At 43.8% G+C, this 1,128,342-nt stretch overlaps 5 protein-coding genes across 8 annotated transcripts; 3 read left to right on the plus strand and 2 right to left on the minus strand.

Moving 5' to 3' along the window:
* Positions 1–18,857: 18,857 nt before the first annotated feature.
* FRMD4A (FERM domain containing 4A) lies at positions 18,858–624,291 on the plus strand. Of its 3 annotated transcripts, XM_081096657.1 has the most exons (24): positions 18,858–19,210; positions 19,615–19,740; positions 426,320–426,385; positions 473,949–474,043; positions 486,740–486,832; positions 498,887–498,971; positions 514,945–515,001; positions 516,012–516,034; positions 528,193–528,276; positions 533,245–533,310; positions 533,534–533,591; positions 537,755–537,841; positions 562,617–562,693; positions 567,884–568,022; positions 575,857–575,998; positions 593,793–593,926; positions 597,636–597,758; positions 599,590–599,818; positions 601,214–601,270; positions 603,666–603,906; positions 604,676–604,843; positions 606,597–607,465; positions 609,601–609,697; positions 623,236–624,291. In XM_081096657.1, exons 2-24 carry the CDS (start codon positions 19,696–19,698, stop codon positions 623,336–623,338), a joined length of 3,138 nt encoding a protein of 1,045 aa, XP_080952783.1. In that variant the 5' UTR covers positions 18,858–19,210; positions 19,615–19,695; the 3' UTR covers positions 623,339–624,291. The 3 variants fall into 3 exon arrangements, with proteins under 3 accessions (XP_080952783.1, XP_080952784.1, XP_080952785.1); XM_081096658.1 differs by lacking the exons at positions 18,858–19,210; positions 19,615–19,740 and adding an exon at positions 157,349–157,610; XM_081096659.1 differs by lacking the exons at positions 18,858–19,210; positions 19,615–19,740 and adding an exon at positions 297,660–297,806.
* Positions 624,292–686,489: 62,198 nt separating this feature from the next.
* LOC308523033 (uncharacterized protein) lies at positions 686,490–814,739 on the minus strand. The gene is made up of 5 exons (XM_081096692.1): positions 814,459–814,739; positions 755,161–755,341; positions 703,085–703,187; positions 702,539–702,663; positions 686,490–687,367 (listed from the first exon to the last, which is right to left on the minus strand). The coding sequence occupies exons 1-4, from the start codon at positions 814,553–814,555 to the stop codon at positions 702,586–702,588; spliced, it is 459 nt and encodes a 152-aa protein (XP_080952818.1). The 5' UTR covers positions 814,556–814,739; the 3' UTR covers positions 686,490–687,367; positions 702,539–702,585.
* On the plus strand, positions 769,447–769,869 carry LOC308527989 (jun dimerization protein 2-like; the record flags this gene model as incomplete). Its single annotated transcript, XM_081103442.1, has 1 exon — positions 769,447–769,869. One exon carries the CDS (start codon positions 769,447–769,449, stop codon positions 769,867–769,869), a length of 423 nt encoding a protein of 140 aa, XP_080959568.1.
* A 17,315-nt stretch (positions 814,740–832,054) lies between the features above and the next one.
* Positions 832,055–878,383, minus strand: LOC308534073 (uncharacterized protein). 2 transcript variants are annotated; one of them, XM_081112359.1, is made up of 5 exons: positions 877,828–878,383; positions 877,526–877,585; positions 875,141–875,314; positions 874,597–874,722; positions 832,055–832,270 (listed from the first exon to the last, which is right to left on the minus strand). In XM_081112359.1, the coding sequence occupies exons 3-5, from the start codon at positions 875,213–875,215 to the stop codon at positions 832,109–832,111; spliced, it is 363 nt and encodes a 120-aa protein (XP_080968485.1). In that variant the 5' UTR covers positions 875,216–875,314; positions 877,526–877,585; positions 877,828–878,383; the 3' UTR covers positions 832,055–832,108. The 2 variants fall into 2 exon arrangements, with proteins under 2 accessions (XP_080968485.1, XP_080968486.1); XM_081112360.1 differs by having other exon boundaries at positions 877,526–878,204.
* Positions 878,384–1,084,327: 205,944 nt separating this feature from the next.
* LOC308523072 (uncharacterized protein) lies at positions 1,084,328–1,108,382 on the plus strand. The gene is made up of 8 exons (XM_081096741.1): positions 1,084,328–1,084,525; positions 1,088,775–1,088,889; positions 1,089,050–1,089,223; positions 1,090,469–1,090,566; positions 1,091,891–1,091,958; positions 1,097,722–1,097,778; positions 1,100,501–1,100,534; positions 1,108,049–1,108,382. Exons 1-8 carry the CDS (start codon positions 1,084,329–1,084,331, stop codon positions 1,108,158–1,108,160), a joined length of 855 nt encoding a protein of 284 aa, XP_080952867.1. The 5' UTR covers position 1,084,328; the 3' UTR covers positions 1,108,161–1,108,382.
* Positions 1,108,383–1,128,342: the final 19,960 nt, after the last annotated feature.

The raw sequence follows: 1,128,342 nt of genomic DNA on the forward strand, positions 1-1,128,342 counted from the left end.
TTTCAAATAAGCCCCTTGTTCAAAGTCTACCAGGCTATCAATGGTTCTGGACCTTTGAGCTCTGGGCCTCAGGCCAGTGTTTCTTTTCAAATTTGGGTTAAGGAGTTGGATTTGGGTTCAGGGAATAATAAGGGGTCTTAGCATAGCACTGGTTGCTGCGGAAGCAAAAATGATGCTGTCTGAATGTCTACACTACCAGACAGGATTGATGACTCAGCAGTACTGCCTCCTGCTTCCTGTTTAAAGTGGTAGCAAGAGATTTGTCCTGGGTAGTGAGCCAGTCCACCCCTGGCCAGCAGACACCCTCACTCAGAGCTCTTCCATCCTCTCCCCACTAAGAGGGGCTATGGTGCTCTGGGAAGCAGCAGCTGCATAACTCAACATGTAAGTGAAATCTTTGGAATGGACTTTGAGACTTGGCAGTGCTATTTGCAAGTTCTAAAAGAACTTTAAACTCTTTAAAAAGTGTGCAAGCCTGGGAATGGTTTCATAGGGATCTAATGAGCAGATAATTGGGACATAATGAGACTTGTTTGGTCACTTTGGTAGAAAATGAGAGAGATGAATAGATCATATGTACAATTAGTCTTAATCATAACTGCATTTCATCTATATACTCAACACCTATCTTCAACAGCAGCTACACATGAAAAGGACAAAGCTCTACTAATTAAAGTGGAATTCCCAACATTTACATATTTTTCTCTCATTTTATGTGAACAAATGGCATATAGGAGCATTAATATTTAACAGAACTGCATGGTTAAGACCATTTCACAATAGATGGCTAGAGGAGTCTGAAATTTACCAGCTGGTTGTTAACCCTTTGGACATTTGGTATTTATTTTATATTGAATATTCTCTGCATTTTTTTCTCAGGGTCTCATTATTTCCATTTGGGAAACCTAACAGGGGGAGGGAATTGACCTGTGGACATTACATAATTCATTCTTTTTTTTTTTTTTAGCTCTGATTCTAGCAAAAATCACCTGCAGAGGAACCCAGAGATATCGGGCGTGAAGATATCTCCATCACTTTTTTCTCCTCTCCTCAACTGTCTTTAGTGTTTGTGCTGGGGCCAGCCCCGGGTCTCCTAGGCCCCTCTTGTTAGCAACCAAAAAGAGGAATGAGATGTGGGCTACCAACAGCTGGTTTGACTATTTCTCTAGTAGAAACACAATATTTAAATTTCATGTTAACGCTGGACTTGACCACATACAGCCATGGGAGAAATCATTGCTAAGATGGGAATTATTGTGAAGAACAAATAACAAAAATGGAAATAAGGCACTTAATGGCAAGTAGTTTATAAGGCAGTATAATAATATTTAGGAGAGAAAGGAGAGCTACATGACACCTTTTCTCTTGCATTTTAAAATATATTTTTAGGTTAATTTCTCTCTGCTTTCTCTACTACATTATATGAATAATTTTATTTTTTGAACATTCTGGAATGGAAAATTTTCCTACATAGCATATGGTTAATTTATTAACATTTCCCCTTTAATATTTTGTTTTTCTAATGAATTTCTTCCTGAAAACTTTAATAGAAATATCATAACAAAATGCTAAATATGAAATGCTAATATTGCTATCTTTTAAAAAATATATTTTTATTGATTTCAGAGAGTAAGGGAGAAGGAGAGAGAGATAGAAACATCAATGACGAGAGAGAATCATTGATTGGCCACTGCCTGCATGCCCCACACCAGGGGTCGAGCCCACAACCCGGCATGTGCTCTGACTGGGAATTGAACCATGACCTCCTGGTTCACAGGTTGACACTCAACCACTGAGCCATGCCAGCCAGGCACTGTCTTTTTATATTAGTAAATAATTTAAAATACAAAAACATTTTTTTTTAAAGTAGCAAGTCTGGTGGATTTGCTCATGGTCAGAGAAGCTAGACCTTTAGAAATAACTCCTGACATTCATTGCCAAACCCCTTTGCACCTCTTTTATATTAAACACATTGCTAGGGAATGTTTGCTCTTGATTCTCCTGAGGAGGAAATATCAGAAGTCCACTCTGAAAGATACAGACACAGGGAATCACAGTTTAGGGATATGTTTACTCAAATTCACAGCAATGCTGAGTTTACAAACCAAAAACTTTCTCTTCTCCTAGATCTTTGTTTGGCTATTTTGTCTTGACATTAGCTTAGGGTGATGAGTAAAAAATGCTGACTTCATGTTTTGGGTTGTATGTCTTCAATTTGTTGACCTTATAGACCAATTGTTGACCAATCCTGTTAGCTCCTGTGGGGTGGTGATGGATTTATTATTCATGGTCAAGTTGCAGGAACTTTTCCTTCTGGCTGATGCACTGCTTTCAACTGCACAAGTAGGGCCAGAGCTCTCTGATCTTTTTTTAAACTCGACTATTTTCAGTTATAGTTGACATTCAATATTAGTTTCAGTTGTACAGCATAGTGGTTAGACATTTATGTAATTTATGAAGTGTTCCCCATGATAAGTCAAGTACCCACCTGGCACCAGACATAGTTATTACAATAGAGTGACTTCATTCCTTATACTGTACTTTACAAGGCTCAGTCCCTGACCTTGGCTGTTTTGGATTGCTAATTACTTATATATATATATATATATATATATATATATATATATATATATATATATACATTTGATTTAAGAGAGGAAGGAAGAGGGAGAGAGAGAGAGAAACATCAATGATGAGAGAGAATCATCAATTGGCCACCTTCTGCACACCCCACACTGGGGATTGAGCCCACAACCTGGGCATATAACCTGACCTGGAATTGAACCATGACCTGGTTCTTAGGTAGATGCTCAACCACTGTTCCATACCAGCTGAGCACTAATTACTTCTTAATCCCTTCATATTTTTCAACCCCCACCAAGACCTGTCCCATCTGGCAACTGTCAGTTTGTTCTCTGAATGTTTCTGTTTTGATAGTTTATTTTGTTCTTTAGATTCCACGTTTAAGTGAAATCATATGATATTTGTCTTTCTCTGGCTGACTTATTTTTCTTAGTATAATGCCCTCTAGGCTCATCCATATTGTTGCAAATGGTAAGATTTCATTCTTTTTTATGGCCAAATAATATTCCATTATATATATTTTAGAGGGGCTCGGTGCACAAAATTTGTGAACTCAGGGGATGGGAGTCCCTCATCCCTCAGTCTGGCCTGCACCCTCTTGCAGTCTGGGAGCCCTGGAGGAGTGCAGGCCTAAGCCGTCAGTCGGACATCCTTAGTGTTGCTGTGGAGGAGGGAGAGGCTCCCACCACTGCCACTGTGCTCGCCAACTGTGAGCCCGGCTTCTGGCTGAGTGGCACTCCCTCTGTGGTAGCGCACTGTCCACCAGGGGGCAGATCCTGCATTGAGCATCTGCCCCCTTGGTGGTCAGTGAGTGTCATAGAGACCAGTTGTTCTGCCATTCAGTCAATTTGCATATTAGACTTTTCTTATATAGGATGTGCCATATCTTCTTTATCCAATTGTCTTTTGATGAACGCATATCTTTATGGTTGTTACTTGTCTGCTCATACCTGGTTCCTAGGGTGATCTTTGGTTTGACACCCCAGAATATACGGCATAGGGTACTGTTAGTAGAAGTAAGTATGCACTGTTTTAAGTAAATGCAGTGCACGAAAATCAAGATTTTCAAAGAGAAAAATTTCATGGTCATATATTTTACAAAGAGATCATCTTTTACAAAGAGTTTTGAAAAAATATTTATTATAGCTTTTTTGAAACGTTAGATCCATATCTGCTTCTTATTTACTGTCAGAACCAGTGTTGCTACCTCATTTACTTGGATTTTTATAGGCTACTTTCACAACATAAGCTACATGGATTATTAAGATAATCTTCTTGATAATTCAAGCCAAAAATTACATTAAATCTTCAAAACATTGAAAGAAAAGCATACCTGAACCTACATTACCACTTACCTGTAAAGTATCTTACTGAATTTTTCACAAACAGGTTTGGAACTCTTTTCATCATGAATTATAAAAACAAGTCCCAATACTAATTAATGTTTTGGCTAAATTTAAACAATGTTTTATTGCATAAATTTTATCATATTTGTATTTTATAATTTTAAGTTTATAAACATTTAATAAATTTTTATTTATTTGAAAAAATATTATTGATTTTTTACAGAGAGGAAGGGAGAGGGATAGAGAGTTAGAAACATCGATGAGAGAGAAACATTGATCAGCTGCCCCCTGCACAACCCCTACTGGGGATGTGCATGCCACCAAGGTATATGCCCTTGACTGGAATTGAACCTGGGACCCTTCAGTCCGGAGGCCGATACTATATCCACTGAGCCAAACTGGTTAGGGGTATACATTTTTATTAAAATTTCATTTTAAAATAAACTTTTAATTTAGAACATTTAGATTTACAAAAATATCAAGAAGATAGTTCACAACAGTTTTCCCTATTATTGACAGCTTATATTACTGTGGTGCATTTGCCAAAATTAATGAAACAATATTGACACAACTGTAGCTGAAGTCCGCACTTCATTCAGATTTCCTCAGTTTTTCTCTAATGTCCACTGTCTGTTTCAGGCTCCCATCAGGATACCATGTTACATTACATTGTCATGTCTCCTTAGGCTTCTCTGGGCTGTGGCAGTTTTTGTTGACTTCCCTAGTTTTTGATGACTTTAATAGTTTTAAGGTGCACTAGTCAGGTATTTTCTAGAATAACCCTCAATTGGATTTGTCTGATGCTTTTCTCATGAGTAAAGTGAAGTTATGGGATTTGAGGAGGAAGAACCTAAAACTAATGTGCCATTTTCATTACATCATATCTAGGGTGCTATAGGCTGACATCACTGTTGATATTGACCTTAATTACCTGCCTCAGGTAGTGTTGATCATGTCTAGCATTTTTTAAATGCCAAATTCACACTGCATGTTTAAAAGTTAATAAAGGAATTTATTCATGTGCTACCTGTCAGGAACACAGCTTTTTACCTGAAACAAATTATGACCATAATATTCATTTTGGGTAATGAGAGATTGTGTAGGCATGGAATGAACCAAAACTACTGAAAATTGATTAAATGTGTGAATTTCTGACCAGGTTAAAATTTCATTTGATTGTCAAATATCTGAAAGTATAAAAACAATACAAAAGTTATCACTAAGTATTCAGAATTCTATACTGTTTTAAATAGAAGTAAACCCCAGACTTTTGCCACTGAAAGACAAATGTTAATATAATTTATTCATTATAATATTTTAACACTTCTTGTGCTGATATCATAGATACATATGTTAGAATTAAAAGCTACATTACTTCTTACCTGTAGGCCTATTATTTTTAGGAAATAGTAGGGACTAGGGAAAGTGCCATATGTTGGTAAAAGAGTTGGATAATCAAGGAGATTAAAAGAAATTACAACTCATGGGATATAGTAATATGACTATGAAACACTGTATACATAGAAGTAAGTGGTTGTTGATAACTGGAATTCCCATCAACTAACCCAGACACAGTAATTAATCAATGTAATATATACAAACAAATAAGATATTCACAGGGGTCAATTTGAAATATGTTAACAAAGCATTTTCTCCTCATCTTGTTTATTTTTCATGCTAGCTAAATCATTAGAATTTCCTCTTCTTTGCTCTCTAGTGAAACAGACATTGGCCTGTATCCATGAGAAGGCAATAAGCCCAGTGAAAAAATATCTTCAATATCTTCATTAATCCCTGGAGATTAATTTTATTTAATCATTTAAGGGGAAAATGTTTAGTGAAATACATTAACCCACTCTATGATGGCATAGTACATAAAATTACACCTGACTGATGAATTGTTTAATAAAATTCAACATTAATTCCTAATCAAACCTATGGAAAAAGGAATAAAAATATTCTTTCTATTATGATAGAGAAAGTCCATTAATATGTAGATAAAAATCATACTGAATTTAGATATGTTTGGAGTGAGTCACCCTCAACCTGCTACAAAACAATATTTGGCATCTATTTCTAATTCTAAAGATACAGTAATGAGCAAAACAGACAGGAATTCTTGCTCTCTGAAGCTTGTATTTTAGTTTTGTGTGGAGGTGGGGTGTAAGAAGAAGGTAAGTAGGCAGATTAAAAATAAATTCATCCAGTATTTCTCCCTTATCCACAGTTTCTCTGTCCATGGTTTCAGTTACCCACAGTCAACCACAGTCCAAAAATACTAAGTGGAAACTTTCAGAAGTAATCAATTCATAAGTTTCAAATTGTATGCTGTTCTGAGTTGGGTGTTGAAACCTTGAAAGTTGAAATCCCAATGAGGGACATGAATCATCCTTTTGTCCAGCATCTCCGCCCAGTTCTCAATCCCGCCCATTTGTCACCCAGTTGCCATCTTGGTTATCTGATTGACTGTCGAGGTATCACAGTGCTTGTGTTCAATAATCCCTTTTTTACTTAATAATGTCCTCAAAGCACAAGACTAGTAATGCTGGTGGTTCTGATATGCTGAAGAGAAACCATAAAGTGTTTCCTTTAAGTGAAAAGACGAAAAGTTCTCAACTTAATAAGAAAAGAAAAAAAATCATATTTTGAGGTTGCTGAGATCTATGGTAATAACTAATTTATCTGTGAAATGGCCTAATGTATAAATTAAACTTTACCATAGATATGTATGTATAGGAAATAAAACATAGTATATGTAGGGTTCAGTATATATATTGTTCAGTACATGTCCCAAGACCCCCAGGGGATGGCCTGGAAGCAGAGATAGTACTGAATGTGTAAGGGGGGATGACTGTATAAAGAATATCAGATGACAAAAAGTGCAATGGAGAAAAATAAAGCAGAAAAGGCTTAAGGAGCACAGAGAGGAGAAGGTAATTTTAAATAGAGGAGTTGGAGAAGGCCTGGCTGAGAACTTGACATATGATAGAACTCTTGGAGGAGGTGAGGGGATGAGCCATGCAGATACCTGAGGAAAAGCTTTCCAGGAATTGGGAGAAGCAAGTACAAGGGCCCCGAGGCAAGAATATTTGGTATGCTCACGAAATTGCAGTTTTCCGTAGCTAGAAAGAAATTAGTGAGGAGTAGAGTAGCAAGTTACACAAATGGAGGCAGATCATACAGGGCTTTGTAAGGAGCTATCAGGACTTTGGAGGGTTTTGAGCAGAAGTGTGACAATATCTGACCTAAGTTCTCAAAATTACTCTAGCTTCTCTTTTGGATTGTGATTAGGAAGGTGCAATAATCCATGTGATAGGGGTTGGTGGCCAAGAACAGGGTGTTGGAGTGGAATGGTGAGAAAGGGTGGGATGCTGGATGTATTTGGAAGGTAGAACCAGTGTACTGACAGATGAAATGCAGATATGCGTTTCTTTTTGGCATGAGCAGCAGGAAGGATGGAATGGTTTTCATAATGACTATTTTGTAGAGATTTATATTTTGCTGTACATATAATGAAGTACAAAATAGAAATAAGGTTTAAAAGGAACTCCATTAGAAAACTATGGTTATACGCCTAGAAGAGCTAAAGTAATCAACCAAAAGCTATTAGAGATAATAGAACAGTGGAAAAAAACCTGCTGGTCAAAGGCTAGAATAACTCAAATCAGTCCTACACTCAAATGCTTTTATTATCAGTTAGCCCTGACTGGTTTGGCTCAGTGGATAGAGCATCGGCCTGCAGACTGAAGGGTCCCAGGTTCGATTCTGGTCAAGGGCATGTACCTTGGTTGCAGGCACATCCCCAGTAGAGGCATGCAGGAGGCAGCTGATCAATGTTTCTCTCTCATCAATGTTTCTAACTCTCTATTCCTCTCCCTTCCTCTCTGTAAAAAATCAATAAAATATATTTAAATGTATTATCCAGCTAATCTAAAATAATAAAAGTGTAATATGCTAATTAGACCTGACAGCCGAACAACCTTCCAGAAGTCATTCCAGATGTCCTTTCAGATGAAGCTGCGGTGGTGGGGACCAAGGCAGAGGTGGTTAGGGGCCATGAGGCAGGCAGGTGAGCAGTTAGGGGCAATAAGGCAGGCAAGCAGAGTGGTTAGGGGTGATCAGGCAGGCAGGCGAGAAGTTAGGGGTGATGATGAGGCAGGTGAGTGGTTAGGGGCGATCAGGCAGGACAGCTAGTGGTTAGGGATCATCAGGCAGGCAGACAGGCAGGCAGGCAGGTGAGTGGTTAGGAGCCAGCGGTCCTGGATTGCGAGAGGAATATCCGACTGACGGTTAAGTCCTGATCCTGTGAGATGGGTCTAAACTGGCAGTTGGACATCCCCTACGGGGCCCCAGATTGCGAGGGGATGCAGGCTGAGCTGAGGGACCCTCCCCCCATGCACGAATTTCATGCACCGGGCCTCTAGTATAATAATAAAAGACTTTTGGTTTATGATAGCTATAAAATTGAATTATGTGTTTATTAAACTTGTGTGAGGGTATATAACACCTATCCACAAACCTACAAAATTTTAATGGTGGGAAAAAAAAGCTTGACTACATAAAGAATTATATCCTACTCCTGATGGGAAGATCAAATGGAAGTGGCAATTATTTCTGGTTTAATTTGTAGTCTTAACACAAATTCAGTTAAAATACCAATGATGTCAGGGCAGTGTATAGAATGCAAAATAATTGATTTTATGGTATACTTGGGAAGAAAGGCAAAAATATTAAAGGATTAGTGAAGAAGTAATAATTATATCATGACATAGACTGTTTTTTTAAAAGAACTGATCAATGTAATGCTGAATTAGAAGGAGAAATATAGACAATTGAGATAAAATAGAGCTTGCATAAATAACTTGAAATACATACAAAAATGTAATATATGGCTATTGAATATAATAGAATTATAAGGAACTTAATTATTTCATACATGTTGCTAGGGTAACTTTATATCCATATGGCAAAAAATGAATTTATCTCAAAGAATTAAAATAGAAAATGAAATCAAATACGAAGAATTTATACAAAGAAAAAAACGTTTTCGATAATTCAAGAAATTATAAAGAAAAAATGGGTAAAGGTATATAATAAATCCAAACATCTGTACAATTAAAATGAAGCAAAGACAAAAAATAGTAGCAAAATAAAGAAAAATTTTAAGTACTTACAGAAAGTCCAAGTGTCACATGGGCAGTGTTATTAAATATTCTTTAGAGTTTCTGAAATTTTACAAATCTACTAATGCAATTGATAAAACATATAAAGTCTCCAATAGACAAATATTTGTATGTGTCTGTACACACACAAAAGAAAAAATATACTTAAGCCCCAATTAAGATACTTGGGAATAAACTTAACCAAGGTAGTAAAAGAATTGTACTCAGAAAACTACAGGACGTTGAAAAAAGAAATAGAGGAAGATATAAACAACTGGAAGATTATGCCATGTTCATGGAATAGTAGAATAAACCTAATTAACATGTCTATACTAACCAAAACAATCTATAGATTCAATGCAATCCCTATTAAAATACCAACAGCATGTTTCACAGACCTAGAACAAGCACTCCAAAAATTCATATGAAAACAAAAAAGGGCCCAAATAGCTGCAGCAATCTTGAGAAAGAAGAACAAAGTTGGAGGGATCAGAATATTACATATCAAGTTATACCACAAAGCCACTCTAATCAAAACAGACTGGTACTGGTGCAAGAACAGGCATATAGATCAATGGAAGAGAACAGAGATCCCCAAAATCGACCCAAACCATTATGCTCAATTAATATTTGACAAAGGAGGCAAGAGCATACAATGGAGTCAAGACAGTCTCTTTAATAAATGGTGTTGGGAAAATTGGTCAGATACATGCAAAAAAATGAAAAAGGAAGAAAGACTTAAATGTAAGTTGTGCAACCATAAAAAATCATAGAAGAAACCATAAGCAGCAAAATCTCAGACTTCTATTGTAGCAATATTTTTGCAGATACATCTCCTGGGGCAAAGGAAACTAAGGAGAAAATAAACAAATAGAACTATCTACACTAATAAAAGACAAACATGCAAATTGACCGTACCTTCGCTATGCTGCCTTAAGCCACGCCCACCAGCCAATCAGAGCAACTATATGCAAATTAACCCAACTAAGATGGCTGCCAGCAGCCACGGAGCTGGAGCAAGCAGGAGGCTTGGTTGCCCCAAGCTTCCCACTGCCGGCTTAGGCCCACTCCCTGGACACCCCCTGAGGGCTTCTGGTCTGCAAGAGGGTGCAGACCGGGCTGAGAGGACCCCCCACAGTGTGCAAAATTCATGCACCGAGCCTCTAGAATTACAATAACCTTATATGGTGTTGGGTAGTTACCAGACTTATTATGTGATCACTTTGTTAGGTACATAAATGTTAAATAACTAGTTTGTACACCTGAACTAATATAATGTATATTAACTATGTTTTAATTTAAAAAGGAATTAATGTAAACATCTACATATATAAATGGATTAATTGGAAGTGTTTGGGTGTTATAAGAAATGTATTGATTTGCCCACTTCCTATACTTTGACTTCCTTAAGCAGTATTGCTCATTTCATTTTGGAACTGGGTGGTGATAGCACTAAGTCTATTGCGCCTCTATTCTGTGGGCCCTTAGAGCAGGGGTGTCCTGGAGCGGATGGGGCTGGGAAGTTGACCCAGGCCGGAGTCTCTTGTAGAACTGGACTGCTGGGCAGAGGACAAAGGCAGACAGATGCCAAGCATGGGATCCAACCACCCCAGCCAACTTGTAGCAGAGGAAGGCTGTAGGTACCAGGTACCTTTGTACAATATAGAATACCAGTGGGGTCTTTTCTCTGGTTTAGAGCTGCAAAGACTGTCTGCTGATGACAGGCATCTGTAACCCCCTGAAAGGTCTGGGGGTGGCCAGGGGTGGGGCAATCAGAGGCTGTTCTACTTTGGAGGAGCAGACCCCTAGAGGCCTGTCATCTGAGCCTGGGTCTGGGCTGCAGCAGATGGGCAGGATCTGGGCCGGGCTCTGAAATGGCATTAGGGAGAGTGCCCTGGAAACATGGTCTAATACAGGGCAGTCATTCACTCTGGATCCCTGTGCATTCCTATTGGGCAGCAGCTCTTAGTGAGGGGCTTGACAGGGGCGGATGCTGGAGGGGTGAGCCATCCTTCTGGGATCAGCAGCTGGTCCGTAACACTTGGTATGGTCAGTCTTTTTAACTGTGGCCATCTAATAGGTGTGTTGTGGTGTCTCTGATTTTAATTTTCATTTTCCTAATGATTACTAGTAATCATGTCAGGTACCCTTTCATTTTCTTGCTTGTCATACATATATTTTTTGGTGAAATGTGTGTTCAAATATTTTATACATTTTTCATCGGGTTGTTTGTTTTCTTATTATTGAGTATGGGGAAGCCATATGTGTTCTGGATACAATACCTATGCCAAAAATATGCTTTGTGGATATTTGCTATTATTCCATTGGTTGTGTTTTTATTCTCTTGATGGTGTCTTTCAAATAATAGAAATTTTAATTTTAATACAGCCAAATTTATCGAAATTTTCTTCTATAGATTATGATTTGGGTAGCATATTTGAGATATTTTTGTTTACTTGAAGTCATAAGAATTCTCCCCCGTGCTTCATCTATAAGTCTTATATAGCTTTAGGTTTTACAATTAGGTTTATGATCAAATAGTTTATTAAATTTTATATATGTTGTAAAGCTTGATTGAAGTTCATGCTTTGCATGTGGATATCCCATTGCTCTAGCACCATTTGTTGGTTAGGGGCAATCAGGCAGGCAGGCAAGTGGTTAGGAGCCAGCGGTCCAGATTGCAAGAGGGATGTGGGATTGGACCTGAACTGACAGTTGGACATCCCGTGAGGGGGTCCCGGATTGCGAGAGGGTGCAGACCGGCCTGAGGGACCCCCCACCCAGTGCATGAATTTTGTGCACCAGGCCTCTAGTAGATCTATAATAGATCTTGAAGTTATGCAATGTTAGTTCTCTAATGATGTTTTTCAAAGTTGTTTTGGTGATTCTATGTCCTCTGCATTTCCATATCAATTTAAAACCAACTTGTTGATTTCCAAAATAAAAGCCAGATGGGATAGTGATTGAGATTCTATTGAATCTATAAATCAGTTTTGTGAGAATTGATATCTTAACCACATTGAGTTTTCTGATCCATGAGCCCAGAATACCTCTTTAAGTTTTTAATTACTGTCAGCAATGTTTTGTAGTTTTCAGTACAGATCTTTCACATCTTTGTCAGATTTATTGCTGAGCATTTCATATTGTCTGATGCTATTTTAATTTATATTTTATTTTTAATTTAAGTTTCTTATTGTTCATTGTTGGTATATAGAACAACAATTGATTTTTAAAGTATTTCTTGTGTCCTTCAACTTTGCTAAATTTGTTTATTAGTTTTAGTAGCTTTTTTTTTTTTTTTTGTAAATTGCATGAGATTTCTACATGAAAGATCAGGTTGGCTGTGACTAAAGACTGTTTTCTTTTCCAATTTGAACAGATTTTATGTCTTTTCTGGTCTTATTTTACTATCTACAATCTCCAGTATAATAATGTTAAGAGAAGTAGATATCTTTGCTCTGACTGTAGGGGGAAAGCATTTGATCTTTTAAGTTAAGTATGATAACAGCTATACTTTTTCATAGATTTTTAAAAATTAGGAATAAATATTGATTTTTAAATATTTTTATTTTTGTTTTTTCTGTCTATTGAGCTGACCATGTTTTTTTGTTGTTGTTTATTTTTAGTTTGTTATTATGGTGAACTATCCTGGTTACTTTTATTTTATTATTATTATTTTAACTTTTTTACATTTTATTTTATTGTGGCCAAACAATTAACATGAGATCTTTTATTTAAAGAATTTTAAGTGTGTAATGCAATATAATTGACTATAAGCACCATAATGTACAGCAGATTTCTAGAAATTTTTTTTCCTTTATTGACTAAGGTATTACAAATGTGTCCTTATTCTTATAAGCATGCACGCAAGTCCTTTGGTTGATCTCCCCCCCTTAGCCCCACCCTCCCCTACCTTTAGAATGTTAAACCAACCTTGCATTTCCATGATAAGCTCTGGCTGGTCAAGATGAAATATTTTTAATACATTGTTGGATTTTGTTTTCTATAGCTGTGTTTAGAGTTTTTTCATCCTTGTTCATAAGCGATAATGATCCTTATCTTCTTCTGTATGTGATATATATTTGCCCCCCTATATGGTTGTCAACATTTTCTCTTTATCATTGATATTGAGCAATTTGATTATGATGTACCTTGGTGTAGTTTTCTTCATGCATATAATTTATTCAGTATATAGTTTTGGGGAACTGTAGCCATTAATTCTTCAAATATATTTTGTGTCTCCCTTTGTTCAAGGCTACACAGTACATGTGTATTAGGCTGGTTGAAGATGCCACACAGCTCACATATGCTCATTTTGTTTTATTTAAATATTTTTAAAATCTCTATATTTCAATTTGCATAGTTTCTATGTTTGTAAATTCAATAATTTTTTACTTCTATAATGTCTAATATTTATTAATCCCAACAAGTGTGGGTTTTCTTCCTTTTTATTTTTGAATAGTTTTTAATCTTTGGAAGTTCACATTGATTCTTTCTATATTTTTCATGTCTCAACTTAACTTTTGAACATATTGAATAAAATAATAATAACGATTTTAGTATTCTTTTCTGCTAACTCTAACATCTGTGTTCTTGATGATTTTGATTAAGTTGTTTTGTATTTAGTGCTCATATTTTCCTACTTCTGTTCTTAGTAATTGCAGACATTGTAAATTTTACCTTGTTGGATGCTGACTATTTTTGCATTTCTTAAATACTCTAAATTTGTTTTGGAACACAGTTATGTTATTTAGAAACAGTTTGATCCTCTCAGGTCTTACTTTTCACATTTGTTAGGAAGACACAGGGAGTGATCACTCTATGGCTAATTATTCCTCAATACCAAGAAGGGGCCTTCTGAGCATCCTACCCGATGTACCATGGGTCACGAGTCCTTGCAGTCTGGCTGGTGCAAACAGGCACTATTCCTGGCCCTGGGAGAGCACCAATCACCAACCTTCCTAATTTGTTTAGGTGGTTCTTTCCCCAATTCATATAGTCTCCTCTTGTGCATGTGGTGGTCAGTTCTCAACTAAATACCCAAAGGGGGCCCTTTTACAAGTCTCTGAGGTTCTCTCTCTCTGTACCTATTTGTCTCCTGTCTGGTGCTCTGCCCTGTGAACTCTACCCCTCCTGGTCTCCGCTAACTCTTGGCTCTGTCTCCTCCATTTAACAAAGGCACTTCTTCCCACCTGGGTTCCCCTCTCTGTTCTGTGGCCTGGAAATGCTCTTAATGCAATAGTCTGGGACAGTGTAAGGCTTATTATGAATCATTGTCCTTGGTTGTCCTATGTTCAGTGTCTTGAAAAGTATTGATTCACATATTTTGCCTTTTGTTTGTTTGTTTGTTTCTGGTGGAGAGGGTAAAATTTATCCCTATTACTCTTGGCTGGAAGCAGACATTCCCTCATATCCTCTTAAAATACAAATATTTTCATGGCTGTAATTAGAGTACATGTATCATTTCATGGTCAAATAAACATTATAGTTGAGAGAGAGCGTTTTCATATTTCTAAATAGTTTTCATAATTGTCATTTAGTAGCTACAAAATATTCCACAGTGTGCCAAACTTATTTGAGACCTTTATACATTAAAGGATGATTTATGTTCTACCTCTTTCCAAAAAAGGATTTCAGATGGCTTACTGACAAAAAGGCCTACTAAATAAGAGTGTTGCATTATGAATTAAAAGGAAGAAAAGAAGGTTAAGAAAAAACAAGGAAGCAGTAATGCCAACTATGATAATATCTGCTTTAAATGAAAGTAAAATTGGGCTTTGGGTATTCTGGCAGCCAAATGTGCCAACTGTGATTAGTTCCTTATTTGTATTATTAGAATAAAAAGGAGACATAAGTGGCATTAACAGTTATTGAATGCCTACTATGTGCAGCTTAACAAAAGGTATAATAATACTCGATTTGATTTGATTTGATTTCACCTTTGCGGCCCTTGCCCTGGGTCACAGAGCCAATGACAGCACAGGCATCCAGATCTTCACAGTGAAAAGGCACAGCAGGAATTCTGAGGCTGACGCCGTGCAGCACACAGGCTGCCTCAGAAGACAGACATCTTCCTTGTACTGAATTCTGAGAGATGTTTCTTACAGGGAGCAACTTACTCAGGCAAGTGGGAGTGATCCAATGATCAATGTCTTCACAACAGCTTCATATTAAAAGGAGTTTTTAATGACTTTATTTATAGTGGCTTTTGATGAGTATGACATTGAACTGCCCTTCAGTTGAGGAGCTTTTGGAAGGAATTATGTCACTTTCTTGGGAGGTAAGGCTAGGCAAGGATGGGGTTTATTACTTAGAGAAAAGGATTGCTGTCCCCACACTGTCCTGTGATCTCCATTGCTCTTGGACAAAGTTTCAAAAAGGCCGGGAGAGCTCAGATCTCCAGGTTTGTTTCTTGTTTTTGGACAAGAGTCTATTTTACACTAATGAACTCCTCTTCCTAACAAACGTCTCCACAATTGTTCACACTTTGATTTATGTGTTCATAACTCTACTGAAAGCTCCAGGCATCTTTGTGGAACCACCATTGTCACCAGAATTCTGAGACTCCCTCCTTTTCTGACCTCTCCTTCTCTGTCAGATGCTACTTTTCATTACTGATGCCCATGTTCTACCCAGCACCCCTGCCCTGGGTGCTGTCCTTGCCTCTTTCTCGTTGTACTTAACATTTTGGCATCTCTTAGTGCCCAATTTAATATTAATGAGCATCTACTGCTCTCTAAGCTCGATGCTCCCAGCTGCAGGAGTGCACACAGACAGACGGGACCTAGTTCTGACATCAGGTTGCTCACTCTCTAGTAAGCTAAGTGGATAATAGAGAAAAGTGAATAACTGTCATACCAAAAAAAACTCAAACATTAAAAGACACAGTAACTTAAAGTTGTACAAACAAAGCTAATATAAATACCCAAATGGAAAAATCAGGAAAGTTATGTAAACATACACACTTTTATCAGACGCAATTTATGCACCTTCCAGATTTGTTTGACCCCAGGGATTAGCTATCCTGCCACTGTCCTTTCAACTCCTAGTACTGCTGGCCGTCCCCGCCTCCTCCAGGGTGTGGGCCAGGCTTTGGGATAGTTTCCATAACATGTTCTGATCAAGAAACCTTGGCAGCTCCAGTGCTCGAGTCCTGTCTGGCTGACCCGCAAAGGTTGTGGTGTCTGCCTCCGTTTCTGGGATCAGATGCCATGCCTGGAGGATCTGGTAACAAGACTCTGAAGTGCAAGAGAGTTCATCCTATGGAGTCAATTTGACTGACAAGAGTCAGCAAAAAAGCAGAAGCAGGCTGGTAATGAGCCCTCCCTTCCTCTCCTGAATGGACTGTTTCTTGAAATACTCTCTCCTAGAAGCACTTCTTTGCAAATGAGCAACTGTACTATGGCCAGGTCACCACCTTTTTGTTTTGTTTGCTAATCCTCACCCAAGAATATTTTTCCATTGATTTTTAGAGAGAGTGGAAAAGAGGAGAAGAGATAGAGAGAGGAACATCGATGTGAGAGAAACAAATCGATTGGTTGTCTCCCTCATGTGCCCCAGCTAGGGCCGAGGATTGAACCTGCAACCGTTACATGCCCTTGACTGGAATTGAACCCGGGACCCTTCAGTCCGTGGGCTGACACTCTATCCACTGAGCCAAACAAACTAGGACTAGGTCCCACCTCATACCAACTCTCATCCCTTCCCTGATGTACCTTCCCAGCTCCTTCACTCTTATTACCCTGAGATTGCACGTCCCAATAATGTCTTCACACGTGAGGTCTGCTGCAGACTCTGTGTAGGGAATCTGGGCAAAGATTTGGGGCGAGGCTTTCCAAGCAGAGCACAGAGAGATGAAGGCAGGTGTGCTGAGGCCTAACATCAGTGGTTGACACATTTCTCAGGTCCATCTCTCCACTCTGAGCATGTCCTGACTTTTCCACACCAGGTACTGCTCCTGCTGAGCCCTCCGCAGGACGCACCCTCTCTCTGCCCACATCCACAAGTTGCAATAGTGCGAAGTATTGGAGTAGAATTTTAAAAAAACCACAAAAAACAGAAGTCATAAAAAAGATGTTCTGCTCAAAAACTACAATGTCCTTGAACCCAAAAGCAAACTCTCCCTGCTCTGTGCAGCCCAAACTATTTTTTGTTTGTTTGATTTTTTTTTTAAATCCTCACTGGAAGATATTTGTCCATTGGTTTTTTTAGAGAGAGGGAAATACAGAGAGAAATATCAATGTGAGAGAAACATATCGATTGGTTGCCTCCTGCACACCCCCACCCAGGGCCCAGGTTGGGGAGGAGCTTGCAACTGAGGTATGTGCCCTTGACCAGAATCAAACCTGGGACCCTATGGTCCCCAGGCCAACGCTCTATCCACTGAGCCAAACTGGCTAGGGCCAAACTATTTGTTTTTAAGTCACTTTATAAACATTTTTAAAAAATATGTTTTTGTTGATTTTAAAGAGAAAAGAAGGGAGAAGGAGAGAGAGAGAGAGAGAGAGAGAGAGAGAGAGAGAGAGAGAGAGAGAGAGAGAAAGACATCTATGAGAGAGAAATCAGCATTGATTGGCAGCTTCTTGCATATCGAACCTGAAACCCGGGCATGTGTCCTGACTGGCAATCAAACCAGTGACCTCTTGGTTCATGGATTGACACTCAACCACTGAGACACACCAGCCAGGCCACTTTTATAACATTTATCATATATTGTCTTGTATCATAATGAGTCTTTGGTATTACTGCATCTATGAGATAAAAAGCTCATGAGGGCTGGAGTATTACTTAGCTTTGTATCTTTTACAAAGCTTATCATGGAGTACTGCCTGCAGTAGGCACTCAGCAAATATCAGTTGAATTTATTTAGAAACCTATCTGTAAGGTTAAGTTAATGCTATAGATATGTTCCTTAAATTATTAATTTTTAAAAATTCTTTTATGAAACTCACCACCTAGTGCAAAATGTTCTGATTTGCTCAATATAAGGCCACACTCATGTGACTCTGATCTTGACATGACTTTCCAGCACCTGGGAGTAGGGAATGATCCTCAGAGCTTCCTGAGGTCAAGGGCATTAGAATTCAACTCTACAGCATGGACCTCCACCACAGGATAAACAGTGAGAGAGGGCTCTTTTCATTCAATTAATGAATGAATACCTTTGAGCAGTTACGTTGTGCCAAGCACTGTGGTGATCAAATAAATGCTTTTAAAAGCATAAGTTATGTCTTGACAAAACCTATATTTGTCCATACCAACATTTAAAGCCCATTAATTTCTTCCCCCTGGTTTCTATTTAGAAAGTTGGTTTCTACATTTCACAATGTCTAGTTCATTTCAAGAAATTTTTGGAGTCGTTAAAGCAGGTGAGTAAAAGAAGAAATCAGAAACAGACATGAAAAATTATTGCTGTAAGTATTAGTAATGGCTATTTTTAGTTGACTGAGGAGACTCCATAAAAAGATAGAAGCTTGGTAGTGCTCATACACAAGATGCTTTCATTTTCTTAAATATCTGACTCTAGGAAGTCTTTTGAGCCATTCACTAAGTAACAAGACTGGGCAGACTTCTATTTTTTTCTCTCTTGACATCTTCCAAGGAAAATGCTGCATGATATGATTTTCAAGGCTAATTTGCCTTTTTGTGTTAAGCAGTGTCCCTGGCTACAAATTAGCCTCCCTGAGCTAGAGAGGCTCCTTCAAAATTCCTAACAGGCAGCCTGGTGGAGAGATGGGAGGGAAGGGATGGGAGGGAGAAAGGGCGGGAGGAAGGGAGGGAGAGAGGTAGAGGGTGTCTGTCTTCTGCGTGCATGTGGTGCAGGCAGGGAGATCTGAACGCTAACAGAACAGGCAGTGTAATTACATGTTCCTTGGAAGTATATTAGCCCCACCGGGAACTAAGCTTGCCAGTCCACTTGGGGAAGAAAAGTAGATTTGGGGGATGGTGAAAGGGGTCAGTTCATAACTGACTTCCCACTCAGTTATAATGAGGGCATTTGCTGATCTCCAGTGACCGCCTGGTGCTGTGGTCAGACTCGTCTCCCTGACTCTCAGATACTTGATTTTGCAAAAGGGACACACCTTTCTGCAGGAGAGAAGACTGACCAGATTGCAAGCGGTAGGTTGTGACATTCAGCATGTTTATGCAGCAGAATTGCTTAGAGATGCAGAGAAGGGGGGGGGGGGGCAGAGGGCTGAATGATTTATCTGCAGTGGGGAATGTTTTATTTTAATTGTCAGTTAACGGAAGAGTTGCTGCGTAGGCTAAGATATCAGTTAAATATTCTGTGTTCTAGGATTTTATGTTTGTGTTTGATGTGGTTTCTGTGCTTGTGCAGCTTAGCTCAGCGAGGCAGGGCTCACCTTTAAATAACCTGCAGCTTTCCTCCTCTTTTTTCCTTCCTAAGCCCAGTTCCCACCCCTTCTTCCCCCCTGACCTCCCCCACCCCATGTGAAACGTGGCCTGTCTTCATCTTGAGCCTTTTGCGCACTGAGTCTGGCTTTGTGGCTGGTCTTTGGCAGGTATTTGTGGATGCTTTGCAGTCACCCAGGGCCCAGGCGTACTGACTGTGCAGAAGTGTTTGTGCATGGGAATCGGAGACCATGGCAGTGCAGCTGGTGCCAGACTCCGCGCTCAGCCTGCTGATGGTGAGTGCTCCCGGAGGAGGTGGGGCCCAGGGGCGCCCAGCTCCAGCCTCTGCCGCATCGCATCGCACCCCTGTGGGGTCTGCTGCTGCAGCCAGAGCTGCAGACATGTTAACAGTCGCTCTGCTTTATCCTGTGGGCTCTTTTGAAATGATTTCTTGGGCAAAGAGCAACAGCCATGACAAAGCACTTCCAGGGAAAAGGAGCATTAGATTTGCCATTTTAGAAACTTGTTGCTTAATGCTATTTTGAGAGATGTGCTTGCAAACAGGTGCTAAGAGCCCCTGGAAATAGATTCCCAGCAACTCCTCTCCCTGGCTCTCAGCATCCTTCCGCTCCCCCCCACCCCCCGCCATGCCTTTTGCTTCTAAATTGAGGTAATCGTGTTTGTTTGGTGTGTGTTTTTATATCTTCTCATGGCAACTGTGGAATATTTTGCCCACAGGGCAATTGAATAGGATCTCCTTTCAAGGTGCCCACGTATCTGCTCAGATTTCTCTGTAGAAGCAGCCGAGGTGGTTCGTGTGACCTTTTGTGACACTGGAGTTTGAGGAAGCTTATCTCCCAACTACACTTGCTGGGGAGACACCATCAGGCCGTGTCCAGGCATTTGTCCGTGCGTGGACCACTGACCTACTTTAAGCCACTCCACGAGTTCCATCACCTTAGGAAACAAGGACATTTAAGCAAACAAGGACAGTGGCATCACCTTGTTTTAAGCTGATTGATGTCTGCTTGACACTAGGTTCAGAGTTTGCTTTTGCATCATGTTGCTCCTCCCCGTCCTCAGGAGCAGCCCATCTGCCAGGGGAATGCCGGCGGAAGCGGCCCCTGTCAGCTGGGTGTGGGAATGTTCTAACAGTTACACAGGAGCTTTTATGAACAAAGCGTCAGTGCTTCTGCTGTATATTGATCCGTGTTTTCTGACTGAGGAGAAATGCGGCTTTGCATGGTCTCATGAGTTTATTAAGGCCACTTGGAAGAGAAACAAATGGGGAGCAACCTCCCCCGTGGCCAGCCTGGTCAAGTTAAGAGAAACAGATATCTTGGTTCTTTATTACCCCAAATGCCATTTAGGCCACAGAGGCTGTTGAAGTGCCTGAGGTCTCATGGGCCTCTGCTGACTTCCGATTTCACTGGGGGAGAAGGAATGGAAATTTTCTGGAGAAATTACCCTTTACTCATCTTTCTTCCCTCATGAATTCTATTGTCTTACGCTATTTTATCCTCATTGTCTATCTGTGGTCACACAAGTGGATGCAAAGGCCCTGATGAGTATTTGTGCGTGTGGCAGGCACTGAAGTGCCATAACCAAGGGGACCAGGAGACCCTCAGGGAACTGGGAGTCTGGGTTAAATGCAGAAAATACAAGTGCAGGTGCTCACATGTAGGTATGCACATGCATATTATATAATATTGTTAAATAGAAACACATCTTGCATATGTTAACATAGAGAAGAAATGTGTTCTTGAAAAATAGCTCCAGGGAGAGCTGGGCCTGCTGCCTCCAGGTTTCTGCTCTGAATCACCTGAAGCTTCCATGCTCTGAGCACTCAAATAAGAGTCTGTTTGACTTGGGCCCTAAGGCTAAATCCTCAGCACCCAGACAGAATGCAGCTCAGCACCCTGGCCCAGCTCCTGCCACACACACACTCCTGTTCTCTTGTGCTCGGGCTTCCCAAATATTGTGGTTGCTGACCTGGAGGTCTGTCAGCTCAGACTTTATCCTCCATTGTCAGCAGCCTCTGCCTTCAGATCTCTCCCTAGAGCTCACCTCCTGCCCGGATTAAAGGATTGTATGCAAGTCTCTCCCGGAAGCTGGGGAAATAGCTTTGACACTGAGATGGACATCAGATTACAGAACCCTGGAGTGCCGTGTGTAATTGGAGTCAATACATGGTTTCTGGTTCACGACTGGTTTAGGGGGATTTTCCCCTATGGATTTCACTGATTTTTTTCATTTAAAGGGTAAACCCCAAAGTAATTGCTTCCCTGACCTATTGCATGATGAGTCTCAAAATTTATAGGCAAGTAGAGGAGGAAAGGGTGAAGGAAAAAGGGTTATTTAGCAGAGCTGCTTTGGCTGTGAGTTCAGGAAGGAAGCTGTAAATGTTATTACTTATTAGCTAATCAATCAGCCAATCAGATCTCAGTACTTAGAGTGCCCGCTGACTGAGAAAGCAGCCTGGTGCAAGAGCAAGAGCAGGAGCAGCTTGTAAACACCCGTCTGGGCGGAGGGCCTCATTGCAGTTTAGATTCTGTGCCTTGGAGTCGCTGGGCTGTAGGGAGCCAGCGGGGAGCTCTTGGCCATGCCCCTTGCTTTGGGATAAAGAGGCAGCTGGAAGTTATATTCAGTGTATCTCTAATGAATCAGGGCAGAATGTGTTTGCTTGGTTATGGAAGGGGCAACGGAGCCTGGAGGTGGAGACCCTGTGATTTCTTCCCAGTTTTGATGCTCACTGTGTGATCCTGGGCACATTGCTTCCTCTCTTCATGCCTTAATTATGTCATTTGCTAATTGAGGTGTGGTCCTCATCACTAGGGTCCCTTTCAGCTCTGTTAAACACCATGTAAGGCCACTAGGAATGCTGTCTAGAACAGAATTCCTGGTAGGCAACTCTGACACTTCTTGATTCGGCATTGTGTCTTATTGGCACCCTAGCAGGTGAACGGTATTGCTTTTAGATGGTGGAATTTGTCCCCATCCATGTGGCTTTAACGCCAGGGCAAGTATGTTTAAGATTATCTGTTGGAATGGGTGATCCTTAGGGTTTGCTCACACTCCTCGTCAGGAGTCCTACCCCATGGGACCCTGATTTATTTATTTATTTATTTATTTATTTATTTATTTATTTATTTATTTTTGGGGGGATCCTGATTTATTCTGTTTGACAAGAGCAGGTGACCTTTGAGAAGTACCTAAGGTGCCTTTCCAAGTGTGCAGGGTTTGGGCAACTGAGAGGGCTCCTGGTTGTGAGCATGTGCCGACTGACTGTCGTGAGGTAGGAGGATTTCACTGACTCTGTCAGTGCAGAGTTAGTGTGGGGGGCGATGAGTGTCCAAGCAACATGGAGCCCCTCTGATGAGGAAAGGTGGAGTCGTAGAGAGGACAGGTGCTGGTCATGGAGACAGCCTCACAGGCATGGAAAGCCCATGTGCGCAGAAACCTTGGGAAGAAGCAAGAAAAGATACTACTGTTCATCGCACTGATGGGAGCCTTCAGTCTGATGTGGCTGATTGCAGAGCAGGAAGCTGCTGGCTATGTGTCATTTGCTGAAACCATGTGACTTTGAGGACTGCTGCAAGGGCTGGAACATAGGAGAGCCGGGGATTTCTTGATAATTTCATTAATTACAGGCTAGAGATGCATAGCCAAGGGTTATAAAGGTAGTATTATGACATTTTGATTTTTAGACTCTGAAAGCTCAGACAGTTGGATTAAAATAGATTTGAATGTAAGTTAACTGGCTAGGTAATACTGCAAATTACAATTTTCTATGAAGTGTCTTTACATACATTATCTCATTTAAGCCCTTCAAGAACTATATTTAAGGGGAAAAAACCCCATTAATAATCAGAATTTGGGAACCTGTCAATGGTCACACAAATGAAATTGATGGCTCAAAGTCTCAAAATTGAGGTCCTCAGACTTTAAGCCAGTGATAGCACATCAAAGCTCGAGAACTTGACTACCAGGATTTTCTAGCCCTGGATCAGCCAAGAGGGCCTCTCCCCGGAGCCATTTTGCATTTTCCATGCTTCTAGGCAGGTAATCCTGTCTTAGTGTTTATCATTATTCTTTTCTATATTGAAATATAAAATTGAAAAGTGATACAACAGGTCTGGTTTCAAGAGATCTGATTTGACTCTAGCACTAAGAAATATATTTATATCCCTAAAAGACTTGCCATGTTTTCAAGGTCCTATTCTTTTGGACTCTGTTTCTAAGAAATTGCCAAGGGTTATGTTTTATAATAGATGAATCAAATATGTAAAAACTCTAATTCATAAGTTAGAGAAATTAACGGGTGATTATTTTCACTGAATGAAGGGTGTGAATTAGATTATCATAAAGGTTTTTTTCCATTCCAAAAATTTGATTTTAGATTTCTGGTTTCTGTGTGTGTGTGTGTGTGTGTGTGTGTGTGTGTCTTTTTCCCCAAGTCATTGTTTAGTACTGTTGAAATCATCCACTGCCATCACAGTCCCAAACTTCCTAGTGCTATGAAACTAATATAAAAAGTATGTGGAAATATAATCTATTCACTAAAAAATGCTTAAAGTAAGAATGCTTAGAAGTTTGTGTGTTTCTAGGAAATGTGTTCACTTTCCTCCTGACCATACTTTCTATTAAAATTTTAGTGGTGCATTAAAAGTTGCCAACTCCTTCTTAAACCATGCAAGAACCCATTTCCCATACTAGTCGGTGATGTTTTGATACTGCCTGATGGAAGACCTGTCTTTGGTACAGCTTTGATCACCCAATTCAATGAAGCCAAATATTGAAATTGATGTGGTTAACTTTTTAGTGTTAATGATGAAAAAATTAATTTTGTCATAAATCTTTAGCTAATACTATCAACAGAGACGGTATATTTAAGTATTTTTTTTTCCTTTTCACTGATACTTCCTATTTTAGTCCCTGAATTTAAAAAAATATATATTTGCATAAATTTTGTTTTTAAAGGATCCTCTTGAGTAGACTAGCTTTCCGATCTATTTTGAGTAGAGCCCAATCGATAATTGGCTGTCCTATAGCTTTGTCTCTTTCATTTTGTTTTATATAGGTTCTTTTTTCCTCAGACATTTTCCTTATTGGGGAATTTTTACTGGACAGTTAAAAAATATTTACTAACTATCTACCCTGTAAAAAAGGAATGTGAGCCTATCACTGGCTTTAGTGAACCAACAATCTAATTGGAGAGAACAGATAGAGACCTGTGGAGGTTGTAATAAAAGGAATTCACAGGACAATGTCACAGAATCTTGTAGGAACTGTAATAAGACAACGTGTAACCCATCACCACATGAGCCCTGGCTCCTCTGAGTTCAAAAGCCCTGTGGTGTTCTACTTGTCAGCATGGAGGGACTAGTTCTTTGTGTTTAAAGTAACAGATTGAGGAATGGATGAATTAAAAGTGCAGATTTGAAGTGTGGAGAATGATTGAATTATAAAAGGATCTGGATTATGTTTGGGAGGTAGAAAGTTATCTCAGAGGGAAGAGGGAAGGATGGGTAGGAAGAGATTAACCAAAGAATTTATATGCATAACCCATGGACACAGACAATCGTGCAGTAAGCCTGGGGGAGGGAGGTGGGAGGAGGTGAGGGGTGGAGGTTGTCAATGGGGAAAAAAGGGGGAAGTCCATAATACTTTCAACAATAAAGATAAATTAAAAAAAAAAAAAAAGAAAGAAAGTCATCTGGGCCCTAACTGGTTTGGCTCAGTGGATAGAGCATTGGCCTGGGGACTGAAGGGTCCCAGGTTCGATTCTGGTCAAGGGCATGTACCTGGGTTGCGGGCACATCCCCAGTGGGAGATGTGCAGGAGGCAGTTGATCGATGTTTCTCTCTCATCGATGTTTCTAACTCTCTGTCTCTCTCCCTTCCTCTCTGTAAAAAATCAATAAAATATATTAAAAAAGAAAAGAAAAAAAAGAAAGTCGTTTGGTTTAGACAGAGTTCCTATAGGTGACAAAGAGCTAAACCATCAAGAGCTAAACCAGGTCCTAGTTCTATCATTATAACCTAAATTTTCTCTACGTTTGACCTCTGATGGGTGTCTATTCTGAATTTCTGATGAGATCAAGGATTTCTCCAGATCCCTATGGGCAAAAAGCGTAGGAGAAAATTGAGTTCTGTCTTAAGGAAACTTGCTCTTGAGTTGATAAAAACTCTCCTACTATTTTTCAAAGTGCTTGTGTACCTGTTGTCTCACAGATGCTCTCTACGAGCCAGGCAGGATGGTTACTATATCTTTCTTTTACATGGTGAAGCTCAGACCCAAAGATGTTAAATGGCTTGCCCAAGATGACTCAGCTAATTGGTGATGAAACTGAGGTACTACCCAGGTTTCCACGATGGTTAATGCATAAGTTTGAAAGTTGGAGACCTTTATGGAAATGTAGAGAATCATAATTATGTGGGAATAAGGGGTACAGCATCTCTGGCACTGTGCACAGAATGGGGCCATGGGGCTCAGGACAAGGCCCCTGAATGTTCAGGTCTGTGGGTATGACTGGTTCTTATCATTGGTTTTTCTTGTTTATTTAAAATAGGGTAATTATCAAAAAATCTCTGGGAAATGTCACGTTATGGTTTATCTAATTTGGTAGCTAAAATCCTCCTTAAACTCAATTATCTACCTTCTAAGGTATACTTTCCTAATGGGCATATCGAAATCTTGATGTTAAAATTTTTGTAGTTAACGTTTATTGTGTATATTTGTTTTAGAGGGTGAAGTTTTAAATCAATGACACTCAAACCACCTCTCTCTGAGATATATATATATATATATATATATATATATATATATATATATGATTTATTTAATTTTATATCTAATCTATTTCTCTGGTTGTAAGTGACAGAGACCTACTCAAACTAGCAAAGAGGGAAATGCATCAGCAACCGGAAAATCCAAGAAATGAAACAGGTCCAGGAAAAGCAGGATCAAGGACTTTAGGGACAAAGTCGGGACCCTGTTTCTCTGCTTCTCCCATGTCTTGATTCTACTTTGCTCTGTGTTGACTTCAGGCTCTGGAAGATTCTTCCCTCAGTAGCTCTGGGGTTACTTGTCCTTAGAGTGAGTTAGAGGGAAAGCATCTGTGAACCCTAATTCATAGGTTCAGTTTCCCTCAAAATAAATATAAATTGAAAAGCCCAATAATATAAATCATTTATGCTAGGTTGAACAAGTCTTATCATCTTTAAAGTGGGATAATAATAGCTACCAGATAAGAGTTGGCATACTTATTTAATGAGATGTGCATGTAAAACACTTACCACTGTTCCTGGACCAAAGTAAACACAGTATTAGCAATTAATTGTTTTATCTTAAAATAATATGAAACAACCATTCACCCAAACTCATCTCATTGGACCCTTGAATGAGCCAGAGTTAGTTTAAAAGAAAAAGTTGCCCAGTTCTCTCTTTCTGCACCCCAGTATCTGGACAATCAGTGACCACCTTTGGACAACCAGCCAATAGTTTTAGAAAAACAGGTGCTCATAGTGTTAGGCAAACACTTAAATTTTATTCCTGTCTTGAATAACTAACAAAATTTTCTTATCCTTCAAGGGGAAATGACTAAAATATGAGCTGCAATATGTTCTCTCTGGCAAATGCAAAATGCATGCCATCCAGTTCTGCTACACATAATTGGGTGGCTATTCATGTATCTCTGCTAAAAGATAATTGTACACTGCTTTGCAAAGTTTAGTAGTGGTTTGGAGAGTATATGTTACTGGTGCAGGTAGCAGTTTCTCATTGAATTCTCTGCCAAAATACGAAGTCTAATGAAACATATGACATTTAGCCTGGTTGTAATCAAGGTCTCCGAAACATGTTTAACTAAGACCATGTGATACATACCAAGTGAGGATACTAAATTCCAATGTCAAAGTAACATTGGCCTATGACTTATGTTGCATAGCAACAAATGCTCTTTATGACTCTGGATATTGAAATCTTAGTCTCTCTGTCTAGACCTGGAGAAGCAATTTCCTGAGCACAGATCTAGTTTTCCTCCTCAAGCCAGTCATATATGCCCATGGTTTCAACTCTCGTGTGTATACTAATAACTTTCTAATTGTATCTGTACCTTGTCCCCAAGCTCCTGATGATGACCAATGCAAATGTTTATCAGACTTCTTCTCTGTCTTGTCCCATAGGCACCTTGGACCCAGTTCATCCCAAAAGGATTTATGGTCTTCTTAGTCTACGAATGTCTCACCTGCATTTGCGGTAGCACCATTTTCCCTGTCATCTGGGATTTACCTTTGACTCCTTCCTCTCCCTCATCCACTTTGTCCAGTTATCACCAGGTCCTGTTGTTTCTACTCCCTCCTTTTCTTTCTAATCTGGGTCCTTCTCCCTGTTCCCCTCCCTGAGCCTTAGTTCAAGCCTGTCATCTCTCACTAATGGGGTATCTACAATGCTGCTGAGCTGGTCTTCTGCTTTTACCCTCTTTCACTATGTCTGTCTATACATTTGCCAGAGTGATATTTATAAATTGAGGTCCTACTTTCTCTTCCTAGAATCCTCTGATCACACCTGGTTATACATGGAATAAAGCTCATGTGTCCACATTGACCACTTCATGCTCTGGTCTCTGCTTACCTGCCCAGCCTCATGTCCCACTATTCCCTCCTCCACCCCTGAATGTTTATACTCTAGCACAGTTGAACAATTCCTCCCCCCTCCCCCCCACCCCCCCACGCAAACACCCTGTGGCTCAAGCCTGTGCACTTTTGGATGTGCTCTTTCCACTGTCCGGACTGATGCTCTGTCCACCTTCCTCAGTTTCTCCTTTATTTCATTCATATACATTTTCTATTATTTCATTTATTAATAAGAGTGCTATATGATGTTTGACTTTTGTATTTGTTTCCTTAATAGAATATGACTGCATCAAAAGTATAGAGTATTTGCCCAGCAGGTGTGACTCAATTGTTTTAGCATCATCCCGTGCACCAGGTGATTGCTGGTTCTATTCCCAGTAGGTGGCATGCAGGAGGCAGCCAATTGATGTTCCTCTCCATTGGATGTGTCTATCTTTCCTCTCCCTTCCTCTCCCTGAAATCAATAAAAACATTTTTTAAAAATATAGGTTTTTTTAAAAAAATTAAATCTTTATTGTTCAGATTGTTACAGTTGTTCCTCTTTTTTCCCCCATAGCTCCCCTCCACCCAGTTTCCACCCCACCCTCAGCCCTCCCACCCCACTGTCCTCATCCATAGGTGCACGATTTTTGTCCAGTCTCTTCCCGCATCCCCCACACCCCTTTCCCTCCCAAGAATAGTCAGTCCACTCCCTTTCTATGTCCCTGATTCTATTATAATCACCAGTTTATTCTGTTCATCAGATTATTTATTCACTTGATTTTTAGATTCACTTGTTGATAGATGTGTATTTGTTGTTCATAATTTGTATCTTTACCTTTTTCTTCTTCTTCCTCTTCTTAAAGGATACCTTTCAGCATTTCATATAATACTGGTTTGGTGGTGATGAACTCCTTTAGCTTTTCCTTATCTGTGAAGCTCTTTATCTGACCTTCAATTCTGAATGATAGCTTTGCTGGGTAAAGTAATCTTGGTTGTAGGTTCTTGGCATTCATCACTTTGAATATTTCTTGCCACTCCCTTCTGGCCTGCATAGTTTCTGTTGAGAAATCAGCTGACATTCATATGGGTACTCCCTTGTAAGTAACTGACTGTTTTTCTCTTGCTGCTTTTAAGATTCTCTCTTTGTCTTTTGCTCTTGGCATTTTAATTATGATGTGTCTTGGTGTGGTCCTCTTTGGATTCCTTTTGTTTGGGGTTCTCTGCGCTTCCTGGACTTGTAAGTCTATTTCTTTCACCAGGTAGGGGAAGTTTTCTGTCATTATTTCTTCAAACTAGAGGCCTGGTGCACAAAAATTTGTGCACTGCCGGGGGGGGGGGGGGGTGTATCCCTCAGCTCCACTTGTGCCCTCTCACAGTCTGGGACCCCTCGGGAGATAACAACCTGCTGGCTTAGGCCCACTCCCAGGTGGCAGAGGGCAGGCCCAATCCCTAGGTGCCTGCCCCGCAGCTCCTGGTCAGGCTCAGAGCAGGGCCGATTGGGGAGTTGGGACGCCCCCCCCCCCCCCCCCCCATCATGCATAGAGCAGGGGGGATCAGGAGGTTGTGGTGCCACCCTCAGTCATGCTCAGGGTAGGGCCGATTGAGGGGTTGGGGCGCCACCCCCTGTCACACTCAAGGCAGGGTCGATGGGGAGGTTGTGGTGCCACCCCCTGTCATGAACAGAGCAGGGCAGATCAGGGGGTTGTGGCACCACCCCTGTCACATACAGAGCCGGCTGATCAGGGGGTTGGGGTACTGCCCCCTGTCATGCACAGAGCAGGGCCCATCAGGGGAGTTGGGGCTCCGTACACTGTCACACACAGAGCAGGGCCGATCAGGGGGTTGGGGAGATGCCCCCTGTCACCCACAGAGCAGGGCCGATCAGGGGGTTTGGGAGATCCCCCCTGCCATGCACAGAGCAGGGCGGATTAGGAAGTTGTGATGTCACCCTAAGTCATGCTCAGGGTAGGGCCGATTGGGGGGTTGGGGCGCCACCCCCTGTCACACTCAAGGCAGGGCCAATGGGGAGGTTGTGGCTCCACCCTGTCACACAAAGAGCAGGGCAGATCAGGGGGTTGGGGAGCTCCCCCCTATCAGGCACAGAGCAGGGCCGATCAGGGGGTTGGGGTGCCTTCCCCTGTCACGAACAGAGCAGGGCAGATAGGGAGGTTGTGACCCTGCCCTCTGTCACACGCAGAGCGATCAGGGGGTTTGGGCGCTGCCCCCTGTCACGCTGCTCCAGGGGCCAGGAGGTCTCGCTGCTCTGCTGATCCCGGTGCCGGGAGGCCTCGCTGCTCTGCTGATCCCAGTGCCGGGAGGCCTCATGGCTCCATTGATCCCGGTGCCAGGAGGCCTCGCGGCTCCGCTGATCACAGGCAGGGAGGCCTCGTGGCTCCGCAGATCCCAGTGCTGGGAGGCCTTGCGGCTCCAATGATCCCGGTGCTGGGAGGCATATTACCCTTTTAATATATAGGATAGAGGCCTGGTGCACGGGTGGGGGCTGACTGGTTTGCCCTGAAGGGTGTCCTGGATCAGGGTGGGGGTCCTGCTTGGGTGCCTGGCCAGCCTGGATGAGGGGATGATGGCTGTTTGCAGCTAGTCACATCCCCTTCAGGGTGGGGGTCCCCACTGGGGTGCCTGGCCAGGATCAGAGCCCTAGAACTTACCCAGGTTATAACTGGAATTTTGTATATTTGACCACATCTCTCCATTTCCTCCACCCACCCCCTGGCAACTGCCATTCTACTCTGTTTCTATGGTTTGGTTTTGTTTTCAGATTTCATATGTAAGTGAAATTATACAGTATTTCCCTTTCTCTGGATGACTTATTTCTCTTAGCATAATACCCTTAAGGTTCATCTATGTTGTTGCAAATGGCAGGACTTCCTTCTTGTGTGTGTGTGTGTTTGATATATATATATATATATATATATATATATATATAGAGAGAGAGAGAGAGAGAGAGAGAGAGAGAGAGATAGATAGATATAGATATATAGATATAGATATAGATATAGATATAGATATAGATATCCTATATAACAAAAGCCTAATATGAAAATTGACCAAATGGCAGAATGACTCTCAACACAGGAGCTGCCCCCAGCCCACGGGCCCCAGGCCAGCCAAGGCGGGTGCCAGTGGAGGCCCAATGATCGCCCCGCTGGTTACCCCACAGATTGGCCCTGATTGCCAGCCAGGCATAGGGACCCTACCCATGCACAAATTTCATGCACCGGGCCTCTAGTGTGTGTGTATATGTGTATATATATATATATATATATATATATATATATATATATATACTGAGTGGCTAGATTATTATGACCACCCCATCAGTATTTTGCTGGTCCACCTTTTGCCTTCAATACTGCGGCGATTCTTCTTGGCATTGACTCCACGAGATGTTGAAAGGTGATGCAAGGAATCTGACACCATGCCTGATGAATAGCACTGTCCAGTTCTGTGAGATTTGATGGTTGTAGAACCAGCTGCCTGATGGCTTTTTTAACTTCGTCCCACAAATGCTCAATTGGATTGAGATCTGGTCATTGTGGGGGCCACCTAAGCAAGGTAAAGTCTCCCTCATGTTCTTGAAACCACTCCTGCATAATATGAGCACCGTGGCATGGCGCATTGTCTTGTTGGAAGAAGCCATCTCCATTTGGATATACCATCAACATGATAGGATGAACTTGATCAGCAACGATACTTAGGTATGTTGTGCTATTCAGATATTTATAATGATCTGGCCCTCTAGCAACTTCAGTATGAAATTATAGCTAATTTGCCTATAAACATCAGGTGGTCATAATAACCTGGCCACTCAATGTATCTATATCTATATCTATATCTATATCTATATCTATATCTATATCTATATCATCTATATCTATATCTAGATAGAGATAGAGAGATATAGAGAGATAGATAGGTATAGATAGATATAGATATGGATATATATATCACATTTTCTTAATCTACATGTCTCACCTTCATTAGCAGTAGCACCATTTTCCCTGTCATCCCAGGATTCAATTTTGACTTCTTCCTCTCTCTCTCATCCACCTGGTCCAGTTATCACTAGGTCCTGTTGTTTTTGCTCCCTCCTTTTCTTTCTAATTTGGGTCCTTCTCTCTGTTCCCCTGCCCAAGCCTTAGTCTAAGCCTTAATCTTTAACATTTTCTTTATCCATTCATTCATATGTTGTTGATGAACACTCAGGTTTTTTCACATCTTGACTACTTTGAATAAGGCTGGAATAAACATGGGGTGCAGCTATTTCTTCCACCTCCTTTGGATCTATAATCAGAAATGGGGTTGGGGTGCATTTATTTTTGGTGGGGGAGGGAAGAGAGAGAGAGTATCTTTCCAGCAAAGGGGAAAAAAAGTGATGAGGGAAAATCCAGAAGAAATTATTATAAGTGGCCAAGGGTGGGGAGAAGATGAGGGCAGAAGTGGGGTGTGAAAAAGAAATTAGCAGGAGGAGAAGGAATACGGCGGCCTGCATGACAGCTAGGAGAAAGAGAGTGTGAGAGAGTGAGGGAGCAAAAGGGGAGTGTGTGTATGTGGGTGGTGTGTGCACGCGCGCCCGCGTGCTTGTGTGTGTGTGTGTGTGTGTGTGAGAGAGAGAGAGAGAGAGAGAGAGAGAGAGAGAGAGAGAGAGAGAGACAGTTAGATCCTGCAAGACTTTCTGGGGCTGGTGGTCCAGGCTCTCTGAGCTCTCATAGATGGGGAGCCTCTGCTACCTCTACAAGCACTTCCCTTGCAGTGACACTGGCACAGAAACCATGCCATCTTGAAGGGCAGAGCTACTGTGACTAGGAACCCAGCCTCACCAACACCCAGACTTGCCTCAGACAAAAACTGAGATCCTATAGCCACTCTGGACAAAGACCTGCTACCACAGCTGCAGACCCATAGACACCAAGACTCAAGCCACCCTGATGATAAGGTTTTACTCTCCAAAATTTATAGGGAACTCATAAAACTTAACAAAATGAAGATAAACAATCCAATCAAAAAAATGGGTAAAGGACCTAAATAGACACTTTTCAAAAGAAGACATGCAGAAGACCAGGAGACATATGAAAACATGCTCAAAGTCATTAATCATCTGAGAGATGCAAATCAAAATAACAATGAGGTACCACCTCACACCTGTCAGAATGGCTATCATCAACAAATCAACAAAAGACAAGTGCTGGAGAGGATGGGAAGAAAAAGGAACCCTCTTTCACTGCTGGTGGGAATGTAGACGGGTGCAGCCACTGTGGAGACCAATATGGCATTTCCACAAAAAATTAAAAATGGAACTCCCATTATAATCCACAAATGAGTGAGAGCATGTGATATTTATCTTTCTCTGACTGACTTATTTCACTTAGCATAACATAAACCAATGAACAAAAACAGATGTAGAGACAGAAAAGCATCGATCAGATGCTCAAAACTCAGAGGGAATGTAGGGGAGGGTGAGTGAGGGGGAGAGATCAACCAAAGGACTTGTATGCATGCATATAAGCATAAGCGATGGATGTGGACAACAGGGGATGAGGGTGAGGGCAGGATTGTGGGGATGAGGGGACATTTGGGGGATAAGGACACATTTGTAATATCTTAATCCAGTGATGGCGAACCTTTTGAGCTCGGCATGTCAGCATTTTGAAAAACCCTAACTTAACTCTGGTGCCGTGTCACATATAGAAATTTTTTGATATTTGCAACCATAGTAAATCAAAGACTTATATTTTTGATATTTATTTTATATATTTAAATGCCATTTAACAAAGAAAAATCAACCAAAAAAATGAGTTCATGTGTCACCTCTGACATGTGTATCATAGGTTCACCATCACTGTCTTAATCAATAAAGGGAAAAAATTAAAAAAAAAATGGAACTCCCATTTGACTCAGTAATTTCACTTCTAGGACTATATACCAAGAAACCAGAATCACCAATTAGAAAGGATATGTGCACCCCTATGTTCATAGCAGTACTATTTACAATAGGTAAGATTTGGAAACAGCCTAAGTGCCCATCAGCAGATGAGTGGATTAGAAAACTGTGGTACATCTACACAATGGAATATTACACTGTTATAAAAAAGAAGAAATTCTTACCATTTGCAACAGCATGGATGGAACTGGAGAGCATTATGCTAAGCAAAATAAGCCAGTCGGAGAAATATAAATATCACATGATCTCAATCATTTCTGGAATATAATGAACAACATAAACTGATGAACAAAGATAGAATCAGAATTATAGAAGCATCAAACAGACTGTCCAACCTATGAGGGAAGGTGGGGGGTGAGGGGATAAGAGATCAACCAAAGGATTTGTATGCATGCATATGAGCATAACCAAAGGAGGCAGACGGGGATGGCGGGGAGGTGAGGGCATGTGCTGGGGAGTGGGAGAGTGGGGAGAGGTCAAGGGGGGGGAAATGGAGACATATGTAATACTTTAAACAATAAAGAATTTAAATTAAAAGAAAAAAAGAAATTAGTAGGAAGCATATGGGATTGAATGAAGCAGGTCAGAACCAGATGAGAGAAGACATGGTAAATGGTCTCTTTGAGGACCTGGATTGGAGCCACAGGGACTTAGGAGCCTTTCTGTGTTCTTGGATGGGGACTGACTTAATGGGTGTGGGGCTGGGAAGCTTGATCTGGTGATGATATGCAGGGTGCATTGGAGAAGTGGGAGGGAGAATGCCAGTTTAGGAGACAACTAAATGAATTCAGGTGGGAGGTGAAGAGGCAGCATGGTGATGGCCATGAGAAAAGTGGATGAATTCAAGGAACATTCAGAAAGCAGACTCATCAGGACCATGTTAATGATTGATGATAGGGGACCATGTGCCGGGAGGAGTCAGCCAGGAGCACAGGAAGGGTGTTGGATATTGGAACGGTAGAAAGTGATGACAGAAGAATGACTTTGGGGTGGGAAATATAATTTGAAGACAAATATTCTGTGATTAACTTAGGACCACCGAGTTGGAGGGCCTGAGGTAATTATGTGATTTCCCAGCAGAGATGGCTGATGGGCAGTTGGAGATAGTGGTCAGGTTAGGTCAGTGATTATATTTGGAGGGGCAGAACTGGGAGCATGGGAATCCTGAATAAAGATTATAGAGAGAAAAGAACAGATGGTCAAGCTCATAAAAGGGGAATTCTAACAGCCATGATTAGAAAGAGTTCATATTACCTTGTGATACAAGGCCACATTTATATCGGGTCAATGTTGCCACAAATTTGGCATTAATTTTCCTCATGATAAATGTACCATGCGGTCTCACTGAAGCAGCCTCAGAGTTTTTTCACTGGATTCAGGCTAAATGCAGTTCTATCAGATGACTGTACTTCCTCACAAGTTTCTCTGGGCATGGCTAAGTTAGGAATGTACATATATCAACTGTTACTAAACTTCATAAAGCAGCTGGATGTATTTTGTGTTTGTGTGTGTGTTCTAGTTACTATTGCTGCATAACAATTATCCAAGAATTTTTGTCTTGGAACAACTATTTTAATATGCTCTCCAATTTTATAGGTCAGGAGTTCCAAAAGGTGACAATGGGAATGACTTGTCTTTGCTCTGTAGTGTCTGGAGCCTCAGCTCAGAAGAGTTGAAATCTGGGGTGACTCAACAGCTGGAGTCCGGAATCTCCTGAAGGTGTCTTCATTCACATATCTAGTGGAAGATGTTTCTGTCAGCCAGATCAGACCTGGTTTTGTTAACCACAGCACTTTTTTAGGGCCTCTCCACATATCCTGTGCTTCCTCACAACATGGCTGCTTCAAGGTAGTTGAACAGCTTCCATGGTGGCTCAGGACCCAAAACCCAGCAACTGAGCTAACAAGGCAGAGCTGCATGACCTTTTATGATCTAGTTTCACAAGTCACATAGAGTGGCCTCTGTTGCATTTTCTTGGTGGCAAATAAGTCACTAAAGGTTAGACTCAAAGGGAAAGGATATAAACCCACTTCTTAATTAAAGTGTGTCAACATATTTTTTTAAATATGTTTAAAACCACCACAGTATATATTTATTCTATGTAATGCAATTGCTTGGTCCTTGAAGGTCTTCTACTTTTTAAATTTCTCATAACTTTTCCACTATTGATTGATTGAATGGTAGGTTGATATCACAAGAAGCCAATTTTTAATTTTTTGCTGTTTAGCAAAAAGTTGCCTTTGAATTTTCAAATTACCATCCAAAACTCTAAACATCGAGGAAGTAACATGTGTTTAGTACTTTTATTTTATACCTTTAAAGAATGTGTGAATCATGAGGAATGTCCTGGTCTGCCTGCTCTGTGACCTTTAAGGTCGCAAGGTTTAGTTCACACTGAAGATTGGGAGCTAATAAAGCAATAGAGCTGCTTCCATTACATGCTTGGTATGTGGATGAATAACTTGTTTGGTCTCTTTATTGCCCATGTGTCAAGGTAAAAAAAGGTACATAGCTTGGTATTAGGACTGAAATGCTTTTTTTCTTCGTAAGGAGTGTGAGCATAATTGAGCTGTAATGAACACAGCTGAGGTCATTTCCTGGGGATTAATGAGAGGGAGAATGTGTTCATGGCCCGAGGCTTAGTCTTCGTCATTAACCTAGTTGGTCATTAATATTGTCTGGGAATGCTTTATGTTAGGCCATTACAACTAGTGCCATATGCTGCTACAATTGGGAACATGAACATTACCTGTATCAACAACTATTTGTTTTCCTCTCCACTCCTCACAATTACTGAGTGAGGCTGCCTTTTTAATACATACTCCAAAGGCATGAAGCACCAAGGGCAGGACGAATTTAAAACTTCCCTTCCCTCCTCTCCCCTTGGTAAGCACCAAGGATATGAGGACACATGTCTAAATACCACCTGATCCCTGTTCTCATTGAAGTTTAGAGTTTAGCTAGAAAGTCTAATAAACAATGTCAACACAGTGCGATAAATGTTATGCAAAGAAAACGTCAAAGTGCCTTATGGCACAGGAGCCCAGAGTAGGAAGCTCTAAAGGGCACTGATGTTTCAGGTAAATTGTGAAGGACTAGGGGTCAGATAGGTGGGTGATCGTGGGGGGAGCTCCAGGTGTAGGGAAGAGAAGATGAGAGAGCAAATGCAAATGAGAGAGCTGTGTGCTCCAGCAACTTTGTGACATGTTAGTATGGGACAGGCATGGAGGAGTTGAGGCCAAACCCTGGCTAGGAGCAGACACAAAATGTCTTCTGAATAAATGGTAGGAAGTTTGAACTTTATCTTGAATTTTACTAATAGTCATTAATTATTTTAAGCAGGGAATGACATGATCAAAATTGAGTTGCAGAACTAACACTCTAGAAGTAATATGGAGAATGGCTTGAAAGAAAGGGTGACCCAGAGGGAGGGAATCTGGATATGGAAATCAAGCAATAAAGTGAGCTTGAACTAATGTTGAGCCATTGGGAATGGAGGTGAGAGCTGAGATTTGTGAGCTATTGACGTGGGAGAGAGAGGTAGGTGGTTAGTAATGATTCTCATTAAAAGCAAAATAAATGGTTGCTCAACTGGCTTAAAAATAGAGACTTCTTTACTTAATTTATTAAGTCCAGATGTGCAGTTGTTTCCAGGCTCTGGCTCTGGTCCCACTGCCGCCTCCACCCTCTTGAATCTCTTGGTTTGGCCATTTCTGTGGGTTTTGTCTTCAGGCTGGCTTCCATCACATGGTCTCAAGATGGCAGCCAGCAGCAACTGTTCAATATGCTTCCTTGTTTAAGCCCAGTGGGGAGAGAAGAAGCATCTCTCCTCAAAATAAGAATAAATTCTCCCTTTCTTTTTGAGAGGGCAACTCAGATAGTCTGCCTTCCCCAGGAAAAGGTCAAGAACCCATTGGCTTAAGCCTGGGATGCTGAGCTGGTCACTCGCCAAGAGGCTGGAGTCACCATGCTTGGCTTGATCTATCAGTATTTTCTGCTGAAGCTTGGAATGGGGTCAATTTCCACAGTCTCACATAAAGGGGAAGGAAGAAAGTGGGTGTGATTGCTATGTAAACAACAAACAGTATCTCAGCCCAAGCAGGAGAATGGGAGGAAGAGGGAAGTCAGTATGTGGAGTGTAAGTTTCTTGAGTGCATGGCTACCTCTCATTCACTGGCTATCCAGTAAACAGCTGTCTAATGAGTAAAGGCATTTAGGAAGAGGTAGTGTCTGAGCTTGAAGATGCAGGCCAGGTGATGCAGTAGAGGAAGAGTTTCAGGCAGAGTTAAAAGAATTGGCAAAAATAAAGAATAATACAGTGGCATGATATGTTTCAGAAAAGTCAAGGAGTTTAGAATTGCTGGGACAAAAATCCAAGGCAGAGAGAGGCAGAGGTTAAGGCTGGAGAGGTAAGGAAGGACTGTACTTTATTGAGGAACTTAAGCCATTTCCTGTAGATAATGAAAAGACATTTGAAAAGTTTTAGTCAAGATAATGAAATAATCATATCTGCATTTATGTAGAGCATTCTGACAACAGTGTGTAGAAAACTGCTATAGGAATGCAAGTAACAAATGCTGAAGTGAAATCAGCAGATAAGATTGGATAAGATTTTGATCCAATATGTGAGTAAGAGGAAGGAGTCAAGCATGGCCTCAGATCTTTATTCTGGGTGAGGATACCGTGGAGGCCACAGGGAAGAAAGGACTAATGACACTTCATTTTGGATAGTTCATTTCAGGGACTTGTGAAACGTTCTAATAGAGGTATTTGACCATCACGAGATATATGCATGTGAAGTTGGATAACATTTCTGACTGAACATACAGATTCAGAGTCATCAGTATTCAGGTGAGTGTTCGGACAACACGGGAGAGTGAAAAATACCTAGATGAAGCTATGAGCCATGGATGAGGAATTGAAGGGGCAGGTAGTGGGAAGAAAGCCCATAAAAGAGAAAAAAAAAGTGAGAGAGGTGGAAGAAGTTCCAGGAGCATAAACTGTCTTGTATGGCAAGAGAATTACAAGAAAGACAGAAGTGATGATTAAGACTGCTAAGTGCTACAGCAAGACAAAGGAAAATAAAAACTGAAAAATACTTACTGGATTTGCCAAACAGGATGGCAGTAGTGACTTGAATGTGTGAGATGCTTTCTAAATGTGATAAAATCAGAAGCCAGGTTGCAGGTGAATGAAGAGGAAATAGGAGGTGAAAAAGTAAACAGAGAGGAGAATATAGGAGGTGAGGAGAAGAGACACTGGATGGTAGCCTCAGGGGTGGGAGGAACCAAGGCAGGGATTTCAGAGATGGGGAAATTGGGAGCATTAATATAAACTAAAGGATAAAGGCTCACAGAGATTGAAAGATGAGAAATACAAGGGGTTTGGGGGGGTTGGAATGTGAGCAGTGCTTCCCCTCACAGTTTCAAGATGGCTGCTGTAGCTCCAAACATCATGTCCCTTATTCCTAGGACCAAAAGCAAAAGGAAGAGGCACAGTAAAGAGCTCTTCTGTGTCTCTATTTCTGTGAAGGAGGAAAATCTCTCCCAGAAGGTCCCTAGAATAGTTCCCCTTATTTTTTTTTAATCTTTATTGTTGAAAGTATTACATATGTCCCCCTTCCACCCTCACTGATCTCTTCTAGCTCATCCCCACCCCCCACCTCAGGGCTTCACCACCCTATTGTCTGTGTCCATGGGTTATGCATATATGCTACAAGTTCTTTGGTTGATCTCTTCCCACCCACCCTCCCTCTCCTTCCCTCTGAGGTTCAACAATCTGTTCCATCCTTCTATGTCTCTGAATCAATTTTGTTTGTCAGTTTATTTCATTCATTAGAGTCTATATACAAGTGAGATCATATGATACTTTTCTTTCTCTGACGGGCTTATTTCACTTAGCATAATACTCTCCAGGTGCCTCTATGCTGTTGCAAGAACAAAGTCACTTATGTGACATGTTGCAGATTGGTTCACTCAATGCCCTCCTAAAGCCCCTCTCTAGAATGCTCTCTTAAACCATAGAGATTGGGAATCTAAAAAATGCATTTCCTAACCAGATGTATATACATATATACATACGTATGTATGCATTTCTCAACTAGCTGCCCCCTACTCTTGTTCCTTGATCCTTTAGATTCTTTATGTATCCTTCAAGAATTTCTTTCTTAATAGGCAACATTGTCCCTTATCATTCTTTATAGCACTACCTCATTCTTTGTAAAGGCTGTGAAATATTATATCATATGAATACTTCACAATTTATGTATTAACCCTTCTTGATGGACATTAGGCATTTTCAATATTCTGTAATTACCAACAGTCCTGCAGTGAACATCAGTGTGCTCCATCTTTGTGCAGGGGCCTGAGCATACAGTAGGATAAATTTCTAGATGGAGAATGCTGAATCGAGGGGGATATCATTTCAGATTTTGTAGATATTGTCATATTAGTGTCTTAAAAATGTACCATGCCAGTTTGTTTTTAAAAATTCTATTTTCAAAGCTCTAGGAATATAAGAAGTGATTCTTATTTGCTGGTAGGGAATATAGGGACTAAAGGAAAGTGAGCTATTCTCCAAAGGGTAGTTAGAATCTTACTGTATAAATGATTACAGCATTAAAAGTCTGTAAAATTCAAGTGGCAAGTGAGTAGTGAATATCAATTACACAGCTGCTGCATCTCAAAGGCAGATGGCCTTTTAATTTTATATCCCAAGAATTATACCCAAATTTCATCTCTTCCTCAGATTGTGCCCCCACTGTTTTTTTTGTTTTGTTTTGTTTTACCTTCAAGAAAATGGTTTATTGCACTTTTTTGCATAACCAATTAATTTTAACCAAAAGCACAAAGAAACATTATACTAAGCAGATATCTGGGGTTGAGATTTAATACATTAATATATATTGAGTCCCAATAATTGTTTACCACTGAGGAATTCCATACAAAAAAAATTATAACACATGGTCCCTACCTTCAGTGACTTTACAATCTAGGTTGAGAAATCAACATATAAAACTTAAATGCTTACACACCAAATAAAAAAACAGTCTCTAAGTGCTAAGCTGTATAATTTAACTAGTCATGTTTGCCAATACAAAGAAGGAAGAGGTTGCTTTGCGTGGGAGTCATCAGGGATTCTGTGAGACAGGTGGGTGTTGGCTTGGTTTTGTGAGGCAGGAGGGAGAAGGTGGGAAAGGACTGGGAGCAAGGTGTGGTTGCCATGAGCAGAAAGAGCTGAATAAGGCCTGCACTGAGCAGGGAGAGTGTGTGTGATGGCTGGAGTAAGTTTGGGTGGATGGGTTGGGAGCACATAACAAAAGGCATGCTTGGTAGGAATATATAGGAAATTAGTGTGACAAACTGGAAGGAACATTTGGGGGAAGAAGTTGTGTAGTGTATGCAGAATGGTCCTGTAGATCCAAAATGGGTCATGCTCTTGGTTCTCATAATCAGCAATTTGAATTTGAAATGGACCCTTCTTAGTTCCAAAGCAATGTGACTTTACCTAAATTTTCCCTGCTTTTAGAAGTTAAGACAGCTGCCTTTTCAGGACTTAGATAGATGGAGATTAAGGTTGGGGCGATGGGTGGGGATCTGAGGAGTACTGAGGGCATAAGGCCACACAGGGCCTGTACTAGTGGTACGCTGGTGTGGGGATGGCAGTACAGGTGCAACTCAAGAGGAATTTCAAAGCCAGAAGCCTCAGGCCTTGGTGATACATGCAGAAGGTGAGGGGTGAGTCTATTAAACACTCTAATAAGTATTCATCTAGGGTCCACTGTGTTCAAACCTCATACAGGGTCCTGGAAGGTAGTGAAAAGCTGAACAAGAGGGTTTCTTCATTCAAGAAGGTACAGTGTGAGCAGTTTTAGGTTACAGAGGAAGAAAGGGCAACGTCAAATAAGGGGTGAGCCCAGGAAAGGTGTCAACAATGTGTGCAGAGATTGAAAGCTGGCTGGGGTGTCAGGGTGGCATTTGAGGTTGTGAGCTTAGAGGACACAGTGGAATTCATCTTGTTGGGTTAAAGAAGAGGGTCTGGGAGAGTGGGCACCGACCAGAGCAAAGGAAAGCACGAGGGACATCAGAGGTGCATTGGAAGGGTAACCAGTCATTCAGAAGGTTTAGATGGAGTGAGGGTGGGGTGAGGGTAGGAATTCAGGACAGAAATCTTCTTTCAGGCTTTGACTTTTAGGCTGAGGAGTTTTGTTTTGTTTTTAAATGTGGTAACAAATGAGGGTCTCTATGCATTCTTGAGTGGGGGTGGGTGTTACTGGGGAGGGGAAATGGAGGTGAGCTGATCAGTTGTGAAATGATCACGGGAGCCCTGAAAGACATGAGGAACCTGAGTGGTGAAAGGGTATAACATCTACTGGGGATGGAGCTTGAAGGAAAACAAGGGGGGCTAAAGTTTTGAAAGCTGGCTCAGTGAAGTCCTAATGGCAGTGGACATTAAGCTACTCAGAGGTTCTCAAAACTTTAGACAACCCAAGAACCTTGGGAATTTGTTTAAAATTCAAGTTTAACCTCTGAGATTCTAGTTTTCTGGGTCTGGTGTGGCTATAATTTTTTAAAACCACCCCAGATATTCGGTTGCAGATGGCCTGAGAATGACATATTGAGATTCTGCCCTAATGTGTTTGAATATAGGCTTGCAGAAAGCACTTTTTTTCCCTGAAGAAAGAAGGACCTGGATGGAAAAGTAATGCCAGAGAGTAAATTCTACAATCCTTGATGAACTCTTCCGGTACATAAAAAGTGGGCATCTGCTGAATGAATTTTCACAGTCCTTCCCAATATTAGCTGTGGCCTGTGAAGATATCTTGTACAATGATTGATCTAGGGCAGTGGTAGGCAAACTGCGGCTCGCGAGCCACATGCTCTTCCACAAAATACCACATGCAGGCACGGATGTACAGTGCAATTGAAACTTTGTGGCCCATGCGCAGAAGTCGGTATTTTGTGGAAGAGCCACACTCAAGGGGCCAAAGAGCTGCATGTGGCTCGCGAGCCGCAGTTTGCCAACCACTGATAGGGTGATTTGATAGGTCACATTTTAATTTGCATGAAAACAATTTGTCTGGCTCCTGCAATTCCAATCCGATTTTGTCAGTATTCTGAAATGATGGGGTGGTGGTCTTTTGTTTGTCTCCCCCGGGAAGACACCAGTGTATCAGGGCAGTATTTCATAACAATGGTGTCGATGGTCAGGAAAACACTTGCCAATGCTTGAAACTTTTCAAAGAGTGCATGTGTCTTTCGACCTGAAAATAGACTTAAAAGAGGTCCAGTAACTACTCAGAGATGAAAGATATGTGTGCAGGGAGATATAAACAGTTGCATTTAAAAAAGAGTCATCTATTTCATATGAAAGCAGAGTTATATTTTCCCCTCAGCCTGCTCCTGCATAATTTTATTCTATTTTTCTAATTATGGCAATAGAACGAGAAAAATCCAGACTGCTGCTCACATTGTCACTACTTTCCTCAAGAAAAAAAATAAGTAAATTGGTAGTCAGTATCCATGCCAGAGAAAAGGAAACAGACAGGATGTGAATTTTCTTTGTCTGAGTTTTCCTTGGCATGTTTCTCTCCTTTTTCTTCCCAACGTCATTTGAAAGGGTGTCACGCAAGACCAATGAAAGGAATTTGGATGAGAAACTGAGTGTAAAGTTGATACCAATCAATAGTACATTTGTCTATCAATAGACGTTGAAATGCTCTTCAAAAATGGTTGCATTTTACTGTGGCTAAATGATTAGAAAATAAAATTTCACTGAGCAAATCCTCCTTTGTCTAAAAGACTGAGCTTCAGAGGATCTAAAATATATTTTTTTCCTTTATTGTGTCAAAGGCTATTGATTGGGCAAGAAGGAACTGTGTCTGATGCATCTTTGGGACAAAGGGTATGTTTTTAGTTCTGGCTCAGGAAGGTGTGGCATTAAAAGGAGAAGAAACAGAAGGTTAGCATTTGCTCTTCAAATTTATTTAAAAACACTGTGCAAATGTCACTCCTGACAATCTCCAGCCAGAACAAGTGGAACATGTCATGTGCTCTTGCTCTTTTCCATTTTGTGGTTCATTTTTAGAGAGAGTGATTTCTCACTGGGGGCTGCTCTCCTTGATTGGCATATAGCAAGTTTGGGCTATTATAACAGAGTACCAAAGACTGAGGGATCTAAAAACCAGAAATTTATTTCTCCCAATTCTGGAGACTGGAAGTCTGAGATCAAGGTGCTGGGGATTCAGTATGTGCTGAGGATTCTCTTCTGGTTTAGAGAGCACCTTCTTGCTGGGTCCTCACATGGTGGAGCGTGAGCTGGTGTCTCTGCATCTTATAAGGACACCGATCCAATCAGATTATGCTAACTCTTCTGACCTCATTTCGCCCAATCACTTCCACATCTCCAAACAGTCACACTGTGGATTAGGGCTTCAACGTATGCATTTGGGAGGACACAAGCATTCAGTCCATAGCAATTGACTAACATAGCTTCACGCAAGGCCCAGCCTTTTCTGAGGTGTTGGTTTTCATCTGTGTGTAATTGCCTCTGATTCAGCCTTCAGTTAAAATTAACAGTTTTACTAATGTGTATTTTGTTGCTTGTGACAAACGGATGCAAATGTTTTATCAAAGAGCAATGTCAGAAGTCAGAAACCAAGAATCAGAGAAAATCAATAAACAGAATTAATGGCTAATAAGTGAATGAATTTGTAAATAGCAAAGCATTTTCCTTTTACCAAAATGGTCACATTTCAACTATTTTGCATTTTCTTGCTGTTTGGAGTCCAGAGCCCATGATCTTAACCATTATGCTATTTTTGAATAATGTTTCTTTAATATGAAGTGAGCATGTCTTATGAATTCATTATATGATTCAACATTTAAATATCAGCCAGTGTGGTTCAGTGGTTGAGCCTTGACCCCTGAACCAGGAGATTAAGGTTCAATTCTCAGTCAGGACATATGCCTGGGTTGCAGACTTGACATGTAGGAGGCAACTGATCAATATTGATTTCTCTATCATCAATGTTTCTATCTCTCTCTCCCTTTCTTTTCCCTTTTCTGAAATCAATAAAAATAAATAAATATCTTATGATGTGAAACCACACTCTCTAATAATCATCTATCACTATGTAAACTTACCACACTATTATTGACTATATTCCTCTTCACCTTTTTCATCCATCCCTCTTTTATTCAAGTTGTCAAAAATGGCAGGATTTTCTTCTTTCTCGTGGCTGAATAATATTCCATTGTTTGTGTACACCACATTTTCTTTATCTAGTCATCCATTTAGGTGGTTTCCATGTCTTCACTCTTATGAATAATGCCACAATGAGATCCTGATTTCAGTCCCTTTGGATACGTACCCAGGAGTGGAATTGCTGGATCATATTCATTCTCCTTTTTATGTTTGCCAACCAGTGAAGCTCACTCAAACCTTTGGTGTCCAGAGTTTTACTGGAGTTCGAACATACACTTCCCACATGGCTGACCTTTAGTCTGCAACCCTTCTGGAGGTAGAACTAATATAACATGGCCCAAAGTCCCCACCATAAATCATATTGCCAGACTGCCCAGTGACCAAGCCCTCAGGTCACTCAGGCAAACAAAGACACTCCTAACAAGTATGGCAGTTCAGGAGCCTAGATAGAGATCACCTCCCAGTAGTGAGGGCAAAGGTGAGACCTCTCCTTGGGTAAGGTTACTTCTTCACTGCATAGCACCTCACCTCCTACCTAACACTCAGGCCTCAGTTTCCCCATCTATTCCTCAGGAAAGCCTTTCTTTCTCATCAGACTGAGTTGTCCATTTGTTTTATGGTCTCATAAACACCACATTTTTTCCTTCATAGTATTTCACACCATTTACATGAATGACTTGAATAAGTAACACATTAATGTCTGTCTCCTTGAATTGTACATCCCATGAGGGCAAGGACTGAGCCTGCCTTGATCACCACTACAAATCCAGCTTTTGGCACAGCGCTGGGCTCCGAAATGGCCTAGGAAATAAGCAAGTATAGACTGGTGCCTTTAGCGAAGACAACTTGCAGACTGGCTAACCATTTGTGTGATTTTGGATAAGTGAACCAAGGAGTGAATGTTTGTGAGATGCTTGGGACAGGGTCTGGCAAAGTGGGTGTCTGTGTTAGCCCTCCCCATCTCCAAGCCTAGCCCCCCTTGATTGAAAATGACTCTGCATGGAATAAAGCAGTGTAATTCTGGATGTGAGAGACCTAGGCAAGGCCTGGAGGCTGGAGAGACATGGGGAAGACCTTGAACTTAATGCTTTGCTAAGGAAACGCATTCCCCTTGGGAAGAATGAACACAGAGCTCCCGAGCTTTTACACATTCACTGGCCCTTGTCTAGTAGACTTTTATGGGTGGCACCACTCGGGTAGATGTCTAGACTGGGTTTCTTTCTGAATTCTGGGACAACATTTATTTCATGGAGATGATTCTAATCTAGAACCTTCTCCTTGGTTTCCCCTCACTCATGTCATTTTCTTAGTGATCCTTCCTTGTGCTGTAGTGCACAGAAAGCCCACCCATTCCGTGATGACTTTGCTCTCTTGCTTCTCCCCACCCCCAGCCTCCTCCTCTCTCTGTCCCAGCTTAGCCAAACTACACATATTAAATTCTTCTAATCTTTCCCAACAGAGAAACCCTTCTTGGCCCTTAATTATCCATGTGGCCCTCCTCTGAATTCCCTTCAGGCTGCAGGCTCTTTTCTGGCTCCTGATCTGTTTTGTCTAAAGAAGCACCTTTAGTTCATAGTGATTATGGTCAGGTTCCCCAAAAGGACAGCCAAGGTGATGACTGGAGTGAGGAAGATAAGGTGTGCTGCAGGAGTAGAGGTTAGGATAACTCAAATTCTGACTCTCACACTTGATAGCTATCTGATATCAGGCAAGTTACCTCTTCAGCTACTTCACTTGCAAAATGGGATAAAAATCATACTTGCATTGTATGGGTTGTTATAAATATTAAGTGAGGTGCTGGGCCGTAGCAAGTACTCCTTCCATGTACCTAGAACAATGCATAAGGATAGAAAAGGAGGCCATTCTTTTCCATAGAAACTTTGGCAAGAAGTTGAATATCAGAGCAGAATGGATTAACGACTTCTGAATTTAGCAGTCTTGTTATCTTGTATTGGACTACAGAATAGTCTTTGGACAGGTCTCTTGTCTCTCTGAGGCTGAGCAAATGTTCATTTTCCCAGATCTGTCACAGTTTATGCTCTGAAGGGTTTTAAAGCCCAGAAAACGCCTCTCAGTCATAGGAAACTGGGAGCAGTAGGTGATCCTACACATTTTGGCTTTTTAAATCTTAAGAGCCTGGCACAAATGCCTCCACTTCATGCCACCATTCATCCACTGCTGGGTCGGCCTCCCCCTGGGCTTAAATCCTGCCCTGCTGGGCACAGTGACACGATGGCAGCCATGGGCATCAGAGTAGAAGGTAGAGGTGATGGAGCTTAGCTGAACATCGGACAAAGGGGTCTTTCTCCTCTGGGTAGTCTTTGACTCCTTGGCACTCATGTGTCTTACTACATCCTTCACGTTTGCTCCAAGTATGATTTCTTAAAATGGAAGCCAGAGTGATATGCATATTCTTCTTTATATCTTGTTGATATTTCTATAAATTTAGAAAAAACAAAATCAGAAAAAAGCCTATTGAGAGCTGGGGTTTTCTGGATCTGGCAGAACTATAGTTGGCAGTGAATGGGGATATGACAAATAGGTTTTAACTTGTGGGCTGTTTCTGGTCAGTTGTTAACAGGCATCCAGGATAGCTGCAGCGCTGTGATGAGAAGTGGTGTGAGGCTCGGGAGGGGAGGAGAGAGAGAGAGAGAAAGAGAGAGAGAGAGAGAGAGAGAGAGAGAGAGAGAGAGAGAGAGAGAGTTCTGTGATCAACCAACTCTGTCTGTTGTGTCACAGAAGGAAGCAAGGGGCACACAGGCTACATATTCTCATCACTAATTTAGGAAGATAATCAGGAATGAGCAGTTGCATCAGCTTTCTCCTCCCTTGCTGTTCCCTCTGGGACAGTAATGAAGATAAAGCTGTAAGGAAGGAGGATGCTGTGATGGAAATATGCCCAACAGGGGGTAGAGGCAGGAACAAATGTGTTGTGATTCATGGTAATGACTCTAAGAAAGTAAATGAGAAGGTAGACAGGAGTTCATTGTTAATCCCCTTTTGGCATTGAGCACTTGGTCTCTCTTCTCTTTTCGTTTTCACATTAGCATTTTATATCAATAAACAGACAAAGATACTAACCCATTTTGCTGGTGTGTCTGAGATCATTTGAGTATTCCAGGCATTGTATGGAGATGGATCTCACTGATATCCAAGGGCAGATGGACGCTGATAACAAAGGCTTGGGGATAAAAATTGTGACCTCTACATGGACAGAGCTATGGACCTGATCAGGCAAGGACATGAGAGTCTTTCTGAGCAGATAGCAAGAGGGACGTGAAGAGGCAGAGAGTTCCCACTATAGGTCAAAGGGCACACTGTACCCCATGTCTTGGAGCAGAAGACCAAGAGTTAGCTCTTTCCATTGGGCACAGGCCCCGATTATTCCATCTGCATGTGCCTGCCTGTGAGCAGCCTTGTTGGGTCAGGCCAGAATTTTATTGCTTTGGCCAAAGGCCTTTGCAGGAAATATACTCATCCAACATGTTTATGAGTTTATATATATTATTCAGTCCCTCTTGGCTTTTTTTTTTCTTCTTGTGTTGGGGTTGGGAGGTGAGTTATGACTACAGTAGCTCCTTGTTATGCCAGGTGATTGCAATTTGCATCTTCTCTCATTAACATAAAGACACTTCCTGTTAAGTAATTTACGAGACAGAAATAATAATAGGAAAAGAATTTATTAATAAAGTGCTTAGGCAAAGAGAACCATAGCATGCTGCTATACTTCCAAAGGTTTTATTTCATTTTGTTTATTTTGACCCAGTTTAAATTGCTGCATCCTGTTTTCTACAATTATTTTTGAGATAATATTGCTTTGCAAAAGCTTACAATATTGCATTTATGTACATTTTTGTATATGCAGAGGCTTTTCAATGTAAGAAGTACATTCTATTCTTTAAAACATGAGTTAAACTATAATTTCCATATTCTTGCCCACCTCCTCTCTCAAACTCCTTCTAAGAAAGAACTGTCCATTCCTAGCCCAGCTGGAACCATTGTATGTACTGTGACCCCTCCCTGTCTCCTCAGCCCCAGCCCCACTGGACAAGGGGCAGCCCAGAGTTTATACAACGCCTTTGACATGTGACTCTGATGGGCCTGTTACAAAATGTGAGCTGGGGGCAGTTTCTTGGCTGAGATAAGAAAGCTTGGAGAGACTGAGGCACCAGAAACTGAAATAGAAAAATTCATGGAATATATGGGGTTGGAGAGACTACACTGGGACTATCCTTTGCACCCAAAAGCAAACAGACACAAAATCAGCCTGTATTTACAGTTTTGTATTCACTTGACTTTCCAGCAAATCCGAGCTTCCTGGTGAATTAGGTCTTTAGTGGAAGGTAGGTGTTTCAGCAGCTATCATAAGTCCTCCAAGTAAACCAGGGCATCACACGAGCAGATGTGAAGTCCCGGAGGCTTTCCCACTGCCTGATGCCGCAGCGTCTCAGGGGGCTGAGCCCCTGGGATACTGCACTGGTCACATTATCTCCTCCGCTCCATGCACACTTGTCCCAAAGCCTGAGCTTACACAGGCTGGCCCTCCTTGGAATCACTACTTAAAGGAGAGAGACAATCTCATTACTAAAAACATTCTGTCTTAGACTCTAGTTTCCCCACTTACAAAAAGTGGGGAGCCTCGCCAGGGTGACTCAATTTGTTGAGTGTCATCCTGTACGACAAAGGATTGCCAGTTTCATTCCTGATCAGGGCACATGCCTGGGTTGTGGGTTTGATCCCTGGTCAGGGCACTTACTGAAGGGAACCAATTAGTGTTTCTCGTTCACATTATTTCTTTCTCTCTCTCTCTCTCTCTCTCTCTCTCTCTCTCTCTCTCCCCCCCTCCTCTCCCTCCCCCTCTCTCCCAGCTTCTTCTTTCTAATCATGTCCTAAGGTGAGGATTTAAAAAAAACACAGAGAACCTCAGCTTATCACATCCTTATATGGCCTGGAGAGATAGAAGATTAATGTGAGACCCTGGGCTAGCCGTGCTGAGAGCCTCAAAGGGCACATGCGATGCACATGAAGGGTGCAATAAGAGCCACACTCCACACCTGGGCCCGCCCTAACCTTTGGGTAGCCTCCTCGGAAATAAACGAGAGCTGATATTTAATAAAGCTTGTGTTTTTGAGAAGATTGTGGTAGGGAATCTTGCCAAGCAGATTTAGGCTTCAGCGACCTTTTTATGCCATTACAAATAGTGTCAGCAGGTTAACGCAATGCAGAATGTGCTCACTGTAGTAGAAGAAAACCCTTTATGTCTTTATTAGACTTTCTTAAAAAAAAAAAAGATAATAAAGACCTCAATTTCACTGGTTTGCCCATTTGAATCCACCTGAGTTCAGGGCCAGTTTCGGCTACGCATGAAGAGAGCATGGTAATCATCCCTGTATCCAGGGTCAGTGAACTATGGATTGCAATACTTTGCAGACATATTGCATTTATTGCAAAGCCGCAGGCATGGCCTTATTATTTTATCTGGGGGATGTGGAGGACACCTGATGTGTTAGTTTACTTGTCCTTTTCATAGTAGTCCACGCTAGGCCAATTGGAGCTCTACTCTTCAAGGCCCTGACTTTCAGTATTGTCAATAGTTTAATGCAAAGCATGCCTCTTTCTTTTCTTAAAAAGTACAAAACAGATCATACATACAACAGAACATATAAAAAGTATGTCCAGTTTAAAGAGGAAGAATAAAATAAACATCAATGTGCCTACCATTCTGAGTAGGAAGCAGAATATTCCCTGCACTTAGCGGTCCTGGGTGTCCCTCCCTGATCACACCCTTTCCCACCCCCCTTGGAGGGACGAGCCTGCATTTTCCATGAATCATTCCATTGATTTTCCTGGTAGTTGCACTTAATAGCTATCCCAAAGTGATACCTTTATTGACTAGTTTTTTTAAACTTATCTTTATTGTTGAAAGTAATACAAATGTACCCTTTTTTCTCCATTGACCCCTTCTGGCCTACCCTCTCTCCCGCATCCCAGGTCTTCACCACACTACTGTCTGTGTCCATGTGTTATGCATATATGCATGTCAGTTCTTTGTTAATCTCTTCCCACCCACCTACCCCACCCCAACCTTCCCTCTGAGATTTATAAGTCTGTCCATGCTTCTATGACTCTGGGCCTGTTTTGTTCATCAGTTTATTTAATTGACTATCTGGGTTGTTTCTGGATTTTTGCTGGTATGACATGCTGTATGAATGTTTCAGTATGTTTCCTGGTGCACACATGCAGGAGTTTCTCCAGGGTTTACACCAAAGAGTGGAATTTCTAGGGCTTGGGATAAACACATGTGTAATGCAGAATGTTTCCAACAAGGTAGCACTAATGTAATCCCTAACTAGCAGTAGACAAGCATTATCTGTTTTGTCTATATATTCTTCAAAACTTAGAATTGCCAACCTGATACTGTGAAATAATAATTGAAGCCTCAGTGCTAAATAATTTTTGTTATTTTTCCCAATTGTCAGTGAAATAGAGCCTTTCTGTTCAGTGGACATGTGCATCTCTTATTCTATAAAAGTTCTGTTCCCTTGCTCATTTTTCTATCTTGTCTTTTACTTATTAATTTTTATCAATCTGTTATACACTCATAATGCTTATAATTTGTCAGTTATAGTTATTGTAATATCTCCATTTGATGGCTTATATTTTCACTCTTCTTAACACAGTAGCTTTTAGAGAACAGAAATTCCTGATTCTAATGTAGTCAAACTTATAAATCTTTTCTTTATGAATTACACAATTGTGTATTGTTTAAGAAATTCTACCTGGAGGTCATAAAGATGACTCCTATTTATTCTAAAAGTTTTATCATTTTTACTATGGAGTATAATACTATCTACTGGGGACTTATTTTTGTGTAGCATGTGAGGAAGATATGCAATTTAATTTTTCATCATGTGGAATGATGTCCCTATAGCAGTTATTGAATTGTCTATACTTTCTCCATTCGTTCAATGCCCTTCTGTGATAAATCAACTTTGCATATAAGTCTGGGCATTTTCTGAACATTCTATTCTGTTCAATTGGCCTGTTTCTCATTTCCAGTGCCAGTATCTCACTGTCTTAATTACTACAGCTTCATAAAAAATATATTTGTGAGACAAGTCCTTCCAAATTGTTCTTTAGGAGCATCTGGATTATTCCTAGTCCTTTATGTTTCCATATAAACTGTAGAATCAATGCATTCAGTTCCATAAAATATCCCTTTTGGTATTTTCAACAGTATTGCATGGAATACATGGATCAATTGAGGAAAATTAATTCTCATTCATGAATTATTTAGGTCTCCAGTCATTTAAATCTCTGAAGTCTTTTATTACAAAGTTCTCATTTTATTTAACAGCATTATAGGTGCTTAGATTTATTTCTGAGAAATATGTACATGTGTATAACTATTGTGATGGTAGCTTAAACAAATAACATTTAAAAATTAACATGTTAAATTAATCTTTGTAAACTCCCCTAGTAATCATCACCTATAGATTTTTAAAGCTTTATATAAAAAATGATAATTGATGGCAGTTTTTTAAAATTTCAATTCATATAAATGAATATATTTTTTATTTTACTCTGCTACTAGTAGTAGTCACAGTGGGGATTCTTAGCTTATTCCTGCTCATAAAATGTAACAGAATGCTTTTAACATTCCACCATAAAATGTATTATTTTAATGACATCTTATATAGATATACTTTATTATCTATACTTTATATAGATATTAAGGAAATAAATTTTCGTTCTATTCCAAATTTACTAAGATTATTCTTACCATGAATAGATGCTAAATTTTATTGAATTATTATCATTATTTTCATCTACAGAGATGATCATATATTACTTATCCTTTAAGTTGTTATTGGGTGAATCACATTAATCTATTAAGCCAATCTTGTATTCTTGGCATAAAACCAAGAAAATATAATGAGTAGAATTTTTTTTAACAAATTGCAATGTAGTAGAAAGATCCAAACCCCGAGTCAGAATATCTATTATTTAAGTCTCCCTCTTGTTTACTTTCTTTTAACTAGTAAAACCCATGTCTCAAAGTTATTTTTTTGCCGCCAGATTTTAATTGAATAAACACTATTTTCCCTCTGATTTTTCAATTTTCTCATTTATATAAAGTTAGACAATTAATTAACTTTTCCCCCATTGATTTTTAGGGAGAGTGGAAGGGGAGGCTGAGACAGAGAGAGAGAAACATCAATGTGAGAGAGGCACATCAATTGGTTGCCTCCCACACCTACCCCGACTGGGTTGGGGGATTGAGCCTGCAACAGAGGTACATGCCCTTGATTGGAATCGACTGTCTGACCCTTCAATCTGTTGGCTGACACTCTAACCACTGAGCAAAAACCGACTATGGCAAAAAAATTTCAGATGATATAACAAATACATACAATTTGTATATTTTACAATTGTTTATTTTTTTTAGTAGTACCATAATTCTGGATCTATGTACAGTAAAAAAAAGAATCCATGTCCTGCATTCTTACTATCTTGATACAACTTGAAAATAACAAGAAAATTACAAATTTAACTTTCATCTCCCATTTCTTCAGGTCTCACTCTACGGAGGTAATGATTGAGTGTAAAAGATCACAATTCAGGTTTTCTCACTGTTATTTCTCTTCCCAACTTGCTGTGGATAAATCCCATATTTCCAAGATGTCAAATATTTATAATGGAGTCAAATTTCACTAGCAGTAGTAGATACCTTTTCTTGAGTTTCCCATCTGCCAGGCATTGTGCTAAGCATTTCTCATCTATTTTACATATTTTGTAACCCGAGACCCTGCAAGGTAGTTATCATTATTCCCATTTTATAGATGAAAAAACTAAGTTTAAAAGAAGTTGCATAACTTGCCCAAGATCCCACAAGATGGAGCCACACAAGACCATTCTTCTCCTACATCGCAATGTCTCTTCCCTCAGTTTATCGCGGTATTTTTAATACGTGGTGCTGGCTTGCTTAGATTGTGGGAATTCTAAGTTCCCAATATCAAATTGTACGTAGTCTCCCTTGTATGAAAATTGTGCTTTCCCCCAAACTTAGGCATACCGCATCAGTACCTTTCAAGAGGGTGGAGACTTTACAGTAAGATTTTGCAATTTCTTTTTGGAGTAATGGAATATCCAAATTTACTTGCAGGAAGTTGGACTATGAGGTTTATTATGAATGCCTACCCTCTTAACTACCTGTTTAAATATTCTAGGTCATACTCACATCTTTTGAAAAAAGCAGTGGTGAAGATGAAAAGGTTGATGAGGAAGGTGGGTTGGCATAAGTCTTTCTATTCGAGATCAGTTCTTTCCATTTTTTTTCACTGGAGAATGTAATTTCATCCAGTCTAGAGAATCAGTTTTCTCTGAAAATGGAAGATAAACACCTGGAATCACCATGGGATTTAGGCAGGATTCCTATCGTTAGTCCATAAGGCTCCTTGAGTTTCTTGGATAAGAGTTGTTTTGTCATTTCTGAAATAAAAGAATTATTGTCTTAACAACCTATTTCTCTCAAACCTGACATTTACCATTCTTCCCATTTGCCAAGTCTTTGCAAAAAAGACCTCAAAAACTAAGGGTCTTGTGATCCTTTGTAGGTAAGCATTTTTGTTTACCTGTCTGAGAGAAAATACACTTCATCAGGTGTTATCAGCTAATATCTTCATTTACTTAATTATTTTTAAAATGTATTTAGCAATGACTAAGTGCCAAAACCATTGCTAAGGTCAAAGTACATAAAAAAGGAAGGAACCCTTACGGATCTTGCAGGCTGGTGCAATACACATCAGAAAGCTGTAATTACAGCAATGGGATCAGTATTTACACACACACACATACACACACACACTTTCTATAGAAACACAAAAGAGGAACATCATACGGACCAGTATACCCCTCAGTGGGGCTTACCTTATGGCCATCTGAGAGCATGATTGGGTTACAAATGAGTCATGCCAAAGAATAAGATGACAGCCTGAAGAAAGATTGGGACACCAATAGGTGAAACTAGAAGATAAAGTTTACCTGCTTTGCAACTTTATTAAAGATTGATCCTAACAGAACAGAACCCCAAAGGCAACTTGAAATACACTCTTTGTGAGAATGAAAACATGCTGTTCCTATTGCTTAACAGGAGGCCATGTGATCTCCACCATTTCAAGTCTTTCCCTGACCCCACTAGTGAGGACAACCAGAATCCTGCCCCTCGGTAGTACTAGGCTAACTTCCCCGTGTGGACTTGGTCTCCTCCCACCATCTCCCTTAGCCGTCTCCCTGCCTCCAAATCTATCTGATTTTTTTGAAAGGTTAATTTTTTAGGCTTAGCCAGGGGTCCTCAAACTATGGCCCGCGGGCCACATGCAAATACAAATATTGTATTTGTTCCCTTTTTTTTTTTTTACTTCAAAATAAGATATGTGCAGTGTGCATAGGAATTTGTTCATTGTTTTTTTTTAAACTATAGTCCGGCCCTCCAACGGTCTGAGGGACAGTGAACTGGCCCCCTGTTTAAAAAGTTTGAGGACCCCTGGTTTATACAGAGCAGACCAAGGGCTTTCCAACTCCCCCGGCTGGGGAAAGACTGTGGTCTCAGAAAGACCCATTTGCAACAATGAAAGTGACTTCTGGCATTAAGACAGGTGTGCTTCTGGTCTCTAACTAGAAACCATAGTTGCTTGACTTCTGGGCTGTTATCAGCTATATAGACTCACTAGAGAGTGGGGAATTGTTGTGTTTCTCTTCCTGTAACTCTGTCCACATTATAATATTTTTTTCCCTGCACATGTTTTCTTAAGCCATTATTTAAGAGAGAGCAGCATGAATATGAATAATGCATTTTCAGCAGAAAACTAGTAATGGCAAGAGGCTCACTTAGCCTGAGGATTTGACAATATTGCTGAGAAATTCAAGAGGGTCTTGTCCTGCCCATGCTTTCATTTCAGAGACAATTAGGAGATAGTTGAGCAAAAATAGAATGCAAAGTTATAATATCCTTTTTCTTCTTTTTTTCTACTGTGTTTCTCAATGTTGAGAGGATGAGAGTAGAAATATCTATGAAGCATTTGTAATTCCTTTTCTCAGCCTGCCAAATACAAATCCGTTTACAGAGTCCAAGAAGAACTGGTGCTTAGATGAGAATGCCAAAGCTTTGTCAAGTGAAATATTGAAGGGCAATTTCTGATCTTAAATTAGCACCATAATGCATGAGGAGAATTCTAATGGTCCACATGGTATGTTGCATGGCTATGATATTTTAGCAACTGAAGTTCTTTCACAGATCTGCCATTTTGTAGTTTGATTAGATCTGTAGGAAACTAGTATTTCCTACCCCAAAGTGTTCAGACCAAAACATCATCACCAGCATTTGATCGATTGGTTTACTGGCCTTTGGAGACTCTGATCTATTGATTGCCAATCAGCTGGCACTGATCCATGATCTTAAATCATGAGATGAGAGAGTTAGATTATTTTAGAGCAGTGGTTCTCAACCTGTGGGTCGCGACCCCTTTGGCGGTCGAAAGACCCTTTCACAGGGGTCGCCTAAGACCATCCTGCATATCAGATATTTACATTACGATTCATAACAGTAGCAACATTACAGTTATGAAGTAGCAATGAAAATAATTTTATGATTGGGTCACAACAGGAGGAACTGTATTTAAAGGGCCAGAAGGTTGAGAACCACTGTTTTAGAGGGAAAGCTGGTGTGGGGAGAAAAGCAAAAGAACTAATAATTATTGGACCTACTTGGTACTTAACACGTACTTTCTCTAGTCCTCACAACAGATTTGAGATGTATTATTATTCCATTTCACAGATGGTCAGATAAATTGAGTATCTTGCTTATGGTCTTACAGTCAGTGTGTGCTAAAACCAAGAGACAGACCAGTGTCACTCTGAAGCTGCCCTCTTTTCCCTACACCAAGACTGAGATGGGAGCAGCAAGTGTCAGCTAGGTCCCTGCTTCTCATGTGCAACCACTGGTGGGCACTGTTTCAATAGTGAAATCTTGGAAACCATCATTCAGATTAAAGGGAGAGCTCACCTTGAAGCCTCTGATGCTCCCCTCAGGTGTCCCAATTGTACTTCACTGTCCAGACTAGTATTTCCCAGCCCGATGTGACTCTGAACCCTAGAGAGGGCTTTGTGAAGACAAGAATTGCATTCAGACCCAATTGTGTGAATATGGGAAGTAGGCAGGTGACCTGGGAGAGCCCTGATGGATTTACTTTGGGGTTCTGTAGTACACTTTGCTCATCACTCCAAATCTGACCCTTCAGTATTAGCTATATTGAAAAGTGGCATTGTTTATTCTAATTCAGAAAGTCTAATGAATGTAAGATTCTGCATAACATATATTAAACCCTGCTTTATATGATCTCAGGTATTCAGGTTATTGGGAATTCAAAATCAGCTCAAAGTGTTCCTTCATTAGGCAAACAATCATTGTGCACCTTCTATGTATCAGGCCCCATGTTGGAGCTGGGTATCAAAGTTTTCTAAGACCTAGTCCCTGTTCTTGGGTATCTAGTGGAGTTCTGTGGTAATACAGACGAGAAGCAGTTCCTTCTATGGATGTAGGAGAAGGCCTCACAGGAGAAGAAGCACTGAGGTGGAACTTGAAGGATGAATAGGCAATTTCTAGGACAAGAAGGCAGGAATGAGGACTCGGGGTATATTACCATCACACAAACATATAGAATAAGTATTACACAAGTTTTACATTCACTATACATATTTCATTGCTAAAAGATCATTGTATTTAGCTCTGCAACAATATTTTATAATTGTTTTTTCTTTTGTTGTTCTATATTCCAGTTATCAACATCACTATCTAAAAGTGTAATTTGGCATGCCTATATTAAGTTTGAGGAAGTCAAATTATTTGATGGTGATATTCACTGTGACAACTTTGGCCACCTTATAAAGATATACAATATTTGAAACCAATATATACGTACTTTGTGTCAGGCTCCATTGTATTAGTTACCTGTGTGATCTCATTTAGATTTTACAATAATTCTATTAGTTAAGTATTTTTGTTCATACTTTACAGTTGAGATAACTGAAACTCCCCGGTAAAACAGTGTAGTTGGATTATCTGTGTTTAGATAATAACTTCTTTCTCACTAGCTATTTGTTTGATTATAAGCAAGTTATTAACCTCTCCAAATATGACTTTTCTCATCAGTGAACTGGGACTAATAAAGATATACTCATCAATGGTTGTTAGAGGATTAGTTGAGATGATCTATATCCAGGCCTTGGCCTAGTACATATGTGTTCAATGAAGTATAGCTATTTTTAGTTATTACTACAGAGGTTAAGAAACTTGTCCCATATTGAACATTATTATATCTGATTTCAAAGCATGTACTTGCATATTTTTAAATTAGGTCTCAGATTCAATGACCCACAAGGCAGATTTGCAAAATAAACAAAGTTGTTGAAACAACACTTATTATACATAATAAGTGAAGGTCAGCATTACGTACAATCAGAGGAATTCTTATAATTATGAGGTGGTGAGTAAATGGAAGTGAACATAAGAGAAAATAAATACTCAAGAGTTTTGAATACCAATACATAGGGCCAATCAAAAAAAAACTTCCCTTCTTGATTTCCCCCCTAGTCTCTCTGTTTTTTGTTTTGTTTTATTTTATTTAAAATTTTCCCAGTCTTTTTTATTTTTACAATGATATAAGAATACTAGTGTATAGATTAAAGCAATAATATAAGTCTGTACTTAGTGTGCTATGTACTTTCCTTTATATTTAGCCTTATTTCTTTTTAGTGATCAACTTTTTAGCCATTACCAATTTGAAATATACTGCCTTAATAATTGAAAAATTTGATAGTGGTTATTTTGATTTGAAGCCATTCAAACCCTGAAGCCTTGTTAAGTTACAGTCAGCTCTAGGAACCAAGACCTGAAGTTGGGAGATTTAGCTGAGAACAAGGTTGGAGAAGCGTGTAAATGATATGTAGCGAGTACTGCTCTCCACTGACACTGCTGATGGATAATCCCTTTAAACTGGTGAGTTTGAGCTTCAGGCTCATGGCTGAAACTCACAAGTGTCCTTTGAAGATACAGCTCTAAATGTCCAGTGGCGTGTTACTTGGACTTCAGCTTTCACAGTCTTTTCTGGAGGGATGCACTTTGATGTTAAGTCAAACCCCGTAAACCACTTGTGATTGTAGCTAAGGCTTAAGCAGTATCTCCAAGCTCAACAATCTAGGGATGTGAAAGGAAGGAGGAACTGCTAGCCTGTGTAAGAAGGTCTCTCTGAGAGCAGTAGGCAGAAGGGAGGGTGTTATGTATATACATTTTTGCTTGGAGGACTCAGTTTTCAAATTCTCACCACTGCTGAACGATTAACCAAACGGCAAACAATCCTGTACATTTACTGTTTTAGATGTGTTCTCATCTAACCTGTCTCTTTGCAGTTTCAAAGTTCACATATGACCTGGAGTCTGAGTGTTGCTGGTTCTCAGTCTTTATATGTATGTAGTTTATTTCTGCATTTTTGTCCTGAAGGTTCCCACACATTCTCACATTGTGGTTAGCTGCTGTAACTTTGGAGGTAACTCAAGAGGATCTCCTTGGAAGCCTGCGACAAGGCTGTATTAGGATGTATTAGTTTCCCCATCTCTCCTACCCTTCCCTAATCTGCTGAGCTGTTGCTGCTTCCTCATGACTAAAGCAAAAACAATTATCAGTTTTATTAGAGGACTTGCCTGGAGACTACTGGGCCTTCTGGAAGGATAGATGGATCACAGTTGCCAGTTTATCTTGTCTGCAAACAGGAGAATTGGCTTTGCAGGCCATGAGCTTCTTTGCATCAGGTCTGGATCAAGCCCCTAAACCTTTAAAAGGGCACTTGCCAGCCCCTAATAAATATCCTTGCATGCATTTCCTTTCATTTATTAACTTGCTTGTTCTTACATGTCCCTGTATGAGTTTACCACATCTGGAAGTAGGAAGAGATTGTGCTGACTCAGAAAATTAGAAAGGGGAGTTAGTGCATTTATGGGTGCAGAGTTTTAGTTTGGGGAGATGAAAAAGTTCAAGGTGGATGGTGGTGATGGTTATATAACAATATGAATGTATTTAATGCCACTGAACTTCACACTTGCAAATGATTAAAATGGTAAATTTTATGTTACATATATTTTACCACAGTTGTAACAGGACTGCCATAACAAAGTGCCACAAACTGGGTGGTACTTAGAACAGAAATTCATTTTTTTCACAGTCCTGGGGGCTAGAGGTCTGAGTTCAAAGTGTTGGCAGAATTGTTTCTCTTGAGGCCTCTCTCCTTGGCTCCTAGATAGTCATTTTCTCTCCATGTCTCCACAGGTCTTCCTTCTGAACCTATCTGTGTCCCAATAGTCTCTTCTTAAAAGGACAGTCATATTGGATTAGGCCCACCCTAATGATCTCATTTTAACTTAGTTACCTCTTTAAAGACCCTTTTCCTAAATACAGTCACATTCTGAGGTATCAGGGGTTAAGGCTTCAACATTATGAATTTGAGGGGCATATAATTCAGCCTGTAAAAACAATTTTAAAAGAGTAGATTGTACTTGGTTAGTAGAAGGAGCCAAAACATTCCAATTTCTAGCTCAGTGGTTCTCAAATAAGGTATGAGAATTGCCCATAAGCTTTTTCAAAATTCACTGAAGAATTTTCAGAATTGTAATACATGGGTGTTTTGAAATACCTCCCTGGTAGCAAAGTCTGGCAGGACAGGAGATAATGGATCTAATCACTTACTTTCATAACAAGAGCTAAAACTATTAGTAAATGGAATCTGTTTGGAAATGACTATTGTATTTAATTATAAAAATTGATTTGCATAAATTTAGACTGTATATGCATACAAATTACTTACATGGTAGGCTTGACCTTGGTAGGTCTGAGAGGTAAGGAACTTAATAATGTGCATGGCCATGGTCAAGGTGGAATAAAGCTGACCCAGCAAGAATAGAGAGGCCTCACTGATGCTTTTCCTTTAAGTTGAGGTTACAGGGGAAGTGGGCAGCTCCCTCCCTGCCACATGTGTTAGCTCCACTGCCATGTTGCATTCCTCAGCCCCAGGCATTATTGTCCTAAAAAACAAATGACCAGTATGTCCTTGGTGGGGCAAATTCTATTCAAAGTAGGTAAAGAGTTATCAGGAGCCCTGGGTAGCCTACTTACTCTACCACTAATTAACATGGTGACATTGAAAAATGATGCCTCAGTTTCCTCATTTGTAAAGCATGGGATGTGCAGTAAAGAAAGAGTGTGTAGTGGTCATGAATATGGGCTTGGGACAGACAGACCTGGGTTGGAAGACTGCCATGTTAAGCAGGCTACTTGTTTTTGACTCTCAGATTCTTTGAAATGGGGAAAAGAATAGACTCTCTCATAGCATAGTGTGAGGATTAAATGAGATAATGCATGTGAACATCTAACATATGTTAAGCATTCATTACTACCATCAACATCACCATCACCATCTAAATTTTCACTACAAGGTCAGAACATCCTGGTTCTACGATTTTAAATCACAGTGATGGAAATTCCATCTGATGGGATGCGTAACTGTCTCTCCTGGAAGAAGTATGAAGGAAGAAGTAGGAAATTTGGGCTTTTTGCCTGAGTTTTATGAAAGTTGAAAAATTCCACTTCCTCAGGGAAATAGTTTACTTTGTTTTCTAAATACTCACAAATCAGGGCCAGTAGGTGTGCTGTGATGGAGCCCAGTAGTCAGCACAGCCTGAAATGGCTGGGACCCTGCAAGGTGCCAATGCCTTCCCTAGCTTATACACCAGGGAAACTGAAGCACTAAAGGGAAAGGGGAAAGGTATAATAGCACAGCTGTGATTGACTGGGAAAAATAAATCTATACATTTCATCCTGAGAACACAAAATAAATGCAAAAACACAGAAAATGGATTGCCCTCCCACTCTCCTAGCTGCCAGTCTCCTCGTAACATTTGTCAGACAAGATGGAATTGACCGCTTCATTTGGCCAGGAACAAAGCTCTGGGAGCTATAAAGACAGGAGAGCCCATTTCACATGTTCAGCTGGAAAATGCATGGCCCATTCAAACCCCAGGCCGGGAGCAAGCCAGATTCTTTCCTGATCTTATCCAGAGAACCTCTTCATGTGTATTCCCTTGGTGTTGAATTTAAACTGCCATGTTTACAGCCAAACTGTGGTGTTCTAGTGCAGACTCGAGCCATTGGGAGGAAATGACCTTAAGAAGTCAGAGACAGCCTGAGCTCTCTGACCCTGGGCCCTGCTGGGCTGGGACCCTCTTTCCTGACAGGCAAAGATCTTGTGACTCAACACAGAGTGTCCTCAGTAGCGAATTTGGCATGAGGGGCAGAGACTGGAATGGCAGACAGGATAGAAAGTACAGTATTGCTTACTTGATTCCTGAGATGATTCTCTCAATCTCAAACCTGACTTGTTCATCCTTTCTGAGACTCAGATTCAGATTTGGACCTTTCTCCCTAATGACTGCGGGGGCTTCTCCTGAGCATTTCATCTGGTCGGGACAGGTGGGCCCTGTACCTGCAACAGCCTCTCCCCAGAATGTGAGAATGGTGGGGTGTGAAGAATGGAAGGGTCATACACACTGCTGATCACCTTGCCAGGAAGTTCAAGGTTTAAAACCATAGAGAAGTCAAAACATAAACAGACAGAAATTAAAGCTGTCTCTGACTCCGGGGATGTGAGGATTCTCATCTCTTCTTCCTGCCTGTGAGGCCCATGACTCAGGGGCCAGCTGTTCTCACACAATTTTAAACAACTTGAAACTTCCTAGGGCAGGAATGGAAGCCAGAGGCAGAGGGCCAAGGTGACAAATTGGACCGTGAAAATGGAGACACAGAGTTCCTGAGCTGAAAGGCCAAAAGACCCGGGCCTTCTCATTAAGAGATTCTGAAGGGAGCTCTCCCCCTGAGTAGGTTTCACGAGAGGTGGAGAAGAAAGAAAGAGGGTGGGGAGGTTTGCGCCAAGTGGCTTTTGTGGGGGGTCTTGGGAAGACTTCTTAGAGGAAGTGTCCAAGTTGGTCAAACTCAGATTGTGAAGCTGGTCACATTTACCTTCTATTCAACTCTTTTCCTTCAGCTCTCAGAAGTACACCAAGCCCCCAGGTGGCCAGTGTCTCAGGCAGTGTCTGATAGTCATGACACTGAGGCATGACATTTAGATCTGAAAGGATCCTTACAGGTTAACTAATATAAAATACTGTTTTCTGGTAGGAAAACATATTCACTAGAGGCCTTGTGACTTGGCCAAGGCCTCTGTCAGGGCCAAGGCCAGAGCTCGGAGTCCTGTTGCACTCTAGTGTTTTGAAAGACCTAGGATGGACTCCTGATGGAAAAGTCTTAAATTTTTACATGAATACAGAGATTTGCATTCAAACACCTTTATTGCCTAATATAAGTCTGGTTACACATAAGAAAAGGCAAAAACTTCAGGACACACGGGAATAGATATCATCGGAAAGTATAAATTGGCTTGATTCTCTGCTCTGGGGCATTCTCCTTTGTTTGTCCTTCCTATATTTCCCTTCTTGAATTGCCCATGTATTGGACACAGGCTCAACATATTCAAATGGCCACCAATTGTGGTGTAGTTATGGAAGCACAAGTTGTGTTTGAGTATTTGGGCTAAAAGAAGGGCAATATTGCTGTGCACACTTCCTGATATATTGTGTCCATCTGCACCACACAGCACTGTGCTTTTTTTACCCTTTCCTTATAAAAGTTAGATGGATTTTATCATCTTTAGTCCTATTGGGAGAGGCTGAGACTTCGGCAGTCACTACTAGCTGTTTCTCAGTTGGTCTAGGTCAGTGGTCAGCAAACTGCGGCTCGCGAGTCAATGTGGCTCTTTGGCCCCTTGAGTGTGGCTCTTCCACAAAATACCACATGCAGGCGCGCATGTACAGTGCGATTGAAACTTCGTGGCCCATGCGCAGAAGTCGGTATTTTGTGGAAGAGCCACACTCAAGGGGCCAAAGAGCCCGCATGTGGCTCGCGAGCCGCAGTTTGCTGATCACTGGTCTAGGTCAATGGTTCTCAACCTTCTGGTCCTTTAAATACAGTTCCTCATGTTGTGACCCAACCATAAAATTATTTTCATTGCTACTTCATAACTGTAATGTTGCTACTGTTATGAATCGTAATGTAAATATTTGATATGCAGGATGGTCTTAGGCAACTCCTGTGAAAGGGTCGTTCGACCACCAAAGGGGTCACAACCCACAGGTTAAGAACCGCTGGTCTAGGTCCTCCAACATTATTGTTAAGTCCTGGGAGGTCATTGATTCACAAGAGCTTTCCTCAATGGTCTCCATGTGCCTGGGATGGAGCAGAGAGCCTGGCACCAGGAAGTCAGACCCACTCCTCACAGAGACAGAGGGGAACTGCCTGGCACGGGCCAACAGCTAGAGTCAGAGTTTGGGTTCTGAAGTGCTGATCAGGACAGAAAATGTCCTTACCAGAGACTAAGGGACACAGGGATTACCTGCAAGAATGGTTCAAGACCGAAGATTGAAGGAGAGACAGATGCAACTGGGAAACTGAAATTCCAACACCAAGACCAGAGGGCAAGAGTAAGAACCGATTTGGGCTTCAGGTGCTAAACTAGAAGAGGAGCCCAGAGAGGCCCTGGAGAAGGGAGGATCGGTGACTCCTGGGAACAACCTTGGTGCAGAAGTGGATCCTTTTCCTTTGTTCCTTCCCTGCCTCCATCTCCTCCCCTGGGGACCCTGGTTGAGGTTCAGCCCTTGTTTTCCCAGCCATGCATATAAATATGAAGATCCCTGGTTGGATTCAGAATCTTTTGGCTCTAACAGCCTCCAAGGTGACAGGCTGTGCTCCTTTTGCCTTCTCCAAGCGTCAGGATCCTCCACAGCCTCCTCTTTCCCCAGAGGGGTCTTATTTCTTTTAAGGTAAATAGCAGAGTAGATAAGGGTGTGGCCCCGGTGTCAGTTTGGATTTGATGGCTGGCTCTGCCACTGTGTGACCTGAGCTGAGTCACTTCACCTCTCTGTGCTTCAGTTTCCTTATATGTAAAATGAATTCACACATGTGCCATGCTTAGAGCTGAGGTCAGTCCTCAAGAAATGGTTTTGATCATAAGCTGAGGAGAGTTGAGCTGAGGGTGGTCCTCCAGTTCTGCTGTCTCCTTCAGGAAACTACTCATGTGTTTCCCAGGCCTGAGATGACGGCCTGTCTGGTACTGCCTCCTGCGTTTGTGTATAGAGCAGGACACCAGCCCTTTGTCAACACCAGTCTTCAAATGGTGTACCCCATTTATGCACAGTACCTCCATTTGGAATGCTCTGTATTAGCTAATGTAATAAATATTATCACTATTTGTTTTCGCCATGGCAATCAGGTTACTCATAATTATTTTATTGGAGCTTTTGTCTTCCCTTCACTATTTCCTTTAACATCATTCTCAGCACACCCTAACTTTGAAAGGTCAAGGATGGGGTCTTTCTTGTTCATCCTATCTAATAAAAGAGAAACATGGTAATTGGCGAACGACCACTACCCTTCCCATTGGCTAATCAGTGAGATATACAAATTAATTGCCAGCCAAGATGGCGGCCGGCAGTCAGGCAGCTTGAAACTAACATGAGGCTTGCTTGCTTCAGTGACGGAGGACTCCAACGTTCCCTGCCTGCCTTGCCGGCCTCTGAGCTTGCAGTTTAAGAAACATTGTAATGAATATAGAAGCTAAACAAAACCCCAGAAACCTGCTTTCAGCTAGCCAGGATCCCAGACCTGGAGTTGATACAGAGTTTTGATTATAGAACCGAAACAAACCAGATACCTGCTTTCAGGAGTGGAGGCCTAAGAGCTGGAGCCTCAGAGCTAAAGCTGGCTCAGAATAAAAAGAAAAAAAAAAAAAAGAAAAAAAGGAGCAGTTGGGAGCTTCAGTCCCAGCCTGAAAACAGCCCTCAGCTCCTCACCCAGACTGGCCAGGCACCCCAGTGGGGACCCCTACCCTGAAGGGTGTGTGACCAGCTGCAAACAGCCATCATCCCCTCACCCAGGCTGGCCAGGCACCCCAGTGGGGACCCCCCCCCCCCGATCCAGGACACCCTTCAGGGAAAACCAGCCAGCCCCCACCCATGCACCAGGCCTCTATTCCATATAGTAAAAGGGTAATATGCCTCCCAGCACCGGGATCAGCGGAGCGGCAAGGCCTCCCGGCACCGGGATCAGCGTGACAGGGGGCAGCGCCCAAACCCCCTGATCGCCCTGTGGCTTTGTGTGTGACAGGGGGTGGGGCCACAACCTCCCTATCGGCCCTGCTCTGTTCCTGACAGGGGAAGGTGCCCCAACCCCCTGATAAGCCCTGCTCTGTGCCTGATAGGGGGAGTTCCCCAACCCTCTGATCACCCTGCGGCTCTGTGTGTGACAAGGTGCAGTGCCCCAACGCCTCACCCCCCCCCCCCCCACGGGCCCTGCTCTGTGATGGGGTAGAGCCATAACCTCCCCATGGGCCGTGCCCTGGGTGTGACAGTGGTGGTGCCCTAACCCCCTGATCCGCCCTGCTCTGTGTGTGACGGGGGCGGTGCCCCAACTCCCCTATCGGCCCTACTCTGTGAGTGACAGTGGGGAGCTCCTCAACCCCCTGATGGGCCCTGCTCTGTGCGTGACAGGGGGGAGCTCCCCAACCTCCGATCGACCCTGCTCTGTGCGTGACAGGGGGCAGCGCCCCAACCCCCTGATTGGCCCTGCTCTGTGCATGACAGGTGGTGGTGCCGCAATCTCCCTATTGACCCTGCCTTGAGTGTGACAGGGAGCGGTGCCCCAACCCCCCAATCGGCCCTACCCTGGGCGTGACTGAGGGTGGCATCACAACCTCCCAATCCACCCTTCTCTGTGCATGACAGGGGGTGGCGCCCCAACTCCCCAGTCGGCCCTGCTCTGAGCCCGACCAGGTGCTGCACCTAGGGATTAGGCCTGCCCTCTGCCACCTGGGAGCAGGCCTAAGCCAGCAGGTGGTTATCTCCCAAGGGGTCCCAGACTTCGAGAGGGCACAGGCTGGGCTGAAGGACCCCCCCTCCCCCCAGAATGCACAAATTTTTGTGCACTGGGCCTCTAGTTGTTGTATAACAGATTCTAACACAATGTAAGGGCACTAGTGAGGTCTCTGAAGTATTTATTGAAAGATTGAATAGATCTCAACTTCTTTATGAGAGATAGTCTGAGTCTTGATATCCAGAGACTTTATGAAAGGAACTAAAGTTCCCATACCCATTCATCCAGAGGACAAGAATCCCTGTTATAATTAAGAACCATGGAGCTAATTCTGACCACCCAGAGCCCCAAGATGAAGGTATATGGAGATAAGGTCCTGCCATAACTCTTGTCACATTTGTGTCTAGTGTTTGGATCTGGAAGGGTCTATGAAAAGGTTAGAAATCACTTCTACCTAGAATCCAGGCTCTATTTTAATTTAAAAAGGTCAACAGGAAAGACTGCTAATTCTATACACTCAAAAAAGAAATCACCGGCTTATGTGAGTTGACCACCTGGGTAGATATTTCATTTGCAAAAATAATTTTGTTGAATTTTGTCAGAAGAAAATGATATGATGAAGAGATGATTGAATACTTGTACCTAGATAAACAGAGGTACAGGGGATATTCACTGGCATTTCCCCATCTGACTTTATAACTTCTGCGGGGGGCTGCGAGGGCCGGGCCACAGCAGCAGCAGCTGTGAGAAGGCCAAGCCCCTTGCATGAATTTCATACATGGGACCTCTAGTGTCACTAGTAAATGACTAGATATTTAAAATATTTGTATTCTCTATATTATTTTATAATATATTCTAGCATTTGTAAATCAGTTACTTAGAATCCAGAGGCATTATTTTCTATATAGAATCCTACATAGTGATCAGGTGTCCAGGCTGGATCACCCACATCTACTTACGTCATAATAAGGCATTTGCATCTTCACAAAGCTAATGACATTCTCCAGGAAATACAGCTAATAAGTCAGGGAGTCAGGACTCAAACCTAAATTCTGAAAACCTGTTCACCTGTCTGTATTTATTTATGAACACTAACACATACATGATTTACAACCACTTAACCCACAGTTTTTATCATTTTAAAAGAGGTTATTTGTTAACTTAAATGAACTCCTAATTGGCTGACTTGCAGACACTGAATGAAAATGAGGAGAGTAGACTATTCTGGAAATAAAAATAAATATTTTACCCCAAGTGGTTTATGAGTAAGAGGAGGGCCTTGAAATTTAACAGTCGAGCTTGAGCTATCGTGTCTTTATCCCTTGACATTGGGCAAGTTACTGAATCTCTGGTTTCCTCATCTTTAAAATGGGTCAAGAACATCTATTTCCCAGGGATAATTCATTATAAGGATGAAATGAGGTGATATATGAAGATTCACCTTTGAGCTTCCTGTGTTTTCCTTGCTTCCTCTCTTCCTCCTTTTAAAACTGCAGACATGTATTCACAAGAACTACACTGCACACAACATCATTTGTCTGAAAGAGACATGCAGCATTATTTTTAAATATATTTTTAAATATTTTTAATTATTTTTAAAATAATAATTTTAAAAAATCCAAGGTCTTAGCCTCTTATTTTTTAACCTCCCTTTCTTTCTTTAGCCATAGATGTGATTTGCAGAATTTGAGCCAATTATGTATTCCCTGCATGTTTTTGTTCTGATCCTGTTGTTCACTGTGTCTATCTGCCTGCCCCAGGCATTGAGTTTCTTGAATAAAATGTGTTTTGTCAATACACAGTGCTAGCAATACTGAAACTTAAATGCTGCTTACGAATCCCAAAGAAGAAATAGTTCTGTTCTTGATTATTTCCATGACACAGTGTGTGAATTCATTATATTTAATGCTAGCTCAATGATATATATAAATTTCATATTGACTACAACATGCACATTTATACACATCTATTCAGCCTAAAATTCTTAGTGTTCCCCAGAGAGTAGTAAAAGGATATAACTTATAATAGTATCATTAACTTTTGACTATATTTGCAATTATACTTCTTGGAGTCTCTTTCATGATAAGAAAGAAAATAAAGGCAGTTAAACTAATGTGTACTCTCAAGTATGAAAATATGATGTTTTATTCCTTCCTCATTTTTTATCTTTCATGAATATGTTCTATTTATGTCATTAATCTTTTGGGGAACATTTTTCAATCAGCTTTTTCTGCTTTGTGCTTTTCTAAGTGTCTGCATGAAACTACCCTGCATAGCCTTAAAACACACACACACACACACACACACACACACACACACACACACACACCTGGAGTTCTAAGCATCCAGGGAAGCAGAAATGGGAACATTTAATGCCATAGTTCAATGGCATTGTACCTGAAAATATTATTGATAATCTTAAGGCACCTTCTCCAACATCTGAATTAGAGAAAAATTACTTGAAGGATAAGCAATGGTTTTCAATTAGGGGCTATTTTATGCCCCCCAAACCTCACTCCCTAGAGAACATTGGCAATGTCTGGAGAAATATTTGATTGTCAGAATTGGGGGAAGGTGCTACTGGCATTTGTCAGTAGGGACCAAGGATGCTGCTAAATACTCTACAATGCACAGGACAGCTGCCCAGTACAAAGAACTGACCAACCTAGAACATCATGACATGAAGATCCAGCCCATATAGATCTATTCTCTTCAGGGATACTCATATCAATGGGGAAGCTGGAAATAAAAGAAAAGACAGGAATAATGTGGCTCAGGGACCTGTGCTCTGCTTTGTGGATGAGAAGGGCTGCCAGGAACTTCAGACACTTGCTTCATCTCTGTTGATTGCCCTGTCTCTGAACGAGGCATAATAAGCAGTACCAGCTTCACGGGAGGCGGTGTGGATTAATGAGATAATCTTGCAAAGTGCTTGGCAGGTGAAATGTTTTTGAGATGTGCTGTGATTGCGCTCATTAGTTTTCGTAGACACTCAGGGAGAGAATCTTTAGTGAGAAGACAAGTAATTAATGCAGCAACTCTTTGTCCTTAGCATGGTGCTTGCTCAGGGGAGAAGAGCCCAGTGCTGCTGTGGCCACTTTCTTCCTTTTGATGCTCCCAGACTGCTTATTCTTCCGCCCCAACCTACCCCTACGTGCTTCTCTGGGTTGCCCTTTGCTGACAACTGAACTGCCTGCTGGAATGTCTTAATTAGGTTTGGGATTTGCTTATGGTCTTAGTCCATTCAGGCTGCTATAACAGAATACCATAAACTAGGAGACTTATAAACAACAGAAATTTGTTTCTCATGTTTCTGGAGGCTGAAAGTCCAAGATCAAAATGCTGGCACATTCAGGGTGGTGAGGACTTTCTTCTAGGTTCATAGAGGACTGTCTTGTAGCTGTGTCCTCCCACAGTGGAAGGGGTGAGAGGCCTCTATGGAGTCTCTTTATAAGGGAGATAATCCCCTTCATAAGGGGTCAACTTTATTGGCACTTCCCAATGCCACATATCCTAATACCATCACCTTAGGGGGTAGATTTTGACACATGAATTAGGTGAGGGGCCATGGACTTTTAGTCTATAGTACTTATCAAGAGCAGGCATGAGTCACAATGGAAGTTGTGTCCTGTAGCTCCTTTAATGACTCCAAGGGTTTCCTTAAACATTGTCCCTGCTCTGCCCATACCCTAACCCCTCCTCTGCCTAGACTCTAACCCCAGAATACTTTAGAGAGTCAACTCTGGGATCCAAGAATCCTACCCTTAAGATAACACTTCTATGACCATCCCCACAGCACCTTCCTAGGGCAGTGGGTAGCTGGCGTCTAGTGCGAGGACAGATTCAGGAGACTCAGAGCCACTGTGAGTGGGGATGACTTGCTGGTGAAGGGTGATGGACATTGACACTGAACAACTTGAATATATATGTTTTTGATCTTCACCCAAGGATGTGTTTTTAATGATTTTAGAGAGAGAGGAAAGCAAAGAGAGAAACATTGATGTGGGAGATAAACATCAATCAATTGCCTCCCACATGTGCCCCAACTGGGGATCGAACCTACAACCTGGGTATATGCCCTGATCCAGAATCAAACCCACAACATCTTCCAAGCATGTCACACCCGCTGGCCGTGAGTTTGACATGCTTAGATGGGGTGACATTCCAACCAACTGAGCACCCAGTCAGGGCTGAATAATTTTTTAAAATTTCAATCAATTTTATTTTTCTATTTTAGTTTACATATATCCTGATACATCTGACACCATATGTAGTGATCAGAATATTATTAGACTTTATTCCTTATGCCGTACTTTACACCCCCTGACTATTCTGTAACAACCAATTTGTGCCTCTTAATCTGGATATTTTGAGGTTCCAGAGAACATGGAATGTTCTCTTATTTAATTTTCTTTTCAGTTTATGAATCAAAGGCAGATGATGGACATTTTGGGCAATTGTTAGCAGCAAGACTGTCCACCTTCACTTGATTGCTGTGGCCTGCCCCTGCCTCCTGCACTGGCTGGAGTCAAGGACACATGCTCATGCTCTGTTTTTGTGTAGGGGCCTCAGCGCTGCCAAGCAGGAACTTTGCCCGGATGGGGCTGGTGGGAAGGGAACCGAGCTGGGTCTTCAGGCTTCTGTGCCAGCCACAAGGGTAGGCATCAGTGTCCTGCTTTCTCAAACCAAGTTGGTCCACACTTTATGCTCTGTCTCCTTTAACACAGCTGTCAGAAAATAGCACAGGTCCCCTTCAGACCATTTGACCTGAAAGGAGATTTCTGAGCGGGGTTGGGATAGGGATCCAGGCCCGGAGGACACCGTGCTGGTTTATTTACCCCTCTTGCCGGCTCTGACTGACAGAATCAGAGCAGTATGGACTGGACTTGCTGTTCATTCTTCTATGAATTGCCCTCTGGTTTTTCTGACGAATCACAGGGCTATTCAGTAGGCTGACTTGCTTAATTTACTCACACAAACATGCTCTTTATCACAGGGTGCTCCTCACTGTGACGCTTACACACCTGAGGCCCATATCAGATAGCACATTGGTCTGCGGCCCCAGGACAACCACGGGCTTGTGATGGGCTGTGTGTATCTCCCCCCATTCCAGAGAACTATTGTTTGTCTCTCAACCCTTCAAAGAGAGGGAAGAGGCTCATTTCAAATTCCTTCTGCTACTCACTACCCAGGAGTCTTTGTGTATTTTTAAATCCTGAGTCTGGCAAAGGTCTGAGCAGGAGAATGAGGTGAGGGCAGTTTAGCCCTTGGAGAAAAAAAACCTTCCACTCCTGCGCCTCCATGCCTCTGACCCTGCGGACAGCACCATATGTACTTGCACTGCAGAGCCCTGGATAAGCCTCAGCACAGAAAATGTCTCTGCTCATATCTACACGTAATAATTACTAAGAATTTACAGTGCTGAGGGGCTGAAATTTTAACACTCACAACAACTTCATGCAGTATTCAAACCCTGTTTTATAGAACCAGGATTCCAAGAATGAGGTAACGTGCCCCTGGTTACCTAGTTGGTGTGAGGGTCCAGGAAAAGAGATAACAGGCTAGCGGAGAGTGGAAAGAAAGTTCTCAAACCAGTTTTCATGTAGAAATTTAGAAAAAGCCATATGACCTCTCTATATTTTGTGGTTTTGCCACGTGAAGATTTTCTACTTATGAACCAAATATTTGGAAGTGGGTGGAGGTAGAGGAAGTATGTTGAGATGGAGAGAGACCAGAAGTAAAGAGTGGAAACAGGTGAAATGAGGTGTGTGTGTGTGTGTGTGTGTGTGTGTGTGTGTGTGTGTGTGTGTGTGTTTGGAAAGAGTGTGAATAGCTGCCTCTCACCAGCCACAGGTTGGTTAACATCTCCCCTTGAGCCTCTTACTTTGCTTTCAACACAAGTGGCCACTAAAGAACCTAGTAGAGTAAGTATTAAAAGAGCTTTACTAACTACATTAATGCTGGGGTGGCAGGCAGATCCCTCCTGGCTCATGTTATAGGCGAAGGAATGAAGGTGCAGAGAAGTTCAATGATTTGCCCACGCCGTATCACCAGCAGTGGGCAGAGCTGGAACGGGAGCCAGGTCCTCTCTGCTGCATGGTGCTTGCCGTCTTGCTCCCTGGGGGCTGAAAGGCACCAGATTGGAATGGGACAGGGTGCCATTGCAATGACATGCTCCTTGGGTGGGACACTATTTGGAAAGGCAGCTGTTTGGAACTGCTTCTCTGCAGCTGTTTCAATGATGGGAATAGCAGCTTTGATTTGGGTCCTTGAAAGGGAAGAGATGGGCAGTATGACCATTCATGAGTAGGTTCGATTTCAGTTTAGGACTCATCTGGATAGGAAGATAAGAGGGGCGCAGTCTGACAATTAGTTTTGCAGGAAAATACACTCTGGGTACACAGTAGAGCTTGTCTGATCACTTCTCAGGACAATGATAAGAAAAAATAACCCCTGGAAAAGGATTTGCTTTAAAGTGACTTCCGAATGTCAGGGAGGCACTTCACAGTGACTTGGGATGTCTACTTCCTTTGAGCTTCCAAAATGTTTTGTTTCTTTTTATTTTCCTTCTCCTTCTAAAAGGGCAGCTAGTAGATGGAGAATAATACTTACAACAAATACCTCCCCCCCCCACTTCCCTCCAAAATGTAGGAGCTCATGGTAGCAGGGCTAAGGACATGGACTTGGAAGTGAGACGGCCTCGGTTTGAATCCTTGCTCTGTTTCTTACCTTATGTGTAAGCTGATAGCTAACTTCTACCTAACTTCTTTCTCTTGCTTTCCTAATCTATAAAATGGAGATTGGAATGGTATCTATTCCATAGGACGGTTCGTAAAGATTAAATAGGTTAACATTCATAAAACATTTAAAACTACCTGGCACACAGTTAGCACTGGATCTGTATTTGTTAAATAAGTAAAAATAATTAAGGACTATAAGCCAAATGGAAATGCAGAGGTGGTGTTAGGAGAGGAATATGGTGAAGAGTTCATGCAGTTATGACCCTGTCCCAGGTACCCTTAGAGAAACTGAATGTGGCCCATGTACTGGCAAATGCTACAGCCATGAAGGAAGTCCATTCTTCATCCAAATAGCAGGCACATATCAACCTCTGATTAATAAGTACCAGTCACTTCTTTTTGATGACTGCAGTTGAAGGGATGAGCTGCCACCACCTTCACAGCTGGAATTAGCTCACCTCAGTCATGCTTCCCAATTGTTCCCAGGAGGTCCCCCCAAAGAGGTGACTCACATGCTCTTACACACCTGTCAGTCCTCCTTGCTCACCCACGCCCAGGACTGCTGACTTCAGAGCTGAGTGGAGCAGCATCACCTCTTCTCTTGCCCTTTATGGGAAAGCCAACGTTCATGCCCAAATAAGCCAGTCCACATAACTAAAATCAGACCTGGTAGGCAGTAAGTGCTCAATAAATGTGCACTATTATTAATATTAAGCCCTATCCCTCTGGATACCTTGCAAGCTTTCACTTTTCAAGATGCTGTAGCTGGTCAGTTTCTCTGCAGACATCTAGAATACTAGTATGGATGCCATCTAGTCAGAAAGCGTTTATCTCTGGATGTGCTGTACATAGCATTTTACAAAGTTTTTCTTGAATAGTTGAGTCAGTTTCTGGCCCATACCTTATTAAGTCTTTCCTCAAAATCTTTTCTTTTCTAGCCCTTGCCTTCCTAATCATATGGGCTCAAATTCAACTCAAAAGGCCAGATCATAGTAACAGCCAACATTTTGAGCCCTTGCTATGTGCCAGGCACTCTTTCAAGTTCCAGGCAATGGAGATATCATTTCATCTTCGCAGTGACCCAACAGATTGGATATGAGTATTCATTTTACATATGATGAAGCTGAAACCCAGAGAACATATCTTTCTCATGGTTTCCCAGCTAAGAAATGGTGCAGTGAGAATTCAAACCAGCGATCTGTTTCTAGATCCCACCTCCTAACGAGTGCACCACACTAATGAGAACTCTGAGCCTCGTTTCCTTCTTACCTTGCCCATTGGTACAAGAATTCCTTCTGCACTTCTCAGTTCCAGTATAAATCTCTCCCTGTATCTCAAATTGATGGAAACATTTACTGGATGGGTTGGGGCAGAAAAGTTGCTTACATATTTGGAGCCCCTGTTAGCCAGCAAAACTGATAATAGGGGCTATTATCATGAAACACAAACAGTTGATTCAAATGGCAGAGGTCTTAATCCCAGCACTCAGAATGGCATTAAGCATCTCCTATATGCTATCCTTAAAGACACTGTCCATTGTTTTGTATGCAACACTTGCTCATTTAATAATGGTGCCATAACGCTTACTATGTAACATATATTATATTACATTAGTAATGCTTACTGAAGAACTCTTCTTCACATAATTATATCTGTTCTCTCATTTATTGGTTTCTGCTGATGCCCAAATAGACAATTATGTTAGCTACATTAAATGTGGTTCATAAAAATGTGGTTCATAAAAATCGCATTTCATTTGTTCATGCATTAACTCACTTACCAAATATGTATTTAACCCATCATGTGTAAGGAATCCATAGGCAAACATATAAGCAAATGTAATGGGGATAATATTCCCAAATATTTAACCAGTATGTTTTGCTGCACCCTTAAATCATGATTCCATGTAACTTCTACTTCCAAGGCTGGGTAATTAGGTGTATTTCTGCCACAAGAAGGAAAGATTGGACACTGTCTGGAACAAAGAGACCATGGACCACTTTTAGGGATCAAAACCATGTTCTGTCCTCTCAATCCCATGCATCCATTGACCAGATCCCTTCCTGTATTAGAATTCTTCCCAAGTGGTGGGGCATAATGTTTTTAGAGATCATCTCCTTCAACACATTTACTTTACCAGTAAGAAAATAAATCTAGAAAGGTGAATGACATACCAAAAAATTAGGGGCAGAACCAAAACTTGATTCTAATGTTCCACTTGAATCTAACATTCTGAACTATCTTCTTTGTTATTTAGGGAAATGTCCAGGTTTTTACCCACATTTTAATACATTTTTATGGTCAAGGAAATATTTTGCTTTGACAAAATCCATGTTTTATCATTGCTGGTGCTTCTCTTAAGAACAAAGGTGAAGATTGCAAGCCTGGCTGTGAATGTTTTCTTCTGTTCTGTCACTTAACTAGAGGTAGCCAGAGGTGGCCAATTTGAAGTTGTCAAGATCAGCATGTGCCTTGAATGGTAATATTTCTGGCTTCAGTTCTAATCTTAAAATGATTCAACTCTGTCACTGAGGTGTCAGGCCATGAAAGAAAACACTCTTTACTTGTGATTTAATGAGTATTTAGGACAACTGATAATCCTCTGATTGGATCAGTGAATGAACCCTGAGCCCAAGAAGACATTTCATGCCTTCTCTATGTTGTTGCAGCTGTTCTGCGGCTTGACCCATTGACAGTCACTGTTTGGTGTCAATATTTGCAGGCTGGACAGTCTCCCTCTGCTAGATGAGTTGACTTGTGGGGACTTAAACACTTTTATTAGTTTACTCAAGGATAAATAGATCTCCATCCAAAACTTTGAATTCTCTGAAAGCAAATGAGTTCATGGTACAATAGGGAGAGATGGCAATGGTTGAAACTGGGATCATTATGGGCTGTTATACCAGCAGCAGCCTCATACATCTATTTATTTTCTCTTGTGCTTGATTTAATCTGTTGTTTTGTACAGAAACATGCTGCACAGGCTTATATCCGAGGATCAATAGGCTGTACCATATAGCCTGGGTGTGTGGTAGGCTATACCACCTAGGTTTGTGTAAGTGCACTCTGTAATGTTCGCACAATGGCAAAATTGCCTAACAATGCATTTCTCAGAAGGTATCACCGTTAAGTGGAGCATGACTATATAGTGTGAAGTAACGATCAAGTTTTATTTATTTTTCCATATGGCTACCCAGTGTTTCCAGCACCATTTGTTGAAAATGTCTCCTGTTTTCCACTGAATTTTATATTAGTGTTCCAGGGCTTCCTTAACAAATGACCACAAATGGAGGCTTAAAACAATGGAAATTAATTTTCTTAAAATTTTAGAAGCCAGAAGTTCAAAATCAAGGAGCTCTGTTTGGAGACTCTAGGGGTGGCTCCTTCCTTCCTCTTCCTAACTTCTTGTGGTTGTCAGCACGACAGTCTACAACCCTTAGAGTTCCTCGGTTTGCAGCCACATCCCTCACATTTCCACTTCCATCTCCATGTGAGTCTCTACGCATATGTCTCCTTCTTCTCTGCTTATAAGGTCACCAGTCATATTGGAATTAGGAGCCACCCTATTCCACATGAACTCATCTTAACATAACTAATTATATGCTCAAAGACCCTATTTCCAAATAAGGTCACATTCTGAGGCTCCTGATGGACATGAATTTAACCCACTATCAATTACTTGGCCATGTCTGCTGAAAATCACTTGGCTATTTGTGTGACTTATACTCTGTGATTTGGTTCATTGCTTTAGGCTTAGAAAGTCCTTGCTCATCCTGAAATCAGTTTAAATATTAACCTCAGTTTGTTGAATGATTTAACTCTGAAAAATCTGGAATAAATTTTGAAGTATGATATATGGTTACACTGTAAGTTTTCCCCCCCAAAATAATAAATTTCTCTCCCCCCAACCAAGGCCTAGTATTTATTTTGTATTTTAAATTGTAAATATATACACGATTATAATTTTACCTAAATGCATATGTATGATGACATATAGCTTTTAAAAGAACTATTTTCTACTTGTTGGATAATTCATCTCTTGCGCTTTTTGCTGCTGCTTTTAAGTTCTTCTAAGCATATATATTAGGGACAATTTAATGACCACTTTGTTCTATTAGTGCTTTTGAGATTTGTACTAACTAGTACTAATCATTATCCTATCTAATAAAAGAGAAACATGGTAATTGGCATACGACCACTACCCTTCCCATTGGCTAATCAGAGAGATATGCAAATGAACTGCCAGCCAAGATGGCGGCCGGCAGCCAGGCAGCTTGAAACTAACATGAGACTTGCTTGCTTCAGTGACGGAGGACTGTAACCTTCCCTGCCTGCCTTGCCGGCCTCTGAGCTGGCAGTTTGAAACATAGTTACAAAAATAGAAGCAAAACAAAACCCCAGAAACCAGCTTTCAGCTAGCCGGGACCTCAGACGTGGAGTTGATACAGAATTTCGATTGTAGAACCTAAACAAACCAGATACCTGCTTTCAGGAGCGGAGGCCTAAGAGCTGGAGCCTCAGAGCTAAAGCTGGCTCAGAATAAAAAGAAAAAAGAAAAAAAGAAAAAAAGGAGCAGTTGGGAGCTTCAGTCCCAGCCTGAAAACAGCCCTCAGCCCCTCACCCAGACTGGCCAGGCACCCCAGTGGGGACCCCCACCCTGAAGGGTGTGTGACCAGCTGCAAACAGCCATCATCCCCTCACCCAGGCTGGCCAGGCACCCCAGTGGGGACCCCCACCCTGATCCAGGACACCCTTCAGGGCAAACCAGCTGGCCCCCACCCATGCACCAGGCCTCTATTCCATATAGTAAAAGGGTAATATGCCTCCCAGCACCGGGATCAGCGGAACCGCGAGGTCTCCCGGCACCGGGATCAGCATGACAGGGGACAGCGCCCAAACCCCCTGATCTCCCTGTGGCTCTGTGTGTGACAGGGGTCGGGGCCACAACCTCCCTATCCGCCCTGCTCTGTTCCTGACAGGGGAAGGCGCCCCAACTCCTTGATCGGCCCTGCTCTGTGCCTTATAGGGGGGAGCTCCCCAACCTCCTGATCGCCCTGCGGCTCTGTGTGTGACAGGGTGCGGCGCCCCAACCCCCCCACCCCACGGGCCCTGCTCTGTGTGTGACGGGGTAGAGCCATAACCTCCCCATCGGCCCTGCCCTGAGTGTGACAGTGGCGGCACCCCAACCCCCTGATCGGCCCTGCTCTGTGGGTGTTTGAGGGCAGCACCCCAACCCCCTGATCCGCCCTGCTCTGTGTGTGACAGGGGGCAGCGCCCCAACCCCCTGATTGGCCCTGCTCTGTGCGTGACAGGGGGTGGCGCAGCAACCTCCCCATCAACCCTGCCTTGACTGTGACAGGGGATGGTGCCCCAACCCCCCAATTGGCTCTACCCTGAGCGTGACTGAGGGTGGCATCGCAACCTCCCAATCCGCCCTGCTCTGTGCATGACAGGGGGTGGTGCCCCAACTCCCCAGTCGGCCCTGCTCTGAGCCCGACCAGGGGCTGCACCTAGGGATTAGGCCTGCCCTCTGCCACCAGGGAGCAGGCCTAAGCCAGCAGGTGGTTATCTCCCAAGGGGTCCCAGACTGCGAGAGGGCACAGGCCAGGCTGAGGGACTCCCCGCTCCCCCCCACCCCCCGACCCCCCCGAGTGCACAAATTTTTGTGCACTGGGCCTCTAGTAACTTTATAATTGGCTTTGAGAATTATGAGGAAAAATCTCTCATCACTTTCATTTTTTCCTGGCTTATTCTTCAAGATGAACCTTTAAATAATTTGTTCAACATTTAAAGTCATTTTCATTTCTACTGAACTAACACTGTACAAATGCATAATTTTGGTGAGAACTCTCACCTTCTCAATTTTATGCATGCCATAGAGAAATCTGTATATGCCTTGTTTCATGTAAGTTTTTTATATCTTTCATTAAAGTTTTATAGTTTTCATCATATGGTTTTCTATTATTCATTTCTTATTAGCATTGTCCCTAGATATTTTCTACTTATTGCCTTCTATCATAAATTGAATATTTTTGAATTGTATTTTTTCTCCTATTCCATTTTAAAACCAATTTCAGCTGGTATTTAGGAGCAGAATAAATGCTTTTGGTATACTTATTTTTATCTGGTCACTTACTACAATAAACTTCATTAATTCTATAATTTCAAAAATTACTTTTATCCCCCTTTGGCATAAAAGATGTAAACGCTCTCTTTTTTTCTTTTGGTCCCTTTCATGTTTCCTTTTCTGGTGACTGGATTAATCTCCTTTTCAGATCTGCAATTTGAGGGCAGGTTAGTGTCCTCAGCTCATGGCTGCATTCCAAGTGCTACTCTGCTGGTCTGATTGTCTCCTGCCTCTGCTGCTTTGTTCTCTGAGACTCTCAATGTTGTGATGCATTAAGATGTACCATTCCTAGTAAGCAGTACCACCAGGCTCTTCTTGTGCCCCCATCTACATCCTCTCTTGGACATCATACTCTGATGTCCCACCACCAGTTTCTAGTCCAGTTCATGCCCGATTTGTTTTCCTGAGAACCACTCTGTCCAATCATGTGGAGCAGAGCCGTGCTGTGGGCGAAACTGCGGCCACCTGAGAGGGCAGCAGTTAGTCAGCAGGGGGGCTGCCAGGCCTGCAGCTTGGTTCAGACTAATAAGCAGAGACAACACACAGGGTGAAGCAGGAATAGTTTTTCTCCCACTTTTAGGAGGTTGGTTGGTTATTTCCTAGCATTTTCCATCTTCTTGGCAGATATAGAAATCCACTCTCTCATCCCCCAGATTTTAGTAGCAAATTGATAGCCACTTCTAATTTTGAAAGGGTTGTAAAGTCTTAACTTTTTCTTCTACTTCACAGGAATTTCAATGGAAAGCTGGCATACCTTGCTTCTTGGCTGCAGGCCCACGCCATCCTTATCAGGAAGTTAAGCAGTGTGGAGGAAGTAAAGTAGAACTCGGGAAGCTAGTGCTCTGTAGATTGGGATCCTCCCTCAAGACGCCTTTCTGGAAAAAGGACAGTTCTGTGGAACATTTGTACCTGCCTCTACTGCCCCGCCTGCCCTGCCCCTTGAAACCTAGGCTACCATCCTTATGGGAACTTAACTAGCAATGAGGAATAATACAATTCACAAAGCGTTTCTTTTACACCCAGTGTCAGACAACACTTTTCCTGTCTTGAGGTCCAGGAAGTGGCAGAAACCTCTCATATCCTAAAGAAGGGAAAACAGTGACTGACTGAAGCTGGTCCTTCTGCCCTTAGCCAGCTCCTAGTTCAAGCTCCCAGTTCAAGCCTGTATGTACATGAGAAGGCTGGACTGAGATGGTGAGGGAGTTGGGAGCTCTTTAGAGAGAGAGGTCAGGTTGCCCTGTGTTTTCCCTTCAGGAGGAGAAACGGACATATCACCCCCCACCACACACACACACACACACACACACACACACACACACCCTGATCTCGACTTCTGGCAGAACTGTGAGAAAGTAAATTTCTGTTGTTTAAGCCACCCAGTCTGTGGTTCTCTGCAAACTAACACAGCCCCTTCTGGTTGCTAGTGGCTGGAGTCACTCTGAGAACCAACTTAGACACAGATGCTGGACAATGAAGCTGACTTTGTCATAAGTCCTAGAGTGGACATAGCAGCACTTCAGCCACAGACAACCCCCCTTCACCTGCCTTTGCTGCAATGTCTTGTGAACTGACACAAAGGGAGGCTTCTAGGGCTCCCCCCAGAGCCTCCCCAGATCAGCTCCCTGCTCCCCAAAGACAGATGCAGTTCCAGGCTTGCTAGCAAGCATCTGGAGAAACCGTTGCCAATGATGGGTTTCTAGTTGAATCACTAAATTTTTCTCAGGTCTAACTAAAGACAAGTCTTCAATTAGGGCATGTTCCAGAGGAATGGAGGCAAAGGCAATTTATCAAGAATAAACTTTATATCACACCCAAACACAAACTCCAATGTTATTAGTAGCAGGAAAGTACTTTTCCAGCACCCACACAGACCTAACAGGTGCTAGTTCAGAAATGACTAAGAAAACACACACACACACACACACACACACACACACACACACACTCAGCCCTTATCCCACCGATGACCTACAAGTAATTAAATTATTTTGACAAGACACCAAGTTCACTAAGCAAAAATGTTTAACCCTATTGCCAAAGGACATATGGTGCCAAAAAGCAAAGGCGGGAGGTGAGAACCCTCCTCAGCAGATATCAGGAAGCGAGAAAATACAGAGACAATGAGGGAATAGGCACAGGCAGGAGAAGAAAGACCGCTTCAACTGGAAGGAGGTGGGTGGCAGGAAGAAGGAGGGAAGAGGCCTGGAAAGAGAGGAAGCTATAGTCACAGGCCCACATCAGGGCTGAAGGGACAGAGTAGTCTTTAGGGCACATGAAGCCATAGAAACCTTCAAAGGAGGCTTTTCCAAAGGCTCTAATGGTCATGGCAGTTCTCCCTTCACTTTGCATATGGCTCTTACCAATATGAGTTGGGGTATAATATAAATAGCCGATTTCCTCCAGCATCCATGTGTATAAGTAGCTAGTTACACAGGCCTAGTGACCTAAAGAGGCCAGTGGAAGACCTGATGACATCTCCAGTGAAGGTCAGTTTGCTACCTACACAGTTAGAAAGAGCTTCAGAAAAGCCTTCAGTTATCTCCCAAAAGGCCCCCACTGCTAAGCATTGGCACATAAGAACTGAGTTCAGGCCGCAGGCCCTGCAATATAGACATTTACCCGGTGCCCAAAGCAATGGCAAATGGAAAATTCAGCTCCTAGCTCCTGTCAAAAGAAATAAGATCACATTAAAATTCTTGCCATTTCCCTTTTTCTGCTAAATAAGCTAGCTTAACATGCAGATCTCTCTCTCTCTCTCTCTCTCTCTCTCTCTCTCTCTCTCTCTCTCTCTCTCTTCTCTTTCTCTCTCCCCTCAATAGTCTGTTTTCTGGAGAGTGGACCAAGGATTCATATGTCTCAACCTGGCTGAAGAAGCTGATTGGAAAGACACATTTATTCTGTTCCTTTCAACATGCCTTGGGAAATGAGCCCCATTTAGGGAGGGTAAAATTAAGATAAGGAGAGGAATGGAAGGCCTCCTGGAGCACAGGACCGCTCTGAAAGTGGAAATTTCAGCCTTGAACTGAAGCCCAGCCCCCACTCCATGCTTATATTTGTCATGAATGAATAGAATAGTTTCGTTGTAATTTCTAAAATGCTTGCAAATGTTGTACAAAAGTCAGAAAGCTTGCTGTACCCTCACACAAAATAGCACTTTCATGGGTTAAAAAAAGTTTTTTTTTGTTTTTTTTTGGCAACAGACAACTGTATATGGCCAAACACGATTTTACTCCAGTTTGACTTCTGTTCCCTCTGCCCTAAAATTCCCGCTTCCCTCCATCCCCAGCACTCCAGTGGGTGCTCATCCAGAATTTGCATCTGCCATTTGACTGCCCCATAAGATGGGCTAGTTTTATTTATTTATTTATTTATTTATTTATTTATTTTACTGGGAATAGTTTTTTTTTTTTAATCATATTTCATATAACCTCAATATTTTCCTGGGAATGAATTTTACACATGGCACAGCCACTTCTCTAGTGTTTAAGGCAATAGCCAAAGTGTTAAAGGCAATATACAGTAGCCAAAAGTGAGTAAGGTAGTGGGGGGAAGAATATAAAACTTTCTACTCAGAATCAGAGACAATTTAAGATGAGCTAGTTTTAATTGACACTTGTATGTGCGAGGCAGGGGGCTCAGAACCCTATAAATATCACATTTTTATTTTCACACAATAGCATGCATTAAATAACTAATATACCTGCCCAGCTATAAGGAGAACCACCTTACCTAATGGGAAGATTCCCCCAACACCACTTTTTTATAAAGTGTTATGGCTGTAGCTAACATAAATACAGCTTACAAAATGTAATTTATTAATTCAGCTACACATACATATTTAAAATCACATACTATTTAAATAATAAAATAGGGCAGAAATATTGCCTTTTTTCAGTCTTACACATCATTACATTATTTTATTCACCATTGTGTTCATTATCTCCAGAGTCAATTTTGAGTCATTCAATTCATTTTTCCAGGACATATAAACTTCATTTCCACCTCGGTTGTTTGAGATACAGCACACTGCCACTGGAAATTTTATCCCAAGCCACGAATACCCATTAATATAACATTAAGACAGTTGTTTTATTTATTCAAAGTATAGGTGTATATTTATGAGCTCCACAATTTAACCATTTACCTTATTACCTTTTAGAATATTCAGAAAGTTTGGGTACAATGGCTTCCACTGTTTGCATTCATTAGGTCATATTCCCAGAAATAATTGCTAAATCTGTGTTCTGTTCATTTGTCTCTTTTCCGTTTACAGTTTCTGTCAGGAAACCTCTGTAAGCACCCCCAACAAACACTGATTGAAGTCATTTCAAGCCAATGTATTTTCTTTAAACAATGCTGTGTGTGTGTGTGTGTGTGTGTGTGTTTAAAGTAAATGAGACAGCATCCCAGCATCCGAGTCACTTTGTAAGAATTTCAGTATTTGGAACTGCCTTTTTGTCTAAGGGATGATTTTGGTAAAAGCCCTTGGATCTTTGTTCTGATTTACATGAGATCATTAATCTCATTTTACAGATCATGACACTGAGGTTCAGAAGTGGAAAGAGCTTTGCTGAGATCAAAGAGCTGGTGTTTGAATGAAATGAAGCTGAGGCTGCAGGCCTTAGCCACGTGCTGCGGGGCCCCGCGCACTGCCGGTGGTCTGCCTGCAGCCCTGACCTCATGTCCACTCTGCAGCAGTCCCGCTTCAGAGCGTCCTGCTGCTCTCAGATTCTATGGTAACAGATTCACTTACAGGCATTTATCCGAAGGAAATCCTCAGAAATATGTATAATAATTTAGTGCAAGGATATCCATGACAGAATTATTTTTAAGGGCAAAACCTTAGAAACAAACTAAACATCCTCAAAGAGGGACATTTTAACCTAACTTTATGCTCACATTAGAATGCTAAGCAGCCGGTTTAACATTCATGAAATATTAAATAGAAAAATGAGAAATTGTAAAATATAATTCTAGTTTTATGTTATTTCTTAATAAAAGCATATATACATCAAAAAAGACCAGAGGGGAACACAACATGTTAACTTGGTTAATCCCTGGGAGGTGGAATTAAATGAGATGGTTATTTTCTTAATTGTACTTTTCTTTCCCCCCCCCTCCCCCTAAGTCATGCCTTTTCCAAAAGAATAGCTTCAACAGTGAGAATTCGGGGACAAAGAAAGAGGAAATGTGCCATGTGGAATGACAGGAGAAATACCTGGGAGAAAATGATGTCTTGTTTTACAAAGTGTTACCTACAGGACTTTCACAAAGGTATTGCCCTGCAAAGGCATTTCAATTAAGGGGGAACGATTAAGGTTGTAATCCTGGGGAGTTATCAAGTCCAAAATCTATTTGATCTCTATTACAACTGCACAGGTATAATAGCCTGTCTTATGGAACCAACTAGGTGTGCAAACCACTTGGCCACATTTCAGACCCTCTTCTATGGCCCCAAACCAAGCAAGCTCTCCTAGAGAATTAGCTAGGGCTCTTTTAACTCAGGCCCTGGCTCAGGGCTGTGCTAGGTGAGAAGTAACAGATTTAGCAAAAGTGACACATTCTTCACCCTCAGGGAGCCCACTAATCCAGCACAGACATGCTGATGAAGACATGGACACAATGAGCAGGAAGGGAATGGGCACTCTCTGGGGGTGGCCCCAAGTCACAGCCTGTCACCTGCTGGTAGGTGGGAGGAATGTCCAGTACCTAGAGGGCTAATGGTACTGGATGGAAAAAGGTAGTATGAGGCCAATCTCTGTTCATTGCCAGCATGAAGCAAGGCTGTCCCTTAGAAAGGCACCATTCCATACCCCTGCCACAAGGTTTCTAGCTGCATTCAAACACTGGCCTCTTTACTACCGTGCCTGGCACTGCATCTGTCTTTGGGAAGTAGGGAGCTGATCTGGGGAGCCCCCAGGAGGCCTTGAAGCCTCCCTTTGTGTCTATTCACAGGATGATTACAGCAAAGGCAGGTGAGGGGGCATTGTGTGGGAAACTGCCTATTGTCTTCACTAGCAGAGAGGAGTGGACAAGGATCCCTGAAGGCTGGTGACCCTTGAAGCCCTGGTGGGCTGTGCACCCACTGTTAGTCCAGACAATGGTAGCTGAAGCAACTTCCCCATTTATTCTTATGTAAATCCTTGCTGAAGGGCTAGTCTGCCTGTTACTGGAAATTGCCTGCCCAAGGGCTATTCTATGGGTGTATCCCAGATCAGTAAAAGGTTGGAGAGGCCTGAGCACCAGTGGAAGTCCTTCCCCTTGAGTTGGACTTGCCCACCTGGTCCCCCAATATTTCCAAATTATTATTTCTTGTCTTGTCTCTTTCATTTGCGTGCGGACCTCTTCCAGATCCTGAACCCTGAACCACGCGGGACGTGGGGGGAAACTTTACAACAGCATTGTCTGCGGCTGAAATGCTGCTATGTCCATTCTAGGACTTAGGGCAAAGCCAGCTTCATTGTCCAGCATCAGTGTCTAAGGATGCTCTCAGAGTGGCTCTGGCCACTGGCAACCAGTAGGGGTTTTTGTTAGTTTGCTAAGGTTGCCATAAAAGAACCATGGACCTAGCTGGTTTGGCTCAGTGCAGCCGTGGGCAAACTATGGCCCGCGGGCCAGATCCCGCCCATTTGAAATGAATAAAACTAAAAAAAAAAAAAGACCGTACCCTTTTATGTAATGATGTTTACTTTGAATTTATATTAGTTCACACAAACACTCCATCCATGCTTTTGTTCCTGCCCTCCGGTCCAGTTTAAGAACCCATTGTGGCCCTCGAGTCAAAAAGTTTGCCCACCCTTGGGATAGAGTGTCAGCCTGTGGACTGAAGGGTCCCGGGTTCGATTCTGATCAAGGGCACATACCTCAGTTGCAGGCTCAATCCCTGGCCCTGGTTGGGGCACATGTGGGAGGCCACCAATTGATATGCCTCTCTCACATCAATATTTCTCTCTCTCTCTCTGTCTCTTCCCCTCCCTTCCATTCTCTCTAAAAATCAATGGGAAAAATATTCTCAGATGAGGATTAACAAAAAAAGAAAGAAAGAGAGAGAGAGAGAGAGAGAGAGAGAGAGAGAGAGAGAGAGAGAGAAAGAAAGAAAGAAAGAAAGAAAGAAAGAAAGAAAGAAAGAAAGAAAGAAAGAAAGAAAGAAAGAAAGAAAGAAACCATAGACTGAGTGGCTTAAACAACAGAAATCTATTTTCTCACAATTCTGCCAGAAATCTGAGATCAGATGTCGGCAGGATTGGCTTCTCCTGAGGACTCTCTCTGGGTTGTAGGTGGCTGGCCATCTTCTCCCTGTGTCCTCACATGGTTTTCCTTCTGTGCTGATCCACCTCCCTACCTCAACCTACCACCCTCCTCCATCACCACCAATCCTGACCCTAAGAACATGACTTCCTCCTCAGGACCCAAGCAAGACTCTGGCTGTGCAGTGTCTATGAACAAACTCCTCCTGAGACAGAGCACTAGGGTCATGATTGCCCTCATATTATACCGTGGGTATTAGGACACTGAGCCTTTTGTGCAAGATCTTATATTCAAGAGCTCAGATGGCCTCTGCCTATCAAAGAAGATTGTTCTTCCGGAAAGATGGTGCTTATTCAGAGGCTAGTGAAGCGAGGCAGAGAAATCTTTTTTATCTTTAGGAGAAAGAACATTATAACCACTTGGAGGTGACCAAATGACTCATAATGGTTCTTAATGGTCCAATGAGATGTGAATGTTAAAGAGAGTGTTCTATTCAAGGGAAAGAGAACAGTCCTGGTGTTTTAATCATAATGCTGCCTTACTGAGTATGATATTTTGGCCTCAATTGCTTCATCTGAACAATGGGTATATAATATCTCTTTGGAGGTTCACCAGAGGTCTCTGGAGAATCTTGCACAAGTAAATGAATGCTACCCTTTGGAAGTGACACTTGTCACTCCTTCTTAAAGCTCATTAGCCAGACCTGGGATTAGGTGGTGGTGGGGTGACCTGCAAACCTTCCAGTGCCCGCAAGGTGGAGCCAGGATTAGCGGTGAGCAGCAGTGATGGCACTGCACTAGCTTATAGTAGGTGTTCAGTACATGGTATGGATGTTCTTATGACTTGTCCTGTCTTTTCTGAAAGTGATTATATTCTGTTCCATTTCTCTCTTTCAAGCAAGACTTAATTAATCCTGATTAAGTGGACTAATGGATTTAGCCACATGTACTCTTGCCCCCTCACCCTTGGGGAATATTATCTATGAATATTCCAAAGCCAATTATTATTCTTTGAGCTGTTGTGATGGAGCTGAGTAAATTCAGTTATAAAAAGGAGACATTTTGACCATAGGTTGAAAGCGAGGTTTTATGCATATGACATAGTGTGAGTGTTTTTATGTCTCAGGCAGAAAATGAAAGTCAGAGATGGTCCTTTTTATTTGAGACATATAGCTGAGGGCCACACTACTTTTTGGCACTGGCCTGAATGCTCTTAGGTTGCACTCCCAGTGCTGGCATCTTTTCTCCTTTTCACTTTTTTTAAAACTTTAATAAAAAAAAAAATCTTCACCTAAGGATATGTTTATTGATTTTAGAGAGAGAGGAAGGGGAAAAGAGAGAGAAGAGAGAGATAAACATCTATGTGAGAGAGAAACATCGATTCATTGCCTCCACATGCATCCTGACTGAGGAGTGAACCCGAAACCTAGACATGTGTCCTGATCAGGAATCGAATCGGAGACCCTTTTGTGCAGGGGACGACCCTCCAATTCACTGAGTCACACAAGCAAGGGCCTCCCTTTTACTTTTCAAAAAATTGTGGTAACAACCAAAGGGCTTGTATGCATGCATATAAGCCTAACCAATGGACACAGACAACAGCGGGGTGAGGGCATGAGTGTGGGAGGGGTGGGGGGCAATGGGGGGGATAAGGACACATATGTAATATGTTAATCAATAAAGAAAAAAATAAAAAATTGTGGTAAATTCTCATAACATAAAACTTATCACTTTAAGAGTTTAGTTTAGTGGCATTAAGTACATTCACATTGTTGTGCAACTATTATCACCATCCATCTCTAGAACTTTTTTCATCTTCCCAAACTGACATACCATGCCTATTATAATAACTCCGTAATTCCCCTCCCCCTGGCAATCACCGTTCTACTTTCTGTCTGTATGGATTTGGCCACTCTGGGTCCCTCATACAGGTGGGATTACATTGTGTTAGACCTTTAGTGACTGGCTTATTTCACTTAGAATAATTTCTTCAAGGGCCACCCATTTTGTAGCATGTATCAGAATTACCTTCCTTTGTAAAACGGAATAATATTCCATTGTGTGTATAGACCACATTGGTTTTATCCACTCATTCATCAAGGAACACTTAAGTTGCTTCCACCTTTTGACTGTTGTGAATAATGCTCTTTGAACACGAGTGTGCAAATATCTGTTCAAGTCCTTGCTTTCGATTCTTTTGGGTGTATATCCAGAAGTGGGCTTGCTGGAGCTTATGGTAATGCTATTAATAATTTTTTGAGGAACTGCCATATTGTTTCCTATAGCAACTGCACCACTTTACATTCCGACCAGCAGTGTCCCTTTTACTCTATACCCCCTGGCTGGCCTCCCCATGAAGAGCATTGCTTCTTTCACATTATTACACAAAGGACAGGGTCCCCCTTGCATCCCATCTATCATGACTTAATTTGGCATTTATTGCCTCCTTATCCTTGTTTTACTTTATAATTTTGTTCAGAGGTCATGTGCTAGAGCCGCAGGTTATACTTTAAATCCTCACAAAGAGTATGTGAGCACAGAAGTTATCCTTTGTATTTCTTTATTGGACTTTTGTCATTTTTTTATTACCATTAATATACTACCTATACCTTTGGGCTATGTATCACTGAATTTTTTCAACATCCTGAGCAACGATGTGTAAGAAATATCTGCAAAACCTAATATAGAAATGCTGCCCCTTAGAGATTTGTGGGAATAAAATTAATTTGAGAAATGTGTTTGATGTTTTAGTTAGCGTCTGACTTTGAGGTGTACTGGCTGTATCTGACTACATGCTACCATATTGGGGGAGAACACTTGGGGAATATAGTTAAATGTGCAATGCTCTCCTCTTGCTTGCCCATGACTCCAGATGGTCATTAATATCCTGTCAGTGGAGTTTTCACATTTTTTTTCAACATAATCTAATTCCTTTTGCTTCTGAAATGGTGATTTTTTCCACATCTCTTAGGTCCCAAACCTGAAGGAGTTTCATTTTCCTAGGATTGAGTGCTTAGCCTGTGAGGAGAGGTACACATGCTTCAAGTCCTAGAGCAGAGATAACAGTGACAAGTTCTCCCACAGTCACTTCTGCAGTCAGACTGTCCTCCACCAGCACCTTCAGCAAACAGCAGGGCCCTCTGCCCTGTGTGCTTGGCATTCCCATGAAAGCAACTTGGTGGTGACACAAGCTTAAGAAAATGAAAGATAGCCTGACTATGGCGTTGCTCTTCCTATACGGCCCCAGAAACTCCTACACGGGTGGTCGTGGTACCCTCAGGAAACCATCCTCCCAACCTTCCAGACAGCGATGCACATGAGTGACAGTTCTGCTGCTGCTTACTCTTATTTTATTTTGTCATCTCTGTTCCTGACATCACCTCTGTTTAATGCTCAGTGGCTTTTTTAAAGGGGAAAAATAAATCCCCCTCCAATACTCTGTAGAAGGGGATTCACTGTGAAAATCCATGCTGGCTAGTAAATAATCTGAATAAATTATATAAACTCTGAACACAAGTATCTCAATTCATGGTGTCCTTCAAATCATTGCCATTTCTGTACTTCTGCTCTTTAAGAATGGAAGACTTTTTTAAACCAAGAATTAAAAATAAACTCATTATTGAAATCTCTTTTATGCTAAATAGGAATCTTAATTATTATTGAATAATCAGCCTCAACTGAATAGAAGGTTATACTCAAAATGCTGACAATGGCAAAGAGGTTCTAGTAGCTATTTTAAATAACAGTTTCAGATAGTTCCAGCTGCTTCACTATTGCGTGGTTTAATATAAAGAACTTACATCAAAGTCGAGCGTTTTAGAATGCATTCTTTTTTTTCTCTGAATGGAGACTGACTGGCTTTTTTATAAATATGGTGGCATGGAATTAAATTTTGCATTAGCTGGCTATTTTATTATAGGCTATTTTTAATATGGGCTGTTTTATGATCACCTGGAAAGTCCTACATTCTGGTGGGAGATTTTCTCCTCTCATTAAGCCAGCAGAAGCCTAGGTAGACTGAATTAATTGCCAACAGAATTGGGGTAACTGCCTCTTCATTTGCAAAGTGCTGAGCCGTTAAGAGGATCAATCAGTAGGGGGTGGTGTAATCCACACGCACAGACATTGTCCGTGTGATTCCACTGGTGGGTTGATGTATCTGAATGCAAAATTGTGCCGGGATTTTGTACATTAAAGAGAAAACTATCCCAGCAGGGGCTTAATAAAATAGTTTTTTCTCATCTTTTTACTTTTTATTTTAATACCAGGCTTCATAGTTTAGAAACCATTTGAAGTTGGTGTTGTGAATATTAAGCAGGGAAGGGAATGAGGCCAAGCTGTGACCTCCTTGTAACAGCCAGATAGGAACCCCTTCCTATTGCCTGTGTGGAAGGTGTGATATGCTCAGAATGACCCTGTTTAATGGGCAAATTTAATAATAATGGTGAAACCTTATGCAAGTGCAAGGAGGGTTATAACTGGTGTGGACCTGTGGGGGGCAGGGGGCTAATCTCCAGGGAATAAACTTGAACCTCAACCAGGAGACCCAAACTGTCCTGTTACACTGAATTAAACTAAACATGCTGGTGTTGCCCCTAACAACAGTTGCTAGGCGACCTTTGCCAGAATGTGGAGGGGTGGGAATCACTGCAGAGCATGACACTATTTATCATCACACACCAGCAGTCCTGTTTAGGGAAAAGCCTGACACAGACATCTAGTGTGCCACATGATGAAATGTCATGCACACACAGAGCGGAAAACATCGGGGGGGGAGGTCTGGGAAATCAGAAATAGTTGCCATGCGGCTGCTATCTCATTCCTGCCTATGTGATTTCTGACTAAAACTTCCAACATGGCGTTTCAGTTGTGTGACAGCGTTAAGTGTACTGTGTGACCACTCCGCCTCTGATGGGGGAGGCTCGGAAGGGAAGGGAAGATGGAGTGGGCAAGAAATACGGACATCATCGCTCTATCAGTACTGGGATTGTAGCTCTAGTTAATAGTCAGCATCGTACCATATATTATCAATGTACAGCCCAAGTGAGCACATACTTAGAGCATTCTCTAAATCAATACGTGACTTGATTGACAGTTCACCAAATATGTCATGATGTAATTCACTTTCTGAGATAAAAAGGACCCTATTAAGACTAGTTCCTCTTTAAAAGGCATTACATCTATTTCAGCACAAAATGTCACCACTGTTCATGGAATAGAGTAGGCCAACGTTATCAGAGCCCAAGCGGGTGTTTCTGAAAATCATGCCACTCTGAGTTGAGCAAATGCTTGGAGTAGCATCAACTCCTCCCCCTTCGCCCCCCACCCCCAACCCCCATCCCCTGCCTATTCTCTATCTACTTGGCCAATCTGTGCAATCTCAGCAGTTGGGCTGGGACTCATGTGGTTTGAATAGTTAGCTGTAGTTAGTCAATAGAAACCGACCTGACCCCACCCTGCCTTTCCCAGTTTTAAAGAAACAATTCTCAGCAAGATCTTTTTTTAACCAATTAAAAAGCTACTTTTAATTAGAGCAAATTGAGGTGGTCCAGTAAATGCACTAATCCAAGTAGTATGACACAACCTAAACAACATTCCTGATTCAGAGGCTTCAACCCTTAACACGACCCAGCTATGTTACCACCAAGGAAAAGATAAGGAAGTGTCTCCGGGACATTTTCCTGTGGATGTGCCAGGTAATTAAAATGACAGTAGCTTCAGGGTGAAATATCGTACCTGCCCTTCTGTGTTCTCAACATTAGAATTGCATTTAGAAGAGACTTTTATAGGTCACCAAGAGGAAGAGTAGAAATAAATCAATATGGGGGTGGGGGGGGGTGCACTTTAAAAAGAAGAGAGAAAAGAAACAAATTAAAAGGTCCTTTGGAGAAGTGATGGGTCAGAGTCTATTACTATTTTCCTACGGAAGAAATAAAGTGGGTGATGATCTGATTTCTGGGTGGAATGTCACCCGTTGCTTCAGGACTCTGGCTCTGGGATCAGGCCTGGACTCATTTATTGTCACCACCATTACTGCTGAGCCTTTAGGCAAGTTATTTAATCTAGATTAGCTCCCATTTCTCCTGTGAATCTGGGATAATCATTATATATTGCATACAGACCATATATAATTATGAGATTAGATGACACATAGTATATAAAGCACTTAGTATAGTGCCTGGCACATGGTAAGCTTGCAACAGATGTTAGGATGGCTGACTCCTTATTTTTACTGTAAATTGCTGGGAAAGAAGTTCTAAGGCAGCACTCCAGAAGGGCCAGCATGTTACCTGAATGGGGGGAGTGGGGCTTGCAGCTGCCTGTCCTGTTAGAGACCCTGAGCTTAAAGGCAATTTGAAAGGGTCCTGCTGACGGCACAGGCCTACTGCGGAATGACACAGTGGAGAGGGAATGAATGCTGTGCAAAGCAGATGAAACCAATGCCACATCTGCCCTGCTACTCAGGCACTCAGAGAAGCTGTCAGGGGGCGGGGTTGAGTCTTCACCAGTGACCTTCACAGCCTCGCATTGTTCCATGCTCACAGACTCAGAGTAAATAATGGAATCCCAGAAGGGACCTTAAGTGGTCAACATAATGAATAGCATTTGCCCAACACTTCTTAGCTCCTCACATTGTCCTACTGGATCCTAGCAACAGTCCTGTGGCATGAATAGGACTGGGGCTCTTCTCTCTCTCTCTCTCTCTCTCTCTCTCTCTCTCTCTCTCTTTCTTCCTCTCTTTCTCTCTTTCTCCCTCTCTCTCTCTCCCAGAGAAATTGATGCTCACAGCCTATGGTTTACTTCTGATTAAATAAGTCAGCCTAAGAAGTATAAGGCCCAGGACCTAATGCGTGTCTTCTGTCCCCACATCCCAGAGCCTTGACTTCCTGTGGCAATGCTTGTTGTGCCCATGCCATATCCCCGTGTCCCATTTGGCTTCAGTGCAGCTGCAGAGACAGCACCTGCACATGGCCAGAAACCCACCTGAGCGCAGAAATTCCTCCAGAATTTCCCCAGCAGTGTCCTGACCCTGATGTAGGAAAGTGAACACCCTTAGGGGCAACCCTCACCAATGGGGGCTTGAGTCAGTGGGGAGCCCCCAGCCTCCAGTCTGGGGGACATTCTACACGACTCCTTAGAGCGCCCCTTGTGAGACGGAGCCCCTTTGCCGCAGCAGAAATCAGCTCAGTAATAAGTCTTTTCCAATGGTTCTTCCTTTTGTCTCACTGACTTGCCCTCTCACTGCTAATTCTTGAGATTTCCTTTCAAACTACTCATAGCTGCATTCAGGGAAACCCAAACTAAGACAGCTTTGCAAGCCTTTAACCAAAACCGGCACACCAACATATCGAGAAGAATAAAAACCATGTTATTAGGAAGGTGCCTGATTCATATTCAAAGCTGCTCATTTTGTAAATTTTGGAAAATTGGAAAAAAATTTATTGTGTTTCAAAATTCAACAGGGCACAAGGAAGACTTGCTTTTGCCATGGGTTGTTAAGTGGGGTTTGTCTTCTGTGGAGCCAGATGGCCAGGATCTTTGTGGGTTTGCTGCCCCTTAACTGTGTTTCTGCCCAAACACAGGATGCACTGGAGCGCTGCTCAGGGCCCTTTCTGCTTCCTTAGTCGGTTCTTTTTGCTGGATTCACACAGAAAGGCAAAAGATCTTCATTCCCCCACCACTCTTGGCCTTGGAAATCGCTCTACAAAATTCTGTGTGGGAGGCCAACGAGGGCCAAAGGAGGATCTGAAAGGGCTGAGTGCTCAGACTTGGGCACTGTTCCCTAGTTGGGTTCCCCATTGCCACTCAGTGGATGTGCAGGGGGTGAAGAGTAAGAACGTCTGGGTTTGAGTTCAGGCTCTTTTTTCTGCCTGCTGTGTGGATATGAGCAAGCCACTTAAGCTCTCACTTGTAAAAATGGAGCTAAGATAATAAGAGGTATCTACGTAGCTCTTGGTGTTGTAAGCACAAAGATGGGAGACATATGTGAAAGCATTCAGAAAACCAAAGGAAGGAAACAAGTGTTACTTATTAATTTTTAGGAGGCAAGGAAAGGAGAGTAGGAGGAAGAGGGAAGAAGAAAGGTAACAAGAATGCTGCTTAATAAGATCTGTCCCTAAGGCGGCTGCTCCCTGTGCCTGACCGTGCCTGTCTCCCCTCCACCTCCAGCCTCCTTTTGCCTGGCCCATTCCTCTCTTCCTTCGGGTCTCAGCTTAAAGGTCAGTTCCTCCAGGAAGGTGCACTGACCACCCCTTCATTGATAGGTGCCTTTGTGAATAGGAAACCACATGATGTGCTACTGTGAAGTTGACCCTTCAGAGCCCTTTCTTCATTGTCTGTGGATAAATGACTAATATGAGAGTGGACATGTTCTTTTAATCACATCACAGTTGAGATTTTGGAAACTCAATATACTTGGCCCGAGTCATCTTAAACTCTTTAATAATTAAATACTACAGTTACCAAAATGCCAGAAAGCAAAGCCCACTGGTGGAATGTTTTCCTAGTAGGGGAACAAATCATTTGTTTACGGGCACTGGAGTCACTTTAAGCTGGGACTAAGGAGCTCCAGCTTTTCCTGACGCTAAGGAAGCCCTGAACTCTCCACTCCTGGAGATGTGACCCGTTGGGTAAACACTGCCTGTTGAAAACATGTCAACATGCAAAACAAATGCTTATCTGACCAATAGGCTAGGTAGTGCATTTTGAAAAATAAGTTCCCACTCTATCTCATGTCCCTTAGTGGAGGGGATACTTTTCTTTATTCAATGTTGAAGGCACAGGAAGCATTGATAATGAAACACAGACTGAATCTTGGGAAATTTCAGCATATACATAACATGCATCTTCTAAAAATACCTTAAAGTTTAAATTTAGAAATATTGCTACTCTGTACAGATTTTCCTTAGGGGAAATCATGCCCAGTGCAGTTACAGTCTAGTAGCCAGTCTCTGCAATGATATAACACACATGTATGTTTTCTTATAATGTTACCTTATCTCATCTTAACGTAATAACTATGATTACTACTATTAATGGCACAATGATAGCCATTGATCTTTCCTGCCCAATTAAGTAACAAAGACTATGAAAGGTGTGAGGTGAGTCATTGATGCATTTGATGGCAAATTATGATCAATGTGCATCACTAAGTCATTGAGGGCTTCAGGTCTTACCTGGGTCATAGCCCAAATCCTATGCTCACTGCAGCACTGTTCATGATCGCTGCAATGTGGTAATAATCTAAATGTCCATCAGCACATGAATTAATAACAACAATGTGGTATATACACATAATGGAATATTATCCAGCTTTTAAAAGACAGGACATTCTGCAATGTGCAATATATGGATGAACCTTGAGGACATTATGCATAGGTAAAATAAGCCAGTCACAGAAAAACAAATACTCCATGATTCTACTTAAATGAGGTATCTAAATTTGTCAAATTCATAGCATCATAGAGTGGAATGGTGGTTGCCAGGGTCTGGGGGAAGGGAGAAATTACTAAGTAACAAAGATAGCTTTAGTCAAGATGAAAAAGCTCTAGAGATCTGTTGTACACCATGCCTGTAATCAACAATAATGTACTATACATTTAAAAATTTGATGAGACCTCTCCCCCACCTCCCCCCAGCCCAGGTGCACACTCTCCAGCTGGTGCTTATGAAGACCAATCCCTCTCCTTGGGACCCCTCCTCTGGCCTTCCCTGCCCCCTCCCCTAAAATAAAAAGAATAAAAATGTGATGAGTGTAGATTTCATATTAAATGTTCTTGCCACGATAAAATATAATATAAAAACAAACAAAACAACAAACCACCTCCTGGTGGGCTCCAAATATGAAATGCTTTGGTAACACTTGGGATTTTTAATTTCCTGTGGTCATTCTTTATTTTCCTTATCAATGCAGAGGAACAGGGTTAGAAGAGGGCATCCAATCAGGAGCTCTGTATTGGTTTAAGATGCCTGTTAGACATCAAAGTGGCAATTAGGCGCACAGCTGGATGTATGAGTTCAGCTTAGGAGAGAGATCTGAGCTGGCGGCAAAAACCTGGGCAACATCAACATGCCTCTGCCATTCAGAGCATGGGCTGAGTGCAGTAACCTAGGGAGTGTAGTGAAGGAAGGAGGCTCAGTCATGCATTGCAACATTCAGCAGTTACCCAGCTGCTCCTGGTACGTTGTACCCACCTTGACCGTTCTGCTTAGCAGGAGGGTTCCACAGGGCTTCTCCTCAGTGTGGCAAGAGGCCAACAGGTCCCCAAGTACAATAACCCCAGTGTATGGAGGGTGTTGCCAACCACAAGCCAGACACAGTAATTATGCTACTCTAGGAGACTTCACTACAAAGTTTGTCCCAGGACCATCAGGGGTGGTGTTCCCTCAGCCCTCCCCTGCATTTGCTCCTGGACATAGAGGTCTCTGAAATGCTCCACATCTACCTTGCTCTGTTCATCTCTACCAAGATACCCTGGCCCCCAGGAGGTGAGGGGATGGCGGTCTTCTGCCTCTTCCCACTTCCTGCCACTTCTAGTTGCTTTTCTTCCACTTGGAGTTTCCAGCAGAGATCCAGCCTAATTTTGGAGGTAGGATAACCAACTCATCCAAGTTTGCCTGGAAAGTCCCACCTTCTCGGAAACCCCCTTAGTTCAGAATGAAGTTGGACTGTTGATCACCCTGACTAGAAGGAAACTCAGAAAATAATTTCTGTCATCCTCTAGATCAGGGGTGGGCAAACTTGACTCGAGGGCCACAGTGGGTTCTTAAACTGGACTGGAGGGCCGGAACAAAAGCATGGATGGAGTGTTTGTGTGAACTAATATAAATTCAAAGTAAACATCATTACATAAAAGGGTACGGTCTTTTTTGTTTTAGTTTTATTCATTTCAAAGGGGCCGGCCCGCTGGCCGTAGTTTGCCCACGGCTGCTCTAGATTCTAGAGTCTAGATAGAACCTGACCCATGCACTCCAGGATTCCTCATTGCTCTCCAGACACTCCTCATAAGAAGTTTTTGCCCTGTGCTAGTCAGGCTGTGGTTTCAGTCCCTAACCCGCGCCCCCCCCTCCCCCGTATCTTCAATAGGCAAGTCAGGCCCTGGCCAGTGTGGCTCAGTGGTTAATTGATTTACAGTCAAGGGTGTGTGCCAGATTGTAGGTTTGATCCCTGGCCCCAGTCAGGGCACATTTGGGAGGCAACCAATCAATGTGTCTCTCTCATCTCTCTCTCTCTCTCTCTCTCTCTCTCTCTCTCTCGCTCCACCCCTTTTACTCTTTCTGAAAATCAATAGAAAAATATTGTAAGGTGAAGATTAACAAAACAACAACAACAACAAAAACCACACACATAGGCAAGTCAAGTCAGTAAGGAAGCCTGCCCCTGACTCAACCAGCTTTTACTCCCTAATTCTCCTTTCCCATGTCCATAAAGCCCCTCCCTGCCCTTCAGCTCACAACTCAGCAAGGTCTCCCTGCTACATACTGACTGTGTCAGAAAGCTCCCTAGCCATCCCCTTCCTTTCCCAGTTTCTCCCTTTTAGACCATATGCCCATTTTATGTCTTCAGATTGTGAGACTTTGCTTTAAGTCCCATAGAAAAAGTAAATGAGCCAAATAGGTGTTGAACCCTTTCTTACCACCACCTCTGGTAAAGTCATTTCTCTTATTGGAATAAGAATAGTAAATCATTGTTGAGGTGTATGAGCTCCTACTGTAGACACTTTATGGAAAATATCCCTGAACTTCACAGCCCCTGCTGAAATATAGCCTTTTTACCTATAGTATACTGATAAGTAGATGGAGACCCCAAACCCTAAGTCATTTGATCAAGGTCACACAAGATTAAGGAGAATTTTTTGTTGATTTAATTGTTAGTTGACCATTATCTGAGCTCCCTGCCTGTTTAGGGGAATCTCCCACCCCATATGTAAGACAGGGTCCTGCTGCCCAGGTTGGAACCTGAGCAGGGCCAGATGTTTCCTCTCCCTGTTCTTTGACAGCTGGATGGAGTATCTGACCCAGAGCCAGCCAATTGCCAGTTGCGCCTGGTTCTCTGCACCTACAGAGGGAGTACAGCAGAGGGCCAGGTAGAGATGGTTAGGGGAGTCCCAGGCTCCGAGGCAGCACCAAGCGTCCCATGGTGTGGGGTCAGCTGTCCTAGGTGGCGGATTGTGGGGGCCTTGGCTGCCTCCTCTGCCACCCAGACCCCTTGCTCTCATTTATTATCTGACTCTGGCCCTCTAGTTCCCACTCAGTGCAGTGAGCTCCCCACATCCTTCCAATAATGCCGTTTTTACTTGAATCAGATAAGAATCAGCCAGAGTTTCATTCTTGGTTACAACCAAGAATTCTCATCCATGCTGCTGGGAAATCAAGACCACTTTCAACTGTTGGGGGAGGGGGGTTCTATCTGGAAAAAATGCTCCCCTAAAGATCTACGAACAGGGGTAAGGCTGAGGAATGAAATTTTCTGAGGAAAGAGGGTTTCCTTTTCTCTTCTTCACCATCAGATTGAAGGCAAGTCTAGCAACAAGAACATTCCTTTTGGAAAATCTTGAAGAATATGTAAGAAAGACTCAGGTTCCATGAAGGATACTCACTCATGGGACTAGGTGGAGTTCTTTCTGTTTCACTTTCTTCTTGGTCCGGTTCAACTTTCATTATGGGATTTTGTGGGACTCCGATACTCTTTTGCCCTTTAATGTCAAAGTTTGGATTTGCTGCCTGATTCTTAGTAGAGTCATGGGAGAGCATGGTTTGGAATGAGGATTATGATCTATGCTTATTCTATACAGTGCTGATATAGTCATCCTAATTATTTCCTTTGCTGGCAAGTGGCAAAACCAGCAAATAGTCCCAAGGACAGAAGACACCCTGCTATACCCTGGGATTCTCTATTCATTTCTGTGAACTTCGCAACAACACAGCTGTCTTGGGCTGATTGGAGAAATGGTTGGTAGGAAGCTCACCTACGGGAAAGGGAAAGTGGCTGATTCTGTAATATACGTGTTAACAAGCATAACAAACATACAATATCAAAACCCCATTGAAGCAACAAAGGGCAGTACTTAACATTGGTCTGGAAGATGTATTAGAATGTGGTACAGGAAGTACCTCTAAAGTATAGCACTTCCTAGCAATGCAGCAGTGGGTGTGTATGAGAAGATGCGGGTTGCCCAGAAAGGCCTCCCATTGAATCAACCACCCAGAAAATGTCATTGCAGCCAGCACATCTACAGGTGTACCAATTGCTAACTGGGAGAGAGCTACACCTTTCACTTCTGCATGTAACTGTGTAATACAGAGTGGTAAATAAGAAAAAAGTAACCACATCTACAAAAGTACAGTTGATAAAGATAAATGTTTTAAAGCCAGAGCTTGGAGTGAGTTTAGAGTGATGCTAAAAATTTCCCTGTAATCCATGGATCCAGCCCAAGTCACAGAAGTGATTGATCTAACATAGGGCCACAGGGGCTGTTAGTGATGTGAGACCATGAAGGAAGGTTGCAGAATTTGATCATAGAAGGAGAGAATCTGAATGCCCAGCACAGAGACATTTCCCTGGCTGCTCTTGGCTGAAAGTTCCAGCCATCTTAATAAGGAAGAATTGGCCTTCAGCATCAAGTTCACACTGTAGTTATTGAGTTCTGTTTCTAAAACAAGACCAGGCTCCTTTTTATTGAGGTCCACCTCTCACATTCACAGTCCAGAGCACATAAGACTCGCTTTGGCCTCGAGTGTGCCTTTCAAGTGCTTTAGCCCCGCTCTCTGGGGCTCCATTGGGGGCAATGAGTCTGAGCAGCCCTGTGTAAGATGGGTTGGTTGCTGCCTATGAGAAATCCCTTCATGCCTATTTCACATCAACTCTGAGGTCACTCCGAGGGGTGCGCAGGATCAGTGAGGCAAGGAAGTTGCTGACAAGAACTTCATGCTAACGCAAAGTAAAACAGACCAGTCTCTGATTTTTTGATCAGTGGATGATCTGCCTCAAAGCATACAGACTTTTCACCAGGGACTGACACAAGCCAATCCAGAGACATGAGGTTGTAATGGTTGATTCAACCAGTGCTAAATTTTTTCCCCTTCCTGGAAGGCTTAGCTGCTAGGCAATCAATATCCTAGACCTAGACGCTTATCTTCAGAGATGCTATGTCAAGAGTTCAGACAAGAAAGATGCATTTCATTTCCCTGCTCGCTGCTCCTGCGCACAGTGAGGGTATGGAGTGCTCTGTGCTTAGTGTCACAGGAGACTATGGTAGCTTTCTATGCCATCAGCTTGGGATTTCTTTCTCTGCCCTTCATCTTGACACAATAGCACAGAAGAGATGTTTGAATTCTCGGCAATGGCCTGTTTAGAATCTTTCCCTGTGTCACATTGAGTTATTATTTCAGACTCACTTTGAAAATCAGCTTCCCAGCCCTTAAATGTTGAATTAGCATCTGAAACGGATTCTGATTCTGACTTAAGCTCTCCAAATTGCAAAGGCCAGCCAACTGTGAGAATGTGGTCCTCATTGCAGCTGCCCCGCCCCTTCCTGCCTCCCTGTGCTGAGTACATTCCTCTGAAGGGAAACAAAGCCAGTGGTTCTCTTTCTGCTCACCTGTTTTTATTCTCATTTAGTCTGTTCCTGTTCTTATAAATATGTATTACGCTGTGGGTTCCAAAGCTCTTACAGCCTACTAGGTGTACCGGTTAATAATGGAGGATTTTGTAATCAAAGAAAACATGATAATTTCAAGAGAAATATCAAAAGTGCTTTATTCAAAGTAATGTCCATCCCTAGCTACACATTTCCCCATCTTTCAGGTAATTTGTGGATTCCATCCCAATAGAACTTTTCTTGTTTAGAGGCAAACCATTTAGAGACACAATTTTCCACTTCTGCGTATGTTTTGAAGTGCTGCTCAGAAAGTGCGTGTGCCATCGATCAGTACAAGTGGTAATCTGAAGGAGCAAGGTCTGGTGAATACAGCAGGTGGGTTAATACTTCCCAGGCAAGATCTTTTAATGTGTCTTTAACTGGTTTTGAAGTGTGTGATGGTGTGTTATCATGAAGCAAAATTACTTTGCTGTGTCTTCTGGCACATTCTGGTCATTTCACGATCAAAGCGTGGTTCAGATTGATTATATGTTGTCGGTAGTGATCAGTAGTAATGGATTCACCTGGTTTTAGAAGCTCATAACACATCACACCTTCCTGAGCCCACCAAACGCAGAGCATTGTCTTCTTTCCGAAGCGATATGGCCTTGCAGTCAACGTTGATGGTTGACCTGGATCAACCCATGATTTTGTGCATTTGGGATTCTCAAAATAAATCCACTTTTCATCGCCAGTCACAATTCGATGCAAAAAAGACTTTCGTATAATTGAAGCAACATTTTACTGATGACTTTTAGATTTTCTATTTGTTTTTCATTCAGTTGATGTGGCACCCATTTTCCTTCCTTTAAAACAGCGGTTCTCAACCTATGGGTTGCGACCCCTTTGGGGATTGAACAACCTTTTCACAGGGGTCTACTAAGACCATCGGAAAACACATATATAATTACATATTGTTTTGTGATTAAACACTATGCTTTAATTATGTTCAATTTGTAACAATGAAATTGGGGATCACCACAACATGAGGAACTGTATTAAAGGGTCGCAGCATTAGGAAGGTTGAGAACCACTGCTTTAAAATCTTCCCCATTGCTTGTAAATGATCAGGAATTGTTTGCTGAGCAATGTTTAATCTTTCTGCATGTTGTTTTTGAGTTTGACATGCATTTTCATCCAATAATGTTTGTAGTTGTTGGTCTTCAAACTTTTTTGGTTGACCTGGATGTTCTTTGTCTTTCACATTGAACTTATCACTTTTAAAGCGTTTAAACCAGCGTTCACAAGGATCTTGAGATGGAGCATGTTCACCATAAGCTTCCTGAAGTATAGGATAACTTTTTCTTCAAAATAAAGTAATGAATTAAAACTTCCAGCAAATGCTCTTTTTTTGGCACAAAATTTGACATTTTTAAATGTAAAAATATCCATGATGTAAACACCTTCAGCAAATTTGACATATGAAGTTTTGAAGCTTGCTGTCAATATAACAAAATAGCATACATATCAAATTGCATATATATCAACATTTGTGTAACTTCATCTATTGAAAAAAATCCGCATTAATAATTGGTACCATGAAAGTGCCCAGAATGATTGTATTTTGTATAAGGGGAATACCATGAAATCAGATGGTTTTGCCTATTTTTATGCCTTAGTGGAGGTAGTTTAACATTATTATTCTATTCTATTATTTTGGAGGTAGAATATTATTAGTAATAAAATCAATAGCAACCATTTAATGAGTGCTTATTCTCATTTCTCAGTTACCTTTATAGACATTACCTTTAATTCACAATAATCCCGCAAAGTATTATCCCCATTTTATAGATAAGCAAATTGAGTTTCAGGGGTTAAGAAGAGGACAAAGTGTCACATAACTATTATGTGTCCGAATGGGTTGGAATATAGAGCTATTTAATTATAAATTCTTTATTTTTTTCTACTTTACCTATTTAATTATAAATTCTTTATTTTTTTCTACTTTACCACTCCATCTGTACAAATGAAAATTAGTGTATGGGCTTAGGAGCACCAGTAGCTCTGATGAGTAGCTATAACAACAGCCACAACAAATCCAATAACAACAATGGCTAATATTTATTGAGCACCTACCAGATGCCATGATCTTTGTTTGCATTGTCTTTGTAATCCTCAAAATAATTTTAGACACAAATTTTATTCCAATTTTACAAACAAGGGCACTGAGACCTAGAATGACTAAAGGAACTTGCTCAGGGTCACATGACTTGTAGTTTGATGGAGCTGAGCTTTACATCCATGCCTACAGTATCCAGCTCCCAAATTCTTAACCATTTCTCAGTGGTGACAGCAATGGGCACATGTCCTCAGATTAGGTGATTTTGTCACATGATTGCCAGGGGAAAGGGTTCCACATTTCTCATTTATGAAATGAACAACTGTAATGAACCTTCTGTAGTTGTTAAGGAGAGGTACATCTTGGCTTGTGTTTTGTTTAGAGATGTGTACCAATGCTGTCATTAGAAAGACGGGAATGATATTTACAGAAGCTCTGAGCAGGTGAGATCGGCACCTCTCTGACCATTAGATCAGCCTTTCTCTGGAGATAGGGATGAAATGAAGCAAATTGTATTTTCTACCACTTCTCATAGGGCATGAACTCAACTCTTCTAGTTCACAGGACAATTCAAGTTTTGATTTGGGGCAGACTGACCCCATGTGGAGAGGACAGACTAGCTAGATTATCTGAGCATTCAGTTCTATTTCAATGTGGAAGCTCTGGGGAGTCAGAACTTTAGTTTTATGTTTGATATAAAACCTGTTGACATTAAATCGCTTGGTTTTTAAAATAAATATTTGTGTGTTTGTGTGAGTGTGCATATTTGTGATATACTGTGCCAGCCCTGTGTAATTGGTCTTAAGAAAAAAACAGGATACTCAAATTCATTGTACAAGAATATGTTTCTCTGTTTGCCATATTTTATCCTGATTTTAGTTTTAAAAATGGCACCACTTAAAGAAGTGCAATATTTTGAAAAGCACAAATATCAATGGTGGTGCAGATATGCACATGCATTACACCCCTCACATACCCACCCATGTTAACTGTAAGCTTTAGTTAACATGTTCAAAGCTGCTTAAGCAGAGTCTTCACTTGGTTACCACTATTAGCACCTGCTTTTGAAATGTGAACTACATTAGTTAAAAGATGACAAAGTAATCTTATTCTGGGTATGAACCCAGTCCACCCTCCCATTATTTACAAAGGTCCATCCCATATAGTAAAAACTTAATATGCTAAGTGTCCAGTTGTCCGGTTGTCCAGTTGTTTGTTCAACCAATCAAAGCATAATATGCTAATGATATGCTAAGGCAACTCAACTGCTCGCTATGATGTGCACTGACCACCAGGGGGCAGACACCCCCAACTTGTAGGTTAGCTTTCTACTAGGGTCTGGCCGATGGGACTGAGCCAGATGAGCCAGACATGCCCTGGAGCCCTCCTGCAGTCCCTCCCCAGCTGGCCAACCTTCTGCATTCCTTCCCGGCCCCGATCGTGCACTGGTGGGGTCCCTCGGCCTGGCCTGTGCCCTCTCATAATCTGGGCTGAGGGGGACACCCCTCCCCGAGTGCATGAATTTCATGCACCAGGCCTCTAGTTTTATTATAAAACATTTCTCCAACACTGGTGCTAGAGGAGACGAAAACAAGATAATCTGTATGAACAGAGAATCCCAGCAGTGCATATATTAGGCTGTGGGTTGCATTTTTGTGCTTCTACTACATAGTGGTTCAGTTGATACTGTGGGGATACTCAGCATTTGAAACTAAGTAACAAAGCAAGCTTGGAAATATAATCTGAGAATTATAGAAAATTGATCTGCATCTTCTTCTGGCTTTTTGCTTTTAAACCGTGAGGGCTTGATCATACTTTTTCTAAATGTAAGAAATTAATTGGATGTATTTCTCAATGACTGAAAAAGCCAAACAAGCAGAAATTAGTGAATCATATTAATCTCAAACCTAATTTTCTTTAATGCAATTACTCCAGATACGTGGGTCACAAGTTAACTCAAACTTTTCAATGTTTTCTTTCTGCCAAATGTCTGTATCTTGCAAACCTTAGCTATTGTCACCCTCTTGTTTCTAAACTCCATTTTCTCAAACAAAGTGTATTCTGCATTTGGGACCATAGTTATTTACTTCCTCCTAAGAAACTAGAGTTAGGAAGACACTATTTTCATTTACAAAATTAAACACTTGTAAACTGGTCTATAAGTATATGACTATATAATCAATCTCCCAGCTAGTGTGCTGTCAGAGTGAATAGGAGTTTGTTAATAATTACTCCTAACAATAGGCTTAGACCGATGGCCCCAATCGAAGGGGGCATATGGTCACCACACTTGTATGAAAATATTTTCATTGTATATTGTCTTCAAGTATATAACTAGGATTTGTTTTCCTAGGCCATGAGTTTTGCAACTAAAATCACAGTAGAAGTCTTCCAACATTACCATCTGCTTTGGATCTAAATTGATTCTATTAAATTTTGATATTATTAAATTTTCTGGTCAGAAAGCTTTATTTGAAAAAAATAGTGATGAAATGATTACTTTTAATTAATATCTAACAGTGCTCTTTAACACCTAGTATGAGCCAAGAACTTGTGCTAGAGTAGGATTGTGATTGTGTCCAGAATAGATACAGTCCAACCCAGTTCGAAGCTTGTAGTCTAGTGGAGGATGGAGGTGAATAAATGGACCATTTTAGTATTTTATGATGAGAGAAGAAAGAATGTCATGGGAATACAAAAAGATGGGCTATTAATACCCAAACTGAGAACTGAAGGATTCACAGAAGAGATAAGCAAGAGTACCGGATTGAGGAAGAGAGAGAACTTGACACCTTCAAGGAATTGTGAGTAGTCACTCTTCCATCTCTGTGACTTTCTTTGCTTCTATAGATGATCCACTCAGTCTAATGAAGACCCGGTTTGCATTTGGAATATTAATATCTTCAATCAGATTAAAGACTTGTCTTGCTGCCCTGGAACTTATTCACCTTCTTTGAAATATTCTGTATCTCTCTGCTTTAATCCATTATGTGTTGATTTTAAAGTTTAATTTTCCTCATTTCTACATTCTTGGCCATGAGGTAAGAAAAGGACAGACAGATGCCTCACTGTAGCTCTCATTTCAACTTCTTAAATAGGTATAAATATAATATTTTCAAATAAATAATTTTGGTAGTAATTATTTCAGGCTAAATGTTTTACAACAAACTTTAAAGGATATTTTATAAAATATTCTTAACTTACTTTCATCTGGTTAATATTCACCTTTTCATTCTTCTTGCTAATTCTAACAAGGATGCCAAGTTTCTCTGGAGTTGGGTGATTCTACTACTCTGGGAACATTTTGCTTTTCGGGCATTTTATAATTAAGATAACAGGTATGATGAGAAAGACAACGTACATTTATTTACAGTAAGGTTTGCTGTTTTGTCTCTTTGAGACCTCTTGAATACTTTCCTTTTGCTTTGAATAGGTGAATAATGGTTTCCTCTGGGTCTGCTCTCCATCACCCACAAGTTGGACTTACCAATAAAGTTGATAAAACACCACGCCTCTCTCCCCATCATTTCAGGCCAGTGAAATAAGTTAATCAAGGGTCTCCTCTTAACACAGTCTGTCATCAAAAGTCATCAGCTCTAAGGAGATCAACATGAGTCTCTTTTAAGCTTCCTCTTTCATCTTTTGCTGCTTCTGGATGGTGATCTGGGTGGGGCCCTGAATGGTGTACCTGACAGTTGGAATTTTGTCCACATAGGCTAGCTTGCAAGATGCTGCTAGTACAGTGAAGCTCTTTGCGGGAAAAAATACTTCAAAATTTAGTCAAGGTGCCATTTTTATAGTCAAAAACATTTCCCTGGTAAATGTATTAACTTGTCTTTTAGTTGGCAAGACCTCAAATCTTTCTTCTTGGTCTGACTAGGTGTGGAAGTGAGGAAGGAAAACAAAGTGAAGAAGACACAGGCTCTCAAATGGCCCCCATCTTATGGGAAGACAGACCACAGGCCAGGAACAGTCATACAGGGCAGGTGTTCAGAGCCCAGGATGTTGCAGAAGAGTAAGGATGTGCAGACAATCCCCCTGGAGGATGGCACAGTTCTGCTGGTGTGTGCAATTCATTTCAGAACAAGGACCTTGAGTCCTAAGACATTCCTCAGAAACTGGGCTATTTCTGTGGAGTTGGCTTTCTTCTGCACACTTTTGGGGGGCATGGGTTTGAAAAAGAGGGGCTAGTTATTTCCATCAGAGAGAGTAGAGCAACCCAATCCTGTTGGTGAGATGGGCGGGACTTCCCTGAGCAACGCGATGGACAGTGAAGGTCACCTCAGCACACCAGCTTTTCAAAGATAGTGAGTGGAGGAAACACAGGGCCAAGCCTCCTCCTGCAAATGATGAGCTTTATAGAGGAGTCCCCTCAAATCCTTTTAGCTAGCCCATAGCAGAAATGAGTTAATAGCGGATGTCCAGGCCACATATGCCTCTTGGGTTGGAGAGGAGGTTCAACCACAGAGACGGAGGGTTGCCAGAGGGTCCTCTTCTACTTATAACTTCTTCTGCCCACATATCGCATATAGATGTTTTAAACATTTCTCCAAGAAATCCTAAGAAAATGCAGCAGGGCCTATGGCAGTGAAGGTTGTTGCCTTGCAGAGAACAATGCCCCCAGAGATAAGCATGGATCTGGCCTCCAGCCTAGGTTTGGGGAAGGAGGAGGAAGGTTCTCCTTGCTCCACACAGTGCGGGAACACGGGACCCTGGTACCTATGGAGAAAAGATGGTGTGAGGCAGAGGGTGCTATGGGTGACCTGGCTGAGCAGTTGTACCTGCTTCCCCCAGGAGTGCGGACCATTGAGGTCACCTTCCCAGGGGAAGGGAAAGTCACCAGACCAATGGTTCTCAATAGTTTATTAACTTCAGAACCCCACTGCAATCACCAATGACCAGCAGTGCCATCTGAAGGCATAAGAAAACAGTAAATAATACTTACCTTTTCCAGGTGCTTTCACTCTAGTCATTACCTTTAAAAAGATTAGATTGAAACTCCATTCCAATCCGTGGTCTAATTCTGTAATGAAGAGAGGACAAGTAACATAGGTTGATGGGAAGGGGTCATGTGACAAAAATCACATAATGAATGTCATTATAAGATGTAGTTTCTAATTTCTAAATCTCTGCTCCTACTCTAGATTTAGAATACCCACTGTTACAGAGGCCTTAGTCTCTCTCTCTCCTGTCTCTCTCTCTCTCTCTCTCTCTCTTTCTCTCTCTCCTTTCCCTTGCCCTCTTTCTCTCTCCTTCCCTGACTTCCTCACTCTCTAGCCAATCCAGCTCTCATATCTTCTGCTTTCCAAAGGTGATTCTGATTATTGGGAAACTGGATCACCATCATGTGCCTTCTTCAGGTGTGCTTTGTGGTGGGCACAAGCTGAGCTTGGTAATTTGCATGCCAGGGAGTGCCTAGCCAAGCTGTGCTCACACTGCATAATAAGACCTTCTGCTAAGTGAGGCCTATAGATTTATTGAAGAAAATTATTCTGCACTGCCAATGAAGAACCCAAACACACAGGAGCTTCAAATTATTTCAGAGCTGATTTATATTCACAAAGAATAATCAGCATCATGGAATTTTTCTTGCCAGATTGATTCTCATTTGAATATCGAAAGATACGTCATTATAAAATAATTTCATACTTCACTGATGAACTAAAATTGAGACATTGAATACATACAACACATGTGTGCTTGTGGGCAAGCCATTGGTCTTCTGTCTTAGGAAGGCAGGGACATCAAGACCCCCAGGAAGTCATCATCTGTCTTCAAGAGAAGCAACCATCATTTTAAAGCCTGTTTTCTAGAAATAGTAAACTTGGATCTCACTATGCAATAGCCAACTGGACCCCTTCCAATAACACAGATTAGTTCAGAAACAAAATGATTGACATGAAAACTCAAATTAAGAATACAACACAGTGAGTTTCCACTAATCTTTTTAACGGTAATAATTTCAGAGATACAGCAAACTGACTTGGTATTGAAAGAAGTGGAGACACATCTCCTAGATCACACCTTTCAGGGCTGGCCTTGGCACATTGTAGTCAGAGCACCCAGATAATGCTTTCCCTGTGGCATCCAACTTCCCAGGCTTCCTTCTCATAGTTCTCCACACTGAAATTGGTCCTCCATCACTTCCAAAACTCCCTGCATGGCTTCCTTCCCAAAAGTTCTTCCCACATAGAAGATGGAGCAGTCCCAGGCAGGCCCTGAGCCAGGTTTCTACAGTGGTGCTCACCTGGTCAAGAGGGTTTAAGGCCTCTCAGATCAGAAGGACAGATCAGATTAGTCTTGCCTCTGCCCTGCCCCACCCTGAACCAGGGTTAGCACCTTGCTTTCCCTGCACTTGAGTCTTGCCACATTGGTTGCATGATGCCCTCCCCCACTTTTCAGGAAATCTTTCCTCAGTCTCCCTGCCCCCACCTTAGTCATTGCTCCCTAAAATCACCACATATGTCTGCCTCCATGGCTGTGCCCTGCCTCTGAGCTATGGAAACCCTGTGCAACTCATCCCACCCATCTGATTGCTTCCTATGTGCCAGAGCTGCCAAACTGCTCACTCAGGCCCCCTCATCTGGCTGGTTTTGGGTGGAATGACCTGGGGTTCTGACGCCCACTTCCTCACTGATTTCAATGAACTGAAATGTCACGTACTTGCAGGACCACAATGCTTTCAAGCTATGTGAGTTTCCTCAAAATATGACAATGAGAAGACTTTCAAGCCAGAAACCCAACACATAAAAAAAAAAATCAGTTATTGGCAAGAAAGTTGGAGGTAGAGATGGGAACATCTGGTCCCCTTCTGGAACATGAGGATCATGAGTAATTGTGAGCGTCACTTCTCTAGAAGTCTCACTGCATTGCTCTGCCCACAGTTAACTTAAAAGAGTTCATGTTAGCAACTGATTTTATTTTCAAATGGCATGACCAGCAACATAAGTAATGTTATCAATAATGCAAGTAAAATTAAAACTGTTTATTGGGATCGGGCTGTATAAATGAGTTAATTTGAGGTCTGACTTGATGGAGTTAATTCACATTGACCTGGTGTTTGGGCCTCTTTGGATGAGTATGATAAGTTGTAGTTGGTCAGTGCTGAATAGTTTTGTCACTTAGAAAGACAAGAGCGAACTGATGTGAATCAGTAGAATATAAGTTCTAGAATGACAACAGAGGAACGCCAAGATCCAGGCCTTTCAGGCTCAAGTGGTCATCATGGACAGTAGATGGCCTAGCTCAAAACCAACCAACCTCTTGCTTCACAGGTAGCCTCTATGATGAGAATCATAATAGATCATGTAAAAATGCTTATAGGAACCATCACATTTTCTCTGTCTTAAAATAAGGGGGGGGAATACGTTGATCACTCTTGACTTAGGGCACTTGAGAGCTCCAGGCAGGAAAAATATGATGTGTCTTAAAAATTCAGGCCCTGAACAAAACCAAATTCTAATCTCCCTGCAGTTAGGTTTTGTTCCCTAAATGAGTCTGGATCATGGATGCCCACAGACATCCCTTGGCACTTCTGAACTTCTCAGAGTCCCTGTCTGAAGGTATTCCATTGGACTTAGCTGTGTTTGTTTGTTCCTCAGTTCTTGAAAAACAAAACAAAAATGTAATTATTGGAGACAGGAATTTGTGGAGTGGCACAACTCATTAAAAAGAGCAAAGGTTTGTAGCATGAGACTTGATGGGATCCCAGGTTGGCCACAAGTTATACTCTGATCTCAGATAGATATCTTGCCATCTCTGAGCCACAGTTTCTTTATTGAATAGGGTAATAATCCTATGTGATAAAAGAGAAACATGTAAATTGACCATCCCTTTGCTACACTGACCAGCCAATCAGGAGTGAATATGCAAATTATCCCGACAAAGAAAGTGGGCTAATTTGCATACACAGGAGCCAGTAGGAGAGCAGAAGCAGGTGAACTGGCAGCTTGGGGGGCCATGGCACCCTCAGTCACTCCCTTGGGGGGATGTGGCTCCCTCGGTTGCAGGGTGGAGAGAAGAGCAGGAGAGCTGGAAGCTTAGGGGGCCATGACTCCCTCAGTCACTCCCAGCACAGGGAACACCAGGAATTCTGGGAATTGTAGTTATGGTGGCAGATGGATCTCCTAGACACTAGAGCAAAGTGAGCCTGGAGCAAGTTGCTGATGTGGTGGGGGATGGAGGGAAAGCAAAGGTGAGAGACATAAGTAAAATCAGAGTGTCTAGGAAAAATTAAAGGGAAGATATTCTAAAACTTCTAGGAAATCTCTACCAATGAAGCAAAGCAAAAAAAAAAAAAAGCCTCTATTATTCTGTGAGCAACAAACCAAACTGGGTTGGGAGTCTCAGACAATTCACTCATATGATTGCAAAGACAGACAGAAACTCCCAGATTGGAGAGGGTTTCCCTGAGGGCTCCCAGATTGGCGAGGGTGCAGGGTGAGCTGAGGGACCCCCTCCAACACCCCCCCCCCACCCCCTCGTGCATGAATCTTCATGCACCGGGCCCCTAGTATATATATAAGCCTAAGCAACCGTCTGACCATCCAACCGGTAGCTATGACACGCACTGACCACCAGGGGGAAGATGCTCAATGCAGGAGCTATTGATCTGCAGTGACTTGGCAGCTGCGGTTCTTGGGTGATGCACTCGGAACCAGAGAGGACGGAGCCCGATTCTGTGGTGCATCACCTGAGAACCACCCTCTTGTAATCCGGGGCCCCTTGGGGATGTCGGAGAGCCAGTTTCAGCCTGATCCTCACAAGCCAGGCTGAGGGACCCCACGGTGCATGAATCAGTGCACTGGACCTCTAGTACCCTAATAAAACAGAAAGAGTAATATTTACTCTGAAATTTTATGGAAGGATTGGAATGTGCTGGCATATAGTAGTTGTTCAATAAATATCTGTGGAACATGGTAGTTTAGCTAATTTCAAACACATCAGTCCTGATACAGTTCTAGGACATTCAGGTCCTCATCAAAAGTAGCAGGTAGAGTGGACAGAGGAGTGTCCTTGAACAGAGAAGAATATCTTCTCCTGACAAAGAGCATCAAGAAATCTAAGGTGCCTATGATCATAAAGAGAACTCACCCTACTGCTCAGACAATGAAAGTAAAACAGAAATACTTGGTTTTTTATTGTTGCTTCCAGATCTTTTTCTCTCACACACTAAGTGCTGTATATCTGGTTATCTCTTGCTTATTCTCCAGCTCTTTCTCACCTCCTATTTTCCTAGCCCCCTTTCTTACTGTTCTTACACTTCTTTCATGAGTGACTCCAGAGCTAAAGATCATCTTAATCCAACCCTATGACCTACCACAATTTAGGTGAACCACATGAAACAGAAATAACTTTGTAAATTGTAAAATCTTATACAAATGTAAAGAATTATGATGCTGGTGGTGGAGATGCTTGTATTAGGATTAAACCAATGGTTTAATAACTCAGCAGTATTGAATTCTAATCTAAGGCAGTTAATGAGCATTTAAACTACTATGCCTTCTGGGTGAGAGAAGAAATTAGTCCAATAATCAATTAAATTCTCTGCTTCTTTGAGTGAGCATATGGTATGAAGAAAGTATCAATGTGTATAATCTTTAGAAAAATCAACTGTATTTCACACCAATTCAAACAAACTAAATCATCATGGAACTGGGAAATGATTGGACATGGATAGCACAAGAAGAGGAGTAGAGAGAAACAATGGTGATTTTGGAGGCTACTCTGCTAGCCTTCACAGCACCTTTGTAAGATTTTCCAAAGGTGGTCCTTCCTGCGGGTGGAACGAGCCCTGTACTAGAAGGGAGGTCTGGTTGGCAGACAGTGGACTGGATTTCAGCCCAACACCCCACGTGACCAGGTACTCTCATGCAGGCCACTACCTGTCAGCCCTTTGGGTGGTCCAAAGTGGGAACTGTGTGGTCCTTGCAGGATTAGTACTTGGGGTTAGTTCATGTAGTATCTTTTTAAATTGTCTAGAGAAAAGAGTGCATATTTACCTTGAAAACTTATTATGTGTAGTAAAATGTTTAAACAAAAAAAGGTGAGTGCATCAAATATAATGACAAAAGTGAGGAAGTGAAAGGAACAGTTGAGTAAATTATGTAGACTGATTTTCAGGAAGAGATCCAAGCACGTACCTGTGTCCTCGGTAGCCAGTTACATTTTGGGCCTATAATAGACACTTAGGGAAATGTATGGGAAATAACTAAAGGAAGGATGGGACATTGGGAAAAGGGGAAAAATAAAGAAGGAGGTTCTGGATACAAAGGATTTAAAGATTTGGTCCCTGTCTCTGGGATTTCCCCATATCTCCAAGAAGGGCTCACTGGTGAATTGGTAGTTGGTACAAGACTAATATTTGCATTCTCCTTGGAAAACTTGAAGCATCCTCTTCCCAAGAACAGAGGTAATTTAAAAACCCAGAGTTCTATTCTATTTTTGAGCAAACCCAGATAGTGTCCCTACTTGGAACTGAAAGTGAGATTCTTGTGAGATTTACCTGAGAAGAGTAAGAAATCACAAAAAAGCCCTAAAGTTGTGGGGTGTTTAGGAAGAGAAGAGAAAAAAATCAAAGTGATTTTCGTTATGTTTAAAGTCAATTCCATCATGACTGATAAGGATCAGGTAAATACTTATTCAGCACATTTCAGAATTCCAAGGGAATTTTGGAATAACCACAGTTTGGGTGAAGCTGGTGCAGTTTCCTAAACCCAGAGTCCCTGTCCTAAAGCAACAGAACATGGCAGTAGGTGTCACCACCAGAAAGCATGACTGAATTTCTTTTACTAGTGGGATTGCAATGCTAGCAGACAGGGTCTTCAAAAGGAAAATAAATTAAAGCTTTTTTTTCCTTCCAAGAAGAGAATGGAATGACTGTTTAGGATAGTAAGATTTTCTCATGAAGGATGCAAGGCAGCCAGGAAGCATGGAAAGTAGCAAATGAGAATCCCATGACTAAATTCTTAAAAAGTGTGAAATAATTATTTTCACAGTAGACTTTCCTTGTTCTTTGGTAAAAGTTGGTGAATGTACTGACTACTGGTTCATATAGATTTTCACTTAGTTGTTTATACTATTCTTTCAAGCTTTCCACCAACCTCTTTAAATAGGGCCTCTAAGAAAAGCTTTCAACGTGAGTAGGAGAAACAGCTGAACACCTTGCCATAGTAATCTGTGGGGAATTGTGTTATTACACTCAATTATTAAATTTGTTTTTCTTCTCACTTAGTGCTCTTTTTCCTCTAACAACTAAAAACAAAAAATACCTAAAATCACTTTTTTACTTTTAGTTTATAAAGTTAAAAATTACAGTAAAGAAAGAATAATAAATATAATTATTCTATTGTCTTAATCATTCTATTTTGGTGTTAAATTAACTTTTAAACAAACACCCTATAATTTGAGTAGCGGAAGGCTACCACATTGCACATCTTATTTCATTTTCTATGAGTAAGAAAGATCAGTCCCTTTCAAAGCTGAGTAGTTGATATTGATGGCTTTAATTATTTTAGTGGCTGGCTTCTTTCTCACTTACACGGATACATGGAATTTAAAGTAACTTTTGAGCACCTGGAATGTATTTATTTCCCATGGCTTTTCCATTAACGCCAAGACAATGGCTTCTAGAGTTGACGGCACCTACCTTTTTCCTATTTAACTGGCTGCTATCATGACATTTTATAGTTCAATTTTAAGCACTTTAAATTTAACATTATTTTACCTTAAATCTAATTTATTAAGTGACCCAGTTCACTATGTTTGCTTTAATTCAGTCACAATAATAAACTGCAAAAACATGGGATAATGTGCTTTTAGCTTTATGGTGTGATTCAGTCTTACAGATTCTGATATTAAAAGTATAAATTAGCAAGAGGCAATTACTTAGATAATTCTTTGTTTACATTTAGGCACAGTACACAGAAGATTTTTTAAAAGCACAATTGGTTGGTTTTCCCCCCCGCTTACTTTCTGTTCTCAGAATGCTACAATTTTGGTTCGGACCATGTGGTACAATGATGGTGCACATGGGAAATATATCAAATACAAGGTTATCTGTGGGCAGTGGAACTCTGAACAGCAAAAAACAATAAGTATTGATTGAGAATCTAAAGAGGCCCTGCCTGCCAGAAACTCACAATTTTTAGAGAATATGCTAGAGAGAAAGAGAGATGTGTGAGAAGAATAATACTGTACAAGATAATGTATATTAAGTACTAAGTTACAAATGTTTTGAGTTCAGAAGAGTCTAGGAGGATTCACCTAATCCCATTCCCTTATTTTCTGGAGAAAAAAGCAGAGATTCAGAAAGGTTAAGAGGTTTGCCTGGGGTCTCTCAGCTTATATGTAACACAGTCAAAGTCAGATCCAATGTCCACTAACTCCCAGTTCAGGATTTAGGTCCCATCACTGCCATCCTCACTTCCAAAGGGGAGTCAGAGGAGGCTTCATAGTTGACATGGGATTTGAGTTGGGTTTTGAGAACCCATATTCAGGGCTTTCAGGTAGAGGTGTGCTGGCTGGGCACTCTAGGCGCCATTCCAGGGACTCTGATGGCCACCTCCCAGGAAGGAAAACACTCTAACAAAGGGTGGGATTTATACAGGCAGAAAACATGAAATGCTGGTGTGGTGGGATGCTTCCACTGCCCCTGGATGTAGGTAGACCACCTCAGCACAAGGCAGTCCTGAGGGGTGATGTAGGCAAATCAATAGACATCACTTCAGAGACTGTTCACTTCAAGAGTCCTTGGCATTGCTAAAAGCTTGACTAAGGCTTAAATACTGGCTCCCCTGTTTACTGTCTGTGTGATCTTGGGTAAGTTACTTAACCTCTCTGAGTTCAAAGACAGTAATAGCACCTACTCCACAGGGTTGTGAACATTAAATAAGATCATGCTTATAAATCAATTACCAGAGCACCTAGTCTATGGTGTCTTAGTCCATTCCAGCTGCTATAACAAAAATACCATAGACTGAACTCAAATGCTGTCTTAAGCAACAAACATTTATTTCTCACAGTTCTGGAGCCTGGGAAGCCCAAGACCAAGGTTCCGGTAGATTCAGTGTCTGGTTCATAGACAGGTGTCCCCTCCCTGGGTCTTGAGGTGACTGAAGGAAGGAGGGCGCTCCCTGGCATATCTCTTTTATAAGGACACTAATCCCATTCATAGGGCTCCGCCCTCAACACCTAATCACCTCCTCAAAGGCCACCTACCAATATCACCACTTTGAGGATTAGGTTTCAACATATGAATTGCAGGTGAGGTGAGCGGGCATGTTTAGTCTATAGCAGTCAATGTGAAACGCTTGTTTACTCTGAATTGCTTAAGTTGTGATCCACTGAAGATTTTTGAACTTAGTCTTTGTTTTACTCTGAGCAATCCCTCTGAGGCCTTGGGGAGCTCTCTGCTCTTTCTTCATGACAGTGAAGCACATACCTGGCCCTTGTGGAAAATTCATTCATGAGCAAAGCCTCTCTGGCAGCTCTCCCTCAGCGACCATAAAGCACGGTGCCATTCATTCGAATGTCATTGTCAGCTACAGTTTCAAATTTTAAATACCTTTTCCAAAAGCAGCTCAGCATGTTGCTACAACCAGCATTCACCACAGAATTACCCAGTCATTCTCCTGTTCTGATTTCGAGGCATCTTCATGTGCTTGAAGGATATATATAATTTCTTTTCCTGGTATCCAGTGTCTAGAGAAGAAGAGCTGGCTGAGCTTGTGGCTGGCAGTGCAAAGACTAAATGATTTCAGGTATCAGGAGCTCAAATCTGTTCTTCCATTAAGGGGGAAATAAGATCACTGGATGCTGGGAGCTCAGAGCTGACATCTGAGACAGCTGGCTCCTTCTCTGATAAGGTGGTGGGGGTGGGCGTGGGGGCACTTGGGTGAAGCGGGGAGGGCAGCTGGAGTGGTCCACTGCTCACTAGAAGCAGGAGGTCTAAAAAGGCAAAAGGGTCATGATGGGCTGCTCTTATAATTAATATTCTCCCAAAGGCTTTCTTCCTAGAGCTGCCCATGCAAAGGCCTCAGTGCCTCTGAATTAAGGTGCTGGTGCTGCTGAGTCGCCCGTGTTAGTGGGGTCCTGTAGGGAAGGTGAGGGGTGGCCCTGCAGGGATGGGCCACCCCCTTTCTCCTGGGGGGACGGGGAGGAACACCAATTTGGAGTTATCCTGGGGCACTTCTTCAGCTCCAAAAAAAAAACCTTATTGTCTCAAAGCATCAAAGGGAATGTCTGTTCTTACCCTAGGCATCATTTTGGAGCTTGATTCTGCTTCATTATCCCACGTAGGTTTCCACTAAAGGGAGATGAGGAAAATCCTGCGGCCCATTTCCCTGTGCTGAGGCATCCTGAGATAGGCGGGCTTTTAAGCATTTCACATTTAAATATCTCTCCCGGCGGCCTCTCTACAGCTTCCATTTGGAAATAGGATTATAATGGGTTGTAATGTCTGACAGCCTTTCAAGTCACTTAATTTGACTCATTCTTGTGATTCTTACTTAACTGTTAGATCCCAGCTCCAAACACTTTGTGGTCTTGGGATCACCAAAATTCATAATCCAGCCTGGTCCATAGCAGACACTTAGTTGTCATTTTCTCTCTCAGAGACAGTGGGTAAAGCTGCAGGGGAACCCACAATAAGTAAATTATAAGCTTTGCCTCCTACAGATCTTATCATGGCAGGGAGGGGTGGGGGACTTAAGAGAAATAGTAAGCAGCCCTTTATAAATGATGTGCATAATTTGGTCTGGTTCCTATGGCAGCTCTTTAGAAATATTTATGGACCTCAGTTTCCTTGTCTGTGAAATAGAGATTGATCTCTTAAGGAACTCTTGTAATAACACAGTAATTAAAAGTAGAGGCCCCAAACCAGACTGTGTGAATTCAAATCCTGGGCCTGATGCACAGATCCAGCTGCTCTAAGTACTAATTCTGGAACCCTGAGCCCATTACCTAACTTCTCACATTTCTGTGTTCTCACCTGTACAGTGGGGCTTATGACAGAACTCATATCAGGGTTGTTGGAAGGATTAAATGACAAAAGTCCTTAGAACACATTTGGCACAATGGAAGCTTTTGATAAAAATTAGCCATTGATATCATTCATATCCTAAAACATTATAAATTAATTTATTCACTAGTACTGATGAACCAGGGAAGTGTGGCTGGAACAGGAACTCAATTCATCTAAGTTAAAAATCCCATTTTAGCCAAAACCGGTTTGGCTCAGTGGATAGAGCGTCGGCCTGCGGACTGAAAGGTCCCAGGTTCGATTCTGGTCAAGGGCATGTACCTGGGTTGCGGGCACATCCCCAGTGGGAGATGTGCAGGAGGCAGCTGATCGATGTTTCTCTCTCATCGATGTTTCTAACTCTCTATCTCTCTCCCTTCCTCTCTGTAAAAAATCAATAAAATATATTTAAAAAAAAAAAATCCCATTTTATTTTTCCTCTAGAGTAACACTTCCTTAAAATACAAATAACCGTGGTACAAGGCCCAACATAGTGTTGTGTTTTAAAGGCATAGGAAGCTCATTAGGAGCTGGGACCCTGGTTTCACCCTCTGTGTTTCTCTGCCACCTACCCCAGAGGCTGGCACCGAGGAGAAGCTCAGTAAGTGGGAGTTAAGATCAGCACTGCTGAATATGAGCACATGTAAGCAGGCAGGCCATCCCACGATGTCAGGGGTGTCTGGAGTTACGGGTTTGTATTAGTTTGCTAGGGCTATAGCAAATTGCCATAAGCTTGGTGGCTTAAAACAACAGACGTTTATTATGTCACAGTTCTGGAGGCCAGAAATGTGAAACTATATAGAGGTGGGAAACTTTTTCCTCACCCCCTCAGGTTTAGTGCCTGGGTCTGAAAATTAAACTGGAGAAAGACAGATTAACAGGAGAAAAGGCATCCCCATTTTATTTGATGTGGTCTTGGGAACATCTTGGGTGGGGACACTCAGGGCAATGGCTCTTTTCCATCCACCCTGGAAGTATTTCCATATTTTAACACCAACTCATGGTTTGGTTCCCTCTTATGCTGCCTAAATATCAGCCCTGCTCGGGTCTCTGTGCTCAGAGATGACCTGGAATCATTGTGGCCCCGCATTCCTAGCCTATAGGCAGAGGGCTGATAGGCCTAGTGGGGAAGCAGAGGCCAGGGTGGGGAGAGGTTGGTAGGGCAAGTGACTTCCCTTCAGCCCAGTGAGGAGGTTCCCAGAGGCACCCCTTCTCCCTCCCCAGGAAGGATGTATCACAATGAGCTTTAGGCTGTTAGGCTGTTAGGAGTAACGAAAAAATCCCTTCGCCCTCCTGGAGTGTCCTTGCGATGGATGAAATGAGCATGTAGAGTGTGGACATGGGTGAATGTGTGTGGCTGTGAGCATCTCAATGAAATTCTCTACTATGGAAGTGACATCCCTTGTCCCTCACCAGAGCCTCAGGGTAGCCGAGAGCCATGGACAGTCTGATCAGATTTTATTCCTTCAGCAGTTATGACCAGAACCCTTACCAATGACCTCTCCCACAGAGCCGCATTATTTTAACAATAACTTCATGTTATTATAGTAAGGGGAGGTTTGTATTGTCCTCCTCAGGGTATAAAAGTAATATATGCTCATTGTAGATCACTAAAAATCCAAGCAATAAAGAAGGAAATAAAAAATCACTAGTAATACTAGTATCTACTGATACTTCATGTTTGCTTGCTAGTATTGATTCTCTCTTTCTCTCTCCCCATCTCTCTCTCTCTCTCTCTTTCTCTCTCTCTCTCTCTCTCTCTCTCTCTCTCTCTCTCTCTCTCTCATCTCTCTCTCTCGTATTTTCTGTCATATGTAATGACAATAGCTAACTATAGGGCTCCCCTGCCAGTATTAGGTGTTGTGCTAAGAACTTACAAGGCTTATTTCATTGAACCCATACAGAAAACCTAAGTGAGGGGGTACCATAATTAATAGCATTTTACAAGTACAGAGACGGGGGCCCTCACTGAGTTCACATTTCATATACTGGTTTATATTATGCATTTTGACACTTAATAACATGGACATATCCCATGGTATTAATTATTCTTTTTTTAATATATATCTTTATTGATTTCAGAGAGGAAGGGAAAGCGAGAGAGAGATAGAAATATCAATGATGAGAGAGAATCATTGATCAGCTGTCTCCTGCACGCCCCCTACTGGCAATGGAGCCCACAACCCGGGCATGTGCCCTTGACCTGAATCAAACCTGGGACCCTTCTGTATTCAGGCTGATGCTCTATCCACTGAGCCAAATATATTCTCATATGACTATTTGTAACTACCAATTTGTACTTTTGATTCCTGCACCTTTTTCACCCATCTCACCAACCTCCCTCACATCTAGCAGCCATCAAAATGTTCTCTGCATCTATGAGTTTGTTTCTGTTTTGTTTATTTACTTTGCTTTTAGATACCACATAAACCTGAAATCATATGGCATTTGTCTTTCTCTGTTTGACTTATTTCACTAAGCATAATAGGCAATAGGTTTATCTATGTTGTTGCAGATGGCAAGGTTTCATTCTTTTTTATGCTAATATCCCATTGTACATATGTACCACTTCTTCTTTATCTACTTATCTATTGATGGACACTGAAGTCGCTTCCATATCTTCACTATACTAATAAAGAGCTAATATGCTAATGGTCGATACGCCCTAATAGTAAGGACCAGGTCGTTAGCATATTAGCTGGGGTGTTGCTCCAGGACGGGGCAGAACAGGGGAGGCACCCAGAGGAGGCGGGACCATCCCCTGCCCGGGAGGGATGAGAGTGCATAGCGCCCCTCTCACCCGTCCTTCGCCACCCACTGCTGGCACTCTGAGTGCCCAGTGGCCCACCTGCCAGGGGAAGGGGCACAGCGCAGCTCTCCTACGGTGCCATGATGGGGCGGAGCCGCCGGGTTGCTCTGGAGACAGGTGGAAGTGGGGAGGCGCCCAGAGAAGGCGGGACTGAGGGCGAGGCTTGAAGCGGCCAGAGCAGGCTAGAGGGCTGGGGGCTGGGACAGGTGCATTGAGCTCTGCGTGGACAGGTTCGGGTGTCAAGGCAGGGCGGCACCCCCGGATTTCAAATCACACGCTGGGCTCCTAGTTATAAATAATGCTACAATGAATATATGGATACCTATACCTTTTTAAATTAGGGTTTGAAGTTTATTTGAATAAATACCCAAAAGTGGAATTGCTGGGTCCTTCTTGTCTCTTGTTATAGCCTTTGTATTAAGTCTATTTTGTCTGATGTAAGTATTGCTGTCCCATATTTTTTTTCCATTTTCATGAAATACCTTTTTCTATGCCTTTACTTTTGATCTGTGTCTTTCGATCTAAAGTGAGCCTTTTGTAGGCAGCATATATAGGGATCTTGTTTTCTTGTTCATTCAGCCACCCTATGCCTTTTGATTGGAACATTAAATCCATTTGCATTAAAGTAATTGTTGACAGATATGTAGTTATTACCATTTTATTATTCATATTTTTACCTTTTTAAATCTTTATTGTTGAGAGTATTACAGATGTCCCCCTTCCACCCTGCCTCAACCTAGTTCCTGCACTGCCCCAGGCCTTCACCACCCTATTGTCTGTGTCCATAGTAATACATATATGCATATAAATTCTTTGGTTAATCTCTTCCCCCCACACACGGATATGGGACCATCCCATCCCTCATTCTGCCCCTCCCCCCAGTCTTTATGTGGCTTCTTCTGTATATCCTCAGTTATAGGACTTTTCTTCAGCTAGACTTCAGGCGGTTCTCAATAATGGCTGTTCTGAGGTTTATAGTTGCAATTTTGATGTGGTCATGAGAGGAGGTGACCACAGGGTTTACCATCTTAACCAGAATCCTATTGTGAATTACTTTAAAGCCATTGATTGGTCTGAATGAAATTGCTTCCCAAAAATATTGAACTATCTTGGATTCCTATCAGTGGGGTATGAGGTTGTTGATAACATCTCCAGTGTTTTATGCAATTAAAAATATTTTATTTCTCTTTTTAAAGTTTGGGTTTTGAGATAGATTTTTAATAAGAAACATTTTGGGCTCACAAATAAAAGCCAGTGAAAATAAATGAGTATTGAAGTGGGCAATGAAGCATAAACTAGATGAATATATATATTAAATTTCAAAAGACAGGCCTCTGGTGTGGAAAAGATAGCTGCAATAATTTAAAAGTAAAACCATAGGTGGTAGATTCTTCTTTTACTTTTTTTTCCAATTTAAGTGCTGGCTGGTTGTCAGCTTGTTGCCTGGATGGGAAGAAGAAATGTGAACTTTCCATTGAGAAGGTTATGAGAACTTTGTGTGTCTGTGTGTTTGTGTGGGAGTCTGTTGGATTATTCTGAATATTTAGCTTTGAAAACAATCAAACCAATCAATCGCTAGCCAGTAGCTGGATGTGCTGTATATCAAATGGAGAGGCAGACTGGGTCATGGAGACAGGGGCTGGCCCTTGGCAGAACCAGCTGAGAGCCAGCTTTTATCTGCCTGAACTTGCTCCCTCCAGAACATACTGTAAATCATGGGAAGAAGTAAGAGTCCCAAGAAGTGACAAGTGCTGGGCTTAGTCACTGTTCTTGTTTAATAATTGCACAGCAGCAGATCCCAACAGTTCAGACCAGACCAGACATGAAATGTTCTTTCCCCTGGAAACCAAGCTGGAGGCTTGGCCACTCCAAATCGTCTCTATTTACCCTTGTCCTTGGTTTCCAAAGTCTTTGTTGGAAGTATGAACTCTCCCACTGCTAGGCATCAGCTGGTGCTCGAGCTTAGGGTAGGCCTTTTCCAGAATGAGAGGGCCTCATAGGCATCACGTCGGGAAGCTCAGACAGGGCAGAGTAAGGTTAGCCCTTCCCCAGGCTAACAACGCACCTCACAGCTGTACACCTACGGTGGCTGAGGAGGGCGATTGGGATTGACTCATATGCTTATGGAGGCTGAGAATTCCCACAGTCTGCCATCTGCAAACTGGACACCTAGGACAGCAGGCATTGTAATTCAGTTCAAGTCTGAAGACCTGAGAACCAGGGCAGCCGATGGTGTAAATCCCAGTCCAGGGGCAAGAGCAGATGAAAAGGCATGCCCCAGCTCGGTCAATGAGGCAGGAGAAGAGTGAATTGGTACTTCTTTCACCTTTTGTCCTATGGACTAGGTTGGACCGGGCCATAGCCCCCACGTGGGAAGGACAATCTGCTCGACTGAGTCCACCTTTTCACCTGGTAATCTCATCTGTAAACACCTTCACAGACACACCCAAAAATAATGCTTAATCTGGGCACCCATGACCCAGTCAGGCTGACACACAACATTAACCATGACAGTGACCTCAGGAGGTGACTTTAGAGATTAGGCGGAGAAGTCTCTTTTTCATCCCAGTGAAGCAGAGGCCACACAACCGGAAAGACAACACAGTTTCTAAAGAACCAGAGCCATCTAGGTCCTGGGGAACTTCTAACAACTGAGTTCACATTAGAAGTAATATCAGGCCCTGGCCAGTGGTCTCAGTGGTTAGAGCATAGGCCTACAGAATGAAGAGTCATGGGTTCAGTTCCTGGTCAAAGGCAATACCTGGTTTGAAGATTTGACCCCTGGCCCTGATCAGGGCACAAGCAGGAGGCAACCAATTAGTGTGTCCCTCTCACAATGATGTTCCTCTCTCTCGATCCCTCCTTCCCTCCCTCCCTCCTTTCTACTCTGTCTAAAAGTCAATGGAAATAATATCCAGGAAATAGGGCAGGCAGACTCTCAGAGTGCCAAAAAGTTAGAAATGCACAGTCGGTTGCGTTCCGGAAGGAGGGTTCCGTATCCTCTCATTGCCTGGAGAGCTTGATGCTATGTTTACACTTGCCTTGAAATGTGGCTAGTGCAGCTGAGCAATTGAATTTTTAATTTAATTTTATTCTAATAAATTATAATTTAAACGGTCACCTGTGGCTGTTGGCTGCTGCACTGGGTAGCTGCAATAAAAAGCTTTTCAGTTTGATGGCTAAAAATGTTGAACGTCCAAATCCTCTTTTAGACAAACTTTTGACTTAGACCAAGAAGTGTGGTTACCATTTACTAAAAAAAGAATACTGAGCGAGCAGAGCTTTGGTATACTGAGGCCGGGGCACAGAACTGAGAGTAGAGAGACAGTAGTGCGTTTGAAATGCAACTGAGTTTGTGTCCCTCTCTGTGCCTTGCTGGGGCGTTTGCTTCTTTCCCTGCTGGTTTGAGTGGTTATTTTGGTGGATCGGTGCTTTCGTGTTCAATAGGCTTGATTTTTCACGCAGCAGGGTTATCGCAGGCAGGAGAGCTCTCTGCTTAATCTTCTCGATTTCTCCCTGCTTGTTCCAGCTGCACGGATGTGAGCATGATGCTGTCAGCCTTCTCTCCAGGCGCTGATCAAGTGTGTCAGTTTCTGTGATGTGCTCACACAGAAAAATAAACAACACAACATAATGAAGAAAAAAGAGACCCCCACAAAAGGAATCTAACACCCCAAGTGTCACTAATCGTTCTTATTTCTTGGTGAAGTGGGTTCTAGTCAGTTTATAGTTGTGAGAAAAAAATATTAACCCTAACTAGGGCAGCTCACCTTGTACAAGATAATTAAGTCTGTTGTGAGGGTCCATTCTTTCATAAATCTTTATTATCCTAATTAATAATTACTTATGGATGATATAGTGGTATCTTTAAGTAAATCACCCTTTCTTTTTTTCAGTCCCCTTCCTTCCTTCCTTCCTTCTTTCCTTCCTTCCTTCCTTCCTTCCTTCCTTCCTTCCTTCCTTCCTTCCTTCCTTCTTTCCTCACCTAAGGATATTTTTCCTATTGATTTTTAGAGAGAGTGGAAGGATGGGGGGAGAGAGAGAAACATTGATGTGAGAGAGACACATTCATTTGGTTGCTTCCTGAAGGTGCCTTGACTGGGGCCACAGATCGAGCCTGCAACCCAGGTACCTGCCCTTGACCAGGAATCAAACCTAGGACCTTGCCATGCATGGGCTGACGTTCTAACCACTGAGTCACACTCGCCAGGGCTTCAGTACTTTTTCAAAGCAAAGGCACCTGTTAAATAAGAAAGTTGACTAGCTAAAGTAAAATAATAGCTTTCCCATTTACTACAAAAGAAACTTCATGACCCCATGTACTCCCAATTAATGCAGAAACAAAATAAATTTCAAAGATTTCTAATATGTGGAACACAGCCAAATGACAAGATGACAAACAAGGCAGGTGACATCGGTGGGAAGCACTTAATGATTCAATAACCAAATAGTTAAGACTATAGAAAAATAGGAATACATTTAGAAGAGTATCTGGTATGTTTACTAGAGAGGGCAAAAGCCAGTCGGCATTGTTATTGTGACTTAACTGACCTCACCGCTGACTTTCTAGGATCAGGATACTGTCTAGTGTTACCTAAATCGGGTGTTTTTGGATGTCCCCTAGTGTGCATGTGACACTGTAGAAACATTCTCCATTAACTACAGGGAGACGACTTGTGTAATAATTAGGCTTTTTTTAGGAGAGTCCATCCCTATCAAATTTTGAGGTGGAAAATAATGATATCTGTCAATTTCTTCACTTCAGTTTCTTCAATTAACTTTAATTTTTTCATTCTAGAGTCCCTTTTCTGTGTTTGCCCCTGTTCAAGGGGCATCGCCACCTTCTGCTTCCTGACCGATGTCAGGCTTGGGCACAGACAGGAAGGCTTCTCCCTGGTAGTACACTTCTGCCCACCACTGCCTTGTACCCCATTGACTTGGTTTCCAAAAGCCAATGTTCTATGTGGATTTCAAAACCATGAAGGTCTTCCTATTCATAATGGCTTGTGTGAGGTGTAGGACCCAGCCCTGTTGCAAGAAAGCCATGTGCCACCTTTTTAGAGTCACAGCCCTGGGGAATCGCTGGGCAGGTGTCTGCCATGCTTCTCAGAGCGGGAGTCTTGCGGGTGGCTTTGGGAACAACTGAAGGGAAGAGCAGCAGCTTCCAGGGTTTAGTGAGGTGCTTTCTTCCTCCCAGTCCACGCTCTTGGCTGGATATTATGAAAAATAAATATAAGGTGGCAGAAACTAAGGGGAATTGAAGCAGAAGACTGCATTTGTATAACTCAAACATGGTATGGCATCTTCTAAAACTCCCGTATGATTCCCCCACCCCCACCCCCTAAGCTAACCCTGAAGCAATACTCAGAGTTCTTTGCTTTCCCCACAGAAGCAAAATGCACTTCTCAGTATGTGTATCCGTCAGGGTCTAGGAAGAATTTGATATAAAAATTTGTTAACTGGGGAACTGGATGGCGAAGAGAGGAAGCTGAGATCCAAGAGGCAGCCACTGGGAAAGCTGTTACCACTTCCAGTGGGAGGAACAAGGGAGAAGGTGGAGAATGTTAAGACAGAAATTTGGAGGAAGAGCCCCATGGAGCTGAGTCAGTCCTGCTGTGGTGCCGGGCTGTGAGCTGGGAGGAGGGCGTCTGTGTGGCTGCATCCTCAGCTCTAGGAGGAGGTACTGGCATCTCTGAGGTTGCCATCATGAGGCTGGTGCCAGTGATGGAAAACTACAAATGATCCAGCTGCTGCTGCTGAAACGTAACCCCTTGGGCAGGTAGAAGCGTCCAGACTGTGGTGCTGGAGACAGGACAGGAGGCAAAACAGGAATAATTGCACCCCTCTCCCCATGCTGCTTTGCAGGCTCCCTCTGGCGCTCCCTATGCACAGCCTAAAAGAGAGCCAGGTGACCTGTAAGCCAGCCCCGGCATCAGAAAGCAGTGTCTGGAAGGGTCGACTTGAAACTGAGAAGCACAGAGACTTTATTGAGGGTTCTGTGGAGAAGTCTGAGAGGCAATTTACACTGCAGGGTGTTCTGTGATTCCCCCCCTCCCCCAGTAAATCCCCCTCAAGTCTCTCTTCCTCTAGTCTCTTCTCTCTACCCACTTCCATAGCTGTCTTCTGCTTTCAAAATGAATCCACTTAACTGCTCTAATCTTGCATTTCTGCACCATCATCCTGCTAATAAACATGACCAGTCTCTTTTTCAGAAGGTGAAGGAAGTCTATACTATATACTTTTTTTGTCAAAAATAATATCTTTTTTTTACATCAGAAGGTAATAAAAAAGAATAAACAATTAAATTAATTGTAATGAGATAAGAAAAAAATAAAAGGAACAAGAATAGAGAAATGATATCTCTTACCTGTAGAATTTTTTTTAAAGCCAAACTCATGGAAACAGACAGTAAAAAACTATTACTGGGGTGGGTGATATATAGGGAGTTTAGTAAATGGGTACAAACTTTCAGCTATAAGATGAGTAAGGTCTGAGGATCTAATGAATAACATGGTGACTAGAGTTGATAACATTATATTGTATAATAGAAATTTGCTAAGAGTATAACTTTAATGCCACTACAAATAAATACATTAGTTAAATAAAATAAGAAAATTAAAAATTGAATGCATAAAGGATGAGTGAAATAAATGAGCATTAAAGCAATAGCTAAAAAAACAAAATGAAAAGTTTTAAAAATTAAACTTAACATAAGAATAAAATCAACAAACAATACTTTAAAATGAAACTAGTCAAGTGGAATTAAAATTATTTTTTGGATAAGAGTGGGAAATTAATTTTAAGTTAATTTTAAGAGAAGAGAAAGCAAGGGAAGAGAAAATAGAAACAAAGAGCTTAAATGTAATAGAAGATAATAACTTTCATTAAATAATCATTTAAAGAATGAATGACAGGTACTGTGCTAAGTGCTTTCAATGTAGTGTTTCACTTAACTCTCACAGCACCATTAGGCAGGTACTATTAAGCCCCCATGTTTTATAGGTTGGAAGGCTTAGAGTATTCTCACAGCTCATAAAGTTATGGAGTTGAAATTTAAACACCGCTAGAACTACCTTGATGCAGAGCCTGTTTGGAGGAAAGGGTCAGGATAATGAATAGTAGAAAGAGGAAAAAACAAATTAATCGGTACGTTAATGTAACAAGATACCAAAGAATGCTGCATTACTGAATTGCTTACCATTGTGATAAGATAAAATTGGGGCAAAATCAGAAGAGAATAAGGAGAAGAGGAGGAAACAAAATTACAAAAATCAAGGATTTGGGAAAATAACAAAACCCCCAGGTCCTCACTTTCCCTGTGGCCCAGTCCCCTGTTCAGTGAGAACCTGGGGTGTCTCCTCTGCCCTTTGCCTCCAGCTTAATGTAATGGCTTAGGCCCTTCCTTAGGCCCTGCTCTTATCTTGCCTGACAAAGAGGGCTTCCAATGCTTCCTCGGCCCTTCAGAGGCCAGGTGGCCTGCCTGGTTTGACGTATGCATGTCCCACAGCCTCAAAACAATTGCATGGCACTTGCCACAACATCCCAAGCCTCACCAGCTTATAGATCCAAATGAGGTCATCTAATATTAACACCTTCATCTCCCTCAGCCCAAGGCTCTGTGCTCATACAAGGAATTCAGTCCTTGCAGAGATCTGCTGGTCGGGGAACGTCAAAGAAAAGATTCTTGTCTAAGCAGCCACTCCTTTCTGGTGTCTACTGCTTCGAGTTGTGTCACCATCTCAACTCTTACGCTTCGGAAGTGTATTTTTAAAGTCTGGGATTCCCAAGAAACTACTCAGGCATGTTTCCTAATAGGATGTGTTTTGATGGGCTGAAGGTGAGTGGTGGGAAGCAACCATGGTCTGTCTTGTAGGCTGAGCCGTACCAAAGAGCAGATCTTCAGGAAACAGTTTTGAGCTGGCCTGACTCCTGGTGGGTAATGAATAAGCAGGACTTTTCTGTCTCTTTGGAATGGTTGGGAGGTATTAGTTTCTCAAGGCTTACATACACAGTATGCTTATTTTCTAGGGTTAATAAACAATAATAGACACTCAGGCATTAGCAAGAGGTTGGCATTTTAGGCACCAAAGTTTACATGTATGTTTGCATGTGTTACAAATAACTTCAGAGCCATTGCATATGAGGATGATGATGATGATGATGTAAGTCTTGCCATAACTAGAATAACTGTATATTCTATTTGCCCTGAATAATTTTGGTTTCTGTTTTCTTGCTCCAACACTATTGTAGTGTCTCCTTTCACTCTCAAAAGTTTTCATAATACAATAGCCATGACACAATAAGTGGGGTTCCAATTTGTCAACTGTATAAATTATGAGGTTCCTTAATTGAAGGAGTGAACTTTTGGGTTGAGCTATTGGTTGCAGCCTTGTTGTAGCGCCATCTGGTGTCAGCATTCTGAGCCTACTTACGTATCCATAGGGACAATTCTGGGTGTTGTGATTGAGACTTTGAGGACAGTCATAACAATTGTAAGATTCTCCCAATTAGATGGTTTGCAATTCATGGAGACTGGGCTGGCACACTAGTGGGACTGAATGGACCCTTCCTAGACAGGCTGCCTGTCTTCTCTTGACTGGTCTTAACCTCCCTTTGATATCATCCCTCCTCAAGATAAGAATGTTGCCCACCCATTTAGAGAATTAGGGCTGGATACAGAGGGTGGGGGCAAATTGCCTATTGCTTTCTATTTGAATCCAAGTTAGCATTGATAATCACAATGATAGTTAACACCTATTGAGAGATTTCTGTGCACCAGCAATTTACATTAAGAAGGCGTTGCTAATCAAACACCAAATAAACATTAAGCAGAAGTAACCTGTAGATTGCTGTAATGCACACTCTCCCTTTGAGGTTGATGTCTCTCCATATCTAAGACTTATGTGAAATATTACTTTGGTTTGCACTTGAGTTTTTTCTTTTATAACAATAGAAACTTCAGAATTTGATTTGAATTGAATTTTAGCCTTTGATTTGAGGTTTTAATATGAGAAAGGCGAGAGAGAGAGAGAGAGAGAGAGAGAGAGAGAGAGAGAGAGAGAGGTGAGAGAGAAACATCGATCAGTTGTTTCCTGTACTCACCCTGACCAGGGATCAAACCTGAAACTCAGATATGTGCCCTGACCAAGAATCAAACCCACAACCATTTTAGTGTAGGGGCCATACTGCAGCGAACTGAGCCACCCAACCAGTGTGATAATAGGTACATTTTAATGTTTTACAACCTATCTGGAACTCCTGCAGCTTAAGCTATAGGGTCCATGGCTGAAGTCAGCCTGGCAAGACTTTGGGATCAATCCTTGGAGGGTAGATCAGGTTTGAGTAGATCAAGGCTGAGTTAGTGTTCATTGTTGGTCCCGCTCAGCCCCAGATATCCAAGGTTTCTATAAAAGGTATTACTGTAATATTCCCTTATGACCAGGTGTGTGTGTGCATGTGCGTGTGCATGTGTGTGCGTGTGTGTGTGTGTGTGTGTGTGTGTGTGTGTGTGTGTGTGAGCGCGGCTTGTAGTTATGCTGGAAGGGTTTTAACATTGATTCTAGAATATGTTTTTTCAGTTCCTGCCCATTTTAACTGACTTGCCTTCCCTGGGAAAGACTTTGTTGAATTTCTGCTTTTGCTAATCTTTCATAAAAAGCTAATAAAGAGACATGAAAGCTGGTCTCTGAATATACTGAATGAAAATTTTCAGTGTTGTGAAGCGGTGAAGAACACTTACTTCGGATTCTCAGTTTGTGTATGTTCAATGGGGCACAAGAAACTGACAGTGTATGCAATGGACACCTTCCTTGTGCACCCTCTCCTGGCTGGGCGCATGCTGAAGGCTTTGAGGGACCCAACCCAAGGAGTTGCTACTGTGAGGTTTATAATGCGCTACACTCTCAGAAGAGGAGACGGTTTCACTCTGGTCTTTTCTGTCATGAATATTACCACCTGGTTCCTGGCACTCAGATAAGAAATTGATTGGACCCAGCTTGACTCTTCCTGCAACAGGGGACACCTGGAGATCTCGCCGCAAGGAGAGTCAGACTTGATGTTCAAACCTGAGCAAGTTTATTTATTATCTGAGTAGAGAATGGAATACGTGGAGAACCTTAGGGAAATAATTTTTACAGATAATTTTCAGTCTATAACTGCAGCCCAGAGTCTCTCTGCCATTTCCTGATTTTTATGCAAGGAAGCTCAAGAGAGATGGTTTATTTTTGTGAGAAAGATTTACTATCTCATGCAGATATGATTTTCTCCCAGGTCTGTTTTCTTTTTTAAATTTCACTGAAATCCTGGAGATCTGGTTTCCAGTCCTTGCTCCACTTCTAATGTATTGCATTATAATAGGTAATATCCTTAACCCCTTTGGGTGTTTCTACTCAAGGAAAAATAAAAATTAGGACATCTAGCCTATATAAAAAGGAATGTCGAGGGAATATGGTAGATTATTTTTGATGCTATGAAAGAAAGAAATAACCACTACTACTAATAATAATTCTCATTGTTCTATTTAAAACTGCTCTGAGAATAAGATTTTCCATTTAATTTTTAAGGAGTGAGGGGAAAATAAAAGAGAGCAAAGAGATATTATTTAATGCTTTGATCAACCTGATGTGGAGTAGGGGGCATTCCTCTCCAAAACCAGCATGTGGTTCATAATTTTCATCTAGTAGTATCTGCAAAATCATATGAGATATTTTTCAAAGAGAATTTGAAATATAAATAAAACAATACATTTTTAGAACAAAAATAAGGTTTTGCATTTTATTTAAGGACCATGAAGTGAGATTTCATACTCTCCACATCTCAGACATGTAAACTTCCTAATGGCAAGAACGTCCCTTTTTTTCACCATCACCCACAATGCCAATCCTAGTGCTGAGAGCAGAAGGGATCCATATGTGGTTGATGAGTGAATGAAGGAATGTAGAGGTGGATGAGTTAATGAAGAACAGGTGACTGTTCTGGCATTGGCTCAGTGGTTTGTTTGTTTTTTGTTTGTTTTGCCTAATGTTATAGAAGTTCATTGTAGGAAATTTGAAAAGTGAAGAAAAATATGAAAGTAATAATTACAGAGGATCCCATTGTAAATATTTTGGCATATATTCCTGTTTTACACACGTGCATGCAGACATGTACACACACACACACACACACACACACAACACACACAGATATTTGTGTATAAGTCCATAATATCATTTTGTAACTTGACAACATAATGTAAATATAGTTGTGATGAACTCTTTCTCCAATTAATATTCTATTGTGAATATTTTCTTGGATAAAATATTGCTAAAAAATTTGATTCAATGTACCTTGATATAATTAAATTTTCTTGCAGATTGGATATTTACATTTTTACTGTGAAAATAATTCTCTAATTGTTTCCTCATCGATAATACTTGTGGCATATTAGATTAGTTCCTTAAGATAATTTCTAGATCTAGAATGGAAGGCCATTCCTCAAACTCTTAATTTGCTTTACCATGTGTTCACGGATCTCTTGTGTTCCTCCTTTTGTGTCCTCTGCCTACAAGTGCCTGTTTTATTGTGGGAGATAAAGCATGTCCCTCCTGTCAGAAAGCACACACATTCACCTGCTGGGGGATAAGAGAAGGCAAAGAGCCCTTTAGAAATACACATAAGACTTCCTGGGGCTTTCAAAATTTTCCAGCTGAAATCCAGATGTTGGTGCAGCTGTTGTAGAAAACAATTTGGCAGTTCCTCAAAAGTTAAATGTAGACTTGCCATATAAGTCAGCAATTCCACTCCTAGGTATATACCCAAAAGAATCGAAAACACTCATCTTCATAGCAGCAGTATTCACAACCGCCAAAAGGTGGAAACAGCCCAAATGTCCATCACTGTTGCTTGGAAATACAAATTATGGTATATCCATATAATGAAATTATTCAATCATAAAAAGGGATAAAGTTCAGATGCATGATACAACAGACGGTAAACCTCAAAAACATTATACTAAGTGAAAGAGGTCAGACAAAAAGGGTCATATGTTATATAATTCCATTGACATGCCAGAGTAGGTAAAGGCAGATTGGTGGTTCCCAGGGGCTGGGGAGAAGGAGGAATAAGGAGCAAGTGTTTAATGGGTATATCATTTCCTTTTTTAAAATATGATTAGGATCCTCTTTTTATTTATGTCTAGACAGTAGTAACAATTGTAAGAAAAAGGAACTAATAAGCACTAATGAAGTCAACTCATTATTTTGTGTTTTCCTATGACTATTACTATTCATTGCTAGATTTCTTTTTTTTAATTGAGATGTAAATGACATCAGACATTTAATTAGTTTCAGGTGTATAACATAATGATTCAATATTTGTATATATTGCGAAATGATCCCCACAATTATTTAGTTAATATCCATCACCACATGTAGTTACAATTTTTTTGTCTTGTGATTTGAACTTTTAAAATCTATTCTCTTAGTAACTTTTAAATATACATTACGGTATTATTAACTATAGTCACCTTGTATATTACATCCCCAGGACTTATTTATTTTATAGCTGGAAGTTTTTACCTTTTGTCACCCATTTTGCCTACACTCCAATCCCCTGCCTCTAGCAATAACCTATCTATTTATCTATAAGCTTTTTTGCATGTGTTTATTTGTTTAGATTACTCATATAAGTGAGATAATATGGGTTTGTCTTTCTCTGGTCTTATTTCACTTAATATAATGCCCTCATTATTCATCCATGTTGTTGAAAATAGCAAGATTTTATTCTTTTTATGGCTGAGTAATATTCCATTGTATATATACAACACATTTGAGTTACCCTGGCTATTGTAAATAATGCTGCAATAAATATAGGAGTGCATATATCTTTTTGAGTTTATGTTTGTTTTTGTATAAATACACTGAAGTGGAATGGCTGGATCATAAGGTGGTCCTATTTTTTATTTTTTTGAGGAACCCAAAACTATTTTGCACAGTGGCTGCCCCAATTTACAATCCTACCACTAGTGCATGAGGGATCCCTTTCCTCAACATCCTTGCTAACATTTGTTGTTTGTTGATTTATTGATGATAGCCATTCTGACAGGTGTGAGGTGAGATCTCATTGTGGTTTTAATTTGTATCTTTCTGATAATTAGTAATGTTAAGAATCTTTTCATGTACCTATTGGTCATCTGTATCTCATTTGGAGAAAAATGTCTATTTAAATCCTCTTCCCATTTGTTGTTGTTGTTAATCCTCATTTAATGGTATTTTTTTCCATTGACTTTTCGAGAGAGTGGAAGGGAAGGATGGGGAGAAGGAGTGGGAGAGAGAGAAACATCTATGTGAGAGAGACACATCTATTGGTTGTCTCCCGCATGCGCCCTGACGGGGCCAAGGATCAAACCTGCAACCCAGGTAAGTATCCTTGACTGGGGCACTTCAGTGTTGGTCAACGATACCCTTCAGTGCATGGGCCAACACTCTAACCACCAACCCACACCAGCCAGGGCGATCATCTGCATATTTTTAAAATCCAGTTTGTTGTTGTTTTTGCTGCTGTTATTGAATTGCAATATTCTTTTGGAGTGATGAAAATATTTTGGAACTAGATAGTTGCAGTGGTTATACAACATTATGAATGTACTAAATTCCACTAAAATAGTCACATCAGTAAAAAGAAAATAATTATATCCTGGAACTAATTCTCTTCCCATGAAAGTTCAGTCTTCAACATTTCCCCTCCACCCCCCAACACATACATGCATAGATGCATGTACACACACACACACACACACACACACACACACACATGCACACAACAGAGAGCACAAGTCACTCCTGGGTATCAGCGGACAGTGCATGATGGAGGAGCATGAACCTCTGTGGGGTTGTCATTTACAGATTTGTGCCTGCACTAATATGCGTAGCTAGTTATACAAATCTAACTCATAACAATTCTATTTTTAAAATTCTGATCTTCAAGGAATTAAAGAAAGGATGGGAATTCCCATAGTGTGAGTATAAAGCTTGGCACAGAGAAGACTTCAGTTCAGCCTGGGACATAGGCTGGAGCAGATCAATGTTCACAAGAGGACCAACTGAAAGAAAATAGCACAGAGGTCTTGGAAAGGGGATACATTTCCCTCAGTCTCACCAAACTGACAAGTGTACCAGTGGCTAGTAAGAGAGCCTTAGAGTTCAGAGTAGAACTTCATAGCAATAACTCTAAACATGCATGTTTGTTAAACAAACTAAAATACAATACAATCTATGACTAGATCAGTATATCATCTTATATATGTACATACACATAAATGTATATATAAATGTATATATAAATTTAGTTGACCGCTAATGTACTATGCTTAAGCTAACTGATTAACAAGGTTTCCATTATTCATTCCATGGTAGTCAGTTTTTTCCTATGAATCCTTTGGCCTTTATAAAGCTTCTGGTTTAACGAATCCTCTTAATTATTGCTAAAGAGGCAAACTAGAAGCAGAGAGAGCTAAGTGACAGTTTCCGACAAGCAGTGCCCCTATGCCATGGTGTCTCAGCAAGGATCATTCAGTTCTGGGTGCATTGTCTGTTATTCTTGCTGGTGTAGAGCCGTCCTTTGAGGTCATCCACTTTGTCATTCACTATTCTGTCTCTGCCCTGCATATCTAGATTCTGCCTATAAAACCCAAACCACATGTCCAGGAAGCGATAAAGTCCTCCCCAATAAGTCCCCTCTTTAACTGCCCTCTCCATTCCCAAATCCTCACAGCACTCCTGGTCTCTACTATATCATCTTGTATGGTTGCATAGACCATCCTTTATTAACCATGAATGTTTTCTGGTTGTTTTAGTAAGCTTCTTGAAGACTCATTTTGGTCTGGTTCTGTGTTCATTCCTATGGTGTAATATTTACCTCCTATATTTCTATTGCATGTTTGGTATGTGATAAGGCACTGTGAGGATTATAAAGCAATACACTATGATATTTTTATTTTCTCGGAGCTTAGTTTTTGAATGATAAGACAAGGGCTCCAGACCTGAAAAAGTTAAGTAAATGTGTCAGCAAAGACTCTGTGATTGCCTCCACAGCACTGTTCTCAATGCAAGTTCTCAATCCCTTGGTGCATTATTGTTGGCTGATTCTTGCTTGCTTACTTGATTGATTGATTGATTGATTGATTGATATTGATTTCCTGATTAAGAAGGAAAAAGCTAGGTAGAGTATAGTTCATTGATTTACAAATAGTCAAATATGCTTAAAATTTACTGAGGTAAGAGTCTGTTCTTCACCAGATCATGATTGCCAGAAATTGTATTCAAACAAAATTAGCCATGGTTGGCCCAGAGCAGAATTTCTGAACACAGTATTTAACTTGACCTAGATATTGACAAAGATAACAGTACAGTCTTGATGTTTGAGTCAGCAAATGCTGTATTTCTTTTTGTGGCATTACTCTGTGCAAATATATTTAATTCACATTGGTATGTACATAGCCCTGACAACTGCAGCCTTGTTGGGGGTGATTATAGATGTAATAGCGAATAAATAAATCATCTTCTGGAAGACTCTGGTGACCTATGGAAGAAAAGTTGACTGAAAAATGCTGAAAAACTCTGTCAAGGAATTGATTACATTTTAAAATTCAGTAATATAGAGGCAGAGATGTCAGTTCCTGGAACTTCACAGATAAAAGTCACACTTTGGCAATGCCACACTCATGGATGTGCTTGGGCTTATTGTCTAATCAGAGCAGGGAGCAGCTAGGCTCTTCTCTGGAGAGGTTTAAAGAGGGAAAGAAAATAAATAACACAAGAGGTCCTGAAACTCTCTTAAGGGAAGAGGCTCAAAGGAGAAGGCTCTTACATAAACCAGAAGGTTTGAAGAGGCTGATGCTGGAGGGACAAAAGGAATGTGAAGTGGAGGAAGCTTACCACACAACAGAGTATTAACTTAACAGGTTCCAGGTTCTTTGTAGAGAATTTACATTTCCTGACTATATATTTAAATTTTTACCATTATTATAAGCTAACTAACTAGGTTGAGTTGTTATTGTTAACAAGCTAATCAATTTATTTTAGCATCTTTTTTTTTTTTAAATATATTTTATTGATTTTTTACAGAGAGGAAGGGAGAGAGATAGAGAGTTAGAAACATCGATGAGAGAGAAACATCGATCAGCTGCCTCCTGCACATCTCCTACTGGGGATGTGCCCGCAACCCAGGTACATTCCCTTGACCGGAATCGAACCTGGGACCTTTCAGTCCGCAGGCCGACGCTCTATCCACTGAGCCAAACCGGTTTCGGCTATTTTAGCATCTTTAAATTAGATAAACAATGTATTTGTGTGTGTGTGTGTGTGTGCATATGCACTTATATTCAAAATGGTGGTGTGTAGAGTTAAATAAAATCCCGTTAGCAATTCTCATAGAGGAAAAGTGGGATGACACATTTATTATTCCAGATCCAAAAGAGGGATTTTATACAAAGCCTGGAAAAGTCAGTAAGTTAAGATCCCTTTGAATGATAAGGGAATGGTAACTTCAGAGATAAAGAGTCACCGGGGAAGCAGCTCTACACCTTTGGCTGGGGCTCAGAACTCTTGATTATTAGCGACTAAGGCTTAAAGTGTGATCAGGTAAGACCAGTGGGGATTAAGACCTGAGTGATGTTTTAAGTAGGAATATGAAATGCCTAACTAAGGGTAGCCTGGTGGAAGTGGAAATAGGAAACCACTGAGAAAATAATTTTAATTATAGGATAAAGAGAAAATAGGAAGCAAGAATGAAGCAACATCTAAGAAATTAGTATATAAAGAGTTGTAATCACTCATAAGGGGATGGGACATTTACTGAGAGAGAAAAAATCCAGCCAGTAGAACTAAAAAATCCCATCTAATTATGAAAGCAGGGAATATATTCTGGAGCTGCAAATATTCATCAATGTGTTAAATGTCACACATTCTAAAAATATAAGATAGATTTAAACAGCCCTATCGTTAGACTGATGATTGGAATTTTGCTTTTATGATGCCGTAGCAATTTAGATGATTCTTAAGTCTCCATAGCAACAGCCTGATGCTACTTTTTATTCTTCTGTGTTGCCACATGATGACTGATGCATTGTATAGGAAACAGAGAAGTGGTTGATACTATTTTCTCATTAGTGATACAGGAGCTACCATGAAGAACTTTCATTAGCAATGGTTCTGAGCCTTATAAACTAGAGCCATTTCATGATAACCTTTCTTCTGCTACACTTATACTGGGTGTCAACCTTTGCCTTGATGAGCCGCTGCTCTAGATCAATCATATTATTGTTTCATGAATTATATGTCCACCTAGATAATGTTTCCTCAGGCAGATGACCCCCTTCTTTTGTAATGCTCGGTTGTCTCAGAAAGTGCCACCAATATATGAATGGAGGTCATTACCATGAACCGCCGACCATTCTCACTCTAGGATCAGCAACAGACTAGTCTACTAGAGCAGGGTCATACAGCATGTCATGAAACCTTAGACAAGTCTCTGTAGTGGTCTGTATTTCAGTTTTCCCATCTGTGAAAGGAGAGTGATGACTAATGCCTTTTTCTTACTCAAAGGGTAATATCTATACAATATTTAGATGTTTTGCCAAATGTGTTTTGAAGATGATGTACATGTTGAGAGAACCCCAACTGCCTTAGGTTTATGTGTGAGAGATATCAAGGTGCTATGTGGCTTAACCCATAGGGTCAGGGAAAACACCATGAAACTTGCAAGCATAAGTAAGACAGGCAGAAATATCTCCACCCTCATTAAATTTATAACAGCTTTCTAACGGAGGCAGACTCAAGTTCCCAACACTGTCACCATCATTCTCATTAATGAGGATCAGACTGAGTTAAGATCCTTCTAAACTCATCTTGATGCTGGTTGTTCTTCATTGGGAATCCAGTCCTAACAATGACACCAACATTTGTTATCCTGACTGAAGCAATTTGTTTCTTCATATTATTTCTTCTTTGTATGAAAGGATGTTTATAAAAGAACGAAGAATGTTACCTTGTATGCAGAAGATAACTAGTAAATATTTGTTCTCCTTTTCCTCCTATTCCTTTCTCCATCTGAAGTTCTTGCATTTCTGGAATTTTGCTGCAGGGATTAAAATGTGAGCTAGGCACATCAACATGTTTGGAGCTAAGGATAACAACATCATTCTCAATTCAACTGTATTGAATATTAAGTAAGAGTATTAAGCTCTTACTATGTATAGGACACTATACATAGTGATGGAAATACAAAGAGTTATGAGCGCCTGTGCTTGAGGGTTAAAATGCAGCTGAACTTTAAAAGATAACAATGGCAACCTAACCTAACTGTCGGATATGCAGTATAAATAAGAAGTGGGCTGGGTTGCTGAGGAAAAGCTTCCTGAGAGAAAAGGAGTGGAGGTAGATGTTGAAGAGAGCTAATATTTATTGAGTGCTTTTTAAGTAATGGGCATTGGGCGCTTTGCCCACTTTATCTCATTGATGATGGGGTGGGAGGGGGGGCTCTTGATAAGGGAATAAAAGTGGGAAGGTGGAAATGGTGACCTAGAAGTGGGAATGGTTGACTAATGAGTTTGTTAGAAGAGAGGAAGTAAATAGAAAAAAAAAGATGGTAGATGACCCTAAAAGCCAGGAGTTTGAACTTTATTTTCCTTAGTGGGCAGCCATTGTACAAGGTTAGGTAGGGAACAATGTGTTCCCAGCTGTAACATTTCAAAAAGAAATCCTGGGGAAAACAAACAGGAGACAACCAAAATGGCCTGGGCACTGGGTGTGGAACCATGTCATCGGAGGAGAGGCTGAAGGCAAGAATGAGTACAAGGTTTACTGGAAGATTATTAACATTGATAGCATCACTTGGAAAGTCCAGGAAGGAGCTCATTTGGAAGAAAGAAGGTTAAAATCGAGTTTGGGATGTATGAAATTTGAGGGTACTACAAGTAGATGGAGATATCTTTCCTATAAGGTGTTAGAGATGGGGAACTTACTTGAGGGGCTAATTGAATATTTCCCCTCACCTTTCTTTGAGGAATTGGGAATTAGCCCACAACTGCATGGCCCTCAGGCCTAATGGCACATTCTATGCTCTCTTCAGGGAAATAGCAGATATTGGCCACCATTGGAAAATACCTTTTACTTAGGCATCATGAATCAGACGTGTGTGTGTGTGTGTGTGTGTGTGTGTGTGTGTATTTCTAGCCAGTGCCTAGGGTAATGTGAGCCATATATTTCTAGTTAGTTCCATCTCTCTTTGTTTTATCTGTCTTTTCAGACCTTTCTTTTCTCCTGGCAAATTATAGACTCAAATAAAAAACAAATCCTTTGAGTCTGTTTCTAACCTAAAAATGTGTCATTCAGTAAGTGTTTCTTGAGTACTTTCTTTGTGACAGGTCCACGTCCTCTCTGTAACCTCCATCCACCACACCTGGCTGTCCTTTTCCCTACATATTTTACAGGGTGAGTGGAGAAATGCGTTGGATACAAGTCAGAGCAAATGTTCATGAAGAGATTCCATCATTCCACTAGCATTTGTAAGGCTGGTCTAAATAAAATGCCTTTATTCACAGAGAACATATGTAGCAGACAATATTTTGGAGGAGAATTTGGAGTGCTGAGGATACGTGTCATCTTAGGAAATCCAGTGAGCTCCCTAAGACCCAATTTCCTTAGCTGTGAAATGGGTAGATGGACTAACTGAAATAGATTTCACCTCTAATATCTTCTGCCTTTATATAATGGAGTTAAGCTTATAATGCCTTTAAGAAGTAGCATTCTTGTATTTCTTGAATATAAGCTATTTCTTATTGTAAATTGTTCTTTAAGGGCACAACTTATGTCTGAGGCTACCTTGAGTGGTCAAAGGCCACAGAGTGCCTTGGCTAAATTCCCTGGTCAAAAATCTTGGGGATCCACCCAGCAGCTGAAGGCTCAGAGGCTGAATAACCCTATCCTCTCTCAAGAGGATACAAATATAATTAAGAGGGAATAAGATGAACAATCTATTCCTGTGGGTCACACATGGGCAACATTGAATAAAAGAGCAATGTTTCCTTTGCTCAACTGTGTGGGTGCCAGCCTACACCCCTGCCTAATCCATTGCTTTGTTGACCACAGACTCTGTGCAGCTGATCCTCTGGGCTTGCTCCTGACCCAGAATGATTCTGCTCTGGTTGCAATCTTGCCTGGTGTTTTATGAAGCTGTTTCTGTGCTTATCTCTGCATCAACACATTGTCATCCTATCCTATCCCATATAGAATGTACTGCTGCTTCTCTTGGGTCCAGCCCAGCTCAGCCCCACACCTTCCAAGAATAATATGAATTACATTTCCCTGTTGTTTGGGCTGGTACCAACTTTCTCTACTGCCACCACCATCACATCCTTCTAGAACTGCTGAAGATGCCACTCCCTCCTGCTGCTGCTGTGGACACTGCTCTCATGTGTCCGTTAGAGTTCCTTCGCCATGACTGCCAACCCCTAATGCATCACCCATAGGCTCCATGGTTAACCCATTCAGATGGTTTCTTACCCATGAGGCACACTTCCTTTCCATCTCTCTCTTTTTTTTTTCCTACCAGAAATATGTCCTTGGCACTTGAGTAACATAGTTCCCTGGTTTGGACAGGAATACTCACAATGTGGCAGTACTTTCCCAGGCTCTGGGGTCTCCCTCTGCTGCAATGTTCTGACTGTTAGTACTTCTCCTTTCACTTAGGGTAGTACCTCTTTCCCCAAGAACACACTGCTGATGTTGGGGATAAATCATACATATCTTTCCAGTGGATATCTAGGAACAAATGAAAAAAAAGTAAAAAGAACATTTAGTTAGTTCTTCTAAATCTTTCTAAATCAGATTTCTAGGGTCTCCCAGGAAGCAAGAGCCTTATGCAAATGATATTTTCCTCGCTTCTTGAAACAGACATGCAGATGAGACCCCACAGTGGTTTGGGTATGCCATAATATTATATACTAGAGGCCCGGTGCACAAAAATTTGTGCACTCGGGGGGTAAAGGGGGGTCCCTCAGCCCAGCCTGTGCCCTCTCGCAGTCTGGGACCCCTCGGGAGATAACGACCTGCTGGCTTAGACATGCTCCCAGGTGGCAGAGGACAGGCCCAATCCCTAGGTGCAGCCCCTGGTCGGGTTCAGAGCAGGGCTGATTGGGAAGTTGGAGCGCCACCCCCTGTCATGCACAGAGCAGGGCGGATCAGGAAGTTGCGATGCCACCCTCAGTCACGCTCAGGGTAGGGCCGATTAGGGGGTTGGGGCACCTTCCCCTGTCACACTCAAGGCAGGGTTGATGGGGAGGTTGTGGCTCCACCCCCTGTCATGCACAGAGCAGGGCCAATCAGGGGGGTTGGGACTCCGTACCCTCTCACACACAGAGCAGGGCGGATCACGGGGTTGAGGAGCTCCCCGCTGTCACACTCAGGGCAGGGCCGATGGGGAGGTTATGGCTCTACCCCATCACACACAGAGCAGGGCCCATGGGGGGGGGGGGCGGTTGGGGCACCGCACCCTGTCACACACAGAGCAGGGCCAATCAGAGGGTTTGGGCGCTGCCGCCTGTCACGCTGATCCCGGTGCTGGGAGGCATATTACCCTTTTACTATATAGGATAGAGGCCTGGAACACAGGTGGGGGCAAGCTGGTTTGCCCTGAAGGGTGTCCTGGATCAGGGTGGGGGTCCCCACTGGGGTGCCTGGCCAGCCTGGATGAGGGGATGATGGCTGTTTGCAGCTGGTCACACCCCCTTCAGGGTGGGGGTCCCCACTGGGGTGCCTGGCCAGTCTTGGTGAGGGGCTGAGGGCTGTTTTCAGGCTGGTGGGTGACTGAAGCTCCCAACCGCTCCTTTTTTTCTTTTTTTTTTTTAAATTCTGGGCCAGTTTTAGCTCTGTGGCTTGGCTCCAGCTCTTAGGCCTCGCTGCTGAAAGCAGGTATCTGGTTTGTTTGGGTTCTATAATTGAAACACTGTTTCAACTCCAGCTCTGAGATCCCGGCTGGCTGAAAGCAGGTTTCTGGGGTTTTGTTTAGCTTCTATATTTGTAACAATGTTTCAAACTGCAAGCTCAGAGGCCGGCAACGGCAGGCGGGGAACGTTGGAGTCCTCCATCACTGAAGCAAGCAAGCCTCATGTTCGCTTCAAGCTGCCTGGCTGCCGGCCGCCATCTTGGCTGGCATTTAATTTGCATAACACCCTGATTAGCCAATGGAAAGGGTAGCGGAGGTATGGCTAATTACCATGTTTCTCTTTTATTAGATAGGATAATACTAGATGCCAGGTGCATGAATTCCTGCACGGGTGGGGTACGGCCAGCCCGCCCCAATGGAGGCCTATTGGGCCAGGATGGTGGTGGGGGGGGGTGTTGTGGGAGGAGATGCAGGAGGTTGACTGCCTGTCCCTGCCCTTGATCAGGGTTGGGACGGCCAATTGGGGGCAGGGCCGGCCGGAGAGAGGGGCCGCAGGCAGTTGAGGGTGGTGGGGCGATTAGGGCTTGATCAGGCCAGTTGGCCACCACAGTGTGCCTCATAGTGACAGGTCATTCTTGTCATTCCATTGTTCCAGTCACTGGGCTTTTATATATATAGATAGGAAAAGTAGCCCTGGCCAGTTTTTCTCAGTGGTTAGAGCTTTGCCCGGTGGATTGAAGGGTCTCAAGTTCAATTCCCAGTCAAGGGCATGTACCTTGGTTGCAGGTTCGATCCCCAGCCCTGGTCAGGGAGTGTGCAGGAGGCAACTAGTCGATGTGCCTCTCTCACATCGATTTCTCTCTCTCTTTCCTTCTCCCCCTTCATTCTCTCTAAAAATCAATGGGAAAAAATATCCTCAAGTGAGGATTAAAAATAAAAATAGGAACAGTTGTTTCTGAACTGTATGCCTAGGATAAACCTGTCCAGACACAGTCTCTGGCAAAGGATGATCAATGCAATACCTTGGGTTGATTTCACAAAGAAAAAGTAAGCAAAATCAAGGCCCAGAACCTCCGATTCAAAACATTCCTCTTTCCTGGCCATTGTTTTCTTTCATTCCAAGCTCTCCAGTTGTGTAACTGTCTAAACATATTCAGACATGAAAGGGGAACACCCTAAACTACTTTAGTGGTCATGTTTGTTTATGCTCCACTGTGCCCGCAGAGTTGCATCCTGGCAATCCTTTCATGAGGATACAGTAAGGAAAGCCAGCATTTTCTGAGAGAGAGAGAGAGAGAGAGAGAGAGAGAGAGAGAGAGAGAGAGAGAGAGAACACTATGTCTTTATTCCCCAAACCTCTCTCCCTTAATTTCTGACATATCACCCATGTGGCACACATCTGGGCTTCTTTGAATGAAGCCTTTTCACTGAGAAGTGCAAAGAAGTTATATCTTGCCCAGCCTGGGCATGTGCTTCTACAAACATTTAGAGTGCCCCTTAGGAGATGAGCATGGGCCTACAGAGAGAACTTCAATCTTTGTTGAGCAAATGAATTTACTAAAATTATAAAGAAAATACCTTTTTTTCCCCCCAGAAAGGTTTTGAAACATTTGAAAACCAATAAGTACTTTTCCCATGTTACATTTAATACATTTGAAAGTTGGTGAAGAGAACCTAGGTAAATAACCAAGATTATTCAACAAGCCAGATATAGAAAATAAGTTCTATAAGAGTTTTGTTGATCTGGTTTTAAAAGGTATAATACTGCCCTGGCCAATATGTTCAGTGGTTAGACATCAGCTTGCACACTGGAGGGTCATTGGTTTGATTCTCAGTCAAGGGCATGTACCTGGGTTGTAGGTTAGATCCTGGAGTATGCAAGAGGCAACCAATTGATGTATCTCTCTTCTCTCTCTTCTCTCTCTCTCTTTCTCTCTCTCTTTCCCCCTCCTCCCTTTCTCCCCCCTCCCTGCAACTTTCTCTAAAATCAATGGAAAAAATATCCTTGGGTGAGAATTAAAATTAAAAACTCTAATCTTTTTCTACAGATCATGACCAGGTGGCCAGTCCATGATATGCTTTGAAACCAAAGTTTTAAAATAAAGCCTTTTTTTCTGCATCTGTGCACCATATCCTATAATTTCTCTTGTTCTTATGATTAATTAAGGGCGCAGTGAACAAATTTGTGCACCTTAAAAAGAAGTGTGGGCCCCAAGGCTGCTGTGGGCACAGGGGCAGGTCTCAGCCCATCCTCCCTGCCCCTGTCCAACTCCTCCCGCCACAGCCCCTGGTCCCCTTTCTGCCTGTAGCCCCGCTACCACTGCTGCTGCTCCCACATGCTGATGGCACTGGCCCTGCTCACACCTGCTGACAGCACGGAGCAATTGGGGCTGGCACCAGCAGTGGGTGCAAGTGTGGCCGGTACTGGCAGCAGGTGTGAGTGGGGCAAGCGCCATTAGCGGGTGCGAGTGGCAGCTGCTGCCCCAATTGCCCCTCAGGAGCAGGGGGAGATGGAGAAGACCTCAGGAGCAATCTGGGCCGGCAGTTGCTCACTTCCCCTGACAGTGCTGAGCAATTGGACCGGCGCCAGACATTGGCAGCAGGTGCGAGCGGCGGCCCTGGCATTGGCAGCAGGTGTGAGCAGGGCTGTCACCAGCAGCAGGTGGGAGAGGCGGCTGCAGGCCCGATTGTCCCTCAGGAGCAGCGGGAGGTATAGAAGCCCTGAGGGGCGATCAGAGCCAGCAGTCGCCGCTTGTATCTGCTGACAATACTGAGTGATTGGGGCTGGCACTAGACGCTGGCAGTGGGTGCAAATGGTGGCTCCAGTGCCTGCAGCAGGTGTGAGCAGCAGGTGAGACTGTGGTGCACGGTCGCAAAGGGGGTAGGCAAACTTTTTGACTCGAGGGCCACAATGGGTTCTTAAACTGGACCGGAGGGCCGGAACAAAAGCATGGATGGAGTGTTTGTGTGAACTAATATAAATTCAAAGTAAACATCATTACATAAAACGGTACGGTCTTTTATTTTTTTAGTTTTCTTCATTTCAAACGGGCCGGATCCGGCCCGCGGGCTGTAGTTTGCCCACGGCTGGACTAGGCCCAATGACAGCAACTGGCGCCCCACCTTGGTCTATCGACTCCACTCACCTGCTCCACCATCCTGCAGCAGCTGACACCTGCCATGTTGCGTCTGCGTCTCCTGGTGCTCAGTGCACATCATAGTGCTGGTTGTTCAGTTTGTTCTGCCATTTGGTCTATTTGCATATTAGCCTTTTATTATATACTAGAGGCCCGGTGCACAAAATTTGTGCACTCGGGGGGGAGGAGGGTCCCTCAGCCCAGCCTGTGCCCTCTCGCAGTCTGGGACCCCTCGGGAGATAACGACCTGCTGGCTTAGACCTGCTCCCGGGTGGCAGAGGAGAGGCCCAATCCCTAGGTGCAGCCCCTGGTCGGGCTCAGAACAGGGCCGATTGGGGAGTTGGGGCACTGCCCCTGTCATGCAGAGAGCAGGGCAGATCGGGAGGTTGTGATGCCACCCTCAGTCACGCTCAGGGTAGGGCCGATTGGGGGGTTGGGGCACGGTCCCCTGTCACACTCAAGGCAGGGTCGATGGGGAGGTTGCGGTGCCACCCCCTGTCACGCACAGAGCAGGGCCAATCAGGGGGGTTGGAGCTCCGTACCCTGTCACGCACAGAGAAGGGCCAATCAGGGGGTTGGGGCGCTGCCCCCTGTCACGCACAGAGCAGGGCCCATCAGGGAGTTGGGGCGCCGCCCTCTATCACCCACATAGCAGGGCCGATCAGGGGGTTGGGGCGCCGCCACTGTCACACTCAAGGCAGGGCCGATGGGGAGGTTATGGCTCTACCCCATCACACACAGAGCAGGGCCCGTGGGGGGGTGTGTTGGGTGCCGCACCCTGTCACACACAGAGCAGGGCCGATCAGGGGGTTGGGGCGCCTTCCCCTGTCACGAACTGAGCAGGGTGGATAGGGAGGTTGTGGCCCCGGCCCCTGTCACACACAGAGCCGCAGGGCGATCAGGGGGTTTGGGTGCTGCCCCCTGTCACGCTGATCCCGGTACTGGGAGGCATATTACCCTTTTACTATATAGGATAGAGGCCTGGTGCATGGGTGGGGGCCGGCTGGTTTTCCCTGAAAGGTGTCCTAGATCAGGGTGGGGGTCCCCACTGGGGTGCCTGGCCAGCCTGGGTGAGGGGATGATGGCTGTTTGCAGCTGGTCACACCCCCTTCAGGGTGGGGGTCCCCACTGGGGTGCCTGGCCAGTCTTGGTGAGGGGCTGAGGGCTGTTTTCAGGCTGGTGGGTGACTGAAGCTCCCAACCGCTCCTTTTTTTCTTTTCTTTTTTTTTATTCTGGGCCAGCTTTAGCTTTGAGGCTTGGCTCCAGCTCTTAGGCCTCTGCTGCTGAAAGTAGTTTTCTGGCCTTTGCTTACAATGTTGCGATCCTGCTGGCTGAAGCCTGGCGGACTAAAGCAGGTTTCTGGGGTTTTGTTTAGCTTCTATATTTGTTACATAGTTGCTTAGAGTTGCAGCTCAGAGGCCTGCAGTGGCAGGCGGGGAACGTTGGAGTCCTCCGTCACTGAAGCAAGCAAGCTTCATGTTAGTTTCAAGCTGCCTGGCTGCTGGCCGCCATCTTGGCAGTTAATTTGCATATTGCCCTGATTAGCCATTGGGAAGGGTAGCGGTCGTACGCTAATTACCATGTTTCTCTTTTATTAGATAGGATTAGAGGCCCGGTGCACAAAATTTGTTCACGGGAGGTGTGTGTCCCTCAGCCCAGCTTGCACCCTCTCTAATCTGGAACCCCTTGAGGGATGTCCAACTGCCCGTTTAGGGCCGATCCCATGGACAGTCCGACATACATCTCACAATCTGGAACTGCTGGCTCCCAATGGCTCACCTGCCTGCCTGATTGCCCCTAACTGCTTCTGCCTGCCAGCCTGATCACCCCCTAACCACTTTCCTGCCAGCCCGATTGCCCCTAACTGCCCTTCCCTGCTAGCCTGGTTGCTCCCAACTGCCCTCCTCTGCCAACCATCTTTGACTACATGGGGGCAGCCATTTGTGTGTTGGAGTGATGGTCAATTTGCAAATCACTCTTTTATTAGATAGGGCTAGGGGCCCAGTGCATGAATTCGTGCACCTTGAAAGGAACTGTGGGCTTCAAGGCTGTGGTGGGTACAAGGGTGGGTCTTGCCCCCTCCTCTGTGCCCCTGCCAGCCCCTCCTGCCATGGCCCCCAGTCGCCTGTCTGCTGGCAGCCCCACTCCTGCTGCTGCTGCTCCCATGTGCTGATGGTGTTGGCCCTACTCGCACCCACTGACAGCGATGAGCAATTGGGGCCTGTGCCAGCAGTGGGTGCAAGTTGGGCCAGTGCCTGCAGTGGGTGCATGCAGTGGCTGCTGCCCTGATCGCCCCTCAGGAGCAGGGGGAGGTGGAGAAGCCCTCATGAGTGATCGGGGCCGCAAGCCACCACTCACACCTGCTGACAGCACCAAGCAATCAGGGCTAGTGCCAGGTGCTTGCGGCGGCTCTGGTGCCAGCAGTGGGTGTGAACGGGGCTGGCGCTGGTAGCAGGTGTGAGCACCAGGCAGGACTGCAGCACAAGGGAGCAAAGAATTTTCAGTAACCACCAGAGGCTTATCCCAATGACAGCGACCGGCACCCCACCTTGGTCTGGCGCCCCCTCTCACCTGTTCCACTACCTCGCTGCAGCTGATGCCCGCCATGTTCCGCACTCTGCCGCCTGCTGCCAATGCCTGCTGTGTTCCACACACACCTTCTGGTGGTCAGCACACATCAGAGCGACCAGTTGTTCGGTTGTTTGGTTGTTCAGTTGTTCTGCTGTTCTGTCTATTTGCATATTAGGGTTTTATATAGAGAGAGGATTATATTTATGTTAAAGCCAATATTCTTCACCTTCAAAGTTTGGTTTCTCAGGTTCAGACTGAGGCCTTGAATTAGAAAAGTCATGTTTTATTATAATTGAGACAGAAATATTCTTCAAGTTCAATCAAAATGCCAGTGGTTTTGTGACCTTAGATATTGGTGCCTCTTTTTATGTTTATGGGGGGGAAAAAGACACAGTAGTTTTCTTTTAAGACATATACTTATCTATCAAGGTTAAGATACCATTTGCCAAACAGACTACACTTCCAGGTTTTTAATGAAAGAGGCCCATCAGTGACTAGCATTAATTTCAATTTTTTGAAAGTAAGAAATTGAATCAAGCCATTATTTTTCTTTTGCCTTAGGTCAAAACTGGCCAACAAAATTTAAGATGCAGGATTGATTTGAAGAACTCCTCAGAGCTATGAAAATAATGCACATTGAGGCACATTTAATGTTTGAAAGGTCACATTTTAAATGTAACGCCATTAATTAGGTGATCTCAGTACTGTTAATTAAAGAGACCATCAAGTACTGTGCAGGTAGGTATACACACTTCAACTTGTAAAATTAAATAACTTAGAAGAATGAGAATTAACAATAGAAAAGAATTTCCTGGAGAATTTTAAATAAATTAATATGCAACTCTTCAGGTGAACACTGACATATAAAGTAAACTATGCCTCATTTCATTTATGCATGATATATAGAAGTGTATATAGAGGGGATAAATGATGATGGGGAAAAATAAAATGTTCTCTGTAACAAAAAAAAAAGTATGCTTCATTTCATTTGTGCATGATGTATAGTTTTTTGGGTTTTCTTTGTTCTTTCAAAGAAGGGAGATGTAAAGTAAGTTTTAAATTAAGAAAAATAACACCTGAGATCACATAACCTGGCAATCATTTATCAGCACTCTGCACACCTCAGTGGTCTTACCTTGGTCATCAAGCACCATGTTATTTCCCGCCTCTGTATTTCCTTTGCATGTTTGATCTCTGCCTGAAATCCTCTCCTCATTCCCACTTGTCTCTATGCCCATCCACTGTCTTGGCAACAACATAATGACCACCTCTCTGTGGCCTTGGAGACACAAGAATAGTCCCCTTGATGAAGTTTTAATCCACAATGTCAGGTGAGTCAGTACTCCCACCTACCTTTGGTTCTACCGTAATTATCCAAACCTCTGTGCTCATTCTCTCTCAGTATAATTCAGATTGTTTGTTAAAGTGACTGTCATTTCCAGTCCTTGGAGTTTTCAAGATCCATGATCAGCATTCATTATCTTGGTGACCTCAGGGTCTGACATATATAGGTTCTTGCTATAGAATAATTGTTTATGCCCCCCCCCCCAACTCATGTGGTGAAACCTAATCCCCAATGTGATAATATTTGGAGGCAGGACCTCTTGGAAGTGATTAGGTCACACGGGTGCAGCCTTCATGAATAGCATAGGTGCCCTTATAAAAGGGACCCCAGGGAACCCCCTTGCCCTTTCCTCCTGCGAGGACACAGGCTATCGATGATGCTAGAAGCAGGTCTTCACAAGACACCGAATGGGCCAGTGGCTCGATCTTGGACTTAGAGTCTCTAGACCTGCTGTTTATATGTATGCATTTCTGTGATAGCAGCCTGAACTGATGAAGACGTTTGTTACTGCATGTGTGGTGTGAAGGAACCCTGTGGTATCCCAGCCGAGCCCAGATGAGTCCAGTGGTTATGAGGTGCTTCTGACAGGAGATGGAGGGTCCCTTTCATACCTCCAGGGAGGGGCCCATTGGAGAAGAAAGTTCCTGTTCTGTTTACACAGCTTGAAGATGCAAACCAGCTCCAAAACAGAAACTGCTCAGATTCCTGTCTCTGTTGATCACTGTCATTTTTGTCCTGCCCAAGTCCAGGTTTTGATAAACAATCGCAGGATAACTTTAAAAGTTATTTGTCTAAGGCCAGACCTTCCGGAATACTTTGAGGAAAATATATAGAAGAAAACATTTCCCTGCATAATGTCCTTCAGCACAATGCTTTATTTTGGAGCTTTGAAGTAAGTTCCCCGAGAGAAACAGGAGGCTGTGAAGATGCTAGTGATTGCCCTCTTGCAGGGAGGTGGCTGGAGAGGGTTAAATCAGCATCTAACTGCTCCCCTTTCCCCCAACCCCCTCCCATAGGATAAGAAGGAGGGAAAATGCCAGCAGATTCCTGGGTGCCTTCCACCTGGTGGCCCTTGCTCAGCTCTCTCCATATCTGTGCTCCCAGAGGCCCTCTAAGCAAACACTGGTGTAATGATCTGAGGCCGAGGCAGCTGTTGGTTTCCTCCTTCTTGACAAAAGCACTTAAACCAAAACCCTTAAAGAAAAGAAGGAGGGAAGGAATGTAAATACCTCTTGTCAAACCCTTTGCAAAGTAATGTCCCTCTGTTCTTCATACTTTTTCATAAAACACAGGGTAGGTAAAGCCCCGTTTCCAGGATAATGAAATAAAGCACTTTTATTTCCCACCCGTGTAGCACTTTTTTCAGAAAGATGAGAACTGCTGAAGGAGGAAGCCTCCCAGGGCTAGATTCCAATTAACTGCTGTACTCATTGCTGATATCTCGGCATCACTGTTCTTCTGAAAATGGGACAGGGAGTCTGAAAGAGCATAAAGACAAGGTGACTGACCAACCGAGACAGAACCTAACACCACTCCTTCCCCAGTCTTCCACAGCTTTACGGCAAAAATAGTGGAGGAAGAAACACAGGAGAATAAATCCCATGAAATTGTTGGTATGGGTGCCTTGAAGCTCAAATATTGATCCAGAGGTTTGGAAACTACTTTCATCATCATAAAGTATTTCCACTCCTCTGCATGACTTGCTCTCAGAGCTGAGGCACAGCAGGAAAAACTTGGATTTTGGAATTAGAAGAACTATGTCTGGGTTCTGGCTCTTCTGCTCGGGAACTCTGTGACTCTGGATGAGCCACGGACTCCTTTGGCCACATAAGGAGCCACGCAATGGTAGGCATCAGTTGTTGAGAAGTTTGCAGGTTTTCGCTGACCTAGACTGGGCTCAGCTGAGTTTGCTTATAAGCCTGTACAGTGGATCTTCTCTCATCCTCTTCTTGAGATGAAATGTCCTTCCATGGACATTTTCAAACTTCTGTTTCTACCACATTTGTTAAGTTCCATTGGCCAAATAAGTCACATAGCCATATGCAGAGATAGTGAGAGTGAGGCAAAGTCCGGATGGCAAATGGCATGGATAGCACAATGCATGCATAATTGAGGCTAAGGGATGCAATCTGCCACAATACTTAATTTTCTCAATCTCAGTTCTCTCATCTGTGAAATGGGGATCATTGCATACTTTTGAAGGTTAAATGAGATGGCACTGAAGTACTTATCTCAAGGCCGGAACAAAGTTGACGCTCAGTAAATATTACTTTCTTTCTAGTCACCTCTCCAAACTTGCAAAATGGAAATTAATACCTGTCACACCTAACAGGATTATTGTGAAGTTTTAAAAAGGTAACACCTGTGAGAGCTTTTGAAAGAATGTTAATCACCATATAATATTTGTATTGCAATAACATATAGAATGCTTATTCTTACACAGATGTAAAATTAAATTCAGGCATGTGGATATTAAATCACAGTTCTCACTGAGCATTTTACCTTAGCATATAGTGAGTGAAATTTTTTCTGAGATGTATTTTGATATTTACATTATAAAGTGAAGCAAATATGTGTGGCCTGAGATGAGGGGCAGCGGCAAAGGAGAGTGAGAAGGGAAAGAGGGTTTGGGGCATTCCCCAAGTAACCCCCTTAGCGTTGCCAGGATATCTGGAGTCAATCCAAGAGGAAGGTATTTTCTATTCCTTATCACCCTAAAGCTCACATCTTAATGATGGTATTTCCCAATAAGAAGTAAAGAGTGATGGGTCACAGAGGAAAAAAAACCTATACGGTTGTTAAGACACAATCTTCTTACCTTAATAAATCGAAAACTGTTTGTGAAACAGGGCAATACAATCCTCAGATAATGACTCTTGATTGTGTGACTGGCTGCCATCCCCAGAAACTATAAGGAGCTTAAAGAAATTAACCTTGAAGGTAGCAAAGATGTGGGGAAGAGAGGGTTAGATTTTAATGCAGCAGAGAGGGGAAATCTGAGCGTCTGATCATGACCTGTCTAATGGCCTTTGTGACATTTCCAAGAGCTCCTGATCCAAAGAGGTTTATTATCAAGTTCTTCCTTTTCCTTTTTTTCTAACATCAGAATGGGGAAGAAAAATGACACACAGGACAAGGGCATTTGCTAAGAGACGTTTGCTGGTGCAGGGACATTCTCTCTGTGGGTCAAAAGCCCCCACTGTGCAGTGGAAATTCCTTGAGTCAGGCTTCATCTAGCACTCCTTTCCCTGCAGTGCATGCGTAATTGCTATTTTGCCAGTTTCTACATATTTGATATTCATTGACTTTTTCTTCCAGGCTGAGTTTACCCAGAGTGTAAATTTTGCCCTTTTTGAAGCTGAAGGAACTCTTTTGGAACATAAAGTTGCAAGCAGAGAGCACCTCCCATTTAAAGAAATCTGAATTATCGTTGCCACTTATAAGTATTTTGGTGACATTGATCATTCTCCAGAGTGTAGGGATGGCTAGTGATCTGATGATTATTGTGCACTGACATTGCACATTCATTGTCCAGGCTAGAACATTTCCTAACCCCCACCACTGCCATTCTCCTCCCACCCCTCTCATCATTACTCCATCACTGATGGAGTAATCAGTTCTTAAAGGACTTAAAAATGATAGGTAATAAACTAACTGGTATGTTTCACTTCACAAATAACTGTTTATCTTAATAACATAAAACTCTGCTCCATAAATGCCTTACCTGATGGATGGCTAATGAATATTGGTTTCATGAACAAGTAAATGAATGAGGTTAACTTTTAGGCTAAAAGTTAACATAATAGCCTAAAATAATAGTTTCAAATGCTGAATTTGAAGCCCCTGTCTAATACGAAATAGGCCATTAAATATGCACTTAACTCTTTATATGTCTGATGTTGCTGGGGAGATGAGAAGGAAATGTTCCCACTCGTAGGCCTCATGGAGCTAAATGTAAGGTCCCTTGTGTGAGCAAATTACTTAACCGAAGCTTCTGTGGAGTAGCGATAATAGTCCCTCCCTCACTGGGTAGCTGAGGGGAGTGCATGAGCTAATGCATGAAAATCAGTTAGTGCAGTGCCTAGTACAAGGGAAATGTTCAACAGCTATTTTCATCCTCATCTTAATCACTATCATCAGCAGCCTCTAAAGATCCTAATTTGGTTCTGAGTCCCAAATATTCCCAGGAATTTGGTCTAGTCAGGGACCTCTCTGACCACTGTGAAACATGGTGGACAACCCGACTGCTGGGGCAGGGCGACTGGTGTGAACAACCACAAAAGTTGCGCATTTCCTATGCAGTGTGATGATGTAAAGCATATTCAAAGTCCTTTCTAAAGTCTCTTCCTCTGGCTCAGGAAGCCTATTCTGGTTCTGAACACCAGAGTGTCAAAAAACAGCCAGCCTTAAACATGTAACCAGTCAAACATTTTTTAACCTTGACACATTCTCAGTCTGTTTTATCACTTTAAACTAACCCTTTGGGAGATTCAGGGTCAGATAGAGTAACAAGAAGCAGGAGTAATCAGTTGTGCCAAAGACAAACACACACACACACACAAAAAAAACATTAAGGAAGAAACTCTAGAAAAGTGATCCTGATTAGTAAGTCTGGTGAGAGGGTTTCTGGGAGTAGGAAGGGACAAAGACCAGAACAGAATGCTTCAGGAAAAAAATGTCAAAAGTGAAAAAGCAGATAATGGGTATACCTGTCCAAATGACTAAGGAGCCAAATGGGGTGAAGGCTAAGTGTGGCACAGTGATGAGTGATGTCTCCACAATGAGCAAGGCAGACAGCTTATTTTAATGCCCAGGGCTAGTAAGTGGGGCAGATGAGGAATAATGTTTTGAAAAGACAAGAGGGACTTTCTCCCCCACCCAAAAGAATTAAAGCTGTTGACGGGATAGGGGAAGGATGTGGGGAAGAGGAGAGGGAATAAAATTAAAGATGGAGGTGCAGAATGGAATTCTTGTGGAACAAATTAGTGTTCAGTTGTCTCTGAGAAAGTTAATAATGGTTATCCAATTAGAAGAAGGGTCACAGAAAGAATGGAGCTATAGTGGGAGGGGAATCTCATGGAGGGTTTACAGTCCCATACAGAAACACAATAACATGGGTGGAGGTTGATATAAAAAATGAGATGACTGATGGGAGGGCTTGATTCATTGGTTGAATTTTGTATCGAACCTGCTAGAGAGCATAAGGGCATGGGGACAACGGCTTTTCCCACCCTGTCCGTCACTATGTCACCAGGAACTAGAATAGGTCCTGGCACTTAGTAGGTACATTGCAACTGTTCATTGAATGACTGAGAATAAAATTAAAGATTAAGCGAGTAAGATGCTGGGTAAAGAAAAGTAATGTTTAAGCCAATAACAAAAGAAATAAGGTTCAGAGTTTCCCAGAAATGGCAATTCAAGAAGTAACAGAGTTGTGTAGGCTCTGAAGTTCTTTAGACTGCAAATGTATGAACTGGAGGCGAATGAAGAACATGAATGAAGGAAGAGGCAGGGTAAAGAGGGCCAGCCTACGGTATCATTGGGAGGACAGTGTGTGGATTGCCCGTCTTGGAGATGTACAGAGAGTCAGGCACAACAGCAGATAAAGGGACAGTTCCATCCAGGGGATGAGGGACAGGAAGCATCAGCTTTAAATATCATTGATGAGTTCACATGCGGTGCGAGGGTATCACATATATGATGTGAAAGCTTTGGTAATGGCATAGATGTTCTTAGTTACAATTGAGGAGTCACCAGTTGAAGGAGAGATGTTGAATTATTTCCACATGGAGACTATCTGAAGCATAAGGAAGTTCAGGAAACTCTCATCTTTTCAGCTTCATTATGCCCTGACCCAGGTCTTTGCAATATTTTTTCATTGTCTACTTTTTACAAGTGTCTAGCGGTGCTGAATAAAGCTGTCAGCCTGGTTTATTTGGAGTCCTGGACAGCACACACACTTATTCTTCAGTGCTCAGTTGTCCAGGACCGAGTCCATAAATCTGGTTTTGAAACTTTTCCTAAGAAAAGGCTATGCCTCTAAACATCTGGTCAAACAGAAGAAAAAAATCCAGTTAACTATCCATTTGTGAGGTCAACACTGGGTTAAACAAATGAGTATTTGGAAATATACAAGCGGTGGGATTTCTATTTTAGTTTTCAAACCAGAAAACCATCTGAGTAGTGGTGGCAATCGAATTCACTACTGTTGGGTCCCAGTTTCTTAAAAGAGGAATGAATGAATAGTGACAGCATACCTTCAGCTCTCAGCTCCAGAGAGAGGAAACACGGAAGAGCTCAGCCCTGTCGCCTGGCCTCCTGTCCTGGGTGAGCTGCCCCTGCGGTCTGATTCAGATCACTTTTCTTGGCTCAAATATGGTACCTAAGACAGGGGTCGTTTATCAAGTGAGCATGGTACACAGGGAGCTGTAGGCAGATTATGGAAAGAGAGGGAGGAGAGAGAGGGAGGAGAGAGCGCTGGAGAGAGAGAAAGAGAGAGGGGGAAGAGGGCGAGGAGAGGAGCAGGCTGCTCCGGGAACCACGCTTTCCAGGCGCTGGGGATTCAAGTTAGACCGGGTGGCGGTGCGGCGCCACCAGGGAGCGGGGAGCGGCCGCGCCTCCCGACATGGCCCTTTTCATGTGGGATGCTTAAGGGCTGCACGTAGAGGGAGTCACTTACAGAGGAGAGCAACTGGCATGAGGATTCCGCCAAAATGGAAGGGCTCCTGTCTCCGATGAGGACTAAGGTAAGGAGAATGAGTCGCGGGTTTTTTTTATTCTGCTTGGAGGGATAGAAAAAAGGCAGCGGAGGTGCCTGCCGGGAGCCTCTGTGAACGGGAGGCTCACTGAGCTTTTGTCTTGTTTCAGAACTAGGCTGGCGAATGCAACTGGATCTCTCAAAGAATAGGCTCGCCTCACAGACAGCGCGATGTGCAGGAAGGGGAGCGCAGGGGGCGGGGGTGCGGGGGGAGGGAGCCATCGGTCAGTGTGGTCAATGTGGACAATGGGGGTCTTAGTAAATGAGTTCTCCTCCTGGTTGATTAGACAGCCATATTTTAGCAGGATTTCCAATCACTCTTCCGTGGGGGCCGGGCAATCCAGGGAGCTGTTCTTTGCAGGAAGTACCAATTGCTGAGGCTACATTGCTGTTTAGCGGAGGAGTAGGAGCACGTTGAAAGCAGGGCATGCCCTGCTCTGGCTTGAAATCCCTCTTTCCCCCTCCTCTTCTCCAGAGCAAGAAGGCAGGGAATCCTCCGTGGAAAGTAGGTTAATGCATTCTGGACGCCAGCATGTTTTCAGAGAACTAGGAGCCGGGCAGAAAAGCATGCAGGGCACTGGACTAGCCTGACATGTTGAACTTGGACCTGAACTGTTCAGAGGGAGCTTCTGAGTCTCCAGCGGCTCCGGGAACTTGTTCTCCTTGGGTGGGGCTTGCTTTTTTCCCTGAGAAACGGTTGCCTCAAAGACCAGGCTTTCCATTGAGAGCTCAGGTGACAGGAGGCTATTCAATTCTGCTAAGTCCACATAGACCTCTAAGTAGGTGGGTCAAAAGTTCTAAATCATGCTAGCAATATTACTTTTCTTATTCAGAAATTTCCAAAATGTTCGAGGGAAATGGGCTCTATAAGCACAAGGCAGAGTTAAAGTCAAACAAGGGAGGCTCTGGCTTCATCCCTGATGCTCAAGTTAGTGATTCCAGCACAAATGGTCTCTTGCTATGGAACTGTTTCTTTCCTGCCAGTTAATGAGCATGGCCACGGTGTTTTAAGATAATGTCAAAACTAGGGCCTTAAGCAGGAAAGTGTCCTACCCTTAGGGAGAATTCCCCATCTTCCTGTCATGCTCACTAGCCCCCTGGTCATCATTCATTAGGGGAGTAGTCCCAAGTGAGAGTTTGCTACCAAAGGTTCTAGTCCCAGCCCCTCTCTGGCTGGCTGACTTGCCGGGGAGCCCCTCTGTCACCATTTGTTCTCCCTGAGCACAGAGCTGAAGTCCTGATTCCTGCAGGCAGCAGACCTCACTCCAAGGTGCTGTGGACGTGACAGCAGGTTCTGTTTCTTAGAGGTACCTGCGTTCCTTTATTGTCAGGATGGGGTTTGAATGCTTAGAGCAGCGGTTCTCAACCTGTGGGTCACAACCCCTTTGGGGGTTGAACGACCCTTTCACAGGGGTCGCCTAAGACCATCAGAAAACACATATTGAATATATAATTACATACTGTTTTTGTGATTAATCACTATGCTTTAATTATGTTCAATTTGTAACAATGAAAATACATCCTGCATATCAGATATTTACATTACGACTCATAACAGTAGCAAAATTACAGTTACGAAGTAGCAATGAAAATAATTTTATGGTTGGGGGTCACCACAACATGAGGCTCTGTATTAAAGGGTAGCAGCATTAGGAAGGTTGAGAACCACTGGCTTAGAGGGTGGTAAGTGTAATCTGTCCATTTCTCCCACTTATGAAATTGGTGCCTCAGACACTTTGTCCTGGTATTGTGCGCTCTGAGGCTCCCCTCAAATCAGTGGATCTGAGCTCAGAACCTTAGGCAAGTACAGTTCTCACAGACCTTGAGGGGAGTTCCCTATGCAAATGAGCCAGCACTCAGGCACTGTGTAAATCACACTGCGGGCCCATTTAAATGGCATGTTGTACTAGGGGGAGAGATGGATGGCAGTGGGTCAGGCTTCTCATATATTATATTTATCAGTTTAATCCATATCATAACTTGTTCCTCACCAATCATATCAACTAATGAAACACTGAGGGTTTGGGTTTCACCAAAGTTCAAACAAGACCTCTACATAGCAAACTGACTTCCATTCAAACCCTTAAATTTTTAGGTTTCAAAGGGTGTGTGTGTGTGTGTGTGTGTGTGTGAGAAATTGTTTTGGTGAAATATTTTTTATATATTTTATTGATTTTTTTTTACAGAGAGGAAGGGAGAGGGATAGAGAGTCAGAAACATCGATGAGAGAGAAATATCGATCAGCTGCCTCTTGCACACCTCCCACTGGGGATGTGCCTGCAACCAAGGTACATGCCCTTGACCGGAATCGAACCTGGGACCTTTCAGTCCGCAGGCAGACACTCTATCCACTGAGCCAAACCAGTTAGGGCTGGTGGAATTTTTAAAAATCTCTTCATTTCTGACTCTGGAAACTGAAATTTCCATATTGAAGATTCAAAATACATTTTAATTTGGTGACCTACAGTAGCATCTTACTCAGGGCACAAGATCCAACTGTGTAAACTTCCATTGCTGAGGCTCAGCTTTAGTTTCTAAATTGCCATGCCCTGTGTTATTGACATTACCCAGCAATTTTAAAAAATTGATCCAAATTCCTTTATAAGCCACAATGTATTGTCATTCTTAAACTTTGATCCACATTGTACCCTTTTAAGTCTATTCTGGAATATTCTGCCCCTTCAGTAAGGATGTAGCTTGAAGTTCCTGATTTCATGGCATCCTGATGGGTTGGACAATACAGTCCCCGAGAGTTCAGTTTTGCTGTGTTATGGTTACTTAATAACTTACTGACAGTTTAAAGAAAGTGTTGAGGTAAATTGGACATCATGCAATAATTTCATTATGCCATGTAATAGACTTAACCAGTCTAAATCATGGGTGCTTAATGCATTTTTATCTTGGGATTTGCATAATTGGCACATAAATATGCATGTGATTAAGTGGAAGTGGCAAAATGGGGTGGGCAAAATGTTCACGAGTGTGAAACTTCAGGCACTTGCACAGAGTGCACCTGAGAACACAGTCTCCTGGGTGGTGGCCACACTTGACATACCTGGAATCAGACAAGGCAGCAGCTGGCCTTCCCTTGTCACAGCCAGTGTGTTGTCAGTGATACACAGGCTTAGCTCAGCTATGGCTCTGGCTGGATTCACTTGGGCGCTCTACTTACTCTTCCTTTTATATATAATGCAATTGCATAGAGTCTCTAGGCTGATGGATGTACTTCTGACTGGCCTCCTGGCAGGCCATGACACAGGCCTCAGGACTCCAACCACAACAAATGATGTTTGCAAAGGCAGGAGGGATGGAAAAAAGAAAAATGCTGATTGAGTTGTTTCTCCTATGAGAGTAAACAATTTTGTGATTAATAATCTTTGAGTACTTTTTAAATTTGACTTTTAATCCTCCAACCTTCATAATTCCCTTTAATCCTCTGTGCACTACCTCCAGTGAATGAGACTGGCAAAAATTCTCCTCCTTTTCAGCCTCTTGTGATGCCTGCTTGCCAGTGCCTGCTGCAAAATTTACAATGAGCACCTGGCTACAGCCATGTAATATCAAGCCAAGTCTACTTTTCATGGATGCAAGGGGTGTTTTCTGGAGAAGTTATAGTATCAAAAAAAATGATGAAGAAGGAGAGGCGAGAAGAGAAGAAGAGAGGAGAGGAGAGGAGAGGAGAGGAGAGGAGAGGAGAAGAGAGGAGAGGAGAGGAGAGGAGAGGAGAGGAGAGGAGAAGAGAGGAGAGGAGAGGAGAGGAGAGGAGAAGAGAGGAGAGGAGAGGAGAAGAGAGGAGAGGAGAGGAGAAGAGAGGAGAGGAGAGGAGAGGAGAAGAGAGGAGACGAGAGGAGAGGAGAAGAGAGGAGAGGAGAGGAGAAGAGAAGAGAGGAGAGGAGAAGAGAGGAGAGGAGAAGAGAGGAGAGGAGAGGAGAAGAGAGGAGAGGAGAGGAGAAGAGAGGAGAGGAGAGGAGAGGAGAGGAGAGGAGAGTAGAGGAGAGGAGAGGAGAGGAGAAGAGAGGAGAGGAGAGGAGAGGAGAGGAGAGGAGAGGAGAGGAGAGGAGAAGAGAGGAGACGAGAGGAGAGGAGAAGAGAGGAGAGGAGAGGAGAAGAGAGGAGAGGAGAGGAGAAGAGAGGAGAGGAGAGGAGAGGAGAGGAGAAGAGAGGAGAGGAGAGGAGAGGAGAGGAGAGGAGAGGAGAGGAGAGGAGAGGAGAAGAGAGGAGACGAGAGGAGAGGAGAAGAGAGGAGAGGAGAGGAGAAGAGAGGAGAGGAGAGGAGAGGAGAGGAGAAGAGAGGAGAGGAGAGGAGAAGAGAGGAGAGGAGAAGAGAGGAGAGGAGAGGAGAAGAGGGGAGAGGAGAGGAGAAGAGAGGAGAGGAGAAGAGAGGAGAGGAGAGGAGAAGAGAGGAGAGGAGAGGAGAAGAGAGGAGAGGAGAAGAGAGGAGAGGAGAAGAGAGGAGAGGAGAAGAGAGGAGAGGAGAGGAGAAGAGAAGAGAGGAGAGGAGAAGAGAGGAGAGGAGAAGAGAGGAGAGGAGAGGAGAAGAGAGGAGAGGAGAGGAGACGAGAGGAGAGGAGAAGAGAGGAGACGAGAGGAGAGGAGAAGAGAGGAGAGGAGAGGAGAAGAGAGGAGAGGAGAAGAGAGGAGAGGAGAGGAGAAGAGAGGAGAGGAGAGGAGAAGAGAGGAGAGGAGAAGAGAGGAGAGGAGAGGAGAAGAGAGGAGAGGAGAAGAGAAGAGAGGAGAGGAGAAGAGAGGAGAGGAGAAGAGAGGAGAGGAGAGGAGAAGAGAAGAGAGGAGAGGAGAAGAGAGGAGAGGAGAAGAGAGGAGAGGAGAAGAGAAGAGAGGAGAGGAGAGGAGAGGAGAGGAGAGGAGAGGAGAGGAGAGGAGAAGACAGGAGAGGAGAGGAGAGGAGAGGAGAAGAGAGGAGAGGAGAAGAGAGGAGAGGAGAGGAGAAGAGAGGAGAGGAGAGGAGAGGAGGGGAGAAGAGAGGAGAGGAGAGGAGAGGAGGGGAGGGGAGAAGAGGAAAGAATCCTTGGTTGGAGAACCATTTTTTTTTCTTTCAGTTTTATTGAGGTGTAATTCTTATACAGCACTGTTTAAGTTTAAAATGTATAGCTAGAATGATCTGATATTTATATATAGTGAAATAATTACCACAATAAGTTTAGTTAAAAACCATCATTTCATATGGTTACAACAAAAAAAAATTTTGGGTCATGAGAACTTTTAGGATCTATTCTCTTAAACTTTCAAATATGTATATCATACTGTAATGTTAGCTACAGTCATCACGTAGTACATTATATCCCCTGTATTTATTAATCTTGTAACTGGAAGTTTGTATATTTTGACCACCTTTATCCAATTCTCTCACTCTCACCCATTGCCTCAGTTAACCACAAATATGATCTCCTTTACTATGAATTGGGTTTTCTTGATTTTTTTTTTGTTTTTTAGATTCCATATATAAGTGTGATCACACAGTATTTGTCTTACTCTGTCTGACTTATTTCACTTTGCATAATGCCTTCAGGAGTCCTCCATGTTGTTACAATGGCAGGATTTCCTCCTTTTTTATTGCTGAACAGTATTTCTTTGTGTGTATGTGTGTGTATACACAAACACATATACATAAATTTTTTCTTTATTCATTTGTCAATGGATGCTTAGATTGTTTCAATGTCTTGTCTATTATAACTAATGCTACAGTGAATATGGTGGTGCCAATAGCTCTTCAACACAGTGATTTCATTTCCTTGGGGTTTAAACCCAGAAGTGCAATTGCTAGATCATTTAATAGTTCTATTTTTAATTTTTTGAGGTACTGGAGGCCCATCTTTTATATCCAAACAAAAATACTGTTGTCTTTAATTAAATGATTGCACAGTAAATGGCGAGTGGATATAATTAACCTGGAGAATGGATGTTAACTAGATGTATTATAGAGATAATTTCTCAATACATACAAATACTAGTAATCCAGTGCACAGACTTGTGCACATTGAAAGGAAATTAATTAGAAGAAATATTTTAATACTGCTATTCACCCTTTCTCTATAATAGAAGTGTCAGAGATGAAAGAAAATTAGTAAAATGTATATAAAAATAATATATAAATTGATTATTAAATAAACAGTCACAACATGATATAACAACAACAAAGACATGATATAAAAACAACACACACGTGCGATTGACACCAGCAAAGCTTTATATGTATCGTGCATGTGAGAGTCAACGTTTATTTTCAAGTTGCCAGTGCATGTCATATGTACTGGCTGGTCGGTTGATCGGATGGTTGGATGGATGTATGATCGATCACTTAGCCTTTTATATATGTAGATTGAGTCATCATGTTGTACACCTGAAACTAATATAATATGTCAGAAAATTAACCTCTTTATAAAGGACGGAATGTTAATTTTTAAAAAGTTTAATTTGACATCTCAGTGACTATTCTGGGTGCTAACTAGGGTTTTAAGAACACTGTGATACTGCTGCCTTCAATATCTTCTCTCCTTCACAATTAGCTCATTCCCCAGAGAAGGTCCTTTTTATCTGTCTGAACGTCTCTTATTTCTGCCACAAAGGCACTGTGTCATTTACTGCACTACAGTTACTTTTTGAAAGGAATGACTTCTGATTTGTGGTACAAAGTAGTTTTCTAAAGGAAGTCTTCTGAAAGAATCAGACTATTTATGAAAGGAACACTTACTGGGAAATGGAAGCTGAGCTTATAAAGAATGAGCAATTGAAATTAACAGAAGAATTGTGTCCTGCAAGTCCTGCCCTTGTGTACCCAGGGTAAGTGCCACACATAATTACAGTTAGTTCAAGAATTGTCCATCTCAACCACTCTACAATTTTTGAAGCACATTAGATACAGATGTAAGATATAAATAAAACTACAGACACTATAGATAGTAAAAGAACGAATCAAAGGAGCATGGTCAAAGGCTCTTTGGCTCTTTAGACCAAGTGTCATATAGGATATGAAACCCTTAAAGCCACTTAGAATTCTACTAAACCTACTTGAAACTTAGCCAGGTCTCCATAGAGAATAGTGCTGAAGTGATCCATTGTGTTCCACACACTTGATCCATGGATTCTGATTAAATATTGGAATTGCCCTTTGAAAAGCTCTGTGAACTAGGCAGCAATAAGGACTGAAGGGTGGTGTAGACTGAGTAGGTTAAGACTAAAGGAGTGCTTGACAATTACTTTCAAGCACATTAAATATACACATTATTCACCAGCTAATGACAGGCTACTTTATCTTAATGGAGGCTTAAATAAGAGGAAACCTGCTGGAGTTGAAGCATGACAGCTTTAGATTAAATCCAAGGCAGTGTTTCTTGACATTAAAATGTTTTCCTGAGGAAGGCTGAAACAGTTTCTAGTCTGGAAGCCTCTGAGACAGGTAAGGAGGATCTTACTTGAGAAGCTAGGAGGAGCCTTTAAGACATTCCATGATTTTATGATGCTGGGCATTTTTCTAATAAAGCCAATAAAACCAGAAATAGATTTGTTTATGAAGGATGCATCAAAGAGCTACTATACTGTAATGTTTTTATTAAACCACTGAACTCAGTTGGGTGTGAACAGGATACAACTTTATTCTTTTCAAATGACCACTTTCAAGGCATCTGTGAATCATGGAAAGAAATTGGGGACTCTCGGGCAATTTATTTGGTTAATGAAAAGGAGAGGTATGAGGCACTATAGCCTATCCTAATCAGCCTACTGGGTTCAAACCCTAGCTCCACCATTCCCTAGGGCAGCGGTTCTCAACCTGTGGGTCGCGACCCCTTTGGGGGTCAAACGACCCTTTCACAGGGGTCGCCTAAGACCATTGGAAAACACATATATAATTACATATTGTTTACAGTAACAAAATTACAGTTATGAAGTAGCAATGAAAATAATTTTATGGTTGGGGGTCACCACAACATGAGGAACTGTATTAAAGGGTCGCAGCATTAGGAAGGTTGAGAACCACTGCCCTAGGGGGTAATTTTTCTGTGCTTCAGTTTCTTCATGTGTAAGATGCATAAATTAGTAGCCTGTATCATAGGTTATTGTGAGAAGTAAATAGTTAATGTCTGTAAGGTCTTGGCACACCATAATAAATGTTAGCTGTTACTAGTATGAATGTATGAACAAATATACAGATGCATGTTGCAGAAATTCAAGTCATGACACAAGTGTGGAATGAATTGTCACAGTCATGAATGCAGGAGGAAAGACAGGACCTAGCTTCAGGGTGATGCTGTTAGCTCAGACACAGAGCAATAACTCCCTCTTGCAAGAGCCCTATGAAGTCGGGTCCTTGCCTATCAAGAGCTCAGAGTGAAGCAGATGCCTTTGTAGCATAAATCAGCTTTCATCACAATAAGGACTTTCACAACAAATAATTATGATAGATAGGTAGTTTACCAGAAAAGACTGTGGGTTCAAGCTTAAGCCAAAAATTTTCCTCTCTGGAACCTCAAGAAAATCATGTTTCTGTGCTTGGCCTTGTATTTTATCATCTCTTAACAGACCCCATAATAAAAAACAGTCTTCCTTTCTTTTGTGCTTTAGATCTTGAAAACTTGAACATACATACTCTCATGTGATCTTCACAACAGTAGTTACAACCCAGAAATCAGCCAATTACAAAGCAGGGCCCTCCCACCAAGAGCTGGTCGTTACCATTAACCAGCACACCACGGCTTGGGACCTGCATGAAAAAGGCCATCTTCGTATCTGGACCTCAAGGCTCACCTTGATCTGACCCTTACTCACTGACTCTGCCTCATGTTTCTTCTTTCTCCTACCCTGGCCACTCTCAGGCTTCAGCTGAACAGTTCAGTCACCAGAGGTGTGTTTAACAGCTCCTGGGCCTCTCTCTAGTGATGCTGATTCAGTAAGTCTGAGATGAGGCCCAAGGACCTGCATTTTGTGGAAAGGCTGGAGGACTCTGATTTGAGTGATCCTTTCACCACATGTGGAAGGAACACATCATCTACCTACCCAGTTGCCTCAGGGAAGGCTTTTGCAGCTCTTTGAACATGCCAGATCTTTGAGGTGCCCAGCCCTCACCATCCTGTCCTCACCTCCCTACCCTGTCTGTCCCTTGTAACCTATCCTCTTGGGAAATCTTTGATGCCCAAGTCTGGGGTGAGTCTATAGCATGCTCTGCTTACCTCGGCCCCAGCCTTCCTCCCACTCAGTAATCATATATATATATATATATATATATATATATATATATATATATATTCCCTTTGCAATGGTTGGCCAGGAAACAGGCTTTACTCTGTCTTGTTCACCCTGTTTGCCTAGTAGGTAGCATGGTGCAAGCAAACTTGTAGGCTCTCCCTATATATTTATTGACTAAGTGCAGGACACAAATCACTTATAGTTCTCTAAGGGCTCATGTAGGTTTGATAAATCTTGGGCATTGAGCAGATGTCCTGAGGCCAGAGTAACTGGTTAGATGTAGTGTAGAACTATCTCCACACAATAGGATGGGCCAATTCCACAAGGTGAGACCCCTAAGGCAGAATTTTCAGGGACAGATGGCAGTAGGTTGTTTCTGGTTAGTAATAGCTAACATTGCCGGAGTGTTTTAATAGTTTCCAGGCTTAGGAGACTGCAGAGTGGAGAAACCACAACTGAGGGCTGATGGTGACTGCAGCTCAGGGTTATTGTTATTTCTGACCTACAGGAAAAATAAAGTCAGAACTTTCTATTCCAAAATGTCTTAATGACTCTACTTTTGTTGAAAAAGTAAATGACTTTTTCCCAGATGAAATCAGGCTGTGTTTACCCTAGGAAAATGGGAAAACATGCTGACTTTATTTTCTTTTACTGCCAGTGTATCTCAATGGGTAGCATAAACTAGCTAAAAAACAGTGAAACAACTTAATTCCTTGCATTAATACAAAACAATGTTAATATTTTAAAGTAACTGTGGATTAATGACAATATATTAATACAACTTAACAATATGTAAATATAATACCTATATATTAATATTTAAATATAACATGTCAATATACCAGTATACATTTCAGCAGATATGTATTAATATATTGATATAACATGTTAATATATTATTGATAAAATATTGGTATTGGTTACAAATATTATGTGGTATATTAATAATATATGTTGATATATTAATTATAAATATTAATACATAATATAGTTAAATGCTGTGATCCTATCTAATAAAAGCATAGTATGTAAATTGTCCCCTCGACTGGAGTTCTGGGAGTTCAACCAGGGGGCAGGCCAGCCGGGGGAAGGGAGGGAGGCCCTGATGGCAGCAGGCGGACATCGTGGCAGGCTGCTGGGGAAGGCAAGGAGGCCCCAGCCAGGGGCGGTGGCAGTGGCAGGCAGTGGCAGCCAGCCAGGGGAAGGGAGGGAGTACCCGGCCGGCAGCCCGCAGCCAGCAGCCCACAGCTGGTAGGGACCCTACCAGTGCATGAATTTCGTGCACTGGGCCTCTAGCATTTTAATAGTATTGTAATATTAATTACCATTTATTGAGCATTTACTATAAGGACAAGTATTTTACTTTTTAAAAAAATCTCTAACCCTCATAAGAGTTTTAAAAAACAAGTATTTTTAACCTCATTTTGTAAATGGGAAATGAAGACTCCAAGAGGTTGGGTTCCTCAAAGCTATGGAAATCATAAGTGGAGAAAGCATGGCTTGAACCCAAAGCTACCTGGCCTCAAAACCCAACCTCTTTCTATCATCCTCTTGCTCCATGTTGCTAACTTAGAAATGAAGAAATCAGAGGAAAAGAGTCTGAATTCGCTGTTGCCTCACTGTAAACTGGGAATGATGGGGGTGTGAAGCAGAGTTAGCTAATTCTAATGTGCCAGTTCACTTCATTTGACCCACATGAATCCCAAGACAGCTTCATTCCTGAGAAAACCTTATTTGACTTCAGAATTGCCTGGCACACAGAATTCTGGGATTCCTTGCCAGATGCCTGAGAGGAAGCATAGGGACACCCCTTCTCATTCTCCCCAGATGGGACAGCCCCTTATTTCCAGACAGTGATGGCATTGGCACTTGAAGACTTGGCCTGGGCAAATGCAGGATGCAAGGCTTGCTCCACACCCCAGAAGGTGATGAACGACCCAGCAACACACCACAAATGCCAGCCTGCTAACTGCTGGGCTTCCAAAGCCATGGTTGGTTTACAGCCTTTTTCCATCCTGTGCCAAAAAAATCCTATTTGCCCAGCAGAGTTTATGAAGTCTCTGTGGAAGCTGTCTGGATGGCCCTGGTAAATGAGAAAATACATGGGCCACTGGTTTCATTAAATGGGATAACAGGGCCCTGGGTGGCCTCTCCTGGGGGCTGGTGGGCCAGGTTGCACCTGCAGGGGGAGCTAGTCAATTGGTTAAAAGAAAAAGGAGGAGAAACCCCAGGCCATGCCTCCTGCTATATAATTAATTAATCTGGAGTATGAGTGTGGCAGGTAAAATGTAACATGACTGAGGGAGGGGAGGTAAGTGACATGAAGATTTCTGATATATAAAAAATAGGGGATTGGTTTATTCTATTCATTGGTAAATTCTATTCATTTTCCCAGTCAGATCTGTTTGCTACATCCCAAGCAAGCAGAGAGGAGAACTCTTAGCAGCAAAGCTGTTGAGAAGGAAAAAGTAATTTTGCAGTTCTTCTATCTCATTTACTTATTCATCCAAAAAGGACTTATTAAGTGCTCATATCCAGTGTCAGGCAATAAACACATTTCCTCTGTCAAGGTTGTACAAACAAAAGGGAGAGTGTTAAAGAGTCCACAAACAAGACAAAGCAACCCATCACTCTCCCTTGGAAACAAATGGGAGATAAAAGCTAGAAGCAGGATACAATCACTTTTCCAAAAGGCCACTTTTCACTAATTGTGGTGCTTTTAATACAAGTAGATGATAGCAATTGGGCAAATTAACTCCGCATTGATATTCAGAGGGAATTACTACATTAATGGCAATAACTTAGTGTCTTCAAAGGGATAAAAATGCCCGAAGGGGGATCCTATTTAGTCTTGTAAAGTTCCTTTTATCTTACACATACAGTATGAACTTGGACATCTTTTCTAAATGGGGAAACTGAAATTTAGTCATTTCTCCTAACACTTCCAAGTAAAACACTATATTTGACACCAGGGAAAGCAGCTTGGGAGACACAGCGTAGGATACCATGCAATTTGATAAAGACCAAGATCCTTACTTAAACAATGAGCTGTGAGAACTAAGAATAACCCCAAGCACATATATAGGCTTTCTATTATTATTTAGTCACTACAAATTTTTGGCAGGAAATTCACATTTACCCTGTGTATGTGTAGTTGTCATTCACTTTCAAAATGGATGCTTCTAAAGGTGATTCCAATGCCAGTGTATGTGGTAGAAACAGAGCAGGGCTTAGATATTACTTTACAGACTATAAAGCAACCTTTCATTTATTTCATGGGTTCAGTAAATCATGGATCACTTTTGGGCATGTCTATCATGGGTAGATTGAAATATTTTAATATTTTCCCTAAGTTACTTTGTTTTTAATTTTAAGGTAAATACAACAATGAAGCATAATATGTGCCTAGGATATACTATAGTATATACCCAGGAATAAAAAAATATTTAAGTTATTTAACTCATTGCTGGCCAATAGAAATATAATTCCAGCCACAATGAGAGCCATATATATCATTTTAAATTTTCTAGAAGCCACATTAAAAAAATAAAAAGACACAATATAAGTCATTTTAACAATATATTTTATTTAGCTAAATATACCCAATATATTATCATTTCCCTATGTAATCACTAAAAAATTATGAATGAGCTATTTTACATTCTTTTTCATACTGTCTTCAAAACCCAGTGTGCATTTTATGCTTACAACACATCTCAATCCAAACTGGCCACATGTCAAGGGCTCAATAGATGCATGTGGTTCATGGCCACTGTGCTGGATGGGGCAGCTCTAATTGATTTATTGGTACAACTAAAGAAGCCATAAAGCTGATATTTGTCTAACATTGGTAAATGGCAATTGCTGTTCAAATAGCTTATTTTGATGATGTAGTCTCTCCCTAGTGCTATTCCTGTAGTTGTGATTGGCACTGAGCAGGACTTCCGGCACAAGCACAGTTGCTGGGATGAATGCCCAGAGTGCTCTGGCCCCTGTAGTGAAAGCTGATGGTTGCACACAAAGAACGAATCAGCTCAGTGCTCCCATTGTGCAGAGGGGGCAGAGTGTCAGGTCAGGGGAGACGTGGGCACAGGGGAACGTAGCAGTTCTAAAGGGTTCACACGGTGATTTTCCTCCCAGTTAATCTAACATTAATCTCGAGTTTCTCTTTTTTGCCATTTCAAGTGTTGTTTAACTGCATTCCTGTAGGACCTTCTCTTGCTCATTGCTGCAGATACCAAGGCACTCATTCCGTGCAGAGGCACTGTCAGCCAAGGGGCATTTCCTCTGCTCCCCACAGATAACAGGTCAGGCCTCCAGTCTCTGCCTCTGAGCCACACCTCTCTCTCAAGTTTCATGGCTACACACTAAAGCTGTTTTTCATTTTTGTAATATGTTTTAAAAATTAATAACTGGATATTCCATATCTATTTTTACCATAATATAAGCATGAACTCACTGTTTGCTCCTCAAGCTGCTCCTCTGTGTGTCCCCTGCCTCACCAAGTGCCAGCCTCCTCCATCCAGGCTCAAGCCAAAGCCCTGGGTCTTCACACACCTCTCTTTGGCCCTTTCCCTTCATAGTCTACCAGTTTTCACATCCTGTTATTTCATCTCTTCTATTTATCTTAGATCTGTTCCCGCCTCTTCATCCACGTGGTTACAGTTCTGGTGCAAGTGGCCGTCTTTTGATTGAATTCTTGCCATAGTCTCCCAGCTAGGTTTCTGATGTCCCCAACTCCCTCCCTCTAACCCAGTGGTTCTCAACCTTCCTAATGCTGTGACCCTTTAATATAGTTCCTCATGTTATGGTGACCCCAATTTCATTGTTACAAATTGAACATAATTAAAGCATAGTGATTAATCACAAAAACAATATGTAATTATATATATGTGTTTTCTGATGGTCGTAGGTGACCCCTGTGAAAGGGTCATTCGACCCCCAAAGGGGTCGCGACCAACAGGTTGAGAACCGCTGCTCTAACCCATTAAATAATTACTAATAGAACCACTGTTTTTAAACACAAATCTGATCATGTCATTTTCATCATAAAATTCCGCCTACTGTGACATTCACGCTCTTCATAATTAGGTCCTTGCCTACCTCTTCAAGTCTCTGCTGCTGCCACTGCCTTCTAGGATGTTATGCTCATTACTGATGCTTCACTAAAAATCCATGGCTTCCCTAGCCCCAGTGCCTTTGCACATGCTGACTCTCGTGTCCAGATTCTGCTCTTCTCTTGTCTTCCTGAAGATGATGTAGTTCTCCCAACGTTGACTCAGTGTCACTTCTTCCATGAATCCTTCCATGACTTGAGGGCAGACATGAGGTCACATTTGCCCCTGTCTCCACAGTCTTGTCCATTAACCCCCACCCTGTAAACACATCACAGCTGCTACATAAGTGTGCAGCAAGTCGTTGATGAAAAAGGTAAAACTGTCATTTAAGGATTAAGCTCTCAGAATTGGCCCCTATGGCTTGTAAGTGTGGCTAGATGCAGAATTAATATTTCATTCATTAACTATCTGCCTCATGGCCTGAGCATTCCATACCATAATAAGGCTAATATTCACCCACAGATGTGTGGATTCCAGATACATTAGAGGTGTTTTCCAGCTTGGTTTAGATTCAGGTTAAACTTTTGCTGCAGCTTTCAGGCCTGAACTGCAAAGATCTCAAGGAATGGCGAGTTTTGCCAGTGAAAGTTTATGTTCCTTTGTGCTGCTCCCAGGAGCTTTTTGTCTATCAAGCAAATGAACCACCACCAACAATAACACCAACTACTTTCACATGATTGTATTTGCTTTAAAGAAACACTTTTCCAGATTGTGGTACATTTCTCTGCTTCACAGACTGTTTTCAGGTAGAGAGTCTCGGTAAAATAACAAGTGAATAAGCCTCTCTGATGGAGAAACCTAATGAGATCATGAGGCCAGGTGTGTGCTTGGCTTTACGAGCTGTGTTCCAGAGTCGATAGAAGCTTCAAAGGTTTCCATTAAAGAGTTTTCCAAGCAGAGTTGAGTTTTATGTAAGGTGACTGGTTTGCTAAAATGTTTTATGTAGTATGACCTATTTGGGATACATAAATACACATAAAGAGTATAGACTTATGAATGTATCACCCGGCTTAAGAACTACAACATTGCTGAATGAGCTGGAGCTCCTGGTACCTTCCCCAGTAACACCCCTCCCAGAGAGAATGCCTATCCTGAACTTGGTATTTATAATGGCATACCTTTATTTATATTTATATTACAAATGTTTGTAGAAAAAATAAATAATATTCTATGTATATTTTGGTGCTTTCCAGAAATGGTACTAACGTGTATATATTCTAAGTGTATGAATTTTCTGCAACTTCTCCTGGTCACTAAACAGTTTGCATGTGTGAGTCACCAACATGAATGTGTTTAGTTGTAGTTCATTCATTCTCCCTCTTGAAGGCATTGCTTGAGCACAACAGTACCTCAATGTATCATCAGTCATATGTTCCTTCTCTTGTGGGTGGAGAATTCTCTCTCTATTTTTAGTTACTACAAACGATATTGCCATATCCATTCTTAAACATGTCTCCTTGAACTCACAGGGAAAGTTTTCCCCAGTGTCTACACTTGGGAGGGGAATTGCTGGGCTGGGAGGTATGGACATCCTAACATTTACTAAATTGCTCTCCAAAGACATTGACTATTAAAACATGTTTGTTTCCTTATAGAACACCTCTGTCTGCATTGTGTTGTGTGGTATGTGTATCTACGCATAATTAAAAATAATACCAAAAAAGGAACGATGTAAATATTCCTGTCTACATATAGAAATTCTTATACTTGCAAACATCCTGAAAGCAAAAATAAGAAAGATATTTGATTACTTTCCTCCAAAATGGCCATCTACTATCATTTTATTCTAACATGTACTTTCAATATCATCATCCCAAATCTCAGTGCCCCACCCTAGTGTGAATTTTGTTATATGTATGGTGTTAATATAATGTAATCAATTAATGTGTTAATTAATGATTAATTAATGTATTGATAATCAGTATGGCCTGATTAGGGTTTACTTGATTTGATTTGATTTTCAAAAATTCATAAAATGGTAAGGAAAACTACTGGACTCTATTGCTAAAGCCAAGCCCACATTTTTCATGCTGTCCGAGGAAGAAGGACCTCCAGGTGGAAAGGGACAGCAGCTAATTCTCCAGCTGACCCTTTGAGTTTCCTTTCTTTTTAACCACTGATTGGCTCTCTTCAGGGGCACGATTACTAGTACTGTTTCTCAGGGGGCCTCTATAAGAATTTCTTATTTTATGTTTCAACACAATCATCTTCAAAATACAAAGAGTAGGAGAGGATTGTGCACCATCTGATGACCACCTCGTAGCTGAGCACTGGCCCACGATCACAGAGTCACCATATTTCTTTCAGGCTAATGAAGAAAGAGTAGAGCTATACTTAATAAGTTAGGTGGTTTTGCCAAAAGTAGGTCAAGGGCCTCACCCTGTATTATTAAGGTTGTGCAGAGGTTTGAGCTGGAAGAAAATGATAGTAGAATTCACTCTTCACCCAGCACATGGCAATATAGGCATGCCACACTCACAACAACCTGGCACATGGGGGCCAGAAATGGATTCATGCTAAAAGCAGCAATTTAGTTTAAAGTGTGTATGGGGGAGGGGGGGGAGGAATCATCACCTGGTTAAATCAACATGTTAATTTGAACTTTACTGATATATGATTTTACAAAATTGACTTTATAGCTTTGTAAGAACTTGAAGCATAAAGAGATTAGTTTTTTACCAGTATGCTTGTAAATACTTAAGTAACAAAAATAAAGTATGTCAGGTCTAGACGTCTGGCAGAAAGGCATCCCCACATTTCCAAAGTGGATCAGACCTCATTGCTGCTGAGACCCAGTGGGAACATCTCTATGTCACCTTTTTTTTAATAGATTTTATTGATTTTTTACAGAGAGGACGGGAGAGGGATATAGAGTTAGAAACATCAATGAGAGAGAAACATCGATCAGCTGCCTCCTGCACACCTCCCACTGGGGATGTGCCCGCAACCAAGGTACATGCCTTTGACCAGAATCGAACCTGGGACCTTTCAGTTCGCAGGCCGACGCTCTATCCACTGAGCCAAACCGGTTAGGGCCTCTATGTCACTTTTAAAATGTCAATGATCACAAAAGGGAGAGAGGCAGACTTGCAATGGTAACCTCTCTCAGCTTCAGGTCTTGGTGGAGTCTACTGTTTGCCCCCTTTTTTGGGTGAGGCCCTCATTCTTCATCACTCTGCAGTTCCTCAAAAGCTATACCTTTGAGCTTGAAATCAGGGGACAAGGAGCCTCCCTGCCCAACCTATCATTTCTTGTTTCAGTGAGGTTCCAGCCAAGTATTTCAAACACACATCCTTTAAGATAGGGAATTGGTTACCGGGACGCTGGAAGAGCTAAGAAGTGAAGCTGGGGATGAAGTGACAGCAGGAAACCATTATCCCATAAGGCTGTAGGGACACAGAGAAGAGGTGATGCTACCAGAACACACCAGGCCAAGTCATGTGTCAGGAATTAGAATAACCAGGAACTGCAGCTAAGAGCCAGGTTCATGGAGGAAGGGGCAGCCAGAAGGGGAGGCAGCACTACAGGAAGCAGAGAGAAAAGTGTCTCCCTGTCATCTTCCCTCGCTACTTCCCATGGACAAAAGTGACAGAAAGTGACCCCAAGGATGTTCCCTGTGACACACAGCAGGAGGAGGGGGAGGAAACAGGCACCTGAAGGCTTCCTCCAGACTTCTGTGTTCTTGCTCAGGACCCTCCACTTCTCTCAGGTAATTGACACTGGAGGCAACCTTTCTTGGAAGGCAAATAGGATTCCTATTTTGTACCAGGTTCCATTGGTTGCTGTGGAGCCCCATGTTGAAGTTCTTGTGACTCTGATTAATAACATCTGTCATGAGTGCAAAAGGTGAGTAGTGGCACTCCTAGTTGGTATATACCATCTCTATCTTCTTTCTTCAGACAAATCTTTCAATAGACAATATAAAAACTAGCATCTCTATATAGCAGATATGAATCTTAGTCTATCCACAAATTCAGGTGTGCATGAATTCTTTATTTTAAAAATTGAATTAATTTGAATGTAAGTCTTTATTCCTCTGGATGGGTGGGGATTTCAAGCTCATCACTCTTCTCATGTGGTGCATGGAAAATGGGGAAAGACCTCTTCCCTCCAGCCCATCCTGGGCACCACTGCCTGCTCACTCTCAGGGCTGCATGAGGGAAAGTTGGGTAGTTCTCTGCTTTCTGACTTGTGTGGGGCCCAGCAATCTTTGCCACAGCCTGGAGCCCTACTGCTCAGCGCCCACATTCCAAGAAGCCCTTTGCTACCATCTTCTCCTTAGATAGTGTCTCCTTCCTGAGCTCTGCCAGAGAGGGGGGTTAAAGATCCCCACTGTTCATGGATTGTGGAACCTGACCTCTACCCCCTTCACAGGCTGGGGAATCTCTCTTCTCTCCATTCTTAAATGCAGGCACCCAAAAAAGAGGTCCAAAGGGATGATATGTCCTTAGGTGTCCCCTCGGTTTGTGCAACCAAGGTGCCAGACAATTATTTTTATTTCAATTTCATGGACTGAGTTACTATCCTTAGAGTTTTCTAATGGAAGTATCCTGATTTGGCTACATATTTATTTATTTCCTGGCAAATTCTAATGTATATAGAGACAGTATACATACATTGCGTAGCCTTCCCTTCATGTTGCTCAAAGGCCCATCCCCTTTCTCTTCCCTCACTGGGAATCCTGACAACATCTTTTCAAAAAACTTGGTTTTAGGAAACTAGAGCTGGGGTAGACGGTACCCTGCAAGCAACTTCTGGCTTTGGGCTGAGGTGGAAATTTTGCTTAAATGAAGGGCACAGGAATCTGCTGCCTTCCTAAAACAAAGGAGAAAAAAACATAAGGACAGAAATTAATTTAAAATCTCCAAAAACTAACCTACAACATTTTCAAGAAATTCACCCTATGGGTGGGAGGGAGAAAGAGCTACAGGGAGGGTGGACTGCCCTCACTGAAGAAGGTTCTGTCCCTTCACTCAGGCATGTATTCTCCTGCAGTGGAAAGACACTACTCTGGGCACAGGGGGAGCCTCGCAAATACCCACCAGAACTACCTAACGGAGTTTCAAACTGGGAAGTCAAGGAATGTCAATAACTTCAGGCTTAGCCTCCGAGCAGCATGTATAATCTCTAGGTATTTGACAAATCCAATACCTAGGATATTAGGTGTGATTCTAAACTGAGATTTCTCCAGAAAAAGCCCATCTTCTGCAATTACTTTGTCTTCCCATGAATGAGTATGAAATCGGTGGAGTGATTTGTGGAGTAATTTTTAAAAGTGCTGATGTATTCTCACCTGTGTCACCAGTTAAAGCTAATTGGGAGAGGAGGTGGGGAAGAAATGAAAATGTGTAGTTTGGGGTTCCTGGCTGTGAGCGTGTCTCCTAGGAAACCACACATGATGGAGAGTGGTAGACTCTCTGAAACAGGGGAGGAGAAGTGAGAAATACGAAGGCAAATGTGCACCAGGAAAAAAAAGAATATCATTGGCTCAGCCTCAATTAGTAAAGAAAATATTCTATTCTTAGTGGAATCTTTTGGAACTGCTGATGAGGTCAAGGCAGGGTAGGGTGGGAGAAATAAAAATAAGTACATTGGCTAGACAAAATGCAATCTAGTCTCACTAATATGCAAAATATTAAGCAATGTGCAAATGAATAGTCTCTACTTTGGCTTTGTAGTATAAATGAAAACAGCAGTCTAATTATCATCTGAGAATGAAGCTGATACCACTTAACTCTCTACCACAAGTCACAGGTGTTGGTTTGTTTTTACTAGTGGGGGCCATGTATTAAATGTGTGAAATGTCCCTGCTTCTTCATCTACTTCTTTTTATAATCAACAGTACAGACCTATATCTCATGGACTCCAGGATTATAAGTAGGGCATATTCACTCTTCAAATGCGTGGGAGTCTGAGTCTTCTCCAACACTTTCTCAGTAACATTGTGCCAATAGCACAGTGCACTTTGGAATGGGGTGTACCTCTGCAGGCAGGGGTGGGGAACCTTTTTTCTGCCAAAGGCCACTTGGATATTTATAACATTATTCACGGGCCATACAAAATTATCAACTTAAAAATTAGCCTGCTCTATCTGGTCAAACATTTAATTATCTCACCCCTAATGCCTTGGCAGGGTCAGACCAAAGGATTTCATGGGCCTTATAGTCCACAGGCTGGACTTTCCCCACCCCTATCTTAAGGGAATGATTACAGATAACAGCCCACACTTTTGAGAGGGGTTCTGAGAACTTACTGACATTAAATTATTGGAACACCTTAAGGTAGGGATTATGTAGACCATCCACTCTTTTACAGATAAGGAAACTGAGGCACAGAAACATAAATTAACTGTCTCAACATCACATAATAAGTGAAGGAGCCAGGACTTGAACCCAGGCAGAGTAAGTCCAGAGCCCACAGGTTTAGCAATGCTCTATGGCATCTCTGGTCTGGAGTTGTGGTTTGGCACCAGCATCTAGAGCCAAGTGACTCGCCTTATGAATATAATGAACCCCTATTGGGGTTGGATCTCATGCACTACCTGTCCTTTAGACTCTCACCTGCTTTGGCTCATACACTGTTCTTCATCTGCAGGTTGGCAGCGAGGAAAGAAACAGTTGTATCTTTTCCAAAAGGTAGGTCCTAGGGCTCCTAGGTCCTGCAAAATCAGGGCATCTTTTAGTGAACTGTCCTGTCTGGAATTTTGTTTATTTATTTAGAATTTATACCTTTTGTCCAAAAAGGAGCTGAAGCATGTGTACATGATCAAATAAAAATAGAAAACTACAAATCTGGAAAGGAAATGAAGCAAATGCATGCTTATAGTTACTGCAATTAAGCACTACACTTAGTTTTTACCCTGTTATTTGCCCCAACTGATCGCATGCAGAAGTTCACATTTATTTTCAACCCACCTATAGACTCATTTGCACTGGGAACCTACCATGTGCCAAGCAAGTGCCCAGTGCTCTAGGTGAGATAAAGATACTTATGACATGGCTACCTGCTGACATTTAGCCCCAGAGAAAGGCTGGCTCACATGAGCAATAGCTGAGAACTAGATTACAGATGAGACAGTGCCTTATTGCACGTAATGCTCAAAGTAAGGGCTCTGAGAGGTGAACACAAATCAGGAATGGGAGAACCAATCCCTAGAGTTTCAGGATTCTAACAGGTATCAGTTACATCATTATATATGGATAATGGCCATGATAGGAGTCAACAACTAGAAGATGAATAGAGAACTGATCACCCTGCCCCTGAACCTGGGGACACGCTCTTAAGAGTAGGACTCAGAATTGTACACAAGATCTGAGACACCAAGTCTCTCAATGACTTATAAATAACACTCATTTTTACATTCATGAGCATTATTTTAATTGTATATATTATCTTTCAGTACAGAGAAGAGAAGGATGGGTTATTCTGGGGGGAAAGTGATTCTCCCATACTAACTCAATAAATCAGGGGTAGAATTAGGATTAGAACTCTAGCTTTCTGGGGTTTCTTGCTTACTTAGCATTTCTGCTTCATGGTTGTTACCACCCTGTGTTCTGTTACCCTTCTTCTACTGGTCCTTGTATGCATGTGTTTGCTCTATCTTTCTGTTTCAGTGTAAACTTATGTCTGTTCATGTCAACACTATTCTCCAAGTCACCCAAGGAATGAACCTTGAAGTGACTTTGTCTTCCTTTCCCTTCTCTGCCACCAAAATCTGTCCATCCCCAATGGTTTCTCCAGGCCGCAGTAAAATGAAGGAGCAACAGTAGATAGTTTTGAAAGACTTTTCAGTTCTCTTGAAGAGTTTGTCTTGCCAAAGAAAATTAGAGTTAACGCAGTAAAAACAGAGTTTAATCAAGAACTATGGCAATAGGAGCAAAGAGACCCAGGGAAAATGGAACTGGGCTCCGTTCTAAATCCAGCATAGTGAAGATTGCATTTATAGCCAGGGTGCGGTCAGTGGATGGAAAATTACTAAGAGGAGATATCAGGGGTAAAGAGGGGGTTCTGGCTAAAATGACTGGACAGGATTCTTGCTTAAGGCCAGCAGACATCATCTCAGGGGTGGTGAGAGATGAGGAATTTGCTCAGCTATTGCAAGTGATTAGATATTGAGGGTGGGGCCCCTGGCTACACCAACTTGCCAAGCTTCTTGCTACAATTGGATAGTGCAAAACTGACAAGGACACAAGGAAGGGCACTGAATGTCGAGGTTAGAGGACCTTGACTAAAGTTTAGTCAAGGACGAAGTCTGTGTCAGTTCCCATGTCTTTATCCTAATTCAGTAATTTCCTCCTCCAAATTCTCTCTTGACCCATATCCTTTTCTGCAGCTTCGTTATCCCCTTCACAATTCTTCACTACCTAGTCCTGAACCACACTGTATGCGGAACAGTCTAGATTTTTCTCATTCTAGAGCTACTCTGCATTCCGCCCAAGGCTTGGGAAATAGTCCCCTCAGGCTCATGGATGGCCATTCCATCCATCAGAACAGACTCCCACACAGCATCCCAGCATAATACCTTTTTATTTTTTATTTTTATTGATTTCAGAGAGGAAGGGAGAGGGAAAAAAAGATAGAAACATCAGTGATGAAAGATAATCATTGATCAGCTGCCTCCTGCACGCCCCCTACTGGGAATCAAGCCTGCAACCCGGGCATGTGCCCTTGACCAGAATCGAACCCAGGACCCTCAGTCCGCAGGCCGAAACGCTATATACCAGTGGTTCTCAACCTGTGGGTCGCGACCCCTTTGGCGGTCGAACGACCCTTTCACAGGGGTCGCCTAAGACAATCCTGCATATCAAATATTTACATTATGATTCATAAGAGTAACAACATTACAGTTATGAAGTAGCAATGAAAATAATTTTATGGTTGGGTCACAACATGAGGAACTGTATTTAAAGGGCCAGAAGGTTGAGAACCACTGGTATATACTGAGCCAAACCCGCTAGGGCAGTGGTCGGCAAACTCATTAGTCAACAGAGCCAAATATCAACAGTACAACAATTGAAATTTCTTTTGAGAGCCAAATTTTTTAAACTTAAACTATATAGGTAAGGTACATTGTTATTAACTTAATTAGGGTACTCCTAAGGCTTAGGAAGAGCCACATTCAAGAGGCCAAAGAGCCGCATGTGGCTCGTGAGCCGCAGTTTGCCGACCACAGCACTAGGGCTATAAACCTTTTTGAGTGACAGAAATTATGCTGAGACAATTACCAAACACATGATAACGCCGCCGACAGCAGATAGAAAACAGCTGCAAAGACACGTTTATTGCCAGTGGGGTGGATTAGAGCAGAAACCCATTAGGGTATTGTACTTTTCGATTTGTGGAATGTAAATTGTGTGTGATGCAGAGCAAGGAGAATTATTTGTACTGTTTGAAAGATTCACCTGAGCACATTATAGACTTTTTTAAAGGAGCAAGGAAAATAAGAAAGAGTTCTTTGAGTTATTAGAATTTTCTTTCCCTCCTCCCCTTCCTCTTTCCCCCTTAGAACCAGCTGCCAGGGGAGTCCTGACTCTTTTCTCTGAAGGCACTAGTGACTCTGTGACTGACTGTGCCATGGCTCCTAGGAGTAATTCTGATTTGAATTTTAACAAAACTTTAAGTCAAATTAATGAAATTCCAAGGAAGATCTTTTGAGGCTCAGTCAGCAGGTGGGGAAGACTTTGGGGGACCTCAAGTCCTCCCCAAGAGCATATAGGGCCTCCTCTTCTGCTTACTTATGTTGCCCACATTTAGCATCTTTTAGTTTTCATCTTTTTAAATCTTCACCTGAGGATATGCTTTCATTGATTTTGAGAGAGAGAGAGATAGAGAGAAACATCCATGGTTTGCCTCCTGTACATACTCTGACCAGAGCTCAAACCCAAAACCTAGGTATGTGCCCTGACTGGGAATCGAACCCACAACCTTTTGGTGAACAGGGTGACACTCCAACCAACTGGGCCAAGAGCCAGGGCCAGTTTTAACATTTTATTCCAGTTCTTCTGAACTCTCACCCCTTGTCCTCACTTAGTGAGAAAGATGCCTCTGTGCTCTATTTTTATTACACCAACAACACTACCCTGACAGCCAGAAATGTCAGGAAGAGCCGTGCTCAAAACCTCAAAGGCTTGGGTTTGAATTTAGCCAGTAAAATACTCTCTGGCTTTAAGCACTTCTCTACACTCTGTTCTGTTTCCATCATCTCTAATATTGGTTGTATTAGCTCTCAAGGTCTCTTCCAGTTTGGAAAGTCCTTGATGCTAACAATGATTCAAACATCGGTTTGGGGAGCTTACTGTACACAGACTTCAAATCCATGTGCTGGAGCCTGATTTCCAGTAAAGGATGCATATCTCAGGGCTTCTGCTGCTCTTGATTCTCTCAGGGTGTGTGATGGATTTTTGACAATATTTGTACTTTAAGAACCAATCACCATGAGATTACAGTTTCTGAAGGGTCAGCATTTTCCTAGGCCACATTTTCTGCTTAAATTGCCTGACAGTGTCCCTTAATAGTGAAGAGCATGCTTTACTTAGAAAACCTGTGCTCAATAATTTAGAGAACGTCACCAGAACATGTACATAAAGGATGCACACATTTTGAATACCAATTATTGCCTGACAGAGAGGAAGCCCACTTTACAGTTAAAGATGGGAAAACTGGAACTCTCTGACCAAAAAACTCTTTCCTGTTAGCAGCAACTTTGTTTAAAAAAACATCTTTCCATTCCTTGTAATGTCTTCATCTGTAACAGAGCTTTTAATGTATATTATTGATCCCAATAAAAGCCAGCTACCCAAAGCCTGTTTTTCTCCATGAATCTTTCTTTGTGACAATATAGCCTATTAGAGCCAATATGTATTTTGTGATGTTTAAAGTGAAACGAGATTTATCAGTTAACCAACTTTCATTGAATTCAGTCACTATGCTAGGCATCAGAGGAGCCAAAGACACAAGAAGCTGTTAATATTGTGGGAGACACACACACACACACACACACACACACACACACTGAACTTTAAAACCAAAAAGATCACATGGTAAGAAGCACTGAAGAGAAGACTGTGAACGCAACCAACTCCGAGGTGTAGAGGAAGGAAGAATTAACCTTGCCTGCAGGTGGTGCAAGGAGTGAGGAGACCTGGGTGATAATCAAGTGAGGCTTCCGAGGTAAGGTAACCTCTAAGGTGCACCTGAAAGTAGAAATGGGAACAAAGACACTACGCCAGTCCAGGCTATGAAACTCAAGAGCCAGTGAGAAGTGTGTCAGTGTTTTAACAACCGGTATAGCCATGGCACTTATACTAGCTGAATATTATGAATGCTCGTAGGTAGGTTAAAATGACTAAGCCTATAATTGTTTATGAGTCCATTGTCAAAGCGGACTGAACTTGTTTATTTTGTAGTCACTGTCATCAAACATTTATTGCATTACTAGAAATGAGCCAATTATGATGCTGTAGAAGTCCACTGTATCTAGTGGACTCAGCCACTTCATCCTGCCCACCATATCATGAAATTCTGGAGTGCAAAGGTGCATGTAGTCTCCTTTGTGTTTCCAAACCTACACTGGGATGGGCACATTAGAAAGTGATCAATAAATGTTTATGAATGAACAAGCTGATATTTGAATATATATACAGTGGGGCCTTGACTTACGAGTTTAATTCATTATGAGACCGAGCTCTTTAAGGAGCTCCTTAACTCAAATTACTCTGTCAACTCAATGCAAAAAATCTGCCGAGAGATAGCTGGTATCTCAAAAAACTCGTTAGTCGGGACACTCGTAAGTCAAGGCCCCACTGTATACTGATTTCAGAGAGGAAGGGAGAGGGAGAGGGAGATAGTACATCAATGATGAAAGAGAACCATTGATTGACTGCCTCCTGCATACCCCCCACTGGGGATCGAGCCTGAAACCTAGGCATGTGCCCTGATTGGGAATTGAACCGTGACCTCCTGGTTCATAGGGCAACGCCCGCCAGGCAACATGCTGATTCTTGATTCCTTTAGACTCCAGAGCTAGTTGAAAAGTCAATGAATCATTTTCCATTCCCTTTAGGCAAATATGTTTGACACCTTTTGGATCCTTGGTTTACCTGTTAGAATGCTAAAGTGGTCTTTGAATCTTAAAATTGTCTTCTTATTGTGAAGAGCTGGCCCAGGCTTACTTCCTGGAGATGTGTGCAGAGCACTTTGTTCTAAGTATTTTGGTGTGCCAAGAGAAAATGCACTTGGAGCTTAAATAATTCCATCTCATTAAAGAAGGGAAGGAAGCAGTTATAAAAATATGTTCGGATAGAATTAAAACTAAATTAGAGAACGTAAAAGGGTGGCAGCAGTTAGAAAGTATATAAGTAATTGGCAATTAATGAGAAGGCAAGGAAGCTGGGGCCGGGAGGTGAGGCAGGGAACCACATCTCAGAGGTGTGTATATGCAGCGAGAGCAGATTTTCCTGGGCTGTATAGCATGAATTTTTATTATGCCTCTCCATTCATTTCTACTAACTTCAATCACTTCATTCATATTAGTCAAGCAACTTCTTGATGTCAAAATCTGTGTGTGCCGATAGCTCTTGAATCGAAAGGCAAAATTCAAAGGCGGAAGTCTCAATGGGAGAGGAAGAAAAGGTGAAAGGTGCCAAACCAACTCAAAGCTTATGTTTAGTGAAATGTTTTTTTCACTTTTTGTCACTTCAAAACACACACGTTCCCTGACAGGATTGAAAATCCAGTTCAAATGACAATGCAATTGTACGTAGACTGTGAATCTTATTTCAGAGTCAGAATGCATCATTCACTGGCAATGGAGGGGTGTTAATTATTCCTGCTGAGAAAGATTTTTTTTTTTAATGAATTGAGGTCCAAATTATACTTGTTTCATTGCAGTTGAAAGGCAGTAACGATGACGTAGCAAGACCCTCCTTGTAGTAGTCACCTTACAAAAATTCATTCATGTGCACTAGCTTTCAGGATTTCAGAATAGCAAGGCCCTTGTTGGCTTCTCATAGCGGTACAGCTCTTGTTGCGTTGGAATAAACAGCAAGTGCTGATAACTGAGGGGTGTGGGGCGGTGATGTTACTCATGATGAGGTTACCTGGTGGGGAGGAGGACAAGCTATGTGCATCCACAGGAATTGCACTGCCATGGCTTTACTTTACTGGCAGTGATTGAGTTTTTCTCATTTCCACATTTCAGAACATGCGTAAGGCTAATTATGAACACCTGAATCCTGCCATTTCCTAGGGATTAATTAATGGGATGATAATGAAACCTTGAGCAGCCTTCCTAGAAAGGGCAGTCAGAGGGTCAGGGCTGACTTCGATGACAGGGGGGAATCAAGGTCAGTGAGGGTCCAGGATATGTTTACAATTAGTTGAGTATTTAGAATCCATCTGTTGACCTGAAAACTTAAAAAACTGAATCAGAAAGATGAAACTTTACTTCATCTGCTGATATACAGAGTGGGGTTTTTTCTTATTTAAAAAAAATTTTTTATGGAAATAAAATAATGGTAGGTTACCTGTGCAGGCCCAAGTCATATATATATATATATATATATATATATATATATATATATATATATATATCCTCAAAATCATTTAAAATTCCCTTCCATCTATAAGTAACCATTATGACCAGTTGACCGAACGACCGGTCAACTGGCCAGTAGCTGTGATGTGCACTGACCACCAGGGAATAGATGCTCAATGCAGGAGCTGCCCCCTGGTGGTCAGTGCACTCCCATAGCCAACCTCCTGTGGCCGGCCAATCTCCCTCGGTCCCTCCCTCTGTACTGGGCAAGATGGCCCTGATCAGCCCCAATTGCCAGCCAGGCCAAGGGACCCCACTTGTGCACAAATTTATGCACCGGGCTTCTAGTGTGATTACAAAGGGCATCATATTTTGAGCTCTGCCATGATAGGGTTGGTGATCATGTATTTCTAACTTTAGTTGAGTCCTCCTCCTTAGTAATCCTTATATTTTTCTTTTATCTCCCTTGTTAACAGCTAGACAAGTGTAGCATATACTTTTCCCTCACTGCCTAAGTCTCCATTGCTGTCTTTACCTCATTTCTTTTTGTATCTATATGACTGTTCATTCATTCATCTACCCACTCACACATCTACTCATGCTTTCACAGCTTATTCCAAAAGATTTCAAGACATTTTACAAAAACAAAAACAAACCCTGCTTTACAACAGAAAGAAAACAAAGAAAAATATTCACGAGAGAAATGGTAAAAGAAGCTCAAGATTAAGGCAGTCTACAGAAATATTTACTAGAAGTCTCATAGAAATGACCAAAAAGTAGATCACAGAAGTGGCTCTACATTTTCTAGTAGTCATAACAAATAGGAGAAATCAACCTGTCCCAGGAATCATAGGTCATAGCAGATGCTAAAGAGAAACAAGTTCTTCAAATGTCTTCTTATTTCCCCCTCTCTCTGCCCATCCACACATGCTCCTAACAAACTGAATTTGTCCTGTGTGGACTAACTTTTAATTCCAGAGGTAGAGAAAGAGAAGAGCCCTTTATCCCCTAAATTACGGGCTTTTATTCAGAAAATACAGAATCACACAATTCAGGCAGAGAGTAGGCAGGCTTTAAAGCCACCTCTCATTGTCCAAGACAGTAGAGAAAAGAAGGGCTGGCCCTAGACAAACAGGGAGTACAGGTTTACTGTACCCCTTCTTCATACAGGATATAGCACACAGGAGAGAGCAGAACACAGCGAACTGGGTCCTTCCTCTTCCAATTGGCTGCCAGCTTGGCCTCTGCAGCCACCAATGGATCTGATGGGGTCCTGCTGGCTGCTGGCTCAAGTTGTCCCCCAGCCACAGACCCTTCCTATATGACCTTTGGTCCTGTTTCTTATGGAGATAGCCAAGCATTAGACACTATTGTGCTGCCTGGGTTTGAGGGACCCACAAATGCTCTAAAAACCCATAGCCAAACATCCACCTCACTTTTGCATTCCTAAACATTGTTTTGGCACTTAAAATCAAACTGTTTCATTATTTACTAAATTTTCACGTGCCAGCTTTATATTTAAAGTCTACAGGCTTTCACAAACTGGTATTTGCTTGGCCCAGAATAGCAATGTCCCAAGAATTATAAGGACCCCTTAACAAGACATCATCTTTTTTTTTTGCTAATTTAACTTTAATCAACTCAATTATACGCTATATTGAAATAACTGTTGTCAATAATGCTCTTCCTACCACAGTCAAGTCTTGAACTAAATCTTCTGGAATTTGGTAAGAATTAAATTACTCCAATTTCACCAATTTTCCCCCTTCTTATTCTGATCTTACTGATGAGGCACCAGGATAAAATAGGACCAGCTCTTCATAAATTAAGCAGGATGGCTGCTCTGCTTATAGAATTCTAATGCTACAAAGGATTACTCTTGTTGAATCTACTTGAAATAATGATAAGAGCTTAACACATGTTCTCTGGGTCAAAGTGGAGCCATATTTTGCCTAAAGTGGAATAAAACTAGTTTCCCTCCATCAATCCTGTGACTCACAGAGGGCAGGACTGAGCCGGTGATGCATCACCTCCCTGGCCTTCTCATAACCAGCCCTGTTTCTGAGCCCCACAATGGCCCTGCAACTTGCTCAGACAGCCACTGCCTGTCTGCCAACACCAAATGGAAACTTTAGAAGAGAGGAATGGGGATGGTAGGAAAGACTCAAACCCAACTTTCTTAACTCAGGCTGCTATAATAAATACCATAACCCAGGTGCTTAAACAAAAAATATTCATTCCCACAGTTCTGGATGCTGGGAGGTCCAAGATCAAGGTGTAGGCAGGTGCAGTGTTTGGTGAGGGCCTACTTCCTGGTTTGTAGATGGCTGCCTTCTCGTCAGGTCCTCACATGGCCTTTCCTTGGTGAGTACACTCAGGGAGTGAGGAGAGACAGAGGCAGAGAGAGAGATTGGTTTTTCTCTCTTCTTCTTTTCATAAGGCCATTATTCCCATCATGGAGCCCACCTGCATGACCAAATTGAACCCTAACCACCTCCCAAATGCCCCATTTCAACCACCATCACATTGTGAATTAGCGCTTCATCACATGAATCTGAGGGGAAGACAACAACTCAGTCCATAGCCCCAGGCATCTCTGCTTTCCTCTTGCCTCCCATTTCCAGGGAGGACCTCACAAATTGCCCAGGAGCCCCCGGGGAGGCTCAAAGCAAACAGAGACCAGTGCAGTTGACAACAGTATCAGCAGGGTCAAAGATATTAAGAACCTGCCTGCTGTCTGCTCCCATGAGCCCTTGGCGTCCTCCCCACCCACAGAGCAAAAACTCTGCTCTCCGTTTCCCGCAATATTTCCTGGTCTGGTTAGTTGACAAGTTTAAAAGCATGGCTCCCTGGGAACTCCCACCTGACTGTGTGCTTGAGTTTTCTGCCCCATTGGTCAGGGATAAGAAATTGGAAATTGCCTGTGTGACTGCAGACCAGAGGGTAACTGGCAGTGAAACAGGGGTCTTCAGATGGGGGTATGGAGGTGGGCTGTTTTGATTAGGAGTGAAGAGGGCATTGTCGTGGTTAAAAAGTCCATGATTTCAACAGCCCAGCTCCCAGTGCTGCCAGGGTTTCTGTAGGCTCTGCAGGGAAGGAAGAATGAGGTTTCCTGAGTTGGTAAAGTGCAGAAAAAGGCCCCATCCATCTGGTGGTGCATTGTCTGCGCGCCTGTCTCCTGAGCCAGGATTTAAAAGTGTATTTTTGTCTAGACCCAAATTTCCTGTAATGGACTGACAAATGGATCAGAAACTTCAGACGGAAGCCCCAGACATTTGTTTTGGGAGCCAGAGCAGCCACACAGCTGAGCCACTGACAGATAACGAAGTTATGCTGTCCATTTTGCTCATGTTTGGATCTGTGTCCTTTCCAAGAGTCTCCAGAACAGTCACACTTAACTGGATTTGAACCAAGGTGACTCAGGAGAGACACCAAATAGAGGAGAAAGCAGGGTGCCTTGGGCTAACCATCTAAACAGCTGGAAGGGTCTCTCCTTCTCCCACCTTCCATCACTGGTCTACTCTGGGGAGCCCTCAGTGCTTCCGCAGCTCCCCAGACTCTGTTCTTGATGGTTTCACAAGTCCTGGTATTTTGGGTGTGGCATAGTTAGAGGAGAGATTTGTGAACTCTGCAATTCATTGTTTCCTTTGTCCAAACAAAAGTATAATTTGGGGATTTGTGTGGTTGAATCCACATTACAAATGCTGCAATTAGGCACTCATGGTGTACCAGGGCCAATTACAGGAGGGCCACGCAAATGGGACATGCGGATTTAATGCTCTCTGGTGCAGCTAACTTTTTCTGAAAGAATAACAGTCCTGTGTTGCCCCTTCAGATGCCAGGCATGCAAACCAAAGAGTCTAGATTCCACCTTAGTACCTTAGCCTCAGACCAAAGCTTGACCTCTGACCTGGACTACAAGTTGCTTGTCCCATTGGATAACTTGGAAATTGTGGAGGCTTGATCCCAGGCTAAACAGATTTCATGGCCTCCTGGGAGCCAGGAGTCAGGAGTTTTGACATAAATATATAAAGTCTTATTTCCTATGTCAAATAAATATACCCATTTTTACAAATGTGTACATGCAGACAGGTAGCAACATCTATGCTTTATGTGACTTATATAAAGTAGTTAGCATGTGATTATCACATCAAGGCAATTATGAGATTGTACTTAACAATATCACCTAGAATTGCAGCTTACAGACAAAACTTTGCAATACAATTTAAAGAAGAAATTTTAAATTATTGACTGTGGCAAGTGTCACAGAGAAAGGTCCCATATTGGTGGAGGACACAATGTCTCTGGATACAGTAAGGACAAGAATGGGAGACCTCGTAGGGAAGGGAAGAAAGAAGTGTTGGTGACAGCAGAAGGAAATGTGCTCCCTCCATCTGTGGCTGTCACCCGGGGTTCCAGGGAGAGGAAACCTTGGGTGGAGAGCAAGCAAGGTGGGTCTACAAGCACTGAAGCCTCCTGAAGCTAGAGGTAGGACCACAGCCTAGAGAGGTGGGGACAGTGAGGACAGCATGGGGAACCACAACATGGAAGGAGCTGGACGGAACAGCTCCCCAAAGCCTCAGCCATGGGGGATGAGCTGCCAGGTGCCTACAAGATGGAAAATTTGGTAGCATGTGGACAAAGAGGTTGACCAGCTTTAAATGTCAGCCACCTGACTTCTTATTGTTTAGTGTTAATTAAAGCTGTTAATATCATCCAAAGATGTAATATAGGATTTCCTGGGAGCACTGAAAGATGAAAGAACAGGAACAGCAACAGTACACAGGACCAATTACCCAGGTTATGATCGCATAGCCCCACCGCAGAGCTGTTAGAACTGACCCTCCCGCCCAGGTTGGTGGTGGCCCGAACCTGTGTCCAGGGACTGGTCCCCTGCCCAGCAGATGGGCCCTCTTGGGGTTTTCCTTCCCAGCAGGGCACTATCTGATGTCAGGCTTTGGTCTCAAATGCTCATTCCACTCTGGTATTGACTCTCTTGGACCTTAAGCTCATTTTTAAATTGCTGGTTCTAAATTGCATTCCACAGTTCACATATATTCAAGAATAATAATGGTATTGTTATAAACTATTGATGATTTTTAAATAGTAAGTAACCCTGAGGCTCTCAGAGGGACTTTTTGCTTGGTTGGATTTTTTTTCTGATTTAAATCAAATTATCAAAGGAAATAATGTCTCAATGCTTTGTTTCTTTGAATTATTAACTAGCTATCCTATATAATAAAAGCCTAATATGCTAAGTGTCCAACCATTCAACCATTCAACCAGTCGCTATGACGCACACTGACCACCAGAGGGCAGGTGCTCTGACCAGTAGGTCAGCTTGCTGCTGGGGTCCAGCTGATCGGGACTGGGCGAGACAGGCTGGACCTGCCCTGGAGCCCTCCCACGGTCCCTCCCTGCCCCTGATTGTGCACCCATGGGTTCCCTCGGCCTGGCCTGCAGGGATCAGGCTAAACTGGCTCTTCGACATCCCCTGAGGGGTCCCAGATTGCAAGAGGGGGTAGGCCTCTAGTACTATAATAAGATGCTTCACTGCCATTCACAATGATGGAAAAAGAGAGAGAGAAATTAAAGGCTATTGGGATGGAGGTCCTTCCATATCAGGCAAGTCATGGATTTGGGAGAAGGAAATAGGGTGTTTGGGGAAAAGCACTGCTCTGTTCATAGGCAAACATACAAATCAGTCTTATTTCCTCAGCTGGAAAACAAGCAGTGTCCCTTCCATTCATGCACTCGGCACTGCTCACACTCATTATCCTACCTGACCCTTACAACCCCATGATGAGGAATGTAGGGCAGATGACGTTAAGAGACGTCAAAGGAGGACTGAGTCACGCTGGAGATGATGTCAGGCCTGAGAGCACAGACAACAATGTGATGGTGATGGTGGTGATGACAGTAATTAATATGCATAGAGTGCTTTACAATCCAGAACTGCCACATGCATTTTCTCATTAAAAACTAGAAGACTAGTTTTTTGTTTTTTTGTTTTTTTTTTGTTTTTTTTTATGCTTTTTTTTTTATTGCTTAAAGTATTACAAAGGGTATTACATATGTGTCCATTTTATCACCCCGCCCTAGACAGTCCCCTAGCCTCCCCTATCCCCCAGTGTCTTATGTCCATTGGTTATGCTTATATGCATGCATACAAGTCCTTTAGTTGATCTCTTACCCCCCTACCTCCTGCCCCCCAACCCTCCCCGGCCTTCCTGCTGCAGTTTGACAATCTGTTTGAGGCAGCTCTGCCTCTGTATCTATTATTGTTCAAAAGTTTATAATGGTCTCTATTATCCATGAATGAGTGAGATCATGTGGTATTTTTCCTTCATTGACTGGCTTATTTCACTTAGCATAATGCTCTCCAGTTCCATCCATGACGTTGCAAATGGTAAGAGTTCCTTAAAAACTAGAAGACTAGTTTTGCAGTAATGTATGGGACACTGAGTTGGAAGGGAGAAAACTTTACATCCTAGATTGCTCAGCTACAATATGCAAAGCCATGTATAGACCAGCAAATCTGTTTAATTTTCACAGGGAAAATATACCAAAATTTGCATCAGATTTGAGTGCCTAGGATTCTTGGGATACAATGACTATGCAAGTGTGCTTGCCCTCAAGTAGAGGGAACAATCTCATGTTTCCATTACTATGCAAGAAAGCAAAAGATAAGAAGTGATGGGGAAAATGGCCCAATGTATAAAAGTGAGCTCAACAGAAGCAAAGATGTATGAGGGTATTTGAAGAAGGCTTAATGGAGATGGAATTTGAATTGGGTTTTGGAGGATGGGTTGGATTTCAGTATAAAGAGCAGAGGTATTCTGGGAAGAGAAAATGTCTTGAGCAAAGGCATGGAAGAGAAAAACATGACCATGTTGAGAGATCCAAGTGGGATATAGCAGAGGACACAGGAAAGAGGATTCTGAGTAAAAAGCCCAAAAAGGTAGATAATTGGTCCAGTTAAAATCCCTGCTCCACCTTTAGCTTCCCCATGGTGTGGGTGTGGCGAGGCCTGCCCTCTACCTCACAAGACTAATGTCCATCAATTTGCTCTTGGTTGCGAGTGACAGACTCAACTCAAACAAGTTGAAACAAAAACACAATGTTTGACCTCAGAAAACAAGAAGTCCAGAGGTCAGGCAAGAGCCATCACTGGTTAATTCAGCAGCTCAACAATTACTTCCAGAACGGAGGTGCTCCCTTCTCTCCACTTGCCACTCCCCACTCCCCCTCCTCATGGGCCAGTTTCTATGCTGGCTAAATGTTCTTTCCACCCACCCCTCAACCCCCGCTTGCTCCCCTTCCCCACTCAGGGCAGCCATTCTGACTCCCTCATGCTGTCAAATCTACTTCCCATACCTCATGTAGTCATGTGGGCCTCCTCCTCCTAGCAGGGCGGCACTTTCCGTATTGTGTGACCCTGTCAGCGCTCCCTCTTAGAGTCCAAGCTCTGCGAGGAAAGAAACTCTGTGTATTTTTGTTCAACATTGTGTCTCTAATGCCTGCCACTCAAATACTTGTCAAATGAATAAATGATAGCTTTGCGTAATGCCTAAAAACTAAGAACCACAATACATATGGAATATGGCAAATTACTACTTATGATGTATTCTCCTATGGTGCTTTTCCCTATGCATATTATTACTGGTTTCTCCCCCATGAAGCATTGTCCTCTTTCTCCTTCCTTAAAACCCAGGATCTATCCAGATAGCCATGCAATCTCCTGCTCCTGAGGATATTCTAATTATTTACTACCTCTGGCAACTGCTGTTAGCTTAGGAGTGGCCCATGATGTAAGCTTCCCAAACAGACTGAGGGAAGGTTGTGCTTGTAGGGACAGGAGGCTACCGGTTGCCCTGCTGCCTGCGGTCATCTTGTAGCCAGTGTGGTGCTAGGAAAGTTGGAAATAATAGAGAGAGAAACTTACTAGGCAAAAGCGAACAGGACTTGGTGATGTTTGGGAACACGAGGGATAAAAAAGTGGTGTTAAGGAAGACACCTTGCTTACTGGCTTGGACCATGGGATGGATGGATGGATGGATGGGTGGATGGATAGATGGATGTTCTAATAATTGGAATAGAAAATCCTGGATAAAATGGGATTCATCCATACCAGACTTTCATGTAATTTTCCATAATTGTTTTTTTGGGGGGTTTTTAATTAAGTTTATTGGGGTGACGTTGGTCAACGTGAAAATATCGGTTTCAGGTGTGGGTTTCTATTACAAGATCTGTATATCATACTGTGTGCCCATCACCCAAAACGGCAGTTTGTGTTCAGGGGTTTCAGTTTTATTTCCCACACATGAGTGAAATTATGTGGTTCTTAGCTTTTCCTGACTGACTTATGTCACATAGCATAATGTTCTCAAGGTCCATCCATGTTGTTGTAAATGATGAGACTTCATCCTTCCTTATGGTCGTGTAGTACTCCATTGTGTATATATACCACATATTTATCCAGTCCTCTATCATAGGGCACTTTGGTTGTCTCCATGTCTTGGCCACCATGAATAATGCTGCAATGAACATAGAGTGCATATATATTTGCAAATATATGATTTCAAGGTTTTTGGGTATATACATGGGAAAGGGATTGCTTGGTCATATGGTAGCTCTATTCTCAATTTTTTGAGGAATTGCCAGACTGCTTTCCATAGTGGTTGTACCAGTCTACATTCCCACCAGCAGTGAATGAGGGTTCCCTTTTCTCCACAACCTCTCCAACACTTGTTGTTGCTTGTCTTTTTTATAATGGCCACTCTAACAGGTGTGAGGTTGTTTTGTAGTTTTGATTTGCATTTCACTAATTGCCTTTGATGTTGAACATCTTTTCATATATCTATTGGCTGTTCGTATGTCTTCTTGGAAGAGGTGTATTTTCAGGTCCTCTGCCCACTTTTTGATTGGGTTGTTCGTTTGGTGTTGCATAATTGGTTTTACAAATTAAGTTTGAACTCATCTTTGCTTCTTGTTTGCTTCCTTTGTGCTGTGTTGGGCCCATGGGTGTGCCCTGTTTATTACAGTTCTCCTTGTATCAGACTTTATTTAATAACTAGTGGCCCTGCACATGAATTTATGTGCAATTAGCTCTCCGCTGCACTGTAGCTCACTGCCCTGCCCTTCTGTAGCTCTCTGAGGCAGGTAGCTCGCTGCCCTGCCCTCCTGCTGATCGATCGTTACCATCATGGCATAACAACCATTTGCATATTACCTCTTTATTATATAGGATGTTTGTATTTCCTCCTTGGACCAGTCTGAGAGTACCAACATAGCAGGAAATGTGCATCTGTGTGTATGTATGTGCATGTGTGGGATTGCATTCCACATGGCAGATTATTATTTGTCCCTATTAAGTGGTGGATAAATATCTGCTGGGTATGGCTGGGCTGAAGCATTGTGAAGGTGAGATCACCGCACTTTGGTGGAAAGTTGCATTTAACCTGGGAGACCCGGGAGCCAACAAAATTCCCACCTTATCCACTCCCGTTGCTCTTGATTGTGTATTTTATGGTTGCATGTTTAGAGTTCATCCAGCAATTGGAACTCTGCAAGCCTCAGGCTGTGTGGCAGGGGAGCTGTGTCTTCGAATGTCTTGGAAAGAAGTTTGTCATCCTTTTGTCTTTGGAAGGTAGGGGTAACTTCCTTTGTTAATAGGTTTGCAATTTTTTGGCAGATTGGAAATAATATTTCAAAGGCAATGAAGAAGCAGCTGAGGGACATTACTTGTAATTGCTTTATACTGTTATCAATTTGCTTACAAGAAAAGAGAAGCAACTCACCATCCATCAGGGGAGGGAATCGTCATAGCCAGTGATCATGGTGCATGCTTTGGAATGTCATGGCAACCGCCCCATGGTCTGGACTTGATTACTTGCTGCTGCATTCGGTCATAGCTGAGTTGCTTCATTAACATTATTTTCTTCAACCTCATTTGTAAAAGGAAGTTGGAAAACAGCTCCACATGGGGCTTCATGCTCACCTGCTCAGAATAGCTGATGTGGCAAACAAAGTAGCATTCCTCTCTCTATCCTTTGCTAATAGTCTATAATTGTACTCAGAGGCTCATGGGTACTGATGCCTACTGTGGGCATGAAGGAAGGGCTCACCAGAGATGACTACCCAAACCTCTCTTTTACAGGTGGCAAAAACGAAGTCAGGAAAGATTGGTGCTCAGTGTTGAACAGAGTCCTCTTTGATCAGCTGTCCTTGGGTTCGATTGCTGCCTCCATCACTTACTACCTAGTAAGTGATCTGAGCCTCGGTTCTCTCCTGTGAAATGGCAGTAACACCTGCCTTCTCAGCACCTCATGTGAGAATCACAGATCAAACCATGATAATTATCATTATGTAAAAAGTCACAGGAGTTTATTGGAAAGCTGGGACACAAATCCGTGTCTCCTGAGTCTGGTCTGATGAGACCACACAGCTCTGCTTGAGGAAGGAGGCCTGAGTGTAGGTATTTGTCATGTCTGCTCAGTAAACAGTTTCACTTATTCTGTGCCCAGAGAATGGCACTGTTCAGGTGGCAGGGGATGCTGGTGTGCGTGAGTGGGCTTTGGGCTGAATATTTGTCCTAAACAAGCTGTCTGTAGCGTTTCCCGGAGCTCTCCACACCCTCCCACGGCACACGGAGAGTGGATGGTTGTACTGTAAGTTGCAAATAAAATGGCCAATCAGTCTGGAAGGCTCTGGGGGCTGCCTAAACGAAGATGAAGACCACTCCGCTCAGATGGCTCAGTGACCGCTGAGCGCCGGGGAGATCACAGGCCACGGAGAGGCGTAATGAAGATGGGCATCTCCGCGGACACTTCAGCTCCAGAACAGCCTGGCGCCTCTCTCCTCGAACTGGAGCCAGAGCGCATCAGAATCCTTGAAGGTTCCGAGACGTACACGGGACGTCTGGCATACAGAGACCATTTCCCCTGAAGGAAGGTTGCATGTGGAGTGTGAGTGAGAAAGCAGGTCCAGCCCAGGGTCCCCTCACCGCAGGAAATAACAATGGGGAGGCGGGGCAGAGCCAAGGGAGGGGCCCTAGAGACCGCAGAGGAGCCTGACCTTTCTAGAGAGACCGGTCTCCCCGCATAGGGAGCGGGCTGGGAGCGCTCCGTCCCATGGGCTTCAGCTTTGCTTCCACAGCCCTCCCAGTGTTCAAAGACATGGAACCGCCCAGAAACCCGAGGACTCTGACACAAAGGAAACTCAGGAGCAGAGCTGAATAATGAGCAAGCCTGTGCCCACAGGGTGCCAGTGCAGGCTGGCGTGAACCCACCGCCTCCCACAGATTACACACTGGAGCAGAGCAGCTTGAGCCAATGGCGTCTCCGTGTGGAGGACAGGAGCATGCCTGAATCTGCCTGGAGTCGGGCTTGTTCTCATTGAGCACCCCTGCCTTTGAGTCACGTAATCCTTTACATGCAGTTTCTCATTTAATCCCCACAACACACTTGCAAAGCAAGTCCTTTTATTTCAATTTAACAAATGAAGACGATGAAGCTGAGAGAGATGAAGTAATTTGCCTTGGGACCGAGTGGGGAGGTAGATGAGCAAGGATTAGAACCCAAGCCCACACTCACACCTCTAATAATGTCATAGTAATGCTCACCCTAATACAGAGACAGCCAGTGCCAGGCACACACTTTCCATACATTCATGTGATGCCTACACCCCCCTGATAAGGTAGGTATTATTACTAGCATCATGTCCATTTAACTGATGAGGAAACCGAGGCACCATGAGATTAAGTAACTTGCCACACTGAGTGGCAGGGCCAGCTGGAATGGCTCCCAAGAGCACACTGTTAGCCATGAAGCCCTGCTTCTCAGCGTGTGCTCCCAGGAACCGCAGCCTCAACATCACCTTCAAACTTGTTACAAATGCAGATTGTCAGGTCTCACCCCAGATTCAATGCACCAGGTGATCTGGCCTTGCCCTGTTCTTCCTGTAGGTGGCGTTCTCTCCAGTTAACCCATGAGAGTAGCTGACACCCACTTCTCAGATTCTTGCTCCTGGAAGTGTGGTTAAAGTGTGGTCTGTGAACAAGCAACATGGGCCTCCCCTGGGTGCTTGTTAGAACTACAGACTTTCAGGCTCCACCAAGATCTATGAACCAGAACCTGTGTTTTAACAAGATCCCCAGGTATCATGCGTGCACTTGGAAGACGGAGAAGCTCTGACCTAGGGTATAGCAGGGTGAGGTTGCACTGAGGAAACTGCCCTCGGATCTCACTACTCCCGAGACAGGGAGGGAGGGAAGCGGCTTTCCTCAGTGTCCCCAGGAGGGACATCAGTCAGGAGACACCCTTCGCTAGAAGGTGGGGTACTAATTAAGGTAGCTGCAGCTGCTGCAACAGATGAACAAAGTCTCTGACTCAGTGTAATAGATATTTCTTACTTGTGCAAAATCAAATCAGAGGGGAGGGCTCTGCTCCCCAGCAAATGAGAAGTGATGCTCAGGATTTTCTCCTCAAACTCCACGCCACCTCTAGCTGTGAGGGAAAGTGGGAAATGGGACCTCAGATAGTACTCAGGAGCAAGCGCAGCCAGCAGTCTCTACCACGTTCACTGGTAAACCTTCAGCTCTCAACTGCTCATTTATTTATTCAGCGAATGAACACGTGTGTGCATAATATTGAATAAGGAGTAAGATTCATTTACTTACCTACTCGTTTATTCAGCAAACATTTGTTAAGGCTGGAGCAACTTGGAATAACAAGGTGAATAAAATTGCTTCTTCTCACCAAGAACCCAGCATCCAGAGGGGAAGATGACAAACAGCCCAGTGACTGGCAATTGTGGCTAGCAATAAGCTATCTCCTTTGGGACCACAGGAGAGGGTATCAGGCAGGGGGATATCAGGGAATGCTTCCTGGAGGAAGTGACACTGAACCAAGTTTAGACACGTGGAAGGAATAAACAAGGCATAGAATGGAGTTTGAAGACTCAAGACTGCTGAGCAAGCTGCATGTGTGAAGCTGTGGAGTAACTCAACTTGGGAAACCGAGATGTTGGTCAGCTAAATGGTGGTATTAGGGATGGTGAGGGACATGGAGCAATACAATTAAAAATGGCTGTGTTGCCTGTCTCCTGCAAGATGGGAAACAGTGAAACTGTGCTCTGGCCCATGATGGCAGGAAAAGAGGCAAATAGTTTTTACCACACCCTTGTATGTTACCTTTATGCTTAGTCACCCAGAAAACAGCAACACGCCCATGCTACAGTGAGCCTCCTCACTAAAATGCCCTTTATATTCTGCAGGGATGGAGGTGCAAGCTGCCTTAAACTACTCCAGACTTTTTATTCCTGGAACAGCTGTCACCTGCCTTGTCCTGGGAACTCGTTACTTGAAGAGGGATGTGCAGATTTCACACATTCCCCTAGTCTTAGGTAGTGCAGGGCTTTCTGAAAAGCTGGCAACCGTATTTCCACCAGGCTGTCAGCCCAAAGATGTCTTTTAGAAGATCTGTGGGACAGGACACGAAGCTCTGTCTTTCATAATTAGGGAGTGATTAATAATTTAATCAGGACAGAGAACAGTTCACAAAATGTCACCTCCTCTCATTTGTTGGGCTATGGGTCCCCATTAATCACAGGACATTCTGAATGCAAAAGAGACAGGTTTATTTGAAGCTTAATGTTGGGGTAACCTTGCCACTGCTCCCTGCTCTGCTTCAAAAACGCTGCCAATATATCAGAGCCAACGTCACTGTCACTGGCCCAGCCTCCGTCCCTGATGAACTTCCTGGGAAGCCAATGGAACATCTGCAGCTTGCTCCATCCCACTTCCTACCATCATGGGTCCTGACAGCAAATGCACCCATGGGGAAGTTCCTGGAGGTGTAATCCCACCCAAGGGCGCAGAGCTCTGCTCTCATTGTCACGATGTCCCCTGCAGACTGAAGGTTCTTGTACTGCAGGTTCCAGTCCTGTTTGAAAGAACAGTTCCTCCTCTTCTGACCTCTTCTCTCCTAAGGATGCACCTGCAGAATGCTTTTCTCCAAGCTCTTTGTCCACAGAAGCTGTAGCCCTGGTGTCAGCCGGGGTGAGAATGAGTTTTCTCCACCGTGACTGTCACCCCTCTGAACTAGGATGCTCCCTGGCTTGCCCTGATTGCTGGCAGGAGACTCCTGGGTTCTCAGCACTGTTCAGGGCCACCTCCCTGCGCTGCATGCTCAATTCGAGACCAAGACCTCCCCCAACAAAAGACTGCTCAGCCCATTGGGGTTCCTGGCTCCTTACTGTAAATCACATCTGGCTGATTATGCAGGAAGGAAATTTGTAAAGAGGAAGGTCATTCAGGAGGTTATAGAATTTCCATGAGATCCAGAGTATCGCTGGATTCACGGCTAAAAGGCCAGGAAAGATGCCCCAAATCCCAACACCGAATGGGCCCCCTGAGCACGGCACCTCTTCCACATCAGGCTCCCCAGAGTTGCAAACCTGGACACCACACTCCCTCATGAGGATGGCTGCCACTGCTGGCCCGGAGCCAGACACTCGCTCCTGTGCTGCCCCTGGGGTGTCTCTTGGTGCAGAGGATTCCTTAACATCAGCTTCCTACTTCAGGTCTAAGGCCAATGCATGTGTACACTTCCCATGCTCATACTTTACCTCCAGGGAGCCTGGAAAAGTGAGTGAGCACCAAGTATTTTTAGCTTCCAAAGCATGAAATTGCCTCTAACTCAGTAAGACATCCATCCTGTGGGCATGCCACGAACTAAGAGGTTAGTGGTCGGCTGCTTCTGTTTCAGGTCCATGAGGAATGGAATGAAAGGTTGAAACTCATCAACACTGGCTGGCTTATAACATTACTCATAACAGACGCTAACCCTTTCGGACTCTAACAATGGGTTCATTGCCCATCCCTCCTGCCACTTCTCCAAACTCTTGCAAACACCTGCTGTTGTCTCCTTATCGCTCTGCTAAGGGGGTGGGTGTGGGCTGGTAGCCTCTGACACTCTGGGTGCTCAGGAGAGGGTCTGAGAAGTTTGATTCTATTTGGCTAGCAACGGACATTTGCTCAGTTAAATTTCTGTCTGTCACTACTTTACTTTTGCAGTTTGCTGCTAAAAAATTGGCTCTATCTCTCTCAAGACTGCCAATCGTGGTGTCTTCAATACCAGCCATGTAGACTACATTTAGGGCCAGGAATTTTTGTTACAATTCAGAATCTCAGCACCTTGATCCAGAATTATTGTGTAGTAGGTGTTTGATAGGACTGACCAAGAGCTTCAAACTTAAAATTCTTTGACAATTTTTCAGTCTCTCTGAGTATCACCATTACTGTACTCGCTGCTAACGCTTTGAGTATTTAGGGAATTTATGCCTCATCTAGACAGGATTATCCATCCATAGTCGAGAAAATACATCCCAGCTGCCCTAGACTTCCAGGTGATGCTCACCGTGCTCCCATGAGTGAGAAGGATGCCTTATGGGGCGAGTCAGGGCCTCCGTTGCATCAGAAGGTGTCCACACTTACTCATGTTGAAAGAGGAACCAGCTCAGACTCTTCCTGCACCCTCTTCTTCCACCCTCCCTTACTCAGGGTAACCAACCTGTCTTGCTTGGCATGAACTTACTTGGAGCTGTTGGCCTCTTGATGAGGCCTCCTTTCTCTGGCTCCACTAGGTGAAAAGGAAGTGATCATTATTCCCTTAACCTTAGGAACATAGAGCTCAATGAAAGTTGGCTGCTAAATTCTAAGTTAGAGTCTCAGAGACCAGGACTCCTGGTGGCTCCCATGCATTAAAATAACCCGCAACCCCTACCTCCACCCCTGTCCCATCAACTTCTAGGAAATGACACTCCTGCTTCCTTAGGAATGCAGGGCAGTGGCCTCAAAAATAAGGAGGCCAGCAGACTGTCAGTTGCACTGTGCCATAAAAATATTCCCCTTTATAGCGAGGGCTACCTTCTTCACTGTGTAAGGGTCTCTCATCCATTCACTCACTAACTCATGCATTTAGCAAATATTACTTGAACGCCTACTATGTGCGAGGCCCTGTGCAGGTCCTGTGTTATAATGGATTCTTGCCTTCTTCTGGATCAGTGGAAAGGAAACTGTGTGAGTCTGGACCTTTCAAGAAACAGACACCAAGACAAGGTTACACATGCAAGGATTTTGTTAGAGGAAATGCTTGCATGACAGGGAAGAGCTGGGAAAGGCTGGGAGAGCCCTCAGAAGTAATGCAAGTCTGACCTTGAGTGAAGGAAAGGGGGTGTGCTAGACTCTGGATGATTGTGTCACCCCCCATTCATATGTTGCAATCCTCACCCCCATAGGTGATGATATTAAGAGGCAGGGGCTTTGGTAGGTGCTTAAGTCATGAGAGTGGAGCCCTCGTGAATAGAATTAGTGCCCTTATAAAAGAGGCTCAAGAAAGACCCTGCACCCCTTCTGCCATGTGAGGAGATAACAAGAAGTCTGTGACCCAGAAGAGTGCCCTCACCGAACCGTGCTGGTGCCCTGATCTCAGACTTTTAGCCTCTAAAACTATGAGAAATACAGTTGACCCTTGAAAAGCGTGGGAATTAGGGTTACAGACCCCCTGTATGTCAAAAATCCACATATAACTTTTGACTCCCCCCAAAATTAACTACTAATAGCCTACTGTTGACCAGGAGCCTTACTGTTAACATAAACAGTTGATTAATACATATTTTGTATGTTTTACAGGGTGGGGCAAAAGTAGGTTTACCATTGTTTGGAAAATAATATAATAATTAATAAATAATAATACAAGAATGAACTCTGTTTTACACATAAATGTAAATCTACTTTTGCCCCACCCTGTATGTGTTATATACTGTAATCCTATATAATAAAAGCCTAATATGCAAATTGTCCCCTCCACTGGGAGTTCGACTGCTCGCTATGACATGCACTGATCGCCAGGGGGCAGTGTGGAACATGGTGGGCATTAGCGAAGTGCTGCTGACAGCAGGCAGCAGTGGAGGCGCTGCTGGCCCCACAGTAGGATGGTGAAGCATGTGAGCGGGCAGCGCCAGGCCAAGGTGGGTGTGAGTGTGGGGCCTAATCACCCCACAGACTGTGACCAGTGACAACGGGGGGTGGGGGGGCGAAGGGCAGCCATCCGGCTCCCAGGTGCTGAGGGAGCTGTGCGGGGGGCCCGGCCCCAATCAATCATCCCACAAATGGTGACCAGCGTCCAGCAGGCTCTGATCGCCCAATCTGGGCCAGACCCTATGCTGTGACCGGCCCCATGCTGGGCTGGGCTGGGCCCTGGGCTGGGATGGGGAACTGCAGGTGGGTGGTGGTGACCAGCCTCCTGTGGCACTCAGGTGGGGGGCTGTGACCTCTTGCCGGCTACCTGAGGGCAGGGGTGATGGGGGCGGAGGTGCGGTGGGAATGTGGGGTGTCCGCTGAGCTCACTCTCACTCCCCCTACTCCCCTCCCCAGGGATGCCAGGGCTTGCTCAGGTGCCAGGTGCCCATGAGGAGCCCGCCCCACACCCGTGCAGCCTCTTCCCAGTGAGCTGGGCTGCAGCTGCCAGGACTGCAGGGGCTGGTCAGGCTCCCCATGGGTTCGCACAGGAGCCGGCCTGTGAGGCTGGCTGTGAGAGAGCGTGATGCCTGCCTGGCTTCCATGCAGCACCACTGGGCGGCCCAGAGGCCCACACTGCACCCTGGCCCATGGCGTCAGCCAGGTCGTGCTCACCACATCTCCACATGGGGACTCGGACATTGTGACTCAGATGGAGGGGGAAGCATGGGGACCCAGGGGCCCAGGTGCTGCCCGGGGCCCAGAGGTCAGGTGGGACCTGCCCTTCCACTCCAGACACTTTATGCTTCAATCCTCGGCCAGGCCTAAGGATGGCACCCGTGCACGAATTTCATGCACCGGGCCTCTAGTCTTACAATAAAGTAAGGTAGAGAAAATAAAATGTTTCTATGAAAATAATAAGAAAGAGAAATGCATTTCAGTATTTTTTTTAATATATTTTATTGATTTTTTACAGAGAGGAAGGGAGAGAGATAGAGAGTTAGAAACATCGATGAGAGAGAAACATCCATCAGCTGCCTCCTGTACATCTCCTACTGGGGATGTGCCCGCAACCCAGGTACATGCCCTTGACCGGAATCGAACCTGGGACCTTTCAGTCTGCAGGCCGACGCTCTATCCACTGAGCCAAACCGGTTTCGGCTTCAGTATTTTTTTTAAATCCACATATAAACAGACCCACTTAATTCAAACCCTAGCTATTCAAAGGTCAGCCCCTGGAAGTCCAGGCCTCAGTTCCAGCACAGCAGGGGTTTCAGCACAGAGCAGAGGGCCCTTGATCAACTATGACCTCTGCTCTCTGAGGTCGGCCAGGTGCATCCTCCCAGTAGCCTCAGAGCCATGCCTTTAATCAAAACCAGAATGATAAAGCGAGCACGAGGAAACTTTGGCACAAAGTCAGATCTAACATAAGAGGGAGTTATATCCATCCACCAGAGATGGTTCAGGTTTGTTCTGTCATTAGCCATTTCCTGTCCTATAAAGGCAAGGAGTAAATTAGGGCTGGTGTCTATCAATTATGCCAGTTACTGGTTTGACTTTGCTCTCTTACTTATGGAGAAAGGTGGACTGTGCAAATGTTTTTATGAGATGGCCTTTGTTTTTAAAGCTGCTGCAAATGGGGTCTTTGCATGTGAAGAAGCTGAGTTCCAGGGCCCTAGCTGGTTTGGCTCAGTGAATAGAGCATCATCCCACGGACTGAAGGAGCCCAGCCAGGTTCAGTTCCAGTCAAGAACATGTACTTCAGTTGCAGGCTCAATCCCCAACCCCGGTCGGGATGAATACAGGAGGCAACCAATCAATGTGTCTCTCTCACATTGATGTTTCTCTCTCTGTCACTCCCCCTCCCTTCCACTCTCTCTAAAAATCAATGGAAAGATATCCTTGGGTGAGTATTAACAAAAGAAAAAAAAGAAGAAGAAGCTGAGTTCCAGGACCTTGATCCTGCCATCAGAAGCCTTCTTTCACTCCTTCTGCCATTTCATAAAAAGGGCTTTATCTGCTATATCAGATCCCAGCATAAGCAAGTTCTGGGTAATTCTCAGTATCTGCTTTCAGCAGAAAACACAAGAAGCATAACACTTGATTAAATCTGTTCAACCTACCTGTTCCAGTGGCTCCAATTTCTTATTAACAGAGGAATAAACATGCAAAAACCACCTACCAGTGTGCATTCTTCACTTGAATCCAAGGTGAAAATCAAGCTCAGGTTTTCCTAACAGATGCTACACACGTTTCCGGAGTGTAACATGTCCCTGTTTTTCCCTGTCAGCTCTGGTTCCTAATAGGATGCTGTGATGAGGCAGGGCATGAAATTTTCATAACCAGCCCCCTCTATGTGCCTGCACGAAAGCTGAGAGAGCCCAGGGAGAGAAACAACGATCTGAAGTGTTTCTGAATATTGGTGCTATTTTCCCAGTGCTTTGAAATTGATAAGTGCAGGTGGCATTTACACAATTTTTCTTCAGTCATTCATTCAAAGACACTTACTGAAAAGTCTATTATGGGCAAGCTTTTTATAGAGAATGCAGTTCAACCAGAGATGCTGAAAGACAAGGGGGTGGGGCTCAGGGAGGTAAATGGAGTTTTACATTGATTTCTGTGACAAGGTAGAGGAGAGAACTATCATATAAGCCGTACCTTAGTCTATGGTAGGAAGACTACAAGACTAGTTAGTCATGGTATATCTAACTAGGTAAAAGAGTAATTTATTATTTTTCCTTGTAGTTTGTGATTTCCTGAGAGATACTAGATAAGCTAGAAATAGCCCACCCACAGATGGGTTGGGGCCTTTGCATTAGTAATGATCAACAAATAGCTAGATATGCTAAGATCTACATGCTGCAATGCAATAGCCCCTTCCACGTGTGGCTAGTGTATGCTTGCAATGTGCCTTGTCTGAACTGAGGTGCTCTAGGTATAAAATAACTCCTGGATTTCCACAACCAGGCTGCTCTAGACTGTAAGCTTCCAGGAGGTGGGTTCTCATATTGTGTCCTTGGGACATAACACACTTTCTGGAACTTATCAGATGACCTAAGATGTTTGTTGAGTGGATGAGTGTGAGTTAAGTAGACATCAATGCTGTCACTGATAGTAAGTGATCATTTAATATCTCACTTAGTATCCCATTCATTCTCCATCCACAACACTTTGTGGCTTCTGACAAGTCTACCCAGAACTTGGTCTAATACCTTAGACTCTAAGGTATTCAATAGGCAGATGACCATCCCAGATTCTGTGCTAAAGCCCCCATGTATGTGTTAATCCTGGCAGCTTAAATAAGGGCTTGCAAGCAGAGACACCTACCAGCAGATCTGTTGGATACAGAAACTGAAGGGGGGTAGGCTCTACATACTCAGCTTTCCCTCCCTGCTTTCCAACCACTTAAATTTCTCAAAAAATTTTAGTTTATCCAAAAAAAAATGAGTTCCGTCCTTTCTTTTCTCTGGTGGTTTTATGGCTGCCCTTCTTGCTTAGAGTCATTCTTCTGACTCTCCCTCATCGTCAGGTTTCAGTGATCATTTCTCCCTGCTCTTCGTGGGTCTGCCTCTCCTAAATTACAGGCTATAAAGGAATGAGGGATGAGGAAACAAAAATGGGAAATTTAAAATTGTGCCTAAAAATACTAGTAGGAATAAATCTGTGCTGAGTGAGGGTGTGCGGGGCCATCCTGCAAAGGATGGACATAGGGTTTGGGACATGGACTTTGATCTCTATTTGCTGACTCTCCCCAGGGCTTCCACCTCCTACTGGTCCCTGGTTGCATTTGAGGTGAGTGGTGTTACCAGGAAAGTGAGCTCTGAAAAATGAGGTTAAGTTGTATCTAGGATAGTGAAGTATTTGGAAAGTTAGAAGCAATTGGGGTGAGGTTAAGATAACATTTGTCCCTGGCCAGTGTTGCTCAGGGATTAGAGCATCAGCCCATGAAGAGTCATATGTTCAATTCTCATTTCAAGGACACATACCTGGCTGCAGGTTCCATCCCCAGCCCCAGTTGGAGTGCATATAGGAGGCAACCAATCCATGTGTCTCTCTTATCTTTCTCTCTCTTTCTCGCCCCCGCCCCTTTCACTTTCTCAAAAAAATCAATGTAAAAAATATCCTTTGGTGAGGATTAACAACAACAAAAAGATAGCATGTGGCCAAGGCAGTCAGATCTACCCAACCATACCTACAAATGCCTATTTTTGGAAAACATATGCACAGAGAACCAAAAGCAGGACCCGGATGGTGGAAAGGCTAGGGCTTGCCCATAGAGAGGAGAGCCAGAGGAAAAGAATAAAGAAGAACAGGGAACGGACCTCCTCAAGTCTGGGTAGAGCTTGCCCAAGCCATCCTCCCTAAATCTTTGTAGAATGCACATCAGGCAATGGGCAGGGGAAATTTTTCAGAGAAGCCTTGGGGATAAGACAGATTTCCAAAGCATGCTGAACTTTGAAAGAGCCACCCATGAGACTGTAGCACTGGAGTCTGGCCAACCCCAGTCATTCTCAGCATCCTGGGTGATAGATGAGCTGGGGTGGTATGGAGTACAGAAGAATAGACCTTTTCAACTTGAACTTGGAGATCAAGAGGTCTGACTCCAAAAGGATTCAGTAGGAAACAAGGATGTTCTCTTCAATAATAGAAATTTGCTGAAGTGGAAAAACAAATATATACATATACATATACCTATATGTACATTTCTAATTAGGGCTTTGATAATTAGGCTTTGATTTGGAAAATTTGAAGAAATGGGCAACAAATGATTTCTAAAAATGGGTTGACTGGGTATAGTTATATTTTTTAAAGGAACATGTAATTCACTAATGATGATGACATATGGAAATGAAAATCAATACACTATACAGCATTCCTTGAGCTGGTTTTGTCTTAAATTATGCAAAATTAGTGTATTTAAAAATGATCTTAAGCACAAATCTGAACTAGATACAGAAGCTCCTCTCCCCCCACCCCCAGAGTCTTTCAGGCAGCCCTCGTGATGTGTATTTCACAATTAGCACACGCTTAAACAGAGCCCTTATGTAATAACCTCTTCGTATGTCTCTTAGTTATATTAATTACACCCACTAAGTGAAGATGAAGGTGGAAACATAAAATGGATGTCCTTTTGAATTTGGAAAGAAATAAAGTTTAATCATGACCTTCCTGTAAGCAAAGCCTAAAGTGTGAAGATGGTGAGGCCCCAGTGGAGCTATTGTTATCTCTTAAAGGCCATCTCATTCTTTTGAAATCAATTGAGAGAAAGTGCAGACACCACCACGTAGAAGCTGCGCAAAGTGTTCTTAACAGCTCTCTCTGTCTTCTGTTCTCTTCTCTGCACTCATCCATCGAGCATACCTGCCACATTAATTCTCCTAAAATGCCGCATTAATCATGTTGCTCCTGCTCACCCATCTTCATAGCTCCTAATTACTTAGAGAATTCAATCCAAAGACCGAGTCAGTTGCTTGAGGCCCTCCCCAGCAGGGCCCACATTTTCATAGCTAACCACCCTCTTCAGGCACCTCCATGCCTGTCCCCTTCCTTCTGAAAACCCATTCTGCTAATGTTTCCCAAATAACTCATGACCTTTCAACACCAAGCAATCACTCACACTATTCCCCAGGCCATAACCTCTTTCCTCATTCTCTTTGCATTTTCAAGTGCGACCTTCCTTCCTTTCTTCACTAATCATTGAGCACCTGCCGTGTATCAGGAGCTGAGTGTGAACCCTGCTGTCCATTCCACCTCCCTGCAGGATGTCCTCCTTCTCCAGAGCACATAGCACTTAATTTTTTGTCATTAATTATCAGTTAACCATAGGATCCTGTGACTGTCTCTTATACTTACTGTACACAGTCTCAGTCTGTTCAGGCTGCTATGGCAGAATATCATAGACAGAATACCATATACTGTGAGAAATGTATATCTCACAGTTCTAGAGATTGTTAAAGTCCCAGACTGAGGTGTTAGCCGATGTCATCAGCGTCTGGTGAGGGCCCCTTCGGGTCCATACCCAGCTGTCTTCTTGCTGTGTCCTCACATGGCAGAAGGGGCTAGGGAGCAAGCTGAGATCTCTTTCATAAACAAACTAATCCCATCACCAGGGTGTCACCTTCATTACCTAATCACCTCCCAGGGCCCACACTGAAGATCAGGTTTCAATATATGAGTTCTGGAGAGAAGCAAACATTCAATCTATAGCATATACTATTTATTTTTTTGATGTGTTTACATCATCTCTCAATAAGATTTTAAGGTTCTCAGTGCAAGGATCATTACTTACTCTTTTTGGTACTTGACATAATGCTTTGCTTATGGTAGGTATGCTTAGTAAACATTTCTTGTTAGTTAATCTTGTTAATTAATGGGTAATGATATCTATACTCAGATCTTTCCCACAGTAGACCCAACCATAGTGCTTTGATTTTTTGGTGGTTTATTTTTTTAGCTTTTATTTGTCTTATGTTTCCCATTATTTTTGCCTCGTTTTATTTTCTTTTATTTTTTATTATTGATACTACTAGAGGCCCAGTGCATGGATGGGTGCACAGATGGGGTCCCTTGGCCTGGCCTGCGGGGATCAGCCGAAACCGGCAACCCTACATCCCCGGAGGGATGTAGTAGTGCACGAAGTGGCAGGCAGCCGGGGAGGAGCCAAGCGCCTCTCCTGCTCTCCCAATGCTGATGCCGGTCCCAATCCCATCCAGGCCAGGATGGGAAAGGGCACACAGGGGGAGTGTATGCAGGAGGCTCGCACTGTGCTGCACAGCTGCACTCACCAGCCATGAGCCTGGCTTCTGGCGCCCATTGGTCAGTTGAGCAGCGCTCCTGCTGTGGGAGCACACTGACCACCAGGGGCAGCTCCTGCATTGAGTGTCTGCCCACCTGGTGGACAATGTGCATCATAGCTACCTGTTGACTGGTCGACCAGTTGCTTAGGCTTTTATATATATAGATTACAGATGTCCTCCATTTTTCCCTCTTTTGCCCACCTCCACGCAACCCCCACCACACCTCCCCCAACTATAGTGTTTTAAGCATGGATATTCCTTCAGGAAGAGAAGACAGTACTGCGTAAGTATCCATTGTCTTCAAGGAAGGGCTGTGTAAGGAAGAATATCCCTGAGCTAGAATCTGTGCACTTTGTAAACTATCCAATGGCAACAAACTGTAAGCCAGATCACAGCTTGGGCTACTATCCCAACGTTCTCAATGGACCCTGCCTCAGAGACGCCTAAGGCACAGAGGCTGTGATTTTAACAAGGAGACATAAGTAAGAGTTAAAATATTGCCTATGCACCTCGAGGGCATTGTGCTAAATGAAATAAAGCCAGTCACAAAGGGACAACTGCTGTATGATTTTACTTATATGAGGTTCCTAGAATAAGCAAAATATACAGAAGGAAAGTAGGACAGTGGTTTCCAGGGGCTGGGGTAGGGGAAGTGGGAGGTTGTTCAATGGGGACAAAGTTTCTGTTTTGAAGAGTTCTGAAGATTGGTTGCGTAACAATGTGAATGTACTTAGCACTACTGAACTATAGCTTAAAAATAGTTAAGATGGCAAATTTTATGTTGTGTGTTTTTTATGACAATTTAAATTTTAAAACATAACCATAAAAAGGAAAAGATAACTGCTCATGAGAGACTTCTGAGAGCTGTGTTTGGCAGAATAAAATAATTTCAACAATGGCAAAACAACATTTCCTATGTATTGATGATCAGCATAACAAAGGGATTCACAGGTATTTTTCAAAATAACTGAGATATCTGCTTGAATATAGTTCAGATGACTAAATGGGCCCTTCCTTGGACAATCTCCAGTCTTGCCTCAGAAAACAAACAAACAAAAAACCTTTATCTCAGTTGTCCAGAATATTTATTTCTGCATTCTCTTTTTCAGTATTAAAAAAGTAGAAAGTCTTATGAATCACCTTACAATTTATAAAATCCCTCACACTTGCTGTTTTCAAAGACATCTTCAGCGCTCCATTTCCATACTTCATTGTGGTCAAGAGGGGTTTTCTCTTTCTTTCAAGTAAATTATTTTTTATTTTTATAAACCAATTTCTCCTTATTTGTCCTTCTATACTACACTGAAAGGCTTAGCAGACTTTTCTTTTTTTAAATTTTGTTTTATTGCTTAAAGTACTACAAAGAGTATTGCATATGTCTCCTTTTCCTTATACTTCTGTAGTTAAAAGCAGTGCTTGTAAGAAATAGAAACAATGAAGACGTTTAGGCACCTACACCGAGCAGCTTGTGTCAGTTGTCAATGAATTTTGTACAAACTTACCTGGCAGCTTACACACAAAGGGAAACATAAACCATTATGTGTTTTGTTTTTCAGCAGTAGAATATGTTCAAATTTAAATGTGCTCCAAAACAATAATGAGACATCTTCTACTTTACTCTTATTTTTTTAATCCTCACCCAAGGACATGCTCTCATTAATTCGAGAAAGAGAGCAAGGGAAAGGGAAAGAGAAACATTCATGTGAGAGTGAAACATCAATTGATTGCTTCCCATACATAGGTGCCCCAACTGGGGATCAAACCCACAAGCTGGGTATGTGCCCTGACCAGGAATTGAACCAGCGAAGGGACAATGCTTCACCAAGCCAGAGCCTACTTTTACTTTCTTTAGAAGAAATAAGCATAATTCTGTTTCCCTTTCCTTAAAACACTAATTTTCCACCCTTTAAGTTCTCCTTCTTTGCAGATCTTTTACTTTCTTTGTCACTTCCAGAACACAGTGAACCAAACTGAACACTGCTCTACTAGACAACTGATTGTGGAAAACAATAAGTTCCTCTCAGCTTGTGCAGGGTACAGTATCTCACCCATTGTTATGGCCTCTGAGGATTTTTTTGAGATGCTTTTACTAAACCATGATTTTCCCAGCCCCTATTTGTTAGTCAATCCAGAAAGTACATGAATACCTACTAGTCTGGAGTCTGTGGAGCTTGAGGTACTTTGCACTTGATGGGAATATAAATTGGTGCAGCCACTATGGAAAACAGTATGGAGGTTTTCCCAAAATTTAAAAATAAAACTACCATATTGTCCAGCAATTCTACTTCTGGATATTTACCCAAAGGAAACAAAATTGCTATCTCAGAAATATATCTGCATCCTCATGTTCATTGCAGAGTTATTCACAATAGCCAAGACATGGAAACAATCTAAGTGTCCACTGACAGATGAATAGCTTAAGAAGTTGTGGCATATACATGCAATGGAATATTATTCAGCAATGAGAAAGAAGGAAATTCTTCCATTTGAAACAATATGAAAAGACATTGAGGGCCTTATGCTAAGTGAAATAAGTCAAACAAAGATAAATACTATATGATCTCACTAATATGTGGAATCTAAAAGCATCAAACTCATAGACACAGAGTAGAATGATGGTTTCCAGGGTGTGAACAGTAGGGAAAATGGGGAGATGTTGGTCAAAGAGTACAAACTTTCAGCTATAAGATAAGAAAGTTCTATGTATCTGAGGTACACATGATGACTAGAGTAACAACAGTGTATCATACATTTGAAAGTTGCTTTGACAATAGAGCTTTAATGTTCTCACTGTAACAAAAACAACATGGTAATTATGAGAGGTAAAGGTTGTATAAACTAATGTTATTGTGGTAAACTTGCCATATACAAGTTGTACACCTTGAACTTACATAATGTCAATCATCTACACTAATAAAAGACAAAGACGCTAATTGACCATACCTTCACTACACCCAAGCCACGCCCACCAGCCAATCAGAGCAACTATATGCAAATCAACCCAACCGAGATGGCGGCCTGGAGCCACAAAGCTGGAGCAAGCCAGAGGCTTGGTTGCCCAAGCAATGGAGGAAGCCAAGCTTCCTGCCTGCCCTGGCCAGCTGTGGCCTCCACAAAAGGCAACAAAGTTTCAATTATAGAAGCTAAATAAATCTCAGCTACCTGCTTCCAGCCAGCCTCCACTGGGAGCTTGGGTGGCTGGGGGCTGTGGCCAGCTTACAAACAGCCATCAGCCACTCACCCAAGATGGCCACACCCTCATGGGATGAGGGCCCCTGATGGGGGGATTGGCCAGCCTGCAAACAGCCACCAGCCCCTCACCCAGGCTGTCCAGGCACCCCAGTGGGGACCCCCACCCTGAAGGGGCTGTGGCCAGCCTGCAAACAGCCCTCAGCCCCTCACCCAGGCTGGCCAGGCACCCCAGAGATACCCATACCCTGATCTGGAACACCCTTCAGGGCAAACCAGCTGCACCCCCTCCCCCCGCCCCTATGCACCAGGCCTCTATCCTATATAATAAAAGGGTAATATGCAAATTGACCCTAACAGCAGCATGACTGGGAATCACTGGTCACTATAACACACACTGACCACCAGGGGGCAGATGCTCAATGCAGGAGCTGCCCCCTGGTGGTCAGTGTGCTCCCACAGGAGGAGCTCTGTTCAGCCACAAGCCAGGCTGATGGCTACCCGTACAGCATTGGTGGTGGGAGCCTCTCCTGCCTCCTCAGCAGCGCTAAGGATGTCCGACTGCAGCTAGGCCTGCTCCCTGCTGGCAAGTGGACATCCCCTGAGGGCTCCCGGGCTGCCAGAGGGATGTCTGATTGCTTGGGCCTAATCCTTCTGGGAGCGGACCTAAGCCAGCAGGTGGTCATCTCCCAAGGAGTCCCAGATTGCGAGTGGGCACAGGCTGGGCTGAGAGGCCCTCCCGAGTGCATAAATTTTTGTGCACAGGGCCTCTAGTCTATAAATAAAGCTGGAAAAAGTTTTTAAAGAGGTGAATGAGAACACCTTTAACTCTTAATACAACCCATTCCTTGTCTGTCAGGCTCAGTGTTAGGGACCAAGTGGTGGGTAAATGGGACTTTTGAGCTGAGGCTGTAAGGAAGAGAAGGAGTTTTCCATTTGAGGATCTGGAATGATGGAAGGGCACCCCATGCCCAGCAGTCCTGCCTGCAGTGTGGAAGAGTGTAGTGTAACTGAGGCTGAGGCCATTGCCCACAGGTACTCCTGATTTTTCCTCCTCAGAGGCCTTCTAATGGCATCTCAGCCCTGCTCCCACAGCACAGAACTCAAAATCTTTTAAAGGCCGCTGTTCTGACAAGATGTGTGGGATGGGTTTGTTTTCCCCTTACAGGAGAGGCTCGGGCAGTAAGAGCTATAGTACTAAGTTGAACCACCGGACATTGCCAGCTTCTTGGGTCAATACTGATCAACTCTCGGCAATTTCACATGGTCTAACCTCATTATTTTGAGTATTGGGACTGGCCTCTGGGGACAAGAGTGGTTGGGGGAAGTCTCTTGCTTTATGTCCCTCACTTTTCTGCACAGGCCAGGCTGGGGTTACAGCACAGACTTGGAGCTTGAGGGACTGAGCAGGACCTTTGTGCAGCGCAGTGACAGGAAGGAATGGGTGGGATCTTATGACATCGCCTTCACTTTCTGGGGAGCAGACCATCTTGGAGAAGAGAAAACTTGCTGAAGGCACAGATAATGGTTCTCAACTTGAAACAATTCTAGTGGCAGAGACTGAGGCCTGTGTAGTTCGTATTATCTCTAGGGCAGAGAAGTGAGCATCACGTCTCCCTGGCATGAGAATGGTGAGAGGTGCTTATGGAAACAGAATGAGAAAGACCTTTCTTGGAGCTGTGTTTCCTTCATTTCATACCAGGGAGGAACGAGAATGCTACCCTGCTTTACCCATGCTTGGTTGCCTTAAGCTGAACAGGAATTGTTGAGTGTATGAAACTTTTACAGCTTGGACTGAGTTCCATCATTTCTAATTCAATATTCAACATCATCTTTATGAATTTTGGAGTTTTAAAAAAGTTTTAGGTGTTATTATAGAAAGAAAGATAGATGACAGGAAGGAAGGAAGGAAGGAAGGAAGGAAGGAAGGAAGGAAGGAAGGAAGGGAGGAAAGAAAGAAGGAAAATATCTAGGTGACCTTCCAACTAATGATACCAAATAAAATTCTGGCCCATGAAGTGGAGAGACAAAGTAAGGCCCTCTCTCTAGAGAGCACTGTCTTAATTTAGCAATTGCATACCAATTTATGTACTATGTAATGTATGTATCATGTAATTTAATGCTAATTGTGTACTAACCTGATATTTGAAAGCTAATGCCCTGGCTGGGTTGCTCAGTTTGTTAGAGCATTGTCCCCTTGCATCAAAGTTGCAGGTTTGATCCCTGGTCAGGGCACATACAACAATCAACCAATGAATTCATGAAAAAGTGGAACAACAAATTGAAATTTCTCTCTCTCTCTCTCTCTCTCTCTCTTTCTCTCTCTCTCTCTCTCTCTCTCATCAATTAAAAAAGAAAGATAAGAATTTCATCAATTAAGTTTACATTCCACTGAGTATAATAGAAAAACTAAGACTTACCAGGATTAATAACAAGTGGTCTAAATAGTATAAGTATTTACTTCCCTCTGAGGAAAAAAACATCTGCAGGTAGGCAGTCCAGGGCTGGGAAGGATGCTCTGTGGTTAGCAGGGATCTAGTCTCTTCTTTTGTGGCTCTACCATCCTCAACATATCACCCCATGGCCCCAAATGGCTACATGAGATCAAAACATCACATCTGCATTCCAGACTGCAGTGTGAAGTAAGGGGGAGAAGCCTATGACCCTCCTGTTTAAGGAGACTTTCATCAACATCCCATTAGGCAAAGCATAGTCACAAAACACGCCTGCATAAGTTATCCCCTTTTAGATGGGCTCATTGCCCATCAGATTAAAGCACATTTTGTTAGGTTGAGAAGAGGGTAGAATAAAGCAGGCTTGGGTTGATGCTGCAGTGTCTGTCACCTTGGCAGTGGAGTCTGCTGCTGTCCAAGACAGCTGTGTAAAGGAGAGGCTTGTGTCAGGAAAGCAAATATGGAAGACACCCGGGAACAAAAACTAAGCCATGTCATGCTCCTCCCCCCACGTTTTTAAAGGTGATTTCCTATGGGCTGGTTTAGAATTTTAGAATATAAAGCTTCAGGAAGTTGCTGTGACACATTGCCCTGCGTGAAACCTCCCATGCACATAATCACTGTACCAGAATATAATTGAGAGCTAATTTCATATTTCCTGCATATCACATTGGAAAATTGAGCTGTCAGATCTATTTAAGGGCTACAAGCCAAATGCAAACACCCGAGCCCTGCTCTTTTAAAGAATATATTTCTACGAGACTTCTTTTTCTCTCTTTGAGACTTAACAATAACATTATACTAAAAGCCAAATCCATCTAATTAAGCCTTCGAAGTTCAGCTATGTGCTGCGTATAAAATTTAGAAAACTTACAGATGGCAATATAGCTGAGGGAACTCTTTTCATAGGTATCCTTTCCCATTGAAAAGTCCCTTAATTTCCAAAGCTTTTAAAATTGTGGATTGTAATCCAGTAGAACAACATCCTATGCATTGTGCGAGGTTCAGTGGGGTCTGGATAATCCGTGGTCATGATGCCTTGAACTAACGTTTAATCAAAGCTTGGTTAACAAGAAATGAGTAGGCACTATTCAGCCTGCCTCTGGAGAGAGATTAAGCTACATGCTATGAATGTATATTACTGAAGCCATCTTGCTAGTATAGGGCCGTTGGTTCTCTGACTTATCAAAGAATCTCCAAATCAGTGGACAATCCCACCTGCATTCTTTTCCCACAGCTTTTTCTGAGCTCTTTTACATCATTTTTAAAAATATACTTAACTGGGAGGAAATCTGCATCTTCTATTCCCTAAAGTCCATGGGTTGGACTTCAACCCACTACAAGCAGCTTGATTTTCTCATTTCATTTCTAGAAATAGTTGAGAGATAGAGAGATAATGGTGATCCAACATCTGGTGGAGATATGTCTAAAATTAGATGAGATGACTGTGAATAGGAAATGCTAAAATGAAGAGGAAAGGAGGAGAGAGTCAATTTACTAATGTGATTCACTCCGTGAATAGTGGATGGGCATTACTTACAAGGAGAGATGTGTTGTGTTGTTGTGTTGTGTTGTGTTGTGTTGTGTTGTGTTGTGAGCAGGAGAAGCCAGGTTTAACACTGGGATGCAGACATGTAGACATCCCAAACATGGTGATGGTGTCCACACGGTCCAGGTAGGGAATGAAACAGGAGAATGTATCGTTGGCTGTCTAGCTCCTTTCTTCACCATTTTGCCCTTTATCTGCTGTCCTTTCCCCTTCAATTCCCAGTGCCACTTTTTCTTCTCTTCCGCGGTCTCAAAAAGATCCGTTAAAATTAATTCACACCTAAATTGTAGTGAAGTGTAAATGGATTTGGTTGGAATTTCAGCCAGTGTGTATGTGAAGAGGCATCATTGGAGCAGCAGGTCACAGAGGCCTTTTTAAAAAACCTGTTCATAAAACTGACTGTGCAGCAAGTAACTCTTTCAGAGCAAAAGCCTGAGAAATGTCTTAGCAAAGTTAACTATTGCAAGTCAGTTCTATTGTCAGCTTATTTCCCCCGAGGAGGATAATTGTAAGAAGCCCTGGGAAATCCAATCATTTTCATGAGCTGGAGCATTGATGAAAGAATCGTGAAATCACAGGTGAGGAGCTAACTTCACCTAGCTGTTTCCTAGCCCAGAGGTTTTCAAACTCTTTTGGTTCTGAGTGGATTATTTTTAAATAAAAACATGGAACAGATAATGCAAAGCAGTTTTGGTAGAAACATAGGTGGGCATCAAGGGGGTGGGGAGGGAAAGCCAGAGGATCTTGCAGGCACCCCTGAGACTTGGGGTCTGGAGTCTAACCACCACTGTACCATCCAAGCCAGCCCTTGTGAAAACCTAGGGGTGTGGGCTCTGAGATGCTGAAAGACTTGCCCAAAGTTAAACAGCCAGGCTGGGAAAAGTTACAACTTGGATCCAACATTCCAAATGTCTGGGTCAGAGCCTTCCCACAGCAGTGACCAAATGACTGATTTTCCCTTCCATGTTTATTTTTTTTTTCTGATTAGAAAACCTAAGAAGTGTAGGCTGTATAGAGAAAAGATGAAATCCACCTAAAATCCCATCAGTCAAAAAATTCTATGCTATATTTCCAGCATGAAAAAAACTTCAATAATCTTAACTTCAACAATCTTAGGCAGATTAGACTTTTCTTGTATTGATTCAAATGTGTGGTTGGTCCTGAGACCCAGTGAGCATATAAAATCAAATTCTACGTCATACAGAAAGTTTGAGCTATTTCATTTACTTAGATTTTTGGGGCGGAGAAATATACGGTGGGACAGTCCTCTTGAAATATCTCTTCCTAATCAGGTTTCCCGGAACACAAACCCAGCCTAGCCTTGCTGATAATGATAGAATAATGTAAAAATATTTGCCAGGGGGGATTTTTCTCTGCTGTTCTCCCCAAGTGTCCGAGAGTATCAAGCTCTGGCTACAGCTGAATGTTTCTAATGAATTCTTTGAAGCACCAGCATGGATGCTACTTCCAAATAAAAAAGTGATAACAAGGGAAATGCTTATTTTATTACATGCATTAAATGATTTTAACTTCATAGTTCAGGTGAATCAAGATGAGAGTGGAAACGATGATGATAGGGCAACCCAAATACTGCACCTGGCTGTGCTAAGCTGACTGGATGCACCAGCAAAGGCTGGCATATTCAGGGTGAAAATCAGAGATCTGTGCTCTATTTAAGAGTTTGCATAAATGTCTGGGGCAGGGAATCCAGGGCAGAGTCATACAGTGAATGGAGAGAGAAGGTGCTTAACCTAAAGCCAGATTGCCTTCCTTCAAATCAGGCTGTCTCTACCCCTGGCTCGTGTGGCTCAGTGCTTAGAGCATCAGCCCTAGGATGGAAGGGTCACGGGTTTTATTCCCTGTCAAGAGCATGTACCTTGGTTTTAGTTTTGCTCCCTGCCTAGGGTTTGGGCACATGTGGGAGGCAATCAGTTGATGTGCCTCTCTCACATTGATGTTTCTCCCCCCCCCCTTTCCCCACCCCCAACCTCCCTTCTATTCTCTCTGAAGAACAATGGAAGGAATACCCTCAGGTAAGGATTAACAACAACAAAAAAATCAGGCTGAGTCTCTGACAATTAACATCCCCACCTATAAAAGAGGGACAACAAAAATTGCACCAGTTTTTTGAAGATTTGCTAAGCAAATTCGCATACATCACTTAAACCAGGGTCTCACACATAGTATTTAATGATTATTAGCTATTTTAATAATAATTATTATACAACTTATGGACTTTTACCCTCTTTAACTTTCCATCCCTCTGCGAACTCTGTTCTGTAAATATAGACTATAAGGATTATTACTGGATGCATCTGGGAGACCAAAAGAAAGCTGACTTTTTGGTTTAAGCCAAAAGTCAGGCCTAAATTGGATATTAATGGAGTATGAAGCTCAATTGAGACAGAGAAAGCCCTGTATGCCTAGGTTCCCCCTGAAATACAGATCTAAGAAAGGGCAATGAATTTCCCACGACAAATGAAAGTAGCTTCCATTTACTGAATACTGTGTGTCAGGCACTATGCCTGTGCTAAGTGGAATGCTTTGTTTCATGCTCTCAACAACACATGTTTCAGGCGAAGGAAACAAGGTTTAGAGAAGTTACACAACTAGTCCAAGGTCACACAGCTGTCAGGTGGCAGAGCTAGGAATTCAAACCAAGTACAGTCCACTTCAAAGCTTGTATTCATGCCCATTATGCTGGACTGCCCCCTGAAGGCAACCCAAACTGGGAACAAGGTATGAACAAGTCTTGGACTTTTTTAAAATATTGAACAAGGAAGGTGTTCAAATGGATGTGAAGGGTATAACAGGAATGAGTCAGGGTCATGGGGTCCTTGAGCACCTTATGCAGAAGTATTTATCAGTCAAGTGAAGGGAGCCATTGAGAGCTTTAGGGTATTGGAGGCAATGACATGACTTGCATTTTAAGAACATAACTCAAATGGCAGCTTCTGGGGATAAATTTGTTGGAGCAGAGACAGGAGTCAGGAGTGACCAGTTTGAAGAACATCACAACAATTCACTGAGAGTGTCCTGGGCCAGGAAAATGGGAATAGGAAGAATATATAAGAGACATAATATAGCTATAAGCATAGCAACTAAGGGCACTGGCTTTGGAATCTGACTCTCTACAGGCTGAATCTCAGTTCTGTCATATAGTAATGGTTTACCTTGACATTCAGCTTCCTCCTGTGTAAATCTGAGAGAATGATTGTCTTAGCTAGTTTGAGCTGCTATAAAAAAATATCCTAGGCTGGGAGGCTTATAAACAACAGACATCCGTTTATCACAGTCCTGGAGGCTGGAAGTAGGACATCAGGATGCCAGCAGGGTTAGGTTCTGGTGAGAGCTGTCTTCCAGGTTACTGACTGCCAACGTCTCATTGTATCCTCACATAGCATCTGGGGTCCCTTTTATAAGGATACTAATTCCATTCATAAGGGGCTCCACCCTCTTGACCTAACCACCCCCCAAAGGCCCTGCCGCTTAATGCCATCACACTGAGGGGTTAGGATTCAACAAATGAATTTGAAAGGGACACAAAGAGTCAACCCACTGAAGTGATAGGATTGTGAAAATTTTCAAAAACTATATTTCTCATGTTTCTTATGCACCAGTAGGGTAGATAAATTGTGTGTAGCTTGGTGTCTTCCACAAATAGGCATGTTTATGTTCTTTAGTGAATGAATAAAATGCAATGCAGCTAAACAAGCCACATAGCTAATAACCTCCACTGGATGGACAGAAAACCACACATTTCTCAACTTTTTAATTTCACGGCCTCTTTGGTTCAGACCCATGTGTCCTTCCTGGGTGCCCACTCCTGGACAGCAGGGTCTGGATCAGACTGACTCTTTTTATGGCCAAGCAGAGTGAGTCCCACAAAATTAGCTACTTAAAACTTATCTTCTTTAAGTGAATATCTTTTGTAACTTTGAAAGGAAATATCTAATATTTTAAAATGTACTTATTTGTAAAGTTGGGTTAAGCAGTAATTTTTCTCAGTGGTGCCCAGAGGATTCCTGTTAAGTCAACTCCCTACATCTAGTAGAATTTGCAGATCACAGAGTCAATCTACAAAGTTGCTGCCAGAGAAAGGACTAATTAAGAAGGCTTGGCACTGTGTTCCCCAGGAACAGGATGGTGAGGGTATTTTTACAGCCTCCCTCAATCAGGCACAGACTATCTAAATTCACAGCCTTACTGCAATGTTCTAGTTTTTTATTTTTACTTCTCAAATCTTTTTTTAAAAAATTTTAAAAATATATTTTTATTTATTTCGTAGAGGAAAGGGTGAGAGAGATAGAAACCCCAATGATAAGAGAGAATCATTGATGGACTGTCTCCTGCACACCCACTACTGGGGATCGAGCCCGCAACCTGGCATGTGCTCTGACAGGGAATCAAACCATGACCTCTTGGCACAAGAGTCGATGCTTAAGCACTGAGCCACACTGGCAGGGCCTCCGATATTCTTGTTGTTCTCCTGGTTTTATTGATCTAAGTGAGTGCTCTGGTTGTTTTGTGTTGGTGCACTTTGAGCTCGCCCTGAGGTGGGGCTGCCAAGCTGCGGAGAGACCCAGTGAAAAGCACTGGAGGAGCTGGTTATTGTTCAGAAAGTATGTTCGCTGTGCGCAACTCTGTGTACATCATGGATGGGCTAACACCTACCCATGTGGTCTTCGTTTCATTACTTCACATGGAATAAGGGTTTGATCCACCATGCAGGATAGGAACAATGGTTTTGAAGACACGGATCCAGTGAGCCACACTGGCCCACAGGCCACACAGTGTTAAAGTTGAGATTATGTTTAGAAGTACATTTATACTGCAATTTAAACTGAGTGGTCCCCTACTATATGCTCTTTATGCATTTGCTCTATCAATAGCTTAAGTCCTCACAGAGAGTGCAGGCATTTCAATTCAGTTGACAATTGTAAATTATAATATAAGTAGCATCAAGTCAGTGAACAGCCCCATGCTAGTTTCTACCACCATTTTTTCCCCAGGGGCAAATCTGTTCTGAGTGTGAAAGTGATGGCTGGCAAGAGGAACTCAATTACAGGCAGAATCATTTAAAACTTGAACTAGTTCCTAGAGAGAAAAATATTTGCACTTGGCGGATACCTGGGGGAGAGATGTCATGAGTTGAATGGTCAGTGATCTTCTGAGTGAACAAATAAATCTTAGCGTTTCATTTTGGTCTCACTTACTTATCAAAATCATTGGGTTCTTTGTCTTAGTTTCTTACCAGCTCCTTAACTATCATAGTCATTAAAATTCACCCTTCGGAGACAATGTACAATAAGACAAGGAGACTCAATGTCATTAGCCCCTGAGTATTCACACATGTACACACATATGTGCACACACACATGCATATTTATATGCACACATACACAGCCATGCACATGCACACATGCAAATACACACATTCAAACTGCAGTAGCCACTGCGAATCTTCAGTGCTCCTCTCTGGGGAGCCGCACAGGTATTACTCCCCAAACCTGAGCGACCTGCTCCCCAGCGTGTGCATGGACCCTGGGCAAGGCTGAGGACTCGAAATCCTCAGAGAGAGGCCAGGTGGAGTCAGAAGCAGAGGGGATCTCCCGGGAAGACCAGACTGGCCACACAGTGCTCACCGAATCAGCATCTGGGCCCAATCTCATGCAGTTGACGTGTGGAGTGATGAGGAACATGCATCCGCTCAGCGTCCAACGACCCTGCATATGGGGTGTAGGGGGTTACCCTTCCCCTGGGCTTGGAGATTACAGCCTTTGTGTTCACACTGAGGGGGCATTGGCCAGAGGTGGGGTGCAGGAAAGCTGGCCACTATTACATTTCCATTAGGATTACATTGCCTTCACTTCTGGGATCGTCCCCTCAGGGAGCCTCCTTAGCATAGTTTTAGTGCCTCACATGTACAGGCCTCCCTCATTCCAACCGCTCTTTTTTGTATACCAAGCCCCTAATATCTGCAGGGGGTGGGCAATGCGACAGGGGGCCCTGCGTCTGGGTTCAACCAAGGCGCAATCAAAGACACAGACCGATGCTGTGGAGCCAGCCTGTCCTGTGCTGTGCTGTGTGGTCAGGAATTGCTTCCCCAAGCTGCTTTTTCCAGAAAGCTCCAGGGATGGTGGCATTGTTTGTGTGTTTGCTCCGAGGGGCGAGTTCATTATCCACCATGGCTCTGGCTCTTTTGGCAGGAACTTGCACCTTCCTCCTCAACAATTGCAGTCACTGGTTAAAGCTGTTGCCTTTTTAAAATTTTTTATTTTATTGTTTAAAGTATTACAAATAGTAGTACATATGTCTCCTTTTTTCCCCATTGACCCACTCAACACCCCCCCCCCCACCACCACCACCACCCATCCCTCACAAAGCTGTTGCCTTTTAAAAAGCATTTCCTTCCCAGCTATAGTTTCTTTCCCAAGTAAGCACACTAGGTGGCAGTGAGAGAAGGAGGGCTGCTTGGGAAAGGCATTCTGAGGCAAGTGCAGACCTACAGTCCCAGATATCGGCCCTGGATGCAAAGAATCCCTCCGCGAGCTGCGCTCTGGCATCCATTACAATGGAAAACCAACTGCAGCTTTAAGGGCAACCTGTAGTTTTTACTAAAGGATGAAGAGCAAGATTTATTGTCAAACCTCTTCTCACTGGTAGAAGTTTGATTATAATTTCTATTCTGGTTGTATTCATAATATTGTCAAAACCAGAGACATTTATTTATAGCCTATAAACATGTTCCCTTCACAGAAAATAATGATTATAGCTAGGTGCTACTCATTCAGTCAAAACTTATTGTGTGAGTGTGTGAGTGGGTATAAATGTGTTTTCTTTAGAAGGCAGGAGAGCTTCCTGATCACTTCAAGTATTTAAGTGTTACTATTCTTTCTCTACATAACCAACATCTCCCTTTTCAATCAAGAAGGACACTCCTGCCCTGGCAGATGTAGCTGAGTGGTTAGAGCATCATCCCACACGTGGAAGGGTTAAGGGTTCTATTCCCTGTCAAGAGTTCCATTCCTGGTTATAGGGTCAATCCCCTGGCAGGGTCCGGGCAAATGCAGTAGGCAACCAATTGATGTGCCTTTCTCAATTCAATGTTTCCCTCTCTCTCCCTCCCACTCTCTCTAAAATATCAATGGAAAAAATATCTTCAAGTGAGAATTAACAAAAATCAAAAGAAGAAGGACCCTCCTTTCACTATATTAAACTCAGGGTCACAGCTTTCTCAGCAGATAAAGCCTGGAGTCTTAGATTGCCTCTGCTTAAGGAAGACTCTAAGCTTGAAATTTATCAAAGGACACTAAAATCTTAGTGCATACACTTAGTTTATTTATATTGTGCCTGGTTTTTAACCTGAATGCACTTAGTTCAGATGGGAAGAAAACACTTCTTGTAAATCAACTGGAAAGGTGGTTTCCATAACTTGAGTCTTGCCTGCTCCAGAGAGTGACCCCCCCCCCGTCCCCCACGCCCCCCCCCCCATCCAGAAAGCAGGCACTGTCCCTTCAGCACCTTTCGCCCCTCCTCTCCAGCCACAGCCCAGCCCTGGCCTGGCCTGGGTCCTTATCAGAAGAGATGCAGGGAGCTGTCTCTAGCCAAGCATCTTGGACACATGGCATCATTGCACCAGTCATGTTTCTGTTCTAACCCTGATCTGAGACTCCAGCTCTCTTGACTTCTGGGTTCTTTTCTACGTCCAGGTTTCTGCTATTCCCTTGGCTTGAGCCCCTGTCTTAGTAACCAGTCGACCCTCTCTGCTCTGGCTTGACTCTTGCCAGATACTCTCTAAGGCCTGAAGGCCTGTCTTTACAGCCTGGCCCTGGGCCCGCCCTGTCTAGTGGCAGACCCTCTCCCAACTGCATGCCTGTGACTGATGGCTATTTCTAACTTCTGAGTCCCCCTCAGTGCTCTCCACTGAGCTGTCTGGATACCATGCAATTCCAATAAGAGTCACCATTAAAAGCACCAGCTTTGCTGATGTCTGCACTCAACAAACATTTATGCAGGATTACTGTGTGCTAGGCTCCAAGCTGGGCAGTGGAGACACAGTGGCTATAAGACATGGTTCCTGTCATCAGAGTGCTACAGCTTACCTTCAGATCCCTGTTCTAGCTCAGCACCTTCTCCCAAGGCCAGCGACAGTCTGCTCCCAGCTCTGCTGACCTTTGGAGGAAGTTCCTTCTCTAGACCACAGTCACTGCCAGTCGGCCTCGTCCTGTTGCAGAAAACTGGGCCATGGCTGGCTGTGCCTGAGACCATCAAAGCATCCTGCTCAATTTCTGGTGAAACTCTTCCTGTGGCTACCCATAGGGAGGTGGGGGCTACCTTTACTCAACGTGAGAAGGGAACTACAGGGCTGAATTGTCAGGTGGTCACTGCCTTCTTGGATCTGCATGGCCCGGTGCCTCCACCAAGCAAAGACACAGAGCAGACACAAGGAATCTGCCTGGCTTGAGGTGTGAAATCTTAAGTAATTTGCTGTAAGAGAGATCAATGTGTCAGTGTGTCAGGAACAAAATATCGCTCTGCCTTCCCTTAATTATGTAGATGACCCTTGAGGTGGCATTGAGCAGAGCGTAAGCTCTCCCTTGCTAAGAAGATAAAATCATTTGAAGCTGTATCCATATGCAGCGGACAGTTGTACCTTCTAGAAAAGCTGTGCTTCTGAATCTGTGTTAATCACCTTGTAAGTGAGCAGTGTGGGTAGTTAATAACATTGGTGATTCCAGCTGGGGACTTAAAGATAACATAAAACATCTTAGTGATCTATTGGCTGCAAAGCAAGTAAGTAAATGTCAAGCTCCGCCTTGGTCCTCTCATTGAGTGAGGCAGACGTGAAAAATCACCCTAATAGGGAAACTAGGGTGGAAACATCTGTTCAGGAAAGGATGCTCTTAGAAAAAAAATCTTTAAGAACATGGCACAATTTTTATGCAGTTATTTTCTCTAAAATTTGATTATGGTGGTGTTTGTTGTTTTTTTTAATGCTCTATGGGTGATACCTTTTCCACTGTATACATATGTATGCACACACATACCACCTAATTGCTTTTTAATACATTTTAAAAGATAAACCTAATTACTTAAGAAATTAGGTTTACAAGGAAATCCCTTCGAGGAGTCTAAACATTCTTCCTGCTCCTTCTTGAAGTCTTGTTCAGGCCTCAAATTTCTAATCTGCCTGGTGTCATTTCATGTTTTGCTAGTCTGTGCTGTGGAGACCCGGGGGTAGAGACTATAGTGTTAGTTTGGGTACTTAATTTGGGCACTTCTCTTTAGGGAAAGACTTTATAACAATGACAAAAGATTATTGCAGAGTATGGAAGCCATGCTGCAAAGTGCTTTTGATGTAGTTCATAAAGGCAGAAATATGGGAAAAATTATAGGTAGTACCCAGGCCTGGTTGCAGTATGGTTCCGGTACTAGCTAACAACCCTGCTCCTTGGGCAGTTGGCGAAGGCATCAGCACAGAATGGCTGGCTGCTGCACCCTGATTCGACCCCATTCTCCTAGACCAAATTCTACATTTCCTGCTGTGCCCTGCTCAGGTCCCTGTAAAGTGGCCCCTCCCGGGTGCCCACTGTCGTGCTGATAATAGTTTCCCCAGGCTCTCTGTCTGCAATTCCGCAGTGTGCAGAGCAAAACTCACCAGTTATGCTCCTAGTAACCTTGCTACTTCTCCCGTTTCCAATCCCTGTGTGTCTATCTGTGCAGCACAGAGCTATAGGAGGCATAATTTTTGTGCACCCTGTGAGTACCACAAATATTCTTTCCTGGGTGGCAGTGGTCGAGGAGCCCCCAGGACTTCAGATAGGAGCAAGAATACTTTCCAGATCGAGTGTTACCTTGACGACCCATCTCCTATTACTCAGAGGCTTTTCCTTCACAGTTATTTCCAGGCCCCCACTATAAATATCCTCCCGGCAGCCATCTGCCCCTGCGGCAGAGTTTTACTATTTCATGCTTGCTGTTTGGGTTACACGATCACAGTCCTGCATCCCTTCTAGAGACATTGCAACAATTCCCGTCTCTCCTAAAGAATATCAGCCCTGCTCTGTCAGGACAGAGCAAGATTTATTTTAGTTTCATTAAAAAAAATCTGTGCAATTTATACAAAGCAGTCAGGAGCTTGTTGGCCCATGAGGTTCAATCCATGGACTCATAAAGGAGACGGAGGAAACAAAACAAGGCCTGGTAATTACCTAGACATCTGGACTGTGAGCTCCTGCTCCATGGAACGGGTCCAACCCCCCCACCCCCCGGCCCCCAACAAATCCAAACTGTTGGTGATGGCATCTCTCAAGGGGCCAGGTAGATATTTTCCCACAAGTGAAAATTTTCCAGTAAAACCTGAGCCTGTTTTGTTTTATTTTTAAACTTGAGAGGGTAAACTTTCATTTTCAATCCACAATAAATAAGGTGTTTTGAGGCCAAGACCCTAATGAGATAATCACCACAAAAGCTGCCACCGAAAGGAGCATGTTTGAAAACTTATTGAAAACATAGAATGGGCTGGCCCTGTTCCCAGCACACTGGCTGAGAGGGTGGGGGAGGGGGTCTTTGTTGTCCTTGTAACAGGTGACAATTCAGAGTAGGGCCAGCCCATCCTCTGTGGGAAGCTTACTGATACGTGTTTGAGGGGCTGGTTGGAGGCTCCAGGAGGGAAAAGAATGAATAATAAGTGGGAGGTCAGCCAATGGCAGTCACACTGCTCACTGTTCTCTCCCCACGGAAACACAGCCTTCCCAGAGCCATTGCCAGGGGCCTGTGGGAAAATAGGTAGAGTTGGGAGCAACCTTTGTGACAGTAAAATCGGCTGGAAAGTAAATGGACTTCAAGCGCTGGGGACATTCCAAAAGAGAGGCTTTGAAGCGGTGGAGACCAGGAGTCAGCTGAACTGAGCCCTACTGGCTTTCTCATAAACAGGGACTGATCTTTAGGGGCCTTTCCAATGCCTCCCAGCCACCCTGCCCTGGCTTTTGCCTTTGCAGACAAGCTGGGATTAGGCTCACCGTTAGAGCAGCCGGGAGCAGTGGCAGCAGCACAGTCCCGAGCACACTTGGGGCCCACGCCCCTAGCCCTGCACACAGCTGAGATCTTGCACTGTGACTCACCCTTCCTGTGCCTCTGTTCCCTCCTGGGCAACACTGACTGGCTTGGCTGTCCCTCCAGAAGCAGACCCTGAACTGAGGATCTGAGTGAAAGGAATTTGTTGAGGAAGTGCTTCCAGGGAAAACCAGGGCAGCTCTGTGGTGTGAGCTGAGTGCCTCAGAGTTTGCGCCCCTGGAGGAAAGGGACCGAGTTTCTGTTCCCTCTCAGCAGTCCTCCTTGCTGGCTTCTTGGTGGAAGGGGGCGGGGTGGGTGTGGGGGGTACTTAGGTTCTCATGCACCTCTGGCTCTTGCTGTTTGAGCACAACGGCTCCCGCAGCCTGCACGCAGCCCTCACGGAGGCAGCAAGTGAGCTGTTCGCAGCAAAGCCCACAGGAGCTGCGTGAACATGCAGGTGGAGGGAGTCACAGCAGCGGGCACCAGCAGAGGTGTCCCTTACACTGTGGGATAAGAGCTCCTGTTTCACAGCATTAACATGAGTATGAAATGACTGGCTGGGTTCCTACAAAGTGCTTACATGGAACAATATATAGTGAACTCTCAGTAACCTTCTAGTTTCACCCAGTGAGCATCACGCTCATTATCCCCAACCTCTGACCCAGTGTGCTGGGACAGGGCCAGCCCAATCCACCTTCATAAACAAGCTGGTTTCATTGGCAGCTTCCACAGTGATCGTCTCCCTCATAGCGCCGCTCCTCATTTGTGCACTGGGAGACGACACAAGCTGGGAGCAGAGGGGACTCTGTTGATGACAGGACGAGAACCTAGAAGGACCACAACAGGCTGGAACAGTGGGATGAGCATGAGAAAGAAAAGCTCACCAGTCCTCAGTGTACAGTAAACTGTGTGGAAAAGGCACAGAGGATTTAATCAGCTATCAATAAGCTTCCCATGAGTCAACACACAGCTGAAACTATCAAACACGTTAATACAGACGGGCTCTATTCTTGGAACTGTCATTTTTTGAACTTTACAAGTAGCAGTTTCATCTGACTCCAAGCTTACCATTCTAAGTTTTATGGACGGTTCCCATCACTGCCCTCAAGGAGGCGCATGCACTTCTGGACTATTGTATTTGGATCAGGCAGAGTCGGTTGAAGGGACTATGTGTGCTTAGCCAGACAGGAAGAGTTCAGTCCACCTCCACATACATGTAGAACTGTCATGTGATGAAAGCTGTGAAGCTGTGAGGGGAAGGCCTGATGCGAAGAAGTTGCTGAAAAGTTCTTTATGAACTTTCCTTCTCTCTACAGCTCCCAAGACCGTTGAATTCCCAGGGGGTGTGGCAGGACAGGGCCTTCCCATTACCCAGGGCGTTAGTGCAGGTGCTGATAAGCAGTGGAGGAGATTCGGAGATGCAAGGGAGACCCCTTCCCCTAACTCCGAGACATAGTGTTTATCAAGGGTCAATAAGAAATGGATAATAGCCCTAACCGGTTTGGCTCAGTGGACAGAGCGTCGGCCTGCAGACTCAAGGGTCCCAGGTTCGATTCCGGTCAAGAGCATGTACCTTGGTTGCAGGCACATACCTAGTAGGGAGTGTGCAGGAGGCAGCTGATCGATGTTTCTCTCTCATTGATGTTTCTAACTCTCTATCCCTCTCCATTCCTCTCTGTAAAAAATCAATCAAATACATTTTTTTTTTAAAAAAAAGAAAGAAATGGATAAAAGATGACCGGTAGTCAGATTGATAGATAAGTAAATATATGGGTTTACAAATTAACATATTGACAAATAGGCAGGCAGAGATGGGTAGGTAAGTAAGTAGCTAGATAAGTAGAGAGATAGATAGTTGCATGGATAGACAGATGGATCGAAAAACAGATAGATGGACCCTAGACAGTTTTGCTCAGTGGATAGAGCATTGGCCTGCATACCAAGGTGACTTTATGAACCTATAGGAATCTGGTTCCCCCTCTCGTGAATGACAAACAATTCCCAACTAGAATTTGCTGTTTAATATCTAACAGAAGCCACTGCAACACAAGCCTTGGAAAGGAATTCTTTTGGTCTCCTCTCTGTTTTCTCGTCTGTTTTAATAATATGGCATGCACAGTAGTGTTGAGATTAATTCTCGATTGCAAATTACTTTGACATTTATGCTGCCTATAGGCTGTTGAAATCACAGCCATCTTCTGCGTTAGGACTTGTGGCAACATGTGAAATGGATTTGCACCTTTAGTCTCTATTTCCCAGAGAGGTAAACTGAGATAAGAGCACCAGGGTGGGTGCTTGCTCCAGCCCTTCAAGTCAAAGGCTCTTTCTACGCTGATTCCACCAGGAACCACAGGATTGGCTAAGTCATTTCATCTTCTGGAGCCTCAGTGCTCTGCCTAACTCACAGAATTCCTGGGAATATGAGGTCCAAGTGTAGAAACACGTCAACAGTGCTAGCAGCTCATATTTACCTGATGCTTATGCGCCAGGAACATACTAACTACATTACCTGTACAATGTCCTTTTCATCCTCACCCCAACCCTCGGAGTTTAATACCATTAATGACAAACCACATAAATCAGAGCCTGTACTCTCACACACCAGAGGTCACACACCCACATCCCACTTATGGGACAACTTGTCCCTGTTTGTCAGTGAATTTCCCAGTGTTCCCAGGAAAAGTCCAGTCTCAGGAACCCTCCTCAAATCTGGGCACACCAGAATGGTTGGCTCTTTCTGGCTCTCTGTCTCTCCCTGTCTCTGTCTCTTTCTGTCTCTTTTCTCTCTCTCTCTTCTCTCTCTGTTTCTCTCTCTCTCCCTCTCTCTCTCTCTCTCTCTCTCTCTCTCTCTCTCTCTCTCTCTCTCTCTCTCACAAACACACACACACACACACACACATCCCAACATAAGGTACCACATATTCACAGAATTCTGGAGTTGGGAAGGACTTTAAGACACACTCAAGAAATCAGGATTCTAAGCTGGCGAGCAATGAAATCATTTATCCAACTGGAGTCAGGGCTGGGATCTCCTGAGTCAGACAGAAGAATGAGAATGAGTCTACTCGCTGATGTTCCTTTATGCCATGGTGATTGCCCCCAAAATCTCAAAAAATATACATTATATAAACAAACTCTCATAGGGGAGTTATGCATAAAAAATTGTGAACATATGCTTGCTTGGCAATGTTATACTATACTCTGGTGAAGAGCCACAAGCTTTGCCCCCAAACATGACCCTGAAAGAATAGTAAATCTATTAAATAAACATTGGAAACAGCCATTTCCCTTTGAGCTGAAAATGAGCAGGTTTATCAAACTTGATTATCTCAAAAATAGGGAAAAAACATATTTCCCACTTATAGAAGTGAGATGCAAATCATAATAAGTAAATTATGAAGAATATTTAAAAATAAGTTACTCTTAACCTTTTTTTTCTTTTTTTCTTTTTTAAAATTTTATTTTCTTGTTTAAAGTATTACAAATAGTAGTGCATATGTCTCCTTTTTTTCCCCATTGACCTTCCCCCAGCTTCCCCTACCCCCCAGCACATGCCCCTATCCCCGCCCCCCCCCAGTATCTTGTGTCCATTGGTTATGCTTATATGCATGCATATAAGTCCTTCGATTGATCTCTTACCCACCACTCCCAACACTCTCCAGCCTTCCCGCTGTACTTTGACAGTCTGTTCAATGCTGCTCTGCCTCTGTATCTATCTTTTTGTTCATTAGGTTATAATGTTCTTTATTATCCATAAATGAGTGAGATCACGTGGTATTTTTCTTTCACTGCCTGGCTTATTTCACTTAGCATAATACTCTCTTAGAATACTTGAAAATTGAGTCCTGACCGGTTTGGCTCAGTGGATGGAGCATTGGCCTGTGGACTGAGGGGTCCCAGGTTCAATTCCGGTCAAGGGCATGTACCTTGGTTGCGGGCACATCCCTAGTGGGGGTGGGGGGTGTGCAGGAGGCAGCTGATCAATGTTTCTCATTGATGTTTCTAACTCTCTATCCTTTCCCTTCCTCTCTGTAAAAAAAATCAATAAAATATATTAAAAAAAAGAATACTTGAAAATTGATTCAAATATTTTGTATTGACAGATTTGATGTTCATATTAGTGAATTTGAGGCACTGTCAAAAGCTGAATTTTCAAAGATTAATAAAATGTTCAGTCTACAAAGGCAAAAGATAGGCTGGTACATTTGGAAGATATTTTTGTTAAAGTGGTGGCAATCACACTAAGCTTTCTGTTCAGGCTTTAGTTAAATAAATAATTAAATTAATTGTTATATGCCATTCTAGCTAATTGGTTTTATTTCTTTGTAGATAAGTAGAAAAGCATATCACTTTCATTTATTTTACACTTATACTAAATGTATACATTAACTAGAGACATATATATATATATACATATATATATATATATGTGTATATATATATATATATATATATATATATATATATATATATATACAGGGTAGAAATACATGACTTTATATATGGCTAGAGGCCCAGTGCACAAAATTCCTTTACTGGGAGGGTCCCTAGTGGCTGCCAGCTGCCGGCTGGGGTTTCTCTTCCTTCCCCGGGCATGCCCCGCCCCCTGGTTGAACTTCCAGTCTAACTCATGGTTGAAGGAACAATTTGCATACTATGCTTTTTAAAAATATTTTTATTGATTTCAGAGAGGAAGGGAGAGAGATAGAAACATCAATGAGAGAATCATTGATTGGCTGCCTCCTGCTCTCCCCCTACTGGAGTGTGTCCTTGGCTGGAATCGAACCTGGGACCCTTTAGTCCACAGGCCAACGCTCTATCCACTGAGCCAAACCAGCTAGGGCTATGCTTTTATTATATAGGATAAAGGGCTTGAAAGATCTAGCTACAAAAGGCTTACTGCCAACCATATTAAAGTGGAAGGCAGAGGATTTTGCAAAAAGGAGAAAAATTGGTTGCAATGCTAATCGAAATGGCGGAGCCATGCATGCCTGCTACAGTCTCAAAAACACTGGGCCAATTCTCAAAGCTATGAAATGAATTGATAATTCCTGCTGCTGAACTGAACAGTTAATGAAATCCTTCCAAGTTCATGAATCACATTGGGGACCAGACAGATGGTCCTTCCCCCAAATCATGACTTCACCAATTTCACAGAGAGGAGGTTTTCACAGAATACTGAGAGCAAATGAATAGGAGGGAAAACACATACTCCAGCTCCCACTCGTCCCACAGGCTGAGCTCTCTCTGGCATGTGACAGTGTCTAGCATACGAGGCAATCTCTTTTCCCAGCATACCCATGGGCATGGAGTTAATTCACAGGCTAGCAATTCTGAGACCTGCTCAATCTCTCCGCTGCAGAGAGAATGTCTGATCAGGGAGCAGACTCCCTGCAAAGTAACAGAGCTTTGACCAGGGGTTGTACCAAGGTTGCATATGAACCTGCACTTGCAGGCAAGTTGTTTGCTACCTTTGGAAATCAGTTAATTTGGGACAAGCAGTCTGTCCTCCAGTCCATGGGGTGCCAGGATTTCAACATATCGCAAAAGATAGAAAATAAAAAGTATGATTAATACAAGAGGCACCTAAAACCCCTCTGTAGGAGAAAATAATAACTGCTAAAAGCTACCCTTTGTGTAGTGCTAACTGGAAGCCAAGCAGCATGCTGTGTTCTTTACATCCACCACCTCGTGTAAAGCCCGGGATGTGGAATGTGGATATTCATTCCCATTGTCATCTGCAGATGGGAAAGCTGAGACTTCGAGAGAATTCCTGCACAGTCACGCAGCGAGTAATAGTTAGGATTCAACCATTTCTTGGTCTCCAGCATTCGCACGCTTAACCACTGTCCTGCAGTGGCCCGGGGTAACCTCTCTTGTAAGATGACTTTCGGGGCTTGTGAAGAACACCTCTTGATTTACAAACAGACAGAGGAGTGCGCATCTTACTAAAAATTGGAACTTATCCTGGCATCTTAGGAAGGAAGTGCTTTAAATGGTATCCCGGGTTTTGTTTTTATTCAGGTATGGTAAGGACATTGGAAAGAGAGTTTGTTACCATCACCAGGAATAGGGGAACACCATGCAGGGCCACACAGGGCAGCACTGGGCCATTCAGGAGGCGGAGGAAGCAAGGAAACAGCATGGGCAAAGCCTTTATTATGGTTTTTCATGGGAAAGGACAGGCAAGGCAGGGTAAGCTGCTGGGCAGGTTTAGGATTGGGCACTTCCACTAATTTGGGCAGACTCTGAGCTGTGGAGGGGGTCTCTCATCACCTGGCCCTGGGTGATGTAACGCAGGGAACAATATCCTGGGCTGCAGAAACCTGATGAAAGGAGGTGGTGGGTGTGTGGACTCAGAATTGGTTGGTTTGCATATGAACCTGCGCTTGCTCGCAAGTTGATTGCTACCTTTAGGAATCAGTTAATCTGGGACAAGCAGTCTGTCCTCCAGTCCATGAGGCACCAGGATTTCACCACATCACAAAAGATAGAAAATAAAAAGTATGATTAATACAAGAGGCACCTAAAATGCCTCTGTGCAGGTGCTGGTTTACTCTCCCCCATGACAACATAAGCAGCAGTCATGGCTACGGATGTTTTACAGGACGTTTTCGGAGCACAGTGCATCTGGGCTGTTTACCAGTCTGAGAGGACTGAAACATGGCCCATTTACTTTTTTCTCTGAGTGTAACCTCTCATAAAATGAGTCTATTAGCTCGGCTGCTCAAGTCATGGGAATATTTCTTTAGAAATATGATCATCTGCTTCTTTAGCAATCAGAGTTTTATTAAACAAGGTTTCAGTTGGACAACGGTAGGGAAGAGATACCTAACAAAGTTACTGATGTTATTAGCTTTTTAAAATATGATGCTCATACCAAATTTTTCTGTTGTATTTGTGTCCTTTGCAATTGTCTGTCTGCTCTGCTGCTATAAAGGAAGGAATTGTGCCTGAGAGAAGAATCGGCTCCCAATGTCTCCCATCCACTGGTGAGCACTAAACAGCAGCAGCAACATGAGCAACTAGAGACCCTGTCCCGTTCTCCTGTCACTTCACAGCTTAGCTCTGCCCTTAGGTGTGTCCCCAGCCTGAAGCCATGCCTGGAGGGCCGCCTTCCTCAGCCTTTCCTCCATCTGGAGGCACCTGAGGACCCAGTGCCTTTTATGCTAAGACAAAACTGAGCAGAGACAGTAGCAGTCCACCCAGATCCTCCCCCTCTCCCTCCTCACCCTTCTGGTTAGGGAGCCTGGGACAGTTGGGTTCCTCTTCCAACTCAGACCAACTCGGTGACCAGGGCTGGTCACCTAACCTCTCCAGCTTCAGGCACCCCCAGCCCTAATCTGTAGAATGCAAGGATAATAATAGGACCTATGTCACAGGGTTGGTGAGAGGATTAAATAACTATTCCATGGGCAGAGTAAGGACTCAAAGCTGCCAGCTGTTTATGAATGAACTTCAGAACAGCATTTGTCCAAGTGTGGCCTGTGTTCCACCTGCACCAAAATCGCCTCCGGGGCTGTGACCAGGGTCATACAGAATCGAGGTTTCTCAGGGTGGTTCCAGGAGTCTGTGTCCCTGCCGGTTCCTACACCTACTCAGCCCACTAATGAATGAGAGCCCACCTTAGAATTTAGGGCTGCGAAGTGGTTGAAACAGGGGCTTTGCAGGCAGACAAATCTAACTTTGAATTTTGCCTTATCTCTTAGATCTGTGTGATATGGAACAGTTTACTAGATTTAACTTCTGGGAGCTGCTGTTTTAATAAATTGAGATTAACATCTACCTTGTTCAACAAATATTTGTCAGTGGTGCTATGTAAAGGATACCCTACTAGGGGCTGGGGAAATAATAGTGAACATTCTTTAAAAATCTATTTATTTGGATCTTTTTCAGACTTTTGCAGGGACTATAAATAATTCACATTCAAACCCATTCAAATTCATGGCTATCTATCATGATTATTGGTGGGTCTGAATATGCCATGGGAGAGATGATATATAGAGTCAACTTTGGGCTACAGTGCCATTCGGTTTACATTTTAACAGTGTCCATGAAGATCAGCCACTAACTCAGATGTACCTGAGGTTCAGATGCCTCCTCCTCACCCAGCGGCAACCCTGGGTCCTGTCTCTCTGCAGCCCACTCAGCCCTAGAGATAGCGTAGCTTGGAGGAAGGAGCAGCAGGGGCTACAATAACCAACACAGTTCTGTCGCCAGCTGGCTAGTGACCTTGGACATAATACTACGAACTCCGTGAGCTGCTGAACCCTCATCTGTAGAATAAGGGTTTGGGGTTCCAAGAACTCCACAGTCTTTTCTAACTTTAATAGCCCATGGGAAATCCATTCCAAATGCCATTAAGAGTTCTAGGCCTCGCTTGAATAATCAGTTTCTAGGATACTCAATATTTACCCCTCATTTCCCATCCAAATGACTATGTGTCTTCTAGTCATTCTTGGGAAAGAAAGGCTGAGCTCTGTATGAAGCTTCTGGCATTATTTATCAACAAAGACTGCACATCTTTTGCAGAATACAAGACTGAAATATTAATGAAAAAAACCCTAGGTTATATCTGTGGGTTTAACAATTAGTAGAAAATCTTTGAAAAGTATGGTTTGACTTAAGACTGAAACACCTTAATAAAAATTACAAGTGGAATGGTGTAGGGCAGTGGTCAGCAAACTGTGGCTCGGCAAACCATGGCTAGCGAGGCACATGTGGCTCTTTGGCCCCTTGAGTGTGGCTCTTCCACAAAATACCGACTTCTGCGCATGGGCCACGAAGTTTCAAAGCGCCCGCACGTGGTATTTTGTGGAAGAGCCACACTAAAGGGGCCAAAGACCCACATGTGGCTCGTGAACTATGGTTTGCTGACCACAGGTCTAGGGCAATACAAGACCATGACTGGCCCATGACTGGAGCCAGATGACTAGCGCTGGAAGTGTGAACTTGCCACAATAAACAAGCTGTGCCACCTCAAAGCAGTTACCCAACACTCTGACCCCCGGGAGGGTGATATTTGCCTCCTAAAAGAACGATGGGGATCAAAAATAATAATGGATGTCTAGTGCTTGGCATGGTGTCTTACATGATAAAAGACACTCTATATATGGTCATTGTTGTTATTATTATATTACTAGGGGCACAGTGCATGAATTTGTGCACCTTGAAAGGAACTGTGGGCCAAGAGGCTGCCATGGGCACAGAGGCAGGTCTTGGCAGATCCCCCACACCCCCACCTGGCCCCTCCTGCTGTGCCCCCCACCAGCAGCCCCCCCTGTCTGCCGGGCAGCAGCCTCTCTCCCGCCACCGCTGTTCCCATGCACTGTTGGCATCAGGCCCTGCTCACACCTGCTGATGGCACAGAGCAATTGGGGCTGGCGTCAGCAGTGGGTGCAAGCGGGGCCAGTGCCAGCAGCAGGTGAGAGTGCCTGGCAGGACTGCAGCACATAGGAGCAAAGAATTTTCAGTAACCACCAGAGACTTGCCCCTATGACAGCAACCATCGCCCGCCTTGGTCTGGTGCCCCCGCTCACCTGCTTCACCATCCTGCCGCGGTCAATGCCCACCATGTTCTGCATTCTGCCACCTGTTGCCGATGCCCACCATGTTCCACACACGCCCCCTGGTGGTCAGCGCACTTCATAGCAACTGGTTGTTCAGTTGTTCCACCATTTGCTCTATTTGCATATTAGCCTTTTATTATACAGGACTAGGGGCCCGGTGCACGAAATTCGTGCACTGGGTGTGTGTGGGGGGGGGGGGAGAGTGTCCCTCAGCCCAGCCTGCCCCCTCTCACATACTGAGAGCCCTCAGGTGTTGACCCCCATCACCCTCCGATCGCCTGATCGGCCCCTTGCCCAGGCCTGACGCCTCCGCCAGAGGTGTCAGGCTTGGACAGGGGACACCCATCTCCCCCCGATCACTGGCTCTGGCCCCCGCCCAAGCCTGAGGCCTCTGGCCTAGGAATCATGCCTGGGCAGGGGACCCCCATCTCCCTCTGATCGCTTGCTCCACCCCCCGCCCAAGCCTGACGCCTCTGACCCAGGCTTCAGGCCTGGGCAAGGGGACCATCATATCCCCCCAACCCCCGGCTCCGCCCCCCACCCAGGCCTGATGCCTCGGCCAGAGGAGTTGACCCTCATCACCCTCTGATCACCAGTCACCGGATCGGCCCCTTGACCAGGCCTGAGGCCTCCGACAGAGGTGTCAGGCCTGGGCAGGGGACCCCCAGCTCCCCGCGGTTGCAGGCTCCGCCCCTGCCCAGGCCTAACACCTCTGGCCTAGGCGTCCGGCCCAGGCAGCGGGGACCTGCAGTGGCAGCGGGGGGCGCCGCGATCATGGGCTTCGCTTTAGGCCCAGGCAAGGGACCCCTAGCTCCTGGGACTGCCAGCTTCGACCGTGCCCAGCTCCCATCGCTGGCTCCACCCCTACTTCCTGCTATCACAGGCCAGGGAGGCAAAGGCGCCTGATTCTCCGATCATGGCTGGGGGGCAGGGCAAAGGCGGCCCCAGGGTCGCCTTTGCCCTGCCCCCCAGCTCTTAGCTCCCCCCTGGGTTTCAGATCACTGTCAGTGGCAGGGGGCTTCTTCCTGCTTTCCCTTTCGCCTCCCTGCATTGTGCCTACATATGCAAATTAGCCGCCATCTTGTTGGCAGTTAACTGCCAATCTTAGTTGGCAGTTAACTGCCAATCTTAGTTGGCAGTTAATTTGCATATAGCCCTGATTAGCCAATGAAAACGGTATCGCCGTACACCAATTACCATTTTTCTCTTTTATTAGTGTAGATTGTACTTTACATTTTCCATGACACAGAGCTTTCTCCTGCGCTTTCATCTGTTTTACCCTCAATAACCCATATGAGCTATGCAGAGCTGGTATTATTTTTAGGGAAGCACTTGCTGGGTCAGCCACGATTCCCACCCAATTCCGCTGCAGAGGATTTCAATCAGAGGTGGCTTTCCTGTCTCTTCTTCCAGCTGAGACACCCAGCTAGGTGCTTACAGATGCCCAGACTGGGAGAGGCACTTTGGCATTAATCCAGTTGCCAGCAAATGTCTCGTGGCCTGATTTTGTTTTGTTATTGGCCTTTCCCCTTCATTGCACACACATACAGAAGGGAGTCAATATCAGAAATGTCACTTTAGCACAGACCGAAAATTGACTACTGTGGTTTTACAAGTCATGGAGAGTTTATTAAAACTAAATTGATAGCTAAAAAAGACCCTGACTAGGAGAAGCCCATAAACTTAATGGCATTTATTAATTTATGGGCCATTATTACAAAATGAGTAATCTTTCTATAAAAGCAGCAAAGAGCTGTGATTTGGTTAGGATGCTTGCTGTCTCCCCTTAGAGAGATGATGACTACCCACCACTCAAGTCTGAGCCAGCTTAGGCGCCTAGAGCAGCACGCTCCCGCCTCACCCTGAGCTCCTTTTCTCCAGGCCTCTCCCTGCCTTGACACAGTTATCTCCTGGAGATCAGTCCCTTACCTTGAGGACACAAGCCTGGCAAATGACAAGGAGGGCGGCAGATGAGGCATAGAGATCCCAGCTGGGTGCTGACCACCCTTCTTTCCCCAGTCAGCTTCTTGCAGGCAGGACATCCTCTCTTTCAGGCTTCAGTTCTTTACCTTCAAAATGAGGGGCTTGCATGACTACTGTGCAGTGTCCTTTAATAGTTGTGAGCCATGCCCAGGACCCAAAAGGCCACCTGATCCAGCAAAGTGTTGTCATGCAATCCCCATCCCAGGAGAGGCTTGTCATCTTGGCCCTGGGCACCAAAGTGGCATGAGGAAGAGGAGGCACCAACAAAGAACACCCCCTGCTTGTCCAGTTGCTCTTCCCAGAAAGTTGGAAGAAAGAGGGTGTGAGGCATTGAAGGGCTATGACATCTGGGTGGGGGCTCCCTTCTTAGGCTAAACTTTGCTAGAAATCCAGTTACAATGTCTGCAGGCTGGAAAAATATTGAGGAAAGGAGAGAGGAATGTAGAACATCACAAAAGCCTTCCATTGGTACATGAGGCACAAATTTAAAGGTGGAAAAGTAGCAGAGAAACTGGATTGTTTGGTCATGTCACCCTATCAGACACTCCAGGTGCAGGGGGACGATGGAGTACACAGTGGCTGAATGCTGTTATGATACAGCCTTGCTAAATATTGGGGACACACGGAACCAAAGACATATAGAACCAAGGACACACAGAATCAAGTCTATATAGCCCGTTAGTTACTCTCTGGCCACAGTAAATTCATTGCCTGATAGCCCTGTAGAATTCACCCATTCCATTGAATACCATCACTATGTAGGCTTGATTATCTGAAAATTGATGCTGGCATTAAGATGGGATCAGGAATCATAATTTTCATTAATGGATATAAGAGAAAACATTTCTATCACTTTTATCTCATTTACTTTTCTTTCATTTAAGAGACATCAATATACCTAATAGTTATTGAATGCTTGCTCTGTACTGGGCCCTGTGGTAAGTGCTTTCTGTGGCATTACATGTTTAATCTCTGTGCCGACCTCGGAAAGCGTCCACTGTTGTTATCTCCAATATGTAGGTGGGGAAAGTGGAGCACTGGGAGTTCACATACACAAGTGATCAGAGGCTGAGTTGGGATTTGAACTACCTGCTGGGTGACTCAACCTCTCACCCACACTGGGGACAAAGAGAAACTGGATTGTTTGGTAATGTCACCCTATCAGACACTCCAGGTGCAGGGGGACGATGGAGTACTCAGTGGCTGAATGCTACTATCACACAGCCTTGCTAAATATTGGGGACACACAGAACTAAGGGCACACAGAACCAATGACACATAAAACCAACAAAACATAGAACCAAGTAGAGGAATATAGAACATCACAAAATCCTGGAGGAAGTTCACAGAACTTCTCTAAGGTCACTAGCTTGCTGGTGACAGAGCTGGGTTGGCTATTGTTGTTCCCTGGTGCTCCTTCCTCCATGCCAAGGAGAGGAATATAGAACATCACAATGAGCCTCTTCTTTGCAGCACCACTGGACAGCTGGGGTCAGTGAGAAGGAAAATGAGGTGTGTTGGTGCCCTGGACACGCTGAGATGACCAACCCCTAGACTGTCCTAGTCTCTAAGGGAAGTCCTTCAGGACCTAGCGATAGTCATGTTTCTCTCTTCCAGGGGGGAATTCTTAGGACTCATCCAACACAAGGAGCCTCAATATGAACAGCCATCTGGAAAGGGCTGAACACAGATGCGCTTGTCTCCACAGAAAGGGAAGGTGGCCCAGGGAAGAGGGAGGTGGACATAGTGGAATAGGAAACATGTGTGTTCAGAGCCAGAAGACCTGAGTTGAACTTTTTGGACTTTGGAGAGTTCACATAACTTCTCTAAGCATCAGTTTCTTCACCCGTCAGATAGGGGTCATGACCTCCACCATACCCTAACATGTAAAGTTGTCATGTGAGTCACAGGAGAAAACAGATGTCAAGTGCTATAAAATGCAACATATTCCAGAGAGCACCTCACGTATAATAGGTGCTCAATAAATAATTATTGAGTGAGGTCGTTCCCACTCAGGCAGTAGATCAGCTGAGCCAGGGCCTCTTTTGGAGGGGAGAAAAGTCAGATTTCTTCGGTGCGCCACCAAAAAGGAGTCCCATTGCCCCAGATGGAGTCTGGCCCTGATGAAATGTCAGATACATGTAAGATTTAAAACACAATGAGAAGGCTTTTGAGAGCCATGGTAGTAAAGTCTTAAACAAGTTCTCAGAAGGGGATCAAAGTGGTTGCTAGCCACTCTGGTCCTTCCTACCCTTGGGATTCCAAAAAATGAACTGAGAACTGTGACCAGAGCTGTTGTTCACTCAGGATCCAGCAAAGCAGAGTGGAAGATGAACCTCTGTCTTATATGTATTATGTTTGTATTTATTCTGATGATTCATTCATGGGAATGGTCCCCTGCAAGGAGGTGCTTTCTGCCTCAGAAATCTAATGACAAGGGTCATTAATGCTTGAGGCCAGGGTGAGTGTCAGGTTGATTGAGGCTGAAAATATCGTGTATATTTGTACAGTTGGGTTCATTTTATAAGACATTTTCTCATCTTCTTTCCTGCCCTATGCCTTACTCATGAGGTGAGTATGCACCTGCAACACACGCCATGCACCACAGATATCTCCTAGAAACAAGCCACAGGAATACCCGAGATGGATGTTGAGGCTATACGAGAATGGGATGCTTCCTGAGGATTTCAGAAAATGCAGTCTATGATTTAATTATGTGATCCTCTGAGAATTAGATAGAAGGCCTCAATTCAAACAGATCTGCTTCCACTTGTGTTTGCTTCTAAAAATTAATGCCTTCTTCAAAACTTCTACAAATGGATCACTTCTCACAAGATGCAACATCAAACTCCCATGTTACAAAAGGCCTCTCAGAATTGACACCAGTGACCTCTTAATAGCAGGCGAGGGAAAGCCTTTCCATCCAGTGGAAGGGAATGTAGAAATGGACATTTTGCCAATACTGGTAATGATGACTGCACACTTCAGTGTTTACAAAGCACCTTCACATGCATTATCCCCTTTGAGCCTCATAACAACCCTGAGAGGTCAGGGGAGAAGGCACTATTGTTGCAATTATGCTTATGATTATCCTTACTTAATGAGTGAGAAAGCCAGAGTTCCAAGGTTCCACAGTCATCAAGCAGCAAAAGAAGGACCCACATTTCAGCTGACCAAGTTCAAACCTTGCATATCAGTAAGTAAGAAGAGCTTTTGATAGAAACAGTTTGGTCCCCTGAGTAAAATTCTTATTACATGTATTTCTTGTGTAATGGAGTTCCTCAGTTCCTAGCAGCATTTTTAGTCCCATTAGTCCATACCTGGTGCTGGGGCAGAACCTGCATTCCTGGCATCTCTTCATTTCCCAAAATGTTTGAGTGACACAGAGCTGTGTGCTATGGAAACTGCAAAGTTCACTTAGACCCAGGTTCTCCATTAAGAGGAAAACCAGGGTTGTCTAGTGGTTAGAGCATCAGCCCACGCACAGAAGGGTCATGGGTTCGATTCCTGGTCAAGGGCACATATCTGGTTTATGGGTTCAACACCCACCCCCAGTTGGGGCGCATGCAGAAGGAAACTAATCTATGTGTCTCTCACATCAATGTCTCTCTCTCTCTCTCTCTCTCTCTCTCTCTCTCTCTCTCTCTCTATCTACCTATCTCTCTCTCTCTCTCTTCCCTTTCACTCTCTCTGAAAAGCAGTGGAAAAAATATTCTCTGGTGAGGACTAACAAAAACACACACAAAACAAAACAAAAAAAAGGATCAAAGCTTAAGGCACCGTAAGGGCTGCCTCCTCCATAAGCCTCCAGACTCTTCCCTCTCCTCAACACACACAATCTGCACTCCTCCTCTCAGCTCAAGAAATCTCCATCCCTCGTTTTCTCCTGTCTCCCTTACTGCAGAGCTCTGTGAGGACAGGAACCACAGCTCAGTCAGCTTTGTATCCTAAACAGGTCATCACAGTTCAGGGTATAATGTGTGAAGTGAACAAATGAAGACATTAATTAACTAATTAATTATTAGGGAGAAATATGAACAAGTGTAGTAAAAAGCAAATTGGTGGATTTTGTCCATGCTGGTACCTTTTTCACCCAAAAGCAATTTGTTTGACAACTTTCCACATTTTAGCTTCTTAAAATGACAGCTTTAACCCAGCCACAGGAAAGACAAAATAAGGCTGAGCATGTTTTATTCGTTAGCCATACTCGAAACCTCTAGGTCTTTAGTGAGCACTAGATGGCCTGGGAGAGACTGGCAGGGATTCATGCACAGGCCTTTGTGACACAGCTGCTGGCTGCTGCATTAGACCCACACTGCGTGGGTGAACAGGAAAGGGGCGCATATGGGTGCACAGTGTGCTGGCCTCATAGCAATGAGGCAGTTTTTTCATGAGCTCAGACGTGGCAGACAGACCCAACACCAGGTAGCCATCCTACTAAGGATAAATTTTTCTGGTAAATATTAGTACAGTATCCTTCTGAGGTGAGAGGCGGGTGGTATATTACAAGTAAAACAAGTTTTAGGTGAAATTCTGCCCAACATACAAACATTTGTCAATAAATAGGCACCAACAAAAAGTCCTGTAACTTGGGGAAATCCCACTTTCTATCTTTATAAAAATTCAGGAATATCATTAATTCAGACTGTGGCATTTTGCCACCCTCCTGCTTTCCACTACTTCTTATTTTGCTCTGTTCCCTGAGACCACATTCTATAACCTGCACCCTTACAACTCACCTTGACTACCATTTTACTAACCACCTAAGTATTTTTTGGTACTATAGTACTTTCTACATAAAATTTAAAGGGAACTTTTGGTGACCCAACTCTCACAGGGCAACTTCCAACACTTGAGTTATCAGAGACCACTTGGGTGGTCATAAATAATAAGATCATGAAAAACCCGTAAAGATAGCGTACTCACTTCCCTGAACTTCCCATCACTTTATGCTCCCTCCAACCCCCAACAGCAGTCCTTGGGCAAGATAAGACACCACAAACCACATCAGCCATCATACAAGGTCTTTCCTAGCAAGGACATCAGCCATGTAATATCTGACCTCAGGCCCCAGTTATATTTTTGGTTTGGAGTGTTTCTTTAAGGTCCTGGGTATTTAATTTCAACCACACCACCGCAAAACCAACCATACAAAGATGATGGGCAAATTTAGTGAATCATCTGAGAACTTAATGAATGTTATATTTCTTGCTGACAACCTAGTGGGTCTAGTTATTCATGACCTAGAACACCTCCTTTCACACAAAGATGCCTCCAAGATTTATCCCAGCAAACTCCTTGCATCCCTTCCCTCACATGGACAACTCAACATGCAGGTCACCCCCATGCACAGTACTAAAGGGATTGTAACCAGTACACCAATCAGCAAGATCATAAAGGAGGGCACATGAATAGAAGATACTTCCTGGCGTAACATCTGAGCCAAGAGATGGAGGGCACCCTGGGTTGCCTGGGAAGCTGGTATAGGCAAGGTTATAGAGTATCCTCATAGAACAAGCCTTGTCCTTATTTCTTTTGTTGTTTTTTCTGCTACTAAGTTATTTTTCTTTAATTCTTGTTCTTTGGCTCTTTCTTTCCCTTCATATATATTATAAACATATATATATATATTTTTCTAGTACTCAGTATCCCTAGCTATACATTACTAAGACTTGAATTGAAGAAACATACCTCATGACTGGAAGGTGCAGCATTAGGGGAGGATAGAAAGCTATTTTCCAGAAGCATGTTTCATTACTTTTATGACTCAAATATCTCCATCTCACCTCATTTTCCTTTAAGACTAAATATATAGCAAACTGAGAGGTACTCATGTGGGATCTCGGTGGGGAGTGCAGACAAAAAGCTTATTAGAATAGTTTCCTGTCTTCTAAAAAAATCCTCCTCTTTCCAAAAATAACTGATAAATGATCCTTTGTGGTGATGGTTGTGGTGCTGCTTCTATTGCTGTCAAATGCCTACATCTTGCTGAAAATCATAGCTTCCTAGGTCTGGACAGCAAATGTGGATACTTGCATGTTGGGGTAACACCACTGGGGCCAAGAAAGCACTAGGCTTTTGAAAACAAGTCCACTACAACTCACAGAATTTTAATTTTAACAATATTTTAGATTTTTAATTTTCCAAAGAATGTTTAAAACTAAGAAGAATGATGTTATGTGAACCCTGCATTGTCCCCCAAATTGCATAGCCACAGTTGTTGCATTTGACTTATTCTCCCCGATTATCTCCTTTGCTTGGCACTTTGAAGACATTATCCCAAAGAAGTTGAAACTTCTGACTTCCCAAGACCCCATTCGCACCCAAATTCAGCCCAGCATCTTCTTGGCCATAAATTGTGTTGCCTCTTCTTATCTAGTTGGCCATCAAACTCTCATTGTTTTTGTTGGTCTCAACTATATACCCAGAAGAAAGCAGTGTTATTAAACATCCATGGTAAACATGAATGATCAATTGACTTGAACCTTCCCAAGATAATTTTTGTTTTAAGGAGGAAGTTGTTAATATAAAACAATGTTTAATAGCTGGAATTTCAGGTATAAACATCAATTGCCTTATTGAAGACTTATTACATGTTGGTCACAGTCCTTTGTGCTTTGTGGTAAAGCTTTGTGGTAAATTAAGAGAAGCAACCTTGCAAATACAAATACATTATTCCCACTACTTTTTTTCTTTTGCTCTCCCTCTAAGTCCAGCCACCAACTCCCACTTCATCCAAATTTCCACCCCAGTGTCCACCCTCACCCAGTCATTGCATCAAGTCTTAATCTCCTTCACTCAATTCTTACCTTGGAGAACATGCACAGTATATGCGTCTTTCCACAGACTGGTCTGGTCATTTTCTCTGACTATTTCTACCCATATCCTAAGCCACCAAAAGCACCCAACTTCCTGTCTCCTCACCTCCCAACAAGAGAGTTGAAAGAGTAATAATTTGGATGTTAACTATCCCCCCCCCCCAACTCCATCCTTATATCTTCCTATCCTGATTTAGAAAAGTGTTCTAATCCAAAGTAGATATTTTCCCCCTAAATTGTTTTTTTTACATGAAGTATTTTCAGATGATTAGAAAAAATCACTGGATTATTTACAAAGAAAATTTTTCCATTTAAAAATTTTTATGTAACGAATCTCGTGTGTTTTGGTAACATAGCCATGAAGTATGAAGGGTAAACTTACCTTCCAGCTGAAAAAAGCAGGGTTTACCCAATGCGCAGTATTAAAATGAACAGTGTTTAAAGGTCATCAGAATTTGCTTCCTCCCAGCTGAATGAACATGACAGCCTGATATAATTTGGTCTGTTGGGGAATTTGGATTTTTTCCTGAATATTGCATTGTATTTTGGGGTCAGGGGCACGAAATTTACCTTCTATTTATGTTGGCTCTGGACTGACTTCTGAGAAAGGGAGATCCAAATGCCCTCACAGATGGGATGGCCACATGGAACAGCAGAAAAGCAACGCAAGAAAGTGAGGACACAAGAGTTTCGGGAGCTGGGCTCTTTCCCTGGAAAGGAGTGTTTGCCTTGGTATATTGGTCACGTCAGTTTATGCCTTTTCCCTAGAGCAGCCGTGGGCAAACTACGGCCCGCGGGCCGGATCCTGCCCGTTTGAAATGAATAAAACTAAAAAAAAAAAGACTGTAGCCTTTTATGTAATGATGTTTACTTTGAATTTATATTAGTTCACACAAACACTCCATCCATGCTTTTGTTCAGGCCCTCCCGTCCAGTTTAAGAACCCATTGTGGCCCTCGAGTCAAAAAGTTTGCCCACCCTGCCCTAGAGAACAATTACTAAAGATTCACAGTACAGATCTTGTCTTACAGCCCTTCAATTCCCTTTGATTAGTGCGTCAATATTGGCCTAAAATCCTTTTACTTACTTAGAAGTTAGGGAAACTTCCTATGGCAATGAATCTGTCGACTCAGTTATCTTGAAACACACCCTCTCAATCCTGCTGATTCAGTGTCAGTCTGAGCAGCCTAATTGCAGAAACCACATCTGCATTTGTGCACTTCTGCACCCTATTGCCTAGCACGGCCTCTAGTACACTGTAGGCATGCAATGGCTGTTAAATAAACCAATGAACCAAGATACGACGTGACAACATGGACAACAGCCCAAGGAAGCTTCAGAGCCCCGAGGTAGATGAGAGTGGAGTGCTCCTAAGCCCCACACTGACAGTGCTCCATATCAAGTCCATTCCTGCTCAGACAGAAGACCAGCTCTTTCTGTCTCTGTCTCTCTTCAACACTTACCCTCCCTGATCGTTTTACTTTCATCAAATTTTTCTCCAATGGGCGGCCCTACCATATTGCTAATAAAATGTTGGTAGAAGGAAAATACTATGGAGAAAACAAATTAATTGAGAAATTAAGATGAGGAATGTATATAGTTTCCATTTTTCAATCTCACTTATTTGAACTGTACAATAGACCCTCTTACCTGTGGTTTCGCTTTTCATGGTTTCAGTTACCTGTGGTCAATTGCAGTCCAAAAATGCTAAATAGAAAATTCCAAAAATAAACAATTCATAAGTTGTAAACTGCACATTGTTTTGAGTAGCATGATGAAATTTCCCACCATCCCACTCCATTCTGACTGGGATTTGAATCATCATCCTTTTTTCCAGCATCTCCATGCAGTACACACTCCTTGCTTCTTAGTCACTGAGTAGCCATTTCTGTTAACAGATCAACTGCCTCAGTATGACCGTGCATGTGTCAAGTAATCCTTATTTTACTCAATAATGACCCCAAAGTGCAACAGTAGTGATGCTGGAAATTCAGATCTGCCAAAGAGAAGCCATGAAGTGTATGTATGTATGTATGTATGTATGTATAGAAAAAAACACAGCATATATAGGGCTTGGTACTTTGTACAGTTTCAGGCATCCACTTGAAACATATCCTCTGCAGATAAGCGGGGATAACTGTAACATCCTTAATAAGATAGGTGGAGGATTTTATCTTTCAAAATTCCCGGAGGACTGCTTGGGGGAAGAGACAGGGAAAAGGAGGTAGACACTGGATTACACCCAACAGGAATCTGTGCAGGGTGGAAAGCCCCAAGCGAGGAGCACAGGATGGGGCATGGTGCCATTTTCAGAGGAGGTGGAGCATGCAGGGGGAGGTTGGCAGTAGGAGAACAAAGGGACAGAGGCTGAGCAGTTCTGGCCAATGAGAGATTTGAGGGGAAGGAAAGTCTAAATACGCTAATGATGTGTTGTGTGAACCAACCCTTCAAAAACAACCACAGCAAAGACTATTCATTCTTCAAGGCTGATGGCTATTGATTTGTGTTGAGTAGACTGGCCCTAGAGGCAGCCCAATGATACTTGATTAATATTACTCTCAAAATAGCCAAAGAGAGACAGCAAAAGTTAGAGGTAAAAATAAAGGGCTAAGAGAATTCTCTATACAAGCTGTAATTCCCAAATATTTGGTTTCATAGGCTATGCATTCTTTTTAATTTATTGATTTATTGAGAGAGGAAAGGAGAGAGAGAGAAACATTTATTTGTTGTTCAACTTATTGATGCATTTATTGGTTGATACTTGGATGTGCCCTGACCAGGGATTGAACCCCCAACCTTAGTGTACCAGGATAATGCTCCAACACACAGAGGTACCCAGCCAGAGCATCATAGGCCATGAAATTTAAAAAGAATTTTGAACCTAACTTTTAAATTTTGTCAATGGAAGCCACTGGGGCAGAGGGAGGGTGACTGACCTATTAGCACTAGCAGAATAGAAAGTTGAACACCAAAAAACTGGAAAACATATAATTTTAAAATAAAACAGTCTCTAAATTTGAATATGTTTGATTTTGGTGGAAATGCCCTTACAAGTGTTCTTATTTTTCCCATTTCATCAAGGATCAAAGAAAAATTCTTCATAGGCCCCCAGACCAGTATTTATGGAGGCCCAATGCATAGAGGCTCCCATGAACTCTGATGACATTCATAAACCCTCTCTAAAGAAAACATGCATGTGCACACAAGCCTTTGCAAAGAACGTCAGAGAGTTTATCTCTAAGATAAGCACTTATGCTCCAGAGAACCCTTTGCATTGATAGAGATCTGTCATTTGAATTAAACATAACATGGCCGGTACTCTTTGCAATCTTATCTTACTTTTATAGCAGTGAATGCCAAGGCATGGAAGTTCTGTCACTTACAGTCTATCACCATGTGAATTAGTGGCAGCCCAAGGAATAAAATTCACATGACCTAAGTTCAACATTGACTTAGCCAAACTATTTAACACTCCTAAAATATAACACAGAGGACAAATGATATTTCCACAAAAGTACAGAAAAGTAAGTTAGAAAATCCACTTTCTCTCTCCCCTGGAGTCAGGCGTGGGGACTGGGAGTGGGGGGAGGAGGAGTAATTGGAAACAGTGACACTGGAGAGAGAACAAAAGCAAGGCACTATGCCATGAGAGAATAATACACCCTCAAACCATTCAGTGTATTTTTAAGAGAAAGAGAGAGCTGACTAAATAAGACAGCTTCCTTCATCTCACTTAATGGAGGGGGGGGGGGATAGACAGGAAACAATTCCAATTAACCCTAATCAAATTAGCATCCTAATATGTGAAAATCCTGAGTTCAGCTACTACCCAACAGTCTATGAAAATATATGTGTGAGAACTTCAAGCTTATACATTTGATGAGTAAGTGATATCAAATGTAAAGTATTATTGTTTCTGCACATTTTAATGACTTTCAATGGGAAGGAGAGGCAAATTGTCCTCCTATCCCCACCCTACCCAGAACCTTTTTAATTCAAGATTAAGAACTCTGAGTTCTTAGCTACTTAGCACAGACCAAAACCAGATTTAATTACAAACATGATAAACAAAATATCGTAATATGTAAATATACTAGATTGTAATTAATCAAACCTTTATTGAACTAGAATTTTTCTGCACCACACTTAAATGATAAAATCACAGGGAAAGCAATACATATTGGGTGTCTGGAATATATTATCCTTTATTCTTCTTTTTTTTGAATCCTCACCCAAGAATATGTTTCTATTGATGAGAAAGAGGGAGAGAGAGAGAGAGAGAGAGAGAGAGAGAGAGAGAGAGAGAGAGAGAGAAGCATCCATAGGTTGTCTCCTGTATGCACCTTGACCGTGGATCGAACTGCAACCTAGCTATGTGCCCTGACCAGGAATTGAACCCACAATGTTTTGATGCGCTCTAGTCACCAGGCCAGAGAGATATATTATCCTTTTTCAGTCAGAAGTGTTTTATTCTCACAAAAGTCCCCATCAGATATGTGGTATAATCACCACCTAGAGAAGAAATCTGCAAAATGGCTCACTGTTCCTTCCACTGACAGTATTTGAGCCTTCGTATATCCCAGGGCCTGAACCTAAAAAAGTTGACTTTGTGATATGACCAGGATTCTAGCTAACGTGTTAGTGACTTCATACCTTACTCCTCTCAGGCATATGTATACTCCAAAAGATAATCCTAGAAAGCACATTGCTTCATTTATTAAAATGGACTTGTAGTGGTAGAATTTCAGATGGGACAGCATCTAGATGGAGAAGATATTTGGAGTGGAAGGAAACTTCCCAAGCACAAGTTAAGTCTTGCTATGGTAAATATTATTTTTGATGTTTGGAGTTAGCCCTAGCTCTGCTCGTGCTTACTACAACCAATGAGATGACTCGGCTTGTGTATATACATATGGGTGTGTATTCATGTCAGTGTTCTTAATAAGGCAGCAAATCATGGAACTGTTATGTTTGTATTATTTCCTAGTTCTGCAGTCATAAATAAGCCTGATTTTTATAAGTTCAGCTTTTCTTTTATTTAAGTATTTTTATATAGTGTTTTTCTTTTCTTTTTTTCTCTTCAATACTGGTTATTATTGTTTAAACGAGAGGCCAGGTGCACAAAATTTCTGATCAGGTAGGATCCCTAGGCCTGGCCGGTGATCAGGGCCATTAGGGCCTTCCAGCTGCCAGCCAGGGTCTTCCTTTGTTCTACACCGCCCCCTGGTGGTCAGTGCACATCATAGAGAGCAATCGAATTCTCGGTCTCCTGGTCAAACTCCCAAGGAGACACTTTGCATATTAGCCTTTTATATACATAGATACTTTCTTATTAATGTCTATACTAGTAAAAGACGTATTTTCTATGTGATTTACTATATTACAAGTTTTTGTATGGGCTCAGAGAGAAAGTTTATTCCCTGAAGGATTAAAGGTTAACTGTACATCTGTTGATACATCCCTATGATTGTTAACACTGTTTCATTATTATTTGTTGTTCAATCAGTCAATAACAATAATGTTCCTTTCAATTTCACTTTTATATTTTTTATTCATGTATGTTTATGTTAGGTTATTTGTTATTGTTTATGTTAGAAGTTTCCTGACTTATTGTCACTGGGGATTCTATATCCTTTTCTAGTATGCTTTGACCTGCTTAGCCCTTTGTGAGTCTTTATAAACTCAGCGTGCAGCACACAGATGTAGGCTCCACCTCTGAGTCCTTCAAATGTTGGATGATCCCTGCTCCTTATTATTCTGTGTCCTTTTTTTATAGTCCTTTCTCCACTTTCAACACAAATACATGTAATTTTTATCCTCCTCACCCATCTTCTCTATTCAGACTCAAATCATTCTCTTGTTTCATTAACAAATACCTACACTACAAGTAGCCTGGTTCCTGACCTCAAGGTACTGAATCAAGGAAACAGCTGTGTGCCCATCCATACCCTGAGCACTCAGGCAGGGCCCAAGTCACCTTCATTAGAGGAAGACGCGGGATGTTAGCTCGATTGTACTTTATGGGGGAGGGCAGTCCCCCATTCTGATCTCCAGTAAGAGTAGCAGATCAAAGTGCACAGCTCCTCACCCAACTCCTCATGTAGCTCTATCATACCAAGCTGGGTCTCATCCTCCTGAGTTGCTCAGGTTTCTGCAACTCTGAATCAATGGAGTCTTTCTGAACATTCTCTCCCCTGTGTGTTTCTAGCAGCCTCTGCCCATTATGCTTCATGTAAGAAGCTATACTTCCCAGAGGCACTGACCCCAATGCCCACCAACATACACACATGTCCCATATTCCCCACTTCTTGTTTCCTCTTCTGTTGTTTTCTGAAAGTCACAAGATGCTTTCACAAGTATAATTATGTTAGAAGGGAGAATTAGGGGTTAGCACTCTGGTCACCTCTAAAGCATTCCACGGAGAAAAAAGTACTATGACCCTTTTCATGTTTTATTTAGAACCGAGTGTGTGAGCCCGGGGGCATCCCGAGGAGGGACAGCATGTCCTTCTGTCTCCTTTCAAAGGGGCAGGGCTTCTTTGCTTCATAACACGAAGCATGGTTATTTAACACTGATCCCAATAGCCTTTCGAATAGTGGAAATTTCTCTGACTCTGCTTCTTGATATTTTGGTTTGGGGTACTTGGAGTTCTTGTCATTCTGTGTGACTCAAGAACTTCAGTGAGGAATTGAGAGAGACTGCCTTGAGGCCTCGCCTCAGATGCTACTTCAAATGAATACTGGGAAAACAAAGTTTGACCGAATAGAGGAAAGCTACCATTCTCCACCTGTCTCCTCTTGTTAGTGGTAGGATCAGACATCAGTGATAGGTGTGAGCAAAGACCCTAAGTGCCAACAATAGGGATTTGGCATACTCATCCATTCAAATCAGATAGGACTATAAAAATGCTTTAAATGGTATGATACATGATAAAAGGTTGGTGGCTTTATTATAATCCAGGGTGCCCCCCAACATGTATACACACTTTAACAGCTGATAGCTCAATTTTGAAAATGAAATGTATTTTAATAAATATTGCCTTTATAATTTATCCAAAGTGTGTATATACATTTTTTGGGACAACCTATATATAATTATCACTGCAGCTTTGCATTTTAAAATTGCCTCTGCTGCTGTTTCAATGAATGATCTATTTCCTCAATGTGAAAAGTGAGCATAATATTCTGACGGCTGCATTTCAGCAGGAGCGCCACAGTAACAGGCACCAGCAAAGTGCCTTTCAAAGTTCACGCAGAAGAAATCATAATTTCCTGAGAATAAGCATTTATTGTTTCCCAAGGCTAAAGAAAGCCTCCCTCTCCGGTGGCCATGGCAATGTTGGATGGAGGAATTAGATACTCAGATGGTAGCTTGCACATGGCACTGTTTTACAATAAGAAATATTTCTGGGACTATTGGAAGTGCCCATAACGACGTGTAATTTAAAAGCACTGTGAGGGGAAAAGTGGAACTGGGAACACATGCGTTCTTTCAGTGCATCTGTAGTTGGGGAAAACACCAATATAAAAATAGGCTATTTTTAGGACCTCAGTATCTCGGCTCCGTGAATGCTTCTGAGTCATATTTATGAAGACGACACACTTGGCTACTGTTGGGATGCAGCTCCCATCCAGCTGGAGGTGGGCGGGGGCAGCCGGGTATTAAATGGCATTTCATCCTGAGCACTTCCAGGCAAAATTGCTAGTGCAATTCTGATTGCAAAATCTTTACCCTTGGTATTGACTTAAGTAGCAGGAAGAGCATGACTTGATTTTTCAAATCCCCAGTAGATATACTGCTGCTTTGGGGCCATTCATTTGGCCTTAAAAGTCTCAGGGAAGCTGTAAACTTACTAATATCAGATTTTTCTTTTTTGGTTCATTTAAAATTTCTGGGGTAATTTTTTAATGGCATGCATCTAACAAGTAGCTTTAATTCTCTTGTTTTGACTACAGTGTCTTTATCTACCGAGAGCAGACAGAAAATCCTAAGGAGTTCAAAATGTGTACTAAAAGGGAGTTTGCTAAGTTCACATACAAAATTGTGTGCTTTTAAGCAGCGATCCCTGGTCTAACCTAGTTTGATTGGACAATGGCCAGATAGTTATTAAGAGATAACTACATGCCCAGTGTTTCGTTGGACCTGGTGAGTTTCCACAGAACAGATCAATAAGGAGTTTATCACTAAATTAAGGATACACAATTAAAGCATATGACATAAGACTTTAAAAAGGGGGGTGGTGCTGGAAGGCAGCCTCATAGAAGGAACGCCCTTTCCCATGAGCACTGGCCATAGAACCCCTGCCTATGTTTGTCCCTGAGAGTCCCCTTTCCTCTGCATCTAGGGCTCAGCCACCCGCCCGCACCCTCGCTGTGGTGAATAGCATCTACATGTCTCTTTTATCAGACACATATAATTTACATAAATGAAATCTTACTGATACATGGTTTTTCATAATCTGATTCCCCCAAACAATATATCTAAAATAAAATCTTTTGCCTGGAAATGTAGCTCTGCATCATCGTTTTATTGACTCTATAAAAATATTTAATCAATTTCTTTTTGAAGGGCATTAAAGTGGTTTCTGAGGTGTTCACTGCTACCAATAGTGCATTATATACACAGCTCTTTGTGCTTGTCTGATTAGCTCCTTGGGATAAATTTCTAGAAATTACATTTGGGGTTCAGTGGGTATGCACATTTTGAGCTACAATTCATTTTGTCAGAATGCTTCCAACTACAAAGAATAGGAAATCCAATTGAAGAAATAAAAAATAAAGAATTAAGTATGACACATAAGAAGTTTGGAAGTTGAGACATTCTAGGGTTATGTCAGCAACTCAATCATGTCACTAAATCCAAAGTCTCCTTCCTCTGGCTCCTCTGGTATTTTCAGTGTATTGACCTGGTCCTCATGCTTGTCCTTCCTCGTCACACAATGTTGCCACTGTTCCAGGCATCACATAACAATACTGGTATAAAAAAGGCTTTTCCTCTAAACATCTCTTTTCATCACAAAGAAGTATTTCCCAGAACGTCCCAGCAAATTCCCCTTTGCATCACTTAGCCAAAATCAGCTGGACAACTAATGGAATCAGTGATCTGAGAGCTAAGAAAATTCTTGGGATAAGGAGAATATTGACAAACTACTTTCCAGAAAGATTATATCCAATTTTACTATTAGCACCTGTTTATCCAACTTTTATTCGTCTGATATTACATAAAAAATGATACCATGATTTGTTGTTTTGTTAGGGGAGTATTTCTGTCTTATCGAGATAATAATTATAACTTGTTTTTATATTAGTTTATCAGATTATTGAGTATCTTTTCAAATATTTATTGACTGCTTTTGACTCTTCTTTATAAAACTGCCTGATTATATCCTTGGTCCTTGCTAATTTATTTTTTTCTAATTGGCTTGTAAGTGCTCAGGGTATATTAGGAAAAGTAAATTTGTTTATTGGTATCATTATAATTTTCTCACTGGTTTGTTATCTATCTATTAGCATTATTTATGGTGAATTTTGCCATACAGAATTTTAAATTTTTATGAGTCAAATTTATCAGTTTTTCCTTTATGGTTTCTGACTTTGTGGTTATGCTTAGAAGTCCATGAAAACCCAAAGATCAAAAAACATTCACCTGCCGAAACCGGTTTGGCTCAGTGGATAGAGCGTCAGCTTGTGGACTGAAAGGTCCCAGGTTCGATTCCGGTCAAGGGCATGTACCTGGGTTGCGGGCACATCCCCAGTGGGAGATGTGCAGGAGGCAGCTGATCGATGTTTCTCTCTCATCGATGTTTCTAACTCTCTATCTCTCTCCCTTCCTCTCTGTAAAAAATCAATAAAATATATTTAAAAAAAATAAAAACATTCACCCGTGTTGTCTTCCAATATTTCTTCTTTTAAGTGGCTAGCCATCTGTCCCAGAAAACAGTCATTAAATAGCCCATCTTCTTCCCACTAATTGGAGAATGCCATCTTCATCACATACTGATTCCCATAGATGAAAATAATTTGTGTTCACCAGTTTTAAAAATGACGCAGTCAACCAATATTTACTGATTTTCTTCAATGTAGAAAGCACCTTGATTATGGATGACAGTAGAAACAGGGATAAATTAGACCCCATGTTTGTCTTTAATCATGCATATGCCTAGTATTAGTAAAAAGTGTAGGCACCAGACCAAGGGTAACTGGTTCAATTCACAAATTGTCCACGTACAAAGACTGTGACCTTATAGGACTTCAAGCATAATATTTCACTTTTTCTGTGCTTTACCGTCTTCTAAAGAACAGTAGAATAATAACCGTACCTACTTCATACATTGATAGGATAATTAAATGAATGGATTCATGTAAAATGCTTAGAGTCTGGCACAGAGGGCAAGTGTGATGATGGTAGCTGTCACTTAAACTCAGAGGAGGGCATCGGGGTGCTTAATGCAGAGCCTCTGGAAACAGGCTGCATGGGTTGGAATTCTCCCAACACTTACTAGTGGGGTCATCTTGGGTTAGTTACTTAGCCTCATGTACTATGTCTCCATTTTCTCATCTGTAAAATGGAGATGATGTTGTAATTATTAAATAAATTGGTACGTGTAAAGTGCTTAGACACTTTAGAAAATGCAAAATGTGTAAAAAGCTATTGTTATCCAAGAGATATCATGTCACCTGATTCCTGACTATTTCAGTATCTTGACAATAGACTAAAGGAAGAAGAACGATTTGGGGGAGCCCATGGGAACCTTCCATTATTAAAAACCCCAACAGGCAAAAGGATAGTTTCCAAGAAATTCTACCTCTGGCTTCTACATTATTCTTTCTTTTGGGGTAATATTGGGACTTCAGGGGAGACAGGAGCTAACACTGCCACCTGGTTTCATTTACTCAAAAACATTAGATTCCACAATAATGTTTATAAAACATAATTAGACTTAGACCAGGTTTGCTCTCTCTTTCAATCCTGATAGGATTTGGGATAAATTCTTTGTTGTTCCGTTACCTGTTTTTCAACCAAAGTTATCAAATAAGTTAGGTATGCTTTGCGTTTCGTTTCTTGTTTTCTCCTCAGTTATATCTACATCCATCATTAGCACCGTCACTGCATGAAACATTTTTAGCTTGGCCAGGTCATATTCCCCCTGCTCCCACCCATCTTCTACACCAAGAGTAGACATTATACCTGATTATGGCAACCTAAAACTCGACGTGAGGCCTCAGAGTGCTGCATGTTGCATTTAGGTCTGTAATTTAGCTGGTGATTATGCACAAACTTGGGCAGCCAGTCCATTCTCTGAAAACCCTGTAATTGCAGAGAGCTCTGTGGCATGCTCCTTCACCTAAGGGCTGCCTGCTGCCCTCAGAGACAGCCTGCTGGGTTGTCACCAGCCTATCCCATCAGGTCGCACAAGTTGCAGAGAAAGGACCAGGAGAGTTCCATCTGAGCTCCCCTAGATGAGGTCCTCAGTCAACAGTGAATATCTGTATTTATCCTTCCTGTGAAACATAGTCAATTTTTTTCTCTAGTTTCAACAATACTACAAAAAATGAAAAGTCCTACAGGGGAATAGTAATATAGTTGTTAAAAAATACTTTTTACATTTCTTCTCTCTCAGAATCTTTGATTTCATGCCAATGTTTTATTGATGCATACTCAATGTACCTAAAAGACAAATGGGAAAAAGATTCTAAGAAGAGAAATGAAGATTTTAAAAGTATTTATTTAAAATTGCATATATCTGCAAAAGTTATGTTAGTTAAAACTTTAGATTGACCCTAAATAAATGAATTCTATGTGATAAATGAACTTAGTATGAAAATAGGCTAAATTCCCTCAAGGGACCTGGGGAAACAAGAAACTAACATTTCTGGATGGACTGTATTTGGTAAAGGAAACCTCCCCACCCTGCACCACCTCCCTGAACCGAGCCTGGACTAGCAATCATTTTTCTCCAGTTCCACTCACTGAAGGAACAGTAAAGTTAACACATTCATGCCAGGCTCAATTTAAGACCTGGGTAAAGATGAATGAATTGTTTAATTTGTAGAGAACTAGATATTATTTCCCTGATCAAAACCATTCTTTTATTTTGGGGTAAGTTTTATTTATTTGTTTAAATCACACAATCACATCTACCACACAGACAAGCAAACTGAGCTTGGTTCCAAGAGACTCTGGTGCATCAGAGGACAGTCAAGAGTACATAGACTCCATAGATGAGAAAGGGGTTCTTTGGTGTCAAAATTGCCTGCAGCATGCATTGACTTTTGTCTTGTTTGATTCATATTTCCCTTTCCTTAAAATTTCCTGAGTTGAAGCAATAATGCAAAATAGACATGCAGCCTGGTGTTCATTATTTTCTTATTTGTCAACATGACATATTCTCATAAACCCAGCTCTATAGAGTGAAGACAGTGTGTGAAGAAGATAATATATTCACATTGCACTGAGAAGGAAGAAAGCCTCTCTTATTGCTTTCATTTAATTAAGAATGTTGCTGTATTTATTGGAATTTGAAAAGGAAGGTACCATTGTGTTCTCTGCTTGTGTTGCCTCATCTGAGAGGCAAATGACTGAGTCTAAGATCTGTATTGACAATACTGTATTATATAACTTTCACTGACCTGAAAAGCAAAATGTTTTAATTGCAAAGCTCTTTGAGGCCTCATCCTCTATGCTTGACTGAAGAAGATTCCTGCGTTTTTATTGTCTACTCATTCTCAGATATGACAAGTCAAAGGAGACACAAAACACATTGGTCCACTTGCTAAAGCTTCAAGGTTTTGTGACAAAACATAATCTGCCAAAGGTGAAGGGATTAAGCAAAATAAAAAGTATTCCATGCAAATAGTAACCAAAGAGAGCAGGAGGAGTGGCTATACTAATATAAGACACACACACACACACACACACACACACACAAAAAAAAAACTTTAAGTCAAAAATTTTTTAAAAACCTCACTAGAAGTTATTTTTTCCCCCATGGATTTTTAGAGAGAGTGGAAGGGAGGAAAGGAGAGGAAGAAAGAGAGAGAGAAAAAAACATGCATGTGAGAGAGATGCATCGACCGGTTGCCTCCAGAAAGGGATGGAACTTGCAGCCCAGGCACATGCCCTTGGTCCATAATTGAATTCGTGACCCTTCCATATGTGGGCCAACACTCCAACCACTGAGCAACAATGGATAGGGCTCAAAAATATTTCTTAATGGGTATAGAGTTTCAGTTTTGCAAGATGGAGAGAGTTCTGGAGATGGATGGTGGTGATTGTTGCTCAGCTATATGAAGTACTTAATATCACTGAGCATTACACTAAAAAACAGTTAAGATGGTAATTTTTATGCCACATGTATTTTGCCATAATAACAAATGTTTTAAGAAAAAACAAAAACATAATATGACAGGCCTGGCAGGGCTAAATGTAACTATAGACAACTCACTTGCTGCCTGGGGAGATGTCGGGAACAATGAATTTTCAAAATATCCTATATAGCAATAATTTCATTCTCCTTTTGAACTTATGAGGAGCTCATTCCTTTCACTAGAGGACACAAAGAAACAGCAAAGAGCTCAGGCACGAATTTGAAATGCCTGAGTCTTTGCAAGTGAATGAACCCAGCAGATGGTGGGGTGGGGTCTGATAGCCTCTGGGTTTGGATAGGGTGGCAAACGCATAAGTGGCAGTTTAGCAAGCCAATGGGAAATTAGGAATCTCATGCGCACATGGGGGCCAGGGAAGTGGGAACTGGGACTGAGACGGGTACTGGAGAAATACAGTGAAAACATATTTTACAAATGTTTTCTTTTTCAGTTTAAGAGGGAATGAAGTAGGTGAGTTAAAATTGAAAAGAGCAAATACCTTTAGAATGAAGGCAGATCTTATTTACAGTCCTTTTGATCCTTCAGTTGCTGTTTCAGAAGCTTTGTGAGAAAACAGGCAAATCTGGTGATCATTCGGTGCCTGCTCTGGGTACCTAATTCATGGATTTATTTATTTTTTAATTTAATTTTCTTGACCCAGTGATTTTTGTGTATTATTTATTTGAGAAAGATGTGTATTAGTAAATACAACTTTAAGAGAATCATTAAAAATTCAAAGAAAATGTCTTTTTTAAAAATTACAATGGCAAATTATTTATATTAGGCTGACAATTATGAAAAACTTTCTTAAACATCATAAACCTACTTAATCAGTGTGACTATTAAATTAGATTGAGTAGCCAAAACCGGTTTGGCTCAGTGGATAGAGCGTCGGCCTGCGGACTGAAAGGTCCCAGGTTCGATTCCGGTCAAGGGCATGTACCTGGGTTGCGGGCACATCCCCAGTGGAAGATGTGCAGGAGGCAACAGATCGATGTTTCTCTCTCATCGATGTTTCTAACTCTCTATCTCTCTCCCTTCCTCTCTGTGAAAAATCAATAAAATATATTTTTTTAAAAAATTAGATTGAGTGGCTGCTCAGAACTCTGTAATTGCATACATATTCTCCCAATTTTATTGTGTATTGGTTTGGGGTGTACAGCTTAGTTGTTAGACAATCATTTACTTTACATAGTGTGCCCCTTGATATTTCCAGTACCGAACCGGTACCATACATAGTTACTGCAGTATCACTGCCTCCATTTCCTGTGCTTTCCTCACTTCCCCATGACTGTTTGGTAACTACCAATTTGTGCTTCTCAGTCCCTTCACTTCTTTCAGTCAATTTCCCAACCACCTCTCACTCCTAATTCATGAATTTTAAGTCTTTAATGTGTTTATCTCTGTGTATGTGTATCTATGTGTGTGAGTGAGTGTGTGTGTGTGTGTGTGTGTGTGTGTGTGTGTGTGTGTGTAGCTGGAACAGTGCAGTGATGAGGGTACAGGGAAGTCAGAAGAAAGGGAATACAAGACTGAGTCTCTATTACTGAAGATCTCATTTTGCAGATGGAACACATCATACAGTCAATAAGTCAATGAAATGAACATGGCATCTGGAAAGAACTGATCTATTAATGCATATTTATATAAGGTAACCTGATAATCCAAGCTCCTTGAGTCCTCCTTGGAAAAAAAGAATGCATTGATGTATTAATTAACTTGTTAACAAAGTGACCATAGTCGAGTCTCTAGGGACAAATGTCCAGGTGATACTTATGTGGTTGAGGTAGAGTTTTCTCTGGAGTGAATCAGTATACTCATTTCCCATCTTCTTGGGAAGAGGCAAAAATTAAATACCAGCAAAATGGACTTGCGATAGGAGTGGAGGAAAAACTTCCTCTCCTAGAACCCAAGAAGGCAGTTTTCCTGAACCCAAGGCCTGGAGAGGCCTGGGCCTGGAGGGGTGCTCAGTGTCCTCCCTTGTTCACTTTCAGATTCCAGGTGGGATACAGGCTCTCTACCAGACTCTAAAATGAGTCTAAATCCTTATTAAATGCATCAGCCTATTGTCAGCTGTAGTTCAGAAAATTCGGGCAAGGTTTGTGTCCATTCTTGGGCAGAGTCATGCAGGCAAGAAAGAGCAGTGCCCCCTGTCCCCAAACCAGAACTGAGGTACCAGTGCCTGGGTCAGGAGGGGCAATCTCTCCAGAGTCACCAGCAGCAGAGGATGGGGCAGGGACATAGCAGTAGATGAAATAGCCTGAGTTGAGGGGCCAGACCTGTTTATTCCAGAGACTCTGAAGGCCTCAAGAAGTGCTCAGAAATAGCAGGGGTCTTGTGGATGGAGGTGGACTGATGCCATAATCATATGAGTGTAAAAAGCAAGTGTAACCTTACTTAGACATCAAAGGTGGGTGATTCCTACATCACAGGGTAAAAAATCAACAACTAAAACCAAGTATATTAGTGCCTCACCACCCCTACCCCCAGTCCATCACCCTTATACACAATTTTCTTTTCATGGCTTCAGTTTCCCGAAGTCAACTGTAGTTCAAAAATATTAAATGGAAAATTCCAGAAAGAAATAAACAGTTTATAAGTTTTAAATTGTACAGTGTTCTGAGTAACGTGATGAAATCTTGCACTGTCCTGCTCCATCCTGCCCAGGATGTGAATCATCCCTTTGTCTGGCGTCTCCATGCTGTACATGTTCCCCCACTCCCCACTCCCACCTTTGTTAGGCTCTTAGTGGCTTCAGTTATCAGGTCAACTGTCATAGTATCACAGTGCTTGTGTTTAAGTCACCTTGATAGGAGCCTAACACTACTTACAATCCTTAGTCATTCACCTCACTTCATCCCATAACATAGGCATGGTATTATCCTCACATCAGAAAAAGAGTGACGGTACAATAAGATATTTTGAGAGATAGACTACATTCACATAACTTTTACTACAGTACGTTGCTATAATTGTTCTATTTTGTTATTAGTTATTGTTGTCAATCTCTTACTGTGCCTAATAATAAATTGGCTTTTATCATGGGTATGTATTATAGGAAAAACATAGAATATACAGGGTTTAGTATTATCTGTGGTTTCCAACATCCACTGGGGGTCTCAGAATCCCCTGCAGATAGGGGGGACTACTGTACTCAGTGTTGAAGACTGAATTCTGCGTCCCCCCCACATGTGATGGTATAAGAAGGTGGGGCCTTTGGGAGGTAATTGGGATTAGAAGAGGTCATGAGGATGGAACCCTCATAAATGGGATTTGTGCCCTAGTAAGAGTGCTTGCTTCCCCCTTCTGCTCTTTGCCATGTGAGAATACAAAGAGAAGGCTGCCATTTGTAACTTAGAAGAGGGTTCTCACCAAAATGCCATCATGCTGCTACTCTGATCTCACACTTCCAGCCTCCAGAACTGTGAGAAATAAATTCCTGTTGTTTGTAAGCTATGGTATTTTTTTAAATACATTTTATTGATTTCTTACAGAGAGGAAGGAAGAGGGATAGAGAGTTAGAAACATCGATGAGAGAGAAAGATCGATCAGCTGCCTCCTGCACACTCCCTATGGGGGCTGGGCCCACAACCAAGGTACATGCCCTTGACCGGAATTGAACCCAGGACCCTTCAGTCCGCAGGCCGACCCTCTATCCACTGAGCCAAACCAGTTAGAGCAGCTATGGTATTTTTGTTATAGCAACCTAAGCCACTTAGGAAATAGTATGGAAGAAAGGAGTTGTCTGAGTTGGGTGAGGCTATAAAGCTAAGGATCATAGGAAAGGCACTTAGGAAGTAGAGCTCTAGGGAAATAAGGACATGGAGAGGAAGAACAGCTATTGCTAGCAGTCTCCAATAGCTGCTGTAATTCCAACTTCCAGCTGAGGGAATTCTCTAGGGCTGATAGCAAAGCCACCTGCCTTATATGACGTCCAGGCTGCACAGCGTACTTCCTGCACACCCTGGCCCCAAGATCCTCACATTTTGAAAGTATTTACTTCCGCCAGAGCAGAATTGCTCACAGTGATCTGATCCTCCTCGGATGCAGCTAATTAGCCGTGCTCTGCCATGATGGATCAGTGGTCCTGGGTCTCTGTTAATATGCCACTGTAGAGAGAGACATGTTCCGTGACCTCCTTTCCTCATAGCTATTATTAGCCTGGAGAGAACACAAAAATCAGAGACTCAAAGAACAGTGTTTATGTGTTTCTGACCCCACCATCTCTGCAGAAATCCTTCAAAATGTTTCCCCTTGTGTTTGGGAGTGCCCAGGAGAATGTCTAAGGTGTATGTATTTGTTTCCAAGAGCTGCTGTAATAAATCACCACAAACTGGATGGCTTAAAACACAGAAATGTTTCTCTCACAATTCTGGGGGCTGGAAATCCCAAACAAGGTGTTGTTGGCAGGACTGGTTCTTTCTGAAGGCTCTGAGGGGCATCCTGTCCCAAGCCTCCCTCCCGGATTCTGTTGGTTTCCTGCAATCCTGGGCATTCCTTGTGCTGCCAGTGGAAATTGTGTTCTTTCACGGAATCTCGAGAAAAGTGTGGAGGGATGAGGTTTAGTGGTAAGATTCATCAGGGTGTAATGGAAGGCTGCCCCTCGGTTCCCAATGTCTCATCACCATTTGTCCTGCCATGGAAAAAGTCCATCTTGTCTTCATCAAGCCCCAAACAAAGGCCAAGGTCCAATAGTTCTGTGCCATTGCTCCGGCCCAGTAGTCTCAGTCCCTGTCCAGGTAGCTGTTTCCAGCTGTGATCCTTTGCTGTGCTGCCCTATCCAGGCTCTTGCTTGGAGCCTGCGTTTGGAGTCTGCACCCGGCTGCTAGGACCACATGGTTGCTATGGATAGACAAAACACCAATGAAGGGGTCAGGGTGTGTTACAGGAGAAAGGGACTTGTCTTTGTTATGCTCAGGTTATACATCTTGTACTTGGGAAGGACTGGCCACTCTTTTCAAACTCAACAATTAATTTCCCAAGCTTTCCAGGGCTTCTGATGTATCTGCCCCCAACCAATCTATTTCCTAGATCTTCCAGGGTTGTGTCTCTTATCCAATCCGATCCTTCTCCCAAGCCAGACTAACAGGCCTCTGTGGTCACCATCTTGGCTCCCAATGTGTAAGTGCTTGCCTCCCCCCATCATCTGGACAAGTGGTCTGAAGAGATTGACAAGCTCTCCTCCCTCTCCATAAGGCAGAGGGAAGGGCATTAATCCCCTTGTCAGGACAATGCTGCTATTCCCCGGTATGTGAAGCTGTAGCTTCCTGGTTAAGCAGGCGTCTGCTTCCTAGTTGATTATGCTTCAATAATGTCTGATTTCCTTTGCTCCCTTCCTTTATTGACATCTAGCTACCTATCATAACATTTGGCTTGTAGGTACATTCCTCCAATCTCCACTTCCATCATCATGGGCCTACTCTTTGTGTGTCTTTCTCTGAGTCTCTTCTCCTTTGCTTACAACTTTAAATAAAAATGAAATCCAGCCCTAACCAGTTTGGCTCAGTGGATAGAGCGTCAGCCTGCGGACTGAAGGGTCCCAGGTTCGATTCTGGTCAAGGGCATGTACCTTGGTTTCGGACATATCCCCAGTGGGGGGTGCGGTGGAGGCAGCTGATCGATGTTTCTATCTCATCGATGTTTCTAACTCTCTATCCCTCTCCCTTCCTCTCTGTAAAAAAAAAATCAATAAAATATATTTTAAAAAAATAAAATAAAATCCAATATTCCCTAAGAAACTGGGGAGGAAAATGATTTACTTTAAACCACTATGAATTATAAGGAGTGGAAGGGCACAGCTTGGCTGACCTCTTTCCTAATGCGCCAACAGCACACTGGGGGGTTCCCCTGAGTCCACCTTTTGTTCTTATAGCTCTGGAATGTTTGCCAGCAGGGTTTTCCAACTTCCTGTTCTCAATCTTTTTTAAATACTCCATCTAGTGTGAAACTACTACATGCTTCGCCATTAATTGTTCTTTTGTAAGGACAGAAATCTCCTCACCCTTCAATTCCCCCTTTGCACATTTGTAATTCTAATGGGCTTAATTGCTCTGTTTACCACTTTTACACTTTATTTGAAAAAAGTATGAGAGAGGTTTCAGATACAAATTAAACCAGCACATTAAAACAATGAATCAGGGATGCAGCACTGGGCAAAGTCACACTTCTTTCCCAGAGAGACTGGCTTCTCAAATTCTTTCCACACAATTTTGTGGGCCCCAGGTTATTCCTGAACAGAGAACTATGGTGACTACGGTCATTCTGTGCATCCTGCTTTTTAAAAATTATTATTTTAGAGAGAGAAGAGGAAGAGAGAGAGAGAGAGAAACATTGATGTGAGAGACATCAATCAGTTGACTCCCATACATGCCAGGACTAGGGATGGGACCTGTAATGTAGAAATGTGCCCTGACTGGGAATTAAACTTCAGACGCTTTAGTGTAATGGATGCTGCTCCATCCAACTGAGCCACACTGGCCAGGGTGCATCCTGCTTTTTGAGCTACAAGTGTGTTCTCTACATTCTGCCAGTAAGAGATTTTGTTGTTGCAGACCAACTCTCGTCCATTTTTGAACAGACATCAGGACCTAGATGTAAAGTCAGTGAATGGAAACTTCCAGGGCCAGAAGAAAGAATATTTCTGTCTTCATAACAACTAGGGAGAACCCCATTTTGTTTATATAAAAACACTGTTGTTTGAATTACTGTAAAGTTCTTCCATAATGTAATAAGTAGAGAGTTTCAAGAAAAAATCAGTCATGCAAAATGAGGGGATTGTGTTAGTAAGAGGTCAATACAGTCAATAAGGCAGTCTCAAAGCTCGATGGCTCAGAATTTCCTAAGATCTTATTTTGCCATCCAAATCCATCCCAGCCCCAGCAATTGTGTGTTCTGGTTTGAATATCCATGGGGACGATCTGGGTTCTATTGTTGGCTGGGACTTTCAGGACTGTGGCAGCCTTCCTAGTAATATCTTGGTAGGCTGGTTCATTCTTCAACCTCATTCAGGGCCATTGGCTACTGCCCCCTTCCCACCCACCCCCACATTCCTCCTCTATTTCCTCTCAATTTCCTCCTGCCCCACAAGAACTCTAACCCACCCACCTACCCCCATTATCTTGGGATCTTACTGATTAACAACATAGAAATAATGTACATTGTTTATTGAGTGACTATGTGCTAGGATGTGTGCTAAATGTCTTCACATTTTTTTTAAATCAAATGCTTAAAACAGTTCTGTGAAGTTGGTACTGTTTCCCCCATTGGTGAAGAAGGAAGCAGACACTAGACTTCCAAAGTCTGCTATAGGCCCCACAGTGGGAAAGCAGTGACACCATGATTCTAACTCTGCTCTGTGTAACTCCAAAGCCTTTCTATTTCATGTTCCTCATTGACATTAAAGCCTGAAGGAGTCACATTCTCCCATACTTCTCAGACTTGGAAATCCCTCAAAGGGGAAATTTTTAAGCTGGAAAGTACTTTTCATCCCTAAAATTTCACATTTCGTGTTACTGTCAGTTTTGTTTTCTGGAGTATTCAGTACTAATAGCACAATGAGGTTCTTCTTTGAGTTTTCAGAACACAGCTGGGAGAGAAATCAACAGAAATATTTGAATCATCTTCCCCATCAGCGGATACTCATTGCAGATGCTATAAAGATAGTTGGAGTTCATATCAACCTCCTTGATTGAACCTCTTTCTCTGAAACAGCTGAAACTGACCACTCTGGTTTGAAAAACTGAAATGTACACAATGGCTTCTCTTTCTTCCTTACGTGTACATTTATTTAACATGTTGTGTACTGCCTTTGAGGTTCCCAGCTCTCTTTTTGCCAAGGGCCCCCAAGGTAAGAATCCTTGTAAAGGTGACGAACATTGAAGCAACAATTTTTACAAGGAGATGTCCCAGAAGTCACCAGATGATCAAGCATTGGCTCAGTCCATGGTTATGGTGTGATCCTAGCTTCAAGACCCTCTTCTTTCCCTCTCAATCATTTGCAAAAACAACACCAGGTTAATCACCTCAGGCTTGGGCTCCCAGAAGCCAGTCTGCCACTTTGCCCGAGGTGTCAGGCATCAAGCTCTGGGCCACTTTCCATTGTGGGCTGCTGTGCTGCAGGCCTATACCTTTTGTCTCCCCAGACACATTTATCTGCCACTCTAGAAATCCGCACAAAGGCCAGTTCCTCGAGAGCTCCCCATCAGGGGATAAGAGGAGAGCTGGCAGGCGGGTGTATGAAGAACTTTCCGACGATACCCTGGAGCCCAGACCTCCAAGGCAGTGTCATTGTCTGTGGCTTCCCTGTGAGATGCTGGCCTACCACACCCAAAGCACATCACACTCTGTGGGCAGCTGTCCCTCCTAAGGAACCAAGGAGCTGTTCTCTTCTTTTCTACCAAGCAAGGACAACAGTAAAGCAAAATCCCAAAGCCTAAAGAAGTTAAAGCAATTTGCAGTGGCATATTTCCACTATGAAGAATATATTCTTTACTCAAGAAATCTAACAAAATTAAAATTTTGACACAAGAGCTATCAAAATTATATTGCCTCATAAGGGTCATTCCACAATCCTGAGAGTGAGGTTGGAGATGAAAGCCCACCCACAAATCAGAAGGAATATGGTAGCATGGCCCCTGGGTATAACACCACAGTTTATAAAAACCTTGCTCTTTTCCTTCTCCAGATAATCTCCAGCAACCAGCCGGCCCCTGGGTATAACACCACAGTTTATAAAAACCTTGCTCTTTTCCTTCTCCAGATAATCTCCAGCAACCAGCCCTGATGACCATGCTTCCAAATAGTAGCGTGACTACTTGGTAGGGATTTTTATATCACCACATTTGGATCAATTTGAGCAGACACAGGGTAATTACCTTTACTGTCATTGGGCTTGTCTGGGGCAAAGCCAGGCAGGATCCTGAATCACTGCCTATCTATGTATTCTAGCTGTGAACGGTGGGCCTGGTCCTCACCCTGAACAAACAGAAATGAGGGAGTCAGGAACCAGAAAAGCTGGGTCCAGGATTCAGACCAGCAGAGAAAGAGTAAAGCTGAAAATTACCTCCACTTTGGCATTGACAAGTATTAAATTAATTCTACCTTTTGTTTTCTTAAAATATGGTCAGATTAGGCCCTGTGGACTCAGCTGATCTGGAAAAGACTTTTTCAAAAAAAGTTACAGAGCAGTTTTGCCTGTTCCCATGTGTCCTTTTTATGATATTTTAAAATGTTTCTGCAGCATAATATAGACGAGGAAGACAGTGGTTCCTCTTAGTACATTAACAAGCTTTCAGTGAATGATGAAAGAAAAGTGTCACAAATCCTGATCATTACAGTCACTTTAGACCAGTAGTGATTGCAATGTTTTATTATATCATGAACAAATATCTTAATTATTTTAACAAATGTGTGGAGAAAGGTGAATCAGAATGTGTGTATGACAGATCAGAGCTGATGATCCCAAAGATCTGCTATATTTGGTTAGTAAACTGGAAAGTAAATTCAGTGGTTTAATTTACTAAAACAGCATTTATTTATATTTATGCCAAGCATATTCCATAATAAATTTGTTTAAAGTATGTAAATCACTATAAAACAGAGAAAAACTATGATCAGTATAGAATAGAGGTGCTAATCATTAAAAGATGGAATCCACACACCTGGCTCAATCAATGAAAGCTTCAAAAAGACAAAGGCATTTGAACACCTTAGAAAAGTAGTACAATTTCAATAGGAAGAAGTCAAAGAGAGAAGTCCCATCAGATTTCATACACATGGGGTAGGAAAGGCAGGGGTATGCTAAAGGAAGATCAAGCATGGAGGTTCGCTGGGCTCCAGCATAACTCATGTGAAGTAATAACAGCATAAGGATCAGAGCATATAGCCTGACTGTAAAGAATTCACTTAAATTAATCTGATAGACAAGTCAGGTCCTTGAACAGAGAAGTGTCATGATTAAAAGTAGTTTTATGAAGATTATGGTGGTGGTCCTATTACCTTCCTAAGACTCTTGTAACAAAGTACTACAACCTGGGTGCCTTAAGACAGAGATTTGAGCTCTCACAGCTCTGGAAGCTGGAAGTGTGAAAGGTGTCAGCAGGGCCATGAGCCCTCTGACAGCTGGAGGAGAATCTGTCCCATGTCTCTTTTGCTTCCACTGTTTGCCAGCAATCCATGGCATTTCCTCGGCCTGTAGATGCATCACTCCATTCTCTGCCTCTGCCTTCACATGGCATTCTCTCCCTTTGTCTGAGTCTCCATGTCCAAATTTTCCTCTTCTAATAAGGATCTCAATCATATTGGATTTAGGACTCACTTTAATCCAGGATGATCTCTTTTTAACTTGATTACATCTGCAAAGATCCTATTTCCAAATAAGGTCACATTCACAAGTTCTGGGTAGATGTGAATTGCAGGGGCCATTATTTAACCCGGTCAAGAGGCCAAAAGTAGGATTTACATGGGGAAAGTTTGGCAACTCAGAGACATCAGTGAGGAGTCCAATGTAACAGACCAAGCCTAGAGCAACACTAGGCATGAAGAGGAGAAACAAAAAAGGCAGAATCTGTTGAGTTGGGTGACTAATTCGAGCAGGAGGGAAGTTAAAAATGACCTGGAGATCAAGGTGCTGGATGCCTGGGTGAATGGTAGTACCACCAATCCAGGTAAGGAAGTAGAAAGCTAGAGTTAGTTTGGTGAGAAATTAGTTTGATTTTATGTTTCTTTGCATAAAGCTAGCAAACTATGTTGCTGTGCATGGAAGTGCAGGCAGCAGGCATTTAGGGCTAGAGTGCTGGATGGATATTGGAGCAGCAGAGGGGATTTAGGAATAATCCAGCAAAAGAAGATAGAGAAATTATCACAACAGTGGACAAAATCTCGGACTGTGAGAAGACAAATGAAAAGGATTGAGGGGGCATTTTGAAGAACAGCTTAATTGTACACCAGAGGAGAAGAGAGGCAATGAAAAAGGGAGAATTCAGGATACCAGTGGGCAGGGATTGAGGGCAGGAGAGGGAAGAAAAAAATAGATTTGTAAGAGTTTGTTGTTGTTTTTGTAAATCATATGATTTAATTCTCTTATAAAATATAAACATGCATTCTAGGACATTTCCTCTGTGTAGATATTTAGCACACATGAAATTTTAGGATTTCTTCATAAAATAACATTGAACATATAGCAAAAATTACTCATGAGCCTTCACTGGTTTTACTCAGTGGTGAGAGCGTCAGCCTTTCAGACTGAAGGGTCTCAGGTTCAATTTCTGTCAGGGGCAAGCACCTCAGTTGCAAGTTCAATCCCCAGTTCCAGTAGATATGTCTCTCTCAAATCAATGTTTCTCTCTCTCTCTTTCTCTACCCCCTCCCTCCCATTCTCTCTCTAAAAATAAAAAATAAAAAAATCAATGGAAAAAATGTCCTCAGATGAGGATTAACAACAAAAATTCACTTAAAAATGAAATTCCTCAGAAATATATTTGTATATTTTATATACATCAGCCATTTTAATGTTATATGTTAATGTTCTATATGTTCAAATTTTTGATGAGGAAAACATTGTTGTCGATACATAGATAGCATAATAACATGTTGCAAGTAAAAATATCCTTTTTAAAACGTTTCCTATATCCTATTCAAACTCTATATCTTTAAAATATTCATTTTTTAACTTTATATAAGTATCACCATGTAATACACACCCTTTTGTGTCTAGCTTCTTTCACTCAAAAATATACTTTTAGATCTACCCATGTTGTTGAGTGTTACAGAAGTTCAGTCATTTTCATTGCTGTATTTCATTCCATTATATGGTTAGTCGGTATGACTAAACCCCACATTTATCTGTTCCAGCTCTGATGGGCACTGGGATAAGTGTCAATTTTGGAGCTATTGTGAATAATGCTGCTATTAAAACCCCTGGGCATGTCTTTGATGCTCACAGACACATGCCTAGATATGAATCTCACTTGTAAATGTTTCCCAATTTTAATTCTTTAACAAAATAGCTCAGGTAGGAAGATTATAGTGTTGTGCCCTTTTGGTGAAGAAAACAAATTAATTTTTAAACAGACAAAAGGAATTTAAATTAGCCAGAATTGTAATGATGGAAAGCTAATCTGTAACCACTATGCTGAAATGTTGGAAACACTGCAGCCCAGCAGGACTTTAAGAGAACGTCATGAGAAAGGCTTGAAAAACGCTATGAAGAAAGCAAGTTGGGCTTCCTTCAAAAGCAGCTCTGAAGAATCTGAAGGACAGAAAGGGCTCTGTTTTATTAGGAGAAAGCAGAAGTGTTCTATTTGCCTGATTTCAGCCCGAAACTGGAACACAAAACAGGACAGAAGAATCCAGTGTAACGACAAGTACTCCATGGCTTTTTCAAAGTACCGCAAGTTGCTGTTCTCAGGGCTTATTATGATAAAATAAGTCATTTTGCTTTCTCACAAGGGAGTCATATAGTTCCTTTAATTAAGAGGAAGTAAGGCAGTTATTCTGCTCCGAAGGCCTGGTGCGTGCTACTTCACAGCCCGGGAAATACATTCATATAGGCTTGTGGGTGTGACACCTTATCATTCCTTCTCCTCACGCCCCGCTTATTTATGCTCCCTCACCTTCCCATCAACACCTCATTAAATGGACACCTTGTGAGTGCACACTGACCACTGTGTCCACTGGGGAGTTAAACTCTGCCTCCTCCTGACCTCAGTTCCAGTGAAGAAGGAATTTGCAGAGTGGTCAAGGAGACATCTGAGCTGGTCTGTGGTGTCTGAGGAGTCTGCAGTTTTGTTAACACAGGAAGGAAGGAAGGAAGGAAGGAAGGAAGGAAGGAAGGAAGGAAGGAAGGAAGGAAGGAAGGAAGGAAGGAAGGAAGGTTGCACCTGGAGATATAACATCTGGATTCAGTCACTGGCTCCAGGTTTTCCCTCAGCAGACAGGCCAAATGAGGCCAAAGTGCCTGGGGCCTGTTCCCTCATCTCCAAAACACAGTTCATCTCAGATGAATTTCAGACTCCTCCCAACTTTAAGAATTGCATCACTCTGTGTTTTTTGCTCCAACATTAACTTCAACTAAATTCCTCTAGTGCCATTATTGAATCTCTCCATTACACTATGGAGATGCTATTAAGATTCTCTTGTAAATGAATACCAGACATTTTCCAGTAAGCCCCACCACCACCACCACCACCACCACCACCACCACCACCACACACACTTCTTAACCAGCTTTGCTTCCTCACAAGACCTCTCTCTGTTTCGTTCAACAGAAGAATGATTTTCCTTCAGTGACAGGGAACAAGTGATTGCTCACAAAACTAGGTTGCTGTACACAAGCCCAGTGTAGTGGTTATATCACTGACTCTGGGGCCACAAGATGGGCTCTTATTCCAGCCCTGTGACTGCGAGTAAGTGACTTAACCATTCTGTTCCTGGGTTTCCCCATCTGTGAAATGTGAAGAGTGAAGAAACTAACCACCTCATTGGGCTGTTATGAGGATTAAATAGGTTCATATTTGTAAGGCATCTAGAACAACGCCTGCCACAGAGTAAAGACTAGATGGGAGATAGATAGATAGATAGATAGATAGATAGATAGATAGATAGATAGATAGGCAAATGTGCAATCAATAAGATCTTACTTAGAAATTAGAAATACACATTCTTAGATGTAAAATACCTATCTCACTACAGAATATGTAGCATCTAATCCATTGTGAACAATACATATACTATTAAAAAAACAATACCAGTAAATGGTCTAAGTACAGCTCATAAAAATAGCCTTCTAATAATTCACCAGTCTGAGTATTTACAGCCACAGGATTAATAGCTTGGAATCTGCAGCACATGACAAAAATCACTACAACCTCAATGCAAGTTCAATAGAAAACAACAAACTCAGTAAATGTTTAATGTTTAATTAAGTTAATTAATTAACTGAATTATTTAGTAGGTTGGCTGCTGTTTTGTAATGATTCTTTTATGTGCCCCAAAAAATAAAAGTGTCTATATTCTTCCTTTCAAAAATGCTCAAGAAATGTTGACCTGAAGGTCAATGCTATTATTGTTACGTCCAAACACAGCTAGTGACCTTGAGAATAAGTGGAAACATAAAGAGATTAGCAACAGAATAAAATAGAGGTGCACCATAAATTTAGGGAGGCAGTGGGATCAGCCTTACTGATGATGAAAGTTGTTGGTAGCAATCTTTGCTCAACCAAGTCTCAGGGGAACCTGCAGCCATACTTAAGGTGTTGACGCTCTCGTATATCTTGGCACACAGTGGAAATTCTAAGCACCTTTATTGCCTATGCTGTTGATCCCTTATGAGATTACCTTCTGACTTTGGTAGATTTGAAATTGAGTAGCTGACAAATGTTATCAATTTTATACAGTTCACATCTGATTAGATGTCATGGTCCAAAGCCTTTCAAGATTTAACCTTTTTTTTTTTTTTTTTTTGCTTTGATATGTCTTCTCAAGGCCAAAGGGAAATTTTTTTGGAGGGGAATATTTGGATGAATTACTCTTTGTTCTAGCTTAGTGTGGTTTTAATTTCCATTCATCCTAACAGGTGTGTTTGGGGTGGGTAATACATATATGCATAAGGGAACCATTAATAAAGATTCTCTTAAATTGCCTTTAAATGTGGACTTCCATGGGTAGATGGATCTCACATTTTGTTGCTAATCTTAGTTCATGCCCATTATTGGAATGCTTATGGGACACAACTGGCCTTGTTTTGATCTAATGAAGCTTTGGTTTAAAAAGTGGAATAAGTATTGGGAAATTTTATGAACCAATATTTTGCTTATTAAGGAGATTATAGGTTGAAATAAAAATGAGATGTCATTTTCACTCATCATATTGTCCCAAATTAAAAAATTGGCACTCACACATACTGTGTGGCTGACTCAGGCCTTCTCTTTCCTGTGGGGATGTAAACTGGTACAACCTCTAAGGAAAGTGCAATGCACAATATCTAGTTATTTTTAATGTAATGACCTGTGAGCCAGCAATTCCATTTCTAGAAGTCTACCTTATAAATATTTTGGCACATATATAAAAAATACTTTCTCTTGTATTACTGACATTAAAATACCATCAATAGCCATGGCCAGGTTGCCCAGTTGGTTAAAGCATCATCCTGATACACCAAGTTTTCGGGTTCCATCCCTGATTAGGGCGCATACAAGCACCAATCAATGACTGAATAAATAAGTGGAATAACAAATCAATGTCTCTCTCTCTCCCCCTACTCTCTTTCTAAAATGAATCAATAAATAAAATAAAATTTCTAAAAACAAAACAAGTACCCATCAATAGGGAATAGATTACAATTGTAAATATGCTACCATTTGTGAGATATAATATATGTACATTATAGAGTGTATATATTTATATATATTTCTGTATGTATACAGTATATGCAGTATATAATGTATTCAGGAATAAAATATTGTATGATACAAATGGTAAAATTTTATGCCTGAATATATATAATGAGTTTTTACATATAGTCACAACTATAAATAGCATATTTACAACTGTAAATAGCACTTCATTGCCTGGAATATAATATATACACTGAGTGGCCAGATTATTATGACCACCCCATCAGTACAACAAAGTGAATTAATTATGCAAATAATAATAATAAAACCTTGAGAGTATTTGCTTAGGAGATTTTCAATATTCAGTATTTTTGGAAGTGTCAATGAAGTACTGATGGGGTGGTCATAATAATCTGGCTGGTCATAATAACCTGGCCACTCAATGTATATGTATATATGTATATATGTGTGTATATATGTATTTTTTTTTCTCATTTCAGACCAATTCTAAGTGCTTTATCTAGAATTACTGTGTTCATTCTCAAAATAACCCAGTTAGGCATGGAAATCTTTAAATTCTGTGTATCATTTACAGATGAGAAAGAGCCATCAGAATGTCTGTAAAAGGTTTGGGAGAATGTGGCGAGGCTCTGTGCTCCGCAGCCCGCATCTGTTAGAGTTCAGGTGGCGGGGCCGAGATGGTTATGCTGGCACAACCCCAGTTTGCCCTGCTGGTGCCCATCACAGAATCTCTACAAGTCCCCTTTTCTCCAAATGGTAGAGCCAGTGACAGGTGGCAAGCCTGAAAGATCAGGCGAGTCATTATGTGTTTCTCTCCATCATAAACCCAGAGCACCACCGCATGTGCCTGACACCAGTTTCACTGTCTGTTAGTTTTGAAAATCTCAAAGTTTGTCCTTGTGAGCAGGCAGGGTATAAGGGTGTAGGCAGCAGAGCTGGAGTGGGGTGGGTGGGACAGATATGGAGGAATAGAGCCTTTGTCCTTGTCAGAGAGGCTATCAAAATTGAAAATGCATTGTGCGTGTGGAAGACAAGGTTGGCTGTGTAAGCCATCTGACACAAACAGGGGAAGAATGAGGCAGACACTCCATGCATGGTCTGCTGATACCACTGCCCTGACCCACTGCAGTGCCAGCCTGCGGGGGACCCTATAGAGGCAAGCTTTAAATTAACATCTGTCCTCCGAGAGACAGTGAGACCAAACAGGGGAGCCTTTATAACTAGACCCAGACAGGCAGCTGTGGGGCCATCAAAAGAGCCTGATTTACTTAAACAAGCATATCTTTAAAAATCCTCTCTCTTTCTAATTTTAAGTTAAGGCAGAAGCTTGACAGGATATCAATAAGACATTGGTATCAATCGCTTTTAATATATCATTGTGTGTGTGTGGGGGGGGAAGTGCAATATAAACTGGGTCTATAGAACATAATTGAATGATCAAAATAAAAGCACTGATTTTGCTTTTTAAAAAAGATCTCAGTAATTATTTAATCTTTGTTTCAAATTTCTGCTTAGCTTCACTAAATGAGGTCCAAAAAATGGTTAACTGTGTTATTTTAATGACCAATTTAATTAAACTGTATGGTGGTCTGATCACTACTTTGTACCTGACCTTCAAATAAATGGTTTTGTTGAGTAGAAAATCACTGCACTAGGGTGGGCAGCGAGATCATTCCAGAAAAACATTTTGTATATTGCCCAATGGCTCAGGCTTACACACTGTTGTACTTAGAGATTGTTTGAGATGAATGGCACTGTGCTCTCATTGAACCAAGGACCTCACTTCTCCAGTGCACTCATACCTTTGACATGGAGATTTATTTCCAGGGCTGCAGAATAACAGTTCTCTCTAGAAGGAGGGTTTACTCACAGTTTCCTCAGGGAATACCGAGGGGACACTGGCTTGCTGTCTCTACAGGGAATTCAGACAATGCCCACCCTCCAAGAACTTATCTGAGTCCTAACAACAAAATGTTGAGCCTGCTGCAGACAATTTTTTTCATAGACTTGGGAGAAGGAGGTGGTCACTCAAGATTCAAACAGAAAGAAACTCTAAATTAAAAAATCTAACCATAGCCCTCACAGGTTTCGATCAGTAGACAGAGTGTTGACCTGTGGACTGAAAGGTCCAAGGTTCAATTCCAGTCAAGAGCACAAGTCTAGGTTGTGGGCTTGAACCCCATTAGGGGGCATGCAGGCGGCAGCTAATCAATGATTCCCTCTCATCATTGATGTTTCTATCTCTCTATTCCTCTCCCTTCCTCTCTGGAATCAATATCTATATACATAAAAGCCTAAGTGACCAAACAACTGAACGACCAGTTGACCAGTTGCTATGATGTGCACTGACCACCAGGGGGCAGACGCTCAATGCAGGAGCTGCCCCCTGGTGGTCAGTACGCTCCCACAGCGGGAGCACTGCTCAGCTGACAATGGGCACCAGACCCCGGGCTCATGGCTGGTGAGCGCAGCTGCGGCAGCATGAGCCTCTCTTGCCTCCATGGCAGCGCTACTGAGCAGTGGCAGGCGCAGCGGGGCAGGATGAGTGGGAGCAGTGCAGTGCCTGGCCCAGGCTTGGGCTCCTCCCTGGCACACAAGAGGGTGCAGGCCAGGCTGAGGGACCCCACTGGTGCATGAATCCACGCACCAGGCCTCTAGTATCTATCTATAGATAGATGATAGATAGATAGATAGATGATAGATAGATAGATAGATAGATAGATAGATAGATAGATAGATAGATGATAGATAGATAGATAGATAGATAGATAGATGATAGATAGATAATCCATTAATGTTATTGTTTGACTATGCAGAACAAATTCTAGCATTTGTCTACTATATCAGGTATGTTGCTGATTATTGTTCTCAGTTGGTGGTATGCATCAGATCCTTCTCTAGTGGTCACTAATTTTGATCAGTGGGTAAAGTTTTTTGTTTTTTTTCCAACTGACTTAAGCCATCTATGGGGTGGAATCAGGATTCCAGGTTGCCACTACTGACTCCTTGCCTCCAACCTTCTCAAACACAGTGATCTCTGGGCTCAAATCCTTGGATCTATCGTGGCCCCCAGCCATGCTCCTGTTACTTAATGCGGCAAACCCCTTCTTCAGAGGTGTGCCCTGTGCCTCACTCGTTCTTGCTCATTGCCTTTTCCATGGAGTGAGAGGAATGTTCTCCTGTCCCCCTTTATCAGTGAGCTTTCCCTCACCCCCCAAGTCCCAGAGTGAGCACCCCGAATAAGGAAGTACACTCTTCTTTCATCTACCCCAAAAAGATAGTACAGTATTAGCCATTTATTCACTTTCCATGGTTTCAGTTACCTACAGTCAAACGTGGTCCAAAAATATTAAATGGAAAAATGCAGAGATGAACAATTTATATGTTTTCAATTGTGTCTTGCACTGTCTCCCTCCACCCTGATTGGGACGTGAATCATCCCTTTGTCCAGCATCTCCACACTGTACATGCTCCCCACCTGTTAGTCACTTAGCAGCCATACAGGCTATCAGATCAACTTTTCAGTAGCTCAATTATTGTGTTCCAGTCACCCTCATTTTATTTAATAATGGTCCTAAACCATTCACATAACTTTGATTAGAGTATATTGTTATAATTGTTCTTATTTCATTGTTAGTTACTGTTTCTTACTGTGTCTAATTTATAAGTTGAACTTTATTATAGGTATGTATATAAAGTAAAAACTATATATAGAGAGAGTTCAGTACTATCCACAGGTTCAGGCATCCAATGGGGGTCTTGGAACATATCCCCCACAGATAAGAGGAGGTACAGTATAAAATTGCATCCCATCTTGCCATGTCTTCTTGAGACTATAAGATCTGGAAGAAGGAGCTGTGCTAGTATCTGGCCCAGTTTCTGAATAAATATTGGTCAAAAGGATGAATGAAAGCACCAACGAAACTTCTCCATAGTTACCAAAAATATATCAATTAGACATAATATAGTCACTAAAAGAGATTCCCCACTCAATCTGCCTAACCCATTCTTTACCATATTTTCATCTATTGGTAAGTACTGATGGCAGTGAACTTGCCTTATAATATCGTATCTTAAAGTTTCCCCACCTTCAGACTGGTGTGGTCCTTCTGCTTCTAGGGTGCCTACTTTTCTGTATGTGCCCTGACCAGGGATTGAACCTGCAACCTTGGTGTATTGGGATGATGCTCTAACCAACTGAGCTACCCAGCCAGGGCATTAAATGTCTCTTATAAATGACATCCACAACCTACTACCAAATTCCTCATTCTCTCTTCATATTAACTCCCTTTTGGTCAAGTCTTCACTTTTGGAAATAGTTCAAGTGATTTAGTTCCCAAAAGTAGAATGTTCTTGATACATCGTCCTCAGAGACCTAGATCAAGGATACTAACCACTGACACTGCCCAAATTATGTAGTTTCTTAGCCTTGAACTTTTCTGTTTATGTTAGAGAAGAAGCCACTGCCATGGACTTCCCTTAGAGCCTAAGAAATTGTCTCAGAAAATTGCCATCTAAAGTTCTTGTTGGGACTGGGAGACTGTCTTAAATGAGAACTATTAACTGTACTCCATCAGCTGATCCCTTAGCCATCCCAAGAAGAGGATTAATGAAATAAACAAGTGTGTCTTTTATGAAGTCCCAGCTATTCAAAATACTTTGTCCAAATGTGATTCACAAGGAAAGAAAAAACCTGGTGTTGAAAGCCTTCCTGAGGTTCTCAGGAGACCAGAAAGACTGCCTCTAAGAAACACCTATCGCCCCCACTGGTCTCCTGGTTATATGGCTGACGGTACCGGTGAAAGGAGGCGCCTGGCTTGTTAAGTACCTGATGGCAGCTGTAGTTTTAAAAAATGTGGCAACCACATGGCAGCAGCGAGTTGAGACTGTTTTTGACGCTGCCTGCTCTGCCCTTGCGCCAAGTACAGACATGGCAAAAGCATCAGCTGATAGGAAGGTCTGTGCATATGAGTTTGCTCATCAGGGAAATACATTTTCTCTACATTCTTGGTTATTGAAGCCATCTATCACAACACTGAGCCCCCTCCCTCGTGCCTTTGCCTAACAAGGGACGCCTGTCATGAGGCCCACTCTATGTCCTCTATTAGAGGCCTGAGAACAGAATCCAAACCGTAACTCAGAGAACACTTACGTACAATTTATGACCAACTGTCAGGCTAAACTACTCGCACAGACTCCAAATCTGCTTTAGAAATAATATGATGCTTTTTAATCAAAAATTTCTTTGTCCTTTATGGTTGCTTTGTTTAATGATAAGTGCCCAATTAAGTGGGTCTGTATCTCCTTTGGGAAAATGAAAATTCATAGAAAGATACTAAATTGGACAGTTTCATCTGTTCCCACTTTAGAGAGCTCTGACAAGAGAAGGGGAAGTTTTATTGTAGAGCAAAGACTTTATATTCATAGTTTCTTCTCAATTTCATGTGGGCTACCTTATTTTTTGTCATCAACACTGGCTACTAAGTGGTCACACCCTGCCTGGAGACAGAGATTGGAATTCGCACAGGCCCTGAAGGTTGGAAATGGTTTAGGGAACAGGACAGAACTCCCTTGCAGACCGAGGCTGTTTCTCATAGCACAGTTACAGCAAGAATGGTAACTAGAGGCTTGACAGGGAGATTTTCTCAGGCCTGAAAAGTTGTTCAAAGCAATGGTCTTTCTTAAGATATAACATTTCAGCCTTGCCCTAGCCAATTCGGCTCAGTGGGTAAAGCACTGGCCTGAGAACTGAAGAGTCCTGGGTTCAACTCCAACCAAGTGCACGTACCTTGGTTGCAGGTTGCAAACTCGATCCACACCCAGCCCTAGTCGGACCCGTGCGGGAGGCAATCAATCAATGTGTCTCTCTCACATCAATGTTTCTCTATCTCTCTATCTCCTCCTCCCTTCCATTCTCTCTAAAAGTCACTGGAAAAATATTCTCAGGTAAGGATTAACAAAAAAACAAGCAAAAAAATTTCAGCCATAAAGGGAAAGAAATTCTGACACATGCTACAGCATGGATGAATCTTAAAAACATTATACAAAAAGAAATAAGCCAAACACAAAAGGACAACTATTGTCTGATTCCATTTTTATGAGGTCCCAAAAGTAGTCATATCCACAGAGATAGAAAATAGAATGCTGGTTGCCAGGGGCTGGAAAGCAAGAAGAAGGGGGAGTTGTTATTTAATGAGTCTCATAGTCATTTTTACAAGATGAAAAGAGCCCTGGAGATTGGTTGCACAACCATGTGAATGTACTTAACAATACTGAACTTTACACTTAACATAATGAAGATGGTCAATTTTATGTTATGTGTATTTTACCACAATTCAAATGTTTAAGGTAAAAAGCAAAGCATACTTTGGAGGCAGAAAATGAGAAATGGCATTTACAAGGTTTAATGGATATTCTTTAACTGGCAGAAGCTTGAGGAGTTGACACAAGAGATTAAATTTTTTTGCTTGATGTTTATCTACTCTTACAGAGGAGGGGGTGGGAGGATGGAGATGGGGGAGTGTGTAAAGGATCTAATAATATTCTGAGGAAAAATTTAGTACCCCCACAATTTTCGTTTCCTTGTTTTTCACAAGACTATGTGCTTTTCTGTCATCGCGTACAGAACAAGGTCTGATGCGTGTTTTACAAAGGACTATTGATGGCGTGTCTGTGTGAATTGCCTGAGCCTTGGTCACAGCCAACTTCTGTGGGACCCGCTGCCCCGTCTACAATACCCTCCAGTGTGTTTGGCCATTTATGAAAGGTCAGAAATGAACTGAGAAATGGCTAGAGTCAAAAACATGTGGCCCTATAAATATCAGAGTCAGACAGTTTATTTCATTTCCCCCACTCTGGCTTCTCACCCCATCTCACTATCCCTCTCTTTCACTGTCTGCTGAGGTTCCTGCATTTTGCCCGGTGCCTCCGACTGTGAAGTGACGTTATAAAGAGCAGACAGTGGCTAGATTTTCTTCACCTGGTGATAGCACCTTGTGCCCAGTCTGGTCCTTAGCGCCATTAATATAGCTCTTTATTTTCACCCTTTAAGATCTCCGGCTGCAAAGCACCAGCAAGCAGTTCGGTCTGCAATGTTCTGTTTTCTTTTAAGGGTTTCCACTCCCCATTAGTGGCAATTTTGCCTGGTGACTAAATTTGATGCCAGCCGTGTTTACTGAGCTGAGAGTTTGTAGGTTTGGGCTGTCAGCCTAAGACCAAATTGGAACGTTCATTATGACGTTAGCTGCCAAGCTGGAAGACTTTGAAGTGACGCTGGAACATCTGCTCATGGACGTGTTTGTAAGTAAAGACTTTCACTTATCCCACGTGCAATAGGCCTTCCTTGCCACCCCCACAGCCTTTGTGACTGTCCCCATTACTGACTCTGCTTCTGTTCCGCAGCACCTTGCAATTCTCTCTTATTTCTTACTGATGTGCCTTGCGGGGAGAACACCATAAACTCTCTAACTGCCTGAGGGGGCGGGGTGGTCTGTGCAGATCACATAGCAGAGAAGTGACTTTTAAAATCCAGCAACTTCCAGAATCAGAATAAATGGATGAAGAAATATAAAACATTTGCCAGAAGAGACAAAAGTAGTTTCAATGGGTATTCCTTGAGAGAATCAGATTGGTTTGGGAAGTGATCATTCCAGAAAAGAGGAGGGAAGTGGGCTCAAAATTCTGCATTTTTCCGATGAAGACGCCGAGGGCAGGAGAGAGCCAGAACTCCACTCTCCTCAGAGCCCCAGGCCCGGACCTGGTCACTTCTTAGGTATTAGGTTACCAAGACTTCCTCGGGAGTTGATTGTATGGGATGAGGCTGTTTGGGTGACTCGTTTTTAAAGAAACAGCAGGTGACAAGGACACTTCTGTTCTTGTGATGATTTTAGAAACAATCTTTGGAAACTCCTGGCACCCGTAGCAACTTAAACATCGCTTCGACCCCCACACTAACCACAAGCATTCTTAGTCTTTTCTCTGGGTTTTCGGTTGGTGACAGGTCTGTCTGTTCTGTATTATTGATGGGGTTTAGGGAACGATGGACTGTGAGAAACAGGCAGGTGGTAATGCAGCTGAAAGGTGTTCTCCTTCCAAGAACAACACTGGTGCTGCCCTGGGAAAGGCGGCTGCGGTGCGTTTCGAGGACACGCCAGTCTGCGTCTGGAATCTGGAAAAGGCTGTGGAGGGAGAGGGCAGGCTGCACATCACGGAGTCCCTCTCAGGAACCTTTCAGGAAATGATGTGTTTTGGCAGATGTGAGAGTCTGGGGCTTTTTTTCGTTATTAATTTATAATTTGTCTTCAAACTGAAGCAACATTCTGCTGGCAGGATTCCTAGAGGGAATTAGCCTTTCCAGGGCTGGGTACCAGGATTCATTGGAACGTAGGTTGGGTCGGGAAGTTGTGACTTAAGGAGGAATGTGTCAAGAATGGAGAGCATCCTTCTACATTTCCAGGGATGGAGGTTCATGGGCAGCAATAAGAAGAGAGAATGAGCAGCAGGATGGGGGCAATGCTTTGACAGCCGATGTCCTCTGCCCAGCCACCACTGCCTGCCGCGGTGGGGCTACTGGGGGGGGTGGGGGTCTCCAATGGGGGATTTTGTGGCATACCAAAGGGCTGGTGTGAGTTTGGTCATTTCAGGGGAAAAATTCATCAGGGAGTTATTTCATTTAAATACCCCAAAGTCATTAATGTATTACCTTTTCTCCTTAACTGCCCCTGCCCCACACCATTTTCCCAACACCTTCACCACCAGGATCTTGTTTGGAAGCTCCCAGATACACTCCCTCTTGGAAGGAAATGCAGCCACGCACTCCATCCTCTTCTGTAAATACAACCCATAATGTCATGGCCCCAGCTGAGATCCTTACAAGGTCTGATTTGGACTAATCATCTAACTACTCTCCGCATTCAGCATTTCTCCTTCAATTCATCCTACCATTGTCATCTCCAAAGCAACCTCCCCACATTCTATTTTTGCAATTAATGAGAAATTACCATTTAGACTAGTTTTAGGTTCATAGCAAAATTGAGCAGTAAGTACAGAGAGTTCCCATGTACTCCTCCCCCAACACACACACACAACCTCCTTCCCTGTGGACATCCCATACACAAGTGGTTACAATCCATGAACCCACATTGACACATCATTACCTCTCAAAGTCAATAGTTTACATTAGGTCCACTCTTGGTATTGTACATTCCATGGGCTTTTCAAATGTGTAATGATGTATCCTTCATTGCAGTATGTACAGAATAGTTTCACTGCCCTAAAAACCCTCTATGCTACATGTGTTCATCCTTCCCTCTCCTCTAACACCTGGTAATTGCTAATCTTTTTACTGTCTTCATAGTTTTGCCTTTTCCAGAATGTTAGAATTATATAGTATGTAATTTATTCAGATTGGCTTATTTCACTTAGCAAAATGCAGTTACGTTTCTAACATGTTGTTTTATGTCTTGATAACTCATTTCTTTTTAGCACTGAACAATATTCCATTGTCTGAATGTATCACTTTTTTTATCCATTCATCCACAGAAAGACATCTTGGTTGCCTCTGAGGCTGAGCAATTATGAATAAAGCTGTTACAAATATCCATGTGCAAGTTTTTAGGTGGACATAAGTTTCAATTAATTTGGATAAATACTAAGAAGCTCCATTGTTTGATCATATGGTAATAGTTTAGTTTTGCAAGAAAATGCCTAACTGTCTTCCATGGCCGCACTGTTTTACATCCCCTCAGCAGCAGCAAAAGAGAGTTCCTGGTGCTCCACATTCATGCCAACATTTGGTGTTGTTGTGGCAAATCAGTGTTTCGGATTTTAGCCATCCTAATAGGTGTGGAGAGATATATCATTGTCTTAATTTGCAATTCCATAATCATATACTATATGGGACATTTTTTTCATTGCTATTTGTATATGTTCTTTGGTGAGATGTCTGTTCAGGTCTTTGTCCATTTTTTAATCTGATTGTTTGTTTTCTTACTGTTGAGTTTTAACTGTTTATTGTATACTTTGGATACCAGTCATTTTTCAGAAACGTCTTTTACAAATATTTTCTCCCAGTCCATGGTTTGTCTTCTCTTTTTTTTAACAATGTCTTTTGCAGGACAGAAAATGTTCATTTTAATGACATCTACCTTATCAGTTATTACTCTCATGGATCACTTCTTGGTGTTGTATTTAAGATGGCATGGCCATACCCAAGGCCACTTCGGTTTTCTCCTATGTTATCTTCTAGGGGTTTTAAAGTTTTGTGTTTTATATTAAGTCTATGATCCATTTTGAGTTAATTTTTGTGAAGGGCATAAGGTCTCTGCTTAGGTTCATTTTTTCATTACATGTGGATATTCAGTTATTCCAGCACCATTTAGTGAAAAGACTATCTTTTCTCCATTATGCTATACTTGCTCCTTTGTCAAATCAGTTGATTATATTTGTGTAGATCTATTTCTGGACTCTCTACTCTGTGCCACTAATCTGTTGTCTATTCTTGCACGAATACCACACTGTATTAATGTGTGTAGCTTTACATTAAGTCTTGAAGTTGGGTAATACCAGTTCTCCAACTTGGCTCTTTTCCTTCAATATTGAGGTGACAATTCTGGGTCTTTTGCCTTCCATATAAATTTCAGAATCAGTTTATTGATACCCACAAAACAACTTGTTGAGATTTTTATTGGGATCATGTAAAATCTATAGGTCTAGTTGGGAAGAACTGACATTTTGACACTATTGAGGTTTCCTATCCTGAACAGGCAATATTTATCCATTTATTTAATTCTTTGTTGATATCTTTAATCAGCATTTTCCCATTTTCCTCATGTCGGTCTTATATTTTGTTAGAATTATGCCTACATATTTTATTTTGGGGTGCTAATGTAATTGGTAATGTGTTGTTGTTTTTTTTTAATTTCAAACTCCACTGTTCATTGCCAGTATAGAAGAAAGCAATTTATTTTTATATATTAACCTTGTATCCTGTAATATTTCTATAATTGTTAACTAGCTCCAGGAGTATGTTTTTTAATTCTTTCAGATTTTCTACACGGACAATCATGTCATCTGTAAACAATGACTGTTTTACTTTTTCTTTCCCTTGTATTTCATTTTCTTGTTACATTAGTTAGGACTTCCAGTACAAGTCTGAAAAGCTGTGGTGAGAAGGACATCCTTGCCTTGCTCCTGATCTTAGTGGAAAGCTTCAAGTTTCTCGCCATTAAATACTAGCTGTAGGCTTTTTGTAGATATTATTTCTCAAGTTGAGGAAGCTCCCTTTTATTCCTAGTTTAGTGAGGGTATTTATCATGAATGGGTGTTGGATTTTGTCAAATGCTTTCCCTGCATCAATTCCTCTGGTAAAATATTTTCTCCTGAGCACAAGCCTTGTTAAGAAGAACAGAATGCTCTGACATACCTCCATGTACACATTCCTAAAGAATATTGAGAATGAGCTTTGAAGTTGCATGCACTTGGATCTCAATCCCAGCTCAGCACCCTCCCTAGTCATGAGACCGTCTGCAAGTGTTGAATCTTTCTGAGCTTTTTGAGCTTTGATTTCCTTATCAATACAGTGTAGCTAAGACTACACAGTTTACAGGATCACAGTGAAGATTGGAAAGAGGTAATTTAAAGCAAGTAACAAGGCCATGCTTGATGCCAAGGAGGCACTTGGTGAGTTAACTCTCTTCTGCCTTTGTCTTCTCCTAGAAAAGGCATCTGTTTTAAGTCCCTGGCCACAAAGCGTTATTTCCCATTCTTCTGCTTCTCAAGCTCTACTCACTGTAATCACCTAACTCCCCTCTTGAATTATCAGGGGTTTGGGTTCTGTCATAGCACAGTGTTTCCTCCTTACTTTAACCACAGTTGTGGCTGTTTCTCCCGCCTGTTACCAAATTGTAGGAGGCACCTGGCCCTGAGCTCTGCAGCCAACAAGGGATGGAGCCTGGGCAGAGAGAGCTGTGCTTGGCTTCTGCTCTGCAGCTCAGCTTCTGAGGTGAGGACTCTGAGCAAGGTGACTTTTGGCTGCATTTCCAAAGCCATCTCCCAGGAGAGAGCCAGGAAGACTGTCTGACATCCCACAGGGCTTGGAAGGATTAAAAACCCACATAAGAATGAGGGCAACTGACATCCACGGGACAGTATCTCTTCTCATCCTTGCTCGGGACGACAGGCTTTCTCACATGCGTCTAATTGTCTAGAAAGAGAATTTCCATCAGAGGGCCATTAGCCTTGGCTTTCCTCTAAAGCTCCGAGCTGCTCATTAGGATGTCATCCCACTATCTCAAGAACAGCTGTTTCCATATTGACACTTCCTTTCCAGGATTACAAAAGGCCACTGGGGGGTTTTGTGGGATTGCAAGGCTTTGCAAGATGAGATAAAAGGGACACATCAGACCTGGTGTTTCATAATTAGTTGTCACCACTCTGGGGCTCCTGTAGTTGCTGCAATGCTGCTGGGTTCATGAACAAAAATAACACACATGGGTGTGAATGAGCAGACACACACACACACAACACCGCAGTACAGTAAAGAGCACAAAAGGTGAACTCAGTCAAAGTGTATGAATGACTCTTCATGACTAGCTCCAGAATTGCTAGCAATGCTGTGGCTGGTGTAGTTGTCTTGTTCCTTTTGTCTATCTATCTTCACCTTGTTCCAAAGGATTCAAGGGTCTTCTGTCCAAAATACAGCTTGGAGGCTTCATGTCACCAGCAGGTCCATGGACTAAGAACCCTGTAACATACACTGAAGGAAAAAAGAGCAGAGGGAATTAAGCAGGTCTCCCGAAACACTGTTTGTTGCATTAAATAACCAGCTATCTAGAGTCAAGTTTGTTCATTCAGAAAGAGGCTGGGGAGCTCCAGCTCTCCCTTCCAGCATTCCATGCACACTTTCTCAAGGCCCTCCGTGACCTTCCGGTTACTACCCACTGCTCTCAGTTTTTATCTGGCTTAAACTCTATAACATTGCTCCTTCTGTTTGTAATTTAATTCTTGTTTTTATCAAAATAATACACATGCATGACAATGTTAATAACATTCTAAAGTTCAAGAGTATTACAGGGCTTATAAAAAACACAGCCCCAGACCCTTTCTCTCAGTCTCTGAGTCCCTCTCCCCAGGGCCACCGCAGATATCCCTTTCAGCTGTTGCTTCTAGTAGTTAACTCTGTTTCTCAATAATATAATTATATTTTGATTTCTTAATTGCTCAATTTTTGGCATTTTATGCTGCCTCCCTAAAGGATGAGGCTTTAACTTACTCCACATTCCACAAGCACACACATATCTCTTCTTTCTTTCAAATATATCTATATCACAGTTTAAATAAAAATTCAGTTTTTTATTCTACCAAATATTGCTTATAGCTGAGAAATATTGTATATTATGATTATATACCTGAATTTTATGACTTTATGTTTTTCCAGGAGTTAGTAATTACCTTGTTTCATTGTTTTCTTAATATTTACCCCTCAATCATTTTTCTCTAAATTCTTCAATAGAACTACTTATCTCCTCTCAATTTGAGAAACTCATCAAATAATCAACATATTCTCTTTTATTTTCTTATTTTTGAGATATTCTTCCTGGAGTCCTTCATCCTCCTGCAACAACTGGGCTAGCTTCTAAGTCTCTTGTATGACTATATTTTTAGGCTCCTCTTTTCACCTCTCCTGTGATTAGTTCTTATTTTCTTGGAACTTATGTTCTTCTCTCTGTAGGTCAACTTTCTTTTGCTAGAGACTATCTTCCAGTAAACTTCTGAGAAAGGGTGAGTGAAAGGTGAACTTTTTGTTCTTGAATATCTGCCCTCACACTTAACTTGTTGAGTGGTTACTTATCTGCTGTTGAAACCTAGAGCTGCATTTCTATGCTTGACTCTTAAGTTCCAGGTCAAAATGTTCAGGGACCAGAAGCTCTGTATGTCTGAAGCTACTCATTTTCATCTCCCCAAACATTCTCCTCTTCCTGCGTAACTAACAAGACCATCCTTCCTCTAGTCCAGTGGTTCTCAACCTTCCTAATGCCGCCACCCTTTAATACAGTTCCTCATATTGTGGTGACCCTCAATTTCATTGTTACAAACTGAACATAATTAAAGCATAGTGATTAATCACAAAAACAATATGTAATTATATATGTGTTTTCCGATGGTCTTAGGCGACCCGTGTGAAAGGGGTCGCGACCCACAGGTTGAGAACCGCTGCTCTAGTCCCTTAATATAGAGGAACACTGTATACCTCCCTCCATCATTTATGATTCCCCAATATCTTGTATTCAACCTCTCACCACTATCCTACTGCTGGACTTAATCATTACTTATTTGGACATTTGCAACAAACTTGTAATTGCTCTCCTGGCCTCTAATACACTTTGTTTCTCCATGGTACTATGCATCCTCTATCATTCAAGTTCAACAAATTTAGGCTAGAAGGTATTACTTCTTCCCCCAAAAGTAACTTTTAATGACTCCCTCTTGCTCACAGAATAAGGTCTAAAATATATTTTTATATGCTATACAAGTCGTAACCTGGTCTCATTGTCATTTTTTACTGCCTTTTTTCTCACATGTGATTCTACTATTTCATTTAATTTTTACAACAGTCTATTATCTGTGTTCATACTATAGAGGTTTAAAATTCAAATAGAATGGAATACCTCTAAGCAAGCAGTAACTATTAGAATCCCCTATCCATCCTCATTTATATCTAAAGATCTGTCCACTACAGAAGAAATAGCTAAGATTTTGCCCATTCTGGTCACAATCTCTTACTGAGAAACCCTAGGCATTTTGACTTCTGAGATGTTGGGAATCCTCTGCCATGGTCGGCAAACTGCAGCTCATGAGCCACATGTGGCTCTTTGGCCCCTTGAGTGTGGCTCTTCCTAAGCCTTAGGAGTACCCTAATTAAGTTAATAACAATGTACCTACTTATATAGTTTAAGTTTAAAAAATTTGTCTCTCAAAAGAAATTTCAATCGTTGTACTGTTGATATTTGGCTCTGTTGACTAATGAGTTTGCTGACCACTGCTCTAGTGCATACTCAAGATAAACCATAATCCCATGATGTGAGATCTCCAACCACCCATCTTTCTAGCAGATCAAGTGCTTTCCTTCTTCACCTTGGGAAAATACAGACTACATGGCTTACCCCAGAGACCCCAGGACAAATGGGCAGTTGCCCTTTGGAGGGATGTGTTCCTGGCAAAGGAGAGAAAGCTATCCGATAGCCCAAAGAAAGCCATCCTCCTTTGAAACACCACAGAGATTACGTAAATAAACCAAGATGAACCATTCTCCTGTTGAAGAAAAATGACATGTTAAACTTCTGAAAAAGGGAAGCACGGACATTAGAAGATTTAAAAGTTGATTGTTAGCCACCCAATGCTTATCTAAGACACCTGAAATTTGGAGGCTAAGCCTAGTAAAAATAAAATGTCGACATTCATTGACTATTTGAAGGTGTACTATATATATTCCACTAATCCTGGGTAGTCAATACCATAGATAAGGACATTATTTATTTTGCCATTCTAGGTGCAATTAACAGTTTACCCTGTGCAAACTTTATAAACATGGCAAATCAATGCTGGTTATAAAAATCCATCCACAACTGATAGCACATGAAAAAGGGCTTTGCAAAATGGCCTTGAAAGCCAATCCACACAGCCAGCCCTGCACGGGTCAGCTTATTACCTACTTAATCACACAGGCACTCTGGCAATTTTATTGATTTGTCAGGACCTGAACATGACATCACTCCTAATAGCACATGCAGTAAGCCATTACCACCATGCAGAATGCCTTTATCCCAGGCTGCAGCCACTGATTGCCTGACTTAGCCCCCTGCTGGGAAGGGCAAGTGGTGTTCTGACGGGGCAAAGCATACCAAGGCCAGATGTGAGACCTTCCTGTGGAGGTGAATAGTTGTATGATTTTGACAGCATGTTGACAAGCCTGGTATTTAATGTCCATGAAGCAAGGGATGCTAAGACAGAATACTAATTCTTACAGGCCATTCATATTTTCCACTTGACTTTCTCCACAGCTTGATTATTGCCATTAAGATTGAGTGAGATTCTGGGATGCCCAATTAGCATGTGAGGTTTTCATCCAGCAAATGCTGTGTTTTCTTCCTACCCTGGAAGAATGAAGATCTGGCTTCCTTTGGGATGGGATGTGTGTTTTTGCATTGATGGAGATAGAAGGCCTTATGCCAGGCTGATTCTCTTCTCCTACTTACTAAAATAAAACATACAAAACAGAAAGGGTCCAAGAAGAAGCCTGCTTACCACCCAAAATATGTGACTAAGCTGGATGACCTCCAAGGAATTCAGATGGATAAAACACAGACGTTACAAAACAACATGGTGAGGTCCAGGAGGCTGTTGTGGTGATGGAGGCAACAGGCAAATAGTATGTAGAATTGAGAATGGAATAAATGAGGGGTGTGTGTGTATGCCATTCACAAAGGACTTTTATAAACACCATTTCATTCTATCCTGTTGGGTAGGTGTTCAAGTACAAGCTCAGGTAAAAGCTTTTTTCACTTCACTACAAACATAGCTATAGCGAGGAGCGGAGTTCAAACAACAAAAGAAAACTCTTCCCATAAGCAAACATTCCCTTATATCCTGAACTGGTGGCCTGGCACCTGATACATAGCAGCCATACAGGAGAGTACAGTGGTTAATGGAGTCTGAAGCCACCTACAGCATCACCTGGGCAGGTCACTTCCCTTCTCTATGCCTCGATGTTGTCAACTTCATTTAGGGTAAATAAGAGCAGCTATTTGATAAAGTGTTGTGAGAATTAAATGAACTAACATATTTTAAAACCTTTAAATTATTGACTGCAATTGAATGTGCCATATAAGGGGGTTGCCATTATTTTATTAGACACATAAAAATAATTGGTGAATGAATGATGTGGCATAAGCAATAAAATGAAATAAAATCGTTTTAGAGAAGGGCAAGGCCAATATCATAGAGCTCGGTATCAGATACCGGAAGAGCACAGACAACGTAATCTCAGGAGCAAGTAGTAGAGGCACTTGCCTAGTACACCAAAACTTTACCAGCCACGATATTCAGAAGTAAAAAAAAAAACAAAAACAATTCAGTTTAAACTTCTTTTATTTATTTTTTGCCTGTCTGTTCATGAAGACCTATTAAATGAAACCCAGAATGTAGTCAAAGTAGACAATGGAAAGGGAAAGAAGGAAAGGAGGGAGGAAATAAGAAAGGGAGGAAGGAAACAAGGAAGGAAGGAAGGGAGGAAGGAAGGAAGGAAAGAAGGAAAGAAGGAAAGGAGGAAGGGAGAAGGGAGGGAGGAAAGGCAGGGAAGGAAAAATTTAACTGCCCACCCAGGTGAGCTATAGTTCTACCCACTGTTTCTTCCAAATGCCATAGGAGCAGGAGCAGTATGTGCAAAGATGGTAATGCTAACAGTGCACTGTGTTGATGCAAACCTTAGTTAAAGCCGAGAGAAAGGCAAACTCTCCTGCTCTGGTGAAGTGCAGATAATCTCCCAGGCCCCAGATATGAGGTCTGGTGATGACTATGTTGCTTGATGTCTTCGTCCTGCTCTTAGGGATATTAGGTTTCATGTTTGGCCTAAATTCTGGCCACTTTTCACATAGAAAATTATGGATGTAGGCAGTGTTTCAGTTTGCATAACCTCAGTCACAGCTTCCTCTAATGAGATGTGACATGAATTACCAGGTGAGCTGAGCTAGGAGCTAAGGGACATGGTGTGGGATGTTGAAGAAACACAGGCCTCCCCTTCTAAGCTTCCCTCCTTCCTACTCTAGGAATTACCCAAATTGGTTAGGGCTATGTTTCCTTTGTGTGTATGTGTTTGGGTCGATCTCATCCTATTTATCCTCCTACTTGTTTTACCGGGCAATAATTGACAAGGGAAAACTTCGTTCAAGGCTACAGCTTCTCCCCTCCCCCAGCTCTGTGGGTGATGTCTGCAGTGGGAAAGGAGGGGTGTGGGCCCCTCCTGCCTGGGCAGCCTCTAGCATGTCCAGGGTTGAGGTGGGCGGGAGAGGCCAGGACAGGAAAGTCTCTCTCCCTCTGGTACTGACAGGTGTTTAAACCCAACTCTTGTCCCTGTGGTGTGCTTCATGGGGCTTTGAAGGCCCTTCCTGCCTTTCCCATTGCTGGGGGTTTCTCAGTGCAATTCCCTGGCATAGCCAGGCTTCCCTTCAAGACTCCTCTCTTCGCCTGGGCCCCACACCCAGCCCCTTCCAGGGGGGCTTGGCTTGCTCTTCACATAACACACTCAGTACCTACGAGGAACCAAGACCAACTCTCTCAGCCACCACATCTGACCCAAAGCAGTGGGATGGAAGTTACTCCCAATATCCCACTCCTTCCTTCCCTTTCCTGCCAACAGCTGCTCCAGTCAGTCCATTTTCCTTTAAAAAAAACTCCCTGTATCCTCCCAAGATGCTCCTCAAAGCCCCTCTCATCAGGCCCTTAGCCAGGGGACATTGGCTCCCACCTCTTCCTTCTCCCCCTTCTCCTCTCTAACAGCCTGGAGGACAAGGTCAACTTAGGGCTCAGAACTGTGGTCAGTCCCTCCTTCCAGCCCCTGAGTGGATGTGGAAGTGGATAATGGTTGGTACCCATTGTCTCAAGATCTCCAGTAAAAGTGAGGAGGGCCTCCTTGTAATATCCTTTTAAATTCACTTGAATGACGTTAACAGAGGCATCTACTGTGTGTGTTTTCTATTGTCTTTGTTTCCTTGATATAAGCACTATTTCACCTTTTACCAGAGAAAGAACGCAAGTGAACAGAAAGAGAAGACATAACACTTTCCGAATGGAGTCTGCCTATCTTTTCCCAAGGGCACTTCAGCTCACCCCCCTGCCCCAAGCTCCCGGTGGCCCCAGGCTGTCTGTCCCCTGACCCTGGAGCTTCATTATGGCACCTATTGTGCACTGTGTCCCCAGTTACCAACCCCCCACCAAGCCGACATTTCTATCCTATAGACAATTCTTTTCGTATTCTGCCAAATGAACAAAATAAAGCATTACCAATGAGCATGCTTAGTGCTGGTGAGTTATACTGAGGGAAGATATGCACACGTGTGGGCCTCCAGGTTGCCAAGGGTCGGCTGCACAGCCACTTCAGGCACTAGGCCAATAGCTGGAATAGTCCCCGAGTCCAGTGTGTCACTGAGCAGAGCCCAGAGGTTGCAAAGACCAATCCTCATATCTGCGCCATGACCCAGGATTCTGTCAGGGGGACCCGCCCTGCCCACGGCTTGTTAGCTGGCACCAGCTTGGCCAGGGCCTGATTTGTGAGTCAGCTATTGCCCCTGTGCCCACCCACTCTGCCCGATGAAGTTGGACCCCTCCTGCTGCTGCCTCTCCCAGGACCCGGTTGTAAACTGCCTTCTCTCTGACAGGCCTTCATCTCCAACTCCCTTTTCCACCCCAGTGCTATTCCTGATCAAGAACACCCATTTGATTTGATACATCTTGCTTCAGTGTATCAAGACATTGATTTATCTGAAATGTGGTTCAATCGTTTCCTATGCATTTTTGTTCCAGAGCTTGAGTGTAAACATTTTAATTGAGACTAGAAGGAAATGTTCAAAACAAGCAACCCCAAACTTCACTGGCCTTGAGTGCTCTGTTCCAGGAGGCATCAAAAGCAGCAGCTTCAAGGACCCTAGGGCAGATGTGTGTCTTCTCCACCCTATCTCCCCAGGGTTCAGAGACACCCTATCCTGGTCCCATCCTCCCTATCACCCTCAGATCTGTTCCCTTTCCTCTCCCTTGCCTGGGTGGCTAGTTTCCTGCCTTCAGTGCATAAAAGACACCGGTGGGAGATTGGAGGGGGTAAGAAGGGAGAAGCAGGGCAGTCCTCCCCCACCCCCACCCAGCACTGGCATATGACTCCAGCAGTGGTGGGGTCCCCAGCCTCGGTCAGGTGACCATCTCCTCCCTGTGTCCCTCAGACCAAGGCTTATGCTGGCTTCCGGCTGCCTCCCCAGCTCCTGTGGGCTTCTTTCTCTTCCATCACCTGTGCTTAGCTCCAGCAGACATTGAAGCCGTGGTTCCAGAGACCCCAGAGCTGCTACATCTAACACCATTTCCAGTATCGAAAGATGTTTTTCATTTTTCTGAGGGCCCACGGATGTAGCTCCTTTTTGGATTTCCAGCCTGCTGTCCTCTGATCAAGTCCTCTGTGACGGGAGGACCGGGCGGAGGGGGGGGGGGGGGGGCAGTATAACTGACTTCGGTTTTCAGCTTGGCTCTGACAGTTCCAGCTGTGCCACCTTAGTCAACTTCTGAAACCTCTCTGAGCTCCAGCTTCACCACCTGTACAATATGAATAATGAAACTCAATTCTGCCATTGAGATAACCTTTGGTAACTTTCCAACATATTGTCTACTTCCAGCATGGCGGCTGCTGGGTACTCATCAGTCCCCTCAGCTCTCCTGAAGTGGTCACATCCCCTAAGGTGTGAGTGCATATCCCCTCCAGGGAAACATGTTTGTGTTAGTGGCCTTCTAGAAATAAATACTTTACACTCAAGAATTAATTTTAAATGTACAAATCCCAAACACCCACAATTAGGAAGGTGGTTTTGGACAAGCTGACCTTTGAGAGCCTTCCTATTTCTCTATGAGGACTGGGGAGGGCTTTGGGCCACCTTCTCCTCTCCATTAGCTGGAAGGAGGTGCTGATATGAGAAATGATCCTGCTCCCCGTCCCCTAGGGGGGAAGGGGGAATGTGTGGGGCTCAAATGTGTGGGAGTCTGGCCCAGGGTTATTTTTGTTTCCATTAACATTCTCTTCTATATGTATTTTAACCTTAATCAATTGCACATGTTTTAGTTTTATTTGCACTTAGTTCATTAAGGTGTCCCCTATGATCTGAACTATGCCATGAGGCCTTAAGCTCTTCAGTGAAATGTTCATTAATACCCCTGGGAAACAGGAAGTTGCATTTAGTCAAATATAAATAAAGTCAGCTCCCAGGGGCTTTGCCCTGGCCTGGGTCAGGAAGGAGACGGGGACTTCGCAGTTGATCTGATCCAGTGCCCCCTCTCAGACTGCGCTGGAGGAAGAAATTCCCAAGACTCCGGACAAATAAGTGCTTTGAAAATGTGCCTGTCCTTTGTTCAACATCATTAGATAGTGAAGTGGGGTTTTATAAAGGAAAGAGATTCTATTGATTTGGCCAAATAATTGGGTATCATTCCAGATTTATTGAAACCAGGCAGTGCAGGGAGGAAGTGAGGAATGGGAGGAAAGGTATGGAAGCCTAAACCACCTCGCCAAAGACGCCCGCAAGGCCTGTTGTAGAGCTTTCCGTCTTTCCCGTCTCTCCTGCTCTCACCCTCTCACTAACTCTCTGGCTGCACATATGGAACCAATTACCAACAAAGCCCGATTGTTATATATTTGGAATTTCCCACATCAACTTGATGCTTTCTTTAACTGACTCTTAATGTGTGTCTGCTCTGGGTGACCAGACCCACATTTCCAGCCTGCCCACCCCCTCCTCCATCCCTCCCTCCCTTCGAAGAGTCTTTTTTCTGATTCATTTTATAGTGGTATAAAATTCCACTCCTTCCCTTCACACCCCACCCCCACTTCCTATTAGTTTCTTTGAATAAACAGAACATTCTTTTCCATCATTTTCAATAAACTGCTCTGTAGAGAGTAAATATAAGCTGGTTCCCAACGCATATGAGTGATATCAGGTTAACACCCAAAAGCATGGGATGATTACAAAGGAAATGGCATCTCTTTCATAAAACCCAGAACGGAGAAGAGCAGTGGATTTTGGAAATACGTTTAAAAGAAGGAGACTAAAACACTTCCAACCGCGGAAGCCCCTAACTTGCTTTTCTTTGTAGTCATTTTCTCTGCTACAGAAATAGGCAGTTTTAGGGAGGAGCAACGATGGGGGAGGGGCAAGTACACAGCATATCCTTTATACAGTATTACAGAAATGTTAAAATTTTAGAGCATGTGTACCCTCAGACAACCTGAGAAGACTGTCTGATACAGAATTATACAATAAGATTAGAAAATAATAGGCAAATGTGATGGATGAAAATGAGCTTGGACCGCTCTGTTCAGAGCCTCATAAAGTAAAACACAACTTCTTCATGTTTACTGGCACACATAAAAATAAATGTTCTATAACAGACATTTAAAGAGGAGGTGCCAAATGCAAGTAGATTTGAGTTGATTCATCTGAACCACGTGGACAAACATTTTTCCCTCCCGTCTCTCACTCTTTCTCTTTGTGGGCTGCATTCACATATATAATTCATTGTATGCCTACCTTTATTTTCTATGTGTTGGAAAGCAGGAGGAAAAAAAACCAAACAGATATGCATGTCTGTTGCTCAGGGTCATACTATAATTTGTGCCTGTGAACAGGGACGACCCCCTCCCCCCAAATCCCTAATGTACTATGTCACCAGTCCTCAGACACTTCTTCCTGTGCTGGGAAGAGAGAAATCAGAATGCAGAATTTCCCCGGAATCTCCGCACCAGATGGTGATGTTCCAAATAGTCTTCTTAAGGTGAGCACGTGACCTACTGTACAGCCCAGGGGCTCCGGCCTCACGTGACGGAATGAGTAATACGTCTGATAGAGCTTTGATTAGACGACTGACCTGGTTACCATCTGTAGCCACGAGAAACAAAGTTGACATTTCTGGATCACTCCCCCCAGAAGCGTTGCCGGCCCGCTTCTGGGACACGCAACCTCACGGAGAGGCTGACACGCAGGGGCCGACAGCAGGGAGCCAAAGCTACGCTGCTGAGAGCACACTCAACTCGCAGAACTTGGGCTATTTTTCTTCTTCCCCATCCCCCCACCTCCCGACAAACCACCTCTTGACTCATATGGTCGGAAGAAAAACTCTCTCCGTCATTTGATAGTTGGGAAACCTCCAGGAGACCGTAACTTTGTTTAGAGGAAGCCTCTGTCTCTCCCTTCGCTGGGAACGCTTGCGCACGCGCACAGACACACACACACACACACACACACACACACACACACACACACACTCACACTCACACACAGCTCTACACCATGGTGGTTCAGGCTGCGGTGGCTCCGAATAGACCCCAAAGACTTTTATTGAAAATTCCTTATGGATCCCTGAGAAGACGCAGCGTGGAGAGGGTAAGCGACGTGGCGGGCTGCTTGTTTTCACCCAGCAATTACTCCAAAGAAAGGGAGATGTTCGATTTCATTGTACATAGCATCCCTCTGCTAGTCCTGTTTACTGAAGAATTCGAATTCCTGGGACTGTAGAATACTAAGTCATACGCAGTGTTTTCCTTCATAGATAATGATGGGAAATTTGAAACAAATTTTTGTCAGCTTTGCACGTGTGTGTGTGTGGGGGGGGGGACCTTATGGATGAAAAATGGGAAAGATTGGGGTGGGGGCTGCCTCTGTAACGGATATGGGAGACAGTGTGCTTGTGGAGAACAGCACCCGGGCAGCGGGGGCTGTAAAACCTGTTTTCTGCTATGTTTAATGAAACAGATCCATTAGTGCAGCAGGCTGCAAATTTCCTCCCTGGGTGACAGCGTCTTCAAAGGAGGTGATGATGACGTTAAGGAGCTGTGATGTCGTGAGGGTTTAAATTGTACACCCAGTTGACTAAAATCCCTTCTGTGTTTTGTTGCTGTTGTTATTGTTTCAAATACCTTGCTATCATTTTGGTGTTTTGTGTTTTTTGTTTTTACTACTATGGATTTTAGCTCAATATTACTCTGCTAATTTTCTGAAAGCATGCTCACTTTACAGTAACCCCTAGCAAAGAAGATCCTATAAAACAATATGAATGATTGTCCTTCTCTGGAGTGACTGATGATGGGGGGTGACTGTAGCTAATGCAAAGCTGATTATCCTCAAAACGGTAGGCTCATTGGTGTGGGGACAATGTCTATACCCACACGGGGTGAGGGGTCGTTGGTGGGTCTTAGAACCTCACCAACAATTCAAAGCCGCTGTTTGAATCATGGCAGGCCTCTCTGTGAGCTGTGGTGGTCTATTTAGACGTCTTAGGTTAAAGTGTAATCTGAGATCAACAAGGCGAGCACTGTCCGACTCTTGATAGATAGCAACCTGCCACATCTTTTAAAGGGAACCGCATTTAATGACTTTTTCTGGTTTGTATACTACTACTCAATGACTTGCAAATTTCAGAAAAACATAATTAGAGCTTTAAAAAATGAAGAGCTCCCTGGACTTCTAGGCAGGGTTGATTCCTTGACTTTTGATGAGTTGTATTTTTTCTGCCATTTGAGTAATAATGAAAAAAAAATTCACTCCCCGCTCTGACTATGTGTACATCTTTACTTTGAAACATCTTTCTTCAAGTCACATGTGTCATCAGTTCACATGTGTTCAGTGCCTACTGCGTGCTCCCTGTTATACCAGGAGCTTAGAGTGTAGGACCAACAGTTACTGTGAAATTCATAAATTTCTCAGGCTTATGCTGAATGTGATTTTAGGTTCTGAAAATGTTTTGACCTGTATGGTAATTAATCTGTTATTTAATATGTTCTGTTCACAAATGCCTGCTCAGAAATGTGAACTTCACACACTGGAGTTGTACCACATGGTGATATTAATGAGTTATCCTATGTTCAGGCACAAGAAATCATACTAACCTGGTAACCTCTGTTTAACCGTTACAATCTCCAGCTGGATGTTTGTTTACTAAATCAAGATGTATGCAGTTACCATTTCTGTTACTCACTATTCACCAATTTTAGAAAATCTGACAATATATGAACAGTGTCACATATAAAACCTGTCAGTTGTTGCATGTGTCGGTGCATACTTACATTCAAAACACCAAGACCTGTTTTCTACCCTTGGGCACATGCCAGTGTTGCTCAGGCCTTAGGAGTCTGATCTGAAAGCTTCTGGGCCCTTAAGAGAAGCTTGCCCATCCTTGAAGCCCCAGACGTGCTATTACCGTCCATTGGTAGACGGGTAGCAGCGGACCTGGGACGCCAGGGACATCACTCCCAGGGAAGGGGCCGTTGAGCTCCTATGAGCCTCCCATCTCACCCTCCACCACAAGGGAGAGTGAGACTAATTAGAATACATGAAGTCATGTCAATTACAATTGGTTGTTTTATACTGCTGCTGATTTTATGACAATTTTCAAGATCAGAGTCATATATTTACATAAAAGGAGGGCAGGGAAGGTGAGAAATGGCATCTGCCTTAAGAGCAGGCGCTGAGGACCAGCTGTGTTCCAGGGGCTCCCGGAATTCAAAGCAATGGCAGCTTTCTCAGTTACGTCAGCAGCCGAGAGGGTGACAATCATTGGAATTGTCTTGTGATATTTAGTGATGCCAAGACCTCACATTTCTATAACACCTTTACACCACCACACTTTCTTCCCCATTACCTCGCTTTACCTCCATGAGTTGGTATGAAGAGGTGTAATCCAAGGTATGGAGAGATGTAATTGTCTGTCCAAGGACACACAGTCAATGACAAAGCAAGACTTAAGTCAGGTCCTGCTATTGAGCCTGTGTTCTATTTCCTTTGCTCTCTGGGAAGCTTTGAAATTGCAGCCTGGCCCTGAGAAATTGGTTACAGCCAATTTGCCACCAGAACTTCACATGAAAGAGACTATGGAAGACTTACCAAAGGCAGAGATGCTAACAGCTAGGAGAGTGATGATTTCTAGGGCTCTGGCAGTCCTGTGCCCTTATGGGTCCAGGATGAAACAATTGTTTCTGTTTTCCAGCTGCCTAGAAATTGAGTTGAAAGAAGAGAAATGAGCCCTGGCAGGGTAGCTCAGTTGGTTAGAATGTTGTCCTGACCTGCAAAGATTGCAGGTTCAATCCTGCAATCAGGGCACATACAAGAATCAACCAATGAATGCATAAATAAGTGGAACAACAGCTAGATATGTTTTCTCTCTCTCTCTCAAAAGAAAGAAGAGAAATGCGCCTTTTTAACTATACTATCTAGATATTTGTCAAGTCGTGATTACAGAAACCCTCTCTGAGGCTGGGAGGTCGGGCTTAGTTCTTGTTCATATGTTTTCACAGACCTCCATCAGTTCAGCGCTGTGCCAGGCAGAGCAGAATAAAAAATTAAAAAAAGAAATATAAGGTGCTATGTTTGGTAAAACAGGAGAGATTAGGTTACAGGTTTATGTAAATGAAACTATTCTAAGTTGATATAATAGGGCTTTGATTCAGCAGTATAAGTTATGAAGACAATTTCGGTGCCACAGGGAGCAGCAAGGTGGGGTGGAAAGGTTTGCAGCCACACTGTCCCTAACTATTTATGTGTGGCCTTGACAGAGTTGCCCAGGATCCGAATTAAGGTATTAACAGAAGCAGCCTCACTTCTCATGTTAAATTTCAATAAAACCCATTCTTGCTGGTGGGAAATGTGTTCACTCTAACATGTGAACACAGACTGAGGAGACAGATGCTCTCCTGTTTATTCTGAACTCTGAGACCATACCATAAATCTTATAGATGCACAAAGTGAGTGTGTGAACAAATGGCCAGATTCAGAGGATCAGTCTCTTCAGACTAATGTAAATTTGACATTTTTGTTGGGGGAGGGGAGGGAGGAGGAAAGCGCAAGAAAGCATTCTCTTTTACCACAATTATTTGAATATTTAAGTGAAAGGGGTTTTTTTGTCCCGGAAAGACTGAAGTGGTGTGATATTTCTGGAAGCAGTATTTTTAACACAGTATAAATTAAACCTCTCGCACCCACATTATTCACTATTTGATGTGTTACTCCAGGTTGTCGCATGGCTATTCTATTATTTTATAAACCATTACATTATCACAGCTGCTAAGCTGCATAACTTAAGAATTCAGAATACAACAGAGTCTCTATAGTCAAGTGTGTGGTGCCTACTGTACAATCTGAATGTGATCATGCAGGGAAGTGTAGGATTTTACCAAACACATATACAGCAGACGGCTTTTAGTGGATATTTATTACCCTTGAAAGCAGACAGCCAAGAAACTGTTCAGACAGATCAGTGTAGTCACACATATTATTATCCAACCCCCTCATCCTGCCTGAGGTTTTGTTTCTTCTATAAATACACACCTCTCTGGAGAAGAAAGAACATGGACTCTCAGGCTCCAGGCCTCTGATTCATAGGCTGCATTGGAGACCGTCTTGCCCATGTTGTTTTGGCCCAAAGAATTTTAATTAAGACCTCAGTTTGGTGACCCAACATTGATTTGGTTTCTGACAGCATTTATGTCAAGTTCAGCCAATGACGTGTCACCTTGGCCAGGATGAGACTGCGCAGGAGAAAGGCTGTTCCTACCCAGAGTTGTTTTATTTGCTTGTTGTTAATCCTCACCTCAGGATATTTTTTCCTTTGGTTTTCAGAGAGAGTGAAAGGAAGGGAGGAGGCAGAGAGAGAGAACAAGAAAAAGACATTGATGTGAGAGAGACACATCGATTGGTTGCCTCCTCCACATGCCCCAACCAGGGCTGGGGGATCAAACATGCAACCCAGGGCCCTTGACCTGGAATCGAACCTGAGACCCTTCAGTCTTCAGGCTGATGCTCTAATCACTGAGAAAACCCGCCAGGGCTAGCCAGAGTTTTCATTCCTCATGCTGGTGTAGAAAGCAGGACTGGAAATCTCTCTTCAAACAGTCAGGACCCCCAAGAGCATCACTGTCCTGCCCCAGATGGTGGCTGCCAAGTTGAGCTTGAAGCCAGGTGGTGGCTTCTCTATTTAGAGTACTTGTTCCCAAGTCCTGACTCCTTCTTGGGACTATCCCTAGTGTCATAGGTCATATTCCATGGCTCATCCTAAAGCAGTGCTTCTCAACCTTGGTTTCACATCAGAAGCTCCCAAGGAGCTTTAAAAATTCCCAAGGCCCCGCTGTCCGACAGACCAATGTATATTAGCATCTCTAGAGGGGACCCACACAGCGGTTTTCAAGGCCCTGGATGATTCTAATGTGCAGCCACATTGAGAACCACGACCCTAGGGTAAGGTCACTGGTGCCATGCTCGCTTAAGGAGATTAGCTAGTTGCTGTTCTTTCTTGTGTCTTCACATGAACAAGAAATAAATGAGTTGATTGTGTTGAATTTTTATTCAAAAGTGTCATTCCCAATAGAAGGAAAGATATTTAAGCTCCTTTCAAGTTGGATCCATATTCCTGGAACATCCTATGCAGTAACCAGCACTTTGAGGCCACTTTCTAGATAATCACACGCAGCCTTCTGAAGTCAGAGCAGCTAGTGTGGTGCGGGACTTCCAGGCAATTTGAGATCAGAAACACCCAACCCAGCTCCTGCATAGTTCTTCTCCATTGGCGCGTGGACAAAGCCCCCTCCGGGTTTCTCAACCTGCCATCTTGCAGCTATGTTCACAAAACCAACTGTGTATTCTCAGAACACTTTCTATAGGTGTTTTGAAATCATATCTCTTATAAATTGTTCTAGCAGAATGAATACTATCCACCTGTGTAACATAAGAGTTTCTTTGAACACATAGTTGAAAACAACCCTTTTTCACTTGGATTGCTTCATCAATGCACCTCTGAGAACAATATTATTTTATGTGTAGGAAACAATATAGAAGAAACTATGGCTGTAGATCTTTGTTTTCTAATCTGGGAGTGGATGGACCACATCTGTGGATTTTTCATTCTTTTTTTCTTTTCTTTTACAGTCACTTAATAACTAACTGCTTCAAAGGATGTGGTCAGTTCTTTTACTCCACCCCGGAGCCTAGAACAGTGGCTGGCATATATATAGGGCGAATAGATATTTATTGAATGAATGTGAGTAGATGAATAAAAAGAAGGGCTTCATGGTCATAAACTCAAACCTTTAATCAAACAGAACTATCACCCAAAGGGTAGGGTTACCAAGTACCTGCTTTGCTTATTTAGATGAATATTTGGGTCATGATCAGTCTTAACAAAGTGTCTTATTTTGGGGATGGTAGTGTTTCTTTTTTAATTTATATTTTTTATTAAAGTAAAGTTAGCATGAAATATCATATTAGTTTCAAGTGCACAACATAGTTATTTACCATTTATCTACCTTATGATGTGAAGATGCTAGTTCTTTGCAGAGAACTTGGTCATGAAAAATAACCTTGAAATCCGACTACACAATTGACACTTTTGAGCACATGAGCAGCCCTTTTCCTTCCCAGTCTGAATCTGTGTGGGGGTATTTTGAGATTGTCTATGAATATGCCTCTGATCATTTCCTCCACTACTCACTGACTTTGCTCAAAAATGCCAGGGTCTCATTTTCACATGGATAGACTACTTTCAAGTGATCACTTCAGTCCCTCAATTGGAACATTAATCGGGAAAACCAATAAGGCTTGCAAGTATATTGATTATTTCTGGAAATTGTGGTTTTGAGTTCAATCAAACTCAGAAAATAAGTGCCATGGGGACTGTAATATCTGGAACCAAATACCCTATTTATTAACTCCATTACTTTTAATTACTTTTTATTTAGTACCTACTACATGCAGGCAGTGTTCTAAGCCCAAGAAATACAGTAGAGTGAAGTGTTTGCTTTTATGTTAAGAGGTGATAAGGTCTCTAAAGAAAAATATAGCAGGAAAAGGAGTGAGGGGAGATGAGTGTGCCACACTTTTATATAAGGTGGCTCTTTGTTAAGGTGATGTTTGAAGAAAGACCTGAAAGAATAAGGGAATAAGCCAGGTAGTCATCTGGGAAAGAACACTCCAAACGGAGGAAACTGCAAAAGGTGTGATGCTAGAGCACACTTGAGGGGTATGAGGAATAGCAAGGGGGAAGCCAGAGCTGGGCAGCGAGAAGGGCATGGAGTACAGGGTGAGGAGTGGCAGTCAGAGAAGTGTTAGGAGCCCGGATGCCAGGAGGCTGTGTGGGCCATGATAAAGACTTTGGGGTATTACTCTGAGTAAGACAAGACCAGTGGTTTGGGGGCAAAAGGATGATATTAGTTGACATTTTTTAAAGAAGTCACTGTGGCCACTAAGCTGACAGAAATGGGTAAAGCAGGGTGACTTATTAGGCCATTAGTATAAGAATCAGAATGAGAAATGATGGCCTAGACCAGATGATACTCTGAAGGCAGTAGGAAATGAGTGGAGAGAAGAAAGACTGACAGGATTGGGTGGTGGGTTGGGTGGGGAGTGAGCGGGGAAGAGAGGAGTCAAGAATGACTACTGAGCAGCTGTGGACAGGGGTGGACACTTACTAAGATGGGAATGCTGTAGGGAGAGCAGGTTGGTGACGATGCCAGGGCCAGGGGAGAGTAAAAGCTATGCTTGGATATGTTAAACTTGGGATGATGATGATGAAAAATTCAAATGGAGGATGTTAAAAATGTAAGTTTCGTGTTTAGATGAGAGGCCTGGAATGGAGATATGAATGTGGGGTTACCGGGGGTGCTGGAACCAGCTTCTCCAGGCTCAAGAGCTGACCACATGCGTCCCTTCACAACTCACACTCAGTGATGGCCCGTGGGTAGCCTGGAATGGGCCCTGGTGGGGGGATTTACACCACCGCAGCAGAACCAGTGTGCCTCGGCGTGGATAAGTCTAGCCACCAACGCCCTGAGAAAGCTCTGCTTCTGCACGTGTGCAGGACCACCCTTGCATTTGCACTGCCAGGTCCTTCAGGTGGGCAGCAGTGTGGGCGCATACAGGGGTTCTGGAACTCCTCCCATTAAGATGTCAACCCAGTACTTAAGGTGAGGGAGAGGAGAGGGAACCCCCTCATTCTGTTGGGCCCCAGATCTGGGTTTTCAAGTAGCAGAGCATGTAGGGAGACGAGCTACCAAAGAAAAAATAAATCCTCTGGAAAAAATCCTCCCGGACTGTGAGAGGGCACAGGCTGGGCTGAGGGACACCTCCCTCCCATTCAACATCACTTCCAGGGGCAATACCCATATCCTGGTGGCATTTAGTTCAGCCACAGAAGCCATTTGCAGATCATCTTAGTTTTCCTTTATTTCTAGTATAATCCCTGGGCATGTGTTCAGGAGTCCCTCTGGGTAATAGTAGACCAACATGCCTAACAGCAAACAAAAGTATCTTTGGGATACTATGACTTCATTTTTCCTTCAGTTAAATGGCCTTAAGGTGGCATGAGAAAAACATGTATCATGTGTATTAAAATAGGGTCTATGCAGGGCAAGACTTTTTCTTGCTCCTTCTGAGACCGACCAATCAGAAACAAACAATTTTTAAAAAAAACTTATATCTATCTCCTATAGTACCCTGAGGACCTAATCCTTCATCTTAGTCCATTCGATTCATCCTATAGCATAGGCCCCGTACAGGCATTATAACTCAAATGCGTTTAGGAGCCAGGCAGGCCAAATACATGTAGGACAGTGAGGAAAGAGGCACATTGCAGACTGGAGCACTCGTGCCCTAGCAACTAACACCAGCTGCTCCCAGCCCTGCCACCAGGAAATGGGCTGGTGTTCCTGGAAACTGACTTTCCAAAGAAAATCATTGTGCAGTTTTCTCAGCTATAATAATAAAAGCGTAATATGCAAATCGACTAAATGCCGAACAGCAGAACAACCATCTGGACAGCCATGCTATGACACCCACTGGTGCCAGGCCAGCCAAGGCAGGTGCAATGCGATTGATCGGGGGCCTGGCCATTGCCCCATGACCACCCTGCAGAGGGAGGCCCAGGCCACCAACTGGCGGGGTGATCAATCGGGGGGCTCCACGATTGCTGCAAAGAGAGAGGCACAGGCCATCAACTGGTGGGCTGCAGCAAGTGGGCGGGGCCTCCCTCTGTGGGGCTCCCAGACTGTGAGAGGGTGTAGGCCAAGCTGAGGGACACCCCCCTTCCAGTGTAAGCATTTCATGCACCAGTCCTCTAAGTCCTGTATAATAAAAGGATAATATGCAAATTGGCCCTAATGGCAGAATGATCAGGAACGACCGGTCCCTATGACGAACTCTGATCACCAGGGGACAGATGCTCAATGCAGGAGCTGCCCCCTGGTGGTCAGTGCGCTCCCACAGGGGGAGCTCTACTCAGCCACAAGCCGGGCTGACAGCTGCGGTAGTGGAAGCCTCTCTAGCCTCTTCCGCAGCACTAAGGATGTCTGACTGCCAGCCAGGCGATTGAGCCTAAGCCAGCAGGTGGACATCCCCTGAGGGGCCCCAGATTGCTAGAGGGCACAGGCTGGGCTGAGAGACCCCCTTCCCCGCACCCCCAAATGCACAAATTTTCAGGCACCGGGCCTCTAGTAATAATCTATATATGAAAAAGTCAAAATATCTCAATATCTGTATGCTGGCTTCTATTCCAAGCTTAAAGAAAAACATTGCATAGCAAACAGAGCACATGTACAGCACATATTTGGCCCACAAGATGCCATTTTTCAACTTCTACAATAAAATGAGTGCCATCCCACCACAAATATCTTTATTATAGACCCATTTCCCAAGTTTTAAATTTCATAAGGAGATATCGCTATACAAAAAACTAATTTTGAATAGATCCTCAGGCCCTCCAACTGGCATCACCATTCTATTGCTAAATCAGAATTTTTAAAAATCTTTTTTGACAGGTCACATGCAAATTCTAAATTACATTTAAATGAATTGAATGCATGCCTTCCAGCTATGGGAAATAGGAAGACAGCATCCTCTTTGCTTAGAGCACGGTTTTATTACCTAGTGCTAGGGTTCTTGTTCCAGCATCTAGAAGGGTTCAGCAATTTGGAGAAGGGCTGTGTGTAACTTAATAAAGAGTCCAGAGACGAAATATCATTTTGAAAGGCATTTGAGGGTCAGAGGAGCTTAGCTAAAAGTAACTAAGTTCTCTTCATCTCAGGACCCCTTGCTTTTTATTAACACAATTTGTCCTAAGGCAAGGTGGACAAAGTGAACCCTACACTTCAAAGGGTAGGGTTCATACAGAATCCATTGTCAGATTGGGGAGTTCACCTATGGCTGTTCCGTTGTTTGGCCAGTAGGAGGCAATAACATGTAGATTAGGATGCCCTGAGCTGTCTGGCAGCAAGCAATCATTCCTTTTCAGGTTTGGGGAAATGCCCTAGCCACTCCAGATGATTCAGCCCTTGCTGACATGCTGGAATTGGCTTCCGGCACCAAGCAATAGGAATAGAACTCAAGAAACAACTGAACCTACAGTCTAACCTTCGCCTGACAGGGCAGCTGAGCATCAACCACACTGTTTTGCTCTGGGCAGGTGTTCTCCACTGTTAAAGTGGACTATAGTGAACAATTCCATCTAATGAAGCAATCACTCTACCACCTAGAGGTCTAGTTGCTGCTAACTCAGATTTACAAACTGGCAGCATGTGGTCCTATTCAAAGCCAGAGGCAGCAGGAGAGCCAAAATGAGGTTCGTTTATGATCAAGGTGGTTGGCTGGTAACAGCTGAACTAAATCCTTTTCATTCTAAATCATCTCTTTCTCACTCGATGGAGGAGAATTCTGGGGTCTCAGCCAAGTCCTTGAGCAAGAACTTGAAAAGATTCACAGCTCTTTTTCTGATGAAAACTTTGGTTCTACCCCTAGGAGCTCCTGCTCTTTCCAGACTGTCAGGTGAAATGGTGCTCCACCTGGGCACAAGTCACACCTCTCAGCCACTCCTCTGCATCGCAGCCCGCCCCTGGCAGAGCCACACAAAGATATGTCTCCACTTTTAATCTCAGATTATCTCCACTTCCGCCTCTTTCAGGAAAAGGCAACTGACTTTACTGTCTTCCAGCACTTAGTCAAAGACCTCCCAGGGACATCTGACAGGAGGAAAAGCAGATCAATGGATATGTTACCGATTCATTATTCTGCCCCTTTTATACTATGTCCCTATGAAGTTAAATAATCAAATATCAATATACCTGCACAGTTTTTTCTCAACTCCCTGCTGAGATTATTTTATTGAGTTAAGATTTAATTCATCTTTATTGAGGGATGATGTTCAGTATCTTCTTTGAGACATGCAGCAACCTATTCTGGGCCCAGACTGGGGCCAAGTGACCCAGGTCTTGGGCAGGACATGGAGTCGGGTGGTCAGGATTTTCAGAATATGAAACCCAGGCAAGATGTGGGAGATGGCTGGTGGCAGGATTGCTAAAACAAGCCCCCAGACAGGTGGGTAGGTCCTCAGTCTGAAAGTGTTAGATGGAGTTGGAAAAATCTGGAATGAAACAGCCAGATGGAGACCAGAGACATTGGTGAGTAGATTCAAAGCAGAAGGTAAAAGGGGGAGTCTTGAGGAGTCACATGAACCATTTACACAGCTGCAGGGGTGTCTGGACCAAAGAAACATCCTTAAAAATACTTCTGAGGCTTTTTAAAAATTACAGTTATAGGTACTGTTCCTTACGTTTTTTGTTTTGTTTTGTTTTGTTCTGTTCTGTTCTGTTTTTGCAATACCCCTTATATAAATTTCACCCTGTTGATTCCTTTTAGGAGATGATAAAAAAATATGTGGTTCAATATGTGTACTTTTTTTAACTTTGGTGTGGGAAAACTCAGAGCTACATTTGGGGTCCAACTGGCTCATTCTAGATAACCTTTTTGCATTCATCTCGTCCTTTTAAGTAGCTCTTTTCTTTTTTCTATGTTATGGTATCCTTAACTTCCTAGTTTGCCTTTATTATCCGAGTGTGTATGTACGTGCATATACTTTGCACCCCTGCCAGGCAGCATGACATCCTGCCACTTTCTCTCCTGCTTGTGTTAGTTTCTAGAGGGAAACCAACACAACGGGAACAGTTCCCTGAGAGTAAAAACATAGAACAAAGGGTGCGACACCCCCCTCTCTCGGCAGGACTAATGCTCTGATAGGTACAGTATATCAAAAATGCTTCCCCGTAAGCTGAGACATGGGAACATCATGCTCTGAACAAGGCAGCACTTTTTCCCAGACGAGAATGAATGTACCTGGAACTGACGGTGCTGATAACACAGAGCCACTGCATTCACCCCATTGTGCGTGCCATGTGTGCCCCACGACATAGCGCAGCTCCTGGTGGCAGCTGAAAAGTATTCCTGGGAGGAACAGAGAATACACTACAGAGGGGGATCCCCAGGGGAGGTCCGCGGTACATAGTCTCATTCTGACCCGCCGAGTCTGAGGCTACCTCCCATAAGGCCGCATGGTGTCCAGGGGCGACTCTTCCATCCCATGGAGCCCTAACTCGCTGCTGCGGCCCAGCGCCTGAGAAGAGTGTCCCTGGAATGCTGAAAGCCTGCGCTTTGTCCTTCAAACCTGCAGCTCTTTTTCTCTTCCTTTCTAACTGCTGCTGTCAGTGTGCTCTGCTGTAAACTATCTGTGCACAAATAACAATAGCTTCCTGGGAAAGAGCTGCTGCTGCGGGCAATGGGTCGGTGCCAAGAGGAGGGTGAAGCCAGGACTGCCGCAGCATTCAGAGTGCAGTTTCAGGGTAATCGTCCAATTCCATTAGGGACTCTGGCTGGGCACCCACCATGGAAGCTGGCTCCGGTGTCTCCTCCGAGGGAACTTGGAGCCCCAGCACCTCCCAGATACGTTGGTTTTCTTTTTTGTTGTTGTTGTTTAATGTTTTAAGGACAGACCATTGCCAGAATCTAGTCTCTGATCTTGGAGTTCATTGAAAAGAAAGATGGGAACAAAAGCTGGCAGTCAAGGAGGCTTCAATGGTGGGTCAGGTTTACACCAAGAAGAAGAAATCACACATTCCCAAACGCCTACTCCTGTACTTAGCCACTTTCTGAGAATTTCTGACCTTGAGATGTGAAATGTCACTGTCCTAGGCGTGTCTCCCTTGCTAGGCTGTGGCAACTCCTGTTGCTCAGCTAAGGTCAAGGAAGCAGGAACTCGCTCCCTCCCCATCACTAAGTCGGAAAGGCCAAGAAGCTCTGGCAAAGGAAGGTCTGCATGTGCTTCCTTCCATCTGGGAGTGAATTAACCAGGTCAGCTAGGGTCAAGGAGCAAATATCCAGTGACACGTTTTCCTCCCTCCTTCCCTAGCTCATTCACAGACAGGGCCCTCAGGGGGCGGGAGGAAGGAAATGCACTGACCGATGGACATGCCAGCCCAGGGCCCCCGAAAGAGGGGAAGGCTCCTCCTTGTATGGTTTTTCAGGCATCACGTCCCCTTCTCCTCCCACTTCCCTCTCCAGATTGATCGAAGGTCCCAGGAAAATGGCCAGGAGCAAATTCAGACAGATAGGAAGCTGCTGAGACCTTGGAGGCCTTGGCCTGATAGCTAACAATGTAAAGTACATTTATTCAGTGAGCTCCTGTGGGGTGCAGGGCACTGTGTGTTACTTTACTCTCCAGAGGGAATCTGGCTGAGCTCTAAACTGGAGGGAAGCCCTTGGGGCCTAAGTTGCTGAGGAAAGTACCCTTGAGAGAGGAACTAGGGCTGCCAGATTCAGCAAATGAAAACACAGGATGCCCAAGTAAATTTGAATTTCAGATAAACAACAAATATAGTCCTTTAATATAACTATGTCTCATGTTGTTTGTCTGAAATTCAAATTGTACTGTGTGTCTGGAGCCCTAAGCAGAGGGCCACTGCCCTTTCTCCATCATTTGTGCTGCCTTCCTCTCCTGTGAATGAGCTGCCCCCCTGCTCTCTGGTTCCTCCTCCTGTGGCCTTCTAGGAACTTCTGAGCTCTACTCCTGCACACAATCTTGCTTAAAAATCATTTGTTCATCATCATCTAGTATTGCTTAACTGCCCCAAATATGGCAGTTCTTAGATGTTGTTCAGAAACTCAGAGCAGAAGCTGGTGTCCTCTAGGCCAGCAGTTGTCAGGATACATGCTCTAGGAATCCTTGCTGCCCCCATAGAAGCAGAAGCAACTGCCACAAAGAGGTGGTGAGGGTGGGACATGCCACCAAGGGGCTGGGGAGACAGACTCCTCACCCCTGCCTCCATCAGAGGGGTTCTGCTTCTGAGATATTTCTTATATTTCTATCTAAGATCTCATTTGGGTGAAGATTTCCATTGCTGAGTACAGAATTATTGACAATCACTGTTCCAGGCTGTTATGTTCTAAAGCCGTGCATCGTGAATGTCAATGTGCACAGAGACACCTGGGGATCTTGTCAAATGCAGGCTTGGATCCAGCAGGTCCAGGGCAGGGCCTGAGAGTCTACATTTCTGACCAGCTCCAAGTCATACTGATGCTGCAGTGCATGAGGCCTCTGAGCAGCAAGGCTCTCAGTTTCCTAACTGGTACATGGACAGAGATTATTGTTCTTCTCATCTTTGTTTCTGCTATCTTCTATCATCTACCTATCATACACCTATCTGGATCTCTGGGTATTTATTTTTATATCTACTATCTGTCTATATCTAAATCTCTGTGTATCTATATATCTATACCATCTGTCTATTTACCTATTTCTATATCTATCTATCTATCTATCTATCTATTATCTATCATCTTTACCATGCCTACTTTATACAAACATTTGGGCAAGATCAGTGTGAAAGTCCAAGCCACTTAATGAGAAATGAAATCCCTTTAGTGTAGGGGGTAATAAGAGAGAAAGGAATGTAGCACACTGACATATTCCTTCTGAAAAGCATGCTTTCCTTGGATACTGTGGATCTGAAAAGTATAACCCACTCTGAAATAGTCTCTCCCTCCTTGATGTCCTACCAACGTCAAATAATCCACTATGAGTATTTTACATTTGCCAAATTTGGACTTCCTATAGATCTGAAACAGTCAAGTTAAAAATCTTGCACCCTTGTATGAGCAAGTGGGAATCTTTATGCATTGTGCATAACACTAAAGAAGACCTCTACATGGATTAAAAGCAGCTCATAGCCTTTAGTTATGAAGGAGATCATTTCCATTTGCCTCTCTGTTTTGAACGAATATTAAATAAAATAAGTAGCCTGAGACACTGTGTCTATTGTCTGATCAGATTTTTTTTTCATCTTCTATCATATCTCAAATTTATTTGTTTCTGTAAGAGTTAGAGCTCCTCCTTTAAAAAAAAAAAAGAAATATTGTTTGTATTTTGGCCACAGATGATACCAAGTGCTCCTGCCTTGGAGACATTTAAATTTGTTATCTCTCTTCCCTTACAGCTGTGACCTAGTTAATTGTAGGTGGGAAGCAAACTCTGAAATCATTGGACTTTCTGCTTTGCTTAGAAATCTTGCTCCCTTAAATTGTAGCATGTCTTCCTTAATAACAGGAAGTCAGGTTCTGAGATCAGCAACATTTGTGTTTTTTGTGCATTGAGATAAAGAAGAGTATGTGTGTTGCCTGCAGTTTCCTGGGGTGGGGGAAGAGGGGAGAGAGAAGGGAGATAGACAAGAAAATAACCCAAAGATGAGTCACTAATTTCCAAAACAAGAGTCTAAACGCTCTTTGTTGAGGGCAGATTGTAGCCTCTGAATGTTCTGGACTCTGGGCCAAGGGGACAAGGGGGTGAGTGATTCAGGGTCTCAGTGTGGCTGCTTGATTGCTGCCTTTGGGGGAATCCAGCACTAAAGTATCACATCCTAAGAAACCATTTGTTGCTTATATTCAGGCTTTTCAAATCAATAATTGGGCCCTCTTGGTGGAATAAAAATTCAATTCCTTTAAAAAAATGTTTCTTTTAACTACTTAATTATTTTTTTCAGATGAGGGAGCAAGGAAGAGTTGAGTGGAAGGTCCTAAGTGCACCTTTCTATTCTGTATACGGAGAAGGGGTCCTTGATTAGCCCCTACCAGGCTGGCTGCCCTGCTAGTGTTTCTTCCATGTCACTCTTGAGATGAGGGTGCCAAAGAATGAAACTAAACAGTGGATACAGGGAGTGACACTGTACTTCTTACTGCCATTTCTGCCAGCCACCCTGAATGCAAGAACTAAGGGGTGTCCTGGGCCTAGCTCAGAGGTTCTCAGTGTGGCTGCTTGGGCAGAGTGTCAGCCTCACCTGAGAACATGTGAGAAATGCCAATGCCGGGCCTTACACTCTGGGGGAATCCAATGCAGGCTGACCCACAAGCATCTCTGATCTGGACTCTTAGGTATCATCTCCAGTTACAGGAGCTCCTCTGCAGACAGTGACCTCAGTGCCAGACGATGGCAGTGGCTCTTTTCCTTAGCTGCACATTCTAACCCATAGGCCAGTGGTCGGCAAACTCATTAGTCAACAGAGCCAAATATCAACAGTACGACGATTGAAATTTCTTTTGAGAGCCACATTTTTTAAACTTAAACTATATAGGTAGGTACCTTGTTATTAACCTAATTAGGGTACTCCTAAGGCTTAGGAAGAGTCACACTCAAGGGGCCAAAGAGCTGCATGTAGCTCATGAGCCGCAGTTTGCCAACCACGGCCTTAGGCTGCTTAGGAATTGAATTTTTCTTCCCACCAAACTTGCCTTTGAAGGAATGGAGACACCAGAAGTCACTGGTGGTCTCATTGTCATCATTGGGCACAACGGGGGTGGGAGGGGCCTCATTTAGAGCCAGCTGGCAGGTGTCAGACCCCTCCTGGCTAGTCCTGTCCCACTACAGGTGTGACAACTGCCAACACTACACCTGACTCTGCACCGGTCATGTCCAGCAGAGTCCAGGAGGCAGAGATGTTGCCCAGATGCCTGACAGCCAATGGCTGAGGGCGTGCCAGGGACCCGCATGTCCCAGTTTTGGTTGTTTCCTCCTAACCTAGGGCAAGTCAGTGGGCTAGTGCCCTTAACCCTGCTCTGGGTCTGCTTTGCAATGGAGGCTGGAGCCGCTAGGGCTGCGGTCCCGACACCCTGCTCCACTCTTCCTAGCCCTGCTTCTAGGAGTGAGCTTTTCTTCAGGTCAGAAAGAACCCTAATCCCTCTCTGGTGGCTTTCCACATCCTGGTGCCTGACCCTCACTCACACCCACTAGCCTATGTTCAGGGTAATTTAAATGGGACCACAGTCTCAGCCTCAGTGGGCACCACTCATGCCTAATCTCCTTCCCTTGCCCCCGGCCCTCAGCAGAGGAACCAGCCTGCCTTCCCCTGAGGCCCACAGTCATGACCAGCAGAGTGGTTAGTGCTGAGTGTCCAGGGGGAGGGTCACGAAGGGTGCCTTGGTCCCAAGTGTGTGAGCTGGACGTCAGAGCTGGACTCAGATCTGGCCTCGGAATGAGAACGCAGGTTAAGATGTCGCAAAGGGCAGGGGCCCCTGAAGCTCATGCGCACTAAGGAGCACTGTTCACCCAGGGCCACGGAGCAGGACGCATTGGGGCAAACAAATACTAAGTATCAGTACTGCTTGTCTGTCTGTGGGCAAAGGCCCAGCCTGCCTCAGGGCGAAGAGGGCAGAAGCAGTAGGGGAAAAGATTGGTATCCAATGCCGTGGCACTTCCTCAAAAACTGAAATCACCACGTGACCCAGCAATTCCAGTTCTGGGAAAGGAAAGCAGAGACTCGGACAGTTATTTCTATGTCCATGTTCATAGCAACCAGAAGGTAGAAACAACGCAACTGTCCATCAATGGAGAAGGACAAACATAGGATGAATTTTTTTTTTTTTAACAATGGCAACTATTTTATTTATTTATTTATTTATTTATTTATTTATTTATTTTTATTGTTTTATTGCTTAAAGTATTACAAAGGGTATTACATATGTGTCCTTTTTTTCCCCCTGCCCTTGACAATCCCCTGGCCTCCCCTACCCCCCAGTGTCTTATGTCCATTGGTGATGCTTATATGCATGCATACAAGTCCTTCGGTTGATCTCTTACCCCCCTCCCTCCTGCCCCCCAACCCTCCCCGGCCTTCCCACTGCAGTTTGACAATCAGTTTGAGGCAGCTCTGCCTCTGTATCTATTATTGTTCATAAGTTTGTAATGGTCTTTATTATCATAGGATGAAATATTATTCAGCCTTTTAAAAAAAAACATATTCTGGCACATTCTACAACATAGGTGAACCTTGAAGACAAATAATGGATGATTCCACTTACATGAGTCACCTGGAATAGTCTAATTCATGGACTTTAGATGGAAAGTAGAATGGTGCTGTCGAGGCTGAGGGAGTTGTTTAATGGGCACAGGGTTTCAGTCTTGGATTCTGGAACCGGATGGTGGAGACAGTTGCACAACAATGTGAATGGTGCATTGTATGTTCTGTCTCTCTTACCACAATTTAGAAAAATCACTATCTGAAACCCAGAAGGTAGTGGGGTGTGAAACCCGACAGGTAAATGCTTCCATGTGGCACACAGGACCTGGGCCTGGGCTGTAAATACACACTTAATTTCCTGACACGCCTGCCCCCTGGGCTGCTCTGGCTTCACATTTTGAAATGCATCCTGATTTGGTAGAGGAGGAGGGGTGCTCCCTGGAGGGAGTGCCTCAGCCCTTATTGTGGTCAAACCCAGGAAGGGGATGCAGACCTGCCAGCTACTGGTGCTAATTAACAGAAGTCTGGCCCCAGCTGTGCGACAATGAAGCCATTGTCCCAGGTTTATTAAGAGACACCAACAGAAGGCACTCAGCTCCTAAGCTGCTCCTCAAAGGAGAATCTGAAATCATCACCTTTGTTTCAAGGGGGATGTAACCAACACCCTGGGTCCAATTTCCTTCTACTCTAGTGGAAATTTACCTCAAATTGTACCAAACAGAGACTTTTTTAAAAACAAAAAATTCATTACATTCTGTTTTTCATGACAAATCAAACAATAAAGTTTAAGCTGGTTTTTCTTATAGATTTTCAGATGCCTTCATGGCCTATATAGGTATAATTATGTTTTTCCTCTTAAGTCGTTAAAGGAAGTTCTGTCCTTAGTTAATTCCCTGGCCTTTCTGACCCTCTAATTTTTGGGTTGCCAATTGTGGAAAAGGACCTTGTGCAGCCCTGACTGATGCTACTCACTCAGTGGCTAGAGCATCAGCCCTGACTCCGAAGGGTTGCAGGTTCAATTCTCAGTCCAGGGCACGTACCTGGGTAGTTAGGGCAAGTGCGGGAGGCAACCAATGGATGTCTCATATCCATGTCTCTCTCTCTCTCTCTCTCTCTCTCTCTCTCTCTCTCTCTCTCTCCTCCCACCTGCCATTTCTTCCACTCTCTCTAAAAATTAAAAAAAAATCAATGGAAAAAATATCTTTGGGTGAAGATTAACAATAAAAAGAAGGACCTCATGCAAATTCAGGCACACACTGAGCCTTGGGTTAAGTAAATGTTTCACTTGTATGGGCTGCTTAGTGTCTGTCAGAAATTGGCAGGACTTAGAGGAGATCCAAATATAGTCATGCATCGCTTAACCACAAGGATACATTCTGAGAAACGCATCCTTAGACAATTTGTTCTAAAGTGATAGAGCGCAGGTACTTACTCAAACCTGTGGTATAGCTTACTGCACACCTAGACTATCAGGTAAGCCTATTACTTCTGCACTACAAACCTGTACAAGGTGTTACTCTATGGAATAGTTCAGGCAATTGCAATACAGTGGTGTTTATCTAAACATATCCAAACACAGAAAAGGTACAGTATAAAAGATAAGAAATGGTACACTTGTATAGCGCACTTCCCATCAATGGAACTTGCAAGACTGGAAGTTGTTCTGGGTGAGTCAGTGAGTGATATTATTGTACACTAGTGTAGCCTTATAAACACTGTACAATTAAGCTACACTAAGTTTATTTAAAAATATACAGGATGTCCCCAAATAATGTATACACACACTTTGAATAATTATAAAGGCAGTGTTTATTAAAATACATTTCATTTTCAAAATTGAGCTGTCAGCTCTTACAGTGTGTATACATTTTTGGTACACCCTGTATTTTTCTTTAATAGAAAATTAACCTTAGCTTACTACAACTTGTTAACTTTATAATCTTTTTAAATATTTTTTAACTTTTCAACTCTTTTAAGCTGACACTTAGCTTAAAACAGAAGCACATTGTAACAGCATTAAGGCAGCGAGGATGTCACCAGGAAACAGAAACACTGCAGCTCTGTTATAATCTTACGGGGCCACTGTCATCTATGCAGCCCTTGATGGTAGAGGGAATCTTGGTGGCTGATCAGGGTAACCTGGCAGGACCGTACCTCTTCCTCCTCCTCCGCACACTTGCCCTGTGGCAGGTCCCGATTCACCTGCTTCCACCTGCAGGGCACTGGTGTCCCACAGGGAACTTGACTCTGCCCTAATGGGAAGGGTATAAATCTGGCAGACGGCACAGGGTCTGGTCTGCTTTGCTTTCCCTTCAGTCTTTAGCCAGCCATGACCACTAGGCTTGCTTTGTTACATATCTTTCATGTGTTTGCTCTTAGTCCACCTAGTTTCTGGCCTCCTGGTCAACAGGACCGCTGGAGTCGTTATTCACAAATATTTTGGTTGCTGGCTTTGAACTTGTTGATTTATCTTGAAATTCTGGATGACCCTGGATATCTGTGATGACTGCCCTGATTATCTAACCATAATTTGCCTAGATCTCCAATCCCAACATTGTTCTTGGTTTTCCAAGCACTGTTGCTAAATCCTAAGCCATTCCTATTATCCTTGGTCAGCCGTGGATCCAAACAGACCATGCTACCTATAATTTAAATAGTTCCAGAAAACAGCACTCCAAATAGTTTTATCTATGAGATCTTAATGAGAAAGCACAGTATTAAAATTCTTCAGTGGTAGTCTAGGCAACTCAAAAAATTAAGAAGCTTATCCTAAAACACCACTAGTTTTGTAATATAGAAGTTCAGTTCATCAGCTAACCCCATCCCCATTGACCAGCTCAATATACAAAACTCATGGTTGCTTTTTGTTTTGTGTGTTTTGGGGTTTTCTGTTTTTGTTGTTATGGGTGTTGCATCCTGAGAAGACGTTTTGTTAAGTGTAGAAAATGTGCTAGACTAGAATAAAATAGATGTTTTGCCACAGCCACGTTGGAATACAGTCTCTAGGACCAGGCCTAACTGTGGGCTGGTTTGGGTTCTTACCCTTAGACTTAGTGATGCTAAGGACGCAGAGCACTGGGTGGAACAACGTGCTGGTCAGTGGACAGTCTCCCAGCTGGGTTCTTCTGATGGCCAGACAGCTTTTTCATCTCTGTGTTCTCTCTTCCCTTGAGAAAAGCATCCTAAGAAATAGACACAAAAATATAGCCTAGAAAATGGCTTCCGGAAGTCATTAGCTCATCCAAATTGCATCTGACCCACAGAAGCCACACTGACCCCACCTACATTAGCGAGGCCATTCCATTCCCATTCATCAACCTCTTGCATTGTCATTGTCACAGAGTGTCAAGTCTTCATTGCTGAAAAGGAAGGGGGACTTGGGGCTAACACTAAAACTCAGGCTCTTTTGAAAATGGTACCTACCACCTGTTAAGGACTTTAAGCTACTTTAGGGTAGATGTTTTGAAGACGTGTCACCCAAGAGCAGCAGGAAAAGTCACAGCCTACACTTTTATATAAAATAGACAATTTCATTCATTCAGTACTCATGACATTCCTATTAAGTCCAAGACACCAGTGATGCCAAAAAATAAAAATAAAAAAAAAATAGGATTGCTAAAACAGAAGGCAGAGTTTTAGAGAAGAAAGAGGCTTTACTACAAGTGAATAGCATTTTTAAGTAAAACCCTCTAATCTATATATATAAAAGCCAAGCGACCAGATCGATGGAATGATCGGAATGACTGGTCACTATGATGTGCACTGTGGTGGCTAACCAGCCTGATTGGGGCCCTGATTGGCCACCCTGCAAGCTCCTGCAGCCCCTCCCCCCTGCCATCCAACACTCCAGTCCCTCCCCCTGGCCAGCAGGTCCTGATCGCCTGATCAGGGCCGGGCCCCGGACTGGGATGGGGAGCCAGGGTTGGGTGGTGGCAGATGTGGGCTGCAAGGGAAGGAGGAGGGGGGAGACAGGGAACCTGATCAGCCCTGATTGCAGGCCAGGCCTATGGATCCCACCCATGCACGAATTTCATGCACCGGGCCTCTAGTATATTATAAACAGCATACTACAGTAGGTCTTCAAATAACATTGTTTAGTTCAATGTCATTTCATTATAACATTGTTAAGCTCTTGCTTATATAGATTAGCCTATGGTAAAAATGGTTTCATTATATGTCATTTTTCTTAAAGTTGCAGAACCTATTGAAGATGTTAAGTGAAGACTTACTTACAGTTGGGTTAAGAGTTAAATGGAACTTAAGTGAAAACCCAGGGGGCTTTTATCCCTATTTACCTCTTATAAATTCCACTTGCTTTCCTTTGAGTTGGAAGAGAAATGTTATCTTCACAGCTTTTAGACACAAATTTACGAAGGTCTTCGAAGTTCCCACTAGGAGAGAAAGTGTTAATTCTCTTTCAGCAACTCTCCTGTGGACATTAACTCATCTTCACCTTGTCCCCTGAGAAGGGAGTGGTTCGCAAGCTCTTGCCTGTCTCAGTGGAGACCCACTTCTCAAGCCGGTAGGCCCTCCCTTGTGAATAGGCCATTCCATTCCCATTTATCAACAGGCCCCAGACCAGGGCCCTTCCAAGTGTATGTAACTCCTAAATAAAACATGGCTTATAGGTTTTCACATAAGGCTGTGATCACATAAATACATGCCGTAAAACATATACTCGAAAATCATCCTCAGCCACTGAGCTCCATGGAAACCAAATACCCAGAGAATGAGAAAAGAGCTGGGGCATTTAATTTCTCATTCAGGGCCTGGACGGATTTAATTCAGACAGCCCAGTTTTATTTCTGTTGGGGTCTGGCATGTATATGTGAACTGACTTTCGTAACCGGGTAATTGATAGGATGACATCACTTTTATTGCCTTAAGACCACTTGTATAATGGCTTGTGAAGCTTGGGGGAAATATTTCTAAACATAGCTCTTGGCATGCAACTCTGGAGCACTTAAGCCAGAGGGCAGCTCCTGCCTCCCCAAACTACTTTCCCAGGGACCCAAAATATTTTATATACACAGCCAAGCATTTTTCAAAAAGCATTCTCCTTCCCCCCAAATGAAGAGTAAGCTCCCTCGCGTTTATATAAATGGCTCTCCCGGGTTCTCAGGTTGAGGCCTGATGACGCAATGATGACTGTCAGAGCTGGGACATTGTCCAGACCCAAATATGGGATTAGCTGTGTGAGTGAGCAGCCCTGAAATGCCTCAATTCAAAAGCTTGTTTGGGTTTGGGTTTTGCACGTCGCCCACTCACTTTACCATACAAGTGCTATTTCTAAAATCCTTTCCCCAAAGAGCTGGCACTGGGATTTTAAAGTGACAAAGGGGAACTTCCAAAACTATTTGGACTTCGGCCCCAGATGGTGGGCGTGAGAGTGTCAGGAGCAGAAGGAGGAGGGGGTGGAGAGGAGCTGATGATAAAGAAAGAGAAATCGCTGGGCTCTTCTGCACTCCCCACCTATCTGTCTGCAGCAGAGGCTTGGGGCTAAGCCAGGGAGCAAGAGGCCACACCCTACAGCCAGCCCTTTTGCTTGCTGCTCACACCCACCCTTTGCAGTGCCCATGCCATAGAATTCATTTAGGAAAGCAGGAATGCTACCACTTCACACCCACCTGTATGGCTAACGTCAAAAAGACAGGCAGTATCAAGGTGGGTAACGATGTGGGAAAATTAGAACCCTCAGACATTGATGGTGGGGATGTAAAATGGCGTTGCCGCTATGGAAGACAGCTGGGAAGTTCCTGAAAAGGTTAAACACAGAGTTACTAGCAATGCCACTCTTAGGTGTCCACCCAAGAGAAATGAAAAATGTACATCCTCCCAAAAACGTGTGCACAAATATCCACAGTAACATTATTCATGATAGCCCCCAAAGTGAGGACAACCCAAATGCCTACCACGGATGAATGGATAAACAAAACATAGTTCATCCATACAATGGATTTTTATTCAGCAAGAAAAAGGAGTGAAGTACTGATATTTGCTACATGAATGAACATTCAAAATATTATGCTTAGGGAAAGAAGCCATTCCCCCAAGTCACATCTATAATAATAAAAGCATAATATGCTAATTAGACCAAACGTCCTTCCTGACAACCTTCAGGACAAAGCTAGGGCTGCAAGAGGGAAGCCGGTGCCAGCACTTGGGGAAACGAAGGCCTACCCTTGCATGAATTTCATGCATTGGGCCTCTAGTTTATATAAAATGTCCAGAATAAGCCTATCTATGGAAACAGGAAGTAAATTAGTGGTTGCCAGTGTCTGGGGAAGGGAGGGCTGCCAGCTAATGGGTACAGAGTTTCTTTTAGGGGGATGAAAAATTGCCTAAATTTAGATTGTGGTGGTGGCTGTACAACCTGTAAATACACTGAAAAACCACTGAACGTACACTTTGAATGGACAAAATGTTCTGTATATACTTTATATCTCAGTAAAGTGGATTTTTTTTTAAAGAACACTAACAAAGAGCTGTGGGTTTCCTTCATTTAATGAATAAGCACCCAGCTCTACCCCAGACCAGCATTTTGGTTACACGTGGAGATTTAACAACAAAAGCATTCAGTGGGTGGAAAAACCAGAATGTGCCATAGATTTCAACCTAAGTTTGAGTCCTGTGTTGGAAGTCAGGAGAGGATGCAGAATTAAAATGTGAATCTGTAGTGAAGAGCTGAAAGGGTCCCTATGTGGCACAGAAAAGTTAGCTGCACACAAAACCCAGGAGGAATCTGCTTCCTAAAAAGCTGAAAATATGTCCAACAACTGTTTCTGACAACACCCTGCTGTTGTGGATTTATTTCTTCTTCAGCACCTTCTCAGGCTCACTTTGGAATTAGTTGCCTATCGATCCTCTTTAGTTCTTCCAAGAGAACAGATGTGGCTTATTAATTTGGGTTGGAATGTCTGGGTATTTGGGGTCTCAACTGAACTGGGCTTTGATGTTGGATAAACTGCCCTTTACCTTCAGATTCTATCAGTAAAAGATAACAAAACCCAACTAAGAGAAACTTTTTAAAAATACTATCTGTGCCCAGCCAGTGTGGCTTAGTGGTTGAGTGTAAACCTATGAACCAAGAGGTCAGGGTTCGATTCCCTGTAGGAGGCAGCCAATCAATGATTCTCTTGCATCACTGATGTTTCTATCTCTCTCTCTCTCTCCCTCTCCCTTTCTCTCTGAAATCAATAAAAATATGTTTAAAAAAATACTATTTGTGTCTCCTGGTAGCTGACCTGACATGGAGTGTACAAGTTCTCCACTCAGTCTTAGGGCTGGCATTTTCTGAAATAGACGTCAGTAAATAATCACCAAATAATTAACATGGTTACCTTAGATTGCATTTCTGAATCTATTTCTCTGGTTGCTATACATATACTTGCCCATGTGTGTGTGTGTGTGTGTGTGTGTGTGTGTGTGTGTGTGTGTGTGATATCCTGTGTCTTCCTGTATTTGAAAATTCTGTTCATAATTTTGTTCACATTACTTGCAACTTAGAGTTTTTGACTTCTTCTCAAGGTGGTATTTATGTCTGAAAATCCCTAGAGTCAGGCAAAGGCATTTATGGTTTTAAAAAATATGTTTCTCCATCTTTACAAAAACAGCAACCTAGAGTCTGGGAGAATGGGCAGAAACCACGGAGGCGTGCAGATGGAGACAGGGCAGAAGACGAGCAGCTGGACAAAGCGTCAGTGGCCAGGAGAGTGGTGGCGCTAGAAGTGCAGGGCAGTGCCCTCATGGCCCTGGGTGCCTTGCCCAGTCCAACCGCCTCTCCTTTGTCCTGGGCAGGAACTCTTGGCTTCATGCTGCCTGCCTTCCTCCAGGGTCAGCACCAGATTCAGAGTACTCAGCCTTGGTCCCTTCCCAAGGAACCACAGGACCAACACTTCCATTCTACTTGTAATGCCCCTCCCCCCAGGGCATACGATAGGCAAATGTACACAACTGACCCAATCCTGCCACATAACTAATACTTGGACTCTTTCACCCCAAACATTAGCAAAAGAGTTCATGAAAAGATGGGTGATAATGGTGGTTGCTCTTAATTATGTCTTCCTGGTACCTCAATGATGTTGCTTACCCTTTAGACACCATGAGATATTTATTCATTATTCTTTGTTTTGTGATCAATTAACTAAGTAGTAAGCTACATAAAAAAGCTCAATTTTCCATGGTTTTTGAGGATAGAAAGTGATTAAAAGGAACTGGGAGTCAGTAAGACAAGTCCAGGTCATTTCTTTGCCTGATGAGCCCTGGTGTCAGGTCCCAGCTCCACCACAATATCCATGTGGCCTAGAAATGCTACTCTGACCCTCTGCACAATTATTTCCTCCTCTGTGAAATGAAGGTGTACACGCACACAGACACACACATGACATACAGATACATATATACACATCCACAGACACGCAAACAGACACATGCATATATAAACACAGACAGGCACACAGAGACACATATACACAGAGACACACATACACACACATCTATGTCTAATTGCTCTGAGCATTATAAACCCCTTTAAAAGCAAGGGAATCGTGCTCAATGATAGTATACTATTTGCATGCACAGCCTGTCAGACACCATTGGGGCAGCTGCCCTGTGAAAGTCTAAATTGGCAGCACAGAGTCTACAGCAGAATCAGAGCTGCGATTGAAGAGACTGGGCTAGTGATGCTGGGCAGCATCCTCCACAGCACTGGGGCATATCCAGTTTCTCTCTCCTGTGCTTGCGAAGGCTGGGGACATCTGCTGATAATGGCAGGCTCAGATTGCAGGTGCAGAGCAAGTCTCCATGTTGGATGTCCCTGTCCCCCATGAGTGGTAAAGACTTCAGTACAGCTTAAGTAGGTCTCACGGTTCTCAGGAATTAATATGTTGGTATCCAGGTATGTTTTTAAAAAGCCTATGGCACCTTTGGACTTAAAAGATTCCCAGACCATAAGCTAAAAATATATTTAACTTTTAAAAAAATTAAAGTCACATTATTTACTCAAACAGTAATCAGTATCTTTAAAACTGTCCCTATCCCGTAATTACACACTTCGGACAAGAGCCTAGTTCCCAGCCAGAATCCCCAGAGGATGGATAGCATGAGCTCGGGACACAGGCAAAAGCTAAGTGTGATGTAGCTGGTCTTTGTTTTTTCTTGAAAATACCAACGTGGTTAGGTAATGTTAATGGGGCAATCATTTTCCCCATACCATTTGTTTTTTAACTTAGTTTTTTTTTTTTGTCATTGTTTCACATATCTTTCTTTATTTCTTCCTTAAATAAAGCTATCTCTGCTGATGGGGTGTTTATAGGAAGTCAAGATTCCTTAGTATCTCCCTTTTATTCCAGGGTGTGTGGAAATAAAGAAATAACATACAGGTATAATGTTTTACCTCAGAGCCATCACTCATGGGAAAATAATTAAAATTCATCAAGGCAGAGTTAAATGAAAATGGGCTTCTCATATTTATTAAACTAACTAGAGGCCTGGTGAATGAATTCGTGCACAGGTGGGGTCTGGCTGGCCCACCCCAATTGGGGCCAATTGGGCCAGGCTAGCCAGGGAGAGAAGCCATGGGTGGTTGGCTGGCCAGAACTCCTGGTCGAACTCCCGGTCAATTATTAGCATTATTAATATGCTAATAATTTGCATATTAGCCTTTTATTATATAGGATTAATGTATCAATTCATGGAAGAAGAAGAAAAGGGATTAAGAGAAGATGATGTGGAGAACCAAATTTTGAAAAGATCTCAAGAGCTTCATGTAATCAATAGTAGGTAATGTCCTTGAATTACTTGATCATGGTAAGTGCTCCAAAAAATAAATAAAATCAGGTACATGCCATGCTCAATGTAGTTCACTTTAAGTATATTGTCTCATTTAATTCTCATAACAACCCTATGAGGTTGGGATGATTTATATCTTACAGATAAGGAAATATGTCAGAGAAGTTAATTTGAGGCCACACAGTAGATGGTTGGGCCAAATTTAACCTCAGGTGTGTCGAACTTCAGGACATTCCAGTACTGTACTACCATTCTGATGCTATTAAAGGTCCAAGTTGAAGAGATGTGAGTGGATGGATGGATGGATGGATGGGGAAAATGTGCACATGGCAAACACCCCTCAGTGACTACTATGGTTTTTCAGGGCTATCCAACCAAAATGCTATTGAGACTAAACATGTTCCTTCTCTTAACTGTCCAGATTGTGTTGTGGCTGAACCTCTCCTACCTGTTGCCTCTCTTTGCTGCTCTGGATTCTATTAAATTAGGATGCAGATGCCCTTACGAAACATGGTTTAAAATAATCAAACTCAAAACAGACATCTTGTATAATTGTACCCTGTTCAGCTGGGTGTCTTTCCTTGGACTGAGATTCACAAAGGGCTGATCCAATACATAGTAAAGTTGTAAGAGCTTTGGAGAAAGTGCCCCATCGTGCGGAAATGTGGAATATTTTGCCTTTACCTCCTTTATCTGCTTTCCTCCCAAATTGAGGGTGTTGATATAAAATCTCTCAGATAAGCTTTCTTACAGCCCTTTTAATCCTAGTCTCAACTTGGAAAATTTCCAAAGAAAATTCCTGTGTTTTTATAAATTGGCCACAGAAATAGCAATTTCTCCAGGGTTGCTATAAGACGGGCCTTTTTGCTTCACCATGCAGACACTTGTTGCTCTCTAAGTTTGAAGGAGTTAAGAGGAAAGATGGAATGCCTCGGGAATGTTGGCGGGGAGGCTGCAGCTCTCTCGTCTCTGCTTCTCACCCTGGACGAACTCCGGGAACCAGGAGAACTCAGTGATGACTCTGGGTTCATGCTCTTCCCTCAGTTTTGCCCCAAAAGCCTCCTCTGTGCACTGGAGAGGGAGGGATGTGCAATTTTCTGCAGGGTGAGTCTTGTTTTCACCGTGTCCCTGGAGAATTCCCAGACACAGGGAGAAAACATTTGAATTAGGAGCCATTGGCTAATCCTTGCTGGAAAACAGGACCTGAGGGTAGTGGGGTGGTGAGGGAAGGTAAGGGAGAGAAGCGTGAGCAAGAGGAAACAGTTATTTTGCCTGCATTTTTTCCTTGCCTGATTAAATCTAGTGACATTCGAACTTTGCGGTACTAAAAGAACCCAGCTCTGAATGTGGGGCCTGGGACCAGAGGGTAAAGGCGGGGCCTGGAGCTGGCTTGGCTGCTGGTTGCTTGGCGCTGAGGACCTGCTCTGTGGCTGGGACCAGCTGGTGTGGGACCTGACTTGCCGGGCGCTGAGGACGTGTGGAGGGGAGAGCCTTCGGCCCTGCAACTGATGCAGAAACTATGGTGCTTCTCCAGGGCTGTCTACCAGGTGGGACCTGTAGCTCCTCTTTGCTTTGCAGCATGAGAAATATGGGGAATGGTGGGGGGAGGGCAGAAATGATTGTCACATGTTTAGGATTATGGAGTGTGTAATAATAAATGGGGGGGGGGGCTTAGTTAACATTGATTGAGCATCCTCTTCAAGGTACCAGGCACTGTGAGAGGTGCTTTGTAAGCAGTATCTAATTCCATTTTCCAAACCACCAGATAAAGTAGGTGTTATGTCACCATTTTGGAGATGAGGTTATTGAAACTCAGAGAAGGACCTAAGTTGCTCAAAGTCACCCAGCTGGTAAATGGCAGAGCCCTGCAATTTAAACCAAAGATTTTCTGGATACGAAGATAAGGATGCTCCTTCCATGAGTTCATACTCCTCTTACAAGAGACTTTGTTTTCTCAAAGTGCGTGTTGGGGTGGTGACGCACTGGGAAGGGACCTGTGGCTGTGGAGACAGGAGGCCAGGAGGGAGAAATGCTGAGCAACAATAAGAGTCTTTGTTCTCCCTTCCTCGTCCCTTTGGTGGTTTACATAGTGGCCCCTGAAGTCAGGTATTCACACACACTTCTTCTCAAATGTAAGAAAAAGAGAACATTTTCTGCAGGAAGGTAGTCCTGAGTCAACTGGCTGGAGGTGCAGAGCCCTCCAAAGGGGGAGACAGGAGTGTCTCTGTCCCCTGTTCATCCGCTCAGACTGCTGTCATTTCAGTCCCCACAGCCCAGCCCAGAGGAAGGGGCCAGACCACCTGGTGTCGTAGGGGGGTCACCAGCTCTTCCCCAGTTGGCAGTGGTGTTTTGTAACCCAGTTTACTTCTCTAGGTCAACTTGCCTGGTTTTGGCCCCCTCTCCTTTTTCTCTGGCTCACCACATGCTGGGAACCAAGCAGGCACAGCTGGTCTTTGTATTTTTAGGCATAATTTGGCGGTGCAAATCCCTTAATGAACTGTAATGACTAAACAGCGAAGGACCATGTAGCCACCCACCCTCCCTCCCCTCCTTGAGGAATGTCTGGATGCATGGAAGCGACAGCTCCTTGGAAGAGGTGCCCAGGAGCCTGGGTTGATTTTACAGGGGAGCACGCCCTCCCAGGACCCCTCCTCCCACTTCTCCACTTCTGCCCATTGGCAGTCGGACTGAAGACCATTCAGATGGTTTCTGGAAACGAGACTTGTGGGAAACTGTTTATTGCCTTCACTATCTGATAAGCATAGACAGAGAACCCACCGAAACCCCCCAAAGCCCTAGCAAAGGTCGGAGCTAGGGGCAACCTCTGTTTGTCCAGACAGTGGTAGCTGCAACTACTCCCCCATTTATTATTATGTAAATCCTAGCTGATGGGCTAGTCTGCCTGTTAATGGGGGGTCGCCTGCCTAAGGGCTATGCTATGGGTGCATCACAGATCAATAAAAGCTTGGTGAGGCCTGAGCATGGGTGGAAGTCCTTCCTTCCCCTTGAGTTGGACTTGCCCGCCTGGTCCCCCAATATTTCAAATTATCTCTTGTCTTTTCATTTTCATTTGTGTGCGGCTCTGCTTCCAGGTCCTGAACCCTGACCCACGCAGGACGTGGGAAGGAAACACACAACAGAGACTTTTCCCCAGAATAATTGTGTTTGAAGAGCATGTGTGTATTGTTTTACTAATAATAGCAAATATGCCCATAACCGGTCTTATATAAATGAAATGTGAGTCTTACAAGTTCGAAACAATCCAAAAAATTTACACAATATTTCCAATGATTTGCAAATCTGAAAGAAAGCTGGAAAAAAGTCTCGCTGATCAATCACATGGTTGGTTTGTCCACTTGAAGATTTTTCTGGTTTAGAGTCAAATCTCAAACAGCTTGAAGTTTGGGGGTGATTTCTTAGTCAAGGAAATCCTGTCTTAGCTGTTGGTGTGCTTGTGAGTGAATTTGAGGGCCTGGCTTCCTGCTCCATCCCCTACCTTCTTTGTACCTCCTGTTTGCCTTCTCAGAAAGTTCTATCACCACCAAAATTCTAAATCAAGGAAGCCCCTCTTCAAGGGGCTTTTCCAGGACTTCCCTTAATGTTATAAGTGCTCTGAAAAGCATATTGAAATTTATTGGCTGCCTGGTTTTGGGGGAAAAATAAATTGTTCCTGCTGTATTCTTACTGTTTTTATCTTAAGAAAAGTTCACCAAAAGTGTCTTTATTTTTTAGCGGTAAGGTGACTAATGGCCATTTTATGTATTTTATTTAGGTGATTATCTAGGAAAAACTCTGTTTCCTTTTACTGTCACACTACTACTCTCACACTCATAACGCTTCTAATGCCACATATGAGGAGTTTCCCCACACGGAGCAGTTCTGACACTAACTGGAGTTAGTGCAGATCCCACAGGTGAAGGGCTTAGTCCCACAAGACTGTCCCCCAGTTCAGATGCTAATCCCAAGTAGGTCGCAGGTTACCCACAACTCTGTCCAGTTTGGCTACAAATTGGAGGTTCCCATGAGCCCTTCCCTGGGTTTAATCAGTTACTAGAAAGGTCAGAAGCACCTTTACCACTGTTATTGTAGGATAAAGCGCATGATAAAGGGTACTGATGACCAGCCAGATGAAGACATCCGTAGAGTTTGGGAGGGTCCCGTGTGCAAGAGCTTCTGACCCTGTGGAGTTGGGGAGTGTTGTCCTCCTGACATAGAGATGTGTTCACCAATCTGATGAAAAGCTATTTGAACCCCGTGATTTGGGGGGTTTTATGGATTCATCATCACATAAGCATGATTGATTATTAATGTAATCTTTCTAGGAACGAGGTGGGGCTGAAAGTTCCAAGTCTCTAAGCATGGCTTGGTTTCCTGGTGACTAGCCCCCACCCAGGAGCACACGCAGAGTCACCTCATTAGAACAAAGACACTCCTATCACCCAGGAAATGCCAAGGGGTTTTGGAACTCTGGGTAAGGAGTCAGGGTCAAAGACCAAATGTTAACACAAAAGATGCTCCCAGTGCTCTGATCACTTAGGAAATCACAGGGGTTTCAGAGCTCTGTGCAGGAACTGGGACAGAGACCAAAATATAATTTTTCAAGTAGTGAATAGCAATGCTTTCATGGTTTACAGCTTCTCACTGGCTAGGACAGTGGTTCTCAACCTTGGCTGCACATTAGAATCACCTGGGAATCTTTTTAAAATCCTGATTTCTGGGCCTCATCCTCTGGAAATTCTGTTTCTTTGTTATGGGGTGGGGCCACAACATTAGTAACGAAGAAACAGCATTTCCAGAAGATAAGGCCCAGAAATCAGGATTTTAAAAAGATTCCCAGGTGATTCTAATGTGCAGCCAAGGTTGAGAACCACTGGGCTAGGGTGATGGTTGTCGAACCCTGGCTGGACTTGAAATTCAAATAGGGAGCTTTTACTATCACATGGTAAAGTGATAGTAAAGTTGGGCCCAGGCCCAACTCCAGAGATCCTGATTTAATTGTTCTGGGCCTGCATATTGGTATGTTTTCAAAATTTTCCTGGTGATTCTAATGTGCAATCCAGCTGGAGAGCCCCTGAGCTGCAGGAGATGTTTATGAAACACCCAATAGGCAGCATCGAAATCACTGGAGGAAGGGGATGCTTTAAAAATGTATGTATTGCCTTAGCCAGTGTTTATCAATGGTTAGAGCATTGGCCCAAACACCAGAGGGTCACATGTTTGATTCCTGGTCAATGGTATAAACCTGGGCTGCAGGTTTGATCCCTGGTCCTGGTTAGGGCTTGTGTGAGAGGCAACCCATTGATGTCTCTCTCTATCTCCCTCTCTCTCTCTCTCCTCCCTTCCTCCCTTCTCTCCGCTTCCTTAAAAAGCAATGGAAAAAATATCCTCAGGTGAGGATTAACAACAACAAAACTGTATGTATTAATTTCATGAGCCCCACCTTAGACTTCATGATTAAGAATGAATTAGAGCGGGGCCTGACAATCTACATCAGTGATGGCGAACTTATGACATGCGTGAATCTATGAACGGAAAGTATTACATGGCCCATAAAAATAAGGATCAGAGTCAATGACTTGACAAGATCATCATGAGGATTAACTCAGTTCAAATTAAGTTCATTCCTTGGCCCACAGAAAGCACTAAATAAATGTTATCTGCTTTTATTATTATTGTAAGAATGAACATGATCACCCACATTTACCCAAAACCATGAAGGGAGTGGGATTTGTTACTCGGGATGGCAGTGACCGTCTTTGGACCAGAGGTCACCTGTAGCTCCGGAGCGGGGAGCTTTCCTCATTTCCAGGTCCCCATCATGTTCCCCAAACTGTGGCTCCAGATGTGCAACAGCCCTGCAGGCAGCTCCAGTCTCCTCTCTGCAGGAATGCTGGTCTCCCTGACCTGCCTCTGATCCAGTACTTCTTGATCACATTACTCTCCCAGAGAGCAGTTATTTGTGGAGCCTGAAATGTCCATAATCAAGGGTGGGGAAGCTTTAAAAGGAAATAATTTTTTAAATTGTACAAATTTAGGTGTGCAAAGAAAACCACAGCACATTACAAATGGAAGAAAGCTGGCAAATTTCATAAGCATCACAAAATCCAGAAAAGTGACACCAGTTTATTAATTAACTGCCTAACAATCTCTATTAATACTTTCCCCCCCCCTATGTATTCATACTCTTTTTCTTTTTTTTTAAATATATTTTATTGATTTTTTACAGAGAGGAAGGGAGAGAGATAGAGAGAGCTAGAAACATCGATGAGAGAGAAACATCGATCAGCCGCCTCCTGCACATCTCCTACTGGGGATGTGCCCGCAACCCAGGTACATGCCCTTGACCGGAATCGAACCTGGGACCCCCCAGTCCGCAGGCGGACGCTCTATCCACTGAGCCAAACCGGTTTCGGCCTCTTTTTCTTAATTTTTATTTTTTAATTACAGTTAACATTGAATATGTTTATATTAGTTTCAGATATACAGCATAGCGGTTAGACATTCATATAATTTATATAGCAATCTCCCCAATATGCCTAGTACCCACCTAGCACCATATATAGTTATTACAATATTATTAATATTTCTAATTTATTTATTTTAGATAGAGAGAGGAACATTGATTTATTGTTCCACTTATTTATGCATTTATTGGTTACTTCTTGTATGTGCCCTGACTGGAGATCAAACCCCAACCTTGGTGAATCAGGACAACACTCTACCCAACTGAGCTATCCTGCCAGGGCCAATATTACTGATTATATTCCCCTTGCTTTACCTATATTCCCAAAACTATTATGTAACTACCAATTGGACTTCTTATTCCCTTCACTTTTTTTCACCCAGTCATCCAACCCACCTTCCACCTGGCAACCATTAAATTGCTCTCTGTTTCTATGAGTCTGTTTCAGTATTGTTTGTTCATTTATTCTGGTTTTTAGATTTTATATATAAGTGAAATTGTATGGTATTTATCTTTTTCTGCCTGATTTATCCCACTAGAATTACCCTCTAGGTTCATCAGTGTTGTCACAAATGGTAAAATTTCATTATTTTTTATGACTGAGTAATATTCTATTGTATATATACACTACTTCTTCTTTATCTACTCTTCTATTGATGGCCACTTGGATTGCTTCCATGTCTTGACTGTTGTAAATAAAAATGCAATGAACATAGGGATGCATATATCTTTTCAAATTAATGTTTTGGATTTCTTTGGATAAATATCCAGAAATGGAATTGCGGAGCCATAAGTAGTTGTACTTTTAATTTTTTGAGGAACTTCCGTACTATTTTCTATAATGTCTGCACCGATTTGCAATTCTACTAACAATGAATGAGGGTTTCATTTTCTCCACCTCCTTACCAACACTTGCTGTTGGTTGATTTATTGATGATAGCCATCTGACAGGTGTCAGGTGAGCAACTTTCATATGTCTATTGATCATCTGTATGTCCTATTTGTAGTAATGTCTATTCAGTCCTCTGTCCATTTTTTAATGAATTGTGGTTGTTTTTGGTGTTAAGTTTTATGAGTACTTTATAAATTTTGAATTATTAATCCCTTATCAATGTATCATTGGCAAATATTTTCTCCCAATTAGTAGATTGTCCTTTCATTTTGTTGATGGTTTCCTTTGCTGTGAGAAAACTTTTTTATTTTGATGCAGGCCCATTTGTTTATTTTTTCTTTTGTTTCCCTTGCCCAAGGAGATATATCAACAAAAATATTACTAAGAGTAATGTCAGAGAGTTTATTGCCTATGCTTTCTTCTAGGAGTTTTATGGTTTTAGGTCTTAATTTAAGTCTTTATTTTGAGTTTATTATTGCATACTTTTTTTTTGCATGTAGCTGTCCAATTTTCCTAACACCATTTATTGAATAGACTGTTTTTACCCCATTGTATATTATTGCCTCCTGTGTCATAGATTATTGACTATATAAATATGGGTTTATTTCTGAGCTCTCTAATCTGTTCTATTAATCTATGTGTCTGTTTTTATGCAAGTACCATGTCATTTTGATTACTATTGCCATCTAGTATAGTTTGAGGTCAGGTAGCATGATACCTCCAACTTTGTTGTGTTTGTTTGTTTTTCCAAGAGTGCTGTGGCTATTTGGGGTCTTTTGTGGTTCCATATAAAATTTAAGATTATTTGTTCTAGTTCTGAAAAAAATGCATTATTGCATTGAATCTGTAGATTGCTTTATGTAGTAAGGACATTTTAACGATGTAATTTCTTCCTATCCATGAGCATGGAATCTGCTTCCATTTATTTGTATCTTCTTCAGTTTCTTTCTTCAATGTCTTATAATTTTCAGAGTGCAGGTCTATTATTTTCTGAGAGTTTATTACTGGTATATAAAACTGTAACTGATTTTTGTATATTAATTTTATCCTGCTACTTTACTAATTCATTTATCAGCTCTAGTAGGTTTTTTTGTGTGGAAACTAGGGTTCTTTATATATAATACTAGAGGCCTGGTGCACAAAAATTTGTGCACTTGGGGGAGTCCCTCAGCCTAGCCTTTGCCCTCTCGCAGTCTGGGACCCCACCGGGGATGTCCACCTGCTGGCAGTCAGACATCCCTCTGGCAGTCCTGGAGCCCTTGGGGGATGTCCACTTGCCAGCGGGGAGCAGGCCTAAGCTGCAGTTGGACATCCTTAGCACTGCTGAGGAGGTGGGAGAGGCTCCCGCCACCACCACTGTGCTGGCAGCTGGCAGCCTGGCTTGTGGCTGAGCAGAGCTCCCCCTGTGAGAGCGCATTGACCACCAGGGGGTATCTCCTGCATTGAGCGTCTGCCCCTGGTGGTCAGTGTGTCATAGTGACCAGTCTTTCTGCTGTTAGGGTCCATTTGTATATTACCCTTTTATTTTATAGGATATGTCATCTGCAAATAATGACAGTTTTACTTCTTCCTTTCCAAGTTGAATGCCTTTTATTCTTATCTGATTGCTGTGGCTAGGACTTTCAATACTATGTTGAATAAAAGTAGTGAATGTGGACATCCTGGTCTTGTTCCTGATCTTAAGGAAAATGTTTTAAGCTTCTCATCAATGGGTGTGATGTTAGCTGTGGGTTTGTCATAGATGGCTTTTATTATGTCGCAGTATGTTCTCTCTATTCCCACTTTGCTGTGAGTTTATCATAAATGGATGCTGGATTTTGTCAACAAATTTTCTGTATCTTGATAAAACCACATGGTTTTTAACTTTTGTTTGTGTGGTATATCATGTTAACTGATTTGTTGATACTATACCAACATTGCATCCCAGAAATAAATTCCACTTTATGGTGATATATGATATTTTTAATGTATTCCTGAATTTGGTTTGCTAATATTATGTTAAGGATTTTTGCATTTTTGATCATCATGCATATTGGCCTATAGTTTTCCTCGTTTGTGGTGCTTTTGTCATGTTTTAGAATCAGGATAATACTGGCGTCATAAAATGAGCTTGGGAACCTTTTCTCTTAAATTTTTTGGGATAGTTCAAGAAAGATAGGTGTTAATTCTTTTTTGAATATTTAATAGAACTCACCTGTGAAGCCAGGACTCTTGTTTGTTGGGAGTTTTTTGATCACTGATTTGATTTTGTTAGTAGTTACTGGTTTGTTTAAATGTTCTGTTTCTTTTTTACTCAGTATTGGAAATTATATGTCTCTAGGAATTTATCCATTTCTTCCAGATTGTTCAATTTGTTGGCAAATAATTGTTGGTAAGATTTTCTTATAATTCTTTGTATTTCTGTGGTGTCAGTTGTCACTTCTCCTCTTTCATTTATGATTTCATCTATTTGGGTCCTCTCTCTTTTATTTTTGATAAGTCTGGTTAAAGGTTTATCAATTTTGTTTGTATTTTCAAAGAATTAGCTCTTGATTTCATTGATCTCTTGTATTTTTTTAGACTCTGTTTCTGCTCTCCTTATTTCAATTATTTCCTTCTTTTTACTAATTATGGGCTTTGTTTATTGTTCTTTCCTTATTTTCTTTTTTGTATTTTATTTTTACATGCAATAAACATTAATATTTCAAGTAAAGCTATTTAGGTATAATAACGTTGCATCCAGTCTCTATGCAGTCTCCACTTTCAGTCCTCGGGTGTCAGGGTTCTCTCCTGCAAGTTTTCCCTTGATTATTCAGGAAGTTTTCCTGTATTTTAGTTGTAATAGCAGTTTGTTCCTGGGAGCATGTCCATGCAGCATCCATTTACTCTGCCACCATTTTTAATCTCCTAACCTTACTTTTTTCCTTATTTTCTTATTTGAGATTTTTTTGTTTGATTGTTTCTTAAGGTAGATCTGCATTGCTATGAATTTCCCTCTTAGAACTGTGTTTGCTGTGTCCCATAGATTTGGGGGTCATTGTGTTTTCATTTTTATTTGTCTCAAGATATCTTTTGATTTCTTCCTTGACTTTCTTGTTAAACTATTCATTGTTTAGTAGCATGTTATTTAGACTCCATGTGTTTGTGTGTTTTCCAGTTTTCTTGTAATTGATTTCTAATTTCATACCATTGTGGTTGGAGAAGATGCTTGATATGATTTCAGTGTAAAATTTATGAAGACTTGTGGTCTATTCTTGAAAATGTTCCATGTTTGACTGCCTACTCTTTGATCTCTTCAAATGATCCTATATAATAAAAGCCTAATATGCTAAGTGTCTGGTTGTCTGGTCAGCCACTCAACCAATCAAAGTGTAATATGCTAATGATATGCTAAGGCTGCTCAACCGTTCGCTATGACGTGCACTGACCACCAGGGGGCAGACACTCTGACAAGTAGGTTAGCTTGCTGCTGGGATCCAGCCAATAGGGACTGAATGAGATGGGCTGGACATGCCCTGGAGCCCTCCTGAGGTCCCTCCCTGGCTGGCCAACCTCCCTCATCCCTCCCCAGCCCTGATTGTGCACCGGTGGGGTCCCTTGGCCTGGCCTGTGCCCTCTTGCAATCCAGGACCCCTCAGGGATGTCAAAAAGCCAGTTTTGGCCCAATCCTGCAGGCCAGGCCGAGGGTCCCCACTGCTGCACGAATTCATGGACTGGGCCTCTAGTTTTGTAATACTTCTGTAAAGACAGAAGAGGAAGATAAACTGGACTTTCCAGTAGCATGACTGATCAAAATCTTCCCTTTCGTTGTCGTTAGTTTAGAAACATTTCTTTCAGATTTACAACTTGTTATTGGACATATCCAAATTTTAAAAATTGTTGTCAAATTTGGAAAGCTTTCTCTCAATTTTCTTTTATATATAATCTATTATCAAACAAACTTATTGTTTGTAGTAAAAGTACAGGTGTGTACCCTTTAAACACTGAATTATGGAAATATTCAGTTGTATTCTATGAATGCAATTAATAGAAAATATTATGTGGTGCTTCTGTAATGGTGTATGTTGTATATTATATTGTCCCTTGATAGGGGACAAGCTTCTGCTTTTAACTGGGGATTATGAGAACTGGACTCGCTACTTACAGTTTTAATGTCTGATAATTAGAAGATTTTCCCACTGACTGTTTTCTGGCTCCTAGCTTTTTAAACTGTCTCCTATGTGGAGGCCACATTCCTGCTTAGCCAGGTGATGTGAGATACAGTAATACCTGTTTAAGATCTGGCCCCATACCTTCATGTACAACTTTTGGGTGAGGAGTATGGCTGGAAGCCATGTCTACACCAGTACTGCTCATTTTTTTTTTCTTTTCATAGATGCATCCCAACTTGACTTTCCTTTAGCTGAATTCCAAAAAAAAATCTGATGGCCATTCTGATGCCACCTGATCAAGAGGGAAAGTTTAACAGAGGGGAAGTTACTGTGGAAAGAGACATTAGTCACAAGTCAAGTGTAAGCTTGATTAGCTTCATGATGAATCCACCTCTGTACTTTCACCCCCCAGCCCCCGGCACCCCGGGTTGTGCAGTACAAACTATAAGAAAAATAAAATAAATGAGACTAACAACCTGAATTATTGCCATGCTGTAAATTGCTTGTGGCCTCAAAGATGTAGAACATATGTATGGCATATGTAAGCCTGTTTTAGATTATTATTTTTTAAGTTGGATGCCATTAGTTTTTGGTGGTTTTTTTTTTTGGTCTATTGTAGAAACTGTGTCCTTCATTAGAGTTGTCCACTTTGTTTCTGTGTTGTTGTTGTTTTCTAATAGCTACTGGACAAAGCACAAAAGAGGCAATATACCTGGTCTTCCTGGTGATAGGATGTAAGGTGTATCATAGAAACTAGGAGAGGGACAGTGTCCCAAGGACACCGCCACCTTCCTTCAATAAGTGTGGTTTGTTACATGGTTTTAAAATCATCCATGGTTCACCCGTCTCTGCTGCTTCTAGATGGAAATATGGACCAGTGGCTAGAGTAACCATTCAACTGTCAGAATTTGGGTAGAGTCCTTTTTTAAGCTTATATATCCTGGTTCTAACCCAATGCTCCAGCAGCAGATCTATGGCCCACAGGTCAGGCTGCAATGACCTGTATATACCACATTTCCTGCAAACAGAGTAAGAAAAACAGGACAACAAGTGAGCTAATATATGAGATTGCCTTATCACCCTGGGCGGGGGTTTGTCGTCACAGAGAATGATTTGTGTTTTCTTCTTAGTAGAAATCACATTTCTGTACTGAGAGGTTATAGAAACATGAACTGTTTTGAAAATGGAACTTTATCAGTTATATACATGATTAATTATGATGATGTCAGTGGTAATTTCTAATGACAAGCAGTTCTCTAAAATGAGATTGGGTTTTCAGTAATTCATTTGTATCTTCTTAAACAACTAGTACAACCAGTTTGGGGCCGATGGATTACGCCATGATTCAAACAAATGTTTCCACATGTGGAAAGTTAGGCTTTGATTCTCAATTTGCTGTTTTTGCTGTTCCCCTTTCATCATTTTGTTATGGCGATGTATGTTTTCAAAGGGCTGTGCCCTTTGTATTATTTAATGCCTGCATATGGAGTGGGGCTTAGCTTTTTCTCCAGTGATCTATAACATATGTTATGGTTAAAGGGGGGAAAAAAGGCTTGCACCAAGAAGAACAATTAGCAAATTTATGAGGTTTGTTGGTAACTTTTCCCAAGTCTGTGCATTTGTTTTAACCTTTCTGACAGTCATTTGGGCTGTTGACACCTGTCAATAAAAGATGGTGTGTTTGCATTCCCGCCAATATGCTGGAATGTCACTCAGACTGTCTCCTGCAACAGTATTTTCTTACATTAACACGGAATCACGTCTTTGTAATGAGATTGGAAGCAAAATTCTCATTCTTGAATTTGCTAATTTCTCCTCTTTCATGTAGACAATATTTGCAAACAATGTCAGAGCTCTGCTTTTATCCTGTTCATAAAATATTTTTGAATCTGACATAGGGTATGTTTTCATCCTCCTTGAAAGTACTTTCCTGGTTCAGGTGAGAAAATAATACTTTTGGAGTTTTAACATTCTCTGTCAGTTATCTCAATCATCTCTCACATTGGGTCAGTTCCTCCCAATATATGCTCATCTACTTTCAAAACATTGTGGAAATCAACTCTGTATTTAACTTTTGACCAACATCAGGCTACATTTGAATAGTGAGGGCTTTGAAAATTCTACTTAGGCGGGGTCTGGAGTAATGCCACTGAAAGGGGTGTAGCCAGTTTTTACTTAAATTGTATGTTTACTTGGGGATATCTTGAAGTGGGGTTGATGGAGAATATAGGGGGCCTAATTTCTCTGTCATTGCCTTGAAAAAAAGACATTTAACTAAATGGAGAGTTTTTGCCTAATAACCTCAAAAAGTCCTATTCACAAACTGGTGTCTTTTCAGAGGCTCATCAATTGAAAGAGAATTTTCCACACATCCTAACTTCAAAAAAACTCAAAAAACATATTTGCACGGGTTTCTCTTTTTTAGTGTTTACAGAGTAGTTCCAAATGCATTCTGTTATTTTTAATTCTCAATACCACTGGGAGGTATTATAAACAAGAGCACTGCACTGGGCTCAGAGAAGTTGGTGGCTGGCCTCCTGTGGGGAGGATCTCAGCGGCTATACTACCAACATCTGTTCTGGGGTAATGATCACCCAGGAAGGCCAGCAGATTTGGAGTAGCCCTCTTCAACAGTCATTTGAAAGAAGATGGCTAGTAGCAGATGCTAAAGTCAAGTATTCTAAATTATATTCCTAGCTTTTACAATTAATTAGGGTATGGCATATTTCTGCCTCAACTTTCCCATGAATTAAATTAAGATTGATTCATTCACTTATTCATTTATATTTTGTTCATTTAACAAATAATGAACAAACACCTGCTATGTACCAGATATTGTGCTAGGTTCTGGAGATGAGAGGGTAAGCAAAGCCAAATAGGATTCCATATTCTTATAGAGGTTGCATTCCAATGGTAGAATCCCAGCAATCATTCATTTACTCAGCAGCGCCAATACAATACCAAACAAGGTCAGGTAAATTAAAATTGGAAGTCAGTGCTTTGAGGACAAGGTATATGGTGACCTAAGAGGGTATAAGACGGGAACTTACCTATTTTGAGATATCAGAAAAGGCTTCCTGAGGAGGCAATATATAGCAGAGGTCTTAAAGACAAGTGGGAGTTAACTAGGCAAAGGGGGCCAAAGGCATGGGCAGGAACAATACTATGTGCCAACCCAAAGTTGCTGTAGCAGACAGGAAGACAAGAATACTGAGCTGGTTAGGCTAACAATCACATGTCCTTATTTAATAAATACAGTGTGTTTTATATCATTTACAATAATGGTAGCCATCCTGCTTGACCACTGGACACTCTGTATTAAGCATTGTCCTAACCCCACATTGGACCTTGTGAAAACCAGCTGGCCTATTTTGCAAACTCCAGCCTCAGCTAGAAATTGACTTCATTCCCAAGGCTGTGAGCTCATTACCACACCAGATGGGTTCCCAATAAAGGATGATTGTTCAATCCGATTATTTTCATGTCATGCTGATTCCCTTTGGAAGACTGAAATGGGGTATGGGGTCTCCTTCATCTTTCTAAGTTAGAGGAGGACGTCTGCACACCCTGCAGATGGAGAGAAAATGTGCGGTTCAGAGCGAGGTGCCAATTCTGGAATAAGGATCCACTAACAATCACTTTTTAAGTGGAGAATTGATTCATTTTTATCACAGGCTACATCAATTAAAGTAAGTTTGGCTTCCACAGTGATACCTTGGAAATCTCAGTGACTTAACAGGACGAATTATGTAAGTCCAGCAATGTTCTGTTGGTAGATGCTTTCCACAAGATCATTCAGGGTCATCTTGTGACTCTATCCTCCTCTAAGTTCTCATTGAACAAAGGAAGACAGAGAAGGGAAACACCCATGAATGTTTTTATGGGTCTTCCCTTCTACTCACATCCCATTGTCCAGAATGCTCATGGCCACTCCCAACCACCAGGGGTGCCAGGAAGAGCAGGTGGGTGTGCAGCTGGCTCACCTATCACAAAGGGTCAGCTTTGCCTGGGGTAAGGACATGTGCCCTGGATCAGTGAACAATTCCCAGACCAGATCTTGTCACCTATAAAATGGAAATAGCAACTCTGTTTACCACATAGTGTTATCTTTAGGATTGAATGAGGCATTGCATGTAAAACACTTAGACCAAGCCCGATAAATAGTACATGCTCAACAAATGTTATGCTTTTATTATCAATGTATTCATTGGCTAAAAAAGTGCGAGCAAATGTAATCTTTTAGTATTATCTCATCTCAGAAGGAAAAAAGCTCTTGATTATCCAAATTTGAGGAAGATTTATTCTTCCTGAGCCTCCTTTACATTTCCAGGGGAAATTTAAGAAAGTCTTTTCATAGACAGTTTTGTCAGGAAATGAGCAAGCTGTGACCCAAGAGTCAAGTGGGCAAATTTGGTGCCTTCGGGGGCAGCTGCTGGGGACTCCCAGCTGAAAGTCACCCGGGCTGGCGGTTCCTAGAAATCTGAAGGGTGCTCTGTTCTCTCCCTGCTGTGAGCCTGGGTCCAGGCGCGGGGGCTGCCTCTCCCACACCGTGTGGCTCTGTCTCTGCTTCCCGGAGTGAGAGTTTTGTTTATAATGTCCCTGTTCTGGGGCAGCCTCTCTGGCTTTTCCACAGCGTCTACTGGTCTGGGCCAAATAACCCGCATTTTGTTTTCTCTCTTGGCCAAGTCAAGAGCAAGTGCAGGGCACCCTTGAGCATTTTCTGAGCAAGAGGAGGTGCTTGTTAATATTCAGCTCTAGGGGGCAAATTGCAGCTGACATCTCCTTAAAGGGCTCAGATCCAGGCCAGGCGGCAGGAAGGCATGAATTGCCAGCTCTCACTGTGCGCTCTGGAGGTGATAGAGGAACATGGTACGGTTGGTGTGGCCTCCTTTAACAACTGCTATTATACTTAGCTTACCTCCTATGCCCATGAAGCTTTAGATAAAGCCTTGGGAACAATTGGCTCAGCTGATGTGACACAACCTGGCCTTCCTTTACAAGGTCCACGGATATTTGGAGCATATCACCTGATGACATGAAATCTTAGCAACAACAACAACAAAGTCACAGCTTTTGAATGTGTATAGACATTATTTGATAACCATTGGGTGGGGAGGGGCTGCTGAGAAGAAGGGGTGCTGGGAATTCCAGCCAATGGTGTCTAAAAGACTCCATATTTACAGAGTAAAATATTCCAAGTGTCTGGGAGCCCTATGAACTGAATCTAGGGTAATCCTTCTCTTCAGTCAAGGCTACATCTCAAACACCAAGGAAATCACTTGCCTAGACTGGTTATAACTATAAAAAGTAAAAAACATTGAAGACGTTTATTTAGTTCTGTTTCGAGTATTTTACATATATGTTAATTCTCCCAATGAGCCTACGAGGTAGCGACTATGATTACTCATTTTACAGGTAAGAAAATGGAGGTGAGATCACCCCGCCCAAGGTCACACAGGCCAGAGTTAAGCTGGCTCCTCATCGCTGGGTTTATATAACCGTCTACCAGCAGGAGACCCTTTCTGGTGCCCACCCTGGGCTCCGACAGCCATCTGAGTATATTCTTTCTCTCTCTCTCTCTCTCTCTCTCTCTCTCTCTCTCTCTCTCTCTCCTTTTCTCCATTTCCCTCCCCCCACCTCTCTCATCTTAGTCATGTGTTCATAGTTACCATATATGATCGATCACCTTGTAAGTAGCTGACAGCACAGAGAGAGAGAGAGAGAGATTTGGGGGCCAAAGAGACACAAGGACACAACTAAGAATAAATAGAATGGGGAACTGAAGGCAGAAAAAAGCTAGTGATTTGCTCAACCCCGTGAATTAATATTGCAGCCAGAAATAGCACCAAGGATTCCCAATCCCCACTAGATTCTCAATGTGAGATACTGTGCTTTCCCCAGTAAGGGAGGGTTTACGCTAACTCCTTTGTGTTTGGACTCTGCTTACGATAAAATATCCACCAAAAGAAGCGGTGAGAATCATAAATACGCAGTTGGGCAGTATAGCCTCTCAAAGGCCCTGCCTATTTGATTATCTTTCAGCTTCAGACAGACTCTCCTTCCCACACACGTCTGTACAGAGTCAGAGTCATCCACCTACCAGAGAGAGGGCTGATCCTGTCATTAATAACTGTTTGGGTTAGCTTTTGGTTCAGAGACTGTGACTCTCTTCTCACGATTCTCTAAGCCAGTTACTTATCAACAATGTCGGGCAAGCAGACACTCAGCTCTCAGGCCGGAGGAAGCGCCCAGGGTGGAGGCTGCAGGAAGATCCGAACTGGCTGTGGCGCTCACTGTGAACCCCAGTGTTCAGAAGTGCTCACAATCTCCTGCCCCCGGCCCTTCCCAGACACTTGCTGAGGGCCAAGACGTGGGAGTAGCCTGTTTGTCTTCTTACCCAGCCTTACGCTGTTGTCCAAATTGCCAATGCTGCTCAGAAATTCTAGTCAAGTCACTTGAATCTTAAAGCTTACTGCTAAATCAATTTATAGTTTTCTCTGCCAAGGGGACAAATACACTTCTATACAGCCACAATAATTTTCTTTTTCCTCAACTAGTAATTTTACCTTTTCCCCATTTTTATTGCAATATAACTGACATACATCATTGTGTGAGTTTAAGGTGTACTGCATAATGATTTGACTTACATAACGTTGTAAAATGATTGCCACAAGCCGAAACCGGTTTGGCTCAGTGGATAGAGCATCGGCCTGCGAACTGAAAGGTCCCAGGTTCGATTCCGGTCAAGGGCATGTACCTGGGTTGCGGGCATATCCCCAGTGGGGGATGTGCAGGAGGCAGCTGATCGATGTTTCTCTCTCATCGATGTTTCTAACTCTCTATCTCTCTCCCTTCCTCTCTGTTAAAAAATCAATAAAATATATTTTAAAAAAAAAAAAAAAAAAAAAAAAAAAAAAAAAAAAATGATTGCCACAATAAGTTTAGTTAATATCCATCATATATATATATATATATATATATATATATATATATATACAAAAATAAGAAAAAAATCTGTTTTTCTTTGCAATGAGAACTCTTGAGATTTACTCTTAATAACTTTACTATGAATCATACAGTAGTATTAACTGTAGTCATCGTGTTGTGGATTACATTCATAGTACTTGTTTATCTTATAACTGGAATGTGTAACTTTTGATCCCCTCCCCCAACCCTTCCCTCTGCTAATCACAACTTTGCAGGGAACACAGGGTGCAGCTAGTAACTTTCGATTTTGCATCATGGTGTGAGATAGCAGAGACTTCAGTATCAGCCTGATACAGGTCCAATTACCTGTCTCCCCACCAAATACAGCCCCGCCATCTACCTGTTGCATGAACTTGGCAAGCTACTCAGTTGTGATGAGCCTGTTTTCTCTTCTGTAAATGGGATGGGAATCAGTTTCTTATAAGATTGTTTTAATGATAAGCTATTCTACCTAAAGCACTCAGCATGTTGTATAGCATGTCCAAGGTGCTGAATAAACGGTAGTAGTTTCATTGTTAACCCTTTATTCACCATTTAAGCACGTCTGGGAACCTAATTTTGATAGGAAGGCCTTTTGCAGCATCATTAGAGATGAGTTTGAAAGGGCTTAAAATAAAGATCAATCACCTTGATATTTTCCACATACATTGCCAATTCAAACCAAGAGTGGAAGAGCCTGGAAAACATAGAAATAATATTCACACATCCTGCTTTATGTCTAAGAACAATTCCTTCTCCCTCTCCCAGCATGGACTGCTAATCAGTCCCCATCCCCTTGAACTGTGCTTTCTTGAAGGGTTGAGTATCTCCACATATGGAGTGCAGTTTCTCTGCGGGGCCTTTAATACTAGAAATTCCTAAACAAAGCAGTCCCTGGCAGAGCACGGGCTCCACGTTGACAAATCAGCTGCCATCAGGCGCCACCTCAGGTATTACAATGTGTTTTCACTTAAGGAGGGAATTGCAACCCAGACTTCAAAGGTTAGCTCCTGGCCCTGTGCAATAGCTGCTGATCGTCCCACTGCAGAATGGCAGTACCTGGAGCCAGAGAGAACCTCTCCACCCTGCTCTTATTGTCACCCTCACCAGCCCTATGCTTCTTGGAGCACTGACACCTCAGTAACTTGGGTTAGAAGTACAATGGATCACCCATTAAATGGCATTTAAGAGCAGAATTATTAACATCGAGTTAGATGACTACCTCGCCCAATTGAGTATGATGTATGCTTTGTTACGATCCTGTGACATTTGAAAAATGGAAGCTGTCTAAGAAAGAAAATTGAGTATATGGCTAAAAGAACTGAAGTCAATGCTCATTCTCAGGAGAAAAATTCAAATTGCTTTTAAAGACAATTTGCTGGTTATGTCTAGCCTAGCTGCAATCTAAACTATCACAGATGAAAAGGAGAGCTACAGTCAGGTTTGCATGGGGGCCCTGCATTTCACACGGCATTCTGGGAGGGTAGGGGCAGGGTGCTGGACCCAGGCCTGTGAGTCTTCCTACCTTGGCGGAACTTTGGCAATGACCCCAACAGTCACACATGCTGCCACGGGAGGGATGGGAAATGTTGCCATGGGACTGTGGACCTGGTGTCTTAAGGGATCTGGTGACACTAAGGCCATGTTTCTTCTCATTTGGCGACCTTTCCTATTACTTGAACAGCTAGAGCCACTGAGCACCGTAGGAATCTCTGAGCAGGAAGAGGCCTCTCTTTTTATTTAAGTCTGCACAAGCAGCCCAATGTGAAGAGAAGCAGCAAAGACAGTGGAGAACTGAAAAATTGGCGCATTTGGGTCTGTTTCTGCCCAGCTGACCTAGCACAGCATGGACCATTCATCGCTGTTTCTCTTCTGTTTCCCTAACGAAGGAATGAAGACCAGCTGCTGCTCTGTGGAGACTCTTTGTAAAGTGAACCCCTGGCTGTGGTGGCTCAGTTGGTTGGGCGCCATCCCGTGTACCCAAAAGGTTGCAGGTTTGATTCCTGGTTGGGCCACCTGCCCTGGTTATGGGCTTGAACCCTGGTGGGGGGCACGCAGGAGGCAGCTGATCAGTCAGTGTTTTTCTCTCACATCAGTGGTTCTCTCTCTCTCTCTCTCTCTCTCTCTCTCTCTCTCTCTCTCCTCTCTTCTCTTCTCTAAATAAATCAATTTTAAAAATCTTTTTAAGAAAAGGAAATGCAGAATTCCAGGCTCCACCCCAGACCTGCCAAGTCTGAATCTGCATTTAAAATAAATAAATAAACTGCCCCTAGCTGGTTTGGCTCAGTGGATAGAGCATTGGCCTGCGGATTGAAGGGACCCAGGTTCAATTCTGGTCAAGGGCACATGCCCGGGTTGTGGGCTCAATCCCCAGTAGGGGGCGTGCAGAAAGCAGCCAATTGATGATTCTATCTCATCATTGATGTTTCTCTCTCTTTCCCTTTCCCTTCCTCTCTGAAATCAATAATATATATATACATATATATATATTAAATAAATAAATAAATAAATAAATAGATGGAACCTCTTGTGTGATTATGGCAGGCAAGTTCTTACATTTTACAAACAGTAAAAATAGTTGATAGTGCAAAATCAATAAGCAGCTCTTGGGCGAGTCCTGCCCTCACTCACTTTAGAATACCAAAGGAAATGCTGTAAATGTTACAGGAAAAGGTTCACAAGTTAATTGTGTGAGGGAACAAAAGCAGGATACGCAACTGTTCATACAAAGCAATCCCCATTTCACAAGGGAAAGAGCATCTGTGGAGGAATCAGGTGGAGAACAGCATTGTCCTAAAAGAGGAGTATGAGGACTTGCCACATGCCAGGGATCCGGCTATGTGCCCTGGAGATGCATCTAATTTAATCCTCACAGCAGCCCTGTCAGCAGTGGACACAGTAAGAAGTGGCACGGCCAATTCTGAACCACGGCAGGTGCTTCTAGAATTCACACTTTTTTGCCACTAGGCTATAACATAGCACTTATTTCTGGGTAGTATAATTACAGACATAGTTTAACTTCCTTTAACTTTTCTGTGTTTCAAGTTGTGTGCTGTTGTTGTTGTTTTACACTGAGCATATATTACCTGAAAAAAATCAGAGAACAAAAAACATTTATTAGAGGGGGAAAAACATATGAATTTGTGAAAAGCAATCACACTTGCTTCATAGAGGAGATGTTAAATCAAACCAGATTTAATTACCTCTAAAACAAGCCACTTCTAATTTAAGAAGGAAATCTGAAAGAACATCCTAAGAACTCCAAAACCCGGGAAAGTGGAAAACAGATATTCTCACCTATCACTTCTCTGTAAAATTTTAAATCATATCTGATCGCCCTTAACATTTTTCCTAGTGATTAGGATGACATTGCCCACCCCCAAACGTGGTCAGCTGACTCCCTTCATTTGTGCTTTTTTTCCCTTCTGCTCTTACTGCTCTCCGTAGCTTTCGCTGTAAACTCCCCTCAGTCTCATTCATGTTTGGTGTTTCCTTCTATGGTTTCCTCTCACTCTGCACTCAGGCTTCTATCTTCCTGTCTGTCCCAAAAAAACAACTTCTCTCCAGCTGCTGTAGCCCCTGGATGCACACTAATGCTCCCCTTCCTTCTGTACTGAATGTCACCACTGCCTCCTCACCACCCATTCCTTAAGCCCCCACAGTCTTGGCCTCTGCCTCTACCATCCTGCTTCCCACAAGATCACCAGTGACCATTCACTTGTTACCTCAATGCCCATTTCCCACCTTGTCAGTGTTTCTGTGGATTTGATCGCCTTTTTGGAGGTGCTCAGCACCCTTGGCTTCTATCTCCCTCCTCTTTCTTCTCCGCTTCCATTGCCAATTTCTCTTGCTCTACATCCCACCTAAACCCAAAGATCAATTCTCAGTCTTGTTTTCTTCTCTCTCTATATACACTCTTTGAATCTCAGTATTTCTTGTGTACTACATGTTCATGGCATAGTTTATCCACAACTCCAAAATATATATATGGGAAGGTTCCGTTCTATTGCACAAGAGAGATGATAATTAAACAAACAAGCAGGAAAGGGTCATCAGGAAGGACTTCCTGACATCATGACATCTGAGCAAGACACAGATGATGAAAGAGAACTAGGCAGCAAAGTTCTAGTGGAAAAAAGGGCAGAGGAGAGAGCAAGTGCAAAGGTCCTGAGATAGAAACAAAGGTGGCCTTTTCTAGGGAGAGGAAGAAGAAAACAGCATGGCTAGAGCCTGGTGAGCAAAGGGGACAGTGGAAGAAAGGGCAAATGGAAAGGTTGACTCCTCCAAGAAATGTTAAATTACTACAGTCCTTGGTAATTCTATTGTTATCATTCTACCTGGTAATGGCATTATCTGTATCTCCTACTACAGGCATCTCGAGTGAAAAAATGAGATCATACTTGTTTTTCTATTCCTTCCAGCACTAGATCAACAAATTATTAAATTAGTTGCATTTCAGTGGGGATAAGACAGAAATGAAATCTGTTAAGATCCAGACTTACCCCAAGTTAAAACCAGCCTTTTGTCACTAATCAGCGTGATGCCAGAAATAACATCACACTGAAACATCAGTAAAATTTAGCCAGAACAACTAAGCCAAGTGTCCCTTTCTTTTTTGCCTCCTCCTGGCTGGGAATTCAGCATCCCCCGAGCCGCTCATCTGGGACAGGGTTTCAGGGTGTGTGCATGTTTTCCATCTCCCCGGGGCCAGCCGTGGGTGGAGAATTCCTGACACAGGCTAGGTCACCCTGTATTAACGGAGAAGACTCTCTCCTGGGGAAATCTCTGCATGCTGCAGAGCCAGTAACCCTGCTAGTGAAAGAAGCATTTTCTGAGGTGCTGTGTTCTGTCATCAGAAGTGTTGACTCTGGATGACATGGAGAATGACTAGCATCTGATTTCATGCATTCCAAACAGAAAAACACACAGATGTGACTGTCTGCCCTTCATAGCCATTGCTTCTGAAACAAGGCGCTAAGAAATCTCAGTAGTTTAGGGTGCAGCTCGGAGTCAGAAAAGCAATGTGAAGGGAAGACACTTTCATGTTTTTTATCTACTCTCAGCCCGCTGCACCGCCACTTTGCTGCCGACACCATGGGCGAGTTCTCCACACATCGAGCTATTCTGTGACCAGCCTGGTGTCATTTAACTAAGTTCTGATACTATTTACCTGGAGATGGGGTCTGATCCCACAAGTTAGGGCTTCAGCCCCACAAGACTGCCCCTCCCCTCACCTCCTCTCAGAGGTCCCAGGTCCAGGTTTTCACTGTGCTTCTGCCCACAGTAGATGGGAGGTCCCCACCACCCACTCCTTGGCTTCCATTAATTTGCAACAGCAGCTCAGAGAAACATTTTACTGACTGGATCACTATAATAATAAAAGGATAATATGCTAATTAGACCAGACGTCTTCTGGACATCCTTCCTGATGAAGCTGGGGCCAGCAAGGGAAGCCGGCCTGGGTCCCGGGTGCCTGCCAGCGGCCAGAGGAGGGATGCTGGGGTCCTGGGTGCCGCAGGGAAGCAGGTGATGCAGCCTGGGTCCCGGGTGCCAGAGGGAAGCCGGTGCCGGCAGCCAGGGAAAGGAAGGCCTACTCTTGCACGAATTTTTGTGCATTGGGCCTCAAGTTTTATTATAAAAGTATATAACCCAGGAACAGCCAGATGGAAGAGAATTATGGGGCAAGGTTTGGGGAAGGGGTGTGGAGCATCACGCTCTCCCAAAGCACCACGCTCTCCAGACCTCCATATGTTCTCCCACCCGGAAACTCTCCAAACCCCAGACGTTTGGGTTTTAGTGGAGGTTTCATGGCTTAGGTATGATTGATTAAAGCACTGACTACTGGTGACTGAGTCAACCACCAGCCCCTCTTCCCTCTCTGGAAATCACGGTTGGGACTGGAAGTGCCAATCTCTAATCACACAGTTATTTCCCCTGGCAGCCAGCCCCATCCCTCCTTAGGGACTTTCCAAAAGTCATCCCATTAACATAAACACCTTCATCACTCTTTTCATTCAGGAAATGAAATTCAGAGGGTTTTAGGAGCTCTGTGCCAGGAACAGGGATGAAGACTAAATATTATATTTGTTATTACAAATTTCTTATTACAAATCACACAAGGTTCTGGTATTAGTGAGGTAGCCTTTATTAACTTCCATATACCCACTCTGGGCCAGTGTCCTTATCTACAAAACAGGGATTTATAAAACTGGTCCAATAGAGTTGATGTAAGACCACCAGTTTGTGAAATTGATTTGTCAGTCATACAAGACCTTACAAAATTAAGGTATGTTTGAAGCTTTTGAAAAATCTTGGCAGCATCAATTCTGGTCTTCTTTATGTGGAGCTGCAAGAACAGGATATTCCCAGAGTTCCCTTGATTAAGGCTGGCCCTGGGTGTGAATTCCTAGTTCCCAAATTGGGCTGATGAATGCACAAAGAAAACTTACTTAAAGTCATGTACTCATTCCCAAGTGAGCTTAATTGCTGTGGAAGTAAGCACAGTTGTACCTAAACAATTAAGTTTTAGAAAATGCAAGCAGAAGACCTCTCGCTTGGAACATGACACCAGCTTCTCTCTAAAATTCCCCCATACTAGGATCTACAACTATTTTTACCTTGGGCGTCAGTCAGACCTGCCTCCATTGAGTTAATGTATCTTGAAAGTGGAAGGTCTTTAAAAGCGGATACATAGTGATGAATGCCCATTTGATTTCGTGTTTTGAACTATAGATATATTCAATGAAAGATTTAACTAGTATTGGAAATGAGTGAGTTCCAGATCCCAACCCCCAGCAAATAGTTACACTTTAGGGTAGCATCTAGTGCATCAATTTTCAACCTTTTTCATCTCATGGCACACATAAACTAACTACTAAAATTCTGTGGCACACCAAAAAATACATTATATTTTTTGCCTATCTGACAAAACCTAGGTATAATTTTGATTCATTCATACCAGATGGCTATTGTTCTGTTGCTGTGGTAATTTTTAACTTTATAATCGAAGAAAAAAGAGGTCAGTGACCCTGACTAAATAGTAAGGTATTGCATGTTTTAAAAATTATTGTGGTACACCGGTTGAAAATCATTGATCTAGTGCAAATGTCAAAAGTGTTTGAACAATCAAAAAATTATATGTATTCTAACTTTCAAAAATCTTTTCCCTTTCCAGCTTATCACTTCTGCTGGTGCCTTCTCCCCATCTCCACCACCTGCTCTCTTGTTCAAACCCGTTTTGCCCATCCTGTACCTTTGAGCTGCTGCTCACTGCCTCTAACTCCTTCCTCTTTCTTTATCCTACCATCTTTCCCTTCAGTTCATTTTACCCATCACAGGGTAAGTCACTTGTCTGCTAAATTATCAATAGCTTTTATGGTTCTTTTGTTGTTGCTGTTGTTGTTTTAATTCTTTATTAGTTAAGGTATTACAAATGTGTCCTTATCCCCCCCATCAACCCCCATCCTTCCCACTTTTATGGTTCTTGATTGTCTTCCAGGACCAAACATTTTAACAGAAAAAACACTTTTTAAAATGTGGAATCATATGTTAAACTCCAAATATATAAAATAGATTTGAAGAATGACATTTTAACAGCACGAACCTATAAAATTTGCGTATTATGCTCTGGCCAGGTAGCTCAGTCAATTAGAGTGTTGTCTCAATATGTCAAGGTTGCAGATTAGGTACCTGGTCAGCGCACATACAAGGTACAACCAATGAATGTATAAATAAGTGGAACAACAAATCAATGTTTCTCTCTCTCTCCCTCTCTCAAATCAATAAAATTTGCTTATTACAAGACCATTCAATGGGAATTATACTTGGTTGCACAATACCAAGAGAATGCTAGAACACTCTGATAGGTGTTTTTTATGTGAGTGGACATGTGCAGGCCTGAATGTTTGAAAAGGCCAAGACAAAATGACTCTGGTTGACTCTTGATGATGGAGAATAATGACCCAACCAGGCATCTGCTAAAATTTCACAAACCCAAAGTGCCTCATCAGACAGACAGATCGACTGACTCAGCACATTACTCATTTGACATATACTCCACTTCACCAGTTCTTTTATGTGCAATATTTAAAAAGACTTTGTTTTTAGAGCACTTTTAGGTTTAGAACAATATTGACAGGAAAGCATAGACATTTCCCATCCACCCTCTGCCCCCACACATGCACAGCCTCCCCCACTAGCAACATCACTCACCGGAGTGGAACATTTACTCACAAGGAGCAACCCACATTGACACATCACAATCACCCAAAGTCCACAGTTTGCCTACGTGTTCACTCTTGGTATTTAGAAAAAGTATGACATGGATCCTTCATGATCATACCGTGCAGAGTACTTTCAACGCCCTATCAGCCCTCTCTGCTCTGCCTGTTCATCTTCTTTCCCACCCCCAGTGACCACTGACCTCTTCCTTGTCTCCCTGGCTTTGCTTGACCACTCTTTTCATATAACCATTACAGGTTGTCCATGCTGCTTTTCTAACCGATTGGCCACCTTATTGCTTAGCCAGGAAAAGGTATTAGGAGAAAAGAAATAGAAGTTAGAGGGTGCAAAACAAAACAAAAAGACAAGAAAAAAGAAACACCGGATTCTGTTCCCATGGTGAGGCTAAAAAGGGAGCCAGCAGCCTCTGGAGTTTGTAGAGTGACCCAAGGGAAGTGGACTGTGTTCAGTGAATAAAAGACACCTGTGTGTGACTTGGGGACATTATATTAGGTAAATAAACAAGGGACTAATACACCTGACAGTTTTGTTATGATAAGAAACCTGCTCTCCTCTCCTGAGAAGCCTCTGGCATTGACTAACACTGACGAGATTGAAGAGGTTGAGCAGGGGATTCTGGGTAACTAGCACATGTTTCCGGCCTCAGGCATGTTCCTGACTCAGGAAAGGGCCTGCCTAGAAAGTCCAGCTGAGTTTGCTCTTCTAGATCTGAGGTTGAGGAAGCATTCGCCTGCGCCTGTGACTTCACTGGCTGGCCCGGCCCCTCCATTCCGGTGGCCGGGCCTGCTGGGTCAGAACAGGGCTATATGCAAACAGTTCAATGAAGATCAGATCCCTTCCTTGACCGTTTTTGGATCCCAACGTATAGCTGTGGAGCCCAACGTTATTTCTCACCCGGCAGTCTTATTTTTTAACCTCCCGGAACCCGTTGGTGTATCTCTCGGAGAGAGGGGAAGGCAAACCCTAGAGTGTGTGTGAGTAATGGCTGGGCCCTGATTTACAGGTTTGGTTTCAGCCAAATGAAGGTGAAACTGAGGCATCTGACTCTGGCCTCGCTCATTAATTACTCCGAAGCCAGGAGTAATTAATGAGCAAGGAAATGAAGGATTTGGTTGCTGGTGATAACTGGCTAAGGAGAGAGAGTTACACCAGCGAAATGCAGAGTGCCCCCACACCGTGTAAATGTGGAGGTGGCAAGACTTCCAGGGGTGACCTGGATATGTAATTGAGGAGGCTTATTAAATGACTGGCCGCATGGAGCACGTAAAGTCTCCCGACCAGTTCATATGACACGCTGCTCCAGAGGCGGAAACCAGCCACATCTGAACCTCCACGGAGCCCTGCCTGGCAGATTTTCAGACAGCGGTGCCCATGAGACATCTCAAACTTTATGACTACATATTTAAGCATTTATGAGACTTACACTGTGTTCCATTAAAATGGAGAGAGAAAGGGGAGGGGAGAGAGAGAGAGAGAGAGAGAGAGAGAGAGAGAGAGAGAGAGATGCAAGAGGAAAAAATCTTGAGACTTCCAGCAGGGGTAATTAACCCCAAATGTTTCATAAAGGATTTGATAACATTCTGGTTTAAACTCCCTTCCCAGGCCTGTTATAGAAGGGAGAGAGAAGCAAGGAACTTATTAAAAATTCACCATTGCACTTTTTAAAAAATCATATGACTAAACCAAGCTGTTGGACCCATGTTCAGAAAGAGACTAACCACACAGACCTCATGCCAAGGTAACAGATTAAAATTTTACTGGAGAGAAAATATTTAAGACACAGACTGGCAGTTTTCACCAGACCCACCCAAGAAATGCCTTTCTTTTATCCCCTCATCTACTTACTCTACGCCTTGCCTGTTGGGTCTAGGTTTGGCATCAGCCTGGGCAGCTTGGCGTCTGCCCAGCTTCCCACCAGCTGGGATGCATTTCCCTCTCCTTCCCCTGAACCGTTGCTGGTGGAGAGGCGCGGAGGGGCCACCGTAATGGCAGAGGTAACTGAGTAAAGCCAGTGCTAATACCTGTGCGCGTGACCTCTCCTGCACATGGCCCCACCTGACATGCTGACCTCCCTAGGATGAGGGCCACACCGCAGGACTGTCCTCGTCAGGCCGGGTCTCGAAAAGACAGAGTCAGCGTGCTTCACTGAGGGGCGGGGCACCCTTCTGTTTGTCCCTGTGTGCCCAGGCAGTGAAGGCACATCATCAGTATGCATACTCTAAGCCTTCTCATGTTACAAAAGAAGCTTCCAGAACAGTCAGCCCTTTAGGCAGCATCAGTCTCCAAAAATTAACTCCGAACATATAAATAGGGGAGTTTTCTGTCTAATGCCAGGGCAGACACATTGAACATTCAGCAGACCAAACAGTGTCATGCTCTGTCACACCTGCTAATGGATATGTGGTCTCCATCTCATGAAAGATCCCCAAGAAGTAAGCAGACGGTCTGATGGTTTCAGCATTCACCTGCCGGGAGGGAGGTACTGGACAGGTGGCTTCTTGTGGTTCCCCCGACACTTTCACTCTGCCCTCTCTGGGTGGAAGAAACTTTCGCGTGTTCTCACTGATGCTCACTTTACTTAGGGTCTGACCCTCTCACTGCCATGCCTTTCTGACCACCTTAGCAGGACCCCTGCTCCAGCCCACTCCGAATCAAAGTTTTAACAGCAATCTAACCCATAACCGCCAACCTACTTCCATATCAGATATTTTTAAAGACATAATAGATGTTTAGCTTTGGTATCATCTAGAGTGAATGAGAAGCCCTGGCCGGGTAGCTCAGTTGGTTAGTGTTGTCTCAATTTCGGGTTCAATCTTAGGTCAGGGCACATACAAGAATCAACCAACGAATTCATATATAAGTGGAACAACAAATTAATGTTTCTCTCTCCCGCTCTCTCTCTCTCTCTCCCCTTTCTCTAAAATTAATATAAATAAGTAAATAAACTAATAAGGCAGCGCGGGCAGGTCCAGCACCATGGCCCCTTTTACAGTGGCCACGGGGGAGGCACCACCACTGATGCCAGGAGAAGCCTCAGCGCTGCCCCATGGCCCCTTTCACAGAGGCAGTGGGAGAGGGGCCTGAGCGGTCCTGGTCCCACAGAGGCAGCCACATAGCCAGGTCCTGGCACCACGCCTCCAAAGAGGCTGGACTGGGTGCGACCTGCTGTGCCTCAACCTCAGACAGCTCCTCCCCCAGCTGGCCTGGCCCCAGATCACCCCCACCCACCAGTGGGCTGGGTGGGGGTGGGCTGGGCCAGCATTAAGAAGTGAGGGCCCAGGGCTGGCAGTGGCACTAGCAGTGAGATGATGGTGGTGGCGCCTTCCCCTGATTAGTCCGATCGCCTCCCCCAGAGGGAGGCCAGACTGCAGCTTAGGCCCGCTCCCTCAGCTGGCCTAAGCTGTCAGTAGGACATCCCCTGAGGGCTCCACGACTGTGAGAGGGGGCAGGCCAGGCTGAGGGACACTGGGCTTCTAGTTTAATAATAGAAAGAATGAGAATTATATATTACTGTTGATTTAGGTATATTTTTCATCAAATTATCTATTTGATCAAGAATTGTGGTTGGCTTTTTTATGTCCTTGTTTTAGACAATTTGCCATATGGAAAAGCACAGCCCCTCACAAATATCTGGAATTTTCAATATGAAACATATAACTCATAATTTTAGAATCACTTCATGGCATTTTATAATTCATGCAATCCCCTACTCTTTGTATGATCAGACATTTTATAACATAAACCACAACACATCTTGTTTCTCTCAAGAAAAATAAAAGCAGAGCACAGCTTCTTTTTTTTTTTTTTTAACCGTTTCTTTGGTACCAGGGAAGAAGACTCTCTGTTTTTGCACAAAATTCATAGATCTTTATAAACTTGGTGTGAAACAACTTATTCATACCTTTCCAGGCATCTTGGTCAATAAAAATTCAAGCCATATGTTTTCAATTGTTTGGATTGCTGTAACAAAGTACGATGGACTGAGTGGCTTAATGGCAAGAGAAATTTATTTCTCACAGTTCTAGTGGCTGGGGAGTCCATGATGAAGGAGCCAGCAGGTTCAGTGTCTGGTGAGGACCTGCGTCCTTCAGAGACAGCATCTTCTCACTGTCCTCACATGACAGAGGGCAAGGGAGCTCTGGGGGGGGGGGGGGTCTTTTTTTAATTTTTAACCCTAACCCAAGGGTGCGTTTATTGATTTGAGAGACAGAGAGAGAAACATTGACATAAGAGAGAAACATCCATTGGTTGCCTCGACCAGGGGTCGAACCTGCAAGCTTTTTGGTGTACAATACGACGCTGCAACCAACTGAGCCACCCGGCTGGGATTGTGTGGTCTTTTTTATAAGGACACTAATCCCACTTATAAGGGTTCCTCCCCAAACCTCCAAACACCATCACATTGGGGATTCGGTATCTATGTATGAATTGGAGGAGACACAGTCGTTCAGTTTATAGCGCCGTACGTCCCTCACACTGCTCTAATGACTAAAATCCAGGCAGGCCCTCAGCCACCTCACTCCTTCCCTGGTGAAGCCTTGGTAGCCCCAGTTCCATGATCTCTCTTAAGTGCCTATGAGATGAATTTGCCTTTCAGTCTTGTTTTACATTTTGTTCATAGAGTTCAACTTCAGTCTGTCAGCCCTTCCTGCTCTCCCGTAAAGAACACAGGTCCCAGGACTGCAGTGACAGCATTGGAGAAGTCAGGATAGCACCGAGGACGAGAGGGAGCTCATTAGTGCCTTTAATGAGCCTTCCCCAGTTTCATTTGTGTCTGAATCACAAACTTTCTGAGTCATTTACCCTGTCACAGAGCCATTTTCGGAGCGGGTACGCAACATTAGGAAGGCTCGGGCTCCTCTGTCTCAGAGAGACTACAGTGAAAATGCAATGTCACCCAGAACGGAGGTGACACGGCGGCCTAGAGATCGCGGCACCTGCCTTTGCCTCTGCGGGCTCCATTGGCCGCACCTGTCAGAGGTCATCTGAACGAGGACCTCAGGGTGCTGGGCATGCTGGGCCCCTGGCCTGCCCCTTCCCATGACCCCACTGGTCTGGATCTCAGGTGCAGGGGCTATAAATGGGCCCAGAACAGGGTCTGCTCTTTACAGGGGACAGCCCTGAGGAGCAAGCTAGACTTACGGCTCGGGAAGACCTGAACCCTTTTCTGGTATTACGCTTTCTCTGCCACTTGGCTCCCCTCGGGTCTGCTTCCTTCCTTTGTAGTTAGTGGCACCGCAGGATTAAGGAGTAATCCCAACTGGCCACTGACTGGCTGGGTAACCATGAGCAGGCTTAACCACTCTGCCCTGTAGTTTACATGCGGGTTGGACTCGACAGCTGAAGGACACTTCTGAGCCCTAACCTTCCAGGAGTCTATGGATAAGGCAAGAGGGTCATGTTGAACTGAGAGGCAAAATGGATAAGCCCCACCAGGAAGCTGTTCTCCCAAGGCAGCACCCAGACCCTTCCCCTGTGGGCATGCTCTTTCCCTCACTGCCTGGGTCGTTCTCCATTCCTCATTCCCTTCAGAATCCACCAGGAAAGATGGTAATATGGTGTGAAGAAGCAGGGATAGAGCCATCCCTGCTCCAGACTTGCAGCATCGAGACTGAGAAAAAGAAATGTTAGCAGGCCAATAGGTGGACATTATACAGAAACACAAGAACGTCATTTTTTAATGGAAAAAGAAATGATGACATATATGGCATCATATTATATTTAAAGAGTCCTGTCTTTTGAATATAACGTCAACACTGTACTGAAGGATGACCTTTCTGAGAAGTGGACCAGCAGGAGTGATCCCACATTCTTGCCCCTTCCAACTACAGTAGTTCACATATTCTTTCTTTTGTTGTTAATCCTCACCCAAGGATATTTTTGCCATTTATTTTCAGAGATAGTGGAAGGGAGGGTTAGGGAGGGGACAAAGAGAAAAAGAGAGAGAGAGAGAAAGAGAGAGACAGGAAGGAAGGAAGGAAGAGAGAGAGAGAGAGAGAGAGAGAGAGAGAGAGAGAGAGAGAGAGAGAAAGAAAGAAAGAAAGAAAGAAAGAAAGAAAGAAAGAAAGAAAGAAAGAAAGAAAGAAAGAAAGAGAGATGTGAGAGAGACACATTGACTGGTTGCCTCCTGCACATGCTCCAACCAGGCCCGGGGATCAAAACTGCAACCCAGGTACAGGCCTTTGACCGGGAATAGAACCTGAGACCCTTCGATACATGGGGTGATACTCTAACCACTGAGCGACACTGGCCAGGGCAGTTCATATATTCTTGAATGGACAGCTGGAGAAGACGAGAGAGCCTGGCTTTGGTCACAGGACTTGGAGAAGCTGACTGCCTGTGGGAGGCGTTAACCCCTGACCTTGGCCTCAGCTGACACTGCTCTGAGTAAAACAGCATCAGACCCCAGAGGAGGAAGGATATTGCACAGACTACTTCAGGTTCACCAAGCAAAACATGGGTGGTGGTAGAATTTCTCTCTAACTCAGAGGGCCAAATGGCTCATGGTGGACAGAACTTCAACAGTTATCAAGTTGTTTTCTCATATTTATTTCCATCAAAGAGCTGTGCTGCTTGTTTTGCCAAAAACACTGGCTGTTAATACCTTAACAAGCCTTCCAAGTGTGTATCCCTCTGCAGTTTCTAACTGTCCATCAGGACACTGAGCCTTATTTTACAGCCAAGGTGAAGAGATGGAAAAGCCTTCTTGCTGCCAGGCTGGGAAGCCTGATTTAAGCTAGGCTCTCCGGCAGCTTCCTCTGTGGCCGTCCTGCTGAAAGACGTGGCACGTTGAGAGGTTGTCAGGCAAGACGGTCACCGAAGCACCAAAGATAATCGTTGTTGTTGTTGGCTCCACAGAGTCATTTAAGGGTTTGTTCCACTCTATATTTAGTCATGCTTGCTACGAAATCAGGAATACTTTTATATCATTGACATTTGACACATCGACATTTTTCTGGAGGGAAAAAATAACATTCAAGTTCTCACATTAACGTTGGGAAAGTACAACCTCCCTACCCCCAAAAATGTGGCAGTTTCTAAAGTTGGAGCCAGGGACTAACCCGCCAGAAGTTTATATTACAAATAAATCCCACTCTTTATGCCAGGGAAGCATGTCAAGAGGCTGACAGTTAAACTGGCCAAGCTAAACCGTTTCCTGAAAAATTAGAATCCCCAAATAATGAATTACCTTTTACCTGATTAAAAAATAAAGGCAAAGTGGGCTGGTAATCACATTCTAAAATAAGAAGTAGATCCAAAATGTAACTAAAATGAAATGGTTAATAATTTTCAATACCCCAAATGATCTCTAGGTTGGTTTCTCTCCCTAATCTCACTCTATGTTGATTAGTCCCGTGAGACAGAACCACTTGAACTGCGCGGTCAGTACCAGAGTGAAATCCCTCCAGCTGCTTCTGGGGGCTCCCCTCCCCATGTAGTCACCACCCCCTCCCCCACCTACCCCATGGTTTCTCAACCCAGGCATAGTGACATTTTGGCTCAGATAATTTTGTGTCATGGGCACTGTCCTGTGCATTTGAGGATGTTTAGCAGCATCCCTGGCCCCTACCACCAGATGCCAGCATACCTCTCAAGTTGTAGCAATTAAACACATGTCCAGAGCTGGCTCGATTCTGGTCAGGGAACATGTCTGGGTTGTGGGCTTGATCCCCAGTAGGGGGCGTGTAGGAGGCATCTGGTTGATGTTTTTCTCTCTCCCTCTCCCTTCCTCTCTCTCCCAAATTAATAAAAACATACAGTATTTTAAAAATGTCTCCAGATGTTGCCAAATGTCCCTTGGGTGGGAAAGCAAAGTCACCCCCTGTTTCAAACCACTTTGTTAACCTCTCTGTGCCCAGTACGAAGCTTTGCCAAGAATTAACCTGAATTTGTGCTGTGTAAATATATGTTGTTATGACCTCTTGAGACTGTTTAAGAATGGGGCAAAAATCAGTACCTTGAAACTATAAAAGGAGTGATTTCTGAGCACAAGAAAAGCTTTTTCAATATTAAAGTGGTGAGTAATGATGTATATTCAGTGCCTCTCTTTGAAGGCCTTTGAAAGTTAGATTAGAAGGTCATCTGTAGTAGGGGATTCAGGTAAGAGCACATAAATAAAATAGGATTTCTTTAAAGTCCTTTTTCAAACTTTTTGTGTGTTTTCTTATTTTTAACAAAAAGGTTATATAGAAAGGCATGTAAGTATACAGGAATACAAAGAAAACTAAATTTTTTCACAAGAGGTATTTGAAAGAACTAGGCATCCGGGGGGGGGGGGGGGGGACAAGAATATGCTTATATGAGAAACAGTGGAGAATGAAACTGAGAGATTAGTGGATCATTCGTAGCGTAATATAATGGTTACAATTAAGAGATTTGCCTACTGATAAATGTTTCAGAACACGCATAGTACTAACTACTCTTCCACCCTTCTCACTGCAAATGGTTTTACTGATTGAAGAGCCTTTTAAATTTTAATTTTAAGTTCTTTTTTCATTTCAGTTTTATTAATCTTCATCATAAATATTAATTTATGAGCACCAATGTCCAAAGGGCCTTGGTGTACTGTCTCACAAAGGCTAATGAATATCACTACCACATTTAACCAAGAAGCAGCGTGAGTGTAGAACAACTGACAATTTGTTCCTCAATTTGAAGCAGATCTAACCTAAAAGACACTGCTCCCTATCCATGACCACATTCAAAGGAACAGCACCCTAAATATAAGTAGGGCATTGAAAGGCTTGACCCTGGGGTGCTGGGGAGGGGTTGCAATTAGGGATTTCATTATTTATGGAGTGAACCTTAAGTTGTTTTGTTTACCTGCTAACTGCGGTTTTCCCGTGTCCCTTTCTGCTTCAGTAAGTCCATTCTCACTGGGGTCAGCTATTTCAGCTCTTGTGGAAGCACCTTTGAGTCCAGAGAGAAGGAGCTTCCCCGCAAACCCTCAACGTTTGCTGCTATCAAAATGAGTGAGGCCCTACCTGGTTTGCTCAGTGGTTAGAGCATTGGCCCGCGACTGAATGGTCCTGGGTTTGATTCTGGTCAAGGGCACATGCCCGAGTTGCAGGCTCGATCCCTAATAGGGGGCGTGCAGGAGGCAGCCGATCAATGGTTCTCTCTCATCATTGATGTTTCTCTCTCTCCCTCTTCCTTCCTCTCTGAAATCAATAAAAATATATTTTAAAAACCCCCCACAAATAAACAAACAAAAAAGTGAGTGAGGTTCTTTCCTCCCTCCAAAGACACGCAGTTGCTGGTGATGGAAAGCACTTGATGCTTTCCAGGGGTAGAGAAGGTTGCTCATCAAAAGGTTTGCAAAAATGTCCCCGAGAGGACTGTATCAACCCCTGAGGTGCTGTCAGGAGTTTTTCCACTTCACGGAGAGCTGAAGGCTCCTGTGGCCAGTCCAGCCAAAACTGCTATTGGTGCCTGTCTAGTCATGGGCAGCATTTATTAAGTGGGTCAGGCGCAGCACCAAGAAATGTCAAGACCATTTACTTAAAAGAAAAAGCTCCGTTAACACATGAGTTTGCTGCATAAGTGATGAAAATGTGACAACATGAGAAAGCTTTTTTTTTTTAATCAAAGTGGAACATAGACCCTAGAGATCTTTGAGATTCAAAGCAATGCAAACATCCTTGCTTCACTCCTCATTTACAATGAAAACCATTCTCAGTCTGCTCAATGTGCACAGGTGACTGGGCCAAGGAACCCAGATGGGGGCTCAGACTCTAGCTCCGTCATTCTCGCCACTCCACCACACGTTGGTGATTTAAATGATGACTACTGTCCTCCTTAAAACAAGGAGTCCAGCTGAAGCTATTGACATTTCTCTAAGCTCATGTGCTGATCTCTCCATGACTCCCCTGGATGGACACATCGATCTTATAGTTACAGTCATGCGCCACTTAATTATAGGGATATGTTCTGAGAAATGTGACGTTAGGGCGATTTCATCATTGTGCTAATACCATGGAATGCACTTACACAAACCTAGATGATAAAGCCTACTACACACCCAGGCTGATTGATACTGTAGCCTATTGCTCCCAGGCTACAAGCCTGTGCAACATGTTATTGTACAAGAGAACATGAAATTAAATCAAGCACAAGAGAAAATGATGCAATCAAGAGACACAGTAGACACGAGATGCATGAGGCTGCTGCTGACATAACACACTATTTTACAGCAAATTTTTTACATATAGAGGGAGTACACTCTAAAACAAAGATAAAGAAGGAGTATCCTATATAATTAAAGGCTAATATGCAAATTGACAAGCAGAACAACCGGTTGCTATGGCATGCACTGACCATTAGGGGGCAGATGCTCAATGCAGGAGCTGCCCCCTGATGGTCAGTGTGCTCCCACAGAGGGAGCACCACTCAGCAAGATGACCTGAGTTGGGCTCATGGCTGGCAAGCACAGCAGCAGTTGGGGGGAGCCTCTCCCGCCTCCGCTGCAGGGCTAAGGATATCTGACTGATGGCCTGAGCCATCAGTCAGACCTCCCCCAAGGGCTCCCGGACTGCGAGTGGGTGCAGGCCGGGATGAGGTACCGTGCCCACCCGAGTGCACCAATTTTGTGCTCTGGGCCTCTAGTAGTACATAAACAAATAACATAGGTGTCTTTATCATTATCAAGTACATGCACTGTAGGTAGTTGTGTGTGCTATGCTTTCACAATAGGTTTGTTCATGCCACCATGACCACAGACACGTGGGTAACGCATTGTGCTATGACATTAGGCAATAGGAATTTTTAGCTTCATTATAATCTTAAGAGACCACCATCATATATGCCTTCTGCTGTTGACCAAAAAGCATGGAAAGCCCATGGACTCTAGAGGTGGATAGAATTTAGCTCGACTTACGGTTTTCCACTCAAAAGATGCATTTCTTTAGGGAATTTGTGTACCTTTCTGAGCCTCAGTTTCCTGTGTGTAAGAAGGAGGATGCAGTAACCAAAGTGGCATGACAAGTTTGAGAATGAATGAATGCATTGGGGTGATAAGTGGCAAGAGCGTGACATACCAACTGGCAGGTCGGGGGCGCTCAGGGAAGGGAGTTTTTCTCTACTAACTGGTCTTTGCTTTCCTTCACCACTGAAAAATAAATATCAGAGATGACCAACTTATTTTTGCCCATTCTCTGGAAAATATGACACACTGGATATAAAAATACTTTCACTGAACACAGTGCTTGCGGATCATCCTGGGGCTTTCTGGAATATCATCCCTCAACTTCTAGAATGAGGGCTGTTGTTTCAGTCTTGAATTTACACTGTTCTCTTTATAATCTGATCAGGTTTTTTGCAAGGTAGTTACGTGGTCTACTTTTAGTTTAAATGGAAGAAAACCTCCTTAGCATTCTTATCTAGTGCTATACATGTAAAAATGTTCTGCAAGGGATTGCAAAGGGACTGGCTGTTCTATTTCAGCAAATGTGTAGTAAAATGCTTATACTCTGAAGAAGCTTCTGTACTTACCAGCAGAGATGCAAATGGGATTACCTGGCAGTGTTTCTCTCTGTTCTTTGGTCAACGAACATTAAATGACGACGACTTCTCCCATTTTTAAAAGCAAGGGCACGTTTTTTTCTTTTCTTTTCTTTTCTCTTCTTTTCTTCTCTTCTTCTTCTTCTTCTTCTTCTTCTTCTTCTTCTTCTTCGTCTTCCTTTTTTTTTTTTTTATTAATCGTCACTTGAGGATATTTTTCCATTGATTTTTAGAGAGAGTGGAAGGGAGGGGGAGAAACAGAGAAAGAGAAACATTGATGTGAGAGAGACACATCAATTGGTTGCCTCCCATACACAGCCAGGCCAGGGATTGAGCCTGCAACCGAGGTCCGTGTCCTTGACTGGAATCGAACCTAGGACTCTTCAGTCTGTGGTTCGATTGAGCCAAACTGGCTAGGGCACAAAGATACTTTTATAATCCTATTTTTCCAGCCATAAAATTAGACTTTCTATCCAGGAACTAAATGAATAAAGTGGATCTCTAGTTATTTAGTGAGGAAAACAATTCAGACTTTTCTCCAAGCTAATATCCTCCTGTGATAAAATATTTTCTCTGGCTGGCTAGCACAATTAGAAGCTAGATTGCCTATACCTTCCTAGAATCTGTCCCTTGATCTAGCTGTCATTTTACTCAGATATAATAAAAAAAAAAATAAGATAAATATGTCCCCCAAACTCTGCTCTTTCTATCCCTCTTCTAGGCTCCTGTCCACATTTCTTACCATCCTCAATCTGTCATCGTCAATGTTTGTTTAGACATATAACTCATATATTTCCTTCCAAAGTGTGAACATTTAATTAACCCCACCTAGAGGTGCTTGGCAAATCCTGTAGCACTTTTTTTTTTTTAAATCATGTCTTCTGGACCTTCATTCATAATAGCTTTAAAGTTTTTTTTTACAACCTTGGATGCTTCTGGCTGTTGCTACCTCCTTCATAATAACTATGGAGCTGCCACGGAGTCTGTTTCCCAGCAGCTACACCGGTGGTATATTTACTAGTATGTGTGCTGTTACTCCCAGGGTTGGGCTTGGCTGATAGTAAAATGAGCTTCCCCTCCTTGTCTGCTCCACCCGTCCATCCCTCTTTGGCCAATTCATCTGACGCCCAAATCTTTGGGAATGACAGGTCCTTTCTTTCTGTGCCTGGGGGATCCCCAGGGAACTAGATACAAGGCATAGGCAACACACATTGACCACGATTACCCAAAATATCAACAAAAAACATGAAACTTCTGCTTAGATTGAAAAACCAAGAAGGAAATTTTCAATGTAGATAACTCTGTGTTTAAAACATGTCTGGTTCCCTATGGGTGCCTCCTAATTTAGAGTGTGACTTCTATTGTGTATATAATTTAGAAATCCTTCACTCTTCTAAATGTAGTCAGAAATGATTTCTTAATTACAGTGAATCAGATCAATTACTTGTTTGAGTATTCGCACCCCTGCCTATTACAATGTGTCATCCCCTATTATTTTATGCAGTGTTCTACATTTCTTCCAAAGACTGTTAAGTTCCTTGAAAGTAGTCCTCCTAGAAATCGATGGTGGTCTGGGATGAGTCTAAGTTCCACACCAGCCGAGAGTGGTGCCCAGAGGTTAAGGGAGGCAACCCAATCTGAAGCCTCGTTCGTAGAAACATGGGACCAGCTTGTGGGAGGAAGGCAGCCGGCTGGCCAACCTGCTCCAGCTGGGTGAGCTGCAGTCTCTGCAGGGTCCCAGCTAACCAGAAGTTTGAGAACCTGTAGTTGGCCCAGAGGCTTTTAGTTGATGAAAATTCTGGAGGCCATGTCTTAGGAGAAACACAAAGAGGTGAAGATATTTACCTTGAAGAAAAAAAAAAGATACAGGGAGGATAATGTCGATTCTTAATCAGTTAAAATTAATACATTCATTCAACTGTTATTAAACAACGTTTGTTGAGCAGCTTCCTGTGCTAGGAAGAGACACCAAGAGCAAAGGACAAGGGCCGGTGCTGCTTTTGCAGACTTAGAGATAGTGGAGGGTGGGGGCTAGACTAAAAGGGCTTCCTAGGGTACAATATACTTTGGGTTAGGAACTACTTCGTTACAATTCTTTGGGGGAAACAAAGCCATTTGCCTAATTGTTTCCATTTCTTATTATTGAGATATAATTGACATATAACATTATATTAGTTCCAGGTGTACAGCATAATGATTTGATATTTGCATATAATAGTGAAATAGTCACCACAATAAGTCTAGTTAACACCGATTACCACACAGAGGTATACACTTTTTTTCTTGTGATGAGACTTTTAAGACCTACTCTCATACCGCTTTCAAATATGCAATCCAGGAGTGATTTTCAGTCTGTGTACTGTGGCACACTGGTGCCATAAACATTTTTAAATCGTGCAATACCTGACTATTTAGGCAGGAGCACTGACCTCTTTCCCCTTAGATTGTCAAATAACAAAATGACAACAGCCAACATTACTATTGCCACCCAGGGTGAAAGAATCAAAATTATACCTATTTTTGTCAGATCAACAAAAATTATAATTTTTGGTGGGCTGCAGAATTTTAGTAATTAGTTTGTGTGCCATGAGATGGAAAAGGTTGAAAATCACTGCAATACAGTGTTATTAGCTACAGTCACCATGCTGTGCATTATATCCCCGTGGCTTATTTATTTATAACTGGAAGTTTGTACCTTTTGACCCCCTTTACCCCTTTCACCCAACCCCTAACCCTGCCTCTGGCAACCACCAATCTGTTCTCTGTAGGTATGTGTTTGGTTATTTATTTATTTAAAGGTTCCACATATAAGTGAATTCATACAGTATTTGTCTTTCTCTGGCTGACTTATTTCACTTAGCATAATATCCTCAAGGTCCACTCATGCTGTCTCAGGGGGCAATATTTTATTCTTTTTATGGCTGAATAATATTCCTGTGTGTGTGTGACAGTTTTTTTACCCATTCATCCATTGATAGACACATAGGTTGTTTCCATAGTTTAGCTATTGTAAATAATGCTACAATAAATATGGGAGTGCGCGTGTATTTTTTAATTAGTGTTTTCACTTTCTTTGGATAAATACCCAGAAACGGAATTGTTTGGTCACATAGTAGTTCTATTTTTAACTTTTTGAGAAACTTCCATACTGATTTCCAAAGTGGCTGCACCAATTTTACATTTCCCACCAACAATATACAAGGGTTTGCCTTATTGTTTCTTAATTCTGGATCTTTCTGCTCCTGATTAACTGCTTTATTTCTTTCTCTAGAATAGGCATGTACACCCCATTGTGAGTCGCTTGGTGATGGGGTGCACAGTGGGTTTTAGACGCACAGGGAAAAGCCTTCAGCCAGCACTGGGGTCGGGAAAGGCCCTGTCTGCTGACTGGATGGTGCGATGGACTCGGAGCGCTGTGGTGGGGGGTCCAGAGGAAGTGATCAGTACCCAGCATCACTGTGAAGGGTCCTCAGCAGTGCATCCGTGAGTGGGGCGGGAGCGTGGATTTGGTCAGTCCTGGGGTGTGGCTCCCAGGTGACCGGAGTGGTCCCTGTGCTAAGGAAATGTGGAGTTTTACAAAAGGCCAAGTGTGAGGTCAGGGACCTGGGCTCTAGTCCTGCTGTGGGGCTTGAGCAGCCCACTCGTCTCTCTGGACTCAGAGCTTTTACCAGCAGCGAGCTGGTGCACTGGATTATCTTGAATCTCTTCTCCCCTCTTACCTCTACATGCTCCCTCATGTCCAAAGTGAATATTTTAGGACGTTCTCCAGGACTGGGATGATCTAGGACAGTGATGGAGAATCTTTTGAGCTCGGCGTGTCAGCATTTTGAAAAACCCCAACTTAACTCTGGTGCCATGTCACATATAGAAATTTTTTGATATTTGCAACCATAGTAAAACAAAGACAAATTTTTGTTATTTATTTTATATATTTAAATGCCATTTAACAAAGAAAAACCAACCAAAAAAATGAGTTCACGTGTCACCTCCGACACGCGTGTCATAGGTTCACCATCACTGATCTAGGACCTAGATCAGCCGTGGGCAAACTACGGCCCGCGGGCCGGATCTGCCCTGTTTGAAATGAATAAAACTATTGAAATAAAAGACCGTACCCTTTTATGTAATGATGTTTACTTTGAATTTATATTAGTTCACACAAACACTCCATCCATGCTTTTGTTCCGGCCCTCAGGTCCAGTTTAAGAACCCATTGTGGCCCTCGAGTCAAAAAGTTTGCCCACCCCTGACCTAGATTCTAGGTAAAGGACCCCAGCTCAGGGATTCTATGGTAATTAAAGGCCCGTTTACCATTATTCTTAACTCCACACTGTGATGTCCCCAAGCAAGTGTTTTATCGTTCAAACAACATTCTCCCCTAAAGCTGAGACCCTTTACCTGTCTCTTTCCCCCAGTGCTTTGGGGAGTGGCTAGCAGTGATGCTCTTGGCTCGTGACTGGATTTTACAGATCAGAGAGAGTCATCTATACCCTAGGAACAAAGTGTGCTCACACTAGCAGGCCGCCCTAACTGCCTCTGCAGCATGACCGGCTGTGGCGCTGACGGCTTCCTTTCTGAGTCCTAGGAAGACTCTCACAGGGCAAGTAACCCCTGCGGCTTACCCAGCAGAGACCAGCATCATCAAACACTTAACGGGGAAGCCAGACAGTGGCAGGAACCTACACTCCTGTCACTCCTCAGCTCTTGATTGCAGATCTCAACCAGAGCCACACAAGCCCCCACATGCAGAGCACGTCTCTGATGAAAGCAGGCTGCGACGCTAAGGGAGGCGGCATCGGGTCCAGCCCCCTGAACACCTGACCTGGCCTGTTGGAATGTAACTGCAAGCACTCCACAAACACCTAATTTCATGCCTTCATAAAGTCATCTCTGTCTCCTCACTAGGGAAATGCTGCATTATCATTGCCTGTCTCTTTTTTCTGGAAATTCAAAGTATCTTTTGGAGAAAATTATTAATTCTTACTCTATGTCCTGACATAGAATAATAATAATTATTATAATTTTAACTAATAGTTATTACATGCTTATTATAGACAGGGCCCTGGCTTGTGTGGCTTTCATGAAATATCTTATTTAATTCCCACAAGAACGTTATGAGGCAGATGTTGTCCCTGTTTAATAGATGAGGAAACTGAGGCACAGAAGATTTAACTTAATTTTGCCTCATCATAGAGCTAGTAAGTAGCATGGCCAAGACTCAGACCCACAGAGGCTGCTCCCAGACCCTGCCTCTTTGCCACTCTGTCTTGCTGCCATTTCCCTGCTGAGAATTTAAAAACTAAAGGTTATAAGAGTTGGTTTAAGCTCACACTTGGAGTGCCTTACAGCCAGTATCAGAAACTAGGCCTCCAGCTTTGGGAGCTCTGTCCCCCTCCCCTCGTTTTATTCAGGTGACAAAACTAGGCTAAGCACCAGCTGTTACTCCAATTGTTCTGGGTTCTCCTTCCATCGTTAAGTTCTCATCTTCATAAACTGCATTTCACCTTAAAGTGATCACACTTCTCTCCAAACTTTACCACTGAAAACCATCAAGGTCAGCGGTTCTCAACCTGTGGGTCGCGACCCCTTTGGCGGTCTAATGACCCTTTCACAGGGGTCGCCTAAGACCATCCTGCATATCAGATATTTACATTACAATTCATAACAGTAGCAACATTACAGTTATGAAGTAGTAACAAAAATAATTTTATGGTTGGGTCACAACATGAGGAACTGTACTTAAAGGGCCAGAAGTTTGAGAACCACTGATCAAGGTGCATCACTCCTGTGGAGCCTTACTGGTGACCTAGACACGGGCCGACGGAGGCCAGAGGGCTGCGTTTCCAGGCCAGCTTTCCTGGGGGATGTCTAGGAAGGCCACCTCTGCTGCAGCTCAGGGTAGTCTGTAGCGAGAGCTCACCTGGAGGGCCCCGCAGGAAGTCCTCCAGACCGTCTGCCAGACATTCCACATGGAAAGAGAAAGGACAGGACAGATTGTGAAACATGGGGCTGTCACAGTTATTCTATGGTCACGGAAAATTTACATTTTGTATGTCAAGTGGTAATTTGATTTAAAAATAAAAAAAATTGCTGCTGGCTGCTATCCTACAAATAACTTGTAGCTTGTGTGCAGCCAAACACTTCTACAAATAATAAGGAAATAACACGTGAGAATAACAACATGGCTTGGCACAGGAAGACAAGGATCCCAACCATGTCCAGTTACTTTGGGACCAATTTCTTTTTGTGGGTTTGGAGCAAACTGGAGGTCCTTCTAAATTAAAAGTTCCATGTAATTTTATTTTAACTAGACATCCTGTTTCCCATTGTTCTGTCACATATGTAAAGGTGGAAGGATGAGGAAAGGGAGACGGAGAAAGTCCTCCATGACTTACAGCCACTGGGCCTTTGGAGTGGCTGAGGTGGCTTGAATGGGGTGGGGAGGAATTCCTGGCAGATCCCCATCCCTTGCCCAGCCACACTCCACAGAGCACTGTGAGAAATCACAAAACAGACTATCAAGGATAATATATAATCTCCATTTATCACTGAATGTAAAAAGAAATGAAATGGAGTCTTTAATATAAAAATAAAATAAAAACAATGGCTAGTATTCTAGAACGAGTCTGTATTTTTTAATTCCACAGGTATAAAAAAAAAGTGCACCTGGATCAGCCTAAGATAATAAATGCCAGTACAAATAGTTGTGCGGATAGTTTGATCTTCATGATTACAATTCACAGTGCAGGACTTTTTCTTTTACTCTGGCTGAACTTCTACTTTTTAAAATAGATCCTTAAGCTATAATTATAAATCCTAAATACAACTCACTGGAATTCTGAAAATGAACTCTAAAAATGATACTAGGAAAAAATCAATTTTATTTCTTATGATCACCAGCTTAACTTACATGTTCCAAAAAAAACTTAAATATCTTGAACATCCAACACTGCCAACTACCTTAGAATTTAGAGATCTAATTATGTTCGCTTTCCCTATGTTGCTATGAAACACCAGTCTTCCCTTCTGTGCTGATAATCTCTACACATGGATGGAATGTATAGGATCTTCGCATTCATGATCATGTTGGCCTTCCTTTTAAAAGAAGATAGCTTCATGGAAATAACTTGACTCTTTTCCTGATCCTTTCTTCCTGGAGAGGATATTTCTTGGCTATTTAAAAATTATCTTGATAATCTTTGTAGAACTTGTGTCCAGGTAAAAGGAAGAAACCAACTAAACCCAATTGAAATTGAACATTTTTACTTCTTGAGTAGTGTGATAAAAATCAGATATCAATATATGATTCAGAAAACTCTGAAAATTAATCTTTGCAAAGAAATTCATACATGAAATTAGGGTAAGTCTACAGTCATGGTATGAATGTTTGTTTCCTCACAAAATTCATATGTTGAAACCTAATGCCCGAAGTGAGCTGGGGCCTTTGGCAGGTGCGTAGGTCAAGAGGGTTGAGCCCTCCTGAATGGGATTAGTGCCCTTATAAAAGAGGCCCCTGAGAGCTCCCTGACCCCTCCACCATGTGAGGATACAGGAAGAAGTCAGCCACCTACAACCTGGAAAAGGGTCCTCACCAGAACCCAACCAAGCTGGCACCCTGATCTTAGACTTCCAGCCTTTGGGACTTTGAGAAATAAATTTCTATTGTTTATAAGCTGCCCAGCTTTTGCTATTTTATTATAGCAGCACAAACAGACTAAGACATCTAGGTTCTAGGAAACATTTCCAATGGCACAGAATCAGTCTTTCTGAATGGATGGTTTTGTGTGCTGGGGGAGAGAACAATGGTATTTGGGCTTCATTGTAAATAGAAATTGTAAGTAGAGATTTACATTGAACTCTTTTGACTTAGAAGAACTTAACCATGCATCTTCTTTGCAAAGGTGGGGGATTCTATAAGTAAGAATAAAGATGGACATTGCCTCCCAAAGTGACTCTGTGGTGGCTGTTCTAAAAGCATCTGGTGCTCGGTGGTGCCTCTGCATGTCTTTATTCCCTTCATTCTATGCATCCTTTTCCATTCTCACCTCGAGCATGTTGCTCTTATTTGTCTGTGTAAGGAGATTGTCTAAATAGAATAAGACACGTGAAGACGTAAAGATAGCCAAGCTTGGGGAGCTCAGAGTGAGACAAACTCCTCTCTTAGTGCTACCGTGGGTCACAATTGGTGGGTCACAAAGGAAATATTGTGCTTTACCCCCGTGTCTGGGGGAGATGGCATTAAGAAGCTTAAAAATAAATGTCCCAGCTTTTAATCATTAGCTTTGACTTGAAAATCGCTGGCTGATTATTGGCACTACTGTTGTGTTGCTTTTTTTCTATGGACTGGAATTGCTTTGGTTATTGCCTTGGCATTAATCAATACCCATTACAAAAGGGAATAGCCTATTACATCATCTTCGCCTCCCTTCCCCTATGCCTTGAGGAGATCCAGACAGGATTATTCCCTATAGTGAAAATCCCAAGTGTCAGGACCAGTCTGGCTGCAAATGACCCCAACAAGAAGTGTTTCACTGATTCTCTGGGGATCTGTGTTCACCATTTGCCAGGGCAGGTTGAGAAATGTTTCCCAGTATATAGCCCCCCTGTCTCCTCTATTTCTTTGCATAACTCTTAGTTAATGTGCAAAAGTAGGCACGGGTCAAAACTGAATATATTCCTTCACTGTGATTTTCAAATATCTGTAGCCGAGAATGTCTTCTTTGAACCAGACACCTAAAGGGAGGAAACACAAAGTTGATTTCTGTGAGCAACCATTATTTCCCATGCACTGTATTTGATCAATCAAATAAATTTACTGATTGGTAACATGAAATTATTTATGTAAAAGGAAACTTTATACTAAAAAAAGAAAAAAAATAACTTCCACTGCAATGGAACATTTCATAGTGTTATACGGAAAATTGATTTTACTAAAGGGAGAAGCTAAAATTAAAGAGCTTTGGCATTTTTCCTCTGGCACAAATTAACTTTCCTAGAAAAATGGTCTGAATAAACAAAAGTGGACAGTGGGAAATGATCAAATCAGTGAGGTTGAACATTTGTACACAAAAATAAACATATAGTTGCTGGGGGCCAGCCCCAGCGGGTCCAGGGGTTCCCAAAGGTGTGGACGGAGTCGGCGAAGAATGTTTTACACGGCGTTCAAAACTCTCTAGCTTTCCTTAGTCTCCGTGGATCTTCCCTGTGCCTGGCTGAGGCCACAGAGAGAGATATACCAAGGCAAGCTGAGCCTTTATTTTATAGTGAGAGGTAAACAAGGTAGTGGTTTCCATTAGTTATACAGTTCTTGTGAGTTTCACTTGTTTTTGTTCTTGTGAGTTTCACTTGTTTACACCATGGTTATACTTCCTGCACTTCCTCAGCCCATTAGCTTCCCAGATAAGATCTAGGGAGTGTCATAAAGTCAAACCTAATTATGCTAAGAGGACTGTGCCCTCTAAGCTGGGAATTGTTTGTGACTTTGCCCACAGGTCAGTCCGAGGCTTAACCCTATATCAGCTCCCTACATATAGTCAGCTTGTGGTTGACTGTAAAAATTGTGATGAGAGGAGATTCTTCACATTATGTCCATTTTTCTCTATCTCCCTTGCCCAGTGGTCAGGTTTAAGCTTTATCATTGGGGCAGTGACTGAGTCTGAATCCTGGCCAATGGTGAAATCAGCCCCGACCATCCCCACCACCTCCCCAAGTGACCTCAGAGTCTCGCCCACTGTGTACAATGCCTGTCTATGTAATAAAAGTGTAATATGCTAATTAGACCAGACGTCCTTCTGGATGACCTTCTGGATTAAGCCAGGACTGCCGGGTCCCAGGTGCCTGCCGGTGGCCAAAGGGAAGCCCTGGTCCCAGGTGCCAGAGGGAAGCCGGTGCTGACAGCTGGGGGAGGAAGGCCTACTCTTGCATGAATATCGTGTATCGGGCCTCTAGTATTACATAAAGAAACACTCAGATTACATTCTGTATTAAGGCATTCCTTCAACAAATGGCTGTTGAGAACCCATTATATGCCAGATACTCCTCTAAACACTGGGGAATAGAGCAGAGAATGAGCATGCCCACTCTCATGGAAGTTCCATTTTGAAAGGACCGGGGAGACAGAAAATAAACAAATCTGTACTGTGTCAGATGGTAGGCAATGCCATAAAGAAAATAAAGCAGTCAGGACAGAGAATGATAGCAGGGGGCAGTTGTTTAGGTTGGGTGATCAGGAAAAGTTTCCCTTTGAGAGAAGTCCTATATGAATTAAGAGACTGTATCTGAGGGAAGAGAGTTTCAAGCCAAGGGAATGGCAAGTACGATGGCCTAGAGGTGGGAGCACGGCTTGTCCAGTGACTGGAATAAAAGGAGGGAGGGAAAAAGAAAGTGGAAGGAGATGAGTTGGAGTAGGGAGAAGGTATTTCACATAATGTTGTTTGCGGGGGTGGGGGACCGGTATATGCAATTTGCACATTACTCCTAATTAGATATGGTGCCTTGAAGAAATCTTAGCTGAGGCATAATGTGATCTTGCTTATGGGTTTAAAGGCTTTCTCTGACAGCTGCCTGGGCCATATACTATCAGAGGCCAAACTCAATAGCTCAAGTTGGTTTTTATCATCCTCTGGCTGGCCATTGTAGGAAGTACGTTCTTAAGACTTGCAAATCATACAAAACAGGAAAAATAACAGAGCCAAGATCTAAAAAGATTCTTTACTTTTAAAACCCAGCTAAATAGCAGCCTCCCCTGGGAAGCCTTCCTTGCCCCCTCCCTTGCTATACCCCACTGCTTCCCCATGGTTAGACACTCCCCAGAAATGCTCCCTTAATGTTGGCATACACTTCCCGCATCATGTTGCTCTAGAACTTGTGGGTTGATTCATTTCTGCCCCCTCAACACTGCATCCCACTTAAAAATAGGAAGGTAGCTTACTCACCTCCCCATTCCCCAGACTGGCACACAGTAGAGATTTAATAAACTTTACGTGAGTCAGTTAATTAGCTAGCGATCTGTTAGGACTGATTTGCACCAATATGATGAAATATAGTAAAATTCAACTGTTTGTGCATAAGTTAGATAAGGCCCACCTTTCCAATAGTTTAGGTTTTAAAAAGTCTGGTATTTAGCAGACCTTGAACTTAGTATGAGGCGTGCATGGGATATAACTACTTTAAAAAAATATAGTAAGTTGATGAAGTCTTAAGATCTAAGCAAGTTGGGCCATTTGCTGATCAGATGAAAAGCACTATGAGGAACACATGATGTTGTGTTAAGATACCTGGTTTTGGTTTCCGTATGTGTGCGGGTATATGCCTGTGTGAGCAGAAACAACACAATCTTATATTTCACCAGAAATAGATTTAGGCAGAGCCTAAGTCTGAGGTTGTGATACCTGAACTTTGGAAGCAGAAAAGTCCATGCCCAGGCACACCTGTCTAGTGGCTGGTGCATTGCCTTCTTTGATATTTTAACTTAGCCTTGGGGTTTGCTAACACCTGAAGATGTACCTTGTAAAATCCCCTAACATGAAAGGGAAGTCCTGATTTAGTTAAATATCACTTCAAGGAAACATGTATGGAAGCTTCTAAAAGGCAAACAGATGTATATTTTTTATAAAATTGCATCCTGGAAAGCCTCACTCACATAGGCCTCCAGGGCACTATTTATCTGTGGGTCCAGGGCTCATGTCCCTGTTCGGGCGCCAGATGCTGGGGTCCAACCCCAGCAGGTTCAGGGGTCCCCAAAGGTGTGGACGGAGTCGGTGAAGAAGGAATGACACGGACACAGTGTTCAGTTGATCAGCAGCCTAGCCAGGATCTCTAGCCAGGATCTCCAGCCAAGTTCTTGTCTGGATCTCCAGCGAAGTTCTGGTCAGGATCTCCAGCCAGGTTCTCCAGCCAGATTCTCCAGGTTCTCCAGCCAGGTTCAGTCACCAGATTCTGTAGCCAGGTTCTTCAGCCAGGTTCTGGCTAGGTTCTCCAACCAAGTTCTGTAGCCAGGTCCTGTCCAGGATCTTTTGCCATGTTCTTTCCAGCGAAGTTCTTCTGTCTCTAGGTTCTGTGTAGGTTCTGTGTCTAGGTTCTGTCTCTATTGTCTTGTTACATCTGTATTTATACCAGTTGATTCCAATCCTATCAATCTCTATTCCAAAGGTTAGGGCGTTTCTTATCTCCATTCCAGGGAGTAAAGATTATGTAGCTTAAGCATGATTGTTCGTAAATTAGAGTGATTAATTACCCGCCTGGCACTTAGTTAAGGGGTTTTATTCCCTCCCTAACTTCAGGGGAAAATCCCTACCTGGGGAAACAACCTTTCTCAGAGAGGTGACCTTGGTTAAAACACATAGTGCCAAGAAGGTGAGCAAACATATTAAGAACAGTATGCCATATATGCCAGGTCCCTTGAAACAGCAAGGATGGACCGGCTCCCGGCACAAGGAGTGCATTCCTTATTTCTTTCATGAAAATGGTGGCTACTCCAGCTTATCATTGTGGATGGAATGCATTTTTCCCATTCCATTTTCTCACCTTGTGCAAGCACAACTTAACCAAAGAATGAACTACTCATAGTTGGTTATAATACTGAGTAGTAATGCAGTCCTACTGTTTGAATGCAGCCCATTTATCACTGACAATTACTGGAGTCTGAAGAAGTCATAAACATACATGGCAGAAATAGTCAACATTCCTGTCACATGGCTCATTGTAATGATTCAATTCTACAATTGTGGAGAGAGAGAGAGAAAGAGAGAGAGAAGTCACAAAGGACTGAACTTGTTGGTTTCTACATGATCTTTAACTGGACCATCTGATTCTAATTGTATCTCATATTTTGGCTTTTCAAGTCAGAAGCAGTGTGATCTTGTCATTAGAAAAATGAGAGAGAAATTTTACTTTAAGTCAAACTTTGAGGAGAATGAGAGCTTTTCATTTTTAGAACACAGTCCACTTACCTTAGGGATGGAAGCCAATCTTTTCTAATCCTACAAAATAAACAGCCATCAGTCTATTCCTTATACTGACTTCTGTATAGTAAGTCACTTTACCCTCCCTGGGTTCCACTTTTTTCTATAAAATAAAGAAGTCAAACACATTTTCTGACTCTGTAGAATTCTTTCATCTTTATTATGATACATGTATGGACATTGTTCTTGAAGACCACTGCCCACCTGCTTACTTTCATAGCACTTTAGCTTTTAATTCTTCACTGCATAGCACCAATATCAGGGATGGACAGATAGATGGATGAATTGCCACTGTCTTAGTGAACTTGGACTCTATAACAAATAAAAAACTGGGTGGATAAAACAACAGACATTTATTTCTCACAGTTCTGGAGTTTGGGAAGTCTGAGACTAAGGTGCTGGCAGGTTGGTTCCTGGTGGGAGCTCTCTTTATGCCTTGCAGATGGCCACCTTCCCTCTGTGTCCTCACATGGCAGAGAGGAATCTCTTCTTATAAGGGCACTAATCCCATCCTGGGGACCCATCCTCATTACCTCATTTAACCCAATCATCTCCCAAATTCCCCTGTCTCCTAATCACATCAAAGGTTAGGGTTTCAACAAAGGAAGTTTGGAGGAACACAATTCAGTCTATAGCTGTGACCATACAAATGTCTAAAGCCTTAATATATAAGGAAGCAAAGAAACAATACAGAACAATGTAAGGGCACTGAAGCCACACTAAGTTTAAACTTCACTTCTACCACTAACTAACTCTGTGACTGTTCTTTTTTCTGTAAAATTGGGATATTACAGGATGAAGTTAATGAAGAGAGATAAAGTGCTTGGTTTGGCACTTTATTTTACTTATTGATTAAACTAGAGGCCCGGTGCATGAAAATTCATGCACTGGAGGGGGTGGGTCCCTCAGCCCGGCCTGCCCCCTCTCACAGTCTGGGAGCCCTCAGGGGCGGGAGGCGACCCAGCAATCAGGGAAGGCGACACCCCCATCACACTTCTGCTGCTGCCACTGCCGGCAGCGCAAGCCTCGGCCAGCCCTGGTTACCTGAGCCTCAGGAAGCCCTGGGTGGCTGGGAGGCTGGGGGACTGGGGGACTCTGGAGGCAGGCATGCCTGCCACCCCAGTGGGGCTGAGGGGACTGGGTGCTGCCATCTTGTGACTGGGCACCGCCATCTTTGAGGGCGTGGCAGTTAATTAGCATATTCCCTCTTTATTTGATAGGATGCTTGCTCCTACTCTGCTATTGAAGCATTTGTACATAACCGGTCCCATTCTAAGAGCTACAGGAGAATTAAAATATAAAAAAGAAAGCAAAGTATTGAATAGAATAGTTGGTTCCCAGAGCCAAACAAACACGGCATGTGTTAAAGGTTTTGGAATAATAAGGAAGGGGCCATCCAAGAGAACCCAGTGTTTAACCTCTGACCTCCTAGCAATGTCAACAGAACACTCTTCAGGTAGTATGGTTTCCCAAAATACATGTACAGTATTAGAATTCAGGTTCTGTGAATGTGCCCAATTTTAGATGCAACTAAAGAATATATTGTATTCCATGTTCTTACCTCCCAGGAAGAATTTCTATAATCATCTCCAAAGTCTGCACTCTGCCTCAATTAGTTTAATATATTCTCTCCATAATGGGGTAGGAGTAAAAGGGCAGGCAGGGTGTGAGCAAGGCATCCCAGGTATTCTGTTAAAGGGCAATGTTTCAATAGCATCCTAACCAGGTCAGAAGCTTTGGATGAAAGGGATAGCATTGAATCAGTAGCTACCAGTTTGCGTTCATCAAAAAATGCCTCAATCGCCGAAACCGGTTTGGCTCAGTGAATAGAGTGTCGGCCTGCAGACTGAAAGGTCCTAGGTTCGATTCTGGTCAGGGGCATGTACCTGGGTTGCGGGCACCTCCCCAGTAGGAGATGTGCAGGAGGCGGCTGATCGATGTTTCTCTCTCATCGATGTTTCTATCTCTCTATCTCTCTCCCTTCCTCTCTGTAAAAAATCAATAAAATATATTTTTTTAAAAAAATGCCTCAATGCTAGAGGAATGATGAAATGTCTGACTCTCCCCTTCATCTACCTGTTTTTATAAAGATTGGGTGCAGCTCGATGACTGCTTACACTTTAGGGATTTCTTCAGTTGGTGCAGATGATTGACTACTTTCAAAATCCTGCTCTCCTTCTCATGGAAGTTTGGGCATGTGGAGGGATAACTTCCGGTGTTTTCCTTGGCTTCTTTGATGATCACTACTATGCTCAGCCAGATGTTCATGCAGGGGCAGAGTTTCAATCCATATATTTTTGTCAAAGTTTAAAAAAAATACTTAGGATTTCGAAACAGGCATCCTTCCACTTAATTGCCACTTTTAAATTTATTGGTGATTTTTTGGTATCAGTAGTTCACTGTGAAGCATTTTCTGTACTCTCAGTGATGAGATATGTAGGCCACACGTGAATTTCTAAAGGTTCTGAGCTATTTATAAGTTTTCTTTCTCTCTCAATGCTTCCTTTCAAGCTGTTCATGCTGTTACTTCCCAGAAATAAAGTGAGTACATAATTGGAAAAATAGATGTCTAGTTACTTATTAATTCACTAGAGGCCCGTTGCCAGAAGAAATTCATGCAGTAGGCCTTCTTTCCCCTGGCTGCCGGCACCAGTTTTCCTCCAACATCCGGGACCCAGGCCTTCACTCTGGCCGCAGCAGAGAAGGCAAGCCTCTTCAATCTTCAGTCGTCTTTAGTCTTCAGTCATCTTCAATCTTCAGTCATCTTCAGTCTTCAGTCTTCCCTCCGAGCCTGAATATGCAAATTAACTGCCATATTTGTTGGGTTAATTTGCATACTCTTCCTGATTGGCTGGTGGGCATAGTGGAGTGACACCTATTTACATGTCTCTTTTATTAGTGTAGATTAGTACAATAAGAATGAACAACTTCCTGAGAAAAATGATACTCAATTGTAGTATAAACAGAGTCACAGACAAGTCATCACATTAGAACAGGGATTTTCTTTTTAACCTTTCCTGCTAGGGGACTTTTCTCACATTAACTGAACTCATTAGTGTTATTTTTTAAAACCACATATCTACAGTAATTGTTACTATTTTAGAAGCAAGTGGGGAAGAAACCAGAGAGCACAGTATCTTCCCCTCAGCATCCAACCAGATGTCACTTTGGGAATTACAACAAACCTCTTACATCTAAAAAGGAGCCACCAAAAGCCAAAATGTCTTTCTATGAGCTGTAAAGGCACCAAATAGAATGATTTCTCAGAATTAGAGGCACATTTGAAACCTTTTTTCTACAAAGCCCATTTTGTTATGTCTTACAGTACTTTTGATTGATATTTATGGTCCATGCTTCCCTGCTTCATTCATTGCCTAGCCCAGAGCTTTCCTCATGGTAAATACTCAAGAAATACCTGTTAAGTGAATGAATAAACCCACTTAAATCCCACTTCCGAAACTCAAGTTCCTGAAACTATGTTTTTGTGACTGCTTATTCATGATATTAGAGCTGGGTGTTAGGATGGGAGTTATGGAGACTAGAAATACCTTTTGGCCTGCATCAGCCTCGCCTATGTTGTGTACTGTTCAAGGTTCTGGGATGCAATAGAGAACAAAACCTTCATGGGTGAAAACGTGTTTTCATTGAAATCATCGAATATAGGGAAACAGACAACTGATAAATAAAACATGTATTATGTTAGTAAATAGGTAAAAGGAGAAAAACCAATCAGTAATGGAAACGTGTTTGGGCAATTTTACATAAGGAATCGCCTTTCCAAAAGCAGGTCAGTTGAATTCTCCCATTGGAAAGGGTCTATGGACTAAGGTAGTAGTGATCACTCTGAGGAGAGTGCTTTATAGCTCACTGTGCACTCTCACATGCCTCCTCATTTGCAGCCCTCAGAGGTCTCCATATCCCCATGTTATTGATGATAAAATTGAGGGTCAGAAACTGATTAAACAGCTTGGCCAACACCTTACAGACACAGAGTGCTTGTGCCCGGGGCTGACCCACTCTCCTCTCTCCTCTGCCTGGCAATGTGAAGAGCGTGCCCATCTGTGTCACTCCTGCCAACAGGAGACCAGAGAAGCTTGTGATGGTGTGTTTGGGTCCTGTTCAGAGTTGCTGTTTCATGGACATTTAAAGGTTGTGGGGTTCCTTTTCTCCCCAGGAGGAGTAAGAGTATAGTGTGTGTTTATTGCAATAAAATCTGTGAAGACTATTAAGAAACAAGAGAGAAGAATTGGGTAAAATGAAAGACTCTCCTGACAATCTGGGATGAAACCCTCCTTGTCCATCCTGCACTTAGAAATCTTGAGTTCTGAGCCAGCTCAGAGCTGCTCTCCCTCCTCATGTGGTGCTGCACATGCTTGTCCTCTGGGCCATCCCCTGACTCATTCATCAAACTAAAGCCACTTCTTGGTGAGGAGTACTTTTATTAGGAGGTGCAACTCACCCCTCCCTGCTATACAGTGGTGACAATTTTTAACTTTCATTAATAATTTAAGTCATGAGAACCAAAGCTTTAGTAGACCCACAAAGATGATTTTTTTTTCTACTTAGAATATCCAAGTATAAAACCTCAAAGCAATTTTTTCAAACACAAAGTGTTCATTTTCTTTATTTCTATATTTCAGAGAGGAAGGGAGAGGGAGAGAGAGATAGAAACATCAATGATGAGAAAGAATCATTGATCCCACACTGGGGATGGAGCCAACAACCCTGACATGTGCCATGACCAAGAATCCAATAGGGACCCTCCTGGTTCATAGGTCGTTGCTCAACCACTGAGCCCCACCTGCCAGGCTATTCTTATAACTGGTTGAGGGAAAAGATACCAGTGTTATTCTCTTGAAATATAGGAAATATGCTATAAATCTTTATCCATATGGTGCAGGTTAGGAATTAATGGAAAAATATAGCTTACTGTCACCTCCCCAGTGCCATCCAACTCCAACTGTGCTTCATTCACTAACCTGCATTTTCATCTCACACACTCTGTACTTATTTACTTACGAGAGGCCCAGTGCACAAATTCGTGCACCAGTGGGGTCCCTCAGCCTGCCCTGCGGGATCTGGCTGAAACCGGCTCTTTGACATCCCCCAACGGTTCCCAGGTTGTGAGAGGGCACAGACCAGGCCGAGGGACCCCACCGGTGCATGATTGGGGCTGGGGAAGGAAGTGGGAGGTTGACCAGCCAGGGAGGGACCGCGGGACGGCTCCAGGGTGTGTCCAGCCCATCTTGCTCAGTCCACATCAGCCGGACCCCAGCAGCAAGCTGACCTAAAGGTTGGAGCATCTGCCCCCTGGTGGTCATTGCACACAATAGCGACTGGTCAGCTGTCTGCCCCCTGGTGGTCAATGCACATCGTAGCAACTAGTTAACTGTCTACCCCAGGGGTGGGCAAACTTTTTGACTCGAGGGCCAAAATGGGTTCTTAAACTGGACCGGAGGGCCGGAACAAAAGCATGAATGGAGTGTTTGTGTGAACTAATACATGTTAACACTGCTGCTGGTGAAGGAGCGGAGGGGAGAGCAAGAGAACCCTCCGCTCTTTCGGCTCCTTGGGCTGGATAGAACAACCGAATGGGCCAGATCCGGCCCACGGGCCATAGTTTGCCCACGGCTGGTCTACCCCCTGCTGGTCAGTGCACGTCGTAGCATGCGGTTGAGCTGCCTTAGCATATCATTAGCATATTATGCTTTGATTGGTTGAACGGCTGACCGGACCACTGGACACTTAGCATACTAGGCTTTTATTATATAGGATTTGTTTATTGTCTGATCCCTTCAGTGGAATGTCAGCCTCATGAGTTCAAGGACAGGGACTTTTGGGGGGTTTATTCTGTCCATTAACTGTATCCTTCGTACTAAGAGTGCCTGAACCATTGTAGGATCTCAATAAATATTTATTAAATTAAAAATGGGGATTGTCGCCATAACCGGTTTGGCTCAGTGGATAGAGCGTTGGCCTGTGGACTGAGGGGTCCCAGGTTCGACTCCGGTCAAGGGCATATACCTTGGTTGCGGGCACATCTCCAGTAGGGAGTGTGCAGGAGGCAGCTGATTGATGTTTCTCTCTCATCGATGTTTCTAACTCTATCCCTCTCCCTTCCTCTCTGTAAAAAATCAATAAAATATTTTTAAAAAATGGGGATTGTGATTGAGGGAATTTATCTAGACCCCTATTTAAGTGTCTCCTGACTTTGTGTTATGATTATAGCATTCCTCCAGCACCAAGCACCCTAATGACAGAGAAGAGCAAAGGTGTACACCAGAGGCTAGGGACAGTGGCCTCATGGAAGGAGGATGCTTATGGTTCACATGCCATGCAAGTCACCTGTGGTACAATTCAGTGATTTTTTAGTGTAGCTGGAGAGTAATGCAAATGTTACCACAATCAACTTCAGAACTTTTCATCGTCCCCAAGGAAAACCAGACTGCTGTCTGTGTCTATGAGCTTTTTTAGAGAATTTCTTTTTTCTGTTTTGGTGTCTCAGCATTTTAAGGACTTGGGTGCCCATAAATATGTGGGTAGAAAGAGCAATGTTTCTCTCCCTGCTTTACATGCTGTGCCAGAAACTCCCTGAGATACTACCAGTCTAGGGAGCATTTTTAGACTTCTGCAGATAGAAATGTCACAAAATGCATCTTCGTGTGTGTGGCGAACTCAAATGGTCTCTGGTCCACTAGTCCATCTCTTTTAAATTCTTAGGGATCTAACACTTGTTAGGTGAAGTAAGATGACTGAGGGTGTCTTTCTTTGTTTTGTCCCCAATACATTGGTTTTCATAACATGAAACAAGCTTGAAATTACAAAAGACTTACTTTTTCCCTCCAACTCTCTGCATTAATTCGTAGAACTTTCTTTTTACAGGCGTGATCTTCCCACATGTAGGAAAAAACATTCATAGCTTTGCTTAGTACTGATTAATCGTGAAAGTGTAGTCTTGAACAAGCTTTGTAAACTACTCTTCCTCATTATAAATGTTATTTTTGGGGGGTTTTAAAAGCTGTAGTTGGGGTTTTTGTTTGTTTTTCATTTGCTTTCCATGAATAAAACTAACAATTCATTTCTGAGTTTGAAAACTCCAGCCAGTAACTTCTCCTGGCTGAGGAAAAAGGATATGCTCAGAATTCTATTTTTAAAAAGTCAAATTTCAGAGGCACTTGTTATTTTCTTACAAATTTCCTTTCAAAGACAAATTTTCAAATCATTTGATTTTTGTCAGGAAACTCCCAGAAGTTTAAAAGTACAGTGTTCTTGGTGAATGCTGCCGTGGCTGATGGTACAAGCATGAGGTGAAGTGGTGTAATGCCCCTGTGTGCCTGTCACAGATGGCTGCCCAGATATGCGCACTCAATTGTTTATTGGTTCCAGTTGCATTTGCAGATTTTGTTTAAAAAATTATCAGCTCTTTGCAAATCAAGATATATTCGCCAATTTTATCAGCACAAATATAGCAAAATAAAAGAAACTGAAGACATTTACAGCTCTGCTTTCTTTAGGATGAAGACCCAAGTTAGTCTGTATATCAGTTAACCATTGCTGTGTAACAAATCCTCACAAAATTCAGTGGCTTAAAACAACCAGTATTTATCCAGGTTATGATTTTGTTTGTTGGCAATTTAGGTTGGGCTCAGCAGGGCAGTTCTTCCAGTCTCCCTCATGCATCTGTGGTCAGCTGGAAGTCTAGCAGGTAGCTTTGCTGATCTTGGCTGGGCTCTGTTATCTCTTAGGGGCCTGACTCAGCTTTGATCCATTTGGTCTTGTGTCTTCTAGCAGACTAGCCCCGCCTTTCTTATATGACAGCTAGGTAGATAAAGTAGAAGCGAGGGATCTTTTAGGGCTAAATTCTAAACATTGTCATTTTTTCTGACTTTTATTGGCTAAGATAAGTCAGAAGCCTAATCCAGTTTCAAGAGGAAGAATAATAGACTTCACCTCTCGATATCACTTCAGTCACATGACCAGGAGCCTGGATACAGTGAGAAGTAAGGGATTGTGACCATTTCTGCAAAGATAACAGCCTATTTTATGACTATTCAAGAATGTATTGTCTGGCCAGAATGGCTCAGTGGTTGAGCATCAACCCATGAACCAGAGGTCACAGTTTGATTACTGGTCAAGGACATGCCCAGGTTTGGAACTCAATCACCAGTAGGGGATGTGCAGGAGGCAGCTTATAGATGATTTTCTCTCATCATTGATGTTTCTATTTCCCTCTCTCTCTCTCTGAAATCAATAGAACATTTTTTTTTTTAAAAGAATGTACTAAGGACATATGTAAATGTGTCGTTTTGTTGCATCCTTTGATCACACTGCATTTTTTATATATAGCTTGAGTTAATCTTTTGGACCTAAAAGAGATTGACCATTTCCATAACAAAGGACTTTATCAAATTTTCTCTTTTAATATGAATTTCATGTTTGTGACAATTTTGAATCTGATCTTAAAAAGCATGCCATGCAATTTTATGTGCGTGTTTTCATTTTATGGTCTTGAGCCAAGACTTCCTCCTTTTTAGTTGAAAATAGTAATAATCAGGTGGCTTTTCTTCAAAATTTGTATAGTAGCCTTTACCTAATGTCACTGCAATAGTGATGGGTTTATGCAATTTTTGTTTGTTTTCTTACACAAGAGGAACCATGGCTTAAGACTGTTTGCACATTCATAATAATTTAACCAGTCGTTTAAATGAGCACCCAATGACATCTGACACTTTTTGGATAAACATTATTCTTTATTATGAATTCACTAGTTGTAATTTACTAGTGGGCATCTCCTATTTTCATGCTGGTTTCAACTATATTTTACTATATAGTTAATAATATTACTATATTTTCAAAGGTAAAGAAAGAAAGACACTGTGGGGAGATGGAACTTTTACACAAAGTTAATGGGAACAGAAATCATTTTAATCATTTTGAACAGCAAAGGAGCAACGTCTATTAAATACATACATCTGCTGCAAGCAATTCCATTTCCAGGTGTTTATCCTAGAGAAAAAATTCTCATGCATGTACTAAGGAGATAATCTTTACATTTTTTCATTCATGTATTCATTCTTCATCAAGTACTTACTGAGCACATACTATGTCTTAAATACTATTTCAGGTGTTACTATATAGCAAGGGAAAAGACAAACAAAAATCCTGCCTTCTAGGAGCTTGCTTTCTAGAAGAAGATTACAGAAAATAAGAAAGATGAATAAGGAAAATATATGGCAGGTAAATGGGTGACTAGTGCTGTAAAGAAAAATGAAACAGAGAAAGAGAATAGGAAGTGTTGGAGAGGGGATTAAACATTTTAATAGGATGGACAAGGGACAGCCTCATTGAGAAAGTGACATTTGGGTTTGTTAGATTTAACAAATAAAAATGAAAGACCCCAATTTAATTTCAGATAATCAGTGACTAAGTATAAGCATGTTCCATGTAATATTTGGGACATTCTTTTACTACATGTTGTTTATCTGAAATTCAAATTTATTTGGACATCCTATATGTTACCTGGCTATCCCAGTGACAATTGAATAAAACCCTGAAGGAATAAAGGAGCTAATTAAGTGGACAATATGAGAATGTCATTGAATGAATGAATAACTGGGAGGTGAGCGCACCATGCAGAGGAAACTGTAAGAGCAAAGGCCCTGGCTGATTGTAATTGTGAAAACTTCGAAGTGACTTGTCTTTCAGTGGGAGAACAGATAAATGAGACAGTCAAACAGAGAAAGACAAATTCTGTATGGTCTCACTTACAGGTGGAATCTGAAAAAGCTATACTCAGAAACAGAAAATAGAATGGTACTCACTAGGGGCTGGAGGATGGGGGATTGATGAGATATTAGTCAAAGGGTGCAAACTTGCAACCAATAGATAAGTCCTGATGATCTAATGCAAAGCTCAGTGATTATAATTAACAGAATGGTATTATAAACTTCAAAGTTGTTTGGAGACTAGATCTTCATTGTTCTCACCACAAAAAAGAAATAGCAGTTATGTGATTTGATAGAGGTGTTAGGGTGATAATCATAGTGCAGTATATAAATGTATCCAACCAACACATTATACACATTAAACTTCCACAGTGTTATACGTCAATTATATTTCAAAAAAATAAGAAGAGCAATCTAAAGCAAATAAGGCAAACTGTCCAATCTGAATGGTAGTTATCCAGTAGTCTAATATATTTTCTGTACTTTTCTGAATGTTTGTAATGTTTCATTATTTAAAACTAGAGGCCCGGTGCATGAAAATTCATGCACTGGAGGGAGGGTCCCTCAGCCTGGCCTGCCCCCTCTCACAGTCCGGGAGCCCTCAGGAGCGGGAGATGACCTAGTGATCAGGGGAAGGTGATGCCCCCATCACACCTCTGCTGCTGCCACTGCCAGCAGCACAAGCCTCAGCCGGCCCTGGTTACCTGAGCCTCGGGCAGCCCTGGGCAGCTGGGCAGTCGCCATCCGAGGCTTGCCTGCACCTCAGGCTGGCCAGAGGGGACTGGGCACTGCCATCTTGTGGCTGTGGGCGCTGCCATCTTTGAAGGTGGGGCAGTCAATTAGCATATTCCCTCCTTATTGGCTGTGGGCGCCACCATCTTTGTGATGGCATCTTTGTGAGGATCAATTAGCATATTCCCTCATTATTAGATAGGGTACTTTTTAAAGAAGGAGAAATAAATGTAAAAGAAATTAGGTACTTTTGTATTAGGAGGAATTCACAACATACAACTTAGGAGAATATTCATATTTGACCTAGCAACAACCTGTGCAGGTTCTGGTAGGTGACAGACACGTGTGAGCAGGGCTCTTGACCCAGGGTGAGAAGCTATCTATTCTAATTCTGAATGTTCCCCAGGTTCATTGGGAGCCCTTGGGTGGGCCAGGAACCACTCAGAACTCATTTCCTTGCTTGTTCAGAAGAGGCGCTCACACAAGCCTTCCCCCACAGAGCACCACATGAATGGTTCAAACCATAGCCATGCAGCACTGTATGTGCCCCAATCTGCTTTGTCCTCATTTGTTTGTCTAATCTGGATTAGATTTCCCACTGAACTAGAGATTGAACAAACTTGTAAAAGCCAGGCTCATTTCCCATTGTCCTCTACTGATTTTTTTTCTTATAGAAAAATGGAAGTTACTTTAGACTCTTAAGAAATGCAGTGAAACACTGGGGTTCAGCTTCCCCTTCGCTGGTGTTGTTGTTGACTTGCTGAATGATCTGGGGCTACAGGCGTCTAACCAGAAGTTCACAAGTGGGTATTGACGTGTTGCACCACACATGTGAGGATGGGACCGAGTGACCCCTTCAGGGGTACATGCTGTGACTGGTTGTCTATTCTAGGGGTCATCCTTTTAACGCAAACAACATAGCCTCAATGGCTGAACAAGGTGTTGAGGGCTACTTAACTGGACTTGCACCACTCTTAAATTAATCACAGATGAGCAGGGTGAACATCTCTGCAAGGAGGGGGTGCACTCAGAGGAAAGGGATGGAATTCAGGACACAATTATTTAGAACAAAGAAATATCCTTGCCTATTCACTGTACTTAACTCATCTGGATCTCATTAAAGCTCACAGCACTCAGACTTAAACCAAGAATCAACATCTAATGTAGTGGGGAAGAGGGTATCATATATAGACAAAAGCTATCAGATCTTATGTCATTAGTTGATGCAGATAATACAAATAAGAATATTAATAGCAAGTGTTTTATTAAACACATGCTCTGTGCCCAAAATTTTATGCAATGCAATCCGCATGGCAAACTTGTGCGTAGGAAAGTGAGACCGAGAGAAGGTTAGAATTCGCTAGCCTATGGCTATACAGCGGTTGCTGCTCCGTGGTTTAAACCCAGGTATAAACTCCTAACCACTAAAATTATTTTCTTGGCGTCTCTGAGCAGGAAACTGAATTATAACACCAATTTCAGTGTGCTGTGTAGACAGATAAGGGAGGTGCTGCCCAAGTCTCAGACTGACTCTTTCAATGCCCATCAGGGATGAGGAGGAGAATCAGAGATGTGACTGTGATCACCACGAGGATCAGGGTGAAATAGAGAGAATCCTCCAATCACTGCTCCAAAAGTATAACCAAGGATGATGCCAGGTTGGCACACTGGGGCGAGCAATGACCAGCGGAGGCCTGCCATTGAGCTTGGCGCTGCTGGAGAACACCTCCGTGTGTCCGCAGAGCTCAGCTAGGGGTGGGAATGGTTTGGGGGGCCGCTGGGAGCAGCACTCAGCGGAAGTGTCGCCCAGATGAACATTGCCTTTGGAGCTCGCTCCCTCGTGCTCTCCCTCACAGAAAGCGGTCCTGAGACTCTTCCCGCTGCGAGCCCTTGATTGACAGGTTTCTGCTTTTGCTCAAAATTAAGCCTCAGTGAAAAGAACATACTTTGAAGGCCTGGGGACAGACTTGGGTTCAAATATCTTTCTGGGTTTGGACTTTTGGCAAGTTACTTAATATTTCTGGGCCTCAATTTCTGCATCTATGCAATGGGAATCAATATAGTCATGCTCCACTTAACAACAAGGATACATTCTAAGAAATGAGTCCTTAAGTGATTCCATCATTATGGGGACATCATTGCATGCACTTACACAAACCTAGATGATATAGCCTACTACACAGCTGGGCTATGTATACAACTGTCATTGACCAAAAAGTTGCTATGTAGCTCATGACCATAATTCCTGTTGTGTAGTGTTGCTGCCAGGATTATAGATAATGCACAACAGCTATTATTATGATCATTATTGTTGTTATTATTATCTGATAGCGATTTAGGTTTAACCATTTTCAAGGGTAATTTTCCTTTGTAAAGAGTACAGGAGGCTTTCCCTGAAGATTCTGAAGATACTTCCCGTCCTCTCCCTGGAGATGCCCTCTTCTACTGAAATCACAGACTGAAATGGTCCCCAGCCACCCGGGGCCTTTGCTTAGGCTCCACGTCAGACCACACTGCTGATTTGCCTTGTTTTGAATTTTTGAGAGAGTGAAAAGGGGGGTGAGATAAGAAGCGGGACTTGGAAGATCTTCTCCAGACCACATGAAAGAAGTTAGAAGAAGATAAATGAAGGAAGCACCTTCGATCTCCCAAAGCAAACATCCAAACAATTTAGAGTTTACTAAGTAGGGACTAAGAGAAGAGATGAAAAAGGCATCTAGAAATTACACCTGCTGGATTATTAAGTGCTTTTGTTAGACCTCAGTGAGTGCTTCTAGGAGTCTTTAGAGCACATGCAGGGATTCCCCAAACGGGGCTTTGATGTTTGCAGTGCAGCATGGCGCCTGATCCCAGCTCTCTTAGCAGAGACAGAGCCTGCCTTCAGTTGCAGACGGACTGTAATTTAGGCTGCCTTTATGAGACAATTACATGGAATTGCATATAAACTCTGGTCAGACGCTGTTCTCTCCCATCACAGATGCTTCTCCTGTTTTTTATTTATTAGCTGGATGGATTTAATTATAAAAATCTATTGGGCCAAAACCGGTTTGGCTCAGTGGATAGAGCGTCGGCCTGCGGACTGAAGGGTCCCAGGTTCGATTCCGGTCAAGGGCATGTACCTTGGTTGCGGGCACATCCCCAGTGGGGAGTGTGCAGGAGGCAGCTGATCGATGTTTCTCTCTCATCGATGTTTCTAACTCTCTATCTCTCTCCTTTCCTCTCTGTAAAAACTCAATAAAATATATTAAAAAAAAAAAAAAAAAAAAAAAAAAAAAAAAAATCTATTGGGTAATTATCATCATGCTTGGCCCAAAGAAAGTGGTAAAGCAAAATTAAATACACAGTGTACAAATCAACAAATTTTGAACACTTAGAATAAAATAAAATTCTCCAAATAAAAATAAGCAAAGGTTTCACTAATTTCTGCCCATGAGAAATCCCCAGTGGAGTAAGGAATACAGACATGTGCAGAAATGGTTATAATAAAGTGCTATGTATAGAGATAGGCATGGGCTGTTTTAGAGCACTAGAGAGGACCTGTGGGATGGCAGCCAGGAAGATGAGTGTGAAGAGTGAAGGGAGCTGGCCCGGTGAAGGGAAGGGGAGGGGAAGAAGGTCTTCTGCCCAGAGCTAGAGTGTGAGCAGAAGCAAGAAGCAACAAGGACTTGCACGAGTTTCTCATTGGCTGGGGATGACATGCCAGCAGGGAAGAGTGAGTGAATCAGCAGGAGGGCCCTGCTTATAACCAGGTAGTAAGCAAAAGGAGCCAGGGACCATGTAGAGTCTGCTCCTTGTCAGCCCCCTGCCCTAACCAGTGCCTTCTGCTGAATACCTGCCAAGCCTTTGACCTTACCCCAGATGCAAGAGGAGAGTATTTTTCAAAATGGAGCAACATGGTTATATCTTATTTTTTATATGGAGATCACCAGATAGGAAGGGTTTCCATCAGAATTAACTTCTTAAAACCACAATTCTACATGTGAGGATGTTCATTTATTCATTTTACTTACCCTTAAATATTTACTTATTTGAGAGAGAAAAACAACCATTTGTTGTTCTACTTATTTATGCATTCATTGGTTGCTTCTTGTATGTACATATCCTGATTGTGGTTCAAATCTGCAACCTTGGCCTATCAGGATGGTGCTCTAACCAATTACGCTACCTGGCCAGGCCTTATTTATTCTTTTAATTAATATATATTGAATATTCACTAGGTGCAGATGACTGACCTAGATTCAGAAGAATCAGAAATAGACATAAATCCTTGCTCTCCAGGTAACAAATAAACACATAAATAAAATACAGTTACATAGTCTGTTAGAAGGTGGCAAGGACAAGAGAGAAAAATAAAACAGGGAAGGGATTAGGGAGAGGGCAGCAACAGAAGGGCAAGCCAGAGGAGTTGTTATTTTTTAAGAAAAATGATCATAGGTCACTGTGATTTTTGGCATTTAAAAAATTGAGGGACAGCTATGAAAAATAAATAAAACTTAGCTCCATTTCTCTCTACTGAAAAGATAAACAAGCATGAAAGTGAGATGGTCAGATAAGATCTCACTAGTAAAGTAGCATTTGATCAGAGACCTGGAAAGGGCCACTTGATTCCTGCTGATATCTGGGGAAATGCAAAGGCCCTGGGGCTAGAGCAAGCCAAGCTGTTGCGAGGAGAGCTGGGAGGGCAGAATGCCTGGAGCAAAATGAAAGTAGAACAGTGGTACTAATCGACCAGCAGCAGCAACATCACCTGAACTTGTAAGAAATGAAAATTCTTACACTTCTAATCCAGAGCTTTGTATAAATCAGAAACTCCAGGGAGGCCTGAGAGGGTGAGATCCAGAATCTTCCAGGTGATCCTGCTGCCGGCTTATATCTGAGAATCACCGTCTTAGAACTAGGTCCCAAGATCTCCTTTCTACTTAGGGCACCTCTTCTAGGTGATCTCCCCACTTTCCATAGGTACAGACGCCTTCTGTGTGTGGTGTTGGGGAGGAAGAAGTTTTATTCTACCCTCCAGGTTCTTCAGGCTGGTCTAAGAGTTCAATGGCCTTGAAACAGTAACAGGAGATCGGAAGGACTCATGTAAATGGAGCCCTAAAGAAAATGTCGAAAGCAAGCAACTTTTATACTTTTTATGCAAAGAAACAATGAATTTGTGGGTATTTGATGGACAAAGAAATGTAGGTTTGGGCGCTTAATTAGTAAGAGAGTTTTCTCTTGGGATAGTAAGTTAGTAAAAGGCAGCAAGGTCTGTGTCCAGGCTTCTCCGTCCTGCATTCTCTGTCTCTGGTCCCAAGGCTGTCTCTCCTCCTGGTGCAGGGAGGGTACCTTTCACATGAAAGATTTATTTCCCGTTCTCAGAGGGACAGAGGAGGGTCAGAGAGCCCTTCTTGTACCAGCTGCTTCTTAAGAAATTTTAATTTGAAATAATCGGTATGCCACTTTGGCATATTTGGGAGTAGCCTGCTACTAGACATTCCCAACATTTAAAATTTCCACCCAGATATTTCTTTGTGAGTTCTAATCTTGTGTATCCAATCCCATCTCAGCAAGTACCCTAGCCAGCTTCCTATTGGTGAAGTCAGAACCCTAGAAATGTGCTACACAGAACTCTAGTTTATAACATGGACTAGAATGTATTCCTTGCTGTTATAATTTCTGTCTTAGCCCCCTTTTGTAATGGGGCAAAGGCCAACAAATAAATAACGAGTATTGAGTTCCAGCTGAGAGACACTATGCACTATAAGGGATGTGAGGCCTCCAAATACTGGACAATTGGAAGATGAGTGAGGATTAGCAATGCAGACTCTGAAGTCAGACTGCCCAAGTTTGGTAACTGGCTGTTGTCTACTTATCATCTGTAGAACCTTAGGTGGGCTATAACTCTCTCCCTGTGCCTCCATCCTCTCCCCCCAAATGGGGTTACTAAGAGTACAGCCTTATGGGGCTGCTGGGAAGATCACATCAGTTATTATATGTAAAGCACATAATCAGTATCTGGCACTTAGTAAGTGCCAAGTGTTAACTAGTGAATAAACAGAAAGGGTTTGGTGAGAGAGGGAACCTATGTACTTGTGTGTATCTATAAAGTATATCATTTTATACTATGGTGCTCACTATAATAAAACTGCTCCCAGGGGCTCCAAATTACATTAATTAGCTTGTGATGTTTTGATAGATCCTTCTCTGTGTTTCAGAAAGACTTGCCCTGGGTTTTTGTTGCCATGAGTTGAGGCAGTCTAAACCATGATTCCCAACCAGGAAAGAATAATAAGCAATAATCTAATATAATGAGAACATAACAAGATTATAAAACATAGCTATTAAAATGACATTGCTATTATAAAAATAACGAAATAAAGCACAGCTATTAAATGAGTTCTTCATATACCCTAAGGAACATGGTTTCAAGTACTTACTCAGGCCATAAGGGAAGCTGAAATTCTTCCTTTTTGATTGAAGTGGTTCATCATTGTTCTTTCATTGACCTGGGAGAAGGAGAAAAAGTATTGGGTATAAAAATGGAACAGGAGTCACTTAAAACCAGTCAAGCACTATAACCTGCCCCAAAGGGGTCTTTGTTTATTCTTTTGTAAAAAAAAAAAAAAAAATGTTTTTTTATTGATTTCAGAGAGGAAGGGAGAGGGAGAGATAGAAATATCAAAAATGAGAGAGTCATTGATCCCACGCTCAACCACTGAACAGCACCGGCCAGGCTATTCTGAAAACTGGTGGAGTGTGGAGGGAAAAGATGCCAGTGTTATTCTCTAGAAAGATAGGAAATAGGATGTAAATCTTTGTCCATATGATGCAGTTTAGGAACCAAGGAACAATATAGCTTACTGTCGAACTCCAACTGCTCTTCATTCACTCTATAATTAATAGTTGTATGTAAAGGAACTTTGTGGCCATTCTCACTGTGAGTGCACACATAATACATACACATACACATACATACATACATACACACACATACATACCATGTGGTAGTCCATCCATGGAAGGTAATGCTCAGGATCTCAAAAGAATGACTCTGGGTTCAAATGTGATTGTTGTCTCAGTACATTGCTTCCTTTTTTAAATCCCAGGTTCCTCATCTGTAGAAAGGGATAAAAATAGTGTCCACCTCAAGAACATCTTGTACTGATCCAGTTAACTAATGTTTGGAAAGTTCTTAGGACTGTGCCTAGTCCAGATTATATACTCAAATAATGTTAGCTATGAGTTGTTATCAGTTGTATGGTTTGGGGAGTAATGTGTTGAATCCATAGTTTTCATAAGGCTGAAGAAAGATATTATTACCAGGCCTATATCTTATCATCAATCCAGACTAGTTGCCACTGAGATGCTCAGTATCCAAGAATTTGAGGTCCATTTAAAGCCAAAGACCCCATTCCTCCTGCCTGAACCCCAAGATCCTTTGCCTAAGACACACCTTTTAGAACTTAGTACCCTCATCCAGCATCCACATGCTGGCCCATCTGCTGACAGGTGCCTTCTTGAGGCATGTAGACAGTTGTTACCCCTTCCCTTCTTCTGGGGGCTGCTATGGCCTTTTCCGGTCCCTTTTTAGACCCCACTCTTAAGCCACAGTACACCTCTCCTGTCTTTGAGAGTTCAGCTTTTATCAAAACAAAGATCCTTAATTGTGTGAGAGGCAAGGAGAGCCCCAGGTATTCAGGTCTCAAATCCTGCTTGCCTTCTGCAAGGGCAAAAGGAAAAGTATTTCTCTTTCTTTCTGAAACTTCCCCAGCCATGAAAGCAAAACACGAAGGTGAATGTCCAGAAACCAGCCTACCATTTGTTTTTTTTGTGTGTGTTGGTTTTTGTCTTGTTGTTGTTGTTTTCAGTTAGACTCTTCAAAAAGTATCAAACTGGAGCTGAAAATGGAAACACTATCTTCTTTCATCACAACTGCATGTTAAGGCGGGCAGATGGACCAACACTTTGCAAAGATCCTTTGATTCTTTATGCCTATACAAGTAACTGCCTGCATTCCCTGTGGCCACATTGGCTGCTCTGTGGAAAGCAGACCGTTACAGACTTCTGACCCGCAAAGCTTGTCATCCATCAATTCCAAGGATCACAACTGTTGAAACAGAGAACATATTTTCTTTATATTTTCATTAACTTCTAAATAAATTAAGTTTGAATTTTATCTTATTCATCAAGTTTTACCATGGCCTATTTCTCTTAGTGCTTAAATCCTACAAATAAGGTATTCCCAGAATATTTAGTCATTCTCTGTCTTGTCACCAAACACAAAAGGCTTAGGGCAGCGGTTCTCAACCTTTGGGGGTCGAATGACCCTTTCACAGGGGTCGCCTAAGACTATCAGAAAACACATATTGAATATATAATTACATATTGTTTTTGTGATTAATCACTATGCTTTAATTATGTTCAATTTGTAACAATGAAAATACATCCTGCATATCAGATATTTACGTTATGATTCATAACAGTAGCAAAATTACAGTTATGAAGTAGCAATGAAAATAATTTTATGGTTGCAGGTCACCACAGCATGAGGAACTGTATCAAAGGGTCGCAGCATTAGGGAGGTTGAGAACCACTGGCTTAGGGGGTAAAAAGATCCTGTGCCATAACTAACCCAGGTCTCATGGGGAAACAGTGAGAATAAAACACATAAGGGCCCTCACAGGGCTTTAGCATATTCAGCTGGGCCCTGTTCTAAATGATTCACATATACTGATGCCTTAATCCTCATAGCAACCCTATGAGATAGATAGTGTTCTTATCCCTGTTTCCTAGATAAGAAAAGTGAGGCACAGAGAAACTTGCCCAAGGTTGCACAGGTAGCAGGTGGCCCAGGCAATATGTAAGCCCAGGCAGTCTGAAATCGGTCTGTGACCTTATCATGGGGCTATGCATACCCATTGTGGGGAAGAGTTAGGAAGGAAATAAATGATAATGATACAAAGAGTACCAGGGAGAGGCCTTTTCCCAGGTGTTGAGCAGGGAAGGTTATCTAGGAGGCAGCCTTTGAGCTAAAGAGCTGAAGGATGACAAGGAGCTAGCTATCCAGAGAGTGGGGTATAAGGGTGGAAGGGCATTCAGGCCAGGAAGAATGAGAAATACAAAAGCAAAGAGAAGAGTTGTGCAAGGGCAGAAAGGTGGCCTGTGTGGCAAAGTATAGAGGGACAGGGAGATTAACACATGAGGAAGATGGAGAGGATGCTTCAAGAGCAATGAGAAGCCATCGACAATGGTTAAGTTGTGCAGGGACATGATCTGCGTTGTTTCTAAAGTCACTGGCTGCTGGGTAGCAAGGAGATGAGTGAGAACCTGGGATACAGGGACTTGGAAAGGGAGCTGGGTACAGAAGGTGAGTGGACCCTGTTGGGGTCAGGTGGCAAAAGATAAGGCTGGATGGATAAGGGGTGTTTGATGCTCAGGCCATTCTGCCACCTGAAAAAGTGTGGACTTTATTTCTAAGAGCCCAGGGAAGTCCAGAACAGGTTTAAGCGAAGAAGTTCTATGACCAGATCTGACCTTTAGGGGAGTTACTCCAGCCAGTGTGGAGAAAGTGCTTCAGAGACAAGACCTAGTCGGGAAGCTGCTGGGGACTGTTGCAAGGTGATGTGCACAGAAGGCTAGGGCAGGGGTTGCTCATCTACACAGGTTAACCCACCCAGGTGCTGTTGGAGCAAGTCAGAAAAGGGGCTGCTCTTAAGGAACTTTCCAGAGCTATTTATGAGGAATGTTTGGTGACCACCTGAACATGGGGAATGAGTGAATGGAAGGTGATAAAAGACCCCTCCATCCCTACTTCTGGCTTGTGGGGGTTGGACAGATGCTCGGTAGTGAGATAGGACACCTGGACTTCCGGTGGGACAGGTTCAGTTTAGTACATATTGAGGCTTCCAGTGGCCAGGTGGAAAAGGTGAATGGAAGCCAGTGACTCTTCTAAAGATGGGAACTGAATATCTGAAGAGAAATGGTAGGTTTGAACATTTCCTCAATCACCCCCTACTAAGTGTTGCAGTCACAACAAACCAGCACTGGAAACAGTCTGCATCCAAAGAAATAACACTCCCCTGAGGGCCTCAGGACAGGAGGAAATGGGCTTCAATTGCCTTTTGAAAGAACTGGACTTAGCATTGGCACAGCCCTCAAGGGCTCCAAAAACGCAGACACATCCCGTGCAGAAACAGCTTCCCCTGACTCAGATCCCAAGAATCATGTGGAGTCCCCAGTCACCAGCATGTGATCAAGACAGTTTGAACCAAGACAGGCAGTTCTAACCCACGTGTTCACCTTCACCTCCAACACTGACTGTACACCGTTTCTCTTTATTGACTGTGAGATCTCTTGACCTCTCAAAATTTTTCTTCAGAGATCTTTAGAGAAGAAGACACAATGGGTGTGCTCTGGGAGATAGGATTGGGAGGTTTCTTATTATTACAAAGTTTGTAAGTTTTCACTCCTGCCAGTGCCCTGGAAATCATGGTGCTGGACTGGCCAGGGTCTCCTTCAGCTACGGCGAGAGGACAACCTATCCCACCCTTGAATAGTGGATGGATGATGAATGCATGGATGCTGGGAAATTCAGCCATGTATGAACTCTAAAAATTTTACCCCCGAGACAAGCTAGCTTTTGCCCCTTTGCTAAGCGGTGCCCCTGTCTACTTCCCCCTTTATTTTGTCAACTGTGTTTTGACAATTCATGGGGGGAAAAAATGTGTCTGGGGCAAATTGAGCTACTGAAGCAGTAAACATTTAGGCTTGCCATGTGAATTGGGTTATTGTTCTTGGTAGGGATATTCTCCCAGTTTGTTTCTTTTTTTTTTTTGCAAAGCGTACTTGTCAGGTTGTCCTCCCCCGGGGCCCGGAAATGCAAGTCTTCTTTCTCCAGTAATTGTTGCGAATCCCTGACAATAGTTACCTCACAGGAACTTCTATTCCCAAAGAGTTGAGGGAGGTTAAAAATCAAGAAAATTGGGCTAGCTCAGGGGCGCTACACCTTCAGCCAAGCGCAGCCAAAGTCGCCTCTGTCTCTGGCTCACGGGGTGCGGATTTTCTGTATGTTTTTGGTGTGTGTGTGTGTGTGAGTGTGGTCCGTGTCAGAGCCCCTTCTCTTCCTCCCGCACAGCCTCTCCAGGCCCGCAGCCTCCTTCCGGACCTAACTTTGTCCCCGCTTGCGTGTGCCGCCAGCCCGGAGTGACCGGACTCCGGGCTCTGGGAGGCCGCGGCCGGCCTAGCGCGGGCGGGCGCATTGTTGGCCGGTGCTCCAGGCGCGGGTTGGGGACCCGCCTCGCCCGCCCCGCGCGGGACCCTGCAGCCCCCGCCGGCGCCGGGGAGCGCGCAGTGTGCGCGGGGGCGTGGCGCGGGCCGAGGGGCGGAGGCGCCCGCACCGTGCCGCGGGCCGGGCGCGGCGGGAGAGGGGCGGGCCGGCGGCGGGGCGCCCGGGCGTGCGGCCAGGCTCGGCGGGAGAGACGCGAGCGGGCGATGGCCTGACGGAGGGCCGGCTGCGCTGGGCGGGGGCAGCGGGACCGGCAGCGGCGGGGCGGCTGCGGGTGCGGCGGCGGCGGAGGCAGCGGCGCCGGGCGCGGATGCCACGGGGTAGGCCACGGCCTGCGCTCCCAGGCGGATGGGACGCCGGTTCCCGTGGATCCGCCGCTGCAAACGTGAAGTTCCTTGGCTCCCTGGGACGCGCAACAAATAAAAGGTAATGTGTCTTTGTTTCCCAGCCGTGATCGCAGGGAGGCGATGGACTGGGTAGTACTTCTGTGTCCATTTTTAAATGCTGGGCCGGAGAAAGGGACATGACATTTCTTAACGCAGGGCGCAGAATATATAATGTCGCGGATGTGACATTTTTCAGTGCAAACCCCACGTGTGACCCGCAGTATACTCCGTCCTGCTACCCCCTTCCTCCCCTACAGGCACTTTGCTTTGGCACCGAACTCTCTGAATTTGCCCAGGGAGAAAGGGAAGGACATTGCTGTATGCAGACCAGGTGGGGGTTTTTTTTAAAAAAAAACATTTTTATGGAAATGTCAGGGGAGTTCTGCCCTTTGGATGCAGGAGGGAGCATTTCAGACCAGGGTGGCAGGAGACGGGCGGCCGACCGCTGGCTGCCGGGGACTGCCAAAATGGACTGCTCTTTACATTCCAAATGGCTGCAGCAAGTTTGGTGCAGAAAGGGGAGGAGGAGAGGAGGAAACCCCCGTTAGTACGTGGTCATTTAAAAATGACCCCACGCAGTGCTTCTGTATTGCAGGCAGCTGCCCAAACGTTGGTACATATTGCATTTGGACAAGATTAACCAGCCCTGCACTTTGAAAGCTGTGTGGGCTGCCCGTGTGTAATCAGGAACTGCCTTTCTCTGATGCCTTGCTCGCAGAGTAACTGCTCAGGAGATTCAAGCAAATTCTGTGGGATTTCCAAGGGATTGCTGTACTAATAATAACTCTGGCTATAGCTACTTAATAGACATACTCATTCTGAAGGATGCAGCCATGCCCAGTCCCCGGAAGCTCAGCTGGCTGAGAAAGGCCATCCAGTGCTGGAAAGGACTTCCTGACCCCACTGTGAATGGAGGAAGCTCTCTCTCCCCTATGAATGGAACATCCCAGCAGAGGCTGCTGCTGCTGCTGTTCTGGCTTCTTTCAGTTTGAATGGAAGGCATTCTCAGAACACCTTAGAAAGGCACGTTTCTGAATCCCAGCCATTCAGGTTGCACAGCCTGTTCAATTTTGGAGTCGCCTTGACTGTATTTAGACTCCTGGCCTGGGCAACTTGGTCTGCATTTACCTGATTGAGTTTAGAACACCTGCTCATAACCCCTGCCACCTCAGTGCCCGTAAGTCTCATGTTTTCCAAAAGCATGACTCTGACTTGTGGGAAAGCACCAGAGAGCCAGGAGCCAGCTTCTGACTTCACCCAGGGAAGCCACCCCTGACCCTGGGGAAAGTACCTCAGGGGCTGGGTGCAAAAGTCTGTCCCTTGCTCTTACAGAACTGTGTGCCATCCTTAAAATGTGCTACAAAGTGGGGTTTGAGGGAGAGCATGGGAGGACACATTTCATTGTTTTGTTTCTGGTCTTCAAATTGCTTCAAGTTCATTCATAAAATTTCCTCCTGTTTCATTGGAGTCTGATTTAGGCAAGGCCAGAAGAGCAGACGTTCAGATCAGCAGAAATCTGATTTTGATCCTTGAAGTACTAGTATCTCTTGTCTCTTGAAATCTGGAGTTTCAGGGGATGAACCATGTCTGTTGGCTGAGAGATCCATACTGGTGCAAATGAAATTTGGGTTTAGTTAAGGCACAAGAGGAATCGGGGTCCTGATGCACATAGGTCAGAATCCATTTGGTCCTGAGAGGTTAAATAGCACAATTTAATTGGAAGCAATATTTGGACATGCTTTGAAATCAACACTATATTCTCTGGTCAATGAGTAGAATGTTGCCTTCAGATAACTTGAAATGAAGTAACACCTAACCCATCAAGTTGTGTGGGTAGAAGTAACTTTTTAGAATAAACAACAATAATAGCCTTAAACTCTTCTTGTATTAAAGGGGAACCGTATCTGTCGAAATGAGGATCAGAAAATCTCTCTACTCTCTTTTGTTTTGACCAAGTATGATCTGCCCCTGCTACTGCGATAATCTTTTTGGCTCTCATCTTCAACTGATTTTATTAATAAGACTTGTTATTTATGGCACAGGGCCTCTGTGTAATTTGTAGACATTGGTGCCAAGTCCCCTGATAGCCTGGCAGGTGGCTTCTACCATTAGCATGATCTTGTTGTTGGGGAAACCAAGACCCCTTGAGGTTCAGTGAGTTGCTGATTTAATAGTCCATGAGAACTGCGTTACAGATGTGTACAGTGCTCCATTTTATCATAATAGCAAATTGTACAGTCTGAGGTCAAAGGCAAAGCCACGTATGAGGCCTTGCTTGGGTTCTAGAACTTGGAAAAAGCTCTGTGGAATAGAGTGTATTCCAGAGGTGTGAAGGAAGGGCCCTTCAGTCAGCCCCGAGGAGCTGAAGAAACAAGTGTGGCCTGTTTGTGATGGGAAAGGCAGTGATGAGATGAAAGGTCCAGAGACTTGGGTATTGAGGGGACCTGTTGGGCTACCTTTGTCTTTTGGTAAGTGTGGGGTAGAGTGAGACCTCGTCCAAGGAAGAGCTTTACTGACTTTACTGCATAAATGTGTCATTTGTGGTCACGTTATTGATGCCTCTATGCGTGTAAAGTAAAATACTTAGGGTTCTGTTCACATGCCATATACCTATTTGTTACAAGAGTTGCATTTAGTCTGACAAATTGAACGACTGAAAAGATTAAGGAGCACTTTCAAATCTAAAGCGTTGTTCTTAAAGATACTGCGTATGTAAATACTTTTTTTTTTTTTTTAAAGGACAGTATAGCTTCTGGAGAACTTCCATTTAAATATTTCAAAGTGAGAAACAGACATGCTAACAGTTAAATAGCTCATGGAATAATTTTAAGCCACTCTCTATATAGTATGAGGGTGTATAAGGCTGGACTCATCAATGACTTTAACTCATAACTTTATATTTTGGATAGCACTTGATGTGTCAATAAAATCTGTGGCAGAAAAATCTCTATTTAGGTGTATTAATTATGGAAAATTCGAGCATTTCAATTAAAAATTGTTTCTGAGACTTCATAGGAAGAAAAACCATGGAATAAAACCTTCCAATGATTATTTGACCATAATTCTAAAAACTGTATTCTTCTTGAGCTAAAAGAGGTGAAAAGAGGAGCTGCTTTACCTGGACAGGATCAGCAGGTGCCTCAGGCCCACATTTCCTGGTGAACTCCAAGGACGCTGGCTATCTGTTCACTCCACCACGTCCCTTTCTGATTCTTTGCTGTCCAGTACTCTCTGCACATGGACTTAAAGCAACAAAAGACATTGGGTCTTTCCTAAAAGGCAGGAGCTGAAATAGAAAAGGAAGAGAAGAGATCATTCCATCTGCTATGTAGGATACATAGATACTTGAACTTTTCCTAGAATAAGCTCAAAGAGTAAACGAATCTGGGGAAAGTAGCCACTAAAAACTGAACTTGTTGGGGAACGGTGTTCAGTGCAGCCATCATCAGCCTGAATCACCTTGGTAGTGGCTTACATTTATGTGATAGCTTCTCCCAGGCCATGTAATCTCAAGAGCTGGTTCACTAGCTCCCCTGGGCTGCAGGGTTACCACTGCACACAAAGGCTTGCTGGTGTCACTACTCTCTTCTGGAAGAAGCTTTCTGAATCAGCATAAACTGGCTGATCAAAAAGTCTCTCTGCAGCAGTTTCCTTTTGGTTCCCTAAATCCATCAGCTGACACCCTTCCTCTGTCCCATGGGATCAGCATGTCTTTCTCTTATAAGGAATGATTTAGGCACACCCTTACACTTGAGGCAGCCTGTTCCACCGCTAATAGTGTTTTCCTAAAAATATCTATCATTGCCTTTGTCAGAAGATGATCAGAGCTGTTTCTACTGTTTAGTGGATTGCATTCATGCTTCTCTAGAGTGCTGAATCAATTCTTAATTGATTCCGTGGAAATTAGGTATTTTTTCCCCAAAGAGAAAAGATATTCTTCTTGAACTACAGGTATAAATTACTGCTAAGTATAAAGGCCAAGATTGTTATAGGGAATTTGAGAGTTTTGGTTTAGTTCAATGGCCTTATTACTACCAAATAATCAAGAAGCAGTGAGCTGGTAGCCGCCATTTGAACTGAGTGAATAACCCCTGTGCAAATATTCAAGCAAAGCTTAGTCTAATTCAGAAATGTAGCGTGTAGGATCCTGCTTGTTAGGAAGCCAGATCTCTATCTGTGGTGTTTGGGGGTGTTTTTGTTTTAAAATTGGAGCTCCAATTACTCCATGATGTATCACAAGAAGAAAGTAATTGTCCATGGTCAAGAACATTTGTACTTGTACACCTTTCCCCCCAAACTCTGACTATATCCTCATGCATCTTATTGCTATCCTAGCTTATTAGCAGTTGTTTGCCAATTCATGGTTACCACATACTTTCTGTTCACGTAATGCTCACAGCATTGAATCCTCTGCTCATGTTGGACACTCAGTAGATTTTGTAGGAGTAAGTCAAGCACTAAGGGGACCTTTCAGCTGACATTCCAACATCAACATATTTAGGTGTCTTTAGAAATCTGGAAATCCCAGTGATCTAAAGTGAAATGTCATCTGTTAGGTCCTCCTGTGTCTGACCTTTCCTAGTCCATCTTGTGGTAGGGCCCCCTTTTCACAGGTAGCAATACCTTGCCAACCTCGGGGCCAGAAGTCTTGGTAGTGATGCACAGTACTAAACCATTAGCAGTAACTTTCACTTCGAATTAGCCCAAAGCTGTCCCCCAAATTTGAGGCTATAACTTCCCAATTTTCATCAAAATTAGCCTGTTCTTCTGGTGATGGTCTTCTTCACAGGGCTTTTGCCTTTCTTTGTCCTTGCTGGGTGAGGAATGCATGAAAAAAATGGCGTGTAATGGGGAATTAGATTGATAATGCATGGCAGCGAATGGAAATAATAATCGGAGAGTTGCCAGGCCGTGCCATTCATAACCATAAAATGCACAATTATACTCTCACCACATGCCTGTGAACAAGTATTATAGATGTGACAAACGCGAACTAGGAGACCAAATAGTGTGGAGCCATCTGGAGCTGGGCGATATACCTACAAACTGAGCTGCAAAGTGCAGTGTGGGCTTACCCACTTCTCTGCTCCCACTGGTTACCCCCAATAAATATTGGAGATTTCTTTCTCTTTCTTGGGGGGGGGGGGTAGGGAGAGAGGGAGAGAGGGAAAGAGGGAGAGAGAGAGAGAGAGGGAGAGAGAGAGAGAGAAGAAAGGCGGGAGGGTGGTGAGGATAAGAACCAGACTGGAGCTGAACACAATGGAGGGCAGTGTTCTGCCTTCTCAATCCCCTTTTATTGGGATGGCTGAGTGTTTTGTAACAGAGTAACTACAGAGTGACCAGTAGCACAGATGTAGCCGGTAGGTCTTGGCAGGAGAGCTGAGGCCTTAAATACAGCAGAGTAGCAGGGGCTGAAGTCACACCAGATGTGCAGTGTTGTCTACGAAGCATGCACAGACGATATTTGGGGGTTATCAGTCAAGTCAAACATTTCAGATGGATGGAGTCTTACAATTAAAGGTGGATATATAGATCATTTTTGCAAATGAGGAGCTGCTTACAGATGTTTGGGGAACTTGCCAGGGTCTTAGTTGCAGTGCCAAGACTAGAGTCCTGCCGCCTCACAGGATTTATGTGATGCAGCCCGGTATGGCAGATTGAGTGGAGCTGTGGTGTCATTGAGCCCTGGGTTGATTTCTGGCTCTGCCCCTTAGTAGCTATGAGGCCTTGGGTGAATTACTGAATCTCTCTGAGTCTCAGTTTGTTTGTTTTTTATTTCTAAGAAAAGTTATAGTCAGAGGAGCCAGTGAGATAATATCTGTGAAGAACCTATCAAAAAAAAAAAATATGGGAGACTCTTAAAATAAGAAATTTGTCTTTGTATTCTGTACTTCGAGTTTGGCTTGCTTTTGTCACATGGCTAACAATGCTAACTTGGTGGCGGGGGAGGGGGGCGAAATTGGAACACATTGGGGTGTAAGAAGGCCAGTCGGCATTGAAATGGAGATACATCTGAAATAAATGTTACCTCCTTACCTACAATCCTGATGTGAATTTTATAAAGAGAGCGTTGCATTAAGGGGAACGACCCTTAGCTCTGATATTTCATAAATGTCACCTGGCCTTCCAGGAAGGATTTTGCAGATAAAGGCATCACCCTAGTGTTCCTTACCTTATTGGGACAGAGAAGGCCTCCTTAGCAAGGGAGTCCTCGTGGGAGTCCCCAGTGAGTCCTGGAACATCAGTAGGAGAGGGCCAGTTGCGGGCGGGGGAGGAAGAAATATGCTTTTGCCTTTGTACTAATGGATCCCATCACCCTGCCTTCTGAAAGTCTTCAATCTTCAAAAATCATCAGAAAGCTCTTAGGGCTTTACCTTGAAAACATTTGAGAATAGAAACAAGAATTACCCATGGTTTGTTAATCAGTGGTATTGCCATTTCTTTCCTTAGAAACAAAAGCAAAAATCCAAATCCTGTTTACAATTCTTTAGTTACTTCCATTCATTGCCATTAAGTAGAAATATTTTCAACTCCTGTTTTCTTATTTATGTATGTTTCACCCAAGTAATTAGTGCAGCAAGTTAATGACAGAAATAAGCTTCGGACAGAGAGTGGCTTGGATGCCCATGGGAGTTTTGTTCCCCATTGCACCCAACATCTGACCACGCACATACTAGGAGTTTCCTTATAGCATGAGAAATCAACTTACATAATAGGCATCAAAAATTATTCATGCACTTAATAGCCTCCTGGGTGTTGGATAAAATAAATCAAAATCATAGGTGGCCCATCTTCTGGAGATGGATTTAACAGGCACACACAGGCAGCAGAATCAGAGCATCACACAAGTATAAAAACAGGGTAAGTATTTATAGAACATTATGGCTACAACCAGGACAAGGGTATATTTTAGGTGAAGCCTCAGAGACAGCTTGTGGGCATCATTTGCCTTGACAGGGTGGAGTGTGTCTATCATCTTAGGGAGAAATCATAACCTGATATTTGTTTGTGGTTCCTTTTTTCTTTATTGTGGAAAATATGGTTTCTGTCACCCACCACAGTTTGGTTCTTCTGCCATCCGGTTCCTAAGGTTGTATGCTTTTTAGAGACAGAGATCACTAACTTCCCACTTGGAAAGATATCCAACACTTAGAGAATAAAACCCCAAACCACAGTCTTTTGTATTTTTTAATTTTGTAAAAATTGTATTGATTTGAGAGAGAGGAAGCGGGGTGGAAGAGAGAGGTTTGTTGTTCCACTTATTTATGCATTCATTGGTTGATTCTTGTATGTGGCGTGACTGGGAGCGAACCCGAAACCTAGGCATAGCTGGTTGATGCTCTGACCACCCGAGCTACTGTCCAGGGCCAATCCTCTGTGTTGTATACAGCTAGAGCCTTCTTTTCTTCTTGTGGATAGAATTGATCACGTTCCTAGAGAACTGACAAAACCCAATGGAACAATTCCATAAACTGTAAGTTTTACACAGTGGTTTTTGGTTTGATAGTGGAAATAGAAAAAAGTTGTTATGTGAGCATATTTGCTTGTTTGTAGGTAAGAAAGGTGCGAGCAAGGATGGTGAGTTACACAGCCGTCCCTGTAGCCCTGAAGGGGAGGATGAAACCAACACAAAGCATAATTCACCCCTTTTCATCAGACCCTCACTGGGGGAGTTTGCCTGTCAGATGGGCTTTGCAACAGCTGATTCTTTGGCTATTTATCAACTTTTCCTAAATATGTTTCCCCAGAGGAGACTCCCTCCAAGGTATACCAGAGTGAGCAAATGCTCTCCTGAGTTCCCCTTTGTTATTGGAGTGCCACCCATGGGTTTTGATTACTCCTGTTTCTCTTCCTCCTAGTGCTTAAAAATCATTGTCCCATGATAATGACTTATTTGCTGCATTATTAGAATTTAACTCTTCTGACCTTTTACAATACATTTATCTAATGCCTTGCTCATGTTGCCTTCCCAAATTCTTTTGGGGTGAGGTGTCCACTGCCACCATCATAGTTCAGAGCCCCCCCTTTACTCTCTCTCTCTCTCTCTCTCTCTCTCACACACACACACACACACACACACACACACACCCTGTTGCCTTTCTCAGGCACATTTGATCTTTTCTGGACATCATCCTCTTGCAAATGCTTCTCCTTCAGATTGAGAGGCCCCTCCGATCCTTCTCTGCAAGATACCCCTGCTCATTCCGTAATTCCAACCGTCTGCTGCCTCTCCTGTTCCTCCAAGCAGAACAAGTCTTCCTCCTGTATTCTCCTAAAGCATCCTCAGATAGCTGTTGCAATGATCTTTGTACATATATGATCTTTGTACATATATCTCTTCATAACTTTATTTTTTTAAAAATTTTTAAAAATTTATTTATTGGTGTGTGTGTGTGTGTGTGTGTGTGTGTGTGTGTGTGTGTGAGAGAGAGAGAGAGAGAGAGAGAGAGAGAGAGAGAGAGAGAGGAGAGAGAAGTATAGATTTGTTGTTCCACTTATTTATGCATTAGCTGTTTACTTCTTATATATGCCCTGTCCAGGGATCGAACCTGAAACCTTGGAACATAACAGAACAACACTCTAACTGACAAAGCTACCTGCCTGGGCTCTCCCCATGCCTTTCTAAGGGAAGGACCATGCCTTATTTATCTCTGAGTCACAGCACCTAATAGTATGCCTCTTGTTTGGTACGTGCTCAAAATTGAGTAATAATTCCACGTACATTGTGTTTCTCGGTTTTTGTTTGCACATAGCCACAATGATTTTCTCCCTGCCTAGGCCTAGTGTTCTCACCTGTCCTTCCCTCCCGATTTTTCAGCTCAGACTGCTCTCTCTGCACATTTCTTGTCGAAGAGAAGAGAATAAAGATGCAGCACAGTTATCCTTTACATGGATATAGCCTTGCAAACCCCAGCTGGCAAAATAACAGAAAGTATCTGAACACCACAACTCTTTCATTCATATCGTTAGTCAGGCCACACACACGTGGTATGCGTCTGTGTTCCAGGAATGTGTCAGTGAACAAAACTGACAAAAATTCTTTCCCTCAGGGAGATTGCATTCTAAGGGGAAGAGACAGGTGACAAACTTAAATAAGTAAATTATATAGTGTGTTAGAAGGTGGTAATTGCTGTGGAGAAAAATAAAGCAAAGAATGGGAAGTACAGCAAGGTTGCTGTTTTAGGTACAGGAGTCAGATGAGATACTATGGAAAGATGATAACTGAGCAAAGCTTTAAAGGGTGTGAACAGATGAGTAAGCAGTGTGAGTGTGTCTGGGGAGCACATTCCAGGCAGAGGAAAGAACTCATCAAAGGCCCAGAGTGGGGAACAGCAAGGAGATGAGTGTGGAAGAACACACCAAGCAAGGGAGCACAGAGGTAGGACTCTATGGGGCCTTGAAGACTCTGCACGGAGGCATGGGACCATTGCAGAGTGTGGGTCTGGGGAGCACCCTGATAGCACTTGGGCCGCACAGGGATGGGAAGGGTGCTATGGGGGAACCAGACTACAAGGCAGGCAGAGGTAACAGCAGGGTGGCCAGGTGGGTGGCCATTGTAAGAATCCAGAAAGTGATGAAATATGATGATGATGAAAAGTGTTCAGGGTATGGATATTTTAGGAGAACCAACAAGATTTTCTGGTGGGTTGTTGTAAGATGTGAGATGAAGAGAGAAGTCCAACATTTTGGGGCCTAAAGAACAGTACATGGGGACAGAAGGTTGGTATTATGTAAGAGGTGAAAGCTGTGGCTGAGGTGGTTTGGGGAGAATACAAGTCAGGAATTCTGTTTAGGACAGAGAGTTTGGGATGTTGCGGGATATACAGATGGAGGTGCTGAGTGGGCAGTTTCTATGCACTCATACGAGCCTGGGAAAGGAGAAAGTCTGAGTGGAGATATAAGGTGGGTCTCAGCCATGTTGAGGTGATACTTAAAGTCTCCATGGCTCAGTCTTGAATTTGACACGTCTGAGAAAAATTGTGATTACCAAACTTCAAATAAAAAGAACATACGATGTAAAAAAGGAGGTAATACCTGGAAATGTGAAGAACGCCAAGAGATGTGCTTTCACGCAAATTGAAATCTCCTTGCTATCCTGGTGATCTGTCTCTTTTTAAAACTTTCATTTAATTTTTTATTGATTTTAGAGAGGAGAAGGAAGAGAGAGAGTGGTGGGGGGGAGAAAGAAAGAGAGAGAGAGAAACATTGATTGGCTACCTCCCATATGTGCCCCAACCGTGGATCTAAACCGCCACCTGGGTATGTGCCCTGACTGGGAATCGAACCATCATCTTCTGGTGTACAGGAAGATGCTCCAACCAACTGAGCCACCAGGCCAGGGCAGTGTCTCTTTTTTGATATGTGAAGGGAATATCTCTGACTCACATGTTTTAAAAGAGTGTATTGATGTATCATCCTATATAATAAAGAGGTAATATGCAAATTGACCATCATGCCCTCACACAAGATGGCCACCCCATGTGGTCACAAGATGGCCAGCAGGGGAGGGTAGTTGTGGGCTATCAGGCCTGCAGGGGAGAGCAGTTGGGGGCAACCGGGCAAGCAGGGGAGGGCAGTTGGGTGTGACCGGGCTGGCAGGGGAGCAGTTAGGCACCAATCAGGCTGGCAGGGGAGTGGTTAGGGAGTGATCAGGCTGGCAGGCAGAAGCAGTTAGGGGCAATCCGGCAGGCAGGCAGGCAAGCCAGCAGTCCTGGATTGTGGGATCGGGCTTAAACTGGCAGTCAGACATCCCCTGAGAGGTTCCAGACTGGAGAAGGTGCAGGCTGGGCTAAGGGACACCCACCTGGTGCATGAATTTCGTGCACTGGGCCTCTAGTTGATGTATAATAAACTGCACATATTGAAAGTACACATCCAGTTTGATAAATCTTGACAAATGTCTACACCTGTGAAACCATCTCCGCCATCAAGAATTATAACTTCATGCTTTCAATCAGTCATATTTACTAAGACTTTTGTGTTTAAAACTCCATGCTAGACACTAAAGGATGTCAGATGCAATCACTACCCCTGCCTCATGGATTTTTACTGATTTAAAATTTTGGCTTTCCTTATCCAGTGATCTAATCACAAACTTATTTCCAGGGCTTTTCTGAAGCACATGCTGAAAATACACTCAAGTTTGGTTACCAAAGTGTTTGAAAATACACACGTACACCCTTAGACACTAGGAAAGAGGAAAGATTAGGAACCCTGCCATCTGTTAATCAGTTCGGATACAGGAAAAACATATTCCTCCTACCTTCTTTTGTGGAAACAGCCCAAACAGTAGGCTCAGTCTCATCCTTTTTCACTATGTGTAGTCAACACAGTAATTACCTCCTGCCAAAGCTTTGAGCAATTGTTCTGTGTCCAATTAGAATTTTTGATTTGCCTAATAGATACCACATAACATCTTTATTGCTGCAACTGCTCACTAATGACAAGCACCCTAGATAGCCTTAGAACTCCCATTTGCAATGTCCATTGCATTAGAAGGCACTACATGATTTCCTGTGACAGCATTTATATCAGAGAATGGGGTGAAAGGAAGGAACCTCCTTTGGTTCCAGAATCTTCTTTCTCACCCTCTCACCCATCTCCATCTCCTTTCCTCTCCCAGCCTCATGCCCCACCCCCATTTTAACTGTTTTGAGGGAACAAATGCATCTGCTCTGGAAACTTGTCCTGTGCCTGGAGCTGGGGCAGCAGGAGCAGGCCCCTGGGAGGCATCTGGGGTGGTTCATGGGCAGCTGGCCAGTGTTGAAACCTCAGACAAGATGAATGGAGGGAAAAAACCGCCAGAGCGGCTTGAGTAAGCGGGAGAAGTCCCTGCCAGCGAGGCTCCAGCAGAGTCCTTCCCAGAGAACTCGGGATATAAACATGCAGGCTCCCGCCCAGATGGACTGCCCCATACAGACATCAAAGGTAGCTGTAAAAAACGTTCCTAATGTAAGCACTGCAGGCTCCCAGGCTCTCCCTGCACCTTTTATTAGGGTGTTGGGTGAGGGAGGGGCAAGGGTTTGCTGAACCTTCTGGAGCTGGGGCCACACTGCAGGACTGGTGACTCTCCAGATCTGGAATACCCCTGTTCCTCGGATCTTCTCTGCTGTGATGACACTGGGAATTTGGTCCGAATTAAGCATGAGTTTCACGAGGGTCAGCAATCGTGAAGTGCTTCCTTGGAAGCCTGGAGCAATTGACATCTGGGCACAGGGCCCCTGGATTTAGGGCACAAGTGGCTGCTTCCTGTCCCATGCAGGTTCTGTGAAAGCAGGTGGCCTGGAGGGCCGCCCCACTTTCATCGTGGCTGTTCTCCCACTATGTTTTAAGAGTCCCCGGAGACCTAATGATGGAATTCCAGTGGCTTCCAGATGGTCTAGAATACTGTTTCAGTCCCCATCGGCTCTTCCCACCCCCAACACATAGATCCCAGGGCTAATGGAGAGTTTGACTGTAGTGATACACAAAGAGAGTTGTTTATGGGAATGAAAACCCATTCCTAAATTCTTATCTCTGTGACAAGACCTCTAGCTCCTAGTAATGGCAGATCAATGTCCATTCTGTTCATTCCACGTGTGGCCATGTGGATAATATAAACTACGGAGAATGTGCATGTTCCTGAGCCTGTATTTAGGGGTGTATTTCCATAGAATAGGCAAATTAAATCACATCTCACTGAATGCAAATTAAGTTGATAGTACTATATTTTGGAATTGCCCTTGAAATGATATATAAGGATATGTTATTTTAATATATATTTATTAATTCATGTAAATATTATAGAGTGCCTCTTATGTTTCATTTTGTTTCAATCACATATCTAGTATATCATTTTAATGTCAACAAAATATTTACAATGGAAATATGATAGGCCTGGCCAGTTGGTTGAGCATTGCCCCATGCACTGAGAGGTCTCTGGTTCCATCCTGGGTTGTGGGCTCGATCCCCAGTAGGGGGTGTGCAAGAGGCAGCCTATCCATGGTACCCTCTCACATCAATGTTTTACTCTCTCTCCCTTCCTCTGTCTCTAAAATCAATAATTTTAAAAAAAATATTTTTTAAATGTGATAACTTACTGCTTAGTAAGACCTATAGTTGTAAATAGTGTTTTCTCACCCTACTAATCAAACATAAGCAAAAAATTTACAAATTAATTTAAAATAACACATTGAATTTGATATTGGAGCCAAATATGTAAATTCATGTTACCAAGAAAGTGTGATGGAGTTGTTGGTTATCAAATACACAAATGGTAAACCAGCAGCAGATACACAGTCATTTCATACAACATTGCATTTAAATAGAGGACATTTGATTGTACATTTATACAAAGGAAATTGGTAGGAAAATAAGGTAGAAAATGTGTTTGTGCCTACCAGTCTGTAGTGTGAAATTAAAAAAAAAAAGTCTTCTGAAGCAGTAAATAGATTATGTGGATGTTTGTTTTATCAAACTACATGTAATAGTGTAACAGGAAACATTATAAGTAAATATCTGAGTTATTAGAATGAATGTATTTTCTTGGAATTCTTGTCTGTAGGTGTGCACATGTGTCTATGGCTTAGGGAATGTCTGGCCCACCTTCCCCCAGAGTTTAGAAATCCTTTCTACAAGAGCCCTGGCTAATGATCTTCTGTCCTGTCCTGATTACTAAAGTGATGATGGGGCAACCCTTTCCATTTTGAACAATGATGCCTGTTTGACAGTTCTTCCTTCTGTTGAATTCAGATGTGTCTTCTGGAACTTCTACTCATTGATTCCATTTCTGCTCACCAAAACAATGTTCTCTATGATCCAATTTAGTCATCAAATTAGCATAAAATCATCAAATTGGCAAGTCTCCACATCCAGGCATGCCCAGGACAGTCCAGTTTGTACCTGTTATCTCCAAAGAATCAATAATAGCTCCCTTTCACTAACAAAAGCATGTTGGCATGGACAGTAAATTATAGGACACCCTACCCAGGAGTCTTTGCTATTTAGGCTAGTAGGCACTTTTCCCATCAGTCCTGAGGAGACATGGCTTCCACAGCTTTGCCCAGTCTGATTACTCTACTTTGGCCTTGCTCCAGACTCTTTCATTTCCTACATAAAAGATGGTACCCAGAATTGAACACAGATTTCCAGAAATGGTTTAACCATATTCAAGTGGAGTCCACTTATTTTCATTATTCAGAATACTATGCTTCTGGCGTATGAACTAAGAATAGGACACAAAACTATAAACAATGTGATCCCAATTGAAAAAAATTGAAACTGCCATCTAAACCTCTTTGTCAACTGTAAACTAGATTAGCGTACTCTCCATGACTGTTTACAAATCGTTGGGGGATAATACACACTGAGAAAGACAGCTTATGTTTTAGTATCTCTTTACAGTTTTCCAAGTGCTTGTCTATCTTCTTAGGCACTGAGCCCTCTTTCCAAACACCCCTTTCTGCATTAGTTAGAATTAAGTTGATTGGAAACAATGGTCAGTGGCTACCTATTATTTCATCGGTGATTTTGTCATCCTCAGACCATTAGATGTATGATTGCGCCTCCTTATTACTGTTACTGTAAATAAGGCTCTCCCACTCTATTCCTCACTGTTTGTCACCAACCCACCACTTTGCTCCAGCTCTACTGTGTGGCTCATGTTTCTAGAACATGCCATGTTCTCTCCCATTCCAGGCCTTCTTATATCAGGTTGCCTCTGCCAGACGTCCTGCTCTGCAGATACCATGTCTTCATCTGAGTATTGACCAATTCCCCAGGTGTGAGTTAGGGCCCCCTCCTTTTGCCCCATAGCATCTTACACCCACCTTGTCACATGAATTACACTGTAACCACCTGTTAATTTGGGTAGTTTCTCTAGTGGACATAGAAGTCCCTTACACAGGGGAACAAAATTGCCTCCATCATTATCTATAATAATAAAAGTGTAATATGCTGATTAGACTGGACAGCCGAACGACCTTCCAGACGTCCTTCCAGACGAAACTGCCATGGCAGGGGCCAAGGCAGAGGTGGTTAGGGGCGATCAGGCAGGCAAGCGAGCACTTAGTGGTGATCAGGCAAGCAGGCAAAGTGGTTGGGGGCAATGAGGCAGGCAGGCGAGCAGTTAGGGGTGATCAGGCAGGCAGATAGAGTGGTTAGGGGCAATGAAGCAGGCAGGCGAGCAGTTAGGGGTGATCAGGCAGGTAGGTAGAGGTGGTTAGGGGTGATCAGGCAGGCAGGCAGAGTGGTTAGGGGCGATTAGGCAAGCAGGTGAGCAGTTGGGAGCCAGCAGTTCCAAATTGCGGGAGGGATGTCTGACTGCCGGTTTAGGCCCGATCCCGCAGGAATCCCTGTGGGATTGGGCCTAAACTGGCAGTCAGACATCCCCTGAGGGGTCCTGGATTGCGAGGGTGCAGGCCGAGCTGAGGGACCCTCTCCTCCCCTTCTTCCTGCTCCCCCACCCCCCACACCCCGCATGAATTTCATGCACTGGGCCTCTAGTGTTTAATAAGATGCCTGGCACATTTTGAATATATCATAAACACTTGCTGAATGAACACACTGTAGTGGCCATTATTACATATAATTATTAACCCTTTTCTCCTAGTTTGTTAGGATAGATTACTCTCTTGATTACTAGAGAGATAGATCTCGTTTCTAGAAGAGATAGTACTGAGTCAAAGAATATGAAAGTCATTTGCATTTTAGTTTTATTTCCTGTAGGGTACTAGTAGTCTTCCAATAAATTTGTAATTATACATTAACTAAAAAATGTTATCTTTAACATATTAACCCCTCCTTATAGTTGTTGTCATCCTCTCCCCAAAGTTACATTTGTTGATTTTTTTTTCCTTTTGCTTACTGTGCCTGTGGAGTAAAATTATTTTTAATGTAGTCCAATCCTTAATTTTTTTTTCTATTGGCTCATCCATTGCTTTTATGCTTAGAAAGGTCTAATAAATAATAGCCTATCTATTTTTAAAAAAATATATATTTTTATTGATTTCAGAGAGGAAGGGAGAAGGAGAGAGGTAGAAATATCAACGATGAGAGAGAATCATCGATGGCTGCTTCCCGCACTCCCCCTGCTGGGGTTAGAGACTGCAGCCCGGTCATGTGCCCTGATGAGAAATCGAACCAGTGACCTCCTGGTCCATAGGTTAATGCTCAACCACTGAGCCACACCGGCTGGGTGCCTGTGTATTTTTAATATATGACTTTATGAAACACCTGGAATTTATTTGGGGGAACAAGGTGCAGTTGGTTTATATTCTTTAGTAGTTAGTCCTACCATTTCCTGTCTTGGTTGAGAAGATTGAAACAAAACAACAACTGAGTAGTTCAGCGGTTCATCTTTTAACAGAAATTCATTGGCTCCAAATAATGAAAACATTCTTTTCTTTCATCTTTTTGCTTTGAACATATCTTTAAAGGTTCTTTTGTTGTCCTTAGACTTTCCTTGTTTTAAATTTCTGTTTGGTTTTCTACCTCTGTCCCTACAAGTTTCTGACACTCCTCATCTGTGGACGTAATATAAATAATGTGCTGGGCCCCTGAGACATCGTGTCTGTAAGGCTGAAATCTCGTCTCCTTTGGGAGTTCTCCATGCAGGTATTTTGTGTTCATTGAGCATCTCAATCTTCACTTTTTCATTCAGTTTTATTTTTACTGCTATCAAATTTTTACTTTCAACGTCTTCACCTCATACACATGATATTCTTTTAGGTGCATAAAGACAACCTTATCTTTTTATATGGAATTTTAAAAACTGTTTTCTTTGAGTCTGTGGTCCCCATCTGAATAACCCATCAGGTCTCCTTTTCAACTATAAAAATTCCAAGTGCAGTCATCAAAACCCCAAAAAGGGTACCTATTCTCCTTTTCCTTTGGAAAAACTCATCTTCGTCCCACCCCAAACAGTCTGTCACTAAGATAGTGAAGCTAGGACTCCACATGGCAGAGACCAGGTATTTGCCCTCATCTTTCCTCACTCTAAGGAGAATGGTGGGTGTTAGAAGGGAGTATAGTTCTTGTTGCTCCTTTGCGTGTTTTGTTTCTTTGGGGTTTATGCCTCATTCAGCCACCTTTAATGGATGTCTGCATGGATGCTGTGCTGTGAACAGTGTGTGTGTAAGAAGAACGCTCTGAATCCGCCCAGGGAAACAGGCGCAGCCTCCACATTAGCAAGAGATCTTCTCCTTTGTTAGAGGGCAGTCTGTGGCCTGGCAGTCCTTGTTGTCCTTGGAGGTATTACCCCACATGTCACTCACTGACTCTCCTAAACCCCCATTCCTAGGCCAGCTCCAGCGATCCTTATATCAGCCCTCTGTCTTGATGACTGCCAGCTAGCCCACGATGACCCTGAGGCGAAGGCGGGACCTCCAGGCGCCCTGTTGGATGAGGTGCCCCTCTGGATAGGACCAGGGCCCCACAGAGCTCCGTCTGTGAAGGCCGTGTGCTTGCTCAGCGCTAGGAACAGCCACTCAGCGGGAGCCTGTCCTGACCAGCCTTCTCTCCCTCCCTGCCACAGTAGCAGAAAATCTGGTGTGAGGGACAGAGAGCTGCAGCCTCACTCACCATCCTGATGGAGGGTGTGAGGAGGGTCGGGGTGCATTGGAATGAGTACACTTTCTGACACTCCTGCCCAGAGGCACCTCGAATGCCCTGACTAGACTTCTGAAGGTGATACTGATTGAGAGCCCACTGTACTCCAAGCAGAGTTCCACACTCTTATGTGCATTAGTTACTCCTCACAGCTGCCCATGAAGGTTGGCACTAGTATGGTCTCCATTTCCTAGACTAGGGATTGAGGCACAGTGGGTGCAGTGACTTATGGAGGGTCACATACCGCTCCCCCTGGTGAAGCCAGGATAAAACAACCCAGCATCAGAACCCACGCCCGACCCCCATGCTCTGTGGGCCACAGCGCATGGCCTGGGAGGGACCACTGGGAGGGGCAGAGCCTGGCATCCGGTGTTATGGCGGGAAGCTGCCAGATGGGATGGAAACGCCCATGGAGAGGAGAAAGGGTGTGTCAGCACAGCTGAGTCTGCACAATGTGCTCCTCAGGCCAGTGCTTCTAAGAAGTGGGATGTGGTTTCTTTGATCACCCCTGTGTCTCCAGCACTTGGCTCAGCACGTGGCGTAGACAGACAGGGGTGGTCCTTTGAGGACATCAGTGAAAAAAAAGTGTTTTCCAGGCAAAGGAGACAGCATGGGCCAGGCCCTGATGCATGGGAGAGCGTGGCCCTTGGGGAAAAGAATTATGAAATCCAGGATGGCTGGCTCTTGGGACTGAGGGGACAGGGAAGGAGAGCATTTAAAAATAAACAGAGATGAGGTTAGGTGAGGCCAGATCTCGAAGGACGTGTTATTCAGTATGAAGATAGCCGTCTCTCACAAATGGTAGGACAGTGCATAATGAGGGAAAGATGTTTTGCAACAACCTCAGAAATCTCCTCCTCAGGCCTTGAGGACTCTGCTCTCTACACTGTTTTCACCTTCTGTTACCCCTCACCCTCCATTCCGATTGTACAGGACTCCCTTTCCCTTGGGAGGAAATGCCCAACTCCCTTTCCCTTACAAGGAGTAGGCACTCTTCCCATCTCTGACCCATCTCCGAAGGAGGAGGAGGAGGAGGAAGAGGAGGGGGAGGATTAAGACTCTATATCTTCAGAGACTCCAGTTGCTCCAATCACAGAACCAAAGTTGTCTGGGATTCTAAGCCTGAGTAGAAAGCAAAAGACTGCAGATTGTGTGAATATGTGTTTATAAGTGGATTTAATGATATATTTGAACTGGAGGTAAAGGAAAATCCTGTCAGAAGATACTCTAGCAGTGGCAGAACCCAACTGTGACAGTCAAGTTACTGTTCTTTCGGTGCCCAGTTGGCTAAGTGTAGAAAGCGCCAACGCCTTCCTGGAGCCTTAACAGCACTTAACCCAAGTGAGCTGACTGCTCTGTGCTCATCGAGTTGGTGCCGGTGATGCATAACCTGACTCCGGGGCCCGTGCACTCGGGCCTCTCAGTGTCCATTTTCTCCTGACCATTTCCTCAGAGGGTTGTCTCTCACACAGAGGCGCGCGATTGTCTGTAACACTCGACCTGAGATGCACCAGCTGGACTTTGGCCTTCCATATTTGAGACCCATCTGTCCAACCTCCATGTCAACAGCTTGTCCTCAAATATTGTGCAATGTCCCATTGGAAGGTGAAAAGAGTGCCCTTGCTTCCCACATCCTGCAGCTTAGCTTTGGGTTGGAGTTCCTCTTCCCTGGGATCACAGAAGACCATCACTGGAGCTCCTGGGTGTCCTTGCCCTGTTGTACCATCTGAGAGGATTGAGATGGATTGTCCTGTAGGATTTGTGGCTCCATCACCCAGCAGTGGTCTTCAGGGCCGCAGAGTCACGGTCTCAATCCAGACACAGCAGCCCTACCCTGTCCCCAAGCCCTTAGTGCACCCAGTGCCAGGACTTTTCTTCCTTTATTACCAGAGAAAGCCCCATTTCTTTTTGCTATAGGGAGTGAGGGAAAGGGGAGAAGAGAAGGAGAGGGGGAAGGAGAGGGGGAGCAGCAGCAACACTAAAATCTGCTTTACAAAGATCCTCCGGTAAAACACTGGCCTCACTTATGACCTCATCAAATGCAAACTTGCGGAGGGATGAGCTTTGAGGAATGCAAGGCTATTTCAAGTTTTATATTACAGTACATTGGCATGTGAATTTGTTTCTAACAGAGGCACTCACTTAAATCACTTTCATCTGGGTTTTACAAGTTACAAGCGTATTGAGGAGAAAAGAGCTTCAAGGACAGGCCTGGAGCCTTCTTTTAAATCCAGGAGACTCATGGGAAAGAAAGAGGTGGGATAATTTGCCAGAGGTCATGGAGCAAAGTAGGGGCAAGGTCTTTCTCTCTGCATTGGATTTCTGGTGTCTAGCATCTTGTGTCTCCTTTCCTTCCATTACCATCTTATATGTCACTTAAAGACAAAAAAAGATAAGCTTGAGATAAATCAGAGAGAGGGAAAAATAAAAATAAAAATGGACACTATATCTTTAACCTTTAACGGTTATAAGCAGAGACCCCTTATGTTCTGTTATCACATTACAATATGATATTACATTATAATAACTGTGATTATATCTGGTATTTTCATGGTACGGGATAAGTGTGGGCAGCAAATGGGTGAATATTTTCCACAAATTTTTATTTGCCTGAAATCCTTTCTACATATGTATTTGCTGTTTGAGTTTCTTGAGGCCACAGTGATCGTATCACATTCATTCCTTTTCTGGATGTGACAGGTTTTGGATTACTGAGAATTTGTGATCTTGTGACGTTTTGGGACCCAGATGGGTGGTAGGGGCCTCATTTGTCTGCAGAGGAAACTGAAGTGGAACAAGGGAGGGTTCATGGTGAGTTGACCCCGAGAGCAGATGCTCCCACAGAGAGTTGCACTGGGAAGTTGTAGTCATGTGTCTGGAATTTCCTTCTGAGCCTCGAAATGGTCTGGGTCAAAGGGCGCCTGTGAGGTGCTGCTGTAATACATCCGGATTCCTTGAAGTGCCCTGCCTTAAGGAGCGTGCTTGGGAGGGTGTGCTGGAAGACTCGTCGCTGTTTGGGCCTTGGCTAGCATGCTCTTGAAATCTGAAGTCGTACTTAACTGCACTTAAGTAAACCAAAGTTTGAAAGTCATACTTTCAAACACATGATGATAAAACTTTGAAGATAGGATTTCAGGTTGTTTGGGGGAACATGGATAGTTTTCCTAAATGAAGCATGTTTGGGAAATGTTAATTCTTCCTTTTCTACAACTCTAGTGGAGTCTTTAATAATTTTTATCTTATTGTCTCATAAAGGTATTGTCTCTAAAATGAATGTGAATCATAACTTGGAAATTTGCTGTGCACAGGGACGTAAACAAATAGGCATGTGGTAACTAGGTGAAAAGTGCTTTTGCAGGGCTGGGAACACTGCCTACGCAGGTCTCCTCCTGCCCACCCACCTCTTCTCCCCCCACTGCCCTACATCTTAGAGATAATAATTTCAGTACAAATTAGCATTAGGAAATGCAATGATAATGTGTTAATTGAATAATTTTAGTTTTTGTTTTTATAAACCATTTGTTTTTTCTTCTAAGCTCAGGATCTCTTACCTATAGTCATTCACACAGCTGCATTAGATTTCTAGGACAACGTTCTAAGCCAGAGGTGGGCAAACTTTTTGACTCGAGGGCCACATGGGTTCTTAAACTGGACTGGAGGGCCGGAACAAAAGCATGGATGGAGTGTTTGTGTGAACTAATATAAATTCAAAGTAAACATCATTACATAAAAGGGTACGGTCTTTTTTTTTTTTTTAGTTTTATTCATTTCAAAGGGGCCGGATCCGGCCTGCGGGCCGTAGTTTGCCCACGGCTGTTCTAAACAGTGGAGGTAGGGCTGTTTCTTCAGAGCACTTCCTCCACAGATACGTACCACAGTGTAAAAATTATTTGGCATGGGGAAAGAAAAAATGAGGAAGAAGACATCCAAGAAGTGGCAGAAAAAGAAAGGGAAACAGGTGATACACAGGGTGTCCCAAAAAATGTATACACACTTTGAATAATTATAAAGGCAGCGTTTATTAAAGCACATTTCATTTTCAAAATTAATAGAATCTACAGACATTGTGTGTTTACATTTTTTGGGGACATAGTAGAGAAAAAAGTGATAGTAAGAGGCATAATTATAGTGGGTTTTACTTAATTTTGAATTTGAAGACAAAATATTCCTAATAAAGCATATTTTCGCATGCTGAGCTTTCCATGTAAAGTAACCCCAAATGGCCATTTGGGAATTGTCATTGCTGGTTAGTTAGTTATTATTTGTTTCTTAGTTGATGCCGTGATGAGGGGGACTCCCCTGCCACATTTGGACAGCAGTGCTTCCCACCATCAGTAATAAATTAAGCTACTGTAGACGGATGCTCTCAAATGGAGATATTTATAATTCCCCCTTTGAGATGCTGGGTTTCCTGAACCGCTTCTGGTCACAGTTGGCTTCCTATTAATTCTGCCTGCAGGGAGAGAATGTGTCAGACTTTCAATCTTCAGATTTCTGACCTATGTGACAGTTGTAGTTCTCATTTGTAAATTAATTAATTTGATTTAATATGTTAAAAACACAGGCCATCTAAAACGAATTTGCCCAGAAAGAAGCTTCTCAGGCTCCATTTCCGATGGCTGGACTCACACACTCTCATTCATTTTTCTAGGTCAAGTTTCTTTATTACATTATTCTAACTGGGAAAAAACACACACCAAAACACAACCTTTTGAGTGATATTTGGGTGGGGTGGGGGGAAGCACCCGTAGGCCTACTACCTTAGCACATCAGCTGTTTTATTTATGCCTCCTAATTCCTGTCCATCTGCCCAACAATATTATTGCCTGACCTTAGAGTTCACACATCATTATATTCTGCTGTGCTTACTGAAGCTAGTATCCCAAATCCATGTTTCTGCATAGTCTTCATGATTCAGTGTACATCTTAACAGAAAAGTTGGATAAATGCGGTAGACACCCTACCTTCAAAATAATAATTTTCTTTATATTCTTTACATCACAGCGCACTTGGCAAGCCTTTGCTTGGCATAGAAGTGTATGTAGCCAGACGATTTATGGTTGGAGTGGTAGCCAGCTAGCTGACATCTATGAGAAGCCTTGTTTCAAAAGGATTTCCTTGGAGGGTGATGCCAGTGCCCCAATTGTGCCTGCACAGCTGAAAAGGAAAACAAGGAAAGCAATATTGCTTCACAATTGTTAGAATTCAAAAGGAAATTTCAGTGTCCCTGGTGAGCCAGACAAAGCTACAGATGTCCACTCTTTGTACACACCCAGAATGGTAAGCCTTTTCTGAACTGATAACAGGATACTCCCATTTCACTTCAGTATGAAAAAAACACATGTACTCCTTTTGAGGAAAAACTGCAGTCCTCTCAAATGATAGTTGTACTTTCAAACATGATGATTCCAAGTTGAGTTTCTGTTTAGATTCACATTTCTGGGCTGACTTTTCAGCAACATATTGTCTTCCAAAAAGGAGGCGGCTTACAAATTCCCAATTGAAATGGGAGCGTGCTTATAAATCACCAGACTGAGCTATGGGACTTTGTTGAAGAGATGAATGAACTGGGAAGACCTTGGGTGGATCTCAAAATCTCAATAAATCTCAATGCATATTACTTCCTTAAAGTGCTGAGCTGATAAGGTGAGTTTAATGTAATTAAAATGTTATGTTTCCGATGAAAATGAGAACCTCAGGGCAAACTTGTAGACATGGGTGTGAACTCAGTGTCATGTCACACTTGGCATGTTTTGAAGTATTTTGAGGAAAGTAAGTACTATCTCTTAATACTGTGATTAAAAGTTTATTTGAGGCCTGGTCAGGTGGATTGATTGGTTGGAGTGTCCCATACGCTGAAAGGTTGCAGGTTCTGTTATAGGCAGCAGGAACAGCAACAGGTACTAGACCAGGGGTAGGCAAACTTTTTGACTCAAGGGCCACAATGGGTTCTTAAACTGGACGGGAGGGCCGGAACAAAAGCATGGATGGAGTGTTTGTGTGAATTAATATAAATTCAAAGTAAACATCATTACGTAAAAGGGTACGGTCTTTTTTTTTTTTTTTAGTTTTATTCGTTTCAAACGGGCCGGATCCGGCCCGCGGGCCATAGTTTGCCCACGGCTGTACTAGACCCTTGGGGTCAGACCAGACCTGGGTTTAGCAACCTTGGTACTTGGATTCTCGATAGGAAAGAATTCAAAGCCAAGCACAAACTATAAGAGAACATCTATATATATAAAAGCCTATGTGACTGACCATCTGACCAGTAGCTATGACATGCACTGACCACCACGGGGCAGACGCTCGATGCAGGAGTGGAAACCACAGGCATGGGAACATGGAACAGACTGATGAATCTCAGAGGGAAAGAGGGAGGGGGAGGGTGGGAAGAGATTAACCAAAGATCTGATATGCATACCAGAGACCCAATGCATGAATTCGTGTACGGATGGGGGCTGGCTGGCCGGGGGGAGGGGCCCGGTGCATGGATTCATGTACTGGTGGGGTCCCTCCACCTGGCCTGTGCCCTCTCACAATCCAGGACCCCTCAGGGGATGTTGGGAGAGCCAGTTTCAGCCCAATCCCCACTGGCCAGGGTGAGGGACCCTGCCCTAGTTTATTTATAAAATCACAGAGGTAGAAGAAGTAATTTGTAGAAGAAATGGACTTAGAAAATAAGTTATAGAGGTAAAGGAAGGGCCCTAGGAGCTTGGGAATGAGGAAGCTAACGGTAATGTGCCAAGGGTGAGGGGAGAAGGAAGGGGGAAAGGAAAGGCACAGGTGTGCTCCTGGGAGGGAAAGTGCACTGGGTCCCCAGTCCTAAGGGTTTTAAGGGTGGAGACTTTAGGGGAGGTCCCAAGGGAAGATCTCAATAGACTCTTCAACAGCTTTCCATAGGTCTTCACCGATTGGTTGGCACCAGTGCAGGGGGTCATTATCCAGTGCACTGGTCCTGAGGTCAGCCTTGGTGTTGCTTGTCTGGTTTTGCTGCTTTTCTAGACCTGGAAATACAATTGAGGCATAGATGTTATCTCTAGGGAGGAAAGGTCAGGGGGTCTATACCACATGACCAGTGATATGCTAGGGGAAGAAAAGTCACCCTGGGGGCTAGGCCCCACCCTACAATTGTCCTTTGCTAGGCATCCAGAGCTTTCCACCCTGGTGACCTTCTGTACCTGGCCCATCATCCTTGCTCTGCTCCTATCTAACTGCCTACCACAGTTCGATTCCTGGTCAGGGTACATACCTAGGTTGCGGGTTCGATTCTCAGTCAGGGTGCTTACTAGAGGCAGCCGATCCATGTGTCTGTCTGTCTCTCTCTCTCTACCTTTCTCTAAAATCAGTGAATATATCTTTGGGTAAGGATAATGAAACAAAAACAACAAAAACTTTATTTGATACAGTAATGTCTTTCAGATACCAATATTTCTTTGTTTTCATAAAAATGTATTAGAATGTGAATAAGGAACACAAGAACGTGTTTATATCCTTAATCTTTTACACTACAATGGGGTGATAGCTCATTGTGGTTTTCATTTGTATTTCCCTGATGGTTAGTGATGTTGGGCACCTTTTCATGTATCTGTGGGCCATCCATATACTCTCGTTGGAAAAATGTCTATTCAGATTCTCTGCCTATTTATTATTATTATTATTTTAAATATATTTTTATTGATTTCAGAGAGGCAGGGAGAGGGAAAGAGAGAAACATCAATGATGATGCCTTCTACACGCCCCCTACTAGTAATTGAACTGTGACCTCCTAGTCATAGGTCAATGCTCAACCACTGAGGCTCACTAGCCAGGCCTCTCCCTATTTTTAATCGGATTTTTTTGTTTGCTATTGAGTTATATGATTATTTTTCTGTATTTTAAGTATTAACCCCCTTTTTTGGTCTATGATTTGCAAATATTTTCTCCTATTTGGGAGGTTTCCTTTTCATTTTGTTGATGGCTTCCTTTGCTGTGCAGAAGCTTTTTAGTTGGATGTAGTCTCACTTGTTTATTTTTTGAAGCTGATGAATTTTTAAATTAAGTCATTTGGCTAGGGTGATTACTGTTTGTAAGGTTGTGGCTAAGACAATTAACACCTGAAGTTAAGACTTCAGAGAGTGAATAAAGACATTGCATGGGCCCATCTCATAGCCACAGCTGCCTGCTTTGGCTTAGATGTGCAAAATAGCAAGTCTTTGGACTGAAGTTTTTCCTCAAATTTTTACTCTATTTCAGCCTCTTTTAGAGTGCTTATGAGCATGTGAAACTTTTCTTGATGACTTGTCTTAAAGCTGGGGACTGCTGAGTCACTAGAACTCAGATTCCAGAGACTGTTTTCGCCCCTCCCACGCAGGACGTGCTGCTTTGGTGTAGATCCCATCAGTAGGGAAGTCTGACTCCACGGAAGGATGATGGGTTGGCTTCTTTTGAGAAAGGACTCAGAGAATTTTCTTATGGGAATGCATGCCAACTTTGCACATGCTGATGGTTAGAGAATAAGCACTTGTTAAACAAAAAGAGAAGAAGATATCATTTCTATGTTTCATGGAGAAAGTACTCGGGAGAAGGGACTGACCCCGATGACCATAAAATTAGGTGAGACCAGGATCTGCTGTGTGCATCCTTCCCTTTGATCTGCTGCTCATAGCTGGGGCAAAAGAAGGTAGCTTCAGTTAGGGTTACAGAGTCAAATAAAAATTCAAAGGCTGGAGGAACCTGATGTGGCTTCAGGTCCAGACAGTGGTTTTGGAGCCAGCTCATATTAGTAGTAGTTACATTTTCAGGAATTTTGCATGTCAGTTGTAAAATATAGCCATTATTAAAATTACATAAAATAGCATTAAATAAATTACATTAAAAACAAAGATAATAAATACTAAGATCCATCACTTTCTAATTAGTTTACTGTGCTTTACTATCACCTACATTCTTGAGGTTACATATGTCTATTGCATCTGTTGGAAATACTGTTGGTGTTGTGATAGTAGCTTGAAGGCAGACATGGTGGAGACATGTGGAACACAGTGAGACAGTGCTTGGTGAGTGCTGGCCAGCAGACATGTGTGGGAAGGCTTGTTCTTCATGGGATTTCCTTTGAGGGTGATGTCAGGGCTCCAGCAAGTGCTACAAACAAATGCCTTTTTTTAAATTCAGAAAGACAGTTACTAAATATTCACTAGCACCCACTGGGCCCAGCCCACTCATTTCTATGTGTGAGACTGGGGCACGGAGAGGAACAGGGGCTTGTCCGAAGTCCTGCAGCCAAGTACCTTGTGGGACCAAGACTCAACTTGGGTCTCCTGGTGCCTGTCGAGGGGCTCTTTCTGTTATATCGCACAGAGGTATTAGTGGTGACAAGCACCTGGGTCAGGGTCAGCTGGGCACTCTCTCCCGGGGTTCTCTCACGGGTGAAAGCACTGTGGGACTAGGGTCATACACGAGCAGAGGGGAGGACTGACACAAACCAAGTGCAGCTGCCGGGGGGGTGGTCATCTGCTCCCTGGTGATCATAAGTGGGACAAGTTTTGAGGTGGGAGGTGACAGAGACTGGATACTGAACTCTGTCTCTACTTTGTGGTGATAAAGTTATTGAATGGAAGAATGACTAAAGAATGAGCAACTTTTATCACCACCTGATATTGTGTTATGTATGTATTTTCTATTTTTTATAAATTTCCCCATAGGATTGTAAGCTCCACGAGGGCAGGAACCTTGTCTTGCATGCCGCTGCACACCCTGCTCACAGAATAGTGCCTGGCACCTAGAAAGTGCTCATAAATATTTTTGAATGAATGAACAATGCTGCTCATGGTTGGCATTACATAGCCCAAATCCCCGGGGGAAGTTTTGCCTGGAGCAGTGGTTCTCAACCTTGGCTGCACATTAGAATCACCTGGGAATCTTTTTAAAATCCTGATTTCTGGGCCTCATCCTCTGGACATTCTGTTTCTTTGGTATGGGGTGGGGCCACAACATTAGTAACAAAGAAACAAAATTTCCGGAGGATGAGGCCCAGAAATCAGGATTTTAAAAAGATTCTCAGGTGATTCTAATGTGCAGCCTAGGCTGAGAACCACTGGCCTAGAAGAATGTGCCCGGTGGAGGCCAGCACAGGGACCCTCTCACTGTTTGCCAAACTGCTAGACTCTAGGTGACCATCATTTCTCTTTCTTCTCAGATGACGGAGGGCCGTCGATGTCAAGTACATCTTCTTGATGACAGGAAGCTGGAACTCCTAGTACAGGTAAATGACTTTGGGTCCACTTTCTAAGTTTCTTCTGTGACTGATGTGGTTGGCTCACACTTGGATTCAGCTGAGGGGTGGGCAACAGTGTAAACTATTTTTCAGGCTAAATCTGTACAAATCTCTGAGAGAAGATTAGGACACACCCTAGTATTTTTGTGTGTGATTGCTATTTTTGTTCATTCTGTTTCTTTGCACACCACACCTAAGGCATTCAAGGTCAGATGTATATCTACCCTATTGTTGCAAATCTCTAGAAAAGGAAATCCCACAACTGCCATTAGCTATTCTTTATGCTTGGAAGAAGTTAATTATAATATAACCTAAATAACTCTTGCTACAGCCAAAACTGGTTTAATTGTCTAAAACACAGTTCATTATTTCAAGTTAAGCTTTCACAGCGATGAAGAAAGGGAAGCAATCTCTTGGCTCTGTCTCCCCTTTAAGAGCTGAGTAAGCACCTGACGCCATCCTGTTCGTCAACATTGCCATCTCCCTTGAACATCTGGAGAAAATGACAGAGGAAATCAATCAATGTGTCTCCGAGCTAAGAACACATCAGTGTCAGGGAAGTCCAAAAAGTAATTAGGCTCAAAGACCCTGGTTTTACCCAGAGCCCTAAAGAGTGGCGAAGTTTCCAAACTTGATTTAAATAACTTAATTCCAAATCTGTTGCTCAACTCCAACTTTTGTAACTATATTTGCTTGATATTCTCAAATATCTATCAAATTCATAGGGCACTTGCTCCTTATCCATGACAGTTTGCTGGGAAGAAGCTACAGTTCATCAGTCAGTTGCAATGACACCCACATGCTCCCTCCCTGGGGAACCACACTGCGCCCGTGTGGAGAGTCACATAGAAGTACTCTTCTCTCATGTTCCCTTGTATATGCTACGTGAATTTCAAAATGTTCCAGCTGCTAATTTAAAAAGTTAATACTTTTAATAGGAAATAAGTTATAAAGACATTATAAACACAATGTAGGAAACAGAGAAAATAGGAAACAACTCATAATCACAGCACACTAATTCAACTACTTTTCTCATTTTGGCATATCTTATATTTATATTTATATTCCTTACATGGTTGTGATCATAATGTATGTATAATTCTATATATTTTTCCACTTAACATTGTCCTTCACTAGCATTTTTCAAGTCATTATCAATGTCATCTTTGTTAATGGCTGCATAAATTCTAGAAAAGGATATACCATTATTAGCTAATCATTCACCCTTTTGAGTACATTTAAGGATCCTTTGTTGTTTTGTAATTTTTTCCTCTATGACAAGGAAATGCTGTGCTTAATTTATCCACATATGTAGAGTTCTCCCACATTTTGGATTATGTCTTTATTAGGCTAGATTGCAAGGCCTCCAGTCTTATGAAAAGTCAAACTTGTGATCTGGGTTGGGGTGTGAGTGGGTAGGGGGGACTATAAAGGAGCAAGATCTTTTCAGTAAGCAGGATCAGGACTAACAAAGTGCTTGGAGCTTTAAGTTGTTAAGAATCAGTCTGAGCCCTTCACAGGTGAGTGGTCTGCAGTGCCCTAGATGCTCTTTTTGTAGCAAGGTTTGGCGGTTTAGATAGCAGCCCGCCTCTGAAACAGGAAGTGAGGCCTCCGTGACAGTGAAGGCCCTTCTCTTGGCCAGCCTGCCCTGGGAAGACTGAATGGAGGCATCTGAAATGGACTTGAGTCACAGAAAAGGTATTTTATTACTGATGGGCACAATTTTAGAAAGGCCATCTTCAGCCCTTAACTATCAAGAAAATGTTGAATTAGACCAAGCAAGAATTCATACTCCTCCCATCTCTTTTTAGAAAATACTTCATGTGATTCCCTCTTCCTAGAACACTCGTTCCCACCCGTCCCTGTACTTGGCTGGTTTCTGTTAAGCTTTCAGACCACAGCTTAGAAAATGCATTTCCCCCCTACCCCCCGCCCCAAGGGTTTCCCTGACCCTACCCTCTGCCCCTCCATAGCTGGGTCTTAGCTGCCCCCCACCCCTTCCTTCTTACAGCACTGTCATAACTCATTGTCACATTCACTGTCATTGCCTGTTTACTTGTCAGCATTTCCCAGAGCCACCAACAAATTAAGGACTGGGTCTGTTTTTTGATCACTGTATCCCCAGTACCCAGCCCATGTCTGGCACACATGTCAGTAAATAAATACTTCTTGAGTGAAAAAACAAAAACAAAAAGAAAGAAAAGAGTGAATCCTAAGGTTCTCTAGTGTTACTTCCCCAAATGACTTACTTCTTGCCATAGAACCATTGCTTGGCAGGGGATTTACTTAGGTTAGTGCAAAATAAATAATAAATAAATAAATAAATAAAGCCCAGCCAGTGTGGCTCAGTGGTTGAGCATCAACCTAAGAACGAGGAGATTACAGTTCAGTTCCCAGGTTGGGGCCTTTGCCCTGATTGCAGGCTCATTCCCAGTGTGGGAAGTGCAGGAGGCATCCAATCAATGATTCTCTCATATCATTGATGTTTCTGTCTCTTGCTCCCTCTCCCTTTCTCTCTGAAATCAATAAAAAATATAAAAATAAGTAAATAAATAAATAAGGAACAATTCTGCAAAACTTTGGGAAACAAGGTTAAAGTTATTTGACAAAAGCCAACTTAAAAGGACTTTGTCATCTACAAAGTTTTGTTCAAGATTATGTTCTTTTGACAGAATCATTTCTAAAGGGAATCCCTATTCTCCAGCTCTATGAGTCATCTCAGTGTTTTTAGCAGCATAAAACATTATGACTTCATACCCTTCTTTTTTATATTTTAAATTCACAAAGTGATGAGGTCCATTATTGCTAAAGGTTTTGTTGTTATTGTTGAACGATTTCAGAATATGTGTAAGAAGCCTTAGACTAAGGAATGCCTTTCAATGTTTCCGCGTTTACCTGACAAGGTTTATAAGACAGAAAGTGGGGTTTGGGGATTGTAGGAAATGGTTGTTTCCCATGGAGAAGCACAGGGGTGTACACCAGGGTGACTGACTGACAAACATTCTTAAGTAGCACAGAGGTGGGAGGTCTGGTTTTTCGATCATTAATTATTAGGTAAGAGACACATCAAAGGCTACACCTCAGACCTTCAGACGCAGGAAAAGACTGAGCTGACAGAGTCAGCAACTAACAATTGCTTCCCACCAGGAGGATGCTGTTAAGCAGTCTACCACAGGGACAGTTTTCTGCAGGGGTGTAGACCTGGTCACCATTTCCCTTCTCTGGATTACAGAGTAAAATGGCCATAATCCTCAAATGTAATGCTTTTTCTAAAACCCTTTGAGATTTCCGAGTGAAATCTGCTTCCAGACCCCTGACTGCCCTGAGTAATTTTGCATCACTCATATTCAGGGAAGGGAAGGTTAAGAGTGCACATACTGGGATTTCATATTCGAAAGGCTCATCCCTAAATCCACAGGCAGGCCCTTGTCACCAGGACATTGCCATGTGACTTTTTCACTCACTGGATTCCTCTTAAGGACAGCTGCAATGGTGATGAGAGCATTCAGTCACAAGTCAACCTCAGTCATACACGTGGGGCAGGTGGTCCAGCCAGATCACCCTCCCATCCAATCCGGAGACAGCGTCTTTTGCTTTGTCATCCAAAATTGTTTCAGCCAACTAGAAACATACTCGAAAAGCCTGTGTCAGAACGAGAGAGGTCACCATCATGGGTGTCTCTCAGTCAGCCTCTGCCTGAAGCTTCCGTAGCCAGACCAGAGGGTGCCTGCAAGTTTTGTATTGAGCTTTGCAAGTCTTAGCTTCACATGGTTATTCCTTTAAAATGACTTTCTTCATTTTTCTCTGATATGAATGCAGATCTGGGGGAGCCTTTTGAAAGCGGAGAAAAGGAAACGTGGTTCAGCCTTACTTAGAAAAGGTAACTAGGTCAGAGAAGAATTTCCTGACGTGAGGGTCTTAAGGTAGAAGCCATGAACAGGGAGGGTTCGGGCTCTCTCTCCTGGGAATCTTAAAAAAGGGATAGGTTTTCATTAGTTTGGAATGTCCGAGGGGTAGCCAGCCCTTCCTTATTGGGCTCTCTGAGGCTGTGCTGCTGTATGGTCCCCTGTCTTACAGGAAGACAGGCCAGGGCAGGAAACAGCCCCGGACCTCTGCTCCAGAGGCACCTGGTGTCAGGGCATTCCCCGCACTTCAGATGAGTCCTTGCCATCCCCCAACTCGGCGGCAATGAACTCCGCTTCTTTTTTATTAAATTTACTTTTAGTTACAATTGACATAAAATATTATATAATTATCAGGTGTCCAGCTAGTGGCTAGAGACACTGATAGACCTTAGGAAGTGATCATCCTGTTAAGTCTAGTATCTGTCTGGTACCTTACACAGTTTTACAATATTATTGATTATAGAGGCCTGGTGCACAGATTCGTGCACCGGTGGGGTCCCTCAGCCTGGCCTGTGGGGACCGGCTGAAGCCAGCATCCCCTGAGGGGTCCCGGATTGTGAGAGGGCAGGCCAGGCTGAGAGACCCCACCAGTGCACGATCGGGGCCGGGGAGGGATCACAGGAGGGCTCCAGGGCGTGTCCGGCCCATCTCGCTCAGTCCTGATCAGCCGGACCCCAGCAGCAAGCTAACCTACCAGTCGGAGCATCTACCCCCTGGTGGTCAGTGTGTGTCATAGCGACTGGTCGAATGGTCGAACAGTTGGACTCTAAGTATATTAGGCTTTTATGTATGTAGACAGTCCTTATGCTAAACTTGACATCCCCATGACTATTTTTATAACTGGCTATTTTACTTCTTAATCCCTTTCATCTTTTATGTCCACCCCCCCCCCCACCTCCCTCTGGTGACCATCAGTTTTTGTTCTCTGTATTTACAAGTTTGTTTCTGTTTTGTTTGTTTGTTTAGATTGTTTTTTTAGATTCCACATATAAGTATAATCATACGGTATTTGTCTTTGTCTGACTGACTTTGCTCAGCACAGTAATATCTAGGTCCATCCATGTTGTCATAAATGACAAGATTTCATTATTTTTTTATAGTCAAGTAATATTCCATTGTATATATGTATACAAATATTTATTCATTTGTCTATTGATGGACACTTAGGCTGCTTCCATATCTTGGCTATTGTTCATAATGCTGGAATCAACATAGGGGTGCATATGTCTTTTGCAGTAGTTGAACCCCACTTCTTGTTTTGTTGAGGAAGCTGCCTTGTTGAGGAGGCAGTTTTCTAGGATTACAGTGTTGCCCCTCTGACCCCCTCTATCATGGCCATTGTCAGCACAAGTAAAACCACCTACTTCTGTTAAAATAGAGGAACCAAGTGTCCGGCGATTCGGAGACGTGGAACCAACTTAAGTGTTTTTCAAGAAAATTAAAGATAGTAGCTGGATTTTTCTGTACATGACATGGTGTCCCTGATCCTGAGAAAACCAGTGAGACAGAAACATCAGGGAAGATTTAGAGCTGCTCTGGGTAGGATGGTTGGAGCACTTGAAATGTGGCCAGTCCAAACTGCGGTGCTGTCTGTATAAAATATGCACCAAAGTTTGAAGACTTCATATGAACAAAAACAACTAAAATAGTCTTGACGATTCCATGAAATGATGTTTTGGGTATATTAGGTTAAAATATATATGTAATTAAAATTAATCTCACTGATGTCTTTTCCCTATTTAATATGGCAACTAAAAAATTTTAATTTCATATTGGGCACACATTTGTGGCTCACATTACATCTCTGTTGGAAAGCTATCTCTGAAGAATAGAGAGAAGATCATATAAATAAGAGAAACGGTTATGGACGTAATAGAATTGTTTAGGGTTACCCAAATGTAATCCTGGGTATCTTCCACAGTAATGACTACACTTTACGGTTCTTTATAGAGTTTCTATGAAGTTTATCTTATTTAATCATCACATTAACTGTGTCAATACGTAGGTGTTCTCTCAGATAAGGAAACGGAGATAGAATATGTGACATGCTCAAGGCCGCATAGCAGTGCACACAGCTTGAACATAGGTCTTGTCTGTTTTCCCTGCACCATAAAACGTATGTACCACGAAACCTAGGATATGATGTGGTTCACCTGTAATGTGGCAGCTGTGTGAGCTTCTAACCAGCATTGTAAGTGACTGGAATTAAAGTCTTTAAACCTCATCTCAGGTTGAGAACTGAAGATGGGCTTACCCAGGTCATTCTGTTTCTTCAAACTCAGTTTCTAATCTACTCAGTGAAAATTTAAACATGTGCCACATGATTATGAAGGATTTTCACATCATGTTGACAGGCCTGAGGGTATCAGGTGTGGAAGAAGATTAAATAAGCATATGTTGCCTTCTCATCACTGTCTGACAACAGTGCTAGTGACACTTTCTTAAAGGTTAATAAGTATGTTAATATGGGCTTTGAGTAAAGCAGTGTTGAAGGCAAAGTAAATATTCTGGCCTATAAAGGGCTAAAAAAAAACATAGACCATGCATATGACTTTAAAAAAAATCTGGAACCCTAATCATGCCACATAGAATAAATGAACAGGCCTGGGTTCTCTACATGTGTGCACACACCCCTCTCATACCCCATCCTCAGCTACTTCTGTGGCTTATAATGTTCTTCTGAAAAAATATAAGGGATTTACTTGGATGCAAATCCAAGTAAAACAGGAATTCCCCACAAAGTACATATTGCCAAGGGGGGAAAAAAATAAGTTGATTCCCTATCTTCCTAACTGAGAAGGGTGGCTCAATTTGCTCGCTGGCCTGTCTGCTGATGAGTGAGCCAGGTCTGCCATCTGCTCCTGTCTGTTCTAAATTCACCAGGAGGTCCAGTGTCAGCCAGGGGTGGGAAGCCATGTGCAGGAGCTGGGCGCGGACCGAGGGCCTCGGTGTTGCGACCCTTCTGTCTGGGACCTCCCTGGCCATCAGGCCACCTCATAAAGTAAGAGCGAAGCGGGTGTCAGGCAGCACTGCTTTGGGCTGACCTCAAACTTCACCGCAATTGCCATCATCATTTATTAGGCTTCTTGCTGCAAAGCTACACCAATGAGCCAAACAGATGTCTTTCTAGCCCCTGGGGATGGCTGACAATATTTACATTTTAAAGGCACATGGTGAAGCTAATAGATGTTAAGGTATAGATTAGAGACAGATAAACATAATGACAACCCTAATCAAAAGTTCGTTTAGTGCCTTGGAGGAATCAGAAATAGTCCATAAAGTATACCCTTGGGTGACACAAGCAGCTGAGGAGTTTCCCCTTTGGCAAGGAGGGAGGGACCCAAACATCTTCTTTCTGCAGCAAGGGCCTTGATGGAAAAGAAGTGAGCACTGTGCTGGTTGGGAACAAAAGACAATCCCTGTCTCCCTGTGGGGCTGTGATAGAGGGAGGAGCGTCAGGATGTAGCAGACTGATGCAGTCATTTAGGGGACCACCAACACACACACACACACACACGCACACGCACACGCACACGCACACGCACTCACACTCAGTTATACATGCATCCTGGACAAGACAGCTCAGCCTGGCAGAGGCTGAGGAGAGGAGACCATCTCCCTGGGCTCTCAGGTCCAAGCTCTGGTTGCTTAGCAATAATCCCATTTTTGCTCCCCTCCCCCACCTTACCCTGCTTTCTCACCCCCTCCTCACCCCATTCTCCCTGAGGCTAATTTTAACCTGTTTTAAAATGGATTCCTTGGAACCATTTAAAATGGCCAATATTTGGCTGACTTTTCCTACTGAAAGGACAGTTTCATTTGGTTCCCACTGAATGTGAAGGGAGAGAAAGGGAAGGGGGGAAGAGGCACACCTCCTTCCCTTCCAGGAAGGACCCCTGGAAAGTGGATTTTATGGGTTTGCTTTTAGTTTTGTTACTGCTGCGTTTCTTTAAACCCTTTACAAAATCATTTCCACATGTTCTCTAAGGTAGCCCGATGGGAATGTTTGCAGGTAAGGAACCTCAGGCAAGGCCTGTAAATGGTGGGCTCCTAATTTTTGTTTCCCTGATCAAGAGGATAAGAGGGGGGATTAAACGAATTTAACACACAATGCAGTTCAGCGAAATGTGAATAATTATGCTTATAGAGGAAAGACACGTAAAACACACGCACAGACACACACACACACACACACATACATGTGCACACACCCCCAAGAGAGGGTGGAAAATTAAGAGGAAGCTGGCCGTCTAGAAAGGATGGTGTCACAGGAATCTGGAAGTTAATCTGGGGGTTTTTGTTTTTTATCCATAATTCACAGATTGATTTTTGTCACATTGCTCAATTCAAACACTTGCTCATTTGGTAAATCTTTATTGTTTTTCTGCCACTGTGCTATGCAGATCTAAGTGTGCTCCCCGTGGGGGCAAGAGGTCGTGTCTAGAGACGAGAAATGATTGTTCAGATTTTTAGTATGACTTATACAAATCCAGGGATGAGTATTCTTTTGTTCCTTCAATGACCTCCCTTCTCCCACTGCACCCTGTCCTTCCCTGTAAGGATGGGGTTCAGGAGGATTTGCAGGGGTGGAGATCTATTCATCTGGCAGCTTCTGCTGCTTGTCTCACTCTTGGGAAAGAAGGAAGGAAGAGAGGGAGGGAGAGCAGAGACGGAGGAAGGGAATAAAGGGAAAGGAGGGAGGGAGATCTTCTCCTGAGAAATAAGGAGTTGTCCAATATCAGGTGGAGGAGGAAGGAATCAAAAGGTCTGAGGGAATCTTGGCTGCTTGATATTTTTCCTGGACTCTCACCCACATGGGCCTTCCTAACCATTGAATCTCTCTGCTTTCCTCTTTCCTCCCTCGCCTAGCGTTGAACTAACAATTTAGCTGTTAAAGCAACTCAGAAGATTCCAGATTTGGTTAAGCCCCAGTCCCACATGTCGGGTGCCTGCTAGGTATGTGTGACTGCTGAGGTGGCAGCTTTTAACTCCACATACCCAACTCAAGCCTGTTGTCCCCACTTCTCATCAAACCCAGGGCATGTTTTTCTTGCACCTGCTTTGAAGGTGAGCCCACCAAGGCAACCAAGCTTAAGAACACAGACTCCTTTTTGACTGATTCCTCAGTTCTATCTCCATCTTCAAGTCTTGCCAGTTTTTCCCCTCGTAAGGAAAATGGTCTCCCTTCTCCAGTCCCGCCATCACCTTGTGTAGACATTTGCCACCTGGGCTTGGCATTCTCAGCACCCTCAGCACCCCTGCTCTGTTTGCTTGGCGTCCTGTAATGGCCTCATCGCCGACCTCGACCTTTCCACACTCTGAACAGCTCAGTCCGTCCTACACAACACAAGTGGGTTCTTCTTCCTTCACTGCTGCTTTATGACATGTCTCTGCTCGGCGCCTTTAGTAGTTCATCCTGTTTGGATTCCTCTGTTGGACTGTCACGTCCCTGCGTAATGCGACCCTGTCCTTGTTAGAAGAGCAGAATATTAAAGAGGTGAAGAAGGCAGTTCTGCCTCTAACTGCCTCCTCTCTGGATGTGCCCCAGGTGTCATAGCTGGGTCCTGAACTTTATGATTACAGGGAATTGTATTGATAGTGACAGACACATTAGCCATGTGACCCTGACTCTCAAACTTCTTTCACTTCCAGAATCCTTTGTTCAATTTCACATAAATGAGGAGTTCTAAACCCCACCAGCTTGTCCCACCCACGAACAGGGACTTGCCCGAGGGGCCACAGCGGACCCCACAGGGTTTGGAAATCACTATTCAAAGTAGAAACCAGATGATAGAAAAGCACATATCCTTCACTTTATGCAAACCAACACATTCCTGAACAGTTCAATGTAAATTGAGTTTTAATTATATAAACCATCTTTTAAATGCGTTGGGAAATTTTATAACTTAGTGATTAATCATCACGCTAGTACCAGACTGTTCTAAGGGCTTCGGGTGTGCTAAATCTCAGCTGGTGATCAGCCGCACAATGCTACGAGGCAGGTGACTGTTATTGTCCTCATTTTTCAAACGAGGAAATTCAGACACAGAGGAGTCAGTAGCTTGTTCAGAGTTGTACGGCTGGTAAATGTGGAGGCCTGATTCAAACTCAGGCTGTCTGGCTCCAGAGTAAGAGCAGCTTGTGACCCGTGTGCTGAGAGCACAGGCTTTGGGGCCAGACGGCCTGGCTTCAACACCTGGCCCAAGTTCAAAACTGGCCACGGCCACAGAGCTTCCAACTCCCGCACTTAGTAGCTCCATGACCTTGGCCAGTTGCACAGCCTCTTTAAGCTTCAGTTTCTTTATCTGTAACCTTGGAATGATAACTGCCTCCAGTCTGCCTGATGTAATTTTATCTGTAAGTTGACACTAGTACCTGCCTTATAGAGTTGTGATCAGGATTCAATGAGTTAGAACATGTGAAGTGCTCAGAAGACTTCCTGGCACCTCATGCCACTCTCTTAGCTAGAATCAGATGCCCAGGTTGGACCACTTGATAGCTATGGGAACCTGGGCAAGCCACGTGCCTTTGCTACCTATCTATAAAATGGGAATAACTACCTTAGCCTTTTGGAGAAATGCTACAAAACTTGCTGAGTTATTATTCCTAGTAATTTGGTTTTTATTATGACTCTGTACAAGGCTTTATGGAGTATTTTTAGAGATCAGTGTAAGCTCACTTGACAAGTGATGGGTTGACTGTCTGTCAAAAATGTCTTAATTATTGAATCGTCCCGGCTTCCCAGCACATCATCTCCTCATCTTTTAATGAACTGCTGATCCTTCCAGTGTCATATACAACTCCTGTGACAAGGTCGTACAAGGACATGTGTTAATGCAGAATACTGATAACCATCCAGATAAGTGAATTTAGTTTGACCTCCAGTTATGTCAAAGCATGCTAATCACTCCTTGTCATTCTTGGGGATGAAATAGAAAAAAAATGACTTTGATGGATTCAGGCCAATATCTTAAAAATAACCCTGTTCATTATGCTTTACATTAAAATGATTTTGTAGTACAGTTATATACAAATGGGTCATATTTGTGTGGCAGAAGGGAGGGGAAAGACTGAGGACAAACACCATCCCTTATACCTGGCAAACAATGGTTTCCCAGCCCATTCCTCACAAACTCAAGTTCTCACAACTTCACACGGTAGCTTGTTTCCCATTCAGGGCTGTATCCTGGGACAGAGGGGTTGAGGTGCGCTAGCTAGATCTTGTAGCACCGAGTGGGATGGATGTTTTGGGGCATTCAGGTGTGTTTTATGTGACTCTGCAGGGCTCAGAGGAACACCTGCCTGCTGGATCTCAGCAATCTGAAGATTCCTGGGAGAATCCCATGGCTCTGAAAATGCCTAACTGCTGGTTCAAAACTGGCCAGTTCTTTTGTGTGTGTGTGTTTTTGAAGGAAGAAGATCTTAAAATCTGATGCAAGTCCTCTGAGGGTGGCAGTAGATTAGTACAATGATGCTTACATTTTAAGTTGTTGATAGATCTTAAGATATTTTTAATAGTTTAAAGTGAGCCATCTGCCAATATTATAAAAAGCCTTTATTAGCCTTCCTTACTCTTATAATAGTGTCAGTGATTTATAAAAACAAAGTGTAACTAGACTCATACAAAGGTATGTTAGAACTATAATCATCCTCCAAATTACCTTAGTTCTCCATTTCATTTCATCACATATCCTTAACAGAGTCAGAGAGGTGGGTAAATGCCTTCTCACCCACCTTTCAGAGATTAAGTGGATTCGGTTCCATACCATTGCAATAAAGCAAGTATTACAAGAATGTGAGTCCCATGAATTTTTTGGTTTCCCAGTGCATATACAAATTATGTTTGTATGCATAATTAAGTATGCAATAGCATACTTAATAATAATAAAAAAAAACACCCATACATACCTTCTTTTAAAATCACTTGTTGATGCTGAGAGACTTGCTCAATGCCGGGCTGTCATAAACCTTCAGTTTGTAAAAAAAAAAAAAGGCAATAAAGTGAAGCACAATAAAACAAGGTATGCCTGTATAAACTAATGGTACTGTGATAGCCAAATGCCTTCCACATTAAGTTGGTTCAGTTAGAAGCACACATGCATAACTCTTAGGGGGTAGCCCTGGCATGTAACCTTTAGTTCAACAACAGTGTTCTTTCTCACCAGATTGCATTTACAAGCATGAAAAAATAGTAGGCTTTTCGTTCATCTTCACTGTGAGCACAGGGAGACTGGTCACAGCAGGTGGCCGCGGCCCCAAGCGCCCCGTCTTCCACAGTGTCACACACAGGAAAGGGAGTTTCTCTACTTGTTAACTCTTTTGTCCCGGAGGAAGAACCTTCCCACCCTCACTTCCCTGCGGCACCGAAGACCGTACCAGGTTCCTATTCCCATATCTGAGCCAACTGCCAAGGAGACAGGATTAATGTGATGGGCTTCACCCAGTGGTTCTCAAAGTGTGGTCCTGGGTTGGCAGCATCACTGTCATTCGGGAACATGTGAGAAATGTGAGTTCTCAGGCTCCATCCGGCCAGAGACAGAGTCTGCCCCAGGGCAGTGTGCCCTGGAGCCTGTGTGCTTCCCAGGCACGTCATCTGGAGGCAGGAATGACGGAAGGCAGAGGAGAGCATTGGGCCGCAGGCCTTTCATTCAGTGTGATGCAGGCATTCCCAGACTTCTGGATTTAAGGGACCAGAACATTTAACGATAAAAGTGGGGCTGGAATGTTTGCCCTTTTTTGCCAAGTAAAGGTATTAAAAATATTGCTGACTACTGTAACTTGCGCTTATGTAATAAAAAAGTAAACACATCGAGCAGGATATGAAAACAGCGTAAAGAACAGTCTCTTAAATAGAATACATTTAGCTTTATGAAGAAGTTGACACTCATTAAACTTATTTTTCTTGTTTCAACACTGGACCATGGAAAAATGTACCAAGGCTCAGGAAACATCGATGTGAAAAGGTCACATTTTGGATACAGTCAGACCCGAGTTTGAATCCTGGTTCTCTCTTCCTGTGTAGATGGCGTGTTTCCTTGGGAAATATTTGCCTTCTTGACCCTTAGCGTTGTTGTGGCTAAAATGGGAAATATAATAACTACCTTGCAGGATTGTGATGGGCATTAGAGATAATGATAATATGTAAAATACTCTTGTTACTGAGGAAATTCCAAGGATTCAGTCTTCCTCCCAGGAACCAGGGCCAAAAGCCAATCAAATTCTTTACTATACAATAATAGCCAATGATGCAGGCATTTGAAATCTTAAGGCATGACCTGGGATTGTTGAAACAAGACCAAAGTTAATGTAAGAAGTCTCTACTGCCCCAAGCATGAACTTTGACGTCATAACATTGTTTAACTGTGACTCTGTTAGCTCGGCTGTCCTAATGACATACCACAGACTGGGAGGCTAACAGAACAGAAATTATTTTCTCACAGCTCTGGGATCTGGAAGTCCAAAATCAAGGTGCCAGCAGTTCTGTTTCTTTGTTTCCTGGGATGTCTCCCTCCTTGGTTTGCAGATGGCCACCCTCTCACTGTCCTCACATGGCCTTTTCCTGTGCAGGCACCCCCCTGCCAGCATCTCTTCCTCTTCTTGTGAGGGCACTAGTCCTTTTGGATTAGGGTCCCACCCTATGTAACCTTCATCATTACCTCTCCAAACACAGTCACATTGGACTTTAACACAGAATTTAGGGTGGGGAACATATAATTCAGACTAGCACAGTAATCTTGAGCAAATGACCACTTTAAGCCTTAGAATCTAAATCTTTTTTTTTAAAAGAAACTAAGAAAAAGAACATAAATGTGGACAACAATGCGTTCTTTGGAGGGTAGCAGTGAGGCATAAGTGTAGCAGTGTGTGTAAAGCTGCCCATCATTGACATCCTGAGGGTAGCCGTCATGCCATGAGCTCTACAGGGACACCTGCTGTGCTGCGAGGGTCAGCCTCAGGTTTCTCACCTGGGAAGTAGGTGTTTCATGGGGCTGGTTCTCAGACGTGGGGTTTCACAGAGGGAGTCCAAGCTGGATCAACACATGCCAGCTCAGACCTGAGTCATCACTGGGCTATAGGTGTCTGCTACTCCCTAACCTTTATCACTGTAAAATATGGGTGATGGCCCTGTCTGGTGTGGCTAAGTTGTTTGGAAGTCCTCCCATACACTAAAAAGGTCACTGGTTCCATTCCCGGTCAGGGCACATGCCCAAGTTGTGGGTTTGGTCCCCGGTTTAGGCAACTGATTGATGTTTCTCTCTGTGTCTGTCTCTCTCAAAATAAATAAGTGCATAAATAAAATCCTCTATAATAAAAGCTCAGAGACCGAATGGTGGAACGACCAGAACGACTGGTTGACCAGTCGCTATGACACACACTGACCACCAGGGGGCAGACACTCAGTGCAGGTCCACAGCCGCTCTGCTGACCGGGCTGTGCAGCACTTCTACAGTGGGCGATCCCTGCAGGCCACGCCCCCCACCAGTGCACGAATACTGTGCACTGGGCCTCTAGTAAAAATAATAAAATGTGGGTGAGAGCTTGTAAGGCTCCTTTCTCCTCTGGAGCCAGGAGACTGTGTGCAGTGAGCTGTGATGCAGGCCTGGGCTTGATGACCATTGAGCCTCTGTTGACAGGACCATGCGGCAGTCAGGAAAAGCACGTGAGTCTGAATCTTAAGCTCTTGGTGTTCAACAAACTTAAAGGAGAAGGAAAAGAGAAGAGTGCAATCATGCCCAAAGCCAAATTAACTGGGACCTCACCGAAAAACCTTATAACTTTACATCTACATCCACAGACTTCCTCAGAGTGTATTAGGAATCCTGCTGGCTGAGATTACCACTGCAGAGGGTCATTTAAAAAGTATTTTCTCATAAGTATAATTTCCTTACTCTTCAGTCCAGATGGATGACTGAATAGATGGTGACCACCTCAAATGTCTAGAAATGGTGATTCTTCCAGCCAAGCCCTAAAATTATGTTAATCACTGTGTTTTTCTTTCTTCCTTTTTTTTTTTTTTTTTGGTTAATCCTCACTGGAGGATATTTTTTCCATTGATTTTAGAGAGAGTAAAAGGGAAGGGGGAGGGGGAGAGAGGAGAAAGAGAGAAACTTCACTATGAGAGAGCCACATCAATTGGTTTGCCTTCCACACATGCCCCAACTGGGTCAGGACATCTGCAACCCAGGTACGTGCCCTTGACTGTAGTTGATCCCATGACCCTTCAGTTCCCCAGTTCACCACTGAGCGACCACCGACCAGGGCTGTTGTGTTTATCTTGATCATCATCAGATGGATTTTATTCCATCTCATGGTCCTGGTTAGTATGTTAGACTGTATAATAAAGGAAAACAGGCATGTCTCCAGGTCCCAGAAATTTATCATCTAAAAAATATAATGTCAGTACAGTGAGAAATACAGAAAAAAAAATCCAGACGGGAAACAAGGCAACAGACCAAGAGCGAAGTCATGAAAGATGGGTTGATGAAAGTAGACGGTAAATGGTGTGATGGAAAAAGAGATTCTTTCCCACGATGTTTCTGAATAGGGGAGTAACTGGAGAAAAGCCCTGTCTTTCGTGGACAGAACGATTTCTGGTGGAGTTAAGCCTATTTTCCCCTGTATCTTCGTTAAGATGCTCCCTGTGTAGGGAGGGTACAATAGAGGCCAAAGACAGAAACCTGATGGCACTGGTGTGGTCAGAACGTGAAGCAGAAGGAAGAGTGTGAGAAAGCGAACAGAAGATGCCCAGTAGTTCTGTGTAACCAGAGCCGTATGGATCGATAGGGCACCTTGCTGGGCAGGAGTGGAATTGGGATTTGATGGGAAGAAAGCAGGAAGTCATGAGGGCACCACACCATGCATTTCTTAATGACGAGGGCAGGGTTAGACTCTCAGAGTTGAGCACTGTGTGCACATAAATACTATACAAACCGAGAGGTGAGATTGACTTTGAAGAATAATATTGCCTAAGAGGATAAAAAATCAGAAGCTGCCCATTCTGACCGACTGTTGGGAGAAGCACGGTGGCTGAAAACATGGCCCTCTGATCCTTTGTAACGGCCGTACGTTCCCTGCTGCTGAGTTCCTGACCCACCGGAAAGCTCTGAGCAGTTTGGTGAAACAGGTCGGGAATCCTGGCTGGAGTTCTTGGCTTCTCAGTGCTTTTCACAGGAGAAGCGGTGATTCAGAACCAGTTGGGAGTGTGGAACACGAGTGCCAGGGCCCTGAGCCTTGCCCGGCTCAGCCCAGTGTGCTTTGGGAGAAGTTTCTTTCCAACTCAGTGACCATATGAAGGGAAAGAGAAAGGAGGTATTTCAGTTGGTTTAAACTTGTATTTCTAACTTCGGACAGTCATCTCAAAGGGTCAACTTCTGAGGAAGCCATTTCCTGAACCAGCATCCCCAAAATGTGCTCCGTGGAACATGAGGCCCAGAAGGGGCTCCATGAGGGGAGGGTCCTGTGCTAAGTGAGTTTGGAAAATGCCTCACAGGATGTTCCCACCAGAGATATGTGCACATTTGCCTGTTAAAACCATTGAGGAGGCCTGCAAGGAAGGTACCTGCTTAGTCAGTCTCCCCAGGCCTCCCTACCCAAGAGAATGCCAAACATTCCTTTCGGGTGGCCCAGCTTACTAAGGTCCCGTGGGACCAGGGCTCTGTGTGACAGTGCTCTGGGAAATGCTACCTCTGACTCGGTGCCAAGGCGCATGCCCTGCCTTAGCTCCCCCAGAGGCTAATGGGATGGCTCTGGGGGAACAAGCCATTTGACCTTTCTGTGGCTCAGTTTTCCCAACAAAATATGTTGCTTTCTGTAGAGGTGGTTGTTTTTTTTTTTCCTTCCCAGGAAAGCTACCAGCATCAAGGAAATAACAAAAAATGTTCTGAGCTCTTTAGGAAGATGGTACCACCAAGATGTTAGATGAATGTGATAAGAGTTCCTTCCAAGAAAGTCTGATGGTCATTCCTTAAAGAAAATTCTGAACTGAGCTGCCCAGTACCAAGCCCATCACAGACACTCTCTGGATATTTATTGAATCAATGAATTAAAATAACAGTCGATAAAGAGTATATGATTATGTAAAAAGTATATAACAACATATAAAAATTACTACTGAAATACATTAGTATGTTTCCTTTTTTTAATTGTAATAACATTTATTATAAGGTTTAAAAATGTTACACATTTTTTCTATTTTATTCCCATTCCCCTACCTCTCTACCCCCCTACCCTTTGGCAACCATCAGCTTCTTCTCTATCTTTATGGGTCTGTTTATTTTTTGTTTCGTTTATGCATTTGTTTTGTGTTTTAGATTTCACATATTAAGTGAAATTGTGCGGTATTTGTCTTCCTCTGACTTATTTCACTTAGCATAGTACCTTCTATATTCATTGTATTTTTCATTGGTTCTTCATTAGAACTCTGGGGGAAACTGTTCTTATCTCCATTCTACTGTTGATGGAACTGTGTCACAAAGAGTTAAGTAAATGCTGAAGTTCACCCAGCTCCAGGAGTGAAGGAACTGCACTCACCCTTAACTATCATGTTTGTTGCTGTGCTGAATGAATGCATTTTGAAAAGGAAAAGAAAGTATATTTCTTTCTAGTCCATTCTAATGACCACTGTCTCAGGCCTTCCCTTGGCAACCTGATTCTTTGGTCTTAGACCGATGATGCTGTGCTAATAGGTGCTGTGTGCACATGGCCACCACGGGGAATTATCTGATTGTCTGAGAGTCCATTTGCCAAAGTGGGACTAAAGAAAAAAGCTGAACAGAGAAGAACTTCAGAGGAAAGAGTGAGGTCTGTTTAGTTGAGAGGAGAAACGTTACCCTGTTGGCTTAAAAAGCCATTTGGCGCTCTCTCAACCTCATTTAAATCATCCCTCTTAATAGCCTTCCTAGAAGTATGTCGTATGTTACCGTGGGCCTGCCTCTGTTCCCTGTTCACCTCCTGCAGACCCCATTCCTTTTTCTATTGATGTTCTCTGTAACCCTGCAGACTACTCTCAGAAATTCCAGCCACATCAATTTAGTCTTCCCTGTGCCCTGGGGGATGGAGTCAGTCTCTTCAAAAGTTTTCTTTCTAACATCACGCTTTCAAATTCTGGTAACCTTTGATTATTCAAAAATTAATACTTGGGGAGCTAAAGGGAGCCTCAGGGGTTAGGGGATTGATTCCTCCCCATTTTTCTTCTTCCAGGAAGAGAGAAGAGGGGATTGAGTTCAATCTGCATGCAGAGTTATATTTTAGGGAAGACTGAACTAATTTGTGTCCAGTGACTGATTCCTTAAGAGAACCAACTGCCTCTGCTGCCTCATTATTCGGTATTTTTCAAACTGACTTACACATCCTCAAGGGAGAGAACTTCTTCCTAATGTGCCCACTTCGGGCTTGACTTGTAAATACCGAGAGCCGCTTCTGTGTGTGACCAGAGCATCTGTCCGGTGGGGGCTTGGGGCTGGGTGATTTTCTGTACTTTTCACTGTGGATACCTGTTACTGTTTGTATTGTTATGGGTGAAAGTGAGGTGTCCCCTTCCCCACTGGGTACTGGGGATGGGGTCCCTACGATATCTCGAGAAAAATAATTTTCTGAGACTAGAATGAGAGGATGAGTGAATTTTACTTGTGTGGAATTACATCTCTGTCTTTCTAAAGTCCCATGTCCCTTCATCCAGTCCTGGAAGATGTGCAGCTGGGGATTCAGTAGTGCTAAGAGCAAAGCCAGAGTCTGGAGTTTTTGTTCCGTGGTGGAGCTGGGTCCGGTTTAGCATCAGGCTAGTTGCATGGGGTCCACATGGCCGTGAGCCATGTGGGCGAATGTAGGGGAACCAAGAGAGCGTGTCCCAGCAACAAGAGTCCCAAGAGCACAAGGGAGCGAACTCCTTTGTTTAGAAGATTAAAAACCTCAAATCTCCTGTGCTTGCAGTGGCCTCGCCTACTTTGGCCAATGACCTGTTCCCAGGTGTGACTGACAGACAAGTACCCTCCCTGCGTCACCAGACTTGACTGGGCATGCGTCTGTTCTCCCAGCAATCTGTGGGGAATAGATCTGGGGAGTGTTAAACTTCAGCTTCCTGGCAAAGCTGCACAAACGCTTATACTATTTAGCCTTCTCACTGCTCCTTTCCAGTTATTCATAGCTAGGTTTATTACAGCAGAATCATTATGTGTCATCTTTATGTTTTTTTCTTTTAAGTTTCTAAGTATCTTTAACAGCTCATTGGGGCATAATTGGCATGTGTCAAACTGCACATATTTAAAGTGTACAATGGGATTGTTTTGTTGTGTGTCTACAGCTGTGAAATCATCAAGAAGTCTAGCTACTTCAGTAACCATAGCCAAAAAAGTGTATTTCCACCGAGCCCACCAGAGACCCCCAGGCACTCAGTATTCCTTTTTTTAATCCTCACCTACCTGAGGATATTTTTCCATTGATTTTTAGAGAATGTGGAAGGGAGGGAGGAAAGGAAAGAGGGAGGGGGGGAGAGAGCAAGAAAGAGAGAGAGAGAGAGAAAAAAAAACACATTGATGTGAGAGAGATACATTGATTGGTTTCCTCTTGCATGAGCCCTGATCCGGGCCGGGGATTGAGCCTGCAACTGAAGTATATGCCCTTGAGTGGGAATCAATCATGATCCTTCAGTCTGAGGGCCAGTGCTCTAACCACTGAGCAACCAGGTAGGGCCAGGATTCCTTTTTGATGAAGCTGTTGGTCATGAGACCCCACAATGCGGTCCCTGGATGGCCTGGCTGGCAGGTGGTCACAGGGTGCCCGTGGGCTCTCTGGAAACCACATGAGGAGTTTTTAGGGGCCCTGTGAAGGGAAGGCAAGCATTTTTCCTTCTCCACGGTTCTACCCCCAGACTCTCTGCTGGGGAGGTCAGGGTCATGAACATAGCCCGGGACTCTGCCCTTAAAAAGCTTACGGGGTGGTGAGGTGAGAAGTGGTATGGTTCCCTGTGTACTGGTTCTGGGCACATTCAGCATGGGTGGAGGGTTTCACTTCTGCATTGGCACCAAGACAGGAAGCTGGGCAGAAAGAGTCCCAGAAGCGGGGCATTTAGACAGAAAAGAACCTAAAATAAACGCTAAAGGAGGGCACAGGCGGCATGGGGCGGGGTGGGCATTGGTGGACACCAGAGCAAATGTCAGTGCAGGAATCGGCCTGCTGTGCTTGCCAGGTTGTTCCGTGGACTCTCCACCTTTCCTCTCTTTCTCTTAGTTTGTTAAATGCTTCACAGTCAGACTTTCAACTCATGAACAAGCTCCCTGTTGCCATCCTAGCTGTATACTCAAGAACCCAAAATAAATAAAGATTGCCAGGGTTCTGTTACTTTTAAAGTATTGAGTTACAGAAGTTTTTAGGCATACCCATCTTATTTATGCCTCTGACTCCCATACAAAGGCAGTTACCTTAGATCAGTGGTTCTCAACCTTCTGGCCCTTTAAATACAGTTCCTCATGCTGTGACCCAACCATAAAATTATTTTCTTTGCTACTTCATAACTGTAATGTTGCTACTGTTATGAATCATAATGTAAATATCTGATATGCAGGATGGTCTTAGGCGACCCCTGTGAAAGGGTCGTTCGACCGCCAAAGGGGTCACGACCCACAGGTTGAGAACCGCTGCCTTAGATCCAAGTGCATCGAGCCAGCCCGGTACTGGCCAGCATGGACCCCTTTCTTCGTGGCTTATGCACTGTGCGTGAACTGTCTGTACAGCTTCATTTGCATTCTGTGACTTTGTAAGCCAGCTTAACCCCAATCCTGTGTCTCACCCGTTGGAATGAGTATCACGCCGGGTGCCCTTCCTGTGCCGGTAATGGTAGGTCCTCACTCTGCACATTCTAAGCGCTACTCTTCCTGAGGCGCGTTGGTCAGTGCCAGGGCTGTGACTTATTCAGAAAGCAAAGGGCAGAGATGAATTGACAAACCTCTTGCGCAGTCCTGTGCCAATTAAAATTGACAAACAAACAACGCCTGGTGAGCACGAAGAGCCGGACAAGCCGCTCCCAGTGACGCGGGTAGGACTCTTACCCCAGGTCAGGCCGGGAGGGAAGGTGACTGGTGCCTCGGTTCACTAAGACTTTTTAGAAAATCCAGTTTTCAGATGCACTTTAAACAGCATAAAATGTGACAATTGTTCTTAAAGTGTTGGTGGGCTACAAACAAAGAAGGTGATATTAAGGTCAGTTTCCTGAGGAGTTAGTATGTTTTCTGCACAACTGGACCTTCATATTTATTGAGAATCTTTATTTCTTACATTTTTTAACATGTGGTATTCGTGAAGCACGGGGGTGGAAGATCAGCAATAGAACTGGAATAGATGACGGAGTTCTGAATGAATGGCGCTGGGAGACCCGTACGTCTGTGCGCTTCACCTCCTCCGTCCTTCAGGGCACACCTCTCAATTTTGAAAATAGCACCAACTTAACAGTGTTTCTTCAAAGTATACTTGATATCTTGTTTAATGAGTATAGAATCCCAGTTTTTCAAAATGAAGAGAGTTCTAGAGATCGGTTGCACGACAACGTGAATGTATGCAATGCTACTTAAAATGGTTAAGATGGTTAATTTTGTGTAACGTATATTTTAGTACAGTTTAAAAAATGTCCTTGATACCTCGCAGTCTTAGAAAGCATTTTGGTAGGAAATTTTTAACTTCTATGTTAAGTCTGTCCTCATAGAATTTCACACCACAGCTGCTTTAGGGAGAAGAAATAAAAAAGCGCTTAATCCCACCTGTAAAATGCACTCTCATAAGCAGAGTCAGGCTTAACGCGTAACCCTGCCTCCTGCTCCCCGCTCCACCTGAAACTCAGAAAGAGAAGAGATGATGGCTCCTCACGGCCCTGAGACCCCATGGTTAGAGTGCAGACCATCGTTCCTCTAGACTTGGCCCCTGCCCTGAGCGGGCTCCTTGGAGAATGACGGGAAATCCCAATGAGGGCAGAGTCATGCCTGCTGCTGCCCAGCGCCCGGGGAAGGAGAGTTGCCAGGAGGAGCTTCCAGAAAGGTGGGGGTCCACGGAGGTCCATGTGTGCTCAGAGGCTGCTCCCTCCTCTGCCTCCTCTGTCCAGACTCCAGGGTCTAATCTCTGGCTTTCTGGAATGTTCTACTCCTGGCTAAAAGCATAGATCTTGGCTGTGGGGTACCTCCCAGCCGACCAGTCACCCAGAAGCATGCTAGGACATCTGGGATACCTGAAGGGCATTACATGGCACCTTCTCTTTGGAATGGAAGTGGAGGTGTCTTAAACATGTTCCATGAACAGGAAGTGGTAGGGCACGTGCCTGAGGGGATGCAACAGTCGGTCGGCCAGGTTGGAATGTGGAATCTACCCCTTGCTAGTTCTGTGACCTGGGGTGGGGTGCTCTGTCTAGTCGTGGTGCTTCAGTCTCTCTAGACAGAAAATGGGTATATTTATATTTTTATTGAGTCTCTGATCATTGTAATGGTTACATCTGGTTATACCCCCTCCCAAACCTTAGAATCAGGTCCCAACTTTGGACAGGGCTCAGAGATCTGATATTTTCCTTTATAGGTCTATGCCCACATTATCATTTATCCACGTAGGTTTTATTGAGTCACTGAGTCATGCAGGCCTGCTTATATAGCAGTTCTCACCCATTGTTCTGAATTTGGTGGGGTTTTGTTGGTATTTTGTTGTTGTTAATGCTCACTCAAGGATATTTTTCCCATTGATTTTTAGAAGAAGTGGAAGGGAGGGAGAGAGGGAAGGAGGGAGAGTGGAAAGGAGGAAAAGAGAGAGAGAGAGAGAGAGAGAATCATTGATGTGAGAAAGACACATGTACTGGTTGCCTCCTGCATGCACCCCAGCCTGGGACTGGGGATCGAACCTACAACACAGGTACATGTCTTGACTAGGAATCGAACTTTCAGTATGTGGGTCAGTGCTCTAACCACCAGCAGGGCTCTGTTGGTTTTTAATTCGCTCTTCTCCACAAGCAGCAGCAGAAACAGGAGTGTGGCTTCCTCATGGTCATGTGCACAGCATTGGAGTCAGACTCCCCGGGTTTAAAGCCCAACTCTACCACATCCTTGGAGCAGAATCTCAATCCAACTGAACATTAGAATCCACTGATCCCTGGGTGCTGGGGTCCAACCCCAGCAGGTCCAGGGGTCCCCAAAGGTGTGGACGGAGTCGGCGAAGAAGGAATGACACGGAGACAGTGTTCAGTTGATCAGCAGCCTAGCCAGGATCTCTAGCCAGGATCTCCAGCCAAGTTCTGTCTTTTATTGTCTTGTTACATCTGTATTTATACCAGTTGATTTTAATCCTGTCAATTTCTATTCCAAAGGTTAGGGCATTTCTTATCTCCATTCCAGGGAGTAAAGATTATGTAGCTTAAGGGTGATTGTTCATAGTTAAAGTGATTAACTACTCACCTGGCATTTAGTTAAGGGTTTTTATTCCCTCCCTAACTTCAGGGAAAAATCCCTACCTGGGGAAACAACCTTTCTCGGAGAGGTGACCTTGGTTAAAACACATAGCGCTAAGAAGGTGAGCAAACATATTAAGAACAGTATGCCATATACGCCAGGCCCCTTGAAACATATGCTGTGCAGATGTTTCTTCCCTGTAGTGACTGTGTCAAGCAGCAAGGATGGACCGGCTTCCAGCACCTGGGCCCCTCGTAGACTAATTAAGCCAGACCCTCTCTAAGTGGGCTTGGGAAGCTTCCCAGGTGACCCTCCTGTGCAGCCAAGGCTGGGACTCACTAATTTAGAACATCCCGGTGACACTCTGCCCAGACTCCTGTCTGCTGTCTGGAACCTCCAGCTCTGCACTGAGCACCAGGCACATTTGGAGAAACAGCTTTTAGAGGATACTGTACAGTCCTGGACTTCGTTACTGCTGTTGGTGCACCAGGAGGGCACTTTATTCAAGTAGTTGAAAGCACAGCCTTGGATGTATCTTTTTGAAAAATTTATTGATTTTTAGGGGGAGAGAGAGGAGAGAGAGAGAGAGAGAGAGAGAGAGAGAGAGAGAGAGAGATTGATTTGTTGTTTCACTTATTTATGCATTCATTGGTAGATTCTTGTATGTGTCCTGGCCAGGATCGAACCCACAACTTGGCATATCGGGACAACACTCTAACCAACTGAACAACCCAGCCAGGGCTTAGGATGAACCTGTGAAGAGATGCTGCAAGAGTCAGAGCATCAGGAAGTGCATCAGGGACCCAAATGGGGAGAACCGATTCCCCTGGTCAAATTTTATCACCAGAGCCCACCTCAGAAGCATTAGAATGCAAGTCAGGGCAGGGTTTGGGTTTTGTTTTCTGTCTATTTTTTTCCTCTACTCTCTGACTAAGAAAGGGAAAGTCTTAAAGATGATGTGCCAGGAGGAGATGTTTTTCTGGCTCAGCTATATAGGTCCTGAGCTTCTGGGTTTGATGAATTCTTATAGAGGCATGAGCCCATCAATGCCTGAGCACCATGGCACAGTAACTCAGCCTCTCCCAGTGAACGCCAGGCTGTTCCCCAGTGATGACAACTGGGGGAACCGCTGCCTGAAGAAAGCAACGTGGAATGAGGATGTGGGTTGGGTGTAGACCTAAGTCCATAGAGACAGTGAAGGTGGAATTAACAAGCATTCAGTAATAAGCAGGTATTGAGAACTGGATTCCGTTTTGTATGTAGTCTTATTTCATCTTCACAACATGCATAAGGTTGGTAGCATTATATGCATTTGGAAAAGAAACTGAGCTCTGAAGAATTAAACTGCTGGGCCATGAGCCATGATCCCAGTTCAGGTCTCTGACTCCAAAACGCTCCTGTGTTCTAACAGTGATCCGTGATTTGGTGCCCAGGTCTCCTGGTGGCAGCTCGTGGGATCAGTATTATCCAGAGGAGCTCTACTGGGAGATCAGAGGTCACATGTGGTTTAAAAACCCTGTAGGGACTGCTTTTCTCTGTGCCTCCTTGTCCAGCTGAGAAGTATCCTGTGCAAAGATGTAAGTCAGGAATAATTTTAAAAATTAGAAGTTACAGTACTAAGTGGACATGTGTTTATGTATATCCCCCCTCCTCACTCCCCCCCCCCCCCATCTCTGAACATGAACTTACAGGATCAAGCTTCCCTTTCAGCCTCTTATAAAGTGTTAGCCAGCAGTGCTGGGGTTCAGTGCAGCTTCGTGCTGGTTCTGCAGGGGTGGGACTAGGCAAAATGAAGCAGTTAGGAGTTGACTGTGTATTACAGCCTTTCTGCTCCTGGTACCACAGAATGCTGGGGCCAGCACGTCAGCTCAGCACCTGCATCTCCAATCTTGGCCCAGGGTTCTCTCTCCTGCACCATGAGTTTGGAGAAGCTCTGGGAGGAAGAGATGTCATATTTTCATTATTTCTTCACTGTCTCATTCTGATGCTGGTGCTGTCTCGAATCCCTGACTTCTTTGATAGGAGCCTTTCAGAGAGGTTTTGAAAGGCAGCAGCACAGACAACAGAATCTCTTTTATGCTTGCGACCTGGGCTGAAGGCTGACCCTCCCTTGTGGAAGTGAAGGAAAGGGGGACGAGGAGTCACAGCTTCCTGCCCAGAGGTCAGTCTGCCTAGCAACCAGTGACACTTGCTGCCAGGGGTCACAGCCTGTGGTGATTTCTCTCTCTGCAGATTGACACACTATTATGAATGTAAAGAGTATTGCTGCGACTCTGGAAAGGAAAATGTAAGGCCTTAAAGAGAGTGAGCGAGGGCAGGATGGGGAAGTTCACGGTCTGACCCCCCATGGACCGTCGCTGGGCGCTAACATGGGACAGGAGGGGTCAGGGGGTGGATCTTCTCACTGAAAGCCTTCCAGCTAATGTTGCAGATGGCCCTGCCAGTCCCCTGATGTATTTTGATGAAACTGTTTTGACACAAAGAGACAGGCAGGGGACAAGAGCACAGACGGGGATGTGCACCTTCCTCCTGGCTTTTCTTTATTCCCACTGACAGACACCCCTCCCCACTTCCTCAGCTCCACTTATTAAGGGTGGTTGGGGTTCACTGGGGAATGCATGGAGAGAAGCGTTGGCCCAAAGTGGCCCTTTTCCAGGAGAGTCCTGGTGAACAGACAGGGATCCCAGCAGTTGAAGATGCCTGTCTGTGCTTACTGAGGAAGAAGTCTCTGCCAGCTTTGGGAGGCATTGTAATTTGGTGGAGTTAGAACCAGGAGAAGGGATGAACTCCCCCAAGGCCCGTGTGAAGATTGAGAAGGGCCTTGCCCTGCAAATGGAACTCAGGGGACACTGGTTTTTATCAGTATGAAGGCTTCTCTTGCGCAAATCCTATCTTTACCTCTTCATCAATCCATCCCTCCATCCATCTGTCCATCTACCCACCCACCTACCCATCATGCAGTCGTTTAACCATGAATATTTGGGCCAGGCTTTGTGGAAACAAAGATATATAGGACACCATTTCTGCTCCCAAGACAGGGTCATTCTTGGAAAGAAATAGACTGTGACTAAGTTGAAACTGCTGTGGGCCGAGTGCAGCAGGAAAGGCTGACGGTCCTCTCTGAGCGGGGAGTCAGCCATCCAGCCACTAGGTCGGCCAGGGTGGAAGCCGGAGAGAGGGTGTGAGATCAGACAGCTCTCCCTTCAGACGCTTGCCTCATAGACTTTTGAATAAGGTAGTTTGGGCAGTAGAGAGAGAGGGGCATGGTGGTGATGGGAGCAGACATGCAGTGGTGGAGCCCCAGTAAAGAACAGGGCTCCTCAAGAAGCAAGTCGGAGCAGAGGGACCCACCCCCTTCTCCCTCCTGCTGTCTCACCCACCCTTGAGCATGCGTGCAGGCTGCCCCCTGCCCGCCCGTCTCCAAGGGGGGACTTGCAGACCTACCCAGGAGGAAATGCGGGTCCAGGCCACTCCCTGCCTCCTGGCTGACTGTGCCACACCTCTGATCCATTCCACTCAGATCCAAGAGTCCTTGGCCCAGTTCACCTGCTTTCACTTTCTTGAATGTGATTTTTTGCATGTGATTCCTTCTTCTCGTCTTATCAGGCCACAGAGGGCTGTTTTGTTTTGGCTGAATTGGGGCTGACTTCATATTCCTTATGTGACTTGGCTTCAGAACCAAGACAGAATATCAATGCCAAGCTGCCTAATGGCCGCCTTTAGCATGTGTTAAAAACCTAATAAAATATTGCCTCCAAAATTCCTGGCCGGATTCACTTACATAAATATCTAACATAGGGTCTCTCGCACAGTATCCTGTCAGAGTTCAGGAGACCGCTTTACCATCTGCCCTGTGAGGAGGGGTGCACAGAGCTTGTGTACCGGGCGCCGCTGGGGCTGACCTCAGACAGTGCCTGCGAGCTGCATTTCCCTTGTTCCTGGGGATAGGTTGATAGGCTGTCTACTGTCCCTTACTTACGTGTGGAAGCACACCACACATTCCTTCTTGGGTGCACTTCCAGGAAAAGGCTGTGTGTGTGTGTGTGTGTGTGTGTGTGTGTGTGTGTGTGTGTGAAAGCCCAGCCTGTTCCTCCGTCTGCCTGTGCACGCTAGCAAACTCTGCCATTGGCAGCATCAGCCTATCCCGTAACCTGATTGTCTTCAGTGGGCTCTGTCTCATTTATGCTCTTCATCCCTGTTTCATACCATTTAAAATGGTGTAAGCCTCCTCCAAACCTCCTGGAAGTGGGGGCTGGAGGCTGCAGGTAAGTAGTAAAATAGTATTTTTGATCTGAAAATGAGGGTATTATAAGCTCACCATTTCTCTTTGGACCCCCGCGGCACAGCATCTGCTCGCATCCACTTAATTAGCACGGTACAAGGGAGGGGCTGCCCTGCCTTTGGCATTGTTGCTTGTCTGACTTTAATGAAACTGCTCTTCAGGAATAAATATTTTGCAGCCATGAGTTAATCTTCTCTCCTTCCCCTCCTGGGAAACCAGTACCTGTGCGTGTTTTCATCCCCCTCCCAGTGACGGTGCCTTTTTAATTATATTGAAGATGACATCACCCGGCGGAGCATGGTGCATCTCTCCAGCAAGTACCTGCCAGCAATTTGCAAGAGCCATGGGGAAGGGACCCACAGGGAGGAGATGTGGGGAACTTCCAAGTTAAAATGCTGACAAACATGGGAAAGCCAGTGCCGTGTCTCCACGTATCCCTGAAGCGGGAGACTTCGTTCTCTTCTTTCTTTAGCCAGTAAAGGCCATTTTAACCCCAAAGGAGCAGCAGGCAGGGACTGGTGGTGAGAAGGTAAATTACTCCCAGTGTGTGTGGGACACTGGGAGTGGGGAAGGTGTGCCACTCGGGGTGAGTCTGCCTCAGTATGTTCCGTTCCGAGGGAAGTGTCTGCTTTCTGTTCTCCTTACTGTGCGGTGACGCGTTACTCATGCTTCCTGAGGTAAAGGATAGTTCACTCAAAAGAGGATTTAGGTTCTGATCAGAGTAGGTCCTTGTCACGTGATGAGGGGATAAGTAATTTCTATGGGGATTCCGTTACCGATTGAAGGAAAAGGGAACCTGCTTTTACTGAGCACCTTCCTTGTACCAGGTACTTTATAAATGATCATTTTTGGAATCCATGCAACAACCCTGTGAGGCAGATATTATCCTTCTGCTGTTTCAAAGTGAAAAGAAATGCTGACCACTTTTTTAAAAATATATTTTATTGATTTTTTACAGAGAGGAAGGGAGAGAGATAGAGAATTAGAAACATCGATGAGAGAGAAACATCGATCAGCTGCCTCCTGCACATCTCCTACTGAAGATGTGCCTGCAACCCAGGTACATGCCCTTGACCGGAATCGAACCTGGGACCTTTCAGTCCACAGGTCGACGCTCTATCCACTGAGCCAAACCAGTTTCGGCAATGCTGACCACTTTACACATCGAATAGAGTGCTACCGTATGCAATGTCATGAAGACCTCGAGTTCAAATTGGCCCCCCTGGAAAGGTAGCCAGGCTGCCAGTTCGGTCCTGGAGAACTCACTTCACCTCATAAATATACAGTTTACATCCAGAATAGTCAGTTATTACTCACTGTAGGACAAGGTAGGGTCATAGCAGGGTGTGCAGAGCAGGGTTCTTTTTAAAGGAAATAAGAAAGGACGTGGTAGACATGACTGAAAGATGCAGCTTGCATCCCAGGAACCTTTGCATCCCCATATTTACTAGAAACATCTCTGAATTCGGGCTGCAGACCTGCCGCTCTGCATGGGAGAGGCACATTGGGTCCTGTGTGTCTTTTGTGTTTTCGCCTCACTGACACAGCTATCATGTCATTAATGCAGAGACGCTGCGAGGGGGCCGCATGGATGCGCTGTCCTTATGACATTGCCCCGAGCAGGCCAGGCTGGAGAGGGGATTTCTATGCTAATCGGCAGGCGCTCCCTAATGAACACCTGCCCGCTGCCCAGAGTCCCGAGGGGCGGGTCCTGAATACAGGGGCTCCCCAGCGGGCTGGCAGAGGTACTTTGCATTTCTGGAGGAGCAATAATTATGTACGCCTGTCAGAGCCTTCCCGTCGGGCATCATTCAAATGCGTGGAGCAGGCTGATAGCAACCCAACTTCTCTGAACCCAAGACAGCGTGTATCTTAGCAAAATGAGAAAGAAACAATATGTAAATAAGAGGGCAAGAACCAGGGAATAAACTAGCCTAAAGAATAGTATAAAGGGGGAGTGGGGTGAGGGGAGACAACTGGGAAACCAAAAGGTTGTTTCCTAGGAGCCCCCATCCTGGGTTAAGGGCAGAGCTAAATGAAAGCAGAGAGAATGGGGAGCAGCTGGCGGAAAATGACTAAAGAAGCCGATTGTGACTGGAGGTGGCGTCAGGAGGCTGGTTAGGAGGAAGAGGCACACTGAGACAGGGTTAGGGATGGGGACCCCCATCTCCTTTCCTGGGTTTACAGATAACGCTGCCTAAGTTTGCATCACGGCCTCCTTCTTGGGTGCCAGGAGGCACATGATGGGTTTGAGACCTGGCCGCTCGCTCTGAGCATATGGCATCTGGTCCCATCCAGCTCCCTGCGGCACCGCTGCCTCTGCCTGGCAGTTCTGTGTTTCAAATCAGCCTGGAGAGTGCAGGTGCCACCCTCTCCTGTGCCGGCTTCCCTGCCAGGCCGGTGCACGGATCAAACAATGGCCTTTGGTCTATCCCACTGTACCAACACACAGCCTTTATTCAGGGTCTACAGTGTGGCAGGCACTGTGCTAGGGTGTGGGCTACAGCATTGCTAAAACCTTCCTGCCCACTGGGAACTTACTGTCTGGCAATATTTTATCACATTTAGGAAAGGCAGCTGCAGGACGTGTCCCCCCCCCCCCCCCCCCCCCGCTTGGGCTGTGTGTTCCTTGCTGGATCGGTACCCCAGTGCATAAAACCAAAGCTTTGGAGGCAGCCCCAGACTCAAGCCCCTTGGTGTCCTTGGGGGGATTATGACCTTGAGCACTAACATTTAAGCCCCAGGGTCTCTGTCAGTAAATGTTGCAGAGCTGCTTTGACAGTTAAATGAGGTGGTATAAGGGAAGCTTGCAGCCCAGAACCAGCGGAGGAGGAGTGTGTGTGTGGGGGGGGGGGGGCGGGGGGGCAGGGGGGGTTGCGGCCTCTACAGGATGACTGTGCTGGCGGGAGGGGGCTGAGGCAGCTAGAGGGGCCAGGAAACCTAGACCTTCATCGAGGGTGTGCTACTGACTGTTTTTTGCCTGCAAGGACCCCATGTCTGATGCACTTTGGTTTTATTTGTTGTTTTTTTCTCTCTTCCTGCTTCAGAGCTTTGCAGCCTTTCCTGGTGTGTCCTGCTCAGTCCCCACTTCAGTGGAATAGCAGGAAGGCTGGGCAGGCACTTGGGTCCTGGTCCCACCTGTGCTGGCAGCTGAGCTGACCTCCCTGGTCCCTGGACAGGCTCAGACCCCTGAGACTTAGTTTCCTCCCCTGGAAGTGAAGTGATTTGGGAAGCTGGTCTGTCCGGCTCTTCACGTAATCCAGCATCCATGGGTGACCTCCCCCTGCCCTACTGTGGGGTTAAGGTCTTCCAGTTGGCAGCTGTGTGCCTTGGGCAAGTTACTTCTCTCTTGCTTCTGCTTCTTCTCTGTCAAATGGGGTAATCCTGGCATCTACTTCTTGGGTGAGGATTGACCCCATCAGTTCCTGGAAAGCACCTAGGGCAGCACTGGAATCCAGGCCGAACCCAGTAAGCGGAACTTTAGTATTGACCGTGCTTAGACCAGCCTTGCTGAGACAGTCTGCTGCTGGCCACTCCTAAGCTGGGTGGAGATAAAACATTCGTCTCATATGTTGGGGTTCAAGTTGATGGGGACCTCCAAGATAGAGAGATGCTCCCGGTGGCAGGACCCATGTAGCGTTAGGACCCGCCCCGCCTCCCCAACCTCTCCAGCCTCCCCAACCTCCCCAGAAGAGCACAGGCCCCGTGGTCCTCCACATCTGCCTGCCTAAAGGAAGTAGCCTCCCAGAGGCCAGGAGCTGTCCAGAGAGGCAGGAAGGGAGCAGCCTCTCAGCTAATCAGCCTGAGCATCAGGGAGGGATGGCGGCGGAGGTGGGGGGGTGGGGGTGGGGGCAGGAGGGGAGGGGGGGCGGGGTGAGAGAATAGCCAGACCCTTGTGTGCAGAATGACCTCATGCTTTCTGTCCATCACTGGTGCCCCCTCCCCAGGGATACTGCGCAGGCAATGAGCATTGTCTGCTTTTTACCCTGTCCCCAGGGGGAGGGCAGGGGCCAGGCTTCAGCTGCTCCAGGAAAGATAATAACGGGCAGGGCTTCAAAGAGGCATCTCTGCTCCTGCATCATTTATGCAGAGCCACCCTTCCCCTCCCTTCAGGTTTTCAGGGAAGTTGGAAAGGAAGGGCAGGCTGGCCATGCTCAGCACCCAACCGACTGTTCCTGCCTGTTCCATGGTTGCAGCGACTTTTACAGGGCAGGGAAGCACCTTCCATGGGTCCAGGGGCCCAGCAGTGCAATCAGGGTAGGTGGATGTGGCCCAGCCCTGGAGCTGTCACCTGTCAGCCCAGAGGTCACTGTGTGCAAAGCCAAGTGTGCAAAACAGCCTTGGGGAGGAGGGAGAGGTGACAGGGTCAGTCTTCAGAGGTTTCTGAAAGCTGAGATGGGAAATATTCAATGTTTTAAATGTTTTAATATGGTCAGTTCAGGAGTGACAGGTCCATTGATTTAGAATCTAGGAGATGCCCAAGGGAATGGTGGGTGACAGAAAGGGGCTTGAGGGGAGAATTCACCCAGGCGAAACCCACTGTGCCATAGACTGCCCCGGTCAGCTCTGAGACAAAGCTGTCTACCTGCATGTGACTTCCTTGTCCACATCACTGTGGCCTAAAGACAGAATTCAAGTATTAGTAACGGGCTTTCAACTGAGATCCAAGTTTACTCACAGCTCAAAAACCAACAAATACTGAATTCCCCGTGATTAAGAAGTCTGTGCCAAGCGCTATGGCAGTGGTTCTCAACCTTCTGGCCCTTTAAATACAGTTCCTCATGTTGCGACCCAACCATAAAATTATTTTCGTTGCTACTTCATAGCTGTAATGTTGCTACTGTTATGAATAGTAATGTAAATATCTGATATGCAGGATGGTCTTAGGCGACCCCTGTGAAAGGGTTGTTCGACCGCCAAAGGGGTCGCGACCCACAGGTTGAGAACTGCTGCGCTATGGGGCTAAGAAATCTTTGGGCTTTCAGTCTGAGGGTGTGTATGAGTTTTCTGTGGCTGCTGTAACAAATCATCACCAACTTGGTGGCTTAACATAACAGAAAAGGGATCTTTCACAGCTCTGGAAGGCAGACGTCTAAATCAGGCTGTGAGCAGAGCCATGCTGGAGGCTGGAGGGCAAAATCCGATCCTCGCCTCTTCTAGCTGCTCCTGGCTTCCAGCCTTGCTTGACAGTGGCTTCATCACTCCCAACTCTGCCTCTGTCTTCACATGGCCTTCTCTTATGTGTCTCTTTGTCAAAATAGCCACTGTCTCTCCCCACCCAGTTGCATTCAGGGCCCACCTGGATAATCCAGGATAAGGTCCTCTTCTCAGGAATCTTAATCCCAGCCTTTGTAACGTTAGGTAATATTCACAGGTTCCAGGGACTAGAATGTGGGCATATCATTTTGGAGGCCACCAGTGGCCAACTACAAGGTGTAACAAGTCATGTCACACAAAATCCACTCACTGTGTTGATAGCATTATTGACAGTAGCCAAAACAGGGAAGCAACCTTAGTGTCTAGTGACAGATGACGGGATAAACAAAATGTGTTCTCATCATACCACAGAATATTAGTCACCCTTCAAAAGGAAGGAAATGCAAATACCTGCTACAACATAAATGAACCTTGAGGACATATGCTAAGTGAAGTAAGCCATTCATAAAAGGATAAATATTTTAAGATTCCATTCATCTGACATATCTAAAGTAATCAAATTCATAGAGAAAGTAGAATGGTTATTAGGGACTGGTGGGAGGGGGAGTGGGAAGTTGTTGTTTAATGGGGACAGGGATCTGTCTTACAAGATAAAAAATTTTAGAGGTGAGTTGCACAACAATGCAAATAGACTTAACAGTACTACACTATATACTTAAAAATGGTTAGGATTGTCAATTTTTGGCTATGTTTATTTTACCACAATTAAACATTTTTTCAATTAATTTTATCTCAGCACAACAGCATGCACACCAAGGGTGAATAAGGTACATACATGTGGTAAATGTTAGAGGAATTCAGAGGAGAAAGACACCATTTGGAGGTGGGAGGGTCATGGAAGGCTTCCTGGAAGAAGTGGTCTTGAGCAAGATAAAATGTAAATGGGAAGGGGGAGGAGAGAGGATGGAGCGAACAAGGATATGGAAATAAAAATGAGATTGGTGTTTGTTTTCTTTAGTCCAATGCTAATAGATTGCACACAAATGAGTGATTTGGTAGGTAATTAGGCAGAATGGAGATTGGCTAGGCAAATTGGGCCCATATTCAGGATAGTCTTAAATATCAGGCTGGCATTTGATACCATTTACAAGCTTATTATCGTAATTCATAATGGATTCATAGAGCACTCCCTCTATGCCAGGCACTGTCCTTTGCACCTTATGCACATCGATATTGACTCGCTTAATCCTCAGAACAGCCTGGATGGTATAAGCATCATCTTTTTGCAGCTGAGAAAAGGGAGGCACCGAGAAGTTAAGTGACCTGCCTGAGATGATATAAGAAAGGTGGAATATGTTAACTTACTGATTAAGAGATCAAGGTGGGATCCGGAATGGTCATAAAGCTTTTTCAAGTGGGTAAACAGACCCTTGAGAAGGCTGGGCAGCTTTTAGGGAAGGAAGAAGCTACATTTAATAATAACATAAAGAATAATATTTTGGGGCAGGAATCCATTCCATCAACCTAGTCCATCATTTCACAGGCGAGAGCGCTGAGGCCCAGAGAGGTGATAAAGTTTGTCTGAGAGTCTCTGTCTGGGAGGTGACCATGTGAAGTTCAAAGTGGTGGTTTAATGGGTGCGGGATGGTACAAATATTCTGTGGAGGACTGAGGGGTGCCTGGGTGCTACCTCATTAGATTTCTGCCCCCAGACTTTGTCCAAACAGCTCGCAGAGATCAGCTTAAAGGCTTGTGGTCCGGGTGTGTGCCTGGAGCACTTCAGGGTCCTGCGCTCTGTGAAGTGTTCTTTTGTCGTTACTGTCTGATCCTGTCTCAGAAGGAGGCGGAGAAGTAGGCAGGCCTGTTTTCCAGAGCCCCGTGTGTGCTGATCTGTGCATGGTTTCCCACTGGAAAAGTCCAGAGCCCTCGGGGACTCGGATTTGGGTGGCAGAGTCGGACCAGTGATGACGAGGAGTTATTCCGCCCTCCTCCCAGATGCTATTGAGGGAATAAAGTTAATTACAGGCTGAGAGAAAGTCAGTCTTAAATGTACAGGGTGGGGCAAAAGTAGGTTACAGTTGTTCTTGGAAACGATGCAATAATTAATAAATAATAACACAGAAATAAACTCACATACTCACAACTGTAAACCTACTTTTGTCCCACCATGTAGTGACCTCATAGGGCCAGGACATCACCAGTGACGCAGCACAGGCTGCTTCTAACCCCAAGTGCCCAGGGTTGTCTTGCTCGGGCCCATGTTGAGGCCCTGCCCAGTTTGTCCTGTAGGACTTGACTGGGCTACTGCCTCCCTGGCCTCACTCCCAGCCGGATCCCTGCAAACTCCACAGATGTTTATAGTGCAAGTAATTGTCGAATTATAATCAGCAGGATTCTGTAAACATCCCTTCAAAGTACATAAGAGCATAAAGCTTTCTGCTTACCCAGCAATTTCTCTAAATTAGTTTAAGGAAAGTTTGGAACAATGTACTACATTAATCATCATCGCGTCAAGGTAGGGTATTGTCTTACCTTGAGTTTCCTGAGTTTGCAAGCTCAGGAAATCACAGGGCTGATGCCTTAAACCAACTGTACAGAGAAGTAAAACGTTTTATGCCTGATCAGTCAGGATGAGCTAGGTTGTGTTGTTGATGACAGACAACCCCAAATATCTCAGCAGTTTTACAAGGTTTATTTCTCACTTAAGTTACACGTCCATCGGTTTAGTGGGAGTGCTGTCACTGATGGAGGGAAAGACAGAGGGTGGCTTCTTAAATTATTATTATTGAGGTATAATTGATATGTAACATTATATTAGCTTCAGGTGTACAACATGATACATGATGCAGTAATTGTATAGGGTATGGCTTTCAAAGGGACTTAAAATTTGAGAGTTGTAACATCCACATCTTCCAGGATCTGTTATCAATCCCTTCAATGGGACTAACTTAAAACATTTTTTAAGTAACGATAGGCATCCAAATGGATGCAGTCATTGAAAAGAGTGAGATCATGTTTATTCTGGCGATGATGCTGTTGCTCAAATCCTTTTGGTTGCCTTCAGCTTATGAGTCACCAAGAAAATTCATTATGTGTTCACTGTAGAAATCCCAATACAAAGAGTTTTGTGTCAACAGGCTAAATCATAGGGTTAGGTCACCATGGAAAGGCCAAAAGTCCGTCTCCAAGAGGCTCCTAGGTGGCTGCATTACTCTGGTGACTTCCTCAAGGTGCTGAATCGGACTTCTAGCTCTGTAGGCTCAGGGAAGACTCACATTAACCAAATTCAAAGTACTGATTACATATAAATCACTACCACACTCTAAACTGTCAGTGCTGATGTCGGAATGCCAGTGTACTGGGTTCACTGAGTGTTGTAAGCCTCATCCAGACATACCCCGCCCTACACCCCTCCCCCCACCCCCGCCCAAGTCCAGCCCATGATCCTTGACCGCTCACCCCGGAAGCAGAGGCAGCATGGCAGAGGGTTAATGGCGATCTCTGACACCAGCTTGATTTTCGTTGGAAATCCTGGCTTTGCTGTGACCCAGCCCATGACAGCTCCAGGTGGGAGTCTTCATTGGCAAAGGAATGACAGCCTCTTATTTCAGACTAGAGGCCCGGTGCATGACATTCGTGCACTGGAGGGGGCATTCCCTCAGCCTGGCCTGCACCCTCTCACAGTCCAGGACCCCTTGAGGGATGTCTGCCTACTGGCTGAGGCCCGCTTCCCACAGTCGGACATGCCCTGAGGCGTCCTTAGTGTTGAGGCAGAGGTGGGAGAGGCTCCTGCCTTCACCACTGCGGCTGAGCGACGCTCCCCCTGTGGGAGTGCATTGACCACCAGGGGCCAGCTTCTGCATTGAGCATCTGCCCCCTGGTAGTCAATATGCATCATAGAGACTGGTCATTCCACTGTTTGGTTGATTTGCATATTAGGGTTTTATTATATAGGATGGTCCCACAAGCATGTATGATGATCAGCACCATGTCTAAGACAGCAGTGCCTCAGCAAGATCTTTGGAAGCTATTTGAAGGAGAGCTAAATAGGTAATTTGAGTGTTTAATATGATCAGCTAAAGTAGCCCCATTGCTACCACATAAAAGGACCACATCTCCCCTCCCTTTTCCAAGCTGCTTCTCCAGCACCTCCTCACATACACCTTCCATTCACCCTGCCCTCTCCATGGAATGATCACTGTATTTACTCCTATTATATCTGTTCTAGCCCTGAGAGTACACTCATGCTCCACATAATGTTTCAGTCAGTGATGGACCACATACATGGCCCATAAGATTATAATGGAGCAGAACAATTCCTATCGCCTAGTGATGTCATAGTCCATTCAATGGTCTCAACACTTAACCCACATGTTTGAGGTGATGCTGATGTAAGCAAACCACTGCTCTTCCAGTTAGATAAAAGTGTGATCCACACAGTTATGTACAGTACATAATACTTGGTATATATAATTATGTACAGTATATAATACTTGACAATAAATATGTTACTGGTTTATGTATTTATTATGCTTTTTATCATTAAGTTAGTGTACTCTTTCTGCTCATATATAAAACAGTTTTCTATAACACAGTGTGCCATGTTGTGCTGGCAGCAGCCTCAAACATCTCATGCTTACCTTGTCTCTTGATTGCCATCATTTTCTCTTGTGCTTGACTTAACCTCATGTTCTTTTGTACAGTAACATGCTGTACAGGCTCGGAGCCTAGGAGCGTTAGGCTGTGCCGTGCAGCCTGGGTGTGTAGTAGGCTGTACCGTGCAGGTTTGTGTATTGCCCCACTCAGTATTGCACAACAGTGAGATCACCTAAGGACACATTTCTCAGAATATATCCTGATTGGTAAGTGGTGCATGACCATAATTCTTTCTCTTCCTGGGTAAATTTATGTTTCTCTAACCAGTTCTATTGAGATGTTGGCTTTAAAGTTTACCTCTCAAAGAGAAGGCAGTCTTATTTCTATCATTTCTAAGTCAGGGCTGGAAACCTCACCATGACCCTCAAGAACCCACAATAATTACTTTATAGTCACACCTCATTGTATAAACCAGTTTGACTCAGCATGCTCACCTCCTCCCCTCTCTCTGTCCCCATTCAGTACACTTGACTTCAAGTGACATTAGCCATTTGGAAAAACAAGTTCATTCTGAGAGCAAGAAAATGTATTAATAGTGAGGATGCTTTTATAAATGGGACACAAGCTTCAAAGGCAAACCCAAAAGATTATAAAAACGTGTTTTAAGAAATAGCAGGCATCGTAGAAACACTGTGGCTATTATGAAAGGGGTGGCAATCGTTTGGACAGATAGATTATTGCAATTTAAAAATCTGCCGTGCTGCCTTATATTCAGTCACAACCTTAAATGCTTTGTATCTGGGCAGCCAGGTGCCTGCGGGGGGTGGAGGTGGTGCCAGCAGCAGCTCATAGCAAGCACAGCTAGAAGCCTCAGGAGCCCCCTCATCTCGGATTCTACTTTGTAATTTATCAGAGATGTTCTGAGATGGGCCACGCGTGCCTCACTGCATTCCTCGTGGTAGGTTGCCACTATTTATGAAGGAGGGTCTTACATAGAGCCTTGCATTCCCTGTTTGCTTTTTCACTTTTTCAAATTTTAGTGAGGACGCACGTATAGAATATTAGATGGCTTTGATTTATCAGGATGGGTTCTCCAGTTGATTTACATCTTCTGGGGGGAGGAAGCTCTGCCCTCAATTCAAACCCTCTGTTGTCCTTTCCTGCTGTTTCACTGGTAAACTGGAGGTTGTTGAGGCCTAGAGGCTGGCACCCTGTGAGCCCAGGAGCCAGGCAGCAAGGGGGAACCATCTGCTTTGGCTTTTTCAAAGGAACATCGGCCCTTACTTTGTGCCCCTGGGAAAATATAAGTCCTCACTGGCAAGCTCCATGCTGCTCGTTTTATATCTCCTGCAGTGCGGGCTCGTGCTTTGCCCATATTAGACACTCCAGTGTTGAGCCAAAGGGAGTGCACCTGTCTTCGTCTGCTGGGGCTGCTGTGACAAAACACTAGGTCGCTTAAACAACAGAAATGTATTTTCTCACAGTTCTGGAGGCTGGAAGTGGAGATCAGGATCCACCCTGGAAGGGCTCTCTTTCTGGTGTGCCTCCTCACTGCGCCCTCTCACAGTGGAGAGAAAGTGCAAGCAAGCCCTCTGGTGTCTCCTCTTATAAGGACACTAATCCCATCATGGGGCTGCCCTCATCTAATCGTCTTCCAATGGCCCAGTCTCCAGAGATCATCACATCGGGGTTAGGCCTCAACATAACATGTGAATTTCTTTGGGGACACAGTGCAGCACAGAGCAGTGCCCAAAATAAGAAATTAGAAATTAGACTGTCTCTTTTTTTTTTTAATACCTTCACCCATTTCAGCCTTCCACCTCCTCAGCAATCACTGATCTGTTCTCTGTATTAGGAGTTATTTTTAAATTTTTTAAGGTTCCACATATAAGTGAGATTATAATGGAATTCATCTTTGTCTGACTTATTTCACTTAGCATAATACCCTCAGGTCCACCCATGCTGTCGCAAATGGCAGGATTTCCTTCTTTTGTGTAGCTGAATAATATTCCATTGTACATATTCACCATCTCTTCTTTATCCATTCATCAATTGATGGACACTTAGGTTGATTCCATGTCTCAGCTATTGTGAATAATGTGCCATTGAACACGGGGTGCATGTATCTTTTTGAATTGGTATTTTTGTTTCCCTTGGATAAATACCCAGAAGTAGAATTGCTGGATCATATGGTAATTCTAAAACTGTCAAGTAGACTTTGACTTGCATGTCTTATCCGCTGCCCTAACAGAGAAGTGCAACAGAGTAGCCGCCAGAAGAGGAAATACACGCAGGAAGGCTATACATGCACATACATGTACATACACAAACAAGCATACGTTTTCTCTTCTGGAATCTGTTTTTGCTCTGAGCTTGGAGACATCCAGCAAGTGAGCTTGGGATGGAGTAGTTGTCATAGAGTAAAGGCAATGCATTTGCATATACCTGACCTGGGAGCTCATTTAGAAATGACTCTTCCCGGGTAGTCCTGTGTTTCCATCGGACAGAGCCTGGTAGCTGTGGTCATGTCAACAGGGATGGACCCAAGCTAATGAGGTATGGACAGTGCAGGCATCTACCTGATTTCATGCCTAAAGCTCTGGGAACTCCTTAACATTGGAAGAGATGCTTAGGAATGAGCTTATGATAAAAACCTTCATAGGTAAAGGCTCATCTTTTCCTTTGGAAAGGCAAATGGAAGGTGCATTTTCAGTTTATTCGTAAACATTATTCCCAAGGCCCTTTGGCCATAGCTTTAACATTTCTTGCAGAAAGATACTTTCATTGTTTGGATTTTTAATTATGGGATCACAGAGAGTGTTCAAGGGTGGAGCCAGGATTCAGATCCCGCCCCAGTACTTAAACAGAGATGTTTAGTCTGTGGGCCCCTGTCTTCTCCCTGTACAGTGATGGGACCACCTTCTAGGGCTGTGATGAGGCTTAAGGAGACTAGTATTTGTAAAGTGCTTGGAGCAGGGCCTGGCCCATAGCAAATATTGTATAAGTATATGTTAAATACATATATTAATAGATATTGTATAATGTGTAATCTATTGATTATGATATTAATGTAAGTATGATATGTTACACATATTTAAGTAGATATTAATATATTTTAAATAAATATACATTACAATACATATTACATATGTAACATAAAATATCCTATATAATAAAAGCCTAACACAGCAGGTGCTCGGTTACGTCGGAGATCCATTCCTACGGCCCGACATAATGTGATTTCGCCGTAAGTCGGAACCCACCTCCAGAAGCACCTACGTCACTCACATGGACACATACACAGCAGGAATGAAGGGAAACAGTGAAAGAAATTTAAAAGAGCCCTAACTGGCTTGGCTCAGTGGATAGAGCATCGGCCTGCGGACTGAAGGGTCCCAGGTTCGATTCCGGTCAAGGGCATGTACCTGGGTTGTGGGCACATCCCCAGTGGGGAGTGTGCAGGAGGCAGCTGATCGATGTTTCTCTCTCCTCGATGTTTCTGACTCTCTATCCCTCTCCCTTCCTCTCTGTAAAAAAATCAATAAAATATGTTTTAAAAAAAAGAAATTTAAAAGAAAGATAACAATTCCTGACCTTTACTGTGGTAAATAAATAATAAAAAACATAAAGCACATATGTCAAAATGACGCAACTTTTTTTTTTTATAAATAAATGGGAGATGGCGAGGTAACCATGAAAAAACGTAGGTCGAGTCCCACATAACCCAAGGACTGTCTGTATGCAAATCGACCCTTGCTATGATGCGCACTGACCACCAGGGGGCAGATGCTCAACACAGGAGCTGCCCCCAGCCTGTAGGCCCCAGGCCAGCCAAGGCAGGTGCCAGCAGGGGGCGACCAGGGGCAGCCAGGGGGCAAAGCCAGCCTGTGGGAGGCAGTGGGGGACAGAGTCAGCAATCAGGCAGTGCCAAGCTGGCCAAGGCAGGTGCCAGCAGGGGCCATCCCCCTCCCCAAGTCGCCCCGCCAGTCGCCCCACAGATTGGCCCTGATCCCCGGCCAGGACTAGGGACCCTACCTATGCACGAATTTTCAAGCCTCTAGTATATTATAGAATATAGAATATATTCATTATATTAATATTAATATAATGAAATATATGTTAAAACATATATTATAAAAATATAAATATATATGTTAAACATATAATTTGTATATTTACCTTATATATATATATGTATTTTTTTTAAGTAAGGCATCTTCCTGTTCAGTGTGAAACGTTCTCCTGTGTGGGGACGGAGAGCTCCAGGGCTGACAGCCTGTCCATGAGCGAGTGCCGTTTGTAGTACAAAAAACTAGGAACAAGGCAGAAGGTCTCCATCTGTACCTGGCTGTTTACTCAGTGGTGCCTTCATTAGCCACTCCTTTGGGTTTTATAAGAATCATTTGCATCGGGGGAGAGAAAATGGCGGAGGTTTAGACAGACGTGTCGGTGCCTTGTCCCGGAGCAGATAAGGGCGGGCAGCTGAAACGGGTAGCATACAGCCCGAATAAGCAGAGGAGATTCAGCTGAGACAGTCTGCAGCCAGGAAAGACAGAGAAATCCTAGATAAAGGGAACGGTTAGAGGCTGAGGCTGAAACCTCTCCAGGTGCGCCGGCACAGCCGCGGAGACCGTGCCATCTTGGGTGACTGTCGCCGGCATCCAGAGACCAGCTACTAACCCGGCAACAACGGCTCTCAAGCAGCGCGACTACCTGAACTCAGAGGAACTCGGCTTCTCCCCACAGAAAGCAGATCCAAGCAACAGCGGCCTCCTGATCTCCACACGCTCTGTCTGAGGAACAGCTGCTGTGGGTGAAGCCTCCCTCCACCAGCCAGAAGAGCCACAACAGCTGTGAACAGCACCCATCAGAAGACCCGCTAACAACAGAGGAGCAGCTGCTACCACAACCGCCCAAGGAGCAACCACAGCCCGAGGAGCCACTGCCACCTAGGGAGCAGCCACTGAACGACTCAATATCTATATACGTCAGTGAGATCAAACATGGGTAGACAAAGAAATCCCCAAAGGAAAGAAAAGGAGGACTCACCAGAAAAGCAGCTAAGTGATACAGAGGCATACAACATGACAGAAAAAGAATTCAGAATAAGGGTCCTAGAGTGCATACACCGGATGGAGGAAAAAATCGACAACTTATCCAAGAAGCAAGAAGAAACAGATGAAAAAATCGACAACTTAACTAAGACCCAAGAAGAAATGAAGTGCGATATAGCTGCAATAAAGAACACCATTGAAAGTATCAACAGTAGACTAGGAGAAGCGGAAGACCGAATTAGTGAATTAGAAGACAGGGAAGCAAAACACACCCAAACTGTACTTCAGTTGGAGAAAAAAATTAAAAGACAGGAGGAGAGCCTAAGGGAGCTTTGGGACAACATGAAACGAAACAACATACGAATAATAGGGGTGCCAGAACAACAGAAAGAGGAACAAGGATTAGAAAACCTATTGGAAGAAATAATATCAGAAAACTTCCCTGAGGTGGGGAAGAAAAAAGTCACACAAGCCCAGAGAGTCCCAAGCAAGGTGAACCCGAAAAGACCCACACCAAGACACATCATAATTACCATGGCAAATGTTCAGGACAAAGAGAGAATCTTACAGGCTGCAAGAGAGAGACAGAAAGTTACATACAAGGGATCTCCCATTAGATTATCAAATGATTTCTCAACAGAAACACATCAGGCCAGAAAAGAATGGACGGAAATTTACAAAGTGATGCAAAGCAAAGGACTGAATCCAAGAATACTCTATCCAGCAAGGCTATCATTCAAAATTGAAGGGGAAATAAGAAGCTTCACAGACAAAAAAAGGCTAAGGGAGTTTATCACCACCAAGCCAGCAATGCAAGAAATGCTAAAGGGACTGGTGTAAAAAGAAGAAATAAAAATCCCAGAAAGAAAACAGCCACACACACAAAAAAAGAAATGGCTACAAACAAGTACCTTTCAATAATAACTTTAAATGTAAACGGGCTAAATGCTCCAACCAAAAGATATCGAGTGGCTGAATGGATAAAAAATCATGACCCATACATTTGCTGTCTACAAGAGACCCACCTCATTAGAAAGGACTCACACAGACTGAAAGTGAAGGGATGGAAAACTATCTTTCAGGCTAATGGAAAAGAAAAGAAAGCTGGGGTAGCAATACTTATATCGGACAAAATAGACCTCAAAGTGAAGGCCATAACAAGAGATACGGAAGGCCACTTCATAATACTAAAAGGATCAATACAACAAGAAGATATAACCCTGATAAACATATATGCACCCAATGCAGGAGCACCCAAATACATAAAAAATCTTCTGGAAGATATCAAAGGAGAGATCGACAACAATACAATCATAGTAGGGGACTTTAATACACCACTGTCATCACTGGATAAGTCCTCTAGACAAACAATCAGCAAAGATACAGCAATACTAAATGACTCACTAGATCAGATGGACTTAATAGACATCTTCAGAACACTTCACCCCAGTGCCACGGAATATACATTCTACTCAAGTGCTCATGACACATATTCAAAAATAGACCATATATTGGGTCACAAGCAAAGTATCCCCAAATTCAAGAAGATTGAAATCATAAAAAGCGTCTTCGCAGACCACGATGGCATAATATTAGAAATAAACTGCAATAAAAACAACCCAAAATACTCAAACACCTGGAAGCTGAATAGCATGCTATTAAATATTGATTGGGTTACCAATGAAATCAAAGAAGAAATTCAAAACATCCTGGAAACTAATGACAATGAAAACACAACAATCCAAAACCTATGGGACACAATGAAAGCAGTCCTGAGAGGGAAGTTTATAGCTCTACAGGCCTATCTCAAAAAACAAGAAAAAATGGTAGTAAATCAGCTAACTCTACAACTCAAAGAATTAGAAAGAGAGCAACAAGAAAACCCCAGAGTGAGCAGAAGGAAGGAGATAATAAAGATTAGAGCAGAAATAAATAACATAGAGACCAAAAAAATAATACAGAAAATCAATGAAACCAAGAGCTGGTTCTTCGAAAGGATAAACAAGATTGACAAACCTCTAGCCAGACTCACCAAGAAGCAAAGAGAGAGGACCCAAATAAACAAAATCAGAAATGAAAGAGGTGAAATAACAACAGACCCCACAGAAATACAAATGATTGTTAAAAAATACTATGGACAGCTCTACTCCAGCAAACTAGACAACCTGGAGGAAATGGACAAATTCCTAGAAAAATACAACATTCCAAAACTCAATCAGGAAGAATCTAAAAATCTCAACAGGCCAATAACTATGGAAGAAATTGAAGCAGTCATCAAAAAGCTTCCAGCAAACAAAAGCCCAGGACCAGACGGCTTCACAGGGGAGTTTTACCAAACATTCAAGGAAGAACTAAAACCTATCCTCCTCAGACTACTACAAAAAATTCAAGAGGAAGGAACACTTCCAAGCTCATTCTATGAAGCCAGCATCACCCTAATACCAAAACCAGGTAAAGACAACACAATGAAAGAGAATTACAGGCCAATATCCCTCATGAACATAGATGCCAAAATCCTCAACAAAATCTTAGCAAATCGGATCCAGCAGTACATCAGAAAGATCATACACCATGACCAAGTAGGATTTATCCCAGGGATGCAAGGATGGTACAATATCCGCAAATCAATAAACGTGATACATCACATAAACAAATTGAAAGAAAAAAACCACATGGTCATATCAATTGATGCAGAAAAAGCATTTGACAAAATTCAACACCCATTTTTGATAAAAACTCTCAGCAAGGTGGGAGTAGGAGGATCATACCTCAACATAATAAAAGCCATATATGACAGGCCCACAGCCAACATCATTCTCAATGGACAAAAACTTACACCATTTCCCCTAAGAACAGGAACAAGACAGGGATGCCCCCTCTCACCACTCCTGTTCAACATAGTACTGGAAGTGTTAGCCATTGCAATTCGGCAAGAAGAAGAAATAAAAGGCATCCAAATTGGAAAAGAGGAAGTAAAACTGTCCTTATTTGCAGACGACATGATATTATACATACAAAACCCTAGAGACTCCATCAAAAAGCTACTAGACTTAATACATGAATTTGGCAATGTAGCAGGATACAAAATTAACCCCAAGAAATCTGAGGCATTTCTATACACCAATAGTGAACTTTCAGAAAGAGAGATTATAAAAACAATCCCGTTTACCATCGCACCAAAAAAACTAAGCTACCTAGGAATAAACTTAACTAAAGAGGTAAAAGACCTCTACTCAGAAAACTACAGGACGTTGAAAAAAGATATAGAGGAAGACATAAACAGATGGAAGAACATACCGTGTTCATGGATTGGTAGAATCAACATCATTAAAATGTCCATACTACCCAAAGCAATCTATAAATTCAATGCACTTCCCATTAAAATACCAACGGCATACTTCAGAGATCTAGAACGAACTCTCCAAAAATTCATCTGGAATAAAAAAAGACCCCGAATAGCTGCAGCAATCCTGAAAAAGAACAAAGTAGGTGGGATCTCAATACCAGATATCAAGTTGTATTACAAAGCCACTGTTCTCAAAACTGCCTGGTACTGGCACAAGAATAGGCATATAGATCAATGGAATAGAATAGAGAGCCCAGAAATCGGCCCGAACCAATATGCTCAATTAATATTTGACAAAGGAGGCAAGAACATACAATGGAGCCAAGATAGTCTCTTCAATAAATGGTGTTGGGAAAATTGGACAGATATATGCAAGAAAATGAAACTAGACCACCAACTTACACCATACACAAAAATAAACTCAAAATGGATAAAGGACTTAAATGTACGACAGGAAACCATAAAAATTCTAGAAGAATCCAAAGGCAACAAAATCTCAGACATATGCCGAAGCAATTTCTTCACTGATACAGCTCCTAGGGCACTTGAAACTAAAGAGAAAATGAACAAATGGGACTACATCAAAATAAAAAGCTTCTGCACAGCAAAAGAAACCATCAACAAAACAACGAGAAAACCCACTGTGTGGGAAAACATATTTGCCAATGTCATATCTGATAAGGGCCTAATCTCCAAAATCTATAGGGAACTCATACAACTTAACAAAAGGAAGATAAACAATCCAATCAAAAAATGGGCAAAGGACCTAAATAGACACCTTTCAAAAGAGGACATTCAGAAAGCCAAGAGACATATGAAAACATGCTCAAAGTCACTAATCATCCGAGAGATGCAAATCAAAACAACAATGAGGTACCATCTCACACCTGTCAGACTGGCTATCATCAACAAATCAACAAACGACAAGTGCTGGAGAGGATGTGGAGAAAAAGGAACACTTGTGCACTGCTGGTGGGAATGCAGACTGGTGCAGCCACTATGGAAGACAGTATGGAGTTTCCTTAAAAAACTGAAAATGGAACTCCCATTTGACCCTGTGATCCCACTTCTAGGAATATATCCCAAGAAACCAGAAACACCAACCAGAAAAGATATATGCACCCCTATGTTCATAGCAGCACAATTCACCATAGCTAAGATCTGGAAACAGCCTAAGTGCCCATCAGTAGATGAATGGATTAGAAAACTGTGGTACATCTACACGATGGAATACTATGCTGCTCTAAAAAGGAAGGAACTCTTACCATTTGCAACGTCATGGATGGAACTGGAGAGCATTATGCTAAGTGAAATAAGCCAGTCAATGAAGGAAAAATACCACATGATCTCACTCATTCATGGATAATAGAGACCATTATAAACTTTTGAACAATAATAGATTCAGAGGCAGAGCTGCCTCAAACAGATTGTCAAACTGCAGTGGGAAGGCCGGGGAGGGTTGGGGGGCAGGAGGTAGGGGGGTAAGAGATCAACTAAAGGACTTGTATGCATGCGTATAAGCATAACCAATGGACATAAGACACTGGGGGCTAGGGGAGGCTGGGGGACTGTCTAGGGCGGGGGGATAAAATGGACACATATGTAATACCCTTTGTAATACTTTAAGCAATAAAAAAATTAAAAAAAAAAAAAAAAAAAAAAAAAAAAAAAGAATCATTTGCATCGATGTACTAGGGCTTTGAGACATTGCATTTAAAAAAATTCTGTAAATCAGGAATTGCCTGTTTTAGGAAATGTAATCTCTCACCACTTACCCTTTCTCCATTTTGTTTTCCCTCCAGCCCAAGCTTTTGGCCAAGGAGCTGCTTGACCTCGTGGCATCTCACTTCAGTCTGAAGGAGAAGGAATACTTTGGAATAGCCTTCACAGATGAGACGTAAGTGCCCCCTGAGCCCTCCGGACCTGACAGGAAACTGGACATCACAACTGTCCCAACTGTCAGAATGAGCTCGGCTGCAGGCCACGGGGTCCTGTGGGAAGGGTTCAGTCCAAGTTCATCATTTGAATTTCAAAGGCCTTGTGATCATGCCCGGAATGGCCAAAGGATGTAATCAGGGTGATGCTCATATTGTGAAATTATTAGGTAAACTAGTTCCTATAATCAAATTGCAGCTTGTGTTCAGAACTGAAATGCTTTTTTGTTTGTTTGTTTTAAGAAGATTTGTATGAGTTTGTTTTCTATTAAAGTTAAATGAAAACTTCTGGAAAGTCAACTTTTCTCTCCAGTGTTGGAATAACAATAACAGGAAGTGAATTTGATGATAAATTCAAAATGAAAAGTATCTGTGCAGTTTCACTGTCTAAGCTGAAATAGAGAAAATAAAAATCAGGAATTCAATCACTCATCGGATGAAAAGTACATTTGCTTTAAAGACCTTTCAGTTTGGCTCTATAAAGAGGTGTTTTACAACACAAGTAAGGAAATCTTCACTAAAATTTCAATTTTCTTCTTTTTTTAAAAATATGTTTTTATTTCAGGAAGAGAGAGGGGGAGGGAGAGAGAGATAGAAACATCAATGATGAGAGAGAAACATCGATCGGCTGCCTCCTGCACGCCCCCTACTGGGGATTGAGTCCACAATCCAGGGATGTGCCCTGATGGGGAATCGAACCTTTGTTCATGGGTGGACGCTCAACCATTGAGCCTCACAGGCCAGGCTAATTTCCTTCTTAATATACTGTTAGCAAAAGAATATGGTAAAAACCTGCACAGACTACTAGGTAAGAATGTGTTCTAAGCAAATGTGTAATGCTTTTCTTTCCTCTGAGTGTATACACACACATATACACACACTCCTGCAAATCTTTAGAATTACAGAGATGATACTCTAAAATACTAATAGATCAGGGTTGGGTTGGTGGCTGGACAGGACAGTGTAGGCGAGGCCATGAGCTATTGACCAGATGGAGCCGTCAAGGCAGGATGGGCTCGAAGCAAGGGCGGGAGGCAGCCACAGTGGGAGGAGGGGAGGTGATCAGGTATGTCTGCACCTGGATACTCTGAGCCTGGGAACCGCAAATCCAGACCCTGGAAGCAAAAGGTGGTGTAAATTGGCACTGTCTTGGGCAAACTGCAACATCCAATTGCCTTCTGAATTAGCAACAGTTCAGATGGTGGGGTGATCGGGGTACAGGCAGCGGGAGCAGTCGCATCTTCCTCAAGAAAGCCGGGAGGAACCAGGTCAGCCCTGGCCCTGATCCTGTCGGGAACTGGGCCAGAGGAAGGCAGGAGTGGTGGCCCTGGTCTAGAAGGATCACCGTGCCTGTGGGTAGAGCCAAGTAAGCCGACTGTGAAAGGAGGGCTGCGGTGGGAAGGATCCAGCCTAGTGGTGGGAAAAATGCTTTAAAACAAATACACACTGAGAACAGCTACTTTCAAAAGTGCAGGTGTTTCTATCCTTTCTCCTGTAACCTCCCCCCCAAAAAAATTGGTATTCATACGTTTGTCACTAAAAGGAACCCAGAAGTTTCGATTAATTATATCCCATCATTTACATTTCCCAAGTACCGTTACTCTTCTCAAAGATGCCATGACCTCTACACGAGTCCCACTGAGACCTCCCTTTTGAATAAATAAGAATCTAAGAGTGAGCAGGTTGAGCTGTGCTAAGGAGGGAGAACTACACCTGCTGAGTATGTCACATCACTGCCCAACGGCACCTGCAGGAGTGGGCTGCAGGTAGAAAGCCATTCTCCTAGATGGGCTAGAGCAGGCACACATCACAGACAGGAGAGTGGGGCGTGCAGCACAGACCACTCACCCATCGAGGGGTGTCAGGTCTGGGCTGCCCTGGTCCCCTGGGTTGGCCAGGAAAGCTTATGTGTGCATGTGTGTGAGGCCAGGCCGGTGGAAGGTGTCCCCCATCCTGGAGTGGAATTGGCCGATGGAGGGCTCTGTCGGGGGTGGTGAGGAAGAGGATATGAGCTATCTCCTGGCACAGTGCAGAGAAAGTGTGGTCACCACCACCCCTTCACTCAAGTCTGGGTGGGAGCGTTTCTTCAGCAATTGCAGGAGCAGCCAGAGGCCAGAAGATCAGTGGAAAAGTGCAACAGCTGCAGGCAGTTCCTGAAAAAGAACTGGCAGGTGGACCTGACTCATGGGGGAAACGGCGAGTGTCAGGGCCCCCAGGAAATTAAGGACTGGAGACAGAAACAAAGGGGACAGCCGTGACTCAGGACAAAGTCATGGCCTGACAACATCTGGGGCCAAGGGACGTTGGCTGGTGGCCTCTTTGATAATCTGAACTTTTCTCCTTTTCCTGGTAAGAAAGGAAAGAATGAAAGCTGTGCCTGTGGGTGTGACTTAGTCTAGATCAGTGGTTCTCAACCTTGGCTGCACATTAGAATCACCTGGGAATCTTTTTTAAATCCTGATTTCTGGGCCTCATCCTCCGGAAATTCTGTTTCTTTGTTACTAATATTGTGGCCCCACCCCTTTGTATTGCCTATTTCCTCATGCAAAATCAAGCAAGACTAACACTTAGAAAGTGTTGTAAGCTGTAAAATGCTGTAGAAGTATAAGATATTACCACCAGCATTATAATTCCTTAGAGTAGAATATATGAGTCTTTCAGTATTAACTGCTGTTGATGACATTTGTAGGATCTAGTTGAGGCTGGAGAGAAGATATATAGAGCAGAATGCAGATAGGAAATTGGAAGTGTATTTATGCTTTTCTTCTCCATAAGTTGTGCTTATGAATAAAGTATCCAAGTACACAGTGCAAGACTTTATGTCCACAGATATTTAATATTGTTAGTTAATCCACAATGTTGTAGCATCAGTACTAACTCCACCTTCTCTTTTCTAAATTTAATTTTTAAACTTGATATTTTGAAATAATTAGATTTGCAGAAAAATTGCAAAGGTAGTACAGAGTTCCACATACCCTTCACCCAGCATCCCCAAATGTGTTGATATTTTACAAGCTATTTTAATATTACTTCACTAGAGGTCCAGTGCTTGAAATTTGTGCACAGGGGTGGGGGGTCCCCTCAGCCCAGCCTGCACCCTCTCCAATCCGGGACCCCTCGGGTCTCCGGGATTAGGCCTAAAACAGCAGTTGGACATCCCTCTCACAATCTGGGACCACTGACTCCTAACTGCTCACCTGTCTGCCTGCCTGATTGCCCCTAACTGCCCCTCCCTGCCAGCCTGATCACCCCTAACTGCCTCTGCCTGCTGGCCTGATTGTCCCTAATTGTCCCCCCCCCTGCCGGCCTAATTGCCCCTTACTGCCCCCCTGATGACCTGGTTGCCCCCAACTGCCCCCCTCTGCTGGCCTGATTGCCCCTCACTGCCCCCCCTGCAGGCCTGGTTGCCCCCAATGCCTCCCCCCCTTCCCTCTCCCCCCCCCCTGCAGCTGGCCTGGGCGCCCCCAACTGCCCCCCCTGCTGGCCTGGTTGCCTCACACAGCCTACTATTCAGTCGTTTGGTTGTCCTGCACTAACCCCCCCTGCCGGCTTGGTCGCCCTATGCAGCCTGTTGTTCAGTTGTTTGGTCATCTCTCACTAACCACCCCCCTGACGGCTTCATTGCCCTATGCAGCCTGCTGTTTGGTCATCTGTCCAGTTTTTTCAGTTGTGACGGCCCCTAGCTTTTTATATATTAGAATTATATTATTATATTATTGATACTAAACCATAAACTTCATTCCAATGTCACCAGTTTTCCCATGAATGCCCTTTTCTCTTCTAAGATTCAATAATATGCAGCCTCTTTTAATTTGAATAAATCTGCTGTGATAGACAGAGATGGTTACCTGTACATGATCTAAATTGTGGTGATACAAGCAAACAATGACATTTCAGCCACCTTTAAAACATTCTGAAACAAAGGAAGAGCCTCATATTAATTTGATACTAAAAAAATTATTTCTGTTTTACTGGAGTTGTGGTTCTCAACCTTTGCTGCACATTGGAGTTACCTAGGTCATTTTATAAAATACCAATGCCTGGGACCTGCCTCCAAAATTGTGATTTAATTGGTCTGGAAGGGGACTGAGCAGCAAGATTTTTCTGATATGCATCCAAGTATGAAAACCCCAGTTCCAGAGAGAGGGGAATGGTGGAATAAATTACCTCTGTTTCCTCTCTCCAGATCCAAGAAGAAAAGCTGATTTCACTCAAACTTTGAATATTTGGGGCCAATAATGGCACGTGCCAGGGATCTGAAAGTTATAGACTCTCTCCACTCTAGACAGACTCTGGAAACCTAACATTGTGAGAACCAACTCAGAGAAGTTCAGCTTTAGTATTTAGCCACCAGTCCAAATAGTGTGGCTGGGAATTCCACCTGTTAAGCATTGGCATCCATCATTTAAGGAACCCTATTTTTGCATTTTATTTTTGAAATATTTTCAATGCTTTTGCAGCACCCAAATTGTTAGGTATTTAAAATTTCAGAGCTCATGGATCTGATTGTATAATTTATATCCATAAAGCACTATATTTAATTATCTGATTTATTCTCAATCATAATTTTGTTTTCTCTATTTGTTTTTTTTTAAAAAAGAATTTTATTGAGGTATAATTGACATACAAAGAAATGCACATATTTAATGTATACAATTTAGCCAGTTTGGACATTTGCAAATACACAAGTTTTTAATTTTTAAAATTAAAAGGAAATTGTTGACAGAGAATCTCATCATCAAAAGCTGTAACTAAACAACTTTTAGACCATTTAGCAGAAATAGTCCGACACACCCCAAGTTGAAATAATGATTATAATAATATATTTTAATTTGAATCCCCTATCATAAATTTTGAGAATTGTGTGTCAGATGCTGTAAATGAGTATCTCTGTAATGAAAGCTTTAAGAAGTATTTGGATAATTGAAGGAGTAAGTTAAGAAACTTGATCAGCAATCACTGCACATTTTAAAAGCCAGGTACAGTTAGAATGTATTTTCACATACCAAGTAAAGAAATTTCACATGCCAATTAAGGAAGCTCTTACACTCTTACTTAATCACAGACCCCTTTGAAATTTGTTAAGAAGGTACATGCCCTTGCTTCCACAAAAGTTTACACATAAAATAACTTATGCTTAGGTTTTTAGAGGGGTTACAGATATTCTAAAGCTAGAATCCTAGTTTAAGCACTAATTAGGGATTTTTTTTTAAGATAACATGCAATGCTTTAATTAATTGAATCATTGATTAGTACTGTTTGGGGAGTCTGATTTATTCAGATAATTAAGGTCCAGTGTTTCTTAATTAATTGGCCTCTCGACGCAATGCCAGGACAAAAGGGCAATGTCCTTGAGTCCTCGTGTGCCCTTGGCTAGAACTGTGACTAGCACTGGCCAGCCATCTGAACAGTGTCTAAGCTCTCCCGGTCTCAAGCTTATCTGCCATTTAAAAATAAAGTAAAAAAGCAGTTTCCCAGTCGTGGAAGAAACAATGACATGTAGCTCTGGGAAAGAAATCTAATATTTAGAAATAAGTTTGAGATTTCCATTCATTAAATGCCCTGAACCACATGACTGCAGAGAGAATCAGTGCTACACCTCTAACCTGGGTTGTGACAGCTGCTCCTGGAACATGGCATTCACCGTGCATGGCCTCCTCAGAGACTGGCAGACGGATGGCACCCAGCCCTACCTTCTATTTAGTGACCAGAAAGGGATTTAGCAGAACTCTTTCTGTGTGTAGCCAAAATAAAGAAAGAAAGAATGAGGCGATCCGAGAAGGCCTTAGGGAGCCGGGCTTTCTCTTGACTTCTTACTTCCTAAAGAAAGTGTTAGGGTGGAGCTCAGATCCTGCATGAGGAAGAGCAGAGTGAATTCTCACTGAAGATTGTTTACTTAGGGCAGGAGCGGGGTCTTTACATGAATGGCCATCCCAGGCTGACAATAGCATTGATCTATGGGGCATATTTGAAGCTAACGTCATTTGATTTGAAGTTTTTTGTTTCTTAACAGATAATTATTTAGCGTCCACTGTTCAGCACCAGAAATAACTGGACTTTTTGACCTTTGTGTGGCTTGTATTTTTAGTTTAGGAGGTAAATAAGATATAGTGTAGGAGGTGCTATAAAAGAAGGCTTGGGGCAGACAAATCCTCCATAAATAAAAAAATAAGGCCATAAACTCAGTTGGACCACATAGCCCAAGTTTTAGTCATCTGGTTTCCCCAATATAGTCATCTTAATCTTTCTCTCTGCATCTGTCTGGAATCTTTCTCTGTGCGTCTGTCTGGTGCAGGTGGTCTCTCTCTCTCTCTTTCTCTCTCTCTCTCTCTCTCTCTCTCTCTCTCTCTCTCTCACACACACACACACACACACACACACACACACACACACACACAAACTCACATGCTCACACTCACACATACTCACAGACCACACACACCCTCTCGCATACACACTCACACACTGGAAGACCACTATTTGAGGATTTCTAGCTAAATCAGTACCCTGAGCTGTCCTTGATGAGAACATGCACTTCTGAGTCAGAACACTAAAAGCCAATCATGGTTTCATTTGAAGAGCTCCCACCCACCTCTCCATCTAGGGACATCTGTAAGGATTTCATACTTTTTCCTTGGCTTTCCATAATTCCATATGAGGCCAGCTGTCTGCAGTGAGAACCTCTACAGGGCACAGAGCATCCTACTCCCCTGGGGTCCAAGAATGCTCAGCTCAGTCTTACCATACACTTCCACCCTCCAGTAACTCTCTACCAACAAAGCTCTCCTTAAAGCATCTCTATTGAAGGTGCCAACACTTGAACCAGAAATATATTTGTATTATACGTAGAAGCTAAAAGCAATCTGTTAAATAAATGCTTCCAATTTCTGTTGCCCAGAAGCTATTGTGTATTTATTAGTGACCCAACAGTTTGACCTATTGCCACCATAAACCAAATGAGTGTTATCTTACGCAGCTTTAATGATAGTTATCAGTCAAACAATAACAAATACCAAGTGTCTGCTGGAGCATTTTTTATGTTTGTGCTTTGTTATTAGCAAATGTCCTGATGTGCATTCTCAAATGAAAAATCAATAAGAATAATGAAAACCAAGCTATCCGGCCTCTCTTACCTGGTTAAACTGCATTGAGAAAATGCTTCTATGCTTCTTTTACCTCTTTGTTCCACCCTGGTCCACCTTGACTTAAATTTTTAAAAAATTTGAGAAAGAAACTTGATGTCAAAACTGTGAGGTTCCACATAGGAAAGAAAAGGTCCTGGACAGCGAGGAATGCTCGATGCCACTGGGTGTAGGAAATACGACTTTGAACCCCATACAAGGAGCAGAAACATTTTAACAAGTCTGATTGCAGCCAGAAGTGGTGGTTTCAGAGCTAGGGTTTCCAGTTTGCTTTTTAATCCATCTTTTAGCTTTTGCCCAAATATTGGGCAGTTATCATAAGGGGCCTTGGATGAGTCACTTGCCCCTTCAGTGGAGAGATTCTTGGTTACATGAAATGAAGGGAGCTGACTTCCTTCTGCCTCAGGACCCCAGGACTCCGGATGTGGGGAAGCCCCCTCCGCATGGATACCAGAGCCCTGTGGGTATTCACATCATGCCGACCCCGCAGAACTGGGCTTGAGGAGTTCAAATAAGGGAGTGGAGAAAGGAAATTTATTTCCTTATTCCCTTTAGGGGTGATTCTGCCCTCCTTGTTCTCTCTGCTTGCTGACCATTTTCATACTTTCTAATCAGTTTATTGTTTGATAAATGATAAGCCAATATATGCTGGGGAGAAAGGAATTGCCAGTTAAAATCCATTGCTAAAATGTCATCCTTTTAAAAAGTTTTGTATGGGGGTAAAATTACCCAGAGAGGGAATCCACCCCTCCATTTGGCCTCCGTGAACATGGATGAAGAAGAAAGGCCAGCAGCAAACCCAACAGAGTGGTACCTGTCTCAGTGACCCCTCATGCAAATGTCCCCACTTTGAGGTTCTTCAGCAAGTGAACTGTGCCCCTCGAGGCCACGTGGAATTCCCAGCCGCCTGTGTGGTGAGGCATGTTGTGCCCCTGGGGTGGGAGCAGGACTTATCTCTTGAGCGTCATGAAAAGGTTCTTTCCCTCAGACCATTTATCAAGAATCATTGACAGGCAAAAGAATGCATTTAAATCTATGTGGCCATTGGATGGGTTGCTTGTATGTGTTTTCTTAGATTCTGTATTTATTTAGCACCCATTAATTGCAGAGCCAAACTCACAGTGGAAGCTGCTCACATCTCTCCTGCTGTCCAGAGCCCATACTCGGAACCACTCCCTCTATCTAGGCCTCACACACAAGCCAATAGTTCCCCTGCCCCAAATCAACCCAGGGCAGTGATGGCGAACCTAAGACACGCGTGTCAGAGGTGACACGCGAACTCATTTTTTTGTTTGATTTTTCTTTGTTAAATGGCATTTAAATATATAAAATAAATATCAAAAACACAAGTCTTTGTTTTACTATGGTTGCAAATATCAAAAAATTTCTATATGTGACACGGCACCAGAGCTAAGTTAGGGTTTTTCAAAATGCTGACACGCCGAGCTCAAAAGGTTCGCCATCACTGACCCAGGGCCAGGGACCAGAGAGCCAGGACAGCTCTATACCCCCTAAGGCTGCCAGAGTTATTCAAACTAGCCAACCTGAGCGGTTTGCCCTTGTCTTGACATCCATGGAAACCCCAGTAAAGGCTCTGCCTGTGCCTCCTCACTCCTCTCCTGCCTCAGGACCAGCCCTGGCGCTTCCCCTCATGGCCATGCCCGTCGTGGTGTGCCTCTCATTCTAGTGAGTAAGGTTCAGTTTTACCTTCCAGGGCATTGGCCTCTGCATGTGGTCACTCAGTCCCCTTTATAAATTAAGATCTGGGCACAGATCCATCGCTTTTGGAGGCAGTCATCCAATCAAAGAGCAAGGGCTTTTGAGCAGCTAGTATTTGCCAGGTCTTGTGCTAGGTTCTGGGATTTTTTTTTTAAATGTTGAAAACTTAGGACATATCTGGAGAGAGATCATATTTTTTAAAATAACTAATTGTACACGACTGTGCTATAAATGCCTTGCAGACGACACAAACCAGGAGCTCTGGAGAAGTTTGAAAGAAAGCCCAGACTTAGGCAATCAAGGCAGGCTTCACTAAAGGTCTATACTGAGCTCAGCCTCAAACAATGGCTATCGCTCAGATAAAAGGATGGAGAGACTGTTCCAATTATGAGCAACAGCGTGATCAAAGTCTTCGTGCAGAGCGTGCATGTGGCGTGTGTGCAGGATGCTGGGCACGCGGAGAAGATCCTGGGAGGTTTGGGACATTTTCAGAGGCAGGAAAGGAGTGGCTGGAGCTCTTATTCCCCAATAATTAGGTCTCACATTTGTCTTAACACCTTCTAGTTCAGGGGTGGGGAACTTCCGGCCTGTGGGCCGTGTAAAGCCTGTGAAATCATTTGGTCTGGCCCTGCCAAGGCATTAGGGGTGAGTTAATTAAATGTTTGACCAAATATAAGCCGGCTAATTTTTATGTTGTTAATCTTGTATGTCCCGAGAATGATATAAATATCCAAATGGCCCTTGGCAGAACAAAGGTTCCCCGCCCCTGTTAGTTGATCAAAAACACTTTTACTTTATGAGGTACATTTTGCTTTATTTTTCAGATGTAAAAAACTATTGGGGGAAAAGAATGCGTACACAAAGTAAGTTCTATGGACTGCGGGAAATGCCGCAGTAGAGGTGTGCCCAGGGTGGGTGCTGTGAGAGTCCTGTCCCAGGCAGGTATGTGTGTTGGGGGGGTGCATCAGGGAAGACTTTCTGGAGGAGGCACAGGAGAGCTAGGTCTAGAAGGATGGGTCGGACTTCGCCGGGTGATTAAGGAGAGGAAGGGCATTCTAGGCAGAGGGAACAACATGAGCTAAGGCACAGAGGTCACCATTTTCAGTATTACCAGGAACGAAATTGGCACTCCTGCCTTCTCTTTCCAGGTCTGTATTCTAGTTGGCTGGGAATTTATCCATTTCTGGAAGAAGTTCAGTCATTTTACTTTAAAAACTTTTTTTTGTTAATCCTCACCAGCGGATAGTTTTTTTCTGTTGCTTTTTAGAGAGAGTGGAAAGGAAGCAGAGAAGGATAGAGAGAGAAAGCGGGAAAGATATGAGAGGGAGAGAGAAACATTGATGTGAGAGAGACACATCAATTGGTTGCTTCCTACGCATACCCTGACCAGAGCCAAGGATTGAACCTGCAACCCAGGTATGTGCCCTGGACTGGGAATCGAACCTGCAACCCTTTGGTGCTTGGGCTGACACTCCAACCATTGCACCACACCAGCCAGAGCTTAAAAAATGTTTTTCCTGTTATTTTTCACCCTTACTATATTCAGAGAAGAGTAACCAAAAATGGGAAAAAAAAGTTTATAGAAAAAATCTATTTCCAGATGGAGATTCTCAAAAGACGGGGAAAAGAGCAAATCCAAACATCATCCCTAGGCCACAGGTGTGGGCTGAAGTGAAAGAGAGATTTATTTTGTGTGTGTAAAAGATACAGTTTAAATGAATTTTTAAAATAGAGATGGGAGCTCCTACCGTGTTTTCTTCCATTTTTTGGAGGCCAGCATGTGCTTGATGGAGCAAACATTGTAGTAGGGCAATGCAGACAGCTTTTGCTTCTCATCCTCCACAGAATAAGTGCCAGCCTTCCACATGTGTCTGTGCACTCTAAACATCGGAGTCACATAGCACCGGGCACCTGAAGGGATTTTGTACAATCAGTTGTGTCTGTTCAACCTGAGTTTACTAAGTAACCGTGATTATAGGGCTCCAGGATGCTGGACTGAGGTTGGGTGAGGAGAGGAGAAAAAAATGGGTAGACTTTTCTGCACATACTTGTAACACGGCTCTGCCTCACTCTTCAAAGACCAACGTCCTCACCGTGGCCTCCAAGGCCACAGGTGCTGGTCTCTGCCTCTCTCCAGCCTTACCCCTTCCTCCTCACATGACACCTCAGGGCCTTTGCATATGCTGGCCCTTCTGCTTGGAAAGTGATTCCCCTTCCTCTTTGCTGAGTTAACTCTTTTCATTCTTCAAATCTCACTCAAATGCCAGGAGTGCTTCTCAGATCCCCAAACTAGATCAGATCCTTACATGTTCTCGTAAGTCATAGTCCTAATACTATTAGTTAGTATGTAATTAATTGTGGAAATAGTGGTTGAGTGCCTCTGTACAAGCATATAAGCTCGAGGGGAAAAGGGATCATGTTTATTTTGCTCCCTGCTTCCTCTCCAGACCCTTTGTCAGAGAAGGTGGTCAGTTGACATTAATGAAAAGAAGAGATGGAGGGAGTGGAGGAAGAAAGGAATGCACAAGTCACTCCATTTGTATATCAAGTATCTGTGGTTCACTATTTAAAATAGCTATAATGAGGTACAACTGACATGCAACAAATGTTACATATTAAAGTATAAAATTTGATAAATTTTGACACATATGCACCAATAAACCCCCCTCCATCAAGATAATGAACATAATCCATCACTCTCCTAAACTTTTCTTTATGCCCTCCAACCCTTCCTTCTCACTCCCTCCCCAGGCAACCACAATGCTTTCTGTCATTGTAGATTAATTTGCACTTTCTAGAGCTATTTATAAATGGAATTACAGAATTTGTACTCTTTTTTTAGTCTGGTTTCTTTTACTCAGCATAATTATTTTGAGATTCATATATGTTGCTGTGTATATCAGTAGTCTTTATTGCTGCATAGTATTCTATTACATAATTATATCATAATTTGTTTATACATTCCTCTTGTTGATAAGCATCTGGGTTGTTCAAGTTTTGAGCTATGAAAGATAATGTGTCTCTGAACATCTGTGTGTAAAAGTCTTTGCATAGCCAAATGCTTTCATTTCTCTTGGGTAAACACCTAGGAGAAGAATGGCTAGCTCATATGGTAGATGTAACTTTAATTTCTTATGAAATTATCTGTTATTGGCTTTTCAACCCATCTGCTTCCAGCAAGATATTGTGAAGTTGCTGACATGTTTCTAAAGTGTGTTTTGAGTCCTTTGGGAAAAAAGCTGCCCACAGCCAGGTAGAAAGGGAATTCAGGACGAGAGGGAGCACAGTACCCTTTAATTTTAGTGTAGTCTAAGAAATGGACGGCAGGTCTCCAACCCCTGACTTTCTTTTTTAATTTTTTTTTTATTGATTTCAGAGAGGAAGGGAGAGAGAAGGAGAGACAGAAACATCAATGATGAGAGAGAATCACTGATTGATTGCCTCCTGCACACCCCCTACTGGGGATCAAGCCCACAACCCAGGCATGTGCCATTGACCAGAATTGAACCCGGGACCCGTCAGTACACAGGCCGATGCTCTATTCACTGAGCCAAACCAGCTAGGGCTCCGACCCCTGACATTCTGAGTGTCAGTCTCCTCCCTTGTGTCGCACGGTATCTCCCACTCATGCATGTTCCCTAGGTCACTCCTCTGGGTTCTTCAAATATTGAACACTTCATAGTGAGGCACAGGTCCATATTCAACTGTGATCCAGCATATTCTGCTCTACATATACCTTTGTTACAAGAAATTCTATAAAATCCAAAGCCCTAATCAATTTGTCTCTATTTTCCTCAGGGGACACTTAAACTGGCTCCAGCTGGATCGAAGAGTCTTAGAACACGACTTTCCCAAAAAGTCAGGACCAGTGGTTTTATACTTCTGTGTCAGGTATGTACCCCTTGTGTCTCTCTTTTTCTTTCTTCTTCAGAAAAGTCTGGAAGGGTAGAGTGATCAAAAGAAAGAGAAATCAAGTTTGTCGTGGTTCATTATCAGGAATAGAGGTCCTGGAGTAGCTACATTTCCAATAATGTAAACATAGGGCGTGAGTGTGTGAGGCACGTCAGTGAGTGTGTGCATGACACACGTGTTTGTGCTCTTGCATATGCTGCTTGTGTGAAATAAAGAAATGAGCCCCCTTTTTTTTTTTTGCCTTTTCGGGGGACATACAGCTCAAACTAAACTGAGTCTCTTATAATAACACAAACTCTTGGGTTCTGTTTTGGTGGCTGTTTGAAGCTACATGACAAAAGCTTGTATATTATTTCCATCTATTACAAGTGCCTCCTGACCTTTTGAAACTTACCAGTTTATCCCAAACAGGAGTAGTTGAACCCCAGCAGTAAGCCACAGATCAGTACAGTTCCCAGTGATGGGTTATATGGCAGAATATATCAGAACAATGGTCATTTTCTGTTCACTAATCTAGTATAAGTTTTATTTTGTAACTACCGGGAACTAGATTTGCTTCTTGTAGTTAATATTTGCAACAATCTCAGGAAATCCACTAGACTTATCACATTGTTTTGCAAAATGTTGTGTGAAGCCAGAGGGGTCATGTCATGGGTTCTGGGGCAAAGTACAGATGTAAGCAAAGTCAGAATCGCAGCCCCGGGTGGTGGAGCCAGAACCTCCTATAAGGTTTCTGTCAAAAACCTTCATTGAAACACAATCGTAGAGACATTTGGGTGAATGGCCAGTCTTTCAGTGGACAGTAGCTCTTCCACCCATTCCATGGGCCCAGCTCTTTTAAAATATGTGAACAGTACTCCAAGAGCAGGACATGTGATTTAGAATTCAGTTCTTTTTTGTTGTTAATTCTCACCCAAGGATATTTTTTCCATTGATTTTTAGAGAGAGTGGGAGAGGGAAGGTAAGAGAGACAGAGAGAGGGAAGGAAGGAGGGAGGGGGCGGGGAGACATTGATTGGTTGCCTCTGGCATGCACCCCTCCCCTCCAGGGGGCTGGGGATCAAATCTGCAACTCAGGTACCTGCCCTTGACCAGGAATGGAGCCTGTGACCTTTTGGTGCACAAGCTGATGCTCCAACCACTGAACGACCCTGGCCAGGGCAGCAATTCAGTTCTTAAAGAGCACCCCAGGAGTGCAGTTTTGGACGTAGCCATCCTGATACCACAGGAGACACTAGAAGGGACTAAAATCAGAGTTAAGGGCCTCATTTAACAGGCAGGAGTGTGTATCTTTACCACAGCTGGTGGGGTAAACTTAAATTTGCATTGAATGTTTTTTTCATTTAACAGCAGCTTACATATCAGAGCTAATCTCAGCCATTTTCATTACTGATGGGTATGATTTCAATGTCATGGTCTCTTTTTTTGGTGCAGATTTATTTCCCCCCACTTTTTCAAAATAGCAGTTTTACTGTGATATAATTCACATACTGCACAGTTTAAAGTGTACAATTAAATGGCTTTTAGTTCATTCACAGAGCTGTACAACCATCACTACATTCAATTTTAGAACATTTTCATCCCACACCCTCCCCCTGAAACCCATTAGTAGTCACTCCCATAACCCCCACCTCTCCAGCCCTATAGGCCATCACAAATCAACTTCCTATCTCTGTACATTAGGGCTATTCTGGACATTTCATAAGAATGTGATCAGATAATATGGAGTCTTTTGTGTCTTCTTTCACTCAGCATGTTTTTGAAGTTCATCCATGTTGTAGCATGAATCAGGACTTTATTCCTTTTTATTGCTGAATAATATTCCAATATTCCATTGAATGAATATGTCACATCGTATTCCTCCATTTATCAATTGATGTTTTGTTTCTACTTTTTTACTATTGTGAACAATGCTACTCTGAACATTCATGTGCATGTTATTGTGTGAACATGCTTTCGGTTCTCTTGGGTATATACCTAGCGGTAGAATTTCTGGGTCACATGGTAGCTTGGTGTTTAGCATTTGATAACCTTCCAGCTGTTCTACCAGATGGCTGCACTGGTAATGGATGATGATTCTAATTTCTCCACATCCTTGGCAGCACTTGTTGTTATCTGAACTTTTGATGATACCCATCCTGGAGGGTATGAAGTGTTGTTTTATTGAAGTTTTCATTTGCCTTTCCCTAATGACTAATGATGTTGAGCATCTTTTTATGTTTATTGGCCATTTATAGGTCTTCTTTGGAGAAATGTCTCCAGATCATTTGTTCGTTTTTTAAAAATGTATCTTTATTGTGGAAAGTATTACAGATGTCCCCTCAATGTTATGTTCTCTTGAATGGCATCTACATTTTCTCAGATAAGTGGAGAAGTAACTTTATAAAGTAACTAGAGGCCTGGTGCCTGAAAATTTGTACACTTGAGAGGGTCCCTCTGCTCGGGAGTCTCGCAGTCTGGGAGCTCTCAGGGGATATCCGACTGACTGCTTAGGCCCGCTCCCTCTGGGGAGCAGGCCTAAGCTGCAGTCTGGCCTCCCTCTGTAGGAGGCGACTGGCAGGCCGATCAGGGGACAGTGCCAGCCGGCGAGCAGCCGGCCCTGCCCCCCCATAACCCTGCCACTGCTGTCCACCTCCATCCCCCTGTTGCCATCCCCTCCCTCTGCCTGCTGGCACACGCCTTGGCTGGCCTGATAGCCCTGCTCGCCAGCCCCACCCCCTGCCAAGCAGTTGTCCTGCTGTTCACTCAATTTGCATATTTTGCTTTTATTACATAGGATGGAAGGAGGCTGAGCACACGTGCCATGCATTAGGCTGTCTCCTCCTTCCTGGGGCTTTGCAACAACATTCACCAAGAAGAGGATGTGCTGGTCTGCTTGCACATCAGACCTCTTTTTAAAAAAAAATATTTTATTGATTTTTTACAGAGAGGAAGGGAGAGAGAGAGTTAGAAACATCGATGAGAGAGAAACATCGATCAGCTGCCTCCTGCACACCTCCTACTGGGGATGTGCCCGCAACCCAGGTACATGCCCTTGACCGAAATCGAACCTGGGACCTTTCAGTCCGCAGGCTGACGCTCTATCCCAGGGGTGGGCAAACTTTTTGACTCGAGGGCCACAATGGGTTCTTAAACTGGACCGGAGGGCCGGAACAAAAGCATGGATGGAGTGTTTGTGTGAACTAATATAAATTCAAAGTAAACATCATTACATAAAAGGGTACGGTCTTTTTTTTTTTTAGTTTTATTCATTTCAAATGGGCTGGATCTGGCCCGCAGGCTGTAGTTTGCCCACGGCTGCTCTATCCACTGAGCCAAACCGGTTTCGGCGTCAGGCCTCTTTTTAAGTGTCTGCGGTGAGCCAAGTTATTTGTGAGTTGGGGGAACCCAGCCTTGGAGGAAAGCTTGGGGTGCTGTGAGGTTGCCAGTTGAAGGGTTTGTCCCTGACAATATGCAGATGGTTTCAGATCACTCCATGCTCACCAGTGTTGACAACAGAGAGAACCGGGATGGGGTGACGAAGACCCAGCAGTGCTTCTGCCTTCGGCTCGCGTGTTCCTGGTGGGCCACAGCAGGCACCTCACAGAACGCTCGCTCCTTAGGAAAAACTCTCCAAATACCCACTGCGGGACAGACCTCTAACAGCACTGCCACAGGCAGAACTTCTCCAGCTCTGCGCAAGAGCCGATCTTTCCTTTCCGGAGAGCCAAAGGTTCCTGTTGCCCGTTGCCTCTTGGCCACCTGAGAACTTCAAACTCAGCAGGTCCCAAAGCCAAAGCCATTGTCTTTCCACCCTCTCCCACTTCCCAAATCTTCTGTGGTTCCTTCCGATCTGTGATGTCATTATCCACTCAGACATCTAGGCTTTCAATCCTGAAGTCCTTCTTTCTCCAGTTCTTGTGTGCATTCATTCTGCTGCCACTTCCAAAATCTCTCTGTCCTACCCTCTCCTCATCTGTCACCCGATCTATTGCACCCGCGTCCCAGGGTAGGTGTCACCTGGGCACCAGCTATGGAGGACCCTGGCTCTTGGAACCCCCACGACCCGGAGTCCCCACTTTTCAGCTAGCTGAGCAGCATAGGAACAAATGCCGATAGTTTGTTTTGCCTGAGAGAGGAGGCAGGTGCTCCTATGTGGGGACGCTGACCTTTCTAACAAGAGCAGCCCCTGCCCAGCATCCATCACACAGGCATACCTGGAGGCAGCCTGGCTCCAGTCCCTCAGAGCTTCCCTGCTTTTGTTTAAACATCTATACATTACATCTGTTTAACACGTGTACAGTTAGCCTTTGTGGAATAAAACCACCTGATGAAAGAGACCGTGGAAAATACTGCTGCCATAAAGCCAAGTTTTAGGAATTCATCGAGTGGAAATAGTAACCCTGTGTGACCAAGGGTCTAAGTTTGGGCTGCCATGCCAGCCTGATTTGTTATTTGGCACTTATATACTCTTCCTCTATAAGGCATATTCAAAAACAAAATATCTGTGAGGGTGAGGGCAGAGTTACCGCCTCCATTCAACTGAATAGGAAAAACAAGATCCAAGTATATTGAATAATGTGAATTTGAACTCAGAGAATTCTGCTTGAGCCTCAAAGCCAGAGTTAAGCCTTTTAAATGAGATTTCTTTCTCAGAGGGCCTCAAGCAGTGTGACCTGCAGGATGCAGGTCTAAGAGCCCCACTTTCATCGACCTGCTCCCTCCAACTCATCCATCAAATCACCAGGAATGTTCACAGTGGCTTCTGGGTCTTAATAATTGCCTAAAAGGGAAAAAGGTCAGAGAGGATGGGACTGTCCATTATTCAGGATGATTGTTAATCTTCACAACAGCCCTCGAAGCAGGTACTATTTGTTATTCCTAATTAAAGATAGGAGGTGGGTGCCCAGGAATATCAGGTACGTTCTCCCCCATCATGACTAGTAAGTTAAGGCATCTCTTCAGGTAGATCTGACTCTAAACCTTGGGCCCTTCCCCGTTCACCATGCTGCCCGCCTTGTAAGTGACAAGTGACACTGTGACTGTCAGAGACCACCATGGTCCCCGCCCCCCTTTGCAGAGAGGGCCAGAGGCACCCGACTCAAGATCTGTGACCGGGGCTCATCGTGCTTTCCACACCTGCCATGTGTGCGGAGCCAGCATCCGGCAGAGGTGGTGCTGAGGACAGGTGCTCCTAGCACTGGGTGAAAGGCGCATGGAGAGCAGTCCCCCGGGCCTGGCATTCCCGCAGTACTGCAGACTCAGACACCATTGGCAGGGCATCCATAAAGGGGAGACCACAGTCACAAAGCTTTGGCCTGTGGGAAACTCCACATGGAGTGAGGAAGGGACATAAATGCATTTCCCCCAACTTCTGAGGTGCAATCAGCCATGCCTGCTGTCATCTCTTTGCCAATTCAGTCCAAACCCAGCTATGCACAATTGCAACCACTTTCTTACCCCAGACTTCCCCTCCCCTTGCTGCTTGGCACACATATATGCATTTGTGTACACATATAATCATGTATGTGCAGTACGCGCGCACACACACACACACACACACACACACACACACCAATCACACACTTCTTTTATTTCTAACCTTTGGCTGCTGAATGTAGTCACAAGCGAGCAGGGCGGGGTGGGGAGGTGGTCACACAACTGCATGTGGGCACATGAATGACTGTGACTAGTCACAGAGATCATCGGTTTTTCTAGCCAGTTCTGTTCGTGTGCCTGCTCAGGGCCTCTGCATGCCCACAGTGGCTTTCCTTCCCTCTTGCTGCAGACTCCAAACCAGAAGCTCACCCCCGTTGCTCCAAGGAGGTAACATTGGTTTATGATTTTGCAGAAAAAACAAAAGCTAGTATAGTGAGCTCCATCAGCCTTCCATGCCCTTACCCACAAACTTAATTGTATCTGCCTCAACTCCGTGGCCTTCTCACCCACCTACTGCACGCACACACAGGAAGAGGAAGAGTGACCGTTGTCCCATCATCCAAGGGTGGCAGGTTCACGTGTCCTCCAGGCCCAGTCCCTTCACCACCTCGGAGAGCCTACCCCCTCTCACCTCCTCTCTCCTTTTCTCTTCTTAAACAGCTGCTTCTCCATGGATCCCTCTCCCCATGGCCACCTCGCTTCCACCCTAACAGAAAAAAATTCCCACCCTGACTTGCATCCTCCTCCAGCTGCCACGCTGGGCTTCCCCTTCTGTTCACAGCAAAGGTCCAGAAGATGGGTCTGCACTTCCCACATCCCACAGAGCCCATGCTGTGCGGCAGCCCAGCTTCTGGTCCCATCACCCTACGGCCAGTGGAGGCGAGGACCCCAATCCCACAGGTGCTTCTCAGCCCGCCTTTGCCTGAATCAAATGATGTCAACTTTCTGCCCCCAAACTTACTCTTCTTCCTGTGGCCCCTCCTTGTCTCTGTCATTGACACCATCACCCATCCAGCCCCCCAAGCCAGAAACTTGGGCATCAACCTTTATGTCAACCTGCTCTGTTCCACCTGCTCCCTTCTCTACTCTGAGTCACTGATTCCTGTTATGTCTGCATCTTAACTAACTCTTATGTCCATCCCTTACTCTCCATGCACATACCCGTGGCTATAATTAGTGCCTTCACAAACCTCTCCTGATTCTGAAATCTCTGTGCTCATCTTTGCTTCTGATCTTGGCCCCTTCAGTCTCTCCCATAAGGTTCCCATGGAGTCTCTTTCCAAAAATTTCATCTATTCTCCTGCTCATAATTTTCCTGGACTCCCATTGACACACTAAGGATATCTGTGGCACGTCTGATGTGATGCGACTTCTGCATGCCTGTCCATCCTCCTCTTCCCCACCCCTTACTTCTCACACACTTTATAGGCAGCCCAGTGATCACTGTATGACTGAGATCCCATTCAATGAAAGACCTTTGTTTAGCAGTGTTTCTCAACCTGTGGGTCGAGACCCCTTTGGCGGTCGAACAACCCTTTCACAGGGGTCGCCTAAGACCACCCTACATATCAGATATTTACATTACAATCCATAACAGTAACAACATTACAGTTATGAAGTAGCAACAAAAATAATTTTATGATTGGGTCACAACATGAGGAACTGTATTTAAAGGGCCAGAAGGTTGAGAACCACTGGTTTAGAGCCATGAGGCAGGCTCCCCAAATTAAAGAATAATGACCCTCTGAGAGTGTTTACCAGGCAGGCTTAAGAAATAGGTCGAGAAAAAAAAACAAGGGAAATTTACCAACCCACCTAAGAAAGTCTCTTGTTTTGTTTTGTTTTTTGTAAATCCTCACCCCAGGATAATTTTTAATTGATTTAGAGAGAGAGAGACATTGATGTGAGAGAGACATTGAATGGTTGCCTCCCATTCGCTCCCTGAGGTTGTATGGGATGACACTCCAACCAACTGAGCCACCCATCCGGGGCTCTCTGCCTTTTGACAGACACAAGTTTGTGCTTAGAATGTGTCCTCCATGTCTAACTGTTCCTTTAATGGTGTCTTCTCCGGCCAAGTGTCCCTGGAGCTCTGGTCATTTTCCCTGTTGATAGGAAAACAAATGGGGATGAGATTTGTCTCCTCAAATGTAGACCTTCACAAACAATGAACTGAAGTGGGCACTAGGAAAGAAGGAAGAGGAAGCTTTAATTCGGGGGAGGGAATTTTAGAGGCAGTTCATGGCCCGACTGCGTGTTTCCTGACTGGTGGAGACACCAATTGCTATTTCCTGTCACCCACAGGAACATGGGTGTAAAATGAGGTGTCTGCTAACCAGCACTTGCTAGGTTCCAACTGCGTGTCCCAGTTAAGATCTCTGTGCCATTGAAATTCTAACCATCGGACATTTGGCCGCAGTCTCACTTACCCTTCTCATTGTGATGGCTCCTTTCTGCTATGAAAAGTCAGCTTCCCAAAGGTGACATTGGGAATCACTGGTCCATTTAATTAACACTTACTCTAAATTCTCAGTGATTCCCAGTGGATGTGAGAGGGAAGAGGAGGAGCGAGGGGCCATAGGGGGGACCTGGCAGATGCCGTCAGTTGGACAGTGTTTGGTCCACTGTAGTCGGAGGCTCCCATGACTTCAGGGCCGCTTGCGTATGTAACGTGTGCAAACACATGACTTGGCGCATATTTAGTCCTACCTCAGACAGTGTGATAAAACATTCCTGGTTGGGGTCACCTGGGCCAGGTTTTGTGTGACATTGCTCATGGAGCCCAAAGAGCATTCTTGGCCCGGTGTGCCCTTGGCTAGGGACACTGTTCCCTTTGCCTCAAAAAGAAGCCCTAAGATCCAGTCCTGTCCAGTCTGCTGAAGAACCTGTTAAAGTGTAGGTTTCGTTATGGATCAGGTACAGTGAGGCCAGTAGACCAGGAGACAGCCGTCATTGAAAAGGCAGCTTGCTACTCGGAGTTCCCACAGGCACAGACGCACCAGGCCAGGTGGACAGGGAACTGAGGGCAAGAGCCTCTATTGTTTCTGGGGGAGGAATGGGGGAGGATTGGCTACTTTGAATAGTTTCAGAAGACTCGGGCTGAGGGGCTGCCCCAAGTTGTTGGTTCCTTGCCCTGGAGTGATGAGGGTAGGCGGGTCTGGCCCTGAGTGTGAGAGCCCTGTAAAGGAGGCCAGAGCGGGGTGGGCTCTGGATGGGTTGGCTTGTGTATGAAGGGCATGCTCCCAGGTGAGTCCTTTACTATCTCTAGGAATAGGCTAATGCTGGGAGGGTGGACCCTCCAGAGTTAGTGAGGCCCCAGATGTGGGTGTTAACCCATGGTTAGTATAGAACCAGACTTGGAATTGTCCATTCAGATTCTCTGATTCTATAAGAAAATGCTTATTTTGGGGGGTTTACCCAGAGACCTGGAATTTTCTTTGTGAACGAGGTGGTAGTTAAATAAACATCGCCACCTACTGCCGAAAAGGAGTACCTTTAACAAGGCTCTCAGAAAAATAAATCAGAACTGTTTTTTGTTGTTGTTGTTTTGTTTTTTGGTTTTTTTTAAAAGGAGAAAATCAAAAATCTCTACTGTGAACTGAAACCACCATCATTTGCCATTTCCCCAGAAGTTTCTCCTCCCAGGGGCGCTGGGCCTCGGGATGTGCACTGAGACGCCGGAGGCCTGTTTCTCTCTCTGCATTTTTGACTCACTAGTTCTCTAGCACAGATGGAAAGTTCAGGATGAGTTGAATATCCCCGGTTATAGAATAATAATATGACAGGCCTGGAACTCACAGGGCTTTCCAGGCTGTTTCTTGGTGATAAAGGTTAACAGGAAACTGCTTTACAGTTTGTGTCAAGAGGAGATGAATTGCTTTCTTCATGTGAGAATATGCTTGTTATTTCCTCTACCTTCCTGCCTCTTGGACAGCCAGACAACACAGAACTCGGTGGAAATGAGTGTTGTTGCAAAAATAAAAAGGTAGAATTTGCCATCTCATTTCAGTTTTCCATTATTGGAGAGTTGAAAATGGAATTGTTGTTTCCTTAATATACTGGTGAGAAAATGGAGCTGGGGAGACAGAATGTCTTCACTCCTAAATTCTCAGGAATGAAAACAATCCAATAAAGCTATAAGTCATTGCTTTGAAATGAAGTTACTTCAGAGCCAACAGGTTTAGACTCACAATTATTATTACAGAGCTCAGCTCACTCGCTGTCGAACTCAAGGCGCCTCTGCTGTTGTTTGGCTTTAGGAGTCAAGGCGGGCAGCAGCTCTGCTGAACAACTTTCCATGGTAACAGAGAGGGAGGGGCTGGGGCAAGGGCTGGATGTGGAATATAAAACCCCATAACCTAGACTTTTGTGGCATCTGGGAAGCCAGGTATTTCTTCTCCTTCCTGCATTGCCTTCATTGCCCATTTCCCAGTAGAACTCCCGCCAATGGTGAAAGGAGAGTTTCCTTCACAGATGCGTAGTGAGCTCATGCTTGTGCCAGGCACTGTAGTGGTGCTGGAGAGGCAGTAGGAACAGGAGGGAACAACAGCAGCCTCCTTAGGGGACTTCCCAGGGGACAGAAAATTACAGGACCCTGAGGCAGTGCCACAGGCAGAGGGTGTCCTGGGAAAGGAGCGCTTCTGTGGGGAGAGAGTGGAATCAGATAAAATGTGTGGTGGTCCTGAGCCAAGGGCTGGAGTGAGTTAGGGTGTGCAGGATTGTTTGGGGGGCCAGCGAGAGGAATAGCTTGAACAAAGGCAAAAAGCAAGTTTCATCTGTAATAGCCACACCTGCAAGGCACCCAGCCGAGCTGGCATTCTTCTGAACCACGTAGAGTGGGATCCAAGGCTTGTCACCTTTCCTCTTTCTCTCTGGTCCCCTCCTCTCCTGTCCCTTTACTCCCCTGGGTTTCCCCCTCCCTTCCTTCCTCCCTTTTTCATTTTGCTATTCTGACTACCCCTTTCCAAAAGCCCTTTACAGTGGATGTAGATTTCAATTAAATCAACTTTTAACTTATTTTGCTTTGAGATGGAGAATTTGCTACTGCTTTGCAAGTCTCCATTATTATGGAACTGAAAGTTATACAACTGGACAGTTCTTCTGAGACCACCACCACGGATGCTACATGGAGGCATCCACATCCTATGGCACCTGCTCCGGGAGGCAGATGCCTTCAGTCATTCATTCATTCACTCATTCATTTACTTTTGTGGGGTAGGAGGTGTGGTAGAGATCAACCAGCCTTCTCTTTCCCAGGCTTTGCAAGAATGGGGGTCATTAAGTGATTTCCAAAAATTCTGTGGACTCTTTCTTACATGATGGTAATTGTATTGATATCTGTTGATTGGAAATATCTGCTAATACTTTAAGTGAATTTAAATTTAAATGAATCTGTAATGTATTACAATAGCCTCCATGCACATTTGAAAAATGATGGAACACATTGTTTAGTCAGTATGTAGAGACAAAAGATTGCTAACTGGTGGGCTGTGGACTTGACCTAGCATATGGACATGTTTTGTTTGCTTTATATAATGTTGGTTTGTTGTTTTTTGCTGTTGTTATTGTTTTAATCTGAATTAGATTCCTGTACCTAAAAGCAGTAGATTTCTTAGATATAGAACTACTGACCAAGTCCTGCTGTCTCCTTTTACAATCTGGGAAAGAAGCCCAGAGAGATTATGTTACTTGCCCTAAATCACACTGAACTGGGACCAGATCACTGGCCTCTTGACTTCTTCCCCAGGATCCTTTCCATTATCTTGTAATGCTGTTCTAGAACATTATACCATTCTTTTCTTCTCTTCTCACCTGCAGTCCCCTCTTGGTATCCCCAGTTTCTGTGCAGCAAGTATCCAGGGCCCCCCAAGAGTTGTCACACCCATTCAGAGCTTCTTCTCCTCCAAGGCTCTGCATTTCAATCATCTCCTCTTTCCCCTCTCATCACAGCGCCTACTCTCTTAGTGCAGATGATCCTTATCTAATTAAGGGATTTAATAAACTCCAAAGTCAATGTGTAGGCGCACTTAATGTAAACTTAAATAATTTCAGCATGTTTCATCCTGAAAAAAAATCCATGAGCTCCATCTGGATAAAAATTCAATTCTCGTTTGGCTTAATATACATTAATATTACAGTGTTACACGTGTCACAGCCCTCTGCATGTGCAGAAATCAGACCACACTTCACCACCTGCAGGAAGATAGGTCATAACCATTTCTCAGAGAAATATGGCCCCTGGTTTTGATGAAGCAGAAGAAACTATCTTTTAAAAATCCAGCTCAACAGTGATTAGGACAAAAAAGTACTGTATTGAAAACAAATAGTGTTTTTTTTAAAAAAAATGGAAAGCAGGTAAGGAAAAAGAAAGTAGATGGTCGAGTGTAAGTCCACTCTGAGAAGCTGATACCAGACCCAGTTCTTTGCCACGGTAAGGGCTATCAGGCCTGATGGTCCTATAAATGGAATCGTATGAAAATAACTGATCACTCCTTTTTCTTGTGTTCATTTAGGGCTGGGAGCACTGGTCCTCATGTCAAGTCCTGTAGCTCGGAGAATAGTATATTATCTGCTTGGTTGGTGCTTCAGTGATTCATCTGCGGTTTTTCTCTTCCAGGTTCTACATAGAAAGCATTTCATACCTAAAGGATAATGCCACCATTGAGCTCTTCTTCCTGAATGCTAAGTCCTGTATCTACAAGGTAAGTTTCCCATTGAAATCTGAAAGGATCTTTTGAAGCTGGAAAGCCCAAGTTGCTGTCTCCCATGTGATTTTAAGGCTTAGTGGGAGTAACTTATAAATTAATTACTATAAATAAATGACAACTTCATGAAACTAGAGCTACCAGTGTAATAGTGTGACTCCTGATCCCAGCACTGTGGTTTTGGCTCCTTGAGGTGCTCTTTACCCTGATCTTAGGGGCCTCCTTAACTTGGCAACTTGTCCAAAGAGGAACCTAGGCAAGTATGACTAATGCACTAGTCATCTTAGGTCTCACTACTATGGATGAACTTAAAACCAAATGCATTTATTTCTCACCATTTTTAGACTTTCTAGCAGCATCTCCCAAAGAGATGTTATTGGACTTAGGGTGGGACAAATTGTTTTTAATTGTGCTAAATACACATAAAATTCACTATCATAACCATTGGTAAATGTACAGTTCACTGGTACTGAGTGCATTTACATCATTACCACCATCTTCAGAACTCTTTTCATCTCATAAAACTGAAACTCTGTACTCATTAAACACTAATTCATTCCCTCCTCCCTCTACACCCTAGTAACTACCTTTCTACCTTTGGTCTCTGAATTTCACTGCTGTAGGTACCTTATATAAGTGGAATCAAACAGTACAGGGTGGGGCAAAAGCAGATTTACAGTTGTTTGTGTGGAAAATAATACAATAATAATAAATACAGTAGGTCCTCGGGTTACGTCGGAGATCTGTTCCTACAGCGCGATGTAATGCGATTTTTGCCGTAAGTCAGAACCCACCTACATACGCACCTACGTCACTCACACGGAGCACATACACAGCAGTAATGAAATAAAACAGTAAAAAAAAATTTAAAAGAAAGATAACAATTCCTGACCTTTACTTGTAAATAAATAATAAAAAACATAAAGCACATATGTAGATACGTCAAAATGATGGAACTTCTTTTTTTATATAAATAAATGGGAGATGGCGACGTTACCATGAAATGGCATACATCGAGTCCAACATAACCAGAGGACTGTTTGTAATAATATGAAAATAAGCTCTGTGTTTCATGTACTCACAACTATATACCTACTTTTGCCTGGTATTTGTTATTGTGTGACTGACTTATTTCACTTAGTATAATGTCCTCAAGATTAATCCACTTTGTAGCATGTGTCAAAATGCCCTTGCTTTTTAAGGCTGAATGATATTTAATTATCTGGCTATACCACGGCCTGTTTATCCATTCCTTCATCAGTGGACACTTGGGTCACTTTCACCTTTTGCTATTGTGAATAATGCTGCTGTGAACATGGGTTTATAAATATCTGTACAAGTCCCTGCTTTCAGTTGTCTTGGGTGTATACCCAGAAATGGTATTGCTGGATCACATGTAATTCTATGTTTAATCTGAGAAGCTGCCATACTGATTTCCATAGCGACTGCGCCAATTTATATTCCCACCAACTATGGATAAAGGTTCCAGTTCTTCTGCATCCTTGCCAACACTTATCTTCTGTGGGTATGTTTTTTTTTTGGTGGTTTTTGTTTTTTTTTAATAATAGCCATCCTGATAGTGTGAGGTCTTATCTTATTGTGATTTTGATTTGCATTTCCCTAATAGTAAAGTTGAACATCTTTCCATATGCTCAGTGGCCATTTGTACATCTTCTTTAGAGGAATGTCTCTTCAAGAACAGTTCTTAATTGGGTGGGACAGTCCCTTGCTCTATACCCAGTTCCCCGATATATATGCTAATAGTGTTTCCTTTCACTGGAAAACCCACATGCCCATACCCATTTCCAGCGCACACCCCTCCCCTTCCTGGGTTGAGAACCACCATTAGGAGAACATTTTTAAAGTGAACAGCCACTCTGCTGGCCCCCTGTGTCTCAGCATGCACCCTGTGTCTCACTACTGCAGCCTTCAGCACACACACCACGTGTGCTTGTTAGCAACGTAAAGACAGGTGATACCTGCTCAGGTCTTACATGGCAGGCTGGGTGCTGAGTGCCTTCCGGAAGTTGTGTGGCTGAATCTTCACAACACCTTTGAGGGGAATACTACTTTTTATCTCTTTTTTTTCTGTGAAGAATATGAGGCACAGGGAGGTTGTAAGATTCGCCTGAGGTCACATATCTACTGAATGGCAGTCTCAACTGGGGTTGAGCTCAGTCACCTGCACCCTGGAGGGCATACTCTCCTCAGAGTGGAAGATGCCCCGGCATCCAGAGAACTTCAAAGCAAGTACGCGTGTTATAAAACGGTCAGTGGTTATATTGGAAGGAGCCTGAGGAGATTCCCACTGCCTATATTTTCACATTTTGACTAAACCCAGTTTTGGGGGATTTCAACAACCCATAACCATTCACACACAAACACACAGAGTTGAAATGGTGTGTCAGCCATCACTTTTTCTTCTGGAAGTACTTCAGCACTTTCATTGTACCAAATAGTTTTACCATATGCAAATATTCAAACTAACGAGGGCCTGGTAGTGATCAACTTCAGTTCTATGAAAGGACCGCACGTGGTGACAGCTACTGAGCCAGGGCTTACACGGGGCTCAAACCCAGTGGCTCAAGACTAAAGTATTTTGAGTTTTTGCTGAATGGAGGGAAAAGTCACTAAATGTAGTTCCAGGAACATGCAGGTTCCTTCCTTTCTCCAAGCCCTTGTTTTCTCATTATAACGTGGAAATCATAATACCAAATTTATATGCCTTACAGATTGTACGAGTAACTGCTGCTTTTTGTTTAATGAATGTAAGCACACTTTGAAAATGGTCAGAAATAAAAAGTGAGCATTGTCCACCAGATGGCAGACGTGGGTAGTAAATGTTTGGAAAGTCACTGACCTGATGAAATCACACTCAACCCAGGCAAGTACAGAAATACCTCAAACCACTGCCTATATTTTCACATTTTGACTAAACCCAGTTTTTGGGGATTTCAACAACCCATAACCATTCACACACACACACACACACACACACACACACACACTTTCTTTTAATTTTTTTTTTTACTGTTCAGGCAGCTGGGTGAAGGGAGAGAAAGGTTCCCTCTCGGGGTTGCTCAGTTCAGTCTGGTCACAAATGCTGAGCTGGAGCTGAAGACCACAGTGCTTTTAGACTCTGAGATTCATGGGAAATAAAAATAGGATAAATCCTTCCAACGAAATACTAGGTTCCCAAGTGAAGGTGATGATGCATTCATTTATGATCACGGTGCCCACAGCAGCAGTCTGCCTACTGACATGGGGAAGGGTGTCAGTTCAGAACCCCAGCCACCTTGTCTCTGGAGCTATCCTAGAGCTTGGTCATGCCAATGACCCAGGGATGGCTGTTCTGCAGTTTCTATAGAATACCAAACAGCATCATGGATGACCTGTTTCCCTCCCTGTCATCAAAAATAAAGTTTTAATTTGCATAAATTGACACTTAGAGTTTATTTTTACAATGTTCACATATATTACTTTATTTGAACCTCATGAGTGAGGTTGAGCAGGACACATTAACTTTCCAGAGGAAGGAAACTGATGTTAGGGAGGTTATGGGACTTAGAGACAAAGGGCCCGATGTGACCTAATGTGCACAGTTGTAAACATGTAAAGACCTTGGGAGTTCCAGTAGCACAGTGATTGTAATTAGGCATTTAGGTTTGGTGTCTGACAAGACTTGGGTTCCCTTTCCAGCTCCGCCTCTTAGTAAATGCAATAAGTGTTGACACCTTCTGTGGTGTCTCCAAGCTTAATTTTCCACTTTGGTTTGCAAGGATATTAAAAGAACCTACCCACAACCTTCTTGAGAAAATCAAGCAAGATAAAGCATGAATGAGGAGAGCACCCCGCCAGGCACTCTGTTAGCTCCTGTGGAGATAGAAGTGCTCACTTGGGTGCAGGCTTGAGGAGGTGTTTATCTTTGCTGTGATCTTCTTTGAGTCACTCTGGCTGCCCTGGAGCCAGAGGGTGGTGCCAGACATAACCTGTAGATGATGCTGATACCACAGGCTTCAGTTGACGCAGCACAGGTTTAATATCAGCTCCCTTCCTGTTTCTTGGGGAATGAGTCCTACAGCATGCTGGAATCCAAGTTGTTCCAATAAAATAAGCTGTTTAGAACCAAGACGGCTGTGTATGTAAATGCTGGTACTTGCTGCTTCCCACAACTACATCAAAATTACAACTGAAATACAGAAAAACCATCATTCAGAACCACTTGAAGTGCAAGTCCTACAACTAGAGGAGTAAAGAAGAAAATACATACTGGTAGAGACTGATAGGAGGGGCAGAGGCGCGATATGGACTGGTCCAACATATGACATTTTTATAATCGGGAAGGATTTAGTGGCTGTAGGGTCCCAGCCTCACACCAGACCCCTAACCCAGAGTTCCATAGCTTGGAAGAGAAGTCCCCTTAACTTTGGGCTGTAAAAACCAGTGGGGATTGGGGCTGAGTGACACAGAGGCTGCTGGAGACCCAGGGAGTTCCTCTTAAAGGGCCAAACTTATATGGTCCCACTCTCTCTGAGCTCCAGCTCTGAGTGGCAGCACTGGGGGAAACAGGGTCATACTGGGATGAACTGGATTGTTTGGCATAAGAACAGGATCTCAGGGGTGGCTTTCTCCCAGACAGGGGTGCTCGCAGGGGTCATTGTTCCTGTGCTGGGACCTCCCCTAGTCACAGAGCTGACTCACAACCATATCTGAGTTTCTATAAGCATAGCTTACATTATTTGCTCCTACCTGGTGATTCCCTGAGACCCCTGCCCCATCGAACTTGCAGCCCCACCCAAACTGTTTGCAGAGGCTTTTTCATATGAATGGCCTGTCCTGGATGAGCCTTCAGACTTTCCTAAAATCTCTTAAACAAGTAGCAGCTGATGTCAGCATGCCCCATATCTATCAATAAGAATCCCAAGACCCAGCACTAGCACTAGCCTGCCTCACCTGGACATTTCCAAGCCCATTACAAATAACAGCCATCTGCTGATAGCTTCATAGTTCCTACTGGGTAGCCCCAGGCAGTAGCTGACTTTGCACCTCCCCAGAGGCCCTAGAGCCAGTGCAACTGGTAGACAGATTCAGATCATACCAGATTACAACTCTGCACATCCACAAGCTACACACTCAAGGGGCAGATGTAGTGAGCACCAAAGCCCCACTGAAGCAAGTTCTGCTCCCTAGGGGTGTCTCCTGCACAGCAGCTCTTTCACTGTAGCTGCAGCTAGTCCTCACAGCCAGTTGGCCTAGAGGTCAACTCCTCCCAGTGACGCCAACAGCAATCAATTGGTGAATAGCAAACAAGACTGTGCACACAGCTCACACAGGGGTGCACCTACCAGTGCCCAGCTCAGGTGACTGGGAAGGCTGAGCCACTGGACCCTACAGAACACCTACTACACAAGGGCACTTTACCAATTCCAAGAGACATAGCAACTCTACCTAATATATAGAAACAAACACAGTGAAGCAGCTAAAATGTGGAGGCAAAGAAACATATCACAAATGAAAGAATGGAAGAAATCTCCAGAAGGAGAAATAAGGAGCATCTGGGACAACTTTAAGCATACCAACATTTGAATTATGGGGATGCCAGAAGGAGAAGAGAGAGAGAGCAAGATATTGAAAACCTATTTGAAGAAATAATGACAGAAAACTTTCCTTATCTGATAAAAGAAATAAACTTACAAGTCCATGAAGCCCAGAGAGTCCCAAACAAGAGGAACCCAAAGTGGCCCATACCAAAACACATCATACTTAAAAGGCCAGGGATTAAATATAAAGAGAATCTTTAAAAGCAGCAAGAGAAAAGCAGTTAGTTACCTATAAGGGAGTGCCCAGACATCTGTCAGCTGATTTCTCAACAGAAACTTTGCAGGCCAGAAAAGAGTGGTGAATAGCAAGGACCTACAACAAGATCATTCTACCCAGCAAAGCTGTCATTTAGAATTGAAGGTCAAATAAAGAGCTTCACAGACAAGAAAAAGCTAAAGAAGTTCATCACCACCAAATCAGCATTACACGAAATGTTGAAGGATGTTCTTTAAAAGGAAGGGTAGGAGGAGGAGGAGGAGGGGGAGGGATAAGGGAGGGGGAGGGGGAGGAGGAAGGGGAGGAAGAGGAAGAAGAAGAAGAAATAAAAATATAAACAATAAAATGGCAATAAATACATATCTATGAACAATTGAATCTAAAAATCAAAATAAACCAACAAGGAAGCTAATGATTGAAATAAACTGGAATAAAATAGAACTAGAGGCATGGAAACATGGAACAGACTGACAAATCTCAAAGGGAAGGGGGGAGGGGGAGAGGTGAGAAATTGACCAGAGATCTTATATGCATATATGCCTTACCTATGGACACAGACAATAGGGTGGTGAACCAGGTGGAGAGGAGCAATGGGGGAAATAGAGGGGAATCTGTAATACTCTTAATAATACATTTAAAAAAAAATAAGCTGTTGATTCCTGCTTCTTCTGAGTCCCTGTTTCATTCACTTTTCAAAGCATAAATATTTATTTTATCAAAGTAACATATAACACAGATATTAATGTTGGCAAAAATAGAAGGCAGCAGGAAAAGAGGAAGACCAAATATGAATTGGATTGACTCCATAAATGCAGGTGTAGGTGTGAGTCTGCAGGAGCTGGGCAGGGCTGTTGACAGGACACTGCACATCACTCACTCGTAGAGTCACCTATGAGACAGTTTAAAAGTCGAATGGTTCTAAGAGGCTTTTTATGGAAAAGAGCCCCACCCCTAGTCCTACCACTTTCAACCATTTTAGCTGTTTCTTCTGGTATTTGCCTCTCTGTTTCTAAATAATTGGCACAGGGCGTTATTCCTTGATTTATCCATTTTAGGTTTATTGAGTTCCTGTTAGGATAGGTGAGGATTAAGGTCTCCTATAAACCTTCTACACTCTGCCTCTCCCGTTTTCCCAGTGTGGTGGTAGCGCAGCTCTGGGTGAAGGCACAGCTGTCAGCATTACATTGTTATGACTAATCCAAGCAGCATCCTGTGTTTGTGATTCTTTTTTAGATAACCAGATGTTTTACCTAAAGGTGATAATTGCCTTGCTGTTACTTGTTTCATTTCTATGTCCCCATCATTGCTTCCCTAAAAGCTCCCACAGGTTCCTAAATGCATACCGATATTAATTCCCAAATGCTTCAGGCCATTCACCAGCTCTCTTTGGTTTGGTTTTGGTTGTTTCTGCCTTTTGTTGTTTTTCTTGGGCCCTCCCTTTTGGAGCCCTCTGTCCTCTTGCTCCAGTCTGGATGTGGCATCATTCACAGATCTCATGAAAGACATCCATTCCCCATCCTGCACCCCAGCTCTATGGTGGGTTGTTTGTTTACTGAATCCTGAGTCTTCCTGTGTTTTGTTTGACACCATCATTTCACCGGACAACATCCTCCAGAAATCCAGAGAAAGTGCATATGGGAAGGAAAATGTTTCAGTGTTTGCAAATCTGAAAAAGTCTCCTACCTTTATATCTGATCAATAGTTTGACTGTATGTAAATACATACAGGATGAAGATTTCTCTCAGGTTATCACGAGTGTTGCTTCAGAGTCACCTGCTTTGAAATCTCATCTCTCCTATTTTTCATCTCTGTCTTTTATTCTATCTTCTAGGAGATTTCATCAATATTATCTTTAATCTCCTCTATTGATTTTTTAAGCTTTTCTGTCATGTTTTTAATTTCCAAGACTTCCTTCATTTTATCTGTTTTTTTCTTTTTTATGCATGTATATTGTTCTATTCTTGTCTTCCAATCTAAAATCCTCTTATTTTTCTGATAATATTAATTATCATGTATGTTCTGCCTAGTTCTTTTTTTTCTGTTTATTTATCGTGGTTTGTGTCTCTCATTAGGAGACTTTCTTGATATTGATAATCTGTTGACCCTGGTCTGTTTGTGGACGTTGATGAGAGAGGCACTTAAAAGCTAACTGATGCTCCCAGCGCCCAGGAGGGGGTGGTACCCCCTGGTGGGTGTCCCTGTGGAGGGATCCATTGGCAAGTTGGGTCTTTCAGTAAACCCCCGATATCAGTGTCCTTTCTTTGTGGCTCTTCCTTCTGTCCAGAGGAGACACCCTCCCCCTCTTCTTGCCCGGGGAAGGCAATGGCCTCCATTCAGGGTATAGATGCCCTTTTAATCCTTGGCTTTCAGTACATCTCATTCTAGCTTCCTGTTCATCTTCAGGGAATAAACCTTGGGTTTCTTCAACAGCAGAGAAGTGAGAAATGGGTTTTTGTTTTATCATTTTTCCCAAACTACAAATACCACCTTCCTACCTTCCACTCTTTCTTCACCAGGAGGAATTCGACCAGTGGTTCTCAATCTTCCTAATGCTGCGACCCATTAATACAGTTCCTCATATTGTGGTGACCCCCAATTTCGTTGTTACAAATTGAACATAATTAAAGCATGGTGATTAATCACAAAAACAATATGTAATTATATATGTGTTTTCTGATGATCTTAGGCGACCCCTGTGAAAGGGCCGTTCAACCCCCAAAGGGGTCTTGACCCCACAGGTTGAGAACCGCTGAATTAGACCCATGCACAAATTGGGTTTCTCTCTCACTTTCCCTGCTTTTATTTCCTACAAAAGGAGAGAAAAGTACAGTGCTAACCTACCCAAGTGGCAGATAAATAGACTCCAGTAATGAGAGAGCAGGGCTGTAATTGTCTGAGTGAAGCAGGAGGGAGTACAGAATGGGGCCACCAATGCCCACACGCTCCAACAGCACTTCTGATGTGTTTTAACTCAGCTAAGGTGACATGTGGGTGACAGGAAGGAAATTTATGACCAGAGGATGGGGAGATTCATTTAGAAATCTGTCTGGTCCCATGCAAACTCCCCTGGGAATTGTGCCTGGGGATGTTATGTGTTCCTTGGGAAGCGACACGAGAAAGCAGAGCTCTCCTGCCAAGCCTTCCATCTGGTTCTCTCCCTCTTTCGATGTGGCCTCCTTGTCAAAAGGAGAGGCCCATCAATCAGGCTTCCAGGAGACAGTGGACATGTCACACTACACGGGCGTGGTTGGATGGACATGGATTCTCATCTCAGCTCTGTCCCCACCTTCGGGCTGCAGGATCAAATTCTGCCTGCTCTGAGTTCTGCACTGACAAAGTGAAATTGATGTCAAAAGTTAATCACCATAATAATTTGCAATAGCCTTGCAAACAATTAGTGCTAGGACATAAAATGTCAGTGTCTCTTTAATTTTTTTAAAAGGATTCCCCTAGAATATAGAACTTAAAGTTATAAGGGAAATCTGAGACCCAGCCCCCAACACTTTTCACAGAGAGGCAAGAAAATTGGCTCCCACACTGAAAGATCTGTCTCCATTCAGTTCCTCGTAGGAGTAATTTGATACTTATGTGATTTCAGCCAGGTGAAGTGAGGGACTAGTCAAATAAGTAACTGTGTAATTATGAATCTCATGTGTGAGCTGTATGACCCTGTCCAGACTTCCAGGAATCAACTGTTCACTCTGTAACTGTATTTGTCAAATGTAAATTATGCTTTACCTCAACCCTTATTCAACAATGATTGCCAAAGAAACAGGACCCATGGTCACCATCTGAAGATAATGGAAATGTGCCTCTTTGGGTTGGAGGAAAAGTTGGCAGGAGCAATTTTTGAATTTTTATGATCACCTTCCATGACTGGTCACTGAATTACTCACATAGTCAATGCTCAGTAAATTGTTTTTGATTGATTACTTTCCAACCTCAGGGAGCAAAGATTCACATATTTCCTGGGAAATTATCAAGCTTGGTGCCTACCCGTGCCCACTGAGAGCAAGCAAATCATGTCAGAAAAGAAAAGGCTTAAAATTCCTGTGTTAGGTGTGCTGGGGGAAGGGGTCTTGTCCAACCTTCTTTTTCAAGATTTTCACATTGGTCTGGGAGCTTCACGTATTACTGGGGCTTAAATAATCAGCCTTGGGCAATGCTTGCCACTTAGTCTAAATACCATCAGTCTTGACAAGACTGAAATAAGTGGTCTTTATCTAAGATCTTCAAAGGCCTTTGCTAATGAACAGATGATACCATCTCCTCTGAAGATGGGAGAAACCCAGCCCAGAATCAAGTCCCACAGGACAAAGGAACCAACATAAAGATTACTCTCAGACTTATGCTAGTAGTATCCTAATCCTTATCTCTTAGTATGATTGTTGCATGAGTAGCGTGTGCTCATATCACAGAGAGAGGAAGAGAAGGCCCTTCATTTTCAACTCTAGAAACAAACGAACTCATTATTTTGGCTGCCCATGACCTCTAAAAGATTCCTCAGGGTCATTAAATGGTCTGTGTGCAGTGGACAGCAGGAGCCATCCTTGAGCTACAAAAGGAGATTGGGGGCCCAGCATGAATGGCATGTACCCCAGTGGGTCATTAGGCAAACATGAAGTGACTTGACTGATGAAAAACTGGCAAAGGGCTAGAAAGAGGAATTGTGCAAGATCACATCAGTCTTATCATGCACCACAGCTCCTGTTTGCCTGGGGGCGAGTTCTTGTAGTCATTATGAGTTGTGTAAGAACTCAGTTACACAGCCACAAGGAGGCAAAATGTGGGCATCAGAACCCACTTGGATGATATACACACACACACAATGCTGCCCAGCTCTTTAAAAAATACATAGCTCTTTGAAGATTTCTATCTATACCAAAAGTGCTGGAGAGCAGTGGCAAAACTGTGGTGTTCAGATGATCTATAAACACCAGTGAATGAAAATAAATAATACAGACATATTTGTAGTGGGTCTTAGAGTTTCCAACTCACATCTACATTTATGCCTCATCAAACTCAGTAAAATAATTGGAAAAGAAATCGTTATTCCCGTTGGACAGAGGAAGAAGGTGAAACTCAAGACTAGGGGTCCTCAAACTTTTTAAATAGGGGGCCAGTTCACTGTCACTCAGACCATTGGAGGGCTGGACTATAGTTTAAAAAAAAAACTATGAACAAATTCCTATGCACACAGTGGCGGCAAACACCTGGCGGGCTGGATAAATGTTTTCGGCGGGCCGCACGTGGCCCGCGGGCCGTAGTTTGAGGACCCCTGCTCAAGACCATTGATTTATTCACAGTCCCACAGCTGTTTGAGGGTTAGAACTAGAACCTGGAATGTTCAGGTGAGCATAGGAATTATCTTAAGGAGGACGGAAATAAGCGATACTCTTTTGATGTTTTATGGATGAGAAGAAAGGTGGTCACAGTTGGTAGGATTCATTCAGAAAACCATTGGGCAATCCCTGTACGTCATTCTGAATGGACTTGGCAAAGGTCATCCTCACTGGAAGCTTCTCAACCTACAATATGGTCATCAGTCATATTTTCTTATAATTATCTCATTAATCTTACGTGAAAGTTGGAATTTCTGCGATTCCTGACCATGGAGGGATGCTTCTCATTAAGATTCTTGGTTGAGTGGAAAGACCATTACCACATTCCTTGGTGCCAGGGGAGTATGATGAGATCCTCCAGCTCTCAGAACTTTTGGAGACAGTCCATAACACCTGCCGCTTAGGGTTCTCGTGGGGCTATTTGTTTGGAACACTTGGAGACCCCAAGGTGGAAATCTTTCTGAGAATTGTTAGGCATTATGCTGCTAACAAATGACCTCGGGCCTCTTCCTTCCAACTGCCTAGTCACCTGGGATAAAGCCATGCTGATTGGGAGGAAGGGAAGCCGTCCCCAGCCTGCTCTGAACACATGCACATACCTGCAGATAGTCACGCTTTGACCTTCCCTGCCATCTTTCAAAAGTTTAAAGAAAGCAGCACAAATTATTCAGTAGTACGTGAAACAGACACCCCCAAATGCACACCAAATGGCCTCAATAACTACCAGACATCACATTCCCTTCTACCCGTACCCCCCTCTTACCAGTGAGGCCCAGGATTAAATATCACATGGCCACCAGAGCACCCTAGATTCCCAGGCAAGATTTCAGCTCAGCAAGCCCTGCTGACAACCATCCTCAGGCGGTTCTGAGAGCACTGGGGGCACAGAGGGATGTCACACCACCGGGGCCTAGGTGGTGCCAGGTGAGAAATGCCCATGGATCTCCCCTGAAGGGTATTCTCCTGGTCCCCCTCCTTCTTTCCCGTTTTGTTCTCAGTCAAGAAAAACCCAGCATCCAGGAAAGTGTGAGGGTTTTGCACACACTCTTTCTGGTCCCATTCAGTTTATTTTCTCTGCTTGAGCAGAAACACATGGAAGAAGCCACCTCTGGTTGCCAGAGAAGTCAGATGAGAAGAAGGTAGAGTCGTCTTTTCCATGTTCTATAGTATCGAAGAGGAGGATCTCTGGAAACTTGTATTCACTCTTCTCCATGGGGAAGTCAGCTTCCAGGTTTTGAAGTCCAATGGGAAATGGGTGTGGGCAGAAAGTCTAGAGCAAGTATGTCAAATTTGCGGCCAGTGGGCCGCATGCCTGGTTTATTTATGGGCGAGTTTGACATGCTTGGTCTAGAGCTCTGTGCCGTCATAGTGGAATTTTAAAGATAAAATCAAGTGGCGGGGCCAGGTGTAAAAGGGGAAAAAGTTTTATTATAGTAGACATCAGGGAATCTGACAGAGACTGCAAGATAGTGAAGTATTTTCTCACAATTAGGAACATGTCTTCCCACCGTTCCCAGACGGATTCTTACACACAAACCATGTAGATCTCTATCCTGACTTCTCTGAGCATAGACTAGATCCGTGGTTGGCAAACTGTGGCTCGCGAGCCACATGAGGCTCTTTGGCCCCTTGAGTATGGCTCTTCCTAAGCCTTAGGAGTACTCTAATTAAGTTAATAACAATGTACCTACCTATATAGTTTAAGTTTAAAAAATTGGGCGCCCAAAAGAAATTTCAATCTTACTTTTGATATTTGGCTCTGTTGACTAATGAGTTTGCCAACCACTAGACTTGATGATTCTTGAAAGCATTCAAAATTAAGTAGAAATGATAAGTAGAAGTGATAAGTCATAATGCAGCTCTCTTTTCCATCAGATTTTGCAAATGTGTGGGATGTCTGGGCCACTGCCTTTGTTAATCCTTTTTCCTCTACCTGGCCACATTGTGGTACTTGCTGTGTTTCCTATCTTCATTGAAGATAGTCAAGGTCAGAGAAGGTGAAAACTCACTCACTTAGATTTACTAGTTCCCACTTACCCTGGGGACCAATATGATGAGAAAGAACTTGGGTAAATCAGGTCAGACATTTAATTGTGCATTTTCAGTAGCTTTACTCTGAATAATAGTACATTATAGTTAATGTTCACCAACAGATTAGTGTCCAGAAGTTTCTCTGGGAACTGCACAATAGACTGTGTAAAACCAAATCAAATAAAAAAGACCTCTGTCTGTCTTCCGCACCCTGCTTCTCCCCACAGTGGAGACATTCTCATTTAGCAAATGAGTCAAATAATGAACTTAAAGCTGTGTTCTTGGTTGGTTTTGAGTTACACGTTAGTTAAGCCTCACCTTGGGTGTTAAATATTAGCCCACCATTGGCCCCTGGCTGCAGTGTAGGTGTAAATGTTTGATAGAAAAGTACACATCCCAATACACTAACAGGTGCACGTGAGTGACTTTGGAAAGCTGGTTGGTGGGAATGGAAATGAACATAGAGTAGAAATCATCCACTGTGGAGACCCAGGACAGTGTTTCTGTTAAATCATTTGTATGCTGTTAAGGGATTTACATTCTCATGGGACCTGGTAATCCCAGAAATTCGATTCCAGGCATTCCTCCACATCCCAGCACTGCCAGTCTGTGTCAGTGACAGCAGCCTTAAAGCTCCTTCAGCCGATTAAGCGTATAGAATTATTGTCCCCTCTCTTCCATCTACTCTTGTTAGTTCCGTTAGCCCACACTTCTAAGGCAGTTCAGTAGCAAACATTACTACTCATCTTTGAAATTCCTAAGCCCGAAGGAGGCAGAACCATGTCCTTCCCACAAAAGATACAGGTTTGCTTTAGTGCATTGTTTTGCGCAGGGGCACATTCTGGACCACACACAGAAAATTAGAAAGCTCCATGAATTGGAGTTTAGTTTATAATTCAAATGAAAAGTAACTCTTGTTTTAGCTACCATTAATGATAGCTGTGGTTCTGAAAATATGTTGGCTAAGACAGTGTCCTACTTGGTTTAGGGGAGCACACCCTCAGGAAGGTCACAACTGGACAAGAAGTTTGGGATTGTCTCCAGCCTCATCACTGTCACTAAGGCCTCCTGACTTTGGGCAAGTCCCTTACAGTTTCGGACTTCTGTTCTTAGTGTAAGCAGGGGCTGGACTAGCTGTGTCTAAGTCTGTCCTCATCTAACTTTCTGTGCTCCAGTCACTCACTGCAGGATCTAGAGATGTTAGAAAGATAACAGTAATTTGACAACAGAAGTATCACATTGGTTACTTTTCCTATTATTCTTACAATAGTGGCCTGGGATGAAAGTTGTGCACATTAAAAGGGAATTATTTAGAGGAAATATTTTAATATTGCTATTTGCCCTCTATAATAGAAGTGTCAGAGATGAAAGAAAATTAGTAAAATGTATATGAAAATCTCCCTCCTGTCAGAGTCTGGGGCACGCCGCGGGACCCAGAGTCAAGTCCCCGCCCACCTGCGCACCCCTCAAAATCACACGAGACCCAGTCCTGGCCATCCCCACCCAGGGTGGGGGGTGTGGCCTCAGGTCCCCCAGCCCGGCCTCAGGTCCCCTGGCTGCGGCATGAGGGTGCGAGGGTGAGATGACCATTTGCATATTAGCTCTTTATTATATAGGAAGGATGTTGATGGACTCCAGATTTCTCTTCATCTTTAAGATCTGAACTACAGGGTGTCCCCAAAAAATGTATACACGCTTTAACAGTTCATAGCTCAATTTTGAAAATAAAATGTATTTTAATAAACACTACCTTTATAATTATTCAAAGTGTGTGTATACATTTTGGGGGGACACCCTATATATAACAATACAGAGTTGTGTGCTTTAATTTTTTAAGAAGGTAGGTGTCATGTTAGGTGTTTATACTACACACACAAAAAAAAAAAGAAGAAAAAAAGAACACTCACATACACCCAAAGGGACTCAAGGAAAACTTTGGAGGTGATAGATATGCTTATTACTTTTACAGGTGTATGCATTTGTCAAAACTCAATCTAGTTATAGATATTCAACACATGCAGCTAATTATGTGTATCAATTATACCTTGGGAAAGCTATTTAGAAAGGAGTTATGATCTATATACACATTGAAAAATATATATTAAATAGAAGAAAAATATATATATATATTTTTTTTTTCCAAAAGCTTTATGTCCTTTTAAGACCATGTCCATAGATCATGTTTAAATATTTGGGGAAAGGACGAGTAGGCCAGAGCGTTTTTACACTGGAACTCCAGAAAGAGCTGACCCATCGAACTGGCTGCAGTGGCAGCCCACAGCTGCCTCACACTCCTGAGTGCAGGAGATAAGAGTGGTGACCGAGGAACTGTATTCTTTTTTTTATTTATTTTAATTTAAAGAGTCACAATCCCATTATAAAGTTTCCTTCAATAAAGTCTTACTGTTGGTTGTGAAGTAGAGTTTATGAAGAAAACGCAGTTCATTATCAAGCAACCTTACTCCACTGACTAATCAGATTTGTAACAAGCTGGGGACTGACCCACTCCTTAATTTCTCCTGAAGATTAAAAGATGACGCCTTAGAGACAACTGTGCAGGCCCAGCACCACTGGGTCCATTCTGGCCAAGAGCCTTACAAAGGATGTCGGGAGCTCTTGGGGCCAAGTAATTCAGAGGTGTTGTCTCAGGACCCAGAGATGCTCATGTGTGTTTGAGATTCTGGGGAGCCCCTCAGGAAAAGCTCCTTTTAGGGAACGGCAACTTCTTTAGGGAGAAGTTGCTGACTAACACACCTTCCTTGTCATTTGTTTCTTTGCAGGAGCTGATTGATGTGGACAGCGAGGTAGTGTTTGAATTAGCCTCCTACATTTTACAGGTAGGTAGCCCTCCCCGCCTGACCACACCCAGAAGCAGAGGAGTAAGACTTAGTGCAAAGCCAGCTGCCATTCCACAGCTTGGGGCCTCCAGTAGCTTAGCCACAGCAGGAAAATAATTATTAGGGACACTATATGTGGCTAAAGTGCCTCCCAGTCTGTCAGGGTCATTCCTGGAGCCTTCACGGAGCAGGTGGTTGTAGCTGTCCACCAATGGGACTACATGAAGGCAGTAAATAAGAGCTCTGATATTTCAAAATGTTCAGACAGCATCTCTACTAAGGAAAATCACGTGTGTAACCTGAGCCTGAGGGACACAGATCATTCTGGGGCCCCATTTTCTTCAGCGTGGCGTTCTCCCCCACTCTGGAGAAAGCCAAGTAAACAGCAAGAATTAATTGCCAGGACGGTCACTTCGAATGCTCTCTAGAAAGACAAGGAAAAGACCTTTATTTTATGTGAAAAAGAGGTGTATCAAATATGAGCAACATTGGTGATATTAGCAACACTACAGGATGAATAGAAATTATGTCATCAGCTTATCCCTTCAACAAAGATTTATTGAACAAGTACTTTGTTCAAGGCATTCTAGGTTCGCTAAAGGTTCCACGGTCCCTCCCTGGCTCCAAAAGTCTTTAGTACATTCAGAACATAGCCACACTACACGACAAAACCACGAGTAGCACAGACACACAGACAGTGCTGCCCAGACACACACTGTTTGAAGCTTGTTAAAGTAGAAAAAGTAAGAGCAGGGCCCAGCGGTGGAAACTTGCAGTTTGTCATTATTGGTCACATTCTTTGTATATAACTTTCTGAAGTTTAGTTTAGATTCTTATATTTCAGTGGCACATGCATGCGCCCCTTCTTAATTATATTTCTGTCGATGGGACCATGGCAGCATAAGCTGCACTTACTCAGTAGAGGAGTTGCCGTGACCATAGAATGCATTTTAAAGTGTTTAACATGGAATTGGAATGTTTCACAGATGTTGAATTTTTTTCTTCCACAGGAGGCGAAGGGAGATTTTTCTAGGTAAGTTTACAAAAGTTTTTTTGCTTAAAAATGCATTCCATTGCATCTCTATTAAAAGAAAGTATTCTGCCCTAGCCAGTTTGTCTCCGTGGATAGAGCATCAGCCTGTGGACTGAAGGGTCCCGGGTTTGATTCTGGTTAAGAGCACATACTTCAGTTGCAGGCTCCTCCCGGGCCCAGGCCCTGGTCAAGACTCGTGCAGGAGGCAACCAATCGATGTGTTTCTCTCACATTGATATTTCTCTCTGTCTTTCCCTCTCTCTTCCACTCTCTCTAAAAATCAATGGAAAAATACCTTTGGGTGAGAATTGAAAAAAAAATTAAAAGAAAAGAAAGTATTCTTCCTTTTGTAGGAAGACACTTTATAATAATAAATATTTATGATGAGATCCAGCTCGCAACTTGTCTATTGAAACTGACACGTCAGGTATACAAACTACAATGATAGGATATTCTGTACTAAATAAGCTGAGAGGTTACTACAAGGCTGAAATGAGAACCCTGTGTCACGCATGGCCATGGAATTGAGGTTTGCCAGTTGTCCGTGTGTCTCTGTGAAGCCCTGAATCACCACTGTGGTGTGAATAAGGCCGCAGAGAACCCTGGAAGACCTAATACAGAAGTTGACATCTTTATTTTCCTCTCTCAGTTTTAGTTCCTGACCCTCACATGACAAAATGCTACCCCACAGGGGGGTTGTGTTCCTGAAAGTGTTACAACATAATACCCCTCCCCGCCTTTTCTTTTCTTCCTTCATATATCATGTTAGAGGCAACAGAGACAGCCTCGCATTGCGGAGCCTGCGTGCTGCATTCATACGCCTGGAGAAGCACACACTTCAGTCCCACCATCGTTCCGTAGGCACCTCCCGCTCACCAGTCTGTCAGGGTCATTCCTGGAGCCTTCACGGAGCAGGTGGTTGTAGCCACCCACCGATGGGACTGTTTGCTCAGAGACAGACCTTATTCCTGGGGTTCTGTTGTATCCAACTCCTGAGGGGAGTCCAGGATAGCCAACTCCTTGGAATCAAGGTCTAGAGGTGGAAAGATCAAACCACATGTACAAGAGAACGGAGCATGGAGGCATAGGATTCTGACTTTTCTCATGCTTTGGGGCATTTGGTCTGTAAATGCAGCACTAACTGCTTCAGTTGGTGGCCTGCCTGTACTGGTCCAGCTTTGTCAAGTTCATTCTGACTGGTTCTTCAGCTCTTAGCTGCTTTCTCTTTCCTCTCCTGTGCATTTCTAAAGCTTTCCAACACAACATGAGGTATATGTTCTCATGCAAATATCTCAGCAAAAGCAAAAAAAGTATTTGATAACCTAAAACAAGGATTGGCAAATGTTTTCTGTAAAGGGCTAGACAGTTAATATCTTGGTTTGCAGGCCATACAGTCCTATTGCAGTTATTTAACATCCCTCTCTCTACATGCAAAAGCAGCTGCAGACAATCAGCAGTGTTCCATAAAACTTTCTTTATAGACTTTAAAATGTTAATTTTTTATACATTTCCATGTATTACAAAGTATTGTTCTTTTATCCCCCTCCCCAACCATTTAAACATATAACCCATTTAGTTCACAAAGCAGAGGACTGGGTCTGGCCCGTGGGATGCGGTGTGCTGACTTCTGACTCGAAAAGGCAGTCCCTTCAGCTCAGTTTGAATATTTGCATAAGGAGATCTCCAGCCCCTTTTATTTAGGTTTTCCAAGGTCTTGCCATAAGGCAGAGGTAGTCCGTGTTTTTGTTTTTTTTCAACTGAGGCTTTTTTTACAGTCTAACTAGAGGCCCGGTGCATGAAATTTGTGCACAGTGGGGAGGGCTGTCCCTCAGCCCAGCCTGCACTCTCTCCATCCCGTGAGGGATGTCCGACTGCCCATTTAGGCCCAATATGGTAGGATTGGGCCTAAACGGGCAGTCGGACATCCCTCTCACAATCCAGGACTGTTGGCTCCCAACCACTCACCTGCCTGCCTGCCTGATCACCCCCTAACCCAGTGGTTCTCAACCTGTGGGTCTCGACACCTTTGGGGGTCGAACGACTCTTTCACAGGGGTCGCCTAAGACCATTGGAAAACACATATATAATTACATATTGTTTTTGTGATTAATCACTATGCTTTAATTATGTTCAATTTGTAACAATGAAAATACATCCTGCATATCAGATATTTATATTATGATTCATAACAGTAGCAAAATTACAGTTATGAAGTAGCAACAAAAATAATTTTATGGTTGGGGGTCACCTCAACATGAGGAACTGTATTAAAGGGCCTCGGCATTAGGAAGGTTGAGAACCACTGCTCTGACCACTTCCCTGCCAGCCTGATCAATGCTTAACTGCTCCCCTGATTGCCCCCATCTGCCCTCCCCTGCTGGCCTGATTGCCCCAACTGCCCTGCCCTCCTGGCCATCTTGTGTCCACGTGGGGGCGGCCATCTTGTGTGTTGGAGTGATGGTCAATTTTCATATTACCTCTTTATTATATAGGATTAGGAGACCTTGAACACTGTAAGTGGCCAATCACCATTCACTGAATTTGTTGAATGAAACATTTTTAGGATACAAAAACTACACTTTTTTGTGATTTTCCTTTGTTACCCTTTTACACCCTTCATTTGGTATTGGAGTTTAGAGGTTTTGATAAGAGTAAGTTCTTATCTCCTTGCAGAGGTTTCTGAAATCCCATGAGAAATGGTTTCACAGTTCCCAGACCCAGTGGCTTCTATTGTCTGCTCTACTTACTGTGGAGGTCTCCCGCTCCCCCTTTTCGTTTGCCAGCTCTGACCTCTGCTGTAAATATTATTTATTGTTGAGAGCACCCTGGCAGGATGGAATGTGAACCGGGGGCAGCATTATCTGGCCCCGCAGAGCATGGGAACGTGGACCACAGGGGCCTCTGGGAGGAGGAAGTGCAGGCCTGGCCTGGCAGTAGTTCATGGCCCCCTAATGAGCCTGTGGAATGCCAGCTTGTGGGCTTCAGGGAAACAGAGGATCCTGGTTTGGTTTCATTTGTCAGAGTGCAGCCTCACAGTTTGTTTGGAACAGCAGCTGTCCCTGGAGAGAAGTAGCTGTCAGGGGAGGGAGAGGTCAGGCACCTCATCCAGAAGTCAGTTTCCCTCCCACACAAGTGCCCACCCCCTCCCGAGGTGGAGGCGATCCGTTGTGTGGGGCTGCCTCCTCGCAGGCACCCACTGTGTGGCAGGCCCACGGAGAGTAGGCTCAGGTGAGTAGGCTCGAGGGGCCTGGAGTCTGGGGACAAGAGAAGTCCTTCTCAATTCCTTGTTGGTGCCTCTTCCTGCCCACATTCAGAAAGCTCCCCAGAACATTGAAGGTGACCACATTTGGTTTGGTGGCTGCACAATTAGGTGTTTTAGATGTCATGATCTCTTAATTTAGTTTTAAACAAGTTATTTTTGCTCTATTAATAATTCACACAGGACTATACAGCCTTAGTTGTATTTAATGGAATGTCTTTGACTTGTATACATACCCTGTAAACATATTAAGTTTTCCAGAATAACATTAATAAAATGAGATGTCAGTGTAGAACACACAGAGCATTGGATACGCCTTTTTTATAATACACTAGAGGCCCAGTGCATGAATTCACGCACCAGTGGGGTCCCTCAGCCTGGCCTGCGGATCAGGCCGAAACCAGCTCTCTGACATCCCCGGAGGGGTCCTGGATTGTGAGAGGGCGCAAGGCAGGCTGAGGGACCTCACTGGTGCACAATCAGAGCTGGGGAGGGATGCGGGAGTTTGGCCAGCCGGGGAGGGACTGTGGGAGGGCTCAGGGCATGCCCGGCCCATCTTGCTCAGTCCTGATAGGCTGGGCCCCAGCAGCAAGCTAACCTACCAGTTGGAGCATCTGCCCCCTGATGGTCAGTGCATGTCATAGTGACTGTTTGACCGGTCGACTGTCTGTCCCCTGGTGGTCAGTGCATGTCATAGTGAGTGGTTGAGTGGCCTTAGCATATCATTAGCATATTACACTTGGATTGGTTGAACAGACGACCGGATGACCGGACACTTAGCATATTAGGCTTTTATTAGATAGGATGGTCCAGGGCATAATTCTAAGATATTCTAGAACCCAAAGGATCAAATAACCTTTTGAACTAATGGTTGCACCAAAAAGGCAAAGTAACTCTTTTCTAGCCTGAGGGTCCTGATCTATAACTTCCTAAAAAGCTACCTTCGCTCAGGACACTATTATTCTGTTTACATCTTACATATATTGTACATACGAATATATACAAAGTGCATTTATGGAAAATGAGTACTAAAAATCTACAAATCACGGGACCAGTTGCCTTGAAGCAGCAGAGGAAGAAGGTTATTTTACAAAAGAGAGAAGTCAGAAGTGCTGAGCCGCCTTCACAAAAAACAACCACAGAAAGACAGTCCAGAATCAGAATCCTCTTCCTCATGAAACCACAGGCTCTTCTGTTTCTTCTTTTGGACTCTGAGCTCAGCAGACCCCAGAAGCCTCATTTTACATAGCACCCCCTTTTCTAATTAAGGGAAATGCTCACTTCCTTATCCTACTGAACTTCACAATGAATTCTTGCATTCAGCCTTGCTGAAAGAAAATGACTCAGGTATAGATAGATAATAAGAATTGCCCACAATAGGAAGAAATATATGTTATACATTCTAACACATGGTGGACAAATTTATAGGATATCATTAAAAGTTTAGGAAATAGTCTTATCTAAAAACAATATTTTCTCTCTTGTATTATTTTCCTTAGCATAGTATGTAGTCATTGTATTTCATTTCCTGGTGTATATCTAGTAAAGTGAATGTCCATCAACCATCAGGTAATCAGTAGAGTTGGCATGTCTGTTTAAAAACAATTGACGCCTAAAAACTATTAACCATGGCAGTTTTATAGTCAAATATTAGGTTGAGAAGGGTCAACACAGTTTAAAAACAAAATGTTCTCATTTGATAATCACTGCTGAACATTAGTCAACTACATTTTTTATGACTTACACATACTTTATTCAGCACAAACTCTGAAGTAGCTTGAGTGCTTAGCACTGCCATTTCCTATTAAAAAATTTTTAAACTTCGGGTTATTGTAGAAAATTCTCTTTAAAAAGGTAAATGCAGGAAACACCTCATTTAAGAAACTGAACGGGACATTCAAATTATATGCCTACATTCTAATTTAATTTAATAGAAGACATTGCTACACTGTATTAAATGAAGCGTTACAAGAACTTAAGTTTTTGTTTTTTTCCCTGACAGGACCTTAACTGAAAACCCTAGTGGCCAAACTCTATACCCTGACTTTGAGAATCGACTCGCTTTACTTTCTGTCAGCCCTTCTGAAAGTGTGCCACCAAAAAGGAAGGGGAAAAAATCATTTTAAACATTTTGCCAAATTGGTGAATTGGTTAAAAAATACTTTATGCTGAACAGCACAAATAAATGCCCAAATCACTCTCCCTTTGATATTAAAACCCCCCATACATTAACAGGGACTAGTAAAAGACATCTGTTATGTAGAATTTTTTCTTAACAATATTTATTGAAACCAGATCACTACAGCTCTGTTACTCTGGGCCAGCTGCTGGGATCTGGAAATACCTTTGTTACAGAGGACCGGATGTACTGATGCTAATCATTAAGACAGGGTTCTACCAGCACAAGATTTATTAGGACCTGTAAGCAAACAGCACCTGAGAAAGGCTGATAGTAAGGCAATTCCGTGTGAAGATTGCTTACCTGTTCAGCAGGCCTGTCATGTGCTCGCGAGGCAATGGAGGGGCCGACATCTGCAGACTCTATTCCAAGTCAGTGCAGTGACCAGAGAAAAAGAAGGAAAGTTGTGATTGAGTACTTAGGGGTCAGTGTATATGGCATCTGTACAAAGTTAAATGCTCGTCCAAGTCGGCTTCTCAGAACCAGTAGTCAGTAAAAAAAAACATTACTGTATCTCTGATCTGTCCACCTGCAGGTTTCTAATGCTATTTCTTAAAAAAAAAAAAAAAAAAAGCAAAGAAAGAAAGAAAATGCTTTTAGAAATAGAGCAATGCATTACTCAGTCAATAGAAATGAATAGCAGTCCTTCATTAACAAAGGAAATTGCCTTTCACCTCCATTTCAGAAGAGGAGATGGAGTATTTATTTGTGCTGAAAAGTCCCTTTTCTCTTTCACAGACTGCATGTTCTTGGTACTCTGGGATAGCAGTTATAAGCAAACAAGCAAATATAGCCCTTCCCCAAGAAGACAAAACCAGACCTTTTAATATTTTATCTTCTGCAAACCATTGGACCATGTAATCTGGAAAGTTAAATGAAATTTCTGTGATCAAAAGACACCCTCTTGAGTTTTATTTTTTATTTTTATTTGAAATGTGTTCTGCCTTTCTAAAGAGTGTTTGTGAATTGATGTGAACGAAACTTTGTTTACTGGTATCTGAAAATTCCAGGTTTGTAGGCCTTTTATGTCAAACTAGATGTCATTGAGGCAGTCGAAGGTTCAAGGAAGAATTTTAGAAGAGCGACAGGAAAAGCAGAGAGCTAGTTTTCTTCTAAAGACTCTGGTAACATAAACGTTTGTATAGATTGCTATCTTTAAAAAAGATGCCAACGTTCTTTTCTTGCCCAGCTAACAGACAGCATGAAAGAAAGTCGCTTAATCTAAAGCAGCCGTCTATAAACCACCGTCTATAAGTCCGGGTCTACTGGTGTCATTACTTTGCACTTTTACATAAGTGGTTTTACTACTACAGCTCAAAGCAAGCTCGGTTTTAAATCATTACTATAGGCCATTTGATCATTTGGGGTATATTTTCCTACAGTTTTTAAAGTAGCCTCTTGAAAGAAAACAGCTGACACTAAGTACATAGAGAGATTCATTTGCTGAGACTTTTAGATACTAGTAATTAGTAAAAAAAATAGTTGTATTTGTAATAATCAACATTTGGAATACAACTTGCATAACCTCATAATATCTTGAATACCAAACCTGCAAATTTCCCTATTGTAAACTTCCTAGAAAAAAAATTAATTAAGCTTGAAACACATGTATCAGCCCAAAGAAGAGTTTTTGTGGGAAGAGTTTAAATTTATATAATTCTCATACATTATTTTACCAAAAACAGAAGAAAAGAATGTGTGATGCTTTCCAGTGACTTCACAACTTTGGGGGAGAAGCTGTTGGACCCTGTCAAGGCAGCCAGACCTTTTGAAAGGAACAGAATAGATGGAAATTTGAAACAAAATGTTCAGTGGAAAAGTTACAAATTGTGACAGAGAGTTTTGTTTTGTGCACAAAAGTCTATTTCACTGAGATTATCAAGTGTGTAATTCACATTTTTCAAGTATAGAAAAGTATTCAGATAGGGTCTTCTGCAGGATAATATTCTTCAAATACCATGGGATTTTAGGCATAAAATAAAGAGGAAATGTTTTATTATCATAGATTGCCTTTCTTGTTAAGAATTTAATATCAATATCAAATTTTGATGGCTATGATACTATGACAGTTTTTCAGAATTAAGATTCCCAATCTAAAGGGTGAAGTTGTAGATAATTAGTTGCTTCTTCTTGTCTATTTGAGTAAAATTATTATCTTAAATTATAGATTCATAACATTTTTAACATGTTTTGAATTTTACAAATGTAAAACTATGTTAGAAATTCAAAAAATTTTCACAAAAATTCACAAAACCCTAAGAAACCAAACTTACTGATCAAAGAGGAAATATTTCCTTAAATAAGTTAGTAATTAGCATCAGAAATAAAGGTTCATAGTTCATCAATACGTTTGTAATTTTTGCCCTCTATGATTGGTAAATTAGTGTGGCATATGTATCCTTAAAACATGCCCAGAATCTAGAAAAATGCCCTATGCTAGAAAAATCTCAGGGCCCCAGCTGCTTCCTTTTGTCTGCGAATGGCCACACAGTGGCAGGAGCGGCCCCCGATAGTGTCCCCAGCCACCAGCCTCGGGAGCCCTCACTGTGCACCTGAAAGACAGTATGTCTCCGGAGAGAGGCAGGTGTTCTCATTTTCTTTGCTAAAATCTGAACTTTTTCTAGGTTCACACAAGAAGAAGAGAGGGAACGGAAAGGAGAGAAAATACTCAGCGTTTTCTACATCCATTGTACCATTGAATAAGCAACCCAGGTCCACAGTGCATCTCTGAAACTAGGGTTCCAATGTTTTTGAATTCAGAAATTTGGAGGATTTAGACAGGAAAGTCAATATTGTTTATCTCCCCCCCACCCCCCCTCAGCAGGGGCTGTGCAGCACTGTCTGCTGCCCTGGTTACTGCTCCTGCACCAGCACAGATGTGCCACCACATGGGAGAGAGGAAGGTCAAGGGTCATCCTGCGGGACAGGTTAGGTTGCCACCAAGCGGGTTGGAAAGGTTTGTTTCTTAGCGCTTTGCAGATTTTGGAGCTGTGGATAGCGAGGAGCTGTGGATAGCGAGGAGCTGTAATACTCTTTTTTACTTAAGAAATACCTCTCCCTGGAGAACTTTACCCTCAACACTCAGAAAATATGGAGGCATTAATGTGACACTAGCATAATACTACCGTTTCTGAGTTTCAGGTTAGTCCTTCATGTCACACTGCTATAACTTTCAGGGTCGCCTGCTCTCTTTATTGTTTCAGTTCTGGTGCACACATCCAAAAAACACTCGTTTTGGGGAAGATTCTTCCACGCTGAGCATATCCCCTGTGCCCCAGGTTTATCCTGCCCATTATGAAATCTCACTGGATCTGAAGGGAATCTTCTGAACAGCATTTCCTCGTCCTTTGTAGGAAAACAAACACATTGTGGATTTTGCAATCCTCCTAGCAAATTTAACTTTTTTATTTCTTCACGTTATGATGGCTCAGTGAAATTTGTTGTTGCTCTTATCTGTGGTAAATTCCTATTTGATGTATTGATAGAAATCTTAGTGTTACCTGCTGTAGATCATGGGAACTCTGCGTGTTTTATGAGCAGTGCAGGCAGTAGAAAAGATGCAGCATCAACCCCCCTCTATTAAAGACACCGAGAGACCACATTTTTGCTGGCAGCACTAGTAACTACCCAGATGTTTGGGATAAAATCTGGTTAATATTAAAAATAAGAAGACTTCGGTGTTTTTTTTGTTTTGTTTTGTTTTGTTTTTTAAATATATTTTATTGATTTTTCACAGAGAGGAAGGGAGAGAGATTGAGAGAGTGTGAAACATTGATGAGAGAGAAACATCGATCAGCTGCCTCTTGCACATCCCCCACCAGGGATGTGCCCGCAACCCAGGTACATGCCCTTGACCGGAATCGAACCCAGGACCTCTCAGTCCGCAGGCTGACGCTCTATCCACTGAGCCAAACCGGTTTCGGCAGACTTCGGTTTTATTCCCGGTTTAGCAAATGACTGTCTCAGAGCCCTTTTTCCTTTCTTTAAGAAGTGATCACTGTTTAGGGTGTTTTATAAGTTGGCATTGATAAGGTGCACTGAACTCTGGGGGGGTGGCTGAGTAGGGGACCCTGAGAGAGGAAGCTGGGAGCTTTCAGCACATTTGTTAGGATTTAGCTCCTCATGTCTCTGGAGACAGAGTGATCAGTCTTCCGCTGGGGCAGCTTTCTGTACTGCGGCCACAGAGTTTGGCCGGCTCCCTGACAGGACTGACCGCCTCTCAGTTACTCCAGATGTTTACAGGCAGCAGAAAGGCAAATAGAACATTTCTACATCGACGTCCTTGGGGAAGGTTTAAGGGCCATGGATCCCTTCCAGAACGTAATGGATTTGGACGGGCTTCATGCCTTAGTGATTTCTTGTTGTGTTTGTCTGTGTAACCTCGCCCTGGGGGAAAGCTTGAGAGCCCACTGCAAGCTCCAGCGAGGAAGTCAAACCTGGGCCTGTCATCAGGGAAATTTGTTTGCCAACAAACTAGTGTTTGGTGGTAAGACGATCCCTTCTTCCTTCAACTCCTTCCTCCCCCAAATAAACTGTAGACGTGATGAGAGTGAGTAAAGCCAAGCTCAAACTTCAGCTTCCTTGCCTTTCTCACAGTTTCATCCAATAAAAAGTTCATCCCTAAAAAGTGCCTTTTGATAGACATTTAAGGCGCCATGCTAGGCACTGATGAATCAGTGACTCCACTCCCCTCTCTCAGGGACCCTATTATAGCGAAATAGGGGAGAGAAGATCCAGAAATTCATCCTTGTGGGCTCTCAGGTGTTTGGTGGACTGAATATTTGCTCTAACTGTGCCTTAGCAGCATATGAATAAAGATTCCAAACCCTGCTTGGGAATTGAATTTTCCTGACCCCGGAGCTTACCTGTTTGAAACCTCCAGTGGCTGACATTGTCTACTGGATCAATTTGAATTCTATCAGCCTGACAGTGCAGGACCTCAAAATTTTGTGCCTAATCTTTTTATTTAGCTTCATTGCCTCTTATATACTATCCACTCTAATTGATCCCTTTGGTTCAGATTACATGGCCTCCATGCTCTGCTGTATTCCATTGAGGAGATCCATGACAGTCCTCCCCTTTTCTCCTTGCAGACCCTACTCCAAAGCCTATTCCTACACCAGAGTCCATACGGGCTCCTTCTTTCTTCTGATCTTTTAAATTTTGTTTGAATCTACATGATCAAACACTGCTCATATTGTCAGTTACCTGGCCATTCCTTCCTCTGGCCTCCCACACTAAATTGTGAGCCCCTTTTAGCTGAAGACTTTGGCTCATTGTTTTTGGGTTTTTTTTTGTGGGGGTTTTTTTTGTACCCCGACCATACCTTCCACATAGCAGGGGCTCCAGAAATGCCTCCAGCTTGTTGGTTATTAATTGACAAATTCTTGCCTTCCCACTTAGATGAAAACAGTTCCAGTACTTGGATTTATTGACTCAATAACAAGTTCAACTTTTCCTTCTGGGTGGTTGTTCAAAGCCAGAATTTGCAAACACCCACTACCACTGTTTCTTAGTCCACCTGAAAAATGCCCTTTCTGGGAACAGCTATAATGTCACCACCCACCACACATGTGTTTCTTTGTCACCACATACATGAACTGAAAGTATTGGAATGGTTTTGCCCAGTGCCACTTGGTATCGGAAGGGCAACTGCTGTTCCATTGCTGTGGGCAGCATTCCCAGCTAGGTGGGGACTTGGGAGGACACGTCCTCCAGTTAGCCATCTGAGCATTGGCGGGGGGAGGGGAGGAGTTGTTGTCCATATGCCTCAGGAGCTCCCATCTATGACTGTAGTGTTCCTTCCTTCCTTCCTTCGTATTTCCTTATTGAGCTGCTAGCTCACCGCTTGTTAGATGTTACTGCCCAAGGTCCCTGTGGCCAGTGTTTGCCTTGTTTGGGGTGAGCAGCATGGAATCTGCTAGACTGTGGTCCAAGGAAGGATGAGTGTCATGGACTCTGAGAGGCCTTGGTGGACCAGTATAGGGAAACACCCTTTAAATAGAACCTCCCCCAGTGGATACCACTAGTTGCCTCTGGAGGTAGAGTGGGCGCAAACACCCAGAAATCTGTCCAGAGGGGAGCCAAGCATTTGAAGTGTGCTGGTTACATGAGGAGCGGTTAATGTGTCATCTGTATCTGAGAACATGCGAGTGTGTGGGAAAAAGAGTTTCTGGGGCCTGACCTCCTCCTCTGGTATAGTAGACTATACCAGATAGTCTACTTCACATTTCCAGAGTAATTTCCATTTCTAAGTTATTTGTCATCTTCCAGAAAGCAGGTTCCAACGTGTGGTCAACCCTAGCAAAGAAAATTGGCATGTGTGTTAGTGAAGGAGTAACTCCCTGGGGAAAAGCCGCCAGGTGGCCCCTCCTCGGAGCCCCAGGAGCCCATGGCAGCACCCCAAACCAGGCAGGCGCACTGGTGACTCTTCTCCCAGGTTCGGGCTACTCAGGGCCTCGGTCTGTGTGCAGGGTTTGAGAAGGAACCACAGCCACGTGTGAGCTCTGGGCTCTGCATATTGAGCGTGCTTTTCCTCTCCAGTAAGTTAGTAAGTAAGTAAGTGAATAAGTAAATACATATAAGGAAAGCACTCCTTCCTTCCACCACTTTTCATTAAAGGGGAACCCATGTGCGGTCTCACCATGAGGCCTGGTGCATGGTCGCTGGAGGGTGAGTGAGTTTCTTGGCATTCCCTCTGTCTCCGCCCCTGTCTTGCAGCAATGAGGTGGTGAGGAGTGACTTGAAGAAGCTGCCAGCACTTCCCACCCAAGCCCTGAAGGAGCACCCTTCCCTGGCCTACTGGTAAGCTGCTTCTCTCCCAGGCGTCTTCTCCAGGAGCGAGCCCTTCTCCGGGTGTGTGAGGCTCCTGACAAGAGCCCCCTCCCAGCCACGCAGGGTCACCCCAGACCCCAATTGTATATTAAATGGCTGGGGTCTCCGTGAAACCCGGTTCTGCATTTATTTGAATGACGCAGTATGTGTGACACTTTCCTTTCCCCATTTTCTTTCATTTTTAAAAAAGAAAATCCTCTAGAGTTTCCCGTTGAAAGCTTCCCTCCTTGGAGATCCTTTCATGTGCTGCTCGGGTTTCCTTGTGGAATCCCCTCTTTGATGGCAGGATGTGCGGGGGCTTGAGTTGGGGGAGGGCTGCAGGGGTTTTTCTTCACAGAAGAGCAAGGTTGATTCTTTCATTTCCCCACAATGTTTCATGTCTCCTGTGTTAGCTGCCAGGAAACATTAAACCGTAGTTCATCTGTCAGGCCTGAAACTATTGATTCCGAATGAGTCGGGTGTCTGAAAGGTGCCCAGATTTGGGGGTTGGGTCACAGTGGAGCGGGGCTTGCATTCCTGGGTCCTGTGTTGAATTCTGCTGGGCGCATGGACCCTGACCCTGTCCCTAGAAAAGCACAGTGCAGCTTCCCCATATTCCTTCTGACTCCTTACCAAAGAGCATCGGAACTGCTTTTATAAAACACAATTTAAAATCCCAGAACAAGTCGATCCTGATAAACTATAACATGACTCTTACAAACACTTCTGTGATGTGCTTTGTAAAGTTTACAGATTCCTCACAGTTCATCTTATCTCGCGGGGGCTTGAAGGGATTCCTGGGCCAGGGTGGGGCGATCTGACGCACGGCACAACAGGAGTAAACGCCAGTACAAGTCATTTCTCCCCGCGAGGCCCGGGATGGGCAGCTGGGCAGGAACTGAGAGAGCTACATGGGCTGGCACCCTGATTTCATCCCTCTGAATGCTTTCATTGCCATTCTTCCTTTGATAACTAGTGGCTTTATATCGTGTCAAAGATGGAATCTGTTGCATGTGTCAGCTCCCGGACTTCCAGCCTGGCCATCTGCACCCGTGAACCCCAGCAGATGGCATCCCGTCCCCGTGTTCCTGGAACGCTATTGCCTTCTCCCCAGTTCTGTAGGCCCCTGGGCCTTATCTGCTCCCCCACAACCCCCACCCCCGCCCAAGCTGTTTCTTTTCAGGAAACCAGTGGTGAAGGAGCTAGAGACATAAGGGTTTAACAGTGTAAACGGAACTGTTGGCAGGGACTAATGTTAGTGGGTTGTTTGGGAATCAGAGTTGCTTGTAGCCTAATCCATTTCTCAGATAGCTCCTCATTCATTTGTTTCCAAACATTTTTTATACCCCATGCTTATTTCAGAGTTATGAACTCCTCTCTCCCCTCTAACACACTTCTCTCCCCAAACCTTCTGTGTCTCTATATCTCTGACACACAGACGCCTTCCTTCCTGTTCACAGGTTCTCTTTGGTCAGTAGGACATCTTCCTCGCCATCCACATCTGTAACTGTCTTTTGAGATCACCCCTCCGTTTCTGTGGCCATGCCAGCACCTCCCCCGTCCCTGTTTAGACCCACAGACACCTGGCCACCATCTCAGTGCACCTGAGGATGCAGGACCAGGGAGGGACATGCCCTCAGGCTTCACAGCCCAGGTGATAAATAAGCCATAGCATGGGCCATCCTGATGATGAATTGTTTAAAAACACCAATTAACAAATGGGCCTTCACCATATTTCATTATCGTTGGCTGGTTGTGGTTGGCTTTAACATTCCAGCCTAACTATTTCAATTTTTAAAAAGCAGAGACGCCAGGAAAGGGATAAATGCTGATCATGCTTCTAATAGATGTAGACTGGAGACAGAGCCAGCCTCCCAAGCTTATTAGACATTTTCCCACTCTGCCTCAGCATCACCTCTCATCTGCAGGCTTAACCATGACCCTTTGTAGCTAGAGTAGGCCTTCATTCACGCCTCACATCACAGTCTCCATCAAGTTGCCCATAGTTTCGAATTGCCTGATCATTCCGAAATGAAGGATGTGCATTTGCTGTTCTTCGGAGCCCTCCTGTTCTCCCTGGCCTTTGCAGATGCAATGGACAAGCTTGGGCCAAAATAAACCATAGGGAGCTCCATCCCACTAGTGAGGGGAAGCATCGCGGCCCGGTGAGCAGAGCTGCAGGTCTAGAACCTCGGCCAAGTCCCTGCATCGCGGGGAGCTCCAGTTACTCTGCTGCCTCGATTCCCCACCTGGGAAATGGGATGAACCATACCAGCCTAATGTGACTGTACTTGAAGGAGAAAGTAAACTGTTACATAAGGCAATTTAGAAAGTAGTGAGAGGTATATCATAACACTAAGTAACAGGGCAGTAATCTTTCTGCTAGTTTTCCCCATGCCTTTAACAAACTGGGACTTTTCACTCTACGTGATTCCCCTTCCAGGGAGGCATCTGGGGCATAAAATTATATGCTGAGGGCCACAGAACCAGTCAGGATCAGGTCCCTGACCCGGATTCTCTCCAGTGCCTAGTTTGTGAATGCTAGCCTACCGCATGGGGCGGAGACATCTTCCTTTGCTTCAAACAAGGGCAGGCCCATGGCTCCTCCAAGACACGGAACCGTGTCTCTATCACCTGATTTGCCTTTGCATCACCCGTGTGTCTCCTGGACCCCTCCTCTGCAGAGGTTCTTTAACTTAGTGACATGACCCAGCCCAGGGTCAGGGCACAGCCAGCTCCAGTCACTTGTCTTTTTTCTATATGAACTGCCTTGTCCTCCAAATAGTGTCTTGCTATTCTGTTGACTCTGGCTGATAATTATTCCCTTGAGTCCCTAGCATCAGTCTGGGGTAGTTGGGATACTGCAAAGCCCTTGGTCCAGCTGTAACTTCCGGAGGAGGGGCCAGAGCAGGGTGGGAGGCAGGATATGTTCCTGGTCAGCTGTATGGCACATGGAACCACAGTGTTTCAATTGGTGCAAAAGGAATGGGGAAGGTGAGGTGGGAGAAGGGAGATACTGTGGCCTCACAGATGGTCTCAGACAGCAGGAGAGACAGGGTAAGCGAGGTGACAGGTGAGGGCCCTGCAGCTGTCAGGCACGTTGAGAACCCATGGTCAGGCATTCAGGCAGTGTTTCTGGCTCAGTGGTGTTTTCCCTGAGCCTCAGTTGTGTTCAGAGCTGCAGCACTGTATGGATTTTCATCTCTCCAGCTCAGCCAGGTCCTCTCTCTCAGAGCTAAGAAGGAAATAGGCTCATATATATACTGACTTGCTTGACCCCGGATCTAGGAGTTGACCCCACAAAATTCCAGATCATGTGGTAGGAAACGTGCCAATGCAGTGTGGATTCAATGAGCAGGTGGGGAGGAATCTGGAAAGGCAACCCTGGGATGTCCTGACCCACCTCTGCATGTCTGTTGAGGCTGGTGTCTACCCAAAGAGGATGCTTCTAGAGAATTCTGTCAGAAGAGGGTTTTGTCACACTCCATGCAGAACCTTCATGGTGTGTGGGCGCTGAGGAGAAAGAGGCTGCATCTTCCCTTTGAGGACAGAAGGTGCCCAGACGCCACAGAAACAGCTCTCCAGCTAGAGGAAGGGCCCTCAGAGGATCCGACCCCAGTTCCTGGTGTATATGAAGGCACTTTCTTGTGAAGAGTCAGACCACTTTACATACACCAAATTTCAGAACACTAGAGTGAAGAGATATTCATAAAGATTAAAATAGTAAGTGGAAGGTAAATAAATTACCCCTAAGTAGAAGGTAAGGAACTTATAGGACAGTGATGGCGAACCTTTTGAGCTCGGCGTGTCAGCATTTTGAAAAACCCTAACTTAACTCTGGTGCCGTGTCACATATAGAAATTTTTTGATATTTGCAACCATAGTAAAACAAAGACTTATATTTTTGATATTTATTTTATATATTTAAATGCCATTTAACAAAGAAAAATCAACCAAAAAAGTGAGTTCGCGTGTCACCTCTGACACGCGTGTCATAGGTTCGCCATCACTGATATAGGACATGTTACCCCCTGAAATGGTCTAGCTGGAAAAGAAGAGGTGAAAAAGGCTGCAGATCAGTTCTGGGATAAGTTAATAGTAGATAAAAAAAGATCCACCACTGAGATCTTGAAGGTCCATCCCTAGGATCTCAGTCCGTCATAAGGTTCCAAGGCCATATGCCAGGTCACAAGGCCTAGGCTTTTGGACCTGACTCCTTACTTAGCTGGTGGAATGTGCCTCCCCTGATACTCCCAAGCTTATCTCTGTGCTTCCAAAGGCAACAGTAGGAGCAGCCACAGCTCCCACCTGGCTGGACCCAGAGACACTTATCAGTGAGGCCCCTCTAGCCCTCCACCCTGTCAAAGAAGTGTTTGGCTAGCCATTAGCGCCCAAGGCAAGAGCTGATCTCTTCTTGTTTGGGAATTAAATGTTCAGAAGATAAAAAGGGCGTTTCTTCTGAGCCTTTCATCTTGGCCTCATGCTTTGTGTTAACTAGGCCCTAATTCCAAAACTTTCCTTTCCTCCATGGAAGCTCCCCACCTTGACATCTGATGCAGGGGAGGTAGGCGTGGATGTTCTGGTGAGGTTCTGGTGCTCTGCCTTCCACCGGCCAGTCGATCCTCTTCCCATCCCCTGTCCCCTGCCCTTTCCAACTGAGATGCCTGCTCCCCACTTCTTCTGCTTCTCTCATGGAATCATGTCTTGCAAGGAACTGACCCAAAACCTGAGCTCTAATCTTAATTCTGTGACGATAAGTCCAAGATAAAGACAGTGAGAATCCTCTGAGGGGAAAATGGACTTTTTAAATCAGTTTGGAAATGCCACTTCAGGACAAATCCTTTTTCCAGGAGTTGTTGGCTCCTTGGAGCTTCTGGGGCTCAGAAGAAGCATCTCCACTCGGCAGGTGCTCAGCTGTTGACTTAGTGTGATAACAGAGCCCTTTTCTTGTACTTGCAGTGAGGACCGAGTGATTGAGCACTACAAGAAACTGAATGGCCAGACCAGAGGTCAAGCAATTGTGAAGTAAGTGCCCCCAGTGCTCCTGAGATCGTGTTATGTCCGAGTGTTCAGTTCTCAGAAAGCCATATCTCCGGGGTTGGGGTTAAGGGGGTGATTCAAGTTAATTTCCAAGTAAATAATCACTCCAAGAACTTTATCATGCACACACACACACACACACACACACAAATATGTACATGATAGTTCTGCCAAATAACCACCCCATGTGTGTGTGTTGTCTTCCCAGCTACATGAGCATCGTGGAGTCTCTCCCAACCTACGGGGTTCACTATTATGCAGTGAAGGTAAGTGAATTCATTTGATGATGGTTGTTAAGCCTGTCATAAATTTTAAAAAAGAATCTCATTTTTAAAAAAAGTTTCTTGAAGATTTTTGGGGGCATGGAGATTGGGGAGGACTTGGTCAGGAAGATTGCAGCTTCAGAGGGATTAGAGCAACCTTTCCCTAGGCTAGTAGGACTGGATTCAGTTACTCTCCAACACTCAGCTTTGCTTTTGAAAAGTGGGTATGACAGATCCCTACCTCCTTTCATTCTCAGAAGGACCCTGGAAGATCAGGGTCTCAGAGCCTCTCAGTAGGAAGATTCCATCGAAATACATGGAACTGTAGAGAACAGAAACTTTAAGCGGAATCAACAGTGTTTTTCTTGGTGGTCAAATGCCACGCAGGCAACTTGAGAGGTGGACTGGTTGTCAGCTGACAAATGGAATGAAGGACTAAGAAGACAGGATCTGTCTCCTTCAATATTGTGATGGCAAGTCCAATGTGACATGGACCCCATTCTAAATTCTCTTTAACTTTATTCATAAATCCCATATTGGGATCCCTTCTTTGAAATAATAGATAATGATGTACCCATGTGTCCTTTCCTATGATGAGAAAGCATAATTTCCCTTCCTTCCTTTACCCCAACATGAAAAGTTTAATAAGTCATTGCCTCCAGGCCAAAAAAGAGCAGGAAACAGTTCTGAATTCAAGATACTTTCACCAGACAACCTGAGATTCTCTTGCTCTTCTATTAGTTTCTTTTTTCTTGTTTCTGCCCAACTGTATTTTTAATTTCTGTAGACTAGAACATGTGCCATGTTTTATTCATCTGTGTCATCTGTGCAGCTTGCACACTTTGCATGTCCTTGGTATGTATTTAATTGCCTGTATCATCCAGTAAACTGCAGGCATTTGATGGCAAACACTGTGTTGCATTTGGTTATATATTATTGGAACCCAGTGTAGTGCCTGGCACATGGATTTACTGAGTGTTTATTGAAAATTGAATTGAGTAGTTGGATGTATACATTTCCATCATGGGAACAAGTATTAGAACATTCTTTGTGGAGCCCAGTTCTGAGGCATATGAAGGGACTCAGCTCAGCTCAGGATCTCTTAAAGCCTGAAATGGTTACGTTCTTCCTGATGTCCTACCATAGTTCCTCCTATCAATGGAAGCTCTTTTTTTTTTTTTTTTGGTTTTTTTTTAATTCTCACCTGAGGATATGCCTCCATGGATTTCTAGAAAGAATAAAGAGGCGGGGGGGTGGGGGAAGTGGGGGGAGGAGCAGGGAGAGAAACATCGACCCGTTGCCTCCCACACCCTCCCAACTGGGGATCAAACCCACAATCTAGGTATGTGCCCCAACCAGGAATTGAACCTGTGACCTTCTGGTGTACAGGGCAATGCTCCAGCCAGCTCATGCCCCCAGCCAGGACCCAGCAAAAGCTCTTAATCCCTCTTCATCTCCTTCACAGAACTCATAGAACCATCACAACCATCCCTGCCCTTCTCAAGCCTAAACTGTAGCATGTCATAAGGAATGTGATGTAATCTTTTGAGCTATCTCTGATCCCAAAAGAGAAAGATGAATTCTCTAAGGAGATTACCCCGTGTAAGGCCATGCCCTGGAATGTGGCCATTGAAGTCAGTGGGCAGTCAGTTGGGTTTTACATGAAAAGAGGCTCAAAATGCACTGTGCTGGCTAAGCCCATTTCCACTTTGTTACCACAAAGGAAACATAAGGATCCAACAGTAGTTCCTGACATTACAAGAGGCATTTCACAGAAAGCACACTGTCTTTCTCTTTTGTGAAAATAGTCTTTGGGGATAGGTAGCCAGGGGGCTGCTTTCAAGAATGGAAACCAGGAACTCAGGAATTACTGAACCACATTCTCTGTTTGTTTTTAGTTTGATCTCATCTCCATCGCTTATAATTGAAATAGAGATTAAAAATTTTGTTTCTCTAACTACCCCCACAAAAATCTTCTAGCTATTGAAAGACTATAGAGATTCACTGTTAATGATGAAGATGGATTGAAATGGATAGATTGGAAGTCTTTAAGATAAGGCTTCACCTAGTTTTTTACTTGCTTATTACACCCATGTTCCATTTCTTCATCAGCCCTGGAGCTTGACAAAAAGGTGGCCTCTGATATCTATGATTTCTGCCTTCCAATAAAACTTCAGAAATGTGCTCGCTTCTTTGCAGTGTTAGAAACCAGCAGCAGGCCTTGTGACTTTCAGAGTGCCAAATGCACGTGTGGGTTTGGATTTTGGAATCTCCAGGCGTAAGCAAATGCTCTCCTGCTTTCTTGGAAAACAAACAGGAATCCAACAAGCCTAAACCACCGTAGCAAGACTCCCTGTTTGGTGGTCTCGCAGATGCCATATCCTATGGTGGGTGACAACCCCTACCTAGTCAACAGCATTGGGTCTCTTTGATGTCCTGTTCTCTGAAACCACTGCAGTGCAGAGGCAGGGACCAGGGTTTTATAGCTTTAAAAAACTTTTAAAGAAATCTTATACCCTGAAACTTTTCTAAAAATTCAAAATATCTTTCTTTTGCCCTTTAGCTTGATGCTCACCTTGAAATAACTCATGCCTCATAGATATTTGGTATTTGAAAACCATGAAGCCAATTTTGAGTTTTCAAGACATTTACAATGGGGTGTATTCGGTGATTCATCGATGTGGCGATTAGGACAAATCTGGGGAAAGGCTGCTTGATAGGCCCCCTGTCAGCTCCTAGCATTTGGGAGCTTGAATTAACAGCTCAGTCATCCTACTTGAATGTAGAATTACAGCTTACAGTCTGGTGCCAAGAGGTCTCTGTTAAAGGAGTAAACAGAGGGAATTGGTATTTCTAATTCAGTCTTCAGAACATCTAGGCTTCAGTGTTGCTGCTTTGTCCAACAGCATGAGTCACACAACCCTGCTGGCACCCTGCTGTCCTCTTAAGGGTGAGAAGGGCTGCATGGAGAGCACCTGCTTGCTCAAATTTGCCCTCCTGGGGGGAGGGGAGGGGCCTTAGTAGAGCAGGACTGACCCTTTGCTGTAGTTTATTCTTATTTAAAATTAGAGGAATCATAAATATAAGTTACTAAGTGAAAGAAGCTCATCTAAAAAGCTACTGTATGGCCTGGCCAGTGTAGTTCAGCAGTTGAGCATCGACACAGGAAATAAGATGTTGCCAGTGTTATTCCTGTTTGGGCACATGCCCGGGTTGTGAGCTCCATCCCCAGTAGGGGCTGTCCACGAGGCAGTCAATCGATGATGTTCCTCTCTCATCAACGTTCCTATCTCTCTCTCCCTCTCCCTTTCTCTCTCTAAAAATCAATAAAAACATATTTTTTTAAAAAGCTACTGTATGATTCCAACTCTATGACATTCTAAGAAAGGAAAACTGGCTGCCAGGAGCTGGGAGGGAGTGGAGGAGTGACGAATAGGGGAGCACAGAGGATTTTTAGGACAGTGAAAATACTCTGTGTGATATTATAATGGTGGATACGTGTCAGTATGCATTTGTCCAAACCCATGGAATGTACAACACTTAGAGGGAACCCTAATGTAGTGGACTTGGGGTGACGTGGATTGTCATGTAAGAAATGCAGCACTCTGGGTGGATGTTTATAGTGGGGGAGACTGTGCATGTGTGGGGGTAGGGGGTGGGCTGGAAATCTCTGTCCCTTTCAATTTAACTGTGACCCTAAACGTGCTCTAAAATTTTTTTAAATTATTTTTTTGAGGAGTGGCCATCCCTGTCTCCAGGGTCCTTTCTAGCTCTGAGCTGATGACAGTTTCTCTGTTCAGAAGGCCGTTTTATTAGAATGCTCAGCACCTCAGATTTCCCCTTGTGGTGCCCAGCACTGAAAGCCTAACGTCTCAGGAGAACAAAGAACAAGGCATTGCTACTTACTCATAAAGGGGGAAGGACCGTGGCTGTGCTGCTGGGTAGGAACCGAGCTGGGTCCTCGGCCAGGGCACTTTCTGGGGCACCTGTTCCTATCCCTGAGCATCATCTGATGACTGGGCACATCTGCTAAGGTAAAGTGTGGAGAGATGGGCTCCGTTCACTTCAAGGAGTTTACATTCCTTGTCTTGAGATGAACCAGGAGGTCTTCTGTTTGTGCTTATCTTCTCCGTCCCATACTTACGCATATCCTGTTGGTGTCCCAGGACAAGCAGGGGATCCCGTGGTGGCTGGGACTGAGCTACAAAGGAATCTTCCAGTATGACTACCACGACAAAGTGAAGCCACGGAAGGTACGTGCTCGCTTTTGTGAGACAGAGAGGAACAGAGGAAAAGTGAGTAAAATGTTATGCCGCACAGCCTGAGGGCCTCTGGGCTCACCACACCCTTGCTGCTGTGAGTGTGTGCAAATTACTGCGCAGAAATCTAGCCTGAGCTCCCTGGGTAAATGGTTTTTTCCCATCAGTAAGGAAAGTAAGCAGTTATAATTATTTAAGGTGAGACTGACTCAGCTCTCCCTGAGGAAATGGGCGAAAGGACTCTGAGGGATTGTCCTATTCCTTAACTTCTGGGGGTGTTTTGCCTTTGGGAAAGTAGGGGAAGGTCATTCTTAATCCTGAAACTAAACTAATCTGCATTTTTCCAAAGCGAGCGCGCACGCGCGCGCGCGCGTGTGTGTGTGTGTGTGTGTGTGTGTGTGTGTGTGTGTGTGTAGGAGAGCTAAAAGAAGAGATTGTAGGTCAAAAAGAGATGAAACATGATAGGCATTCCTGCAAATCCGGTAAATATTTTATGGCTGGTCAGAAGTGATCAGAAATCTGGGGAAAATCAGGTCATTTGCCAAAAAGAAAGGAAAGCAGAGAGGGATCTGCAAAGTCATTGTGGACACAGAACAGAATGTTTGAAGGGGGCACAGTGCTTGAGTTTTCTCTGTTTTCATTGACACACATTTTTCAGACCAGAACAAATTGAAAAATTATAAGGGAAAAATATCTCTGAGGCAAGAGCTGTCATTCAGATCCTCTGGCAGAAGATCATGGAGAGAGGCCGGTATATAGTTTAAACCCTGAAATACATATCAAAAGTCTCAAAACCACACTTGCTGTATGAAAGAGAAAGCAATATTGATCCATTATGTCATTCCAGATTGCTCTCCAGGCTTTGTTAGCCACGCCCAGGATTGAAATGCACACTGTACAGCTGAGCGTATCTCGTCTATCCTGTTACACCCACTCCCAGCCAGCTCTTTATAATTGAATGGGGGAAATGGCCCATGTTGGGGAGGATTTTCACTCAATTCATCAGAAGTCAGTTAAGTTCTAAGAAAAGATCCTGAGCAAATGATGTGAAGGAATTCTGTCATGGGAACAATTCAGTGGGCATCTGGCTATTCAGAGCCTGTTATTTTGTGGGGATCTCCCAAAACCCTCTAGTTTGCACTTGGATGCTGTAAAACAGGAATTGGACCCTGTGCTCTTATGTTCCCTCTGTTTTTCTTGGTCACATTGTCTCTTTCTTCTTGCTCCCCTCTGCCTCTTTCCCATATAAATGCCTGTGCTTTTTCTCCTCCAGTTTTCTCTTCATTCCCTCCTTCTTTTTATACTGGCAGTCCTCTCTTTTCAACCTGCATGGTGGTTTTTTTCTGCTTGCAAGAACCAAGAATAAATACTCACAGATCCTTTACCAAAATGCTGGTTATGCTCTATCCAGCTCTTCATTGCCCACATTGGTGGAAGGCCAAGGCCAACGTGGACACTTCAGTTCCATAGCCGAGTTCATTAAAATCCAGCGGTTCAATCCTCCTCTCTCTCTTGGAGCATTTTGAAAGACATGTTAACAAGTACCCATACATTTTCAGTTTAAGTTCTTAATATGTTTAAGTTTGCTTTGTTTCTCTAATTGAGGTACTAATGAAGATTGAAGAGGTAACAAGATAACACTTGGGTATGACACATTCCAAGGGCTCAATAAATTATAACTGATAAATTCAGAGGCTCTTAAGACTCTAAAACAGGTTTCAAGATAAGAAGTAGGAAGTCAAAAGTGTGAATAATCACCATTGAGTATGAGCATTTACTCTCATTTTCGGAACTTGCCTAGGTCATTAACATTCAAAAATATTAAAAGGTCAATATGTTTATTTAGGATATTAGCTCTACTCAGATTGAATTATTGCTTAAAATAGCCTATTCTTCTGTAGCCTCTGAGGAAGTAGTTGGGATTCTCAAGTCTCCTGCCAGTGAGGGACAACCAAGCCATCAGGGTCAATGCTGATTCCTCCTTTTCCTTCCTTCCTTTCTTCCTTCTTTCCTTCACTCATTTTTATTTCTTTTATTTTTTATTTTTATTCTTTTTAGAGGAACACAAATTTTATTTGAAGCAAAGGAGTATAACATGGCCAATCACCTGAACAGTAAATAGATTTCTCTAATACTTTACTATATTACTTTTAATGTTTATTTTCACTATTTTTTGTATTTTTTTAAATTAAATCTTTATTGTTCAGATTATTACAGTTGTTCCTCTTTTTTCCCCCCATAGCTTCCCTCCACTTGGTTCCCACCCCACACTCTGCCCTTACCCTCCCCCCACTGTCCTCATCCATAGGTGTATGATTTCTGTCCAGTCTCTTCCCGCACCCCCCACACCCCTTTCCTCCCCGAGAATAGTCAGTCCACTCCCTTTTTATGCCCCTGATTTTATTATATTCACCAGTTATTCTGTTCATTAGATTATTGATTCACTTGATTTTTAGATTCACTTGTTGATAGAAGTGTATTTGTTGTTCATAATTTGTATCTTTACCTTTTTCTTATTCTTCCTCTTCTTAAAGGATACCTTTCAGCATTTCATATAATACTGGTTTAGTGGTGATGAACTCCTTTAGCTTTTTCTTATCTGTGAAGCTCTTTATGTGACCTTCAATTCTAAATGATAGCTTTGCTGGGTAAAGTAATCTTGGTTGTAGGTTCTTGGTATTCATCACTTTGAATATTTCTTGCCACTCCCTTCTGGCCTGCATAGTTTCTGTTGAGAAATCAGCTGACAGTCATATGGGTACTCCCTTGTAGGTAACTGACTTTCTTTCTCTTGCTGCTTTTAAGATTCTCTCTTTGTCTTTTGCTCTTGGCATTTTAATTATGATGTGTCTTGGTGTGGTCCTCTTTGGATTCCTTTTGTTTGGTGTTCTCTGCACTTCCTGGACTTGTAAGTCTATTTCTCTCACCAGGTGGGGGAAGTTTTCTGTCATTATTTCTTCAAATAGGTTTTCAATATCTTGCTCTCTCTCTTCTTCTGCCACCCCTATAATTCGGATGTTGGTACACATGAAGCTGTCCCAGAGGCTCCATACACTATCTTCGTATTTTTGTATTCTTTTTTCATTTTGCTTTTCCGGTTGGGTGTTTTTTGCTTCTTCGTATTTCAAATCTTTGACTTGATTCTTGTGATCCTCTAGTCTGCTGTTGGAACTCTGTATAATATTCTTTATTTCAGTCAGTGTATGCTTAATTTCTAGTTGGTCCTTTTTCATAACCTCAAGGGTCTCACTAGATTTATTGATGGTCTCACTTGGCGGTTTTATTGGCGGTTTCTAGAAAATTCTTGAAAAACCTTAAAAGTGTGGTTTTGAACTCTATATCCAGTAGTTTGCTTTCCTCCATTTCTGTCATTTGTGACCTGTTTCTTTGTCTCCGCATTTTTTATGCTTCCCTGTGTTGATAGAGTGGCTTTGTGTGCTAGGACCCAGTGGCTCAGCCTCCGCAATTACCTGAGGTGGGCACTCTTGGTGTACCCCTTTGTGGGCTTTGTGCACAGTCTTGTTGTAGTTAAGCCTTGATTATTGTAGGTATCACTGGGAGGAATTGACCTCCAGGCCAATTGGCTGTGAGAATCAGCTGTGTCTACAGCAGGAGAACTTCTGTGCTAGAGATACCCTTGGGGGCAAGACTTGCTTCAGTGGGGCTTTGGTGCTCACTGAGTCTGTCCCCTGAATGTTTCCCTTATGGATCTGAGGAGTTGTAATCTGGATGGTCCCACTCTGACCACTGGTTACACTGGCTCTTGGATCTCTAAGGAGGTGCTAATTTAGCCTCTTCCTGAGGCTACCCAGCAGGAGCTATGGAGAGATCTGCAGATTCCTCTTCTTTGTTTGGGGTTTGGAGGTGCCCAGATGAGGCCCAGCTGTGAAGCAGTGCAAGCTGCTGTGGGGCCTTGGGCCTTCTTTTGGATGTTCTGGGTCTGTCTGGCCCACCTGCAGTTTGTTAGGTAATTTTAGATTGCAAAGGGCCAGGCCATTCATATGCAAAAGCCTCTGCACACAGCTTGGGTGGGGTGGGGTCTCAGGGAATCAACAGGGTGGAACAAACAGCTATGGCTGATCCTCAGTCCTGCCCCAAGAGGCCCCTGGTCTCAGTGTCCCGATAAGGTAATCGCTGCAAGCACCTCTGAGAGAAAGCTGCCCTCGAGTTCCGACCGATGCCAGACAGTCCAGTTTCTCCCCGTATGTCTCCAGAGACTCGCCCGGAACTGGAGTTCAGAGCAGTCGGGAGCTTGTGTCTCCCTCCCGATTGAAAAAGACAACTGCATCCTCATTTGCCAGTCCTTTCCGTGTGCACCTCTGTACCTCTGCACTTTACTTCCACAGCTCCTCTGAGTCTCAGTGTGCTTTTCTCTTTCCTTCTAGTTGTAGAATTTCCACTCAGCCAGCCTTCCTGTGGTTCTGGATGATGTCCTTTTTGTCCTTTAGTTGTATTTTTGAAGTGGTTGTGCAAGGCAGCAATTTCCAGTGTTTGGTTTTTTTTTCTTCCCTTCACTCATTTTTAAATATTCATTGTATAGCTGTTGTGCCAAGCAGACTGAAGGGTGCTGAGATAAACAAGAAACATGTCATATCCTCAGCTTGCCCAGGCTACCAGGAGAGGGCTGTGTGGCAATTGCCTCAGGTACTAGTGCTATAACCTGCCTTTGTGAGGGTTGGTGGTGAATTAAGGGACAGAATCTCTCCTGGACTTACAGGGGCGAGACACATCTTCATAAGCAGCACAGCAGGGCTGGGTCCTAAAGGGTGGACAAAAGTGTTGGAGATGGACAGATGGGCTGGGGAGATGTGTGGGCTGAGAGCCCGCACTCGGTAAGGCACACGAAGGAGAACTGGGTGCCTGGTGGGGAAGATATGCAGCATTGAGGCTGGAACAGGGCTGAGAGGAGGCAACTGCAGAGGGGGCTGAGGAGACCCAGCAGCCATTCCCCTAGCCCTGAAGGCTTTGCTAGGAGGATTTCCTCTTCAAGGTCCTGGGATCTACTGAGCATTTGAAGCAGGGAGTGGCCATTTTCGATTTTCATTGTCATGGAAGCATCTGGCAGCTGTGAGGAGGTGGGTGGAAGAAACGCAGGACAAGACTTGCAAAGCATGGCCTTTATCAGTGGTGGAGGCCAGAATTGGTGGGCCAGGGGTTGGCTATCAGTAATGGGATGGATAAGGGAAAATGGAGGGAGATGTTTAGGAAGTACATATGGTTGACCAAAGTGTATGGTGGGAGAGGGTGGCAGTCAGAGCAGAAGGGGAATCTAGAATGATGCCAGGCTTCTTGACCAATCAAAGCATGGATATGAGAGAAGGGGCAATAAGTTCAGTTTGGACATACAGAGCTTGAGGATTGCTGGGACATCAGGGTAGCTGTGATAACAGGACATTGGGTATTCTCAGTTGGAGCTCAAGAGTATCAAGAATTTCTAATGCATAACTGAACCAGAGACTGCACAGAGAAGAAAGAGAGAGGCACTCAGCACATGGGGAAAATTACTAGGAGCTGGGATTAGATTTCAGGTCCCTAGCATGACTTTCCTGTGAGACACAGAGGCAGTCCAGTGGCATGGCCTGAACCTGATATAATTTGGGGAATGCTCTTTAAGAAATGAATGTACGCTCTGAGTGTGAAATTAAAAGCAGGCCTTTGAAATCCTGTAAGAGGAAGAAATGTCTAAGTTTCATTAGCCCAAGGCGTACCTGCCTCTGCTAAGACCTGGGATGTGACTTAAAGACAAAACGAGAGACTAAACCAGAGCCAAATTAAGAAGTCACAGCTGCAAGAAGAACCATGCTGGTGCTTGTTGTTCTTGCATCAGCATCTTCACCATCATAACAAGGCCGTGTAAGACACCTGTGGGTCCCTGAAGCAGCGTGTGTGCCCTGGCTCCAGACCTGTAAACACAGAGAGAGGCATGCATGCAGTAACTACCTATGCAGATTCACATGTAAAGTGCCCAAGGGCTGCCTTCAGTGCTTCAGGCCAGTGATGCTTACCCTCGGAGGAAAATCAGAAATCACATGAAACCTTTTGAATGTATAGATGCCACCATCTCCCCGAGTCCCACTCACCCCCTCTCTGACCCAGCCACTGAATGTTCAGAAAGCCTCTCTGACGGGGAGCTGGCCAGGAACACCACCACCCAGCCGTCGATGCTTCCTTTCTAGACTTGACCTCGGGAGGGTCAGCCAGCCTCTGCAGGGTGTGCGGCATAGGAGAGCTGGGGCTCTCGGAGGTACAGGGCTCAGGTGGGCCAGCTCCTGTGAAGGATGGCCCTCCAGGTGGTGCCACTCCTCTTCCTCAGACCAGGCACAGCTGTCTTGCGCCCCCAGCAATGCTCAAGAATCCTGGAGTGGCGCCCAGCTCTGTGCACCTGGAGGCCCTTCTGCGGCAGAGGTCCTGCCTTACACTTTGACCCGTTTACTGGGGCTGCCACATGGTGCCACAACAAAGAGCCAACAATTCAAAGAGAGACCATGGCAGGGGTGGGCCTGCTCCCTGTCCCCTCAGGGCTTTGAGGCACCTCTGGTGCCCCTGGCACGCAGAGCTCTAGGAGCGTCAGCAAGCCGTGAGCACCCAGGCAGCTCAGCAGCCTCCTGTGAGAGTTCACTCAAGTGGTTCCAGATGGCCCACCAAAAACAAACTTATAAAATGGGTGGCTAATTGCTGTCCCGAAATGGGCAAGGCAGTAGCTGGTTCCAGGTTCCCTGGTTGGGGTATAGTTTGCCATTCTGGTCGCAGAGTCTACCCTAAACTGCTTAATCCTCATTTTGAAGCCCATAGTGACTATGGGAGAGATGGAGTCAAGCACAGGGCGCCTCACAAGTGGAATGAAGAGTGCATTTTCATCCCCTCCCAATCACACACCCCATATGCTACCTTAGCCTTCTAAACAAATGGGCGCCCAGCCTTGCAGAAGTACAGCCCAGCATGCAAGCTGCTGATGTTTGTTAGAATAAAACCAGCCTCTCTACCCTTGGGGCACACATCAGGAACAGCCAGACAAGGAGGAACACCCAGACAAGGAGGAACACCCAGACAAGGAGGAACACCCAAATAAGGTGATTTGGCTTCTGTGTACATTTGGTCGTTCCAGGTCAACTTCAGATGTTTAGAACTACATGTGCCCAAGACTAGCCCTGCAAAAGCCAATCAGTAAGTAGGACTTTAAATAAGGAAATCTATGATATATTTACATGCTTCAGAGTACTAGCCCTTGCTTGCATGTAGGAGTTCTTTAAAAAGTTCAGGCAGAACCCCAAACAGTATCCGAGGACAGGTTGCAGAATTTCCTATAAGCTATTCAATATCGTCCCATCACCTCTCACTAAATCCTTCTGTTTCTCCTCATCACCCACCCATGTTTCCCCTCTCAGCCTGTCTCCCCACTTCTGTGCTCCTGTGCTTACTAAAATGCTATAAGACACTCTGGAACTTCCTTTTGCTTATCTCAGCTCACCTCTCTTCCTTCCCATAGCTATGGTTTGATGGCTTTTATGCACAGTTGTTGAGTGTGGTATTAGAATTCGGGAATGGCAGGATCTGTGTGTCCAACTGCTTGGTTTAGCAGTGGTGAGAGGTGGAAGGAAGGTCACAGTGGTCAAACAAAAACATCTCACAGCTGCGTAGATAATTTTACCCTATTTTCTCCTAGCTGCCAATTTCCATTTCAACATGTGTATGTGTGTAGAATTGGAATGCTGGGTAAGAAGGGTGTCCTTTATTTCACACATTACAGTCTTGTTAGCTTCAGGGAATAATGAAACTGCCATATTGGCATTTGGGCACTAGAAGTGTTTGCATTTACAGCCAAGCAAAGAGACCCAGGCCAGAAAGAAAAAAGAAGGCAAGGGAAGGGGAGGGAAGAGGAGGGGAAGGGAGGGAAGGAAGAAGAGGGGAGGAAAGGGAAGAGAAGGGGAATGCCAGCTGTGTAGAGTGGCCACGGTGACATGCCTGGAACTGATGCCCATCACTTTAGGCAGTGGTGCCTGTACAAGCAGGACTTTGCCCTTTTTCTTCCTTAAGAGCATTTGAATGAAAAGTTTGTGATGTATGTTGAAGAGGCATTGTTTATTAATTCTTACAGAACCGGGGTCACATGGGGCAGAGATAAATAAAGTGGACCTGCATTCCTTAGGTCAAAGCCTTAAAACACTTCGAAAGCTCTGATCTTTGGGATGACCTGCCTCTTTGCACCATTGGGACCAAAGGTGTTGGAAGGTCAGTCTCTCCCACAATTAAGACTCAACTCCCCACCGGCTCCAAACTGAGCTGTTTCCTGTCGTGTCCTTGTAGTTGGCACTCTTCCAACAGACCAGCCATCAAGTCCTCAGAAACTGTTATAAATTACGACAGGAATGCTTTTCGAACGGGGCGCCAAGAGAGTGAGAAGAAAGGCCCCTCCTGCAGGCTGTGTCTGTGGCTGTTAGCATTAAAGAACAAATAGTGTGAAAGTTGGGACTCCACAAAAACTCCTAGCAGGAATGTTCAGTGTCTGCAAAGCATCACTTACGGCTGCAGCCCACTCACCAGCCCATATTTAATGAGCTGTCTCCACTGGGGAGGAATGGCAGTGCTGGTCCTTGTTGCATTCAGCAGACAGCATTTACTTATTTATCTGATGTGCAATTAGGGGCGCTTTTATGTACACTTAGATGCACAATTAGGAGCACTGTGGGTCCCCTCTGAGGCATTAGGAGAAGGAACAAGACTAAATGGTCTGCTGCCGTCCCCAAGAAGCCAGTGTGGCTTCCTCCGGTTCCTAAGAGTATTTAGGCTGCAGGAGTATTATCTCAGGGAATTGATGCATTACTGTCACCCCCAGGTTAGTAAAGATTTTTGAACTGTCTGAGATGATGAGACAGGAAGAGAAAACAATATTTACAGGAAATATTCCATTAACTGTGAATTGACTCCCAGCAGAGTTCGCCTGCTAAATTATTCAGCATACTAAGCACTCCATTAAGCACACTGCTGACTTAGTTCTCAGCTTCTGTTTGGATGCACTTGGCTTATTTGGGGGTTGCTGAGTCCTCCACCTTGGCCGGCCCTGGGTGGGTGCCTTCCTCATCCCATTATCTGTATCCCTCTTGGAAAGCACACACTATGAACCCCAGAGAGGAAAAACTCCACTTAATGCCTTTAGCATTTTGCAGCCTTTGCTCTTTCTCAGGGTTGGATCAAAGGCCTCAGCGGTTGCTCCCTATCAGTCCTTCTGATCTCATTCTGCTGAGGGACCTGGAAGGGTTCAGTGCCTGTGAGTGACAGGCCCTGGCCATGGGTCACCTAGGAGGTACTGCCTCACAGCTAAGAGCGGACTGCCCGAGGAATCATGGGGTGGGCGTGGGGAACATAGAGAATCTTCCATCTACCAAATAGTGTGAAACATGGGACTCCACAATAACTCTACAATAAAGAAAGAAAAAAGCCATCATATTCTAAGAAAATTGGCATGCCCTTCCCAAAGCATCAATACTGTATTAGACATGCTCTTCTCCAGTAATAGGCATAGCTGAATTCTCTCTCTCTGAACTAGGACCCCCCTGCTCCCCTTCCATGCAAGAATTGCAGTCACCTGACAGCACTGAGCTGAAGCTTTAGAACTTCACTAGAGGGTGTTAATAAGAAACCCTTTCCAGTAAAATGGTCCCATATGAGAATGACCAGATGCCTGTCGTGTGCCAGGTCTGCTCTGGGCTTGATCCCCAATAGGGGGTGTGCAGGAGGCAGCCCATGGATGAAGTTTCTCTCTCACTGATGTTTCTATCTCTTTATCCCTTCCCCCTTCCTCTCTCTCTAAAAATCAATAAAAAAAATTTGAAAAAAAAGTTCTTCTAAGAGTATAGCACACCAGGCTCCCAGAGAAGCAGAGTCTGAGCTGGATTCACACCCTGGAAGCTCATTGGGCAGTGCTCTGGACCTAACACCAGTGAGGACAGGGAAGGAAGCAGGACTCCGCAGAGAGAGCTGAGCTGTAATGAAATCTTGAATGAGACTCTGAATTTGGAATGACCCTCAGAGCCACTGTCGTGAGACTGGGAACCAAGTCTGTGCTCAGCATCAAGCAATCATTAGATGTAGGTGACCATATGGGGAAAGGTCGTGACCTTGGGCAAGGTGGCAATTCCTGGAAAGAGAAAGACTCCTTCAGCCCTGCATGGCGAGGCAGGTCAGCACAGCACCGTTTGCCAGCAGTGGTTCTGAAAGCACGGCCCTTGGACCAGCGGCAGCTGCATCACTTGGCAACATGTTAGAATTAAAAACTCCGAGTCCCCACCAGACACTCGTGGGCTCAGAAACTCAGAGGCAGGCTGCGTTCTCATGAGCCCTGGAGGTGACTCAGATACAGACTATGGAGTGCGAGGACCACTCTCTAGGGACAGGAAACTGGGCCCTTCCTCTGTGATTTTACTCTGTTGTGTCACTGTTGGAAGATATTTTAGTCTGTGCTACAATCAGATCCTTCCCTAGAGCAGGTACACCTCCATATCCACTCAAAGGCCCAGAGTAAATCCCAGAGTCTCCACCTACGAGGAATTCTGACGCTATGAACTCACCTCCCTGTGTATTCAAAAAAGTTGTGGTAAACAACCGATTTAACCTCTCTTGTGCCTCTCTTTTTATGTCTGTGAAATGGAGGCTCTAAGACACAAGAAACAGTCTAATTTTCTTCATCTTGAACATGTTTACATTTCAAAGAGTTTCCTGTTCCCACGATGAAAGTGCTGTTGCCCTTGACAGAGCAAATATCATTATAGTCTCTTTACACTGAACGGAGAGGTGAATCGCCGAGAAGAGCAAACAACGTCTCTTTGTTAAGAGGATTAAATTTTTTTCCCTGGTCATTGGACCTGGGAACCGAGGGTCCCTCAGTTCCCACGGGCTCCTGTGGAGGCCTTTTCGGAGCCTGGTGCTGCGTAAGCCACACTTCCAAGGACACCGGAGTGCATTGTTCTTGTATTCTTGCTGTATTCCTGCTGTATTCCTGTTGCATTCCTTTGGAAGCTATCCCCACAGGGGCTGTGCTGGTGTCAGACTGTCACGCTGCAGGTTCTGGCATACCCCTTTGGGTGCCACGTTCCTGCCCCCACCTCAGACTCCCTGTCCATTGCAGTGGCAAGATACCTGCCCTGGCAGTCGGGAGAGCGGCTCGAGCTCCACTTCTGCAAGGCACGTCGCTTCCTGGCCCATGTCCTCATCAGCAAGGCGGTGAGAGCTGACCAGGAGTCACGGCTGAGAGAATCTTGAAAGTAGAAACAAGTCAAAGGAATGCAGTGAGGGCCAAGCTCGTTGTCCACCAGGAAGGACTAATGAATAAAAGGAAGAATAAAATCAGCATGTTCCCCAAAGAAAGTGGTAGCAAGAAAAAACACTAATTTCCAAGTAGGCCTATCTTTGTTCTCCAGTTCACCCAAAGCCCGAGCTAGATTTGATTCGATGACCAAAAGTCATTTTTCTCCCTTCCCCAGACAGGCACAGCTGTCCCTTTGTGGGAGGGGTGAGGGGAAGTCGCCCAGGGCTCATCCACTTCCCACAGCAGTGCCTGGCCTCAGACTCCGCCTCGCTGCATGAGCAGGCACATGTGACAACGCTGAAAAGGCCGTGGTACACACCCACGCTGATTGTGAGGACTGTTGGGGTCAAACACATTTGATATTTATAACATGCAAATAACACCCATGGGACAGGCCAGCAGCCCCCCTGAGACTCATTGGCTTCTAAATCACTGGTGGTCCCAGAGTCCCACCACTCAGGGAGCCCCGCTGGCCTTGGATGTGATTTGAAGAAGCAAATCAAAACCAAGCAGTGTTGTTGGATCCCAGACCTCAGCATCAAGTGGCCCCACCCACTCCAAAAAGAACCAAGTAACTTAGGAACACAGTTGGTTTCTCTGGCTTAAACACCAAAGACTTTGCTAGTCTGACAAGAACACTGACCACCTGGGACTTAAAAGGCAAAATGCTTGGATCTCACACCGTTCTTTTAAATGTGTTCTCCGTAGATACAAATGCAGTCAGACCCGTGACCTTTCAGACCACTCCCAGGTAATGCAAAGCCACACTTTAAGTAGCAAGACGCATTGTATTAAGAAATTAGCATGTCCAGTCCTTTATAAGAGCCAGAAAGCTCCAAGCTTGCTTTAAAGTTCCAGTCTCCCCTCTCCCAGGTAGGCTCCCCATCCATCTCCCCCTTCAGCACATCTGACTTCAGCGCGATGAGTAAGCAGGGGTCAGGAAGCAGCCTTAGCTGTCCCCAATGTCGGCAGCTGCTGCTCAGGTGCTCCAGGAGATCCGAATTTACCCTCCCACTAGCTTTGCAGAGGGCATTCGCCCCCTTTCTCTCAATGCCTATCTTCCTGAACGCTTTATACCCCCCATTGGGGGTAAGGGGTTTTAGTGTCATCTAAACCATAAGGTTTTACATTTTTAAAATACACATAATATAAAACTTACCATCAGAACCATCTTTGTGTCCAGTGAAGTAGTATTAAGTACATTCACATTGTTGTGCAGACAGTCTCCTGTGTTTTTTTCATCTTGCGAAATTTAAACTGTCCCACTAAACAACTCCTCGCTTTCCCCTCCCCCTGCCCCCGGCAACCACATTCTATTTTCTTTTTCTATGATTGACTACTCTAGAAAGCTCACCAGCTGCCCCTGTGAAAGACTGCAGGGTCATGTAGCAGGGGGAGGAGCCCCCTGAGCTGCTTTGCCCATGAGGGCCCAGAGCCTTCAGGCTCATCTGCAGAGACCCCCATGGAGATCGGGGAGCAGGGCCTGGTGGGAGGACCTCAGACAAGTTGGGTGGTATATATGGGAGGAGGCATCTTGGGAAGAAGAGGCATCACGGGATCTGGGGGTTTTGTCCGGGACTGCCTGCTGGCTCCTTGTAAGTAATCCATTTTACTGAGTTTGAACTGAAGAGCGTCTTATGATTCATGATTTATCCAGGCTGGGATTTACCAGTCCAAACAGATAAAGGCCACAAGAAAGCTCCTGGTCACTTCCTGTGTCTCCCCAAGTCCTACACATCCACAGACCCACTTTTCTGTCTCTCTGGACTTGCCTGTTTCAGACATTTCAAATAAATGAAAACATAATCTGTGGCCTTTTGTATCTGGCTTGTTTCACTTAACATGATGTTTTCAAGGATCCCCCCCCTTATAGCTTGAATCAGAACTTCCTTCTTTTTTATGGCTGAGTGCTATCCCACTGCCCTCTGATGTTTACGTCAGCATTTTCTGCAATGACCTAGCACGTGCGGTGCCTTGGGTCTTTGCACCCGCTGTATTTCCTCACTCAGCTGCATAGCTTTTCCCCTGTTGTCTTCTGCTAGCGACTCAGCTGTCACTTCAGTGCAGCCTTTCCCAAATACCTTATTTACAGGGACAGCCCCCTCCTGGCCTCCTCTTTGTGTTGTCCTTGGAACCTCTTATCCTCTGACCTTATTCCTGCAGAGTTTTCTTATGTATTTGCCTACCTCTTCCCTCACAAAAACATATAAAAGTTTTTATCTATTTTTTTTCACTGTTATATGCCCGCTGCCTAGTCTATTGCCTGACATGTGGTAGATACTCAATAAACAGTTGTTAAGTGAATAAAAGCAGTCAGGGCAGAATATCCAGTAGCTTGTTGTGACCCACCACCAATATTGAGGACATCTCCGAATGTGTGTGTAGTGGCCCAACTGGAATGGATAACTGGTAAAGCCCCTATAAGGAAGTGTTTGAGAGTGAGACTTTTCAAGGGAGGGGAAGGCAGGAGGGAAGCATGAGGGCTTCTCTAAGATTGTTGATGAGAAAATAAGTCTATACAGAGTTCCCTACCAGTCCATCTGGACTGTTCCTTAATTTTCTTTTTTGTCTCTTAAACCAAATGGACCCAAAGAACTAGCAGCAACGACACTGAGAATGAATTTCTAGAGTCCAGAGACCGCTGAGCAGTTCTGGTTAATCTGGCCGCCTTGTCTTTCTTAGAAGCGGGAAACATTAGGCTGGGAACTGCTGCTTGTTGAACCTGGAAGCCTTCACTTGTCTTGGAAGATCTCGGCTTGTTTCTGCTGAGCTGTGCGATACTTAGCAAGGTCTGTGAGCTTTAAAAAAAAATCTGCATGATTCAAAGGGGAAACCCAGGCTGAACTGACCTTCCTGGAAGTGTGAACTGGTGTAACACCAAAGCCCAACACAGCCAGGAAGGAGTCAGTGTGAACAGGCCATGAGGCTCAGCGTCAGCCCTGCAGGTGGGACCAGCCCTGCAGGTGGGACCGGGAGAGCGTGGAAGCTGTCTCCAGGCAAATGAGTGGTGAGGAGTCACTCCGGGTCAGGGCTGAGGTTCCAGCTTGAGCCCGGAGCCCCAAGACTCCAGACTGGACTTCCCCCATTCACTTTGCAACTCAGTGTTGTTCAGACAGAGCCACCTGGAGGAGGAAGGACTGCAGTTCGGCTGGGGCTCTTGAGCTGGCACTCAACGGCAGCTGCCCTCTTGCTACTTGCCTTGCAGTTTAGAAATGTTTTTGTTTGTTTGTTGTTGTTAATCCTCACCCAAGGATATTTTCCCATTGATTTTTATCGAGAGTGGAAGGGCGGGGAGGGGAGAGAAACATCAATGTGACAGAGACGCTTCATTGGTTGCCTCCAGCATGCACCCCGACCAGGGCCAGGGATTGAGCCTATAACTGAGATATGTGCCCTTCACCAGAATGGAACCCTGGCCCTTCAGTCCAAGGGCCAGTGCTCTATCCACTGAATCACACAGGCTAGGGCTAGAAATGTATTTTTAACAAGATGCCTAGGTTCAACCACTGATGGTTCCTCATATCATGGGAGTTGCCTGAATTTCCAGCAAACAGAGAAGGGTTCAGATACCAGCTCCCACCATTTATCATCTGTGTGACTTTAAGAAAGTGACTTAACATCTCTGAACTTCAGTTGAGGTAATACCTACCTCATAAAGCTCTTCACTCATTCATTCACTCAGCAAGTAATTATTGAGTGCTTAACATGCCCCAGGTATTGGGCCAGGTGCCAGGAGAATACCATCAAGGTACCAAGTCTGGCATAGAAGGCATTTGAATAAAATAGAGAATTGCAACACGGGATAATAATTGCTTTGGCAGAGGACGTATATGAATATCTGGGAGGACTAGCACGGATTGGGGCTGGGAAGTCAGGGGGTTAGGGACAACGGTGGTGGAAAGAAAGTGGTTTAGGGCAGCCTGGGGAGTAGGAGGCGCCATGGCTGCCTCTGCCCTCACGGCCTTCCTCAGAGTCACAGCTCCCGAGCTGTCCTGCCCACGAAAGAATTCCTCCAGGGAAGCAGGAATGAATCAGAGCTCAAACAGAGCGGTCCTCTTGGAAACAGAGATTCTAGAGTTAAAATTCTCACCTCTAGAAAACATGCCCACATCTCTCTTCTTTCTGGGAAGGAAAAATGGTGGAGCAGATACACAATTGCTCCAGCAAGAGGATCCTGAGAGAGAAATCTCCAAATTCAACCAGGGCCCCAGCTGCAGAGGTGGCCTCTCCGGCACTCCAGCCAGTGCCGGGTGGGACCCTCCCGCAGAAAGTCAGGCTGAGGTGGGGCTGGCTCGGGCTCCCCTCTGCTGGCTCCAGCCCTTGCTGCAGAGCAGCCAGAAAGACCACAGGTGTCTCGGCGCGGCCTGACTTGAAAAGCAAGCTGCCAGCCCTGGCCCGGTGCCCACTCGGCCTCCGCGCTCCCTGAGAGGCTTTGCAGCCAGAGAGGCTGAGCAGCACCTGAGGTCTGTGGCAGCAGGCAGTGCCCTCCTCTGGGTACCCACAGAACCACGCCTGCAAGCCCTCCCCTCCCCCGCAGGTTGGGCCAACTCTTGAAGCACTGGCTGTTTTGAAGTGTACACGAGCTACTCTTGAATCATTATGCACAGAGAGCCTCGTGGCTTACTAATTTCTTTTAGCTTTGTTTCCCACGAATATCATTAGGGTAAAGTATTGGCATTTCATCTTTTTTTTTCTTAGCTTGATTATGCAGGTTTTAGTCATGACTATATGATAACCTTTGTTTCTACATAGAGCCGGTTGCCAACCTATTCTCCATTCTACCCCTGTCTTCCGTGGAGCCCTGGGAAATCAGGGGCTTACTGTGACGCCATACCTCTGGACAGAGCTGCCATGCATGAGAGGACTGACAATTGCCAACACTCCCCCTCCCCCCAAAAAAGATAAAACATATGCTTCCCCCAAAGTCTGCCCTCTAAAATGGTCAAAACAAAAAACCTTACCATAGCCAAAAGGAGAGAGTCTTTGCCATTCCGGTGAAATGGCCCGTCATAGTTCAGATGTGGCAGATATGCCTCAAACTAACTTTTTCTTTGAAGCCTCCCATTGACACAAGTCACAGCAGGTGTAGTTGGCCTTGGAGGGTGTTTCAAAGAAAGCCTGGAGCACAGAGAGGGTAAGCCACACACCTAACCACAGTGCTCATTGCTGGAAAGCCCAAAGCCAGACCCCAGGGGGAACTCACTGCAGGCTTCTCCCTGTGAGCACTAGCCCTCCTGTATTCCCCGGCGGCCACTCTGAGGAGAGTAGACACGACATGAGTAGGCCGAGGATGAGAAAGGAAAAATACTTTCAGCTTCTCTTTAAACCTTTCACATTTGCCAAAGCTTTAGGGCATGTCTTTCTGCAAGGAGAGCCAACGTACACAGAATAAAATCATATATGGGGAGAAGCCCTCCCAGGAGAACAAGACAAGGAAGTGGAGTCCAATGGGGAGAAATAAAAGGGCCTGTTTCTCTCCAGGCCTGTGAAGGAGTTGTTGACCCTTTTGCTCTTTTTCCTCTAGAAGTAATGGCTCATCAAGCCAAAGCTGAAAGGTTTTTGACGGGTTAAAAAGAGACCATTCATGAAAGTGTCAAGGCCTGGCGCTCTGGGTGTCTGTCACTGAATTAACCCAATCAGTTTAGACCTTATGTCCTCCTACAGTGAGGAGGAGGCAGCCCGCCAGAGGGACATCTTGATCCCATTAGGTCTGGCTGTGGGGAAAAGTAGCCATTGTTTTCTTTGCTGGGGCTGTGGCCCTCTCAGAAGACAATGGATGCCAGAACCCCCGCCCCCCGCCCCCCGCCCTCCCTTTCAATGCAGGTAAGGAAGGGCATACTCATTTGCCCTTTGTAAGCAAATTACCTGTGAACATAGTTGGCCCGTGTTGGAGGGCCTGATTTGGTTCCCAGTAGAGCCCATTCCATGTAATACTGAGCCGTATTACAACAGGTACTTTCTCCTCAGGGTGAAGGTGTTGAGATTAGAAAGTATAGAAGGAAAATGGTCAAAGCTGACTCAGCCCAGAATTACAGTGGACCCAGGACTTGGCTGGATGAGAATGGACCAAGAAGCCCAAAGACAGTTCCTCCAACACCAGTTCAGACGGAATGCTAACCTGGGTTTGGCTCATGCTTGCCTTGTAATAAATCCAATTAACAGAAAACATTTTTTTTTAATGCCCATGGTACCATATTAGCCATCTTTTAAAGAAAATTACACAAACTTGTACTTTGGGCTGATACATGTTCAAAGTATTCAGAACTTAATTTTTTCATTAAGAATAATACTGGTATGTAAATAATGGAGGGGAAAGAACATAATAATAGCTAGAATCTATTGACCACTAACTCAATAATAAAAAAATAAACATATTGACTGCCATCACCTTCACTCTGAGAAGAAAGTACCTATTGTAATATGGCTCAGTATTGCATGGAATGGGCTATACTGGGAACCAAATCGGGCCCTCCAACACAGGCCAACTGTGTTCACAGGTAATTTGCTTACAAAGTGCAAATGAGTAAATATACTGGCTACCTTTTTACATGCTTTATATGTACCAGTATTAATTTATTAATACAACAGACCTATCAAAATGAAACTTGTTATTAGTAGTAGTATTTTGAAGATGGGAAGACTAAGACAAATTCCTATATGTATGGGTTTATTTCTGGGCTCTTAATTCTATTCCATTGGTCTGTGTGTCTGTTTATCTGTCAATCAATACCACACTGTTTTGATTACTATAGTTTTGTAGATTAGTTTGAAGTTGGGGGTGGGGTTATGATACCTCTGGTTTTGTTTTTTTCCTCAGGGTTCCTTTGGCTATTTGGGTTCTTTTGTGGTTTCATACAAAGTTTAGTATTTTTTGTTCTATTTCTGTGAAAAATGCTCTTGAGATTTTGATAGGGATTGCATTGAAGCTGTAGATTGCTTTAGGAAACACTGACAATTGAAGAATATTAATTCTTCCAGTCCATGAGCACAGAATATTTCCATTTCTTTGTGTCTTTTTCAATTAACTAAGATGACTTTAAGTTACCATATATCATGAATACTGTCTGTTTTGTGGATGTTGCCTCCTCCCGACCAGATTTAGATTGTGAGCTCCTTACACTATAAGTTTGCATCAGGCAGCAAGTCCTTCCTCTTCCTACTAGCATAGGCCCATACAAAGTAGACACTACTACTTGAGTAGTTGGAAAGGGGATGGGGCATTAGATATTCCCTAAAACCCCAGGGCCCAGCTTCTTCTTTAAGCGTAAATTAAAATATATTGTGTGCCTATGTAACGGATACAAAGCCTCTGAGGTACGGTGCTAGCCCACTAAAAACACATATGTGCTTCTGTTGTTCCCTAGAATTGGTTCTGCTGTAATAGCAGAGCCTTGTCAGGGTGCACCTGATAATGTTTTCTGAGCACACAGGCTTGGGTTTCTTTGTGGTGCACCTCCATTTTAACTAAACTCCATCCACACTTCTTTTGTCCTGTAGCCCTCAAGGGGTGTGGCAACTCGTTTTTATTTACTGAAGGCTTAACCAGTGAGCTGCTATGCGTCCAAAATGGAAACCATCCCCCTTTCTTCCATATGCGCTGGAATATTTACGAAATTAAGTTACCATAATTTTCTTTACAAACCCAGAGGTGTCCCTAGCGAGTCTGATTTTAAAATTGGGCAACCAGAGTTGTTATGCAAGGCCTGTGGGTATAGACACGCGTGTTTGTGGGGAAGGTCCACAACTCACATCTATAGACACTTATGGCTTACAAAGGATTAAATATACCCAGAGATTAGTGAGTGGCAGCCCTTCTAGAAAGTGAACAGAGCAGAAGTGACATAAAGAAGGACATTTTCTAGTGTATGTGTTTCCTTCCGGGCCCGGAGACTATTGCTGGCCATGAGTCTAATTCTTCTTAGAAGACAACTCGTGGCTGGTGTTCGGAAAGCACTTGGCATCATGCAGACTAAGGGCCTTTGAAGAAGTGATAATTGACTTAATCATCGACTTGAAACAGCTTTGTCCTCGCTCATCGCTCATCGTCAGGTCTTCCTGGTGAGTTAGAAGAAGCCCAGGACAGAAGTCACAAGAGTGGGTCCCAGCATCAGTTCCTAATTTAACCTGTGCTAGTCCTTTAACCTCTCTCCCTCGGGCTTTCTTAATCTGCCGAAGGAGGCAGCTGGGCCAGATGGTCGCTGGCATTCTGTGCAATGGTCCCTCTGGGAGAAGCAGGAAGTTACTCAGAGAGAGGTCATTAAGAGGGTTGATGATTCAGCCTCAGGGACAGGAGGAAGACAAGACTCCCTGAAGTCCCAGTCAAGAATCAGAGCCACTAGAGTGAGCTTGCTCTCAAGACTATTTCCGCCTCATTCTGCGCACTCACCCGCCACCCGCCACCCACGTGCTGTCCGGCACTCAGTAAACACTTTCTGGGAGGAAGTCTCATGGAGTCAAGGCCTTTTCTCTGTCCCCGGCGGTGGTGGGAGGGAACATGAGCCCCTTCCTGTCCCGACCACCAGCCGTGCACAGGATGTGGGAATCCAGCAGCCCAGCTAATAGGACCAGTGACCACTTCTGCCCATGAAGTGTACCTGCACCCTTCACACTCACTGCTGGAAGGTGGTATTTAGTAGCCAGGTTTCTTTGCTCTTCCTGGTTGAACGCTTCCCATCTCCTATTTTAGACTTAAGGACATTGAATCCCAAAAGGAGGAAGTGGAAGATCTGTGATCCCTTTTGGAATACAAGTCTGGGTCAGAAATTACAACTCCATATCCAATACCAGCCCTGGTCCCAAAGGCGGTGACAGACACCGTCTCGTCTCCATGAAACCACCTCCGAGTGGTTTCTCTACACTCAAACCAGGACAAGCAAATTACTAAGGCTGTTCTTTATCCTCATGCTTTTTGCTGTTAGTCCTTGATTGAAAGCTAAGGTATCCCTGAGTAGACTTCCAGAAGAGAAGGAAATCCAGGTCTCTAGAAGGGAAGAAAATTTGCTGTATAGGACTAAAAAGATTGGGTTTTTATATTTCCTACTTATAGTCACATTGTTGCTTATTTGTAAAAACCATTCCACTCATAAAGTGGACCAGCCATTAGTAAGTAAGAGCTCTTCCCACTAATTAGTGGGCCCGTGTGGAAGGAGCATGTTAGAGGTTCGAGTAATGGGCAGGTGCCCTTGACTCCTATTTCTGGTTTCTTCACTGACATGCTGTGTGGCCTTAAGCAGTTTCTCTGGCCTCACTTTCCCCAAGAAGCAAGTTTCCCACTCACTCTTCTCGGGGATGCTGAAAGATCAAAGAAGGGGTGTTTACAGACCTTTTAAAGATGCCTCCATGAAGTCTATTAGAATGGCCTTGATTTGATAAGTATTAATTAATAAATCCTTTGATTACTTGTAGACCCATGTATTTGAGCTTCTAATTAGCTCGTTGGGCATAATTGGCCACAGTGATTATACCAAATCCCAAATCCTCAGGGAACTAGCACAGTCATAATGACCATTGTGTGTGTCTCTGATGGGCCTTCAGTTGGAGTCACAAAGCACATGGGTGTCTTTACCTGGTGGCTGAGAAGCTGCAGGGAGCCAGGAAGGCTCTCCTAAAGTGACACAGATGCGCAGGAGCTGCCCCACCAGCACCTCTGGGGCCCGGCGTGGCCTGTTCATAAAGGGAGGCAAGGCCAAGTGTCTCTGTCCGTTTGCTTCTTATTTTTGCCCTGCCAGCCTCAGAGGAGGTTTAGCAGGCAGGGCCTCTGAGCTGTGCTCCATGAGGAGACAGTGCATTTACAGCAAGGAGTGACCATCTGGTGGCCAGCCCCTTGGCACAGCTGCATCCTGCTGCCTTCATCTCCCTGCTGCCCGGCCCCACATCCCCGCTAAGTGAGGAGAAAGGGTCAGGCCAGTGCCCACAGGGGCATCTCCCCTGATTCCAGGGATTCAGCTAATGTCCCAGTGCAATCCTGTCTTGAAAAACTGTCCATTCAGTCACTTCACTTCAACCTCTCTTTCTAGTATTTCTTTTGCAAAAAAAAAAAAAAAAATTGTTTGAACCCCTGCTTGAGCAGACATGAGGCAAAGCCATGGTTCTGCCTCCTGTTAGAAAATGTCTGCAGACATCACCCTGGGAGAGGCCAGAGCCAGGCAGCCAGGGTTCAGTGCCGAGGACAGGAGCCCGGGAGGCAGCAGTGCGGTGGATCAAGGGCCCACAGCAGAACCGGGTGGTTTGGTTGGGCCATTGGCAGAAGTTCGGCTCTCCACACCAACTACATGGGGAGCACTTCAAGGGAAGGCCTGGCTTGTTCTATTTTTCAAGGAGTTGGGGAGGGGGGAGCTGCCAGGGAGCCAGCCACTCTGAATATTGGCTGGGGTTCTTCACCAGGTCCGGAGACTCCAAATTAAAGGCCCAAGAGAGGTGTTTGCAGGCACCCTCACACCAGGTTTACTTGCTTTCCTCCTGATAGAGAGGGGACAGCAGGCTCTGGGTGGGCACCTTACCCCAAATGCTGCCTACCCCAGGGCAGAACCTGTGGCACTAGAGCCATCCAGGACCAAAGATGGGGACCAGGGACGTAGTTTGTAGGCTGGGCACAAAATGAAAATGCAGGGCCCTTGATCCAAACTTACAGAGAATTTCAACGTGGTGACAGCAGAGCAATAAACCAAATGGGCCCTTGTGAGCACAGGCCGATAGCAGTGGTCCTGGCCATGGTGGAGGCAGCACAGGGCTGAGGGCCCCCCTCAGAGACCAGCCATCTTCCATCCACCCTTTTCTTCAAAAGAAAGGGAAGAGAGAGGGGGCGGGGAATAATTCTGTATACTTCCTTAGAGATTCCCAGCATGCAGACAATCAAATTGTATTAAACCCCAGTGTGAGAGCTTGATAGAAATTGGGTTTGAGCCTAGTGTTGGTCTCTTTGATGTCTGCTAACCAGGAGACGAGAACAGTTTGGAAACATACAGAAAGAAACCCATTGAATGCAGAAAAAACTACACCATCTGTGAGCATAGGAGGAGGAATACTGAACTATTAATGTAATAAACTATTTCCAGCTTTTTTAAAAAAAGAAATTTAAGAAAAGAATAATTTTGATTCTGAGTTATTCTTGTTTATGTTCCAGGATTTGGGAGAAGTCAGAATAATTAGGAATCCTGATAAGATCTAAGTTCATTGAGTGCTTACTTTGTGCCAGTGAGCTGTACCTAGAAGGGGCCATTAATGCCATTTCACAGATGGGAAAACTCAGGCTAAAGAAAGTCTTGTCACTTGACTAAGAGCAAAACAATTTGGATGTAGGAGAGCCTGGACTCGCACCGATGCAGTCAGACTCCAGAGCCTGTGTGCTGGCCACTTTGGACCGTGTGCTCTGTCGGGTTATGAGGTCAGTGCCAGGGATCCGATGATTCTGGTGCTTTTCTGGCTGTGGCTAAGTTCAAGTGGACTGTCTACAAGTGTCTGGCAAGCGGGGGTCAGAGAGGAGCTGTGAGGGTTTTCATGGAGGGATTTAGCATAAGGGCATCAGCAAGGAGCCTGAGGCTGAGCCCTGTCGTCTGAGTCCTCCAGGCTCTGCGTAGGCGGCTTTTCATCTGTGCCCCACACACGCTGTCGGAGCCAGGGCAGGGCTTTGGTCACTTGCTTTCCTTGAAACGTCTCTGCACCCACTTGGAACCACCCCTAAAGGAGGAGGAAATTATAGCTTCCCTTGGCTTCATGGTGGCATGTACTGTATGAGCTGTGGGCCACGGAGGTGGCTCTAATTCAGGAGAGTGAGGTCCTCCTCCTTGGTACATAGAACAGTATCAAATTCTGCCCAGCAGGTTCTGAAGAGAAAAGAATGCAGCCCTTCTGGAAGCCGTTTTTGTTTGTTTTTATCTTTTTTTAAATTTTTTGAACATATATATATATATTTATTATTGACAGTATTGCCGATGTCCCTATTCCCCCTCCCCCATCCTCCTCTGCCCAGCCCCTACCCACCCACCCCCAGGCCCCACCCTATTGTCTGTGTCCATGTGCCCTGCATATAGGTATATGAGTTCTTTGGCTTATCTCTTCTCACCTCCTCCCCCAACACCAAGATCAGTCTGTTCCATGCCTCCATGCTTTGGGTCTTATTTTGTTGGTCAATTCATTTTGTTCATTAGATTCCCCAAACAAGTGAGATCATGTGAGATTTGTCTTTCTCTGATTTGCTTATTTCACTTTGCATAATAATTTGCAGGTCCATTCCTGCTGTCTCAAAGGGTAAAAGATCCTAGAAATCGGTTTTATTATTCCAGTCCTTTAAGAAGAAACCGTGAGCAAGTGAGAGAGGGTCAGAAGCCCCAGAAGACAGGAGTCTGGGTCTAGGATGACACCCTGAAAAGCATATGCCCCTGTGAGGAGTCGGGAGGATTCCTGCTTCACCCTCCTTTGAGCAAAATAAGCTCCAGTTCTAAGACTAATAGTATAGAAGGGATGCGGTATGCATCAAATACAAATATAAATACTAGTAATGTGTGCCTGACTCCAGCCTCTTTTGACATTTCCCAGAGGGTTAAGTAACTTTCTTTTTCATCTTATAAAAGGCACCCCCCGCCCCCAGCAGTGCTGCAGCCGTAATCCCAGTAATTGCAGTCAGCTTCTTAGTTAAGGGGTGCTCTCTTGGAAGGAAAAATGCCCACCAGGGCCTGAGGGGGAGCTCTTTTTACTGCCCACTTTCCAGAACTGCCTCCATTCCCCTGCTCCCCCTCCCTGTGCACCCCCTGGTGGCTGCTGTGTCCTGGCAGCTGCGGGGACCCTTGGCTTTCTTTGTGCTGCAGAAAGAAGTATGGGCTTGACAGGCGCACATTGTTATCTTGAGTTGCCTGGCCCAGAATAAGGTCAAGGCAGCCCCCGCCCTCCTCAGGAGGCTTCCTGAGCTGCCTCGTCACCGGGGTGAGTCCAAGCTCTTACACATTAGTGGGCAGGAAGTGGAGTCCCCATGGGAGGCTGGGAATTTGAGCGCCTTCCCATTTCAGCACTGGAGGGAGGAAGCCTCAGGCAGCCCTCCTGCAGATGGCTACTGCTTCCTTCCCAGCGCTGTGCAGCTCCTCCGTCCCTCCAGCCTCCAGCCTGCCGCGCTGCTCTCCCCGCCCCTCGCCGTGGAGGGAAACTTCTGTGGAGCTGGGAACTGTCTTAGAGAACTCAACAAAGGCAGAGCAGCCGGCAATGACTTGAAAAGAACTTGTTTTGTTCTCGTTCGGGAACCTGCAGGAAAATCCACACCCACGTTGCCAGGTTTTGAACTGGAGAGTGTGTGTGTGTGTGTGTGTGTGTGTGTGTGTGTGTGTGTGTGTGAAGCAAGAGGCGGAGGAGGCGAAAACAACTGTACAGTCTCTGCTTTGATAAGGAAACTGCCAGCTGCAGAAGTTCAGCGGCAAAGGGAGGACTGCAGCCGCATGAACCAAGCGCTCCTGAACTTAAACTGCATTGCTTTCTGTCCAGATATTCCAGTGGAGGCAGTTGGAAAACCTGTATTTCAGAGAAAAGAAGTTTTCCGTGGAAGTTCATGACCCACGCAGGTAAGCTAGGAAAATCCTTTCGTCTGGGAGGGCAAGGCCCACCAGCATGAATGATCCTATTTTTGTGCTGCCATCCTCTCTGTTCATTTTGGCAGGGAGAGGATGGGTGACCGTGGAGAACAGTTGAAACCAGACAGTAAAGCTTTGTTTTGTTCTGTGTATGTCAATGAATGCGGTGGGTTCAAGTGTGTGTGTGTGTGTGTGTGTGCGTGTGTGTGTGTGTGTGTGAAGTAGCCACTCGCTCATCTCATTTCCTGCACATGTTAGTGCTCATGCATGTGGAGCTGTCTTTCTAAGCCAGGCATTTTAGGGAAGATTCCTAGCTCTTCGTAACCAACACCAAATTAAACTGGGCAGCAGACTGAGTCTTTTTAGGAAGTTTTGCCAGAAGAAAAGCTGAAGGATGGCTTGTCAGAGCTTCTGAGGGTGTGTCCGGTAGTAAAGTCCGCACCCAGGGTGACCTGCACGTGAAGCAGTTGTGCCAAACTGTTGGATTCCGGGAGCTGTGGGTGTGAGGGTGTCAGCCTTGTGGATGGATGTGAAGACGCAGTTCCTTTTCTCTGTACCTCACATCGTGTCCCAGGCGGCACTAGCGTAAGCGCTGTGCCAAGTCAGATGACAAACACTAGGGCCCTGGTTTGCCCTGCCGGCCTGCGTGGAAGGTGAGGGGCAGCAGGCATCCACGGCTTCTCCTCTTTTTCTGCCGCAGTCCTGGAGGTGAGGCAGCCCAGAAGCAGCTGCAAAATTCCCCAAAAGCAAGCCTGCCTAAGAGTAAATCACTTCGGGTAAGTCCAAAACATGGACTTATAGCCAGAAGGCAGTCCTGGGAAGACCGGAAGATCAGACTCTGTAGAGGGCAGATGTGGGCTTTCTGTGCCATGGATCCCCCAGCCCTGGCCTGGGAATGAGGATCTGGCACCAGCTCGCTCCCACATGGCCCCTGAGCCTCTGAAAAAGCTGCTGTGGCTCCTGCAGGGCTGGGGCCACAAGGCAGAGAGGGCGCAGGTCAGGGCCTAAGGCTTGTGCACCGTCTGGGTCCTGAGGCTCGTGATAACTGGTGGGGCTGATGTGCTGCTGGCCAGGCTGCATAATCTGTGCGAAACAGCCCCTCAGGTAGGGCAAGAGCTTACTCATGCCCCACGGTCACTAAAGAAGCAAACGGAGAACATTTTAGAGAGTCTTGTTTTCACAGCCGCGTGAAGGCGGTAGCATTGAGCAGAAGAACCACTTGTCTGGCATTTCTCGGGGTCTTAGAGTCCAGAGACGCAGCTCTGCAGAACAGGAATCCGCTTGTGCCGGCGGAGTGAGGGAGAGGGGGAAATGCTGGAAATGATGGCACAGCCAGAATGGAACGCAGTTATTTGTCCAGGTAAACTGACCAGACCTGTCTTAGGAGTGTGGAAGGAGGGGAAACTTACGTAAAAGGAATGAAATGCATGTTGCCACCGTGGGTCAGATGCAGAAAGGGGATGCTGGACAGAATAAAGCTAAGGAAGAGTAGTTTAAGGGGCCACGCATAGGACTAGACCAGCCGTGGGCAAACTACGTCCTGCAGGCCAGATCCGGCCCGCTCGGCTGTTCTGTCTGGCCCGAGGAGCCGAAAGAGCGGAGTGTTCTCTTGCTGTCCCCTCCGCTCCTTCACCAGCAGCAGTGTTAACATGGCAACGTGGGGAAACACGGCCGCAGCTCCTTCTTCTGAGTCCAGTTTAAGAACCCATTGTGGCCCTCGAGTCAAAAAGTTTGCCCACCCCTGCCCTAGACCCTCCTCATGCCTGTGCTCTGTTGGGGGTCCTGCTAACTCAGGCACCTTGGACATGCTGTGCATGTGTGTGTATGTGTGTGTGTGTTTTCTCTGGGTCTGTTGCCCTGTCTGTGATACAATACTAAATTCCATTCCCCAAGGCCTAAGGGTATAGGAAAGGGTCCAAACCTCACATGTTACTATTATGTGAGCTGTTAGCCTATGAAATGAAGGTGATCAGTCTCATATTAGTTGTGTAGCTTCAGTATTTGGTACCAAGACAGGGTCCACGGCCCTTAGAGAACTTCTGGCACACTTGGAGAGACAGGCAGAAGAAGAAGTGTGATATTTATTGAGTGTTCACCGTGTACAAGCACATTTCTCAACACTCGTTCCCATTAATCTCATCTGGCCCTCCCTGTAACTCCAGGAAACAGGCACCATAGTGTTCCTCCTCTACATCTGGGAAACTGAGGCACAGAGATACGAAGCAGCTTGCTCTAGGTTACAAACAGCTAGTAAGAGTAGAGGCAGGTTTTGAACCCAGGAGTCTGACTCCAACGCTCACACACCTTCCTGCTACACTATACACAAGGTAGCAGCACCAAGCGGCTGATGGAAAAAACATAAATGCTCAAGGTCACCAGGAGCCAGGCTGGTCAGGGAGGACCCATCTGAGCAGAACCTCAGAGGGTGACCAGGATGTAAAACTTCCTGAGGTGGGCCCTCAGGAGGACACATGTCTGTCAGGTGGACAAAAGAGAGGAGAGAAAGTGAGGGGCCCAGGCAGCCTGTGCACAGAGCAAGGTCTTGTCCCCAGGAGGAAAATAGCCTCTCTCAGCCCCGAGGCAGCAGGGAGGGGCAGGGGAGGCAGGAGAGGCCAGGAAGGGCTCTTCAGGGCCTCATGGTGCTCCTTAAATTCAATGGATCATCCTGCTACTGGGGCCTTGTTTGTTTAGAGCAGCAAGAACAAATCTGACCGGACATCCATAGGGATGACCAGCCCCCCCTCCCCCCACCCCAAACCAGGAAGTGAGTCAGAACCAAAGCAATAGGATGGAAGTGCAGGAGAGAATCTTGTTGTGAAGATACGAAGATGTCATCCATGGGGCATGTGGGGAACAAGGGATTCCCTCAGAGCACAGGCTTATTATGGAGGTGATGGGCACGGGTGGGGTCACAGAAGTGCTGTGGGGTTTATTTTCCTGCACCGCTGTCCTGACTCCCCCACCATTGTATCTGCTGTTCTCTGCCCGGAAAACAGTCCCTTTCTAAGGTTTAGGCAGGACAGAAAATGGGTGGGGTGGGAAGAGCCTGGAGAGAAAGATGCAGGGAAGAGATAAATTAATAATGAAGCAGGAGAAAAACTCTCAGAGTGTCTGATTCAGATGCTCTGTGGCTAGCTTGGACCCCCCCCAGACCAGAAGGCCTCTTAACTCTTCCTCTCTCACCTTATCTGAAAGAGATCAGCCTGGTACAACTCTCATTGCTTTCACTAAAATATATAGCAACTTACTTTTCGTTTCTAACACAGTTTTTCTAGGAAAGAAAAAAAAGTATTTACTCCCAGGAGCGGCCATTGCTAAGGAAGCCAAAATAGGTGTTCAGATGACGGGTTGTTTTTTTTTTTAAATTTATAATTTATTTTTAAATTTATACATTTATAGACCACAGTTCCTTTTTAAGTTTATAGATAAATTATCTTCAACTGCCTTTCATGCACTGGCATTTTCTCTTAACTCTCCCTTTTTAACCAAAGAGAAAAACACCCTGCCTGGAATCAACATCACCAACTAACCCCCAGATCTGAATTTCTCCTTAGAAATGGGTCTGAAGAAGACCTACTGTTAAAGCTGTAGCCCCCAAGGGAAGGTGACGGGAGCAGCTCTAAATTTTCTTCAAGGGAAAATGTGCTATGAGAAAAAAAATTATTCATAGGTCCTGACTACCCCAAGTTTCCTCCAAATTAGATATCTTAATCTTGAGAACACACATTTTCTTCAGACATATACACATCAGAAACCACAGACCCCACCCACTGTCCCATCACCTTGCCCTACACACACACACACACACACACACACACACACACGCATGCACTCACACACGCACGCACACATTTGCATGCAAACACTTTTGTAATAATCTACCATAAAATACACTTCACTGAGGAACATGGTCATATACCTCCCTCCCCGCCTCCCTCCCAATGCTGCTGATATGGTGAGTTATGTTGGGACCTGTATTTCCACTTTCATTTTTAAAGTCTGATTTCCATGCGTATATATACTCCTTGTCTTCCCCATACATGTACATGTGGAGGCAGGATATTGAAAGGGTTGGCTGGGCTCATTTCTTTCTACCTTTCCTCTCCTGATTTTCTAAGGCCCTGTCTTCCCTATGAATGTATTTGAAATTAATGACAAGCTCTTTCAAGGACCATTGAATTAAAGTAATATAAGCCCTGATCCCCTTAGGACCTCCCACAGGCTGTGGCCTGTGGTGATCAGACCAGAATTTGATCATCCTTCACCATAGGCAGCATTGCCTGCTTAATAAAGGATATTGTCAGAGGCTTTTCCTGTCTCTGAAGTTTGCCTTGGTTCAACACCAGGAGCTGAAGCCCAGAAAGGAGACCCGTCTTATCTCAGATAAGGCAGAGGCTTGGCCCCATTCTGAACCCAAAGGAGACAGTAAATCAAAAGATTAGCATTAATCACAAAAGCCAAGATATGGAAACAACTTAAGTGTCTGTTGATAGATGAATGGATAAAGGAATTATGGTATTTTTACACGATGAAATATTATTCAGCCTTAAAAAAGGAGACGGTCTTGCTGTTTGTAATAATATGGGTGAACCTGAAGGACATTATGCTAAGTGAAATCAACTAGACACAAAAGAACTACATGTTCTCACTTATAAGTAGAATCTAAAGACATGAAGTTCATAGAGGCAGAAAGATGAACTGTGGTTACCAGGAGAGATGGGGAGGTGGGGAAATGAGATTTGGTCAAAGGGCAGTAAGTTGCAGTTATGTTGGATGAATAAGTCTAGGGATGTAATGGACAGCATGGTGACTATGGTTACTAATACTGTATTGTATAATCTTGGAAATTTTCCAAGGGTAGATTTTAGGTGTTCTCATCACATAGAAAATAGTAACTATGTGAGGATATGGTATGTTCATTAGCTCGGCTGTAGTAATCATTTCCCTGTGGGATGTGTATCAGATCATCTTGTTGTATACATTAGATACACTCTTTATTCATAAAATAAAATAAAAATAAGGCCTTTGGTACTGGTTTCCCAAAGCATGCACATGGGCATGCTCATCTGTCACCTTTACACAGGACATTTAGGACCCAGTGGGTTCTCAATAACATTTTTGACCCATCAGTGGAGTTCATCATCATAAACATGTTGCCCCTTCTGATTCTTGCTTTCCCAGAGCTTCTGTGACGAGGAGGACGTTTGGGCACAGTGGCATTGCAGTGCACACGTGGTACGCGTGCCCAGCATTAATCAAGTCCATTTGGGCTATGGCTATTAGCCAGCACCAGTTCTACCTGGACAGGAAGCAGAGTAAGGTAAGTCCTTGTCCGGGGCCTGGGAGGGACTCTGCTGTGACAGACTGTCACCAAGCTGAGGGCAAATGAGAGCCCTTGTCTGGGTCTCATTGCTGAGGGATTGAGGATTGGATGGTTGAGGGTGGCACTGTGTCCGTTGCCCTGAGATGTGCACAGATACAGACCTGCCTTTTAAGACTATAGGAGGAGTGAGATGAGCTCTTCAAGACGGCACATTCCTTGCAACTTGATCAAGGGGCTCTGGCCCAACCACAGTTGGTGCTACTCAAGCCATTGAATCTAGTCAGGTAGGGCCCTTCTGAGGAATCTGACCGTGCTTTGAACCTCAAGAACCTCTTCTAGGAGCTAGCAGTGAAGCCCCTTTTGGTGTTTAAACAGTGGCATATTGTTTTCTTTTCAAGGGGGAAAATAAAGTAACCATTCTCAATTAATAGACACCACCTAACTGTTGTGGATAATTGCTATGAAAACCCTCCAGGCTTATTCAACTGCCAACTCCAGTTTTTTAAAATGCAAAGCTGGAAACATGAAAAAAAAAAAAAAGCAGCAGCCCTGTTTCCCTCAAGGAGACCTGGAGCCTCAGGCCTTGGTAAACAGTCATCCTTAGCAGGAGATTCCGCCTGCTCCAGGGGAACGGGTGCATATTCTGTGGGTGGGAGAGTGACTTCTCCTTGGTTCACACACAGCTTATATCAACACTCTGCCCCCTCTTCCAGCTGTGTCTGCCTTGCTCCCCTTGCGTCCCTCCCCTCCCCCGCCCCCACACACACCCTTGGCAAACCACTCCCATTCATTACCCCTCAAGTGAAGAGCCATTTGAATGTGAGCTCTGCACTTTTCTCAGGATCCTGCTGCCTTGGGTTAGGGCTATGGGGTGGAATACAGAGCTACAAGCAATGCCAACTTTGGCCTCTGGCCTAATCAGTACCACCACCTGTGGGAGGTTTTCTCCCATTGTTTGAGTTCTTGGTAGGGGAGGAGGTGGCAAGATCCTAGGCTTACTGGGCATAAGAGTCATTGGATCGGTGTCCTTTTGGATCCTTTTGGTTCCTCTTTTCCTTATTTTCCACCTGGATGGAGTTGCTCTTTCCCTGGCTTGGGGAGATGCATGGAGAGAGCTGGGGTAGAGTGGGAGGTAAGAGAAGGATAGTAAGAAAACAGGACAGGGAGAAAGAAGGTAATCATTTAAAGTGTAATTTGGTTTCAGATCAATGCCTTTCCCAATGCCTTTCCCAGTCATTGTCTCCTTTGTAACAGCTTTGCTCCTCTACTCAGTCTTCTTCCTGACCCCTCTTTTGTTCACTTTCTGTGGTGAATGGGCATAGGGTTAAGCAATTTTCTTATTAGGAATTATGAGAGTTTTCCACAGCTCTTCTAGTGGTGACGGGCATAGGCATAGGAATTTGAGGACCCATTAGATTAAAAGATACAGGGTCTTCAGTATATGAATGGATAAAAATGTTGTGGGACATTTACACAATGGAATACTATGCAGCTGTAAAAAAGAGGGATCTCTTACACTTTGGGACAGCATGGAGGGACCTGGAGACTATTATGCTAAGTGAAATAAGCCAATCTGAAGAAGACAAATATAACATGATCTCACTTATTTGTGGAATCTAATGAACAGAATGAATTGACCAACAAAATAAGACCCAAAGCATGGAGGCATGGAACAGACTGATGTGGGGTTAGAACAAGAAGAGATAAACTGGAGAACTTATATGCATAGCCCATGGACACAGGCAATAGGGCAGTGAAGACCTGGGGGGTGGGTAGGGGGTGGAGGAGGGGGTAAAGAGGGGAAAAAGGGGAGATATCTGTAATACTATCAACAATAAAAAGTATATTAAAAAAATACAAGACCCAAGTGTTTGACTCATGCTTTAGCTTGAGTCAGTGGGTAGGTGTCATCATTTTGTCCTCCACTGGTAGGAGCTGGAGATCAAAACCTTAGAACACTGATTCCATCCTCTGTGTTGTTCAGCAATTGAGGGGTGAGGGATAGAGAGTCTGGCAATCCTCCTAAACCCCCCTGCTAGTTCCTCCTGCTGGCAGGCCCCCAACACTGATACCACAATTTTGAACAGGGGAAAGTGAAAGAGTATTTCATCCTAAGTATCATATATTAGCTGTTTGAGCTCTTCTCCTGATCCCCTGCTGTTTTTTGTTTGTTTGTTTGTTTTGTTCAGATAATCTCTTGAGTAACTCAGGAAGCTGTTCCTAGGGCTCTAGAGCCACATTCTGAAAGGTGATCTTTGTGCAGGTAGAGAAGCCTCATTCATCAGGCTTACTGGTCAACCCACTGATGCAATAAGTAAACTTCAAAAAGTAATGATCAAAGAACATGTTAACAAGAGGTTTTTTTCAGAGGCCAAACCAAATGCACAGCACTAGGAAAATTTCAGCTCTCCTTCTCAGCAACCCTTGACTGAAGGAAATGCATACACTCCCAGAGCAGAACTTTCCCGATAGGCTTTAAATGCACACAGATCCTTCAGAGCCCTTGCACTTCTCATAGGAACCAGTATCCTGCAGGGATCAATTAGGAACAAGTTCCCCCACATGGAAGTCCAAGGACTCTGTTTTCCAGTTCTGTTACCCTGGGCAAGTCTTTCATCATGGCTTTGTTTTCCCCAATTAGAGAACAGGAAAGGAAATTCCTAATTGAAATTGATTGGTCCGAAGACACAATGTTTGTGAAATTGCTTTAGGAGATATGCTATCTTTTATTATTATCGTTATTAATCCAACACACTATTGCCTGACCAACACTTATGGAAAGTTTAAATTCTCTGAAAGTTCCTTAAATTAAATTAGAGATGATAAAACTCCCTATAGGAGTTACATTGCAACACCCTTTGTTTCTGGAATGTTGTTCTTTATGTAGCTGTGATGTGATTCCCCTTGGTGGGCAGAATGGCGTCTGGATGAGTGAAGGCTGACAGGCTTGGGATGAAGAGCTTCCAGAGAGTTCTGAGCAGCCAGTATTGGCTGGCAAACCATCCATTGCTACACACTCTACTGTATCGGGCCATGCCAACCATTCCTTTCTTTGAAGTGCTGTAGAAAAGCTAGGCCTCCCAAGTGATGCCTATCAAACCCAGATACAAGTGCGGTCTAGTGGGTTGAGTCAGCAGGGGTGGGTAGCCAAGAAGTCTCATGTTCTTCCCCTGGTACTCAGTTATTTTCTCCTTTCAGAGTCATTGTGTAAATCATTTAAGGACACCAGTCAATTTCTCTCTCCCTCCCTCCCCCTCTCTCTGTCTTATATACACACCACCACCACCAAAGACAGAGTGAAGGGTAAGCTTTATTGCTTGGCTTCCTGTGGCTTATTCAGAATGAGAGGCTGTTCAGGCACCAATTACAATTGGTAACTCATATGTGCTGACCCCAAAGATCAGAAATGTCATCAGCTGCATCCCTGCAACCTCTGTAGCCCAGAGCCAGGGAGTGTCTTGTAGACTTAAGAGGAAAACATTTGAAAGTTCAAATTATTTAGAGTAGGTATTAGACCCTTTCCTCTGGACTCAGAGTGAAGATTCCTTACGTTGGCTTTCAATCCAAACATCTATCCTATTTTTTCTCTTCTCCTGAGGCAGTCTGCTAGTCTTCATTCTATCTAGAGCAAAGGCCGAGTGAAAGCATGGAGGGGGACAATTAAACCTTGCTGACAGAATCCTATCTAATAAAAGAGAAACATGGTAATTGGCGTACGACCGCTACCCTTCCCATTGGCTAATCAGGGCAATATGCAAATTAGCTGCCAGCCAAGATGGCTGCCGGCAGCCAGGCAGCTTAAACTGAACATGAGGCTTGCTTGCTTCAGTGATGGAGGATTCCAACATTCCCTGCCTGCCTTGCTGGCCTCCGAGCCTGCAGTTTGAAACATTGTAACAAATATAGAAGCTAAACAAAACCCCAGAAACCAGCTTTCAGCAAGCTGTGATCTCAGAGCTGGAATTGATACAGAGTTTCAATTATAGAACTGAAACAAACCAGATACCTGCTTTCAGCAGCTGAGGCCTCAGATCTGGAGCCAGGCTAAAGCTGGCCCAGAATAAAAAAAAAAAAAAGAAAAAAGGAGCAGTTGGGAGCTTCAGTCCCAGCCTGAAAACAGCCCTCAGCCCCTCACCCAAACTGGCCAGGCACCCCAGTGGGGACCCCCACCCTGAAGGGTGTGTGACCAGCTGCAAACAGCCATCATCCCCTCATCCAGGCTGGCCAGGCACCCCAGTGGGGACCCCCACCCTGATCCAGGACACCCTTCAGGGCAAACCAGCCAGCTCCCACCCATGCACCAGGCCTCTATTCTTTATAGTAAAAGGGTAATATGCCTCCCAGCACCGGGATCAGCAGAGCCGTGAGGCCTCCCGGCACGGGGATCAGCATGACAAACCCCCTGATCGCCCTGCAGCTCTGTGTGTGACAGGGGGCGGGGCCACAACCTCCCTATCGGCTCTGCTCTGTTCCTGACAGGAGAAGGGGCTCCAACCCCCTGATCGGCCCTGCTCTGTGGGTGATAGAGGGCAGTGCCCCAACCCCCCCCCCCCCACAGGCCCTGCTCTGTGTGTGATGGGGTAGAGCCATAACCTCCCCATCAGCCCTTCCCTGAGTGTGACAGTGGCAGTGCCCCAACCCCCTGATCGGCCCTGCTCTGTGTGTGACAGGGGGTGGTGCCCCAACTCCCCTATCAGCCCTACTCTGTGAGTGACAAGGAGGAGCTCCCCAACCCCCTGATGGGCCCTGCTCTGTGCGTGACAGGGGGCAGTGCCCCAACCCCCTGATTGGCCCTGCTCTGTGCGTGACAGGGGGTAGCGCCGCAACCTCCCCATCGACCCTGCCTTGAGTGTGACAGGGGGCGGCGCCCCAACCCCCCAATCAGCCCTACCCAGAGCGTGACTGACAGTGGCATCACAACCTCCCAATCCGCCCTGCTCTGTGCATGACAGGGGGTGGCGCCCCAACTCCCCAATCGGCCCTGCTCTGAGCCTGACCAGGGGCTGCACCTAAGGTTTAGGCCTTCCCTCTACCACCCGGGAACAGGCCTAAGCCAGCAGGTCGTTATCTCCCGAGGGGTCCCAGACTGCGAGAGGGCACAGGCCGGGCTGAGGGTCCCCCCCTCCCCCAGAGTGCACAAATTTTTGTGCACCGGGCCTCTAGTATCAGTAATAACACTCTGTGTGGCAAGACCCTAATAGCAAAATGCTTAGAAGTGTGGAGTTTCTTTTGGGTTGGCCCAAAGGCTTGATTTTGCAAGGAGACAGTCTCCCCATCAGTACTCACTTCCTCTTAGCAATCTCTCTCCACTGGTTCATTCAGCCATTATATTTACATTCTAGAGAGACGCGGGCAGTTCCTACAACTTCTAAGAATTTAGTCTCCCTCAGGAAGGGTCTCTTTGGTCAGTTTTCCATATTTTGTTTTCTGCCTGAAGTTGATGTGTGGCAGGAGTGGAGATGAGGTGGGCAAAGGTCTTCCATGTGATTAGTGAGATCCCCACAATACCAGGATGAGTCATTAATCAAACCTCATTTAGCAAATCACTGCCAGGTCCTGACGTAGAGCCTGTTACTATTCCAATTCCATTGGCCTTTATGTGTATTCTCTAATTTAGTCCTCCTCACTACTCTGTGATGTGAGTTTTAAGATCTCCACTTTAAAAGCAGCAATCTGAGGCTCAAAGGTTGAAGATGAAGGTCAAACAGTGATTGACTAGGAAGAGTCAGAATTCCAACTCAGTTCTTTCCAAGCCTGGGCCCTTCACCACCATGCTGAACTGGTCTGTGTCTTCATGAGTTATTATTACATCATTGTGGGCGTGGGCTCCTTCTTATTAAAGCGTGGGCACGAGTGAAAGTAGTGCTGAAAGAAAGGAAGTCATAGATTGTGCTTTCTGTGCTGTGGAAGGGAAAAGTCAACCAAATGGGTGCTGTTGATAAGCTGAGGCAACTGAGATGAAAGGCCCTTCCTGCTTCTGCTGCCAGTGGGAACGCTGCGAGGGCCTGGCAGCAGGATTACCTGATGATGAACAAGGAGCCCTGAGCTGAAAGGTGAGCTGGTCCTGAAGGCAGGGACAAAAGTTGAGGTCAAGGAGATGTGGATTGAGAGGACGAGGAAGACACTTCGTGGCCGATGAACAAAAAGTCTCCTCATTTCCTCTGTTGCTCAGACTTTTGTTAACATGGGGAAAGCTCTCAGCGGTCAGAAGTCACTGTGTTTCATCGATGTTGGCATTAACATGGAGCCATGGGAAGGACAAGGCCACAGAGGTCCCGACGTCTTTGCTAGACAGCTGGGGGCACCTGGGCACAGCATGTCACTGTGGGAGTTGGCCTGGGTGTACCTTCCCCTCTGTGGCTTCCTTAGCGACTTCCTGCCGGCTCCTCTGGTGTTCGGGAAAGACGTGGTTTCACATGTGCCAGGTGTGAATCTCCCCTAGTTCCATCCACGTGCATGCTAACGTGAAAGATGAGCATTTATAGCTGATCTCATAAAGTCCATAGTATAGGTAAAGCCCATTGCCTAAGCACTATCACAAAAGTAGATTTCTTGCCCTAACCATTTTGGCTCAGTGGATAGAGTGTCAGCCTGTGGACTGAAGGGTCCTGGGTTTGATTCCAGTCAAGGGCACGTAGCTTGGTTGAGGGCACATCCTCAGTGGGGGGTGTGCAGGAGGCAGCTGGTCAATATTTCTCTCTCATCGATGTTTCTAACTCTATCCCTCTCCCTTCCTCTCTGTAAAAAATCAATAATATATATATATATTTTTTAAAAAGTAGATTTCCTGACAAATAGAGAAAAAGCAAACAACCATCAAATACATATACAGGAAATGCTAATCCACGGCATCACCAAAGGTGGTAACTACAGCAGATGACTGGACTCTAAACGGTGACTTTTAGGAATGTGATTGTGCCTGCAGAACCCCTTTGATTATTCTCACCTGCTGTGGCTATTAGCCAAGTGGGCCAGCTAATGGATGGAACAAGTGGAGTGGAGGGTTAACTAGAGCCTGAAGACTTGCCGCGTACGTTTATGTGTCAAAATAGAAGCAAAGCACCGTACCAGGCGCTTATTGGTGGGACTGGAGTGTCCAGATGAGCAGCTGTTCTAGAGGCTTTTACACCTGCACACACTTGGTGGTATAGAGCAGTGGTCCGCAAACTGCGGTTCGTGAACTACATGCGGCTCTTTGGCCCCTTTAGTGTGGCCACGAAGTTTCAAATGCACTGTATGCGTACCCGCACGTGGTATTTTGTGGAAGAGCCACACTCAAGGGGCCGCAGTTTGCCGACCACCGGTATAGAGGGACAGAATGCTGTCACTTCCCAGTCTTTCAAACTTTCCATGGTCACATGGCTAGCAATTTAAGAGGTTTAAATCACTTAAGAATTTATTAAAATTCCATGATTTTATTTCAGAAAGCTCTTATGTCACTCATAAAGCTGAAATTATTTTCCTTCCTTCTTTGAACACAAAATAGTTATAATCACTACTATTTATTGAGAGCAATGGTCCAGGCAGAGAAGAGGGGAGGGAATGGGAGGAAGGTCTGTTTGCCTGCAAAGTCCCTGCTCTCAAGGACAGTCCAGTACAGCCTACAGAATAATAAGTTTAGAAAATTCACCACTCATGTCAGCTCCTGAGTCACACCTGATCCTGCAGAGAGCTTCGGTGATTGGTGAGGGGCCAGGGGACACAAACAAATGCTGCAGGTGGGGAGATGAATCCGTTTGCTGATTTTCAGGTCTGCAAGCAAGCGCGTGATGACTGTTGTCTCAGCGTGAACAGGTGCCCCTTTATGACCTGGTTGCCTTTCTCATTCTAGTCTAAAATCCATGCCGCACGAAGTCTGAGTGAGATCGCTATAGACCTGACCGAGACGGGCACACTGAAGACCTCCAAGCTGGCCAACATGGGGAGCAAAGGGAAGATCATCAGCGGCAGCAGCGGGAGCCTCCTGTCATCAGGTAGGCACAGCCTTGGGTTGGGAGCCACCTGAGAACGTGGAGGAAGTTCCTGCTGAAGCCTGGCTTCGGCCCTGGAGGGCTCTAGGGAAGGCGGGGAACCAGCAGCAGCTGGGGAGGCAGCTTGGCAGGCTCGCCAGGAGCTGGCTCTAGTTTGGAGACCCAGGTTTCATGCCAAATGGGAATCTGAGAAAAGTGCCAGAAGTATCAAAGGGTGGGGGGAGAGGAACGGCAGAGCCAGTCAGTGTGGGAAGGGTGGTTGGTTATCTAAGTGCCTTCGAGCGCCCTCCAGAGCCCTCTGACTGCGACAGCGATGGCTGAGTGTCAGGAGTGGCAGCTCCGGGGACAGCGGTGGGGTTCACTGTGCGTCATTAGAGGAGAATTATACTCAGGCAGGGCTGCAGGTAGGGTCGTGGTGCTGAGTGACGGTACATTGTGTTCCTAGATGAACTTCTTGAAACTTTAAAAAGTCCAAAATACTCTTGCTCATTTGGAAAGGAGGGACTTGCTGTCACTAACTACAGTACGGGAGAGCGATTAAGCGCCTTTTGAAACTGAGAGTCAAAGGATCCGCTTCCTCCATCTGTTTCTGCGGGCCCTGGACAAGCCTCTTGTCATTAGATGGTGGGAGGGCCAGAAAAGCTCTGAGGGTTCAGATCCAGCTGACTTCGGGAGAAGGGACACCTTTCACTAAAGGGTGAGGCAGGAAAAAGAACGGGTTTGAGGAGGACAGGGAGGGGGAGGGAGGCAGTAATTGTTTGGAAATATTAGTGAGAAGTGTTACTGATGCAGGTCACTCCCCAGGCCACACGGTCTGTCTGATTGTTCTTAGGGACAGTGTGTCCTTGCTTCTGAGCCATGAAAATACAGCAAGAAGTCTTTGACTGACCTCAGTTTCACTTTCTATAACTGTTTTCTAATGGCTGCACACAACTACAGAATGACACAAAAAAAGGAAAAGAGACAGGAGGAGGAAGAGCTGAAAGTGACCTAGTTAGCTTCCGGGCAGGTTGGGTCCAGCGAGAGTCAGGACAGGGAGGAGGAGGATTGCCCTTCCCGGACTGGGAGGCAGCGTTACAGAGACCCGCATTGGACAGGCCTTTGTTTCTAAGGCCCTGGGAGGACCCCAGCATGTGGTCACATGGCCATGTGTTTTCATCAAATCTGTGAACATAATACACTTCACATTCTTTTTCCTAAATAGAGCCACCAAAATAACAGAAGTCCAGGCTCACAAAACCTGGACCTGCCTCTGCCAGATCACTGTAGGGTTCACCATAAACCCCTCCCTGCTTCAGGATTTCTAACATTTTTTTTAATCAACACAATAGGCCAAATCATTATTTCTGAGGCCTAGAGGTTTACAGTAAAGACTTAGAAAATGTGGTCTTCTTTTGTCAAAAAGAAGGTCATTTAAAACCTAAGCCCCCGCCTGGAATTGCAGCCACTCCTAGTCCCCTGTGGAATGGCCAAGGGCAGGTCAGAGCCCACCCCTGTGTTTGTCTTCTAGACTCTCCCGACCCCTGCTAAGACCCAGAGTCTCAGATTCCAAGCCTGAACTGACCCACCCAATCTCCTTATTATCCAGCCGCAGATGAGCTGCACTCAATTTTCATTCTCAGTGAGGGGGTGCATTTCCGCTGTGGTTGCATATCCATTCGGGAATCTAGGTCCTTTGTGAACATGGCATGGTTATTCCCAGGAGGACAATGGATCATCCAGCTCACGGCTTCTCAACCTCCCTGTGCTTCCCAACCACTTGGAGGGCGTGTTCCAGCACAGATAACTGGGCTCCAGCTCCAGAGTGTTTGATTCCCTTGGACTAGGGCAGTGATGGTGAACCTATGACATGCGTGTCAGAGGTGACATGCAAACTCATTTCTTTGGTTGATTTTTCTTTGTGAAATGGCATTTAAATATATAAAATAAATATCAAAAATATAAGTCTTTGTTTTACTCTGGTTGCAAATATCAAAAAATTTCTATATGTGACACGGCACCAGAGTTAAGTTAGGGTTTTTCAAAATGCTGACACACCGAGCTCAAAAGGTTCGCCATCACTGGACTAGGGTGAGCCTGAGGACTTGCATTTCTAACGAGGTCTAACAAGGCCTCAAGTGATGCTGATGCTGCTAGTCTGGGGACCAGACCACACTTGGAGAGCTACTCTTCTTGCTGAAGGAGAGAAAAAAGCCTGAGGTGGCTATGCTCAGAATCTTGAGACCAGGTATCCCCACTTTTAAACCTGTGCCTTGGTCCATCTGCTCAGGTGCCTTTTCTCCGGCAGCCTCCAGTGATACCAAGGCAGTGCCTCACAGCATTTACAGGTGAGGGTATGAGCAGTTCCTGACATGGAACCGACCTCACTCAACCATCAGAAGTGAGATCCAGGCAACTTTAAGGGGAAAAGCAGTTCCTCTCTCTTACTGCCATCACCTTGACATTAACCATCAATCTAGAAGGTAAAGCAAAAGAAAACCTCCCTGCTGAGTCCGCCCCCACCCCTAATAGAAGCGTCTTTATTCCAAGATGCTGAGGTGATTTTCATGTGTTTGATCACTTGTGATGGAGGCCCCAAGCTAAGCTGTTGTTGTAAGTCGATGAAGTCAGCTAGGGCACCTTGTGCTCCCCACTTTCAGAGGCTTCTTTTGAGGGCACTGACTCATCTGCTGCACAGCTAAGCGGGAGGAACCTGGGCAGAGGAGTCAGCTGGGAGGTGTAAGCCTTGCCCCATGGCAGGCCAGGGAGCGCTTCCAACTCTGCCTCACCCTGCGGTTAGAGCCTGAAGAATGGTCCTTGAATGTGAGGCTGAGGCTCCCAGGGGAGGTCCTCTTCTCTTGATTTAGGAAAGACAATAGGGCAATGGAGGGAGAGACCATAAAACAGGAAACTTCCATCCCTCAACTCAACAAAGGGAATTTCTAGAACCTGGAAATCTGGTCACCCCTCCTTCTGGGCCTGCTGATTGCTGCTTCTCTGTCTTTTCTTGTCCCAGGAGGAAACGCCTTTCCCTTGAGGCAAGTCCTTAGAAATTCCTTTTGGAAGGCACCTGCTTCCCAAGCCCCACAATGCACAAATCTAGGCGAGGCTCCCACCCTGTTCTTTTTGTCCTTTCATGTCCTCTTGCTTAACTGCTTGTTGAAAATGCCTTTAGTCATGTGCTCCCGCAGACTGAGAGGCCATTGCTCCTCCAGCACAGCCCTGGTTTTAAACACTTTTTATTACACTTGCCAGACCCTATGTTCTATCTTTTGTTCAGAAAATATGATACATATAACCTACTAGGGGCCCAGAGCATGAATTCATGCACCTTGAAAGGAACTGTGGGCTGCGGCAGGGGGTGGGGGGTGGGGGGAGAGCAAGGGCGGATCTTGGCCCATCCTCTGTGCCCCCGCCTGGCCCTTCCCGCCATGGCCCTAGGTCCCCTGTCTGCTGGCAGCCCCACTCGTGGCCGCTGCTCCCACGTGCTGACGGTGCCAGCCCCGCTCGCACCTGCTGCCCAGATCACTCCTCAGGAGCAGGGGGAGGTGGAGAAGCCCTCAGGGGTGATCGGGGCTGGCACCAGGCACTGGCAGCGGTTGCAAGAGGCAGCTCCGGTGCTGGCTCCGGGTGTGAATGGGGCTGGCGCCTGGTGCCAGCAATGGGTGCAAGCGCCTGGCGGGACCATGATGCATGGGAACAAGGAATTTTCAGTAACCACCAGAGGCTTGCCCCAGTGACAGTGACCGGCGTCCCGCCTTGGTCTGGCATCCCCACTCACCTGCTCCACCATCCTACTGCAGATGATGCCCGCCAAGTTCTGTGCACTGCCGCCGCCCACCATGTTCCACGCATGCCCCTTGGTGGTCAGCGCACATCATAGTGACTGGTTGTTCAGTTGTTTGGTTGTTCCGCCATTTAGTCTATTTGCATATTAGGGTTTTATATGTATAGATATCCTCTTTGATCAGTTGACTTCTTTCCTTCTAATCTACTGCCTCATGTTTTGGAAAAAAAAAAAAAAAGATGGTCCTTAAAAGCATTTTGAGATATTTTCTACTTCTAGCCCACTTTCTGACATCTAGTAGGTGCTCAATACACAATTTTTAAAAATTGTTTGCATTATATTCTCATGACTTACTCATATTATAACTGGAAATTTGTACCTTTTGACTTCCTCACCCCTTTCACCAACCCTCTCTGGCAACTACCAATCTGTTCTCTTTCTATGTTTTAGTTCACTTAGCATAATGCCTATGTTGCTGCAAATGACAAGATTTCATTCTTTTTTTGGTTGAATAATATTCCATTGTGTGTGTGTGTGTGTGTGTGTGTGTGTGTGTGTCTACACCACATTTTCTTGCTTTATCTATTCGTTCAGTGCTGGACATTTAGCTTGTTTTCATATCTTGGCTATTGTGAATAATGCTTCTGTGGACGTGGGGTGAAGTTGATGGTTTAGTTTTCTTCAGATAAATACCCAGAAATGGAATTGCTGGGTCATATGGAAGTTCCATTTTTAATTCCTTGAGGAACCTCCATGCTGTTTCCACAGTGGCTGCACCAGTTTATCTGTTTCCCGCATCAGCAGTGCATCAGTGTTCCCGTTTCTCCACATCCTTGACAACACTTGTTGTTTCTTGTCTTTTTGGTAATAGCCATCCTAACAGGTGTGAATGATAGCTCATTGTGGTTTTAATTTGCATTTTCTCACTGACTAATGATGCTGAGTATCTTTTCATGTACCTGTTGGCCATCTGTCTTTTTAGAAAAGTGTTCAGATTCTCTGTCCGTTTTTAATCAGGTTGTTTGTTTTCCTGCATGTATAGGTGGGGATGTTTCAGCACACGCTCAGTCAGGAAACATAGTTATACATACATCATATATTCAAATATGGTGGCAGATGTCCTTCCTTGGGGGAGACTTTAGTACCATAACAAGGGAATAATGAGAACAGTTCCCGAGGAGTCCCTGGAGCCCCTTCAGCTCCTCCAGTAGGTCTCGGGTGGTGGTTTCAGCTTGTTCACCCCCTGGTTCTGTAAAATACCTAGCCTTGTTCTTGAAAAACAGTTCTAGCAATTATTAAAGTTAGGGATTGTGAAGGTATGGATAAACATCTAAGTCTTGGTCTTTCTGTGAAAGTTCCAGCAAGTTACAAGATAGCATTACACTCACTTTATAAATTTTAGAGTCAGATAAGTGGGGTTACAGGTTAATAGTGGCAAAGCTGTAAGCTCTAAACCAGTGATGGCGAACCTATGACATGTGTGTCAGAGGTGACACGCGAACTCATTTTTTGGTTGATTTTTCTTTGTGAAATGGCATTTAAATATATAAAATAAATATCAAAAATATGTCTTTGTTTTACTCTGGTTGCAAATATCAAAAAATTTCTATATGTGACACGGCACCAGAGTTAAGTTAGGGTTTTTCAAAATGCTGACACGCCGAGCTCAAAAGGTTCGCCATCATTGCTCTAAACAAAGGTTAATCTGTGCTAGGTTACCTGCGAGGCTCAGGGGTAGCTTTTTTACATTATCAGATATGTGGTTTGCAATTAATTTCTCCCATTCAGTAGGTTGCCTTTTCTCTTTGTTGATGGTTTCCTTTGCTGTGCAGAAGCTTTTTATTTTATGCAGTCCCACTTGTCTAGTTTTACTTTTGTTGCCTTTGTTTTCAGTGTCAAATTCAAAAACATGGTCACCAAGACTGATGTCAATCATACATGATTATTGAAATTAAAATTTTTTCATTGATTTGAGAGAGGGAGAAAGAGAGCGAGATATATTAATTTGTTGTCCCATTTATCTATGCATTCATTGGTTGATTATTATATGTGCCCTGACTGGGAATCAAACCCACAACCTAGGTGTATTGGGACGATGCTATAACCAACTGAGCTACCTGGCCAGGCCAGCCAGAAATTAAATTGTCAAGAGTACTAGTAAGAATCCTGCATGGCCCCATTTTAGGAACCGTCTATGTTCCCAGAATATATGGTATCTTGGGCCTGTTAAGAACTCTCATATACCTGCCAAAAACTCTCATATACTTGCTGCCAACATTTTTCCTCAAGTTGTACTGTGTCACTTTTGTCATGCTGGTATTAGACCTTTAAACGTTAATCTTGTCAGATCAGGCTCCTACTGCAAATCATGTCCATTCTTGTTATCTTTCATTCATCCTTCCATCTTTGCACCCAAATTGTGGTGTAACTGAGCCACGTAACACTGTATTATCTCTCTGGTATAAGCATATTTTCTAGCTCCCAAAATTTGGTAGGGACTATACACAGCATTCAAAAAAGTATAGCTCCTCTCCTCACAGAGTTTGCATACTATTTTTGAGTATCTTTTCATGTACCTGTTGGCCATCTGTCTTGGTAGGAAAAGTGAAGGTGATTTTCCTTTTGAAAGAAGGGCATATGATTACCTCTAAAATTATTGAAGTCCAGTGCATGGCATCTGAGGTCTAAGATGCTAAAGAAATGATGAGACCTCATTGGTGTCTATTAAAGAAGTCAAAGGTTCACAGTTACTCATGCCATGAGCCAGCAGCTAGGATTTCAAATAGAAAAGATCCGCGCTGAAGCGATGTATTAAGGCTTGGGGCCAGAACACCTTACTTCTTTGATGGTGATACATAGGTCTCCCCGTGTGAGACCTGGAATCCCATATCCTAGTAGAGACCCATAGAGAGCCTTCTGAGTCTGAGCTGCAAGGCGTGTGTCAGAATGAAAGGGATGAGCTCCTCACCTCCTGGTCCAGGTCTGGATGGGATTCTGAGCTGAGGAAGTTGATGGAACCCAAGTCGTGAATCCATGTGTGAAGGGACTCAGGTAGCCAGGCTTCCAAAGGGTGTGAGGATCCTGTCCTCGGGTCACATCTGCTGAGAGATGGCCTGGCTTCCCAGCGGCCCCTGGAAGAGGGGATGTTGAGGCAGCTCCTCCAAGCCAGGCTGGCAGAGCCCTACTCCTGCTCTCCACAAGCCGGGTCTGGCTTAGCCTCACAGGCCCAGTGAGGTGGGTGCTCAGTAAGCCTGCTGACTGACCACGGCAGGGGGAGCGGGGGCCACTGGATTCTCTCTGCCCTGAGGGAGCATTGCTTTGCTCATTGGTGTTTCAGGTCACCAGTTTGTGGAGGTTCAAATAAGAGTTTGAGAGGATAGCTCTGAATTCACATCACTTGGTTATGGAGTTTTCAGAGTTCAAGTATCTGAAATCCTTTTTTTGTGGGAACTTGGATGGGTGTTTTCCTCTCTTCCCAACCCCCATTTCTTGAAATCCTATAAAGGATCACAGAGGAAAGAAAAATGGAATAACAAAACAGAGCAAATGACAACTAGTTTGTTGTTCATAGCTCCTCTGAAAGTGGGAGAGAGCGTGTGGGATGGTCCTCAGCACCGTTCCGGAGACCTGCCAGCACAGAACAGTTCAGATTTCAGTGGGAGTGCAGCCGCCAAGGGTGATGAGCTGTTGTTCTCAGCCACCAACTCGCTTAGGAAATACCCAGTGTTCTGCAGGCCGATGTGCCTCATTGCAATAGCCACCCAAACACAAAATATGTCTGTGCGTCCTTTCTTAAATAAATGGAACAGAAGACTGAGGTAGCCTTTTTTTAAAGAAATGTAGAGGCGTAAGTCACCCATTCCTTCCCCAAATCACACATGTTGTAACTATAAACAGCAATGTGATGGCAGTTGAGTTACCTTCAGCAGGATTGTAAAGAATGTGGTGATGATGCGGGTTTTAAAAAACACACACACAACCTGTGGTCTGCTGTTACCCCTCAGCTCTGATATTTTCCGTTCTGGAAAAGCCATGTTGTGCTAGGCCTGGGGCATCGCTTCACCTGGGGTCAGTGCACATGCATTACTCACCGCCTCACACATTCTCATTCTCTGAATGCTAGCACTTCCTCCCATTGTGAGGAAGTTTATTAATAACTAATGTAACAAAGAGGATGCCAGCTATCTCATCTCTCCATACAGACAAGTGGTCTGATCGGCGCCTGCCAGCTTTATGGCCGTGGCTTTGTTCAGCTCAAAACACACTGCCTTATGCTGGTATCAGTCATGTGGTTTTTGGTGTGTTGTTGTTCTCTTTGTCTTCATCCTTTCTTTTTTGTTCTCACTTTACCCCCTCCTGCATCTCTGTCCAGCATCTCCACGTTCTCTGTTATGTAGCAGCTGCCTGTCCCTGTAGGTCTAATGACAGCAGGATGCCAAGGGCTTTCATTTTGGTCCTGACCTCCGGGCTCTGCAGATGGGCACAGCCCTGCAGCCACAGCCAAGGGCGTGTTCACGCTGGACCTTGCCACCAGTGAGGGCTGTGAAATCTCCTTCTGTGGGATGGATGTTTCTGGACTTGTTAGAGCAGGACAGGCCTGAGTCAAAATTGAGATGATAAAATGTTTGTTCCTTTCTACTCTCATATTGGGGAAATAAAACCCACTAAAGTAGTTTAGACTGATGTATTTATGCCTCCAGGTATTCCTAGTAAAGGAGTATTTGCCTACTAAAGAGAACCGAACAGAATGGCAATTTGTAACCTAAATGAATGATTTTCCAGTGATGAAATTTTAAACACTGAAAAAGAAATACCACATCAGCTCTCACAGGCGTTGCTTTGTTCCCGTGTAGGCCAGCCCTCTCAGTATTGCAATAGAATAACAGTCTCGGAGCCAGAAAGATAAGCCCCTGATTTCACAGTTTAAGAAATGGAAACTGTATGAGTTACTCATAAATAGTAGTTTCAACTAGGTATTTTACCAGATGCTGCTGCTAAGTTTTATGATCAATTATTCAATTTCTTCTCTCTCTCTTTTTCTCCCTCCACCCCCCCCCCGCCTCTTCTCCCCCCTTCTCCCTGCCCTCTCTCATATTATAGTTGTGCTCTTCACCCTGTGGTGAAGGTGCCCGGAGCCCTGGCATCTGGCCACGTGAGAAAGCCATCCCAGACACTCTAGCTACCATCAAAGGTGCTTACCTTTCAAAGATCTTCCATTTCTACTGTTTCAAAGGAACTGTTTTATGACCCTGATGACAAGTGTGCCAAGCATGCAGTTTTCATGCTAAAAATCACATTTATTCTCTGAACCCATCTCCAGGGACCACGTGTGTACCTTGAAATCTGCGGTGTGCTGTTGTTTCATACGGTCTCCCAGGACAGCTTTTAAGTGTGGGATTCATAATTGACGATGTGTATGGCAAATAAATATCTCTTCGTCATATAGGAGAATTCAGGCCCTTCCTGCACATTCACTCCTGGGTGTCTGCCAAAATTTGTCCTTATGACTTTTACAGATCTGCCGGGAATGTGCCTTCTTTATTTTATTATTTTCCCTGAAGGCCTATACAGATTGTCATTTCCTTCACTTACTTTCAGGACAACAGACTTCTTTCCTCTTTGGGGCGTGGTTTGTTTCAATTTCCCGCCCTCAGAGAAAAAAGCACCCCTTCTTTCTTCTGAGATCAGTGAGCAGGTCATCAGTATTCCAGCTGTGTGACCAGAGTGCCACGCTCCTGAGAACATGCTCTTCATAGGATGCATGCTCATATCCTGCGCTGAGTAGTCAGGGGCTTTTGAAAGATTGGAGCAGATTCTCCCTCACAGCTGAACAAGGATATCCTGGAGGAGAGGAGATTGTGTGTGTGTGTGTGTGTGTGTGTGCACCCTCCCCCCATACACATACCACACACACATACATACACACACACGTCCTGCCCAGGGAGCTGGCTGCCCACTGGGGGAAGTCTGGAGTTCCCCAGCTGGATGGGGCAGTTTCTCCGGAAACTGCCAGAGGTAACACAACAGGTTTCACCATATTTTCACCAATAAAACCTCCACAGCACTGGGCGCTCACTCAAAAGATTCCCAGATGCCCACTGAAAATGACCTCTGACCTTGAGCACATCACCCAGACTCTCCTGGCCCTGTTTGATAGAACTTATCTTCTTTGAGATCGGATCTTTTTCTCCTCTTCCCCGGCCAGATTATTGGTGGCCTATTTCTATAAAATCCTTTGGATTTTGATTGAAACATAATAAAGTAACCAAAAACACACACAAGATTATATTTTCAGCCTAGTATCGTTCAGATTGGTAGTTACTGCGCCATAACTGGGGTGGAAGGGCTCACTAGAGAACTGATCTGACCATAACTGGGGTGGAAGGGCTCACTAGAGAACTGATCTGACCATAACTGGGGTGGAAGGGCTCACTAGAGAACTGATCTGACCATAACTGGGGTGGAAGGGCTTACTAGAGAACTGATCTGACCATAACTGGGGTGGAAGGGCTCACTAGAGAACTGATCTGACCATAACTGGGGTGGAAGGGCTCACTAGAGAACTGATCTGACCATAACTGGGGTGGAAGGGCTCACTAGAGAACTGATCTGACGCTTAGTTTTCCTGCTGGTGAAGCACAGGGAGCACCTCACCTGTGCAGACCAGACTAGGGTGACCGCCAGCTCCCAGGTTGTCTAATTGGTACCAGCCCGGGGGTTCCTTCCCTGTGTGGCAGCTGTTGCCTCTCGCCTTCCCGGGGCTTCTCTCCTGCCTCCCCCACATGGGCAGCTTTTCATGTTAGGACAGGGCTCTCAAGGCTGGGATCCGGTCTAGTTATCGGTCTCCCACCCACCTGCACACGAAGGTGCTCCAGAGACATGTTTCATTGGCATGTCTGAAGAACCTCCCCGGCTCCACCTCCTCCTTCCTTCTCTCTGCATGTCCATCCGCGCAACACGTGGGAGGGGTCGGGGCTGGACATGCAGGTGTGACTGCACACTGCACCATTTACTACGGTGACTCAGCAGTCACCAAAACAGGAAGTTCCTACCCTTGTGGTGTTTCCATTCTAGGGCCAATATAGCCCACACAGAGCCCAGTCAGAATCCCAGCTCTGCCTTCCTACCTCCCGGTGACTTCTATGAAAACGGGGACTCTGTGTTTGTGATGATTAAATGAAGTGGATCATGTGGGAAGCTCCTGTAAGGAATTCTGTAAAAATCCACTTGATTTTTTCCTTTCTCCTCACTAGTTTTCTGAATGTATGCAGCCAGGAACACTATTTAATACAAATAACTACGAATATTCACGTAGCACCTATGTTCTGAACTCTGTTCTAAGCATCTGTCAAGTATTATCTCATCCAATTCTCCCAACCTTTGAAGAAGCCCCGTTTTTATTCCCATATTACAGGAGAGGATACTGAGATATAGTTCATGTAACATTACCAGGCCCTTCAGCTAGTAAGTCATGGAGCTGGGACATAAGCCCAGACCTGTTCCTTCTAAACTGCTAGACTGTGGACTTCAGCCTCAGGAAGCCACAGGATCAAGGTATGTTTTCCAAACCATATTTAGGTCACTCTTTCCTATACACTTGGTACTGCTCTAAACTTCTATTAACAACTAGAAAGTATTTATGTATTACTTATATCTTCCAAAAATATTCAAATCACCTCTGATGTTCTTTGCCTTCTGACCCATTCATTATGGGTAGACAGCCCTTTTGAAGTAACTTGGCCACTGTTTGGTCAGTTCATAAGTTTTGAGATCCCACTTCTGACTCCAGTAGTTTTCTATCTTCCTACTTTTATAATCCCAAAGGCAGCTCCGATTAATCTGTTTAGCATACACGTATTTGCTTTGGACTGTTGATAAGATGACGAAATAAATTCTTTAGGTGCTGGTTGATCATTAGACATTCCCTTCCAATTTGAGGCAAATTGTCGCAGTAACTGGGGAAGGACTGGAGTTGGCAGAGTGCCTGTCTTTTCTAGAGGCGGGAATTGTAAGGGAAAGAGGGAAGGTGGCACTGGATGTGAGCATACTTTTGTACAAGCTGCAAAAATCACCACCAGAGGCACGAGGGAACTGCCTGAGTAAGTGGTTTATTAAATAATAGATTCTTCAGGTTTGGAGGGCTCTTGGAGGTAGGTTAATTGGTCATTTCTAGAAGGGAACATCATGACTACCAGAGTTAGTAACCCGAGGCTTTACACATTCAGGTCTGTGATGGAAATCCGGGTCTCTTTCCTGTCCTTCACTGCCCCTTTCAAAGATTAGACTTACACTTTTTAATTTCTGAGGGACTAAATTTATAGCCTTGGGGTGTTCTTGCCTATTTTGTGGGTTCAAATAAGTGGAAATGGATAAACCGTGGTAACAGAGAGTTTCTGTACCTTTAGGCAAGTCTATGTGCTGATTTGAAATGATTTCTGTGTCTAGAATCACTTTGGACATGGTCACAATCCTTTAGTTTGTTAAGATCCCCATAGACCAGAGCCCCTGAGGCCCTTCCCTGATTGGGTGTCTCCTGGAATCACTGTCTCTTCAGGGAATTAGCCAGGATTCTCTGCCTCCTGCTTTCTGGCTAACTTGCTGGCCTCCCTTTAGGATGTCAGCTGTGCCATTCAGGGGATGCCTAGAGGGTTGTTGTGGACGCCGTGGGAATCTCCTCAACATCACAGACCACTTGGGGCTCCTTCTCTGATGCCCTTGGGTTTCTTTCTATGGTACTGTTACTGAGGCATCATTGTCGCTAGGAACTTGACCACTTCTCATCATGATTGGCATATTTGCCTGGTTGCAGGTAACGTCCCACAGGCTTAGATCCCACAAGCTCTGAAATAAAGTCACCTGGAGAACTCAGAGCCCTTGTCCAAGAGCAGGGAATTTTCCTTTAGAGAAACAGAGGCACTGGGAACCTCTTTCAGATGCAATCTGACATGAACCTGAATGCATATCTCCTTAAGCAATGGTGAAGAGGTGGTCTCAATGATTTCTCTCTCTAATTCTATGGGGTGTGTGTGTGTGTGTGTGTGTGTGTGTGTGTGTGTGATGTACATGTAGGGATATATATACACTCACTCATGTTAAATCTTCACCCAAGGTTGAGGAGTTACCTATTTATTCCAGGCACACACAGTGGTGTCATATGCATTATTTCACTTAGTCTTTACAACAGATTAAGGAGGGCAGGTCAGTATCCCAAGGTCACACATCTAGTAAGTGGTTTAGAGTTCATCAAACTCAGAACTGTCTGACCCTCCACTCAGGTATCCTTATGGCTAAAATGGAAATCCACATGGCCAGGCCAGGCTGGCTGAGTTTGCAGAGATTTAACTTGGTGCCCTGCACCACATTTCTCGTGAAGCAATATCCAGAATAAAGGAGTAAAAGAGCTAGACTTAGTGGTGCCAGACATGAAGAGGGCCTCTTGAGCCATCTAGTCTGTCTTATGTGGGTTGGCTATTTAGGTTAATTATTATGAATAAAATAATTTAGGTAGTGCTAATGAGCCCTATAACTCAAGACCAAAGCTTAACTAATCCCATAACTAGAGACAGAATGATCTAAAAACATTGTGCTTTACCTCCCAGAGTTTAATGTTGTGTGACTTTTGCCATCCTTGAACAGATTAATTCTTATATTTGACTGCATCCAGCATCATTTCCTATGGAGAGGCTAGGCAGGGGTGAGAGGGGAAAACAATGAAGTTTTCACGTGAGCTAGAGATCCTTTCATCTTTCTTGGACCCAAGTTTCCCCAGGCCTGTTTTTTCAGTCCAAAGTATGACTTCCTTCCAGTATTATTTTACGTTCTTATTCATTCTTCAGATGATAGAACAGAGCATACCTCATAAGTAGTTCCTGTGTTCTCAAATGTCATTGGTGACTATGACGACGAGAACCAGAGAAGATTCAAAGTGACTCAGTATGTGATATTGGATGGATATAAACTTGGAGATAGTACTGATAGCATGGGGTCATAGACTTAAGGAAGGAGAGCACTTGAACGGAACCATTCAAAAAGGGGAGCCCTGTCTGGCTGTGTGTTGCATGAACATAACACCATGTGAATTTAGTGTCTAAGAACCATGAGGTAATGGAGACTTCCTAAGAGGCACACTTTTGTTCAGGATTGCTGTTGAGTTTGGAAACCTGTGATTGAAGCATGACAAAATCCAAAGAAGAGGTACCAAAATGATTAAAGGTTTGGAAGGTAGGCACTATAAAGTAACGACTTACAGGTACTAGATTTCTTTACCAACATGAGGTACAACTTGACTAGAGCATCCAAGTGTGACTGACAACATTTGTTTGTTTGTTTATTCCAGTTAATACTTACGAGCCACTGTGGAGGCATAAAGATGATACTCTCCTGCAGTTACATATTTTCTCTATTTCACACTAGAATGGGGTGAGGGAGAAAAAAAGCCCAAAATGGAGTCAAAATACACTGGTATTGATTGTTTTCTTCGTGTTGAGTTGTATGTATATTTTCAATATTAATCCCTTATCATTGATGAAAACCTTCTTCCATTCAGTAGGCTGTCTTTTTGTTTTATTAATGGTTACCTTTGCTGTGCAAAAACTCTTTAGTTAAATGGAGTCCCACTTGTTTATTTTTCCTTTGCCTAATGAGACATATTGGGGGAAAAAATTACCAAGAACAATATCTAACTTCTACTACCTATGTTTGGTTCTAGGAGTTTTATGGTTTCATGTCTTACATTTGTTTTTAATCAATTTTGAATTTATTTTTGTATATGGTGTAAAAAAGTGGTCTATTTTTTTTTTGCATGTATCTGTCCATTTTCCCCAAAACTGTTTATTGGAGACACTATCTTTATCCCATTGTATATTCTTTCCTCCTTTGCCATGGATTAACTGACCATATGGCTGTGGATTTATTTCTGAGCTTCATATTCTGTTTCATTGACTTACGTGTCTGTTTTTATGCCAGTACCATACTGTTTTGATTACTATAGCCTTGTACTATAACTTAATATCAGGTAGCATAATTCCTCCAACTTTGTTGTTCTTTCTCAAGATTTCTATGCCTATTCAGGGCCTTTTGTGGCTCCATGTAAATTTTAGGAATATTTGTTCTAGTTCTGTGAGAAACACCATTGATATTTTGGTAGGAATTGCATTGAATCTATAAATTGCTTTGGGTAGTATGGACATTTAAACAATGTTAATTCTTTCTATCCATGATCATGATATATGATTACATTCATTTGGTTCTTCTTATTTTCTTCTTCAATGTCTTATAATTTTATGAGGACAGGTCTTTTACCTCCTTGTTAAATTTATTCCTAGGCATTTTATTTTATTTTGATGCAATTATAAATGGCATTGTTTTCTTAATTTCTCTTTCTGATAGTTCATTATTGGAGTATAAAAAGACAACCAATTTCTGAATATTAACTATGTATTCTACCTTGCTGAATTCATTTATCAGTTCTAATAGTCTTTTAGTGGAATCTTTAGGGTTCTCTCTGTATAGTATCATAGCATCTGCAAATGACAGTTTTACTTCTTTCCAATTTGGATGCCTTTTATTTCTTTTTCTTGTCTGATGGCTGTGGCTAGGACTTCCAATACTATGTTCAACAAAACGGTGAAGGGTAGATATCTTTGTCTTCTTCACGATCTTAAAGAAAAATCCTTCACCTTTTCATTACCGAGTATGATATTAGCTGTGGGTTTGTCATATATGCCCTTTATTATGTTACTAGAGACCCGGTGCACAAAAATTTCTGCACTGGCGGCGAGGGGGGTGGGTATCCCTCAGCCCCACTTGTGTCCTCTCACAGTCTGGGACCCCTCGGGAGATAACAACCTGCTGGCTTAGGCCCACTCCCAGGTGGCAGAGGGCAGGCCCAATCCCTAGGTGCCTACCCTGCAGTTCCTGGTCGGGCTCAGAGCAGGGCTGACTGGGGAGTTGGGGTACCGCCCCCTGTCATGCATGCACAAAGCAGGGCAGATCAGGAGGTTGTGATGCCACCCTCAGACATGCTCAGGGTAGGGCCGATTGAGGGGTTGGGGCGCCGCCCCCTGTCACACTCAAGGCAGGGTCGATGGGGAGGTTGCGGTGCCACCCCCTGTCACGCACAGAGCAGGGAGTAGGGAGCCTGGGGCCACTCACTCCTCAGAGAGGACCTCTGCAGCCGATGTCCCTTTCGATTCCTAATTGCCACGAGTGGGTGTGGGACCTGCCTGTTCTGCGTTTCCACCCCTTTTACCAATCTCTTTGTGGCTTCTTCTATATATGTTTAGTTATAGGATTTCTATTCAGCTTGTCTTCAGGTGGTTCTTCATGTAGGTTCTGAATTTTGTTTTAATTTTGATGTGATTGTGGGAGGAGGCAAACACAGCATTTCCATCATCTATCTTGACTGGAAGCCCTCTGAGATGTCTTCTTTACCATTAGGAGAAAGTGACCAATTGACTAGAAATTCTGATAGGTTATTCTCATATCTGTTATTCACTGAATTGTTCAAAAATGCTTTACATGGAAATACAGTTGCTAACCCCCCCCCCTTTCCCAAAAGTCCTGCTCGAATTTTTATTGGTATTGCAATGATTTTGTTAATTCCTGAAGTACTGACATCTTTATGGTGTCAAGCTTCTAATCCACAACTACCTACGTCTCTCTATTATTTTAGGTCTGTAATTTATTTTTCAGCAAAAATTTTCATTGTAGAGATCTTGCATATTTTTCATTAGATTCCTCCCTAGGTGTTCGATGTTGTTTGATTCTGTTGCAACTGGCATGTGAGGCTTTTGAAGGCACACTCAGTATAACCTGTCCATGTCTAACACTCTGCCCACCATGGGCATGAGAAGCAAAGTAATACTCAGCCTTTCCTTTTCCAGGTAGCCAGTGCACCGTGCCTACCCCAGCAAAGTGAAAGGGTATAATAGCTTCACTGCAGGAAATTTCAGAATCCAAACATTGCAGCCAAGAAAGTGTGCTTTCTTCTAACCTACATCTCTCTGGTTGGCATGTCAGCTTATTTTCCTCTAGTTTGGTTCACAGTGTGCCTTCACAAAGATTTCATATCTATCAGTCTGCTATTTGAATCATCATTCAGATAGTTCTGCCACATTGTAAAACTATGTGTAGCTCTTAAGAGGGAATTTGCTCATGATATAGTATTAAGTTAAAAAACACAATAAAAATCTAATTTTATTTTTTAAATGTATGGCTTAGATAAACAGGTTAAAAGAAAATGTATGACAGTGGTTATCTTTGGGTGCTTAGCTTCTGGACTATTTTGATACATGTCTGCATTTCCAAAATGTTAATGTCAAACATGCATTTTCTTTGTACTGAGCAAATATATATATATATATATATATATATATATATATATATATACACACACACACACACACACTAGTATACATATGTCAGCATCTGTTTTGTTAATCCTTGCCTGAGGATATTTTTTCCATTGAATTTTTAGAGGGGGGGAGAGCGAGAGAAACATTGATTGGTTGCCTCCAGCATGTGCCCTGACTGAGGCAGTGACCCTGTGAAACCCGGTGCCCTTGACGGAGATTCGAACCTGGGACCCTTTGATGCACAGGCCGATGCTCTAACCACTGAGCATACCAGCCAAGGCAAAACATCAGCATTTTTGAATGGAAAAAAAATTAAACTATGTATTAAAATTACTGGCTTGAATTTTACTTTCCCCTTCATTGTACAAAGTCTATTAAACATCACTAGTGAAGTTAAAACAGGTATCTGACATATCTTAAGATAATCAAGAAAGTGAAACTTCTTTTCCAGACATGTGAATTTTCCTGCCAGTGCCTCTGGTCAGCTGTAAAGTCCACTACTTGCTGAGAATTCTCTCCTCACACTTGGAACCTTGCAACACCTGTTTTATTTCACACTTTCTTGATTCCTGGGGCAAATCCCAGGTCCACAGTGTAGGCTCCAGTTAAATTTCTTAGTGGTCCAGATGTGTGTCCCCCGCTGAGCTGGCCTAGTAACCCCACTGTTTATTGACAGGTTCTCAGGAATCGGATAGCTCTCAGTCCGCCAAGAAAGACATGCTGGCTGCCTTGAAGTCCCGGCAGGAAGCGCTGGAGGAAACGCTGCGCCAGCGGCTGGAGGAGCTCAAGAAACTCTGCCTCCGAGAAGCCGTAAGCAGTTACCGTTGCTGCCTGGGGAAGTCTGTATTGTCTGAGCCCTCATCCCCTTCACAGACTTACACAGGGGAGTGGGTCACAAAGAGATCATAGGAGGGAAACAAGAGCTCCGGACACACAAACGTTGGAAATAGCCAACCCCTGTCATGTGCCCCATCAGAAACAGAAGTGGTGACGTTCCTGGGACACCAGGGTACCAGTGCAAGCTGAGTCTCAAGTGGGACCTCACTGGAGACCAGTCATGGTAGCACCTGTAAATAATAATGTTTGCACGGTGCCCCTTAGTTTATAAAGCATTTTCTCGTATGTTATTACCTCCTTGACTGGAGTGGTTTGCCACCATTTTCTAAGACTTTGTGTCTGAGTTGACTTGTGGCTTTTGTTCCCTTGAGGCTGTTTCAGATACTATATCTTTGGAAATCATGCTGAAAAGCATCACTGGGAATCAATAAAGAAACAGGATTTCACTTGATATATAATTCCCTTTAAAACTCATCTGATGTGACACTCTTTTTTTAAAAAAAATGAAGTCTTAGCCTAGTGATATCTTTAAGTTTTATGCATAGCAACATTCCTCAAGCTCCTGTTTGCACTGGTCTCAGGTTTCACTGGGACTCAGAGGCTGTGACAGGCCACTGTTGTATTTATTTGAATGTCCGCTTCCACCTTCTTTTGTATATTCTGCAGTTCTCTGTTAGCATGTTTGATGAATTGAACTTTTAATGCCATACACCTTACTGTGCATGTGTGTGCATGGACATGTGTGTGCATGTGCTTGCACATGCACAGGATAGGGCGGGAGCCCTCCAGGGAGCCCTCCAGGCAGCCATTGTAGTTCATATAATGTTACACAGAGTGATACTGGTGAACAGTTGAGAATCGGAAGTACAAAGAGGCTCCCAGACTGTATTCCCCTGCCCTCAGTAATAGTGCCTTGCCCCAGGCCAAATGAACCAGGGGCTTAGAATGAAATCACATTACATTTCCACTTGGCTTAATTAGGTACTGGATTGATTGAAACCGGAGCCAACTCAAACCAGACCCACATTAGCACAAACCCACTGCAAATCTTAGGAAAGCACATGCCCGGAGGGAGGGAGGGAGGGGTCCCCAGCAAGCTTTTCCTTGAGGTCCCAAGACTCCCAGGGAAAGGTGTGGCTCTCTGGTGATGACCAGCATGTCCTCCTCAGGTTTGCAGCAGCCACCAGCATTTTGTATAAAGAATATGCTTTAAAAATTTAAGAAGTATGGCTTTGGGCGTCTGCATTTAATAATTTGTAAAGCCTTGTTTTGTTTTTAATAGAGACAATGTCCCTAAACCCAGCAGGGAGTCAGCATCAGAAAATTGGAGAAACATGTCAGGGCAGAGTTAGCATGTGTTAAAGAAGGTCTCACTGTGTCTCTTAAAACTAAAAGCAATTATCAGGAAAACAAAGCTTTCGCTTCTTACAATGTTGACAGCAGAAAACAGCTTGAGCAGAAGGGATACCCTCTCTGGCCCCAGGCAGATTGCTTTGTGACGTCTCCCATTCTGGTCTCTGGACGCCTCTGTAATCTTGGGCAGAAGTGCCTCTGTCTGTGCCACACACTGTGTCCCTCCGCTCAGGATGTCGGGGAGCAGTTTGTCCCCTGGGGAGCTAGCGGGGCAGCCAGAATGGGGTGGAGCAGAAGCATTTGGCAGAAATACCAATACGAGAATTTAAGAGGAACCAAGCCAAGCCCCACAACAGTGTGTGAAATCCTCCTTCCTCATGTGGCTCTGGCTACATGTGAAATCGGATTAAATGTGGAGAATCGAGGCCTTGAGTCAAAGACCGTCAAGCAGATGGTGGAAAATCAGTAGTCTCGTTTTTTAAAACATAGTATTTTGTTTTAAAACCACAGATACTTTAGACTTGCCATGTTAACCACTTTCCCCTCCTTTTATAAGTTTCAGGTGAAAAAAGGAAAGTCCTAACAATATAGAATTCTCAGTGTGCATGTTGTTTATAAACTGACTTTGAGGGAATCAGATAAACATGTCACAGAATAAACACATAGGACTTCGGCAACATTTGAACCACAATAAAAAAAGGAAAGAAACAGAAAGGAAGATTGCAGAGCCTTCCACGCTCAGCCAGTTTGCCTTTGTCCTCTAGAATGCTTACACGGGACAGAAAGGCCTAGGGCCCATTCTCAGGTGCAGAGTGCTGGTGCACTCCAGGTGCATTCACATGCACGCACCATTGCACATGTCCGTACGCACACCCCAGTGCACACACCACACCCCAGTGAGCGCGCGCGCGCGCGCACACACACACACACACACAGAACGGTGGGAGGAGAAGCCAGACCACTCCTCCTCTTAGAACAGCGGTTCTCAACCTGTGGGTCGTGACCCCTTTGGGGGTCGAACGACCCTTTCACAGGGGTCGCCTAAGACCATCGGAAAACACATATATGATTACATATTGTTTTTGTGATTAATCACTATGCTTTAATTATGTTCAATTTGTAACAATGAAATTGGGGGTCACCACAACATGAGGAACTGTATTAAAGGGTCGCGGCATTAGGAAGGTTGAGAACCGCTGTCTCAGAAGGTAGATCAGCATCTGGAATCTGCTGGTCCAGGCTTCCCGCCTGTGGGACACTAGCGCTGGGCCACCTGACACAATAGCTTTTCATGACGAAGCTGAACTGTGAGCTCTTCCTTGAGTCTGTGCAGCACAGGTATTGATTTGGGGCTAGAAACCAGGGCTGGGCCTTGCCACCTGTGCCATTGGCAGCTCACAGTGGCTCTCCCAGGACTTTCTTTCCCTGGAAGGGACTCCTCACAACTGATACCTTGGCTCCACCACATGGATTAGCTGCTGATTCAGATTTGATCTTTATTTAGCCCAGACAGAGCCCCTCATATGGAGCCCAATTCTAATCTGGGCTCATTCCACTGACCTAGTGTTTGCAGGGTCATTGTCACTATGGCCATGTGTCAACTAAGCTCACTGTCATCGTACTCACAACAATGAGATTTTCAGACCCCAAAATATACACTCAACAGATCCGTTTTAGTAGATGTGCCAAAAGTACGGGTTTATTTTCAGTTTGTACTGAAACTCTTATTTGTGTACATTTAATGTCTTTTAAGCTCAGCCTGTTCCCTGAGTGTTGGCCTGAGTGGAATAATTCTTATATTTAGTTTCTAATTTGTCATACGCATTTTTCTGGGATTTTCCATATAGACACCACTCTTCCTAAGAAAGACTCTGTGGAAGACACTTTAATCTCAGCTATCAGTGAGGGAGGATGGGGTGCAGGGGCACTGCCCGGGAGCCAGAAAGATCAGAGTTGTGTGTGGCCCAGCCTGGCACACAGTGGGCATGCAGGAAACACGTGGGAAACTAACAAATGAATGAAATGCAAGGTTTATGATGAAATCTAAAGCAACTTTGTTTATGTGACAGTTACTTTCGGAAGAACTTTTCAAAGTGCATCTGTTCTGTAAAAAAGGATTGCTCTCATCCATTTTTAGAGAAATGAAATCACATTTTAAAAACTCTTATTAACGTTCATTTAGGCATTTTGCTTAATAAAGGTACTATTTTGAATGTGTGCTTTGAAGAGTGTGTTGTGTGTGTGTGTGTGTGTGTGTGTGTGTGTGTGTCCTGGAAATAAGCAGCCGCCCCCTGATTCCGCCTCTCCTCCTGCTGTTGCACATTTGCAGGAGCTGACGGGTAAACTGCCTGTTGAATATCCCCTGGACCCAGGGGAGGAACCACCCATTGTTCGAAGAAGAATCGGGACGGCCTTCAAGCTGGACGAACAGAAAATCCTGCCCAAGGGAGAGGTGCGCCCTTCTTGCTGGTGTTGAGTTCTCTCACATCACCATCGTTTTCTGTTTGCTGGGGCTCCCAGGTTTTCTGTAACAGCTGCAGCATTCCGCACAGTGCCAGCTGCCCTGTCCCCTTCCTGCTCAGTATTTCCCTTCGCCTCTGGTTACATTCGCAGGTTGGTCAGTATGTGGCTCCCAGGGTAGGACGAGCTAGTTGAGTGTTCCCAAGCATTTTGCTTTTAGTGTGCATTGTTTATCTGACAGGATAGGCCTGTCGCAAGCTGTGAGGTTAATCTTGGGAGGACATTCTAATAATGCCCATTGCGTGTCTTTTTAATGGCCTCCCATCCCTGGTTACTAAGAGCCCCAGCCCACTGGTTAGCATGCGGGTAAAGTCACCAGAACACAGTGTCCTGGAGCAGGTAGAAGGGGAGGGGCCAGTCTGCTGAGATCTGCACCTGGGGGCGGGGGACGGGTGAATTGGGGGCAGGGCTGCACCAAATGCTTCACCCAAATGTGAATCTTCACCTGGCAGTTTCCTGTTCAGTACAATAAGTACAATTGCAGAGTCCTTATTTCTTTGGGCCAGATCCAGGGTTAAGTGAGCTGCTATATGGAGGAAGTTTAACTTGGGTCTTCACACCGGCTTGATGAGCAATAAACATGAGTAGCTTGAGGTGGAGAAGGGGACATTACAGGACAGGTGCAGCCTGTGGAAGAGGCAGAATTATATCGGGTCAAAACTGAGGCGAGGGTGGGTGGGATTTAGAAGACCATCTGGTCAAGTATATCTCAAATCTGCTGTCATCAGAATTACCTGGGGAACTTCCTCTCCCCTGTGCTGGGCAGATACCAGGAACTCAACTTTTATGAGGAGACCTCACCTTAGTGAGTGCCCCCCCCCAGCCCCATTGTCCTTCCCACAGTCCCATCTCACCGCACCTTCTCACCAGCTGCTTCTTCACACTTGTCAGCAAAATATGCCTTTAGTTCCTGGAGAATTCCATGTGCATCCCTGTCTTCCTCACCTGTCCCTGCATATTTTGGTCGGAAATCCCTCAAAGGAAGGAACGCAGAATTAGCTGGCAGGCTGCAGAGTTGCTCTCTGAAGAACAAACTCCCTTTTTTCTTGGAAACGCACTTGCACCCTCCCCCTCCCACCCCCCCACAGCAGGCGGCCATCTGTACAGACTGGGCTGCCAGCATGTGCTGGGCTCAGTTTTAGTAGTGAGACTATCCTGGGTGTACACAAAGCCATGGAGCAGTGTTTGAACCGGGGCTGTCAGCACAGCTGGCTGGTGGAGTCCCACTCACAGCTCACTCCATCTTTGTCCCTGCTGACTCATTTCCAGGCTCCAGCACAGAGGGCTCAAAATCTGAGAGACAGGGGGGTGTGGGGAAGGTGGGGGAGAGGGGCACAGTGGAGCTCCCATCAGCAGGCCCGCAGAGCAGGACAGAAAGCTGCTCTGAAAGTAGTGTTGCATCCTGTGCCCATTCAAACCGAGCGGGTCTGAATTTGCATGAAGGCTTGGTCTTCCTGAACCATGTGGAGACCATGGAATGAAGCCAGGAGGCCCCAGGCCCTCAGCATTGGGACTCCTTGCTTCTCAGTGATGCTCCCATGTGCAGACAACCTTGTCTCCAGAGTGGAACAAGGGCCATGGTCTCAAAAGTGTGTGTGCCCAGGGCACCGGCTGCCAGAGGTTTTAGGAGCAGGATCACTGCATTAGGCAGTGGGACTGCCGGGCGCCTAGTGCCGTGGTCCCCAGGAGTAAGGAAGGCTGGCTTGCCTTGGGTGGCGGGGGCGGAAAGGACAGAGGTGAAACCCTGGCTCTCCCTCCCACAGGAAGCCGAGCTGGAACGCCTGGAACGAGAGTTTGCCATTCAATCCCAGATTACGGAGGCTGCCCGCCGCCTCGCCAGCGACCCCAACGTCAGCAAAAAACTGAAGAAACAAAGGAAAACCTCCTATCTGAACGCCCTGAAAAAGCTGCAGGAGATTGAGAACGCCATCAACGAGAACCGCATCAAGTCTGGGAAGAAACCCACCCAGAGGGCCTCGCTCATCATTGATGGTCAGTGCTGAGCCCTCCCCACAGCAGCTGCCCCGGGAGCGGGCGCCAGGCCTGAGAGTGGGCCAGCGCCCAGCTCCTGGCATGCCCTAAGCAATCTACTTAACCAGTGAGGGCTATTCTGTTAGGGATGCTGACATAGTGCATTCTGACATCATCTGTACTAACTGGTGACGGGACCCATCCAAGCCTGCAGCCATTTCTTTTTAATCCTCACCTGGGGTATGTTTAGACAGAGGAAGGGAGAGAGAAACATCGATGTGAGAGCGAACATCAGTCAGTTGCCTTCCATACACGCCCCGACTGGGGGTCGAACCAGCAACCTAGGTGTGTACCCTGACTGGGAATCAAACCTGCAAGCTTTTGGTGCACACAGGGACGCTCCAACTCAAGAATATGTCTTCTCTATTTTGCTACCTCTTTCAAATAATGTTTGCATCATACGAGCCCATTTGAATTAGAGAAGGAATTCAGATTCTTCCTAGTTCCTTAGCCTGTTTATTTTTAAAGATATATATATTTTTTAATTTCAGAGAGGAAGGGAAAAGGAGAAGGAGATAGAAACATCAGTGATGAAAGAGAATCATTGATCAGCTGCCTCCTGCATGCCCCACCCAGGGGAGCAATCCCACAACCTGGACATGTGCCCTGACCGGGAATCACCATAGTCTGGTTCATAGGCCCACTCTTAACCACTGAGCCACACCAGCCAGGCAGCATGATTTTTTTTATTTCAAAAGAAAAACACTAAACTTGGTATCCAAAGACCTGTTGCTAGGAGAGTTGAGCAATCCCAAACAAACCAGCTCCCTAGCTGTGCCTCAGTTTCCCCAGATGTTTAAGGGGGAGGATTACCTTGCTCTCTTCCTCTTTGGCATGTTCTCATGATTAGTTGAATGGGGTCTATGAAAATAAGCTTTGTAGAAATAGAAGCTGAATTTAGCAGCTTCCCCCCCACCACCACTAATGGCTTAAGACATTTATTGAGAAGCCATTTGTTGCCCTGTGAGCAAAGCCAAGCTCCTCACCCTAGTTTCACATTTGTACAATCAATAGCAGTTCACCTCCTTTAGGTCAGTCAGAACATGCCCTGGGACTGGGCCAAGACCATGGTATGACGTAACCCGGCCAGTCAGCCTGTTGGATATAAAGCCACTCAGCATGGCGGTGCCCTGTCTAACAAGAGCACAAAGACGGGCACATTGAGTGTCGGGGGTGGGGGTGAGCTCATGAGCCGCGGCCGGGGCTGTCGTAGAAATGCCCGGCAGCATTTGGGTTGTACTTCATGGATTCTCTCTGAGTAGAAAGAGAAGGACATGCTAAACACAGGATTTTTACAGATAGGCCTTTGTCTAAAGAATGTGGTAAACTATCAGACTTTTGCCTTTGTCTTCTCAGATGGAAATATTGGCAGTGAAGACAGTTCCCTCTCCGATGCCCTTGTTCTGGAGGATGGTAGGTGGTTGCCGGGACTGGGAAGGGGCTTGGATTAAACTGGGTTAAGCTATGTGTAGCCTGGGACAGGCCAGTGTAACGGTGAGAGCTGGGCCAGGATGGCCCCAGCTACCCTGCAATTCTCTCACTGCCCGATAGTTACTGAGTTGGTTGGGAGTTGCTGGGCGCTGTGTAAACCATGTCTATTGGAATTGTAGTGTTTTCTGTGCCTGAAGGTCAGATTTAAGGTGATAGTCAATGAGTCGTACTTCATTAATTGCCAAACCACATTTTTACCTAAACAGAGAATCTCTACACCACACATAGTCTCCTTTAGCGTATCCATCATTTCTGGAGGAAAGAGGCAGACATTGGTTTGGATCACAAATAAAAGATTGAAAACTGCTAGGAGAGCCTGGAAGAAGCAGGAAAAACAGAAATGACCCCAACCCGGACCCCCAGTCCACACCTGACATAGAATAGGAAAGAAGTCCAACCCAGAACCATCTCTGAGCACGTTCCTACGGATTTAACCCCAAACTTGTGAGGCCAGGACATTAATGAAATGGAGATATATTAAGTGGCAGTTAATTTTTTACCCCTTAGGGGAAACTCAGGTGGGCAGTGATACGTAGCTATTTAGATGGAAAACATGAAAGGTCTACCCAGGTCAGACTAACACAGATAATCGCAATAATAATAATCGCTGTTAATGTGGGGAAAGGCTGGCGGGTTATTTACCCAGTCGTCTTGGCCCTGCTATTATCAATCACATTGTAATATTCTTACGGTCACTTGGTTATATGGGTGGGGAGGAAATGGGGCTGTAGGGGAGCAGGGAGCTGTGTTTTGAAGATCAGAGATCCAGCCTTGGTTTTGGCCTCTGTGGACTCCAGTCTCTCCGGGGGGAGGAAATGAGAACAATGTCATGAGATTCCTTTGTAACCGAGGAGTTGGGGGCATTATATATTGTCATTGGCTAATTCTGATGCATCATTTATGATTAGCTTCTTCCCCATGTTGCAGACCCCCAGACTACCTGGGGGTGTCACTGCCTCCCTAGTGCAGGCTTACGCCATCTAGGGGCTCTTCCCTTTACTGATCTGAGATGTGCAGGAGCAGGGGAGGCATAGCACATGCCCAGGACTTGGGGCTGAGAAGTGGGCTGTGAAAAGAACACTCTTTGGAAGTGGATTTAGGGTCACATGAATGGTTATTGGGGTTTGAGGTTTCTTCTGGGTATTGTTCCCCTCAAACTCCCACCTCGGCCTCCACAAGGATCACTGATATTTCCCTGCCTCTGTCTGCTCAGTGCTGCTGTCCCGGGGGCTCTCACCACTGTGTATCTTCCTTAACCCCTCCCCAGCCCTCCCTGGGTCCTACCCTTTTGCGACCCCTGCCAGACGACTAAACGGGACTTTCATCCTGGCATCCATGCTTAGTTTCCTGTGGCTTTCAGACCTAATCCCGACGCCTGAATCTGGAATGAAAGGCCCCTGTCAGTAGGGCACCTTGCTTATCTCGGTGCCCACAGAAGGTCTGTTACACTTGCACTTGACCAGAGCTCCTCCCTGTCACCCTCTGATCCTCCTCACCAGCTGCTGTGCCAACTGCATCGGGTCCTGGCTTCTTCCTTTCATTTTCCTCTCTGCCAGGCCACTGCTGAAATCCCTTCCGGACCACAGCTCTTTGCCTGACTAACTGAATTCATTTCCTCCGAAAGTCCTATGGCCATTGATGTTAGAGCGTTACTCCCCTGAGGGCAGGGCATGGTCTTTGTTTATAATAGTTGTAGCCCATCTCCTTCCCAAAGAATCTAAGGCAGTTCCAAAATGAAAATATTATATGGGAACATGTTAAAAACAATATACACAGTTCTGGAAAAAGCAGAGTTCTTACCTAGAGCCACGAGTAGATCATTAATCTGAACAGATATGCTTTTATTCATTTTTTCTAACAAATGATTTATTGAGCACCTACTACATGTCAATAATCATTGTAGACACTAAGGATATAGCAGTTAATAGACTAGACAAACCCCTCATGGAGCTGAAATCCCCCAAAGCAAATGACATACGTCCTGTCTATTGAAAGAAAACGTCCAACGATGAGGACATTTTGCTGTTTGGTGTGAAGCAAGCGTTAAGCCATGGGATTTAATAAAATTTGGGTTTATTCCATTTGTAGCTCATCAAAACTGAGCCTTCTCTTCCCATTTAATGCTGCTCAAAGTTTAGGTTTGGTTTATTCTGGATTGACTTGTTTGGCAACTGGGGAAGCGTCATGGGCGCCTTCAAGAGTAAATGCTGGCCTGGCTCCCAGGTGTTGCTATTGGGGCAGAGGTGGGTGGGGGCCTGTCTGGGGTCACTAGGAAGGACGACCCTTGCTCAGTTGCTCTCTCTCCATTTTTGCGCAGAAGACTCTCAGGTCTCCAGCACACTGTCCCCCTTACAGTCTCCTCACAAGGGACTTCCTCCTCGGCCACCATCATCACATAACAGGCCCCCTCCTCCCCAGTCCCTGGAGGGACTCAGGCAGATGCACTATCACCGCAACGACTATGACAAGTCACCCTTAAAGCCCAAAATGTGGAGTGAGTCCTCGCTAGATGAGCCATATGAGAAGGTCAAGAAACGTTCCTCCCACAGTCATTCCAGGTGAGCTGGGTGGGGAAGGCCACAGGAGGCATGGTCAACAGCTATTGAAAGCATCGGTGGGCTGTCCCAAATGGCATCCACAAATTACAAAATCCAAAGCAATCTAACTCCTTCCAGGGGTTGACTTTCAACAGGGATGCTGACCTGTCCAGGTGCAGGTTTGTCATTCCAAGGGAAAGTGGAGGTTTTGGCTCACAGCCAACGTGTTGGCAGATGGCTTTAATGTTGTTAAATTCCACGGAAATTAATTAGGAAGTCTTGGGCAGTACTATTCCAAAATGGCAAGTGACAGCCTTCTCGTAGGAATCCCCAAGTGGTTCAGAACCCTAAGCCATCAGCCAGCAGAATTCTGGAGCCGAGCTCTACAGAGTTAGCTGTGCATTATCAGCTCATTACTGGGCTGATCTTGGAGAGAGGGTTTTGGAGAGGCATTTTTGGTCGGTTTCTCTGGTTTTCTCATTTCCTTTCATTACACCATTTAAGCTCCAAGTGGTTGTTCAGACAAGTAAATGTTTGTTGGAAAATAGAAGCTGCAGTTCAGGACAGTGGCTTTACAGACGGTCATGCTCCCTGTCCCAGTGAAGGCTGACCAGGACCCAGGGGCCAGGGATAAGGATTCTCAGGGAAAGGCTCGGAGATCGGAGGGAGTGGGGGTGGGAATCCTGAGTAAGCCCACCCAACACCAAGGTTGATGTCTGGAGGCTAGTCAGCTCCTGGGCACAGGTGCGGCACTGTGGCGGTGACCAGCACGGCTTCCTCTGGTTTGCAGCAGCCACAAGCGTTTCCCCAGCACAGGGAGCTGTGCTGAAGCAGGAGGGGGAAGCAGCTCCCTCCAGAACAGCCCCATCCGCAGCCTCCCGCACTGGAACTCACAGTCCAGCATGCCGTCCACACCAGACCTGCGTGTACGGAGTCCCCACTACGTTCATTCCACGAGGTGAGTCCACCCGGCCCTCGGGCCACTTCCTTTGTAAATTGGACTTCTCTGGCTCCAGCTGGCCCAGATAACGGGTGATCTAGAGTCACGCCTGAACTAGGGAGGTCGTTTCTCCTTGAAATGAAGCAGGATTTAAAACTGAGCTGGCAGCAGTCTGCCCACGTTTGCAGAGACCCATCATATCCCACTGCCCATGCCTAGTGGGACCGGGAGGCAGCTGGAGAATCGCAGGCAGACAGTGCGCATGGAAGGAGCCTAAGCAAGATACAGGCGGGAAAGACCAGCAGGTTAGCAGGGAAGCATGCTGGAGCCACACCACCTTGCCCTGATGAGGTGATCTTTACTGGAAAGTCCTCCTGTTGCTTTCTACTGGGGCCTAATTTATCCCGGACTTTTTAATGCCTCAAGGTATAAATTCATTAGAGAACAAAAGGAATGGGCAAAAGGGAGGCTCCAATGAATCAGGCCTTCATTTTCTAAAAAGAAGCAAAACCAAAGCCACCATTCCATTTTATCAAAAACTGAGTCTGTAGGGATCATACCTCAAAGGACAGAAGGTGTGAGCGCCCATAAATGGTAAACCATTTTATAGCAGGTAGAGCACTCCAGGCAAGATTTTCTCCTTCATTTTATTCATGCCTTTATTTGCTCATGCACCACGTATTTATAAAGTGCCTCCGTGTAGCAGGTATGATTCTAGGGGACAGAGCAGTGAAAAAAGCAGACCACACCCTTGCTCTCATCAGACTTACATTTCAGTTAGATGTCATAATAAATATCTGTCAAGTGGTGATAGCACTAAGAGGAAAAATGAGCCAAGCAAGGGGCTAGAGTGAACTAGAAGCATGGAGAAGCTTTCTCTCACAAGGTGAATTTTGAGCAGAGACCTGAATGGATGGGGGACGGGGGAGCAAGCTCTGAGGATACCGTAGAGAACAGCAGATTAAAGCCCTGCACACAGGGCTGAACTCGGCATGTTCCCAGGAGGCCAGTATGGCTGGAAGAGAGTGATGGAATGGTGTGGGACGAGGGGGGCCACATGATGGGAACTTCTCATTCTCCCCTGGGTGACAGTCAGAACTGAATTCATATCTTCGTGTAATTGGCCAACAGGGCCACCCTGAACTTCTCATGTGGCTCTAGCATTGTCTGCCATATTGATGGATATTTGTAGGATGGATTTCGATAAGCAGAATGCGTTATAAACAGAATGGTGGCATGGTATGTTTTTGCATCAGTCATTTTCCATATTCCACAAACCTTGCCTTTCAGAGTCTTCATAGAAATGGAAATCTGTGTATGTGGGTTTCATTATATTTGGTTGAACCGTATGAAATGTCTCCATAGGGCCTGTTTTGACCTGCAAAAATGGGCATTTCATTTGGTTTAACATAATACTGGAATAGGCATTTTCTTTGGTTCTCTTTGTATCTATAGAATTCCTTTCCACTTAAAAAAAAAAAAAAGCCCTGGTTGTTGGCACACTTTTTTCAGAGGGAACCCTTATGTGGGCGCTGTCTTCGGTCTTACCTCCCACTGGGAATCAAAATCCCAGCAGAGGCCAGGCTTGACTCCAGGGGTCAGCCTTGCTCTCCCGCCTCCTTTTCACCTGAGAACCATGGGAAGCACCTGGATTCCCAGGGCAGCCCAGCTCAGTTTCCCAGCTGCTGGAGCCTCTCTCCTGAGTCCCAGGTTGCAGAGCCCCCAACCCTCCACTGGGCTCGCAGACCCACCACCCATCGTCTCCCTGCAGGTCCGTGGACCTCAGCCCCACGCGCCTGCACAGCCTCGCCCTGCACTTTCGGCACCGCAGCTCCAGCCTGGAGTCCCAGGGCAAGCTCCTGGGCTCTGAGAATGACACAGGGAGCCCCGACTTCTACACCCCGAGGACTCGTAGCAGCAATGGCTCAGACCCCATGGACGACTGCTCATCCTGCACCAGCCACTCAAGCTCGGAGCACTACTACCCAGCGCAGATGAACGCCAACTACTCCACCCTGGCGGAGGACTCGCCCTCCAAGGCGCGTGCCAGGCAGCGGCAGAGACAGCGGGCGGCGGGCTCGCTGGGCACAGCGAACTCGGGCAGCATGCCCAACCTGGCCGCAAGGGGGGGCGGCGGGAACGCACCTGGTGTCTACCTGCACAGCCAGAGCCAACCCAGCTCGCAGTACCGCATCAAGGAGTACCCGCTGTACATTGAGGGGGGCGCCACACCCGTGGTTGTGCGCAGCCTGGAGAGCGACCAGGAGGGCCACTACAGTGTCAAGGCGCAGTTCAAGACCTCCAATTCCTACACAGCGGGCGGCCTGTTCCGGGAGAGCTGGAGGGCCAGTGAGGAGGGCGACGCCGGCCGCCTGACGCCATCACGCTCGCAGATCCTGGGGACTCCCTCGCTGGGCCGAGAGTGTGCCCATGACAAGGGCACGGGGCGCACCGCAGTGTCCGATGAGTTGCGCCAGTGGTACCAGCGCTCCACCGCCTCGCACAAGGAGCACAGCCGCCTGTCGCACACCAGCTCCACCTCCTCTGACAGTGGCTCCCAGTACAGCACCTCCTCCCAGAGCACCTTCCTGGCCCACAGCAGAGTCACCAGGATGCCCCAGATGTGCAAGGCCACGTCAGGTGAGAATGGGGACAGAATGGGGTTGGCCCTGAATGAGCAAATTGTTGACTCTTTTCAAGGGCTTCCAGAATTTCTTAGAGTCTGCGGTGAGGAATGAGAGATGGTTGATTCCAGAAACCTAGCTGTGAGATGTATGAGACTTGAGGTTTTTCAATCACCCCTTTACCCCTCCCATACTGGGCCTGGTTTTGCCAAGAGTGACAGACTTCGGAGGGGGTGGGACAGCACATCAGACCCTCTCCAGTGGATTGGGCCAACTCCTACTTCAGCTTCCTCAGTAGGCATCAAACCATCCCTCCAGCCACTTCTCCTGGTGAGGACAGAAATCAAAGAAGTTAGGTGTCTTGGGGTTTACCTAAGACACTGGTAAGGTAGAGACCTGGGTGGCACCTTGCAGAGCGTGGCTTGCTTAGGGCCTTGGCTTGTGGGAGCCTTGAAACTCGGCAGGTGTGTCCCCCGGTGGGGCAGGCTGATGGAGCCTGGAGTGCGGCACCTGACTTCACTGTGACCCATGACTGGACTTCACTGTGAACACATGGATAGCTGCTCCTTGCACTCCCATTTCAATAGAGTTAGGATATAACCACAGTCATTTTTGTAAAGAGCTTTCAGAGTTTCATAATCAAATTAAGGGTTACCTTATCTTTGTACTCAGAGCAGGAGGAATTAAATAACAAAGGGAAGAAACCATGCTTTCCCTTAAGAAGTCACACACCCTCTCTGAGAGAATCCTGGCAATCATAACAACACTTGTTCAGTACCAGTACCGGTGCTGGCAGGGCTCTGGGCCTAGCGTGGACCAAATCATTTCCATGCTCATGGCATTCATAAGGAGAGGGGAACTCGTGCAGTGGCAAGATGCTGCCTGTAGGAAAAGAAAGGGGGAGGATGTTGACATATAATAAAAATGATTTTAAAAGTAGAATGAAATGAGAATCAATAGCACATGGAAGGGACTGCAAGTCTGGGCTTGTGCCTAGAAAGAGGGTGAAGATTAGGGGGAAGGGGTGATTCTAAAGACAGAAAATAGGAGGTCATCTTTGGGGAGCTGAAGGAGATTCTGGGGGCCTAGAGAGAGCAGGGCAAAGAGGAAGGACCTGCCGGCTTCCCAGGTGTGCCCGGCCACAGGGCTCCTTGGTTCTGTCCTCATATCCCCGTTGGCTCATTTATTATGGTGCATCAGTCAAATGACAAGTTCCAGAGATAATAATAAAAATGCTTCAGGCAATCATGAGAGAACCATGGACTTCAAAACCCCAGAACCATCTCCATATTCCTCCACCTGTAAAACAAGCCCAGTGAAGTCTGCCATCGGCTTCCCGGAGCACCGTGAGAGTGAATGAATGGACATGCTGAGCCTGTTGCCCTACTGGAAGCAGCAGCTCCGAAGAGGGCCGGGAGGGCTTATGTTCCATCAAAGCGTTAGCACTTGTCTAGTAGACGTGCTTTATTTAGAGAGATTAGGTAAAATCTTTTGGAACATGTTTTAGACTGAAATGTTAAGAAGTATATCTGAGGTTTCCTGATGAAAAATATTCCATTCCCAAGAAAGCAATGGATGCATTTAAGGAGAATTTACTTCTTACTAAATTTTACCAACTGGAAAAACTCTGTCCATGTCAATAAACTCCTAGTAGTCAGATTTGAATGAGCTATTATAGGCCCAGCACCCTTTGAAGTGTCCAAAGGGGTAGATTATAAGCCTGAAATGGCAGGCAGCAAGCTCTGAGAACCTTTCTGGAAGTTCTCTGTTCAAGACAAAGGCACAGTTTTGACACTGAGGCCACATCTACAAATGCCCTGAGGTGTTGCTTCCTATGTCCAGAGAAATAGGCCCTTCTGCACCAGCCCTGCTCAGGACTCGCTCAAAGGTCTGTGGGCTGTCAGGTTCTTTGCCACTGTGGAGGCTGCCGCCATTCCTGTGGCCACTTTCCAGTGGCAAAGCGGGGACCTAGGATCCCAGGTCAACTTAACTGAGGATGAAGCTGCTGCATGGTTTGGAGGAGATGAATGGTGTAGGGGGTGGCTATTTGCCCACTGTGACCCTGCAAGGGGTCACATCCAGCATCTCTGGAAGGAAGCTCCTTCACTTGACTGGTGTCTGACGCGTCTTTTCTGCACCACCTGCATACAGCTGCCTTACCTCAAAGCCAGAGAAGCTCGACGCCATCGAGTGAAATTGGAGCAACGCCCCCAAGCAGTCCCCACCACATCCTAACCTGGCAGACTGGGTGAGTTCCTATCAGACCTTTCATCCTCCTCTTCCAGGTTCTAGAATGATCCTCAGCCTTCCTCATCAGGAAAAGTGTAGTGAATATGAGAATCTAGTAACAGAGGGTTTTTAAGGAAAATAATGATGAGTGTTCTTCATTACTAGGAACCTGCTTCCTTTCCAGAGAAGGCCCATGAACTGCTGTTCCTTCTACCCCTCTCCTTTCCATCGCTGTCCTTTAGATGGGGAATTATCTCTACTCCCTTGTAAAGCTGGCCCATGGCCCCAGGAATGTGGGGAATGTCACAAGTCCAACTGCACTGCTTTGGTCAGAATTCCAGAGAGCATGTGACTTAAGTTCCGGTTATACCAGGACAACTTCAGAATGCCAGGCACCAAGGAGGAAGGGGAGAAAGAGACCGGTGTGAGCACCCTAGGCTGCCTCTGGTCCCATGTTTTACCTGCTTCTCAGGATGCTCACTGTCTTGGTATCAGGATGCATCTTAAGAAAAAGACAGGAGGCTCAGATCCCATCTCTGTCCTGGCCAACCACTTAATCAACACACAAAGGGCATCAGGTACCTTGAGACCTTTAAGAAGTGGCACATAGCAAAATAACCCAAAATTCAGCTCTCCTTATAGCTTCCAGCATAGACCGACATCATAATCTCGGGGATATGTTCTGATCTGCTGCAGAGTCTGAGGGGTACACATAGATTGCTATGCTCACAGTTCCTGCCTCTTCTGTTGCTCCTAAGACATCACCGCTAAATGGATGTTATATACTATCAATGTCTGTTGGTTAAAAAAGTAAAGGGTCTCTTTATCTAGCTCTATTCAGTTTCTCATTTCCTAGAGCATCGGTGGGGGTGTCTGGGAAAATCTGACAGCTGTCTGTGAGTTGAATCATCAGGAAACAACAGGACCAGAATCGGCTACACTGACCACATTTCTGACTCTCATGCTTGGCAGCCATTTTTGTTCCTGCAAATTTATCTGTAGTAATTTAAAACCAGGCTTTATGGGTCCTTAGCATTTAACAGAAGGTAGGAGAGCTAATGTTTATTAAGTGCTTGCTTTGTACTCAAAGGTTGGAAGCGTCTTCTAACATATATGAACTCATATAATTCTCACTGCAGCCTCACTCGGGAAGCATCACATCTTTTCGTTTTATAGATGAGGCTAAGAGAAAATAAGTGCTTTGCCCAAAGTCACAATGGCTGGTTGGAGCTGACACTCCAGCCCTGTGCTCTGTGAGCCATAAGCCCTGTCTCTTTCCATTAGGCCAGTGGTCCTTAAAGTGCAGTCCCCAGACCAGCAGCATGACTGTCGCCTGGGATCTTGTTAGAAGTGCGGGTTCTCAGGCCCACCCATGGCCTACTGAGTCAAAAAATGTGCGGGGGGGGGTGGGGGGGTGGGAGGGGGGTCTGGAAGTCTATGTTTTAACAAAGCCTCCAGCAGGGATTCTGATGCCCACTCAAATTTCTTGTATCCACTCCCACTTCTTGGTCCGTCTTTGGAGCAGCACCTTCCCCTCTGTCACTATTACAGATCATGAAAACACTCCCTTATTCACCATCCACACTCCAGCTCTAGCTTGTGTGGTCTGGCAGCTGCTAGGCCTAGGACCCTGGAGTCTCTCCAAGATTAATTCATAAAAAAATGACATCTTCTGTATCTATGGTACCTCCACTGGTAAATCATCTCACCTAAATAAGGAATTTCAGATTCCAGGCTCTTTCTCTGGATCCCCAGATTTTCTCCATCATATCCAATTTTACCTGACCCAAATGTATTTATTTAAGTGACAGCAGCTCTGAAATTTATAAGCACCCCTCAGATGCACACACAATGAGCTGGTTAAAAAAGTAAAGGGTCTCTTTATCTAGCTCTATTCAGTTTCTCATTTCCTGGGTTTCACTGCACATAGCTAGTGAGGACTCAAGACAAATTGGAAACAAAAAGGTATTTTGGTTCTTGAAGTAAACGCTTTCATCAGATTGAGTTGAATTATCATTAATAACTATTTTCTGTGATGTGACAAGAAAATGAGAAATGGGTAAAAAGTGCCAAAGCCTGCCTTCCTACCAAAACTATAGAGAGGTCTTTTGACTCGCTCATGGGGGTTGAAAGTTCTGTGTGACTTATTTGTCACTAACACTGGGCGTGTAGTCAACCATTCTTTCCAATGTATCAATGAGCTACAAATCATGTCTGTGTCGGTTCCTCTCTTTAACATGACCTCTCTTCTCTTCCTCCTCTGCTTTCCTTTGTTCAGAGAAGCAACAGAACACTCGCCCATTATGGACGGGTCTGAGTCTCCAACTCACCAAAGTACTGATGAGTAGAGGTATTGTAAGGGAATGTTTTGTTCTTACAGCCCTTTCCCCCTTCACTGCTTTGGAGTGTGTGATCTCAGATGTGTTGCATATGTGTTGCCCTTGCCCATATCATAATCCCCAGAAGGAAACATCTGCATGGTGTGGAAGCCATTGTTTTATGTTGATTTCTAGATACATGTGGAACTATATGTTTATATGTATATTTTTATATCAGATGTTAGGTGTTCTTATGTGACTTCCCAGAAAAGACCCCAGAGTGTGTTTTAGACCTTCCCAGGCTCTATGTACATGCAGATTCTTGTAGACCCTTGTACTGGTTTAGTAGCCTCTGTCCATGGAAAGAACAGCATCATGCAATTTAAGCTTCAAAGCACAAAGGGCAGACTTCGTTAGCAGAAGCATCGGAAAATCTCCTATGCGATCCTCCCAGCATTCTTAAGCGGCAGTGCGTAGTCTACCGAATGCTGTAGTGTTCCGCTTTCCCAAATGTGGTCCATAGAACAGCATCTCCATCATCTTGGAGCTGGTTAGAAAGCTAAACTCCTGGGCCTACAATTTGAATCTGCATTTTAAACAAGATCCTTGGGCGAATCAAATGTACTGCTACAGTGGGCATCAAAACAGTAGCACCTGGTCTGGGTCCTGTCCTTGGGCCAGCAGAATCTAACTCGGAGATGAGACATTGAAATTAAGTAGCATTTCAAGGGTTAACAAAAAAGATGAGGATACTATTCAGAAGTGGATAAATTTATTCATTGAAAAAAATTGAACCATCTCTATATTCTAGGAACCATGCTAGAGACCAGAGTTCTAAGAGTTCAAGTTCAAATCAACAGTTTGAAAACCTATCAGGATTTTCTATACAAGGGGAGTAAGAAACATGCAGCATTTATGTATAAAGTGATCTGAGACTTTAGGTGGAGGCCTAGAGGCTTTTCCAAGGGCAAAAACACAGATGCAGAAACAAGCAGGGTGTTTGGGAAACAGCAGAGAGTCTTGTTTGCTGTAGAGAAAGAGCTGGACTTTAGCCTGAAGAATAGGGCAGGACAAGATCCTGAGCAAATTAGGAGAGAGACACAGAACAGTTTTTACTGTGAGTCCCCTGAGTTGGAAGATGAGGGATTAGGAAACAGGGGCTTAGCCTTTAAGAGGAAGATGGTGTGAAACAAAATTTGACTGAGCAAATTTAAAAGACTTATTTGCTTTACTTACTGGTTCATGAATCAGATAGCATTCAACCTAGCAGATAGAAAGGAGATGTGTGGAATCTAATGAACAAACTGAACTAACAAGCAAAGTAGAAACAAACTCATAGATAGACAGCAGGCAGACAGCTCTAGTGAGGGGAACTAGGGGGATTGAGCAAAAAAAAAAAAAGAAAGAACTCATGGACAGGGAGGGATAACAGTTTGGTAATCAGGAGTGGAGGTGGAAGAGGGTATGAGGGGATAGATGGTGATGGGGCAAAAAAGAAAGGAGCTCTGAGGAGCTGTACCAGATGGAAGACTTTTATAGGCAGAAGGCAGCAGGAACAAGGCAGCGGCATGAGGTGAAAAGGCAGGTCGGGTATTGTAGAATCATTTTCCTTTGGGGATGGTAGGGATCTGTCAGGCGGGTTACCTCACTAGTGCTGACCAGGCCATTCCTGATTGACAGGCTTCAGGTTGCACTTATGGGAAAGCCCAAACTGTAGTTAAGTCTCAGTTTGGTGGTAAGCAATTCCATTTGGGGCCACTGTCTTGTTTTTATTAATTTCCCCCCTTTGATTGGACTTGCAGCCTAGCTGAGAGATGTGATCAAAATTTGAGGCATTAGCTTCCAGTCTGGAGATCTCTCGATTTTTTGCCCAGTCTCTCTATGGCATTCGCTGGTCACGACATCAGGTTCACATGCTTTCAGGTGGTCCTTCTCTTTCTTTCTTTTCTGACATTCTGTTCTTAGGGGGATCATTTGCTTGATGGTTAGTGGCTGTGACTATGCATTAAAGCTTTTGAGAGAACACACACCAGGGGGAACTACTATGATTATTATAAACAGGATAATTCCCAATGTCGGGAGTGCACTTTGGACCCATGGTCCCCAAGACCCAAACCAATCAAAATCAAGTAGGTCAAGAAAGGCCCTGTTGAAGGAGTCACTTTAAGCCAACTGGCTTGTCTCAACTTCCCCAAAGTATCAATCCAGGTACAGCAAGTGGTGTTGGTCATAGCATAGTCTGTGGGTCAGGACTTTAAAAGGTGACAACCATGCAGACCAGTAAAATTTAAGGGTCTGTAGACTGCAAAGGTGTTTTATTTAGTCTGACGCCCTTGCCTTATGTCCCTTTCTTTGGATACAAAGCTCCTGGGATCTGGAGTTGTTAACCAGAAAGAAAGAAATGGATCCCCAGGGCTAGGGACTCTGACACAATAGAGAAGGCTAAATTTTCCCCAGAGAAACTGATGCATTGAAAATCAGGGAGAAGTTTGGGATGGGCAGAACTATAGAATTACTAGCATCGCGGCAAATCCAGCAGTTGTTTGGAGGCTAAATTACCAACTTTTGCAGTGGTCTGAGATACATGAACAATAGCTTTCCAGGCCTGAGCAAGATACAAGTAGACAAAAGAGTCATGAAGACCCTCATGTGTAAGAAGCAGGAAAAAATGGTCAGAGGTGGAAGGAGGAATGGAAAGAAACATTCTTTATCTGACATCTTGGGAGGGGGGAAGTAGTCTACTCTGATGTTGGCTACCTTTTTCCTAGTCAGTTTGATGGTGAGGTCTCCAGCTTTTGCACAGGACCAGAAGTCAGGTGGAGCCTTCTTCAGGTGTGAAGTATGCACCCATGATTCGGCACCGCCTGATTTGCCCACGGTGCCAGTGGTCAAGAGTTCCTGGTACGCCCATTGCTAAAGATCTGACGAGAGCTCATTGTAATGGAATTGACAGGGAAATTTGGTTATTTCTGTGATATACAACATCTTAAGATAATAAGTGGAATTATGACTCATAATACCAGGATATATAAGATTTCTAGGAATGTCATACAATTTCTAGGGTGCACTGATTAGAATTCTAACCCTTAGAATCCTTAATTCCTGGTGAACACTAAGAAGTAAGAAATTGTGAACTGTTTGCTATACTAGCATTCTGTGTATTGGAAAACTTATAATTACATTTCATAATTTCTAGAAGAACATTCTCCCTCACAGTAAATGTTTCAGTGTGGCACGAACCATGTTGACTGATAGACCTGGCATTATAGACAGAGATGCAGGAAAGCCAACTCTAGGAAGGATTCTCATCCTTCACCAGCTACTGCCAGTTTTCCCAGGACCCACTCTGCAGGTTCCAGAGCAAGTGGGGTTTAAAGAAGAGAATGTAACCTTGGTATCTACCAGGAATTTGGCAAGGTTTTCCACTGATTTAATTTTAGTTTTTCCTCAGCTGTTTTAAGGGAATAACTGGTAGCAGTTTATTGGAAAATCCCTAAGAGCCTCTTCAACCTTGGGAGTGGCCTGTATAGGGGCATCTGTAAGGCCACTGACTTGGCAGACTTTTGTTCAGGTCTTGCAGTCTCTTTATAGTGGGAAGGCGGTTCAGAGAGAGGACTGAGAGGACTCAGGTAAAGGAGGATGGAGGGGAGTAGTAGGAATCATGTCAGTCCTATAGTCTTTTGTTGTAGGTGCCACTGTGTGTTTAATTTTTTATTAGCCTTTTGCAGTGAATCAGTAAATGAAGTTATTTTGGAATCTTGGCACCTCTTGGAGGTTTTAGCATGCCAGTTAAAATAGGCACCCCATTCTGTTTTATTTGGGAGCCCTGGCTTTCAAGTACACATTTTAAATGAATGCTCTAGTCTAATTGTAACACTGCCCGTAATGGCTGTCATTCTATATAAGGAGGCAAATTGAGGCAAGCTCAAATGATCAGAAATTGTGTTTATTCAGGAATAGCAAAGGAATTGCAATTCTGGAAATGCATGATATATTCAGCTACAGGTGAGTCCATTGAGGGTTTGGGGCAGGCTGTATTTATGGGCAAGGTGGAGTCCAGCCAGAGTCTAAACAGAAGTTTACTGGCTCCAGGTTAGAGATTCTTGGTGGATATTCAGTTGTTGGGAGATAAGTTTCTGTCATCTGTTCATCAGGCATTTACAGGAAATTGGTCTCTCAGCTCTTAAGTCCTGTTTTTCTGAAGGCACATGTGTGACATTGTCCATTTCCTATCCTCCAGTTCCATTTTAGATAGAAATGCTCTCACATTTCCCCTCTTGATCAAGATATTTTGCAGAAAGTATCACTGATGAACATATTACTTAGGTGTTGCTTTCTTTCTTCCTCTTGTACCTTTTTCTTGATCAAAGACATTGTTAGATGGAGAACATGTCCCTCGGTGCAGAAGAGGATCAGCCCCAGGTGTGTAGTACCATAGAAGAGGGAAATGGCAAGTGGATTTCAGTAGCCTCATTGGGACAACAAGAAATGTCAACAACCAAACTGTAAATTTGGGCCAGGGTAGCTGAGTCAGGGTAACAAGGAAGACCAGACATGGGCATGAATAGATTTGGTGGTTGGAGATTGGCTGGTGTCTTCTGCTGATTTGAGAAGGGCTATAAATTCCTCTAAGATTAGATTAAGTTTCCTGTATGAGCCTGTGTTGACTATCTTCATTTTTTTCCATAACATAAGTGACTCCATTTTAGTTTGGGTCTACATTTCCACTTTTTGATTAAGTCCCTATTAGGGGGTATTGATCACTCATATATTGCTAGGTGTTTCTTCTGCATGGACTTCATCCATTTTGTTTATTTTCCTTTACCATGCCATGACTAGACATCTTCCTCAGGGTGAGAGAAGCTTTCAGGGTTGGTAACAACTAAAAGACCACATTTGAGCAACTTCTCATAGTGGATCAAAGTGGAGGTCAAGGCAGAGAGATTTTGTCTAGGGTATAGGTGTTAGATATCAGTTTGAAACACTGGACAAATCTATCAAGTTTTCTACTTTTTACAAAGATTAGATAGACAACAACTGAATACTTCAAAAATTAAAATACAAAATAAAATGACAAATAGGATAGAGAGACCAAATTGTAACCCATGAGCCAAATCCTATTGGTAACCAGATGAATAAGTCAAAATTCCAAGATAAATCAGGTTGAGCTTGACCTCAGGTTTCTCAGAAGTATTGATCCAAGTACAATGGTGTTGACTACATATGTGTCCTTGTTCAGTTAAGAGGTACTTAAGGCTGTCCAATTGTCAAGGATAACTTTAGTTAGAGAGTCTTGGAATTTTTGTTGGGCGGCTAAGGCCTTTGTTGGTAGAGTCAGCAATGTTCCCATGGGTTTAAAGGGTTTCTGATCATAGCCTCATTTGTACTTGCTTCTAACCAGGCAAGTAGGGATCTGCCAAAAGAAGTAAATGCTGAATGCCTCCTGGTAAGTCCTATATAACTTGATGATAATTCAGGAGAGTTGACTAGCGAAGTGTCTCAGTTTGGTTGTAGACAGTTAGGAGTGCAATACATACCCTAAGTAAGAGACATTTGCCAGTTATGTGCCAGCCATCTACGCACAGGCATTCATAGGCCCAAGGAGCAAAACCACCACAGACAAAAATAAATCCCTACTAGACACAAACCCACTCCTGCTAAAATGGCATTGTTAATGATTCATCTGCATGGTTTGTTGCATTTGCACATTCAAGGCAGGAATAGGTTAGGGTTTTGATGCATCTGGGAAATAAATCTCCTAGCCTGAAATAAAAAAATTGTTCTAAATTCCTTGCAAAGGTGGATGCTGCTGGTAAGATTTTGTCATCATTGGAGCAGATGTGATATAGATAGATAATCACAAGAACTTGGGGGTTGCAAGTGTGTTACGGTTTCATGGGTACTTGTGTCTAACTGAGAAAGTACAGTTATAATCAGAAAAAGGAAAAGAAAGGCACTGGGAGCCTGGCTGCAAAAGCATACTGTGCAGCTGACAGGAAGGGAATTAGGGTATTGGTTATGGTGGCATTAGGGATAGAAAATAAACTGGTTACAGGAATGACCAGGGTCTCTACCACCATGGGAGATAGGAAGTTTTAGGTGGCAAATCCAGCAGCCTAGAAAGTTACCATGCTTGGCAATCACCTGGGAGATACAGGCAAGGGCATTTTATATATGGACAAGATCAAGGGAAAATGGTAGAAAAAACAGAAAAGTAGAATAGTCTGATTAATTTCTCCCCTCGTGACTTTTGTAGAGGAAAACAGTGTTGGAAGTAAGCTTTAAGTTCTGCTGGCCTGGTCCATGTTTGGGATAGCTGTCTACATCCAGTGTTGTCTGCTGCTGGCTGCATGGAGATCTTGAGTTTGAGATCATCACTGACTTTGCTGGTCCATTCAGGTCCTGTGACTCTTTTTTTTTTTTAAATATATTTTATTGATTTTTTATAGAGAGGAAGGGAGAGAGATAGAGAGCTAGAAACATCGATGAGAGAGAAACATCGATCAGCTGCCTCCTGCACACCCCCCACTGGGGATGTGCCCGCAACCCAGGTACATGCCCTTGACCTGAATCGAACCCGGGACCCTTCAGTCCGCAGGCCGACGCTCTATCCACTGAGCCAAACCGGTTTCGGCGGTCCTGTGACTCTTAAATAGGGACAGATGCCTTCACGTTTAGCTGCACAGGAACTGGTGAGCAGTACCAGGAAAGGTCTTTCCAACAAAGGAAGAGAAGTCCTTTAAGTTTATGTCTTTTTCAGTAGACATATTCTCTAGGACAGCGGTCACCACCCAGTGGTCTGTGAGTTCCGAAAGGTTGGCGACTGCTGCTCTAGGAAGTAGGTCATGAGAGGAATCAGAGGCCAGGCTGCATTCTTGTTCAGCATAGGCTTCTTTAACTTTTGAGCGATGTTATTGGAAACAGAAAATCGGGAGCTAGCGATATTTTAATAGATCACATTGGGCAATGTGATGGTCAGGGTATGGGGAATGAGGCAGCTGTCTGGGTCTGCAGGTTACTATTTCACAGGGAGCAAGCTTATGTTTTTCAAAAATTAAGGAAGGACCCTTAGATTCTCTAGAACAGTGACAGCACCTTGGTCCAGGGAATTCCCAAGGCTCACAACATTTTCATAATTGGGTTTTAATGATGCCACATTCAGCCTTTTTGCTAGTCCTGAAGACTGAGGGCGATATGGGCAATGCAGCCTCTGTGGAGCAGAGAAGGGGCTCCCCAGAGTTCTTGGATTGCCTGGCCGGGAAAATGAGTTCTCAGGTCACTGTGCAAAGCAGTAGGGGCTCCCCAGGGAGGGATGATGTTTTCAAGTAATTTCTTTGCTACAAAAAAAAGCAACTGGGAAAAGCTTCTACCCAGTGAGAAACATACAGACCATGACCAGCTCGTGGTCATGTTTGTTCACTTGTTTTTAACAATTGTGTTTAGATTAATCAAGAAAATTTCTCAAGATATTAAACAGTGAACCAAATCATGTTATTTTCCTTGCTGACAAATTGTGTAACAGAGATAACCAAACTTATTTGACCAGGATATAAGTTGTATTTCTGCATTATAGTACAGCTGGTAGCTCTGAATACATACCTATTTTAATTGAACCAACACACTTAAACTAGCTTTTATTTACTAAATATTTATCCTAGATTACATAAACTTTGAAAAACATCTGGGTTAAGTTTCTATATTTCTGAGCATTTAGAATACTTAATTTGATAAGTGCTTATTTTCCTTTAAGCCAGTTAAATAGAGCTTATTTACAAACTAATTTTGGTAATGCTACCCAGAAATAGAAAAACATTACCTATTTGCAATATATATACATAAACATACAACAGAAATTTTAATTTTTAAATTTTGGTCTTGAGACAATTATGATAATACAAAAGTCACTAGTTTATAGAAAAAACAGATGGCCAAAAATAAGGTTTCTGGCAGAATCTTAAAGATTCCATTTCTTTAGTTAAGCATTGGTCTCTCAGAGCCAAATTAAGACCTCAATGCCTGAACACGAAGTTGGCAGGTGATCCAGTGTCAGTCTAGCCTGTTCCATGACCACCGTATCCTCGTATGAGTCTTGGAGTTAGTTGGGAAGCCCTCTAACAGCTTTAAGTGCTCAACTTGTGCCCATCAGTTTTGCGGCTTTGGCTTCTGAGATTCCCATTAACCATAGGACTATTACTCCTTTACCCCACGTGCACATTGACAGAAACCGCCAGTAGCCAGAGAGATGGTACTGCGGACTGGCCAAGAGAAAGCCTTGGGTGTGCACCAGCAGCAGCTCCCAAAGTAAAACTGCAGCCTGAACCAGTGTGAACTGCGGACTAAGCAAGGGCTAGTGATTGGTGCTCTGTTAGAGCTTCTTGTCAGTCCAGACTAACCCATTAGGCCTGTACTGGGAAGCCAATTAGACTGATAACTCAACGCAAAGAGAGCTGAACTCAGGACCCAGAGGAACTTACCCATGGCCCTCGCAAATGGGGTAAAAGAGAACTCAAAAGGTTCACTGGACCAGAGCCTGTGTTTCTCGTCCTTGAAGCTGTGAGATACCTCCTTTGGGTTCCACCACTCCCATCAGACTGTTAAAAAAAACACACCAAAATTCAACTGAGTAAATTTTTTAGACCTTTTGGCTTTATTCATTTAAGTTACACCCAATTCTTGAGGAATCAAAAACTGTACTTGCCTTCCAAATCTAGTCTTTACAAGAGTAGAAATGCAGCACTCAAAGCAATTCAGAGCCCACCTATCCTTGTTACCAATCCCCAAACCTCCCCTATTCATCTCAGAAGGCTGACAGATACTGTAAAAGATGTGGATTCAGAAAACAGTTTTTCCAGTGCCTTTGAGATATAAATGTTCTACTTGGTCTTCTCCAGAAGTTCTCATCTGGGCTATTTCTTTTAAATGTAAACTTAAGGGAAGAAATTCTTATCAGAAGGGAAAAAAAAGATGGGGATGGCTATTTGGAATTTAGGCAAATAAAAAATCTTAAGTGTCTTCTCCACAAATATTAATGAAAAGTTTTAACCTTAATTTATTACAACTTCCAGAAACATGGCTTGGATCCAACTCTTCTTTGATAAACTAGTGAGGTATGGCTCATGACTCGGGGCAGAGGAGGAGCCAGGACTTGCTAGTTCTCTTTCCATCTCCATGTCCACTTCCTGCTCCTGTAACTGCATTCTTAGGAGGAAACTGACATCTTCATGGTGTGAAAGCTGCTTGGCCTTGCAGCTTTCAACCTGTGAACCAGTGACTGTGGCTGGAGGACTCTTCATTGGGCCACCTGAGTCACTTACCCACCCTAGGGTGAGGGTATGGGGTGACACCTGCTGGAGAGCGCCACCAGGACCACATAAAGGTACAGAGGGACTCCACCAGGGCGCCAGCCTCCTCCCTCACCCCAAGGAACAGCCAATGTCCACTATGGGGTCCAACCACCTTTTGCCACAAGAATTTTCTCAATTCGCAGGCACAATGGCACAAGTCTGTTTTGTCAGGGCAAAGAGGAATTTTGCAGGGAGGCTGTAATGGAGTCAGGCATGGACCATGCAAATGCTTCATTTCTTTAGTTAAGATATCCATGGCTAGGACCTAATTAAGAGACTTTCTTACTTTGCTTCTGAAGCCACATTTAAACAGCATTAACCGGGGTTCCTGGCACAAGACTCTCATTAAGACAGTATACCCACAGCACGCTTATAGATGCCTTGGGATTTCCCAGCTTTCATGGTTTTTTTTAAAAGATAGATGAGAAACATTTACAAAATCCAGAATGTCTTCATCTATTTGTTCCTAAAGAAGTCAGCAAATCAAACAGAAAAGTGGCGATGACTGATCATTCTCAATCATAAACTGGTTCTTGAGGCCATGTTTAAGATGCTCTTTAAACTTGCTTTTCTTTGAACCACATTGGATTGGGGGCTCTTCCTGTCACCCATCCCAACCCTAACCCTAGCACTAGGTATGGGGAGATCAGCAGCAGAGGAGAGAATCTTCTAACATTTATGGAAAGTCCGATGGTGTTTCTAAAGAGATCTTCCAACTCCCTCACTGGCATATGCTCCTGGGAGGTCAAACTTGAAAATCCAGCCTTAACAAGACACAGACCTACTAACTCACAGTCACAGCCCAATGTCCTTCACAGGAACATTCTTTCCAAAACTGAAGGCTGTGGTCAAAGGCCTAGAGGCTTCATCCCTTCAGGATTCAGCACAAATGAAATCACACTATGAGTAAAAGCAAAAAACACAAAAATGAGCACAGAAGACACTCCAGGCTACATCACAGCTGTAGGACAGAGCACCAGGTTAGCCACGCCAACATCTGGGACTGTGGCCCAGAAGGCAGGGCCTACGGGCAAACTCGAGCTCATTCCCACCTTCACCCAGATGATGTCTGACCTTTATCTTACCCTGAAAGAGCTAGTTTAGGGTCACTAGAGAGGGGCCCTTTTTCCTGAACATGATCCCCAGTGGTGATTACCGGCTTCAACATACGTAGACGTAGCTCTGTGATCGCTTCTTGATATGTGAAAATTCATTCTACTCAACCTACATAGTGCTGCCTACCTGAAAGCCTTTAAAAGTCTCTTGTTTTCTATATACTTTCCTAGATATTTTCAATATACCTTTTTTCTAATCACAAAACATGTTATTTAAAATAGTAGGCATGGCTAAACATTTTTAAAAACTCAGTTTAAAATATGACTCCAGTTTCACTATGGGGAAATCTAATATTTTAAATGCTCTCCTAGGACAATAAAACCTGGTTAGCCCTTGGGGCCCAGGGAGGACTACCCAACACAGCTGTTCCGTGGGAAAGGAAACCTGAGAAACCCAGCCGCAGGGGGTCTCGCCTTGCTGCACAGGGGGTCACGTGGGGTCTCTGAGAGCCCCCATACCTAGCACACCCAGTGCACCGCAGACCAATTAAACCAGCACCTCTGGGGTGAAGCCAAGAACTGAGGTTTTTGAGATTTCCCGGGTGACTCCAGCATGCAGGCCAACTGCTTGAGTAAGCGTTAGCTCCACTATCCTCCTCCACAGATGTCGAGTGTTAGGTCCCCTTTATGTCTACTCAGCACTGCGTCAGGCCTAGCTCCTTGTGGACAGGGCAGACTACTGCTCAGTATGAAACCCTACAAAATCAGCATGCGCTTGTGAAGGCAGGCTGGTAAACGCCACTCCCCACTCACCGTCTGCTCTCTTTGGATTCCCTGCAGGAGCTACAGTGACAGCTGTTTCCTGGATTCCCCCCTGTATCCAGAACTAGCTGACGTCCAGTGGTACGGCCAGGAGAAAGCCAAGCCGGGGACCCTCGTGTGAACCAGCCGGCCTCAATCTGACCGCCTCAACGCCATTCTGAGATCACCTCACTGCCTCTCATTTGCCTTACCCAGACACACCGTCACCCTGCACCAGCTTTGGCCCTCAGCACTTTTTCCTCCTGTCTCCGCATCCCCTCACAACTCAAAAACCTGACTGAGGAGACATTATGGAAGGTTCCGGTCCCACTGTGTGTCCCCTGGCTCTCTTGCCTACAGAGAGCCAGGCACCTGTCCTTAATGGTACCTTGATGGCTTCCCCCTGCCATGACAGCCCCCAGGCCAGGAACCATCAGGGAAGCTGGCTGGCCTCGAATTCCTGTGGACAAGTGTTACAGAGGACAGGGAAGGAGATACTGCCGGTGGCCCAGAAAGTCTGCTAAGCTGTGGCCAGCCTGCCGCCAGGAGGCACCAGCCAGGCACTTCAGGAACAGGCCGCCTGGTGGGAAGGTTCTGAACACCTGAAATATTCCTTGGGCAGTGGCTCTTGGGGGAGCGGGGAGGAATGAAACAGGACGCTCAACACATCAGAGATGTATCAGAGGATCACAATCAGTTCTATGCTGCCAAAGATTTAAAAAATTAAAACACAAAAAATGAGAGGGGCCAAGAGGAAGACATTCTTTGTGTAACAAAATCTCTTTCAAATTCTAAACTGCTACAACACCCAAGTCCAAGTCAACCATTTGTAAACTGTTTCCCCTCTTTATGCCTCTCCCTAACGTCCACCTTCTCTCTCGGGAGAGCCTGGAAAACTCAGTGATGTGATGCGAAAGTCAGATCTCCGTGAGTCTGGACGCTGAGGACAGACCTGTGGGGAGCAGCGGAGTGTGCTATCAGCCCTGGTCGGTGCCCAAGCCCAGGACACAGCTGCTTTCCTTTTGGGATTTGTAGGAAACATAAGGTGATGATGCCAAAAGAGGTTCTCTCTCATTAAAACAACCAGTAAAATGATCCTGTTTTTTTTGTTTTGTTTTGTTTTGTTTTGCACAAGGTGTTTCATTATATTTTTTACGGGAAACCAAGGGAAAAGCACATTGCAGTTCATTCAAGTGGTTAGCTGTTGTGGCTCATTTTATGTTTGTTAGCACTTGTGTGACAAAGAGCTCAGCTCCAACTTCAGTTACCAATGTGTCTCTTATTCAAAAACCCAACTATGTCCTTAGGTAGAAAGATTTTACTCATGTGTCTACTAAGGCAGAGCAGGGTTGATAAAAATATCAGCTCCCAGGGGGCCCACATGCCTACAACAGCGTCAGCCACCTGATGTAGCACATTTGTCTGCAGGTACCAAAAGAAGAAAGAAGAGCAAAAAACGGTGTGGGAGCTGCACGTTTACATGTGCTTTGAGCTATGCTTAAAACACAACTGGAAAGCCATCAATCTTCAAAGGCCTCAAAACTACTTTTATAATAATAACAAGTGCACACTCTTAGTTGGGTATTCAAAATGGCACAAACACGGTCTCCACAGAGGTGGTATGCTGTGCTTATTGGCACAAGTGGGGGGGGGGGCGGGGGGATATTTTTTCCTCACTTGTAATGACTTACCGGAAAGGCATTGGGGCAGCCAGAGACAGGAGCCAGGGTGGGAGTAGTTTTGTGGGAGAACAGGACTGAAGTTGGCTTTAGCAAAAAAGAAAAATCTTTGTTCTTTATGTATATGTAATCCAAGAATAACAATAGACTCCACCAGACCAGGAGGGTATGGATGGACATGAAACAAAATAACCTGGTGCACCCTCTGCTGCAGTGGGCAAAGCATGTGGATTCACAGCCGCTGGGCCATCCGGATGATTCAGGGCCTGGTCTGCGAGGCCCTGTGCACGGCTAGGTTGGTGATAGCAGCTAGCGGAAGGGATTACTATTCACAGAACACTTTAGGGGTAAACCCTGTAGGATACATAAAACTGGTTATAATGTTGAAATGATTCTGGGGATTGATGGGGGGGGGGGTGTATATTTTCGTTGCCCTTATTCTGATGGTCAAAGCTACAAAGAGCAGATAGATTTTTTCCCCTCCCCACTTGGAAACATTATACATCAGGCCATTTTTTTCTCCCAAAACTGATTCATGAATAATCAAACTGGACTATGTACAACAGGAGCATTCAGTCAAAAGGGAAATAGAAAAGGTGACAAGGGTCTATAACATGTACAGTAATGGAGCATCAAGTCTGAAGTCAGTCGGGTCAAGCTTTTAGCCCAGTTGGGTTACAGGGAATGAGAGATGAAAATTCTTTCTAAACACCTGGGTTCTGGATTCTGGGGGCAGAAAGAAATGGAGCAGGAGAGGGATTGTAATTCAGACCAACATCACAATAGTCTGGTAGTAAAGACAGAGATTAAGTAAAACAGGTTTTACTGTTTAGCTGCGTTCAGTTACTACGAAGTGTACATAAAGTATTAGTCCTTTGAGACTGACATGATTAATGAATGATCAATGTGGTGGGAAACAATGGAGTTACTGTACACAAGCACTTGCAAGCTCTTTATAGATCCCTATTTCTTTAAAACAAAAGATGGACCATAAAGCCTGGTCTGATATAAAGCCCCATTGGATACTGTGGACATGTATAAGAAACTACCTGTTTAGCCAGAAGACTGGTGAAAACACCTATATCAGACTGTTGCTAGCCAGGTGAATTTTTTATTTTATTATATGGAGGTGACTGTTGGAGAAGTTAAAATTCCAATTTGTTTTCATTCAGTATTAGTTTAGTTCTAAACATAGCAAACCCGATCCAGGTGCTATCAGATGACCAGTTACTGCTTAGTTAACTAGGTGTAAAGTTTTTCATACACAATGTCAATAGTTTATTACAAGTTGTGTAAAATGGACTCTAGTTTAATAATGGGGGAGAAAAGGATTAGGTTGCTCCTGAAACTGACTGTAGAGCATGTAAAACGATTTTACTGGATTCTGTTCAACTGTAATCAATGAAAAAGATGTATGTTGTAGACAAAGTTGCAGAATTAAAAAGAAATCTGCTTTTAATTTATTCTTTTTGTATTAAGAATTTGTATAGTACCTTTACATTTTGCAAAACAGTGTGGTTGACACTTATTAAAGCATTTTCAAAGTGAAGAGATCTCAGTTGCTGCTTGGCGATCTGTTTGTTTCTAGATGACAAATGCTTAGGATGCTCTGGAAATCTGTAACTCCTGTGCTGGTGTCCTCACCAGGCTCATTTTTAAAAGTCAACTTGCAGACGCTGTTCTTTTTATTAAATTTTTTTAAATTTTATTTTTAAGTACAGTTTGCATTCACCATTATTTTGTATTAGTTTCAGTTATACAGCACAGCAGCTAGACAATCATATACTTTACAAGTGTTTCCCCGATATTCCCAGTACCCACCTGGCACCATATGTAGTTATTACAATATTGTTGACTATATCCCCTATGATGTACTTCATATCCGCATGACTGTTTTGTAACTACCAATCTGTACTTAATCCCTTCTCCTTTTTTACCTAGCCCCTCAACGGTCCTCCCCTCTGGCATCCATCAGTCTGCTCTCTGTATCTGTGTGTCTGTTTCTATTTTGTCTATTCATTTATTTTGTTCTTTAGATTCCACATATAAGTGAAATCATATGGTATTTGTCTTTGACTTATTTTACTTAGCGTAATACCCTCTAGGTCCATCCATTCTCTCATCAGATCTCATTCTTTTTTATGGCAGAGTACTATTTCATTGTATGTATGTACCACAGCTTCTTTTTTATCCACTCATCTATTGTACAGTTGCTGTTTTGTCTTGTTAGATGTTGTAGACAAGCTCAGTTCACTTACTAGAGGCTAATTCTTGTTCTATTTTTATTTTCCTTTTGTTACTTAGAGATGATATATTCCCAATTATGTATTGTCCCTTCATAAGAGAATATGAGATTAGAGATCAGACTTTGTCATGATGCTAGGTTAGTGTTTGTATCACTGTTCATTATAAAGAGTGACCCATGTGCAGCATGTGCTAGGCCTGGGCACTGTCCCCACAGAGCAGCCCTGGTGGGAGAGACGCTGTAGGACCCTGGGCTCTGGAGGTCAGCCCTTGTCAGTCTCCAGTGGTCCCTGGTTCCGTGTGGGATGCATAGGGCCAATCAGGGGGACAGGCAGGATGCTCAGGCTTTTTACCACCACTGCTGTTCATTGCTGTGCTCACACCACAGCGCAAACTGTCCCTACCCTCCGGGTCATATCACCAAAGCAATAGCCTACTGGGCCTGCAGGTCCAAAGAGCTCCATGTTCAAGGGCATAAAGGTAACTGGCTGACTTCAGAAAGCAATTTGCTGCTATTGAATCCCTGCCCCCTAGTCCAAGCCAACATGCATCACTTCTTTAGCAGGAAACTAGAATCTGGTGGCCAAGAACATCCCTGGATGGAAAGTCCTCCCCAGATGGAAAACCCTTGCTGAAGCATTTGCCACCACAGCAAACCCTGCCAAAAATGAGAGCAGTCACCCTGGCCGGTTTCTCAGTGGTTAGAGCTTCAGCCCACAGGCCAAAGGGTCATGGGTTCAATTCCTGGTCAAGGGCACGTACCTCAGTCGCAGGTTCAACCCCCAGCCCCAGTCAGGGTGCGAGCAGGAGGCAACCACTCGATGTGTCTCTCTCATGTGGATGTTTCTCTCCCTCTCCCCTCTCCTTTCTACTCTCTAAAAATCAATGGAAAAAAGATCCTCACTCTATGGATGAGGATTTAAAAAGAGATAGAGAGCAATCCACTGAAAATGCAAAACATGCCTGGAAGTGAGCCCACTAAGACAGCATTTTATACTTCCTAAAGCTTTCCTCAGGAAAGCAACCAGGGCCCCTGTAGCTCAAGATAATCTACACTAATTGCAAATAAACAGGGATCTTCCACAAGTCTTGTGCAATGTAAACACGCCACAGCTCAGGAAATAAATCTCATAGCCACTCATTAATTTCTATCACACAAAAGCACCTTGCACATGGGAAGGTGGGACTTTTTCATCTTCACTCCTTCCTACCTTTCACCACACACACACACACACACACACACACACTCCCTCCTTACACAGTGCCAACAAGGCAATTTGGTTATTAGAAAATACAAAAGAAACACCAAACTCCAGTAAAAGCATTAGAAATAGCCAGACCTTTCGTTCCTCTCTTCCTCAAAACCAGTTTCAGAAAAAACAAACTCAGACATAAAATTCTCTTTAAAAAGAGCGGTGTCAGAAAACCACAGATGAGGGCTAGCAAGCAGGCATCAGGCCCCAGTTGAAGTCATTCATTGCATTTAAGAGACCTATATTATATTTGGGGGTGGAGGGAGGAGGAAAGAAAAAGTATAGAAAGTGATAAGAAATAAGGAATAGTGGAAGATTTCGCCTCTCACGAAGAGGAAAATGTTTTCAAGTCAGGTAAGAAAAGCTGCTGGCAGGTGTGGAGGTGGAAAGAGACCTTGGGCTTGCTCCATATTCAGCCTGGTGTGAGAAAAGATAGGAGAGGCCTCCCTCCCAGTGAGAGGGTCAATAGATAGCAGGGTATGGTCAGCATGCAGCAGAGTAACAGAGATTAGAATATAAAATAGCCCAAGAGGAAATGAAGACGGAGGATGTCCTCCAGGCATCACTTAGGGCCCAGCTGCCACCGGGCACTCAGGGGCTGTGAATTCCCTCCTGGCACTCACTAGCTAGGGACTGGGAGGAGACCGATGGAACGGCACGGGCTTAGGTTCTTCTGTGTGGCACGGCAGGAGGACAAAAGGGTAAGTGAGTAGAAGGTCCTGGTGAGAGGGTGACTGAAATGATGACAATGGCTTCTAGATGGACTAGAGAGAGAGTGCAACCAGGAATCAAGCAGAAAACAGAGGAATAAATAGGATGCCTTGAAGAGGCCCAGGAACAGAAGAATGAAGGAGCAAGGGAGCAATGATAGGCCTTCGTGACCAGGAGGAGGTAAATACTCATTTTCCCATAACCTTCCCATCCCCATGTGAGTGAACCACACAATCTGATAATCATCACATGGAAAAGTTCCTATGTCAGGCTGATGGGGTTAGTGAATGTCACCCGAGCCTGGGGTTGCTGGACACGCACCTGGGTCTCATTCCCTGTGTGCAGGAGCTACAATTCCGGCTGCCTGTTGTATCGGGGGACCAAACCCACACCAATTGACAGAGATTTGATAAAAACAATTGCTTAACCAGATAGCGAAGAGGTGACCGAGCAAAAGGGGGATGCTGAGACCTCACAGAGATGATGAGCACAGGAAGCAGTGACCGTCCTTAGGGATGGGAAACGAAGGCAAGGGATGGTTAGAAGAGAGAAGCTGGTAGGTGCAGCCTGTGGAGCTGGGAGTCAGACCTGAGGCGTGGATGCTGCTCTGCTGGCACCTGTGCCCTGGGACCTTGGCGGGACCCCTCAGAGCCTGGTTCAAACCTCCAAAGTGGGGGCACCAGCTGACAGTGCTCTGACCTCTGAGTTGCATGATGAAGTCATACAGGCTGTGCCATCACTGTCAGGGATGAGAAGCTAACCAGAGGAGCAAATCCCTTCTTCCTTCCCTAGTTCCTGTCTGTCGTGTGCTTACTGTTGGTGGGACCACCTAACGAAAAGCCAGCCAGAAAGGAAATGTGTGGCCTGCAGAGTCTCGTGGTCACCAAGCAGAGCATGGGAGGCACAGGAGAGCCTGGAGAGATCAGCTGCACCACCAGCACCTGTGGCCCAACGGACTAGCCTTCACCTCTGAACCTTGGCTGGTGAACCAACTAGCAATCCCAAGTCCCTAGTCAAACTAACACCTCTAAATCAAGGAGAGATCTTTATAATCTACTGCTGAAGGACAAGCCAATGGGTATTGAATGAGTGAATGAATGAGTGAGTGAATGAGTTTACACCAGACCATGTAAAACACTGATCATAAAATCCTCCCAGAGGATTCAGCCATCGGTAGCAAATGCAAAGTCTGTTTCCATCACAAAATCAAACTCTTGGTTTATTCCATTCACATTACTCCTATTAGCTCTCCCAGACTTGCTACTGTTACAAGAGAAGGTTTTTTCTTCTCTCCAATGTTCTCCCCAAACAAAATATTTTAAAATCTATTTTCCTAATAATTCTTTCAAGTATTTTTTTTCACTTAGCAAGTTAGAAATTATTTAATTTTCAAGGTCATACATCCTATTTGTGTGTCTGTTGTTAAATGCAGGCACTATCTGGTGCCTTATTCTTAAGCATTGTCCCCAGCCTACATGAGTCATCCAGAATGCTATCTGATGATGTCCCCGGGGCATTAGACAATATTACTGTTACCATGGATGCAGTCACCAGGCCCTAAGGATTTAACTGGATGCTGTATATTGAAACTGAATTTCATTGAATCCTCTCCCATTCCATTCTGGTCTTCACATCCTAATATATTACTCATTCTTCTCACCAAACTTACTCTACCTTTTAAACTATTGACTATTCATAATCTCTGCTTCCCTGATTTTTGACGTGCCTTTTCCCTCCTGCTATCCTTCTAATAAAGGAGAACACTCCCTCTGGTCATTTTTTTCCACCTTATGTGATTAAAAGGTTTGTAAATGTTCATATTTTTGCAATTACATGTCATTTTCTTCTTAATTTTTTTTTTTACTCTTCTCCAAAAGTTGTTGCTATTCCTTTTGATTACTTGGGAGAAATAATTAGCCTCCTCTTCTACTTTTGTGACCTATATATTTATTTTACAGTTATAGTTACAGTTACAGTTATAGTTATAGTTATATAGTTATATTTATAGTAGAGCTGCTTGGTTTTTGCTCAAATTTCTTTTCAACCCACCCACCTTTTAGGAAATAAATTATTTGGTTTTTATGTTAGGTATTTTGAGCTTTTCTGAGGTGTATACTTCTCTCCACAGTGTCCTCTCCTTCCGAGAGTAGCTTTCCACAGGGAAGCCTATTAAAATAAAGAATAACAGGGGCCCCAGATGAGCTCTTCCTAAGTCTCTCCTCCACCAGGAATGTCTCTGTGAGCACCCAGGTTCCGCTCCCTCCTTGCTTTTCTCTTTCCAAAGCAAATCTATCCCTGCTCTGGAGGGCATCCACTGCTGCTTCTTTGGGAGGTCTTGCTCCATTCAGTTTCCCTTCTCCTCTAACTTCACACTTTTTCTTTCTCCTTTGATTCTTCCCCTTTAACATATAAATATACTCATTTTTTTCATCTTAAAATAAAAAAAAAAATCCTAACAATGTATTTCTCTCTGACTATGACCACATCTCTCTTCTCAGCCAAATGTTTGGGAAGAGAAGCCTTCACTTGCTGCCTTCACTTTCTCACGCCCCATTCACTTCTTCATTCACTGCCTGCCATCCTGCAGGTGCACATCCCCAAGCACCCAGTTGCCATCGCCAAAGGCATTTGTAGCTTTCCTGACCTCCTGACAACATTTAACTATGTTTAGGAAATAATGTATGGAGTGCCAGAAATGAAAGGCAGATGCGATCCCCAATCTCATGTGGCTCAACATATTAGGCATTCCTGGTAATACTCAAGTTTCTTTGCTTCCACTGCTCACCTTTGCAGGCTTTACTTATATGCTACTTAAATCTCCCTATTCTCCAAGTCTCCTCCTCCTCCTCCTCCTCCTCCTCCTCCTCCTCCTCCTCCTCCTCCTCATTCTTCATAGCTTCTCAAAGCAATCACCCATGGCTTTAATTACTTTATATACAGGGTGGGGCAAAAGTAGGTTTACATTTCTGAGTACATGAAATACAGAGTTTATTCTTGTATTGTTATTTAGTAACTAGAGGCCCGGTACACGAATTCATGCATCACTGGGGTCCCTCAGCCTGGTCTGTGGGATCGGGCTGAAACCGGCTCTCTGACATCCCCTAAAGGGTCCTGGATTGCAAGAGGGCACAGGCCAGGCTGAGGGACCCCACCAGTGTATGATCAGGGCTGGGGAGGGACGCGGGAGATTGGCCAGCATGGGAGGGCTCCAGGGCATGTCCAGTCCTTCTCATTCAGTCCCGATTGGCCAGACCTCAACAGCAAGCTAACCTACCAGTTGGAAAGTCTGCCCCATGGTGTTCAGTGCACATCATAGCGAGCGGTTGAGTGGCTTTAGCATATCATTAGCATATTACGCTTTGATTGGTTGAATGGACCACCAAACACTTAGCATATTATGCTTTTATTATATAGGATTGTTGTATTATTTTCCATATGAACAATTGTAAACCTACTGTTGCCCCACTCTGCATACTCTAATGACAATACAGTTTTAAATGTTTTCATTTAACAGTTTTATTTTACATTGAATGCCTCATTTACTAAAACCATAGATTCCATGTTGCTCTATAAAAGCAATCGCAAAAGAATGTGATATTCTTAGCATGTCAACTTTAAGAAATTTTCCTAATAACTTTTTCTGATCTGACAGGAGGAGGACTCAGGCTGGGGAAGGGCATGAAGAAAACTTTTGGGGTGCTGCTATGAATGTTCTATATCTATATATTGTTTTACATCTTGATATAAATTGCACATATCAAGAATCACTGAGCTCTACAATTAGGATCAGTACACTTCGCACACTGCACTATTTTGGGTATATTTTATCTCAATGTAAAAGAAATAATTGCCCCATTAAATGACTTTTGCAGCAGAAAAGGTTTGGGTTTGTATATTTACCAGGGTCTGAGAACTGTGGCCCACAGACCACCTGCCCGTTTTATCAGTGAGCTTTTACTGGAACAGCCAGGCTGCTTCCACACTGAGCTGCAGGTTGAGTAGCTGTGATGAAGACCTAAGATCCTGTAAGAAAAGGCTTGCCGACCCTAGACCTAAACTGTCCCTTTTTATGATAGTTCAAATCAACCTCACCTAAATACCAAAGTAACAAGGAAATTCGTGATAGCTCAATAAATTAATTAGTTAACCCCCAATCAAGCATTTCATAAAATTCTAGCAATGGGGGGGTGGCAGCATTCTTTTGCCTTGAATTTTGATTACTTGGGAGAACTATGGGTTTAATGACACCGGTCACAAACTGGTACTTTATTTGGCCTTACACATGTTATTTTTTTTTTAATTTGGTATTAATATTTTAAAAAATAGGCGTGTTCACTTTAAAAAAACAAACAAACAAACAAAAAAACACCACAATCAATGCCTGGCTGGTGTTGCTTAGTGGCTGAGCATCGACCCTGCACCAAGAGGTTGCTGGTTGGATTCCCGGTCAGGGCATAGGCCCAGGTTGTGGGCTCAATCCCCAGTAGGGGTGCGTGCAGGAGGCAAATGATCAATGATTCTCTCTCATACTGATGTTTCTACCTCTCTCTCCTCTGCTCTCCCCTCTCTGAAATCAATAAAAAACATACTTAAAAAAAAACAATCAAGGTTTTGGCTGTTCATACAAAGAAAGGAGCAACTTTGGAACCATAGTCCTACAAGGTAACAATGAGCAAAAGGGACTCCTGCAGCACTGAGGCTAAGCATTGGTTGACACTTCAGCCTGTGCTCTCACTGTCCGCTTTTCCTACAGCAGAGCTGGAGGACAGGAAATGGTGCTTCTATTAGTGCCTACATAAAAAGGAGCAAAACAGAAGACCAAGGGGCCAGGGGAGTCAGGTGTTTCCTGACATTCAGCTCACTTGTCACCTGCCTGGCATGGGCATCAAGCGTACAACGTCAGGTTTAAGCAATGGCCTCGAGGAGAATGTCAGACAAAAATCAGAGATATGGAAAAGCAATAGTTAACTCGAAACGTGCAAATATCAAGTGGTAGGGCTCTCCCTATATCTTCCAAAGTGGTCTTATTCCTCACTTGTATAATTTTGCTTCTTAAAAAGCTTCTTTGTATTATTTCTGCAACCTCTATGAGTCTATATTTATTTCAAAATAGTTTTAAGAAATAAAACTTGCCCTAATTAGAAATCTGTCTTCCTTCCTGTACCTTAATTTGTCCTCAAACATATATGACAAGTTTAATCCCTCTTCCACCAGAAAGTTCTTCCATTATCTGTAACTTTCTTCCCCACATCCCCACCAAGAGTCTCCTTTCTCAAGGACTCTCTTGTCCTATAGAATATTCATTCAATCAGCAAAAATTCATTGAGCACCCACCATAAGTATCGTGTGTTCTAGACTCTGGGGTTATAAGAGTGAACTATGTTCGTGACTTGTGGACCCAACACTAAATTATGCCTAATAATGTAATGTAAGTGATCATTAGACTTTCCAGTGGCCATATCATATTGCTAATTACACTTCTTTTCCACTACATTCCCAAATTCTTCGTCTTATACATTGCTCAGACATATACTCAAGCAACTAGGTTACTGAATCTAAATTTCTTTATGGTCATCCTTGCTAAATGTTATAGTTTTGGAATCTGCCCTTTAGTCTGTCAAGAACTTCTAGAATGCCAGTTTCTTTTCTACCTTAGCGCACACCCTATCCCTTCTAGTTTCTTGTTGTCTAGAAATCTGACAAATATACCTCTCTGTATAATCATCTGAATCAGTCATTAAAATGTTTAACAGGACAGTACTGAGGTCACTAAGAACCTATGGCAGATGTTACTACATGCGCCGTGTACACCTGGACTCATTATTCACTGCTCCATGGCTTCCCTCACTCAACAAGCTATGAGTCATCTGATTGTATTGTCATGTCTACATCTGTCCACCAAAATATTATTGTGTTTAGGTCAAACACCTTCCCAAAATTCAGGTATAATATGATCATCAATTTTCCCTAATTATCTTGAGGGAAAAACATTTTTTAAACAATGTAAAGCTCTGACCAGTGTTGCTAAGTGGTTAGAGTGTCAGTCCATGCACCAAAGCATCTTGGGTTCAATTCCTAGTCAAGGACACATACCTGGGTTGCAGTTTGCTTCCTGACCCCAGTCTGAGTGTGTGCGGGAGGCAACCAGTCAATGTGTCTCTCTCACATTGATGTGTTTTGTTTTCTTTTTCTCTCTCTCTCTCCCCTCCTTTCTTTCCTTCCATTGAAAAGCAATGGAAAAAAGATCCTCAAGTTTATCCCAAGGATAAACACACATGCATAAAATAGGAAGTGACAACAGTTACAAGGGATGAACAGCTAAAGGACGATACATCCCTATGCAGCTTCCATATAAACCAGAAAGCTTTATAAATAAATACTAGGTATACATTTTATTAAGAAGAAAACCAGTTTATGGGGAGGTATCATTATTTTAAAAAGAAATGCTCTTCTATTAATTATATGAACCTTGATACACACTATATCTTTGACCAGTGTATAGTTGAACACAGCAAATTTTATCATTGGGAATTGTTTTCTGTTGTTAAAGCCAAACAACTTTTTCATTTTTTGCCAACCAAAGCTTCTTGCCTCCAATACAGTCACTGGAAGTTATTTTAAAAAAAGGAAATGTCCTAAAATTTCCATAAGTATATTTGTACTTTATAAACTCTACCATTCATACTAGAAAATCAGGTTGAAATCACTTATTAAAATACATACATATGTGAATAAAGCATAACACAAATTAACGTTTAACACTTGGAATTGAGATACAAACAAATAGATAATTCATGAATCTGGTAATGATTGTTCTCTGGCACAAAATCTGAAAGCATTTTTAATATTTTAAGTAAATTTTAAATTTTATGTAATCTTTCAGAGTATCATTTTCAAGCAGCTCTACTTTTGAGAATTAACATCCAGCAAAAGTTATTATATGGACGCAACCTGGGATTCTTGACAATTTGGCAAAAGCTAAGAATACAGTTGATTTTTCCCCCACTAAGAAAGATATAACCAGTAACAATATGCACAAGTTTACATGAGGTATGTACAACTAAGAAAATAAATTATAAAAATACTTCAGACCTATTTGTGTAGAGAAGTGTTGTTATACGTTACTTAAAAGTTATGTTCATTAAAACCAAATTTTTACTATTCGTACCTTTTATCCTAGTAGCTGTTAAATCTACCTTGAAAGTAATAAAATTAGATTTCTGAAAAATATTCTAAATTTGCTGTTCTTCACTAAACTCCCAAAGCAAACTGCAATAGTCTTATTTCAATGCTAAGGTAAATAAAGCACAAGCTTTCACCCTGTTTTGCATCAGACTTGAAACTTATAAGGTTTTTATTTTATTCAGCAAAAATGTCTTAAACACACGTATTTATAAGGAGTGGACTCACTAGTACATCCTATCATGCTATGTCCTATTTGCTATAGTTCTTTTGCTCTCAAAATTTAGCGTTAAAATTGGAGCATGTTAATCTTCAGAGAAATGTCTTTCTCTCCAAATTGCTTACCTGAATATATTTCCCTGGGTTTCATTATTTAAAGCATGTGCAACATGCTTGGAGGAAATCTTTTTCCTACCTGTTCTGACAGTAACAACAATGGGCCTAGGAGCATTTCCAATGGCCATCTGAAGATAAACATCATTAGCTTAGAAGGAAAGATTAAGGAGAGATCAGAAAGGCAGAAATAACATATTGGTCCAAATTTTGATATCAAATATTTCACAGGTCTTTATGATCTAATTTTCATCCATCTTTTAAGCATGTTGAAAATATTGCCATTCCCCTTACTAAAAAAAAATAAAAAAATAAATTGAAATATGGATGACAGACTGCCCAAGACCACAAAAGTCCATGGAAAAACAGAAACCAAAGCTAACCTTGTGAGTAAAAAGACAAACATTCCTCTGCAGCCTCTGCACTGAAAATTAATGCATTTCGATGTGGGATTACTAGGTAGCTAATTTCATGTACTGACAGAAATCCTAGTGTGGATCTCCTTTCTACCTAGTCTTCTCCCCGGGTGGTCACACAGAAGCCAGAGCCTGACTAGTTTTCCATAATCCAACCTGAAACCATGTCCACTCCCTGAACAGCAGTCAGACCTCTGAAGCAGTGGGCCTCTGCACACGGGGACTATTACATAGAGCCCACGGCGGATGTGTGAACCAAGATTAATTTCTGGCCCTGGAGTCAAATAGCCAAAGGATGAGATCGATTCACTTTGGCCCTCCACACCTTCCACCTGCCAGGAACCTTAAAATGAAAGCTATAAAATGTAAAGACAGAAACCAATGAAGACAAATGGCTCCTTTTCTAAACCAAGCCTGGCAACTTGTGAGGAAGGAAGAGAGGAAGAAAAACAAAGTAGAAAGCAAGGAATTTCTGAAAGACCCTCAGGGTCCCAGAGAAGCCTATAGCCAGGCCTCAGAAGATTTTAATTTAAAAATCAAACACCGCCCTGGCTGTTTTGCTCAGTGGTTAGAGTGTCGACCTGAGGACTGAAGGGTCATGGGTTTGATCCCAGTCAAGGACACATACCTGAGTTGCAGGCTTGATCCCTGGCCCTGGTGAGGGCACATGCAGGAGACAACCAGTTGATGTGTCTCTCTCACATCAATATTTCTCTCTCTCTTTGTCTCTCCTCCCCCTCCTTCCATTCTCTCTAGAAAATCAATGGAAAAAATGTCCTTGGGTGAGGATTAACCAAAAAAAAAAAAAAAAAAAAATCAAACACCTATGTGATTGATATATAGAACTGGTTTTTAAAAAACAACAAACAGGTACTACAAATAGCTCTGCTCAATTTTTTTAAGCTTAATTTTAAAAGGGCATATACACATTTTTATCACAGATTTTCATCTTTCTATGTATGTAAATTTTAACACTGGACATTTACTGATAACATTTCCAATATTTAAATTCCCTAAATTTCCAAAGAAAACTGTCCAAATAGGTTATTAAGTTTTTTGGTCCTTCCTGTAGTTTATACAAAATAAATTTCCACCTGATTCTCATATATAAGAACTAGAAATCCTGTGCACAAAATTTGTGCACTCGGGAAGAGGGGCATCCCCTCAGCCCAGATTGTGAGAGGGCACAGGCCAGGCTGAGGGATCCCACCAGTGCACAATCGGGGCTCCAGGAGGGACACAGGAGGGCTCCAGGGCGTGTCCGGCCCATCTCGCTCAGTTCCCATCAGTCAAACGCCAGCAGCAAGCTAACCTAACAGTTGGAGCATCTGCCCCCTGGTGGTCAGTGCACATCATAGCGACTGATTGACCAGTTGTCTGTCTGCCCCCTGGTGGTCAATGCACATAATAGTAAGCAGTTGAGTGACCTTAGCATATCATTAGCATATTACACTTTGATTGGTTGAACAGACAACTGGACGACCAGACACTTAGCATAATAGGCTTTTATTATACAGGATAAAAAAATGTAACAAGAAGAAAGGCAAGTGATATGGATTCTTTCTGCAGTGATAGTGACCTATCCACTCATTCCAATGCTGTCCTTAGTAAGCAGCATGCAACTAACAGAACTATCCAAGAATAAAGTTTATAGCTATAAAACAAAAACATTTTCTTTGATGAAACCAACCTGCTCTTCTATAGAGGGAATAAAAACAATAGTTAGCCTCATTAGCTTGAGGCTCAGATCATGGAGCCCACCCAGTCCCCAGGAAGGCCAGCAGTCCCTTCTTGTGAATACAGATACCCAGAGCACAGAAATAAGCAATGTCATTCCCACTTTGCTGTCAGGGTCTGTCTCCTGTTCTGGTCCTGTCACTGTAATTGCTCCACTGAAATTCTTCCTGCTTCTCTCGGGAGGCACAGCCACCCAAAGCCCCCTCCTCACCTTAAGCTATGGCCCACCAAGAAGTGTCCCATGTCCAGTGTCTCCATTACTGGTGCACTAGGCCCTTCTCTTCTTGGTCTACTCCACCAACTGATAGCCTTCCATTCTTCCCTTTCTAAACTCTGCCCTAGCAGCACTTGGACACCAGAACTCTTTTCCCTGCACCAAAAGCCCACTCAGGAGGAAAGACGTTGGAACAAGGGACTCATCTTTCCCTCCAGAAGTCTGCTACGGTTTCAGTCCTGAAATGGGAGAGATAAATGCTGGCAGCCTGACTTGGAACATTTTCTCATAGAAACCAGTATAAAGGGTAGTCAAATTACATTGCATCATTAGTACAACAGTTCAGTTATATTAAGAATTAAGTTGCCCAGCCAGCATGGCTCAATGGTTGAGCGTCAACCTATGAACCAGGAGGTCACAGTTCAATTCCCAGTCAGGGCACATGCCCGGGTGGCAGGCTCAGTAACCCAGTGTGGGATGTGCAGGAGGCAGCCGATCAATGATTCTCTCTTATCATTGATGTTTCTATCTCTCTCTCCCTCTCCCTTTCTGTCTGAAATCAATAAAAAAAATATATTTTTAGTATATGTGCTGCCGAAGTGAGCACTAAAAATATACATTTTTTAAAAATAATTAAATTTTTATAGCTGGCCTGCAAAAGGAACCTGCATAACATGGTTTCTATGTCAAAATTTGTTCTAAGATATAACCACCAATCTATAAATTTTGAAATTCAATCCCATTCATGACATGAACATTACCTATATCCAGTACATGATCTGAATAATCTTTACACCTACCTTAAAAATGACTAAAAATTATAATATTGTCTGAAAGTTTAATACTGAATGCTTAACGATAAAGCTTACAAAACATCAGAAAAGATGTTTTTTATTTTACTACTAATTCATTTCACATTTATTCTTAAATCTCCTATGTAGAACACTCCCACACTAAATGAACCTCTATAATAATAAAAGCGTAATGTGCAAATTAGACCAGATGTCCTTCTGGAAGTCCTTCCATCCTTCCAAACAAAGCTGGGTCCTGGGTGCCTGCCGGTGGCTGGGGGAAAACCCAGGTCCCAGGTGCCAGAGGGAACCCGGTGTCTGCAGCCAGGGGAAGGAAAGTCTACTCTTGCATGAATGTCATGCATCAGCCTTCTAGTCCTATCTAATAAAAGAGAAACATGGTAATCAGTGTACGACCACTACCCTTCCCATTGGCTAATCAGCAAGATATGCAAATTAACTGCCAGCCAAGATGGCGGCTGGCAGCCAGGCAGCTTGAAACTAACATGAGGCTTGCTTGCTTCAGTGACGGAGGACTCCAACGTTCCCCGCCAGCCTTGCTGGCCTCTGAGTTTGCAGTTTAAGAAAAATTGTAACAAATATAGAAGCTAAACAAAACCCCAGAAACCTGCTTTCAGCGAGCCCGGGATCTCAGAGCTGGAGTTGATACAGAGTTTTGATTATAGAACTGAAACAAACCAGATACCTGCTTTCAGAAGCAGAAGCCTCAGAGCTGGAGCCAGAGCTAAAGCTGGCCCAGAATGAAAAAAAGAAAAAAAGGAGCAGTTGGGAGCTTCAGTCAGCCTGAAAACAGCCCTCAGCCCTTCACCCAGACAGGCCAGGCACCCCAGTGGGGACCCCCACCCTGAAGGGTGTGTGACCAGCTGCAAACAGCCATCATCCTCTCATCCAGGCACCCCAGTGGGGATCCCACCCTGATCCAGGACACCCTTCAGGGAAAACCAGCCAGCCCCACCCATGCACCAGGCCTCTATTCTATATAGTAAAAGGGTAATATGCCTCCCAGCACCGGGATCAGCGGAGCCGCAAGGCCTCCCAGCACCGGGATCAGCATGACAGGGGGCAGCGCCCAAACCCCCTGATCAGCCCTGCTCTGTGCCTGATAGGAGGGAGCTCCCCAACCCCCTGATCACCCTGCGGCTCTGTGGGTGACAGGGTGCGGCGCCTCCCTGCCCCCCACGGGCCCTGCTCTGTGTGTGACGGGGTAGAGCCATAACCTCCCCATCGGCCCTGCCCTGAGTGTGAGAGTGGCGGCGCCCCAACCACCTGATCGGCCCTGCTCTGTGGGTGATAGAGGGTGGCACCCCAACCCCCTGATCCACCCTGCCCTGAGTGTGACAGGGGGTGGTGCCCCAACTTCCCTATCGGCCCTACTCTGTGTGTGACGGGGGGAGCTCCTCAACCCCCTTATCAGCCTGCTCTGTGCATGACAGGGGGGAGCTCCCCAACCCCCTGATTGACCCTGCTCTGTGCGTGACAGGGTACAGAGCCCCAACCCCCCTGATGGGCCCTGCTCTGTGAGTGACAGGGGGCAGAGCCCCAACCCCATGATTGCCCCTGTTCTGTGCGTGACAGGGGGTGGCGCCGCAACCTCCCCATCGACCCTACCTTGAGTGTGACGGGGGCAGTGCCCCAACCCCCCAATCAGCCCTACCCTGAGCGTGACTGAGGGTGGCATCACAACCTCCCAATCTGCCCTGCTCTGTGCATAACAGGGGGTGGCGGCCCAACTCCCCAATCGGCCCTGCTCTGAGCCCGACCAGGGGCTGCACCTAGGGATTGGGCCTGCCCTCTGCCACCCGGGAGCAGGCCTAAGCCTGCAGGTCGTTATCTCCCGAGGGGCCCCAGACTGCGAGAGGGCACAGGCCGGGCTGAGGGACCCCCCTCCCCCCTGAGTGCACAAATTTTTGTGCACCGGGCCTCTAGTATTATATAAACAACCTAGATAAATAACCATACTTCTGATGCACAACATGGTAATGTTCCTTCACATATTCTCTCTACAACATGAATTTAATAATATCTGTCATGGATCCCTCAATATCAGCAGGAAGATTCTAGAAAAGAAAAGAAAATACAGGCATACTCCCACAACCACATCAAAATTACAACTAAACCACAGAACAACTGTCATTCAGAACATTTGAAATCTGGCTGAATGGAAGCCCTACACCTAGAGAGTTAAAGAAGAAGCTACATTAAGGCTGGTAGTAAGGGCTGAGGTGCGGAATGGACTGGTCCATGTGGCATCTTTTTAATCAGGAGGGTTATCTTGGCCATAGAGGTTCCCCCCATGAGGAGCAAGGGGTCCCAGCCCCACACTAGACCCTTCAGACCAGGGTTCCAGTGCTGGGAAGAGAAGTTCCCATAACTTTGGGCTGTGAAAACCAGCAGGGATTGTGGCTAAGTGACAAGGAGGGTTGATGGAGTCCCAGGCAGTTATTCTTAAAGAGCTGATGCATGGACTTACTTGGACTCAATCCCTCAGAGCTTGACTAATGGGGCAGTAGCTTGAAAGGATCCAGGAACATACAAGGAGGAACTAAATTGTCTGGCATCCAGTCAAGAACTCAGGGGAAGTTTTATCCTAGAAAAAAGTGCTGGCAGAGGTCATTGTGTCTTTGCTGAGACCTGCCTGCCACAGTACCAACAAGCAGTCTCCATCAACCTGGCTCACACTGTTTGCCTGGCCCTGGTGACTCTCTGAGCCCCCAGCTTCACCCAAGCTGTTTGCAGTGGCTTTTCCATATGAATGGCCTGTGCTGGCTCAGGCTTCAGACTTTCCTAAAATCTCTTTAATGAGCAACAGCTGGCCTCAGTGTGACCTAGCAGCAGCCTGCCTTGGTTCACAGCTTGGCCTCTCCTGGGCACCTCCAAGCCCAACACAAGTAGCAGTCATCTGCAGATCACTCTGTAGCTTGTGCTGGGTGGCCCCAGGTAGAGCACAGGCAATAGCTGACTTTGCACTTCCCAGAAAGCTGTAGAGCCAGTGCACCTGATGGTCAGCTTCAGACCATGCCAGATTACAACCCTATCACATCCATAAATAACACACTCAAGGGGTAGACTCAGTGAGCACCAAAGCCCCATTGAAGCAAGTCCTGCTCCATAACATTAGTTCCTGCACAGCTACTCCTCTGTTGTAGTCACAGCTGATTCACACAGGCAATTGGCCTGGGAGTCAATCCCTCCCAATGAGGCCAACAGCAATCAAAGCTCAACTACAACAGGACAGAGCACACAGCCCACACAGGGACATACCTAAAGCACCCATCTCAGCTGACTGGGGAGGCTGAGCCACTGGGTTCTACAGGACACCTACTACATAAGGCCACTCTACTAATTCCAGGAGGCATAGCAGTTCTACCTAATATATAGAATCAAGCACAGCAAACCAGTTAAAATGCAGAGGCAAAGAAACATGTCACAAATGAAAGAACAGAAGAAATATCCAGAAAAAGAGCTAAATAAAATGGAAGCAAGCAAACTACCAGATACAGATTTCAAAACAATAGTTATAAGGATGCTCGAGGATCTTAATGAGAACTTCAAGGAACTTAGTGAGAATATCAATGACATAAAAAAGGACCAGTTAGAAATGAAGGATACACTAACTGAAATGAAGATTAACTTACAGAGAATCAACAGTAGAGTAGAGGATGCTGAGAATCAAATCAGCGATTTGGAATATGATGATTCAAAAAATCCAATCAGAACAGCAAAAAGAAAAAAGAATACAAAAATGGAGCCTCTGAAAAATTTCAAGCATACCAATATTCAAATTATGGGGTGCCAGAAGAAGAAGAGAGGTAGCAAGAAATTGAAAACCTATTCCAAAAAATAATAACAGAAAACTTCGCTTACCTGGTGAAAGAAATAGACATACAAGTCCAGGAAGCACAGAGAGTCCAAAAGAAGATGAACCCAAAGAGGCCCACACCAAGACACATCATAATTAAAATGCCAAAGGTTAAAAACACAGAGAGAATCTCAAAAGCAGCAAGAGAAAAGTAGTTAGTTACCTACAAGGGAGCACTGATGACTGTGGGCTGATTTCTCACCAGAAACTTCACAGGCCAGAAGGGAGTGGCAAGAAATATTTAAAGTGATGAAAAGCAAGGACCTACAATCAAAATTACTCTACCCAGAAAAGCTATCACTTAGAATTGAAGGTAAGATAAAGAGCTTCACATACAAAAATAAAAAGCGAAAGGAGTTCATCACCACCAAACCAGTATTACATTAAATGTTGAAGGTTCTTGAAAAATAAGAAGGAGAAGGAGGAGAAGAAAAGATCAAAATAAATACATATCTATTTTCCTAGCCAATTTGGCTCAGTGGATAGAGTATGGGTCTGTGGACTGAAGGGTCCCAGGTTCAATTCTAGTCAATGGCATGTACCTCAGTTGCAGGCTCAATCCCAGGCCCTAGTCAAGGCACATGCAGGAGGCAACCAATGGCTGTATCTCTCTCACACTGATGTTTCTCTCTCTCTCTCTCTCTCTCTCTCTCTCTCTCTCTCTCTCTCTCTCCCCCTCCCTTCTACTCTGTCTAAAAAACAAATAAATGGAAAAAATATTCTTGGGTAAGGATTAACAATCAATCAATCAACCAATAAATATTAACACTTGAATCTAAAAATTAAATAAACGAAAGAATCTAATGAACAAAATAAACTGATGAATGAAATGTAACTAGAGGCATGGAAACATGAAACAGACTGATGAATCTTAGAGGGAAGGGGGGGAGGAAGGAGAGGAAGAGATTAACCAAAGAATTTTGCACATATATGTATTAGACATGGACATAGAGAATAAATAGGGTGGAGAAGGTCTGGGGTAGAGCGAGATCCAGGTGGAGAGAGCAAAGTGGAGGACAAAGTGGGCACATCTTTAATACTCTCAACAATAAAGAGTAAAAAATTAAAAGAAAAATGCATAACTAATTTTGGAAGCTACTGTGTAGTTACAGGCTGCATTTATTCTAATTTTATATATTCTATTTTTTAAAATATATTTTTTATTGATTATAGAAAGGAAGGGAGAGAGATAGAAACATCATTGATGAGAGAGAATTATTGATCAGCTGTCTCCTGCACACCTCTCACTGGGGATCGAGCAACATGGGAATCTAACTGTGATCTGGTTCTTAGGTCAACGCTCAACCACTGAACTAAGCCGACTGGGCTATATATTCTATTTTTTAAAATCAGTTAATAAAAGCATTTTTTAAAAATCTCACCTTTTTCCATAGTTTTTTGTAAAGGGATCTGAGATAGTTCTCAGACTGTTTCTGAGTAGCACTGTTCAGTTTACCCTGTACACGGCACTTCACATAGTCTTTGGCATTCAGTTCTTTAGCCCAAATACCAGGAAGGAAATGTTGAAAGAATTGGTAAAATTAGACTACAGTGCCACCCAGTGGTTAAACAAGTTTAAAGTTCCCTAACACAAAAACCAGTATACTATCATCCTTAGAGTAATTTCGCAACTGATTACAATATCATCCACTAATACTTAATGAATGAATTATACCTACTTATTCTGTCATATGTTTTGAAGTAGCACATTTGGCAATTCACAAACTTTCCTATTCTATATATATTCCTAGCTCAAAGATAATCCATTTTCCCCTTAAAAGAATTACCAAATTACATGAATAATTATTTGATAGAAATAAACTTTTATTTTTATTTCTATTACATAAAATTCACACTGCCTAGATCAGGGGTGGGAAATCCCTGGCACGCGTGCCAAACATGGCATGCCAGCAACTTTAGCAATTCTTCTCAAGATATGCAAAATTCAGAGAACTGGAAGAGACAGCAAAATTCATCAGGTTTCCAGACAGCATGAAACTGGAGGAACTAAACTTTACAAATGTTTTCATGGATAGACATGGCTGACTTTGAAATGTAGTTGATTGAATTTCAGAGTAGCTCAATTTGGAAGCAAAAATTTATTGATCTTAGAGTTGACTTGCAAAACATTGAAAAAAGTGATTAGAGACAGGATGATTGTGATCATGTGGTATTTTTCTTTCATTGACTGGCTTATTTCACTTAGCATAATGCTCTCCAGTTCCACCCATGCTGTTGCAAATGGTAAGAATTCCTTCTTTTTTACAGCAGCATAGTATTCCATTGTGTAGATGTACCATAGTTTTCTAATCCACTCATCTGCTGATGGGCACTTAGGCTGCTTTCAAATCTTAGCTTTGGTAACTTGTGCTGCTGTGAACATAAGGGTGCATATATCCTTTCTGATTGGAGTTTCTAGTTTCTTGGTATATAGTCCTAGAAGTGGGAATACTGGGTCAAATGGGAGTTCCATTTTTAAATTTTTGAGGAAACTCCATACTGTCTTCCACAGTGGCTGCACCAGTCTGCATTCCCACCAGCAGTGCATGAGGGTTCCTTTTTCTCCGCATCCTCTCCAGCACTTGTCCTTTGTTGATTTGTTGGTGATAGTCATTCTGACAGGTGTGAGATGGTAATTCATTGTTGTTTTGATTTGCATCTCTCGGATGATTAGTGAATTTGAGTACATTTTCATATGTCTCTTGGCTTTCTGAATGTCCTCTTTTGAAAAGTATCTATTTAGTTCCTTTGCCCATTTTTTTATTGGATTGTTTATCTTCCTTTTGTTAAGTTGTATGAGTTCCCTGTAGATGTTGGAGAGTAAACCCTTATCAGAGATAACATTGGCAAATATGTTCTCCCATGCACTGGGCTTTCTTGTTGTTTTGTTGATGGTTTCTTTTGCTGTGCAGAAGCTTTTTATTTTGATGTAGTCCCATTTGTTTATTTTCTCTTTAGTTTCCATTGTCCTAGGAGCTGTATCGGTAAAGATATTGCTATGACAAATGTCTGCTATTTTGCTGCTTATGGCTTCTTCTAAGATTTTTATGGTTTCCCATCTTACATTTAAGTCCTTTATCCATTTTGAGTTGTTTTTGTGTATGGTGTAAATTGTTGGTCTAGCTTCATGTTTTTGCAAGTATCTGTCCAGTTTTTCCAACACCATTTATTGAAGAGACTGTCTTGTCTCCATTGCATGCTCTTGCCTCCCTTGTCAAATATTAATTGAGCATACTGGGTTGTGTCGATTTCTGGGTTCTCTGTTCTGTTCCACTGGTCTATATGTCTGTTCTGGTGCCAGTACCAGGCAGTTTTAAGACCAGTGGTTTTATAGTATTTCTTGATATTTGGTATTGTGACCCTCCTACATTGTTCTTCTTTCTCAAGATTGCTGCAGCTATTCAGGGTCTTTTTTTATTCCAGATGAATTTTTGGAGAGTTTGTTCTAGGTCTTTGAAGTATGCCATTGGTATTTTAATGGGTATTGTGTTGAATGTATAAATTGCTTTGGGTAGTATGGACATTTTAATTATGTTGATTCTACCAGTCCATAAACATAGTATATTCTTCCATTTGTTCATGTCTTCCTCTATCTCTTTTTTAAATGTCCTGTAGTTTTTGAGTACAGGTCTTTTACGTCCTCAGTAAAGTTTATTCTTAGATATCTTAATTTTTTTGGTGCATTGGTAAATGGGATTGTTTTTTTTTGCTTCTCTTTGTGTAAGTTTATTATTAGTGTATTAAATACCATAGATTTCTGGGTGTTAATTTTGTATCCTGCTACTTTGCCAAAATCACTTATTAGGTCCAGTAGATTTTTGATGGAGTCTTTGGGGTTTTCTATGTATAGTATCATGTCATCTGTGAATAAGGACAGTTTTACTTCTTCTTTTCCAATTTGGATGCCTTTTATTTCGTCTTCTTGTCTGAATGTTATGGCTACCACTTCCAGTACTATATCAAACAGGAGTGGAGAAAGTGGGCATCCCTGTCTTGTTCCCATTTTTAGGGGAAATGAGTTGTTTTTACCCATTGAGTATGATGTTGGCTGTAGGTTTGTTGTATAAGGCTTATATTATGTTGAGGTATGGTCCCTCTATTCCCACTTTGCTGAGCGTTCTTATCAAGAAAGGGTGTTGGATTTTGTCAAATACTTTTTCTGCATCAATTGATATGATTATGTGATTTTTGTCTCTCAGTTTGTTTATGTGATGTATCACATTTATTGATTTGCGGGTATTGTACCATCCTTGCATCCCCAGAATAAATCCCACTTGGACATGGTGTATGATCTTTCTGATGTAATGCTGAATTTGATTTACTAGAATTTTGTTGAGGATTTTAGCAACTATGTTCATCAAGGATATTGGCCTGTAGTTCTCTTTTTTTTTGTGGTGTCTTTATCTGGTTTTGGAATTAGGATAATGCTGGCTTCATAGAAAGAGCTTGGAAGTGTGCCTTCTTTTGGAATTTTTTGAAATTGTCTGTGGAGGATAGGTTTTAGTTATTCTTTGAATGCTTGGTAGAACTCCCCTGTAAAGCTGTCTGGACCAGGGCTTTTGTTTGCTGGAAGATTTTTGATCACTGCTTCAATTTCTTCGGTAGTTATCGGCCTATTCAGGTTTTTTTTTGTTTGTTTTTTTTTAATTCTTCTTGATTGAGTTTTGGGAGCTTTTATTTTTTCTAAGAATATGTCAATTTCATCTAGGTTGTATATTTTGTTGAAATAGAGTCGTTCATAGTATTTTTTCATAATCATTTGTATTTCTGTGGGATTGGTTGTTACTTCACCTCTTTCATTTCTGATTTTGTTTATTTGAGTCCTCTCTCTTTGCTTCTTGGTGAGCCTGGCTAGAGGTTCATCAATCTCATTTATTCTTTCAAAGTACCAGCTCTTGGTTTTGTTGATCTTTCGTGGGTTTTTTGTTGTGTTGTTTTTTTTTTTTTTTTGCGGGGGGGGGGGTCTCTATTTCAATTATCTCTTTTCTAATTTTTATTATTTCCTTCCTTCTGCTTACGCTGGGCTATTCTTATTGCTCTCTTCCTAACTCTTTGAGTTGTAGGGTGAGATAATTTATTACCATCTTTTTTGTTTTTTGAGATAGGCCTGCAGAGCTATGAACTTCCCTCTCAAGACTGCTTTCGCTGTGTCTCATACATTTTGGACTGTTGTGTTTTCATTGTCATTTGTTGCCATGATGCTTTTTATTTCTTCTTTGATCTCTTTGGTAACACAATCATATTTATAAGCATGTTATTTAGCCTCCAGGTGTTTGATTTTTTTAATTGTTTTTATGTAGTTGATTTCTAGTTTTATGCCATTGTGATCTGAGAAGATGCTTGATATGATTTCTATCTTCTATCTGTGACCCAATATGTGGTCTATCTTTGAAAATGACCTATGTGCACTTGAGAAGAATGTATATTCTGTGGCTTTGAGGTGGAATGTTCTGAAGATGTCAATTAATTCCATCTGATCTATTGAGTCATTTAGTATTGCTATTTCTTTGCTGATTTTTTGCTTAGAGGATTTGTCCAGTGATGTTAGTGGGGTATTAAAGTTCCTTAGTCTGACTGTATTGCTGTCAATCTCTCCCTTCATGTCCTCCAGAAGTTTTTTATGTATTTGGGTGCTCCTATATTGGGTGCATATATGTTTACCAGAGTTATATCTTCTTGTTGAATTGCTCCCTTTAGTATTATGAAGTGGCCTTCCTTATCATTTGTTATGGCCTTCACTTTGAGGTCTAATTTGTCAGATGTAAGTATTGCTACCCCAGCTTCCTTTTATTTCCATTCGCCTGAAAAACCTTTTTTCCATCCCTTCACCATGAGTTCGTGTGAGTCCTTTGTTCTAAGGTGGGTTTCTTATAGACAGCAGATATATGGGTCATGTTTTCTTATCCACTCAGCTAGCTACCCTATGTCTTTTGATTGGGGCATTTAATCCATTTACATTTAAAGTTATTATTGAGCCCTAGCTGGTTGGGCTCAGTGGATAGAGCATCAGCCTGCAGACTGAAGGGTCCCAGGTATGATTCTGGTCAATGGCATGTACCTTGGTTGTGGGCACATCCCCAGTAGGGGGTGTGCAGGAGGCAGCTGATCAATGTTTCTCTCTCATCAATGTTTCTGACTCTCTATCCCTCTCCCTTCCTCTCTGAAAAAAATCAATAAAATATATTAAAAAAATAAATTTATTATTGATAGGTACTTGTTTGTTGCCATTTTTATTCTTTATGCCTATGTTCCTTCTTTCCTTCCTATTTGTTCTTTTTATAGCACACCCTTTAGCATTTCTTGCATTGCTGGTTTGGTGGTAATAAACTCCCTTAGGTCTTTTTTTGTCTGTGAAGCTCCTGATTTCACCCTCCATTTTTATTGATAGCCTTGCTGGGTACAGTATTCTTGGATTCAGATCCTTGCTTTGCATGACTTTGTATATTTCATTCCATTCCCTTCTGGCCTGATGTGTTTCTATTGAGAAATCAGTTGACAGCCTGATGGGAGATCCTTTGTAGGTAACTTTCTGTCTCTCTCTGTCAGCCTTTAAGATTCTTACTTTGTTGTTGGTGTTTGCCAATTTAATTATAATGTGTCTCGGTGTCAGTCTTTTTAGGGTTCATCTCGTTTGGTACTCTGTGAGCTTCTTGGACTTGTGTGAGTTTTTTCTTCCCAATATCAGAGAAATTTTCTGACATTATTTCTTCAAACAGGTTTTCTATTCCTTGCTCAGTTTCCTTTCCTTCTGGCATCCTTATTATGCAGATGTCGTTTCATTTCATGTTGTCCCAAAGTTCCCTTAGGGCCCAGTGGTTCTCAGCCTTCCCAATGCCGAGACCCTTTAATACAGTTCCTCATGTTGTGGTGACCCCCAACCATAAAATTATTTTTGTTGCTACTTCATAACTGTAATTTTGCTACTGTTATGAATCGTAATGTAAATATCTGATATGCAGGATGTATTTTCAGGGGTCGCAACCCACAGGTTGAGAGAGGCTCTCCTCCTGTTTTTTAAGTTTTTTTTTCTGGATGCTGCTCTACTTGGGTATTTTTTCCTACCTTGTCTTCTAGCTCACTGATGGGATCCTCCACTTCTTCTAGTCTACTGTTGATGCTTTCTACTGAGTTCTTTATTGTGGCATATGATCTTCCATAATATTCTAGTATGATCTTTTGTATATCTGTGATGTCTGTGGTGACTTCTCTGTCATTTCTGATTTTGTATATATGGTCTTTTCCCTTTTTTCCTTAGTGAATCTAACCAGGGGCATGTCAATTTTACTAATCTTTTCATAGAACTAGCTCTTTGTTTTATTAATTTTTTGTATAGCCTTTTTGTTCTCTATTTCATTTAATTTTTCTCTAATTTTTATTAGTTCCTTTCTTCTGCTGCCTTTGGGTTGCTTTTGTCCTTTTTCTAGTACTTTAAGATGTGATGTTAGTGTTATGCCCAGAATTCAAGATCCCCAAGAAACCACACCAGGGAGCCAGTCCGATGCAAAAGCAGAGGGTCTCTTATACAAGCTCGCTTGGTCCCCCCCTTGCCTCCATTACTGGATGCAAGAGAGAGCCCCGAGTCCCCATAGAACAAAGAATTTATAGGGCTTGGGGTCGGGGGTTCAGGCAGGGTGCAGCTAGGGTCTGGTTACACAAAGACAGGGGGGTGGCCAGCATACTTTTGGCCTTGGGCTAGTTTCCCCCGCTTTCCCATTGGCCGAGATAAGGGCAGGCTGAGTAACTGATACACCCTGCGGCTTTTTCTTGAAAGAGGGGTTAAGGACACAGCCGTCAGTCCTGCTCTGTCCTTTCATTCCCCCCTTGTCTTGGAACTTCCGGCTCAATCATGAGACGGACTGCATTTCTATTCCACCGTTACTAGAGGCCCGTACTGGGCACACAGAACTATCAATTGAACTATTCTTATAAGCTTAACAAATGGTCTGGTGGAAGGGAAAGAAATCATTTTAGCTTTAACAACTTCTATTGAAATAGGATTTTTCTTCTTAAAATTCCTCCATGGCTATCAAAAAGCCAAATCAAGATTAATTTATTTACTGTCCTGATGTTTGCATAAACACAACAAGAATGGTAACCGACTACCTTTGCTGGAATTTCATGGTTGAACCTTAATGTGCCCCGTAGGGCCAGGAAGCCAAGCCATCCAGCTGCCATCAGGCCTGCCTGCAGTATCTGCTGAGTTAGGTGAATCCCTCACCTGTAGCAACTCCACCTGAGCCCACGCTCCAGGCTTTAAGGCCCATCTCAGTAGCCCTCCTACTCGTTGCGGCCCAGAGTGTGTGGGGGTTCTGCAGGGATGCAGAGGCATCTTTACTGCTCCCCTTCTACTCTTACCAACCGCCAGTGATGGTAGGGCATGGGCCTGACGCTCCAGCGCCAGCCATCTTCAGGGCTCCCAGGCAGGATACCAGGCTTTCTTCGTGGCATTCTTAGTGGCTTCAAGTCTTTAGAGCTCAGACAGGGCTCTTTAAAACATGATACTCCAGTCAAAGTTTTCCGCTAATAAAACCACTATTAGGAACCAGTCTTACTGAATCTATGCAAAGACACGTACTTACTTAGCATTGCCAGATTTAGGAGGAATTACATAAGGAGAAAAACATACTGATTTACTTTAAGATTTTCTGACTTTTCTTGCTAATTTCTTTTCATGGATTTAAAACAAAACAGTAATTGTTGGTCCATGCCTCAGACTTTCTAGTCTAAACAGGCTTTTTCCAGCTTTACTACCCCTGACATGGGCATGGTGACTCAGGCCTGCAAGACAGTATTACAGGCTGTCAACTGTTAGCTGTCTCTCAACAGAGACCAAAACCTGATGGGCACCCTTCCCTGCCCAGTTGGGCACTTGTCCTCTTGGCAGCTAGACACCCTTTACTTTTGGGGGTCACCCCACACAGCTTCCTTCCAGGACAGCCAACATACATCAAACCTGCAAAAGAATCAAAGGTTAATATAACATATCAATACAATGAAACATAATATTGGCATCATGGCCGCTTCAGGTAGCCAAATCTACCACTAAACATGTGATCCTATAAATGGTCCTTGTCTCTTTGGAGCCATGTCCATGAAGATGCAGGCATTATCTAAGTGTATTGGGGCTCCTGGTGACAGGAGCGATTGCGAGTCATGTTACCGGCATCAGGCAGGTCAAGCACTCTGCAGCTTGAGCTTGAGCGGGTTGCGTTGATCTTGATCAATCGATGCTCCATTTGGTGATGAAGTCTTTCCGGATGGACCCAGGTTGTGACGCCGTCTACCTTGAGAGCGGTGGGGGTCTTCAGCACCACGGTGTAGGGACCCTTCCAATGTGGCTCTAGGGTCGCCCAGCAGTGCCTTCTGACGTAGACCCAATCCCCTGGTCTGTGCTGATGAGGAGTTGGGGTTGGGCTGGTCTCATAGATGGCGCGGAGGCGCGGCCAAATGTCCACGTGCGCCCTCTGGAGCCCTCTTAAGGAAAGAGATAGTTAAAGCGCCAGTCTCTGAGTCAGATTAGAACTTCAAAGTCCTGTTGGCTTCTAGGTAACCCTGTTTATCAGTTACAACACTCTGCTTTTTGTCTTTCTACCAGTTCCCTTTGTGGCAGAGCAGCAACCAGGCCTCTTTCAAGGGAGTGCACCAGAAGTGGGTACATTTGACCAGCTTCATTCCCGCCCACCTTTACAGATTCTAAGGTCCATTGTTTTATTATTTAATTCAGCACAGGCAGGGGGAAGGGCCCATGGAATCTCTGCCCTGAGGAACTGTGAGCCCCACCCTTAAATGTCCCAATCAGACTAGAAAAGTCACAAATATCTTTTAAATCTACCCCAGAATTCCAAAATCCCAACCTAGCACAGAATATATTTTCACATTTACATAAACAAATACAGTCTTGGGATCTTGAGCAGGTAACAGGAACACCGTCCAAGTCCCCTGATGGGGGCCTGACAGGAACAGATGTGGGGGCCTCCCTTTCCCACGTCCCAGTACGGGATTCTTGACCTATGTCTCATCCAGATAGAAACGGTACTCATATTGAACAAGGAAATCAAGACTAAATAGACACGATAACTAGATACATTTCCCATTAAGAACTTTGAGGTGCATGCCACATTTATATCACAAAATACCAACAAATCAGTTTCAGTTGTGTCAAGATACAGAACAAGTCCCTGAACAGAGGCGGTAGAAAACTGCCTAGGAATGCTTTTTTTTCTTTTTATCTTTCTAAAAGATAGGCTAGATTCGAACCCTTAGCTAGTCAGAGTTTCGACTTCCCTCCGGAAGTCCCAGAGATGGTGAATACCATCTAGAAGCCATTCCTCCAGATACAGGACAAGTCCCTTAGAGATTCTTGATAATCTACATCAGTAATCTATTTATACAATCCCCTAAAAGTTAAAGAGGAAGGAAAGAACCATTCAATGTCCTTCAAGAGGATTAAACACATTGGATCCTCTGACGTTTCACTTAACATTTCTTTTTTTTTTTTTTTTTATCACACCAAGGCCATGCTTTCCAGGTAGCTAGAACTCTTAGCCTTAATTCTTAGGTGATTAGCAATACATTTTAAGGGACACAGAAAAAAGAAAAATCTTTCTTGGGTAACCTAGGTAAAACTTAGGAAAACATTTTCAACACTTAAAAACGGTTCTCAACATAATAGGATTTAGTCTTGACCATTGAATCAATTACTCTTAATTTGTGTATGATATATGTATCTTTTAAAAATGTATCTACAAGCCTTTTAAGAAATATGAGCTCTATTGTCGGCCCTTATAAAGCCAACTGCTCAAAACATTGGTCTATCATACCACTGAAATTATATTAAGACCATGATTGCTAATTTATTAAGTATTAAATAAATCCAGGAGGCTAGCACACTTTTTGCCCCATCCGCATTTCCGCGGTAAAACTCCGCCTTAAAACTCCACCTCTGAAATTCTATCCTCCCTTAGTAAGCAGACACTCCTTCTGTGATTGGCTAAGTCAGAGGGCGGGGCTGTTCCAAGATGGCGGCCCCCAGGGGCGCAGCAGGCCATGCGGCCAACATGGCGGCTGCCAAGTCAGGCAGCTCAAAGTGGCGGCTGTCTAAACTGTTCTCTAACAGAAAAGATGATTTCCTTATTCTCACAATAAACAAGGGAAGAGGAAACCAAAATTCCTAAAAGATAGATGGCCAACATTATATTGTAGACAAACAGAAATCTCATTAGCTGTTTATACCCTTTATAATTATCTTAAAGAATATTAAGTTTAAACTGGTTTTTGTATTAAAAATCTTCAGTTGAGGTCACAAAATCAATCCTCTCTTTTCAATCAGGTTAATAAGCAAAGGCATTTTCAATTAACAGATTAACTTCTATCATTTAGACCTCATATTAGGCATATTTAGATCAACATTTCAGTATTATAAATTTCAATGCTTTTAGATGATTTGCACTTAAAAGTTTTAAGTTTCCAGCCAATAAGCCTGTCATAGCTGCTAAGATGGTCACAGTTTTCCTGCTGGGGAAGTCAAGAAACAAAACCATATTCACATGCAAACTTGACCATCAACTTCCTGGTGGTACTTGCCTCAGGGCAGGAAATTTCAAAAGCTACTTTAAATTGCCTTGGGAAACCTGCCTGCATTTCTTTGTCAGGTTTATCTCCGCCTTTTTTAAGACCAAAATATCCCCGGTTTTTATTCTGTACACAGCAAAAGGTCAAGTTCAGCTCAAAACTATGCGCACTCGTTTTTAAACTGGCCTTTTCCCTGTACATGTGCACAGAAATCCCGGATGCATTTATAAATTTGTAAACGCTTTTCAATTACAAGAAGGATTTTAATTTTAGAATACTTGGGGAGGGGGTGACCTGTTTCCACAGACCCTCACTCAGGCAGCCGCCCGACCGCCACACAAAGGAGGGGTGAGAGCAGTCCCCCTCCCTCCACATTCATACACTTTCACCAGACATTCATTCAGAGTTTAAACAATCCATTCAATTCCTAACAACTTCCCCATTCCTGAGGGAGCTCTAAAGCCTCCCCCAATCTCCCCGAAATTATTAATCCAGCAAGTTCACAAAACAAAACGGAAACACAAACAACCAAAGGGCCCAAAAAAGTACAGCCTTCCAACTCCATGGAAGCAAAAAAAACCAACCAAACAAAACAAAACGAAATCCAGACGTTGGCTGCGCGCCAACCAGCAGGAGCGACCTGCCTTTTCTCAGATTGAGGGGTTCCTTACAGACCTTCCGACTCCGCGGAAGCAAAATTTCCCCTCTTCAGATGGAGGATTGGAGCGCCCGACTCCTCCTTGCCTGTCTCAGATTAAGGGGATTCCTACAGACCTTCCGACTCCACGGAAGCAAAGCTATACCCCTTCAGATGGAGGAGCGAGGCTTCCCTCGGCTCCTCCCACCTGTTGATCCCGTGCATCCACTCAGATCATTATTACAGGCATTTACAGGCATTTACAGATTTCAGAAGTGAGCTCACACTGGATAGATACACAAAACACACGACATCAACAAAACAAGAGACCTACCGCGGTCAGTCAGGCCCTCCGGACTGGGGGTCCCATCGCTGGTGGTGGGGATCCCGGCGAGCCCCCAAAATGTTATGCCCAGAATTCAAGATCCCCAAGAAACCACACCAGGGAGCCAGTCCGATGCAAAAGCAGAGGGTCTCTTATACAAGCTCGCTTGGTCCCCCCCTTGCCTCCATTACTGGATGCAAGAGAGAGCCCCGAATCCCCAGAGAACAAAGAATTTATAGGGCTTGGGGTCAGGGGTTCAGGCAGGGTGCAGCTAGGGTCTGGTTACACAAAGACAGGGGGGTGGCCAGCATACTTTTGGCCTTGGGCTAGTTTCCCCCGCTTTCCCATTGGCCGAGATAAGGGCAGGCTGAGTAACTGATACACCCTGCGGCTTTTTCTTGAAAGAGGGGTTAAGGACACAGCCATCAGTCCTGCTCTGTCCTTTCAGTTAGGTTGTTTACTTAGAATTGCTCTTATTTCTTGAGATAGGCCTATAATTATATAAAATTCTCTCTTATTATGCTTTTGCTGCGTCCCAGACGTTTTAATATGTTGTATTGTCATTTTATTGGTCTCTATATATCTTTTGATCTCATCTTTTATTTTTTCTTTGACCCAGTCATTTTTAGTAGTATGTTGTTTAATCTCTACATACTTGTGGGTTTCTTTACATCCTTTTTGCCGTTGATTTCTAATTTCAAGGCATCATCGTCAGAGAATATGCTTGGTATAATTTCAATCTTTTTAAATTAGTTGATGCTAGTTCTGTGGCCCAACATATGGTCTGTCCTTGAGAATCTTCTGCGCATGGGCCACAAAGTTTCAATCGCACTGTACGTGCATGCCCAACATGTGGTATTTTGTGGAAGAGCCACACTCAAGGGCCAAAGAGCCGCATATGGCTCGTGAGCCACAGTTTGCTGACCAGGGACCTAGGGTAATTATTGAAGTCTGAGGATTTCCTAGAGCCATTCTATCTTTTATTTTCTGGTAGCTCTATGCCTCCATTGGTTCTTTTCCTTTATGTTTCCATCTTTAGTTTTTGTTTGGTGGTATTCCATACATCTCGCCTCTGTTTCCTTTTTTTTTTTTTTTTTTTTTTTTCCTTTCAGCTATATGTCCTGATTTGGGAATTTTTGTGTGTAGTTACCATTAGGTTTATGAAAAATGAAGGTACATATATACCATAGTTTTTTCCCTTTTGTGTGCATCTGATCTTCATCTTCCTTTACCAGTTCAGACATTTCCTCCTTCCCCTTATATATTTTTGTTGTCACAAGTTATCCCTATATATGCTGTAAGTTTTTTGTTGTTGATCTTACTGATAGTGTTATGACCTTATGTTCTTTGTTTCATATAGAATAACTCCCTTGAGTATTTCCTGCAATTGAGGTTTTCTGGATATAAAATACCCCAGCTTCTGTATGTCTAGGAATGTCTTTACTTCTCCATCATATTTAAAGGATAATTTTGCTGCAAATATTATTCATGCCTGGTAATGCCCTCTTTTCAGACATTTGAGTATTTGGTTCCACTCTCTTCAGCTTGTAGAGTTTCTGCTGAGAAGTCAAATGAAATTCTGATGAGTTTTCCTTTTAGGTCACTTCCTTCTTTTCCTTGGCTGCTTTGAGAATTTTTGTTTTGTTTTGTTTTGTTTTGGTCATTAATTTTTGACAGCTTCAATACCACCTACCTTGGAGAGGGCCTCTTTGGATAGGGAACTAGGTGTTCTATTTGTTTTATTGATGGATTTGAGGATCTAGTCCTTTCCATAGATTTGGGAAGTTCTCATCCACTATTTATGTTTAATAGATTCTCCATTCCATGATCCCTCTCTTCCTCCTTCTCAATGCCTATAATTCTAATATTGCTTTTTCTAATGAAGTCAGAGAGGTCTCATAGAGCTCTTTCTTTCTTTTTTTTTTTTTTTTAAATTCTCAGTTCTCTCTCTTCCCTCTGCATCATTTCTTGATTCCTATCTTTAATATCATTAGTTTTTTCCTCTAACTGGTTGGTTCTGTTTTCTATGCTCAGTAGCTTACTCTTAATCTCCTTAATTACATGCTTCATTTCCAGGATTTCTGATTGGTTCTTCTTTAAAATTTCAATTTCCTTGGTAAAATACTCATTTTTGTTCGTTGATTTGTTTTCTGAGTGCACTGAATTGCCTGTCAGTATTCTCTCACATCTAGTTGAGTATTTTCAGAAGTGCAATCTTGAAATCTCTGTCATTTACATCACATTTCCATGAGTTCGCACCTGCTTTCTGGGGATTTTTCATTTTCTTTCCGGTCATCCTTGTTACTGTGGTTCCTCCTGGTATTTGCTGTCCTCCTTTGTTTTTACATTTACCTCTGAAGAGCTCTTTCTACTATATTCCAGTAGATGGGGCTGAATCACAAGGCTTTTTTGAGCCTCCCAGTTGCCTATGACAATACAGCCGCCCTGCTTGAGGGTGGGGTTTGTTTTGCCTTCATCATAATGGCAACCCCTGACCTCACGGGGTCCCGCCCCAAGCACCCCTCCTGGGAATCAGTCACAGAGGGTGGTAGTGATTCTACTGCAACACCTCTTGGTTTATGGGCGATATGCTCCTGGACCTGACTCCAAAAGCAATAGGAGGTGAGTCTTGGGAGTTCAAGCCATGGCAAGGCTCTTGACACTCGGTTTCTGTCTGGAAAAAAAACACCACCCAGCCAACAGTGGGGAGCCGCATAGCAGAACCCTGTGCTTTGTCAGGTGCCTGACAACTCAAACACTGTGCCCTCTCTCACACACTCTTAACTCTCCCTGCTGGACTGCTTCACCTGCCCCCCTTCCCCCTACCCCCACCCCCCAACCCCGACCTCCCACAGTTCTTTGTTCCTCTGGCCCAGAGGAAAATGCCTGTTACCTCCACCTTTCTCCCTTCTCCTAGCCAGCTGAGCCACGAGCTCAGGAGCTCCCTACAGGGCTGTGTCTGCAGGCCTTCTGCACTTTCTTCCCTGCTGGTTTTCTCGTTTCTTCCAGATGCCCACCTTTATGTGTTTCAGTGTGTGGGTCTCTCAGGCATGCATCTATGTTAAGCAGGGATTTCTATGTTGAATTATAGATGGTTAACTTGTTGAAATATCTGGGGCAGAGGAAAAGTTGCTCCCTTACACCACCATTCCTCTGATATCACTTCATTCTTTGTTTACCATGTGGCTATCCATAGGGAATAAATTTAAGTATAAATTGTGTGATACCAATTTATCTTTTTTCCCCCCGTTGCCCCAACATGATCAGCTGTCATCATCCACTATCTTGCTATTAAACCATGGTGGTGGCAAATGTAGCTCCAAATAAAGAACTTCCCAGTTTATCATGTTCTTTTATATCTTTTATCCCTGAGTAAATACTTCAGTGGCTGGTCCCCAGCTACAAGAAAATGTTCTCCCAAAATTCAATTGCCCTTGTATTTGGATTCTCTCTCCTTTGTTTTTGTCCTGTGTGTTTATAAAACTATGTGGTGGGTGGTAGAAAGTGGTTCTTTCTCACAAACAGGCCTTTTCATCTCTAATCAAGTTAGTCAATGAAGTTTCCCAGGATTACTTTAAGGAGTATTATGATGCTATTTTAGAAATTGGAATTTCTAGTTGGCCATGATTTAATTCATTGCTTGTATTCATTTTGTTAGGTCGGAGAGAGCCCAGGATCGGATACATGCAGACTTGTGACGAGATAATGGACTCCCCCTGGCATTTCTAACAGATCAGCGTGCCAGACACAGATACTGGCTTCTCCATGATCCCCACACAGATACTGACTCCTTCCTGAATACCTTGCTGACCCCCTGCAGCTGAAACTTCCTCAGCTGAATACCTCAGCTCATGTCCCCGCCCCTCACCCAACCGCAGTATAAAATAAAAGCGCCCCCCTCCATGTTGGCATGAATCCATTGTGCCCTGTCCTTGGGTGTACGTGGGTCTCCCGGGGACGCAGAATAAACTTTCCTTCCTTCTTTCCTTCCTTCCTTTTCTGATCAACTCTCTGTATTTCCTTCGCTGCCTCCTGAGCCACCTAACCTAACATATTTCTGGTTTCCTTAGGAGATTATCGCCATTGTTTAGTTTCAGCATATATTTAGGTTTCTGTAAGTCAAATATTTTGTCTATTTTGTCTATTATGTCAAGTGTCAGCAGGTAAGAGAAGAGGGAAGGATGTTGGCACTTGGTCACATGCTTCCATTTCTCTAGGTTTGGGGTATTCTCTTTTGTTGATGAAATTATTCAGAAAAACTTTCAACTCTTCCTTAACACCCTTTCTTAGTATTTAATATTTATCTTTATAAAAAGTTTTTGTAAATATTCTTTGTAAAATAATCAACTTTCACCTGAATTTTTTACATATATATATATTTTCTGCATATTCCACTATTTTTTTCTAGTCCCAGTCATAATGAAATAATATCATTTATTTGAATCATTTTTTTTTGTTTGATAAAATCACATATTTTTAACAGTTCTCATTTCCCAATACTAACATTAAAATAAGTTCTAGAATAGGTATTTAGTAATGTCTCTTCAGTGAAATTAATACATTTTAAAGTCATCATATAAAGAAACAATTATTGTATAACAGATGTTATTTTCCAATCACATGCTTAATATTTGACAAAATTTAATGAGAATGTATTGCTTATATATCTCACATTTAATTAGGGTCTCTTTAAACGGTTTTGGTAATGTGTTGCCTTTGCTTATTTTTTTTTAATCTTTATTGTTGAAAGTATTACAGATGTCCCTTTTTTCCCCATTGACCCCTTCTATTCCGCACCCACCCCCTGCCCTAGGCCTTCACCACACTATTGTCTGTTTCCATAGGTTAGGAATATATAAGTTCTTTTGTCTCTTCCCTCCCACCCACCCACTCTTGCTTCCTTGTGAGATTCAACAGCCTGTTCCATGCTTCTGGGTCTCTGGATCTATTTTGTTCATCAGTTTATGCTGTTCTCTAGATTCCATATATGAGTGAGATCATATGATACTTGTCTTTCTCTGACTGCCTTATTTCACTTAGCCATGCTGTCTCAAAGGGTAAGAGATCCATCTTTTTTACTGCTGCATAGTATTCCATGGTTTAAATGTACACAATGGCCTTTGCTTGTTTATTAAGAATTCATTAGAAAAGGGTTTTGGAACATGATCTTCACTTGTAAAATTATTGACATTGAGAATAGACAATGTCCTTTTGTTCCTATGTAAAAGCTTCATTTTGTTTAAATCTTAATAACTGATTTTCTGTGAAATACAATGATAATTTAATTCATTTTGTGGTAATGAGCTAAACATATTGATTATTGTGCTATGATAATCAGCAGAACAATGTACTTATTACCTAATATGTTTTATTAATAATTACACATGGACTCTCAGCTTATCCAAAACATAATATAGAAACATAACATTAAGCAGTTCCAAAATATGTTTGAAATGTGACTATCTGAGAAGGGATATCTAAACTACTCAATGGATATTTGTGAGAGAATTAAAATTTATTCTGTTTTCTATTCTAATGATTACTAAAAAGAATTGACAAAATCTGACTGTAAATCTGGAAATGTGTAAAAGAATCTGATACTTTTTTTACATCATATGATTATATTATCTACTATAGTGAGGAGATTATGCAACTGATAAACTAAGCACTTCTGTGAAAGCCAGAAAATTAAAATGAAATTCATGCTTCAGAACTTTCCTACCCATATGCATTTAATATAGTAAAAAAGGGGGGCTTGTAAATATGCTTTTTTACATCTTTCTTTCTAACATTGCTAAATTTACCATTATTTAAAGCATTTCAATGGTTAAAAATGCTTGAAAATCTATGACACTGAAATACAAAAAAAGTGATGTTTAATGTTAAAAATTCATATTTAAACAACTAATAAATAATGAGTATTTTAATTCTATAAGGTATTTAATTTTATTTTAATCTCAAGAATTCTATCTCATAAAAGAGAAACATGGTAATTAGCATACGTCCGCTACCCTTCCCATTGGCTAATCAGGGCGATATGCAAATTAACTGACAGCCAAGATGGTGGCTGGCAGCCAGGCAGCTTGAAGCTAACATGAGGTTTGCTTGATTCAGTGACGGAGGACTCCAATGTTCCCCGCCTGCCGCTGCCAGCCTCTGAGCTTGCAGTTTGAAACATAGTAACATATATAGAAGCTAAACAAAAACCCAGAAACCTGCTTTCAGCAAGCCCGGGATCTCAGAGCTGGAGTTGATACAGTGTTTCAATTATAGAACACAAACAAACCAGATACCTGCTTTCAGCAGCAGAGGCCTCAGAGCTGGAATCAGAGCTAAAGCTGGCCCAGAATTTAAAAAAAAGAAAAAAAGGAGCAGTTGGGAGCTTCAGTCACCCACCAGCTTGAAAACAGCCCTCAGCCTCTTACCCAGACTGGCCAGGCACCCCAGTGGGGACCCCCACCCTTAAGGGGGTGTGACCAGCTGCAAACAGCCATCATCCCCTCATCCAGGCTGGCCAGGCACCCCAGTGGGGACCCCCACCCTGATCCAGGACACCCTTCAGGGCAAACCCATGCACCAGGCCTCTATCTATATAGTAAAAGGGTAATATGCCTCCCAGCACCAGGATCAGCAGAGCCGTGAGGCCTCCCGGCAACGGGATCAGTGTGACGGGGTAGCGCCCAAACCCCCTGATCGCCCTGCGGCGCTGTGTGTGACAGGGGGCAGGGCTGCAACCTCCCTATCCGCCCTGCTCTGTTCGTGACAGGGGGTGGTGCCCCAACTCCCCTACCGGCCCTACTCTGTAAGTAACATGGGGGAGCTCCCCAACCCCCTGATCGACCCTGCTCTGTGTGTGACAGGGGGCAGTGCCCCAACCCCCTGATTGGCCCTGCTCTGTGGGTGACAGGTTGTGGCGCCGCAACCTCCCCATCGACCCTGCCTTGAGTGTGACAGGGTGGTGCCCCAACCCCCCAATCGGCCCTACCCTGAGCAACTGAGGGCGGCATCGCAACCTCCCGATCCGCCCTGCTCTGTGCATGACAGGGGGCAGCGCCCCAGCTCCCCAATCGGCCCTGCTCTGAGCCCGACCAGGGGCTGCACCTAGGGATTGGGCCTGCCCTCTGCCAGCCAGGAGCAGGCCTAAGCCAGCAGGTCGTTATCTCCTGAGGGGTCCCAGACTGTGAGAGGGCACAGGCCGGGCTGAGGGACCCCTCCTACCCCCCCGAGTGCACAAATCTTTGTGCACCGGGCCTCTAGTATTTTATAAAAGAAAAAAAGAATGTTACTAAGAGCTACCATCACTGTTTCAACTTCCCCATCACCTTCTAGACTTCTACTTAGACACATGCATATTTGTAAATGTTTCTTTACATGTTCTTATATCTGAGATTCTTTTCCATGATGTTGATATAGCTGAGTTCTTAATTGTTATTTCCATTTGTTGTCCAGCTATCATTTTTCATTACAAAAATTTTTGTATTTTAGTTTTCTACAAATTGATTTATGTAGTTCATATAGAAGTGAAAGTTCAGTAATCCAAAGGTGATTTGAAGTGGTGCATTTAGATTTGTTTTTCATCTCTCTTCCACACTCTGCTTACATTAGCCATACCACTTATTACATGATTTGTGATTGCTATCAGTTACTATATATTCCTTGTATACTGTATTGAGCCAAAAGTTGCCAGCTTCTTTCGTATGCTTACATTCCCTGCTGTGCCTGAGACATAGTAGAAGTTAGTAAATATTTGATGTAGCCCATTATGGCAATGGTTCTCAAACTTCCTAATGCCACAAATTGAACATAATTAAAGCATAGTGATTAATCACAAAAACAACATGTAATTATATATGTGAAAGGGTTGTTCAACCTCCAAAGGGGTCGCGACCCACAGATTGAGAACCGCTGCCTTATGGTATTCAAGAGCATCAGAATACAAATCTAAAAAACAGCGTATAATTTTTTAGTTTTTGAGATTATCGGTGTAGCACTTGTAGTTTGCATGTACTGAGGTGAAAAGTCACATGTCTCTCATCAACTCTCTGGTCTCTCTTAGCTCAGATGTTTCTGGGTGCAAGTAGCAGTATTCTCAAAGGAAGCCACTGTGCCCACAGGGAGCAGTTTGTCCCACCAATGTAACATCTGTACATTGTTATTAAAGTAAAAAGAACTAGTTAACTCTTCCAAGAACAAAATGTAACGGATATGAGCACTTCCTAAGTATATTTATTTTTTATCCCAAGAACTGAACATTTGTTCACATTTAAGCTTTTACCTCCCATAAAAATGTCAAAGACTTGTCTGCCATTGGTCCCTCCACTGTCACAAACTGCCATTAAAAAAATGGGTACAGCTGTTAATCTCCTTTTGGTCAAAAGCACACTGGATGTCTTAGATGAACCCTCATTTCCCTTTTAATATGACTTCATGGATTGTTTTAGAATTACCTCTTGCTATAACTTTCTTGATATTTCAGTAAGAATTTTTGAAATAAGGTTTTTCTTTATAATTCTAAATATTAGTAATAGCCATTCTAATAGGTGTGAGCTGGTATTTCATTGTAGTTGACTTTGGGTGGAGGGCACACAATGTATCATGAAAATGTACACTTGAAACCTATATAATTTTATTAACCAATGTCATCTCAATAAATTTAATAAAAATTCCAAATCTGATTTTTTCCAGCAAAACTATAGTTGCCATGTATACTATCACAAAACAATCTGCCTCACAAAAATATTTTTCAGTATGCTTTTCAATTTTTGAAAGCTTATATTAAATAGCATTCTTAAATTATCTAGCAATCTTTTACGTGCTCCAGCATTGAAATGTTAAATTGAAAACACTATTTTTTTCTTTTTAATTTATTTTTTATTTTTATTTATTTTTTTCCACAATATTTCTTTCTGATATTTGGAAATTTATAATTTAGTGTTATTTTTTGAGAATTTCATATGATCAATTTAATTTATAATTTGCAATATTTGTACAAGTTTTGTTTTGCCAGTAAAGATTCTGACATTAAAATAATTTTAAAATGACATAAAGTTTGGGGAGATTAGTGGTATTTATCTTAAATTTCCTTTATCGCTAATAATTATTTTGAATATTAATCATCTAAATGCACCAACTAGAAGACAAATTGTCAGATTGGCTCAAAACAAACTCAACTAAATGTTGTTTATAAGAAACCCCAATTTATAAAGACATAAGGTTAAGGTAAAGAGATAGAAAACATATATTAAGCTAACATTAACCAAAAGAAAGCAGGAGTAGCTTTAATAATTTTAGATAGAACAGACCTCAAAGCAAGGAAAGATATCAGAGATACTGAAGGGCATTACATAATGATAAAACAGCCAATTCTCCAAGAAAATATAACAATCCTTAACATGTATGCACCCAATAACAGAGTGACAAACTACAAGAGGCAAAAATGAAAAAAACTGCAAGGAAAAACAGACAAATTTACTATCATAATTGGAGACCTCAGTACCCCTCTATTACAAACAATGAACTGAATATACTTAACATCTATACACTACAGCAGAATACACTTATAATATTCAACTAATTTATGGATCCCAAATTTAAATCGTACAGGGGCAGCAAACTACCACCCATGGAATAAATCTGGCCTGCCATCTATTTTTGACCAGCCTGCAAAACTAGGAATCGTTTTAGTTTTTCAATCATGAAAAAAAGCAAACAAGTAATATTTTGTGATGTAGAAATTAAAGTTTGAATTTCACTGTTCATGAATAAATTTTCATTGAATCACAGCCACATGCATCTGTTCTTATTTTGTTTACAGCTTCACTGTGCTACAATGAAATAGTAGGCACAAAGGAATAGTTTTGACAGAGACCATATGCCGTGCAATCCTGTGGTGTTTACTATTTAGCCCTTCACATGAAAACTTAGCCAACTTCTGTTGTAGCACAACACAAAGTCAACAACCTGAGAACTCACACTAATGCTACATGGATTTAAAGGCATTGTTCTGGATTGACAGCTCAACGTCTATTATGTCTAGAAATTTCAGCTGCAACAGTTTATCAGGTAATATACCTTTTTTTCTCAATTCAATCATATGACACTTTTAGTGTCTTTTTCACTAGGGTAGCCAAACATGTACAAAGTTTCATTTAACATGTGACGTCTATTTCATATGTTAATTTACATGTGGGACTGCGGGGGAAGAATTGGGGAAGATGGAAAGATGTGAAACTGGAAGAAAGACAATAACTATTGAAATAGTATCCCTCAAGTTAAATGGGGGTAGAATTTTCTTCTGGCAGAGAGGAAAGGCTACACCCGCTCAACTGGAAAATGTAATTTCCTCTTTGTGGGGCTGCACACCAACATACTGGCTGGAGATGCACCAGCCCACAGTGACCATTGCAGTTCTTAGGTGTGCCCACAGCCGGGCATAAGACACCATCCATGTTCCTTGTTCGTGATAGAGCTGATTTTAGTTCCTGTTCCTAAACCTTTAGGGGGCAAAGGACCCTCTCAACAGGTGCGCTCAACGGGTTTTTGTTAGAGATATAAAATGTGAGAGCGATCTGTCTCCCCACTGGAGCAGATTCCCTTGAGAGTCCCTTCCTCGTCCATTCTCTCCCTGTCCCTTTGGAAGCAGCCTACTTTGTGGGAGATGACAACATTACCACAGAGGAAGGATTTGATTTCATCTGTGAAACAAGTATTCTTATCCTCTGTCACCTCAATAATATAAATTAAATTAATTTATATTCTACTTCTTTAAAAGAGGGGGATTTGAGAGAATAAATGTTTAAAATGTCTACCTGAAACTGTTTTTGCTGTTTAATGAGAAAGTTAACAGTTGAAGAGTAAGAAATGCATGTAGTTACTGAATTGATTTCTGAGGCATGACATTGTGTCATTGTCTCAATGAGCTGATAGATGGATTAGTTCATTCAGCAAATACATCATTAGTTTATCTTACATATCTACATACGGAACCAGGTGCCCTGAGAAACACAAAGGTTACAATATTATGGGTGATTAAGACAGTGGGAAGCATGTAATTAGTGTATCAAGAATGACACAAAGTAGCCCTGGCCAGTATTGCTCAGAAGTTGGAGCATCATCAGATACACCAAAAGGAGGCAGGTTTCATTCCTGGTCAGCACACATACCTAGGTTGTGGGTTCGATCAATGTTTCTCTCTCACATCAATGTTTCTTTCTTCCTCTCTCCCTCCCTTCCTCTTTCTAGGTTCAATTCAAAATAAAGAAATAAAATAACATTGGGCTTTGAATATATATATAAAAAAATGATGACATAAAGTACTGTAGGGATTCAAAGGAGAGAGATGTTCCAATTAGTTTATTACATAAGACATCATGGAGTTTCATATAGAGTGGAACTTAAAGTACTGTAGGATTTGGACACATGGTCAGTGAGCACATCAGTCCAGGCTGAGAAAATTGGAAGAGAGGCACAGAGGTATGAAAGGTAATTTGTGTTTTAGGAATGGTCAGTATTCTCATTTGATTGGGCAATTAAAAAAAATGAGTGGAGGAGAAACCAAGATGGTGGCATAGGTAAACACTGGAAATTGCTGCCTTGCACAACAACTTCAAAAATACAACTAAAAGAAAAATAGACATCATCCAGAACCACAGGAAGGCTGGCAAAGTGGAAATTCTACAACTAGAAGGAAAGGGAAAAGCACACTGAGACTCAGAGGAGGTGCGGAAATAAAGTGCAGACATATGGAGGCGCAGGTGGAAAGGGCTAGCAACTGAGGACACGGTTGTCTTTTTCAATTGAGAGGGAGTCTCAAGCTCTGACTGCTCTGAACTCCAGTTCCGGGCGAGTCTCTGGGGACCCAGACTCATATGGGGAGAAACTGGACTGTCTGGCATAGGTCGGAACTCAAGGGCTGCTTTCTCTCAGAGGTGCTTGCAGCTATTACTGGGACACTGAGACTCAGGGCCTCTTAGGGTAGGACTGAGGAGCAACCAAAGCTGTTTGCTCCACCCTGTTGATTCCCTGAGACCCCACCTCACCCAAGCTGTGTGCAGAGGCTTTTGCATATGAAAGGCTTGGCTCTTTGCAATCTAAAATTACCTAACAAACTGCAGCTGGGCCAGACAGACCCAGAACTTCCAGAAGAAGGCCCAAGGACCCACAGAAGCTTGCATTGCTTCACAGCTGGGCCTCATCTGGGCACCTCCAAACCCCAAACAAAGAAGAGGAATCTGCAGATCTCTCCGTAGCTCATGCTGGATAGCCTCAGACAGAGGCTAAATTAGCACCTCCTTAGAGATCCAAGTGCCAGTGTACCCAGTGGTCAGAGTGGGACCATCCAGATAACAACTTCTCAGATTTATAAGGGACACAATCAGGGGACAGACTCAGTGAGCACCAAAGCCCCACTGAAGCAAGTCTTGCCCCAGAAGGGTGTCTCCAGCACAGAAGTTCTCCCACTGTAGACACAGCTGATTCTCACAGCCAATTGGCCTGGAGGTCAATTCCTCCCAGTGATACCTACAACAATCAAGGCTTAACTACAACAGGACTGTACACAAAGACCACAAAAGGGTGCACCAAGAGTGTCCACCTCAGGTAATTGGGGAGGGTGAGCCACTGGGTCCTATAGGACACCTAGCACACAAAGCCACTCTGTCAACACAGGAAAGCATAAAAAATGCAGAGACAAAGAAACAGGTCACAAATGACAGAAATGGAGGAAAGCAAATTACTGGATATAGAGTTCAAAACCATACTTATAAGGTTTTTCAAAAAATTTCTAGAAACTGCAGATAAATTTAGTGAGACAATCAAGAAATCTAGTGAAAAAGGACCAACTAGAAATTAAGCATACACTGACTGAAATAAAGAATATTATAAAGAGTTCCAACTAGAGGATCACAAGAATCAAGTCAAAGATTTGAAATACAAGGAAGCAAAAAACATCCAACCGGAAAAAGAAAAAGAAAAAAGAATCCAAAAATATGAAGATAGTGTAAGGAGCCTCTGGGACAACTTCAAACGTACAAACATCCGAATTATGGGGGTGCCAGAAAAAGAGAGAGAGAAAGATATTGAAAACCTATTTGAAGAAATAATGACAGAAAACTTCCCCTACCTGGTGAAAGAAATAGACTTACAAGTCCAAGAAGCACAGAGAACCCCAAACAAAAGGAATCCAAAGAGGACCACACCAAGACACATCATAGTTAAAATGCCAAGAGCAAAAGACAAAGAGAGAATCTTAAAAGCAGCAAGAGAAAGAAAGTCAGTTACCTACAAGGGAGTACCCATACGACTGTCAGCTGATTTCTCAACAGAAACTATGCAGGCCAGAAGGGAGTGGCAAGAAATATTCAAAGTGATGAATAGCAAAAACCTACAACCAAGATTAATTTACCCAGCAAAGCTATCATTCAGAATTGAAGGTCAGATAAAGAGCTTCACAGAGAAGAAAAAGCTAAAGGAGTTCATCACCACTAAACCAGTATTATATGAAATGCTGAAAGGTATCCTTTAAGAAGAGGAAGAAGAAGAAAAAGGTAAAGATACAAATTATGAACAACAAATACACATTTATCAACAAGTGAATCTAAAAATCAAGTGAATAAATAATCTGATGAACAGAATAAACTGGTGAATATAATAGAATCAGGGGCATAGAAAGGGAGTGGACTGACTCTTTTCTGGGGGGGGGGTGAAAGGGGGATGAGGGGTGTGGGAATAGACTGGACAAAAATTGTACACCATGGATGAGGAAAGTGGGGGCAGGTAAGGGCAGAGGGTGGGGTGGGAACCGGCTGAAGGGGAGCTATGGGGGGAAAAAAGAGGAACTGTAATAATCTGAACAATAAAGATTTAATTTAAAAAAATGAGTGCTTACCATGGGCTATAAGTTTTAAGCACTTTATAGGAATTATATAAGAGTACTAGGGGCCCAGTTCATGAATTCGTGCATGGGTGGGGTCCTCTGGGGTGGTCTCTGGGGATCAGACCTCCTGCCTGCTGCTCCTGCTCATCCCGGCCCGGCTGCACCTCCCACATGCTTGTCCCCAGTCAGTCCCGATTGGGAGAGGCTCACAAGGCAGCAGCAGTGCTCATCAGCCATGGGCACTGCGTCTGGCGCCCCATCCTGATCTGAGGGGCGTGAGGGGCCCGGGATGCAATTGGCCCTCCGGGCAGGTGGTTTGGACGCTGTTGCTGGCCTGGGATCTGGATCTGTCCCACTGACGTTTGCGCAGGTTGTCAGGATTCACTTGGCTGCCACTTTTATATCTTTTCTTCCTTGCAGAGCATCTAGGGTGGGGAAGCGATGGCTGAGCCCAAGGCCAACTTACAGGAGGCCTGCAGTGCTGTCGGAATCCTGCTAAAAAGCAAGTAGAGCAACTGTAAGCAAAGTTTTACAAAAGAATTTTAATGTAAATACATAGAAGAGTGCTTTCTACAGAACCACATCAACTTTTAAAGCTCTTGCACACACAGTGTGTTCTATCTTGTCCTCTGTAATCAAGTGTATTTTTTCCCAGGTCTTTTCTTGTGAATCCATTTTCTTTATTTTTTTGGTAAATTATAAGCCCTTTTGTTCTCTAAACGGGCTTGTTTCTAGAACATTAAAGAAAATAGATTGGTTAACAACAACTTGCTATTTAAAAATGCAAAGCCAATATGTACAATATGATAGTATATTGGAAATGAATGGTCATTTATGACTTGTAAAGTTACTTGGTTAGTAAGTAAGGAATAAATTTCCATTTGTGGTCAAACATGATGAATATACATATTTAACACATAAATGCAATTTACTTCACTACACATATTCAGGGAACTAGTCCAGTTTCAGATCAGAAAAGGTCTCTTAATCCATAGCTGTCCTGGGAAGCTGAGGGAATTTCTAAATCATCTTCAGTTGGAGGATGTCTGAGTGACTTACCATAATCATGCAGGCCGACCATAGGTAAACATGACATAGTACATGAAATGTGACTTCCCTTTGTGAATCTCAGGACTAATATTGATCCAGAATGAATATGATTGCACAGAGCAAGAACCCCAGATCTCCTCAGAGGGTTCCCTAGCATATTCAGCAAGAGACTGGATCAGTACATGCATGTGAAAAACTATCCAAGGCCACAGAAAGGCCCATCCTAAAGGATTAGAGAATAGCGCTCCTCACCACCTATCATGTGTATCCTCAACAGCCTCTCTGAAAACATGTTATTCATGGTGCATTCAGTAGAGTATAATCATGGATCTTGCCTCAGTAGTGGGGAACAACTAGCCTCAGATTAAACATGGTCTGGCTCCATCTAACAAATTTTTAAAAGCAAGACCTATAACAATAAAACTGTTTCTAAATAAATTATCTACATCCAAGGAAAAAGCTAAAAATATTTATAAGCATCCCAAAATTAAAATTCATGATATCTGGCATCTAATCAAAAACTACTAAGCATATAAAGTAGCAGGGAAATATAACCCATAAAATGATTAAATCAATAAAAATTGACTCAGAAATGACATGAAGTTTATTTATTTTATTTTTTTGGTTTTATTTTTTTTATTTTTATTTTTTTATTTTTTTATTGCTTAAAGTATTACAAAGGCTATTACATATGTGTCCATTTTTTGCCCCCGCCCTAGACAGTCCCCTAGCCTCCCCTATCCCCCAGTGTCTTATGTCCATTGGTTATGCTTATATACATGCATACAAGTCCTTTGGTTGATCTCTTGCCCCCCTACCTCCTGCCCCCCAACCCTCCCCGGCCTTCCCACTGCAGTTTGACAATCTGTTTGAGGCAGCTCTGCCTCTGTATCTATTATTGTTCAAAAGTTTATAATGGTCTCTATTATCCATGAATGAGTGAGATCATGTGGTACTTTTCCTTCATTGACTGGCTTATGTCACTTAGCATAATGCTCTCCAGTTCCATCCATGCCATTGCAAATGGTAAGAGTTCCTTCCTTTTTAGAGCAGCATAGTATTCCATCGTGTAGATGTACCACAGTTTTCTAATCCATTCATCTACTGATGGGCACTTAGGCTGTTTCCAGATCTTAGCTATGGTGAACTGTGCTGCTATGAACATAGGGGTGCATATATCCTTTCTGATTGGTGTTTCTGGTTTCTTGGGATATATTCCTAGAAGTGGGATCACTGGGTCAAATGGGAGTTCCATTTTCAGTTTTTTGAGGAAACTCCATACTGTCTTCCATAGTGGCTGCACCAGTCTGCATTCCCACCAGCAGTGCACAAGTGTTCCTTTTTCTCCACATCCTCTCCAGCACTTGTCGTTTGTTGATTTGTTGATGATAGCCAGTCTGACAGGTGTGAGATGGTACCTCATTGTTGTTTTGATTTGCATCTCTTGGATGATTAGTGACTTTGAGCATGTTTTCATATATCTCTTGGCTTTCTGAATGTCCTCTTTTGAAAGGTGTCTATTTAGTTCCTTTGCCCATTTTTTGATTGGATTGTTTATCTTCCTTTTGTTAAGTTGTATGAGTTCCCTATAAATTTTGGAGATTAGGCCCTTATCAGATATGACATTGGCAAATATGTTTTCCCACACAGTGGGTTTTCTCATTGTCAGAAATGACATGAAGTTTAGAATTTTAAAAAGAACATTAACATAGATAACATAATTGCATTCCACATATTCACAAGGCAAAGATGATACAGGAAATATATAGAAATAAAAAAAATAAATATTTTAAATATGTGAAACAGTAATACAATGGATACATTAACAGCATAGTAGACAATTCAAAATGAGGGGGAGCACCGCTCAGCCAGAAGCCAGGTTCATGGCTGGCAAGTGCAGCAGTGGTGGTGGGAGCATCTCCCGCCTCCGTGGCAGCACTAAGGATGTCTGACTGATGGTTTAGGCCTGCTCCCCATGGGGAGCGAGCCTAAGCCATCAGTCAGACATCCCCCAAGGACTCCCTGACTGTGAAAGGGTGCAGGCTGGGCTGAGGGACCCCCCCACCCGAGTGCATGAATTTTGTGCACTGAGCTTCTAGTTAGACAATAAATGGGTTACCTAAGAGACAAAGGAAGAAATTTTAAAAAATCCTGGAAGCAAATGTAAATGAACACACAACAACCCCAAATCTCTGAGACACAGCAAAAGCAGTCCTGAGAGGGAATTTGATAGCATCACAGGCCTACCTCAAAAACAACAACAAAAAAATTAATAATAAACTATTTAACCCTACAACTTAAAGAATTAGAAAGAGAACAAGAAAATCCCAGAGTAAGCAAAAGAAAAGAAATAATAAAAACAAGAAAAAAACTAAAAGGCATCCAAATTGGAAGGAGGAAATATAACTATCATTATTTGCAGATGACATGATATTATATGTAGAAAACCCTATTCAATCAATAAAACTACTAGATTTAGTAAATGAATTTGGCAACATAACAGGATACAAAATTAATACCCAGAAATTGATGGCATTTTTATACATATATAATGAATTCTCAGAAAGAGATACTACAAAAACAATCTCATTTATCATTGCAACAAAAAAATTAAGATACCTAGGAATAAACTTAACAAAGGAAGTAAAAAGACCTATACTCGGAAAACTACAGAATGTTGAAAAAAGAGATAGAGGAAAATATACACAAGTGGAAGAATATAACATGTTCATGAATTGATAGAATCAATATCACTGAAATGTCCATACGACCCAAAGCAATCTATAAATTCAATGCAATCACTATTAAAATACCAATGGCATATTTCACATATCTAAAACTAGAGGTCCAGTACAGAAAATTCATGCACTGGGGAGTGGGGTCCCTCAGCCCAGCCTGTCCCCTCTCATAGTCTGGGAGCCCTCAGTGGATGTCCTACTGATGGCTGGGCCCACTCCCCATGGGGAGCAGGCCTAAGTCACAGTCTGGCAGAAGATGCTCAGAGCAGGAGCTGTGTGTGTGTGTGTGTGTGTGTGTGTGTGTGTGTGTGTGTGTCCGCTGGGGGCCTGCCCCCAGATGCACCGTGGAGGCTCGGAGCAGACGCCCCGTGTGTGTGTGTGTGTGTGTGTGTGTGTGTGTGTGTGTCCACTGGGGCCTGCCACCAGCCGTATCAGAGGCTCAGAGCAGGCACCTGTGTGTGTGTTTGTGTGTGTGTGTGTGTGTGCTGGGGCCTGCCCCCAGCCACACCACAGAGGCTTGGAGCAGGCGCCCCTCTGTGTTGATCTCTCAGGCTCCTGGCCGTTCCTGCATGTTGTTCTCTCCCTGGAGTGGCGGCCAGGGCCAGTGGGAAGCTTGGCTTCCTCCATCATCGGGGGCAACCCAAGCCTCCAGCTCCATAGTTGCTTGGCTTCTCCCCTGTGGCCACAGTGAGGCTTGGCTTCTCCCCTCCTGTGCTGTGGCCTCAGTGGAGAAGCCAAGCCTCTTCAGTATTCAGTCTTCACTCTGGGCCAGAGCCTTCAGTCTTTGGTCCATGCCTGCATATGCAAATTAACCACTATCTTTGTTGGATTAATTTGCATACTCATCTGATTGGCTGGTGGGCATAGCAGAGTGACACCAATTTGCATGTTTCTCTTTTATTGGTGTAGATAAGCACTTCAAAAACTTATATGAACCCAAAGAAGACCCCAAATAACCACAGCAATCTTGAAAAAGAAGAAAAAGTTGGAGAAATCACAATACCGAATATCAAGTTATACTATAAAATCACTACTCAAAACAGCCTGTTACTGACACAAGAACAGGCATATAGATCAATGGAACAGACAAAGAACCTAGAAATATACTTAAGCCATTAAGTGCAATTAATATTTGACAAAGGAAGCAAGAGCATATAATGGAGTAAAGATAGTGTCTTTAATAAATGGTGTTGGGAAAATTGGACAGATACATGCAAAAAATGAAACTAGACCACCAACTTATACCATACACAGGAATAAACTCAAAAGAGATAAAAGACTTAAATGCAAGTCTTGAAACTATAAAAACCTTAGAAGAAATAATAGCTAGCAAAATTTCAGCCATTTCTCTTAACAATATGTTTATGGAGATATCTCATCGGGCAAAGGAAACTAAGGAGAAAATAAATAAATGAGATGACATCAAAATAAAACCTTCTGCACAGCAAAAGAAACCATCAATAAAATGAAAAAGAGAGCCTACTGCATGGCAGAATATATTATTTTCCAATGATACACCTGGTAAGGGGTTAATTTCCAAAATGTATAAGGAACTCATACAACTTAACAAAAGATAGACAAACAATCCAATTAAAAAATGGGCAAAGGACCTAAATAGACACTTCACCAAAGGGGATATACAAAAAGCCAAGAGACATATGAAAAAATGTTCAAAGTCACTAATCATCTGAGAGATGCAAATTAAAATGACAATGAGTTATCACCCCATGCCTGTCAGAATGGCCATCATCAACAAATCAACAAATGACAAGTTCTGGAGAGGATGTGGAGAAAAGGGAACCCTTCTTCACTGCTGATGGGAATGCAGATTGGTGCAGCCACTGTGGAAAAAGTAAGGATTTTCATCAGAAAGTTAAAAATGGAACTGCCATTTGACCCAGTGATCCCACTTCTAGGAGCATATCCTAAGAAACCAGAAACATTAATCATAAAGAATATATGCACCCTTATATACATAGCAGTGCAATTTACAATAGCTAAAATTTGGAAACAGCCCAAATGCTCATCTGCAGATGAGTGGATAAAAGTGTTATGGTACATTTACACCATGGAATACTATGCAGCTATACAAAAGAACTCTTACTTTTTGAGACAGCATGGATGGACCTGGAGAGTATTATGCTAAGTGAAATAAACCAGTCAGAGAAAGATAAGTATCACATGATTTCACTCATATAAACAGAAAGTGATGAGCAAAATAGATACAGAGACATAAAAGCATGGAACAAATTTATGGATTTCAGAAGGAAGGTGGAGGTAGGGGGAGGAGTGATTAATGGGGTACTTGTATGCATATATGCATGGCCCATGGTCAAAGGCAATAGTCTGGTGAAGGCCTGGGAGGGGCAATTGTGAAGTTCAGGGTGTCAATGGGGGAAAAAAATAAAACAAAGGGGACATCTGTAATACTTTTAACAATAAAGGTTAATAAAAAGAAAAAAGTGTTGTATACTGCAAACTCATAACATTGATAAGAAAAGTTAAGGATATCTAAATAAATGAAGAGACATATTTGGTTCATGAGCTGGAAAACTCACCATTATCAAGAGATCAATTGATCCAAACTGATCTATTGAGTCAACACAATTCCAACAAAATCTCAGTAAGATTTCCTGGTAGAAATTAACAAGCTGATTCTAAAATTTATGTGGATATGTTAAAGGGCTTAGAGTAGCCAAAGCACCTTTAAAAGTGAAGAACAAATTTGAAAGGCTAGTTCTGCTTTTTTAAAGAATTATTTAAAATATAATAATCAAGACAGTAGTAATTTGACAAATAAGTGAAAGAGCAAAATATAGTTCAGAAGTAAACTGGTACAACTTATTTTGTACAAAGACAAAAATCTTCTAAAGATTTTTGTAACTCTAAGCCTATAATTTGGAATAAAAAAATACACATTATAATGTCAGATCTAAAAGAAAAGATATAAAAATGTTGATTAATTGAAATGTTCTTGTAGTAAAACATGATGTAAAAAAGATGATTTAGAATAACTCCATTGGAAATATCAGTACTTGAAATAGCTCTGCCATTAATACATATTAAGCAGCCTATGGTGTTTCATGCCTCCCATCAGTGGTCATGTCTAATAGGCACTCCCAGTGCCAGAGTTTATGCATTGTACTGGTTGCCACTAACATTGGGAAGGACTCATGGAAGTGAAATTGGCATCAAGTAAAAATGAAGGGGAAACCTGGGGCATTCTGTTGCTCTCTGAAAACAAAGATATTTTCAGAGATGTCTGGAAATGAAAAAGAAAATAAAAGGTGAATTTGGAGAGAGAGAACTCCCAGTAAAAACAAATGATGAAAAACTGAATATTAGAAAATAATAATTACAATAAATTGGAATGAGCTGAGCTTTCCATCTGAGCAGTGAGTTCCTGATAATACTAAAAGGTACATGTGACAAAAGTATAATTAAAAGATTATTATACACATTTGAATTTCCAATATTAAAAAGTTGTGATATAGCAGAATATATCAATGTAACCAAATTATGTAAATCTTACACTTAGTCTAGATTTGTAAAAGATAAGTTACCTAAGATGATTATTTACAATTTTAGACGAACATCTACTGGTATTGATACGGCATGTTGTCAATGTTATTTTAAAAAGCAGTCTACATGTCCTAGCTAGGTTGGCTCAGTGGATAGAATGTCTGCCTGTGCATTAAAGGGTCCCATGTTCAGTTGTGGCCAAAGGCATGTACCTTGGTTACAGGCTTGTTTCCTGTGCAGGAGGCAACCAATCTATACTAACAATAGACAAATATGTAAATTGACCATCCTTTTGTGATACCCAAAGCCAATCAGGAGTGAGTATGCAAATTAACCCAACAAAGATGGTGGGTCTGTGGGCAGTGTGCACATGTGCAGGCACCAAGCGGCTAGGGCAGGGTGGGATATGGATGGTGTTCCCACCCCCCGGCTGCTCTGGGCCTACGCGTGCAGGCACCGAGTGCCCAGGGTCTCAGGGACACCACTGGAGTGTCCAGTCCTGTCAGCCCGGCCTGGGGGTGGCTGAAGTTCCCAGTCCTTTTCATTTCTGCAGCTCCCGGACCAGAAGCAAAAACCAAGAGCTCAGGGAGCACCAGGAATGCTGGGAATAATAGTTCTGGTGGCAGATGCATTGCAGATCTCCTAGACACTAGAGGAGTGGTTCTCAACCTTCCTAATGCTGCGACGCTTTAATACAGTTTCTCATGTTGTGGTGTTTCATGCCTCCCATCAGTGGTCATGTCTAATAGGCACTCCCAATGAAAACACCAATTTTAGACGAACAATTTCATTGTTACAAATTGAACATAATTAAAGCATAGTGATTAATCACAAAAACAATATATAATTATATATGTGTTTTCTGATGGTCTTAGGTGACCCCTGTGAAAGGGTCGTTCAACTTCCTAAGGGGTCGTGACCCACAGGTTGAGAACCGCTGCACTAGAGCTAAGTGAGCCTGGAGCAAGGTACTGTTGCGGTTGGGGGATGGAGGGAAAGCAAAGGTGAGAGACATAAGTAAAGTCATAGTGTTGAGGAAAAATTAAAAGGAAGATATCCTGCAACTTCTAGGAAATCTCCACCAATGGGAGCAAAGAAAAAAAAAAGACCTCTACTATTCTGTGAGCACAAAACCAAACTGGGTTGGGGTCTCAGACAATTTGCTCATATGATTGAAAAGACAGACAGAAACTCCTGGATTGGAGAAGGCTCCCCTGAGGGCTCCCAGATTGAAGAGGGTGCAAATCGGGCTGAGGGACCCAAGCCCCGTGCATGAATTTCATGCATCAGACCCCTACTAAAGAATGAAAAAAGAGAATTAAAAAAAAAAACCCTACAAAACAATCCATGAGGTATAATAACATGAATTTATTTATTGGAATACATAAACATTCATTGAAATATTATGTGTGTGAATGTGTGTCTGTGTGTGTGTACTAGTAAGTTAATAGGGTGGTGCTGGGATTACAAATGATTTTTCTTTCTCTTTAAACAGATTTAGGCTCTAAATCATAAAATATTATATATATTATTTAAACTTAAAAGCACTTACTCTAAGCTGGTGAGTAAAAATTGAGAACTTTTTCCAATAAATTGTAAGAAAAAAATCAGTTATATTATCTATATATATAAAATCCTAAGCGACCTTTAGGGTGGAATGACCGGAACAACTGGTCACTATGACATGCACTGAGCAGGCAGACAGGTGAGTGGTTAGGAGTGAGCAGGCAGGCAGGCGAGTGGTTAAGAGCGAGCAGGCAGGCAAGTGGTTAGGAGTGAGTGGTTCTGGATTGTGAGAGGGATGTCTGACTGCCGGATGTCCAACTGCAGGGATCGAGCCTAAGCCGGCAGTCAGTCATCCCCCGAGGGGTCCCAGATTGTGAGAGGGTACAGGCCGGGCTGAAGGACCACCCCCACCCCGGTGCACAAATTTCATGCACCGGGCCTCTAGTTTTTTCTATAAGAATTGCAAGTATAGTTTATGATGTGAGATAAAGTCAAAAGTAGTTATATCGAAGAATAGAGCAGCACTTTTTATATTAGTCAGGATATAAATATGGCCAAAATATAGTAAACATTTCCATAACTTTCAGGTTTGAATAATGCATATCATTTGGGGTAACTGATCCATCTTGTATATTGTGCTTTCAAAAATTCAAACTAGCAAAGCTTCTCCTCTAACAGCCCAGATTAGAGGTGAAAGTTAACTCTACCTGCTTGTGACTCTTTCCTTTGCTTCTGTGCAGTTGTTCCTCTATACCAGCTTCTCTATTAACATCTTCTACAGTCTCTTTCAGAAGCAACATTTCTTTTGTCTTCCATTCCTGGAGAACACAGTGTTACTGTGGTTAGTGTTTACAGTAATCCCTTGTATTTTGTCCACCACCAACAAGCAAATCAGTACAAGCTAAGAACCTAACAGAAACCAGGTCAATTGTAGGGAAAGTCAAACATTGGCTTTCCTTCCTACACTCCTACTAGGAATGCAGGCATGGTTATTTATGGCATGGTTATTTTTCACTAAAGCTCAAATTAAAGAGGGAGCCCCCTCACGCTGAGGGCAGTCAGGGAGTTAAATGGTGTCTAGTCACTTCCACAATCATCTCTTTAAGAGCAGATATTGGCTCATATAACTAGATTGTGGTGTCAAGCCTTATTATTTTAGGTAACAGCTTGTATATCATAGCTCTGAAGAAAGATTAACATGGGTAAATTATTTAGATCTGAAATGACTTCCAAGAAGTATGAAAAATAGTATGTATCATATATGTATATATCTGTATGTGTGTGTATATATACATATAAATAATGTTTTTTAAATTTACAGAAATAAAACTATCCTTTGATATGCCTTTTTATATTTAGTGTTTAGTAAAATTCCTGTACTTTCTAAACAACTAATTATGTTAAAATTATTTATGAATAAAATACTGCACACAATATTCCTCTTTATATTTTAAATATATCTCTCACTTCTTCAAATTTTCTAAGAAGGTTAAGTTTTCTTCTTGTTTGTTGCCGCTGTCATTTTTCTTCTTTCCATCCAGAGGAGGCGCTGCTCTTCTGCTGTGCACTCATGATGGTCTAATTTCCTACTTATCATATCCAAATATCTAAATAAAGAGCAAATGCAATTGAATGTGAATTGCATCTTGCCATTTTAGTGTCATCAGCTGCTTTGAAATGCCCAGACCACCTACTTGCTCAATTTTTACTTCTTGAACTACAGGAATTTTACAGTTTTTCTCTCAGGTCTTTTCAAGGATTTGTAAGCCAGCTCTCACCATGCTTGGTCATACAGATATCCTATGGTGTCAGTATCTGTTCTTATGGCTAAGACTATTGTAAAATGTGGAGCAAGATCTTTCAAAACATTTTGCACAGCTCCAGCCAGTTTGTCTCAGTGGATAGAGCATTGGCCTGAGGACTGAAGGGTCATGAATTTGATTACAGTCAAGGGCTCATACCTTGGTTGCAGGTTCAGTCCCTGGTTCTGGTTGGGGTGAGTGGGGGACACAACCAATCAATGTCTCTCTCACATTGATCTTTCTCTCTCTGTCTCTCCCGCTTCCTTCTACTCTCTGAAAATCAATGGAGAAAATATCCCTGGTTGAGGATTAACAAAACAAACAAACAAACAAACAAACAAACTGTTTTGCACAGTAATTATTCATAACTCAGTGGGTTTAGGGATATGAAGTTGCAAAGAAGGCTGGAATAAGTGAAAACTGATTTCAAATCTAGACAACCACCAGATTTGAATTTTCTAAGAAAAGGATGTATCCTGGCTCCCTGTGACTTACAGAGCCTTCAACAAATCTTCCATCTATAGTCCCAGTCTCTGGTATGTCTATATGCTTATGGAATTACCAAAACAATGGGCCCACAGAATATAAGTCAGGCTGTGCAGCCCAATCACTCACCTTGATGAAGAAGGAAAGGAGAAAAAAACTATGATATCCCTTCATTTCCTAAGGTATGTGCTTGACCACAGAATGGTAATCACTGAACATGAGCAGGTAACATCTGAAGAACTTACATTTTTTCTTTTAGGGACAATGCATCTCTATATTGGCATTAGATATAATCAATCTCCATTTCTGACTTTGTATGAACTTCCTCAAATTTAATGCTGTGAGCCCTTTAGAATGAATCATAAAAACCTACTCCTAGAGGCCTGTGCTAAAAGATTCCTTCCCTCCCTTTACTACAGTGGTTCTCAACCTTGGCTACACATTGGAATGACCTGGGAATCTTTTTAAAATCCTGATTTCTGGGCCTCATCCTCCGGAAATCTGTTTCTTTGTTATGGGGCAGGGCCACAACATTAGTAACAAAGAAACAGAATTTCGGGAGGATGAGGCCCAGAAATCAGGATTTTAAAAAGATTCCCAGGTGATTCTAATGTGCAGCCAAGGTTGGGGATCACTGCTTTACAACTACAGGACGAAATTTGGATCTGATTCACCCTTTAGTTATCAGTTTGGATTACCTCTTGGACTCCCAGAAACACTGTCGTCTCTGGTGGAAGTTGCTCTTTCTTCCTTTGGCATCCAAGTTCCCAATTTCTGTACCTCTTGGTCTCCCTTCTTCTCTATACTGGGGGCAGGAGTGGAGTTAAGAGTACCCAGTATGTTAAATAATTCCTAACTCCAAATCTTTCTAGTACTTTCCTAACTTATTTGAGTCTACAAGCTATACATAAAATATGCAGTCACTTCCATCTTACCTGGGCCTTATTAATGGCTCCTGGTCCTTAAAAGATTGAATGTTCTCCCATAAAAACCAATTTTGGAACTGTACACCACTAGAAAGTCTAAGTAGTTGATAGTTGTCTTGAAATTTATTTATTTGTTTTGCAAGCATTTCCTATTTTTTAAAAAAGTGTATATCATATATTGCACATATATGTATGTGAATGTATACATATGTATATATAATGTTTTAAAAATTTACAGAAATAAAACCATCCTTTGATATGCCTTTTTTATTTACTGTTTAGTAAACTTCCTGTATTTTCTAAATAACTAAGTCTGTTTAACTTTATTTAAATCTATTTTGAATCCATTACAGGCCTGTTTAACTGAACCAAATTAAAATTTCTGTCTGAAAATGAAAACTAAATATCTCACCATATATTTCCATCCATTCTGAAAAAATGAAATGAAAACATAGAAGGGTAGGACAAGCTCTAGACACAGAGGGAGAAATTGTGGAAAATAAAGAACACTTAAAGGTAAAGGTAACTTATTCTCATTTCTATACCACTCTCTCAACCATCTATACTAATAATAGACGAATGTGCAACCTGTCCAGGACTCCCTTACAGTAATAGTAACGACCAAACAGCAGGCTAGCAGGCTGCATGGGGTGACCAGGCCAGCAGAGGGGTTAGTGAAGGACAACCAAACTACTAGACAGCAGGCTGCATGGGGCGACCAGGCTGGCAGGGGGATTAGTGAGGGCTGACCAAACAACTGAGCAGCAGACTGCATGGGGCAACCAGGCCAACAGAGGGGGCAATTGGGGGCAACCAGGCCAGCAGAGGGGGCAGTAAGGGGCTACCAGGTCATGGGGGGCAGTTAGGGGCTACTAGGCCATGGGGGGCAGTTAGGGGTGACCAGACCAGGAGAGGGTGGCAGTTGGGGTGACATTGCCAAGATGGGGGGCAGTAGGGGCCAACCTGGCCAGCAGGGGGACAGTTGGGGGCAACCAGGACAGCGGGGGGGGGGGCACTTTGGGGCGACCAGGCTGGTGAGGAGGCAGTTGGGGCGACCAGGCCAGCAGGGGGAACAGTTAGGGGTGATAAGGCTACAGGCAGTGGCAATTAGGGGTGATCAGGCAGGCAGGCAGGTGAGCAGTTAGTAGCCAGCAGTCCTGGATTGTGAGAGGGATGTCCCAGATTGGAGAGGGTGCAGGCTGGGCTGAGGCCGCCCCCCCTGCATGAATTTTGTGCGCTGGGCCTCTAGTAGAACATAAATGTGAAAAGTACACATACACACATCTTTCTTGAACCTAAAACCCAAATTCACTCATGGACATATCATGTGCATGACACACACAGAGACTAATTTTGAGTCAAAAATTGAATGAAGCCTAGCCAGTGTGGCTCAGTTGCTTGGGCATTGTCCCATGCACTGAGAGGTTGCTGGTTGGATTCCAGTCAAAGCATTTCGAATCAGGGCACATGCCCGAGTTCCCGGCTCAATCACAAGAGGGGACACAAAGGAGACAGCCAATCCATGGTGAGATCTCACATCAATGATTCTCTCTTCTCTCTCCTTCTCAAAATCAATAAAACTATTCATTTTTAAAAAATAAAAATTTAAAATTTGAACAGAAGTCACTATTTATACCCACTCTCTCTACACCCAATCATTCGGCTTTACCTTTGTAAGATAACTAGAGGCCCAGTGCTCAAAATTCATGCATGGTACGGTCCCTAGGCCTGGCCTGTGATCAGAGCCATCTTCCCTGGCTGCTGGCAGCCGGACCTGCCCCCCGCTGCCACCAACCCAAGTTTCCCTGTTCCCCATCCAGCAATTGGAGCCTGCAGGGGTGTGGGGTGGAGTTAGGGGGAAGGGACCCAGAGTTTGGCCGGCAGGGACTGTGGGCAGTTCCTGCATTGAGCGTCTGTCCCCTGGTGGTCAGTATGTGTCATAGTGACCGGTTGTTCAGCCACCTGGTCTATTTGCATATTATGCTTTTATATATATACTAGAGGCCCGGTGCACAAAAATTTGTGCACTAGGGGGGAGGGGCGGGGTCCCTCAGCCCGGCCTGTGCCCTCTCGCAGTCTGGGGCCCCTCAGGGGATGACCAGCTGCTGGCTTAGGCCTGCTCCCCGGAAGATTGGGCCTAAGATGGCAATCAGACATCCCTCTGGCAACCCGGCAGCCCTTGGGGGATGTCCACTTGCCAGCGGGGAGCAGGTCTAAACTGCAGTCGGACATCCTTAGCGCTGCTGAGGAGGCAGGAGAGGCTCCCACCACCACCGATGTACTGGTAGCCATCAGCCTGGCTTGTGGCTGAGCAGAGCTCCTCCCATGTGCGAGCGCCCTGACCACCAGGGAGCAGCTCCTGCATTGAGCATCTGCCCCCTGGTGGTCAGTGTGTGTCATAGTGACCAGTCATTCCCAGTCTTTCTGCTGTTAGGGTCAGTTTGCATATTACCCTTTTACTATATAGGATAGAGGCCTGGTGCACGGGTGGGGGCTGGCTGGTTTGCCCTGAAGGGTGTCCTGGATCAGGGTAGGGGTCCCGCTTGGGTGTCTGGCCAGCCTGAGTGAGGGGCTGATGGCTGTTTTCAGCTGGTCACACCCCCTTAAGGGTGGGGGTCCCCACTGGGGTGCCTGGCCAGTCTGGTTGAAGGGCTGAGGACTGTTTTCAGGCTGGTGGGTGACTGAAGCTCCCAACCTCTCCTTGACTGAAGCTCCCAACCACTCCTTTTTTTCTTTTTTCTTTTTTATTCTGGGATTTATTTACCTTCTATGGCTGTCACTGGAACTGAGAGCCGGCTTTAGCTCTGAGGCTTGGCTCCAGCTCTGAGAATTCGGCTGCTGAAAGCAGGTATCTGGATTTGTTTGGCTTCTATAATTAAAAACTGTTGCAGCTCCAGCTCCCAGGCCAGCTGGCTGAAAGCAGGTACCTGGGGTTTGTTTAGCTTCTATAATTGCAACATTGTTTCTTAGAGTGCAGCTCAGAGGCTGGCAGCAGCAGGTGGGGAACCTTGGCTTCCTCCTTTACTGGAGCAAGCAAGCACCCTATTCGCTTCAGCTGCCTGGCTGCTGGCCACCATCTTGGTTGGCAGTTAATTTGCATATCGTCCTGATTAGCCAATGGGAAGCGTGTTGGAGGTACAGTTAATTACCATGTTTGTCTATTATTATATAGGACTAGAGGCCTGGTGCACAAAGATTTGTGCACTCAGGGGGAAGGGGGGGGCCCTCAGCCCGGCCTGTGCCCTCTCACAGTCTGGGACCCCTCAGGAGATAACGACCTGCTGGCTTAGGCCTGCTCCCAGGTGGCAGAGGGCAGGCCCAATCCCTAGGTGAAGCCCCTGGTTGGGCTCAGAGCAGGGCTGATTGGGGAGTTGGGGCGCCACCCCTGTCATGTACAGAGCAGGATGGATCGGGAGGTTGCGATGCCACCCTCAGTCATGCTCAGGGTAGGGCTGATTGAGGGGTTGGGGCACTGCCCCCTGTCACACTCAAGGCAGGATGGATGGCCAGGTTGCGGTGCCACCCCTTGTCACGCACAGAGCAGGGCCAATCAGGGGGTTGGGGCGCTGCCCCCTGTCACTCACAGAGCAGGGCCCATCAGGGAGGTTGGGGCTCCATAACCTGTCACACACAGAGCAGGGTTGATCAGGGGGTTGGGGAGCTCCCCCCTGTCATGCATAGAGCAGGGCCAATCAGGGGGTTGGGGAGCTCCGCCCTGTCACTCACAGAGTAGGGCTCATAGGGGAGTTGGGGCACCACCCCCTGTCACACACAGAGCAGGGTGGATCAGGGGGTTGGGGCACCGCCACTGTCACACTCAAGGCAGGGCCGATGGGGAGGTTATGGCTCTACACCATCACACACAGAGCAGGGCCCGTGGGGGGGGGGGGGGCGCCGCACCCTGTCACACACAGAGCGGCAGGGTGATCAGGGGTTTGGGGAGCTCCCCCCTATCAGGCACAGAGCAGGGCTGATCAGGGGGTTGGGGTGCCTTCCCCTGTCACGAACAAAGCAGGGCCGATAGGGAGGTTGTGGCCCCGCCCCCTGTCACACAGAGTCGCAGGGCGATCAGGGGGTTTGGGCACTGCCCCCTATCATGCTGATCCCGGTGCCGGGAGGCCTCGAGGCTCCACTGATCCCGGTGCTGGGAGGCATATTACCCTTTTACTATATAGGATAGAGGCCTGGTGCATGGGTGGGGGCCGGCTGGTTTGCCCTGAAGGGTGTCCTGGATCAGGGTTGGGGTCCCCACTGGGGTGCCTGGATGAAAGGATGATGGCTGTTTGCAGCTGGTCACACACCCTTCAGGGTGGGGGTCCCCACTGGGGTGCCTGGCCAGTCTGGTAAGGGGCTGAGGGCTGTTTTCAGGCTGGTGGGTGACTGAAGCTCCCAACGGCTCCTTTTTTTCTTTTTTTTTAATTCTGGGCCAGCTTTAGCTCTGAGGCTCCAGCTCTTGGGCCTCCGCTGCTGACAGCAGGTTTCTGGCCTTTGTTTACCTTCTGTATTTGAAACAATGTTGCGATCCTGCTGGCTGAAGTCCGGCGACTAAAGCAGGTTTCTGGGGTTTTGTTTAGCTTCTATATTTGTAACATAGTTGCTTAAAGTTGCAGCTCAGAGGCCGGCAGGCAGGCGGGGAACGTTGGAGTCCTCCGTCACTGAAGCAAGCAAGCCTCGTGTTCACTTTAAGGTGCCTGGCTGCCAGCGCCATCTTGGCTGGCAGTTAATTTGCATATAGCCCTGATTAGCCAATGGGAAGGGTAGCAGTCTTACCCTAATTACCATGTTTCTCTTTTATTAGATAGGATAGTTTTTTTACTGGATGATCACAGCTGCACGTGCATGGGTACAAACACACAGTGTGCATCTTCTTGCGTCACCCATAGGACATTATAACTATTCCCACGGTTCCTCTCCTGTTACTCAAGCTGTTTTTGGTTACAGCTTCAGGATCTTGCTGCCACAATAGACTTTTTATTGGCTCCAACTCAGACAGAAGAAACACATTGGAGGAACAATTTAGCTACTAAATTACACAAACTACCACTGACATTAATAGAATGATCTGTCCCTTTCATGGCTAATAAAGTCACCCAAAATTATTCTTTATTCCTGCTCTAAATTTACATTTGGAAAAAATACTTTTCATACAAGTAAATCTTTCTTCCAAACCTTTTGTAAGAAAACAAATTTAAGTATTTAACATACTTGTTCTTTTAAGTAGTGCCTTTCAAAGTCTAATTTCAGACTTGTAAGATATTACCTGTACTTGTTAAATTCCTTCAAGTTACATACAACCTAAAAAAAAAAAAAACAATAACAAAAAATATAAATGTAAACATTTAAAAATCATAGCAAACACTTTATGGAGGAAAAATAGTAATAATATAAAATTTGATACCATTTTGGTAATAAGAGTAATAATTGCTAACCATTTTGTAAGTAGTATATCTCTACAATCGTTAAACAATAGGACATTTCTATACAAGTCTCATTACTTTTTAAAAATACTATTTATGAATTCAGTACACACAATTGGAGTTATTAGAATAAAGTACCGGAGCCCAGAGAGTCGGAGTGAGACCGCGTGGCAGACAGCCGCGTCCCTTGGGACAGGCACAGCCCCTGACAGGGGGAAAGGAGAACCGCGGGATTCCTGGCGCCACCGGGGGAATTGAGAGCTGGGTTCTGTGATCACGGAGGACTGAGCCTAAAGGGGGCAGCCTGAAGAGCTGACCAGACCATGCAGTCCCGGTAAGAGAAGAAGCTTACAGAAACCGAGCCTTTCCCGTTTCCGCTGCCTGCGTTTGTTTGTTTGTTTTCACTGAATCCTGTTCATGGGACATTTCGGATACAGACACTCACCTGTGCTGAAGAGAGGGAGAGTGTGCGGAGGAGTGGAATCTGGGGAGAGACTGAAGAGAGAGGGGGGGCCGGGAGAGGTGGCAGCGAATTGAGTGCTGAGACACCCCCGAGCCCAGGTCTGGGGCAGACATTCTCTCCAGAGAGTGAGACTCCACCCCCAGCCCCCAGGCAAGGAGCACAGCCACACCCAGATTCCACCCTGTAGGAGATCAAGGATTAAAATAATCTGATCAATCCCTGGGAGTTAACAGGGTCTGGCCTATAGAGGGATTTTCAATCCCAGCAACAACACAGCGCCGGTAACTAACTATTACGCAGCCAGCTCTGGGCAGTGAACTTCCACTGGACAGAAAGGCCCTATAGCCTCAGAGGCCAACCCCAGAACACTGCCACCCAGAGGCTGACCCACAAACTGACTCTTTGCTAAACATAAAATAAGGCAGTCTGGGAAAGAAATGCGGCCTGCTTTAAAATAAGGACTGTGGTTTACAACACAGAGGAACAGTGTATCGCAGGGGAACTCAACACTCTCCTGAATACCTGGCAGGTCTAAGGCGAGCCACACTGAAGAATAGAAGAACCGAGGGACCTTCACTACTGCAAGTCTTTTTTTTTTCTTTTTCTTTTTCTTTTTTCACCTTTTAACTAAGAAACCAATTTTTTTCTTCTTCTTTTTTCTTTTCTTTCTTTCTTTTTTTTTCTTCTTTTCCATCACCTCATTTTACCCTTTTAACTACTACCTTCTTATTTTTAACCAGTATTATTACTGCTACCATTTTACCATTTTTTAAAGTGTCATTTTATTTTCTCTTTATTTTATTTTGGGATTAGTGTTCTCCATTCTATTTTCATCGTTATATTATTGGTTGTTTCTAGTTTGCATTCATCTCCAGGGAGCTGTTGCTGGAATCTGTTGGGATTAATGGCGGTTCTATAGGAGTATTCTCTTCATATTAAAAGTCTCTTCCCCTCTTCCACTTCATTCTCTTTTTTCGCTCTTTTATTTTCTTTTTTTTTCTTTTTTCTCCTTTTTTTTTTCTTTCTTTTTTCTTGTCTTTTCTTTTCTCGCTTTTTCCCCCCCTCCTTTTTCCCAATTTCATTTTTGCACTCTTTTTTTTTTGGTCCCTACTTTTCTTTTCTTTTTTCTCTTTTATCTTTTTCCCTTCCATCCTCCTTATCCCCTAATTCTCTTAACTCGGGTGGTCACCTTTATTTGGGGTTATTAATATCGTGAATATATTTGTGTATACTGCCGGGTACGTGGTGCCTTGTTGTGTTGTATTTTGTGCCTTTAAATCAACGCAGCAGATCGAAGCTACAGCAACCTCCAGAGCACCACACCCTCTGCTGAGGAACAGCAGCTGTATGTGAAGCCTCGCCCCACCAGCCAGAAGAGCCACCTCAGCTGTGAACAGCACACACCAGAGGAGCTGCTGCCAACTGAAGAGCAGCTGCTACCGCAACCGCCCGAAGAGCAACCACAGACCAAGGAGTCACTGCCACCAAGGGAGCAACCACTGAATGACTCAACGTCTAGATATGTCAGTGAGATCAAACATGGGTAGACAAAGAAACCCCCAAAGGAAAGAGAAGGAGGGCTCTCCAGAAAAGCAGCTAAGTAATACAGAGGCATGCAACATGACAGACAAAGAATTCAGAATAAGGGTCCTAGAGTGCATAAACCGGATGGAGGAAAAAATCGACATCCTCTGCAAGAAGCAAGAAGAAACAGATGAAAAAATCGATAACATATGGAAGAAGCTAGAAGAAACAGATGAAAAAATCAACAACTTAAGTAAGACCCAAGAAGAAATGAAGAGTGATATAGCTGCAATGAAAAACTCCATTGAAAGTATCAACAGTAGACTAGGAGAAGCAGAGGACCGAATTAGTGAATTAGAAGACAAGGAAGCAAAACACAGCCAAAATGTACTGCAATTGGAGAAAAAAATTAAAACACAGGAGGAGAGCCTAAGGGAGCTTTGGGACAACATGAAACGAAACAACATACGAATAATAGGGGTACCAGAACAACAGAAGGATGAACAAGGATTAGAAAACCTATTAGAAGAAATAATATCAGAAAACTTCCCTGAGGTGGGGAAGAAAAAAGTCACACAAGCCCAGAGAGTCCCAAACCAGGTGAACCCGAAAAGACCCACACCAAGACACATCATAATTACCATGGCAAATGTTCAGGACAAAGAGAGAATCTTACAGGCTGCAAGAGAGAGACGGAAAGTTACATACAAGGGATCGCCCATTAGATTGTCAAATGATTTCTCAACAGAAACACATCAGGCCAGAAAAGAATGGACAGAAATTTACAAAGTGCTGCAAAGCAAAGGACTGAATCCAAGAATACTCTATCCAGCAAGGCTATCATTCAAACTTGAAGGGGAAATAAGAAGCTTCACAGACAAAAAAACGCTAAGGGAGTTTATCACCACCAAGCCAGCAATGCAAGGAATGCTAAAGGGACTGGTATAAAAATAATAAAAAGCTCAGAAAGAAAACAGCCACACACACAAAAACAGAAATGGCTACAAACAAGTACCTTTCAATAATAACTTTAAACGTAAACGGACTAAATGCTCCAAACAAAAGACATCGAGTGGCTGAATGGATAAAAAAACATGACCCATACATCTGCTGTCTACAAGAAACCCACCTCATTAGAAGGGACTCACACAGACTGAAAGTGAAAGGATGGAAAAATATCTTTCAGGCAAATGGAAAGGAAAAGAAAGCTGGGGTAGCAATACTTATATCGGACAAAATAGACCTCAAAGTGAAGGCCATAACAAGAGATAAGGAAGGCCACTTCATAATACTAAAGGGATCAATTCAACAAGAAGATATAACCCTGGTAAACATATATGCACCCAATGCAGGAGCACCCAAATTCATAAAAAAACTCCTGGAAGATATCAAAGGAGAGATCAACAACAATACAATCATAGTAGGGGACTTTAATACACCACTGACAGCACTGGATAAGTCCTCTAGACAAACAATCAGCAAAGATACAGCAATCCTAAATGACTCACTAGATCAGATGGACTTAATAGACATCTTCAGAACACTTCACCCCAGTGCCACGGAATATACATTCTACTCAAGTGCTCATGACACATATTCAAAAATAGACCATATATTGGGTCACAAGCAAAGTATCCCCAAATTCAAGAAGATTGAAATCATAAAAAGCATCTTCTCACACCACGATGGCATAATATTAGAAATAAACTACAATAAAAACAACCCAAAATACTCAAACACCTGGAAGCTGAATAGCATGCTATTAAATATTGATTGGATTACCAATGAAATCAAAGAAGAAATTAAAAACATCCTGGAAACTAATGACAATGAAAACACAACAATCCAAAACCTATGGGACACAATGAAAGCAGTCCTGAGAGGGAAGTTTATAGCTCTACAGGCCTATCTCAAAAAACAAGAAAAAATGGTAGTAAATCAGCTAACTCTACAACTCAAAGAATTAGAAAGAGAGCAACAAGAAAACCCCAGAGTGAGCAGAAGGAAGGAGATAATAAAGATTAAAGCAGAAATAAATGACATAGAGACCAAAAAAACAATACAGAAAATCAATGAAACCAAGAGCTGGTTCTTTGAAAGGATAAACAAGATTGACAAACCTCTAGCCAGACTCACCAAGAAGCAAAGAGAGAGGACCCAAATAAACAAAATCAGAAATGATAGAGGCAAAATAACTACAGACCCCACAGAAATACAAATGATTGTTAAAAAATACTGTGGTCAACTCTACTCCAACAAACTAGACAACCTGGAGGAAATGGACACATTCCTAGAAAAATACAACATTCGAAAACTCAATCAGGAAGAATCTAAAAATCTCAACAGGCCAATAACTATGGAAGAAATTGAAGCAGTCATCAAAAAGCTTCCATCAAACAAAAGCCCAGGACCAGACGGCTTCACAGGGGAGTTTTACCAAACATTCAAGGAAGAACTAAAACCTATCCTCCTCAGACTACTAAAAAAATTTCAAGAGGAAGGAACACTTCCAAGCTCATTCTATGAAGCCAGCATCACCCTAATACCAAAACCAGGTAAAGACAACACAATGAAAGAGAATTACAGGCCAATATCCCTCATGAACATAGATGCCAAAATCCTCAACAAAATCTTAGCAAATCGGATCCAGCAGTACATCAGAAAGATCATACACCATGACCAAGTAGGATTTATCCCAGGGATGCAAGGATGGTACAATATCCGCAAATCAATAAACGTGATACATCACATAAACAAATTGAAAGAAAAAAACCACAGGGTCATATCAATTGATGCAGAAAAAGCATTTGACAAAATTCAACACCCATTTTTGATAAAAACTCTCAGCAAGGTGGGAGTAGATGGATCATACCTCAACATAATAAAAGCCATATATGACAGGCCCACAGCCAACATCATACTCAATGGACAAAAACTAACACCATTTCCCCTAAGAACAGGAACAAGACAGGGATGCCCCCTCTCACCACTCCTGTTCAACATAGTACTGGAAGTGTTAGCCATTGCAATTCGGCAAGAAGAAGAAATAAAAGGCATCCAAATTGGAAAAGAGGAAGTAAAACTGTCCTTATTTGCAGATGACATGATATTATACATACAAAACCCTAGAGACTCCATCAAAAAGCTACTAGACTTAATACATGAATTTGGCAATGTAGCAGGATACAAAATTAACCCCAAGAAATCTGAGACATTTCTATACACCAATAGTGAACTTTCAGAAAGAGAGATTATAAAAACAATCCCGTTTACCATTGCACCAAAAAAATTAAGCTACCTAGGAATAAACTTAACTAAAGAGGTAAAAGACCTCTACTCAGAAAACTACAGGACGTTGAAAAAAGATATAGAGGAAGACATAAACAGATGGAAGAACATACCGTGTTCGTGGATTGGTAGAATCAACATCATTAAAATGTCCATACTACCCAAAGCAATCTATAAATTCAACGCACTTCCCATTAAAATACCAACGGCATACTTCAGAGATCTAGAACGAACTCTCCAAAAATTCATCTGGAATAAAAAAAGACCCCGAATAGCTGCAGCAATCCTGAAAAAGAACAAAGTAGGTGGGATCTCAATACCAGATATCAAGTTGTATTACAAAGCCACTGTTCTCAAAACTGCCTGGTACTGGCACAAGAATAGGCATATAGATCAATGGAATAGAATAGAGAGCCCAGAAATTGGCCCGAACCAATATGCTCAATTAGTATTTGACAAAGGAGGCAAGAACATTCAATGGAGCCAAGATAGTCTCTTCAATAAATGGTGTTGGGAAAATTGGACAGATATATGCAAGAAAATGAAACTAGACCACCAACTTACACCATACACAAAAATAAACTCAAAATGGATAAAGGACTTAAATGTACGACAGGAAACCATAAAAATTCTAGAAGAATCCAAAGGCAACAAAATCTCAGACATATGCCGAAGCAATTTCTTCACTGATACAGCTCCTAGGGCACTTGAAACTAAAGAGAAAATGAACAAATGGGACTACATCAAAATAAAAAGCTTCTGCACAGCAAAAGAAACCATCAACAAAACAACGAGAAAACCCACTGTGTGGGAAAACATATTTGCCAATGTCATATCTGATAAGGGCCTAATCTCCAAAATTTATAGGGAACTCATACAACTTAACAAAAGGAAGATAAACAATCCAATCAAAAAATGGGCAAAGGACCTAAATAGACACCTTTCAAAAGAGGACATTCAGAAAGCCAAGAGACATATGAAAACATGCTCAAAGTCACTAATCATCCGAGAGATGCAAATCAAAACAACAATGAGGTACCATCTCACACCTGTCAGACTGGCTATCATCAACAAATCAACAAACGACAAGTGCTGGAGAGGATGTGGAGAAAAAGGAACACTTGTGCACTGCTGGTGGGAATGCAGACTGGTGCAGCCACTATGGAAGACAGTATGGCGTTTCCTTAAAAAACTGAAAATGGAACTCCCATTTGACCCTGTGATCCCACTTCTAGGAATATATCCCAAGAAACCAGAAACACCAATCAGAAAGGATATATGCACCCCTATGTTTATAGCAGCACAATTCACCATAGCTAAGATCTGGAAACAGCCTAAGTGCCCATCAGTAGATGAATGGATTAGAAAACTGTGGTACATCTACACGATGGAATACTATGCTGCTCTAAAAAGGAAGGAACTCTTACCATTTGCAACGGCATGGATGGAACTGGAGACCATTATGCTAAGTGAAATAAGCCAGTCAATGAAGGAAAAATACCACATGATCTCACTCATTCATGGATAATAGAGACCATTATAAACTTTTGAACAATAATAGATACAGAGGCAGAGCTGCCTCAAACAGATTGTCAAACTGCAGCGGGAAGGCAGGGGAGGGTTGGGGGGCAGGAGGTAGGGGGGTAAGAGATCAACTAAAGGACTTGTATGCATGCATATAAGCATAACCAATGGACATAAGACACTGGGGGATAGGGGAGGCTGGGGGACTATCTAGGGCAGGGGGATAAAATGGACACATATGTAATACCCTTTGTAATACTTTAAGCAATAAAAAAAAAAGTATAAAGTACCAATCTATACATATAAAGAGGCAGGGGCCATCACATCTGAAACAACTGAATGGACGACCGAACAGGCTGAGTGGGGCGACCAGGCCGGCAGGGAGGTTAGTGAGGGGCGACCAAATGACTAAACAGCAGGCTGTGTGGGGCAACCAGGCCGGCAGGGGGAGCAGTTGGGGGCAGCCAGGTTGGTGGGGGGAGGGGGCGCTATTGGGGACAACCAAGCTGGCAAGGGAGGGCAGTTAGGGGCAATCAGGTTAGCAGGCAGAGGTGGTTATGGGTGATCAGGCTGGCAGGAGGGCCCCTTAGGGACAATCAGGCAGGCAGGTAGGTGAGCAGTTAGGAGCCAGGATCCAGTTAGGTCCTGGATTGTGAGAGGGATGTCCGACTGCCAGTGGCATTCAGACATCCCCCATTGGGTCCTAGATTGGAGAGGGTGCAAGCTGGGCTGAGGGGACCCCAACCCCCTGTGCACGAATTTTGTGCACCAGGCTTCTAGTGTAATAATAATGTTCAACACAAATTAGAATATAAGATTATTCTTATTCTATCAAGATTATATCAGGCTAATATTGCTGTGTTCCTATTTTGTCTTTAGTTTTTAAAAATTTCATAAGACATAATTCTTGCCAAGCATACAAAATTACTGGAGACAGAGAAAGAGAACTATGATATAGTAGGAAAATTATTTTTACATCCTCAAATTACTTGGTAATCACCTTTTGAAATTATAAACAAAAACAGTGGAAGACGTAGTATCATTTAGAAACACAATTGTTATCTGATTTCCCTTGACCCAAAAATAATAAGTAATTTATAGAATTTCTAATTAAGTATCTCTCATGACCAAGTTAAAGGTGAACCCCACCCCCATCCCAGTGAGGTATAGAAGCCAACTTATATCAAGTCTTGGAAGTCTTCAATGATTAAAAGGAAGTAATCTTCGACCCACTTCATTATTGCGGGTGATGTAGCCTCCTTTCTTTAATCTCCTCCAGATATCTTCACGTGAATGGTATGCTCTTAAATGTGGATCATGAAGACTATTATATTGGTTGTCCAAAAGTCGACAATAAGGACAAGTCAGGTTAAAACCATCAGAAGGTTGAAAAAGTTGCAAACACAGATTTAAAAAGATGAAAAACGTAAATTTTGAAATAGCTAGAATGTTCATTCAAAATAAAGCATGCAAGAAGAATCCGACATGGGGGAAACCAGCAACAGAAAGATTTGGATTGGAAATGCTAATTGCTTATTCCTACAGCCACCGCACACCCTCTCCCCCACCCCCCCCGCACCCCCTTTCCCCCGCTGCAACACACACACACACCTGACCTGAATTATTCTAAAAACCCACCCTCACTCAATTCCTCCACTGATCTCCATCAATCTCTGCCCCTGAGCCAGAGAAGAAGGGAAGGTAAAAAATGAAAGAGACTAGGATAAAATGTGTTTTAATGGACAAAGCTAATGCTAAGTTCTCCATTTCCTTCCTCTCTCTTCAAGGTCAAGGCACTGCATTCAAACTATAAAGAGATAATGTTAATTATGACTATTATATTACAATAATCTAAAAATAAAGTGGAACATATTTTTCCAAGATGCTTGGAAACAAGTTTGTCTAAAAGATAGAAGTTGCCGAAACCGGTTTGGCTCAGTGGATAGAGCGTCGGCCTGCGGACTGAAGGGTCCCAGGTTCGATTCCGGTCAAGGGCATGTACCTGGGTTGCGGGCACATCCCCAGTAGGAGTTGTGCAGGAGGCAGCTGACCAATGTTTCTCTCTCATCGATGTTTCTAACTCTCTATCTCTCTCCCTTTCTCTCTGTAAAAATTCAATAAAATATATAAAAAAATAAAAATAAAAAAAAAATAAAAGATACAAGTAAAACTCAGATGTTAAAGATGATGGATTAAAGAGTTATTGTGTCTTGGGATCTTATCTAATATAAAAACCCCCCAACAATCTCTGAGTACTATAGTCAGGAAAAAATTCAAGATCTGACTTATAAAGTTCAATATATTGAAGAATCAGTTATAAAGGATATTATCAGGAATTTTTCCTTATGTGAAAGACCAAATCAACCTTGTGCTATAGCTATTAGCATTTAAAAGAAGAAAAAATATCAGCTAATAGTCATGTTTCTATGTGTATTATTTTGCAGGAGTGGGGAACCTTTTTTCTGCCAATGGCCATTTGGAAATTTATAGCATCATTTTCAGGCCATACACAATTATCAACTTAAAAATTAGCCTGCAATATTTGGTCAAACATTTAATTAACTCACCCCTAATTCCTAGGCAGGGCCAGATCAAATAATATTTAGGCCTTATAGGGCCCACAGGCCAGATGTTCTCCACTCCTGTTTTAGAGGAAACAGCTGTTACTTAATCTCATTTGTAAATTGAAACATTACCAAAGTGGGAGGTTTTTTTGTTTGTTTGTTTTTGTTTTTTTGGTGTGAGTTCTTAGTCCACTTTCAATAACAGGATGGTGTTAATGCCTTAAGGGAGAACCTATGAAAGGGAAAAAGTGGAGGACAGAAGTAGGTGTGGACTTTGTCCTAATGTCTTTACATTATTTTTTTTAAATCTTTATTGTTCAGATTATTACAGATGTTCCTCTTTTTCCCTCCCATAGCTCCCCTCCACCCAGTTCCCATCCCACACCAGGTCTCTCCCCGCCACCCACTGACCTCATCCACAGGTGTAAGCTCTTTGTCCAATCTCTTCTCACACCCCACCACAACCCCTTCCCCCCAAGAATTGTCAGTCTGCTCCTGTTCATGCCCATGATTCTATTACATTCACCACTCTGTTCTATTCATCAGGTTTTTTATTCATTTGATTTTTAGATTCACTTGTTGATAGATATGTATTTGTTGTCACTTCATTGTTCATAATTTTTCTCTTTACCTTTTTCTTCTTCTTCCTCTTCTTAGAGAATACCCGTCAGCATTTCATATAATACTGGTTTGGTGGTGATGAACTCCTTTAACGTTTTCTTATCTGTGAAGCTCTTTATCTGGCCTTCAATTCTGAATGATAGCATTGCTGGGTAGAGTATTCTTGGTTGTAGGTTCTTGATATTTATCACTTTGTATATTTCTTGCCACTCCCTTCTGGCCTGCATAGTTTCTGTTGAGAAATCAGCTGACAAACGTATGGGTACTCCCTTGTAGGTAAATGTGTTTTTTTTCTTACTGCTTTTAAGATTCACTCTTTGTCTTTTGCCCTTGGCATTTTAATTGATGTGTCTTGGTGTGGTCCTCTTTGGATTCCTCTTGTTTGGAGTTCTCTGTGCTTCCTGGACTTGTAAGTCAATTTCTTTCACCAGGTAGGGGAAGTTTTCTGTCATTATTTCTTCAAATAGGTTTTCAATATCTTGCTCTCTCTCTTCTTCTGGCACCCCCATAATTTTGATATTGGTACATTTGAAGTTGTCCCAGAGGCTCCTTACACTATCTTCATATGTTTGGATTCTTTTTTCTTTTTGCTTTTCTGGTTGGGTGTTTTTTACTCCTTTGTATCTCAAATCTTTGACTTGATTCCTGGGATCTTCTAGTCTGCTGTTGAATCTCTGCATATTATTCTTTATTTCAGTCAGTTTATGCTTAATTTCTGATTGCTTTTTTTTTGTATATCCTTGAGGGTCTCACTAAATTTCTCGGAGGTTTCTAGAAGATTCTTGAGTAACCTTATAACCATGGTTTTGAACTCTATATCCAGTATTTTGCTTTCATCCATTTCTTTTATTTGTGACTTGTTTCTTTGTCTCCACATTTTGGCTGCTTCCCTGTGTTTATTTCTATGTACTGGGTAGCTGTTAAGTCTCCTTGAGTTGATAGAGTTGCCTTGTGTGGTAATTGTCCTGTAGGGCCCAGTGGCTCAGCCTCCCAAGTCACCTGAGGTGGACGCTCTTGGTGCACCCTTTTGTGGGCTGTTTGCACAATCTTGTTGTAGTTAACCCTTGATTGCTGTTGGTATCACTGGGAGGAATTGACCTCCAGGCCAATTGGCTGTGGGGACCAGCTGCAACTACAGTGGGAGAGCTATTGTGAAGGAGATACCCTTATGAGGCAGGACTTACTTCAGTGGGGCTTGGGTGCTCACTGAGTCTTCCCCTTGAGTGTGTCTCTTATGGATGTGAAGAGTTGTAATCCGGTGTGGTCTTACTCTGACCACTGGGTACACTGACTCTTGGATCTCCAAGGAGGTGCAAGGTCTGCCACTGTCTGGGGCCGCCCAGCAGGAGCTGCAGAGACTTCTGCAGATTCCTCCTCTTTGTATGGGGTTTGGAAGTGCCAAGACAAGGCCCAACTGTGAAGCAAGGCAGGCTGCTGCTGCTGGGCCTCAGGCCTTCTTTTGGAAGCTCTGGGGCTCTCTGACCCAGCTGTAGTTTGACAGCTTTTAGGCAGAGAAAGGTGGGCCATTCATATGCAAAAGCCAATGCACACAGCTTGGGTGGGGTTGTAAATTGGGTGGGGTGAGGTCTCTGGGAATCACCATCAATGGCTGCCAACCAGCCCTGCACTGGAGAGGTCCCTGGGTCTCTGCATCCCACGCCCCTGTGCAGGAACAATGATTGCTACGAGCACCTCTAAAAGAAAGCTGCCCTCACATTCCTGTCTGTATGCCAGACAGTCCAGTTTCTCCCCATATGTGTCTGGGTCCCCCAGAGTCTTGCCTGGAACTGGAATTCAGAGCAAGTGGGAGCTTGTATCTCCCTCCTGATTAAAAGAGCAGCACATCCAGGTGCCAGCACTTACCGCGCCTCTGCACCTCTTACTAGTCTCAATGCGCTTTCTTTATCTCTCTAGTTGTGGAACCTCTACTCAGCCAGCTTTCCTGCAGTTCTGGGTGGTAGTTGTTCTGCCTTTTAGTTGTAATTTTGATGTGGTTGTGAGAGGCAGCAAGTATAGGTGTTTACCTATGCTACCATCTTGGTTCTATCTTCTCTTTACATTATTTTTGTTTTCATTTACCTGTTTCTTTTCAGGAAAACAGAAGTTTTAGTCTAAAGTAACACAGAAGTAGAAACTGGCCCAAGTGAAAGGCGGCTGGAATGTGTGGGGATGTGGCAAACCTGAGAGCACCTGGCCTGTTTGCAGGCCCGACTCAATGTACAAGACTCCACAGTCCTGACCTGTCTGCAGGGACCTGTGTTGCTCTGTCTGGCAGAAGCCATGTCAGTCATGTTCTGATCACTAAGCAGCCTGGCTGGGTGGGGTCCTCAAAGAACTCCCTTAGGTAGGTGGGAGGATGCTTCATATGTGGGCAAAGGGGATTAGTGGGAACTGATAGGATGCCAGCTTTCTTTTCCATTTAAAGCTTCCTTGGAAAGTTTCTCTTCTCGGGCTTACCACCAGGCTTTATCCCTTCCAAGGGGCCTAAATCATAAAGTGCAATCATTCCTTAATTGCTAGTGCTTCCCTGAGAAGGAAGAGAAAGGAATTCTGTGGGGCAATGTCTAGAATTCAGTGAAGCCAGGTATGAAGCATCCAACAGTCATGAGTCCAGGATTGGTCTGACTGTTTCTTTTAGAGGTTGACATTTAGCTGTTGACTTCTTTTAGATATTGACTTTCAGTTGTGATGTTTCTCAAGATCAAAACTGGGCTACTGACCTCTAAATGAAGCACACCTTTTAAACAAATCCATTCATGCCCTAGCCAGTTTTGGCTTACTGGATAGAGCTTTGGCCCACAAATTGAAGGGTCCCAGGTTCCATTCTGGTCACGGGCAAGTACCTTAGTTGCAGGCTAGATCCCTGGCCCTGGTCAGGGCATGTGTAAGAGGCAACCAATGTGTCTCTCTCACATCAATGTTTCTCTCTGTCTCTCCCACTCCCTTCCGCTCTAAAAATCAATGGAAAAATATCCTTGGGTGAGGATTAACAACAACAACAAAATTCATTCATTGAAACCTGGATGACCCTTTTGTTGTCAATTACAATAATTGGTTTGCTTTCCTTTGGAAAAACACACACACTAAAAGTATAAATATAAAGCATTACTTTATTGAGGAGCTTTTAGGGGAAAAAAAGGAAAGCTCTCACAAACAGTCTTCAAGGAAATAGCTTGGTGACTAATATAATTAAATGAAGACAATTTGGGGGAAATGAATGTAATAATAATACTTTTTAAAAGAGTAGTTGACAAGCAATTTAATATGTGACAGAAAATGGTAATATAGCAAACAATATTCTTGAGGAAGCAGGCAAAAGAAAGACAGGGCTAAATTCAGATACAAAAGAAGAGAAGCATGGGTGGCAAGCATGCTGTAGGAAAGCTAGTTTATGTGAATGTGACCCAGTTAAATTGTACAAGGTAGGCATGGTTTTAGTCAGCTTGATCTATCTTAGTAGAACAGATTTGATTTTAAAACCAAATATTTCCCAGAAGCAAAACTTACTTTAAAAAATAATGTTACTTGGCAAGTATCAAATACAAAGGCACCCTACTCATTTCTGACATCACTGAGAGTAGAAGGAATTCTTCCTTGTAGAGTTTTTGGCGATATTAGCCAAAGAAACCACTCAAAGAGAATATACTGTCCTGGGCAGGGTGGTTCAGTGGTTGAGTGTCAACCTATGAACAAGAAGAACATGGTTCCATTCCTGGTCAGGGCACATGCCCAAGTTGTAGGCACGATCCTCAGTATGGGGCATGCAGGAGGCAGCCCATCAATGATTCTCATCATTTGTACTTCTATCTCTCTTTCCCTCTCCCTTCCTGTCTGAAATCAATAAAAATATATGTTTTTTAAAAAGAATGTACTAAACCTGCTTCAATGTTAGTGATTAAGTAAAGGGCTGAGGAGGTTTGAGGGTGGGTGTAGCATTGAGGACTAAAAGCAAGAAAGGATTTGAGGGAAGTACACACTATAACCCAGTATGATTTAAGTTATAAAACTGTAATTATAGAGTTGCAGTGTTGAATAAAATTAAACAAACCAAGTGTAATGCAAATCCCAAGGAAATATAAGCTCACTGGAGGCTATGAGACTTCAGAAAAAAACCTTGAAAAATGTTTGAAATTCATAGACTGAGAAGAAGGGTATGCCAGGTTTGGGGGAAGGTGAATAAAGGCATTAACATGGTATGTGTAAGTAGGTATAAAAGACCCCAACTGGAGGAAGCTGAGTTTCTGGGTGGGAGTAAAAACTGGATAGGCAGGTTGGGGGACATCAAGGACTCTCTTTGGGGAGGTAGAGCCTTCTTCTATTTTTTTAAAAATATACTTTTGATTTCAAAGAGGAAAGGAGAGGGAGAGAGATAGAAACATCAATGATAAGAGAGAATAACTGATTAACTGCCTCCTGCACTACCCCTACTAGGGATCGAGCCCACAACCTGGGCATGAGCTTTTGACCGGAATCAAACCCGGGACCTTTCAGTCCGAAGGGTGATGCTCTATCCACTGAGCCAAACTAACTAGGGCAGAGCTTTTGTCTATTAAAGTGAAGTTAAAGTACCTAAACATGTTAACTCATTTCAATTCCATTTTATGCTAACTATTGTGTATGAAATAAAAACTTCTCTCCAAACAGAATCTAGAGAAGTTTCTATAATGACAGTTTTGTACAAGTTATTATTGGTTAAAATCATAAAATAATTAAATGCCAGCCAGCACTATTAATTTTCTACCCTTCAAGTAAATATATTTATTTCTAACTAAATAAAATCTCACCAAGTGTATATTGTGTTACAAAGAAAAATTAATATGCTTCCAAATCTTAAGAGAGAACTAGGAATAAAAACTTTCCATCCCATGATTCTGTGCAAGACATATTAGATGAAGTTGCTTGGAATAAATCCTAAACAATACCTTGGATTAGATGTGGGTTTGATTTTTTTTTTTTTCTGTGAATGTTAATGCGAATTCCCTCAATGGACTTTGTATAATGTAGCACTTGACTTTAAGAGCAAGTAGAAATGGGCAAAGACAACCAATGTCAAGGCAAAAATTACCTTTTTATTTAACCTCGTCGTCTAGTATAGATTATTGCTCCCAGGGATCACGGGCAGCTTGACCTCAAGAGGCAGATCCAGTAGTGCAGCAGCTCGACACCGGGAAAGTGGGCTTTATGCACACCCTGTCAGGAGCAATAGATTTATTTTTCCTTTTAGGCCTTATTTCCTTAGTTCAGGCCTATCTACCCCTACTTTAGCCAAAGGAAGCAGAGTCATACAGTCAGGGTTGAAGGGGCGTGGCCTGCCAGATAACCCTGAAGACCTCCTGAACCACAGTTACACCCATGGAACCTGTCTGGGGCTCTCCCTGTCCCACCCAATGGAATACAAGGACACCAGGCCTCCTGCCACTCACATCTCTGTACTGATGGCTGTCTTCCTGTCCTTGGGAAGGCTGCTGGTGGCCTTCGTGGTGGGAAAAATGCTGGCAGCTTTGGAATGGGTGCTAAGGTAACTCTCCATAGCAGGCCTGGGCCCCCACCCTCTTCATCCCTTGTCCAGACCACATCTGGAATGCCTAGTAACCCCTTGTTTCCAACGTACCACTATTTTGGAGTTCCAGGTCGGAATGTGGGGACCCCAAAGGGCAGAGCTCCTCTCACTTGAGGCGTGAGCATCCAGAGCTGGGGAAATGCGTCCAGGAGGCCTAGTCAAAAAATAATTTCTCTCTGAAACCAACACAAAACTAAGTCAAACCAAACCCCAAATCACAACATATAATGCTTTCCTGGTGCAAAGCTGGCTAATTTCTTCTGGCCGCCAAGGAGCTATGGTTCCAGAAAAAGAAAACTCCAGGAGTGATTGTACCAACCATTCTATGGCCAGAGGCCTGGCTTTCCACCTCTCCCCTCCTAGACACTGTGACCACACCTTTCCCAGGCTCCTGCAACCACTTCCCACTCCAGGTCTCAATGACGTTCTTTTGACCACTGAATTGCACCCATTTAATCTAACTGCTATCTTTTATCCTTTCTGATCCTTTGATGTCCACTATCACCTCTCTTGCTATAAGTTCTCAACTTGTGAACCAAAAGTTTAAAAGCTAAAGGTTAAAATAAATTAACATTCAAAAGGCTCAACAACATATATTCATGTTATCAAATAAGAACAGGCAACACTTAAAGAGTTAACGAATGGAAGGGGGGAGAAAATGGCGGCTGAATAGGCAGCAGTGTCATGTACCAGGGTTGTGCAGGAGGCAGCAGATCAATGATTATCTCTCATTATTGTTGTTTCTCCCTCTCTCTCCCTCTATGAAATCAATAACAATATATTTTTTAAAAATAAATAATATATTTTATCAATTGGTAAATTGAAAAGAAATTTAAACAAAAACAAAGGAGCTTTACAATAAATAGGTAGGTCACATGCCACGGGTCTTAATCCAGCATCTAGAAGGGTTCAGGAATCTGGAGAAGGTGCTGCGTGTAAATTATTAAAGAGTCCAGAGATGAAACATAACGTTGGAAGGCATTTTGAGGAGCCATAGAAGACTTAGATAAAGGAACTAAGTTCTCCTTGTCTCAGGACCCCTTGCAATTTACAAATTGTCCTGAGGCGCTAGGTAGATATACACATTAAAGGCCAGGTTTGGTTTACAGAATCAATTGTCAGATTGGAGGAAAACCTGCCTATGGCTGTTCAGGTGTTTGGCCAGCAGGAGGCAATAACATGTAGATTGAAATGCCCTCAGCTGTCTGGCAGCAAGCAATCATTTATGCATCCTTTTCAGTTTTGGGGAAATGCCATTTCCAACAGGCAATAACATATGTGATTCAGCCCTTGCTGAGTCCCCAAGTTCCATCAACCTTTTGATGAAACTCTTGCATTTATGACATGCTGGAATTAGCTTCCAGCAGTCATAAAAGTAGAAGAGGAGGTTAATTATTTCTCCCAAATAATTAAAAGAAATAGCAACAACTGTTGGAGAAGAGTAGAGAAAAAAAATGACATGTACAGTAATTGCAAAAAGTGTGAACATTTATGAAACTGTTAATCAAAATTTCTCCTTCTATAACAGTAGCAAATCTGGGAGAACAAAGGAAAGCTAATATCCCCTGGGAGGACTTTATAATCAGTGTTTAACATGGTCTGGTGTAAACTTATTCATTAAACACCCATGTAATACCTGAGCCCTTCCCACATGCCACACGGGCTTTGAGGTGCTGGTGATGTTGCTTTGACCAAGGTAGACAAGGTGTCTATTCTCATGAAATTTATTTCTAGTAGAAGGTCAACACACAATATTGCCCATCACATTTCAAACTCATGGCTCAGGATGGCTATTGATTTTCAGATCTTTTGACCTCATTCCACACAGCAGGCCAAAATAAGGAAGATTTTTAAAAGAATATCCTCATAGCACAGTGCTTACATACTACTGGCTTAAAGACTAGTCACATAGCCATATGTAGCTATAAGAGAGGCTCAAAAAATGTAATCTTATTGCTGAATAACTAACACAGAAGGGAGAACTGGGTATTGGAAAGTAACTAGCACTCTATGCCACAATCTGTAGGGAAAGATTAGAAAATTTTCAACTTCAGGAATTTTCATCACAAAATTTCATAGCCCTTTTGCATATATGAAAAATTTTTACAAGCAGTTCTGTAGTAATCTTTTCTAAAGCAAACAGGTCAGAAACACTGGATAGAGGCTTACGCTATAGAATGAAACTAGGTCAGATAGAAGAAACACTCTCTGGCAGGCAAGTGATCAGGATTACACAGTGTATGGACACTGTGACTGATAGGGTTCCAGCTTGGGTATTATAAATAGTGGTTCTTATAGAACAGGATTTTGTGTGTAAGTAAGATGTACACTTTTCCTAGGCTGAGTTCATCATTATCATCATATTCTCAAAGAAATATGTAAACAAAAATGCTAAGAACTGCTATACCTGATTTGATGTGGAACAGCTCCCATTTCTAACTTCAGGACATTATAATCCGGGTTTTTTAGGAAGTGGGCATTCAATGGTGTTGATATTCACATTTTAGTAAACGGTCCAGTCCCTCTGACATCTGTCTCTTTCCACACATTCTGAATTCTCCAGTCACCTCACCACTTCTCACAGCATTAGGTTTCTTTCTGCCAAGGGAGTCAATTGAGATGAGACTGTTAATTGGTTTGATATGATGCTCTGAAAAAATAAGGGTGTTAGTTTGCCATACCATCAGGGTATTAATGCTTATTGGACAGGTCAGTGTCAGACCAAAAGGTCCATTGTGATTACAGTCCCAAACCACAGGGCATTTTTTGAGACAAGTTCTAAGAAGGGAGTAGGGGTTTCTTTTCTTTGTTTTTGCATTTTTTTTTTTTTTAGGTTTTCAATAAGTTTATTAAGTAAATGGCAGTAGGAAAAATGCCCTTTTTCTCTCTGGTGAGTTCAGTGATGGGTGTGGCCATCACATATTTAATGGTGTCTAGCTGGCTAGCTGGCTTTAATATATCCCTTTAGAAATAAATAGCCTGGGGCTTCAGAGTTGAGTGTCCATCTTGCTCTAGCTTCATTTCCTGAGCTTACAACACAAATGGCACATGGTGCTCAATAAACGACCAACTAAGTTAATTATTTTTATGTTCAGAAAAACCCAGCTATAAGAGAGACATTAACCACCTTTTTAAAAAACTATATTTTTTTTATTGATTTCTGAGAGAAAAGGAGAGGGAGAGAGAGATAGAAACATCAAGGATGAGAGAGAATCATTGATTGGCTGCTTTCTACACGCCCCCTATTGTGGAATTGAACCTGGGACCCTTCAGTATGCAGGTGAATGCTCTATCCACTAAGCCAAACCAGTTAGGGCAACTACCTTTTGATTCTATACAGAATAAGGCAAATAACCAGGCCAAATTGAAACAAGATTTAACACAGTAAATAAATTGGTCTTAATTTTGCTCTTTAATAAAAATGAGGGTGATTTTAGGGGCGAAAGTTATGTTTCAATGGACTCTATAATACACAGTTGTGAGCATTAGACTCCAATTAATTGTTTCAAAGTTGTTGTTTTTTACCTAGGAATTGAACTAAATCCTGAATTTATCTAGTTTTCTTAACTATTTAGCTACAATTCTCCGACAAATGTTTCATTTCTCCCATCCTTTGACTTGGATCAGTGAGTACTAAAACGCTTTTCTTTCCACTGGACCATTTGTCATAATTATTGTTATCCTAGCTCTTGCCCCAATAATATGAAGATTTTTAACATAGTTTGTCTCCATCAGATGACAAGCCCTATGTGCACTCAGGGAACCACCTCTAGACCAGCGCACAACCTCCTTCCGTGCCCAGGCTTCATCGTCCCTGGGACAGAAAGCAAGGCTCTCTTGGCTCTGAAGAAAAACGTTGCCCCCCTTCAGTAGGAAGCAGCTACAGAAGAGACCATGGGCCCCTTTTCTCTGACAGATTTCAGAGCCAAGATCCTTGAGGGGGAGGAGGATGTTGTAGGCAGTTAGGACGATGGGCCAGGTACAGAAGGTCACCAGGATGGAAAGCCCCAGGTGCCTAGCAATGGACACTCAATTGTAAGGTGGGGCCTTGCCCCCAGGGTAACGTTTCCTCCCCTAGCATCGTGCTGGCCACGAGGTTTGGACCCCCTGACCTTTCCTCCCTAGAGATGACATCTAGGCATCAGTTGTATTTCAGCTCCAGGCCCAGCAAAAACAGCTGCAGCTGATGTCAGGACCCCCTGCCCTGGTGCCAGCCAATCAACCAGTGGAGACCACAACCCTGAAAGGACACACTGGAAAGCTACTGAGTATTCTATTGAGATCTTCTGGGACCTCCTCTAAAATCTCCACCCTTAAAACCTTAAGATGGAGGACCTAGGGCCCCCCCTTCCCCTCCTCCCTCCCAGGCACTTTACCATTAGCTTCCTCCCTCCCAAGCTCCAAGGGCCCTTCCTTTACCTCCATAACTTGTTTCCTAAACACATTTCTCCAGGAATAACTTTTCCAACCTCTGTAATTTATGCAATAAGTGTTCTTTTCAAAAAATAAAATCAAATAATCATCTTCATAAAACATCCAAAAAAATTAGTCATTAAAATACAGTAAGAGTTCAACATGACCAAAACAATTAAATATAGAAAAATTAGCTGATTAATTTACAGCTATATATATATATGTATGGGCATATATATATCAATAGGATTCCCCTATACTGGGTGGGGGAAAATATAAAAAAGTTCATTCACAGTAGAAACGAAAACTGAGATATTTTAGATTTAATCTAAGGCACAAGACTAGGGAGAAAAATTTTAGACTCTATTTGAAAAATGAGAATATCTTTGATACGTGATTTCAACCATGGATATCAGTAGAGGAGGTTTTTATTATGATGTTGTTTTTGGTTAATCCTCACCAAAGGATATTTTTTCCATTGGTTTTTAGAGAGAATGGAAGGTAAGGGGAGAGACACAGAGAGAGAAACATCTATGTGAGAAAGACAAATTGATTGGTTACCTCCCCCATGAACCCCAACCAGGGCCAGGGATTGAGCCTGCAACTGCAGTTCATGACCTTGACCAGAATTGAGCCCAGAACAACACTCTATCTACTGAGCAAATTTGGCTAGGGCACTAGAGGAGTTTTTAAAAATACAATTGCTAGATTCTACTCCCCAGAATGATTATTCAGTTAACCTAGAGTACATGGGGAAAATGATTTCTAAAAGCTACCTAGTTAGCCCCACCAGTGAGGTTCAGTGGTTGAGCATCCACCTATGAATTAGAAAGTCATGGTTTGATTCCAGGTCAGGGCACTGTCCACGTTGTGGGCTCAATCCCCAGTCCAGTGCGTGCAGGAAGCAGCCAATCAATGAGTCCCTCTCATCATTGATGTTTCTCTCTCTCTCTCTCTCTCTCTCTCTCTCTCTCTCTCTCTCTCTCTCCTTCTTTCTCCCATTCACTCTCTAAAAATCAATGGGAAAAAATATCCTCAGGTGAAGATTAACGCCCACCCCCCAAAAACAAAACACACCAAAAAGAAAGATACAATAAAATGACAGGCTTTTCATGCACCAATAATGATAGTGGACCATGAACTTGTTACCAAACCCAAGGCGTTTGCCAGTTGGGGTGCTCTAGCTTGGGCTGCTCTATTTAAGAACAAGATGTGGCTTCCTGCCCTAAAGCAGTTTTCTTTTTCTTGCAGCAAGGAGACAGGGCATTCCTATCCAAAGTTCTGTCTCTCAGAAGGGAGGCTGAGCCTTGCTTCACTGCACTATTTAGTCCATTACATTGAAGTTGGCTGCATTTATGGGTTGAGTTCCTGTCAAGCTCATCCTGTTTTTTGCTGGTCTACAAAATACTGTGCTACATTTGAACATTTAGCAAGAACAGCAGTCAGAATAGCATTTGAGACCCATGTCCTATCTAACAAACAGCGTCCACTCAAGTCTGCACACCTGATTTGGGGGAGCACAGGAGGCTGTTCCCCACCTCATACATTCCTTCACTGAAGCAGTAAGTGTTAAGTCTCTCTACACCAGGTACTGTATTGGGAGCACAGTAGCCAAGATCAGATTCTTGCCCATAGAGTTGACATTCTAGCTGAGGAAACAGTAAAAGGTAAGCAAGTAAAGCTAAGGTAAGAGTGTAATAGATTCTACAACAGATATAAAATGAGTGAATGTGACAGGGAGTAATGGGAAGGGGGTGCAGCTTTTCAGAGGACTCCAACAAGAGGTGGGCTCTCAGGCAGAAAGAAAATCAACCAGGCATTGCCCTGGCCAGGAAGGTCAGTTGGTTGGAGAATCGTCCTTAATAGGCCAAGATTATGGGGTTAGATCTCCAGTCAGGACACACGCAAGAAACAATCAATAAATGCATAAATAAGTGGAACACCAAATCAATGTTTCTCTCTCTCTCTCTCTCTCTCTCTCTCTCTCTCTCTCTCTTAAATTTAATAATTATTTAAAAAATAAAAGAAAGAAAGGATATCAACCAACCACGCATTCAGAATGCTGAGCCAAGCTATCTCCAAGAACTGCATTTAAGGTCATCAAATACATGGTCACCATAGACCAGGTGCTACTGAGTTCTGCAGATCCCTTTAGGTATTTCCTTTAAACTCCCAGGAACAACATTTAAAACTTCTGTGATAACCCTGGTCTGTTTAGGTCTGTGGTTAGAGCATTGTCCAGAGGATGGAGGGTTTGTAGGTTCAATCTCCAGTCAAGGGCACGTACCTCAGTTGCAGGATCCCCTGCCTCAGTGGGACCATGTATAGGAGGCAGGCAACCAATGGATTAGTCTCTCTCACCTCTCTCTCCTCCCATCTTCCTTCCACTCACTCAAAAAAATCAATGGAAAAATATACTCAGGTGAGGATTTTAAAAATGTTAAAAAAATTAATTTAAAAATAAAACTCCTGTTATATAAAATGTGGACTATACTGAATACTGCACTTTTTAAAAAATATATTTTTTATTGATTTCAGAGAGGAAGGGAAAGGGAGAGATAGAAACATCTATATATATAAAACTCTAACATGCAAAGAGATTGAACAGAACAACTGAATAACCAGTCGCTATGACGTGTGCTGACAACCAGGGTGCATGCACGGAGCATGGCAGGCATTGGCGGCAGGTGTCGGCAAAGCGCGGAACATGGCAGGCATCGTCCGCAGGAGCCCCACTTGCACCCACTGCCAGTGCTGGAGCAGCTGCTCACACCTGCTGCCAGCACTGGCCCCACTTGCACCCAGAGCCAGTCCCAATCGCACAGGCCTGGATCATCCCTGAGGACTTCTTTACATCCCCCTGCTCCTGAGGGGCAGCAGCCGCTGCTCGCACCTGTTACAGGCACTAGCCCCAGTCGCTCTGGGCCGTCAGCCTCCGCGGGTGCTCTGCATCTGCAGTTGGAGCAGGGCCGGTGCTGTCAGGGTGTGGGAGCAGAGGCGGGAGCAGAGGCAGAGGCGGGAGCAGGGCTGCAGGAAGAAAGGGGATGGGTTGGGGGGCGTAGCAGCAGTGGGAGGGGCCTGGACCCGCCCCCATGCCAACCACAGCCTTGCAGCCCACAGTTCCTTTCAAGGTGCACGGATGTGTGCACTGAGTCCCTAGTCAATGATAACAGAGAATCATTGATCTGTTACTTCCTGCAGGCCCCATACTGGGGATTGAGCTGGAAATCCAGGCATGTGGCTGACTGGGAATTGAACCTGGTTCATAGGTAGACACTCAACCACTAAGTCAGACCAGTCAACATCAAGGCTACATTCTTTCATCCACCTCTTCTTTTCTGTTTTCACAACTCAGGGATAATTCTCACCAAAGTCTCTAGTTAACAGAAACTTCCCTTCCCACTCACCTTCAAACAAGTCTCTTTTGAACTCTTCATAATTTTTGCTCTAAGCCTATTTTACAGGCTTGGGAAAATACTGATAAGACATTTCCCTAGGACATCTGCTGGACTGTGTCCTGGAAAGGAAGCAAACTGTAACTTTTCAAGACAGCCCTTGGTGTCTATCTGCTCAACTTCAGACCCAAATCCTCCTCCCTGCCCTGTCACCTAGCAACAGAAGCCATTTCTCTTTAAAGGTGGAAGCAGCTTTTTCCCCCCTGCCTTGTATTGACTGGCAGTACAATGGTAAGTAAAATGAACTTCTCTACATCTCTTCTTTTAGTTGTGAATTATTTCATAGTCCCACTCACTGACCAAACCCTAACAGTAAACATATACTAGTATAGGCACTGTCTTTCAAAGACAATATTTTGTCGTGAGTAAAGCTAACCAGATGCTTTTACCACATACTACAGCAAAAACTGCTAAAGTTGTCCCTGACCCTAACCTACACCAGTCCTTTACAGCATCCTATATCTCCCGCTCTTTTCAAAGCAACATTTAGATCAATAGCCTTCTTTTCTCCCCCAACACGAGTTCTCAGGCTGGAGTAGTAGAGGGCTATGCATATTCAAGTTTGCCTATTTCTAGTGGGGCCTTTTCTAGGAGGTGGAAGACCAGAGTATCAGTAGTATGTTCACACACCCACCAGACTAGAGTCTACCATGTGCCTAATAGTGTTTTAAGGTATTCACTTGCATATTCAACTCATTTTACAAAGTTCAATATTCCACTTAATTATTTAAATTAAAAACAAACTTGAAGATTAAATAGGTAACTAGTCCAAGTCTGGAACCCAGGACAGCTATAAGCCTTAGTGAGAATGCTTACTCACTCGATTAAAGTTGTCAAGGGTACAGAGAGCACTGGGAAGCCCACACTCAGGCAAGTCTTTAATCTGCTTGGCTACTTATAACCACCCACCTTCCTATGCTCACACTCACCCAAGGGCTGGCAGCATTGGTGGGAGCTACTTTTCTAGAAGGAATGTCACTTGTGTAGATTCCTCCTCCCAATCACATTCAAATTCCCAGAGGATCACAGTTGTTTCCAAGAAAGGGTTTAGCAAAGCTCTTCTCCCCACATAGAGGTCAGTGGAACTGAAATAAACAACACCATCCACCTAAAGACCTTCCCATTTACATTCTTACCCCACATTTTTAAAGTTCAGTGCTTTCTACAAAACATCTCACAAATTGAAATCATCCTAACTAGTCCTTATTCTCCACTAACACTGCAACTCCTACACCTAAAACAGGTCATGCTTTTTATCCAAGCAACAGCTATGTTTTCTCATCTCCCTTCTCCAACAACCTCACCAAGCTATCCTGGACAAGCAAGCTTGAGGAACAGCTCCTACCATCAGCAGGGTTCATAAGTGAGGCAGGGTGATAATCATGCTCTCCTAAGAGATTAGGAAGATATAAATGAGCATTCAAGAAAAACACACACAAAACATTTACCTGTCTGATAAGAACCAATAAATCCACATTCTGGTCTGGGTTCCTGACACAAGGAGAACCAGAGAGCTTTTCAGTAGAAGTTATTTTTAAAATTACTAACAATTTCCTTCACTTTAAATTAAGCTGTTGTTTCCTTCTATCCAAATAATCTTGTTGAATAAAACAGACTCATAATATTATTTCTAATATTATGCCATTGTGGTCTGAGAAGATGCTTAGTATGATTTCAATCTTATTGAATTTGGGGAGACTTTGCTTGTGACACAATACGTGGTCTATTTTTGAAAATGTCCCATGTGCACTTGAGAAGAAGGTATATTCCATGCTTTGGGGTGAAATGTTCTGAAGATGTCAATTAAGTCCATCTGATCTAGTGAGTCATTTAGGATTGCTGTTTCTTTGCTAACTTTTTGTCTAGCGGATTTATCCAGTGATGTCAGTGGTGTATTAAAGTCCCCTGCTATTATTGCATTATTGTCGATCTCTCCCTTGATATCTTCCAGGAGTTTTTTTTTTTTTTATGTATTTGGGTGCTCCTGCATTGGGTGCATACATGTTTATCAGGGTTATATCCTCTTGTTGTATCAATCCCTTTAGTATAATGAAGTGGCCTTCCTTATCTCTTGTTATGGCCTTCACTTTGAGGTCTATTTTTGCCTGATATAAGTATTGCTACCCAGCTTTTCTTTTCATTTCCATTTGCCTGAAAGATATTTTTCCATCCCTTCACTTTCAGTCTGTGTGAGTCCCTTATTCTGAGATGGGTCTCTTGTAGACAGCAAATATATGGGTCATGTTTTTTAATCCATTCAGCCACTCAATGTCTTTTGATTGGAGCATTTAGTCCATTTACGTTTAAAGTTATTATTGAAAGCTACTTGTTTGTAGCCATTTCTATTTTTTTTAAACTGTTTTCTTTCTTAGCGTTTTATTTCTTCTTTTTACACAAGTCCCTTTAGCATTTCTTGCATTGCTGGCTTGGTGGTGATAAACTCCCTTAGCGTTTTTTTGTCTGTGAAGCTTCTTATTTCCCCTTCAATTTTGAATGATAGCCTTGTTGGATAGAGTATTCTTGGATTCAGTCCCTTGCTTTGCATCACTTTGTAAATTTCAGTCCATTTTTTTCTGGCCTGATGTGTTTCTGTTGAGAAATCACTTGATAATCTAATGGGAGATCCCTTGTATGTAACTTTCTGTCTCTCTCTTGCAGCTTTTAAGATTCTCTCTTTGTTCTGAACATTTGCCATGGTAATTATGATGTCTTGGTGTGGGTCTTTTTGAGTTCAACTTGTTTGAGACTCTCTGGGCTTGTGTGACTTTTTTCTTCCCCACCTCAGGGAAGTTTTCTGACATTATTTCTTCAAATAGGTTTTCTAACCCTTGTTCCTCTTCCTGTTGTTCTGTCACCCCTATTATTCATATGTTGCTTCGTTTCATGTTGTCCCAAAGCTGCCTTAGGCTCTCCTCCTGTCTTTTAATTTTTTTCTCCAATTCTAGTTCAGTTTGGGTGTGTTTTGCTTCCCTGTCTTCTAATTTGCTAATTTGGTCCTCAGCTTCTCCTAGTCTACTGTTGAAACTTTCCATGGTGTTTTTTATTGCAGCTATATCACTCTTCATTTCTTCTTGATTCTTACATAAGTTATTGATTTTTTTCATCCATCTCTTCTTGATTCTTGCATGAGTTGTTGATTTTTTCATCCCATTCTTCTTGATTCTTGCATAAATTGTTGATTTTTCCTCCTTCCGGTTTATGCACTGTAGGACCCTTAATCTGAATTCTTTTTCTGACATGTTGCATCACCCTGTTTCACTTAGCTGCTTTTCTGACGCGTCCTCCTTTTCTTTCCTTTGGGGGTTTCTTTGTCTACCCATGTTTGATCTCACCGACAGATCTAGATGTTGAGTTGTTCAGGGGTTCTCCTTGGGTGGCAATGGCTCCTCGGGCTGTGGTTGCTCCTCAGGTGGTTGTGGTAGCAGCTGCTCCTCAGTTGGCAGCAGCTTCTCTGGTGGGTGCTGTTTACAGTTGTGGTGGCTCCTCTGGCTAGTCGGGGGAGGCTTTTCATACAGCTGCTGTTCCTCAGACAGAGGGTGTGCTGATCAAGAGGCTGCTGTTCCTTGGATGGGGGGTGGGCTACACACACAGCTGCTACTCTTTGAACTGGGGCGGACTGTTCATGTGGCTGCTGTTCCTTGAATAGGGGCTGGCTGCATGCTGCTGTTGTTCCTCTGATGTGGTGGGCTACTTGTGGGGCTACTGCTTCTTGGACTTGGATAGGTTGATTGCAAGTCTGCTGCTCCTCGGATGGGGGTGGGCTGCTTGCACGGCTGCTGCTCTTTGGACGGGAGTGAGCTGCACACATGGCTGCTCCTCCTTCGACAGGGACGGGCCACTCACTCAGCTGTTGCTCGTCGGACAGGTGCAGGCTGTGTGTGGCTCTGCTCCTCGGACCAGTGCGTGATGCGCAGGGCTTCCTCTCCTTGGGTGTGGGCGGTCTGCCCGTGTGGCTGCTGCTCTTCAGACCGGGGTGGGCTGCTGCTGCTCCTCGAATTGGGACAGGCTGCTCGCAGAACTCCTGCTCCTTGTATGGGGGTGGGCTGCGCATGGCTTCCGCTCTTCAGACATAGGCAGACTGCTTGTGAGGCTGCTGCTCCTTGGGTGGGTCGGACTGCTCGCATGGTTGCTGCTCCTCGAACTGGGGAGCGTGCCGCTCACACAGCGGCTCTTCCTTGGACAGGGGCAGGCCACATGAGGCTTCTTCTCTTAGGCCTGGGGCAGGCTGCTCCAGGGCTGATGCTCCTTGGACAGGATCGTGCTGCTCATGTGTCTGCTGCTCACGTGGTTGTAGTGCCCTGGACTAAAGCGTTGGGCTAGTCAGAGGGGAGCATGCTTCAGAACTCATAGGAACCTGAAACGGGGAAGACTGAGTCTCTGTAAGCTCCTCTCTTACCAGCACTGCATGGTCTGGTCAGCGCTTCAGGCTGCCTTCTTTGGGATCAGTCTTCCTTAATTATGGAAACCAGACCTCAAATCCCCTGGCACCAACAGTCCTGTGGATTTCCTTTCCCCAATCAGAGGCTGTGCCTGTCCCAAGGGACATGGCTGGGTGCTGCGTGGTTTCCCTCTGACCCTCTGGGCTCAGAGATCTGGCAAACTTTCCTGCCCAGATCCCTGGTTTTTACCTTTCCAGGGGAACTCTGCCCTTCCTGGCAGCAAACTGTCTCACCAGCTGAGTATATTTCGCCAATTCGGGGTGGATGTTATTTGTTTCAGCTGCTCATTCTATTTGCTCTGGGACAAGCCTTGAAATGTGTCTGCCTATTCTGCCGCCATCTTCTCTCTCCACACCTGTCATTTTTTTTGTAGTTGATTTCTAATATTATGCCACTGTGGTCTAAGAAGATGCTTGATATGATTTCAATCTTCTTGAATTTGGAGAGACTTTGCCTGTGACCCAATATGTAGTCTATGTCCCATGTGCACTTGAGATGAATATATATTCTGTAGCTTTGGGGTGAAATGTTCTGAAGATGTAAATTAAGTCCATCTGATCTAGTGAGTCATTTAGGATTGCTGTTTCTTTGCTGATTTTTTTTTGTCTAGAGGGCTTATCTAGTGATGTCAGTGGGTACTAAAGTCCACTAGTATGATCCTATTGCTTTGATCTCTCCCTTGATAACTTCCAGAAGTGTTTTTTTTTTAATGTATTTGGGTGCTCCTGCATTGGGTGCATATATGTTTATCAGAGTTATATCCTCTTGTTGTATTGATCCCTTTAGTATTATGAAGTGGCCTTCCTTATCTCTTGTTATGGCCTTTACTTTGAGGTCTATTTTGTTAGATGTAAGTATTGCTACCCCAGCTTTTTTTTTCTTTTTTCATTTCTATTTGCCTGAAAGATATTTTACCATCCCTTCACTTGTTCTGAGGTGGGTCTCTTGTTGACAACCTATATATGGGTCATGTTTTCTTATATATTCAGCCACTCGATGTCTTTTGATTGGAGCATTTAGGCCATTTATGTTAAAAGTTATTATTGATAGGTACTTGTTCATAGCCATTTCTATTTTTTTGTGCCTTTTTTTCCTTCTATTTACAACAGTCCCTTTAGCGTTTTTGGAATTGCTGGCTTGGTAGTGATAAACTCTCTTAGCCTTTTTTGTCTGTGAAGTTCCTAATTTTCCCTTCAATTTTAAATGATAGACTTGCTGGATAGAGTGTTCTTGGGTTCAGTCCCTTGCTTTGCATCACTTTGTATATTTCATTCCATTCCTTTCTGGTCTGATGTGTTTCTGTTGAGAAATCATTCGATAATCTAATGGAAGATCCCTTGTAGGTAAAAGTCTGTCTCTCTGAGATTTTTGTTGTGAACTTTTGCCATTGTAATGATGACGTGTCTTGGTGTGTGTCTTTTGGTATTCATCTTGTTGGGACTCTGTGCTAGTGTGATTTTTTTCTTTCCCAAATTGGGTAAGTTTCCTGATATTTTTTCAAATAGGTTTTCTAATCCTTGCTCCTCTTCTTGTCTTTTTGGCACCACTATTATACAAATGTTGCTTTGTTACATGTTGTACAAAAGCTCTGTCAGGCTCTCCTCCTATCTTTTGAATTTTTCTCCAATTGAAATTCAGATTGGGTGTGTTTTGTTTCCCTGTCTTCTAATTCACTAATTTGGTTTTCTGCTCCTCCTAGTCTACTGTTGAAAGCTTCCATAGTGTTTTTTATTGTAGCTATATCACTCTTTATTTCCTCCTGATTCTTATATACATTGTTGATTTTCTCATCCATCCAGTTTATGAACTGTATGACCCATATTTTGAATTCTTTTTCTGTCATTTTGCATGCCTCCATTTCATTTAGTTCCTTTTCTGGAGGTTCCTCATTTACTTTCCTTAGGGGGTTGTTTTTCTGTTTTTTTTCTGTTTCCCCATTGCTGCTCTCACCAAACAATCTAGGTGTGGAGTCGTGTGGGGCCTGTGGCTGCAGCGGCGGGCTTGGTGATGGGTTATGTGATCGTGGGTGGTGGCTGCTGCTCCTCTGGTGGTCATGGGTGGTGTCTGCTCCTCACATGATTGCAGAACTGCTGCTTCTCATGTGGTATGGGTGGCTGTTACTTGTGCCCTGTTCCTGAGGGGGCAGTTGTGGGGTGGCTGCTCCTGGTGCTGTTGTGGATAGTGGTTGCTCCTCTGGTGGTCACAGGCAGTGGCTGGTCCCGCAGCTGCTGGAATAGTTGTGGTACCTGGGGCTGATGCTTAAGGCTCGGCTATTTGTACACATGGTCACTGGGCCTGGGGCTGCTGTGTAAGGCTTGGCTGTTCGCATGCCTGTGTGCAGTCATGGTGCTCATGGCTAAGGCGTCTTACTGGGGGGAGAAGAGTGTTTTCACAGGAGCTCTAAGTTGGGGAGGCTGCAGTCCTGGTGTTTGTGGGTCGGCAACCGAGGCAGCATGTCCCTGGCTGGAGTAGCTGTAGGATTCTGGATGGTGTCTGAGAGCACCGTGGGTGGAGGTGAGGCTGGGCTCCCAGTCACAGCCGCTCTCCCTTTGAAGATGGCATGGTCTCTGTGGGAGAGCCAGCACTCCAGGAGAGATTACAGCAGTAGCAGAGGCTGCCCAGCTATGCAAGCCCAGTCTGCCAGTTCCTGAAGGTCCTGCAAGATCTAGCTGTTCCTCACTTAGACACACACACACACCACACATCCACACACTTCCCTTTCGTTCCCTCACTCACTCACTCTCCCTCACATCTGTCCTTCCAGCCACCATCTTGGAATCTCCACATATATCCTTTCTGATTGGTGTTTCTGATTTCTTTGAATATATTCATAGAATTGGGATCATTGGGTCAAATGGGAGCTCCATTTTTAATATTTTGAGGAAACTCCATACTGTTTTGTACAGTGGTTTCATCAGTCTACATTTCCATCAACAGTGTGCAAGGGTTCCTTTTTCTCCAGATCCTTGCCAGCACTAGTCATTTATTGATTTGTTGATGATAGCCATTCTGGTAGCTGTGAGGAGATACTTCATTGTCATTTTGATTTGCATCTCTCACATGATTAAAACTATTTTTTAAATTTCATATTTGATTATTATTAACATATTGGAATAAAATTGATTTTTTTGTATTTTGATCTTATATCCTATAATTTTGTTGAACTCTTATAACTTGTAGTACTTGTGTGTGTGTGTGTGTGTGTGTGTGTGTGTGTTCCATAGGATTTTCTACATACAAGATCATGTCATATGTTGGATTTAACATTTTGGTAGCCTTGAGTAAATGTGCCTTATGTTAGGTTATTCATGGCTGTAAGCAAATAAAATAGTTCAAAGTACAACTTTATACTTTGATTGGAAAGAAATTATATGAGGTGAAAAAACCTTTATATTTACTTGAATCAGTAAATCAGAATATTTTACTTTGATCTAATGAATAACAGATTCTACATTTTGCTAGTTGTAACTGCATTTAGTAGTTAGTGTTTACCCTTAGTCATACATACTATATAATGATGTCAGAGAAGGAGTCATGAACTATTTATTTAGAGGAACTTAAGTTTGAAGCTGGTTTTCCTATGAACTAGCATAACATCCATTGTTCTACCTCCATTCATTTTTCTGTCTTTTCTAAACACTGACTGTCCACACTGACCAAAGCTTTTGTAAAAGAACACAGTAAGTGGCTAGCAACAATATGCATAAGTATAGTAATTAAAAAAATAAAATTGTCAATATAAATACTTGATACCATTTCAATTGTTTTTCACAAAAAGATGAAAGAAATAATAAAAATTACTCACTATTGCTTTGCTTAATGGATGATCATTAATAACAACTGTTTAAAATAAAAAATGTTTCTTATTCAGAAGTTAATGTTCTGAAAGCATTCTGGCCAAAAGAATTAGAATGAAAGGGGAACATAGGAATAAATTTTGTGATGTTGGGTTAGGCAAAATATTCTAGGTTTGGCTCCAACTGCACAAGCAAAAGAAATAAAAAATATGTAAATTAAATATTAAAAGTGTATGCTGCAAATGATACCATTAAGAAAGTGATAAGACAACTCACACATTGCTGGTGGAAATCTGAAATGGTATTAGTATAAGCCCTGGGGTTGGGGGTGGGTATGGTTTTAGGTAATAGCTATTTGATTTACATATGGAATTACACTTTGACCTAGAGATTACACTTCTAGAAATGTATTACAAAGAATCAGTGATGGAAAGAATAATACATATGCACAGGGTCTTTCTGGCCCCTCTTATTTTTAACAGCCAAGGACTGACTGGAATAACCCCAGGGGCCTTGGGGAGGAAAGTCTCCTGAGAGAATGTGGGAGATTTGAAAATGCAGAAGAAAAAATCAGTTATGATTGGTAAATAGTGTTGCAGTAACCTCCTCCTCTTCCCCTATACAAGTATTTCTATGTGGAGAGGAAGTGGAGACATAAAGATATAAATTAGACATATATAAGTTAAATAATTATATAGTTCAGTCATTTATTTAATGAGAAATTATTAAGCACCCACTCTTCTAAGAGCAATGAAAATAAATAGTGAAGAAAATAATTACTTTTCTTGTGGATGGTACATTCTAGTTGGGAGAAAGTAGACAATAAACAAATATTTAGCAGGTCAAGTGTAAACAAAAGTGACCACACATTAAAGCTGACAAGCTCATGGCAGGTGAATGGCAGGCCTTACAAATTCAGAGACCTAAAGTAACCATACACTATTATCAGTGGAAGAGGGAAATCCACCAGTGGAAGTGGGTATCCCCTTCCCCACTGGGTGCTTGGAGTTGGGTTTTTACAATATCTGTAGAAAAAGAAATTTCTGAGACTCACACAGGAGGAGGAGTGATTTGCATCCCTGGGTTTGCAAAGTCCCATTTCCCTTCATCCAGGCCTAGAAAATGTGCAGCTGGGGACTCGGCAGAGCTTGAAGCAGAGCCAGTGTCCAGAGTTTCCTTCCCACAGTGGAGCTGGGTCCTGCATAACATCAGGCTACTTGCAGTCCATTAGTCCATTGTGTGTGGGGGCCACATGGCTTTGGCCTATGTGGGCAAATGCAGGAGCATGAAAGTCCCGCAGGCCAGGAGCGTGGGCGTAGCAAGAGAGAGAACTCCTTTGTTTAGGAAGTAAGTGTCTCAAATCTTCTCCACTTGTGAGGGCCACACCTACTCTAGCCCATGACCTGTTCTCAGGTGTTACTGACAGTCAAGTACTTTCCCTATTTCACTGAGACTTGCCTGGGCATGCAGTCACTAGTACTCTTCCCCTGTCCAGTCCCTTCCCCCCACCATCTGTGGGGACTAGCCCTGGGGAGGGTTAAATTGCAGTTTTCTGGCAAAGCTGCATAAAAGACATGCCTATGAAATTCGGCCTTCCCTTTGCTCCTCTCTAGTTATTTGTAACTGGGTTTATTACAGAGGTATTACTGATGCAAAAAGAAGCTGACCATTCAATGGATAACAACAGAAAACTTCAAAACCAAAATCATAACTTGAGAATTTAATCCACAGTAAAGTGACATTTTAAACTAGGCGAGAAAAGGTGGTTTGTGACAGGTGAATAGCCATTTTTAACAAAAAGTTCTTAAAAGTTAACACCATGCTCCAAAATAAATCTTTGATTGATTAAACATTTATTTGAGGGAAATAAAACGTAAGTATAAGAAGTGGGCCAAAGGGGAGATTAAGAGGCATGTGGAAAGAGGATTTATTTCATCTGGAGAACAGGCACTGGTTTCCACAAATTTGTACTTGCAGACACATATTGCCATCATCTCTGAAACCATGAAAACATCCTTCTGTACTTGCATCCCCTACCATCCCTGGAGGTTGGCTGGGTCCCAGAGGGATGTGGAACAGACATAAATTAGGGCACAGGAGATTTAGAGATGTTTTTAAGGGGAGTTTTCTGGGGCACTAGACCTTGAGTATCCTGAAGTTCCACACCACCCTAGCCCTTGTCTTAGGCACAGACTGCTTTTTCACGGGGGGTGAGTCACCTTTGTAAGCATCTGGAAACACTTAGCCAACTCCCAGGGATGTTTGAATAGAAACCACACCTGTGCACAGGCGGTTCCTGAGATTTGAGAGGCTTGGACCTTGTGCATGGGCTCTGGCTGCCCTTGACCACAAGGCTCTGGGCAGTTATGTCAAAGGCTGTTGCTTGGTTATTATGATTCTGAGCTGGGAAATTCCAAACTGCCAAACTGTCAAACTGCCAAACTGCCCTGCTTGAATGCTGTGGCATGAGGTGGTTGTCTAGAGAGCTAGTTTTGGGCTCAGGAGGCACGCCAAGCAGAGGGAAGGTGAGGCTTCTCTAAAGCCTGGACTCTCCTCCTTGAAGAATATTTTTTTCTGGAAGAATCTCAGCGTGGGACCATGGACTTCCTTACCAGCCCGGCCATGGACTCCGCTACACACGGGGCCAAGGCCTCCCTTACCAGCCCAGCCATGGACTCCCCTACACGCGGGGCCATGGTCTCCCCTACCAGTTCGGCCATGGACTCCCCTACACGCGGGGCCATGGTCTCCCCTACCAGTTCGGCCATGGACTCCCCTACACGCGGGGCCATGGTCTCCCCTACCAGTTCGGCCATGGACTCCCCTACCAGTTCGGCCATGGACTCCCCTACACGGGTAGCCAATGCCTCCCCTACCAGTCCAGCCATGGACTTCCCTACACACGGGGCCATGGTCTCCCTTACCAGCCTGGCCATGGACTCCCTTACTAGCCCAGCCATTGACTCCCCTTCCAGCCCAGGGAGCAGTTGCATGGGAGCCAGAAGGCCTAACTTTGGAGAAAAAGAAATGAATGTGATCCACAGAGCAGCCAGCAAGGACAGCCTGTGGAAAATGATGCTAATCTTCTTTTTCAACTTCAGTGACGTGAATGAAAGAGATGAGAAGGGAAGGTAATAGGGACTGGGAGGCTGGTGGCCCAGGATCCACTGGGAGGAGGTGGGTCTGGGAGAGGCGCCCCCCTCCAGGTCTCGGCAGGTGGAACATAGCCTTCTGTCAGCCAGGGCTCTGGGCTGACTTCCCTCCCGGGTCGCCGCAGCACCTCCCGGCTGGACACCTGACCTGGGTTCTAGCACCCAAACTAACGTTATGAGCAGCAAAAACAAAAACATAAAGTCCCACTCATTATTCTCTTACAGAACACTTTACTGACGTCTTTTAAGTGATTTAACTACATATCAATAATTGAAATGAAAATAAGTATATATAGCATTTTATATTTGATGTACATATTTTTATACCATAATGTTACATACTGTAGAAAATTGCATAATGGGAGAAATAATTCCTATCAGAGATCAATTTCTGGGCTAAAATTTCTTTGGATAAAATCCAATAACCTCTTATATCAGTGTGCACCTATGTTCTTTATTAAAAACTACTTTTATTGATTTTAGAGAGAAAGGAGAGATAGAAACATCAATGTTGAGAATCATTCATCGGCTGCCTCCTGCATGCCCCACACTTGGGATTGAGCCCACAACCCAGACCTGTGCCCTGTCCTGAATCAAACTATGACCTCCTGGTTCATAGGTCGACGCTCACTTACCGAGCTCATCAGGGCTCCCCTATGTTCTTTATTGCGGGACCTCAGAAGGAATATTAAGTGGGAAGATGGCCTTGGTCCTGATTAGAAAGATTCCATTTCTGAAAATGTGTGCTCTCCCTATGTGTGTCAATTTTACAACCAAATTAATATGGTTTAATTTTTTTCAATTACATGTTTTATCATTATAATGAGATTAAAAATTTTTTTCTATAGTAGACACAGGTTTACCCTTCTAGATATGAACATGTGCTATATATTTATATAAACAATAAGTATTTCTTTACTAATACCTGAAAAAAACGGATAAATGATTGGAACAGAATGGAAAATACCCCAAAACCCAAATATATGTAAGACTTTAGAACTTAATGCTGGTGACATTTCATGTTTGTAGGAAAAGGTCAGTGACAAATGGTGAAGAAGTATCTGTTGAGTATTTGGAGAAAACTAGCTAGATTTTGATCTCCTCCAAATAAGTTCCAGATTAAAAATGTTAAATATACAAAATGAGAAAAGTACCAGAAGAAAACACAAGTGCCTACTGATATTTTATTTTTATGATTACAAACACTTCAAAAGCAAGATTTCTGGAGGTTGACTGAGCAATATAAAAAATTCAAACCCTCTGTCAGATAATATTAGGTGGGTAAAAGGAAAAGTACTAGTGAAACATTTGCAATGTATGTGTATCAGAGAAAAAAAAGTCTTCATTTTACAGAGAAGTTTTTGAAATCAACAAGAAAAAACTGTAACTTGAAAGTGGATTAAGTACTTTTTGCATATGTACAAGTGACCAGTGGACTCAGGAAAAAATATTTAGTGTCCCTGGTAGGAAAAGGAATTTAAGTTAAAAGAGGAAAATAATATCTTCCATTCACAAGACCAGTGATTATCCTTATACTACTGCTTAAAGTTTAAGTTGCTTTTCATTTTTGCCATAGACAATTTGGTGCTGAGTACCACATTTAAAAATATACTTATATTCCCTATACCCATCAATTCTATTTATACTTAAATATCTTTATGAAGTAATTAGACAAATTACATAGTTTGTTTCATTCAGCACTTCTTAAAATAGCAATATATTAAAGAGAAAAAGGTCAGTTTGGCTATACATATGTAAAAACAGACTGATCTTGTGTTAGCCAAAAATAGGTGCAAAATGTGATAAAATTTATTTCTGAGTATTCATATTAAAAATGAGCATTTCTTTTTTTGGTAAGTAATATATATACTTTTAAATTAAATCTTTATTGTTCAGATTATTACAATTGTTCCTCTTTTTTCCCCCCATAGCTCCCCTCCACCTGGTTCCCACCCCACCCTCTGCCCTTACCCACCCGCACTGTCCACATCCATAGGTGTACAGTTTTTGTCCAGTCTCTTTCCGCACCCCCTACACCCCTATCCCCCCGAGAATAGTCAGTCCACTCCCTTTCTATACCCCTGATTCTTTATATTAACCAGTTTATTCTGTTCATCAGATTATTTATTCACTTGATTTTTAGATTCACTTGTTGATAGATGTGTATTTGTTCATAATTTGTATCTTTAACTTTTTCTTCTTCTTCCTCTTCTTAAAGGATACCCTTTCAGCATTTCATATAATACTGGTTTGGTGGTGATGAACTCCTTTAGCTTTTTCTTCTCTGTGAAGCTCTTTATCTGACCTTCAATTCTGAATGATAGCTTTGCTGGGTAAAGTAATCTTGGTTATAGGTTCTTGCTATTCATCACTTTGAATATTTCTTGCCACTCCCTTCTGGCCTGCATAGTTTTTGTTGAGAAATCAGCTGACAGTCGTATGGGTACTCCCTTGTAGGTAACTGACTATTTTTCTTTTGCTGCTTTTAAGATTATTTGTCTTTTGCTCTTGGCATTTTAATTATGATGTGTCTTGGTGTGGTCCTCTTTGGATTCCTTTTGTTTGGGGTTCTCTGCACTTCCTGGACTTGTAAGTCTATTTCTTTCACCAGGTAGGGGAAGTTTTCTGTCATTATTTCTTCAAATAGGTTTTCAATATCTTTCTCTCTCTCTTCTTCTGGCACCCCCATAATTCAGATGTTGGTATGTTTGAAGTTGTCCCAGAGGCTCCTTACACTATCTTCATATTTTTGGATTCTTTTTTCATTTTGTTTTTCCAGTTGGGTGTTTTTTGCTTCTTCATATTTCAAATCTTTGACTTGATTCTTGTGATCCTCTACTCTGCTGTTGGAATTCTGTATAACATTCTTTATTTCAGGCAGTGTATGCTTAATTTCTAGTTGGTGCTTTTTCATAACCTTGAAGGTCTCATTAGATTTCTTGAGGGTCTCACTAAATTTATTGGCGGTTTCTAGAAAATTCTTGAAAAACCTTATAATTGTGGTTTTGAACTCTTTATCCAGTAGTTTGCTTTCCTCCATTTCTGTCATTTGTGACCTGTTTCTTTGTCTCTGCATTTTTTATGCTTTCTGTGTTGATAGAGTGGCTTTCTGTGCTAGGTGTCCTATAGGGCCCAGTGGCTCAACCCCCCCAATTACCTGAGGTGGACACTCTTGGTGCACCCCTTTGTGGGCTTTGTGCACAGTCTTGTTGTAGTTAAGCCTTGATTGTTGTAGGTATCATGGGAGGAATTGACCTCCAGGCCAACTGGCTGTGAGAATCAGCTGTGCCTGCAGTGGGAGAACTTCTGTGCTGGAGACACCCTTCTGGGGCAAGACTTGCTTCAGTGGGGCTTTGGTGCTCACTGAGTCTGTCCCCTGAGTGTGTTCCTTATGGATCTGAGGAGTTGTAATCTGGATGGTCCCACTCTGACCACTGGTTACACTGGCTCTTGGATCTCTAAGGAGGTGCTAATTTAGCCTCTCCCTGAGGCTACCCAGCAGGAACTATGGAGAGATCTTTAGATTCCTGTTTTTGGGGGGTTTGGAGGTGCCCAGATGAGACCCAGCTGTGAAGCAATGCAAGCTTCTGTGGGGCCTTGGGCCTTCTTCTGGAAGTTCTGGGTCTGTCTGGCCCAGCTGCAGTTTGTTAGGTAATTTTCAGATTGCAAAGGGCCAGGCCTTTCAATGCAAAAGCCTCTGTGGACACCTTGGGTGGGGTGGGATCTCAGGGGGTTAACAGGGCTGAGCAAGCAGCTATGGCTGCTCCTCAGTCCTACCCTAAGAGGCCCTGGGTCTTAGTGTCCCAGTAATTGCTTCAAGTACCTCTGAGAGAAAGCTGCCCTCGAGTTCCGAGTTCTGCCCCCTGCCCGACAGTCCAGTTTCTCCCTGTATGAATCTGGGTCCCCAGAGACCCGCCCAAAACTGGAGTTCAGAGCAGTTGGGAGCTTGAAACTCCCTCCCGATTGAAAAAGACAATCGTGTCCTCAGTTGCCAGCCCTTTCCGCGTGAGCATTCATACCTCTGCAGTTCACTTCCGCACCTCCTGAGTCTCAGTGTGCTTTTCCCTTTCCTTCTAGTTGTAGAATTTCCACTCAGCCAGCCTTCCTGTGGTTCTGGATGATGTCCGTTTTGTCTTTTAGTTGTATTTTTGAAGTGGTTGTGCGGGGCAGCAATTTCCGGTGTTTATCTATGCCGTCATCTTGGTTTCTCAAAATAAGCATTTCCTTAAAAAATCTGATTTCTGTAATGAACATGTACAAAAATTCTAGTAAATATTATTATGAATGAAATAATCTTGGGGAAGAGAAGTAATATGACTCTTGCACAGATAAAATTGATTGCTCACCTCCTGTTTTTTGGACTTACTTTTGAAATTTTTTGGGGGGTTGGTATCTTCAGAAGTAAAGGGAATCTTTTTTTTACATTTATTTTTATTGTTGACACTGTTACAGATGTCCCTCATTCCTCTCCCCACTCTTAGTGCCTTTACACCCAGCCCCCTTCAGCCTTCACTTCATAGTTGTCTGTGTCCATGGGCTATGCAAATATGCATATATGTTCTTTGGCTAATGCCTTAGAGTACCCCCAATTCTCTCCCTCCTTCTGAGATCTGTCAGTATGTTCCATGTATCCATGCCTCTGGTCCTATTTTGTTTATTAGTTTATTTTGTTCGTGAGATTCCACGTGTACATGAGATCATATGGTATTTGTCTTTCTCTGACTGGCTTATTTTCTCAGCATAATAATCTCCAGGTCCATCCATGCTGTCCACAAAGGGGATAAGAGTTCCCTCCTTTTTACAGCAGCATAGTATTCTATGGTGTAAATGTACTACATCTTCATCTACTCATCTGCTGATGGGCACTTGGTCTGCTTTTTATCTGTGCCTGTAGAGTGTATGCATATATATAGTTACACACATGTGTGTTTTACTTTATATAGATTTACTACACATAATATGTAAATGATTATAGATTCATCATTTTAGTTGTGTGCTTATGAAAATCAAAAATAGTGCCCTGGCCAGTGTTGCTCAGTTGGTTGGAGTGTTGTCTGGTATCATGCCTATACACTGAAAGGACACAGGGTCATTCCAGGTCAGGACACATATCTAGGTTGTGGGTTTGATCCCTGGTAGGGATACCTGCAGGAGGGAACCAATCAGTGCCTCTCTCTCACATCGCTGTTTCTCTCTCTCATTCTCCCCTTTCCCTTCTTTTCTCCTATAGTCAATTAAAAATATATTTTTAAAGTTAAGTAATTTCCTTTTGTCTTGTTTTCTACAGTATGACAGATGTGTCCCATGTGTTCCATTTTTGTCTCCCCTCAACCCAGCCTCTACCCTACCACAGGCCTTTCCCATACTATTGTCTGTGCCCATGGGTTATGCATACATGTGCATATGTTCTTTGGTTAATCTCTTTCTGTTTCCCCATCCCACCCTGAGATCTGTTACTCTGTTCCATGCATTCATACCTATGGACATATTTTGATCATTAGTTTATTTTGTTCATTAGAGTCCACATATAAGTGAGATAATGTGATATTTGTCTTTCTCTAACTGGCTTATTTCTTTAAAAAAAATAGAAAATAGAAGTGATTATTCCTATTCCAGAAGTATTATTTTAACTTATAAAAGTTTTCTTTGAAAATATTGAATTCTCCCACTATGTTTATACATTCTTCCAATCTATGCATACATGAAATATAACCTAAATAGCTATTATGTAGCAGACATATTCTACTAAGGAACCTTTCAATCTATCTCCCAGACCCTTTTTTCATCCTTAAAATCTTCATGTTGTCCAATATGAGCAAAATTAGAAATTAAAAATTGAAGAAGTAGAACCAATCAGAGTTGAAGTTTTTCCTTCCTGCTTTCAAACAGAAGTATTTCTGAAGGTAGGACATTATAAAAGATACCCTTTACCTGCCCTTTTGTGAATGTATAATAGTATTAAATAATATTGATCATTGGGAACGTCTGATTTCCATATAATTTATAAATCTAAATATTGGACAAAATGATTCTTCCTATTCATTTGAAACCTGACTTTCCTTTGGCTTAAGTTTTCTTGAAAATCAAAGTATTACTTTTAAAAAATCCTTTTTTTTTTTTAAGTCTTCTTTCTTCCATAAGGCTTTTAAGAACTAAAATTTATTTAAATGCCAACAACTGGTTAGAACTGCAAGAGTTCTGTTGTACTCACCATTATTTCACTTAATGTAAGGCACTCATTTAAGAAAACAGTGGTGTCCTGGGAGATAATTACTATTTTTTACCTCCATTTTTTTGATGAGGAAATTGAGGCCAAGTGATAGCTAATAAGTGACAGTTAAAATAGGATCAGACCCAAGTTGAGCTGAATTCCCAGGTCATTCTCTCTCTATTCAAATAGGCTGCTCCTTCATTAATGTGGTGAGTAACAAGAACTAATAAATATTGTACTCTTTCCAGAAGAAAATGAAGTGTTTGTTTTGAAGTCATAGGGATAAATGTTTACAATTACATGGATAATTTATGTTTTGAGATAGTGTCCCCTAATTTCTTAACGTGTCCTCTGACTCCCATAGGACAGCTCTCCATGTGGCCTGTGCCTATGGCCATCCAAGGATGGTGAAATTCCTAATAGAGAGACCATGCCTGTTGAACGTCTGTGACAGTGAGAAAAAGACAGCTCTGATTCATGTATGTACTCGCCAACTATGTCAACATGAGTTGGGTTTGATTTAATTACTTAGAATAAAAATGAATTCATCTCATTTAGTTAAAAGTCATTGGTGAAACTTGTGGAATGTTTCCTTTGAATTCCTAGAATTTATAATCTATTTCTTGGCATAATACTTACAGGCCCTACAATACCAGAATATGGAATGTGCACATGTGCTGCTAGACTATGGTCCCGATCCAAATATAATGGACAACGATGGCAACACTGCTCTGCACTATGCTGTCCTTGGTCACAATAAAGCTATCGTGCAAAGGCTGCTTGCACGCAAGGCAAATACTGAAGTGAGAAACAAGGTATAGCTCAAGTATTATTTATAAAACATTTAAACACATGTTTTTAGTTTAGTTACAAGCATTAAAAAAATGTTTGTATTTAGAAAGGAAGACGGAGAAACATCAATGATGAGAATCATCCATTGGCTGCCTCCTGCATGCCCTCTACTGAAGATTGAACCCACAAATCCATCATGTGCCCTGACCTGTCACCAACCATGACCTCTAGGTTCATGAGTCCATACTAAATGAGCCAGGCTGAGGCAGGGAGGTGGGAATTCAGAAAAGAAAGACAGGAAAGTGGGATCGGGAGGACTGCAGCTCTAGAGGAACTGAAGCAAGTTTATTAGCCACACAATCCTATTTATACACAACACACTGAATAGGCGGTCTGTCAAGAGGAATGTATTCTTTGTTCCTCTTAATCTCTAAGGCAGGGATAGAACAGAAGGACAAGTTCTCAGTACAGCATATCTCAGTAAATAGTTACAGACTTCTTGGTAAGCCATGAAAGGCTGTTCTCATTCTACTGATAATCGCCATCCAAACAAGTCTGGGAAAACTGTGTGGGTAAGGGTTCCAGCCTTGCTAGCCCCTTCAGGTGCAAGGACCTTGCCAGCTTACATCTGGCCCCCAACACTCAAACACAACCACACCAGCTGGGCACAAGCATTTTCTTTCTCACATACATATACTGAATATAATAATATATCAGGCCCTGTCACCATGGAAACACTCCAAAGCCCAATCAGGGGGCTGGGGAAATGTAGTGTCCACGGTAGGGGGCAAAGCTCTGTCTCCCTTCCACCCCAGAAGGAAGAACTTCCTGTTAGTGCCTGGGAGTGGGAGGTAGGCTCAGAGCCCACTAAGGCTGAAGGCCTGGGGGAGTGAAGTGATGCTGGGGACTGGCTGCTGTGCTGCCAGGGGCTTAGGAAATGGTGCTGCTGGGGATGGGTGGGAGGAGGAGGCTCAGTACCCAGCAAGGGGAGCTGGGTGAGTGCAAGAGGGAAGAGGAAGCCCCAGTCCACAGGCAACAAAATAACAACAAGATAGCACGATAGGAACACAGATTCTGGGAACCCGTACTGTAAATGTTGGAAGTGAGATTTGGAGAAGGATGCTGCAGTTAATCTGTTGAAGAGGCAGTCAAGGGCATTTTAAAGGGAAGAACAGCCAGTGACTGCACAGAGGTGAGAAGAAAGGGGATCCTCTTTTTGTAATCCTCACCAGAGGATAGTTTTCCCCATTGATTTTAGAGAGAAAAGAAAGATGGGAGGGGGAGAGGGAGAGAGAGAGAGAAAGAAAGAGAGAGAAACATCTATGTGAGAGAGACACATGGATTGGGTGCCTCCCCCATAGGACCTGACCAGGGTTGGGGATCCAACCTGCAACCCAGTGACTTGCCTTTGCATGGGAATCTAACTCCCAACCCTTCCATGTGCAGGCTGACACTCCAGCCATTGCGTAACACTGGCCAGGGCAAAAGGGGCTACTTTTGATTTACTTTCTATATTATATGTGTAAGTTCAGAGTATCTTTCATAATTTTTAATATTCAATTTGGATATATGTAATTTCTTAAATTATAAATTGTTTTTGCTGCTTTACAGAGTGACCTCACACCACTTGCACTTGCTAAACTTGCAAACAATGATGAAATGGTGAAATTATTAGAAACCAGAGCTGCAAAAGACGATCAGTGGAAAAGGTACAATAGTTGGTTCTTTCTAAAATTTTATTTGGAGAGTACATTTATTGAAGCTGGGACAGTGAAACAGGAAGAGCTTCAGATAGAAGAAACGGGTGTCAGTTGGAACTGTGCTAAGCTGCCAGAGAGATTCAAATAAGGCTGCAGGAGAAAACCAGACGTTCCTTTGTCCTGTGTTACCAGATCTGTACTCCAAGGCCACTCTCTATCTCGTGGAGCATCTTTGTTTAGGGAGTGGAAGGTCGCATAAGGCCTTTCCAGAATAGTGAGCACCAGCTTGCCTGAGGTTCCATAATTGAGGTTGTCCCCTCAAATGATCTCTTTGCCATAACAATGAAACTTTACCTCAGGTTTCAAAATTTAAATTATGCCTCACATGGAAGCCAGTCAACAGAAAGCTCTGAATCAAAAGTAGGTTATTGGTCCTTAAAATTGCTAAGGACCCATCCATGACTCATCAGTATCCGTGGGTGACCAGTAGGATTGCATCTTCCAAGCCAGTTGGGGTGGACAGGGAGAGTAAGCGTCATTCTCATAAAGATCTGTTGGTTTACAGTGCGAGTAGGTAGAGAAGGGGTAGTAGGAGTCTAGGCCAGGACCTGGCTTCAATGAGTTTTCTGAAGTTGGCATGACTCAATAAAAAAGTAGGGAGCATGGTGCTATCTGACTGCAAGAGGTAATATATTTGTACATGCATTTAGTTGCCAGTTACATAATAGCTGATATGCCCTGAATTACAAACCACAATGTAACTACAGGTAATAAACCAAAATTAATAACATTTTCTGAAAACTGCTACATTTGAATGTTACAAACCATGAAAATTTCACATTGGAATTTATTTGGGATTCAAAAATAGTTTCAACAAATAAAGTTTATTTTTTTTTCTTTTCTGTACTGTTTTTCTGAACATGTACTTTTGCTGTATAATCTTGTTTAATCCTCCTAACAAACTTCTGAAATAAGATAGAAAGATTCTTCTTTTGTAGAGGAGGACCTTGAGCTACAGAAAAGTGACTTGTTTGAGAAGAAATCGCTGTGGGTTATAGAACTAGGATGTGTGAGTTCAAGACATTTGTGATATGTCAAACTAACTTGAATTAATTCACTGAACTATACTGTCCTCAAATCATGACTTGTTATAACTTTTTTAAAAATTACATACTTCATAAAACAGTTGTATAACTCATAAATTTAAAGTAGATGGTATAAATAAAATATTAGTGCTGATATCTGAAATATTCTAAGAATTTACAATATTTGTAAAGTATTTTTATGTTAATATTAAGAGAGTAATATTATTTATCATCATTTTTTGTACACAGCAAGCAACAACTAACTTCTGAAGAAAAGGAACCCCAAAAATCTGAAAGTCACACTGCTGGTGAGATTTCTGATAGTGAATTTCCCTTGGTGGTCTACCATAGATGAAGTAAGAGTAGGGAAGTTTTGATAATGAAAGAGCAGGGAAAAAATACCAAACAATGTGGAAGTTTCATGTATAGTTTTTCTTAATCTCTTAATAGCATAGTATTTAGTATGATTAACAAAGTTAAGTGTAGGTAATTTAAAATCTAGGGCAATATATTTTGAAAAGAAGTTCATTTATTTAGTCCTGACCTCTAAAATCCCACATGAGATCTTTATGTAAAAGAGAAAAAAATATTTTAAGTTAGGATGGTGTATGTTTCCTCTATATTCACAATAACAAATTGGACTTATTCTAAAATGGATCTTTAGTTTTAACTGGGAATGGATTACATTTAGTAAATGAATACTTGTTATTACATAGTGATTTGTCTCACTAAAAAAGTAAATAAAACTAGGAACTCAACAAACCTTTCTTGGTAACACAAAGAAATGGCAAACCATAAGAGCTACAACACTTAGCCAGTGTGCAAGTATCCCAATGAGATTGTTTTTTAAAGATATCTACCCATAGTACTGAAGACAGAAAGGCAATGCCTGTTGAGAAGCATAGCATACCAATATATTTTTTTTAAAATATATCTTATTGATTTTTTTAAAAAATATATTTTATTGATTTTTTACAGAGAGGAAGGGAGAGAGATAGAGAGTTAGAAACATCGATGAGAGAGAAACATCGATCAGCTGCCTCCTGCACATCTCCTACTGGGGATATGCCCGCAACCCAGGTACATGCCCTTGACCGGAATCGAACCTGGGACCTTTCAGTCCGCAGGCCGACGCTCTATCCACTGAGCCAAACCGGTTTCAGCCCAATATTTTTTATATTATACCACAAAGGTCTCTCTATTATCAACTCCATTCCTCAGAAGTCAAAACAAAAGGAGATATGTTGGCTCCGTTAATTTGATAATTATCAGGACAGTGGAATTTCTTTAGAACAAGATGCTCTATTGCCATTAATATTCAAATAGCTCAACCCGGGACTCATTAAATTATAATAAATGTAAAAAAAAAAATGTTTCCCAACAACAAAAATGCCAGATGTGGCACCTAGTTCATTGTATCATCTGGACTGTATGAGGACACCTTGGACTTAGTAGACCTTTATCAAAGGACTTGTGTGGTTTGCTTTTGCAAGTGAAAGAAAACACAAAGATGAAATAGTGTTTTGACCTTGAAGATGTTCATAATATGGGAGAGGTGTCCCTGGTTTATTTCTCTGTCTTGCTAAACAGAATTTTCAAAGATTCAAAATTCAGTTATTTATTTTTCAGCTGAATGGTCTGCCGTTTAACTTTCACATGTCTTTCAGGTACTAAGTGTTATTCTTATGTTGCAGAATTGAAACATTTTAAAAACAGTCATTGCCCTGTAAGAGCTTGTTAGTATCATTGTCATTTCTATTATGTACTACTAGAGGCCCGGTCACGAAATTCTTGGATGGAGGCGGGTGTTCCCTCGGCCCAGCCTGCACCGTCTCCAACTGGGGACCCTTGGGGGATGTCTGACTGCCACTTTAGGCCCGATCCCAGGGATCAGGCCTAAACCAGCAGTTGGACATCCCTCACACAATCTGGGACTGCTGGCTCCTAACTGCTCACCAGCCTGTCTGCCTGATCGCCCTAATTGCCTCTGCCTGCTAGCCTGATCACCACTAACAGCCCTCCTCTCCCGGCCTGGTTGCCTCCAACTGCCCTCCCCTGCCGGCCTGATCTTGCCCCCAATTGTCCTCCCCTGCAGGCCTGATCTCACCTCCAACTGCCCTCCACTGCTGGCCAATTTGGTACTGAGTAGTTGGTTTCTATGACAGTCAGCGTCAAAAGCTCTGCCTGCTAGGCAGCCATTGGCCCCCACAGCACCCAGATTTGGTTCTGATTTGTTGGTTTCAATGCAAATCAGCATCAAAAGCTCCGCCTGCTAGGCAGCCATTGGCTCCCAACAGCACCCAGATTTGTTTCTGATTGGTCAGTGTCTATGCCAGTCAGCCTCAAAAGCTCCACCTCCTAGGCAGCCACTGGCTCCCCACCGCACCCAGATTTGGTTCTGATTGGTCAGTGTCTATGCCAGTCAGCATCAGAAGCTCTGCCTCCTAGGCAGCCATTGGTTCTTCACAGCACCCACATTTGGTTCTGATTGGTCGGTTCCTATGCCAGTCAGCATCTCCGGGCCAATCTCTGGGCCTGATCAGAGAGGTGGAGTTGAACAGCAGCCCTCGCAGAGGCTGGGAGAAAAAGAAAGTCCTGGCTGCTGGCAAAGCCCAGAAAAAAAGAGGGAAAGAAAGAGAGAGGCAAGTACTGATCAACAGCTGCCACTGAGGCGGCGTATCAGACCCTTCCTCTCTCTTTGGGTCTCAGCTCCTTGGGCAGTCAGTCCTAGGTTGCCAGGCTGTAGTGGGACAGTCAGTGCTGGGTCACCACAGCAACCCAGCGCTGACTAAAGGACTTCCGGGTTGGTCAGCATTTAGTAGTGATCTGTCATTACAACCCTGGGCTTTTATATATTAGGACTAGAGGACTGGTGCACAAAATTTGTGCACTCGGGGGGGGGGGGGGGGAGTGCATCCCTCAGCCCGGCCTGCGCCCATTTGAAGTCCAGGACCCCTTGGGGGATATCCACCTGTTGACTTAGGCCCACTCCCTGGGGGATCAGGCTTAAGCTTGCAGTCAGAAATCCTTCTGGCAGCCAGGGAGCCCTCAGGGGATGTCCGACTAAAGGCTTAGGCCCCCAAGGGTCAGGCCTAAACTGTTAGTTGGACATTCTTAGTGCTGCCACCCACGGAGGTGGGAGAGGCTCCTGCCACCACCTCTGCACTGGCCAGCCATGAGCCAGCTTCTGGCTGAGTGGCACTACTCCTCGGTCTGACCTAAACCCTAGAGATTAGTACTTCATTTTACAACTTTTTCTCAGTTTATAGGCAGCAGAAAACTCAGACCACACAGTCAGGTGTGCGAGAAATGTTGCTTTCTTTATTGTTTAGTAACCAAACCTAACTTCAGCTTCAGCCCCCATTCTGCCAGGTGAAAAAACAAAAACAAAATATTATTTAACTTGGGTTCCCCACCCCGTTCTCTGGAGCTGTGCTTCTGTGTCAGACAGTGTGTGTCTCAGGCGGAGGTGCCAGAGAACCGAGCAGGTCAGGACATCTGGGCCTGAGTCTTCTGTCTGGGCTGCCCCCACCAGCTGCCCCTGACCCTCACCTCAGAGCTCAGTCCATGCTGATCCCGGTATATTCTCCTCATCTGGGCCTGGAGGCCTCTGGAGTCCAATGTGCTCTCTCCCTCCCTCCCTGCCACCTTCTCTCTCTCACACAAAGAGCTGTTGGGTTTTCCGGGGTGAGGGCCTCTGACACCTCCTCAGCCCCGTTGCAGGGGCACCATCTTGGTGCCTTGGTCACGGCCACAAAGCTGTGTGGCTGCTCTCAGACCCTCCGTCTCCTGCTGCCTTAGGGAGTGACTCAGCGGGAGGGGAGCGTCACAGTCCTTTTTACATGGCCGCCACCAAACACTCAGCGTTCCTTCCCTCTAGTTCTCCTTCTCCTCCTCACCCAGTCCAGGCACATCTATGTGCAGGGCAGGGGAGGGTGGAGGCAGGGGTGTCTCTGACCCAGCACACAGGCTTCCAGATCCACTGCTCCCCCAGGAGGCCTTCCATGCTCTAGACCTTGACACCCAGAGCCTGTCTCCTCTCAGCTGCAGATCTTTGCCTGCCGTGCTCAAGTCTGTTTAGATCAGTGGTTCTCAACCTTGGCTGCACATTAGAATCACCTGGGAATCTTTTTTAAATCCTGATTTCTGGGCCTCATCCTCCGGAAATTCTGTTTCTTTGTTACTAATGTTGTGGCTCTACCCCATAACAAAGAAACAGAATTTCCAGAGGATGAGGCCCAGAAATCAGGATTTTAAAAAGATTCCCAGGTGATTCTAATGTGCAGCCAAGGTTGAGAACCACTGGTTTAGAGGCTTGAAGTCAAGAAGTGCCTCTTTGTTCTCTGCTTTCTGGAGGCGGTCAGGGTGGAACATTCCTGCTTGGACTGGGGAGGGGTCTCTGGGAGTTAGAATACCAGGAGGGGGAGCACAGGCTCCTCCTAGAGCTCTGAGATGGGAAAGGGAGCACCCCCTCACCTCTAACCCCAGGACGTTTCTTTAGAAGCAGAAGCCTCATCCTGTGCAGGGGCCTGTGCTGGCTGCCTCAGTTTCTCAGCGACAACGAATTTGATGAACGTCTTTTCCCCACTGCAGTAGCTGCTTCATTTGTTCCTTCTCGCATTTTTCATTAGCTGCTAAATCGCCCCATGGCTGCAAACCTGTTGTGCCTGCCTCAGCCAGTGGGGAGCTATGGGAGCTGTGCAGGGACAGGGGAAGTGGGAGGGGGGCCCGGTCTGCAGAGAGGGTCAGTGGTGCCTGCCCGGCTGTCTCAGAGGATGTGGCTTAGGTTAGGTCCTGTCCTTTGGCGACTTTAGGAGGGGAGGCCGTGTCCTCCGCTCCCCACTTTGACTCAGGAGGGAAAGTTCTCCTTGCTCTCTGGCCTCATAACTCAGTGGATCATAGTGGGATGCGGCAGGCAGGCAGCTTCTGCGGCTGCACACGGGCAGGGCTGGTGGCTTCTGGGGGACCGGGGTTGCTGCCTGGCCTGATCCCGGGCCCTCCCACCCTCCGATCACCATGGCAATCTCAGGGCCACAGGCCAGCTGCCAGCCCCGGGAGTCCAGTGTTGCCGCCTGGCCTGTGCCCCGGCCTTCCCACCCTCCGATAGCAGGGCGCAGAACCTCCCGCCCTCCGATCACCATGGCAATCGCTGGGCGCAGGCCAGCCGGCAACCCTGGCCCCTGGGGCGTCAGGGGTTGCGGCCTGGCCTGCTCCCAGGCCCTCCCGCTCTCTTATCACTATGGCAATCTTGGGGCCACAGGCCAGCCACCAGCCCCGGGAGTTCCTTGTTGCGGCCTAGCCTGTGCCCCGGCCCTCCCACACTCCAATCGCGGGGCGCAGGCCCTCCCACCCTCCGATCGCCATGTCGATCGCTGGTCAGCAGGCAACCCCAACCGGCTTTCTGATGGTGATCACCGGCTGAAGGCAGCCTTTGCCCACCCCCCAGCTCTTGCCTGCCGCCTGGGTTGCCAATCACCATTTTTCAGTCCTTCCCCTTTCGCCTCCCAGCATTGCGGCTATGTATGCAAATTAACCGCCATCTTTGTTGGTGGTTAACCTCCATCTTGGCTGGCAGTTAATTTGCATATCGCCCTGATTAACCAATGGTAAGGGTAGCGGTCGTACGGCTAATTACCATGTTTCTCTTTTATTAGATAGGATACTTTATTTAGTGGTTACTAGGTGTCAGAGCTCATTAGCATCTTATAATTATCCCTGTCTTATCTAATAAAGAGGGAATATGCTAATTGACCCTTATGCTGTTGCAAAGATGGTGGCGCCCATAGCCAATAAGGAGGGAATATGCTAATTAACTGCCACGCCCTCAAAGATGGTGCACCCACAGCCACAAGATGGCGGCACCCAGTCCCCTCAGCTCCTCAGGGGTGCCTGCCTTCAGAGGCCCCAAGTTCTCTCAGCCCCCCAGCTGCCCAGGGCCAGCCCAAGGCACAGGAAAACTTCGGATGGCAGCTGCCCAGCCACCCAGCAGCACCTGAGGCTCAGGTAACCAGGGCCGGCCGAAGCTTGCACTGCCAGCAGTGGCAGCAGCAGAGGTGTGATGGGGCGTCGCCTTCCCCTGATTGCCAGGTCGCCTCCCACCCCTGAGGGCTCCCAGACTGTAAGAGGGGGCAGGCCAGGCTGAGGGACCCCGCTCCAGTGCATGAATTTTCATGCCCCGGGCCTCTAGTTTATTCATATTATTGGTGCTTAGTATGTGGCAGACACTTTATGTCCATGATGAGAAACAGTGTTTTAAAAATGTGGGTGAATCTTTGGCCAGGTATCTCAGTTGCTTTAAGCATTGTCCCTGATATGCCAAGGACGTGGATTTGATGCCTGGTCAAATTCACACAATGAATACATAAATAAGTGGAACAACATAACAGTGTTTCTCTCTCTGTATCTGATTCTCTATCTTTAATGAATTTTTATGAAGTTTAAAAATAAAAATGTGGATGGGTTTTAAAATAAGCATGCAGACCACAAAGAAGTTTTCCAGGTAAAAGGGCAGAAAGGTGATATTTGGCAGTGGGAACATCTATAGAGATTACATGTTTGGTCACAGGAACAGCAGGGCAAGGGCTAAGATGTACACGTGAACTTTGTGGGAATTATAAGCAGTAGAGTTTCAAAGGTGCAAAATGTGTGCTATGGGAATGGTTGGGAATGAGGTGAGGGCCTAGCTAAGGCAGGCTTATGAAAGTCTTTAGTACTACAGAAAGGACTAGCTCTTATCTTCTGGGTCTTGGGAAATTTATCATCCAAAATGCTTTTAGTTTCAGACACTAGGTGCCCCAATTATCAGAGGCCAAAATAATAGGAAGCAGGTAGTTTGTTAATGATATCAGGATTCCAGTTGTTATACCTTATTCAGCTGTGAGGTTCTCAGTGCTTATGGTATGTCTGCTTTCCTGGTCAATAATTAGCAAAGGCTCCAAAGCATCCTATTCTCACATGTCAATATGTGAAGGCCAAAAGGACTGCTTTTCCTTAGATGTTTCTTTTTCCTTTTATAACATTTTGTTAAAGTAGAGTTGGCACACATTATATTAGTTTCACAGTGGTTTGACATTTATATACCTTACTAGTAGCCCGGTGCACAAAAATTTGTGCACTCGGGGGTGGGGGTGAGGAGTGGGGCCAGACCCCTCAGCCCGACCTGCACCCTCTGTCATGTTCCGGGACCCTGGCCACTCCTGGCCTAGGCACAGGCCTACAGGCTTGGGCAGCCTGGCTCCTGAGGCCCCAATTTATCAAGAGAACAAAGTCGGCATTAGTTACAGCCCTCACAGAACCCAGTACACTGCATCTGTGCATACAACTACCTCGTTCATGTGCCTGCTTCGCCCTACTGAATTACTAACATCTTGAGGACATAGCTCTGTCTTATCCTGCTTCAACTTCAGTGCCTGGCCTAGTGCCATGGACCTGAGTGGGTTTGCTGAGTGAGTGAATGAGTGAATGAATGAGCGAGTAAGTGAATGAGCAAGCAGCTACCAGCTGGGATAGTTCACACTCTGCTCTGAGCTGCCTGACACCAACCCCAGAAAGTTCCTGCCCTGCTCCCAGTGGCCCCACTCCCCTCTCCCTGCTGCATAGGTCATGCAGGGCAAAGGCTGCCCAGGTGTGCGTTTTGGCAAATCAGTGCATTAGCACCTGCCAGTCTGGGATCCCAGCAGAGGGCCATTTGTGGGCATGGCCAGTGGGAGATTGGTGGATTAGCACCTGTTGGCCAGGGATCCCCCCCGAGGGCCATTTGTGAACGTGGCCAGTGTCAGATCGGTGCATTAGCACCTGTAGGCCAGGGATCCCTGCTGGAGGGCTGTTTGTGGGCATGGCCAGTGACAGATCGGTGCATTAGCACCTGTAGGCCGGGGATCCCCCCCAGGGCCGTTTGTGGGCGTGGCCAGTGACAGATCCTTGCATTAGCACCAGTCAGCCAGGGATCCCCCTGGAGGGCCGTTTGTAGCTGTGGCCAGTGACAGATCAGTGCATTAGCACCTGTCTGGGGATCCACGCTGGAGGGCCATTTGTGGGCGTGGCCGGTGGGTGATCGCTGGGGTTCTGCCACCAGCCCTGGGTCTGTTCCCATACGGGCCGCCTGCCACCCAGGTTGCAAATAGCAGGCCCGGATGGCAGCAGGGCAGGTGGGATGGCGCTGTCCTGCCCTGCCTGCAGTGTGAAAATTAGCCGCCATCTTTGTTGGTGGTTAACCACCATCTTGGCTGGTGATTAATTTGCATATCTCACTGATTAGCCAATGGGAAGGGTAGCGAAGTTACGGTTAATTACCATGTTTCTCTATTATTAGATAGGATGATGTGTTCACAATGATATGCCTAGTAAGTATCTATCACTGAGCAAAGTTTTTAAGATATTGACACATTCCCTTTAATGCCCACTACGTCTTATGGCTTATATGTTTTATAATGGGAAGTTTGCACTTCTCATTCATATTCTTTTATTTCACCTATCTCTTCAGCTAACTATGCTCTGGCAACTGTCAATTTGTTCTTTGTAGCTATGTGGTCTGTTCTATTTTGTTTTTTAGATGGCATCTCTAAATAAAATCACATGATATTTTATTTTCTCTGTCTAATTTCACTCAGTATAAGACCCTCTTGGTCAATCCATGGTTCCATAAATGGCAAGAATTTGTTGACTTTATGTTGAGTAATTTTTCATTATGTGTGCATGTGTGTGTGTTTATACATTCTACATCTTCTTTCTTTACTTTTCCATTGAAGGACTTCTACATATCTTCGCTATTGTAAATAATGCTGTAATAAACATAGGGGTGCAGATATCTTTTCAAATTCTTGTTCATGTTTCTGTTGGATAAAAACCCATAAGTGGAATGGCTGTTCTATTTCTAATTTTTTGAGGAATGTCCATAGTGCTTCCCACAGTGACTGCACCAATTTACTAGTACAATCACATGAATAGTGCATGAGGCTTCCTCTTTTCTCCACATCCTCGCCAACACTTGTTAGTTATATTTTTACTAGTGGCCCAGTGCACAAAATTCATGCACATTAAAAAGGCATTAGAGGAAATATTTTAATATTGCTATTTGTCCTTTATAATAGAATTGTCAGAGATGAAAGAAAATTAGTAAAATATATATAAAAATATCTCTCCTGTCAGAGTCTGGGGCACACCATGGGACCCAGAGTCATGTCCCCTCCCACCCGCGTGTGCCTCAAAAGCATGCCAGATTGAGACTTGGCTGGCCCCAACCCCATTGGGTGAGACCCAGACCTGGCCAGTCCCACCCGTGTCAAGCCCCACTGTGCAGGGGGCATGGCCTCAGGTCCCGCATCAAGTCCTGTCAACGTGGGGGACACAGCCTCAGGTTGCCCATCAAGCCCTGCTGGGGTGGGGGGCTCAGCTTCAGGTCCCCCATCAAAGCCCTCTGGGGCAGGGGGCGCGGCCTCAGGTCCCCCGGCCTGGCACCAGGGTGGCCTGGCACCAGGGCGGCCCGGCACCAGGGCAGCTCGGTGCCATGCAGCCTCAGGTCCCTGCTGATCAGTCATTATGGAGTCATGGCGTGACAACCATTTGCATATTTGCCTTTTATTATGATGACAGCCATTCTGAGAGGAGTGATGTACTTCCTTATGGATTTCATTTGCATTTTCCTAGTTAGTGATGTTGAACTATGTGTTGACTTAATCTTTTAAAAAAATATGTTCTCATTGACTTTACAGGGAGAGGAAAGAAAAGGGAGAGATTGAAACATCAATGAGAGAGAACCATCACATCCATGAGCTGCCTCATTCAGGCTCCCTCCTGGGGATCAGGCCTACCACCCTGGCATCTGCCCTGACCTGGAATATAACCAGTGACCTCTTGGTGATCGGGACAATGACCTGAACCTACTGAACCATTCTGGCTGGGCCTATGTGTTTCTTTGAAAAAGGAAGAAACCTGGAAGGCTTGCATGTGACTTCCACTAACATTTTTAGGCTTGGGTTAATCTCATGCTCCTTCCTAAATCAGTTAATGGTAAACTAGTGACTCTGAGGAGTTTAGTATAATCCGTTGTGTTTGGAGTGAGGGAGGTACCACCTTCTTTATGTATCAGGACAGTAAATGTCCAAATAGAGTTGTGGTTGTCCAGCAAGAATGAAGACTAAGGTAGGGAGCCAGCAATACTTACTGCAGGGATTCATTGTAGTTTTGAGCAGAAGAGGAACAAGATTAGACCTGATAAGGGCCCTGTGGTTTTGGTATGAAGCAGGCATCAGCAAGTTTTCTCTGCAAAGGACCTGATTTTAGTCCATGTGGTCTGTCATTGTAGTATGAGAGCAGTCCTAGAGAATCTGAAAGTGAACAGGCACAATTGTGTTCCAGTGAGACTTTATTTGAAAAACAAGATGGCAGCTTGTTTTTGGCCTGTGGGTCCTAGTTTGCTGACCTCTCATGTAGAGGAGATAGAAGGAAACCACATAAAGATCCTGGGATACAAAGAAGCATTTTGCCTTCTTGGACTGGTATTAATCCATTATGAAGTTTTCATTCATCTGTACTGAAATGAGTCAGGAAGCTCAATTTATTCTATTTAAAGTGTTGGTGTTTTGTAGGTCTATTTCTCTCATTTGTTTTGCTTAAAAGTAACATTAAGAGGGAACAATAATAGTTAGTGGTCCCCCCACCCCCACCACACACCCCTCTGCCAATGAGGGCCATCTGTTAAGAGCCCATGTTTGACAAGGGCAGTTGACAGTAACAAAGTAAAGCAGAGACAGTAGAGAGGTCTAATTCATAAGATTCTTGTGATGTTTGCATGTAGAGCATTAGTGGGGATAGAGAATTCTAAGGTGATTTATAGGTTTCCAGGTAGTGCACTGGCATTTAGATTAGACATGAAGAATAGGACTTTATCCGGTGAGCAGAAAAGAGCAACAGTTCAACAGGAAAGACCACTGTTTTTCCATACAGGTTGAGTTTAATGGAATATCTATGGATATCCCCACATTTTGGATACACTTTCTTTTACTTTTTGACTTACCCTATCAACAACTACCTTCAATAGGTGAGCCATGATTTTAATTTAATAAAAAATTTGAAAATAATTTGGAATAAATAAAAAGAACTCTGTAATCATTAGAACACTTGTTTAGTATCTATATCTATATCTATATCTATCTATCTACATATATATATATATATATATATATAGTCAGGGGCCGTCACATCCTAAACAACTGAATGGATGACCAACAGGCTGAGTGGGGTGACAAGGTCGGCATGGGGGTGAGGGATGACCAAACAACCGAGCAGCAGGCTGCATGGGGCAACCAGGCCGGCAGAGGGGGGAAGGGAGGGAAAACCAGGCCAGCAAGGGGCACAGTAGTTGCCAACCTGGCCGGCAGAGGGGGGAAGTGAGGGGTGACCAGGCCAGCAGTGTGGGGCAGTGAGGGGCAACCAGGCTGGTGGGGGCAGTTGGGACCAACACGATCGGCAGGGGGGGCTGTTAGGGGTGACCAGGCCAGCAGAGGGGGGTAGTGAGGGGTGACCAGGCTGGAAGGGGGGACAGTTGGGGGGACCAGGCTGGCGGGGGGGGGGCAGTTGGAGGCAGCCAGGTTGGCGGGGGGAGGGCAGTTGGTGGTGACCAAGCCAGCAGTGGGGGGTGGGGGGGGGCGGGGGAGTTCGGGACAATCAGGTTGGCAGGCAGAGGCGGTTAGGGATGGATGATCAGGCTGGCAGAGGAGCCAGTTAGGGGTGATGAGGCAGGCAGGCAGTCAGGCAGGCAGGTGAGCAGTTAGGAGCCAGTGGTCCTGGATTATGAGAGTGATGTCTGACTGCTGGTCAGGGATCGGGCCTAAACCAGCAGTTGGACATCCCTTGTTGGGTCCCGGATCGGAGAGGTGCAGGCTGGGCTGAGGGGACCCTCCTCCCCCGCCCCCTCTGCATGAATTTCATGCACCGGGCCTCTAGTATATGATAGTTTTTTTTGCAGTTAGCCCAGTTATTTGATTTATAACTCTTGTAAAAGGGAATTAAACCCTGTTTAGTTAGAGAAAATAGTCAGTGTGATGTCTTCATTTTCTTATTGGAACTTTGATACTATAGAACATGCTGTCAATCATTAGAATTCTGCATTTCCTATTGTGACTAAATAGTAATGTTGCTTGTTTCACATTTTTTCTGATATCATTGTTTCATTTATCCGTTTCATGTCTTTGTTCCAATAGTTACAGATCAGCAGGAAACTCGAAAACAAGCATGGACTGAAACAAAATCAATGACAGGTATTCTGGGAAATCAACTTCTGTATTGTAATCATGTATAACACACTAATCCAAAAATAATTTCATATAAGGCAATTTGGTTAGAGGTTCCTAAACCCACCCCTAGGTTTGCTTATTTACTAGAAAACTTTACAGTACTCAGCATATAGTTGTAGTCATACCTAGGATTTTTACAGTGAAAAAACTAAAGCAAAATCAACAGAGAGAAAAGGTGTGTGTGATAAAGTGTGGAGGACATCAGGCAGAACCTTCCAAGAGTCCTCACCCTGTGCAGTTAGCAGGAGGTGCTTAATTATTCTAGTTTCAAATTCTGACAGCACACATGAAATATGTCATCTACCAGTCTGGTGAGACTCAGTGCCAAGGACTTTATGGCACACTAGTCACATAGGCATCTTCCCCATCACATGTACCAAAGTTCTAGATTCCCAGAAGGAATGCAAGTGTTCAGCATGAACCCCATTGGTTGTACAAAGCGTGTAAGCACAGGGAGCCACACTTCTCAGTTAGGGAAAGGTGGAAAGCCTCCCCAGACTTAGGTTTTCAGGATCCAACTGAAGGGTAGCATTACCGGTAAGCAGGACTTTCTAAGGATAGCAGTCTTAGGCCTGCTGCATGAAAATTTTCTGCACAGCAGGTATAGCCCTGATTGAATTTTTGGCCTTGACCTAAAAATTTATTTTAAGAGCAAGTAATGTGATAATATTATATGGTACTTGTTTCACTTGCATCATTCATAGTTGCTTGCAATGCTGTTTACTTTTGTGGCTCCTGGTATTTCACAAATATGTATAATAATAAAAGCATACTATGCTAATTAGACCAGAGGTCCAACCAGGCGTCCTTCCAGATGACTTTCTGGATGAAGCCGGGGCTGTGAGGGAAGCCCAGGTCCCGGGTGCCAGAGGGAAACTGGTGCCGGCAGCCGGGGGAATGAAAACCTCCTCTTGCATGAATTTCATGCATCATGTCTCTAGTTTGTACATAAATTACTAGCATGCCATAAAAACTTTGGCACTGGGTCTCACCAGACTGGCAATTATAAGTTCTTCTTTTTATCCAATTTATGCTTTAAGATCAGTTTTAGATAAAATCAGAAAAATAATTTCTGATTTAAAATTAGAAGACAGTCTTTTAATTATATGGATGATTCAGTTCTGATTTATATTTCACTAAATCCCTGCTTATAATTATAACTCAAGATATTTAATCACCTTTACCAGTTGTTTTCTTGCCTTAGTATACATTTAAGTATTTTCTTTATTTATGTCTTTTCACATGGCTTCACTCAATTGTGGGGATAATATCTATCATCTCATACTTTGATCCTTGTATTAATTACCACGGTGACTGAGTCTTGAAAATAGCATTAATATCTACTTATACAAAAACCATGGGTGGTGTTCATCACATACAGATGAACAGCCGTGACCAAGCGGAAGGAAGTCAGTCCTACAGGGGTTGTCTTGGCAATGGCTGCACCCTCCCCCAAGCTGTTTCCCGGAGCTGTTTCCTGTAAGGGCGGAGTTTGAGGCAGGAACCCGCTCTGGGAGCATGAAGCCAGATCTTTCTAAAGTGTGCCGCACCAGCACGGGGTGAATATGAGTGGGGGCGGCTGAAAGGCTTAGAAAAGACAGACAAGAGAATGAAAGCCGGGTCTCAGTGGGATGCTGCTTCTCTGAGAGACAGCGACCACTCCCACAGCCATGCCTTTATTTTATAGCAGATGCTACGAGGCAAAGTAAGGGCATGACCAAGATGTTTACAAACACTCTGCTGGGTTTCAATCCTACTCAACTACATGCACCTGAACTCTATCAAGCCCATATCACTCAGGCACGTGGGGCCACGTGTTCAGACCATAGGTTCAAGCTTACAACTATAGCTATTGGCTATAATTGTGCTGGGAGGGCCCTGCTCTCCAAGCTGGGACTTGCGCGTGGCAATGAGAGGACTGTGCCCTCTCATCAGTCCAAGGCTTGAACCTGTCCAAAACACTGTAGCAGCTCCCCACAATAAAGTTTTAATTCTGTTTCTTTATAACTAATGTTGTGGCCCCACTCCATAACAAAAAACCAAAGGAAAATTTCCCCATCGAATTTCTGAATAGTATTACTCCTTCGGGAATGCCGTGTCATAAATTAAAATTGAAAGTGGGTGCAATCATCATGCTATTGAGAAATCTCAATAGTAAATGGGATCTTTGTAATGGTACCAGATTTATTATCAAAAGATTATGATCTAACATTATCGAAGCTGAAGTATTAACAGGATCTGCAGAGGGAGAGGCTGTTCTGATTCCAAGAATTAATTTGTCCCCATCTGACACTGGCCTCCCATTTAAATTGATTCAACGACGGTTTCCTGTGATGCCAGCACTTGTGATGACTATTAATAAATCACAAGGACAAACTCTAGACAGAGTAGGCATATTCCTGCCTGAACCCGTTTTTGCACATGGTCAGTTATATGTTGCTTTCTCTCAGGTTTGAAGAGCATGCGATGTTACAGTTAAAGTTCTAAGTACTTCATCACAAGGGAAATTAGTCAAGCATTCTGAAAGTGTTTTCACTCCTAATGTGTCCATTGCTTATGCTTATATGCATGCATATAAGTACTTTGGTTGATCTCTTATCCCACCCCTAAAATGTATTGGTTGTATCTTCTATTAGCATATAACACTAGTAGCCCGGTGCACGAAATTTGTGCACATTAAAAGGGAATTAATTGCCATAACCGGATTGGCTCAGTGGATAGAGCATCGGCCTGCGGACTCAAGGGTCCCGGGTTCGATTCTGGTCAAGGGCATGTACCTTGGTTGTGGGCACATCCCCAGTGGGGAGTGTGCAGGAGGCAGCTGATCGATGTTTCTCTCAAATCAATGTTTCTAACTCTCTATCCCTCTCCCTTCCTCTCTGTAAAAAATCAATAAAATATATTTTTTTTAAAAAGGGAATTAATTAGCAGAGATATTTTAACATTGCTATTTGCCCTTTCTCTGTAATAGAAATGTGAGAGATGAAAGGAAATTAGTAAAATGTATATGAAAATAATATATAAATTTATTAATAAACAGTAACAAAAGGATATAACAACAACAGAGGCATGATATAAAAATGACAAAAACATGATATGAAAACAACAAAAACATGATATGAAAACAATAGTGATGCAAACAATGACTTGATAAAGTGATTAAACTTATTCTAATATCTCCCTGTATACCACATTAGGAGTGAAAACACTTTCAGAGTGCTTGACTAATTTCCCTTGATTAATGTTCACTCTAGTATAGTCTTCAGGTGTGGTCCCGAAGTTTCACTTTCTAACAAAGCATTAAACTGGTACTTTTAAAGTCATGTATTTTTATTGTTTTAAAATGTATTTTACTTTTTTAAAAATAGTGATTGATATACCCGACGAAGACTCTTTAAACAGGTAAGATTTTTCAAAATTATATGTTAACAGCAGAGAAAAGAAACTAACATTTCTAGAGTGTTCTACTGTGGGCTCTACCCTATATTATATAATTAGCCTGTGTTATATAGTCATCACAGTAGCTTGGCAAAGTAGCTGTGCTTTTTATTTATGAGGCAACTGTGGTTCAAGGAGATGGATGAATTGACTCATGATTCCTTAGTTAGCAAGGGCTGACCCAGGATGTGACTGTCAACCTACTTGGCTCCCAAATTATTCTGTTGTCCCTCAACATACGGTGATCAGTATCTGTGTAGCTCTGCAATCGAGATACAGATGCAAACCAGATTATGTCAGAAAGTCAAATCTGATTGTGTACTAACTCTGATTTAGGGTTTTTCTAAGAGGCCCAGTTAGTCTAATCATTTATCTTACTCTCCTTGGCAAATGTAGTGGTAAATGTGACCTTGTTTTTCCCATGAAAGCTTTCAGAACCCATCTCATTTAGCTATGGCCACATAACCAAAGGTTGTACCTGAGCAAGACCCAAGCAGGCAAGAGTTTTTAGATAAAATGTTATGAATGCTGCTTGAAAGGAATACTTTACTTGTAAGTAAACAATATTTATATATAGAACATGTTATGTTAATTAAATTCAGCATCTATATAGAGGACATTTCTAATTGATTTCTCTATTTACTGACTTCCCAGTCTGGTTTTCCCATCAGGCTGGTATCAGAGAATATTGACACAAAACTGGGATGTCTGCTCTGTGTGCTCTAATAGTGCCTTGTTTTATATTGGTTGGTGGTATCTATGACTCTAAGTGGAAATTGCCTGTTCATGTGTTGTTGTGTTTTTTCAGTTTGTAGTAAACTAGAGGCCTGGTGAATGAAATTCATGCATAGGTAGGGTCCCTAGGCCTGGCTGATGATCAAGGAAAATTGGAGCCTTCTGGCTCTCTGCTGGGCCTTCCTTCATTCCATGTCAGCCCCTGGTGGTCAGCGCAAGTCATAGTGAGCGATCAAACTCCCAGTCTCCTGGTGGAACTCCTGAGGGGACACTTTGCATATTAGCTGTTTGTATATATACTAGAGGCCCAGTGCACAAAAATTTGTGCACTCGGGAAAGGGAGGTCCCTCAGCCTGGCCTGTGCCCTCTCGCTGTCTGGGACCCCTCAGGGGATGACCACCGAGGTCCCTCAGCCCGGCCTGTGACCTCTCGCTGTCTGGGACCCCTCGGGGAATGACGACCTGCTGGCTTAGGCCCAAGCAGGGATCGGGCCTAAGCTGGCAATCAGACATCCCTCTGGCAGCTGAGCAGCCCACAGGGGATGTCAACTTGCCAGGGGGGAGCAGGCCTAAGCTGCAGTCAGACATCCTTAGCACTGCTGAGGAGGCAGGAGAGGCTTCCACCACCACCGCTATACTGGCAGCCATCAGCCTGGCTTGTGGCTGAGCAGAGCTCCCCCATGTGGGAGCTCACTGACCACCAGAGGGCAGCTCCTGCATTGAACGTCTGCCCCCTGGTGGTCAGTGTGTGTCATAGTGACCAGTGATTCCCAATCATGCTGCTGTTAGGGTCAATTTGCATATTACCCTTTTATTAGATAGGATAGAGGCCTGGTGGGGGCCAGCTGGTTTGCCCTGAAGGGTGTCCTGGATCAGGGTAGGGGTCCCGCTGGGGTGTCTCACCAGACTGGGAGAGGGGCTGAGGCCCATTTTCAGGCTGGCCACACCCCCTTCAGGGAGGGTGTGTCCTGCTGGGGTGCCTGGCCAGTTTGGGTGAGGGGCTGATGGCTATTTGCAGGCTGGCCACAGTCCCTTCAGGGTGGGGGTTCATGCTGGGATGCCTGGCCAATCTTGGTGAGGGGCTGATGGCTGTTTTCAGGCTGGCCAAGCCCCCCAGCCAGGACCCTCACCCCATGAAGGTGTGGTCAGCCTGGGTGAGGGGCTGATGGCTGTTTTCAGGCTGGCCACAGCCCCATCAGGGTGGGGGGTCCCCACTGGGGTGCTTGGCCAGCCTGGGTGAGGGGCTGATGGCTGTTTGCAGGCTGGCCACGGCCCCCAGCCACCGAAGCTCCCAGTGGAGACTGGCTGGAAGCAGGTATCTGGGGTTTATTTATCTTCTATAATTGAAACTTAATTGCCTTTAGTGGAGCTCAGAGCCGGCCAGGGCAGGTGGGAAGCTTGGCTTCCTCCATCACTGGGGCAACCAAGCCTCCTGCTTGCTCCAACTCCATGGCTGCCGGCCGCCATCTTGGTTGGGTTAATTTGCATATAGTCACCCTGATTGGCTTGTGGCATAGCAAAGGTATGGTCAATTTGCATGTTTCTCTTTTATTAGAATAGTTGATTGTTCAGGGGTGCGTGGTGTCATCTTCATCTTCTAACTCCAGTGCTTGTCATACTACCTTAGTGCATGGTGTTGAATAAATGAATGAAGGATGGGGAAAACCAGAAGCTCTGATACTTAGCCATGATACCAATTAATACAGTGTGCAACCACTGAATTAATAATTATGTTTCATAGTATTCTTGTGTTGTGTATTGTATCCAGATATAGATGTCTTTATTCTTCTTAACACTTATACTTAGCTGTAGTTTAAAGAATACAGTACTTTTTCTTTACAGATGCTTTTAAATTTGAAGCTGAATCCTATGGAGCTTGCCCTGCAGGATCAGTCAGTCAAGTTCATGTCAAGATCTACTTTTGAAAACGCAAGAAGAATATAAAGAGTTTTTGCTGAAAAATTACATGATCTGAAACATAAATAGTAAAATATTGTTTACTGGGCTGTTTACATAACATTTTGTTTTCCATTAGACACGTGATGTGAACTTTTTATTAAGGAAAATTTTTTTTATCATATGTTTGATGAGAATTTATATAGCATTTTAAACTGGGGTAATTTGGGGGCATCTAACTAAGTTTTAAGCACAATTTGTAAATGAAAGCTAGCACTATTGAGTTATACATACTCAAATTGCTCAAATAGTAACTGTTTAAACAACATCCAAATAACTTGTCATTCATACTTTAGTGATGCTAGTTGATAGATTTTTTTTTTTTTTACATATTCCAATTTTATTACAGTATTTGGTCCTAAAGATTTAGGCAGACATAATTTTGCTATCTGCTGCTGTGGCTTATAATTGGCTGTATTAAAATTGTTATAGTGCCATTGGACTTATGTAATTTTAAATACTGATTCAAAAATCTTTCTTGTGGGGGAAATAAAGTTTTCCTAAGGCTTTTCTACTTTTCCACTTATTGATTGATTTTTAGAGTTTTAAAATTACAAAAAGTTCCAAGTTTTAGTACAAAGAACTCTTTTGCCCTGAATCATTTGAGAGTAAAATGTTGACACTGCCACCATGCCTCATTCCTTTATAACATTCCACTTGTCTACCATACCACCTTCACAATCAGAAAATTCACCCTAATACATTCCATAATTTCATCCTTGCATCCTTTTCAATGTTTGCCACTTGTCTGTAGTGTCTGTTAGAGCATAACGACCCTGTTCAGATCCACGGTTTATACTGAGCTGTGGTGTCTATTCTTCTCCTTCCGTCTGGAACAGGTCCTTAGTCTTTCCTTGACTTTCATGACCTTGAATCTTTTGAAGAGGAAGTTCTACTAATGTATGTAGACTGTCCTTCAATTTAAGATACGGATTTTTTTAATGTTTCCTTATGATAACATTTAGATCAGATATTTTTACCAAGAGCATCACAGTAGTCCTATACTCTTCTCATTGCATCCTGTGATGTGACCTACAATTTTGATTTGACATTCTTGGTGATGTTAATGTTGATCAGTGAAGGCAGTATCTGCTGGGTTTCTCCTCTGTAATGTTTCTTTTTTTTTTACTTCACAATTATTGCTTTATAGGGAAGTTTTTAGAGTCAGTGTAAATATCACTTCTTCATTAAACTTCTGATTTATTCATTATCAATATGAACTCACAGTTTATTTCATTTAATGGGTTATAATTTGTTAAAGTAATTTTTAGAATTTTTCTTTTAGAAATATTCTGTATTGGAAGTTTCAGTCTTAGAGAAGAGTTACAAGAATAGTACAAAGAATTCCTGGAAACCATTCCCTGAAGGTTAACATTTTACTACATTTACTTTATCATTTCTCCCTTCTTGTCTATTGCCTAAATAAATGTAAATGTAGGTTTGTTAGATATATGAACCATCTGTAAGTTGCAGACATGATACATCTATACTCCTAAATACTTTAGTGTGCATTTCCTAAGAAAAAGGAATGATCTTACATAATTGTAGTATAATTATGAAAATCAGGGAATTAAAATTGGGTCAGTATTAATATTTAATATTGGATCTTATTCAGGTATTTGCTATTGTCTCAGTAATATCCTTTATAGTCCAAGTAAATCCAAGATGATGTGTTATGTTCATTGTCCTGTTTCTTTAGTCTCTTAATCTGGGACAGTTCTGTAGGCTTCCTTTGCTTTTCATGACATTTACAGTTTGAAGAGTATAGGCCAGTTATTTGTAGACTTTCTGCTTAGGTCTGTCTGACATTTCTTCATGTAGCTTCACGTTATGCCATGCGGGCAGGAATGTCAGGAATGCTGACTTGTTCCCATGCAGCAAATCTGCAGGCACATGCTGGGCTCCATTGCTGCCAGTGTTGACTGTGGTCATGTGGTTACGAAGTGTCTGCCACGTTAGTCCACAGTAAAGGTACTATTTACCTTTGTATGTCACAAATATCTTGTGTGGAGGTACTCTGAGTGTCTGTGAATATTTTGTTACTCATCAAAATTTCACATACTAGATTTAGCATCCATTGATTATCCTTGCATGAATCTGTTATTATGTTGTTTGCCAAATGATATTATTTCATTCCTTCTACATTGATTAATGCTTAACGCCAAACAAACAAACAAGTGAGGGAGAAGGAAAAGCTTATGATTTTGGTGCTTGATTTCCCGATTTGGCCAGCGGTAGCATTTCAAGGTGAGTACATGTGTTTTGACCTGTCCCCATTATTGTTTGGGCACCTCTTTCCTCTCTGGACAACAAGATGTTCCAAGCTCATCCTGTAGTTTCTTCCCCAGTCTTAGAATCAGCCATTTTTCATAAAAGCCCTGATTCCTTTCAGGGGCCAGCGATGTTTAGAAACCAATATCTGGGCATGAATTGTGATAGGTGTGCATATTGCTATTGGGGTTGTCATTGCTTATAGGCCTCAGTGAGCAGCAGGGAATCATATGTGTACATATATACACATATCTACGTGCATACATTAATCTCCAGTTCTGAAAAGCAAGAGTACTTACCAATACTTCCAATCTAATCCAACATGGTTCATTCCAATTGTTCCCTTTTAATTTTTAACTTACTTTCTGACAGTAAGCTGGCTCCTATCGTCAGTATCTTTGATTAACAGTTCAAACTTCTTGTTTGCAACCAGTCTCTGTGGTCCCTGCCCCTATGCACATGTCCTCCTCACAAATTTGGATTGTAACACCCCACATTGGGTTGTCTCTACTGCAGTCCCTTCCAACTGTATGCCCTCTGCACCCCATCCCTTTCCAGACCACTGTGACACCTCTTCTGCAGATGATTTCCCCCATCAGGCTCTGAAAACCCAAGCGGGCTGTCCTTCTGCCACTGTATGGATGCCTCCTGAACTTGTTCAGTCTTTGATCTCTCATATCGTTCACCTTTCAGGGATGCTCTGACTTGAGCTCCAGCACTATGCAGAGGGCCTCTCCCAGACTTAGACCTTCCTCATTCCATCTAGGCTCCAACACCTCACTCTGGACCACCATACCTCCCTGATTTTTTATCCATGTCTTGTTGAAATTCCAAAGGAGAAAAATTATATCTCTCTGTAGTTATGTAGATAGTAGGGTTTTAAAAGTAGACATCCCTTATTAGTGAGTTCGTTTCTCTTGCTCTATAACAAATTGTTATCAGTGGAAGTGGAGTTCTTGGGGTGCTGCTGGAAGAAGCATTTCTTGAGACCCCCAGGGGAGGATGAGATATGGTAGAAAGGTTTATTTCTGTGTAATTACACCCCTGGATTTCCAAAGTCCCATTTCCCCTAGTCCAGTCATAGAAGAACAGCTGGCGTTGCAGTGGAGCGGCAAGCAAAGCCATTGTCCAGAGTTTCCTTTCCATGTTGAATCTGGGTCCAGTTCAGCGTCAGGCTAGTCACAGTCCATTGGTCGAGTGTGTGTGGAGTCCACATGGAACAAAAGGGCCCCACAAGCCCAGATTCTCACAAGTCCCAAGACAGCCAAGAACACAAGATAGCGAGCTCCTTTGTTTCAGGGGTGGGGAACCTTTGTTCTGCCAAGGGCCATTTGGATATTTATAACATCACTAGTGGCCCGGTGCATGGATTCTTTGCACACTGAAAGGAAATTAATTAGAATAAATATTTTAATATTGCCATTTGCCCTTTATAATAGAAGTGTAAGAGACAAAAGAAAATTAGTAAAATGTATATGAAAATAATATATAAATTAATAAAAAATAACAACATGATATAACAACAACAATGAAATGATATAAAAAAAACAAAAACATGATATAAAAAAACAAAAACATGATATAAAAACAAGTGATAAAAACAATGACTGAGACAGTCATTCTAACACTGAGGCCGGTGTCAGATGGGGACAAATCAATTCTTGGAATCAGAACAACCTCTCCTCCGCAGATTCTGTTAATACTTCACCTTCGATTATGTTAGGTTGCAATCTTTTGATAATAAATCTAGTACCAATACAAAGACCCCATTTACTACTACGATTTCTCAGTAGCATGATGATTGCACCTACTTTCAATTCTAATTTATGACACGGAACTCCCGAAGGAGTAATACTTTTAAGAAATTTGATGGGAAAATTTTCCTTTTGGCATCATCTGTTCAATCTAGTATTATTGTCAATTACACTGTCATCTCTAAGTCTTAATGTAATATCTATTCCCCAGTCTTTTTCACCATGTGGGAAAATAATAGGATACATCATTGCATCTAATGTAGGAAACAAGATACTAATTTGTTTCATTTTAGTGGCATTCAGAGTATTGGGATCTGGTTTACAATGAATGAGCAAGTCCCTTTCAAAAGGAGGTCATCCATTTTCCTTTTTGAATATGACGGAAACTTTGGTTACACAGGAATAATTATAGCTACCCAGATCACTATTATGGTCATATTTAAGCATTGTTACTTCTGTGCGCCACCACCACTTTCTTTTCGCTTCAGAATGTCAACAAAAACAACCAAATTCACGATCGACAATGACAGATCGCAAAACATGTGTGGGATTGGCAGCACCAGCAAGAGCTGGTTGCTCTCTGTGGGGCGATTGGGCCCCCACTCGCACCTGCCTCGGCCTGGCACTGCCCACTCACCTGCTCCACCATCCTGCCGTGGTTCCGCTCTCATCCGGGCCCATAGGGGCTGGTAGCATCTCCACTGCTGTCCACTGCCAGCACAGCATCACAGAAGCTGCCATGTTCCGGGGCGCCCTCTGGTGTTCAGTGCACATCATAGCAAGCGGTGGAACTCCCAGTGAAACTCCTGGTGGAACTCCTGAGAGGAAAATTTGCATATTATGCTTTTATTATATAAGATTGGGCCTGATGATTTGCATGAATTTGGGCAGGGGGAGGACACAAGTGTTTGGTGTATAGCAAGCTCATTCAAAGTTCTTGGCCATGTGGGCTTAGACACATGCCTGCCTACTTCATGAGGCCAGAAAGGAGAATCTTTCACTTTAGGGTGGATTCAGTCTTTTTTTTTTATTTAACGTATTCATTTTTTATTTTAAAATCCATATGGTTTTATGAACTGGTGTCTCCCAACTAAATTCAGAGAGAGGGAAAGAGATAAAAAAAAAAAAGAGAGAGAGAGAGATATGAAAAGATTAGAGGCCTGGTGCATGAAATTTGTGCACTTGGGTGGGGCCCTCAGCCTGGCCTGTGCCCTCTTGCAGTCTGGGACCCCTCGGGGGATGTGCAACTGCTGGCTTAGGCCCACTCCCCAAGCTGGTAGTTGGACATCCTTCTTGCAGTCTGGGACCCCTCAATCCTTACCACTCACCTGCTCGCTGCACCTTACTGCTGCAGGGGAGGTGAGAGAGGCTCTTGCCACCACAGCTGCACTGGCCAGACGTGAGTCTGGCTTCTGGCTAAGCAGTGTTCACCCTGGGAGCACAGTGACCACCAGGGGGCAGCTCCTGCATTGAGCGTCTGTCCTCTGGTGTTCAGTGTTTGTCATAGGGACCAGTCGTTCTGCCGTTGGTTCAATTTGCATATTAGTCTTTTATTATATTAGATGAGATGATCCATGAGTACTCACCTCATTTAGGTTTTAGATCCTGGGTGGCAAAAATGTTTTTATTATGTCCTCCCTGGAGGGAGGAAGGCTGGGAGGACAGGTGGCCCCAGGACATCTTGGGCCTGCCAGCAGCAACTCCTGGGAATTTTCACTTGTGAGTGGCCTGACTGGCCCCCTGTTCTGGCCAAGGAGGGAAAAAGATTTTCCTAGCCCTCCTTCTGCTGCCTGGTCAGTGGAGCTGTGCTGGCCCTGAGGGGGGGACCACTGGGGACACAACAGGCCCTCTGGGACCCAATGGGATGCCCTTGCTGCCTGGGATCAGAATCTGTCTCTCTGATGTTCTGGCTGGTTGTCGGGAGCCACCTTGTGGCTGCTTTTATTGTGGGGATCCTGTTGGTGGTGCTGGTGTGTGGGTGCCTGGCCCTTTCTCCGGAGATTGGACCTGCAGAACCAGCGAGGCTGAAGCACAGGCTCATCCTGTTCTGTTGTCCTCGCCTTGTTTTCCTTTTTGGCGGCTGCCAGTGGTGGTTCCCATCCCCTTTTGCAGATCAACGTGGTGAAGAGCACTCTCCTGGGTTGGGCCCCTGCCAGACAGGGGATGGACATTCTTGGCAAATGGGACCACTCTTCTTGCTCTACCCCCTGGTCCCTCTTCTCTCCGTGGGATGGCGGTGTGTGGAGGGGAAGAGGTGCTGAACCTGCCCTACCTGGGTTTCACTCCCGTGGTCTAACACAGCCAGCTGGAGAGAACCCTGATAGACAAGGACAGAAAGTGGAGACAGCATGGAGACTGGAAGGGCAGAGGTGTAAAGGGACTGCTGGGCTCTCACAGACATCAACTGAAGATCTGGAATGATATCTCAGCTGTGGGTGGTTGCCACTGAGAATTCTGGTGTCTAAACCCCAAGTTGGGCCCTCTAGTTGGGAGCACCAGGACCGAGAAAGGTGCCCACATAACATTTGGCTATAAAAAGCAGAAGGGTTGCTGTCTGCCAAGGAGAGACAGCAAGAGATGTAGGCACCCTCTTAAAGGGCCATCGCACAAAACTTTGTGTGCAGCCACTCAACTTGGGCTTCAGCAGAGGGAGGGCAGAGTGGACTGGAGCTGTGTGAGCAGAAGCCAGGGTTGGGGGCTATGGGGTTAGAGCTCTGAAGGCAGAGACATTGGTTTCCTGTGCTGAGTCATTCCATCACACTCCTAAGGACATCTTTCTCAGGCAGACCTTTGCTATCCAAGTGGATTTTGCCTGCGGGGGAAGGCAGTTGCCTCACTCTATTAGAAAGCCCCTTCCTCCATACTGTGGAGTTTCTCAGGCCCATTAAGAGACTGAGAATAACAATTAGCATCCAGGCAATTGCTTCTGCCCCAGTCTGTTGAAAAACCTCTCATCCCCACCTGTGGGTGAGAGCTTGAGGCTTCTTGCAAATGAATACAATCAGTCTAGGGCAGAAGTGGGTCTCTGAAGGCTTTGAGTATTTGCCTGCTCTAATTAGTCAAAAATAGCTTTTGACACAGTCCTATACTACAGATTGGTAAGGATAGTGGATCTACCTAATATATAGTCACAAACCCAATAGGAAGCCAAAATGGAGAAAAAACAAAACAAAACAACTCCCAAATGAAAGAACAAGAGAATTCTCTAGAAAAAGAGCTAACTGAAATGCAGAAAAGAAATTTATGAGCCATAGAGTTCATAATGATGGCAAAGATGCTCATAAGCATTAGAAAACATATAGTAGCTATGAAGAATGATATAGCAGTAATAAAGAACACAGGGGAATGAATACAGTGGGGCCTTGACTTACGAGTTTAATTTGTTCCGTGACGGAGCTCATAACTCAAATTACTCGTATGTCAAATCACTGTGAGGTTCGCTGCGCCAACTAGCAGTGGGATATCTGAAGCTGGCTCGTAACCTGAATTTTTTTGAGCTTGCAACTCAAAGCAAAAAATTGGCCGAGAGACGGCTCGTATCTCAAAACAACTCGTTAGTTGGGACACTGGTAAGTCAAGGCCCCACTGTATACAGAAAAGTACAGGAAGCCAAGGATGGGATCGGTGAATTAGAAGACAGGATAAAAAAAAAAAATCACTCAATCTGAGAACCAAAATGAAAAATCAATTAAAAAACAGGAGGTCAGCTTAAGGGGGCTACAGGACAACATGAAATGTAATTCATATAATAGGTGTGCCAGAAGGAGAAGAAAGAGAGCAAGGGATTCAGAATATGTTTGAAGAAATAATGGCAGAAAACTTTCCTAACCTGGTAAAGGAAAAAGTCAAAGAAGGCCAGGAGGCACAGACTCCCAAGCAAGAAGAATCCAAACAGGCCCATCATAATTACAGGCCCAGACACATCATAATTAAAATGCCAAAAATTAAAGTCAAGGAGAGAATCTTAAAGGCAGCAAAAGTAAAGCAATTTGTTACCTTCAAATGAGCTCCCATAAGGCTGTCAGCTGATTTTTCATCAGAAATTCTACAGGCTAGAAGGGAATGGCAAAGTACACAAGGTAATGCAAAACAAGGATATGAAACCAAGATTACTATATTCAGCAAAGCTATCATTCAAAATAGATGGTGAAATAGTTTCCCAGACAAAAAGATAAAAGGAGTTTGTCACCACCAAACTAGCACTGCAAGGAAATGTTAAAGGGACAGCTATCATGAGAAGAAAGAGAGAGAGAAACAGGCATACAGAATTAAAGTGGCAATAAATAAGTACCTATCAATAAGAACCTTAAATGTAACTGCATTAAATGCTCCAATAAAAAGACATATGGTAGCTGAATAGATATAAAGAAATATGACCCAATTATATGCTGTTTACAAGAGACATACCTCAGAGCAAAAGAATCACATAGAGTGACAGTGAAGGAATGGAAAAAAAATATTCCATGCAAATGGAATAAAACAGAAAGCTGGGTTGACAATACTCATATATGACTAAATAGACTTCAAAATGAAGGCCATCACAAGAGACAACAAAGGTCACTACATCATACTAAAGGGATTGATCCAAAAAGAGGGTATAACCATGGTAAACATATATGCACCCGATACAGGAGCACCTAAATATATATATTAAAAAAAAAAAAAACCTTCTAGAGGACTTTAATTGGAGACATCAATAACAATATAGTCATAGTAGGGGAATTTAACACCCCACTGACTTCACTGAATAGATCTCCTAGACAAAAAATTAACAAGGAAATAGTGACTCTAAGTGACACTCTGGGTCTGATGGATATAATTGACATTTATAGAACATATTACCCAAAAGCCACAGAATATACATTCTTCTCAAGTGCACATAGAACATTCTCAAAGACAGGCCACATGTTAGGACACAAACAAGTCTCTAGTTCAAGAAGACTGAAATCATATCAAGCATCTTCTCAGATGACAATGGAATGAAATTAGAAATCAACTACAGTAAAAACACCCCAAAACATTCAAACACATGGAGACCAAATAGCATGTTATTAAACAATGATTGGCTTACCAATGAGATCAAGAAAGAAATAAAAAACTTCCTGGAAACAAATGAAAATGAACACACAGCAATCCCAAATCTTTGGGACACAGCAAAAGCAGTCCTGAAAGGGAAGTTCATAGCACTACAGGCCTGTCTCAAAAAACAACAAAAATTAATAATAAACTATTTAACCTCACTACTTAAAGAATTAGAAAAAGAAGAGCCCAGAGTAAGTAGAATGAAGGAAATAATAAAGATTAGAGCAGAAAGATGATACAGAGAGAAAAATCAACAACAAAACAAACACAAACGAACAAAAAACCACAATGAAACCAAGAGCTGGTTCTTTGTAAAGATAAACAAGATTGATGACCCATTGGCCAGACTCATCAGGAAACAAAGAGAGGACTCAAATAAATAAAACCAGAAGCAAAAGAGATGATATAAAAATGGACACCACAGAAATACAAAGGATTGTAAGAAAACACTATAAACAACTATATGCCAACAAGCTAGATAATGTGGATGAAATGGACAATTTCCTAGAAAAATACAATCTCCCAAAACTGAATCAGAAAGAATTAGAAAACTTGAATAGGCCAATAAGAACTGATGAAACAGAAGGAGTAGTCAAAAAGCTCCCAGCAAACAAAAGCCCAGATCCGGATGGCCAATGGGGTGGAAAAGGGGGACATATGTAATACTTTCAACAATAAATATTTAATTAAAACATAAAAATAAAAACGGAAAAGAGTTTATCAAGCCAAAAAAGTGGGAAAATATAGATGATCCTATCCCTGCAATGCAAATCTACAAGGGGCAGTGGAAAGAGGATTAAAAAGAAAAAAAAAAGCATAAAACACAATGAAGATTATTGTGGTTAGCTGAAGTGAAAAAGTAGAAAAGAGAAAAGGAAACCAATATTCACTTAAAAAGTTAAAGCTGTTGGGTGTTTGACAGATTAAATTATTTTAGGGATAATGAGTATTTACAGGAGAAAACTAAAAACCCTCTCCGTGACAGCTTAATAGTAAAGGTTATTGGAAAACACAATGCAGGCTAGACATCAGCACTACCTTCTTTTTTCACTTTGGTGACAACTCTCTGAGTTTCTGACCATCGTTCCACAATCTCCTCGCATATGTTAAGAAGGGAATCTTCTTCCTGGTTGGAAAAGAAGATCAATTAATTAATTTCCTAGGGTCCCCTCAACCTGAACAAAGCCTATGCAGAGAGCACAGCTGGTGATGAGAAGAAACCAGGAAGAGGGTTTGGGAGCCACACAACAGAGAGTACGTTTCCCTCCGAGGCTCTGGACGCAGAAGTAATCCTGTGTGCGAGTCCCAGAATCCACACCTGCTAGGTCAAAAGCACCCACTCCATCCTGACAAGATCCAGAGGAAAGGATTCCAACTCAGAGCAGTCTTCCTCATTCTTTTGGAGCAACAACTTGTTGCCTACGTCAAAACCCTTCTCCTCCGTGAACTCTTCTTTGGCCGATATACTCAACTCAGTATGTTCTCCAAGGTTTATCACCTTCATGTCAAGAGACTGTTAATTGTCTAAGGCAAATTCATGTCTGTCTTAGTCAGCGGACATACAGCTCCAAATAATGACACCATGAAAAAAACAGGTCAAGGAGTTGGTACCAATGGGTACCCAAGTTACATCAACTTCTTTTTCATGGAGTATTATAAACTTCCCAGCTGGAAATAAAAACTAACTGAAATTGCTTGTGTCCTACTCTTTCACTCTACAATCTATACTGTCAGGGTCCAAAAAAAAAAAAAAAAAAAAAAAAAAAAAAAAAAAAGAATTGATCCTACTGTGTTGTATTTCCACTGAACTCATGAGCTTCATCACAAGCTGTGTTAAGGCTTTCCCAAAAGTAAGCCAATCTCACCCGTGCATGCTCTCAGGGGCCCTAGCCAGGAGGTCCTGGGACAGCTGCATTAGTGTTATATTGCAACCACGCACCTGATCAATAAGCTACCCTTTCACCAAGTGTTAGTGGAGATGAAGGCAGCAGAAATGATGAGGAAAGGCAGACAATTTGGTGACCTACTACTTAAACACAGCTTAAAGTACATATTTATGAGTTCTTCAATCTGCCTCTAAGAGGCTAAGTGCCAAGTTTATCTTTCTTTTTAAAAACTCTGATCTCTTATTTCTACTCCCACTCATCACTCCCGTACATCCCCCCAAAACACACAGCAATGACTACTGCATTTGTAAATACTATCCTATCCTATATAATAAACCCTATATAATAAAAAGCTAATATGCAAATCAACCGAAAAGCAGAAAGACCAGTCGCTATGACATGCACTGACCACCAGGGGGCACACGCTCAATGCAGGAGCTGCCTCCTGGTGGTCAGTGCCCTTCCACAGGGGGAGCACCACTCAGGGCTTCTTCCTAAGTTATCAGTTGGGCGCAGGTGGGGCTGAGGGGTCCCAACCCCCCACCCCCAATTTCATGAATCTCTGCACCTGGCCTCTAGTAAAGGATAAAGCACAAGATGCGCTTCAGTTCTGCCTGGGCCTAGAGACCTCTACCGGGCTTACCTGTTTGGACTCCTCCTTCCAAAATAGAAAGGAGAGGCTTTTGCCCTGAGAAGCTGTGGAACCGCCTCCTCCAGGACAGAGACAGCTCAGAGCACCTTGTCCCCCTCTGCCACTGCCAGAGGATGGGAATGAGACTGGGCGTCAGACATTGGTGGTAAACTCCCAGGTGGACATTTCAACGCCTCCCGAAGAAGGCTCACCACGGGCATCAGGAGCCTTGTCCCCAGGACATGGAAAGCCATTCCTCTCTGTGCACCGACAACCTTCCTGCTTCCTCACACCCTGAGAAGGAGGACCCCCTGCCCCCAGGCCCAGAACTCGGGAAGAGTGCTCCTCTCCCAGGAAAGGCCGCTGATCCTCTGGGACACGGGGCAGGGGACGGGGCTACAAAGACCTGACAGGGGCTGCCAGAGGCTCAAGAAATGAGTCTCTTCCCGCTTCTCACCAGGACAGCAGAGACCATGCCCTGCAGAGCGTCCTCCTCCCCCTCCCTCTCCCCTTCCTCCTCCTGCAGGAGGATGTAGGCACCTGCAACCATCCATCCACCCAGTATATGAAGCTGCTACCCGCACCACACCATCGCCTTCTCCGACACAAGCGCCTCCACTTCCCTGGGCGCCCCATCTTGGGGTCAGGGTCCTGCCAGCCCCCAGGGCGCCTGCTGCAGTGCCTGATGGGCCGGGCGGGCGCCCTGCGCATGCTCACAGAGGAAACCCAGGCTCCCGCTGTGGAGCTGAGACCCCGCAGTTCCACAGTGACTCACCCTGGAGTTTTGTAGCTTCTACCTAGAGCGCATGTGGCCTTCAGGATCACGTGGTCTCTAGAACCCTGGCAGGCAGGTATTCTTAACAGACTTTTTTACATTTGGGGGAGTCCAGAGAGATTCAGTCACTTGGCCAAAGTCACGCGGCTAATAACTAATCAGGACTGGCATTCAACTTGGGTTCCAGCGCTTGGCCCACCTCTTTCAGCTGTGCACACTCCCACACAGCTTCAGAGGAGCCTGCTGACTGTCTAGAACACCGCCTTTCCACGCTGCTCCCTAACAATACTCAGCTTTCAGGAAACCTTCCCTGATTCCCTGCCACCCGTGTGAAGACCACCCAGTGTGTTGCGATTGCTTCTCTGCAGAACCCGACATACAGTAGATGCTCAATAAATGAACAGGCAACCTCAAGTCATTTCTTTCAGTCATTCTACAGTTTAACCTTTATCAGACATTCCACTAAGAGCTTTTGATGCGTTATCTCCTGTAATCCTTCCAAAAGCATCATGAGGAGATACATGCTTTTACTGTCCAGAATTGAAGACAAGGAAACTGAGACACAGGGAGTCACACAACGGCAACCTCAGCAGAGACAAGAGTTTGAGGACACCAGCCAGAGCCCTCCTGACTCTGCAAAACACCTGGCTTGGGCTGAAATGAATTGCCCAGGAACCTGGGCTGCCATTCTCTGAACTGCACAGGAGGCAGGCAGGTCACTGGCCTGACTCCTTCATTCACTAAATATTACTGATTACCCACAGCATGTCATTGCTCTTAGGCACTGAAATACCAAAATGAATGTCACAAAAACCTCTGCTCTCAAAAGTTCTTCAGTCCAGAAGGAATAGCCATGTTTAACCTAATAATGGCAATATACTGAGATAAATGTGCTAATGGAACTTTTTCTAATGGAGGTTGCGGTAGGATGCCCAGAAAAAGACTCGGTTAAATTTGCCTGTTGGAGTAGGGTTGAAAGCTGTGAAAGTGTGGGATCCAGAAAGGCTTGCTAGTGGAGATAGGAGATGATGCTTACACTTTTTTGAAGACTAAGAGCTCTTTAGACAAAAAGACTGGAAGAGAAAGGAAGCAGATCCAGATGCAGGGAGTTGTGTGCCAAGGTTTTTTAGGTGGCCTCCAGAGAATCGTGTATGGCTTGAGCAACACAGTTCAGATAGATGTTCAGGGGACAGCAACAAAAAGAAGGGATTGTTTGTCTACCTTGCAAAGGGCCCCTTGAGAGAGTTCTCTCCTTGCATTATCATTGGTATAATGTAAATGAATGGACATGGGACGCTGCAATTCAGTAGAAATATAGGAGGGAGCATTTAACATCTTGCTTTCCTAGTATTGTTGTTAGTTTTGGTTCAAGTAAACTCTTAGAAAAATTCTCTAATGAAAGAAAGAAAAGAAATAGAGGATAACGTTAATATTAGTCCCATGACTTCTGTGTGCTCACTGAGTTAAAATGTGACAGTAATAGAGTAAGAAGCCAGAGCCAGTCCCCAAAGATGTGCCCCTGTTTCAAGTCTTCAGATGTATCTAGATCTACTAACCCAGTGGTTATCTCACAAGTGGGACTTGTCAGTTGACAGGCCTAAGAACCATCATAGCTCAAGGATCATGGGAGCCTTGTCCCCAGGACACGGAAAGCCATTCCTCTCTGTGCACTGACAGAGAGGTCAGTGCACAGCCCCCACAACTATAAAACCTACAGAAAATTCTAGTTAGTGTTTTTCTTTTTTCTTTTTTACTTACTTTTAATTTATAAACTAGGGCCCAGTGCATGAATTTGTGCACCTTGAAAAGAAATGCGGGCCTCAAGGCTGCAGTGGGCACAAGGGTGGTTCTCGGCCCATCCTCCACACCCCTGACTGGCCCCTCCAGCCACAGTCCTTGGGTCCCCTGTCAGCTGGCAGCCCAGCTCCCACCACCGCTGCTCCCACTGGCTGATGGCACTGGCCCCCCCTGTACCCGCTGACAGCACGGAGTGATTGGGTCTGGTGCCAGCAGCAGGTGTGAGCAGCGGCTGCTGCCCCAATCACCCCTCAGGAGCAGGGGGAGGTGGAAAAGCCCTCAGGGGCTATCAGGGCTGGCAGCCGCCATTTGCACCCACTGACAGCACAAAGCAATCAGGATCAGCGCCGAGTGCTGGCAGTGGGTGCAAGTGGGGCCAGTGCCGGCAGCAGGTACGAACACTGGGCAGGACTGTGGCGCGCTGGAGCAAAGAATTTTCAGTAACCACCAGAGGCTCGCCCCGACGACAGTGACCTGCACCCAGCCGTGGTCTGATGCCTCTGCTCACCTGATCCACCATCCCGCCACAGCTGACACCCGCCATGTTCCATGCTCTGCCACCTGTTGCCAATGCCCACCATGTTCTGCACGTGCTCCCTGATGGTCAGTGCATGCCATAGCGTCTGGTTGTTCGGTTGTTCTGCCGTTCAGTCTATTTACATATTAGGGTTTTATATATATCAATAAGTACAGACTCACTGGAAGTATGCAAAAATAATACATAGACACCTGTGCACCTTCACCCTGTTTCCCCCAGTGGTAATATATTACATAACTATAGTATACTAGTTATACTATATACTACTATAGCAGAGGTCCCCAAACTTTTTAAACAGGGGCCCAGTTCACTGTCCCTCAGACATTCCACACATGCGCACTGCGGGCCTGGGATGAGTCGGCTGCTAAGCGGGACAGGCAGCGGCGGCAAAAACATCCGGCGGGCTGGATTAATGTTTTCAGGGGGCTGCACATGGCCCACGGGCGTAGTTTGAGGACCCCTGCTATTATAGTATCTTGGAAGCTAATGGGCTGTGGGAGGTGCAGCAAGTGCTGCCAAAACAAGTGAAACTCACAAGAACATTGTAACTATGGTGACCACTACCTTGTTTACCTCTGGCTATAAAATAAAGGCTCAGCTTGCCTCTGGATCTCTCTCTGTGGCCTCAGCCAGGCAAAGGAAGATCCACCTAGACCAATGATGGTGAACCTTTTGAGTTCAACGTGTCAGCATTTTGAAAAACCCTAACTTAACTCTGGTGCTGTGTCACATATAGAAATTTTTTGATATTTGCAACCATAGTAAAACAAAGATTTATATTTTTGATATTTATTTTATATATTTAAATGCCATTTAACAAAGAAAAATCAACCAAAAAAATGAGTTCGCGTGTCACCTCTGACATGCGTGTCATAGGCTCGCCATCACTGACCTAGACCCAGCTTATTCTCTGTGCCTGTCATTTCTTCGTCCTTTCCCTGCCCTCACTCAGACTTTTGAACCCTTGGCTGAGCTGGCTCGGCACATGTGGTGCCCCACACTGGGCCTGAGTTCGGGGGAACTACAGCTGTCAGGTGAAAGGATGCTCCAGTAAAACATGTGCAGAAAACAAGAAGGAAGGTAAGGAGCGAAGTTCAGTGATATAACTAGGTGTAAAATATGGGAAATTAAGGATTGTAGGAAAAGAATTTATACATATTCAATGCTTAATGCTGTGCTCTAAGCACGGGGCTGTTCTGTGAGGTATGAAGATCTTTTTGATTTGTTGGATTTTGTAAGTAAAACCTGGACAGGGTTTTCTGAGTAAGGAAAGGTACATGTAGAGGCATGGGAGAAGGTAGGCCTAAGGAGCCTTATACTTAACCCTACTGCAGCCTTTCCAGACAGCTCAGTACCATGCCACCCCAGGAAAGTGAAGAATTGGCAAGTTCTCCCTGGGGTGATAGATGAGGACTCAGGCAATAGCAGAAAGAGCCAATCCTCGTCTTATAATGCAACTATAAAAATAAAAAAAGGGGAGAAGAATGTGTCTGTTAAATTGAAGAATGTTATGTGTTAAATTTTTTGAATTACAATACAGACAGCATCTGAAAGGCATCAGGCTTCCTGTACAATAGCCTCTGCTGACTTAGCCTGGTGGAAGGCTACAAAAACCAGACAAGATTTTTACCAGATCTAGTAATGATGTGGGGAAGAGGTTGTGTTTTGTATCTTTCCAGAAGGGGCAGTGCAGACAATTTGGGTACCAGAACATTATGTGCATCACCACAATGGACCCAGAGAAGCTCCTTGTCTCATCTTCCAAAGACTTACGAGTTGCCCCAATGACAGAAAAGTGGAAAAAAGAAGAAAGGGAAGGCTATGCAAGGGACTGAGGTGCCAACATGGGGTCAGCTGAAGAAGTTAACAACTGAGGCCCAGCAGATGGTAGAAAAACAAGATGTGGAAGCTACTCCCTCAATCATGTTTCTGCTATGCTAGCATTGGTTAGCTTCCAGTCTTCTACAAAGGCTTGTGCAGCCAAGTCTGAGGACTCTGTGTAGATAAGCAAAATAAACTTTCATTTAGTAGAAAAATGTTACTGTAGTTTGATTTGTCACTTATTGCTGTTTTGCATTGGCATTGTTTTGTTATTCTTACTAGTTTTAAAATGTTAACACATTGGCATTGTTTTGTTAATAGCCAGAATTTTATGTTTAAGTTTTAAAATGTTAACATGTCTGTAGTTTGGGTTTTGCATTGGCATTGTTTTGTTATTGTTTTAATAGCCAGAGTTTTGTTCTTGATGCTTAAGTTTTACTTTCATTATAGTAGCATAAAAATAAAAAAAGGGTGAGATGTAGGATGTGGCTATAGGGTTAAGCCTCGGACTGACCTGTTGGCAAAGCCACAAACAAGTCCCAGCTTAGAAGGCACAGTCTTCTTAGCATAATTAGGCTTGACCTTATGACACTCCCTAGATCTTATCTGGGAAGCTAATGGGCTGTGGGAGGTGCAGCAAGTGCTGCCAAAACAAGTGAAACTCACAAGAACATTGTAACTATGGTGACCACTACCTTGTTTACCTCTGGCTATAAAATAAAGGCTCAGCTTGCCTCTGGACCTCTCTCTGTGGCCTCAGCCAGGCACAGGAAGATCCACCTAGACCCAGCTTATTCTCTTTGTCTGTTATTTCTTCATCCATTCACCACCCTCACTCAGGCTTACGGAACTCTTGGCTGAGCTGGCTCGACACAATGAGTCTTAGTCACTTCATTAATGACTAAGACACTACTATTTCCATGGTACTTAACTTTAACCATGAATACTCTACTTTGTTTTTATCCCATTTAAGTTAAAATAAGTTGCCTTCATGTAATAGGACATTCTATTATGATCATGCCTAGCGTAAGCAGAGATTCTAATTCCCAGTGCCAACATATTCTAATTTCCAGTTTGACATGTTTGCAAATGCATGTACATGCCCTCTAAATGCTTTCCAAAAAGCCAGAAAATTCAGAATAATGATTATTTCTAGAGGAAAAAAAAGGGTAATACTATTGAGAGAAGGTAAGAAGATGTATTGATAATTTTTACTTTTTAAGCTGGGTGTTAGATATACAGATGTTGGCTTTATTATTTGTTTCATTATATATATGTATCATACATCATATTTCACATCTATGAATGTTAATAAAAGAGTAATATGCTAATTAGATCAGGAGACCTTCCGGAGACCTTCTGGACAAAGCCGGGGGCTTGGCCACCCTGCAAACCTCCCCCAGGCCCTTGCCCAGGCTGGCCTGCCCCCGGCGGGGACCATCTTCCATAGGGGCGTGGCCAGCCTGCAAACAGCCATCAGCCCCTCACCCAGGCCAGCCACGCCCCCCCCAGGGGGGGCCCCCCTACACACCGATGGGGGTATGGCAGGCTGCACACTGCCCCAAGCCCCTTGCCTAAGAAGGCCTCACCCCCCCAAGGGAACCATCACCCTGATCCGGGACCCCATTCAGGGCAGACCAGCAGGCCCCCATCTGTGCACCAGGCCTCTATCTGTACTAATGAAAGGGCAATATGCTAATTAGACCAGATGTCCTTCTGGACAAAGCCATGGTGGCGGGGCCAAGGCAGAGGCAGTTAGGAGTGATCAGGCTGGTAGGGGAGAGCAGTAAGGGAGATCAGGCCAGAAGGCAGGTGAGCGGTTGGGAGGCAGCAATCCCAGATTGTGAGAGGGACGTCCAACTGCCGGTTTAGGTCCAATCCCTAAGGGACAGTTGGACATCCCCTGAGGAGTCCCAGACTAGAGAGGGTGCAGGCCGGGCTGAGGGACATCCCCGTCCCATGCATGAATTTCGTGCACAGGGCCTCTAGTCCGATATAAAAAAAACCCATCAACCATAATGACTAGAATCACCACAGCCCCTCGCTGGGCTAGTCCCACCCCTCAGCAATCAGTTAGGGCCAATCAGGTAGGCAGGCGAGCCGCTAGGGGCAATCAGGTAGGCAGGCAAGTGACTGGGGGTGATCAGGTAGGCAGGTGAGTAGTTAGGGGCGATGAGTTAGGCAGGCAGAGCCCCGCGATCAATCGCCTCAAAGAGGGAGACCTAGGCCACAGCCTGTGGGAGGGATGATGAGCTGCGAGGGAAGGCGCTGGCAGCAGTGGAAGCTGCCAGGGCGGCTCCTGAGCAGGCATTGTGCCTGCAGCCTGGCCCATGCCCCAGGGTCGCAGCCTCCCCCTGCAGCTTCTGCAGGGCTGGACTGCCACTCCTCCTGCTATGATGCCTGGGCAGATCCCAGACCCTTCCATGACTGTGGGCTCTCAGCCAGGGCTTGGCCCCCTAACCGGACTCCCCAGCTCAGCCCTGATTGCAGAGGAGCTGAAATACGCTGACATCCACAACACTGGGGCCGTGATCGCCCCTTTGCACTTCTTGGAGGTGAAACTGGGCAAGAGGCCTCAACCTGTGAAAAATGAGCTAGACGAGGAAGAGGAGCAGAGGAAAAGGTGCTGGGAAAAGAACAAAGTGGCGGCAGCCCCATGCAGGAACCAGAAGGAGTGGAAGGAGTTTCTGCAGCGGGAATCTGAGTGGCTAGAGCTCATGAATGCGGAGCTGAAAACCCAGATCGAGGAGCTGAGGCAGGAGTGGCAGCAGCTTATCCTGATGCTCAACTGGCATCGTCAGGACCAGCAGCGTTAAGACCCCCGATTCCATAAGGCAACCCACTGCTGGAGCAGCTGGAGAAGTGACCATGGGCTCAGAGGAGGAAGAGGAGGAGAGGGAGGAGAAGGAGGGTCCCAGAGGACTTTTCCTTGCTGCATGGAAAACTACAATGAGGCTCAGCACAGCCAGCATCAGCCAGGCTTTTTGTGAAACTCAGATCAGCCACACCAGGGGAAGAAACTCAGGCTGATGAAACCCAGGACCAAGTGCTGAGACCAAAGTAGTCCTGAGAGGGGCCTATTCTGCCTGGGGCCAGGCTTGCAGGAGGCAGGACAGAGGCTCTGGGCCAGAGAGACACCCATCAAGGCAGCTGTGGGCACTTCTCCGACCTCTCTGTCAGGGCACCCACCCAAAGGACTTCTGAGTAGCCAGGAAAAGCCATGAGTTGCAACCAAAATTAGGCTAAATACGGAACTTAGAGTGAAACTGCAATCTACCTGCCCCAAGCCCTGACCCTGATCCTGATCTTGATGCAAGGCTGGAGAAAAACACAGTGCCAGGCACTGCTGTACCCACAGTGGTCCAGCTCAGTCCTGCCTGGAGTGGCAGCAGGGCGCACACTCACCGGCCCTGTTGGAGCTGCTGTGGGCACGAGGCATGGATGCCCTTCCAAAGCACATACTCACTGAACGTTTACAGACTGGCTGTCCTGATAAAGCATTCACATGCTTTTTATACTTTATTTTTTTAAAAAATATTTTTTACAAAATAAAAGATTTTATACAAGCAATATATAAATGGATTTCTATAACATTCAATGTGATACAGTATAAATATGCCATGGTTTGTTACAAACAGATATTCAGTAGTTATGGCCATTGCATGTAACTTCTAAGTACTGTAGTCTCTGGGTGTTGGGGGTGGCGGGTTGTGGTGCATTTCCATCCTGGTAAACCCTTCATAGTACTCAGTTCAGTATCGCTCAGTAAACACTCTTACTTAAAAAAAAAAAAAAAAAGAAGAAGAAGGGAGGCCCAGGCCATCGACCAGTGATACTATGGCAGGTGTGCAGCTGGCCAGCAATCGCCCCGCAGAGGGAGGCCCAGGCCAGCCAAGCCATCACACCCTACGCCTGTTGCCTGCAGAAGGAGGCGTCTAGTGGCAGGAGAGCGGACGGAGGCAGCACTGCACAGATGGCAAGCAGTGGCACTGGAGGGGGGAGGCAGCTGCCTGCAGCCAGGGGAAGGAAAGTCCCGATAGACCCTGATCTCAGGCTAGGCCTATGGACCCTACCAGAGGGGTCCCGCATTGTGAGAGGGTACGGGCCTGGCTGAGGGACCCCCTGAGTGCACGAATTTTCATATACTGGGCCGCTAATCTATAATAATAAAAGCGTGATATGCTAATTTGACTAGACATCCTTCTGAGCGACCTCTGGATGAAGCCCGGTCTGCGAGGGAAGCTCGGGTCCAGGGTGCCAAAGAGAAGCCAGTGCTGACAGCCTGGGGAAGGAAGGCCTACTCTTGCATGAATTATGTGCATCGAGGCTCTAGTTTCATAATAAAAAAGGAAGAAAGAATAAATCTAGTCTACTGTTTACTTGTTCTGCTACTAACCTTTTTTTTTTTTAATTCTCACACAATTTTATTTTTCCATTGATTTTTTTTAGAGAGAGTGGAAGAGAGAGGGAGAGACAAAGAAAAATATCAATGTGAGAGAAACACATCGATTGGTTGCCTCCTGCATGTGCTCTGACTAGGGCCCAGGCTGGGGAGGAGCCTGCAATCAAGATACTTGCCCGTGGGAGTTGGGGGATCAATTGAGGAAAAAGGAGACATGTGTAAAACTTTAGACAATAATAATAATAATAATAATAAAGATACTTGCCCTTGACCAGAATCAAACCCAGGACCCTTCGGACCACAGGCTGATGCTCTATCCACTGAGCCAAACCATCTAGGGTTACTACTAGTCTTTATTTTCTCTTCAGGTTAATATAACTCTCTGGACGTAACACTTCTAGCCAGTTTGTGGAAACACAGTTGCTGTGTGATGGAGCATTTATCCTCCCTCCTTTCCCACAACCATGTCACTGATGAGTCTGTGATATGAAATCAAATCAGAAAGATCCCCAGTAGAATTAGAAAAATTAATTATACTCACTGTTTTGATTTACTCAACCTTGCAAGCTATCAAGAGAGATTAGAATAAAGATAACAACGAAAACACAAAATTGCTGCCAAAGATTATTTTTTCAAAAGACATATAGAAAGATAACTTCACAACTGATTATACTGTCTTGTCTTCCCACTAAGAAGAACCTAACTAAACTAAGCAACTAACAAGGAGCCCTGGCTGTTGTGGCTCAGTTGGTTGGAGTATCAACCCATGCAATGAAAGGGCTTGGGTTGGATTCAGGGTCAGGGCACATACCCAATGTTTATGAAATGTTTGGAAACTGAGTCATGAATTCAAGCTTCAGAATACACACTGAGAAGGTGTGGAGCTTTGGAGTGGTGTGACACCTCTGCCTGCTCATGTCTCAGGGTTGGTGCCCACAGGGCCAGCTGCCCTTGTGACATTTTAATGGGACAACTCAGAGGTGGAACTGACACAGTATCTGTACTTTTAGCAAACACTTTGGAGTCCTAACTCTGGTGCCAGGAATGTGGCTAGGCAATAAGGAAGCAGTGGTGGCAGGTCACATCCTCTCCTCAGGCCCTGACTTGTCACATCTCATGTATAATCTAGCTCCTTAAACTATTTACAGGTCATTAAATGCCATAGCTTAGTTCTGCTATCCCCTCTTCTCAAAAGAAATCTAACTGATACTTTTCTAGCAGTTTCCTCTAAAAGTTATGAATCTCATAATTATTATGACTCTAATACATATAAACCAATTTACTATAAAACCAATATACCAGTGCCTTAAATCCTGGCATTTGTTATCTACACAAATTTGTAATAAATGCTTAAAGTTACTTGCCAGTTAAGATGACAAGGCCAATGTAAAATATGAGTATATGTTCCATACTGAAATATTAATCATGTTAATAAGAATTGTTCTATTTTCAGGGACAATTACTAAGATAATTCTATTAGCTATAAAAATAAACTAATGAGGTTCTATAAAACTGATACTGTTTTACTAGAATATAAAATTCAAACTTAGTTTATTATAAGATTTCTGGAATCACTAAAAGGTGTTAGGTATAACAGTAATTAAAATAAGGTCGAGGGTGATTAGAATACATGAAAATAATAATACTTTTTGAAAGTAGGATGGTTTAAAAAATTCAAAGTGGCATGTTAAACAGTAATTTATAGCAATAATTTTATAAAAAGCTTATTGGGAGAATAATATGAAAATATCTAGAAAATTTTATTTTAATTGAAAAAAGGCAAAAAATAGAGTGGGTAATTAGTATACATTCTTGGGATATAAAAACACAAAAAATGTAGTGGACACTATCATCACTCAGTAAGTTTTATGTTTAAGATTTAAAGTAACTAAATCAAGAGAAAAAAATGGCGGAGGTTTAGACGGACATGTTGGTGCCTTGTCCCGGAGCAGATAAGGGCGAGCAGTTAAAACGGGTAACATACAGCCTGAATAAGCAGAGGAGATTCAGCTGAGAGACAGTCTGCAGCCAGGAAAGACAGAGAACTCCTAGAAAAAGGGAGTGAGGCTGAAACCTCTCCCGTGTGCACCGGCTCAGCCACGGAGACCACGCCATCTTGAGTGGCTGTTACCAGCATTCAGAGATTGGCTACTAACCCGGAATCAACGGCTCTCAAGCAGCACGACTACGTGAACTCAGAGGAGCCCTGCTTCTCCCCACAGAAAGGTTAGACTTCCCCAAAAGGTACGGTTTCCAATTTAGGTTGGAGAGTGGAACGCACGTGGGGGGGTGAGGGGGGGATCTGCACCCCGCAAAGTCCGTGGCTGTTGGGGCCAGCGTGACCCACGAATGTGGAAGGGCTCCCCCAGGGCTGCTGGCAGAAGGGAATGCTATAAATAAGCCCATAGTTGGACTGGATGCAAACAGGCAGCCTCAGATTTTGCCAGTCTGCCGGCTACTTGGAGCCAGGGGCCAGAGCGCACGCAGAGACTCCGTGCAGATCTGGAAGGTGGAGCCCTGCGACTTCGCACAGCTTCCCAGGCTCTTGTTTATACACTTCCTCTTAAATCTGTGTGTTTGATTGTTGAACCCAGTGCATTGGATTACCCAGCTGGGGTCACTCGCAGAGCCTGTAAGGGAAGGTTGTTTTCGGGGAGCCTAGGAAACAGAGCAGGGAGTGACGACTGGGGAACCAGCTCTGGGCAGAGAACTTTCCCAAGCCAGTTTCAGATACAATAGAGAACACCTGGTCAGAGAGGACTTATAGCCTCGGAGGTCAATCCCGACACAATGCCACCCAGAGGCAGAGCCATGAACTGACACTTCTGTAAACACAGATAAAGGCTGTCTGGGAAACCAATACGGCCTGCCTTAAAATCACGGAGGAAGAGTGTATCGGAGGGAAATTCAACATTCTCCTGAATACCTGGCGTGCCAAAAAGAAGAGTAGAAGATCTGAAGCACCTTCATTACTGCACATTTTTAATTATTTTTTTTAATTATTTTTTCACCTTTTAACTAAGAAACCATTTTTTTCTTTTTTCATCACCTGATTTTACCCTTTTAATTACTACATTTTGATTTTTAACCAGTATTATTACTGCTACCATTTTACCGTTTCTTAAAGTGTCATTTTATTTTCTCTTTATTTTATTTTGGGACTAGTGCTCTCCATTTTATTTACATCATTCCTTTAGCATCATTTTTCTCTACCTCAATTTTGCCTCTGTGCTAAAACTCTCTTCCCCACTTTTGCCCTTTTGTTGTCCTGTTTCCCTTACCCTATTCCTGCTTTAGATTTTCCCTATTCTTTTTACCCCCTGTCAAAATTTCACCCTACTTATATATCCTATTTCTAATCCCCTGCTCTAAATCTTTATACACCTCTCCCCTATCTTTCTTCACTATCCAATTTTTTTTCTTTTTTCTCTCTATTGTTTTGTTGTTGTTTGCTTGATTGTTGAGTATATTGGGGTTTATTTTAGGATTGTTTGTGAGGTTGTTCTGCTTTTTCTTCTTATTTTTCTGTTCCCCCCCATCCCCCACCCCCACCCCCCAGTTATTTTTGTGCTTCTGTTTTCCCTTGCCTCACTTGATATTATTGGTTGTTTGTAGTTTGTAATCATCTCCAGGGATCCGTTGCTGGAATTTGTTGAGATTAGTGGCGGTTCTATCGGAGTTTTCTCCTCATATAAACAGTCTCCTCCCCTCTTTCACTTCATTCTCTTTTCTCTCTTACCTTTTTTTTTTCCTGTTTTCTCTTCTTTCTTCCTTATCCCCCAACTCTCTTAGCTCAGGTGGCCACCTTTATTTGGGGTTATTGATACCGTAAATACATTTGTGTTTAGTATCTGGTACATTGTGCCTTGTTGTGTTGTATTTTGTGCCTTTAAATCAACACAGCAGATCCAAGCAACAGCGGCCTCCTGATCACCGCATGCTCTGTCTGAGGAACAGTTGCTGTGTGTGAAGCCTCCCTCCACCAGCAGAAGAGCCACCAAAGCTGTGAACAGCACCCACCAGAGGACCTGCTACCAACGGAGGGAGCAGCCACTGAACGACTCAACATCTATATATGTTGGTGAGATCAAACATGGGTAGACAAAGAAACCCCCAAAGGAAAGAAAAGGAGGACTCACCAGAAAAGCAGCTAACTGATATAGAGGCATGCAACATGACAGAAAAAGAATTCAGAATAAGAGTCCTAGAGTGCACAAACAGGATGGAGGAAAAAATCAACACCTAATGCAAGAAGCAAGAAGAAACAGATGAAAAAAATCAATAAATTATGTAAGAACCAAGAAGAAATGAAGAGCGATATAATTGCAATAAAAAACACCATTGAAAGTATCAACAGTAGACTAGGAGCAGCAGAGGACCGAATTAGTGAACTAGAAGACAAGGAAGGAAAACACACCCAAACTGTACTGAAATTGGAGAAAAAAATTAAAAGACAGAAGGAGAGCATAAGGGAGCTTTGGGACAACATGAAACGAAACAACATACGAATAATAGGGGTACCAGAACAACAGAAAGAGGAACAAGGATTAGAAAACCTATTCGAAGAAATAATATCAGAAAACTTCCCTGAGGTGGGGAAGAAAAAAGTCACACAAGCCCAGAGAGTCCCAAACCAGGTGAACCCGAAAAGACCCACACCAAGACACATCATAATTACCATGGCAAATGTTCAGGACAAAGAGAGAATCCTACAGGCTGCAAGAGAGAGACGGAAAGTTACATACAAGGGATCTCCCATTAGATTATCAAATGACTTCTCAACAGGAACACATCAGGCCAGAAAAGAATGGATGGAAATTTACAAAGTGATGCATAGCAAAGGACTGAATCCAAGAATACTCTATCCAGCAAGCCTATCATTCAAAATTGAAGGGGAAATAAGAAGCTTCACAGACAAAAAAGCTAAGGGAGTTTATCACCACCACACCAGCAATGCAAGAAATCCTAAAGGGACTGGTGTAAAAAGAAGAAATAAAAAGCTCAGAAAGAAAACAGCCACACAAAAAAAGAAATGGCTACAAACAAGTACCTTTCAATAATAACTTTAAACGTAAACGGACTAAATGCTCCAAACAAAAGACATTGAGTGGCTGAATGGATTAAAAAATATGACCCATACATCTGCTGTCTACAAGAGACCCACCTCATTTGAAGGGACTCACACAAACTGAAAGTGAAGGGATGGAAAAATATCTTTCAGGCAAATGGAAAGGAAAAGAAAGCTGGGGTAGCAATACTTATATCGGACAAAATAGACCTCAAAGTGAAGGCCATAACAAGAGATAAGGAAGGCCACTTCATAATACTAAAGGGATCGATACAACAAGAAGATATAACACTGGTAAACATATATGCACCCAATGCAGGAGCACCCAAATACATAAAAAAAACTCCTGGGAGATGTCAGGGGAGAGATTGACAACAATACAATCATAGTAGGGGATTTTAATACACCATTGACATCACTGGATAAATCCTCTAGAAAAACAATCAGCAAAGAAACAGCAATCCTAAATGACTCACTAGATCAGATGGACTTAATTGACATCTTCAGAACACTTCACCCCAAAGCCACGGAATATACATTCTACTCAAGGGCTCATGGGACAGATTCAAAAATAGACCACAAATTGGGTCACAAACAAAGTCTCTTCAAATTCAAGAAGATTGAAATCATACCAAGCATCTTCTCAGACGACAAGGGCATAATATTAGAAATAAACTACAGTAAAAACAACTCAAAATACTCAAACACTTGGAAGATGAATAGCATGTTATTAAATATTGATTGGGTTACCAATGAGATCAAAGAAGAAATTAAAAACATCCTGGAAACTAATGACAATGAAAACACAACAATCCAAAACCGTTGGGACTCAATGAAAGCAGTCCCAAGAGGGAAGTTTATAGCTCTACAGGCCTATCTCAACAAACAAGAAAAAATGGTAGTAAATCATCTAAATCTACAGCTCAAAGAATTAGAAAGAGAGCAACAAGAAAAGCCCAGAGTGAGCAGAAGGAAGGAGATAATAAAGATTAGAGCAGAAATAAATGACATAGAGATAAAAAAAACAATAAGAAAATCAATGAAACCAAGAGCTGGTTCTTTGAAAGGATAAACAAGATTGACAAACCTCTAGCCAGACTCACCAAGAAGCAAAGAGAGAGGACCCAAATAAACAAAATCAGAAACGATAGAGGCGAAATAACAACAGACCCCACAGAAATACAAATGATTGTTAAAAAATACTATGGACAGCTCTACTCCAACAAACTAGACAACCTGGAGGAAATGGACATATTCCTAGAAAAATACAACATTCCAAAACTTAATCAGGAAGAATCTAAAAATCTCAACAGGCCAATAACTATGGAAGAAATTGAAGCAGTCATCAAAAAGCTTCCCGCAAACAAAAGCCCAGGACCAGACGGCTTCACAGGGGAGTTTTACCAAACATTCAAGGAAGAACTAAAACCTATCCTCCTCAGACTACTACAAAAATCCAAGAGGAAGGAACACTTCCAAGCTCATTCTATGAAGCCAGCATCACCCTAATACCAAAACCAGGTAAAGACAACACAATGAAAGAGAATTACAGACCAATATCTCTCATGAACATAGATGCCAAAATCCTCAACAAAATCTTAGCAAATCGGATCCAGTAGTACATCAGAAAGATCATACACCATGACCAAGTAGGATTTATCCCAGGGATGCAAGGATGGTACAATATCCGCAAATCAATAAACGTGATACATCACATAAACAAATTGAAAGAAAAAAACCACATGGTCATATCAATTGATGCAGAAAAAGCATTTGACAAAATCCAACACGCATTTTTGATAAAAACTCTCAGCAAGGTGGGAGTAGAAGGATCATACCTCAACATAATAAAAGCCATATATGACAGGCCCATAGCCAACATCATACTCAATGGACAAAAACTAACACCATTTGCCCTAAGAACAGGAACAAGACAGGGATGCCCCCTCTCACCACTCCTGTTCAACATAGTACTGGAAGTATTAGCCATTGCAATTAGGCAAGAAGAAGAAATAAAAGGCATCCAAATTGGAAAAGAGGAAGTAAAACTGTCCTTATTTGCAGACGACATGATATTATACATACAAAACCCTAGAGACTCCATCAAAAAGCTACTAGGCTTAATACATGAATTTGGCAATGTAGCAGGATACATAATTAACCCCAAGAAATCTGAGGCATTTCTATACACCAATAGTGAACTTTCAGAAAGAGAGATTATAAAAACAATCCCATTTACCATCGCACCAAAAAAATTAAGCTACCTAGGAATAAACTTAAGTAAAGAGGTAAAAGACATCTACTCAGAAAACTACAGGATGTTGAAAAAAGAGATAGAGGAAGACATAAAAAGATGGAAGAACATACCGTGTTCATGGATTGGTAGAATCAACATCATTAAAATGTCCATACTACCCAAAGCAATCTATAAATTCAACGCACTTCCATTAAAATACCAATGGCATACTTCACAGATCTAGAACGAACTCTCCAAAAATTCATCTGGAATAAAAAAAGACCCCGAATAGCTGCAGTGATCCCGAGAAAGGACAAAATAGGTGGGATCTCAATACCAGATAACAAGCTGTATTACAAAGCCACTGTTCTCAAAACTGCCTGGTACTGGCACAAGAACAGACATATAGATCAATGGAATAGAATAGAGAGACCAGAAATCGCCCGAACCAATATGCTCAATTAATATTTGACAAAGGTGGCAAGAACATACAATGGGGCAAAGATAGTCTCTTCAATAAATGGTGTTGGGAAAATTGGACAGATATATGCAAGAAAATGAAACTAGACCACCAACTTACACCAAACACAAAAACAAACTCAAAATGGATAAGGGACTTAAATGTACGACAGGAAAACATAAAAATTCTAGAAGAATCCAAAGGCAACAAAATCTCAGACATATGCCGAAGGAATTTCTTCACTGATACAGCTCCTAGGGCACTTGAAACTAAAGAGAAAATGAACAAATGGGACTACATCAAAATAAAAAGCTTCTGCACAGCAAAAGAAACCATCAACAAAACAACAAGAAAATCCACTGCGTGGGAAAACAAATTTGCCAATGTCATATCTGATAAGGGCCTAATCTCCAAAAGGGAGATTTATAGGGAACTCATACAACTTAACAAAAGGAAGATAAACAATCCAATCAAAAAATGGGCAAAGGAACTAAATAGACACCTTTCAAAAGAGGACATTCAGAAAGCCAAGAGACATATGAAAACATGCTCTAGGTCACTAATCATCCAAGAGATGCAAATCAAAACAACAATGAGGTACCATTTCACACCTGTCAGACTGGCTATCATCAACAAATCCACAAACAACAAGTGCTGGAGAGGATGTGGAGAAAAAGGAACACTTGTGCACTGCTGGAGGGAATGCAGACTGGTGCAGCTACTATGGAAGACAGTATGGAGTTTCCTCAGAAAACTAAAAATGGAACTCCCATTTTACCCTGTGATTCCACTTCTAGGAATATATCCCAAGAAACCAGAAACACCTTTCAGAAAGGATATATGCACCCATATGTTCACAGCAGCACAATTAACCATAGCTAAGATCTGGAAATAGCCTAAGTGCCCATCAGTAGATGACTGGATTAGAAAACTGTGGTACATCTACACGATGGAATACTATGATGCTGTAAAAAAGAAGGAACTCTTACCATTTGCAACGTCATGGATGGAACTGGAGAGCATTATGCTAAGCGAAATAAGCCAGTCAATGAAGGAAAAATACCACATGATCTCACTCATTCATGGATAATAGAGACCATTATAAACTTTTGAACAATAATAGATACAGAGGCATAGCTGCCTCAAACAGATTGTCAAACTGCAGCGGGATGGCCAGGGAGGGTTGGGGGGCTGGAGGGAGGGGGGTAAGAGATCAACGGAAGGACTTGTATGCATGCATATAAGCATAACCAATGGACATAAGACACTGGGGTGTAGGGGAGGCCAGGGGATTGTCAAGGGCAGGGGAAAAAAAAGGACACATATGTAATACCCTTAGTAATACTTTAAGCAATAATAATAATAATAATAGTAAACTATACAGCAAAAAAAAAAAGAAAGAAAAGAAAAGCAATCGGGTGCAGAATCCATCTAGCATTTCATGACTGCCACCTTCCAATCCTGTTCACAGGTGTTACACCCAAACCTTTGTTCAGTGGCAAGCCTTCACTGAATCTTTCCAAAACTTCAACTCAGCCTCACAAAAAGATAACTTTCTTTTCACATGTTATGTGGTTTATGCAATATTTAATTAAAATCAATCAATTATAAACAAGTTCAACTGGTGAAAACAGTTTGAGAAGAGAATTCTCTGAACTAGCCCCGAGCTCCCAGGCCAGCACTGCAGGATGGGCTCGGGCCTGGGAGCTGGAGGCTTGGGGCTGCAGGCTGTGGCCAGCCAGCCAGGGGCACCAACCCCAGGTCCCAAGTGGGGACTCGCTGGATCTGGCAAGCTTGGAGTGCTTATAACATCCAAACCTACCATTGGGGAAATGAAGGATTACTTTGTTTTTATAAGATTAAAAATGCCCATTTTTTAAAGAGATCTCACCAGCTCATCCTGCTCAGGACCCCGCAGCAGGTAACCGGCTTTCTGCACGGAGTCTAAACTGCTTCCTTGGGCTGGCAGACCCCGAAGTCTCCGACCCAGCCAGCTCACTCCCACTCTTCTCAGGGAGCTCCCCTCCCTCCTCCTCCATTTCAGGTTTCCCCCTTTTCTCTCTGTCCCCCTTCCCAGGCCCTTCTGTCCCAACACTGTGTACCCCAAACACTTAGAGTCTATGGCACGGTTTTACACATTGTGCTGGAACTCAAGTTTCCAAAAGCTTACTGCGTTTGGTGGGAGCCATCGAGTGGAACTAGTCCATAGGACTGGCTCCATCCCAGAATGTGTGTCCATTTCTTCTGTCTCCAAATGACACGCTCACTTTCGCCTGTGGCAGGGCTTGGCTTCTGTGCCAATTGGCCGGGCGGTGACTGAGGGGGCGGATGCTGAGTGTGCAACTGCAGGTAAATGCGCTTCACTCTGACCCAGGGAAGATGAGTCACAGAGCCTATTGGTCTATCTTCTCATACTCACTTTTTCACAATTCCACTTCAGACTCCTACTTCTAACTACACTACAGAGGAAACATATCTAGGCCAAATCACATCATCAATACTCTAAGGATGCCCAGGATTAAGAAATCTATGATGAACTGTTCAGTTAAAAAAATCATTTTCCACTGAAGCTAATTACCATCTAATTTATCTGTTGGGCAAGTTTAGATTCCTCTATTTTATGTTCTATTTAGTAAGTGGAACAAATCGACTGGACTGACCTATCTTCTCCCTGCCTCCATCACCCGCCATTTCATTCACAGTTGGTTTGTTAAAGCAGGCTCAATACATAATTAAAAATAAGTCCCAAATGACTGCCTCTGGTGGGAGTGAGTGCTTCCTACTATTACTGGTTTTTGGTCAGGAGGACACAGCCACATGTGGTGGTTTTTCACCACTAAAATGTGGCAACAAATATGTATGAAATGATTCATTCTCTCTCTCTCTCTCTCTCTCTCTCTCTCTCTCTCTCTCTCTCTCTCTCTCCCCCCCCTCCTCCTCCCTCCCTCCCTCCTAAAGTACCAATGTAAGGTCAATGTAAGTTCTAAGTTTCAGAAGAAGCAGTCAGTTCCTTAAAAAAATTAACTGTGATAAAATCACTAGGAAGTAGCATAGCATAAAGCTCCAGAACCAGACAACCAGGGCTCTGCCCTTGCCAGCTGAACAACCGGGGCAAGCTACCTGTCCTTCCCAGGTCACCGACCGCACAGGTGTTAGGGGAGCAACAAGTCAGTGCACACAGTGCTCAGACGGTGCCTGGCATGTGCTACGTGCCCACGGGGTCCTAGCCACTGCTTTTATTTCTATGAGGAGAGCAACCATGACCTAAGTGGCCCTTCCCTCTCTCTCGGTAAGGAAACTTGACTCAGAACAGCCTAGATAGGGATAACTCTGTGTGCACTGCTTAAAGCACCAGTACTTTTGCACTCTTTAAAAAAAATATTTTGAAAAAATAAATACTAGCCTAGCCTGTGTAGCTCACTGATTGAGCATCGACCATGCACCAAGAGGTTACTGGTTCGATTCCCGGTCAGGGCACATTCCGGGGTTTCAGGCTTGATCCTTGGTGAGGAACTTGCAGGCAGCAGCCAATCGATGTTCTCTCTCATTGATGTTTCTATCTCTCTCTCCCTCTCCTTAAAAAGAAAATTAATAAAAACATGTTTAAAAATAAAAACTAAATATTAAATTATTGGTTTTCCATCCGGAACTGAGCTATTCTGAACAAAAGTAGGCCGGTAACTTGGAGTTTAATCCTGCGAGCACAGAAACACTGATGGACCTAAAACGGTTGGAGCGGCTGCTCAAGGGACTGCACCTTCTCATGGGAGAGAAGTGGCGGGAGCCTGGCTTCCTTGTGCTGCGCACCCGCCCGGAGGAGTCTGGCTGCTTCACCTGGTTTAGTCCATTCCTCTCCTGTCATTAGCTTCCCTAATTTCCTCCCAACTTTTGTCTGTAACCCCTGTCTAGCCCCCAGATTTGGCAACCTGGTTTTCAAAGAGCTCAGGCCCTGTCAAGCCCCTCCTCCCCAAGTTCTAATATCAAGCAACTGCAGGTGTCCCCAGGGCACCATCACCCTGGCTGTCAGGGTAGAGGTGAGAAACCACAGGTCCATCACTCAGTAAATAGTCAAAACAACCTTGGAAGAAGGTCAATTACACAAAGAACCTGTGGCTCAGAGGTTGAATAATCCGCCCCTGGTCATGCCACCAACAAGGAGCCTTGGCAAAACCAAGTGAGTCGCCTGGACCCGAAGACTCCACTGTGGTTCCAGGTGGAAGGAAGCCTCAAGTGCAGTGACGGGGTAGGAGGCCGGAATCTCAATGCAAACGAGCAGGGCAATGCACAGGTTGTATTTTTTTTAAAAAAAAGTATTCATTTATGAGTTTAAAATATGTATACTTACTCAAATTACTAAGACTTTATAATAGGAGTCCTGACCAACCAGCCTTAATGTGTGGATGGGGACTGCAGTTGACTGAGAGTCCCCGATTTCCAGTGGGGGTTCTACTTGGCCCTAGGAGTGGCCTCCATGATATAAGTCAATTAGCACAGCCCATTCCCCTGGACCCCTGTGACTTCTGTCCCGAGCACATGACCTGAGCAGATCCAGGAAGAACAAATGGCAGAGCTTTTTCTGGGGATGCTGGGAACAGGGGTGCATGTGGCCCTATGACCTACTGGGAGCTATTTTAGGACCACAGGGGAGATCCTTAGAATCAAGTTGACACCATGGAAAGCAAAGCAGACAGAGGGAAGAAGCCAGGACCCCTGGTGGCACTGCTAAGCCATATTGAAAGTGTGCCTTCTGGTTTTTTATTTTCATAAACCAATACTCCCTTTATTGTTTAAACTAGCCTTGGGTCATGTTGCTTTTTACTTGCAGCCCAGAGTTCTGTTGCGGGATGCATTTAAGACAAACGATTTCTCCACTGCACAGGATGGCATTGCAACTTGCTAAACATGGTCTATAATTCACGTGGTACACGCTTTTCACCTGAAATGGGTGGTATAAACAGTAAGTTTCATTCTATTCCAGACTGAGTTATATTACTATATTATCAAAATCACAATTCCCCAATATTTCTAAAAGTACACACAGCCATTTCTTTGGAAGCCATAAGGCAAATAAAAGTGAAAGAGAAAAAGCAAAAAGCTCCTATGGGAAGGGAGTGGACAGATACTCTGATTCCACAGATTAGCACAGAAACTTCTTTCAGTCACTATTAATAAGATCACCCTAATAATAAAACCAGAGCAGTGCACCAGTCAAAAGCTTTTCAGTTCATTCCCCTGGCACATGGGTAAATGTCCCCGCAGGCATTTCACTGGCCTTCTCCACTGCAGCCTGTGGCGTTGTGCAAAGCCCTGCAACCTGTTTCACATGCTGGCCTCCCAGGGACATAAAGATGACACTCTGGGAGGCACTGTGGAGCCCCTGTCAAAGATGAAGACACTGGGCCTACAAACGCTGGCTACTGTCCTCAACATCCAGGTCTTCTAACTCAACAGCGTGGCAGCATCTCCTGCCTAGGACAGCGAGTAGACAGATACCAAAAAATCTGTGTTAAAAATTAGCCCTAGAAACACATTCCTTGGTCGTATTCCCAGTTCCAGGGCACAAGGCTTGTTGGTGCCTGGAATACCACACACTCAAAAGCAAAATAAATGCTGATTACAGCACTGATTTTTATCTTTTTAAAGATACAATTAAAATTCAAGAGCTAAACACTAGCACTAGCATTTTGAGGCATTTGTTATTTAAGCTCAACTTCTTAGAGATGGTATAACCAAACTCTGATCGGTGTTTTCCTTTCTAGGACATGAGAGAAAATACGTGGTTTTCTTGGAATTTCCTAGTTTCGGTCATGCCAAATGGTCCCCTCTCATTCTTTTGAAGCCAGAGAGCTTTGTGCTCTCAGCGCTGGCTGGGCTCCAGCAGGGACAGGGCTGTGTCCCTCCAGACGAGCCGGTTCTGTGTGAGGCTGCTCGCACAAAGCTCTCTTTTGTATGACATCTAAGTGGTTTTCCAATCTTATCGCATGAAGCGATGACACAAATATAAAGTCTTCATATGCTAGACAGAACTTACCAGCCTGAAGGAACTAAGGTCACTAACTAACTCTTACACGTAGCCTTTCTAGCACAAACCAGGGCCCAGGGACTCACTGCCCCGCTGGCAGTGGCCGGAGCACTCCCACTGCTGTTCAGTTATCCCTGTGACCTGACTCTGTCCTCTCCTCGGTCCCCTTCACGAAGGTTTCTTCCAAGCTCATCGCAGGAAGGGGTCGCCTGGAGCCATGAATTTCAGCTAATCTATCTGGGTCCGCGTTGGAAAGAACAGTTTGGAACCACTTCACAATCTTATGGCATTTATGGTTAAAAAAACAAGTGGACAGAACCTATTAAGGGATGTTCCAAGCAAACTGATGTAACCTTCCCTGACACCCTCAGCACAGAGCTGACCGCAGGCTTGCACACTATACATTTTCCATTTTACCATCACAACCACCTCGTCAGACAAGCTGGACAAGTAGCATTAAACCTCTCCGACAGTCCCAGCGCACTCTTTACAGCCCCTGAACCCCGTAGGCTCCGGGAGAACTCTGTCTGCTCCAGGCAGCACCTTCCTTCCAGGCCTCCCCATCCCTGTGGTCCGGGATCTGCGGGCTGCTCATGCTTTTAAAACTCTCTCCCCTGCTCTTCATACAGCTTCTCAGCCTAACATGTCACTGTTCCCCGTGCCCTGGGAAACCTGTCAGCCCTCCAGGTTTCATCACTAGCTTCTTACCAGAACTGCTCGCCCAGGTTTTCAAAGCTGCTGCCTAGATTCTGGAGCCCCTCATCTCTGGGAAGCCCTCCTCCCAGACCTACAGCTCCTGATTTCCCAGGGTTCCCAACCCTAAAAACGGGCACATGGAAGAACTCACCCCGATGTCACAGCTGCATCATTCTGGCCTCAGCAAGACTAAGGTTTCAGTTTAACTGCAGTAAGGCCTTTCCATAGTCCTTCCCCCTTTTTAATGAGAAATACAGCTCTAGGAAAGTGGGAAATATCCTCTAACTTTGGATTTTAGAACTTGGTTCTGTGCTCAAAAAGGAGACGCGGTCATCTGCTGGCATGCCGCTTACTGCCTGGTAAACGCCTCCTCAGCCCGGTTCTGGGTAGGAAGCAGGCGGTCTGGAGCTAGCAGCCGGTAAACATTAAGTAAGTGATTTTTAAAAATTCCGATGAATGAACATTTGGTGGTTAACTACTAAAATTATTAACCTTACTTTTGTTTATCATCTACTGGAATAGTTAACAAATTAACCAAGTGCAATAGTGCATTAAAGGAACATTCGAGATATATTTAAAGAGGCCACACAAAAGTAAAATCTCAAGTCCTCCAAATGGTGTTTCCTAAACTGTGTTCATAGGACATGGATAGCTATTGGGGCTGAAGGGAAGGGGTGCACCGACACATCGGGGAGACCTGGGTAAACAAAGGTGATTTTTCTGGAAGGTGGCACCTACCTTGAGGGGGGAAACCCAGGTCTTAGCACAGGTCCAAAGCTGTTTTTACCATATCATCTGTGATTCTGAAACACTGTTGAATGAGCTACCTGTCTTCCAAAAAGGCCTGAATACACGTTTTGCCGCAGAACTGTTCCTAGAAGGCTGCAGGATTCAGAACCACTGCCCAGCAAACAGCTTCCCAGAGTGCCTTGCAAGGTGCAGTGGGATTCTGTAAACTCTGATTCAGGACGTGCAAAAACATAAAATATCACCTCTTACACTGTGATAAAAAATCAACAAACATGCTACCTCATTAATAGTGCTCTTGTTTATATTGTAAGGAGAAAATGATATAAAGTTGAACTAATAATAAACCTAATTGGTAGTCTCTGGGGGAGAAGGTGAGAAGGCCTGAAATGGGTGTGGTGAGAAGATACAAACTCCCAGCTACAAAATATGTAAGTTATGGGGATGTAACACACAGGGTGGTAACTGTAGCTAATAATACTATATTGTATACAGGGTGGGCAAAGGTAGGCTTACAGTTATTTGTATAATAATACAATAATTAATAAATAATAATACAAGAAAAAACTCTGTTTCCTATAAACACAACTATGAACCTACTTTTGCCCCACACTGTATTTGAAAGTTGCCAAGAGAGTAGATCGCAGAGTTCTCATGCCCTGACCAGTGTGGCTGTTGATAGGGCATCATCCCACTCCACTAAAGGTTGCCAGTTCGATTCCTGGTCCGGCACATGCCCAGATTTCGGGTCTGATCCCCTGTAAGGGGTGTGCCAATCGATGTTTCCTCTCTCTCTCTCTCTCTCTCTCTCTCTCTCTCTCTCTCTCTCCCTCCCTCTCTCCCTCCCTCTCTTTAAAATCAATTTTTAAAAAAACAGAAAACCTAATACAATGTTATATGTCAACTGTAGCTCAACTTGAAAAATACATTAAAAATAACTTACACTGCCTGGCCTGCAAGGCTCAGTGGTTGAGCATCAACCTATGAACCAGGAGGTCTTGGTTCGATTCCCGTAAGGGCACATGCCCAGGTTGGGGGCTCAATCCACAGTGGGGCATGCAGGAGGCAGCCAATCAGTGATTCTCTCTCATCATTAATATTTTTATGTCTCTCTCCCTCTCCCTTCCTCTCTGAAGTCAATAAAAATCTATTTAAAAATAAACATACTGAAAATGTTACTTTAAAAATCTATTCAATTAATGGAAAGGTTTTGTTGCTAAAACATAGATTAAAAAAAAACATGATCCTAAAGTACCTCATCAGGATTTTCATACAGAAGGAAAACAAAACATGGGGCAAAAGAGATTATTAAATTTTAAACAGCAATTAAATATTTACAAGACGTGTCCTTCTATTGAGCAACAACATTGAGATTGGGAAAATTAAAATGCTACACTTCTTCGATTCATAGCCTGAACATGACAAGGGATTGTCAGTCTTTTTTCCTTTGTGCTGGAGACTCCAGAACATGTGTGTGAACCTCTCAACAAAAGCAAAGTGTGTACAACTATACTTTGTTTCCACCAAAATGGGGTCAGTGTGTATATATGCATGGATATATATATAGTTAATCCTGCTTTTAAACTAAGATAGTTTAAAAAGTATAGGGGGAAGTAGGAATAAATTCCTAAGACTGATAATAAGAGTCAGGTCCATTTTTATCTTCCACCGAGACTCGAGTTTCTGACGTGTTTAAGCTTTCATTCTTTACCTGGACTGGTGAGGGAGAGAAATTGCTTAAATCTTTGCAGTTGCCCTTAGGTCTATACTCAGCAATCGGGAACTTAAACAGTGCCTGGTGTCAGAGGTCCTTATGGGCGCCACCAGTGAAGTCTTTGGTTTATACCCAAGTCAACAGCACAGCACTGTGAGGGAGGAGGGGGTGATAATGAAGACGATGTTCTTCAGAGCACGGTCCTCTCAAAAACAGAGCTGGGAGAGGGAAACCTACAGGGATAAGCCAGAATGTGAGGGGACCATCTGGAGCCCCACTGCACCCCCAGAGTGACTGGTGTCATTGGTGCTTTGTGTATGTCCCCTCTGAGGCAAGTCTGGGCTGTAAAAGATCCACACCTCACCCCTGAAAGAGAAAGAAAAGGACCACTTAGGGCAGTTTTAGCAGTTTGTCCTCCACATCCAAGAGGGAGAAAAATCCAACCTCATACTCAAAGGTGAGTGGTTGCCAGCACAGGGGGCTGTGGAGTGTCCAAGTGTGCGAAGCCACATGCAGAGGCACTCTCTGTGCCCTGCAAAACCCTGTGCCGCATGCAGCATTTTGGTGTTAAGATGTGGTTTTTCTACTCCATTTCAGTATTTCTGAAATGGGGGTATGTTTTAGCATCAGTGTGGGCAGAGTCTGACCAGAATCAAGGAGATGCTGTCCCTTGAGTTAAGGAACTCCTTTCCCTGCCCTCCCATTATTTTCAGCTCTAGAGAAATATGGTTTTAGGCAACGAATGTGAATTAAATGTAAGGTGTTAGAACCTTCACAGGACCAGCTATCTCCCCTACTCAATGATGCTATGTATACAATGGGTAGGGGGGGTAGCCACAAAGTGCTGGGCTTGTTTTATACTTTGGAAGTACAGTTTTTATAAGAAACTAGAGGCCCGGTGCATGAAAATTCATGCACTGGAGAGGGGGGGCAGGTGTCCCTCAGCCCGGCCTGCTCTCACAGTCCAGGAACCCTCAGTGGTGGAAGGTGACCTGGTGACCCTCTGCTGCTGCCACTGCTGGCAGCATAACCCTCAGCCGGCCCTGGTTACCTGAGCCTTGGGCAGCCCTGGAGGCTGGGCAGCGGCCATCCAAGGCTTGCCTGCACCTTGGGCCGGCCCTGGGCAGCTGGGGGGGCTTGGGGGACTCCGGAGGCAGGTGTGCAGGGCAGGCCCGGTCTTGCTGTGTGCCTGCCACTCTGGCAGGGCTGAGGGGACTGGGTGCCACCATCTTGTGGCTGTGGGCATTGCAATCTTTGAGGGTGGGGCAGTCAATTAGCACATTCCCTCCTTATTGGCTGTGGACACCGCCATCTTTTGAGGGTATGACAGTCAATTAGCATATTCCCTCCTTATTGGCTGTGGGCACCACCATCTTTGCAATGGTGTGAGGGTCAATTAGCATATTCCCTCTTTATTAGATAGGAGGATAGGTTCTCCAATTCAAGGATTTGGGGATCACTGTCTAGGGCTGAATTGTCTAAACATGGTGGAAACTGACAGAATCACGTCCACTTGCTCAGTCCTATGATGTATTTGATGGTTGTGGCCGTGATCTTGGAACAAACCACACTGTGTCCTCCAGGGTCCTGCTCAGTCTGATTACTCTGAAGGTCCACACCCAGTACATACCCATGGGCAAGGTGGGCAGTTAATGCTGGAAATAAAACCTCTCTCTGATTTTTCTTTTAGATATAATTCTTAACCCCCTCAGCCAACTGCCCAGAGAGCTGCAATCTTGGGGTTCCCAAGTCAGCACTGTGCAATCTGAGGTGCTCCAGAAGGGTGTCCAGGCTGCTCTGTGTGGGTCTGGGTCTGAAGGCCAGGACCACAGCTGGATTTCAAAGTGTTAAGCTTGGAGACAACCTGCCAGCACTGGGCTCGGCTAGAATTCTTGCAGCTTTTGTTTCTTCTGGGTCATTACATGGGTGTGTGGGATGGATGGAATTGCCTCCCCCAATTTATATGTTGAAGCCCTAAACCCAATGTGACTGTATTTGGAGGTAGGGCTTTGAAGAGGTGATTAAGACTAAATGGGGTCTTAAGGGTGAGGTCCTAATCCAATAGGACTGGTGGCTTTATAAGAAAATGGAGAGAGACATAGATCTCTTTCTAGGTCTCCACCATGTGAGGACACAGAGAGAAGGCTGTTCACAAACAGACTCAGCCAGCCCGTTGATCTTGGACTTTCAGCCTCCAGAGCTGTGGGAGGTAAATTTCTGTTTTCTAAGCCACTCTGTGCACAGGATTTTGTTTGCGCAGCCGGAGCAGACTAGTTCAGTGTGCTGGCAGAATGTTAATTATCAGGATAGCTGAAGCCACAGCCTGGGACAGGAGAGGGTACAGTTTCCAGAATACAGTTCCTGGAAGCTACCACAGCGAGACTAATGATCAGGTCTGCTCCAAGTACACCTACCTCTGAGAAGATTCAAAGGCCCATCTTGGAGGAATGGCACTCGTTAGCGGTTAAGTACAAAGGGCGTGGGGGCTGGAGCGACAGGAGTCCCAGACCTGCCAGTTAGTCAGGCAGCCCTGGGAAAGTTGCTTGCCGACTGTAAGTCTTCCCTTTCTCCCAGGTAAAACTGTGATAACACAGCAGCTTCGGTCTGGGCTGCAAGTATAGAAAACTTGGCTAGCAGTGGCTTAAACGAAGAGGGGTTTATATTTCTCAAAGAATAAGAAGTCAGGAGGCAGCCGTTGCTGGCCAGGCTCAGGTGCAAGGTGGTGGTGTCAAAAGATGGGGTTCTTTCCAGGGGCTCATTTGACCACCCTCAGCATGTTGGTTTTGTCATTCCTGGTCAAAAGTCTCCTAGCTGGAGCACGTGTCATCACAGCAGTGCCCAAGCAGAAAGGACGGAGAAGGCAGTCCAGCTCCTCCTGCCACTTGTCAGGGAGGGAATGCTCCCCGAAGCTCCTGGCAGCTGGGATGAGCTCTCACACTCCCAAACTGGGCCCTGTGCCCAGGCGGCTCTAGCCCCGAGGCTCAGCCCACCTACCCTGACCCAGAAACAAAACCAGGGCTCCAGGAGCAAACAGAGGGAAAGTATAGACTTTTATTAGTGTTTAAAGTGAAAAGTTACATGTAATATGCTTAACACAGTAAATGTTGATTATTAATAAACTTAATTTTCATCTCTTACCATGACCCAAAGTTATCTGATAAAGCTACACTTCCTTTGGTGAGGTTACTTGATGTCGTCTCTATACAAAAAAATTCAGGTCTATGTTTCAAGGAGTCAGCGTAGAAACAATTGGGTGAACTACTTTGAAAGAAATGTGAGCAAATGAGGCCCTGGCCAGGTAGCTCAGCGGGTTAGAGCGTCGTCCTGATACACCAAGGTTGCGGGTTCAATCTCCGGCAGGGCACACACACAAGAAACAACCAATGAATGCATAAAATAAGTGGAACAACTAATCAACGTTTCTCTCTCTCTCCCTTCAAATAAATAAATAAATAAATAAATAAATAAATAAATAAAGTGAGCAAATGGCATTTATCTCTAGCTTCATAACAAAACCACACCCTTTTCTGTATTCCTAAACCACAGATAGTTAACATCACTGCATCCCTTTTTGGTGGTTTCAAATGAACAGGGTATGCAGAGTGTATCTTTCCTATAAATATATCAAAGGCTCTGGAAAATGGGAGGGGGGAACCCAGCACTTTCATTAGCAGTAGGGGAAAAAACACCCTTTTTCAAGGTTTTTATTGTTTACTTATCATGGTTTTAAATAAACTTCTTAAAAAATAAAACATTCTTCTCAGCAGGCATTCCACATAAACAGTTCAATTAAACATCCTCGTTGAAATACTCACTTTGGAGTTAACCCCGAGCTCTGAACATTTCAGAGCTATAGGAACCAAGTGCTCACCTGGATCTCACATATTCAAACACTAAACTCAGGACAGGAGAAATGTTAATAGTTCTGTATTCTTAAAACAGGTATCTCTCCAAACACTAGATAATTTCATCTTGTTTTAATTCAGACCTATAACAGTTGAGGAGAAAAGACACTATTTTGTATGTTCTTTCACGATAGGTATAAAAATACTTACGATGTGTATATCAGACTAAGAAAATGAATGCCAATTAACAGAGGAAACAGCAATTAGCAAAGTCATTAATTGTGATACTGCTTTTGCTTCTGTTGTCATGACTAAATAATGTTTTGATATATTTTGCCTTTAGTATACTTGTTAATGCCTATAAGTAAATTCATAACACAAAGTCAATACTTCATATACATTTTATCTGAAATCAAAATAAAGGAGACCAATGACATTTGTGAGTAATATATTCTGAGAGTATTAAGAGCATCAGATTCAGACATGGCATATATTTTCTTCTATAAAACTTTTATTTTTAGTTAATGCCTATCACCTCCTAAAATACTTCCATTCCCAGCACCAACAGTTACCTTCTTCCTTGCGATTATTTTATTTTTAATAAACATTTATTTTTAGAAGAGTTTTAGATTTACAGAAAAACTGAAGATAGTATCGAGAGTTCCCCCATACCTCTCACCCAGTTTCCCCTATTATTAGTATCTTACGGTAAAATGATACATTTGTCTCAATTAATGAACCAATATTAATACATTACTATTAACTAAAGCCCATACTTTACTCAGACTTCCTTAGTTGTTTCCCAATGTCCGTGTCCTGTCCCAGGATCCCCTCCACGGCACCACACCACATTTCACTGTCTTGTCTTGCTGGTCTCCTCCTGGCTGTCAGTTTCTCAGACTTCCTTCTTCCTGGTAACCTTGACATTCTTGAGGAGTACCGGTCCGGTATTTTGTAGAATGTCCCACGATTTGGCTACTTCTGGTATTTTTATCATGGTTAGACTAGGTCATGAGCTTGGGGAGGAAGACCAGAGGTAAAGTGCCATTCTATCACATCATAACAAGGGCACATACGTTCGACATGGCTTATTTTACTGTTGATGTTGACTTTGGGCACCTGCCTGCTTGTCTGGTTTCTTTCCCTGTAAATTACTTTCCCCCCTTCCCACACGGTGCTCTCTGAAAGGAAGTTCTCTGTGCATGGCACACACATAAGGGGCTGGGGACTCCCTCCCTGCTCCTGGAGGGCAGAGTATCGACATCAGTTATTTGGAATTCTTCTGCGTAGATTTGCTTCTTTCTCTCCAGTCATTCGATCACTCACTCGTTCACATCAGTATGGGCCCCTGGACACTTAGCGTGAACTTGCAGGAAGAGGCAGGAAGGTTTCTGTTGTCGCCTGTGCGTGTGCAAAGGCGATGGAGGCCAGAGGCCGCTGATGCGGACACAGGCCTCGCTCGAAACTCTGAAGGTTTCCCTCACACACCAGACTCGTGCTCACAACACTGAATTTCCTGCTGCAATAACAATGTAGAGTCCTACGTGTTGCACAACGTCGGGCTCAGTCTGAGCAACTGAACTGCAAATACTGAGCCCACCGCCTGTGTGAGTGCCCATCCTGGCCTTTGTCCTCAACCCCCATCTGAGCAACCAGCAAACCACATGTGACACACGTAAGCACCCTGGGCTGGTATCCTATAGGCCAGTGATGGCGAACCTCTGACACGCGTGTCAGAGGTGACACGCGAACTCATTTTTTTTTGGTTGATTTTTCTTTGTTAAATGGCATTTAAATATATAAAATAAATATCAAAAATATAAATCTTTATTTTACTATGGTTGCAAATATCAAAAAATTTCTATATGTGACGGCACCAGAGTTAAGTTAGGGTTTTTCAAAATGCTGACACGCCAAGCTCCAAAGGTTCGCCGTCACTGCTATAGGAGAATGGCTAGGCCTGGCAGCCCACTCTATAGCCTCTCACATAGACTGAGGGCATGGTGGTGCATGCAATAAGCGGGTTTTCAGTCTGGACAGTGAATTTAGGATAAACATTTCCACAAGTCTTGATAGTGAATATATCTGAGTAGTGAGAACTGAGCAGCAAGGGGCACCTGCCTATTAAACATGGAGGTGACATAATGGAGGTCTGTACCAAGTGCTAAGTGAGCCCCTGAGGCTGTCATTCAGAGGTGGTGGCAGCTGAGACGGGGCTAGAATAACAAGGAAAGACTGAGATGGAGGAGAGGGGCGGAGTCTAATCACAGCCACACCAGTATTTTCAGTGTAAATAAAGCCTCTCAAAATTAAAGTCCAATACTCTTACATCTGCAGTTCTGGCTTATGCCAGTAGGTTGCAAACTTTTCAGGTGGCAGAACACCTAGAAGTAATAGTGAAGTTGCACTGATGTCTAGGTGTCAAGCTTAAAATAAGTTTACAACCTGGGTTAAGACAGAATTCATCTTATAAAAATTTCTAATAGAGAACAGCAGCATGGATGGACTAGAATATATAATGAAGGAAGAAAAATTAAATTATATTTTCTAGTACAAATTGGGGGAAATCCCCAATATTCCATGTTTTATATCAAAATATTCCTGCTTAGCTCACAAAACGTCCTATTTAAGAACTGCCAGTTTACACTACTAATCTGTAACAAGTCCTATGTTCAGGTGACAGAAGGATATACTTTAGAGGCCATTCTCTAAATCACCATAAAATCCAAATTAGCAAAAAGTCAAGAGGCTTCACAAGATATATTTGAAAAACTTTATTCAAGTGTTTCCTTACTTTTTTTCCAATTACTGGCAATAACCACTGTTCTGTGTTTAGCTCAACTATGCATTAATGAAGATTTATAAGATACAGGAATTACTTAGAAGTTAAATGTGGAAAACTCTACTCATAGTTTAAAAAAAACCCAAACAGCCCTGGCTGGGTAGTTCAGTTGGTTAGAGTATTATCCCAATATGGCAAGGTTGTGGGTTCAGTTCCTAGTCAGGACACATACAAGAATCAACCAATGAATGCATAAATAAGTGGAACAACAAATAGATGCATCTCTCTCCTCTCTCTCTCTCTCTCTCTCTCTCTCTCTCTCTCTCCTTCCTCCCCTCCCCCAATGTCCTCTCAATACAAAAATAAAAAAAATCAATCTGCCTTCAAAGCAATAGGGAGAAAGTATCAAAGTGGGGAAGGTGATTCCATTGCATCCTAGCAAAAAGACAAACTGTGCCCAAGTCATCAGCCACTATGCAGAGCTGGAGATAACTCAAGAGAGACCAGGCATTTCACAGGGCTAAAGGGACCCTTCTGCAAAGACGAAGAGGTCAGACACCACTGCCCCAAACAGAGGGGGTCCATAAAAATAAAATAACAGTAATCAAGAAGGTTGGCCTCTACCCCAGTCCAGACTTCGGAGTATGCCACTGTTAAAATGCTGCTCAGACTAACCCTTGACCCCGGTATCCAGTCCCAGGGATTAGTTACTGGATTCACAGGCCCACGCCCAGAGAACCATTTCCCTAGCTCCAGACACTGCCCAGGGGTCTGCATGTGTAGGCAGCACCCCAGAGCAAGAGGAAGGAGATCCTGATGCCATTTGAGACACCCTCACTTGGGGCTACACGCCTTAGGAGAGCTACATGGCAAAAGAGCCCACTCCACTCTAGGGGTCACCCCTCAAGACTTCTAGCAGCAGGACAAATTAGCTAACCGGATGAGATGGCACCGATTAGAAGAGGTCTAATCACAGCCTGATGCTACCATTTGCTATACAACTATTAGCAAGTGTCAGTGTGATAGGCTTCTATCAATCAGTTCTTGCATTTAATTATGCTCCATTTCATACATCATTTTAACTCCCCAGGTTAACACCACTAAAGTCACACCAACAAACCGCACAGCATGACGAATTAATAACAGATGGAAAATAAGTATGAATACCACTCCCACAAAATTTCACCCCAGTTTGAGGCCTTCCAGTATACCAAGACTGACCCTCACCAGTCCCACTCATCGATGATTTTGAAAATGCAGTCGGCACACACATGGGTTTCCGATCATGGGGGCCACTCCTGGAAGAGCTTGGAAGCCCCTCCTGTGAGTCATGGCCCAGAATTAAACCTGCATGTGATTACTCCATAAGCAAAGACTCTGTCACTCACCATTCCTCCTCCGCACTGGCACTCAGAATACTTCAAGACAAAACATGATGCTGAAACTCAACCGGCTCAACTCCAGCTGCAACCAGGACCAGAGGGAGAGCTCTGGGAAAGTCAGGCATGTTCAAGCCCCACCGGACCCTGAATCGGAATCTCTGGGGTGTGTCCTAAGCATCGGGAGGGCTTTAAGGTGCTCCCAGCTGATTATAATGTCCACCCAGGGCTGAGCCCCACTGGGAATGCTTTTGTTTTTCCCAAGACTGGGAGGCGGACAGAGTCCCACAACCTACGTTACAAATGGAATACTTAAAAAATGATTGCTGAACTAAACTGAATGTATTTCCAAATCAGACAACTTCCTCTTCCATAACAGGCAAGGAACCTCAGAGATGGAAGATGGGCTGCCGTCTGTGATCTCGTTTTCCCAAGCACGCAGCACTGGTACACCAGGTGTCACACCTCCGGGCTGAAGGAGGCGCAATGAAGGGGTGAGTGTGGCCTCACTGTTCCTCCAGTTTACAGCTGAGAAACCTTCTAAAAGCGGGGCTGATATGACAGTTGGCAAAGGCAGCAGCTTTGGGGGTGTTCCTCTGGCACATTGCCATGAGCAAAAATGAGAGCTAAAAATGGTTCCTCCCAACAACTGCCTTCTGCCGAAATAAGGTTGCCAGACTTAGCAAATAAAAATGCAGGACGCCAGTGACGTCTGAATTTCGGAGGAACAATAAACAGTTTTTAAGTGTAAATATGTTCTGTGCAATACTGGGCATACTTACAGTAGATGTGTACTTATGGATTATCTGGAATGTCACTGCACTGAGTGTCCTGTATTTCATCTGGCAACTCTACAAGTACTAGCCCTCAAATAAGTGGTCTAGCTTTGTAGCTTTGTATTGTTTTGTTTCTGGAGAAAGGGATGGTGGCATTATGAGATAAGGACATTTGAAAACCTTGTGTTTGTTCCCAACAACATGCTTTGGTATTCATAGACTTAGGCACCACCTAGAATAAGATACAGCAGAATGTCCCTTTCTCCCAGTGACTTTTCAAAGAACCGAGTTCTTCAGCTCTGACCAGAGGACATGGCAGAGGGGAACTTCCTTGTTAACCACAGCTGAGCAAATTCATCAAACAAAGGAAGCATTCAACTCACACTTTACATCACAACCCCCAAAACTTCAAGAAACTCTATGTAGAAACCAAAAACAGGGATGAAATTGTATCCAGTTCTTCTTGTAATTACGAAGTTCTATTTCCTGTTTTTGCTCCTGGGAGAGAGGGAGGAAAGACACAGAGTGGAAAAGGGGAAGAAAGGAGGAAGAAAAGGGGCACAACTGGATGTGCTCTCAGCAAACGCTGGCTGAAGACCAGCAGAGTGAGAGGCAGCTCTGGTCTCAATGAGAGACAGCTGGATTACGGGCGGGTACACACAACCTCTCAGCACAGGGAGGAAGTTTGGACAACGTTTTCTGCTGTACCCCAGCAGCCAGAGCAGTCCCTGGAACACGGAGCACTCCATCAGTATTTGCTGAATAAACAACAAAGGGATGCACTCAGACCTGGGGAGGCAGTGGGGGACCAGAGATGGCTCCTCAAAGGCGCTGGTGCCTAATACTTTAGATCACGGGTGGGGAACGTCTGGCCCACGGGCTGTATAAGGCCCGAGAAATCATTTTGCCTGGCCCTGCCACAGCATTAGGGATGAGTTAATTAAATGGTTGACCAAATATAACAGGCTAATTTTTAAGCTGCTAATTTTGTATAGCCCATGAATGATGTTCTAGATTTCAAAGGGAAGAGAAAGCAGAGCATTAAGGGGTGAACTGGGGGGTGAGTGAATGGAGAGATGAGTGTGGACAGCTGCTTTTCTGGTAATGAATGGAAGAAATGAATAGCTTGAGGGGGCAAGGGGGCCAAGGGGGGGCCATTTCACAGGTTAAGACCCATAAGACGAAGAGATGGAGCCACAGCAGGGAGACACTGACTGCACATCTCAGACTAAAAGTTGCCCCAGGAGTAGGGGATGTCTTTTCTCAACTTCCTCTCCCTCGTATTCCCTCCACGAGCCCCATATTCCCTACAGCACATACAAGCCATGGCCCAGCTGGGTCCCAGGACCACTCCTGAGCGCCCAGGCTGTTACCTGGGTGAGCGGCGCTGCTTCTGAATTCAAGGAGATGAACATTTCAAGAGTTAAGGGACTGGGGGACTCAACGCCACTTCATTCATTTAAAAACACAAAACAAAAACAGAAACTGCCGTGAACTAGAAAGACACGCACTCACACAGATCACTATTCTGCTGGTTCCTCGAAGGTCTTGTGGACTCGGCAGGCAGCCAGGAATCTCCAGGGAGATAAATTACGAGTCATTCAGGAATTCTGCTGTCCTGGCGGTGCCTGGCCCACCTTCCCAGGGACACGGGAGAAAAGGCAGCTCCGGGCAGAGCTGCTATTATCTGGGTGTGGTGCAAAGCTGTGGTTTGGTGTTTGGTTTTTTTTCATGTCTTAAGGATTGTGTATCTTCACTTTAAAAATATTTTTCTATTTGTTAACATTCCTTTAAAAATTTTTTAAATTACACTCATTGGGGCAACATCGCTTAATACCAGTGTATACATCTCAGGCATTCAGTCCTATCACACACCATCTGTATGTTGCAGTATGTGCTCACCCCCAAAGCCAAGTCTCCTTCCGCCACCATATATCTGCCCCCTTGCTCCCTTCTTGCTCCTCCCCCTCCCCCTTTGGTAATCACTATTCTGTTGTCTGGGTCTGTGAGTTTGAAAACCATGTCTTTTGAATAGAGCAATTCATTCCTCCTTAAAAAAATATGGGACTCTACATCTCTGAGTAACATAGTCAATTATTATTTCTTTAAACCAGGGGTGGGGAACTTTTTTACTGCCAAGGGCCATTTGGACATTTAGAACATCACTCAAGGGCCATACAAAATTATCAATTTAAAAATTAGCCTGCTATATTTGGTCAAACATTTAATTAACTCACCCCTAATGCCTTGGTGGGGCCAGACCAAATGATTTCTCAGGCCTTATACGGCTCGTGGGCCAGACATCCCCCACCCCTGGTTTAAACAAGCCCCATAAAGCAAGCGATAAATGACTTATTAAAGATACCATTTGCATAAAACTAAACACCACACTAACATAAAACTGAAAAAAAACATGCAAGCTTTAAAGTTTATAATAGTCATACTCCATTTAAAAAGAAACAGTATGAGAAAGTAGTTCAATATCAAGTGCAAACTGGAGCCAGGGCAGTATTGGTATTCCTGTTGCTCCCTGAAATAGTTTTTTTGGGTCAGAAATACACAGTGTGATTGGAGATGGCCTACGGGCAGATTAAAGATAATGGAACCGAAAGTCCACAATGAGGATCACTGAGAGCTATGAACAGTTTATGTACACAATAAATATTCTCATTATATAAATGTGCAACCAAGTGAACACTTACCTAGAAAAAGACAAGCAATGTCCCTTACACACAACACATAAATGTACTAATCCAGCCACTTCTTTTGAAGCTAGGCTTTGACTAAGGGAAGAATAAATTCTTGAGGTAGCTTGCTTAAGTTAAAAATATAAGGAGAAAGTAGCAGCTCTTTACCTGTTGGCAGGAGTGGTGGCAGCATAGCATAAGGTGTATGCAAGTAGCTTGATCTGATGGACAGCTCCCTGGGCCAATCTCCCCTATCTCTGATGTGTGTGGAGATAGAAAGACTTGAAACAGTATGGCCCACCGACCACTAGCATGGCAAGAGCTGCAGCATCTTAGAGGCCACACCAGAACCACTGCACCAGAATCTGAAAGTGGGTTGTATCCATGTTGAAGTTTGGGAAGCAGTGGTTGGGAGAGCAAGATCAGCTGGCCTTCTCTGTAGGGTGGCCCCACAACCAGAGGTAATAGGAAGGCCAGGCAAGTTACCAAGTACTGCTTTCATTATATTACATTTCATTGTTAACATTGTTTTGTTTTACCTACCTTTTCTCTAGAGTAACAGAGCTTTATCCATAAGTCTTAACTTCATCCATAAGTCTTTATCCATAAGTCTTAGTTTTATTATATATTTTTTATTTTTGTGTGACCACTGTGAATTGACTAGGTAGCAAACCAGTGTTTCACAGTGAGCTAGGAAGTCACTGAAAGCATTACCTAAAAAATGACGTGTAGTCAGAACCACACAGAAGGGGCTATGGCTGGTGCCACAGAGCGCACAGAACAAGGCTGTATGCACAGCTGCACGCTGGACAGGTGTTCCATGACAGGCTTACATCCACGTGTTACACGAGTTTCCAGCTGGAACAGCAGTCCCACTAACTGAGTAGATAACTGCATCCACTACACTGCCAACTTCTGAAGAGTGGGGATCATGGATCTGTTTTATACTGTCTGACCAACAGTAGGAAGGAGTCAAAAAACACAGACGAACAGGTGAAAAAGTAGCATGGAAACCCAGGTTCATGCTACAATACTCTGCCTCTTCCCTTTCAATTCCTGCAAAGGCAGGAAGCTCCAACCCATTCCTGATTGCCAAGAAGTTACTCCCCAATTGTGAGGTCTCTGCTATGGCTCCCGTGAAGACCGTTGGAGGGGCTTCTTTCCCTTCACTACGCGAATTAGCATCCACTTCCTCATCTTGAAGACACTTGGAGGACTCGGACAGATAAAAACAGCACATTCAACAGATATATATATATATACTAGAGGCCCAGTGCACAAAAATTTGTGCACTCAGGGCGGGGGGGGGGGGAGGGGTCCCCTCAGCTCGGCCTGTGCCCTCTCGCAGTCTGGGACCCCTCGGGAGATAACGACCTGCTGGCTTAGGCCTGCTCCCGGGTGGTAGAGGGCAGGCCCAATCCCTAGGTGCACCCCCTGGTTGGGCTCAGAGCAGGGCCGATTGGGGAGTTGGGGTGCCGCCCCCTGTCATGCACAGAGCAGGGCAGATTGGGAGGTTGCGATGCCACTCTCAGTCATGCTCAGGATAGGGCCGATTGGGGGGTTGGGGCACCGGCCCGTCACACTCAAGGTAGGGTCGATGGGGAGGTTGCGGCGCCACCCCCTGTCACTCACAGAGCAGGGCCCATCGGGGGGGTTGGGGCTCCGTACCCTGTCACGCACAGAGCAGGATCGATCAGGGGGTTGGGGAGCTCCCCCCTGTCACGCACAGAGCAGGGCTGATGAGGGGGTTGAGGAGCTCCCCCCTGTCACTCACAGAGTAGGGCTGATAGGGGAGTTGGGGCACCAACCACTGTCACACACAGAGCAGTGCGGATCAGGGGGTTTGGGCCCCGCACCCTGTCACACTCAGGGCAGGGCCGATGGGGAGGTTATGGCTCTACCACATCACACACAGAGCAGGGCCTGTGGGGGGCAGATGGGGCGTCGCCCTCTATCACCCACAGAGCCGGGCCGATCAGGGGGTTGGGGCGCCGCCACTCTCACACTCAGGGCAGGGCTGATGGGGAGGTTATGGCTCTACCCCGTCACACACAGAGCAGGGCCCGTGGGGGGAGGGGGGGGGGGTTGGGGCGCTGCAGCCTGTCACACACAGAGCCGCAGGGCGATCAGGGGGTTGGGGAGCTCCCCCCTATCAGGCACAGAGCAGGGCTGATCAGGGGGTTGGGGCACCTTCCACTGTCACAAACAGAGCAGGGCGAATAGGGAGGTTGTGGCCCCGGCCCCTGTCACACAAAGACCCGCAGGGCGATCAGGGGGTTTGGGCGCTGCCCCCTTTCACGCTGATCCTGGTGCCGGGAGACATCGTGGCTCCGCTGATCCCGGTGCTGGGAGGCATATTACCCTTTTACTATATAGGATAGAGGCCTGGTGCACGGGTGGGGGCCGGCTGGTTTGCCCTGAAGGGTGTCCTGGATCAGGGTGGGGGTCCCCACTGGGGTGCCTGGCCAGCCTGGATGAGGGGATGATGGCTGTTCGCAGCTGGTCACACACTCTTCAGTGTGGGGGTCCCCACTGGGGTGCCTGGCCAGTCTGGGTGAGGGGCTGAGGGCTGTTTTCAGGCTGGCGGGTAACTGAAGCTCCCAACCGCTCCTGTTTTTCTTTTTTTTTTTATTCTGGGCCAGCTTTAGCTCTGAGGCTTGGCTCCAGCTCTTAGGCTTCGGCTGCTGAAAGCAGGTATCTGGTTTGTTTGGGTTCTATAATCGAAACACTGTTTCAACTCCAGCTCTGAGATCCCAGCTGGCTTAAAGCAGGTTTCTGGGGTTTTGTTTAGCTTCTATATTTGTAACAATGTTTCAAACTGCAAGCTCAGAGGCCGGCAGCGGCAGGCGGGGAACGTTGGAGTCCTCCGTTACTGAAGCAAGCAAGCCTCATGTTCGTTTCAAGCTGCCTGGCTGCCAACCGCCATCTTGGCTGGCAGTTAATTTGCATATCGCCCTGATTAGCCAATGGGAAGGGTAGCAGATGTACGGCTAATTACCATGTTTCTCTTTTATTAGATAGGATATATCCCAAGATTGGGTATAAGTGGTTATTTTCAACGTTTCTTTCTTCTGCTGCTATATGGACTTTACAGAGGTTGAACTTTTTGTGCCCTTTTGGTAGCTGTGATGCTACCCCATTAGCCCAACTGAAAAAAAGCAGGAACAAGAACGAGGAAAGAAAGTAAGGGAGAGATAGCGAGACATCAATGATGAGAGAGAAACATTGATTGGCTGCCTCCTGCACACCCCCTACTGGGGATCAAGCCCCCAACCAGGGTATGTGTCCTGACTGGGAATCGAACTGTGACCTCCTTGTTCATAGGTCGATGCTCAACCACTGAGCATCACTGGATGGGCTATGTGACTTATTTTAATAAAACATCAAAAAATTTAAAAATTCTACATTAAAACACTGTTTAAAAAATAAACATAATGGTAAAATCTTAATTTTAATTTCTAAAAGTACTCCAATACTCTTCAAACACTAGAGCCATTTATAGCTGGAAAATAAATGTATGTGCTATACTATCTGTCTGCCTACCTATCTATCTGCCCACCAAAATGGCTAAAGTTAAAAAAAATTAACACCACCAAATGTTAGTGAGAATGTGGAGCAAAAGAAATTCTCACACATTTCGTGTGTGTGTGTGTGTGCATGTGTGTGTGAAAGAAAGATACAACCAATTCAGAAAAAGGTCTAGCAGTTTCTTATGAAACTAAACATTCACCTATAACCCCAAAATTCCTCTCCACATTTTCCCAAGAGCAATGACAACATATGTCCACAGAACTGCATAAAAATGTTCATAGCACTACATTTACAACAGAGAAACTTTTGTCTATCAATAGGAAAATGGATAAGCAAACTGTAGAACAGTCATACAGAAGAATCCTATTCATCAATAAGAAACAATCTCCTGATAAAAGCAACAAACGGATGGATCTCAAAAGACATAGTGACTAAGAGAAGCCAGAGTACATAATGTATTTATATGAAGTTTTAGAATAGGCATAAAGGTAATCTATAGTGGAAAAAACCAGAACAGAGTTTTCCCCTAAGGCAGTGGTCGGCAAACTCATTAGTCAACAGAGCCAAATATCAACAGTACTTCTTCAAAATAGACTCGCCCAGGCCGTAAACCGACTTCTGCGCATGGGCCACGAAGCTTCAATCGCACTGTACGCGCGCCCGCATGTGGTATTTTGTGGAAGAGCCACACTCAAGGGGCCAAAGAGCCGCATATGGCTCAAGAGCCGCAGTTTGGCGACCACGGCCCTAAGGGATAAGGCAGAGATTTACTGAGAAGGGACATGGAGGAACTTTCTGAAAGGATGGTAATATTCTGTTTCATGATGGCATTTGGGGTTGCGCAGATGTATGCATTTGTCAACACAAGATGTGTAAGTTTCCTTGTATGTAAATTTCCCTATGAGAAAAAAATCATAAATAAATACCTTGAACACTAATGAAGGACATGCTTGCTGCAGTATTTCAAGGAAAGACCACTGACAGCTGAGACATACTTTAAAATGCATCAACAAATAAGATGGATTAATGACTAGACAAAAGAATGAACAAACTATAGATAAGAAATGAAGCAGGTAAAATGTTAGTTGTATGTAAGTGGTGAGGATGGGTACTCACCGTAAAATTTTCATTTTTTTTAATATGGCCATTTTCACAAAATAAGTTAAAAGTAATGTTATCGTCCTACAACAGCATCATTTAAACATTTATTTTCTAGATCACTGCATAAGCAAAGAGAAACTACGCAGCTTTTTTTCTTTTTGAGTGAAAAAGATTAAAGTTTTACATGGAAGTTCAAATACCAAATCAATACACGTACACTTACTTCACAGTCAATAAAGCCCTCACTTGATGCCAAAGGAGAACAAGGGCATCTCATCAGGCGTTACAAATCCAAACACACCTGAAGGACTGTTTTCCAAATAACCACGTCTTTCCCTAGCCCGCCTCTCCAAGTGATGGGTTCTAACGAGTCTCTCTTGTTATAGAAGCAAATGCTAACAGACTTGGAACACAGCCCAGAAGATTTCCCCACTCCCAGCTGGGGGTAACCCTAAACTCCACCCTGTTGCGCCGGACCTCCCTCAAGAGCTCATCAGAGTTATTTGTGTGAATTTCTTATCGTTTCTACACAACTGAATCCCCCACAGCACCAAGCACAGAACTCGGCTCTCTGGAGCTGTGCAGTAAATCACTGTTCAGGTTGTTTTCCATGGTTTATGGTAAAGGCAAACAGGGACCGCACACGGGGTAAATTTGTCTATCTGCATTAAAAAAAATGATGTAACTTCTCTGGGCCTCAAATTCCTCTGCTATAATGTGAGAATGATATTTACACCCACAGGATTGATGTGACTATTATATAAGGTAACCCACTCAGGTCCTTCGCGTTGTGCCTCACATGCAGTAAGACCCTATACATGTTTGCTAATCATTATTATTTCTTCGTATCTAGGTGAATGAAGCTGAGAGTGCCTGTTACTATTAATTACACTGATTTAACATTAAGGGTAGCTTAGATACCTAAATATTTACCATTCAAAGAATTTAGTATATTAGTTACCAAAATAAACCTTTCTTCCAGGTTTTCAGGGTCAAAATACAAAAACTCAGGACCACTTTAAATACAGTATTTGGTAGCAAATAAGCTGCTTCAGGTTTTCCTTGCATATGGGTCCACAGAATTTAGAACTTAGTCCATGGAGTTGACCATCTAAAGTCTCAGGGCAAGAAGGGACACCGAAGTCACTCATCCAAACCCTTCTCCAGACTCATTGAAAGGACCCTCTGCAGTCCTCTTCGCTATTCTCAACCTCCCCTATGGCGGGAGATCTGCTTTGCCCATCCCTCAACCCACTGGAGCTCCACTGACCCACCCTCCACATTATGGCAGAGTGAGTCCCCTAAAGACTCCCACATCCTCACTTCTGGAACCTGCCAATGTGTTACATTAAATGGCAAAAGGGACTGTAGAGGTTAACTAAGGTCATAGAGTGTAAGAGGGAGATTTTCCTGGATTGTTCAGAAGGTTCAAACTAATCACCTGCGCCCTTAAATGCAAAGAACTTTCTTTAGTTGTGGTTAGAGAGACAGGGTGGAAGAGATGTCCGAGAGACGTGCTCTGTGAGTACTGGACCTGATGTTGCTGTCTTGGCAAAGGAAGGGACAACGCGGGGAAGAATACAAGTGGCCCTAAGGAGCAAGAAAGGCTCCCACAGCCAGCAACGACACAGGGACCTCGGCCCTCTATCCGCAAGGAAATGAATTCTGACCATTTGAATGAGTTTGGAAGCAAATTCTTCCCAGAGCCTGCAAAAAGGAGCATGGCCCTACTGATGCTTTGATTTTGGCCTAGTGAGACTCTAAGCAGAGTGACCTGAGCTGTGCTGTGCTCAAACTTCCCACCCATGGAAACTGTGGGGTAGTAATGAGTGCTGTTTCCAGCTGTTATATTTCGATACTCTGTGAGGGCAGCAACAGAGAACTAATGCAATAATCCTTAAAATATCTGAGGTTCCCTAAATGGTCTCCCTACATCTTTTTTGTTCTAAATCACACATTCTCTAGGATGGCCCATCTTTCCTAAATTAGACTTTGAGGCCACCTTTTTGATCTGCCTTGCTTTTAACAACATGCCCGAAGCCCTCCAACCAATCAATTTAGTTCAGCTCTTCTGGGGCTGAGCCTGTGATGGCTAACAAGGAGGAGCTTCTGTTGGAGGGCTGTGTGACCACAGGGGCCTGCAGGTCCAGCCCAGTACTCACCAATGTCATGGAAGGACAATCATATGACATGCATCATGACAAAGCCAAGAGGCCTGATTTCAAGCTCTCCTTTGAATGTGCTGTGGAGGTTCAATCAATCTTAAATCTGGCATCTAGGACCAAATACAATCCTTCAGGTATGGTCCCACCAGCACATGACACAACAGAATTATGTCCTAATCTGGTTTCTAAAAACTAGGCGTTCACCAGGGTATCCCAAGACCACTCTGGCAGGGTTGGTAACCAAGTCATATTTTTCTACTCACTTTATACTTGGTCACCTACAAGATTCAAGTCTTTTTTTTTTTTAATTAGATTTCTTCCTATCTTGAAATTTTGTTAACTTTAATGCATTCTTGGAGTTTACCATCTAAACTGCCCGCAGAGTTCTTTTTTAACCTAAATTTTGCAACAGATTGAATGCTTGTGTTCCCCAAAATCTGTATGTTGAAACCTAATCCTTAATGTTATTGTATTTGAAAGTGGTGCCTTGCGGGTGATTATGTGAGGGTGGAGACCATATGAATGGAATTAGTGACCACATGTGAAGACACAAAGCTCCCTTGCTCCTTCTACTATGTGAGAACATATCAAAAAGATGGCTGTCTATTAACCACCCTGATCAGACACCAAATCTGCCAGTGCCTTGATCTTGGACTTCCCAGCCTTCAAAACTGTGAGAAATAAATTTTTGTTGATTATAAGCCACCCAGTCAACGGCATTCTGTTACAGCAGCCTGGATAGACTAAAACACCCCCTTTTCACCTTTGCTTCATTAGAAAGTATAATCAGCCCTAGCTGGTTTGGCTCAGTGGATAGAGCGTCGGCCTGTGGACTGAAGGGTCCCAGGTTCGATTCTGGTCAAGGGCATGTACCTTGGTTGCGGGCACATCCCCAGTAGGGGTGTGCAGGAGGCAGCTAATCAATGTTTCTCTCTCATTGATGTTTTTAACTCTCTATCCCTCTCCTTTCCTCTCTGTAAAAAATCAATAAAAATACATTTTTTAAAAAAGAAAGTATAATCAATTTCCCAGAAATGTACTCATCCAAATCCTTAATAAAATATTATTAATAAACTATAAATTATTAGCCTGATAATAATCACACAATGAAATTAAGAAGAAATGAAATGTTAACAAAGTATTAAGATCCAAGTTACATGTGCTTTAATTATTTCTGCTAAAAGAAATTTCTATTAGAAAGTGCTTTTATTGTGCTGACCTTCTCTCAAGAGGAGAGATATAAGCTGTAACTGGTACAAAGGAAACAAACCACAACCACACCCTAATCTCAATAGCATGGAGAGGAAGAGGGTGAACTTCAACCATTGAAACTCTGCAACCAATTATGTTTTGAAATCAGAAGTCTTACTAATCTGACTCACCTTACTGACTGAGGATAGTTTTAATGTCTTTAGTTCAGCTCTGTCAAAACCGCATTAAAAATCACATTAAAAATATCCCTCTCTATGTGAATTCACTACTTTTTCTACTCAAATTCTGAGTTCAAGAAAGTAAATTCAAGCAAATGAAATGTTCATCTGACTTGGAAATAGTTGTCTTTCCTCATAAACTCATGCTTCTCTATCCCTTTAGGGTACAGGGTAAAACAAAACAAACTAATCTTTTATAAACTCAATACTAACCTCAAGCTTTCTTCTCCTCAGCCAACTTTTCCTATGCCATTTGCCAGGAAAATATTTGAATATGTGTTTATATGTTTTACTTGTGAAATATTTGATGAACATATTAAATCTATATTTGGTCATATATATTTTTTTAATTCTCACCTGAAGATATGTTTAGAGAGAGGAAGAGAGGAAGAGAAATCGATGTGAGAGAAACATCGATCGGTTGCCTCCCATACATGCCCTGACCTGGGATGGAACCCACAACCTAGGTATGTGCCCTGACTGGGAATTGAACCTGAAACCTTTTTGGTGTATGGGATGATGCTCCAAACAACTGAGCCACCTGGCCAGGGCTTTATTTGATCATCTTATCTCCCTATGCAATTTAAGTAATATGAGCTTTATACAATTGTGTCTGTAATTATTTTATTCAGAACATCATATGACATTGGAAACCACTATAGAACCAATATTTTCCAATCTATGTAGTCACTGCTTAAATATCTGATCATTAAAAGGAGCTTTCTTACAATTTTCAGGAACACTCTAGGAAATAAAACTTCCTGTGTCTGACTATGGATAAATTCTTTTTTTAAAAAATTTTTTAATTGATTTCAGAGAGGAAGGGAGAGGGAGAGATAGAAACGACAATGATGAGAATCATGATCGGCTGTCTCCTACTCGCCCCCTACTGGGGATTGAGCCTGCAACCCGGGCATGTGCCCTTGACCAGAATCGAACCTGGGACCCTTCAGTCCGTAGGCCAACACTCTATCCATTGAGCCAAACCGGCTAGGGCTGGATAAATTCTTGGAATATGCAAAAATAAACATTACAGACAATTAATAGCTGTATTTTTAGTCATTATTTAGTATTAGTTGGTTTGATCTTACTCAGGAAACTTGCCTAATTACATTAAAAGTATCTTAATGCCCTTACTTTATGAATTTATTTTTCCATTTCTTTTCCAATTGGATTGTAAAATATCACAGGGTAGAAACTTCTAAATAATCAAGCTTCCACAAAAATATACTGCCCCCCCTCCACACCACCCTTTTTTGTCTAATAAGTAGCATACTGTATTCATACAGCAGGTACTCAATACTGTACTTAGGATTTCAAGAGCAGAAAGGAGAATACAGCTATAGGTGAAGGGAAGCGAGGATGCACCAGCCACCCAGGGGGCAAGGAGGGAGACATTCCAGCTGGAGAAGACCATTCAAACTGGAGAAGAACCGATCAAGTTGGAAAAGGCAGGAAGACTGTAAAGGCCAGACTTAGTCATTAGACATACTTTGGGCAACATGAAAATACCAATGTTTCTGTAGGAAAGAGACATGACTAAAATGGTGTTTGAAGAGGGACATCATGGAAGAGATGTTGGACTGAAAGCACAGACTAAAACAGGGACCCTCTAGGATGAAGGTATGCAAAGTAGTGAAAATGAAGAGAACCGAATGAATGAACGTTTATGAGATATGTTGGGAAGATGAGTATGATACATTAACGAGTGGTAAGCTCTTCAGCCTTAAAATAACTGAGTGGTTCCTTCCCTTTCTCCATTATTTACTTACCTCTTTGGCCAAAGCCCTAAAATCAAGAAGATTCAAACTTCTCTCCATTCTTGAGTTCATTTCCTTGGGAAGAGACTCGAGCCAGGACACTTCATTATCCTTCTCCTTCTCCCAGCCCATAAGGTTTGAACCCCACACTAAGTTGCCAGTGACCCCTGCAGCTGCTACTCTGGGACCTGCCCACATGTCATATGTCTTCCTTCTCAGGACTCCACTGAACTGAATTCCCCTGCTCCCAGTGAGATGGAAAATACACAAGACAAGTGCAGTAGTTTCACACTTCCTGTATTCCCTACCAGGTGTGGTGTCAAGGATAACCCAGGTGTTTACGCTGCCTCTGCCCTCTGCCTGCAACTGTGTGTCCTCAATTGTTCATGTGGTCCAGGCCCAGAGTTGGCTGGACTCATCTGCCTAAGAGAGGCAGAGAAATATCAGCAGGGCTGTGCTGAGACTCTGAAACAACATGGGGGAGGCCATTCCAAGTTGGAGGGGGGACCCTACTGTTTCACTGTATGAAGGCATTGGGGGCCTATGGTGGCATTAAATCACAACTTTCTTTTACAACATTTATTACCAGTAGATATCTGTCAATAAAAATTTGAGCAAAGCTTAAAAGCAAGCAAGAGTTCTACTAGAGTGGCTTGTGGCTACACGTTCTTTCACAGGCGTGAACAATCCCAACTCTGGGAGGAATACGGAGGACTCACGCACCTTGTTACAAATAAAAGTCACATCTCACTGATCTAACCGGGGGAAAAATTAGTCCATTTGGTGGCTGTAATAAGGGTCCTGGAGGCAATCCTCAAAGATCCCCCACATCGCGCCAATTTGGCAGAATTTTGTTAAACAGATGCAAAAACTTCATGCATTTCTCCGTTACATTTAGTGGCTTGGACCCAAGAAGGAGTCTACACTCCACCATTACCCTGACTGTACAGGTGCAGCTCTTTCGTAATTCATGAGGATTAGGGTTTGTATTAGTTTCCTACAACCAATTACCACAATTCAGTGGCTTAAAACTACATGGATTTACTATTTTACAGTTCTAGAGGTCAGAAGCCCAGAATTACTATAATTGGGCTAAAGGGAAGATGTCGGCAAGGCAGCATCCTTCTGGAGGCTCCAGGGGAGAATCCGTTTCCTTGCCTTTTCAGGCTGTTAGAGGCCGCCTGCAGTCCTTGGCTCCCGGCCCCTCCTCCACCTTCACAGCCATCAATGTAGTACCCTCAGTCTCTCTCAGAGGCCACCTCTCTCTTGTGAGGATCGCTGTGATTATATTGGGTCCAATTGATAACCCAGACTATCCAAGATCCTTAAGTTAATCAATTCAGTGACGTTCCTTTGCCATGTCAAGTAATATATTCATAGGTTCCCCCTGATATCTTACGTCGCTTCATGGTCTTTCAACTGATCACCGTGCTCCAATAACTCAAATTTGAGTTTAGAACAGACCTCTCAGAGAGGAGAGACAACCAACCATTCACTTCAAATGTTATGACAGAGTGTAGCTTCTCTGAGATGAACAAAAAGTTAGCATATCATTGTAAAATTAGATAATGAGCTGTAACGTCAAGATCATACAGTAGAAGGCGGAGCCTGAAGTCCTTCACCCAACTCTGACCTCTCTCATGCATAAAAGTGCTGGGCTTCAAACATACATCCCTAAAGAGCACATCTGCACAGTTCACTGCTCTTCAAGGACAGCCCCCTCTATCAAGCCAGCCTCAATGCAGTTTGTAAGAGATGGAGAAAGGCAAAATTAGTCAATACTTCAGAATAGTAGTTTCTGTAACATTAAAAAAAGATACTATAAACACTTTGGAGCAAATGAGATGAAACAATAAAAATATGCAATCATGTTCTAGAACTAGTTCAAATTTGTGATCAGCAAAGCCTCACTGTGACAATTGTTGCTTTTGAAATCCCTTTGCTGATTCGAAGCAGCGACAGTAAGAAGAGAGAATCTGAAGCCAAACCTTAAATCTTATTTTGAATACATAAATAGTAAAATTGTGCCAAGAAGTTTTGCAAGATGTTAGTTTCCTCATAACATAGTAAAGATTAGTTTAATAAAGAAGGTGTCAATTAGTTCCAAGAATCTAATTAAAATACTGTAGTATATGATCTGTGTGTTCCAGGTCTCTAAGATTTTCCCAAGTAATTTCTAAGTCCGGTTGGTATACACTATCTGTGTGCACACAACACATATTAAAGTCTCAACAATGATTCAAATAAGTTTCAACAGTGAAAGTAAGTAAAACTACAAATTAGGTTTCAGAGAAGGTAAACATTGAAGTTTTCTTCTAAAAATGCGTGTTAATGATGACTGCATGTTGCACTACAATAGCGATTCTGTGCCACAGAATTTTGTAATTAGTTTATGTGTGCCTTGAGATGATAAAGGTTGAAAATTGCTGCACTAGTTTATGGACTAGCTGTCTTCAAACCTTCATCAATGCAGCACTGACCATGTGCAAAACAATCCACAAACTGTTGTGGGAAATGCAAAGTAAAATCAGATGCGGCAATTGTCTTCATTGTGTATGTGATCCAGAAGAGTAGAGAAAACTATGTAAATGTGTCAAGACGGCTTGAAGAACCCAGTGGGGTGAGAGTGACCTTAGAATGTCCAAGGAGATATTGTCCATTCCCATAAAATGATACTAGCTCGAAATCCAGATGCCAGGTAGTAAGACCCAACTTATGGCTCCTGGGCTCAACTCTTTAAAAAGCCATCCTTATCCAATCAAGGAAGTAATCTAGGTGGAAAAATATTCAACTTGATCACCCCATAGACTAAGATCCTCTTAGCCGTGGCATAAATATCCTCACAGGTTGATCATTTCTCTTCCACTTCACAGAACATTCCATTTCTGAGAGCTGAGTTACCTGATCTGAGTTTTAGCAATAAGATCTCTGTTAAATGTGGTCTCCAACCTACACTTAGTAGGTTTTATCATGACTTCTCCCCCTCCCCCCAGTTGAGGCCAACCAAGCCTTCCCCTATTTTACAAGTGCATGAACTTAAGATTACACGTCAAGTGCAAAACAAAAAATTCAACTCCTTCTTTGGAATTAATGGCCTCCTTGAAATGCAAGTATCATTCATTAAAATAGCTGATTCAAAGAGAGGTAGGGTATTAAGAGGATACAACTGAACACCAATGATCTAATGTCCTAAACATTCATTTCCTACATGAAGAGGAATGAGTCTTTTTGTACTGTATCAATGTCCCCCTTCCATAATATACACTACAAATTTATACATAATTCATCATTGTCACATTATACCGTAGCTATAGCAAAAGCAATGCATGAAAGAGATGCTGGCAAACGGTACAGCAAGGGATGGACATGAAAGCCTTTAATTCAACATGTAGGTAACAAACTAAACCCAGCAGCCTGTGGTGGAACCTTCCTCCCCGTCACATCATCAGGCTGAGTGGCCATCCAGGTTCTTTGCTCCGGTATTTGTTACATGGGAAGAGAGTTAGCATGAGGATGGGTAAGGCAGAGTCTGAGCAAGAGGACCCTGGATGGAGCGATCTTGGTCCATCCTGTCGGCAGGACTGACTTCACAGTTCACACACCTTTCTGCAAGGAGAGGACATGGCAAGGAGCTGGGGGGGGGGGGGGGGAGGGGGTTGGGGAGGGGGGTCGGACTGCAGGAGGCCTGTGGGAGACCTGGAGACCTGAGAGGCCCGGGGGAGGCCGGCAGCGGCGTCCTGCAGATGCTCCTCTGCGGCGGCCACAAATGCGTGCGTGCAAAGGAGGCTTCGCGCCCCCTCCTCCCCCCCGCAAATAAATTCGTATTTTAAAGACAAAAGGCTCGTGGCCTTTCTCAGAGGCGACCACATTACTTCCAGGGCTGGAAAGCAAATTTGCAGAGGCCAAAGATTAGACAAAAGGCAGGAGCTGGCGACATACAGACCTGGAAAGGGTTGTTGTTGATTTAAAGTGCTCAGGGCCTCCCAGTTCCAATTCTTCCTCCCCTTCCGGGAGCGATTCCTGGGCCGAGGAGGACACCCCTCAAGGCCTGGAGGAGACGTCGGACAGGGAGGAGGAGGAGACCCCCAAAACTTTCCCGAACTGCGGCAGGCCGGTGGCTGGCAGCAGCCGCGGACCCTGGAGTCCCCAATTGCAGGGGGCATCCCCGGGGCAGCGGCCACCCCCTCGCCACCACAACAAAAGGGCCGAGCGCAGCTGCCTTCGCGCCCGGGTTTCCAGCACCCGAGCCCCGAGCGGCGAGTGGGCGGCGCGACCCGGGGGCTGCCCCTGTCGCCGGGGCGAAGGAGGAGACGGAGCCGCGTGTCTGTGTCACGGCATAAAGAAAAGGACCTCCGGATGCACGCGAACGCGCCACCCGAAGCAGCAGAGCTGGTGCCACCCGCACCCCCACCTGTCCCCGGCCCCCCGGGAGCACAGGCTGCAGGCCCCAGGCGCCCCCGGGCGGCGCCGCCCCCTCCGGAGCGCAGCGCGGGGCTGCGGGCCCGGCTCCCCCGCCCGCGGCACAATGCGGCGCGGAGCCTCCCGCCGCCGCTGCGGCAGGCCGTGGCCACACAAAAGCCCGCCGCCGGCCGCCGCGCACCCACCTTGGGCTCCGGCGCCCGGATCCCGCAGCGTCTTGGTCACCGCCTTCCAGACGTGGCAGCCCAGCAGGCAGAGCAGGAGCGCCGCCGACCTGCCCATCTCCGCGCCAGGGGCCCCGGCCGGCTCGGCCCCGCCGACCACCGGGACGGAGCGGCGCGTCAGGGGCGGCGGGCGGCCGCGCCTGCCTCCATGTCGCCTGTCTGCGCGCGCCGGGCCCGCCGTCCAATTGGCCGCGCCCCCGCTCGGCGCGGCGCCCGGCTCCGCAGCCCCCCGCCGCTCCCTCCTCCGCGCACCCCGGTGGGTTCCCCGCAGCGCCGGCGCCGCGGCCCCGCCCACCCGCTAACCCCTCCGCGCCCCGCCCCGCCCGCGGGCGGCGGCCAATCCCCGGGCGCTGCTGCCACCTGGCGGCTGCCGCGCCGCGGGGAAGATCGAGCGCCCAGAGCCTGGCTCCCCGGGCACCTCCGTGCTCCCGCGATCCGAGCTGCTGCCGGTGCCCACACAGCCCGCATCCCCCCGTTCTCCGCCGCTTTGGAAAAACACACACCCGCTCTCAAGTCTGAGGCCTTCACACCTCGTTAACGGAGGGTCTCGGGCTGTGACCTGCCTCGGTGTCTTCGGGTTAACGCCATCCTGCGGCCATTCTTGTCTCAGTCCACCTCTGTTAGGTTTGACATCCAACCTGAAGGTCAACGGGAAGGGGATCCTAACCCGTATAAACTGCCCTTAGGCCCTCCGTGCCTGAGTGTTGACAGATGAACATCTTTAGGCTGAATTGTGCTTAGATATTTCTGGAAGGTTACAGTGGGCAGGAAATTTGCCTTGATTAAGGCTCTACTTTATCTTCACTATAATATGATCTAAGAGGTAGGTATTGTTATCCCCATTTATAGATGAGAAAATAGAGTCTAAGGAGGGTTAAGGAATTTGTCATTAGCATACAGCTGGTCAGCGGCAGAGCTAAGGTGCAAATAAAACAGGCTGCTCCCAAGGAGGAAGCTCTTCACAAACACCCAGGCTTCCCTTCAGCAGAGGCACACTCACCCCCCACCCCAACTTCCCATTCTCTCAACTTGCTCCCATCTGTGCATTCCTCCACACAACCCTTCATGACGCCCTGGACTCTCTCGACCCCACCTCCAACCAGCACTGCATTGACCCCAGGACCTCTGCAAGGGAGCAAGGCTCTAAGGAAATCCGCCCAGATCCCCACTCTGCCCAGTGCTGCGGCCAGAGGAGTGTTAGTACTGTAATTTTATTAACCAGGCATTAAGATGTGGCAGGCACTGTACCAAAAAGAGAATGAAGGGTGGCACTTGCCCAGTTGACTTATAATAGACAGAGTTGTGAGACACAATAAAAAACAGGAGGTGGAGAAGGCCATGTGGGTTTTATTGTCAACACAACCAATGCTACAATTAGTGCAAATTGCACACCTGCACATGGTAGCAAGTAGCCAGGAAGGCGGAAAGAAAACCCACAATTAGGAACTACCTTATTCCTCCTCCTTCTGACTTCCAGTGTCAGAGCCAGGGGCGGGAAGTGAACGGGATGATAGTCCAGCTCAGCCCTCAATTGCAGTTTGGGTGCCAGCCCACAGAGCATAGAGTCCTGGCGAGCTAGATGGCTGGGTGGAGGATGGCTTCATGGAGAAGGGCGGTCCCAAAGTTTTCAAGTCACTTTCTTGGCCTAGGGAGCTGCTTTTAAGTGCATACTGGAGTTGAAACTTCATGCTTAAAATATTTTTTAAAGTAGTCATTTTATTTTTTAAAATATGTTTTATTGATTTTTTACAGAGAGGAAGGGAGAGGGATAGAGAGTTAGAAACATCAATGAGAGAGAAACATGGGTCAGCTGCCTCCTGCACACCCCCTACTGGGGATGTGCCTGCAACAAAGGTACATGCCCTTGACCAGAATCAAACCTGAGACCCTGCAGTCCGCAGGCCAAACTGAGGCCTATCTCTATCCACTGAGCCAAACTGGTTAGGGCCATGCTTCAAGTATTTTGAGGATGTACCTTTTGTCAAGAGACAGGAGCAGCCTGAGGAGGCTGGGGGGTGTCAAGAACCAGGTTGATTTTGAGGAGATCACCTGGGGACTGCCACAAAATCCTGAGAACAGAAACGTAACATCTCACGAGGGAACGAAGGACCCTGTTAGAGTTGGGGTTCTTAAAATATACCGCTCTCACTGGCCTGGAAATGTGTCCAACTTACTTGGGTGGTGGTATTATTTCTATCCTACAGATAAACAAACTGAGGCTTCATGAAAAAATAATTTGCCCAAATATCTAGGTCTGATGCAGTCAATGCAATTTTCTATACCGTGTTACCCTAAGGATAAATTTCATGCAAATTACCTCCAGCTGTGTCCAAATGGTTTTAAACCTGTTGTAATCCCTGTAAGGTCTGATCTAGTTAATAGTATCTATTGAATGGGATTGTGCCCATGTCAGCTTCTTGGTTTTAATAATATATGTTACATTGGGGGGAGTTGGGTACAGGGAATAAGGGACCTCTCCTACTATATTTAGTAACTTCTCGTGAGTTCATAATTATTTCAAAATTTAAAAAAACACACCATAAAACTCTGCTCTGTACCACTTTTTATAAGCTTCACTGTTTACTCAAAACACTGGTGTTTGTGATCCTAGTCTGAAGTTCCAGTACTTATGGTAGTGCAAGTAGCCTTAGTAAGCATTAAATGATTAGTCTGATCAAGTTTGGGTCACAATCATTGACTATAGATACTCAGGTATAATGGTTGCTATTATTGTGTGTCACAAAATTTTTGTGGATGACATAGCAGTATAGGGGAAGTTTATGTACCTTTATAGCAACATCCAGGCTTGTATAAATAGTTTCAAAACCCCCTCCTCATTTTGCAGATGCCTATTTAGACACAGAAACAAATTGAATACTTTGCACAGTGGATTCTCAACCTGCAAGCCAGTCTCAATGCCAAGAGGAGAGGTGGGTCCCCCATGTGCAATTGTTTCTGAGTTATTTGGATGGGAGGCTAAGAAAGCACAACTTCTGCTAAATCACACAAACAAGCGTACTTTCACATCATCTGTCCAGAGTTCCATAATAATTAAGTAATCACACTTCTTCTTTACAGGAATAAAAGAATATGGCTTACCTTTTCTCGAGTTCAGATAAACAGACTCCCACTTAGTAACTGTGGGGGAATCACTGCCCGAGTGGGAGTGTCTGCAGAACAATGCATGTTAGAAGTGCTCTTTCCTTCTAGAACTTTTCCTGTTGCTCTTATGAAAATCTCACAGTTTGACTAGAGATGAATTATGACTGTATTTGAAATTGCTTAGAAGTTGCCTGTCTGTGCAGCATTTGATTTTAATTTGCAAGTTCCCTGCCAAAAGCAGTGGTGCCATATATAGAACTTTTCCTGTCTGAATTTTCCAGACCTTGATTTCACAGGCTCTGTGTCAAGGTTTCTCGGCCCCAGATTATTTATCCTATTGAAATCTTTCCTGAGGTTGGTGCCATGTGGTGGAATTTTAACTGTCTGAATTTATTTCAAGAGGCATTTTCCTTCCTGTGCCCCTCTTTCCTCCTGTCACCCCACCACCACCACCGCCCCCCCTCTGTTAAAAGCTGCCTGTGAACAACTTTTTATGGGGTTTGTGCAGATCAGGAAATGTGTCACTGACATTCCCGCTTCTTTTCGCTGCTGCTTTTACTAAAGTTAGATAAAATGTAGCCATAGATAGAAATTATAAGGGCTCAGCATTTTTTCAGAACCCGTTTGCCATCCATTTGAAAAAGAAAAAGGTAAAGAAATTATTAAAAAGGAATTGCTGTGTTTCTTTTAACCCTGATACTCCAGCACTTTCTCCTCCACTTGTGACTCAGCACCTGTAGGTCAATCTCTGTGACTTTCCTACAGGATCCTTCTTCCAAAGACATCTTTCTTTTTCTTCTTCTCCTTTTTCCCTTTCAACCTCCTTTCGCTCATTCAGGTTCTTAGTCCCGAGCAGTATCTTAATTAAGAAAATAGTTCAGTGAATGAATGTCTGATGTCAGCTTCATGTGAGACATTGCAAGTGCACATTAGCCACAAGAGTGGTTCTCTGGTAGTGTCATTTCAGATCCCCTGTGTGGTTGTGCTCCTTTGCATGCCCCAGGGTGACTGTAGGCATCCAGGACACATCTCAAATCCGGCTGTTGGCAAGAATACTCAGAAGCTAGTGGCTCACCAAGAATCCAGTTGCTCAGAGATGTATTTTATGCCTGTTCCATTAGAGCAAGGGGAAGTTTCTAGCACAACTCTTTGCTGGCCATTGAATTATTGTCATGGACAAGGAAAGCTCAAGGATAATGGGAAAGCAACCTCCACATTATAACGGGAAGAAATGTTTATTTGTGACTGCTGAATCTGCCTTCAGAGGCTTCCAAGGGAACATCAATCCAGTTAGGCAGAAAACAGAAAGTTTGGTTTGCTTGCTGTTGTGTTTTGTTGTTGTTTTTTCTTCAGAGAAAACTTAAAAAGTTGGGAGAAAACGGGGAAAACAACAACAAAACAAAACACAGAGAAAGTGGAGCATTAATTGAACTCTTGTTTTGTGGCTGTTTTGCACCTGAAAAGGGAGGACAGCTTCCTGGTGCTGGAGGCCCTAACTCTTTTAATGGCGCTTTCTTATTCTTTTCTTTTCCTTTCCAGTCATTTCCTCTTTGTTTACTCCTGTCTATCTGCTGCCAAGACATTTCTTTTAATCCTGCTTAATTATTAAACAAGGGTCTCTCCCAACAGTCCCCTTCATTACAAGCTCCATAAACTTGGAAATGGGGGTGAGGAGGTGATTTGTCTGGGCAAATAGTACAATGGGCTTAGATGCATCCACTCTGAATGCACACGGCCTTAGGAGACCACTTTCTGTGTAAAATGAAAGGGTTGACTGGATTGTGTTGCCCTATAGGTGTCTGAAATTCTTCTTTGAAGAGTCTTAGCCTAGACTGCACTGGCTGTTGAGGTTCTCTCCTCACTGTCTAAAGAGATGACAAGTTTTGTGGACAAAAGGAAATCCACTGGTGTATAAAGTATAAATGAAAATTTTAGCAATATTTTATATTTATATTCTTCTGAAATCTTCAAAAAATAAATTTAAAAACGACAGCTCCTCTCCCCGCTCCAAAAACAACAACAAACAAATAAAAATCAGTTCAAACTCTTAACTTTCCTGGTGGGAAAGTCCTGGGTAAAAACCAATGATTTTCCTCAAAAATCTTTTGTAATCCTTGAAAGATCTGCTTTTATGTCTAAATATGAGTCCTTGGTTTTACAAATGTATTTTGTGTCTCAAATGTAGATTTGTAAGTCAGGAGCATTACTCACTTAATGTTATACATTCTGGTTAACTCTTCTGCCCAGTAACGTGTCTGAATGCAGGGCAAATAGTTCCAATCTTAGTATGCCTAAACCCTATTTATACTTTTGCTAAAGGAATATTTAGTCCTAAGAGTAATGGCAAAGGAAGAGAGGTTCTTTATGTAGAGAGGTCTGTTTCTTGGTGTGATGGTTAATTTTATATGACAACTTGGCTGGGCCAGGGGATGCCCAGAAAGCTGGTAATATATTATTTCTGGTGTTAACGTAAAAAAACCATTGAAACCTGTAAAGAATTTTTGTGAGTTTGAGCCAAACTGTCGACATATGCCGGAAAGCAGAACCTCAACGAATTGAGATAGTGCTCCGGAGAATGGCAGGGTTACATCCGTATTTATACATGAAATTCATTGGTGACAGATTTAAGGAGGTGGGATTAAGCGAAGCGGGGGGGGGGGGGTGGGGGGGGGGACCTCTGTGATAGGATAAAAAGTAAAATGATGGACATGTACTTAGGTGGGTGCAGGAACAATTAACATGATAAATGAAAGAATCTGCTGCATCTGTCCTGGGCCCAGCACACCTGGCCCTGCCCCAGGGGCTCCAGATACAGGGAAATCACAAGTTACCCAGACATTTCAAGGGTATGTTATCATAGATGCAAAAAGACAGATAGGCTCAGTTAAGGTAAAGGTTGACCTTATCAGTGAAGATATCGGCTTAGGACGTAACTGCCCACCATAACTGCTCTTAGTTAAGGTTTAAATTCAGACCATCCTTTGTGGTTACTTTAGGTCTCCGAGTCTGCAAAACTGCCATGCAGGCCTCTCCTGAGCTTGTCAGGTCAGCATGTGGCCCCTTTCTTTCACACTGGGTATGTTTGTGAGTGTGTTTCTGGAGGCAGAGATTAGCATTTGTATTTGTGAAGTGAGTAAAGCAGATGACCCTCAACAATGTGGATGGGCATCATCAAATTTTGGGGGGCCCAAATAGAACAAAAATGGTAGAGAAAAGGCAAATTTGCTCTTGGTTTGAGCTGGGACATCCATCTTCTCCTGCCCTCAGCAATCAGTGCTTCTGGTTTTTGGGCCTTGGGTTGCTGGTCTCAGGCCTTGGGGTTTGGACTGACCTACATCACCAGCTACTCCAGCTTCCAGGCAGCAGGTCTTCTCTTGCATAACTGTGTGACAATCCCTTATGATAAATCTCTCTCTCTCTCTCTCTCTCTCTCTCTCTCTCTCTCTCTAATACACTCAGGAACTACGGGTCTTCTAATGATTTGGAAATAAATTAAAAACTTTAATAATCATTCCCTTTATCTGAACACTAGGGGCCCGGTGCCCAAAGATTCATGCCCGGGGGCGGGGGGGGGGGTGTCCCTCAGCCCGACCTGCACCCTCTCCAATCTGGGAGCCCTCAGAGGAGCCCTCTCCAATCTGGGAGTTTCTGTCTTTGCAATCATATGAACGAATTGTCTGAGACCCCCCAACCCAGTTTGGTTTGTTGCTCACAGAATAATAGAGGCATTTTTTTCTTTGCTTCATTGGTGGAGATTTCCTGGAAGTTTTAGGATATCTTTCCTTTAATTTTTCCTAGACACTCTGATTTTAGTCTCTCACCTTTGCTTTCCCTCCATCCCCCACTGCAACAATAATTTGCTCCAGGCTCACTTTGCTCTAGTGCAGTGATGGTGAACCTTTTGAGCTCAGCATGTCAGCATTTTGAAAAACCCTAACTTAACTTTGGTGCCGTGTCACATATAGAAATTTTTTAATCTTTGTAACCATAGTAAAACAAAGATGTATATTTTTGATATTTATTTTATATATTTAAATGCCATTTAACAAAGAAAAATCAACCAAAAAAATGAGTTTGCGTGTCACCTCTGACACATGTGTCATAGGTTCACCATCACTGCTCTAGTGTCTAGGAGATCCGTCTGCCACCAGAACTATGATTCCCAGCATTCCTGGTGCTCCCCGCACTCTGGGCTTCTGCTTCTGGTCCTGGGGATGCCATCAGAACTACTATTCCCAGAATTCCTGGGAGCAACCGAGGGAGCCACGTTCCCCCAAGCTGCTGGTTCTCCCGCTTCTGCTCTCCGCCTGGCGCCTGTGTATGAAAATTAACCCACCATCTTTGTCGGGTTAATTTGCATATCCACCCCAATTGGCTGGTGAGCATAGCGAAGGGACAGTCAATTTACATGTTTCTCTTTTATTATATAGGATAGGTTAGAGGCCCCATCAGTAAGTGCTCAGTTGATGGAAAGAGAAATCTGTCTAGGTTTCTAGCCAGATGTTCTACAAGGAATGAGGGGCTCATGATATCTGTGGCCAGGCTAGAGGAGGGCCTCCAGGCTGGGCCTCCAGGACAAGCTTCCAGAGCAACACTATGCTTGAGAGCTGCTTCCTCCATCCCAGTCAGGAAATGGGAGGTGGAAGCTGCACTGCAGAGTCTGCATTCAGGAACCTGCACTACTGCTGGGTCCAGGGATCAGGCAGCAGGGCTTCTCTCTGTCCTTCTGCCTTCTCCTTCTTAGACACAAGGAAGCTGCCCCTGTGGAAAAGACCAGAACTTCCAGGCCAGTAACAGGGAGACAGCCCTGTCTCACTTTTGCTTCGAAAATCTCTACCAAGAGCATCTAATTAGCAGAACCTAATTCACCCAGAAGCCTGGCTGCAGGGAAGTCTGGAAATGTCATTTTTTAAAAATCCAACTTCAGGCTCTATCGGGTTTGGCTCAGTGGATAGAGCATCAGCCTGCAGACTGAAAGGTCCCAGGTTTGATTCTAGACAAGGGCATGTACCTCGGTTGTGGGCATATCCCCAGGAGGATGTGTGCAGGAGGCAGCTGATCAATGTTTCTCTCTCAACGATATTTCTAACTATCTATCCCTCTCCCTTCCTTCTGTAAAAAATCAATAAAAATATTTAAAAATCCAACTTTAGGAGTTTACGATAGTGTACCAGAAGGAGGAGGCACAGATGCCCACTGCCAGTTTACCACATCACTGCAGAGCCTTAGAGCCTAGTGACTGGATGATGGAGCATGGCTATTGCCCCAGTTCTAGGTTCAAGGATAACTGACAACATTCAGTGGCCCCTTCACAATGGTTCCAGTACCTTTTCTGCATTTTAAAATATGAAATGCATTAGTAGAAATGGAATGTTAGAACTCAAAGGAATTTGAAATAACTGGTCCATCCTCCCTGTTTCACAATTAAGAAAGCAGAAAATTATAGCAGAATAAGGGGCCAACCTAAAGTCACCCAATTCGGCACACACTGACAGCTGATTCCCAGGAATCCTGGTGGGAAAAGCATCCTGTAGTTACATGAAAGGTAACAGTCCTAAACTTCTCCAAAGCATCACACCGACTAATAAAAACTCACAGCCTAGAGACTTTCCCTTCACTCACCCCCAAATCAGTACTTCGCTAAAAACATGATTCAATTCCAGAACTTTTTAAAAGGTTGAAATTCTTGAGAGAGAGGTGGCTTTTCCAAAGGAATTAATGAGAGGAGAGGATAAAAGCCACCAACCTCTGGCAGCCATCTTGCCCCCATGAAGCAAGAAGCTAAGGATGGAGTCAAAACAGAGCAAAGCAGAACTAAGAGATAGAGAGAGTGAGATGAGCCCCTGAATCTAGTCAGTAACTGAAGCCAGCTCTCCCTGGGACTTTCACCTGTTAAGCTAATAAACTCTTCTTCCCCTTTAGCGATCTTGAATTGGGCTTTCTGAACTTACAACCAAAAGGATCTGCCTCAAACAGCTGAACTGAGACAGTAGATGGCATGTTCTGGATGCTGCCTGCAGGATGAGGTGGCATCTGCCTAACTTCCCAATACCTGTGATTGTGGCTGTTTTCACAGTGAAGGAAAACTTTCTGGAAGACTAGCATCTTTTCGAAAGGCACTTTCAGGGTATTTCCCATGTGGCTGAACATCTGAGAGACACACAGGAGCAAATAAGAAACTCTGGACATGCTGGTCAGTCAATCATATCTTTAAATCTTCAGACCAGGTGAAGAAAGTCCCTGACCCAGTGATCCAACTTGTAGGAATATATCCCAAGAAGCTGGAAACACCAATCAGAAAGGACATATGCATCCCTATGTTCATAGAAGCACAATTTACAAATAGCTAAGATTTGGAGACAGCCTAAGTGCCCATCAGCAGATGAGTGGATTAGAAAACTGTGGTACATCTACACAATGGAATACGATGCTGCTGTAAAAAGGAAGGAACTCCTACCATTTGCAACAGCATGGAAGGAACTGGAGAGCATTATGCTAAGCAAAATAAGTCAGTTGGAGAAAGATAAATATCACATGAACTCACTCATTTGTGGAATATAATGAACAACATAAACAGATGAACAAAAACAGATCCAGAGAGGAAACCAAGATGGTGGCATAGGTAAACACCAGAAATTGCTGCCTTGCACAACCACTTCAAAAATACAACTAAAAGACAAAACGGACATCATCCAGAACAACAGGAAGGCTGGCTGAGTGGAAATTATACAACTAGAAGGAAAGAGAAAAGCACACTGAGACTCAGAGGAGGTGTGGAAGTAAAGTGCAGAGGTAGGAGGCGCACTCGAAAAGGGCTGGCAACTGAGGACACGGTTGTCTTTTTCAATCAGGAGGGAGTCTCAAGCTCCCAACTGCTCTGAACTCCAGTTCCGGGCGAGTCTCTGGAGACCCAGACTCAAATGGAGAAAAACTGGACTGTCTGGCATCGGTGGGAACTCGAGGGCAGCTTTCTCTCAGAGGTGCTTGCAGCGATTACTGGGACACTGAGACGCAGGCCTCTTAGGGTAGGACTGAAGATCAGCCATAGTTGCTTGCTCTGCCCTGTTGATTCTCTGAGACCCCACCCCACCCAAGCTGTGCACAGAGATTTTTGCATATGAAAGGCCTGGCCCTTTGTAATCTGAAAATTACCTAACAAATTGCAGCTGAGTCAGAGAGACCCAGAACTTCCAAAATAATGCCCAAGGCCCCACATCAGCTTGCATTGCTTCACAGCTGGGCCTCATCTGGGCACCACCAAACCCCAAACAAAGAAGAAGAATATGCAGATCTCTCCATAACAATTGCTGGGTAGCCTCAGACATAGGCTAAATTAGCACCTCCTTAGAGATCCAAGCGCCAGTGTACCCAGTGGTCAGAGTGGGACCATCCAGATTACAACTCCTCAGATCCATAAGGAACACACTAAGGGGGCAGACTCAGTGGGCAACAAAGCCCCACTGAAGCAAGTCTTGCCCCAGAAGGGTGTCTCCAGCACAGAAGTTCTCCCACTGTAGACACAGCTGATTCTCACAGCCAATTGGACTGGAGGTCAATTCGTCCCAGTGATACCTACAACAATCAAGGCTTAACTACAACAAGACTGTGCACAAAGCCCACAAAGGGGTGCACCAAGAGTGTCTACCTCAGGTAACAGGGGAGGCTGAGCCACTGGGTCCTATAGGACATCTAGCACACAAAGCCACTCTATCAACACAGGGAAGCATAAAAAATGCGGAAACAAAGAAACACGTCACAAATGACAGAAATGGAGGAAAGCAAACTACTGGATATAAAGTTCAAAACCACACTTAATAAGGTTTTTCGAGAATTTTCTAGAAACTGCTGATAAATTTAGTGAGACCCTCAAGAAATCTAGTGAGACCTTCGAGGATATGAAAAAGGTCCAACTAGAAATTAAGCATACACTGACTGAAATAAAGAATGTTATACAGAGTTCCAATAGCAGACTAGAGGATCGCAAGAATCAAGTCAAAGATTTGAAATATGAAGAAGCAAAAAACACCCAACCAGAAAAACAAAAAGGAAAAAGAATCCAAAAATATCAAGATAGTGTAAGGAGCCTCTGGGACAACTTCAAGCGTACCAACATCCGAATTATGGTGTGCCAGAAGAAGAGAAAGAGCAAGACATTGAAAATCGATTTAAAGAAAAAATGACAGAAAACTTCCCCTACCTGGTGAAAGAAATAGACTTACAAGTCCAGGAAGCACAGAGAACCCCAAACAAAAGGATCCAAAGAGGACCACACCAAGACACATCATAATTAAAATGCCAAGAGCAAAAGACAAAGAGAGAATCTTAAAAGCAGCAAGAGAAAAACGGTCAGTTACCTACAGGGGAGTACTCATACGAATGTCAGCTGATTTCTCAACAGAAACTATGCAGGCCAGAAGGGAGTGGCAAGAAATATTCAAAGTGATGAATACCAAGAACCTACAACCAAGATTACTTTACCCAGCAAAGCTATCATTCAGAATTGAAGGTCAGATAAAGAGCTTCACAGATAAGGAAAAGCTAAAGGAGTTCATCACCACCAGACCAGTATTATATGAAATGCTGAAAGGTATCCTTTAAGAAGAGGAAGAAGAAATAAAAGTGAAAGATATAAATTATAAACAACAAATACACATCTATCAACAAGTGAATCTAAAAATCAAGTGAATTAATAATCTGATGAACAGAATAAACTGGTGAATATAATAGAATCAGGGGCATAGAAAGGGAGTGGACTGACTATTCTCAGGGGGGAAAGGGGTGTGGGGGGTGCGGGAAGAGACTGGACAAAAATCATGCACCTATGGATGAGGACAGTGTGGAGGGGGTAAGGGCAGAGGGTGGGGTGGGAACTGGGTGGAGGGGAGCTATGGGTGGGGGAGAGGAACAACTGTAATAATCTGAACAATACAGATTTAATTTAAAAAAACACACAAAGATCCAGAGACAGAGAAGCATTGATCAGATACTCTAACCTCAGAGGGAAGGTAGGAGAGGGTGGGGATAGGGGTAGAGATCAACCAAAGACTTGTGTGCATGCATATAAGAATAACCAATGGACACAGACACCAGGGGGGTGATTGCATGAGCTGGAGGGTGGTAGGGCAATGGGGGGGATAAGGACACATATGTCCCTATGTGTCCTTATCAATAAAGAAAGAAAAAAAAAAGAAAAGAAAGTCCCTAAAATCCTATTAATTCTTGTGCATTGGACCCTAACTTTTTATTATGTTTTGAAACTTGCTTTGCCTACCCCATCGTTTTCTCTTTTTGTTAGTCACAGGCGCTGATGGAGATAGCTCTGCCTTTTCACTTCCATCATGGAAGCTTAAATGTCTTTGGTGAGCAAATACTCACAATCCCACCACCTTTGAGGGTAACTGAAAGGCTGAGGCAGTCATTTTCTGGGGTGAATCACAAAGGCCAGATCTAGTTTGGTGAATAGTTTAGAATTTAACCACTGCTGAAGACTAAATTTTTGAATATGAATTTTATCTTGGCCAACAAAAACATAAATCACCATAGAGGAGTTAATTAAACATAATAAACAGTCCAGGCGGAACAGGAAACTGCTATTTTTCCTGTCTCCAAAGCTTCTATTACAGGGGAAGGAAGAGCTAATCAGCAAAGAGTCAGGAAAATGAAAAGAATGAAGATTCATACAAGGACTCAGTGTTTGGCACTGAAGAAAAGCAAAGTCGCAATTTAATCCCTGGTGGGTCTCAGCTCTCGCTTGTGGGGCAGGGCAGGTGCCACAATCTGCATTGCGAGTTCAGTATGACTTGCAGGAGGGCTGAGACACACAATGAATACACTATACAAGATATTTGAATTTAGAAGGCATGGGGGGCGGGGGGCAGGTGGAAACCTCTTTCATGAAGAGGCACCAGTGTCTGGGTCCACCTGCTTTTTTATTCACTGTGAATACACATTTGCCCTTTAGCAATTCATACATGCAAATCAAAGGTAGAGTTTGGTATACAATGTAAAGATTATCAGGTCAGGAAATTGCCTCAAGCCATTGTGATCACAGCAGAAGCAAACTTGTGCTGATTTCAGCCCTGCTGAATATCAAGGTCCATTGGCCTTCCAATGTGTTTTATGCTAATACTGTTATGCTTTGGCCTCTGGCAGGCAGGGGATGAAAAACTGTTGGGATCAGTTACCTACAGAATTCATCACATAACATGACATTATGGTTACAAGTGGGATTTGCAGGTAGGTGTGCCAAAACACTTTTTGGTGACAAGATAGTACATGTCAGAGGATTTTTAAGACTGGAAAAAAAATACGGAGAAAGGTATTGTGTGGAGAAAGTAGGGGATGAGGCAAGGGAGAGAAGGAGAAGATGGAGGGACAGTAAAAAGAGAAGGCTCCCTCCCCTGAGCCACAGAGTTGGAGACAACTCCTTTAAGAAACCAAGAAACAAAATGCACTGCTCTCCACGATGTCAACAGCACTGAGACTTGTACTAACTTAAAAAAATTCAGTGTCAAAGTGGACGGAAGATTTCCACAGGGTTTCCCAAAGAGCTCAGACCCTTCTCCTCACCACTGAATCTCCCACACATACTGATGGGTGAGCCGAGCGTGAAGCAAGGATAGGCATCTCTCTCCACCACTCTCTAGAATCCCACATGTCACATGCCATTTCCAATGTGGCCATTGGTTGTGAGAACAATCTTGCCCTTTGCTAGATGCGAGGAGGCTGGGATTAGGAAGCAGGTCCTTTTCTGCTTCCCCAGAGCCCAGGCCCTGGGCCTCTCCCACACAACCTGAAGATAGCTGCTCACATCTGCTTGGTGCCTCCCCCACTGAGCACGCCATCTGTGATGTGAAAGACACGGGAGGTCTCCTGGCTGAGGAGCTGCTGCAGCCAGAGACCCGCAGAAGACTCTGGGGTCCAGTTATGAGGAGTAAACCCCAGAAAAAAATCTTCATCCTGAGCTGGGTCATGTTAAAAGAAGGATTAAGTGAGGAGGGCTAAAAACAAAATTTTTCTTGTAAACTTAACTTTGCCCTAAAATACCCATGTGTGCTGATGTCCTGAGAGCTGCAAAGGGGGTGGTTGTAAAGATAATGGGGCTGGAGGAAAACTGGAAGAAGAACAAGGACAAACTGTGATTTTCCCACTCTAATAATGTATTGCTGTGCCAGTAATGCAGAAAGATGCAGGTACACTGGAGAGGGCCTGGTGGCACTGGGGCGATTTGGGAGGAAGAAGAGCATTAGTTTTCTATAGCTGACCTAAAAGTAGTTACATTTACTGGTATGCATAGGAATGAAGATGAAAATGCATACTGAGTTATGAAAAGAGAGTGAAAACAATAAGAAGAAACAAAAATATCTAAGCAACTTTTTGAGATTGCAGTAATTTAAATAACCAAGTAAATAGACTTGAGACAAGAAATTTAGGTTTAAACCTCCTCCCCCCACCCCAACCCCCGGCCACCAACCAAACCAAAGCATCACTGGTTAGTACATTGGGAATTATTTTTCAAGGAAGTCATTACAACACTCAGGATTTTCTTCCGCTTCAAGAACTTTGCCCAGAGAAGAAGGAATCCTCTTGCACTGCTGGTGGGAATGCAGACTGGTGCAGCCACTATGGAGAACAGTATGGAGTTTCCTTGAAAAACTAAAAATGGGACTGCCATTTGACCCAGTGATCCCACTTCTAGGAATATATCCCAAGAAGCTGGAAACACCAATCAGAAAGGACATATGCATCCCTATCCTATGTTCATAGCAGCACAATTTACAAATAGCTAAGATTTGGAACCAGCCTAAGTGCCCATCAGCAGATGAGTGAATTAGAAAACTGTGGTACATCTACACAATGGCATACTACACTGCTGTAAAAAGGAAGGAACTCCTACCATTTGCAACAGCATGGATGGAACTGGAGAGCATTATGCTAAGCAAAATAAGTCAGTTGGAGAAAGATAAATATCACATGATCTCACTCATTTGTGGAATACAACGAACAACGTAAACTGATGAACAAAAACAGATCCAGAGACAGAGACGCATTGATCAGATGCTCAAACCTCAGAGGGAAGGTAGGGGAGCATGGGGATAAGGGGGTGAGATCAACCAAAAGACTTGTATGCATGCATATAAGCCTAACCAGTGGACACAGACACCAGGGTGGTGAGGGCATGAGAATGGGGAGTGGGGATGCAAAGGGGGATAAAGACACATATGTAATACCTTAATCAATAAAGAAAAAAAAAACTTCATCCTGACTATTTGCATGACTTTTGCCAAGTTACTTTCTCTTTCAGACTCACTTTCCTCAGTTCTGTAAAACCAGATGAAAATCACAAGTATCTTACAGGGTTGTGGAGGTGATGAATGTGACTACATATGAAAACAAAGCACTTTACAACCTGAAAGCTCTAAACAAATGATGATAATGACAGTCCTTAATATTTTGAATTTTACCTTGTCCTCATAGAGTCACATCCATGGGGGTTATGTTTTTTAGAGTAAAGTTTAGGAGTCGGTGCTCAACTTAGATGACCCTAAACATTGGCCACTGATAGAATTAGAAACACCAGCACCCTGGAATTGGCATCAGGAAATTCTAAATCTAAAAATCACCATGGGCCGTCTTTAGGGGGCTGTCACACACCATTAGGTGCCAACCTACATTATTTGTAGTATAAAAGGTGAAAATAAGCTTTTGAAAGAGAGTGTGGTCAAGCCAAAGTGAATGTCATCAAACGCTGAGTGGCTGTGATAAGTGTAGGAAAAGGGAAGGCACCACCATCCCTCTGGGTGCTCAGGCCAAAACTCATGAGTTACAGGGAGGGGAAATGGGAGTTATTGTTCAATAGGTACAGATTATCAGTTTTTAAAGATGAATCAAGTTCTGTGGATGGATGGTGGTGATGGTGGCACAAGGTAAATGTGCTTAATGCTGATGATCTGTACACTTAGAAATGGCTAAGATGGTAAATTTTATGTAATTTGTATTTTGGCACCATTTTAAAAAATTATGAAAAAAAAACAACCCATCAGCCACCTTTGATTCCTATATGTATTCATTAATAAGATGAGATAACCTGAGGAGAGATTTTGAGAGGATGGGAGAAGAGATTCTGAAGTCAATGAATGCTGATATAACTATTTTGACTCCTTTTCTGGTGGCCTGGAAGCAGAGGTGTTTCTGAATTCCAAGTTTTTTCTTGCCCAGGTGATGCCTTCATCACAGCTTCCTTCACAATCTTCACTATACCACCCTCAGGCATTCAAACTCTCTGGTCCAGGGTGAATAGCCTCACTTTTCATTCCTCAGGTTGGCTCTGGGTTAGAGGAGTAGGAAATATAGGGGGGAAGACATGTAGAAATCTATGTATATAAAACCCTAATATGCAAATAGGCTGAATGGTGGAACAACTGAACAACCAAACAACTGAACAACCAGTGGCTATGACGTGCACTGACCACCAGGAGGCGCACGTGGAACATGGCAGGCATCAGCAGCAGGTGGCAGAGTGAAGAACATGGCGGGCATCGGCCACAGCGGGATGATGGAGCAGGTGAGCAGGGATGCCAGACCAAGGTGGGGCTCTGGTCGCTGTCATTGGGACGAGCCTCTGGTGGTTACTGAAAGTTCTTTGCTCCCATGCACCATGGTCCTGTCCAGCACTCGCACCCACTGCCAGCGCCGGCCCCGCTTGCATCCGCTGCTGGCACTGGAGCTGCCACTCGCACCTGCTGCCAGCGCCCAGTGCCGGTCCCAATTGCTCTGTACCGTCAGCAGGTGAGAGAGGTGGCTGCCATCCCCGATCTCCCCTGAGGGCTTCTTCACCTCCCCCTGCTCCTTAGGGGGGATCAGGGCAGCAGCCACCGCTTATACCCACTGCTGGCACCTGCCCCAATCGCTCCGCACCATCAGTGAGTGCAAGCAGGGCCAGTGCCATTAACACATGGGAGCTGATGGCGGGAGCGGGCTGTCAGCAGAGAGGAGATTGGGAGCTGTGGTGGGAGGGACTGGGTGGGGAGGCAGAGGATGGGCTGAGACCCGCCCCTGTGCCCACCCCTGCCTCCCAACCCACAGTTCCTTTCAAGATGCACAAATTCCTGCACTGAGCCCCTATTCTAAAATAAAAAACAAACAATCCAGCACTCGTTTCCATAACAGAATGATGTGACTTGCAGTGATTTTCCCTGAATTTCTGGTCAAGAGGAAGACTTACCAGGCTTTCACAGACTCTGGAGGCTCATATTTTGGATGTCCTACCCCAGTGGTTTCACTGTTGAACGACAGCAAAAGCAAACAAGTGAATACTCTGGAAGCAGGATTGAAGGCTTTGGCCAGAGATAATGTCCCAAATCCTGTGTCAATAGGTGATGTATAACACATGATTCACATCCTGGCAGGTCCAAAGCTAAAAATTAAAACAAATAAACCAGAGCAGACTAGGAAGCCAGTTTGAAAACTGCCCATACTTTATTTTCTGACACGTCTTTATGGAGAGTAGCTACAGGCTTCCACAGGCTTCCACCTCAACACCTGTTGCAAACACTGGAAACTGCAGGAGCCTCAGGCATCGGGAGTGGAAGAAACCTTTGCCTTCCCAAATGATCCACGAGGAAGCAGAACACGAAGCAGGTGGTGCTTCAGAGGGATCTGAAGGCCGATCCTGTAAGAGACATGACAAGTGAGGCCCGAAATGCTGTGACTTGTGAATGGTTCATTCCCTTCAAAGGGACGGTAAACTGGAACAGCATTTCAAGGATGTTAAAAAGTTGTGTGTGTCTGTTTCTTAATTTACTTTTGAGCCACTAAGTCAGCGGTTCTCAACCTGTGGGTCGCGACCCCTTTGGGGGTCGAATGACCCTTTCACAGGGTTCGCCTAAGACCATCCTGCATATCAGATATTTACATTACGATTCATAACAGTAGCAACATTACAGTTATGAAGTAGTAACGAAAATAATTTTATGGTTGGGTCACAACATGAGGAACTGTATTTAAAGGGCCAGAAGGTTGAAAACCACTGCACTAAGTCCTCTCAGGAATTTTTCTTGTGAAAATAATCAGTCAATTCCAGGATACTATTTTACAGAATTGCTTATAATAGCAAAGAAGAAAAATTGGCAATAATTTAAATATTATGTTGGTTAAATAAATGATATTTACTACCATGGAATATTATGAAGACATCAATATGATGGTGGAAATCTATTTATTGATGTAAAGAGATACATATAGCTTGGTAACATGTATCAATGCTCCAAAGAAAGTACACAGACTTTAACTTTTCCTCTCTTAGAAATTTATCTTCAAAAATAATAAAAGCACAGGATATTCAGCACAGCAGTGTTGACTGTACAAAGCTTACTGTTACAAACATTGCTGTAACATGAAGTCCTATCAACTGAGACTGATTAAATATATCCTATCTAATAAAGAGGGAATATGCTGATTGACTGTCACACCTTCACAAATGGCGGCGCCCACAGCCAATAAGGAGGGAATAATGCTAATTGAGTGCCATGCCTTCAAAGATGGTGGTGACCAATCCCCTCAGCCCCACTGGGGCAGCAGGTGCGCAGTATGGCCAGGCCTGCCCCCAGGCAGGTCCAGCTGCTCTGCGCGCCTGCCTCCAGAGTCCCCTCAGTCCCCCAGCCACCCAGGGCCGGCCGAGGCTTGCACTGCCAGCAGTGGCAGCAGCAGAGGTGTGATGGGGCATCTCCTTTCCCTGATCTGTGGGTCACCTCCCACTCCTGAGGGCTCCCGGACTGTGAGAGGGGAAAGGCCGAGCTGAGGGATACCCCCCTCCAGTGCATGTATTTTCATGCACCAGGCCTCTAGTTATGATATCTACACTAATAAAAGGGAAAAATGGTAATCGGCGTACGGCGATACCGTTTTCATTGGCTAATAAGGGCTATATGCAAATTAACTGCCAACTATGATTGGCAGTTAACTGCCAACAAGATGGCGGCTAATTTGCATATGTAGGCACAATGCAGGGAGGCGAAAGGGAAAGCAGGAAGAAGCCCCCTGCCACTGACAGTGATCTGAAACCCAGGGGGAAGCTAAGAGCTGGGGGGCAGGGCAAAGGCGGCCCTGGGGCCGCCTTTGCCCTGCCCCCCAGCCATGATCGGACAATCAGGCACCTTTGCCGCCCTGGCCAGTGATAGCAGGAAGTAGGGGTGGAGCCAGCGATGGGAGCTGGGCACGGTCGAAGCTGGCAGTCCCAGGAGCTAGGGGTCCCTTGCCTGGGCCTAAAGTAAAGCCCACGATCGCGGCGCCCCCCGCTGCCACTGCAGGTCCCCGCTGCCTGGGCCGGACGCCTAGGCCAGAGGCGTTAGGCCTGGGCAGGGGCGGAGCCTGCAACCACGGGGAGCTGGGGGTCCCCTGCCCAGGCCTGACACCTCTGCCGGAGGCCTCAGGCCTGGTCAAGGGGCCGATCCGGTGATTGGTGATCGGAGGGTGATGAGGGTCAACTCCTCTGGCTGAGGCATCAGGCCTGGGTGGGGGGCGGAGCCGGGAATTGGGGGGATATGATGGTCCCCTTGCCCAGGCCTGAAGCCTGGGTCAGAGGCATCAGGGTTGGGCGGGGGGTGGAGCAAGCGATCAGAGGGAGATGGGGGTCCCCTGTCCAAGCCTGACACCTCTGGCGGAGGCGTCAGGCCTGGGCAAGGGGCCGATCAGGCGATTGGAGGGTGATGGGGGTCAATGCCTGAGGGCTCCCAGTATGTGAGAGGGGGCAGGCTGGGCTGAGGGACACTCCCCCCCCCCCCCACACCCAATGCACGAATTTCGTGCACCGGGCCCCTAGTAATTATATAATGGACTATCATGCAGGCATTAAAATTATGCTGTAATTTATCTTTGTTGCACAGAAAGCTAACTGTAATATTAAGTGGAAATATTTATAAAATAGTAAATATTGTATAATTCCATCTTGGTAAAAGAAAAATAGCTATAGAAAAATTGTGTTTGTGTGCATGTGTACATATATACACACCCTAAATGTGTATTAGTGATCTCTGGATGGTGGAACGTTTAGCAATCTTTTGTTTATTTATTTATTTTGAGAGCATGTTTATTAAAACTGGTGGCAGTGAAACAAGGAACGGCTTAGGATAGAAGAAGCAACAGGAGAGCCCAGGCTGGGCTGCTTTGGTTCTCTAAACATGCTATAGGAAAGAAATGCACCAAGGCCGGGCTGCTTTAGCTCACTGGGCAGTCAGAAAAAGGGGGCCTGGGAGACTGGCTCTGGGGGTTAGCCAGGGACCACCTGGGGACCCTTAGGGTTCGGTGATTCTCAACCTTCTGGCCTTTTAAATACAGTTCCTCATGTTGTGACACAACCATAAAATTATTTTCGTTGCTACTTCATAACTGTAACGTTACTACTGTTATGAATCGTACTGTAAATATCTGATATGCAGGATGGTCTTAGGCGAACCCTGTGAAAGGGTTGTTCAACCACCAAAGGGGTCCTGACCCACAGGTTGAGAACCGCTGGTTTAGGAGATGCATGCCTGCGAGGGAAGGAAGGCATAGGCATGCTCCTGGGAGGGAAAGCTCCAACCTTTCCTTTTTTATGTTTGTTTTTCTAATGGAAATTATTATTTTTATAGTAAGAAAATGCAACAGTGCCACTTCCATGATTTTTAAGAAGCATACAAAGATAATACTTAAGAAGTCATTCTAAAGCATTTCTCAATCTTTTTTTCATTAGCATTCTATAAGGAGCCTTTTGAGACATACTTTCCTAAAGACTTCCCCCCCATGACATTTTCATACCACAGATATATTGCATATTTCCTTATGTACTTTATGTACATCTGCTTTATTCATAAAAGGACTGTGATTTTTGGATCCTCAAGAACCAATCCCTGCCCTCTACCTTGAAGGCAATATTGCCCCTGTTAAGAGTTACATTCTCTCAAAGGAGAATAAGAGTTTGTGTACAGAAACTTGGTAACCCTGAGATCCTAAACTTCCCTAGGATTTCTACTTCATTTGCATGTATTTCAGTTTTTACGTATATACGCCAGGCACCACCTCCACATATTCTGTCCAAATTCTCTTCAACAACCACATTTCCTGAGGGGCTGGAGGTACAATGTAAGTCTGGTGGACTCACTCTGCCGGACCTTGCTCCCTGCTCTTAACAGATGTTAAGCCCAGTAACACGCCATATATCCAGTTCCTGCATTTCCTGCTGCATCTGAGCGACCCTTCCCCTGTTATCCAAGCCTGTGACCAGGCTCCAGGAGGAAGAGTATTCCACGCTGATTCTAGAAGTAGGGGCCAGTTGGCCACCAGTTCATCTCCACTGTTAGAAACAAAGGCCTATTTAATTTTTGCCTTTTTTGTAATCATCAGAAAAGTTGGGTTAAATTTCATTTTTTTAAATGTACAAATACATTGTAAAATCTGACATTTATTCTCCTTTCCACATGCCCCAGGGAGAAATGATCACATCCAGAACTTTGAGAAATTCCCTGTGCATCTGAGGGAGGAGGGGAAAACGAGGGAAGGAGGAAGGGGCTGGACTATCATAAAGCAGTTTCTCTGGGTCCTGCCAGAGAAAGCCACAGGAATTTGCCAGAAGACAATCTTTCTGAGGGACTAATTCACAGCTCTCTTTCTTCATGTTCCACCCGCTGTGAAAACGTTCTGATCATATGCCCTCTGATGCTTTCAACTGTGAGTTATTGCTACGAATGGGGTTGAAGGAACAATTAATGACACTCCGCTCTCCTGTGAGCATGGACATTAAGAATATACACAGGAGGATGGGGATCAACGCATGAGTGGCATTGCTGTGTGTGTGCCGGTGGCCAAGCGGGCTTCTGGCTGCTCCTTCCCTGTGATGAATAAATGCATGGGGTCCCAGGCAGAGTGTGAGCTGCCCCCACAGGGCCGGCTACCCAGTGTGCCTTTTAATTGGCAGAGGCAGGATTGAAAGGTGAGAAACACAGCTCACAGAGGACAACCTCTGGAGAAACAAAGAGATGTGGCCTTTATGAGAGTATCCACTTTTATTGAGCTCACCAGTCATGAAGAAAGGATGGAACAATCCCTCAGTCTCCCACCACCTAGCCAGACACAGCAAAGAGCCAGTGGGAAGTAGAGGGCAAGCAGCAGTTCCCTGAGAAGATGGGGGTCTTGGTCGAATTTCATATTTTATGGAGGAGCTTTGGGAAAAGAAGAAAATGATTCCTCCTGTGGAATACGAGTTTCCATATAAATGTTATTCATTCATTCATTCATTCATTCATTCATTCAACATTTATTGAGCTTCTATTTTTTTTTATTAAGATATTACATATGTGTACCCTCTAACCCCCCCCCCCCCCCGCTCATCCCCTCACCCCCCCGTTGTCCGTGTCCATTGGTTAGGCCTATATGCTTGCATATAAGTCCTTTGGTTGATCCTTCCCCCTTGCCCCCACCCTCCCCTACCTTCCCTCCAAGGCCCGACAGTCCAATCAAAGCCTCTCCGTCTCTGGATCAGTCCTTGTTCATCAGTTTATGTTGTTCATTATATTCCACAAATAAGTGAGATCTTGTGGTATTTATCCGCTCTCCAGTTCCATCGATGCTGTGGCAAATGGTAAGAGTTCCTTTTTCTTCTTCCTCTTCTTAAAGAATACCTTTCAGCATTTCATATAATGCTGGTTTGGTGGTTATGAACTCCTTTAGCTTTTTCTTATCTGTGAAGCTCTTTATCTGACCTTCCATTCTGAATGATAGCTTTGCTGGATAAAGTAATCTTGGTTGCAGGTTCTTGCTATTCATCTCTTTGAATATTTCTTGCCACTCTCTTCTGGCCTGCATGGTTTCTGTTGAGAAATCAGCTGACAGTCGGATGGGTACTCCCTTGTAGGTAACTGACTGTCTTTCTCTTGCAGCTTTTAGGATTCTCTCTTTATCTTTTGCTCTTGGCATTTTAATTATGATGTGTCTTGGTGTGGTCCTCTTTGGATTCCTTTTGTTTGGGGTTCTCTGTGCTTCCTGGACTTGTAAGTCCATTTCTTCCACCAGGTGGGGGAAGTTTTCTGTCATTATTTCTTCAAAAAGGTTTTCAATATCTTGCCCTCTCTCTCCTTCTGGTACCCCTATAATTCTGATGTTGGTACGCTTGAAGTTGTCCCAGAGGTTCCTTACACTATCTTCATATTTTTTGAATCTCTTTTCTTTTTTCTTTTTCGGTTGGGTATTTTTTGTTTCTTTGTATTTCAAATCTTTGACTTGATTCTTGGGATCCTCTTGTCTGCTGTTGGATCTCTGTAAATTATTCTTTATTTCAGTCAGTGTATGCTTAATTTCTAGTTGGTCCTTTTTCATGTCCTCCATGGTCTCACTATACTCCTTGAGGGATTCATTAAATTTATCGGCGGTTTCCATAAAATTCTTGACAAACCTTATAAACGTGGCCTTGAACTCTATATCCAGTCGTCTGCCCTCCTCCGTTTCTGCCAATTGTGACCTGTTTCTTTGTCTCCGCATTTTGGCTGCTTCCCTGTGTTGATAGAGTGGCCCTGCGCGCCAGGTGTCCTGTAGGGCCCAGTGGCTCAGCATCCCCAGTTACCTGGGGTGGACACTCTTGGTGCACTCTTGGTGCCTTGGTTGTTGTAGGATCACTGGGAGGAATTGACCTCCAGGCCAATTGGCTGTGGGAAGCAGCTGTGTCTGAAGTGGGAGAATGGTCCCCCTCTGACCACTGGGTACAGTGGCTCCTGGATCTAAGGAGGTGCTAATTCAGCCCCTGCCTGAGGCCACACAGCCGGAGCCGCGAAGAGGCTCAGCTGTGAAGCAATGCAAGCCGCTGCGGGGCCTTGGGCCTTCTCTTGGAAGTTCCGGGTCTGCTTGGCTGGGCTGTAGTTAGGTACATTCACATGCAAAAGCCTCTGCTGCAGCCTGGGTGGGGCGGGGTCTCAGGGAGTCAAAAGGGCAGAGAAAGAAGCTATGGCTGATTCTCCGCGCCCGGAGTCGCGCGTCTCAGTGTCCCGGTAATGGCTGCAAGCACCTCTGAGGGAAATCCGCCCTCAAGTTCACCGGCTGCCGCCTGACAGAGCAGCCTCTCCCCGTATGAGTCCTGGGTCCCAAGAGACTTCCCAGAACCGGAGTTCAGAGCAGTCGGGAGCTTGTGATTCAAAAAGACAGCCGCGTCCTCAGGTGCCACCCCTTTTCCGCGCACGCGCAAGCCGCCGCCGTACCTCTGCACTCAGCCTCCGCAGCTCCTCTGGCTCTCAGTGTGCTTTTCTTTTCTTCTAGTTGTAGAAATTACACTCAGCCAGCCTTCCTGTTGTTCTGGACGATGTTTGCTCCATCCTTTGGGATAATTTTCAATTGTTGTGGGAGGCGACTATTTCCCGGTGTTTATCTATGCCGCCATCTTAGTTTCTCCCATTCAACAAATATTCTATTGAACCTTTATTATGTGCCAAGCGTTATGCTAAGTGCAAGGGACACGAACAAGATGAAACATAGCACTTCTGTTCATCCAGTCATTAACTCCCAATTTTCTGCAACCCCAAATGCTAACCCTACAAAAAAATTTTAAAAGGTTGAAGGAAATGGCTCACTGTCTGAGAGCATTCACATTACTGTGCTAAAAAGGAGAGGAGAGGAGAGGAGAGGAGAGGAGAGGAGAGGAGAGGAGAGGAGAGAGAGAGAGAAAGAGAGAGAGAGAGAGAGAGAAGAAGAAGAAGAAGAAGAAGAAGAAGAAGAAGAAGAAGAAGAAGAAGAAAGAGGAAGGAGAAGGAGAAGGAGAAGGAGAAGGAGAAGGAGAAGAAGGAAAGAAAGAAAGAAAGTCCACAAAATGACTGATTTCACAAGTATGGTCCCCAGGATATGTTCAGTTCCAGAAAAAATTCACAGAAAAGCAAAGCAAAGGATACCTACTAACAGAAGGGAAAAGCTGAGGTTGATGGTATAGTTGTGGTGGGAGAAAAGAAATAAAAACTAGTAAATACTTACTAGTAGGAAAAACACCTCTTGCTGGAAGTGACTTTTATTGTTTTTAAATTTTATTAATCCCTTTTTTAACACTGTAAAATAATTTATATATATGTCCATATATACATATCACAATGTATGTGTATTATGTATAGTGATTATCTTAACCAAGAAAAGGGTAATTTATATTTTCTAAAAGAGTATATAATGCTTTAAGAAGTTTTCTGGAAAACTATTTAAAACATAGAAACAACTTTCAGTTTCATTGAATATATGTTCATCTGAAGAACTTATTTATTGACTGGGCTAAAAAATTAAATGTTAGTGTACATTTTCCACCATGGGTTAGTCTTCTAAAGTTCCCATTGTCCTAGAGGAGTAAGGAAGGTTAAATTAAAGATAAACCATGGCCCAGCTGCTGTGGCTCAGTGGTCGAGTGTCGACCTATGAACCAGGAGGTCAATGGTTCAATTCCCCAGTCAGGGCACATGCCTGGGTTGCAGGCTTGATCCCCAGTTTGGAGAGTGCAGGAGACAGCCAATCAATGATTCTATCTCATCATTGATGTTTCTCTCTCCCCCCCCCTTCCTCTCTGAAATCAATAAAAATAGGTTAAAAAAACACAAAAATATTAGAGCCCTTGCCGGTGTTCGCAATGGTTAGAGCGTTTGCCTGTCCACTGAAGAGGTTTGGGTTTGGTTTCTGATCAAGGGCATGTACCTGGGTTGCCAGTTTGATCCCTGGCCCTGGTAGGAGCTTGTGGGGAGGCAACCAATTGATGTGTCTCTTTCACATTGCGTTTTTCTCTCTCTCTCCTCCCCCCATCCCTCACTCCCTTCCACTCTCAAAAAAGCAATGGAAAAAATATCCTCGGATGAACATTAGTAACAACAAAAATAACATAGAGTTCTGGGAATATATCCTAAGAATCCTGAAATACACTCCTATGTCCATAGCAGCGTAATTTATAATAGTTAAGATTTAGAAATAGTCCAAGTGCCCATCAGTAGACCCAAGAGTCCATCATGAGTGGATAAAAAAAGCTGTGGTACATTTACACAATGGCATACTATGTGGCTCTAAAAAAAAGAAGGATCTGTTACACTTTTCGACAGCATGGAGGGAGCTGGAGAGTATCATGCTAAGAGAAGTAAACCACACAGAGAAAGACAAGTATCACATGATCTCACTCATATGCAGAATCTAATGAACAAAATAAATTGACAAACAAAATAAATCCAGAGGCACGGAAGCATGGAATAGACTGACAGATCTCAAAGGGAAGGAGAGAGGGGGATAAGAGATTAACCAAAGAATGTATATGCATATATGCATAACTCATGGACACAGAATATAGTGTGCTGAAGGCCTAGGGTGGAGCAGGAGCCGGTGGAGGAGGCAAAAGAGAGAAAATGGGGGACATCTATAAAATGCTCAACAATAAAAATAAATTAAAAAAATAAACCATAAAGTATTAAAAGAAAAAATAGTTGCAGTTTTATAATTTTGGGTGGGTAGGAGGTGGAGGGAAGGGGCTTTCTACAGATGTGGCAAAACTCTAAAGTCATAAGACAAAAGTTTAATCAATTTAATTACATAAATATTAATATTTCTGCATGGCTAAAATTCCAGCTAAAGCTGGTTTCTATATCCTTATCAGTCCTGAGTTCTAAACATTTTTACTATGGAAAAATAGTTAGAGAAGAATAGAAGGAAATATAAAAATAAGATTACATGGCCTCTCTGGGTGAGTGTGGGCAATTTTTTGTTTACATTTACACTCAGTAAAACTACTGAAATGATAATGAAGGGGAAATAAGACATGTGGGGGTGGGGCTGCCAGGCCCTGAAAAGGTCCGGAAGCCTAATATAAAAGGAAGACTTCCTCCATATTGACTCACTCAGGATTTGGGGAACTCATCCCTGAGTCACTGTACTAGTACATCTGAAAATAAAGGGGTTTTCCTGAATCTCCGAGTACTCATAGGAACAGAAAATAGAATGGTGGTTACTAGGGGCTGGCAGGTGAGGGATTGAGAAGATGTTAATCAAGAAGTACAAGTTTGTGCCCTGGCTGGTGTGCTCAGTGATCAGAGTGTCAGCCCTCGCACAGAAACGCCACAGGTGAGATCCCTGGCCCTGGTCGGGGTGTATGTGGGAGGCAACCAATCCATGTGTCTCTCTCACATCAATGTTTTTTTCTCTCTCTTTCTCCCTAACCCCTTCTATTCTCTTTAAAAATCAATTTAAAAAATACCCTTGGACAAGGATTACAAAGAAAAAGTACAAACTTGCAACCAGTAGATAAATAAGTCCTGGAGATCTAAAGCACAGCCTAGTGAATGGAACTATATCAAACTAAAAAGCTTCTGCGCAGCAAAAGAAACTGACAAGTCAAAGAAGCAGCCAACCAGATGGAGGTGATATTTGTAAACATTAGCTCTGACAAAGGTTTAATCTCCAAAATACATAAGAGCTCATAAAACTCAACACCAAACAAACAATCCAATCAAAAAGTGAACAGAGGACCTGAAAATACACCTCTCCAATAGATATATGAAAATCTCCAATAGATATATGAAAAGATGTTCAACCTCACTGGCAATTAGGAAAATTCAAATTAAAACTACAATGAGATACCACCTTACAACTGTTAGAATGGACATTATCAATAAGACAAACAATAACAAGTGTTGGAGAGGTTGTGGAAAAAAGGGAACCCTCATTCACTGCTGGTGGGAATGTAGACTACTACTACCACTTTGGAAAGCAGTCTTGCGATTTCTCAAAAAGTTAAAATAGATCTGCCATATGACCCAGCAATTCCTCTCCTAGATATATACCCAAAAAACTCAAATCATATATTCACAAAGATATACTAGTATCACCCCTATGTTCATTGCAGCATTATTCACAGTGACCAAGACATGGAAACAACCAAAGTGTCCTGTGATAGCAGACTGGATAAAGAAGATGCTAAGAGAAAAGATGCTGGGGAGAAACCAAGATGGTGGCATAGGTAAACACCGGAGATTGCTGCCTCGCACAACCACTTCAAAAAGACAACTAAAAGACAAAACGGACATCATCCAGAACCACAGGAAGGCTGGCTGAGTGGAAATTCTACAACTAGAAGGAAAGAGAAAAGCATACTGAGACTCAGAGGAGGTGCAGTGCAGAAGTAAAATACAAAGGTGTGGAGGTGCATGCGGAGAGGGCTGGAGGCTGAGGACACGGTTGTCTTCTTCAATCTGGAGGGAGTCTCAAGCTCCCGACTGCTCTGAGCTCCAGTTCCAGGCGAGTCTCTGGGGACCCAGACTCATACAGGAGAAATGGGACTGTCTGGCATTAGATGGAATTCGAGGGCAGCTTTCTCTTGGAGGTGCTTGCAGCAATTGCCAGGACACTGAGAAGTGGGGCCTCTGAGGGCAGGACTGAGAGCAGCCATAACTGCTCACTCCACCCTGTTGATCCCCTGGGACCCCGCTTTACCGAAGCCATGCACGGAGGCTTTTGCATATGGAAGGCCCGGCCCTTTGCAATATGAAAATTACTTAACAAACTGCAGCTGGCCCAAGGCCCCATGGCAACTTGCATTGCTTCACAGCTGGCATCTGCTGGGTAGCCTCAGGCAGAGGCTAGATTAGCACCTCCTTAGAGATCCAGGAGCCAGTGTGCCCAGTGGTCAGAGTGGGACCATCCAGATTGCAGCTCCTTGGATCCATAAAGGACACATTCAGGGGACAAACTCAGTGAGCACCAAAGCCCCACTGAAGCAAATCTTGTCCCAGAGGGGTGTCTCTAGCACAGAAGTTCTCCCACTGCAGAAACAGCTGATTCTCATAGCCAATTGGCCTGAGGTCAATCCCTTCCAGTGTTACTGACAACAATCAAGTCTTAATGACAACAAGACTGTGCAGAAAGCCCACAAGGGGGTGCACCAAGAGTGTCTACCTCAGGTAATTGGGAGGCAGAGCCACTGGGCCCTATAGGACATCTAGCACAGAAAGCCACTCTATCGACACAGCGAAGCATAAAAAATTCTAAAACAAAGAAACAGGTCACAAATGACAGAAATGGAGGAAAGCAAACTACTGGATATAGAGTTCAAAACCACACTTTTAAGGTTTTTCAAGAATTTTCTAGAAACCGCCCATAAACTTAATGAGAACATCAAGAAATCTAGTGAGACCCTCAAGGTTGTGATACAGAACCAACTAGAAATTAAGCATACACTGACCAAAATAAAGAATATTACACAGACTCCCAACAGCAGACTAGAGGATCGCAAGAATCAAGTCAAAGATTTGAAATACGAAGAAGCAAAAAACACCCAACTGGAAAAGCAAAATGAAAAAAGAAACAAAAAAATCCAAAGATAGTGTAAGGAGCCTCTTGGACAACTTCAAGCGTATCAACATCCGAATTATAGGGGTGCCAGAAGAAGAGAGAGAGCAAGATATTGAAAACCTATTTGAAGAAATAATGACAGAAAACTTCCCCTACCTGGTGAAAGAAATAGACTTACAAGTCCAGGAAGCACAGAGAACCCCAAACAAAAGGAATCCAAAGAGGACCACACCAAGACATATCATAATTAAAATGCCAAGAGCAAAAGACAAAGAGAGAATCTTAAAAGCAGCAAGAGAAAGACAGTCAGTTATCTACAAGGGAGTACCCATCCGACTGTCAGCTGATTTCTCAACAGAAACTATGCAGGCCAGAAGGGAGTGGCAAGAAATATTCAAAGTGATAAATACCAAGAACCTACAACCAAGATTACTTTATCCAGCAAAGCTGTCATTCAGAATTGAAGGTCAGATAAAGAGCTTCACAGATAAGGAAAAGCTAAAGGGGTTCATCACCACCAAACCAGTATTATATGAAATGCTGAAAGGTATCCTTTAAGAAGAGGAAGAAGAAGAAAAAGGTAAAGATACAAATTATGAACAACAAATACACATCTATCAAGTGAATCTAAAAATCAAGTGAATAAATAATCTGATGAACAGAATAAACGGATGATTATAATAGAATCAGGGGCATAGAAAGGGAGTGGATTGACTATTCTTGGCGGGGAGAAGGGTGTGGGGGATGCGGGAAGAGACTGGACAAAAATCGTTCATCTATAAATGAGGACAGTGGTGGTTTGGGGGGGTTGAGGGCGGAGGGTGGGAGGGGAACCGGGTGGAGGGGAGCTATGGGGGAAAAAAAGAGGAACAACTTTAATAATCTGAACAATAAAGATTTAATTTAAAAAAAAAAGATGCTAAGAACTTTAAAAAGGATTTCTTATTATCTTTCCTAAGTTGATGGAAATTCAGGAGTCAGTGTTAAAAATGAACTATTGGGATTAGGGTGGCAGTTAGAGCAAGATTATCATTACTTTTTGTCCCTTTTCTCACTACTTATCTTTTCGATTTGCTTTGCACTTAGAATTTAAAAGCATTCTCTAATCTGGTTTATAGTTTCTCCTACTATATTAAAACCCATGAAGCTTGGACCCTATATTGATGCCCATATTTTATTGATTATTGATATTATCCTATTGGTCCTTTGCATTTTTGTTGATCCAAAATATCTGTTTCAGATTTTAAATTTGCATTAGACAGAGCTAAAACGTGCATTCTTAGTTTATTTTGTCTACTTATTGTTATCTCATCCCCTGTACTAGGTTTTATTTTTCATGTTCGTGAGCCACTATTTCTTTAAATTAATTTTCTGCAGTATAGAGTAATTATGTCTAACAAAAAGGAATTTAAAGCAACATTCATTCCACTCATTTAAAAGCAGTATTGAACTTTTGCTACGCTAGCATCAGAGTAAGAAGACAAATGATACAGGTTCTTTTCCCTCAAGAGTTGGTGCTTGGTAGAGGAAAAGAGGAAAAGAATAATCAAAAACAAAGCTTCCCAACTTGATGAAATAAAAACTACAGGAAGATCGCCATTATTAATTTCCATCCTTTTATAAATGAAATCTTAGCTTTGGTATACACCATTTGATTTAATTAAGTACATTTTTTTCTTTTTAAAAATATTTTTTTATTGATTTCAGAGAGGAAGAAGAGGGAGAGATAGAAACATCAATGATGAGAGAGAATTATTAATCAGCTGCTTCCTGCACCCCCCCACTGGGGATCGAAGCCGGAACCCTGGCATGTGCCCTAACCAGAATTGAACCCGGGTCACTTCATTCCACAGGCCAACACTCTATCCACTGAGCCAAATCATCCAGGGCAAATTAAATAAGTACATTTTAAAGAACTACGAGGGGGAGTCCTTAGGGTGAACTAGACAATGCTCCAGTCCTCAAGGAGTTGAAAGGGCTGGTAATGTGGATTTAGATTTCCCTGTACACCCAGCCCTTCCCAATTGCAAACTGACAGGGTTCTTGAGAAAACCAAATTTAAGGAATTGAGGATGGCACACACTGGATCATTAAGTTCTCCAGGGTTATGTAGTCTTTTCCAGGTGCATAAACTGCCTCTTTCTAGTATCCCAAGTTATTCCTGTGATGACTTAAATATTTAATTGAAATGCCAGGAGCTAGTCTCTTGGCTAGGTTTCTAAGTGGAATTCCCCTTACGCTATCCTCTATAAAACAAAATATTGAAGAGTTGCTTGGCTTTGTGTCTTGATGAATAATCATTGGGATAAGATGCATTTCTCTGGAAAGGAAAATATTGTTTATACTTCCTGCTGGACTTGGCTACTAGTTTCAGTGTTTGCTAAAATTCATACTGATTTCTCTTGAATGGATCCTTTTCTTTTGATGGCCCTCCTTATGTAAACCATCTTTGTTTTCTTTGGAGAGTCTATTGTTAGCAAAATTACCTGTTAATATTAAATATTAGAATGATTTCCTATTCCAGTGGGAGGGGAATAACTGCTGGTCCCCTTCCTTTTTTTGGCATCTAAATATTAAGAAAGAGTACAGCACCTGTCCTAGACTTGTAGGCTTCATCTTCAGAAAACTGTAAAACTCCAAATTCTTTGACTCCTGGGAATTCAACATGTTGCTTAAAACATTACTTTTATTACAGAAAATTCCTTGTCATTTTCTAAAAGCATAGATTTTCCTCTTACCGATAAGTTACTCCATTTTTAAACTTTTTAATTTAATTCTAAAATATTTCGTCATATTAGTTATGTTGTTAGATGATTCAATATTTACTTTCACTTCTTTTTATATGAAATCAAAACAACTATTTGGTTCACTCACATGAATGGTAATTGGTGAATAAAAGAAAGAAAAGCCGGTGTGGCAGTGGTTAGAATATCGGTTTGCACACGGAGGGTCAAGGGTTTGGTTTGAGGTCAAGGACACGTATCTGGGTTGCAGGTTCCATCCTGAGTGCAGGAGGCCACCGATCTCTCTCTCTCTCTCTCTCTCTCCTCTCTCTTTCTCTCTCTCTCTCTCTCTCTCTCTCTCTCTCTCTCTCTCTCTCTCTCCTCCACTCTCTCAGGAAATAGATGGAAAAAATATCCTTGGGTGAGGATTAACAAAAAAAAGGAAGAAAAAAAACAAACCACAAACCAAAAAACACATGATTGTTGTCTTGGCAGTTAGTTCATGTTATCATCCCCTAAACCTGGCTTTTCTTGAAATTTCCACTTTCCCAACAGTACTGATATAAATTGTCCCCAACAACGGGACATAAAGAAGGGACATAAACGAGGGATTTGCCCTCCTCCCAATAATTCTTGGACACCAATTGGGGGTCCTGCAATTTGACTCAATTCTGACAGTATCTATATGAAGATAGTGTCAGATCTCATAGGTAAGGACTCAGTCCTACAAGACTGCTCCCCCCCGCCCCCCCCCCCCCAACACACACACTTCAGATTCTAGTCACAACTTCAGGTTGTCACCTGTGTTTCTAACTGGCGATAAAGTGGAGGTTCCAACCACCTCCTCTTTGGGAATTATTTGCTAGAGTGGCTCACAGAACTCAGAGACACATTTTACTTAGTAGATCACTGATTTATTCTAAAAGGGTACAACTCCGAGGCAGCCAAATGGAAGAGAGCTTAGGTAAGTCAAGGGGAAGGGCGTGGAGTTTCTACAGCCTCTTCAGGTGACACTGTTCCAGCAACCCCCTGTGTTCACCGGCTCAGAAGCTCTCTGAACCCCCTCCTGGTTTAATGAGCTCTAATCAGGGTCTTCCTCTGTATTAGTCTGCTTTGGCCTGCACAACAGAAATTGATTCTCTCACAGTTCTAGAAACGAGAAGTCCACTGAAGGTCTGGTCCACTGAGGCCTCTCTTTTTGGCTTGCAAATGGCTATCCTCTTGCTGCCTCTTCACATGGTTGACCCTCTGTGTATGGGAACCACCGACCCCCAGTACCTCTCTGTATATTCTAATCTCTTCTAATGTGGATGCCTATCATATTGGATTAGGGCCCATCCTAACAACCTTATTTTAACTTAGTTACCTCTTTTAAGGCCCTATCTCCAAATACAGTCACATTCTCAGGTACTGGAGGTTGGGCTTCAACATATGAATTTTGGACTTACATGAATTTAACAGGTTCCTGGAGACAAGTTCAGAATATAATTATCACTTGTGTTTCTATGTGTTAGCAATTAACAAAAAGAAAATGAAATTAAAATGGAATTTATAATAACATGAAAAATGTAAAATATATAGTAATATATCTAAAAGATGGGTGTAATGTCTGCACTGAAAACTACGAAGCATTGCTGGGAGAAATGAAAGAATATGCCACATTCATGGCTAGAAGACTCAATATTATTGTCAATTCACCCCAAATTGACCCATAGATGCAAGGCAACACAATTAAAATCGAGCAGAGTGTGTTAGTTTCTAGTGAAAACTGACAAGCTGAGTCTAAAATTTACATGGGAATGTAAAGAAGCTAGAATAACCAAGTCAGTCTTTAAAAAGCAGTACGTGATGAACACTTTTACCACCAGAAACCAATTTACTATAAAGTTAGAGTTCTAAGGCATGGGACAGTACTGGCATGGGGAAAGTCAAGCAGATTGGTGGAATGGAATAGAGAACCCAGAAATAGCCCAAACATACAGTTTCATAACTACCCAATTTATGGCAGAATTTCTACTGAAACTCAGAAGGAAAAGGACAATCTTCTGAAAAAATGATGCTTGATCAAGTGGGTAGAATATGGAAAAAATAAAGTATCCCTCTTCCTTACTAAATATTCCAAGTTTAATTGAGTAGTATTGTATACCTAACTATGACAGGTTAAAAACTAAACTTTACGACAATAACATAGGATAATATCTTCCTGATCTTCAAATAAGGAATGATTTCTTAAACAGAAAATTGGACTACATAAAATTAAGAACTTTTGTTCACCAAAATAAACCATTTAGAGGCCCAAAAGGCAACCAGAGAGTTGTATACAATGTTTACAACACATATAACTAGTAGTTAAAATATATATATGGCCCGGTGCATGAAATTCGTGTAGGGAGGGGGGTTCCCTCAGCCCAGCCTGCACCCTAATCGGGGACCCCTTGGGGAATGTCCGGCAGCCAGACATCCCTCTTGCAATCTGGGACTGCTGGCTCCTAACTGCTCACCTGCCTGCTTGCCTGATCACCCCTAACTGCCCACCCCTGCTGGCCTGATCTTGCCCTCAACTGCCCTCCCCTACCAGCCTGATCTTGCCCCCACCTGCCTCTGCCTGCCTGATCACCTCTAACTTCCCTCAGCTGATGGCCTGATCTCACCCCCAACTGACCTCCCCTGATGGCCTGATCTTACCTTATGGCCCTCCCCTGCCAGCCTGATCTGACCCCTAACTGCCCTCCCCTGCCAGCCTGATCACCCCTAACTGCCTCTGCCTGCCTCATTGCCCCTAACTGCCATCCCCTGCCAGCCTGATCGCGCCTCCAAATGCCTCTGCCTTGGCCCCAACCACCATGGCTTTGACCGGAAGGAAGTCAAAAGTCCGGAAGATGGCTGGTTGACCTGGTCTAATTAGCATATTACCCTTTTATTAGTATAAATAGATTATATAGGATAGGATTGCTTAAATGGAGGAGGGGGGGAGCCTTTTTCAGCAGGAGGAGATGCTCTTGGCAGACAAACACACATAATCCCTATATCTGGACTGATAGCCAGCCGTATGCACTATACTGCCAAAGCGGTAATTAAAAATTGAACTGCTTTCTTACACTTTGGTGTAAAGTTTACACCAAACAGCTGTTGCCCTTAAAACCCCTCCTCAGCTCCTACCTTAGGTTCTGCCTTCGCAGTTCACCCAGATTTGGTTCTGATTGGTCGGTTCTATGCCAGTCAGCATCTCTGGGCCTATCTCTGGGCCTGATCAAAGAGGCAGGGCTAATCAGCACGCCCCTCCACCCCTCCTGCGGAGGCCCAGAGAGAAACAGGCGTGGCTGCTGGCAAAGCCAGGAGAGAAAGAGACAATGGCTAATCAACAGCTGCCACTGAGGCTGCAGATCAGACCTTGCCTCTGTCTTTGGACCACTCTCCGGGCCTGATCTGCAGCCCCATCAGCAGTCAGTGCTGGGTCACTGCCCCGGTACTGGCTGCAGTCAGTGTTGGGTAGCCACGGCAACCCAGCACTGACTTCCAGTGTTCAGTGATCAGTGGAGCCTTGGTCATTGTGGATGTTACGGACCCTGGCTCTCAACACAGGAGCTGCCAAGCTGCGATGACTTGGCAGCTGCGGTTCTCAGGTGACACACCTAGAACCAGAAGGGATGGAGCCCAATTCTGGGGTATGTCACCTGAGAACTGCCCTCTCACAATCTGGGACCTCTCAGGGGATGTCAGAGAGCCAGTTTCGGCCTGATATCCATAGGCCATGTGGAGGGACCCCACCTGTGCACGAATCTGTGCACCACACCTCTAGTATATTAACTACTACAAACCAGTAAGAAAAATGCACATACATACACAACCCAATGGCAAATGGGCTTGAGAAGGCACCTCAAGAAAAGAGTATACCCAATGGTCAATAAACATGTGCTCATCTTATTATTAAGCAGGTAAAGTACAATTAGAAACACAATGTGGTGGCATTGTATATATGTCAAAATGGTCAAAAATTAAATTAAAAATGGTGTCAAATGTTGGTGAGGAAGTGGAGTAATTCTAGCTCTCAGATGCTATTGGTGGGGATGTAAATTCCAACAACCACTTTGGGAAACTGCCAGTATCTTCCAAAGTGAAACATGGACATTCCCTATGACTAGGCGACCATGTTCTGGTTTTCCCTGCACAGTTTTGGCTTGTGCACGTTTTCTCAAAATGCTTTTTAGGTTAGCATTTGTCCTAGACTTTTTCATTTTGAAACAAAATTTTGTTTAATAGTTGCATTCAGATAAGACAGGAAAGTTTTAGTGGACTTTCTTCTTCCAGCTTCTGCCAGGATTTGCCTAGTAGTGTGGGATATATAAATAGTAGAGTTCACACTTTAACACATTGTTAAATCTTAAAGGCAACCAGAGATAACACACTTTTCTTTCACCAACTCTCTTCTGATGCCACATAACTAAACTTTTTCTTTGATGGACACCATGCAGAGTGCTTTAAAAATAAACATTCTTCTTTGTCTTGAATTGTAGTAAAAGAAGTTCTTGACAAACACTTCCGTTGGGTGTCCAAGTGGCCCCTTCTGGCCATTTGGTATAATACCAGCCAATTGTGCCATGGCCCTTACCCATTGTCCTATGAGAAGCATGAAGCCCATAAACTGCCAGCTGGTGTGACCAGCGGGAAAGTTGAGAAACTATATTTAGGAGTATTTGAAATATGTACAGAAAACAAAAGCTGAGCTGTCCTGTTAAAGAGTGAATCGAGTAGTTTTGTTATCTATTGTATGGTGTAAATCTACAATTGTTCATTAATCATGCCATTATTTGGTAATGCTTTTTAAATTTCACAATAATATTCCTTAAGAGCAATGAGCTACAAAAAATTGGAAGTGCATATTTAATTAAAACAATTAGGTACTATTTCTGTTTCTCAAGGAAGGTGATGATAAACGTATTATTTTCACAAAATATCTATTGACTGACATCAACTATCCATCACAGGGTGGTATCACTGATCACAGAACAAATGGATTGAAGAAATGTCTGCATATATATTAAAGTGGTAGGGATTTTAGGAGGGCTATAAGTAGCCACAAAAGGGGAGTTTACATGTCACTCCATGAAGCATGACTTTACATTAAGATTAAATGACCATTGTAAATTCATTTTGTTCATTTTAAAATTTCTAATTTTCTTGTGCAAATACAAAACATGAAATGATAGCTGTCAGTGTGTTTAGTCCATTAGCAGAACAAGAACTTTTAATTTATTTTTTGTTAATCCTCACTTGAGGAAATTTTTCCATTGATTTTTTTTTTTTATTGAGAGTTGTGGGGGGATGGAAGAGAGAGAGAGAGAGAGAGAGAGAGAGAGAGAGAGAGAGAGAGAGACATCAATGTGAGAGAGACACATTGATTGCTTACCTCTTGCAGGTGCCCCAACCGGATCGGGGACTGAACTCACAACTCAGGTACATGCCTTTGACTGGGAATCAAACCTGAAGCCCTTTGGCACGAAGGCTGATGCTCTAACCACTGAGAAACCCCAGCCAGGGCAGAACAAGAACTTTTAAAACAGTTAAATGATAACAACAGTATAGCAATGTCATTGATGCCTCAGAAGGCTGATTGTTAAGCCTTTTCCAGTACAATCCTCTCTGGCACCCTAAATCCCACTTTATGCTCCATGATTATGAAGTAAAAGACATCTTAAGACTGTGTTTTTGTAAATAATAATATAGTACAGTAATTCGGAAACAGCAAAACCAAGCCTCATCATTTGAAATACTTCTATAGCATTGTTGTTACATGTTCTACTTTACTACTTTCATTAGTATTAAAGGATAAAATAAATATGTCAACTGTAAAGCTTTCCTGAGGCATTGTACTTTTATATATTTACTAGAGGCCCAATGCACGAAATTCGTGCAAGAGTAGGCCTTCCTTCCCCTGCTGCCAGCACCAGCTTCCCTCTGGCAATTGGGACCCGGTCTTCCCTCAAAGTCCTGGCTTCATCTGGAAGGTCATCCAGAAGGACGTCCAGTCTAATTAGCATATTACACTTTTATTATTATAGATCCTTCACTTCAACCTATTTTTTCTATACCTTGGGATAGTTTCCAAGTTTCTGTGTAAAGTTATCAAGGGCTCAGTAGATGGCGCTGCTACATTGTCTTTTGATCAGTTTTTGGAGCTGTTGCTTTCTAGGACACTCATCAGAAACTTGCCATCTTAGAACAGGGGTTGAGAGGAAAACCAAGATCTCTTAACCTGGTTCTAATTAGGTACCAACTAAGATTCTAAGTCTCCTTTTTATTTTCCAAATCCTATAAAAATGTTGTGTCTTGAGTAAACAGATATTGTCTAAACATCCATTCCTTAGGCATTTATCTTTAATACCTCTCATCTGAGATGCTGCATGTATTCTGTTAATATTTCCTCTTCCGGTCTTCAAATCTAGATAAGTAGATGAATCCCTGCACAAATCGTTTATTATTTTTTTTCAGCAAATAAAACAACAAAGTCCAGAGAAGTCATGTTACTCTGAAAATTGAGTTTTGCCTCCCAGAAAACAGCCTTTCAAATTTTAAAATATCGCTAACACTAACAAATAGGATAAACTCTATCTCATGAGTGAGTGAATGTGTGACAAGCTGGCTGGCTGCAGCATCTTTTCTGCCACCCCCAGGCCTGTCACTGGAGCTGGCTAATAGCCATTTTGTCCAATTTTTACTTTGTCTTATTAAAACTAGGAGCTCAGTGCACGAATTTTTGCACCTTGAAAAGAACTGTAGGCCACGAGGCTGTGTTGGGCACAGAGGCGGGTCTCAGCCCATCCTCTGCACCCCTAGCCGCCCCCTCCTGCCATGGACCCCAGTCTCCTGTCTGCCGGCTGCCTCGCTCCTGCTGCCACTGCTCCCATTTGCTGATGGCATGGAGCAATTGGGACTGGCGCCGGGCAATGGCAGCAGGTGGGAGTGGTGGCTCTGGCACTGGCTGTGGGTGCGAGCAACGCTAGTGCCAGCAGTGGGTGTGAGCGGTGGCTCTGGTGCCGGCAGGGGGTACGAGTGGGGCCGTCGCAGGCAGAGGGTGTGAGAAGGGCTGCTGGCCCTGATCGTCCCTCAGGAGCAGAGGGAGGTAGAGAAGCCCTGAGGGGCAATCGGGGCAGTAGCTTCCACCCACAGCCACTGACGGCACCGAGTGATAAGGGTCAGCTCTGGCAAGTGCTGGGCAGGACAGTGTCACGTGGGAGCAAAGAATTTTGAGTAACCATCAGAGGCTCTCCCCGATGATAGCAACCAGTGCTCACCTGCTCCACCAAACCTCTGCGGCCAATGCCCACCATGTTCCACACTCTGCCGCCTGCTGGCGACACCGCCATGTTCCGCACACGCCTGCTGGTAGTCAGCACACGTCATAGCGACCGGCTGTTTAGTTGTTCGGTTGTTCCACCGTTTGGTCTATGTGCATATTAGGGTTTTATATATATACTAGAGGCCCGGTGCAATAGCATTTGTGCTCTCGGGGGGAGAGGGGGGTCCCTCAGCCCAGCCTGTGCCCTATCGCAGTCTGGGACCCCTCGGGAGATAACGACCTGCTGGCTTAGGCCTGCTCTCTGGTGGCAGAGGACAGGCTCAATCCCTAGGTACAGCCCCTGGTCGGGCTCAGAGCAGGGCCGAATGGGGAGTTGGGGCGCCGCCCCCTGTCATGCACAGAGCAGGGAAGATAGGGAGGGTGTGCCCAGTATTCTGATCACAATCATGTGCTGCAGAAAGGTGCATCCTGGGTCCTGGTGTGCCGCCTTGCCTGAGGCCTGGCTTTCCGATCACGATCACAACCACAATCATGAATACGATCACAATATAGGCCGCAGGAAAGGCGGCTTCTGGGTCTCGGAGCGCAGCCTTGCCTGCGGCCCAACTTTCAAATCATGATCACGGGCCACAGGCAAGGCGGATCCTGGGACCCGAGATGCCACCTTGCCTGTGGTCTGGCTTTCTTTATCACAATCACGGGCCTCAGGCAAGGCACCTACTGGGTCTCAGAATGCGGCCTTGCCTGAAGCCCGGCTTCAAATCACGATCATGGGCCAAAGGCAAGGCGGCTCCTGGGTACCTTGGTGCCGCCTTGCCTGTGGTCTGGCTTTCCTATCTCAATCACGGGCCACAGGCAGGGCGGCTCCTGGGTGCCCAGGGCTGCCTTGCCTGCGGTCCTGCTTTCTGATCTCTATCATGACCACAAGCCACAGGCAAGGTGGCTCCTGGGTCTACAGGGGACCCTTAGCCTTCGGTCCAGCTTTCCGACACAATCACAATCATGATCACGATCTCAAGCTGGAGGCAAGGTAGCTCCTTGGTCCCGGCTGTCTCCTGGCCTGTGGCCCAGTTTTCCGATCACGATCATGTGCTGCAGCAAGGCGGATGCTGGTGCCTGGTGTGCCACGTTGCCTGAGGACTGGCTTTCCGATCACAATCACATTCACAATCACAGTCGCGATAACGATCACCATATGTGCCGCAGGCAAGGCCGCTTCTGGGTCTCGGAATGCTGCCTTGCCTGCGGCCTGGCTTTTCAATCAGGATCACCATCACGATCACGATCACAATCACGATAACGATCACAATCACGATAACGATCACAATGTGGGACGCAGGCAAGGCGGCTTCTGGATCTTGGAATGTCGCCTTGCCGACAGCCCATGATCATGATTTGAAAGCTGGGCCGCAGGCAAGGCGGCATTCCGAGACCCAGAAGCCGACTTGCCTGTGGCCCAGATTTGTGATCGATCGTGATCGTGACCGTGATCATGATCTTTAACTGAAAGCCAGGCCACAGGCAAGGCGGCCTCTGGGTCTCAGAATGCCGCCTTGCCTGCGGCCCAGCTTTCAAATCATGATCACGGGCCGCAGGCAAGGTGACTCCTGGGACCTGAGATGCCACCTTGACTGTAGTCTGGCTTTCTGATCTCAATCACTGGCCACAGGCAAGGCAGCTACAGGGTCTCAGAATTCCGCCTTGCCTGAAGCCCGGCTTTCAAATCACGATCATGGGCCACAGGCAAGTCGGGTCCTGGGTCCCTGCAATCTCCTTGCCTGTGGCCCAGTTTTCTGATCACGATCATGTGCTGCAGCAAGGCGGATCCTTAGTCCTGGTGTGCCCCCTTGCCTTAGGCCTGGCATTCCGACCACGATCACAATCACGATAACGATCACTATATGTGCCGCAGGCAAGGCGGCTTCTGGGTCTTGGAATGCTGCCTTGCCTGCGGACTGGCTTTTCAATCAGGATCACCATCACGATCACGATCACAATCACAATCACAATCACGATAATGATCACAATGTGGGATGCAGGCAGGGCGGATCTCGGGCTCGGAATGCCGCCTTGCAGGCAGCCGAGCTGTAAAATCATGATCACAGGCCACATCAAGGCGGCGCATGGGTCCCGGCTGTCTCCTTGTCTGTGGCCCAGTTTTGGGATCACGATCATGAGCTGCAGCAAGGCGGATCCTGGGTCCTGGTGTGCCACCTTGCCTGAGGCCTGGCTTTCCGATCACGATCACGATCACGAATCTGGGCACCAGGCAAGGCGGCTTCTGGGTCTCAGAATGCCGCCTTGCCTGAAACCCGGCTTTCAAGTCACCATCATGGGCTACAGGCAAGTCGCCTTCTGGGTCCCGGCTGTCTCCTTGCCTGGGGCCCAGTTTTCTGATCACGATCATGAGCTGCAGCAAGGCAGATCCTGGGTCCTGGTGTGGCACCTTGCCTTAGCTTAGGCCTGGCTTTCCGATCACGATCACGATCACGAATCTGGGCCCCAGGCAAGGCGGCATTCCGAGACCCTGAAGCCGCCTTGCCTTGGCCAGATTTGTGATCGTGATCGAGATCGTGAACGGAGAGCCAGGCCGCAGGCAAGGCGGCTCCCGGGACCCAGGATGCCACCTTGCCTGTGGTCTGGCTTTCCAATCTCAATCATGGGCCACAGGCAAGGCAGCTACTGGGTCTCAGAATGCCCCCTTACCTGAAGCCCGGCTTTCAAATCACGATCATGGGCCACAGGCAAGACGGCTCCTGCGTCCCGGCTGTCTCCTTGCCTGTGGCCCAGTTTTCGGATCACGATCATGTGCTGCAGCAAGGCGGATCCTGGGTCCTGGTGTGCCATGAGCCTGAGGCCTGGCTTTCTGATCACGATAACGATCACGAATCTGGGCCGCAGGCAACGCGGGTTCTTGGTCTTGGAAAGTCGCCTTGCATATGGCCCATGATCATGATTTGAAAGCTGGGCCGCAGGCAAGGCGGACTTCCGAGACCCAGAAGCCGCCTTGCCTGTGGCCCAGATTCGTGATCGTGATTGTGATCGTGATCGTGATCGTGATCGGAAAGCCAGGCCGCAGGCAAGGCGGCTTCTGGGTCTCAGAATGCCGCCTTGCCTGGGGCCCGGCTTTCAAATCATGATCATGGGCCGCAGGCAAGGCGGCTCCTGGGACCCGGGATGCCACCTTGCCTGTGGTCTGGCTTTCCGATCTCAATCACAGGCCACAGGCAAGGCAGCTACTGGGTCTCAGAATGCCCCCTTACCTGAAGCCCGGCTTTCAAATCACGATCATGGGCCACAAGCAAGTCGGCTCCTGGGTCCCTGCTAAGTCCTTGCCTGTGGCCCAGTTTTCCGATCACGATCACGTGCTGCAGCAAGGCGGATCCTGGGTCCTGTTGTGCCGCCTGGCCTTAGGCCTGGCTTTCCGATCACGATCACGAATCTGGGCCCCAGGCAAGGCGGCATTCCGAGACCCTGAAGCCGCCTTGCCTTAGCCCAGATTTGTGATCGTGATCGAGATCGTGAACGGAGAGCCAGGCTGCAGGCAAGGCGACTCCCGGGACCCAGGATGCCACCTTGCCTGTGGTCTGGCTTTCCGATCTCAATCATGGGCCACAGGCAAGGCAGCTACTGGGTCTCAGAATGCCCCCTTACCTGAAGCCCTGCTTTCAAATCACGATCATGGGCCACAGGCAAGTCGGCTCCTGCGTCCCGGCTGTCTCCTTGCCTGTGGCCCAGTTTTCGGATCAGGATCATGAGCTGCAGCAAGGCGGATCCTGGGTCTTGGTGTGCCACCTTGCCTGAGGCCTGGCTTTCCCAGCATGATCATGATCACAAATCTGGGCCGAAGGCAAGGCAGTTTCTGGGTCTCAGAATGTCGCCTTGCATACGGCCCATGATCATGATTTGAAAGCTGGGCCACAGGCAAGGCGGCATTCCGAGACCCAGAAGCCGCCTTGCCTGTGGTACAGATTCGTGATCGTGATCAAGACCGTGATCGGAAAGCCAGGCCGCAGGCAAGGCGGCTCCAGGACCCGGGATGCCACCTTGCCTGTGGCCTGGCTTTCCGATCTCAATCACGGGCCTCAGGCAAGGCAGCTACTGGGTCTCAGAATGCTGCCTTGCCTGAAGCCTGGCTTTCAAGTTACCATCATGGGCTACAGGCAAGTCGCCTCCTGGGTCCCGGCTGTCTCCTTGCCTGGGGCCCAGGTTTCTGATCATGATCATGTGCTGCAGCAAGGCAGATCCTGGGTCCTGGTGTGCCATGAGCCTGAGGCCTGGCTTTCTGATCACGATAACGATCACGAATCTGGGCCGCAGGCAACGCGGGTTCTTGGTCTTGGAAAGTCGCCTTGCATATGGCCCATGATCATGATTTGAAAGCTGGGCCGCAGGCAAGGCGGCCTTCCGAGACCCAGAAGCCGCCTTGCCTGTGGCCCAGATTCGTGATCGTGATTGTGATCGTGATCGTGATCGTGATCGGAAAGCCAGGCCGCAGGCAAGGCGGCTTCTGGGTCTCAGAATGCCGCCTTGCCTGGGGCCCGGCTTTCAAATCATGATCATGGGCCGCAGGCAAGGCGGCTCCTGGGACCCGGGATGCCACCTTGCCTGTGGTCTGGCTTTCCGATCTCAATCACAGGCCACAGGCAAGGCAGCTACTGGGTCTCAGAATGCCCCCTTACCTGAAGCCCGGCTTTCAAATCACGATCATGGGCCACAAGCAAGTCGGCTCCTGGGTCCCTGCTAAGTCCTTGCCTGTGGCCCAGTTTTCCGATCACGATCACGTGCTGCAGCAAGGCGGATCCTGGGTCCTGTTGTGCCGCCTGGCCTTAGGCCTGGCTTTCCGATCACGATCACGAATCTGGGCCCCAGGCAAGGCGGCATTCCGAGACCCTGAAGCCGCCTTGCCTTAGCCCAGATTTGTGATCGTGATCGAGATCGTGAACGGAGAGCCAGGCTGCAGGCAAGGCGACTCCCGGGACCCAGGATGCCACCTTGCCTGTGGTCTGGCTTTCCGATCTCAATCATGGGCCACAGGCAAGGCAGCTACTGGGTCTCAGAATGCCCCCTTACCTGAAGCCCTGCTTTCAAATCACGATCATGGGCCACAGGCAAGTCGGCTCCTGCGTCCCGGCTGTCTCCTTGCCTGTGGCCCAGTTTTCGGATCAGGATCATGAGCTGCAGCAAGGCGGATCCTGGGTCTTGGTGTGCCACCTTGCCTGAGGCCTGGCTTTCCCAGCATGATCATGATCACAAATCTGGGCCGAAGGCAAGGCAGTTTCTGGGTCTCAGAATGTCGCCTTGCATACGGCCCATGATCATGATTTGAAAGCTGGGCCACAGGCAAGGCGGCATTCCGAGACCCAGAAGCCACCTTGCCTGTGGTACAGATTCGTGATCGTGATCAAGACCGTGATCGGAAAGCCAGGCCGCAGGCAAGGCGGCTCCAGGACCCGGGATGCCACCTTGCCTGTGGCCTGGCTTTCCGATCTCAATCACGGGCCTCAGGCAAGGCAGCTACTGGGTCTCAGAATGCACCCTTACCTGAAGCCCGGCTTTCAAATCATGATCATGGGCCACTGGCAAGTCGGCTCCTGAGTCCCGGCTGTCTCCTTGCCTGTGGCCCAGTTTTCGGATCACGATAATGAGCTGCAGCAAGGCGGATCCTGGGTCTTGGTGTGCCACCTTGCCTGAGGCCTGGCTTTCCCATCATGATCATGATCACAAATCTGGGCCGAAGGCAAGGCAGTTTCTGGGTCTCAGAATGTCGCCTTGCATACGGCCCATGATCATGATTTGAAAGCTGGGCCACAGGCAAGGCGGCCTTCCGAGACCCAGAAGCCGCCTTGCCTGTGGCCCAGATTCGTGATCGTGATCAAGATCGTGATCGGAAAGCCAGGCCGCAGGCAAGGCGGCTCCCAGGACCCGGGATGCCACCTTGCCTGTGGCCTGGCTTTCCGATCTCTATCACGGGCCTCAGGCAAGGCAGCTACTGGGTCTCAGAATGCTGCCTTGCCTGAAGCCTGGCTTTCAAGTTACCATCATGGGCTACAGGCAAGTCGCCTCCTGGGTCCCGGCTGTCTCCTTGCCTGGGGCCCAGGTTTCTGATCATGATCATGTGCTGCAGCAAGGCAGATCCTGGGTCCTGGTGTGCCATGAGCCTGAGGCCTGGCTTTCTGATCACGATAACGATCACGAATCTGGGCCGCAGGCAACGCGGGTTCTTGGTCTTGGAAAGTCGCCTTGCATATGGCCCATGATCATGATTTGAAAGCTGGGCCGCAGGCAAGGCGGCCTTCCGAGACCCAGAAGCCGCCTTGCCTGTGGCCCAGATTCGTGATCGTGATTGTGATCGTGATCGTGATCGTGATCGGAAAGCCAGGCCGCAGGCAAGGCGGCTTCTGGGTCTCAGAATGCCGCCTTGCCTGGGGCCCGGCTTTCAAATCATGATCATGGGCCGCAGGCAAGGCGGCTCCTGGGACCCGGGATGCCACCTTGCCTGTGGTCTGGCTTTCCGATCTCAATCACAGGCCACAGGCAAGGCAGCTACTGGGTCTCAGAATGCCCCCTTACCTGAAGCCCGGCTTTCAAATCACGATCATGGGCCACAAGCAAGTCGGCTCCTGGGTCCCTGCTAAGTCCTTGCCTGTGGCCCAGTTTTCCGATCACGATCACGTGCTGCAGCAAGGCGGATCCTGGGTCCTGTTGTGCCGCCTGGCCTTAGGCCTGGCTTTCCGATCACGATCACGAATCTGGGCCCCAGGCAAGGCGGCATTCCGAGACCCTGAAGCCGCCTTGCCTTAGCCCAGATTTGTGATCGTGATCGAGATCGTGAACGGAGAGCCAGGCTGCAGGCAAGGCGACTCCCGGGACCCAGGATGCCACCTTGCCTGTGGTCTGGCTTTCCGATCTCAATCATGGGCCACAGGCAAGGCAGCTACTGGGTCTCAGAATGCCCCCTTACCTGAAGCCCTGCTTTCAAATCACGATCATGGGCCACAGGCAAGTCGGCTCCTGCGTCCCGGCTGTCTCCTTGCCTGTGGCCCAGTTTTCGGATCAGGATCATGAGCTGCAGCAAGGCGGATCCTGGGTCTTGGTGTGCCACCTTGCCTGAGGCCTGGCTTTCCCAGCATGATCATGATCACAAATCTGGGCCGAAGGCAAGGCAGTTTCTGGGTCTCAGAATGTCGCCTTGCATACGGCCCATGATCATGATTTGAAAGCTGGGCCACAGGCAAGGCGGCATTCCGAGACCCAGAAGCCACCTTGCCTGTGGCCCAGATTCGTGATCGTGATCAAGATCGTGATCGGAAAGCCAGGCCGCAGGCAAGGCGGCTCCCAGGACCCGGGATGCCACCTTGCCTGTGGCCTGGCTTTCCGATCTCTATCACGGGCCTCAGGCAAGGCAGCTACTGGGTCTCAGAACGCTGCCTTGCCTGAAGCCTGGCTTTCAAGTTACCATCATGGGCTACAGGCAAGTCGCCTCCTGGGTCCCGGCTGTCTCCTTGCCTGGGGCCCAGGTTTCTGATCATGATCATGTGCTGCAGCAAGGCAGATCCTGGGTCCTGGTGTGCCATGAGCCTGAGGCCTGGCTTTCTGATCACGATAACGATCACGAATCTGAGCCGCAGGCAACGCGGGTTCTTGGTCTTGGAAAGTCGCCTTGCATATGGCCCATGATCATGATTTGAAAGCTGGGCCGCAGGCAAGGCGGCCTTCCGAGACCCAGAAGCCGCCTTGCCTGTGGCCCAGATTCGTGATCGTGATTGTGATCGTGATCGTGATCGTGATCGGAAAGCCAGGCCGCAGGCAAGGCGGCTTCTGGGTCTCAGAATGCCGCCTTGCCTGGGGCCCGGCTTTCAAATCATGATCATGGGCCGCAGGCAAGGCGGCTCCTGGGACCCGGGATGCCACCTTGCCTGTGGTCTGGCTTTCCGATCTCAATCACAGGCCACAGGCAAGGCAGCTACTGGGTCTCAGAATGCCCCCTTACCTGAAGCCCGGCTTTCAAATCACGATCATGGGCCACAAGCAAGTCGGCTCCTGGGTCCCTGCTAAGTCCTTGCCTGTGGCCCAGTTTTCCGATCACGATCACGTGCTGCAGCAAGGCGGATCCTGGGTCCTGTTGTGCCGCCTGGCCTTAGGCCTGGCTTTCCGATCACGATCACGAATCTGGGCCCCAGGCAAGGCGGCATTCCGAGACCCTGAAGCCGCCTTGTCTTAGCCCAGATTTGTGATCGTGATCGAGATCGTGAACGGAGAGCCAGGCTGCAGGCAAGGCGACTCCCGGGACCCAGGATGCCACCTTGCCTGTGGTCTGGCTTTCCGATCTCAATCATGGGCCACAGGCAAGGCAGCTACTGGGTCTCAGAATGCCCCCTTACCTGAAGCCCTGCTTTCAAATCACGATCATGGGCCACAGGCAAGTCGGCTCCTGCGTCCCGGCTGTCTCCTTGCCTGTGGCCCAGTTTTCGGATCAGGATCATGAGCTGCAGCAAGGCGGATCCTGGGTCCTGTTGTGCCGCCTGGCCTTAGGCCTGGCTTTCCGATCATGATCACGATGACGACCACAATAACAATCACGATAACGATCACTACATATGCCCCAGGCAAGGCGGCTTCTGGGTTTGGAAAGTCGCCTTGCATACGGCCCATGATCATGATTTGAAAGCTGTGCCGCAGGTAAGGCGGCATTCTGAGACCCAGAAGCTGCCTCGCCTGTGGCCCAGATTCGTGATAGATCATGATCGCGTTCGTGATCGTGATCGGAAAGCCAGGCCGCAGGCAAGGTGGATCTCGGTCTCGGAATGCCGCCTTGCCGGCAGCCGAGCTGTCAAATCGTGATCACAGGCCACATCAAGGCGGCTCCTGCGTCCCGGCTGTCTCCTTGCCTGTGGCCCAGTTTTCGGATCACGATCATGAGCTGCAGCAAGGCGGATCCTGGGTCTTGGTGTGCCACCTTGCCTGAGGCCTGGCTTTCCCATCACGATCACGATCACAAATGTGGGCCGAAGGCAAGGCAGTTTCTGGGTCTCAGAATGTCGCCTTGCATACGGCCCATGATCATGATTTGAAAGCTGGGCCACAGGCAAGGCGGCATTCCGAGACCCAGAAGCCACCTTGCCTGTGGCCCAGATTCGTGATCGTGATCAAGATCGTGATCGGAAAGCCAGGCCGCAGGCAAGGCGGCTCCCAGGACCCGGGATGCCACCTTGCCTGTGGCCTGGCTTTCCGATCTCTATCACGGGCCTCAGGCAAGGCAGCTACTGGGTCTCAGAATGCTGCCTTGCCTGAAGCCTGGCTTTCAAGTCACCATCATGGGCCAGAGGCAAGTCGCCTCCTGGGTCCCGACTGTCTCCTTGCCTGGAGCCCCGTTTTCTGATCACGATCATGTGCTGCAGCAAGGCGGATCCTGGGTCCTGGTGTGCCATGAGCCTGAGGCCTGGCTTTCTGATCACGATAACGATCACGTATCTGGGCCGCAGGCAACGCGGGTTCTTGGTCTTGGAAAGTCGCCTTGCATACGGCCCATGATCATGATTTGAAAGCTGGGCCCAGGCAAGGCGGCCTTCCGAGACCCAGAAGCCGCCTTGCCTGTGGCCCAGATTCGTGATCGATCATGATCGTGATCGTGATCTTTATCGAAAGCCAGGCCACAGGCAAGGTGGCCTCTGGGTCTCGGAATGCTGCCTTGCCTGCGGCCCTGCATTGAAATCATGATCATGGGCCGCAGGCAAGGCGGCTCCTGGGACCCGGGATCCCACCTTGCCTGTGGTCTGGCTTTCCGATCTCAATCACGGGCCACAGGCAAGGCAGCTAATGGGTCTCAGAATGCCGCCTTGCCTGAAGCCTGGCTTTCAAATCACGACCATGGGCCACAGTCAAGTCGGCTCCTGGGTCCCGCCTATCTCCTTGCCTGTGGCCCAGTTTTCTGATCATGATCATGAGCTGCAGCAAGGCGGATCCTGGGTCGTGGTGTGCCGCCTTGCCTGAGGCCTGGCTTTCCAATCACTATCACGATCACTACCACGATCACGATCACTATCTTGGGCCGCAGGCAAGGCGACTTCTGGGTCTCAGAATGCAACCTTGCCTGTGGCCCAGCTTTCAAATCATGATCACGAGCCACAGGCAATGCGTCTTCTGGGACCGGGATGCTGCTTTGCCTGTGGTCTGGCTTTCTGATCTCAATCATGGGCCACAGGCAAGGCAGCTTCTGGGTCTCACAGTGCCGCCTTGCCTGAAGTCCGGCTTTCAAATCACAAACATGGGCCTCAGGCAAGGCGTCTCCTGGGTCCCGGAGTGCCCCATTGCCTGTGGCCCATCTTTCAGAAAATGATCCGGATCATTATCACGGGCCGCAGGCAAGGAATCTCCTGTGTCCCAGGGTGCCGCCTTGGGTATGTTCTGGCGTTCTGATCACAATCACAATCACTATAACTATCATGGGCCGCAGGCAAGGCGGCTCCTGGGTCCCAGCTGATCCCTTGCCTATGGCCTGGTTTTCTGATCACCATCAAGATCACGAACTGCAGGCAAGGAGGCTTCCTGTTCCTGGAGTGCCACCTTGCCTGTGGTCGGCTTTCCGATCTCAATCACGGAACGCAGGCACGGCTGCTCCTGGGTGCCCAGGGGCTGCCTTGCTTGCAGTGCTGCTTTCCGACCTCGATCATGATCACAAGCCACAGGCAAGGTGGCTCCTGGGTCTCCTTGGGACGCCGAGCCTGTGGCCCGGCTTTCTGATCACAATCCCGATCATGATCATGATCTCGAGCCGCAGGCATATGGCTCCTGGGTCCCGGGGTGCTGCCTTGCCTGTGGCCTGGCTTTCCATTCTCAATCACGGGCAGCAGGCACGTTGGCTCCTGGTTGCCCAGGGGCTGCTTTGCCTGAGGTCCTGCTTTCCGATCTCGATCATGATCACAAGCCACAGGCAAGTTGCCTCCTGGGTCTCTTGGGGACACCTTGCCTTTGGCTCGGCTTTCCGATCTCGATCAGAGGCCTTAGACAAGGCGGCTCCTGGGTCCCGGCTGTCTCCTTGCCAGTGGTCTGGTTTTCTGATCACGATCATGAGCTGCAGGCAAGGTGGTTCCAGGGTCCTGGTGTGCCGCCTTGCCTGAGGCCCGGCTTTCTGATCACGACCATGGGCCACAGGCAAGTCGGCTCCTGGGTCCCAGCTGTCTCCTTTCCTGTGGCCCAGTTTTCCGATCACGATCATGATCAGGATCACGACCATGGGCCACAGGCAAGTCGGCTCCTGGGTCCCAGCTGTCTCCTTACCTGCGGCCCTGCTTTCTGATCACAATCATGATCAAGATCACAGTTGGCAGGCAAGTAGGCTCTTGGGTTCCGGAGTGCCGCCTTGCTTTCAAATCACGATCACGGACCAGAGGCAAGGCAGCTCCTGGGTCCCTGGGTCCCGCCTTACCTTCGGCTTGGATTTCCAATCACGATCCTATCACGGGCAGCATGCAAGGTGGCGCCTGGGTCCTGGGGGGCTGCCTTGTCTGAGGCCCAGCATTCTGATCATGATCACGATAATGGTCTGCAGGCAAGGAGTCTCCTGGGTCCCGGGGTGCCACCTTGCATATGGCCTGGCTTTCCAGTAACAATCACGATCACGGGCAACAGGCAAGGCGTCTCCTGGGTCCTAGGGGGCCGCGTTGCCTGTGGCCCAGCTTTCCAATCATGACCACGGGCCGCAGGCAAGGCGGCTCCTGGTTCCCGGGTGCTACTTCTCCTGCAACCCGGCTTTCAGATCACGATCACGATTATGGGCCTCTGGTAAGGCGGCTCCTGGGGCCCGGGGTCCTGCCTTGTCTGTGGTCCGGCTTTCCGAACACAATCACAATCACGTGCTGCAGGCAAGGCAGCTCTTGGGTCCCGGGGTGATGCTTTGCCTGCAGTCTGGCTTTCTGAAAATGATCACGATCACGATCAAGATCACGAGCCACAAGCAAGGCGGCTCCTGGGTCACGGGGAGCCGCCTTGCCTGCAACTTGACTTTACAAGAACCATCACAATCACGACTGCAGGCAAGGCAGCTCCTGGGTCTGGGGGTGCCGCCTTGCCTGCGACCCGGCTTTCAAATCATGATCATGCTCCGCAGGCGAGGCGGCTCCTGGGTCCCGGGGTGCCGCCTTGCCTGCGGCCCGCTTTCCGATCACAATCACGATCACGATCCCGATTAGGATCACGAATCTTGCCCGCAGGCAAGGCGGAACTGGGTCTCGGAATGTTTCCTTGCCTGCGGCTCGTGATCATGACTGAAGATGGGCCGCAGGCAAGGCAGCATTCTGAGACCCAGAAGCCTTTGCCGGTGGCCTATATCATGATCGTGATCGTGATAGTGGTTGTGATTGTGATCATGATCGTGATCGTGATCATAAAGCCAGGCCGCAGGCAAGGCGGATTCTGGGTCTCGGAATGGCACCTTGCCTGTGGCCCAGTTTTCAAATCATGATCATGGAGCACAGGCAAGGTGGCATTCTGAGACCCAGAAGCCTCGCTGTTTCCCGCCCATATCGTGATCGTGATCGTGATCATGTTCGGAAAGCCAGGAAGCAGGCAAGGCGGCTTCTGTGTCACGGAATGTCGCCTTGCCTGCGGGCCAGTTTTCAAATCATGATCACGGGTCACAGGCAAGGCGGCTCCTGGGACCCGGGCTGCTTCCCTGCCTGTGGTCTGGCTTTCCAAACTCAATCACTGGCCGCAGGCAAGGCAGCTACTGGGTCTCAGAAAGCCGCCTTGCCTGAACCCAGCTTTCAAATCACAAACATGGGCCACTGGCAAGTTGGCTCCTGGGTCCCGGCTGTCTCCCTGCCTGTGGCCCAGTTTTCCGATCACGATCATGAGCTGCAGCAAGGCAGATCCTGGGTCCTGGTGTGCCGCCTTGCCAGAGGCCTGGCTTTCCCATCACGATCACGATCAAGATCACCATCACGATCACGAATCTGGGCCGCAGGCAAGGCGGCTTCTGGGTCTCGGAATGTCGCCTTGTCTGTGTCCCGTCATCATGATTTGAAAGCTGGGCCGCAAGCAAGGTGGCATTCTGAGACCCAGAAGTCGCCAGCCTCCAGTCCATATTGTGATCGTGATCGTGATCATGATCATAATCGTGATCCTGATTGTGATCGTGATGGTGATAGTGATCTTGATCGGAGAGCCCGGCTGCAGGCAAGGTGGCTTCTGGGTCACGAAATGTCGCCTTGCCTGCGGCCCAGTTTTCAAATCATGATCACGAGCGGCAGGCTTGGCGGCTCCTGGGACCCGGGATGCCGCCTTGCCTTTGTTCTGGCTTTCCGATCTCAATCACGGGCCACAGGCAAGGCAGCTACTGGGTCTCAGAATTCCGCCTTGCCTAAAGCCCAGCTTTCAAATCACAATCATGGGCCACAGGCAAGTTGGCTCCTGGGGTGGCTGTCTCCTTGCCTGTGGCCCAGTTTTCCGATCACGATCATGAGCTGCAGCAAGGCGGATCCTGGGTCCTGGTGTGTTGCCTTTCCTGAGGCCTGGCTTTCTGATCAGGATCGCGATCACCATCACGATCACGATCACGATAACCATCACGAATCTCTGACGGAGGCAAGGCGGCTTCTGGGTCTCGCAATGTGGCCTTGCCTGCAGCCCGTGATCATGATTTGAAAGCTGGGCCGCAGGCAAGGCGGCATTCCGAAACCCAGAAGCCGCCTTGCCTGCGGCCCATAAGGTGATCATGAATCGTGATCGGAAAGGCAGGCCGCAGGCAAGGCGGCTTCTGGGTCTCGGAATGCGGCCTTCCTTGCGGCACAGCTTTCAAATCATCATCACGGGCCACAGGCAAGGTGGCCCCTGGGTCCTGGCTGTCTCCTTGCCTGTGGCCCATCTTTCTGATCACGATCACGAGCTGCAGCAAGGCGGAACCAGGGTCCCGGTGTGCTGCCTTGCCTGAGGCCTGGCTTTCCGATCACGATCACGATGATGATCACGATCAGGATTACGATCATGAATCTGGGCCGCAGGAAAGGCGGCTTCTGGGTCTCGGAATGTCGCCTTGCCTGCGGCTCGTGATCATGACTGAAGATGGGCCGCAGGCAAGGCAGCATTCCGAGACCCAGAAGCCTTTGCCTGCGGCCTATATCGTGATCGTGATCCTGATAGTGGTTGCTATTGTGATAGTGATCATGATCGTAATCGTGATAGGGGTTGTGATTGTGATCGTGATCAGAAAGCCAGGCCGCAGGCAAGGCGGATTCTGGGTCTCAGAATTCCACCTTGCCTGCGGCCCAGCTTTCAAATCATGATCGCGGGCCACAGGCAAGGCGGCTCCTTGGACCCGGGATGCCAACTTGCCTGTGGTCTGGCTTTTCCATCTCCTTCACGGGCCGCAGGCAAGGCAGCTTCTGGATCTCAGAATGCCGCCTGGCCTGAAGCCAGCTTTCAAATCACGATCATGGTCCTCAGGCAAGTCGGCTCCTGGGTCCCGGCTGTCTCCTTGCCTGTGGCCCAGTTTTCTGATCACGATCACGAGCTGCAGCAAGGCGGATCCTGGGTGCTGGTGTGCTGCCTTGCCTGAGGCCTGGTTTACGATCACGATCACTATCACGATCACGAACACAATCAGGTTCACGAAACTGTGCCGCACCCAAGGTGGCTTCTGGGTCTCGGAATGTCGTCTTGCCTGCGGCCCGTGTCGTGATCGTGATCGTGATCTTGATTGTGATCTTGATGGTGTTCGTGATCTGAGAGCCAGGCCACAGGCAAGGCGACTTCTGCGTCACGGAATGCCACCTTGCCTGTGGCCCAGCTTTCAAATCACGATCACTGGCCGCAGGCAAGGCGGCCCCTGGGATTTGGGATGCCGCCTTGCCTTTGTTCTGGCTTTCCAAACTCAATCAAGGGCTGCAGGCAAGGCAGCTACTGGGTCTCAGAATGCCGCCTTGCCTGAACCCAGCTTTCAAATCACAATCATGGTCCTCAGGCAAGTCGGCTCCTGGGTCTCGGCTGTCTCCTTGAATGTGGCCCATTTTTCTGATCAAGATCATGAGCTGTAGCAAGGTAGATCCTGGGTCCTGGTGTGCCACCTTGCCTGAGGATTGGCTTTCCGATCACGATCACGATCACGAATCTGGGCCAAAGGCAAGGCGGCTTCTGGGTCTCGGAATGTTGCCTTGCCTACGGCCCATTATCATGATTTGAAAGCTGGGCCGCTGGCAAGACGGCATTCTGAGACCCAGAAGCCACCTTGCCTGTGGCCCAGATTTGTGATCGTGATCGAGATTGTGAACGGAAAGCCAGGCCGCAGGCAAGGCGACTCTCAGCACCCGAGATGCCTCCTTGCCTGTGGTCTGGCTTTCCGATCTCAATCACGGGCCTCAGGCAAGGCAGCAACTGGGTCTCAGAATGCCGCCTTGCCTGAAGCCCGGCTTTCAAGTCACCATCATGGGCCACAGGCAAGTCGCCTCCTGGGTTCCGGCAGTCTCCTTGCCTGGGGCCCAGTTTTCTGATCACGATCATGTGCGGCAGCAAGGCAGATCCTGGGTCCTGGTGTGCCATGTGCCTGAGGCCTGGCTTTCCCATCACGATCACGATCACGATCACGATCACGATCAAGAATCTGGGCTGCAGGCAACGCGGCTTCTGGGTCTCGGAATGTTGCCTTGCCTGCAGCCCTTGATCATGATTTGAAAGCTGGACCGAAGGCAAGGCGGCATTCCGAGACCCAGAACCCGCCTTGCCTGTGGCCCAGATTCGTGATCGTGATCGAGATCGTGATCGGAAAGCCAGGCTGCAGGCAAGGCGGCTGTGTGCCACCTTGCCTGAAGCCTGGCTTTCCCATCACGATAACGATCACGAATCTGGGCCGCAGGCAAGGCGGCTTCTTGGTCTTGGAATGTCGCCTTCCATCGGCCCATGATCATGATTTGATAGCTGGGCCACAGGCAAGGCGGCATTCCGAGACCCAGAACCCGCCTATCTGTGGCCCAGATTCGTGATCGATCGTGATCGTAATCGTGATCGTGATCTTTATCGCAAAGCCAGGCCACAGGCAAGGCGGCCTCTGAGTCTCGGAATGCCGCCTTGCCTGCGGCCCATCTTTCAAATCATGATCACGGGCCACCTGCAAGGCGCATCCTGAGACCGGGGATGCCACCTTGTCTGTGGTTTGGCGTTCTGATGTCAAACACGGCCGCAGGCAAGGCAGCTTCAGGGTCTCAGAATGCCACCTTGCCTGAAGCCCGGCTTTCAAATGACAATCATGGGCCAGAGGCAAGGTGGCTCCTGGGTCTTGTGATGTTTCCCTGCCTGTGGCCCGTTACTGAGATAGGAAAGCCGGACCAAAGGCAGGGCGGCTCCTGGGTGCCCAGGGGCCGCCTTGCCTGTGGTCCAGCTTTCTGATCTCGACCATTATCACAGGCCACAGGCAAGGAGGCTCCTTGGTCTCCAGGTTACTCCTTGCCTTCGGCCAGCTTTCCGATCACAATCACAATCATGATCACGATCTCAAGTTGCAGGCACAGTGGCTCCTGGGTGCCAGGCTGCTGCCTTGCCTGTGGCCTGGCTTTTCGATCTGGATTACAGGCTGTTCACAAGGCAGCTCCTGGGTCACGGCTGTCTCCTTGCCTGGGACCAAGTTTTCTGATCATGATCACGATCACGTTCGTGATCACGAATCTGGGCCGCAGGCAAGGTGGCTTCTGGGTCTCGGAATGTCTCCCTGCCTGTGGCCCGTGATCATGATTTCAAAGCTGGGCCGCAGGCAAGGCGGCATTCCGAGACCCAGAAGCCGCATTGCCTGCGGCCCAGATTCGTGATCGTGATCGTGATCGTGATCGGAAAACCAGGCCACAGGCAAGTCGACTTCTGGGTCTCGGAATGGTGCCTTGCCTGCGGACCAGCATTCAAATTATGATCATGGGCCGCAGGCAAGGCGGCTCCTGTGACCCGGGATGCCACCTTGCCTGTGGTCTGGCTTACCAATCTCAATCATGGGCCACAGGCAAGGCAGCTAGTGGATCTCAGAATGCCGCCTTGCCTGAAGCCCGGCTTTCAAATCACGACCATGGGCCACAGGCAAGTCGGCTCCTAGGTCCCGCCTGTCTCCTTGCCTCTGGCCCAGTTTTCTGATCATGATCATGTGCTGCATCAAGGCGGATCCTGGGTCCTGGTGTGCCGCCTTGCCTGAGGCCTGGCTTTCTGATCACGATCATGATCACTATCACGATCACGATCACTATCTTGGGCCACAGGCAAGGCGACTTCTGGGTCTCACAGTGCCGCCTTGCCTGAAGTCCGGCTTTCAAATCACGATCATGGGCCACAGGCAAGGCGGCTCCTGGGTCTCGGAGTGCCCCATTGCCTGTGGCCTATCTTTCAGAAAACGATCCGGATCATGATCACGGGCTGCAGGTAAGGAATCTCCTGTGTCCCAGGGTGCCGCCTTGGGTATGTTCTGGCGTTCTGATCACAATCACAATCACTATAACTATCATGGGCCGCAGGCAAGACGGCTCCTGGGTCCCAGCTGATCCCTTGCCTATGGCCCGGTTTTCTGATCACCATCAAGATCACAAACTGCAGGCAAGGAGGCTTCTTGTTCCTGGAGTGCCACCTTGCCTGTGGTCGGCTTTCTGATCTCAATCATGGAACGCAGGCACGGCGGCTCCTGGGTTCCCAGGGGCTGCGTTGCCTGCAGTGCTGCTTTCCGACCTCGATCATGATCACAAGCCACAGGCAAGGTGGCTCCTGGGTCTCCTTGGGACGCTGAGCCTGCGGCCCGGCTTTCTGATCACAATCCTGATCATGATCACGATCTTGAGCCGCAGGCATGTGGCTCCTGGGTCCCGGGGTGCTGCCTTGTCTGTGGCCCAGCTTTCAAATCACGATCACGGGCTATAGGCTAGGTGGCTACTGGGTCCCGGGTTGCTGTCTTGCCTGCGGCCTAGCTTTCCGATCATGATCACGATCACAATCACTATCACGATCACGATCACGGTTGCAGTCCAGGTGGCTGCTGGGTCCTGGATTGCCGCCTTGGGTGAGGCCCGACTTTCAAATCATGATCACTGGCCATAGGCTATTGGCTCCTGTGTTCCGGGGTGCCATCTTTCCTGCGGTCCCGCTTTCAGATCATGATCACGATCATGATCATGATCACAGCTGCAGGCAAGGCAGCTCCGGGGTCAGGGGGCCTCCTTGCCTGTGGCCTGGCTTTCCGATCACTATCACGATCACGGGGTGCTGGCAAGACGGCTCCTGTGTCCCGGTGTGCCGCCTTGCCTGCGGCCCTGCTTTCTGATCACGATCATGATCAAGATCACAGTTGGCAGGCAAGTAGGCTCTTGGGTTCCGGAGTGCCGCCTTGCTTTCAAATCACGATCACGGACCAGAGGCAAGGCAGCTCCTGGGCCCCTGGGTGCTGCCTTACCTTCGGCTTGGATTTCCAATCACGATCCTATCACGGGCAGCATGCAAGGAGGCGCCTGGGTCCTGGGGGGCTGTCTTGTCTGAGGCCCAGCTTTCTGATCACGATCATGATTATGGTCTGCAGGCAAGGAGTCTCCTGGGTCCCGGGGTGCCACCTTGCATATGGCCTGGCTTTCCAGTAACAATCACGATCATGGGCAACAGGCAAGGCGTCTCCTGGGTCCTAGGGGGCCGCGTTGCCTGTGGCCCAGCTTTCCGATCATGACCACAGGCCGCAGGCAAGGCGGCTCCTGGTTCCCAGGTGCTACTTCTCCTGCAACCCGGCTTTCAGATCACGATCACGATTATGGCCTCTGGTAAGGCGGCTCCTGGGGCCCGGGGTCCTGCCTTGCCTGTGGTCCGGCTTTCCGAACACAACCACAATCACGTGCTGCAGGCAAGGCAGCTCTTGGGTCCCGGGGTGATGCTTTGCCTGCGGTCCGGCTTTCCGAAAATGATCATGATCACGATCAAGATCACGGGCCACAAGCAAGGCGGCTCCTGGGTCACGGGGAGCCGCCTTGCCTGCAACTTGACTTTACAAGAACCATCACAATCACGACTGCAGGCAAGGCAGCTCCTGGGTCTGGGGGTGCCGTCTTGCCTGCGGCCCAGCTTTCTGATCACGATCACGATCATGGGCCGCAGGCAAGGTGGCTTCTTGGTCCCGGGGTGCTGCCTTGCCTTCGGCACTTCTCTCTGATCATGATCACGGGCCGCAGGCAAGGCCGCTCCTGGGTACCAGCGTGCCATCTTCCCTGCGGACCTGCTTTCCCATCACGATCATGATCACAGCCGCAGGCAAGGCGGCTCCTGGGTCCTGGGCATCACCTTGCCTGCTGTCTGGCTTTCCAGCGGCTCCTGGAGTTTGACAGAAAATAGTAATACCCAAGCATGTCAAATTCGCAGTAAACAATACACTGAGGAAGCAGGCAAAAGAAAGACAGGGCTAAGTTTAGAGGATAAAAAAAAGAGGAGTCGTATAGGTGGCAAGCATGCTGTGGGAAAGCTTGTGTTTTTGAGCCAGTTAAATTGTGGGAGGCAGGTATGCTTTTAATCAGCTTGCCCTAGTAGAACAGATTTATTTATTCCCCAGATGCTAAACTTGCTTTAAGAAATCATGTTTACTAGGCATATATAAAATATCAAGCGGCCCTACTCATTTCCGAATCACAGAGAGTAGACGGGTAGAGGGTTACTCAGAATTCTTCTTTGTAGAATATTTTGTGATATTAACCAGAGAAAACGTGAAAAAAAATGTAGTGAAACTCCTTCAATGTTTGTTATTGAGTTAAGGACTGGGGGTGTGTGACAGTGTGTGTAGCATTGAGGACTGTAAACAAGAAAAGATTTGAGGGAAGTACACACCGTAACCCAGTATGAGTTAAGTTATAAAACTGTAATTATAAAATTGTAGTGCTGAGTAAAATTATACAAACAAGTGCAATGCAAATTTCAGGGAAATATAAGCTCACTGGGGGCTATGATAGTTCACAAAATAAATCTTGAAATATGGTTGAAATCCATAGACTGAGGAGAAGAGGGACGGGTACACCAGGTTTGGGGGAAGGTGAGGAAAGGCACAGAAGCATTCCCATGGTATGTGAGAGGAGGCATGAAAGACCCCAACTGGAGGAAGCGGAGGTTCTGGGTGGGAGTAAAGACTGGACAGCAAGGTTGGGGAAAATCATGGAGTGTCTTCCGGGAGGCAGAGCCTTCTTCCATTAAAGTGAAGTTATAGTACTGAAGCAGGTCAACTCATTTCAATTCCATTTTATACTCACTGTTGTGTATGAGATAGACTTTTTCTCAAAACATAACAAGAGATAAGGTTGTGTTAACAACGTATTGGTTAAAATCATGAAATAATGAAATAACATTAATTTTCCACCTTTGACCCAAACATATTTATTTCTAAGTAAAAAAAACCTCACTAAATCTGTATATCTTGTGTTGTTACCAAAAAAAAAAGTTAACATGCTTCTAAAACTTAAGAGAGAACTAAGAATAATACCTGTTCATCCCATGATTCTGTGCGAGCCATACTAGATGAAAGTTTTTGGCATGAATCCTAAACAATACCTAGGATTAGATGAGGGCTTGACTTTTTTTTTGCTGTGAATGTTAATGCGAATTCTGTTAATGGACTTTGTATAATGTAGCACCTGACTTTCAAAGCAAGTAGAAATTGGCAAAGACAACCAACATCAAGGGAAAAATTACCTTTTCACTTAACTTCATCATATAGTATAAATTATTGCTCCCCGGGATCATGGGCAGCTTGACCCGAAGGGGCAGATCCAGCAGTGCAGCCACTCCGATGTCTGAAAAGTGGGCTTCGTGCTCGCCCTGTCAGGAACAAAGGAGAGTTCTGTCTTTCCTTTTAGGCTTTATTTCCTTGGTCCAGGCCTATCTACCCCTACTTTAAGCAAAGAAGCAAAGGGTCATACAGTCAGGTTGGAAGGGGCCTGGCCTGAAGACCTCCTGATCTGTTATCAGCCAGAAGCTACACCCCACTGCGCTGCACCAGGGCACCCCCAGCACCACAGTTACACCCATGGGACTTGTCTGTGGCTCTCCTGCCCCATGTAAGACAGGGCCTCCTGCCACTAGCATCTCCATATAGCTGGCTGTCTTCATGACCTTGGCAAGGCTGCTGGTGGCCTTCTTGGTGGGAGCAAAGCCAGCAAACTTAGAGTGGGTGCTGAGGTAACTCTCCATTGAAGACCTGGGCCCCTGCCCTCCTCATCCCTTGTCCAGACCTCACCTGGAATGGCCGGTATGCCCTTTTGCTTGAGGCCCCGCTATCTCCGAGTTCCAGGTTGTAATGTGGGGCCCCCATAGGGCGGAGCCCTCAAAGGCTGGCTCCTCTCGCTTGAGGCCTGAGCATCCAGAGCTGGGGAAATCAGTCCACAGGGCCTGGTCCAAAAATCATTTCTCTCTGAAACCAACACAAAACCATAGTCAAACCAAACCCCAAGTCACAACATATAACGCTTTGCTGGCGCACAGCTGGCTAATTTCTTCTGGCCTCCAAAGAGCTATGGTTCCAGAAAAAGAAAACTCCAGGAGTGATTGTACCAACCATTCTAGGGCCAGAGGCCTGGCTTTCCACCTGTCCCCTCCTAGACACTATGACCACACCTTTCCCAGGCTCCTGCAACCACTTTCCACTCCAGGTCTCAATGACGTTCTTTTGACCCTTGTTTCTCATCCAGTTCATCTGACTGCTACCCTTTATCCTTCTTGATCCTTTGGTGTCCACTGTCACCTCTCTTGCCTTAAGCTCTCACTTTATAATCCCAAAGTTTAAAAATTAAAAATTAAAGTAATGTCACATTCAAAGGGCTCAACAACATATATTCATTCATGTTATCAAATAAGAACCGGCAACACTTAAGAGTTAAGGACTGTATCTACCCTGCTTTGCTCCATAACAATTACTGCTCTCAGCTACAGAGCTCAGGCCCTCTCTGCCCAGCAGAGCTACTTCCTCCAAAGGCTGATCTACCAAGCATGCCCAGCTCCTTTCCTGGGGATCTCAAGATAAGTGCTTAGTTGTTAATATTAGAAAGATGACTTTAATTGTCTAATATACCTACATGATCTCACAATTTTTTTATAGTATTGTGTACCATAAAACCAGTGAATGTTAACTTCTAATGAAAACTGGATTTGAAATTCTTTCCCAGGATAATATCTTAAATAGGGAAATTCAATTTGATTGTTCTAATTCACAACCACTCCCAAATGAGAAATGTCAGCCTCTACCTTCCCAACCACTCCCAAATGAGAAATGTCAGCAATCATTTATTCAATAAACATAAGATTACTTTCCTTTTCCTCAATTTTCAGCCTTCCTTGCTATCTCTCCTTCTCCTAAAAAGAGCCTAAAGGGAAAAATGTGGTAAAATGAAGCCAAAGACAGGTTTTGAATCCTAATTTTTGTTTTATTCTAATTTTGGCGATATGAAGTCTCAAGTATTTTTGCATAATATACAAGGATCTTCATATTCTAAACCTTATTTATATAACAGCCTAGTCTCATCTCCTACAGGTGCCTTTCTGGTGTACTATGCTGCAGTAAAGGCTGGTGTATGTTTCTCCAGACACATTATACCCGCATTGATTATACCTTTATACTTGCTATTCTCACTGCTTGGGAAATCTTCCCACAGCTTTTCTGTCTGGAAAACTTTTCTTCATCCTTCAAATGATCCCTGCTATATAAGGTCCCCCCTGACTTCACCAAATAAACTTAGGCATACCTTTACTATTTTCCCATTTGCTTTGTGCATTCAACAAAAGACCACAAACACTAAGAAACACTGCCAGAATGGAAATGATCATTAATGATCAATTGTTGTTTATAACACCGAAGAGGAACCATTAAATAAATTCTATCCCACATCAGCAGCCCAGGGCCTAATATAGGGTCCATAAGCCTTTGTCAAGGGAAAGAAGTCTGACCTCAGCAAGGCAAGTCTAGTAAGACAGCTGAGACTAACAGGCCCCTAAGGATATGAGATTGGCACTGGGTACTGTACACATTGGATTAACACCTAGAGGTCAGCTGAGAGAATCAATACCCATAAAAGAAGCAGAATCCAGAACCCACGGACTGAAATTTGTGGAATATCAAAGTTTAGAGGAGAAAAGAAAGAACCAGGAGACAAAAGGTAAAGATGGAAAGAAAGATATAAACAAAAAAGTAATTATGAGACTATAGAAAGAGAACTCAGTGCTATGATTTATCACATAGGTAAGAAAGGGAGTGGGGGTTAGAAAGAGCTTCCAGAAGGGGTTAAGGTGTCAGTTGCCAGACATTTCTAAGAGCAAAGAAAAAATAACATTCAGAAGAACTGAGCACATTTCATAATTAGCACATTATTGGTAACCCCTGCAGTCCAGAAGAGCAGGGGTGAAAGGAAGGTTCAGAGTGGTTAAGTAACAAGTGAGTGGTGAGGAAAGGAAATTATTATCAGATAAGAGCTTTTTATTCTGAGGTTCCGAAGCAACATCAAGAGTACATGTTGCAGGAAAAATATACTGAACTCAAACTAATAAAAGCCAGCAGAAGCATCTTCTTATACAAACCACTGTGAGTAACACAGAATTCAGAAAAAGCAATGCTCCAAGTGCGCTTCCCCACCCTGAGCACTGGTGCGAGACAGCGTCTCCTCATGCGGGTGCACTTCTGAATGACGTTTTTCTGGGGGGTCAAAAGAAGTTAGTATGAGTACCATCATGATGTTTACGATATCCAAAAATGAGAAAAATCTTAAATTGTCTTAGACATTAAAATGCACATATCCAGAAGGAGATTTTTGTAAGTGTCTCAAATTTTCAAATTCAAATCTAGCCATTAAAAGCAAAAGCTACTGCGGACAACTGTGTGAGTGTGTGTGTGTGTGTGTGTGTGTGTGTGTGTATCCAATTAGATAGAATGCCTACCTGGTAGGGAATCTCTTCATCTCTTAGGGGAAGTGTCTGGCATCAATAAATTATTCAATAATTATACAGGTCTTTAAGGAATGAGATGAACCTCTTCTAAGATGACTTCAAGAACAAACAAAACTTGAATTTTTAAAGCCTGAAAATCATTAACAAATATCTGAATACCAAAGATAAGTTGTACATTTGTTATTCCTTTAAAAAAAAACTAATATTTCAAGTAAAATACTACTATACTACTACCACCACAGCTATCCTGACCGTTTCTTTTGGAATAACAAGTTTAAATGCTCTAATGAAAACATGGCCCTTTTAACGAAAAGTATAGAAAGCATATATTGACAAAAATTAAAAAATAATTCAAATATTGATTCCACTAGCAATCAATATTGAGGACAGAGAAACAATAAACTAAAATTATTTTTCATTGAAATAATGAAAGAGCTTTTGATGTTATAAAAAGCATATTTTGATAGTTAATTTAGAAATTTGAGTAATTTAAATATACATTTGAAAATTATTTTTAAATTTGAAAACAAATTAATCCTCAGGTATATAAATCTAAGTACCTTTTCCTAGTATGAAGAGACTTAAAATGGCAATCTGTCCACAAGGCATTTTAAATGTTCCAAGGTTACTTACTGAATTAATGCATGAAATTGCTCAAAGCTAAGCTCTTTGGCAGCCAAGGCAACTATACTTAAAAGACACTGTTCAGCAATACACATGACAAATTAATGACACAAGATACACACAGCAGAAGGCAAACACTTTCAAGCAACCAAAACTTTTCCTCTTCTTACTTCATTTAAATCCTCAGTTTACTTTAAACTTTACTATCATATAAATTTATGTTTCAACATATTAGTTGCCATCATTTTACTGAAATGGATATAATATTAAGAGTATAGAAGGTGAATAAATAACAAATACTTCTTTTCAGTTCAGGTATGCTAGGATAGTTTTATTTATTTTATTTTATTTTATTTTTTTATCAGGGCTTGCTTTTAAAATTTTTATTGATTTAATATGCAAAACATTTACATGGTTCAAAAGTGAAACCTGTATAAAGAGATAAGCAAAGAGAAGTTTCATTCTTTTACTTTCAAGATTTTCATTAGTTTCTGGTTTATTCTTATTTCTTTTTTTAACAATACGCAAATATATGTCAGCTTAATTCCCATTTTTTCTTATAAAATTATTTATATTATATATATACTTTTTTACATCATGCTTTTTAAAATTTGATATTTCTTGAAAACATTCCATATCAGTTCATAGAGATTTTTGCTGCATAGTATTCGTTGTTTGGATATACCATCATTTATTCAACTAGTTTTAGTTAGATGGGCATTTAGATTGTTCTCTGTTTCTTCTATGAAAATTGATTAGCTTAAACTTTTATCCCTAATAGGGACAATTTTGGAAATTTTTATTTTCCAAGGGAATTATTTATTTCAACTACGTTTTCTAATGTATTCCCATGAAGTTATGCAGTCATCTAAATATTTTACATTTTTTTCAGTTTTTTTTAATTAAATCTTTATTGTTCAGATTATTGCATTAGTTACTCTTTTTTCCCACCATAACTCCCCTCCACCCAGTTCCCACCCCACCCTCTGCCCTCACTCCCCACCCACTGTCCTCATCCATAGGTGCACGATTATTGTCCTCTCTCTTCCCTCACCCCACACCCCTTCCCCCCGCCCCAAGAATAGTTAGTCCATTCCCTTTCTATGTCCCTGATTCTATTACAATCGCCAGTTCATACTGTTCATCACATTATTTATTCACTTGATTTTTAGATTCACTTGTTGATAGATGTGTATTTGTTGTTCAGAATTTGTATCTTTACCGTTTTCTTCTTCTTCCTCTTCTTAAAGGATACCTTTCAGCATTTCATATAATACTGGTTTGGTGGTGATGAACTCCTTTAGCTTTTTCTTATCTGTGAAGCTCTTTATTTGGCCTTCACTTCTGAATGATAGCTTTGCTGGATAAAGTAGTCTAGGTTGTAGGTTCTTGGTATTCATCACTTTGAATATTTCTTGCCACTCCCTTCTGGCCTGCAAAGTTTCTGTTGAGAAATCAGCTGACAGTCGTATGGGTACTCCCTTGTAGGTAACTGAGTTTCTTTCTCTTGCTGCTTTTAAGATTCTCTCTTTGTCTTTTGCTCTTGGCATTTTAATGATGATGTGTCTTGGTGTGGTCCTCTTTGGATTCCTTTTGTTTGGGGTACCCTGCGCTTCCAGGACTTGGAAGTCTATTTCTTTCACCAGGTAGGGGAAGTTTTCTGTCATTATTTCTTCAAAGAGGTTTTCAATATCTTGCTCTCTCTCTTCTTCTGGCACCCCTATAATTCGGATGTTGGTACGCTTGAAGTCATCCCAGAGGCTCCTTACACTATCTTCGTATTTTTGTATTCTTTTTTCATTTTGCTTTTCCGGTTGGGTGTTTTTTGCTTCTTCGTATTTCAAATCTTTGACTTGATTCTTGCGATCCACTGGTCTTCTGTTGGGAGTCTGTATAATGTTCTTTATTTCAGTCAGTGTATTCTTAATTTCTAGTTGGTCCTTTATCACAACATCGAGGGTCTCATTAGATTTCTTGAGGATCTCACTACATTTATCGGCGGTCTCACCAGTCTTCTTGAAGATCTCACTCCATTTATCGGTGGTCTCACCAGTCTTTTCGAGGGCCTTATTAAGTTTATCGGCGGCTTCTAGACAGTTCTTTAAAGACCTTAAATGTGTGGTTTTGAACTCTATATCCAGCAGTTTGCTTTCCTGAATTCTGTCATTTGTGTCCTGTTTCTTTGTCTCGGCATTTTTTGTGCTTCGCTGTGTTGACAGAGTGCCTTTCTGTACTAAGTGTCCCAATTACCTGAGGTGGACACTCTTGGTGCACCCCCTTGTGGGTTTTGTGCACAGTCTTGTTGTAATTAAGCCTTGATTGTTGTAGTTATCACTGTGAGGAATTGACCTCCAGGCCAATTGGCTGTGAGAATCAGCTGTGTCTGCAGTGGGAGAACTTCTGTGCTGGAGACACCCCTCTGGGGGTAGACTTACTTCGATGGGGCTTTGGTGCTCACTGAGTCTGCCCCCTGAGTTTGTCTTTTATGGTTCCATGGAGCTGCAAACTGCATACTAGAATAGTTTTAAAATATGAGAAATTATTGGCAATCATAGTGCTTCACACATCATTGTAATGTGTCCTGTACTTTTAAAACATCTGGAAACAAGTGTGCATTACCAGAAGCTAAAACTATACCCCACACAAGCCAGTGAAATTAATGCTTATACAGAATGCAATACTGACAATGGGGAAAATATCTCACAATTAACCATTTGGGATAAGATAAAATTTTTTCTAACACTTTCCAAAGAATACTAGTTTTTCTGTGACTGATTAAATAATTTTACTGTGCATCTACTACAAAAGTTGTCATAAAGAGCAATTTAGAGAAAGGAGGCAAGCAATATATAAAGGTTAGCAGGCAGAATGGTGGGACATATAAAATCTGAGAAAAAGAAAATAGTTTGGAAAGAAGGGGAAAAAAACCCTGGTAAAATAGATTGTTACATGGAATAAAAATGTTAATGTATGTTCATCACCTTTGTTGACATCTAAGATAAATTCTCATATTTTCAGTTAACAAAACTTTTCAAATGTATACCACAATATAAAACAAATTTAAAATCTCGTTTTATTCATGTCCACTTTAAAAATGACGCAAAGTAAATTGAAAAAGTATGAAACTATATTTTCAAAGGGGAATTCAGTGTAGTATGCCCACCTAAATTACTTACTGAAGTAGCAAACTTAATGTATAATGAAGCCTTTTAATCTATCACTGTGGAACTTCCAGCACTGTCCACAGTATGTATGCAGTCTATACTAAGATACTAATAAAAAAAAAGTTACAATAAAAGATCTTACTATTTCCTTACTTTTTAATATAGAGACTGGCTTTAAGTACCTTATCATAAATTAAGCATAGGCTAAAAAAGATCCTCATCAGGTTAAAACCTTTCACTTATTCTTAAGAGGAAATACTAAACTTGCCAGAATAGGGAATCTTATATTTCAACAGTCCTTGTTTTGGTAGGTGAGAAACTCATTATGTCAATACCCCGGCCGCCGCCCCTGTCTCCCTTAAAAGGAAATAACTTATCTGGGATTGGAGCAGGAGCGGTGATTCTTCTCCAGTCCTTGCAGATGAGGGGCTCATCATGTCACAGCCCTCATTCCTCCTTAAGATAAGATGGCATGGCCATGCTGCACATCAGTAAGGTTAGCACAGCTGCCAGATTTTTTTATGGCCACCCTGCACAGGTTTTTGTTTTCACAATATCTGGAAATGGCCTAGGGGGAGACATGAGACAGAGCACAGGTACATTCAAAATAAAGGAGTTGCAGCCTTCACAGAGAAAGCATCACTGATAGCCACATGTTCCCACTTCTTTATATGGATTGTAGTTATTGCCTCTTCAGAGAGCTAGTGTATACACTGCTTGGTCCTTGGGATCCTATTTTATGTTCATCCAGGAAGTTAAGTAGTTTAGGGACTCTGATTAGATTGACAGAGCAAAGGGGAACTTAGACTTTTTTAAAGTTTGGGTTTTTTCAATGATATCAAAGGTGTGACAGTCTTCCTAACAACAGGATCATCTGTTGTCTGTACACTTGGTTCCTTAAATATAATAAATATACAGTTGGGAAAAGTCATTGTTTGCTCAGTTATTTACATTCGATCCAATCTTCATTAGTTAGCATTTACTCTAAGCAAATTTTAATGAGGCAGGCATGTGCTGTATTTTACTGAAAGGTAGGAAAGGTCTAGTGACTGAAGCACCAAAAAGGTACTATTTCACTTGCACATTAAGGTAGACGCACATCTTATTCTTAAGGACTATCAAAGAAAACCTGTCCATTTCAGTTGTAATTGTATTGTATACTCCCAGAATTCATAAGCCATAAATATTACTTTGTTGCACGTACTTTACAATTGCCATTAAAAACCCATGTACTTTCTACACCCAGTGTTTGAAATAAATACATATTCTACAATCTAAGTATCACTCTCTCAGGTTAGTTTTGTCTAACAAACTAAAGGTACTGAACTGTGATCTATACAGAAAAGACATGAATTTGCAAACTGAGTTAAGAGTGATAAGTAGAATATGGTTGTAGATATGATTAATGATACAATTGTAGGAAATGATTCATGTATGGTTATAAAATAGAATACAGTTTCAAAAAAAAAACCATCAAAGCTCAAAATGGATTTAAATTATTCTGAATCATGGTCACAGGAAAGATACTTTTGATAATGTGGGATTCTTATATACACCATAAAAATACTGCTAATATGATGTGAAAGAGTTAATAAGTCTTCTTCAATGTGTTAGTTTAAAACAGCTTTTCATTTTCCTAGTCACTACACAATATAATTTATGCACAGACACTGGTTTTGAGTCTGGCAGAAAACCCCACTCTGTGATCCCACAGCCTTACCTCTAGGTTCAGTGCTCGTTCTTTTCCAAGAGGAGCAAATGCACTAGGCAACAATCCGTGGCCACTTGCTAAGGACCGAAGGTCAAAATAGTACTGGGCATAGACACTGGTGGGAACATAAAGATGAAACCGCAGTAGACATATGTATTGCCTTTCCAACTCATTTCTGGGGAAGAAGGAAAACAAAACCACCACAGGGCCATTTTAGTCAACTTGGTTCTCTTCAAAATTGTCATTCTAAGCTACTAGGTTGGCTCTGAGTTTAGTTTTGAAACAAATAAAAGCTACCCAGCTGGGCTAACACACTAATGTTCAAACAGGCAAACAAGGTTCAACAGTTTGTGGTCCCCTTTGAGTTTGGGACAAGGGGAAGGAGGTTATATCTCTTGTGCACAATTGCTGTTGACTAGGGGCTCAATTATCAGAGTCCCATTAGTGCAGCTGTAGTTTTATTCTTCTTGCTCACTCACTGGGCTCCACTCTAGTGCTCAGATGAAAGGAATGATGTATGCTGTTTCTTAGCCCTGAAGAACTTGCAGACATTTTCACCAGGCTGATAGCAGGAAGGGGATTAGGAAAGTAGAGATGTGCCAACAAAAGGACTGGGCACATCACCACAGCAACAAATGGATCCATTCAGAGCCACCACTCTTATCTTTGAGGGGAAAACTCTTGGAAAATTATCAGACACCAAAGAAGAAATTGAGGAAGAGACAAATAAATGGAAGCATGTACAATGCTCATGGACAGGAAGCATTAACATCTTTAAAATGTCCATACCACCTCAAATAATCTCTTTCAACCAAATTCCTATCAAGGTGCCAATGCCATCTTTTACAGAAGTAGAACAAGTAATCCAAAGTTTTATATGGACCCACAAAAGACCCTGGATAATTTGGCACAGCAGTTGAGAGGAAAACAAAACAGGTTGGAGGTATCACACTACCTGATATCAAACTCCACTACAGGGTTATAGTCATCAATACAGCATGGTACTAGCATAAAAACAAACATACATCAATGGAACAAAATTGAAAGCCCAGAAATAACCCTACACCTATATGTTTAATTACTGTTTGACAAAAGAGGAGACTTTATTTAACGGTATAAAGACAGTCTATTCAGTAAGTGATGTTGGGTAAATTGAACAGATACATTCAAAAAATGAAGCTAGACCACTTCTTACACCATATACAAGAATAGACTCAAAATGGATTATTTACTTAAATGTAAGAGTCAAAACCATTGAACTCCTAGAAGAAAACATAGGCACTAAGATCTGGAATATTTCTCTTCGTGTTTTGCTGATAGATTACCCTGAACAAGCGAAATAAAAGAAAAAATAAAGAAATGAGACTATCTCAAACTAATAGTTTTAGTATAGCAAAAGAAAACATCAACAAAATAAAAAGACAACATACTGATGGGAAAACATATTTGACAATGATATCTCTAATAAGGGGTTTAATATTCAAAATTTATAAAAAACATATATAACTCTACAGCTTATAAAAAACATATACAGCTCAATACCAAAAATATGAACTATCTAATTAAAACATGGACAGAGGACCTGAAAAGACACTTATCCAAAGAGAGCATACAGATGGCTGATAGACATGAAAAGATGCTTAACATCACCGATCATCAGTGATATGCAAATTAAAACCACAGTGAGATATCCTCACACCTGTCAGAATGGCTATCATCAACAAACAGCAAGTGTTGACAAGGATGTGGAGAAAAGGGAACCCTCGTGCACTTTTGGTGGCAAGGTATATTGGTGCAGACACTGTGGAAAATAGTATGGAAGTTCCTCAAAAATTAAAAATTGAACTGCCTATGACTCAGTGATTCCACCCCTGGTATACATATGAAGAAAACCAGGACACTAATTGAGAGAATATATGCACCCTATATTCACTGCAGGATTATTTCTAATCCTTAAGCTGTAGAAGCAACTCAAGTGCTCATTAACTGATGAGTGGATAAAAAAGCAGTGGAATATTATTACTCATCCATAAAAAAGAATGAGATCCTGCCATTTGTGAGAGAATAGTTGGACCTAGAGGGTATAATGTTAGTGAAATAAGTCAGTCAGAGAAATACAAATAACATATGATTTCACTAAAAAGCAATATAAATGATCAAACAAAACAGAAGCAGACTAAGAGGTAAACGGAATATTTTGATGGTTGCCAGAGGAGAAGAGGTTTGGGGGTGGGGGGGCTGGGTGAAGAAGGTGAAGAAATTGAGAAGTACAGACTGGCAATTACAATGCAGTTATGGGGATATAAATTACACCATAGGAAAGAGAGTCAATAATACTGCAATAACTATGCATGGTGTCAGGTCAGTACTAAAAATACTGTGGAATACACTTTGCAAAGCACATGATTTTCTAACCATTATGCTGTACACCCGAGACTCATATAAAATAACTAGAAGCCCTGTGCACAGATTTGTGTTCTTACACAATCCAGGACCCCTCGGGGGATGTCAGAGAGCCAGATCCCTGCAGGCCAGGCCGAGGGACCCCACCAGTGCACGAATCTGTGCACTGGGCCTCTAGTATGTATATAAGATCTTTGGTTAATCTCTTCCTGCCCTTTGCCCCCCCCCCCCCATTCTCTCTGAGATTCATCAGTCTGTTCCATGTTCCCACGCCTATGGTTTTCACTCCTGTGTTAAGCGTCTGCCCCTGGTGGCCAGTGCACATCATAACTACTGGCTGGGCAGCCGGTCGCTTGGGCTTTTATTTATATATAGATATTGAATGTAAAGTCTTATTGAAAATAAATGAAATTTTTAAAAGGGGGGAATAGACGAACAGGTTTGGCTCAGTGGATAGAGCGTCGGCCTGCGGACTGAAGGGTCCCAGGTTCGATTCCGGTCAAGGGCATGTACCTTGGTTGCGGGCACATCCCTACTGGGGGGCGTGCGGGAGGCAGCTGATCGATGTTTCTAACTCTCTGTCCCTCTCTCTTCTTCTCTGTGAAAAATCAATAAAATATATTTTAAAAAAAATTAAAAAAAATAAAAGGGGGGAATAAAAGACCTGAACTGGTAGACAGCGTTAAAAAAGCCATGAACGTATTAACATTACTGTTGTTTTTGGATGTGAGTTTCTACAAAGTTTGCTACCAGAGAAATATACCAAATCATCACACAGATTATTACAATAATAACACATGAAGACATACTAATTAATGAGGAGTATGAAATGTCAAAGCAAATATGGATAGAAAAATGTATGTAATTTTATGCCTAGTTCAGTCCTCTGCACAATGTAACCTTTCAAAATATTTCTTATTTTGTAAACTTTATGGGGGCAAATAAGGTATTCGAAAATGGTTAGAAACTTCATCAAAATCTTGCAAACTCACAAGTCCTTGATTGTAATGCCGCTTAGCAATGGGAAGAAGTGAAAATTCCACATAGTCTGATCGTGCAGATACTTGTGTGTCAGAATAATCGCTCCCAAAACAATGCGTTTCCAGTTAGATGGGCAAATGTCGATTTCAGCATAAGATAAAAGTCTTTCTATGTAAACCTGCAAAGTAGAACACTGGTTTTTGATTCTAGTTCAGTTTAAGTTCTGTGATAAGAACTTTCAGGAATGATAGATTTCATCAGTTTTTGCCATGCCTTTTATTCTTAGCTTCTAGAGCAGCCGTGGGCAAACTACGGCCCGCGGGCCGGATCCGGCCCTTTTGAAATGAATAAAACTAAAAAAAGAAAATACCGTACCCTTTTATGTAATGGCGTTTACTTTGAATTTATATTAGTTCACACAAACACTCCATCCATGCTTTTGTTCTGGCCCTCCAGTCCAGTTTAAGAACCCATTGTGGCCCTCGAGTCAAAAAGTTTGCCCACCCATGTTCTAGAGAGACTGCTTGGCCAGTCAAAGCCAGAGGCCAAGAAACAGTTGCAAATCAGACAGTTCTACTGCCTACTTTCCTATGTGAATTTGCAGCCTGCTCACCATAGAGTCCCTGGTTCCACTCTTGGCCCCAGTCAGGACTCATGCGGGAGGCAATCAATAGATGTCTCTCTCTCATACTGGTGATTCTCTCTTTCTCCTCTCCTCCCCTTTCTTTTCTACTTTCTCTGAAAATCAATAGACAAAATATCCTCTGGTGAGGATTAAAAAAATTTTTTTTAACAACAGCCCCCCCAGTGGCTGCTGTGTGGTGCAGCAGCACAGGCAGTGCAAACAGGTGTGTCTGAGGCAGGTCTCTACAACTGTCAGGTATTCCTGGACTTAGTGCCTTTGTAAGAAACACACACGCACACCAAGGATAGTCATTTCATATCCCCTAAGCCTCACATCTCCATCATAATTCTGTGAAATCCATGTCTGTCTTACACAACCTGAAGCTTGGTCAGTTCTGTTGGTTTCAGGTGGAAGCAGAGCTGCCGGTCTCTATCTCCCTGGTTCTCCTCCAAACCTGCCAGATAGCTGGTGAGATCTCATGATTTCTTCACATGTACTACATGTCTATTCTACAAAGAACTGGGTGAAGTTAACAGCTAAGCAAAGATTATAGAGGCAAGCTGTGATTTGCTGTTTCGTCAAAGGGTTCTTTGAAGAAGAGTATGTTTACTGTCCGAGGTTGTCAGATTGACAGCTCACATTCACCAAAGGTGTTAACACCCAACTGTATTTTGGAAAGCAAAAGGTTATTGAACATTATGTGTTATTAGTGAAAGTTTGCACCAATCTTCCAAAGCTAAATGTTCCCAGGTATCCTATGAATGAACCTCCTTACAAGGTTCAACTGTCAACTTTCTGGGAATAATTAATTAGAGACACATACAACATTGGAAATCACTCAACTTTCCTTCATCTCTTATGCAGATCTAGAATGTGCCATTACTCATTCATTTATACCACTTGCCCTCCTGTGTCAGTAGAATTGAGATTTCTCTTCTCACTGAAACTCTTCTAGCAGTGAAGTCAATCCCATCCCACTTCTGAAGAACACCTCCCACAATTACCTCTTCTTGAACTCTTTCCTGGGCCACAGATTCTCCCCAATATGAATGTATTTATGTGATACCCATCCCACCCCCCACAATCCTTAGACTGCCTCCTCTCTGTTTGCTCACAGTGAATGCCCTGAAGCTGCTTCTCATCTCCCACTCTCTCCTTCACCCACTGCAGTCTTCCCCTGGCACTGTCACTCGACTGAAACTACTACTGCTAAGGTCATCGGTGCATTTGCACATACAAACCAGAGCTCTTCACCCCAGCTCCCCACTCCCCACGCATTCCCTAATGTCATGTGGGGCACTGCCATTTGCCTAGGTGCTTGGCCAAAGACGTCCAATTGAGTTGACCTGCTGCAATCTGTTAGCAACTCTTATCTCTGCCTGTCACTGATAGTGAGACTGCTTCCTAGTCTATTTGTCACTTCTCACCCATGTCACTGTTATTGCCCCTGACTTCTCAGCCTCCACTCTGTCTCCCAGCTACAGTCATTCTCCCCAAAGCAGCCAGGATAGCTTTTTTAATCAAGAGCACTTCCCCACCCTGCTCAACTCTGCCAAAGGGTTTCCACCAAACAAATCAAAATGTCACTTCCTCCCATGGCCTGCAAGCTGCAAGGCCCAATCAGGCAGCACTTGCCCTACATTCTTTCCCTCATTCCACACTCTGACCACACTGGCCATACCTCACTCTTACTCAAATACCAAGTATAAGTTCCCGTCTCAGAGGCTGGCACTTGTTCCCTCTGCACATAACGCCAGAGCTCCTCATCTTCCTCAGTTCAGTCAGGCCAGGGTCAGATGCCGTCTCTTACAGAGGCTCTTCTTGATCACCTCTCTAAAGTAGCAAGCCCCTCTCAGCATGATATCACGTCACCCTGCTGTACCTTCGTGATATTTACTACTACCTGAGATATTCACCTTTTAACAACACTCAGTTAAAGAAATATTTATATCTTCCTCACTAGGACAGAAGCTCCATAAAAGCAAACACTTTATTCAACCATGTCTCTCCTCTATCCTCTGCACTTAGATCTGTAAGGACTCAGCTCTGAAGGAGAAATCATCAGGCATAGCTTAGGGTGCTATCGAAAACAGGGGGGAACAAGAAAATAAAAGTAAGATAAGCGAGGTTCCAGAAAGAGAGTGAGGTCAAAGTGCTCAATGCTGCCAAGAAGTTGCTCCTTCCATAAATATCCAATAAATACCTGCTCTTGTTATTCTTCTATCTTCCATGCACTTTTTATTCACACGTTTTCTCGGTCCTGGAATAGCTAATACTAATTCCCTGCCAGTAGCTCAGATTCATGCTCTAATTCCACATATTCAAACGCGTGGCCTGGTGCATCAAATTCGTGCATGGAGTGGGGTGTTCCCTCAGCCCAACCTACACCCTCTCCAATCGGGAACCCCTTGGGGGATGTCCAACTGCCAGATTAGGCCCAATCCCATGGGCCTAAACTGGCAGTCGGACATCTCTCTCACAATCTGGAACTGCTGGCTCCTAACTGCTCACCTGCCTACCTGCCTGATTGCCCCTAACTGCCTCTGCCTGCCTGCCTGATCTATCCCCCAACTGCCCTCCTCTGCTGGCCAATTTGGTTCTGACTAGTCTCTTTCTATGCCAATCAGCATCAAAAGCTCTGCTTCCTAGGCAGCCATTGGCTCCTCACACTTCACCCAGATTTGGTTCTGACTGGTCAGTTTCTATGCCAGTCAGAGTCTCTGAGCCTATCAACAGAGCCTGATCAGAAGGGCAGCACTGATCAGCAGCTCCGGTGGAGGCCTGGAGAGAAATGGAGGGGCTGCTGCTGGCCTGGCTTGGAGAGAAAGAGAGAGGCAAGTGTTGATCAACAGCTGCCACACAGGCTATGGATCAGACCCTGCTTCTCTCTTCAGGCCTCTTTCTGGGCCTGGTTTGCAGTCTCCTCAGCAGCCTGTGCTGGGTCATCATGCCTGCAGCTGCAGCAGTCAGTGCTGGGTCGCCATGGCAACCCAGTGCTGACTGCAGGACTGACTTCCGGTTGGCTGAACCTCCGGTTGTGACGGACCGAGGGTTTTTATATAGTAGGATGATCTCTAGAGATGCCCCTCTGTCTCACAGGTGCATCATCTTAATGTGTTTGAAAAGGAATCACCCTCTTCTACCCCAGATGCTCTCCTTGCTGAGGTCCCTAGCTCTTCAGGTGGGAGCACCACTCCCGCCTTTGATCAGCTGTGCTCAGCACTCCAGATGGCTGGCAGCTCCATGGAAAGGACTGTGTCTGGTCCAGTGCCCACTGAGGGGTCTCTATTCAGAAGCACAGGCTGCCTCTCCAAAATTCTGACTGAACACTGAAGCAGGAGGCACTGCACTAAGTACTCTTCCCTCGGACCAAGCAGGAGACTTTCCCCTTTAGGATTGTCCGAGGGAGGAGTGATACAATCCCCATTCCTTCTCACTAGAATGGACCACTCATTCCAAATGACACACTCTTTCCACAGGAATCCTGCATGAATGACACACAGGCCCTTACACAGCTGTAGCTGAGCAGACAACCAGCAAAGCCCTTTCAGGTCCTACTGGCACTAGAATCCTGGAAACATCACAGGCAGGCACAAGAGGACAGAAAGGACGGATGAACACCCATCATCCAAGGAACAGAGAACTTAGGGCTCTAGTTCTCCGTCAGGACACACATTACAACTGCGCGGGGAATGCAGCCTGCGACTCACCTTAGACCTACACTGAACCTGTCACTGCCTGGGGCCCAGAAGGTTCTGTTATTGCCCCCACCCTGCCCCATCAGCACACCTTGTATGTGTGCGTTTTGTGCACTGGTGTGCCTATGTCTCCTGAGGTCTGGAGGGAGAAATTGGAAACCTCTCCCTCCTGCTGCCTTTGAGAGCAATCACTTTGTGGTAAGAAAAGGAAGGACATTTTAAATCACAGTGATTATTAAGCTCAAATGTGTGAACTTTACATCCTTTGATAGGTTTCCCTTAATAAAGTTCTGAAAGAAGAACTATCTTACCAATGTTGTTATGGCATATCCTCCCGTTGCCTTATAGGCAATGAAAAAAGGTCGAATAAATCTGTAAATTGATTCGGGATCAGGATTATGATGAAAGAATTCCTCAGGAACCTTTTCTTCCTGAAAGAAAGTACCCATTGAAGAAAAATATTAAGAACTTTTGCAACAACCATGTTCCACTTGTGCCCATGTGCCGCTTAAAATAATTTTGATCGGGTGACATGTCTTTTAGCCTTTTAAATATAAATAATGGGACCTTAAAAAACAGTGACTGAATATTGACACTCATTAAAGATAAATACAGGCACAACCTCAGAATATTTATATATTCCTTTCCACCTTCCCCTACAATATTCTGTCTAAATGTGAACTATTTTTAGGCTCCAAAGACTTGTTGGTCGTCATGTCATACTTCTCTGCAATCAACTTTGAGAATGTAACCATTGGGCTCTAAGGCTGTGCTGTGCGTACAGTGCTCACCAGCCACATATTGGTATAGAGCATATCTGAAGACATTTGAAAATTTTTGTCATTCTAATTAATTCAATATTTAAATAGCGGTTTAATTTTCTTCTAGAGATCTTGACATATCTAATAAGGTTTATGTACAAATATTCATATTGCTTGATGCTCTTGAGAATTTTCTTTTAAAAATATACTTTTTGTTTTTCAGGCATGTTGACCCACTGTAGCTAACTAATTACACAAAGCTGAAACTCGGTTCTTACTGACATATCCTATAGAATAAAAAGGTAATAAGCAAATAGACCGAATGACGGAACAATTGGTCGCTATGATGCGCACTGACCACCAAGGGGCAGAGCCTCAACACAGGAGCTGCCCCCTGGTAGTCAGTGTGCTCCCACAGGGGGAGTGCTGCTCAGCCAGAAGCCAGGCTGATGGCTGGCGAGCACAGTGGCTGTGGCAGGAGCCTCTCTGGCCTCCGCGGCAGTGCTAAGGATGTAAGCCATCAGTCAGACATCCCCTAAGGGCTCCTAGACTGCAAAATGGCACAGACTGGGCTGAGGGATCTCCCACCCCCAGTACATGAATGTCGCGCACCGGGCCTCTAGTTTCTTATATAACACTAGAGGCTTCAGTGCACAAAATCCATGCAAGGGTGGGTGGCCCTCAGCCTGTGCACTCTCACAATCTGGGACCCCTCGGGTAGGGTTCCTAGGCTTGACTGGTGATCAGGGCCTATTGGGGCTTTCCTTCCCCTGCCTACTGGCAGCTGGCCGTGCCCCCGCTGCTGCCACTGCTTGCCATTGGTGTGGCCCTGCCAACCCCTACCCCATTACTGGTCATCTCCCTCTGTGAGGGACAGGCATGGGGTGCGATCATTGGCTGGCCTGGGATTTCCCTCTGCGGGGAGATCACTGGCTGGCCCTGCACACCCACCACCACATTGTTAGCCAGTGGTCTGGGCCTCCCTCTGTGGGTTGATTGATTGTGGGGGCCCCCAGATCAATCACCCTGCAGAGGGTGGCCCTGCCCACACACGACAGTGCTGTCTGTAGGGGTAGCCTGGGTCTTCCTCTTTAGGACAATTAGTTGTGGGGCTCTGCCCACACAGCTGGGGCTCCACAAACGGTCACCGCACAGAGGATGGCCTGGGCCTCCCCAATTTGGGCGATCACGGAGCGCCCCTGCCCCCCCGATCGATCGCCCCACCAGCCAGAGGTATGGGTCTCCCTCTTTGGGGCCTTGACCTCCCTCTGTAGGGCGATTGTGGGGCGATGGCAGGGCCCCCTGACCAATCACATTGCACACACCTTGGCAGGCCTGGCACCAGTGTGTGTCATAGCATGGTCATCCAAAGTTCATCTGGAAGGTCGTTCTGCTGTTCTGTTTTTTGGTCGATTTGCATATTACACTTTTATTATTATAAACTAGAGGTCTGGTGCACGGATTTGTGCACAGGTGGGGTCCCTCGGCCTGGCCTACAGGGATCAGGCCAAAACCAGCTCTCCAACATCCCTCGAGGGCTCCCGGACTGCAAAAGGGTGCAGGTCAGGCTGAGGCACCTCTCACCCCAGTACACGAATGTTGTGCACTGGGCCTCTAGTTTCTCATATAACACTAGAGGTCTGATGCACAGATTCGTGCACAGGTGGGGTCCCCTGGTCTGGCCTGCAGGGATCAGGCTGAAACCGCTCTCCGACATCCCCCAAAGGGTCCCGGATTGCAAGAGGGCAGTTCTCGAGTTACACACCCCAGAATCGGCTCCCTCCTCTCTGGTTCCGGGCGCATCACCTGAGAACCACAGCTCCCAAGTCACAGCAACTCAGTAGCTTCTGCATTGAGTGTCTGATCCCTGATGGTCAGTGCACGCCATAGCTACCAGTTAGACAGTCGCTTATGCTTTTATATATATAGATTCCTTTTGTAAAATAATTAGATACAACATGGGGTGGGGAAGAAAACTTAAAGGAAGGTAATGTTAACTCCAAGCTGGAGAAAGTAATTTTTTACTAGTGATTTCTTTTGAAGCAAATCAGCATGGAATAAACGCAACTGTCTGAGAGAAAAAGACAACCTCAATACAACTGGCACTTACTGTGACAGGATGGAGTCTCTCATCAAAAATGTCCTTGGATCTATTTGTATTTCTAGAAAATAAGAACATGATTGAAAAAACACTAATCCAGGAATTGTCATGTTAGCTACACATCTGCTGGGAGTAGAGAGGGGTGGAGGGAGCTTAACCTTCAACAAACAAAGTCCTTCTACAAATTCTTCTCTTAGATCCTGTAGGAATTTTCTGACCTCTTTTTACTCAGCACATCAAATTCTGTGAAATTTATTCTACAATGACCTGCCAGAGCTGCCTTTATAAGCATTGACCCTCCCTAATAGGCAATGCTAGGCAACCAAATCGATGGCCAGTCCTCTAACCTCTCACTGGCAGACACAGGAACATTTTACAAAGCAGTAGTAGTGGGCAATTCTTCATGTGAGAATGAGATTCCTGTTTTTTTTCACTGTTTTTTCTCTTACTAGTTTCCTATATTATATTCTTATTATATATTTCTTCTTCATTCTTTACAATAATCTGAGTTTAAAATTTGCCTTTGTATTTTAAAAGTGACCACTCTATTGATTTGAGGGGGGAGGGGGAATGGATTGGCTGCCTCCTATACATGGAACTGGAAAACTAGCTATGTGGCCTTACAGAATTGAACCTACAACCTAGGTATGTGCTGCCCTAACTTGGAATCAAACCTGCCACCCTTTGGTGTACAAGACAATGCTCCAACCGAGTGAGGGAAACCAGTCTTCTGGGATTTTTTAGGTTTAATTTTCCACACTAGTGCACTCTGCTCATTTACACAGGGGTTCTCCAAGTGTGTTTTGCAGGCTTCAGTGGTTCCACTAGACCATTTTCAGGAGACCCATGAGGCCAAAACTGTTTGTATAGAAATATTAAGGCACTGCCTGCATTTACACTGACATTTGCAATGACTGGATAAAAGCCAAAGTCAGTAAAACTGGTTTCTGAGCAAGAATCAAGGGAGGGGTCCCAACCTGTGCCTGCAGTCATTCTATTCTTCACTGCCACTTGTTGACAAGAAATATGCTTTACGTAAGCACATCTTTGATAAAGCAGTGACAGTGAACAATGTTATTAAAAGTTGAATCTTCTTTTTATACTCTACAGTGGTTCTCAACCTTCTGGCCCTTTAAATACAGTTCCTCATGTTGTGACCCAACCATAAAATTATTTTTGTTCCTACTTCGTAACTGTAATGTTGCTACTGTTATGAATCGTACTGTAAATATCTGATAGCAGGATGGTCTTAGACGACCCCTGTGAAAGGATCGTTAGACCGCCAAAGGGGTCGTGACCCACAGGTTGAGAAACGCTGCAAGGGGAAGTATGCATTAAGCACTTCTGCATACTGAAATGTGGTTGTTAAGGAAAAGCACTTGGAATTAGTTGTGAGATGAATGCTCTACTGTTTTCAGAGAATAATATTTTTATTTGATAATACAAGAGTCATTCACTCAAGACTGAAAAGTGAGTCTGTCACTTCCAGGAATATAACTTGTACATTTCTTGCCAATTGCACAGTTCCAGCTATCAAGCTCAAAATCAAGATTGGGGAAAACTTGTATCCTTTTTGTGACCTAACAGTTTTTCAATAACTGAAGGTTTTTCTGGGAAGACTGGTGGTCATGTGATGCTACCTAACAAAAGTGAGTTTTGATAGTGTATAAAGAAATGTGAGCTGATACTTTCCAAATGACCAATGCACAATGTTATTAGAAAATTACTTACAATTTAAGAGATTCATTAGCATAGAAGATGTATGCAGGGGTACTAATTTAACAGAGACCTTAGTACAAGTTCAAGGATAGGATTTAAAATTCCATTGTAACTAATTTCAGAAGACAGCTTCTGTGGACTTCTGGTATAGTATCAAAGAATATCCAAAATTATCTGAAGGCTTTGAAAATACAAACTTTTCTAGCCATAAAGATACATGAGGCTGGGTCTTCATATTGTTTATTCAAAACAAATTATTGAGATGACTGCGGTAATTACTAACGATTGAAGACAGGGTGTAAATGAGAATCAGCTGTCTTCTGTTGAACCAGACATAAAGAGATTTGCAAAATGTAAATAAGTGACACAATTTCCATCCGACCAATTTATTGTGGAAAATGATTCTCTTTTATAAAGAATTATGTTAACACTATGGCTCGCTATCAGGGGTGTTTCTGCCCCCCAGGAAACATTTGGCCATGCTAGGTACATTTTTTGTTGTCAAAATGGGGCCTGGGAAGATGGTGCTAATGGCATCTAGTGAGGAGAGGCAGGGGAAGCTGTAAACATCCTGTAACACACAAGGCAATCTGCCACAACAAAGCAGTATCCTGCTCAAAATTTCAACAGTGCTATAAAAACCATGTTTCAACATACAAGGGATTCATTTTTAAATTCTCAATTTTAATTTCTAATACAGTAAATATCAATATAACCCACATAAACAAATTTTCTTTGGGATTCTCAATAACATAAGCATGAGGAGTCCTAAGACAAAAACAAATGGTTCGCTTCCACAATGTAATAAAAGCACTATAGCTTACTCCAATAATATCTATAGTTAAAATCTAACACTAACTTTATATCTTGTAAGTTTATTAGCTAGAATAACAAGACTGGTTTTAAAACTCACCTGTTCTTAATGTGGTAATATATTGCTAGTGCCAGGCTGTGGAGAAAAGAAAAAGTAATAATTGACTTTATGTCAGGTCTGAAGACAGGTTTTAAAAGGGGTGTGGTGGGAGAAGACCATCCCAGCTGCCCAGTGGCCATGAGGTTCTCATTCAGAAAGTACCGCCTAAGCACTTTCTGCCTTGTGATAGTTTCTTTGTCAGTTACTAAAATTAGGAAAACCAAAATGCTAAGGAATATGCTGTTAGAAGACATGTTTTGGGTGATTATTATAACATATAAGTTATTACACTCTTGCCTTATCTTTTGCCTTTCTACTCAGAGCACCTTTCATCCTGTACAAGTTAGATCTACTTGTACACATGCTTAAATTTAAGCCACAGTGGTTTTTCCACCTGCCCACCTATTTTCCTTCTTCCCCTAAAGTTAAATAAAATGCTCTATACCAAAGAGAATCATTTAAGGTCACTTTTACATAATTGTTAAGAAAATTTAATGGCAAATATAAGAATACAATGCACTAAAATTATACACAGTGTAGTATTAAAAACATTTATTTCCAAATTAGTTTAAATAAAATTTTAATGAGCAGATGTAAGTCCTCATATACTGTGTAAGTTACTATATCCCTATGTTATTCCCAGATGCTGTGTAACATGAAAGAAAAAAGTGCTGTAGATCAAGTTATATCCTTTTTCTCTTTGCCCCAAATGTCAAAAATGAAGCTCCAAATAACTGAGGAAAAGCAATCTGAATTTGATAACTAGTTTATAGAATATTAGCAGTTGTAAAAAGGCCTGTAGCATTCTTAGCATAAAAAATGGGCACTTCTATAGTGCTTCAAACAGTTTCATCTTCAAAATGATTTTAAAATCATAGAATTTGAAGCATATAAGCTGAAAGGAACCAGTGAACTTGTGATGATATTTAACTCAACAACCCATTTTTCAGAGAAAGTAACCACGGCTTAAAACTGACAAGGTCCCACCAAGAGTGAGAAGCAGTTTCTCCCTCTTCTACCCTCTAACCAGGCAGTGTGGTTCCCAAGCTTGGCTGTGCACTGGGACCAACAGAGGAGTTTTGCAAACTGCCTTCTTCCACCTTGAGATGCTCTGATTTAACCGGCATTGGTTAACTTTGGGAGCGTCTCGGGTGATGACAAAGTGTAGCAAAGTTTGAGAACACATGAATTAGAGTTAAAATCAAAATCATCCCAGATGCTTTTCTCCATATAAAAATGCCTTCCATCCCTCCTCAGCTTATCAGAAGGCTTGTGAGAGTGACAGAGTGTGTTAGGGAAGGAGAAATGGAATGCATGTGTTTAGAGACACATTTAGATAAAATTGCGTGATTCTAATAAGGCTCACCCATCCCATTGAGAACAATGCACTACCACCCCACAATAAACATTTTTTCAGAACCATTCCTAAAAGCCAATGAGCTCTATTAATATTCTCACTAAACCTTTATTTTACCAACAGTAAATGTACTAAATGATCATTTTCAAAACTTGATAAGAGGAAATGAAAATTTACTGTACTTTCAAAAATTAGACAAATTTGGAGGAAAAAAGCGTAACACCCACTTCTCTGAGTAAGGCTAATCTTCAAAACAACTCTTGAATTATATATTGTAACACCAGAATCATCTAATTTAAAAGAAGCTATGAAATGCAGCCAGAAAGGACTGGTTTTTTACTCCCGGATTTAGTGGCCAGACTGAAGAAAAAGACTCAGTGATTATGAGTTGGGTGCCAAAGCTCAGGACTTTAGAGAGAGACGGGCTCCAGTTTTGCTGAAACTCAATTTGATCTCAACTGTTGTTATGAGAGAAGAAACTTACATTATTATGATTGTGAACTGGCTGTTTTTAATTAACATAGAAGTTACTGAGAATTTAATTTGCCAAAAAAGCTGGTACAATATAAACAAAATTAAATTATGTTTAAGGACTGAAAAATAAAATTAGGAATGAGGATTTTAATATTTTCAGGTAGAATTTCCCAAACTGTGTTCTGGAAAGTCAACCCTCTCATCCTGGGGAGACACCAATAATGATCCTTGGACAACGACAATGGGATTCAGGAAGCTCTACAACCTAGTTTGGTTTTATTTTGCTCTTAAGTAAGCTTGAAGGTTTCATATTAGGGTGTTTTTAAAGTGCATCTCCAATTGTGGACTATGAACTCACAGAATTTAATGAATAGTTTTCATTATCATGACACTGTTATGTTTGCTTAAGCGTAAACCTGACTGTGACTATGTTTCCAAAACTTCACTTCCCTCATGATTTTTTGCTTTGATTTTGTTATATATGAATTGATATAATGTAGTGTCTTGAAGATGTGTTTATCTATCTATCTATCTATATATACTAAATTTAATACATCTATGAAATTAAAACCTCAGTTGAACAAATTTAACCCTCAAGGAAATTATCTTGAAAAGTTGTTCCTTTAGACTGCTTTGATGCATTGTTCCTGGAAGGAGAGTGCATTTCAGTATAGAAATAGTGCAGGAAAAAACAAAGTACGATGGGGGAAATCTGACACAATCCAATGAACTGTAATTGCAGATACACTCTGGTGCCAGTAGGGGGCAAGCTGTCCCTTCTTCCAAAAGCAGCTTCCAGGGTAGTACACATGGTTTTAGGCCTGTATCTCATGAAGAAATGCTTTATTCCAGGAACATTCAGTAAAACACACCTCTCCTTTCATGGTGTTCAACAATGCCTCAGGAACAGTAATGCCTCAAGTAAAGGTAAACACTTTGGGGGGATTTTTTAATTGTTAAGTGGGTTTCCCTTCTTCCATTCACTCTAAGATTAAAATGGAAGTGGAAATCAATATATAATTGACACCAGTTTTTTAACCTTAGCACTGAAAAGGACAATCAAATGAAAGTACATATGGGCAGGATAAGGGGTCTGTCCCCTATTTGTACTCACCACTGCAAGGTGACTTTCAAATCAGGCTGAGAAATAGTGCTATCTACAAATAGTGTAGCACACGAGCTGTACTTTTCCCTAAGGTGACCAGGAGACACCTGAATGGGAAGGGGAACAGAAGAAAATATCACAGTAAGTTAAACCTATAAAAGTGTGTTTTTCCTTGGTTAAAATGTCAAACACTTAAGCATTACAATTGTTCTCATACTCTCTGAACTGCTTCAGTGCAATACCATGTGCAGCTCTACAGTAAACCCATTACATGCTCTCACTTCCAACGATGAGAATTGACGAAGGGGTCATAAAATGCTGCCCTTGACATACTACCTATAATCCAACTTGGCAAACACCTATGATAAATTCCCTTTATAACAATCTAAAATATTTAAAAGAAGATTTTAGTGTTTTTTCCTTGAGAAATGAAAACTGCCAAGATTTCTATTTCTACCATTTATTTTCTACATTAAGACATACTGCCTTCTATAATATTGAAGCAAGAGCATTTTATTGAAGTACATAGAAGCCAATAATAAATGTTAGTTCAAGAGACAGTGTGACAAAATACATGTATCTGAGGCAGAGGTGTGTGTGTGTGCTGGGGCTGGCCTGTGGCTCACAAGTTAGGGACCAGAGTTCTCTCTGGGACTCAGTTTCCTTACCTTGAGGATTAAAAAGTATTGTTTTAAGATTCTCTCACATCCAAAAATAGATCAAACACCTCTGAGAATTTAACACTCTCCTCATGTTAAAATAAGACCATTATTACATTACTCAAAAGAGAACCTCAGATGATACAGTACATAACATGATATTACGAATTCTGCTAGAGGCCTGGTGCACAAATTTATGCACAGGTAGGGGTTGCTTGGCCTGGCCGCCGATCAGGGCCAATCGGGGCCGACCAGCCAGGGGGAGGGACTATGGGAGGTTGGCCGGCTGTGGGAGGTTGGCTTTGGGAGCACACTTACCACCAGGGGCAGCTCCTGCATTGAGTGTCTGCTCCCTGGTGGTCTGTGGGCATCATAGCGACTGGTTGACTGGTTGTAACGGTCTCTTAGGCTGTTATATATATAAACTAGATCCAATGCACGAATTCATGTATGAGTAGGGTCCCTCAATCAGGGCTGATTGGGGCTGTGGGAGGTTGGCAGGGGGACGGGCCATGAAAGGTTGGCCAGCCAGCCTGATCGGGGCCATTGGGTCCAGCTGACCAGGGGGAGGTGTCATTGGAGGTTGCAATCAGGACCATTGGGGCCAGCTGGAGGGAGGAAACACGGGCAGTTGGCTGGCTGGCCTTGGGGAACAGCCATGGAAAGTTGGTTGGTCAGGGGGAGGTGCTGCAAAGGGTTGGCCAGTCGCCCAGGCAGAGGGGCTGTGGGAGGTTTCCAGGCCCAGGGGAGAGACTGCAGGAGATTGGCTATGCCATTGGAGCCATCAGGCTGGCTGGCCAGTGGGGGGAGGGTTTCTGGGAGGTTGGCTGTGGAAGCACACTGACCACCAGGGGGCAGCTCCTGCATTGAATGTCTGCCCTCTGGTGGTCATAGCTACCGTTTGTTCCGTTGCTTAAGCTTTGATATATATAGATTCCCTGAGCTACATGATACTTATCAGGGCCCTGCCTCACTCAGATGCTCTCTCTGACTACAAGGCCTTCTTCTTCCACTTTTTCTCAGTAAGGTTAATCCCACTTCCCATCTACCTCCAGGACACCTCTGCCAGCAGCCACATGACACAACTGCTCCCTTTCTCTACTCTCACACACCTGAGTTACTACTTGTTACAGGGTATCAACTTCTTCCAGGGCATCCCCCTCATAAAAAGTGAGCTTCTCTAGGGAAGACAGAACTTTCACACCTCTTATACCTCCAACCTGCTGAGCACAGAATCTGGGGCAAGTTAGGAGTGCGACAAGTGTTTGACCCATTATCTAAAATCAATTGCAAAAACAAGATGGCGGCATAGGTAAACACCGGAGTTTGCTGTCTCGAACAACCACTTCAAAAATACAACTAAAAGACGGAACGGACATCATCCAGAACCACAGGAAGGCTGGCTGAGTGGAAGTTCTACAACTAGGAGGAAAGAGTAAAACATACTGAGACTCAGAGGAGGCGCAGTGCTGAAGTAAAATACTAAGGTGCGGAGTGCATGTGGAGCGGGCTGGCAGCTGAGGGCGTGGTTGTTGTTTTCAATCAGGAGGGAGTCTCAGACTCTGAGCTCCAGCTCTGGGCGAGTCTCTAGGGACCCAGACTCATACTGGAGTAGCAGGACTGTCTGGCATCCCTCAGAACCCTAGGGCAGCTTTCTCTCCTTGGGGCTTGCAGCAATTACAGGGACACTGAGAAGCAAAGCCTCTGAGGGCAAGACTGAGAGCATCCATAATTGCTAACCCCGCCCTGTTGATCCTGTGGGACCCGCCCCGCCCAAGCCCTGCAGGGAGACTTTTGCTGGATAGCCTCAGGCAAAGGCTAGATTAGCACCTCCCTAGAGATCCAGGAGCAAGGAAGCCCAGAGGTCAGAGTGGGACCATCCAGTTTGCAGCTCTGTGGAACCATAAAAGACACACTCAGGGGGAAGACTCAGTGAGCACCAAAGCCCCATCGAAGTAAGTCTACCCCCAGAGGGGTGTCTCTAGCACAGAAGTTCTCCCACTGCAGACACAGCTGATTCTCACAGCCAATTGGCCTGGAGGTCAATTCCTCACAGTGATAACTACAACAATCAAGGCTTAATTACAACAAGACTGTGCACAAAACCCACAAGGGGGTGCACCAAGAGTGTCTACCTCAGGTAATTGGGACACGTAGCACAGAAAGGAACTCTATCAACACAGCGAAGCACAAAAAATGCCGAGACAAAGAAACAGGACACAAACGACAGAATTGGAGGAAAGCAAACTGCTGGATATACAGTTCAAAACCACACTTTTAAGGTCTTTAAAGAACTGTCTAGAAGCCGCCGATAAACTTAATAAGGCCCTCGAAAAGACTGGTGAGACCACCGATAAATGGAGTGAGATCTTCAAGAAGACTGGTGAGACCGCCGATAAATGTAGTGAGATCCTCAAGAAATCTAATGAGACCCTCGATGTTGTGATAAAGGACCAACTAGAAATTAAGAATACACTGACTGAAATAAAGAACATTATACAGACTCCCAACAACAGACCAGAGGATCGCAAGAACCAAGTCAAAGATTTGAAATACGAAGAAACAAAAAACACCCAACCGGAAAAGCAAAATGAAAAAAGAATACAAAAATACGAAGATAGTGTAAGGAGCCTCTGGGACAGCTTCAAGCGTACCAACATCCGAATTATAGGGGTGCCAGAAGAAGAGAGAGAGCAAGATATTGAAAACCTCTTTGAAGAAATAATGACAGAAAACTTCCCCTACCTGGTCAAAGAAATAGGCTTACAAGTCCAGGAAGCGCAGAGAACCCCAAACAAAAGGAATCCAAAGAGGACCACACCAAGACACATCATCATTAAAATGCCAAGAGCAAAAGACAAAGAGAGAATCCTAAAAGCAGCAAGAGAAAGAAACTCAGTTACCTACAAGGGAGTACCCACACGACTGTCAGCTGATTTCTCAACAGAAACTTTGCAGGCCAGAAGGGAGTGGCAAGAAATATTCAAAGTGATGAATACCAAAAACCTACAACCAAGACTACTTTATCCAGCAAAACTATCATTCAGAAGTGAAGGCCAGATAAAGAGCTTCACAGATAAGAAAAAGCTAAAGGAGTTCATCACCACCAAACCAGTATTATATGAAATGTTGAAAGGTATCCTTTAAGAAGAGGAAGAAGAAGAAAACGGTAACGATACAAATTCTGAACAACAAATACACATCTATCAACAAGTGAATCTAAAAATCAAGTGAATAAATAATGTGATGAACAGTATGAACTGGCTATTGTAATAGAATCAGGGACATAGAAAGGGAATGGACTATTCTTGCGGGGGGCAGAGGGGTGTGGGGTGAGGGAAGAGAGAGGACAATAATCGTGCACCTATGGATGAGGACAGTGGGTGGGGAGTGAGGGCGGAGGGTGGGGTGGGAACTGGGTGGAGGGGAGTTATGGTGGGAAAAAAGAGTAACTAATGTAATAATCTGAACAATAAAGATTTAATTAAAATAAAAAAAGAAAAAAAGAAAATGATGCTCCACCATCCCCCCCCCAAAAATTCTCAAAATAAAATTTCATACTTTATCTCTTAAAATAACCACATACATGCAAAATATGCTTTTCACAGGAGGGGATAATATAAGTGAGAATATAGAGAATGTTAGGAAATAAATTACTTATTATAAGAGTTTACTCATTATTTATAAAATTACAAAAATAAATAAATAAATAAATAAAATCAATTGCAACTGGAAGGCAAATCCTATTACAGATGCCAATTAGAATTTCCCTGCAGTGGTGTCAGAGATATGACAATGACTTTTTGAGATATGCTAGAGAATAAATTATCTTTAAAACACTAGAAATATTTAGTCTTTTAGACGTATCCATTGATTTGTTAAGACCCCAACAATACAGCAATAATCAAATAGGAAAATAGCCCAAACGATGTTAGAAAAATCCTCTTAGAGTAAAACCAAAACCCAATTCTAGTCACTGTAAGTAGTTGAAATTAATAGTAGTATTCTTTAATATGACAGAATACCAACAATTTTAATTAGCTTCATTTTGTTAGTGGCAAAATGGCACCAGATGTTTGACTTTTGTCGCTGAGTTTGGCTGAGGAAGAATTTAGAGCCAAGAACTCAAATTATAAGAGGAAGTATATTTAGAAAGTCACAGAGGTAGAAAGGAGCCAGTGTTGCTGCGTGGGCTCAACACACAAGTTACAGAGGCAGAAGAAGGGCCCCTGGAACTTAGAAGAAAGGAAGGAAGAATATACACGCCCAGGGGAACAAGAGGGGGAAGGCATGGGCATGCTCCAGAGTGAGAGCACCTGAGAAGAGGGCGGGGAAAACTACAGGCATGCTCAAGGGAGAGAGAGCACAGGTGCTGGGTCCTTCATCTTAAGGGCTTTTACCTAAAGGCAGAAATTTTAGGGAGGGGCTTAGGGGACCTAAGCTGGGCCTGAAGCTGAAACCAACTGAGGCCTAGATATTACCTCTACTTTGACCAAAACTCTGTGAGCTCAGCAGACCTGAGGCTTTGTTACTAAGATTGTTAGCATCAGGCCAGAACCTCTTTTGTCCTCAGGGCTTAATGCTAAGGGAGTCAGGATGCAAGGGCTTGCATGGAAGTTGTATGAGGCTATTCTCTGGGCCCCTTGTTTCTCTTTAAGGGTGTCCATATGCTGGGGGAGGAAAGGTCAGGGGACCAGCGATATGAACGTTCAGGGGTTGTAAACTGCATGACCCATGATATGCTAAGGGAGGAAAGGTCACCCTTGGGCGAGGCCCCGCCCTACAATACTTGGTTTCCCAGTTTTGCCCATTGCTAGGCATCAACAGCTTTCTACTTTGGGGACATACTTGGCCTATCGTTCCTACTCTGTTCGTGTCTGCCTAACTGCCTACTGTATCAGTTTTTTGTGTTATTATAAACTAATTCAGATAAGCCTTCCTTCCTCATATTCCTATAAAATAGCTTTCATCATGCTGTCATACTTTCCCATCAGTGTCCCCCTCATATACACAAAAGACAGGAAAGGGAGATTATCCGGTTGATATCTTTTAAAATACAGAGCATTTAAAAACTGCCAGTATCCAATAATCAGAAATATCTTTATATGATACTAGAGGCCAGATACACTAAATTCATGCAGGAGTGGGCCTTCCTTTCCCTGGCTGCCAGCACCAGCTTCCCTCTGGCACCCGAGACCCAGGCTTCCCTCGCAGCCCTGGCTTCATCTGGAAGGTTGGTTATCCGGAAGGATGTGGGGTCAAATTAGTATATTATACTTTTATTATTCTAGATAAAATATCATTTTGCCTGTTTCAGATGCTTCCCTTTAAAGCCACTTACTCCTCATTAACCAGAAGCTTCAGATGGCATAATTTGAAAGCAATCACTATTTGGAGGAATAAATTCTCCTTCAAGCTAGAAATATTTGAACTATAGCTAAAACTCTCATAAGTTTCTTAAGCCATGCAGTTAACATATACTTTACTTTTCGGATCTCATCAGACAAATACAGCATAAAATATGAAAACTCATTCAACTACTTTTTTTCTAAATGGAAGGTTTACTACTACACAGGTGCAATATGGCATATAATACACCATAATAAAGTCAATTACGACCAGAAACCTATATAGAGGGGAGTAAAAAGAACAGGAAAAAATGTACCAAAATATAGACTAGTTAGTAAAACTTTGGGTGATATTTGCTCCCATAGCCTCTATTTAAAATTTTTTCCATTATAAATGTACATTGTGTTCTATTTGAAAATAATGCTAAAACACTGAAAATTTTCAATCAGACATGGGCTCACAGGTCTATGGGGGTTCCATTAGTAAAGCAACACTTTACAGTATAGTACTGTTAGGTCCAATCAAAGCAACACTGAGTACTTCCCCATCAGTCCAGGTCTACTCCCAATTTTTCAAAGTTTCCAGTACCAAGTATCTAGTACCCACTATGGTGGCAGAATTAAACCTCGTAGCAAATCCTGGATACACTGGCTGCCAGATGACTACGCTCCTCTCATCTTGCTTGAATATGTAAAACAATTGTTCTTTATGGTTAAAACTTCACCGTTGCTGGCTTACAACCTCAATAAACTCAATAAACTCCACAGAAATACAGAGATAAATATGCAAATACTAAAAAAGAATCAAAGAGCCTAAATGCTAATGACAAGGTACTGTTTATAGGTATTTCAGTAGGTCACTAGAATACATGAGGCAAAAATCCTATTGTATCTTCACTCATTCAGAACAAATGGTAGAATAGATTGACTTTTACAATCTTTTCAAGAAAGGGAAGGGGTTCATAGATTTACTTATTTATTATTATTATTATTATTGTTTTTTATTGTCTAAAGTTTTATATGTCTACTTTTTCCCCAATTGACTCCCCCTGCCATTCCCACCCCGGGTGGGCAAGCCCCCACCGCCCCAGTGTCTGTGTCCATTGGTTATGCTAATATGTATGCATACAAGTCCTTTGGTTTCTCTTCTTACTCCCGCCCCCCCCCCCCACTGCCATTTGTCGCTGGATCTATTCTTGTTTATTAAATTATGTTCATCATTATATCATACATATGAGTGAGATCATGTGATATTTATCTTTCTCCGACTGGCTTATTTCGCTTAGCATAATGCTCTCCAGTTCCATCCATGCTGTTGCAAATGGTAAAAGTTCCTTCTTTTTTATAGCAACACTAGAGGCACGGTGCATGAAATTTGTGCACTGGGGGAGGTGTCCCTCAGCCCAGATGCACCCTCTCCAATCTGGAACCCCTCGGGATGTCCGACTGCTCATTTAAGCCCAATCCATACACCGGCAGTTGGACATCCCTCTCACAATCTGGGACTGCTGGCTCCTAACCACTCGCCTGCTTGCCTGCCTGATTGCCCCTACCTGCTTCTGACTGCTGGCCTGATCGCTCCCAACTGCCCTCCCTTGCTGGCCCGATCACCCCCAACTGCCCTCCCCTGATGGGCTGATCTTGCCCTCAATGGCCCTCCCCTGCTGGCCTGGTTGCCTCCTACTGCTCTCCCCTGCCAGCCTGATCTCACCCTCAACTGCCCTCCCCTACCGGCCTGATTACCCCTAACTGCATCTGCATTGGCCCCCACCACCATGGCTTTGTCCAGAAGGAAGTTGGACGTCCAGAAGATGGTGGGTCAACCCAGTCTAATTAACATATTACCCTTTTATTAGTATAGATAGATTATATAGGATAGGATTGCTGAAAGCGGGGAGGGAAGCCTTTTTCAGCAGGAGGAGATGCACTTGGCAGACAAAAATACATAATCACTATATCTTGATTGAGAGCCAGCGCTATGCACTATACAGCCAAACTGGTCATTAAAAAATTGAACCGCTTTCTTACACCTTACACCAAACAACCTTTGCCCTAAAACCTCTCCTCAGCCCCCACATTAAGTTCTGCCTTCACAGTTCACCCAGATTAGGTTTTGACTGATTGGTTTTGATGCCAGTCAGCATCAAAAGCTGTGCCTCCTAGGCAGCCATTGGCTCTAGATTATCTTCTGATTGGTCACTTTCAATGCCAGTCAGCGTCAAAAGCTCCACCTCCTAGTCAGCCTTTGGCTCCTCACAGTTCACCCAGATTTGATTGATTGGTCGGTTTCTATGCCAGTCAGGATCTCTGGGCCTATCTTCGGGCCTGATCAGAGAGGCATGGCTGAACAGCAGCCACCCCAGGCTTCTGGCAAGTAGGCTGAACTGCTGACCTCTCAGAGAGGGAGAGCTGCGGCTGCTGGTGAGGCCCAGAGAGAGAGAGGCAAGGGCTGATCAGCAGATGCCATGGAGGCTGCCGATCAGACCCTGCTTCTCTCTCCAGGCCTCGCCAGCACCTGCAGCAGCTGATCAGCTCTGTCTCTCTCGTTTTCTGAAAGGGCAGCAGTTCAGCCCGCTTGCCAGTCCCTGCTCACCCGAGCCTGCTGCATGCGCAGTGTGCTGTTTGGTCGTCCCTTCAGTTGCTTTGGACATTACGGACCCTGGCTCTTTATATATATAGACTAGTAGCCCGGTGCAGAAAATTCATGCATGGGGGTGGGGGGAAAGGGGGTCCCTCAGCATGGCCTGCACCGTCTCCAATCCAGGACCCCTTGGGAAATGTCCGACTGCTTGTTTGTGCCCGCACTTTTAACAGATGACAGCTCCATTGCTGTTTCTTTCTTCTCATGCTTAAAACCATTGGAATTAGTAGGTATTCAAAGTGTGTATACATTTTGGGGGGACACTCTGTGTATCTCTAGTCAGCAGTGAAAGGAACCAACAGCAGATTTGGAACCCCCAGACAGGGAACCTCGCTCACTCCCTGCATGTCTCCCCACTTCAATTTCCACCTTCATGGGCAGCGGGAGAATCAATGTTTTCTCTCATTAACTCGGAAACGCACGTCCTGTCACCTGCTGCCCGGCAGGAGTGCGCTAGGACCCATGCGAGCGAGGCTCAGTCAGGGCAGCCTATGCTCATGGGTGCTGGCACCCAAAGTGCACATTCCTCCTCTGCAGTCACCCTGACTCTCCCATCGTTTCACTGAGAAGACGGACCTCTTCGCCTCCTCTGGGTTCTTGATCTTCAATGCTGACCAAAGGCACCACAGTGAGGGCCGCCCGAGCCCACCAGGTGTGTCTGTCTGCACATGCTCCCACCTCAGCACCTGCATTAGCCCCACAGAGGTGATCTCATAGCTGCACTGGCCTCCATGGGAATAGGGCAACACAACCCCACCCCGCACTTTCATCTCACAGGCGCCCACCCTCAGAACCCAGAACACCCAGACACTCTCCAAAGGACATGAGCATGTCGGAGAGGACATGTGCACATCCTGTGGGTCTTAGGCATGCGGGGGTTGATGGAATGGCAGTAGAGGGGTGGGGGGAACTTGTGCGCGCCATGTTCCAGGACTGTTGCAGGCACGCAAGGGTGAAAATGCCTTGTGGGATGTTTGCATGCAAGCGGAGGAGGAGAGGATATGCACACCGGAGGCCTATGGCTTTGCCCATCAGTCTGGCCCTCCACAGTGGCTGTCCCTGCGATCACACACCTTCTGGGCCAGGAGGTGGGACTTGTGCAGCCATTCCTTGGCACTTCAGCTTGAGCCACAGGCTCTGGTTGGCACGCACACGGCTGCCATCGCCACCATGTGGGGAGTACAGGTCGCCCTCCGCAGGCCCGCCTTCCCTGTCCAGAGGCACTTCTTACGCGCTGCCCACAGGCACAGAGCGGCCTGAGTGGGGCGGGATGCCCGCACATGCTGCTCACTGGCCCAGAGCGGCTGGGGTGTGGCGAAAGCCAGGTGTCCCGCCCCGCTGTGGCTGGCCGCTCCATGCCTCCATGCACTGCACACTGGCTTGGAGTGGCCAGGGTCGGACACCTGCCCCCAGCCACTCGGTGCCTATGCACATGCACGCTGCCCACAGGCCTGCCATCTTTGTTGGGTTAATTTGCATACTCAACCTGGTGAGTGGAGCGGAGGGATGTTCCCAGGGTTGGCGAAAGTCCTGGGCGCCCATGGGTGTGGCTTGGCGTGCCTCCTGGGGCTGGCAATGGTTCCAGGAGCCTGTGGCTGAGGCCACCGTCGCCTCCTGGGGCACGTGACACCTGCGTATGAAAATTAACCGCCATCCTTCTTGGATACTTTGAATAGTCATTTGGATTGGCTTGTGGGCATGGCTTGTGGGTGTGGCTTGAGCATAGCAGAGGGACGGTTAATTTGCACGTTTCTTTCTTATTATATAGGATAATGGACTCACAGAAAGGGAAATGAAAAAAAATCCCATTTATCAGTGCACCAAAAAAATTAAGATAACTTCGAATAAATTTAACTAAGGATGTAAAAGACCTCTACTCCGAAAACTATAGGACATTGAAAAAAGAGATAGAGGAAGATCTAAACAAATGGAATTACATATTATGTTCATGGATTGGTAGAATCAACATCATTAAAATGTCCATATTACCCAAAGCAATCTACAGATGCAATGCAATCCCCATTAAAATACCAACTGAACATTTCAAAGATCTATAACAAACTTTTCAGAAGTTTATCTGGAATAAAAAAGACCCTGAATAACCACAGCAATGCTGAGAAAGGAGATCAAAGTTGGAGGGATCACAATGCCAGATATCAAGCTATATTAGCAAGACATGGTTCTCACAACTGCCTGGTACTGGGACAAGAAAAGACATATAGACCAATGAACAGAACAGAGAACCCAGGGATCCTCAGATTTAAGTTCAATAGCAAAGGCTAGAAAAATTATCATGCCCAGGAGTGTAAGTGACAACTCAAACCTTACTATCAAGTACCTGTTGAAATCCTGCCTCCTGTCCCATCTTAACCTATCCTATATGATAAAAGCCTAGGTATTGTTGCGTGACATTGTCACAAGATGGCTGCCACAAGATGGTCACCACAAGATGGTTGGCAAGGGAGGGCAGTTGTAGGCAATCAGGCCGACAGGGTGTGATTTGGGGGTGAACAGGCCAGCAGTAGAGGGCAGTTAGGGGTGATCAGGCCTGCAGGGGAGGGTGTTAGGGGTGACCAGGCCTGCAGGGGAGGACAACTGGAGCTCACCAGGCTTGTAGGGCAGTTGGGGGCGATTGGGCCAGCAAGGAAGGGCAGTTGGGGGTGATCAGGCTATAAAGGGTGCAGTTAGGTGTCAATCAGGTCGGCAGGGGAGTGGTTAGGGGGCAATCAGCCTGGAAGGTAGAAGTGGTTAGGGGCAACTAGGAAGGCAGGAAGGCAGACGGTTAGGATCCAGCAGTCCCAGACTGTGAGAGGGATGTCCGACTGCCGGTTTAGGCCGGCAGTCGGACATCCCCCAAGGGGTCCAATATTGAAGAGGGTGCAGGCTGGGCTGGGGGACCACCCCACCCCTCCGTGCATGAATTTCAAGGACCGGGCATCTAGTTAAAAAATAAAATGGAACTTTACTGTTTTCTCTCTACTTTTTCACAAGTTTTGGATATTAAGAAATAATAATCACTTCTGAATCACTTAAAATTTCTAACACTTATATGCATTAATGTGAACTGCTCCATCTATGTGGCACAGAAATGGGAAAATTTGATGAAATGCAGTTTGAATAGAACTCTTAACCAAGGCTTTTGTAGAAAAGTGCAGTATGCTAACTATAGAAGTAACCAAAAATATTCTCTGAATTAATATTTTTAACTTCATTGAATTAAAACTTTAAACTTTGATTTACACTTTACATGTTTGAGTTAGAACTTGTAAGTTTGAGATTTCTAAATTGACCACAATTCCATTTCCTTTCCCCTTCCTTTCAGAGATATGTCATTAGAATTAAAGGCATAAAAAAGCTACCCAAAGTATAAGGACAAAACAGAGGAAGCACACTTTGGTGTCTAAAGAGAGTGACTGGAATAGGGGTAAGAAAGCCAGTTTGTCTTACAGAACACAAGGCAGGCTCAGAACGCAGACCACAAATTCTTGCAGTGTAGTCCTGTCAGTTAAATGTTCCTACTCACGGGAGAACCAAGATGGCGGCATAGGTAAACGCCTGTATTTGCTGCATCCCACAACTACATCAAAACTACAACTAAAAGACAAAATGGATATCATCCAGAACCATGGGAAGGCTGGCTGAGCGGAAGTCCAACAACTAGAGGGAAAGAGAAAAGCGCATCTAGACTGGTAGGAGATGCAGAGGTGCCTGCAGAGGTACGGAGGCATGCGAAATGGGCTGGCAACAGGGTACGCTGTTGTCTTTTTCAGTCGGGAGAGAGATACAAACTCCTGAATGCTCTGAAATCCAGTTCTCGGTGAGACTCTGGGGACCCAGACTCATATGGGGAGAAACTGGATTGTCTGGCATCAGGCCGGAACACGAGGGCAGCTTTCTCACAGAGGTGCTTGCAGCAATCATTGTTCCTGCACAGGGCCACGGGACACAGAGACCCAGGAACCTAACAGGCAGGGCTGATGGGCAACCATTGCTGTTTGCACCGCCCTGTGATTCCCTGAGACCACACTCCACCCAATTTACAACCTCACCCAAGCTGTGCACAGAGGCTTTTCATATGAATGGCCTGGACTTTTACAATCTAATCTAACAAACTGCAACTGGGTCAAAGAACCCCAGAGCTTCCAAAAGAAGGCCTAAGGCTCCTTAGCAGCCCGCACTGCTTCACAGCTACGCTTCATCTGGGCACCTCCAAACTCCAAACAAAGAGGAGGAATCTGTAGATCTCTCTGTAGCCCCTGCTGGGTGGCTTCAGGCAGTGGCTGACTTTGCACCTCCTTGGAGATCCAAGAGCCAGTGTACCCAGTGGTCAAAGTGAGACCACACCAGATTAGAACTCCTCAGATTCCTAAGAGACACACTCAGGGAGCAGAATCAGGGAGCATCAAAGACTCACTGAAACAAGTCCTGCCCCATAAGGGTGTCTCCAGCACAGCAGTTCTCCCATTGTAGGCCCAACTGGTCATCACAACCGATTGGCTTAAGGTCAGTTCCTTCCAGTGATACCAACAGCAGTCAAGGCTTAACTACAACAAGACTGTGCACAAAGCCCACAGAGGAGTGCACTAAGAGCATCCACCTCAGGTGACTGGGGAGGCTGAGGCACTGGGCGCTACAGGACACCTAACAAAAAAAGCCACTCTATCAACACAGGGAAGCAGCCAAAATGCAAAGACAAAGAAACATGTCACAAACGAAAGAAATGGAGGAGAGCAAACTACTGGATACAGAGTTCAAAACCATGGTTATAAGGTTACTCAAGAATCTTCTAGAAACCTCCAAGAAATTTAGGGAGACCCTTAAGGATATGAAACAGGACCAATCAGAAATTAAGCATACACTGACTGAAATAAAGAATATTATACAGGGATCCAACAGCACACTAGAGGATCCCAAGAATCAAGTCAAAGATTTGAAATATGAAGAAGCTAAAAACACCCAACCTGAAAAGCAAACTGCAAAAAGAATCCAAAAATATGAAGACAGTGTAAGGAACCTCTGGAACAACTTAAGACGTACCAACATCTGAATTATGGGGGTGCCAGACGAAGAGAGAGAGCAAGATATTGAAAACCTATTTGAAGAAATAACGATAGAAAACTTCCCCTACCTGGTGAAAGAAATACACTTACAAGTTCAGGATGCTCAGAAAACCCCCATCAGAGGAATCCAAAGAGGACCACACCAAGACACATCATAATTAAAATGCCAAGGGCAAAAGACAAAGAGAGAATCTTAAAAGCAGCAAGGGAAAAGCAGTTAGTTACATACAAGAGAATACCCATACTGTCAGAGGATTTCTCAACAAAAGATATGCAGACCAGAAGGGAGTGGCAAGAAATATTCAAAGTGATGAATAGCAAGAACCAGGACCAAGATTACTATACCCAGCAAAGCTATCATTTAGCATTGAAGGTCAGATAAAGAGCTTCCCAGATAAGAAAAAGCTAAAGGAGTTCATCACCTCCAAACCAGTATTATACAAAATGCTGAAGGGTATTCTTTAAGAGGAGGAGGAAGAAGGAAAAGGTAAAGATAAAAATTATGAACAACAAAGTGGCAAGAAATACATATCTATCAACAAGTTAATCTAAAAATAAAGTGAATAAAAAATATAATGAATAGAATAAACTGGTGAATATAATAGAATCAGGGGCATAGAAAGGGAGTGGACTTACAATTCTTGGGGGGAAGGGGATCGGGTGGTGCAGGATGAGACTGGACAAAAACTGAACAGCTATGGATGAGGACAATGGAGGAGTAACAGCATGGGGTGGGGTGGGAACCAGGTAGAGGGGAGCTATGGGGGGAAAGAAGATGAACAACTGTAATAACCTGAATAATAAAGACCTATTTAAACAAAAAAAGAAATAATGAAATTCTGGAGTAAATATGAAAAAAAAATTATGCTCACACCTTGTGCTTCCAATCTTATATAATAAAGACGTAATATGCAAATTGACCCTCACACCCTCATGTCATCACAAGATGGCCGCCCCTCACATCATCATAAGATGGCCGCCCCACATTTTCACAAGATGGCTGCCACAAGATGGCTACCCCCATGTCATCACAAGATGGCCACTCCCATGTTGTCACAAGATGGCCTGCAGGGGAAGGCAGTTGAGGGTGAGATCAGGCTGGCAGGGGAGCAGTTAGGTGTCAATCAGGCTGGCAGGGAAGTGGTTGGGGGTGATCAGGCTGGCAGGCAGAAGTGGTTAGGGGCAATCAAGCAGGCAGGCAGGCAAGTGGTTAGGAGCCAGCAGTCCTGGATTTGATGAGGGGGATGTCCCAGATTGGAGAGGGTGCAGCTGGGCTGAGGGACAACCCACGCCCCCCACCCCCACCCTCCAGTGCACGAATTTTGTGTACTGGGCCTTTTGTTAGATATAAAAAGACAGCCGGGGACCACCACACATCTGAAGGAAGCCAACAAGAAAGATAGACCACAGCAGAATGGTAATCACAAGTGTTAGAGAAGTTGTGGAGAAAAAGGAACTTTCATTCACTGCTGGTAGGAATATAAACTGTACATCCACTATGGAAAAGTGTATGGAATTACCTCAGAAAAACTAGAAGAGAATTACCATATGACCCGACAACCCCTCTTTTGGTTATCTACCAGAAAAATTGAAAAACAGTTATTTGCAAAGATGTATGTTCATTGTAGCATTATTCCTGATGGCCAAAACATGAAAATAAAGTGTCCTCAGTAAATGTTTGGATAAAGAAGATGTGGTGTGCATGTGTGTGTGTGTGTGTGTGTGTGTGTGTGTATGGCAACTACTCAGCAATAAGAAAGGAGGAAGTACTGCCATTTGTCACAACATGGGTATTATATGCTAAATGAAGTCAGACAGAAAAAGCTAAGAAGCATATGATCTCACTCATATGTGGAATATAAAACTAAAACTCATAGACATAGACAACAGTATGGTGGTTACCAGAGGGAAGGGGTGTGGGGGTAAGTAAAGGGTAAAGGGGACCAAATATATGGTGAGGGAAGATGATTTTTGACTTTAGGTGGTGGACACACAATGCAATGTAGTGATCATGTATCATAGACATGTACACTTGAAATCTAAATTAGGATTTTAACAAATGTCACCCCAATGAATTTAATTTAAAAAATCTGAACTCATAAAGAAAAAGCATAATACTTTAAGGAATAAATTTAAAAAAAAATAAAAAAAAATAATAAAAAAAAAGAAAAAAAAAAAGAAAAAGCAAATTGAAAGCATATACTAAAATCTACATGCTAAGAACATCACATTTCTTAGTTATTACTTTCATAGGACAATTTAGAATCTGTGGTATCAGCAAATGAGTTGTCCTATCTATACTAATAAAAGGGTAATATGCTAATTAGACCGGACATCTTCCACACATCTGTCCTGACAAAGCCAGGGACTTGGCTGGCCTATAAACTACCTCAGGACCCTTGCCTAGGCCAGCCCAACCCCCAGCCAGGACCCCCCACCCTGATTGGAGATGAGGTCAGCTTGCAAACCACCCAGGCCGGCTCCACCCCCAGTGGGGACCCCAACCCAATTGGGGGTGTGGCTGACCTGAAAACCACCCTCAGCCCCTCGCCCAGGCCAGCCCCGCCCCCTAGCAGGGACCCCCACCCCAATTGGGGGCATGGTCAGCCTGCAAACTGCCCCAGACCCCTTGCAGAGGCCAGCCCCGCCCCCAGCAGGGACCCCAACCTGATCAGGGGGTGTGGCCAGCCTGCAAATCACTCCATGCCCCTAACCCAGGCTGGTTCCACCCCCAACATGGACCCTCACCCTGACCAGAAGGTGTGGCCTGCCTGTATACCGTGCCAGACCCCTCACCCAGGCTGGCTCCACTCCCAGCAGGGACCCCCTACCCTGATCAGGGGTGTGACCTTCATGCAAACCACCCCAGACCCCGCACCCAGGCTGGCTCTGGGCCAGTGGGGACCACCCACCTTGATTGGGGCGTGGCTTTCCTGCATACTCCAGGTGGCCCCTTACCCAGGCCAGCCCTGCCCCCAGCGGGGACCCCCACTCAGATTGGGGCAGGGCCAGCTTGCAAACCCCACAGCCCCTGCCCCAGTGGCCCTTCCACCCTGTAGGCTTCCCCCACCCTGATCCAGGACCCTTTTCAGGGCAGGCCTGCTGGCCTCCACCCATGTACTAGGCCTCTATCATATATGATAAAAGGACTATATGCAAATTGACCCAAACAGCAGGATGACCAGAATGACTACTGGACCAGTCACTATGAGGTGCACTGACTACCTCTCGTAGTCCCTTCCCCTGGCCGTCAAACACCGATCATCTGATGGTAACGGGTTGGGTGGTAGTGGGGGGTAGGGCCGGCAGCGGGAAGCTGGGGAAGATGGCCCTGATCGCAGGCCAGGCCTAGTGACTGTACCAGTCCATGAATTTCATGCGTCGGGCCTCCAGTATAAAATAAACCAGTAGCATAAAAGGAAATCATTAATGTGAGTGATAAAATTCAGAAGCAAAAATAAATAAATAAATAAATCAGTCTTCCTTTGGCCAATGATGTTCAGTAGTTAGAGCATTGTCCTTTGCACCAAAAGGTCTAGGGTTTGGTTCCTAGTCAAGGGCAAGTACCTGGGTTTTAGGTTCACTCCCTTCCGCTGGTGGGGGAGCATTTGAGAGGCAGTCAGTGGATGTATCTCTCACATAGATGTTTCTTTCTCTTTCTTTCTTTCTTTCTTTCTTTCTTTCTTTCTTTCTTTTCTTTCTTTCTTTCTTTCTTTCTTTCCTTCTTTCTTTCTCCCTTTCTCTCTCTCCCTCTCTCTCTCTCTCTCCCCCCTCTCCCGCTTCCTACCTCCCATCCTTCTACTCTCTCTGAACAGGAAATTTTCTCTATATAAAAGCCTAACAACCGGAACAACTGGCCGACTGGCCGGTAGCTATGATGCGCACTAACCCAGAACTTGCAGCTGGGGCCCTGACAGCCTCGAATCTCGTTCACCCACACCCTAGACCCAGACAGGAGGGTGGAGTAAGCCCGATTCCTCATAGAATTGGCCATGCCTTGCTTGCTGCTACCAATTAGGGGGCGCTGGCTGGCCAACTTCCCAAGGTCCCTCCCTCCTGCAGGCCACCGCCCCCATTGGTCCCAATCACCGAGGGACCCCACCTGAGCATGACTTTGTGCACCAGGCCTCTAGTAAACAAACAAACAAGTAAGTAAATAAACTTCAGGAAAGCAAAACATTGTACTGGTAAAAGAATGAAATGCTATAAAAAATGACAGGCTATAAGAGAACACTATCAATTAAAAACTAGATAAACAAAACAGAATTATAAAGTATTGGTGGCCCTAGCCAATTTGGTTCAGTGGATAGAGCACTGGCCTGTGGACTGAAGGGTCCTGGGCTTGATTCTGTTTAAGGGCACATGCCCAGGTTGCAGGCTCAATCCCCAGTAGGGGTCGTGCAGAAAGCAGCTGATCAATGATTATCTTTTATCATTGATGTTACTATTTCTCCATTCCTCTCTGAAATCAATAAAAATTTTTTAAAAAGGAGGTTGGTGAACAAAGTCAAGGAAATCTCCAGGAAGCAGAAAAAGACAAAATGGGAAATAGGAGGGTGAAATATTTAGAGATTATTCCAGGAATAGTGGTCTAAGAGTTCCAACGTCTGAGTAATGGGAATGTTAGGAAAAAGAAGGAATAAAGAATGTATAAAAGAAACAAAAATATCCCCTGAAAGTAGATAAGACCTGGAGTCTTGATGGCCACAATAAAATGAAAAGGTGCATACCAAAACATACCATCAAACTTCAGAATCCCAGGAATAGATAAGCCTCTAAACATTTCCAGAGAAGAAACGGTGGAGGCAATTATTGAAGTTGCAAATATACAATGTATCATACGTTACCAATATATTTAAGAGCAACACTATAATGAGAAAACAGTAGAAATGTCTTTAGAATGGCAAAAATTAATTTCAACCTAGAATCCTCTGCTTTATTAAGTAGGAGGCATTTCAGACAGGCTAGATCTTCAAACAATTTCTGCCCATGTATCCTTTCCCAGGAAAAAGTGCTTCAGTGAAACAAAGGAGAATCACAATGCAGAGGAAAACATAAACACGGGACAAAGATTTTCAACCAGTGGACCACTCTGCACACTGGTGTGCGGCAAGAATATTTACAAAATGCAATACCTGACTACTTGGGCAGGGGCACTGACTTTTTCCCTTACATTGTCAAATAACAAAATGACAAGAACCAACACCACAATAGATGCCAAAAGTGAATGAATCACAATTATACTTTTTTATTTTTAGATTGGTAAAACACATATTTTTTTGGTGTGTCACAGAATTTTAGCCATTAGTTTATGCATGCCATGAGATGACAAAGGTTTAAAATTGCTGATCTAAGAAATCAGGGATCCAACATAAGAGAACAGTATGTGAGATCCCAGATGACTTTAAAGAAATATGCTTAAAAGCAGGCCCAGAGCAGGCCTTCAGAGAACAAGTGCATAGTAGAGGAGGGTAACAAAAGGCTAGGGAGATGGCTTCCAATAAGAAATGGAACAAATGTGGTCAGTGCATGGAAAATATTTTTGGCAGGCCTGTGACAAATGTCACAGCATGTTCAGAAAGAAAAATAGAAAAGAAGAAGTGAATACACTAAAAAAATGAATTCCACAACATAAAAATGAAAACTTACTAGGTATTACGTTAATGTAGCATAAAGGTAGAGTTTTTGTCCAACAGTCATCTTTCTCTGCCAAGTTACTAGATTGTTAAATATAAAGCAGTTATTTCTGAATTCAGAGAGACCAGCCTACTTGCTGCCTTTGGCTACGGAGATCATGTTGACGAGGAAGAGGGGTTTGGATTATTCTGAAGAAGTGTAGCAGTGCTCAAATTTCAGTAATATAGGGGTACCAAAAAGGAATACACATTTTTACAGATGATAACTCAATTTTCACTCCTTTTCAGGTTTAATTGATTCAAAATAATACGTAAAGTCAGACTATGCTTTGAATACAGAAAACTTATTCTAAACTCTGACTAGACTTTTTTTTAATGGGGAGATATAAAACCGGCAATAGGTGACAAATGGAGGGCACACAAATATCTACTAAAATAATTAATTCTTGACATTTGCGATTCCATTGCTTAGTTTTCTGAGCAGTGCCTGTACCAGAATGGTTATAAGTTTGAAAACAGGTATTCACAAAATTATTCACTTCTGTAGATTCTTTCACATTTTATAAATTAACTATCCTATATAATAAAAGCCTAATGTGCACAACGACCAAACGGTGGAATGACCGGTCACTATGATGTGCTGCTCGGCTGCTCCCACAGCAGGCCTATCCCCACAGGCCACACCACCCACCAGTGCATGAATCACATGCACAGGGCCCCCACCTAGTAAGTTAATAAACACCAACATAATCATGCAGAGTGCATATACATTTTTTGATCAAAAGAATGAAGGGTATACAAGAAAAAGGCACAGCCAGAGAACTAGATGGCTCAATGGTAACAAATATTTGCATCATCATGATAACAGAAACACTGATTCGGATTTACTAAAAACCATGATACATGTTGGGAGAACAGAAGGAGGGGAAAAAGACCACACTGGAGGGAGAAAGCTAAGCTTTCAGCTGCTAAAACAATAAGTCAATAGATAACACAAAAATTGCCTTAGCTATTATATTGTTGTTAATTTTGTTAAAAAGCAAAATTAAAAGTTAAGGCAAAAAATGAAGGCAGATCTTTATAACACAACCATGTTACTGACATTTAATTTAAAGGTCAGAACCCCTTAAAAAATGACCATTACTAAGCCAAAAACTTTCCTGAATACGTAAACTTGTTAACTAAGGTAACAGAAGTGATTAAGAAAATCTTCTAAAGCAGGTTCATGCTAATGATACTGGACACATAATAGATTTTTAACAATTATGGCAGACAATTTTTAATTCAAATGATTATTTTCTTACATAACTTTTCAAGTATTTACTTACATGGTGGAAATAGTTGTTCTTCCTCTTTCCTCCCACTAAGAATAAAAAGAATTAACTGATCAATACTAATACAAATGCCACAGGAAAACAGAAGTTACTGACTACCTGAAAGGTTACTAATATACAAAACTAGAGGCCCAGTGAACAAATTCGTGCACGGGTGGAGTCTGGCTGGCCAGGCCCCAATCAGGACAGATGTGGGTGGGCCTGTTGAGAGGAAGAAATGGCAGAAGGTTGGCTGGCCAGCCTGCCCTGACTGGGGCCTGATCAGGGCCTGGCTGGCTGCAGGGAGGGGGCATGGGTGATTGGCCAGCAGGCCCTGCCCCCAATAGGGGTGGGGGAGGTCGATTGAGGGCGGGGCCAGCTGTGAGGAGGGGCTGGGTGTGTGGGGGGTCGGCGATCAGGGGCAGAGCTGGCTGTGGGGAGGGGCCACCGGATGATCAGGGTGGTGGGGGGTGATCAGGAGTGGGCCGGCTGGGGGTAGGAGCTGCAGGTGGTTGGCCGGCCAGCCCTGCCCCCTATTGGGGAGGGGAAGCAATCAGGGGCAGGGCCAGCCTGGGGGAGGGGCTGCAGGCCAATCGGAGTGGTGGGGGCCCAGCAGGGGTGGGGCTGGCCTGGGGCGGGTGCTGCAGGAGGTTGGCCAGCCAGCCCCCCCACAATACGGTCACTTTGCTGACCACAGTGGGCATCAAAACGACTGGCCGGACCCCACCCATTACGGTGTTCTAGTCGCTGGCTTTTTCTATATATATAGATAAGACCAAATTTTATTCCATTTCTTTTATAACTTCCAACAAAATATAAAATTTAAAGCACCTGGCAAGATGGGTCCCATTAGCAGTATCTTGAAACTAAGTTTTACACTTTTGACCTAATGGATATTCTGTTTTAGGTACAAATAAAAGTCTCTCCTGTCCAGAAGGAAAGGGCAAAGGGCAAAGCAAGGGAGAAACTTAGCTAATAAAAAAGCTATCTGCTGTGCCTCTGAGCCACTACTCAGTCGTAGTTTCCAATTCTACGTGGACGCCCTCTGTACCTGAGCCACCAGGATCTAACAGCTGAGGGCTCTAAGAACCAGTTTCTGGCCAGGCCCCTGCAAGCATCCTGAACCACCTAGGGAACCACCTAGAATATCTTACTAAGAAATTAAATGCGTCTCTACTCAACTGCAAAGTAACCTATCCAATTTAAACTTTAAAATGATGCGGCTAACCTAAGTAAACAAGTGTACAACACACAAAATCATTTTGCTCTAACAAAGATCTGAAGAAAAATAAAAGCTCCAAAGAGGGTCTTGGGCTGAACTCTGCTTCCCACTCTGCCTCCTTTAACGGGGGAGGGGCATCGTAGGCACACATTCCTTAGGACTGAGGAGAGGGGCACGGGGTAGCACTTCCTTTACTCTCTCACCCTCTCTCTACAAGTGAGCAGCCCCTGGCTCTGGAAGAAACTGAGAAATGCAGCATTCCTCTGCAAAATGATCAGCTCCAGACAGTCACGCACACATGCCATGAAAACGCATGTTAGAACCCCCACTCTTTATTGAGCTGCATGGATTCAAATAAAATGGACCCTTCCCCGCCTGTACTTCAGCTGTCACAATCAACTGAAAGACTCCATCCATGTGCCTTTTTAAGCAAGTAAACGGGACGGAACGTAGCATTAAGGAAATACGCAGGCAAGCAGAAGCAGTAAAGTCCTACAGTAAAGTCAAACAGGACACAGGAAATTGACATAGTTGCACATGCTCCTGCTAGGCTTCTGGGGAACCCCATAGGGCTCTGTTCCTCTGATGTACCCTGACAGCACTGCATAGGGCGAGAGAGTTTGAATAGCTTCCAATTCTAATGTGCGACAGGATCCTTTGCTTGAGCACTATGTAAGATCACAAATTCAATCCTCATATGTAAACCACTGAAATGTTTTTTATTTGTTCAAACAAAAACCTGTGACCTAAATCCTATCTCGACTTACCGGTCATTTGACATTTCTTCAGGAAAATTGTGCCAGCCCCAGGATGGTCAGAAGGGATTAAACCTGAAGGAAGAAGAGAAAAAGGCATACAATTTTGTTGAGTAGAAATATTCGTAATTTAAAAAATAGCTACACAACAATTTATATCACTTACTGTTGGGACGACTTTTTAAGTAATGGTAATCAGCCAATTTTAGTAAAGGCAACAATATAAAAATTCTACTGAGAAAATTCAAACTTGCAGAATCTTGCTATACATGTGCAGTAAAACCAGGCTATGTCTTAGACTTTTTTTTTTTTAACGTGCACTTAAATAATCTATGGATTATTTATGTGTTTCCCCACTTCCACCTATCAATTAGAAATACAGTCACTCTCTTTCACCCTGATATTACAAGCACATTTCAGAAACAGTGTTAAGAAACAAATTAAACTGTGGCCAATTACTGTCAGATACCTGATAATATATCAAATATGCCCAAATCACATGAGCTGTATTTGGCAAATGTTCTTCACCGTTTGGCTAATTCTAACGCCATTCACAAAATGAACTTATTTAGTTAGTTGTGGCTTACATGGGGCTATTCATCTTGGCATGTTTAAAAGGATAATATAAAAGCTCAATGCTTAAATCTCCGGGGAAACTTTCCCGACAGTGACTTTTTATACTTTCATCAAAGTGATTTTTTTCAATCTTTATTGTTCAAAGTATTACAGATGTCCCCTATTTTCCACAATTGTCCCCGTCTAGCCCCCCTCAGGCCTTCACCACCCTACTGTATGTGTCCATGGGTTAGGCATTTATGCACGCAAGTTCTTTGCTTGATCTAGTCCAGGGGTGGGTAAACTTTTTGACTCGAGGGCCACAATGGCTTCTTAAACTGGACCGGAGGGCCGGAACAAAAGCATGGATGGAGTGTTTGTGTGAACTAATATAAATTCAAAGTAAACATCAGTACATAAAAGGATACGGTCTTTTTTTTTTTTTTTTTTTTTTTTAGTTTTATTCATTTCAAACGGGCCGGATCCGGCCGGCCGTAGTTTGCCTAGGGCTGATCTAGTCCCACCCACCACCCACCTACTCCAGCCTTCCCTCTGAGATTCATCAGCTGTTTCATATTTCTATGTCTGTGGATCTATTTTGTTCATCAGTTTGTTGTTGTTGCTGTTTTAGACATAGATGGAGTGGTAATTGTTGCTTCTGAGTTGTATACAATAATTTCAAATGGAAATAATCAAGACTGGAGCAAGTTAAATAGGCTCGCTTTGTGGAGAGTTTATAACATACAGGCTGCATTCTAAGGAGCGCTGGATGCGTCACCAAATTGAATTGGGCGCATCTATCCCCTGCATGTCAGCCTCTCCTGTTCAGCAGCTGGTTACACATCCGTTCACATCTCTAAGTCTCAGTGTCTTCATCAGCAAGAGAAGAATATACACGGGACTTGTTTGCATTTACAAGGACCAAATGGGCTGTACAGGGGAGTGAGCTGTAAATCTTAAAAGAAGTGTATAAAGGTCCTATTTTGGTCTCTCATCCAACACCACCCATCTACTACCTGGTTTATAAAATCACTCAGAGGCTTGCCTTACAGCACCAAACAGAGTGAACAGAAATTTTCAGAGGTTCTCACTTGTTTTGTGTTTAAGGTACAATTCATTAATTCACGTAATTTGCTCGTTTTCTCATACTATTTTAATGTACTGAACAGGGAGTACTTTTCAGTTATAAAGACATAGCCAAGATCCAGGTGAACCCCTAGGCTTAATTATTCTAACTTTTAAAGGAATGAAAAGCTCAACTAGAGTTTAAATAGAATAAGAGCTATGATGTGTTTTCTCTATGAAATAATCTCTGCCATTTAAATGAAAAAAAAAGGGGGGGGGTCAAAGAGGCTTTAACATCTTTGTAAATGTATGTTTCCTACTTCACAAATCACAGTCTTCATTAGCTATATTGTTACCCAGAATTTTTTGAAACCAAGTACCATATTTCCTCTCTTCTCCCTCTCTCCTCCCACTTCTCCACTACCCAAGCCCCTCTTCAGGCATCTGGTCTTCAGAACTTTGACCTCAACATTCTTACAGTTAAACAGAAACCTACTGGCAGTAGGGGAGACGATGAAGACAAACATTCTTGTGCACAATTTTACATCTTAACTGCCTAGACTTATGTTACAAACTAAAGTCTACATATGTGTGTTCTCTTTAGAAGCTTTTGGCCAACACCTTGTGAAGCACCCAGGCTCCTTTAGAACAAGCAATGTGACAGGGAAGTCTATTAGGTCACTGAAGTAAGACTGCGGAAATTTTGCATCAGCGTGGACATATCAAAGTAATCAGAACTCCCTGGGTTCTCCTATAAGTAAAAGAACAAACAAGCAACTATTCTCTGTAGGACTGGCAGTAACACTTCACATGATTCGAGAAATTTTGAGTTCCCTCTCCCACCATTTCCTTCTGTGTTCAAGTTATAAGTTGGAAGGAATAAATAGCTTCTATCCAGGCAACTGAAAACAGCCAATGTAGTAACACTATAGAGGTTCTATGTCGGTTATCGATTTTGAGTTTACATAACAACCCTTAAAATCTTTGCAGCGGAACTGTCCAGAGTATCAACTGTCTTAACAGATAGAAACAAGGGTATCACTGGGCCCTACCTGATTCCTTCACTAAGAACCAAAAGGCTAGGGAAGGACAGGGAGATGGGAGGGAACCTTGGAAGTTGGGATGTTAAAGTTTTCACTGAGAAAGAGGAGAGAATATACCCCAAATTCTTCCTGGAGTCCCAGGAGACACTAAACAGAGCCACGAACGGGAAGGGCCAACTGGAGTGTCTCAGGCTGAGTGGGGATGGAGGAAAGAACTGGGCATTTGGGTACTGAACAGGGAAAGAAACTGGCCAGACATGACGGGGAAAAATAAAGGTTCGGGATGCCAGGAAGAAGGCAAGGAGGAGTCTGAGGTGGTGCCCATCTAGGGGGTCCTGGGGTCAGCAGCGCCCAGAGGTGTGACTGAGATCAGCGAACCCCTGCCACTCCTTACCTTTGGGCATTTGCAGGTCACTGAGGCGCAGCACAGGGTGGCATTTGCAGAACTGGAAACCCAAGTCCTCATGTGCCCGGGCAGCTTGAGTCACCTCACAGGCATCAGACTCAGGGTGTGGATTCACCCACTCCAAGCTCTGGCCCACCTTGGGGCTGGCATTGGGCTTCAGGCAGCAGCTGAGTTTGTTCCCCATGAGGAACCTCTACTCGCGCCGCTGTCACTGCCTTCACTCAACAGTCCCCCTACCACCCCCCACCCAACCCCCAAAAGGGCAAACCCAGGGCCCCCGCCCAGCTGTCAGCTGCTGCTGCCTCCACGGAGTTGACTAGTCTGTGAGGACAGCCAGCAGTCTCACGTATTTAAAAGGTGTGCTGATCAGGCAACTGCTGAGAATCACAACCACTGCAAGAAGAGAGCGCAGCCGAAGCTCCACCGCCTGCCACAGCTGCTTCTCAACTGAAGGCAGGGCTCCTGGCCGGCCCCAGCCAACCAGAGCACAGTCTGTGGTCACCTGGTTACGAGGGACCAATCACGGCAGCGTTCCCTCCACGTGTCCACCTGGCAGGGAAGGCAGTGGGTCAGAATGCTGGCCCTCCCTGCCCTGCAGCCCCTCTATCCCCTTTCCCAGCCTCGGGCTCCAAACAGAATTTCCTAAACACACTCAAATGTGGTCAGGAGGGCAGCAAACCTACAAATGCCCTTGGCAATGGCAAAGAGGTGAACACAATGTTCAATTACTGTACACGTTTTGGAGAAGAACAGAAAACATATCAGGGAGAAAAAGATGTGTACAGCAATTGCAAAATGTACAAACATTTACAAACCCTTCAATCAAATAGTTGCCCCACCCCGCAAAGGACCAGAGGGAGCGGTCTCCTTTATTAAAAGAATAGGAGAGAAAGGTCACCTCAAAAAATCAGGAAAGCAGAGATTATTAATATTCAACAGTATAAAAGATGTAAGTCTGGTGACATGAGCAATACATTAACAAGTGATTGAAAACCCTAGCATAAACAAAAATAGAGCCTTAATATCTGTAAGGTCGTGTTAAAACATTAGGATTTTGCCTTCAATCGGTGGTGCAATGGGTAGGATGTTGTTTTACACACATAATTCAGGCTCAGTGAGTTGGCGTTTTTGGAAGAATGTGGTAAAAATAACTTGAAATTCACTATAATAAACCAGTAAAATAGTATGAATGTGTATGAACCATTTGGAATACATATAAATAGAGCCTTAACATTTGAAGGGCAGTGTAAAGTCACTGAGAATTCACGTTCAATCAGCTGTCAAATGAGTAGAATAATGTTAACATTCATAATTCCTGCTCAGTTAATTGGCATTTTTTAAAAAAGTTGGTTTAATCTTTTAAAATTTATGGTTATTAGCTCAGAGAACTGCCCAAAAGTCATTAAATCGATTAGAATTCATAATGATAGACCAGTGAATTACAAAGGAATGTGTATGAACCATTTGGAACACATGTAAATAGAGCCTTCATATGTGCAGGACATTACTCAATCAATGAGAATTAGCGTTCCAACAGCTTTGAAATGGGTTGGAGAGTGTGTACATTCATAATTCTACCGGAATAAGTTAGCGTTTTGGGAAGAATGTGTTTTATAAATTTCAAAATATCCTGTTTTTAAAACCAAGAAAAGTGTAAAGAAGTGTTTCCAACAAAATTCACAAAGATGAACGAGAGAAAGGATTAGAAAAGTGATGGAAAAACCTAGCATAACTGTCAATAGAGTCTGCATATCTGTAAGGTCATGTGAAAAAATTAGATATTGACTTCAAACGGTTGTGCAATGGGTAGGAAAGTACAATAGGTAGGATAGCGTTTTACATTCCTAATTCCTGTTCAATGAGTTGACATTTTTGGAAGAGTGTGGTTAAAATAACTTGAAATTCACTATAATAAACCAGTAAAATAGTATGAATGTGTATGAACCATTTGGAATACATATAAATAGAGCCTTAATATCTGAAGGACAGTGTAAAGTCACTGAGAATTCACGTTCAAACAGCTGTCAAATGAGTAGAATAGTGTTAACATTCATAATTCCTGCTCAGTTAATTGCAGTTTTTTAAAAAGTTGGTTTAATCTTTTAAAATTTATGATTATAAGCTCAGAGAACTGCCCAAAAGTCATTAAATAGATTAGAATTCACAATGATAGACCAGTGAATTAGTAAGGCATGTGTATGAACCACTTGGAATACATGTAAATAGAGACTTACTGTCATCGGGCCATGTTCAAATACCGTAAACTGACTTTAAACAGCTGTGAAATGACGAGTATACTGTTTACATTTATAAATCCGTTTCAAAGACTTGACATTTCTATAGGAAAGTGTTTAAAAACCATAAGAATTCAAGTCTATAGACCAGGGGTCCTCAAACTATGGACCGCAGAACACATGCAAATCCAAATATTGTATTTGTTCCCTTTTAGTATTTTTACTTCAAAATAATATATGTGCTGTGTGCATAGGAATTTGTTCATAGTTTTTTTAAAAATTATACTCCAGCCCTGCAATGGTCTGAGGGACAGTGAACTGGCCCCCTGTTTAAAAAGTTTGAGGAGCCTGCTATAGACCTAAGAACCCTATGTTGGTTCGACTGAAACACATAGGGTCAAAATGATAGAAACCGGAATTGTATAGGATTGGATCTGAAACGCTAGAAATACATATATATAGAGCCTTACTCTCTGTGGGGCCGTGTTCAAACACTGAAAGCTCTCGTATAAAGAGCTGTGAAGTCACAAGGACACTGATTACATTTCTATTTCCGGTTCATGGAGTTGGCGTTTTTAAAAAACCCGGCATAAAAGCCTTAAAAACTCAAGGCTATAGAGCTCAAAACACTATCTTAGTTAGAAGAAAACTCTTAGATATCAAATGAGAGGACCTAGAATTGTATAGGAATGTATCTGAAATGCTAGGAAACCTGTAAATACAGCCTTCCTGTCTGCGGGGCCATGTTCAGACACTGAAAACTGACTTTCAAGAAGCTGTGAAATGACGACTCTTCTGTTTACATTTATAATGCCGGTTCAATACTTTCGCTTTTTAAAAGAAACCTGGTAACAATCATTTAAAATTCACATCTATAGACCTTGGAAGACGATGGGAGTTAGACTGAACCTCTAAGAAATCAAAACGGTAGAACTTGGAATTGTATAGGAAGGTATCTGAAAAGCTAGAATACATGTAAATAGAGCCTTCCTCTCTGTGGGGCAGTGTTCAAACACTGAAACCAGTCATAGAAACAGCTGTTGGGTCACGAGGATACTGATTACATTTCTATTTCTGGTACAGGAACTTCGCATTTTTAAAATACCCGGCATAAAAGCCCTAAATATTCAAGGCTATAAAACTCAGAACACAAAGTTACTTAGATTAAAACTCTTAGAAATCAAAATGAGAGGACCTAGAGTCATATGGGAATGTATCTGAAACTCTAGGAAACCAGAAAATACAGCCTTCCTGTGTGTGGGGCTGTGTTCAGACACTGAAAGCTGACTTTCAAACAGCTGTGAAATGACGACTATTCTGTTTACATTTATAATTCTGGTTCAAATCGTTCTCTTTTTAAAAGAACCTAGTTACAGTCATTTAAAATTCACATCTATAGACCTCGGAATACGATGAGATTTAGACTGATCCTCTAATAAATCAAAACGTTAGTACTTGGAATTGTATAGGAAGGTATCTGAAATGCTAGAATACATGTAAATAGAGCCTTCCTCTCTGTGGGGCAGTGTTCAAACACTGAAACCAGTCATAGAAACAGCTGTTGGGTCACGAGGATACTGATTACATTTCTATTTCCGGTACAGGAACTTGGCGTTGTTAAAATACCCGGCATAAAAGCCATAAAAATTCAAGGCTATAAAACTCAGAACACAAAGTTACTTAGATAAAACTCTTAGAAATCAAAATGAGAGGACCTAGAGTAGTATGGGAATGTATCTGAAACTCTACTAGAAATATAGCCAAAACAAAATAAAACAAAATAAATAAATATGTAACAAGTCTGATAGTGCTAAATACCGTGAAGAAATATAAAGGATTGCTTCTTGGCCTTTTGACTAAGATCAAGTACAGACATATAAAGGCGATAGGAGAAAAGGCAGTCTTGGCGAAGTCCGCACATGCCTCCAGAATGCACACAATAGCGGAACATGTTTCAGCTCATGATAGGTTTGGGGGAACTTTGTTTCTCTAACATAACTTTGTTTCTTACATCATGGTGGGAAGATAGCAGGAATCTCTAATAGGACCTATATGTACAAAAGCCATTTCATGCTCTGACTCTATGTCCGCTTTGACTCCCTCACTCCCTTCCAAAGCACCCTCTCAAATCTATGGTCCATCATCAACAAAATCTGCTTCATCTCTAAATGTTTTCTTTATCTCTTGTTCTAACAGAAACCCAGATCTGCCCCGAGGACCTCCCTACTCCAGCAATCCTCACATTGTGACTATTTCCGTCTCAGAGTTTCCGACCACAGAGTCGGATGGCGGCCCCTATTTCTTTACCATTTGCAAATCAAGGCCTGGCCCATTGTAGGAACTCTACCAAAACTGTTTTGGAACACATGACTGCCTTAAACTCTTTCCCTTCAGGTCAGAAGAAGGGATGTGGAGCATCTGAACCAGCCCCTTGGTTACAACTACAGTGGGGCCTTGACTTACGAATGTCCCGACTAACAAGTTTTTCGAGATACGAGCGGTTTGTTGGCCGATTTTTTGCTTTTAGTTGCGAGCTAAAATTCGGGTTACGAGCCAGCTTCAGATACCCCACCACTAGTTGGCACAGCAAACGTCACAGTGAATGCCACAACATCAGCCCAGCATCACGTGTCTCACTCGTTCACTTCTTGATTTGACATACGAGTAATTTGAGTTACGAGCTCCATCATGGAACGAATTAAACTCGTAAGTCAAGGCCCCACTGTAATTGGATTGAGTCATGCACCTCCCTGAGCCAGAGCAATCGGATTTCTCTCTTAGGAGAGACAACCATTTGCAACGTGGAGCCAAGCTGAGAGGTCATGTGGACATTCAGTTGTGTAGACTACCATTTGGATGCAGCTTTGTGTAAGCAAATGAATGAGCAGAGAGATGCTCTGTGGAGGAAAAAAAGAAGAGGCAGAAGCAAATTAGAGATAAGAGACTCTGAAGGAAGGAGGAGGAGGAAAATAAAGGCTTGATGACTATCCATCTTACAGAAGGACTACAATTCAGTTCCCTGAATCTTAGGATTCCCATATCCTGAGGGAACAATGATGCTGTTTCACCCCTTTATTTTTGCTGTCTTGAATGGTTTTTGTTCTTTGTAACTGACCTACACTTGCTTGTGTGGTGGCTCTGCACACCAGCATTTATAGCAGCTTATGTTACTAGATGGAAGGCTTCAGTTTCCCCAAGCTCTGCATAATAATCTTATTATAATGTCATCTGTGGCACCTAATCTTTAAGCCTGTACCCTCATTTTTCTCTAGAAAACCTGCCCTTTCTTATAGGAGTCAACAAACTCTGTCTGTAAATGGCCAGATAGTATAATTTTTAATTAAGTCTTTGCAGACTATTCTGTTGGTTCCAACTCAGTTCTACTATTGTAGCATGAAAGCATCTATAAATAACGTGTAAACAAATGGAATTGATTGTGTTCCAATAAAACTTTATTTATGGCCACTGAAATTTAATTTCAGATAATGTTCATGTGTCATAAAACATTATTCTTCATTTACTTTCAACCACTTAAAAATGTATAAAAGCCGAAACCGGTTTGGCTCAGTGGATAGGGCGTCAGCCTGCGGACTGAGGAGTCCCAGGTTCGATTCCGGTCAAGGGCATGTACCTGGGTTGCGGGCACATCCCCAGTGGGAGATGTGCAGGAGGCAGCTGATTGATGTTTCTCTCTCATCGATGTTTCTAACTCTCTCTCTCTCTCCCTTCCTCTCTGTAAAAAATCAATAAAAAAAAAATATATATATATATAAAAATGTATAAAAAATTTTTAGCTCACAGGCCTTACAAAAACAAGTGGCGGTTTGGACTTGAGTTATGGGCTATAGTTTGCCAATCTCTGTGATCTATAGAACATGCAATACAAGATTATTATGATCAATTTTTACCTCCTTCTAATTGCAACTGTACAAGCTGTTCTTTTGTATTCTTCTAACCATTTTGAAATAACTTTAAAAAATATTTAGGTGGCAACATCGTATTGTGGATAAGAGCAAGTGCCTGGAGTCAGGCTACCTCAGTTCAAAGGCTGAGTCCGCTATTAATTAGCCATGTGATTGATGGAAAAGTAGTGACCTTCTCTAATATCTTCAGTTTCTTCATCAGTAAAGTGAGGCTAATAATAGTACCCATCTTATAGGATCATTGTGAAGTTTAAATGTAATAATGTTGGTAGAGTCCCTGGAATATTGCTAATACAGATGTTAAACATTCTACATTTCTTTCCTTGCCAACTTTTTTAAAATTATTATTCCTTTACTAATTCTAGTGCATCCTTCCCAGAAGCATTTGTTTCTTAACTTATGAATAAGAGACTGAAAGTGCTTCATGGTCAAGTCAGATTGGAAATTTCTGGACTAAATAATGTTCAATCATATCCTTCTCTGTGCTTTTGGTTTGAGGAGAAATACATCAGAATTTCTCCATTATCTAAATGATGTTTATGTTAAAGCAGCAAAAGGAGACTATAATAACAAATGTTCCCAAACTTATTTGGACATGAAACTCTAAACCTAAGTATTTCAAAACATACTTTGGGAAAAGCTGTCCCAATAGTTCATGGACAATACTTGTCACTTTAATAGTGGTGTACTGATCTTTCCGGCATTCCTCCCCTTGGCATTTGACAGTTTCTTGTTTCTTGTTTCCCGAAGCTCTCTTCTCTTTGCCTGGGTCCTGTTAGAGCAGTGGTTCTCAACCTGTGGGTCGCGACCCCTTTGGGGGTCGAACGACCCTTTCACAGGGGTCGCCTAAGACCATCAGAAAACACATATATAATTACATATTGTTTTTGTGATTAATCACTATGCTTTAATTATGTTCAATTTGTCACAATGAAAATACATCCTGCATATCAGATATTTACATGACAATTCATAACAGTAGCAAAATTATAGTTATGAAGTAGCAATGAAAATAATTTTATGGTTGGGGGTCACCACAACATGAAGAACTGTATTAAAGGGTCACAGCATCAGAAAGGTTGAGAATCACTGTATTAGAGCATGCCCTCATGATTCCTCCAATGTCCAACATTGCTTCTCAAGTTTCTTTGATGAGTTTTCTACCTCTGTGCACCCTTCAAAGTCTTTCGCTTGCCCATCTTTTCCTCAATGATTTCATTCACTCCCAGAGTTCTAACCTGTATTAAGCCTCCCACATCCATATTTCTAGACCAGACTTTTCTCCTGATCCTAAACCATATATCTAGCTGACTGCTGATAGATGTTCATTCATTCAAAGCTAAACTCAATATTTTTGGCCAAGGACTTGTCTATCTCTGTTAATATCCTATATAATAAAAGCCTAATATGCTAAGTGTTTGGTCCTTTGGTTGTTCGTTCAACCAATTAAAACGTAATATGCTAGTGATATGCTAAGGCCGCTCAGCCACTCGCTATGACATACATTGACCACCAGGGGGTAGACCAGCTGTGGGCAAACTACGGCCCGCGGGCCGGATCCGGCCCGTTTGAAATGAATAAAACTATTGAAATAAAAGACCGTACCCTTTTATGTAATGATGTTTACTTTGAATTTATATTAGTTCACACAAACACTCCATCCATGCTTTTGTTCCGGCCCTCCAGTCCAGTTTAAGAACCCATTGTGGCCCTTGAGTCAAAAAGTTTGCCCACCCCTGGGGTAGACAGTCGACTGGTCAACCAGTCGCTTTCATGTGCATTGACCACCAGGGGGCATACGCCTAACGCCAGAGCTGCCATCTGGTGGTCAGTGCGCTCCCACAGGGGGAGCGCCACTCAGCCAGAAGCCAGGCTCACAGCTGGCAAGCACAGCGGTGGTGGTGGGAGCCTCTCCCGCCTCCGCAGCAGCACTAAGGATGTCTGACTGCCAGCTTAGGCCCCACTCCCCATGGGTTAGACATCCCCTGTGGGCTCTCGGACTGGGAGAGGGTGCAGGCTGGGTGGAGGGACCCTCCTCTCAGTGCACGAATTTCATGCACTGGTCCTCTAGTCACTAATAAAGCACAACTATAATAGTCATCCCTACACAGTTACTTCTAATTTAACCCACACATTTTAATAAATATATCTTCCTGCCTATTCTATCTCCTTAACTGTTTTCTGAGTTCTCCTTTCCTTTCTCTTCTATATCTGTACCTACTTGCCACTTTTACCTCTGTTTTTCACCTCCAGTTTTATAGCCCTAAAATCCATTCATCATTCTATTGGCTGGTTGATCTCTATAAATGCAAATCTGATCTTGCTACTTCTTCAGTAGCTCCAGGTTTGTCACATGATTCAGCCCAAGCTACTCAGCATGGTACACAATGTTCTTAATTATCTCACTCGCAACCTATCACTACACTCCTACCACCCAACATGACTCTCCATATATCCTGTACAGTTCTTATAGTGCACCATCATTCTGTCCCATTTTCTAGATTGATCACCTCACCTGTCCCCAGAACAGTTTCTTAGTTTGTGTTCTCTCAGAAGCAGACTCTCAGACAAGAGTTCTTATTGTTGGAAACAATTATAAAAGTCTATGAAATGGAAAACAAACAAAAAGACTACTGAGTACCCTATCTCACCCTCCCAGTTATCTACTTTTTCATTGTCTTTGAGCTATTTCACAACTCTAAGTTGTAGAAAACTATTACCCATGAAAATACTTTCCACACACACATCAATTATGCCCAGTGGAATGTAATTGATTGTTGTCCTATAGATATTGACCAGTTCTTCCAGTTTTACACCTACTTGTAAATTTATTTCACAACTTTCTTTATGTGACATCTATATATAGTAGTTTGAATGCTCCTTTGAATAGGGTTGTTATATTAAGCAAATCAAACTAACAAGATACCCAGTTACATTTGAATTTCAAATAAATAGTTATTTTTTAGCATAAGTATGGTCCCGTTCAAAAATTTAGATATATTTACACTTTAAAAATTTATCTAAAACTCAAATTTAACATCCTACATTTTATCTGGTAATTCTACCTTTCTTTCAGTTGTGACATTCTTCATTTTTCTCATTAAATAATAAGTTAAATAAAACCATTGGTATGTATTTATTTTACAATTGTATGAAAGTCTTGATTTTACTTTTAAAAATCATCTCATAACAGCTTACAAGTAGTTTATTTGGGTAGCAGGGAAATAAGGAAGTGAGACAAGGTAGGGAAGCCAGCTTATAAATACACATTATGAAGCCAGTTAGTACTGTGGGTAACTGCAGGTAACTCTCCCGGGGGCACTCCCAGTCAGTATGGCACACATTCCTCAGAGTTATCTCAGCCCTGGGTAAGGAAGGTGAGCTATTTATCCAACAACCGTTATACTTAACACTCCATCCCAGACCTTTCTTTTGAGCCTAGACCATTTACCTATGATGGAGGGCCGCTTGTGAGGGAGTGGGTAATTTCCAGAATGTCCAGCCTATCATGAATGTGGCCAAAGAGCCAACTCCAATAACATTTGAGTCAGTGTACACTGCTGTTGTAAAGACAAAGAAATATAGGCAGGCTACCAACAGCTCCCGTTACACCGGCCAAATGTACACATACTTCAAGATAATCACAAATGTCATCTTCCCTATTACACCTTTGTTAGTTCCCAATAGTGATTAACAGTTCTTGCTTCATGGACTCTTTATGCTTCATAAAGATGTCTCTAATGGAAGCTTTGACAACTATCACACTTATTTTTCTCACTATGTGAATCTCCTCCAAATCGATTTAAAACTTCTGAAGAATAGAGATCAAGTTTTATCTGTATTTATAGACCCAATTCCTTGTAAATAATATAGAAACGTTTGTTGAATGAATGAGTGAATTGAATAAATGGAATAAATGTATAGCAAGTTGAAGGAAGAGGTTAATCGGAGAAGGCTTTAGAAAAGAGTTATATCTCAGCAGGGTCTTGAAGGTTAATAGTCTACCAAGACAGAGAAGTCACTTCAAGCAAGAAAATCATTATAAGCAAATAAGTAAAGAAAGAGGATTTATATTCAGGTAGATGTTGTTTGGCCTTTTCAGTAGCAACCATTTCTCTTTCCCTATATATGTTGGGTGCTTTTCCATTCTTGCTCCTGAAGCACTTTAAAAGTCCAACCTTCAGAGAGGTCTTTAAAAAGAATGACAGAGCTACACTGTGGTAGTCTTCATCACAGCTTCTCCCCGAATGAATACAACCAAAAACATCAGCAAATGTTTCATAGGAAGCAATTCAGCATTGAGAGGCACTACCACCGCTTCCATTTTCCTCCTAGGAGGTCATAATTGCATTGTATCTCCTAATGCAATTAAAATTTTCACACCACCGTCAAGATTGATGTATATGTAAACTAAATAACTTAAAATCATTCTCTTTTGAGTCCTTAGGAGAAACATCTCAAAAAATTCTCTCTTTTATCCTAGTGTAGAATCAGATTTCCCAGCATATAAAATGGCTTGTTTGCCAAAACCGGTTTGGCTCAGTGGATAGAGTGCCGTCCTGCGGACTGAAGGGTCCCAGGTTTGATTCCGGTCAAGGGCATGTACCTTGGTTGCGGGCACATCCCCAGTAAGAGGTGTGCAGGAGGCAGCTGATCAGTTTCTCTCTCACTAATGTTTCTAACTATCTCTCTCCCTTCCTTTCTGTAAAAAATCAATAAAATGTATTTAAAAAAAAAAAAAGGCCGAAACCAGTTGGGCTCAGTGGATAGAGCGTCGGCCTGCGGACTGAAAGGTCCCAGGTTCGATTCCGGTCAAGGGCATGTACCTGGGTTGCGGGCACATCCCCAGTGGGAGATGTGCAGGAGGTGGCTGATCGATGTTTCTCTCTCATCGATGTTTCTAACTCTCTATCTCTCTCCCTTCCTCTCTGTAAAAAATCAATAAAATATATTAAAAAAAAAAAAAAAGGCTTGTTTTGTCAACCTAATAATGAAAGCCTGGGTACCTCCGTCACTCATTCCTTGGATTCACCAATTTGTATTTTAAAAGCTTAAAGATGAAAAATAAAAACCTGTGCAGTCTAGCCAATTAAGAAATGCTGACATCATGAATAATTACATACATAACTAAGGTAAGATCACTGAAAACAAAAACTTTAGCATAAATCAAGAAATGTTAATTGAGGAATTTAAGATTTATGAAATGTCTCTAATCACATAGAGTATAAGAAATTCAATGCCTATTCATGATGCAATATGGGATGTGTAAGACATTCTGGGCTTTACCAGGAAGCAAACCTACCAGGTCATTTGATAATCAGTTGTGACCAGTAAGACAAGACAGGAAGCTAGACTCTGTGCCCAAGGCTTAAGGAGAAAAATCCCAATGAACAATAACAGCAAAAATGATTTTTGATGGGTTATTAATCAATTTAATAAGCTTAATATGGGAATGTGGCAAATCCAGTCTTGACTGAGATGGGCAATGAAGAAGAATTGTTTGTGTATTGAACATGTGTATGTTTACTGGTTGTGGTCAAGCTCTGATGGCGAACCACATTGTGGATCTGGTAAATTTGTTTATGTTATAGCTTGTCTCCATCCAGTAGACATGTCCAAGATATCAGGATTACAAGTATTCATGGTAGGATTCATTTAGAATTTGAGAAGATCTTTTTTTATTGGACTCAAACTGATCTGGGATAGCTAATCCATTTTCTCTCCTTATTCTCTATTTGCCTGGAATTCAATTTGCTTCAGTGGAATTCTAATAGATTATAACACCTTATATAATTATTTAAGTCTTAAATCAATCCCTGTATAAAAATCCCTTAGCTCAGTCTTTGGAAAATTGTAAGTGCTTGATAATTATTTTTTCTGCTTCTCTAAATCCCTGAAAATTGAGGCAGATAAAAAGTAATATTGATTTGGCCAAAAATGATAAATTTGGAACCTATGGCTGGCTGAAGAACTCTGTAAATACAGACTATAATAGGCCTCCAACCCTTAACAGCAGGTCTAATTTTATGCTTAATCCACACATAGGGTTTGGAAGCACCAAATGCATTGCCTTCCCTAGCCAGAATTCTATTAGGAACTAGGACTGAGACTCCTGGAAAAAAAGGAGATATCTTAGAAGGTCAAGGATGCTTGAATTACTAAACTCTTTATCTAATAAGTTAAATGCACATGAGTAAAATCGCATTAAAAGGTAACCAAATAAGGAAAAAAATATTTTGTTGTTTCACTCTTTCACTTGGTGGGGGAAAAAAAGTTGGACTTAAATGATTTTTACTTATGTTTTGATTAAAAGGCTCAAAACAAGATATTTTCCAAATAACATTTCAAATAGAGCAATGCAGACATCCTCCATAGAATAACATTGTGCCTTTTGGGATGAGAAGTTTTGTTCTGAATACTGTTGCCCACCTTGTCAAGGAGCTGCAAGGTGGTTCTGGCTAATGGTAAACAGACCAGATCAATGAAATGATGGACATCATTCACACTGAAACCACAAGGTCACTGTTGCAGAAGACACTGCTCAGCCCAGATTCTGCTTCTGGACTTTTCCTTTCCACAGAAGTTCCACTAAGGTGAGCCTCTTTATTTGCAGTCATTCACTGACTAAACAAATGCAATTTCCTGGGGGAGATGTGGTGTGCTTTGCAGATAATTGCTATTGTTCTGAAAAGGCTTCTTCGGTGCCTACCAGAATCTTAAAGTGCACCATGAAAGCACTTACATTCTATTTCAAGCATTCAATTGCTTTATAGTGTCTTTCTCTCCCTCCTGTAGTCAAAATATTTAGCTAAATTTGATCAATTTTGTAATTCTCTTTGCATTTAAATTGTGCTCACATTTCCTTCTGTAGTTGGATAAGAGCCATTTGAAAGAGAGTTTATGCCAGGTTCATTGTGCATGTATGACTAAATAATATTATAACACAAATAGTACAAATCTGAATAAAGTAATCGAGTAGATATTTTTCCTGCAAAAGGATTTCATGCACTGGTAAAGTTTTAGATATGCTTGTGCTGTACTGAAGACCAAGGGTTTTGTTGGGGAGAAAGTCAGACATGGTTTCAAACCTCAGCTTTACCACTGATTGGTTCTATGATCTTAGCTAAATGAATATTCGTGAGTCACAGTTACAAATACGCTAAATGTTAATGCAGCTCCATCAATTAAGCATGAATGACGATAATAGTACCGACTTCAAAGGGCTGCTGTGGAAATAAAAATGTATTGTATATAAAATGATTGCTCCATAGCAATAAAAATAAATGCTACTCTTATTTTTTTTTTTTTATTCTCACCAGGAAAGATAATAACAAATAAAACTTATTCAAAATACAAGAGATCTACCTCCAAGAAAAAGAAGTCTTTTTCTTCTTAAAAGCAATTTCTAGAAAAGCTGCTATTTAGTTGGTTATACCAGTTGTTGACTAATTGAATCACACCAATAGCCAAAATAATAGAAATGAACTGATGAGTCAACGAAATTTTTAATTAAATTAAAAACAGCTCCTATTTTTGAGCACCTACTATGAGTAAGCACCATATTAAAATTTTTAAGATCTTATTCATACCTCACAAAGTAAATATGAATTGTTAGTCTCACATTAGAGAGTAAAAAGATTAGTAAATGGCCTATTACTTCTTTAAAAATTATCCAATTGGGTAAACAATTTTAGCTACAATGTGAAAAAAGCTTGAAATTTGTCATTTCCCTCCTTACAACAAAAAGCTGAAAAAAACCCAAAAACTGAAATCTAATGAATATTCTAGGAACCATTAGAGAACTGAGGTCACAGGGCAGACCTCCATGCCTGAACCTGGAGATAGATAAACATAGAGAATCACAGAAGAAGTAGGCTTACCTGAAGCAGGAGTCCCTGGAGCCATAAACTGGTAGGATCCCTTTAATGGTCATTTTAATGAATTGCTGGAGTCTGAGTATGCATTAACTTGAAAACAAGAGACTTCTGGGGACCACAGTCATAGCGGGGCCCTCACACTTTCATGGGTTTGACCACCAAGAACCCCACCTGGTTGTCACTGTTAAGAGCCAAGAAATATCCGCTAAGGCTCTGGCAGAGGCAGGGAAAACGTAACCAGTGAGACATACTACTAGTGAAGAGGATTCTCCACACAAAGGCCTACTCTCCAGGGAAAAAGACTTTACCAGCACATCACCCCATCTAAAAGGAAGGGCCTGTACCCATTACCCTCTAGTCTTCCTGTCTCACCTGAGGAGTGGGGAGCCATGAAATACAAAGGAAGGTCACAGCCCAGGAATATAGGCTCACTAAAACATTGAGATTTAAGCATAAGGTTACATAATGCTTCTCCTCTCCCACACCTTAGCACCACATTAATGGCTCCAGGATAGTAACGTGGATTACTGTCAAACAAGGTGCAGGTTCCATCTAAGAGAGAGCTCTTAGGGCAGCTAGAAGTCAAGAGGACAGACAAAAACAAGGGCACTGAAGAAATTTGAAAACTCTGGCACCCACCTACACCAAACATGAAACACAGCCCAAATTTTAGACATATTCACAAAATCTCACACAACAGGTCTATTTATCTCAGTTCCTATTATGCAATTAAATATGTCTGGCTTTCAACAGAAAATAATAAAGCCTACTGAAATGCAAGAAAAATCACAACCTGAAGAAACAGAGCAAGCATAAAACCAGAATAAGATGACATAGATTTTTAAATCACAACACAGCAAACTTAAAATAACTATAACTAAAGAAGGATTCTAAGAGAAAGAGTAGACAATATGAAAGAATGGCCTGGCTGGCATGGCTCAGTGTTTGAGCATCGACCTATGAATCAGGAGGTCATGATTAGATTCCTGATCAGGGCACATGCGTGTTGTGGGCTCAACCTCCAGTGTGGGGCATTCAGGAAGGAGCCAATCAATGGTTCTCTCTCATCATTGATGTTTCTATCTCTCTCTCTCCCTCTTCTTTCAGTAAAAATACATATTTTTTAAAAAATGATGGGCAATGTAAACAGAGAGATAGGGACTCTGAGAAAGAAGCAAAAGAAAATGATAGAAAAAACAACACTAACAGAAATGAAGAATGCTTTGATGGGCCCTTGGGTAGACTGGATATGGCCAAGAAAAAATAAAAACTGTGAAATTAGCATAGGTCACTAAAAATTTTCAAAAATAGTAGAAAAAAATGTAAAAGAACAGATCATTCAAGAACTGTGAACAATGTTAAAAGGTATAATACATTTTGGAATACCAGAAGAAGTAGAAATAAATAACAGAGCAGAAAAAATATTTGAATTAATAATCACCAACAATTTTTGGTAATGACAGACACCAAACCTCAGGTCCAGAAGGATCAGAGAACATCAGACAGGATAAATACCAAAAAGTCTATACCAAGACATATTTCAAAGTGAAAAAAAAGAAAAAGGCAAAGAGAAAACCTTAAAAAGAGTCAGAGATGGGTGAAACACCATAACAATACAGGAATAAGGATCAAAATGTCATTTGATTTATTGGAAACTATGCAAGCAAGAAGAGAATTGAATAAAATAGTTAAAGTGCTGAAAGAATAAAACCATTCTTCTAAAATTCTATATCCAGTGAAAATATCCTTGAAGAATGAAGAAGAAATAAAAACTTTCTCAAACAAAAAGTGAGAAAACTCACCATAGGAAAGTAGATCTTGCAAGTTGTGTTAAAATAATTTCTTCAGGGAGAAGGAAAAGTATATAGATCAGAAACTCAGATCTACATAAAGAAAGGATGTCAGAGAAGGAATAAATGAAGGTAAAGTTTTCTTGTTTGTTTTTGTCAATCCTCAACCAAGGATATTTTTTTCTATTGAGTTTTTTAGGGAGAGTGGAAGGGAGGGGAAGAGACAGAGAGAGAGAGGGAAACATCAATGTGAGAGAGACACATCAATTATTTGCCTCCAGAACAGACCCCGGTGGGGGCCAGAGATTGAGCCTATAACTGAGGTATGTGCCCTTGACCAGAATGAACCCATGACCCTTGAGTCTGCAGGCAGATGTTCTAACCAAACTAACTAGGGCAATAAAGTCACTTTTTAATTTTTTTCTTATTCTTAATTGATCTAAAATGTAACTGTTTAAAGTAGTAATAGTGAAAACTTATTAGGTGCTTATACTAGTAGCCTATGGATATGTGAAATGAATGACAGCAATGTAATAAGGAACTGGATGGAGGAATTGGGAACTCCCTGCTATAAGGAACCTGCACTACTCTTGAAGTGATGTAGAGGTTTTTGAAAGTGAATTTAGATTAGTTGTTAATATATATATGATAAACTCTAGAACAACCACAAAATTAATTTTTGAAAGAACTGCAATTAATGTGCTAACAGAGGAGATAAAAAAAGAATCATCCTATATATTAAAAGACCAGCCACCATAATCATAAGGTCCGGAACAACCAGAGACCACAACCACCATGGCCCCTCAACCGGCTGGCTCCACCCCCAAGCAAGTGGTTAGGGGCAATCAGGCAGGCAGGCAGAGTGGTTAGGGGTGATCAGGTAGGCAGACCAGTGTTTGGGAGTAATCAGATAGGCAGGCAAGTGGTTAGGGTGATCAGGCAGGCAGGCCAGCAGGTAGGGGCAATCAGGTAGGCAGGCGGCCCCTTGCAGAGATAGCCCCATCCCCCAGCAAAGAAAGAGGGAGGTCAGGGCCATCGGCGGCAACTCTGTGGCAGGTGGGCAGCTGGCCAGCTGTTGCCCAGCAGAGGGAGGCCTAGGCTAGCCAAGCCATTGCACCTCACACCTGTCCCCAGCAGAGGGAGGACACTGGTGGCAGGGGAGGGGGGGCAGTGCTTCACAGATGGCAAGCAGTGGCAGTGGCAGGGATGGGGCCAGCTGCATGCAGCATGAGGAAGGAAAACCCCAATAGGCCCTGATCTCAGGCCAGGCCTATGGACTCTACCCAAGGGTTTAGAGCAGTGGTTCTCAACCTGTGGGTCACAACATCTTTGGGGGTCGAATGACCCTTTCACAGGGGTCGCCTAAGACCATCGGAAAACACATATATTTTTGTGATTAATCACTATGCTTTAATTATGTTCAATTTGTCACAATGAAAATACATCCTGCATATCAGATATATACATTACGATTCATAACAGTAGCAAAATTACAGTTATGAAGTAGCAATGAAAATAATTTTATGGTTGGGTCACCACAACATGAGGAACTGTATTAAAGGGTCACGGCGTTAGGAAGCTTGAGAACCACTGGTTTAGAGGATGCAGGCCAGGCTGAATGACCCCCCAAATTCACGAATTTTTGTGCACTGGGCCTCTAATATTAAAAATATATATATGAATTGCCTTGGAAGGTTTACTGTATTGTATCTTTTAGAAAATTGTGTTAACAAAGACATTCCACTAAAGAAATCATACTATAAGGGACAGTAGAAAGGTAGGTGTTGATGTAGATGTTGCTATATCAATTTCATCATATCTATTGACTGTGAAATTATAGAAAGCTCAACCTAGACTATGCATTTCCCTCATTTTACAGGGAAGAATATATGGGACTAATATGTGAAATGACTTGTCTATATTTAATTATACTGAGGAAATGGATCTACTACCTATATCCTCTGATCTTCCTATTTGCCACATATAATGATTAGGCAATATTTGATTCCATTCCATTCTATTTTTGTTAGCCTGTTAACAAAGATTAGACATAGGTGCCATGACCTTCGTGGCGGGGTTCAGAATCTGAAGGAGGGGCTGACGCACAAATGAAAATGTTACACAAGAAATATGATCTTAGAAGACATTGGGGGCCAGGTGGAGCCTCTTTATTGAAGAGACACACCTACTTCTGGCCTAGTTCACCTTTTATTTACTTGAATACACATTTGCCCTTTAGCAATGCCTACAGGCATATCAAAGGTAAAGTTTGGTAAATAGTAAAAGGATTATCAGGTTAGGGAATTGCCTTGAGCCAACACTATCTCAACAAGAACAATCATGCTTAGCATCAGCCCTGCTAACTCCCAAGGTCCATCAACCTTCCATGTCCCTTGGTGCACTCTCATGACAGTATCACCAAGCAGTTGCTTCCCGCACTTAGGTTTTGTGTTTGTGTGGTGTGTACAGGGGCATGATGGACAATCAAATTGTTGTGTGTGTTTTTTTTTGTCAAATACTTATTTTCTTTAATTTTTATTTACATTATTATATTTTGATTTTATCGTTAAATACACACTTTTTTAAAATGTGCTATTTACATAAATCTGATATTAACTACTAATTTTTTCAAAAACAATGAATAAAATTTTCCAATATTATAAAGAATGTTATTCATGAGTAATCACCTCTTGCTATCTTCTCTAAATAAACACTTTGGAAAATAACATTTGAAGAGACATTTAAGCCTTTGGATTTTTTCTTTGTGAAGCTATTTTGTGATATGTGTAATGTAGTTCTTGTGATTTCTGATGCATTAAACTTTAAAAATAGAAATGATTTTCTTGCTATTACCCCCAGAGTAAGAAGGGAAAGTAGACAGCAAGAAGAATACATTAGAGCCCATGAGTGTCTCCCCATCACTATGTAAATGCCTAACAGTGTAAGCACCTATGGCTAAAAATACATTTAAACAAATCAATAGAAAATTCTTCAGGTCCTCAGTAAATATCACTAATTTCTCTGGTCCTGTTCTGAGGCAAAAAAAATGAATAGCTGAATGTAGATTGTGAAGATAGGTCACAGGGAAGTAGAAATGTTTGTCAGCTAAAGATAATCATGAATACATGATTCAAATAAGAGTGTAAACTGAAAGGAAGCTAAAAACCCATACTATATTTTTTATTACATTTGGAAACCTGTGACTATTAGATCTCACTAAAATATAAATTATTTTAAAACTAAATATAAGATCAAGAAAATGTAGCTACTGAATGTTACCTATTCAAATGCATTTCATTGCAATAGATTATAAAATTATGAATATGGATGATGATTAGGATTTTGTTTTCTTGATGAAGCTTTGAAAGTTATAAAGCTGCTATTACACACTTTTTGAGCTTTCAGTACTGCCCTAGGTAAGCACTCAGAGGTTTTATAATTGCCTTCATGTCTAGATATTTCTTAAACATAAAATCTATACAAGAACCTACCATGCTAGTGATGATACTAAGGTTTATTTTGAATAGTCTTAGTCAACTGAAAAGTGACTTCATTTACATAACACAATGAATACCAAAATAAGGACCAATGGCAAAAATGAAGTCTATGGCATAGACCAGAGTCCTACCGAGGTTCAGAAGGAAGAACAGCTAACCCTGGGTTTATAATATAACTATATCCTTTATAGGTACAGTAGAGAATGGTGTGAGGCAGGAGACCCTTTTGGGTTACATAGGTGTTATAAATGGTTTTCTTCAGAGAGAGGTCAATTGTGTCTACCTGACGTCTTATTACAGAATGGAGTTATCATCCCTGCATTTTTTCAGGGATAGTAGTAACAAGAGGCTCTTATGTGGAAATAGGCTCAACTGAAACTAACTACTGCCTGTTAAGCAGTTCCCGAAGGTAGAATCAAAGAATTCAAAGGAAACTGCATTCAAGAGGTATGATCAATGGAGACAAGAAATAGCATTTGAACGGGGTGGGGGGTGGGGGTGGGGGGGGACACCTGAAAGGGACTTGATGCCAACTGTCAACTTCATGAGATGACTAAGGTGGTTTCAGTTAAATTTATCTAGTTAGATTAGTTCTTAATTTAAAATAAAATATCTAGAAAGTTAAATATTTGATTTTGAAATGCATTTAAGTTCACAATTTACTAATACATTTAAAACACTGGGATTCACACTTGAAAAGCCATGAAATGTCATATAGCAGCCATAACATATTTCATCAGAGATCAAAGTGAGCAAATCTTACAGACTATAGAGACCTGAAAGTTAGTTTTCCAAATGTGTTAAAAAAAAAGTGTTGTGTTTTAGCTTCATTCAGTTTATATTTATTATAATTTTAAAAATTAAAGTTTATTTAAACTAAAAAGCAAAAACAGAAAAGCAGTTTGCCCATACGTTTCTCCCAACCTGCCCAGGAATCAGAGGGTCACACAGAGTTCATCCCAGCCTTCCATCATGGTGATGCCAGGAAGGAGACCCATGTCCCAGAGCCCAGCACTGTCATGACCTCCAGTCTCACCCATGGTGACAGCACTTCCTCTCTTCTGTCTCTGCCCCTGCAACCCTGCTCTGGACTTGGCCCCACCCAAACATGACTCTTCTCTCCCTCTTCCATCAGGAACCTATTGTATGTAGATTAGGGACCATCAGGGCTGAGAAATGAGGATGAATGACAAATCCATTCCTTCAGACCATCTTCTCAGCAATGACCAGAGAGGGCCCGGGGAGGGCAGCACTGTCCCATGGCACAAGACAGGCCAGGCCCCAACTGGACATGGTGTCAATTCTAGGGGAGAGAAGGAGGAGAAAGAGGGAAGGTTAAATGTCCTGGTGTAAAAGGATTTGTACAAGAGGAACAAGGTTCCCTCTGGGCTCTTTCATTGCCATGGAAAGACCCTAGCTGGGCCAAAGTATATGAATTGATTATAGCACTTCATCTATAAAATGGGCCGACATTGCTACAGCTGTCTCTTCCCAATGAAGTTGTGCATCTGAGAGGGAGGCTGTGCAGGTCAGAGGGGTTGTGCAGGTCATACCGGGGACTTGTGAGTATCACAACCTGCTTTATGGTGTGAAGGGACAGAAACAGGCAGAGAGGAAATGAAAAGCTGCGCCAGGTAGGAGAGACGCAGAAACATAAAATGTGTGATTCATGCTGGAGGTGAGGCTGAGTGAGAACACAATATTATTTTCCTAGAGATATGACTCCTTTAATTTTGCTGCAGTTATTGGCTTTGTTCAGTAAACGGAGACTATTTTTATCAACCTAGGGGAGGAAATGAGGGCCCAATCCCTGAGTTGCTGACTGGGAAGTGATTTATTTGAAACAAAGGTTGACCCTTTGCTGATAACAGAGTCTCAAGGGGGCCCTGGTCCCTGCTCTTGACTGAGCTCAGCACCTCAGATCTCAGTGACATGGGGACCGCTGAGGGCACCTGGCCTCCGCTAAACCAGGCCCAGCCACACAAAAGAAACCAACACCGGGCCGGGCAGGCAGGACCTCCTCTCCAGCTTTCCCGGGCCACCAGCCCTCCGGCCTGGAGCCACAGAGTCCTAGGGAGCAGCACCTGCACTGCCAGCGAGCACAATGGACACTTTGTGCCTGATGTCCGCCCAGGCCTGTCATACCCTTCCCATTCAGGGTCACATGGCGCAGGACTCATCAAACAGGCCCATCTGCAGAGCAGTTGTATTTGGATTTTCTCAACACAGCTCACACTGTTTGGAAGACACAACTCATCTCTTTGCAGATTTGCTGTTTGATTTGCTGGAGTTTCCTGACCAAGAAGAAACAGCCCTTCCCTATGGACAGCATGTCTGCCTCTTCTATTTCCAAAGCATCTGCTTTCTTAATTCCAGGGGGACCATCCAGACACCCGACATCAGCCTCTCCCTGAACCTCAAAGGCAACCAGGAGGAGTAGCCAGGCAGCAGGACAGTTAGTGGGGGGCTTCGGGAGGGGTTGACCCACACCACCTGCCCCCCTCTCCCTGCAGGCTTGAAGCCAGGAGCAAAGAGCATGGGGCTGCCCCACATTCAATGGTCACAATTCCTGGTCCCCAAGTAAGAAATGAACCAGAGCTCAAGGATTAGGATCATCAGAGCATGCCCAGCCCTGAGATGGGGTCCCCTGGCACCACCGGAAGTAGTACCAGGTGCGTGAACATGAGATGAGGTGTCAGGACCACTGCCAGTCAACTGGCCACCAGAGGCTGAGGGCAGGCTAGTGAGGAAAGGTGGACAGAAGGCACATCCTAGTGTGAACCGGGTCTGCTGTCAGGATCCTCTCCCCCTCTGAGGCAGTTCACAGAGCAACTACTGCATTTCTGAACCAAAAATTAACACACAGGTTTTGACAAAAAATATTTTTTTGTCATTTGTGAATTTATATATTTGGGATGTCCTAAAGAGGTTTTAAAAATCATATGTAGCCGTAGCTGGTTTGGCTCAGTGGATAGAGCATCAGCCTGTGGACCAAAAGGTCCCTGGTTAGATTCTGGCCAAGAGCGCATGCCTGGGTTGCAGGCTCCATCCCCAGCAGGGGGTGTGCAAAAGGCAGCCAATCAATGATTCTCTTTCATCATTGATGTATCTCTCTCTCTCTTTCTCTCTCTCTCTCTCCCCCCTTCCACTTTGAAATCAATAAAAACATTTCTTAAAAAATAAAAATCATATGTATTTATATGTGAATCAATCAGGTTTATTACAAAAATAACATTTTATAAAATCAGAAAAGAGCCCTTCACTCCCGAACTCATTGAACACATGTGTGCCCCTCCATGTCCCTCCCTGGACCTGGGTCTTTGGGGGCAGGGCCTTCACAGTTTACCTTTCAGGAGCTGAGATGGGCTGGGAGACAGACAGGAGAACAAGAACCACATTTTATTTCAGAAGATACCCAAAGCCATGGAGAACACAGGCTTGGTGATATGAAGAGGGGGTGACAGGGACTACATGGTCCTCTTTTGCTGCCCTAACAAATGACTCAAACGGAGTGGCCCTCACCACAAAGTGTGTGATCCCAGGGGCTGTGGGTCAGAAGCCTGAGGCAGGTGCATCCAGCTGAGCTCCTCCCTGGTAGGTCAGAGACCCTGCTCCTGGCTCCTGGGGAACTAGAAGAGCCCTCTCCTTGCAGAGCAGTTTCCTGCTGTGTCCCTGCCAGAGCCACTCCCAGTTCCAGGGTCTCCAGAAAACCTTGGCTCCTGGTCCCTTCCTCCAGCCTCAACTTCCTGCAGCCAGCAACTCAGACTGAGCCCCTCCCACGGCATCTGTGACCCACCCTCTCACCCACAGCCCACTTTCAAGAGCACATGGTTACTGAGGGCCAGGACCTAGGAGGGGACAGAGCAGGGGAGAAGGTATCATCCATGGTGAGCTGCACCTTCTGTACATTCTGTAGAGGGTCTGGGGTTTGTTGGTGCTAAATAAATGTTCAGTGACTTAAAACAGCCACACAAGAACCCCTGGTTACACTGGCCCACCTGGCTGACCTCAAGTGGTTGCCAGGTTACCACTATGGCCTGTCTCACCATTGTGACCTGTCAGCTCTGTGACCTGTTGCCAGCTTATACCCCACACGCCTGGGTTGAGACCCCTTCAGTGTGAGGCCCCAAGAGACTCAGGGAAGGGCTCCCCAAGGCCTTGTCATATTTAACTCAGACTTGGCTGTTGAGACAGAGCTCGCCACAAGGAGAACTCAGGAAGCCACCACCAAGGAAGCCCTTTGGTGCAGCAAGTACCTCCAGGGCAGGGAGAGCCAGGCTGGTGCAGGAGAGGGCAGGCAGGAGAGGGTAGGCAGGAGAGGGCGGGCAGGTAGATAAAGGGTGGGTTGGAAATGCTGTCACAGCAGGAAGGCTTTTAGGCACCAGAATAGGGGGATCTGATTTATATTTTTTAAAGATCACTCGGTGATTTGACATTTGAAATGATATTTGACATGTGTCCTGAGAGCCAGGCAGGATTTGGGCAGATGAAGACGGTGAGATGTGCTTCAGGTGCAGACAGTGGACACGGCCTGGAGCAGGACAGATGAACACTGGGGACCAGAGCACATGCCTCTCAGAGCCTGTGAGTGATGGGACAGGGCAGGGACACAGAAGACCCTGCATGGAGGGGACAGGGCAGAGGGGGGCGGGGACTCTCCATGGAGGGGGCAGGGTAGGGGAGACAGGGAAGCCTCCATGGAGGGTCAGGGAAGGAGGGGCTGGGAGGCCTCCATGGAGGGGGCAGGGCAGGGAGGAGAGGGGACTCTCCATGGAGGGGGCAGGGCAGGGAGGAGAGGGGACTCTCCATGGAGGGGGCTGGGCAGGGAGGAGTGGGGACTGAACATTTTAAGTCACTGACTTGGTCCCTGCCCTGCCCTGCCCCCTCCATGGAGAGTCCCCTCTCCTCCTTGCCCTGCCCTGCCCCCTCCATGGCAGTGAATGTGCAGGGGTTGAAGGAACACCCCCTTTGAGGGGAGAGGGAAGAGAGAGGAACTAACTCCTTGGAGTGGAGACAGAGGACCTTCAATGGAGAGGCCAGGGAGGGGGGAAAGGGGATTCACCATGGAGGGAAATTGACAGAGGACTAGGGATCCTCCTTAAAGGGGATGCTCCTTCAACCCCTGCACATTCACTGCCATGTGAGGGGGCAGGGCAGGGAGGAGAGGGGACTCTCCATGGAGGGGGCAGGGCGGGTCTGGGAAGAGAGGGGACTCTCCACGGAGGGGGCAGGGCAGGGCAGGGACCAAGTCCCCTCTCCTCCCTGCCCTGCCCCCTCAATGGAGGGTCCCCTCTCCCTGCCCTGCCCTGCCCTGCATTAGGGTCCACAGAGGAGAGGGGACTCTCCATGGAGGAGGCAGGGGAGGGAGGAGAGGGGACCCTCCATGGAGGGGGCAGGGCAGGGAGGAGAGGGGACCCTCCATGGAGGGGGCAAGGCAGGGAGGAGAGGGGACTCTCCATGGAGGGGGCAGGACACAGGAATAGGAATCCCACCTTTGACGGGACAGGGTAGGAGGGAGGGGGCAGCCTCCATGGAGTGGGGAGAGGAGACCAGCAATGGAGGGACAGGGCATGGAGCAAAGGGTCCTTCCTATGGAGGGAAATGAGCAGGGGTGTAGGGATCCCCCTCTGAAGCGACAGGGCAGCAGGGAGAGAGCACCCTCCATAAAGCGGGGACAGGGGACACTCCATGGAGGGGAGATAGGTGACTCTCCAAACCAGATAAGAGGAGGGTCTCTTATCTCCTCTCCTTGTCCGTTTCATGGTGCATCCCCTTTCCCCACTCTATGGAGGGTACTCTCATGCCCCAGCACTGTCCCCTTTAAGGAGGATCCCTAGTCCTCTGTCAATTCCCCTCCATGGTGAATCCCCTTTACCCCCTCCCTGGCCTCTCCATTGAAGGTCCTCTGTCTCCACTCCAAGGAGCTAGTTCCTCTCTCTTCCCTCTCCCCTCAAAGGGGATGTTCCTTCAACCCCTGCACATTCACTGCCATGGAGGGTCCACTGTACCCTCTCTCCTGTCCCTCCATGGAGTGACCCCTGTCCCAGTGGAGATATGGGCAAGGGTATAAGGAATCCCCCTAGGAGGGGACAGGGCAGGGGAGAAGGTATCATCCATGGAGGGATAGGGCAGGGGGGGAATTTTTCTCTCCATGGAGGAAAGTGGGCAGGGGAACTAGGAACCCCCCTTTGTGGGGACCAGCATGGGGTTGGGGCACCCTCCATGGAGGGAGGGCAGGGGATGTTCCATGAAGGGACAGGACAGGGGGACAGGGCCCCTCCATGAAGGGGTATGGTCAAGGGGATAGGCATCTTCACTTTGAGGGAAGAGGGCAGGAGGGAAGGAGCACTCTCCATGGAATGGGGACACGGAACCCATCATGGAGGGTCCCCTACCTCCTCCTCTTGTCCCCTCCATGGCATGTCCCAAACCCCTGCTCTAAGGAGAGTGGTCTCCCCCTGCCCTGCCCCTCAAAGGGAGGATCCCTACCCCTCTAACCATCCCCCCCATGGAGAGGACCCTTTGCCTCCTGCCCTGTCCCTCATGCAGAGTCTCTGGTCCCCACTCCATGGAGGGGGCCCCCTCCCTCCTGCCCTGTCTCCTCAAAGGTGGGATCCCTATTCCCCTGACCATTCTCCTACATGGCGAATCCATTTCCCTCTCCCCATTCACTCCACTGAGGGTCCTCTGTTCCCACTCCATGCAGGGTGTCCCCCTCTTCCTCCCCCAGCCCCTCAAGGAAAGGTCCCTTGTATCCCTGCCCATTCCCTTCCATGGAGCATCGCTTTTCCCACCTCCTCATACTCTCCACTGAGGGTCATGTGTTCCCACTCCATGGAAGGTGTCCCCTCATCCTCCCCTGGCCCCTCAAAGGGAGGTTCCTTGTACCCTTGCCCATTCACTGGCATGGAGGGTCCCCTTTTCCCCTTGTCCTGTCCCTCCATGGAGGGTCCCCTGGGACATGGCAAGGGCAACAAAGAGACCTCCTTTGAGGGGACAGGCATGGAGGTGGGGACCCCCATGGAGGGGGATAGAGAGCACTCCATGTAGGGGACAGGGTGTGGGAAAGAGGATCAGCCTGGAGGAGAAAGGACAGGGGCACAGGGGACCCTCCATGGAGGAAGAAGGGCAAGAAGGGCACTGCCATGCTCCCTCCATGGAGGCTGCCCTCTCCCCTCCTGGGGGTGGGCAGGAGGAACGGGCAGGAGCATAAGCACCCCTCATTTCAGGGGGCAGAAAATGGATAACAAGGGAATCTCCATGGAGTGAGCATGGTAGGGACCACAGGGACCCGACATGGAGGAGAATGGGAAGGGGGATTCGAACCCCCCTTTGAGAGACAGGGCATGGGGGAGAGAGCACTCTCCATAAAGTGGGGACAGGAGACCCTCCATGGAGGGAAAAGACGGGAGAAGGGGGTTCCTCCATGAAAGAGAATGGTCAGGAGGATAGGTACCCCCCTTTTGAGGGGAAAGAGCAGGCGCAGAGCACCCTCCATAGAGTGGGAACAAGAGGCAAGCCATGGAGGGAACAAGGAGGGGTATAGGGAACCCTCTATGACTAGTCTCCTGTCCCCACTCCATGGAGGGCATCCTCTCCCTCTACCAGGTACCTTGTACCCTTGCCCATTCACTAGTATGGATGGTCCCCTTTCCCCCTTTTCCTGACCCTCCATGGAAGGTCCCCTGGGACATGGGCAGGGGATCAAAGAACCTCCCTTTAGGGATACAGGCATGGAGGTGGGGGGGGGCAATCCTCATGGAAGGGGGATAGGGGACGCTCCATGTAGGGGACAAGGAGGGGGGAAAGAGGACCTTCCCTGGAGGGGAAAGAGCAGGGGGTCAGGGAACCTCACTTTGAGGGGTCAGAACAGAGGGGACAGGGGACCCTCCATGGAGGAAGAAGGGCAAGAAGGGCAATGCCATGCTCCATCCATGGAGGCTGCCCTCTCCTCTCTTCCTGGGGGTGTGGGACAGGAGCATAGGGCACACCTCATTTCAGGGCCAGGAAAGGGAGAACAAGGGAATCTCCATGGAGTGAGCATGGTAGGGACCACAGGGGCCTTCCATGGAGGGGAATGGGCAAGGAGATAGGAATCCCTCCTTTGAGGGGGTAGAGAAGGAGGGGAGGGGGCACCCTCCATGAAGTGGGGACAGAGGACCCTCCATGGACAGACCAGGCAGAAGGGAAGGGGACCCTCCAGGAAGGAGAATGGTCATGGAGATAAGTATCCCTCCCCCCCCCCCCCCCCCCGCTTTGAGGGTAAAGAGCAGGCAGAAAGCACCCTCCATAGAGTTGGAACAAGGGACATGCCATGGAGGGGACAAGGAGGGGAGATAGGGGACCCTCCACGACTAGTCCCCTGCCCCCACTCCATGGAGGGTATCCCCTCCCTCTCCCTGGCCCCTCAAAGGGAGATTTCTTGTACCCTTGCTCATTCACTGCCATGGAGTGTCCCCTTTCCTCCTTGTCCTGTACCTCCACGGAGGGTCCACAGGGACATGGGCAGGCGATTAAAGTACCTCCCTTTGAGGGAACAGGCATGGAGTGGGTATAGGGGACCTTCCATGCATGGGACGAGGGGGGGGGGAAGAGGACCGTCCCTGGAGGGGAAAGGGCAGTGGGACGAGGAGCCTTGCTTTGAGGGTCAGAGCACGGGGGATAGGGGACCCTCCATGGAGGAAGAAGGGCAATGCCATGCTCCCTCCATGGAGGCTGGCCTCTCCCCTCTGCCTGGGGGGGGGGGGGGTTTGGGAAAGGGCATAGAGCACCCCTCATTTCAGGGGGCAGGAAAGGTAGAAAAAGGGAATCTCCATGGTAGGGATCACAGAGACCCTGCATGAAGGGGAATGGGCAGGGGGATAGGGACGCCTCCTTTGAGGGACAGGGCAATGGGGAGAGAGCATTCTCCATAAAGTGGGGAAAGGGGACCCTTCATGGAGGGACAAGAAGGGGAGTTAGGGGACCTTCCATAATGGTGAATGGGCAAGGGTACAAGGAAACCCCCTTTGAGAAGACAGAGCAGGGGGAGGGGGCACCCTCCATGGAGTGGTGACAAAGGACTCTCAATGGAGGGGACAGGGCAGAAGAAAGGCGATTCTCCCTAGAGAGGAGTGGGCAGAGGGTTAGGTATTTCCCCCTTTGAGGGAACTGGGCAAGATGGAGGGGGCACCCTCCATATGGAGTGGGACAAGGGATTCTCAATGGAGGGGACAGGGTAGAAGAAAGGCGATTCTCCCTGGAGAGGAGTGGGCAGAGGCTTAGGAATTCCACCCTTTGAGGGAACAGGGCAGGATGGAGGGGGCACCCTCTATCTGGAGAGGGACAAGGGATTCTCAATGGAGGGGACAGGGCTGGGGAAAGGGGACTCTTCTTAAAGAGGAATGGGCAGGGGGAGAGGGATCCCTCTTTGAGGGGACAGGGCAGGAGGGAGGGGCACCCTCCTTGGGGTGGGGACAGGGGAACCATCATGGAGGGTCCCCTATCTCCTCTGTTTGTCCCCTCCATGGTGTGATCCCTGACTGCACTCTATAGAGGGTGCTCTCCCCGCTTCCCTGCACCTCAAAGGGGGATCTCTAACCCCTGACCATTCCCCTCCATGGAGAGGACCCTTTGCCCCCTGCCCTCTACCTCCACTAAGGGTCCCCTGTCCCCAGTCCATGAAGGGTGCCCCTTCTCTACTGCCCTGTCTCCTCAAAGGGGGGGGATCCCTATTCCCCTACCCATTCTCCTTCATGGAGGATCATCTTTCCCTCCTCCAGTCCTCTCCATTGAGGGTGTTCTGTCTCCACTCCATGGAGGGTTTACCCTCCCCCACCCCTGGCTCCTCAAAGGGGGGTTCTTTGTATCCCTGCCCACTCACTGCCATGGAGGGTCTCCTTTCCCTCTAGCCATGTCCTTCCAAGGTGGGTCCTCATTTCATGTAGGGTGCCCCCTTCATCCCTGTCCTGCCCATCAAAGGGCAGGGTCCTGGTACCCCTACCCATTCATCTCAATGGAGAGGAAAGGGAAGGGTTGAGAGAACACCCTCCATGGAGGAAAATGGGCAGAGGAGGGACCCCCCCACACACACTGAGGGCAGGGCAGAGGAGGAAGGCACCCTCCATGGAGAGTTTGGGCAAGGGAGAAAGGGGAGTCTTCATAGAGGGGAATGAGCAGGGGTATAGGGATCCCTCTTGGAAGGGACAGAGCAGAGGAAGAAAGCACCTTCCATGGATTAGTTACAGGGAACTCTCCATGGAGGGGCCAGTACAGGGGGACAGGGCATTCTACATGGAGGGGAATTGGCAGGGGTACAAAGAAACCCCCTTTTAGGGGACAGGACAGGGAAAGAGGCACCCTCCATGGAGTGGGGACAGGCCAGAGAGGGGAGGGCACCCTCCTTGGAGGAAGATGGGCAAGAAAAACAATGTCCTGCTCCCTTCATGGAGGGTGCCCCTCCCCTCTGCCTGTGGAGGAAAATGAGCAGAGGGGTAGGGCACCCCACCTTTTGAGGGGTCAGGAAAGGGTGAACAAGGGATTCTCCAGGGATGGAGAAGTGCAGGGAGCACAGGGACCCTCCATGCAGGGAACAGAGTAGAGGAAACAGTGGACCATCTGTGGAGAAGGGGCAGGGAACAAAGAACCCCCATTTGAAGGGGCAGAGAAGGGGTGCCAGGGGAACCATGACAGGGGTGTCCTGTCCCCCTGCACTTTTCCCTCCATGGATGCTTCCCTGTCCTCCATGTCTTGCTCCGGCCATGGACAGTCCATTTCACCCTCTCCTTGCCCCCTCAAAGGGGGGATCCCTATCCCTCTGCCATGTCCCTCCACAGAAGGTCTGCTCTCCCCACTCCATGGAGGGGTCCTTCTCCCCCCGCTCTGTCCCCACAGGGCAGTGTGGATAAGGGACTTTCCACTGAAGCAACAGGGCAGGGAAAAGAAGACCCTTCGTGGCTGTGTCTGGGCAGGGAGGAGAGTGGACCCTGCTTGGTAAGGACAGGGCGCCATCCATGGATGGGATAGGGCAGGAGGGTCAGGGCAAAAGGGACAGGAGGTGGGGACACTGACCCCTCCATGCGGACACTCCCCACTACCTGTCCCTTTTGCCCTGGCCCTCCTGCCCTATCCTATCCATGGATGGCACCCTGTCCTTACCAAGAAGGGTCCACTGTCCCCCATGCCCTGGCACAGCTACGAGGGTCTTCCTTATTTTTTTTTTTTAAGGGGAGGATGATGATGTTTTTTGAATATATTTTATTGATTTTTTACAGAGAGGAAGGGAGAGGGATAGAGAGTTAGAAACATCAATGAGAGAGAAACATCGATCAGCTGCCTCCTGCACACTCCCTACTGGGGATGTGGCCTCAGCAAAGGTACATGCCCTTGACTGGAATCTGACCTGGGACATGTGAGTCCACAGGCTGACGCTCAATCCACTGAGCCAAACCGGTTAGGGCGGAGGTCTTCCTTTTCCCTGTCCTGTTGCTTCAGTGGAAAGTCCCCTATCTACTCTTCTGCATCCCTGGCCCTTCCCAAGGTCTCCTGTCCCCACTGCCCACCCCCTCTCATGGTGCCCTGTCCCCCTGCCCTGCCTTCCCATGGAGGGGCCCCTGTCTCTCCTGCTCTGACCACTCTGTGGTTGGTCCCCTTTCCCCTCTGCCTTTTCCCTCCATGCAGGGTCTTCTGTTTCCCTGTCCTGACCCCTCACTCACAGGCATCTGAGGGGCATATGCTCTGGTCTGTCCAGTGTTCATCTCTCCTGCCTCCAGGCTGTGGCTACTGTCTGTACCTGAAGCACATTCTCACCCTCTTCATCTGTCTAAATCCTACCTGAGCCCTCAGGACACATCTCAAATATCATTTCAAATGTCAAATCACAAGCAGGGGAAGGGGGGTGGGGGGTGGAGGGTGGGGGGTAAAGGGTGGGCGGTAGGGGGTGGGGGTTGGGGACTGGTGGGTGGTGGGTGGGGGCTGTGTGATATGGGGTGTGGGATGTGGGGTGGCAGGTGGGAGTAGGGGGTAAGAGGGGTATGGGGGGGAGGCGTAGTATTGGGGTATTGGGGCAGGCTGGTGGGAGGTTGCGGGTGAGGACTGGGGGTGTGGCGTGTGGGTAGCAGAAGGGGCTGGTGGGTGTGGGATGGCAGCTGGGGGTGGCGTGTTTGGAGTGGTGATAGGGTTGGCGGGTGAAGGGTGGGTGGAGGAAGAAGAGGGCATAGGGGCGATTAATGGTGATGGAAGGAGACTTGACTTGAAGGCAGTGAGCACACAATGCCATATACAAACGATGCATTATAGAATAGCACAGCTGACCTATGCAATTTTATTAATGAATGTCACCCAAATGAGTTTGATTAAAATAAATAAAAAGTGGGTCTATTGAGGGTGATTAGATTATGAGATTGGAGCCCTCATGAATTTCATTATTACCCTTTTAAAAGATCCCCCATGCTATACTTATCAGGGGATCACTCTATATGTTATATTAATGTCAAACCACTATTATATACACTTGAAACTAATATTGAATGGCATCCATAATTGAAAAAAATTAAATTAGTAAAATAATTTTTAATAAAAATACAAATCAGAGTGATCTTTAAAAAATATAAATCAGATCAGTACAGTCGGTGCCTAAAGGCCTTAAGCGCTCCAGCAGGGGTCAGCTCTCCAGACAGCATCATGCCTGTCTACTACACTGCTGGGAGAGGAATGCCCTGTCTTCTTCCTCCAGTTGCCCCCTTCACTGTTCTGGTGACATGTGGCACTGGTACAGGGCAGAACTGTGCTTCCATGAGAGTGAGCTATGCATCACTTTGGTTGCTTTGTTCTACTGAAGGAGCAGATACAGAAAAAAAATATATTTTTTAAAATCTTAATGGTTCTAATAGCATTTCAACCCACCCAAGGGCCGTTTATCTCCCCTTTCCTGCACCCAGCCAACCTGGCTCACCCAGCTTGAGGAAAGAAGGCAGGAATGGTGCTGCCCATGCAGCCAGTGAACATGCATCTGGCCAGACATCTGAAGAGAACTGCAGTTATCTTAGGATGGAAATGGAGGGACGCATCTGTGAGGATCAGGTACACACCAGAGGACTAAACTTTTTGTGACACAGTGATGGGATCAGAGCTGCAGGACATCACCACCATCTCACTCTCCCACTGCATCCCAGGGGACCATGAACCACCCACAGCAAGAAGCAGCTCCATGGCCTCGGACAACCCACTGACCCTCTGCAAAGCACTTGAGCTCACATGGCTGATCTCAGAAATCTTATGAATCCCAGAAATCTTAAACCCTACAAAGTAGCCTGTTTTGACATTTTAGGTCTACTCCTCCAAAGAAAGCCAGGCCTGGGTCTTTTGTAGCCTTCTCAGAGGTGTGTGAGACCCAGTAGGTGGAAGCTAGACCTGGTATACCTTGGAACATTTGCTGAGTGCCCTCAAACCCAGCACAGACAACAAGTTTGAACCTGCATCAATCTGTTGAACACCGCTCACTCTACCTGAGAACTCACTGAGAAGTTACCTCATGCTACTTGAATACCTCCAGAGACTCTTTCAGTGACTGAGCTTAACAGGCACATGGCAGATGCAGGCAGGCAGAGGCAGATATCAGGGGTGTTTTAGGACTTTTGATGAACTTGCCCCAGTCCCACTGCAGGTAAAAGTCAGCCTTGGTGCACTGCTTGGACTTCCTGAACTCACTCTGACACAGCAGAGGCAGCCACAAACTGCGAATTGCTTTGCAGCTCCAAATAGAATGCCAGGGGCCAGTCACGGAAAGCATCTGAAATAGGCCGGCACCAGAATCCCTCCCAGGACAAACACACAGTGGCCAACTTTAGATGACATCAGAGCATGATCCAATTAGCTTAATATGCAGCATGTCCAAAGAGAGAGCTTGGCAGGCACCAGAACAGGATGAGACCACTTCAGCTCCATGTGGTCAGCACCTGAACAGCAGCTCATACAATGTGAGGTCAGGGTTGATCCTCACAGTCAGTCAGCCTGAAGGTCAACCATGAATAGGCCAATAGCATTGTGGACTCAATGACAACAGGAGGACCCACATAACACACACAAGGGAGATTCCTAACACACTCAGCTCTGGAAAAAAGAAGACAGTGCCACTAGGTCTCACAGGATACCTACTACATAAGCCCACACTGCCAAGATTGGGCGTCTAATAGTGCAACACATAGAAACAAACACACAGAGACAGCCAAAATGGGTAGACAAAGAAACATACCCCAAATTAAAGCACAGAAGACACCTTAACAAAAAAACAAACAAAAAAAAAACCAAACTTTAATGAAGTAGAGGCAAGCAACAACAGAAACAGCATTAAAGAAGAAAATGGTTATAAGGGTTCTAAAGGAACTTAAGAATGGATGAAATCAGTGTGAACTTCAATAAAGAGATGGTAAGCATGAAAATGAACATATAAGCCATAGAAAAACAAGTTAGAAGTAAAGGATACAATGTCTGAAATGTAGAATCCACTAGAAGAAATAGGCAATTGGATGAAGCAGAAGATCAAATCAGTGATTTGGCAGACAGGGGAGCAGAAGACAATGAGGGCAGCAAAAAGAAAAAAAAAAATTAAATGAAGACTGTTTAAGGGATCTTCCTGGGGCAACATGAATCCTAAGAACATGAATTGCATCAAAGAAGTACAAGAAAGAGAAAATAAAGGGCAACAGATGGAGACCCTATGAAAATAAATAATGACAGAAACTTCCCTAACCTGGTGAAGGAAAAAGACAAGTCCAAGAAGCACAGAGAGTCCCAAACAAGATGAACTCAAAAAGGCTCACATCAAAACATCATAATTAAAATGGCAAAGATTAAAAACAAAGAGAAAATCTTAAAAGCAGACAGAGAAAGGTACTTAGTTATGTACAAGGGAGCTCCCATAAGAGTGTCAACTAATTTCTCAACAGAAATTATTGCAGGCCAACAGGGATTGGCACGAAATATTCAAAGTGATGTAAAGCAAGGAACTACAATCAAAACTACTCTGCCTAGCAAGGCTATCATTTAAAACTGACAGAGAAATAAAGAGCTTCCCAGACAACCAATAGCTAAAGAAGCTCATTATCACCCAACCAGTATTGCAAGAATTGTTAAAGCATCAAGAAGAAGGGAAAAAAATAGGAACAGAGTTAAAAGATTAGGATGGCAAAATATACATACCTATCAATAATCACTTTAAATGTAAATGGCTCCCACGTTCCAATTAAAAAACATGGTAACTGAATGGGTAAGAAAACAAGACCTACCTCAGAATGGAATATACAAACTAAAAGTAAAGGGGAGGAAAAATATATTTCATGCAAATGAGGATGAAAAAAAATACTGGGGTAGCAATACCTATATGTGACAAAACAGACTTAAAACAAAGACTGTCTTAAGGGACAAAGAAGGACCCTACATAATGATAAAGGGAGCAATCCAAGAAGAGGATATACCCCTTTAAACATTTATGTCCCCGACATAGGAGCACCTAAATATAGAAAGAAAATCTTGATGGATGTAAAGGGAGAGATTGACAGCAATACAGGCATAGTAGGGGATCATAATACCCCACTGACATCAATGGATCTATATATGCCAGACAGAAAATCTAAAAGGAAATAGTGACCTGAAATGACTTACTAGATCAGGTAGATTTAATTGGTATCTGCAGAGCATTTCACTGCAAAGCAGCAGAATATACATTCTTCTCAGATGCACATGAAATATTTTCTAGGATAGACCACATGTTAGAACACAAAACATGTCTCAATAAATTTAAGAAGATTGAAATTATATCATAAATGTTCTCTAACCATAATGACATAAAACTAGAAATCAATCAGAAGGAAAAAAACTGGTATACAAGTGATATATTATAGAATTGTACACACCTAAAACTTATCATCCCAATAAATTCAACAAAGAAGAAAAAAAAAATGAGAAGCAAAACAAACAAACAAACAATTTCGGAGATGGATAGTGGTGATCGATCCACAACATCAATGTATTTAATACAGCTGAATTGTATATTTAAATGTGGTTAAAATTGTATATCTTACATTATATGCATTTTGCCATAATAAAAGTTATTATTTATAAGATAAAAAAAGAAGAAAATATAAAGCACACAAAGACATAAAGACTAAATAACATGTAACTGATGAATGGATTAAAAATTAGATCCAAAAAGAAATCAAAAGATAAATTGAAACAAATGAAAATGGGAACCAAACGATCCAAAATCTACTGAACACAGCAAAAGTAGTTCTAAGAAGGAAATTTCAAAACATTACAGGCCTACCTCAAAAACAAGAAAAATCTCAGATAAATAATCTAACTTTACACTTAGAGGAACTAGAAAAGAGAAAAACGAACAGCTCAAAATGAGAACAAAGGAAATAATTAAGAGGAGAGCAGAAATAAAAAAGATTCTAAAAAAATACAAAAGATCAATGAAGCTAGAGTTGTTCACAGTGGTTAGTGCGTCCACACACCAAATGGTTATGGGTTCAATTCCTGGCCAAGGGCACGTACCTGGCTTGCAGGTTCAATCCCTGACCCTAGTTGGGCATCTGCAGGCAGGAACCAAATGAAGAGTCTCTCTCACAGGAGGGAGGAAACCAATTAATCTCTCTCTCTCTCTGTTTATCTCTTCTCCTCTTCCTCCTCCTCTCTCTCCTCCCTTCCATTCACTCTAAAAAATTCAAATGGAAAACGATATCCTCTGGTGATGATTAACAGCAATGAAAAAAAAATCAAAAAACAAAAATACATGATTGACAAACCTTTATCCAGACTCATCAAAAAACAAAACAAAAAGTGAGTAACCCTGTTAATATCATCAGAAATCAAAGAGGAAAAATAACAACTGACTCGACAGAAATACAATGATTGTAAGAAAACATTACAAACAACTATATGCCAACACATTGGACAATCTGAACAAAATGGATGAATTCCTAGAAATATACAATCTTTCAAAACTCAATCAGGAAGAAGGAGATCTGAATAGACCTATTACAACTCATGAAACCGAAGCAGTAATACAAAAACTCCCAACAAACAAAAGTGCTGGACCGGAAGGAATTACAGGTGAATTTTACCAAACTTTTTCAAATTATTCCAAAAAATTCATTTCTAGAGAAGACTCTCAAACTCATGTATAAGGTATGCATTATTGTCATTCCAAAACAGAATAAAGACATTAAAAACAAAGTTCGAAAAAAAAAGTTCATGCCAATATCTTGATGAACATAGATGCTAAAATCATCAAAAATATTAGCAAACTGAATCCAGCAGTACGTTAAAGAATCCATACACTATGATCAAGTGGGCTTTATTCCAGAGATGCAAGATTGGTACAATATCCACAGATCAATAAACATGAGGCACCATATACACAAAATGAAGGATAAAAACCACCTGAACCTATCAACAGGTGCAGAAAAAGCATTTGATAAAATCCAGCACCCATTTATGATAAAAGCTCTCAGCAAAGTAGGAATAGAGCGAACATACCTCAACAAAACAAAAGCCAAATATAACAAACCCACAGCCAGCATCATTCTCAACCGGAAAAAATAAAAGCATTTCTCTTCTGATCAGAAAAAATGTAGGGATGTCTGTTTTTACCACTCTTTTTCAACATAGTACTGGAAGTCCTAGCCACAGCAATCAGACAAGAAGAAGAAAGAAAAAACAACCCAAACAGAAAGGAGGAAGAATAACTCATTATTTGTGGATGACATTTTACTGTATATAAAGAACCCGAAAGATTCCACCAAAAAACTACTAGAATTGATCAATGAATTCAGTAAAGTAGGACGATGCAAGGTAAATATTGAGAAAGCAGTTGCAGTTCTATTCACCAATAATAAACTATTTGTTTCAAGGGAAACTCAGAGGGCAATCCCAGTTAAAATTGCCTCAAAAACAAAACAAAACAAAACAAAACAAAACAAAACAAAACAAACACCTAAGGCCCTGATTGTGTGGCTCAATTGACTGGAGCATCATCCTGTATGCATAATGGTCACAGGATCAGTTCCTGGTCAGGATGCATACCTAGGTTGTGGGTTCCATCCCTTGTCAGGGTGTTTGGAAAGCAACCGATTGACACCTCTCTCTCTCTCTCTCTCTCTCTCTCTCTCTCTCTCTCTCTCTCTCCTTTTCTCTCCTCTCTCTCTCTCAAATAAAAGCATATCCTCAAGTGAGGATTTAAAAAAAGAAGAAGAGAGACATTATCTCTCCTATAAAAATGAAATAAAGCAAAACACCTAGGAATAACTGTAAGCCAGGACTCAAAAGATCTATATTAAAAAAAAAACCAAAAAAAACCTGTACTCAGAAAATTATAAGACACTGAATAAATAAATTGATGAAGATACAACATCATTAAAATGTTCATCCTACCTAAAGGAATCTACAGTCTCAATCCAATCCCTACCAAGATTCTAATGGCATATTTCACAGAACTATAACAAATATTCCAAAAATTGATATGGAACCACAAAAGATCCTGAATAGCCACAGCAATCTGGAAAAAGAAGAACAGACTTGGAGGAATCACGCTACATGATATCAAATTAACTACAGGCCATAATAATCAAAACAGCCTGGTACTGCCATAACAATAGACATATAGATCAATGGAAAAGAATAGGAAGCCCCAAATAAACCAATGTCTTTTTGGTTACTATTTGACAAAGGACACAAGCACATACAATGGAGTAAATATAGTCTATTCAATAAATGATGGGGAAATTTGACAGATCTATGCAAAAAAAAAAAAAAGAAAAGAGAAGAGAAGAAGAAAAGAAAGAAATTAGACCACCTTCTAACACCACACAAAATAATAAACTAAAAATGGATTAAATACTTAAATGTAAGATTTAAAACCATAAAAATCTTTGAAGAAAACATAAGCAGTAAGATCTTGGGCATTTCTTATAGCAATATATATTTTTTCTGATATATATCCTCAGGCAAAGGAAACAACAAAAAATAATAAACAAATGGGACTACATCAAACTAATTTTTTTTTACACAGCAAAGGAAACCATCAACAAAATGAAAAGACAAGCCACTGAATGAGAAAACATGTTCACTAATGATATATCTGATAAAGGGTTAATACGCAAAATTTATAAAGAACTGACAAAACTCACACAAAACAAACAATCTAATTTAAAAATGAGCAAAGGACATGAGTAGACACTTCTCCAAGAGGGACACATAGGTGACCCACAGACATATAAAGAGATGCTCAGCATCGCTAATCATTACAGAAATGGAAAGGAAAACTGCAATGAGGTATCACCTTGTACCTGTCAGAATGGCGATCATCAATAAATCAACCAGTGCTGGTGGGAAGTGGAGAAGCGGGAACCCTTGTGCACTGTTGGTGGGAAGGCAGATTGGTGTAGCCACTGTGGAAAGCAGCATGGAGTTACTTCAAAAAATTAAAAATGGAACTGCCTTATGACCCTTCAGTTTCCCTTCTGAGAATATATCTGAAGAAACCTGAAACACTGATTCAATAGGATATATGCCCATCAGTAGAGGAGTGGCTGAAAAAGCTGTGGTACATGAACACAATGGAATACTACTGAGCCGTAAAAAGGAAGGAAATGAAGGAAATCTTACTCTTTGCAACAGCATGGATGGACCTGGTGAGTATTATGCTATGTGAAGTGAAATTAGTCAGTTAGAGAAACACAAGTAACTTATGATTTCACTTATATGTGGAATGTAATGCACAAAAATAAAATAACAAAAAAATAAAAACAGACTCATAGATACAGACAACAGACTGACAGCTGTCAGAGGAGAAGGGGGCTGGGAACTGGGTGAAAAGTAAAGGGATTATTCTAAGAAAAAAAAAATCTCATAGAGCCCTAACTGGTTTGGCTCAGAGGATAGAGCATCGGCCTGGGGACTGAAGGATCCCAGGTTCAATTCTGGTCAAGGGCATATACCTTGGTTGCGGGCACATGCCAAGTCAGGGGTGTGCAGGAGGCAGCTGATCGATGTTTCTCTCTCATCAATGTTTCTAACTCTCTTTCCCTCTCCCTTCCTCTCTGAAAAAAATCAATAAAATATATTTTAAAAAAAATGGCATAGACACAGACAGTAGTATGGAGATTACCTACCACAGGGAAAGGTGTTGGTAGAAGAGGGTATAGAAAAGATAATGGTGATGGAAGGAGACATGACTTGGGGTGGTGAATACAGTACAATATACAGATGATGTATTATAGAATTGTGTACCTGGAAGCTATATAATTTTATTAACCAATCTCACTCCAATAAATTCAATTTAAAAAAAAAGGAAGGACATGTGATACATGCTGCAACCTGAAGACATGATGCTCAGTGAAACAAGCCAGTCACAGAAAGACAAATACTGTGTGATCCCACTCACATGAGGCCTCTGGAGCTGTCAGTCATAGAGACAGAGGTAAGATGGAGGGCACCAGGGGTGGGGGAGGAGGATGGGGCATTATTTAGTGGGGACAGAGTTTCAGTTGGAGTAGATGAGAGCAGTGATGGAGATGATGGTGGTGACAACCGCACAACACTCTGAGGTCAACAGCACTGAATTGTGCATCAAAAATAGTTAAAATGGTAAATTTTATTGTGAATATTTTACTGTGATAAAAATATTCAAAAAATAAACAGCAACAACCAAAAATCAGGCCAGGTCTTACACACAGAACCGTGGTGGGATGTGCTCAGGCTACCTGAGCTCCTGCTCCCACGAGGCCGCTGGGTACACAGTGATGAGAAGAACTTGGGGTCCGAGGTCCCTTGAGCAACCTTGGACAAGCCCTGTTCCCTCCTGTTTACCTTACAGGCCTCTTAAGGGAAGGGAAGGATGCCTTGTTGGGGGAGTCGCCACTGTGTGCGCAGGCGCAGAGAGGTGTCCGCACAGGCAAAGTGCTGCTTTCTCACACCTTTGAGGACAGCTGAGCAGCCCTGCCTGATGCACAGCCAGCCACAGCTGATGGATGGAACCCACATGGCGACCCCGCCCACCAGCAGTGCCACAGAGACCTGCCCAGGGGCCCGCTGAGAAGTGCCAGACAGGACATAAATGGGGACCCGTTTTTAATGTTCACATTAATAAAAGTTTTAATCTGGAAAACATTGGTTCCATGTAGTAACTGTGCTACTATTGCTTTCCAAAGTAATAACTGCGAGGACTGTGCTGGTGACGCTACTACTTGGGGACACACATTAGAATAAGAGGGGATCATTGTTCAAGGCTGTCAGTGTGTTTTTGTTAAACGTGTTAAATTTGTTTTAAATATGATTTTCAATTGATTTTAGAGAGAGATGAAGGGAGAGGGAGAGAGAGAAACATTACCAGGGTTTCCATGATACCCCTCAGGTATGACGATTTACCAGAATGATTCACAGAACTCTGTTCCCACAACACGACTGTTCCACTATACACCCCCTTTAAAAACTTTTATTCATATTCTACCCAAAGTATTTCTCTTCTTTTAATGATACTCTCCTTCACCTTATTCAAAATTTCATCATTCAGTGTTACTCTTGAACCTAGTTTGCAGGTCTTCTATTAGGCATTTTATTGTAATTTTAGGTTAGTTGCATGTGCCCCTTAATTGATCATTGCCTTCCTAAAATCAAGGCTTATAATATGTTTGCTCTTTATCCTCTGCAGTGTGTCTTTCATGCACAGGACATATACACTGTGCCTTTCAAACACAGAATACATGTACTCCCACATACGTATGCGCATGCATGTATGTATGTATGCATGTATCTATCTGAATATGTTTGTATGTATATACGTGCGTGTATAATGTAGGTAATTTTTTTGTCATGAGCAAAGGTGCATCCCCAAAAGGAGTCACTCACACATTTGTATGTTCCCACAATGCCAGATTTATTAAGATTAGAGGATTATTAGATTTAAGAGGATTCTCCACACAGAGGCCTACTCTCCAGGGAAAAAGTCTTTACAGCACATCACCCCATCTAAAAGGAAGGGCATGTATCCATTACCCTCTCATCTTCCTGTCTCACCTAAGGAGTGGGGAACCAGAAACACACAGGAAGGTCACAGCCCAGGAATATAGGCTCACTAAAACATTGAGATTTAAGCATAAGATTACATAATGTTTCTCCTCTCCCACACCTTAGCACCACACTAATGGCTCCAGGATAGTAACGTGGATTACTGCCAAACAATGTACAAGATGCAGGTTCCATCTAAGAGAGAGCTCTTAGGGCAGCTAGAAGTCAAGAGGACAGACAAAAACAAGGGCAATGAAGAAATTTGAAAACTCTGGCACCCACCTACACCAAACATGAAACACAGCCCAAATTTTAGACATATTCACAAAATCTCACACAACAGGTCTATTTATCTCAGTTCCTATTATGCAATTAAATATGTCTGGCTTTCAACAGAAAATAATAAAGCCTACTGAAATGCAAGAAAAATCACAACCTGAAGAAACAGAGCAGCATAAAACCAGAATAAGATGACATAGATTTTTAAATCACAACACAGTAAACTTAAAATAACTATAACTAAAGAAGGATTCTGAGAAAGAGTAGACAGTATGAAAGAACGGCCTGGCTGGCATGGCTCAGTGTTTGAGCATTGACCTATGAACCAGGAGGTCATGATCAGATTCCTGATCAGGGCACATACCTGTTGTGGGCTCAACCTCCAGTGCGGGGCATTCAGGAAGCAGCCAATCCATGGTTCTCTCTCATCATTGATGTTTCTATCTCTCTCTCCCCCTCCCTTTCTCTCTGAAATCAATAAAAATGTATATTTTTTAAAAGTGATGGGCAATGTAAACAGAGATATAGGGTCTCTGAGAAAGAAGCAAGAGAAAATGATAGAAAAAACAACAACACTGTAATAGAAATGAAGAATGCTTTGATGGGCCCTTGGGTAGACTGGATATGGCCAAGAAAAAATAAAAACTGTGAAATTAGCATAGGTCACTAAAAACCTTCAAAAATAGTAGAAAAAAATGTAAAAGAACAGATCATTCAAGAACTGTGAACAATGTTAAAAGGTATAATACATTTTGGAATACCAGAAGAAGAAGAAATAAATAACAGAGCAGAAGAAATATTTGAATTAATAATCACCAACAATTTTTGTAATGACAGACACCAAACCACAGGACCAGAGGCTAAGAGAACATCAGACAAGATAAATACCAAAAAGTTTATACCAAGACATATTTCAAAGTGAAAAAAGAAAAATTAAAGGCAAAGAGGAAACCTTAAAAAGAGTCAGCAATGGGTAAAACTCCATAACAATACAGGAATAAGGATAAAACTTTCATTTGATTTATCAGAAACTATGCAAGCAAGAAGAGAATTGAATAAAAAAGTTAAAGTGCTGAAAGAATAAAACCATTCTTCTAAAATTCTATATCCAGTGAAATTATCCTTGAAGATTGAAGGAGAAATAAAAACTTTCTCAAACAAAAAGTGAGAAAACTCACCATATAAAGTAGATCTTGCAAGTTGTGTTAAAATAATTTCTTCAGGGGAAGGAAAATTATATAGATCAGAAACTCAGACCTACATAAAGAAAGGAAGGACGTCAGAGAAGGAATAGATGAAGGTAAAGTTTTTTTGTTTGTTTGTTTTTGTCAATCCTCACCCAAGGCTATTTTTTTCTATTGAGTTTTTTATGGAGAGTGGAAGAGAGGGGGAGAGACAGAGGAGAGAGAGAGAGAGAGAGAGAGAGAGAGAGAGAGAGAGAGAGAGAGAGAGAGGAACATCAATGTGAGAGAGATACATCAATTATTTGCCTCCAGAACACACCCTGGTGGGGCCAGAGATTGAGCCTATAACTGAGGTATGTGCCCTTGACCAGAATGAAATCAGGACCCTTGAGTCCGCAGGCAGTTGCTCTAACCAAACTAACTAGGGCAATAAAGTCACTTTTTAATTTTTTTCTTATTCTTAACTAGAGGCCCGCTGCACAAAAATTTGTGCACTCGGGGGGGAGGGGGGGTCCCTCAGCCCTGCCTGTGCCCTCTTGCAGTCTCGGACCCCTTGGGAGATAACGACCTGCTGGCTTAGGCTTGCTTCCGGGTGGCAGAGGGCAGGCCCAATCCCTAGGTGCAGCCCCTGGTTGGGCTCAGAGCAGGGCTGATTGGGGAGTTGGAGCGCCGCCCCCTGTCATGCACAGAGCAGGGCCAATCAGGGGGTTGAGGCTCCGTACTTTGTCAAGCACAGAGCAGGGCCAGTCAGGGGGTTGGGTTGCTGCCCCCTGTCACACACAGAGCAGGGCCCATCAGGGGGGTTGGGGCTCTGTACCGTGTCACACACAGAGCAGGGTCAATCAGGGGGTTGGGGAGCTCCCCCCTGTCACACACAGAGTAGGGCGGATCAGAGGGTTGGGGCATCACCCGCTATCACCCACAGTGCAGGGCCGCTAAGGGGGTTGGGGAGCCGCCACTGTCACACTCAGGGCAGGGCCGATGGGGAGGTTATGGCTCTACCCCGTCACACACAGAGCAGCGCCCATGGGTGGTGGGGGCGCTGCACCCTGTCACACACAATGCAGGGCCAATCAGGGGGTTGGGCGCTGCCCCCTGTCACACTGATCCTGGTTCCGGGAGGCCTCTCAGCTCCACTGATCCCTGTGCTGGGAGGCATATTACCCTTTTACTATATAAAATATTGGCCTCGTGCATGGGTGGGGCCAGCTGGTTTTCCCTGAAGGGTATCCTGGATCAGGGTGGGGGGTCCCGCTTGGGTGCCTGGCCCGCCTGGGTGAGGGGATGATGGCTGTTTGCATCTGGTCACACACCCTTCAGAGTGGGGGTCCCCCCTGGGGTGCCTGGCCAGGCTGGGTGAGGGGCTGAGGGCTATTTTCAGCCTGGTGGGTGACTGAAGCTCCCAACCGCTCCTTTTTTTCTTTTTTTATTCTTGGCCAGCTTTTGCTCTGGCTCCAGCTCTTAGGCCTCCGCTGCTGAAAGCAGTTATCTGGTTTGTTTAGGTTCTATAATCGAGACAATGTATCAACTCCAGCTCTGAGATCCCTGCTGGCTGAAAGCTGGTTTCTGGGGTTTTGTTTAGCTTCTATATTTGTTACAATGTTTCTTAAACTGCAAGCTCAGAGGCCGGCAAGGCAGGCAGGGAACGTTGGAGTCCTCCGTCACTGAAGCAAGCAAGCCTCATGTTAGCTTCCAGCTGCCTGGCTGCCTGCCGCCATCTTGGCTGGCAGTGAAATTGCATATCACCGTGATTAGCCAATGGGAAGAGTAGTGGTCATACACTAATTACCATGTTTCTCTTTTATTAGGTAGGATTGATATAAAATTGCTGGAAGCCGGTCCATCCTTGCTGCTTGACACAGTCGCTGCAGGAAAGAAACATCTGCACAGCATATGTTTCAAGGGACCTGGCGTATATAGCATACTGTTCTTAATATGTTTGCTCCCCTTAGCACTGTGTGTTTTAACCAAGGTCACCTCTCCGAGAAAGGTTGTTTCCCCAGGTAGGAATTTTTCCCTGAAGTCAGGGAGGGGATGCCTCTCCTAGAAAGGTTGTTTCCCCAGGTAGGAATTTTTCCCTGAAGTCAGGGAGGGGATGAAACTCCTTAACTAAGTGCCAGGCGGGTAGTTAATCACTACAAACAATCATGCTTAAGCTACATAATCTTTACTCCCTGGAATGGAGATAAGAAACGCCCTAACCTTTGTAATAGAAATTGACAGGATTAAAATCAACTGGGATAAATAGGGATGTAACAAGACAATAAACAGCAGAACTTCTCTGGAGATCGAGACCAGAACTTGGCTGGAGATCCTGGCTAGGCTGCTGATCAACTGAACGCTGTCTCCGTGTCATTCCTTCTTCGCCGACTCCATCTACGCCTTTGGGAACCCCTGGACCTGCTGGGGTTGGACCCCGGCATCTGGCGCCCAAACAGGGACCCCTTAGGTAAGTCCCCCCGTACTTGGGACGGATAGGACTGCACCGTAGGGTGCTTCAGACCCCCCCTATAGAGGATAAGTAGGGTAAGCGGGTAGTTAGCACAGAACTTAGATTGACAAGATGGGTCATACTGAGTCTAAAGAAAAAAGACTCTGTATTAATCTTTTAACGCATATGCTTACTAGCAGAATTGGAGTTAAGGTTACTCCCAGTCAGACAGAAAGTTTTATAGAAGAAGTATGTCAATGGCTTCCAGAGGATGGAACTGTTAATTTAAAAACTTGGGTTGAAGTAGGAAAGCAATTAAAGAAACACCATGGATCTGAGAAGGTCCTGCCATGTTTCTTTTCCCTCTGGGATTCAATCTGTGACACCTTGGCACCAGAGGCAAAAACGGTTGAACTTTCTCAAAATTTAAATAGTCCCTCGGCTCCACCCAGAGAGGATACATCATCATTGTCTTCAGCTCAATCTAAAAGCAATTTAGCTATGCCTACTGATCGGGAGGAGAATAAATATCATAAACATGACCATTGGTCCTTTCCAGTCAGTAGAGAGGAGAGTGGCCCTCCCATTCAAAACAGGCTCCCCAAATTAGAAAGGAAGCCTAAACCAGGTCCTGTGGCTCCTATGAGCTCCATGTCTAAATTTCAAAGGGCGATAAGAGAAGCTGAAGCTAATGGAGATCTTGAATTCTCACTCTGCTTCCCAGTTACATATGAGAATGAGTCTGGTGGGAATAGAAACCCCACCTTGGAGCCTATACCTTACAATGTACTTAAAGAATTAAAATTGGCCTGCTCTGAATATGGACCTCTAGCTCCTTACACACAAACCTTGGTAGAAACCCTAGCCAGTAAATGGATGACTCCTTATGATTGGTCACAGGTTTGTAAATCCTGTCTCTCAGGAGGCGATTACTTATTATGGAAAACTGAATATGATGATCTTGCTAAGAAAGCTGTAGCCACTAGCGAAAAAACCAGAAAAGGAATAACCCTAGACATGATATTAGGAGAAGGTGATTTTAACACGGCTGAGGAACAAATGAATATGCCCACAGAGGCACTTACCAAAGTAACCAGTTGTGCAGTAAGTGCCTGGAAATCCCTACCTTATACAGCAGGAAAAACAACCACCCTTACAGAGGTTAAACAGAAGGTCGAGGAACCATATCAGGATTTCCTTTCTCTCCTCATGCAGGCAGTCAAGAGAGTAATCAATAACAAAGAGGCAGCCGATATCCTAATCAAACAACTGGCTTTTGAAAATGCTAATAATACCTGGCAGGCTTTATTAAGGCCGATTCTCAGAACAGGAACTATAAATGATTTTATAAAACAGTGTGCTGATGTAAGTCCAGCATTTATACAGGGTGTAGCTATAGCTGCAGCTCTCAAAGGGGAGACATACCCTCAATATGTACAGGCTATAGGATAAGCCAGCAATAATACAGGTAATAAAAGAAATATGAACTGCTACTCTTGTGGCTTATCTGGGCACTTTAGCAGAGAATGCCCAAATAAAAATAATAATAATACTCAGGCCAGATGGCAAGCTCCTTGACAGCCTGGAAATACATTAGGGAATAATATTAATCCTCCAAAAACCGTTTGTCCCCGATGTCAGAAAGGATTCCATTGGGCAAAGGAATGTAGATCAAAATACCATAAAAATGGTCGGCCTTTAAACTCTACAAATAGCTCCCAAGGAGGTTATATCCCATCACCTCAATTGGGAAACTTGAGAAGGGGCCAGCCCCAGGCCCCTGCAATAATAGGGGCATCAACCTTCAATCCCTCTGCAAATTTCGATCAGTCAGTGACCTCTTCAGGGCAACCCCAGGCAGTGCAGGATTGGACCTCCACTTAACCACCCATGCAGTACTAACCCCAGACTCGCCAGTAGCAGCCATTCCTACAGGAGTGTCTGGGCCGCTGCCTGAGGGAACCGTAGGTTTAATATTAGGACGGAGCTCCACCTCGTTATAGGGGATCTTAGTCATCCCAGGAGTTGTTGATGCAGACTACACAGGAGAAATACAGATTTTACTTTTCCCACCCACCACAACTATACAGATTCAGCCCAACCAGAGAATTGCCCAATCAATCCTGTTACCAATACATAAAATAGGGACAGCTGTTACCCAGGAAGCTAGAGGGGCCGGAGGCTTTGGATCTAGTGATGCAGTATTTTGGATACAAGAAATCCATGCTACTAGACCTACAAAAATTTTACAAATTCAGGGAAAACCAATTGAAGGTCTATTGGATACAGGAGCAGATGTTTCCTGCATAGCAGAGAAGGACTGGCCCTCTTCATGGCCCACGCACACCACCTCCACTTCCCTAGTAGGACTAGGCAAGGCATCTAATGTAAAAAAGAGTTCTCAGATTCTAACTTGGACTGATGAAGATCAACATTCAGGAACATTCTGTCCCTATGTAATTACGACTATCCCCTTTACATTATGGGGAAGAGATATCTTGTCTCAAACGGGAGTTGTATTATATAGCCCCAGTGATAGAGTAACATCACAGATGCTAGACACGAGATTTAATCCAGGAAAGGGATTAGGAAAGGAAAGTAATACCTCACACTCCTCGACAGGATCTGTAATTGGGGCCATTGCCCTTAGGACTGCTGATCCCATAGTCTAGAAATCGTCACAACCAGTATGGGTTGAGCAATGGCCCTTAACATCTGAGAAAATATCAGCAGCCCGACAATTAATTGATCAGCAATTAGCAGAGGAACATATAGAGCCATCAAATAGTCCCTGGAACACACCCATATTTGTAATAAGAAAGAAATCAGGCAAGTGGAGACTTTTGCAAATCTAAGAGCCATAATGCCACCATGGAAGATATGGGCTCCTTACAACCTGGATTGCCCTCCCTTGTGGCAATTCCACAGGAGGATTGTGTTGTTGTTATTGACTTACAGGATTGTTTTTTCACTATACCTCTTCACCCAGCTGATTGTCAAAGATTCGCATTCAGCATACCATCAGAAAACTTTAAACAGCCTTATCAGAGATACCAATGGAAGGTTCTCCCACAGGGATGAAAAATAGTCCTACATTATGTCAAAAGTTTGTAGATCAGGCATTGCAAGTTATTAGAAAGAAATTTTCAGATCTATATCTTATTCATTATATGGATGATATTTTACTAGCTCATAAAGATCGGGCTACTTTACAGGAAATTCTTACTCAGACCATCCTTGCTTTAGAAGAACATGGTCTAAAAATAGCCCCAGAAAAGATTCAGACTGAACCTTCTTTTTCATACTTAGGCAGAATATTACATACCTCTACTATCACCCATCAGCCTCTACAATTAAGAAAAGATCATTTAAACACATTGAATGATTATCAGAAACTATTAGGTGATATCAACTGGGTCAGGCCATATCTAAAAATAACCACTCTTGACTTAAAACCTCTATTTGGCATTTTAAAGGGAGATTCTAACCCTAAGTCTCCCCGACAATTAACTGTAGAAGGAGAAAAGGCTATAGCAAAAATAGAACAGGCCATCAATAAACAGCAACTACAGTATCTAGATTATTCCAAATCTTGGGCCTTAATTACTCTAGCCACTAAATATACTCCTACAGGATGCTTGTGGCAGGAAGGATCATTAGAATGGATACATTTACCTGTCACTCCTAGGAAGATTGTACCACCCTATCCCTCCCTAGTGGCCACTCTCATTATCAAAGGTAGACGACGCAGTATCGAACTCTTTGGAAGAGAAGTTACTGAGATAATGATACCTTATAAAAGAGAACAATTACACACACTATTACAATTTGAAGAAGAGTGGTAAATAGCTATAGGTAACTTCCCAGGACAAATATTACATCATTTGCCAAGATCACCTATATTGCAATTTCTCTCCCTACATCCGTTTATATTTCCTATTAAATGTTCAAAAGAACCATTATCACCTCCTGCCTCCTTAGTATTCACAGATGGTTCCTCTAATGGTAGGGCAGTAACAATCATTGACTCAATAACCCATGTTCAACAAACTCTAGAGACGTCAGCTCAGAGAACAGAGCTTTTGGCAGTCATTTATGCTTTTGAACAATTGCAACAGGTTCCCTTTAACTTGAACACTGACTCTTAATATATAGTTAAATTATTTCCTCATATTGAGACCGCCTCTCTCCCACAAGGAAGAACAGCCATTTTCTCTTTGTTAACTCAGCTACAAACTTGCATTCACAAACGAGAAAAGGCTTTCTATATTGGACATATTAGAGCTCATTCCTGCCTACCAGGACCCTTAAGCGAAGGAAATTATCAGGCGGATTTACTAACTCGCCCAGTAGTTTGTACAGCTCTAGAAGAAGCCCGGCGGTCTCATGCCATTCACCATCAAAATGCTTCTGCTCTCCGTCTATATTATCGCATATCTAGAGAAGCTGCTCGAAGTATTGTGCGTGACTGCGGCCATTGTCCTACTCATTTTCCTAGCCCTGCTACTGGAGTTAATCCAAGAGGACTTAGACCCTGTGACTTATGGCAGATGGATATTACTCATGTCCCATCTTTTGGCAAACTTTGCTATGTGCATGTTTGTATTGGTACCTTTTCTCATGTTATCCTTGCTTCTGCACGTACAGGAGAAGCCTTTAAAGATGTAAGTCAACATCTATTCCAATGCTTTTCCTACCTAGGAATACCAAGGGCACTTAAAACTGACAATGGGCCTGCCTATACCTCTAAGAGCTTTTAAAAACTTATGCCCTACATTCGGCATCGCACATACTACAGGAATACCCTACAATCCTCAAGGCCAAGCAATAGTAGAAAGGGCTCACCAAACTTTAAAAACACAAATTAAAAAATTACAAGAAAATGAGCTTAAATATTCCTCTCCTCATCATGTTCTACAACATGCTCAATTTGTAATTAATATACTAAATGTAGATTCTGAGAGAAATTCCCCGATGTACAGGCATTGGAACCCTGATCTAACTAAACCTAAAGCCCTCGTCAAATGGAGAGACTTGCTTACAGGAGCCTGGAAGGGACCTGATGTACTTTTAACCCAGGGGAGAGGATATGCTTGTATATTTCCACAGGACGCAGACTCACCTGTGTGGATTCCAGACCGTCTAGTCCGACCTTATGTCTCACCGCCCGCCATCTCTGCCTCATCATAGCACACCTGACCAGTGCCCGTCTGCAGCAGATGTGCAGCCCTGAGCTGGAACAATCTGTCCATTGGGAGGATCACATGTGCCTCCGTTTTGTCTTTCCACATGTCCCAGCTTTGCCCCACATCTCCTTTCCTTTTTCCTTTTTTTAAAATCTAACTACTTGTTTGCTGGTTCTTTGGCCTTTCTCCTTCTTTCCTGAACACAGCGTTTTCTAGAATCTCCCTACCCTACTGTTCCAGGAAGGGCATCTCCCTTTTATGCCGTGACTAGGGGTGTTTGGTATATGCGCCATACATGGAGTTGTCTTGTGCCAAGAGCCTGACATCCTGGGCTGAGAAAGCCCTGTTCCAGGACTCTCCTTTGTCCTGTATTGGCGCCTCTTACCCTTGTGCCAAGAGGGACCCTCTTCTTACAATCCAATTGCCCATAGCTGTTGCCTGAGCTCTCTGTTCATGCTGAGGTTGAAGCCTCATGGTGGCTGGTACCATGGATCTGTCTCTGGCCCAATGGCGTAAGCTGGGCCCTCTCTAGAGAAGAAACCTGAGTTCCCTATGATCAATGCCAGAGCCCCGCCAGCAGGCGAGGGAATCCAAAGGCAGTTGCTGGGCATGGAGGCCAGAGGGACATAGGCTATCAAGGAGACAAAACTGAACCTCACATCACCCTACTTGGCCCAGAGATGGCTGGTAGTCAAGGACGGATAAGACTCCACACGGTGGGGCAACCTAAGACAAGCATAGTCGGGGGCCAGTAGGAGAAAATTTGGGGTGCAACAAAGGTGGGGCACAGATCCCCCCTCCCCAATGGTGCAGGGGCTTGAACACTCGCCCCTTCTGAGGAAGGTCTCCTGTCCCCATGGCTGCTTCCTGCTTCCCATGCCCAGCTCAGATCGGGACCCAGGTAAAGACAGAGACTGGCTGACAGCAGCTGCCCTCTCACTGCAACAGGACTTGTTTCCCATTTCTACCTGGGACCACAGGGAAATGGGAAGCTGAAGGAAAGGGCTGTGTCAGGATGCTGCCTTCTTCCCTTTCTTCTCCCTCTTTTTTCTAAACACTTCCATGCCTTGGAGTTCTTTTGCTTTCTCTTCTTTTTCTACTACCCTCCATTTTCCATATCAGCTGGATCCAGAGGGCACAGCTTACTCCTCCTCGGACATCGACACCACCATCACCACGGCCCTGATGGACCCTTTGATGCAGCCCTTCAACTTGCTGACGCTTCGGGAAGCCTGTCGCCAGTGACGCCGCCCGCTAGCCAGACCAACAAAGACAATCAAACCAACAACTTGAGGACAGCTGAAATCCATTGACTGAAAAGGCTGGCAACCTTCTACAGGAATGGGGCTCCTTCTGCGCTCCATCCACTATGTTTATAGTTATGCTCACTACCATTGCTTGCCACTCTTCTTCCGAGACTTAAATGGCCCAATCTGAGAGGTGGCCACTGATTTGCATGCGTGATCATTTAAAAAATAAAAAACGGGGAATTTGCCAGAAGCCGGTCCATCCTTGCGGCTTGACACAGTCGCTGCAGGAAAGAAACATCTGCACAGCATGTGTTTCAAGGGACCTGGCGTATATAGCATACTGTTCTTAATATGTTTGCTCCCCTTAGCGCCGTGTGTTTTAACCAAGGTCACCTCTCCGAGAAAGGTTGTTTCTCCAGGTAGGAATTTTTCCCTGAAGTCAGGGAGGGGATGCCTCTCCTAGAAAGGTTGTTTCCCCAGGTAGGAATTTTTCCCTGAAGTCAGGGAGGGGATGAAACTCCTTAACTAAGTGCCAGGCGGGTAGTTAATCACTACAAACAGTCATGCTTAAGCTACATAATCTTTACTCCCTGGAATGGAGATAAGAAACGCCCTAACCTTTGTAATAGAAATTGACAGGATTAAAATCAACTGGGATAAATAGGGATGTAACAAGACAATAAACAGCAGAACTTCTCTGGAGATCGAGACCAGAACTTGGCTGGAGATCCTGGCTAGGCTGCTGATCAACTGAACGCTGTCTCCGTGTCATTCCTTCTTCGCCGACTCCATCTACGCCTTTGGGAACCCCTGGACCTGCTGGGGTTGGACCCTGGCAATTTCCCCCCATCACTGGTTCTCCCCCCAGCCCAGGCCTGATGCCTCTGGCCCAGGCGTCAGGCCTGGGCAGGGTACCCCCAGGCCCCTCCGATTGCTGGCTCTGCCCCTTGCCCCTTGCCTATGATGCCTCGGCCAGAGGCGTAGACCCCCATCACCCTCTGATCGCCTGATCAGCCCTTTGCCCAGGCCTGACACCTCCGCCAGAGGTGTCAGGCTTGGACAGGGGACCCCCATCTCCCCCTGATCACTGGCTCTGACCCCCGCCCAGGCCTGAGGCCTCTGGCCCAGGAATCATGCCTGGGCAGGGGACCCCCATCTCCCTCTGATCGCTTGCTCCACCCCCCGCCCAAGCCTGACGCCTCTGACCCAGGCTTCAGGCCTGGGCATGGGGACCATCATATCCCCCCAATCCCCGGCTCTGCCCCCCCAGTTCCCCGCGGTTGCAGGCTCCGCCCCTGCCCAGGCCTAACGCCTCTGGCCTGGGTGTCTGGCTCGGGCAGCGGGGACCCCCAGCTGCAGCGCCCTGCAATCATGGGCTCCGCTTTAGGCCCAGGCAAGGGACCCCTAGCTCCTGGGACTGCCAGCTTCTACCTTGCCCAGCTCCCATCGCTGGCTCCACCCCTACTTCCTGCTATCACTGGCCAGGGCGGCAAAGGTGCCTGATTCTCCCATCATGGCTGGGGGGCAGGGCAAACGCGGCCCTGGCCGCCTTTGCCCTGCCCCCCAGCTCTTAGCTCCTCCCTGGGTTTCCGATCACTGTCAGTGGCAGGGGGCTTCTTCCTGCTTTCCCTTTCGCCTCCCTGCATTGTGCGTACATATGCAAATTAACCGCCATCTTGTTGGCAGTTAACTGCCAATCTTAGTTGGCAGTTAATTTGCATATAGCCCTGATTAGCCAATGAAAACGGTATCGCCGTACGCCAATTACCATTTTTCTCTTTTATTAGTATAGACTAGAGGCCTGGTGCACAAAAATTTGTGCACTTGGTGGGGGCGGGGTCCCTCAGTCCGGCCTGTGCCCTCTCGCAGTCTGGGACCCCTCAGGGGATGAGCACCTGCTGGTTTAGGCCCGCTCCCCAGGGGATTAGGCCTGAGATGGCAATCAGACATCCCTCTGGCAGCCCGGCAGCCCTCGGGGGATGTCCTCTTGCCAGCGGGGAGCAGGCCTAAACTGTAGTCGGACATCCTTAGTGCTGCTGAGGAGGCAGGAGAGGCTCCCACCACCATCGCTGTACTGGCAGCCATCAGCCTGGCTTGTGGTTAAGCAGAGCTCCCCCTATGAGAGCACCCTGACCACCAGGGGGAAGCTCATGCATTCAGCGTCTGCCCACTGGTGGTCAGTGTGTGTCATAGTGACCAGTCATTCCCAGTCCTTCTGCTGTTAGGGTCAGTTTGCATATTACCCTTTCACTATATAGGATAGAGGACTGGTGCACGGGTGGGGGCTGGCTGGTTTGTCCTGAAGGGTGTCCTGGATCAGGGTGGGGGTCCCACTTGGGTGCCTGGCCAGCCTGGGTGAGGGGCTGAGGGCCGTTTTCAGGCTGGCAGGTGACTGCAGCTCCCAACCTCTCCCTTTTTTTTTTTTCTTTTTTTAGTTCTGGGATTTATTTACCTTCTATGGCTGTCACTGGAGCTGAGAGCCGGCTTTAGCTCCGAGGCTCAGCTCCAGCTCTGAGACCTCCACTGCTGAAAGCAGGTATCTGGGTTTGTTTGGGTTCTATAATGGAAACTCTGTTGCAACTCCAGCTCTGACGGCTGAAAGCAGGTTTCTGGAGCTTGTTTAGCTTCTCTAATTGCAACATTGTTTCTTAGAGTGCAAGCTCAGAGGCCGGCAGTGGCAGGCGGGGAACGTTGGGTTCTTCCTTCACTGGAGCAAGCAAGCCTTCTGTTCGCTTCAGGTGCCTGGCTGCCGGCCACCATCTTGGTTGGCAGTTAATTTGCATATCTCACTGATTAGCCAATGGGAAGGGTAGCGAAGTTATGGTTAATTACCATGTTTCTCTATTATTAGATAGGACTAGAGACCCGGTGCACGAAATTCGTGCATGGGGTTGGGGGGGTGGGTGTGTCCCTCAGCCCAGACTATATCCTCTCCAGCCTGGGATCCCTCTCACAATCCAGGACTGCTGGCTCCCAACCGCATGCCTTCCTGCCTGCGTGATCGCCCCTAACCACTACCCTGCCAGCCTGATTGACACCTAACTGCTCCCCTGATGGCCTGATTGCCCCTAACTGCCCTTCCCTGTAGGCCTGGTTGCCCCCAACTGCCCTCCCCCTGCAGGCCTGGATTCCCCAACTGTCCTCCCTGCAGGCCTGGTTGCCCCCAACTGCCCTCCTCTGCCAGCCTGGTCCCCCCCAACTGCCCTCCCCTGCTGGCCATCTTATGTCCATGTGTGGGCAGCCATCTTGTGTGTTGGAATGATGGTCAATTTGCATATCACTATTTTATTAGATAGGATAGACTAGGGACACAGTGCACAAATTTGTGCACCTTGAAAATAACTGTGGGCTGCGAGGTTGCAGCAGGCACAAGGGTGAGTCTCAGCTCATCATCTGCACCCTCGCCCGGCCCCTCCTGCTGCGGCCCCCGGTTCCGTCGACTGGCAGCCCTGCTCCCACCGCCGCTCCTAGCACTGATGGTGTCGCCCCGCTCATACCCGCTGATGGCATGGAGCAATTGGAGCCGGTGCCTGCAGTGGGTGCGAGTGGTTGCCGCTGCCCTGATCAGCCCTCAGGAGCAGGGGAAAGTGGAGAAGCCCTTAGGAGTGATCAGGGCCAGCAGCTGCCACTGGCACTTGCTGATGGCACTGAGTGATTGGGACTGGCGCCGGGCACTGGCAGTGGGTGTGAGAGGTGGCTTCGGCGCTGGCTGCGAGTGGGGCCAGTGCCAGAAGTGGGTGCGAGTGGTGGCTCCGGTGCCGGCAGCGGGTGTGAGTGGGGCTGGCGCCAGCAGCAGATGTGAATGCTGAGTGGGACCGTGGCACGTGGGAGCACAGAATTTTCAGTAACCACCAAAGGTCACCCCAATGACAGCGACCGGTGCCCCGCCTTGGTCTGGCGCCCCTGCTCACCTGTTCCACCAGCCAGCCACGGCCAAGGCCCACTACTTTCCACACACGCCCCCTGGTGGTCATAGCACGTCACAGTGACCAGTTGTTTGGTTGTTTGTTTGTTCTGCTGCTCGGTCTATTTGCATATTAGCCTTTTGTTATATAGGATACTAAGCAATCCAGTATATAAAAATCAATATAAAAATGAATTACATTTTTATATGCTAGCAATAAGCAATCTGCAAATGAAATTAAGAAGACAATTCCCTTCATAATAGCACCAAACAGAATAAAATATTTAGGAATAAACATAAAAAAAATGCAAGATACATACCTGGAAAAATAAAATTGCTAAGCACAATTAAAGATGATTTATCAAATTAAAAGAAGGTAGACTCACATTCACGGATTAGACTTAATATCGACAAGATTGTGTATTAGTTTCCCTGGATTGCCAGAACAAAATACGACAAACTTAAAATAAATTTTTATGGCTTAAAATACATTTACTCTCTCACATATGGGAGTCTGAAGTCTAAGATCAAGAGTTGGCATCTCAGCCCTGGCTGGTGTGGCTCAGTTAGCTGGCGTGTCATCCCATACACTGAAAGGTAGCAGATTTGATTCCTGGTCAGAGCACATACTTGGGTTGCAGGTTCAATCCCTGGCTGTGGTCGGGATGCATGTGGGACGCAACTGATCTCTCTCTCTCTCTCTCCCTCCTCCTCTCTCTCTAACAAGTAATGAACATGTCCTCGGGTAAGGATGGCAGTTTCAGGCCCTTCTGAAGCTGAGGGGAGAGGATGCCATCCCTCCCAGCTCCCGCTGATGCTGGCAATTGTGGTGGTCCTCCAGCAGCCGCACCATTCCTCCCATAGCAACACCACTCCAGTATCTGACTCAGCATCACACAGTGTTCTCTGCGCCAGTTCAAATGTTTATTTTCTGATAAGGGCACCAGTCAATTGTCCCGCACCAGCATGACTTGATGCTAACTTGCTCACATTGTAAAGGACCTGGTAAGGTCACATTCACAAGTATCAGGAGAAAGAACTTGAACATATTTTTGGGGGGGACCAAGTTCAAGCCAACTAATGGCAATATCCCCCCTCCACCAAATATCTACAGATTCAGCACAAAGCCTGCCAAAACACCAGGAGGCTTTTTACAGAATTTAGCTGATCCTAAAATGTGTCTGGAAATTCAAAGGGTTCAGAATAAAAAAAACAATTTTGAAAAAGTTAAAGAACTTACATTATCTGATTCCAAAACTTACTATAAAGCTATAGTAATAAAGACAGTGTGGGTGTGAAAATGGCAGCCGAATAGGAAGACCTGTCGTGCACCTCGTCCAGGGCCAGATTGGAAATACAACTAAATTGGAGAACATTCACCTGGGATTCCCACCTGAGGAGGAGATAGATCAATGAAGGACAGAGAACACCTGGAGACCAGTAGGAAGGGCAAGGTCTCGAGAGGAGCGGAGCCAGCTCCCAGGGGCGGCAGGCTGGCAGGCCGAGAGAGGAGGGAACGCTGGGCTGCGGGAGGGGCTGTTCCCTCAGATGATAGAGGCCTGGAGCCTGGGATGGGCTGCAAGCTATGAGCAGCAGGGCCAAGACCAGCAGCCCGGGCAACACCCAGCCTGATAGGCAGCGGGGCTGCTGGAGCGGGTTAGAAAGAAAGCCGCGGTTTCATTGTTTGGTTTTTTAACCCAGAGCACAGGAGTCTTCATTTGCAGCTACTCACCAGAGCTTTGGGAGACATGGACTGGAGGAGCCTAAGGAGGGGCTGGGGTGGGAAGCACTGGGGGGGGGTGGGGCTTGGAAAAGCAGAAGCTGGGAGCATTTGGTCGTAGGCTATGGGGTACGGCTCCAGTGTTTTGGACAGGTTCAAGCCTCAGACTAATGAGAGGGCACAGTCCTCTCGTGGCCACGTGCAAGTCGCAGCTGGAGGGCAGAGCCTTCCCAGCACAATTATAGCCAACAGCTATAGTTGTAAGCTTGAACCTGTGGTCCGAACATGTGGCCCCACGTGCCTGTGTGATACAGTTCAGGTGCAAGTAGTTGAGTAGGATTGAAACCAACGAGAATGCTGTAAACATCTTGATCACACCCCTACTTTGCCTTGTAGCATCTACTATAAAATAAAGACACGGCTTGTGGGCGCTGTCGCTGTCTCCTCATCAGGGAGGCAGTGTCCCACCGAGACCCAGCTTTCATTCTGTCTCTTTTCGCAATCCTTTCATCACCCCCCCTCAGGATCACCCTTGGCTGTGCTGGCGCGGCCCAGTAGGCCCCCAAACTGAAACAGCCATTTTTCCCGAGAGGAGCTGGCCACTCACAGCAGCCACAGGGCAGGGAAAGGGAAACCCCTGCTCTGAGGACACAGCCGCCCCCCGTCGGGAGCCCTGCTGCCACACCTGCACCTGCCACCCCTGCATAGTGAGCTTTTCAGAGGAGACAAAGGCAGAGGCCAAGCCTACTGGCTGAGCAGTCTCCAGGGCATCAGTGACTGGCTTGGGGGAGGGGCCGTCCGCCACACTATCCCGGGAACCAGATGGTAATTTACCTAAACTCCAGGCTCCCAGCCGACCCCGCTGGTCTCCACACAGGGACCTCTGTCCAGCCAAGGGCAGAGTAACACTTTGGGCCACGCACAGAGGAGCAGCTCTGGGACAGGGAAACACACCCACCACATTCCATGAAAGCTGAACAGCACCTTCCCTGCCTAAAGCCCCTTCAAAAACAGACTTCTGAGTGGTGAAGATTGACAGCTGGCTGACAGGCAGAGGCGGGACCTGAGGAACCAGGGGAAGTGTGCTGACCACCCACCTGCTTCAGAAGGCAGATTGGCCCTCCTGCTGGCAGCCACGTCCTGTGGAGACAGACACAAACAGTGGATCAGTGGATCGCTGGGAGCCTCAAGCAGGAGCTGAAAGCCAAAGGTCAGCATTTGGCAGTGGCTAGCACCTAAGCACTAAGAGGAAGCCCAGAATCAGCAGACAGAAGAGTGGGGTCCAAAGCAAGCTCCCATGGGGCACTAAACTCGGCTAAAACAAATGCCACTTCACTTTTTTCACTTTTACTTTTTTCCTCTCCCTTTTTTCCTTTTCTCTTTCCTTTCTTTATCTAACAGCTTTATTGATTTACTAGAGGCCCAGTGCATGAAAATTTGTGCCCTGCAAGGGGGGGGGGGAAATCCCCCCCTCAGCCCAGCCTGCCCCCTCTCACAGTCTGGGAGCCCTGAGGGAAGCAGGCCTAAGCCTCAGACTGGCCTCCCTCTGCAGGAGGCAACCATCTGATTATGGGAAGGCGCTGCCCCCATCACCCCCGCTGCTGCTGCTGCCACTGCTGCCAGTCATTGGCCCTCACTTCTTAGTGCTGGCTCCGCCCCTCACCCACCAGTGGATGGGGGGCAATCTAGGGCCAGGCCAGCTGGGGGAGAGGCTGTGGGAGGTTGAGGCACAGCAGGTCACACCCCGCCCAGCCTCTGCAGAGGCAGCGGCATGGGCCCAATGCCTCTGTGGCTGCCTCTGTGGAAGGGGCCATGGTGCTGATCAGCCTGTTCTGAGGCTCTCCTACTCCGCCTCTGCGAAAGGGGCGGCGGTGCCTCCTCTCCCGCAGTGGTGCCTTTCCTGCACCACCAGCTTGCAGCCACTGTGGCTTTGTCCCATGGACATCTGAAAGACATCCAGTCTAATTAGCATATTACGCTTTTATGAGTATTCTATTCTACTCTGTTGTTTCACCTATATATCTAATGTTACACTTCCCTTTTCCTACCCCCCCCCCATTTTTCATTACTCAATGTTTTTCTCTCTTTTCATTTTCTGCTTTTTTTAAAAAAATATATATATATATTTGATTTTTTTTTTTTTTTTTTTTTTTTTACAGAGAGGAAGGGAGAGGGATAGAGAGTTAGAAACATTGATGAGAGAGAAACATCAATCAGCTGCCTCCTGCACACCCCCTACTGGGGATGTGCCCACAACCAAGGTACAGGCCCTTGACCAGAATCGAACCTGGGACCCTTCAGTCCGCAGGCCGACGCTCTATCCACTGAGCCAAACCGGTCAGGGCATTCTACTGCTTTCTCATCTTTTTTCTTTTTCTTATTTTGGGGATATCTGCTTTTTACACTATTTTCCCTTTCAAATTTTTTTCTTTTCTTTTTTCCTTCCTTTATTTTAAACCATTTTCCTTCCCCCATATCCTTTAATTCTTTATTCTTATTTTCTTTATTTCAGCTCTGCACCTACATATTCTGTCCCCTCCTTTTCTTGTGATTTTGTGTTTGTGCTTTTGTTTGTTGTTTGTTTTGTTTTCTTCTCGTGCTTTTTCCATCTTTTTTTCTAGTATTCTTACTCTCTTTCCTCTGTCCTAATTCTCTCTTCTCTGGTGGTTGCTTTTGTTGGTGCTATAGGGGTCTTGTGTATTTTTTTGTTTTGTTTCTTCTGATTCATATTTTGTCATGTTGTATTTTGTTGTTTGGGCAGCACTTTCACAACAGCTCTCACAATGTGGTTGTGGGTGAGCACATAGTCAGCTAGCCTGAGAGAAGACTCTATCCATGACAGGCCAACAACATTCAAGACCCCACTACAACAGGAGAAGCCAAATAACTCAAGTAGGGGGGCTTTCCAAAGCACCCAATTCAGGACAATTGAGACTGCACCACTGGATTCCACAAAACACCTGCTACATAAGGCCACCCCACAAAATCTGGGAGGCACAGCAGTCTCATCTAACATACAGAAACAAAAACAAAGGGACAGCAAAAATAAGGAAATAAAAAAACAACCCCCAAATGAAAGTAAAGGAGAAATCACCAGAAAATGAACTAAATGAAATGGAAGTAAACAATTTGTCAGATAAAGAATTCAGAGTAATGGTAACAAGGGTGTCAAACAATTCAGTGAGAACTACAAGCAACTTAATGAGTATTATCCAGGTCTTAATGAGAGCTACACCAACATGAAAACAAAGGTTGAAACAACTAATGAGAATAGATTGGAAGTGAGGAATGACAGCTGAAATAAAGAATACCCTGGAAGGATTTAACAGTGGACTAGAAGAGGCTGAGGACCGTATCAGTGAATTACAAGATAACGTAGAAAAAAACAGCCATTCAGAGCAGCGCATGGAGAAAAAAGTGGAAAGCAGGAGAGTCTAAGCTTTGGAACAACATGAAATGTCACATTAGCATTATAGTGTACCAGAAGGAGCAGAATGTGAGAAAGGAATAGAGAACCTGTTCCAAGAAATAATGGCAGGAGAAAATGGCAGCTGAACAGACAGACCTGTCGGACACCTCATCACAGGGCCAGGCTGGAAATAACACTAAATTGGAGAACATACACCTGGAATTTCCAACTGTGGTCCAGCTGAAGAGTGACTTATAACACGGAAGAAAGAAGGCACTTGGAGATCTGTAGAAAGGGCAAGATCTAGAGGGGTGGGGAGCCCAGAGAGGAGGGTGCTGAGCTACGGGGAGAACTGTTTGGGGGCACAGGCAGGGCTCCACACACCACCTGCGGTGGCAGTGCTGCTGACCTGACCGGCAGGGCTTCCCAACCTGTGGCAGTGTGACCCGAAGCACCCGTACCATCCAAGCAGCTAGGAGAGGTAGCAGGACTGCTGGCAGCAGCCGTCTAGACCCAGCAGACCAGAGCCAGTGAGGGAGAGAGCAGCAGTTTCGATTGCCCTTTTTTTCTCTAAACACAGAGCACAGGAGTCTTCATTTGCAGCTACACACCCAGGCAGTGGCTCAGGAGGGAGGTGTGGACATGAGGTGACTGAGGAGAGGCCGGAGGGAAGCAGGGCATGGGGACCTGGAAAAGCAGGAGCCAGGAGTACTGCAATGGGTTGTTCATAGGCTTCCAAAACAAAACGGCCATTTTCCCTGGGAGGAGCTCCCTGCTCCCAACACCCAGAGAGCAGGTAAAGGGCCCCCCATCCAGCCTGCCACACCTGCACTTTGAGGGTTACTGACAAACAAAGGCAGAGGCCAAGCTCACGGGCCTGAGCAGTCTCAAGGAGCCCCCGGGGATTGGACTGGAAGAGGAGCTGTCCACTCGACTATTCTGAGAACCAGACTGATTAAACCTCCAGGGTCGTAGCTGACCTCATTGGTCTCCACACAAGGAGACCTGTCCAGTCGAGGACAGAGTAACGTTTTGGGCCACTCATGGAGGAGTAGCTCTGACACAGGAAACACACCCTTCATTTTCCCTGAAAGCGAAACAGCACTTCCCCTGTCTAAAGCCCTGTCAGAAACAGACTCTTGAGAGATTAAGACTGACAGCTGGTAGACAGAGCAGACTGGCCCCTCCTGCTTGCAGCCAAGGCCTGTGGAAACAGACACAAGCAGTGGAGCGGTGGATTGCTTGGAGCTTCTAGCAGGTGCTAAAGGCCAGAAGACGGTGCCCAACAGTGGTTAAGTCCTCACAGAATTGGCAGACAGAAGAGTGGGGTCCTACGCCAGCTCCCTTGGGGCACTAAGCTTGGCTGAAGTGAATGGGACTTCACTTTATTTATCTTATTTTTTGCACCCCCTTCTTCTGTTTTCCTCCCATTTTTTTCTTCTTCTCTTTCTTTCTTCCTCTTTTTAAAATTGATCTTTACCTATCTGCTATATTGATTTGCTATTATTCTAATCTCTGTTGTGCTCATGTATCTAATTTCCTCTTCCCTGTTCCTACTCAATTTCCCTTTCTCTTTTCTTTTTATTTCACTACTCAATTTTAAAATTTTTCTCTCTTCTTTTTCTTTACTTCTTCTAATTTCTTAACTTGTTTCATTTCATAAATTTAGGTCTATCTGCTCTATTCTCCTATCCAAATTTTTTTCCTTGTCTTCTCATTCCTGCCCCGCACCCCTTTATTCTAAACCAGGGGTCCTCAAACTACAGCCTGCGGACCACATGCAAATACAAATATTGTATTTGTTTCCATTCTGTTTTTTTACTTCAAAATAAGATATGTGCAGTGTGCACAGGAATTTGTTCATAGTTGTTTTTTTTTTAAACTATAGTCTGGCCCTCCAACGGTCTGAGGGACAGTGAACTGGCCCGCTGTTTAAAATGTTTGAGGACCCCTATAAAACCATGGTCCTTTCCCTATTCCTCTAATTCTTTAACCTTATTTTCTTTATTTAAGCTCTGTATCTACAAATTGTGCCCCCCACCCACCTTTTCTGGGTGGTTTTGTTTGTGCTTTTTGCTTTATTTGTTTTTGTTTTGTTGTGTTCCTCCACATATTTTTTCTTTTTGTTCCATCATTCTTGCTCTCTTTTCTCTTTCTTAATTCTCTTTTCTCTGGTGGTCATGGGGCTATAGGCGTCTTGCATACATTCTTGTTCTCTACCTTCTGTGTTGTGTCTTGTCTTGTTGTATTTCGTGCTGACAGCACCTCCTCAATGGCTGGCACGACATGGTAGGAAGTGAGACACATAATCAGACACCCTGAAAGGAGACTCCATCCACGAATGGGACAATAACATTCAAGACACAACTACAGAGAACCAAGATGGCGGCGTAGGGAGTAGACCTGTGTGTGCTGCCTCCCACAACATCATTGAAACTACCGACTATAAGACAAACAACCACCATTCAGAACCATGGGGAAGTTGGCCCAGTGGAAGTTCTACAACTGGAAGGAAAGAAAGAAGCGCAGTGAGACTGAGTAGGAGCTACAGAGGCGCCAAAGACAGAGGTACACAGCCACGCTCCAGGCAGGCTGCAACTGGATGCGCGGTTTTTTTTCAATTGGATTGCTCAGGGCAGGTCTCTGAGGCCCGAGACCCCACGGGAAGAGGCGGCACGGCCTTGCAGCAGTCGGAAAGCGAGGGAGGCTCTGGCGCGCACTGGGGGACGCCAAGTCCCAAGTCCCAGAGTCCCTAAGAGGCGAGGAGCAGTGGAGATGCTGCCATTGCTATTTGACTTGCTGAGACCCCGCCCTACTCAATTTACATTCCCATCCAGGCTGTGCCAGAGGCACAAGAGGAAATGCCTGTGCTTTTACAAACTCTCGAATCCACTCAGCTGGATTGGGCGGGATCATGAGGCACTGGACCATACAGCGAGAGGCAGCACGGCCTTGTAGCCGTCAGAAAGCGAGGGAGGCTCTGTTGCACAGCTGCTCACCCGCACTGGGAGACGCGAAGTCCCGGTGTCCCGGAGAGGCGAGGAGCCACAGAGATGCCGCCATTGCTATTTGCCCCGCCCTGGCGACTCCCTGAGACCCAGCCCTAATCAATTTACATCCCCATCCAAGCTATGCCAAGGGCACAAAAAGACCCACCTGTGCTTTTGCAGCCTAACCCAATAAATTGCAGACTTCAACTCCTCACACCCATGGGAGACACACTCAAGAAGCAGACCCAGGAGAACCAAGATGGCGGCGTAAGGAAGAGACCTGTGCATGCTGCCTCCCACAACAACATCGAAACTACCAACTAAGGACAAACAGCTATCATACGGAACCATGGGAAAGCTGGCCCAGTGGAAGCTCTATAACTGGAAGGAAAGAAAGAAAAGCATTGAGACTGAGTAGGATGTGCAGAGACACCAAGTACAGAGCCCCACACAAAAAACTGCAGATTTCAACTCTTTTCATAGAAAGAAGAGCATTGAGACTGAGTAGCATGTGCAGAGGCACCAAGTACAGAGTCCAACCCAGCAGGCTGCAGATTTCAGCTCCTCGCATCCAGGAGGGATGCACTCGGGGGGAGGAGTCGGGTTCGGGCCGGCTGGGGCCGGGCCCGGCTGGGCAGGCAATGTGGAACCGCTGTACCAGCAGGCGCACAAGCATGCCCACTGGTTCCAGTCTCGCGTGGGACGCTGGGGGACGGCAGACGGGCAGTCTGTGCACTTGGTGGAGGGCGAAGTCCGAGCAGGAGTGCTGGATGTTGAGCCACCAGGAACGCCTGGAGATTTTGTCTGGCGGGGAGCCACCTGGCAGGAGACAGAGTGCCAAACTCGTGTTTCCCCTGTGAGGCTGGGACGGCCCTGGTGAGGTCAGGATGCCCCTGGAAAGGTCGAGACGGCCCCGGTGAGGTCAGGATGCCCCTGGAAAGGTCGAGACGGCCCCAGTGAGGTCGAGACTGCCCCGGTGAGGTCGTGATCGCCCCGGTGAGGTTGAGACTGCCCCGGTGAGGTCAGGATAGCGCCGGTAAGGTCGGGACCACCCAGGTGAGGTCGAGACTGCCCTGGTGAGCTCGGGATGGCCCCGGTAAGGTTGGGACGGCCCCAGTGAGGTTGAAACAGCCCTGGTGAGCTCGGGACGGCCCCAGTGAGGTTGGGATGGCATCCGGGGCCATGCGAGGTCGAGATGGCACCAGTGAGGTCAAGACGGCCCCAGTGAGGTTGAAACGGCCCTGGTGAGCTCAGGACAGCCCCGGTGAGGTTGAGACGGCATCTGGGGCTGGAATGGCCCCGGTGAGGTCCAGACAGCACCAGTGAGGTCGAGATGACCCCGGTGAGGTCGGGACGGCCCCAGTGAAGTTGAAACAGCCCCGGTGAGATCGGGACGGCCCCAGTGAGGTTGGGACGGCATCCGGGGCCGGAATGGCCCCGGCGAGGTCGAGACTGCCCTGGTGAGGCTAAAATGGCCCCTGTGAAGTCAGAATGGCCCTGGGGAGGTCGAGACGGCCCCAGTGAGGTCAGGATGGCCCTGGTGAGGCTGAAATGGCCCCTGTGAAGGCAGAATGGCCCTGGGGAGGTTGAGACGGCCCCAGTGAGGTCGAGACTGCCCCGGTGAGGCTGAAATGGCCCCTGTGAAGGCAGAATTGCCCTGGGGAGGTTGAGATGGCTCCGGTGAGGTCGAGACGGCCCCAGTGATGTCGGGATGGCCCTGGTGAGGTTGAAACAGCCCCAGTGATGCCAAGAGGCCCCCGGTGAGGTCGGGACAACCCCGGTGAGGTTGAAACAGCCCCGGGGAGGCCGAGACGGCCCCAGTGAGGTCAGGATGGCCCTGGTGAGGTTGAAACAGCCCCAGTGATGCCGAGAGGGCCCCGGTGAGGTCAGGACGGCCCCAGCAAGGTCGAGACGGCCCCGGTGAGGTTGAAACAGCCCCGGTGAGGTAGGGATAGCCCCGGTGAGGTCAGGACGGCCCTGGTGAGGATGAAATGGCCCCGGTGAGGTTGGGACAGATAATGGGGACCAGTATAGACTGATGAACAGGGCTAGATGCAGAGGCATAGCAGCATTGAACAGACTGTCAAACTACAGTGGGAAGCCTGGGGAGGGTTGGGGGGGGTGTTAAGAGATCAACTGAAGGATTTATATGCATGCATATAAGAATAACCAACGGACACAAGACACTAGGGTGTAGGGGAGGCCAGGGGAATGTCAAGGGGGGAATAAGGAGACATATTTAATACTCTTTGTAATACTTCAAGAAATAAAAATTATTTTAAAAAAAATTAAGAAAAAAAAGACTCCATAAAACCTACCAGATTTAATAAATGAATTCAGAATCTATGAATACAAAATTAACACCCAAAAATCCATGGCACTTTTATACACCATAATGAACTCTCAGAGAAACTAAAGACAATCATATATATATATATATATATATATATATATATACACATACACCACTGCAACAAAAAAATAAGATACATGGGAATAAACAAGGTGGTAAAGGACCTGTACTTGGAAAACAATAGGACGTTAAAAAAAGTAAATAGAGGGAGATATAAACAAGTAGAAGCAAATACTATGTTCATGGATTGGAAGAATTAGTATCATTAAAATGTCCATACTACCAAAGCAATCTTACAGATTCAATGCAATCTCTATTAAAATACCAATGGCATGTTTCACAGATCTAGAACAAATATTCCAAAAATTTATATGAAACCAAAAAAGACCCCAAATAGTCACAGCAATTTTGAGAAAGAAGAACAAAGTTGGAGGGTCACAATACTGGATATCAAACTATATTACAAATCCATTGTAATTAAAACAGTACTGGCACAGGAACTGACACATAGACCATTGGAACAGAAAAGAGACCCCAGAAATCAACCCAGACAAATATCAATTAGCATTTGACAATGGAGTCAAGAGAATACAATGGAGTAAAGATAGTCTTTTCAATAAATGGTGTTAGGAAAATTGGACAGACACATGCAAAAAAAAAAATGAAAATAGATCACCAACTTACATCATACACAAGAATAAACTCAAAATGAATAAAAGACTTAAATGTGTCACAAAACCTTAAAAATCTAAGACATCTCACATAGAGGTATTTTCATGATACATCTCCTACGTCTAGAGAAACAAAGGAAAAAATAAGCAAATGGAACCACATCAAACTAAAAAGCTTCTACACAGCAAAACAAACCAGCAACAAAATTAAAAGGGAACTTAATGTATGGGAGAACATATTTGCCAATGATACATATGACAAGGGGTTAATTTCCAAAATAGACAAAGAACTCACACAACTCAACACCAGGAAGACAAACAATCCAATTTAAAAGTGGGCAAAAGACCTGAATAGACACTTTTCCAAAGACAACATACAGATGGCCAATAGAATTATGAAAAGATGTTCAATGTCATTAATCATCAGAGAGATGTATATTAAAACCATAATAATATATCACCTCACACCTGCCAAAATGGCTATCATCAATAAATTAACAAGCCACAAGTGTTGGTTAGGATGTGGAAAAAAGGGAGCCTTAGTATACTGCTCATGGGAATGCAGACTGGTGCAGCTACTATGGAAAAAAGTATGAAGTTTACTCAAAAAATTAAAAATGGAACTGCCTGTTGACAAAGCAATCCCATCCCACTTCTACGAATATATCCTAAGAATCCCAAAACACCAATCAGAAAGAATATGTTCAAGACAAATGCAACCTTATGTTCACAGCAGCATTAATTAAAATAGCTAAGATCTAGAAACAGCCCAAGTGCCCATCTATATCTATATATATAAAAGGCTAATATGCAAAGTGTCCCCTCAGGAGTTCAGCTGAGAGACCGGGAGTTTGATCGCTTGCTATGACATTCGCTGACCACCAGGGTGTGGTGCAGAATGAAGGAAGACCCCTGCCGGCAGCCGGCAGCTGGGGAAGGAAGGTCCCGGCCGGCAGCCGGAAGGCCCTGATTGGCCCTGATCACCGGCCAGGCCTAGGGACCTTACCCATGCATGAATTTCATGCACCAGGCCTCTAGTCAGTAGATAAGTGGGTACGAAAGCTGTGGTACATTTACACAATGGAATACTATGCAAATGTACAAAATGAGCTCTTAGCCTTAAGGACATAATGGATGGACCTGGAGAATATTATGCTAAGTGAAATAAGCCAGTTAGAAAAAGACAAATACCATACAATCTCACTAATATATGGAATTTAATGAACAAAGTAAACTGATGAATCATATATATCCAGCGGCATGGAAACATGGAACAGAATGACTCAGAGGAGTGGGAGGTAGAAGGGAAGAGATTAACCAAAGAACATATTAGTATACACAAATATGCATAGCCCATGGACATAGACAATAGTGTGGGGAAGGCCTGGGGTGTGTCAGGGGCTGGGTGGAGGATGCTAAAGAGGGGAATGGGGGACATCTGTAACATTATCCACATTAAATATTAAAAGACATTTTTACTGAGAAGATAAAATAGAAACTGGAGGAATATATTTGCCAATCATTATTCTAATGAAGAACTTGTATGAGGAATATATAAATAGCTGATGGCTCAATAAGAAAAATACCATTCCAAATAATGGACTTGTTCAAAGATGTAAATGATGCCAGGATTTTTAAAATGTATTTCAATGCATAATTTTCTGGCAAGGACACCAGAATTATCCTATCTAATAAAAGAGAAACATGGTAATTAGGGTACATCTGCTACCCTTCCCATTGGGTAATCAGCGAGATATGCAAATTACCTGACAGCCAAGATGGCGGCCGGCAGCCAGGCAGCTTGAAGCTAACATGAGGCTTGCTGGCCTCTGAGCTTGCAGTTTGAAACATTGTTACAAATATAGAAGCTAAACAAAACCCCAGAAACCTGCTTTCAGCCCGCCGGGATCTCAGAGCTGGAGTTGATACAGTGTTTCGATTATAGAACCCAAACAAACCAGATACCTGCTTTCAGCAGCAGAGGCCTCAGAGCTGGAGCCAGAGCTAAAGCTGTCCCAGAATAAAAAAAAAAGAAAAAAAGGAGCAGTTGGGAGCTTCAGTCACCCACCAGACTGAAAACAGCCCTCAGCCCCTCATCCAGACTGGCCAGGCACCCCAGTGGGGACCCCCACCCTGAGGGGTGTGTGACCAACTGCAAACAGCCATCATCCCCTCACCCAGACTGGCCAGGCACCCCAGTGGGGAACCCCACCCTGATCCAGAATACCCTTCAGGGCAAACCAGCTGCCCCCACCCATGCACCAGGCCTCTATCCTATATAGTAAAAGTGTAATATGCCTCCCAGCACCGGGATCAGTGTGACAGGGGGCAGTGCCCAAACCCCCTAATCGGCCTGCGGCTCTGTGTGTGACAGGGTGCGGGGCCACAACCTCCCTATCCGCCCTGCTCTGTTCGTGACAGGGGAAGGCACCCAACCCCCCGATCAACTCTGCACTGTGCCTGACAGGGGGGAGCTCCCCAACCCCCTGATCGCCCTGCGGCTCTGTGAGTGACAGGGTGCGGCACCCCAACCCCCTCACCCCACGGGCCCTACTCTGTGTGTGACGGGGTAGAGCCATAACCTCCCCATCGGCCCTGCCCCGAGTGTGAGAGTGGCGGCGCCCCAACCCCTTGATTGGCCCTGCTCTGTAGGTGATAGAGGGCAGTGCCCCAACCCCCTCTCCACGGGCCCTGCTCTGTGTGTGACGGGGTAGAGCCATAACCTCCCCATCGGCCCTGCCCTGAGTGTGACAGTGGCAGCGCCCCAACCCCCTGATCGGCCCTGATCTGTGGGTGTTAGAGGGTGGCGCCCCAACCCACTGATCCGCCCTGCTCTGTGCGTGACAGGGGGGAGTTCCCCAACCCCCTGATGGGCCCTGCTCTGTGCGTGACAGGATACAGAGCCCCAACCCCCCCAATGGGCCCTGCTCTGTGCATGACAGGGGGCGGCGCCCCAACCCCCTGATCCGCCCTGCTCTGTGCGTGACAGGGGGGAGCTCCTCAACCTACCTGATGGGCCGTGCTCAGTGCGTGACAGAGGGCAGCGCCCCAACCCCCTGATGGGCCCTGCTCTGTGGATGAAAGCGGAGAGCTCCCTAACCCCCTGATCAACCCTTCTCTGTGCATGACAGGGTATGGATGCCCAGGTCGTTATCTCCCGAGGGGTCCCAGACTGCGAGAGGGCACAGGCCGGGATGAGGGACCCCACCTCCCCTCGAGTGCACAAATTTTTGTGCACCGCGTGTCTAGTCTAATCTAATAAAAGACAAACATGCAAATTGACCGTACCTTCCCTACACCTTAAGCCACACCCACCAGCCAATCAGGGCGACTATATGCAAATTAACCCAACCAAGATGGCAGCTGGCAGCCACGGAGCTGAAGCGAGCAGGACGCTTGGTGGCTCCAGTGATGGAGGAAGCCAAGCTTCCTGCTGACTCTGAGCTCCACTGAAGGCAACAAAGTTTCAATTATAGAAGGTAAATAAATCCCAGAATTAAAAAGAAAAAGAAAAAAATGAGAGGCTGGGAGCTTCCATTGCCAGAGGGCTTGGCCAGCCTGAAAACGGCCCTCAGCCCCTCACCCAGGCTGGTCAGGCACCCAAGTGGGGACCCCCACCCTGATCTGGGACACCCTTCAGGGCCAACCAGCCTGCCCCCACCTGTGCACCAGGCCTCTATACTATATAATAAAAGGGTAATATGCAAATTGATCCTAATAGCAGAAAGACTGGGAATGACTGGTCACTATGACACACACTGACCACCAGGGGACAGGGGGAGCTCTGCTCAGCCACAAGCCAGGCTGATGGCTGCCAATACAGCGGTGGTGGTAGGAGCCTCTCCCGCCTCCTCAGCAGCGCTAAGGATGTCTGACTGCAGCATAGGCTTACTCCCCGCTGGCCAGTGGACATCTCCCGAGGGCTCCCAGGCTGCCAGTGTGAAGTCTGACTGCCAGCTTAGGCCCAATTCCCCAGGGAGTGGGCCGAAAGCAGCAGGGGGTCATCCCCAAGGGGTCCCAGACTGTGAGAGGGCACATGTCAGCAGGCCACCCCCACCTGCTGAGTGCACAAATTTTTGTGCACCAGGCCTCGAGTTCTATATAAGAAAAAGCTAATATGCTAATTAGACCAAACAGCAGAACGACCATCCAGACGACCATCTGGACAACCATCCGGACGCGCCGGACTGCGAGGGCCAAGCCCCTTGCACAAATTTTGTGCATCAGGCCTCTACTCAGATTATATAGTAAGACTCTAGAATTCTGTGCCAAAAAACTTCACTTGAGCCTAAGGTGCTAACTAATAGGACATGTTTCTTATAGATAAACATACAAATTTGAGACACTGCAAGAAGAATCCTTTGGCAACTTAGCCAGAAGTATCTCCTTCCATGTGGCCTGTAGGAAAAGCCTAGAATGCAGGTATATTCTCATCTGTACTGAGTGAAGTCCTAAGCTGGATTGTACAGCGTACTGCTAGAAATAATGAAATTCTTAAATTGGAATGAATCTTTCTCAGAAGTGGAAATATCACTGATCTGGATTCTGTGCGTTTGGTTTTTTAATGCAGAACTTCTTTGATTAAACCCAGGAATGTATAGGTTGGTCAGTCTTCACATTTTCGATCATGTATATACTTTGCAATTTCAACTGAAGTTCTTAATGATCTGCGTGTTTGGCCCTTCCCTTCCCCTCCCCTCCCCTCCCCTCCCCTCCCCTCCCCTCCCTTCCCTTTTCTTTTCTTTTCTTTTCTTCTTTTCTTTCCTTTTCTCTCCTCTTTTCTTTTCTTTCCTTTTCTCTTCCTTTCCTCCCCCTTTCCTTCCCTTTCCTTTCCTTTTCTGAGCTCATTTTAATGTAGGGTCATTGAACTTTCTAGAACGCCCCTCACAACTTCCCCCAAATCTTGGAAATATCATGAGAGGTGTGTGTGCACGTGTGTGTTGGTGTCCACACGGGTGCACAGAGAACGTGGGTGCCCCCTTCAGGTTGCTCTCTCATTTTATTTCCTCTTCAGAGCAGTCTTATGGTGGACAGGACGGGTGATGTTACCATTTTGTACTGAAAATACCTATGCCTAAAAGAGCTATATAATTTATATTTTTAGAATAAAGAAACTTTAGAATATTCAGTTATTTTGAATCACAATGGAAAATCTCTGTGATGTGTATATAGTGTGGGTGGGGGACAGCTAAATTTTCTTAGACTGACAGGCTCAGTAAATCTGACTGTCAATTTTAATTCAGCTGTAGACTGGCCAAAAAGAAGAAAACATTATGATAAAGGAAAGTCATGAACAGAGAAAACAGGAAACAATGAAGAGTTTTTAAATTCAAGGTCTAGCAGCTAAGGATATGATGACTAGCTTTTCATTCGTGTATTAAAAATGTCTAGGTTGTCTAAAAAAATATTTTCAGAGTATGGACGCTTCTCATTTTGCTGTTGCCCAGATTGGTATTTAAGTATATGAATTAAAAACGTAGTCTGCACTTAAAAAAACAAAAAAAAAGAAATCCCTAGATGAAAGACTTGAATGGACATCATAAAAGACATACCAGTGGCTAAAAAACACATGAAAGAGGGGAAACCAAGATGGCGGCATAGGTTAAAGCCGGAGTTTGGTGCCTCAAACAACCACTTCAAAAATACAACTAAAAGACGGAATGGACATCATCCAGAACCACAGGAAGGCTGGCTGAGTGGAAGTTCTACAACTAGGAGGAAAGAGAATAGCATACCGAGACTCAGAGGAGGCGCAGGGCTGAAGTAAAATACTAAGGTGCGGAGTGCATGCAGAGCGGGCTGGCACAGCTGAGGGCGCGGTTGTCTGTTTCAATTGGGAGTGAGTCTCAGATTCTGAGCTCTAGATCCGGGCGAGTCTCTAGGGACCCAGACTCAAACGGGAGAAGCGGGACTGTCTGGCTTCGGTCGGAACTCGAAGGCAGCTTTCTCTCCGAGGTTTGCAGCGGTTGCTAGGAATCTGAGAGGCAGAGCCCCTGCGGACGGGACTGAGAGCAGCCATAACTGCTCGCTCCGCCCATCCTCTTGATCCCCTGGAACCCGCCCCGCCCAAGCCCTGCACAGAGGCATTTGCCGGATAGCCTCAGGCAAAAGTTAGATTAGCATGGCCCTAGAGATCCAGCACAGAAGTTCGCCCACTGCAGACACAGCTGATTCTCATAGCCAGTTGGCCTGGAGGTCAAATCACCCCCAGTATTACTGACAACAATCAAGGCTTAACTACAACAAGACTGCACACAAAGACCACAAGGGGGTGCACCAAGAAAGCATAAAAAAATGTGGAGACAAAGAAACATGACAGAAATGGAGGATACAGAGTTCAAAACTGCACTTTTAAGGTCTTTCAATAATTTTCTAGAAATTGCCGATAAACTTAATGAGATCTACAAGAAATCAAATGAGACCCTCGATGTTGTGATAAAGAACCAACTAGAAATTAAGCATACACTGACTGAAATAAAGAATATTATACAGACACCCAACAGCAGACCAGAGGAGCGCAAGAATCAAGTCAATGATTTGAAATGCGAAGCAAAAAACACCCAACCGGAAAAGCAAAATGAAAGAAGAATCCGAAAATACGAAGATAGTGTAAGGAGCCTCTGGGACAGCTTCAAGCGTACCAACGTCAGAATTATAGGGCTGCCAGAAGATGAGAGAGAGCAAGATATTGAAAACCTATTTGAAGAAATAATGACAGAAAACTTCCCCCACCTGGTGAAAGAAATAGACTTGCAGGTCCAGGAAGCGCAGAGAACCCCAAACAAAAGGAATCCAAAGAGGACCACACCAAGACACATCATCATTAAAATGCCAAGAGCAAAAGACAAAGAGAAAATCTTAAAAGCAGCAAGAGAAAGAAACTCAGTTACCTACAAGGGAGTACCCATACGACTGTCAGCTGATTTCTCAACAGAAACTTTGCAGGCCAGAAGGGAGTGGCAAGAAATATTCAAAGTGATGAATACCAAGAACCTACAACCAAGATTACTTTATCCAGCAAAGCTATCATTCAGAATTAAAGGTCAGATACAGAGCTTCACAGATAAGGAAAAGCTAAAGGAGTTCATCACCACCAAACCAGTATTATATGAAATGCTGAAAGGTATCCTTTAAGAAGAGAAAGAAGAAGAAAAAGGTAAAGATACAAATTATGAACAACAAATATGCATCTATCAACAAGTGAATCTAAGAATCAAGTGAACAAATAATCTGATGAACAGAATGAACTGGTGATTATAATAGAATCAGGGACATAGAAAGGGAATGGACTATTCTTGGGGGGGGTGGCGGGAAGGGGTGTGGGAGATGCAGGAAGAGATTGGACAAAAATTGTGCACCTATGGATGAGGACAGTGGGTGGGGAGTGAGGGCGGAGGGTGGGGCAGGAACTGGGAGGAGGGGAGTTATGGGGGGGAAAAAGAGGAACAAATGTAATAATCTGAACAATAAAGATATAATTTAACAAAATAATAATAAAACAGAAAAAAAAACCCATGAAAGAAACACCCAACATCATCAGTCATTAGGGAAATATAAATCAAAACCATAATGAGATACTCTCTAGGATGTCTATAATAACAAAGACATGTAACAATACATGTGTTGGCAAGAATGTGGAGAAATTAGAATCCTTATACATTGCTAATGGGAATATAAAATGATACAGTCACTTTAGGAAATAAGTTGGCTATGTTTTAAAGGTTAAACATAAGCTGACCATATAAGAAACCTATCCAAGAAGAGTGAAAACTTATGTCCACACAAGTTTGCTTGGATGAGCAAGTTCATTTGTCACACTAACCAAAACCTGGCAACAATCCAAATATCATCCACAGGTGAATAAGAAAAATGTGGCATATTCATAAAATGCCACACTATTCAGCTTTTAAAAGAAATAGAATATGGATGAACCTCAAAAACATCATGGACAAAGCAGACACAAAAACTGCATATTATATGATCTCTTTTATGAAATGTCCAGAAAGGCAAATTCATAAACACAGCAAGCACATCAGTAGTTGTCTGGTGTTTCCATGGAAGCACGCACTGACTTCACATGGGTGTGAGGGAAACTTTTGGGTAATAGAAAACGTTCTAAAACTGGACTGCTGCTGTGAAATGACTTATTTATTGAGAATTGGTAACCTGTATATTCACAGTGGGTGGATTTATGGCAGGTACTGTAAGTTATTGCTATACTACCACAGACGTGTCAAAGGTGCCAGAGTAAGGGAAAAAGGGAATCAATTCTGCCTGTGTAACTGGGGCAGAGAGGGACAGTGAGGCAGAAAAGATCACACAGATTTATTTCTTTAGCAAATATTTATTGTCTACTTTGTTCTAGGTGCCTAAAATTAATATTAAAGCATGGGGTGGTTCACCAGGAGAGGAGGGAAGGGCACTGATGCGCAGCACCCAGGATGTGCCATCGCAGGACTAGGGATGTGGTCCCAGTGTTCAGGGAGCCCGACTGCTGGGGGTACACAGAAGGATGACTGGGGATGGATGGCCATGAAAAGGTCAAGGTGAAAAATCATAAGTGACATTCAGTTTCATTTAATTATTTGTAAGACATAGGTATTTTCATTGGTATAGATGAAACTGAGGTTATAGAAAGCGTTTGCCTTCCCAAAATGAGTCCTGTAACAGTATCTACTGATTGTGGTGGTTATGGGAGTCACAGTGCCTGGCACGTACTAAGTGCTGTAAAAACATTTGCCATTATTTTTATTATTACTATGACGGTGTCATAGGGTCTGTTTATTAAATTTTACAGACTACCCAGAAAGCTATCCATCCACAATGAATCAAGAGATATAAAAAAGATGTGCCTTCTTCTTTTGCAGGAACAATACATGGGGTGCGTTGCTCACCCTCACGGCATGGACTCAGACACTGCAGCTCTCTCTTTTCCAGTAATACCTTTATAGCTCTTCCTTGAACTGTCTAAAGCTCTCTTCCTTAGGACACCAATTTCACAGTGCAGACAAAGGGGGGACTGCCCTGGCTGGTTTGGCTCAGTACATAGAGCGTCAGCCTGGGGACTGTAGGGTCCCAGGTTTGATTCCAGTCAAGGGCACATGTCTGGGTTGCGGGCTCAATCCCCAGTAGGGGGCATTCAGGAGGCAGCCGATCCATGATTCTCTCTCATCATTGATGTTTCTATCTCTTTCCCTTCCTCTCTGAAGTCAATAAAAATATATTAAAAACAATAATAACAGGGGTTTCCATGAAGATTAAACAAGTTAACTCAGAAGGCACAGACTGCCCAAACTGAACACCTCAAAGGTCTGCAGGACTGGCTTTCGACCGACTCCTGAGAGAGAACCTCAGGGAGAACCTGAGCCCTTGGACTATCCTGCGGAGAAGAGGGATTTGTCTGCTAGAGGCTCTGGGCCATGCACCAGACCATGCACGCCAGCAATGTGAGTTGTGGAGCATGCCTGTTTTCCTACGCCAGAGGTCTCGGTTTGATCGCTGTGGGGCTGGAGTTTGAGTTGCTGAGGTCAGCCTCATGGGCACTGCACATCCATGCAATAAGACACCCCAATAGAAACCCTGGACACCAAGGCTCAGGTGAGCTTCCATGGTTTGCAACACTTTGCATGTGTGGCCACACACTGTCACTGGGTGAATTAAGGGCATTCCCATGCAACTCAACTGGAAAGGAATATGTTAAAGTTTGTGGCTGGTTTCTCCTGGGCCTCACCTTAGGCATCTTTCCCTTTGCTCATCCTTGACTGTATCCTCACCGTAACCGTGAGGAGAGCAGCTTTTTTAAAGTTTTGTGAATATCTCTAGGGCATCATCAAGCCTGAAGGTGATCTTGGGGGACCCATGAGGGAAAGTGCTCTCAACAGCACCTGGCATCTAATGAGCATTCTACAGGGAGTTCTTATTGCCAAGTGCAGAGAAGCCATTTAAAAGACCTGAGACAGCTAGACAGTGCTATTATTTGTGTCAATCTCTTATCTCAATTTTCTTTTCATTTTCTAAAACATATATTTTTTATTGATTTCAGAGAGGAAGGAAGAGAGATGGAGAGATAGAAACATCAATGATGACAGAGAATCATTGGCTGCCTCCTGCACATCCCCTGTGGGAGGGAGAGGGGGGATCAAGCCTGCAACCCAGGCATGTGCCCCTGGCTGGAATCGAACCTGGGACCCATTAGTCCTCAGGCTGATGCTCTATCCACTGAGCCAAACTGGCCAGGGCTCTTATCTCAATTTTCACAGCAGGTTAGGGCTGAGATGATAAACAAGCGCATGCTTGTTCTTTCACCTTGAGCCTGAAGCACACTGGGCTTCATGGCAATGCTTGCGTCAGTTCCCAGCGTGTTCTGCTCTAGCCAGTGAATGAGCCTAAGTGAATGAAGGTCTATTTAACAGACAATAGCTGACAGCAATCAGACTGGAAATGGCAACAAACACAACGGAGATCTCACAATAACATGCCCACCTTTACTTCCTTTATGTTCGGAAGTGATGCATTCAGAAGTTCCTCAGTTAATCTCTTCCAACTGCCAGCTTTACCAAGATCAGAATGAATGATGAACTTTTCATAAATTCTAAAACATATTTTAAAAAATGTACTGATAGTTAGAAAGTTAAATAAAAAGATCTACAAAAATACATATATTTTGAATATGTACATAGACTCATACATATAAAACTGACTTACCCTTCTATTGTCTTTTCTACTTTGTGACTGTTGACATCCAAGAAACGATGAAATCTAGAAGACAAAATGCAATTCTTACATCAATCCTGTCATCCAGCTAAGCAGACCGGTATCACTGCCCTTCATGACTCCGAACACCCTGCACTCAGCTGCACTCAGCAGTGCACCTCTCTCGCTTTTTCACCTCCGCCATCCGAGCAAACAGCCACACATCTCCGAGAGTGCTCAAGTAGCCTTTCAGAATGCAGGCCATCCCAAGCCACCCCCACCCTGTCCTCTGGATCCTCTGTCTTCCCATAATGCCCTGTATTTAAGCCCAGCATAGCACAGCCTATACTGTTCCGAATTTTTTTATGCTATAATGAAGCACAGGAAGAGTCGGGATCCCCTCTCTTAATTCATAAAATGAAATACAAAGGAAACCAAGTATACTGAAATACAGTTGTGAAGTATTTTTAAAAGTTTGTGATAAGTAAGAAACATTCCTTTTTAAAGCATTAAGTAAGATCTAGCAGTGGGTCCATAACTACCATTAAAGTGAGACATAAATAATATTAGAAATATCTGCAACTATAATAGGATGTGAAATGTGATTTCTAATAGTGACACACTCATAGGTAAGCTAATATTGTTTGTTGCTTTCATTCATAATTGAAAGAAATGCTACTTTTTAGTTAAAGGTTAGTGTGAACTTTTTCTTGTCCAAATTTAGAACCTGAATTCTATCCTCAGGCCCTCATGTTAAGAACCCCTATCCTCATCATATATAATTAGCTTTCATTTCTTTCTTCCTTAAGGACAGGCACTACATTTCACCTCTCTCTGAAGTTCTAGGGCCTACAACATGGCCACAATTTTAACAAAGCAAATGCAAATTGGTCATATTTCTGATGGATTAAAGCATCATAAAATGACTAGAGGCCCAGTGCACAGATTCATGCACTTTGAAAGGAAATAAATTAGAAGGTGACCGGAGGGGTGAGAAGGGTTGGACACGCCCTGGAGCCAATCTCCCGTGGTCCCTTTCCGGCTGGCCACACCTGGGGCCATGGCTCAAAGAGCGTCTGCAGAGTGAGCAGGGTCCCTTTGGCAGGTGGGGTCCCTTAGCCTGGCCTGTGGGGATTGGGCCAAAACTGGCAGTCAGACATCCCCCGAGGGGTCCTGGAGTGTAAGATGGCACTCTGCAAAGTTGCTGTCGCTCGGCAGCTCCTGCGTTGAGCATCTGCTCCCTGGTGGTCAGTGTGCATTATACCTGCCAGCTGGTTGGTCGGTCGCTTCGCCTTTTATATATATAGACAGTGTAGCTCACTGGCTCTTGTTTTCCACTTTTTTAGTATCAAAGCCAACAATCTGAACTTTGAAGTAAATTGCAATACTAAATAACATTAATTCTATCCCCTAAATGGCTGACTGGAACACTAATTCACCTATTATAATTTAGTTGCTTACTGTATAAAAGGAGGTAGTAACTTCTTAGTCCTTTCCCAACTCTAAAATGACGTCATCCATCTACTTACTGCCATTTAGAAAGATTAATAGAAAAATTATTTTAAATACACATTTTAGTTTCTGTCCTTGCAGTGTTATTTACAGTAGCAAAGATATGGAAGCAACCCAAGTGCCCATGGATAGATGATTAGAGAAAGATGTAGCACATATATACAATGGAATATTACTCGGCAGTAAAAAAGAATGAAATCTTGCCCTGTCCCAGTAGCTAGGTTAGTTAGAGTAAGGTAGTGAGTTCAATCTCTGATCACATATAAGAAGCAACCAGTAAATGCATAAACAAGTGGGTCAACAAATCAATACTTCTCTCTCTCTCTTAAAAAGAAATCAATAAAATAAAATAATGAAATCTTACCACTTGTAACAATAGCGATGGACCTAGAATGTATTATGCAAAGTGAAAAAGTCAGACAGAGAAAGACAAATACCATATGATTTCACTTATCTTCGGAATCTAAAGAGCAAAATGAACAAATAAAATAGAAACAAACTCAGATAACAAACTGATGTTTGCCAGAGGGGGATTGGGTGAAAAAGGTGAAAGGGATTAAGAAGCACAAATTGGCAGCTATGAAATAGTCACAGGGATGTAAAGTACAGCATAGGAATCCTATATAATAAAAGGTTAATATGCAAATCAACCGAATGACCGGTTGCTATTACGTGCACTGCCCAGCAGGGGGCAGATGCTCAATGCAGGAGCCGGGCTCATGGCTTCAGGCTTAGTGACAGTGGCGGGAGCCTCTCTGCCTCCCCGCATCCCCTGAGGCCCCCGGACTGCGAGAGGGCGGAGGTCTGCTGCGGACCCGGGAGTCGGCCTCTAGTCTAGTCAACACCATTGTAATAACTGTGCATGGTGCCAGGTGGGCACTAAACTGACGGGGAGATCACTTTGGAAATTACACAAATACCTAACCACTTCTAGTATGCTGTACACTTGAAACTAACAATATTGAATGTCACCTGTAATTGAAAAATAAAAATAAGTGGGGGGAGGAAGAAGAGGGAATAAATGGTGACGGAAGGAGACTTGACTTGAGGTGGTGTGTTATAGAATTGTACACCTGAAACCTACATTATTTTACTAACGAATGTCACCCCAATAAGCTCAATAAAAATAAAAAAAGAAAAGCAAAAAATAATTCATTCAATCTGTAAGAAAAACATTCTGTTAAGTTACATCTAAGAACTGAGTTTATTATTTTAGAAACTTGGCGGGCTTTGACCTCGCTGTCTATTCTCATTGTAAACTAAGTAGGAACTTCATGTATGATCATTAAGGTTGAAACTCAAGATCACTGATTTTGAAAAACTGTTCAGTATTCAAGATTTCTACTGAAATTAAACCGGTATAATATTAATACCGACTAACATTCTTTTAGTAATAAAATTCCATTACAGATAATAATCCCAGCAGGACTGTCTAATGTACATCTTCCATAAAGGAAATAGGAGCGCTGGCAAGGAGTGTAAACGGGGCACATCTGAACCGGTACGGGAAGCCCGGGAGGCGGCGCCGCTCCTGTGCGCGGGAACCCTTCCGGGTGCTGGGATGAGACGCGGACAAAGCCGCCCGCCCTCCTTCCCCGGCCCGCGCCCCACACCTGAAGTGGGACCAGGAGAAGCGCAGGCAGAGCTGGAAGTTGGGGTCCACGTGGTCCCGGAGGCCCGCCACGTGGCGCACGAGCTCCTGCACGTCGCGCTCCAGCTGCGGGTTGAGCCGGCGCCAGGACAGCTCTGGCCGAGGCAAGTTTCTCAGCTCCCCGGTGCCAAGTACCCTCGAGGGTGGCACGCGTTCTCGCGAGAGTTCTCTCCGCCACCGCATTCCGCGTTAGAGGCTGCTCTCGCGAGACTTCGTGCCCCATGGCATGTGCTGTGGGAAAGGCTGAGGTTGCTCTCGCGATAGGCGGGCGGGTCCTCGCTGGCGGCTGCAGGGTGTGTGTTCCAGTGTCCCCGCGTCCAGTTAGGAGCGTCCGCGGGGAGGTCGCCGCTTTTGTCCATCGGATGAAGCCAGTCCCTGGGTGACCGTGGTGGGTTTCACTGCTGCTGCTTTGAGAGCCGCTGGTTAGTTGTCATTCAGTGTCCTCCACCTGCCTCCTCAGGCGCCTTGGCGTGCAGCTATGGAATAGTCACCGGGATGTAAAGTACAGCATGGGGTCCTATATAATATTCCTACATAATAAAAGGCCAGTTTGCGAGGTGCCCTCTCCCAGCGTTTTCCCCTGGAGGGGACATTCCCTCCGCGGGATCGCGGCACCGCAGCCAGCGTGGCGTCGCCGAGCGCTGCGCCTCCTGGTGGCCAGAGAGGGTCTTATTCACCCTGAGCCAAAGCTGTCGTCTTTGCTGTTCGCAATTAAAACTGTACCTTTAAATTTTGTTAATGATTGCGCATAACCGTTCTGAAACCTATGACATTGACCTTTATTTTTTCTTTCAGGGAACTAGGTTTTCGTGTGGTTTATTACACTGCACTCCTGTAGTTATGTGACAAGATAAAAATCCCAAGACAATCTAAAAACCAAGCATGTAAAACTCAAAGGCTAACTGGCCAAATAAGGTTTAAGTTTATGTGGGCTGCAAAAAAACAAAAGCTTCATTTTTCATAGAAACATAGGTTTAATTCGAAAAGTATGCTGTACAAACGAAAAGAACAAGAGCAATGATACAATTAATGTTTTCTTCCTGACGCTTGGCATCTCTTCTCTGCTACTCTCTTTCCTACTTCGGGGAAATCTTGTTCGCAGTGATCACTTTCAAAACTGACCCCAGGTGAGCGTCAGTAATTCTGGATCTGACAGGAGACGTATTTCTTTTCATAATTGTAATAACTGCTCACACCGATAAGTAGTTCCAAACATGGAAATAATTTCATATGCAAATTTTAGAGTATTTTCACACCTGGCAGGTAAATATTTGTAAAATTCAGGCATACCAACTTCACTGAATTTTGCCTTCAAATCTGAATCACACTGGATTTCAATGATCTCCATTTGCATTTGATTAGGTACTGATTCTATATTGAAAAAATCGAAGAAAACTTGTCTTCCAAACATTTAAAATTTGCAAATCTTGTTTAAAATTCAGTTCTAGGACAAAACTGTTTTTCTGCGTATTTTTGATACGATGTGGTTTCACCTAAACTTAATTTGTTGAGGTTGCAGGTCAGAAAGTGTGTTAAATCTTCCTTTTTCAACTGCTTTCCCCAAAGAACTAGCTTACATCTGAATGCTTTGACTTGGTCACACATATTTGTAATAATCTGATCTTTTCCTTGCAGTTTTAAGTTTGATTTGTGTGTTTTATATCATCCATGAAGGATAAATCTTGCGACCATATAGTGTCAAAAACAGGCTTGTGTCTTGATTTTTAGTTATTAAGGACTGATATGTTTCTTCTTTCAAGTCCCAGAATTGCGTAAGAACCTTGGAGCAGGATAGCCACCCTACCTCAGCATAGTAGGACAAGCCGAATATTCACTAATTCACTTAGGAAAGTGGAGAACTGTCCCTGATTTAAACTTCGAGATCTTATGAAATTGATAATTTTTTGATAGGTGTCATCACATTTTCCATGTTTATTATCTTCATCCATAATAAATCTTTTACGGTTATTTTATTTTTTATTTTTTTAAATTGTTTTATTGCTTAAAGTATTATGGAGAGTATTATATATGTCTCCTTTGTTTTTCCCGCCCTTGACAATCCCCTGGCCTCCCCTACCCCCCAGTGTCTTATGTCCATTGGTTATGCTTATATGCATGCATACAAGTCCTTCCGTTGATCTCTTACCCACCCCACCTGCCCCCCAACCCTCCCCAGCCTTCCCACTGTAGTTTGACAGTCTGTTCGAGACTGCTCTGCCTCTGTATCTATTTTTGTTCATAAGTTTATAATGGTCTTTATTATCCATAAATGAGTGAGATCATGTAGTATTTATCCTTCATTGACTGGCTTACTTCACATAATGCTCTTGGCAATAATCCTCTCCAGTTCCATCCATGCTGTTGCAAATGGTAAGAATTCCTTCTTTTTTACAACAGCATAGTATTCCATCGTGTAGATGTACCACAGTTTTCTAATCCATTCATCTGCTGATGGGCACTTAGGCTGTTTCCAGATCTTAGCTATGGTGAATTGTGCTGCTATGAACATAGGGGTGCATATATCCTTTCTGGTTGGTGTTTCTAGTTTCTTGGGATATGTTCCTAGAAGTGGGATCACTGGGTCAAATGGGAGTTCCATTTTTAACTTTTTGAGGAAACTCCATACTGTCTTCCACAGTGGCTGCACCAGTCTTCATTCCCACCAGCAGTGCACGAGTGTTCCTTTTTCTCCACATCCTCTCCAGCATTTGTTGTTTGTTGATTTGTTGATGATAGCCAGTCTGACAGGTGTGAGATGGTACCTCATTGTTGTTTTGATTTGCATCTCTCGGATGATTAGTGACTTTGAGCATGTTTTCATATGTCTCTTGGCTTTCTGAATGTCCTCTTTTGAAAAGTGTCTATTTAGGTCCTTTGTCCATTTTTTGATTGGATTGTTTATCTTCCTTTTGTTAAGTTGTATGAGTTCCCTATAAATTTTGGAGATTAAACCCTTATCGGTGATAACATTGGCAAATATGTTCTCTCATGCAGTGGGCTTTCTTGTTGTTTTGTTGATGGTCTGTTTTGCTGTGCAGAAGCTTTTATTTTGATGTAGCCCCATTTGTTTATTTTTCTTTAGTTTCCAATGTCCTAGGAGATGTATCGGTGAAGAAATTGCTTCGGCATATGTCTGAGATTTTGTTGCCCTATAATACTTTTATGTTTTCCAGTCTTTATCCATTTTGAGTTTATTTTTGTGTATGGTGTAAGTTGGTGGTCTAGTTTCATTTTTTTGCATGTATCTGTCTATCTTCCAAACACTATTTATTGAAGAGACTGTCTTGACTCCTTTGTCAAATATTAATTGAGCATATTGGTTCAGGCTGATTTCTGGGCTGTCTATTCTATTCCATTGATCTATATGTCTGTTCTTGTGCCAATACGAGGCAGTTTTGAGAAAAGTGGCTTTGTAATACAGCTTGATATCTGGTATTGAGGTCCCACCTACTTTGTTCTTTCTCAGGATCGCTGCAGCTATTCAGGGTCTTTTTTTATTCCAGATGAATTTTTGGAGAGTTCATTCTAGGTCTGTGAAATATGCCATTGGTATTTTAATGGGAAGTGCATGGAATTTATAGATTGCTTTGGGTAGTATGGACATTTTAATGATGTTGATTCTACCAATCCATGAACACGGTATGTTCTTCCATCTGTTTATGTCTTCCTCTATCTCTTTTTTCAACGTCCTGTAGTTTTCTGAGTAGAGTTCTTTTACCTGTTTCATTAAGTTTATTCCTAGGTATCTTAATTTTTTTGGTGCGATGGTAAATGGAATTGCTTTTTTAGTCTCTCTTTCTATAAGTTCACTATTGGTGTATAGAAATGCCATAGATTTCTTGGGGTTAATTTTGTATCCTGCTAAATTGCCTATTCATTTATTAAATCTACTAGTTTTTTGATGGAGTCTTTGGGGTTTTTTATGTATAATATCATGTCATCTATGAATAAGGACAGTTTTACTACTTCTTTTCCAATTTGGATGCCTTTTATTTCTTCTTCTTGTCTAATCGCAATGGCTAATACTTCTAGTACCATGTTAAACAGGAGTGGTGAGAGTGGGCATCCCTGTCTTGTTCCTGTTCCTAGGACAAATGGTGTTAGTTTTTGTCCATTGAGTATGATGTTGGTTGTGGGTTTGTCATATATGGCTTTTATTATGTTGAGGTATGATCCTTCTATTCCCATCTTGCTGAGAGTTTTTATCAGAAATGGTTGTTGGATTTTGTCAGATGTTTTTTCTGCATCAATTGATATGACTATGTGTTTCTTTTTCGTTCAATTTGTTTATGTGATGTATCACATTTATTGATTTGCGGATATTGTACCATCCTTGCATCCCTGGGATAAATCCTACTTGGTCATGGTGTATGACCTTTCTGATGTACGGCTGGATCCGATTAGCTAACATTTTGTTGAGGATTTTGGCATCTATGTTCATGAGGGATATTGGCCTGTAAGTCTCTTTCATTGTGTTGTCTTTCCCTGGTTTTGGTATTAGGGTGATTCTGGCTTCATAGAATAAGCTTGGAAGTGTTCCTTCCTCTCGAATTTTTTGTAGTAGTCTGAGGAGGATAGGTTTTAGTTCTTCCTTGAATGTTTGGTAAAACTCCCCAGTGAAGCCGTCTGGCCCTGAGCTTTTGTTTGCGGGAAGCTTTTTGATGACTGCTTCAATTTCTTCCATAGTTATTGGACTATTGAGATTTTTAGATTCTTCCTGAGTGAGTTTTGAAAGGTTGTATTTTTCTATGAATGTGTCCATTTCCTCCAGGTCGTCTAGTTTGTTGGAGTATAGTTGTTCATAGAATTTTTTAACAATCATTTGTATTTCTGTGGGTTCTGTTTTTATTTCACCTCTATCATTTCTCATTTTGTTTATTTGGGTCCTCTCTCTTTGCTTCTTGGTGAGCCTGGCTAGAGGTTTGTCAATATTGTTTATCTTTTCATAGAACCAGCTCTTGGTTTCATTGATTTTCTGTATTGTTTTTTTTTAATCTCTATGTTATTTATTTCTGCTCTAATCTTTATTATCTCCTTCCTCTGCTCACTCTGGGATTCTCTTGTTGCTCTCTTTCTAATTCTTTGAGATGTAGATTTAGATGATTTACTACCATTTTTTCTTGTTTTTTGTGGTAGACCTGTAGAGCTATAAACTTCCCTCTCAGGACTGCTTTCATTGTGTCGCATAGGTTTTGGATTGTTGTGTTTTCATTGTCATTAGTTTCCAGGATGTTTTTAATTTCTTCTTTGATCTTATTGGAACCCAGTCAATATTTAATAACATGCTATCCAGCTTCCAAGTGTTTGAGTATTTTGTGTTGTTTTTATTGTAGTTTATTTCTAATATTATGATATCGTGGTCTGAGATAATGCTTGGTATGATTTCAATCTTCTTGAATTTGGGGAGACTTTGCTTGTGACCCAATATGTGGTCTATTTTTGAAAATGTCCCATGTGCACTTGAGATGAACGTATATTCTGTGGCTTTGGGGTGAAATGTTCTGAAGATGTTAGTTAAGTCCATCTGATCTAGTGAGTCATTTAGGATTGCTGTTTCTTTGCTGATTTTTTGTCTAGAGGATTTATCCAGTGATGTCAGTGGTGTATTAAAGTCCCCTACTATGACTGTATTGTTGTCGATCTCTCCCATTATATTGTCCAGGAGTTTTTTTTATGTATTTGGGTGCTCTTGCATTGGGTGCATATATGTTTATCAAGGTTATATCCTCTTGTTGTATTGATCCCTTTAGTATTAGGAAGTGGCCTTCCTTATCTCTTGTTATGGCCTTCAGTTTGAGGTCTATTTTGTCCGATATAAGTATTGCTATCCCAGCTTTTTTTTCATTTCCATTTGCCTGAAAGATGTTTTTCCATCCCTTCACTTTCAGTCTGTGTGAGCCCCTTATTCTGAGGTGGGTCTCTTTTAGACAGCAAATATATGGGTCATGTTTTTTTATCCATTCAGCCACTCAATGTCTTTTGATTGGAGCATTTAATCCATTCACATTTAAAGTTATTATTGAAAGGTACTTGTTTGTAGCCATTTCTATTTTTGTGCCTGTGTTCTTTCTGAGCTTTTTATTATTTTTATACCAGTCCCTTTAGCGTTCCTTGCATTGCTAGCTTGGTGGTGATAAACTCCCTTAGCCTTTTTTTTTCTGTGAAGCTTTTTATTTCCCCTTCAATTTTTGAATGATAGCCTTGCTGGATAGAATATTCTTGGATTCAGTCCCTTGCTTTGCATCACTTTGTAAATTTCAGTCCATTCTTTTCTGGCCTGATGTGTTTCTGTTGAGAAATCTTTTGATAATCTAATGGGAAATCCCTTGTATGTAACTTTCCCTCCTCTCTTGCAGCCTTTAAGATTCTCTCTTTGTTCTGAACATTTGCCATGGTAATTATGATGTGTGTTGGTGTCGGTCTTTTCTGGTTCATCTTGTTTGGGACTCTCTGTGTTTGTGTGACTTTTTTCTTCCCCACCTCAGGGAACTTTTCTGACATTATTTCTTCAAATAGGTTTTCTAACCCTGGTTCCTCTTCCTGTTGTTCTGGCACCCCTATTATTTGTATGTTTCTTCGTTTCATGTTGTCCCATAGCTCCCTTTGGCTCTCCTTCTGTCTTTTAATTTTTTTCTCCAATTGCAGTTCAGTTTGGGTGTGTTTTGTTTCCCTGTCTTCTAATTTGCTCATTCAGTCCTCCGCTTCTCCTAGTCTACTGTTGAAACTTTCCATGGTGATTTTTATTGCAGCTATATCACTCTTCGTTTGTTCTCGATTCTTACATAAGTTGTTGATTTTTTTCATCCATTTCTTCTTGATTCTTGCATAAGTTGTTGATTTTTTTCCTCCATCTGTTTAATGCACTCTGGGACCCTTATTCTGCATTCTTTTTCTGACATGTTGCATGCCTCTGTTTCACTTAGCTACTTTTCTGGCACGTCCTCCTTTTCTTTCCTTTGGGGGTTTCTTTGTCTACCCATGTTTGATCTCACCTACAGATCTAGATGTTGATTCGTTCAGCGGTAGCTCCGTGGGTGGCTGTGGCTCCTCGGGCTGCGGTTGCTCCTCGGGCAGTTGTGGTAGCAGCTACTCCTCAGTTGGCAGCAGCTCCTCTGGTGGGTGCTGTTCGCAGCCATGGTGGCTCCTCTGGCTGGTGGGGGGAGGCTTCTCACACAGCTGCTGTTCCCCAGAGAGAGGGTGTGGTGATCAGGAGGCTGCTGTTGCTTGGATGGGGGCTGGCTTCACACTGCTGTTGTTCCTCTGATGTGGTGGGCTCTTTGTGGGGCAACTGCTCCTTGCACATGTGCAGGTTGATTGCAAGGCTGCTGCTCCTCGGATGGGGGTGGGCTGCTCGTGCGACTGCTGCTCTTTGGACCGGAGTGAGCTGTACACGTGGCTGCTCCTCCTCAGACAGGGATGGGCCATTCACCTGGCTGCTGCTTGTCGGACAGCTGCAGGCTGTATGTGGCTCTGCTCCTCGGACTGGTGTGTGCTGATCAGGGCTGCCGTTCCTCGGACGTGGGCAGTCTGCTTGTGTGGCTGCTGCTCCTCGGACCAGGGTGGGCTGCTGCTGCTCCTTGAATGGGGACAGGCTGCTCACAGAACTGCTGCTCCTCAGAAGGGGGTGGGCTGCTCACACAGATGCTGCTTTTCGGATTGGGCAGACTGTTCGTGCAGCTGCTGCTGCTTGGACAAGGGCAAGATGCTTGCGTAGGTGCTGTTCCTTGATCTGGTGCAGGGTGAGGGCTGTGCGCAGCTGCTGCTCCTCGGATGGGGGCGGGCTGTGCAGGGCTGCCGCTCCTCAGAAGTAGGCAGACTGCTCATGTGGCTGCTGCTCCTTGGACGGGTCTGGCTGCTCATGTGGTTGCTGCTCCTCGGATGTGGGAGTGGGCCGCTCTCACAGCTGCTGCTCCTTGGACAGGGGCAGGCCACATGAGCCTGCTGTTCTTAGGCCTGGGGCAGGCTGCTCATGGGGCTGATGCTCCTTGGACAGGAGCGTGCTGCTCACGTGTCTGCTGCTCATGTGGTTGCAGTACCCTGGACTAAAGCGTTGGGCTGGTCAGCGGGGAGCGTGCTTCAGAACTCACAGGTACCTGCACCCGGGGTGACTGGAGATTCGGTGACTGTGGGACCACAGCCGAGGTAGCAGGCCCCTGGCAGGGGTGGCTGTAGAATCCCAGGTGTTACCTGAGGGCACCCTGGGTGGAGGTGAGGCTGGGCCCTCAGTTACATCAGCTCTTCCCTTTGAAAAGGCGAGGCCTCTGAAGAGGAGCTGGCCTCACAGTACTGTTTTCAATGGTAGCTGCAGCTGCTTAGTTAGGCTGCCCAGTTAGCCCTGTCCCTGAAGGTCCTGCGGGGTTTAACTGTGTCTCAGTCACACACACACACACACACACACACCACACAACCACACACTCCTCTTTTGCTCCCTTGCTGCCGCTTTCTTCCTGCCTCTGTAGCTGGGTCTAGGGCAGGGGTGGGCAAACTTTTTGACTCAAGGGCCACAATGGGTTCTTAAACTGGACTCAGAAGAAGGAGCTGTGGCTGTGTTTCCCAACGTTGCCATGTTAACACTGCTGCTTGTTAAGGAGCGGAGGGGAGAGCAAGAGAACCCTCCGCTCTTTCAGCTCCACGGGCCAGATAGAACAGCTGAATGGGCCGGATTCGGCCCGTGGGCCGTAGTTTGCCCTCGGCTGGTCTAGGGTGTAATTGACCCATTTGTTAATGAAGTTTCCTTTCCAGGTGTCTGGTTATGTGGCTTGCTCTCTAGCACTTTAGCCAGACTGGATAAAATTCACCTTAGCAAGACATGACCCAAAGGGAACAAAACATAAATGTACTCACGACACCAATAACCCCAATATAAGTAACCACCTGAGAAAAGAGAATTAGGGGAGAGAAAAGAGAGCACAAATGATATCTAAGTGAGAAAGAAAAAATATATAGGAGAGAAAAGAAAGAGGAAGAATATATCCTATCTAATAATAGGCAAACATGGTAATTGACCATACCTTTGCTACACCTCCCATGGGCTAATCAGCACGATATGCAAATTAACCACCAACAAAGATGGCGGCTAATTTGCATACTGCAGGCAGGGCGGGACAGTGTAGCCACCAGCGCAAGAGACGCCATCCAGGCCCCCGTGTGCGACCCCAGTACCCGCCTGCCTGCCGCCTGTGATCGAATCTGATCCTTGGTTGCAGGCCGGCCCCAGAAGCCCCAGAAGCCACCCAGAAGCCAGTGATCAGAGGGAGATTGGTGTCCCCTACCCAGGCCTGACACCTTTGGCGGTGGCGTCAGGCCTGGGCAAGGGGCCGATTCGGTGATTGGAGGGTGATGGGGGTCGACGCCTCTAGCCGAAGCGTCAGGCCTGGGCAAGGGGGAGATGGGGGTCTCCTGCCCAGGCCTGACACCTCTGGCGGAGGCGTCAGGCCTGGGCAAGGGGCCGATCCAGTGATTGGAGGGTGATGGGGATCGATGCCTCTGGCCGAGGTGTCAGGCCTGGGCGGGGGGTGTAGCTGGTGATCGGGAGGAGATGGGGGTCCCCTGCCCAGGCCTAAAGCCTGGTCCAGAGTTGTCAGGCCTGGGCCAGGGGGACCAAGCCAGGATCGGTGTGAACTACAGAGGAAACACCTTTTCTGACCTGTCATTGGCTAAGCTCCCTGTATGCCACTGGTAATATTCTTAGTAACTTGGGTAATAAGAATCCAAAAAGGTGATCTAGGGTTTTTCACCACACTCCTGGCAAAAAAAATGAAGGTCCGCTGCTGGAGGGCTAAGAAATGTCATATCCTGCCCTAGCCGGTTTGGCTCAGTGGATAATGCCTTGGCCTGCCGATGGAAGGGTCTGGGTTCAATTCTGACCAAGGGCATGTACCTAGGTTGTAGGCTCCTCCCTGGCCGGGGCCCAGGGCAGGGCTCATGCAGGAGGCAACCAATCAAAGTGTTTTTCTCACTTTGATGTTTGTTTCTCTCTGTCTTTCCCTTTCTCTTCCACATTCTCTAAAAATCAATGGAAACATATCCTCAGGTGAGGATAAAAAAAAATAATACAGAAATAATTATTATTTGAAAGACACATCTTGAAAATGCCTAAAGAAAGTTGTTATTTTTTCATGGTGACGGGACTGGAGTCCGTGTTGATGGGAAAACCTTGGTGGCTGCGGTGACTGGCAGTGGCTGCAGCAGCACGGTGGTGGGGCTGGTGCCTTCCCCTGATCAGCCCAGTCACCTCCCACAAAGGGAGGCCAGACTGCGGTTTAGGCCCTATCCCCAAGGGGAGCAGGGAGCGGGCCTAAGCCATCACTAGGACATCCCCTGAGGGCTCCCAGTATGTGAGAGGGGGCAGGCTGGACTGAGGGACACCCCCCCCCCCAGTGCACGAATTTTGTTCACCAGGCTATCTATATATATATATATATATATATATATATATATATATATATATACATATATATATATACTAGAGGCCTGGTGCACAAAAATTTGTGCACTCGGCGGGGAGGGGGTGTCCCTCAGCCCGGCCTGTGCCCTCTCGCAGTCTGGGACCCCTTGGGAGATAACGACCTGCTGGCTTAGGCCTGCTCCAGGGTGGCAGAGGGCAGGCCCAATCCCTAGGTGCAGACCCTGGTTGGGCTCAGAGCAGGGCCGATTTGGTAGTTGGGGCGCTGCCCCCTGTCATGCACAGAGCAGGGCAGATTGGGAGGTTGCGATGCCACCCTCAGTCACGCTCAGGGTAGGGCCAATTGGGGGATTGGGGCACCGCCCCTTGTCACACTCAAGGCAGGGTCGATGGGGAGGTTGTGGTGCCACCTGCTGTCAAGCACAGAGCAGGGCCAAACCAGGGGTTGGGGCGCTGCCCCCTGTCACGCACAGAGCAGGGCCCATCAGGGGGTTGGGAAGCTCCCCCCGTCATTCACAGAGTAGGGCCGATAGGGGAGTTGGCGCACCACCCCCTGTCACACACAGAGCAAGGCAGATCAGGGGAGTTGGGGCGCCCCCCTCTATCACCCACAGAGCAGGGACGATCAGGGGATTGGGGCGCTGCCACTGTCACACTCAGGGCAGGGCCGATGGGGAGGTTATGGCTCTACCCCATCACACACAGAGCAGGGCCCTTGCGAGGGGGGGGGGTTGGGGCGCCGCCCTCTATCACCCACAGAGCACGGCCGATCAGGGGGTTGGGGCGCCGCCACTCTCACACTCAGGGCAGGGCCGATGGGGAGATTATGGCTGTACCCCATCACACACAGAGTAGGGCCCGTGGGGTGAGGGGGTTGGGGTGCCGCACCCTGTCACACACAGAGCTGCAGGGTGATCAGGGGTTTGGGGAGCTCCCCCCTATCAGGCACAGAGCAGGGCCGATCAGGGGGTTGAGGCGCCTTCACCTGTCATGAACAGAGCAGGGCTGATAGGGAGGTTGTGGCCTCGCACCCTGTCACACACAGAGCCACAGGGAGATCAGGGGGTTTGGGAGCTGTCCCCTGTCACGCTGATCCCGGTGCTGGGAGGCCTCTCAGCTCCACTGATCCCGGTGCTGGGAGGCATATTACCCTTTTACTATATAGAATAGAGGCCTGGTACATGGGTGGGGGCTGGCTGGTTTGTCCTAAAGGGTGTCCTGGATCAGGGTGGGGGTCCCCACTGGGGTTCCTGGCCAGCCTGGGTGAGGGGATGATGGCTGTTTGCAGCTGGTCACACCCCCTTCAGGGTGGGGGTCCCCACTGGGGTGCCTGGCCAGGATGGGTGAGGGGCTGATGGCTGTTTTCAGGCTGGGACTGAAGCTCCCAACTGCTCCTTTTTCTCTTTTTTTTTTTTTTTTTATTCTGGGCCAGCTTTAGCTCTTAGGCCTCTGCTCCTGAAAGCAGGTATCAGGTTGGTTTGGGTTCTACAATTGAAACTCTGTATCAACTCCAGGCCTGAGATCCCCGCTAGCTGAAAGCTGGTTTCTGGGGTTTTGTTTAGTGTCTATATTTGTTACAGTGTTTGAAACTGCAGGCTCAGAGGCCTGCAGCAGCAGGCGTGGAACGTTGGTTTCCTCCGTCTGAAGCAGCAAGCCTCATGTTAGTTTCAAGCTGCCTGGCTGCCGGCCGCCATCTTGGCTGACAGTTAATTTGCATATCTCGCTGATTAGCCAATGGGAAGGGTAGCGGTCGTACGCCAATTACCATGTTTCTCTTGTATTAGGTAATATATATATATATATATATGTATATATATGTATATATATACATATATATGTGTGTATATATACACATATATATATATATATATATATAGAGAGAGAGAGAGAGAGAGAGAGAGAGAGAGAGAGGGAGAGAGAGAGAACACCACAGAACCAATAGATAAACCAAACACCAAACACCCAGTAAAGAGGGTGGGGACAGAATCTCACCCATAATAAATCTTGATGTATAATGCAATGCATATGATGAATCTTTGAACCCATCATAAATTTCACTTTTTCTTTTTGCAGTAATGCCACGAAACCATTTTTTTTTCCAGTCATCAAAGGAGCTCTATCTGTAGCTACAGAAGTTAATTTTGAGAGAGGTAGATTGTATTTTTGCAGAAGTTTAGAAACAAATATATCTTGTCCTGTAGTTTTATGCATCGGTACTAGTTCCAGTAATTCCTCAAAAATGTTGAAATCCGTGTCACAAGCATGAAAAAACACAGCTAACTAAGCTACACCTCTAATGTCCATACTCTCGTTACAGGCAATGGAAAAGCTTTGAAACTAGGTGATTTTGCTTTGATCTGAATACTTAAATTGTCAGCCAAATCAGTAACTCTTTCTGCAACTGTATTTTGAGACAAAGAGATTATTTGAAAGACTTCACATTTCCAGGACTAACAATTTCTGCAGCTTTAATTAGACATTCCTTGATGAAATCACCTTCAGTAAAAGGTGAGTGTTTTAGCTATCAACTCTGAGAAGATGTAGCTTGCATGCACCCCCCGCTTCTTGTGATACTTTAGTAAATGTGAACTGTTGTTTTTTCAGTCCCAACTTGAGCTCTTTCAACTTTTCTTGTCTCATTAATCCCTCGTAATTATATTTTGATTTATGTTGTTCATAGTGACGATTAATGTTGTGTAACTTTGGTACACTAATAGCATTTTTCACATCAAGTAGATTACTTTAGTTTTTTATTTCACAGCAGAAATACTTCAATTCCCACTTTTCTTGGAAATTCTGATGTTCGTCGGCAATTTTTCGTTTATTTTTACTACCACTTGATTTCGATAGAGACATGCTGAATACAGAGGATTGAGATAAACGAGTAATCATTAACATAAAATAATAGAACATTTTAATAAAAATATTTTTTCTTGAACAGTAACTTACCAGACACTGAATAACTGCACAAATTAATAAGCATAACGCAAATAAACCTATTTTTCTTGTTCTCCGGAAGCAAAATATTTCCTGTGGCGCACACCAAACAACATTAATGATGTGCCAATCAACTGCTAAAATATTCACTGCTAGTATTAGTAAGGCACATAAGAGAAATGAATGCAACACCATTATAGTAGTCATTAGCGAATGTTGTCATTCATTTTAATAATTATGTGTAACAGGATATTGTAAACATTGTTATAAATTTTTTATTAAAACGTTCATATATACCATTATATTGGTTGGGCCGCAAAAATATTCGTTGTGAGTTTGACATGCTTGGTCTAAACTAAATTACAGCAGCTGGATAGTGAGAGAGAGACAGGGACAGTGGACCAGGTGACACTCACAGTGGGCACCCTCCTTCGTGTGTCTTAGGGCTTTGGATCAACACCATTCAAGGACAGTGTGTCCCACACGCGTACGAACTTACTGAAGCTTGTCTGTAACCAAGTAGAGGCAGTAACTGTTCCTTCAGACGGTGCTGCCCTGCTTCACCTTTCCCCACCCCCTTATCTGCAGCCGATGTAAATTCTCTCAAGACAAACTAGAACGTTCTCCCTGGTACTTGCACTTATAGAGAGCCCTCACCTCCAGAAAGGGCAGCATGTTGCTTTTGCACGCAGTGCTGCTGCTGGTGGCTTAGACTTCATTCCCCAGGACATGGTCCTTTTTTTCTTGCTAGCACATGGCTCAACTCATTTAAAAAGACTTTCAGCCCTGGGCGGTATGACTCAGGTGGCTGGAGCATCATCCCATGCACTGAGGGTAGGAGGTTCAATTCCAGGTCAGGGCACATACCAGGTTGTGAGTTCGATCCCTGATCAGAATGAGCATGTGTGAGAGGCAGCTGATGGATGTTTCTCTCTCCCTCTCCTCTGTTAAATCAATAAAAAATAATAAAAAGGACTCAGCTGTGGAAGTTAAGATTTGTGTTTGACAAACATAGCCAATACCCTTAGTTCATTTGGGCTGCTAGAACAAAAGACCAAATAAGTGGCTTATAAACAACAGAAATTCTGGAGGCTGGGCTTCAAGATCAGGTTGCCAGCATGATCGGGAGAGGGCCTTCTTCCTGGAGCAGATTTCCTGCTGTGTCCTCAGGTGCAAGGGGTGAGGAGCCCACTTGGGCTTCTTTCATAAGGGACTCCTGGTCATTCAGATCACAGCAACTATCTAAAACAGACTCCACATGATGGCACAGATCCCATAAAAAAGGATAAAATCATAGCAGTAGACATGATTTTATGGAAGGGAATTTATAATCTCTAGTTTCAACTATCAGCTGCATGTTTATAGCCCTCAAATCTGTGCATGCAACTCACATTTTTCTTTTTTAAATTTTATTTTATTGTTTAAGGTATTACAAATAGTAGTACATATGTCTCCTTTTTTTTCCTCATGGATCTCCCTCCGGCCTCCCCTAACCCCCAGCACTTGCCCTCCCCCCTACCCCACATGTGTCTTACGTCTGTTGGTTGTGTTTATATACAAGCATACAAGTCCTTCGGTTGATCTCTTACCCCCCCCACCCCACCTCCCCTACCTTCCCCTGTAGTTTAACAGTCTGTTCAATGATGCTTTGCCTCTATGTATTTTTGTTCATCAGTTTATAATGTTCTTTATATTCCATAAATGAGTGAGATCATGTGGTATTTATCTTTCACGGACTGGCTTATTTCACTTAGCATAATGCTCTCCAGTTCCATCCATGCTGTTGCAAATGGTAAGAATTCCTTCTTTTTTACAGCAGCATAGTATTCCATTGTGTAGGTGTACCACTGTTTTCTAATCCATTTATCTGCTGATGGGCACTTAGGCTGTTTCCAAATCTTAGCTATTATAAATTATGCTGCTATGAACATAGGGGTGCATATATCCTTTCTGATTAGTGTTTCTGGTTTCTTGGGATATGTTCCTAGAAGTGGGATCACTGGGTCAAATGGGAGTTCCACTTTTAATATATTGAGGAAATACCATACTGTTTTCCAGTGGCTGCATCAGTCTGCATTCCCACCAGCAGTGTATGAGGGTTCCTTTTTCTCTGCATCCTCGCCAGCACTTGCCATTTGTTGATGGTAGCCATTTTGACAGGTGTGAGGTGATACCTCATTGTTGTTTTGATTTGCATTTCTCGGATAATTAGTGACTTTGAGCATGTTTTCATATGTCTCTTGGCTTTCTGAATGTCCTCTTTAGAAAAGTGTCTATTTAGGTCTTTTGCCCATTTTTTGATTGGATTGTTTATCTTCCTTTTGTTAAGTTGTATGAGTTCCCTGTAAATGTTGGAGATTAAACCCTTATCTGAGATAGCACTGGCAAATATGTTCTCTCATGCAGTGGGCTTTCTTGTTGTTTTGTTGATGGTTTCTTTTGCTGTGCAGAAGCTTTTTATTTTGATGTAGTCCCCATTTGTTTATTTTCTCCTTAGTCTCTATTACCCTAGGAAAGTGATGGCGAACCTTTTGAGCTCGGTGTGTCAGCATTTTGAAAAACCCTAACTTAACTCTGGTGCCGTGTCACATATAGAAGTGTATTGATATTTACAACCATAGTAAAACAAAGATTTATAATTTTGATATTTATTTTATATATTTAAATGGCATTTAACAAAGAAAAGTCAACCAAAAAGTTAGTTCGCGTGTCATAGGTTTGCCATCACTGCCCTAGGAGCTGTATTGTTAAAGATATTGCTACGACAAATGTCTGCTATTTTGCTGCCTATGGCTTCTTCAAGATTTTTATGGTTTCCCATCTTATATTTTGAGTTTATTTTGAGTTTATTTTTGTGTATGGTGTAAGTTGGTGGTCTAGTTTCATTTTTTTTTGCATGTATCTGTCCAGTTTCCCCAACACCATTTATTGAAGAGACTGTCTTGTCTCCACTGCATGCTCTTGCCTCCTTTGTCAAATATTAATTGAACATACTGGCTTGTGTTGATTTTTCGGTTCTCTGTCCTGTTCCATTGGTCTGTATGTCTGTTCTTGTGCAATTACCAGGCAGTTTTGAGAACAGTGGCTTTGTAGTATAGCTTGATAACTGGTATTGTGATCCCTCCAACATTGTTCTTCTTTCTCAAGATTGCTGCAGCTATTTGGGGTCTTTTTTATTCCAGATGAATTTTTGGAGAATTTGTTCTAGGTCTTTGAAGTATGCCGTTGATATTTTAATGGGGATTGCGTTGAATTTATAGATTGCTTTGGGTAGTATGGACATTTTAATGATGTTGATTCTACCAATCCATGAACATGGTATACTCTTCCACTTGTTCATGTCTTCCTCTATCTCTTTTCTTAGTGTCCTGAAATGTTCTGAGTACAAGTCCTTTGTCTCCTCAGTTAAGTTTATTACTAGGTATCTTAATTTTTTTGTTGCAATGGTAAATGGGATTGCTTTTTTAATTTCTCTTTCTGTGAGTTCATTATTGGTATATAGAAAAGCCATAGACTTTTGGGTGTTAATTTTGTATCTGGCTACATTGCCTAATTCATTTAAGTCTAGTAGTTTTTTTATAGAGTCTTGGGGGTTTTCTATGTACAATATCATGTCATCTGCGAATAAGGACAGTTTTACTTCTTTTCCAATTTGGATGCCTTTTATTTCTTCTTGTCTAATTGCAATGGCTAGTACTTCTAGTACTATGTCAAACAGGAGTGGTGAGAGTGGGCATCCCTGCCTTGTTTCTTTCTCAGGGTAAGTGGTTTTAGTTTTTGCCCATTGAGTATGATGTTGGCTGAGAGTTTGTCATATATGGCTTTTATTATGTTGAGGTATGATCCTTCTAAAGGGTGTCCCAAAATTCACGCAAGATTTGAATTTTGCATGAGCATTAACGACAACAACAACAAAAAATTAAAGCCTAATTTTACTTGGTTTATTGAATCAGATTCTAATATCTGTTGTCCTTTGATTTCAACCCCTTCAATTTGATAAGCATTACCAAGTACCAATTATGGCCCAGGAGCAGGGACAGTGAAGACCAATGAAGACCAGGGATTTGCGTATGTGCCAGCAAAGCCGTGGAGGCTATTTACCCGATGTGCTATTCCATACATAACCCTATACTTTATACTTTGTGAATCAATAAAAAATTTACAATTTTTAATTATAAACCTGTGTTTTCTATCAAAATAACTTCTTGTGTGAATTTTGAGACACCCTTTATATATGGGTCATGTTTTCTTTTCTTTTCTTTTTTAAATAGATTTTATTGATTTTTTAGAGAGGAAGGGAGAGGGAAAGAGAGTTAGAAACATCAATGAGAGAGAAACATCGACCAGCTGCCTCCTGCACACCCCGCACTGGGGATGTGCCCGCAACCAAGGTACATGTCCTTGACCGGAATCGAACCTGGGACCCTTGAGTCCGCAGGCCAACGCTCTATCCACTGAGCCAAACCGGTTAGGGCGGGTCATGTTTTATTATCCATTCACTCACTCGATGTCTTTTGATTGGAGCATTTAATCTATTTAAGTTTAATGTTATTATCGATAGGTACTTGTTTGTGGCCATTTCTGTACTTTATGCCTGTGTTCCTTCCTCCCTTTCTATTTCTTCTTTTTACAGCATTCCCTTTAGTATTTCTTGCATTCCTGGCTTGGTAGTGATAAAATACCTTAGACTCTTTTTTTTTGTCTACAAAGCTGCTGATTTCCCCTTCAATTTTGATTGATAGTCTTGCTGGATAGAGTATTCTTGGATTCAGTCCTTTGCTTTGCATCACTTTGTATACATTCTTCCATTCCATTCTAGCTTGATGTGTTTCTGTTGAGAAATCATTTGATAATCTAATGGGAGATCCTTTGTAGGTAACTCTGCCTCTCTCTTGCAGCCTTTAAGATTCTCTCTTTGTCGTTAACATTTGCCATCATTATTATGACGTGTCTTGGTGTGGGTTTTTTGGAGATTCATCTTGCTTGGGACTCTCTGTACTTGTGTAACTTTTTTCTTCCCCATATCAGGGAAGTTTTCTGTAATTATTTCTTCAAATAGATTTTCTAATCCTTGCTGCTCTTCTTGTCCTTCTTGTAGCCCTATTATGCGTATGTTACTTCGTTTCATATTGTCCCAAAGCTCCCTTAGGTTCTCCTCCTGCTTTTTAATTTTTTTATCCAGTTTTTGTTCAGATTGAGCTTGTTTCTCTACCTTATCTTCTAACTCACTAATTCAGTCCTCTGCTTCTTCTAGTCTACTATTGAAACCTTCCATGGTGTTTTTGATTGTAGCTATATCACTTTTCATTTCCTCCTGATTCTTGCATAGGTTGTTGATTTTCTCAACCATCCGATGAATGAATTGTACAACCATTACTCTGAATTCTTTTTCTGTCATGTTACATGTTTCAATTTCATTAATTTCCTTTCTTGGCGACTCCTCCTTTTCTTTCCTCTGTGGGTTGTGTCTTCTCCCCATTCTGACTATCTCCAGATGGTTCAAACGTCTAGTTGCGTGGGCCTGGGCCATGTGCAGTGGGAGCTGCGCACCACTCTAGTGTCACTGAAGAGTTCTGACACTAAGATGTGTGGTTGTGGTGGGTTGGTGGGAACCAAGCTCACTCAGAATCAGCGTTACCAGCACTCAATGTGGCCTCGTGTGCACACTTAGAATCAGGGACCCTGCCTGCACTGATAGAAATCAAAATGAGAGGACCTAGAGTTGTATGGGAACGTATCTGAAACGCTAGGAAACCAGAAAATACAGCCTTCCTGTGTGTGGGGCCGTGTTCAGACACTGAAAGCTGACTTTCAAACAGCTGTGAAATGACGACTATTCTGTTTACATTTATAATTCCAGTTAAAACTGTTTGCTTTTTAAAAGAAACCTGGTTACAATCATTTAAAATTCACATCTATAGACCTCGGAATACGATGGGATTGAGACTGAACCTGTAAAAATCAAAACGGTAGTACTTGGAATTGTACAGGAAGGTATCTGAAACGCTAGAATACATGTAAATAGAACCTTCCTCTCTGTGGGACCATGTTCAGACACTGAAACCAGTCATAGAAACAGCTGTTGGGTCACGAGGATACTGATTACATTTCTATTTCCGGTACAGGAACTTGGCATTGTTAAAATACCCAGCATAAAAGCCATTAAAATTCAAGGCTATAAAACTCAGAACACAAAATTACTTAGACTAAAACTCTTAGAAATCAAAATGAGAGGACCTAGAGTAGTCTGGGAATGTATCTGAAACTCTACTAGAAATATAGCCAAAACAAAATAAAACAAAATAAATAAATATGTAACAAGACTGATAGTGCTAAATACCGTGAAGAAATATAAAGGATTGCTTCTTGGCCTTTTGACTAAGATCAAGTATAGACATATAAAGGCGATAGGAGAAAAGGCAGTCTTGGCGAGTTCCGCACATGCCTTCAGAATGCACACAATAGTGGAACATGTTTCAGCTCATGATAGGTTTGGGGGAACTTTGTTTCTCTAACACAACTTTGTTTCTTACATCATGGTGGGAAGATAGCAGGAATCTCTAATAGGACCTATATGTACAAAAGCCATTTCATGCTCTGACTCTATGTCCCCTTTGACTCCCTCACTCCCTTCCAAAGCACCCTCTCAAATCTATGGTCCATCATCAACAAAATCTGCTTCATCTCTAAATGTTTTCTTCATCTCTTGTTCTAACAGAAACCCAGATCTGCCCCGAGGGCCTCCCTACTCCAGCAATCCTCACATTGTGACTATTTCCGTCTCATAGTTTCCGACCACAGAGTCGGATGGCGGCCCCTATTTCTTTACCATTTGCAAATCAAGGCCTGGCCCATTGTAGGAACTCTACCAAAACTGTTTTGGAACACATGACTGCCTTAAACTCTTTCCCTTCAGGTCAGAAGAAGGGATGTGGAGCATCTGAACCAGCCCCTTGGTTACAACTACAGTGGGGCCTTGACTTACGAATGTCCCGACTAACGAGTTTTTCAAGTTATGAGCAGTTTCTTGGCCTATATTTTGCTTTGAGTTGCGAGCTAAAATTCGGGTTACGAGCCAGCTTCAGATACCCCACCACTAGTTGGCACAGCAAACGTCACAGTGAATGCCACAACATCAGCCCAGCATCACGTGTCTCACTCGTTCACTTCTTGATTGGACATACGAGTAAGTTGAGTTACGAGCTCCGTCACGGAACAAATGAAACTCGTAAGTCAAGGCCCCACTGTAATTGGATTGAGTCATGCACCTCCCTGAGCCAGAGCAATCGGATTTCTCTCTTAGGAGAGACAACCATTTGCAACGTGGAGCCAAGCTGAGAGGTCATGTGGACTTTCAGTTGTGTAGACTACCATTTGGATGCAGCTTTGTGTAAGCAAATGAATGAGCAGAGAGATGCTCTGTGGAGGAAAAAAAAAAGAGGCAGAAGCAAATTAGAGATAAGAGACTCTGAAGGAAGAAGGAGGAGGAAAATAAAGGCTTGATGATTATCCATTTTACAGAAGGACTACAATTCAGTTCCCTGAATCTTAGGATTCCCATATCCTGAGGGAACAATGATGCTGTTTCACCCCTTTATTTTTGCTGTCTTGAATGGTTTTTGTTCTTTGTAACTGACCTACACTTGCTTGTGAGGTGGCTCTGCACACCAGCATTTATAGCAGCTTATGTTACTAGATGGAAGGCTTCAGTTTCCCCAAGCTCTGCATAATAATCTTATTATAATGTCATCTATGGCACCTAATCTTTAAGCCTGTACCCTCATTTTTCTCTAGAAAACCTGCCCTTTCTTATAGGAGTCAACAAACTCTGTCTGTAAATGGCCAGATAGTATAATTTTTGATTAAGACTTTGCAGACTATTCTGTCGGTTCCAACTCAGTTCTGCTATTGTAGCATGAAAGCATCTATAAATAACGTGTAAACAAATGGAATTGATTGTGTTCCAATAAAACTTTATTTATGGCCATTGAAATTTAATTTCAGATAATGTTCATGTGTCATAAAACATTATTCTTCATTTACTTTCAACCACTTAAAAATGTATAAAAAATTTTTACCTCACAGGCCTTACAAAAACAAGTGGCGGTTTGGACTTGAGTTATGGGCTATAGTTTGCCAATCTCTGTGATCTATAGAACATGCAATACAAGATTATTATGATCAATTTTTACCTCCTTCTAATTGCAACTGTACAAGCTGTTCTTTTGTATTCTTCTAACCATTTTGAAATAACTTTAAAAAATATTTAGGTGGGCCGAAACCAGTTTGGCTCAGTGGATAGAGTGTCGGCCTGCGGACTGAAGGGTCCCAGGTTCGATTCAGGTCAAGGGCATGTACCTGGGTTGCGGGCACATCCCCAGTAGGAGATGTGCAGGAGGCGGCTGATCGATGTTTCTCACCCATCGATGTTTCTAACTCTCTCTCTCTCCCTTCCTCTCTGTAAAAAATCAATAAAATATATTTAAAAAAAATATTTAGGTGACAACATCGTATTGTGGATAAGAGCAAGTGCTTGGAGTCAGGCTACCTGAGTTCAAAGGCTGAGTCTGCTATTAATTAGCCATGTGATCGATGGAAAAGTAGTGACCTTCTCTAATATCTTCAGTTTCTTCATCAGTAAAGTGAGGATAATAATAGTACCCATCTTATAGGATCATTGTGAAGTTTAAATGTAATAATGTTGGTAGAGTCCCTGGAATACTGCTAATACAGATGTTAAATATTCTGCATTTCTTTCCTTGCAAACTTTTTTTTTATTATTATTCCTTTACTAATTCTAGTGCATCCTTCCCAGAAGCATTTGTTTCTTAACTTATGAATAAGAGACTGAAAGTGCTTCATGGTCAAGTCAGAATGGAAATTTCTGGACTAAATAATGTTCAATCATACCCTTCTCTGTGCTTTTGGTTTGAGGAGAAATACATCAGAATTTCTCCATTATCTAAATGATGTTTATGTTAAAGCAGCAAAAGGAGACTATAATAACAAATGTTCCCAAACTTATTTGGACATGGAACTCTAAACCTGAGTATCTCAAAACATACTTTGGGAAAAGCTGTCCTAATAGTTCATGGACAATACTTGTCACTTTAATAGTGGTGTACTGATCTTTCCGGCATTCCTCCCCTTGGCATTTGACAGTTTCTTGTTTCTTGTTTCCCGAAGCTCTCTTCTCTTTGCCTGGGTCCTGTTAGAGCAGCGGTTCTCAACCTTTGGGTCGCGACACCTATGGGGGTCGAACGACCCTTTCACAGGGGTCGCCTAAGACCATCAGAAAACACATATATAATTACATATTGTTTTTGTGATTAATCACTATCCTTTAATTATGTTCAATTTGTCACAATGAAAATACATCCTTCATATCAGATATTTACATTATGATTCATAACAGTAGCAAAATTACAGTTATGAAGTAGCAATGAAAATAATTTTATGGTTGGAGGTCACCACAACATGAAGAACTGTATTAAAGGGTCACAGCATCAGAAAGGTTGAGAACCACTGTGTTAGAGCATGCCCTCATGATTCTTCGAATGTCCAACATTGCTTCTCAAGTTTCTTTGATGAGTTTTCTACCTCTGTGCACCCTTCAAAGTCTTTCCCTTGCCCATCTATTCCTCAGTTATTTCATTCACTCCCAGAGTTCTAACCTGTATTATGGCTCCCACATCAATATTTCTAGACCAGACTTTTCTCCTGATCCTAAACCATATATCTAGCTGACTGCTGATAGATGTTCATGCATTCAAAGCTAAACTCAATATTTTTGGCCAAGGACTTGTCTATCTCTGTTAATATCCTATATAATAAAAGCCTAATATGCTAAGTGTCTGGTCCTTTGGTTGTCCGTTCAACCAATTAAAACGTAATATGCTAGTGATATGCTAAGGCCGCTCAACCACACGCTATGACATACACTGACCACCAGGGGGTAGACAGTCGACTGGTCAACCAGTCGCTTTCATGTGCATTGACCACCAGGGGGCAGACGCTTAACTCCAGAGCTGCCATCTGGTGGTCAGTGCGCTCCCACAGGGGGAGCGCCACTCAGACAGAAGCCAGGCTCACAGCTGGCAAGCACAGCGGTGGTGGTGGGAGCCTCTCCCGCCTCCGCGGCAGCACTAAGGATGTCTGACTGCCAGCTTAGGCCCCACTCCCCATGGGTTAGACATCCCCTGTAAGCTCTCGGACTGGGAGAGGGTGCAGGCTGGGTGGAGGGACCCTCCTCTCAGTGCACGAATTTCATGCACTGGTCCTCTAGTCACTAATAAAGCACAACTATAATAGTCATCCCTACACAGTTACTTCTAATTCAACCCACACATTTTAATAAATATATCTTCCTGCCTATTCTATCTCCTTAACTGTTTTCTGAGTTCTCCTTTCCTTTCTCTTCTATATCTGTACCTACTTGCCACTTTTACCTCTGTTTTTCACCTCCAGTTTTATAGCCCTAAAATCCATTCATCATTGTATTGGCTGGTTGATCTCTATAAATGCAAATCTGATCTTGCTACTTCTTCAGTAGCTCCAGGTTTGTCACATGATTCAGCCCAAGCTACTCAGCATGGTACACAACGTTCTTAATTATCTCACTCGCAACCTATCACTGCACTCCTACCACCCAACATGACTCTCCATATATCCTGTACAATTCTTATAGTGCACCATCATTCTGTCCCATTTTCTAGATTGATCACCTCACCTGTCCCCAGAACAGTTTCTTAGTTTGTGTTCTCTCAGAAGCAGACTCTCAGACAAGAGTTCTTATTGTTGGAAACAATTATAAAAGTCTATGAAATGGAAAACAAACAAAAAGACTACTGAGTACCCTATCTCACCCTCCCAGTTATCTCTACTTTTTCATTGTCTTTGAGCTATTTCACAACTCTAAGTTGTAGAAAACTATTACCCATGAAAATACTTTCCACACACACATAAATTATGCCCAGTGGAATGTAATTGATTGTTGTCCTATAGATATTGACCAGTTCTTCCAGTTTTACACCTACTTGTAAATTTATTTCACAACATTCCTTATCTGACATCTATATATAGTAGTTTGAATGCTCCTTTGAATAGGGTTGTTATATTTAGCAAATCAAACTAACAAGATACCCAGTTACATTTGAATTTCAAATAAATAGTTATTTTTTAGCATAAGTATGGTCCCGTTCAAAAATGTAGATATATTTACACTTTAAAAATTTATCTAAAACTCAAATTTAACATCCTACATTTTATCTGGTAATTCTACCTTTCTTTCAGTTGTGACATTCTTCATTTTTCTCATTAAATAATAAGTTAAATAAAACCATTGGTATGTATTTATTTTACAATTGTATGAAAGTCTTGATTTTACTTTTAAAAAGCATCTCATAACAGCTTACAAGTAGTTTATTTGGGTAGCAGGGAAATAAGGAAGTGAGACAAGGTAGGGAAGCCAGCTTATAAATACACATTATGAAGCCAGTTACTACTGTGGGTAACTGCAGGTAACTCTCCCGGGGGCACTCCCAGTCAGTATGGCACACATTCCTCAGAGTTATCTCAGCCCTGGGTAAGGAAGGTGAGCTATTTATCCAACAACCGCTATACTTAACACTCCATCCCAGACCTTTCTTTTGAGCCTAGACCATTTACCTATGATGGAGGGCTGCTTGTGAGGGAGTGGGTAATTTCCAGAATGTCCAGCCTCTCATGAATGTAGCCAAAGAGCCAACTCCAATAACATTTGAGCCAGTGTACACTGCTGTTGTAAAGACAAAGAAATATAGGCAGGCTACCAACAGCTCCCATTACACCGGCCAAATGTACACATACTTCAAGATAATCACAAATGCCATCTTCTCTATCACACCTTTGTTAGTTCCCAGTAGTGGTTAACAGTTCTTGCTTCATGGACTCTTTATGCTTCATAAAGATGTCTCTAATGGAAGCTTTGACAACTATCACACTTATTTTCCTCACTATGTGAATCTCCTCCAAATTGATTTAAAACTTCTGAAGAATAGAGATCAAGTTTTATCTGTATTTATAGACCCAATTCCTTGTAAATAATATAGAAACGTTTGTTGAATGAATGAGTGAATTGAATAAATGGAATAAATGTATAGCAATTTGAAGGAAGAGGTTAATCGGAGAAGGCTTTAGAAAAGAGTTATATCTCAGCAGGGTCTTGAAGGTTAATAGTCTACCAAGACAGAGAAGTCACTTCAAGCAAGAAAATCATTATAAGCAAATAAATGAAGAAAGAGGATTTATATTCAGGTAGATGTTGTTTGGCCTTTTCAGTAGCAACCATTTCTCTTTCCCTATATATGTTGGGTGATTTTCCATTCTTGCTCCTGAAGCACTTTAAAAGTCCAACCTTCAGAGAGGTCTTTAAAAAGAATGACAGAGCTACACTGTGGTAGTCTTCATCACAGCTTCTCCCAGAATGAATACAACCAAAAATATCAGCAAATGTTTCATATGAAGCAATTCAGCATTGAGAGGCACTACCACCACTTCCATTTTCCTCCTAGGAGGTCATAATTGCATTGTATCTCCTAATGCAATTAAAATTTTCACACCGCCGTCAAGATTGATGTATATGTAAACTAAATAACTTAAAATCATTCTCTTTTGAGTCCTTAGGAGAAACATCTCAAAAAATTCTCTCTTTTATCCTAGTGTAGAATCAGATTTCTGAGCATATAAAATGGCTTGTTTGCCAAAACCGGTTTGGCTCAGTGGATAGAGTGCCGTCCTGCGGACTGAAGGGTCCCAGGTTTGATTCAGGTCAAGGGCATGTACCTTGGTTGCAGGCACATCCCCAGTAGGAGGTGTGCAGGAGGCAGCTGATCAGTTTCTCTCTCACTGATGTTTCTAACTATCTCTCTCCCTTCCTCTCTGTAAGAAATCAATAAAATGTATTTTTTTTTTTAAAAAAAATGGCTTTTTTAGTCAACCTAATAATGAAAGCCTGGGTACCTCCGTCACTCATTCCTTGGATTCACCAATTTGTATTTTAAAAGCTTAAAGATGAAAAATAAAAACCTGTGCAGTCTAGCCAATTAAGAAATACTGACATCATGAATAATTACATACATAACTAAGGTAAGATCACTGAAAACAAAAACTTTAGCATAAATCAAGAAATGTTAATTGAGGAATTTAAGATTTATGAAACGTCTCTAATTACATAGAGTATAAGAAATTCAATGCCTATTCATGATGCAATAAGGGATGTGTAAGACATTCTGGGCTTTACCAGGAAGCAAACCTACCAGGTCATTTGATAATCAGTTGTGACCAGTAAGACAAGACAGGAAGCTAGACTCTGTGCCCAAGGCTAAAGGAGAAAAATCCCAATCAACAATAACAACAAAAATGATTTTTGATGGGTTAATCATCAATTTAATAAGCTTCATATGGGAATGTGGCAAATCCAGTCTTGACTGAGATGGGCAATGAAGAAGAATTGTTTGTGTATTGAACATGTGTATGTTTACTGGTTGTGGTCAAGCTCTGATGGCGAACCACATTGTGGATCTGGTAAATTTGTTTATGTTATAGCTTGTCTCCATCCAGTAGACATGTCCAAGATATCAGGATTACAAGTATTCATGGTAGGATTCATTTAGAATTTGAGAAGATCTTTTTTTATTGGACTCAAACTGATCTGGGATAGCTAATCCATTTTCTCTCCTTATTCTCTATTTGCCTGGAATTCAATTTGCTTCAGTGGAATTCTAATAGATTATAACACCTTATATAATTATTTAAGTCTTAAATCAATCCCTGTATAAAAATCCCTTAGCTCAGTCTTTGGAAAATTGTAAGTGCTTGATAATTATTTTTTCTGCTTCTCTAAATCCCTGAAAATTGAGGCAGATAAAAAGTAATATTGATTTGGCCAAAAATGATAAATTTGGAACCTATGGCTGGCTGAAGAACTCTGTAAATACAGACTATAATAGGCCTCCAACCCTTAACAGCAGGTCTAATTTTATGCTTAATCCACACATAGGGTTTGGAAGCACCAAATGCATTGCCTTCCCTAGCCAGAATTCTATTAGGAACTAGGACTGAGACTCCCGGAAAAAAAGGAGATATCTTAGAAGGTCAAGGATGCTTGAATTACTAAACTCTTTATCTAATAAGTTAAATGCACATGAGTAAAAAAGCATTAAAAGGTAACCAAATAAGGAAAAAAAAATTTGTTGTTTCACTCTTTCAGTTGGTGAAAAAAAAAAAATTTGGACTTAAATGATTTTTACTTATGTTTTGATTAAAAGGCTCAAAAGAAGATATTTTCCAAATGACATTTCAAACAGAGCAATGCAGACATCCTCCATAGAATAACATTGTGCCTTTTGGGATGAGAAGTTTTGTTCTGAATACTGTTGCCCACCTCGTCAAGGAGCTTCAAGGTGGTTCTGGCTAATGGTAAACAGACCAGATCAATGAAATGATGGACATCATTCACACTGAAACCACAAGGTCACTGTTGCAGAAGACACTGCTCAGCCCAGATTCTGCTTCTGGACTTTTCCTTTCCACAGAAGTTCCACTAAGGTGAGCCTCTTTATTTGCAGTCATTCACTGACTAAACAAATGCAATTTCCTGGGGGAGATGTGGTGTGCTTTGCAGATAATTGCTATTGTTCTGAAAAGGCTTCTTCGGTGCCTACCAGAATCTTAAAGTGCACCATGAAAGCACTTACATTCTATTTCAAGCATTCAATTGCTTTATAGTATCTTTCTCTCCCTCCTGTAGTCAAAATGTTTAGTTAAATTTGATCAATTTTGTAATTCTCTTTGCATTTAAATTGTGCTCACATTTCCTTCTGTAGTTGGATAAGAGCCATTTGAAAGAGATTTTATGCCATGTTCATTGTGCATGTATGACTAAATAATATTATAACACAAATAGTACAAATCTGAATAATGTAATCGAGTAGATATTTTTCCTGCAAAAGGATTTCATGCACTGGTAAAGTTTTAGATATGCTTGTGCTGTACTGAAGACCAAGGGTTTTGTTGGGGAGAAAGTCAGACATGGTTTCAAACCTCAGCTTTACCATTGATGGGTTCTATGATCTTAGCTAAATGAATCTTCGTGAGTCACATTTACAAATACGCTAAATGTTAATGCAGCTCCATCAATTAAGCATGAATGACGATAATAGTACTGACTTCAAAGGGCTGCTGTGGAAATAAAAATGTATTGTATATAAAATGATTGCTCCATAGCAATAAAAATAAATGCTACTCTTATTTTTTTTTTTTATTCTCACCAGGAAAGATAATAACAAATAAAACTTATTCAAAATACAAGAGATCTACCTCCAAGAAAAAGAAGTCTTTTTCTTCTTAAAAGCAATTTCTAGAAAAGCTGCTATTTAGTTGGTTATACCAGTTGTTGACTAATTGAATCACACCAATAACGAAAATAATAGAAATGAACTGATGAGTCAACGAAATTTTTTTTAAAGCTTTTATTTTATTTTTTTTAATAATTTTTTTTATTGCTTAAAGTATTATAAAGGGTATTACATATGTGTCCATTTTATCCCCCTGCCCTAGACAGTCCCCTAGCCTCCCCTATCCCCCAGTGTCTTATGTCCATTGGTTATGCTTATATGCATGCATACAAGTCCTTTAGTTGATCTCTTACCCCCCTACCTCCTGCCCCCCAACCCTCCCCGGCCTTCCCGCTGAAGTTTGACAATCTGTTTGAGGCAGCTCTGCCTCTGTATCTATTATTGTTCAAAAGTTTATAATGGTCTCTATTATCCATGAATGAGTGAGATCATGTGGTATTTTTCCTTCATTGACTGGCTTATTTCACTTAGCATAATGCTCTCCAGTTGCATCCATGACGTTGCAAATGGTAAGAGTTCCTTCCGTTTTAGAGCAGCATAGTATTCCATCGTGTAGATGTACCACAGTTTTCTAATCCATTCATCTACTGATGGGCACTTAGGCTGTTTCCAGATGTTAGCTATGGTGAATTGTGCTGCTATGAACATAGGGGTGCATATATCCTTTCAGATTGGTGTTTCTGGTTTCTTGGGATATATTCCTAGAAGTGGGATCACAGGGTCAAATTGGAGTTCCATTTGAAGTTTTTTGAGGATACTCCATACTGTCTTCCAAAGTGGCTGCACCAGTCTGCATTCCCACCAGCAGTGCACAAGTGTTCCTTTTTCTCCACATCCTCTCCAGCACTTGTCGTTTGCTGATATGTTGATGATAGCCAGTCTGACAGGTGTGAGATGGTACCTCATTGTTGTTTTGATTTGCATCTCTCGGATGATTAGTGACTTTGAACATGTTTTCATATGTCTCTTGGCTTTCTGAATGTCCTCTTTTGAAAGGTGTCTATTTAGGTCCTTTGCCCATTTTTTGATTGGATTGTTTATCTTCCTTTTGTTAAGTTGTATGAGTTCCCTATAAATTTTGGAGATTAGGCCCTTATCAGATATGACATTGGCAAATATGTTTTCCAACACAGTGGGTTTTCTCGTTGTTTTGTTGATGGTTTCTTTTGCTGTGCAGAAGCTTTTTATTTTGATGTAGTCCCATTTGTTCATTTTCTCTTTAGTTTCAAGTGCCCTAGGAGCTGTATCAGTGAAGAAACTGCTTCGGCATATGTCTGAGATTTTGTTGCCTTTGGATTCTTCTAGAATTTTTATGGTTTCCTTTCGTACATTTAAGTCCTTTATCCATTTTGAGTTTATTTTTGTGTATGGTGTAAGTTGGTGGTCTAGTTTCATTTTCTTGCATATATCTGTCCAATTTTCCCAACACCATTTATTGAAGAGACTATCTTGGCTCCATTGTATGTTCTTGGCTCCATTGTATGTTCTTGCCTCCTTTGTCAAATATTAATTGAGCATATTGGTTCGGGCCGATTTCTGGGCTCTCTATTCTATTCCATTGATCTACATGCCTATTCTTGTGCCAGTACCAGGCAGTTTTGAGAACAGTGCCTTTGTAATACAACTTGATATCTGGTATTGAGATCCCACCTACTTTGTTCTTTTTCAGGATTGCTGCAGCTATTCAGGGTCTTTTTTTATTCCACATGAATTTTTGGAGAGTTCGTTCTAGATTTCTGAAGTATGCCGTTGGTATTTTAATGGGAAGTGCATTGAATTTATAGATTGCTTTGGGTAGTATGGACATTTTAATGATGTTGATTCTACCAATCCATGAACACGGTATGTTCTTCCATCTGTTTATGTCTTCCTCTATATCTTTTTTCAACGTCCTGTAGTTTTCTGAGTAGAGGTCTTTTACCTCTTTAGTTAAGTTTATTCCCAGGTAGCTTAACTTTTTTGGTGTGATGGTAAACGGGGTAGTTTTTATAATCTCTCTTTCTGAAAGTTCACTATTGGTGTATAGAAATGCCTCAGATTTCTTGGGGTTAATTTTGTATCCTGCTACATTGCCAAATTCATGTATTAAGTCTAGTAGCTTTTTGATGGAGTCTCTAGGGTTTTGTATGTATAATATCATGTCGTCTGCAATAAGGACAGTTTTACTTCCTCTTTTCCAATTTGGATGCCTTTTATTTCTTCTTCTTGCCTAATTGCAATGGCTAACACTTCCAGTACTATGTTGAACAGGAGTGGTGAGAGGGGGCATCCCTGTCTTGTTCCTGTTCTTAGGGGAAATGGTGTTAGTTTTTGTCCATTGAGTATGATGTTGGCTGTGGGCCTGTCATATATGGCTTTTATTATGTTGAGGTATGATCCTTCTACTCCCACCTTGCTGAGAGTTTTTATCAAAAATGGGTGTTGAATTTTGTCAAATTCTTTTTCTGCATCAATTGATATGACCCTGTGGTTTTTTTCTTTCAATTTGTTTATGTGATGTACGACGTTTATTGATTTGCGTATATTGTACCATCCTTGCATCCCTGGGATAAATCCTACTTGGTCATGGTGTATGATCTTTCTGATGTACTGCTGGATCCGATTTGCTAAGATTTTGTTGAGGATTTTGGCATCTATGTTCATGAGGGATATTGGCCTGTAATTCTCTTTCATTGTGTTGTCTTTACCTGGTTTTGGTGTTAGGGTGATGCTGGCTTCATAGAATGAGTTTAGAAGTGTTTCTTCCTCTTGAATTTTTTGTAGTAGTCTGAGGAGGATAGGTTTTAGTTCTTCCTTGAATGTTTGGTAAAACTCCCCTGTGAAGCCGTCTGGGCCTGGGTTTTTGTTTGCTGGAAGCTTTTTGATGACTGCTTCAATTTCTTTCATAGTTATTGGCCTGTTGCGATTTTTAGATTCTTCCTGATTGAGTTTTGGAATGTTGTGTTTTTGTAGGAATTTGTCCATTTCCTCCAGGTTGTCTAGTTTGTTGGAGTAGAGCTATCCATAGTATTTTTTAACAATCATTTGTATTTCTGTGGGGTCTGTTGTTATTTCGCCTCTGTCGTTTCTGATTTTGTTTATTTGGGTCCTCTCTCTTTGCTTCTTGGTGAGTCTGCTAGAGGTTTGTCAATCTTGTTTATCCTTTCAAAGAACCAGCTCTTGGTTTCATTGATTTTCTGTATTGTTTTTTGGTCTCTATGTCATTTATTTCTGCTCTAATCTTTATTATCTCCTTCCTTCTGCTCACTCTGGGCTTTTCTTGTTGCTCTATTTCTAATTCTTTGAGTTGTAGAGTTAGCTGATTTACTACCATTTTTTCTTGTTCATTGAGATAGGCCTGTAGAGCTATAAACTTCCCTCTCAGGACTGCTTTCATTGTGTCCCATAGGTTTTGGATTGTTGTGTTTTCATTGTCATTAGTTTCCAGGATGTTTTGAATTTCTTCTTTGATTTCATTGGTAACCCAATCAATATTTAATAGCATGCTATTCAGCTTCCAGGTGTTTGTGTATTTTGGGTTGTTTTTTTTTTTGTAGTTTATTTCTAATATTATGCCATCGTGGTCTGCGAAGATGCTTTTTATGATTTCAATCTTCTTGAATTTGGGGATACTTTGCTTGTGACCCAATGTATGGTCTATTTTTGAATATGTGTCATGAGCACTTGAGTAGAATGTATATTCCGTGGCACTGGGGTGAAGTATTCTGAAGATGTCTATTAAGTCCATCTGATCTAGTGAGTCATTTAGGATTGCTGTATCTTTGCTGATTGTTTGTCTAGAGGACTTATCCAGTTCTGTCAGTGGTGTATTAAAGTCCCCTACTATGATTGTATTGTTGTTGATCTCTCCTTTGATATCTTCCAGGAGTTTTTTTTATGAAATTGGGTGCTCCTGCATTGGGTGCATATATGTTTACCAGGGTTATATCTTCTTGTTGTATTGATCCCTTTAGTATTATGAAGTGGCCTTCCTTATCTCTTGTTATGGCCTTCACTTTGAGGTCTATTTTGTCCGATATAAGTATTGCTACCCCAGCTTTCTTTTCCTTTCCATTTGCCTGAAAGATATTTTTCCATCCTTTCACTTTCAGTCTGTGTGAGTCCCTTCTAATGAGGTGGGTTTCTTGTAGACAACAGATGTATGGGTCATGTTTTTTTATCCATTCAGCCACTCGATGTCTTTTGTTTGGAGCATTTAGTCCGTTTACGTTTAAAGTTATTATTGAAAGGTACTTGTTTGTAGCCATTTCTTTTTTTGTGTGGCTGTTTTCTTTCTAAGCTTTTTATTATTTTTATACTAGTCCCTTTAGCATTCCTTGCATTGCTAGCTTGGTGGTGATAAACTCCCTTAGCCTTTTTTTGTCTGTGAAGCTTCTTATTTCCCCTTCAAGTTTGAATGATAACCTTGCTGGATAGAGTATTCTTGGATTCAGTCCTTTGCTTTGCATCACTTTGTAAATTTCTGTCCATTCTTTTCTGGCCTGATGTGTTTCTGTTGAGAAATCATTTGACAATCTAATGGGAGATCCCTTGTGTGTAACTTTTCGTCTCTCTCTTGCAGCCTGTAAGATTCTTTCTTTGTCCTGAACATTTGCCATGGTAATTATGATGTGTCTTGGTGTGGGTCTTTTCGGGTTCACCTTGTTTGGGATTCTGGGCTTGTGTGACTTTTTTCTTCCCCACCTCATGAAAGTTTTCTGATATTATTTCTTCTAATAGGTTTTCTAATCCTTGTTCATCCTTCTGTTGTTCTGGTACCCCTATTATTCGTATGTTGTTTCGTTTCATGTTGTCCCAAAGCTCCCTTAGGCTCTCCTCCTGTCTTTTAATTTTTTTCTCCAATTGCAGTACATTTTGGGTGTGTTTTGCTTCCTTGTCTTCTAATTCACTAATTCGGTCCTCTGCTTCTCCTAGTCTACTGTTGATACTTTCAATGGAGTTTTTCATTGCAGCTATATCACTCTTCATTTCTTCTTGGGTCTTACTTAAGTTGTTGATTTTTTCATCTGTTTCTTCTAGCTTCTTCCATATGTTATCGATTTTTTCATCTGTTTCTTCTTGCTTCTTGCAGAGGTTGTCGATTTTTCCCTCCATCCGGTTTATGCACTCTAGGACCCTTATTCTGAATTCTTTGTCTGTCATGTTGCATGCCTCTGTATTACTTAGCTGCTTTTCTGGAGAGTCCTCCTTCTCTTTCCTTTGGGGGTTTCTTTGTCTACCCATGTTTGATCTCACTGACATATCTATACGTTGAGTCGTTCAGTGGTTGCTCCCTTGGTGGCAGTGACTCCTTGGTCTGTGGTTGCTCTTCGGGCGGTTGCGGTAGCAGCTGCTCTTCAGTTGGCAGCAGCTCCTCTGGTGGGTGCTGTTCACAGCTGTGGTGGCTCTTCTGGCTGGTGGGGCGAGGTTTCACGTACAGCTGCTGTTCCTCAGCAGAGGGTGTTGGTGCTCAGGAGGTTGCTGTTGCTTGGATCTGCTGCGTTGATTTAAAGGCACAAAATACAACACAATAAGGCACCACGTACCAGGCACTATACACAAATATATTCACGATATTAATAACCCCAAATAAAGGTGAACACCTGAATTAAGAGAATTAGGGGATAAGGAAGAAGGAAGAGAAAAAGATAAAAGAGAAAAAAGAAAAGAAAAGTAGGGACCAAAAAAAGGAGTGCAAAAATGAAATTGGGAAAAAGGAGGGGGGGAAATAAAGGCGAGAAAAGAAAAGAAAAGAAAAAAAAAAAAAGAGCGAATAGAGAGAATGAAGTGGAAGAGGGGAAGAGACTTTTTTATATGAGGAGAATACTCCTATAGAACAGCCATTAATCCCAACAAATTCCAGCAACAGCTCCCTGGAGATGAATGCAAACTAGAAACAACCAATAATATAACGATGAAAATAGAATGGAGAACACTAATCCCAAAATAAAATAAAGAGAAAATAAAATGGCACTTTAAAAAAAAATGGTAAAATGGTAGCAGTAATAATACTGGTTAAAAATAATAAGGTAGTAATTAAAAGGGTAAAATCAGGTGATGGAAAAAAGAAGAAAAAAAAAGAAAAAAAAAAGAAGAAAAGAAGAAAAAAAAAGAAAAAAAATTGGTTTCTTAGTTAAAAGGTGAAAAAAGAAAAAAAAAATTGCAGTAGTGAAGGTCCTTCGGTTCTTCTATTCTTCAGTGTGGCTCGCCTTAGACCTGCCAGGTATTCAGGAGAGTGTTGAGTTTCCCTGCGATACACTGTTCCTCTGTGTTGTAAACCACAGTCCTTATTTTAAAGCAAGCCGCATTTGTTTCCCAGACTGCCTTATTTTGTGTTTATCAAAGAGTCAGTTTGTGGGTCAGCCTCTGGGTGGCAGTGTTCTGGGGTTGGCCTCTGAGGCTATAGGGCCTCTCTGTCCAGTGGAATTTCACTGCCCAGAGCTGGCTGCGCAATAGTTAGTTACTGGCACTTTGTTGTTGCTGGCATTGAAAATCCCTCCATAGGCCTGACCCTGTTAACTCCCAGGGACTGATCAGGTTATTTTAATCCTTGATCTCCTACAGGGTGGAATCTGGGTGTGGCTGTGCTCCTTGCTTGGGGGCTGGGGGGAGGAGTCTCACTCTCCAGAGAGAATGGCTGCCCCAGTCCTGGGCTCAGGGGTGTCTCAGCACTCAATTCGCTGCCACCTCTCCCGGCCCCCCCCTCTCCTCAGTCTCTCCCCAGATTCCACTCCTCTGCACTCTCTCCCTCTCTTCAGCACAGGTGAGTGTCTGTATCCGAAATGTCCCATGAACAGGATTCGGTGAAAACAAACAAACAAACGCCAACCGCGGAAACGGGAAAGGCTTGGTTTCTGTAAGCTTCTTCTCTTACCGGGACTGCATGGTCTGGTCAGCTCTTCAGGCTGCCCCCTTTAGGCTCAGTCCTCTGTGATCACAGAACCCAGCTCTCAATTCCCCTGGTGGCGCCAGGAATCCCGCGGTTCTCCTTCCCCCCCCCCCCCCCCCCCCCCGTCAGGGGCTGTGCCTGTCCCAAGGGACGCGGCTGTCTGCCACGCGGTCTTCCTCCGACTCTCTGGGCTCAGAGGTCTGGCAAACTTTCCTGCCCAAATCCCTGGTTTTTTTTACCTTTCCAGAGGAGTTCTGCTCTTCCCGGCTGCAAACTGTCTCACCAGCTGAGCATTTCGCCAATTCGGGGTGGATGTTACTAGTTTCAGCTGCTCACTCCATTTGCTCCGAGACACAACCTGGGACGCATCTGCCTATACCGCCGCCATCTTCCAAGCAGGTATTTTTAATGTCACATTTATCAGATAGAAAAACTGAAGTGTTGAGGGTAAATTATTTTTCTAAGCTCACTAATCTTATAAGTGATGGGGCATGGAATTAAACCTGAGTTATAGTCACTTACTTGAAATGATTAATCTTAATTTTTCATGTTCCCACTCCCAATCCAGTACTCACAGAAATCCTGTTCATCACTTTTCTTTATTCTAACCTCAAGCACACAAGACCGTACCCAAAAGAACAGCTCCATTGCCCTAATGTGCTTTTGGGCGACTGCTTTCACTCACACAGCTATTGTAAAGGTCAAAGCCAGAGAGCACTGTGCAGCCTTCTGGATCTTAGAAAACGCGTTCAAAATTCAATTGTGTGAAACAACAGTTTACTTCTTTCTATTCCTGTGTAATATTATTTGCCTGGACAGACAAAGGCTATATGTTCCCCACTGAACGACACACGGGGGTGTGGTTGGCCACGCCCCTGAGGTCTACCCGCTGCCCTTCCCTGTCCTTACTAACTCCTGTCCTAGGTCCAGGTGGCTGAGACAGACAGAAGGACCATGCTTCTCCTTCCTGCTGTTGGGGCTCAGTCCTGTGGGCAGAGCTGGCTCAGTCAGGGCTGCGGGCAGGCACAGTGCCAGCGCTCGGTGCTGGAGGAATGGAGCTGGGCTTGGGCTGCAGCTGCAAGGGGCAGCCGGGGTTGGCCTGGGCAGGCCGTAAATTTTTATTTATTTTTTAATTGATGAGAGAGGGGGCAGGGCTTGAGGGAGGGAGAGAGAGAAAGAGATGTGGATTTGTTGCTCCACATATTTATGCATTCGTTGGTCGATTCTTGTGTGTGCCCTGACCTGGATGGGACCTGCAACCCTGGTGCCTGGAAAGGACACTCTATGCACCGAGCACCCAGCCAGGGCCTGAGCGTGGTTCTGAAATCCTCGGGGGCTGGGAGCTACAGCGACAGACAGGACCAAGCAGAGATAGAGTTTGGGGGTCCAGGGACTCCCCGCTTTTGGGGGTTCACCTACTTGCAGGCGTCCTGGTAGAGGACGCTCCCTCTTTTCCTCAGCTTGTCGGCCTCCGCTGCCATAAAGCAGCCCCGGGCGCGCCTCCCAGGCTCCGCCTCGTGCAGCAGTGGCGTAAAGACCTGCCAGGGGGCCGGAGCGCCTCACGGCACACGGGCACACAGGCACACACCGTGGCTTCTGTTACATTAGTCCAGCAGAGGCGCTCAAATGGACAGGGGAGCTTCATTTCTTGTTACTGTTGCAGCGTGTCAGGTCCGGCTCTGAATCCTCGGGTCGGAAGAACCCGCCGGGCTTCCTGGCCCTCGTGTGGCTGTGCAGGCCCTTGCACTGCCCATGGGCCTGCAGCTCACTGCGCTTGCGCGCTGCCGGGAGCTGTCCTCAGCGTCGTGGCGCTACAGCCATGGCTCCGTCTCGCACGTACGCAGGGCTTTGCAGCGGAGGAGGAGGAAGGGCCGCTCTGCACGAAGGTCCAGGTGCCCTTCGGTGGCTTCGTCCTCTGTTAGATTCCCCCTGCATGGGCCAGGGCAGCGTTGTTCTCCTACACCTCTGAGGTACATTTCAACCCCTCGGCCTTCTTTTGAGTCCGTGGAGACGGGCTTTTCCGTGGCCACCAGACACAGCATCTGCAGGAGGCGGTTCTGCATCACACGTAGGATGAGCCCAAATTCATCGAAGTGGCTTCCGCAGCTCTCAGGACCGAAACGCTCCTTGCAGGTAAGGGTGCGGTTGACGATGTTGTCCTGGCTCCAGATAGGGCCAAGATCCCGTTGGCAAACCTCGGCACCATGGGATTCTGGACCATCTTCTTGCCCAGGTAGCGGTTGATGCGGTAGATCTAATCCTTGCAGAATAGGGGAGAGATATGGGTGGGAAGCTGGTTGGAGTGCTTTTAGGTTCCTCCTGAAGGGCTCCTCCATGATGATGCCGTTCTAGCCTGTCTGATTCATGGATGTCTGCTACATGTTCTTGGTGACGACCTCATAGATGGTGCGGGGCAAAGCCGGGTAGAAAGTTGGCCTGTGGCTCTTGGTGGTAGGTCTCCATGTGGCTGTTGAGCTGCCCTTGGAAGGCCATAATCCTAATGGCCAGCCATGTAGGATTTAGGGCAAAGAATTCCTCCAGCTTGGGCTGTCTCTTCTGGGGTGGCTCTGGAGAAGGCACACTCTCAGGCTGATTCTTTATGCAAGCTTAATATTTGAAAATCACACAGCCATGGCAATATATTTTGGGTTCCCTATTATTTTCTTTGTGACCTCAGTTCCCTAATAGATTTTGTAAAAAGTTGTTAATTTCCATATATCTAGCTTTTTCCTTCTTGTAATGCTGGAAGCAATTGGGAGTGACTGAAGCTCCCAAACTTCAAAAATACAAGACATAATCAATAGATTTAATTCTGTCCTCTAGATTTTTCCTGAGGGACATTTAGATTAATATTTTAGCATTTTGTTATTTCAGAATATCTAATTCAATTTAGCAAACTCCTAAGCCTTGGGGTGCCATTGACTGAAAACAGGTAACCATTAAAATGCAAATTAGTTACATTCTTTCTACCAAGAATGGGAAACTGAGAAGCAAGCCTCTTTTTAAAAGTTGTCACTGGCAGGAAATTTATGACCTACCTGCTCTGTTGGGGGAAGGGAGGCTAGCCCTTCCTCTATTAGAAATTGCTTTGGGAAGCCAGCCTTAAATAGAGGGTGTAGCCATCTTTTACCTGGGCTACATAGATTTTTATAATTAATACTAGAGGCCCGGTGCACAAAAATTTGTGCACTTGGGGGGGGGGCGTCCCTCAGCCCGGCCTGTGCCCACTCGCAGTCTGGGACCCCTCGGGATATAACAACCTGCTGGCTTAGGCCTGCTCCTGGGTGGCAGAGGGCAGGCCCAATCCCTAGGTGCAGACCCTGGTCAGGCTCAGAGCAGGGCCGATTGGGGAGTTGGGGCGCCGCCCCCTGTCATGCACAGAGCAGGGCGGATTGGGAGATTGCTATGCCAGCCTCAGTCACGCTCAGGGTAGGGCCGATTGGGGAGTTGGGGTGCCACCCCATGTCATGCACAGAGCAGGGCCAATCAGGGGGTTGGGGCGCTGCCCCCGTCACACACAGAGCAGGGCCCATCAGGGGGTTGGGGCACCACCCTCTTTTACCCACAGAGCAGGGCTGATCAGGGGGTTGGGGCACCGCCACTCTCACACTCAGGGCAGGGCCGAGGGGGAGGTTATGGCTCTACCCCATCACACACAGAGCAGGGCCCGTGGCGGGGGGTGGTGGGGAGCTCCCCCCTATCAGGCACAGAGCAGGGCTGCTTAGGGGGTTGGGGCCCCGCCCCCTGTCACACACAGAGCTGCAGGGCAATCAGGGGGTTTGGGCGCTGCCCCCTGTCACGCTGATCCCAGTGCCAGGAGGCATATTACCCTTTTACTATATAGGGTAGAAGCCTGGTGCATTGGTGGGGCCAGCTGGTTTGCTCTGAAGGGTGTCCTGGATCAGGGTGGGGGTCCCCACTGGGGTGCCTGGTCAGTCTGGGTGAGGGGATGATGGCTGTTTGCAGCTGGTCACACACCATTCAGGGTGGGGGTCCCCACTGGGGTGCCTGGCCAGTCTGGGTGAGGGGCTGAGGGCTGTTTTCAGGTTGGGAGTGACTGAAGCTCCCAACTGCTCCTTTTTTCCTTTTTTGTTTGTATTCTGGGCCAGCTTTACCTTGAGGCTTGGCTCCAGCTCTTAGGCCTCTGGCTGAAAGTAGGTTTCTGGCCTTTGCTTACAATGTTGCCAATGTGCTGGCTGAAGTCCGGCGGTATTTGTTACAATGTTTCTTAAACTGCCCGCTCAGAGGCCTGCAGCCGCAGGCGGGGAAGGTTGGTTTCCTCTGTCACTGAGGCAAGCAAGCCTCATGTTAGTTTCAAGCTGCCTAGCTGCCCGCCGCTGTCTTGGCTGACAGTTAATTTGCATATCTCGCTGATTAGCCAATGAGAAGGCTAGCGGTTGTACGCCAATTACCATGTTTCTCTTTTATTAGTGTAGATAGTTTAATAATTCTTGAGATTTAAATCCAATTTACTATTTTAAGGCATATTCTTTAGCAAATTTTTGTAACAGAGATAATTTTACTGAATTTCCTTTTTGGCCTTGAAGTTAACATTTTAACATCTTTTATTAGTATTTAACAACTGTTCTTTATTATGGAAATGCCAATCCTGCTGCTAGAATCTAGCCAGCATCTTTTTTCCTTTGGGTTAAATTTTCCATTTTTCTTAGGAAATAATCAGTCTTGGGTTTTATTTTGTATATTTGTAAAGAGATTTCAGCTCAAAACTCTATCTAAATGTCCAAAATCGGACAATGCGCGCCTCAGTTCCAAGCCAGTTTTCTCTTTACACATGTACAGAAATCCCTGACGTATTTTTAAATTTCAGATCTGGTGGCATTTGCTGTAGCTGTATCGGAAATGCAAGGAAACCATCATTTCTTCTCTATGTGGGAGGTTTTAAATCTAATGATATTTTGTTTATTTCAGTGGGCAAGGGCAGCACCCAGGGCAGACAGAGTGTCTTATTCCTATGGATCAAAGGCCCAGCCCGGCACTTCCGGGGGCTGCTTGGAATAGCTCTTGTATCTGTTTTGCTCTCTGGGGCGGGCTGGGTGCTGTGCAGTCTGCTGGCCTTGAGACAGCACAGGGACAGGAGGGTAAATAGACAATGCCCCTGTTATTTGCCGTGGCTGGGCTGGCCCCTTTTGGTAGTTTCCCGACCTGTGTTGAGGCAAAGAATTTCCCTGGATATCTGTCTTAGATTTACACTCATTTGCCCAATGTTTTCCTTTTTTACATTTAGGGCATAGTCCAGGTTGTTTGGGACCTCTGCCATTTCCTTTATTAATCCCTTTATTAGAAGGACACTGTTTTGCCATGTGTCCTGTTCCTCCACAAGTAAAACACTTGTGTATTTGACTTTTCCTTGGAACTGGTGCCGCACAAAGCAGCGGAGAGCGGCGGGAACGGCCCCTGCGGCTTCTCTTTTTCTTGCCAAGAAGCTTTAATGTTTCTAAAAAGCATTCCAACACTTCCTCTATATCACTGCCCTCTTCAGTTCCAGCAGAAAAATATTCTTCCTCCTCTTTTGCCTGAACAATACCTGTATTATCATCATGACAAAGAACAGCAGCTGCCTCAAACTCCTCCTCATCTTGAGGAGTTAAATTATCTTTAAAAGTTGCATTATTTCTTTTTAATATACTGTCTTTTTTAGACTCCTGTTTTGTGCTATCACACTGTTCTCCTTTTGTTCTGGCTTAAGAGACGGTTGATTATGTTCATGCCTGGGATCCAAACAATCCTGTATTAAATTCGATAAGGAAATGCAGACCTCCTGAATGAATTTTAAAAATTTTTCTACTTGCTTGTCATTAACCTTAGTTCCTCTACTATTGAGCATAAACTTTAACATTTGCCCATAAAGGGCATTTTCTCTAGATTCTAATTGCCTCATACTTTACTCCCAATTACCAAAAAATTTCTCCTTCCTTACCTTAACGAGTGCACTCTTTCTCCGGAGGAGTTCCTCACTGTCTGCTTCCCTCCTCAGTCCCTGTTCGGGTGCCAGATCTGTCAGGGCCAGCCTGACAGGTTGAGCCGGGCTGAGGCAGGGAGGTGGGAATTGAGAAAAGAAAGAAAGACAGGAAAGCGGGGTCGGGAGGACTCCAGCTGTCTCGATAAACTGAAGCAAGTTTATTAGCTATACAATCCTATTTATACACAACACACTGAATAGGAGGTCTGTCAAGAGGAATGTATTCTTTGTTCCTCTTTTTTTTTAAATATATTTTTATTGATTTTTTACAGAGAGGAAGGGAGAGAGATAGAGAGTTAGAAACATCGATGAGAGAGAAACATCGATCAGCTGCCTCCTGCACATCTCCCACCGGGGATGCGCCCGCAACCCAGGTACATGCCCTTGACCGGAATCGAACCTGGGACCTTTCAGTCCGCAGGCCGACGCTCTATCCACTAAGCCAAACCGGTTTTGGCTCTTTGTTCCTCTTAATCTCTAAGGGAGAGACACAGCAGAAGGACAAGTTCTCAGTACAGCATATCTCAGTAAATAGTTACAGACTTCTTGGTAAGCTATGAAAGGCTGTTCTCATTCTACAAATGTTTCTCTCATTCTACTGATAATCGCCATGCAAACAAGTCTGGGAAAACTGTGTGGGTAAGGGTCCCAGCCTTGCTAGCCCCTACAGGTTGCAAGGACCTTGCCAGCTTACATCTGGCCCCCAACAGAACGCAAATGCAGGTGTACAGTAAAACAGATTGTGTGCCAACACTGCCCCAGCAACAACATAACCCATGGCCAAAGGTGGAATAGCACGGCTCTGCGAGGAATCAGACTCCCTCCTCCCTGGTTCGAGGGTGCATCACTGGAGAACTACCTCTGCCAAGTCACTGCAGCTCAGCAGCTCCTGCGTTGAGCATCTCCCCTCTGGTGGTCAGTGTTCATCATATGTACCAGCTAGTCACTTAGCTTTTTATATATATAGATGCTCAAAGTCACTAATCATCTGAGAGATGCAAATCAAAACAACAATGAGGTACCATTTCACACCTTTCAGAATGGCTATCATCAAGAAATCAACAAACAACAAGTGCTGGAGAAGATGCAGAGAAAAAGGACCCCTCTTGCACTGCTGGTGGGAATGCAGACTGGTGCAGCCACTATGGAAACAGTATGGTGTTTCCTCAAAAAATTAAACATGGAACTCCCATTTGACCCTGTAATCCCATTTCTTGGAATATATCTCAAGAAACCAGAAACACCAGTCGTAAAGGATATATGCACCCTTATGTTCATAGCAGCACAATTTACAATAGCGAAGATTTGGAAACAGCCTAAGTGCCCAATAGCAGATGAATGGATTAGAAAACCGTGTAGACAAGGGAATACTATGCTACAGTAAAAAAGAAGAAAAAATTCTTATCATTTGCAACAGCATGAATGGAACTAGAGAGCACTATGCTAAGCAAAATAAGCCAGTCAGAGAAAGATAAATATCACATGATCTCATTCATATGTGTAATATAATGAACATAAACTGGTGAACAAAAATAGAACCAGAGTCATAGAAGCATTTAACAGACTGTCCAACCTATGAGGGAAGGCAGGGAGTGAGGGGGAAAGAGAGCAACCAAAGGAATTTAATGCAAGGAAATGAGCATAACCAATGGACACAAACAGTAGAGGGGTGAGGGCATATGGTGAGGGGTGGGGGCAGCCGGGGAGAGGTCAGTGGGGGAAAGGGAGACTTATGTAATACTTTAAACAATAAAAAATTTAAAAAAAAAAGAATAAAAAGAAAACATTTACAATAACATTTAGGATTAGATTAAAGTAACGTAAATAGTATTTCCAAGTAACATGAACAGAGAATAATGATGCTTATCTCAAATACCTTTAATGATGTGACTCGTGGCTTTTCATAGTCTCGCACTTCATTTAGTGATCATTTTTATGCCTAAATTGCCTGGTTAGACCATCTTATAGAAGGCCACAGTTGCAAGTTTAAACTGCACAGGCTGGTAAACTTTGCAGGCACAAAGCACTATCCATTAGGAATCCATAGTGATTGATCCTTGGTGAGCAAAGGCATGACAATTGAGAATCCACAAATTACAGCACCCTGAAATAGTTGCTATAATAACTCTAGGGAGCAGCTAATGACTTCATTGGGGTCTTTACTGAAGGAGCCAACATCTATCTAATACCTAATATTAAAATAATTCACATATTGTACTCTAATATTTGTAAAATAATTTAGTGTACTCTATACAAACTGATAAAATAGTGTGAAACCATTTTTGAACTTTAACTTATAGGCTACATCTTTACAATCCTCCCCTACTCCCAGCTTTATAGTTTTGAGCTCCTTTGGTATTTTTCTTGTTCCAGTGCCATACTGGAGACATGGCTGCTAATACCTACGTTGCAATCCAGTTATGCCCCAAACAGAAACAACCTTGCTGATCCTGCCCATAATCATTCATTCAGAAAACAGATCAGGGCTTACCAAGTGGCAAGGAATAGAACTACATACATGAGTTAAGGCAGCTCCTACTCTCAAGAACCTAATAATCAAGTGGAGAATATAAAATAGCCTCACATAATCCCTCTTAATTATTAATTCTTTCCTTTAATTATTAGCTCTTTCCTTTAATTCCTTTCAATGCCACATAGGCCTAATTACTTTGATTCTGCATGCCTACTGCATATTAATTAGGGAATGTCAAACATTTTCAAAGACAAAAATATTACCCATTCATTTTCACATTACATATATATAGTTCATATACATATTACCTCAATCTTCTGTTTATAAAGATATTTAACATCTCAACTTTGTTTCTTTAAAAACAAGTCCCTGTAAACTGGGTCTTTGGTCCTATTTCCATCATAGTAAAGATTTCTGGTTTCCCTGGTTGGTTCTTTTTTTATATAAATTTACCTTTATTGTTGAAAGTATTACAGCTGTCTCCCCCTCTCTCCCCTTCCTAAATAAGCACCTCCACCCTATATCTGTGCATTGTAGGTCTTCATCACACTATTGTCTGTGTCCCAGGGCTATGCATGTATACATATGAGTTCCCCTGGTTAATGTCTGCCCACCCATATCCTACCCCTACCTTCCCTCAGATTCCTCAGACTATTCCATGCTTCTATGTCTCTGGATCTATTTTGTCTATCAGTTTACTTTGTTCATTAGATTCACTGGTTCCTTCTTATCTTTGTTTTGCTTTTCAATTTAATTTATTTTTATTGTGGTAAAATATACCTAACATTTATTATTTTAACCATTTTTAAATGTATAATTCTGTGGCATTAAGTACAGTCATAATATTGTGTAACCACCATCCATTGTCATTTCCAGAACTTTCCTTTATCATTGCTAACAGATATTCTATACAAATTAAACACTAACTCCCAATTTCTTCCTACGCCCAGTGCCTTGTAACCTCTATTCTACTTTCTATCTCTTTGAATTTGTCCACTGTAGATATCCCATATAAAGGGAATCAAACATTTGTCATTTTTTCCCCCTGGCTTACTTCATCCTTACCATGTTTTTAAGGTTCACCTATTACAGCATGAATCAGAATTTCATTACCTTTGTAAAATGAATAATATTGTGTTGTATATATATACAACTGTTGCTTGTCCATTCATCTGTTGATGGACATTTAGGTTATTTCCACTTTTACGTTATTGTAAATAATGCTTCTATGAGCCTTGGTGTACACATATCCACTTGAGTGCCAGATTTCAATTACCTTTAGTGCATACCTTAAAATGGAATTGTTGGGCCTTGGCCAGTGTGGTTCAGATTATTGACATCATCCCCTGCACTTAAAGGTTGAACATTTGATTTCTGGTCAGGGCACATACCCAGGTTGTAGGTTTCATCCCTGGTAGGGGCACATACAGAAAGCTACAGGTTGATGTTTCTCTCTAACATCAATGCGCTCGCCCTCCCTTCTTCCCTCCCTCCATCTCTCCCTCCCTCCCTCTCCCATTTTCTCTAAGCATGTCCTTGGTTGAGGATTAAAAAAAACACATGCTGTGGTACATATACACATGGGATACTACTTGGCCATTAAAAAAAATGAAATCTTACCCTTTGTGACAGCATGAATAGACCTAGAGAGTATTATGCTAAGTGAAATAAGTCAAGTAAAGAAAGATAAATACTGTATGATTTCTCTTACATATGAAATCTAAAGAACAAAATAAACAAAAAAATAGAAACAGATACAGAGAACAGAGTGTCAATTGACAGAGGGGATGAAGGTTGAGGGCACTGGGTGAAAAAGGTGAAGGGACTAAGAAGTACAAATTGGTAGTTACAGAATAGTCACAGAGATGTAAATTACAGCACAGGGACTAATCAATATCGTAATAACTATGTATATGGCCATGTAGGTACTTGAAATATTGGGGGAACCAGTCTGTAAAATACATGATTTAATAACCACTATGCTGTACATCTGCAAGTAATGTATATATACAAAGCCAGTGACCAGAACGCCCTAATGACTAGAATGGCTGGTTACTATGACACCCACTGCAGCCAAGGAACTGGCCAATTGGGAGTGGGGCCTGGTGGCCACCCTCCGCGGCCCTTCCTCTCAGCCAGCCCCACCCCCAATGGGCCCACCCTGTGCCTGATTGTACCTCCACCCCAATAGGGGGTGGGGCTGGCCAGCCAACCTCCTGCAGCCCCTCCCTCTGGCCAGCCCCATCTCCAATGAGCCCCCACCACCCTGATCGGCCTGCAGCCCCTCTCCCCAGCTGGCCCCACCCCTGATCACCACCCCAATCCCAACTGGGGGTGGGGCCCAACAGCCAACCACCTGTGCCCCTTCCCCCAGCTGGCCTGGCCCTGATTGGGCCCCAATTGGGGTGGTCTGGCTGGCCAACCTCCTGCATCTCCTCCTCCTGACAGGCCTGGCCCTGATCTGCTCCTTTTGGGGCTGCGCCAGCCAGACCCCACCCATGCACAACTTCGTGCACCGGGCCTCTAGTACAGAATAATATTAAATGTAAACTGTAATTGAAAATAAAAGAAGTATATCTTAAGAATAGGCACGGTGTTAAAAACGTAATTGTCTTTGATCTCAAAGAACTTATAAAGGGGCTGTGAGAGGTAAACAAATGCAACACATTCTGGTGTATGCAACTAAATGAGAAGTAGAGTGTGCTCTGCCAACATGCACTAGAGCAGGCTTTAAAGAACACAGAAAAGGCAACCAAGGAACAGTGACATCTAACTTGACAGCTGAATGTATTTCGGCAGATTGCCTGCTAAAAATTTGGAGGGAGTAGAGAGGTCAGTGGACTGCAGAGTATTCCAACCAGAAGGAACTATATAAATGAAGCTCAAAACAAAAAAGTTTGATGTGTTGACAAAACTGAGACTGCAGTATGACTACAGTGTCAGAGTGGAGAGAGAAGGTTGGAGAAAGGAGGCTAAGAAATTAACAGAAACCAAAATCCTGAAGTATTTTGAATTGAATCTGAACATTAATGTCAGTATGCTGAAAGAATCAGATTTGCACTTTGTAAAGGAGGCTCCCTCTGATTACGCTGGGAAGAAGGGATAAACACAGACAAGACTGGAGGCAGGAAGACCACTTGGGAGGCTGCTGTAGGAACCTACACCGGATGTGAAGATAGCCTGGAGAGCAGCAATGGCAAAGGGGAGGAGACAGGGAGAGATTTAGAAGAGAAACTGATTAGTGTGAGGAAGACGGAGAAATTGGTGACACTTCAGGTTTCTGGCTTGGACAAGGAGTGCATGATGGTGGCGGACAGTAGAAGAAGCCATGAGAAAGTCAGACCATCCTCACATGTCAAGTGGGGGGTGACTTGGCAAGAAATAAAGCAGGAGAGCTTGGTTGGGGCCAGATCAAATTTGGCTACTGGTCAAATTAAGATTTTGTGATGTTTTTCTAAATGAAATGGGAAGCCATGGGGAGCTTTATTGTTTACATCACTTACTCTCAGGGAAATAAATGAAAATGAAGGCTGAGTAATCCCCAGGTCCGCCATGAATGGCCGAGCAGGCTGTGTGCTGCGCAAGTCCAGGGGATGACACTCACATAGACCATGATATAAATGGTACACCCAAAGCCATGCAAAGCACAGCAGCCATCCTTGACATACCATCTTAAGCGGTCCTCTAGTTTGTTTATATGAATAAATTACTTATCACCATCTACACTAATAAAAGAGAAACATGGTAATTGGCGTACGACCGCTACCCTTTTCATTGGCTAATCAGCGAGATATGCAAATTAACTGTCAGCCAAGATGGCGCCGGCAGCCAGGCAGCTTGAAACTAACATGAGGCTTGCTTGCTTCAGTGACGGAGGAAACCAACATTCCCCGCCTGTGGCTGCAGGCCTCTGAGCCTGCAGTTTGAAACATTGTAACAGATACCACGGGACTTCAGCCAGCAGATTCGCAACATTGTATGCAAAGGCCAGAAACCTACTGTCAGCCGAGGCCTAAGAGCTGGAGCCAAGCCTCAAGCTAAAGCTGGCCCAGAATAAAAAAAATAAAAAAAAAGGAAAAAAGGAGCAATTGGGAGCTTCAGTCACCCCCAGCCTGAAAACAGCCCTCACCCCTCACCCAGACTGGCCAGGCACCCCAGTGGGGACCCCTACCCTGAATGGTGTGTGACCAGCTGCAGACAGCCATCATCCCCTTACCCAGGCTGGCCAGGCACCCCAGTGGGGACCCCCACCCTGATCCAGGACACCCTTCAGGGCAAACCAGCCGGCCCCACCCATGCACCAGGCCTCTACCCTATATAGTAAAAGGGTAATATGCCTCCTGGCACTGGGATCAGCGTGACAGGGGGCAGCGCCCAAACCCCCTGATCGCCCTGTGACTCTGTGTGTGACAGGGGGCGGGGCCACAACCTCCCTATCTGCCCTGCTCTGTTCGTGACAGGGGAAGGCGCCCCAACCCCCTGAGCAGCCCTGCTCTGTGCCTGATAGGGGGGAGCTCCCCAACCCACCCCCGCACGGGCCCTGCTCTGTGTGTGACGGGTAGAGCCATAACCTCCCCCTCGGCCCTGCCCTGAGTGTTAGAGTGGCGGCCCCCCAACCCCCTGATCGGTCCTGCTCTGTGGGTGATAGAGGGTGGTGCCCCAACCCCCTGATGGGCCCTGCTCTGTGTGTGACAGGGGGCGGTGCCCCAACTCCCCTATCGCCCCTACTCTGTGCGTGACAGGGGGCAGCGCCCCAACCCCCTGATTGGCCCTGCTCTGTGTGTGACAGGGTACAGAGCCTCAATCCCCCTGATAGGCCCTGCTCTGTGAGTGACAGGGGGCAGTGCCCCAACCCCCTGATTGGCCCTGCTCTGTGCATGACAGGTGGTGGCGCCGCAACCTCCCCATCGACCCTGCCTTGAGTGTGACAGGGGACCATGCCCCAACCCCCCAATCGGCCCTGCTCTGAGCCCGACCAGGGGCTGCACCTAGGGATTGGGCCTGCCCTCTGCCACCTGGGAGCAGGCCTAAGCCAGCAGGTCGTTATCTCCCAAGGGGTCCCACACTGCAAGAGGGCACAGGCCGGGCTGAAGTACCCCCCCTCCCCCCCGAGTGCACAAATTTTTGTGCACCGGGCCTCTAGTAGGAAAATAATAAACATATCCAGAGAAGAGCTCGTTTTATACTTGTTTTCTGTTTCTCAAGTTACCTAGCATGGTCCTGAATACACAGCTAGCTCTTATTGAAAAACGTGTGGTCTTGGCTCTCGAAGCTACCACTCACTTTGATTTCACTACTGTAAGCGCTATCTGCTCTATCACAGAATAACTCCAACTACGCTTACCAACTTTAGCAGATTTAAAATTTTATTTCTATAATAAGATATTACATTTACAGGAAGCAAGTGTCATGACACTGAAGCAGGTGCTGAATTTTACAACTTGTTCTCAATTTCTTTCACTGGCCATTTTTTATTTGAAAATATTTAAGTGTTCCTCCCTTGCAATTTTTTAGAGTAAGACTTTTTAGGACCTGATTTGGTTTCTCCCATCCTCTATGATTACATACCTCTGGCCACTATCCCTACATTTAATTAAGAAATCATAAATTTTGGTATCACATGTCTATTTGTTTTGTTTTCTGTGAAATACGTTTTCACTGTCATAACTATCAAGGTACTTATGATTTAAAATTTTCTTAAAACATCAGCTTTTTAAAAATATACTTTTATTGATTTCATAGAATACAGGAGAGGAAGAGAGAGATAAAAACAACAATGATGAGAGAAAATCGTCTACCACCTGCCTCCTGCACACCCTTACTGAGGATTGAGCCTGTAATCCAGGCATGTTTCCTGACTAGGAATCAAAATGTGACCTCTGGGCTCATAGGTTGTCACTCAACCACTGAGCCACACCAGCTGGGCATGTCAATTATGATTTTAGATGCTATATCCCTTATAACACAAAGTCTTATAATTTATTTAAAGGGTCAGAATGAATCACAAATCATATCTAGTTTTTTTACATTATGATCCAAAGTAGTCCATTTTCTCCTTTTTAAATTATTCTCATTGTAATTAATACTACAGTTAGCGTCTTCTGAATTTTGTTTGGTGATTCACTATTAACTCAGTTGTTTATGAGTGAAGGGCTACCACACCTAATAGGTCATTTTTGGGTGGGGCGAGGTGAAAGGAAGATGAGACCAAGATCACTGACTCACTGAACAAGCTAGCAACTCTTCTAAGAGGGAAAGGAAGTGCAGTATTTATTTATTTATTTATTTATTTATTTATTTATTTATTTAACATATACTTATATAACATTTACCATTTACCAATGAAACCGGCTTATTGCTAGGTTTAGAATGCATACCCAAGGGTATAATCTGCTGAACTGCTATTATCCTACTATTAACATTACTGTAGCTGTCTTCCATGATCCTGTATTAAACTAATTCAACTGTATGACTAGACTAGGTCACAGCCATCACCATGAACTGAGTGAGCATGTAGAGCATACAAGTTATGGTAGGTGCAACTTACATATACTTTAGATAAAATGACTAGAACTTACATGTGTATAATTACATAAAGAAATATATAAATGAGCTTTGACTATAGTTTTCAAGTAAGCATGTAAGTTCCACACATCTAAACCTTTATCCCCCGCTAAGATATCTCTCCTGGGCTCCAGAGCCCTACATATCCAAATTGCTTACCATGGTCACTGGCACATAAATACCCCAGACGCACTACCACCTCAACACTGTTTGAGTGAAATCATTTCCTCCACTTTCTGTATCCTCTTTTTCCACCAATGAATGGCACTAACCTAAGCAGCCAGAAGCCTGGGAGTCATCTTGAACTCACCTCTCTTTACCTGCCACCTGCTCCCTTCTGCTAAGTCACAAGTCCTGCATATCTCTTATCCAGCTAGACTGGTAGAGCAAACATGCATACCTGGTCTCCCTGATCCCATTTTAATCCCCTCCAATCTGCTCTCTACACAACTGTGAAAATCATGTAAAACACAAAAGGGATCCCAATGTTCCTCTAATTAAATCTCTCGAATGGCTTTCTATCAATCTCAGGATAAATCCAACCTTCAGATGAGGTCCTTCATACTTAGGCCTGTTTTCTCTGGAGCACTGACGTTTCTCTCTCTAAGAAGCTCCCGTCATACCTGAACATTTGCCTTTTCTATCAAGTACACACCACATTATTTCTGGCCTCTGCCTTTACACATAATTTCCCTCCAGCTGAATGCAGTTTCCCCCTCCCATTTTTGGTCCTAGGAAATCCTCCTAAAAGCCTCATATAGACACCACCCTTCACTCCCAAAGCCTGAGATAAGTAACCTCCATATGTGCTCTATCTATCTCTAGACATTTATGAAATGGTTATTTTATTTATATATCTCTCCATCAATACTAATAAAAGGGTAATATACTAATTAGACCGGGAGACCTTCCAGACAAAGCTATGGTGGTGGGGACCAGGCAGAGGCAGTTAGGGGCGATCAGGCCAAGAGGAAAGGGCAGTTGGGGTGATCAGGCTGGTGGGGGGGGGGCAGTTGGGGGAGAGCAGGCTGGCAGGGGAGGAAGTTGGGGGCAATCAGGACAGCAGGGGGGGCAATGGGGGCAAGAAAGCCAGTGGGGGTGCCAGCTGTGGGTGAGCAGGCCAGTCAGGGAGGACAGTTGGGGGCCATGAGGTTGGCCAGAGAGGGCAGTTGGGGGCCATGAGGTTGGGATGGGAGGGCAGTTGGGGACCATGAGGCTGGCCAGGGAGGGCAGTTGGGGGCCATCAGGCCAGCAAGGGGGGGCAATCGGGGGAGAGAAGGTTGGCAGGGGGCGCAGTTGGGGGAAAGCAGCCCAGCAGGCAGAGTGGTTAGGGGCAATCAGGCAGGTAGGTAGGTGAATGGTTAGGAGCCAGCAGTCCTGGATTTCGAGAGGGATGTTTGACTGCCAGTTTAGGCATGATCCCACCGGCATTCGGACATCCCCAAAGGGATCCCAGATTGGAGAGGGTTTAGGCCGGGCGGAGGGACAAACCCCTGCTGTGCACAAATTTCATGCACCATGCCACTAATTAACAAATAAGATCCTTGAGGGTTTTCTATTTCTACATGATCAGCATCTAAGCATACATCTGGCACTTTGACACTCACTAAATGTTTATTGAATGATGAATGAACAAACTGAAAATTTATATGTAGAGAATAAATAGGACAGTTCTAAAAGGACTGTCTGCTCTAGGAGGTTTCATGAATAATAATTGAAGAGGAAATTTTTGGAAGGCAGTCAGTTAAAAAATATATCTTCAGGTAAAAATAATCTTTGTTTTATTTATATTCTACCTACTATAAATTCTTTTTAGATAGTTCACTCTAAAATACATGTATACAAAGATAAATATTAAGAGCCATGTGGTAGAGACAGGGACCGACAGTTCTATTAGAAACATAGGTTAGGGATAGTTGCTGCAATTGAGCTCTGAACATAGTACTGAGTTTAATAGTAGCAAAAGTAAAAACCGAAAATACTTTGTGAAATAAAAGAAAGTAGGAGCAATCCCTTGCCCCCCCCCCCACCCCCGCCGCGAAATTTCATACCAAGAACTAGCTTCACATACAATAGTTAATAAAAATTGGTTGAGCCCTGGCCAGATAGCACAGGTGGTTAAAGTGCTGGCCCAATATGCCAAGGTTACAGGTTTAATCCCTGGTCAAGGGACATACAAGAATCAACCAATGAATGCATAAACAAGTGGAACAGCAAAATCAATGTCTCTCTCTCTCTCTCTCTCTCTCTCTCTCTCTCGCTCTCGCTCTCGCTCTCGCTCTCGCTCTCGCTCTCACTCTCGTCATTTAAAAACGTTTTTTAAAAGATTGGTTGAGTGAAAGAGTAAGTATCTGTATGTTAAAACTTTTAATATCAAAATGGATAATATCTTCAATGATGGATTTTAAAAAGCTATGGGAAAAATGTCCATTTTATTTTTATTTTAATCCTCACTGGAGGATATATTTTTACTTTTTTTTCTTTCTTCTTCTTTTTTATTCTATTCTTTCTTTTTTTTTTTTTTTTAGAGAAAGAGTGGAAGGGAGAGGGAGAGACAAACAGAAAAACATGGATGTGAAGAGACACATTGACTGGTTGCCTCCCACATGCATCATAAGCAGGGCCAGTGATTGAGCTGCAACCAAGGTACATGCCCTTGAGTGAAATTGAGCCTGGACCCTTTATTCCACAGCAACACTCTATCAATAGTAAACCTGCCACTATTATACTAAAACATAATATTCTGTATTTTAAGTATTATCTATACTTGAACATTTATGTATCAATAAAAATAAACCAGCTAGGGCAAAACTGTCTATTTTAAAAATAAGCTCTCAATTTAAAAATTAAAAAGAAAAAATGTTATTAGACTAATTCTCCAAAGACATTCTATGAAAAACTAATCTGGCAAATGTACATAACTTATTAGTGATACTAACTTGATAGAGAAAAGTGGATAGAGATCACTTCCTTTGGATATACATACCGACATACACATGAAAGCAAATGTTATGTGTTTTCACCTGGACTTTTAACAAAACTTGAATAAACAATAAATTTTAAAATGAGCTATTCTTATAATAGAAAATATGGGGCATACGGCAAAACCAAAACTTTATTTTACTTTGCAAATTAAGAAAGTTTAACTTGTGTTCAGATTGGCCATCCCACCCACTGTTAAGGCAAAGCCAAATTTTTCTCAAGGTGTGGCTCTGGAATTCTGTTAGGGTCAGTATATCTCTGAATAGAATTCCCAAAGCTCTGCCCACAAAGAACATGGAATAAAGGTCCTTTACACAAAGTATGATTAAATAAAAAACAAAGGGAAATGTTAACTATATGTTTATATCTATCAAGTGCCTGTCCCTTCACTCTGCACTACCTCATGTCCTCAAAAAACCCTGGAGAGAAGGCAGTCAGGGTTTGAGGGCCATATAGAGACTTCATAACAAACACTAAACTTTTTAATGTTTTTTATATGCTCCTTTGATTTAGAAGGAATAATAGCACAATGAGAAAAATAACTCTACGTTATAGACACGTTGTACACAGTTCTTTATAGAAGCAAGTATGAAATAAAATTATTTTTGTAAAAATATTGTGAAGAATATATCTCGCAACACTTTGTTTGAATCAGTAATTTATTTGGACATATTTAATAAGGCAAATTCTCTCATTTGTACATCAAAAACACAATGAAAAAGAGCAGATATTAAAATGAAATAAAATCCCATTGATTTTCACCTTTAAAGTTCCTTTCACAATGAATGAATAAAAAAATTATTCACAAAGGAACTATTGATTTATCATGATGCATATATGGAAATGGTTTTCACATTATGTTGAATACATGATATACATGTATTTAAGTAGTTTATCATAAAAGTAAGAAAATGAAACCCTCCCATGGAATGCAGAAATTATGTTAAAGTGAAGAATAAAATGTACTGGTTTCTTAGGCTATCCAAATGAAGTCACATGACTGGAAAAAAAAAACTTGATCAGAATATATAATTGATGCATACATATACTGACTCATTCAAAAGCATTTTTAAATCCAGGTGATTTTTTTAAAAAGAATGAACCATTTGGCCATGGCTGGTGGTTTTCAGTGGTAAGAGCATTGGCCCATACACCAAAGGGTTGAAGGTTCAATCCCCAGGCCTGTGGGAAGAAACCAATTAATGTCTTTCACATCAAAGTTTCTCTCTCCCTTTCATTCATTCTCTCTCTCCCCGTACCTCCCTCCTTTCCACTGTCTATAAAAAGAAATGGAAAAAAATATCCTTGGATGAGTATTTACAACAACAAAAGAATAAACCATTTGAATGTTTAACTTAATTGACTATTAAGGAAAGTTTTCAGCCCTAACTGGTTTGGCTCAGTGATAGAACATCGGCCTGCGGACTGAAGGGTCCCAGGTTCAATTCTGGTCAAGGGCATATACCTTGGTTGCAAGCACATTCCCAGTAGGCAGCGTGCAGGAGGCAGCTGGTCAATGTTACTCTCTCATTGATGTTTCTAACTCTCTATCCCTCTCCCTTCCTCTCTGTAAAAAGAGACAATAAAATATATTTTTTTTTAAAAAGAAAAGCTTTCATAATAAAGCTTACAGGTCACTTCTTTAATTTAAAGAATACATATATTGCAATATTCATTATCTGCTTCAATTAAAAAATAATTAAAAAAGCACTTAAGATAGCCAGTTGGCCTGGAGGTCAAATCACCCCCAGTATTGCCAACCTCAATCAAGGCTTAACTACAACAAGACTGCGCACAAAGACCACAAGGGGGTGCACCAAGAAAGCATAAAAAAATGTGGAGACAAAGAAATATGACAGAAATGGAGGATATAGAGCTAAAAACCGCAATTTTAAGGTCTTTCAATAATTTTCTAGAAACTGCCAATAAATGTCGTGAGATCCTCAAGAAATCTAATGAGACCCTCGATGTTGTGATAAAGAACCAACTAGAAATTAAGCATACACTGACTGAAATAAAGAATATTATACAGACACCCAACAGCAGACCAGAGGAGCGCAAGAATCAAGTCAAAGATTTGAAATACGAAGAAGCAAAAAACACCCAACTGGAAAAGCAAAATGAAAAAAGAATCCAAAAATGCGAAAATAGTGTAAGGAGCCTCTGGGACAGCTTCAAGTGTACCAACATCAGAATTATAGGGGTGCCAGAAGATGAGAGAGAGCAAGATATTGAAAACCTATTTGAAGAAATAATGACAGAAAACTTCCCCCACCTGGTGAAAGAAATAAACTTACAGGTCCAGGAAGTGCAGAGAACCCCAAACAAAAGGAATCCAAAGAGGACCACACCAAGACACATCATAATTAAAATGCCAAGAGCAAAAGACAAAGAGAGAATCTTAAAAGCAGCAAGAGAAAGAAACTCAGTTACCTACAAGGGAGTACCCATACGACTGTCAGCTGATTTCTCAACAGAAACTTTGCAGGCCAGTAGTGAATGGCAAGAAATATTCAAAGTGATGAATAGCAAGAACCTACAACCAAGATTACTTTATCCAGCAAAGCTATCATTCAGAACTGAAGGTCAGATAAAGAGCTTCACAGATAAGGAAAAGCTAATGGAGTTCATCACCACCAAACCAGTATTCTATGAAATGCTGAAAGGTATCCTTTAAGAAGAGGAAGAAGAAGAAAAAGGTAAAGATACAAATTATGAACAACAAACATGCCTGTATCAACATGTGAATCTAAGAATCAAGTGAACAAATAATCTGGTGATCATAATAGAATCAGGGACATAGAAAGGGAATGGACTGACTATTCTTGGGGGGGGGGGGGGGAAAGGGTGTGGGAGATGCGGGAAGAGACTGGACAGAAATCGTGCACCTATGGATGAGGACAGTGGGTGGGGAGTGAGGGCGGAAGGTGGGGCGGGAACTGGGAGGAGGGGAGTTATGGGGGGAAAAAAGAGGAACAAATGTAATAATCTGAACAATAAAGATTTAATTTAAAAAACAAACAGAAAACAAACAAAAAATAAAAGCCCTTAAACTGAATGTAGATAACATGAAATATGTTAAAATAAACTTCTAAGGAAAAGAAAAATCTTAGTGTTCCATCAAGATATTATTAAAGTGCAGATAACTTTAGGATATAGTCTTATTCTTTTTGTATTCCATTTGTTTGTGAGTAGAAATAGGTGGCTGTATAAAATACCATATTAGCCTTATGTAGCTCAGTTGATCATACCATTGACCCCATAGCCAACCATGCGGTTCCATCCCTGGTCAGGGCACATACAAGAATCAACCTATGAATGCATAAATAAGTGAAACAACAAATCGATATTCCTCTCTCTCTCTCTCCCTTCCCCTCTTTCTGAATTTAATAAATAAAAGTTAAAAATAAAATGTCATATCTAAGTTACTTATACTTTAGAGATTACTTTGCCGATTGATCACATTCCATAAAATATTCTACATTGTCCTTGTATGGGAAGAGAAAACTTGCCACTATTATACTAAAACATGATATTCTGCATTTTAAGTGTTATCTATACTTCCACATTTATGTATCACATTTTTAATATAATGTCACTCAGGTTCCCCTTTTTAAAATGTATTACTTTAGCTGTATATTGTTCAAAAATTAAATGTTTATAAATAGCAAGTGTCCATCCACAAAGGACTTGAAGAGGACTGAGAGAAGAAAAACACACACAAAAAATAAGTGCGTTTAGAAAATGTAACATGCTCTAATACACTTTAACTAATTAGTATACATGGGTTCTGAATTTAATCAGAAGGAAGCCACTGTCCTAATAACACCAGAACCAACCAATACTACATCCCAAGCCCAATCAGTTCATTCAACTGTCAGTTGTGAATTTGATATCAGCAGAGATGAAAATTTGTAAAACTATAAATATAGTGACCTCAGGTAAATATACTTAACCAGTAACTTAACGAGGATAATACACTCTAAATCACCTGAAAAGTATTTTGTGGTACTTTTTCTGCCAAATAACTAATTTGTTCTTTACTTCTTGAGATGAAACCCTAATAATGCACTTAACTGAAAACTGGACTTATGCCCTATGTAAAACATAGGCTATTACACAGTAAGCAATGACTTAAGCAATATTCTATTAAAACATAATTACAGCCCTAACCTATTTGGCTCAGTGGATAGAGAGTTGGCTTGTGGACTGAAGGGTTCTAGGTTTAATTCCAGTCAAGGGCATGTGCCTTGGTTGCAGGCATATCCCCAGTGGGGGGTGTGCAGGAGGCAGCTCATCGATGTTTCTCTCTCATTGATGTTTCTAACTCTCTATCCTTCTCCTTTCCTCTCTGTAAAAAACCAATAAAATATATTAAAAACAAAACAAAACACAAAAACAACAACAACACATAATTACAAAAAAAATGGCAGTGGAGTAAGTGGATTCTACACAGACATGCTCCCAGGACCAAACTGGAATTACTACTCAAATATCAAAAAAAAAAACCCAAAAACAAAACACAAAACACCATCTTGAATAATCAACTGAAGACTAGCTGGAGAGAACGCTGATAACCAAGGACAGAAAGTGGAGACTGCATAGAGACTGGTAGGAAGGGCAGAGGAGTGAAGGGACTGGCTGTGCTCTCACAAACAGCAACTGAGCATCTGGGGAGATATCTCAGCTTTGGGGGGTTGCCACTGAGAATTCTGGTGTCTAAACCCCAAGTTGGGGCCCCAGGTGAGAGCAACAGAACCAAGAAAGATGCCCACATAACATCCGACTATAAAAAGCAGAAGGGTTGCTGTCTGCCAAGGAGAGAGAGCAAGAGATGCAGGCATCCTCTTAAAGGGCCATCACACAAAACTTTGTGTGCAGCCACTCAACTTGGGCTTCAGCAGAGGGAGGGCAGAGTGGACTGGAGCTGTGTGAGCAGAAGCCAGGGTTGGGGGCTCTGGGGTTAGAGCTCGGAAGGCAGACACATTGGTTTCCTGTGCTGAGTCATTCCATCACACTCCTAAGGACAAATTTCTCAGGCAGACCTTGCTATCCAAGTGTATTTTTCCTGGTTGGGAAGGCAGTTGCCTTACTCTATTCCAGCGGTTCTCAACCTGTGGGTCACGACCCCTTTGGCGGTCGAAAGACCCTTTCACAGGGGTCTCTTAAGACCATCCTGCATATCAGATATTTACGTTACGATTCATAACAGTAGCAACACTATAGTGATGAAATAGCAACGAAATTAATTTTATTGCTGGGTCACAACATGAGGGACTGTATTTAAAGGGCCAGAAGGTTGAGAACCACTGCTGTATTAGAAAGCCCCTTCCTCCACACATAGAGTTTCTCAGGCCCATTAAGAGACTGAGAATAACAATTAGCCTCTAGGCCAGGGGTGGGCAAACTACGGCCCGTGGGCCGGATTCGGCCCATTTGAAATGAATAAAACTAAAAAAAAAAAAAAAAGACCGTACCCATTTATGTAATGATGTTTACTTTGAATTTATATTATTTCACACAAACACTCCATCCATGCTTTTGTTCCGGCCCTCCGGTCCAGTTTAAAAACCCATTGTGGCCCTCAAGTCAAAAAGTTTGCCCACCCCTGCTCTAGGCAATTGCTTCTGCCACAGTCTGTTGAAAAACCTCTCATCCCCACCTGTGGGTGAGAGCTTGAGGCTTCTTGCAACTGAATACAATTGGTCTAGGGCAAAAGTGGGTCTCTGAAGGCTTTGAGTCTTTGCCTGATCTAATGAGTCAAAAATAGCTTTTGATACTGTCCTACACAAGAGATTGGGAAAGGTAGCAGATCTACCTAGTATATAGTCACAAACCCAATAGGAAGCAAAAATGGAGACAAAAAAAAACCCCAAAACACTCTGAAATGAAAGAACAAGAGAATTCTCTAGAAGAAGAGCTAATAGAAATTGAGAAAAAAAAATTTATGAGCCATAGAATTCAGAATAATGATGGCAAATATGATCATAAGCATTAGAAAACATATAGTAGCTATGAAGAATGATATAGCATTAATAAAGAACACAGGGGAATGAATACACAGAAAAGTATGGGAAGCCAAGGATTGGATCAGTGAATTAGAAGATGGCATAAAAAAAATCAATCAGAGAACCAACGTGAAAAAAACAATTAAAATACAGGAGGTCAGCTTAAGGGGGCTACAGGACAACATGAAATGTAATACTATTCATATAATAGGTGTGCCAGAAGGAGAAGAAAGAGAGCAAGGGATACAGAATATGTTTGAAGAAATAATGGCAGAAAATTTCCCTAACCTGGTAAAGGAAAGAGTCAAAGAGGTCCAGGAGGCACAGACTCCCAAGCAAGAAGAACCCAAACAGGCCCACACTCAGACACATCATAATTAAAATGCCAAAAATTAAAGTCAAGGAGAGAATCTTAAAGGCAGCAAGAGTAAAGCAATTTTCTACCTTCAAATCATCTCCCATAAGGCTGTCAGCTTGATTTTTCATCAGAAATTCTACAGGCTAGAAGGGAATGACCAATTCACAAGGTAATGAAAAGCAAGAATATGAAACCAATATTACTATATTCAGCAAAGTTATCATTCACAATAGATGGTGAAATAAAGAGTTTTCCAGACAAAAACATAAAAGGAGTTTGTCACCACTAAACCAGCACTGCAAAGAAATGTTAAAGGGACAGCTATCATGAGAAGAAATAGAGAGAAAAACAGGCATACAGACTTAAGGTGGCAATAAATAAGTACCGATTAATAATAACCTTAAATGTAACTGCATTTAATTCTCCAATCAAAAGACATGTGGTAGCTGAATAGAAATAAAGAAATATGACCAAATTACATGCTGTTTACAAGAGACTTACCTCAGAGCAAAAGAATCACATAGGGTTACAGTGAGGGAATGGAAAAAAATATTCCATGCAAATGGAATAATAAAAAAAAAAAAAAAGCTGGGTTGGCAATACTCATTTCTGACTAAATAGACTTCAGAATGAAGACCATTACAAGAGACAACAAAGGTCAGTACATAATACTAAAAGGATTGATCCAACAAGAGGGTATAACCATGGTAAACACATATGCACCCAATACAGTAGCACCTAAATATATAAAAAACTTCCAGAGGACTTTACTTGGAGACATAGATAACAGTATAGTCATAGTAGGGGAATTTAACACCCACTGAGTTCACCGAATAGATCTCCTAGACAGAAAATTAACAAGGAAACAGTGACTCTAAGTGACACACTGGGTCAAATGGATATGATTGACATTTATAGAACATTTTACCCAAAAGCCACAGAATATACATTCTTCTCAAGTGCACATAGAACATTCTCAAAGACAGACCACATGTTAGGACACAAACAAGTCCCTAGTTCAAGAAGACTGAAATCATATCAAGCATCTTCTCAGATGACAGTGGAATGAAATTAGAAATCAACTACAGTAAAAACACCCCAAAACATTCAAACACATGGAGACCAAATAGCATGTTATTAAACAATGATTGGCTTACCAATGAGATCAAGAAAGAAATCAAAAACTTCCTGGAAACAAGTGAAAATGAACACACAACAATCTCAGATCTTTGGGACACAGCAAAAGCAGTCCTGAAAGGGAAGTTCATAGCACTACAGGCCTGTCTCAAAAAATAACAAAAATTAATAATAAACTATTTAACCTCACTAATTAAAGAATTAGAAAAAGAAAAGCCCAGAGTAAGTAGAATGAAGGAAATAATAAAGATTAGAGCATAAAGATGATACAGAGACAAAAAACAACAACAAAACAAACAGAAACAAACAAACAAACAAAAAAAAAAAAACAATGAAACTAAGAGCTGGTTCTTTGAAAAGATAAACAAGATTGATGACCCGTTAGCCAGACACATCAGGAAAGAAAGAGAGGACTCAAATGAATAATACCAGAAACAAAAGAGATGATATAACAGTGGACACCACAGAAATACAAAGGCTTGTAAGAAAACACTATAAACAACTATATGCCAACAAGCTAGGCAATGTGGATGAAATGGACAAGTTCCTAGAAAAACACAATATCACAAAACTGAATCACGAAGAACTACAAAAGTTGAATAGGCCAATAAGAACTGATGGAATAGAAGCAGTAGTCAAAAAGCTCCCAGCAAAGAAAAGCCCAGATCCGGATGGCCAATGGGGGGAAAAGGGGGACATAGGTAATACTTTCAACAATAAATATTTAATTAAAACATAAAAATAAAAACAGAAAAGAGTTTATCAAGCCAAAAAAGTGGGAAATTATAGGTGATCCTATCCCTGCAATGCAAATCTACGAGGGGCAGTGAAAAGAGGATTAAAAAGAAAAAAAGCATAAACCAAAATGAAGATAACTGGTTAGCTGAAGTGAAAAAGTAGAAAAGAGAAAAGGAAACCAATATTCACTTAAAAAGTTAAAGCTGTTGGGTGTTTGACAGATTAAATTATCTTAGGGATAATGAGTATTTACAGGAGAAAACTAAAAACTCTCTCCATGACAGCTTACTAGTAAAGGTTATTGCAGCAGTTCTCAACGTGTGGGTCGCGACCCCTTCACAGGGGTCGCCTAAGACCATCGGAAAACACATATATAATTACATATTGTTTTGTGATTAATCACTATGCTTTAATTATGTTCAATTTGTAACAATGAAATTGGGGGTCACCACAACATAAGGAACTGTATTAAAGGGTTGCGGCATTAGGAAGGTTGAGAACCACTGGGTTACTGGAAAACACAATGCAAGCTAGACATCAGAACTACCTTCTTTTTTCACTTTGGTGACAACTTTCTGAGTTTCTGACCATCGTTCCACAATCTCCTTGCATATGTTAAGAAGGGAATCTTCTTCCTGGTTGGAAAAGAAGATCAATTAATTAATTTCCTAGGGTCCCCTCAACCTGAACAAAGCCTATGCAGAGAGCATAGCTGGTGATGAGAAGAAACCAGCAAGAGGGTTTGGGAGCCACACAACAGAGAGTACGTTTCCCTCCGAGGCTCTGGACGCAGAAGTAATCCTGTGTGCGAGTCCCAGAATCCACACCTGCTAGGTCAAAAGCACCCACTCCATCCTGACAAGATCCAGAGGAAAGGATTCCCACAACTCAGGGCAGTCTTCCTCATTCTTTTGGAGCAACAACCTGTTGCCTACGTCAAAGCCCTTCTCCTCTGTGAACTCTTCTTTGGCCGATATACTCAACTCAGTATGTTCTTCAAGGTTTATCACCTTCATGTCAAGAGACTATTAATTGTCTAAGGCAAATTCATGCCTGTCTTAATCAGCAGACATACAGCTCCAAATAATGACACCATGAAAAAAACAGGTCAAGGACTTGGTACCAATGGGTACCCAAGTTACATCAACTTCTTTTTCATGGAGTATTAGAAACTTCCCAGCTGGAAATAAAAACTAACTAAAATGGCTTACATTCTACTCTTTCCTTCTACAACAGTGATTCTCAACCTTCTTAATGCCATGACCCTTTAATACAGTTCCTCATGTTGTGGTAACCCCCAACCATAAAATTATTTTTGCTGCTACTTCATAAGTGTAATTTTGCTACTGTTATGAATCATCATGTAAATATCTGATATACAGGATGTATTTTCATTGTTACAAATTAAACATAATTAAAGCAGAGTGATTAATCACAAAAACAATATGTAATTATATATGTATTTTCCGATGGTCTTAGGCGACCCCTGTGAAAGGGTCATTTGACCCCCAAAAGGGTCGCGACCCACAGGTTGAAAACCGCTGCTCTACAACCTATACTGTCAGGGTCCAAAAAAACAGAATTGATCCTACTGTGTTGTATTTCCACTGAACTCATGAGCTGCATCACAAGCTGTGTTAAGGCTTTCCCAAAAATAAGCCCATCTCACCGGAGCGTGCTCTGGGGCCTAGCCAGGAGGTCCTGGGACAGCTGCATCAGTGTTACTTTGCAGCCACGCACCTGATCAGTACGTTACCCTTTCCCCACGTGTTGGTGGAGATGAAGGCAGCAGAAATGAGGAAAAGCAGACAATTTGATGGCCCCCTATTAAACACAGCTTAAAGTACACATTTCTGAATTCTTGAATCTGCCTCTAAGAGGCTAAGGGCCAAGTATTTCTTTCTTTTTAAAAACTCTGATCTCTTATTCCTACTCCCATTCACCCCCCGGTATTCCCCCCCCCACACACACACACACAGCAATGACTACTGCATTTATAAATACTATCCTATCCTATATAATAAGCCCTATATAATAAAAAGCTAATATGCAAATCGACCGAACAGCAGAAAGACCAGTCACTATAATGTGCACTGACCACCAGGGGGCAGACGCTCAATGCACTAGTTGCCCCCTCTTGGTCAGTGCCCTCCCACAAGGGGAGCACCGCTCAGGGCTTCTTCCTAAGCTGTCAGTTGGGTGCAGGCCGAGCTGAAGGCCCCCCCTTCCCCCTCCCAAGTTCATGAATCTCTGCACTGGGCCTCTAGTAAAAGATAAAGCACCAGATACCTTCACTTCTGCCGGGGCCTGGAAACCTCTACCGGGCTCACCTGTTTGGACTCCTCCCTCCAACATAGGAACAAGAGGTTTTTTTCCTGGGAAGCCCTGGCACCCCCTCCTCCAGGACAGAGACAGCCCAGAGCACCTTGTCCCCCTCTGCCACTGCCAGAGGATGGGAATGAGACTGGGCGTCAGACATTGGTGGTAAACTCCCAGGTGGACATTTCAACGCCTCCCGAAGAAGGCTCACCACGGGCATCAGGAGCCTTGTCCCCAGGACATGGAAAGCCATTCCTCTCTGTGCACCGACAACCTTCCTGCTTCCTCACACCCTGAGAAGGAGGACCCCCTGCCCCCAGGCCCAGAACTCGGGAAGAGTGCTCCTCTCCCAGGAAAGGCTGCTGATCCTCTGGGACACGGGGTAGGGAACGGGGCTACAAAGACCTGACAGGGGCTGCTAAAGGCTCAAGAAATGAGCCCCACCCCGCTTCTCACCAGGACAGCAGAGGCCATGCCCTGCAGAGTGTCCAGCTCCTCCTCCCCCTCTTCCTCCTCCTTCTTCAGGAGGATGTAGGTGCCTCCAACCATCCATCCCATCCACACAGCATACAAAGCTGCTACCCTCTGGCCGAGGCATTGGGCCTGGGTAGGGGACCCCCAGATCCCTGCGATTGCCGGCCCCGCCCCTGCCCAGGCCAAACGCCTTTGGCAAAGGCATTAGGCCTGGGCAGGATACCCCCAGTTCCCCGGGATTGCCAGCTCTGCCCTTGCCCAGGCCTAATACCTCTGGCTGAGTTGTTAGGCATGGGCAGGGGCCCCCTCGGCTCCAATAGAAGGCTTGGCTCTGCCCAGGAGCCCCCTGGCTCTGGCCCTTTCTAGGCTGCTCAGGGCCCACACGGGGCCTACCTCTGAGTGACCTGGGTGCTGATGATGTTCCCGGGACCCAGACCGCTGGGTGCCTATGTATGCAAATTAACCGCCATCTTTGTTGGATTAATTTACATACTAGTCCAATTGGCTGGTGGGTGTAGCAGACAGACAGTCAATTTGCATGTTTGTCTATTATTAGGTAAGATGTTCCATACTAAAATATTAATCATGTTAATAAGAATTGTTCTATTTTCAGGGATAATTACTAAGATAATTCTATTAGCTGTAAAAATAAACTGATGAAGTTCTATAAAATTGATTTTATTTTACTAGAATATAAAATTCAAACTTAGTTTATTATAAGATTTGTGGAATCACTAAAAGGTGTTAAGTATAAAAATAATTAAAATAAGGTTGAGGATGATTAGAGTACATGAAAATAATAATACTTTTTGAAAGTAGGATGGTTTAAAAAATTCAAAGTGGCATATTAAACGGTAACTTATAACAATAATTTTATAAAAAGGTTATTGGGAGAAAAATATGAAAATATCTAGAAAAACTTATTTTAATTGAAAAAAGGCAAAAAATAGAGTGGGTAATTAGTATACATTCTTGGGATATAAAAATACAAAAAATGTAGTGGACACTATCCTCACTCAGTAAGTATTATGTTTAAGATTTAAAGTAACTAAATCACCAAGTCATTCATATTACGAAGTTATATTTCTTGAGAAATAACAATTGAAGAATTTTGAAAACTAATATTGACCTGCCCAAACTTGGGCACATCAACTCAGTTTTTCAACAGAATGAAAATTTGCCATCTATAGGCCAGAAATTGACTGTATTCAGAGAAACAAAAGGCCTCTAAAGTATCGGTGGTTCAGCATCTAACAAAATCTGTTGTCATTATTATTTTCTCCATTCTTTCTGGTTAGTAATCAGCAATTCTAACTTTATTGGCATTCCAGGCAGGACAAATTCAAAGAATTATAGCAATTCGCTAATTGCTCTTTTAATGACAGACATAATGTAGTGCAATAATCTCACTTTACTGGTAAATTATCTCAGGTTCAGAGAGGTTAAAGCAACTTATTCAAGACCATCCTTCCTCTAGTTAAAGTCTCCCAAATACCCAGAAAAGACACAAGTATTGAATAATACTGTAAGAATTATTACGGACTGATGGTCCAAAGATTATGTTCAATTTCTTTGACCTTTCACACAGGAAATACCATCTGGAAAACATGACACATTTCTTAGTGGAACCTCTGTTAATTTTGTCATCCAGCATTACTGTGCCATTCCAGTATTGCAGTGAGGCCAGAGGAAAATTGCCACTGGGGGCTTATGCAAGGGGACAAAGGCTCTCTTTCTGAAATTTCCATTCAAAGGCCTAGACTTCAAAGTTGGAAGCAGTGTGGGATCCTTGCCTTGTTTAAGCCACATTATACCACCAGAAACAATACCCTGGGGAGTAATAAACTCATGTGACCTTTCCTCTCTGTTACTTTCCTCTGTTACTCCATTTCTCTTTCTCTAACGGTCACACTGAATATTCTTTTGAACCACTTTGCTGTGAATGTCTAGGAAACAGCACAGTTATGGTATGACTGGTATGAATAATAAGAAACCCCTCCCCAGAGGAAAATGAGAGGTACACTGAGCAAAGTTTTCAGTGGGGCCCTTGATCTGAGGCCTTCCAGTGTATCAGGCATCTTACTACTTTCCTTCATGCTATAAAACCACACCCTGGACATTAATTTCCAAGCCAAATTACAAACCTCTGCCTGGTGTCCATATTTTCCCTCTATCTTCCTTCAAGACAAAAACAACCCAACAATTTGGAAGAAAAGTTATTTTTAAAAAGAAGAAACAGTTGTCTGAAAGTTCTCAAGGCAGGCAACTCAAATTGTACAAGACTTGCATTTAATCTACAGCGCCCAGAAATGCCCCAGGAATCCCTTCCAGTTGGCTGGGCTTCTGGACCTGGGGGACAGACAGCGGTTCCTCCCTGTTCCTCATGGGAACTTGTAGCAATTTTCTGGGTAGGAAATCAGTCAAATCTGATGAAATCCGGTGTGGGGAAGTCCAGCCTCAGCCCCAAACTTCCATGGAGCTGGGTCAAGTGCAGACATCAGTGGTGGGACCGTGGGGAGCGGGTCTAAGAGGAGGTGGGAGCGCTTGTTCCTCTGAAACGCTGTGTGAGGCCTGGGACCCCAGGGGCTTGACACATGTTGAGGGGAGAGCCCCAGGGTGCTGGTTGCAGCTCCCTTTGCTCCCAGGCCTGCCTGCAGTGCTTACATCCAAGGCTGTAGGGGGACCTGGTGGGGGTGCGGGCAGGGTGCTGGTTGGCCTTGGACTCCTGCTGGGTAGGCAAAGAGATGGACTAGGCTGCACCCAGCTGAGGTCCCCGCCTCAGGGAGGAAGTGCGTCAGCTCAGCTTCTCATCCTGGTACAAGGGGGACACCTGGTTGGAGACACACAGGGAGAAACGCAGCTGGAGAACCACTGGGAATAATCAGGGCTGATCTGTCCTCCTCATTGGATTTGTACCTCAATTCCTCTTACTTGCCCCCTCTACACTACAACCTTGATAACCTTGAAGAAAAGAGGTGTTTTATTCTTGTTTGTTTGTTGTTTCAAAAATTCTGGTGAAGTTGTGCCTTCCTGGCTCATCCCTTCCTTACTGGCACCAAGTGCCCCTTCTCTCAGGAGTGACCCTGGTGAACTGACCCCTCTGTCGCCTCAATATATTAGTGGAAAATGGCAAAGGAATTTGGGGCCAGAAGATGGTTTGGCCACAGCCCGAAGACCAGATTTCTTTCTAAACTGTCTTTCTAAGTGTTTACTTCAGTCCTTCCTGTGTTTCCTCTGTCTGGCCAGCTGTGCAAATGCCCCTTCCTGGCTGTGCATCCCACCTGGGGCAGGCAGCTTCAGAGTGGGGAGGGGAGCTGCCCATGCATTCCACCTGTGCACGGGGTGGGGACTCACCTGCTGTTCCTTTGCCCTCTGGTTGGAGATCAGCTTGCCTCTATGGGACCTGGGAGTGGCTGGAGGGATTGGAGTAGGGGTGGGAACAGGTGCACCCAGCAGAGGCCATTACTTAAGGACAGATTGACAACCTTCTCACCCCCAAAGCTTAACCACACTCAGATGGCATGTGAGGCTGTAGCCTCTCACATATTTGGTGGAAATCCAAAATAGTAATGGCATGAGTTCTAGGGGTGGGCGGTGGGGGGTGGGGATGGGAGTGGTGTTAGGCAATAGCTAATTAATTTACATATGGAATTACAACTTTGACGCAGAGATCACATTTCTAAGAATGTATTACAGAGATTAAGTGATGAAAAGAAGTAATGCATATGCACAGGGTCTTTCTGGGCACTCCTATTTTTAACAGCCAAGGACTGAGTGGAAATAACCCCAGTGGCCTTGGGGAGGGGAGTCTCCTGAGAGAATGAGGGGAGATCTGAAAATACAGCAGTTAAAATCCATTACAATTTGTAAATAGGGTTGCAGTAACCTCCTCCTCTTCCCCTATACAGCTGTCTTCAAGTATTTCCATGTGGAGAGGTGGTAGAGACATAAATTAGACATATGTTAGGCAATTTCACAGTTCAGTCATTTAGTTAATGAGAAACTATTAAGCATCTACTCTTCTAAAAGCAATGAAGATAAATAGCAAAGAAAATAATTACTTTTCTCATGGATGGTACATTCTAGTTGGGAGAAAGTAGACAATAAACAAATATTTAACAGGTCAAGTGTGAACAAAAAAGTGACCACCTACTAAACCTGACAAGCTCATGGCAGGTGCATGGCAGGCCTTACAAACTCAGAGACCTAAAGTAACCACCCAGTGTTATCAGTCCCCTTCCCCCTGGGTGCTTGGAGTTGAGTCCTTACAATACCTGAAGAAAAAGAAATTTCTGAGACTCACACAGGAGGAGGAGTGATTTGCATCCCTGGGTTTGCAAAGTGCAATTTCCCTTCATCCAGGCCTAGAAAATGTGCAGCTGGGGACTCGGCAGAGCTTGAAGCAGAGCCAGTGTCCAGAGTTTCCTTCCCACAGTGGAGCTGGTTGCTGCATAACATCAGGCTACTTGCAGTCCATTAGTCCATTGTGTGTGGGGGCCACATGGCCTTGGCCTATGTGGGCAAATGCAGGAGCATGAAACCCGCAGGCCAGGAGGGTGGGCGTAGCAAGAGAGAGAACTCCTTTGTTTAGGAAGTAAGTGTCTCAAATCTTCTCCACTTGTGAGGGCCACACCTACTCTAGCCCATGACCTGTTCTCAGGTGTAACTGACAGTCAAGTACTTTCCCTCTTTCACTGAGACTTGCCTGGGCATGCAGTCACTAGTACTCTTCCCCTGTCCAGTCCCTTCCCCCCACCATCTGTGGGGACTAGCCCTGGGGAGGGTTAAATTGCAGTTTTCTGGCAAAGCTGCATAAAAGACATGCCTATGAAATTCGGCCTTCCCTTTGCTCCTCTCTAGTTATTTGTAACTGGGTTTATTACAGAGGTATTACTGATGCAAAAAGAAGCTGACCATTCAATGGATAACAACAGAAAACTTCAAAACCAAAATCATAACTTGAGAATTTAATCCACAGTAAAGTGACATTTTCAACGAGGCGAGAAAAGGTGGCTTGTGACAGGTGAATAGCCATTTTTAACAAAAAGTTCTTAAAGGTTAACACCATGCGCCAAAATACATCTTCGATTGAGTAAAACATTTATTTGACGGAAATAATACATAAGTGTAAGAGGTGGGCCCAAGAGGAGATTAGGAGGATTGCAGAAAGGGGTTTCATTTCATAAGCAGAACAGGCACTGGTTTCTCATAAATTTACACTTGCAGACACATGTTGCCACAATCTCTGAAGCCATGAAAACGTCCGTCTGTTCTTGCATCAGGTACATTCCCTGGAGCTTGGCTGGGGCACAAAAGGATGAGGAAGAGAAATAAACTGAGTCACAAGGAGATTTAGAGATGTTTTTAAGGGGAGTTTTCTGGGGCACTAGACCTTGAGTATCCTGAAGTTCCATACCACCCTAGCCCTTGTCTTAGGCACAGACTGCTTTTTAATGGGGGGTGAGTCACCTTTGTAAGCATCTGGAAACACTTAGCCAACTCCCAGGGGTGTTTGAACAGAACCCACACTTGCTCACAGGCAGTTCCTGGGATTTGAGAGGCTTGGGCCTTGGGCATGGGCTCTGGCTGCCCTTGACCACAAGGCTCTGTGCACATGGGCAGTTATGTCAGAGGCTGTTGCTTGGTTACTATGATTCTGAGCTGGGAGATTCCAAACTGCCAAACTGTCAAACTGCTGAACTGCCATGCTTGAATGCTGTGGCATGAGGTGGTTGGCAAGAGAGCTAGTTTTGGGCTCAGAAGGTGCGAAAAGTGGACGGAGGGTGAGGCTTCTCTGAAGCCTGGACTCTCTATCATGAAGAAGGTGTCTTCTGTTTTGAAGGAAGCTGTCAGGCTGGATGTGGAATCGCGTAGTGCCTGGGCCACGGTCTCCCCTACCAGTGGGGCAAAGGTATCCCCTACCAGCGCGGCCATGGTCTTCCCTACCATTGGGGCAAAGGTCTCCCCTACCAGCGGGGCCACGGTCTTCCCTAGAATTGGGACAAAGGTATCCCCTACCAGCAGGGCCATGGTAGCCCCTACCAGTGGGGCCACGGTGTCCCCTACCAGCAGGGCCTTGGTTGCCCCTACTAGTGGGAAAATGGTCTCCCCTACCAGCCAGACCAAGATCTCCCTTATCAGAGGGTCCAACATCTGCCCTACCAGTGAGGCTTCTCTGAAGCCTAGACCCCCCACCACGAAAAAGGTGTGTCATGTTTTGAAGAATGCTATGCTGACTGTGAACACCCCTATCGCCGGGGGCATGGTCGCCCCTACCACTGGGCGCACGGTCGCCACTCCCACTGGGCCCATGGTCTCTCCTTCCAGTGGGGCCACGGTCTCCCCTACCAGCGGGGCCATGGTTGCCCCTACTAGTGGGAAAATGGTCTCCCCTACCAAACAGACCAAGATCTCACTTACAAGTGGGACCAACGTCTGCTCTACCAGTGAGGCTTCTCTGAAGCCTAGACTCCTCACTAGGAAAAAGGTGTATCCTTTTCTGAAGGATGATACAGTGGCTGTGAACACCCCTATCACCGGGGCCATGGTCGCCCCTACCACTGGGCCCACGGTCTCCCCTTCCAGTGGGGCCACTGTCTCCCCTACCAGCGGGGCCAAGGTCTCCCCTACCAGCGGGGCCATGGTCACCCCTACCAGTGGGGCCACGGTCGCCCCTTCCAGTGGGGCCACAGTTTCCCATACCAGTGGGGCCATGGTTGCCCCTACTATTGGGAAAATGGTCTCCCCTACCAGCCAGACCAAGATCTCCCTTACCAGTGGGTCCAACGTCTGCACTACCAGTGAGGCTTCTCTGAAGCCTAGACCCCCCACCACGAAAAAGGTGTCTCATGTTTTGAAGAATGCTATGGTGACTGTGAACACCCCTATCGCCAGGGCCATGGTCGCCCCTCCAACTAGGCCCACGGTCGCCCATCCCACTGGGCCCACGGTCTCTCCTTCCAGTGGGGCCACGGTATCCCCTACCAGCGAGGCCATGGTTGCCCCTACTAGTGGCAAAATGGTCTCCACTACCAGCCAGACCAAGATCTCACTTACAAGTGGGACCAACGTCTGCCCTACCAGTGAGGCTTCTCTGAAGCCTAGACTCCTCACTAGGAAAAAGGTGTATCCTTTTCTGAAGGATGATAAGGTGGCTGTGAACTCCCCTATCACCGGGGCCATGGTCGCCCGTACCACTGGGCCCACGGTCTCCCCTACCAGTGGAGCAAAGGTCTCCTCTACCAGCCGGCCCTCCGTATTCCCTAAAATTGGGGCAAAGATCTCCCTTACCAGCGGGGCCATGGTCCCCCCTACCAGTGGGCGCACGGTCGCCCCTACCAGTGGGGTCCCAGTATCCCATAACAGTGGGGCCATGGTTGCCCCTACTAGTGGGAAAATGGTCCCCCCTACCAGCCAGACCAAGATCACCCTTGCCAGTGGGTCCAACGTCTGCCCTACCAGTGAGGCTTCTCTGAAGCCTAGACCCCCCACCACGAAAAAGGTGTCTCATGTTTTGAAGAATGCTATGGTGACTGAGAACACCCCTATCGCAGGGGCCATGGTCGCCCCTACCACTGGGCCCACGGTCTCCCCTACCAGTGGGGCCACGGTCGCCCCTACCACCGGGGACATGGTCTCTCCTACCAGCGGGGCCACAGTCTCCCCTACTAGCACGGCCATGGTCTCCCCTACCAGCGGGGCCACGGTCGCCCTTACCAGCGGGGCCATGGTCTCCCCTACCAGCGGGGCCATGGTCGCCCCTACCAGTGGGGCCACAGTCTCCCATACCAGTGGGGCCATGGTTGCCCCTACTAGTGGGAAAATGGTCCCCCCTAACAGCCAGACCAAGATCTCCCTTACCAGTGGGTCCAACGTCTGCCCTACCAGTGAGGCTTCTCTGAAGCCTAGACTCCTCACTAGGAAAAACGTGTATCCTTTTCTGAAGGATTATACGGTGGCTGTGAACACCCCTATCGCCGGGGCCATGGTCGCCCCTACCACTGGGCCCACGGTCTCCCCTACCAGTGGAGCAAAGGTCTCCCCTACCATCCGGCCCTCCTTATTCCCTAAAATTGGGGCAAAGATCTCCCTTACCAGCGGGGCCATGGTCCCCCCTACCAGTGGGCCCACGGTCGCCCCTGCCAGTGGGGCCATAGTCTCCCAAACCAGTGGGGCCATGGTTGCCCCAACTAGTGGGAAAATGGTCCCCCCTACCAGCCAGACCAAGATCTCCCTTACCAGTGGGTCCAACGTCTGCCTAACCAGTGAGGCTTCTCTGAAGCCTAGACCCCCCAGCACGAAAAAGGTGTCTCATGTTTTGAAGAATGCTATGGTGACTGTGAACACCCCTATCGCCGGGGCCATGGTCGCCCCTACCACTGGGCCCACCGGCTCCCCTACCAGTGGGGCCACGGTCGCCCCTACCACCGGGGCCATGGTCTCCCCTACCAGCGTGGCCACGGTCTCCCCTACTAGTGGGGCCATCGTCTCCCCTATCAGTGGGGCCACGGTTGCCCCTACCAGCGGGGCCATGGTCTCCACTACAGGCGGGGCCACGGTTGCCCCTACCAGCGGGGCCATGGTCTCCCCTACCAGCGGGGCCAAGGTCGCCCCTACCAGTGGGGCCACAGTCTCCCTTACCAGTGGGTCCAATGTCTGCCCTACCAGTGAGGCTTCTCTGAAGCCTAGCCCCCCCACCACGAAAAAGGTGTCTCATGTTTTGAAGAATGCTATGGTGACTGTGAACACCCCTATCGCCGGGGCCATGGTCGCCCCTACCACTGGGCCCAAGGTCTCCCCTACCAGTGGGGCCATGGTCGCCCCTACCACCGGGGCCATGGTCTCCCCTACAAGCGGGGCCACGGTCTCCCCTACTAGCAGGGCCATTGTCTCCCCTACCAGCGGGGCCACGGTCGCCCCTACCAGCAGGGCCACGGTCTCCCCTACCAGCGGGGCCATGGTCCCCCCTACCAGTGGGCCCACGGTCGCCCCTACCAGTGGGGCCACAGTCGCCCATACCAGTGGGGCCATGGTTGCCCCTACAAGCGGGTCCACGGTCGCCCCTACCTGTGGGGCCACAGTCTCCCTTACCAGTGGGTCCAACGTCTGCCCTACCAGTGAGGCTTCTCTTAAGCCTAGACTCCTCACTAGGAAAAAGGTGTATCCTTTTCTGAAGGATGATACGGTGGCTGTGAACACCCGTATCGCCGGGGCCATGGTCGCCCCTACCACTGGGCCCACGGTCTCCCCTACCAGTGGAGCAAAGGTCTCCCCTACCATCCGGTCCTCCCTATTCCCTAAAATTGGGGCAAAGATCTCCCTTACCAGCGGGGCTATGGTCCCCCCTACCAGTGGGCCCACGGTCACCCCTACAAGTGGAGCCACAGTCTCCCCTACCAGCGGGGCCATGGTTGCCCCTACTAGTGGGAAAATGGTCTCCCCTACCAGCCAGACCAAGATCTCCCTTACCAGTGGGTCCAACGTCTGCCCTACCAGTGAGGCTTCTCTGAAGCCTAGACCCCCCACCACGAAAAAGGTGTCTCATGTTTTGAAGAATGCTGTGGTGACTGTGAACACCCCTATCGCCAGGGCCATGGTCGCCCCTACCACTGGGCCCACGATCTCCCCTACCAGTGGGGCCACGGTCGCCCCTACCACCGGGGCCATGGTCTCCCCTACCAGCGGGGCCACGGTCTCCCCTACTAGCGGGGCCATGGTCTCCCCTACCAGCGGGGCCACGGTCGCCCTTACCGGCGGAGCCATGGTCTCCCCTACCAGCGGGGCCATGGTCGCTCCCAGCAGCGGGGCCATGGTCTCCCCTACCAGCGGGGCCAAGGTCGCCCCTACCGGTGGGGCCACAGTCTCTCTTACCAGTGGGTCCAACGTCTGCCCTACCAGTGAGGCTTCTCTGAAGCCTAGCCCCCCCACCACGAAAAAGGTGTCTCATGTTTTGCAGAATGCTATGGTGGCTGTGAACACCCCTACCACTGGGCCCACGTTCGACCCTCCCACTGGGCCCACGGTCTCTCCTTCCAGTGGGGCCACGGTCTCCCCTACAAGCGGGGCCACGGTCTCCCCTACCAGCGGGGCCATGGTCTCCCCTACAAGCGGGGCCACGGTCACCCCTACCAGTGGGGCCACAGTCTCCCATACCAATGGGGCCATGGTTGCCCCTACTATTGGGAAAATGGTCTCCCCTACCAGCCAGACCAATTTCTCCCTTACCAGTGGGTCCAATGTCTGCCCTACCAGTGAGGCTTCTCTGAAGCCTAGACCCCCCACCACGAAAAAGGTGTCTCATGTTTTGAAGAATGCTATGGTGACTGGGAACACCCCTATCGCCGGGGCCATGGTCACCCCTACCACTGGACCCACCGTCGCCACTCCCACTGGGCCCACGGTCTCTCCTTCCAGTGGGGCCGTGGTCTCCCCTACAAACGGGGCCACGGACTCCCCTACCAGCGGGGCCATGGTTGCCCCTACTAGTGGGAAAATGGTCTCCCCTACCAGCCAGACCAAGATCTCACTTACAAGTGAGACCAACGTCTGCCCTACCAGTGAGGCTTCTCTGAAGCCTAGACTCCTCACTAGGAAAAAGGTGTATCCTTTTCTGAAGGATGATACGGTGGCTGTGAATACCCCTATCGCCGGGGCCATGGTCGCCCCTACCACTGGGCCCACGGTCTCCCCTACCAGTGGGGCCACGATCGCCCCTACAAGTGGGGCCACAGTCTCCCATACCAGTGGGGCCATGGTTGCCACTACTAGTAGGAAAATGGTCCCCCCTACCAGCCAGACCAAGATCTCCCTTACCAGTGGGTCCAACGTCTGCCCTACCAGTGAGGCTTCTCTGAAGCCTAGACCCCCCACCACGAAAAAGGTGTCTCATGTTTTGAAGAATGCTGTGGTGACTGTGAACACCCCTATCGCCGGGGCCATGGTCGCCCCTACCACTGGGCCCATGATCTCCCCTACCAGTGGGGCCACGGTCGCCCCTACCAGTGGAGCAAAGGTCTCCCCTACCATCCGGTCCTCCGTATTCCCTAAAATTGGGGCAAAGATCTCCCTTACCAGCGGGGCTATTGTCCCCCCTACCAGTGGGCCCACGGTCGCCCCTTCAAGTGGAGCCACAGTCTCCCCTACCAGCGGGGCCATGGTTGCCCCTACTAGTGGGAAAATGGTCTCCCCTACCAGCCAGACCAAGATCTCCCTTACCAGTGGGTTCAACGTTTGCCCTACCAGTGAGGCTTCTCTGAAGCCTAGACCCCCCACCACGAAAAAGGTGTCTCATGTTTTGAAGAATGCTGTGGTGACTGTGAACACCCCTATCGCCGGGGCCATGGTCGCCCCTACCACTGGGCCAACGATCTCCCCTACCAGTGGGGCCACGGTCGCCCCTACCACCGGGGCCATGGTCTCCCCTACCAGCGGGGCCACGGTCTCCCCTACTAGCGGGGCCATGGTCTCCCCTACCAGCGGGGCCACGGTCGCCCCTACCGGCGGAGCCATGGTCTCCCCTACCAGTGGGGCCACGGTCGCCCCCAGCAGCGGGGCCATGATCTCCCCTACCAGCGGGTCCAAGGTCGCCCCTACCGGTGGGGCCACAGTCTCCCTTACCAGTGGGTCCAACGTCTGCCCTACCAGTGAGGCTTCTCTGAAGCCTAGCCCCCCCACCACGAAAAAGGTGTCTCATGTTTTACAGAATGCTATGGTGGCTGTGAACACCCCTACCACTGGGCCCACGTTCGACCCTCCCACTGGGCCCACGGTCTCTCCTTCCAGTGGGGCCACGGTCTCCCATACCAATGGGGCCATGGTTGCCCCTACTATTGGGAAAATGGTCTCCCCTACCAGCCAGACCAATTTCTCCCTTACCAGTGGGTCCAATGTCTGCTCTGCCAGTGAGGCTTCTCTGAAGCCTAGACCCCCCACCACGAAAAAGGTGTCTCATGTTTTGAAGAATGCTATGGTGACTGGGAACACCCCTATCGCCGGGGCCATGGTCACCCCTACCACTGGACCCACTGTCGCCACTCCCATTGGGCCCACGGTCTCTCCTTCCAGTGGGGCCGCGGTCTCCCCTACCAGCGGGGCCATGGTTGCCCCTACTAGTGGGAAAATGGTCTCCCCTACCAGCCAGACCAAGATCTCACTTACAAGTGAGACCAACGTCTGCCCTACCAGTGAGGCTTCTCTGAAGCCTAGACTCCTCACTAGGAAAAAGGTGTATCCTTTTCTGAAGGATGATACGGTGGCTGTGAATACCTCTATCGCCGGGGCCATGGTCGCCCCTACCACTGGGCCCAGGGTCTCCCCTACCAGTGGGGCCACGATCGCCCCTACAAGTGGGGCCACAGTCTCCCATACCAGTGGGGCCATGGTTGCCACTACTAGTAGGAAAATGGTCCCCCCTACCAGCCAGACCAAGATCTCCCTTACCAGTGGGTCCAACGTCTGCCCTACCAGTGAGGCTTCTCTGAAGCCTAGACCCCCCAGCACGAAAAAGGTGTCTCATGTTTTGAAGAATGCTATGGTGACTGTGAACACCCCTATCGCCGGGACAATGGTCGCCCCTACCACTGGGCCCACCGGCTCCCCTACCAGTGGGGCCACGGTCGCCCCTACCACCGGGGCCATGGTCTCCCCTACCAGCGGGGCCACGGTCTCCCCTACTAGCGGGGCCATTGTCTCCCCTACCAGCGGGGCCACGGTCGCCCCTACCAGCGGGGCCATGGTCTCCCCTACCAGCGGGGCCACGGTCGCCCCTACCAGCGGGGCCATGGTCTCCCCTACCAGCGGGGCCACGGTTGCCCCTACCAGCGGGGCCATGGTCTCCCCTACCAGCGTGGCCAAAGTCGCCCCTACCTGTGGGGCCACAGTCTTCCTTACCAGTGGGTCCAACGTCTGCCCTACCAGTGAGGCTTCTCTGAAGCCTAGACCCCCCACCACGAAAAAGGTGTCTCATGTTTTGAAGAATGCTATGGTGGCTGTGAACACCCCTACCACTGGGCCCATGTTCGACCCTCCCACTGGGCCCACGGTCTCTCCTTCCAGTGGGGCCACGGTCTCCCCTACCAGCGGGGCCACGGTCTCCCCTCCCAGCAGGGCCATGGTTGCCCCTACTAGTGGGACAATGGTCTCCCCTACCAGCCAGACCAAGCTCTCCCTTACCTGTGGGACCAATGTCTGCCCTACCAGTGAGGCTTCTCTGAAGCCTAGACTCCCCACCAGGAAAAAGTTGTCTCATTTTTTGAGGGATGCTATCATGGTGGCTGTGAACACCCCTGTTGCCGTGGTCAATGTCGCCCCTACCAATGGGGCCATGGTCTCCCCTACCACTGGGCCCACGGTTTCCCCTACCACTGGGCCCACAGTCTCCCCTACCACTGGCCCCACAGTCTCCCCTACCTGCCAGACCAAGACCTGTCCTACCAGGGGGGCCATGGTTTTCCCTACCAGCGGGGCCATGGTCTCCCCTACCACTGGGCCCACGGTCGCCCCTACCACTGGGCCCACGGTCTCCCCTACCAGCGGGGCCACGGTCTCCCCTACCAGTGGGGCCATGGTTGCCCCTACCACTGGGGCCATGGTTGCCCCTACTAGTGGGACAATGGTCTCCCCTCCCAGCCAGACCAAGATCTCCCTTACCAGTGGGACCAATGTCTGCCCTACCAGTGAGGCTTCTCTGAAGCCTAGACTCCCCACCAGGAAAAAGTTGTCTCATTTTTTGAGGGATGCTATCATGGTGGCTGTGAACACCCCTGTTGCCGTGCCCAATGTCGCCCCTACCAACGGGGCCATGGTCTCCCCTACTACTGGGCACACGGTCTCTCCTACCAGTGGGGCCACAGTCTCCCCTACCTGCCAGACCAAGACCTCTCCTACCAGGGGGGCCCTGGTTTCCCCTACCAGCAGGGCCATGGGTTCCCCTACCAGTGTGGCCAATGCCTCCCCTACAAGCCAGGGGCACAGTCGCATGGAACCCAGGAGGCCTAGCTTTCAAGACAAAGATTTGAATGTGATCCACAAGGCAGCCAGAGAGGGCAGCCGGCAGCTCCTGAAGCACATCCTCTTTTTCGGGATAAGTGACCTGAATTCAAGAGATAAGAAGCGCAGGTAATTGGGACTGCAAGGCTGGGGGTCTGAGGTGCCCTGGGAAGAGGTGGGTGGACCTGGGAGAGGCACGCCCTTGCCTGGCTCAGCAGCTGGAGAGCAGCCTCCTGTCAGCCAGGGCTCTGGGCTGACTTCCCTCCTGGGACCCCGCAGCACCTCCCTGCTGGACACCTAACCTGGGGGATAGCGCTCAGACCAACTTTATGAGCCGCAAAACATAAAGACCCACTCATAATTCCTCTTACAGAACACTTTCCTGACAACTTTTAAAAAAATATTTTATTAGTTTTTTACAGAGAGGAAGGGAGAGCGATAGAGAGTTAGAAAAATCAATGAGAGATACATCCATCAGCTGCCTCCTGCACACCCCCTACTGGGGATGTGCCCGCAACCAAGGCACATGCCCTTGACAGGTATCCAACCCGGGACCCTTCAGTCCATAGGCTGACACGCTATTCACTGAGCCACACTGGTTAGGGCTTTATTGACAACTTTTAAGTGATTGAACTATATATCAATAATTGAAATGAAATTGAATATATACAGCATTTTATATTTGATGTACACATTTTTATACCATAATGTTACACACCTTAGAAAATTAAATAAACAGAGAGAGAATTCCCATAGTAGATCAACTACTAGGCTAAAAGTTGTTTAGGTAAAATCCAATAATCACTTTATATCAGTGTACATGTATATGTTCTTTACTAAAAAAATATTTTATTGATTTCTGAGAGGAAGGGAGAGAGAAACATCAATGATGAGAGAGAATCATTGATTGGCTGCCTCCTGTATGCCCCCACACTGGGGATTGAGCCAGCGACCCTGGTATGTGTCTTTGAAGAGAGTAAAACCTGAGACCCTTCAGTGCCTAGCTGATATACTGTCCACTGAGCTAAACTAGTTAGGGCTATTTATACTTTTTTTTTTAAATGATTACAAACACTTCAAAAGCAAGATTTCAGGAGATTGATTGAGCAATATAAAAAATTCAAACCCTCTGTCAGAAAATAATATGAGCAGGGTAACAGCAAAAGTAGTAGCAAAATATTTGCAATGAATGTGTATCAGAGCAAAAAAAAAAATGTCTTCATGTTACAGAGAAGTTTTTGAAATCAACAAGAAAAAACTAACTTGAAAGTAGATTAAGTACATTTTGGATATGTGCAAGTGACCAATGGACACAGGAAAAGTACTTAGTATCCTTGGTAGGAAAAGGAATTTAAGTTGAAAGAGGAAAATAATATTTTCCATCCACAAGGTTTGTGAAGATGACCAGTGATTATCCTTATACTGCTGCTTAAAGTTTAAGTTGCTTTTGACTTTTCCATAGGCAATTTGGTACCAAGTACCACATTTAAAAATATATGTATATTCCCTACACCCATCAATTCTATTTATACTAAAGTATCTTTATGAAATAATTAGATAAATTACATAGTTTGTTTCATTCAGCACTGCTTAAAAGAGCAATATAATAATAAGAAAAAAAATCAATTTGGTTATACATACACACAAACAGATTATGATCTTGTCTTAGCCAAAAATAGGTGCAAAATAAGATAAAATTTATTTCTGAGCATTTGTATTAAAAATGAGCATTTCTTTAAAAAAATCTGATTTCTGCAATGAACATGTACAAAAGTTCCAGTAAATATTATTATGAATGAAATCATCCTGGGTAAGAGCAATAATATGAATCCTGCACAGATAAAATTGATTGCTCACTTCCTGTTTTGTGGACTTATTTTTGAAATTCTTTTGAGGATTGGTATCTTCAGAAGGAAAGGGAATCTTTTTTACATTTATTTTTATTGTTGACACTGTTACAGATGTTCCCCTTCCTTTCCCCCCTCTTAGTGCCTTTCCACCCAGCCCCCTTCAGCCTTCACTTAATAGTTGTCTGTGTCCATGGGCTATGCAAATATGCATATATGTTCTTTGGCTAATCTCTTTGAGTCCCCCCAATTCCCTCCCTCCCTCTGAGATCTGTCAGACTGTTCCATGTATCCATGCCTCTGGTCCTATTTGTTTGTTAATTTATTTTGTTCCACAGGTAAATGAGATCATATGGTATTTGTCTTTCTCTGACTGGCTTATTTTTGCTCAGCATAATAATCTCTAGGTCCATCCATGTTGTCACCAAGCATATAAGAGTTCCTTCTTTTGTACAGCAGCGTAGTATTCCACGGTGAAAATGTACTACATCTTTATCTACTCATCTGCTGATGGGCACTTGGGCTGCTTTTTGTCTGTGCCTGTAGAGTGTATGCATACATCTAATTACACACATATGTGTTTTACTTTATATAGCTTTACTATACATAATATGAAAATGATTATAGATTAATCATTTTAGTTGTGTACTTATGAAAATCAAAAATGGCGCCCAGTATAACTCCATTGGTTGGAGTGTTGCCTGGTACCCCTCTAGTACACTCAAAGGTCGCAGGTTCATTCCAGGTCAGGACACATATCTAGATTGTGGGTTTGATCCCTGGTCGGGGTACCTATGGGAGAGAACTGATCGATGCTTCTCCTTCACATAGATATTTTTCTCTCTCTCATTCCCCTCTCTTCCTCCCTCTTTCTCTACAATTAATTAAAAATATTTTTAAGTTAAATAATTTATTTTTGTCTTATTTATGACAGATGTCTCCTATTTGTTCCATTTTTGTCCCCCTCAACCCAGCCTCCACCCCACCACAGGCTTTTCCCATACTACTGTCTCTGTCCATGGCTTATGAATATATGTATATATGTTCTTTGGTTAATCTCTTCCTGTTCCCCCATCTCCACCCTGAGATCTGTTACTCTGTTCCATGCATTCATACCTCTGGACATATTTTGTTCATCAGTTTATTTTGTTCATTAGATTCCACATATAAGTGAGATACGTGATATTTGTCTTTCTCTAACTGGCTTATTTCTTTAAAAAATAGAACATATCAGTGATTATTCCTATTCCAGAAGTGTCATTTTAACTTATAGAAGTTTTCTTAAAAAATATTGAACTCTCCCACTATGTTTATTCATTCTTTCAATCCATCTTTACATGAAACATAACCTGAATATCTATTATGGAGCAGACATAGTCTACACAGGACCCTTCCAGTCTATCTACCAGGCCCTTTTTTCATCCTTAAAATGTTCATGTTGGCCAATATGAGCAAAATGAGAAACTGAAAATGAAAGTATTAGGACTTAGTCACAGTTGAAGCTTTTTTCTCCCTGGTTTCAAACAAAAGTATTTTTGAAGGTAGGAAATTGTAAGACCTTTTCTTGCCCTTTTGAAAAGTATAATAGTATCAAATAATATTGATCATTGGGAACATCTGTTTTCCATACAATCTGTACATTCAAATATTGGACAAAATGAATCATCCTATTTATTTGAATCCTGCATTTCCTTTGGCTTAAGTTTTCTTGAACATCAAATTACTTTAAAAAATTATTATTTTGCTTTTTTAGTCCTCTTTCCCCCACAAGGTTTTTAAGAACTAAAATTTATTTAAATGCCAACCATTGATTAGAACTGCAAGAGCTCTGTTGTATTCACCATTATTTCACTTAATGTAAGGTACCATGGATGGAATGATGCCAGTATTTTATGTATCACTAAAATTTTTTAATGCTGTCAATAAGTTTTAACACATTCTGAATTAAAAATTGGATTCCAAAGTCAGAAATGTTAAAGTGTGAGAAGATAAGCATGTTAGAATCATTGAAATACTGTCTTCTTTCTGATCCTTAAAACAGGTCTGCAGAATAGATGTAATGATATCATTTTACTTAATTGAAATGTTGTCTTTATAAAGTGGCAGTAATAGTAATAATGATACTAATATTATCTAACAATTATTTTGCCAGTTTTTTGTGTGTGCTAAGAACTATAGTAAACACTTTGCATAGATTCCCATTAAGCAAACAGTGGTGTCCTGGGAAATAATTATTTTTATCTCCATTTTGTTGATGAGGAAATTAAGGCCAAGTGATAGCTAATAAGTGACAGTTAAAATACGATCAGACTCAAGTTGAACTGAATTCCCAGGTCATCCTCCCTCTAGTCAAATAGGCTGCTCCTTCATTAATGTGGAGAGAAACAAGAATTAACAAATACTGTACTGTTTTCAGAAGAAAACGACATATTTGTTTTGAATCATAGGGGTAAATGTTTACAATTACATGGATAATTTATGTTTTGAGATAGTGCCCTCTAATTTCCTAACGAGTCCTCTGACTCCCATAGGACTCCTCTCCATGTGGCCTGTGCCTATGGCCGTTCAAGGATAGTGAGACTCTTAATAGAGAGACAATGCCTATTGGACCTCCGTGACAGTGAGAAAAAGACAGCTCTGATTCAGGTATGCACTCGCCAACTATGTCACCATGAGATGGGGTTCATTTAATTATTTAGAATAAAATTCAATTCATCTCATTTATCTAAAAGTCATTGGTGAAATTGCGAAATGTTTATTTTGGTTCCTAGAACTTATAATCTCTTTCTTGGCATAACACTGACAGGCCCTACAATATCAGAATGTGAAATGTGCAGCTATTCTGCTAGACTCTAGTGCAGATCCGAATGCAATGGACAACGATGGCAACACCGCTCTGCACTATGCTGTCCTTGGTCACAATAAAGCTATAGTGGAAAAGCTGCTTGTGTGCAAGGCAAATACTGAAGTGAGAAACAAGGTATAGCTCAAGTAACCTTATTTATTAAATATTTGAAATACATGTGTTTAGTTTAGTTAAAGGCATCTTTTTTTTTTTTAAAGTATTTTTGTATTGAGAGAGGAAGGAAGAGAGAGGGAGAAACATCAATGATCAATGATGAGAGAGACTCACCCATTGGCTGCCTCCTGCACATCCCCTACTGAAGATTGAGCCCACAAATCCGGCATGCGCCCTGACCTCTCATCAACCATGTCCTCTAGGTTCTTGGGTCTACACTCAAACACTGAGCCACACCAGCTGGGCACAAGCATTTTCTTTCTCACATACATATACTGAATGTAATATATCAGGCCCTGTCACCATGGAAACACTCCAAAGCCCAATCAGGGGGCTGGGGAAATGTAGTGTCCACGGTAGGGGGCAAAGCTCTGTCTCCCTTCCACCCCAGAAGGAAGAACTTCCTGTTAGTGCCTGGGAGTGGGAGATAGGCTCAGAGCCCACTAAGGCTGAAGGCCTGGGGGAGTGAAGTGATGCTGGGGACTGGCTGCTGTGCTGCCAGGGGCTTAGGAAATGGTGCTGCTGGGTATGGGTGGGAGGAGGAGGCCTAGTACCCAGCAAGGGGAGCTGGGTGAGTGCAAGAGGGAAGAGGAAGCCCCAGTCCACAGGCAACAAAATAACAACAGGATAGCACGATAGGAACACAGATTCTTGGCACCCGTACTGTAAATGTTGGAAGTGAGATTTGACAAATGATGTTGCAGTTAATCTGTTGAAGGGAGAATGGAGGGCATTTTAAAGGGAAGAACAGTCAGTGACTGCACAGAGGTGAGAAGAAAGGGGCTTTTTTTTTTTTTAATTCTCACCAGAGGATAGTTTTCCCCATTGATTTTAGAGAGAGTGGAGTGGAGGGAGGGAACAGATGAGAGAGAGAGAGAGAGAGAGAGAGAGAGAGAGAGAGAGAGAGAGAGAAACATCTATGTGTGAGAGACACATAGACACATCGATTGGGTGCCCACCCCCCATAGGGCTGGGGATCCAACCTGCAACCAGGGACTTGCCTTTGAATGGGAATCTAACTCCCAACCCTTCCATGTGCAGGCTGACACTCCAGCCATTGCGTAACACTGGCCAGGGAAAAAATTGGATGCTTTTTATTTACTTTCTATATTATACGTGTAAGTTCAGAGGATCTTTCATAATTTTTAATATTCAATTTGGATATATGTAATTTCTTAAATTATAAATTGTTTTTGCTGCTTACAGAGTGACCTCACACCACTTGCACTTGCTAAACTTGCAAACAATGATGAAATGGTGGAATTACTAGAAAGCAGAGCTGCAAAACATGATCAGAGAAAAAGGTACAATAGTTTGTTCTTTTAAAAATTTTATTTGGAGAGTACATTTATTGAAGCTGGGGACAGTGAAACAGGAAGCACTTCGGATAGAAGAAGAGGGTGTTAGTTGGGACCATCCTAAGCTGCCAGAGAGATTCAAATAAGGCTGCAGGAGACGACCAGACGTTCCTTTGTCCTGTGTTACCAGATCTGTACTCCAAGGCCACTCTCTACCTCGTGGAGCATCTTTGTTTAGGGAGTGGAAGGTCGCATAAGGCCTTTCCAGAATAGTGAGCACCAGCTTGCCTGAGGTTCCATAATTGAGGTTGTCCCCTCAAATGATCTCTTTGCCATAACAATGAAACTTTACCTCAGGTTTCAAAATTTAAATTATGCCTCACATGGAAGCCAGTCAACAGAAAGCCCTGAATCAAAAGTAGGTTATTGGTCCTTAAAATTGCTAAGGGCCCATCCATGACTCATCAGTATCTGTGGGTGACCAGTAGGATTACATCTTCCAAGCCAGTTGGGGTGGACAGGGAGAGTAAGCGTCGTTCTCATGAAGATCTGCTGGCTCACAGTGAGAGCAGGTAGAGGAGGAATAGTTGTCCTGGCTTCTGTTAGTTTCCTTTCTGCTGCTGGTGATTCGCTGCAGAAATACAGGGAGGGAGGTGCTGTCTGACTGCAGGAGGTCACGTGTTTGTACAAACACTCAGCTGCCAGTTACATAGCAGCTGAGATGCATGAGGTACAGACCACCAGGTGAGGACAGGTGACAACCAGAATTCATAACATCTGAAAACTGCAGCATTTGAATGTTAGAAGCCATGAATAGCCCACATTGGGGTTGATTTGGGATTCCAAAATAGTTTCGACAAATAAAGTTCATAACTAGATTGTTTTCTTTCTTTCACTATTTTTCTGATCATGTCATTTTGCTGTCTTATCTCATTTCATCCTCCTAACAACCTTCTTAATAAGGTAATAAGATTCTTATTTTGTAGTGGAGGGTCTTGAGACAAAAAAAATGACTCATTTGAGAACAAATGGCTATGGGTTATAGAACTAGGATGTGTGAGTTCAAGACATTTATGATATGTCAAACTAACTCTAATTGATTCACTGAACTATACTGCCCTGAAGTCATGACTATTACACCTTATTTTCTTTAATTACATGCTTCATAACACACTTGTAGAACTTACGTATTTAAAGTGTATGGTATAATTAAAGTTTTAATATTAGTTCTGATATTATGTGAAATATTCTATGAATTTAGTATATTTGGAAAATATTTTGTGTTGATATTAAGAGAGTAATACTATTTATCACCATTTTTTGTACATAGGAAGCAACCACTAATTTATGAATATAAAGAAGAAAGAAGACCCGAAACATTTCAAAGTAGCAATCTTGGTAAGACTTCAAATACTGAATTACTCTTGGTGCCCCTAACATAGATGAAGTAAGAGTAGGAAAGTTTTGATAATGGAAGAACACTGTAAAAATACAAAACAATATGTAAGGTGCATATATAGTTTTTCTCAATGTATTTCTTAACAGCATAGTATTCAGTATTATTAACAAAGTTAATTGTAGGTAATTTAAAATCTGGTGCAATATTATTTGGAACGAAATTCATTTATTTAGAACTGACCCCTAAAATCCTATATGATACCTTTATGTAAAAAAGAAAAAAATCATAATTTAAGATGTTGTGCCAAAACCGGTTGGCTCAGTCGGCCTGCGGACTGAAAGGTCCCAGGTCCGATTCCGGTCAAGGGCATGTACCTGGGTTGCGGGCACATCCCCAGTGGGGGATGTGCAGGAGGCGGCTGATTGATGTTTCTCTCTCATCGATGTTTCTGACTCTCTATCTCTCTCCTTTCCTCTCTGTAAAAAATCAATAAAATATATTTAAAGAAAAAAAAGATGTTGTATGTTTCTACTGTATTCACATGATAACAAATTGGACTTTTTCTAAAAATGGATCTTACCTTTAGTTTTTATAGCAAATGGATTACATGTAGTAAATGAACACTTGGTAATACATAGGGATTTGTCTCACTAAAAAAGTAACTAAAACTAGAAACGCAACAATATTTTTTGGGTACCACAAAGAAACAGCAAACCATAAGAGTTACAGCAGTTAGCCAGTGTGCAACATCCCAATGAGATTGTTTCTTAAAAGATTTCTACCCATAGTACTGAAGTCAGAAAGAAAATGCCTGTAGAGAAGCATTGTGGATTTGACATATTATACCAACAAGGTCTCACTATTATCAGCTTCATTGCTCAGAACTCAAAACAGAATGAGATATGTTGACTTAATTAGTTGGATTATTGTAATTTCTCTAGAATATGATGCTCTGTAGCCATTGGTCAGTAGGTAATGATAATAACTATTCAAAGAGCCCAACCTGGGACTCAGGAAATGATAATAGCCCTAACTGGTTTGGCTCAGTGGATAGACCATCAGGCTGTGGACTGAGGAGTCCCGGGTTCGATTCTGATCAGGGGCATGTACCTTGGTTGCGGGCACATCCCCAGTAAGGGGTGTGCAGGAGGCAGCTGATCAATGTTTTTCTCTCATCGGTGTTTCTAACTCTCTATTCCCTCTCCCTTCCTCTCTGTAAAAAATCAATGAAATATATGTTTTTAAAAAAGTACAAAGGTGTTTCACAATAACAAAAATGCCAGTGTGCTCCCCAGATGTGGCACAGTGTGCTACCCAATGTGTGCAATTGGAAATGTTTGAGGACACCTTGGACTTAGTGGACCTTTATCAGAGGACTTGTGTAGGTTGGTTTGCAAGTTATAGAAAATACAAGGATGGACTAGCGTTTTGACCTTGAAGGTGTGCATAATATGAGAGAGCTGTCCCTGGTTCATTTCTGTGTTGTTGTTTTTTTAACAGAATTTTCAAAGAAAATGTCAAAAATAAGTCATTCATTTGTCCACTGAATGGTCTGCTATTTAACTCTCAGGTGTCTTTTAGGTGCTCAGTGTTATTCTGATGTTGCAGAATGGGAACATTTTAACAACACAGTCCTTGCCCTCTAAGAGCTTGTTAGTATCATTGTCATTTCTATTATTCACATTACTTCATTCAGTGCTACTAGCTGCCAGAGTGCACTAGGAGCTTATAATTACCCTTGTTTATTCTTTTGTATTGGCATGTAGGATGCCAGCCTCTTTAAGTCCATGATGAGAACTAAAGTTTTAAACATGTGGGTGAGGCCTTGGCATGGTGGTTCAGTTGCTTAAAGTGCTGTTCCTGATATGCCAAGGTTGTGGTTTTGCTGCCTGGTTATGGCTCATATCAGAATCACCTAATGAATGCATAAATAAGTGGAACCAATACTCCTTCTCTCTCCCTGTCTCTCCTCGTCTTTCTAATGAATTCTTTCAAAACCTTCAAAAATAAATTAAAAAGTGGGTATGTTTTTGTTGTTTTTTTCTTTATTGATTAAGGTATTACATATGTGTCCTTACCCCCCAATGCCCTCCCCACCAAACCCCCTCTCGTCTCTCACCCCTTGGTGTCTGTGTCCATTGGTTAGGCTTATATGCATACATACAAGTCCTCTGCTTGATCGCTCCCCCTTGCCCCCACTCTCCCCTACCTTCAGAGGTTTGACAGTCTGATCAGTGCTTCTCTGTCTCTGGATCTGTTTTTGTTTATCAGCTTATGTTTTTCATTATATTCCACAAATGAGTGAGATCATGTGATATTTATCTTTCTCTGACTGGCTTATTTTGCATTATACCAATGCTCTCCAGTTCCACTTATGCTGTTGCAAATGATAAGAATTCCTTTTATTTATTTATTTTTTTTACAATAGCGTAGTATTCATTGTGTAGATGTACCACAGTGTTTTAATCCATTCATCTGCTGATGGGCACTTAGGCTGATTCCAAATCTTAGCTATGGTGAATTGGGCTGCTATGAACATAGGGGTGTATATATCCTTTCTGGTTGGTGTTTCTAGTTTCTTGGGATATATTCCTAGAAGTGGGTTCACTGGTCAAATGAGAGTTCCATTTTCAGTTTTTTGAGAAGGCTCTATACTGTTCTCCACAGAGGCTGCACCAGTCTGCATTGGTGGGTGTGTTTTAAAGTAACGAACACAAATAGGTTTGCCAGGTAACGAGACAGACGGTGATGTTTGGCAGGAGGAATCTTTATAGAGATTACATGTTTGACAGCAGGAGCAGCAGAGCAAGGGCTAAGGTGTACACATGAGCTTTGAGGGATTTAGGAGCAGTACTCTTTTGATGGGGCCCAATGTGCGTTAAGGGAATGGTTGGGAATGAGGTATATATGTAGCTAAGGCAGGCTTATGAAAGTCTTTAGTACCACAGAAAGGACTAGATGTTTTTTCTTTTATAATTTTTTTTGTTAAAATATATTTGGCCCACAATAGATTACATTCAGGTATATGACAGAGTAATTTATGTTTCTCATGATGTGTTCACAATGATAAGCAAATGATAACCATCTTACTGTGCAAAGTTATCGCAACTTTGACACGCTCCCTGTGCTGTGCACTAGATCCCTGTGGCTTATATATTTTATAACTGGAAGTTTGCGCTGCTTATTCATATTCTTCCTTTTCATCCAAATCCTCAACTCACTACCCTCTGGCAACCATCAGTTTATTCTCTGTGGCCATGGGGTCTGTTTCTGGTGTTTTAGATTGCACCTGTAAGAGAGACATTATGGTGCTTGACTTTCTCTCTCTGATTTAACTTAGCATAGCACCTTCTTGGTCTATCAATGTTGCCATAAATGGCAAGAGTCCATTCTTACTTATGTCTGAGTAATATTTCTTTCTGTATATGTACACACACATCCCACATCTTCTTTATTCGTTTATCTATGGAGGACACCTAGGTTGCTTCCATATCCTGGCTACTGTAATTAATGCTGCAGTGAACATTAGGGATGCAGATATCTTTTCAAATTCCTGTGTATGTTTCTGTACAATAAACACCCAGAACTGGAATGGCAGTTGTATTTCCAGTTTTTTGAAATAGCTCTGTGCTACTTTCCACCGTGACTGTACCAATTTACAATCACATGGACAGTGCATGAGGCTTTCTCTGTTCTCCATATCCTCGCCAACACTTGTTTTCCATTTATATTTTGGTGACAGCCATTCTGAGAGGAGTGAGCTGGTACTTCATTATGGCTTTCATTTGTATATTCCTGATTAGTGATGTTGAGCTATGTGTTTCCTGTAATTGTTTTAAAAATATGTTTTTATTTATTTTTAGAGAGAGAGGAAGGGAAAGGGAAAGTAAGATAGAAACATCAATGAGAGAGAAACATCATTTCGATAAGCTGCTACCTGCTGCACCTGCTGGGGAAGCAGCCTGCAACCCGGCCTGTGCCCTGACTGGGAATCGAACCAGTGACCTCTTAATGCAGGGCACAATGCTCAAGTCTCTGAACCACACTGGCCTGGCCTATATGTTTCTGTTAAATAGGGAGAAAAGGGACAGACTTTCAGTTGACTCCCTCTAAAGTTCTATAGGCCTGAGTTATATCACATGCCCATTCCTAAACCAGTTATTGGTAAAGTAGGTACTGTGATGAGCTCAGTATAATCACTTCCCTTTTTGGAGCTGGGGAGATGCCACCTTCTTTGTGTATCAGGACAGTCAATGTCCAGATAGAGATGTGGTTCTCCAGCAAGAATGAAGACTGAGGCAGGGAGCCAGCAGTACATACTGCAGGGATGCATTGGAGTTTTGAGCAGAAAAGTAACAAGATTAGGTTTGATTAGGGCCCTCTGGTTGTGATATGAAGCAGGGATAGCAAAGTTTTCCTTGAAAAGGGCCTGATTTTAGTCCATGTGGTCTGCCTTATCTACTCAAGTCTGCTATTGCAGTGTGAGGGCGGTTCTAGAGAATTTGCAACTGAGTAGGCACAGCTGTGTTCCAGTGAGACTTTATTTGAAAAACCAGATGGCAGCTTGTATTTGGCCTGTGGGCCCTAGTTTGATGAACCCTCATGTAGAGAATAGATGGAAGAAACCACGTAAAGAGACCGGGAGACGAAAATAGCTCTTGACTTTTTGGACTAGCATCAGTCCATTATGAAGTTTCCATCCATCCATGCTAAATGTGTCAGGAAGCTCAATTTATTCCACTTAAAATGTTGGAGTTTTTATAGGTCTATGTCTTTTTTATTCATTTTGCTTTCAAAATCTTAATAATTTAAGGAGGAACAATAACAGTTGTTAGTATTTTCCCCCATGTCACAGCCACCTGTTAAGAGCCCATGTTTGACTAGGGCTGCTGACAGTAGCAAAGTAAAAGCAGAGGGAGTAGAGAGGTCTAGGTCATATGACTTCGTGATGATTGCAAGTGAAGAGTTATCAGGGAGAGAGAAATCCTAGGTGATTCATAGGCTTCCAGTCAGTGCACTGGCATTTAGATTGGACGTGAAGAATAGGACTTTGTCAGAGGAGCAGGAAAGAACAACAGTTCAAGAGCAAAGACCAGTACTTTTCCATACATGTTGAGTTATTTTAAAATATATTTGTATTGATTTCAGAGGAAGGGAGAGGGAGAGAGAGATAGAAACATTGATGTGAGGGATTCATGGGTCGGCTGCCTACTGTAGGCCTTGTACTGGAGATTGAGCCTGCACCCCAGGCATGTGCCCGGACAGGGAATCCAACCTTGACCTTCTGGTTCACAGGTCAGCACTCAATCTCTGAACCATGCTGACTGGGCCATACATGTTGAGTTTCATAGAATATCCATGGATATGTACATTTTGGGTACAATTTTTTTGACTTTTTGACTTGTCCTGTCAAGAACTGCCTTTAATAGGTGAGCCATGGTTTTAGTTTAATAACATTTAAAAAAAAAAAAGATTAGGAACAAATAAAAAGAACTTTGTAATCACTAGAACATTATTTTGGAATATGTGATCATTTTTACTTTTCTACAGTTATTGTAAAGAGGAATTCAAACCTGTTTAGTTGGAGAGAATTGTCAGTGTGATTTTTTTCTTTTCTTTATTGGAACGTTCATGCTATAGAACTTGTTGTCAATCATTAGGATCCTGTATTTTCTATTCTGAGTAAAAGTACTGTTTCTTGTTTCATATTATTTTCTGACATCATTGTTTCATTCATCCCTTTTCTGCCTTTATTCCAATAGCTACGAATCTACAGGAATCTCCTAAATCACCACAAACCGAAACAAAATCAAAGACAGGTATTCTGTGAAATCAGCTTCTGACTGTAATCATGTATAATATATCAACCCAAATAATAACAATTCCACATAATGCAATTTTGTTAGAGGTTCTTAAACCCACACCTAGGTTTGTTTATTCACTAGAAAAATTTACAGGACTTAGCATATAGTTGTTCTCATACCTGAGATTTATTACAGTAAAAGTCCAAAGGAAAGTCCCCAAAGAGAATTGGTGTGTGTGTGTGACAAAGGGTGGAGGACACCAGGCACAAGCTTCCAAGAGTCCTCTCCCTGTGGACTTACCAGGAGGTCGTCATTACTCCAGGGTCAAATTCTGACAACACACGTGAACTGTGTCATCTACCAGTCTGGTTAGACTCAGTGCCAAAGTTTTTATGTCACTATAGTCACATGGGCATCTGCCCCATAGCCTGTACCTAAATTCTAGATTCCCAGAAGGAGAGCAAGTGTTTGTCACGAACCCTGTAGGTTGTAGGAAGTATTTAGGCACAGGGGGCCACTCTTCTCAGTTAGGGAAATGAGGAAACCCTCCCCAGATTCAGGTTTTCAGACTCCAACTGAAGGGTAGCCTTTTAAGCAGGACTTTCTATGGATAGGAGTCTTAGTCCTGCGGCATGAAAATTTTCTGCACAGCAGTTATAGCCTTGAATGAATTTTTGGTGTTGACTTGAAAATTTATTTTTAAAGCAAGTAATATTGTAATATAACATGGCACTGGTTTCAGTTGCATCATCCATAATTGCTTGCAATGTTGGTTACTATTATTACTCTTAGTGAGTATTTAATAGCTATTTATACATAAATTACTAGTGCAATATCAGGCAATTATAAACTTTCCTTTTCATCCAATTAATGTTTCAAGGTAATGTTTAGATAAAATCTGTATGACAATTTCTGTATTAAAATTAGAATAAAAAGTGTCATTTAATTACATGGATGATTCAGTTGATATTGCACTAACTCCCCACTTATAATGATAAAACAAGATATTCAACCGTATTTATCAGTTATTTTCTTGCCCTAGTATACAATTAAAATTATTGGCTTTATTTATGTATTTCCATATGCTTCACTTTATTGTGGGGATAACACCCTTATTCTTTTTAAAATTCTTTATTGTTGAAAGTATTACATATGTCTCCTTTTCCCCCCTTGATCTCTCCCTGCCTGCTTCTGCCCCCATCACATGCTCTCATCCCCCTATTGTCCGTGTTGATTGGTTATGTATATATGCATGCATACAAGTCCTCTGGTTCATCTCCTAGGCCTCCCCTTCACCCTCCCTAGCCTTCCCTCTGTAGTTTGAAGGTCTGTTCCATGCTACTACATCTTTCAATACCCATATTCTGATACTTGGATCTTCATATTAATTTCTAAGGTGACTATGTCTTGAAAATAGCATTACTATGTTGATATATGCTAATAGTAGTTTCAGCAAATACCTATTTTTAAAGAAAACTTCATAATTCTTAGCTTTTAGATGAGTTTTAGGATCACAGCAATATTGAGGGGAAAGTACAGAGAGTTCCCATAACCTCCACATCCCCTACACAAACAGCCTCGCTCATTTTACATCCTGTAATAGAGCGGTGTATCAACAAAAGTCCATAGTTTACATTAACGTTCACTCTTGCTGTTGTATATTCTATGGGTTTTGACAAATGTATGATGACATGTATCCCCCATTACAGTATCATATACCATCCTTTCACTCCCTTAAAAATCCTCTATGCTCTGCTTATTCATCCACCCCTTCTCCCTAAACAGTGGACACCAGTGATAGTAGCTTTATCTTTTCCTGAATGTTGTATAGTTGGCATCATACCGTAGGTATCTTTTTGAGTGTTTAAAAAACTAAAATTTCAAGGTAATTGGATGCATTTATCCAAGATGTTTTTTGTCCTTTGTGGTTTTCTGTTGTTGTTCTTTAGCTTAGGCTCTGATGACATGTGCCATATGCACTCAGGTAGCATGATTTCTCTATTAGACACCTAATGGGGAAGGTTGAGAAAAATGACCTCACACACTACTGCAGAGCACTGACTGTTTGGACCATCCTTCTCTATGAGGTGGGTCCAGAGAGACTTTCACAATGAAAGGAGACAATCTCAAGTAGCTCTACTTTATACAATTGGAATCCCAAGGTCTCTCATACTTATTTTGCAATTGGAAATGGGGCAGAAAGAGTTTGGTTCCTATGTTTTGCTGTGCTGCAAAATGGAGGGCCTATCAACCAAGCTTCCTGGTGATGGACCGTTTCCTCCGAAACTGGCTAGGCTTCACTGAAGAGCTGGAGAAGCTGTATGTGTTAGGACAAAATAAATATACTCTCTTCCAACTACTCTAAAAGGAGGGAGTCCAGAAAACTCATGTTATGTACGTTTGATACTGTTATTCTATGATTCTATTTGCACTAATAATATCATTTTCTTTCTGTCTGATGGGGTTTGATTAGAATGATATTCATTGTACATAGTTTAAAGGTAGGCAGATCCGATTTTGATAGATCCCATTCTTTTTCTTCTTGCATTGAAAAAGAGAAAGTAAATGTTCTTAATGTATTAAAGGCCTACCCATACTATCATTAATATTCACTCTAGTATAGTCTTCAGGTGTGGTCCCAAAGGAATATTTTCCAACAAAACATTAGTTGGGGACTTTTAAATACCTGCGTTTTTTATTATTGTTTTAAAATGTATTTTAATTTTTTCTTTAATAGTGGATGAGATCTCTGCAGAAGGCTCTTTAAACAGGTAACATTTTATGGATTTTTAAAAATTATATGTTAACTTAGGGAATGCTGAGAATAGAAACTACCATTTCTAGAGTGTTCTCCTGTGGACTAGACCCTATTTTATGTAATGAATTTGTGTAATATAGTCATCATAATAACTCTGCAAAGGAGGTGTGCTATTTAGCCTATTTTTTATTAATGAGGCAACTGTGGTTCAGGGAGGTGGATGCATTGACCCATGATTTCATAGTTAGCAAGTTGCTGACCCATGATTTGACTGTCAACTAGCTTGGCTCCCAAATCTACTGTGTTGTCCCTCAACATACACTGATAAGTTCCTGTGTACCACTGGCATGGAGATACATATGAGAATCACATCAGCTCAGTGAAATCTGCTTGTGTGTTAACTCTGATAAGGAGTTTTTCTGAGAGGCCAGGCTAGTCCAAGCATTTAACTTACTATCCTTGACAATTGTATTGGTAAATACGACCTTGTTCTTCTCACCAAACCTTTTAGAGCCCATTTCAGTTAGCTATGGCCACAGAACCAAAGTTTTTACCTATGCAAGGCCTAATCAGGAAAGCATTTTTAGGTACAATAATATCTATTCTTCTTGAGATGAATTATTTATCTGTAAGTAAAGAATATCTTTGTATAGACCATGTTATGTTAATTTAACTCAGAGTGTATTTAGAAGATATTTCTAATTGATGTCTCGAATTACTGACTTCCCAGTCTGGTTTCTTTTCAGGATGGTACCTTTGCCTACCTGTGTGAAGTTTTTTCTTTTTTCCTAGTCCTTTCTTCCTCTTCCATGACTTTTAATGATTTTTACTTCTTCTCTGCTTTTTTTTTGGTGTTTCTTTCAGTGTGTTATTTTTTCTACTTCTGCAAGCTCCAGGGTTCTCCATTTATCTATATTCAGAATCAAAGTCATGTGAAATTTCAAGAGTTTAAGGAAGTCCAGCAATCTATAATAATAAAAGCATAGCATGCTAATTAGACTGAACAGCTGACCAACTTTCTGGACATCATTCCGGATGCCCTTCTGGACGAAGCCACGGCAGCGAAGTCTGAGTCAGAGGCGATTATGGATGATCAGACAGGCAGTCTGAGTGGTTAGGGGCAATGAGGCAGGCAGGCAGAGTGGTTAGAGGAAATCAAGCAGGCTGGCGAGTGGTTAGGAGCAATCAGGCAGACAGGCAGGTGTGCGGTTAGGAGCCAGCAGTCCCAGATTCCGAGGGGGTGCACCGGCAACCCTCCCATGTACAAATTTCATGAACCGGGCCTCTAGTTAATTAATAAAAAACACCTTATTGTACATTAGCATGTGTTTAAAATCCTAGCCAGTGGTGGATCTTCATTAAATCTTTCCCTACTTCAGACTAGTGACCTCAGCATAGTTGATTATAGGTTAGACTTTAAATTAGCAATACACAAGTGGGGCAAGAGGCATCCATTTTGTCCCTTCATTTTGGCCTTTGAGGTAACCCACAAAGATGAGCACTTTGGCATGTAAATGGGCCACTCTAGACAGACACACAGGGCATTAACTCGGGGAGTACACCAAATTCACTGTTTAAATAGTTAGCTGTATTGAAGATGCTGAGAGGGAAGTGATCTCTGTGTTACATGCACAGCCCTCAGGCTTGCTAGAAATGATGAGTCCACAAGCACAACCAGGTTTCCTCTTCAGCAAGGTACTGATGTCTTTTCTCAAGGTAACTGTAGGTGGACTTTCGAAGAATATGCTTTTGTGAGTGGTGCTAATTCGTGTTTGTTTTAAAATGGTGTTTATGACTAAATTGAGGTTTAAAATAGCTTCCCTGTTCCTTCCTATGTACCAGGTGAGATTTCATAGTTTAGTTCAGGCAGTTTAGGAATAGCAGTGGGTTACTGTCGTCTTCAGCCAGAAACCAGCAAAGGCTCAACTAGTTAGGATGAGCAATGAGCCAGACTCTTATCTCAGAACTTTTAAGATCTTTATCCATTTCACTCCAAGTAGAACCTCTATGCATGTGATTACAAATAAAGTCTCATCTCTGATTTTTCTAATTCATTATGTGCGATTTTGACTTGTTCTCTTTAGTAGAAATATCTGTGTTTTCTGGAGGTTATCGCCTACTCTTCCCCTTGAATTCTTTAGGAACATAAGGGATTCCCTAAGTCCAAGGGAGACAATCTTCTTTCACAAGTCAGATGCAGAGGTAAAAAGAGGACATTCTAATTGTTCTGTCATTTCCTTTGATCTTATTGCTGCAGACGTGCCACTGAAACTGGTCCTGTAGTCATGATTGATCTTTGCTCCTGGATTGTCCTTGCTGATCCAGATTCCTGAGTCTTCATGTTCATTCTCTCTTGGATTTGAGGGTCACAGCTTTTTATTAGTTCATATCCATATGCTGTTATACTAAGCCACTATTTCAATTACCACCATCTTATATTGGTAGCTGAGCCTCCTAGCTTTAGCACTCAAAGCTCAAAGTCTTCCCCCAACTCTCTCTCTCACACACACGCACACACACACACACACACACACACACACACACACACACTGGAAAGCCTACATGGTGCTCACTTCCTTGCCGGGACCTTTGTGGACTACTTACCTTTGAGCTTCTTGTTTGTATTTTTCTGCTTGCAGGTGTTAGTCAGACCCGTTCTGAGCTGTCAAATAAAGGTTCAAATAAAGCCTCAGGAAAAGGCCAGACATTCCTTTCTCCTTTGTTACCAGTCCTGTACCTTAGGTTCACTTTAAATCCTACAGAGAATCTTTGTTCAGATAGTGGAAGGTCCCATGTCACAATTCCCAGAGTAGTGGGCAACACCCCGCCTGAGATTCCATAACTGAGGTTGGCTCCTCCAGTGATCTCTTTGCCATAACATTGAAACATGCCCAAGTGATTTGAATTTACCTCAGGTTTCAAAATATTTTAAATTTTGCCTCATATGGAAGCCAGTTAACCTAAAGCTCTGAATCAAAAGTAGGTTATTCTGAAGATCTTATATGCATATGTGCATAATCCATGGACTCAGACAGTGGGGTGGAGAGGGCCTGGGGACAGGGGATGGGGGAGAGTGGTTTGGAGGTGGTTAATAGAGAGAAGCAGGGGACTTATGTAATAATTCCTATAGTAAAGAGTTATTTTTTAAAAATCCAATAAACAAAAGTAGGTTATTGGCCCATATAATACCTAAGCCTCCATCCATGACTCATCAGTATCCATGTGTGACCAGTAAGATTCTATCTTCAAAGCCAATGGGGGTGAACAGGGAGATTAAGGATCATTCTCAATAAGATCTGCTGGTTCACAGAGTGAGTAGGTAGAGAAGGGATAGTAGTGGTCCAGACCAGGTCGTGATTTCTATTAGTTTTCTTTCTGCCATTGGTATGATTTGCTGCCAAAATAAGGGAGCATTGTGTTATCTGACTTCAGGAGGTAATATATTTGTAGATAAATTTAGTTGCAAGTTAGATAGTAGCTGAGATACCCTGATTTACAAAACACAAAGAAAGAACAGGTAATAATCAGAAGTAATAACATTTTCTGAAAACTGCAACATTTTATGTTAGAAATGTTGAAAACCCCACAATGGGACTTATTTCAGATTCCAAAACAATTTCAACAAATAATGTTCATGAACTGATTTTTGCTTGACTTTACTGTTTCTCTGAGCATTCTTTTTTTTTGCTGTCTTAGCTCATTTAGTCCTCCTAACTACCTTCTAAAATAAGGCAGTAAGATTGTTATTTTGAAAGGAGGACCTTGAGTCAAAGAAAAGTGACTTGAGAACAAATAGCTGTTGATTATAGAACTAGGATGTATGAGTTCAAGACACTTGCCCTTATGATAAGCTAACTCTAATTAATTCATTAAACTATACTGTCCTAAAATCATGACTATTTCAGTTTACTTTTTTTAAAAAATTACATGCTTCCTAAAAAGCGTTATAGACCTTATGTATTTGAAATGTATCATATAATTGAAGTTTTAATATTAGATCCAATATTATCTAAAATATTCTAAGAATTTACTACATTTGGAAAATATATTTATAATAGTGACCCAGTGCACAGATTTGTGCACATTGAAAGGAAATTAATTAGAAGGTGGTTAGGTGGGACTGAGCGAAACGGGACAGACACACCCTGGAGCCAACGTCCTGCAGACCCTCCCTGGGGGGCCACACTAAGGGTGGGGTCCTTCTGGCAGGTGGGTTCCCTCCGCCTGGCCATTGGGGGATCAGGTCAAAACCAGCTCTCCAATATCTCCCGAAGGGTCCTGGATTATGAGAGGGCAGTTCTCGGGTGATGCACCCAGGAATCGGGCTCCGTCCTTCCTTGTTCTGGGTGCATCACCTGAGAACCAAAGCTGCCAAGTCACCGCAGCTCAGCAGCTCCTGCACTGAGCGTCTGCCTCTGGTGGTCAGTATGCATCATAGCTACCGGTTAGACAGTCGAAAGGTCGGATGGTCACTTAGGCTTTTATATATAGACTAGTGGCCCGGTGCACAAAAATTTGTGCACTTGGGGGGCATCCCTCAGCCCAGCCTGCCCCCTCTAACAGTCTGGGAGCCCTCACAGGATGTCCTACTGATGTCCCTGTGAGGAGTGGGCCTAAGCCACAGTCTGGCCTCCCTCTGTCGAAGGCAACTGGCCAATCAGGTATATAGATACTTTCTGAAGGCAGCACAGACTCCTTCCTTATTTCTTTCCTCTGCGGTTGGAGAATAGGGGACTAAAAGGTGGACACAGAACTGTGGCCGGGCCTGGGGCTCTTGTAGGCAGCAGAAAGAAGGAGAGGGCTGGGGAAAGTCTAGACATGGTTTTCTTCAATTGTCCTCCCTTCCTCCGGGTCCCTCGCTTTGTTCTCCCCTTGTCGTGGTGGATGCTTTGGCCTTGGACTGACAGGAGCCCAGCGATGGTGGAGTTCAGCCCCCTCACTTCTCAGCTGAACATACAACCACCTCACATTCCAAGTGGAGCTGTTTTCAAGTGGCTACAGTGCTGGCAATTCATGCCTCCCGGCCTTTCCCCTCTCGGGTTTCCTCCTTGGGTCATTTGCAAACTTCACCGAGACACCGAAGCAACTGTGCCCTGGTACTTCTGCACCGGCCCCTGCCAGGGCCCACACCAGGAGAATCCCAGCTAAGGTCCCCTCCCTCCACCCAGCGCTCTCCTCCCTGTCCTACCACTGGGGAAAGGGAACAGCTCACCTTCTCTGGACCCTGCCAACCTGGCAGGCTGAGGCACAGGCCAGGCGGTGCAGCATAGGGTGCTGGTGGCTGCGAGCCTTCTCCCCATCCCTGAAGCATGGGGTGGGGTTGCAGCAGCTCACAGCCGCCCCTGGGCACCATGCATGGAGATACCACTCTCCACTGAGCCACCGTCTGCCCAGGACCTGTGGGGGTTGGGGTAGCCTTGGGCTCCCACTGGCCCCACTGTAGCCAGACTTGGCTTGGCCAGCCACCCCCACTGCCGGAGGGCTGTGCATGCCCCATGGGCCTCATCGCCCTCGTGAATCCCCGTGGTCTGGCCATCCCATCCCAGGAAGTGGCCATCCTGATTGCCATAGCTCACTTTCTGGTGCAGTTGGGCCTGCCCAGCAAGCATGTAGGCAGGAGTTGGGCCTCTGAGGGGAAGGAGGAGGGATGTGGGCCAGGGCAGAAGTGGGGAACTTGGTGGTGTAAACACAACCCCCACCCCCACCTCATTCTGGCCCCTCACTGCGCTGCATTCCGGAACCACTGGGTGCCTCTGCCCAGAACTGTGCTCTCTGGCCTGGGGTGGGGATGAGGGACCTGGAGCTGCGGCCTGAATCACAGTGGTTGATCAGGGAGGGATGTGGGGTGCCAAATTCCGCCTCTCTGTCTCTCTCTGTCTCTGTCTCTCTCTCTCTCTCTCTCTCTCTCTCTCTCTCTCTCTCTCTCTCTCTCAGGGCCCAGTGTCTGGGTGGGCTGGCGGGGCTCAGGCCCTGCTCACCATTGTATTGCTGCCTGCTCTGTTGCTGCTGAGGCGGCAGCGTGGGCTGCTGACCTGGTCCAGGCCCGTGGCCAGCCTCCTGCGCCTGGACCCCAAGCAGCAGCGGAGCTTCCAGCAGCCAAAGCAGCAGCAGTAGCCAGCTGGGGGGTGGCGGTGTTGGTGGCCAGAGTCCCAACTCCCCTGTGCCATGGCCCTGCTGGGAGCGCCCGGCACAAAGTTCCCAGCTCCCAGTGGCAGCGGCTGGGGACTTCTTAGGTGCCTCCTCCTCCTCACCGCCCTCGCTTCATGAATCGCAAGTTTCCCCAGAGGCAGCGGCTGCAGGGCCCAGAGCAGGAGACAGGGGAGCAGGCTGAGTGTGGCTCGGGCTGGACAGAGGGCACTGGGGCAGAGGAGATCTCCCAGGCAGCAGCGGGAGTCGCTGCCCCCTGGGTAGATCTCCTCCACGAGCATCATCGGTGCCCTCTCTCAAGCCCGAGCCAGAGCCGAGCTTGGCCCACTCCCTTGTCTCCTGCTCTGGGTCCTGCAGCCTTTGCTCCGTGGAAAATTGGGATTCATGAAGTGCGGACAGCTGGGAGAGCCGGGTGGCTCCAGCGCTCCAGGGTTGCCTCCTGCCTTCTTGGCCCTGGGCTGGATGGCTCCTGGCGGGCGGGCGGGGCTCATGCTAAGGCAAGCAATGCTGCTGATCCCCCGCCCACCCCCGGGTCGCACACAGGAATGGGCCCCGAGTCTCTGGTAGGCGGGCGAAGCGATAGCTACTGCTTGCCTTGGCCCAGCCCCCACCCACCCCCGGGTCACACACAGGAGTGGGCCCTTGTCTCTCATAGGCTGGTGAAGCAATCGGCACCACTTGCCTTGGCCCCAGCCCCAACCCGCAGCCCAGATCGCACACGGGAGTGGGCCCCCTGTCTCTGGTAGGCTGGAGAAGGAATTGGCACCACTTGCCTTAGCCCCCCCCCACCCCCCCATGGCATACAGGGGCCTGGATGGCGGCTTGCACTGTCCTACCCTGCCTTCAGTATGCAAATTAGCCGCCATCTTTGTTAGCAGTTAACTGCCATCTTAGTTGGCAGTTAATTTGCATATCGCCCTGATTAGCCAATGGGAAGGGTAGTGGAGGTATAGCTAATTACCATGTTTCTCTTTTATTAGATAGGACTAGAGGCCAGGTGCATGACATTTGTGCACTGGAGGAGAGGGTGTCTCTCAGCTTGGCCTGCACCCTCTCACAGTCTGGGACTGCTTGGGGGATGTCCCCTCAGGGAGCAGGCCTAAGCCGGCAGTTGGACATGCCTTGAGGGGGATCCTTAGTGCTGCTGCAGAGGCAAGAGAAGCTCCCACTGCTGCACTCGCCAGCCATGAGCCTGGCTTCTGGCTGAGTGACCACCAGGGGGCAGCTCCTGCATTGAGCTTTTGCCCCCTGGTGGTCAGTGTGCATCATAGTGAACAGTCTTCTACTGTTTGGTTTATTTGCATATTAGCCTTTTATTATATAGGATTTGTATTAAGGCACTAATATTACTTATCACCATTTTTATTTTTTTGTGCACAGCAAGCAACAACTAACTTCTGAATATCAAGAAAGAAGGAGATCTCACACATCTGAAAGTACTCATCGTGGTAAGAATTCTGATAGTGAATTACTCTTGGTGCTCCTAACATAGATGCAGTAGAATGAGGAAATTTTGATAATGAAGGAGCAGTGAAAAAAAACAAAACAATGTGCAACTTGCATGTAGTTTTTCTTTATCTCATTCTTGATAGAATAATATTCAGTATGATCAAAAATGTTAATTGTGGGTAATTTAAAATCTTGGGGTATTTTGTTTGAAAACAAGTTCATTTATTTATTCTGACCCCTAAAAGCCCATATGATATCTTTATGTAAAAAAGAAAAAAGATGTTAAGTTAGAATGTTGTATGTTTCTACTATATTCACATTATAACAAATTGGACTTGTTCTAAAAATGGATCTTTTGTTTAGATTTTGTACTGAATGGATTACATTTAGTACATGAATTCTTATTATACACAGTGATTTGTCTTACTGAAAAAGTAACTAAAAGTAGGGACTCATCATTACTTCTTAGAAGCACAAACAAATGGCAAATGATAGAGTTACTCACTTAGCCAGTGTGCACGGATTTCAATGAAGTTGTTTTTGAAAGATATATACTCATAGTACAGAAGTCAGAAAGGCAATATCTGTTGAGCATCATAGGGTATTTTACATATTATACCAACTAGGTCTCACTGTTATTAACTTTACTCTTCAGAAGTCAAAACAGAATGAGATATGTTGATTTATTAGAACATGTTATCTTTGTTTGTTAAATAAATGTCAGGACACTAATTTCTTTAGAACAAGGTGCTCTGTTGCCATTGGTCAAAAGATAATCATAAATATTCAGATAGTCCCACTCGGGACTCAGCAAATTATCATAAAAGTACAAAAGTGTTTCACAATAACAAAAATGTCAGTGTGCTACCCAGATGTGGCACATAGTTCATTGTGTAATCTGAACTGTACGAGGACAACTTGGACTTAGTAGTCCTTTATCAAAGGAATTCTGTTGGTTTGTTTTGCAAATTATGGAAAATGCAAAGATAAAGTAGTGTTTTGACCTTGAAGGTGCTCATAATATGAGAAAAATGTCCTGGATTATTTCTGTACTTTTTAAACAGAATTTTCAAAGAAAATATCTAAATTCAGTTAATTCATTTTTCTGCTTAATGATCACGCTATTTACATCAGGTGTCTTTTAGGTACTAAGTATTATTTTGATGATACAGAATTGAAATATTTTAAAAACACAGTTCTTACCCTCTAAGAGTTTATTATTATCATTTGTCATTTCTATTATTTACTATGGTTTATTCAATTCTTATTATGTGCCAGAGTGCACTAGGAGCTTATAATTATCATTGTTTATTCTTGTGTATTGTGTGTAGTGTGTGCCAGCCACTTTAAGTCCATGATGAGAATTGCAGTTAGAAAAATGTGGGTGAGGACTTGTCCAGGTATCTCCGTTGCTTAGAGCCTTGTCCCTGATATGCCAAGGTTGTTGTCTTGATGCCTGGTCAGGGCATAATACAGAATCACTCAATGAATGCATAAATAAGTGGAACTATAAACTAGTGTTTCTCTATCCCTGTTTCTGTCTCTGTCTCTCTCTAATCAATGTTTTAAAAATATTTTTAAAAAATAGAAGTAAAAATGTAGATGAGAGTTTAAGTAAGCATGCAGACCACAAAGAAGTTTTCCAGGTAAAGTGGCAGAAGGATGATGTTTGGCAGGTGGAACCACTATTGAGATTACAGGTCTGGCTGCAGGAACAGCAGTGCAAGGGCTGAGATGCACTAGTGAACTTGGCGGGGTTTATGAGCAGAACCATTTCAATGTGCAAGATGTGTGCAATGGGAATGTTGGGAATGAGGTGAGTGCCTAGCTAAGGCAGGCTGATGAAAGTCTTTAGTGCTACAGAAAGGACCTGGTCTTATCCTCTAGGACAGTGATGGCAAACCTTTTGAGCTCGGTGTGTCAGTATTTTGAAAAACCCTAACTTTACTCTGGTGCCGTGTCACATATAGAAATTTTTTGATCTTGGCAACCATGGTAAAACAAAGATTTATATTTTTGATATTTATTTTATATATTTAAATGCCATTTAACAAAGAAAAATCAACCAAAAAATGAGTTCGTGAGTCACCTCTAACACGTGTGTCATAGGTTCACCATCACTGCTCTAGGACTTGGGAAATTTATCAGATAGAATGCTTTTAGTTTCAGATAATAGGTGGTCTAATTAACAGAGGCTGAAACATTAGGAACCAGGATTGTTTTTGTGGTTCAGTAATGTCATCAGGATCCTAGTTGTCCTTTTTTTCAGCTGTGAGGTTGTCAGTGTTTATGTCTGCTTACCTGGTCCGTATTTAGCAATGGTGCCAAAGCATCCTATTCTCATATGGCAATATGTGAAGCTGAAAGGCCTGCTTTTCCTGAGGCATTCTTTTTCCTTAAACTTCTTGTTACAGTAGAGTTGGCACACATTATATTGCTTTCAGGTGTGTATCCATAGTGATTTGAGATTTAGGTACTTCAAGATGTTTTCACAATATGTCTAGTATTCATCTGTTATTGTGCAGGCCCTGCCGGGAGCCAGTCCATGCTTGCTGTTTCAAGGGACCTGGCATATATGGCACACTGTTCTTAATATGTTTGCTCACCTTCTAGGCACTATGTGTTTTAACCAAGGTCTCTGAGAAAGGTTGTTTCCCCAGGTAGGGATTTTCCCCTGAAGTTAGGGAGGGAATAAAACCTCTTAACTAAGTGCCAGGTGGGTAATTAATCACTTTACGAACAATCATGCTTAAGCTACATAATCTTTACTCCCTGGAATGGAGATAAGAAACGCCCTAACCTTTGAAATAGAGATTGATAGGATTGGAATCAACTGGTATAAATACAGATGTAAGAAGACAGAACGGAGAGAGACAGAAATTGGCACAGAACCTACACAGAACGTTCTCTAGAGACAGAAGAACTTCGCTAGAGAGAACATGGCAAAAGATCCTGGACAGAAACTGGCCTCAGAACCTAGAGACAGAACCTAGCGAGAGAACATGGCAAAAGATCCTGGACTGAACCTGACTACAGAAATTGGCATGAGAACCTGACTAGAACCTGGTGACTGAACCTGGCTGGAGAACCTGGACAGAACCTGGCTGGAGAACCTAGCGAGGGAACATGGCTACAGAACCTGGCTGGAGAACCTGGAGAACCTGGCTGGAGAACCTAGCAAGAGACCATGGACACAGAACCTGGCTGGAGATCCTAAGCAGAACTTCGCTGGAGATCCAGACCAGAACTTGGCTGGAGATCCTGGCTAGGCTGCTGATCAACTGAACGCTGTCTCCGTGTCATTCCTTCTTCGCCGACTCCGTCCACACCTTTGGGGACCCCTGGACCCGCTGGGGTTGGACCCCAGCAAGGTCCGGTGCACGAATTCATCCCTCAGCCTTGCCGGTGATCAGGGCTGATCAGGGCCTCTCTCACCCAGTCCTGATTGGGCCAATTGGGGCTGGGAGGTTGGCTGCCTGGGGGAGGTTGACTGTGGAAGCACACTGACCACCAGGGGGCAGCTCCTCCGTAGAGCATTTGCCCCCCAGTGGTCAATGCACATTATAGCTACAGAATGGTTGTCCAATCATTCAGTCATAATGGTCTCTTAGGCTTATATATATACTAGAGGCCCAGTGCACAAAAATTTGTGCACTCGGGGTCCCTCAGCCCAGCCTGTGCCCTCTCGCAGTCTGGGGCCCCTCGGGAGATAACGACCTGCTGGCTTAGGCCTGCTCCCGGGTGGCAGAGGGCAGGCCCAATCCCTAGGTGCAGACCCTGGTCCGGCTCAAGGCAGGGTTGATTGGGGAGTTGGGGCGCTGCCCCTGTCATGCACAGAGCAGGGCGGATCAGGAGGTTGCGATGCCACCCTCAGTCACGCTCAGGGTAGGGCTGATTGGGGGGTTGGGGCACTGCCCCGTGTCACACTCAAGGCAGGGTTGATGGGCAGGTTGCGGCGCCACCCCCTGTCACACGCAGAGCAGGGCCAATCGGGGTTGGGGCATTTCCCCCTGTCACTCACAGAGCAGGGCCCATCAGGGAGTTTGGGGCTCCGTACCCTGTCACGCACAGAGCAGGGTCGATCAGGGGGTTGGGGAGCTCCCCCCGTCACACACAGAGCAGGGCGGATCAGGGGGTTGGGGTGCCGCACCTTGTCACACTCAGGGCAGGGCCGATCAGGGGGTTGGGGCACAGCAGCCTGTCACACACAAAACCGCAGGGCAATCAGGGGGTTGGGGAGCTCCCCCCTATCAGGCATAGAGCAGGGCCAGCTTTAGCCCTGAGGCTCCAGCTCTTAGGCCTCCGCTGCTGAAAGCAGGTTTCTGGCCTTTGTTTACCTTCTGTATTTGAAACAATGTTGCGATCCTGCTGGCTGAAGCCTGGCGACTAAAGCAGGTTTCTGGGGTTTTGTTTAGCTTCTATATTTGTAACATAGTTGCTTAGAGTTTCAGCTCAGAGGCCGTCAGCGGCAGGCGGGGAACGTTGCAGTCCTCCGTCACTGAAGCAAGCAAGCCTAATGTTCACTTCCAGCTGCCTGGCTGCCGGTCTCCATCATGGCTGACAGTTAATTTGCATATCGCCCTGATTAGCCAATGGGAAGGGTAGCGGTCATACGCTAATTACCATGTTTCTCTTTTATTAGATAGGATAGATTTGACACATTCCCTGTGCTGTACACTAGATTTCCGTGGCTTATACATTGTATAATTGGAAGTTTGCACTTGTTATACACATTCTTTATTTCATCCCTCTCCTCAACTTACTATCCTCTGGCAAGTAAGGGATCAGTTTGTTTTCTGAAGCTATGGGTCTGTTTCTATTATATTCTTTTAGATTGCACATGTAAGTGAGAACCTATGGTCTTTGTCTTTCTCTGTCTTATATCACTTAGCATAACACCCTCTCAGTCCACCCATGTTGCCATAAGTAGCAGGAATTCATTATTTATTATGTCTAAGTAATATTTTATTATATATAAATAAAATATATATATATATATATATATATATATATATATATATATATGCATGTGTATATGTATATACTACCCACATATTCATTATTCATTTATCTAAGGAAGGACACCTACATTGCTTCTATATCTTGGCTATTGTAAATAATTCTGTAGCAAACATACAGCTGCAGATATCTTTTCAAATTAGTGTTCATGTTTCTGGTGGATAAATACCCAGAAGTGGAATGGCAGTTCTATTTCCATTTTTTTGAAGCATGTCTATGCTGCTTTCCACAGTGACTATACCAATTTTAAACACCTGTACAGTGCATGAGGCTTTTGCTTTTTTCCATATTCTCACCAACACTTGTTATTTATTTATATTTTGATGACAGCCATTCTTAGATAATGAGCTGGTACTTCTTATGGTTTTCATTTGCATTTCCCTGATTATTGATGTTGATCTGTGTGTTCCCTTTAACCTTTTTTAAAATAAGTTTTTATTGTCTTTAGAGAGAGGGCCATAGAAACATGGAGACAGAGCGCCATCACATCCACCGGCTGCCTCCTACACGCCCCCTAATGGGGGATCAAGCCTAACTGTGCCCTGACCTAGAATATAACCAGTGACCTCATGGTGCATGGGAAAACGCTCAATCCTCAGAACCACACAGGCTGGGCCTATGTGTTTCTTTTCAAATAGGAAGAAAACTGAGTGGCCTGCAGCTCACTTCCTCTAACATTTTATAGGCTTGGGTTACATCCCCTGCTCATTCCTAAACCAGACAGTGGTCAACTTGTTACTGTGATGAGCTTAGTATAATCATTTCTCTCTTTGGAGCTGGAGAGATACCACCTTCTTTGTGTATCAGGACAGTGAATGGCCAAATTCAGTTGTGGTTCTCCAGCAAAAATGAAGACCAAGGTAGGGAGCCACCAATATTTGCTGCAGGGATTCATTGCAGTTCTTGGCAGAAGAGTAAGAAGATTATATTTGATTAGGGCCCGGTGGTTGTGGTATGAAGCAGGGATCAGCAAGCTTTTTCTGGAAAGGGCCTGATTTTAGCCCATGTGGTCTGCATATCTACTCAAGTCTGCCACTGCAGTGTGAGGGCAGTCCTAGAGAATCTGCAAGTGAATAGGAATGGCTGTGTTCCAGTGAGACTTTATTTACAAAACCAGATGGCAGCTTCTATTTGGCCTGTGAGCCCTCCTTTGCTGACTGACCCCTCATGTAGAGCATAGATGGAAGGAAAGCACATAAAGAGACTGGGAGACAAATGAAGATTTCTCCTCCTTGGACTACCATCAGTCCATTATGAAGTTTTTACCCATTTACTCGTATGTGAAACGAGTCAGGAAGCTCAATTATTTCCATTTACAATGTTAACTTTTTTCTAATTCTATGCCTTTTTCATTTGTTTTGCTTAAAATATCTTATTAATTTTATTAATTTAAGAAAGAACAGTAACAATTAGTGGTATTATCCCCCTGTGAGAGCTATCTGTAAAGAGCTCATGTTTGACTAGGGCAGTTGACAGTAGCAAAATAAGTGGAGACAGTAGGAGGCCGAGTTCATATGATTTCCTGGTGATTGCATGTAAAAAGTGGCGAGGAGAAAGAAATCTAAGGTGACTGACAGGTTTCCAGGTAGTGCACTGGCATTTAGATCAGACATGAAGAATAGGACTTTATCAGATGAACAGGAAAGAGCCACTGTTCCAGAGGTAAGACCAGTATTTGTCCACACATGTTGAGTTTAGTAGAATATCCATGGATATCTCTAAAGTTTGTATACAATACCTTTGACTTTTTGACTTGTCCTGTGAAGAACTGCTTTTGATAGGTGAGCCATGATTTTAGTTTAATAAGAAATTTGTGAAACATTAGGAACAAATAAAAAGAACTTTGAAATAACGAGAACCCTATTTTGGTATATATGATCATTTTTGTTTTTCTACAGTTCTCCCAATATCGATTGATTCATGACTATTGTAGAAAGGAATTAAACCCTGTTTAGTTGTATAAAATTGTCAGTGTGATGTCTTCCTTTCCTTTATAGGAACTTTGGTAGTATAGAACATGTTGTCAATCATTAGGATTCTCTATTTCTTATTCTGAGTAAATAGTAATGTTGCTAGTTTGACATTATTTTCTGACATCATTGCTTTCTTTATCCCTTTCATGTCTTTATTCCAATAGTTATAAATCTTCAGCACACTCAAAAACAAGCATGGACCGAAACAACATCAAACACAGGTACTCTGAAATCAATTTCTGCCTATCATCATGTATAACACACCAAATAATACCAATTTCACATAATGCAATTTTGTTAGAGGTTCCTAAACCTACACCTAGGTTTGCTAATTCCCAAGAAAAATTTATAGGAGTCAGCATATAGTTTTACTCTTAAAAAAAAAAAAAGGTTTATTTTTGGGAAAGGCCAAAACAAAATCAGAAAGAGAAAAGGTGTGTGTGAGAAAGTGTGGAGGACACCAGGCACACGCTTCCAAGAGTCCTCTCCCTGTGGAGTTACCAGGATGTGCTGAGTTACTCCAGTGTCTAATTCTGACAACACACATGAAGTATGTCATCTACCAGTTTTGTTAGACTCAGTGCCAAGGTTTTTATGGCACTATAGTCACCTGGACATCTTCTGATAGCATGTACCAAACTACTAGATTCACAGAAGGAAAGGAAGTGTTCAGCATGATCCCCATTGGTTGTACAAAGTGTTTAGATGCAGGGAGCCACTCTTCTCAGTTAGGGAAAGGTGGAAACCCTCCCAGATTCAGGTTCAGACACCAACTGAAGGGCAGCCAGTTAAGCAGGACTTTCTAAGGATAGCAGTCTTGAGCCTGCTGTAGGAAATGTTTCTGCACAGCAGGTATAGCCCTGACTGAATTTTTGGTGTTGACTTAAAAATTTATTTTTAAAACAAGCAATATGATAATGTAATATGGTACTGGTTTGTCACAGCATCCATAGTTGCTTGCAATGCTGGTTACTTCTGTGATGCTTGGTGGCTATTTAACAGGTTTTTGGCCATAAATTACTAGTGTAATTTTAGGCAATTTTAAGGTTTCCTTTTTGTACAATCAACTTTTCAAGACAATTTTTCTGTAAAATCATAATAATGATTTTTTACTTAAAATTAGAAAATATCCTTTAATTATATGGATGATTTAATTTTAATTTATGTCATGCTAAATCCCCATCTACATATATAAACAGGGAATATGATAGCCGACCATCACCACCACTGAGGAGGAGGCTGCATCATGACAGCTCATGTGGAGCTGAGCAAGCAGATGGGCGGGAGGGGACTGCTTACCGCCCCACCCCGGTGGCCAGGGGGAGGCTGGGGCTGAGGGCGGGCCAGAGTGGAGACACAACACATGGAGAACCTGAGGAGAGGGCTGGCCACAGCTGAGACACAACACACAGGAGCACCTGCCCCACCCCAGCGGGCACAATGCTGGCGGCCGGCAGGGTGGGGTGAGGGGGGGGCATTTTCCTAGTGGCTGCTGCTTGGCTCAGAGCATAGAGCAGGCCCCCACCCCAGCCACACAATGCGGTGGCTGCTGCTATGCTGGTCAGGTGCAGGTCCTGGCCCGCAGGGTGCCTCCTCCCGTGATTACAATCGCGCGCTGGGCCTCTAGTTTATAATAATAAAGCAAGATATTCAATCATATCAGTTATATCCCTGCCCTGTACACAGTTAAAATTATTGGCTTTATTTATGTTTTTCCGTATGTTTCACTCAATTGTGGGAATAATGCCAATTTTCTGGTACTTGGGTTTTTCTTAATTTCCAAGGTGACTGTGTCTTGAAAATAGTACTAATGTGGTCATGTATGCGAATAACACATTTTTCACAGAAATTCATAATCTTACTTTTTAAAGCAGTATTAGGTGCACAGTAAAACTGAGCAGCAAGCACAGAAAGTTCCCTTAAACCCTACATCCCCTACACACAGCCTTGCTCATTTTTGACATCCTGCACCTGAAAGGTACATTTATTACAATGGGTAGATGTGCATTGATGCATCATTATAAACCAAAGTCCATAGTTTATATTAAGGTTCACACTTGGTGTACATTCTATGGGTTTTGACAAATGTATAATGACACGTATCCCCCGTTAACAGTACCATAGAGAATCACTTAACTGCCCTAAAAATCCTCTGTGCTCTCTTATTCATCCCTCCCTTCTCCCTAGTCCCTGGAAATCACTGATCCTTTTCACTGTCTCCACAGTTCTGCCTTTTCCTGAATGTTGTATAGTTGGAATCATACAGTGGGTATCTTTTTAAATGCTTAAAAATTACATCCAAGGTATTTGGATGTAGTTATCCAAGATGTTCTTAGTCTTTTGTGCTTTGTTGTTGTTGTTCATCAGCATAGGCTCTGCTGACATATACTGTACAAGCTGAAAAAATGACCTCACGCACTCTTGCAGAGCACTAACTGTTTGGACCATCCTGAGCTATGATGTGGGCCCAGGTAGACTCTAGCACTGGAAGGGGACAATCTCATATCGTTATATTTTACACAACCGGAATCACGGAATCTTTCCTACTTATCTTGCAGCCGGTAATGCGGCCATAAACACTGTTTCCTATGTGTTGCTGTGCTGCAGAGTGTAGTGCCAGCGGCCAAGCTTCCTTGTGATAGGGTGTTCCATCCTAAACTGGCTGGTCCTCACTGAAGAGCGGGAGGAGTTGTGCTGTGTTAGAGCAGAGTGGGTGTCCTCTCTTCCAACCGCTCTCAGTGGAAGAGGTCCAGAAGACTCATGCTATTTACAATTTCTATTGTCAGTCTATGGTTCTGCTTCAACTAGTGAAACAATTTTCTATCAGTCTGGTGGGGTTTGGCTAGGAATATGTTCATTGTAAATAATAGTTCAAAGGTAAGTATAAAATTTTGATGGATGCCATTCTTTTTTTTTCTTGCATTTGATATATTTTAAAAGAGAAAGTAACTGTTCTTAATATGTTCATGGCCTACCAATAATGTGATCCATATTCACTCTAGTATAGTCTTCAGGTGTGGTCCCAAAGGAATACTCCCTAACAAAGCATTACTCCAGTACTTTTAAAGTCCAGTTTTTTTTTATTGTTTTAAAATGTATTTTATGTTTTTCTTTAATAGTGGATGAGAGCTCTGAAAAAGACTCCTTAAGCAGGTAGGATTTTATGGATTTTTAAAACTATATGTTAACTAAGGGAGTGCAGAGAAAAAAACCTAACATTTCTAAAGTGTTCTGCCATGAGCCAGTCACTACTTCATGTTATTAACCCGTGTTATAGTGTTCACAATAGCTCTGCAAAGTAGCTGTGCTATTTAGCCTACTTTTTCTAGTGAGGCCACTGTGGTTCAGGGAGGTGGATGAATTGACCCATGATTCCATAGTTAGCAAGGGGCTGACCCATGGTTTGATTGTTAACCAGGCTGGCTCCCAAATTATTCTCTTGTCTCTCAACATACACTGGTAAGTTCCTGTGTAGCACAGGCATTGAGATATGGATGGCATTCAGATAACTCAGAAGTCAAATCCGATTGTGTATTAACTCTGACTTAGAGTTTTATTAAGCGGCTCAGTTAGTCCAAGTATTTATCTTACTGTACTTGAACATTGTAGTGGTAAATAGGACCTTGTTCTTCCCACCAAAGCTTTTAGGGCACATCTCAGTTAGCTATGGCCACAGAACCAAAGGTTTTACCTAAGCAAGGCCTAATCAGGCAGCTGTTTTTACATAAAATGATATCTACTCTTCTTGACATGAATTATTTATCCGTAAGTGAATAGTCTCTATGTATAAACCATGTTATGTTAATTAAATTCAGCATGTATTTAGAGGATATTCCTAATTGATTTCTCTATTTACTGACTCCCACTGTGGATTTTCCTTCAGGTTGTAACTTTGTCTAGTTGTATGAAGTTTTTTTCTTTTTCCCTAGTGCCCTCTTTCCTCTTCCATGACATTTATTTATTTACTTATTTATTTATTTTACTTTCTTCTCTGCTTTTTTTGGTGTGTCTTTTATTGTGTAATTTTTTTTCTACTCTGCCAGCTCCAGTGTTCTTCATTTTTTCATAGACAGAAAGACAGGCATGTAGAATTTCAGGACTTTGAGGAAGGCTATCAATTAATTCATCAAAACTCCCTGTAGTACTTTAACTTGTTTAATATCCTGGCCCAGTGGTTGTTCACATGGACTATTGGAAACTGGTTTAAATTGACTCATGGGGATATAAAAAGTGGTGGAATTCATATGTAAATTCAGGTTGCTAAGTGTAGTACTCTTCTTGATCATTCTGTTGGCGAGTTTTAATAATAGACATACAGAGATTGGGTAGTGAACACAGTCAATAGAGGATAAGAATGGAATTAGCAGGACTGTCTAAGTTTCAAGAGGAACAACACTGGGTGAAGGTTGAAATAAGAGTTTTGGAAAGGAGATGAGAATATTGGGGTTTGTGACAAGTTACAGAAAAGTATTAAGAAGGAAGGCCATAGGGTATCGGGAGTTCTCTAGAAAGGCAGATTAAAATATGGGGCTCAAAGAAGTCCTGACAAGTTTGCTGCTCTTCTGTTAGTTTGCTTAATTGGAGGATCTAGCAACATTCAAGTTTTCTTTAGAAAGATATTTAAAAACTGGGAGCTACTGGAAAGATCTTTTGATCGCATAAAGGATTGTGATGTTAGCTACGTGAATGCTGATTCACAGAGTGGGGCTTAGGTCTCCTTGAGGCCTAGGGGACGGGGATTGCTGAACTACATAGATCTATGCCCCAAGGCAGGTGTCTTCTCACTGCTACCTGTTTTCCCAATTAGCTGATGTGCTTCTCATCTACACAGAGGGTTGGGCAGAGGTAGGACTAGATGTCAGATCAGTAATGGAGTTGGTAGCACGCCTATGTTATGAGTGAATTACTGAGACTCCATTTAGATTGTTTTCAAGGAGCAAGGAAAATTGAGAGCTCCTGTTCTTTGTCATTTGAGCCTGTCCTTGTTTCAGGAGTCTGTGCCTCACAGGCTGAAGATGTAAATGTTGGAGACTGGCATGGAGCCTGCAAAGGGTGATCTGGGATACATTTGTTCTTTGACATTTGGACTTTTAACTTTCAACCACTTCAGGGAACTTCCTGTACAGTTTTAGGATAAAAGGAAGGAATAGGTTCTCCTTAACAAGTGGTTTCCATGTTAAAGAAGCAAAACTGCCATTTTTTCTGACGTTGATTAGTCTTTGAATCAGGGACAGATGTTGAAGAAGGATCAGTGTATCTTCCTACCTGGACGTATGTCATCAGATGTGTTCCAGTTCAGGGAGCAAAACTTATGTCTGCCCTTAATTGGTGAAAACAAATTAAGCTCAAGCAGAGTGTACCTTCATTAAATTGATCATAGGTTGGGAGAGGTGGTGGCAGAAATAGGTAACTAAAATATTTTTTAAAACAGAGGTCTGGTGTTACTTGTATCAAGAAACTATTTCATTTATAGGTAGCTGATCTTTCACTTAGATTTTTTGTTGCTTCTTAATTGTTTTTCCCTTTTTTATTGTTTAAAATTTTACATATGACTCCTTTTTCCCAGCTTGATCTCCCCCGCCCCCTTTTTGTTGCTATTTTACAGTATTAACTCACTCGTTTTTGTTGTATATTTTACTGTAAAGACTTTCCAAAAAATCTGGCATTGATGATGCATGGCCTGTATCACACAATGAAGACTTCAAGGTAACGTGCTCCCTTGTGAAAGTAATTTTCCTGATCTCAATATAATTTTATGTAGCCTAACTTAAAATTTTGTAGTGGCCTACCTGTCATTGTTTTATGTTTGTAATATAAAATGAGTCTTTTGTTGTTAAATCCTCAAGTGAGGGTATATTTTCTTTAGTTGATTTTAGAGAGAGAGGAAGGGGGAGGGAGAGGGAGCCACTGAGAGAGAGAGAGAGAGAGAGAGAGAGAGAGAGAGAGAGAGAGAGAGAAGTGAGAAAGAAATATTGATTGGCTGCCAACCTGAGTATGTACCCTGAGTGGGAATTCAACCTGTGACCCTTTGGTGCATGCGATGATGCTCCAACCAACTGAGCCATGCAGGCCAGGGTGGAAAATATGTTCATTTTATTATCTGATTACTTTTATATGTAATTTTGACAATAAGTTAATTCATAGATGACTTTGATAGGAGGAATAGGGAGTTCCTATTTCATGGTAATGAGGTTTCCTTCTGGAGTGATGAAAAGTTTTGAAACTAAATAGAGGTGGTCATTGCACAGCATGGTACATGTACCAAATGCTACAGGATTTCTCGCTTTAAAGTGGTTTATTTTCTGTTTGGTGAACTTTACTATCTAAAAAAACAAGAATACTATCAGAATAATAGTCAATCAAGTGATCGAATTAAGATCATATTGTTCTTTTACAACAATGCAATAGGCTCATTTAAAACATGTCTTCTGATGAAGTTACATTATAAATTTGAGATTTTTCTTGTTTCTTGAGGTAGGCCTGCATTGCTTTGAATTCCTCTCTTAGGACTGCTTTCACTATGTCCTATTGGTTTTTCATGTTTTCATCTCATTTGTCTCAAGGAATCATTTGATTTATCCTTGATCTCAATGTTAATTTATTCACTGTTTAGTAACAGGTTATGTAGCCCCCATGTGTGTTTTCAGGTGTTCTTTTGTGTGTGTGCGTAATTAATTTTTAGTTTGATACCATTGTGCTTGATTTTTTTGGGAAGATCTACCTATTGATGTCAATGGGGTGTTAAACCCCCAACTATGATTGTATCAATATTTTTTAGACTCTGAGTCTAATTTTTAGACTCAGCTCCTATGGTAGGTGAATAATTGCTATTTCCTGTTACCTTGTCTTCTAAATTAAAGATTCTATTCTAACCCAGTTGTTATAGCTCAGTGGTTGAGTGTCTTGTTGGATTGACCCCATTATCATTATGTAATGGTCTCCTTTGTCACTTGTTAAAGTCTTAATTTTAAATTCAAATTTTTTGAATAAATATTGCTATCTAGCTTATTTTTGTTTGCATTTGAATAATTTTTTAAAATTAATCTTCATTGTTGTGATTACTACAGATATTCCCCGTTTCGCCCCATCCATCCACCTGGTTTTCGCCCCGCCTTAGGCCGTCAACACCATATTGTCTGTGTCCTTAGGTAATGCATACATGCATATAAAATCTTTGTCTAATCTCTTCCTACACCCCCCACACATCCTTTCCAATGAGAATCATCAATCCATTCCATTGCCATGCCCCTGATTCTATTCCATTCACCAGTTTATTCAGTTCATCAGATTTTTTATTCATTTGATTTTAGATTCAATTGTTGATAGATAGGTATTTGTTATCACTTCCTTGTTTATATTTTTTATCTTTATCTTCTTCTTTTTAAAAAATCCTCTTTAGCATTTCATATAATCCTGGTTTGGTGGTGATGAACCCTTTTAGCTTTTTCTTGTCTGTGAAGATCTTTATCTGACCTTCAATTCTAAATGATAGCTTTGCTGAGTAGAGTAATCTTGGTTGTAGGTTTTCCCTATTCATCATTTTGAATATTTCTTGGCACTCTCTTCTAGCCTGCATAGTTTCTGTTGAGAAATCAGCTGACAGTCATATGGGCACTTCCTTCTATGTAACTAACTTTTTTTCTCTTGCTGCTTTTAAGATTCTCTCTTTGTCTTTTACTTTTGGCATTTTAATTATGATGTGTCTCGGTGTGGTCCTCTTTGGATTCCTCTTGTTTAGGGTTCTCTGTGCTTCCTGGACTTGTAAGTGTAATTGTTTCACCAGAGAGAGAAGTTTTCTGTCATTATTACTTCAAATAGGTTTTTAATATCTTGCTCTCTTTCTTCTGGCACTCCCATAATTCGGATGTTGGTACACTTGAAGTTGTCCCAGAGGCTCCTTACACTATTCTCAGATTTTTGGATTCTTTATTCTTTTTGCTCTTCTGGTTGGGTGTTTTTTGCTTCCTTATATTTCAAATCATTGATGTGGTTCTCGGGATCCTCTAGTCTACTATTGAATCCCTGTATTTTATTCTTTATTTCAGTCACTATAGGCTTAATTTCTGACCGAACCTTTTCTCTTTTTTTTGGCATTCTCAGTAAGATCCTTGAAAGTTTCCCTAAGTTCCTCAGAAGTTTCTAGAAGATTCTGGAGTAACCTTATAACCATGGTTTTGAACTGTATATCCAGTAGTTTACATTCTTCTGTTTTTTTTATTTGTGACATGTTTCTTTGTCTCTGCATTTTGGCTGCTTCCCTGTGCTTGTTTCTATGTATTGGGTAGCTGCTAAGTTTCCTTGAGTTGATAAAATGGCCTTGTGTAGTAGATGTCCTATAGGGCTCAGTGGCTCAGCCTCCTCAATCACTTATGGTGGACACTCTTGGTGCACCCTTTTGTGGGCTGTGTGCACAGTTTTGTTGTAGTTGAGCCTTGATTTCTATTGGTGTTTCTGGGAGGAATTGACCTCCAGGGCAATTGGCTGGGGGGATTAGTTGCAACTATAGTGGGAGAGCTGCTGTTCTGGAGATACCCTTATGAAGCAGGACTGGCTTCAGTGGGGCTTTGGTGGTCACTGAGTCTGTCCCTTGAGTGTGACATTTATGGATGTGAAGACTTATCATCTGGTATAGTCTCACACTGACCACTGGTACACTGGCTCTTGGGTCTCCAGAGAGGTACAAAGTCAGCCATTGCCTGGGGCCATCCAGCAGGAGCTACAGAGAAATCTGAAGATTCCTCTTCTTTGTATCAGATTTGGAAGTGCCCAGATGAGACCCAACTGTGAAGCAAGGCAGGCTGGCACTGGTGCTGGTTCTTGAGACATTTATTGATAGGTTTGGGACTTCCTGGCCCAGCTGCAGCTTGTTTGACAGATTTTTAGCCTGAGAAAGGACAATTCATTCATATGTAAAAGCCATTGAGCACAGCTTGGAGGTTGTAAATTGGGTTGGACTGGGTCTCAGGGAATCACCAGGGCAGAGCAATCAGAAATGGCTACCAGTCAGCCCTGCACCGGGGAAGTCTCAGCACGAGAACAATGACCTCTTTAAGCATCTCCATCTGGAAGAAAGCTGCCCCCGAGTTCCTGCCCCAATACCAGACAGTCTAGTTCTCCCCTTATGTGTCTGGGTCTCCCAGAGCCTTGCCTGGCATTGGAGCTCAGAGGAATTGGGAGCTTGTAAATGCAGTTCCTGGTGCCAGCCTTTTAAGAGGAGCAGCTGTGCTACCAGCAGCCTGTGTGTCACTCAGCCCCAATCCACACTGGTTTTTATAGCCCATAGTTCTTACTGCCCATAGTGACTTCTTTCCTGAGCTCTGGAACCCTGGGCTGGGGGTCTGGTGTTGGGCTGGGATCCCTCGCTCCTCTGGATGGCCTCTGCAGAGGCAGTCTCCCTCCTGATTAAAAAAGTGACACATCCGGGTGCCGGACCAGCCTGTTCTGAGCCTCCGTGTCTCCTACCAGTCTCAGTGTGCTTTCTTCTTTACTTCTCTAGTTGTAGTACTTCCACTCAGACAGATTTCCAGTGGCTTTGGATGATAGCTATTCTGTATTTTAGTTGTAATTTTGATGTGGTTGTGGGAGGCAGCAAGTATAGGCATTTACCTATGCTACCACCTTGATTCTCCTGAATAATGTTTTGTTTTTTTTTACTTATTGAGAAAAAAGAAAGAAGAGAGAGTGAGAGGCAGGCAGATAGACAGGAAGAGAGACACACACAGAGAGAAAAACATTGATTTGTTGTTTCACTTATTTATGCATTCATTGGCTGCTTCTTGTATGTGCCCTGATGAGAGACTGAACCTACAAACTTGAGACAATGTTCTAACTAACTGAGCTACCAGGACAGGGCCTTTTTACTTTGTATTGTCAAGAAATATCTTTTTCCATCACTTTACTTTCGGTCTGTGTGTATCTTTTGCTGATGTGGTTCTATTGCAGACAGCACATATAGGGGTCTTGTTTTCTTGTCCATTCATCTACTCTGTGTTTTTTTTTATTGGAGCGTTAAAGCCATTTATATTTAAAGTGATTATTAATAGGTACACACTTATAGTCACTGGACATGATGTGTGAAATGATTTCAATCTTTTTAAATTTACAAGGGCCTGTTTTATGGCCTAACATGTGGTCTATCTTGGAAAATGTTCCATGTGCACTTGAGTAAAATGTATACCTTGCAGTTTTAGGGTATAATACTCTGAAAAAATCAATGAAATTCTTCTGGTAAAATGGGTCCTTTAAGGGTGCTGTTACCTTCCTGATTTTTTTTTTTTCTTTAGAAGGTCTATCCTTTGATGTCAATGGGGTATTTAATAACCTAACTATGATTGTATCAATATTTGCATTATATATTCAAATGCTCCTCTGGTGGGTACATATATGTTTATAAGGGTTATTTCTTCTTGTTGGATTGATCCCATATCATTATGTAATGGCCTTCTTTGTCTCTTTTTATAACCTTAGATTTAACTTCTATTTTGTCTGACATAAGTATTGCTACCCAGGCTTTTCTTTGTGCTTGAAAAAAAATTTTTTTAAATATGTTTTATTTTATTTTTGGAAAAATACATTTTTCATGTGCCTTGAAGAGAATGGAACACGGGACTCTTCAGTCTGCAAACTGACACTGCCCACTGAACCAAACTGGCTAAGGATGTGTTATTGATTTGAGAGAGACAGTAGGGAAGAGGATAGAGAGATATAAACATCAATGAGAGAGAAACATCAATCCTCTGTCTTCTGCATGCTCCCTATTGGGGATTGGGCCCATAACCCGGGCATGTGCCCTGACCAGGAATCAAAACAGTGAACTCTTGTTTCCTGGATGGACACTTGATCGTTGAGCACACTGACAAGGCAAAAATTTGTTTATTTTTTATTTTGAGAGAGAGGAAGAGGGAGACAGACAGAGAGATAGAAAGAAACATCAATTTGTTCCATTTATTTATGCACTCATTGGTTGCTTCTTGTATATGCCATGATGAGAGATTGAACACACGAACTTGGCGTATTGGGACAATACTCTAACTAACTGAGCCAGCAGACCAGGGCCTTTTTTGCGTGCATTTTCAGGAAATATCTTTTTCCATTTCTTTATACTTTCAGTGTGTGTGTATCTTTTGCTGAGGTGGATCTTTTGTAGACAGTACATGTAGGGATCTTGTTTCCCTATCCATCCATCTACTCTCTGTCTTCTGATTGAAGCATTTAAGGGATTATTGAAAGTACTCACATATTGCCATTTTATTCTTCATAATTATTGTTACCCTTAATAATTATGTCTCTGCCTTTTTTCTTTTTCTTTATATAGAAGTCCCTTTAATATTTCCTCTAACGCTGCCTTTTTTTGAGATGAACTCCTTTAAGTTATGTGAAAAGCTCAATTTTACATGATAGCTTTGCTGGGTAGAATAGTTTTGGTTGTAGGTCCTTCTTTTTCATCACTTTGAATATTTTGTACCAATCACTACCAGCCTGAAAAGTTTCTGTTGAGAAAGTATCTGATAGATTTATGGTGCCTCCCTTGTAGGTAACTATCTGTTTTTCTCTTTTAGCTTTTAAGATCCTCTCTTTGTCACTGTCTATAATTATACAGTGTCTTGCTGTGGGCCTCTTGTATGGGACTCTCTTTGTGTCGGGCACTTGTGTCTCCTTTTTCTTCACCCAGTCAGGAAAGTTTTTAGTCATTATTTCTTCAAATCATTGCTCTCTCTCTCTCTCTCTCTCTCTCTCTCTCTCTCTCTCTCTCTCTTTCTCTCCCCTTTCTGGTACCCTATAATGTGGATGTTACTATGCTTTTTGTTGTCCCAGAAGTCCCTTAAACTAGCCGTATTTAAAAAAAAACACCATTTATGCTCTAATTGGGTGTTTCCTGATACCTTGTCTTCTAAATCAAAGATTCTATTTTCACCCAGCTGGCATAGCTCAGTGGTTGAGTGTTGACCTATAAACCAGAGGTCACGCTTCGATCCCATGTTAGGACATATGCTCAGGTTGTGGGCTTGATCCCCAGTGTGGGGCATGCAATGATTCTTTCTCATGAGGGATGTTTTTATCTCTCTTTCTCCCTATACCTACCTCTCTGAAATCAATAAAATATATTTTTCTAAAAATGAGTCTATTCTCTGCTTCATTGAATCTGCTATTGATTCCTTTTTATGTATTTTTCATTTCAGATATCGTATTCTTTATTTCTGAGTGGTTATCTTATGTGGTTTCTTTGTCCTTTTTTTATACTTGCTACCTCTTTGTTGATGTTCTCACTATGTTCCTTGAGGATCTTTGTAACCATATTCTTGAGCTCTGTATTTTGCCTTCATTTCATTTAGATTTTTTTTCTGGGAATTTCTCCCATTCTTTTATTTGCGGCATCTTTGTCTCTCCATTTTGGCTGCGACGTGGTACTTGTTTCTGTGTATTGGGTAGATCTGCTTTGCCTCCCAGTCTTGGTATAATGGCCTTATGAACTAGGTGTCTAGTGAGGCACATTGGTACAGTCTTTCTGATCACATGATGTAGGGGCTCCAAGAATGTCACTTGTGTTTTATTGTGTTATGTGAGCCCTCCTTTGGTAGAATTTTCATTGCTGTTGGCCTGTTCATGGGTGGGGTTGATCCTCATGCCTGCTGACTACACAGCACACAAGCTTTTGTTCAAAGATCGACCCCATGTGAAGTAATTCATGCCAGCTCGGTGTGGTGCCTGCCCAGATTTCTGTTTGCGTGTTCTGCTTGTGAAGCTAATTGGGTCATGCTCTGAAGCCCCCCACTGAGTGTGTTGGTTCTGGGGCCTCTTGGGAGGGACTCTCTTGCAAGTCAATGTCAGTCTCTGCCTGTGATTTCCCCTGGGCTACCTGTGTGGAGCTACAAAGCGATCCAGTTTGTGACTGCCTCTGCTGGGCCTGGGTGCACCTGGAAGGGGCCAAGCTGCACAGCAATGCTTCCTTCTACCAGCACCAAGCCCATGGGGCAGCTGAGCAAAAAGCCAAAGTCACTCCAAGATCCACCTCCACCTACCAGCTTTCTGTTGGGGTCAGTCACTGAAAGAGCTCCTGTTGGTATGTGAGTTGCATGAGGTAAGTGAGTCATCAGGTAGGTGCAAGTGGTGTTTACCTGATTGATACAGATTTAAACTGGGCTTCATTTCTGGGTGTGAGGCCACTCAGCACAAGTCCCAGGGTATACAAATGCCAGTTATCACCCACCGGGGACCTGTGGACCTTTCTGGTAG

This window comes from Myotis nattereri, assembly GCF_964212035.1.
Source record: "Myotis nattereri genome assembly, chromosome: 1".
Classification (NCBI taxonomy): domain Eukaryota; kingdom Metazoa; phylum Chordata; class Mammalia; order Chiroptera; family Vespertilionidae; genus Myotis; species Myotis nattereri.

Coding starts and splice junctions, on each gene's coding strand:
- LOC308523072 (XM_081096741.1), top strand. CDS start 1,084,329: ATGGGTTCCCCTACCAGTGTGGCCAATGCCTCCCCTACAAGCCAGGGG. Junction 1,089,224..1,090,468: donor ATACTGAAGTGAGAAACAAG/GTATAGCTCAAG, acceptor TGCTGCTTACAG/AGTGACCTCACACCACTTGC. Junction 1,090,567..1,091,890: donor AAACATGATCAGAGAAAAAG/GTACAATAGTTT, acceptor TTTTGTACATAG/GAAGCAACCACTAATTTATG.
- LOC308523033 (XM_081096692.1), bottom strand. CDS start 814,555: ATGGGCAGGTCGGCGGCGCTCCTGCTCTGCCTGCTGGGCTGCCACGTC. Junction 755,342..814,458: donor TCCGGGCGCCGGAGCCCAAG/GTGGGTGCGCGG, acceptor TTTTCCTCTCAG/GAGTTCCACCAGGAGTTTCA. Junction 703,188..755,160: donor ACGGCAGGATGGTGGAGCAG/GTGAGTGGGCAG, acceptor TTTTTTGACTAG/GCCTCCTGGACGCATTTCCC.
- LOC308534073 (XM_081112359.1), bottom strand. CDS start 875,215: ATGGGGGCCCCACATTACAACCTGGAACTCGGAGATAGCGGGGCCTCA. Junction 874,723..875,140: donor GGGCATACCGGCCATTCCAG/GTGAGGTCTGGA, acceptor TGTTCCTGACAG/GGCGAGCACGAAGCCCACTT. Junction 832,271..874,596: donor TGATGAAGTTAAGTGAAAAG/GTAATTTTTCCC, acceptor TGTCTCTTACAG/GATCGGCCTTCAGATCCCTC.
- FRMD4A (XM_081096659.1), top strand. CDS start 297,714: ATGGTGGTTCAGGCTGCGGTGGCTCCGAATAGACCCCAAAGACTTTTA. Junction 297,807..426,319: donor GAAGACGCAGCGTGGAGAGG/GTAAGCGACGTG, acceptor CTTTCTTCTCAG/ATGACGGAGGGCCGTCGATG. Junction 537,842..562,616: donor ACAAAGTGAAGCCACGGAAG/GTACGTGCTCGC, acceptor CTTTCTGTCCAG/ATATTCCAGTGGAGGCAGTT.